Here is an 855,233-nt window from a genome sequence, read left to right as displayed (position 1 = left end):
CAAGCTTTAAGGGTCAAGGTTACCTGACACCACTTTCTTAATTTTTTCTCACACCTATCCCAATTATTCTCACCATAACCTCTAAGAGCATGAAGCTTATTTTTTTTAATTGTAGTAAAATACTCATAACATAAAATTCTCATCATAACCACTTGAAACTGTGCAGTTCAGTGGTGCTAAGTACATTCACTCTGTTGTGCAACCAATATCCAGAACTCTTTTCATCTTGCAAAACTGAAACTCTTACATGCGTTAAACAACTCCCCATTTCCACCGCCCCTCAGTCCCTAGCAACCATCATTCAACTTTCTATCTCTGTGAATTTGACTACTATAGGTACCTCATATAAGTGGAATCATACACTGTTTGTCTTCTTGTCACTGACTTATTCCCTTAGCATAATGTCTTCACAATTGCAGTGTGTGCCAGAATTCTTCTTTTTAAGGCTGAATAATATTCCATTGTATGTACATTTTATTTATCCATTCATCTGTTGACTGGGTTGCTTCCACCTTTCGGCCATAGTGAATAATGTTGCTATGAACATGGAGGTACAAATTTCTCTTTGAGACCCTGCTTTCAATTCTGTGTGTATATACCCAGAACTGGAATTGCTGGGTTATTTGATAATTCTATTTTTAATTTTTTGAGGTACTGCCATACTGTTTTCCACAGTGGTTGCATCGTTTTACATTTCCACCAGCAGTGCACAAGGTTTCCATTTTCTCCACGTCCTCACCAACACTTTTTTTTTTTTTTTTTGATAATAGCCATTCTAACAAGTATGAGGTGGTATTTCATGGTTTTGATGTGCATTTCCCCAGGTCTTAGTGAAGCTGAGCATCTTTCCATGTGCTTCTTGACCATTTGTATAACTTCTTGGGACAGATGTCCATTCAAGTACATTGTCCAGTTAAAAAATTGGGTTGTGTTTTGTTATTGAGTTTTAGTTCTTTCTTTCTTGGCGGCTCCACAGGCTTGTAGGATCTTAGCTCCCCATCCAGGGATTAAACCTGAGCCCCTGCAGTGAAAGCTCTGAGTTCTAACCTCTGGACCGCCAGGGAATTCCCGTTTGAGTTTTTATATATTCTGGATATTAGCCCCTTATCAGATATATGACTTACAAATATTTTCTCTTATTCTGTAGGTTGCCTTTTCACTGCTGACTGGGTACAGAAAGGTCAGGCTTTTTTTTTTTTTTTTTTTTCATTTCTAACTTCTACAGTTGTCCAACTGCTCTCTTCCATTCCTCATCTCCCGAATTCATTTCTTTCAAAACCTGCTCTCTTCTCTGGCTCTCCTGTATCTGAAGATGGTACCATTCTTTGGCAGCAGGGTCAAACATGGAAACCATTTACCTCCTCATCCCTTGTTAGTGTCAAATTAGTGAACAACTTCTATTTACCTTCACTCTATGTATAAATCTAGTCACTACTCATTGCGTATCGAATAAGCCAGGTACTTTACAAACATTGTTATTTAATGCATCCACAGTGCTGTGAGGTCAAGGGGAAAATTAAAGCACAGGGATTAAAGAAGTTACCCAAGAATACAGAGTTTAAATGACTAAAGCAGGATTTAAACTCATTGACCTGAGCCTGAGTTGATCTTGCAATCTGTTGCTCTGGGAACTCGCCACGGTGAGGGGCTAAGGGAGAGCGACCTTCCCTCCTAACAGCGAAACCTTCTCACTCCCCTTCGCTGCTCTCCCGCCGCAGGGCCTGTCCTCCGTGGCGTTCTTCCGCCCGTTTCTGGGGCAAAAGGCCCCGCGGAGCCGGCCTTACTTCCGGTGAGGAAGGGAAAGGCAGGAGCGTCACCGGAAGCGAGGAAGGTGCTGTGTAATCACCCAGCAAGCTGAGGTTCTTGGATCTCCTAAAATGCCGGATTACCTCGGTGCAGATCAGCGGAAAACCAAAGAAGAGGAGAAAGAAGACAAGCCCATCCGAGGTCAGTTGACGTAGGCAGGAGCTCCGGGCCGGGGCAGGACCATCTTGGCCCGGGATCCGGGATGGGGGGGTTGGATTCCTGCTCGGCGCTCTGTCGCTTTTGTGCCGCTAGCGATTTGAGTCTGGTGCTGCAGACGGGTTGACCGGCCTGTCCTCTCCGTCTCCCCTCTACCAGCCCCGCGTCCTGTGTTCATCTCTCGCTGATCGAAATTTTTATTCACATTCAGCTCTCAGGTCTTGAAGGAGTCACGCGCCCCGCTTGGCCTTGCAGGCCTTGGAAAGTTCCCCGCGTGGCGGTGCTTGGTCGCCTGGACCCTCTTTGCTGTCCCTCCTCCCCCTCAAATGACAGCTTGCTGTTATCACTGTATAGCCAGGATCCTGAGACGTAATTTTCTTTTTTAAAAAACATTCCTTTGACTAGATAATTCATTCACATGATTCAAAACACGAAAGCGGAAGAGATAAATGGAAAAGTGTCTCATCCTTGACCCCGGCCACCTCTTATCCACGGAGGCAACTGATGTTGCCGTTTTGCCTCATCTTTCTAGGCATTTTCTGTGTACATTCAAGCAAGTTTGTTTGTATATTCCTTTTTCTTTTTACATAAATGTAACATGCTGTATATCTTGCTTTTTAAAAAATTTTAATGATATAAGTTCATATCATTATGTAGAGTCAGTGTGGTCTGTATAGTATCCCAAATGATTGGGTGTTCAGTAATAAGCATTATTGATGGACATTATACGAATGAATAACCTTGTTAATATAACTCTTTACTACATGCACAAACACAAGCTGTAGGGTAAATTTTAGAAGTGAAGTTGTAATTTTTATAGACACTGCTGGGTTACTCTCCTTAGAAACTATACCACTTGACCCTTTCCCTGCAGCACGTTCGTTCATGATTTCTTCCCAGTAGCCCCTTTTGTAAAAGCCTCATCTTTATGCTGTTTTCTTTTGTTCCTCATAGGCTATTTTAAAACATTCTTATGGTGGATTTTTGTTGTCTTTCCTTCCTAAACAACTTCAACCTCTCCTAGCACCCTTTCTTCTTAATATCCACCCACCCCTCAGAGAAGGAGCATTTCCTCTCCACTTTCATCTCACTCTTTTCCCTTGAAAGAGGTACTCAGTCACCTAGTGTAAAATTTAGTCACAGAGATGTAACATTTCATCTGGGTATTTCTCTGGGTAAGTTATAATTCTATAAATATATTAACAAATGTATCCCTTGGATACAGTTATGATTAATGTGTGTAGCATTTTTCTGCGCTTCTTCATCCATGTCTTACTTGATCTTTAGAGCAACACTGAGGCTAACAATTTTCCAGGTGAGAAGACTGATGCTCAGAGAACTTAAATGGTTTTTCCAAGGTTACTTAGCAAATGCATGATGTTGCTGGGACTAGTGCTCAGGTCGTTTTGAATCTCAAAGTCTGTTCTTTGGGCTCCGTGTTCTTGTTATGTCATATCACTTTGAAGCTATGTTATGTACTTTTTAAAATCTGCCTTCACCCAGTTAGATAAAAGTTCCTTGAGTCCAGGAACTATCTGATGGTTGTGTTTATATCATTACAACTTTTCACAGTTTTTCTCACTCAATGCAATCTGAATTGAACAGAAAAGAATTGTAAGCTCTAGTTTCTTTTGTTTGAATTCATATATTATCTCTTTTCTTGTAGCTCTGGATGAGGGGGATATTGCCTTGCTGAAAACTTATGTAAGTCCTTTCAATGTCTACAAAATATAGATGTTTTGTGTTGAAATAAGGACTCTTGTTGATATTGGCCTTCCAGAATAGTTGGAAGAGACTGTCCAGCTGTTTAATCTTCACTGATAAAAAGTTATCTACCTACAGTTTCTATTTAGAATAGATCAAAGAGTAAATACTCAGTGTGTCTAAGCTTATACATTATCTCTGTACTATTTCTAATTAAAGTGCGGTACTATATTGAAAGATTTGAAATAATTTATTATATTTAGAAATATTTACTATATTTAAAATGTATAAAAATGAATTAGATCTGAAATGGTAAGTTTTAATGCATAGAAATGGACTTGAATTTTAGATAATTTTAGTCATGATTTTCATTTGTTACCTTGCATAATGGTTTGCTGCCTGTTTAGGGGAATATATTGGTTCAGGAATAGTTCTGAAAATGATAGATTCCCTCTCTCTACTCTCATTTCACAAGCTTTAGGACAATAATAGCTATTACAAGTGTAACTGTTAAAAGTTTTTGTTTATAGTTTAATACATTGTTGGTATCCTGATATTCTAATTAAACTGACTTTAACTCCTAGGGTCAGAGCACTTACTCTAGGCAAATCAAACAGGTTGAAGATGACATTCAACAACTTCTCAAGAAAATTAATGAGCTCACGGGTATGTATATTTTTTATTTCTGTTTCCCCTCTTTATGGGTAATGGTTTGATTATATCAAAGGAGCTGAAATACCAATGTCACTCTTCCATGAATCACAGATTTAAAAAAATTATTATCCTTCCTATCTGTTAAGAAATTGGATCTCATTTAATAATCTGTTTTCATTACCTTTTACAAGAAAGTTTAATGCTTAAGCAATTAAGAAACATCATCCTTTAAGCAAGTATTGTTTCTGTTGGTCAAAGCCAAGTTCAGTTGACTATAATAAACAAGTCAGAATTTCTTCTTGAATAAAAATATGATCTCACATGGTACTGCTTGAAGTAAACGGGCTATGGCCTAGTAGTCGGAAACTTTTCTTTTTGGGAACTTGAGTGGTGAAATTTTATATTGATAGTATTTGACTTGCACAAAAAAATGTCAGATATGACATCGCATCACATTTTTGGCCTGTGACTACTTTAGGGCCATGGTTTTCAACTGATGTCATCCCCCTAGGACATTCGGCAGCATCTAAACTCATTCTTGATTCTCCCAACCTAAGGGGGAGGTGGTGCTAGTGATTAGTGGCTAGAGGCCAGGGATGCTCCTAACCATCCTGGAATGCACAGGATGCCCCCCACAGCAAATTATTCAGTCCAGAATGGCAGTGGTGCTGGGGTGAGAAAGCTTGCGTTACAGTCCAGTGAATTTTGTAATCTTTCTTTACATAGGTATTAAAGAGTCTGACACTGGCCTGGCCCCACCAGCACTCTGGGATTTGGCTGCGGATAAGCAAACACTCCAGAGTGAACAGCCTTTGCAGGTTGCGAGGTACGCATAGTGCTCTGTGGAAATTTATTTTTATCTGTACTTTCAGGTACTTTTTCAAGCCTTGGGTATAATGAAATAGTTCGTAAAGAATTTTTATGCCATATTCCAAGTAAATGCAGCTTTCTCCAAAAGTATCTGGGGTTAAAACTTTATACTTTAAACAATTATTTAAGAAATAGATGAAGACCTAATCATATAAAAGATTCAAATGATACAGGAAGATACAGAGCAAAATGTGAAAACCTTCCTTCCCATCTAACTACTGAAAATAATTTGGTCCTCTTAATCCTCCAGTGTGTCTTCACGTATATATTTACATACAAAGAAACATCCTGTTTTCTTTTTAGATATAACTACATATTTTAGAAATCTTTCATTGTCTTTGTTATAGATGTACCTTTTTTTTTAAAATTTATTTTTGGCTGCGCTGGGTCCTCATTGCTGTGTGTGGGCTTTCTCTAGTTGTGGTGAGTGGGAGCTACTCTTCGATGCAGCGCGTGGGCTTCTCACTGCGGTGGCTTCTCTTGTTGCAGAGCACGGGCTCTAGGCGCACGGGCTTCAGTAGTTGCAGCACATGGGCTTCAGTAGTTGTGGCACGCGGGCTTTAGAGCGCAGGCTCAGTAGTTGTGGCACACGGGCTTAGTTGCTCCTCAGCATGTGGGACCTTCCCGGACCAGGGTTTAAACCCATGTCCCCTGCATTGGCAGGTGGATTCTTAACCACTGCGCCACCAGGGAAGGCCAGATGTACCTTTTTTATTTCTTGTTTCTCTTGTTTTTTAAAAATTACATAATATTCTATAGGTGTTGGGTTGTTTGCAATTTCTGTTATGATAACAGTGCTGGACTGAACACACATGTTAAATATTTCTCTACATATGTGCATACATTTCTGTAGTATAGCTTACTAGAAGTGGAATTATGGGGACAGAGGCATTTACCATTTTGAAAATGTATGAAAAAGAGTGGTTTGGCCAGTCTACATTCTTACCCAAAGGTTTTGAGGGAAATGCGTATTTGCCTGATCAATGTAAGATATCTGATTAGTGATTTTTAAACCTTTGCCATTTGGGCAAAAAAATTAAAAAAAAAACAATTCACTTTAATTTGTGTCATGCTGATTAGTAGTATGATAGCTACTTCTTATTAAACATTTGTATTTTTTTGACCATTCATGTTTTGTTCCATTGGATTGTTTCTTGTTAATTTTTAGGAATGCTTCATATATTGTACATATTAATCTTTTCTTAAATATGTTACAAATATTTTTTCTCAGTCTCTCACTTGACTTTTAACTTCTCAGTACTTTTTGTTGTACTGTTTTAACTTTTTAGGAGGTAAATATATTAGCTTTTTCATTATACCTTTTGGGTTTTAATGTTGCTTAGAAAGGCCTAGCCCAGTCCAAGATTATAAACATGTTCTCCTGTGTTTTATTCTAATTATTGAAAGTTTTGTTTTAATTTTGTCTCTTTAATACAGGTACAGGTTATTTTTCTTTCATCTTATCCTCCTTTCCTTTTTCTGTCTTTCCATGCTTTCATTTATTTGCTTTTTAGTTTTATCATGGTTTTAAAGAGTTAAATAGTTCTATGACAACAGTTTCTCCTAATTCCTCTTTACTAGAGGCACCTATTTTCAAAACTTTTAGGTGGTTATTTTGGTTTCTGCCTTTCTATTTCTAATGGATAGAGTCAAGTTTTGTATATTGTAGATCACTTCTTGATGTTTTAGTTTCAGGTGGTGTTTATTGGTTTTCCCACCATGAAAGATGAGGATTTTGTTTTGCTTTGTTTCCTCTACCTTCATCCCAAAGACATGCCCTTCTCATCCTTACGGCCTCATAATGTAATTATATTAAAATTTTGGTTAGATCCGTATTTAGTGTTTTCATAATTATGGCTAAGTAAACCCTATTTACAAAGAGCCATTAGTAAACTGTGATTACTTTTCCTTTCTTCTACCACTTTTTGTTTTCCTTGCCCTAACTGTCTCGTTTTTTCATTTGCTTTGTTGTCTATGTATATTACTAACTCAACCCCCCGCCCCGCCCCCGGTTTTTCGCGATCATCAGTTATTCTTCAGATGCCTTAGGTCCGTCAGGTTTTCTCACGTGTACCTCAGGTGCATCAGCTGCATCAGGTATTGTCTCAGGTTCATCTTCCTGAGCAAGCCTTTCCCAGCACTTTCTGACCTGCTTCAGTCTGGACTGGTTGCCTGAACGCCTGCTGAATCACGAGCATCCTGTGACTTCTTACCCTGGAGGTTCCCTTTGACTCTCTCCTGTTGCTCGTGTATCACGAGTTTCTCTTTCTGATTTAATTACACCCTCACTAGGTGGCCTGTATTCTCTGGTAGCTTCCTGAAAGGGTCATTTGGGAGGTACCATATGAGACCACATATGTCTGGAAATATCTTGGCTGATAGAAAATTCTTCTCCTTCAGAATTTTGAAGGCATCGTTACATTGTCCTCTGCCTCCCGGTGGTGTTAGTCTGAAGCCATTCCGATTCCCAGTCCTACGTATGTGACCTTTTCTTCCTCTGAAAGTTGTAGGCTCTTCCCTTGTTCTCAGTGTTCTGAAATTCCATGGCTTCGTGCCTTGGTGTTGGTGTGTTTTCAGCAGTGGTGCTGCGCTCTCATGTCCTTCAGTGTGCACATTTTCTTGAAGCTATTTATTTGTAAATAGTTTCTTTCCATTTTCTTGGTCCTCTGTTCTGGACTTGAGTTACAGGAATATTGGACCTCCTGGAAATGCTAATCTTTCTCTCCTTCTTTTCTCATTTTGTCTTTTTGTTCTACTTTTTTGTTAGATTTTCTTAACTTTGAGTCTATGTATTGATTTTTTTCCCTCTCACTTAAGTTTTTAATTTCCAAGAGCTTTTCTTTCTTTCAGTGTATATGTTGTGTTGTCCTGTTCTCATATCATGGTTGTAATATGCTGTCAACGTCTAAGGAAGTTAAGGATAACTGGAAGGTTTCTGTTTCCTCTAAGATGCTTTTTTCCTCTTTGCTTGCTTGGTGTCTGTCTTTTATGTTAGATGTCTGGTAATCTTACTTTGTGCTTTTGTTTAGTGGGAGACCAAAAAGCTGATAGAAGCTCTAGATTCAATAGTGAGGCATGTCTATCTCAGGCTTCACTGTAACTTATACAGTTGAATGTTTAGTTGGGGAGCCTTCAGGGTCAGTGTCTTTAGATCTTTCATTTGGATGGTCACTCTTCCCAGAGAAGTTGTCTTCAGTCTCACGTTGTCTCCAATCTCCAATATTTTGGAAGAACAGTGGAGATAGAGGGCTAGGGAATGTCAGTGGCAGGTTCACTTATGTTTAATCACCCTTCCCCTCTCACCTCCACACTCTCATTTTCAGTGAAGTTACCACCACCCTACCCCTTGCCCCAGCATTTCTTGACACTTTTTTTTTACTCTCCAGAATATTGTCATCACCTCCAAAAGAAACCCCGTACCTATTAACTGTCCCTGTTCCCCTCTCTCACTGGCCCCTGGCAACCACTCATCTACTTCCTGTCTCTATGGATTTGCCTATCCTGGACATTTCATATAAATGTAGTCATACAAGGCATAACCTTTTTCTGGCTTCTTTAGCTTAGCATAGTGTTTTAAGCTTCATTCATGTTGTAGCTTGTATCAGAACATCTTTTTTTTTTTTTAATAGCCTAATTATATTCCAGTCTAATTTCTCTCTTCGTTGATACTCTCTGGTGAGACATTGTTCTCATACCTCCCATTAATTCTTTAGACATGGTTTCCTTTGGTTTTTAAAAAAAATATTTATGACACTGATGAAAATTTTTGTTTAGTAAGACCAATGTCTAGGCTTTCTCAAGGACAGTTTCTATGGACTTTTTTCCCTATGTATGGGCCATATTTTATTTCTTTTTGTGTCTCATAATTTTTTGATAGAAACTGGACATTTTAAATAACGTCAGTTCTGGAACTCAGATTTCCCCTATCCCCAGGGTTTGTTACTGTTGCTGTTCCTTGCTGTTTTTTCTTTGAAGTTTTTTTGGTCAGCCTCGTTAGCCCCAACTGGTAAATGCCACCTCAGACAGTTGATGTTAAACAATTGCCACCGATTATTTCCAGTAAATGTCCTGTGGGCAGGGGGTGTGTAGACAGCGAGCTCCGAGTCCGGTCAAATAAAAGCAAGTCCTGAGAATGGAGCTTTTCAGCTAGCTGCCCGACAGGTCAAATAGTTCTCTGGGGTTGGGCTTTTGGGGAGCTCCAGTTCTTTGTCCCTGCCTTCCCCCAGGAAGGCTGCTTGTCTTCACATCTATCACGGCTGTGAGGCCTTTGGCTTTCAAGTCTTGTGCAGAGCTGGGGAGAGGGCTATGGGATGAAGGCGAATTTAAACGCAAAATGCTCGCTGTTCTTACCAGGATTCAGCCCTTTTCTTTTTTTTTGAATAAACATTCTTTGGATTGTTACAGACCTATAGTTTTAGTTCTGAAAATGTTTTCAATGTTTTTGCCAGTGTTCTCTTTGCTTTTAAGGATGAGCAGGTTTTCAAAGGTCCTTATTTAACGTTCTGCAAGTTGAGGTCCCTGTATATATACTTTTTCAGCTGAGAATTAAAAAAATCCCTATCTGTGCAACACTGTTGGCAGGGTCTCTCAGATAAAGTAGTGATAGATACTTTCTATATATAAAATTCTGCTTCCCTGGTAGACCTTTTCCAATAACAGAAAATGGAATCCTGTCCACAATTTATGCTGCAAGGACAAAGAATTCTTTACCTTACTCTTAGCTCTACCTATATGCACACGCCAGAGACTATTTTGTATTTCCCTGTATTTGTTGCTACAGCTTATGATATAAGCTCTTTCCAATATGAGTTCTGTTTTTTGTTTTTGGGTTTCTTCTGTAGGAAGATAGTATAGAAAGTAGGCAGTAGACTACCTTCTACTGTGATGTATGTGGGGTTTCAGATTCGCCTTCACCACAACCCACAGGAAAAGAATATATTTAAGTTAAAAACAGCAACAGTAATAATGGATTTGAAGTATAAACTCAGGAAAGAATAAACATATTTATTACTTGACGTAAGACAAGATGACTGTCTTTTTATAGGAAAAATAGAAAGGAGAATACCTGAAGATATAGAGGAGTATTACTAATAAAGCCATATAGTTATAAAAATCAAGAAAGAACTTTTTTTTTGTAGTTGAGCATTTGTTTTTGTTTTTTTATACAGCAGGTTCTTATTAGTTATGTATTTTATACATATTAGTGTATATATGTCAATCCCAATCTCCCAATTCATCACACCACCATCCCGCCTCCCTGCCACTTTTCCCCCTTGGTAAAGAGAACTTCCTAATGACGAAATATTTGGGTTTAATTTTCCAGGGGAATGTATCTTTTGAAATTTTTATGGCTTGGCTAAAGTTGAGCAGACCCTTGGGATTGAGCATATTCTGTAGAGAAGGATCCTTAACAGTGGCCCAGTTTCTGCAGTTCTAGTTTACACCTGCTTATTCGTGTACTGCATACCCAGGGGAGAATCTAGTTACTTGAATTCATTATTAGTGGTTCAGGTTCCTTACTCTAATCAAGCCTTTTGCCATGTTAGATGCACAAAGATAATCAATGCTGATTCGGAGGACCCGAAGTACATCATCAATGTGAAGCAGTTTGCCAAGTTTGTGGTGGACCTCAGTGATCAGGTTGCACCTACTGACATTGAAGAAGGGATGAGAGTTGGGTAAGATTTCTATTTGCCGTAAATACTCGTCTTTCATTGAAGATGCCATGTCACATTCACACCCTTGGCTTGCTTTTGAATGGGTGAACTGGGCGCCACGGAATACCGGGGTAACCTAGGAGAGGGCTGCAGTTGGACAGCCTTGCTGCTGCTGCATCTGTTTCCTGACCTCCCCACCCCCACTTGGCCTTTTATGGCCTCAAATGTCATGATCAAACTAAGTACAGAATTGTAGAGTTGAGTTTGCCAGTCTGTTTAAGGTAACATGGTGTAGGTGGAGGAAGCACTTGCTCTAGGATGGTTATGAGGATTAAGTGAGTTAATGTAAATAATGTATATAGAACACATGATAATTCACTCAGTAAATTTTTTGAATGTATTGGTGAGGCTCTTTTTTACCTCCTTAGTGTGGACAGAAATAAGTATCAGATTCACATTCCACTGCCTCCTAAGATTGACCCAACAGTTACCATGATGCAGGTAAGAAACCACGAGAGGGAAAAGGAATGGCATGACTAATTGCATCCATCTCAAAAAAACGTTGAAACTTTTTAACTAATAAAATATTAATATGTGGGTATGTATTGAAGAGTTGCCAAAATTTTTAAAACAATTTTTCAGATGAGAAAGTCTTTATCGGTCTTTATTTTAGTAGTTTGTCTCTCACTTAGTGTCATAACAAGTAATATAGCAAGTGGGTCTAGGACACTGGGCAGTGTATTCCATTTTTATTAAAATTCTTACTTGCTATAAATCTGATTTTTCTTTTAGGGTATTGGGTCTGCTCTACTGGATAGAACAATTGGATTAGTATGCAAAAGCGTGTGGCTCTATGTTGTACATTTTCATCCCTCTCTTAGGTGGAGGAAAAACCTGATGTTACATATAGTGATGTGGGTGGCTGTAAGGAACAGATTGAGAAACTTCGAGAAGTAGTTGAAACCCCCCTACTTCATGTAAGTGGTTGAGTCTGTTGCCTTTTAAATTTCTTTGTACAAAGATGTGAGAGCCTTTTGTGTACTGTGCACTAAAATTATGCCTATATATTAGTTTTAAAATTTTATGTTTTCCTAAATGAAAATTTTTGATGGGGTAGAGGGTAAAGGTGTGGAGAACTGGTAAGTTCCAGAAGAGAAAGTAAAAGGATTGAGTCGTCAAGCCTATTCAAAAAAAGAAGAATCTGCTGTTTAGAGTGACAAGGGAGGTTGAGGCGTAAGCTTTAGAATAGGTTGTTGTAGAAGAAACAATGTGTTTTAATGCTATCAAGAAGAAATGGGCTTTAATTGAATCAAATTAAGCCTGGGGGGGGATAATGGAAAAAACTAGAATATTAGATATGAGATAATACTTTTGTTCTTTAAACACTGTAATTTTTTAAAATTAGGGGAAAAAAATGTTTTGTTAACCCTGGATAATAGAAATACCTTTAAAAGCCATTCAGCCTTGTGTATTAATGAGTCTAGTTTAGATCTTATGTCTTATAAGTAAAATTCTTATTTAGATTAAGTATGTAAATTGTGGACTGAATAATTTTGGTTTAAATATATTGATGTAGAAGTAGTCTTGTTTTTATTATAGAGAATTGATAAGTGTAAAAATCGTGTCTCCATCACAGCCAGAGAGGTTTGTTAACCTTGGCATTGAGCCTCCTAAGGGTGTGCTGCTCTTTGGTCCACCGGGTACAGGCAAGACACTCTGTGCTCGGGCAGTTGCTAATAGGACCGATGCTTGCTTCATTCGAGTTATTGGATCTGAACTTGTGCAGAAGTACGTCGGTGAGGTAAAGTAAATTGATAATAATCAAAGAATATGTAGCTCTATGGAAGATTTATAAAGCATAGATGAAATTAAAATGGGAATTCCACATTGAAGATTGAGACCTGAAACTTTTTGATTGATGGATTGTAATTAGTAGGTCAGAAGCCCAGAAGCCACCAGCATTCCCGTGCGGTCATTTGGAAATAAACTGCTGAACATTTTTAATCAGTATGCTCCCTACTCAGAAGGGTGACATTTTCTACACATTTGGTTTGTAAGATCAATAACCCAGTAATGCCCAGTGAATGCATTCGAAAGTGTATTCACTTCAGGGGCAGTGTTTTATGTTGTTCTGAGAAAGAGAACAGAGATTGTCTATGTGTATGTGCGTGGGTGTATGTACACACAGGTATGTACACACACACACGTTTTTTTCATTAGAGAGTAAGTCTAGGGCTGAATATATTATATCTGAAACATTAATGATTAGTATACTTAGAAAAAGGATCTGCATGAGTTGAGATACACTTCTATTCCGTTATCAAAACTTACAAATCAAATTCATTGATTAGAAATGCCAAGTGATGGATCAAATGCTTTTATTTCCTCAAGTTTTATTGATTGAAATGGTGCCTTTATTTAATCGTGTTAATTTGACCTCTTCAGGTCTTAAAGTTATTGGCTATTTAATAGGTACAGAATCATGAAATTACTTAATATTGTTTTAAAGCTAATAAGATTAATTTGACGGAATAGGTAACAAACTTCAGTCTTTCTGAAAAAGCTTTAGGTAATAATGGTTGAGAATACTGTTAGGAATATTAAAAAGTTTGAAGTATAACTTATTATATTTTAAAAGATTTTAAAACCAACTCTGAATTAACACTTTTTTTCATCAGGGGGCTCGAATGGTTCGAGAGCTCTTTGAAATGGCCAGAACAAAGAAAGCCTGCCTTATCTTCTTCGATGAAATTGATGCTATTGGAGGTATGAATGGTACCTCAGAGAGCTTTACAGCTGGGTTTCACGAGAATTCTCTAGTAGTATGTGTAAAGTTCCCCTGATGCATTAATCTTGTACAGAATTTTAAATTCCAACTCTTTTATGAGCTTTAGCACATCAGAGTCACGGATCTAATAAACTTTAGGGCCACACCATAAAGGAAAGATGAAGCATTATATATATAGCATTGGTATTTCTCAAAGTCTTTATCTTTGAACTTTCCCAGTTTCTTTCCTAGGGCACATATTTTCACTTTAGCAACTCCTAACTTGGGATACAGCTTCACTTAATCGGATCAGAAAGCACTGGGGCATAATTTAATTGGTGGTAGTTTTTCATAAAGTGTACATAAAATAACATTATTGGCTTCATAGATTTGATGAAATACAGTATTAGCTGTGCAATCTAGACAAGTTATTTTAACTACTTCTGAGCCCCAGTTTGCTCCTCTTATAAAAGAAATGATAATTCCAGCCTTGTTTATTTCATGGGTTTTTGAGAGGTTTGAAGTCAGTCATAAATGTGATTGACTTTGAAAACTGTATACTGTTCTAGAGGCCTTGGCTTTTGTTACAGTCTATAAGAGTAATAGTTCCTATTAGCTGCAGATACCAGACAGTTGTTATTTAATGAACTCAGTGACAAAAAAAGTCTTAAAAAATATAGTGGATGCTGTAACACTGTTTGGGGACTGTGGTTAGGATACCTAAAGTCTTGCTTTTAGACTGGATGGATGTTGTGGGCTTTGGACATTCTGTAGGTAGTGTTCAAGGGCCATAATTTGACCACAGTCTGTAGATGCCGTGTTGTGACCCTGAAGTCATTTTTGTAGTATCATTGGAATAAGCCTTATGATGTCAGGATGCTCTGAAACTGTGGCTTCCAAAATGGATTTTGTATAAAACAGTATTAGGGTGAAGGAAGAAAATACTGGTACTTTCCTTCATATTTAATTTTAATCTCATTTTTAAAATTTCTATTTTTTGTATTTTATAATGTACATAATGCATTACTACAACAGTATGTATTTATACAATTTTAAAATGAAAAAATGTATATGGAGGCCTCTTCTTGTGCTATTTTGGTTGAAATGAAGAAGAGTATTGACATTAACCTAGAGTATTCTAATATATCCAAATCAGTGTGATAGTAAGCTGTTACAGTTCTACTGTATTATGGATTTAGCCATAGTTTTAAGGACAGTTTTGAGAAATTTAGAAGAGTATGGCATTTTCTTACATATACTCAAATACCACTATAGTGCTAATTTTGCATGTATTCTTTTGCCTAGTCCAGGTGTATACTGTGTTGAATGGAGGTGTTCTTCAGTGACTTAAACCAAAATCCTTAAAGAGGATTTAAAAAAATACTTTAAAGGAACCTATGTTAAATCAACCTATGATGAGTCCTTTTCTCGTTAGTTTTGTGTAAATCAGGCTGTTCTTACAGGATTTGCTTAAAACTGAGAGGTTCCCTTGGGCTGGAGGGTGTGATCTGAGCTGAGATTTACTGAGCAGAGTGCTGCTTTGAGTAGATGTGAAGAATGTCTTTCCTCCTGTCTTCTCAGGGGCTCGTTTTGATGATGGTGCTGGAGGTGACAATGAAGTGCAGAGGACCATGTTGGAACTGATCAATCAGCTGGATGGGTTTGATCCTCGAGGCAACATTAAGGTTCTGATGGCCACAAACAGACCTGACACTCTGGACCCCGCGCTGATGAGGCCCGGGAGACTGGACAGGAAGATTGAGTTTAGCTTACCTGATCTAGAGGTGGGAACATCATTTCACGGTAGAAAAGGGATTCTTGAAATTTTTTCTTCCTGTGCTGTTTTCCAGTTTAATATTTGTCAATTCCCTTATTTTTAGGGCCGGACTCACATTTTTAAGATTCATGCCCGTTCAATGAGTGTTGAAAGAGATATCAGATTTGAACTGTTAGCACGACTGTGTCCAAATAGCACTGGTAGGTAGAAAGGTCTTGCTTCTATTTGCTGGTGTGTCTATTTGGGCTGCTTTAATTAAGCCTGTTATTTTCTTTTTGTTTGAAAGGTGCTGAGATCAGAAGCGTCTGCACAGAAGCTGGTATGTTTGCCATCCGAGCACGGCGAAAAATTGCTACTGAGAAGGATTTCTTGGAAGCTGTAAATAAGGTCATCAAGTCCTATGCCAAATTCAGTGCTACTCCGCGCTATATGACATACAACTGAGCCCTGGAGGTGTTCGTGAAAACACTTTTCATTGGAATCCTAACCTTATACAGACTTCTTAATAACCATTTCACACACAAAATAAGTGGTTTTCAAAATTGTATGCTCTTTTTTCAGATGTCGTTTCTCTGTGGTACAATAAAGGGTGATATCTAATGCCGTTAGGCAGAAAAGCTGTTTTTTGACTTGCTACCATTTTTAAAGGTTCCAAATTGTGAAGTGCTTGCTTTGACCACATATGTTCTAGGCATATGCTGGTTGAGTGCTGTACATACATTATCTCATTTTATCTTCCCATCTGCCCAGTGACGTGGATTTAACAGATGCAGAATTTTCCTACCTCGTTTCCTTGTAGCAGAGCTGGGATTCAAGTCCAAGTTTGACAGCTCCATCGCCGATGTCCCCATCCATTATGCTCTTCTGCCCTCATCACAATGGCCCATCCAGGCATATGATCACATGTGTTTCGACAGGTTTTTTCCTACAACGTTGAATAAAGCAGCTTTGGCTAAACTATGTTTAAAGTGTAGGAAGCATCTGATGTAATGTGTTTTGCTTTGCCATTTGAGTTGATTTCAAATTAATCAAGAAGAATTGTTGATTTTAATGACTAGCGAAGTAGTAAAGCAAAAAGAAAAACATACACATATAATAATCTCATTTAGAAAATCCGGAATTAGCTTTATACAGAAAAGTACTTATTTTCATTTTATAAATTAATGGTTTAATGGTTTATTAAACCATTATAATTTAATGGTTTAAAATTTCAGTAAAGCTCCCGTTAGACTTCGGGTCTATAGTGAGGTACTTCTAAAATAAAAGTTTTTATTAGAATCTTAAACAAAGCTCTTTAAAATGATTTCTTGTACAGCCACCACCAAATTCCCTCCCCTCTTCCACAATTACCCCTTCCAGGCCCCTGCCAAACACTGAGACCCAAACACAATAAAGAATATTTTTATTGTAGTTCAGTATTCACAAGTAATGCAAAATAGTGAGAGATGGATACATTTTAACTCACAAAAGAAAAAGTTGACAACATAGAAAATGCTGTGTTGCACTGAAATATTTAAAATATGAAAGTTTTAAAGCAGAATAAAGCTGTTCACTCAAAATCCAACCAACATCCTTTCTTTCTCTTCATTTTTGTGAACTTGATGAGAAAATTTTTTTTCTAATCCTGCCCTAGTCTTTCATGAGGTATGAAAGCGAACCATTTCCAGGTTATGCTGATAAGTGAATGACTAAAGATGTATGTTTTTGTGCTGTTTTGATCAATGTAAGCATTTAGAACACACTCCTTCAAGTCTTCCCACTTGTTCGTATTGCCACATACATCAGATGCACCAACGTGAGACAACTCAAGTTGGTTATGTGGTGCTCACTCAGGCCTAACGTGTCACAGGCTGTGAATAATCTTGACATCTCAGTTTCATGATGAAAATCTAACTGGCCACACATCAAATCAATGCACAATGAATTATCTGAAAAATCTGGGTGTTTCTACCCAGGCATATGTATGCAGATAGCATCAATGCTATCTAGATTAGCATGTTTGTACCCCATTTAAAAAGAAAATATACACATTCACTGGTAACTCCCTCCACCTAAAATATGTATGTGTGCATAAACACGTGTATATGTGTGTGTACAGACATACATGTTTACACATATTAGCGTGCTGATAAATCAATACAAAGGGTTTATGACTTCAGAAAAATACTGTAGCGATCTTTTAAAAAAAACTTTTAAAAAACATTTTAAAAATGTGATTAGATTTATAAAATTTAATTTTCACAAAGCTCAGGTTCATCTGTTACATAAAGCTGAAATGCTATACACCAGTACAATGAAAACCCTGGTAAGCCTTTTTTAAAGGCAAAGTGGGTTTTTGAGATGCTCAAACTTGTTTAAATCCAAGTCAGTAAGCAGGCAGGTTACCTGGTGCAGTCCTGGCTTTTGAACGTTTTGCTGCTGGGATTTGAGGGGTTTCAAAACCACCGCACACATTTTGGTTAGCTATATGTTTGGAGAATTAGATAACACTTTTATCAGTCCTCAAACCAACTTTTATCAGCACTCAATCCATGTTATCAAGAATCTACACACTGAATCCTAAAAGCATTGCTGAAAAAAGACCAAAAGCATTTCTGCACTCACTAAAGCACACAGGCTCATACCAAGGAACTTGTGTTTGATTTTAGAATTTGAATTAATTAAAGGGGCAGACATAATAAAGTCGTCTTCACCACATACACTTCCTTCCCTCAGCCCCACACAAAGGTACCCCCTCGCCCCCCACTCCCCAAACAGGACAACACACCCACCCACTCTGGGGCAGATTCTCTGGGTTTGCTACCCTCTCCACACACTGGAGGGCAGTCTCATTTTCTCAACATGTACCTTGGGAGGCAGACACCTCCTTTCTCTGTTAAACAGGTAAGGATACAGGATCAAACCACATGGATATTTTAGATGTTACCTGAAAACTACAAAATGCTTCTCCCAGAGCCTGCAGAGGATTCATACCCTTCACTGTTTCTCTGAGTCCCACTGCAGATGAGACTGGCATTGGGATCCCTCTCAGCTGCCATATGATTGTACAGTCAGCGTCTATGACCTGAATGAGGAGTTTCCTGGGCCCTGGTTCAAAACTGTTTGCAAACATATTCCATCCGGTCATGAGACACAGAACAACCATGGTCATGTTGCACAGGATTTGAGAAAGACAACATCACTATAGGGGGCCTTCCTGGAAATAGGGCTTTCCCATATTTCCATAAAATAAGCCTAGTCTAGTCCCTATATCCATCAGTGTGGATTATGCCCTTTTGGATAGGGCAGTTAAGAATCTGAATTTGAACCAGGGCTGAAAAACATAGAAAGGTATATACTAGCAGATTTTAAGGTCCGGAAAGAAGGAGGTAGAGACAAAACTTGATTGTAAGTAAAAGAATTCAGGAAATTTCCCACCGTATGAAATAACTCTAAGTAAAACATTCCAAAATATTTACATATAGATAGAATACATTTTGAAATACATTCTTATGATATCAGAGGCATGCCAAAACAAAAACATATTACCCCTCAGTAAGACTTAAATGCTTTTTATGTACATGGTAGAATTCTATTCAAAATAGGTTAAAAATTAAAGGACAGAAAAGTTAAATACAAATTTGTAAGCTACAGACAAGTACTTTTTTTGTATACTGCTTTCAATCTATCAATAACCAGGACTTGAATATCTGCTGTGTGTAAAGCATTTATTGAAGACTGGTGCTAAAGATTATGCAATAAAATATTTTATAATATTGTTTAAAATCCTTAAGTTCTACTTTAATGGCTGAAACGATACAAGCCCTTTTATAAAAGTTTCTAGTACAAGCTGAGGTCCTATAACTACATGCTCTTTCAGAAGGCAGTCTGTATCAGAATGCAGATGTATCTGATGATTGCAAAGGAAATAACTGACTGCAAATCTAATTTCACTCTAGATCTAGATAAAGTATAGATTAGAAAGGGGCAGGGGTCTACTCTGAATTAAATTAGTAAAGTCACTGAGAAACTTGATAAGACTTAAAGCAAACAAGCCATAGGGTTTGGTTTGGACTAGACCCATGCTAACCTACTTCTTTCCTGATGCACTTTTCCCCTGGAAGTGTTTTCTTCATGAAAACTAAAACAAGGAGTCAATAAGGAAACATGTAAAACAAAAACAAAAACAACTATTAGCAGGAAATCTTAGCAGATGAGGCTTTAGGCAGGTTGGCTAATACTTGTGCTGTGATTTGGAGTGAGCAGGTGGTTAGAATTACAGGAGCAGGAACTTCTGATGACAAACTGGCTTAAAGGTCTCCCTACTCCTTTTGAACAACTGTAGAGAAAATGCTTCAAACAGCATTTTACTCACTCATCGGCTTAAAACTGAGTTTGATGAAGAATTAACTAACTCTGTGGATTCAGAAGGAAGGTATTAAATTATACCCAGGAGTCAGTTTTCTAAAATATGTGGTAAATCAGTTTTAGCAACAACAAAACTTCTAGGGCCTCCTACTGGCCACAGGTGTGACAATTTGAACACCAAAAAGAATAACTATAATGCACTGAAACACATTAAAACTACAACAATTCATGAGTGTATAATTACACGAAAAAGGAAAAATCAAAAAGAACCTAATTCGTCACCATCTATTAAACCAACTCCTTACTTTGAAGTTGATAACTAAATGGAAAAAAAAAATTTAACCTGCCCTTCCAGTAAGAACTATATTTAAGGATGACTAAATAATTCAAGTTGAGGGAAAGCTGTAGTTTACACGGAAACACCAATGGATAAATGCAGAAGAAATGAAAGAATTGGAAAAGAAAATTCACACACCTTAATAAAATTGCTGCTTTAGGCAAGGATTAACACTAGACGTTAAAACCTCTGGGTGAACGGCTAATGGAGAACTGGGCATTCATTCAGTGCCAAAGGAACACCATACAGATAACTCACTAGTCACAAAGGAGAAAATATAATTGGGGGATTGGTTGTCATATTAATCCAAGTGATTTATTTTAGCATCATTAATGGTAGGTCAACTAGATATTACTTGTTTTCTGTTGTGATGCGATTTGAAGCACGTGCCTCATCTATGCACGTATCTCATCTATGCACGTATCTCATCTAGCAAGAAATGTTTTATTCAAATTCATGAAGCCTTTAGTTAGACATAACTTCTAGATCACAGGTAGTTCAGGAAATAAAGGGACAAACTAAATAACACCTTGAAAAAGCGAGTGGACACACTCACAAGATGGGATTCTACAGGACAACTGCCCCAACTCCCTTTAACAAGTTAATGTCATCAAAAAAGGGACAGTGCTAGATTAAGAGGGGACGTGACCATTTGTAGTGTAAGGTCACAGAATGAATACTAGTTTGGATAAACCAACTACAACTGTGGAGACAATTGGGGAAGTTTGAATATGGTCTGAGGTAAACATGTTCTAGAATGAGAAAGCAAAGATGGATGACTGAAAAGAACAGGTCACAGAACACTATGTAGAGTATGATCTTATTTTGGTTAAAAGATGTAAATATATATGGATAGAAAAAGATCTGGAAGGACATGCATTAAGGTGTTAGCAATAATCTTTGCTGGTAATGTAATGTTTTTCTTATTTTTGCTTGTCTATATTTTCTACTTTTCTGCAATGTACCTACATTGCTTCTGTAACAATAAATGGTTATTTTAAAAGAAGAACTTGTAGAAAATTGTGGGTTTGCCTCCTCTGTGAGATAACTGATCACAGAAAGTCTGTAGATCAACAAGTACAAAAGCAAAGAACTACTACCCATCTGGTGACAGGGTATCTGATTTGTGGATAAAGTACTTAAATAAATTCTTTAAGTTCACAAAGATAATACTAAAGAGTAACAGAAATGTCACTACACAATAAATGCAGGCAAGAGGCTAATAATATCTTTGAAATAGTCAATTAAAAAAATACAAGTAAGATACATCTTGCTATGCGTCATTCACCCTCCAAATCAAGCCTTGTATTTACTAGTATTTACCTACTACTAGTATTTACCCTTAGGAAAAAAACATTTAGTGTCTACTATTTAAAATGTGTAGGTTAGTAATTTCACGAGAAGCTCATACCCCATCGCAGGCTGAGCTCCTCGTCTAAGCTTCCGGAGTGGCGTTGGGCTCAGAGTCCTCCTGGGGAGGAGCAGCCGTGGCCTCCTGCTCGGCAAGTGCCTCTCGAACTTGGCTGCCTAAGACTGCATCGTGAATGCTGTGGAACAGCAGATCCAGTAAGGCAGGATTTTCAAAGAATTGATTTTGAGTGAGGTCACTCACGACTTGTGCTATAAAAGAAGAAGGGAAAATTAGCCCAGGGACTTCCCTGGTGGTCCAGTGGTAAAGACTCCACCTTCCAATACAGGGGATGTGGGTTCAATCCCTGGTCGGGGAACTAAGATCCCACATGCCGTGGGGTAACTAAGCCCGCCCACCAGAACTGCTGAGCTGGCGCGCCTCAGCTAGAGAGCCCGGGTGCCACAAACTACGGAGCCCACGTGCCCTGGAGCCTGCGCGCCACAACTAGAGAGAAAACCTGCACGCCACAACTAGAGAGAAGCCTGTGCGCCGCAATGAAAGATCCTGCATGCCTCAACAAAGATCCTGCAACTAAGACCTGATGCAGCCAAGAAAAAATAAAATAAATCAGTAAATAATAAATTAAAAAAAAGAAAATTAGCCCACACTCTGGGTGTCAGTCTTAAACATTAAAAAAGTAACACTTTCATATAGTTTAAATATTAAAATGATATAATAAAAATTATTTTTTACCATACATGGTATTATTCTATGGTGTAAATGTACCCTAGTTTATTTAACTGGTCCCTTTTGACAATTAAATATTTTCTAGTGTTTTGTTCTTAGAGACAGTACTATGATCATTAACCATGTACATGTGTTATTTTGAATGTGTGTAGCATACTGTTGGATTTGCTGGGTTAAAGGTAAATGCATTTGTAATTTTGAAAGAAAATGCCTGTCTGCCCTCCACAGAGGCTGCTCCAGTTTGCACTCCCACCAGCAATGTCTGAGGGTTCCTGTTGCCCCACAGTGAGCCTACAGAGCCTGCTGTCAAACATTTTCAGTTTTTGCTGTTTTGGTAGGTGAAAAGTGATGCCTTTATGTGAATTTCATTTTCAAGCACTGTTTTAGCCAAAATTTATATTAAAACAAAAAGAGCAGGCATTGTCTGGAAAAACCTAAATGATTTTATATAACTATGTTTATGGCAGCCATTACACAAATAATTACTAAAAAATATACCAGCCCTGAACAATGGTTTATTAGCTCCTTTCCTCCAACTCCCGTGCAGGAGGCCTACCACCAAGTAACCCAGGGATGTGAGTGCTGTAAGTGGCAAATTTCAAAGCTAGCTTTAGATTTTCGGAATAATTTTCATTTTCACCTAAAACTAAAATTAAGGGAAAATACTTCCAAATGCAGTTATTTAAAAAACAGAAACAAAACCAAAATGTTAAAACTTCTCCCATTCTAAAAGTGTACTCACCACTGCATCCTGCTAAATACACATAAATGCCGACATCTCCATATTCCTTTACAATCTGTAATAATGTTGAAATAAAGTTTAATTTCTCTTGACTCTGTGAAGTGCAAGTTTCTTTCTACCAATACGTATTTAGTGATATAAGATGCTCTGGTTCATTCACTTGAGCTACTCCACTTCAATAATTATGCATTTTGAACTAATCATTTAAAAATCTGTATTTTGTTTGATTTTTATATCAACAGTGATAATCTGGAACATCAAAGAATTCTTATCAAATTTTATTCAAGTGTAATAAAGGTATTATGGTAATGGTTTTTAAAAGAATCTTCTCGAAGAGGTATATACTGTAATATTTACAGATTATATGATGAGCGGGATGTGCTTCAAAATAAGAGAAGGGGAAAATGGTTGTGGGGATAAATGAAACAAAATTGACCATGAACTGATAATAGTCGAATCTGAGTGATAGTTACACGGGGGTTCATTACACTCTGCTCTTTATTTTGTATATTTTCGATATATTCCACAATCAAAAGTTGAAAAACAAAAACAACAACAAAATTTTGAGAGTTGAAAAAGGACCCTAGTTCAATTCTCTGATTTTACTGATGGTGATACTGGGCACAGAGATACTAAAAGACTTGTTAAAGATGATGCTTACCCCTGCCAGAGTTTTTACACCAACGGAATCCATAAAATTGACTTGCGTAAAATCCAGAATGATGGTGTGGACGTTATCCCCTGGGGGCATAAATCTTTGCAGTTCCTCAGGAAGTGTGCTCTTGGTGACTATTGGGGGATATTTTATTTCATCCTCCTCTTCCTCAGGCTTGGTGCCATCTTCTGCATCTACTTCTGCATCCTATGTTAAAAATCAAATCAAACCAGAGCGCTATGAACAACTCATATTTTGGTTCTGAGAAAGATTTATGAGGGACAAATTAGTCCTCATATGCTCAAGTTTCTGACTATACCAGACCATTTCCAAAATATTTGCTATATCCTAGCCCTGTAATATGACAAAAAAGGATATATACACAATATTCAGTTTTAGCTGTTTCTTTTTTTCTTCCTCCTCTTCCTCTTTTTCTTTTGTCCAATGAAATCCACTCTCTTTAGTCATCATATACATTTTCCCCTAACTTCTAAAATAGTCCCATTAACTTCAACATGACAGACCACAGACCACAGACAAAAACCAGTCTTTGAGGTTTTTTTACTATCAGCTGAATGAATCTCTGACAAAGTAATAATGGTAACATTTATTAAGGTACTGTGTGATTTCTATTTTTTAAAACCATGTTTTCCTGGGCTCCTATCACTACTTATTTCAGAAGCATTCTCATAACTGACCTTACCATGTATCTTTAATATACAAAGGATACTTAGCTTGTTTCTAAGCTTTCCTACTTTAGGGACTTGATGCTGTGTTAAAACTTCAATCATGGGGCTTCCCTGGTGGCGCAGTGGTTGGGAGTCCGCCTGCCCATGCAGGGGACACAGGTTCATGCCCCGGTCCGGGAAGGTCCCACATGCCGCAGAGCGGCTGGGCCCGTGAGCCACGGCCGCTGGGCCTGCGCGTCCGGAGCCTGTGCTCCGCAACGGGAGAGGCCACAACAGTGAGAGGCCCGCGTACCGCAAAAACAAAACAAAACAAAACAAACCTTCAATCATGAATAAAGGTGGGGGGCACTGCAGATCAAGAGACAAGGGAAAGTTACAATGAAGGGATCACTCACCACTTTGACGACGGTTGCATTGGCCATGTTGGCATTTCCAACTTCCTTAGCATACTTCTTCATGGCCTTTCTTCTTGCTCCCAATATGAAGGCTGGGTTCACTCCAGTCTTTACAGAAAGGCAATATATGGAAAAATAACTTCTTGGCTCCCAGAAACCCACCCAAAGCAATTAATCTTCAAATCTCTCCATCTGACTGTTTTCTATGCCTAATTATCACCATAACCCTTGCTCTATCTTTCCCTCAGATGCCCTGAACTGGGTTATCCCTCGTTAAAAGAACAGTAGTAACTTTTCTTATTCTTGGTCTTGATTCAAGACAACCAGAAGCTAAATATTAAAGAGAATTTTGAAGTAGTATTTTTCAAACTTAGATCTCTCAGAGACTCTGTGGGTTGACTGGAAGGTTTTCCTCCTTGCTGGAGAGTGTGGGGTGGAGTCCTAATCATGATCAAAGGAACCCAAGAATAAGAAATTTAAAATTAGTTCTTCGCTTTTTTTAAAAAAATTATTTTTGCATAGGTAATACATGCATATGATAAAAGAGAATGAATAGCGGTGTTGGTTACACAACAATGCAAATGTACTTAATTCCATCCACTGACTTGTATAGTTCCAAATGGTTAAAATGATAAATTTTAAGTTATGTAAAGAAAAATAAAACAAAAAAGATAAATTTTAAGTTATGTATATTATACCACAATTTAAAAAATAGAGGCGGAGAAAAACAAATAGTATAAAAGGTATACCAAGACATTTAAGTGACCCCCCCCATGCCTATCAATCCTCAGATTCCCTGCTCAGAAATAATCACCCTTAGTTTCTTGTGACTCACCTTTCTTTTTAATGCACTGCTATATAAGTCACTATTTGCATAATAAATTGGGGCATTTATTTGGAATATTTTTATTCCAGGAACTTCTTTCACCTGAGAAATAAAATGTTAGTGAATTTAATATATGGAAATATTTCAGAATCGAAACAGCAATTGCCTCCCTCTTCTAACTTGAAAATTAATACAGAAGTTGCTAAGGGCCCTCTGACAGTGTTTAAATAAAATAATGTCACTCTAGCTGACCTACTCATGCTCTGGAGAAATGCGTGCTGAGCAGAACGCCTTTAAGAATGCACACCTTTTCATTTCTTTTAAAAGTCTTTCTTTGTTTCATTTTTACCATAAGGTACAAAGAAGAAACTGAAATATTAAAAAAAAAAAGAAGTGGGTAGGAAAGGCGAAGCTGCCACTCAGACTGTGACAAGCAGCCGAATAAAATGAACAGCGGCTGATACTGGTTGATTCACAGAACGTAGGCAGGAGTGAAAATGGACCCAAGTGAAACAGAGTGAAAATTTTATCAAGAAGCCTCATGGGGCTTCCCTGGTGGCGCAGTGGTGGAGAGTCCGCCTGCCGATGCAGGGGACACGGGTTCGTGCCCCGGTCTGGGAAGATCCCACATGCCGCGGAGTGGCTGGGCCTGTGAGCCATGGCCGCTGAGCCTGTGCGTCCGGAGCCTGTGCTCCGCAACGGGAGAGGCCACAAACAGTGAGAGGCCCACGTACCACAAAAAAAAAAAAAAAAAAAAGAAGCAGGAGGGCTTCCCTGGTGGTGCAGTGGTTAAGAATCCGCCTGCCAATGCAGGGGACGTGGGTTGGATTCCCGGTCCGGGAAGATCCCACATGCCGCAGAGCAACTAAGCCCGTGTGCTGCAACTACTGAGCCTGCGCTCTAGAACCCGTGAGCCACAACTACTGAAGCCCGTGCGCCTAGAGCCCGTGCTCTGCGACAAGAAGCCACCACAATGAGAAGCCCGTGCACTGCCAACAAAGACCCAATGTGGCCAAAAATAAATAAAATAGAACAGAAAAATTTATATATTAAGAAAGTGAAGCAGGAAAAAAAATGAAGCGGGAGAATTCCACAGCCCCACCACCTACATTTTACACTGCTAATACTAGTATTTTACCACCAGTTTACACTCATCAGAAGGAAATCATGCCCATACAGACCACCCTGGCAAACAGTCTCAGTATTTTGTAAACATATACTTTAAGTCCAAGAATATATGTTTATCCTCATTAAAAAAGGAGGAAAAATAAATATTAGGAGGTTGTGTAACTGATGTGTAGTATAAACTGTAAAACTGAATCCAGACAGTAAACTGAAGTTCAGGCTTTTCGCTTTGACCACCACACCTCCCTGCTCTCCACCCCACTCTTTGTCCTAAGTAAAAATAATATCTAGTTCGCCAGTCACATCACATGCTTACAACCATTTAAAATGATAGAAAAAGGTCCTACCTCCTCATACGCATCTATGTCAATGTACACATCAGTGTCAGGAAGCTGCCCAAGGACTATGTAGCTCGGACTGAAGACAGAGAAGGAGCGTGTTAAAATACCAACGTGCTGATGCGCAGGACTTGACGGAAACACGAGGTTCTGCACGTGGGATTTGCTAGTGACTTCAGGGATACTTGATCCTTTTATGGTGCCTTTTCAGAAGGGCTCCACATATATTCACATTCCCAGTGCCATTCCAAGCCTAACACACCCCACACACATCCCCAAGACGTACGCTATATACACACACAACACATACACCTCACAACACACAGAGCCCACACACACAGCACATACGCACACCACGTTCATACGCACACCACGTACATACCCACTACATAACACTACACACACATCCTGTACATACCATCCAGATAGCACACACACAACCTGATCAAGACAAAAGACTCAGGCATCTAAAGATGGGGGCAAAAATGAATTGTGCAGAGTTCAAACCATGCCAGGGACATGTGTAACTCGATCTCATGTTACTGGGTAGATAGAATTATCTTCCTGTTTTAATTCTAAAGCAGGAGAGGGGATTTTCATTTTGTCTCTAATAAGAGTCTCTGACTCATGGAGCAGTGGGCAGGGGGTTAGTCAACAGAAGGTGTGGGGAGAAAAAAATCTCAAATCAGCATAGAAAGTTTTCTGAAGGCTGGTGTGAATAGATTTTAAACATTATTTTTTAAAAGCACAAATTCCGAATTCTTTTTATAGGACAGTCTGGCTCAAATTAGATACTGAAATGATGACAGGTACTACTTCTTAAGCACCTGATATTACCTTATTATAGCCCATGAAAAATCCTACTGGGCTTATTTCTGCCGTCATGTGGAAGAGAAACTGAAGTCCAGTGGGGTTAGGTGAGCTGTTCAAGGTCAGAGAGCTTGGCAGAGTCAGAATATGGCTCAAGGTCTTGTACGGACATTCCATGGTCTCGTTACTATGCTCTGGTGTTCTCAGCACATATGTGCAAGTGCTTTGTGAGTTAGAATCTACAGTAGAAATGTCAGGGGTTTTTCTAGGTGGATTCCTTCAACAAGCGTTCAGAGAACACACACTATATGCTGGTACTGGGCTCCAGGAACCTCGTGTACACAACCAAGGTGCTCACAGTCTAGTGATGTCTGTGGACAAATATAACACCGACTGATACTGGAGATGAGAGGCAAGGTTCTCAGTTGAGTTCCCAATTATGAGAAAACCTTCCATACGAGACTCGAAATGTTGTCCACATGTTGCAATCTAGTGCCAGCGGGCGGAGGTGAGTGAGGGGTGGACACGGGGACCACACAAGTACACAAGTAACTGCGAGACTTGTGAGGTGCTGGAGGACCACAATGCTGCTGTGGGCGCACAGGGGAGTTGGGATCTCTCTGGCTGGGTGAGCGGGGTCTAAACTTACGTGGATTTCAACAGGCAGATGAGGAAAAGGCCTTCCTGACCAGCTGGAGCGCTCTGGAATCCCACTTCCTCAGGTCTAAATACTCCCTGTTTCTTCCCTAATCACCCCAGGAGCAAGAAAGTCTCTCTTTATGAACTCTGATGGGGTTTTATTTGGCCATGTCTTATGCTTATTGTCACTTGTACCTTGCTTACACTTCACTGAAGCACTTACAACTGTGTGTTCCAATTTCTTGAAGATGGATTATAAAATGCTGATTGAGAGTTAGCCTCTGGATTCACAAAAACTCATATTTGAATCATTGCCTACCACTTGCTGTGTGATCGAAGTTACTCAATCGATCCAGGCCTCAGTTTCCCCATCTGTGAAACGGGGATGCTAACAGTCACTGGGCTGGAAGGATGAATGACATAAAGCGTGGATCTTCGCACACAGCCAGGCACATAACTAACTACGATAATTTAGTGCCACCATTACTTCATTATCATGATTAGCATCATCATTATGTATCTGTCATCCTTAGGAGAGTGCAGCCTTTTTGAAGGGAAGGACTATGTTTTACTTACTGCAATATCCCTAGAGTCTAGTATCTCCCTGGGAACCTAGTAGTCCCTCCAAAAAGACTGTCCAATTAAGATTATAACATTATAATTATTTCAATATGTTTTGCCCCCGCTTGGGGGCAAAAACTGAATTTCCGTCACATTTATAGCATCACCCACAGCGCCTGCATGGAGGAGGCATAAGGAACTATTTGTTGATGAACTGATTGTCCCTTGACCATGTGGGCTTTGAGGGAATCTGGGTGTTTGGAAGACAAGCAAAGCCACTGAAGCACCAGCCCTCTCTGGACAGCACGGCCTAATTACAGAGAAAGAAGCAGCTGAAAATAAACATGTAGCCTTGGTACTGGCTCCCCAAACTCTAACCTACAAAGACCCAGCACAATCACCAACAGGGACAGAACATTAAAAACAAACTTTAGTTAATTATTTGGGGGAGAAAAATAAGCAAAGCATTTAAAAAACAACCTGCCTAACTTTAAAATTTATGATAAGAAATCATAAACTATTATTTGGGTAAAAAAAAAACACCAAAAAGTGAAAAAAAATCTCCAATTCTATACCATGTTACCATTCTATACCATACTATGTTAAAGGATATAGATATTTTTAAACCATGATGTTCACTAAAGCTCTGAGATAAAGAACTCTTGCATGTACTAATAATGCTCGTATAAAAACGGGGGGAGGGCTTCCCTGGTGGCGCGGTGGTTGAGAGTCCACCGATGCAGGGTGCACGGGTTCGTGCCCTGGTCCGGGAAGATCCCACATGCCGCGGAGCGGCTGGGCCCGTGAGCCATGGCCGCTGAGCCTGCGCGTCCGGAGCCTGTGCTCCGCAACAGGAGAGGCCACAACAGTGAGAGGCCTGCGTACCGCAGAAAAAAAAACCCAAAAACCAAAACCAAACAAACAAAAACGGGGGGGAGGGTGAACTTCTTTTACATAAAAGTGGGTGACAGGGTAGAGTTTGTTATTAAAAACAGTGTAATTTTTGAGTTTAGATTCCACATTTCCCTCTATGTCGTTTCTGAAGAGGAAAATGCTCATTTCCTACGCTGTAGAGTGGGAAGCATCCCATCATTTCCATCTAGCAGCCCTTCAATATACCACAATCAAAACTTTAAGAACTATCGTGTGATTTGCAACTACAGGCAAAAACAGACTAACCTCATTTTCATTCCTCCCGTGTTAAATTTGTTGCGTGCACAGGATGTGTCAGGCGCTGTGCTAGGCTCTTCATGTGCATTATTCTCATTTGAACCTTACTGTGACTCTTTGAGGCAGCAAGTAATAGTCTCATTTTATAGAGGCAGAGATGGAGGCTCCAAGAGGTCACGTAAAATCACAGAGCTTATATAGAGTGTGCAGCCAGGACTTGAACCTAAGGTTGTCTGACTCCGAAGTCAGACTATTTGAAAACATAATGTTTCCTTTTTTTTTCTTTATAGTGATTTATTTATTTATCATGAACAGAGTATTTTTTTAAAGTTATTTTATACCTTACCCATTGGGCTCAGCTTCGTACTAGGAGAAGAGATGACAGGTGATAATATTTCAGGGTGGAGGAAGGAACCGCTGAAGCCCCACATATGATAACTTGGTGTCAGCGTCTGCTCCATGTTATCAAAACCTATGTCAGCACCCGGTGCCAAAGCAGACTGCAAGAACACACAGTTCATTTACCCTCACAAGAGGGTAAATAAGCCAGGGTGCCACAGGGGCCAGAATGGCAGGAACCATGAGACAAACTAGGCTCTTTTAAGAAAACCACTGATGGAATTATAAACTGTGATAGAGTAGAGCATCTGGCACGATCATATTGAGTTTTTCATTTGGCAGTTTGTTTATTTAGTCAACAAGCCCCATGAGTCCTCAGTTCCCTTTCATGCTGAGCAGAAGTAACCAAAGAGCTTACTTTGACCAGATCGAGCTTTGATCTACGTTTAAACTCACTGTTGCAGTCTCAGGCAGGATGCACACCCATGCCAATCTGTGCACTCACCTCTGTGTTCTGTAAATTACAGTCATCAGTGCGATGATCACAGCAGTAATCAAGCCATAGTCCAATCCCAGGAACAAGGAGGAAACAAAAGTGGTAAGCCAGATGGTCTAAACAAAAGACAGAAAGCTTCAGGTAGAATCATGTGAAAAATTTCCTAAGAGTTACACACACACACACACACACACACACACACACACACACACACAGAGTACCTAGCCTTGTTGCCTAACTGGATACTGCATATAATAACTGGCCACAGTAACTTATCTTTCTCACATTTTTATCAGCAACAATACATTTGTTGCTATGACATATTCACCTAGTAATCACCTTTGTTACTTACCAGCTCTATCTTGCTGGTTCTCCAGAAAAAGGGGAGATCTGAGAATTGCATAAACATTCCTTTCAGGTTGACGATCACAATGGCCGACAGCACAGCCTGAAACACAGCACATTCATGCGTGCCTCTCCTCTTGTGTCCAGAGACCCCCCTCTGCTGGCCCTTCACTGTCCTGCAGCTGCCCTCCCACCGTCCTTTCCCCACTCCCTTCCTACAGGGCAGTGATGGTACATGTGGAGACAAGAACACCTGGATTTTCAGGACTTGGTTAGCTAAAATGGGACTTGAAAACCAGGCTTATATCCTAGTAGCAAACCTGCATGGTGGTCAATTAAATGGTTCAGAATTAAATGGTTCAGAATTAAATGGTTCAGAATTAAATGATACTCAAGGACTTATCTCACCCATGGTCTTCCTGCACTATGATTTTCTCTAAGCTATAGCATTCCTGAGCCCTACTAGATTAAATGTTCCAGTAACTAAACGTTTTATGAGTGTAGGCCATCTCAAATTTTTAATCGGAGTATAAGGTCATAGAAGATCAAAGAGAGAAGAACCTTGGAGATTAGCCAAACCAAAACCTCCACTTTGCAGATAAAGAAACTGAGAATCAAAGATGCTGAGATGGCTTTCCCTAGGTCCCAGTTGCTGGCAGACTGTGGAACAGGATATTGATCCTAGCCTTGGCCCTTTCTCATACCACCTCACTAGGGTTACAGTAAAAACCCATGAGACAGCCACAAAAATATAAACAAATAAAATAGCAAAGTCTCTATACATGAGAAAACCTCACACCAAATCTAAGCTACATACCTGGGGTAATGATTCAAAGAGGAATCCAGTGGCTAATATGACCAGCAGAATCATTAATGAGGCCAAACAACCTGCAAGCTGAATGAGAGAAGACACGTGGAAGGGGCTTTTAGGAGACCTGAGTAAGAGGCGGGGCATAGGTTGGTCTTAGTCTTTTGATAATCACTGTGGGAAGATATGGCTTCATATAAGTCATCCATACCATTACATAAACCTGTAACTCATTCCCACTCCCTTTCTGAGGTTTTGGTTCCTCATATAGCCTTTAAACCAGAAGCTGAAATGTTTAAATACCCTGAATGAAATGCCCGTGCCAGGGGTGGGGGAGAGGAGATGTATGGTGCTGACCCAAGACTCACAGGGGCCAGAAGAGTTCAGATAAGACTTTTACCGTCCAAAGTGGTAGCCACTAGCCACAGGTGGCTATTTAAATCTTAAAAAGTAAAATTAAATAAAATTAAAAATTCAGGTCTTGGTTGCACTAGCTACATTTCAAGTGCTCAAGAGCTACATGTGGCTAGTGGCTGCCATACTGGACAGTACAAATATCAAACATTTCCATCACAGCAGAAAGGTCTATTGGATGGTGCTGGCATCCTGCCCATACTCACTCTCAGGCTTTCATGACAACATCCTATGTCTGAACTTTGAGGTTTACTGGTAGCAGGGAGTGTTGTTTAATTTTTCGATTTGACTGGCGAATATACCCCTTTTCTGTAGATTCAGTTCCTTGTGATTTGCTTCAACCAATCATGCCTTTCTCTGATTCATACACAGCTCACTGGAGCATGGATCTTCAGGCAGAATACAATCAACAGATTAAAGTTTATCACCCAAATCACCAGACCTTGGAGGCCAGTTGCATACGCACCTGTGTCTTCCCTCCAGTTCCCTCCTGGACAAGGCTTCGAGACAAGGAGCATGAAATTGCAAAAGTCTGGAAGAGTGAGCCAGTGGAGTTGCACAGTCCCAGGGCAATGAGCTCCTTTTCCACGTGGAAGCAAAGCACAAAAGAGATCTGTTATTTTTCAGGAAGCCAGGCATGATGGCCCATTTAATGCACATTTTCAGCAGTACAGGCTGTCTCTTCATTCTCTTTCCAGATACAAGAATTTGTTTAACATGAGTTCAAAACAGGAATTAACGCATTAATTTCTTGAATTAATTCAAGAAAAACACCTTGAATTTTTATTGTGTTGGAGATAAATGTTGCACTCACCACCTAGCCCCCTCTTTCCCAAACACATTCTCTACACAAATAATGCTTTTGTTTTTAAAGAAAACTGCAGCAAAACGGACAAAATATTTTTGTCGTTTAAGAGAAAGTTATTGGTGAACAGGACTGCTGGCATCTTTTAAACGCCTGGGCTCTTGCTCATCAAGGAACCCCTGCCAGTGTCCTCTTGGGACCAGTGAATGGGTCCTGATCTCAGGGCAACTTCCGGGTTTCCTAGACGGATTACTGTGTCTCGTATGAACATGGAGCGTCTCGTCTCCTCTTAGAAGTGCACAGTGTGAATTTCTAAGATAAATACACACTGGGTATTTATCTTAGAAATAAATAATGGCTCACGGTATTCAGATTAAATACTTTATCTGTAGCTATCTTATAAAAGAAGGCGGCAAAGAATGTATTGTGGGGTTTAAGTGATGAATCATAAGCTCAAAGTTCAGTGAACAAAGAGAAGGCTTTCCTGTGGAGTAAAAATGGTTCTGGAAAAACGTTAGATTCTCAGGCTGTGAGCTTTAAAAATAGGGATAGCGCCTAGAGGAGTATGGCAAACTGTCCACCTCAGCATGGAGACTGCACCTACTGATGAGGTGAGGTAGGAGTCTGGACCTCAGTGTTCTGATTGATTTAAGGCACACAAACCACGAAAAACTTGTAGTGTTGAATAAATACATGCTTCAAATACATCCATCACCAAAGTAATTTTTTTTCTACCAAGATGGAGAAATCCAGTTTATTTGTCTCCTATAGTAGAGCAAGATGACTGTGCCACCAGGAAACATCCGCAGGAAATTAATGAGTTTTACCTGATTGCCATCGACCTGGTAGCCATGCTTATTCGCCAAGGTCTTGGCCATTGAGATGGTCACCGAAAATCCAACGATCGCTATGGCAATGGCATCCACGTACACAAGGTGGAAGAGGCTGGTGTCCGGATTGGCCGGAGGTAGCAGCCTGAAAGGTGAAGCTGACTTCAACCTGGGCATTGTGACCACTGGAAAAAAACATGCAGCTAGAGGGGAGCACTGTAGGGGGGCATTATCTGCAGATGAGGTGATCAACACTTGGGTACTTGTTTGGCAAAAAGCAGGGACCTCTTTGACACACAAGTTCTTTCCAGGCCCCAACCCCAGAGTGCCGGCTTTCTACCTGAATGGGTTATCAGCAGAGATCAAATGCCGTTTTATTTAGAAAAGGAGTAACCTCATACCTCACGGCAGCCCGTATGGCAGGTGTAAGTAAGACTCAGAGCAGGTAGAGGAGAGGGTCAGCGAAGCGCTCAGATGCCACAAGACATTCGAACCAAAAACTGAGGTGAGGAGGGAGGTGGACAGGGGCTATCATATCAGAGAATTACTACTGTCCGGGCAACACTAGGTACTCACTGCTCTCCCTTGCTGTTTGATGTAAGGACCCTGCTTCTTCCCTGGATCCCTTTAGGTGAGTGTCTAACATGGGAAATGAGCAGCAGCAGATTATACTCCTTGGGTCACATCTGGGAATCTTAGGAATCTGGAGGGGCCAAAAGCGTGGCTCCTGGAGCTCCCCAATGGGGAACCTAATTTTTGTGGTCCATTCTTATAGTTTGGAACCTTTGTCCTAAAAGAACAGAAAAGGTGTTCCCCAGAATGGTACGGGGGAAGGGGCAAGAGAGGTTTTCAAAGGCACCTGCTCCAATTCAAGGCACTGGGCTAAATAACAATATCAATTAATTGATGTACAATATTATTACTGTTACAGTCATTCATTAGGCGCTTCCTCTTGTGCCAGGTTCTGTGTTTATCTATCTCCAACAGCACTGTGAGCTAGGTACCATTATAATCCCCATTTTACAGATGAGGAAAATGAGGCATAGTGAGGTCAAGTAACTTGTCCAAGGTCAAACAGCTCATCTATTAAGTACAACAAAAACCACACAAGAACCCGTCTCCCCACACTATTTCTCATACTGTGTCATATCACAGTGACAAAGGGGCTGTCTCAGCTTCTGAGGTAAGGGAAAGGGAGGGGAGCAAAGGAACCTAACATATGTTAAGCCTAGATTATGTGCTACATGCTTGATATATGTCATCTCATTTGCCCTCACAACAATCCTTTTAGATGGGTGCCATTACTACCCTGATTTATACGTGAAAAAATGGATGCTTGCAGATGTTAAGTAATCTGCTGAAGATGGAGCAGGGAATCAGACGCGGGGGGTCTGCCTATAGAACTCACTGTCTTTTCCTTGCACTTTGCTACATAAGCACTAACCAGGAGAGAAGGCCTGGCAGCAGGTTTGGGTCTGAGGAATAAGAATGAGAAAAGAATGTATGCTGCAATGAGTGAAGAGAAGTAAACCAAGGAACATGATATATTGCCGTGAAGGGGATCTCTAACAGTCAGCTGTCACTTTCTGGACACTGTATTATATATTTATGGTGTGTGTGTGTGTGTGTGCAGATAAATGTGGTAGTTTGTTTCCAAATACAACCACCACCAATTCCTCGCATACTTCTGTGTGCTGCTCCCCTATCTAGATGTGGTCTGTTTCCCCTCTGGTTGAATCTGGGCTGGCCTTGTGATTTGGTTTGACCAATAGAATGTGGTGGGAGTGATGTTGCATGAGTGCTGTAAGCAGCCTGGCAGCTTCTGCTTTTGTCCTGTTGCCCTGAGCTGACACCTAAAGAACCTGGCTACCCTGCTGGAGACCCATATGGAGAGAAGATGCCAGCCAGCCCTCAGCTGTTCCAGTCACTGCAGCTGAGCTGTCAGACATGTGAGCGAGGCCTTCTTGGATCCTCCAGCCCTGGTCACCCCTTCAGAGTCTGCAGCTGCCTGAGAGACCCCAAGGGAGACGACCACTCAGCTGAGCCCCACCTACACTGACAAACTGCGAGCAGATAAACGGACATTGTTATAAGCCACTGTTCTTCGGCAGTGAGACTCACAGATCACTGAAGCAGTATGACTGTATACAGATAGGAAGTCAGGAAGGCATTATTGGTTGCCTGCCTGGTTTTGGGCAAAGTTCCAGAAAGATAAGGTTTCTGGGAAGTCAACTTTCAAAAAGGTAAAATGTTCTTAGTTTTAAAAAAAATGTTTAGCTCTCCTAGAGCCTGCGTGCCACAACTACTGAAGCCCGTGCTCCGCAACAAGAGAAGCCACTGCAACGAGTAGCCCGTGCACTGCACTGCAGAGTAGCCCCCGCTCGCTGCAACTAGAGAAAGCCTGCGTGCAGCAACGAAGACCCAACACAGCCAAAAATAAATAAATTAAATAAATTTATTAACAAAAAAAAGTTTAGCTCTCATACGTAGAGGGAAAGCAACATATTTGGGTATAATGCAACAGGGAAAGGAAGGTATTAGGTAGGAATGATGGTGGCATGTGAATTTTTAAAAGGAGAAATCTAAGTGTGAAAATTCACATGTAGATTATTTGTGATTAGTTATTGAATAGGGTTATCTACTGGATCCAAAGACACATGTTTATCACATGACAAATTATGTTAGTGAGCCAGGTGTGAGGTAATGGAAAGATCACACAACTGGGTATCAGAAGATTGAGTTCTGGGTCCAGGCTGGGACATACCAAACTTCACTCACGTCTCTCAAATGTCGCCTTCCTTGATACCCTACCTAAAACAGCAACCCCAGCCCCTCCTATCTCTTACCTGGCTTCCCTTGTCTTCGTAGCATGTCTCACTATTGATGTATTGTCTATCTCTCCTAGTAGAATATAAGTTCCATGAGACCAAAGGCTTTTATGCTTGCATGTTCACTTTTGTTTTTAACTGCTGTGTCCCTGGCACATAATAGGCACTCAATAAACATATGCTGAATAAATGGGAATAAATGAAATTTCTTCTCTGCTAAATGAAGATAACATAGATCAACAGTGTAATTGTGAGCATCAACTGACATGGTGGGTATAAAAGTACTTAAAAAATTATAAGTGCAAATAGAAAAACAAGGGTTATCACTGTGTTATACCTTTACATTGAATCATAAGTAACATGTTTATGACAGCAGTTTGCTGAAGTTGAATGCAGGCTTCTGAACTTTGGCTTAAAAAGCAACTCCTGCTGCCTGTGCTTCCCTGGAGATTCTTAGGTGGTTCCAGGGGCAAGGCCTGATGGAATACACCAGGTCCTGTCAAGGTCCAGCATCTGGGCAAATGTCTGACTCTTCTTTTGGAAAGAGAGAACAGAGTGGCAAGAAAGAGACAGTACCAGGAACAGAAAGACAGAGACACGCAGAGCGGTACAGAGATAGCCAGAGTATCAGAGAGGGACAGAGTGAGACCAGGAGAGGCTCGCAGTCACTCTCACTCCTTCAAATATAAAAATAATAGTAAAAATTTTAAAATGTAGAATTAGGTACAAGAAAAACAGATGAAGCAAAGAAGTAATATATGATTTAAAACTAGGAACCTGATTGAAATAATGAGCCACAGAACTTTCAATTAACATGTCTTGAACGTGCACTGTGCATGCCAAATGCTACACTGGCTGCTTTAGACACATTTTCTCCTGTAACGCTCACAACTGCTCTTGAGATAGTCATCAATTACCATGCTTACCTAGCAGGGGAGGAAACTGAGGCTTTGAGAGGATAAGTGACTTGCCCAAGGTCACAAAGCTACTAAGTGGCAGGCTAGATTTAGCTTTTTAGCTCCAAAGCTTTTTTGCTTTTAGCTCCAAAGCTACCCAGGAAGAGATCTAAAAAACCAATAAATGCTAAACAGGAAACAGAACAAAACGAAAACCCACATGCCATTTGTTGGTAGGACTGTAAAATGGTGCAACCACTTTCAAAAACATTATGGAGGTTCCTCAAAAAGTTAAAGCAGACTACCATATGATCCAGCAGTCCCACTTCTATGTATATATCCAAAAGAACTGAAAGCAGGGTCTTGAGGAGACACTTGCATACCCATGCTCATAGCAGGATTATTCACAATAGCTAAGAGGTGGAAGCAACCCAAATGTCCACCAACAGATGAATGCATAGACAAAATGTGGTATATACATAAGGTGGAATTTTATTGCTTTAAAGAGGAAGGAAATCCTGTCACATGCTACAACGTGGATGAACGTTGGTATTATGCTAAATGAAATAAGCCAGTCACAGAGAAGGCAAGAGTACTAGAGTACTTGGAGTACTAGAGTACTCGGAGTACTAGAGTAATCGGATTCATAGAGAGAGAAAGTAGGGGATGGAGGGAAAGGAGAATGGGGAGTTATTGTTTAATGGTACAGTTTCAGATTTGCAAGATGAAAAAGTTCTGGAGATCTGTTTCACAGCAATGTGAATACGCTTAACACTACTGGACGGTACACTTATGAATGGTTAAAATGGTTAAGTTTTATGTTATTTTTTTCTTAACCACAATAAGCCACCCCCCGCCACACACACAGCCCAAAAAACCAAACTCAACCCCCCCCCAAACCCTCAGCTATTTGATACATAGGAAAAAAAAAGATTGTTCATTGCAATACTAAAGCAGGAGTTCGAAGCAATAATAGATCCCTTGATTATTCAAGTCACACGGTTACTTGAAACTATTTTCCTACCCCAGAGGAAGTGTCCCAACGACATCCACATTGTACGATTCATGCAGGCTAAACCCAGCTGAAATGCCAGTTCCCATAACCACCTGAAACAGACACAAAACCAAACGTACCTTTAGAAATGAACATTCAAACACCACAAAAATAAGCTTCAAAGAACTTGTTAGCCAAGCCAAATCTATTCTCACTTTCTCGGTTTTTTAAAAAAAGAATTACAGTTAGCTTCCAGCAATTCTAACTTCCCCTAATGACCCTTCTCCACAAAATTAAAATTGACTCTACAGTCTCCTTGTGGCCTGGAATTCTTTTCTCTTTACTTTGTTCTGTTCCATCCCGAGGCATTTGGCTAGTTGGCTACAAACAAAGAAACCATAAAACCTTTCAGGAGTTGGCTTTGCCTCTGGGGCAGGTAAAATGAGGCTCTGGCCAAGGTGGCACAAATAAAGGACATGAAATACGTATTGTGAGGGTGGTACAGTGACAGTGTATCATTATAACATGTAGGTTTGGATCTATTGCACAATCTTTCTATGGACTCTTGTTTCCAGGACAGCAGCACCAAGGTGGTTAGAGGCCTCCACCAGCACCCCATGGCTATCTTCTCCCATGACTGTTGCCAAGTCAGGGTCAGGGTGAAACCGCCCATCACGGAGTGTCCTTGTACATAAGGTTGCCTGGATTGTCGGGGCACAGATTCAGTCTGTGTGTAAAGTACAAGCCTTAGTGAGCTACAAGAAGAGAAAAATAACAGAAGGAGAGACAGCAACTTTCTTCATCCCAAAGAACCACTGCTTGTAGAACTTTCTGAGTGGGTTATCCAGGAGTGAAGGCATAGGACTGGCCAGGGAAGGGAGCCAGACCCCCACCAAAGGGGGCTGCTGCAGGGAGCCAAGAAGAAGGTAAGCTCATTATCAGACACAGCAGCCCGAGAGACCAAGGGCGTGGCTGCTTCCCGCCGCTATGATGAAATGCCCCTTTCTTTGTTGGTTGCAATGTCTGTCACCCTTAATTACATCCGTTGTGCATCGCAAACTGGGGGAGTGCCCAGAAAATTCAAATCCACAGGATACACATGGCTCAAGTTCCTGAAGCATCAACTTTATGCAGTGATAAATAAATTGAAACCAAAGCTTTCCTACCAACACAAACAGATGCATTGTGAAAGAGAATGCAGAACCCCAAACAATTTTATGATAAAAAAGGAACTGTATGTTTAATGAGAGTCATGAAGATTCTGTCCCAAATTTTCCAGTATGGCTTCCCTCTCCCTTGCTCTGAGGAGCATACAGATAAGAAGTTAAAAAAAAAACCCAAAAACAAAAAACAGGTTCAACCATAATTTTAATGATAGAATTCTGGAGAACCATTGCCCTGGAAAACATGAAGGAAACTTTAAAGAGAATCTGGAAAGTGGACAAAACTAGGATCCCAAGCCAGGAAAGTCAGTCTTCATCATTTACTTCATGATTAGGGCTTGCCTTTCTCCACTGCCATGCGAAGGAGCTGAGAACCTCTTGCTGTTCTCCAAGAGGAAACAGGAACTCTGGGCCCAACCCCAATGAGAGAACAGGTCTTAAAACAGTGAGAGACAGTCCAATTCGGGTATAGACAAGATGAAAGCAAGGACAAGGGTCAAAGGGCCTGGCTTCTTTGTGAGCTATACGAGCCAGTGGTTCTTGTGGCTGGAACTTTTAGCTAGATTTGGATCAGACACCTATACGTTTTATTTCTTCTCCTTGTGGCTCCTGAACTATACACCAGACGCAAGAGGGGAGAGATATGGGAACATATGTGTATGTATAACCGATTCACTTTGTTATAAAGCAGAAACTAACACACCATTGTAAAGCAATTATACTCCAATAAAGATGTTAAAAAAACCAAAAATAAAAAATAAAAAAAAAACTATACACCAAAGTGCTCCAGGCTCCCAAGGAGAACTCACCAGGACACTGTGGGACATGACTTTCAAGGAAAACAGTGACACGTGTCAGACACCATGCAAACTTCTAGTTTGAGGTAGTTCACAGTTTCGATATTAGTTCCTACTACATTCCTTTCAGTCACACCACATGTTTGCAAAGCTGGGCATTCAGTGGTCACTGTGATAAAAAAGCAGGTACCATGCAAAAATCAAAGTGAACAGGAAATGATGGTAGTGGTGTCCATCTGATTCCCAGGTTTGAGGGATTGTGAAGTGCCCACCAGCCGCCATACGCGTTCATTGATAAATTACTGTGGTGATTTAAGAATGTCATAAAATATATTTTATTTCAATATATGTGCATTATTTTTACAAACAGTTCTTAAGTTGTTAGACATAAATACGTATGAAGTTGTTTGGACCTTACTACTTAGTAAATGGAACTATTACTTAGGCATTTCTTTTGGCCTAGGAGTGCCAGGAACCAAGAAAGTTTGAGAACCTTTGTCATTTGCTCTTTTCAGAATGGAAACAGCTTACTTTTTTCAGGTTATTAAAGTTTATATGTTCATTATAAAACAATTAGACAATAAAAACTTTGAAAAAGAAAAATCTCCATAATTTCACTCAAAGATAGTTTACATTCACATTTTTATGGACAGACTTCAGCTATATTTTAAAAATCATCCATGACTCTGCTTTAATGCTTTTCTCTTCTTGTCAGTGTATTTGTAAAAGTTCCCCTTGACAAATTCCAACCTTCTCTTGGCAGAAGTGAGAGAAAAGAGGTCAAGTCTCCTCCTCCCGGGTCCACTTCTAAACCCCACACAGAAGCAGGTAGGCGTAAGCTGCTGGACGCTGACTTACCGCAAAGAACTCTAAAGGGATGGGCGCTGGCAATTTTTCTTTAAATCTCTCATTAAACTCCTTGCCACCCAGCAGCAAACCAAAGACCATCAGCCCAACGCCTAGGGAACACACGTTGAGGTTTTTAACATTCTGCAACACAGCAACTGTACTCTGTAACACAGTGAACACTGGATGTTACATCAAGCAAGAGCCCCTGAATAGACAGAGACAGTCTAGTGCTCTAATTCACACCAGCCATCCCATTAGTGGACATTTCTAGCTAAAGGTTCTCAGGCTGAAGTCTCTCTCTCTGCAGCTTTCACCAATTAGGAGTCATTTTTTACCCAGTCATACAACTTGGTAGTTGTAATCCTTACCTGACAATCTTATATTACAGTGTTCTTTGCTACGCTAACATCTCAATGTAGAATTGTAAAATTCAGAAAAGTAACCCTGAAGCTGAGTCCTGAGCATTAGGAAAGGATTAGGGGTAATATCAGCAAAAAAAATCCATAGGTAAATACATACGAAAGCTTTTAGGAGCTGAAAGAGGGAGAGAAATCACTGTTAGCAGATGAAAGACGAATCAGGTGAGCTTTGAAGGGAAGAGAGTGGCTGAAGCTTGGAAAGAAGCCCAGGAAAGTTAGAGAAGAAAGCCGCTTAATTTTCTCCTAAGGCTGCCGTCTCGGCACCCCAGATGCAGTCAGTACTTATCTGGACCCTGGGAAAGCAGGTTACCACCGAGCCCAGGCTACACACTTTTCCTATCAATGCCTAGGAGCATTCTCTAGTATGCTTGTCTGTTCTATTTCCTTTGTGACAAGGCATTTTGAGAAATCTCAGAGTAAGAAGCATGTTACCAGCTATTACGGGAAACGAAGAATTGAGTTATTTAGGGAATGCTCCCACAGTTGGACTCCATTCTAATCAGTGAAGGACTCAATTTAACTGTTACTTCCTCAAAGCGACTTTCCTAGACCCCTAATCTAAAGCTCTCTCTATTCAACTTTCAGAGCAGCCTGATTTTTTCTTCAGAGCACTTAACACAATTTGTACTTAATTACATATTTATGTGATTAGCAGTTTACTATGTGTCTTCCCACTGGACCGTAAACTCACTGCTCTGCCTAACACAGTGTCTGACACATCAATACCTCCAAAGGCTATAGACCTCTCATTCCAAGGATAGCTTCAGCAGCATCTCAGTTCTGGTATGTAGTGCTTACACTGTCATTTGGTTTTAATAATTTTCATAACTTCCTCTTTATCCATGGTTATTTAAAAATATGTTTTTGGTTTCCAAATGTATGGGGGTTTTAAAGCTATATTTAGTTATTGATTGCTAATTTACTGCACCATGTGAAACAACACTGCATTTTTAGAATTTGTGATCAGTTTTACGTGACCACTCTCAACGTGATCAGTTATTACCATTGTTACCTACGTGCTTGCAAATAATTTATATCTTCTCTGAGTTGGGTAGAAGGATCTATGTCTATTTTATTAGATTAAACTGGTTAATTGTGACAGTTACACAATAGATCCTTTACAGACTTATTTTTTTGCCTGCTTGAGTAAGCAGTTTTTGAGAGAGATCTATTATCCCATAATGCCTTTAAATTATTTCTTAGTTCCCAAAGATAATCTAATTTGTCTTAAGAAAAAAGCTGTTTCTTTAGCTAACTAGAGTCAAGGTGAAATAACCAAATAAAGACGTAACCAGGGACTTCCCTGGTGGTCCAGTGGTTAAGACTCCGTGCTCCCAATGCAGCGTGCCTGGGTTGGATCCCTGGTCAAGGAACTAGATCCTGCATGCTGCAACTAAGACCCAGCACAGCCGAATAAATAAATAAGTATTAAAAAAAGACCTAACCAAAAAATTCCTTGTGAGGTAGATAGTATCATATATTAAAGAAATGAGACTTTAAGGTTTAATTTTCCTTGTAGTGCTCTTCTCAGAAAAGCCTTAGAATAACTAAATCTCCTCCATTTTATTGAAATTCATGGAAATAAGAAAAGTGAGCCTTGAAGGTAAAAGAGATACAGAAGAGAAGGGGGAAAAATAAAGAAGGGAAAACAAGTACCAGTAAGTCGGGAAGTTGCTTACTTACATACACCACTGAAAAGATCCCACTGTACCGCTTTGTTTTAACTCCAAACAGGTATTTTAACATGGAGGTGAAGACATGCACAGCTGCCGCAGTGGTAAACCCACGGACCAGGGGCTCCGTGAGATATATGGCCACAAATCCAAACCTACAGACACCTAGGCAAAACTTTTTTTTTTTTAATGACAAAGAAACAAATAAATCACATGATAGGTCACGAAGTTAAAACCAACAGAAAACATTAAAAAGTTCTTTCTGGACCATTTTCTAATACTACAAACTTGCACCTGCAGCAAGTAAGTAGCTAATAAATCAATCACTGGTTATGCAGAAAACAACGGAAGGTTTGGAAGGGCCTGGAGCCCCACGGAGCAATGGGCACCCCCGTACTCTCTCTGTCCCTCAGAAGTGGGGGTAGGCTTAGTCATGTCACTTCCTGCTCCTTCCAGGCCCTCTTCCCATTACTAACCCATCCCGCTTCAAGCTAGTCTTGCTTTTGGAATCTCTAAAGTATCCAACTGAAGCTAGCTAGTTCCTATTCAGTATCAATTTAAGTAAGGCATGCAGTGGGACCAGCGTTCCTGAGCTATAAACCCTGAGCTCTGGAGTTTTGCTGGCTGACCCTATCCACCATGTAGACCAGCCAAATGTGCTCAACAGATATTTATTAAATGAGCAAATGAGAGCCCATTTCCACATCTGTGAGTCTTACCTGAATGATTCCTGTAAGTAAGGTCACAGACATGGCGACTTTCACTCTCAAAGCATCTCTTGCCTCCGTACTGTTGGTTGCGTTTACTCCTCCTGGAATGACTATATCATCTGGTACTAATCGAACAGCCACGCCGCCTATCATCAGGCTAATAACTGCAAATGGACCTGAAATAAGGAAGCATTAATCAGGGAAATTATGTTCAGTATGTCTGATGTGGTTGTTTCCAGTACCCCAGGAGACACAGGTAAGGTCAATAAATCCTCCTTGAAATAACACTGCACTGTGACAAAATCTTCCATCCCACACACTCTTCTAGAACCCTGACATTTCCCCATGAAGAGGTGGTCTAATTCCTCTCTCCTTGAATCTGGGTGGACTTGTGACATGCTAGTAATCAAAAGAATGCAGCAGAAGCGATACTGCGTGACTGCTGAGGCCAGGTAACAACAGGTGATGCGGCTTCCACCTGAGAGCTGTACTGCTCGCTTGTGCTGCAGCCCCACAGGCAAGAAAGCCCCAGTCAGGACCACGTGGAGAGAGGGTGAGGGCGGGTGGTAAGAAGAGAGGGAGGGGGAGTCCAGCCTTCCTGTAGCTGCTCTGGCTCTAGCTCCCACCTGACTCTTAACTGCTTGAGAGACTCCGAGCCTAAACTGCCCAGATGAGCCCTTCCCAAATCCTGACCCACAGGAACTGTGAGAGATAATCAAATGGTGGTTGTTTTTAGCTGCTAAACTTGGGGGGGGGGTGTTACCCAGCAAGGGACAGCTGAGACCTTGTGTGTGTTGGCTGGTGGCAGCCTCAGGCAGCATCAACACTATTATGAAATCCATATAAATCTGATCCTAAATACACTAAAGAGAAACCAAGTACAATTCAGTGCCTAAAATAAGATGAAAATGCATTATATGCATGGTAATTGGGAACTTGCAGCATCACTAATAAAACAGAGGAAAAAAAAGAGATGCAGGCAAATTGTATTATGCACTCAAGCACTTATTTCACAGATTTCAACAATTGCTCTTTTTACACAAGAAAACTGTCTTTTTCTACTATGCCCAGATTATGAGAAAGCTGTTAGCTCTAGAAATCTTGAGGGGGAGTGTATTCTTTAAAAGCACCTACTGGGTATACAGTAACAAACGTTGTTGCTAAGCAGATGTCCTAATAACAAACATGCTGTTTCTCTGGCACACTGCAAAGCTTGGAAATCCAAAAGGAAAGGTACTAAAATATCAACTGTAAGGTTTACCTATGGATATGTGTCTGGAGGTTCCAAAAAAACAATACATGATAACGGGGTAAAATGAAGAGTACAGGCCAAACACCGGAGGCACAGCTGCCAGCATTGCAAAGGCTAAACCTGTGGGATAAAAAACCAAACAGAAACGGGGAGCTCATTAGAAAACAGAGAGCTATGTGTGTTTTTCTCTTGGTTCTTTCTCTATGATGAACAAGTGAAAATCATGTTAATTTAAGCAGATGTGTTTTAACATGCCCACCCTTCCATCCCACTCTTACATGGAATCCTATATTTGTGTTCAGAGAGCCCAGGCTGAGACAGTTTTCCTTGTCGTCTCCTCTTTGCCAGGGGTGGGTTTTTTTCTGCTTTATTCTTTCCCAAATTACATAACGGCAGGAAGTCTTACTTGACTGGTGCAGTTGTAATCTGGTGTTGATGCCCAAATGCCAGCTGTTTCTCCAATGGGGTGTTTTCAGGGTTCTCTGGAGACCCGTTTTCAGTGAGGAGCTCCCACTGTACTATTCCCTGGCTGATGTAATGCCGCCCCCACCGACCTAGGCCCCTTACAGGTTCCAGTTCTTACACCTCCTCCAGGTTCTTTCTGCTGGCAGCTGCTCATCCTGTAGGCAGACTTCTTGGGCAGGTACCTTTCAAATGAGCCAAGCCAGGTTACCTCCCAGGGTGCCCAGTTATCTGATGCTTTACCCCAGTAAACTGTGCAAGTGCAGGCCATGCCCACAGGAGGGGTCCTCTTCATTTTGCTGTCATAGGCAGTTCACACCCTTTCACCTGTAGATTTATTTTTTTTGCAAGAATTAGGCAATAGTGCCCACAAACTCCAGGGGACACACGTCCAGTGCTCCAAGTGATTCTCTTGCAGTCCTTCCGTCCTTCCTTAACTTTAGGTGGAGGGGAAATGCATAGGGCTTTTTTCACCTTTCTCTCGAAAATTCTCATTCCAAATCTAGTATCAGTCTTCTTGTCCCCTTACATCCTGTTGGAGTGATGCACCGAGGAGAGAGCCTGTGTGTCATTCACTCATCGTTTTGTATGGATGGCCTGGAATCCCTCTTTAGAGCGTGTAAGCAATACACACCCTTTGTTCTCAGCTTTGGGGCCTCACCAAGTGTCTGGAATAACTAGAAAGTTCATGTAATGCATTGTCATATTGTGGATAAGAACATTTTAGCAAAAGAAGAGTTGGGAAAGCATCCCTATTTCATATGTAACAATATGGTAAGTTTAATGTTGCATTTAAAAATATTTTTTATTTCTAGCAAAGAAACACATGTCCATAGTATAAAAAGCCGAGCAGTACTAGGGAGGCTGGGAGGAAAAGCCAGCACTCTTCTGCCTTACTCTAGGTTCCACTCCCCAGAAGCACTCACTTCTAACTCTTTCAGCTGTTTTTCTACCATTTATCTCCATTTTTCTAAATCAGCAGTTCCTACATGAGAGGATTCTGCCCACCTCCAGGGGACATCTGGCAATGTCTGAAGACATTTTTTATTACCAAGCCTGGGAGTGGGGCTGCTGCTGCATCTAGTGGGTAGAAGCCAGGGATGCTGCTACCCACCCTGCAATGCACAGGATGGCCCCCCCACCACCAGTGTACATGGTACAGGCTGAGAAACCCGTTCTACATAACCTGTTCACATTGTTACTTCTTGGTTTATCGTTGTAGATATAAACTGTTGACCTTCTGTAATGCCTATTTTTTTCAGATTCCTCTAGGTTATGATTTCAGGGTTATGTGACTTTTTTTTTCCTTTCTAGAAAGTTTTGGGATCTTCTATTTATTCCTGGTATTCTGATATTTTACAATGGTGTGTCTTGTTTTAAGTTAATTTTTCATGAATTCTGATGGGTACCTGATGGTTGCTCTCAGTCTGAAAACTCACGTATTTCAATTCTGAGAATATTCTTTGTCACTATAGCTCTTTTCTCTGGGTACAGCTGACCATCTACCTTGTGCTGTAAGTTCTTGCAGGCTCTTTGGAGCTGAACAGGGCAAGGAAGAGCCTTTGTGAGCTCACAGTTCAATGGGTAGATGTTTACGTAATGTCTACAGGTCCAAAAAAAGTTGTGGAATGGCACTTCAGTGAAAACCCAACTAGGCTAAATTCTGAGGATTTCTTTGACGTATTCATTTACGTGCGTTCACTACAGCCATTTCCTGTGGCGCTGTCAGTCCAACTTGACTGAATGTCGGTCTAGCTCCTATTTCCCACTCCGGATGCCGAGCCTCTGTCTGCTCCTCCCCCTCCCTCACCTCTGCCTTTAAATACATCCCTTTCTCTATCCTTGGGGTGTTGGTGCCAAAACTGTTGTGGAGAATGGTCCTAAACTTGATTTAAGGCTTTCGTTTAACAGATTTAATAGATTCGATAACTCAGTCACTTAGAAAATTAAAAACTCAGCTAACTGATCACTGGGAAAATTTTTTTTTTTTTTTTTTTTTTTACAAATCGATTGTTAAGTAATTAGTTTTTGGGCAACTGGAGAAGGGAATAGATTTTCTGCCAGCTTACCTAGAGGCTGTTCAAGCCATTATCACCTTTTGACCACACTGAGTCACTGTCACCTCTAATTGGTCTCCCTACATTCATCCTGGTGACCTCTCGCCAGCCAAGTCCACTCCCCACACGACAGTCTCAGTGATCTCTTACCAGAAATACCCAACTGAAAAAAGCACGCTGACAGCTTTCACTGCGCTCAGAACGAAATCCAAAGGGTCCCGTCAAGGCTGTGCACACCTGCCACTGCTCGCCTTGCCAGGCTCCAGCCCCTCACTCCCCACACTCCTAGCACCCTGCCTCTCTCATAATTCTTCAAACACCCAATTCTCTTCCTGCTAAATGCCTTCACACATGCTATCACTTCTTCCTGAAGTGCACTTCTTCTCATTCTTTACCTCCCTGCTACTCGTCCTTCAGGTCTCACTTCAATCTCACCTTCTTAAAGGGGTTTTTGTGACTCACCTACTTAAATTAGGTCCCCCTAGTATCACCATGTCAGAGTGCCCTGTATCTTCCTTCACAGTGTTTACCATCATTTGCAATTAAAAACTGATGTGTGCTGTTATGTGCTTCATGTTTCTTTCCCTGATTGGATAGTTAGTTCCATGAAGATGGGGACGGCCAGGCAGATACTTGATAAATGTGTGTGAATAGATGAATAATCAATGAGTGTTTTCTTAAATTCTTATATCACATATAAAATCACACAAAGGCACAAGAATTCAGTATATCATGGTCCCTTGTAGTAAGAATATGGACTTACAAGTCAAGAACCTGAACAAGGACAACCCCTGAAAGAAACACAACATTGTAAATCAACTATACTTCAATAAAATTTAAAAAACAACAAAAAAACAACAACAAAAAAGGACAATCTCAACAACATGCTCATGGAGTGACTGATTAACCTGGCGAGAGAAAGGCAATGCCCAGCCAGCTCCTACATGTACTGGTCTGTAAAACAGTATTACCACATTCTACAACTAATATCTCCGGGGCTTTTAAAAGGTTATTTAAAAGGGTTATTTCTGGGGAATTCCTTTAAACAGGTGAAGGTTACTAGAACTATAATGATAAAAACTATGAATTTCCAATCACGATGAAATTAAACAGAAAAATGGTCAAGCAACTGTTTGAGGAGACGGTAGCGAAGGACAGAAAGAAAGAAATATATTCTACTGACCTTGAGGAAGCTGCAGCACACCTGTGCTTATGCCTGAGACTATGTCACCCAACACATACTCCTTGAATCTGTATGCAGGCAACCACTTGGTTATGGGGAGGAACATGTAAATGATATTTCGTATTTTCTTAGGGGTACATCTGGAGGACAAAGAAATAGGTAAAATGAGGACCATTTCTGTAGAGTTCACACCAAGGCATTTTCCCTTCCTCATATCCTGGAGCAGTAAGGAAGAATTCAAAACTGGTGCCGAGGATGACTCTTCTACTCTGCAGAGGTCAGAGACAAGAAGACCTGCTTATTATTATTTTTAAAAAATAGGAACATCTGGGCTTCCCTGGTGGCGCAGTGGTTGTGAGTCTGCCTGCCGATCCAGGGGATGCGGGTTCGTGCCCCGGTCCGGGAAGATCCCACATGCTGCGGAGCGGCTGGGCCCGTGAGCCATGGCCGCTAAGCCTGTGCGTCCGGAGCCTGTGCTCCACAACGGGAGAGGCCACAACAGTGAGAGGCCCGCGTACCGCAAAAAAAAAAAAAAAAAAAAAAAAGGAACATCTGAATTGTCTCCACTCTAATGCTCTACAACTGACCATGAAAAAAAAAATTAGCTTCAAAATAGTTGAGATATCCCAGAAGCTATTATTTCAACAGGTGAAACCCTTAATGTGCTTCCTGTGTTGGTGTAAAGTGAAGTAGGGGAATTATTTACTGATTGAGTTAACTCTTGGATGTGGAACCAATGACCAGCATCTACCCACTTAGTTTTCTCTTTCCTTATAAAATGAAGGAAATTTTCACAGGTATTATGAGCTTTATGAATATGTCTCTGATTAGGTAAACTCAAAGCACCATTTGTCACGGGAGCACTGTAGCTAAGTCTATGTCTGGTTATCTTGGCTAGGTGAACACCATGCTGAAAAAACCAAGGCTTTGCATTTAATCCCCGGATGGTTTAATTAACTTTGATACACAGACTATATTCTGGACCTCAGCCAGTCCTTTTGCCAGTCTATGCCTATAATCAAAGACATCAGTGAGTAAGAGTATGGACAGATGAGTTCCATCACCACTATGACAGCCTCAAGTCCTCCTGGTGATGAGGAAGCAACTTATTCCATTTAAAAGGATAATGCATTACTGCAGCATGCATGGTATTTTATACAGTGCCTTTAGTGGTTAAGAGTATCTGGTAATTAGATGCAGGAAGATACGGGAAGCAAAATGTCAGGCAACTATGGCAAGAGCAATGAATTTGAGTGAAACAAACCAGATTTCATAGCAGTCTCCTGGTTTAGAAAATTGAGATATTAATAACAGCTGCATTTATATAGTGCTTGCCATGTGCCTTGCGCTTTGCATATATTAATAGGTTTTAACCCCAGGAACTCGATGATGTAAGCCCTAATTACTATTCCCATTTTACAAAGCAGGAAACTCAAGTGCACAGCTGGTGGGCGGCTGGGACTGGGATCAAAACTCAGACAGTCTGACTCCAGTGCACATACCTTCAACCTCTCGTGATGTCACACCTAGAGCACAGGGTCACTGTGAAGCTTATATGAAGCTGTGGTCTCAAGGGTTCAGGAGGCAGCAATCAGATGGTTTGCAAAATCAGGTGTGCAATCAGGTACACATGTCAGGCATACATGTATTACACAGCCATGTTGCTGGCCTGGGAATGGTAAGTGTCCTAAGACACTGAGTGTCCTTGATAGCTTAGGTTGGGGACTTAAATGCATAGATTCAGGGTGTTGCCACATGGAGTAGAAGTCAAGTGGGAAAAAGAGGGGTTGGAACATTCCTGAGAGACAAATGGAAGAGGTGGATATTACGTAGGTGCGTGGAGAATTGGAAAGTGGGTTGTTTATATAAACCTTTATACAGACATAAAGCATAGAAGGAATTTAATAAATATGGTGAAATATGTAATGAAGCTTGTGTTCCATCAAATATCTACCACTGAATGAACTGTGTGGACAGCTCTGCAAATCACGAGTGCTCACCATTTGTTTTCTCCTCCACATTGCCAGATTCTCTTTATACATCTGACCTTGCTTCTCTCATAAGTGAATGACAGATTAAAGGAAATAAGTGGAAACAACATACGTGAATGCCTGTTTCAGCTTATCCCCAATGGATTCCGAAATCTTGTCCTTCTTGTGCAGTCTTTCCTGGAGGACCGGGTGACTAAAGATAGGTCTTTCCACATAGTACCGCTGGGTTGCTGCAAGGATTTCAGTTTCTTCAACATGATCCATAGTACTCTGAAATTATTCATCAATAGCAGGAGACGAGCATTTCCTGAATTTCACTAAGGGAGAAAATAAAAACTCTGTCAGATGCCAAAATCCTACTGATGACCGTTCCGATGCATCTCTTCTTGGCGGTATTATTGCAAGTTATTCTGAGGACCTCTTCATCTTTGGACACCCAGAGCATCTAACCTAGTGATCTGGACAGAGTAGGCACTAATAAATGAAAGGAAAGCAAAGTCAGTAAAAAACATGTTGTCTCTCCCAGGGCAACGAGGGGGTAGTGTGCATACTTTAAACAAAGGATCGTGTTAACTTCAGTGGCTAAATGCTGCAGCAAGTTGACTCCAAGTCAATATTAAGGGAACAGGGAATCAGGCTGACTCTAACCATTTACACATCAAAGAAAAAGAAAAAGGAGCAAGATCAGTGCTTAAATTGACCCTAAGTTTCTTGAAGGTACATTAGCCTCCTTTCCAATTCTGTATTCACATTTGGTTACTCCTTAAATTATTCTATGGTTCAGAGCTGAGGCTTATGTCTCCACAAGAGCTACAAGTTGAAAACAGCAGTGCAATGTTATAATCATTTTAAAGTTTATTGTGTTGTCATGTGTAAGACTATTAGGATGACTGATATATCTATATTTATATCTATCTATCTACCTACCTACCTATCTACATAATGAATACTACTCATATGAGTAAAAGAAATGATTAAGGAATAAAAACCCAGTGTGTTTCTGCACATGGGAATGTGTACAAGGATGTTAATTGCAGCTTTATGACAGTGAAAAGTTGGAAAAAACCCAAATGTCTACCTATATGCAATAAAACGTAAATTTTTGTATAGTCATAAATTGAACGCTATGCAGTAATTTTAAAAAAATGAACTAAATCTGTATGTCATCATCAATAAATCTCAAAAACTTAATTTTCAATAAAAATGCAAGGCACAGGTGGGTACTTCAAGATTGCAATTATTTAAACAAAGTTTAAAAACCTTACCAAGCAATAATGTAGGTTGTTTGTGTACACACATATATGTAGTAAATGTATAAAAGCATGCATGTCAATGACAAACACTAAGATCAGGATGTTGTTACCTCTGGAGAGAAGGGGAACGAGACTCGGAAGAGATAGGGAGCTTCAACTAACCAAATCTGCAATGTTCACTTTGTAAAAAAAGAACTGGCACAAAAAGAGCAAAATGTTAAGATTTGACTAAGTCATGTGGTAAGTACACTGGTGTTTAATACACGACTCTGTCTGTAAATTTGAACGATATATTTTATTTTATTATTATTATTATTAATTTATTTATTTTTGCGGTACGCGGGCCTCACTGTTGTGGCCTCTCCCATTGCGGAGCACAGGCTCCGGACACGCAGGCCCAGTGGCCATGGCTCACGGGCCTAGCCGCTCCGCGGCATGTGGGATCTTCCCGGACCGGGGCACGAACCCATGTCCCCTGCATCGGCAGGCAGACTCTCAACCAGTGCGCCACCAGGGAAGCCCTGAATGATATATTTTATAATAAAAATTAAGTGCACAACAACAACTAAAGCCATCAGTCCTAACTGAAGGAAGTTAAGGGCAGAGGAGTTGGGGGTTAGCGTGGGTTAATGGTTAGGTGCCTGTGTGGTGACTGAGTGAAGGCGGGGGATTATTGATGCTGGTCAATCCAATTCCCTTATGGTGAAATCTTAACATTCAAATTGAAATTACGTTCATGTTTTCAACCAGGAAACATCACGCAAAATAAATGCCTAAGTCTAAGGAGGCTGAAAATTTAAAAGTCTAGAATAAAAGGGAATTCTAGCAGCAAATGCAACTAAGTATCAGGACAGATGAGATGAAAAGATAAGCCTGGAGAAAGAGGATTCTGCAGTAGAATCTGACAAAGTAAGATTGTACATCTTTTGTTTTACAGTTAGCAAGGCTGGTTGGCTTTTCATCTAACTTTTTATTTATTATTCCAGGAACTCATCATAATATCCAAAAATGACTGGGCTGAGGTATGCAGGTGGGGTCTGAAACACAGCAACACCACCACTCTGCCTTCCCCCTGCCCCCAACTCCTCCAGAACATCACGCAACAGCATCATAGAACCATATGCAATTCAGGCAACCTCCCATGCTGCTTTAAGCCTCTGTACCCATGCCCAGAGTTCCATTCACTCTGACAAGAAATTGTTTCTTTCCCCTCACTCTCCTTCCACTTTCTCCACACCCTAATCACTGTATCTTTCAAAAGCCAGGTTTTGTCCTTTGCTTTCCTGAGTCCCCTCTCACCTGTAATCCCCCGTGATGTCGGTCTATACTCGCTGCTTCATATAATTTTCTGTTTCTTCCCACTGTATAATTATTGGTCTCCTCTTCTAGATTGCAAATTCCTTGAGGCAATACCATACCCTGAATTCCCAGGACCCAGTACAGTCCTTGTCTTACTGATGAACGTACACAGTCTTTGGACTGGTGCATCATGTTGTCGATAGTGTATGCCACGCCTCCTCTCTGTTACTTCATATTACAGAGGATTAAGTCTGCTCTGACATTTTAATTTAATTATTTATGCTTCTGGACACCTCCTCCTTGGTTGTCTTCTGTCCTACTTTAGAAAGATAACTTCCTTCTTGATATAGCCACTCAAAGAGAGAAAGACCAGGTAGATCTGAGGGAGGTTTAGTAAGAATCCCTGTTGCAAAAACCTACTTTTACCACTGATTTTACTGTTACTCCACATGAATTTGCCCAGTTGTCGATGGGATGAATTGTGATGACCACGTCTAGGGATGTGTTATCGTAGAAGGCAGCAGTGACCAAAACTGCCCTCTCACCACCTGGGGAAGGTTTTAAAGGACTGGTGTCTGGCCCCACTCTGAACCTCCTGAATTAGGATCCCATAGGTGGGGCCTGGACAGTGAGCACTTACTCTGAGTAGGTGTGAGCACACATCCCTGTACCTGAGTGGCAACCTTCTTTGAAGTTTTCAGAGTAACATAATAGGTTAGGCTGAAATGTAGCAGAAGAAATAAAATATTTCTAAAATATTAGAGACCCTTCTCTTTATTCTCAAAAGTCCTCTGGCCACCCCCAACAGGAATTCCTCATTTACACCTATTACTCGGAAGGCCATGTATCATCTCCTCATTTCTCCCCCTCACAGAACCTGGAAATAATTTCCACCTCATTAAGCAGGGCAATTATATGTAAGTTTTAAATTTCTCCAGCAAGATTCAGATGATCAGCTAGGTAGGAATTTAACATATTTAGAAATACTGGCTTTCAACTCTGCCTAAACACGGAATCTCCTCAGGTGCTTTTGAGAAACAGCAATGCCTGGGCTCTACACCAGACCAATTAGCACAGAGCCTCTGAGCAGGGCCTCTGGGAGGTGTGGCCCAGGCATCGTTTTTTAGAGCATCCTAAGATGATTCTAATGAGCAGATAAAGTGAAAAAATCACTGTTTTATAACCTAAGAGAGAGAAATACATATGAAAAAGACATAGGAAAATCACAAAGAAATATCTGAAAACAAAAACCAATTATAGGCTTTTCCAAAATTAATAATGAATCAGTGACATGATTAAAGCCAGATGAGTTTTTCTAAAGTAAACTTTATAAAATAACATAGGCTATGCTATAATACAATACATATAATATGCTATAATGTAATATGCTTACTGAAAAATCCATGAAATAAGTTTTGAAGAGGAATATGAAATATAAGGACATGATTTACCAGTAAAAAATGTTTCTTTGCATTTGCCATTTTCGTTCAGGGCACTGGTTCTCAGCCCTGGCTGCACACTGGAAGCACCTGACTCTACTGCCAGGGATTCTGATTTAATTGGTCTGGGAGGCAGGCAGGGATTGAGAGTTTAAAAGCTCTCCAAGTGATTCAAATGCACAGCCAAGGTTCAAAACCACTGACTTAGAGGCTGGCAGTATACACACTCACATTTACCTACCCAACCAACCAACCCAAAAGAAGAAAACTGAATAGGGTGTAAATAAATTGTGTGCAACGCATTATATTACTGTCTTTGCTTATGTGTATCTTTGAAATATTTAATAAAAACTTACAAAAGAGAGAATTATCTAGCTTAGGTTTCTCCAGCAAAGTCTTATTTCTATTTGTATATTCTCATAACAAAAGGGAGTTGTGCGTAGGTGGGCAGTGCAACATCCACTACACTTCATGCAAATGCTGAATAAAACTGCAGTCTTAGTTGTTACAAACATTCCATTCAAGGTTTAAATTAGGATCAAATAGTAAAGGAATTTAGACCCCAAAACATTAGATGGACTTAGGAAAGCCTTAGGGTATGCACTCTCTGCAGTGTTGCCAAATAAAATATAGGATGTCCAATTAAATTTGAATGTCAGATAAGCAACAAATAGTTGGTTAGTATAAGTATGTTCCAAATTTTGCATGGGGCATACTTATATTAAAAACTTATTGTTTATCCCAACTTTAACTATTATATTTTTCTTTGCTAAACCTTGCAACAATAACTCTCTGTAGGTCAGGAAGAGACAGAGAAAAGACGGGATTCTCAAATTTTTGAGGTTTTAGGACCCTGGCTACAATCTATGTCCTCCTTGAGATATCTGGCAGTTCAAAGATGTCTCAACTGGGAAAGAAAAGGACTGCTGAGAACAGTAAAGGAGAAGAGGATGTTATAATGAAAGGCTGTCCTATTGGGGAACTTTTTATGTTCACCACAATGATTAAATAATTAAAGCCTTGAAGGCTATCAATAACCACCTCATCAGAAGAAGAGAGGCAAAGTAACCAAGGGACCAATGCAGGAGATCAAATGACCAGACGCTTATCTGACAGATAATGAGCTTCAAGTGTGCTGATTGCAACTATAAATCACCAAGTTGTAAGACTAAGTACATAAACCCTCACATGAGAAAAGTCACCTCTCAGATGGCCCAAAGGGACAAGTCTTCTGGCAGGCCCTCCAACGAAAATACTAATAACAGAAAAGCAAATTGATCTAGACATTCAAGCCCTGCTTTCCACAGCTATGAAAGAAGGGATTTAAAAACAGTTTAGAACACCTTTCAACATAGATTTCTAGATCTGAAAGTAATCTTGGAAATCATACAATTTAACTCCCTCACTTTGTGAGAAAAGGAGCTCATCTTCACTCACCTGACTTATCCAAAAATATTCTCAGAATGCAAACTTGTTTCCTATTCAAAGTAGTCATCAAATATAAAAGGCTCAGATATTTATAAATAAAAATGTAAAACTACATTTTTATTTAGAACAGCAGCAACATTTTAAACTTCAGACTAAAGGCAAGAATTAATTGCTTGACAATTATGAAGATTCACTATGCTTTTGTGGAAGATGCTCCAAACTGGAGGTTGGGGGCAGGGTCTGGCGCTAGTTCTGCCTCTCAATCATCTGAGCTATTCTATACTGTTATGACAGGATCAACTAGACCAGGAGTCCCCATACTTGGAAGCACATTGGAATCACATGGAGAGCGTCAAAAACCACAGATTTCCAGGCCCTCTAGAAATTCTGATTTAGTAATTCTGGAGTCTCTATTTTTCAAAGCTCACAGAGTAAGACTATAGTCCAGAAAAGAATTACAGTCCAGAAATAATTTTTCTTTCACCTATGACATTACCAGCCTTTCCCTGAAAGCAATTTGAAAAAGCTGCTTCCTCTTTTCTACACTTCTGGGACTTTTAGCATAACCAAGATAAATTCCCTGCTTTTCCTTATTAACAACCACTGATTAATTAAAGAGGCCCAATATGTAGAAAGGCCATGCAAAATCCATGCAAACTGGTCCTGAATGTAGACTGTAAGCTCCATGAGGGGAGGGCCACTGTCTGAACACCTAGCACATAGTGGCATGCAGCTTGCTGACTGAATGCTCCGGGAGTGTTTTTGAGTGTTGGGGGCCAAGGTTGCTGGAGGATGTAGCCTGGGGCTCTTCCCATCCTTTCCCTCTTCTTTTATAATTATCTACCTCCCCTGAGGAGGAGGCCACCTACCTCCTCAGCCAAAGGATTCTTAGATTAGTATCCAGAGAGGCAACACCGTATGGTAGGCTTTGGGTTCGGAGAGACTGTGTTTGTAGACTGGAACTGGCACTCGATATGTGTTTTTTGCAAGCCTTCATTTGTTTATCTATAAGTGGAAGTTCGGAGCATAGGCTGTGAAATCACACAGATCTAAGTTTCGGTACTGGTACTGGCCTCTTGCTAGGACATCTAGCAAGTTACCTAACCTCTCTAAATAGGGTGACCATAAGTCCTGGGATATGCTTGCTGTCCCAGAGTAATTCTTACTTCCAGAATGTCCTGGATTGGAAAATAAATTATATGTTTCCTTCCGATTCTTCAGCTATACCACTCAGATAAAACCTCGTTATATATCTGTGAAAATAAATTAGAAAATGTTTCTAAAGTACTTACATGGGGCCTGGCACACAGTAAGTGCTCAATAAGTGTGACCGTTACTACTGTGGAGAGGGTACCTAATTTCCTTCAACCTCGGGTTGCTCATTTGTAAGTGGGGATAATGGTTTTCCTTTGTTTTCATTTATTGTCTTTTTGAATCACTGACATATTCACAAGGCTCAAAAATTCATGTGCAAAAAGAATTAAAGTGAAGTTACACTGCCATTCCGTGGCTGGGAGCAATCATGGTGTCAGTTTCCTGTGTGTCTTTCCAGAGATATTTTCTACATAAGCAGATATGGGTATATGGTCTTCTTCTTATAAACGGTAGCATGACTTAACCCCATTCTACACCTTGCTTTTTTCACTTACTATATCTTGGTGATCTTTCCATATCAGTACAAAAAAGTTTCCTCTTTCTTGTGTTTTTAAACAGCTGCATACTGTGCTGTTACGTGGATGTTCCTCGATTTGCTTGGCCAGTACTAGTAGTGCTACACTGAGGCTTAATGTAAGAATTATGAAGCGCTTAGGATAAGGCACTCAATATTTATTATTTATGATTACCATTACCTTTTAGACAAACCTCACATTTATTTCCTTTCACCTGCTCCATTTCTCGAGGCCTTGGGTCTCCCTTTATTCATTCGTTCCAATACAAACCTACTTAGTCTCTACTTATATGTTTGGTTGAAACATGCAAGTTGACTATGCTTACAGATTAATAAACTATGGTACATGCCCTCAGGGAACTTGTCATCTAATGTCTTTGCAGCAATCTATATCCTTTTAAGGATGTCTTACAGGTGGCTAGGGGCATATGAAATAATGGAACATACAGGGGAACATAGGAGGCTCTGGGGATGGGGGCAAGAGATCATTGGTGAGGAAATACAACACTTAGGAAATCAGGTCAAGGGCCTTTGATATAAAAGTCATGTTACTTTTTTCCTTCTTTTTATAAAAGTAATATATAAGCACTGTGAAAATTTGGAAATTTTCCATTTTTCTCATGCATAAATGATACATAGTAAATGTATATTGCAAATACATATGTTTGTATGTATGTGTAATGTATATTTACTTGGCTGAAATAGTCTTAATAGTTTTGTATTAAAATTTTTTTTTTACTTAACATTATATCATAAACATTTTGCCATGTCAATAAACAACTTCAGGGACTTCCCTGGTGGCGCAGTGGCTGAGAATCTGCCTGCCAATGCAGGGGACACAGGTTCGATCCCTGGTCTGGGAAGATCCCCCATGCCGTGGAGCAACTAAGCCCCTGCGCCACAACTACTGAAGCCCACGTGCCTAGACCCTGTGCTCCACAACAAGAGAAGCCACCGCAGTGAGAAACCCGTACACCACAGCAGAGTAGCTCTCACTCACCGCAACTAAAGAAAGCCCGCACACAGCAACAAGGACCCAATGCAGCAAAAAATAAAGAATAAAATTTAAAAAAATAAACAACTTCAGAAGATATTTTGTAATGATTTTATAATATTTTCTAATATATATGTACCATGATTTAGTTAACCACCTTCCTTATTATTAGACACTTAGGCTACTTCTAATTTTCTGCTATCACAAGTGAGATTTTGTTTTTCGATCTGAGTTTATGTGTGTAATGGTAATAAAATATAGTTCATATTTAAACAATGTTAATGCTCATTTTAAGTAGTGGATAACTTACAAAGTGAGTACATAAAAACTTCAAATTGACTTAAAAATATTATGAATGATTGACATTTATGTGAGCTTGTCTATACACAATAATTAGTCATTATAGTATAACATTTATTGACACTCTGCCATTGAAGAATCACAGTATCTATGGAAGGTAGGAATTACCCACATTTTTCAGGAGCAATAACAGCTGGGATTGGAATTTAGGTCTGCTCACTGCAGAAACCATGCTCTTATGCTATGCTGTCTCATTAACTGTGCATCAGATTAATCGTATCAAAATGTCTATCTACTTTTATCGAAATTATATTAATTATAGGCATATGTTGTCACTTGTGATTTGTTGCTTAGGAAGCATGGTGGTCTTAACCAAATTAGAAGCAAGATTAGAGGTCAAGCAAGGTTTCAGAGAGGATACTGCACTGGAAGTAGCTCTTGAGGCAAAAAGTGAAGGTGCGTGACTCTGCACACAGAAGTGAAAGGTAAAAATTAATAGGACCTATTCACAGAATACCAAAAGCACTGGTAACAACTTTGTTTTAGGTAGTTATAGGAAATGAAACTGGAGAGGTCGAATAGGATGAGGTCTCATAGGACCATAAAAGGCAGGCTACACATTCAAATGTGAAGCCATATGCTCTAGCTATTTGAACATATTCCCATCCTCCTTTGTCCTATACAGAACTACTGATCAAAACCACCATACCAGGGACTTCCCTGGTGGCACAGTGGTTAAGAATCCACCTGCCAATGCAGGGGACACAGGTTTGAGCCCTGGTCTGGGAAGATCCCACATGCTGCGGAGCAACTAAGCCCGTGCGCTACAACTACTGAGCCTTCCCTCTAGAGCCTGCGGGCCACAACTACTGAGCCCGCGCGCACCTAGAGCCTGTGCTCCACGACAAGAGAAGCCACCGCAATGAGAAGCCTGCACACCCCAACAAAGAGTAGCGCCCGCTCTCCACAACTAGAGAAAGCCTGTGGGCAGCAACGAAGACCCGACGCAGCCAAAAATAAATGAATAAATAAATTTATAAAAACCACCATACCATGGAAAAATTATTCAATTCCACTAAAGATACTGAATCTCTTCCAGCACTAATTTTCTGTGACTCCTTAAGTTGATAAATTGCAAGATTTATTTTCCAACTAGGAACACATGAAAGATCATTAATAGTCAGAAGATATGCCTCCAGAATCTTCTCTGGGACAAAAAGCTCAGTAAATCATATTGGTGCTTAAGTTTGAATGACAGATATTTTAATAAGAAAGAGTTCTCTAGTTTAAGTGAAAATGAAAGAACTACTGGCTTACCACTCATTTCCTTTTCTAAAATAATAACTTTAGTCAAAATAATACAGACATGATAAAAATACAAGTATTATGGAAGGGCTAATCACAAAAATAAACAGTTTTCCATCCCTCTTTTCCCCAACTCCAGCTGTATTCACTGAAGCGACCATTTTCTTAAAACCAGTTTTTGTTTTTAGTTCTTCTTGTGGGCTTATTTTTAACTCTAAATCAGCATTTTCAAAAAGACTGCTATTAGTATTTTGGGTGGGACTTGTGTGGAACTGTGCTGTGCACTTTGCATTTTCATCTCCGATACTAAATAAATGCTAGTAGTGCCCTCCAGCCACTATGATACATTTCCAAATCTCTAGAATTGAGAACTACTGCTCTAAGTAATTATATGGCTATATATGTTGTAACATCTTTTTTGGAGTATAATTGCTTTACAATGGTGTGTTAGTTTCTGCTGTATAACAAAGTGAGTCAGCTATATGTATACATATATCTCCATATCCCCTCCCTCTTGCGTCTCCCTCCCTATCCCACCCCTCTAGGTGGTCACAAAGCACCAAGCTGATCTCCCCGTGCTATGCAGCTGCTTCCCACTAGCTATCTATTTTACATTTGGTAGTGTATATACGGCCATGCCACTCTCTTACTTGGTCCCAGCTTACCCTTCCCCCTCCCCGTGTCCTCAAGTCCATTCTCTACGTCTGTGGTCTGTGTCTTTATTCCTGTCCTGCCCCTAGGTTCTTCAGAACCATTTTTTTTTTTTTTTTTTTTTTAGATTCCACATATGTATTAGCATACAGTATTTTTCTCTTTCGGACTTACTTCACTCTGTATGAGAGACTCTAGGTGTGTCCACCTCACTACAAATAATTCAATTTTGTTTCTTTTCACGGCTGAGTCTATCTTTGATTTATCGAAATTAGACATTTATGAATGCTTACCATGAAAAATGAATATTTAAGTCTCCACATTGCCTGCAATTTTTTGCTAGATTGTATTACTTAAAAAAGAAAAATTTATTCATTTTTGGCTGCATTGGGTCTTCGTGGCTGCATGCAGACTTTCTCTAGTTGTGGTGAGCGGGGGCTTCTCATTGCAGTGGCTTCTCTTGTTGCGGAGCACCAGCTCTAAGCACGTGGGCTTCAGTACTTGTGGCACGCAGGCTCTGTAGTTGTGGTACACGGGCTTAGTTGCTCCATGGCATGTGGGATCTTCCTGGACCAGGGATCAACGCCGGGTCCCCTGCATTGCCAGGGGGATTCTTAACCACTGCACCACCAGGGAAGACCCTGTATTACCATTTAATTTGTTGACCTATATAACCAATATAGGCTAAGTCATTCTCTCTATTCTTCCCTTCTGGAATTTCTATTAGACATTTGTTGGAGCTTCTCATTATACCACTGTGTCTTTTAACCTCTGACATTTTCCATCTTTTAAACTCAATGGGTTGATTCTAGGCAATTTTCTCAGATTTGGCTTCTAGTTCACTAATCTACCTTTGGCTCTAATATGTTGTTTAGTTAGTACATTAATTTTTTTAAAAAGCCTATATTTTTCGTTTATCTTCTGTTTGAAATATGCTTTTTTGTGCACTATTTTTTTCCTTTTTTCTATTCTTTTTACCCCTTTAATAATTTTTTTTTTTTTCCCCAGTACGTGGGCCTCTCACTGCTGTGGCCTCTCCCGTTGTGGAGCACAGGCTCCGGATGCGCAGGCTCAGCGGCCATGGCTCACGGGCTCAGCCGCTCCGCGGCATGTGGGGTCCTCCCGGACCGGGGCACGAACCCGTGTCCCCTGCACCGGCAGGCAGACTACCAACCACTGCGCCACCAGGGGAGCCCACTCCTTTAATAATTTTTAACACACTTATGATTTTTTTCACATATTTCTATTATTTTCAATTCTTTGGGATGTGATTCTTCTATTTGTTTTGTTTGCTGACACTCCCTTATGGTGGTTTGTAGGTTTTTAAAATTGTGAGCTCATATTAAATGGGAGGGAGGTGAGAAGAGGTTCCCTGTCTCCTTGGGCCTGAGGTCACGTCTTCCTTCCAGATTTAAATGGCATGATCCCATCCCCACACCCCAGGATCTGTATCCCCCAGAGAAACTGCTATGGTTGTGCTGAGTATAAGCTTGCACTTAGTGCTCTTTTAAACCATTTCCTGCATTCTTCTGGCAGTCTTTATTTTAAAGTTAACTACTTATTTAAACATGTCATTGTGTTTTATTCTTTATTTTTGTATGTTTGTACTGAAGGGAGGTCTGTATGACTCAGTTTAGTTCTCCAGGTTGCTAGATGTCCTGTTATTATAACTCTGTGAATATAGTTCATTACTGGTTCTATCTGTTGAACAGAAATTACTTAGTTCTTCTTAAAGTCATTCTTCTTGGAGTTTACTGACTACTTGTTTTAATTTGTATCAATTTCTTTCTAAGCCTGGTACAAAGCTGCCAGCCTAGGATTGCATTTGGGGAGTAACACTCTTATTTCACATGTTCCTCCTTCTTACTTTTTACTCTCTTTTTGCTAGAGCACATCCTTAGGCAACTGTTTCAGAAAGGGTACTTGCAAGTAAATTGCCTGAGTCTTTGCAGATCTGAAAAGGTCTTCATTTTACTCTCACACTTAATAATTTTACTGGCAATAGAATTTTAAGTTCAAAATCATTTTCCCTCATAACTCTGAAGGCATTGCTCCACTGTAGTTTAGTATCCAGTTCAATGATGAGAAGCTTTACATCAATCTTGAGTGACTTTATTTTCTCTTTCAGAAAGTTTTAGGAACCTCTCTGTATCCTTGACTCTGAAATTTTATAATGATTATATCTCTATATAGATATTTTTCCATTCATTTAATGCATCATTTTTATCTCACGCTTTTCCTCAACTACAGGAAATCTTTTCCTAGTATTTTTTTGTCAACTTCTTCCCTTCCATTTTGTTTTCTCTTTCTAGAGCCCCAATAGGCTGAAAGTGGACTTAATGGACTATTTCTCTATGTTTCTTATCTTTTCTAGCATATATATTCCCCATCTCTTTGACATTTCATTGTACATTCCAGGAGATTTCTTAAACTTTATCTTTCAGCTGCTTTAATAAACTAATTTTTATTTTAGCAATTATTTTTAAAATTTATTTATTTAAAATAAAATTTATTTATTTTAAAATTTCAAGATCCTTTTTTGCCTGTTTTTTGATTATACTTTTTCTTTATAGAATTGTGTTTTTGTTGTATGGAAACAATATCTTTTTAATCACTGAGGGAACTCACATTTTTTTAAAGCTATTTTCTTTCTGTTTTTGATAGTCCTTAGATTTTTATTTTATTTTTTTAATTGAAGTATAGTTGATTTACAACGCTGTGTAGCTTTACTTCAGGATGAGGAGGCAAGAGCTGGCCTTCAGGCTAGGGGCACCTCTCTTTTCAAATGCCAGAAACAGAAAGGGTTTACTCTTCAATGCCAAACGCCCAGTCTCTCTGCTTTCAGGCCCCCCTGCTTATGCCTGCTCTCTGTCCTTGCTGACTTCATGCTCAGAGCTTCTTTCTAGAGGGTCACTCTCCCTCCCCTGGTGGTCCTTCCTGATCCTGGTGGTGATCCAAATCTTGGTTCTGTTTCATCAGCAACTTGCCTCCAAACATTTCGCTATCCCATTCTCTTCAGAGTTCTTCCTACTATTTGTAAAATGTTACAGCCATTTAAAAAGAGTTATAGGACAGAGGGAAGGCAAATGCCTGTCCTTAGTCTGTCATCTTTCATTTTTACTTATTTTTTTTTCATTTTGCAAATTGGGTGATTGTGTGCTAAATTTTACATAGTAAACGTATTTTCAATATAAAGTATATATAGATGTATGGAGAAAAATGTGAAAGCATTTATCACAAAATGGTAAACAGAGGTTATGTTTGGAATTGTGGGTAATTTTATTTTCTTCTTGCCTGTACTTTCTAGGATTTCCACAGTAGACCCTATTATTTTCATAACAAACATAATAAAAGTAAGTTTTAAGTGCTGATAATAGGATTGAAAGGTACTTTCTGTTATACTTTCAGAGGAGGAGTCTGCAAACATAGGCGACCCTTACATTTGAGAGGAAAGGTGAGATTTATGTTCAGAGACCTCTGAGAATCCCAGATTTGAGAACACCGCTAATTGAGAGATGGATGGACCCAAGCTACCAGATTTATGTTTTTGTTACATGCTTCACATGCAACCCGAGGAGGCAGGTAATAATTTCTCCACAGCCAGTGACGCATTATCAGGCCCTTTCAGATTTGTTCTCTACTGATAATTGAAACCAAAACCACTACTGCAGGAATCACACACCAATACCACCTACAGGGGCCAGGTAGGTAATGACAATGATTGAAGTGAACCAGGTGAGTCTGTGCCAATCTCAAGAGCACATGCCAAGTCCGAAGTGGTCACTGCTAGTCAGCTCTCACTGAATGTTGGCTTCCATTTTAAACTTTCTTCATACTGAGGTTCGACTGACATATAATGAACTGCACAGATCAGTGTTTGGTTTAATGTGTTTTATCATGCATTTCAGACTACTATGCACAGAACCTTTTCATCATCCAGAATTTCTCCTAGTGGCCCTACCTAGTCAATCCCTGCCACACCCCCATGTCAGGGAGCCTCAGTTCCGATTTCCATCGTCATAGATTAGTTTTGCTCATCCTAGAACTTCATATAAATAGAACATTCAATTTTCAAAGAGAACTTGAAACTGTATTTTAATGAAAACTTTCTTAATTTTTAAATGTTGGAAACCAACACAAATTTTTATAAAACAATATGCAGACCCAACAAATCACACAGGCTACATTCTATTCGCTAGCAATGCAACCACTTTTTGTCTGGACTACAGTATAAACCAAGGATATACATTGTATAAGTTTATTAATTTGCCTCATGATTGTTGGTTTTGGTACTGACCATTTTTGTTTCTTATTGACTAGTGGCACGTTCTTTAAAAAGGAAGGGCAAGCCTAATCTTCAGGGCATCAAGAAAGCAAAGATGGGAAGACTGAATCCCACTCCAGAGCCAACCTTGGGGATAAAGAAACCACAAGGGGAAATATCGGTATCACCTGATTTGATGAGGAAACAAAAACTGGTTAACATCCAGTGGGTGTAACAAACTAGAAACAGAGATCACAGGGCTTCCGTTGTTTTGGCTAACCAGTAAGAAGCCGCATCTTCATTTCACCATAGAAGTATCACATGGAAAAGGCCCTACAAGATCTTCCCCACCCTCCCAGACTCCATCACACAGCCACCCCTTTCTTTGCTGATTTCATTTCCTTCCACTTCCCCCCTCATCACTCTGCTCCAGCCACTTGGACCTCCTTGCTGTTTTGTGTATGTGCCAGGCCCACACCTGCCTCAGGGCCACTGTGTTGGCTAGAAAGCTCCACTCCCAGAAAGCTCCATAACCTATTCTTTTCTTTTTTTTTTCTTTTTTCTTTTTTTTTAAATAATCTTTGGGTCTAGTCTCAGGGTCACCTTCTCAGGCCACCTTATTTTAAATATTGCCCAACCAACTCCTCCACTGCCTTCCTCCCAGCTTTCTTTTTCTCCACGGCACGTATCACCATCTAACTCACAATGTATTTTACTTCTTTATTTTCTGTCTCCCCTCCTGCCTTCGCAAAAATGAAAGCTATAGGAGGACAGGTGCAAAGCAGAAATTCATTAGACACCTGTTGAATGGATAAGTGAATCAAGGAAGGAAGGAAGGAAGAAACAAAATACCCTGCTAGCTTTGGAGACTGTTGTTAAAAGTGTTCAAGAAAACAGGGACCAGTTAAGAAGATGTTATCATTTCTAATTACCTTGAGGAAGTAAAGATTAAAAAGCAAACTAATGATAATTGAAACCAAAACCTAAGAACCAGACCAACCCTGATTATACTTACTAGCTTCAAAAATTAGATCTGTGGGAGGACAAATGCTTATATATAAACACATAATTGGGTGTTTGAGTTTAGCAAGAATTAAGTTTTTCATTAGATTTAAAGTTATGATGATAAAACCATCTTTTTCTAGCACATTTGTTCCTATCTTAATTCATTTTAAGACGTAGATAAAGAATAAATTGTGAAATAAAAAAACAGCCTGTGCCCAATACCACTAAATCTTTGGGAACAATGATCAGCAATAAACATATAAAACGAATCCAATCTTAGAATTTTTTCTGAGTGCAGCCAGCTCTAGGAGGATGGAGAGTGCGGGGCTGAGCTGAATCTGTGGTTCTCCATCACATTTTTGACTCCAGGTAAGGGCAGCTCTGAGACACAAAAGTAAAGAGCCCCAGAGCCAGTAGCTTTCCACTCCAGAAGAAAATATTCCCCAACCTAAGACATTATTTAGGATTAAGTCGGGCTCTGGGATTGGTCAATGCTGAATTAGACCAAGTATGTCCAGGCTGCCAATTCACCCATGAAGATACCACTCCACGTACTGTGTATGGAAGATGCAGGGAACACGTAGGGATCATGGGCCACAAGCCCACATCTACCAACACATCTACCAACACACAGCAGGTGGGATCCGATTTGCCTAAAGTTTAGAAAACTTGAGAATAAATGTGTGGGAGCTCTAAGACCACTAGCAGAGAGAAAAGAAATTAAGTGTAGCTCCTTGCAATCCATGAGCCTCCTTAGCCTTGTTTTATGTTTCCTTCTTAATGCCTTTCCATCTTTTATCAACTTAGGTCCATTTCCCTTTACTGATCTAACAGTCACACATACACAGTTTTTTTTCTTCTTCTAAGTGTTTTGGGATACGAAGGGCAGTGGGAGGGAAAAAAGGGTAGGATAAAGAGAAATAAATTTCACGGATTACACTTTAATAACTCCTATCTCTAAACTGAAGAATAATTTTCAAAGTGTGAACATGTACAGAATTTACAATGTAATGGCAACAAGATTAGGTCCCAACAACTGATGAAAGTACACAATGTGCTCTTATCTCAGTTCTGGTAACTCGATAGTCTACAACTACTTGAGAAGGTGTGAGGATCATTTTTTTATCTCAGTTTGGACACAGAAGCTCACATTTCAGCAACGATCGATGTGATCATCCTTATCCCTTGCTGACACCTCCCCAACCCCAGAAAGTCACAGATCACCTCTAGGAGAAACTTTCAATAGGCTAGTAAACACTGGCATGGATACCGAGAGAAGAGAGATAATCGTCTCTGGGGACCTTCAGGAACAGCTAATCATTTTAGATGGGCAGAGTTACACCTAATTCAGTCCATCAAAACGAACGAGGTGCCGAGAACTCGCAAAGCATTGTGGGAATATTGAAACCACGAGAAGGCACAGCATCTTCCCTGAATAAATTTAAATTGCTTGATTTGGACTGCTTCTTAGAAAGGTGTGTTTAGGCTTGGTTACCATGGAGTGGACGTAATGCTGGGCCAAGCTACGCATGAAAGCAGATTTTACTGCTTTTAGGTTACACAACCTTAGAATCAGTTCTTAGCGTTTATTTAACCCAGTGATTCTCAATCTTGGCTGGACATTAGTGTTTCCTGGGGGTGTGGGGGGACTTGTAAAAAACAGAGATATCTGGGCCTGCCCCAGACCAATTAAATCAGAATCTCTGACCCAGTGTATACACATATTTTAAATAAACTCTCCAGTTCCATCAAATGCAGGGAACTACACAGTAGTTGAGAACCACTGATCCCATGACACACACTTCATCCATAGAAAAATTACGGTCCAAATAATTTAATTGATTTGTTACTTAACCAAGATCACATACCTAGTTAAGGAGAGAACTTGGATTAAAACCATGATCTCCATTAATTTAGTAATCCAGTTAATGTCTATCAATGACATTCTAGGGTTGTGACCAGTTGCCTAGTTGTCACTCAAAGGTAAGATAAGTTAAAACTGGTTCATATCTAAGGATCAGTTAGGTTGGTCCTGATCCAAGTTAAAAGGAGACAGTAAACCGTGATGGTTCTGGCATTCTCTTTCTTACCATTTTCTTCCAAATAGTGCTACATGATATAGGCTTCTGGAAATATTAAGGAATCTTGTAGTCCAGGTAAAATTCATCACTACCTATGACTCACTCTCCCATTTTACTAGTTCCAGGGGCCTCTACTTACCCAGATCCAATGTGCAGCACACAGAGCAGGGGGCAGGGTCCCCAGATGGGAGGTCTAGTGCAGCTCAGTGAAATCCTGATCTGTGAGGCTGAGAGCTGGAGATGGGAGAGCTTGCTCCTTGGCCCTGGGGATAGAAGAAGGAAAGTTAGTCCACTGGTTACTGTTTCTTTTTAAAAGAATTTATGTCCAAAATATTCTTAATGCTGCCCACTCATTCCTAATACTAACCAACTCTCTCCAAGACACAACCACTGCTATCACAGTGGTTCACATTGAATATGGTAATTATATGATATATCTATCTCCTTCCCAAAGGTGAACTACTAGTATGTGTTGTGTGAGAGTAAGTTCAAATTTTGAACTCAACCATTCCCATATTAGAAAAGTTGGCAGGTGATAAACGGTTCTGAATGAGGCATCAGTGCTAAGAGAAAAATCATCTCAGAAACACTTTCCTTGAGAAGAAAAAGAAAAATTGAAAAACGAGATTCATGATGTTCAAGATAAAAGCTGATCTTGAGCAACTAAAAAATTAATAGGACTAATTTGTCTTCAGTCTTTTACAACTAATTATTACAACAATTATTACTTCCCATTCACAGAACACTTACTCAAAAGGCCAGGTATTTATTCCATTTGAAGTAAATTAAAATATATCTACAGTCTGTGGATTTACCCACATCCTTGCTTCATTTCCATTTTCCTCCATCTACCTACCTTCTGACTTATTTACTGCTCCTGTTCTTTTTTTGTTTTTTTAATAAATTTATTTATTTATTTATTATTTTTGGCTGTGCTGGGTCTTTGTTGCTGTGCACGGGCTTCTCACTGAGGTGGCTTCTCTTGGTGCAGAGCATGGGCTCTAGGCGCACAGGCTTCAGTAGTTGTGGCTCGTGGGCTCTAGAGCACAGGCTCAGTAGTTGTGGCTCACGGGCTTAGTTGCTCCACAGCATGTGGGATCTTCCCGGACCAGGGCTCGAACCTGTGTCCCCTGCATAGGCAGGCAGATTCTTAACCACTGTGCCACCAGGGAAGTCCCACTGTCCCTGTTCTTAAGCAAGATACCATGAATCCTCCAAAAGATACACAACATTCTAAATGAGTGTGCATTTTTTCTAGGGATCAAGTCCCTAGCTTTGGCCAGATTTTAAAAAAGGCCTGTCCCCTCCCCAAAAGTCCCCTAGAATACAACTGTTTTCAAGGGTAAAATTGGGAAGCTGATGATGATGTTGATGGCTTCTGGTATCTACAGTTAAAGGTTTTATGAAGTTGGTCTCTGGAACTATCTTTCAAAAGAAGGCTTGAAAGATTTCCTGAAACTGGATCTATCTTCCAAAAGAATGGACTTAGATAAGACAGTTTGGAAAGCACCAGAAATTAAATTTATTCATGCTGACTCTGTCTTCTTTTGTGCAAGATTTCACTAGTTTGAAACCAAAGGAAAGGAAAATCAACATCTAATTTTTCTTGTTGATTTTGACTTCATTAACTTAACGGTAATGCAAAGGCTAAGGAAAACGTACTTTCTTATTTAGTTGTATTACTTAGAAAACCTTTTACTTTGGAATTACTAAAATGCAGACCACCTGCAATGGCACGATAAAATTGCCAAATGATTAAGTTATCAGGGGCTACACATGGCATTTAGCATGAAGAGAAGCCCAGCTGTTTTTGATTTTAAATTGAACAGGCACCGCATCTACACCTTACAAATCAGTCCACTGTTGTTGTTGTTGTTGTTTTAATTACAAAGTTCCACCATCTTCCATTCTTCTGCAGCTCTTAGCAAAGCACCTCATACAGGAAAGGTGCTCAAATTCTTGTTGGATTGAGTCAATTCTTTTGGTATCACTCATAAATTAATGAGGAACGTGTAACTCTGTATAGTTTCAGAGTAGTTAAAGAGAGAAAAAAAAAAGAAAGAAATGCTACGTAACAGAATTGGGGCTTCAGGTGTTACTTAACAGGCTAGAATGCTTTCCAACAGGGCACTTAAGATATCAGCCATAGCAACCTTACCTACGAATTCTTCCCCCTGTTTCTTTCTAATGCACATTGGCTTGAATTTCTCTCTCCTGCCTCCCGTCCCCTGCCTGAAAGTCTTCAGAAACAAAGAAACACTACAGAAATAATTAGAAGGATTGCCTGGCAAAAACCTATTTCAAATTTCACTTCAGAAAGGCTTATGCATCCTATTGCATGCTTCAAATTCCTCTCCATTTCCAAGCTCACCTTAAATGATACATTTATATAACACTAGAGATTCCCAGTTCTCAGATAAGAAAAAGATGAATCAGTCCACCCTCCACCCCGAAATTGCCATTTTTGTTGTGTTTCCATTCAGGTTTTGAAAGTTTTAGACCCCACATTAATACATAGTCCTCATCACGGGGAGGAAAAGAATCTCCCCACCTGCCTCACAGCCTGTGTGACCGCCGCTTTAGCGTTTCCATCCTGCTTCATCGTGGGTCTGGCCCAGAGTGCGCCCCAGCTAGGCAGTCAATGCAAGCGAACTGATTTCCTGATCAACTGTTTTACAAGTCAGGGCTTTCGGAGGCCATCATATCAGGGCGGCTATTACGGTAGAGCGCCCACTGCTTAGGCCGGAGACTTGTCTTAGGCGGGAGGCCACCACTACCAAATTCTAGGGCAGGAAGGCTCTCAGCAAGCCCTCCGCTCAGGGAGAGGCCAGAGACCCGAGGTTCAAACGTCCCCCGGGCGCCGGGAGGAGGCGGGGAGCAGCCCAGTCTCCGAACCACAGCTCCCCTGGGGGAACCAGAGCCGTCCAAGCGGCGAGCGCACCCCGGCTCCCGGCTTGGCCGGGGGCGGCGCCGGGCTCCAGGAAGAAGACGAAGGGCAGCACCGGGGCTGGGGTACACGCGGCCTGAGGCTACGCACAGCGGGTTAAGGCGGAGGGTTCTGGGCGCCTGAGAGGCTACGAAAACAAAACTGTAAAGACCAGAGGGTTGCGTTAGAACCACAGGGACGCACACGTCCAGTGAAGACGCAAACGTCGGGTGAAGAAGCTGTGCGGCCGCGGCCTCGGGGGGGCGGGTTGGCAAAGGAAGGCGCTTCTTCAGACTTTATCCTGTCAGGGGTGAGAGACGGCCAAGGCGTGGGCACGTCAAATGTTGAATTCGTTTTAGGAAAGGGGTTTTCGGAGAGGTAGAGAGACACAGAGCGGAGCTAAAGACGCCGGGAGAGGCGGCGACGCAGCGAGCCCCGTGGGCCCCCGCGGACCAGGCGGGGGGCGCTCCGCGCGCGCCGCGGCCGCTCCCGCCCCGGCCCCGGCCCGCGCGCACTCACCGGCCGGCGCTGCCCGGCGCTGCCCTGGGCGGAGCCGCCGCCCCGCCGCGCTCCGGAGCCGCTGCCGCCTCGACGCCGCGCCACTGCTCCCTAGACCAGCAGTGGAGGCGCGGCGCCCGGCGCGACCCGTAACCCGAGCCCGCCCCGCCCCCCGCCGCGCCGCGCGACCCCTGCGACTCAGAGCCTCCTCTCGAACTTCTAAGGTGGAAGGAAAGCCACACCCCGCGCGTCCAGCCCAGCAGTGCTGCGCGAGCCACACCCACGCTCGTCGCCCGCGGCCCACGGACTCCTCATGATGGGATTCGTGCAGCAAGCAGAATAGACAAGCGAGAGTATTCAAGCGGGAAACATTTCATTGCTTACTGTCATTTTTTTTTTAAATGAAAATACCCTAACAGATATTTCAAAGTACACTCATTATGGAGACTCACGTTGACACAGGAACAATGACAATACTGAATTGACATGCAGTTGTTTTGTTTTGTTTTTGCGGTACGCGGGCCTCTCACTGTTGTGGCCTCTCCCGTTGCGGAGCACAGGCTCCGGACGCGCAGGCTCAGCGGCCATGGCTCACGGGCCCAGCCGCTCCGCGGCACGTGGGATCTTCCCGGACCGGGGCACAAACCCGTGTCCCCTGCATCGGCAGGCGGACTCTCAACCACTGCGCCACCAGGGAAGCCCTGTTCTGTTTTTTAAAGCTTTGACGAATTGCCTCGGATGAACACTACCTGCAAACATGCGCGACAAATTCTTTCCCAGGCATTCGAGTTAGAATTTACAAATCAGCTTTTGTTTTTTATTAAGTAATGCAACATAATATGCAATTTAGGAGAAAGGAATATAAATGGAGGGGAAATGGAGGCTGGAAAGAAGGAAGGGATAAAAGAAGAAGAAAAGAGGGAAGGGAAGAGCCTGTTTTATTTTTAACACCTAGGATAAAAGAGAGCACCGTGGCCAGAGTGCACGAATCCAAGAAGGTGAGGGGTAGAAATGATTTAAATATAAAAACTTTCCTCTGGCTTTGTCTTAGCAAGGATTATGGTTGGTTCATTAGGGTCATTTTTTTTTTCTTTCTGCTTTTGTGCGTTTCCAGAGTGCATACTGTTGTGACACATATGATGAGCTAGCTATTTGGCAGCGGGTCTTAAAGCTGAAAAGCGCGCTTGGAGACCCAGTGGCGTCTGAGCAGAGACCGGGTATCACCCTCGCAGCGCGGGACGGGAGAACTGGAAATTTCCTCTCTACTCCATAGGAGGGCACTCTCGTCAAGAGCACCACACCAGCCTAAGAGTCCTGTGATGAGGAAGTTACTGGTATCTCGGCCTGTGTGTAAAACCAATTTTGCTTTTCTTCAGGCTTTGATCATCTCTGAATAAATCCTAACAGAGTGAGATACTGAGAAGGAATGGGATTCCGGTGACATGAATTTCTATTGTCGTCCATTTGACACTGGTCTTTGCCATTTTAGGAGATTACCTTGTCACACACAGGTCCTGCAGCCCAGTACTTAAACTATAATGTACATGGGAATCACCTGAGGATCTTGTTAAAAATGCAGATTCTGATTCAGTCGGTCTGGGTTGGGCCTGAGATATGCACTTCTAACAAGCTCCTAGGTGGGGCTGGTGGGCCAATTGGAGGACCAAATATTGAGTAGCAACACTGTAGACAGGTGGATTATAAACTATTTTTGGAAGTAGTGCTCAGGTACCTAATATAATAACAATTGTAATAGTAATACTGAGTAACACTTATTCAGTGCTTGGCACATGTACTTGGCATTGTTCTAAGCACCTTACCTGTATTAACTTATATCACAACAACTTCGTGAGTTAGTGCTATTGTTTCTAGTTTAGAGATGAGTTTACTTTCAGTTTGGTGGCTTGATTTAATTTTTGAACTTGTAGATTAACATTGACCTCCAAAGTGAAAGCTATACAAATGTTAATAGAGAAATGTCTTCCCTCCTTTGTTCCACTCATGCCATCCAATCCTCCCGGGGAGTAACCAACTTCATGATTTTCTGTCTTATTCTTCCTGGTTTCTCTCCATAAAGCTAAGCAGGTATAGCTATGTGTTCTGTTTCCTCTTCTTTCTTAAAGAGTGACTGTAAATGCTCTTTTGTGCTTAGCTTTTTTCACGTCCCAATATCTATGGAAATCACTCCATATCACTTCACAGAGATTATCCTCATCCTTTTTTACAGTTACATAATACTCCATTGTGTATATGTACCACACTGTGTTCAAACACTCATGTATGTTTGGATATTTATGTAGTTTCCAACATTTTATAGTTATATTTTATTACAGTTAGGAAATTTAGAGGAAGACCAAATAATCAACTTCGAATCACCTAAACTATGAACATGAAAGAAATTACATTAAAATTAGGAATGCCTGGGTCTCTTCAGTGTTTAAGGGAGTTGTTTAGTTTTTGTTACGGTGATTGCAGAGGTGGTGAAAAGCGCCTGACTTATAGTATGTCTGTTTTCCATGGATAGTAACATTAAGGGATTCTTATAATAATTTTGCTGTAAGTTAGTTTACTGTCTCTAGATTTACTGAGGCAATATTTCTTACACACAGTTTCTGTGCCTTTTTATTATTCACATGTATATCCATATATTATTCAACCAGTATTCTCTCCATAAAAGTCATGTTTCCAGACTTAACTTTTCTTTCTCTGCTGTATTGGCATGGTTTCTGGACACTGGAACCAGGGGCTGGAATAAGGTAATAAGGCCGCTGGAGAGAGGCAGACTTTCCCATTGTCATTGCATGGTCTTCTGTGTCTATAAAGACAGCATCCATTTCCATCCATGTTGGGTTTAAAAAATACTGTAAAAATTCATTTATAATAAGCACCCAAAGGACTAAATAGAAGATACAGTTATGATGACAAGGTCCTCTCACCTCTGAACTGGGATTCTTTCAGTAACAGCTATTTTTTTTCTTTTCCTTCTGCACAATAAATAAACACATAGTCACTTTTTGTATTTACTACTATATTTTGTATGTGAAGCAGTTTGTAGTTTCTCTAGAGAAGTATGAATCCTTAGCAACATTCTTATCAGACAACTTAAAATTATTCCTCAGCTCTTGTCCCAAATCTACCTGTTAATTCCAGTCTCTCAGCTTCTTTTCTTAACTCCAACCCCTCTCCACACTCTGGTCAGAGTGGACTTATCCCAGTGCCTCCTAGGTAAAGCTGAATTTTGTTAGTTTGAGAAAGTACTCCCCTTCCCTCCCTCCTAAGGCCCCCAGCAACCCTGGACCCTGACGTCTCTCCAAGGCTGCTCCCCGGCACCCCTCCTCAAATACAAATGAGCTTTGACTCCCCCAAGGAGCCAAGCTGCTTCCCGTCTTTGCATTTTTGCACACGCTGCTCTATTGCTAGAATATATTTCCCCATTGAATCTGCCTGACAAAGCCTATTTATTCTTTTCTTTTTTTTGGCCGTGTCACACAGCTTGCGGGATATTGAAACCAGGCCCCCAGCAATGTGAGCGCCGAGTCCTAACCGCTGGACCGCCAGGGAATTCCCTATTCTTTTTTTTTTTTGCTATAATATTTAGATCCTCACATGAGAACAGAAATATGACAAGCCCATTTGTACGCACACAACTCATTCAAGTCTTAACGTTATATTATCTTTTGACTTTTAAAAAAGAAATAAAATATTTTAGATACAATGTCTTCCACATCCCCCACTCTGATCTTATTTCCTCACCCGAGGTAACTACCATCATGCATTTGTATGTATCACTCCCATACATGCTTTTATAGTTTTGCAACGTATGCATGTATTCATAAGCAATATACAGTATTTGCAAGTTTTAATATTTGATAAATGGCATCATACTACATTTATAATTTTGCAACTTTTGTTGTTATCATTAATAGGTATACTCTAAGTTTATCCATTTTCACCACCAATGTTCTATTATGCAAATAAATCACAATTTATCCATTCTCTTGTTGATGTACACTTGGATTGCTTCCCATTATTTGCCAGTACAAATAATGCTGCTGTGAACATTCTTGCACAAATCTCTTTGTGTATACATGTGAGAGTTTTACTATGGTAAATACCCAGAAGTAGCTTCGTCATGCTGTATACACAAATACAATTTTTACTGATATTGTAACATATTCAATGTTACTAATACTATACTACTCTCTACAAAGATTTGTATTAACCGTATTTTCTTATTTTCAGTATTCTTGATGTCCTAGCATCTGGGGTCTTGCTGACATATACAATTTGCTGTCAAAACTATCAACTGGAAAACATTAAAATGAATGGGTACATGTTTTAAGTGATCCCCTCTAATTCTTTCTTTAACCTTGGAACATAAGGAAGAGAGTGCTAGTGACAACCTCAGTTTGGGGAATTTTTAAAGTAATATAGGTGTTATTTCTTAGGTAAAAGGTAAAATACGTGTGATATTGAATATATTTAAATTAGATATGAGTGTAGTTTACATTAAAATGTACAGTGAATAAGAGACAACAGTGTAGAAACCATGGAAACTTGGCCATACAAATACTTTTTATCAGTTACTAAACTTTGTTTCCTTTAGCAAGATACGTCAGTTGAGCCAACAATACTTGAATTCCTACTTTAACTGTGTTTTCAAATTAAATAAACCAATAGATGTGAGTCCCAACTTATGCTATTAAAATTTCGAGGAGATGAATTGGTGGGGAGTTCAAATCCTGTTCTGACGGCGAGACACGTGGATGGGAGCACTGAAAATATCTCAGCCGTAGGCAGGGGGTAGTTCTATGGCACGTATAAGTTACTTGGAAAGATGAGGCTTTGGGAAAAATTCAACCCCTCGTACCAATGAAAAAAATGAAACAAAAATACCACCAAATGGTGAACCAGCAGCAGATAATTTGTGAACGAAGAATCAACAATTAAGATACAATATTTAGAAATATTTATGGGCCACATATGCACCAAATTATACAATATGTCATATATTAGGTAGAAAAAAGAAGGCCTTGTATCTCCAAGGCAATGATTTACAATGGATTTGATACCAGACTCAAAATAAAATTTAACTAAACTTCTCAGTGAGAAGTTTCAATGGGAAATCCAATAATCTCCAATCTCACTGGAGATCATCCAATGAGAAATACTACTGCCACTCAGCCCTTTATTACCTGGGTATATTTTTTTAGCCCTCTGGAAAGCCAACAAATTCAACAATATCAACATATTTATTTTTTTGTAGATGTTAAAAACAAGCAGGGAAAATGTCTCAATCAGCATTTTTATCCTCAACACTTAGCACAGTGCCTGTCAAATAGCAAGTACTCAGTAGATATCTGCTGAATGAATGCATGAGTACTTATTATGAGTACTTATTATGAGTACTTATTATGAGCTAGGAATTACGTCAGCAGCTAACAAAATTTTCAGGAGTTAAATAATTTTCAAAATTCTCTACTGGCTTTTCTTAGTGTAATTACAGAGTGAATAATAGAAAAAAACTGAGTAAGAGAAAAATGGCAACATTGAGAGTGTGGCTTCATAATTGCTATTATCAATGATGAAACAAAATAAAAAAAACAGTAAATATATTTGACACTGTTCTTTCCAAACCTGACCAGGCTTACAAATCCTACAGAAAATTTAATTAACAGTAAATAAAGACAAATGAACTTCCAATGGCTTTTGAACATAATTTTTATTTAAGCATGGGCTTTTAGCATGGTTCACCCTAGAGTGCAACCTTTTCGTTAAGTTAATAGAGAGTTCAGGGCTACCGGGCCATTATAATGTTGCTGGTGTTGGTACAACTTCATCAGAAAGGTATGAATATGACCCGCAGGAAAAACAATCCACAAAGAGAACACAATGAAAACATCCACTGTTTCACAAATCACTCTGTTACCACAGACACAAAATGGCAGTTACTGTTAGTAAATCAGCCACAGAACACTTTAAAAGAATCTTTAGACAAGGAAATGGGAATTCCTTTGTGGGAGACAGGGTCTTCATCCACAATTTTTAATTAGAAAATATTTCAAGGTCAGGCATCTTTCTTATCCACAAAACAACGCTAAGCCAACATACATTTCAAGGGGTGTATTAAAGGAGATACCATATCTTTACAACTATCTTCTTGAGTAGGTATTTCAATGAATTTTCTGCAGAATATAAGTAGCCTGAAATTCAGCAGCAAAATATTGCAACATAAGTAAATACAGTGTCAATGTGTTGTTATATTGTAGAAGAGAACACATAAAGGACAAACAATGATAATTTAATCATATGAAACATGATACATAGCTGAAATACAGTCCACTTAAATAGATTTGTGACCAAGAATGTTAAATACTGTACTAAATGCCATTTTAAACATAAAATCTCTTAAACTTTTGTGCTTAAACTTTTTTTTTCTGTTAAACTATTTCTTATTTTCAATACTGCCACTGTAACTGATATTACCACAGATCACAATTTGCACAGACACATCAACATGAAGACATTTACTTATGAGAAAATAAGTCACTTGTCATTAGTTCACAGTGTGGGAAAGTGGTGTATACTCAGTCTTGAGAAGGGCTTTCAGTTAATCACCAAGTCCTTCACAGAAATTTCCTGATATCAGATGCAGTACAAGATTTAAAAGAACGGAAAACAACACATCACAAGTTGGAAGGAAAAATAAACTTTTTGATTCCTCATGGGTATCGTCTAAGTGACCTTCGTCTTCTGTTGTAGAAGTGCCTGAGCCCATGTTGTCGTGAAAAATTCATCATGTAATTTTGTTTGCGAGTGCTGTTAAAATCAGAAAGGATAGAGGCAGGGGAGGGAAAGGAGAAAGAGCATGTAAGTCCCATCATTGAAAGCACAATCTAGGACCTTAGTCTAGGTCCTAAGTTACCCTGATACTTATTTGACAATTTTCAGGGTTAACAGGTCATGCTGACATTACCACCCCAGGACAGAAGAACTAAAGGCTGACACCTGAATTCACTGCCTTTGGCCTTGAAGAAATCCCCTTCTTTTCATGAGTGAGGTCCGAACCAGAAAAAATGGTAAATTCTCTTGATTCATTGCAAAAGTGGACTGAAACTCTTTGGATCTTTAATTTTATTCTTGAACTCTTTCTGAAAACATTTACTTGGATGGAGTTCATTTGAGACAAAGTGCGTGCTGTACCCATTACCTTATTTAAATACACCTTTAACAAGTAGAAAGCATAATTTGATTCTTTCAGCAAACATTTTCATTTAAAGCTTAAAAAGCAGAAACAAACAAAGGGAAAACAAACTTGTTATCTGAATCAGCTTGACCTTCCTATTTTATGCAGTCTCAGGGGCAAAATAAGGAAGTAAGTTTTTTTCTCAGAAGGTCGGATTCCACTGCCTTCCTCAAACAACAAGCAGCTTGGGTCATATTCTATACACATGGCCTTATGAAGGAGACACCCCACTAAAAAAAGATCATAAAATACTAAGAAAGTATAATTCAATGTATATGTAAATATATGTGTATATATTCCCCCCATGCATGTACATACACGTTCATGCATACATACTCTACGTGAAGCTGATAAAAATACTGAAAATGGATTTTAGGAGCCTGTAGGAATATGCACGATACTGGTAGAGACAGCTGTTAAAGTTCTGGTATGGAAAATGTAATTTAAAAAGGATCATTATCCATGAGGTCACTGACAAGAATCAGACTCCTTTCACACATGGACTGGAGTGACAACATGTCTCTATGTAGCACTGAAGTGTGGTTTTTAAGTGTGAGCCTCTTAGTATTTTCCAAATTCACTGAGTCTCTTGAATACTGTCTGGTCCTAAAGTCTTTTCCTCCTTAATTTTATGGGAACACAAAATGCGTATGGAGCAGGACAATGTCATGTGATGTGCTATCACCAGGAAGGTCAGTCAATATGACATGAACTTGAGTCACGGTGAAGAGGTGGGAATGGATAATTTTGCACCGAGCAGTGTATTCTTCTGAGTTATTAATGATCAACAGACCAGGCAAGGTGTAAAATGATACTGTTTTACCTAGGATATTATACTAACACTTGTAACATACAGAAACCTTTAAAATAGGATTTTCTAGATGTTTGATCATTCGAAAAGAAGATTTATAATAAAATCTCTCAAAGGAAAATGCATAAAGTGAACTTCATCAGATATGTTTAATCAAAAAGCAATAGTATCTGTGCTGAAAACTTGATAAAAAGAAGACATCACATTGATATATATTTTGCAAAATAAAGTGCTAATAACTTTTCACCCTGGATTTCTATACTATAAAAATGCTAACTAGAAACTATAGAATGGAAACAAAATATACTCTGAAGACACTGTAGAGAAAAAGAAAAAAATCAGGTTTCGTCTTCAGGTAGCTTGACTATCCTCCTTGCTCCCCTGTATCAACCAAGTTGACCCGTTTCAATGTCACAGTTGAAGAAGGAAATGAACGTATCCATTATTCATTAGCTGCTAAAAGTACTAGTTGCTGCCTATGTAAAGTCTAGTTACAAAAAACAGACAACGACCTAATGTATTGAACTAATCAAGTGTCAGGAGAAAGAATCCTCTCACCTCTTTGGTCACAGTAGATTGGGACTGGCACTAGCTGGCTTCCTGCCAGCATCCTAGGACATCTTGTGGCCCTTTCCCTGAATTTCCCTGAGCTATTACAGTGGCCCCCCAAGCTAGCCTCCACATTCTCTCCCCTTATGAAAGAAACACCACTGAAAAGATACTATGAAATACTAAGAAAGTATCACCAAATGTGTAATTGTATGTATGTATGTATGTGTGTGTGTGTATCTTCCCACACATAAGTACAATTAATTTTGCGCACCAGTTTCAGCAAACTTTCCCTCAAATGCTGGCTTTATCTTGTTAAAAAAAACAAAACAAACAAACAAAAAAACAACCCCATTCATAATCCTTGTAAGTCAACTTCACCAGCTATTTCAAGTCCTCCACATGTTTCACCTTACTCTGTTTTTCAAGTCCTTTCATCCGCTACACCTCACACAGTCATCTCTATTCAAACTCACCTTGAGCCCCTTCCATCTGCCTTATTGGACAATCCCCAACACAGCTTCCTCAAATTTCTACTTATTTTTCAAGTATCACATTTTCTTTCTTGCTCACCCCCTGCAGTAGGGATGTTCCCCCCTCCTGTGAACCCTCATACTGCTCACTTTCTGCTTTGCTTGGAGATGATTTGTGTTCACATCTTGGCTCCCCATGACTAAACTGCGGTGGGTGTCGTGGATGGGCCCCACTCCCTCCAGCCCCACATCATAGCGCTGAGCCTCCTGCCTGACCCCTGGGGGGTCAAGGCATGTTTGTTGAACTTATGGTGACTTACTGATTGGATTCCTGTTGTAAATCATTACTCTTTAACTATAAGGAATAATTGCAAAGTTAAAGCAATGAAAATATTCTGTTGAAAACACATTTAACGATATAAGGTACTCAAAGAGAATTTAAAATAGTTAAAATATCTTACATGGAAAAAAGATAAACTCAGAACACTCAAGATATTTAGTTACCTTAATGTGACCGAGATGGACATGAAAGTGACCTCAATATCCGGGAACAAAGGAACATTTAATCTGAACAAAAGTTGATGTGCATGTTTAATGGCGTTAAAGCAACTTCTCCATATAACTATTTACTTACTATGGACTGATTTAAATTCTTCATTTTTGTATGTGAGAAAATAAATATTAACAGGTTGCAGATCTTTTAATACCTTGATAATCGATCAGTCCAGCTTGGAAGCTGACTTCTACTTTAGGAGGCATTTTGATTCATTGGATACCCTTTAATTTTGAATACATTTTCGTATCAGTAGCATATCTTTGGATCTCTGCGAATGTTGATATGCACTCAGCATTTGCTATAGATGTCTAGTGTTTTGTAGTCACATTAGAAATGGCCACATTTTCAAATCACACTTGAAACTAACTAGTAATTTTGTTATGTAAAGCATAAATATCTCTGGAGACAGTTAAGTTGGAACCTAACAAAGCAGACTTTTCCAGTTCATAAGCTTTTGAAAATCAAGCACCATGGGAAGCTATACCGAAGTGCTGCCTGCTTCGAGGACCATTTAATAAACTGTCATGGTTATTAAACTTGTGGCTTCTAAAATGTCTAAGTTATAGGATTGGGCATTAGGGGAATGTTAAACAAGTTTAAAGATCTCATGCTTATTATCTTCTTTTGTGAAGCAGATCTGAGAGCCTATTTTTGGTTTTGATACATGTAGATGTATAGTTATAGATAAACTTATAACCAAAATAATTAAGGTGTGGTGGAAAATTTTAAGGATTTATTTCTTCACTGTGATTATAGGGGAAAGTATTTTTATTATAATTCCAGTGAAAGCAGGTAATATTCATCCCAAGGCATATCAACTACAGTACTTGTCAATTTGCTTTGATTCTGAATAGAACTAGGTCCATTTATAAACTCCCATTAATGAGTTAAGTCACTGCAGGAAGGGAGAAGGATGACTTCTTGGAAATGCTAACTTAAATTTCCATTATCACTAAGGGAATTTGGGGACTTTAGACAGCATATGGAATAATAAAATGTTTCCCTGTTTCTGCATAGGAAATACGGATATTGCAAGTTTTTTCAAGAACTAGTGACTGTTCTCTCGAACTGCTCTTCTTCACTGGAGCCACTATCTTAGGTTATTATTATGAAAAAATTTGACTGATTTTTAATTGATTCTAAAGGAAATGGGGAAGATAGAGACTTGGCAGAAGTTAATTTGAACTCACAGAAATTTAGGCATTTTTACTGTTCGGTAATTTATTTTTCATCAAAACAAAATGATACAATAAATAATATTTTATATCAATGCAAAAATAAGAATCCAGTGACTGCCATTATCTTTCAGAGAAATACTGATGAGAGTAGAATGGTAAGCTGCCACTGAAACTAATCAATGAAACTGCCCTGCATATAAAAAAGAAAGTACATTTTACTTTCAAGGCCATGTGTTTTCAGGAGGGCTACATGTAGATTAGTGTGGGCTCATATATCTCACAAATGTAGAAGGTTTCATTTTTCTTTTCCCTGCTGACTGGGGATAGGAATAATATCTGATATTGTGTACCTTGGGGAATTGTAAGGATTAAATGAAAGCTTCTAGTAGAATATGCAGATGTTTAATAAATGATAAACATTTTACCTTCTTTCCTAAGTTTTAAAGTATCTCTATTAGAGAGCAAATGGAAATATATACTTAAAAAGGCCAATCTTACCTAAGGATATCATCTAGAACTCACAAATATTATGAATAAACCCATTCCCTTTTGCCTGTTCGTTTTTTAACTTAGAATAGAATTAAGAAGTCTAGGCATCCTCACTCATGTCCAGCACAAGAGATCTTTTGAAAGACACTGCATTTAATCAAAGCCCCGAGCTCTTTTCCACACATTCCTATGTTCACTTTCCCCTCATAACAAACTTACAAACTGTTAACATTTCAAGAGCACCTAACAAAATCCCAGGCACAGAGTCAAACATTCAAATGAAGGAATGCTGACTGGTACTCTGATCTATGCTCTTGTGCCCCTTATTGTATACATCAGAAAATTACCACAATTTGGCTGAACTCCGAGTTTACATGATCTATAGGTTTCAAGTGTTCCAGTATATTTCAGTATCCCATATAACTTTGTTTTCACAGGTTTTTTTTTCAGTTGCAAAGGTCTTCTACAAAACTTCTCAGTTAACGTAGGTAACACTGATGAAACTATTAGTAAACAGTTCCCCGGAATTAGTAAGAAGACTTACCTTACTCTAGTGGAAAACCAATGACAGCAAATAATGAAATATAACACAAGTTAAAAAATGCCTTTCAACACATGCAGCACTGTGATTAGTCATAAAAGTCTGATCAGGTTTAGATGCGATATAGGATTTTTCATCTCTTTTGAAAATAAAAATTAAAGAAGTTATTTCTTATTCTTCTATACCTAATATATACATATATTTAACTTTTCTATGTAATGCAACATGCAATATTTGCTCATAACCGTATGTCAAGGTACATGTAGCTATAGTACTACATTTGGCATAAATGTTGCATATAAAGTATAAATATGAAAGTAATAGTTTAATAACTACCATTAATTTTATTATTTGATTTTTCAATTATTTACATTTTAGAACATACTTATTCCTGAATATATTAAGGAATGGGCTCTTAAAAATACGTAAGTCCTCTATATCAAACAACACAATCAAATTTAATAAAGGATAAATATGCTTTGCAACAAATGTAATATGCTGTTCTCCATAAATCATTTGTGCCAAAAATGTGACAGTATCTTGATAATGAATACATGAGGGAATGGCCATGATGGAACTCATATTATAAAATCTGATAAATGCCTTTAAGACCATAGTTAGCAGCATATTCATTTCCAATTCTCAGCAAATGTGGTAATAATTCACTTTTTAGTAAATCAGTTCACAAAGGCTGACTCTTTACCGAGCAATTTGCTTTCAAGGTACACATGCAAAAATTGGCCCGCTTCATTGTACACATGACAGGTTGTGACTTAGACACGTACACAGGAAATGTGATGTGTGAATGAAATGCAGAGTTGGGTGAGGGAGATTCTTAGGGTAGAAGGATGAGTGCCCGGCAATAAGACAAAGGATTCCCTTTTATCCTAAGAAGAACCCCACCAGCATGGATCTTGTGAGGGATCTGCCCAAATGTATTCAAAAACATTTACTGAAAAACAAATATTCTACACTAGCCAATGAATTCAGAGAAATTAGGTTTCTGATGCTTGATTGTCAATGACTGTGTTAAGCTGCATCACTCAGACTTTACGGATGAGGACTTTTTGTAAGCTAGTGAGGCTGGAAAAAAGTGATCTGTCAATTCAGTTCATCTGTTCTGTGGCAGATTAGCAAGGGCTTATCATCATGAAGTGCTTTTCATGTGCAGGTTTTATTGAAAAACATCATCAGAGTGGGGAGATTACACTCTCAAACAAGCATAAGGCATAAGTGACTTTGCTTGTTAAATGCTAAAACTGTGGTTTTTATCTTTATGGTGTGGGGCTTATTCTGTATATCCATATTTATGAAACTCAAATCCTTCTGGATGGAGTATTTTAGAATTAAACCATTAAATTAAAAATATATTCTCTATCTTGCTCATTTAGGATGTACTCCTAAACTCTGAAATATTTTCAAAAGTGCTACATTTTTTTCTCATCAAACTCATGTATCTTCTTGGTTATTATGGGCAGTACTGACGTTAGACTCAAGATACCATGCGTGACCACAGTTTTTTCTTTCTAGGAGTTTTTAGCATGTGTCCTTAGTGCACATGCACAAAAGCTAAACTATGGTAATAAAGTTAGATTAGGGCCAATCTTTACTCAGAAAAGAAAATATGTTCTAAAAATGTATACCCCCAACCATTGGTTGCAAAAAACATATTAGTTGCCCTATCTGTGGCATTCAATTAGGCAGGGCTTGTATCTCTTGAGATATGCACCTCAGCCTCCTGTTCCCTCCACACTTAAGGAGTTAACATTACTAGTTCCTATAACTAAGTGTTATTATACAAAAGTATAGTTAATTAGGAGGATATTTTGAATTTAATAGGGTTTTATGGGAGTATTCCACCTCTCCATTTCTAAATATACATCTACTGCAGCAAAGTTATAATTAGTAATATTTGTGAATTGTGACATGAACCTTGGCTGGCTTCTTTGTGCTTTACTTGGTTGCAAGACACTTGGAAAAATTATTATATTTTATTTTTCTGAATTATCTGGAACTTCATTTTTAAGCTCATCAAATGAATGAATTAAAGTAACTGTTTTGTAGAGCTACTAAGGGCATATTAACTAGCAAATGCCTTAAAACTTTTTGCGACTCTTCTGAAAATAAGCAGTTTGAAAGAATACAGTGGCATAGAAATATTAAAGCCTAAGACAAGAGCAAAACATCAAAAACATAGTTCTGAAAATATAATTTCTTTGTACCGTATTTTTTAAACAACTCATTGATTGAACTCAGCTTTATGAAGTATTTCTTCTTTCCAAAAAAGAAGGAAAACAAAGTGACTCCTTTAGTTTTAACAAATTTTAACATATTATATAAATACACACACATATTTATATAAATATATAAAATTTTACGGTTACATGTGTAAAGTTATAATTTAAAATTATTCACCAGAAAACTGAATAAAACTCAAGTCATGCAATACTCTGCATGTGTGACAATGCTCTTTTCTCATTTGAAATGTTTTAGTGCCCTGAGACTTTGAAACAATCATGCAGAATAAGAGCAGACAGGTGCCTACGTGCTAAATTCTTCGAAGTCTTAAAATTCTGGAGATGGAATAAAAGTGAAGTATTTATAAATACAGATTATTGCTCCAGAAGAATACCAGAAATGCTAGGTTTCTGGTATCTTATATAATCTGACCTTATTCTTGTAATAATATCATGATTCTGGTTACTGCTTATAAAAATTAATACCAACAGCAGGTATACCAGAAGGTTCCCTGGGGAGCTGTGTGGTGAGAACCTCTGAGGCAGCAGGTCAACTCTGTTCTGCTCCCAAATTGTAAAGGGGTTATTTTACACCAGGGAGTATATTTGTACTTCTGACGCCACCTACTCTTTAATCTTAGTACACGGGAGGGAACTGTGGTGATAATATGCCTTTGAAATCCAAAATGGGTAACTGCAATTGCTTGGTTGGATGGGGGGATAAGAAATATCCTTTCAAACACATGACATGTTAACAATTGTCGTATCTACCCAAGGTCAGTATTAGCATCCTGCCTTCTATTGAGGACTGTCAAGCTTTGAACTTTCCATAAAAGTTGGTAATGCTTTGTCAGGCACAGGAAGCCCCATTAATGTAAACTGTCTTGGCAAGAGACTTGAAAGATAAAAACTGGTTATTGACTCTAAATTTGATTCTCAACCAGTTTATTAGAATGAACTGAGGTGCTTTTAAAAAAGACCGATGCTCAGGTCTCACTGAAGGTCAATTTAAAGCAACTAACCCGTAGGTATGGGCATGGACATCGGGACACTCATTGATGCTTCCAAAAGCTCCTAAGTAATTCTGATGTTCAATCAGATTGAGAAGTGCTGCTCTGAAAGGAAAGTAGCCAGAGCATAATGGCTAGAGGGTTGGGTTTTGGTCTGTCTGGATCTCGCTCTCTCTGGACTTACCATACATCATTCGTTTTAGAGCCCAGGTTAGTCTATTCTCCTGGAATAATGCAGTCTGAGGAAATCAAACTCTAAGTAAAACATCAGCCTCATAATATAGATTCAAGTGAGTCTGGACTGTTACTTTAAACTTCAACTTTATCTTATGGAGGCAGAGCCCAGCAAGTTGTCCAAAGCAGCAGAGCGCACAGTGGGAGCTTGTGTAGGAACCGGGTTGCTCTTGGATTTGGGGATTGACATGGATGCCATGCAAGCAGGTGCCTCAGTGAAAACTAAGACGAGGGCTAACTCAAGACTGAAAGATTCAGCTCATGGCTATGATTGAAAGAAAACAAATCTGGTAGGTTTCCTACCAATTAATCACTTAAATTTGCTTTCAAAATGACTGAAATCAGCCAAGGGACTGATTTCGTTTTCGATCTGGTAAACAGAATGAACATTTGAACCTATCTACCGAGAAGATTCGCCTCTCCTTGCCAACCACTTGGAGCCATCAGTCCGAACCCGTCGAGACATAAGCATTCCAGTTCTACAGGAACTAGATTGTTAGAGAAAAAGCAAGTCATCTCACTGTGGAACAGTCAACCCAGTTAGGTGAGAGCGCTGACAACTTTATTCTATGGGAAAAACCATGGGGAACACCCTTGATTTCTTAGGTGCTGGGATCGGTCACGAGGAATCTGAAACCACAAATTCTTTCTTCTCGTTTTGACCATGTCATTAAATGGAAGAATGCCCCAGGCATCTGTTGCTAGGACAGGTGTTTGTTATTGGGCACATGTCCTAGTGATACTCTGTACATAGACCAGTACAGATCCTTTTTCTTTTCAGGATGTCATTCCATTTTATAAGGCAACTCAGATCTGGTAGTAGGCATTGTTTCCCATTTACCTGGAGACTTCTGTTCGATGCAATTTAATTAATATTGTCAAACCCTTAAATAAACCTTTGCTTATTGAAGTTTCTAAGTTATATTAAATTATATTTGGGGCTTTGTTATTTCACTGTTGACTAGAGCTGTAGTTTGCAATTGTGGAAGAGTATAAGCCAAAGTGGTCCCATGGGGGTTTCTCATCAGGGACAGTTCTTACTGAATTAAGGAGCATGCCATATCAAAGAAATTTCAAACCTTTCTGAAATGGACATGAGATGCTATGTATCAGATACTCACAGGACGACCTCCACATGGTCCAAAGCCCATTGATCATGACCTGTTCCATTGTGGCGTGGCTGCCACCAGCGCAATAAAACTCCTTTCATCCGTGCCTCCCTGGGTCACAGATAGAAGGACAGAGAGATTAAACACTAGAACACAGAGAACTTTCTGGTAGGTGACTTCCAGACTTCAACTACAATAGTCTAATCTTAATCAACATAACTTTGGGTATGGAATTTAGATTTGCTCAGGTCATAGTATTCTCCTAAGCAGCATCAAGTGTTATTGGCTACTCAAGGATTTGCAATCCTTCTACATGTCTCTCCCTTCTTCCCCTTGCTCCACTAGTACCTGGAAGAGTCACATCTTTAGTCAACAAATGTGACGTGCCTTCTATGTGACGGGCACCGTACTAGACGCTGGGGTACCATGCCAGGCAAAACTGACTAAGCTGCCTATCCTCAGCAAATTTTTAAACCGGTGTACCCAACGGAAGATTAAAAATGTTGTTTCCTAAACGACTAGAAACACTGGTTACTGGGAGGGAAATATGCAAACACACCCTTGTATTTAATTGCTTTTCTCTCTTCCCTCTCGACCTTATCCTGGCTCCCAGTTGTGCCTGTTGTCCTAATAGAAAACGGTAACACAACTCTGGAGATCTGGATTAGTCTTGGTTCTGCCACCACCTACTTTTGCGGCGCTGGTTCAGTAACTTCACCAAACTCTGTTTATTGTTAGGATCATGTGTGACACCATGCTTTTGCTCTCTGACCGCTTACAGGGGGACGTTGTAGGACACCCTCTGAGCCTGTGTGAAGTCCTTCGGCTGGTGCTGCGCGATGACGTGCCAGGTGATCCCGTTGTTGACACTGTACTGCAGCAGCACGGCCTTGTCCACGGAGTGGGGGCCACTCAGGTCGCTGTTGCAGCTGTCTGTCTGCGATGTACTCCCAATTTGCAAAACAAACATGATTTTGCTGAACAAACACAGGGGAAACCACGTGTAAACAAAAGTCAGGAAGTATTCAAGGAGTTATACGTTCTACTTTTTTATCTTTCTCGTTCCTAAAGTCCATAATTTTCACGTTCATAATATAGTAAAAATAGAAGCATCCAGTCTTATGACTAAGTCACATAAATAACAAAATTTATTGAACTTATCTTTTACATCATACATATGAAAAATAAGCCCAGAAGGCTGGTGTTCTACACGGTGAAAATTTTGACTTTCAAAGATCTTTTTTCTTCTTATGATATTAGAAATCTTGTTAGAGTATTTCTCCTGAAACACCTTCTGTTCTCTGCAAAGTGATATGGGCCAAATAGGCAGCTGAGGACATGGAGAGGACAAGAAATAAAACCACAGTATTTATGCTACATGCTTTTTACAAATAGCTTCAAGCTGGACAGAATCTGGACAAGGATAAATCATCATGTTTATTTTAGGAAAGGATGTCTGGAGATCAGAGCAGAGGGAAAACTGAGTTAGACGCACAGGCTCTGGACAATATCTGCTATCGTGTTTGACGTGTCCTTTTGTTTTTCACAGGCATCCTTGCCCTTAGAAGATACAGTTTTTAAACATAGGAAATCTATCCTCGTAAGATTCCTAGTGATTAACAGGTGGTCAAATAAAGAGCCTGACTTAAACTGGTAAATGCATTATTTAAATGCATTAATTAATTTAAAGCAAAGTTACTTGCCTGACATGGTGTGCAATCATTAACTAAGTGGCTAGTTGTAGCTATATATGGGGTCAAGGAAGACATCAGGTTGATCTAGATGATGCACATCTCTTTGGTAGGAAAAAAATTGGGGGTGGGTGGACACAACAACTTCTGACGTCTATGGTTAGTTATATGGTTACTCTACAGGAATTAATTTTTTAATATTTTTATTGTTTATCATACTGAAGGCCCCCCAACCTGCCTTTCTGCCTCTGAAAATACATTACTAATATTAAGCTTCAAGTAAACATCTACATTCCAACTAACCCAACATTTAATTCTCAAAAATACTCACGCACTTTTCAGCATTCAGTGAGTAGTCTAGTATTTTGCAACCTTTATAAAGCCTTGGAATCTCTTCTTGAATTACACAGACAATAAGCTGTTTTTGTTCTGGCTAAGGTGGTAGAGCTGGGAAGGGCAGGTGGGGAAGGAACCCTCTTGGGTCTCTTTTTCTCTGTCCTCTCTATTCTGCATTACCGTGCAGCTCATAAAGCATGTGAACTTTTAAAGTTCCCAGCCATCCAGCCATCGGTCCTCCACTTCCTTTTATAGCTACATATGCTAAATACAGGAATATGTATGTTTGCATTACTACGAATCTTCTTCACATTCACATTTATATTTACATGCTTGCATATGTTCCATATTAAATTATCTAGATAGATTATTCATAACCAATTATTTATTTTTGCCAACTTTATTGAGATACAACTGGCCTCTAACATAGTATAAGTTCACGATGTTCAACATGTTGATGTGATACACTTATCCATTTCTTATATTTGGCCATTTCTCCAGGCTTATGCCTATGTTACCAACACTCAGCCAGTGTGTGTGAAGAGATACAAGGTAATTCTACACTCAATTTAAGCAAAGCGTAATTCTGAGTTGTGAAAACATATAATGCTTTTTCATACCAAATTCAGATGATATTTAGGTTTCCACTGCTTAGTGACACCTGTGCCATAAAGTTCATGATCATGGCTAACAGCAGACAATGAGGCGCTTGTGACTGATTCTATGTCTGGACTACAACCTGGGAGTTGTATTACCTTGCTCGAGTGAGATCCAGAGGTTTGGTGGCAGCTTGCCTTATTTGACAGCCGTTAAAATAGAGTGAGTCTCCATGGGCATAGGGTGCCAGCTGCCCACAGCCACTTCCTATCACTCCACCTTGAATAGTCTCCCAGTTTGCCTCAGTGACTCTTGCGGACTCAAAATTATCTTTAATATAACTGGGAAGATCATGACTGAAAACAGAGCAATCATCTCCTAGAGGGAAAGGAATAGTTGCAAAAATTAGCTGGAACAAGCAGAATCACCAAAGATTAAGAACAAGCATTCAATTTCAGATTTAATCCAATCAATTTCAGATTTATTGTAAGAATGACAAAATACCAAGCAGATATAGACTCCCAGAAATACATGTTTCTCTTTTATTTCAGTTGACTTGTGTTGCTGAAAAATACCATGATCTTTGAGTCAATGTTTACTAAAATATGTAGGTGCTAATGTGCTTATTTCTTGTATAAGCCCATTGTTAAAAAACTACAGCATCTGGTTGGGCCTGTATGTTTACCAATGACATATCTCCAGAGGGTGATCTCACCCCAGCATTAGAGACAACCTAATTTCTGGTCCCCTAGCATGATTTTGTAGCAGAAAATAAGTCATGTTCTTGTTCTCCTTCTAGCTCTTATATTTGATGATTCTTGACAGCAGAGTCTATATTTTATTCATTGTTGGATCCCAGCACCTAGCACAATATTGAGCACATATAAAATATTCCATCATGAAGCTGGGATAAATACATGAATAAAAAACTGGAAGTGTCTCTCAGAGACCACAGATCTGAAATATGGGCATTTAAGGAAGGTGCTACTTTAGCTAATGTGTATGTCTTCGCATTTCTCCTTCATTGCAACAGCACGACTTTTCTCAACGTGTACAACAGTTCAAAATCAAAAGGTCATAGCTCTGTTGGATCAGAGAAGAGGGCAAATTCCAGACACCTAGGACTCCTTGTGAGACATCTGATTTGTTCATTTGCCTAAAGTTCACATTCTCCAGCTAATCTACAAACAGACCCAGTTGGTCTCAGCGGTAATGAGACCAGGGGAAAAAGATGGCGGCTAAGTCATTTCTAACCTCAGAGATGTGCAGCGGTCTACATTTACCATACTCATTTCACTTGGAGGCAAGGAAGTAGTATCCACCAAGAAATCTAAATGGATTCTACTCAATTCAAATCGATGGGTTCTTCCATTGTACCCTTGGGGAAGCTATATAATTTGGTCCTCTTTGGATAACTCTCTCAGCTCTGAGAGACAGCAAGGCTGACTGGAAAGGACAACTTGAGTTCTGGTCTTCTTACTGACATGTACTTGCTATGTGACCTCAGGCAAGTCACTTAACCTCCCTGAGCCTCAGTTTCTTTACCTGTAAAGTGGGAATAATGATATTAACCATAGCTAATTTATGGGGACTATCATAAATACTAAATGACTCTGCTGAATGTATTGGTGGATACTGTGTAAATGGTAAAGGATGAGGCAGTGCAAGGATTCACTCAGAAAAGATTTACTGTGCATTGCTATTAGGCTCCAAGGGTATAATGGTAATTGGATAGAGTGAACTTTGTAACATAGAGGCTGAAACCTATGAGAAACATTGCATCAAAAGAAAGCAGGGCTGCAGGCCTTCAAACAGGCTGACATAGCAAGCTCCTGTTAGGAGTTGACTGAATACTCTGCCCCAAATACACAGTTAGCCTCTGGAAATTCAAGCAGTAAAAGTATATTTTTTTGAGTCATGAAGGTTTTTTCGTATGTGACAGAGTGACCTGGGAAACAGAACATCTTGAATTGTCGGCTCCATCTTGGGAGGACAGTGGCTGCTCCTTTCCCGGTCCAGGGAGAAGGAATATTGGTCCAGTATCTAGGGACAGGCAGCCAGGCCAGGCAGAAGAGAGGTCCAGAGTGGAAATCAAGTGTGAAAGGTAGGGGTTGGAGCAGGGAGTTATATGGAAGTTGGAGAATGTGAGGTACCACAGAATATCCTGGGAGGATAAAATCTGCATTTTTAAAAATTCAAGGAACATAGCATAAAATTAACCTTGGTAATTCATGCCAGAGGTAAATATCTATGTGATCAAAGAGTGTATCATCTATCTCAAATCCCTCAGGCCAGAGTTTCTATCCATTTCCTAGCAGCCTTTGCACACATGTTGAGATGAGAACTCCATGGTCTCCTGTGTCAAGAACGACAAAATGGGATTCTGACCTTGGAAACTTTCATCGCAGATGCAGATGGCGCCGGTGGTGCAGTACCCGTGCCCACTGCAGAGCTTGGGGCAAGCCTCTCCGATGTACACGTGGTCAATTGCCCAGCTCTGCTTCTCCGTTTCTTCGCCCTTCTGGATCCAGCGAAACTGGGTTGCACTGAAAGTCCCACAGAGAGCAGAAGGGATCCAGGAGGCTGTTATTTTCCACGGCTACGTCCAGCATCCAGCCTCTGGGAATGGGGGCTATTTCTAAGAAAAGGGCTTCCCAAACTTCTCCCCGAAGCATCCGATTGGTGGAGGTGAGTGGTGTACCCCTCACATTCTAGGAGTATATACCCCAAAAGCCCTGAAAATTTTACGTGAATTTCCTATTCTGTTCCATAATAAACCTATTTTTCCTGTAGTGGTGTATCATTTTCAAATCTTTGAGGAAAATAAATGCTGCTCTAGGAAGACTGTGCTCCATTATATTTACCCTGCAGCTTTGCGTAACCCAACCAGCCTGGCAGAACCCAGAGGGGACTGATTCTGCGAGGAGCAGCACAGCCTTTGGGGGCACAGAACACCGGGGCAGATACGGTGCCAAGTCCAAGTCTCTGGGCATTTGTGACTCTGGGCCTGTGATTGAGTTTGGTGTGTGCTGTGGTATTTAATCAAAAGAAAATCTGACGTGTATGAATCATTTACCGACAAGATCCTATTTCTTCTTGGGACATGCAATTGCCATTTAGGGGCATGAGTTGGTGAGAGGAGGCGGAGATGAGGGGAAAGGGTACTAGGGCTGCAACTAAAAGTCTAGCCTCATTTTATCAGTTGCTCTCGCCTCACTGTATGTGCTCTGCCGAGACAGGCAGATGATTCCACCAAGTTGACCTTAGTACGCAACCTACCTGGAGGAGACATGGTCAGGCAGCTGGATGGTGATTCTCTTCCAGCTGGAGCTGTTGACAGCATTGTAGATGGTGGCTTCATGGAACTGGAAGGGGGAACAGCCAATGCTGTTTGAAGAGGAAGGAAGGCATTGGGTCTGAACGAGCTGCCAGGAGTCGGACCTGCAGAAACCAAAAAGGCTGCATTAGACAGCTCTTCAGAGAAGTACATGACCTGTCTTATGTCAAGGGAATGCTTTAGGGCTGGGTTAAATTAAGACATTTTAATGTAACTTTCCTATTTCCTATATATATTTATAATTACAGATAATAAAAGAAAAATTGAAAACTATCTCATATGAGATAGATCCTAACTCTTTTCAGGCACATTAATATATTCACAGATGACAGAATAAAATGATGGCAGGAACAGAGTGGCATTCTAGCGACTTCCTCCCACTGATATTGTTACAAGAACTACACCTGGAGTCGACTGACAAAGTTCTCTATCTACCCAAACTTTCTCACTATAATTCATTTTTCAAAGTGGTGGTGAGAGGCAGGCCTGCCAGCACCAACAAGGCAAACTTCCTCTGTCAGACTGATGCTCAGTACTGCTACTATGCTTTAGGAGGTGTGACTGTAGCTAGAGCATGTTCAGACCTTTCATTGATCTATATTTTTATTAGGGCTGGTTGAGAACAAGCAACGTGAATAAAAGAGGGTTCTACTTTGAGGACAAACTTAGTGTCTTACTTAACTTACAATGTAAAGTTTGTTGGCTGCCGTGTAATATAACATTGATTTTTCTTGGTTTGAAGGAAAAATGTGAAAATAAGATACGTGTGTGAATTTTATACAAATGAAATTTTTACATGTATACACAGGAACTGCCACTTTTAATACATAAGAATGCTCCCCTGTAAGCAGCTGCCTTAAAAACAGACAAACATTTGAATTGTATATTCTTGTTTGGAGGAAATGTAAAACATTGTTTCACAAACCTTGCATCCTTAGTGTACTCCAACATTACGGAATGAAGGTCACCACAAGAAGTAGCTTCACAACCCACCACAATCTAAAACAAGCAAACAATCGATATGTGTCAGGCTAGATTAAATAATACCTCTCATTAATTAGAAATCCCATCTCTGTTCATTATGACTCTGAAAAGTAATCAAGAAGTATTCAGAGAAGCTTTTACAGAGCAGCCTGCCAGGACACCAAGAACACATTCTTTTGAGCTTTGTTAAAGTCATGCCATTTTGCAAGGAGACGAGAATTAAGGTTAAAAATATACTATTTCTATTTACTTAATTAGTATAACATATTAATCATAAATTTGGGGAAGATAAATTGGTCAAAAGGAAAGCAGTATTTGGAGAATTAAAGGAAAGAAACAAAGTATCATTGGTTCAAAACATTTTCATTGATATCCTATCTTCATTGATGCTACCATTAAATTTTTATTTGTAATTAAAAACAGTAATTTTTAATTACTTAAATTTATTCCTAGTCTTTTTCCATTTCCATGTGAATAAAAGCATTCCATATTATGTGCAATTAAATGCTTGAATCATCAATAATGCATAAATGCTAGAAAAATTTGGTGATTCAAATTTAAGTTCTAATCATCTACTCAATAAGTCCTATTTCAGTGCTGATAGTAGGGAAGGTTAATGCTAAAAACTTTAGACTATACGCTTATTCATAAAACAACCCTGGTTTCAGAGATAGAATACAAAGTCTATTCCAACAGTAGAAATGGAAACCAGAACCCATACAAATAAAATGCTGTGGTGCTTCACAGGAAGGAGAGATTGAATCTTATTAAGTAGGTTAGAAAATAGTTCATCAGAAGTGGGAGATCTAAATTATTCCAAATACAAAAAGAAAAGATAATTGTGTGATGTGATAGAGGTGCTAATTGTCACTATTGTGGCGATCATATTCCAATATATAAATGTATCAAATCAACATGGTGTATACCCTAAATTTACACAATGCTATATGTCAAATATATTTCAATTAAAAAAATAGAAAAGAATTCATCAGGTAGAGTGTATGTGAACTGTCCCTGAAGAATGGGGAGAGTCTGAGAGGTAGAGACAGGAGAAAGATATTTGGGTGGGAAAGCACTGTGGCATGTCTGGAGTGCAGCGTGTGGTGTGTTTTGGTCTAAGTGTAGAGTATGCGGAATATTGGTGGAGGAGGTTGGAAAGACTGGTTGAGTTTGACAGACCATGAGTTGCAGTCAAAGGTGTTTGATCTTAATTTGGTAGGCAGTGGGGCGTCATTAAGGGTTAATGAACAGGGGAATGATGGGCTCAAAGCTGTGCTTTGTAAGGATCAATCTGACTGTGCTGTTGAAGACAGGTGGGAGTGGAGAGAGATTAGAAAGGAAAGGACTACTCAATGGCCTACTCATTTAATTAGGGCCAGAATAAAGGTGGTAATAGTGCAAACAGAGGAGATGGGATGGGTGCCAGGAACACTGGGAGTTAGAATTTAAAGGATGTAGTAACTGATTAGATGTGAAAAGTGAAAAGTCAAAGACTAAATTAAAATTTAGAGCCAGTGAATAGGTGACAGGCAGTGCTATCAAGAGAAATAGGAAAATCAGAAAGAGAAGTGGGCATGGGGCAGGAAGATATGAAGTTCACCGTTAGACATGTTGAGTTGAGGTGCCAGTAAGGCAGAGGTGTAGAAATGTACACAGGCTATTAAAAGTACTGAATTGGCTGCTGATGGGCCAGTCAAGGTTGGATATGCAGATTTGGGAGTTGCTCTTAAAGGTGTGATATTTGAAGCCAGAGGATGAATGAAGTTTCCAAAGGTGAGAATGTCTGTGAAGAGAGAAGAAAGCCAGGGAGAAGTACTAAGAAATGCTGATATTTACCAGGTTGAGGGAAGAAGAGGAACCAAAAAGGAGACAGACGTGGATATCAAGAAGGTAAGAGGAGAAGCAGCAGCCAATAGCAAAGAGAATTTCACGAGCTGGAGAAGACAAGGAAAAGAGTGCCAAATAGTACAAAGAAAAGGAAAAATGAGGAATGGGTGAAAGCTGAAAGCTGTTATGGATATGGTGTTTAGAAAGTCTAGGGTGACTTTATTTTTTAAACTTTTAATTTTATATTGGAGTGTAGCCGATTAACAATGTTGTGACAGTTTCAGGCACACAGCAAAGCACCTCAGCCACACATACACAGGTAACCATTCTATGGTGACTGTAAAAATGCAGATTTAGGGACACTTTAATCATGAAATTTCTGGGGACAAGCTTTTTTTTTTTTATGAAACAAATTGACTTGGCTAGAGAAAATTTCAGTCTCTTCAGTTCTGGGTTGATAGAAGAAGCAAAAGAGGAGGTCCCAACCAACTTAATCAAAAAATGCTCTGATGTGAGCCTGGTAGAGGGAAAGCCTTAAGGGACGTGGCTTGGAATTAGGGGTGGTATAACACTGGACATGACCTTGAGCATCCTTCATGTCACTAAGTTAAAGACAGTCCTGAGGGAGTGGTAGCATTTGGGGGGCTTGCCTCACCACCCTACAGTCTCTGAAGGAGAGTTTAATACAGAGCTGAGGAAACCAGAAAATTTGTTTGTTTGTTTTTTCAACATATCTCCAGGAATTTTTCATCTTGCAACACTGAAACCCTGTACATAATAAGTCCTGATTTTCCCCTTCTCCCAGCTGTGAATACATTTTTATTATACTGATAAGGATTCTTACTATTAATTGTGATTATAGCACATCTTTTTAAAAAAGGGTATTAGAACTGATCTGTCTCTTTAAAATGATCTAGTAATAAACTGCATTTCTGTAATGCCCCTTTTTAGTGTGTTCTTCAGTAAGAAAGACATTAATTGATATTGCTTTATCTTTCTCTCTAATTGTCTATTAATTACCTCCTATGCCTTCCCTTCCATTCTTCTATATGAATAAAATATGCAATTTTAAGAAGTGAGAGTCCTTTTCAAATCTTTGAGGATTTGGGAAGTTCCAATTGGGCTAATGTACAGGTTCGTTTTTGGAAGTCAGAGACAAAAGAAAAATGGAAAGACATAATGAAAAAGGATAGATAAAGAAACAAAGTGGGCCTTCCCTGGTGGCGCAGTGGTTGAGAGTCCGCCTGCCGATGCAGGGGACACGGGTTTGTGCCCTGGTCCGGGAAGATCCCACATGCCTCGGAGCGGCTGGGCCCGTGAGCCATGGCCACTGAGCCTGCGCGTCAGGAGCCTGTGCTTCTTAGCGGGAGAGGCCACAACAGTGAGAGGCCCGCGTATGGCAAAAAAAAAAAAAAAAAAAAAAGAAAGCAAAGTGGCTTGATGTATGAAATAGGCATAAAGAGAAAGTGGTAGAGAAATGGAGGAGAGAGACTGACAGAAAGGGGGGACAGAGACAAAGAAACTAATAGGCAGATGTGCCTATTTGAGCTTTTTATTTCCAAGTTTGGAAAAGTGAACTCAAGATTACATATCTGAGATACAATACAGTTACATTTCTTGCCATGTCCCAATATACTTAGATTTTAACCTGTGTTCAAATAATCCTACAAGATAAAGGTCTTTGTGAAAGATAACTTCTTTTATTGATAAAGTCTCTTTTAATGAATGAAATCAATCATTTCCTTGGAGTTGTTCAAATAAGTATTCTCTCTATACCCCCTCCCTGAAATGTAATGCAGACTCTGGAAGAGCCGCTTCCCCTTACTTTAAACTGCATCATGTATCCTGGCTGTATGATGAGTTCTCTGGAGGAGAGAGCATTGTGAGTCTTGTCCTTCTTTTTATTTGGCCAGTAGAGGTGGAAGGATGGATTGCCACAGAATCCTGCTGTCCTCACTGCATTAGGGTAAAAACTCCAGTTTTCTTCATGGGAAGTGCCTTCTGTTAAGGTAAATTGGAAGCAATATGGCATGTTATTCTCTTGAATTAATTGGTTTAGTGTTGAACTACCTGAATGTCTATGCTCTAGCTCTTTGCTTACTCTTTAAGATTGACTTTTATTTTATTTAATTGGTATAATATACAAATCCAAGATGAGAAATCACATCTAGAAAAGATTATTAAATGCTAGGACAATGATTACTCAACTTTTAAAATGTAATTGCTAGACCGGTAACTTTCACCACTGCAAAATTTTTCCTGGTATACTTTCAAACCAATACAATGTGTATCTCTGCACAGAAATTCCTAAAGAAACAGAAATTATTTTGGGCTACTGAAATTTCAAATTATACTTAGAGCGAGACATTTTGTCTTTAATGAGATTTATTAAAGTCTTAGTTGACATTTCAACATAAATTCTTAGTTGACATTTCAACAAGCAGCCAACCTTGAAGATGTATAAATTATTGGGCAAAATAATAGCTAACATTCGTTGATCAGTAAATATGTGCTAGGAACTCATCTAAAGGCTTTTCATATAGTAACTCATGTAAAGACATAATCAGACAAAAGACTCACAGGAAAGATTGTTCAATGTCTTGTTTCTTACCATCATCAAAAGTGTCGACCAGTTGACTGGGATTGATTTCTGCTCCACCAATCAAAATGTTGTCTAGTGCCCACTGAGCACGCTCTACCCCGGAGACCACAAGTCCATTGCTGATCACAAAAGGCTGCCACCAGCGAAGTCGAGTTGTGTTGGTGAGGGCATCCTCGGGGAGAAGGATGTAGTCGTGTCTGACAGAAATGTATTTCTGATAATCCATCTCATGGAGCAAAGTCCAAGTAATTCCTATAAAGCAAATACACCAAAAAAGTAACATATCTGGAAAAAACACCACAAACCACCAGTATACTGCAGTTACCGTAAATTTCCCAAAGAAATCTTCAGCCAGATAATGAGAACTGATTTCACTGACTTTAATATAAGTGTTCCCCACTTATACATATTGCTTCAAAATGAGGCTGATGACATAAGGGGAAGAAGGGTATTTAGAAATACTTGGCCACAAATCGAAACACTTAAGTAAAAATTATATACTTTCTGCTTCTAAAATTTTGTTCTCGATTCCTATATGCATTATTTCTCATAAATAATGAGAAACACCCATGTTTTGCATGTTTCTGGACAAGAACTCCTAGTATTTTTAAATATAGCTATTATAATTCTATGTAATTTGTGATTTGTTGGACGAATATGAAGCTTCTGTCATCAACTGATAAGAGAGTAGGTGGAACGTTTACGTTACTTAAGAAAACACTTTTTGAATACCCTAAAATACTTCGGGGTCATCTATTTATCTGCCAGTTATTAAGAATGATACCTATCTGCTAAAGCTGATTTTCTAAAGACCTCATGGTACTACTGGCCTGGTTTCAGCTACTTCAAAATAATGAAACAGAATCTTGTTAAAAGTGTGACAGACTCACGAATTGACTATCTTTTTTCACAACTAATGACGTTTTCTTGTAGCTCTTCTATAGCATTTATTACATGCTTGTTCACACAAAAGCTTTTTAAAACACTTTAAAATGTTTTTAAAATTATCTTTTACTTGGAAGACCAAGCAAAAATTTATTTCTTAATTGTATCATTTATAATCAAGCTTCAGCTAAGCATCGTGATTATTTTCTTTATTCATAAAGTTTGGAGTTTATTTTTTTAATGTGATTTCTCTCTTGTCCCTTTTTGGGTAGATTTTGTATAACACAGAAGTCACACATATATAGAACGTGTAATGCAACTAAGGTCTGTAGCTTTCTCTTTGTGGCTTTCACTATTTGCACTGCCAGGTCAGCAAAGCTTTGCAGGGACTCTGCTGAGGGGCACTGGATGGAATGTGGCAATCTGCTCCAGGGCGTGGCTTTCACCCCCAAAACGTGCCTCCATTGGTAGAGTAGTCCAACAGCACGCCTTCCTTCCGGCAGATGGGCCGATGGCAGGAGGTCATGTTATTCTCACTACCGATGCGCCCCCAGTATTGCAGGAATCTGAACGCAAGCACATATTATCCGTCAGAACAGTTAATTAGAACAAATCGTCTACTCAAGTCCTGGATAACAGCTTCTTCCACACGCGTTCTGGTTCGGGGGCCAACTTACTAAGTTGTGACAAAAATAACAAAAAATTGACTTACTTTGCCCCTCTGAGATCTAAATCTTGGGTAATAGCTTGTCTCACTGTGGATCCCCCAAAATAGAGTGCAGTGTCCTCTGCAAGAATCCCACACTCAGTACAAGTACTTCCACCTTCCAAGGACATCCATAAATCAGGCTTGATTTCTTCACTGTCAAAGCGTTCCTTCAGGAAAGTCTGGAAAAAATTAAGTGGCATGTATTTAAAAATAACAATTTTAAAGAATAATTATGTAATAGTTAAGACAATACAGAATTACATCTTGGACTTGAAAAGAATTAGAGCTGATTTCAAATGCTTTTCCAAAAGATATTAAAAGAAACCCAACAGGATACATCCATAGTATTCTTTTCCATCATATATTGAAGATCATTTAAACTGCTTAAATAATGTTTAATAATTGGAATTTAAAATCTAGAATCTTAAAATAAAACAATTGTAAAGTTGAGTATAGTAATACTCCTACTGGTAAAACGTTACTTAAGCATGTACTCTCAAAATATACTTATTTATTTATATATTATATAAAAATACTTTTGTACTTTATTTTGTTTCTATGAAACATGAACAAAAATTGAAAATTTAAAGGAGTAAGATAAAATAAAACAGTTTTAGCACTTTCCCCCCAATATTCCCTGATTATCTTGTTCTCCCTGGTAGTACGCGCCCCCGACCTTGGAGATTGATTTAGGAATCCAGAACCCTTAAACCTAATACATATTTTTAAAGTTTCCATACAAAGGACTTATTGACTGGGGGCCCCAAAGAATGTGGTAATAAATTATTAGTCTCACTCTTTTATTTAAATTTTTTTATTTTTGCGGTACGTGGGTCTCTCACTGTTGTGGCCTCTCCCGTTGCGGAGCACAGGCTCCGGACGCGCAGGCTCCGGACGCGCAGGCTCAGTGGCCATGGCTCACGGGCCCAGCTGCTCCGCGGCAGGTGGGATCTTCCCGGACCGGGACACGAACCCGTGTCCCCTGCATCGGCAGGCGGACTCTCAACCACTGCGCCACCAGGGAAGCCCCTAGTCTCACTCTTAAGTTGGTTCTTGATGCATGGTCCGCAATGAGAGTACATGCTTCCTTCAGGGGCTTTAACGTTACCTTCAGAGTGTGAGTCAAGTAGCAGTTTGGCCCAGAGTATCCCGGATCACAGATGCACTGTTCCTTTAAGCAGTCCCCATGGCCTCTGCAGTTGTCCAAGCATTCAGGGCCCAGGTAGAAATTGTCAATTGCCCACTGAGTATCTGAGTGCTTCTGATAGAACCTAAACCTTACAGGACTATTGGCAACACAAGAGCAAAGGAGTGAAGAACAAAAGTTAACTTTACTCAGGTCCATTTTCCTGCGAGTATATTCAGTAGTCAAGAGAAAAAACATTTAAATCATTCTGACAAGATGAAATGGGTTAATAAAAGATGTCTTCAGAGTACCACTATCTTTCTAGAAATGCAAGTTTAAAGCCAGTTCAATTTACATTTTAAAATACGTGAGTAAACTTGTAAAAAAAACCCCACCAAAACCACAGTGGAATCTCTATTTCAAGCAAAAGGAACATTTAAAAATGCAAATCCGTAACTATCATAAATCAGGTGGCTTATGAACTGGAGTCCAGTGGCTGTGACACAATTTCGATTCATTAATCGTATTCCTGAAATTGTACAGAAGGTGAATCAATCCTTTGACAGAGCCTTGTCAGCATACACACGGCCCTCAGGTGGTTGGGAAACAGCAACTTCTGAATTCCTCAAAGATAATGAATATTCTCAGAGTAACTGTGCTAATTAGAAGACAATTTTGAAAGGGTTATATATTAAAGGAAAATTTCCCTGAGATTTCAATTTCATCATTGCTCTTCTCTTCTTCTGGGGAAAATACAAGCCTCATAATTAACCTTATATTAAAATATGCCACCCTATTTTGGTGGAAAGAGTTCACAGTGCATGAGGGAACATTCTGGGACGATATGAATGTTCTGTATCTTGTTTCATGTGGTGGTTACGTGGGTTATACAATGGGAAGAACTCACTGTGAGGAACAATTAAAATGTGTTCATTTTACTGAATGTAAATTATACCTCATTATAAAAAACAGAGTAGAGACTTCCGGGAAGATGGCGGAAGAGTAAGACGCGGAGATCACCTTCCTCCCCACAGATACACCAGAAATACATCTACGTGTGGAACAACTCCTACGGAGCACCTACTGAACGCTGGCAGAAGACCTCAGACCTCCCAAAAGGCAAGGAACCCCCCACGTACCTGGTTAGGGCAAAAGAAAAAACTAAACAGAGACAAAAGGATAGGGACGGGTCCTGCACCAGCGGGAGGGAGCCGTGAAGGAAGAAAAGTGTCCACACACTAGGAAGCCCCTTCGCGGGCGGAGACTGCGGGAGGCGGAGGGGGGGAGCTTGGGAGCCGCGGAGGAGAGCACAGCAACAGGGGTGCGGAGGGCAAAGCAGACAGATTCCAGCGCAGAGGATCGGGCCGACCGGAACTCACCAGCCGAGAGGCTTGTCTGCTCGCCCGCCGGGGCGGGCGGGACTGGGAGCTGAGGCTCCGGCTTTTGTCGGAGCGCCGGGAGAGGACTGAGGTTGGCGGCGTGAACACAGCCTGCAGGGCGTTAGTGCACCGCGGCTAGCCGGGAGAGAGTCCGGGGAAAAGTCTGGACCTGCCGAAGAGGCAAGAGACTTTTACGTCCCTCTTTGTTTCCTGGTGCGCGAGGAGAGGGGATTAAGAACGCTGCTTGAGAGAGCTCCAGGGACGGGCGCGAGCCGCGGCTGAGAGTGCGGAGCCCAGAGACAGACATGAGACGCTAAGGCCGCTGCTGCCACCACCAGGAGGCCTGTGTGCGAACACAGGTCACTAGCCACACGCCCTTCCGGGGAGCCTGTGCAGCCCGCCACTGCCAGGGTCCCGGGATCCAGGAACAACTCCCCCGGGAGAACGCACGGCGCGCCTCAGGCTGCAACGTCACGCCGGCCTCTGCCGCCGCAGGCCCGCCCCACATTCCGTGACCCTCCCTACCCCCCGGCCTGAGTAAGCCAGAGCCTCTGAATCAGCGGCTCCTTTAACCCCGTCCTGTCTGAGCAAAGAACAGACGCCCTCCGGCGACCTACACGCACAGGCGGGGCCAAATCCAAAGCTGAGCCCCTGGGAACTGTGAGAACAAAGAAGAGAAAGGGAAATCTCTCCCAGCAGCCTCAGAAGCAGCGGATTAAAGCTCCACAATCAACTTGATGTACCCTGCATCTGTGGAATACCTGAATAGACAATGAATCATCCCAAATTAAGGAGCCCTGTGGATGAAAGGCTCTTGGTGCTGCAGCCAGGAGTCAGTGCTGTGCCTCTGAGGTGGGAGAGCCAACTTCAGGACACTGGTCCACAAGAGGCCTCCCAGCTGCACATAATATCAAACAGCAAAAATCTCCGAGAGATCTCCATCTCAACGCCAGCACCCAGCTTCACTCAACGACCAGCAAGCTACAGTGCTGGACATCCTATGCCAAACAACTAGCAAGTCAGGAACACAACCCCACCCATTAGCAGAGAGGCTGCCCAAAATCATAATAAGTCTACAGACACCCCAAAACACACCACCAGACGTGGACCTGCCCACCAGAAAAACAAGATCCATCCTCATCCACCAGAACACAGGCACTAGTACCCTCCACCAGGAAGCCTACACAACCCACTGAACCAACCTTAGCCACTGGGGACAGACACAAAAAACAACAGGAACTACGAACCTTCAGCCTGCAAAAAAGGAGACCCCAAACACAGTAAGATAAGCAAAATGAAAAGACAGAAAAACACACAGCAGATGAAGGAGCAAGATAAAAACCCACCAGACCTAACAAATGAAGAGGAAATAGGCAGTCTACCTGAAAAAGAATTCAGAATAATGATAGTAAGGTTGATCCAAAATCTTGGAGATAGAATGGACAATAGAATGGACAAAATGCAAGAATCAGTTAACAAGGACCTAGAAGAAATAAAGATGAAACAAGCAATGATGAACAACACAATAAATGAAATTAAAAGTACTCTAGATGGGATCAATAGCAGGATAACTGAGGCAGAAGAACGGATAAGTGACCTGGAAGATAAAATAGTGGAAATAACTACTGCAGAGCAGAATAAAGAAAAAAGAATGAAAAGAACTGAGGACAGTCTCAGAGACCTCTGGGACAACATTAAACGTACCAACATTCGAATTATAGGGGTTCCAGAAGAAGAAGAGAAAAAGAAAGGGACTGAGAAAATATTTGAAGAGATTATAGTTGAAAACTTCCCTAATATGGGAAAGGAAATAGTTAATCAAGTCCAGGAAGCACAGAGAGTGCCATACAGGATAAATCCAAGGAGAAATACGCCAAGACACATATTAATCAAACTGTCAAAAATTAAATACAAAGAAAACATATTAAAAGCAGCAAGGGAAAAACAACAAATAACACACAAGGGAATCCCCATAAGGTTAACAGCTGATTTTTCAGCAGAAACTCTGCAAGCCAGAAGGGAATGGCAGGACATATTGAAAGTGTTGAAGGAGAAAAACCTGCAACCAAGATTACTCTACCCAGCAAGGATCTCATTCAGATTTGATGGAGAAATTAAAACCTTTAGAGACAAGCAAAAGCTGAGAGAGTTCAGCACCACCAAACCAGCTCTACAACAACTGCTAAAGGAACTTCTCTAGGCAAGAAACACAAAAGAAGGAAAAGACCTACAATAACAAACCCAAAACAATTAAGAAAATGGGAATGGGAACACACATATCGATAATTACCTTAAATGTAAATGGACTAAATGCTCCCACCAAAAGACACAGATTGGCTGAATGGATACAAAAACAAGACCCATATATTTGCTGTCTACAAGAGACCCACTTCAGACCTAGAGACACATACAGACTGAAAGTAAGGGGATGGAAAAAGGTATTTCATGCAAATGGAAACCAAAAGAAAGCTGGAGTAGCAATTCTCATATCAGACAAAATAGACTTTAAAACAAAGACTATTAGAAGAGACAAAGAAGGACACTACATAATGATCAAGGGATCGATCCAAAAGGAAGATATAACAATTGTAAATATTTATGCACCCAACATAGGTGCACCTCAATACATAAGGCAAATACTGACAACCATAAAAGGGGAAATCGACAGTAACACATTCATAGTAGGGGACTTTAACACCCCACTTTCACCAATGGACAGATCATCCAAAATGAAAATAAATAAGGAAACACAAGCTTTAAATGATACATTAAACAAGATGGACTTAATTGATATTTATAGGACATTCCATCCAAAAACAACAGAATACACATTTTTCTCAAGTGCTCATGGAACATTCTCCAGGATAGATCATATCTTGGGTCACAAATCAAGCCTTGGTAAATTTAAGAAAATTGAAATTGTATCAAGTATCTTTTCTGACCACAACGCTATGAGACTAGATATCAATTACAGGAGAAGATCTGTAAAAAATACAAACACGTGGAGGCTAAACAATACACTACTTAATAACGAAGTGATCACTGAAGAAATCAAAGGGGAAATCAAAAAATACCTAGAAACAAATGACAATGGAGACACGACGACTCAAAATCTATGGGATGCAGCAAAAGCAGTTCTAAGAGGGAAGTTTATAGCAATACAATCTTACCTTAAGAAACAGGAAACATCTCGAATAAACAACCTAACCTTGCACCTAAAGCAATTAGAGAAAGAAGAACAAAAAAACCCCAAAGTTAGCAGGAGGAAAGAAATCATAAAAATCAGATCAGAAATAAATGAAAAAGAAATGAAGGAAACGATAGCAAAGATCAATAAAACTAAAAGCTGGTTCTTTGAAAGGATAAACAAAATTGATAAACCATTAGCCAGACTCATCAAGAAAAAAAGGGAGAAGACTCAAATCAATAGAATTAGAAATGAAAAAGGAGAAGTAACGACTGACACTGCATTAATACAAAAGATCATGAGCGATTACTACAAGCAACTCTATGCCAATAAAACGGACAACCTGGAAGAAATGGACAAATTCTTAGAAAGGCACAACCTGCCAAGACTGAATCAGGAAGAAATAGAAAATATGAACAGACCAATCACAAGCACTGAAATTGAAACTGTGATTAAAAATCTTCCAACAAGCAAAAGCCCAGGACCAGATGGCTTCACAGGCGAATTCTATCAAACATTTAGAGAAGAGCTGTCACCTATCCTTCTCAGACTCTTCCAAAATATAGCAGAGGGAGGAACACTCCCCAACTCATTCTACGAGGCCACCATCACCCTGATACCAAAACCAGACAAGGATGTCACAAAGAAAGAAAACTACAGGCCAATATCACTGATGAACATAGATGCAAAGATCCTCAACAAAATACTAGCAAACAGAATCCAACAGCACATTAAAAGGATCATACACCATGATCAAGTGGGGTTTATTCCAGAAATGCAAGGATTCTTCAATATACGCAAATCAATCAACGTGATACACCATATTAACAAATTGAAGGAGAAAAACCATATGATCATCTCAATAGATGCAGAGAAAGCTTTTGACAAAATTCAACACCCATTTATGATAAAAACCCTGCAGAAAGTAGGCATAGAGGGAACTTTCCTCAACATAATAAAGGCCATATATGACAAACCCACAGCCAACATCATCGTCAATGGTGAAAAACTGAAAGCATTTCCACTAAGATCAGGAACAAGACAAGGTTGCCCACTCTCACCACTCTTATTCAACATAGTTTTGGAAGTTTTAGCCACAGCAATCAGAGAAGAAAAGGAAATAAAAGGAATCCAAATCGGAAAAGAAGAAGTAAAGCTGTCACTGTTTGCAGATGACATGATACTATACGTAGAGAATCCTAAAGATGCTACCAGAAAACTACTAGAGCTAATCAATGAATTTGGTAAAGTAGCAGGATACAAAATTAATGCACAGAAATCTCTGGCATTCCTATACACTAAGGATGAAAAATCTGAAAGTGAAATCAAGAAAACACTCCCATTTACCATTGCAACAAAAAGAATAAAATACCTAGGAATAAACCTACCTAAGGAGACAAAAGACCTGTATGCAGAAAATTATAAGACACTGATGAAAGAAATTAAAGATGATACAAATAGATGGAGAGATATACCATGTTCTTGGATTGGAAGAATCAACATTGTGAAAATGACTCTACTACCCAAAGTAATCTACAGATTCAATGCAATCCCTATGAAACTACCACTGGCATTTTTCACAGAACTAGAACAAAAAATTTCACAATTTGTATGGAAACACAAAAGACCCCGAATAGCCAAAGCAATCTTGAGAACGAAAAATGGAGCTGGAGGAATCAGGCTTCCTGACTTCAGACTATACTACAAAGCTACAGTAATCAAGACAGTATGGTAGTGGCACAAAAACAGAAATATAGATCAATGGAACAGGATAGAAAGCCCAGAGATAAACCCACACACATATGGTCACCTTATCTTTGACAAAGGAGGCAGAAATGTACAGTGGAGAAAGGACAGCCTATTCAATAAGTGGTGCTGGGAAAACTGGACAGCTACATGTAAAAGTATGAGATTAGATCACTCCCTAACACCATACACAAAAATAAGCTCAAAATGGATTAAAGACCTAAATGTAAGGCCAGAAACTATCAAACTCTTAGAGGAAAACATAGGCAGAACACTCTATGACATAAATCACAGCAAGGTCCTTTTTGACCCACCTCCTAGAGAAATGGAAATAAAAACAAAAGTAAACAAATGGGACCTAATGAAACTTCAAAGCTTTTGCACAGCAAAGGAAACCATAAAGAAGACCAAAAGACAACCCTCAGAATGGGAGAAAATATTTGCAAATGAAGCAACTGACAAAGGATTAATCTCCAAAATTTATAAGCAGCTCATGCAGCTTAATAACAAAAGAACAAACAACCCAATCCAAAAATGGGCAGAAGACCTAAATAGACATTTCTCCAAAGAAGATATACAGAGTGCCAACAAACACATGAAAGAATGCTCAACATCACTAATCATTAGAGAAATGCAAATCAAAACTACAATGAGATATCATCTCACACCAGTCAGAATGGCCATCATCAAAAAATCTAGAAACAATAAATGCTGGAGAGGGTGTGGAGAAAAGGGAACCCTCTTACACTGTTGGTGGGAATGTAAATTGATACAGCCACTGTGCAGAACAGTATGGAGGTTCCTTAAAAAGGTACAAATAGAACTACCATATGACCCAGCAATCCCACTACTGGGCATATACCCTGAGAAAACCATAATTCAAAAAGAGTCATGTACCAAAATGTTCATTGCAGCTCTATTTACAATAGCCCAGAGATGGAAACAACCTAAGTGTCCATCATCGGATGAATGGATAAAGAAGATGTGGCACATATATACAATGGAATATTACTCAGCCATAAAAAGAGATGAAATTGAGCTATTTGTAATGAGGTGGATAGACCTAGAGTCTGTCATACAGAGTGAAGTAAGTCAGAAAGAGAGAGACAAATACCGTATGCTAACACATATATATGGAATTTAAGAAAAAAAAATGTCATGAAAAACCTAGGGGTGAAACAGGAATAAAGACACAGACTTACTAGAGAATGGACTTGAGGCTATGGGGAGGGGGAAGGGTAAACGGTGACAAAGCGATAAAGAGGCATGGACATATATACACTACCAAACGTAAGGTAGATAGCTAGTGGGAAGCAGCTGCATAGCACAGGGAGATCAGCTCGGTGCTTTGTGACCGCCTGGAGGGGTGGGATAGAGAGGGTGGGAGGGAGGGAGACGCACGCGGGAAGAGATATGGGAACATATGTATATATATAACTGATTCATTTTGTTGTGAAGCTGAAACTGACATACCATTGTAAAGCAATTATACTCCAATAAAGATGTTTAAAAAAAAAAAAAAAAACAGAGTAAAGACAGGAAGGGGAAACGAGGAAATGAGGTTGTGGTGGGTCCCCAGCTTCCCTTTCAGCACAGATGAGTCATATGAGATAATCACTGTAATATAAGGCCCCTCACTATTGACGGAGTCAGGAACGGGCATTCTTGAACTAATTTGTACCAACGGGATGCAAGGAGGCACTTGCTCCAGCTCTGTTAGAAAGAAAAGCGACTCTCTCTCTCTCTCCCCCATTGGACACAGGTAAGGATACACTGTGCTCCAGCTTTCTGGAAGTCATCTATGTTCATGAGGAGAACCAGCCTGAAGACTGAGTGTGACATCCGTGTGTGGACAGTGGAGCGAAGAGTAAGAGTAAGAAATAACAATGTCCTTGAAGACACTGTTGAGCTTGTCAATCAACCAATCCTAGAGTCCACTTATCTTTGGGTTTTTTTTCATTATAGATATAATACATTTCATCTTCAATTGAGCCAAATTTAATCTGAATTTGAATGGAGTTTTCTGTTACCTGCAGCTGAAAGTATCCTGATTGTTTTCTAGCATGTTAATTGACTAAGCCCTTTAGATTTGTAGCAGAAAACTGTGAGTGGTCATGTAATAAATGATCTCTAAGGGACTTTTTTTTTTTTTTTTTGGCCATGTGTATTCAAAGGATCTATATGTTCTGGTCCTATATCCTAACTCTGTTTTACAAGAAGGATCTTCATTTAGCCAGAAACTGTGATTCATACGGTAGAAGTATACCTGTCATCTTCATTAATGTATCTTTCCCCCTAATCTTATAGTTGAAGGGAAATTTTTAAAAAACATATATTTATTTATTTATTTGGCTGCACCGGGTCTTAGTTGCAGCATGTGGCATCTTTGGAAATTTTTTGTAATTGCCTAAATTAACTTATCCACATACTTTTCAAAAAACAGTTTAATCATCTTGGCTCACTACTGCTCCAGGCTAATTACTTTTCACTGCAGGTGCAGAACATAATGCTTTGATAAGAAAAAAATGAAACCTACCTACAAACTGCATTTGTACAAATAGCATGAAGAGTTAGGATCTGCACAAATAGCATGATGAGCTAGGTTTTGTTCTTGGCTCTATCATGGATTGACAAGGCAGTAATGTGGAAAGCGTAGGATGTACAGTGGACCACAATTTACAAGGTGCATAAGGTAGCATACGTGTTTTCAACTGGCTCCAAGGCCATCACTATTGCTCTGTCCCCATTTTCAGACACTGAGGTATGGACAACGGAAGGGCCTGTCAAGGCCTATCTTGACAAGTCTGAGGATTACAATTTGAGGTCTCCTTAAATTAGCTCATCATGGAGGTCACCAGTTAGAGAACCCTTAGAGTTAGGGAGGAAGAGAGCATTTCATCCACAATTACACAATACTTTCAGGCTGACCACAGTGTCCCTAAACCTATGTCTAGTGCTTGGAACTAGGCTTTATTTTAATTTTCTACTTACTTTCCAACTAAACTTTCAGGAAGTGGGTAGGTGATCCTTTTCCATCCTTTTGTTGGAAAGAATACAGATGGCTGAGAAACACTTCCAGAGCATTTTGGGTCTGCAGGTAAGCACTGAGGGACCAGGTAACTCCAGCTCACACCAAAGTCAGTAGAGTACTGCACGTGAATTTGATTCTGGGTGACTTTTTCAGATACTTTACATCCAACAGAGATCTAACAAACGGAAATGCAAGATTATTGAGGTATTAAAACCATATTACATGTTTCTGCTCTAAAGACTTGGTAGCAAGAAAGTTGCCGATCACTGACAGACAACCACATCTGTCCTGTATTTTCAGGTTCATTATTTGCTCTGCTGATAGACGGCGGAGTTGACATGGTTGTCCAAGGTGACAGATTATAGAAAGTGCCACATATATCGTGCAGGGAGTTTGGAGAGAAGCTGAAATCTGCGCTCCTGCCGTGGCTGGCTGATTGCCTTGGTAGGCCTGGGCCTCCTCTTACAGATTGTTGTTTGTTGTGCTAATGGGCTGGCACTTCTGTTTGGCAGAATGCTCGACCAAGAAGGATTACTAACAGCTTTACCAAGTTTACTGTTTTGTTATACAATTTATGACTCTCAATAAATCACTTTTAACTACAAGTAAGATGCAATGAAGTAATTACAGAAGGTACTTTCGACCCTAACCCTTTGTTGATGGAGATAGTCATAATGCAACATTTGTTGCTAATACAGTGGGATTGAGGTAGACAGAATAAATTGATTGAAAGAAAATCTTGGCCAAAATTGATGTTGGCATTAATGCTAATCATGCCTTTGTTTTCTATAATTTTCTTTCTCCAGAAACACTGAAATGCTTTTGTAAAGAAAGTAGGTATATTAAAAAAAGTAGGTATAACCGCAATAGCTTTAATCTTCTCTTAAAGGAAGAAAATTGCCTAAATCATATAATGATTTAGACTCAGGGAATTGAAATCAGTATCCTACATTTTTTTTTCCTACATTTTATTTATCAATATTTTGCTCTATCAGTATTTAATCCCAGACAGAAACACATTTACTCTTATGTAAGTTTCATCTTGAAATAGTTCAAAAATAAAATACTTTTAATCATTAAGTTATATATAGTTGGGATGTATTGATATATTATCTTAATATTAAATTTCATTTTTCAAAGTATGTATTAAGTCAATAAAGTATTGTATGATCGTTGTCTCCACAATTTTTTTCATTTTTATATTGCTGGTGTATGGCTATTTATGTAATTGAGGTCATCACATTTTCACCTTGAATTGCATGATCCAGCCTTCAGTGGGGGTCAGGTCATGGGTCACTGCATACACTTCTCTTCCATCGTGACTACCACAAATCATGACACCATCAGGGGAGTCACAGAATCTTTCTACTGTACAATCATCATGGAATAGCCAGTGCTCATTTACTTAAAAAGAGAAGAACAAAAATTTTATGACAGATTTATGACAAAAATACTTTGAAACAAATTTTCACTTTAGGCAACATCTAGAATTATGTTAAGTAGAAATCTCTCTTCTTACATACCATCCACAGACAAAACACTAATGTAAGCACATCGTTTTAGGAACATGGATACTGAGAGATTGAGATATATCAAGTACCAATACTAGCTAAGTCTACATTTAGAAAGAAAGAGTGTATTGTATGTGTTACAGATGAAAAGCAAAGGAAAATGTATACCCATTTCTTTTTTCTGACAGGTGTTTAACTTTTTAGACAGAATCTAAAGGAGGAAGATTTTTAGTAACATGATAGAGGAAGATTTTTAGTAATATGATAGCCAAGTGAGTTAGCTATTTCTACTCAAATTTTGGTAGTACCTTCTGGGCAATTAAAGAAATTGTAATAGTAAAACTCATAGAACCAGAGAGTAGAATAGTGGAAGGGGGAAATGGGGACTTGTCAGTCAAAGGGCACAAAGTTTCAGTAATGCAAGGCTGAATAAGTTCAGGAGATCTACTGTACAACATGGTGCCTACAGTTAACAATTCTGCATTTCATACTTAAAAATTTGCTAAGAGAGATCTTAATGTTAAGTGCTCTTACTAGAACAGAAAAATCAATATTAAAAAAGAGGGGGGGGCAGGAGGAAACTTTTGGAGGTGATTGATAAATTATGGCCTTTATTGTGGTGACGGTTTCATGGGTGAACACTTATCTCCAAAACTCATCAAATTGTATACATTAAATATCTAAAGCTTTTTGTACATCAATTACACTTCAATAAAGTGATTTTTTAAAAAAAGCTTCTAGGAGTCTAAGGAAAATTTAAGCAGCAAGGTTATGATCTGATCAGTGTAGAATAATCCTATTGTCCCTCTCTCTCAAACACACACACACACACACACACACACACGTGTGTGCGTGAGCACACATTCGTGTCTGTCACAATTCCCTTTCCCTTTCGGAAGAGCTGGTTTGTTTGTTTTTTTAATAAATTTATTTATTTAATTAATTTATTTTTGGCTGTGTTGGGTCTTCGCTGCTGGGCGCGGGCTTTCTCTAGTTGCGGCGAGCGGGGGCTACTCTCCGTTGCGGTGCACGGGCCTCTCATTGCAGTGGCTTCCCCTGCCGCAGAGCACAGGCTCTAGGCACGCGGGCTGCAGCAGTTGTGGCACACGGGCTCAGCAGCCGTGGTACACAGGCTTAGTTGCTCCGCGGCATGTGGGGTCCTCCCGGACCAGGGCATGAACCCGTGTCCCCTGCATTGGCAGGCAGATTCCCAACCACTGCACCACCAAGGAAGCCCAGAAGAGGTGTTTGAACATAATGATTTTACCCAGAAAGGTTAGAAATGAAACATATCTGTAAATCTCATCTAATTCATGATACACTTTGATTTCATAGGTCCAACGTTTCTCTGCAGTTTCCTGGTTAGCTCCAGCATTCACAGTGAAGACGAATGGGTGCAACTGGAGGCTTGGGTTACTGTGCAAATCACAGAGTTGGCTGGCCTCAGAAGAGTCAGAGAAGAGACCAAACAATTTAATTGGAATTGAGCCTTCACTAGTGTTGTGTCTTTTTGATTTTGTCTGAGCATAACATATGTCTGTAGAACAAGCAGTTTATCTCCAGGACTCAAATGGCTACCACAATGCCATTATCTCTTAAGTTTTCATTCCATGGGATTTGGAGCTACATTTAGTCCTATAGCACAGATACAGGATTCAAGAATCAAAAGGCACAGAAATTTGAATTCCAATAAGAATACCCTGAGTTTATTCTGGGGTACATATTTTGTTTTATGCTAGAACTCTGCAATCTTGATGAAAAAGGGCTTACATTAATCAGCTAACACCAATTTCTTCCACAATACAATAAACTACTTGTATAAGTAGATATTACACTTTCTAGGAGCACCGTCTTTGCAAGACAAGCAGGAGCTTAATTGTACATCAAGAATTAGTCTAAAGTAAAAATCACTATTTTAGGTACTTGAAAAATACGTATTTGCTTTTATTCGTACAGAAGTTGTACTAAAATTATTCTCTGATCATAAACTCACTTATGTAAACCATTACATAGGGAAAAATAAATGAGTACTTTAGCAAAGTTCTGAATCAGATCTATGTAAGTCTTCTCAATAACCTTCTTGAAAGAGTAAGACTACTTGGAAGTGGTGAAGAACATTTTAAGCTTTTTCTATTTAAAAGGGTGATTTTTATTAAATATCTGCAGTTATACCACTGTGCCATGTGAAATACTAATAAATAAATTAATAAGAATAATTAATCTAAATATTCAATGCTTAAATGATAAAAATTATAACAGAATATTATACAGCTATTAAAATTATATTTTCAAAGATACTTAAGGACAAGAGGAAATGGTAAGGATTTAATTCTAAATGAAAAAAGCAGGCTACAAATATGTATAATTTAAGATTATAATTTTGTTAAAAATACGATTATAGGGCTTCCCTGGTGGCGCAGTGGTTGAGAGTCCGCCTGCCGATGCAGGGGACATGGGTTCGTGCCCTGGTCCAGGAGGATCCCACATGCTGCGGAGCCGCTGAGCCTGCACGTCTGGAGCCTGTGCTCCGCAACAGGAGAGGCCACAACAGTGAGAGGCCCACGTACAGCAAAAAAAATACGATTATACAGAGGCATAGAAAAAAAGACTCTAAGAAAAATATCAAAATATTGATGATGGTTATCTTCTGGGTGATTTTCATTTTCATCTTCATGATTTTCTGTATTTTCTTAATTTCATACTTTGAACATGTGTTGCTTTTAAAATAAAACACTAATAATAATTAAGTATTTTAAGTTATTAAAATTCCTCACATTTCAACTGTCTTCAGCATAGATTCCATTCCTCCAGAAGGTTCTTATCAGTCTTATTATTGTAAAATACAACCAGATTGTCCTTTCTATGCAAGAGGCTACTGCAGAGTTGGACATGGCACAGTCCCACTGTCTGATGAATCTATAGTGGTACAGTATATCTGTTCGATAGCACTTGCAGTGTTGATACGATATGTGTAATTAAACATCACTACTTCACCTGAAGATACCATGTTTTATGTAGTATAACCAAGTATGTGGCATGACAAAGCCATATCCTTAATATACGACACCACTTAAAAAAAGGTGACCAGAATAGTGTCGCAAAATGAAAAGAAGTCGTTAAAAATAAGAACAGCATGGAGAGATCCTTGACAGTTCACTGGGGCACGGTGATACTCCTATCAGGAATGAAGAATAACAAGCATGACCTTGGACACTTCTGAAAACATGAAATACCATCACAAACGCGTCTGACGTGCAGCAAAACAAAACACTTGTCCTTGGAGAATAAAAAAATGTCCAAAAAATGTTGGCTTTCTAACCAAAATAAAAAACAAGAAACGTAGAAATGAAAATTTTTAAAAAGAAAATTACCCTGTTAATAAAATTATTGAATGCTATTAAAACAAACTTGCTGGCTTGACCGAAAGAAAAGATTTAGTTACAATGTAAACCAGGAAGGTTGAGAGAAGCAAAAGGGTGACACCCTTTTCACTGTTTCTGTACCACTTGAGAATCTGTAAAAGGTTCCACATTCCACTTTTTGGAAAAGACCCAAATGGATTTTCATTTAGCATCAGTGAAAAATTTACCTGCAGTTTTGTCCTCCATAAACATGTCGAAAGCAATTCTTCCCACAGGGCCAGCATCCGAGGGTGAACGCTCGTGCTGGGGCACTGGGGCGCTGCTGAAGGTGTCCAGCATGACGGTCCTCTGGTCCGCAGACCCTGAGATGAGGACGTTGTCAATGGCCCAGTCGTTCTGGTCCAGGCCGTCATGTCTCGGCTGCCACCAGCGAAAACGAGTAGCAATCTCTTTAGCGTCAGAGGGGAGAAGGATATTCACGAATCTGAAGAAAATGATGGTTGGGGTGGCGGGGGGAAAGTCTTGTCAAATATCTCATGCGAGGAAGGGATGTGCAACCAGAGATAAGATATTACATGTCACATGGAGGATGAGGAGAGGACGTTAGCTAAAATCGTTTTTAAAAACCACGATAAATTTTCTTAATTTTACAAAGTCTCACAAATCACTAAATTGGGGAAACAGAATGTGAACAAATTCAAGCATCCTGGAACTACCCCCTTGCTCTAACTGTCCCTGGGCAGGACTGAGAGGGACCCTACAGTTTTCTGCTTGTCTAGAGACCCTCCAGATCGGTAGGCATAGGGTATATGCACTTTGGTAGACATAAACCGATACTGACTTTTTTTCTGCCACTCAGGGGCTGGTTTCATCTGTTTCCTTCCCCTGCCACCTTGATTTTATTCCACTCCCATGTGTACCAGAAATTTGCTTGGAATTTGGACACTAGATTGTGGCAGGACATTTGGGTTCTCAGCCTGAGAGTACCAGGATATATGTAATTACTTCATCAGTTGCCTGGTTTGACATCGACTTTATGCTTTATTGAAAACATTATACTTAGAAATGCTGAGTGAGAACCATGGGCTAACAAGCCCAGCAGGCTGCCCCTGACTCAATCACCAAAGACAGACATGGAAACACATGGCTCCACCCTCCAACATGAATCTTAACCAGCTACAAATAAGGTTGGAAATACCCCTTAATCACAATGATGCATTTAAACCTCAGGAAGATATCAAACCCCTTTGAAATGATATTCACAACTCATAAAGTCTGTTGGGGAAAATAATTCCCTGAGGTTTACTCTCTCCTAAAGTCTCATCTTTTTATCCATGCTGATCTACCTCCCTTTACATTCCAGGGCTGCCTCTGCGTGTTAGCACTGCAGTTCATCCTGGGAAGACCCCTTAAGCAGAGGGCTTCAATATGACCCCTGGGTTTTCGTCTTTCACATGGAAGAGGTTTTGTTATTTTAGTTTTGCCTACATACTATCTCCTTGTTGATTTTATGTTCCCTTCTTCTTCTCTCTTTGATGTCTTCCTTGAAGTATAATGACCAGAAGAGTAGGAAGTATTCCAGATGAGGGGCAATCAAAATCCATTCAAGGCCAGGATGTTATTAGTTGGATTTCCAGTACTTGGATTTTAAATACTTTTTAAAAAATATTTATTTATTAATTTTATTCATTTGGCTGCTTTGGGTCATAGTCACGGCATGCAGGATCTTCAGTTGTGGCATGTGGACTCTTAGTTGTGGCATATGGGATCTAGTTCCCTGACCAGGGATCAAATCTGGGGCCCCTGCATTGGGAGTGCAGAGTCTTAGCCACTGGACCACCAGCGAAGTCCCTTAAATACTTTTTTTGATTATGTCCATCACTTTGTGCACCCTTTGGGCCATGATAACTCAGTGGATCTTGGTCTTAGGGAAGGGAAGTGTAGACTGTGAATCCCAGACCCTCAGCTGTGTAGTAACTGGCAGTTTGGAGACCATGGGTCTTTAGGTAAATAATCTTTTCCAAAGTTAATTTCCTCATGCATCTCAGTTTTGAAGCTCACCTCTGCCCCTCCCTTCCCTCTTTTTTTGTATGCTCACCTTGTAAGATCTTTCTATAATTTTTCTCCTTTGAATGGGCATGTTTAATTAACATTTTAAAAAGTATTAAATAACATCAGAAATCTATCCGTTCCTTGAGGGACACACAATCACACTTCTTTATCCAGAGCAACAATCTTTTATCTTCATTTCTCTATCCTGATAAATCCTTGACCACATTTTAAAATCCTTTGGAGTGGAAATTTATCCAAGGCTGCTGAAAAGTGTAAATAAATTATGACCACTGTTCCAGCCTTGGTGAATTTGTTTCTCCTTCAGAGAACTAAAGTGGATTAGACAGTTAGCTTTTACCCTACAGAAACATAACTTCCTTCTCCCTGTATATTATGCTGTTAAAGTGTTCAGGAACTCATATGTGAGAGTCATTATAACTTTCTCCATAAACAGTTTACTTGCCTTGCCTACTATCTCCTACTAATAGGTGAGCACATTTTTTTGCACTATTACACTGTGTACCACTTAGTTTCTATCTGGAATCCTTTATTGGTGTCCAACTTTAATGCAAGTGCAGTATTTAAAACTTCTGCTTATGGCAGAGATGGCTGGCATTTCCTCAATTGCCATATTCCCCATTCTCCCTTCATATTAGGAGCCTATCTTTTTAGCGAGGCGAATAATCACCCAGAATAAAGACACCATGCCCAGACTGCCTTGCATCTGGGTGTGTCTCTGTGACTAAGTTCTGGCTATTAGAATGTGAAAGGAAGTGTGGACAACTGTTAGGAAGTGTCCTTAAAGAGAGACAGCACACTGCTCTTGCCCCATCCTCCTGCCTGCAGGCTGGAATGTGGGTCCTCTCAGACCAAAGCGTTGAGTGTGGCAGAAGTACCAGTTAGAAGGAACCTGGGTCTCTGGTCCTGGTGGAGCCGCTGTAGCAGCTCTGGGTTACTTCCTTCTGGATCTAACTTACATACGAGAGGAAAAAACACCTTTTAAGTTATTTTAGGTTTTCTGTAATTCACAGTTGAACATATTCTTGACCGATAGGTTGAATTTAAATTATCATTTACAAGATTCTTGATTGTTTTTATTTTACATAATTTTTAGCTTGTACCTGGTTTGCCATGCACTGAGATTATCTATGTTTCTCCTTTTATTTATTCTGTTTCTTGACTGGGCTGCAATCACTCCTCCCCTCCCCTCCTTTCTCCTCCCCTCCCCTCTGCTCTGCTCTCCTCCAACCTTCTCTCCTTCTCTCTTTCTCTCCTATATCACCTTCCTCTTCCCTATTCTCCTCCTACTTTAATAAATATGCTCTTTTCCTTTTTAACAACCTTTGGACTTTTCTAATCAGCCACAATTGTTTTTTGCCCTTCAAGAGTATATTCTTAAAAATGACCCATACATTGTGTTTCTTCAGGGTTTTTCAATAAGGAATTTAAAAATAGACTCTAGGCTTCTTAAGGATATTTACATTTTGTGTTTATTTTCTAGCCCCCAATTCTCTAAAATGGAGTGAACACTATATAAACAAACAAATAAATTACTTTTCTGTTTCCACTTTCCCAAAATGCTGTTGAAATTAATTATCATATATTCATTAATTTATATGAGTTTTTACAGTGGATCTATTCATTACTGGCATTGTGATTGTGTATTTTATCTTATTTACGGATTCACAAACTATTTTTTTTTGAAATAAAAACCCCAAACCAGCTGCTTATCTAGCTCAGAAACCTTGTCTTCGTGTTGGTCTCAGAGGCATCCTCTACTGGTGAGTGTGGTCCAGGTCCCCTGTGGTCCCTGTGATGGATTGCTGGCAGGCCTTACTAAGCATCTTCGCTCAACATACTAGTTATAAGAGATAAAATAGAATACAAACCCAGGTTTACTGTACTGGTCATAGAAGATTTCCATTAGCAGGTTCCAGGTAATGCCTCCATTGACAGAATATTCCAAGAGAACACCTTGGTTACGGTTGTTTGGTGTGATCAGGCATCCATACATGAAGTAAAATTGGATAAACTCAGAATTAGTGAGGTTTAGATCCACTGTGACCAACAGCCGACTGCAACCCTAAGGAAAAGAAGCAGAATGCAACAACACGGTGATAAGGAATCGTCATTACAGGTTCTAGGTATTCTCTGGCTTCCATCTTTTCTTTTGCAATACAAGTCACACAGTATTGCAATAATGATTTTCTTATCTCTCCTATTATACTAACTCCTAGTATGGCCTTTAGCATACAGTAGGTACACAGCAAATATATGCTGAACTTTGAAATTTCAGTATTAGAATTTACTTACAAAGGGCAATGTATTCTAAAGAGATTCTCTTCTATTTTCTTCTAAGCAATACGAGAGCTGAAATTAAAATAACTATTCTATATTTTTATTAAATTATTTCTAGCTATTTATAGGTATCTTTTAGATTTTTAAAAAGGTATCAGCTATTAACAAAATAGTATACTGAGATGACTATTTTAATATGCAATTTAAAAATGATGTCCAAAAATGTAATACAACTTAATTATAATTAGCAATATTAGTTGTAAGCTTTTTAAACTTTTATAGTTGATTTTAATGTTTTCTATATTAATTCATTAACATAGTCATTTTTTAGTTGAACCTATGAAGAAAACTAGGCCTCTCAGAGTTCCATCTAAGCTAGGAGGAGTACTGTGAACACTGCATTCTTTTTTTTTTTTAACATCTTTATTGGAGTATAAATGCTTTACAATGGTGTGTTAGTTTCTGCTTTATAACAAAGTGAATCAGTTATACATATACATATGTTCCCATATCTCTTCCCTCTTGCATCTCCCTCCCTCCCTCCCTCCCTATCCCACCCCTCTAGGTGGTCACTAAGCACCGAGCTGATCTCCCTGTGCTATGTGGCTGCTTCCCACTAGCTAGCTATTTTACATTTGGTAGTGTATATATGTCCCTGCTACTCTCTCACTTCGTCCCAGCTTACCCTTCCCCCTCCCCGTATCCTCAAGTCCATTCTCTAGTAGGTCTGTGTCTTTATTCCTGTCTTGCCCCTACGTTCTTCATGACCTTTTTTTTTTGTCTTAGATTCCATATATATGTGTTAGCATACGGTATTTGTTTTTCTCTTTCTGACTTACTTCACTCTGTATGACAGACTCTAGGTCCATCCACCTTACTACAAATAACTCAATTTTGTTTCTTTTTATGGCTGAGTAATATTCCATTGTATATATGTGCCACATCTTCTTAATCCATTCATCTGTTGATGGACACTTAGGTTGCTTCCATGTCCTGGCTATTGTAAATAGAGCTGCAGTGAACATTGTGGTACATGACTCTTTTTTGAATTATGGTTTTCTCAGGGTATATGCCCAGTAGTGGGATTGCTGGGTCGTATGGTAGTTCTATTTTTAGTTTTTTAAGGAACCTCCATACTGTTCTCCACAGTGGCTGTATCAATTTACATTCCCACCAACAGTGCAGGAGGGTTCCCTTTTCTCCACACCCTCTCCAGCATTTATCGTTTCTAGATGTTTTGATGATGGCCATTCTGACTGGTGTGAGATGATATCTCATTGCAGTTTTGATTTGCATTTCTCTAAAGATTAATGATGTTGAGCATTCTTTATGAAACACTGCATTCTTAATCACTGTTGATGATTATAAAAATCCAACATAATATATGTCCTCTTCCTACTCTTGGGCTAAAATACTAGTATATTTCATTGGCACAAATGTAAACTCTAAGGCAGGACGTGGTAGGGCAGTAAAGAACTGATAGTGAATTTGTAGTTTTTAAAAATTAAATGGCCTGTAAAGGGTATTTAATTATAGTATTGGAGAAATTCTACTTTTAAACAAGTCATCTTTGGCAGCAATGCATAATGGCTATAAAGTTTCTCAAAGCAATTTGCTAACATTGCTGCTATCATTCACAAAATAATCTGCTATAAATACACGTGTTTAGTAATTACTAACAATTACTCTTTCTTGGATAATTTACATAAGGGATTAATTATTGTTAATAAATTCAGGAAACTGAAGCTCATTTTCCAGATTTTTGGCTCCCTAAATCCCAAATCTGTTGCAAGCTCAGGAATTTTCAATTAGAGCATCATTCAGGTGGAAGACCCTCACACATTGTGCAAGCTCTCTATCCCAGGCTGGAAATTCGTTTAAGTCCTTTTTAAATGTGTACTTAAATGTGCCTGTGCTGACACGACCCTGAATAATTAAATTGTCGCAGCTGATTTGTGATACGAAAGTGTTGAAAATAATTAGCATTTTCTGATTTGTAGAAAGTTGTGAGTTCACATCAGAGTTGTGCATTTAGAGTGTCTAACTCTGCATCTTGACTTGCCAATTAAACTTCAAAAGAGACTCGACTTTTTGGGGGGGAACTCAGAGGATGCAGAAATGAATAAACAGTAGCCAAACACTAACCCCACTGAAATGCAGAGCCATTCCCGAAGCCACAGCTCCACACACAGTACTTAATTTCCCTCCATTCACAGCCAGCCAGTTCTGGTTGGATGGGGCCCGATTGAAGTTGTCTTTGAGTTGGGTTGGAAGGGAGGTCTGGGGCTCATCACAGTACAGACCACCCCACTGCTCGTCACAGCTGGGAGTGGAAAAAGAGAAAAGAAAAGTCAACATCAAACAAAGCCCCTGCAAGTGTTCTCTCAAATTAGCGAAGCCAACTCCTTTTCCCAGTCCAAGATGATGAAAGGTTAGTTATCTTCACAGAGCTTGCTGGAATTCACCTGCTCTCCTTAACAGTGCTTTAGGTTAGAAATAAGCTGTGAATTAACTGCCTCTAGGCTTTCCTAAAGTAGTGACTTGGGCTTACAGGTGGAGAGAGAAGCAATTTGAAAGAATTTACTAAAGCCCTGTCCCTGCATGACACAGCTCTGGATGGTTGATAAGGAACTGCAGCTACCAAAGTAAACTGGTTGGTCCTAATAATTCATGAAACTGGTCTTTTTCATAGAGACTTTGAGCCAATCAGGAATCTAAGAGGCCACGTTCCAAATAGCAGAGGGTACTTTGGATAGCATCTGCCATCTTTGACCACAGAAGTGAATTCCCTGTTCAATGTTAGAGGAAATATGAATATAGGACTGGGAGGCTCCGGGATCTCAGAGGTCATGCTGGATATGGGCTAGAATCATTAATCAAAGGAAAGACTCCCCAGGTGTACAGGGATTAGTGGAGAAGGAACTGAATTCTCTATCAGCATTTTCATTCATAGTATCCCATCGAACAGCAGTCTTTGAAAATAAAGCACAGAGCCCTGTAGTACACAACACACACACACACACTCTCTCTCTCTCTCTCTCTCTCTCTCTCTCTCTCTCTATTTAGATCCTTCCAAAGACACTAAGGCTCTCTGAGTAAAATTGTAGGTCTCTCCATCAAATACACCTGGCAAACTGATCAGGCGTTTATATACTTCCTTATGCAAATACCACAGGAATACCATTCAAACCACAAGTAAGGCATATCACTACGTACATTCAGACCTAAGTGAGAAAAATACTTAGGATGTATTATTTTCAGTCAGAACATATGAAACTCCTGAACTTCTTCTAATGTCTTTTTCAAGGCTCAGGTATATCACAGAAACATAGAAGAAAATAAAACAAGTCAATTATAACTCAGCCTTCTCCCTACAAGATATTGTTCAGTTCCTACTCTCCAAGCAAGAACAAAGATAGCCATAAACTCCATAGTTAGCTCAAGGTCAGATTTCAGGAAAAATGTATCAATATAACCTAAAGCAGCTTGGAAGTGATTAAAAAACCAGTTTCAGAAAAATTTCCTGGCCAGAATGTGAGTCAGGAACTTTCTGTAAAAGGAAGGAAAAAAACCTACTTACACACAGTTTCCTTGGATGCACCTTCCGTGGCCACTGCACATATCTGTGCAGCCATCCCCGATATAGACATTATCTATTGCCCACGTCTGCTGCTTGTCAAAAGGAGCTGGTTGATGCCAACGGAAACGAGTGGCTTGGGACCTTTGAAGAAAAAGAGAATTATAATGAAGGATGTGGTGGACAAGAGAAAGTGTTCTGGTATGTTTGAACAAGTGCATGGAGGAGTGTTACCCAAATGCACGTACATCCTCACCTGTGTTCTGAAAAATGTATTCATTACGGCCAATTCTTTGCCAAACTTTGATTAAGAAAACCAAACCAAACTGAACTGCAATAGCTTGAGAATACACTGTGTTGGCCGAAAAGGTCATTTGTTTTTTTCTGTAAGATGGCTCTAGTACCGCTTAGCTGTCTTTAACTTCATTTGAAACAATTTTGTTAGATTGTACTGGGACAGCTGTCATATCAGTGTGGCAGAAGGTAGTGGAACAAAGCGGTGAATATGTTGTTCAATAAAGTTCTTGGTAAAAATAAAAAAATGTGTCTTTTGTTTTTACTTAAAAGCTGAAGGAAAGTTTTGGCCAACTCAATATTTTAGGCCAATGGGCTTTCTGAGCCTTGTAAAAACAGACTAGAACAGATACTAAAACTAATGCTAAAATCAGTAGCCTCATGGGACCAGTGAGCCCTGAATTTTGTGTGGAAATCACTGTGGAGGGACAACAGGGCTGCTGCCAAGTTGTATTTGCATTTTAGGAAAAGATGTGTGTCCTTGAGCAGCCATAACCCCTCTGCATTTGAGTCGGGGAGAGGATTTCAACTCCTAAGCGCTCCCTAAGGCCAGACACTTTTGTACAGGAGGCAAACTGGTCAGCATTTATGAGGAATTCTCACAATGAGAGCCTTAGGAAGACTGGGGGTGTATATCAGAAGGATCAGTGAAACCCTAGGTAAGAAAATTGGACAGAGAAGAGAGAGGATAGTAAGACTCTGTTAGTAAGGATAGTAAGGATAGTAAGCTCTGTTACTCCCAGACTTATTTTATATTGATTTAAATGCAATGTAAATAAAACCCAAACAGAGATTCTCCCGTTCTGGAGAATATATATTTGCTCATTTGCACAGCTTGGGGGAGTCTTGTTCATAAGGACAAATAAACTTATGTGTTTAGGGACACTAGATGGCAGTAAAATCCAGACAATGCCTGAGGCTCAAGTGAGCTTGAACATTCAAAGACCTTGGAGGAAATAATTAGCCAAAGCAACTCGTTTTATGGATTCATATACTTTTCTCATTAAGAGATATGCTAACCACTTGACTGAAAGATACCTGTTTTAGGCAGAACCAAAGACCAAATAACAGCAAGGATGTAAAATTATTTTATTTATATTAAGTTTAGAAAATAGAAAAGAAACAACAGAACTCAAATCTTCACTCTGAAAATAAATCGTTCAGTTTGATATCTGTTTGCTGAGCAGCTATGCACTCATTTCTCCATAACCTGTCTTGCTCGCCAGCTCCCATCTGTTCGTCTCAGCAGAGAAACGTCTACCTAATACCCTCCTGTCACTTGCTATTGCATTTAACTTCAATGCCAAGCTCCTCCTTGGCCCACAAGGCTCTGCCAGAGCTGAGCCCTCTCCTCTGGTCCCTCAGCCTCCCTTCTGGAGCCCGGCTCCTCCTCTCAGCTACTGAAGCTCCTCCAACTCTTTCCTGCCTTCTGCTGACATGTTATTCCTTTCTGCCCGGTTAACCTCTGTGTGTCCTTCAGGTCTCAGAGGGAATGTCAGGTCTTCATAGAGAAATATTCTTTCAGATCCCTTTAAAAACTACATTTCTTCCATAGCAAATGGTTCTTTTCCTTTCATAGTATTTATCACAACTTTAGTCATATATTTATTTGCATATGTATTTTTTTTTTTTTTTTTTTGCAGTACGCGGGCCTCTCACTGTTGTGGCCTCTCCCGTTGCGGAGCACAGGTTCCGGACGCGCAGGCTCAGCGGCCATGGCTCATGGGCCCAGCCGCTCCGCGGCATGTGGGATCCTCCGGGACCGGGGCACGAACCCGTGTCCCCTGCATCAGCCAGTGGACTCTCAACCACTGCGCCACCAGGGAAGCCCTGCATATGTATTTCTTAAATGTCTGTCTCTTCCTCAGAAAAGTTGTAAGGGAGGAGGGTTAATCTCTTTTTGTTTAACATTATACACTCAGTGTACAGCACCTAGCCCTTAGTAGGTGCTCTAAGGTGCAGTGAGCTGGTATTCTCAGAGTAAGTAATATGAAGATGCCCCCGCTGTGGTTGTGTAACTCAGTGCTCTGCTCATCAGTTAATTTTTAATGACTAAGTTTATTAATAGCTATGCCTGGTACATGCAGCAACATCTTATGAATAACATAGTGGAATATCGTATTTCCCATAGCACATCATTACTTGGATTATAATAACAAGTCAACAGTTACATACTTATTCTGTCCTTTAGATTATATGTTGCTGAAGGGCAGGAAGTATCTCTGTATTCCTTCAAGGAATATTGTTTTATATCTTCAGTGTGCATAGATAGTGGGCAAGTAATAAGATTTCCTTGTTCCCCTAATATTTTATATATGCTCCATTACCTTTAAAATTTTTTTAAATTGAAGTATAGTTGATATACAATGTTTCACGTGTACAGCAAAGGGATTCAGTTTATATACATATATTCAGTTTTATATATATATATATATATATATATATATATATATATAGGGTTGGCAAAAAAATTCGTTTGGGCTTTTCTGTAACATATGTTCTTTTTCATATTCTTTCCCATCATAGTTTATTATAAGATATTGACTACAGTTTCCTGTGCTATACAGTAGGTACTTTTTTTTTTTTTTTTGTGGTATGCGGGCCTCTCACTGTTGTGGCCTCTCCCATTGCGGAGCACAGGCTCAGGACGCGCAGGCCCAGTGGCCATGGCTCACAGGCCCAGCCGCTGCACGGCATGTGGGGTCTTCCTGGACCGGGGCACGAACCCGTGTCCCCTGCATCAGCAGGCGGACTCTCAACCACTGCGCCACCAGGGAAGCCCCAGTAGGTACTTTTAAAAATCTATTTTATATATAGTAGTGTGTATCTGTTACTCCCAAATTCCTAATTTATCTCTCCCCCCTCCCTTTCCCTTTTATAACCATAAATCTGTTTTCTATGTCTGTGAGTTTATTTGTTTTGTAAATAAGTTCATTTGTATCATTTTTTAAGATTCCACATATAAGTGATACCATATGATATTTGTCTTTCTCTTTCTGACATATTTCACTTAGTATGATAATCTTCTGGTCCATGCATGTTGCTGCAAATGGCATTATTTCATTCTTCTTTATGGCTGAGTAATATCCCATTGTGTGTGTGTATATATATATATATATATATATATATATATATATATATATACCTCTCACATCTTCTTCATCTATTCATGTGTCGATGAGCATTTAGGTTGCTTCCATGCCTTGTCTATTTTAACAGTGCTGCTATGAACATTAGGGTGCATGTATCTTTTTGAATTAGAGTTTTTGTTTTTCCAGATATATGCCCAGGAGTAGGATTGCTGGATCACATGGTAGCTCTGTTTCTAGTTTTTTAAGGAAACTCCATACTGTTCTCCATAGTGGCTGCACCAATTTATATTCCGACCGACAATGTAGGAGGGTTCCCTTTTCTCCACATCCTCTCCAGCATTTATTATTTGTAGACTTTTTGATGATGGCCATTCTGACAAATCCATCACCTTTTATTAAAGCTCTTATCACGTTTTAATAAAAGTGCCTATTTATGCATAGTTGCCTCTGTTGGATTATTCTCCTTACTTACCATTTTACTGTTGGTGACTCCTATAGATGGGGCTTCATAAACCTTTACTGAAAGAATGTTTAATTGGCAGCAATAAAGGTGGCCAGAAAGAATCAAATAGGAGACGTCTTGAGAGTGGTCGGGCAGGGGCTGGGGGTCAGTGGTGGAGACGGCAGTGATATGATGACTGTTAAAGGTGGGGGAGATCTTCCTAGCAGTTGGGAGATGGCAGAGTTGCCTAGCATGAGGTGGCCCTACCCACGAGAAAGACAAGATCCAGCCCCACCCACCAGAACACAGACACCAGTTCCCCCCACCAGGAAGCATACACAAGACACTGAAGCAGCCTCACCCACTGGGGACAGACACCAAGAACAATGGGAACTATGAACCTGCAGCCTGTGAAAAGGAGACCCCAAACACAGTAAGTTAAACAAAATAAGAAGACAGAGAAACACGCAGCAGATGAAGGAGCAAGGTAAAAACCCACCAGACCAAATAAATGAAGAGGAAATAGGCAGTCTACCTGAAAAAGAATTCAGAGTAATGACAGTAAAGATGATCAAAAATCTTGGAAACAGAATGGAGAAAATACAAGAAACATTTAACAAGGACCTAGAAAAACTAAAGAGCAAACAAACAACGATGAACAACACAATAAATGAAATTAAAAATGAAATCAGTAGCAGAATAACTGAGGCAGAAGAACGGATAAGTGACCTGGAAGATAAAATAGTGGAAATAACTACCGCAGAGCAGAATAAAGAAAAAAAGAATGAAAGGAATTGAGGACAGCCTCAGAGACCTCTGGGACAACACTAAATGCACAACATATTCAAATTATAGGGGTCCCAGAAGAAGAAGAGAAAAAGAAAGTGTCTGGGAAAATATTGAAGAGATTATAGTTGAAAACTTCCGTAACACGGGAATGGAAATAGTCAAGCAAGTCCAGGAAGCGTAGAGAGTCCCATAAAGGAAAATCCAAGGAGAAACACGCCAAGACACATATTAATCAAACTATCAAAAATTAAATACAAAGAAAAAATAATAAAAGCAGCAAGGGAAAAGCAACAAATAACATATACGGGAATCCCCATAAGGTTAACAGGTGATCTTTCAGCAGAAACTCTGCAAGCCAGAAAGGAGTGGCATGACATTTTAAAGTGATGAAAGGGAAAAACCTACAAACAAGATTAGCCTACCCAGCCAGGATCTCATTCAGATTTGATGGAGAAATTAAAACCTTTACAGACAAGCAAAAGTTAAGAGACTTCAGCACCACCAAACCAGCTTTACAACAAATGCTAAAGGAACTTCTGTAGGCAGGAAACACAAGAGAAGGAAAAGACCTACAAAAACAAACCCAAAACAATTAAGAAAATGGTAACAGGAACATACATGTCGATAATTACCTTAAATGCAAATGGATTAAATGCTCCAACCAAAAGACACAGACTGGCTGAATGGATACAAAAACAAGACCTGGGGCTTCCCTGGTGGCGCAGTGGTTGAGAATCTGTCTGCCGATGCAGGGACACAGGTTCACGCCCCGGTCTGGGAAGATCCCACATGCCGCGGAGCAACTAGGCCCGTGAGCCACAACTACTGAGCCTGCGTGTCTGGAGCCCGTGCTCCGCAACAAGAGAGGCTGCGATAGTGACAGGCCCGCGCACTGCGATGAAGAGTGGCCCCCACTTGCCACAACTAGAGAAAGCCCTCTCACAGAAACGAAGACCCAACACAGCAAAAGTAAATAAATTAATTAAAATATTCAGGGGACAAAAAACTTTAAGAAGTATAAGGCCAATAAATGTCTAAAAAATAAAACAAAACAAAACAAAACAAATAAATAAATAAATGTAAGATTTATTTAAAAAAAAACAAAAAAAAACAAGACCTGTATATATGCTGTCTAAAGGAGACTCACTTAAGACTTAGGGACACATACAGACTGAAAGTGAGGTGATGGAAAACGATATTCCATGCAGATGGAAATCAAAAGAAATCTGGAGTAGCAATTCTCATATCTGACAAAAGAGACTTTAAAATAAAGACTATTACAAGAGACAAAGAAGGACACCACATAATGATCAAGGGATCAATCCAAGAAGATGATATAACAATTGTAAATATTTATGCACCCAACATAGGAGCACCTCAATACATAAGGCAAATGCTAACAGCCATAAAAGGGGAAGTTGACAGTAACACAATCATAGTAGGGGACTTCAACACCCTACTTTCACCAATGGACAGATCATGAAAATAAATAAAGAAACACAAGCTTTAAATGATACCTTAAACAAGATGGACTTAATTGATATTTATAGGACATTCCATCCCAAAACAACAGAATAAACTTTCTTCTTAAGTGCTCATGGAACATTCTCCAGGATAGATCATATCTTGGGTCACAAATCAAGCCTTAGTAAATTTACAAAAATTGAAATTGTATCAAGTATCTTTTCCAACCACAACACTATGAGAGTAGATATCAAATACAGTAAAAAAAAATTTAAAATACAAACACATGGAGGTAAACAATACGCTACTAAATAACTAAGAGATCACTGAAGAACTCAAAGAGGAAATCAAAATACCTAGAAACAAATGACAATGGAGACACGACGACCCAAAACCTATGGGATGCAGCAAAAGCAGTTCTAAGAGGGAAGTTTATAGCAATACAATCCTACCTCAAGAAACAAGAAAAATCTCAAGTAAACAACCTAACCTTACACCTAAAGCAATTAGAGAAACAAACAAAAAACCCCAAAATCAGCAGAAGGAAAGAAATCATAAGTATCAAATCAGAAATAAATGAAAAAGAAATGAAGGAAACAATAGCAAAGGTCAGTAAAACTAAAAGCTCGTTCTTTGAGAAGATAAACAAAATTGATAAAACTATAAGCCAGACTCATCAAGAAAAAAAGGGAGAAGACTCAAATCAACAGAAATAGAAATGAAAAAGGAGAAGTAACAACTGATACTGCAGAAATACAAAGGATCATGAGAGATTACTACAAGCAACTATATGCCAATAAAATGGGCAACCTGGAAGAAATGGACAAATTCTTAGAAAAGCACAACCTGCCAAGACTGAACCAGGAAGAAATAGAAAATATGAACACACCAATCATAAGTAATGAAATTGAAACTGTGATTAAAAATCTTCCAACAAACAAAAGCCCAGGACCAGATGGCTTCACAGGTGAATTCTATCAAACATTTAGAGAAGAGCTAAAACCTATCCTTCTCAAACTCTTCCAAAATATAGCAGAGGGAGGAACACTCCCAAACTCATTGTACAAGGCCACCATCATCCTGATACCAACACCAGACAAAGATGTCACAAAAAAAGAAAACTACAGGCCAATATCACTGATGAACATAGATGTAAAAATCCTCAACAAAATACTAGCAAACAGAATCTAGCAGCACATTTAAAGGATCATACACCATGACAAGTGGGGTTTATCCCAGAAATGCAAGGATTCTTTAATATACAAATCAATCAGTGTGATAAACCATATAAACAAACTGAAGGATAAAAACCATATGATCATCTCAATAGATGCAGAAAAAGCTTTCAACAAAATTCAACACCCATTTATGATAATAACTCTCCAGAATGTAGGCATAGAGGGAAACTACCTCAACACAATACAGGCCATATATGACAAACCCACAGCCAACATCATTCTCAATGGTGAAAAACTGAAACCATTTCCACTAAGACCAGGAACAAGACAAGGTTGCCCACTCTCACTGCTATTATTCAACATAGTTTTGGAAGTTTTAGTCACAGCAATGAGAGAAGAAAAAGAAATAAAAGGAATACACCATTGTAAAGCAATTACACTCCAATAAAGATGTTAAAAAATAAAAAAACAAACAAAAAAACATGGTCCACACCACCCCCCCCAAAAAAGGAATACAAATCAGAAAAGAAGAAGTAAAACTGTCACTGTTTACAGATGACATGATACTATACATAGAAATCCTAAAGATGCTACCAGAAAACTACTAGAGCTAATCAATGAATTTGGTAAAGTAGCAGGATACAAAATTAATGCACAGAAATCTCTTGCATTCCTATACACTCATGATGAAAAATCTGAAAGAGAAATTAAGGAAACACTCCCATTTACCACTGCAACAAAAAGAATAAAATACCTAGGAATAAACCTACCAAAGGAGACAAAAGACCTCTAGGCAGAAAACTGTAAGACAGTGATGAAAGAAATTAAAGATGATACAAACAGATGGAGAGATATACCATGTTCTTGGATGGGAAGAATAAACATTGTGAAAATGAGTATCCTACCCAAAACAATCTACAGATTCAATGCAATCCCTATCAAACAGCAATGGCATTTTTCACAAAACTACAACAAAAAAAATTCACAATTTGTATGGAAACACAAAAGACCCCAAATAGCCAAAGCGATCTTGAGAAAGAAAAGTGGAGCTGGAGGAATCAGGCTGAGTTCAGGTTATACTACAAAGCTACAGTACTCAAGACAGTATGGTACTGGCACAAAAACAGAAATATAGGATAAAACAAAAACAAAAACAGGATAAAAAGCCCAGAGATAAACCCACGCACATATGGTCAACTTGTTTTTGATAAAGGAGGCAAGAATATACAGTGGAGAAAAGACAGCCTCTTCAATAAGTGGTGCTGGGAAAACTGGACAGCTACATGTGAAAGAATGAAATTAGAACACTCCCTAACACCATACACAAAAATAAACTCAAAATGAATTAAAGACCTAAATGTAAGGCCAGACACTATAAAACTCTTAGAGGAAAACATAGGCAGAACACTCAATGACATAAATCACAGCAAGATTCTTTTTGACCCACCTCCTTGAGAAATGGAAATAAAGACAAAAATAAATTAATGGGACCTAATGAAACTTCAAAGCTTTTGCACAGAAAAGGAAACCATAAACAAGATGAAAAGGCAACCCTCATAATGGGAGAGAATATTTGCAAATGAAGCAACTGACGAAGGATTAATCTCCAAAATATACAAGCAGCTCATGCAGCTCAATATCAGAAAAACAAGTAACCCAATCCAAAAATGGGCAGAAGACCTAAATAGACATTTCTCCAAAGAAAATATACAGATTGCCAACAAACACATTAAAGGATGCTAAACATCATTAATCATTAGAGAAATGCAAATCAAAACTACAGTGAGGTATCACCTCACACCAGTCAAAATGGCCATCACCAAAAAAATCTACAAACAATAAATGCTGGAGAGGGTGTGGAGAAAAGGGAACCCTCTTGTACTGTTGGTGGGAATGTAAATTGATACAGCCACTATGGAGAACAGTATGGAAGTTCGTTAAAAAATTAAAAATAGAACTACCATATGACCCAGCAATCCCACTACTGGGCATATACCCTGAGAACACCATAATTCTAAAAGAGACATGTACCACAATGTTCATTGCAGCTCTATTTACAATAGCCAGGACATGGAAGCAGCCTAAGTGTCCATCGACAGATGAATGGATAAAGAAGATGTGGCACATATATACAATGGAATGTTAGCCATAAAGAGAAACGAAATTGAGTTATTTGTAATGAGGTGGATGGACCTAGAATCTGTCAAACAGAGTGAAGTAAGCCAGAAAGAGGAAAACAAATACCGTATGCTAACACATATATATGGAATAAAAAAAAAAAACGTAGGGGCAGGACAGGAATAAAGACACAGATGTAGAGAATGGACTTGAGGATACGGGGAGGGGGAAGGGTAAGCTGGGACAAAGTGAGAGAGTGGCATGGACATATATACACTACCAAATGTAAAACAGATGTAAAACAGTGAGATGTAGCTGCATAGCACAGGGAGATCAGCTCGGTGCTTTGGGACCACCTAGAGGTGTGGGATAGGGAGGGTGGGAGGGAGACGCAAGAGGGAGGGTATATGGAGATATATGTATATGTATAGCTGATTCACTTTGTTATACAGCAGAAGCTGTATACAGCAGAACAGCTTCTGCTGTTATACAGCAGAAGCTAACACAACATTGTAAAGCAATTATACTCCAATAAAGATGTTAAAAAAAGAAGACAACATTATACAACATAGAAGCTGGTGATTCAGTGTGAATTTTCTGTCATTCATCAGCATTTTAACTTTGGAATGTGTTTTTCTTTCTCTCCTTTTGTTAATTAAATAAATGGCTAAAAGAAAAAAGAACTTGTAATTCCCTTGACTATTTCTCCATGATTAACTCAATAAATATTATGTTTAGTTATTTGGTTTTCTTAGAATAAGACCTTTTCTTTGCAGTTACAGTAGTTGGGAATATCATTGAAATATCTCCTCCTATTCTAAATTTGTTTACCTGCCAAAAGGTACAGACTCCTCCAACCCCATTCCATCACTCCAGTCCTTCCACAATCTTTTTGCCCCTTCTTGAGCTTATCACCATTCCTTTAAACTTCCTGCACACATGGAATAGCTTCTGTGCTGTGGCTAAAACCACCTGGCTTCCAAAGTGTAGTAGTTAATCTTTAAAGCCAGTGGTATCGGCCAGGTCATTAGGGCCAGTAGAAGAGAATGGATCATTTTCAAACTGTGACTTTAAATAGCCAAGTCACACCTGAGCCTTCCAGTGGCAGCTCCCACACCCCACCTTTCTTGGTGGATTTGTGTTACCTGCCCTTCCACTGACTCACTCTGGTTCTCAGGTGACATTTCAAGAACGATGCCACTTGAGTCACCTTTTATTTTTAGGTCTGGGGTTAGTAAAGGAGGAGAAGGAGGCATATTCAGAGTAGGGGCTATGAAATTGATTTTGGCATCTTCTTATTTTTTTCAGCCTTTTTCAAGAACGCCTGGCATCCTCCCTTTCTATTTCTTCTCGGACCATATCTCTTAGGCAAGCAATAAAGATGTAGTACTAATACAGTGGTTAAGCCCATGGGCTCTGGCACCAGACAAGCTGTATTTATTTCCAGTATCTCACTGAAACTGTTCTTTTGAAGGTCATTGACTATCTCCTTATTGAAAACTCTAGTAAATTTATTGTGAAACTTTCTTCTTCTTGACTCTGTGTAGCATTTGTCACTGATTTGATCTATCCCTGCTTGATATTCTATTTTCACTTGGCTTTTGGATACCACTTTATTCTGATTCTCCTTCCCCCTTGACTGCATCCTCCTGGTTCCTCTAATAGCTATTTCCACTCATTCTGCTATTAAATTTAGGGATCCTTTCTTTTTAAATGCTCTCCTCTGGAGAGCTTCCTGGGCTCGAAACTATGTCCCCTGCATTGGCAGGTGGATTCTTAACCACTGCACCACCAGGGAAGTCCAACAAACCCCTAAATCTTTAGTATGACCGACTCTCCATGGTCTGACACCATCTTACACCTCACTTCACTTTCTCTCTTGGTGTCTGATCCATTCTATCAGCATCTCAAATATGCCTGTTTCTTCCTACTACAGGGTGTTATCTTTACCTGGAACACCCTTCCCCTTCCCCTTCTCCTAGTTAACTCGTATCCTTCCTTCACATCACACTACAATTATTTTCTCAAGAAAGTGTTCCTTGACCTTCTTGACCAAGACAAATCTCTCTATGATGTATAATCTCTTAGCACCATGCAAGTATCCTCCATCAGTTATCAGAGTTGAATTTCATATTTACTTCTCTGATTACTAGTGATTTCTGGTTAATACATCTTTCTCGCGCTAGACTAAAAGTTCCTTGAGGCGGGGCTAAGTTCAGCCTCTCACACGGACCTAGGTAATAATGAAATACTTAAAAAATACTTGTTTAATGAACGGCTTAATGCATGAATAATCACTACTGATGACTACTAGTCATTTCAGTTTGGTTAATGGTTTGATGTCAATTTGTGGACACCCAACCTCGGTTGACTGTTTCCACCACTGTGCCAACAATACTGAGAGCCTAGCTCTGTGGTCACATGATAAGTGAGCGGACAAACTACAATTGGCACATTGTCACAGTCACTCCTAATTCCTACTTAGCTCATAGCTTTAAGTTGTCAGCATCATGTTTGTTTATAGTGAAGAACTACAAACTAAAATCCTCAATTCTGTCCTGGCAGATGACATAAACACTGATGTCCCAGTATTCTGCAGATGTTGAGGCAGTAAGTTCAACTCAGAATAAGGAAGCACCGCACTTAAAAAGCAACTGGATGAAAGAGCAGATATAGTATAGATTAGCTATCTTTAGTTTGAGGCAAAGTGCTCTGAGTCTGGCACATTGTTCTAATGATCTTTGGCGCATGGCAAAGCACAGTTAGAAGGGGGTCTGGCTTGGGTTCCAGCCATGCTCGTTTCTTTCTGAATTACCCAAAGGGCCTTGTTATAAAGCAGTGTTGCCTTTAAGACCATTGTACAACATGAACTTTGAGGGTAATATAATAAACAAACTGCATATTTTCAATATGATTACAAGATGAAATGCATGCTCATCAGATTTTTAAAGTATCATTTGAAAGGGTCAAAATTTTTATGGGTATGTGTAAGAGACAAAAGATAGATTAAAAGATGAGGATTAATTATTTTTCTTGAGTAAAAGACTCAAGGGCATAATAACGAGCTAGAGTATATCTTAGAATGTCGTTTGCTTGCAAAATGCTACCATGTTGCTGGGTAATAATTCACAGAGTTCATAATGACTTAAAAGACTACCACCTTAATAGAGTTTTTTTTTTTCTATTTTACTTATTAAGATCACCTTAATAATTCATGCATGGCAATACCTTTAACGAGCAACAAAATCTCACGTATCTCATTTAAACTTGGCAACTCTGCTGACAGTTGATATAGTCTTGCACCCCTGAGCCAGCAATTGTACAGGAGCCCTAGGCTGTTAGTAAGTGAACCCATCCCATTTATGATAATCCCAGGAAAAGTTAAGTCCTAGATGAACGGCTGAATTTTACGATCATTTGCTAGGAAGATTTATTCATTCTTCATTTGTGGGGAGGTGAGAGAACAATAATGAGCCCAAACTATAACTCCTGTTCCACAGACTGCATTGGTGGCTTTGCTTCTTTCTTAACGGCAGCAACTGATTACCATTTTCTACTTAGATGGTGAAAAGAGAGAGAGGCATGTAACACTATCCCACTAGGCAAGGTGAGTTCTCTGCTTTACTCAAGCAGGAGCGCAAATACAGAGATAGTTTAGACTTAACTTCTCTACCAGCATCTACCAGGCAGTTTTATTAAGACACTGTCATTTCTTAAAGACACAACGAAGGAGCATTTACAATTGTTTTTCACATAAAAGTACATTCCAGGTGATAATTCTCAAGATACTGTTCAAAATAAAATTTCAAAAGCAGACAGTAATTTTAATACACATTTTTATGCTACATCCGTTTATATGATACCACTCACTGCTATATTTACAATAGTCTGACTGACAGAAAATAGACTCCATTTAAATCCATTAAGACTTGTTCTTGGCCTAGTGACTTAAGTTGGAGAAGCTCACTGAGCTGGCCACGATTTCCTTTCATATGCCATTTTAAAAAATATTAGAGTTAAAAGTCAGAAAAGGGCTGGATTTAGGGAAAACACAGGACAATGTCACCACAAAAACTGGTTTCTTTTTTACGTATTAAGGTCGCTTTAATAATTCATGCATAGCAATATCATCAACAAGTAACAAAATCTCATGTAACTAATTTAAACTTACTGTGCTGAAATTGGACATGCCAAATTATATCACATTCGGGTTCACTACATGCAGAAACATCCATACCTGGTGTACGGTGGGAGAGGCAGAGTAATTCTGGTCCATTTGTTGAAAGTATCTGACACCAGGATCCGCTGCAGGTGATAGCGATTGCATTCAACATTGGTAGGCAGACAGTCCCTTACCAGTGGGTGCCATGACAATCCAAGGTCTACTGAGTATTCCAACTCAATAGCTGAAACAGGAAGCATTATTCTGGTTAGAAATACATACCTGCAGATCCAGGAACCATAATTACTTATGTTTTCATATGTTTTAATTTCAATCAAATATCATTTGATTTTCCCCAAATGTATTTCCTGGTGTTATTTTTTCCTCTGTATACTCCTAGTGATTATTTTTAACTTTCCATATTAAAATAATTTTTCTGTTAAGGGGATATGATCAAGTGAAACATAAAGTAAATTTTCCTGAATCACTTCTTTAATTGCGAAATTTTCAGAACAATTCTAACAAATCAATTGCTTCACATGCAGTTAAAGCAATAATAATAATAGTTATAATTTATATATATTTATTATTTAATCTAATAGTTATAGGATATATATTGTATAAATACATTATATAAATTAGATATAATTTATGTATTATAATAACTATATTTTGTCTGTTTATTTAAAGGTTAACATACAAATACAGAACGTAATAACCATATGTTATAATGACTACTTTTTAAATAGTTAAAAATATTGAGCAGCCTTCTCAAAATTTAAGCATTCTATAGGGATCCTGACCAACTTATGCCAAACTTTCTCTGGTATAGGTGAAACTCCTAAGAAATTGACAAATCGGGCTTCCCTGGTGGTGCAGTGGTTGAGAGTCCGCCTGCCAATGCAGGGGACACGGGTTCGTGCCCCGGTCCGGGAAGATCTCACATCCCACATGCCGTGGAGCGGCTGGGCCCGTGAGCCACGGCCACTGAGCCTGTGCATCCGGAACCTGTGTTCCACAACGGAACAGGCCACAACAGTGAGAGGCCCGTGTACCGCAAAAAAAAAAAAAAAAGAAATTGACAAATCTCTTTTACTTATATATCCTGCTTTGCTGTGTCATGGAATATACTGAGAAATCAGAGAAGCATAAAGAGGGAGCTGAAGGCCATGTAGTTCGTGCCAAAGCAGGAAGTCAGGCTGTGGGTCTTATGGAAAGAGATTTCTTTCTTTCCTTTCTCTTCTTCCAAAACATTCAACCTATACGCTATGTTTTATATTTCTCTCTCTGGTCCCTTCTCAAGACTTTATAAACTACTTCAGCCCATACCTCCCTACTGAAATTTCCTAAGACCATGATTCTCAGTCTTGGCTGCACACTGAAATCGCCTGGGTACCTTTAGAAACTACTGATGCCAAAGTCCCACCTGCAGAGATTGGGATTTCACTCTTGTGGGGCAGGCCAAGGTGCTGGGAGCTTTTAAGTTTCCCAGGGGATTCTCCCATGCAGCCAGCGTGGGACCACTCACTGGTCCTGGTGGCCTAAGTTTCCTGGTGGCCTTTTCTAGTTAAATACAATGGCCTGTCTCAGTCTTCATTGTTCTTGCCCTCCCTACAGCCTTGCACATTATTGATGACTCCCTGGTTCTTGAAACTTTCCTTTCGTTTGGAGGACATTATTCTGAATCTCCTGTCTTATTTCCCTCTGACATCTGTGCTAACTAGCCCAGCTATGGGCATCTTTCCGGACTCCATTTCTGGCCTTCTATTCTACACCTATCTTCCTTGGGCTTCAACTGTTATCTCTGTGCCCAAATCTCCCAATTTTACGTCTCAAAATTGATTTTATTCATTCAGCAAATGTTTATTCAGCCTGGCATTGTCCTGGATGCTGGCATACCGTGATGCACAGTATAGACAAAGTTCCTGCTTTCTACACTGCAAGCCCTCCGCACTAAAGGATACCACCACTTAAAACTGTTTTCACCAAACTAGAGAAAGACTCATCATTGTCCCTCATAAATAAACATCTCTTCTTAACTACCAAATGCTATCAGTGACAATGCTTTTGCACTAGTTTTCTGGGTTCAGAATTTAGAAATTATTTTAGAAATTTTACTCCTTTCTTCTTTACCCTCTATGTTCAACATGTCACCTGGTTTTGAGGTTTGCTGCTTCTTTCCTTTTGGTTTGCAGTGTCTCATACTAGTTTTATCCATGCCCTTTCTCTTCATGCCACGTAATTCAGGTTTTCATCACTTCCTACAGAGACAACCACTGACACCTTTTTGTTGGGATTCTTCTCTACCCACCTTCATTGGCTCCTGGGCTAATCTCCCTAAAACCCACCATGCCACTCCCCTGCACTTGTGCCCTCTTTTTTTTTTTTTTTTTTTTTGCGGTACGCGGGCCTCTCACTGTTGTGACCTCTCCTGTTGCGGAGCACAGGCTCCGGACATGCAGGCTCAGCAGCCATGGCTCACGGGCCCAGCCGCTCCGCGGCATGTGGGATCTTCCCGGACCGGGGCAAGAACCCGTGTCCCCTGCATCGGCAGGCGGACTCTCAACCACTGCGCCACCAGGGAAGCCCTGTGCCCTCTTATTCATGACCTTGTCAAGCACAAATTCCTGTGCCTGCCTTTTAATGCCCTTCTTAATTTGCTGCCAACTCTTCTTGGCCACTTTCCTCTTTCATTTTTTTATTCAGTTCCATCTTTTCAAGAGGTTTACCCAGCCTACAGAAGAAAGCACATGTGACTGGGCTTATGAAGGCAGAGTTTCAGTCCTGGTTCTGCTGCATGCTGAACATGTCATAACTCACCTCCCTGGTCTCTAGCTGACTTCCTATGCTAATGAGGAAGTGGGTGTCTAGGACCCTGAAGTCCCTATCTATTTTCAAAATTAGCACTCTACTCTCCTCCGGTAGATGCAAATATTATCTGTTCAGGCTGGTCTGCTCATGGTTTACCCATGGACCAGGAGAATCCCCGCTTTATGCTGCCAGCCAGCCTGGGGTGTCCTCTCTTCCCCATTCATCCTTCAGATTCACTCCAACCATTAATGCCCACTTGAGATTTAGCTTCTTTGTGAAATCTTCCCAAACTTCTTGGACTGGCCATCCATTGGTTATCTCTTCCTCGGCTGAACTCTCATTACATTTTGCATTAGTACCACTCCATACAGCACTGGATTTAGTCATTTATTGGACTCACTTTCTGAAGTATCCCCTCAACTAGACTGTACCTAGTGAAGACAGCCTGTGTATCTTATACTTTTCCAAGTTCCACCTTTACTGACTAGTTTAGTGTTGACTGATTGAGTCTGAAGTAGAAAGAGTTCTTCTGGGCTTCCTTCTTAGATCTGTCCATTAAATTCAAACTAATGGAAATATGAAAAATCTGGATTTTGCAGGACCTTGGAAGTAACCAAGTTCTCCAGATTTTGGACCGCAAGAATCTAAAACATTCTAGTGTGAACATTCTAGTTTGGATCTCTTGGAAGAATAGTGATACAGGGTGATGCAAGACCAGAAGGTCCCCAGAATCCTGACAGATCTGCAAATTCCAGTGAAGGGTCCAAGTATGCAGAGATGTCAGTTTTTAAAGCTCCTAAGATAGGCTCGTGTGTGTGTGTGTGTGTGTGTGTGTGTGTGTGTGTGTGTGCGCGCGTGCGCGTGCACGCGTAAGGTATGCATAACCTAGAAGATGCAAACTGGTCACAATCACGGTGGTTTAGAATATGCTATGACCCACGGTGGCAGAAAGTATCAGACAAAATAGGAACAACAAAATTTCATGATTCCTGGGAGATGGAAAGGAGACAATAACTGGACTAATCTAAAGCCCTATGAATTAAAACCCATGTAAATACAAATGTATGTGTAAATCCTATTGCTTATTCTGACATTCTCTATATGACGAGAACCCCTTATTCTGTAAATATGATCCTTAAAAAAATCTGGATTTATAAACGGAGATAAATTGGGGGCTATTGTTTATAAAAAAAAGAAGTCTTCATGGACATATGCTTAAAAATAAGCTCACATTCTGAGGTTTTAAAAAATAAACGTCTAAAACTCAATTTACACACAGCATTTTCAAGAATGCAGTTAGGTTTTGACCGAAAGCACACTTGTGTTTCACTTACAGACTTCTTGGAGGTGTAGTATAGTCCTTTGACAGAGGCAGCCTTGGATGCCCATTTACTCTTCTCTGTCCCTCTACCTGGAAAGGGAATACTTACCATAACAAGAGTCTGTGACCGAGCAGGAGGCGGCAAAATCTATCTGTAGGAATGAATCCTCATTCACAGCAATGTCTGTGGTGACCACATAACGGGTGCTGGCCTTTTCGATGAAGACTAGGGCATCACCAGTAGAGCCACACACAGGCATCTTGGTGCCTCCGGGGTGAAGCAGCCATTTCCTACTGTCCAGAGTTGTGAAATCATCCTCCAAGACTGTATTACCAGAAATATTTCCTCCAATAAGAATCTGAAATATATGTTTTAAAACACAACTTTTCAGTTTGGTTTCGAGATAGGAGAAAGTTCGTTTCTTTTTATTTGTTTGTTTTCATCTGTCAGATCGCTCAGAACTGGCGTTATACAGCAAGCTTAATTTTAGAGGGCCTTTCAGCATGTTCCTGTTTCTGTGGTCTGCTTGCCCACCTGGCAAAAAGCTACAGAAACAAATCGAAAGACTGACAAAACCATTCACAGCCTTCATGGGCCAAATTGTGCCTTTGGAAACTACACGTACCCAAACTGGGAACGCAATGTTTGGCTTACATTATTTTCCATGTAAAATTTCTATTTAAGGACAGTAGTACCCTAAGGCATTTCAGTTCCAATTCTTTGCATGGATTCTACCGTCTGTTAACAGGTTCTCTGAGTTCTTTTTGATATGCGTATTATTATGTATGAAGATCCTTTAGAACTGTCCATAGGGATGTTAGGGAGATTTATTTATTTTTTCTTTAAAGGCTAGGAAAGAGGATTGGGCAACTACTGCATGTGGCACCAATGCTAATTTGCACATTTTCCTTTTCAGAGAATTATAGCCTTGTATCACGCTTGATAAGGTCCCTCTATCCATATGGCAGAATCCTCTTATGAGCAGAACCTGGGCCTTCTGTTGCGTCGTTTGTTTTTATAGGCTCAGGCAGTTGAAGGAATAGAGAATGAAAGGAACCTAAATGCCACATCTAATCTAGCTGTGTGCCCTTGGGTAAGTCACCCAACTGTGGGTACTGGGCTTCCTCTACTGAGCGAGGGGTTGGACTAACTGCTTTCTAAAGCCATATTTAGCTCAAGTGACAACATTGTAACAGTTAATCCTGAAGGGACTGACCTGGTCGATTACCCAGGGACTGTAGAAGTGCCCATTTTCAGATGGTTGCCACCAGCGGAGACGTGTAGAAGCAGAACGGGCTTTCAAAGGTATCTCCAGGGCTATGTACCTGCCCACGTTGCTGGAGTTGCTGAAAAGGAACTCTTGAAGGAGACTCCATGAGAGGCCACCATTGAGAGAATATTGTAGAAGTACAGGTTGGCTCCTGGGGTCTGGAACACCTTTACCACATCCCAGTCTCATGAAGAACTGCACAAATCTGATACGAGTAAAATCTACTGTAGACTTTTACTTGAGTGAAAATTCACACCATTAACAAAAGACAAGTGCACAGGATAATAGGGGGAATGTATAGCTTTAACGAATACCATGATTTAACGAACGTCCGAAGCAATTGTTTCAAAGCCTGACTTCCCTTTTTAATGTGAAAGGGAGTTAATACAATGTGAAGTCTGAAAAAGGGTATTCTGTACCCATATTTATATTTGGCACTCCTCCAGAGGGGAGAGTCTGAGGGAAGTGAGCATTCACTGCACCCTCTGGCTATTCTATAAGAAGATGGGAGGGGTCCAAAGGCTGTCCAAGTTTGGGAGTGTCTATTGCTATCTATTCAAGATAAATTTGTATCCTTGTCCTTAGTACCTGAAACTGGAAGAAAGTAATCAATGTAGTTTATGCCGTTTATTGGCAAAATCATCCATTCCCTGGTTCTACCAGTAGTTTTCCAGATCTCATATTGTTGGTTTTGTGAGACACATTTAAATTCACCAGTTGTAGCACCTCCCTGTGAGAGGCCAGGCATCTTTTGCAAGAGGTGTGTCAAACCTGAGCCTCTTTTCTGTGTTTTGCGCCAGGGGCAGGAAAGCATGACTGTGGGGTGGTGGTGGTGGTGGGCTGTGCCAGGCTCTGACTGTTGCTGGGTCTGGGATGGGTGATACTGGCCATCGAGAACTGTGGCAGTCAGCCAGTGGCAATCTTCCCAGCTGGCAGGGAGGTGGACAGAGTGGCAGCAACCAGCTGGGGTGCCAATGAAAACCAGCTCACATGTTATCTTTGGCAGGCAAGCTGCTGGTGCCTGGTCTGGCCGCTGTGCTAGCTGGTAATGCAGAATGAATTTCACATGCAACCCAACACACATACCCAATTATGGATGCGTGTCAAACATATGAAATATATTGGGGCTTACGATAAAAGTTAGCAGTTCCATATATAAAATCATGCACTCTTCATGGGTTCCTCCCCTCCCCCATCTCCACTAACTGGGCATTCATTTACCTCATAACCCTGAGAAAATTGGGATTTTATATGGAGGTCAATATATGCAAATCTTATACAGCATGCTACTGAGATGAGATAAATAATGGAGCTTTTAACATTGGATTAATGACAAAAATACATGGTTAGTGCCTTGTGAAGTTTATATCTATAAAAACAATAATCATTTACAGAGAAACACTTTTAGCACATTGTCTACTTGTATTGGGAAAATGGTTATATTAATTTATAGATAAACCATGTTAGAATTATTTGGAAAAATCTAATAATTTCTAAATTAGAGAACTCAGCTGCCAATGATAAATCTTAAATAAAGAGAAACAAACTACGTGCATTAAAATAGGATGGAGATAAATAAAATCTTGCTTTCTATAACTGTAAAATTATTGTCTCATAGATAAGAGTTGTATTTTCTATGAAGCATGATCAAATTTATAATTTAATAAATGAAAGATTTAGGAGGAAGAAGAGGATAAATATGTTACAGTGTATGTTAAGATACTCTGGAATGTTTCAAAAGATGAAACATGATTTCTTTGTTCACTGGCAAAAATAGGTCAGGGTTCCATTTTATACATGTTAAACTGTATTTTCTATTTTACTGGCTAAGTTTTTGGCTCATCAAATGATCAAGGGATACACATCTTGACAGGACATAATCCTCTGAGCCAGTTTAAAATGTTTGTTTCTGAGTGACTGTGCTCAATTTAGAAAATGAGTGCTTTGAATGTATGAGCAAATCATTGGAAAGAAATGCTTATAAACAATAAGGCTACACTTTAGATGTTCTTAAATTGCTAGTGGATATAAAATTAACTGTGAATAATTTGTGCATGTATTATATTTCAATTAAGCTTTCTCCTAAGAATGGTAAAGAAATTCTACATAGTCCAAGTGCTAATGAAATGTATTCTGTAGAAGGTGGATAAAGATGTAACATTACTTTCTTGAAGTTAAAGTGAGTTAAACGTTGTCATTTCCTGGTCATCCACCATGTAGAAGACCAGGTATAAACCTCTGTCCGTTTAGCTGTGTTTCATTTCTGATCCAGTTATTGTTCAAATCTCTCTCAGTTTTAGAATGGAAATTATATAAATTGTGTCTTAATGGAGTCTTTGACAAGAGAGAAGCTCAGCATTTACAATGGAAGGCCTTGTCCTTGAGATCTCTGTTTCTTTCTGATCTGATTATGTTCTGCTACTTTATATTACAAGGTGGCTCTTCAACAGCATTTAAAAATGATTACCTAGCATGTGATAAATCCAGATCTCGTGTCATCAACATGCGTAAGCCATCTTCATTGAAAAAGAGGTTGTTTCCACTGGAAAGGATTCCACACTTCCGAGATGGCTTTCCACCACTCATTAATAAGAATCTATCAGATTCTAGCTGACCTGAAAAAAGTGGAAAATGTGGTTTACCTATGACCCCAAATACAGTCATATTATTTTTTTAAAGGAATTTAGTAAGTGCTTTGTGCAGTTTTAAAATATGAAGTCATGAATATTGAAGTCATATATTTTGGGGATAAGAAGTCTCTTCAACATTTTAGCTTGTCTGAACTGTTTAACGTTGGCTGTATGATTTAAGGGTCCACATGACAGAAGGAGGAGGCCTTTTCCTGAGTATCTACGGTCCAGCCAAATTGTTCCCTCCTTCTGCTTCTCTGCACTGCAAAACAAGACACTGGCTCAAGTCAGAGTGGTTCAGCCCAAAATTTAAAAAGGGTAATGAGACCTTTCCACTGGTCTCTTTACTGTGTCCTTGCTACTGAGAGGACAGTATCAGGCCAGTGTTATATAATATTTTAAGAAACACAAATTTAATGGGAGAAATTTCAGTATAATTTAATATTTCCTATTAAATAATGTCTTTCAAAACCAGCTTGCCAATCTCTTTAGATATTCACCTTCGATCTAATTTACTTTTTTGATTGTGGTAAAATGCACATGACATAAATTTTGCCATTTTTACTATTTTAAAGTTAATGATTCAATGGCTTTCAATACATTCACAATGTTGTAAAACCACGTTGTGTTGTGCTAACTAGCTCCAAGAATTTTTTCATCACCATAAAGAAAACCTTGTACCCATTAAGCAGTTACTGCCCATTTCCCCCTCACCCAGCCACTGGTAACCACTAATCTTTCTGTCTCTATGGATTTGCCTATTTTGTGTTTCATAAAAATGGGATCATGACATGTGGCCTTTTGTGTCTGACTTCTTTCTCTTAGTATAATATTTTCAAGGTTCACCTATATTATAGTATGTATTAGTATTTCATTCCTTTTTATGGCTGAATAATATTCCATAGTATTGATATACCTAAACCTAATTCTAAAATATACCTTAAAACCATAGATACATTATAAAAAATTTACAGACAACTTGGGAAAAAGAAAAAATCTTTTTTTTCTTTTTTTTTTTTTGCATTACGCGGGCCTCTCACTGTTGCAGCCTCTCCCGTCGCAAAGCACAGGCTCCGGACACGCAGGCTCAGCGGCCATGGCCCAAGGGCCTAGCCGCTCCGCGGCATGTGGGATCTTCCCGGACCGGGGCACAAACCCGTGTCCCCTGCATCGGCAGGCGGACTCTCAACCACTGCGCCACCAGGGAAGCCCAGAAAAAAATCTTTTAATCTCACTATCCTAACAGAGATAGCTATTACATTTATTTAAGACTTGCTCTTGTGAGAATGTTTTTCCAGTATTATCAGAAAGCATATCCAATGGATATACAACTAACTGTGAATAATTTCAATCATTAGAGCACGTACATTTTTCTACTTTGTCACGTATCTTCATACATAATGACATTAGATTCTAGGTATAACTGAGGTGCATAAAGTGACAAAAGGCTGCATAATGAGTTGGTGATAAAGCAATGACAAGAATTTATATTTCCGGAAACTTGTTCCTTCTACCCAAGATTAACCCTCTATAGGCATTTCCAAAATTATCATTGATCAGAAATTACATGTGATAGAAAAAAATGGCTAAAATAGCCTTAGTTCTTCTCAATTACGGTCTTGTTCACTCTCACTGACCATTGTTTCAAGAATGGAACCCTATGAAATTCAGAACTAAATGAAGCCTTGGGTGGTCCCAAACGTAATGATAAATAATGAAATATCAGAGTAGAACTTAATGATTACTTCTACATTACAAATTGTGCTTAATGTATACATTCTTTCACAAAACTACATAGATTTTATATGAAGAAATTACCTTCAAAATCATCCTTGAGAAAATCAGGATTTTTGGTGCTTATTTTACAGGTTGGACCTGAGTAGCCAGGATCACATATACACTTGGTTCCATTGATACAACTCCCGTGTCCGTTACACATCTCTTCACATTGAGGACCGATATAAACATTATCAATGGCCCATGTCACTGGCTGAGAGCCAGCAGGATAAAATCCTTGGTACCATCTGAAACGCACAGATCTGGAAAAGAGATACAAGCCCTTCAAAATCTAATCAACACATTAATGTAAGTAAGCACATCTGATCAATGAGCAGTGGGCAGTTACTACCTCTGCACCACACTCAAGAAGTACAAAACATGGTTCAACATTTCAGGACCATAAACTCCATTCCTCAAACTCCAGGATTTTGCCAATAAAGTTCCTGCTTTCTATAAGCCCTTCCCAATCCTACCACTATGTCGAAGTTCCACTTGAGCTTCCACCTTTTTCTATATTGACTTTTCTTGGTAAGGATTTTTCCATTAAATACTGTCTATGTTCTACATAACTAATCTTTTTTTAATGGAGGTAAAATTCGCAAAGTATAAAAGTAATAACTAACCATTTAAAGTGTACATTTTGGTGGTGTTTAGTACTTCCACAGTGTTAGCCAGCTATCACCTCTATCAAGTTCCAAGACACTTTCATCACCCCAAAGGAAACCCTGTGCCCATTAAGTATTCTCCCCTACACCCAGCCCCTGGCAACCACTAATCTGCTTCCTGTCTCTGTGGACTTACCTATTCTGGATATTCCATATAAATGGAATCATATGCTATATGAGCTTTAATGTCTGGCTTTAGTCACTTATCATAATGTTTTCAGGGTTCATCCATGTTGTAGCAAGTATCAGAATTTCATCCTTTTTTATGACTGAATAATATTTAATTGTATGGCGATATCAACTTTATTTATCCATTCATCAATTAATGGACATTTGTTTTGTTTCCACCTTTTGGCTATTGTGAATAGTCCTTCTGTGAATATTCGTGTACAAGTATTTGTTTGAATACCTGTTTTCAATTTTTTTTTGTAGAATCATAGTGGATTTGCTGGGTCATATGGTAAATAACTCATCCTTTAATTTCTCTCTCTTCCATAATTTTGCTGGAATTTCCATTATTATAGTTACAGCTGGAGGTATTTAAAAGCACACCTATTTGCCTCATTGGCTATGAGCTCCTAGAGGCCAATGCTCATAACTCTTTCTTTTTTGCACCCTTTCACGGTGACCAGTACAGTGTTTCACACATAGCAGATGCTCAATGAATGTTTCTTGAATGTCATTTGTTATGGAAAGCCTTAAAAGCCAAACTAGGGTGTTTTGGATTTTATCCTATTGGCAACAGAAAGTCCCAAAAGATTATTTTAAAGAGAGGAGTGACAGAGTCAGATTTATTTTTAGTTCAATGTCTCTTATTTCTTAATTTCTTTTTAAATGAAACACAGTTTTCCTTTTTAGGATGATTGTCCTATCGTGTTGCTGACGATAAGTTAGCTCCTTAGAAATAACCTACATATTTAGGTAGCAGTCCAGAAATAGTTGAGTATATTTTATTACGTACAAAACTCAGTTCAAAGAAAATAGACTTTATTTCAGAGGAGCTAGATATAGAGATGGCATGTGCACTCATAGTTGTACCCTGTGAATCTGTCCAATTTTCAATTATATAGAAACCAAATTCAGAATAGTTCTTTTTATTTGAGAAACAGAAATTAGAAGTCAGTATTAGAAGCATTTACTAGACTTCTAAAGTTTAGCAGATAGTAAAGCAGATGTCCCACATATAATTTTAACCCTAATTTCATTGTTTATATCAAGACTCCAACTATATTAAGCTGCCCCCAAAATGCCAGTTCATAATTAACTTTTATTTTCTAGTACCTGTCAGAGTTTAGTCTTGGCAAGAAGCACTTCCTACCTGTTGAACTTTCAGTCTGCTGAGCTGAGGGAAACGGCTGGAGTTTTCCTTTGAACAAAGCCTACCTCGATTTTGTTTGAACTTCTTATTTATTCAAATGTTCTGAATACAAATGAACCACCTTGGTTGGATATTTATTATTGTTCACCTGTCTTGACACAGAAACTGCAGGCACTATGATAAATGGACTGAAGGGTCTGGTTTCACTGTGGTTCCCAGTCTGCTGAAATCTTATTTTGAAAATTTCTCACTGCCACCCTCCCTGGTGAATGTCAGCATCTGTTCTCCCAAGCCAGTGGTACCCAAAAGAATCTGTTTTTTTAAATGTAAACTTAAAATTTCAAGCACACAGCAGTGTTTTCATTAAATAGGGGTTTTGGTTGACTCATTATGAAACTGCATAAAGCAAAAGCAATTAGGAAGTTTTAAAGACAAAAAGACTCTAAATGAAAAAGACACAAGGGTGATGTGAATAAAATTCGATGGAAGCTCAATACTTATGCTGCAAATGTGAACTGACTATATGTAAAGGCAAGAAACAGCCATTTCTGCACCTGAAACATTTAGTATAGTTTTTTGGTACCTAGTGTCCTGTGAGTACACAGAGAAAGGCAAGTTAAACACGGGTAATATATTTTTTTTAGCATGTAGCACTTGTGCCATTATTATGTACCATGCTGAATACAAACCAAGGCATGGTTCATTGAATTGGAGAAAATTTAACTTTTGCCTTCCAGCAATTCATGTCTGTGTGGGTCTTAAGAAGAGTGCTAATTGTTTTCCTGAAATAAGGACTAGACAACACTTCTAAGGCAAATTCTTCTCTTTGCAGAAGCAGTTGAAGGCAGTTTGAAAGGTAGGTTTACACCACTGTGAGAGTGGGCATGCCTCCTTAACAGATTTACTTTCCTTTCATAGAAATGAAAATCACATGGAATGTAAATAACATGACGGTTTAAGTTCTGTACCTTTATAATTAGAGGAGGTATATTTTAAACTGACTCCCAATATACCAGTCAGTGAAAATACAGATGTCTGCATTTCTCTCATTCAAATTACATCTCCATGCCTTATGTGTAAGCACAGCCTAGTGGACAAAGCCAACTGGTAATGATGCAGGCTCCATGATCCTGGAGCACTGTCCTGGGGTGGGTAGTTTCATTTAGTACCTCTGGTTGGCAGTGACTGTATATCACACGCCTTTAAATCGGATTATTTTCATGTGGGAACTTGCGGAAGCAAGTCTCAACTGTTAAGACAATCTAAAATCATGGCCTTCACCCTATCTTTAGGGTTGTTTTCTATTTAATCTAATTCTTAGCTGAGCAACTGGGAGAAATTAGCGGTCCACTAAAAAGGAAACCTGGAGCTTTTCACAGTACCATAATGATCATGGGTATTGGTCAAAGGAGCCGAAGTGATTGTTCATCCAGCCATTTTCCCCTGCCTGCACTGCCCATGAGCACAGATTTTTGGAATTTATGTTTCTGTTGCAACGCTTGGCCTTCTGGCTGTAGCTGATTTGCTCAGATTTTCTTTTCTAGAAATGTAGAATTAAGAGTTCCAGAAGATGAGAGCTGGAGTTTGCTGACTGACGTTAACATAGCATGATAAAAAGGAGGATCATGAACTCCTTTTGCTGATGCCCCCAAACTTCCTGAGTGGAGTCCATGCTCTTCCCCAGTATTTTTCTAATAAGTTCTTCCACTTTTTCGGTAAGCCTCTCTATATTTCTCTCAACATATGATCTTAAATAACACGACTGATTTTGGATAAAAAATTTTTCCTGAGCTATTTCCCCCTGCTCAATTCTGCTATAGACAAGTTCACACCCCACCCCCAAACACCCCAATAGCAGCTTTCTGGTTGTGCTGGCTGAGTCTTCAGCTCTATTTATTCCTGGTCTTCAGAGATTCTCCTTGCCTCCTCAGCTGTCACTTCGAAAGAATCTTGAGGAGAAGGGCTTCTCTGGTGGCGCAGTGGTTGGGGGTCCGCCTGCCGATGCAGGGGACATGGGTTCGTGCCCCAGTCCGGGAAGATCCCACATGTCACGGAGCAGCTGGGCCCATGAGCCATGGCTGCTGAACCTGCGCTCTAGAGCCTGTGCTCCGCAACGGAAGAGGCCACAACAGTGAGAGGCCCGCGTACCGCAAAAAAAAAAAGAATCTTGAGGATGTTTTGCTTAGTAATGCTTGTTTTTAAAAAACAATTAGATTTTCTAATAGAATAATATCCTGGTGTAATAGTAAGAATTAATAAATTACTTACTTGATAACACAAAATATTAGTATTTAGTAATCAAATTATAAAAATTTTGCTAATGATATGATGAGGAGTGAATGGATTTATGTTCAAAGAGAATGAAGACTTTTTTTTTTTTTTTTTTTTTTGCGGTATGCGGGCATCTCACTGCTGTGGCCTCTCCCGCCGCGGAGCACAGGCTCCGGACGCGCAGGCTCAGTGGCCATGGCTCATAGGCCCAGCCGCTCCGCGGCACGTGGGATCTTCCCGGACTGGGGCACGAACCCGTGTCCCCTGCATTGGCAGGCGGACTCTCAACCACTGCGCCACCAGGGAAGCCCTAGAATGAACACTTTTGAAGATTCACTTTCACCCTTTTGGAAACGTAATAGGTGTTAGCAGTTTTGCTTGAAGACTCAAGACTTCTAATTATGCTGAGTTTCACATCAGGAATGTAAATCTATCTCCATCTTGAAAGTATGATATTAGTACTTCCTTCTTTTTTTGGCATGCCCTTAAGTTTTTATTCTGAGAGAAAAGACAAATTCTGAGGCAGACTGCTTTGCTGACTTCCTCTCTTTGTTCACTTATACTATTAGTTTTATTTTTTTGAACTATACTTTTCATTTCTATTGGAATTGAAGTCCTTTATCTCCAAATAGCTTTTCAACAGAAGAGTCAAATATATGTAACAAGAATGCTGAGAAAGGTTGAAAAAGTAGAAATGCCTGGGGAAAGAGCACTAATAAATTTTTTTTTTTATGAGACACCTGGAATATTCTGCAGGCTTCCGTCCTCCATATGTGCCCTCTCCTTGCACGAAAGACATAGGCAGATGTTCGAAAGTAAAAATTCTAACTGCATTTATATTGTGAGGTAGGGAGCAGAAGGGAGACAGATTATAACACTAGGGAAACCATATTTCTGTTGCTTCCTAACTGATCTAATAAAGACCCATGGGGATATGAACCCCAGGACGGGGTGCTGCCCAGGGTGTGCTCCTTTAAATCTATCTTCAAACTATGAATTAGTAGTATGTCAGTTTCCTATGTTTTAAACATCCACTGATCTACTTTCAGTGGAGAACTAAGGAAGAAATGTAAAGTGAAAATTTCCCTGATAAAGTGGCAAGGCAACCATGACATCACGGAGAAAACTGTGAAATGAGAAGAACATGGTGCGAAGCAGCAGGTCCTTACCCGCAAAGGTGCAGCTTCCCAAAGTGCACAACCTCCCTCCTCCAGCCCTGGGTGGTCCCCGCATAGTAGGTGCTGCTCGGGTGGTGCTCTGTGGAGCACAAAGAGCTGACATGGCTGCTGCTGTGGTAGCAGAGGGGGAGCAGCAGGTGCCAGGTTGCCCCAAAGTCCCTGGAAAATTCCAGTCTGACCGGATCAGCAGAGGAGCTATCAGTTGAGCATCCGACATTGATCTTGGTGAAGAAGAAAAAATGATACAAATTACCTCAGAGCAACAAGCCTTGAAATGATTCACCACTTCATTATTTTCTCGAGAGTCCATTTTCCTGGGAACTGTCTTGCTGAAATACTTAACACCATGAAATTCTGTTTTGCCTGAGTAATACTGCATATTACTTTTAAATAACACTTTTTCATAAAGAACCTCAAAGGGCCTCATAAAAAATTTACTTTCCCTCATTTCATAAAAAGCTAGGAAGTGAATAAGGCAGAGGTTGGCATGGAATTCCAAATTTTACCTTTAGCCCACTTTCACTGCCAAGCCAAGCAAATCGTAAGGAAAAGACTGCTTCCCTAATCCTAACCGTTAGCTTTTTTTTTCAGACTGCTGGATGGAAAGAAGACCTTCTACTTTCCTTCCTGTGATACCTTCAAATAATCCCCAAAGTACTGAACATGGAGAATCTTCAGTATGTTTTCAGTCTTAAAACAGACAAAATACAATTATTGTCACTATTTCCCTGGCATAGGGAGAATATTCTCTGAAAGACCTTTTTAACCATGAGGGAAATAACCACTCCACTCCTTTTTCATACTTTCAAGTGAATTAAACTAAAACTTAAATAAAGCATGTGATTCTTTCTATGAAAAAATTTTCCCACTTCCAATTGGGGTCAACATTTTCTTGCTGTCAGAGCAACCAGATATATTTATATAATATTTGTTGTTGTTGAACTTACTCCTCTTACCTTATGATGAGTAAACTATTGACATTTGATAAACTTTTCAGCTATAGGCATTTGTCTCTACCTAGATTCTTCTGATAACAGAACTCTTGAAAGGGCCACAGGGATTACTTTTTATTAACATTTAAAGCATAAATGTTAGAAAATATAACAGAAGGTTATATAAGTAACTTAAAATAAAATCAGAAAATATAATAGAAAGCTTAAAATAGAGAATAATTTTTCCACTAAGGCATCATTTGGTCTCTGACTTTAAGATGAAAGAAACAACTCTAATTTAGAGTATGCAGACAGTTAATCTAGAGCAAATACTCAAGCTTTTTGATGAAATTAGGCACTGTCCAATGGTTGGTATAGATTTCAGCTATGAAACAAGTATCTTCAAAAGTTAATGCGGGGGGGGGGGGGCTTCCCTGGTGGCACAGTGGTTGAGAGTCTGCCTGCCAATGCAGAGGACACGGGATCGTGCCCTGGTCCGGGAGGATCCCACATGCTGCGGAGCGGCTGGGCCCGTGAGCCATGGCCGCTGAGCCTGCGTGTCCGGAGCCTGTGCTCCGCGACGGGAGAGGCCACAGCAGTGACAGGCCCGCGTACCGCAAAAACAAAAACAACAACAACAACAAAAAAGTTAATGGGGGGCTTCCCTGGTGGCGCAGTGGTTGAGAGTCCGCCTGCGATGCAGGGGACATGGGTTTGTGCCCCGGTCCGGGAAGATCCCACATGCTGCAGAGCGGCTGGGCCCGTGAGCCATGGCCGCTGAGCCTGTGCGTCCGGAGCCTGTGCTCCACAATGGGAGAGGCCACAACAGTGAGAGGCCTGCGTACCACACACACAAAAAAAGTTAATGGGGTCCTCCCGGAAGGCCTTGGGGCACAGCGGTCCCACCCCCTGTGCCCAGAATAGAGCCCACATTTCCACAGAGCTGGAACTCCTGGCTCGGGGTCTCTTCCCTCCACTGTCACTGAACTGCCCCGGAGCCTGAGGGGAGGGCGGCCTCACTGAGGCTGCCGGCTCTGGAGGGGCCCCTGAAGCCGAAGCCACGACAGTCCTGGGGACCGCGGGCTGGATCAGTCATCCTGGGTTAAGCCAGCTGCCATGTCATGAGGACACTCAAGCAGCCCTAAGGAGAGATCCATGTGGCAAGGAACTGAGGCCTCCTACCTACAACCGCGTGAGACATGAAAAAATGTTCAACATCAAGAATTATTAGAGACATGCAAATTTAAACTACAAAAAGGTATCACCTCACACAAGTCTGAATTGCCATCAGAAAAAAATGTCTGCAAACAATAAATGCTGAATGGGTTTCCGAGAATGGGTACCCTCCTATGCTGTTGCTGGGATGTAAACTGGTAACAGCCACTAATCAGAACAGAATGAAGGTGCCTTTAAAAGGTAACAATTGAGCTACCATATGATCCTGCCGAACCACTAATGGGCCTATAACCCGAGAAGACCAGAATTCAGAAAGACACAGGCACCCAAACGTGCACTGCAGCGATATTTACAATAGCCAGACATGGATGCAACCAAAATGTCCATCTACAGATGAACAGACAAAAAAGAAGTGGTCCATGTACACAATGGAATATTAGCCATGGGAAAGATGAAACAGTGCCATTTGCAGCACCACAGATGAGCCTAGAGATAATCATACTACACAAAGTAAGTCAGAAAAAGAAAGACAAATATCCGATGATATCATTTACTAGTGTTATCTAAAAAGTGATACCCATGAACATATTTCCACAGAGAAAGGCCCATACAGACTTAGAAAAAGGTGAAAGGAATGGAAAAATTAGGATGTTGGGGTTAACATGCATTTAATAATTCATATAAAATATATAATCAAGAAGGACCTAATGGATGCCATGGGAGGTTTACTCAACGCTCTGTTAATGACCAACATGGGAAAGAGTCTAAACCTGATTAGATATATGTATACGTATGAATGAACCAGATTCTGTACACATAGAACAAACACAACATTGTAATCAAATTTATTCTGATAAGAAATAAAAATTAAATTAAACAAGAAAAAGAAAAAAAAAGTTAATGGGAATTCCCTGGCAGTCCAGTGGTTAGGACTCAATGCTACCACTGCAGGGGGCATGGGTTCTATCCCTGGTTGGGGAACTAAGATCCCTCATGCCATGTGGTGTGGCCAAAAAAAAAAAAGTTAATACTATTGAACCCTAGCACAATGTACCTTTGGTTCTGCTGATTTTATCTAAGCTTTTGAAATATATAAACGTTTTTCTTTTATACATTATTAGTTTGCTGTCTTGAAAAATATGAGTCCGTGAATATTCATGAAATACCCAGAAATGATAAGAAACAGTATAGTATTATTTTATCTGTAAAATTCATGACACCATGATAAATATTATATAAATGTGCTGGCATGGTATAGTTACATTGACCTGGATCCTAAGTAATATATAAAAATTGTGACTATAATACTACTAGAATAGTATGGTCCTTTTCATTTTTATAATGTTTGAAATAAGCTATTTTGACAATTTCCCATTGTAGTAGGTGAGGAGAGTATGTCATAAATAAAGGAGCAAAATTCAGAAATAAACCTTAGTAGAACAATTGGTTCTGCTAATAAAAGTGAATTATGATGTAAAATCTCTTTTGTCCTTGCACAAAGATGGAAAGTCATAACGCATGAAATCATCTGAGACTTTCCTCCTCTTTCCTAGCTTTTGTTCAAGACAAAATTTAAAGCATTTCTAATAGAACAAAATCAAGTACCTCAAATTGTATGATGGTGTTCTCATTCACATTCAGGTCACGAGTAGTAATGGAATGCTCACCAACTTCATTTGAAACAAACACCATAGCTGAATCTTCCTCGCTGTTATACAAGAAAACACCATTTAGGCAAAAGATCATTGTGACCTGTATAGAGCAGGGGTTTTATTTTTACCTTCTCAATTAAGTACTTACGGTGCTCCTTTGGAAGAATATGGGCAATAAAGACCAATGTTACCACCAGGGTAGAAAAACCAATTGTCTTCTCTGGGCCCAAAGTCAAAAGTATCTAGAAGCATCACAGGGTTGTTTAAATTATTTCCATCGATGATGAAGTCATCAACAATCCAGATTTCTTCTTTCTTACCTAAGGCATTTTTGGATAAAGCAAGTTTTTTCAATGGTGAAAATCAGGTGGACATTTTTGCTCATTGGAAGAAAGTAAAGGACAGAGGGAACTCAGTAACAACCGATTAAACAAATGCCTTCTAGACAAAGAAGCACAAACTATGTAAGTGTGTTTACACGGATTAAAGTGTGAAAAAATTAAGCTTTCAGGGCTATTAAATTGACACTGCACGGAGCAGCTTCAGTAATTTCAGAAGGCTGGTAAGAGTCTGCTGCCCTTCCTGTCACAGCGGTGCTATGGACCCTCCACCGCAAGAGTGGGCTTTGAGTTATGCTTTCACGGTTTAGGGGACTCTGTAAGATACCGGCATCTGTGAGGATGGGTGGTCAGCCTGTGGATTTAGTACTGAGTTACACTAACTAGTCTATTCATGGAGTAACTCAGGACTTTTTAGAGTCAACTCATGACTTAGAATCATGCTTCCTTCAGGCTGAAGGATCATGGCCATTATAACACTGGCTTGATGCACAATTTTATTTAGGTGTTAAAAACTACACAGAAGAAAATATTCTGTGTTATATAATACTTTATTTTCCCCTTAAAGCGTCTCAAAACTTGTATGTTTAGTTGAAGATATGTGGGGACATACAGAAAACTAGGAAAATCACTCCTTAGGCTGTCAGAATTTGACTCAGCGACTTAGGCAGGGTGTTTAAGGAAGATATAACTGAGCAGATAAGAAGGGTGAGCTCAGTGCTTTTGTAAAGCATTGCTTGGATTTAACTGGAAACAAGGTGATAAGACCATACGAAGCAGAAACAAGATTCCTCAAGGATGCTTTTTCACTGATTCCTACTTTTAGTAGAATTCTTACAAAATATAAAAAAGGATCTGTAAAGAGGAGCCTGTAGAAACAACCTGATGATTTAAATGAAGTCACATGTGCCTCTCCCTCTCTAATCCTATCACTGCTCTAATCCTAGTAGCTTTCTTCCCTTTTCTTATTTTGGAAGCAGTTGGTGAAAACAATGAAGAACAACTGGTGAGCATTCCAAACATAACATGAAGACAACTATCCTCTGGACTGTGAAACTGGTTGCATTTCTTTTTTTTTTTTTTTTTTTGTGGTACGCGGGCCTCTCACTGTTGTGGCCTCTCCCGTTGTGGAGCACAGGCTCTGGACACGCAGGCTCAGTGGCCATGGCTCACGGGCCTAGCCGCTCTGCGGCATGTGGGATCTTCCCAGACCGGGGCACGAACCCGTGTCCCCTGCATCAGCAGGCGGACTCTCAACCACTGCGCCACCAGGGAAGCCCAGGTTGCATTTCTTTTTTGGACTTTTCCTCAGTGATTATACAAGATTATTTTTTCTGTTCACGGTAAATTAAAATTATTTTTTGACTTACTAGTTATAAAGGAAATGTTCAGGTTAAATTTTAGAGATGGAAATACATCTTTCTTATCCATTTCTGTGTTACCTCTGCAAAGAATCTGCTTAATATGACGTCTCTGTGCTTACTTAGGACATTAAATACATAATTTGGTAGAGTCTGGTCCTTTATAATCAGTAGTTAGTAGAATTACAGGAAGCAATAAAACATTATAAATTTGTAAAATCCTTCTCTGTAACCGCCATTTGAAAATACTGTTAAATTATACATTCACGTTAGCTTATCACTAAGGCAAGTGTATGTGATAAGAATATTTTATCTCAGGCACTATCTGCTTTGTGTCAGTCCCTCTCACTTTGTCACGGCTTTTGCTGTAATGCTGTTCTATCTCACTAATGAAGTGCCATACTCAGAAGAACTATGGGGACTTCCCTGGTGGTCCACTGGTAAAGAATCCACCTTCCAATGCAGGGGACACGGGTTCGATCCCTGGTCGGGGAACTAGGTTCCCACATGCTGCGGGGCAGCTAAGCCCATGTGCCACGACTACCGAGCTCACGTGCCTCAACTAGAGATCCCAAGTGCCACAAACTACAGAGCCCATGTGCTCTGGAACCCGCGTGCCACAACTAGAGAGAGAAAACCCGCACGCCACAACTAGAGCGCGCCACAATGAAAGATCCCACGTGCCGCAACTAAGACCCGAGGCAGCCAAAAAAAAACCCCCCCAAAAACAAAAACACATAAATATTTTAAAAAAAAGAACTATGTATTCCTAAATGAATTCAGTAAAAAATGTAGTTACAACTGATGAATACCTAATGGTAGAGGTGGATTAAATTTTAAAAACCTTCGCTCTGTGACAGTATTTAGCTGTATTTACATCAAGAGAACTTAGGAGTCAAGCCCGAAGACAATACATAGTCAAGTATGAAGATAAAGATATATAAAGCTAAATATTCCTTGCGACTCCTCAAAAGCGAAGCATGTAAAAGGTACTGTGGATAGAGAAGCCACTCAGCTGACAAACCCTGCCTCCACACCTGAGGAGCAAGCATGCTAACGTGCAGCAGTCAGTTTTGATCACAGGAGAACATGTGCATTTTTACCATTGTTATAAGGTTGCCAGAGTCTGAATCTTGTAGCGTTGGTTTGGGCAGTGTATGGCAAGGGAACATTAATGAAAAGTATGTTGGTCATTTGAGGAAAGTAAAATTCATCCATCAGGTGCCAGGTGATTCCCCCATTCGCGGAGAATTGTAATAGAATAGAGTGGGACCTCTCTGGGGTACCTAGAAAGAAGGTAACAGAGGCATGAACACATCATTATAAAAATGGGGAAGTGGTATGATCTTAGACTATTTTTTTTGTATTGATGCATAAGCTGACTTATATTCACATAGACACCTTAGAGTCCAAATGCTTCTGAGGCAACAAAGTGATGATGGGTTGGGATTTCTGTATAAATATATCTCAAAACACACACCAAATCTTGCATTTTCACACAATAGTATCTCCCTCTTTTTCTTAGATATGAACACATATCTTTCTGTATTTCATCTAGGAAATAGTACATCAAAATTTTTTTATTCTGTAGGCATCACAGTTCTACAAAGGGCCAAACATTTAAATCCCAGAATACACAGAAAATCTACTTGAGAATTTATTATATCCAAATGGCATTACTTGTCAAGAAAATTAGTTAATATGAAAGGTCAGAACGACAGAGTTGACTTTTGGGGTTCACCGTTCACATCTGCGAAAGAAAATCCCAAGTTTCCATAAGTTAAATTTCTTAAATTTAAATTTCTTACGGCTAGAAAGAAGTGGTGGAAAAAAGACTCAAGGACATGATGATAAACTTAACTACCACAGGACTAGTATGATTACTACATCTGTATGAAATTATTATAAAACAAGTAGTTATCTTACCCTTATATTAAAAGGAATATATAGTATAGAACATTTGTGAACACTATGTACTCAAATTTATGTTAGCTCTCCCATATAACAAAATTAATAGGCCTCAAATCTGTTACTTCTCTGTGGAGGAGGAATTATACATGGGGAAATTTGCTTGAAGGGAAATAGTGAATTCATACTCATAGAAAGGCTTACCTTTTGCTATAAATCGAAGTGAAAACTGAACATACATTGTATTGGTACAGTCTAGATCTCTTGAAATGAGCATCCTTAGTCCTTCCTGTAAACAAAAACACATATGTTAGGCAATCTCATTTCATTTGCAAAATTATTTTCCTTTGATTTTATACATCTAACTTACATTAGCTAAATGATACATAATGATCAAGAAGCAATACTTGGTCCAGTTTGGAAGGAAAAATTGATCATTTCCCCTTTCAATGGCTTTCATTCCCTATGCCTAACTAACAATATCTCATTGTCTCAACTCCAAGTCACACTTTGCTGTGACTTATAGAAAGCAGTGCAAGAATGATAGCATTACATATCTACAGGCCTTTTTAAAAAACAGCCTCCTTTGATCACAGCATGTTGTGAGAGGAATAACGAGGAAACAGACGGAAAATGTGCCAAGTGCTCCTGCTGGAAGCTGGGAGCTAATAGGTAACTTTTTCAGGGTTCCATAGAGTCTTAGGAACTTACTCATTTGCGTGCTGTGACGGCCCTGGGAAGCTCTCATTCAGGCTGACACAACACCCTCCAGTTGGTCAAGTTAAATAAGGCATAACTAAGCAAGTCCCCAAGCCCAGGCTGGAACCATTCATGCAGAGAAGCCAAGGAAGGCGGAAAGTGATCATATTGGCTTTAGTAATTTTTTCTGCTAATTAACTATTTCTGGTTGCCTGGGATTGACAGCTCCATAGCTTGTTTTCTCCGTGTGTACACAGGGTTGCGGTGACAGCCAGTAAAACAGAACTTCACTATGCAGATGTCCTAGGTACAAACAGGCCTTTCGGTTTCTCAGGTCTGACTCTGAATGAAGTGGCTCTTTGGTGGTGTGGGGCTGTGTGATACTGAGTGGACACTGTCTATTGATTTCTTAATTATCAACTAACAAATACCAAATGGAATCTTAGGTAGAGAAAGCAAATTCTTCCTCTTCTTCTTAACATTTATTATAGAGTACATTCTTCAATAGCTGAAAAATTTTAAATAGGACTGATTTTGTAATAGTAACCATATATTGAGTGCCTACAACATGCTGGGTTCTAAAAGAACCACTTTACTCCTTTAAGAAGCACCTATCACTCCTAAGGGAAATATATTATTATCTTCCTGTTGCAGATAAGGAAACAAAATCTGAGAGGGACAGTAACTTACCCAAGATTGCAAACGTGAGGATAGCAGGATTTGAACTTAGATATGTCAGATTCTGAAACTTATCCTCCACCCTTTAAGATACCATTATTTTGTTTATTAAATTATTTTTTGGTTTGGGGAGAGATATCCAGCTAATGTTAAATTTAGAATTTGAGAATTATTTGATATGGTAATGAAAAAGCAACTGCATTTATACCCACCCTTGAACTTCACAAAGCATAGATTCAAACTTCCTGGATTAAAGGCTGCTGTGTAAAAGCCTTATATTTCCAGTCTTATTTTTCTTTTATCATAATAACTCACTGCCCTGCTCAGTCCCTGATGCTTGATCACTGCATGTCTTTATATCCTTACCCTCTGCCTCATACACTTACAAACAGAAGGCCTTGGATGTTTTTACAGCTTGGCGCCATGTAGAGGTTAAGCTTATGGGGAAAGGTCACTTCTTCATCTTATCAATACAGTGAAAAAGCTTTGAGGTGGGTAGTTAATAGATCCAGTTCATAAATATCCCTTGACAACATCAAGATAAAGGAATATGATTGTTCTTCCCCCTTGATTATGGAATGTGAGTATAAAATTGTTCCCATGGGTCAATATAAGTCAGCCATAAAAGAACCCATTTTATAGTGTATCTTGTAGGAGCAATTTTTAAAAAATTTATTTATTTTATTTATTTTTGGCTGCATCGGGTCTTAGTTGCGGCACACACGACCTTTGTTGAGGCAGGTGGGATCTTTCATTGTGGTGTGCGGGTTTTCTCTTCTCTAGTTGTGGTGTGCGGGTTTTCTCTTCTCTAGTTGTGGTGCGCAGGCTCCAGGGTGTGTGGGCTCTGTAGTTGTGGCGCGTGGGTTCTAGTTGAGGTGCGCAAGCTCAGTAGCTGTGGCCCGCGGGCTTAGTTGCCCTGCAGCATGTGGGATCTTAGTTCGCTGACCAGGGATCGAACCTGTGTCTCCTGCATTATAAGGCAGATCCTGCATTATAAGGCCAAGGGAAGTCCCTTGTAGGAGAAATTTTGTTGAAAGTTGGCATGATCTGTAATTATGAAGGTATCTTTCTTTCATATTTAAAATTTTGTTTATAGTTAAGCACTTGATATTGATAATTGCCCAGTGGAACTGTCATGCCCAGCTTCTGTATATATTCTAGTTCATACAGATGTTTTTTTTCTCATCCTCTTCCAGATTCAGTAATCCATTGTGCTAAAAGTGAAGCTATTTTAATAGTGGATAGCACTCCTGAATCTATAAACATTAAAAAGAGCCTATCATTTCCTTTTTCACAAAAGAATGCCTTTCTAGGTCAAACTACAACCTACTGAATGGCACACGCTGAGCCCTCTCTGCATCTTGCAGAGCTGATAGATAATATGTCCAACACATATAATGCTTGGCTGCCCTTGCATTTGGATGGCTACAGGGAACATATAAAAGACTATATGTCTTCCTTGTTTATAGGATCTAGAGACCAGTTTAATTCTACTGCTTAAAATTTTATCAGGTAAAGATATTTGAATCACAGGACTTTATCTTTTTTGGTCTTGTCAACTGCTTCAAGTAGATAGTGGCAATGAGAGCTAAAGTCTCAGACAAGACTTAAAAACATACACACAAAAAAACAGAAGATTCCACCCCGAAATGTCCTGCCTCAATTTCTTTTGGCCCCTTATAGCACTCAGGGACTTATAAATCTCTCTGACCCTTAAAGTGCTTTTTCTATCTCATCTAAAACTTGAGAAGAATTCTGGATTCAAACAAGGATGACAGTCAGCATCTATTAGCTGTAATTGAAAAAGTTCCAGGGTGTCTAATTTTCTAACTGCTAGGTGTTAATTATTAAGGATGTACAGAAACCCATGCAGATTTTTGTTAAAGATTTCATTTGCACACCTAGATTAGCCGATTTCCCCAGCTGAGTGAGACAGGATGTAGCATGTATTCACATATGAAGATGTGTCAGCTCAGCACTGTTTCACACAATTGTTTACCAACCCTCTAACCAACATCTAGGCTGAAATACAAAAAATACACTAATGATGTTTGAGAATGTTATTTAACTTGGCTTAAATGTTTGGTTTTCTTAAAGTCACCAACTGGTTGTATTGGTAGGAGGAAAAGAAAGAAAGTGAAAGGAAAAAGCAAAGACCTTCCGTAAAATCAATTAAAAAATATTCTAAGTTAGATACTTAATTACACATAAAATGCTACATTCTAGAAGTCAAGATTCTAGAAGTAGTATATATATAATTTTTACATATATAATTCCAGCAGAGAGGAAAGAAGGTCTGATTACCAAAGCAAAGGAAAAATTTTATGCCTAAGTGATCATAAAAAGTGACTGCAGTGAATATAAGAGGAAACATTTTTTGTTGTTTTTGTTGACATGAGCATATTCATGTTCCTTAAGGACCCTTTTTTACTGAAATATAAATTACATAAAGGAAAGTATCAAATTATGATGGAATTATCACAAAGTAACACAGCTACGTAATTTCCATACAACTCAGGAAACAGAACATTACCAGCAGTCCAGATGGCCCCTAATTCTCTCTTCCAATTTATACCTCATTTTCTTCTGCCCAAACCAACACTATCCTGACTTCTAAAACCATGATATGTCCTAGAAGACAATAACTATATATAAAATAATACATCATCTGAACAGAAATGCATGTGTGTGGAGCAGTGAGTAAAGTAGGGAATTCAGTGGTAGTGAAGAAGAATCTTATCTGACCCCTTTAAAAATGAGCGATGTTCCAGATTTGATGGTTTCACCATTCAGATTCCCCCTCTCTGCACCATATACTTCAGGCCAAAGGTCGGGATGTAAGTTCCCGTTGAAATCATCTTTAAGAATCGAGGGCAGAGGAACGACAGGAACACAGTAGGTTCCACCAAAGCCCCGGTCACACCTAAGAAAAAAATGAGCGGAGAAAAGGAATTATCTGTCGTGAGATCAAGAAGCCATCTTTATCTCTGCATTACAAAGAAAGAATCTGCCAGTTTTATTAACTTACACACAGCGTCCAGCATCACAAATCCCTCGTCCTGAGCACATCCAAGGGCACCCCGAGGCCAGCACAACGTTATCAATAGCCCAGGAGTCAGCCCCCATGGTGTAGTTGGCTTGGATCCATCTGAACCGGGTCCTGGGAGAGCTAAGCAAAAACAAACAAACAAACAAACAAAAGAAAACAACCAAAAAAAAAAAAAACCACACTTGGTTTGAATGGCAACCTTCAAAGCACAAAAACATTTATTTTAATTCTTTCCCTTTAAAGTGCCCTCTCTGGGTTCCAGTTCCCTCTTTATTTGAGACACTTCGTTTTCATACCAAGTAATGGATGTTGTTTACTCTTGACCCACACACAGGAGAGTAGAAAACATGCTTTAAAAATATTTCACCATTTCTTTCATACAAGAGCCTCTGAACACATGTGAGATGGGAGAGTTACTTTGAACTATCACTTTATTCTGTGTTTGAACTACATGCAGAACCTTAGTTTTTGCTTTCAGGCTTTTACTACTTTTCAGTACTGGGAAAGAGATTGAGGATGATAAACATGCGTATAAGTTGGAATCTTACAAAGGTCTTGCCATGAGGTCTCTGTTCTACTGCTCCCTAAATGGTTTCTGAGGTAGTAAATGGAAGCCTATCCAACCTCTGCCTCTATTTTGGTTCCTGAGGGCCTGGCTCCCTTAAAGGTGAAGACTAGAATGATGTGATGTACTCCCATGTTTTTTATTATATTTGCAGTCTGTTATTTGGAATATACTGTCAGAAGACCACTTTATCCAGAAATACGTGCAGCCTTACCAAACAGCAGTCTCTTACTTAGGAACAGATTGCACAGTAGAAATGTGTTAGTTATTTGGAAAGGAGAACACAGCTGACTTGAAGTGGAATTTCAACACTAAAATCTCAAGTGCTATAGTTTCCCCTACACAAGTTCTCCTTCAATGCAACACAGCTGCCAGCATGGTGGCTCTGAAACAGAAATCTAGTCACATCGACACTCAGCTTTACACCCTTGAAATGGTTCCCCAACACATGCAATGTCAAGGCCAAACCTCTAATAAATACACGGCCCTTTCATTGTCTGCCCTCTGCCCTTGCCTCGTCTTCCCCTATTGCCTCACAATTATACTCTGATAGCATGGAATCCTTGCACTTCCCCATAAACTCTTGTTTCTTCTGGCCTCTGGGATTCTATTTCGGTTTACAACAGCACATACGCCCCTCCTCCCCAACGAGTGCTTTTCACTCAGACAAGCTCTACTCACTTATTTAGACTCAGCTCAGACATCAGTTCCTCCAGAAATCTCCCTCCGATCTCCCCAAACTGAGTTAGGTAGTATCTCCCTGTGTTTCAATAATACCATTGGGTTTTGCTTCTGCTATCATTTTATAAGATAACTGTTTAGATACCTGTTACCCTAAATAATATATTTGGATCCTAGCATCAACTTATTCATTTTGTGTCAGAGATCTAAAACATAATAGATATTCAATAAATGTTTGTTGAATAAAAATAAAGTGAATAAATGAGCTACAAGTTAGCACTCTTTAAAGCTCTGAGGTCCACAGGAAACTATTTTGGGTTATATACTAAAACGCTTTGATTTCCTGTGTTTGTTTTTTTTTTCTCTGCCACTTGTTTGTGCCTCTCTGAATCCAAATTGAACGAGGAAAATGGAAACCACTGTAAATATTTAACACAGAGGGAATTTAACACAAGAAATTGGATGCACAGTTCATGGCAGAGCATGGGGGCAGTGAGGAAACCAGAGTTTAACAAAGTCAGGAAGCACTACAAGTCCAAAGATGGAGGGACACAAGAGGAGATGAGGTTAGTGCCCAGGGGCCAGTGTCACATGGAAGGACATCTCGGGGAAGCTAGAGCTGCTGAAGTTGGCCAAGATGCACTTGAGATAGAAAGGGAGGGGAAGGAACACCCTGGCTTAACTTTATTTCCACCCTCCAATTTCTTGCCAGTATCTGCTACTCTCTAAATCTATCAGGAAGCCAGCAAACACATGCAGCTGGCAAATGCAGCTTACAGAGGACAATTTGCCTACAATTCAGAGCAGAGCAGTGGAAGGGAGATACAGGGATGTGCGGGGAGCAGCCCCAGGAGGGTACAATCTCTACCACCCACCATAGTACACATTGGTTCCTAGAAAGATCCCCAAATTATGCAAATGCCTAAACCACAAAAGTGGGAGCCTGCTGTAAGCCCTAATATAACACCTGAATGTGATCTGAAATACTGTGGAGGGGAAGAAAGATGTAAAAGGATATGAGCATCCCCAAAGAACGAACCTTTTACTCTTATTCCGGTACTGAGATTAAAAAAAACCCAAACAGGGGCTTCCCTGGTGGCACAGTGGTTGAGAGTCCGCCTGCCGATGCAGGGGACACGGGTTTGTGCCCCGGTCCGGGAAGATCCCACATGCCGCGGAGCGGCTGGGCCCGTGAGCCACGGCCGCTGAGCCCGTGCGTCCGGAGCCTGTGCTCCGCAATGGGAGAGGCCGCAACAGTGAGAGGCCCGCGTACGGCAAAAAAAACAAAAACAAAAACAAAAAAACCCAAACAACTAAGGATACTCTTCCACATGTGATGATTTCACAAACTGCTTGATGTGGATAAGTATCAGTCTGGTTATTGGGTAGATATTTGTTTTTACAACAGTTTAAAAACTGAATCTGGTGGGCAGCCTTCACCTTGCTGAAGAACAGAAAAGTTCAGCCTTGGAAAACTCTCGGAACTCTTAAGCACATTTAAAAATTGTTACCCAAGCACCTTGAACTTTTCTTTCCCCCCGGTATACTCCATGCATGATTATCATGAGAGTAATAGAATTGCCAAGTGGCATCATAATTATTTTCCAGTTAGGTGATAGAAACCCGAAGTTCTGACATGTAGCCAAATGACAATTCTCACATGGTGGAGAGTGGAAGGTAGACAGTGATCCGCTTCCAATTCTGGAATCTCTCGGAGGTGTAAACTGAACTTTCTGTGTAGTGCAGACAGCCAATGGTTGGAGGAACACACTCTTCGGTGACAAGATGCCAGTCCCTGCCATTGTTCAGAGAATACTGGAGCTGTACACCGTGGGAGTCGCTAAAGGGCTTGCTACAGCCCATGCTCATTTCAAACTGCAAGAAAGTCGATGCTGACACATGAAAGTCCCAGGTCTCAGCATAACGAGGTTTTCCTACAAAAAAGGAAAAGTTTAATGGAAGCACATAATTGTGCTCTTTTCTTATTTGGTGTTTCTGCTCATCATGCTTTCAGTGGCAAACAAAACTCATGTCTTATCTATAGTGTCTCACACGTGCTTTGGCTTTTCATCTCACGTTGACTATTTTTATCTAGTTAGCATAGACTCAGAAATATGGAAGGCTTCTAACTTGAAAAGCTTTACCATCTTGAGACAGGCTAATAGAGAGTCTGCAAATTGTAATACTGCAAATTATGAAACATGGGAATGTTTTCAGATAGGTACTTTTGCCCCACTTTTAAGAAACCTTAGTCATATTATGCATGCCATGAAAGACAGTTCCTGCACAAACTGTTATTGGGCTCACCAAGTTACATTAAAGGACAACACAGGTCTTTACTTCCAAGAGCCCCCCTCAGTGCAGGCAGTTATGCACACAGTTTTGCATTAGAGAATCTGCTTTTGGGTTTTAGTTAATTTAATCCTCCAGTTAATGAAATATTCTCCCTTTATCTGGTGAAAACGTATACCTATGTTTTCAGTGAATATCAGAGCAGTATCCATAGAGAGACAGTCAGTATTGACTTGACCTCCTTGGATTCGATACCAGTTGGCTTGCAGATCTAAAGAGCCATCGAATTTGTCTTGAAACCCAGTTTGCGAGCTGTCGTTCATTCCTATAAGGACGTCATCCAAGGCCCACTGGGCTGAGTGCTTCCCTGAAATCAGATGAATAAAGGCAGTCAGAGAAGGTTCATTATATAGCAATAGGAATATCTTTATGACTGTGGCTTTAAATCAAATTATCTAGAAATCGACAGCAAATTAAGAAACACACAGCACAACGTGGCTTTAACTGGATGATCTAAACGCTACCAGGAAACTTGGGGTGAGCAGTAACTTGCCATGTTGGGGTTGCCACCATCGGAAAGCTGTTGCAGGTGTCTTTGCCTCTCGTGGAAGGTCGATGGAAATGATCTGTGGTTCCAGAAATGACATGAAGTCCAACTCTCGAAGCAAATGCCAGAGTATCCCATTGTCATTTGAATATTGAACAACAAGCCCTGAGTTAAAAGACATAAATCCAGTTACTTAGACAGCTCTCCTAGAGGCAAAAAAGGCAAGGGACAGTATTATTTGAAATGGCAAGACTGCAGGATTGCATCTCATAGGATGAGGGCACATTCATCTAACTTCCAAGGAATGAATTCATAGACCTGAAGGCTCATCAATTTCTTGACAGTTTCTAATGCACTGACTCCTAGGAAGTGGGGGGAAAAAAATACATAAGCTCTTTTTAAAGACCACTCAGCTTTGTATGGGTGATGAGTAGGTTGGTAAGGGGGACATAAAAATCCACTCCAGATTACGTATTTGAATTTTAGATTCTGTCCTGAACTTTACAAAGTCTCATATCATTATTATATACTCAGAAAAAACATCTCAATCTCCCAGTACAAAACCAAGAAGTGCTCTGTGCCACCAGTGTACCAGATAGGAAGCACAGCCCAACGTGAAGGTCTGTTAAGCAGAACAGAATTTTTACTGGCACTTCACACTTTGTCAGACCTTGGTCACTGAAGACTGAATAAAGACAAATTATTAAATAGCAAAGCAGAAGAACTCACTCCCATCCGATGGTTCTACCTTTCTTTCTCTACCTTTCTACCTTTCTAGTTCTACCTTTCTTTCTCTGTGTCACCTTTCCCCTTCACTTATCCCTTCTACCCCACCTCCCTCTGCCTGTCACCAGGTGTGATTTAGGGAAATGCATGTTAAAGTTTAAGATACTTCGTGTGCTATTCCTGCTACCTATCCCAGAAAAAATTTTCTTTTAAAAGAGGACACAGGGAAAGGGTAATGTTGAATGCAAAGGAAAAAGTTGCTAATGATGAAATGGTAGGAATCAACAGGATATATATATGATCATTAGCAATTAATAAAAAAATATATTTTACTTGATGTGGGGGGGGGCAGAGGGCTTTCTTGGCATCTATCTGATTGCTATTCTATAACTGTTCCTAAGACTGGCACTGCATATTCATAATTATGACTGGGGATATTGAAGTGCTTTCTGAGTATTCACAGAAATTATGTTCAGTAAAGTTGCATTTGTTATATTAATTTTATTATGCTCTAATCTTTTTGTAATTGCAATAATTCATGGTTCTTACAATAACTTTTTAGTTTCCTCATTATTGACTAACCAGAACATCTCAATCCCTCTGTCATGTTGCACAGCAAAGAGTTTACTAAAATTAAGTTTCAAGAAATAATATGATAAAATATAGAACTAAAAGAAAGCCTTTTAAGGTTAATTGATGTTACATGGAATTACTGTCACCACATCTGACAAGGGGTGATGCCAGAAATAATAATGACTAAGATGCAAAAAAATTGGAAATCTCAGGAGAATTAATCCTACCATATTTAAAATACAAGAAATCATCGTGTTTGACGAGAGGATAAAAACAGCTCAAAGAATAGGAACTCTCTGGGGAGACAGTATGCTGTGTATGCGTGTAGACATGCGCAGTTGGAGCTTCAGTGGGTGGAGGTGAGACCCATGTGCTGGAGAAGGGAGAGAACCACACCAAAGTTCATGAAGAACACTGAAGCTAGGCTCTTTCTCATTTTGATTCTAGTCAAGGTGAGGAGCATCTGAGAAAACTCCAGTCTCCAACCCTCGATGTTTTCTCAAAATATAGTTTTTCTTGTAGATATTAATTTGTTTGATATGGTTTATATTTAATAACATAGGGGAGAGAGAGAGAGGGAGAGAAAATGAATAATTTAGATAGTTATCTGGGTGACCTATTTAGAAAACAGATACAGTACGAAGAAATGAAGCGTCACAAGACTAAAATCTCACTGGTGGTCCTTTAGCACCTTCTACTCAAAGTATGGTCCAAGGACCAGTGCTTGCATCACCTGGGAACTGGCTCTACCTGTGGTGTTTTTACATGTCCACAAATTCTTTGACACTCCTCCCATCAAAAGTGAAGCTTAATTGTCTTTTTGAGTGTGGCTGGACTCAGTAACTTGCTTCTAATAGAATATCGTAGAAGCGACAATGTGTGACTTCTGAGAGTACGCCATAAAAGGCGCTTGCACTTTCTTCCCTGCTCTCTCATGGTTGTCTTTCTCTGAAGAAAGTCAGCTGACAGGTAGTAAGGACACTCAAGCAGCCTATGGCTAGGTCCACTGAAAGAAACAGGCCTCTTGCCAATAGCCATGTAAGTGAGCATCTTGGAAAGAGATCCTCCAGCCCTGGTTGAGTCTTTAGATGACTGCACCGTCTTGGCTTTTATCTTGCATGCAGCCTCATGAGAGGTCTGGAGCCAGATCCACCCAGCAAAGCTGTTCTTGAATTCCTGACTCACAGAAGCTAGAAGATAACAGATGTTGCTTTAGGCCACTCAGTTTTGGAATGATTTGTTACGCAGCATACCACCCAAGTCCTACTGAATCAGAATCTGCATTTGAAAGCCTCCTAAAGGATTCAGATGTACACAGGAATATGAGAAACACAGCTCAAGAGGTCCATACTCCATTTGGTTTCTTCTTGCTGCCTTTCTCCTCATTAACTTTTTCAGGAGTGTCACTTATACCTTCAGGCAGCCACAAGATCTACAGAGATGAGGGCCCCAATTCTGCAGGACAACGAAGTGCCTTGCAGATAAGTATGAAGGAATGGAGAAATGCAAGACAGGGAAACAGCAATATCCATATTTTATATCAATCGCTGAGCCTCTTCAGCTGTGTCATCTAAACACTGTCCATCTGAATACACCAAGCCATCTTAGCTCATCTACTGAGTGTTTAAGGAACATAAAACATTTCCCTTTTTAAATTACAATTTCATCTACAATCTTCCCAGTCTTATTGAAGATAGCCTAATTTTGATTTTAATTCCAAATATGTAAATTGAGGCTTCAGCTTGAGTATGTAAAAAATTGTGACTTTCATCACTAGAAGAGATTTGTTCAAGGATTTAGGCAGATTTACATTTTAACAACCACTTTTCAATAAAAGACTGAGAAATGCCTGTGGGATGTAAATTACACAGGCAGCAGTGAGTTCAAGAAAATGGTTCAGAGTCGTCCAGAAAAAGTTGTGTTCTTAAAGGAATCCTAGGGGAATAAGCCCAACAGGGCAGACGAGCATTTGTAATCAGAGGTTAAGTATAGAGCAGAACTTCAGGTCAGTAAGTGCATGCTTCCCACTGTACTCTGGCCAGAGTTGGTCTTTTTTTCTCATATACAAATAGGGGTACGGATTTGTAATTTTCAGAAGAGTCATGCACATATGCACATGCACACAGTTGCTACACTGTGCCAACCACAAACTATTTTTAAATAATAATTTTATTACAAGGGTCAAGGACAACATTAAAGTGCTCTACCTCTCCAATCAGCTAGCAATGTCCTGGGACAGGACCCCATCTACCTTTGCATCCCTCAAAGCTCCTGTGTCTGTGTGGGCGGAGAATGTGCTCTAGAAATACTCCTTTGCTTTGAACTACATATTGTTTCCGCAGGGTGATCCTGTAAAAACTTAAATCAGGTTACGTCACTACCTGACCTAAAAGCCTCCAATTGGTTTCCCTGACGACAGTGGATTCCGACCCCACCTCCCTACCACTGACCAGCAAGGTCCTGCCTGACTGGGCCCCTGCCCCTCGCCCCCAAGCACTCCTCGACCTTCACATGCCCCAGGCCACCTGGCTTTCTTTCTGTTCCTCCAATACCACAATTCTTTTCCACCTCGTGGCCTTTGCTGTTTCTTCTGACTGGAAAACCTCTCCTGAGCTCCTCCTGTGCTGGCTCCTTTTCACCTTTTAGATTTCAATTTAAATGTCACTTCCTCAGTGAGGGCCCTCCCAGACCATTCTATCGAAATCTGCATCTGCCCCTGCATAAGTTTACTTTCCATCTCATCAGCTTATTTATTTCTGTCTAGCCCATCAATCTAACATCTTGCTTATTTCTTTTCGTTACCGTTGATTTTCTGACTCCTCTTACTAGAAGGTAAGTTCCCTTAAGGGCAGGGCTTCTGTCTGCTATGCTCATCATTGCCCCACTAGTTCTTCCCATCCTGGCATGTGGTAGTCTGCATGTCTTGTCCCCTTTACCACACACTCTCTTTCCTTCTGCCACGTGGCTGGCAACATCCAGAAGCTCCCCAGCAGCTGTTTCATTATCCTGGGTGCTGGAATGAGGACCTCAGATGACCCATGAGGAAAATGCAGCACAAAGGACAAATCCTTTTTGTTTTAACCCACAGAGATTTAGAGGGTTGTTTGTTATTGCAGCATAACCTAGCTCATCATGACTGATGCATCCGTCTTTCAGTGACACTGTATCGGTGCCACCTAGAACTGTGTCTAGCTTAGAGCAGATTCTTAATAAATGTTTGTCAAGAGATTAGGAAATGCAAAATAGTCTATATAAGTTTCTAGACTGCTGCTTCAGTAAACAGATTATCTGGATAATTACTAGACTAAAAGTACTGAGATACTTAGAAAAAGTCATGGAAGCTTTCAGTGATGATATGGCCAAGGACATTTAGAATTGATGAACAGAGCTATTGGTAGCTCTATTGACTAACAGGTACTATAGTGTTTAAGCCAATATGTTTTACATAGTCATGCCTGAGAGAATAACAAACTTAGAAGCTGCAAAATTCTTCATATACTATTTACGAGGTCAATGTTTGGAGGAAAACCTATCTGAGAAGCTCATGGATTTTGTACCAGGAACCAACTCATATGCGGGGTCCCTTAAGGAATCCGTCATATCTGTAGAGCAACTGAAGGCCATCTATGTATGTTTCAAGCCTTATGAATTTCTTTCAGCACTGAATCATGGAGGCAGAAGATGGTATGGATGCCTAGAGAGAGGAGAGTTCTGGGCAAGGAGAGAGGCAGTGTGCATGGTGGTTAAGGCATAGGCTCTAGAGCCAGCATGAGTGGTTTGACTCCCCGCTTATCTACTTACTGACTGAATGATCTTGGGTAAGTTACTTGACCTCTCTGTGCCTCAGCTTCTACATGTGTAAAATAGGACAAATAATAGTACCTATGGCAAAGAGGTATGGGGAGGATTAAATGCATTAACAGATAAAACACTTGGTACAGTGCCTTGCATATAGTAGGTACTCAGTAAAAGTTCATGTTTATTACTACAAGAACTGCTCCTTCCACCAAAGGATTCTAGTACCCTCAGGATGCTTACGGGCGGGAAGCAGAGTATGATCCGCATTCAGCAATACCCTATGCAAACAAGTTCCTAGACCTAAACCGTGCTGAATGTAAGAGTCTCTGCAATTTCGTTTCCTCCCGTGTAAAGTTATAAAGGAACAGGTTTCCCTGTTTACAGGCTTAAGGATCTGGATGAGGAATCTTAGAGACCAAGGCTCTATGTAGTTACCCACTCACTGATAGAGGAGAGAAGAGAAGGAATGATCTAAGGTAGTGTATCAGTTTACAAAATCCCGGCCAAACTTTGGGAGGAGAAAGAACTAATTTGCTAGTAGTAACTGTAATTTCTATGGAAATATAGCAGCTTACCTTCATTTCTAGCTCGTGGTTTGATGCAGGTAATTCCTGAAGTTTTGCTTCCAATTTGTATATAAAACTGAACGAGTCTGGGGGAAAAAATCCCAAAACACTTCAGTTTACTTACAAATAGATGAGCTCAGAAGAGATTTAGCCCTTTGTATTTTGACACATTAAAAAGTAAAACTCCTATAATTCTTAGGTACTACTTTTAAATTCGAAGGGCATATGACAAACAGAAACTACAAAGATTATATAGTAAGTTAATTCTGTAACCATTTGAAAAAGTTAATTAATATGACCATTAATTTTATTCTGGAATAATTACTGAAACAAAAGGAAACAGTTTAATTCCACTTCATTGTGACAGTCTGATATGATTTAATGAAATCACTGAAATGGGAATTCCTTTAAATTGAGATGATACTATCCTTGGAAACTCAGGAGGAAAAATCTAACATTAAAAAGTTGAATGCTGGGACCTCCCTGGTGGTGCAGTGGTTAAGAATCTGCCTGCCAATGCAGGGGACACGGGTTCAATCCCTGGTCCAGGAAGATCCCACATGCTGCGGAACAACTAAGTCTGTGCGCCACAACTACTGAGCCTGCGCTCTACAGCCCGCGAGGCACAAGTACTGAGCCCGCGTGCCACAACTACTGAAGCCCGCGTGCTCTAGGGCCCACGTGCCACAACTACTGAGCCTGCGTGCTGCTACTACTGAAGCCCGTGTGCATACAGCCCGTGTTCCGCAACAAGAGAAGCCACCACAGTGAGAAGCCCGCGCACTGCAACGAAGAGTAGCCCCTGCTCGCCACAACTAGAGAAAGCCCGCACACAGCAACGAAGACCCAATGCAGCCAACAACAACAACAAAAATTGTTAAAAAAAAAAAAAAAAGTTGAATGCTGTATTTGTTTAGGGCCAGATAGTTACCTGTATTACTGATTTAGACTCAGATGGTTTAATTTTTCACAACTGACACTCACTCAGTGTGATGTAAACCATGCCTCAGCCCACAGTAAACCAACCTACATGGCAGGCACACCTCTGTGACAAGGACTCAGAAGGAAGGGAAAGAGATCGAAGGCAGAAAAACTATGACACAGAACCCCAGATTTTAGTGAGAAGAAGGTCTAAAAGTTTCAAACATTTCTTTGGTTTCCTTTCTTCCAATTCTAAAATAGTTTGACTAAAAATAAAAACGCACAGTTTTATTTTAGGTGTGCTACTATTTCATTTGCCCTTAAAACTAAGCATTTATTTATTTTACCAGTAGGTGTCAGTGTAGGTATTTTAAATTTCTGGAACAGTTTTCAATAAGTGAATACAAATAAACTTAGATAAATGGGGGTCATGACATTTTTGGACACAGAATTTAAAGTTGAAAAAAATTCTTTGTTTCTCCTGGCATATATTAAAATTAATACCAAATAGTTTTCATAATGACACAGAACTTTAGAAAACCAAGCTGACATATATTAGACACACAGGCCTTGGTGATGACTGTACGCTGATTAATGAATTGGAGTATAAGTTTTGCAGAAACTGCCTATTTTATTATAAAGTTATGCTTTATTTTTATATATCAGAATCTATATAGAGAAACATTACTATGTAAACCCTCAATAACAGAACAGAGTGTTGTAGGTTAGAACACATGGCACGGTAAGTACTATGTTCATGGAGAAGTATACCAATTAACTATTCACCTGATATTCCTGGTGTCCAGAGGGATGGTCCTTGCTTCCCTTTTTCCGGGGCCACTGAAGTACAGAGACTTGCCATCGTTAAGTGTTCCACAGCCCGTTCCAATCTGGCCTCCGGTTATCTTGTACCACAACGGACTGAGCTTCCCCTCAAACCTATCGAACATCTCACTGTGGTTAGGGACAACAGACACACAGGTTCCTTGTGTGGCTTCCGAGAAAAGAAATACACAGGAGAGAGGTTTTGTTAAAATCATGAGACATTGGAAGTTACATTCAGTGCATGGGCAAAAGAAGCATTGCCACAGGTGTTAGGGGAAAGAAACCACATCAAAATCTGAATCTCCCAATCATCTGTCTGAAATACAGCCATCACTTCTAACATCAAAAACACTATTCTGCTCCTATAATTTTAAATTTTTAAACAGAGAGACATCAGGAACCACACATTTCCATGATTCTTGTTACTCAGAGGATTTGTGTAAACTGAGAAATAGATTTTGTCCACAACAAAATTGGTTCATTTGTTCTTTGTATTAGTGGATCAATAAGGGGAGTTAATCCCAGATTTAAAAGAAACACCCTGAAACCACGAGTGACAGCACTCTCTACAGAAGGCCTGCAACAACATATGTTTGTCTTTGGTCACGCACCAGATGAAGGGCAGAGCACTGAAAAGCTGGGAAGGATCCTTTGAAGTTCCCTCCAGGAAAAATTCTATAAAAAGATTTCGGAGCTTATAATATTTTCTCCAATTTTACTGTTTAATCTCAGCTTCCTTTTTATTTTGCTTGTAGCAACATCCAAGGGTGACTGTGGTCAGAAAATACTTCTCTTGTAAAGTTCTCTTTTGGCAGTCTTGGGTTTATCATTTCATAAGTTGATTTTTACTTTAAATGTATACAATTACATTTTGTATAAAAGCAATGTAAAAAGCACAGGCAGCCAAGTGGTTAAGAGCTCGGCTGCCAGGGTTTGAAGCCCAGCTCCAGCAGCTCCTAGCTTTGTGACCTTGGGAGAGTTACTATACCTCTCTGTGTCTCAGTTTCCTCAAGTGTAAACAGGGACAATAACAGTACTACACTATAGGGTTATTTATTGCTAGAATTAAATGAGGTGAAATAAAAACACCTACTATAGTGTCTGGCATGAAGTACGGACTCAAGCGATGTTAATTATTTTTACTATTAATAATAAATATACTTTAGGAATGAAATTTGTGTTGTCATGCGTTTCCTTCTTAGGCAGTTCAAAACTACAAAATATCTCAGCACCTCATTTGCCTGGGTTACAAATTCCTACAATTAGGACTTAAAGAAGAATAAACTCAGAATCTATTTCCTTGGAAGAAGTGACATGAAATATAGTAACTAGAGACGAATATTTTACAAACAAATCATCAGACATGTCTGCAGCCTTACCGGTATACCCCAGGTCGCAGAAACACACCCCTGAAACGCAGTCCCCATGGCCACTGCAGTAACTGGGACAAGGCTCTGATATGTACACGCCATCCAAACCAAAGGGAGGCACATTCTTCTGTGAGCTGCTCTCTTGGATCCATCGGAATCTGGTCTTACTGTTGGGAAAAACAGCACAGGTGTTTCTTGTACCAGTATCTCATAGCAAAGCACTGAAATACAGAACGTTTCAGAAAAACTCAAGAGAGATTTAATATTTATTTGGAAGTCACATTCACTTGATTGGTCACTTCACCTTCATACGGTGTTTCTCAGATCTTTCTCAAAACTTCTTGATTTTTTTCTTCAGCATAAATATTTCAATATCAGGAAAATCAGATAAAGAAGATTCTGATGGCCAGAAACATATTATATAGGTTTTTGCTTGTACATTTTAAGAGGCTATTTGGGAATCTTTGAAACCATCAAACAGAATGGTCTTTGTTAGGACAAATGAGAGGACTCTGGCTATTTGCCATTCTCATGATTCCGGGAGGACAGAGTCCAGTTCGTACTGACAGCTCTATTCCCACCTGTTGCCTCTTCTTCTTACCTTCAAATCTCCAAGATGCTCATTCTATAAACTCTTAGCAACCAGCTGGGCTGCCAATGAACACTGGTAACTGCCAACAAACAAAAGAGGGACCTGGTCCCAGTGCTTCAAAACCCTGGAACACCAGTGGCCTGGGCTACTGCCCAGTCCTATTTTCCCCACAACAGTTGTGAGGTTGCCAAACTAAAACTTGTCCCAGTTGCTTTCTAACCTTTCCAATCCCTTCAACACATCTCTTTTCTTTTCAAATATATGGAAATCTACACACATCTGTAATTTCATACCAAGAAAACACCTCTTCCTTCTCAGTTCTACTGACATTAAAGAGGGAAGATGGATTAGGTTATCTGGATACCAGTTAATTCTGCTGCCAATATTTATAGACTTTTGAGTGAATTCAGTTTCTTAGTAAACAAGAATAAAAAATCTTAAAGATTAATGAAGATTGTCAAAGATAACTGTAGACAAAGGTTCCTTTTCCCCTCTATTATTGTGAAAATAATACAGCAGTATCAGAATGCATTTCCTTCTGGCTCTTCAAATAGCTTTGGTAATTTGGCAACACTGAATCATAACCCTGGCTTTTTTTCATTATTTTAAGTTACCTACTTTTAGCAAATTTGCAAATGTAACTAACGATGTTGTTTTCTAGGTTTTAACTAATGCAAGTCTTAACACATTCTTCATTGTGTCAAGAGGAAGGTGAACACATCTTTTATTTACTTTGGAAATAATTCAAAATATATTGGTCTTATTTTTTAAGGCAAAAAGACAATTGAATTGAAGATTAGAAAAACAGAGCAAAAACAGAAAGGAAAAGAAAAAACTCATGGGCTTTGGGAAAATTCCTCCCAATAAAGTTGTAACATTATTTAGCCTGTGAAGATATTTTTCCTTTCAAAGGAAATAAATGGAATTGATGAACAGCATCTTTTGCCAATTGCTCATAAGAAAATGGTAAGCCCTCTATGCCCCTTCCAGAAGATAAGCTGCATATCTATGATAAAAGAGGAAAACATACCAATTCCCTGATAGAAGTCTTCTTTAATTAGAAGTCATACTTGCCTTTTCTTTTACGTTTCTATAATATAAATAGAACCCAGAGAAACATGGATCTATGATTTCCGCCACATGGAAAGTGAAAAAAGGGGTAAGAATAATTTCTTTTCTTCACCTAGGCTCTCTCACCTGGGCAAGATGAGGGCATCTCTCTATCAACTGTTCTGTTTCATGGAAGAAGCAAGTTCAGACTGAGCCCCAGAAGCATTCAGAAAGTTGAAGAATCCCAACTGTAGGTAGAATTCTAGAAGCTTTGGTAATTCGATAGGGAGTGAAGGGTAAGTAAAGCCCTTTGACTCATTTCTGATTCTTGGGGTCCTGTAGTTGTCATTATAAAAATAAAATAATCAAGGTCTGGTCTGGCCAGAGAGATGAGGCACCCTTGTTTGTAGATTCTAAGGCTGCTATAGACCCAAGAAACAGAGTAGGCTGTTAGATACTTGAGAAGGCAAAAGACTTCAGGAGCTCAGTATTAAGGCATCCATATTTAAATAAAGTTTTAAAAAAGCAAAATGACTAATCATTTGATTAATAAGGTATCCAGGACATGGTGAATTATAGCTGAGAGTCCTAGCTGGAAGCCCATATTTCAGAGTGAAAGGGCAAGAGATGGCACCTTTTCCTTCTTTTCATCTTCGTTAGTTGGCTTTTAGTTGGAAGGTACAAATCAAAGCAACAAAGATTTCACTGATCATGACATAAGCAAGCTTTGCTTTATCTCCATTTCTCCAAGTTATGCCTGGTTCCTGATGCCTACTGCTTTTCTGTTCTCTTAGGAGCACAAGCTTGGAAATGAGCACAAGTAATTTAGCAACCTTAGGGCTGCCTGAAGAAGAGGAAGAACTAGTAAGGAATTTACAGAAAAACATAATCATAGACCGTCGGAAGAAGGGAGGAAATAAGTAGGCCGAAGTTAGCTAATAGCATGTCTAGATTCCACATAGTTAATCTTTTTTTTTTAAATAGAGGAGATGTAGCTTTAAAATGATTAATATTATGAATGTGTGTGTGCACATGTGTACATGTGCTATTCATATCTTTTCAAGGAGACACAGCAGAATGCAGAACAATGATTTCTTGCTGAGCAGCACTGAATTTATTTTGGAAAACATTTTAGAAAGGGAGGTGTCTTCAATTAGCTAATCACCTGTTGCTGGTCCTTATTCTTCATTCAACCAGCATTTACAAGTGCCTATAACATGCCAGGCGGTGCCAGGGCTGGGCACATGATGGGGAGCAGAATTCCTGCATGGTTCCTACCTTTATGATGCCCACAGTCGAATGAGAAGACACATTTAATCAAACCCCTGCACAAAGAAATGTAAACGTGCAACTCTGATAACTATCACCATTAAGAAGGACATAGAGCCAGGAGAGCATGAGTTTTAGAGGTCTTTGACCTGACAGTCAGGAAGCTCTGGGAAGGTGTTATAGGACGTGATGATTGAGGAAAAGACAGAATTTAATCTTATGTAATTTAACTAGAAATAAACCAGAGTGCAATTCGACTATTCATATCATTGAACAAAACTTCCCCTTTGCCCTGCATGTTCTAGATAAGGAAGAAATAAAAGGTAAGACTCTTTCTCTTTGTTCTCTTCCCCAACTGCCACCTTTGTTCAAAGGATGCCTGAGTGACCAGGAGAACCAGTTTCTACCCCTCTCCCTTCCACCACCACACTTCAGAGGGGTGTTGCATCTGCCTCTCAAACCAGGAAGGTGCATGTGCACCTGCTTGTCCTGTGATAGGTGGTGGTGGAGGAGACATTCTGCAGCATAGTAAGCAACGGTGTTTCTAGCCCTTTCCAGAGACATCGACTTTTTGCATTCTGCACAGGGAGCCTAGAGCAGGCTGAGGGGCATGCTGTGTGGTTGGGGAGACAGTCAGGAGGGATGTACCAGCACATATTTACCACCACCAGTGTCTCTCCTCTGTAGGCAAGAACCAAGAGACTCAACATGAGCACAAACTACTCCTTTGAGAAAATCAGCTTCGAAATATTCGTCAAAGAGCAATGTTTTAGTAACTATTACAAGCATGTTGCCTTGTGGCAAAATAGGTCCAGACTTTAACAATTTTCACACTTAGAATTCTCAGCTTTCCAACACTGCATTTGGAGATATCTGAGTTTAACATATTGCAGAAGAAACAACAACAGCTCATTTACTTGGGTTGAAGTAGAAACATGTTTACTATTCTGTAGCAGAGAGCTCTCCATCACAAATGCCATCCACCAGCAAGCTGGACGGTATTCAAATGAACCACGAAGCCAGATGCTAATGAACAAGATTTCTTCTTCCAAAAGCTGAGGTCCAAGAAAATATTGATAAATTGGGAGCCTCAGAATGTTGGCTCACTTTGTGATGTTAAGGACAACCTTTTTTTATTTCTCAGATGTGGCTTTACCAACCGGGTGTTTCCACTCAGCGTCAAACAAACTGCAGTTTCAGATTCAACTTCGTATTATCTGGCTCTGGAGTATTGCACCAGAGGTGTGTTCCTTGGTTCCTGATTCTATTGGCTACTTTCACAGTGATGTCTTCCAGCATCCTGGTATCCTAGTCATTGCAGCAAATATGCAGCCCTTGATGCACTCCGGCTTCATGGCATGCTGCACTTGTCTATTTGGAAGAGATGTGGTTGGGCCACAGTTTCAGAAAAGCATGGGGAAGAGGCAGGCAGTGGTGGAGGAGAGAATTACAAGGGCTGTACTTTACATACCTAGCTTGAAATGGGCAGAAAGCAGGATGAAAGGGCTATTTAGCTGCAAACACAGATATGTTCTTATGGACAGATGTCTCAGAGGATGAAGCCTAGAGGGCAGAACCAACAGCTGAGAAGAACAACAGATTAGGGAGCCACTCGTAGAGAGCAGAATTATCTCAATCAAGAAAACTTTCTTATCCTGGACATTGCTCGTGGAGGAGGGAACCCTAGTAACAACAATCTTGCTAGCTTTCAGAATCCCTATGAGCCAGTGGTTGCTATGTGATTCCCATTCTTTTCTCTCTTTTTGAGTTGAGGTGTCTATTGTGTTTATCTTGTCATTGTCTCACTGTTGTATGTTGGGTAATGGGTGGGGTGGATAACTTGTTCCTTTAGGTCATAGGTCAATGGGTCAAGAGGAGCCATATCCATATTTTCTGACTTGATAGAAATCATGAAATCAGTGACTTAGTACCTGATGCTGTGATGAGATGAGCATTTGGGGGTTTTGGGAGGAAAGTGAGTACATCTGCCTGGGGGAGACATGTGAGTCATTAGGGCTAGGACAAAATATGGTAGGTTGTTACAATAATGACCCCCAATGGATCATACTAAATCTTCTTCTACAAGACTTCCCTGCACTTCTTATCAAAAAGGGGAGTCTGCTTTCTCACCCTCTGAATCTGGACTGGCCTTGTGACTTGCTTTGACCACTAGGATGTGGCAAAGAAGACAGGGTCCTGCAGCTTCTATTTTTGTTCTCTGGGAAACACCTCACTGTGGAAACTGTTATGAATACTGGGATGGATACTGGGATGAAGACCACTATAGAGAGAAAAGTCCTACTAATCCCAGACACTAGTCAATCTACCAATTGAATGCAGCTACATTATAAAGCTTAGGAGAGACCAGCAGAAGAAATACCCAGCCAATTCCATAAAACCATGAGAAATAATAAACCACTGTTGTCTTAAGCCACTAAGTTTTGGAGAGGGATGTTGCATAGCAATAGGTAACTGTACAAATATTATCCTAGGCTGTACTGAGGAATATGAAAAAGGAATAAAGATGATTTTTAAAAAGTAATGCGTCTACGCATTCCTGATCTTTTTGCCTTCCACTGGTTAAGAGATGACATGGTCTGGAATAGCTGCCTTGGATCCAGAGATAGAAGTTGTGTGTTCAGAATGGCAGAGACACCCTGTAAACTCTGAAGTCCTCACCTGTGGACGATTATGCAAGAAAGAATGGATTTCTAACTTGTTTAAGTCTTGTTAAGCATTTGTATTTGTTTCTCTGTTATAGTAGCTGGGCCTGTATCCTAACTAAAGCAGAATGCAAGTCAAATTATTAAATTTCACTAAAGAAGGTCAACTCATCCACTCTGCCACATACACATCAAATCATTTGAGTTCCTCTTTGATACATAACGAAGTACACTGGCATGTAAAGACAAAAAAATTACTTATAAGTTGACTTGGATCCACTGACTGATAAACCATTTCTTGGAACAGCTGGCATTTAAACATTATGTTCCAAAGTTTAGTAGATTACCACACAAACTTATACATCCTGACCATACATCTTACCCATTTGGGAAGTCTGTGTACCAAAGTCTAAGGTGTAATTTTTGGAGGTATGCACATCTAAGTACTGAGGGAGGCAGATGAACACAAGCAGCATATCCAGCTAGATGCAAATTTGATCATCAACTAGGTGAAAGATTATAGACAGAATGGTCTCCACAAACATTAGAAGTAAGCCACTCCTATAGATTTTCTAGCTTTTATCACTGTATCAGTCAGGATGAGATGGGTTGCCAGCCTAACACGCAGCCCCTAATCTCAGCGGCTTAACCCAACAAAAGTTTATTTTTTGCTTATGCTATAATGTCCAGTATAGGTTGTAAGAAAGTCTGTTGATTGTAGACACTCAAGGACCCAGACTGATGTAAGCTTCATCTCAAAAGAGGTTTTCATGAAGCAGAGAAGATAGCAAAATGCACATGAACTCTGAAAGTCATATGTTTAATTTCCACTCACATTTCATTAGGCAACGCCAAACTTTATTTTTTATATAAATTTATTCATTTATTTATCTATTTATTTATTTATTTTTGGCTGCACTGGGTCTTCGTTGCTGTGCGCGAGCTTTTTCTCTGGTTGCGGCGAGCGGGGGCTACTCTTCGTTGTGACGCATGGGCTTCTCATCGCGGTGGCTTCCCTTGTTGTGGAGTACGGGCTCTAGGCGCACAGGCTTCAGTAGCTGCGGCACGCAGGCTCAGTAGTTGTGGCTCGTGGGCTTAGTTGCTCCATGGTATGTGGGATCTTCCCAGACCAGGGCTCAAACCCATGTCCCCTGCATTGGCAGGCAGATTCTTAACCACTGTGCCACCAAGGAAGTCCTGGCAATGCCAAACTTTAAAGGGTGTGGGGAAAGTATAATCCTACCATATTCCAGGAAGGAAGTAAGCTGGAAATATTGATGAATGGCACTAATGAGTATATCAACCATATATTAATTTACATCACCAGCAGTGCCAGTAGTCTTATACCATCTAAGCTCTGCACAGAAATGCTTTGACTGAGTCACAATTGAATGTTATGTTCTAGGATTCAATTAAGAAGTGTCTACTTGAAGAATGCTTCATCTTTTGAAAAATTACAGAGTTAAAACACTGATTTTCATGTTACCTACTCTACCTGACACAAAGATACATATATGTACTATAAAGGTATTCTAGAATACTGAATGTAGAAATAAAAGATATATATATCTGATATATATTATCAGAATACATGCATTTTCTTTCTTTTTACCCAACAGTGAGAACCAAATGACCCTATCCCCTGACCTCCCACACTACGTCCTAGCTGCCAGGAAGCTAAGAGTTAAATTTGTTGCCCTATTACTGAAACCAATTTGCTTCAAGTTCTTGATCCATTTATCTCATTCTTCTGTCAATTGATTTTAAATCTTTTCCCCTATTGATTTAATTATTTATCTTAATGGTCATTTAAAGGGATCTTTTATATTGTAAGATATCTCAAATTGTCTATTTAAGGAGGCATTACATTATCACAAATCTCTATATAGTGAAAGTCTGATACGATAATGCCTTATAACTCCCTTAGCTTTTAAACATCTTTTGTTCAGGGCTGTAATCCAGTGCCCAGAACAGAACTTGGCACAGGTAGGGTGGCTCAATAAATATTTGTTGAATGAATGAATGGATGAGCGAGCGAGTGAACTTTTTCACAAGTATGAGCGTCATTTCCTCAAGAGTCCTTACAGCTAGAGTTTATGAATTCTCTTAGGCTATTGAGATAAATGAGATGAAGATACTGAGATAAATATATGGTCCTCAGAAATGGCAACTATGGCACATAATAAGAATGGTCACTTTACCTGGATGCAAGAGACCTTGGAATAACAATGGTGATTCTCGTCCATTCTTCAAAGTCCCCTGTGTGATACAGGGTGGGCTCACTCAGTTCTCTGGAGTTTCCTTCACATCCTTTGCCTGCAGAAGCTGGGTAACAGCCTTCTTTCACCAGAAACCAGGATATCCCAGCATCGTGAGAGTACTGAAGAAGAACTGGGGCAGCGCTGCTGAATTGATTGGCACACCCAATGTTTAGCTGTTAAAAGGAAAGACAAAATTATACAAGCTTTTGGTTTCAAGTCATCATTTAACAAATTAGGTGCTACAGCCATCAGGGCTCTTTCTACTGAGTTTGCACTAAATTTACAATGATAAGACACGGGCAACTCAATTCCAACCAAGACCCTTTCAAAGGTTCTGGAAATCTCTGTATAGGCAAGCAATAGGGGATTTTCAATAGAAAGCGGGACCAGTTGCCCATTTTGTGGATTTCTTGAGATTATAGAAGGGAAGAGAGAAGCACAGATGGGACTGGAGTCTTGGACAAAAGATAAGAAGCCAAGAAACTGCTTTTTTTTGCTTTCCCAGACAGAGCGTATAAACAGAGGGAAGCAGACGATAAAGGGCTGTCCTCTTCAGAACATGAAGGTTACTGAAGCTGTCCTCTGCTTTCAGTGGAACAAGCAATTTTACTCTGGTTTCTTACAAAAGCTCAGTAAGAAATCATTCTCAGCTTAGATGAAAGAGCTAAGTTCTTGTCACAGCATCAAATAAGCAACACAATCCAGAAATAAAACTATTACTCTTCTGTGTACTTGTGTAGATGATTGTCATCACAGGATTAACAATATTCTAAAAAAAATTATAAAAACATGCAACCTAAATCCCAATGCCCTAGCACAACCATTTTTATTCTTGTTTTCTCTTCTAAACTTTATAAAGAAGCATATCAATACCCAGAAGTAGTATTACTGAATCAAAATGCAGAAACACTTTGAATTTCCTATTTATATGTGTTCATTTTGAATCACCTGGGTTCAAATGAATCAGTTTTACACAGCACTCAATATTATTATAATTTTAGACAGTTTCTTTCTAAATTAATAAATGATTGTATTACTGTTTTAGTTTATATATATATATATATATTTTTTTTTTTTTCTTTTTTTGCGGTACACGGGCCTCTCACTGCTGTGGCCTCTCCTGTTGCAGAGCACAGGCTCTGGACGCGCAGGCTCAGCGGCCATGGCTCACGGGCCTAGCCACTCCGCGGCATGTGGGATCTTCCCGGACCGGGGCACGAACCTGTGTCCCCTGCATCGGCAGGTGGACTCTCAACCACTGCGCCACCAGGGAAGCCCCTAGTTTATATTTTTTGATAATTGTAAATGTCAGACTCTTTTCCTGGTATTTAATTACATGCTATCTTATATAAATGATCTGTTCATATCTTATTTCATTTGTTGGTTGGTGCCACCATAGAATTTTATTGTAAAGACTTTATAACTAAGAATAGTCAAATTTTAAAGAAAAAAATTGAAGAACTCAAAAGAACATAATCATGACCAAAAAATAAAGGACGCAGGAAAGGTAGGCCCATAGGCAAATAACATTGGGTCAGAGTTCAAGGGCCAACCAGCTCATCTTTGTGACTATAAGGTAGCTTGAGCCAGTCTTTCAAAAAAGGAAGACTCCATATTTTCCTTAATTCCATGCTCAGAGCTAGAAAGCGTCTCTCAGAAGGATTTAAAAATGTGGCCAATGGCAATTTTATTGTGATTCATTTCTCCAAGTTTACATAGTTAAATGTCAAGAAAATAAAGACTTGACCCTCTCAGATGCCTGATTACCTTTTGTAACACAAACCCTTTTATTATATTACCAGTTAGTAAGCACAGCCTTCGGTTGGCACGTGGTGACAGCATCCACACTGGGCACACATAGTTATTTAGCTTTTTGTCTTAGACTTAATATCACTGCCACTGTTTCTAAAGTAAGCAAGTCGATGGAACTTTCAGTTCTGTGACATCTTTGTGATTTTTTTTTTTAACTGACCTGCCTCTTAACTGTTGATGTCTTCTAGAATGCAGTTCTTGGTTTTCTTATCTTTTTACTTCATACTTGCGTCCTAATCTCATTCACAAACATAATTTCAGATTCCTTCTGAATCCCTATGACTCCCAGATATGGTCGCTCTCAGGTTCTCTGCACAATGTACATAACTACTTCCTGTACATCTGCCCTTCAGCAATCCACAGGCATCCCTAAATCCTATATTTGCAATTTCAGTGACTGGAGGTAGAAATGTGGGAGTCATTCTAGAATCCATTTTATCACCCAATAGGTCACCCAAACCTGTAGACTACTCACCTTTAACATCTTTCAGACCCATCCATTTATCTCATAATCCCAGGCTTCACCTTAATCTGGCCTCCTCATTTCTTACTTTGATGACTGCTCTAGCATCCTCACTTTACTCAACATATGCCCGACAATCTGAGTACTTCTCTCTGCCTCCTCTGCTATCCCACAGGTCCAAGTTCCCATCATCTATTATTGGGATCACCACAATAGTTGCCCAGCCAGTCTTTCTATCTCTGCCTTTGACTCTGCCAGTGTACTCGCAACACAGTCACTGGAGTGATTCTTTTTTATTTTTTTTGCGGTACACAGGCCTCTCACTGTTGTGGCCTCTCCTGTTGCGGAGCACAAGTTCCGGACGCGCAGTCTCAGCGGCCATGGCTCACGGGCCCAGCCGCTCCGCGGCACGTGGGATCTTCCCGGACCGGGGCTCGAACCCGTGTCCCCTGCATCGGCAGGCGGACTCTCAACCACTGCGCCACCAGGGAAGCCCTGGAGTGATTCTTTAAAAGCCTAAGTCAGAGTATGTCACTCTTCTGCTAGCCATTTTATTTAGAGCAGAAGTCAAAGTCTGATCTTATTTTTTTCTACCTGTCTCCCCTTCCTCACTTTGCTCTAGTCACAGTGGCATCCTTCTGGTTTCTTGAACTTTTCCAAGCACACTCCTACTTCAAGGCTTTTGTCGTTTTTGTTCTCTGTGCCTGGAGTGCTCGCTGCATGACTCCCTCCTTCACTTTTCACAGGTCTCAGATTAAAACTTATTTTATTAGTGAGGCTAACTTGACAACCTTTTACAAAATAGTAATTATCCTACACCGCCCTAGTCAAACTCTCTATGCCTAGTTATTCTCATAGCCTAGAACTGAGCCCGGAACATAGTAGATGCTTTACAAATATTTGCTGAATAAATGAATGAATGTACTTGTTGATTCCAGTTTCCCCTCCTGTTAAGTCAACAGAATGATCTTTCTAAAACACAGGTCTGATTTTTACATTCAATGTATTAAACATCTTCCATGACTCATCGCTCTTGGGTTAATATCCAAGTGACTTAGAGTATCATATAAAGCCCTTTAGGACAAACCTTATCTCTTATTTCTGTGGCAAATACTCCAAACTCCTTAAATTTCTGACATTTCCATTCTCACTTGCACTCTCATGTATTTTCACATATTTGCACATTCTGTTCCCTCTAACTAGAATCCCCCCACCCTCTCCACTTTTCAACTGGCTAAGTCTCTGTATTTCCAGAAACTTCCAATTTCAACTCATCCATCCATCCATCCATTTATTCAACCAGCAGATAATTTTGGAGCACCTGCCACATGCCAGGAACTATGTCAGGTACTCCTATAGTATCAGAGGCTCTCTCTACCACAGCACTCCAGCGACTGTAATGCAACTGTTCACTTTTCTGGCTCACTTGCTAGTTTCTGAGCTCCTTAAGGGCTTGGGCTGTATTTCTCATCTCTATATTCCTAGAGCTTAGTGTTGACACATGGCAGGCAGTCACAAAAACTTTACCAGCACCGTGCCTTTTGTAAAAATAACACCAAGTTCTTATTACAGATCCCAAATATACATTAATTATCAATCCCCAAATCACTCATATTACATATCTATTATCAACTGATAGCCACAAATCAACAGTTTTCTGCTGGTGTGATTCGAGAATTGAGACTTTTCTTAGGCATTATGTATTGTTGCTGGTTGTTTAAGTACTTGAAACATTTAGTAATGTTTTCTCTATTTAGATTTCTAAACTTCAGAATACCACCTTGCAGAGTTCAACACCTACACACTATCATGATTTTGTGACTAATTAATTAGAAAACGTGCAAGATGAGAAAGAGCATATTATTCTGGCAATGTATTTGCTATTGGTGTTATTTTGTTCCCATTTTAGGCAGTACCAACAAATTAATATAGAGTCATATACTGTTATGAGTGTTCTTTCCATGGCAATTTAGCATCAAAATCTAAACAGAGAAGGACAACACTTCACTAATCATCTTATTTATGACTGACTTGTTTACAGACCTCTGGAAATTATATTTGAAGAGCTTCCTGTAAACATCTGATCTCTTTAATAATTCCATTTGTAACTTATTTAGCATCTGCATCCTGCCATTATGCAAGGACCATGTAGTTGTGCCGGCTCATTGAAACTGCATTACTTTCAACCCCAGAATTCACCAATGGGATTTTATTACAAACACAATGAAATTTTGATTAGGGTTCTGAAAAGAGAGCTTGTCAAAGTAAATACTTGTTATACATATTGACATGTTATCACAGCACAGAAAACAAGCAGCTTTTAAGAGAACAATGAAAATTAAAGTAAAAATTTACTCAATCAAAGGAAGAGAAATTGTTTGAAAACCCCATAGTAAAAACATAAAATTACTCATGAGTCCAAAAAGCACTAGTAAGCTGAAAAGGAGAACTTTTCCATTACCATTCAGAAGCGTGGGATTTATTAAGTCACAATCAGATTGAAATCCTCAAAGTCATCTTTCTTTTTAATTCTGGTAGAGTTCCATGAGCCCTTAAAGAAATACAATGACATAGCCACAACTCCTGGGGCTCATTAAAAACTGACAAGCTGTTTCCCTTATGGGTAGAGCTAAAAAGCTTTGCCATTCTAAGATTGTTGGCAACTTTGTTCAGATGAGTCCCTACTTTACTAGAATATGAATATTTTGTGTTCTTTGTGAATTTCATTTATAAATCTGGAAGATGGCTGCTCCTTAACCTGCAAGAAGTTTGTGCATAAATACCTTAAACTGCAGCACATATCCAGGCTTCAGCGTCAAATCTCGAGTTACTGCAAATCGATCCCCATCTGATTTTCCAAACACCATGGCTGATGGCGTGGCAGAGCAGAAAGTTTCATTTTTAACCATTCCTTCATTAGCCAACATCAACCACACACTCATTTGATTCATAGGGTAATCAAAAGCCGGCTTCTCATAAAAGTTCTAATAGGAACAACACAAACAACACAGAAAGGCAATTTGGTAGCTTTGAAAACAAGAAAGGAATTTTCAGTTCATGACACGCAGGGCCATGTACTACTTGTATTTCTAGGAAAATACAGCAGACTCTCTAAATTAACTTTTTTTTTTGTTTTTTAAACTGCCATGAACTTTTTCTCCTGATTATTTAACAACTGAATATATTTTGCCACTGTGTATCTAATCATTTCATAAACACACTAATAATCATATTTAATGACATGGCCAAACTTTCTAGTCTTGTTTTTTGTTTTGTTTTGTTTTTTTAACATCAAAATAATCTATGAACTAGTAGCATAGAGAGGTAAAAAAGTTAAGTGCAAACACAGGAAACTAAACTACATGTTCAAGTGTCAAGCACTAAATCTTTGGGGGAGTGAGTAGTTATTTGATCCCATCCTCTTTTACCATTCTATGTCTTCTTGGAGTTCAGACATAATAAGAAGTACCTGGGGTAAAGTTGGGTTGACAACTGGGATGATTTGTTTTTGCTTCTCGGACAGAATGATGATGTCATCGACTGCCCACTGGTCATAGCCCTCCCCTGAGAACACAGGCTGCCACCAGCGGAAACTGGTGCAAGGGGTCTTGGCAGCAGCTGGCAGCTCCAGATAGACAAATCTGCATAAAAGCAAATCATTTAGCGTTGGGAAAGGAAAAGCCGTGTTTTTCTTAGCAGCTGTTAAAATAACACGAGTAGCAACAAGAGAAAGTTATGTTTTGTTTGATCTCTTGGTATTTTTGTAAAGTTTCTAAGTTTAGACAGATAAGACAAGAGGTTTAAAGTTGTAAGCAAGCTTAGTCCTGATCCTGGTTTTTCCGTTTGGAATTGTATCTTTCGGAGGCAAATATTTCAGCTGCGTTTGATCCATTGAACAGTGTCTTTTGACTACTATGACAATGGCCATAATATTTTAAAGAAACCCTCAAGAAAAAGCTGTTCCTCTGTATGTTATTGCATTAAAATAGCATTACAATTTTTTCAAGGCAGTTCTTACTTATTGGGGGAAAACATAAATAAGCATTAAAAATGAAACATATATCACCCATAAGCTACTGCATGGGGTTGGCCTCTGTTAACAATTTGATGTATATCATTAAAGCATGTAATCTTTTACATAGGTGAGATATATGTATGATTCGGTATCTTACAGTTTAAAACTTAACATTATATCATAAGCACATTCTCATGTCAATAAAGTAAGTTCTTAAGATCATTTTACCGTTTATATAATTTTTCATCACACAGATGTGCTAGTATTTATTTCACTTTTCCTTATTATAAATAATTCTGTGATGAAAAATCTTTATGTATAAAGCTTTATGTATACCTCAGTTTATTTATTTAGGGAAGATTCTTAGAAATGGAATTACCAGGTCAAATAAACTGGTCACGTTTAAGGCTCTGGATTTTTCCAAATTCCTTTCTGGGAGGGTCATGATGGTTTGCAGGATGACATGAGAGGACCTGTCTTGCTGCTCCATGTGGAGAGAGCACTTGGTGTTGTCATTAAAAAATGACCATTTGACTGTTGAAAAATGGTATCTTTTTTATTGCCACAGAGGTTGGATATTAATCATATTTTATTAAACATATGTCTTCCCTGTTGTGTAACATCTACTCATTCCTTTTACCCATTTTTCTATTGGGATCTTAGTGTTTTTCTTGATAATTTGTATAAGCTCTTTACAGGAACACTGATCCTCTATTTCTCGTATTTGTTGCATATATTTTCTCAGTTTGCTTTCCTTCTTTTCATTTTTTTTCTGTTTTCTTTGAAATATATGTGTTACATGTGTACTTAGTTTTACATCTGTATGTAGTATATTTCTGTGTAAGCAGTCCTTTTCTTTGTTAATTCTTGCGTTGAACTTATGTTTAGAAAGTTCAGGTCTTTTTCCAAGATCAGATAGCAACCTAAGTGTTTAAATCTTTAACCAGTCTTTAACAGTTTTTGCTGATGTAAGGTGATAATCTAAATAGGTACTTTTCCCCAAGAGCCTACCCATTTTTTTCTAACACCATTTGATTGAATAACCATTTCTTTATCATTGATAGTTGATGTGTCTTTTTTTCATATATGTTTGTACAGATATCTGAGTCAATTTCTGGGTCATCTATTTGGCTTGATTGTTCTATCCATGCACTGGTATCATTCCACTTTAATACTGTAGCTTATACAATATGTTTTAATATTGTGCAGGGCATCCCTCTATATTTTGTCAAAAGTTTAAACTATTTTTGCCAGTTTATATTTCCAGATATAAAGCTCCCCCCCAAAAAGTGCCACTAAGATTCTGATTGGAATAGCATTAAATGTAAATTAAGAGATTTCTTCATATCACAATGTTCAGTTTTCCTATCCAGGGATGCTGTATTATTTTCCATTTATTTGTTTTCTTTTATATCTCTGAAGGAAGTTTTGAAGTTTTATCATTTCCTTTACAGAGATTCTCAGTATTGTTTCTTAAACTTATATTTATTTATGTATTTGCCATCATGGGGTCTTCTTCTGATATCTTCCAATTCAGAATTTCTTAACCAGTTTAGTGTCATAGAACTCTTTGAGAACGTGATGAAATAGCCCCTAAAGAAAAACTCCCTTAAATAAAAATGGAATATCTCTGGAATTTGAAAAAGCTAGTGAATTTTTGTTTGTCTATATAGTACTCTAGTTGCTTTACTGAATTCTCAGTAATTTCCAGATGGACAATGCTATTACTTGGAAAAAATAATTTGAATAGTTTCAAACTGTTGTTTAAACCAGTTTGGCCCCATTATCAATTCCCGTTTGGCCCCATTATCAATTCCCCTTCTACTGTATGGGGGGAATCTCACCAGGCTCCATCTCCCACCCACCATCCCTGACTCTCTCCTTGGATGTTATGACTCTTGTTAGACCCAGTTGCCTCTTTTCTGGTTTCCACCTCTCCCCCGTGTGCCTTAGAAGAAATGCTTTGGGTTGGTCTGTCTGCATATCTAATTGTGTTATATTATGGAGAGTTATGTCACCTTGAAATAACTCAATGTTTTAAAACAACGAACTTATGAACCTTCAATCTACAAAATAGCTCTATTGTTAAGTATTATATCTAAAATATATTTAATTTGTAAGAATTGGATATACATATTTTTCAATAATTTTTTCCAATAAAATAAGGTTCAGTTGTAAAATGCAAAACAGGGATATTAGTATGGTAAGGCCTAATAATAATCAAGGAGATAATAATTATTATCGCACTGGAAGGAGATTGGAGCTGGTTACCTGGGTTTGCTGAAGTCTGAGAAGTACATCTCCGCCAGCAGGTGCCACTGGATGCCCCCATTGTTGCTGTACTGGAGAAGGATGCCCTCCTCTCTGCTGTCGGGCTTGTTGCACGCAGCACTCTCTCCACCGATCTGTATGTAGAACTGGACAAAGTCCACCCAGGAAGTATCCAGATCCCAGCTCACCAACCGTCTTTTTCCAGCCTTTCGGAAGAACAGGAAAATCATAGATTCAATTATCTGGGAGCAATTAGTTGTTTCCGTTTCAAATTCATATGAGCATCCTAGCACTACGTGGAGATGATCTTATTCTCATTTATTGTTGAGAGGAGCAGGTTATGCCATTTAACTGCTCCTGGATCCATTCTATTAGTCTCTACATCACTGACTCCCAGATTCGGTTATGAGATCCTTGAGAACTGCTAATTCCACCAAAGGGTACTGAAAAGTCTTTAATAATAAAGCAAAATTCATTTTAATGAAAACACTCCCAGTATTCGCTTTGGAAATCTCCTCCAGGCAGAGTCATGGAGAAGAAAGACCACATACATACTTTGAAATCAGCTGGAGCTGGGTTTGAATCTCAGCCCATGATTCATGCTGTTCACTAGCTGTGTGACCTTTCTGAGCTTTTATTTTCCTCAAAGTTATAACATGAGTAATAATACCTTCCTTACGGTGTTGTGACAATTAGATGAAATAATATGTTGCATAACTTGCCTAGCACACGGCATCTCTTCCTGAGGGGACAATCTCTTAATAGATATGCCCCAGCTCTCCTCCTCCCTGGGAATTGAGGTAAAACAGGCAAGACACAAACTTCTTGACAAAAAGAGAGTACTGAAGTCTCTCGGGCGCCCAGTCAGTCTATCTCTTGGACATAGAGAGGGTGGGAGGGATCATTAAATAAGTTTTTGCAACCATTAAATGGTCTCTTTGTGACTTAAAAATGTTAAAAACTTCCTCAAATCCAGCAACTTGCTTCTTTTGCTTAGTGCATCCCCTGCCTGTCACAGTTCTGTTGTGAGGTATGAGATACAAATTGACAAGGTTTGTCATCATTTCTGTTGTCTCTAAACGGTTTCATGCTAACAGGATTGGAAAGAAGTTTGCTGATAAGATTCTTTCACCCAAACTGATTCTGCCAAAGCTAATCCATGGACTGCACTGAGTGGTCTTAGAGAGTTTCCGAGGAGTTCAATTAATATTTGGGAAGAAAACCTGAGACAGAATACACAGTATAGAGAAAAGCACCCCTCACACTTATAATTTAAACCCTACTCTAATCCACTAAGTTAATTAAGAAAGGGTTTCGGTTATTAGAAGTCACAGGGGAAATACTTGGGGATAATTACAGGAGTACACTGTTACTGATAAATCTAAAGCCAATTAAGAGATTCCAAAATAGACAAGGGTGCCAGCAAAAAGAGAACTGAGGTCAATCCTGAGACAGAAACTCATTTTTTGGAACTCTCAATTTTATGTATGTATTAGAAGAAATCTTAAAATATGCATTTTCAACGTGTTAGATGTGCTTTTCATTTTTCTTGCTGTTGATTTGAAATAGTGTTAAGTGGAAACAACCCAGAGATTATTATAATCTGACCTAGAATTTTCGTGCCTCAGGATCAGTACAGGAAGAATGAATTTGAGAAGAACCTAGCTGGTTAATTCCCACCCAGCAAACTTCTATGAAAACCCTGGCATGGGGAAAAGAGCCAGAACGATAAAGATCTAAGGTGAGGAGAATGATAAAAATCCAACTATCACAATTAAATGGTTGGAATGATTGGTCAATTGTGAAATTCACAGAACAGTGTTGTTCTTCCAGAAGATTATGGTGTTGCTCTATAGAGATTTTGAGAGTGTTTTGTGGGATTTTTTTTTTTTTTTTTTTTTTTTTTGCAGTATGCCGGCCTCTCACTGTTGTGGCCTCTCCCGTTGCGGAGCACAGGCTCAGCGGCCATGGCTCACGGGCCTAGCCGCTCCGTGGCATGTGGGATCTTCCCGGACCGGGGCACGAACCCGCGTGCCCTGCAGCAGCAGGTGGACTCTCAACCACTGCGCCACCAGGGAAGCCCTGTGGGATTTTTTAAAAATGAAAAATATCATACAAATGCTTGGTTTGGCACTGAAGATGTTTTTTCCTAGAGAGTAGTACAAGTCATTTTCTTTTGTTTGGTGACCTGAAATGCTGAACATTGTTTTAAAGGGGGAAAAGAGAGAAAAAGGAAATGGCTCAGGGCAAACTATTTTGTCAGAATTTAGAATCAGATGTTAACACACGGTTTGCAGTTTTTCTACTATACTATGATCAATGTATTTATGTATATGTGTAGATATATATAAACATGTAATATGCGTATACATGTGTTGGAGTAATAGATTAAGGACCTTCTCATTCCTAGAGTGTGGAAAATACCCTCCAATTTCCCCCAGCATTCTAGGTTAAAATGTCTTCAGTGTTTAGATAAAATAATACAGAATTTAAAGGTAACGCCTACAGAGTCTAGAGCCTTTATAACAAAACCTCTAAAATGCTTTATAAAAACTTTACCTTTTGACTTCCATTAAAATCTTCTTTAATCAAAATGCCAGTAGAATAAAAGTCTACTATATTTATTTGAAAATAACCATTTCTTTATAACTTTCTGTTGTTTTCCAATTTTCTTTCATCCATTCATTGATTTCTTTCTTCAGCAAATAATTACCGGTTGCCAGTTATACCAAGCTCAATATCACGTGTTATAAAAACAAACTTGAAAGGAGAGTCCACAGATACGTACGTGCAGGGAGAGTAATAACTTAGGGCTGCAGACCAAGTTCTATCCCTTGTTAAATCCCATTTGGTCATATGATTAATGATCAATGCTCCAATCTATTCAGTCTCAAGGGTATTTATTGATATGTAAATGCCTAACGCAAAGCATGCATTTCTGAGTTGAACATCTTATCTAGAAGTTTGGCTCAGTCAGTAAGACTGTGCATTTTGCTGGGTACTGTGAGAATAAAAATAAAAATATGATCTATACATGTAGGGAACACAATGAGAGGGGCAGTCAAAGAAAGGAAAGATCAGTGTACTCTGCCCTAGTCCCAGAAAGCCCCATGGAAGTGAAACTGAGCAGGACCCTGTGGGGCTTCTGGGCACAAAAGCCTTTCTGTGTGCCCCACTCCTTGTTTGTAGGGAATAGACTCCAGCCTCTATGACCTTCCCTGAGTCCCAAAGGACAGATTCAAACAGTTGTCAATCAGGGAAGGGAGGGTATGCAGAGACAAGGGAGGAACGGCCAAGAAACAATAATGCAGCCTTGGCGCAGGGTTGTGGTTCTGCCTCAAGGGATACACATTAACAATATCTTTTGAGCTCTTTATAGAATTAAAACCCAACAAGTGGCAGATGTCAGCATTCTTCATACCAGAGAAGACCACCTGAGGCCAGATTAAAGGAGCCAGAGAAGCCTATCAAGAGATCACCTGAAATGAGATTAAAAGAGTGCAAGGGGCTTCCCTGGTGGCGCAGTGGTTGAGAATCTGCCTGCTAATGCAGGGGACACGGGTTCGAGCCCTGGTCTGGGAGGATCCCACATGCCGTGGAGCAACTAGGCCCGTGAGGCACAACTACTGAGCCTGCGCGTCTGGAGCCTGTGCTCCGCAACAAGAGAGGCCGCGATAGTGAGAGGCCCGCGCACCGCGATGAAGAGTGGCCCCCGCTCGCCGCAACTAGAGAAAGCCCTTGCACAGAAACAAAGCCCCAATACAACAAAAATAAATAAATTAATTAATAAACTCCTACCACCAACATCTTCTAAAAAAAAACAACAACAAAGAGTGCAGGCCCTGCACACACGCTAATCTTATCAGCAACCCCATCCTTGAACTATTGCTATAAAACTCCTCACCAAATCCTCCTGGGGTGGGACACAGTTTTTCAGGGCAGGAGCCCACTGTGTCCCCCTTTGCCTGGCAAAGCAATAAAGCTATTCTTTTCTACTTCACCCAAAATTCTGTCTCTGAGATTCGATTTGGCACCAGTATACAGAGGCCAAGCTTTCGATGTCAGAAGCAGCAGGATTTGGGCAAAACACTGCAAGGTTTATATGGATGTGAGAGGCCGTGGAAGGCCTAACGGAAAGCAGTGGAGGCTAAGCAAAGAGGGAAATTGGCAAAATCTGGGATGATGAGGAGAGCTTCCTGTTTGGAGCAGAGGACTCATGTTTGGAAAAAGAAAATAAGTTCTGTAGTTAGGGCAGCAGTATTGGAGACTATCCTGAACACTGGTGATGGAAGAGTGACAGGACAGAAGCATGTTTTTAGAGAAATTAATCTAGGGTGGTTTGCAAAGGTCTAAGGAACACTTCCTTTGGGTTATTACCCCTTCTTTACTTCAATTATGCTGGCTGGTGGTAGGTGCCAAATTGTGTATCCCACCTCTCTGCCAAAGGAGCGAGTATATAACTCTGGCCATGCCAATCATATTACGCCATTCCCCGGACACGTGACTGGCCAATCAGAAAGCTTTCCCACATTTTCCTATGGAGTTGCTTATAGAGCTCTGTGGCCATGGTTTCACTCTCACGACGACAGCTGACCTGAAAATAGAGTCTCCTCTTAAGGAGAGAGTTCTGTGGGCATTTGTGTTTCCAGCTCCATGTATCTCTGAGTCAAGTTTCATCTAAGCCCTCCCTGTTTTGATTAGAAGAACCAATTTTCCTTCTTTTTTGCTTAAGCTAGTTTCTCTCACTTAGAATTCAAAACAGATCTGACTGATAACAAGAGAAAAAAGTAAAAATATGATCCTTAGATATTTTGACAAAAATTTAGGGAGAAAGCTGGTTTCGGAGAGGAAGAGAATGATTTTATTTTTGAAATGCTGATTTTGTTAGTGGCAGGGCGTACATATGGAAATATTCAATGATACCAGTTTGAAATTTATTTTCATAAAATGTAATTATGATAGCTAACACTTATAGGTTATTTCTATATGCCCAACACTGTCCTTTATTCTTTACCTGCATTAACTCACTCTCAACATCCTACTTTACAGTCGAAAAAACTGTGACACAGAAAGATGTTATAACTCTGCAAGGTGAACCAATTAATTAGTTTTGGAGCCCAGGTATAAAGCCAGGTAGCTTGACTCCAGACATAATCTTGAATTAAGTGTTAGAAATATTGATATGTAACCTTTATATGTTTAAAATATCTGTGTGTATGCGCACATGTTTACTGGGGTGTTTGGGTAAATATTGGTTAAGGATTCATAATCTTGTTTTAAAATTGATGGTTATGGGAGACACAATCTTTTCATTTCTGCATGATTATACAGTGTACCCAGATCTATGCAATGAATATTGGTCACTTATTGACTATTATCTCTAAGAATAATGACATGGGGATCTTAGATGTCAATGGATAAGAAATATCATTAAATGGAATCCGTCCCTGATTTTCTGTCATTTTCCAGCTTGTCTACTTTGTTATTTACATTTTCTTGTTTACATTTTCTATCTTGTTTACATTTTCTATCTGATTCTTTGTTCTGCACCTGCCTCAAAACGAAAGCTGTACCTATTTTTGCATTTGCATACATTAACTTGTTTTGGATTTCTGCCCAAACAGGTTCTGCAACACATCAGCCCTATGGTATATCACCCACCTTTGTGTACTTGCTATGTGACGTGGAATGGGACATTTTCAGTTGTCCTAGAATTGGTGGCTATAGTCCCTGCTGGAAAGAAGTGGTGCTGGTCACCCCACATTCTAAAGAGAGCTGCCAATAATTAGGGTTGAACACATTGCTCAGGTTGGAGAGCTGGACCTGCTCCCCTCTGCAGTCCTTTCGAAAACTATATGAAGAGATGAACTGGAGGAGGCACGAAGAAAAGAATGTCCTGTCTGGACTGTAGCAAGGGAGGAGAGGAAGGTGGTTCTCTCAGCCACATCCCTCACCAAGCAACACGGGTTATGAGTGTTCCAAGAGAATCAGGCACCTCTATCCCTAGTCGGTATGTACTGATCTGTCTGCTTCCACTGGGAAAGCTGAACCCTGCAAGAAAACCTTCTACTCAGAGCCCCTGTTATGGGGTGCCCCCAAATTCATATGTTGAAAGGTTAACCCTTATAGGGATCGTATTAGGAGGTGAGGCCTCTGGCAGGTAGTTAAATGATGAAGGTGGAGTCCTCATGATGGGATTAGTGCCCTTATAAGAAGAGACAGGAGAAGGCCTGCTTTCTCCCTCTCTGCTCTCTCTCTCCACCATGTGAGGATACAATGCAAAGATGGCCATCCTGCAAATGTGGAAGCAGGCCCTCACTAGACATTGGATCTGCTAGTGCCTTGATCTTGGACTTTCCAGCTTGCAGAACTGTGAGAGAAAAACGTTTGCTGTTGAAGCCACCCACTCTATGGTATTTTGTTATAGTAGCCCAAGTTGACTAGGACAGTCCCACATCAGCTGATGCCACCAGCAGCCACCAAACTGAGCTGAAATAGGACCTGAGATGTCTGCTCTTGATGTAGAGCTGGCCAGTACCCTAGGAATGGCTTTGCACACCCCTACCTTCACCTTTATTCCTCCTTCCTCCAATCATATTCTTGGGATTAATGGATTGACAAATTGAATAAACATTTCTAGAAATGTTTTCTACATGTTAGGTACCGTTCTACATGATTTACAAGTACTAACTCATTTAACCTGCATAATAACCCTAATGAGGTAGATACTCTTTTACAAACGAGGAAGCCAAGTCACAGAGAGGTTAAGGTATTTGTTCCAAGTCACACAGCTAGGAAGTGGCAGAATCAGACTGAAACAGGCAGTCTGGCTCCAGAGTTGCTGTTGTTAACTTCTAAGCTCCACTACCTCCACCACCACTCACGTCCTCACCCCCAGGCCCGCGTGCTCACACACCCTCCAAAGCCTGGTATGAGAACGGGCCAAGACCCTGCCCCACTCAAAGCCCCCCAGGATACAAGCCTGGCTGGCACTGGAGGAAAGGAAAGCAATGAGCTTTAAATCAGGTCCAAGAAAGGCAGGAATTTTAAACCGGCCTATCTGGATTTGTAGTAAGCAAAGACAAGCATAAAACTATGAGTTTCCCAAATGGAGCTAAGGCATAGAAATTTGACAAAGTTCAGTCAAAAGCAGGGAATGTAGGGAAAAATAAAACTGCGTCATATTTGTACCTTCTGAGTTCAGACAGCTACAACATCAGTCACATATTGAAATAGCCACTGTCCTGATCACTTACTCCTGGCTCTTAGTCCTACCTTGCTGAAATACAGAGATGATCCAGAAGAGATGACTCCACACCCTTCTTCTGGTTTTACAATTTCTCCCCCAATAACTTCTTGCCAGTCAGACTCCCAAGCATTTGGGTTCTCAAAGTCCGACATGATCGTGGAAGGAAGGGCAGCTTCTGGGTGGCACTCAGTGCCTTGGTATCCCTGGTCACACCTACAAGAGAGGAGGGCCGAGTGAACAAGTGATGGACTCCTGTGTGAATGCCACAGCCATCTGACCTGCAACATTTCCTATATCTCACTTTTGTTCGGGTATGGGCATCTGTACTAGACTTTTCTCTACAGTGTAATCTTTGAAGATGGTGGTAGCAACCTTCAGTTTTGCACAAGGGGGAAAAAAGGGATAGAATCCATTCTTAAAACAAATAGTGCTGTAACAGTAGAGATGAGGCATCAAGTAGTAATGAAGGATACAGGCGTGTGTGCACATGTGTGATGCGGGGAGGGGAAGGATCGTGAGATCTTCCCGTAGGCTTAAAAGGTCACATATAAATGTTTGTCTGCTCACCCAACATTTAATTGTGGCCGTGTTTTACAGTTCCTCTTTCTGATTAGATTATGTCTCTTTTAGAGTCTTTAAGTATTCAAGTGTGTTCCTATCTCATCCTCATTAGCGATAATCACCATCTCCCACCATACACAACCTTGAGCTTCTGGTGAAGTGCTGTAGGAAAGCGTGTAGCAGCTGTTTGACTAGAGCTTTAAGACTATCAAGGGAAGGAGGGGGGAAGCAATAGCAAGGCTCTGTTAACTAACAAAGAGGACTTTGGGGCTAATGGATAAACTCTGAAATTTAAACCCAGGAGGTTACATTTTGAGGTTTACAATCTATGGCTTTATACTTATTGAAATACAACAATATCTTTTACATCTAGAATAAAGACAGAAAGGAGGATCGTTTTCCTTTGGCGATCTCATTATTTATCAGGTGATTCCTATAACTGATGACAGCTGCTGTGGTATGGCTATAAACACACATCCAGAAAAGCAGAGTCAACCAGGCCTCCTGACGCACGTACCTGCACACGCCGTGGTCGCAGGAGCCGTGCCCACTGCACATGTTTGGGCACTGCTGCCCAATGTAAATGCTGTCTAACGCCCACTCGTCTTGGGCAGTGTAATAGCTCTGACTCCAGCGGAAGCGGGTGGCGCTGGACCTAGAAACAAGGCACAGTAACAAAAACAGTATTTTAACTGACATGGGACCGTATAGACAAGGAACGGTGGAGCTCAAAATCCTTCAGAGAACGAACTCTCTGGAACTTGAATTTAGCTGCTAATCATCCACCGTGAAGGAAAGCCTATTTTGTATATACCTCGATCTTAATTTATTTGAGACTACATTTAATTAATAAATTTGTATTTTAAAGAAAAACACAATATCAGATTTATGTTGTTGTTGCACAGGGATTTGACGTGCGGAAAAGAAAGGAAGTAAAACGATATCTTTTAAAAATAAAAATTTGTAAGAAACTGTCTCTTTCACAGATGAAAATGCACAGTGTTTAACTTAGAGTAAGGCAGTTTCTTAAAATAAACGTATCAGTAGTTATTGGAAGACTTCCAGTTAGCTCTCAATGCAAAACAAAAGTTTTGTTTGGAGGTATGGTTTTGGGGTTGAGGGGATGGGCTACAATGTACTATTTTACAAGTAAGAACATCTGGGTGCTAAATCCTGCTTCTTATTTCTGAAACATTAACTTGCTTAGGTTTCACGGACAAGCTGATGTTAAGTGGAGATAAAAACTTTAAAACAGTCCATTACACATAGAGAAACACTTGGGACCCTGATTCATCTAAACTACATATAAAGTCTAAAGAAGAGGATGTTTTGAGAGCAATGCCAGGAAGGTTTTCATTCACTGACTACCATAAAAAAATTCTTTTAAAATCACATCATACTTTTCACCTCTAGGAACTTTCAGGGATCCATGATTAGTTCTTTCTGGTCAAAGCGCAAAAAAAAAAAAAAAAAGAAAACAAAAAGAATTTGCAGAATTAACGCGCATGCTCAGTTCCATTAATTAAACCCTCCCCAAGTACACTATCTACAGATACGCTTGATCTTAATGGCTCTGAATGATCCATTAAAGTCTACTGCATCAATTACCCACATATTGAATACTCCCTAAGTACATAACAGGCTGTTAAAATCCAGACTAAGCCTTTACTGTTTATTTTACTAACGATCTGTGGCTAATAGGTTGCATTTTTATTCCTAGTAGGATGATTCCAGGATTCACTGAGGTGCATCCACTAGACACAGGTTAGCAGGATATCAGTGTTCTTCATGGTACATACAATGAGACAGATGCACCTCTTCTACGGTAATAGTTTATATTTGTAATCTAACAGCCATCACAATTTTCACAGTCCCATTAAGAAATGTTTTTTAGAAAAGTCTACTATAAAAGTAAGTACATTATCTTAGAGCCCCACAGAAAACAAATAAATTAAGACGCATGCACCACTGTCATTTAAAGGAGAGATGACTATATTTCTTTTAAGATTGATTACAATCTGAGTCAAGTCTAGGGTCACACATATCTAGACGGTGAACTCCTTTGGGGACAGGGATATGTTTTTGTCTCAGTAGTCTGCACAGGAACAGAATAAAGTAAGTGTACAAAAACAGTCTGCTAAAAAACGAGCCGATGAGTGGAGGGACAAGGCCAGGAAAGGGCAGCCTGTTTCTGACTTCTGCAGGTAACAGTGTGAAGAAAGTGCTAGGAGTCAGGCGACCGGTCCCCCAGGACCCTGGCTCTGTAATTTATCAGCTGTGTGATCTTTACTGGACAATTTAAGACTTCAGGGGCTTCTAGTTCCTCACCTCTCAAATAAATAGATTGGGCAATCTGATTTCTAAGATCCCTTCCAGCTCAAAAATGTAATGATTGCTCTGGTGGTTTGTTGACCGAGGTGATAGTTTATTTTCTTTAGAGTCACATGCTTACATGAAACCCATGGCATACATTATTTTGAAGTTTCAAACATTAAAATGGGGTTGGAGGGTTTCAGAACCTGACCTAGATTTCTCAATTTATGCTTCTAAACAGTCACATGTAAACACTCTCCAAATTCTTTTTATAAGTAAATTAATCCTTACATGTACCTATGAACTCTTGAAAAGATATTTCCTTAAGATAAAAAGCTTAAAAAGTGAATTATTCCATTTAAAGTGACAATCCACAGTTTCATGTACTGATGTTAATTAACAGAAAAGAAAGCAAAAGAGGTTGAATATTGGCTTCGTTTTTAGTGAGAAAAAAAAATTAGTTGTGTGAGCAATCTCCAGCTGGTCACATGTGAGAACACAAGGTGTGATCTCACTGATTTGCAGCTGCATCACTGCTAAATATCGCCCTCAATACAAATATTTAATTTGCCAATTTTCTCTTCCTCTCTCTCCCTTTCTCTTTCTCCCTGCCTCTGCCTCTCTCTCAAAACTAAGTATTCTTAGGAGGAAAATCTTGTGTACTTTGGATTGAGTCTGGAAATAGCACTACTGCTGTGTGGATCATGAAATGAAGTTGACCTACATTTAAAATTCAAACTATGGATTCTCAAAGGCAACATAATTTGACAGTCTTTTCTTTATTTGATTTTTTTCCTCTTATCAACTTCTAGACTGAAATAAAATACCATTGAGTCATCTCTCGATAGTTAGGTAACTGAGGAATCAAGGTAAATGAAGTCCGGCTAAATTGTATTTTCTACCTTCAGAGTGACTATAATTACATTTACCCAAATATCCTGAAACTCATTCAGTCATCAGGTGTTGATTTGTTCATGAAGTCAGCAACTGACAGCCGTTTGGGTCTCATTAGGCCCTGTTCTTATGTAAATGTCTCTCACAAAAACAAAATTAATTTTCATTGGGTAACAAATGTTCAGTTCATATACAAAATAATTTCTCTGAACAGGTGTATACATGTTCAGTATTCCACTCTAAGTTGTCCTATCTAGCATTATCTTCTAAAGTTAACAGATCTTTGACAGTGCAGACCAAATTTGCTCGTCTACGTTCAATTTATAGTTGCATATGCTGGACAATCAAAACAGCAGAAGAAAGATTCACCAAAAGGAATATTGCTTCACACTAAATTGTACTTCCTTGCCCCAATGCTTGGGAAAAACAGGCAATCTGCAAAAGTTTGAAATGCATATAATAAAGTTATCAAGAATGCCAAAGAGAATAAATGTACTTTATCTTTATAGCAGAGCTTTAAAGCATTACAGATCCGAAAACAATGATAATAACCAGTTGAACACTATTTTTTTGAAATACTATAGCAATAATGTTTAGTTTACGTATTAGTCAGTAGAAATGTTAAAATAAATATCCTATTGGGTGGTTTGTTTTTAAGAAATATTTTTACTTTCTTTACCCAGGGCTTTGAGGGAAATCTGGAAAAGCAGAATTCAATTATTTACCTACATGTACTTAAAGGCAAATTGTCAGAGGAATGATCTAGTAGATTTTTTTTTCAGTTTGTAAAAAGAGATGGTTTGTAATAAAACATCTCTTTAGTTCATCAAGGCACATTGAATTGAAATTTATTTAATTTCCCAACATTTAATGAGCACCTCTACAACATGACAGGCTCTGTGTTAAAACTAAAGAGTTTAAGGATCAATATATTTCCTCTCAAGTGCTGAATAAACATTGACAAGAACGAGACCTTTTCTTACTATACTAAAACTTTCAACCTAGTGGTACTATCTTTTTCTTTTTTTTCTTTTTCTTTTTTTGCGGTACGCGGGCCTCTCACCGCTGTGGCCTCTCCCGTTGAGGAGCACAGGCTCTGGACGAGCAGGCCCAGCGGCCATGGCTCATGGGCCCAGCCGCTCTGCAGCATGTGGGATCCTCCAGGACCAGGGCACGAACCCGTGTCCCCGCATCAGCAGGCAGACTCTCAACCACTGCGCTACTAGGGAAGCCCTATCTTTTAAGCTAAGAAAATAATAATGCTACATACAATCTCAGTGTAAAATAACCTGCAAAGGCTATTTCGATAAAGGACGATACTTTTTGGATATTGCCTAAACTATATTAATTAAGAATTATAATTTAAAACTTTTCTGGGAACAAAAGGACATCTCTAAAATACACTATCAGTATTATCTTGTCATCATAATTTTGAAATTGTACCCCACATGTCAATGAATAAAAATCAGTGTTTTTTAAATAATGAGGGTAATATACTTAATGGCAAAATAATGGGGGCAAATTAAATAAGAAGCTCAGTAGATTTGCACCAAGTATGACCAGTATTTCAATTGTTTGATGTGTCGCTTTTTATAATCTTGATAGATATGCTTGGAATATCATTGAAATTAAATAAAAATCTTGATTATATTCCCAGCAGTAGATATAAAAAAGTAGGATGTTAGAAAAGTAGCAACTTGTTATACAAAGCATTAATAGAGTATCCAGGAAATGGCTCACAGTTGGATATAAAAAAATCTGTGGAAATCAAATTTCAAGCATTTTGTTCCAACCGACATAATGATGAATCTTTAAAAATAATCAAGGAGACAGTCTTCTATAATGTAGTAATTCAATCTTCAACTAAAGGAGGTATAATAATAATTCTAGGTAGTTATCTAACCAATTGTTTTTTTGTACAGCCTAACTTACATAAACTAGTCTGAGAAGGGTTGATTTAGTAATTTTTTTAACAAAAGGGGTCTTGGAAGGCAGATACCACAGAAAAATATAATTTTTGTCTCTTTTATGCTTTTTCTGCTACACAAATCACAGAATCTTAGAATTCCAGAACTGCCAGGGACCTTTTAAGATTGTCTAGTTCAACCTCTTCATCATACACATAAGGAGTCACGTTTGAAGAGGTTAAATGGCTAAAGCATGTAGTCAATCAGTAGAGATATACTGAGAACTCAGCCCTTCTAATTTCTAGTCAAAGGTTCTTTCCTGGGCAAGCTCGTCCTACCCCAGGGTTTAAACAGGACTCATACTATTTAACTTTTCAACCCAAACCTCTTTTCTGAGCTCCAGATTCATAAGTCCAATTGGCTTCTTGACACTTCTGCTCGAGTAGATAAGTATCTCAAACTTCACATTACAAAACCTAAGAAGCACTATGTCTCTTAATTCTCTGCCCTAAATCCACTCCTCCAATCCCTCCCATCTCAGTCAGTGGTATTACCATCCAACAATGTTCCCAGGCCCAGACTTTAGAAACTGCTTTTGATTCTTCCATTTCTACCTCAGCCCCAATCTGGTCCATCAACAAGCCCTATTTGATTAAAATACATTTCATAAAAGATGTCTCTTTCCACGTTGTTACTATCATACTCCAAGCCACCTAAACATCTAATACCTGGACCTCCCCCCTCCCCGCTGGAACTGGTCTCCCTGTCTTCACTCTTTATCCTACAATCTATTCCTCACACAGGCCTCAGTCTAACATGAAACAATGTAACATTTGGGGAAAATGTGCTTTTCTCTTTCATATTATCAAATGTTTAACTTTCTCCCTAGTTACTGAGGCTTCTGCTTCCTGGGGGATGATTTCCATTGTTACTGAAAGAATGTGAATAGAGAAAAAGAGTGTATATTAAGTTTTTAAAAGCAAAAGAAGGGCTTTGAACCAAGAAAACAGCCTTGCAATCCAAACTGTCTTGACATAAGAGTTTTTAGATTCCTGTATCATTCTCTTTTTTTTTTTTTTTGCGTTACGTGGGCCTCTCACTGCTGTGGCCTCTCCCGTTCTGGAGCACAGGCTCCGGACGCGCAGGCTCAGCAGCTATGGCTCACGGGCCCAGCTGCTACGCGGCACGTGGGATCTTCCTGGACCGGGGCATGAACCCGTGTCACCTGCATCGGCAGGCGGACTCTCAACCACTGCGCCACCAGGGAAGCCCTGTATCATTCTCTTTTATATGTCAAACCCAAAGGAACTGGATCATTGAATTTTCCCAAAAAAAGAAAAGTTGAGGCAAAAGGGAGATGAGAAAAAGCCAGGACAGTTTGGAAACCAAACTTTCATTGACTCTATTTTTCAAATAGCCTAGGAATAAAAGAAATATCTTTTGATGCTGAAAAAAAAGAATGCGTCTTGCCACCTTGTGCTTAATTCTTCTTCATATTCGTCATGCTAAAAGAGATAGAAAAGTTAAAGTGACAGCCATATCTGAAGATGTCATCTCTCACCAAGTTTTCTGGGGAAGAAGCACTATGACTCTTTTCCACTGTGTGAACTCACTGGCATGGTAAATACTTGCTGATGTAAATTCCTGACAACTCGGCATACTTGGAAGGCATTCCTAAAAGAGAATCATGCAAAAATTCAACTCAGCTTCTGTTTCCTCCAGGGCAATATGTTTACTCTCTCAACTCAAGTGAAAAAGACCTTGGAGAAATCTAATGTTACAATCTCAACCATTTGCAACATGAATGCAATCTATAAATTGTCCTTCTGTGAAGCTAAAATATTTGGGAAATAATTTAAATGAGATCTCACAGTGGAATTAAATGTCTTCCAATTCTCACATGGAAAAACAGAAAATGGATTAGGATCCATTTTTTGGCCTGTTAGCATAACATTGGCATTTGGTAAAATTATCCTATTCACTATGTATTTATGCATTTATTGCAATATCAGACCACCAGTATGTATATATAAAGAAGTACATTTTATTCCAAGAAACTGGAATTATGTATTTCTTTTTTAAAACAAGAGATACCATATTCTTAATATGATCTACCTGCAGGTGAAGAGACTTAGAAAAGAACAGATGAAGACATGCTATAGAGAAAGAAGAAAGAGACATTTATAGAAAAAGAGAGCTAGAGAAAATAATGTCGAAAACACCATCCCAGTATATCTAGTCCTGAAGTTATTCCCATTTTTAAATATTTTCAATTGCCCTTTAGTATCTGATAATGCAGAATGTGGCATCCTTATAATCCACTGCTGACTTGATGTCAATTCTGTTACAAATAACATTGTTCCTTTTCAACCAAAACTAAACTTTTAGAATTGCAATTCTTTGCTTCCTGTGTTAAAACGTGAAGGCTACCTAACACAAACTTTAGAAAAAATAGACTTACCTCTTGTACGAGGTGCCAGGTGAGGCCATGGTTGGTTGAATACTCTAGTTTCACCTGGTTGTCCATGTGTGGAGTGTATTTCTGGCCACAGCCCATCACCAAGCTGAACTGAATCATGTAGGATGCTCCTATCTGCATTGATTGTGTTTCCACATAGCGCATACTTGAGGCAAGTTTAGAATCTCCTGTAAAACTGAAAGACAGAGGTGGAAATCAGAAAATTAAAAACAGCAATATATTAGGGAAAAATTAAGCTCTTCGTTTCATATCATACATCAAAATAGTTTCATTTTACTTATTTAAACCTTGCCAAGCTCTAGAATGGATTTTAGTTCATCTAAAAAAGGCAATTTGAAGGCTTCCCTGGTAGCACAGTGGTTAAGAATCCGCCTGCCAATGTAGGAGACATGGTTCAAGCCCTGGTCGGGGAGGACCCCACATGCTGCGGAGCAACTAAGCCCGTGCGCCACAACTACTTAGCCTGCCCTCTAGAGCCCACGAGCCACAACTACTGAGCCCACACACGCCTAAAGCCCGTGCTCCGCAACAAGAGAAGCCGCTGCAATGAGAAGCCCACGCACCACGACGAAGAGTAGCCCCGGCTCACCTCAACTAGAGGAAGCCTGCGTGCAGCAACGAAGACCCAATGCAGCCAAAAATAAATAAATAAATTTATTTAAAAACAAAATCTTAGAAAAGGCAATTTGAAACAATCTGCTTATCAAGGAAGCAATATTTTCTTTTAAGTTAATACCTACAGTTGTCAAATATATTTGAAAATGGGTACTCACTCATATACTGCTCATGAGTATAAACCCTTTGACTCATTTCTTGGAACCTATCCTAAGGAAATAGTCCTAAATTCAAAAATAATTTTATAAAATACGATGAATATTGCAGGTTTACTCACAGTAGTAATTGGCAACAATTTAAATGTCAAACTATAGGGAAAATGGAATGCTTTAGTAAATTGGTATAGTCACGATAGATTGTCCATATTTCAAATATTAATGAAGGTTATATAATCAAATTAATGTGTATGTGAAAAAGTAAGTTTTAAAAAAATCCACAAAATGATGAATGAAGGAAATTCACCAGAATGTTTGCAGGGGCTGTGTTTGATGGTAGGAAATGGGACAATTTAAAACTTCTCATTTTTCTTATTTTCCAAATAGTCTTTAATGCTCAGCCATTAAATACTGAAAACATGATAATGCAGTTCTAATGGTTGTACCTCAACTCAAAAATTCCCATGTCTTACTCGTCTCAATTGAGTACTACGGGATTATAAACTGCTTGAAGGCCCGCACAATTACTTTTTCAGAGAAAAGTGCTCAAGGAATTTATAACCTACCAGAGGAGATTAAAATATGGACATGTTTCACTGTAGTTAATATGGGTCAATGTAAATATTCCCAGGGCCAGCCACACTGAGGTTTGTCTGCCACAGTACTTGGTACTGCCATTCTGAAGCAGGTCAAGTACCACTGTTCAATGGTAAGGGGGCTTAGCTGACAAAGGAGATAATGCAATACTCCATGAAATCTTTGAGGCACTTAATATTTTTTCTTAATTCCCCTTTGCTGAATCAGCAAAATAAGAAGCTACTACTCTGATTTGCTTCTTGCAGAGTTTAAGATGTTATTATTATTTTTATTTTAATTGTAATTTTTTTTTTTTTTTTTTTTTGCGGTACGCGGGCCTCTCACCGTTGTGGTCTTTCCCGTTGCGTAGCACAAGCTCCGGATGCGCAGGGTCAGCGGCCATGGCTCACGGGCCCAGCCGCTCCGCGGCATGTGGGATCTTCCCGGACCGGGGCACAAACCCATGTCCCCTGCATCGGCAGGCGGACTCTCAACCACTGTGCCACCAGGGAAGCCCTAAGATGTTATTTAAAGATGGAATTTTGCTTATATGGAAGATCATCATGGGTTTGGGCTCAAGGCTATAAAATTTAAGAAGCTTTTTCCACACAATGACTAATTACTGTTTAGCTAAGTTTTAAACACTTGAACAACAAATAGAGTAATAAAATGTAAGAGCCCTAATCTCTGCTTTAGTGTACTATTCATAAATGAAGGGAAAATTCTTATTTAGTACTGCTAGGCTTACAAATCCAGTGCTACAACTTGTTTGTTGCTATTATAAAGATGCCCACCAGTTGCTGAGTTAGGCCTATATCCTAAGACAGTGCTAAGCACAATACGCATATTACAATACATCCTTACAATAACTCTATGAAGTAGAAACAATTACCTCTAGTTAACAAATAAGGAAATGGGGATAGTAAATGGTACAGACTCAATGAGAAATCAGCTTTGCCTGACTCCAAAACCTCTCAACCAATACACTATCTCTTTGTCCTTCTATTACTCTAAGATGGAGAAGAAAAAACACTGTCGTTTTTTAACACTGTAGTTTTGAATAATTTTCAGTTATACTTAATTTAAAAAGCATTAACTTTCTGTTACTATGCACTGATGCTCCGATGTTAGAGATGTAAAACCATGACTGCTGCTATGTGTTAGGGCATACAGGATATGATCTAGAAAATATGAAGCTGTAGGATGCATTTTTTAGCAATATTACAAAATAAATCAACATAGAGCAAAAATAATAGTAAGCTATATAGGCACAAACTCATCTATATAAATTCCAGAGTCTTTAAAACAGGCAAAAAAATCCCAAATGCTTCTCCCTGTGAGAAATGAATGCCGCTTTTTGCTTCAAGGGTTATATCCTTTATGAGAAAGGCAATCAGAGGCAGCCAACTAGGGTTGATTTAACTTTTTACTTTAAAGGCACATATTCCCTGGGCATCTGGTAAAAAAACCACAGAGTGCATGGAAGCACACGGGCTGAACGGTCTACAGGCCACACAGAGGCACTAAAATTTTCTCACTCGTGTCATGTACATTGTCTCTCCACCCCAGCATTTCTGAAATAATTTAAGATTATTTTCACAATCAGCTCCTTTTAAATTCCTCCCTTCTGAGATGGTTTAGTGTCCTGGCAATTCTACACAGATTCAGAAAGAAGTGCTACGTTTTGTAAATAGTGCCTGCACCCAAATTTTGCATAGTAACAAATTAACCATGAACTTGGTTGGAAAGAGGAAGCATTCAAACCTGAGAAGTGTGTGCTCTGTGAGCTACCCTGATGATAACGGCTTTTAAAGGTGCCAAGACACCAAGAAAGAAACAAGACAAAAAGTATAAAAGGACAAGTTAAGAGGCTAAATGAGGACAGTTAAACAGTGACAATAAAATTCTTATTTAGCATGAATGTTTGTTCCACTGGTAATTGTGGGCAGATATTGTTGGGTAGGCTGATCAGCTGCCATCCACAGCCCCTCTCTTCCCCAGTCACCTTGTAGTGATTGGTCTGGGGGTTGCCCAAGTCCATCGTAAGTCTCACCAATGAGACGTAAGTGAAAGATGCTAGGTGGGTATACTCACTCAGCTTTAATATAAGCTTTTAAAAAAGAGACAGATGGAGTTGGCTGGCATGTCCTTTTGCCTGTTGCTCCTACTATTTTCCTTCCTCCCTAATGGGGCAGCAGTCAGCCTATGAACAAAAATATTCAGTTGGAGCTCTCTTTGCTGAGATGGTGGAGTAGAAGGATGAAGAGAACACAGGTCCCTGACGGCCTTGTTAAGCTGCTTACCAGCCCTGGATTGCCAGTCCTAGGACTGCTTGTCACAAATGACAAATAAGCCTCTTCACTTTTGCTTATGCCACGGTCAGTCTTTTCTGGTTGTTTTTGTTACAACCTAGAGCTGAATGCATTTCTTTCTTTCTTTCTTTTTTTTTTTTTTTGCGGTACGCGGGCCTCTCACTGTTGTGGCCTCTCCTGTTCTGGAGCACAGGCTCCGGATGCACAGGCCCAGCGGCCATGGCTCACGGGCCCAGCCGCTCTGCGGCATGTGGGATCTTCCTGGACCGGGGCACGAACCCGTGTCTCCTGCATCGGCAGGAGGACTCTCAACCACTGCACCACCAGGGAGGCCCTGAATGCATTTCTGATACACCTGCCATACTTCATGGTATTGCAGGATACCTCTCCTGATGTCTTAATCTGAAGCAAAATAACCCAAGAAGATCACAGACATCTGTGCCTTAAAATCTTTTTCTTTTTTTTGTGCCTTAAAATCTTGACCATTCATAGAACAAGTTCACTCGAATGTTTATGATTTATTCAAGACTGGCTGAAAGCCAAGTGATATTAGGTCTGACGTTTTCCTCCTGAATACTCTGATGTTCATACACAGATGGAATTTTAGGGGAGAGAACTTGAAAGCCTGCAATCCTTTAATTTACAAAACTGCTCCTCTTTGCTGCTTGTCTAAGTCAAGATACATTTATAAAGGCAAAACTGAAACTGAACTTCTCTGTTGCAATCACAGAAACAGAATAAAATTGTCCACATCAGCATTTTGGGGAGAAATTCCGGAGACAGAATGCCTTGGGAATCGGAGGCTCAGTTCTATTCATGTTGATTTGCAAGAGTGCCTCAAAAATAAAGGAACAATAAAAAAAGTCCTGCATCTAACTACAAGATTTAATGAGAGAATAGGGATAACACTTTCCATTAGGACAGGCTTACCTCCCTGTGCCTTTTCATTTCCACCCCTAAGAAGGCTAGTAGGCTCTCTGTTATGACACTGGTAAGTGGACGACACCATAATGTGACTAAGCCTCCTTAGTCGTATCTTAGTCCAGAGTATAGGTCCTTCGCCTCCCCCTTCCTTGCTTAATCTCCGGTACTGCTGAGGATCTATTGTCCTGACCAGGCTGGAAGCCTCTCTGCAGGGAGAGGTCACATCTTGTTCACCACTACATCCCTCACAGCACTCAGAGCCTTGTGCACCTCAAGAAGCACCTGGTGTTAGCGCACGACATCGTGGTTTTCTAACAGCTGGATTATTTCATTTGACCTCTGAGTCAAGACCATTTGGGAGATACCAGGGATCCTCAACATTGTATTACAGAGAAGGAAAACTGGGAGGTTGAGCTGTTGGCCTCCAGGGTCACTCAGTTACTAAAAAGCTAGAAACCAGGTCTTCTGATTTCTACTTTGATGTCCTTTCCACTATGTCATGCCTACCAAAGGCATGTAAAGAATGTTAAATAAAATGAGCACATGAGTGGGGTGTCTTGATGGGAGAGAAGGCAAGTTTTCCAAAACCACAGTTACTTAAATGCTGTAATGAACACAGACAAGGTTTTGAGGTTATCCTCACTTAAAGAAATTGCTTTCTGTGTTTCCCTAGAGCCTCATTCCCATCTCCAGAAAAAAGGCTCTTTTACATGAAAGGCAGATACATCTAACTAAACAGGAGAATACTCAGGCCACCAAGTTCTTTAAAAGCAAATTCATGTAAAACAGCCAAATCACCTAGCGAATGAGCCATTTTTGACAATTGATCCATCTCTTTCAGAATAGTTTGGTAAGTAAACAATGTGGCTGTAGTGTCACTACCCATGGGCCACAAGAGAAGACAACGCACCAATATTTACATTTCTTAGAAATCTAAGCAGTATTCTATCATTTTCAAGAACCCCATGGAATAGAACAGCTCTGCAGAACTCATTTTCAGAGAAGTAGAAGACCAACACAAAGCTGTTTTTAGTCTGATACTATTCGGAAGTTATATTAATTTGCAGAAGGACATGTGAATGAATTTAAGCCTCTCCATCATCCTTTTTTGGGGGGAGGGGGTTTGTTCTTGTAATCATCAAAAAATGTTTACTAGAGTTGACAGAAAAACTTGCTGATACTGTGGAATTAAAGGTGGCATTTAAACTCATTTGTTATTTCTATAATATTATGTCTCAAAACAGAAATAACCATGATTTTAGTGGATTATATAAGTTTTACACTTATTGGAAAAAAAATCTGACATTATAGAAGCATTTTTTTAAAAAATAAAAATTCACAATTCTACCTAGAGATGATCACTGCTAACATTTTAGTGTAAGTACTTCCAGACTTTCTTATGTTTACACACACACACAAACTTTTCTTTCTTTTAAAAAAATCATAAAATTGTAATAGTCCTGTTTTTTTCTTTCTAAAAACTGTTTCATTGCTGTCTTTCCAGATCGAAAAATATGGTAAGACACTGTCATTTTTAATGAATAAAGCCAATCTCCAATTATGGAAATCTTTGGAGGTTGTTTCCAGTTTTCACTGTTATAAACAATGCTTCTATAATATGTATCCTTGTATATCTTTGTGTACTTGTCCAATTATTTTCTTAGGATAAATTCCTAGAAGCAGACTTACTTGGTCAAAGCAAAATTTAAAAGTTAGCACTTATTGCTAAGTTGCCCTTCAAAAAGGTTGTACAAAGTTACACTTACCAAAAAATATTAACAACGACGGACGGAGCTGCTGATTCTCACCACATATCAACACTGAACATGCACAATATTTTTCATTTCAGCTACTCTATGCAGTCTTTTAATCTACGTTTATTTGATTACTAGAGAAGTTAACATGCTATTTATGTTAACTATTCATTGCCTATTTGTAGTTTTTTGGGGTTGCCTTTTCATGTACTTTGCCCATTTTTACAGTTGGCATTTATCTTTTCCTTACTTATTTGTACAAGTTCTTCACATATTTGGGAGAAACAGTCTGTCATATACGTTGCAAATAGCCCCTTGCTCCCAATTTCTTGTCATGTTTTGTTTTCAGGGAGGTCACCCCCCCCGTTCACAAAAACAAGTTTAAAAATTTCAAGTGCTGGAATATGTGACCTTAATGGGCCCTGCTTTTGGTGTCATGCTTTATTGGTATCTATTAAGTCAGCCTCAGAGCCTAGTTCATAATCATTTTTTGCAAATGTCTAATGGACACATGAAAGGGATTTGTATTTTTTATTTGTAGGGTACAATTTTTTTTCTTTATCGATTAAACCACCCTTGTTATTTACCTCTCATACATTTCTCTAGGTCCTCACCTATTTTTTGTTTGCTTCACCCATCAAGGACTCAAACAAAATATTGACATCACATTCTGGATTACGGTTGTTGTAATTTTCCCTCTGTGATTCTAACGGGTTTTGCGTTATGCTCACCATTCTGTGGTATTCAGGGTGTGGAGGCCCCTGACTTTTCATATTTCTGTGGACATCTATCCCTCATGGCATCGCCTGTGTTACTGGTCTCTAGCCCCAGCTTCAGCCTTGAAGAGTTTAGTGGGGCCAGGTGCGAGGGTCCACCCAACATTTTTTTTTTTTTAACATCTTTATTGGAGTATAAATATTTAAAATGTTGTTAGTTTCTGCTGTTTAACAAAGAAAATCAGCTGTATGTATACATATATCCCCATATCCCCTCCCTCTTGCATCTCCCTCCCACCCTCCATATCACACCCCTCTGGGTGGGCACAAAGCACCGAGCTGACCTCCCTGTGCTATGCGGCTACTTCCCACTAGCTATCTATTTTACATTTGGTAGTGGATATATGTCAATGCTACTCGCTCACTTCATCCCAGCTTACCCTTCCCCCTCCCCGTGTCCTCAAGTCCATTCTCTACATCTGTGTCTTTATTCCTGTCCTGCCCCTAGGTTCATCAGAACCATTTTTTTTTTTTTTTTTAGATTCCATATATATGTGTTAGCATACGGTATTTGCTTTTCTCTTTCTGACTTACTTCACTCTGTATGACAGTCTCTAGGTCCATCCACCTCACTACAAATAACTCAATTTCGTTTCTTTTTATGGCTAACATTCCATTGTATATATGTGCCACATCTTCTTTATCCATTCATCTGTTGAGGGACACTTAGGTTGCTTCCATGTCCTGGTTATTGTAAATAGAGCTGCAATGAACATTGTGGTACATGACTCTTTTTGAATTATGGTTTTCTCAGGGTATATGCCCAGTAGTGGGATTGCTGGGTCGTATGGTAGTTCTATTTTTAGTTTTCTAAGGAACCTCCATACTATTTTCCATAGTGGCTGTATCAATTTACATTCCCACCAACAGTGCAAGAGGCTTCCCTTTTCTCCACACCCTCTCCAGCATTTACTGTTTGTAGATTTTTTGGTTATGACCATTCTGACTGGTGTGACGTGATACCTCATGGCAGTTTTGATTTGCATTTCTCTAATTAGTGACATAGAGCATCCCTTCATGTGTTTGTTGGCAATCTGTATATCTTCTTTGGAGAAATGTCTATTTAGGTCTTTTGCCCATTTTTGGATTGGGTTATTTGTTTTTTTGATACTGAGCTGCATGAGCTGCTTGTAAATTTTGGACATTAATCCTTTGTCAGTTGCTTCATTTGCAAATATTTTCTCCCATTCTGAGGGTTGTCTTTTCATCTTGTTTATGGGCTCCTTTGCTGTGCAAAAGCTTTTAAGATTCACTAGGTCCCATTTGTTTATTTTTGGTTGTATTTCATTTCTCTAGGAGGTGGGTCAAAAAAGATCTTGCTGTGATTTATGTCATAGAGTGTTCTGCCTATGTTTTCCTCTAAGAGTTTTACAGTGATTGGCCTTACATTTAGGTCTTTAATCCATTTTGAGTTTATTTCTTTGTATGGTGCTAGGGAGTGTTCTAATTTCATTCTTTTACATGTAGTTGTCCAGTTTTCCCAGCACCACTTATTGAAGAGGCTGCCTTCTCTCCGTTGTATATTCTTGCCTCCTTTATCAAAAATAAGGTGACCATATGTGCATGGGTTTATCTCTGGACTTTCTGTCCTGTTCCATTGATCTATATTTCTGTTTTTGTGCCAGTATCATACTGCCTTGATTACTGTAGCTTTGCAGTATAGTCTGAAGTCCGGGAGCCTGATTCCTCCAGCTCCGTTTTTCTTTCTCAAGATTGCTTTGGCTATTGGGGGTATTTTGGGATTCCATACAAATTGTGAAATTTTTTGTTCTAGTTCTGTGAAAAATGCCATTGGTAGTTTGATAGGGATTGCACTGAATCTGTAGATTACTTTGGGTAGTATAGTCATTTTCACATTGTTGACTCTTCCAATCCAAGAACATGGTATATCTCTCCATCTGTTTGTATCATCTTTAATTTCTTTCATCAGTGTATTATAGTTTTCTGCATACAGGTCTTTTGTCTCCTTAGGTAGGTTTATTCCTAGGTATTTTATTCTTTTTGTTGCAATGGTAAATGGGAGTGTTTCCTTCATTTCTTTTTCAGATTTTTCATCATTAGTGTATAGGAATGCAAGAGAGTTCTGTGCATTAATTTTGTATCCTGCTACTTCACAAGACTCATTGATTAGCTCTAGTAGTTTTCTGGTAGCATCTTTAGGATTCTCTATGTATAGTATCAAGTCATCTGCAAACAGTGACAGCTTAACTTCTTGCCCGATTTGTATTCCATTTATTTCTTTTTCTTCTCTGACTGCTGTGGCTAAAACTTCCAAAACTATGTTGAATAATCGTGGTGAGAGTGGACAACCTTGTCTGTTCCTGATCTTAGAGGAAATGGTTTCAGTTTTTCACCATTGAGAACGATGTTGGCTCTGGGTTTGTCATATTTGGCCTTTATTATGTTGAGGTAAGTTCCCTCTATACTTACTTTCTTGAGGGTTTTTATCATAAATGGGTGTTGAATTTTGTCAAAAGCTTTTTCTCCGTCTATTGAGATGATAATATGTTTTTTTCCTTCAATTTGTATATGGTTTATTATATTGATTGATTTGTGGATATTGAAGAATCCTTGCATTCCTGGAATAAACCCCACTTGATCATGGTGTATGATCCTTTTAATGCGCTGTCGGATTCTGTTTGCTAGTATTTTGTTGAGGATTTTTGCATCTATGTTCATCAGTGATATTGCCCTGTAGTTTTCTTTCTTTGTGACATCTTTGTCTGGTGTTGGTATCAGGGTGATGGTGGCCTCATAGAATGAGTTTGGGAGTGTTCCTCCCTCTGCTATATTTTAGAAGAGTTTGAGAAGAATAGGTGTTAGCTCTTCTTTAAATGTTTGATAGAATTCACCTGTGAAGCCATCTGGTCCTGGGCTTTTGTTTGTTGGAAGATTTTAAATTACAGTCTCAATTTCAGTGCTTGTGATTTGTCTGTTTATATTTTCTATTTCTTCCTGGTTCAGTCTTGGCAGGTTGTGCTTTTCTAAGAATTTGTCCATTTCTTCCAGGTTGTCCAATTTATTGGCATATAGTTGCTTGTAGTAATCTCTCATGATCCTTTGTATTTCTGCAGTGTCAGTTGTTACTTCTTTTTCATGTCTAATTCTATTGATTTGAGGGTTCTCAAAGACTCAAGAAAAATCTTGATGAGTCTGGCTAATGGTTTATCCATTTTGTTTATCTTCTCAAAGAACCAGCTTTTAGTTCTATTGATCTTTGCTATTTCCTTCATTTCTTTTTCATTTATTTCTGATTTGATGCTTATGATTTCTTTCCTACTTCTAACTTTGGGGTTTTTGCTCTTCTTTCTCTAACTGCTTAGGTGTAAGGTTAGGTTGTTTATTTGAGATGTTCCTTGTTTCTTGAGGTAGGATTGTATTGCTATCAACTTCCCTCTTAGAACTGCTTTTGCTGCATCCCATAGGTTTTGGGCCGTCGTGTTTTCTTGTCATTTGTTTCTAGGTATTTTCTGATTTCCTCTTTGATATCTTCAGTGATTTCTTGGTTATTTCGTAGCATATTGTTTAGCCTCCATGTGTTTGTATTTTTTACAGACTTTTTCCTGTAATTGATATCTAGTCTCATACTGTTGTCATCAGAAAAGATACTTGATACAATTTCAATTTTCTTAAATTTACCAAGACTTGATTTGTGACCCAATATATGATGTATCCTGGAGAATGTTCCATGAGCACTTGAGAAAAATGTGTATTCTCTTGTTTTTGGATGGAATGTTTTATAAATATCAATTAAGTCCACCTTGTTTAATGTATCATTTAAAGCTTGTGTTTCCTTATTTATTTTCATTTTGGATGATCTGTCCACTGGTGAAAGTGGGGTGTTAAAGGCCCCTACTATTACTGTGTTACTGTCGATTTCCCCTTTTATGGCTGTTAGCATTTGCCTTATGTATTGAGGTGCTCCTATACTGGGTGCCTAAATATTTACAATTGTTATATCTTCTTCTTGGATTGATCCCATGATCATTATGCAGTGCCCTTCTTTGTCTCTTGTAATAGTCTTTATTTTAAAGTCTATTTTGTCTGATATGAAAGTTGCTACTCCAGCTTTCTTTTGATTTCCATTTGCATGGAATATCTTTTTCCATCTCCTCACTTTCAGTCTGTATGTGTCCCTAGGTCTGAAGTGGGTCTCTTGTAGACAGCATATATACGGGTCTTGTTTTTGTATCCATTCAGCCAATCTATGTCTTTTGGTGGGAGCATTTAATCCATTTACATTTAAGGTAATTATTGATATGTATGTTCCTATTACCATTTTCACTGTTTTGGGTTTGTCATTGTAGGTCTTTTCTTTCTCTTGTCTTTCCTGCCTACAGAAATCCCTTTAGCATTTATTGTAAAGCTGGTTTGCTGGTGCTGAATTCTCTTAACTTTTGCTTGTCTGTAAAGGGTTTAATTTCTCCATCAAATCTGAATGAGATCCTTGCTGCGTAGAGTAATCTTGGTTGTCGGTTTTTCCCTTTCATCACTATAAATATGTCCTGCCACTCCCTTCTGGCCTGCAGAGTTTCTGCTGAAAGATCAGCTGTTAACCTTATGGGGATTCCCTTGTATGTTATTTGTTGCTTTTCCCTTGCTGCTTTTAATATTTTTTGTTTGTTTTCAATTTTTGATAGTTTGATTAATATGTGTCTTGGCGTGTTTCTCCTTGGATTTTCCTGTATAGGACTCTGTACGCCTCCTGGACTTGCTTGACTATTTCTATCCCCATGTTAGGGAAGTTTTCAACTATAATCTCTTCAAATATTTTCTCAGAGCCTTTCTTTTTCTCTTCTTCTTCTTGGACCCCTATAATTTGAATATCTTGGTGCATTTAGTGTTGTCCCAGAGGTCTCTGAGACTGTCCTCAATTCTTTTCATTCTTTTTTCTTTATGCTGCTCTGCGGTAGTTATTTCCACTATTTATCTTCCAGTTCACTTTTCTGTTCCTCTGCCTCAGTTATTCTGCTACTGATTTCATTTTTAATTTCATTTATTGTGTTGTTCATTGTAGTTTTTTTGCTCATTAGTTCTTCTAGGTCCTTGTTAAACGTTTCTTGTATTTTCTCCATTCTATTTCCAAGATTTTGGATCATCTTTACTCTCATTTCTCTGAATTCTTTTTCAGGTAGACTGCCTATTCCCTCTTCATTTGTTTGGTCTGGTGGGGTTTTAACTTGCCTCTTCATCTGCTGTGTGTTTCTCTGTCTTCTCATTTGTTTAACTTACTGTGTTTGGGGTCTCCTTTTCCCAGGTTGCAGGTTCGTAGTTCCCGTTGTGTTTGGTGTCTGCCCCCAGTGGATAAGTCTGCTTCAGTGGCTTGTGTAGGCTTCCTGGTGGAGGGGGCTGGTGCCTGTACTGTGGTGGGTGGGGCTGGATCTTGTCTTTCTCGTGGGCAGGGCCATGTCTGGTGGTGTGTTTTGGGGTGTCTGTGAGCTTAGTATGATTTTAGTCAGCCTCTCTGCTAATGGGTGGGGTTGTATTCCTGTCTTGTCAGTTGTTTGGCATGGGGTGTCCAGCACTGGAGCTTGCTGGCCGTTGGGTACAGCTGGGTCTCTGGGAGAGCTTTTGCCGATTGATATTACTTGGGGCCTGGAGGTCTCTGGTCGTCCAATGTCCTGAACTTGGCTCTCCCACCTCAGAGGCTTAGGCCTGACACCCAGCTGGAGCACCAAGACCCTGTCAGCCACAGGGCTCTTGATGTCTGTTTTCCTTCCTGCTACCTTCCTTCTCCCCATCGCTTAGAATCCTTGGGCAGCCATCCTGTCACGGAGTCACCTGAGGGCTGGGTGTTGGGTCTGAGTCATGCGGGGTGCTGGGTGCTCTTCTCTGCTCCGGAGCGCAGTGTCAGGGGTCTTGAGTGGCGTCTGAGGGCCAGGTTATGGATTCCACCCAGATTTACATCTGGCCCCCCATGCAACTTTCACTCACTCCACTCTCATCAACAAACTTTCCTCCCACACCCCACTTCTTCCAGAAGCTCATTCAAGTTTCAAATTCCAAAAATGGTTCAGCATTTTCTCTGTTACATTGCCACAATCACTTCAATGAGTTGTTTAGAGAAAGAGTATGTAAAACATGTGGGGTTAACATATTGTATTCATATGACAGTCTGATTTATTAACTTTCCCCTTGTTTTCCTGACTACATTCTTTCCACCAGTTTCTCAACTGGAGTAATTCTCCATGTAAGAAATTTCTAGATACAAATTTATTTTATGACAATATTTTTTTAAAAAATAAATGTATTTATTTATGTTTGGCTGGGTTGGGTCTTCATTGCTACGCACAGGCTTTCTCTAGTTGAGCAGGGTCTACTTTTGTTGCGGTGTGTGGGCTTCTCACTGCAGTGGCTTCTCTTGTTGCAGAGCACGGGCTCTAGGCATGCGGGCTTCACTAGTTGTGGCTTGTGGGCTCAGTAGTTGTGGCTCATGGGCTCTAGAACACAGGCTCAGTAGTTGTGGCACATAGGCTTAGTTGCTCCACTGTATGTGGGATCTTCCCAGACCAGGGCTCAAACTTGTGTCCCCTGCATTGGCAGGCAGATTCTTAACCACTGTGCCACCAGGGAAGTCCCTGATAATCTTTTTCACTTACTTCAATCTCTAGCTTTGAACAAATCTGGAATTTCTACATGTAATGTATTTTGTCATGTATTTACTCAATACTTCGTTTTAAAAATCCTTATGGATTTCTAAGTGACTAAACCACTCTGTATTTATCTTGTTAGGCTGAATTGGCAATAGAAGATCTTTTGGAATACATGTGCTTTTCAGCATGTATTTCAGGCTCCTTTTATACTTTTGTTCCTAGCATCTGCTTTATTTTGCTTATTGTTACCATTCCTACTTAAAGTACATAGTTTATATTCTTTAGCTTCTTCAGTGTCATTTTCATTTTCTCAGTTTGGAAATTTACACATGGTTCTTTAAGTCAGGACTAACACTTTACTTTAAGCTATATGATGCTTAAATTGAGCTGCTTGGCTGCTGTTTCTTCAGCTTTTATAGAAAGCAGCCTCTTGGCAAACAAAACTCAGCAAAATATTGGACACTTAGTAGCAGTTTTGTCTCAAGGATCAGATAACTTTCTGTGTGGGAGATAGAATAGGGGGGAAACGTGTCACCTAGGTTAGACATTCAGGCTGTTGTACACAGTGGCTGTTACCACAGTTCTCTCTTTATAACCAGGTTGCATGCACGTACACGGGTGCTACGTGAGATTGGCGGGTGACTCGCCTTTGTTGGGAGTCCGGAGGTCCATCTGCACCCCAGTCACCCACCTTTGTCTCCTGTGAAACTAGCTCAATTCTCCCAAACCCTACATGCCAGCAGCTAATTCCAATAACTTAAAAAAAAAATCTAGTTTTAATGTTTATAGAAATTAAAAAAGTTTACAGAAATTTGTTGGTGAGGTAATGCTTTCAAAGATTTCTGTCGAGTCTCAGCTGAATCTTCTTTTTGTCCACCTAACAGCAGTTTTAGGAAATGTTCAGCAGCTGGAAGTAAACTGCGGCAGAGAAAGGGAAATGTCTGCCACAGTCGTTTCCCTTAAAAGTCAGAGGGGGAGTCAGCATGAAGCACAGCCTGGGCTTCAGCCCCCAAAGAGAAGCAGAGAGAGAGAGGGAGACCGAGGGCCAGAAAGGGGACAGACTATCAGAGAGCGGGGAGATCAAGGACCCAGGGGAAAATAGCTCCTCTCAACTCTCATAATGCCTGCCAGTCTCTTGCCAGGAACCTCTGGGTGTGTGAGTAGTCAGGGACCCAACAAGACTTCCCTCCTCTTCTGGCGGGAAGAGAGGAATCAGAGAAGCTTTAGCTGTTTCCAGCCTCTGTTAATAACTTCACCTCATCTCAGATCTTTGGCTATCCAGAACCTCCTTCCTCCTGTTATTCTTCCATACTAACTCCAGAACCAATTTTGGTTGAAGTGAACTTACCCAATCCATATTTACACTGCTTATAGTTAGGGCTTGCCTTTTCAACACAATCCTGTTGTCTCTGTCATCCCTTTCCTGTTTCCTTTTGCACCTCACTTCCTTTCAGGAAGGAACACACTGGCCCATGTAGTTAGGCCTGAGAGCCCTGAATGAAAATATTTAGCTTGGAGGGAAGAGGTGAGGTGAGAGAGAAAGATACATGAGGAATCTTTGAAATTCTCTCTTTCTTTATCCTTCCAACTATGTGCAGCCGTACAGTGTGTACTAACTTAGTACTGAAGCAGGGCCATTTTAAGACTTTCATAGGACTTTGACACTTTTAATTTTGGAAACTCCATCACACATCATGGCAAACATATTAAAATGCACCCATGTCTCACATTACATATGTATTTTTTGTTGCAAAAACCTTCAAGTGGATTTTATAATTTTGCCTTTAAATTTTATTTGGCTACTGGTAATGCATGGAATATACATTTGCCTACGATTTCTCAACATACTCAGGAATCTGACCAAAGAATTATTTCCAATAGCATCAAATTTCATGAATATTTAAATTTAGCAATTAATGGGGTTGGCATATGTTGTGTTTTGTAGATATTTAATTTAAATTTATTAATTTTAGTATTGTAATTTTCTTATCATATTTCTGAAACAATATTCATTTTCCAAGCCCCTGGACTTCTTCCAGTTATCTGGAAAACTTGGAGGCCTGGCACTGAGACTAATGAAAGAACTTCCTAGGAAGAGGCATAGGCAATGCAAAGGTGCTGGGAGATGAAAGAGCTTGGCTCATTGGGGTAGAGTAGGAAGAATGATGTGGTTGGGCAGGATTGAGTGAAAGGCAGGGAGGCAGGAGAGGTTGACCAGGTCAGGCCACCCAAGGCCTACCACGAAGCTTTGTGAACCACTGTCCATAGAAGGTAACTACCTCAGCCTATTAAGTTTCTTTTTCAATGAGCCAGACATACCTTCAATCTAGATCATGAAAGGCAGATTTCTGTTATTAATTTGTTTAGTGGTACGTTCTCCTACTTCTGAAATCTTACGTAGCCACTTAGTCTAAAGGGAGATTTTTAGGAAAATCTAACTTTGGAGAAATAAATGACTCAAAAGTCAACGGTTTGGACATGAATCTGGGAACATGGCCATTTTATTCATTCCTTTGGCAGGTCCTAAGCCTCTGTTCTCTGATATATATTTTCAAGTGGTCCATCAGCCTGTTCCTTGCAACATTGTAAGCATATGTGGATGACACTACTGGCCTCTGAGCTTAGCTCCTTCTACTGCTTCTCCTATTATCATTACCATCTATGCTCACACAGCAGTTACAATTATATTAAAAATATGATCACATCACTCCCTTGCTTCAAATTATTTACTGGATTCCCGTAACACTTAAAATCCAAAGTCTCTCTGTTGCTCTATAAGGCCCTAACATAATCTATCAATAGTTCCTTGCTTGCCTCAGGACCTTTGCTCTTGCTGTTTCTGCCTGTAATCATTTCCTTGCACACTTTCACATCAGTGTTTCTTTCTCATATTCTGGTCTCTACACTCCCAGGAAGGTTTCCCTAAACATTTTACCTAAAATAGTCTGACTCTCCACTTATGTCATCTAACATTCCATTCCTTTATCCTCACAGCAATTACCACTATCTGGAATATTATTACAAATTTGTTTCCTTGCTCAGTTTTGATTTTCTCCTCTAGGAAATAAGCTCCACAAACAAAGGGCTTTTCTATCTTCACCTTTAGTACCAAGTGCTATACCTTCAGGACAAACAGCACTTGTAGTGCAATCAATAAACAGTTGAATGTATAAATTAGCCTATCAACAAATGAAAAATTTCATGTAATGAAACCCTCAGGATGAAAAAGCCTAATAAATAGGATTTATTTTAGAAACTCATTTATAAATTTATTTGGGGGTATATTCAATTATATTACCAATTTTATAGAGGCACTGATTCCCCTGGGTACTGAAAATACTTTCTTCATAGCTGTTGAAAATAATAGTGACTTTTCAGTTTGTCACTCAATGTATTTACCTTATCTTTTTGCTAAGCTTCCTAATCACTTGCTGAGAAATGGTAGTTGAAGTGGCTCTTGGGAGCCAGTTCACCCCAGCTGACTTTCTTCAGCAGCACAATTTGAGTTGATTTATTATTCTAATAGTTTTTGTAAAAAATAATCCCAAGAAGACTCTAGGCTTACTAATAAACAATTTAAGCTGACAAAATTTCTATGTAAATTATGGGTTGATGTTCAATGAAAGAAAAATCCTAAAGATATTTACTTGGCTATCATTTTTATTCTATAAGCAAATTCATTTTATAAAGGGATAGTTATAAATTTGTTTCTCTTGTGACCTAAGGGATCAAGGCTGTCCAAAGTTTCAGCAGGGCACTAATCCAACCTCTCCTTTGTCAATGTTTACCAATGACACCTTCCTTGTATTAGTATCAGGCAACCTCCTTGACTATTTTCATGAGACCAGTCCAAAGGAATAAAGATCTGCATGTAGAAAAGACTCTTGACTCTTAACCCCTGCAAATACATATTCCTATTTTTAAAAATTAACCAAAAGGTAGCAGAAGAAAAGGTAGATCTCGTTAAAAAGTGTTTCGCCCACTGCTTGCTAAATGTGTATTAGATCTGCCTGTGGGCTTGACAGTCCCCACAAATGCAGGTCAGGTTTGTGCAAGCATGAGCTCTGAAGGGATTTTTCTAGGCCAGTTAGGAAATCTTTTTGTGTTATCCATTACTACACATTACTGTTGATTCTTGATGGTTCTTATAATCTAGAAGTATCTTAACAACCACTTTATAGCTCCTATTGTACAGCTTAAAACACATTCCACTCATTGTTCAGTTCTGCTATATTATTATATGACTATTATATAATGCTAAATTATTGATTTTCTTCAATTGGTAATAGAGCCACAGTACTATTTCCTACCTTTTACTGCAAGTGAATTGTGTTTAATTTGTATTATGAGATAAACAGGCTTTTAGGATCCTTTTAGTCTGGGATTTTCCCCTAGGCAACTCTTGCTTCTCATAAAATATACAAATTCTTTTTTGTTGTGCATGTTTATAGATGCCCCATGAGATATGAACATACATTTTTTGAATCCAGTTTTATTGAGATATAATTGCCATATGCCATTGTATTAGGCATACAACACAACGATCTGATATATGTATATGCTGCAAAATGATCACTGCAATAAGTTTAGCTAACATCTATCACCTCACAGTTACAAAATTTTTTCTTGTGATGAGAACTTTTAAGATCTACTCTCTTAGCAACTTTCAAATATAAAGTACAGTACTATTAATTACAGTCATAATGCTGTACATTACATCTCCAGAACTTATTAATCTTGTAAGTGAAAAGTTTGTGCCTTTTGACTCACTTCACCCATTTTGCCCATCTTCCACCCCCCAACTCTGGCAACCACCAATCTCTCTCTGTATCTATGAGTTTGTATTTTTTTCAAAGTCCATCCATGTTGTCACAAATGGTAGAATTTCCTTCTTTTTTATGGATGAAAATACTCCATTGTATGTATCATACTGTCTTTATCATACATTCACACATCGATGGACGCTCTTGTTATCTCCGTGTCTTGGCTATTGTAAATAATGCTGCCACAAACATGGGGGGGGAGGAACAAATATATTTTCAAGATAGTGATTTCATTTCTTTCAGATACATACTCAGAAGCAGAATTGCTGGATTGTATTTTTAATTTTTTGAGGAACCTCCATAAAGTTTTCCATAATGGCTGCACCAATTTACATTCCCACCAACAGTGCACAAGGATCCCCTTTCACCACATCCTTGCCAATACTTGTTATTTCTTGTTTTTTTGATAATAGCCACTCTAACTTGTGTGAGGTGATATCACATTGTGGTTTTGATTTGCATTTCCCTGATGATTAGTGATGGTGAGCATCTTTCCATGTACCTGTTGGTCATCTGTACATCTTCTTTGGTAAAATGTCTATTTAGATCCTTTGCCCATTTTTTTTTTTTTTTTTGTGGTACCCGGGCCTCTCACTGTTGTGGCCTCTCCCGTTGCGGAGCACAGGCTCCGGACGCGCAGGCTCAGCGGCCATGGCTCACGGGCCTAGCTGCTCCGCGGCACGTGGGATCTTCCCAGGCCGGGGCATGAACCCGTGTCCCCTGCATCGGCAGGTGGACTCTCAACCACTGCGCCACCAGGGAAGCCCCCATTTTTAAAAAAAAATTTATTTATTTATTTATTTTTGGCTGTGTTGGGTCTTCGTTCCTGTGCGAGGGCTTTCTCTAGTTGCGGCAGGCAGGGGCCACTCTTCATTGCGGTGCGCAGGTCTCTCACTATTGCAGCCTCTCTTGTTGTGGAGCACAGGCTCCAGATGCACAGGCTCAGTAGCTGTGGCTCACGGGCCTAGTTCCTCCGCAGCATGTGGGATCTTCCCAGACCAGGGCTCGAACCCGTGTGCCCTGCATTGGCAGGCAAATTCTCAACCACTGGACCACCAGGGAAGCCCTGCCCATTTTTAAAATTAGATTGTTTAGGGGTCTTTATATATTTTAGATATTAACACATCAGATATAGGATTTGTAAGTATTTTCTCCCATACTGTAGGTTCCCTTTCCATTTTGTTGACAGTTTTCCTTGCTGTGCATAAGCTTTTCAGTTTAATATAGTTAATATAGTCCCACTTGTGATTTTTTGCTTTCACGGCCTTTGCTTTGGTGTCAAATGCAAAAAAATAATTGCCAAGACCGATGTAAAGGAGCTTACTGCCTATGTTTTCTTCTACGAGTTTTATGGCTTCAGGTCTTATGTTCAAGTCTTTGATCCATTTTGAGTAAATTTTTGTGTGTGGTTTTGTGTAGTCCAGTTGTTTTCTTTAGTGTTTCGCTGTTCAGTTTTCCAAACACCATTTATTGAAGGGAGTCCTTTCCCGATTGTATATTCTTGGCTCTTTTGTCAAAAATTAATTGATCATACATGGATTTGTTTATTTCTGGGCTCTCTTTTCTGTTCTCTATTGATCTACATGTCTGTTTTTATGCCAATACCATACTGTTTTGATTACTATAGCTCTGTAATATAGTTGGAAACCAGGGAGTATGATGCCTCCTGCTTTATTCTTCTTTCTCAAGATTTTGTTGCCTATTTGAGGGTCTTTTGTAGTTTTTATACAACTATTCGGATTGTTTCTTCTATTTTTGTGAAAAATGCCACTGGAATTTTGATAGGGATTGCACTGAATCTGTAGGTTACTTTGGGTAGTATGGACATTATAACAATATTACTCATTCCAATCCATGAGCACTGATTATATTTCCATTTTTCTGTGTCTTCTTCAATTTCTTTCATCAACGTCTTACTGTCTTCAGTGTACAGATTTTTCACTTCCTTGGTCAAATTTATTGCTAGGCATTTTATTCTTTCTGATGCAATTGTAAATGGAATTGCTTTCTTATTTTTTCTTTCTGGTAGTTCATTGTAAACATATAGAAATGCTATTGATTTTTTGTGTATTGATTTTGTATCCTGCAACTTTGCTGAACCTGTTTACTAGTTCTAGCAGTTTCTGTGGAGTCTTTAGTTTTTCTATCTATAATGATATAATATCACATCATCTGCAAATACAGACTGTTTTACTTCTTCCTTTCTATTTTGGAGACTTTTGTCTTTCTTGCCTAATTGCTCTGGCTAGGATTTTCAGGACTATGTTGAATAAAAGTGGTGAGAGTGGGCATCCTTGTCTTGTTCCTGATCTTAGAGCAAATGCATTCAGCCTTTCATCATCGAGTGGGCTTGTCATAGATGGCCTTAATTATGTTGAGGTATGTTCCCTTTATATGTACTATGTTGAGAGTTTTTATCATAAATAGATTTTGAAGTTTGTCAAATGCTTTTTCTGCATCTATTGAGATGATCATATAATTTTTATCTTTTTTTTTAAAATTTTATTTATTTTTCTACAGCAGGTTCTTTTTAGTTATCTATCTTATACGTATTAGTGTATATATGTCATTCCCCATTTCCCATTTCATCCAACCACCACCACTACCCCTGCCACTTTCCCCACTTGGTGTACATACATTTATTCTCTACATCTGTGTCTCTATTTCTGCCCTGCAAACCGGTTCATCTGTACCATTTTTCTAGGTTCCACATACATGCATTAATATACAACATTTGTTTTTCTCTTCCTGACTTACTTAACTCTGTATGACAGTCTCTAGATCCATCCACATCTCTACAAATGACACAATTTTGTTCCTTTTTATGGCTGATTAATATTCCATTGTATATATGCACCACATCTTCTTTATCCATTCGTCTGTCGATGGGCATTTAGGTTGCTTCCATAAGCTGGTTATTGTAAATAGTGCTGCAATGAACTTTGGGGTGCATGTGTCTCTTTGAATTATGGTTTTCTCTGGGTATATACCCAGTAGTGGGATTGCTGGATCATATGGTAATTCTATTTTTGTTTTTTAAGGAACCTCCATACTGTTCTCCATAGTGGCTGTATCAATTTACATTCCCACCAAGAGTGCAAGAGGGTTCCCTTTTCTCCACACCCTCTCCAGCATTTGTTGTTTGTAGATTTTCTGACGATGCCCATTCTAACTGGTGTGAGGTGATACCTCATTGTAGTTTTGATTTGCATTTCTTTAATAATTAGTGATGTTGAGCAGCTTTTCATGTGCTTCGTAGCCATCTGTATGTCTTCTTTGGAGAGATGTCTATTTAGGTCTTCTGCCCATTTTTGGATTGGGTTGTTTGTTTTTCTAATATTGAGCTGAATGAGCTGTTTATATATTTTGGAGATTAATCCTTTGTCTGTTGATTCATTTGCAAATATTTTCTCCCATTCTGAGGGTTGCCTTTTGGTCCTGTTTATAGACCAAAGCTTTGCAAAAGCTTTTAAGTTTCATTAGGTCCTATTTGTTTATTTTTGTTTTTATTTCCATTACTCTAGGAGGTGGATCAAAACAGATCTGCTGAGATTTATGTCAAAGAGTGTTCTTCCTACGTTTTCCTCTAAGAGTTTTATCGTGTCTGGTCCTACATTTAGGTCTCTAATCCATTTTGAGTTTATTTTTGTGTATGGTATTACGGAGTGTTCTAATTTCGTTCTTTCATATGTAGCTGTCCAGTTTTCCCAGCACCACTTATTGAAGAGGCTGTCTTTTCTCCATTGTATACCCTTGCCTCCTTTGTCATAGATTAGTTGACCATAGGTGCGTGGGTTTATCTCTGGGCTTTCTATCTTGTTCCATTGATCTATATTTCTGTTTTTGTGCCAGTACCATATTGTCTTGATTACTGTAGCTTTGTAGTATAGTCTGAAGCCAGGGAGTCTTATTCCTCCAGCTCCGTGTTTTTCCCTCAAGACTGCTTTGGCTATTCGGGGTCTTTTGTGTCTCCACACAAATTTTAAGATTTTATGTTCTAGTTCTGTAAAAAATGCCACTGGTAATTTGATAGGGATTGCATTGAATCTGTAGATTGGTTTGGGTAGTATAGTCATTTTCACAATATTGATTCTTCCAATCCAAGAACATGGTATATCTCTCCATCTGTTTGTGTCATCTTTGATTTCTTTCATCAGTGTCTTATACTTTTCTGAGTAGAGGTCTTTTGTCTCCCTTGGTAGGTTTATTCCTAGGTATTTTATTCTTTTTGTTGCAATGGTAAATGGGAGTGTTTCCTTCATTTCTCTTTCAGATTTTTCCTCATTAGTGTATAGGAATGCAAGAGATTTCTGTGCATTAATTTTGTATCCTGCAACTTTACCAAATTCATTGATTAGCTCTAGTAGTTTTCTGGTGGCATCTTTATGATTCTCTATGTATAGTATCATGTCATCTGCAAACAGTGATAGTTTTACTTCTTATTTTCCAATTTGTATTCCTTTAATTTCTTTTTCTTCCTTGATTGCCGTGGTTAGGACTTCCAAAACTATGTTGAATAAGAGTGGCGAGAGTGGACATCCTTCTCTTGTTCCTGATCTTAGAGGAAATGCTTTCAGTTTTTCACCATTGAGAATGGTATTTGCTGTGAATCCATGTCATATATGGCCTTTATTATGTTGAGGTAGGTTCCCTCTATGCTCACTTTCTGGAGAGTTTTTATCATAAATTGGTGTTGAATTTTGTCAAAAGATTTTTCTGCATCTATTGAGATGATCATATGGTTTTTATTCTTCAATTTGTTAATATGGTGTGTCACATTGATTGATTTGCATATATTGAAGAATCCTTTCATCCTTGCAAATAATTCCACTTGATTATGGTGTATGAACCTTTTAATGTGTTGTTGGTTTCTGTTTGTTAGTATTTTGTTGAGGATTTTTGCATCTGTATCCATCAGAGATATTGGTATGTATTTTTCTTTTTTCTAGTATCTTTGTCTGGTTTTGGTATCAGGGTGATGATGGCCTCATAGAATGAGTTTGGGAGTGTTCCTTCCTCTGCAATATTTTGGAAGAGTTTGAGAAGGATGGGTGTTAGCTCTTCTCTAAATGTTTGACAGAATTCACCTGTGAAGCTATCTGGTCCTGGACTTTTGTTTGTTGGAAGATTTTTAATCACAGTTTCAATTTCATTACTTGTGATTCGTCTGTTCATATATTCTAGTTCTTCCTGGTTCAGTCTTGGAAGGGTATACCTTTCTAAGAATTTGTCCATTTCTTCCAGGTTGCCTATTTTATTGGCATAGAGCTGCTTGTAGTAGTCTCCTAGGATGCTTCACATTTCTGCGGTGTCCATTGTAACTTCTTTTTCAATTCTAATTTTATTGACTCCTCTCCATCTTTTTCTTGATGAGTCTGACTAAAGGTTTATCAATTTTATTTATCTTCTCAAAGAACCAGCTACTAGTTTTATTGATCTTTCCTATTGTTTTCTTCATTTCTATTTCATTTATTTCTGCTCTGACGTTCATGATTTCTTTCCTTCTACTAACTTTGGTTTTGTCTGTTCTTCTTTCTCTAGTTCCTTTAGGTGTAAGGTTAGATTGTTTATTTGAGATGTTTCTTGTTTCTTGAGGGAGGCTTGTATTGCCATAAACTTCCCTCTTAGAACTGCTTTTGCTGCATCCTGTAGGTTTTGGATTGTCGTGTTTTCGTTGTCATTTCTCTCCAGGTATTTTCTGATTTCCTCTTTGATTTCTTCAGTGATCTCTTGGTTATTCAGTAACATACTGTTTAGCCTCCATGTGTTTGTGTTTTTTTAAAGTTTTTTTTCCCTGTAATTGATTTCTAATCTCATAGCATTGTGGTTGGAAAAGATGCTTGATATGATTTCAATTTTCTTAAATTTACTGAGGCTTGATTTGTGACCCAAGAGGTGATCTATCTGGGAGAATGTTCCATGTGCATTTGAGAAGAAAGTGTAATCTGCTGTTTTTGGATGGAATGTCCTATAAATATCAATTAAATCTATCTGGACTACTGTGTCACTTAAAGCTTGTGTTTCCTTACTAATTTTCTGTTTGGATGATCTGTCTGTTGGGTTAAGTGAGGTGTTAAAGTTCCCCACTATTATTGTGTTACTGTTGATTTCCTCTTTTATAATTGTGAGCAGTTGCTTTATGTACTGAGCTGCTCCTATGTTGGTGCATATATATTTATAACAGTTATATCTGCTTCTTGGATTGATCCTTTGATCATTATGCAGTTTCCGTCCTTGTCTCTTGTAACATTCTTTATTTTAAAGTCTATTTTATCTGATATGAGTATTGCTACTCCAGCTTTCTTTTGATTTCCATTTGCATGGAATATCTTTTTCCATCCACTTTCAGTCTGTATGTGCCCCTAGGTCTGAAGTGGGTCTCTTGTAGACAGCATATATATGGGTCTTGTTTTTTTATCCATTCAGCAAGCCTGTGTCTTTTGGTTGGAGCGTTTAATCCATTCACGTTTAAGGTAATTATCGATATGTATGTTCCTATTACCATTTTCTTAATTGTTATGGGTTTGTTTTTGTAGGTCCTTTTCTTCTCTTGTGTTTCCCACTTAGAGACGTTCCTAGAGCATTTGTTGTAGAGCTGGTTTAGTGGTGTTGAATTCTCTTAGCTTTTGCTTGTCTGTAAAGCTTTTGATTTCTCCATTGAATCTGAATGAGATTCTTGCCGGGTAGAGAAATCTTGGTTGTAGGTTCTTCCCTTTCATCACTTTAAATATGTCATGCCCTCCCTTCTGGCTTGTAGAGTTTCTGCTGAGAAATCAGCTGTTAACCCTATGGGAGTTCCCTTGTATTTTATTTACCATTTTTCCCTTTCTGGTTTCAAAATTTTTTCTTTCTTTTGTTTTTGCCAAATTGATTACTATGTGTCTTGGTGTGTTTCTCCTTGGATTTATCCTGTATGGGAGTCTCTGTGTTTCCTGGACTTGGGTAGCTATTTCCTTTCCCATGTCAGGCAAGTTTTTGACAATAATCTCTTCAAATATTTTCTCTGGTCCTTCCTCTCTCTCTTCTCCTTCTGGGACCCCTATAATGCGAATGTTGTTGTGTTTAAGAGGTCTCTTAGGCTGTCTTCATTTCTTTTTATTCTTTTTTCTTTATTCTGTTGCCCAGCAATGAATTCCACCATTCTGTCTTCCAGGTCACTTATCCGTTCTTCTGCCTCAGTTATTCTGCTACTGATTCCTTCTAGTGTAGTTTTCATTTCAGTTATTGTATTGTTCATCTCTGTTTGTTTGTTCTTTAATTGTTCTAGGTCTTTGTTAAACATTTCTTGCATCTTCTCGATCTTTGCCTTCATTCTTTTTCCAAGGTCCTGGATCATCTTCACTATCATTATTCTGAATTCTTTTTCTGGAAGGTTGCCTATCTCCACTTCATTTAGTTGTTATTCTGGGGTTTTATTTTGTTCCTTCATCTGGTACATAGCCCTCTGCCTTTTCATCTTGTCTATCTTTCTGTGAATGTGGGCTTTGTTCCACAGGCTGCAGGATTGTAGTTCTTCTTGCTTCTGCTGTGTGCTCTCTGGTGGATGAGGCTACCTAAGAGGCTTGTGCAAGTTTCCTGATGGGAGGGAATGGTGGTGGGTAGAGCTGGCTGTTGCTCTGGTGGGCAGGGCTCAGTAAAACTTTAATCCGCTTGTCTGCTGATGGGTGGGGCTGGGTTGCTTCCCTGTTGGTTGCTTGACCTGAGGCAACCCAACACTGGAGCCTACCTGGGCTATTTGGTGGGGCTAATGGCGGACTCTGGGAGGGCTCATGCCAAGGAGTACTTCCCAGAACTTCTGCTGCCAGTGTCCTTGATCTCACAGTGAGACACAGCCACCCCCTGCCTTGGCAGGAGACTCTCCAACACTAGCAGGTAGGTCTGGTTCAGTCTCCCCTGGGGTCACTGCTCCTCCCCCTGCATCCTGATGCGCACACTACTTTGTACGTGCCCTCCAAGAGTGGAGTCTCTGTTTCCCCCAGTCTTGTCAAAGTCCTGCAATGAAATCCCACTAGCCTTCAAAGTCTGATTCTCTAGGAATTCTTCCTCCTGTTGCCAGACCCCCAGGTTGGGAAGTCTGACATGGGGCTCAGAACCTTCACTCCAGTGGGTGGTCTTCTGTGGTATAAGTGTTCTTCAATTTGTGAGTCACCCACCTAGCAGCTATGGGATTTGATATTATTGTGATTGCGCCCCCTCCTACCATCTCATTGTGGCTTCTCCTTTGTCTTTGGATGTGGGGTATCTTTTTTGGTGAGTTCCAGTGTCTTCCTGTCGATGACTGTTCAGTTAGTTGTGATTCCGGTGCTCTCGTATGAGGGAGTGAGCACACGTCCTTGTACTCAGCCATCTTGAACCAATCTCTATCTTTCATTTTATTAATGTGGTGTATCACTTGACTGATTTTCACATGTGGAATTACCCTTGTGTCTCAGGAATAAATCCCACTTTATCATGGTATATATTCTTTTAATGTGTTGTTGAATTAGATTTGCTAGTATTTTGCTGCGGATTTTTGTATCTATGTTCATCAGGAATCTTGGTCTGTAATTTTCTTTTCTCATGACACCCTTGCTTAGTTTTGGTGTCAGAGTAATGCTGGCCTTGTAAAATGGGTTTCGAAGTATTCCTCTCTCTTCTATACTTTTTGGAGGGCTTTGAGAAGAACTGGTATTAATTCTTAGAATGTCTAGTAAAATTCACCAGTGAAGCCCTCTCTTTATCTTTTGTGTATCTACTCTGAGTTTTTACTTTGTGGATACCATGAGGTTTATATAAAACATCTTACATTTGTAACAGTCTATTTTAAACTGATAACAACTTAAGTCAAATGCACACTAAAGCTCTACATTTTTACCCCCCTCCACCATGTTTCATGTTTTAGGTGTCATAATTTACATCTTTTTTATCTTGTCTATCTGTTAACAAATTATTATAGTTACAGCTATTTTTTTTTTTTTACTATTTTTGTCTTTTAACCTTCATACTAGATTTATAAGTGATTTACTCACTACCACTACAACATGAGAGTATTTTGAAGTTAACTATATATTTACCTTTAGCTGTGAGATTTACACTTTTATATCTGTTCCTGTTATTAACTAGAGCCCTTCTGTTTCAGCTTGAAGACTGTCCTTTATCACATTTCTTGTAAAGCCCATCTAGTGGTGAACTCCTTTAGCCTTTGCCTGTCTGGAAAACTCCTTATCTCTTCTACTAAAACGAACTGCCAATTCTAATATGCTATGATGACCATACCCTCATAGTTTTACAAATTTTGAAACCAAAACTCTAGATAATATGATAGCAATGTCCTTTTCACCTGTATACTTAGCTAGTCTACTAGATAAGACAGAGGAATGTAAAGGTCCCTTGGTATTATCACTAATAGTATTAGTCAAATAATCTTTAATAAATCTCAATTAAAATAACTCCCTTAGTGATCTTAAAATATATGGAAGAGGCTTTAAAGACTATTTTTAGAACACAAAGCAGACAGAGGTTCTGATTTCAGATACTATGTATGGAAGAAAGGAAAGTACTACAAATAATTAAAGGCAATTCATTTCCCCATGGAAAAATGTGCTCTAAGATGACATATTGTAAAGTGATTTATAGCATATTGACTGTAGTTCTTCTAATGAAAAAACAATTGTCCAAGTTTTCCCTGGAGAACACTCTCAGTAACAACAATCCATGCTCGTGAAAAGCCATGAGTTAGAAAATGAGAACCAAATGAACTCTCAGCTGTCAAAAGCCAACAATAATTAATTTAACACCAGTCATTTGTAGAGAACGTGTATACATTTCAAAATTTCCCTTGAGAAAAACAGGTCATTGAACGGCAGAGGCCACATATTTGAATGTTCAAAGAATTTTAACTTAATAACATGCTCCAAAGGTTTTACATTAAAAAAACCCCTTGTTTTTAGGACTAGGTAGTTATGATAAATAGTTGGTCAATATCATCATTTGAATTTCAGTATCGTAATAAGTGTTTCTGAAAAACATCGCTAAAGTGAGTTCACACTGAACTTGGAACTTGGACTATATATTCTTCAACAGCAGCAGAGAGAAAACGGTGTCATTAAATGGGGCTTTATTCTGATTCATTGGCTAAGAAAATGGGAACAGTTTGAAATCTTCCATGTTGTTTCATTTTAATGAGCAGAGAGCATTTTTCATGTCCTTATTAAAGCGGTTAATGTGTTTCTCTAGTCTCATTATCACCACCAGAGTATAGTCTCTGTTGTTTCATAGGCAAGACAACTCCTTTTCATTTCAGAGAAGTCAAATTTGATTGCTCACATGTGGTTGTTAATAAAACTCCTATGGCGCTGCTCAAGGTGCCCATGGGGATTGTACAATTATTTATATTTTCTTATGGTTTTCTATAATTATTGTGATTGTACTTTCACAGAGTAAATGTATCTCCACCAATTAAAGCAGTGGTGGGTTAAGAATATTCATCAGACTTGTGTGAAAGGATATTGTTCTTAGGGTTTTGCAAAGCACAGAAATTAAACTGCTGTTATCATGTATTCAACCCAAGTGTTAAAATTAAAATGCTCAGCAACTTTGAAGTTTATCTGAGCAGATGTTAACTATTTACAAAAAAATAAACATTATACAGGACTTGCATTCATGATATGATTCTTTGTTGTATTCAAAGTGCTGGAAAGAAAAACTGCTACACAAACTTGGGGGATAGTTTATGGTATATGACCAATTTGGATTATTGTTAATTTAGGTCAATTTAAAATTGCAGAATCATAAAGTTCCAAGAAATCTCATTTTGCTTTACATCTTTGTATCTTACTTGCTTCACCCCTTTATTTTCTTTGAAGACTCCAGGACTAAGAAACAGCATGCATAAAAATAAGCATCTGAGGCTATCAACTAGAAAACACACAATATAACCTTTCATATTTTGTCATAGAGAAATTTCATTCTATCTAGTTTGACAGTGCTTGCAGCAAAAGTGATCAGCTGTACTTCCATGCAATTAGCTGTCATTTTGATGCTAGAATTTTAGCCTGCTGTGTGTGAGATGTGATTGTCCATGCACAATTCCCATCAAAGGTAATTTTATGTGCAATGGTGTGTAAAATTTACCTTTAATTATGATAAGGTCACTGATGGGTCATTTATGATATGTTCTCGGGAGACAATTGCAGTGAATAGCTTTTGGCAAGATTCATCTGGAGAAATTAAATTGGTCTGACCATGACTCAATAGAAAGTAAAAGACTCTTAGAAAATTATTCCTCAATCATGTTTAAAGTTCTAAAGGAACCCAAAGAGGGGCAGTTTGCACAGTGGTGAAGGTTGTGAGTTTTGAAATTATACAGACCTGAGACTTAACCTAGGATCTCTATGCCTAGAAAGTCCTATCTGATCTGGCTTCTGCATATCTCTTGGCTTCTATTTCTGACATTCACTCCCTCATTACCTGGGCTCCAGCACCGTTGGCCTTCTTCCTGGGTTTTGAACATGTCACGGTCACTAATGCTTTGGGAGTCTTTGCACCACAGAGTTTCCTGTAGTTGTACGCTCTTCCTTCAGATCTTCATGTGCCTGGAACTTCCTGCTCTTTTACTTTCCAATTAGTGGAATGTGTTGTATCCACTCTCTGAACTACCCAAACACAGCCTCCTCGTCTCTATCTAAAGTTGCCACCTCCTAACTAGGTAATTACTATTGTGTCATCCTACTGATGGTCTTGAAGTACTAATCATAGTCTTAAGTTATTTATTTACAGCTTAATGTATAATTAAGTTTGCATATGACGATAGGGAGAAAAAAAATCTAAGAATGAAAGGTATCTTGACTAGGAAATCCCACACTCTTGAAACCCCACTGACATTAACTATACAAGTCACTGGTCCAATATTGCTTGATAAAATGGACTAAAAAGAATATCTTTGGGTTGGAGAAACTTCTTGGACTTTATGTAAGACAGCATGAAAATAAAACATGTGATGAGAAGTTTTTTTAAAGTAGTCATTAGAGTGATTTCACTTTTCACTATGATCATGATGGACCTCCATGAAGGGAGAATACGTTAGTCACTTTAGTTATTAACACTTCTTGAAGAGGGTTTTTATATGTAATGGTGGGAAAATGAAAATTTGAGATGAATAAATATAGTGAAATTTTGTATTTATTTAAATCTATCAGTGTTTTGTTTTTAGTCTTCTTTCCCAAGATAACTTACTTGTAGACATAACAGCGACTTTTCAAATGGTTCATGTTCAGCTAATATTTGTCAACAAACGACTAAGTGCTGGATGGACTGGAAGATCATCTTTGGGTTTCAATCCTTAATGCAAATTGTAACAATAACCACAAGAACAAAGATGAAATTCTTACCAAAGGGTCCAGTCGTGGCCACAGTACGGCTGAACATTTCCAAGGTAGAATCCCAGAGATTGAGTGACCTCCACAAGATTGGTAAAGTCAAGACTAATGCTATTGAAAAGTACAGATGTCATGATAATCTCATCAATAGCCCATACATCCTCTCCCTGGGAAGAATGATATGGTTGCCACCATCTGAACTGAATTCCAAACTGTCTTGCATCATCTGGTAATTCTACAGAGATTATTCTAAAGGAGAAAATAGAAGTAAAAATTCAGATTACTTTGATTATCTTAAAATACAAGCATTTATAGCAGGATCTTTTCTTCCTACAGTATAATATTTGAAAAAATAATTCTCCCACTATGACAAACATTCTTGAGATTTCCAATTTCCTGTCTGACTCCAACAAAGTCTTCTCAACACATCTAAAACTGTGACTTTGCTTGCACTCAGCTGCTCTCAGAAAAGCTAACTCAATAAAACATAGTTGTCAATGTGGCAGGATTTGCCTAAGTCTGGTAAAGGATCTTGGGCAGCTTGTTACACACATTATACTTTTGGGCTGGTTGGAACCATGGCACTTCCTCATTCCCAAGAGTTCAGCATAGTGTGCGAGGTCACTTGCTGTGTCATGGTGGCTATGACAGTAAACCTGTATCTGACAAATGGGGAAGAAAATTAAGAATAATATCTAATTTCCAGGAGCAATCATTGTACACAGCAGCAAGAACTATATATTAATTGCCACTGCAATGACATCTGCTTGAAAGCTCCATAAATCATAGTACCATGCTGCTCAAATCCGTACACAAGGTGCGATGTGAAACAAATGGCAAATGGAACATTTATCTCCATCAGTGTACAATTATACACCAGGAGAGGTGTTTGCAGTAAACGTACACTGAAGTGACTGAATCTTCTTCCTAGTGAGCAAAGAAAAACTCCCTAAGACAGGTGACTAGCTGGGTAACTTAGAAATAAATTATTTAAAAACTTCAATGTCTAAGGCTGGATTTACTGAGAAATTAGATTGATTTTCATATTTGTATTATGTTCATCTTTAGTTATTACACAAAGAAACATTAAATCACATCTTGAAAATGTAATTTTTTGCATACTGAAAGTTATTAAAAGTAATATCTATTTTTACTTTAAATAATCTGCATATGAAAATATGGGGTGGAATAACACGATTATCACCATTGATTATTTAAACAGTAAAAAATTGGTAGGACTTTTTGTAATGTGAGAAAACATACTTTTTAAATGATGAGAAATCAATGTTCAAATACAGAAATATAAATTAAAAAACATTTCTTAAACTAAAAAGACATAGCTATAACAGGTTTATGATTTTTTTAAGTACTTTCCACAATCTGCTGAATTTTTTTAACCAATGTGAGTTTATTAAAAGAAAAGTACTTATTAAATACTTAATTATTTCAGTAATTTTCACTTTAATTTTCTAAATATTTATTTATTTATTAAATAATTAAATAATATTTAAGTTTACATATCAAATATAGAATAAAATAAACTATATTCAAACTGGCTCAACAATGAAAACATCATGCATTAATTTAATAATTTAATTTGATTAGCATTGTTATTAGAAAATTATAATTTTCTTTTAATATTAATAATTTTAAAAGCAGTTACTGTTCTCGCTGATGAAAATAAATATAATATTAAAAATTAACAACTGAGAAGTAGAATTTTGGGGGCAACTTTAAAGGAAAATAAAGTGCATATGTGTGTGAGAACAGTAACTGAAGTGCCCAATATTTTCCCCAGCAGAGATGTGAAGACGGTGAGTCTGTAGTCAGACTCTTGGGTTAAAGTATGCACTTTGTCACCTCATGACTGATAACTCTGCAGCTTCAGTGAAGGTATTTAACTTGTATGTGCCTTAGCATCTTCATCTGTGAAACTGGGAAAATAATATCCTTATGGCAAAGTCAGAGACTTTTTTCTATTTTTCACTATTGTATCTTAGCACCTAGAATAGTGTCTGGCGTATAAAAAGAGTAACTTCTTGCTGCATAGATGAAGTACATATTATCAGTATACCCTGACAGAGATACAAACACAGAGGCACAAGGAGGTTAAAGATTTTCTTTTAGGTTAAGCAGCTTTTAACTGACAATGCCAGGCTATGGACCTAGGGAACATGGCTCTAGAGTCTGCATCCTTTACCTCTACGTTATATCTTGGAGTGGGGTGGGAGTCTCTGCTTTACCACTCTATGCATACTACAGTGGCTGGTTAGAATGGCTATGGAGCCATTTGATCAGAATATTCCTAGATGAGAACCCAGGGACTTAGGTCAACTTTCTGTCTCAAACTTCCTTTTTTGAATAGGTACTAAGCTCATGGATTTCCTGTAATCAAATATAATAATCAAGACAAAAATAAAATATAATTAGACTTCACAATAATTTTAGAATAAGAAACCAAGCCCTATAATTAAGAAAAATCTAGAATAATTTGTCTCACCAAAAATATATAGTTTTATATTAATAAGAATGCCAATTAGTTCACAAGGCAGTCTAGTCAGTTAGAATTAAAAGATTAACTTAGCTATATTTACAGACTTTAACTTTTATTAATATCAAGCAGATAGAGTTCTTTCACTTACTGAGTGAATTATATGTAAGGAAATTATTAGAAATCAGCTAGGAATAACAGTAGTTAGCCAACTATCACATCTAATTTATGGATCACACTTCATTTTCGAGCAACCATGGCAGAAAGGAACAATATGGAATTCACAGCAATTACAGACAGCAATTTATACTGAAGAAAACACAGCAAATGGCTAAAGGCATCAATAATTAACTGCCTCATGGAGAGTTTACATGGTTTGTACTATTTCTCATATAAAACATAATTTAGTGCCTAGAATATATCAAATTCTACTTCTGCCATGTCACCTTTTATTAATATTTATAAGAGAGAGGGGGAGGAGGGAATAGTCTCTTGGACAGAGGCAATATATATAAAATGAAAGTGTTCTTGGTTCCACTACCACGTTCTCCTTTTAAAAAAATCTCCCCTCTGATCTTAATCTTTCAAGCTGTGCACATACCTAATGCTGAAAAGCCACCTTGGTTCTGCTTAGAAGAAAAATGTTGCTGTCAAATGGCAGACAAGATTAAATGTACCTTTGCAATAGTACATTAAATGTATAATTTCTTTTCATATCAACCAAGATTAATTAAATTTCATGCTACAAATTGATTACTGAATTTTGAAGCTGTCCATCCTTGTTAGAAAAAATTGTGTTTTGGGCCAATTTAACTTAGGACAATGATATTTTCTTCATGCTTTCATCATTTTTATTATCACCTTGATTTTTGCTTAATTTTCTTTTAATGCTTATTATGGAGAACCTATGAAATGTTTCTTTGGGATTCATATGTCTCTACTGAGTGAGAAAGTTGAGTTTAGTCTTACATTTACCCTTATAGGGAAAAGACTCAACACATCTGGTGCATTCTCTTAAATTTTACAACATATAGTATTTACCACTCATAATAGTTGTTAACTATTATCTCTGTTACATGCTACTTCATCTTCTAATGAAAATAAAAGTTCTCATCTATTTGCAAATACTTAAATGAAGGGATAGCTCTAGGCAGAATTTTAAAGTATATAAACTCTATCATCATTGCCCCTGTCCTTCTGCCATGGTGCCAATGCACACTTCAGTGCCCAAAGTCCTCACTTTTTTTTTTTTCTTTTGCGGTACGCGGGCCTCTCACTGTTGTGGCCTCTCCCATTGCGGACCACAGGCTCCGGACGCGCAGGCTCAGCGGCCATGGCTCACAGGCCTAGCTGCTCCGCGGCACGTGGGATCTTCCCGGACCGGGGCACGAAGCCGTGTCCCCTGCATCGGCAGGCGTACTCTCAACCACTGCGCCACCAGGGAAGCCCTCCTCACTCTTTTTCACATCTTTCCATGATCAACATGTATGTACTTCCAGGAAGGTAAACTGTATTAACTCTTTATATCGGAAAGTGAATGTAAGTCACAGTGATACCTCCTCTAGTGCTATTTTAACTTTCCCATCCTCCTCTTCTCCTGCTATTTTAAAGGAATTTCAGTGAGCAAGTCAATAAGTGTTCTAGAAAAGGAGAGGACTCTCTGGACTCTTCTGAAATTGTATCACAAATACTGATTACCACTCTGCCAAACTGAAGGATGGCCCTACTTCAAGTAAAACTTAAATCTCACAATTGTGACTATATATTATGAAATATATAAGCCATAGAAAAATAGAAGTGGCCTGAAGAAAGGGCTTTAAATACAGCCTCCACTCCACCTTTGCCAGGGACTCTATACATGCTAGAAAAACTTCTTTATACTCATTACTTAATTATATTACATGCAAATTGGTCATCAGATTTTATGAGTTATTATCTCATATAATTTATTATAATATATTATCATACATTGCTAAAAATATTTATCAACAGCATTTATAATTTAGTACCATATTAAAATCGTACCTAATAGTTTGCACTATAGTTAAATAAGGAAAGTAGTGTTAGTTATTTTTCTCTTTCCTAGGTATCAAAATATTTCCCTTAGATGCACATTTCAGAATATGAGAATAAATTTCTTCAAATTACCAGAAGCCAGTAGGGCAAATGAATTACAAGAATGCAGCTTTCTAGCTTTTCATTGCAAGAGGCATCAATCTTTGTCCTCACCATCTCTCAATGCAAAAGCATCTGGACTCTTACACCACTTGAATGATGATTTCCCCAGGAAGGAGATATCACCCTTATCATTTTTTCCAAGTGTTTTCCAACATACCTGGGCTCATGATAGTTGAGATATGAATAATGCTCCAAGAGTTTCCAAGTTATCCCATTATCATAAGAATAATGCAATAAAACACCTTCACCAGGCTGGTCAGGGGCTTTGCATGTGCTCAGAACAGACTTGCTCCCCAGCCTCAACGTGAACTGGAGAAACCTAGAAACGAATTGTCTAGAATTAGTGTGCATAAACATTTGAAATCATAACATTCATTTTGGCTGTTAAAGAATTTTGAACAAATTTAAATAAACTACTCAAAAGCTGTAGGTTTCCACTCATCCCTCTTCTATAAAATGTAAGTAATTTCACTGTGAGATGTATGAATATATGTAGAAGATGAGGTCACTGCATGTGTTTTGTAGACAGATATATCTATACAAATATAACAGTATGTTTATACATATTTGTATACTACATACTTGTGTACATACAGTTAAAACGCCAATCATTCCTTTGCTGCATTATTTATTAAGCACTGGGGGAAGGAGAGATGTAGAGTAAATCTAATCAGCCTCTGCAAGCTGTCAAATAAATAAAACTACATAAATAATTAACTAGCCCTTGGCTTAAGAACAGTTTTGATGCTAACAGTTCATATTTTAAAAAATCTAGTCAGTCATTAGTATCTTAACGTCATCAGTGAGCCTGTTAATTTATTAAAAACCAGGGCAAATTAACTCTATATAAACTATAAGCTTCCTCCCAACCTGGTTGAAAATCAGAAGATATATATTAGTAAAAAAGAAAAAATTGAAAATTAATAGATCTGAATTCAACTGTTATCTCGTTTCTGTATGTATTCCACCCTGCTTTAACTCACCTGGATTGTGAGCTGTCAAGGAAAGATGTAATTAGCTGACGCCTCCCATCTTTGTTGAAAACCAGGGCCTTACCACTGGCCAAGACACCACAGCCAAAGCTCACTTCAGCACCACGGATAGAGTAAAAGTTATGGTAAGAGGAGAGCCTGGAACTGCCGAAGCTTTCAGAAATAAACATTGGGAATGTCTGGGATGCCATCTCACAAGCTGGGCCAGAAAATCCAGGGTCACACCTGAAAAAGAAACCATGATATTAAATCTTAAACTGTTGGCCCTTTCAGGGATTCCTTTATCCACTTTGGGGATGAGGAAGTCCAGAGGCCAGGACTGGATTGAATGGTAATCAAAGCTCATTCGTCTTTGGAGAATACTGAATGTGAAGACTTGATATGGGAGAAGTAATTGTAAATATCCCAAAAGAATACAGCCTTTGCACAGTCCTGCTGTAAAAAAAAGCTTATGATTAAAACAATAATTCAGCACTCACCTTCAACCAATGCCAGTAATTTATCTGCAAATGCATCTATGCTTGTGCACATTTCCAGTTTAAAATCTTTGTAAAAGGTATATTATATGTATATAATTTTATTCACAATGATGTTCATTAAATTTGTAAGAGAAACAACATAAATAAAATACTTCTATACGATATCTAGAATAAATTTCCTTTATGAACAAATGTAAAAATACACATTCTGTTTTTGACAGTAATTACTGGAAATATTTGGAAAAGATTGGAAACTAGATTGGCATTATAAAGGGAATGTATACACCCTTGACCTAGATAGATGTCCTTAGCAGAACTGTGTTGTCTCTCAGTGGAATTCCACATTAGCGGTGCTTCAAGAAACACACACACACACACACACACACACACACCAGCCTGCCTGCTGCCATGTAAGGATGTGCTGTATTTATGTTAGCTGACTAGAATATATATGGAGCTCCCTGAGTCTTCTGTCAGTGAGAAAACTCATCACAGATGACTTAATAATTGAATATCAGAAACTTTCTATATTTTAAGGAGTTTGCTCATCAGGAATTAGTTTCAAATTCTTTATTTTTACTGCACTATTTCTTTCTCACTATATTTACTATGTTTCCCATTATAAAATTAAATTGGTGTCTTTTTGGGTGGGTGGCAGGTTCTCATCTAAGCATTCAAAACACTCTAAAATTTGAAGCAAGCCTTTTATTTTTATTTATTTATTTTTAATTTTTTATTGAAGTACAGTTGATTTATAATGTTGTGTTAGTTTCTGGTGTATAGCAAAGTGATTCAGTTATACATACATATATTCTTTTTCATATTCTTTTCCATTATGGTTTATTACAAGATATTGAATATAGTTCTCTGTGTTACACGATAGGTCCTTGTTGTTTATCTATTATATATATAGTAGAGTGCATCTGCTAATTCCAAACTCCTAATTTATCCTTCTACCACCCCTTTTCCTCTTTGGTAACCATAAGTTTGTTTTCTATGTCTGTGAGTCTGTGAAACAAGCCTTTTATAAAGCAAGTGTACCAATGAAGTGATATTATGGCACAACTCATAAGGTTACTTCTTTAGCACTAGTGCAGAAACTGGGATCTATGCTGGCCTCACAGAGGGTCCATGGAGTGTGTGAATGTCCTGAAACCAAATGCCAAATTTTATGTGTATTGGATATTCTTTGGGGGGGGGGTTATAGTTATCATCATTTTATCAAAAAGGTTGCACCTTGGGCTTCCCTGGTGGCGCAGTGGCTGAGAGTCCGCCTGCCGATGCAGGGGACACGGGTTCGTGCCCCAGTCCGGGAAGATCCCACATGCCGCGGAGCGGCTGGGCCCGTGAGCCATGGCCGCTGAGCCTGTGCGTCCGGAGCCTGTGCTCCGCAGCGGGAGGGGCCACAACAGTGACAGGCCCGCGTACCGCAAAGAAAAAAAAAAAAAAATATATACCTATATGTGGAACAATTCTCATGGAAAACTAACCGGAAACTGGCAGAAGAACTCCTATACAGCCAAGGCTGCAAAGAAAGATGGCCATGTAACGAGGCAGGGTGGGAAAAAAAGGCATCAGTTTGGGACCTGTACCTCTGGGAGTGGTCTAAGAGGAAAGGAAGGACTGTATGGTTGGACCCTCACCCTGGGAAGTGAGCCACAGACTGGGCATCCCAGTCCTGGGGGTCCTACATGGAGGAGACAAGCCCCCTTGGCTGCTGGGAGAACAGCTGGGACAGACAGAAGGGCTGGAGAAGCCTAGACTCCACTCGCAAGGAACGCACGGGTGCTGGCTTGCCAACAGACAGGGCAGAGCGAGCTCTGGACCAGTGGCTGCTATCTCGCCGTGCTCCCCAATCCAGGCTAGGTGAACAGTCCGGTCCTGCTCACTCTGCAACATGGCTTGGCATGGGATCTAGGGCAACCAGGACCTGGGAAAAGACTCCATCTAGGGACGCAGAAATGGCCTGGGGTGTGGTCTCGGTAGGGTAGCGGCCATTGCTGCTTCTTACTAAACAGTGCTTCTGAGGCAGCCCAGACCCCCGGTGACAACACAGCTCCTCCAGTCCCCACGGTCAACACACTGTGACCCCCATTCCCGGCTGAACAAATGCTCCAACCCTGCCCACATCACAGCTTGGCATTGGATCTAGAGCTGCCAGGTCCTGGGCGAAAACTTGATATAGGGGCACAGGAGCAGCCTGGGGGGCCTGGGGTTTGGGTGGGGCAATGCGGCTTACTCTGGCAGCACCATGAAAGCAGCACAGACCCCTGATGGTAGTGCAGCTGCTGAAGCCCCTGCGACTGGCTCCCAGCCAAGCAAATGCTCCAGCCCTGCCCACTCCATGCCACAGCTTGGTGCTCGATCTGGGGAAGACAGGTCCTGGGAGAAAACTCGATCTAGGGACAAAGAGGAGGCTTGGGGGCTTGGGGTGTGGTCCATGTGGGGCGGCGGCGGCCATTGTTGCGCTTACACACCCCAGAAGCAACCCAGACCTCTGATGGCGGCTCAGCCGCTTCAATTCCTGCAACCACAAGCACCGACCCCCAGTCCCAACTGAGCAAACTCTCTGACTCCGCTCACTCCATGCCACAACCTTGCACTAGACCTAGGAAATGACAACAGGCAAAGGATGCAAACTTGGGTTGCATCTGAGCAGAGCTGCAGATACCTACACAAGCAGCACATCAGACTTCTGTAAGTGCAGTAGCCTCACTTACTTCAGCACTCTCCTCCACTGGGGCAAAGGCCCCAGTGCCAGGAGAAGGCATAACGTACACTTAAAGGGAACAGAGCCAGCTGGAGCCCTACCCTCAGGTCTTCCCCTCCAGCAACTGTGGAGCAGACCCCACCCCTGACATGGCTCCAACACTCATGGAGCAGAGAGGAAGTCCCGCCTCACACCTTGCGCAGGCTCTAGCTCCTCCAGCATCAACAACACCCCCTATCAAGGTGATAGTGGCCAGCAGACCCTGAGGAAAGATGTGGGTGGCATCCATGTCAAATCCAGTCCTCACACCAAAGACACTGGGCACATGCAGTCTACATGGGGATGCTCTCACATAAAAACACCCCCTTAGGCTTCCCTGGTGGCACAGTGGTTAAGAATCCACCTGCCAATGCAGGGGACACAGGTTTGAGCCCTGGTCCAGGATGATACCACATGTCGTGGAGCAACTAAGCCCATGCGCCACGACTACTGAGCCCGCGTGCCACAACTACTGAAACGTGCACACCTAGAGCCTGTGCTCCACAAGAAGAGAAGCCACCACAATGAGAAGCCCGCGCACTGCAACGAAGAGTGGCCCCCACTCACCGCAACTAGAGAGAGAAAACCCCTGAAAAAAATAATGGAACAGAAATAATTAGTCTACCAGACACGGATTCAAAAATTTGGTAATAGGGACTTCCCTGGTGGTCCAGTGGTTAAGACTCTGCCTTTCCAATGCAGAGGGCGTGGATTCGATCCCTGGTCAGGGAACTAAGATCCAACGTGCCACGTGGTATGGCCAAAAAAAATTTATAAAAGATAAGAAAATGCTTAAAAGTCAAATCACAACTCTCACGTTGTGCATTTAAAAAAAAAAGTTGGTAATATAAATGCTAACTGAATTAAGAAAGACTATCAATATAAATGCAGATCATCTTAACAAGGAACTAGGACCCAATCAAAAACAGATAATTCAATTTCTGAGATAAAAAACACTCTAGAAGCAATGAATAGCCAAATAAATAATACAGAAGAATGCATAAATGATCTGGAAGACAGAATAATGGAAATTAATCAGAACAGCAGACAGAAAAGGAAATGAAAGCAACATATGAGATCTATGGGATAATATAAAACATGCCAACATATGCATAATGGGTTCCAGAAGGAGAAGAGAGAGAAGGGGATCAAAAATGTACTTGAAGAAATTATGGCTGAAAACTTCCCCACCCTAAAGAAGGAAACATATTCAGGTGCAGGAAGCACAGAGGGTCCCAAACAAGATGAACCCAAAGAGACCCACACTAAGACATATAATAAAAATGGCAAAAGTTGAAGATAGAGAATTCTAAAGACAGCAAGAGAAAAACAGTCATACACAAGGGAAACCCTATAAGGCTATCGGTTGATTTCTCTGCAGAAACTTTTCAGGCCATAAGGGAGTGGCATGGTATATTCAAAGTCCTGAAAGGGAGAATCTGCAACCTAGGATACTCTACCCAGCCAGATTATCATTTTAAACAGAAGGAGAGACAAAGAACTTCTCAGAGACGCAAAAACTAAAAGAATTCAGCAATACTAAACTTACCCTAAAATAAATGTTGAAGGGTCTCCTCTAAATGGAAAAAGAAGCAAGAACCTACAGGAAAGGGAAAATCCCAATAGGAAAGGAAAATATATAGTGAGGACTGAAGATCACTTAAATAAGCCAGTATGTAGATTAAAAAACAGAAAAATTATAAAAGCAACCATAACTACAATAAACAGTATAGGGATAAGCATGAAGATGTAAAAAATGACAGCCAAAACACAAAATGTGGGTGAGGAGAGTAAAAAATGTAGGTTTTTTAGAATGTATTTGAACTTAAATTATCAGTTTTATCAGTTTAAAGCAAGTAGATATAGTTATGGGTCAACATATATGAACCCACAAATAAAACATATAAAAGAGATACACAAAAATCAAAAAGAAAGAAATTCAAGCATACTACAAAAGAAAATCATCAAGCTACAATAGGAAAAAGAAAAAGAAATGAACAAAGAAGAACTATAAAAACAACTGGAAAACAAGAAATAAAATGGCAATAAGTACATACCTATCAATAATTTTGGAGAGGATGTGGAGAAAAGGGAATTCTTGTACACTTTTGGTGGGAATGTAAATTGGTGCAGCTACTTGGAAAAGAGTATGGAGGTTCCTTAAAAAACTAAAAACAGAACTACCATATGATCCAACAATTCCACTCCTGGGTATATATCCGGAAAAAACAAAAACTCTAATTCGAAAAGATACGTGCACCCCAATGTTCATAGCAGTACTATTTATAATAGCCAAGATATAGAAGCAACCGAAGTGCCCATTACAGATGATTTACATTAGAGGATGTGGTATATATAATATATAAAATGGAATATTACTCAGCCATAAAGAAGAATGAAATGCTGCCATTTGCAGCAATGTGGATGGACCTAGAGAATATTATGCTTTTTGAAATAAGTCAGAAAGAGAAAAACAAATACTATATGATATCACTTATGTGTGGAATCTAAAAAATAATACAAATTAATGTATATAGCAAAACAGAAACAGATTCACAGACACAGAAAACAAACTTGTGGTTATGGAAGGGGAGAGGGAGAGGAGAGAGACAAATTAGGGGTAGGGGATTAACAGATACAAACTACTATATATAAAATAGATAAAACAAAGATTTACTGTATAGCACAGGGAACTAAATAACCTATAAAGAAATATAACTTGCAAAAATACTAAATCACTATGATGTACACCTGAAACTAACACAATATTGTAAAGCAAGTATACTTCAATTAAATAACAAAGTTAACCCGACACTCTAATCTCAGTGGTGACCAATGTCTTGCCTCATATATATAATTTCTAAATGATCAGGTTCAAAGCACTTTTATGATTTTTTAATGATTTTTTAATGATTTTTAAAATGAGTTTTCCATTAATTAATTATTTAACTGGCTAATTAATGACTCTTTTTTGTTTGGAGGACAAGAAGAGAGACTAGATGATTCATTGTTGAAAACTTATCTGTATAAAAAAGACTGTGGTTTCAGTAATTCTCAGGATATCTTATAATTAAATATGATAGGTGAATGACATAATGACTATCCATTCTTGCTATAAATAAATATAATGCAATGCTCCGATGGTGACCGGATATTAAACTGTTTATGTGTAATTTCATACTTCATATTCAACATCATTATTATATAAAATTCTTTATATATCATTTTGAAGACTCAAAAGATTTTCAAAAGTAAGCAAGATTTGAAGTTACATTTAGAGATGATGAATTTTCTTATCAAATCTGTTAATTTGGCCCACTCCAGTTTCCTTGAACATTGGGTCTATGGGTCATTATTGATTTTTATAATTCATTTACAAAGCATGCCAGGAATTAAAATATGACTCATGAACACTAGAACAAGTTTATGGGGAAATACCATATTGAAGACACTAAAGATGGAAAAGGCAGCCATCAAACTATGAAGAATTCCAATTTGTTCACGAATTTACATGAAGTATGCTACATGTGTTCACAATTTAGCCTAACAGAAAATGTATTTATTAAGCAACTTCCACTTACAAAATACGTTTAATATTCTATTACACTTAAATTCCATTTGGAGTATGCTACTTTTAGTCTTGCAAAGACCTTAAAAGCCTAAAAAGGAAATTAAAACAAACTAATATGACCCATGGTTTCAGTAGATAAAGCACATATCAAAAAAGAGAAGTATAGATATGACTCAGAACTGCTTACTTGCAACCATGTCGAGTGCACTGTCCTCTGCCAGAACAGAATTTGAGACACGATGGACCAACATAAACTGCAGGGCAAAAGAGAGCATGTGAAAGATGGCAAAATCACTGGAAAGACGACCAAGAACACCGTCAGCATGTGAAACAATTTTGTGAAGCAATACCCATGAAATCTCGTTCCTTGTATGTATGTTGTGCACAGGAATCCAGATGACATATAGAGTGCTGCGTGACAAGGTAAGTGCTTAGCTACAAATCTGCCAGAACTCTTTTAACTTAAATAATCCTTTCAAGATTTTAATCTTTCATAGCAGAGAAAGTAGGGCCATGTGATTTGGGTTCCTTAATGGAGTCTCTTCCGCTAACGTGATTTCAGGCAGAATATTAGTGCTTCTGTTTTGAACTCTCCACAAAGTTTATATTCTTCAGGTGGAAATAAAGAATTTAGAAAGGATCAATTTGATATATCAAAAAATAAATAGATTATAATTTAATTTAAAAAAACTATAATTTCATTTTCATCTGAGGAAAATCTATACCACGGCAGATGATTGTTATATGTATTTCTAAACATTAATTCATCCTTCCTGAAGTGGGGAGTTAAAATCGGTGGTTGAGCATAAAGTCTTCTTTACAATGCAGACCTTTTTTTAAATGGTGGGCTTGACTGATAATGATCTTACAAACCTAAATTCTAACCTTGGGAATGCTGAGAAAAGGGCCCCTGACTGTCGAATGGTAGGTTCTGAGATACTCAGACTCAAATACATTTAAAGATATTAAACCTTTTGATAATCAGTACAATCAGTAATACACCAAACAGTGTGAAAGTGGGACAAACCAATGAGGAATTAGAGACCCAATGGTTACTGAGACCTCCCGTATTCAATTTCAGGCATAAACAAACTTACTATTCATTATCATTTTCTCCTCTGTCTTGTAATCACAACAAAAGAGTTAAGCAATTCTATTTTTAAAAAAAACTTTCCTGTGGTCTATGCTTCTACAAGGGTTTAATCCCTGGAAGTCAGTTAACAGGTGCAGCTGTTAGGGAAATGAGAGCTAATGAGATGCAAAGCAGGCCAGTGGAAAAACTCTTTCTCAAGGAAACTGTTGGTTTAGGAAGAGATTAGATAGCAGGCTCAGTTGTTCAAAAGGTATTGGTTTTAGGTGACAAAAAACCCTGGATTCAAATTTTAGCTTCACCTGGGAAACTGTGGATAAGTGATTTATCCTGTCTAAGCCTCGGTGTCCCTATCCTTTAAAGTGGGATAATATTCCTTGAGGAAAGAATAAACTAAATGTTTCATGCCTGGAACCTGGCACCATATGGTTATGATCATCATCTCATACTGGAGTCAAGTATCCTTCGCCACCTTCCTGCCCCACCTGCTTTGATGGCTCCACTGGACACCGAGTGCTGAGGAATCAGAAAGGGGTTTCATCCTTCTTTAGCATGGAAGAGTGTATGGATTGTTTTCCCAGCCCTCCTGATTTTGTGGCTGCTGTAGGGTTTGCTCTAAGTCCTGTAAGCGGTTCATTGCATTCTGCGGGGCTGCCCTATAGTGTACCAATGTCATACATCACAAAGTCCCCATCATTAAAAAAAACTCAACAGTAGAATAAGACTTTCCAAGTCGATGAAAAAATTGGAAATAAGAATTTTGTTGTCATCTTTCCCTGCTAATGAGGAAGTCATTAGGACTTGCAGTATGAGTAAATGTACAGGCTCTGTTTTTCTAAGAGTGTGAAAAAGATAGTTTTCTTCACTATTATCATTGATGCAATCAAGTTTAAAAAATTAAAAAGTGGTAATAAACATATTGGGCTCTAGGATCTTCCATTTTGCTAAGAATTTCAGGATAATTTCCAATATTGATCTGTTTTTTTCTGTTTGTTTTCTTTGATGTAATTCTGAAATTCCATAGTGAAATGGAGGAGACTTCAAGGGTTCTTTGGCAAGTTGACACACATTTCCCTGGGGAAGGAGTGACAGTGTGTCCTCCTCTTGCCTTTCGAAGAAATCAGAGAGCAGGTTCTGCTTCCGCGAACGCCTCATGTATAGAATAATGTCAGAATTTAAGAGATTCTGCCTCTAGTTCTGCATTCGACCCACACTCCTAACCATGCCTATTCCATGTATTTTTATCTTTTCTCATTCTACTCAAAGCTTGATGTTGGGAACTCAGGTCTTTCTGACTTTCTGACTTAGAATCATGTTGTATTAGCCTTCTTTAGGAAATATAGATATTCTTTTCACAGGCTTATATGACTTCACTTGTGCTCTTAGTTTCCTTATATGCTTTATTTCATTACTGACTTTCCAATTTCTTTTATGATAATTTAAAATAATCTAAGTTCATTATAGGACCATTGAAAAGTATGACAGCAGGAAAATGTCATCCATATCCCATAATCCAGAGGCACATACTCATTCCCTAGAGCTAATTAACAGGTGTAGTAATTCAAATACTATGCAAAATAGTCTACCAATGGAGAAATTCCATCTTAACAAATTCATCCTTAGACATTTTTGCAAATACACTATGTTTGTGTCCATATGTTTATATCCATACAGCTCATCAGGTCTTTGAAGTCTGGGTCTTTTATTGGTCTTCTTTGAATACAGATTGTTTAAAAAATTTACATTGGCTCATCAGCAAATTATCTTGCCTGAAGTTACTCCTGAGTTTCAAGAATGTAAAACTTCTTGAATTATGTATCAATTTTTAAATTTTCAAAAATAACAAAAATATTATTAAGAGATGGAAAATCAGCATGAAACAACAGTGTAGGCTTTTCCTGCTTTATAAAATGGACACAAGTCAGTGGCTATACTACTAAATTTGCTTAAGTATTGATATTTTGTCCTTCCCTCCTTCCCTCTACTTCATTGTAGTATAACTCTTCAGTCAGATTTATATGCTCTCTGAAAATAGGGAATCTATGAATCTGCCTGTAATGAGAATTATTAAGAGTTGGCTATTAATAAAAAATATAAGAAATTTACAGTCATGCACTCCAATAGATTAAATATTATCTTTTCTCAGTGCACTTGTCATAAGTGATATTGGCTTTAATGTAATGCAACAACATTGTTTATCAACAATTCACTTAAAAATTAAAGATAACAGGATATTTTATGTATTTCTGAATTTTCCTTTTATACTGTTTTCTGAAAAAGAGGTAAAAGTTTCACTTCAGAAGTTTCATTTTAGAGATGACGTTTCCTGATGTGTGGTGTCTGCATCTACAGGAGAAGCATTCCAGATGTTGTGGTAGCTACTAAGAGAAGAATGGGTCTTATTTTAATACATGCAGGATGGTATGTATGTTAATTTTGTAGAAAACATTCAGGGAAAATGTTAGGATATCCCTTGTCATCAACTACAAGTCTGAGTTTCACGACTTTATGCATTTTAAAATAATGTATGTTGCAACATTCTAGCCTCTAATATTGCTGACTCCGCTGTCTTTTTTTCTGATTGTGCATCCCTGGGCTTCTAACGGAATGCAAAGGAGAAAGGGAAGAAAGGGCATTTAATGAATCGCGAGACCATGACTTAGAACGGTGATTAAGTCTGTGCTGATGAACAAAAGCACAGAAAGATGCTACATCAATGGCATGTGATTATGACAGACATAAACTAACCATTATCAATTGCCCACATGTTTCCAAGGATTGGTCCCATTTGTCTCCAGCAAAGTCTGGTATCCCGGGTTAGTGCTGCGTTAGGAAGAGGAATCGTTATTCGGTTCCACCTGCAAGAAATTTAGCACAAAAGAGCTTCTTAGCACAAAACAGCTTCACATCCATGTTCACATCTTTTGAATCTATTTTACATGCTTTTGAAGTTCTAGTCTCTGTATGCTTGAGATAGCACTTAAGTTTGGTAATGAACTCTTTAAATTCACCTGTGGAGTTTGTTGATCTATTTATCTAGTGCTTATCCTGTAAAGTGGCAAGTATTTTACATAGTCATCTTTAATTCTCTTAACAGTCCTTAAGGGGGTGAATCATTGTCCTTAATTTACGTGGAAAGTTAGAGTAAATAGCATTACACAAGTATCAATAGCCGGCAGAACCAGGATTTGAGCCCAGGTTCAATTCCAAAGCTTGACTTTCTTCCACTTGTCTATCTTTTCTTAAGTGAGTATTTTGGCAATAAGCCTTATGGCAGTAACTATAGGGTCATCGTATAGAACTTAAATTTATGTAATCCAAAATATAAAAGCCAAATACCTACAGAGTGAATGACTCTACAAATTGTGATCTTGCATCAGATTTACCAAAGTTACTGTCTGTTTTAAAAATGAGATCACTACTAAATCAGATGAAAAAGAGAAGGCAGCTTCCTTACCTGTTATGCCAAAAACACTAATCTCAGGCTTACTCATCGACTTTGAGTCTGCAACATGGATTCAGATCTCTTGCTATGTTAGAATGCACTCACCCACTGTAGTTTTCTGAGGAGTAGATCGTGCTGTGGGGAAGGTGCGGTCCAGCACAGATCTCAGGCAAACATTCAGTGTGGAGCAGGGACCAGGAACGCCCATGGTTGGTAGAAAACTCTAAGCTGACACTGATAACACCAGACCAAGCACAACAGAAAAGGGGCAAAGATAACAAATGTAATGAAATGACTCATCTCTGGCGAGGTACATTAAACATCTGTAGAACTACTGTACAAATTAAGATGCTGTTTCCAAAGCATCTTCCGTTCTACTGAAGTCTGACCAGCTTTCAAAAGGCAAGCAGTTAATTTACTGCTATAGAAACAAAATATGTTTTAAAGACAGCGAATGCGAACTTGAGTTTGTGCTCCTGAATCTGATAGATGGCAAGGCAATTACCATGTCTCACACTGCCGTTTCATCCTGTGAATGTCAGACTGACAAAATCCTTAGAAAGGACAAGGGCAACACTTCAGCAAGTGAAACCGAGAAGTCATAGCTCTTGAAGTGCTAATTGATTTCTGTGCCTATTATTACGGGGTCACTAACCAACTGGGGTCAAGCTTTTCTTTGGTTGTTTTTTCTGCTCTCTCAGCAATCTGTCGGAATGGATGGCTGCCACAGCTCCTCCAAACACCTCTGATACCTAAGACCAAGCTCTTAGAATAAAGCCATTTCTAATCAAAATCTATCTAATCATACTCTACATATTAATTGAAGAACTTTTTTCTTCCTTTGAGGGAAAGTGTGTATTTTGTTAATGGATATTTTATTAAAAATTCAGCTGAAAACCTACTGAGAAGTTGCTCTGATTTAATAGCCAGGTCCACGTGTTTATTGTTAATTTGTCCACAGGTGCACAGAATGCGGCTTCCTACCTGTTCCCAGGTTGCTGTGTTCCACATCCCAGATTAATGGAAAACTGTATCATGTGAGACATTGTAGAAGGGAGAACAGGTAAGACGTGGAAAAAATCTATGGCCCAGACATTCCTATTATGTCCTTGATGGTTCTTTTGTCTGAGACAAAATCTGGTAGCAGGAGTCTGAAGTTCAGGATTGATGACTACAGAAACCAAAGATGGAACCTTCAAAACAAAGGAAACCAAAATCACTCATAACCTTCCCTACGGGAGTCTGTGAATTCTCCTAAATTCAATCTTGCAATTACTATGTACATAACTGCCGTTGATTAAGCACCAAGCAATATTCTGTATGTTCCATTTGTTATTTCATGTAGAAGATGCTGGCCTCATGGGGCACTCATTTTAGTCACTCAGAATTCCTCCTTTGCAGACACCTGGAACTCCCTGTGTGTGACTGATCAGGCCCTCTCTACCTGAAGATAAACTGGTTTAAGGTCTTTAAAAGTTACCAAAGCATATGTATCCATTTTATCTACCTTAGCACAAGATAAAAGCAACTTATTTACATTTCGTCATCAGTCTTCTTTTAAAGTGTATTGTATAATATGAATTCTTTGCCGAACTAGGTATTCTGAAAATAGGACTCTAAGTGGACACAGCCAGAGCAAAGAGTTAATCCACGATAACTGACGTATTGATTTGGTCTGAGGCATGCAGCTGACCAGAGCGGGTGGAACCCTACCTAGTCACAGCTGGAAGAGTGGTCCATTATGAAATCCCAAATGGTATAACTTGGGTGACCGTAGCATGTGGAGTGTACTGGGTACTTTCTTTGGTTGTTCCCTATTCTAGCCTTGATGCTTATCTCCTGTCTTCCTAACTGAAGCTATGAGATGCTAGAGGCTGGCTGTGTTCAAGCTTTTTAAAGTCCCGAAGGTGCCATCAACGTGGAGGGAAGGCTAACTAGTAATGAATGTGTGAGTGTACTCTCAGCACAAATACATCTACTATTAGAAGAGGATAATTTTCTACCTTGTGATAAGCATCACATAATTTTGAAGATGTTTGCAAATAACTAGAGCCAACATCTGTCCTAAATCCAAAGGGCAAATCCAAAGACTCCAAAGACTCAATCTCTGGCTCAAATTATCAAAGAAAAAAGCAAAGGTAATAGCAATCTGTACTTTTACAATGTCTTCTGCCTAGGAAACCTCAAATGCTAAATTAATAGTCACTATGCCTGATGCCAAGTCTGTGAAGCTGCATAGTTAGAGCCACTTTTAGGGCTTTCTTAGGGACGAGAATAATTGTCAGAGTATTGGGCTCCTCCTTATTGTCTCTAATGGGCTGTAATTCACTCCTCCTGATAAAACCTCACTTTTTGTTTGTATCAGGAAAAAAAAGTGAACGCTAAAATAATGTCCATGTCACTGTTTTAAAGAAATGTGGCAACTTTCTGGGCTGCCAGAAGAGAGATTTATCCTCTAGCACGGCATCTAGCATGGTCTTCATGGTTTTGACCTGGACTGGGGTGGGGCCATCTGACACACAGATTGGCATGGGTACCTTATATGAGGAATAGGAAAGGGTATCCAGTGTAATGTGCTCTTTTCTTCCTTCAGTCTTTGCATACAGGATGATATCATTTTCATGAGACTCTCCAGGGTCACAAATCCCTCCTGCACAAAAAATTTTAAGTGTTAGTACCAACTTGCATCCATTAACATGTAAAACGTAGTGTTAAATTTCAGGATAAAAAATAATTATGAAACCCAGATGTCACTTAAGAATGACCCTAAACAAAGGTAACCAGACCCAAAGGAAAAATTTATGAAGATAGTTCAGATAGGCCATGCTAAAGATCAAAGACTTGACATTTGTGAAGGCCAAACTATTTACTTAATGAGATTACTCAAATAATAGTCTGCAACAAACTGTGACTACCTGTCCATATCTTAACTCTCATTAAAGAAGTGTGCTCTGCTTTTTAATAAACCATTACTTCCTTATATTTGAGGTCTTTATAGCCCAAGTTCAGAACCTATTGATTACGGTTTTAAAAAAACTGTGGTGACTCACTGAATCAAGGATTTCTGAAGCAGTGTGTTACTTAAACTGTTGTATGTAGTATCTTTAATATTTTAGCACATATTAGGTATTTGCTTTTTTTTTTTTTTTTTAGTACTTAGGAAAAAGATTTTTTTTTTAACATCTTTATTGGGGTATTTGTATTTTAGATGCAGTTCATTTTACATTTTTACTTTTGGTACTTCATTTGATTCTTGGAAGCTATATAGAGTAGTTTACTCTCTATCACACTACTTTATAGTCATATGAAATGATATAAAGTTAGAACTGAGAGGTAGTTAAGATCATCCTGATGATGCAGCTGAATAACAGAGCAAGTACCTGAAACTGAAGATAATTTAACCAGTTGGTGGAAGAGCCAGGAGTTGATGTTGATGTCTCAGCCTTTGACCCTCTATTCTACCGCATTTGGCCAATAATCCTTATTACTGCTGGCTTCTATCAATTGTCTGCTTAACCTGGATTTTAAAGGATTACATGTCTAACCAGAAACCTCTCCCCACTCACCATTATCCTTCATAACAGCACCAAACATAATAGCAGGAGTTGATATGTACATGGATTTCCTGGCAAATATTCTACCCCTAAGGTCCAAAATTTATAACATTAACTTTTTATTATTATCTTTTAAAAAGACCCTCTTCCAGTTCTTAAATCAACCACCATCAATGTTAATTTTTATCTACAGGCAATTTTTGTTGCTAATACTCTATGGTGACAAAAAAGCAACCTCAAAAACTCTAGAATAAAGTTACCCTTTAAGAGTTAATCTAGTAAAATCAATAAATAATGCCTGAGGGCTTCCCTGGTGGCGCAGTGGTTGAGGGTCCACCTGGCAATGCAGCGGACACGGGTTCGTGCCCCGGTCTGGGAAGATCCCAACTGCCGCAGAGCGGCTGGGCCTGTGAGCCATGGCTGCTGAGCCTGCGCGTCCAGAGCCTGTGCTCCGCAACAGGAGAGGCCACAACAGTGAGAGGGCCGCGTACCGCAAAAAAAAAAAAAAAAAAAAGCCTGAGACTCACCATCTGTATAAAAAAATAAAGTGTCAATTACTGCAAGTGTCTGGCTTAACCTCGATCTGGGTAACTGGGATCTGATCCTGGGGAGAAATTACTGAAATGTGATGTTAGGTAAGAAAGCTAGAACCTGACCAGTACAAGAAAGACCATGATAACAGAAGTAACTTGGATGGTGGTATTTGTGAAATCTGTCAGACATATGTAACTTGGCATATAATAAATATTTACTGAGTTAAGTAATCTGAATTGAGAATAGAGAAGCCAGATATAGGGATAATGTAGACCCCATCCTAAAAGATGTTTATTGTTCAATGGCAGCAACCTGTCGAGAAAAATCTCATGGTTTTGACAACTGATATCATATTTTTAGCATTTCATTACATACTTTAAGATTATAGTAAATATAGCAAGTAAAGCCATTCAAAATGACAGTCTGGTGGGGGGGGGAGAGGTGGGGGAAAGACCTCCATGAAAATTAAATTCTCTTTTTTAAAATGTAACTTTTAAGAATTGACTATTGAGCCCATATTAAAGACTTACCAAAAAAGAACAAAAAAAGGTGAAAGGTCACAGGCAGTGTGGGTTTAAAGCACCACATCCAGAGAGACATAGGAACTGAAACAACAATTCTCTCTAATTTCATTAAAATTTGTTCCCTGTAAATCCTCTCTGCTCTCTCAAGAACAGTTCGTGAACTGCACCTGAGTTTCAGAGAGAACAGAAACCCACATGGGAGGCTCATCCAGCCCAGAATGACAGAAGAAGAAAGTCCAAAAGGAGCCAAGACTTTAAAATGATGACAGACTTTAGCTGAAAGATCCCTCTTGGGGCAATTTATCAGTTCTGTGAAGTTTCAGTGACAGCAGCTCCTACAGAAAGACACGGATTCTTCTTCAGCTTCATTCACTTTGATGTATTGTGGAAAGGTATGACTCAAAGGGCGTTTTGTACAGCAATTAAGGTACAGAAAATTTCAATAGAAACTAGATGGACAGTTAGTTTTAAAGTATTTTAAATCCTGTTTTAAGTAGATTTAAGACACTCATTTATATTAAGAAAGTGATCTTTCTTTTAAATTGACTATGTGTGGGACATTGGGCCTAAAGGGGAGATAAGCCCTGACCTCAAAAAGTTTGTAATTTAGCAAGTAACTAATACACATGTCTAATATACATGAAAGAATGATGATTAGCAGTAAACTGTGTTGTGCTGCCATAACTGCAGTCAAAATTCAGAGAAAAGAGATACAAGTGTAGGCTAAAAGGGCTGGGTATATAGGAGATGCTAAGTAAATATCTGTTGAAGGAATAATAAAGAAAACAAACCAAAAAACCCAAATGAATGATGTATATTACGTTATTTTTGTCATGTTCACTGCATTCTGGCTCTAAGAACAGTGCTGGATACTAGTCCTCAAATAATTTGTGTTGTATAAATGAAAATGTGTGAATGAAGGAAATAGAACTTGAACCAAACTTTGAAAGTTGAGCAAATTTTCCAGAAATGGTAGTCACAGCAGACTGATACGAACCAAAGGATGAAACCAGGAAGACCACGTAAGCAGTGTCTAAGAAGAAAGGAGTGTGATCTGGTCTAGATTAACAATCAGTCACTGATTTTCCTAAGGCACCATACTTAGTGAGGGGTTACTTATAAACTGTCTATCATATCTTAAATCTCTTCCCATACTGTTTTCTTTTCTATCAGCTACCAAACTTTTGAAGTCTTTTCTGTAGAATCCAGTCTTATCCTACCTTATCCTACTGTCATCCTGTCCTAGACTAGCCTAGCCTAGCCTACCCTATCCTATTCTAAAAACACCTTTGCTGATTCTGCTTTCTCCTCAAGGTCAGACCCCATTTCCTTCCTTGTGTTTACTGGTGAACTTCCTGAAAGAGCAGTTCTCAGTCAGTGCCACGTCTCCATTTCTTTTAACTCTATGCTCTTTGGCTTCCCAGGCACCACATCATGGGGAGTCACAGGTGGGCTCTCAGCCCTGTCCTGGTTGACCTCTGACCTCTGTCTCTGTGGCCTTCCTACACTGCTGATCACCTCCCTGTCATCCCACCCCTGAACCACTCTCTTCCTTTCCCTCTTTAGCATAGAACCACGCCCTCCTCCTGCATTTCCTTATGCCCTTTCTCAGCATCCTTTGTCTACTCCTTTTCCTTCTACCTATACTTAGGTGAGCGTTCTCCTTAAGGAGTTTTCATGTCCTTTGCTTACTCTGTCTCCTGCTTGGGAGAACACAGCAACTTTAGTGGCTCCGGTTATCACCTGTATGCTGACAACTTTCAAATCCGATTCAGCCCCTGAGTAGAATTTCTGCCTTCATATGGCCTTTCAGAACCCTCAACCTCAACAAATCTAGTCTCAAAATCCTCTACTGCACACTTGATCTTTATTGTGATCATACTTATTTTTGACATTTCCTATTTTGGGAAATGGCACCATTCTTCCAAACATCCAGGAGAGAAATGTGTCCTCTCAAGACTGTTCTCATAGTCCCTAGTCAGTTGGGTGTGAACTTCAGTTGGTTCCTTCTCCAGTTATTCTATCTCTGTCCCCTCCTGCACATTATTGCCACCATCATTGCCATACTTCCTTTGTTGCTTGGACCAGTGCAATAGCTTCCCTAATTTAGGGTTGCCAGCTAAAATACATTGCATGACCAATACTTATACAAAAAATTATTTGCTGTTTATCTGAAATTTAAATTTAAATAAGTCTCCCCCACCACTCACTAAATCTGTCAACCCTATCCTACCTGGTCTTCTATCCTCTAATTTCTGATTATTTCAGTCTTTCCTTCACACTATGCCAGAATTATCTTTCTAAAACAAAGATGAGAATATATTATAGAACTGACAGAAATCATCTGATGGCTCCATGTTGCCTAGAGTAGGAGAATCCAAATTCCTCTGTATGATGTTAAAGAAAGTCACTCACTACTCTGGCTTCGGTTCACTTTTCTATTTCCAGTTTATGTCTTTCCTTTCAACTATACTGGGAAAATCACCCAGCCCCAAACATGTCATATACCTTTATACTTGTGATTTTTCTCAAAATGCTGGCTTAGCTTGAACCTTCAAGGCCAGTTCAAATACCATCTCCTTCGTGAAACTCTACCCTAATCCCTCCACTACAATACCCAGAGCTTCCTCTGCACTTCCATAACATTTTCATTCCATTACAGCCAAACTGCAATCTCTTTTATAGTTAAGTGTTACTTGTGGGCAAGGGCTCTTAAGTAATTTTTATACATAAAAAACCAAAGATATATTGAGTCTTAAGTATTTATTAGACACCATTTTGAAGGCTTTGCATGTATTAACTCATTGATCAGCAACTCTGTGATTTAGGTATCATTATTTTCCCCAGTTGTAGTCTCTATATATGCTAGCTCAGTGCTCTACATTCAATAGGGACTCATTAGTTTTTTTAATCGAATGGAGATGCTTTTATTTGGGATAAGGTACGTCGGGTCTATCCAAGTGAATGTTTTCCTCCGAGTCAATATAATTTTAATTGATTAATAATCTGCTTTGTTCTAGAGAGAATTAAAGATGACTTAATCTCTTATATAGAGATGACAATCTCTTATATAAAGGCATTGAATGGTTTGATTTACCGTAATTTACTACTAAAAAATGAAGAATTCAAATATATTTTGTGAAAAATGAACAAAAAGGAAAATACTTAAATTAGACAGGCATATTAAATGTTTATTACAATTTGCCAGGGGGTGAGGGCAGTTCTTAAAGTTTCCCAGGAATCACTCTTAATAAAATGAGAGCCAGTTTGAATTCTAATTATTTAAAGGAATTGAGGTCTGGGTCTTTAAATATACAACTCATTTCAGAGTTAAGGTGAGGATATCCTTATGGCAGGAAGATTATATTATTATATTTTATATCCACAACTTCCCTGTTTCCAAACAGATCATTATTGAAAATGAGGTAGCATCACACAGGCAACGTATTTGAGAGCATGATACAATCTGAAGTGTGCTTTGCCACTCTGAGCTGTAGGAGGTGAGGAATGTGAGAAAAATAATAGGCACTGCAGAAGCCTAGACTTGGAAGTTCTGTTTGTCCTGATGAATTGACATCTTTGCTAGTAAGGTCAAAGGTGGACAGTGTTTATTTCCTGTTTCACTTCCAGGTGTTGCCTGTGCTTTTCCAGTCATTTAACAAAAAGGCATGTGACACCTACTCACATTTCTGGAATGACATCTAGTGAAAGAGTATGTAACTGTGGCTCTTGCTGACGAAAATGATAAATTTCAGAGGACGCCCATTTCAACCCCCTAATTCCTCCTTGGGTATTTTTCTAAACTTTTAAGTATTTATTTGCTCTGCAGTCATCTGAAGAAAAATAACATCTTATAAGCACTTTTTTCCTTTATGTGTTTGCCAACATATTAGAAAGTAGAGAATAGTATTAAAGCAGTAAAAAGTATAATAAATCTGTTTCTTTCTTAGCTTCCTACAACGAGAGTTATGCAATGATGAGATATCCATGAAAACAAATGATTCACCTTGATAATTGTATTTGGGGGAGGCTAGAGGCTTTGGACAAAGGAGTTACTTTGTTCTTAGCTTCTCTCTTGTTGTCTTTTCAGCTATGACCATTGCAGGAAAGGTGGAAGGAAGGTCTAAAGGCATTTTGTCTTTAGGCCTAGTCATGCAAGAACAAGACTAGCTCTTGCACAGGATGGTTCCAGCAAGGCTGGTGTGAGGCAGGTGTGAGCACCACAGACTTTTGCTCAACCAGTAGAACTCATAGTTCATGAATTTTAATTTTATATTGTAGACAACAAACAATCTTACTTCCTCAGGAATAGGTGCTCATCTAGAATTTGCCCTAGGTCAATAAAATTTGTTCAAAATGTACCTACCCATAACAAAGTAAAACCTCAGGTTCCCGTAACCAGTTGTGTCCAGGTAAGGAGTGCATATTTTCCTCTCTCCATCTTTGAGGAAGACCATTGATAAACCTGATTCTATTGTTCCACATTCTGTACCAATGACAGCTCCCAAGATGTCCCACCTTTAAAAAATGACAATCACTACGAGTTAAAATAGTAAGTCAAAACTTTATAGAGTATAACATTTTATTTTTAATGAGGAACATATACTTAGTAATGAATAATTCTGAAATAAAGATGTGGTGCTACAGGCACTTCCCTGGTGGTGTTGTGGTTGAGAATCCGCCTGCCAATGCAGGGGACATGGGTTCGATCCCTGGTCCAGGAAGATCCCACATGCCGCAGAGCAACTAAGCCTGTGCACTGCGACTACTGAGCCTGTGCTCTAGAGCCCACGAGCCACAACTACTGAGCCCGTGTGCCACAACTACTGAAGCCCGTATGCCTAGAGCCCATGCTCCGCAACAAGAGAAGCCACTGCAATGAGAGGCCCACGCACTGCAATGAAGAATTGCCCCCGCTTCCCACAACTAGAGAAAGCCTGAGCATCAATGAAGACCCAATGCAGCAAAAAATTTAAAAATTAAAAAGAATAAGATGGGGTACTACAGATCATGGGTAATGAACAAAGTTTAAAACACATTCCATTCACAATTACAGTTTTTCTGTACAGGATAAGTTTAATCAATACTACGTATAGTTTGTCTACTACATGATAGCCTTTATTCTCAAAGCACTTACAGTTGAGGTGGGGAATCAAATTTGAACTAAGGAAAAAGGAAATCATAAAAGATAGTGCCATAGTATCATAAATACTTGTATGCTGTTTGGCACATTAAAAAATAGTCATAGGATGAAAAGTCATACAAGCTGGAAAGAATCTAGCAAGTTTTCAAAAAGGGGACGGGATTTAAACTGTCAAATAGGTATTTGAATATGTAGGGAAATAAAAATATCTAATATATAAAAACTCTTATATCTCCTTAGTATTTATCTCTGCTCATGTCTAATTTGGCTACCGCTTTTCACACAACTAACTTGCTTACAGACAGAGGAAACTGGGACACACAGAGGTAAGTGGCTTGCCTAAGGCCGACTGCCTGTTCGGTTTTAAATTGAGATCTTTTGTTTCTTAGTTCACTGTTATTTTAGTAGTTACAGTTCTAAAGAGGACACTGTGCCAGGACAATTATGTTGAACTGGTTGAGACCAAGACGTTTAGGAAATGCTTAATTTTTTGTCTTTTAAAAGATTATTATCGGGTTTCCCTGGTGGCGCAGTGGTTGAGAGTCCGCCTGCCGATGCAGGGGACACGGGTTCGTGCCCCGGTCCGGGAAGATCCCACATGCCGCGGAGCGGCTGGGCCCGTGAGCCGTAGCCGCTGGGCCTGCGCGTCCAGAGCCTGTGCTTTGCAACGGGAGAGGCCACAAGAGTGAGAGTCCCGCATACCAAAAAAAAAAAAAATTATTATCAATCATTCAAGGAGAAGCAGCTCTTTTTCCTTTTCATCTTTCAAAAAACTTTTTATTGCAGATACTCTCCTTGTGTTACAGTCTTTCAGATTTATCATTTCTTTTCTTTTTTCTTTAATTGGAGTAAAATTGCTTTACAATGTTGTGTTAGTTTCTGCTGTACAATGAAGTGAATCAGCTATTCAAGGAGAAGCAGCTCTTAATAGTACTGGACCACTGTAAGTACCAGGAACCTCTCTCGACTCATACAAGAAAATTTCACACTGGTTCATTGGTCTTTCACCTGCTCCATTTATCCCAATAAAGCCACTCAGCCTACTCCTCCATAAAGCAAGTTAAGGTTATAAATGATGCATATGATGACTCCTTTTAGGCATCCATCTGCTTTAGGGTATTTTTAAAATGAAAAATTAAATTGGAAAAGATCAGATTGTCATGGACTGAAAGAACGTTTTATTCAAGTGAGAAATGAGATTAGTAGTCTTTTTCTCTTATTAGTTGTAAATGATTAACTCTTTTAGATTAATCTAAAGAAATTATTTTCATTGACTTCTACCACTGAGAGGGCTATATGAGATATGATCCAGGCTATACATTTCTTTTTAATCTTTATTTTAAAGTCCAACATATTCAATTTTACTCCAGTCTTTATTTATCCCACTGTAACGGTTGGAAGATAACAAAAGTGAGGTTATTTTCTTTTGAAACCCAAATATTTAAAATCAAAGGCTTGATTTAGTTGGCTCTGAAGAGAAAAAAGCAGAGAGAAATCTGAAAATCATTTTGTAGAAGTCTCATTGCTTTAAATAAATTATCTTGCATTTATTAAAAATTCAGTAGGAGCTTCTTGTAGCACAAGCTCATTCTTCGTGAATTTGTATAAACACTGGCTCGAGCTTAGTTGGAGGCAAAGTATCCTTGAGGGGATCCCAGAGCTGCATCAGCTACTGAGGGACCTCAGAGATGCCCTTTCACCTGCCTGGACTTCAGAATCCCTCTCTGTAAGGTTGCAAAGTTATGGTCTTTTCCAAGTACAAAAATGTCATGGTCTCTGACTCTCTCTTAATATAATAATTACATGAAGTAAAATTATAGCACGACCAAATCTTTGAGGCCAGCAGTGGTATTTAAAGAGCTCTATAGTTTGGGCAATATCTTGGATGGCGCCACAATTTCCCTGAAAAGGAGTGTTACTTTTCTATGGTTTAAATTATGTTTTCTCCAAGGAAATGTGGTTCTTTGTGAACTGCCTCTGAAGGAATGTCTGCTAGAGGGGAGAACTCTCTGCAACAGAGCAATTTATATTTATCTTTGATGGCTAATTCTAAAAAAAGATCCCTTACATTATTTATTATAAATACATCGGTATCTATTATTTATAATAGAGTGGGGCGAAGTTGGAACACACAAAAAAAGTTTAATAATCAATAAAATGCCTTAAGGCAACTTCGTTCCTTAGAGGTAGAAAGGTCACAATAATATTTAATTTATATTTTAAAGTATGTCCTTCTACTTTCTGTGTCAAAAAGAGAGTTCTTTTTGTAAGCAAAAATAATTTAAAGAAGTTTCTTAGCTGGAAAGCTGATGATTCTCCCTATCAGCTGCTTTGGAATGCTTTGAGAATAAAATTAATTATGTTTGCATTAGCTTATACTTTAATAGTTTTAAGAATGATATGAGAGTATACGTATAACCGATTCACTTTGCTGTACACCTGAAACTAACACAACATTGTAAATCAACTATACTCCAATAAAAATTTTTAAAAAAGAATGATATGAGAGAGTAAAACTTAAATGTTCTCACCAAAAACACCCCAAACAAACAAACAAACAAAAACAGATAAATATGTGAGGTGATGGATATGTTAGTTAACTAGATAGAGGGACTCCTTTTACAATGTGTATGTATATCAAATCACCACAATGTACACTTTAAATATCTTACAACTTTATATGTCAGTTGTATCTCAATAAAGCTGAAATTAAGAATATTTTCTTCACAAGCTTAAAAAAAGAATGACGCATATTCTTTGAAGGGCAATCTGGCAGTAAATATCAAAATGAAATTACATACATACATATATATGTATATGTACACATACATGTCTGATTCTCTAATTTTCTTTTAGGAATATCTCTTTCAGAAATACTTTAACAAGTATACAAAAATTTGATTATAATATTCTTTGTCTATTAATAGAGGTTTAGTTAGATAAACTGGTATAGTGCCTTTCTGAAATAATGATATATATTTACTGGCAGAAGAGATATTCATAATATATTGTTAAGTTTTAAAAAAACAAGTTGTGGGACTTCCCTGGTGACGCAGTGGTTAAGAATCCGCCTGCCAATGCAGGGGACACAGGTTCGAGCCCTGGTCCGTGAATATCCCACATGTCGCGGAGCAACTAAGCCCGTGCACCACAACTACTGAGCCTGCGCTTAGTACAGCCCGTGAGCCACAACTACCAAAGCCCGCGCGCCTGTGCTCCACAGCAAGAGAAGCCACCACAATGAGAAGCCTGTGCACCGCAACAAAGAGTAGCCCCTGCTCGCCACAACTAGAGAAAGCCCGCGTGCAGCAACGAAGACACAACGCAGTCAAAAATAAATAAATTTATAAAAAAATAAAATAAAATATCAAGTTGAGTATAGTAAGGGAAATGTGACTTTAGTGTTTTTTTTTGTATAGCCAGCAAAATTTCTGAATGATATATGCCAGAATATATGCCTACATTTCAACAGTGTGGAGTGGGATTAGCATTGGAGGACTTTTAGTTTTTACTTTACACATTTTCTTTTTTTTGCAAAAGGAAAATCATTTTCAGAAAAAAGAAAGGTATTCAATTTATAATTCAGAATGAAAACTTAAATGATCTCATCATAGGTTGATAAAATTACTAAGAATATGAACATAGGCAATAGAGGTCTTACATTTTAATCACTTTTTTCCCTACAAATATTGGCATAAAAGGCTCTAAAGGGTAGTGGAACATTTCACATTATCTATGAAAATTTATTTATTTATTTATTTATTTATATATTTTTTTGTGGTACGCAGGCCTCTCACTGTTGTGGCCTCTCCCGCTGCGGAGCGCAGGTTCTGGACGCGCAGGCTCAGCGGCCATGGCACACGGGCCCAGCCGCTCCGCAGAATGTGGGATCCTCCCGGACCAGGGCACGAACCCGTGTCCCATGCATCGACAGGCGGACTCGCAACCACTGCGCCACCAGGGAAGCCAAAATTTTTTTATTATGTTTCCCAAAATATATTAAACCACCTAAAGTTGGTGACTTTAGGTTTGAACTAAGATATAGAATACAGCCTGGCTATTAAGATCCTACATTTACCAAATTCATAAGGTTTTTTTTATCTACTAGATATTCTCTGAGGTTGAATAAGTTCATTACATCCATAAGGTCTCTCTCTATTTGGGATGAATTCTCTGATATTTAATATGGGATGTGCCATAGGAAAAGACCCTCCACATTCCTTTATATTCATGAGGTTTATCTCTAGCATGAGTCCTGTGAGGTCATTTTGACTAAAGGCTTCTCCACCTTCATTGCATTTATAGGTTCTTCCTCCAGCATGACAGCTTAGGTGAAGGTAAAGGATAAGTTCTATTTGAAGGCTTTCCTGCATGCACTGCATTTCAAAAATTCTTTTCTTCAATTGGTTCCCCTATATTTCACTCAAATTCAATTTTGCTTTAGGTTTTTATTACATGCATTGTATTTATTTACACTCTTGCTGGAATAACATTAATAAAGAATATTGGCTTCAGAATGGTAGAAAGCACTCAGCTTTCTCACTAATAAGACAGAAATATGACCTAGACTGAGGATGTTTAGAGAAAATGATGTACTGCCTGGCGTATTACAGTTTCAATAAATGTTAGTTTCCTTTTCTCCCCCTGTAAAATGTAGTACTATTTTTGTTTTAAAATAAGTGAAAGTGGCAATTCAAATGAACTTCTAAGTTATAATGAGTGTTTTTATTTTTTTCACACTAGAATTAGCAGAGCAGCAATCTTAGACAATGTTGTAGTACAATATGCAAAGGGTAACTGCTTAAACAATTTAAGCTGAAAGAAAAACTGTACTTTCTATCCGTGGATTTTTTGTACAGTTTAAGATTTTGGTTACAAATCTATCGGGGTGCTTAAACTTATTACTTATGTGATCTAAATAGTCAAGTGGGTTTTACTTTAATAATAATGAACATGCCTGTAAAAAAAGAAAGACCCACTTAATACAGTGTTAACTCAGTCTGTCAGTCTATCTTAAATTCACTTACCCTGAATTAGAAGCTTAAATAAAATGCCAGAGGTAACATAATTCTTCTGGGTAGGATAGAGGGAAGAACTGTAGAAAATAGCAAGAAGATGCTCAAACTGTTCTGAAGAGTTCTATGTAATTTTAAAGCCAATTTTTAATAAAAGCATCAACTGACATTGAAGGGGCTATAATGGAGATTGTTCTTGTTGGTCTATATGCAGTTTTGGTTTTCAAGGTATATGTAACATTCTTTGGAACTATCTCCTCAGAACAAGGAAGCCAATATACATTTGTTTTATTGAGTTTATATTGCTTTTTTCTTGGTTTTATTCCAGTGGATAGCATTGAAATTTAAGAAAGACATTTTGAGTCAGTTTCAGGACTGACCCTCTTTTCTAAGCAATGCCATTAAAAAACATAACTAATACTTGTATTTTGGTCTCTTTATAGTAAATCACCTATCAGAGACTAAGTCATGGCTGACCTGAGGAAAACATTATCTGTGCTCAAATTTTTTTCTATAATCTTACATGAGCTGTTTTAAAATATATTTCTTGAAAGAGCTTCTTCAGAACAAATATATAAAGCAGTTAATAGGGTGTGACAGTAGCAGAGCAGGATTGTTAGGACTGGAGGTTGGAGAGAACTGGAAATAGTCAGGTCAGCAGTCCAGAGACTAATCTCTCTGACCACTGGATAAGTCCTGTTTGCCCTCTGGCATCTTTTCTATGTCTTGCTGGTACGTGGGAGAATTCTGGGTATTCCATCTATTTGTTTTCTAGTATGATAGCAATATTCTCATTATTGGAAAATTGGAAAATAGAAAGAGTAGAAGAAAAAAGTCACCCATAACCATACTACCCCAGAGACAAGAACAATTTCTATTTTACTATATTTCTACTATTTTATATGTATATTTCCAAGCGGTCATGATAATATTATACAGATGGTTTTGTATTTTGCCCTTTTTCATTTACATTAGTAATATACACATTTTCCAGGTTACTATTAACTCTTTATAAATGTGTCACATAATATTTTATTACATATATGCCAAACTAGTCATTATGCCATTCTCATGTTTCAAAATACACAGCTAAATAATTATACTACTTAGCATACTTTATGGGGCTGAGGAATTAATTCTCAATTTCCTAATGCTCCTGAATATGTTCTAGATAACCTGGAGCTATGTTTTGTGAGGTGTCAGAGCTCTGCTTTTCCTTCGTATAAACTCCTACATATTCAGGACTACCTTGTGGTCAGTGTGCAGCAGGTGAACTACTGAGGAAAGACTACAGAAAATGAAACATGCTGAAGAAGTGGGCATCTGAACATTTCAGTGCCAGCAGCCTCCTCTAAAGCCTTCTACAGAAAAATCCTATCATGGGCTAGTGTTATGCCAAGCTGTGAGGAATTAAATCACTTTGGGAGGATTCAGATTTCATTCTCTTCTTTCTGTGTCTTCAGTAAAGAGTGTCCTCTCTTGAAGAGGGAGTGAGTTGCTGTATTCTGGATGCTCACAGGGACAGCTGGTTTGGAGAGGGGAAGGGGTTATTAACCAACTCAAGAATGGCAGTGCCAAAAGCAAAGATGTACACATGCTGCAAATTAAAGAAGGGTTTAAAATTTCTATGAAGGAATTCCAGAACAATTTTAGCATACCTAATCATATGAACTTATTCTTTTATTATTTGAAAATTTACTATGTTTCAAAACAGAAAAACAATCTGTGTAAACAGAAAGTAATCTTAGAACCCACATCAAAAGCAAACCAGAACAAGTAAGAAGTCTTTTTTTTTTTTGCGGTACGCGGGCCTCCCACTGTTGTGGCCTCCCCCACTGCGGAGCAACAGGCTCTGGACGCGCAGGCCCAGCGGCCACGGCCCACGGGCCCAGCCGCTCCGCGGCACGCGGGATCCTCCCAGACCGGGGCACGAACCCATGTCCCCCACATCGGCAGGCGGACTCTCAACCACTGCGCCACCAGGGAAGCCCAAGAAGTCTTTTAACAGCTTGCAACAAGTTTACTCTGATCCACTTTAGCACTTCCATGGTTTTAAAATATATCCAATTATCATTTTAACTAATACTGTCTTTTTTAAAATGACATTTCATTGGTTTATTTAGAGAATCCAATGTAGGTTTCACTGGACTATTCAACTTTGTGTTTCTTTCATATCTTATTAGTTACTATGAATATAATTTTTCTTTGAGTACCACTTTGGTCATATCCCATTACCGATAGTAAGCATAGTTGGAATAACAACCAATTTTTAAGTCTTCTGATTGCTTATTATATGTCATGCGTTGTGCAAAGTGTTCTTCATATACTGTTGCATAGGAAATTGAGTCATCTGTGGTGATGTGGATGGACATAGATTCTGTCATACAGAGTGAAGTAAGTCAGGAAGAAAAAAACAAACACCGTATATTAATGCATGTATATGGAATCTAGAAAAATGGTACTGATGAACCTAGTGGCAAGGCAGGAATACTGACACAGATGTAGAGAACAGACTTGTGGACACAGTGGGGTAAGGGGAGGGTGGGACGAATTGAGAGAGTAGCACTGACATATATACACTACTATGTGTATAATAGATAGTTAGTGGGAAGCTGCTGTATAGCACAGTGAGATCACCTCGGTACTTTGTGACAACCTAGAGGGGTGAGATGGGGAGGGTGGAAGGGAGGCCCAAGAGGGAGGGGATATAGGTATACAGACAGCTGATGCACTGTGTTGTACAGCAGAAACTAACACAACATTGTAAAGCAACAATAATCTAATAAAGATGTAAAAAAAAAAAAAAAGCCACACACACAAAAATACTCCTTTTTAGCCCTTTTAATGCTTAAATCTGAATTCTACTTTATCGGATTTGAATATCTGAAATTAATATGCCTCCTTGCTTCTTTTGCTGCATTTATCTGGTATACTAGTTTCTCTTCTTTGACTTTCAACTTCTTGTGTTGTTCTAGTTTGAGTCTCTCATAAATAGCAAACATATAGCTGATTTTTTAAAAACCTACTGTGAAAATCTCACTTAATAAATGAATATATCTCACTCAAATTTATTGTGTACTGATATGTTCAGATTGTACTGATATGTTCCTGCCAAATTGTTTTCTGTTTTCTATTTACCCTGTTTTTTATTGTTTATTTTTTGTCACTTTCCTGGCATTTGTTGGACTAAGTATTCTTTGTTTTATATTAACCTAATACTTTAGAAGTTACGTAGCCTATAAATTGCAAATTTTTTTTGAATTTTTGTATTTTATTTAACTTATTTTTTTATATAGCAGGTTCTTATTAGTTACCCATTTTATACATGTTAGTGTACATATGTTAATCCCAATCTCCCAATTCATGACACCAACACTTTCTCCCCTTGGTGTCCATACATTTGTTCTCTATATCTGTGTCTCTATTTCTGCCCTGCAAACCGGTTCATCTGTACCATTTTTCAAGGTTCCACATATATGTGTTAAAATACGATATTTGTTTTTCTCTTTCTTACTTACTTCACTCTGTATGACAGTCTCTAGATCCATCCATGTCTCTACAAATGACCCAATTTCATTCCTTTTTATGGCTGAGTAATAGTCCATTGATATATGTACCACATCTTCTTTATCCATTCGTCTGTCGATGGGCATTTAGGTTGCTTCCATGACCTGGCTATTGTAAATAGTGCTGCAATGGACACTGGGGTGCATGTGTCTTTTTGAATTATGGTTGTCTCTAGGTATATGCACAGTAGTGGGATTGCTGGGTCACATGGTAATTCTATTTTTATTTTTTTAAGGACCCTCCATACTGTTCTCCATAGTGGCTGTACCAATTTACATTCCTACCAACAGTGTAAGAGGGTTCCCTTTATTCCACACCCTCTCCAGCATTTGTTGTTTGTAGATTTTCTGATGATGCCCATTCTAACTGGTGTGAGGTGATACCTCATTGTAGTTTTGATTTGCATTTCTCTAATAATTAGTGACGTTGAGCAGCTTTTCATGTGCTTCGTAGCCATCTGTATGTCTTCTTTGGAAAAATGTCTATTTAGGTCTTCTGCCCATTTTTGGATTGGGTTGTTTGTTTTTTTGATATTGAGCTGCATGAGCTGTTTATGATTTGGAGTTTAACCCTTTCTCCGTTGATTCATTTGCAAATATTTTCTCCTATTCTGAGGGTTATCTTTTCATCTTGTTTATAGTTTCCTTTGCTTTGCAAAAGTTTTAAGTTTCATTAGGTCCCATTTGTTTATTTTTGTTTTTATTTCCATTACTCTAGGAGGTGGATCAAAACAGATTTGCTGTGATTTATGTCAAAGAGTGTTCTTTCTATGTTTTCCTCTAAGAGTTTTATAGTGTCCGGTCTTACATTTAGGTCTCTAATCCATTTTGAGTTTATTTTTGTGTATGGTGTTAGGGAGTGTTCTAATTTCATTCTTTTACATGTAGTTGTCCAGTTTTCCCAGCACCACTTATTGAAGAGGCTGTCTTTTCTCCATTGTATATCCTTGCCTCCTTTGTCACAGATTAGTTGACCATAGGTGCGTGGGTTTATCTCTGGGCTTTCTATCCTGTTCCATTGATCTATATTTCTGTTTTTGTGCTGGTACCATATTGTCTTGATTACTGTAGCTTTGCAGTATAGTCTGAAGTCAGGGAGTCTGATTCCTCCACCTTCATTTTTTCCTCTCAAGACTGCTTTGGCTATTCGGGGCCTTTTATGTCTCCATATAAATTTTAAGATTTTTTTGTTCTAGTTCTGTGATAAATGCCACTGGTAATTTGATAGGGACATTGCTCTGGCTAGTATAGTCATTTTCACAATGTTGATTATTCCAATCCAAGAACATGGTATATCTCTCCATCTGTATCATCTTTAATTTCTTTCATCAGTGTCTTATACTTTTCTGCATACAGGTCTTTTGTCTCCCTTGGTAGGTTTATTCCTAGGTATTTTATTCTTTTTGTTGCAGTGGTAAATGGGAGTGTTTCCTTCATTCCTCTTTCAGATTTTTCATCTTTAGTGTATAGGAATGCAAGAGATTTCTGTGCATTAAATTTGTATCCTGAAACCTTACCAAATTCGTTGATTAGCTCTAGTAGTTTTCTGGTGGCATCTTTACGATTCTCTATGTATAGTACCATGTCATCTGCAAACAGTGACAATTTTACTTCTTCTTTTCCAATATGTATTCCTTTTATTTCTTTGTCTTCTCTGATTGTCGTGGCTAGGACCTCCAAAACTATGTTGAATAATAGTGGCAAGAGTGGACATCTTTGTCTTGTTCCTGACCTTAGAGGAAATGCTTTCAGTTTTTCACCATTGAGAATGATGTTTGCTGTGGGTTTGTCACATATGGCCTTTATTATGTTGAGGTAGGTTCCCCCTATGCCCACTTTCTGGAGAGTTTTTATCATAAATGGGTGTTGAATTTTGTCAAAAGCTTTTTCTGCATCTATTGAGATGATCATATGGTTTTTATTCTTCAATTTGTTAATATGGTGTATCACATTGATTGATTTGCATATATTGAAGAATCCTTGCATCCCTGGGATAAATCCCACTTGATCATAGTGTATGATCCTTTTAATGTGTTGTTGGATTTTGTTTGCTAGTATTCTGTTGAGGATTTCTGCATCTATATTCATCAGTGATAGGGGTCTGTAATTTTCTTTTTTTGTAGCATCCTTGTCTGGTTTTGGTATCAGGGTGATGGTGGCCTCATAGAATGAGTTTGGGAGTGTTCCTTCCTCTGTAATTTTTTGGGAAGAGTTTGAGAAGGGTGAGTGTTAGCTCTTCTCTAAATGTTTGATAGAATTCACCTGTGAAGCCATCTGGTCTTGGACTTTTGTTTGTTGGAAGATTTTTAATCACAGTTTCAATTTCATTACTTGTGATTGGTCTGTTCATATTTTCTATTTCTTCCTGTTTCAGTCTTGGAAGCATATACCTTACTAAGGATTTGTCCATTTCTTCCACGTTGTCCATTTTATTGGCATAGAGTTCCTTATAGTCGTCTCTTAGAATGCTTTGTATTTCTGCGGTGTCCGTTGTAACTTCTCATTTTCATTTCTAATTTTATTGATTTGAGTCCCCTCCGTCTTTTTCTTGATGAGTCTGGCTAATGGTTTATCAATTTTGTTTATCTTCTCAAAGAACCAGCTTTTAGTTTTATTGATCTCTGCTATTATTTTCTTTGTTTCTATTTCACTTATTTCTGCTCTGATCTTTACGATTTCTTTCCTTCTGCTAACTTTGGGTTTTGTTTGTTCTTCTTTCTCTAGTTCCTTTAGGTGTAATGTTAGATTGCTTATTTGAGATGTTTCTTGTTTCTTAACGTAGGCTTGTATTGCTATAAACTTCCCTCTTAGAACTGCTTTTGCTGCATCCCATAGGTTTTGCATTGTCGTGTTTTCATTGTAATTTGTCTCTAGGTATTTTTTGATTTCCTCTTTGATTTCTTCAGTGATCTCTTGGTTATTTAGTAATGTATTGTTTAGCCTCCGTGTGTTTGTGTTTTTTACGTTTTTCCCGTGTAACTGATTTCTAATCTCATAGCATTGTGGTCAGAAAAGATGCTTGGTATGATTTCAATTTTCTTAAATTTACCGAAGCTTGATTGTGACCCAAGATGTGATCTATCCTGGAGAATGTTCCATGTGCACTTGAGAAGAAAGTGTAATCTGCTGGTTTCGGATGGAATGTCCTATAAACATCAGTTAAATCTATCTGGTCTATTGTGTCATTTAAAGCTTGTGTTTCCTTATTAGTTTTCTGTCTGGATGATTTGTCCGTTGGTGTAAATGAGGTGTTAAAGTCCCCCACCTTTATTGTGTTACTATTTCCTTTTATAGCTGTTCATATTTGCCTTATGTATTGAGGTGCTCCTATGTTGGGTGCATGTATATTTATAATTGTTATGTCTTCTTCTTGGATTGATCCCTTGATCATTATGTAGTGTCCTTCCTTGTCTCTTGTAACCTTCTTTATTTTAAAGTCTATTTTATCTTATATGAGTATTGCTACTCCAGCTTTCTTTTGATTTCCATTTGCATGAAATATCTTTTTCCATCCCCTCGGTTTCAGTCTCTATGCGTCCCTAGGTGTGAAGTGGGTCTCTTGTAAACAGCATATATATATATATATATATATATATATATATATATATATATATATATATATATATATATATATATATATAGTCTTGTTTTTGTATCCATTCAGTAAGCCTGTGTTTTTGGGTTGGAGCATTTAATCCATTCACATTTAAGGTAATTATCAATATGTATGTTCCTATGACCATTTTCTTAATTGTTATGGGTTTGTTATTGTAGGTCCTTTTCTTCTCTTGTCTCCCTCTTAGAGAAGTTCCTTTAGCATTTGTTGTAGAGCTGGTTTGGTGGTGCTGAATTTTGTTAGCTTTTGCTTGTCTGTAAAGCTTTTGATTTCTCTGTCAAATCTGAATGAGATCCTTGCCTGGTAGAGTAATCTTGTTTGTAGGTTCTTCCCTTTCATCATTTTAAATATATCGTGCCACTCCCTTCTGGCTTGTAGAGTTTCTGCTGGGAAATCAGCTGTTAACCTTATGGGAGTTTCCTTGTATGTTATTTGTCATTTTTCCCTTGTTGCTTTCAGTAATTTTTCTTTGTTTTTAATTTTGTCAGTTTGATTACTATGTGTCTCGGTGTGTTTCCCCTTGGGTTTATCCTGCCTGGGACTCTCTGTGCTTCCTGGACTTGGGTGGCTATTTCCTTTCCCATGTTAGGGAAGTTTTTGACTATTATCTCTTCAAATATTTTCTCCAGTCCTTTCTCTCTCTCTTCTCCTCTGGGACCCCTGTAATGCGAATGTTGTTGCATTTAATGCCCCAGATGTCTCTCAGGCTGTCTTCATTTCTTTTCATTTTTTTTCTTTATACTGTTCCATGGCAGTGAATTCCACCATTCTGTCTTCCAGGTCACTTGTCCATTGTTCTGCCTCAGTTATTCTGCTATTGATTCCTTCTAGTGTATTTTTCATTTCAGTTATTGTATTGTTCATCTGTGTTTGCTTCTTCTTTAATTCTTCTAGGTGTTTGTTCTTTAATTCCTCTAGGTCTTTGTTAAACATTTCCTGCATCTTCTCCATCTTTGCCTCCATTCTTTTTCCGAGGTCCTGGATTATCTTCACTATCATTACTCTGAATTCTTTTTCTGGAAGGTTTCCTATCTCCACTTCATTTAGTTGTTTTTCTGAGGTTTTATCTTGTTCCATCATCTGGTACATAGCCCTCTGCCTTTTCATCTTGTCTATCTTTCTGTGAATGTGGTTTTTGTTCCACAGGCTGCAGGAATGTAGTTCTTCTTGCTTCTGCTGTCTGCTCTCTGGTCTAATCTATTTTCTTTACCACACATATTTACCCTTAAAGTTTTCTATTAACATTAAGAGTTACCCAAGATCTATATCCTCACTCCAAGCAAGTTAAGAACTTTGGCAGTATTTTAATTCCTTCTTCTTCTCTTCTTGTCAGTCTCCCTCTGTACCTCTCATATTGAGGTCATCCGGGCTTTAAATCCAATTTTTATTAAAAATTTTCAATAATCAATACTTTTTTCAGTCTGAACTACAAGCTTTACTTTTTTCCTTGCTCACTCCTCTTTCTTGAATCTATCATATTTCTCTTGGATTAATTTCCAGGTATACATCTTCTAGTAATTCTTTCAGAGAGCATTCAGGAGTAGTAAACTTTCTGAACCCTGTGTGTCTGAAAATTTTTATTTTTCCCCAATACTTGAATGATATTTGACTGGAGGGGAATGTTATGTTCCAAATAATTTTCTCTCATAACATTAAGATAACTGCCTCATTTTATAAAATTATGCTTAGTGTTACTAAGGAAAGTATTACACAGTGAATCTCATCTAGAAGCTTTTAGCATTTCCTCTTTTTTCTGCATTCTAAAGTTTCTCCCTGATGGTCTAGGACTGGATATTTTTCCATCCACCTTGCTAAACATTTTCTTTCTTCTTCTTTTTTAAGTATTGGGAACTTGTCTTCAATTATATTTTTGAATATTTCATTCCACATATTCCCTCTGACCCTTCCTCCTTTTGGAATTCCTATTATTTCTAATGTTAGAAGTACCAATCTCCCCCGTACACTTTACATTTCTTTTTCTTATATCCAATAACCCTAAGTTTTGGAAAGATTTCAAGACTCAAATTTCCAGCTCATTAATTTGTTCTTCAGCTATGCTAATGCTCATATTCAGAGGGAAAAAAACCATTAAATTTGTTTCAACAATCATATATTTTCATTTCTCACATCTCTATTTTTTCCTCACAAAATCTGTTTTAATTTCACAAATGCAGTGTGCTCTCTTATCTCTCTGAAGGTATCAATTATACTTCTTATAAAATCTCCATTTGTTTATTCTGCTACTTCTATTTTCTCAGCTCTTAGTTCTCTAGTTTGATGAATTTTTTTTAATGGAGTGGATTTTCCTCAGATTTGATGATTCTAGACCATTTGCTTAGATTTGTATCTGCTATTCTTCCTTAGTTTTGGTGTAAAAATGCCCACCAATGGGAGCAGATGTGCCCTTGGGTGGGGGGTACCATAGGGGTCCTGGAGGTTTCCAGTTTCCTGGCATTGCCCTGCTTCTCCATTCCAAGTGTCCACATTCATTGTTTGTTCCTAGGGGCAGACATGCCTGCACAGAAGTGTGTGTAGTCAAAGACTCACCTACTTAGCAATCTCGACAGCAGGACTCCAGAGACCCATCTGATTCCTGTGTTCAGTACCTAGGACCCTTTTGTAGTGTGTCATTCAATATATGTTTTGGGTTATAGTTTCCTCCTTCCATCAGATCCTTTTCTCCTCTCTCTTTCTCTCTCTATTTTTTTTTCTTCTTTTGTGCAACACTTCATAATTCCTGACTCAATTAGGGCACACTCTGTTGTCATTATAGATTCATTTGCTTGTTTTCTGTAGTTTCCAAGGATTTGGGGCAGGTGGGGAAGACTAGAGCATGCTGTGTTGATTCAATAGTCTAATATTCAATTATACAGCCATAAAATATGAGATAATGCCATTTGCAGCAACATGGATGTACCTAGAGATTATTACACTAAGTGAAATAAGTCATAGACAAATGTCATATGATATAACTTATATGTGGAAGTTAAAAAAATGATACAAATGAACTTATTTACAAAACAGAAATAGACTCACAGCCATAGAAAACAAACTTACGGTTACCAAAGGGGAAAGGTGGGGAGGGATAAATTAGGAGTTTGGGATTAGCAGTTACAAAATACTATATATAGAGACTTCCCTGGCGGTCCAGTGGTTGAGACTTTGCCTGCCAGTGCAGGGAGTGTGGGTTCAATCCCTAGTCGAGGAGCTAAGATCCCACGTGCCTTGTGGCCAAAAAACCAAACCATAAAACAGAAACAATATTGTAACAAATTCAGTAAAGACTTTAAAAATGGTCCACATCAAAAAAATCTTTAAAAAAATACTATATATAGAATAGATAAACAATAAGGTCCTACTGTATAGCAGAGGGAACTATACTCAGTATCTTGTAATAACCTATAATGGAAAAGAATCTGGAAAAAGAAAAGGAAAAAAAAGGATCTGAAAAAAGAATATATATATATATATATGTATAACTGAATCACTTTGCTGTACACCTGAACCTAATACAACATTGTAAATCAACTACACTTCAAAAAAATAGTTTAATATTCATTACATGTGTGGAGCTTCTCTAACATGAATACTTTGGTGACAGCAAAAAAACAGATATTTTTTAAAGTTATCTGAATAGTTAAAAACATACAATGTTTTCATTTGGGATGAAAGACAAGTATACAAATTCCATATTCTAGTAATGTGTTTTTCTACAAAGCCCCCTCCCACCCAAAGACAGCCTCAGATGGGTGAGATATGGTAGTTGCTAACTAGATGTGTTTGTGAGGTTAAGCCAAAGTTCAGAAAGGCTCACATAAATTAACAGTGTATCTATTTAACTTTCTCTCTTGCTGAAGTAACAGATGTGTCTTTAGGAAAAAGAAAAGAAACTTTAAAATCCCACTTAAAATAAACCTATCAACATACAGCTTTATGATGTAAAAGGCAAACAGCTTTTGCATCCTTGTGATCTGAGATCAAATAATTTGACTCAAATGGAAAGAAAACAGGAATATTTGGAAAGTGGTTTCCAAAAAAGTCATAATGACACTGGCTTTTTTTTCTTGTCATTCATATGAAATGTTTTGAAGCTATTATTAGAGAGGACTGCATATTCTTTTTTCTCTCTCATAATTCTTTTTTTTTTTTTTTTTTTTTTGCGGTACACGGGCCTCTCACTGCTGTGGCCTCTCCCGTTGCGGAGCACAGGCTCCGGACGTGCAGGCTCAGCGGCCGTGGCTCACGGGCCCAGCCGCTCCACGGCATGTGGGATCCTCCTGGACTGGGGCACGAACCCATGTCCCCTGCATCGGCAGGCAGACTCTCAACCACTGCGCCACCAGAGAAGCCCTCTCTCATGATTCTTATGGGAGAAAAATATAGTTAAACGAGATGAAAATATTATATCCATATTAATAATCTAATTTTTCTGTCTTAAAAGAAAGTGACCTCAAAGCTACAATCCAATCAATTTAATTGGTCACTCTTGAATAGAGTGGGGATTTACCACCTACATTTTATGTCTATTTTAGCATGTGAGCTTTTGATGATAAATTCTGTGGGTGGTGATGGCTGAGGGGAGGAATGAGACAAATATTCAGTAAATCTGGCTGATAAAACACAACAAGAATTTCACTACCAAGTTCCTAATCTGTGTTTCTTTGTCAGCTCGTACCCTAGGTAAAAATGCTTCATGTTAATTTGATTGTGACAGGATTTTTTCCCTGGAGCTTTGATTATAAATTATTATAACAGCTTTCTTTCTCAGATCAATAAAGCATCGTTTGAGAATGCGTGGATGCGGAGAGGGGGCACACACACACACATTCACATACAATGCTATGGATTAAAGCAGCATTTTACCATCATCCCCAAACAGAGAAAACACTAGATAGTCTCATTATCCTTTTATACCTTTTTAAATAATATAATGCCAATGTGGATGAATGGTTCACCAGATGAGAGCACAAATGAGGTAGTTCTGAGGGGGGGCGGTGTGGTCTGATATCCTAGGGGAAAAGCTACAAATAAACCCAAGGTGTGGTTGCTAGAATAATTAAGCTGTTTTTAGAATTAAGGTGAATTAATTGTGTTCTAATTAGAGTGGCACAGGTGCTTTTGTCGAGCACATTATTCTACCTTATTGGAACAGAAATCTGCTGACAATGTCACAGCCTGAAAGTATTGGCCTCTTATCTGTGACCAAAACCTGATATATCTCAGTACTGAGAAGTGGCCAAAGAAACCACCTGAGTCACTGAGCGAATGGAATTTGCACTGATGTTCCTCTGTATCTGTGTTGAATTTAGCTCTTTTTTTAAGCATAAATACTTTTAGTTCATTTTGTTTGTTTTGGGAGATGAATATTTTGGTTTAGCCACAAATTCTCACATCAGTAGTGCTCTGAGATAGCAGAATGTCTGATCTGTTAATTGGAATATATTTTTTGCCAGCTATTTTTCTGGATTAGTACATTAATTTTCTAAAATGTGCTTGGTTTCTTCTAATATCAAATCTATTCCTTTCTAAGCTTAATTCATAAAGGTGTTTTTGTGTGTGTTTGTACTAAGTCTCCACTAATGTTAGTAGCAGAGAGCTGTATGGACCATTAATCCATCCAGTAAGCATTCTTTTGTTCTTTTATAGATGCTTTTTGATAATACAACAAGCTAAAACAAAGAAGAGGGCATTCTAGGAGAGGGAATATGTGGATATGAAGGCCATAGGTAAAAATAAATTGTATCTCTTCCCAAAAGAATAAGAGGACATTAGGACTTCGAGGAAAGAGATAACTTGGTAACTAGCTAGCCAGCTAGCTACATAAATAACAGGAAAGGGTTCACGCATGTATCAGAATGGTACCACTGGAGACTTGTGTTTCTCTCTCTGCTTTAGTGGGATGGAGACTGGGTATCTGGACAACACTGTGGCATCATTTGTGTTCCTAGAGGATGTAGGTCTCACTGAAGAAAATGACCTACAACTGCTGCATAGGTGGTATTAGCTTGGAGAGGTGAAGGAGTGGAGGTCACGAGTCTCTGGTGCTTCAAAATTTGGGACCCTCTCATAGGCAGTTAAGCTCCATCATCAGGAAAGGGATTTGAATTGGTCTTTTATATCAGGGGTCAGAAAGAAAGAACTGATATGGTGATGTAAAGCTGGTGATGGATCTTTTATCTCTAGAAGGTAGGTAAAGAAGACTTGGCATGCACTGTCAAAGTTCTAGACCCCATCAAAGCCCATGGGTCTCTGAGGGGAGTGGAATGAGCCCTATGTAGTACAAGGGCTACAAAGGAAAGCAGCCAGGTTCCTGGGGAGATCCTGGACACGAGAGAGAGGAACAATGGTTGCTGGTCCCTCAAGGAGACACCACAGCCACACTGGACATGGCACTTCAAGAGTGACAGGAACCTTGAAAGAGAAGGTTCTGTGGACTGAAGGGCTTGCGCATCACTGCTAGGCTTGGAAAGGTCAATAGTGCACCCTTGAGGGGGTGGGGTCCCTCAAAGTGTCAGTCTCCTTCAGAGGCTTCCCACAGCTGGACTTCCCTGAGGTGGGGAAGAGCAGGGCTGGGTCAGCTGCTGTAGAAATCTAGCTTTCAACAGTGAGAGACCTTGATGTGGCAGCAGAAGGTCAAGAAGCAGTAGCAGTGGCTTAGGCTGCTGGTCAGACTTCCCTTTTATTGGGTCCAAATGCAGCTTCTGGGCAATGCATAGGAAGTGGGGAACCCAAGAGGTCATCAATAGTGGCCTTCTCTCCCCTCTGACACTTAGAATCCCATCCAATTTTGATTGAATTTGTTGAGATCAGAGGGACGTGACTATCTCAAATGTTGTGTTCTGGGAAAGTTCCTCGTAGTTAAGCACTAAATTATTGCTATTTCATATCCATCATGAAATTACACTTTATGTTAATTTCATTCATCTTCATCATAGTCTTAGAAAACATACACTAAACAGCAGTAAGGACCTGGTGTTATGATTACAAGTGTATACTGCAAAAAAAAAAAAAAAAAAAAAAAAAAGCCAGGTGCAAACCAGAGAATTTCTAGAATTTCTTTCCAATTCATACTACCTTATAAATTTTGTTTCTCTGAACCTATTAATTTTTTTCAACTTGAATTTCTGAAAGTGCTACTCAATTAATAGGAAATATCTTAGGGTCACTGGACCCAGAAGAAGTCACATAGTTCAGAATGGCCAGAAAATACTACCACCAAACCATCCTCATTGTTTCAACCTCAACCCCATATTCTTTCTTTAAATATCTCTCAGGGACTTCCCTGGTGGTCCAGTGGTTAAGAATCCCCCTTCCAATGCAGGGGACGCAGGTTTGATCCCTGGTCAGGGAACTAAGATTCCCACATGCTGCAGGGCAACTAAGCCCACACGCCACAACTAGAGAGCCTGCACACTACAACTAGAGAGCCCATGTGTCACAACTACAGAGCCCATGTGCTTTGGAGCCCGCACACCACAACTAAGAGAAGCCCACACACCTCAACTAAGACTCGACACAGCCAAAAATTAAAAAATTTAAAAATATTTTAAAAAATCTCTCAAAGATTAAATTTTACCCCCTAAATCAATTTTTACAGATCACAGCCACACTCCACTGAAAATCAGGTAACAGCATCTGTAAATCTCAGACCCCAGGAAGACAACTGAAAGTCTCAATATAAAAGTAGTGGAAAGATTTTATATTCTATACGCATTGAAAAATAAAACACATTTTCCCAGTAAAAGCTGAAGAAACAAAGATGAGATATAAGTGATTCAACTGAAGTTAAAAGGTATTTGCAATCACAAAAATTCGTATGCATAAAAATAGTTGATTACTTAATAAAGAATGTTTAACATAAGTGTACCCCTTTTGGCTTGTCTATGATAAGGATCACCAGTGTTAAGTATACTTTTGCTATTTAACAATATGCATTTAAAATATTTCCAGTGGAATAAACGTAAGTGCTATACACAGCATGGGAGATAACAATTACTTACCCTGTAGGCTGGCTCTCAAATTCTTCTGACCACTGCTCTTGAATATCCTCTGTAGAAAGATCTACATCCCGGGTGGTGGCAAAATTGAACTCACTGCCTTCATTTCCATGGAAATAAATGGAGTTCCCATCTGACTGACAGCTATGCTGTAGATAAAAAGAGAGCATGGGGTGTCTGTTGAATTGGTTTTGTAGCTATATCTGTCTTACTCATGTATAATTAGAGTTTTTAGAAAACTCATTATGTTATTCCCTCTATGGTGGACTCCGAAATCAAAAGAAATTGTTACCTCTTTTTTTTTGGTCTTGTTTAATTCAATTACAGTTTCTCTCTAGCTTATTAAGTTATCACAAAAAAGGAGTCAAGAGGCCATTTGAGCTTTGCCACCTCAGCCTTCAGTATGAAACAAGAATATTTTAATTGGCATAATTTCCCATCTTTACCACAGTCCTTGTTGTGGGAATTAAGTGTGATAATGACTTGTCATATATTTTCAATACTGTGGTTACAGGCTAAATCACACTGACCTTTTCAATATTCCATATATTTCTGGCTTGCCATTCAAGCCTTTCACAATTTGTCTATAAATGGGATATGAGCCGAATAGCTTGCTAATCAAAACATGGAATACAGAAAAGGTCAAAGTAATCCCTGATATGATCATATATTCTCAGCCAGCTTTTGAGTGAAAGTGTCTGACAAGACCTAGGAAGTGCATGATGTCCCCAAGGAGGAGCTCATAAACAACAAACTTTGTTATTCTCCAAAAGAACACCAGGCTTACAAAGAATAAAGAAAAATAATTTTTTGTGATGCTTTTTTTATAACCTACATTTTTTCAGCTTAAAGTGAATAGTCAAAGGCAAGATCCAACTCTGGAGCTGAGTAAACTGAGTATTTAGTTTTAAAAAATATGATAAGTTTTTGCATTAATCATTTTTTGGTAATGTCACACATAGAGAAATGCTAAAAAATGAAAAGACCAAACATTCTTTTAAGTTTTATATACTCTTAAAATAGGAATGAAGAAAAATAACTGGACAGAGAGTATCAGTTGGGCCCAGTGACTGTAAGTTCTGCAGGGCAGGGGTCATGTCCCTGTATTCCAGGTTTTAGCACAGTGCTTGGCATATGGTAGGAATTCAAAAATATTTGTTGAGTAATTCAATAAATGAATAAATGAATGATATGGTTATGCCTTTCAGGTAATTAACTAATCTGTTATGGAGAACTCATGATGTAGTAAGCGTTAAGGAAGGTACTGGAGGGAAGGGGTTTATAAGGGGTTTATAATAATATCCAATCTTTGCTCTACAAAATTACAGTCTAGTTGATATTTATCAAAGGCAGCATATGGAAAGCTAATGAGTGGAGGAAAGTAGGAATCACTGTGTCCAGGGCTCTAGATGTGCAGGCTTCATGTATGAGCAGGTCTTCAATTGGCTTTAAAGGACTGAGAAAAATCCAAGTTGGATGACAAATATGAATAAATTACATAGGTGATAAGTAGGCATAATTTTGAGAATTAGACTGGAGCCTGACCGTAAAGGATCTTTAATGGTAATCTAAGAGATCTCTGCAATATGCCATCAGCAGTGATGGTCTAAAATAGAGCAGTGATGTGTGCAAAGAAATGTTTTATGACTATTAAACTAATTATGGCAGGTAAAATCAATGGGGAGGGATATCAGACTTCTATACTGAAAGAGTAAAAAAGCCTTCAGAAGCTTCCAGAAGTTCAAGAGAATTGGAGCATATGATCTTGGGGGAGTCATTTCACAGCACTAAGACGTAAGGCATACCCACTGGGCCTGCCATCAGCTTAGATAATACTGTAGTGTGTGGCAGGCTTCACCTGCCTGAGGCTCTTCTTCACACCACAATGAGTACAGATTATTCACGGATGTTAAATTGAGCTCATTATATATGATCCTTAACCCAGATACATTGATCAAAACTAGGATTCAGGGCTTCCCTGGTGGCGCAGTGGTTGGGGTCCGCCTGCCGGTGCAGGGGGTGCGGGTTCGTGCCCCGGTCCGGGAAGGTCCCGCGTGCCGCGTGAGCCGTGGCTGCTGGGCCTGCGCCTCCGGAGCCTGTGCTCCGCAATGGGAGGGGCCGCAGCAGTGAGAGGCCCGCGTACCGCAAAACAAACAAAACAAAACAAAACAAAAACTAGGATTCAGTTTATTTAGACAATAGATTTTAGAAGTTTCACTACAAAAAGAAAAGTTGTAACTACGTGAAGTGATGGATATGTTAACTAACATTATTGTGGTAATTATTCTGCATTAAATACATCTATCAAAAAACCCCCAAAAACAAAACAGTAAATAGAAAGTGTCAAGCAATGACAAACCCAAGGATCCTCTACTACTATGCACTCTGTAAAGATAATGAATGCTAACTAGAATAACAAAGATTACTTTCCTAATAATAAATCCACCGAGCTCTAAATAGTGGTTTTCACAGTTATCTTCCCATTCTGGAATCCTGAACAACTATGGCCTATGTTTATTTAGAATTAATATAAGGACTCTGACACTGATGCAAATGACATTAGGTCACTGTCCAAGGAAAGGGCATATATGAAATATCCATACATGTGAAAACAGAATAATCTATATTACAATTTAAAAGGATATATTTGTGTAATGAAAAGAGTGACTTGCTTAACATAAAATCTTGGTCATTTCTGGCTAAACATCAATTTAATTATTTCCATTTTGATTCTGTTTACCTCAGAATTATTTGTTAATATTTTAAGACTGTGTTATACATAACTATGCTTTCCTACTCTTCCAAGATTTATATTATTAACATATTTGATGCATATTTTAATTTAGTTGAGATAGAAAATTTATGTAAAGAAACACATCATTATGAAACTGAATACCATACTGTTAAACTCACTTTACAAAATTAAAATGAGTTGGTGTTTTAGAAAAACTGAAGTTTTTTTTTTTAAGATTTATTTATTTATTTTTGGCTGCGTTGGGTCTTAGTTGCGGCACACAGGATCGTCGTTGTGGTGCGTGGGCTTCTCTCTAGTTGTGGCATGCAGTTTTTCCCTTCTCCAGTTGTGGCGCGCAGGCTCTAGGGCGTGTGGGCTCTGTAGTTTGCGGCACTTGGGCTCTTTAGTTGAGGCGTGTGGGCTCAGTAGTGTGGTGCATGGGTTTAGTTGCCCCGCGGCATGTGGGATCTTAGTTCCCCAACCACGGATCGAACCTGCGTCCCCTGCATTGGAAGGCAGATTCTTCACCACTGGACCACCAAGGAAGTCCCTTAAGTATATTTTAAAGGATCTTTTCGTTAGTTATTTGGCTGTTACCAAATACATTTGGTAGTTTAGTAGATCATTTGTAATTATACAACTATTAAAAACTGGCTATCAAAAATATATTTTTTATCTTTAATATTGTATCTATATGAAACGATGGATGTTCACTAAACACTGTGTTAATCATTTCATGTATGTTAGTCAAATCATTATGTTGTACACCTTAAAATTCTACGGTGTTGTATATCAATTATATTTCAATAAAACTGGAAGAAAAAAATTAGCTATCAATATACCTTTCTGTCATTATAACTGCTAGCGCCAGTGTATGAAATACAAGTAATATTTACCATAACAAGTATGAAGAAAACAACCTGAAAAAAATGAACACTCATTTTGAGTGTTAACCAATTTTCATAATTGCAAATCTAAAAACTAGTAGGATGTCTTTGCCAAGTTTCCATGAAGGACAGCATGGTACAGTTTTTTACATAGTTTATTTTTATAGGGAAGGAGCTGTTCTTCACCAATTGGCAGTAAAAGGACAATACTCGAAGTCTAAATTCAAACAAACAGGGCAGTGGTTTATAACAGTCAGTGCTGGACTTGCACTGAAACATCTTAACCCTGTCTGTCGAGTTTAGGGGAAGATTCATATTCCACTCTATTCTCTCTTCCCAAATGGGCCCAATGCCCTTTTGGGTGTGGAGGGGGAAAAGTATTGCTCTTGGAATGTTTTCTTCATCATACTCTTAGTACATCAACACATTGCTAAAGAAAGTCTGTGACAGACCCAAAGCGAACAGCCACAGCTCAGCGTGAAGTGAATCAAATCCCCCTGTCTCTTAGCAGGATGGGGCTGCCAATTTCAGGGCAGCAGGGCCTGGAGATGCACTGAGTGCACACACTACAATGGACGGCTTGCTCTGCTCCCCACCATGCTAAGGAGATCAGGACATAATTTCTGCCTCAGCCATTATGAGTAGAACAGATGTTTTCAAGGTTTGGAGTAGGGGTAATATAAGCCAGCTGGGTACTATTGGGACTATAAAATAGGGGATAGTCTGTGCAAAACTGGTGAATTACTGAGCCATTTGAGCAGGAGTGGGCCTACCAAGAAGTTGATTATGTATAATCCTTACATTTAGGAATCCTGGGAAAGATAGGGGGCCAGTCAGGGTTCTCCTTCTGAGGACTCCTGCATCAATTACAAGGCTAGTTAGAGTTTTACATTAATTCTACTTTAGAATTGGTCACAGGGGGCTCAGTGTCTTAGTATTGGACTGGTTTCCCAGATGCTCTCCAAACTAAGAATTTATGCCTGACTACATTCAGATTGAGATAGAGCCCCTGTGCCTCTGCTTGTTTGAGATTGCATCTCTGCCTCTGAATGGAAATCCACCACCTGTGTGGGTAGGGGTGCTTGAACTTTCCCCTAGAACCCAATTCAATTAATTTAGCACTTACATGAGCTGAGGTGATTAAGGTTAGAAAAAACCCCACAATACTGGAAACCAAAAACATTCTTGACAAAGAATGAAAACTCAGTTACTGTCCATCCTCAAGGAGTTTGGGGATTGGAATCAGAAGGCATGTTCCGATGCATTTTCTCTACTGAATGGCTACATGGTTTTGCACAACTCATTTAACCCATCTAGGCCTGTTTCTTAGGCTGTGGAATGGGGCCAATAATATCTATTTCCTAGAGACGCTGTTAGAAGCACAAATTATATTTTATGTGGAAGTATTTTTTTGAAATCTCTAAGTGGTATAAAATAATTGTTATTTTATTTCTAAATATGCACTTTTCCACAAATTTCTAAATATGCACTATTATATTCCCTTTGCAATATATACCCTTGGCAGTAGGTTATAGAGAAATAGAATATTTAAATCTATTTTAAATTGTTTCTCATTAGACTAGTCACTAAAATTCTTCAGATCAACTTAAAACCTTTAGTAAAATGTAAAAGAATATGTTGCACAATACAATATGGTAAAATACTACAAACATTCATTCATTTTCAGGGCATACTGAACCATCAATTAGAACTTTAAAAGTTCTCCAAACTTTGGCAGATTACCAAACATTTTCCTTAGGAAAACTTAATAATGCAAGATGTGTGCCGCCACTTTTCTTACAGATGAAATGTATATCTATGTATTTATGTTAAAGAGCCAAACAAAATGTGAACTGAAAGAATTTCAGAAAATTGCTCAGTGATTTTAATACCCAGCTGTTTTTGTTCAGCATCTATTCAAACTCATGTCATTTGCGAGACAATTAAAATCTAAACAACTTCGTAAGACAGTTAAATGTCTAACTCTGTGAGATACGTGAGCTTTAATATGACAAGAAGAATACTTTGGAATTCAGGGCTACTTTATTTTGAGTATGGTAAAAATATAGCAGGTTTTCTTGAGTAAATGATTACAAATAACATGTGACTTCCTGAGTCTTAGCTTTTTTTTTTTTTAACTGTTGAATTGGAGACAGTTTTAATAACTGAAACGTCCAGCATAAATGAGGGTACAAGAAAAGAAGACTCTATTGGTTAGGATATAAATTGACAGGATTATTTTGGTTGAATAATTTCACAGTATCTATTTTAAAATTTTAGTGTTTAATGCAACCGTACCCAGAAATTCTACTTCTAGGTATCTGTGCTATAGACAAAAATAGCATGAGTGCTTGAAAATATATGTACAAGGCTGTTAACCACAGCATTTCTTGTTATAGAAAAAAAAGAGGACAAATTTCCATAAATAAGGAATACTTAAATGAATTACAGTAGAGCCACATGATGAATACTACACAAACATGAAAAAGAACAAAATTGATCTGGAAGGTAGATGAGCTGCTATCTTAAGTGGAAAACACAATTAACAGAACATATTATCATGTGAGTCTTAGCTTTTGACTGACTTATGGTGAGTATATATCAGGTAATTAAGAATTTATTTTTGGTAAAATAAAGGTATAAATTCTGCAGATGGCTCTATATATTTCTTTCTATCCCTAGCCTTCCTAATTACATTAATGATGATGTTAATTATCATTATTTTTACTTCATTATTTTAGCATTGACCAATGAGTTTTTAAAATCACTTAAATATCATCCTTATTTGTTTCCATCTGTCAATCAAAAATATTTTTCTACTTTGCTGTTAAATGGGTTTCCTTTACTTGAAAAGCAGAACACCCTGTACCTGACAAGAATTTGCCATTCAGAAAAGCATCAACAGGAAACATGAGTGAAAATTCCTCAGTATAACAAGTCTTTGGCCACAATTCAAGATAGCATTTTTCTAAGGCTGCTCCCTATACGCTGCTGGAAATGTTAATGATTTCACCTCTGTACTTGTAAAAGTACTTACAATTGCCTTCACCATAGTTTAATTAGGTTTTCATCAAAGATGAACACTGAGGCACCCCTTAATATTATCTCCCTGGGGTCTAATGGCCCTGATGATTCTTTCAGACATCTGTAGCCTTACAATTTAGTTTTGACGATATCCTTTTAGTTGGAATGAGTATATTGGGCATTTGGGCAATGCCAGCTTGCAGAGAGCTGGTGGCAGATGGAATGAAATCTGCCTGGTATGCCTTCCCCTCCACATGAGCAGAGAGCCATCCATTTCCTCCATTAAGGAGTTGTCACTCAGCCCACCCAGCTGGAAGACCATTTTTGATAGCCAAGCTGGCTGATGGCAGATAATTCAGATACAAAGCACACTTTAAAAGGAGCTAAAACATCATTTGTAGGAAAATTGAAAATGCACAGCTTCCACCACAGCCAATTTTTTAATGACTGTAATATTTTAAGTGATTATTTTTGCCACTTCAGATTGCTCCTTAGAGAGGAGAGGTTTTTAAATTAAAATCTAGGCAACGCATAACAGTTGAGATATGAGGAGCAGAGGAAAGAGAAATAAGATGAATAAAATTAATTAAAATGGCATTGTTGGCAGAGCCATAAATTAGCCCCTGGTTGGAAATAAAATATATTGGTATAGGAGTTTCTGGATTAAACTGGTATGTATGACTGAGTGACTAGAAATGGACTGATCTACACCCTACAAATCATTGTGTTTCCTAAGCCTTTCACCATGCTATAGCTATTATCATATAGAAATATATATATTTCCTACATCCTGGTTCAATGGTCTTTAATGGTACAGACTTTCATGCTTATAAAAAAAATAGGAAGAGAATGATTTCTCTCATGAGGCAAAATGAATTTCTGTCATTTTCCACACATTCAATTTCTAGGTAATTTAATGCCAGTTAAAAAACTGAAAACTTGGCTATAAACACAGTCCAGGTGCAGGAGGGCTGAAGTGCATTTTCTCTAGTCAACACAATAGATTCAACCACAGTGAGCAAATTTTAGGGAGCTTAAAAAGTGTTTCTTTCTTATTATTTTATGGATTCATTAAGCATTTGAATCACTTTGTACTACGATTCATAAAGATTCAATTCACGGTATATTTTGTAACAAGTGTGTAATTATTTGGCAATAGTTATGACAACTCTAAAATGGCAATAGTGACAGATTTGAATTGGAGTAATGAGAGAAAGAATAACAATGTAAAATTCCATAGGGCAGTTGTTAACCTTGTCTGTAGGGATCAACTTAACTTTCAGAGCATCTGAAGTTTTCAGACTGGCCTCCTCAAATTAAGGCCAAGAATGCCAGGCGCAATGTGGGAGGCTGCAAGATACTGAGGAACAGAAGGGCTGGTGCTTTATAATACAATGTAGTTGGCTTTGAAAATCAAAGCTGTTTGATCTTGGAGAAGCCACTTAACCTCTCTGAGCCTCTATATTTTCATCTGTGAAATGGGGCAATTGTGAGGATTAGATGAGATAGTGTTAAGTAACATGCTTATTCTAAAGACTGATGAATCTTAGGAAATCAGTAAATGCTAATTCCCTTCCTTCTTTCGTCCCCTATCTTCATTCATTTATTTAAAAAACCTTACCTTAATGAGTGCCGCTATGCAAATAATTGGGCTATGTGCTGTGCTAAGTACAAAGATGATGGGTAATGTTACTATGTTTTGGATGTTCAGACAGAATAAAATAAATTTCACATTGAATAACGTATTAACTTAATTAGTGATTAAACGTGTCAGCTTCAGACCATAAACAAACAAGAAAAGGGTGCATAGTCAAGGAGGCTCTGGGGATTTGTTTGGTTATTTTTAGTAGAATTTATCGAAATTATTTGTTTCTGTGTTACTGCCACTCTTGTCATGGTGATTTGGCTCAATTCCATGTTTCACTAATGCTATTCCACATTAATTACTGTACAAATAGGCTGCATTGGGGGGAAATTGTGAAAAGCACACTACTTACGTTTAACCCTTCATCCCCAAAGTACTCTTATTAGCTTAAAATATATTCTGGCTCATTCTACAATATCATGTAGCCACCTCTTGGGGGAAACATGACAATAAGAGCAATGCAATCCAAAGTGAAGAACATCCCAAGCAAAGGGAATTTACAGAGACAGCATGCAATTAACCAAGTTGGAATCTGGCCAGAAAATCATAGGTAACATTCCGATTCTTAATGGAAAAAGACGTGGGAACATGGTCTCGCCACAAGTCTTACTGAGCTCAGGTTTATCCTCATTAGAAAGCCGGTACTCAAATCCCTCAAGTTACAGACCAGATAGTTTCCAGTACAGCGATTTGCAAAGCACATTTCTGGAAAGCATATCTGATTTCCTCCTGTTTGTCCTTACATTCTAAAAAAGGAAAATCACTGAATGGATTTTTTAAACCTTTTTCTGGGGTGCCCAATTCATGGAAGACAAGTTAGGCATTATAGTAGGCAGATACTGTTCTGCCAGGGGATTATATTCCCAAAAAGCACATTTAAAAATAAATTCTGCTTTGAATGTGATCACCCCTTTCACCATTTGTCTTTGACTTTTTTCACTAGCCTTGACTTGTGTTAAGACTACATTTTCAGGCAAATAAATTTACATTTTTTTCATAATTTGGATATTATAACCTTTATTCTCCATTAATGATTCAACAGTTTGTGACAATAGTATTAGACAGGTGACAGCAGAATTCCAGAATGAAAGCTCCGATTTTTATTCAGGACTGGAGATCTGCCTAGTGTCCACTGGGACAAGGAATTTGGCAAATGCATAATGTACAAGAGCTATAAGAAAATTAATAGACTCTCTTGCTCTGACTTAATTCTTCTCCTTAATGGGTTGTTGAGTCACCTGATGGCTGTTGTCTTCATTAGGGCCTTTTGGTGTTTGTTCAACTAGGAAAATTGACACTATCATTGGATATTTATCAACAGTAAATGGAGGAGAGAGGAAGCAGTCTAAGTGAAAGTAGAAATACTTCTAAATTCTGTATACTTAGTTACTCCCAATCCTTGGCACACATCTGCAAAATTTAATAATTTACTTTTTAAGAAAATTTCTTTTAAATACATTTGAGCACAGCCTATTCTAAAGGACAAACCTTCACAACAGAATCTGTGACATTTAGTACTGATTTACTTCTCAACACAAGTTGACATAAAAGTGTAAAAGGAGTAATCTGGAATTCTTTGCTATCCATACAATGAACTAGGGTAATAAATAGAAAAAGATTAGCAGATACAGGCACAGAAATCAGAGTGGGAAGATTTCTTAAAAATAAAAAAATACGAGGAACAGCCCATATCTCCTAGTGATCTGCACTTAATCTGTGAGTCAACTCCAGAGTTGACAGAAGCCAGTGATTTATGCCTTTGCAAGCTGAGGGTAACCAGGCTAGCTGAGCAGATATGAACATTTATTAACAGTGAGTGAGCAAAGTGTGCTCTCTCTTTCTCTCTCTCTCTCTCACACACATGCAGATATCAAGGAGTTGTGGATGATTCCTGCTTTCAAAATACAAATTTTGGCTGCCACCAAAGATGGGAGTGAACAAACAAACAAAATGAAGCAGCTGCTTGACCAATATTTACATCCATGGCATATTGATCCATCTGGAAATTCTGCTTCATTGGGTACTATTAAAAGATGAAGAAAACAGAAAAAAACAAAAACCAAAAAATCTGCTCATAGCTCTGTCCAAATCATTTGTTCCTGGGTTCTCCTCTGAGTACTTTCCTGACCTTTGCAGCTCTTCTCTCTAAGAGTGAGTTACAGAAAGCAGGTAGCTGTAGCAGCTCCAGCCTGACCCTTTAAAATCCTACATTTAGTGTTTTTCTTTGAACTTGAAATTAAGGACATTTTCAGATTGCAGGATGTGTTTTTGAGGAGTTGGGAAGAGATGACTTTGATGGATTTGTCCAGATGTTTCAAGAATGACTAAGGACAATTAAGCACTAAGTACTCAGGGTCTTCACAGACATGCAATGTTCCCCTACCACAGATATAAAACTTGGAGGATAAGGCCTTCCTCATAGTGCTGGCACCTACAGATGATTCATGAAATGTCACCATTATTACTGCTGCTGCTGCTGCTACTACTTATAATTATGGTTATTATTATTTATTATCCAGTATCCATGCTACTCAATGGAGATGGACATGAGAATCCTACCCAAGGTGAAACATTGATTCTTGATTCTATATGTCTTAAATGGAAGGGGCCAAAACATTCATTTCCCTTAAACCTTGATGACAAAACCAAGACCGTCTGCAATGAGTTGGAGCACCAGAAGTTGCCCTGAGATTAATCATTCCCCCATTTCAGGCAGGAAGAACGTGCCTCCCACTATTAAATGTGGCAAAACACCCACAGCCATCTGATAGAGAGCAGTGCTGTCAGGGGATGGCAGCTGTGGCAGCAACAGCCAATTCTAGCAACTGCAAATGATGGACTAACAGAGTATATTCCGTATCTTTAGAATAGACACAACTGACACAAATAATTCTTGATTAGGTTAGAAATTGTATATAAAAGTAATTTAAAAAAAGGATGCAATATTCTGTAAAAGAAGGAAATACCATCGTAACTAATAATGAAGGCAGGTGTTTCACTGTCAAGTGGGTTCAGGCTCCTTGCCTTGCTGAGTCCACAATGGACCTGCTGTGGAGACTGCTAATGAGGCTGGTGCTGTGGCTAGCTTTCTGACTTGCGGTACTAGACTTATTGGCATTCAGACCCCCACCTATTTGGTTATGAACAGAGGCCTGCTTAGGGATTCATGGGAAATAAAAAAATTATGATGGTAATTAGAAGCACGATAAGAATGTGGTGCCCCTTTTCTTCCACGTGGGCAGGTTCTCTGGGAAAACACTGGAAGCTGAGTCAGGCAAGGCCATGACCTTGTAAAGAGAATGGAGGAGAAACACAGACAGCTGTCTAGGAAGAACATATTAATTCTGTAACCTCTTACAGTCCTCTTCAGCTTACCAATACAAATAAAAAAGTGCAACAAACATAAGGTCGGGTTCTACATTAAAAGCCGATACTGTTAGACATCTACTTCCTATTAATTACTAAAGAGCCAACAGATGGTAATGGCCTTCTACCAGCCCAGGGCAGATTTAAACTGGTGACCTATAATTGCAGTTCTCTAGATCACATAACTCCTTAAGTTAATTACTCCATTTGGTCTTCTATCATTCTGCCCTACTTGAGATAAACAAGGACAGGCTCAGATGAAATGAATTAAATAGTACCAAAGAAATTGAAAAAAAAATCTCAAGAAGATAAGGAGAAATATGTACTATGAATGCCAGTGACTCATTTTTATATTTCCTATTTGACCTGCCACCCTCAAACATTATTTTCAACATCAACTGGACACTTTACGTACTCACTACTCTCTATTACCTTATTTTAGGAACGGTAGCACTTAAAAAATCACTTGTTGTTAATAAAGGAAACTATTAATATTATAATTACATGAATGTCATTTCAACTTAATTCCAGTGGAAACTATTTCTTATTTTGATTGCCAAAGTTACACCTACGGGCAATACTTGTGTCCAACCTAATCAATTTACTGCATTTGATTTTGATATTACTTTAATGACATATAAGGATGACATAATTTGTGAGTTCTGTATTTTTTCGATCGTTATCTCTCCCCACTGTAGCTACCAGCTCAATCCTTTTGCCTTTTACATATTTTTCTCCATATTCACTTCCCTGTAGAGTTTATTTGTTCTCAAAGTTTTCAGTGAAGAGGACACATACTTATTAGTCCTTTATATATGCCAGGCACTGTTCTAAGGGTTTTACATGTATCTTCTTATTTAATTATCACAACATGAGATGGATACTATTACTATCCCTGTTACAGGTGAGGACGCCAAGGAACCAAGAGGTTAAATAACTTGCCCAAAACCACATGGACAATAGACTGTGAAACCAAGTTAAGCCCATTTTCTTAACAGTTGTGCTATATCCAGTCCCATTCACAATATTTTTAGCTGCCTGCATGTCATCGCTGAATATAAAATTTATTTTCTTTCCCCACAAACTAGAGCTTGATATTTTTTCAGCTTTTCATTCGTTCAATTAGCACAATGTATCATGTACCAATACTGGAGATTCAAAAATGGTAGAAACAGTTCCTGAGCTTAAGAAGCTAACACGCTAAACAGGGAAACAGAAACATAACCACAAAGCAATGTTGTAAACACTCTCATAGATGTATATTTACAGCATAACAGAATGTTGAAATGGAACTAGGTTAGTGTTGGATTTGGTTAAGGTGCCAAGAAAATAGGTAGCAACTGCTCCACATTCCAAAGAGAGGTGATGGACCAACTATAAGGACTTAGCAAAAGAGGCGGTAAAATGGCTTAGCCACTTACTCAAATTGAGAGCACACAAGCCTGAAGCTGAAGTATGTAGGCAGCTGGAAAGCAGAGACATGATTCCTTTAGAGAGGGCTGTTGGTGAACTGTGGGTCACACCCATGCCCTCGTCAGGGGAGGAGGGTACCTTCCCCTTGCCTCAAGCCTGGTGATCAGGACTTCAAGAACACCCCTTGGAAGGGATGCTCTAAAGGCTTAGACTAGTGCCCGGGGCCGCCTGGCAGGTAGCTGGGTAACAAGAGGGCTGCACTTCAAAGTAATTAACTTCTCTTCTCCCAATGATGGATTCAAGGTGAATGTTTACCATAGACTAGAATTGGGCCCATGCACACAAGAGGCAGTCTGGTTTGTCTAAGATCCTGCCCCCAAGGCCTTCCTGGAGGGGCAAGGAGCCCTTAGCTGAAAGAGGCTCAGGTCATGAGTCAGAGGCCCAGTGGCTAGGAGTGGAAGTAGACATGACCTGAGAGATGTATTGGGGAGCTACAGGTGAGAAATCCCCAGTTCTGGTGAAAAGGAGGGGCATTTCCAAAGAGCTTTTTGGTAGAACCAAGAGAGAGCCAGCTTTGATCACTTGCCAGACCAAGGGATCAATAATTCCGGCTTACAGTGTCTGCCTCTTGATTCTTCTCCTGCCTCCTGACCCAGCCCTGGATAGTTCCGAGGCTAAAACTCATGGCGGTTAGCGAGGAGGGAGAAGGAGCTGACCTCTATCTCTATCCCTACTCAGCAGACCTAAGCTGGAGGAGAGGAGAAGCTATGGGCAAAGCTTGGAGTTTGCATTATTACGGTGAACTATGTGGTATTCGTTATGGAATGGAGACTGGTGACTAAAGTGACTGATTGCTTTTTTGGTCTAACAGTAGTCTGGGGACCTGCCTTAGGTTTGTGCAAAAAGGATAGAGATTTAAAAAGCTGTCTGAGTGAATGTGAATGGTCACTAGCGAGGAAGAAAGAATGTTTTTTTGTAGCCAGTCTCCAACCTCAAGTCCTGCTTATTCAACCTCATGGTTATAGCAGCACAGAGAGGAGCCAGATGTTAACTATGCAAAACTTCACCCAGACAATGACATTTGAACTGGGCCCTGAATGATGCTGGGGAATGACTAGGCATAGAAAAAAGAAAGGTGGAAAAGCACGTCTAAGGGGGTGGGAGTGTGAAATTCTGTGTTGTGTTTGTGAGGCTGGCACACAGGGAAGCAGGAGATGAGGATGAAAAGTTAGGCTGGGCCGAGATTGGAAATCGCCTTGAATTACATGCTAGGGAGTTTGGCTTGTCTCCTCTAGGCCTAAACAGGAAGCCATCAAAGGTCTTGAGTATGGAGGGTGCATGATGTAATTTCTTTTAAGGAATGACCATGTCATTTTTTTGTCAGTGGTGTCCCTTTGTATGATCCTTGGCTCCAACATCCTTGTCACAGGAAGTCTGCTACCATGAAACTGTTGATTTCTCTTTCTTTAGTGTCCCCCTGTTCTCACTCTATTTCACCTTCCCTATAGATTACTGCAAATGCCTCCTACCTCCATATGGAAAATATTTTAATACTCCTTTCTCCTTAAGTTCCCTTTAGGTCAGCAGTGGTGGACCAGTAACTATGATTGTGAAAATAATATCAGCTCTTGTAGTGTGGAAGAAAAGGAAGCAACCAGTGCTTGGCCTGAACTTACTAAATTCTGATGTATCAACATCTGTCACCCAGAGAAAGGAATATATAGTACAAATGGAATAAAGCTGGAGTGAGATCAAGAAATATGAGAAAAACAAGAAGCTTTCAGCCTATAGCCAGAGAATGATGGTGAAGAAAATAGGCAGATAAATTAACAAATAGATGATGGGAAGAAACACAGGACCAATAGGGAGCATGTCAGTTTATATTTACTACTTGTAAGAGCAAAGTTATGTGGAGCTGAGAGTAAGAGTTCTGAAGTTGGATTCTGTATTTGAAACCTGGCTCTGCCACTGGAAAAGGGGCATTCTGGACAAGTTACTCAACACCTCCATGTTCACTTTCCACATCTGTAAAATGGGGCTAATTGAGCAAATTTTTATAGGTTTATAAAGATCAACTATATGAGATTATACATATATAATCTCACACACACATCTGGAAGAGCAAGTCCCTAGAATAATAAGTGAACGATAAAAAGTAGCTGTTCAGACTTCCCAGGTGGCACAGTGGTTAAGAATCTGCCTGCCAATGCAGGGGACACAGGTTCGATCCCTGGTCTGGGAAGATCCCACATGCTGCAGAGCAACTGAGCCCCTGTGCCACAACTACTGAGCCTGCTCTCTAGAGCCCGCGAGCCTCAACTACTGAAGCCCGCATGCCTAGAGCCCGTGCTTCTCAACAAGAGAAGCCACTGCAATGAGAAGCCCGCGCACCGCAACGAAGGGTAGCCCCCGCTCGCCGCAACTAGAGAAAGCCCGCGTGCAGCAATGAAGACCCAACACAGCCAAATAAATAAATAAGTAAATGAGGAAATTGTTCACGTTCAGAGCAATTAAAAAAAAAAAGTAGCTATTATTATTTAACCAAAGGGTATCCTATCTGTGCTTGGACAATTTTCCTTGAATAAACTCTACTTTGTAATGATGCACACTTTTTTGATTGCTGTTAGACTTGATCTTCGATTTAGTTAAGATGTAAACATCTTGGAGAGTTTTAATGAATATAGAAAAGATAACGTATAGGTTGAACAAACAAACACCCTCAAAACTAAAAAGTCCAAAATAAAGCAATGTTCAAAACATGTCCTATGACCAATAGGAACATCGAAATATGCCTTCTAATTGGTTGTATTTGGTTTTCATCTCAGAGGCCACCCGGTAAAGGAACAATATTTGGTGGAGAAATTGCATACAATTTAAATAAACAATTTTTATTTCTAGAACTCCAAATCACTTGGCAAAAGCAATTTTTCATGCTTAAATGTTTGAGCCAAAAAGCAAAAGGTTGGTCATGCAAATGAGTTAAAATGACAAACTCTTAGATTTTATCATTGCACTTATTTGAAATTTTAAAAAGAAATATCAGAGAGACTTCCCTGGTGGCCCAGTGGTTAAGAATCCACCTTCCAATGCAGGGGACGTGGGTTTGATCCCTGGTCGGGGAACTAAGATCCCACATGCCGTGGGGCAACTAAGCCTGCACGCCACAACTACTGAGCCTGCACGCTCTAGAGCCCGCGTACCACAACTACTGAGCCCACACGCCACAACTAGAGAGAAACCTGCACGTTGCAACGAAGAGCCCTCCTGCCACAACGAAAGATCCTGTATGGGGCAACTAAGACCCGATGCAGCCAAATAAATAAATTAATTAAAAGGGAAAAAGAAACATCAGAGAAAAGTTTCTACTTGATAGCCAAAGACCCTTGTATAAATCATTACTACAATGACTTTTTTCTTAGTAGGCCTAGGTAACTAGGCAAGTCTGAAACATGTGATTAGTAAGCTTATGAGTAAGATGAGAGACCACAAAGCAAAAGTATACTCCACACAAAGTTGTAATTTAAGTAACCATTACTATGAAGCAAAACCACACTTCATGCATTTTTATCATGGGTGGTACCAAAGTACAGTGCATTAAGGCACCAAAAAGCTAATTAGATAAGTATAATGATGACTTACAAAACAAGGCATAAAAAGTACATTTATATAGTAACGGGAACTGAGACCAAACAATCACCGATGATTATCACGGGAAAAGGATGTGAATCCCAGGCCCTGAGGTCTCCATGTGTTTCCTGGGTTTCTTCTTGCCAATGTTGAACAGTGACAACAGAAATCCTTCTCTTCATCAAGTAGTAGTGGGATATGACATGGGATATCCTTACAAAGGTTCTTTTCCATACCCATATGAAAGGCATCCATGGACTCTCTTTAAAGGAACCTAAGTTTTAGAGTCTTTGTCAAAACAAATTTCCATAAGGTTTCCTGGGTGTTTTCTCATGCTGAGCAAAGATGATGCCTGTTCCTAATGCTAGTCAATTGGTGTCATTTCATCAACTTAAAACAAAACATCTAGAGTTTGATTTGTTAAGCAACAAGTTATTGTGTCAGGGGAGTTTCCTAAAAAGGTGAAGGTTTTCTAAATAATTTGGAACCATTTTGGACCATGTTTCTAGAATTCAAATAAATTATTCAAAGGAGATGAGCATCTTCGATCTTTATATTCTGCTTGGGACTACTCCTGCGACCTCACCCTCATGCAGCACAGGATTTTTTTTGTACCAGTGAGTCACATTTTAAAAAATTCTCCAATCTGCATCTGTACTGTATTTGTATATACTGGAAACTTCAGAGAGTCCAGTTGAGGGTCTAATGGTATTTTAAAATATTGCCTAGGCACAATTTCTTACTCTACACACTCTCTGGACAGACAAGCTCATGATTTCAATTCTCATTCAAAAGGTTGATAATTGCCAATTTTGGATCTTCCTCTGAGTTTCTGATCCATACATCTAACCTCCCACCAGATGCTGCTTCTTGCCTGCCCCACCCCCCAGGATTATCAAAATCAACATGTCCAAGGTGAATTCAGCTCCTGTAATCCCGTTCCTCTTCCTGTTTCCTGTTTCAACAAATGGCATTGTTGTTGAAACGACGATGCCCAAACCTTGTCCTTGACACCTCCCACTCCATCATCATCTCAGTCAGTCCCCAATCTTCTCCATTTCCTCCTAAAAATCTCTGAATCCATCCATATTTTCCCATCATCTCTCCCCTACTTCTGGTCAATGTGATCACCCATTGGACTACTGTTTGCAGCCTTCTATTTGGTTTTCCTGTATGCACTCTTTCCCTTCCATTCTGTCCTCCAGGCTCGAAGGGATATTTCAAAACTCAGATCTAATTATCTGACTCTTATTCAGAGTACTTCAGCGACTCCCTATCAACTTCAGGATAAAGTTCAAACTCTACAGCAGCTTTCAAGAGCTTTAAGGTTTCATCACTGGCCATATCTTCAGACTTCATCACAAGTCTCAACTCAAAATCTGTTAGACAACTATTTGGAACATTGTCCAAGGCCTCTGCTTTATGCTATCACCTTCCAGCCTTTATGTATGTGATTTATGATTCTAGAAACACTATTCCTCCCTCCTGGCCAATTTGAAATTACCCTTCATTCTCTGCTTGTATCCCTATTCTCCTGGATAGTCTTCTTAATCCCTCAAGTCTGGATTTGGTACTGTATGTTGTATTTCCACAGCACTCTAAACTTTCCTAGCAAATCAACAATGATGCTACTTTGCACATGCATGTTGACATGTCTAACTCCCCCACTAAACTGACAGCCAATGAAGGGAAGAGACATATCTGTCTTTTTGTGTTTATATTCTCTAGGTTCAGCCCAGTACATGGCACCATGGATTCTCAAAAATATTTGTTAAAGGGATAAATAAATGAATGATTTTCCATGCTTACAAGGGAGGGTAAAGTAATATTACCTGTTCTTTTAATAGTGGCTTTAGTAAAACTGTTATCTTTGTACAATTTGGTTTACTGAGCTTTAAGTTTTAGAGGAGAGGAGAAGGAACAAAAGAGAGATCAAACCTTCACTGTAGCTCCTGGGAAGAAAAGCCAGTTGCCCGTGTCTATTGGATCCAGATTATCTTCTAAAACAACTTGTCTGTGAGCTGAGTTGATGACCAGGACGTTATCTAAAGCCCAGCAGGCTTCATATACTTCACCTACTCGGAGATTTTCCTGCTTCCACTGAAACTGGACGTTCTCCCCTTTGGCGTCTTCAGGAAGGTAGAGGATATGGACGATTGTGCTGACATTGGAAGGGGCTCTGGAGAGACGAGAACTGGTGTCACAATAAAGTTCAACAGTGTCCACTTTACTTTTCTTAGAGATCCTTTTTGTTTCTTAATTAAGACTGTGGTTTTCTTATCTTAAAAATATTGTACACATTACAGATTAAATACTAACAATCCCATACCCCTTAAATCTTTTAATACATGCTGATTATTAAGATGTTCGTATTGAGTGATTAAAGTTTAAATAGTAAATGTCTTAATGAGCTTTACGTTTAACACAAGGCAGGCAGTAAGCATATTCAGGCAAGCCAGTAAAGGGATAATTGAAGAGAAAATGGTACACAACTGCCATGGCTCCTGTAAAAAATCAAAGTGTATCCAGCACAGTTTTTTGTGAATGGTAGACACTCAATCTAAAACCATATACTTGGGACTTCCCTTGTGGTCCAGTGGTTAAGACTCTGTGCCTCCATTGCAGGGGGCACATGTTCGATCCCTGGTCGGTGAACTAAGATCCCGCATGCCGTGAGGCCAAAATAAATAAATAAAAGCACTTTAAAAAAAAATAATAAAAATAAAACCATATATTTTTTATGATACTGAGAAGAAAAAAAGGAGAAAAACTATAAAATTATCTTAATTTTAATTCTTATTTTGAAATTTTGCATCTATTAGAGATCATTGTATGCTATATGTTTCATAATCAGTCTTTATGTAATAGTTATTTTATTTCTAGTAACCAGATACATTTTTGTTTTGAAAATGTCAGATTTGCCATGAGAATTAAATGCTCTCATTTTGAATTCTTTAGAATTCCATGCAGACCAGTCTTTAAAAACATGATATAATTTAACATGATTTTTGTATTACATCCGTTACATCTAGGTCCTTTTGCTATATATATATATATATATATTTTTTTTTTTTTTTTTTTTTTTTTTTTTTTTGCGGTACATGGGCCTCTCACTGTTGTGGCCTCTCCCGTTGCGGAGCACAGGCTCCGGACGCGCAGGCTCAGCGGCCATGGCTCACGGGCCCAGCCGCTCCGCAGCATGTGGGATCTTCCCAGACCGGGGCACGAACCCTCTCAACCACTGTGCCACCAGGGAAGCCCTGCTATATAATATTTTTATTAGACACTTTATTCTACTAAAGTAGAAACCTGCTACAGTAAAAATGATGGCTTTAGCCAAGATTAAAAGTAGTACTAAAATACAAACTAGTATAGGGCTTACTATAAATCAGTTTTGAAAGGACTAGAGAAAAGCCATATTTTTCACTCACCAATGAAGCACACAGAAATCCGCAGAATTGTCTGTGCAGGTTATGAATGGTGTACCTTACCTTTGGGGGTAATCAATTCCCCTTTCCTTTAAAATATTTAATGATGACTATGTTTTTAACTTCAAAAAGAATTTAAACTAATGAAGATGCTACATTTTAGTTTTAGGAAGTGATTGAAAATATGTCCACTCTGATCACTAATAGTAAATTTGCATTAAATGAGTATGATAGTTTGGTGCCTGGACTAAAATTGAAAGTCTCATTTAGTGAAAAATAAATGGAATCAACTGAGTGTGATCTTTATATCTTGTAATTAAATGTGTACACTCATTATTTGCCATATCAAAAGCGTGTAGCTGTTTTTCAGCAAGAAACGGCACTACAATTTATCTAAACTATGGTGTATAACTATTAGAGAAAAAATGGAGGCATGAGTAAAACTTCCAATACTTATGCTGCTTTGCTTAAAGCCATTTATATAAATCAGTATTTAATATGAATGCATTTTCATAATAACTACTAGAAATTAGAAGGAAGAGCAAAATGCTCTGTTATAAAATTGGCAAGTGGCACAGCATGTCAGAGCTTGGCTTGTACCAGGTGTCTATAAATAATATCTTATCCTGCCACAGAGGGAGACAATCTATTAAAATCCATGAGTTAGAATCATTTTTCTCAGTTTTTGGTTAGACTAGAGCTTGAACGTGTGAGACTTTTATTTTTATTTGAAATACTACTAGAAACTTTGGACAGATTGGTTTAATATTAAAGACTAAGAACCTAATATTTATTCTTCTCCCCCAAATAAATCACAATTCTTTCAATATGGAAAAATGGTAAGGAAAATACTGTGAGAAAAGAAAACTGTCACAGAACTGATGGAAAATGTTCTACGTGAGTCATGCTAATTTAAGAACTAAACTGATCAGAATAACCACTTAATAAAATTTCAAGGTATTTTTTCCTTTAAATACCTCACCATACCTGAAATCAAGCACCCATTTTGAATTTTATTTTATGATTTAAACTACACAGAAATAGTTAACATAGTTTGAGTTTTGCTAAATGTAATCAAATATTTTCAACCTGAATGAACTTCTCCCTCTTTAAGCATCAACCTAATTTTCTTTTTTCAAAGGAATTTTTTTAAAATAAAGAAAATGTAATAAATGATTACAAGTCACATCACAATTATGATAACAGAATTTTAGAACTGGCCTTAGGGAATTTAGAAGGAAAATGACAGAACTAGAGATTGGATCCAAAAGGCTATTAACTCATTATCATCACAGACTGGAAGGAATTTAGGTGGTAATCTGATATATTCCTAGGCCTATAAACCAGGCCACAGCCAGGCCACCTAAAGAGATGGGTGGTGATGTTATTTTGGGGAGAATTCCATCAGAAAGGTTAGTATCTCAAATGTACTTTTACCAAAAATAAATAGTTTGTTATAGCTACTACTGACAGTGTTAAGTATTGAATGGAAAATGACACTTTTAACAACCTTGTTCAAATAGAGCAGGTAATAATATGTGCATCAATGTAATTCAACATAATTAACAACCAGAGTACTTTTAACCATGAGGAATAAAGCCAGTGGTAGAATGAAGGTAAACAGGGAAGCAGAAATCCACCTATGTCAAAATTTATGAAGATACTTTAAATGACAACAAACCTAATTTTCTCAAGCTGAATCCAGTCCACAGTATTATTCTTGGCATATGACACAATGATGCAAGGGTCTGAATAACTAAAGCGACATGAACCTGAACCTGTAAATAGCAATAACAATAAATTTCAAAGTTAATACAGTGTAATTACATATTATCCTTCCTGATAAATACGCTAGATAATTTTCTAACCACGTAGATAGTTATCTGATCATTTCCCCATTCTTCTAACTATGCTAAAATTTCTTGTAACCTGTTCTGATAAACATTATTTGATAAATAACTTTAAGAGTTGAAAAAAGGTAAAAAAGGTAAATTTCAGGTCTCTTTAGAAATCCATGAACTTCTAAATTAAATTTCAATATAAGCATTCAGTTCTACGCCAAGAAATATCTAAATATTATAGAATGATTAATATGGATCTTACAAGTTAATATCAATAATGATTTCATTTAATGGCATGTGAGTCATTCAGCTGTATGAAGAATAAAAATAGCATTCTTCTTCTGTGTGTGTGTTATTTAAATGATGAGGCAGTATGTGAGGAACTAAACTACTGCAAAGTAAATTCAAGTACTAAGAATGAGAGCTATTAGAGATATGATTGATATTATTCTACTACAGCCCAACATTAAAGATTTAAAAGAGAGACGTTATGTCCCATTGTGGATATCCGGTCATTGTCTTTCACTATTATTTTCAATACTGGAGATATGACTACCAAAGAAAGTTTTAAAACTCTGATAAGAATTTGTTTTTACATGTTCATTGAATACATACAAGAAAGCACAATTTGACTGTAATATCAAAGATCTTCATAGATTCCGAAACCAGCCATGAAACATAAGCCAGGAGTTTATTGTAACTCAATAGCAGGGTTTTTTATACTATATTAAAAACAAATGAACCAAAATAAAAAGAAGTAGCGCAATTTATTTTTAACTCTCATCCATCTGCTAGAGGAGCCCTGGTTTCAGCAAATGGCATCTGTTGATGGTTTTTACATTTGTAGTACTCAGGAGTTCCAAGCTTTAATCAAACTCATTTATTTTATTTCAGTGGTGTTTAGTACAACACCAGTTAGTGTGCAATTGCCAAAGTTGGCAGTGTGCTAAAAAGGCCAAACAGCAGTTTTCCTAGATTTATTCGCACAGCTAAGATGTAGATGGAAATGCATGAGAGAAGGCTACTGAAAGGAAAGTTCCACAGCAACCCTGAGCTCAAACAGAAACCTACTTTATGCCATTTTGATCATTGCTAAGTTCCACCTTTCTTAAGCAGCTGCTTAAAATAAATATCAAACTGTGGCGCCGGAAATGGAAATAGCCAGGATTATGTGAGACAAACTTCAACACCAAGAAATATGAGGTCTGGCAGACAATCTGTCTTTCCAAAAGACAGTTCAAACTAGCCTAAAGAATGTAAATGGTATTTATGTGCTTCCTTTGTGTTTTATACACCATAAGTACTTAAAAGCAAATGTATAAGGTGAATCCCAAAAAAGGAAAGGATAGAACAAATGATAACCAAAAAATGTTCCTTACAGAAGCAATTCGGTGGAAATTATTTACAAATTGAAAAAAGAGAAGGAAAGCTGATAAACATGAAAATAAAAATGTGTCTAAATATGACCCTGATGACCAATATGACCCCTTTCCTGTCTATTTTCTTATGTTACCATCTCAGTGTTGCAAGAATAAGTTTACTATGCACGCATAAAACAAAAAAGGTACCTGGCCAGTGACTCACTTTTCCTTAGTCATTAAACTCTTTTGTACCTCAACTATTAATATCTTCTGAACTCATCTCCTCCTCACTATTGTCAATGGACTCTCAGTAGCTCTTGCCAAAACTTTTTAATAATGATTAGCTGGTCTCCCTGTCTTCAGGTTTACATGTCCTCACCCAGCCCCACTCTTGCCAGTGCTCTTCCTACAAGTGAACTGAATTGTTACCTCCCTGCTTATAATCCTTCAACAATTTTTCAGTCCCTTCAGGAGAAAGCAGTACTTCTACCCCAGTGAGATAATGGTGCACAGTTTCTAGAGATCATATGTGTACCCTGGAAAACAGAACTAGCCCAGGGTTCCCATGTGAAAAGATAGCTCAAAAGCCACAGGGACTCCCAACAAAGGAGTGGACAACTAGAAGACCAGGACTGAGGTGTGCGGTACGAACGGACAGCCAGAGGCGAGGTACTGCCCATGCCAAGGGAACTTCCCCTCCTGGAAGAAGCGCCACCCAAGAGAACCAGTCAGCTTTGGATAGTTGACTCCCTCTGGGAGCACTCCCCATCAAACTACCATCCCAAATGGTGCCAAGCCAGTGAATAAATGATTCTCCATGCCCACTCCTAATACAGCTGTTCCACACAGACTGGGTGAATTTCTTCTTCACATAAGCCCTTCTGAATTGCAGCCCCACTGTCACATAGACTTCTGTCAACAGAATAAGATTTCCCCTTGCCCAGGCTGACAACGGTTGCTTGACTCTGTCTGTGATAAAGGGAGGAAAGAGTTAATTTACGTCCACGTGCCCAGATGCCTAAGGCCACCCCCACCTCCCTGCCCCCAGATCCGGTGGTGCAGAGCTATCACATACCTCAAAGCACCTCTGATGCAGTGACCAGACAATAATGAGCAGGTGCCACCTACAACAGGTACTTCTTTCTTTCCCCTCTTAAATCGAAGATGTTTAATTGCCAAAGCTGATATTTAACACCAGAAAGGAAAGACAAACCCAAGTGAAAAATGCAAAATATCCTCTCACTTGCAGATCCATTTTCTCTCCTTCATATCACTTCCAATGTAATTGTAATCCTTCACTCTAAAGTAGTAATTGTGCAAGGATTTAAACAATTGCTGAAGGAGGGAAGATACTTTAGAACCATGGTTATAAAAGTATGGCCTGAGAACCATGATGAACTTAAACAGGTCTAAAAATTCAAACTCTTTCTTTGGTTCTTACCGACAAATGAGGAAATTCCATATATTTTCATTTTGACCCACATCAAGGATACAAGTAGCCTACAAAGTGATTAAGGGTTCCTAAAGTTTGATACTCATAGATAAAACTGATGAACTTCTAGAACTTACTGAGGACCCCCATCTAACAGTCTAGGATATCTGGCTCCAGTGTAGAGCTACAAACACCAGGATTACTGCAATATCCCCAGTTTGGCGGAGGACAGGATATTTTGTATTAAAGGTACCTCATGAATGTTGTTTCCAGTTGGTCTTGGTTGTCAATTCTTGCTTTTAAATTGACAAATAAATTGATAAATGATAAAGATAAACCTACATGAATTTACTGTAACTGTCATTTACATTATTATTAATTATTTAGTCAACCCCACAGTACATAACGATGGATACTTTTTTCAGCAGCATTTCTGGCCTATTATTGTCTTACAGTTTGTCCTATGGCTTAAGACATATACGCACTGCAAATAACTACAAGCCATCTCTACTCTTCTGCGAAAGGAGATATCTACATAATGCCTTGAAACTATATTGCAACAAAACCACCTTTCATTGATGATGTCCTGAATCTGTGCTATTGAATTTGTGCCTATGAATTTATGCTATTTGAATAACTTGCTCTGCATTATCAAATTATGTATAAAAATACTGGGTTATTTTTTAAATTTTTGGAATTTTAACATACAATCCTATGTCTAAGTTCCTTTTTATTAGGTTAACAATGCACCATGTATAGTTAAGAAAAACAGAGACCCAGACAGTAATGCCCTCATCCTTTCAACCACTGCACCAGTGTTTTCTGCCTTCCTCCTGTTATACTGGATGAAGTGTTTCTGTTCTTACCAATGGTGAACCTTCTCATGTGGTCTAGATCCCATCTTCTCTTGTTCTTTAAGATTTCCCCTCTTTCTCTTGTATCACCAATTTCTGCCAATGAGTTTCCTGGATCATTCCTATTGTCATACAAACATCATAGAAACATACAAAGCATCTCCCATCTTAAAAAAGTTTTTTTTGATGTCACACCCCTAACTTCTGTTCCTTCCAATCCTATTTTTGTTTCCCTTTATAGCAAGACTTCTCAGAAGGGCTGTCCAGTGATTGCCTCCACTTTGTCACATCCTCCGATTCCCTTTCCCTTCCACCCCGAAACTGCTCTTGGTTAGGTGTCTGGGGAGTCCGTGTTGCCAAATCAACAGATCATTTCCCCATATTCAGGTTACTTGACTTCTCAGCAGGATTTGTCCCAGTGCATCCCTCCTTTTTTCTTGGATACTTTCTTCTACCACCTTCTTGATTTTTCTCCTGCTTCACTGACTGCCGCCTCTCAGTCTCTTTTGTTGCCCTTTTCCTTCTTGATCTCAAATTGTTTTGGTAGCTTTCTCTTCTCTTATCTACATTGCCTCCTCTTACTTTGAAGCTTTAAATAATATCTATAACAGATAATACCCAGAATTATATTTTCCATGAGATCCACACTTATAGATCCAACTGCTACTCACCATCTCTAATGGACAACTCAGACTCTTTAAGTCAAAATTAGAATTATTGGTTTTCCACCCCCCAAATATCTAGGATACCCTTTTCATTTCAAATGACACCACCCCAGATGCTCAAACAAAGCACTAGGTGTCATCTTTGTTTCCTCCCTTTGCTTCATTGCCCACTTCCAACCCATCAGCCTGGGAGTTCTGACTCCAAAATATTGTTCAGCTTCTATTCCTCTCTACTGCTACCACCTTAGTCAAGTCAGGGTCATGTCTTGGTGGTTTTCTTACTCCCTTTTTTATCCTCCTATAATCCATTATCCACACAGCAGTAAGAGGTCTTTCAAAAACAGAGGAATCTTTTAAATTGTTTTAGCGATCATGTCATTCATTCGTGGCTTAACATCCTCTCAAGGCTTCTCAAACCACTAGGAATAAAAGGTTGAGCTCCCTCCGTGACGCAGAGCTTCCCTTGTACCACTCTTCTCGTTTACTGTGTTCCAGACACTGTGGACTTTCTTTCTCCTCCCTGAACACTCCATCTCACGGCTTCCATGCCCCTTCTCTCTGCCTACAACTACACTGATTATGTCAATTTCCTCATACTCTATTCTCCCCTCATTCCATTCATATCTTTCCCCACAGACCACCCCTTGGCTGGGTCCATCTTCTCTCTTGGGGTTCTGTGCAAACATCACCTCCTCAAAGAAGCCTTCCCTGCGCATTCAATGTAAACACCTCCATCCCCCAGGGTCCAATCATCCTCCATCTTATCACTCCATTTTAAGTTATTCATAGTACTTACCACTGTCTAAATTTACCTGTTTATTTACTTGTTCACTTGATCATTGTTCATCTCCTGTTAGAATGCAAGCTCCACTGAAGGAGGAACATGTCTGTCTTGTTTACTACTTGTGTCCTTGGTACCCAGAATAGTGCGTGGTGCACAACAGAAGCTCAATAAACTCTGGCTGGATCATAAATAAGTTTGCTGTAATTTCTCCATTTCTTTGTTTTTGCTGTGTTATATTTATACTAGAAAGGGGAACTATAACCGTAGATCGATGGGACTTAAGGACTTTCGATTTGCCTGAGTTGGGTCAAAGTGAAAAGGCATCTGAGAGCCGTGCTGTAGAATATCTGGGCTGTATGTATCCTTACCACAGATTAACTTTGGTACTGTTATATAGTCAATAGGGCAATAATTCCCCCATGTTAACTAGAAACTGCCCTTAGATGACTTAGATGGTTACAGAATCCAGTCTGCTTTTAGAATAAAAATATCAGAGACAGATTACATGAGTAATTATTGTACATTTTTATCAGCCAGATAAAGTAATGTGAGGAATAATGAGAGCCAGATGAATTATTTTACTTATTAGTAAAGTCATAATGGCCCAGCATAATTAAAAATAAGCAATTTGCAAAGTCATACAAAGTACTCAAAAGCCACATAGAATACCATCCCCAAGGCACATGTTTTGACCTCTCCATCAGGAATCATTTTCTACTGCATTAAAAAAAAAAGAAAGTTTCTCAAATGTAATGTCTTCTTTTTTTGCGGTACGCAGACCTTTCACTATTGTGGCCTCTCCCGTTGTGGAGCACAGGCTCCGGATGCACAGGCTCAGCGGCCATGGCTCACGGGCCTAGCCGCTCCGCGGTGTGTGGGATCTTCCCGGACCGGGACACGAACCCGTGTCCCCTGCATCAGCAGGCGGACTCTCAACCACTGCGCCACCAGGGAAGCCCAAATATAATGTCTTCTTAATAGTAAGACATTATCTAGTCCTTTCAAGTTGATTTATTTTGTGTCTGTTTGAATATTTAACTAGATTAACACACTGTTCTAAGGGAGAAAACCCACTTTTATGTCTAGGAAGAAACCTAATAAAATTGTAACCTTATAGAAAAATGTTACTCTAAATTGTAATGTTATAAAATCTTTGATGATAGGTACATCTTATCGTCATATAACCTTATCATCACATAGCCTTAAACAGATCTTATTTAATCTTTCTCATCTAAAGGAATTCTATATGATAATAAATTCAATGCTTGTTAGTATTACTGATAATTCTATATAATTTTTTAAACTTCAGTTTTTAGAGTAAAATTCCCTCTGATATAAGTTATCTTCCAGAGAGAAAGTATGTGTAGGGCTTAGGAGAGTGAATGGTGGGGGCAGGCTGCCAGGTTTGCAATCTGGGCTCTGACACTTTTTAGCTGTATGACCTTGGACAAGTCGCTTATCTTTCCTGTGTCTAGTTTCTACATTTGTTAAATGTGAATAATAATAGCAATCACTTCACAGAACTGTTGTGAAGATTAAGGCGTTAACGCATTAAAAGTGCCTAGAAAACAAATCTTGGTTCACGTTAAGAGATTTCAGGGGCTTCCCTGGTGGCACAGTGGTTGAGAGTCTGCCCGCCAATGCAGGGGACACGGGTTCGAGCCCTGGTCTGGGAAGATCCCACATACAGTGGAGCAACTAGGCCCGTAAGCCACAACTACTGAGCCTGCGCGTCTGGAGCTTGTGCTCCATAACGAGAGGCCGTGATAGTGAGAGGCCCGTGCACTGCAATGAGGAGTGGCCCCCAGTTGCCGCAACTAGAGAAAGCCCTCGCACAGAAACGAAGACCCAACACAGCCATAAATAAATAAATAAAAATTTTTTAAAAAGGCAAAATTCCTTTAAAAAAAAAAAAGATTTCAGGTATGATTCAGTATTTTTGTTTCATTTCATAAATTCATTTACCCCAGAAAAAGGAGCAATTATTTGTTTATGGGCTAAATATTAAGTTGAATTACTGCTTAACAAAGAACTTATGGCACATTTTTCCCCCCATCGATTCTTTGGTTTGGGGCTATTTTCCAGCTCTTTAATGGAAACGCTGTAAGTTCAACCTGGAGATGAAAACTGAGACCCAAGTGAGTAATCTACCTGTTTGTTAGCATCACTGTAAATGTGTTAGAAGGGAAGAAAGTTGTCTACTTGATAAGAAAAAGAAGACCCTTTGGGATCAGTATAATGAAATATACTTTATAAGGTCTTTACAATTGCTAGAGTGGAAATTTGATTTTGCAGTTCCTAGCATCCAAAGAAAACAGAAAATCTGATCTAAGTTTTAGTAGTATCCACAAAGAAAAAAAAATTCTAGTAACTCAAGAGAGCAATTAAGGTTTCTATGAGCAGAGAGGTACTACTCTGTGCATGTCCACTTTATAGGTAAGGGCACGGAGGCAAAGAGAGGTTAAGCGATTTACTCTAGACCCAAATGGGATTCAGAATTGGGTAGACCAGAACCCATGCCTTCAACTACTTCACTATACTCCTTCTGGTGCATAAAGCACACTTTAAAAAAAACAGACAAACAGTGCTTCATTTTCACATGGTCAGAACATGTTGGGACAGGCTTTTGTGCTTCTGCTTCTACTCAGGCTCCTGACTTGAGCCAGATGGTCCTTTTTGGGTAAAACCTAAAGGACTGAACCACCTCTAGCCTCAATATCAGGTTTACTCGGGCATCACTTTCTCTGCAGGTTCCCTGACCATTCCCCTCCTTTCCCTGCCCCTGTAGCCAGTCACCCAAATCTGCACACCCTCCACCTGCAAATTTATTGAATCTATGCCTTTATTTTACTTTCACCACCACCTCCTGAGGCCATCTCTCACCCACATCAGTGTGATAACCTCCTATCTGGGCACTCAGAACAAACACAAAAGGTATTGTAAAGAACATTTTTTTGTCATTTGCTTTAAAAATCTATAGAAAGGCATTTAAAAGAGATTTTAAAGAATAGTTGTATTCCAAAGAAGTAAATCCTAACACCTCCCAACTCAGAAAATTTTAACTATGTGGAAAGCATTAACCTGATATAATATTACAATCAGGATTAAATTTAAGATAACAGTATAATCCACATTTGTATCAACGCATTCCATAATATCTTGTAAATCTGTTTCTGAAATAATCATTTTACTATAAGGAAACAATTAATATTTACAAATGTAAAACAGTGCCTAGTACTTCTTATTTAAAAATAAAGAAATAAGAAGAATGGTAAAGCTTATTTCTAAAAGGTTGCTTCCTTTCACTGTTAGAGAGACTCATCACTATGATTCTAAGAAATATTTTTTTGTAATCTCGGTTTGATCTTTGAACCACTTATTCAATTTAAAATTGCAACTAAAATTGGTATCAACTTTTACCCCCCCCCCGGGTTCTATTTAAATAGTATCATCCCTAGTATAATTTAGAAAACAATAGATAAGTAACTTTCCACTTTTTTTATAGAGAGTCAGGCCAAGATGATCAATCTAACAGTCAATCAATCAATCAATGAGTCAACCAATTATTAAAAATATTTCTTATTTCTGAGGTACTCAGAAGGCTAGTTATTTTCTCGTGATTCAGTCCCACTTCCCTTGACTTTGGCTGTCATTCAGGAAAAACTAGGAAATGTATACACTTTGAATAGCCTTTCCCACTTAAGAAGTAAAATATCATTTAGAACTGACATTTACATAAGCTGTGTGGTGATCCGTTAGCAGTCCACATGCCTCTTATGTTGGCCGTTCCCTCTGCTGGGCTACCTCTTTGACACAATTCAAGCCTTTGATCAATGGTTACATCCTCAGTGGCTGCCCCCTGGCTGCCTCCAACAAAATGCTACTCCTCATTTGATGACCCCTGATTAATTTTCTTCATTGCATTCATTATTCCCTGACATTCATTTGTTTGATATTCATCAGCATGTCAGCCCTATCAGGGCAAAGATTTTGTTTTGTGAATCCTGTCTCCCCAGTGCCTTGAGAGCTACTTCACACAGAATAGGAGCTCAGTGAATAGTTGTTGAATGAACGAATGAACGAATGAATGAATGTAATTTAGGAAGCACTTTAAACTCTAGGAAGAAAGTCTTTTGGAAATGCAATGATACCATTATTATTATTGTTGTTGTTACTGGCTCTTTTGTAGCATTTCTTTTCAGCAGGATAAGGAGATGGAGGTGATTTATAGCCTCTGTCCACCAGCACAGAGACTGTCACTCTTCTGGGAAAGCTAGAGGGGCAGCACATTTGTTCTCCGATGCTGAGAATTGTTAGGGCAACAACACTGCATGGTTTGGCTGATCCTGCTTTTCTGTTCCTCTACTTAATATCTTTCTCTGATGGCAAAACAGGCTACAAGTATAAATTAGCTACAATTGGATGAATAAATGTATCAAAGGCAACCTACTGTGATATTTCTTGTGGGGCCCCCCTGAACTAAAACAGACAACATCATAACCATATTTTCAGACAAAATGTATTCCTGGTTAACTCATAGTTCACTCTTGTCACCCAGTTCTAGGATTTAGGACTACAGTGGGAAGACATTTAAGAGATCATGAAGATGTACACTCTCACTTTACAAACAAGTTGTCAGGGGTTCACACAGGCTCCACCACTTCCCCAAAGTTACACGACAAGGCCAGTTGGCAGAGAAAGGACGATATGGCCCGACTCCCAATCCAGTGTTCTTTTCCCTTCCCCATTTATATCAACAACAAAAGTTGTTTATCAACAAAAATGAGTCACAGAGACATGGAAATATTCTCAATGAAAAAATACATGGCTTAAAATATCTACATTGATTGGGGCTTCCCTGGTGGCACAGTGGTTGAGAGTCCGCCTGCCGATGCAGGGGACATGGGTTCGTGCCCCGACCCGGGAAGATCCCACATGCCGCGGAGCGGCTGGGCCCGTGAGCCATGGCCGCTGAGCCTGTGCGTCCGGAGCCTGTGCTCCGCAATGGGAGAGGCCACAGCAGTGAGAGGCCCGCGTACAGCAAAAAAAAAAAAAAAAAAAAAAAAAAAAAAAATATCTACATTGAAAAATTTTTTTCTTATTTTGCATTAATGAGTATTATTTACAGGGAATCAGAATACTAGGTGGAGCAGTGTATGGAAATCTCCATGATTCCTACGTATGACTACTGAGATAGGCAAAAGTAACAGAATATTAAATAAAGGGAAGGTGATAGGATGTGATTGGTATTTGGAAGGGAAGTTGAGGCTTTCCCATGAAAGAAGTGTGAAAATGACAATAAGTTTATTATAAGAATGCAAACACATCTTTATCAGTATAACGTCTATAAATATAATGCTCAATTCTAACATGTTAGTGTAGACAGTGGACAGGGCAGACAGAAGTGAATTTACCATGAAGCTCATGGAGCTTAAGCTTCAGGGCTCTGCACTTGGATGAGCACCTTCCAAGGCCCTGGGAGGAACTCTAGCCATGTGTTCACATGACCATGTTTTATAACATTTGCAACCAATTGAGACTGCTGCCTCCATTCTTGACTACTGCCTTACCATGTTACCCTCATGCCAGGTGGTGTTGGAGTGGCCATGGCAGCTTTTGGGATCCATTTAAGGGGAAGTTGAGTTGGAGATATGTTATGTGTGTGTGATACAGTTACATAGTTATGCAGGTCACTTCTATTCCATAGTGCAGTCATCCTCAGCGTAGAAAGAGCTTTTAGGAACATGCCTACCACCCACTGTGATGAAGTACCTATGTCATCATGACTCAAGAACAGTGGTAATAAACTGTTCAGTGAGTGACATCAATTCAGAGTTGCTAAGATTGGTCACTGTGCAAGAGAAGTCAAAATGCCCTGCAGTCTTGTGGTTCATACATGAAAGAAATTAAGACAGAGATTTTTACAATTTGCTAATGATCCTAAAGATGTACATGATATATCAGTAAGGAATTGTGAAGGTAAGATGTTAAATAAATGAAAAAAACACCTCTGATCCACCAAGCTAGAGGCAGAATTATTTTTCTAGTCGCTAAATAAAAATATTATAGAATTGTCATATGCAGAGGCAGTTTAAGAATATGCACCCAAAAGTCGTAAGAAAAGAGTATTTCAGGTAGTTAACAAAGACGTTATGTTATATTTTTGGATTTTGTGATGCTTGTGGTATTGTCAACTTCTAAAGATTTGTAATTTGTTGTGATTTCTTTTCTCATTCTAAATAAATATTCACATTTGTACCTAATTTTGAATGTGTAATTTTGTATTCTTTTCCTTAAAGACAACCTAGCCCTCACCCAAATTGTGTAAGGTTCAAACATGGACCCACAAAACCTAGACCCACCCCTGTACAGAGCATGCCCTGAAGCGTGTTCCTGCACATTTCACCAATGTCTTAACTCACACGGGGGCACCAAGGTCTAGATTACATGGTTCACTTTCCACTCTGCTTAATATGGCACATTCCAGTGACAAATGTATTGTAATGCAGGACAACAATAAAAAGAGAATGAGAAGATATGGTTCTTGAAACTATTTTCCTTCTCTATTACTTCAGGCAGATCTGGCTCAATTAAAATATTCTTAAAAGGAAACTATCACATTACAACTAGATTAGGATGGATGAAATGACTTGTAAGTAATTGTTTGCTTACGTAAGAAACATGCCATTCATTTTTGGACTGTGTTGGAGACCACCTGAGTGAACCTCAGGAGCTCAACAAAAGCCAGTGAGAACCTGTACCTTCCAGGATTTACTAAGTGGAGTGTTTCTGTGCAGTGCTGGCTGAGAGGCTCTTAAAGGGCTGTTAGGGTTTATAATGCCAAGAATACACAAGCACGTGAACAAGTACCAATTATGTGCTAATCAATGAAGCCCATATTAAGCACACTGAAAACCTGTTCATTGTGCAGTAGCCCATTAACCATAATGTACATGTCTGGAGGAGATGCTAGGGAACTTCCTAGAGACAGCAAATTCCCAAAATTCACAAATAAACTTCTTCCTTTCTTCTCATCTCTCTTGGGTGGTTGCCATAAAAATAAACAACTTAAAAAATAGCTTGATTTAGTATAAAATCAAGACTACTTAAAAAATAGATATATTAGTCATTTATTCTATTAAGAATTCAAGAGTTACTCCCTTTCTCAAAATAACAGTCATACAAGTCCATAATCCCTTAAGGTAAGATAAACTTCAGGATCCAAATTACTTACTTATTTACTTAATTTACAGATTTCAGAAAGGTAACATGGTAAATATACCATATGTTATGCAACATCCCCAGCAAGGTCTGAGGCAATACCCTATAATGAAACATATTAATATTTCTACAGTGAAATACATGAAGATTCACGTAAGTAGTATAAATAAAGATTATAAATAGCCTTAAATCATTTCAAGTCAGGTTTGGCTGCCAAATGAATTCAGGTCATGGGAGGCTTTGCCATTGCATAACTATTAAAAAAAAAGGTTTGTGGTTTTTCCGAGAGTTTTTGTATTGTAATATGGAATTACAGATTAGGAATTGTGAGCCTGTGTCTCCAGTAGCCTTCTCTATTTCTTTATTTCTTTTTACTTTTATAGTAAAAGGATAAATCAATTGGTTTTAGTCTCCCAAGCCCAGGGTAGTTTTATTCTTATTTGGTTATGCCCTTCTTCACAAAGCCCCAGACTTTTCAAAGTAAATCAGAACAGAAACAATAGAAGGAGTTACTGCCTCTTGGGGGTTCGGTAGTGGTTGCCGGGAGCAGGCTCTTTCCTCAAAGCTCTGCCTGAAAAACAAGCTGCCTTTTTAAATGTGGCACAGGGCCACAGAAGGAGAGAAGTGATCTCGCAGAATTTATAGATGGGGAAAAGCACTGCCAGAAATCATGCCTCTAGATAGTGGAGCGGGACCCATAAATACTGAAGGCTCGAGGAGTGTCTGGACAGAGCCCTGCTGAGGATTCTTGCAACCCAAGCGCTGCTGCTGCCATTCCTCAAAACGCAGACCTCAGAGACAAGCAGGGTGCCCAGAGCTGCATGGAAACAACAGCATTTGATATAGAAAGATCATAAAGTGATGAAATTGATGTAATCAGGCTACTTAGAACTCCCTGCTAGGACTGGAGCAAATCTTAGCAGATTCAACCCATCCTTTCATCTTTTCAAGGTAGATAAATGGAGGACAGGGCCATTAACTAGAGGTTGTAGTGAATGGAAAGAGAGAAAGAGATGAATGGGGAACTTTTAGAGAAGCTTTTAAAAGCCAGACACTGTCACTCCCAGGGGATGTTACATGTTACTGTAGGCTAAGGCATTCAAAAAAGGGACTTGCCTCATTCTATATAGTGAAAAATGTGATGAGCAACATGAAGATATTGGTATAATAAGCAGTTCTGGCAATTATCTATATTTTTTTCCCCCAGAGAGATTTTTAAGGACAGTACTACTCACTACGGAGAAAAGGCTCATTGTATCCACAAGCACTGAGAAACACAGTAAAAGCTTATTTGCCACCGGGCAATTCTTCTAAGTAATTCTGCCACAAGCAAGTCATGGACCGTTATACAGATGATCAATATTTTGATAGTTGCACAAACTTCTGCTCAAACATTTCACTGGAGGCAGCTGTGCATGTTTATTTTCCAGTAACAACAATGATGTAGAACAATGATTATACTATACTTAGGTTTTTATTTCCTTCATTACCAAGTCTTCCAGAAAAATCCTAAGGGCGTTAGCTCTCCCAGCCCATGGCATCAAAACAACCTACCATAAGTAGAGCAAAATCTTTGTAATACGGCTAGTCTAGAAGAAGTACTACCTAATGCACGGGACCTAAATTGTGACTGCCGGTTTTAAGCAGATAATGCTGTAATTTCCAGGATAACCAGTTTTATATATTTCTTAGTTTTCATGTTTGTTTTATTCCTCTCCTAGTAGAAGAACCTAAACTTTTATGTACCTGTTCATACTATTTTGCAATGTGGCACATCTGTATAAATCTGTTTCATTAGCTTATACATTTTGTAAAAACTGTAAGCAAGTTTGTCCTTCAGCAGTGAGTTAGCTTCTTGCCTGGTTTGCCCTTTGAAGCCAGTTGTTTTGGTTACTTATTACCTTCATGGACCTCAGGTATCCACAGAGTACTTGGATACTGTTCTTGGCTGAGCACCAGTCTCCCTGGCTCCTCTGAGGCATTCTAGTAGCTGCTGTCCCCACATCTAACCCTGCCCACACATCCTGCCATGCAGCACTGCTTCAGGCTCTCATAAAGTACAGGCTCAATTCACCTGGCCTGGGCCTGCACAGAGACAGCAGCTCATGCCTTGATGAAGTTCAGAGACTGTAGCCAAAGGGGAAGCAGTCTGATTTGTGGGTAAGAGGCAGGGAAGGAAAAAATGGTTACTGTATCGGATAATGCTTTGTGGCAGCCCAGGCGGGACGCATCCTGGGGTTTCTCAGTCCCAAATGACAGGGATGGGAATTGTGACTGAAAGGAGCCCACAGATATTACTTTAATTAAGAATAGTTCCATTCCACACAAGAGGAAATTCTCAAATTACTCTTGGATCTGTCAAGAGCAAGTGAATTCAATTTTGGTAAAATATGATGACCGAAGTTGAGATAAATCATTATTTTATTAATAGAAATTGTCGGTTTAGAGAAATCAATATGTCCAAAATCTTCGGCTGCCCCAAAAGATCAATTAAGCAATTATTTGAATATGAAAATCCAGAATTTATGTCTATAAATCTGTTTTGCCCACCAAAAAAATACCTTTGGGGGGAATTAAGCATATTTTTAAATGAAGAAACATATTTCAAGGATAGTGTTGCAAAAAGGACCATTATATGAAAGTAAAATTTCCATTTTAAGCATCTACTAAAAACTGATATTAAGGATTAAGAGAGGTCAAATAAAGTAACAGTAAAAGAAATCCTAACAAATATTCTATATTTATGCTATACACAGGCTAAAAACACGCTACCTTGAATGAAACTCAAAAAACCTCTCTCATAAAATATAGAAAAAGAGCCAGGTTTTAAAAGCAACTCTTCTTCCCCTTATGCTTTATATTTATTTTTAAAATGAGGCTACTAGTAATAATTTTTGTTTTGACTGACTTTATTAGTAAACAGGCTATTAGATCTGCAAGCCTTTCCTTCTGAATAAATGTGACAGTATGTGATTTATTGTACTTAATATTTTGCTCCTTAGTCACTTCCTTGGCTGAAATTCCCAAACCTCATTAGGTGACTTCTTTCGGTTTACGGCAGACGGACAATGACCACAGGATATAAAATGAACAGCTGTCCTCCTCCCCTTTGTACCTTTCTCCCTTTCATTCCTATTCCCCATTCCCTCACTTCCAAAATATTTGTATTTTTTCCTTTTTCCTGCCACTCCTATAAGAGAGAAAGGGACCAATTCCCTCCTGGTTTATGGAATGCCATGCCATTTCCAACCAATTTCAGGTGCCCAGCCCTTTGCAAGTTCCCTCCCAAGTCCACAACATAGAGGTTTCATCAGATCTTATGTTGAGAAAAACACAAGGAAGACAAATGCAAAATGTGTCAGGCTTTGCCAGGTTCCCTGCTGAGCAGCCCTCCTTCCCTGGGGTGGAGGCCATAAACCAAGCCCTGGTGCTCAGGCCTGGCTCATTTTCTAGGAGGATTGATCCCCACCTTTGGCAGCAGGTGCTAAATAACATCCCTCTCCACCCCCAGCAATCTGGAGACTCAGCATTACCACCCTTGTTGCAGTTCGGGCTTTGACCTTGGTCTCAAGGTCTTAGAATGGCCACTGCCTTATCTCCCTGAAGGGAGCCATCGCTCTAACCTTCCTTGTGATGCTGAGTCTCTGGGGCAGTACCACACCTGCTCTTGTCAGTCTCCCTCCCGAATGATAAAGTCCTGCCTTTGGATCTCCCTCTTTCCTGGACTTTCCAACAGGCTTCCCTCTCACCCTCCTCTGTGGTCTGCACCCCTCCGTTTCTTCTCCCACATGGACTTCCCCTCCCCCACCTCCACCTATTTGATAATAAACTTCTGGAAGGCTGGGCAGTTTCTTAGATTTTGCTTTCCCTACAGTGGATGTATTCACATCCTAAAGATCTGTGATAAAAGAATCCTTGATCAAGAGTCCTTGATTGATAAGAAAGTGAAAACTGCTGGCTCAGACCAGGTTTTAATATTGCCCATGGATTTCATTCAGCACGCCCCCTTGCCTCAGCAGTCAAGAAGGGTCTAGTATTGAGCACCAACATGGAACCTCACTAAATCTCTTTCCTAACCTAAGAATAGAATTCAATTCAGTTCATATTTATTTAGTTCTAGTCGTGAGTAAAATTCTGCCCTAAATACAAAGAGGGATCCTTGTACCCTCCTTAGTCCTCACGGAACATTTAAGCTATAAAGGGTGAAAGTGGATGTGCATAAATGGCCAGAGTATATAAATCAATGCAGAGTGAAGTAGGCATCACAAAGTAAATACAGAGGAAGTAGGGGTTCAGATATAGGAGGATGTGGCAATGAGATGAGTTTTCATGGAGGAAAGACCATTTAATCTATATCAATGATCAACTGCTTGTCATCCTATTGTTCACTGTTTTATCCCTTCTACTAGAACAGCCTTCAATAAATATTAGTGAAACATAGTTATGAATGAATTATTAATATTTATTTTTAAGCCTCATCAAGATGAGTGACAATGAAATAAATATTTCAAAAGAGAAAGGGTACAGTATCTTTCAAACTGTATTTTAATTCACGTAAAGACAACTCTTTAGTTATCAGTTTCAATAATGCAAAGACATAATTAATCTCAACAGTCTTTGCCAGAACCTTATACTTAGTAGCATCTTACAATATTTCAAAATATTCCCCTTTATTACGTAAGATAGGACTTAAGAACTTGGGGTGAGGTGGATTTGAAAAATATATAAAGTTCATATAAAGTGGTCTTTTAAATATACATTCCCTAAAAAGGTCAACTGCAGGATGAAGAAGAAGGATAACCTGAATTAAAATCAGTTCCAAACTTTAATTATTAAATAGATAACCCAGAAGTGTTCCATATATAAATATTTCAATTTTTGTGTTAATATAGATTCCTGAAGATCTAAAAATCAAGTAATAAACAAATCTTATTTTAATATCTTTTATATACAAGAATCTTAAACTCAAATAAAACATGTATTTAACCTTAAAAAAGCACATGTGTTAAGCTAATTTTACCATTAAAATTTTCTAAACTTCTGCTTTTATTTATGTATGTTTTGAGCTCAAGTCACCAGAGATTTTTTTAGCCTCATACTCAGAGATTCTCGTGTTTTCAAAAGAGTTTTTCATGACTTCATAATAAATTCCCCAAGGTCTTACTTACTTACCAAGGAAAGTGACTCTTAAAAAAAAAGGAGAGTCTGATTTAGAAATATATCTCAGGATATTCACAACAATTCCTACCAAGATATAAGAGGGCTCAATTTCTCCTCCTTCTGAATTAGCTGTTCCAAGAGTTGAGGGACAGTTTCTCTACTGAATCAAGTTCTAAGTAATTAAGATGTTTGTGAATCAGGCTTGAGGGAAAAACTTCCCTCATGCTAAATGCAATATAATACCTCTTATAAGTGGCATTTATTCATTACATCTATTTGAGAAAGATCTCTTTTCTTTTACAAAGCAATCTTCCAATTCAGCAATGAATACCTCTAACTTTGTAATTTTCTGGTTTTTATTTTTCAAAATACAAAATGAGTAGCTCTCATTTATCTCAGAGACTCGGTAGCATGTACAGCACAAAGGAGAATAATTCAGGCCTAAGAACATTTTCATATCTTAATCTGTAAATATAAAACATTTATGATATAATGCCTTTCCTCTGCTTGAGGTGATTAAAAACAAACAAAAAAGCAGTGAAAAAAAACCAAATAAACAAAACTACACAGGACTTCCCTAGCGGTCCAGTGGTTAAGACTCCACGCTTCCAATGCAGAGGGCCCGGGTTCGATTCCTGGTCAGGGAACTAAGATCCCACATACCGCAACTAAGGGTGTACACCACAACTACTGAGCCTGCGCACTCTAGAGCCCGTGCGCCACAACTAGAGAAGCCCATGTACCTCAATGAAGACCCAGTGCAGCCAAAATAAATAAATAAAAAACACACACAAAACCCAAAATCTTTAGGATATTTATAAGTAAAACCAAAGAAAAAAGATACTAACTCTATAAATTATGAACAAATAAAAGATTCTAGCTAGTTCAATAATAGCAAACTGATAAACACATGGATATGTATTTTCATCTACTGGCGTCACTAAAAGCGTAGTTTATTGGTGATTCTCTGTTTCCTTCTGGGTCACCTTTTCCATTGACTGAGGTCCTCAGATCACCTCCCCCAAATTTCTTGGCGTGAAATGTCCGCATCATACCAATTTAGCACTTGGCTACATAATATTACAGATGTCTCTGTAATAGTTACTTGTCATTCAGGCAAGAAATATTTATGAGCATCTACTAATTTTGAGTCCCTAGGCTAGGGGCTGAGAATAGCATGATGGACAAGACAGATTTACCTCCTATAGCAAACCGTTCTTCATAATGTATGTTTTTAAATGCTTTACTTTCACTCCCCATTTAGCCAATGGATTCTATTAATCTGAAAAAAAGAGCTGGGCTAAACTGAACAAGCATATTACTTGGCAATTTCTTGTTGAGTGAATCAATGCAGATTTACATTAAGGAAGGGACAAATCCATTCTTAACACAACTGATCTTTCTTAAGGAAGATCACACACACATTAAGAATTAATTTCATTATATTTCTTTATTGCTCAAGAGAGAAAGAGGTCCTTTTTCCGACCTCTATTTCCTTCTTAAAACTCCCAGCTGATGCAGATTAGCTCTTCAGATGGACACAAATGTTGTGACATTTCTCACAGCCACCCCAGGCGGTCCTCCTGCTCTAGGAGAGCACTCACGTTCCCATTTTAAGCCTTGCTTATGTCACTCTACCTCCTTAACTGGAAAAACTTTGTCCTTTCCACTGACTCATGCTGTTGACTTTCAGGGATTCTCCTCTCTAAGAAGCCTTCCTGTATTGCTCTACTCTGCAGGACCTAACACCACGGGGACGTGTACACACGTCCATCTATGTTTATAACAGTCTGGCAATTCTCTAGACGTTTCATGCTCCATATGCATCCAGAGGCTTCTACCACACACTAAACACTGTGAAAATGTTGTTTTCTCACTTTTTTGTCTTTCCATAGTTAACGTTGGCTCATAAAAGCCTAACCAGACAACAAATAGTCAGTGAAATTTTGTTAGGTGCATAATGGATCCAAAGCACTACCAGCACTTCCCTTGGACCGAGGACCCTGCCTGGGAAAACAGAGTTTGGAGGCATCTGTAAAATAGTGGTTTACAAGGGCATCTTCTCAAACTTTTCTTCCTGTCCCAGAGGAAATCTAAAGGAAACGGGTAAATGCCCCTAAGCTTACAACCATAAATTCTACAACTTGAATCTAATGAATCAAGTGAGGATTGTAGCAGATCGATGCCTCAGCACAGAAATGGATATGAAATCTTTCACTGGAATGGAAAAATGAAAAGTTGTTCTAAGAATATTTTAGGACATCTTTCAAGATGATTTAGCTGTTGATAACCTGGTACATTTCAACTTGCAGAACTGTGTTTTCAGGATGCTTTAACTTTAAAATTCATTGGGTTAAGATAGTCTGTATATTTATGTGTGTGTGTGTGTGTGTGTGTGTGTGTGTGTGTGTGTGTGTATTTAGAAAGAGTTGGGATAGCATTGGTGCTACACATTGGCATGATAGAGTTTATTTGAGACACTCCTTAGTAATTCAAGACATTTCTATATGGACTATCTTGGATAACGCTTGTGATGAAATTAAAATGTTTATAAGAGCAATATAAAAATATCAAGACAATAATTTATTCAATTGTGGTTATATAGCCATAATTATGAACATACTTATCATTGAGGCCATAAATAATGACAGAATCCCCTAGAAAATGGTCTATATTACATCTGAATCATCATGATATACAATGAACATTTAACATCCCAGAGGACCCCTTAAGGAGTGACTCTAAATCTGACCATATTTAACCACACTATTTGAATAGATTTGGAAAGTTCCACAAGACACAAATAAATATAAATGTTGAACTGTCTATACACAGTGGGTTTTTTTATAACACACTTAATATAATGTTTGAAGAGAATATGAATTCAGTGGCTACTTGGCTGCGATTGCTACTTTGGTTATTGTGGGGCTTGTGAAGCTCAGGATGAATATACACAATTATGATGTTTCTGGAATTTGTGTATGTGCCCCAGTCTAGTCCTCACACCACACATACAAACAGAAGAATACTACTCCAAGCATTCATCATGAGATACACAGAACCATTTCTGGAAAGTTCTGCCCGCTATGCCTATTTACCATACAACACCATACAGCTCATGGTTTGCCACTACATTGTTTCTCAGCCACTTTAATACTTCTTAGTTCCCAAGAATTTTTATTCTCAAAACGCAGTAAGCAAATTCCCCAATGAAGTCGCTAGGCAGTAAATTATAATTTCTTTAACTAAATATTTTGTTTCATTCCCAAACAATGACATGTTAAAATTTCACTTTTTATTCTAAACCTCCCACTCAAAAAAGATTTCTAAGTGTATTTTTTAGTTATAAACTTGACATAGCTATCTATCTATCCATCCATCCATCTTTTTGCAACTCCCTGATTCAGTTACTCTTCCAGTCTTCTAACCTGGTATTCAAATCCATGCTTTGTATAATACAAGCAACTCTCTGGCTCACTGAGCTGCAGCCCTCTGGCTTGTGGGGAAATCAAGGATTCTTGCTAAGTCACATTTTTGGGTCTAGTCTCAAGCCTCTGGGCATGGTGCTTGCTCTGGGTTTTGGGTCTCAGGTACCAAACCTTACATTCTCTGATAAACACACCTTCTTGGTCCTCTTTCATCAGCTCTATTGTTGATGGTAGGGTGCTGTTGAAAGGTGGGGAAATGAATCTATGCCAGCTCCACAGTATACTCTTTACTATTTACAAAAATAGAATTTTTTTTTCCTTTAAGGAAGGATAATTTAGTTGGTGCTGGATCTCTGCTACCATGACTAAAATTTAAATATAGTAGAATTGTGAGGTGTATATTTTAAAGAGGATTCTTTTGTGTTCTTTAATTGCATAAAGATATTATCTGAAATTAATATTCAAATAAATACTCAGAATACAGATAAATAAAAAATCTAGCTTATATTTTATATTAATAGCATAATGAATTTAAACACATTTGTTCTGGTTAAGAACCTCTAAGTTACACTAGCCCGTCATGCTAGAGTTTTAAAAATCTGTTTTTGTAGCACCACAACTTTTTAAAAATGAGCTTTTTTTCTGATTATAGAAGTGTTACACGCTCATTATAGAAAATTTAGGATACACTTGTTAATAGATCAAAATTTAGGATACACTTGTTAAGAGATCAAAGAAAATCGTCTTTACCAAAAAACGCATTATTTTGTTTTTGCCAATGCTTTTCTTATGACCACACATGGACTTCTGAATAGTTTGTAAATTGTTATAGGTAATGCTATCAATGTTAGAAGAAGAGTCCAAACCGTAGTCAGGCAGGTTTGCATTTTTACTTACAGAAGCTGAAAGGAGGCAACCTGAGGAAAAAGTGACAACTACAATACATGACTTGAAGAAAATTGTTCTTAGGCACAATCAACCACAGTGGCTGTGAGAGCACTGATTTGCAGTTAGGACTAGAAGGCTAGTGAGGGAAACAGTCCTTTTGCTAACGGGGGATGCCCAAAGATATGAGGGTGAAGACAGTGGAAAGTGGAGGATGCTGTCTCAGGGGCATGGCTGCTAGCAGTCCTCATGTCATGGAGAGAGGCCAGGAGGTTTCCATGTTATGAGACCAAGACCAATAAACTAGCCCCCATCTAGAAGGCAACATCTTTCTTTACCTAGAACATTCCCTTTGGAAACTTGTGTTATTTATTAATATACACCTTTGAAAATTCAAATGGAAAATAATATAATAGACAGCAAAACTATAAACACTTGATCAAAAGATACCTGATTTTACTGAACGCTTTGGGTAGAAATTTTTGGCTCTAATACAAAGGCACTTAAAAGAAATACTGCCAGATACAGTCATTTTAAAATTATCTGTGTCTGAATTAAACATAGATTATTTACGTCAAGCATGAAGCCTTAATTGGTTTCTCTGAACCACCAATGATTATCTTTTCCACTGCCATTCAGTAAGAATGCAGGAAATTTAACAGATTTCAATCTTAATCTGAGGAAAACATTACTAGTAAGGTAATTCTGTATAATATAAAAACCCAATACATTCAAAATCCACATGTAAATACCTTTAAGATGTTTCAGATTATTTGGATTATTTTTAAATACCACTTGCTGCCAGAGAGAAGTGAGAACAGGATGTAGCATTTACAATTTTTTTATTTCACTTCAAAAATGTTTTAAATTATTTACTGCAGTGTTAAGACTTACTCTCCTCTAAATCTAAAAGTATTTGGCACCGTAATCCTGCTAATACACTATGATTAAACAAACACTTCCAAGTTAAATTGCTTAACTGCTAAAAAACTTACCAATGGAAAACTGGAGGACAGAAGCTGTTGTTGTATTAAGGCCTGTGGTAATCTAGAAAAAGGAATATAACAAAATAAGACAAGATAGAGAGGAGGAGAAAGAGCAGAAGATTGAGGAGCAGGGAGAGTATAAAGGATAGAAAGGAACCATAAACAGAGGTTACGTTTATCCAGCGGTTAGCTTACTTCTATCGACATGTCAGAACACAGATGTATTTCTCTGTGAGATCCTCACTTAGGCACTGCTGGTACATTTCTCAGGGTCCTATCGAAAACTCTTTTTTAGTATAATTTACCAGGCACGTAACACAGTCCCCTCCACTCACCCCACCACCTCCTCTCTGTCCTCATCAACAGACCTGGGGCCCAAGAGAATATCATAAAAAGTGACCAAACAAAAATTGGGACCAAAATTAAGAGCAAATGAGAAGCGTAAGAACGTTTTGAAAAATAAATAGAATTACAACAGGTAGAAGGTGCAGGATATCTTTGGGGGAAGATGAAAATGTTATAAAATTGATTGTGGTAATGGTTGCATAATTTTGTGAATAAAGTAAAAACCTTGAACTGTATACTTTAAATGAATGAATTGTAGAATATGAGGATTATTTCTCAATAAAACTGTTACTCCCCCCAAAAGTAATCAAACTATAGGCCTAGAAATACTCTTCCAACACATTTCTATTATTTTCCCTTAGTTTCATGAAGAAGCATGCCTAAATAGTTTTCCCCCTTTTAAAAAAAGGAATGGTACCTTATTTAATTTTAAATAAATTAAAATTTTAAAAATATTTATTTATTAATTAATTCTTTTGTTCATTCATTCATTCTTTCTATGGAGTAGTGACTTTGACCCATACCAGCTTAAGTAAGATGGGAAATAAGGTTCTCATTTTCAATGACTCTTTTGTTGGGTTTCTGACCCCATAAGGTAAGGTATGGGATGCCTCCCATGACCGCACCTTATAAAACAAAAAGTGTATAACTGTGTTTTCAACATGGCAGAAGCAGTAGACTTCTTAAATGTCATAATAACATCCTTAGACTTGTCCCTGCACTGTGTTAGCCCCCATGTGATGGAGCCCACAATGCAGAAGAGTCAAGAGATACCCAGTTCATGAATCACCATGGGAATTCGTGGACAAACAGTGAGCCAGCCTCTTGAAGTGCTAGAATTCAGCTGAGATGTGAATATCAAAAAGTTGAATTGCACTTCCCATTTCTACAGCACAATTTGGAAACATGACTGAGCATGTGTTTTAAATATGTGGCTTTAAAGTTCATGAAGAAGCAGAAAAGGTAATAGAGGGGAGGGCAAGACAGCCCATTTTGTAAGTTGTCTAGATATCAGTATAGGTATCAGCTCCTAATTGATTTTAACCATAGCAAAAATCACTAGTGTCAGGATGTCAGGTAAAATTCTCTATTGAAATCTCTCATTATCACAGAATATTTAAGAGAAAGTTGGCCCACCATGCTCGGAACTGTTTCCTACTTCCTTCCTCTCACCAGAGTCGTTAGGGAAAAATGCACTAATAGAATTTTCTTTAAATAACAAAAATACTAGCTCCTTTTCAAGATTCCTTTAGAAAAGGTTAGCAGACATTTGGTGCTGTCCAAAATGCCCAAAAGACATTTGGTCCACTACAAAAAGTCCTTGATATTTGGTCCTGTTCAAAGCAATTTGATGTGGACCAAACAAGCTCATGGATGTTTTGGATAGATCAAACTTCAAGGACCCTTTGGTGTGGACCAAATGTCTTATGAACCAAATGTCTCATGGATGTTTTAGACAGAACCAAATGTCCTGCGAGGTTAAAAGAAATCTGTTTTTTTTCCCTCATAACTTTTAAAGTAAGTTCAACTACTTATCCTCATGGGTGTTCCACTTGGAAATTTTGATCTTAAAGTCCAAAGAGGCACATGGAAATTTTAAAAATTTTTCACAAAATTGAATGAATGCTCTTTTCCCCCTCTGATTTTATGTAACTGAGTAGATTCCCAGATGAGTTATGAAACACTCCTGAATATAAGTTCTTTGAAACAATGGTATGGTATTATATAAGTTAAAAGCACCACGGCTATTGTTATTGCTAGTGCATTAAACAGACCAGAGCATCTTTGATACTTATGCTGGGGGTGTAATAAATGACGCTTTTGTCACCTGGGTGATCAAGTTTCACAGCCGTGACCTCTGCTAGCAAACAGTAAATCACTTGAAATAGTGCCAAATTTCAATTACATGTGCTAACTGAGGGTGACCCTAGACTTCGATTAGTCATTGATTCCACACTTTTTTCTTCACCGGGGAAGCTAAGGACTGTTGACTCCCATTCTTTTACCTTTACCCATTTAGTTTATTAGTAACACTGTCAGCTACGAGAAAGAACAGGAAAGATGAAGAGAAAAAAAAACAATGAAGCATTGCCTATAAAACCTATTCACCTATATTCACATTTGAGTATTATATTTATTATTCTTGAGTTCAAATATATGATTTCAGTCTGCAAAGTTATTAAGTCTTTACATGGGACATTCTGAAAACTAAAGGACCTCTTAAAGAGATTTTGATGAATATTACAGCGACTATGAATGTCTGAGAGAGAACTTTTTCCCTACCAAATCTCACTGCTCTTAAATTATCAAATCAACTCCAAATTATAGAAAATTAATATGCTGACTAAATGAATCTGAATAATTCACTGCAGGCTGAGGCTGTTCATTCTATGCTTCTTCGCTGCAAATTTTCACTTAGTTTAATCCTGTTTTAGCCCAAACTCCTCCTTGTAACTAAAATGCATTTCCAAATATGAGAGAATAATTGAGCAAATATTTTATTTTTAAAAAATGAAGAGTACCATGACTACTTTTGTTTTAAGCTCTGAGAGAGCACATTTTCTCTTAAAGGAGTGGGTAAATGAATTCCTCATTACCTTCATTTCAGACTAGCAAAATGAATCAAGTTAGGTGCCACCCCCTGAAATATGGAGACTTCCCTGAAGTAGTGAAACGTGTGAGGGCTGCACAGCAGAGCAGCAGTGGAAACTGAAATGCGTGGTGTGCCCATGTGTAAGCAGGTACCACCTCTCACTGGCTCTGAGTTTTATTGAAATGAAATAGCCATTTGACTAAATTCACAAAATGGAAATGCTCTTTTAGGCATTTTAAAAAATAAAGCATTAACCTACTAAGGTTCTTTACCTGTGGTCGGTGGTTCTTTGTTTCACAACTTCAGTAAGAATTGGATTTATGAAAAATTTTAAAGGATATTTTTTTAAAAAGTGATGTTTGGGGCTGATAACTTTCATCAGTTCTCACACACAACTGTTTTAACTGGATTCGGTTTTGAAGTGCCGTGCAAATATTTGAATTTTAGTGGACAACAGCATGTTTACTGACCACTGAATTCATCACTTTTCTTTCGATTGATCTTTCTCTTGTAAACACAACTTGGGTACAATATATATTTCTGCTCCTGGGAGGCCAATATGGTATAAAAATTATTGGAAATTAGAAGTTGCCAGTGTGTAAAATGTAGATGTCATCCTTATCTTTGTTAATGTATCTTCATTCTATTCCCTTTGAGTCTACAACACAATTCATCCTAGGAAAATACTTATGATGAAATATAAATCTGTGTATGTTTTTTCCTTTCTTGGATAAAGAAAATTATTTTGAATATTTTCCTTTTTAGTCGAAAGGCTGATCTCACATTAATTATATAACACAATTCAAAACTAGCCCACTGGGTGTATAAACTCTAATGCTAAATAAACTGGGATACAGTGAAACCTTCAGGATTAAATATATTACATGGGATCAAATAAACTAGATACTTCAGTTTCTATGCTACAGAAATATGAATTCTGGTATTATATTCTTAGATATGTTTATTTCTTATTAATCAGAAACAAAAAAGAATTTACCAAGCATTTCCAGAAATATTACTGAATGGGTGAACATTCTAAAATAGGCATTTATTCTAAGCTTGATTAACTATGACAAAAATTTAATTTTGTTTTAAGGTTTATAGATAATTAATTCAGTCATGGTACATTATTTAAGATGTACTAGCAAATCTATTTTTTCAAGGAGAATTTCACTACAGAGTCACATTTATCTGCAGGAATGTTATAATATCTTGTTAAGAGTTGAATTATGAGCACCTATTATTTTAATTTGCATCCAATTAACTCTGTTTGTGTTCTAATTTCAACTAAAAACTCTTCAATTTATCAATGTTGTTTGTATGTTTGTATGTTTGAAGTTTGTATGTTTAATAAATTAAATTTATTTATTGCCATGAAAGGAGTATTCAAGCAGCATAAAATAAGAACCATGTTATAAAAACTAATTGACTTTCACAATTTGATAACTAAATCTTATTTTAATTACCTAGCAAGGTTTTTTCCTCCTTTTTACTGTGGAAGCCAGTCTTTTGGCCACTTTTTAAATTAATGAATTGGAAACATAACGTGTGGTGGAGGGGTGAGAAACACAACTTTGTTACTAAAAGTTCCATCATAAGGAAGATGTGGGACAAAAAAGGAGAGGCATTGAAACTCAAGTCAAAAAGCAGAAAAGCAAAGCAAAAGAGATGTTGCGAAAAGAAAATTAGATGCAAAGAAACTGAGCTAGAAGTACAACACAACAATTGCTTTTATATCCTTTTTCAAGAATGTGAAATGAAGGTAGTCTTGGTGCCAGAAAGAAGTAGCAAGTGACAACAAAAGGCTCACTAGCACATGCTGATGGCTAGTGGTTTTATTGCTTTCAATTTAGAATGCTCATGTTTCATTTTACATATGATCCAAGGACTTACCTTTGGCAAGCAAAATCTAATCATCTAAATTGAAGTAACCTACTACTGAACAATTTGGCATAAACCAAAATTTTTAAAAAACTGGTTTATTCAGTGTGCTCTTTTATTTCAAAAAAATTCATTAAAGTTCCTAGGTGGTTAGGAAACAAAGTATAAAAATAATGTGATAAAATTGCTCATCTAATATTTTTGGCTTGCAAGGAGAAAATAAGAAGTGTAAAAGTAAAGCTTTATACAAGAACTTATAAAGACACAAATTATTTAGCTATGATATATATATATGTGTGTCATATATATATGTCATGCCTGTCATACCCATATTTTTAAAAAGGCATATAATCACAATGATGCACTATGTTTAATGAGATCCATTGATGCTGCCAGTTTTATGACTGTATTCTTTATTTTTTACATTTGAAAATAAATTAGAAAATCACTGCTCCTAATTTTGAGATATTTGCAATAGGACTCATAAATAATACTGCAAATTTTCATCTGAACTGGAATTGGGTAGGAAAACCTTTTGTTGGTAAAAAGTTCAGTAAAGACTGTATTTGGAATAAGGTACATAAATAGCACATACTTACCAATTCTCTTGGACCATATGGCTCACAGAAGGTGACAGCATTGCCATGCATAATTGCACCACAGTGTTCTCCAGTCTCACAGTTGTTACATTCAACCCTGTGGGAACACAGAACACAACCTCAGGTTGTGAACTAAGTAGCACAATGTGGTTTATCACTCAGGTAAAGAAAGATGTAATAGTTGTTGTTATTCAGTTGAAATCAACATTTCAAGGAAGATAATGCTATTTTGTATTGTGACATGTTAAAGACACATAAAAACAAAAGGATTTGAACTTCAATCCCAATTCTTTCAGTTACTCGTAATGGTGGGTAAGTTACTTAACCTCCCAAAGTTTCAGTTTTCTCATCTGTAAAATGAGGAAAATAATATGGACCTAAATATCACATAGTTATCATGAGGATTAAATGAGAGAGTGTACATAAAACACAGAGTACAGAATCAATCTCACAGTAGGCACTTAATGGCCGCTGGTATTATTATCAATCATTACATAATATACTATGCCCAATACAAGTATTTTGCTAATATGAAAGATAAGCAAAGTAATATACACTTATATAATGAACTAAAAGCATATATCTCTGAAATCAAAAGGTGTTTTACAAATTTTAAACCTTTTTCTTTTGAGTTATGATTAATGTCAATGTTTAAAATAACTGTCCTTAAATAGATTTGCATGTCTATGAAATATACTATGTAAAAAATAATGGAATCAGATTGTACTTAATCCACATAGTAATATGAAATAAACACAAATTCTAATTCAAGCAAATTTTGGAGACTGAGTTAATGTTAACCTTGTAAATAATTTAATTAGTTGCTTTATTATTATAAAGTGAAGTGGCTAATAAAACCTTAGAACAGAATCTCAAAAATAAATATATTCATGTCTTCAGTATAAATTGATAATATGAATATTCTGGATTTGACTTTGCATATTTACAATAACATTGACAATGATTTGCATCATGATACTTCAACCTAGAATCATTACATGTACAAAGAAAGAATTATGTTTCCTCAGTCTGAACCTCAAAGCACATGAGAGCTGTATTTCATGCAGAAAGGACATTTTCAAAGACTCACATTCTAGGTGCCAAACATTATTGAAAGGGCACCATGCCCTTTGTTTTTGAAGATCATTGTACCAGGCCCTTTTAGCTGTTTGCTAATCACAGAGAAAAAAGGGAGCAGGAAGCCCTATTCAAATAGGAAGAAGACAAAAGTGTGAAAAGATACCAGGTAGCCCATAAAGCCAAGAGGCAGAAGCACAATAAGTAAGTAAAAACGTGGCCAAAAAATCGAGGTATTTCCTATATGTGTATTGCATGGAATAAATTATTCTAATCTTTTGAGCTGTGTTCCTATACAAAGGCGATCAACAATGTCAAGAAGCTTTGGTTTTTTAAGAATAAACAGAGAACAACTTCTGATATAGAATTTTTAAAGGTAGTATCTCAAATCTTAGTAGGAGATTTAAATCTTCTCTTGATTACTGTGAAGCAAGATTCTAATAACATGTCCTTGACATTAGAAGAGGCATAGTAGTAGCTTCATAAAGGCAACAAATATGTCTCTTGTTCACCATTTTATGCCTGGCATGCTGTATTCCATAAATATTTGTTGAATGAGTGAATAAATATAAGGCAACTTCATAAGCAGAACTATTATTAGGGCCTGAGATCTAAAGCACTTCAAATAGAACCTGGCATACGTCAAATAGAGCAAGCATGATGTAAGCGTTAGCATAAGTGTTAGCTATTATTATTATTATGGATTTCTACCATTGTCATCCAGAACAGGTATATTAGTTTTTTCCCCCCACAGGGAACCTACTATATGAACTTCTTACTACTATTTTTCTATTCTTAAAACTACACATTGGGGCTTTCCTGGTGGCGCAGTGGTTGAGAGTCCGCCTGCCGATGCAGGGGACACGGGTTCGTGCCCCGGTACGGAAAGATCCCACATGCTGCGGAGCGGCTGGGCCCGTGAGCCATGGCCGCTGAGGCTGTGCATCCGGAGCCTGTGCTCCGCAACGGGAGAGGCCCGCATACCAAAAAAAAAAAAAAACTACACAATTTTTCCCAAGGAGTGTGATTATGATAAAAGTACAGAGAAGTAGCACTGAACTTATAGTATGCTTCTTACTTATTGATAGATGAGGATTATTTGGCCTCCAAGGCATTGTGAAATGGCTCAAAAGAAATATAAGCTTTGACAGAGAGAAATTAAAAGATTGTTCAACCCTCACAATGACTATCTGCCATTTTCCTCCAGTGATTCTAAACTAAAAGCATCATTGTTGATGTGAAGTCCGAGGTCTCATATTTGAATCCTCATAGCAATCATTCTCTCTATAAATACTGATCAGCACTCCCCAAATCAACTGTATATCAGAAAAACTGTATCTATATAAATACATGTATTACAAGTCTCCATCACCTACAGTTTTGATTAAATAGGATTCATGTGCAGCCTAGGCATCTGTATATTGTTTAAAGGTGATTCTAGCATAGGTAGCCTACAGCCTGGCACTCGGGAACCAGTGAATGGACCACAGATGTTTGATGTGTTTGGAGAACCACTTCTATTTTGTGGAATAACAGGAGTTAAAAAAACAATAAACACAAGAAAAAGGAAATCAGATACAGCTTTGTCCCCACTTGGCTCAAAAACCCCTCTGGACCTTTCTTTGTTGTGCTGTATAGCTCCAGAAACTTAGAATAAAATTACAAAGGCACTGGTACCCTGTTGAAACTTAAAGATTCAGAATTACCAGCTATTATTCACTAAGTTGTTGCTACCTGGAGGTACAATGGCTTCATCAAGGACTGATGAAACAAATCTGTTAGCTTCTTGTCAAGGTCTTTTAAATGTCCTTTGCTTGAATTTCTCACAGTATGTCTGGGTTTGTCAACATAATTTATTTTGAAAGCACGTCCCTCTGGGTGGTCAAATCCAACCCACTCTTAGATGCCAATGGTGTTATTTATTCATTTATCATTCATTAATTCATTCTTACAATTAACAACCATATGTTGAGAACCTATAGGCAATATGATGAGCTTTAGTGGTACAAAGACCAAAACAAAAACAGTATTATTTTCTTCCAGGAGTTTATACTCCAGAAGGAAAGGCAGGGAAACAAGCACACAATTAAAATATAGGGTGCCAACGCAATGATAGCTATTTACTGCATCCTATTATGTGCCAGATATTCTAAAGCCTATTTGAATCTTTCAACTTCTCTATAAGATAGTTTTCAGTGTCCTCGTTTTACTAATAAGAAAACTTCGCTCCAAAGAAGTTAAGCATTTGCTTGAATCCTACAGCTGTAAAGTTGACAGACTGGCAATCTGGACCCAGGACTTGCTAATTCCAACACCCATCACGTTTTCCATAGCTCTTCACTCCTTATAAAAGGAGTACGTGCTGGCTGTGATGGTACCTAACTTAGACTAAGGAAGTAAGGGAGAGCTTCCAAAGGAGGTGGTCCCAGAACTGGTCCTGAATGAGAAATAGGAGTTAGTCAAAGAAGAAAGGTGATGGTGTCATAGGGCACAAGGAATGCAGAGATTATGATACAAGTAAAACTGCTACTTCAGTGTGTTAGTGTGCCTGGAACCACACTGGTACATGAAGAGGGTGGCAAAGGATGGGGCTGGAAAGTGGCAGCCAGTTCATGGAAGGTGTCATGCGCCATTTACCAAGTGATAGATACTGCACTAGGAACTCTACAAACAGTGCCTCAATTAATTCATATATCCCGCCTTTATTTTTATCCACATTTAGAGGATGCTAAAACTGAGATTTAGAGACATTAAATGATTGTCCAAGGTTACACAGATTGAAAATTATAGAACTGGGATTCAAACTCCCACTATTCTGCTTCCAAAGTCATGATACGATCCAACTTTTAGGAAAATTACTCTAACAAATAATGGATTAGCGGTAGAAAAGACTGGACTGTTGATATAACACAAGTAGGACACAATAGTGCCTTGAAATAAGGTGGAGATGAAGAAAAGAGTATCAATTTTTAATAGAAACATAATATGATCCACATATGTAATTTTCAACCTTCTAATGGCTACAGTAAAAATAAAAAAGGATAGGTGAATTTAAGTTTAATAATATGTTTTATTTAACCCAGTATACTCAAATTATATTTTAACATGTAATTATACAAAATTATTAATGATATAATTTACATTCTTTTTTCATAAAAAGTCTTCAAATTATGGGGTGTATTTACACTTACAGCACATCTCAATTCAGACTAACCACAGTTCAGGTGATTAATAGCTGCATGTGACTAGTGGCTACCATACTGGACAGCTCAACTCTAGGGAATTACAGGGCTTAGAAACTGACTGCTCTTCTGGTTATGCTGACAACTGGAGATGACCAGCTGACAATGATTATATGTATTTGAACTTCAGGGAAAGGAGATCAGCACTGACAGGACAATTTAAGATATGGCTGAAATCATAGGAGTGCATATTATTGGGGGCCAGGGGGAGAGGGGAGGATATACTAAGTGAGAGAAGTAGAGGTCCAAGAATGGATCCCTGGGGAACAACTATATCCTTAGTCTGGTTTCTGGAAAGCTCCAACTATCATCGTGACCCTTCAGTGTGTATCAATCTGAGGCTATCCCTGCATACTTTTCCATGATTATTGGCAGTGGGTTCATTTCTGTTCATGTTCCTAACAATCCTAATATTTTTGTGCTGCCCATCAAGGTGACTTTTCTAACAGTGAGTCTATAATATGACCTTCCTAATATTTTTTCTACCATTAAAGTTAAGCATTGTACAACCACTTACATGAATGCCATCATCATAAAGGAAAAGAAAAATCACAAATTCATGATGAACACAATGACTCTGATGGAGGCCAAATAATACAAAGGGCAACTAGGAGTCATGGCTTCCCAGAAGGAAATAGTGATCCATTTCAGAAAAACAAGGTAAGTTTTAGAAACCTACAGATGTAAATAAACATCCAAATTTCAAGAACAGGAATTCTTGGCTCATCCCAGAATCTACAGCAATGCCTAAGTGCTCTGAGTGCCTGAGCTCTTCCCTCATGTCTTTCTCAGAATGCCCCTGCGTCTAACAAGTTAACTTGGTTGAGTAGGGTTAGGTACCTAACCCCAATGGGTGCTCTCTGTGAATAATACTAGTAGTCTAAAATTCTACTCTTCCCTTATGAGTTGTTCCTAAGAATAAGGGTTCAATTTGCTGGATAATGAGCAGTCCAATTTTCTTTAGGCTCGGAGCAAAAAAAAAAGTGCTATTTATTTCTAACATTTAAACTGTGGTCTCCCAACCAAATTTTCTCAAGAAAATGATGGGCTCTGTAAAGTTAGGTAACATATTCTTCAGAGATTGGTGGGAAGAAGAAGTTTTAAATAATCCCAGTTAAATAGACTTTTATTTTTCAATTTAAAAGGAATGTGACCTCCCAGGCTAAGGATTAGAAATGAATTGCTTCTCTGCTTAAGAGTAAAAGTAATACCGAATATTTCTCTAATCTAAGAAAATGTGCCCCCTCTTTTTCTTTTTCTCAATATGAAAAACAGAACATAAGAATCTGACAAATACCACAGCCCATCATACGAATCGCCCACCTCAAAATATAATCTGCCATGAACAGTATGATTAAAAGACAATTTAAGGGAAATGCTTGCTATCCCCGAAGACCAGGCAAAGCCTGAATATATGGAGCCCTCTCTGAACCTATTTATCACATGCTTAGGTACCACATGAATCTCACCTATTACTACAGTTCACAGATCATTGGTCATTCGAGTTAGAGGGCATCTGAAGTATCACCGAGTCTCAATCAGCCCCTGTCATTTTACAAATGACAGAACAGGATTAGAGGCTAGATTCCCTGGCTCCTTGTCCAATATTCTTCCTACTCCACTCTAATGCAGCCAAGAAGAGAAAAGAACTCTAATTCTACAAAACTCATGTGCATTTCAAAAACGTTTGTCATCATTTTTACTGTCAGAGTTTATCTGGAAGAGCTACAATGTCTTTTCTTAAAAGTTCTTTTTTCATTTATAGGATAAGGGATTTTGCTTTGCTGATGAAAATGTACAAAAATAAGAGAAATGTCATGGACTTCACAGAAAATGTTCAGAATGAATTCACTGGACTAAAGTACATAATCAAATTCAATATTCCTTTGGTTATGTACATCCTTACATAATTCATCCCTATTTTATATATACACTATCACACTACCATTTTTTCACTAACAAAAACATAAAGGAAACAAACAAACAAACAAAACCATAAAGGAATCAGTAAGGATGAAGGCAGGTACTTGTTGACCAGCACATCTAGGGTCTAACTGGAAACATAAAAGAAAAAGAAATGCTTTGAACCAAGATTTGTTTTTCACTCTAACAAGCTCCTTGGCAGTTTGAAACTTGTTATCTTGGTGTCAATTCTCTGTCTTTGTTTTTTATCATTTAGGTGGCTGTTTCTGTTTAGGAATTGTATGCAATGTGCATTTGTGTTATAGAGAGCACACTTCTGAAGGTATAATTCTGTTTTTAATCATGACTTTAAAATTAATAGGCTGGAAAACACACCAAAGCCCCTGTTCAGAAGGCACAGAGGAAGCTGGAGTGAAATGTCCCGGGAGTGCCCCGCAGTCCCCATGTCCTGCAGTGACTCACACAGGACTTTCAGGACACTGGCAAGAGGAGGAGGATTAATGAGAAAATTGGGCTCCTTCGCACAACCACAGACTTATGAATGGTTGGTGGTGACATCATCCTGATAACAATAAATAAATAACTAAAATATTATTTTCTCAAGAGCAGTCTCATTATGCAACTCATTCTTCTTTTTAGATCAGAGTGAAATCACTCAGCCTTTAGTCAGTTACTCTGCCGAAACAAGTTAATCACCTGGAAACTCAGTGACAATCAGTTATCATCAAATTCTCATTTGAGATACGTGCTGTTTGTCCCCAAGACCGAGGACATCGTATTATCTATCCATGATTTATTGCCTCTGAAGGATTCAGTGTCTGGTATTCTATGAGTTGGAACTGTCTATTCACTAGCATTTCTGAACAGAGATATTAAAATAATTTTAATATTTGATCTGATTATAAAAAGTACATTAAAAATGGAAAGAGAAAAGAGAAATCTCTTGTAATTTCCTGACCCAAAGATAACAAGTCTCTTCCCCCAGTTACAGCTCACACTGCATGTGCTGACACCATCTCATGTGTGGGCTTGCACAACAAGGCCAGATCAGGGACTGGTGAATCCACCAAAGTAAATAGGACCCTGCCAGCCCTGTGGGAGCTGGGCAGTCAGCTGACTTCTGGAGACGTCGGAGCTCCTTGTAATTTCCACTCAAACCTCAACAAGGAATCAACTATACTCCAATAAAAATTAAAAAAAAAAAACCCTCAACAAGCAGAACACTCAACTTTTGACCATATTTTATAGCAAAGAGACAATGTTTTATAGCAGAAAGGCACGACTATTGTGAAAGATCAAGCTTAAAAAAAAACCTCGTGGGCTTCCCTGGTGGCGCAGTGGTTGAGAGTCCGCCTGCCGATGCACAGGACATGGGTTCGTGCCCCGGTCCGGGAGGATCCCACATGCCGTGGAGCGGCTGGGCCCGTGAGCCATGGCCGCTGAGCCTGCGTGTCCGGAGGCTGTGCTTCGCAACGGGAGAGGCCACAACAGTGAGAGGCCCTCATACCGCAAAACAAACAAAACGAAACAAACCCCTTGTAAAATCCTCTTTTCTTTGTAAATGTGGAATACTTTTAGAAAAACAGCAAGGAAAGTTCACTCTATAAGACTGAGAATAATATCACCTTCAACAATGTCATGCCTTTTTTCTAAGGAGCTAACATATGGTCTAAATGTGAAAATGACAAACTCCATTTATAGCTCATTCTTTCTCATTACTTCTCACTAAGGAAGGTAAGAGAACTCTTCTTATTTCACCAGGGAGTTTAAAAATTTGATCTTTCCTTTGCTAGCAAGTATAATGGCAAATATTATTTGGATTAAAAATAATCGTTCTATACCCTACTACTGCATGCAATATTCTGACCTCCTACTATGCTGAATTCCACTACATACTGCTTGAGGAAATATTTTATCACTTGTTTCAAATGTACTTGACATTTAATTCCATTGAGTGAGTTCTTATTTCTGTCATGTAAAACAGAGCTTAAAGAAGGAAATAATAAGCCTCCAGATTCACACCTTATTTTATTAGTAGGACACCTCCTGGTTAACCTTTCTATTGTAGATGAAGTTTTCCCCAGAGCAATTACATCATGGTAAGAGGAAGGAGGGGGAGGAAGCAAGAGACGAAGGTTAGAGGAGAGTGTAATAATAAGAGAAAAAAGTTATTAACAAAAGAGAAGAGAGAGTGAGAGAGAGTAGAAAAAGGTGAGGTCAAGAGGGAAAACATGAGAGAAAAAGTAGAAAAAGATGCACGTAAGATCAGAATATTGGACCATTAAACCCTAAAAATCAAATTATAATTCCACAACCCCAAAATACAGTGATATATTAGAAGTTCTGGCAAAGGTGTGTCATCCGATAAAATATTTATTTTGCCATACTTTTCTCACCTACTCACGATCTCCCGTAGTCACCTGGTCTTGAAAACTTGTAAGGTGTATGTTCCATGTTACATGGGTAAGCCTATTTGGTGATATGTCTTCCAAGTGATCAGTATTACAAAAAAGTCCCTTGGACATCCTTCAGCAGTGATGTGGAGCCTTTGATGCCCGTGGTTTGTGTTCCCCTTCACCCAACACTGTCTTCCAAATCTTACTGCCCATTGGCCTGGTGGACATTGAGTGGATGCACTTTTTTTTTTTTCTTTTTTGCGGTACGCGGGCCTCTCACTGTTGTGGTCTCTCCCGTTGAGGAGCACAGGCTCTGGACGCGCAGGCTCAGTGGCCATGGCTCACGGGCGCAGCCGCTCCGCGGCATGTGGGATCTACCCGGACCGGGGCATGAACCCGTTTCCTCTGCATCGGCAGGCGGACTCTCACCAGGGAAGCCCGTGGATGCACTTTTATCCAGTTTTTTCCCAGTGACATTGTTCATCAGACTTATTAATACTTTGTTCTGATTACCTGGAAACTCCATTTACATTGTGGTTCTCATACTTGGCTACTAAATGGAGTCCCCTCTGCTGTAGTTCTCAATGGGGGCTCCAAGATACTAAGGAACTTTGAAGTAGTTTTACTCTTCACTTGACTTCTTTTCTCTTATGGGCTAATCTACTAATCACTGAATAAATAAAGCTCCAGCCAGAATAACTCACCCCCGAACTAAATTTCAGTCTTTTTAGAGTCTTTATTCAGATAATTATTTTTCTCAAAGCAAATAAACTTTAATAAGCCAAGTCACCAAACTTTTTGCTCCATTTCTGAATAATTTCTCCAATAAATTTGTATTTTCAAGAAAATATTACATGCAGCAGAGTCTGTGACCTCAATTTCTCTAGTCCTGCAGTATGATCTTTTACATATAAAAATGGAGATGTCCTAGTCTTTTCTTGATTCAAGCAACCCTATGCAATGCCAGCCACAGCTTTTTGGCTTCCTTCGCTGTAAATTGTGGGGCTTTCTGTATGATAAGCCAATTGACAGACGTCTTCATTTGCCATAGGATCTGAGACAACTTCATCTGTGTCTTTCTTCTTGATGTCTCATATCCCTGTCGGCATCACAACTTATTCATCTAAGATGCTTCTTCTGACGAGTGACTCTTGTTCTTCCCTGATCTCTACTGAATAGAACATCTCTGCTATTATTATTGTGCTGGAGGGGAAACATCTGTTGTCTTCTAGTTGCTATTTGTCATCATGTTTTCTAACAGTCCCAACATTTCCCACTAGAACATCAGAGCCTAGTGATATTACAGCTCTGGATGCCTTCTGTGATCTTCAGGAAACAAGCATTAAAGGGATAATCTGTTAAGCAAAACAAAGATTCCTTCTAGACTTTGTAAGTCCTTAGAGAGTAAAGACACCTCTTAAGAAAACTTAAAATGTTTTTAAAAATTCATTCACTTTTTTAGTTCCTTTAACTCTCTCTCTCCCTCTCGTTGAACTCTTTTTAACCCAAGTTATGAATCAGAAATGTCTCCTATTTCTTAACTTTTCTCACTGTTTTTTTTATTACTGTTGAAATTTTTAAAAATTTATTTATTTTATTTTTTTGGCTGTGTTGGGTCTTCGTTGCTGCGTGTGGGCTTTCTTGCGGGGCAAGAGGGGGCTACTCTTTGTTGCGGTGCATGGGCTTCTCATTGCAGTGGCTTCTCTTGTTGTGGAGCATGGGCTCTAGGCGCGGGCTTCAGCAGTTGTGGTGCATGGGCTCAGTGGTTGTGGCTCGCGGGCTCTAGGGCGAGGCTTTGTAGTTGTGGCGCACGGGCTTAGTTGCTCCGAGGCATGTGGGATCTTCCCGGACCAGGGTTCAAATCCATGTCCCCTGCATTGGCAGGCGGATTCTTAACCACTGCACCACCAGGGAAGGCCCTGAAATTTTTTATTGAGGTAAATTTGCACACAGTGTAATATATGGATCTCAAGTTTTGACAAAGGTATACATCTATGTAACCCATGCTCCCTCAAGATTATATATAATGTATTAATCACCCCAGAAAGTTCCTCATGCCCCTTCCCAGTCAAGTCCCCATCCCTGAAACAATCACTAATCTAATTTCTAGCACTTTAGATAATTTGGTCTATTATAGATTTCGTATAAGTGAAATCATACAGTAAGAACTATTTTGGGTCTGCCTTCTTTCATTCAACATAATATTTTTAAAATCCAACCATGTTGTTTCAACTATCAATAATTCATTCCTTTTTATTGCTGAGTAGTAGGCCACTGAATGGATGTATCATTGTTTATCCATTCTCCTGTTTATGGGTACCTGGGATGTTCCCAGTTTTGGGCTAACAGGTGTATTTCTTTTTAATTAAAAAAATCAAGATTTCTCTCCATTCATATGGAATACTGGCAGTGTTTATATCATACTAAAATAGTTAATATATAAAGAGAAAAGATGGGGACTTCCCTGACAGTCCAGTGGTTGGGATTTCGCCTTCCAATGCAAGGGGTGCAGGTTCAATCCCTGGTCGGGGAGCTAAGATCCCACATGCTTTGGGGCCAAAAAGCCAAAACATGAAAAAAAAAAAAAAGGCAATATTATAACAAATTCAATAAAGATTTTTAAAAAACTATAAAAATGAGGGGCTTCCCTGGTGGGGCAGTGGTTGGGAGTCTGCCTGCCGATGCAGGGGACACAGGTTCGTGCCCCGGTCCGGGAAGATCCCACATGCCGCCGAGCGGCTGGGCCCGTGAGCCATGGCCGCTGAGCCTGCGCATCTGGAGCCTGTGCTCCGCAGCGGGAGAGGCCACAACAGTGAGAGGCCTGTGTACCGCAAAAAAAAAAAAAAACTATAAAAATGTAGTTGAGACACAAGTAGTAGATGTTTAAGTGAAATGTTGAGATACAGCGTATTTGTAGGTTCTTACTTTCCTTCTAAATTTAGTTATATGAGGTTTTTCTTCCTACCTTTTTTTCTTTTTGGTTGTAGGGCTGTCTCTACAGGAACAAGACCCTACTGATCCCCCTCCACCTTCAGGAGTGTAATCACACTGAGCACACGATAATGGGGAATTGTCAGTAGTGCTGATAAGTCGGTGTTGCTCCATCCACACTCTCTCTCACCCCCTTGGGTTCAATGGCACATTTGAACAGAAGAAGTTACTATTGTGGTTCAGAAGTCTACCTGCATGCAGCCCAGCATCAGGGCAAAGTTAAAGTGGAGAAGCCTCACCCTCATCAAGCCTAAGGTGCCACTATATTCCCATGAAGGGGTTTTGCTGTTGTCTTCATTTGTAACTTTACTTCTCATCTTTCATTCAAGCAAAGCAATCAGAAGTGCCTGAGAGAATGGGAGATAAAGGTCACTTCTCTGGCAGAGCCCCAAAGAGATCTGGGGGGCAAAGAGCTGAAGGAGCCTATACTCTACATCTCAGAGAGGCAGAAGGACCATAGCGGCATGAGAGCACATCGGAGCATCACAAAGACACCCACAGTCCAGGCCCAGGAGCAGCAGAAGTTTTCATGCCCTCAAGCAGGGCTCAAAACAGAGCAATTGCTATGAAGGAGTGGTTAGGACAGGTGCGAAGGCTACCTGTGCGGACCAGTCACCAAAAACTGGACGAGATAGGGAAGACTCAGTGAGCACCTGCAGGAACAGAGGACTGGGGGACCAGAGGTACATCCCCACCCTACCCCTTGCTTTTGAACTAATAAGCTCTCTGAAACTTAGCTACAACACCAGAAAAATGGGACAGGACAAGCCAAAGTTGACTGAAATTAAAGTTTTCACCACTGGTAAAAGGGGGACAGTGAAAAGAAATTAAGTTGGATTATAAAAAAAATAAAGTTTTATTTCTCTGATACCCAAGTTTGTAGACAGAATTCATAACTGTGACACCTGCGTAAGCCTAAACAATTTCTGGAAGGACTGGCAGAAACTGGTAACAGTTGATGCCTCTGGAGGGAGGGAATATAGATCTAGTGTAGGAAGGTTTATTTTTATTAGTTTTTAATATTATTGAACTTTTCACCAAGTACATTTAATTTTAAAATCAAATCTAATATTTAAACTAAGCAGAGAGACAATACATTCAATATTGAGTTGGTGTAAAAAAGTTTCTTGGCTCTATTCCAACTGCCGTCATACACTTGGAATAATAACTTGGTTGTTACGTTCATTCATAATAATAGTAATATAATTTTATGTTCCTTGTTTTTTGTGTACAGTCATTTGTACAGAAGATAAGAAATTTGGATATCAAAAATTACATGAGGGCTTCCCTGGTGGCGCAGTGGTTGAGAGTCCGCCTGCCGATGCAGGGGACACGGGTTCGTGCCCCGGTCCGGGAAGATCCCTCATGCCGCCGAGCGGCTGGGCCCGTGAGCCATGGCCACTGAGCCTGCGCGTCCGGAGCCTGTGCTCCGCAACGGGAGAGGCCACAGCAGGGAGAGGCCACAGCAGTGAGAAGCCCGCGTACCGCAAAAGAAAAAAAAAAAAAAGTTACATGAAATAAAGTGGAAAAAAAGTTGATTTCATTAGATGAAGTCAATGGAAGCAAATAAGCTGTGAGTGATTAACTTTTAAACTGATCTCTCTCCCGATCATTGCACAGACGGGACTTCAGTTTCATAATTTCTCCCTTTGCTTATCCTTAAAAATTACAAGTTAAATAATGCATATGATGCTTTTCAAATTCCATGGAAGAAATATGCTCATAAAAGCATGTTTTTCTCTTGTAGCAAATTATTGAGTGATTATTGAGTCTCGGGAATTTGTCCAAAAGCAGCAAACCAGGCCTCATGCTTCTTTCTATCTGGTGGTGAGTGGTAGTGGCAAAGAGTTATAAGTTGTCAGCAAGGATTCTCCTTTTCAGTTGCCACAAAGCTTCCCAGTGGTTTCTAATCCCATGAGGTAAAAAAATCAAAGACAATATCATAAGGGACAAAACTCCCATGTCAATATGTATACCAAGAGAACAGAGATGTCAAGAGAGTGAAAACTGCCTATGAGATTCCAAAACAACACAGGACTTTGTTACTTTATTGGAAACATTTCACTGGAATATTTGATTGTATTTGTTTCTAACTTTAGGGAGCTTATGTCTATTTTAAGGGGGCTTAAGCATCTAATACCCTCATTTTCCCCTTCTCTCTGACTCTACTATATTGTCATTAATATATATTCCATATATTATATAATACAGATATATTTAATTTGAAGTCTGTTTTTCGTCCAAATACAACGAGGGAAGACTTGGGGACTCATTTACATAAATTGGCTGTAGAGTATTTTAATAATAATGATTTGGGGTCATATCTGGGCTTAGGAGAGGCATGTAGACCAATGTGCAGATATTCCACAGGAGGAAGAAAGAAAGGGAAAAAGGGAGGGAGGGAGGGAGGGAAGAAGACAGAAAGGCAGGGAAGGAGAGAGAGAGAGTAAGAGAGGCGGGGAGGGAACTGATTTGTACTGAGCAGCGTCAATACACCAGGCGAGGTGCCAGACCTTTTCAGGCTCATCAGACTTTAAAACAATGCTGTTACGACAGTATTTGGCTCACTTTTACTGACAAGGAAACGGAGCTCAGAGTGGTAAAGCAAGCCTTTTGCTTTTCTCAGATACCCAGCTGGCAAGTGGTTAGCTCAGGAGTCAAACCAGACCAGCCTGATCTCAAAACCCCTGCCACCTTTGTTCAACAAAGCCATCTCTCAAATGATGAGAGCTTCATGGTTTTTGTTTGTTTGTTTTGTTTTTTTAATCTTAAAGAGGCTAGATGAAGGAGATTGTGGGCAATAAGGGATAAAGTAAAATTACTCTGAAGCACATTTGATAGAAGACAGAAGTATGTAGCTTTTTAAAGTAAATAAAAGGTTTTTTAAAACATTAGGAAAAACCATAGCATAAGTAAAAGGGACATAAAATCCATAACTTCGGTCAAGAAAGCATCTATCAGATCAGTCATGAAAATGGGTGAAGCAAAATCAATCATGTTTTATTGATTTTAAAAACAGCAGAATTTGGACCACATAAAAGTCACATTTTGTATTTGTCAAGAAAACTCACTGAAGAAAATGAATTAGCTTGACAGAAATGAACTTGCCTTGAAAGAAACAAATCATCTGATAACATTTATACTAATGGGATATAAAAAAGCCAAATGTGAGGAGAACTAGAGAATTTTTCTTGGGTAAAACTAGTGCTTAGAAAATTCTTTTTTTTTTTTTTTTTGCTTTTTCTTAAAAAAGATTTTCAATTTATTTTAGGAAATTTATATTTAGGATATGTTCAGAGGGAAGTGAAATTTTGTTGATAAATTATTTCTTTAAATGGCATATCAATTTTAAGACTTTATATCTCTGTCTAGTCTGAATTTTTTGTGTATTTACATTCTCTAGATCTATATTTCTTTCTAGAAAAGACATAAAAAGTTTCTCTGTCTATATTTAAGCACCAACACTCTCTAAATCTGTATGTCATCTTCAACTGTCAGGTCAAGGACCACTTTCTCCAAGAAACTCTCACCAGAGTCATCCCTCCTTTTGCAGAACTGCAGTATGCTATTTGTAATCCTCTATTACACTTAAGGATTTCTATCCTGGATTATAAGCTTTTTAAAAATATGTTTTTAGTGTCTCCTCTACAGAACTATAAGCTATTTGAGAGAAGGAACCACATCCCTTTTTAATGTACTATATAAATAAAATAATTACTGCTTGATATTTGTTAAACAATGAAAATAAGGAAAAGCAAATGAATATCATACTCTGACATTTGAGGATGAAATGGTTTTATTCTCTTTCTAGTCTTGAGTATCGCTTGGATTTTGGTTGCAACTTGATTACATTAGAGCTTCTAATTTATCTTGAACTCTTAATCATGTACACAAAAACATTTAGCACCACAGAAAATCCACATTCATATATTCTCTCAAATTACGCAGACTATAGGTCTGGATGGATAGTTGCATTTCTTCAAAATCAGCAAAAATACAACAAACTGCCAACAAATTCGTGCATCCATTTATGTGTCCAACAAGTTTCTAATGAATGCATTTTGGTTCATTATTTCTTTGCCCTCCAAAATCCCATGGAGTTGCCCCTAAACAGTCTTGGAAGGAAAGACTGGAGTATAAATGAGGTAACCCAATAACATAGAAGCTATTTGGAAGTATGACTCAAATCATCTGTCATTTTCAGATAAACCATTTCCCTTCTTTCGTTTGGCAAAATGCAATTAATAGACATAGTAAAGCATAATGTTTTCTATGTAAAGAACTTATACAACTGAAAAAAAAAACTGATCACACCGATGGCTTTGAGGGGCACCTAGATTCAGTTCTTAAAGAAGTCAAGAAACAGATATTCTTCAGCTCGGTGCTTTGTGACCACCTAGAGGGGTGGGATAGGGAGGGTGGGAGGGAGACGCAAGAGGGAGGAGATATGGGGATATATGTATATGTATAGCTGATACACTTTGTTATAAAGCAGAAACTAACACACCATTGTAAAGCAATTATATTCCAATAAAGATGTTAAAAAAATGAAATAAAATAAAATCACCATGCTGAATTGGAAAAAAAAAAAAAAAGAAAGAAATAGACATTCTGCAGGCGACAGTAAGCCCAGTTCCCTAGTTGAACAATTCTCACTGATACCTTAGAGCTAAAGAGCAATTTCATTTTATGCAGTCAGAATCATTTTTTAAATTAAAAAATTTTTTTTTGCATTATACAGACCAAAGTGAGGCATGTTCGTATAACTTACCATATGTTTGGATTCAATTCCTTTTGGTGGTAGGAGTCAAAGTCATCTCGTAGGATAATACTGTCGCTATGAATTTCAGCTAAAAGAAGAACAAAAATTTAGAAAAGGATTATACTAAACAATAGATTTAGCTACGCAAAAGAGTCAACATGCTGCATTTATGAGGAATAACAGTATTTTAAATTAAAACTGGATTTTAAATGAGCAGATGATTATATTTGCTTTGTCCCTAAACTACTAAGTGAAAAAGTAACTCTGTTGTTTAGAAGTCTGGAAACCAGAGCCCCCAAAAAGAACCCTACCAAGGTGTCACCAGGCTGCAGAGGTGGGAAGACCAAGGTCAGCACTAACCTACAAGGAGATGTCACCCAAGACTTGCCCCTCATAGCTCGACACACCCAGAACAAGGTCAGTGTCTAACTCATTTTAGAGCATTGAAGGGAACAGAACATTGTGACTGTTTATTGTCAGCTAACATTGCTGGTATTTACTAACCCATTTCCTCTTCTCTTTCCTACTATCCCTCTTGCCCTGGCTTGCTTTCTCTCATTCCCTATATTCACTCATTTTTTATTTAATGTGTTTCAAATTGTTAACATTTTTCCCCCTTAGAGCTGCACAGGAGAAATTATCTACATGAATAAGTAAAACTCCCAAATAAAGTCATGTTAGAAGTCAGGAAGAATGCTAGGGAACCATCCATAGTCTTAAATATATTCTCATTACACTTGAGATTGTATTAAATACTTATTTTTAAGCTACAGAAGAACTCGAGTCATGCCAAAAGCAAAGAATGTTTTCATAAACTGTAGAGTATGTGATATTTCCACTGAACAGAGGGTGGACAAGTAAAAACAATTTCATGACCAACTACAATGTAAGTAGGCTCATTTTTAAGGTTGTATGAGGAATGATAATTATTTCTACTCAAGTTGTAAAAAATGAATTTAGTGCTCAAAAAACCTCATCTGATTCCCATGGTTTGCTGGGGAAATTTGTTTCAGCTAATATAAATTCTCTGGGTCTGTATAAATTTGTTTGGACTAGTTTACACATGCTTTTCGGGAAAATTAAAATCATATGATCTGATTAATAAAACATAACCAGAATTTTTTATTTTTTTCAAAAGTGACATTTTACCCTTTTGGGGGGGCTCACTTGAATATAATTCACTGAAATCACTGGGTAATTAAAATCACCTCCAAATATCAGGAAGCACACTTCCAAATTCTCTTTGCCACCTGCAGCCATCCTCGCCCTCTTTATACCGGGTATGCCAGCAGGTAAGCACATAACAAAGTCCGGGAAACCAGTGAATCAGCATGTATTGAGAGAAATGGCTGTTCAGACTCGAAGCCTTAGGCCTGACAACAGGGAGGATATGGATTTACACTGGAGAGAACACTGTGATGTCTTCTGTGCGTGGGAGTGATTTAATGACTCCTCTGAGCAATTAGATGCAGTGCCTGAAATGCCTACAGGGTACCGCTCTCTCAAATACCCAACCTGGTCGAGGCTCAGCTGGGCCACTGCGGGTCACCAGCCTGCCTCGGCTGCTAGAAGGCATGCTTCTAAGTGCTTGCGTTCATCTGCCAAAGAAGAGGAGCCCCAAGCTGTAGTATTACATAAAAGTAGAGCTTCTCAAGGCAGATTTTCCAAAGAGAAAAATAAATTAATTGGGTTTATAGGTTGAAAGAGAAAGCCCAAGAGACAAATACTGACCCATCTGCAAGTCCCACAGTGAGAGACATCTGAAAAAGCTGGAGCCAGCTAGGATGACTTCTTTTCATTTTTGTTAAATAGTGTGTGTAGGAAACTGCTTTTAAAATAAGTCTTCACTGTCACCTATGAGAAATTTAACTCTTAAAGATTATTTACTTTCTAGAGATATTTTTTAAAAGGCATGGGTAAGCCTCTATGGTTATTTGTTCATGTATTTATTTCTTTACAAACATTATTATATCATTGACTATATACTTTACAAATATGAATTCATTTAATCCTCATAACAACAATAGGAGGCAGGTACTATTATGACTTCCATTTTATAGATGAGGAAACTGAGGCACAGAGAGGTTAAATAACCTGCCCAATATCACGTTGCTAGCAAGTGGTGAAAGTGAGATAAATCCAGTTGGTTTGGCTTCAAATCTGTGCTATTAAGCACTATACCACCCTGCCTCAAGAACTATGGCCCACTAAGTACATGGCAGAATGAAAAGTTCATGAGAAAAATGAGAGGTGGCAACTTTACATGGTGCCATTAAAAAAAGCATTTAGTTATTTAAACAACCTCATTTTAATTTTTGAAGAAATGGCCAAATTATTTCTCTTTTTACAACCCAATACATATCTCAGACCTGAAATGATCTCAACTCCTCCATACTCATAGCTCCTTGCCCATTGCCTCCATGCTCTACTATTTATGATGGGTAGGGGCTCTGGGGAAATTTCAGCATTAGAACACTGTGTCAAAAGATCACACTCAACAGGATCCCAAGGATAAATGTACTAACACGTTCAAAAGTCCCTCCATTAACCCCAGCTGGGCAGCTGGATCACCTCATAAGGTGAGGTCCCGGGTTCAAGCATAATCTGGACCTGAGTCTGATTTCAGTCAATGATCAGCGAATCAGAGAGGGCAGAGAGTTTCCTCACCTCTGTATCACCTGCTCACATGGCAGAGGACTAAAACAAGTAGATCTAGTACTAAGGTCAGTGACATCGGGGTCTCAAACACTTACCTAGATGCGGGTGCATACTGGCCTCTGTTGGAGCTGGACCGAGAGAGAAGAAGGGAAAGATGATTGATTAGCAACAAGAGCAAAATCCATTAATAAATAATCACAAATTCAGTTACAAAACTTAGTCATACTAAACAAATTAAATGGCTAGATAGAACCTTTTTAGAGGAGTAAGAAGAAAATGCCAATTAACATCCTAAAATAAGACGGCCAACTCAAAGTGAAAAGTAGAACCCCTTACATACAGGGCAGTTATTTATTATGCAAGTTAGTCAGGTATCCCTTGAAACACACAATATAAATGTGATGTGAGCACCCGTTACATGACATGGGCTGTTGTGGGTGTGAGGTGTAGAGACAAAAAGCACCATCCTTGCCTTCAAAGAGCTTACCATCTGGTGGAGACAACTACAATATAGTGTAATAAGTGCTATGGGAGAGTGTTCAGAGGTCCTGGGGTGAAAAGCGGGACAAGGGAGGGATACTAATTCCAGGCTGCCCAGGAGAAGAGGGTTGTCAGGAGGGGCTGCTGAGTTTTGAAAGACTAGCAGGAGGAAGATAGGTGGGGGTAAAGGAGGGGAGATATGCTTCTTTCTGGAGTGAAAGTGAAATGGCATTGAGAGGTAAAAGAGAATGGCCTTTCACAAGAACTACAACAATTTCAGCATGACTAGAAGGAAGTTTAAGAGGAGGGGGTGGAAAAGTGAAGTTGGTAAGATAGGGAGGCCAAGATCATGGAATTGAATGTTAAGCAATTTGGATTTTACCATGGAAGCGTGATGATCTCCTGAACATTTATCAGCAAAGGAGTGCATGTTCAAATATGCATTTTACAAAGGGGCACTCTGATAAGAGTTAGGAAATAAGGGACACTGGCCAATTAATACTTTGGCTATGTTTTTTCCTCAAAGGACTTCCAAATCTATGAAGAAATATTGCCAGTTCACTATCTAAAAATTAGAAATCATGACAGATATTTTAAAATCTTTTACATTCATTAAAGAAGAACTTCAGCTGGATATTAAAAAAAATTAGTTTCTATCACGATGGTCAGTGCTTCAGTTATGTTAGATGAAAAATCCAGACTTAAGAGCATTTTAAAACTAGAGACTGATGTTTGTCTTACTGCTGCATACCAACATATTACATATATTGAAAATACTTGTGCTCAGCTGTATGAACTAGATTCTGTGGAAAGTGTCATAGATACAGTTGTTAGAATACACATGCAAATGCTCTGAATCATCACTAGTTTACAGAAATCAAGAAAAAACAAAAAACCCAGAAGAAAAATTTAATGATTTTGTGTTTTACGCCAAAGGTTATTGGTTATGAGGAGTTTTACAAGGATTCACTGAACTGTTAACTCTAAGATTTTTTTGAAACAAAAGGAATAATTGCCAATTACCCAATAACCAATGACAAAAACAAGGCACACGGATGCACGTTCCCTCACTAATATCACACTACATATGTGTGAACTGAACTTGAAGCCTCAAGGAAAGCAAGACTTTACTTGCAAGGTAGTTGAAAACTTAAGAGAATTCATGTTGAAATTGAAACCTCCAACACACAAATAAATAATGATTTTACATATTTTCCTAATATGATCAATATGCAGATTTTAATTGCAATTTTCTAATTGTCTGCAAAAGAACTCCAAAAATATTTGAAGAATTTCTCGTGGATATTGATAATTTGGGAGTTGCTTTTCAACTTATGTAATATTCCTGTGAATCCCATGTTAATAATACTAGGCTGACACAAGCGTAAATGAATTTACTTGAACAGACATAGTTTTCAAACTGACATTTTTTGTATCAAGGTTATTTAACTCTTCTGAAAAAAGATGGACAAATCTTGTCAAGGTGGGTGTGGATATTAAAGGAAAATAATTTTTTTATACTCGACTCAGTTATTGGAAGACCTTTAAGTAGATATGGAATACTTTGATAGGTCAATTCAGTTTTCAAAGGTAAAATTTACAAAATCTTAATACAGGGCTCCCCTGGTGATGCAGTGGTTAAGAATCCGCCTGCCAATGCAGGGGACACAGGTTCGAGCCCTGGTCCGGGAAGATCCCACATGTCGTGGAGCAACTAAGCCCGTGCACCACAACTACTGAGCCTGTGCTCTAGAGCCCGTGAGCCACAGCTACGGAGCCCACTTGCCACAATTACTGAAGCCCGCATGCCTAGAGGCCGTGCTCTGCAACAAGAGAAGCCACCACAATAAGAAGCCCGCACACGACAACCAAGAGTAGCCCCTGCTCGCCGCAACTAGAGAAAGCCCTCGCGCAGCAATTAGGACCCAACACAACCATAAATAAACAAATAAATAAATTTATTTATTTGTTTATTTATTTTTAGAAAGATCTTAATACAGACCAAGTATTCCAATACTTAAGATGTGCTGTAACACTACCATATATAAAATAGATAAACAACAATGTCCTACTGTATAGCACAGAGAACTATAGTCAGTATCCTGTAATAACCTATAATGGAAAATAATCTGAAAAAGAGTGTGTATGTATATATATGTGTGTGTGTATATATATGTGTGTGTATATATATGTGTATGTGTGTGTGTATATATATGGAACTGAATCACTGTTGTACACCAGAAACTAATACAACATTGTAAATCAACTATACTTCAATTAAAAAATGTGCTTTAAGTGTAAAATACAGACCAGATTTCAGATAATTAGTACAAAACTGTAAAATATCTCAATTTTTTATTGATTATATTATATTGAAATACTTAGTATTTATATATTCTGTGTGAATTAAACTGCATTATTAAATTTACCTTTTTTTTTTGGTTTCGTTTTTTAAATGGGGCTTCTAGAATATTTAAAATTACACCTGTGGCTCACATTATACTTCTATTGGACAGTTCCAAGCAATAGCTAGGAGGGAAATCTGTACTGTTCATCAGTTAAGGAAAAATTATCACGCAGGAGGTGGTGAAGTCATGGAAGCAGACCAGCATGTCACTCAGAGAGAGAATAGGAAAAAAAAAAAAAGAGTGATATGAAGAGGTAAGTGTGCATTTCAGGGACTGGAAGAACAGGAGCTAGCAAAGGAGACCAGGAAGGACTGCATTTCATTATGGATATAAGGAAAAGAGAGAGTTTTAAGAGAGAAGAGGGTTAAAGGAGAGGCCAAAATAATCCTAATAAAGCTGGTATCTACTGAGAACATCCTGTTACCAAGGCACAGTGTTAAGCAGGGCGTGTAGATGAACCCAGGGAATTTGGCCTCAGTGACAACTCTCTCAACTACTGTACAAACTACTTTTTCAAGAAGGTTCACTGCAAAGACAAGAAATGAGATTTTGTAGCACCTAACAAGGGACTTGGACCAAAGGCATGTTTTTTCATTTGCTGTGTTTCTTAGGATATCATAGTATTTTACCATGTTCAATATTAACTACCTTACCAAAGGGGGTCTCTGTATTCATGGGATAAATTGTTAAGATGGGCAGGAAATAATACTGATATTTGTTAAATGTGTAACTTGAAAAAAACTGGGAAATAAGTTAGTTAAATTAAGTATAAAATTTATGGCAATTATCAGAAATATTTTCTAGTCAGTACAATGGGTAGATAAGTGTAACAAAATGTCTGCAGAGGCATCAATTAAATTACCTACTTGACTTTAAATGACTCTGGTGACTAAGGCCTGGATGCAATAAACAGAATGTTATGTTTTAGTGTACTTTAATCTAAGGAGTCCACCCAAATTGATATCTCCCTTTCCGAAATTTTGGCACATGGCATCTTTCACTGAACCACCTCCAATCTAATCATCAGGGAGGGGCCATTTAGAAATGACCCTCTGAATCAGAATCTCTGAGAACCGAAACTCAGAATTTGTATTTTTAAAAACCTCCTCAGCTGATTCTGATAAAAAGCCAGCTTCGAAAACCATTGTCTTAATCCCCATAAAGTTAACAGCTGATTTTTCAGCAGAAACTCTGCAAGCCAGAAGGGAGTGGCAAGACATATTTAAAGTGATGAAAGGGAAAAACCTACAACCAAGATTATTCTGCCCAGCAAGGATCTCATTCAGATTCGTTGGAGAAATCAAAAGCTATAACTATGAGACAAGCAAAAACTATGAGAATTCAGCACCACCAAACCAGCTCTACAACAAATGCTAAAGGAACTTCTCTAAGCAGGAAACAAAAGAGAAGAAAAAGACCCACAAAAACAAACCCAAATCAATTAAGAAAATGATAATAGGAACATACATATTGATAATCACCTTGAATGCAAAGGGATTAAATGCACCAACCAAAAGACACAGACTGGCTGAATGGATACAAAAATAAGACCCTTATATATGCTGTCTACAAGAGACCCATTTCAGACCTAGGGACACATACAGACTGAAGGTGAGGGGATGGAGAAAGATATTCCATGCAAATGGAAATAACAAGAAAGCTGGAGTAGCAATACTAATATCAGACAAAATACTTTAAAATAAAGACTGTTACAAGAGATAAGGAAGGACACTACATAATGATCCAAGAGAAAACATAACAATTGTAAATATTTATGCAGCCTACATAGAAGCACCTCAATATATAAAGCAAATGCTAACAGCCATAAAAGGAGAAATCGACAGTAACACAATAATAGTGGGGGACTTTAACACCCCACTTACACCAATATTCAGATCATCCAGACAGAAAATAAAGAAGGAAACACAAGCTTTAAATGACACAATAGACTAGATAGACTTAATTGATATTTTTAGGCCATTCCACCTGAAAGCGAAGAATACACTTTCTTCTCAAGTGCACATGGAACGTTCTCCAGAATAGATCACATTTTGGGTCAAAAATCAAACCTTGGAAAATTTAAGAAAATTGAAATCGTATCAAGCATCTTTTCTGACCACAACACTATGAGATTAGAAATCAATTACAGGGAAAAAACAGTAAAAAACACAAATACGTGGAGGCTAAACAGTGTGCTGCAAAATAACCAAGAGATCACTGAAGAAATCAAAGAGGAAATCAAAAAATACCTAGAAACAAATGACAATGATAAAATGACGATCCGAAACCTATGGGATGCAGCAAAAGCAGTTCTAAGAGGGAATTTAGAACATAGCAATTCAAGCTCACCTCAAAAAACAAGAAAAACCTCAAACAACCTGAGGTTACACCTAAAGCAACTAGAAAAAGAAGAACAAAGAAAACCCAAAATTAGTAGAAGGGAAGAAATCATAAAGAAAAATGGAGAAAGTCCGCATCTGCAGGCGGACTCTCAACCACTGCACCACCAGGGAAGCCCCGTACTGCTTTTTTAAATTCCATATATATGCGTTAGCATATGGTATTTGTTTTTCTCTTTCTGACTTACTTCACTCTGTATGATAAACTCTAGGTCCATCCACCTCACTACAAATAACTCAATTTTGTTCCTTTTTATGGCTGAGTAATATTCCATTATATATATGTGCCACATCTTTATCCGGTCATCTGTTGATGGACATTTAGGTTGCTTCCATGTCCTGGCTATTGTAAATAGTGCTGCAATGAACATTGTGGTACAATGTTGTGGTCTCCTTTTGAATTATGGTTTTTTCAGGGCATATGCCCAGTAGTGGATTGCTTGGTCATATGGTAGTTCTATTTTTAGTTTTTTAAGGAACCTCCATACTGTTCTCCATAGTGGCTGTATCAATTTACATTCCCACCAACACGACAGGAGGGTTCCCTTTTCTCCACACCCTCTCCAGCATATATTGTTTGTAGATTTTTTGATGATGGCCATTCTGACTGGTGTGGGGTGACACCTCATTGTAGTTTTGTTTTGTGTTTCTCTAATAATTAGTGATGTGGAGCATCTTTTCATGTGCCTCTTGGCCATCTGTATGTCTTCTTTGGTGCAATGTCTATTTAGGTCTTCTGCCCATATTTGGACTGGGTTGTCTGTTGTGATATTGAGCTGCATGTGCTGCTTGTATATTTTGGAGATTAATCCTTTGTCAGTTGCTTCATTTGCAAATATTCTCTCCCATTCTGAGGATTGTTTTTTCATCTTGTTTATGGTTTCCCTTGCTGTGTAAAACATTTAAGTTTCATTAGGTCCCATTTGTTTATTTTTGTTTTTATTTCCCTTACTCTAGGAGGTGGGTCAAATCCCTTGTTGTGATTTATGTCAGAGAGTGTTCTGCCTATGTTTTCCTCTAAGAGTTTTATAGTGCCTGGCCTTACATTTAGGTCTTTAATCCATTTTTAGTTTATTTTTATGTATGGTGTTAGGGAGTGTTCTAATTTCATTCTTTTATATGTAGCTGTCCATTTTTTCCAGCACCACTTATTGGAGAGGCTGTCTTTTCTCCATTGTATATTTTTGCCTCCTTTATCAAAGATAAGGTGACCAAGGCTTCCCTGGTGGCGCAGTGGTTGAGAGTCTGCCTGCTGATGCAGGGGACACGGTTCGTGCCCTGGTACGGGAGGATCCCACATGCCGCAGAGTGGCTGGGCCCGTGAGCCATGGCTGCTGAGCCTGCGCGTCCGGAGCCTGTGCTCCGCAATGGGAGAGGCCACAGCAGTGAGAGGCCCGCGTACCGCAAAAAAAAAAAAAAAAAAAAGCAGTACGGATGAACCTGGCAGGGCAGGAATAAAGACGTAGACGTAGAGAACAGACCTGAGGGCACAGGGATGGGGAAGGGGAAGCTGGGATGAAGTGAGAGCATAGCACTGACGTATATACACTACCAAATGTAAAATGGATGGCTAGTGGGAAGTTGCTGCATAGTTTCTAAGAATGAGAGACAACAAAAATGTTCCTAAAGAAGTAGGCTTTGTATTTAGAGAAAATAGGATACAACACACATTTAACAGAAGTAAAGGTTTCTTCCAGGTGTCTCTGCATTGTGATAAGAAGACCAGGTCAGATGATGACCACAGATAGACACAAGGGAGGATGCACTGGCAGTGAGGGCCCTGGTAGTTGTCAGAGGGGATCGAACTGGAGAGAGGGGAAGATAGTTTGGAGTGGTTCTGTACCCAGAGAGGTGACTGAGGGGAAGTTTCATAATATGGTCCTGATTTAGCTTCACTGGTGAGACCCATAAGACTATATATAAAGGCTGGACAGAACTTTACACTGTGAGGCACTCACTTTTTATTTTAACACCGAGGTGTTAACAAATCTGGATATTTCTAGATTCACAAAAACGATCAGTTGTACATCTTACACTATAGAAAAAATTCACTTCTGAGAAAAATACCAGGATTTCATTTTGGTTTACACAAACCATTGATTAGTTATGAAATCATTTACCTTCCCATAAATGTTGGGGCAATTCAGATTAATATGAAGTTTCTACCAATAACTTGTAAACTCTCATAAACAATGCAACAGTTAGAGGCGAAACTTTCAGTGGTGTTTTAGAATTAAAGTACAACGATCATGGGATACCATATCTTGCAGTTGGATTTCACTGATCACTCCAAGGAGCTCCATGAGTATTGGCAATGGATAAATAAATCCAACTCATAATTCTGAATATCTATTTATTTTTACTAATCCTAGGCAAGATGACAACATCTATGTTAACAGACGACATAACATAAAGAATAAATAGATTCATGTTTCAAAGAACTCTAGATCTCATTCAAAATATTAGCACATCTTTGTAATCTTTACCCACAAGTTAATGTCACTGAAATCCACAAAAATGTAAAAACTATGTCCTTTGTAAAGCTTGACAACTTCAAGTAACCGGACTAAATTGGAAATTGAACTTAAGTTGTATCTTGATAACTTAAGGAGTATGCCAATGTCATCAAAATGAATCAACTTAGTCAAAACCACAGATATAATATGAAATGCTAAACAGGCAAGTTAAAATGAAGATTATACTTTGCTTAAAAAAATAAAGTAAAAGCAAGCCAACAGAATGTAAGAATCATGATGGCAGTCTCACTAAAGCCTCCACGTTTTTTAAAAGCATGTTTCCAGCAAAGCATTAGCAATGAAAGCATGGCATACTCTGACTTGGTTTTAGTTGAAAAAGCCAAACACCTTTAAAACTTTAAAATTATCAACACAAATTGGTAGCAATTTTCCCAGGAAAGTAGTAAAAAATGAGGATCTATGTAATATCATTAGTCAAATATCTCCTGAAAGCAGGTAAACAAGAAAAAAAATGGGGAAACTTTTAATGTTTTTGTTTTTTTTTTTGAGGTATGCAGGCCTCTCACTGTTGTGGCCTCTCCCGTTGCGGAGCACAGGCTCCGGACGCACAGGCTCAGCGGCCATGGCTCACGGGCCCAGCCGCTCTGCGGTATGTGGGATCTTCCCGGACTGGGGCATGAACCCATGTCCCCTGCATCGGCAGGAGGACTCTCAACCACTGTGCCACCAGGGAAGCCCACTTTTAATGTTTTAAGCATAATACAGTCCTTTCATACTAGATAGGTAACAAATGTTCTTAAGAGTCAAAATCACTCATAACTGTGCACTAACAATTTATTTTTCCAGATTCCTTTCAGTGTTTGTGATGGAGCCACTTAAAAGTTATTTGGGGACTTCCCTGGTGGCGCAGTGGTTATGAATCTGCCTGCCAATGCAGGGGACACGGGTTCGATCCCTGGTCTGGGAAGATCACACATGCTGAGGAGCAACTAAGCCCATGTGCCACAACTACTGAGCCTGCGCGCCACAACTACTGAAGCCCGCGCACCCTAGAGCCTGTGAGCCACAACTACTGAGCCCACGTGCTGCAACTATTGAAGCCCATGCACCTAGAGCCCGTGTTCCGCAACAAAGAGTAGCCCCCACTCACTGCAACTAGAGAAAGCCCACACACTGTGACGAAGACCCAACGCAGGGAAAAAAATTTTTAATTAATTAATTAATTAATTTTTAAAAAGCTGTTTGTCCTCCAAATTCTGTAGTAGGACCTATCCAGGTTATTTGTTCTGGTAAAATACAAAGGTTTACATCAATAATGAATATTCTAGGGCTTTGCTTAGTCAAACATTTTCCTAGATGCTAGGGTATTATTAAATGACCTGAATATTAGGTATATAATTTCACTAATGTTTCATGGGCTATGTAAAGAAGACAAGAATGGATCTTTTTAATTGATAAGTTAATACAGTTGAAAATAAAAGAAACCTGAATTATTATTTTCAGAAGATACTTTAAAATTTCTTTGAAAAAATATATTTCTTGGAGAGCTTCCCTTTTACTTAGCTGTGCTATTCTTGAAATGGTTTATTAATCTCCATGAGTTATAAGAAAAAGACTGGAATTGCCTTGAATGAATACAAGAACTCATACTAATGCAAATGTGATAAAGATAATTATGCCAGGAATAGTGAATGTGAATGATTATTATGTGAAACAACTGTAAAGAGATCCCACTTACAAACAAGACAGTCAATTCACATCATAGAGATTGAGGAGGTCTAACCTGAAAAAAAGTAAATTCGGTAGCAAAGTTTTCAAAGAAAAATATGCTTCCTGGTCTCTTTAAACAAGACTATGATTTATCTGTTTAAAGTACAAGTACAAAAAGCATGTACTGACACTTTGTTGAGTAAATGTAAAAAAGCACTCAGCCCACATATGTTAACACACCTTTGTGCTGGTGCTGGTTCTAGAGTTGGCAAGAGTTGAAGTTACTAAGGAATATGTTTACTTTTTTGGAGGGTGAGATATATTTTTAAAAGCTCATTATTTTCCACTCACTGTAAATTAATCTGACCTTCACTACAATATGAAAATAACCGGTAATCAATCCCTTTCCAAACTTTTAAACACAACTAATGTTAAATATCTATTGTTTGGCACTAGATAGAGTTACTCCGTCAATACTGCCTTTCATTTACTAAATATATTTTCTGTATTATCTCCAATTATTTGGAGAATCTCACAGATTATAATTAATAATTTGTCCTTATGACACTAGCAACAGAGCACTTGCTGAACTTTGCAGATAGTCAAATTCAATGGAAGATCAGAAAATTTCTGTAAACCTCAACAGGAAGCAATTGATTTCATTTGGACCTTAGAGCTCACAGCCATCCTTTTCTTAATTACATTCTAACAGGTTAAATCTTTGGATGTTTTTAGAAAATATCACAAACATGGATCATTATATGGTTTCTCAATATTAAATCGAAGCAGAAATTCTTCCTATCATCAATTCAATTTGTCCAAGAGACAAATTACATGCTGAAAGTAAAGAAAAGCTTCATTTCTTATAAAGCATTTCTGTGTTTATGCTCTTTCAAAGGTTGAGGTCACCAGCATCTCCTGAGGTCACAGCAACCTAAAATAAGCAAAAGAATGGGGTCGCATTTAACTCCTCCAAAGGCTGTTCTTTTGACAAAAGTGTTTTTCTTTCAAATGCCTTATTTTGGAGGAAACTTTTGAGTAATCATGTGACTCCAAAACATATTTTGGCCAATTTGTTCAATAAATTATTCACTGCAAAGGACGGAGATTTCAATATGCTGGGCAGAAAAAGAAAGGAATGTCTGGAAACAAATTGAGGGAGTGATTAATGAGCTTTGTGTTAATATTATTGATTATTTTTTTTAAAAAGCCTTTGAGTCAGGCAAACACTATATGGCGGATGATAGGCATTTCTTACAAATACAGGTATTATGTTATGGGAGCTATAGCTCCTGAATCATTTTAGAATTCAAAGGCCCTAGGTAGTTTTGCCTCAGGTATCTCTTCACCTAATTTGAAATTCAAATGTATGAAACTTCCAAAGCTAAATATGACAAATTAGACACAGTCTGTGAAGTTACCATTTAATGAGCTATGAACCTAGACTTTCATCTCCCCAGGAATAATTTCTTTATTACTCTTTGTATTTTATTGCAATAAAGTACCATTTGACCTTCAAGTATGATAATTAAGCTTCCAAAAATGTTATAAATTTAGAGTGAGAATACTTCTCCCTGTGTTCAGGAATATTATATGTGTTCAGCTAAATTATACACAGAACCAGCAATATTAGAAAGCATTTTTCTCTTCCCTTCCTCTCCTATATCCCATCTCAATTTGAATTGTGTCTCATAACAACTTATCATCACTCATATTCTAAAATATATGGAATAGGTGCAAAACTAAAATATATCTTTATAACCTACAACTGGGGGAACAGAGCACTCTTTCAGGTAAGACTTATTCTACTAGGAGCTGTCAATAATGAGATCTTAAACACTGAAACTTGTGATTCATTGTCTTGCCATGCTCGTGCCTTCACCTTTTCTAGGGGAGATATTCATATATTTTTTCAAAACTTTGCCTATGTTATGAATAAAATCTTAAGTGAAAGATCAGAATGTAAAACAATATATCATCTGAATTGTTTGTGAAGAGATGGAGATGATATATTCAAGATGAACTTGAAGAGATGAAGTTCATAGATGGGGCAGAGGAGAGGAAGTGCAGCTATAAACTGACCTGTAGCCTGAGCATATATGGCCTTTAAATAGCTTTCAGAGGTGGGAAGAAAAATCATTAGGATCATCATCATCACCAAATAATAATAATAATAACAACAACAGCAATATTAATACTACTACTAAGAAGAACAGGAAGAAGAAGAAACCTTGTTGCTAATGTTAGCAGAAATTTGTTAGAGGTCTACTAATATCTATTCTCCCCTTCTTTTTTCTCACTGGACTGTGGCCCCCCGTTAGAGGTATATTTCTCAGTATCCCCTGCAGCTCCTGAGACAAAGGAATCAAGTTCTGCCCACAGGGAGGTGAGCAGAAGTGACCTGGGTCACTTTCAGAGCTGGGTCATGCCCTTTAAAGGAACGGGCATGATTCTTGGCCCTCTACCCTTCCTGCTACTAGGACATGGCCCCTGGATATGGAAGCTATGTTCTGTACACAGTAGAGCCACTCCACCAGCCCTGGACCATCTACCCCCAGACTGGTTTATGACTGAGAAATAAACACACTTCTAGTCATTTAAGCCACCTGCAGTTTGAGGCACATGCCAAAGAAGCTTCATCTATATTCTAAAAGAGTTATTTCTTGTGGGCTGGGGAATGGGTCCCTATTGGGGAAGGGTATCCTCTCTATCTCAGTCATAATCCTAAAGGCCAGAGTGTAATTTAGAGCTGATAAGACTGTGAGTTCCTGTGAGTAGAGATTTCAATTTGTATATCTCTGCACCCCCATGCCTAGCACAATGTTTGGCACACAGCTGCTCCAAAAATGTTAGTTGATTGGTTACTGATAACATCAATAAGGTATTATTGCTAAAACCATTGCTGCTAGAAAATTCTAACGTTCTAATGCTCTCCTCTGTTCCCTCCCCTCTTAGTTACTTGTACATATGTTATCGTCTTCATTTTACCTTTTCACTTTCCTTTATATACTTAAGGATAAACTGTACAATTCGCCTTGTTCTAAAACAGATGTAAGGCAGCTAACAAAGAAAGGCAATCGAGCAAGACAATAACGTGGGAAAACAGGATAACAAATCAGGGTTGGAAAAATATGTCCAGTGGAGATAAATATGCAAGATGCATGCTCTGACATTTTAACTTTGGCTCTGAAGCCCTAAAATTACAGAAACTGAAGAGTTGAAAACATGAAAAGCACACATATTGCTCAGGAGAAGCGTGGCTATTTCAGATGCAGAGACTTAAGAGAAGCTTCTCCTGTGGTTTCTTACAAAGGGGACACTGAGCAGTGCAATGAACATCATTTAAAATAACATCCATCCAACTGTGAATTTGATAGGGCTATTCCTAATAAAGTCCATCAAAGCAAAAGGAGCGCATAATGTTTAAGTATGATTGTAAAAAACAGTTATGCGGATATAGGAGGTGAAGGTTGGCTGGCAATTAAAGAAACAATATTGGGTTGGCCAAAAAGTACCTTCAGTTTTTAAGTAAAAATAAAAGACACATTTTTCATTTTCCCCAAGAACTTTATTGAACAATGTATTCACCATTTTGTTCCACTACCTTCTGTCATTTTTCAGGCAACTTCATAATTCCATCGTCCCAAAACTTTTTATCTTTTTGAGCAAAGAACTGTTCCAGGTGCCTTTTACAGTCTTCCAGGGAATTGAAATTTTTTTCCATTAAGAGAATTTTGTAAAGACCGAAATAAATGGAAATCAGAAGGTGCAATGTCTAGTGACTACAGGGGATGAGTCAGAACTTCCCCGCCAAGCTGTAACAGTTTTTGCCTCGTCATCAAAGAAACATGCAGTCTTGTGTTATCCTGATGGAAGATGATGCCTTTTCTGTTGACTAATTCTGGATGCTTTTTGTCGAGTGTTGCTTTCATTTGGTCTAATTGGGAGCAGTACTTGTTGGAATTAATCGTCTGGTTTTCCAGAAGGAGCTCATAATAGAGGACTCCCTTCCAATCCCACCATACACACCACATCACCTTCTTTGAATGATGACCAGCCTTTGGTGTGGCTGGTGGCAGTTCATTTCACTTGCCCCACGATCTCTCCCGTTCCACATTATTGTACAGTATCCACTTTTCATAGCCCATCGCAATTTGTTTTAAAAATGGAACATTTTCGTTCGTGTAAGTAGAGAATCGCAGGCAGAAATATGGTGAAGAAGGTGTTTTTCGCTTAACTTATGTGGAACCCAAACATCAAAGTGATGAAGATAACCAAGCTGGTGCAAATGATTTTCAATGCTTGATTTGGATATTTTGAGTATGTAGGCTATCTCCCACGTGGTATAAGGTTGATTGTTCTCAATTAATGTCTCAGTTTGATCACTCTCAACTTCAACTTGTCTACCCGACCATGGAGCATTGTCCAGAAAGAAATTTACAGCACGAAACTTCGCAAACCACTTTTGACACGTTCAATCAGTCACAGTACCTTCTCCATACACTGAACAAATCCTTTTTTGCATTTCAGTTGCATTTTTACCTTTCTTGAAATAATAAAGCATCATATGCTGAAAATGTTGTTTTCTTCCATCTTCAATATTAAAATGGCTACACAAAAATTCATCAATTTTGATGTCTTTTTTAAAATGCACGCTGATATGACAGCTGTCACATACAATGTAACAGAATTGTTTCGAATGAAGTTAAAGACAACTAAGTGCTACCAGAGCCATCTTACAGAAAAAAAAGAATGAAGCTTTTGGCCAACCCAATAGTAATTAGATAATTTGTGATAGGTATACCTGCTCTATATGGTTCATCCATTCCTTCAACTAATAGTTGAGTACCTACTAAGTGCCAGACACTGCCAGATTCTGGGAATGTAAAAGTGATCCAATATCTGCTTGATCAAGGGTTTCAAAGGGCAGGAGGAAATACATGTAGAAGTTAACACATGACAATGCAATAAGATAAACTAACTTCAATTTGTAACTATAAGGTGGATTAGGGTTAAAAATACATATGATGGAGGAGGAGAGATTTGAACTGCATCTTTAAGGATGAGTGTAACTTCATCAGTAATATGGAGAAGGAGGTAATGTGGAGTGTATTCCAGGGAAAGAAACTGGCATATATATAAGCTACAGAGATAGGGGACAGGACAGCATGTTTGATGAAGTCAGTGCTTTTTACGGCTGAAGTAGAGAGTTTGGTATTAGGTGAGGGTGGGGAATATGGAGAGAACCTACATGCAATGAGGTTGGAGAGAGAGGCAGGGTCAGATCATGGAGGGCCTTGAAAGCAGGCTAAACTGGGCAAATGGAGGCAGTTATAGGGTTTGAGGCTGGGAGGAAAAAAATGAGGTTTGTGTTGAAGAACATTTTGATAGATGTGTGGAAGGCTTGAACCAAAGATATGGCTGTAGATGCAGAAATAAAAGTATTTGTTTAGGAGATATTGAGAAGATAAAATAAATTGGTTTTAGAGACACTGAGTAGACATGGAAGAAAGAAAGGAATGAGGAAAGAAATATTACCTAGATCTCTGTTTACTGACTGGGTCGAATATGTCACTGACTATAACTGCAATGAAGGGGACCAGTCTGGGGGAAATGTCAAGTTCATTTTAGAATATATTGAGTTCAAGGAATCTAAGGAATCCAAATGTCAGTGCCCAGTAATAATAATGATAGCTAACATTTATAGAATATTTATGTGCTAGCCACAGTGCTATGCACATCATTATTGCACTTAATTCTCACAAGTTCACTAGGTTTCTTCTGGGCATAGAATATTGTGCCAGGCTCTGGGGAATGGCATGGGATGACCAGAAAAGTAGGTACTATTATTTTCCCTATTTTACAGTTAGGTAATAGAGACTTTGAAAGATTACATGGCTAGAAAGTATCAAATTAGAAATTGGAGACTTCACTGGTGGCGCAGTGGTTAAGAATCCACCTGCCAAGGCAGGGGACATGGGCTCGAGCCCTGGTCCAGGAAGATCCCACATGCCGTGGAACAACTGGGCCTGTGTGCCACAACTACTGAGCCTGTGCTCTAGAGCCTGCGAGCCACAACTATTGAAGCCCGTGTGCCTGGAGCCCATGCTCTGCAACAAAGACAAGACACCACAATGAGAAGCCTGCACACCTCAACTAAAGAAAGCCCACGTGCAGCAACTAAGGCTCAATGCAGCCAAAAATAAATTAATTAATTAAAAAAATAAAAGAAATTGGAACCCAGGGGCATATAGCTCCAAACTCTACTCTCTCAACCACTTTGCATTAGTGACTCAGTAAGCATGAAGCAAATGGACAGAGTTCAGGAGATGAAAATCACAGGTGTGAGTGAGATCACCAGGGACAATGTAAGAAGTCTAAAAGAAGCTGCAGGACAGAATCACTGCCAATCCCAGATTGTATCCATAGGAAGCTCAGGAACTCATTAAGGAAACTGAGAAGGAGTAGGGAAGTCAGGTAGGGTGAGGACCAGAGTCCTTTGGATTGGTTGGCACCTACTGGGTTACTGATGACCTGGAGGATGACTGTTTCCATAGATTACTGGCAGTAGAGGTCAGATGGCGGGGTTAGGAGTGAAGCCTGAGAACACACATGACTCTTTCAAGAAGCTGGAGTGTGAGGGAGAATGATGGCCAGAGGAGTACTCACAGTCAAAGACAGCGTTCCTGCTCAAAGTTGCAGTGGCTTTGGCATGTTTAAACCCTGAGGAGGAGGGGATGGTGAAGAGGAAGAAGCTGACGATATGGGAAAGAGAGGGCGAAACTGTTGACCAAGACCTCAGAGGAGATGGGGGGAATGCCATTCCACTGAGTTTATGTTTTTCCTGTAAATGTATTTTGGACTTTCTCTTTTAGGTTTGGACCAATATATAAACTATTTATGAACAGGATGTGAAACTGCCTTATATTGCCACACATTCCCATGCATCTGGTATAATGTTCCACATATACCCATAGGGGACACAGCATAATATATGTTACTATTAATGAATTCCAACTCTTACAAACATGATTATGAAAATTTGTATTAATTATTACATTAAACAACTGAAACTTCAATGTAAAACTACGGTTGGATTAATTGGTTGCATGAAATAATACTTCACAAGAGCCACAGTAAAGTTGTAATTTACGTGTGTTTACAACAGCTTTGCTCTTCCCCAAGTAATTATACAGATGCAAACCTAGGCTTTGTCCTCCAGAATGGGGGGGGAATCCAGCAGATTACACACGAGCTTGAGTAGAAAGTGTACTTCTATGGGCATCCAAAAGAAGTCAATGTCAAATTCTTGTCAGGCATAAATCTTGGTGTTTTGACTCTGGACTAGATAAAGCTGTCAAGGGGGAATGTATAGAGCCCTGAGAGCTGAAAAGAAGCCTGTTTAAATCTGTGTTCAATCATCTTAGAGCAAACAGCACCAGCCCAAAATACTATTCTTTAGGAAATTAAAAAAGCAGTCAGACCCACCTAGAGCCATTAGCAAGGAATTTTACTGTGGCCCTATGAGTCAGCTCTTCCCCTTAATCTTGTCTGTTGTCAAGATCACTTAGGGACACTTTTTGCCCGCCACTGCCCCAGGAGGGCTTCAGTTCCTTCCCCTGTTGGGTAGTTTGTGAGACCCTGAAGCAAGACTGGGGATTCCTGGATGATTTTACCAGAGCATCTTAATTCAGCTCTCTTTGTTTGTAAATTACAAAACACAGAATATCAGGAACAGCAGTTGCAACTGCTACACTGACAAAATAGCCACAGGGAAACAGATGTCTTTTTTTTTTTTTTTTTTTTAATTTATTTTTGGCTGCATTGGGTCTTCGTTGCTGTGCGTGGGCTTTCTCCAGTTGTGGTAAGTCGGGGCTACTCTTCATTGCGGTACACGGGCTTCTCATTGTGGTGGCTTCTCTTGTTGTGGAGCACGGACTCTAGGCGTGCAGGCTTCAGTAGCTGTGGCACATGGGCTCAGCAGTTGTGGCTCACGGGCTCTAGGGTGCAGGTTCAGTAGTTGTGGCACACGGGCTTAGCTGCTCCACGGCATGTGGAATCTTCTCGGACCAGGAATCAAACCCATGTCCCCTGCACTGGCAGGCGGATTCTTAACCACTGTGTCACCAGGGAAGTCCCAAAACAGATGTCTTTAGCTAGCAAAAGTTTTATCAATGGGAACATTCAAGTGAAACACATCATTCATTATTTTTCACTTCATCAGTTAAAGTGGATATGGTAAAACCCAATTCTGACGCTTAGTCAATTTTGACTTCTTTAGTCTGAATTAATAAAAAATTTACATTTCAGGATACTGGAAAGACATTTAGTAATACAAGTTACTAAGCATTCAAGGATAGCCAAGGGAAGTTTCTGGTAGATGTGACCTACAATTTATACAATATTTGGGTATAAAAGGTATTCTTTACTTTTCACCAGATTTACTGAGATATAACTGAAAAATAAAAATTATATATATTTAAGGTATTCAACTGGATGCTTTGATGTGTATACATATACATTGTGAAATAATTACCACTATCAAGCTAATTCACATATCCATCTCGTCACATTAAAAGGCATTCTTACTGGACAGCTAAGAATGTAAAAGAATGAAATTAGAACACTCCCTAACACCATACACAAAAATAAACTCCAAATGGATTAAAGACCTAAAGGTAAGGCCAGATACTATAAAATTCTTAGCGGAAAACAAAGGCAGAACACTCTAGGACATAAATCACAGCAAGATCCTTTTTGACCCACCTCCTAGAGAAATGGAAATAAAAACAAAAATAAACAAATGGGACCTAATGAAACTTAAAAAGCTTTTGCACAGCACAGGGAACCATAAACAAGATGAAAAGACAACCCTCAGAATGGGAGAAAATATTTGCAAATGAAGAAACTGAAAAAGGATTAATCTCCAAACTTTACAAGCATCTCATTCAGCTCAATATCAAAAAAACAAACAACCCAATCCAAAAATGGCCAGAAGACCTAAACAGACATTTCTCCAAAGAAGATATACAGATCGCCAACAAACACATGACGGATGCTCAACATCAGTAATCATTAGAGAAATGCAAATCAAAACTACAGTGATGTATCACCTCACACCAGTCAGAATGGCCATTATCAAAAAAATCTACAAACAGGGCTTCCCTGGTGGCGCAGTTGTTGAGAGTCCGCCTGCCGATGCAGGGGATGCGGGTTCATGCCCCGGTCCGGGAGGATCCCACGTGCCGCGGAGCGGCTGGGCCCGTGAGCCATGGCCGCTGGGCCTGCGTGTCCGGATCCTGTGCTCCACAACGGGAGAGGCACAGCAGTGAGAGGCCCACGTACAGCAAAAAAAAAAAAAAAAAAAAAAATCTACAAACAGTAAATGCTGGAGAGGGTGTGGTGAAAAGGGAACCCTCTTGCACTGTTGGTGGGAATGTAAATGGATACAGCCACTATGGAGAACAGTATGGAGGTTCCTTAAAAAACTAAAAATAGAACTACCATACGGCCCAGCAATCCCACTACTGGGCATATACCCTGAGAAAACCATATTCAGAAAGAGTCATGTACCACAATGTTCACTGCAGCTCTATTTACAATAGCCAGGACATGGAAGCAACCTAAGTGTCCACTGACAGATGAATGGATAAAGAAGATGTGGCACATATATATAATGCAATATTACTCAGCCATAAAAAGAAACGAAATTGAGTTATTTGCGGTGAGGTGGATGGACCTAGAGACTGTCATACAGAGTGAAGGAAGTCAGAAAGAGAAAAACAAATACCATATGCTAACACATATATATGGAATCTAAAAAAAAAAAAATGGTTCTGAAGAACCTAGGGGCAGGACAGGAATAAAGACGCAGACCTACTAGATGTGTGTGTTTGAAGAGGTTATGCCAAGCAGTTCACAGGCCAATGAGTATACACCCACTCCTGCCCGTGCCTCCACCGTGATCTGTGCACACTGCGGCACCAGCAGTGGCCACGCTCGATACACTCACATCTGCTTGACACTTGCCACCTTTGTCTTACAAGGGCTCAAAAGTGTGTGTTCTCTCCTGGGTGTTCAGGGAATTAAGGCAGCAGTGGTGATCTTGTTTATTGAAGTTGTAATTCCTAAGGCTTTTTAATGTTGGATTTTTTAAATTTAAGAATCTACTTGGTAAAATGGAACCCATCTTGGGCTGTGAGTCAGCCAGAGATTTGGATTCTAATCCTGCCACTCGTAAGTGGTGTACAGTTTTGTCAAGTTAACCTTCCTGGCTTTGTTGCTAATCTACACATAAGGAAGCTACAGAGCTAGGATCAAGAGCATACATTCAAATATTATTCCTCATCCTCAGTCTATACATACCACATACATTAACATTTTCAGCAGAAACTCTGTTTACATGATTCTGAGGAATATGGATTAGGTCTGCAGCTCTTTCTAGACTGTTTGACAATAAAACTTCTTGCAAAAGACTGACTTCTTCCAGTTCCTTTCAGGTTTTCAGTCAATTCTGAAATTGCCGCAATCCTTTGCTTTGATCACCTCTAAGAGTAGTTCACAAAACACTACCACAAAAAAAAAAAAAATGGTCATGAAGAATCTAGGGGCAAGATGGGAATAAAGATGCAGACTTATTAGAGAATGGACTTGAGGATTCTGGGAGGGGGAAGGGTAAGCTGGGACAAAGTGAGAGAGTGGCATGGACATATATACACTACCAAACGTAAAATAGATAGCTAGTGGGAAGCAGCCGCATAGCATAGGGAGATCAGCTTGGTGCTTTGTGACCGCCTGGAGGGGTGGGATAGGGAGGGTGGGAGGGAGATGCAAGAGGGAAGAGATATGGGGACATATGTATATGTATAACTGATTCACTTTGTTATAAAGCAGAAACACACACACCATTGTAAAGCAGTTATACTCCAATAAAGATGTTAAAAAAAACAAAAACAAAAGAAACCACTACCACATCTGTCTTTAAAATCACCTAATGACATTTTGGGCAATCCCACAGATACCTTCTTGGTCTTTGCTATGTTACTTCCCACTGAGGCCTGCCTGACTTACCTGCCACCCTATTTAAAATTGCAAACTGCCTTTCCCCCTTCTACCCAACTGTGTAATTTTACGCTGCCCTATTCTGAGGTCTTTTTTTTCCCTACAGCACTTGCCACCTTCTAACATGGTACCACATTTACTCATTTATTATATCTCATATTAATTGTCTATCTTCTCCACTACAGTGTAGGCTCTAGTAAAGCAGGGATCTTTGCTCTGTTCACTACCATATCCCAAGATCTAGCTTAGCCTGGCCCATGGCAGGCATTCAAAAATCCTTTGTTGAGTACTGAATGTTAAATGAATTCACTTCTTTATTCTCTACTGCTGGTGAATGAACCTAAGCATCTTCCGCTTTCAAAACAATTGGGAGTATACAACCTGGCACCCGCCTACCCCACACCAGACTGGACATGAGAAAACTCTGCTTCCTCGTCTGTACTACCTTGTCAGCAGAATTCAGCTGGATATGTGTTTATAATTACTTAGGACCTCAGGATTCAAGGTGAAGACATAAAATCCCCAAACCTGATTTATGTCCCAAGAGCATTCAGGGGACTCATTAGTGTTTAGATGGAAATCTGTGAATAGTTTTCAGATTTCTTAACGCAATGATTCATCATTTTTCAACCTGAGGTCAGTGTAGAGAACACTGCTTCGGTGACAGCCACACTGCCTCATGGTGTTCCGCAGCAAAAGTTCAGGGTTAAAGAAGATTTTTTCAAGAAACACAGAGATTTTTCAGATGTATAATGTTTAAGGTGATATTCAGCAAACATTTAGAGTGTCTGTTTTATGCCAAGCATTGTTAGATGTTAAGAAAAACAAAAAATTAAGTCATGGTTGCTGGGCTCAAGAAGCTTCAAGTCAGGGTGATGGGGTGGGCATGAGTATTTAAACAAATAATTATAACAACATAGACCAATCACGTTAAGGGAGACAGGCAAGACCTCACACAGGAGGAGACACGGGAGCTGTAATTCAGAATTTTCCTTCAGTTCTTAGAAGTGATTTATTCCACCTGCTTCAGCAGAGTTGTCCCTCCTTCTTCATAAGTATAACCTTATATTTGTTGTGTTTTGGGGAAACATACATTATAACCCAAATAATATAAGCTCACTGTAAAAAAAAAATTAGAAAATACAGATAAGTTCAAAGAAAAAAATTAAATGTCCATAATCTCACCACACTGATCTACTTCGTCTTTTTATTTCCTCCTGGCTGACCTTGAATAAAATTTTGCTCCAGCAAGATGCCTTCCCTTTATCATTTACTGAGCTTGTACTTTGTGCTAGGGATTCTGGAGAGTATGGTCACACAAAGCCTGGATCCAGACCTACTTCTCCATGATTCAAAAGTCCTCGTAGGGCTTCCCTGGTGGCGCAGTGGTTGAGAATCTGCCTGCCAATGCAGGGGACACGGGTTTGAGCCCTGGTCTGGGAAGATCCCACATGCCGGGGAGCAACTGGGCCTGTGAGCCACAATTACTGAGCCTGCGCGTCTAGAGCCTGTGCTCTGCAGAGAACAAGAGAGGCAGCGATAGTGAGAGGCCCGCGCACCGCGATGAAGAGTGGCCCCCACTTGCCACAACTAGAGAAAGCCCTCGCACAAAAACGAAGACCCAACACAGCCATAAATAAAAATAAATTAATTAAAAAAAAAAAAAAAAGTCCTCGTAAAGGCTAAATCCAAAAGGAAATGACTGCCTCTTAGCATCATTCTCCCCTCAGGCCTCAAGAAAGGAAAAGCAGCTCCTGACATCCAGGAGCTGGCCTGGCACTCACAGCTGGGCCTTGGTGCTCTTCCAGTGAACAGAAACAATTTCACAGAACATCAGCTTCAGACAAAGCCACTCTGTGATCATGATGGGTCAAGACAGACAAAGGACCACTTTATAATCACATCTGAATGCAAGCACAACCAGAACATTGTCCAACTCACAATATACCATGCATCCCTCTCTCCTGGCTGATAGGAGTAACTGCTGCTTCTTTATCAATTACAGCCTTAGCCTGGCTCTGCTCTGCCCTCCCTATGGATAAGATTTATTGAGATCCCCAACCATAGAATACCCACACTTGCTAATAGCATCCAATCCAGAGCAAAGCCCCACCTCCTTAAACCTGAGCCCAAATTACAAAATATAGGCCCAAATATCATAATGATTCCTTTTATAATTTCCACTTACTGACCCACACCATAGTTCCCAATGATGTACCTTCTCCTATTCTGGAATGAGCACTAAACCCCATCTGTTCAACTCTAGGTGTGTGCCTGATGGTCTTTGTCTACAAGGCAGTGAAAGTCTATAAACACTTTGTGTGTGTGTGTGTGTGTGTGTGTGTGTGTGTGAGAGAGAGAGAGAGAGAGAGAGAGAAAGAGAGAGAGAGAGAGAGAGAGAACGAACCCATCTTTCCCTTGAACCTGCTTTCCACTCGGGCTGCCCTTTCTCTCCTTTTAATCTTAGATTTTTTCAAAGCCTCAACTTTAAATACTTCTCAACTCACAACAATTTGTCTTCCCTTGACTGTCTGACTCCAAACCCTGGGCAACAGCTTTCCAACCTGTAAGGCTTTAACATGCTTAGATGCTCATGTAGTCTGGCCTCTCCCGAAACCATCCTCACTTATAAATTGCCAATGACCTGTTAATTGAAAAATCCTATAGCATTTTTCTTGTTCTCCTCACCATTCTTTTGGAAGCCTCTGTCCCTTTTGAACGCCTCTCCCATGTTGAAAATTCTTCCCTAGTACCCCTATTTCTGAAGCTTGCCCCTTCTCCCAGAGTTCCCTCTTCCGTCCCTGCAACGGCTAGCATTCCACACTGGGCCCCTTCCTCCCTTCTCTGGGGAACTCCCTGGATGAGTACATTGCCTCCTCAGCATCTATATCCTGATGTGTCTCCAAACTGCCTCTCTACTCAGCAGGCTGCTGGAGAGCCCTGTGGGATGGAAAGCAGCTTCCTCAGGCCAACACGTTGAAATCCAGCCACTGTACTCCAACTATTCACTTGTTCAATAACATTTATTGGGTGCACACTATGCACTGCACATCGTGGAAAGCTTTAGAGATTCAGCAATAAAGAGCACAGTCCCTACCCTCAAGGAGCTTATAGTGAACAGCAGACAAGGCATGTGCGTTAATGCTCTTATTACAACACACAATGAATAGTTATCAAATGAACGAATGCATGCTTAAGGAAGAGATTTCTTTGAAAGGCAATGTAATATGAATGCTAATACCGTGGGCTACTGGCCAAACTGCCTGGGATCCAATCCCAGCTTGGTCAATTTCTAGCTGTGTGACCTTAAGTTATTCTCACTGTGCCTTTGTTTCCTCATCTGTCAAGTGCAGATAATAATAGTTCAGGGGGCTGCAGTAAAGCGTAAACGAGTCCATGTTTGTGGAGTGCTGAGGGTGCAGTCTGGCACATAGTAGTGCTAACAGTGTTTCCATTTGCATTATTCCTGCGCCTTCAGAGTTATGTCACCATGCACGAGAGTCGCCAAGACCAGATCGAGGAGGACTGTAAGGGGGATCAGAGACTTTTTTTTCAGGAGGAGGTGATACCAAAGCAGGGTCTGAAAGCCTGAGCTAGACGAAGAAGACAAGGAGATGAAAAAGGGTCGACCAGGCAAAGAAGACAGGGAGGGTATAGAGTACCAATAACACTGGTGATCAAGTGACATGCATGCCAGGAATTTTAAGGAGAAAAGAAAGGATGACAAGAAATGAGGCAGGGGAGGAAAACTGAGGCCAGATTGTAAAGGATTTTCCTCATATAGCAGTAGGGATTCTAGTCTGAAGATAAACTGTTGCCTCCAATTGAGATATTGAAGGGTTTGAAGCAGGGAAATGATAGAATCCGATTTCCATGCTAGCAGCTCTGTATAGAGCACAGAGAAAGTGGGAGCAGGGAAACTAGGGAAGAGGCTAGTAAGCAATTCCCCAAGGAGGGGATGGGTCCTCATCTAAGGTGGGTCAGTAGCAATGGGAAGGATAAGAGAGATGGAATCTTCCCTCCTATTTTTTCTTAAACTGCGGCTGACTCTTCAGGACTTGATCCTCAGGATGTCTTTCCTAACCACCCCAGGCGAATCTAGCTACCTCTGTGATCCCAGCCTTCAAGAACAGGAAATGGCTGTTTTTACTTTTATATCCATATTTAGCACTGTGCACTAGGACAGGGGCTTGCAGGGGCTGGATACATGTTTGCAGAATAAAATCCTTCACTGAATGCCTTTTAAGGAAGGGGATCAAGATTACATGCCATCTAAGACATCATTATTATGTTTTCTGATTCTTTTACTTTTTTAATATGCTTAGATGCAAACTATTATATATAGGATGCATAAACAACAAAGTCCTATTGTATAGCACAGGGAACTGTATTCAATATCCTGGGATAAACCAAAATGGAAAAGAATATAGAAAAGAATGTATATATATATGTATAACTGAATCACTTTGCTGTATAGCAGAAATTAACACAACATAGTAAATCAACTATACTTCAATAAAAAAAATAGTTAATATGCTTAGCCAGCAATCATCTTGTAATAAGAGCTATCCTCAAGCTCCACAAGCAAAATTTTTGTTTAAATTCCTTAATTTAATTAAAATCAACAAACCTACCAAGTACGTTGTGACTGAAAGGCATTGTCCTATGGTAGATATATAGAGACTGTCATTTTACTCTCTTTAATACTTATATTAGATATTCCTCATCCAATGCATGGGATATTATTACATGTTAAATTTATGTTATTTTATTTGAGGAGATAATTGACGTTTTAATTAAAAGTGGAGAGGGCCAAAATAAATATATGTTTTATAGCACCAATTATTTCCCTTATTATTCCTGACAGCAGGAAGCAATCAATCTTGTTAGCATCCTTTCCACCCTATCTTGGATGGATTGATATGATTTCAATTGATTAGGTGCTGTTGAAAAAGCTCAATGTTTTCCTCTGGTCCTGGGCTGAATAGAATTTTTAATAACATCCCAGTCTACCATCATGTAAATCATGGTCATGTGTAACATTACTATTATGTAAGGCATTTTTTTCCCTCACTGGTTGAGAATTTTTTCCCACTGATTTTTCTTGGTTTTTCCTTTTCATTTCAAATGAACCCAATCCCAACAATTCATTTACAACAGAAGAGACTCAAAAATTCAAGGCTTAAAAGAAATCAGCTTTTAGGCAATGATAAATGTCAGTAAAATTAGACATGTCTTTTCCTGACACTATGCAGTTTTCAGGATATTAACGTTCACTGCTATATGGTGTTCTATATTTTCAGTAACGCGAACATTTTTATAGTCTGGAAAAAGATTTACATTGTGGTAGATTTCTTGAGCCTACACAAAGGCTATCACACTTTTGCATTCTCAAAAGTCACAGAATACAAATCTGTTCAAATAAACTAAGAACACTGATAATATATGTGAAACTAGAATTAGAATGGGGTTTTCTGATTCAAGAGTTATTAGGTAAACAGTCAGAAGTTTGCCAGTAATGGTCATCAAGTGTCTCATTACTTAGATAAAGCCATATTGGTGATATATATGACTATAAATAACAATTGGTACTTTCTTAAGCCTTTCAAAAACCCACATAATTTTCCTAATTTCTGTCTTAAACCCATTAGAGTCTCCTTAGTAGAGAGATAATTAGTAGAAATTTCCTTTACATTCAATAATGTAATTCTTAAGTTAACAAGTTTCCCCCAAAATAGAACTCTGTAAACAAAAATCGATAATATGCCTATGATAATGGTGAAAATGGGATGACATTTTTTTCATTGTGTGCATGTGCATACGTTCACATATGTGCATCTATGAGACTTTGGCATGGGTGAGAGTCTGGATGTGTATGAGGCAGTGACAAAGCTTAATGTGACTACTTAATGTACACTTAATGCATCTGAAATGATGTTGCATCTGAAATTAATAGTGCACAGAGTTGAAACAAGCATATCGATACTACATACACGATCATCTATAACACACTCAAATATTAAAAGCTATAAACAAATATTTTCGACAAGTTAACAAGAAATTTAAGTGGTAAATTACACAGATATGTTTTTGTAAAATTCTAAAATTAGTAAGATTTTATATTTCCAGGACAACTAAATATAATTGATTAGGAAAAAAAAACTATGAAAAGAATATAAATTTTCGCTGGTTTATTTCACTCACACTTAGTATCTTCAGAACTCTACAGATCTTTATCAATAAGTAGTAACTAAATAATTATTAGAGATATTAAGGGGTCAATAATTCCATTTTTAAAGTGCCATGATCAAGTAATAGTCATGAAATGCTTACTCAGTACATAGGACCTACCATGAATAATTTTGACACAACCAATACAAAGAAGTCAAAGATGATTCTTACCTCCTTGTTCACACAGTTGCTGGGCTAAAGCATCTTTGAAGATAATCTGGCCTTTGTGTGTTGCTGTAGCCCTGGAAATGAATAGAAAAAGGTTAATACAAATCTTGTAATATGTTTGGTGATAACAATGTATTTTTAAAACTTTTTTAAAACCTTTTTTTTTTTTTTTTTTTTTGCGGTATGCGGGCCTCTCACTGTTTGTGGCCTCTCCCGTTGCGGAGCACAGGCTCCGGAAGCGCAGGCTCAGCGACCATGGCTCACGGACCCAGCCGCTCCGCGGCATGTGGGATCTTCCCGGACCGGGCACGAACCCGTGTCCCCTGCATCGGCAGGCGGACTCTCAACCACTGCGCCACCAGGGAAGCCCTAAAACCTCATTTTTTAAATGTTATGTGGATACGATTTTTTTTTTTTAAAAAAGTGCCTCTGAACAGAGATAAAAATGAACAATAGAGTCAAGGCTTAAACCAAGTCACCTGGGTTGAGAATTATCTTCTGATTGGTCTTATTTTGTAAAGATACTGTAACATTCGTGGGCTTATTCTGAAAACTGCAGATGTGAGCAAATCTTGGGTAGAAGAAAAAGTATGGAAAGGATGTTTATTAAAATTTATTCTTCAAGAGACCTTTATATAAAATGTTTTGTGGTGCAATAATGATATTAACACTGGAGGAAGATGCTCTTAATGTACATTTTTCTGAAATCAATAGTCACCATAACACCACAACAGATTTGAGATGGAGAATTATATTTTTAAAGTTGTTTTTTTTAAAGAGGCCTATTTGGAACTTTCATAATTATAAAGTCTGTCATAATAAAATACACCTTTTCCCCACTGGGTCTAATTCACCACTTGAAGGAGATGTGCATCTTTTACTTCCTCTAATCAGAGCTGTGCACATGGACTGGTGAAAAAAATAACATCCTTGCAGCAGATGTATTATTCAATGGTTATAATAGGAACTGTCTTATTAAAGGAAGAATTATTTATGCTTTGTATTTGAAGTGTTTTTCTTTAAAAAAGATTCTTTTCCGGCACAAAAGGTATTATTTAAATGAATTTAAAACAGGAAATCATGCTTCTTTAAAAAATTTGATTTCAGAAAATAAGCCATACAAAATCTTTTTAATAACTAAAATATATTAACATTAAATCTCAAGTTTAGTTCTAGCCAAACCAGCCTAGGACAAAAATAATTTGATTCAGCCATCACTTACTGAAGATGGATTATGTACAAAGCACTGGGCTAGGTCACAAAAGGCAACTTTTGGCCTCTGCAATTCCCCTCCATATGTGCACCCCTCAGTCAACATCTTGCCCTTTGTCCAGCCCAACAGGACCTCATGGTTGCCCACATCCCCACTCTGGTCTCCAGGTGGATGCACACTCCTCCTCCATGCCGCATGCCTTTCTGATTTCTATCTCCCACTGAATTGTTACAAGTGTCAGTCCCCCAGGACTTGAGTCTCTGGAAGTAGTCTGATAGACTAAGCCATGATGAAGTGTTAATGGGTGATATTGCTCCAAGCTAACATATTTCAGCTGTGAAACTGAAAATATTATACTTTAACACACACACACACACACACACACACAATGACACAGTAGTGAGAGTTTTGAATGGTGGGAGGGAAATATAATTGAAGAGAAAAATCACTGGGCAGCCGTCAACTCACACTATATGTGAAGTTTATAAGTGTAATCAGCCCTTGTTGTTGCATATTAATCATTATTGAAATTACAGATAAACAGATGCTACCACTCTCCCTATATATTCACATATGTTTATAGGTTTTCCATTGCTTTTAGCAAGGTGAACATGAGAGGAACTAAATTTAGGGCCAATCTAAGCCATAAACATGACCCACAGACTCATCAGTTACAAGCTTTATTTCTAGAGAGAACGTGGAAACTTGATCTACCTAAACACGCTTCATTATTCAAATCTCAATCAAGTCAAGAGCTTTTTCTTTTCTTTTTTTTTTTTTTTTTTTTACAGTACACGGGCCTCTCACTGTTGTGGCGTCTCCCGTTGCAGAGCACAGGCTCAGCGGCCTGTGCTCACGGGCCCAGGCTCAGCGGCCAAGGCTCACGCACGGGCCCAGCCGCTCTGCGGCACGTGGGATCTTCCTGGACCGGAGCACGAACCTGCATCCCCTGCATCGGCAGGCGGACTCTCAACCACTGCACCACCAGGGGAGCCCAAGTCAAGAGCTTTTGAGCTCACATATACTTCTGATAGCAACACGGCAATCACAGATGTATAATTTTAATTTGACATTTACTTTGCAAGGGATATATTTTCTGAAATCACTAACCACCAAGAAAAGTCCTGCAACATACAATGTTTAAATAATTGTTCATTTTAGTTGTCTTCAGATTTTAAGTATATACTATTCCTACAGTAATATTTCTCGTTGGTCCACAAACTTATTATCATTGTGCCAGTGTATGCTCCCATGAACACAAAAAAACCAAAGTATCCAAATAAAATTCATGTCACAGAGGTTTTGCTTTTTCCCTGGATATCAGAGATACTGATATATATGGGTCACTGCACAGCACCTTGTGAATTGTCCATACTGCTTCCCCTATTACTCAGTTTCTTCAGATTTAGAATTTCATTCATGCTTTTACTTCTACTGTGGTTCAGTGAGTGAATTTCTGAGAACTAGAGAACAACTGAAACTGAAGAAACTTTTATCATCTACTCAAAATTTCTTTAGCAGTGGTACTCATTCTTCAAACAAATATTACAGAACTCCGATATATGAACAGGGGAGCCCTGTTGGAAGTTGCTGGATTCCCTCTCCTCACCCAGCATGCTCCCTATCACCCACTCCCCAAAAGGTCCTGGTGCACTTCTCTGGAACACTTGGGAGTTTGAAGTGGAAGAGTTTGAAAACCGTTGAACTAGTCTAACTCTTTACAGTGTATGGATCAAGAAACAGAGGCCCAGGGAACACCTGCTGAAGGTCACACAACCTGTTAATGGCAGATGGAACCTGATTCCAGGTCTTGATGCCAAGCCTTGGATTCTTCCCACCACATCAGCAGTTTTCAAAATGTGCTCCATAGTGGTACCCAGGGGTCTCCATGGGAGTCAGAGGGATGGGCAGCAGGGAATGCTTCAGGCACCATTAATTCAACCAGAGCACCTGGTTCTAATACTTGTTCTAAGTATTTAATGTTGTTTGAAGAAAGGGCTCAGCAGTTCAAAACTGGATTGAGAAGCATACTATGTGCTCTCAGAAAGAGAAAGACAAATACCGTATGCTAACACATATATATGGAATTTAAGAAAAAAAAATGTCATGAAGAACCTAGGGGTAAGACAGGAATAAAGACACAGACCTACTAGAGAACGGACTTGAGGATATGGGGAGGGGGAAGGGTGAGCTGTGACAAAGCAAGAGAGAGGCATGGACATATATACACTACCAAACGTAAGGTAGATAGCTAGTGGGAAGCAGCTGCATAGCACAGGGAGATCAGCTCGGTGCTTTGTGACCGCCTGGAGGGGTGGGATAGGGAGGGTGGGAGGGTGGGAGGGAGGGAGACACAAGAGGGAAGAGATATGGGAACATATGTATATGTATAACTGATTCACTTTGTTATAAAGCAGAAACACACACACTATTGTAAAGCAATTATACCCCTATAAAGATGTTAAAAAAAAAAAAGAAGCATATTATGTGCTCAATGTCATTCTCTGAAGTCTTTTGCTTGGGAAAAATAAAAGTAGTAATAATAATAATAATGTGACTGGTAGAGGTATATATAAGGCATATATATATATATATATACACACACACACACACACATATGTGTCATGTATATATATAAACCATGCATATATGGTTATTACTATTATAACACATATTATGAATTGAAATTGACCCCCTGCTAGGCACTGTTGTAAGGGCTCTACATAAATTAACTCAATTAATCTTGACAACAACCCTACTAGGTAGATACTATTACCTTCATTTTCCTGGGACATAGATCTATTGTTTGATTTGACTAATGTCATGTAACTGGTGCTAGGCCAGGATTCAAACCCAGGCAGTCTGAGTGCAGAGTCCTCACTTTTAACTGTTAACATTAAATTGTCATTGATCTGGTTCAAAGGTGGGATGGTAGCTTGTGATGTCTTTTCAGAGGGAGAGCCTGCTTTCCAGGCCTGATCTTTAAATTCATGCCTCCTTGAGACTGTGCTCTCAATTCCAACTTTTCAGTACATTTCTCTTGATTGCTTCTCCTACAGTGTTCTGAGTCCTTGGGCTTCCAGTCAGCTCACTGCAGTTCCCTTTCAACTCTATCACATTTCCTCTATCAGCCCCCACATCCCTTGCATCGCTCCTTTTCTCCACCAAATATAAGAGCGCTGGATGCTAACCTCATCAACATTGCTGCGAAAACCCTGGAAGGATACACAGGACACACACACACACACACACACACACACACACACACACACACACACACGTGTTGACAGATAATCATCATGTACATCACCTTCTTCACAAACCTTTAAATCCCTCAGATCACAGTTTAACATAAAAATGCCCAACCCTACAGTAGGTGCATGGTTAGAGATTTTAAGGGTCTGCTTATTAGCACCTTATCTTTGGGGGAAGAAAGAGCAGAAGCCCAGGTGACCACCAAGCACATAAGTACCATTGCTTTTACCCATGAATGTGTCTGCTGTACATGCCCCAGGGTGTGACATGTCAATAATGGCAAGTCTACTTTGAACACATTTAGAGCTATGAAATAATTCATGGTGGTTTACTTACAGAAGCACAGTACTTACTTCAAATATTCTACAGAAATATATATTTATATAAATATATACTTAAATATAATATGTAAATATATAGTTTAAATATAAACATAAATATATACATTTAAATATAAAAATATATTTATGTATTCAAAAATTGCTAAAGTCACAGTAACTCAGAGTCAAAAGTCCCTAGAGGTCATGTCCTCCAATTTTTAACCCATAATATATTTTTCTTTTGTTATAATAAGATACAGCTATGATATATGGTGACAGGCCTTATTTGTTTTCAGAATTATATTATGCAGTTTATAGCTCTCTTTTAGGAGGACGCCTATCAGATTTGTGGTGCTAATAACTATGTTGGTACTACTTGTACTTAACTTTCCATAATTACCAGTAATTTTTTAGAAGAGTTCAGAAGCTGTCCTCATTGTTCACTGTCCTGGGGAGTAGACCAAATTTCTTAAATAAGTTTCTAATAAGTACTTATCTTCTTGGGAGATGCACAGGTTTCTAGAGCAAGTTTGCCAACAAGAATCCCTATTAACTAAGTAATTTTAAAAGTTAGGGGGGCTGTTATGACCTATCATTTGAAAAGCTCCACAGATTCTGCCAAATGAAGAAAGTTCATTATGATCACCATATTCAGAGCTTGAAATAGCCTGAATTTAAAAGAACACGCCATATTCTAGTTTTTACTGAACTCCTAGAGCAACTGTTTGCCCAAGCCATTTAACAGTAAGTATGTATTGTAATGAGGCACAAAGCTGAAGCTCACAGTTCCTGGAATCAGAAAGACCAGTGCGTGACCACAGTGAGCTGCCGCTAACAAGCTCTCTCTCTTCGTACTTCTTTATTCACCTGCGGCTTCAGATTCTCTATATGAGGATAGGGTTAATAATAACAGTTATTTAAAGACAATAATATTCACTCTTCTGATACTTAAAGTCTCTCTACCTAAACGGATTTCAAGCTTCTGGAATAGTAGGAATAATTAAAATTACCTCCCACCAAGGCACCTGTCATAATGATCTGAACATATAAGGGAATCAAAACTATATTTTTTCAGCTCACAATGTGCTTCTATTGTGCAATATTGCCATCCAGTTTCCAAAACAGGACTAAAAAGGGGTTTAAATGTAGTTGCTACAATGCCTACCCAAGTGTACTGTTTCGTTACTTCATCAATCAATTTGCTCACAGATTAACCTAAAGAATCATTTTTAAACCTAGGACGATGTGCTTTACATCTCCAGTGGTGGGTGACTTTCCCACTTTTCTCCCTGATTTTCCAATGCGGTCTGATATGTTCCTGTGTCTCGTCCATTGACAATTGTAAAGGCATTCATCTGTCAGCAACGTGACGTTAATCTAGTGTAATATCAGCGTGCCTGTGCCAACTACCCTCCAGGAAATGTCAATAAATATGTGAAACATGGGAAAAGAGAGAGCGGTCCAAGTTTGGTCAATTTGATCTTCAAAGGAATCAATTCACTTACAAAGATTCTTGACCCCTTTTCATCAGCAAATTACTGTACCTTCTAATTAGGTTGAGGATTTAGCTTGACCATTATTAAAACAAGAAAAAAATACCAAATTATTTAAAACATGTAAAAAGGAGTAATGAATAACTTCAGGGAGAAATTATTTTTATATTAAACTCTCAAACCACGTCAAGGCCATTGCAAAATGATAAAAAAAATGTGGATGTTTTCATAATGCTTTTGCTTTTCAAAGCTTTACTGGGCTCTTTGTTTTTATAATTACATCTTTTATTCCTAAGTCATACCATTTTCCTTCTGTTAAATGTGTAAATACTTTCTCTCCCTCCAAACACAAATTTCAGCCTTAATGTTTTTATGTGCTTATCCAATAATCACAACGTCTCCATGTTCTTAAAAATCACCAAATATATGAATTTATGATATTTTCTGATCAAGGTATAATTTTCATCAGTAAAACAAAGAACATATAAATAAAATAATTCAAATAGGGTTAGTAAGTTAATGGTTAATGGCAACCATAATGGTTAATCCCTTTCAAGAGACTCAGCAGAGCTAACTACTCAAATTAAGATGTAGCGTGTTGGGCTTCCCTGGTGGCGCAGTGGTTGGGAGTCCGTCTGCCGATGCAGGGGACGCACGTTCGTGCCCCGGTCCGGGAAGATCCCACATGCTGTGTAGCGGCTGGGCCCATGAGCCATGGCCGCTGAGCCTGCGCGTCCGGAGCTGGTGCTCCACAATGGTAGAGGCCACAACAGTGAGACACCCGTGTACCGCAAGATGTAGCATGTTAATCAAAATAAAACCAGCTAGTTCTATTACTTTGGGAGGTAACTTAACCTCTCCTGATTAATTTCCTGATTTGTTTAAAAAAATAGTAACAGATGATCTTCAAAATTCCTATAAATTCTAAACCTCTATGATTCCATAATTCAAGATTAAGTGAGCACATATGAGCATGTACACACACACACACACACACACACACACACACATGCTAGCTGCAGCCTCTATCGAGAGAAGTGCTTCCCAAAATCATGTGGCACAGGTCACAGGTAACGGTGTGCTACAGCAAGCTTGCATCACCTCATGAGAGCTTGTTTTTTAAAGTTATATTTTTATTTTAATGTGAAATTTAATATATGTGTGTGTGTATAAATGGGTTTTGCATGTATATACTATAACTACTGCAGCTATATCCCCTAACTCATGTAAAAATATAAACTTTATCCTAGTCATTCACATCAAAAAAGTGAGTCACAGACTTAACCTCCTCATTCATCAGCAAATTCTGTCAATTTTATTTATTTACTCTCCAATGTACCCTTTTTCTCCATCTCCACAGCCATGTTTTAATTCAGGACTTGATAATTTGTCATCTGATAAGCTGCAACGCTCTCTTGATTGGAATCTCCCTCCAGATTCACCCCCATGCCAATGCAGCTTTCACATTGTGCCAGTTTTCTTTCTAAGATCGCTAGAAATCCTTCTGCAGCTCTCCAACATTTAAAGGAGTCTGTCAAATTCCTTAGAATGGCCTAAAAGGTTCTTCAGGTTCTGGTCCCTGCCTGTGTATCCAGCCTCACCTCCCACTGCACCCTGCAACTGAGCCACAGAGTAGTCTTCACGGGTTCTAGAATGCACGATTTATTTCATACCTGCCGAATTTTTTATGTCCTGTCCCCTGTGTGTCGAAGTCTCTTGCCAAAAATCTTTTATTCATACTCTAAAATTTATCCAGGAATCTCTTCCCCTTACAAAACCTTCTTAGATCTCTCAGGTAGCATTAGACACCTTCTCCAAGGATAGCACAGCCTATTTTCTCAGCTCTGACATAGAAGCTTCCTAATTTAAGGTGATCTGACTTGCAGCCCAGCCCTCTCTTTTCACAGTCATTCATATCATAAATTGAAACAACATGGTAAGTAGAAAACTCGTATTCATGACTGCCTAACAACCTCAACTAACACAAAATCAACGTTGATGCCTTCCAAATCCACCAAGACTAAGCCTCTACAATCCACAGTAAAAGGTTAATACTATGGAAAATTAATCAGATTAAAAAGGAATTGATTGCCTGAGTACATGATAAGATGCTATGAATCCACATATCTCTGAACCTGGCAAGAATCTGGTCAAAGGCATTGTCTGTCTTTGAAATTTTAACAACATGCTTAATTAAAACATTAAATAAGGAACTTTCAGTGCTACAAAGGATGCTTTTATCTATTCAAGGAGAGAAGTAGTTGGTCTATAGTCAGATTTCTGGGATGGAGTATTAGCACTGATATATAAAAATGAAATATTTTTCCAGAAAATTTAACAGGAAACCATAGAAAAGAAAGATTGTTGTATATAATAGGAGTTTAACTTCCATTAAAAAGTGAGCAAGGCAAGGCTTCCCTGGTGGCGCAGTGGTTGAGAGTCCGCCTGCCGATGCAGGGGACACGGCTTCGTGCCCCGGTCCGGGAAGATCCCATATGCCGCAGAGCGGCTGGGCCCGTGAGCCATGGCCACTGAGCCTGCGCGTCCGGAGCCTGTGCTCCACAACGGGAGAGGTCACAAAAGTGAGAGGCCCGCGTACCGCAAAAAAAAGTGAGCAAGGCATAACTAAAAAAGATTCCATGGAGGATCTTCCTTATCCAACATTTATCATTCAAAGACTTTCAGAAGCGTTCTGCATATTGAATCAATAATGGGAATTCTTCAAAGAGTGAATTCCAACTTTAAATGTAGTTTGAAGTTCCTTGGGAAAAAAAAAGAAAGGAAGGAAGGAAGGAGGGGGGAAAGAAAAGAAAGAGAAAGGAAAAGGAACAACAAGAAAAGGGAAAAAGCAAAAGGGAAGAAAAGTCTGGGCTTACAAGAAAAAAGCCATTTTCTCTACAACTAACATTAGATATAGCCCATGACAAAAAATTCTCCTAAAGGAGTATTTACAATATAGATTTTAGATGCTTTGTTTTTCTACATAGTAATTTTAAAGGTATGCATTTGTATTTTATTTCTATACACAATTTTGATATTTTTAGTGTGTGAAAAGAGATTTCAGGAATGAAAACCCAACTGATAAACTTAGGAGTTTGAATTGAGATAGTCTGGCATGAGACCAGGCCTAAAATCCTAACTCCTTTCCTTCTTTTGATAACTTTTCCACAACAATTTTATGTTTCTCATATCTGGGAGCATCTTACTATACACATCAGAAGAAATTCATCAGCTTCCCAGAAGAGATGTGGGTTGTGACATGACCACCACTGCCTGCCTATGTGGGAATTTGGCAAAATATAAATGGTCTGTGTTCATCTGGCAGTTATGTTCATCTATGGTGTTGTATGCACTCAACCAAATGTAATTGAAACCCTGATTTTCACTTAAAGTATTTTCAATAACACTGCTATGTGATACTGCATTGAAATAAAGAATAATCATTTTGGTGAAAAAGCACTGATAGTTGCAGGATATATAACACTAAAGAGAAGCAAACATTTATCACTGGCAGAGTTTTATCCTTTGTTTGCTTTGTAAATCAACAGCAAAGTGGATTTAGGGAGGGAAGATAACCTCTGAGCAGGCAAAACTATGTTTTGTCTTGTCAGTGTGCAAAAGGATTGCTCTCAACAACTACTAAAAGAAGCAGAGATGTCAAACTTCTCAGGATTGATCACAGAATTTTAAAGTAAGGGAAGGCTGATAGGACTGATTCATGTAGCAAGAAGGATTATACCCAGGTGCCAAACATCTTCCAAAGCTCCCAACTCACATGCCACTTTTCAAAAACTGAATGGAGGAGTGCTGTACACCAAAATGAAGGACTTTTTATTGTCTAAATTCTAAATAGCTTGAGTTTAATCAAGAATTGTTCTGGCTCAGAAAACCACAAGTACAACAAGAAAAGACGTACAACTTTTGTTAATAAAAAGATCATGTTCTGTCTGCCTCCACTAAATAATTATTCACAAACCCTTAAGGATTATGAACTTGATGAGGTGCTAAGGTAACAGCCTGCTTTAGGTGCTCACATTTCTTAGTCTGGCCCTGTTGACATATGATAGGTGCTCAGCAAATATCTTTTGAGTTAATTTGAATTGTGTCTTCTATAGTAGGCTACGTGTACACTAGGCACAGGAATTTTTGTCTATTTATTTTCTTTATATTGTGTTCAGTGCTTGACATATGGTAGCCACGCAGTAAATGTTCATGGAATACATGAATGATTAGTTTGCATTATGATTACTATACAATGTTAAAAGGCTTTAATAAGTAACCATAAATTATGCATAAGAAACACTTAGAGAAAGATGGTTAGGTGATAATAATAGATCGTCAAGATAAACATTATTATAAGCAAGATTTATCCCAGAAATCAGTTAACAGCAAGAGCAATAAAAGTAAATAGGCTAATGTATTTGTTTTACTATTGCAACATGTTTTCATGATGTAACATCTCCCAGAGTATTCTTAAATCACCTGTAATCCAGAAATGCCTTCTAAAACTTCAAAACAAAAATGCTTTTCATACCACCTTTTAAAATCACTAAAACTCATCAAAGAAAAGAGTTTGAGTGGCTTTGCTGCTTTAAACGCCTTTTAACTAAGTAAGCCTGTGTCAACTTGCTTCAGAGGCATCCTTAGGCAATGCAAGGACTAAACTGGTAAAATAGTAAACCAATTCTAAGAAAACCTTAGTAAAAATTGGAATTGTTTTATTCATTGGATAGTGAATTAAGGAGTCTGTATATTTGTTGAAACATTCATGCTAAGTACTTAGGTATCATCTCCGAGGGGACAGATAGAAAAAGTACTAGTTGCAGATACAGAAGAGGAGATTGTCCTAGGTCTGGCGCTCATTATCTACATGAATTAGGCTGTATCACTTAGCTTCTGTGTCTCATTTCTTTAACCTATGAAATAAACTGACTGGACTGGATAATTTCTAAAGTTCAAACAGTAGATCTGGAATCAGAAGATGTGGGTCAGCACCACAACTCAATGGTTTATGTTGACCCTAGACGAATGTTTATTTTTTGAGAGAGGATTTAAAAACTTGCACTACTTCTTGTTCAGGGCTGTGGTGAAAATCAGAAGAAATCAACTCCATGGAAAGACTGTAAAAAATGTGAGGAATTATGATGATAACGTTCTGTCATTTTGGAAAATACTGGCACAAAACTGAAAAAGAATTATGAAACATATAGCCCATAGGAAAAGTCACCCCCTTATCCTCCAAAAAAAATAAAAGGGCTGTAAACTCTAAAATGTTTTATGGCTGTGAGAAAGCTGATGAAAGCTCTAATGAAGCACAGGATTTCTAACCTAGTTAATTAATCATAATGAATTAGAACAATATTGGTGTATTGATATAATACTAATATTCTTGTAAAATCCTGCCAAATTACATACAATGGTTACTTTGGAGGAAACAAGTTATAAGGCAAGCCTCTATCATAGGCAACAGTATTTAGTATTTTTTTCTGTTCTAAAAATAATTTCTGTGTATTATGAAAATTTTAAAATACAGGAAAGTATTAATGTGAAAATAAAATTACTCATATTCATGCCTAGGAGAGATAATCACTATTAACATTTCAGTAAACTATATATAGTCTTCTAGTTTTAAAAATTAGTTTATGAATACAAAGATTTTTAGAAAATTACTTGCCTAAAAAGTAGGTTTCTATTCCTTTATACTTAATATTTATTATAAATAGTTCCTACATCATTAAATATTTTTAGAACAAGATGTTGATAGGCTAAATAATATTCTACTGTATGGCTATATCATAATTTATTTATTATACTGTTGTTGGAATTTTGTTTCTGTTTTTTAGTATTTTAAATAATAAAATAAATACGCTTTGATCATATCTTTTATTTTTACCTCTCATTTTACTGAGATATAATTGACATGTAACACTGTATAAGTTTAAGAATGTGAACGGTATTAATTTGATACATTTATATATCGCAAAACGATTACCATTAGCGCATTAGCTAACACATCCATCCTGTCCATAATTATCATTTCTTTTTTATGGTGAGGACATTTAAGATCTACTCTCTTGGCAACATTCAAGTATATGATACAGTATTGTTAGCTATAGTTGCCATGCTATACAAAGACCCCCAGAACTTGTTAACTTTGTAACTGGAAGTTTGTATACCTTGACAAATATTTCCCCATTTCCCCTACTCCCCAAACCCTCGTAACCACCATTCTACTGTTTCTCTGACTTTGACATTTTTAGCATACCTTGCATTTTAAGATGGATTTCCAAGACTGGGAAACTAAATTAAGGGCATAAACATGAAAGCCATAATTCCAAATAGCATTTAAGGAAAGGTACATGTCCCCATCAGCGTCCTAGAGAGCACCCATCCCACAATACCTCTGATGGCAATGAGCATTATCAGTCTATCAGTTTTCATTTCAAAGCTGTCATGCTACTTTTAATTTCTATCCCACTGATTATTAGTGAGGATACTTTGCATGTTTGTTGGTTACATTTTTCAGCTTTGGGAATTATATATTCACGTCCTTGCTAATTTTGCTATGGGTTTTGTTTTTGTATTGTTTTGTTTAATTTTTTGGCCACACCACATGGCACGTGGAATCTTAGTTCCCTGACCAGGGATTGAACCTGCACCACCTGCAATGGAAGCGTGGATTCTTACCCACTGGACTGCCAGCGAAGTCCCTTCTCTGGGTTTTAATGTTTTTCTAATTGATTTACAAGAGCTCTTTAAATGTTAAGGCTATTAATTCCATGCTATATTTGTTGCCAATATTTTTTACGCAGTTTATAGTTAGTCTTTTACTGTCTTTATGATTTTTTTATTTTTAAAAGTTTAAAAATTTTGTGTAATCAAATCTTTCAATCTATTGCCATCTAATTTTTTCTAGCGTTTTCATGCTTAGAAGCTCTTTCCCATTCTAAACTCAGTTAAACAGATGCTTGCATCCATTTTCTTTTGGGAATTCTTTCTACTCATCTGGAATTTATTTTAGTATACAGCCATCCAGTGGGGATTTAATTTTTTTTCATTTATTTTAAAATGTCTTTGCATATTTTATTGGATAATCTTTGATCAACCTATTTATTATGGAACGTTTTCTATATCGTGTTTTCAGCATATATCAGAGTTATTTTCTGAAATATCTATACAGTTCCATTGATGTGAAAGCCTTTGACAATTTTCCACACTAAATAATTTCCACACTAAACTCAATTACATGGATAGACTAATCAGGGACCTGGGAATAATGTTTTCTCATGATTTCTGACTTGATCAGAAATAGACAATTCTTCTATTAGCCATAATTATCATGAAGAGGAAATGCACAGTGAAAATTTCAAATCCACAGATTATGCTTATTTCTAGTTGTTAAATATCAGTTGATTCAGATAATTATAGGGAATAATTCCTATGGCAGTCTGAGAATACAGACTTGTCGGTTGAGTATTTATGTGGGTGAAAAGGAATTAATTTGAGGAAAATTTAATAAATCTGAGTCTTATTCTCTAGAAATATTGTATCAGAGAGTGTCTGGAATTTAGACATAAGGTACAATATAGGGGGCTAAAAAGAGGAAGATGGAGAGAAACGTCTGGCATGAAGAATTGGACTGCCACCTATTTCTTTTACCTTATACACATTATCAAGAAATTGAAAACCAACAAGGCTAAAAAGAGGATCCTGAAAGCTTCCAGAAAAAAGAAATAAAAGAACTTTCAAAATAAGAGAAGAATTGCATCATTTTCATGCACTCAATTACAGCACTAGACGCTTTCAATATTTTCAGAGAATATTACTTTTAATCTGCAATTCTATTTCTAGCCAATCTGTCATCAAAAATAAGGAATCAAACATTGTACCTCCCATGTATACTTTCTCAGGAAGAAATTGAGAAAGTGATCCAGAAAAAATGACAGTGTAAATTAAGAAAGAGAAAAAATCATTAATCCAGGAAAAATAAAAAGTTGTTCAAGAAAGAAAAAAATTTATAATATACCACTTGGTTCTGCAGTGAATAATATTTATATAATTATTGATTGAAACACTGATGACTGATTTTATGAACTATGTGATATATTTATACTGAGAGGATGTGGGGGATAAAAGTTGTGTGTTTGGGGGGTAATGATGTAAAAGATGTATATCTTCATCTACCACAATGTGAAGTAACTTGATTTAAGTATAATATTTAAAAATATAGATACGAATACCAGAAGGAGCAGGAAAAAATGATTACAGTGACTTACTCTGGGAGCACTACCAGGAGGAGTAGAGAAGGAAAGTCTTCCTTTTTATTATGAGTCTTTTCCTATTATATAATACTTAAAACTTTTTTTGTCAAAATAAAATTTCATTTAAAAAGAAATTAGGGGCTTCCCTGGCAGGGCAGTGATTAAGAATCCGCCTGCCAATGCAGGGGACACGGGTTCAAGCCGTGGTCTGGGAAGATCCCACATGCCATGGAGCAACTAAGCCCATGCACCACAACCACTGAGCCTGCTCTCTAGAGCCCGCGAGCCACAACTACTGAGCCTGCGAACCATAACTACTGAAGCCCACGTGCCTAAAGCCTGTGCTCCGCAACAAGAGAAGCCCCTGCGATGAGAAGCCCACACGCAGCAACCAAGACCCAATGCAATAAAAAAAAAAAAGAAAGAAAGAAATTAGTATCAAAGCAAGCAGAAGGAAGAAAATAATGAAGATTAGAGCAAAAAATGAATGAAAAATAGAATAGAAAAACAATAGAAAAAAATCAATGAAACCAAAAGTTGGTTCATTGAAAAGAACAACAAAATTGACAAACCTTTAGCTATACTAATCAAGAAAAAGAGAGAGACAGAAAACAATTTACTAAAATCAATAATGAAAGAGGGGACACTACTATTGACTACAGAAATAAAAGAATTATAAGAAAACACTATGAATAATTAATATCAACAAACTAGATAACCAAGATGAAATGGCAAACTCCTAGAAAGACATAAAGTACTGAAACTGACTCAAGACTAATTGAAAATCTGAATAGACCTATAACAAGTAAACAACTGAATTGGTAATCAAAACTTCCCACAAAGAAAATCCCAGGTCCAGATGGCTTCACTGGTGAATTCTATAAAACGTTTAAAGAATAATTAACACCAATCCTTCACAAACTCTTCCAAAAAGTAGATTAGGAGGGAATACTTTTCAAAACATTCTTCAAGGCCAGTGTACCAAAACTAGACAAATACATCACAATAAATACAAACTACACAAATATTACTTATGAATATGGACACAAAAACTGTCAACAAAATACTAGCAGATTGGAATCCAGCAACATATTAAAAGGATTATACACTAAGACCAAGCCAGATTTAACCCAGGAATGCAAGGTTGGTTCAATATACAGAAATCATTCAGTATAATACACCACATTAATAGAAAAAAGACCAAAAAATGAATGATCATCTCAATAGATGCAGTAAGATAACCTGACAACTTCTAACATCTTTTGATGATAAAAATCATCCAACAGGGCTTCCCTGGTGGCGCAGTGGTTGAGAATCTGCCTGCTAATGCAGGGGACACGGGTTCGAACCCTGGTCTGGGAGGATCCTACATGTCGCGGAGTAACTAGGCCCGTGAGCCACAACTACTGAGCCTGCACGTCTGGAGCCTGTGCTCTGCAACAAGAGAGGCCGTGATAGTGAGAGGCCCACGCACCATGATGAAGAATGGACCCCACTTGCCACAATTAGAGAAAGCCCTCGCACAGAAACGAAGACCTGACACAGCAAAAATAAATATATTAATTAATAAACTCCTACCCCCAACATCTTCTTTAAAAAAAAAAAAATCATCCAACAAACTAGGAATACAAGGGAACACCTTCAACCTGATAAATGTCATCTGTGAAAACTAAGAGGTAATGTCATACTTATTGGAAAAAATGAAAGTCTACCCTCTAAGATTATGAACAAGACAAGAATTCTGTTCTTACCACTTTTATTCAACACTGTAATGGAGGTTCTAGCCTGGATAATCAGGCAAGAAAACGAAATACAACAGATCCAGATTGAAAAAGAAGAAGTAATGTCATTGTGAATGACATAATCTTGTGTACAGAAAATCCTAAGGAATCCACAAGAAAATTATTAGAATTAATAAGTAAGTCCAGCAAGGTTGCAGAATAAAAGACCAATATACAAAAATAAGTTGTTTTTCTATGCATGCTTAATGAGTAACCTGAAAGTAAAATTAAAAAAAAAACAATTCCATGTACAGGACCATCAAAAAACCCAGAATACTTAGGAAGAAATTTAGCAAAGTAAGTGCAAGTCTTACACATGACAAGATACAAAACACTGTTGGAAAAAAACAAAGAAGATCTAAATAAATGCAAAGAAATCCCATGATCATTGATCAGAAGACTTAATATTGTTAAGATGGCAAAAATAACCAAATGAATCTACAGATTCAACACAATATCTATCAAAATTCCAACTTGGTGTTTTCTAAAAATTTTGCAAGCTGATCAGTGGAATAGAACTGAGAGTCCAGAAATAAACTTTCACATTATGGTTAATTTATTTTTGACAAAGGAGCCAGGACAATTCAATGAGGAAAGAGGTCTTCTCAACAAATGGTGTTCAGTCAACTGGATATCGACTTGTAAGAGAATGAAGTTGGACCCCTACCTCACACCATATTAAAGAAATTAACTCAAAATGGAATACAGACTTAAATGTAATAGCTAAAACTATAAAACTCTTAAAAGAAAGCATAGAGGTAAATCTTTCATGACCCTGTATTTGGCAATGCTTTTTAAAATACAACATGGAAAGTGCAAGCAAAAAAGAAAATAAATAAATTGGACTTCATCAAAATTAAAAATTTTGTGCAACAAAAGATACCATCAAGAAAGTAAAAAGACAACCTACAGAATGGGAGAAAATATTCACGAATCCTGTATCTGATCAGAGACTTGTATCCAGTATATATACAGAACTCTTAAAATAGTAAAAGAGAAATAAACCAATTTTAAAATGGGCAAAGGATTTGAATAAACATTTATCCAAAGAAGACATCCAAATAGCCAATAAGCACATGAAAAGATGCTCAATACCATTCTCCATTAGGGAAATAAAAAAAAAAAAAACCCAAACTGGGTTACGCTAGACCTACAGTAGGATGGTTAAAATAAGAAAGACAGACAACAATACGTGTTAATGAAGATGTGGAGAAATTGAAACCTCATGTATGCTGGTGAGACTATAAAGTGCTGTAGCCATTTTGGAAAACAGTCTGTCATTTCCTCAAAATGTTAAATATTGATTTACTGGATGACACAGCAATTCCATTTGTAAATGTATACCCAAGAGAATCGAAAACATGTGTTCACACAAAAATATGTACACAAATGTTCCTAGGAACATTATTCACAATAGGTCAAAGGGGAAGCAATCTAAATGACCACCAACAGGTGGATGGCTAAATAAAACATGGTATATACATACGACAGAATGTCATTGAGCCATAAACAGGGATGAAGTACTGTTGCTATAACATGAAACTTTCAAGGGTGAACCCTGAAAATGTGGTAAGTTTAAAAAGCCAGCCACAAAAAGCTAGATGTTGTATGATTCTATTTATATGAAATATCCAGGATAGGCAGGCATATTCATAGAGACAGGAAGTAGATTAGTGGTTTCCAGGGGATGGGGAGATGGGGAATGACTGCTATGGATGCATGGTGTCTTTCTGGGGTGATGAAAATGTTCTGAAATTTTTGATGATGATTGCACAACTCTGAGAATATACTAAAGCCACTTAATCGTATACTTTAAAGGGATGAATTTTATGGTATGTAAATTATATCTCAATGAAGCTCTTATTAAAAAATAAAATTGAAATATATTCTAGAAGGTAGACAAGCTAATAATAGATAGGCATATAATCATTAAGGACAATCATGAGCGTTTTGGGGTTACTTCTCTTTTCTTGAGAATGATGTTTTAATGGACAAAACGAAGTGTTTTGTTGCTTGAAACAACCAGAGAGCAGAGGTAAATTAGTATTTTTTTTAATGCTGCCATCCTTCAATGCTTCATTAAAAAGAATACAATAGGTGGCCCAAGGAAACTATAAAGCCTCAAACTGCAACCAAATGTCAATTAAACCCAAGTTTCATTTCTGCATATTATATGCAACTTTGAGCCCAGGGAGAGAATAATTTTTCTCTTCCAATGTATAAGTAGTGCTTCTCTTACCTGCCTCAGTACACATTTAGATGAAAGAAAAACACATTAGATTACTGATGTAATGATTAACTGAAAGTCCCCTTAATTGTCTAGCATACTTACAGCAAAGCCCTTTGGCCCGATTCAGGCAACTACAACTACAACTCTTACAAGTACATTCAAAAGCAGTCATGTGTACCATTAAAAAAAAAAAAGAATTATACTATTGAAGTAAGCACAGTGAATGCTTAGGATGTTGTCTGGATGAAGGCTGATTTTTTTCTGTGCCCTTCTCACCTAGAAATACACTCCTTTAGGTCAATAAAGAACCATATTTGGACTGAATCTCCTAAGTGTTTCAAGTAAATTCCAGTACTGCTGGGTGGCTGGGTGGAGTGTGCAAGTGGGATTCCTGGTGATGTCAACAGTTCTGTTACTAGTGAGTCTGATTTTGGAATAGCACAAATTTCAGCACAAATCTAACAAGAACCATTTACTAGCCTAATCAGAAACAGTCAGTGGTCCCAGTGAGAAATATAAAATCACTGCCAAGTGTAAGACTCAGGCAGGTGCATTTTTAGGGCAAGCAAGGGGAACGGGAGATGGGAATGGACAGTAAGAATGGTAGTGGTCATCATGGGTAGGACAAATGAAATCTTGCTAGACAGATAATTTTTTTTTATTTTAAGGGTGTTTAAAAGGCTGATTCTAAACCATCTAGATTAGTGCTTTCAGAAATCGGAAGCTTTAAAAATATACAGGGCTTCCCTGGTGGCGCAGTGGTTGAGAATCTGCCTGCCATTGCAGGGGACACGGGTTCGAGCCCTGGTCTGGGAAGATCCCACATGCCGCGGAGCAACTGGGCCCGTGAGCCACAACTACTGAGCCTGCGCATCTGGAGCCTGTGCTCTGCAACAAGAGAGGCCACGACAGTGAGAGGCCCGTGCACCGCGATGAACAGTGGCCCCGCTCGCCGCAACTAGAGAAAGCCCTCGCACAGAAATGAAGACCCAACACAGCCAAATAAATAAATAAATTTAAAAATATACAGATTACCAGGTCCCATCCAAAAATTAAAAAATAAGATAGATAACCAACAAGGACCTACTGTATAGCACAAGGAACTCTGCTCAATATTCTGTAATAACCTAAATGAGAAAAGAATTTGAGAAAGAATAGATTCATGTAATACATGTATAACTGAATCACTCTGCTATACACCTGAAACTAACACAACATTGTAAATCAACTATACCACAATATAAAATAAAAATTTTCAAAAAAATTTATTCAGAATCTCTGGGCAGAGGGCTCAGGCACAGGTGATTCTACTTGTAGCCAGGCTTTAAAACTACTGGTCTGAACAGTTACACTGCTGTACATTTTTCCTTATGAGTCAGAAATGTTTCGCTCTCCCTCTTAGTAACATCTTGCACTGTGGTAACAGCCATCACTATCAGCAAATTATTTTATTCCGTCTTTCTCCAACCAAAGACCCTTTAGTAAGGATTAAAATGTATCCTGCTGATCCCGGCAGGACACTGCCCCTCATTTCTCCTCCATTTTTCAATGTCTTTGGTTTATGGGAATCACATGTATATTTCACTCACAACATTAGCCAGAAAGAGTAATTTTTCAGTGAAGAGGGATTCCCCTATTAACCTAAAACTGTATGAAATGCTGTATTTTTAGAGTTGTCTCCAGTATAGTCATTCACAAGCTGGTGTATAGGCAGGATTTCTCAATGTCAGCACTACTGACATTTGAGCTAGACAATTCTTTGCTGTAGCGGGCTGTGCATGGTAGAATATTTAGTAGCATCCCTGGTCTCTAACTACTAGATGCCAGGTATGACCAAAAAAAGTCTTCAGACATTGTCAAGTGTCCCCTGGGAGCATAGGCAAAATTGCCCCAGTTGAGAATCACTGGTGTATAGGTTTGTAAGAACTCAGCCCATATCAAAATTATAAGATTCACACTGAACCTTCTGTTTACCACATTGAATATCATCCATTTTGACATTTATACAAAGAAAAATATTTCAGATTTGGCTTATGTCTAGGAGTTTAATTATATATAATATCCTCTAATGCCAAATAGAATTTTCTATTGAAGTCAATTTCTGCGGAACAGTCATAACTGGTTTCCTCCATTGCTCTGGGCAAAAGAGAAAAGTAAGATCCGACACACATTCTGCAGTAGATGTCTGTATAAATGGTCCTTGCTGGCTCAAACTAAGTCTCAGTTCTAGGAAAATTGTTCTGTCTGACTCACATTTTCTGTGACTTTACTCTTTGATTAACACAGCCCTTGGGGTTGGGGAAGTTGTAGTGGGTAGTGTTTTTGTTTAAAAGCCCTTTCCTGGAATTGAACACAATGTTGTTAGAGAAAACCCAGTGTGGATAAAAGAGAGTTCATGAAAATATAAGGCATAAACATTAAAGTTCAAAGTCAAGAACATACCACAAAGGCCAGGGATTCCCTAACAGAGCAAAGAAAATTGAGTAAATTAATCAGAAAATCAGGTATTTTACAGTGGAATTACGTGCGTCAGCATATTTTTCCTCCCTTTGCTAGGAAGACATGAACAAATCATCCAATTTCAGGAACTTAAGCTAAAAGAAAGCCTTCACTGCAAACAAAGGCAGAGCCAGTATAGTCAAAAGTGAAAAGTAAGTCATGGAAAATGAATATATTAAAATTCCTCTGGAATTACAAGGCACTGCCCCCTGACTAACAGCACAAAAATGATGGCCCATCATAATTTTACCCATTATTTGAATTACATTCTGGGTAAAGTAGCAACAAGGAAGACCATTTTGACACAGCTTGGGTTCTTATAATGTCATTCTCTGCCTTCCTGTGAATATTCCATTTTTGTATAATGCTGAAGAAATCACATTTTCATTTTTCTATAGTTCATTATGGCTCATTGCTGTAGCAACTGCCAAACCAGTCAATTTGTACAAATAATAGAACAAGCTTCCATTGTCTCTCATCTGACACAGCGCCAACTAGTCGGGCTACCTTTTCCAAGAGGGAAATCATGTTTTTAAACTCTTTATCTAATTTTAATGTCCCTGGAGTCATACACGGTAAATTCTTTTGGAACACTGAACTGAGCGTTATGTACTCAAGCACTTACCCCTTTAAATTAGGTCATATAAAGACTACTGATTTCCATGTTGCCATTATACAAAGGACAAACCCTATATGAGTATTTGAAAGCCCAAGTGAATTTGTTTTCCTTCTGATATTTTAAAACAGTGGCAATTTAGTGACCTTGGTTGTTCTAAATTATCCATCTCCCAGCACATCAATTAGTGTTTGCTTAATTCAGATTTCTGGAACCAATCACCCTTCCCTGAAGAGGAAAAAAATGGCTGTGTGCTTCTTGTTTTGCAACTTTAATTCTCAGCTTGGTTTTTGTCTTTTAGCATCATTTATTGCAGTGAGAAGAATAGAATCAATCCTCTTACACTGGATACAAGTCATAGCATCCAAAATGTACAAAATAGAAACATTCAATGGTTAAATAAGCTAAGGGTCTGTAGAAAGCAAATGGGTACACAGCTATAGGGGCATCCTTACATACCTACATGATATGACCTGCATGCCTGAAATTCTTAAATAGAGATTTATTCCTTTGAATAGTAATTGATCTCTCTATAAGGTCCCTCTACTTTAAATGTTTTATATGGGGATTATTTTAGACTTATGGAAAAGTGGCCAACATAGTACAAAAGAGTTCCCATACACTCTTCACTCAACTTCCCCTAAATGCTAACTCCTCACATAATCCTGGTACATTTGTCAATACTTAGAAATTAGCATTCAGATTTAACCAGTTTTTCTGATAATGTCCTCCTCCCGCCCCATAAGAATCCAATCCAGGATACCACATCATATTTGGTAAGATCTCTTGTAAATATAAAAATTTCCAGGCAGTGTAATTTATTAAATTACAAACCAACTCTATTATGAACTCATTTATTATATAAATTTTCTTCTGTAAGGAAAAGATAAGGGCAGCATAAAGATCCTGGGCATGTGAGGATACATAAAGGAATTGTGGAAGGAAGGAAACGCTGCCAAGAAAGGAGGAAACAAATCAAAGCTTTGCAAAGACATTCAATTTTGCCTGGGGCAGGCCCCCGTGCAGCTATGTGTAATTAGCGTCCTCGATTACTACATCTGACAAACTAATTTTCATTTGAGAGAAAACAACAAATCATTAATTATGGTAATAAGTCATGGATTAAAATCTTTGTGTGTGGATTCTACATGCTCTGTGATTTGTGCCCTGGGTCCGCCACCATTTTGCTCCCTCAGCCTTTCCAGCTCCTCACTCCTGGGAGTCCTGTGTGAAGACATCTCTGATTGCCCAGCCCTGGACAGCACCACTCACCGACTCTGCAGAACCAATTCAGAAGGAACTCTGCTACTGGGCATAGCAAATCCTCCCTGTGATGCCCTTAGTAGCTACAGTCTTTGTTTTGACAGCTACTTGAAAGCAGAGATGTCCTTTAAGAAGCAGCAAAGTGTTGTCATTAAGTGCCTGAGCTTTGGGCTCAAATTTGGGTTCAAATCTTAGCTACCACTCAATAGACTTAATCTTGGGCAAATTAAATAACCTCCCCATACCTCGATTTACTCATTTATAAAATAGGAGCAATAATAGAACCTAGCTATCTTTTGGTGGAGACGAAATGAGAAGATCCCCATGAGTATGTAGTCATCCCTGACACCCATAAGGTCTATTTCATCCCTGTTCTTAAAACCAATCCTGGAGTTAGGCAGGACAAAGGACATTGTTTCAGAAGTAGGGTCTCAGGGAACAGCCCTGATTCTTGGGAACCCATGTTGTTCTCTATATCTCCTTCACTGTCAGGCAGATCTGGGACCCTTTCCTCACACGAACATCCCTCCTTCTCTCCCTTCCACACTGACTCAGTGGACTTCAGACTTCCACCTAGGCACATGCTCTAAGACCTCCTGGTTATAACGCCAGGTACTACTCCAGGCACCAGGGATAAAGCAATGAACAAAAGACGTTTTGTGCCCTCAAGAAGTTTACATCATAGTCTCCACAGCTAGAGTTCCAGATGCAAACCATCATTTCTCTAGGTTCCCAGGGTTGGCTGCCCAGATTTGTCATTGGGCTCCAATTAAGGGAAACTCCAACGTTAGTGCCCCTTGGTCTGTGCTGTCCCCTGCCTGACGTAGAACCTCTGGCTAGTCTCTGCCATAGAGTCAGTGTCCTGAGCTTTGGTGTCAGACCTATCCCCTCATTTCTACTTGCTTTCCACATCTCATGGGTTGCTGTGACCACCACACCTAGTACAGAGTTGCAATTTATTAGAGCAATAAAAACATCCATGGGGCTACAACCTTACTATTAATAATAAACAGTGTCAGAATTATCCACCTTAAGTAAATGGTTTATAGATTTAAATACTTTGTACCTCCAGGTTTCTTCAATCTTGAATGGGAAACACTTGGGGAATGACAGCTGATGATATTTCTACTTTTAAATCATGCATTGTCTATCAATAGTATGCATTTTAAATGAATATATCTGATTACATATAAAGCAACTATAATTAGAACTATGGCAAAGTTATATTGTTGAACAAATTGTGCCTCTGTGGGGAGAGACCACTGCTTCTGGAGTACATGCTGCTCTATCAATATTCCTTTATTACCTATCACATTTACGGCCTAAGGTCTGCTTTTAGTTCCTCTAACCACCTAACCATTTCCTACCTCAGGACGTTGGCATGTGCTATGCAATTACCTTTGGAGAATTCTCGTTGACAGGCTCAATCCTCATCATTCCGGAGGCCTCACCTTTAACACCTTCCTCAGAAGAGGCCTTCATTACCTCCCCGACTAAATCAAATTCCTTGTTATAGCTGCTCATTATAGCTTTCGCTCCTCCTTTGTGGCATCTGTCACAACTATAATTATTTTATCTGTGGGACGTATAGTAGAGTGGTCAAGAGAACTGAATGCCTGATTTAAATCTGATTTCAGTACTTATTGGGGTAAATCACATGAATAAATGACAATTTCTCTGTGCCTCACCAATAACAGTACCTACCTCACAGAGTTGTAGTTAATTGTTAGCTACACTAATTATGATTTAATATAACAACAACAACGACAACAATAATAATACAAGTTCTATGGCAGGGACCAATTTTGTTTGTTCACTCGTATACTTCTAGGGCTTGGCATAATCTATGGCACATAGTAGATGGTCAATAAACATCTGATGAATTACTGAATGGATGAGAAACAAAATAAATAAAAATCAAGTTTCTTCTTGGTCAGGGTTTACTGTTTAGAGGGAAAAGTTGCTAATGCATGAAATTAAGTAAGAAAACAAAGGCAAGAGCAACATGAGAGATCAATAACTTTCACAAATTCAGGGAGAAAAAAATAAAAGAAATAATTTATCCCACTCAAAATTTAGTCACAGGTTCTTGAAAAAACTTTTTAGAGAGAAAAAAGGAACAAAAATGATCATGTGTAAAAAATTATCATTTTCAGTAAAAAAATACAATGAGATATGATCAAATAAACAAGTAACATTGATATTTGCCTTATATGATGTTATGCATACATTCCTTAGCACGTATATGAGGGTGTTCAAATATTAAGAGCACAAAGGAAGACTGCTAGTTAAAGGAATAGTATTGTAAAATAAATCACAATCCTCTAATTGGTCTTTTTTCTATAAACTTGGATTTTCACATATTGGATTTAGTCTTAGACCAAGGTTCACCAGAATTTAAATTAATTTAAATATACAAGTGCTATAAAAGTCACATAAATTTAAGATACCCAAATGTAAAATTTTGAGAAGCATTTTGTTTAGTAGCAAAGGATAATATTAGCACTGTGCATTAAATCCCTAGGAAAATAAACTAAGCTTCTAAGTACCAACATAATTGCAAGTCTTCTTAGGAAATCAGAGTGCCAGTTCCATTCAAACACTTGGATTAGCTTCAGGAATAGGTATATAACTACATCTGAAATATCCAAGCAGGGATTTTGAAAAAGCGTACCTTTCATATAAAGTGTAGATACAAGAATTCCTGCAATGCTTGTTTTACTGAACAAAAATAAAGCCTCCAAAGTAACCACGGTCACGATAAAGCTATTTTAGGAGTGCTGGCACTTTTTAAAATGAAGTAAACCAACAGCATTTGGTTCACATGGTAATATATCCTATAATGAGTTGTTTTCATATTTCCAATCAATACGTAGGAAGAACATTCCCAGGCCCAGTTTCCAAGTGAGTTTAAATTTGGGTCCACACAGATATATGAACACCAAAGTTTTGAGTCTCTCTTGTGGGTCAAAAAAGCTCACTTTTTTCCTAAAACCCTTTCCAGATTTATGATTATAGGACTAAAATACTCCATCTTTATTCCTACTCAAACTCACACTTTATAAACACATTCCCAGTTTCTGCTTTTTCACCTGCTATTTCACTAAAGGTATTTGTCTTTTGTTCATACCAATGACTCACAATGATAATGATTAAAACACCTATTAATATATCTAGCACTTTTAAATACATCTTAACTCTTTACTTATTCCATTCATTGCCTTCACTTAATGCCTCTTCATATGCTAGGTGTCTTTAATATACTTAGTGTTCTCTCCTCATATAATAAACTCTTATACGTTGAGGTAATTAACACTATGGGATAATAAAAGACACCTGACAGGAGTGACGATAATTGAAAAATCATGAGAATAACTCCATGACTTTGCCTAGTGCTCCAATAGTTGATTCCAAAAATATTTATTCTTTGGCACCTTCTAGATGTAAGGCTTTATGCTACATTCTATGGGGCATAGATACACAAACCTCGTTAAATTGCTTCGAGATTGCAGCTCGATATCTAGCTTCTAAGGCTAGAAGGAACTTAGAGACATGTACAATTTTACAGGAACTTCTGCAAATTATAATGGGTGAAGATCATTATGAGACCTGACGACAACTTTGACTCTTACATTTCCAGGACAATAGGAACAGGCAAGATTATAGATCTTAGGATGCTGTCATTTTTTTCTTCTGCTCCTCTCCTAGCAACAGATGCAGTTATGGGAAATGCTTTAGATATTGGGGTTCATTAGCTATTTTAAAAGGTGGAAACTTTTATACAGGGGGGAAATCTCACCCAAAACAATCTCAAGGCTATGAAAACCATTGAGAATCTCTGAGTTCTGTGTCTAGGGGGAAAACTGCACCCAAAAATATCTCAAGGCTATATGAAAACCATTGAGAATCTTTGAATTCTGTGTCTAAGATCTTCAAATGATGTGTAATCAGAAAAAAGCCCTCCATCACGTAATTAGCTTTACCTTCACTCCTGCCGAGGGAGACAGAGTCTATCACACCCATTTATTTCCTCTTCTTGTATGGGAAAAAATTTCCTACTGTTGGAATATTTTTAAAATGTTCATATCTTTATTTTTGAGACTTGTGTCTGTTTACTGACAGTTTTGCAAAACTTGATTCCGTTTGGGGGTTAAGAGAAAGGTTATTTCAAGGACATATAAGAATAATTCTAAATTACGTCTAACTCAACCATCATGATTGATAATGGAGGCAAAATATTAATGAGGCAAAATCTCAAATTTCATCAGAAGTTGCTAGACAGCTTTCCTATTTCAAATAGAATGTCACTAAATAGTCGTCTGAAAAGAATCCCATAATTTATGCTCTGAATCTCTGACAAATTAGGAGTAATGCCTGATACACTATGCAGGTCACAGCCTGTCAGGTAAGCATTTCTTACTGTGTGGCAGCGACAATGCATATATTAGTTATGTAAATGTGAAATCTGCACAAAATTTCCAGGTTAGAATATATTTAAAGAATATGGTCATAAATAATGCGTAGTAATACCAACCCTGATTCTGCGATGTCTGGGCATCCACGAATTATTTACAAGGAATAAGAAGCAAATCTTTTAGACAGATCTAATGAACTAATACATGACATCACTAAGAAATAATGCAGAAACTAGTGATAGGTTATTTCTTGCTAACAAATGAAACTCCTAAATCTTAAATATTAGTTGCCAAAACAAGTTAGAAAACAGCATCCCAAGTTACTCAGTGCAGAGTGGCTTTGCATAACGCATTTTCTCTCCATTCTTTTATGAAAGTCACATCCAGCCAAGATAGTTTTAATTTGGGGGAGTGAACAAATGGTCATGGATGAAAGAGCAAGTTTGCTGATCCAGTGGTCTAGCAGGGACTTGGCTTTCATGAAAGAATTTAAGGTTGAGTAAAATAATACCTCAGGGTCAAGGAGTAATTCAAGGTCTAAGGAAAAAAAAACTAGACTTTGCCCTTGGTTTTGTAGCTAATAGTCTGGGCGAATGAATCTGGGCAGGTAGTATAACTTGTCCAAGCACCAGCCTTCATCTGTAAAATGGGAGCAATAGCTGGCCTGCCTATTTCACAGGTTGAGATGGATATCAAATAAGGCAAACGATATGAAAGTGTTTTGTAAGCAGTAGAAGACTCAATACATGTAGAAAAGTAAAATCTAAATCCCCAAGAATCAATGTTTTTTCCAACTCTAGATACATGAGTGTGCATGGCACATGGATACATAACTGTGGGCACACATGCATAAAAACATACAAAAGGCATATGTGCTATCAACTTTCAAATTTGTAAAACAGTCATCAATATTTGAATGCTACCTCCATTTTCAATGTTCTACTCCTCTGGTCTAAGTATTTAAAACAATGTACCATGGTGTGTGTCAGAGGAAAGAGTGGGTCCACCCCCCAAATACTTCTGAATATGCCAGCTAACTTCCAGCAATTTGGATTTTTTTAACCATTTTTTAAAAATTAAAGTATAGTTAATTTACAATGTTGTGTTAGTTTCAGGTATACAGCAAAGTGATTCAGATATATGTGTGTGTGTGTGTGTGTGTGTGTGTGTGTGTGTGTGTGTGTATACATATTTATTTATTTATTTATTCTTTTTCACTACAGGTAATTACAAGATAAAGAATATAGTTCCCTGTGCTATACAGTAGGTCCTTGTTGTTTATCTATTTTACATATAGTAGTGTGTATATGTTAATCCCAAACTCTTAATTTATCTCCCCTCCCATCCCCTTTGGTAACCGAAGTTTATTTTCCATGTCTGTGAGTCTATTTCTGCTCTGTAAATAAGTTCATTTGTATCATTTTTTAAGATTCCATATATAAGTGATCATATGATAGTTGTCTTTCCCTGTCTGACTTACTTCACTTAATATGATAATCTCTAGGTCTAATCTAAGGGTTCTTCTAGTAGCCATTGGTCTGATGACGGCTTAATCTTGGGGGTGTGAAGATTGTTCGCATTTTCCTAGGTCACAGGCTCTTTTAACTTATCAAAATGTGCTTTAATTGGTCACACAGCGACTTTTAAAATGAAGAATAAGCCAAAATGGTTGGTTTTTTACTTAAGGGACATGCGGATATGGTCACAGAGGTGTCTAGAAAAATGCTGGATAAGCAAAGAGGAGCTGGAAGGGACATGGAATGTTTTCCCAAGTGTTTTTCTTATCAGATACTCCATGGGGATGAACACTGACTCACTATAGTTAATAAAAGTTTTTATTTTTCAGCTCAAAAGAAAAAATATGTGGAAGAGAACATATGGATTCTGAGTTGCTGAATAAGGAAAAATCAAGAGTATATATCTTCAGGGAAATTTTACCCATCTTGAAAAAAATGCCCTACTTATTGATAAAGAAAATATAGTATGTATTTTTCGAAATTTAAATAAAGTCATGCTAGTGTTTCAAATGAAGTCATAATACTACAATATGTTTTAAAAATAGAGAAAGAACCGAACATTTTGCTAACATCTGAGGTAAGTGCTAGATAACCAGTGTATCTATAGTTACTGGAGAGAAGGAAAAGGGGACTTCAGTTAAGCCCACTGGTTAAAGTAATTATCCTTGGTATCAAGAGAGAATAGAGCTCCCTGTAAGTACTTTCTTAATGACAGCCATAAAATATAATTTGCCTCTTTCACATTCTAAAAAAAGAAGAAAAACAAACTGTGAATTGAGTAACCATCAAGAGATTCCTAAAAATAATCTCTTTTTTAAAAAACACAAAAATCAGTTTGTCTTTTTCTTGGCCTTAAAAATCAAGTACCACTGCAACCAAAGCCTTAAGAGTCAGTATAATCTCTTCAGGATAGATTTAAGTCAGGAAAAGTATCTCTTCCTTAGTATCCTAAGATCCAGGCTCATCCATTCAGTTAATAAGTACTTCCTGGCATCTACTGTGTTACAGGCTCCAGCAAGTGCTAGAGATAGACAAACAGTAGGCAGCTTTCAAGTGAAAGATCTCACAGACTAATGGAGAGAGACACATGAAATGACAATTATAACGGAATGAGGTAAGTGCAAGGGCAGCACAAAACAAGGACTTTTAATCTGAATGGGGACACTGAGAGGTGATAGCTGAGCTTAGTTTTAACTGGTAACTGAGAAGTCGTCAGGTTTTAAAGATGGTGGATTGAATGCAAACATCAACTTCCACTCCTTCCTGAAACCTCACTAAAACACAGTACAAGATTTTAGACAAAGGCATAAACCCAAAGAGCCAAAAAGACAGGAGAGGTGACAACAACATCAAAATTTGGGAAACTGGAAAGCAGATGGATGAGTTGCAACTAACCTAGCACACACTGAAACACTGAATCCAAAGCCAGCAGTGGAGTAGGCTGAAAGAGACTCGGAAATTAGTAGCACTGGACACCTTCTGAAGTTAGAAACTCTTCGTTGAAGTCCTGTTTAAGAAGCTTCTTTTAAGAGCGCCTCTCCTCAGTTCTACATAGCTCAGTGACAGGCCCTCATCATACCAGCAGAAGACTGGAGGTTTACTCTACAGAAACCCTAGGCACCTTTGAGGCCAGAGCACCATGCTGCAAACAGGAATAAACAAAAGTTTACTACTAAGTGAGACCCCCAGCTTTTTTTCCCTTCTTGGCTCCCATAACGCTGCAGACCAGGTGTATACCCTCCCTCGAGAGACTGGAACATCCTTTTTGGAAACTCTGACTTGCCTGAAAGAAAAATCTAAAGATACTAAAATCTGAGACCCTCAGGGAATTAGCCAAGCCAGATAAACCTACAGTGAAAACAACTACCACCAACCTCTCTCACTACCACCCCTACCCCTCCTCACTTCCCCCACAGAAATTCTGGGTGATTTTATAGGGTCCTTTAGCCAAAGATCACAGGGCTTTTGAGGAAATTCCCCATTATGAAAGAGAGAGCAAACAAACAGGCAGAAAAAAAATAAAGAAAATAGATTACACATACCCACAAAGGAAAAAATGGTGCAGTTAAAATATTTCTATAAAAAATGGAAAGATTCAAAAGGAAAAATGTATTAAAAATTTGAAATATTGGGGCTTCCCTGGTGGCGCAGTGGTTGAGAGTCCGCCTGCCGATGCAGGGGACACGGGTTCGTGCCCCGGTCCGGGAAGATCCCACATGCCGCAGAGCAGCTGGGCCCGTGAGCCATGGCCGCTGAGCCTGTGCGTCTGGAGCCTGTGCTCCGCAACGGGAGAGGCCACAACGGTGAGAGGCCCGCGTACCGCAAAAGAAAAAAAAATTTTTTTTGAAATATTATAGCAGAGCTGAAAGGCCAATAAAAGATTTGGAAGATAAAGCTGAGGAACTCACTCAGAAGGTAGAGCAAAAAGACAAAAAAGATTGAAAATAAGAGCAAAAAGTAAAGAAAACTAGATGATTTGTCCAAAATGTCAAATGTCAGGTAGAGGCATACCAGAAGGAGAGTAGAGAATATGGGGATGGGGATGGGAATGGGACAAATCCTCAGTGACATAATTCAGCAGAATTTCCTAGACCTGAAGAGCAAGAATTTGCAGACAGAAGAGCCCAGTGAGGTTCCAGTACAAATGAATAAAAACAGAACCATAACAATCTATATCATCATGAAATTCCACAAACCCTAGAAGTCACATAACTTTATAAAGAAAAACAATTTTTCAAGAAAGGGTCAAGATTCAGAATGGCCTTGGTCTTCTCAAGCTATACTGGGGGCTAGAAGGGGGCTAGAAGGTACTGAAGTATTGCCTTCCAATTCTGAGGGAAATATTTCCAATTCACAATTCTATACACAATCAACCTATCAATCAAGAGGTAGGATTAAGACATTTTCAGACCAACAAAGTCTCAAAACTTTGTTTTTTCTACTCAAGAAATTACCAGAGGATGCTCTCTTCCAAACAGCAAAACCACAGTGACAAAAGTGGAGGAGGGCTTGCAGGGAGTATATCAAGAAAGAGGAATATGTAAAATAAAGGAAACCAGAGAAGCAAAGCAAGAGAGAGAAAGAGGAGATTCCAGGGTACTGGCTGTGCAGCCAGCCTAGGGAGTGGCCAGTCCAGATTAGAACAGGCCAGAAGGCTCCAGGAGATTTCTTTGAGAAGTTTAAACTAATGGAAAACCTAATGGGTTTGATTGTGTTGAGAGAAGGTTTCACAACTAGGGAAGAAATACATACTCAGAAAAGAAAGCAAATAAAAAAACAAGGAAATTATTAATTCTGGGGAAAACAAAAACTTAAGCTGGAAAGGAAAAGAAATTACAGTACAGTATATGACTCAGCTGTGAACGGTCTTTACATAATCAATACTATAGACCATTACTATTGGTCCAACCAAAATCACAATCCAGTCTCCCAGTGTAGAGAGTCGAGAGACAATGCTTAAAACTGGAAAACCAAGAATTGGCAAAATAAGCATGCTATGTAGAGATATGGAGGAAAATTCTAAAGAATCAGCTAAAAGAGGATTCCTGTTGTGACCTCAGACAGCAGAAACACACACATCAGGAAATATGTGACATTAATGACTTCCTCGGTAAGCAAAAACAGACTTGCAAAACAAGTCAGGTTTTCTCTTATGTGTAGTAAAACCTACTCCTAAATGATACAAATTCCCGTAGATACTGTTTACAGAAATTCGCTACTTTTAATAAATCGTTAATCTCACTGTTCATACAAGAAGGAACTACCTCGATTATCCTGCTGTTACCAATCCCCCTTCTTCAGTAATTTTCCCCTCTGAGGCACCCTATTCCCCAATTCTCCTACTTTCCTTCCCTTCTGCTGACACGCCCGAGGCCTCCTCTGCTCTCCTGGGTGCATTTACTCTGCCCTTTGCCCCAAGCGTTATGAAATCAATTACTTATTACACTACTAAGTAACAGTCATTTCCTCTCATTCTTTTGTCAGTGGGGCCTTGAAAGCAATAGCTCATCCATCTTCTTTTCAGAGCAAGGCCCAAATAAGTGGATCTTAAAATCATCACGACCTCAAGCTAGGTCTAATCAACTGGAACGAAAGGAAGGAGGGGAAGACATTTGTGTCAGTTTCTTGCATATGTTGGAATTATTTTCTTTGGCAGGAACATATCACATTCTTTCTTTGTGACAGTCAGCAGAGCTGATTACAGGGCTCCACAGCGGGCCAGTGATGAGGCTCGACAACCTGGCAATCTCGCGATTATCCCAGCGCCCTGTCGCAGCACAGCTGGAGTCAGATTACCCTTCTCTTTGGGAGAAAAAAAATCATGTCTTCTGCATGGATTACAGTGCACTCACAGTGTTTGGTTCAAAGAATAAATATCGGGCATTGTAGCAAGGATAACAACAATGCCAGTAAAATTCTCCTGACACTAGGAGAGCTCACTTTTGTCACCCTCTTTTTTTTTTTTTTTTTTTTTTTTTAGGAAACTGACATATCTTGATTTCTAGTTTCTGTACAGTTTGCTTCCAAACAAGCAAGGGACTGTCTTTCCTTGCAGTAAACTGTAATATTTTCCTTTTCTTGGGCTGGACTAACAAGGAAAGATAAACAGGCCCGTCCTCCCATAGTTAGTTATTTTTAAAATTATTACTGAAAAGAAATTTTAAGGCTTAAAATAAAAACTATTTTGACACAGCATGAATGTTCAATTTTTTTTAAAACTTGTGCAAAAATAGATTAAAAAATAAACTGCAGTTATTAATTCACATTGAACTACCTAAATAAAGAATATACACGAATTACAAACTCAGAGCAACTGTTTTTTCATTATACTTCTCTTAGTGTTACTTTCTAAAACATATCCCACTGGTGGGGCAACAATAGAAACCAGTCATACCTAAATCAAAATAAATTGCATTTATCTGAAAAATGACATAGTGTAGAGCAACCTATTATTTTTACCTGGTGCATAGAGTCATATGGAAAAGCCTGGATTTAATCACAAGAAGTACTGTAAAATACATTTGTGACATCCTCTAACCTAACTCATGCCTACATGAGAGATTCGTACATCTTATGAATTAAACATAAGTCCTGATTTATGTTCAGTTATCCCTCATATCAAAAACTACAGTAGCAGAGCTCTGTCACTGTGAATTCATTTAATGATATTGATGAGACAGCCAGCACAGAGACTGAAAAGTAACCGCCAGTGCATAGCACGGCCCTATAAATCACTCCTGAAGAGTGGCTGAGCAATAAATAACAAGTCATTAATTCACTGTAAGTTATGCTAAGAAGCTCAAACTACATATGTACCAGGCTGTAAATAAACGTCTCTGGTACAATATTTGGAACAGGCAATGTTTGGCATTAAAACAATTTTATAAGAGCAAAAATTCATTGAGCAGAATTAATTCACTGTGAATTTCCCTTAGCAGACATAACACAGAATTAAAAAAAAAAAAAAATCAACCCCAAAACTTCTTTCATCCAGAGTGAAACACATTTCAGGTATTAAAATCCAATGGAACTTTTTTTAGTGCCCCAAATTATGAATCTATCCCATGAGTGATATAATGGTTCTGCCATAAAGCCCCTGAATGAGCTAATAGCATTTCTGTAAATAATAAACTGGTAAGAATGAGGCTAGTTATTCAAATGGTTTGCCTTGTTGCCTCTAGAGGACCAGCAGAAAATAGGTAGCTCTTTACTACTTTGCTTTCTTAGGTGAGTCAGAAAACGTTTTGAGTTCAAGTGACTTTCACTAACCTCTTCCTCACCCACCAGCTCCCACCTCGTGAGAGCTCTCCAGCTGCTCTTTCCCCCTAGCCCTCTAGAAACAGGCTCTCAAGCTGCCCAAGGGGACACCATCTGGCCGCACCCGGCCCTTCCGACCTTTGTGCAGACCCCAGGGCCATACAACTGTCTGTCCTGCCTCCTCTACTCAGACTCCTGCCTCTGCCACTTGACTGCTAAAGAGTCTTTCAAACAAATTCATTTCCAGATTTATTCTTTCCAGGTAATGAGTGTACAATTTAATGGGAACAGTTAGAATAGAAGCCTAACTGAAAGTGGTGGATCTAAAGATGAGAATCTCATGCACTACTGCAGACAGGTAAGGGACATATTTTGAAGGAAAAGAAGCCTTTTTTTGTAGTTTGTAGCTGCCTAGCGCTGGATTTTCTTGGGCTTGCATACATATAACAAAGACTAATCTTTCCTTTTTCTTATTGCTTTGTAATCTGTAATCAAGGAACTCTAAATGAGGTCTCATCAGCAAAGACTGTTAATCTGATCCTTTATGCAGAATCTGAATACAAGGGTCCTAGATACAGTATCATTTTAACTATATTGCATTTCAAGCTGATATCTAATTTTCTGCGTAAAATCACCTTAAGGCGATCTTTTATCACCATTGCATTCTAATTCTAACTTATCTAATATCAGTTTTTAAATGACTTCCTCCCTAGATACATCTGCTTGCATTTTTCAGCTTCAATATTGTTGTTATTTCCCGACTATCTCTAACATTCTCTAGGGACCTTTTGAATTTTGTCTTCTCACTGGTATTTAGTTACAAACACTTATCCATTTAGCATCATCTGAGAATTTAATTAACTTAACGTTCTCTCTTGTTTCAGGTCAATAATGAGGATGTTAATATAGATGTGACATTAGTCTCCCTGGAAGGTCACTGGGAACCTGTTCTCTTGCTACACACACAGCCAATTATCCTCTATGATCCTCTGACCAGTTGTTTTGTTTACTGTTATGTGGTTACATCCATATCCTTGTCAGTCTGAAGTAAAACTGCATGGGAACTGAGAAAAGATAACAGACTACAGACAACAGACTGTAGACTACAGACTTCATGTCTTTACGGTTACTGACACCCAGGAATATCAAGGAGGCATACACTGAATCTTTATGATTTTCCCTAAATGAATTAGGAAAATGCTAAATAGAAGTAACTTTGTCTCCAGATAAGGAAACTGAAGCAGAGACGCCAATGACATCAGAACTTTAACAAGTCAATCTGATTACTTCTGTCTTCACATTTTTTAAAGGGAGGATACATAGTATTTTTAAAAGCCAGTATATATATGTATACAAAATGCTCCATTATTTAGACATAGTTGGAAAATTGGATTTTCCACATAAGCAAAATTTCCAGATAAGCCCAGAAAAATGAAGCTTATGCCATGAGCATAGCAAGAAAATCTGACACTTGGAATAGTAGTAATGTATCAGGAAGAAGGTCTTTGAGGAAAGGAGGAAGATTGAAGATCTCCTTTCCCTGTATTTTTCTCATCTTTTTTTCTCTATTTTTCTACCAGTTTTGACTCCTTCAATGAATCAGAAGACCATGTCGTTTCTTGTATTTAAATTTTTTCTTTTCCCTTTTTTCTCCAAATAGTGGTTTACCTAAACACACAAAATAATACTTCTTAATAATTTATTAACCATTACCATATAAGTGGACTCCAAACTGTAATATTTTAAAGAGGGTTTTTTTTCTTGTTTGTTTGTTCTGCATTTACATATAGTAATGATCAACTTCGTGTGGTCATTGGAAAAGCATCAGTTAAGGGCCCATATTAGCCCAGGCTAAACCTGAGTTGCAGTCCTGCCTCTTACTAGCTGTATAAACTAGCTGCGTAATGAGAAAGCTATTTAAGTACCCCAAGTCTCTGATGCCTCATCCATAAAATGGGGATAATAATACTGCTTATTTCATAAGAGTGCTATGAAGATTAAATAAGAAGAATGAGGTGAAGGGCCTAGCATAGTGGATGACACACAGAGAGACACCTAGGGAATCATGTATTCTTAAATAAAAATAAAGCTGCATAATCTGACAAAAGATTTTCTTCTGATTTGGAAGTTTGTTCTGATTGACATTTAAACAAATGAAGATTAAATTCTATACATTTATGAGTTAGTGCTATATATTTAACAAATGACCTTATTGGAAATAATAGTTACCTGAAACTGAGCCTGTCCCAGAAAATCCAGGATATAAATCACAGTCTATGTAGATTAATAAATCCAAAAAAAATATCCCCATTTTCATCAGTAATCAGGGATCAGTATTGGGTTTAAGTGTAACTCCTCACTGTCTTTGCTGCATTGTTAATATGTGAAGGAAAGATGGAGAGCAGAAGGGTGGAGTTCAGCCTGCAATGCCCTCTGAGGGACCAGAGGACCAATGAGCTGAAAGATCAGCATGGTGTGGTGAAGGGGGAAGGAAGCAGAAGCCTTGGGTTCTACTGCAGGCTGTCATCATCTAGCTTGGTGACACTGAATTAATAACCTCTCTGGGCCTCAGTTTCCTCACCTTTAAAATGAGAGTTTAGGTCTTTCTAGCTAGTCTTAGAACTTGAAGTTTTTCCATGCTAAGAAAACTCTCCTCTTATCAATAATACAACTTCTTGGTAATGTTTCTAAAAAGGTAGCTTTATCCAAGTTAACTTACACATCTTTAATTATCCAGAGGAATGGCCAGTTGAAAAGGCAATTAGGGATGGAGGAAAACGAGAAAGAAATTGTTGTAGGATTTTTCATTGTCAACTTTCAGCTGCCCAACTGTCATGCAAGCAACTTTATATACTGAAAAGATTTGTTCATGAAAGTGACTGAATTTGTAGTAATGCAGACAAATATTATTACAGAGCTATTTCTGACTTGGTTTTGCAATGGAATTATTTTCCATTTTCAAATATTTATTCGAGAAATTCAACTCAGCCATATCATCATATTTTTGTTAATATACGACCTTGTAAACTTTTACACATTTCATGATAACATACAAAAGTTTTACTCTTTCCAGGTAAACAAAATAAATCTTTGCATACGTGTTGAAGTTTCTAAGACAGGCAGCTGGGTGGATGTCTTTAAAATGTAATTTTCCTTAGATTTTAAGTAAAGTCATGAGTTTGACTTGATACATCAAATGAAAAGTAAGTTATCTATGAAAATTTAAGTGTATGAGTATCATTACTGTATTTACTACAGTTTTATTAATTGAACCATTTGATTTACCAATAATTCATACTTCTTGGCCAAATACTGTTATTGTGACACTTTCACACTTAAAAATGAAACTTCCACTTGTGGATTAGCATTATTGGTGGTGGGAAGTCATTCCTGTGAACTGGCAGAGGTGCAACAAAAGTGCCACAAAAATAACAGCTTGGGTAGTTACTTTGTAAGTTAAAATTTTAAACTCAAAGACTAAAACACTGGCACACCAAAGTACGTTACTTTGAAAATCTCCATGAGAAAACAGCAATTTTTTTTAGAGATACTAATTATCCAAGGCCATGCTCATTCCCAACACTGCTGTACTGAAAAGCTCTGTGTAAACGGATCTGAAACAACAAAAATGTATTTCAAAGGTGTTCGATATATAAATCCCCTGATAAAATCTTTCATTAAAAACACTTTGTTTTTAAGTTCAATCATGTATAATGGCTCATAAGTTGAACTGTTATACATCAAGTTCTCCAAAACAGAATAAAAGGCACTTCTGTATGCTCTAGAATTTTATCTTTATTTTCTCAATGTAGAATTAGCAAAAGGGGGCTATAGCTCTCAAGACAGGTATCATTATGCTAAAAAAATTTAAACCACCCTTTATTTTGCATAAAAATATAAAAAGATCAGATGCAGAAAGTTATCTCCAAAACAGAAAAAAAAGCTGTCTTATAGTCGCTTTCCAGAGACTTCTTTCTCTGAAAAGACACACACACACACACACACACACACACACACACTTGCCAACGTCTTTCCATCAGGACTGATATCATATAGACTCCATATAAATATAATTTTATCTGACACTGCAACCACTCTTCCTGGGACTGCTGCCTGTGAGACCATCACTCTCTTCTCAGTGGCACTTGAGGGGCTTCCCAGAATTTGGAGGATCATGGAAACCACAAGAACCCTGTCTGAAGTTGGAGACAGAGTCCACGATTGCTTCTAGGGTCTACCTCTTGGAATAAAACTGATAACTCACATATCATCATTTTGTAATAACAGCTGAAATTCTATTTCCTCTTACATTTCTTTAATTTGTCTGCACATTGATACCAATTTTGTCACTCTTCTGCTCACTCATGTTTACAATATCATCCTACAATTTATACACATGAAGTCAGCACTTCATTCCCTGGAAGAATCTAGCATACCCATAAACTTGAATATTTCACTGTGAATTCTCACTTCTAGGTGATTTATACGTCCGTGTACTGAGACCAAGGGTAGACAGACATCCAAAGCTGAAGGCCATGGTTCTAAATATGTGGCCAGGCCCTCTCTATTTGATGCAATGCCTTGTTTTTGATATAGCAGTTGCAGAGATAAAGGTGAAAAAGGCATTACCCAGATGAAAAAGACATTATTTTACAGATTATTCTACATGGTTAAAATGGTCAATATTAATCATGCTCACATTTGTGTTTGTATAATAAACTATGATGTCTAAGAATCAGTCTGTAGGATTTCCTTTGGGAAAAGCTCAAGGATATTTATATTAAGAATTTACTTTCCCAGTAAAGACTAATTAGAATATGGAAGAAGGGATAGACAATGACAATGCTATAAAAAATATAATTAAGAAATAGAAAAGTGTATGTGTCATCACTCATGACAATTTTAAAGGCTCTACTACGGGCCTATAACCATTAAATAATTAAGAATTTAGAAAGTGAATATTTATATAATATAATAAAGCCACTCTCATTTATTAGTGAAATTTACATTCTGTATGTTTTCCTTACACAAGAAAAAATGGGAATGTTACATTCAAATTATACATCTGAAATAACAAAGATATTTAAAAATATATAAACATTAGACTAAGTGGCTCAGTCACTACCAACAAGTTAGTTGCAAGGCTATGCATTCCAGGGAGCTTTGGGGAAGGGACTGAATGTGTTGTTTTCAACTGAATTAGTTTGCTTTATAAAACAGACATTTAAAAGGCATTTAACAATGGAACAAAAAATATTGCAAAGTGAGAGACGATGTTTTCTTTTTTTTTTTGAGACGATGTTTTCTTAAAGTGATGACTAGATAGAACAATGATAAGGAAAGTGACATTTATCTTAATCTATCAATAACTATCGAATATTATTCTATAGAACTACTACTGTTAAAAGTTGAAAAGTTAACTACAGTAAGTCTTTGTGATGCCAGCCTTAGTACAAAAATCATATGATGTTATTTTAATCAGGTTGACTTCACAGCTTAACTTTTCATTTTAATGTAGTTGACTTTATAGTTTAATATGAAAATAATATATTTTCATAATTAGTAGTGTGCAAAGAGCATTAACTATAAAGTTGTTCATCATAAAGCTGTTACAGTAGTGGACACTGGAAACATGCAAAATGTCCATAAACAAGGGATTGATTAAATACATTATAGTACAGCCATATAATAGAATACTATCCTGATAATGTAGATGGATGTTTATTAGGAAAACATTTACAGTGTAACACTAGGTTTAAAACAAAGCTAGATTAGAAAATAGAATGTATGACAGAACCTCAATTTTATAAAAAATAAAATTGAACACATACATAAATCTAGAAAAATATACCCCAATATACTTAGTATTCTTATTTGTGAGGTAGTAGGAGCATGCATATGTGTGTGTGTGTGTGCATGTGTGTGCACACGCACGCACGCATGCAGGGGCACAAGTGTCAAGGTGCATGTATGTGTGTATACAAACATAGGTATTCACCTAGCTGTAGTTTTAAATGCTTTCTTCACTACATGAGCATTGCTTTCACAATTATAAAATAAAATTATTTTAAAACATTTAAAAAGAAGTCGTTTTTATTGTCAAGTTTAAGAAAAACAAAGCCTGTCTGCAGCATATATTTATTTACTGTCATTCTTTTAAATTGTAAGTCCAAATCAAGGCATTTTTGCATTCTCACTCAAACATAAAATACAGAAAGCCAAAAAAAATTAACTTGACATTTTTACAAAAAACAGTGTCTGAAACAAACAATTGGAAGGAAGAAAGGATATATTCCAAGTATAACGCTTGGATTAAAAAATATATCTATTTTTTAAAGTCCGATTTGAAGTTACCAAAGGGCAATATGGAGTTGAAATTACAGAATAAATACTCCTTGAGAGAAAACTCTGATTCCCTTTGATCTTCAAAGAGGTCATCTCATGCTCCAAGTGAGCTGTTGAGAAATCTCCCCTTGCTATTTATTTGTATGGGATACCTGATTGCACAACATACCTAAGATCCATTGTACAAAAATTTTAAAACCTATGTTTCAATGGCAAAATATAACATTTTAAAATCAGGAATTATTTCTCTTGCATTGATGATTTACTACAGTTATTTATATTCTCAGTTTCTTCTAATAGATTTCTATTTTCCTGTAAGTCCATAAATATTGCTTTAATTCCCTGTATCCAAGATCTTTAAACAGAAGCAGACACTAAACCCATTCTATTTATAAATTCTGATGATATATAGATAACATAGATTCAGTTGTTCATCTATAAGATATACAATATAAAGATCCTTGTAAAACTATCCATTTCAACATATTTTTAAAAATTTCTCTACTATGGCATTTATTACCAACTAGAAAGTCTGAAAAATATCAAATATTTTATTTTAAATTTTAGAGTTAAATGTTACCATTTAAAATGCCCTGAGATATATTTACTTAGATTCTTTATCAAAGTATAAAAATAGTAATAGCATTTAACTTTAACACCAAAAACTAATGAATGTCATGGTTGGTATAATATTTAAAAGACTTTATGTTTTCACCTAACATGATTCTAGGTACATTTTTCTGTTCCATTTTTCCCTCCCCCACACAAAATGATTCCATGCCAAATCCCTTAAATTCCTCTTTTGAAGTTTAAAATTAATTCCCATGGTTACTCTTCTATAATCTCCCATCTTTCTGAAAATACAAAATATGCTCATACTTTTTGAGAAATCAGATGAAATCCCAAATATCCTATGAGTATGTATTACGCTTTTAAAAAGAAAAACCACACACTCATTCTCTAAAAAACTATTCATCAAGGAATATAATTCTGTAATTAATACAAATGAGGTAACAATTTGCTTTAAGTGTCCATTCATAATTTTAAATCAGTGTTAAATTATAAAGAACTTCCATGGAAATACACAAGACATATACATTGATTCTAAATGAAATTCATTATAAGCAGCTCTATTACACTGAATGGCAAATGAATTCTTAGTAATGAGGCACTTGAGGTGTTACCGAGAACTGGGATTGACAAGAAAACCACTTAGCTCACTTTCTAATAATATTATAGCAAGTTACTGATAAAGCACCTATATTTTTCAATTTGGAAGAAAAACTTTAAAGAGGATGATGTTTTACCTAACCTTTTTAATATAGTCTGCTTCCTGTACAGAGTTTTCAAAGGTTTTGCTCTTTTATAAGCTCATCTTGCCCATACCATCAGAAGTCTATAAGAGCAGATGCTGGAATAATTAAAAACCTATCACTATAGACTCTTCCATCACATCACAGACTAGGAAAATGAAGGCGGTTTATGGGTGCCCTTGTCTCACTTTATCCACCTCTTCATGGTTGAGGTGTAAGCTTTAATGTGCATCCTTGCACCTCTCCTCCATCAGGAAGCCTGTCTCTGGGGATCACTTGCAGAAAATAGGACACTGAGTCCATAATTAAAGTAATCTCTTTCCAGGCAGATGCTGCAGTTGGCTCTGTTATCACATATTACAAAAGCCATCTTGAGGGCTATAAAATGTGCAGCAAATAGCTTTGGAGATGAGAAACAGCAATTTTTCATCTAATTTTGATCCATAGACATGTAAGCACTGTGTTGCTACTTTTTGGTTTTAAGCCAAATAACTATTATGGTTCTGAGATGAGCCAGGCAGTAACCAAAATTAAAGAATACTTTAGCTTTTATCCTCAAAGTGAGGAAAGCTCTTTTGTAACCATCTTTGCACTTAGCAAATAAGGATGCCATCTCATATCTGAGCATTAATGCCTGCAGGCAGATTTAGAAGAAAGGCTTATGTAGCTTAGCTTTACAGCCATACTTTCAATATATTTGCTTAAGTTAAAACCAGGGGTTGATTAAGGGACCAACCATCTTATCTCCTTTGCAACTACAATGTACATTTTTAATTAGAAGCATTTCTACTGTTTATCTTTCGTATAATATTTTAGGGCATTGCTCTTTGAAATACATGTCAGCCCAGATAACTAATATGTTCATATTATTCATAATCGCTTCTATAAATACCAGTAGTGGAGACAAATGGTGGAGATTTGACTAACACATTTTTGTTTCCAGCTTACGACTTGTCAGTGTGGGTAAGCAAAACCTGATCTCAATATTGTGAGGTGCTAAATGGAGATGGAAATAATTTTGTTTAATATTTATTTCTCAGTGTTAAACATGACAACTTCTCAATACGAACTGATTCAATTTTAAAAAAGGTGATCTTAGAACTCCAGAAAATATGTGGTTTAAATATTTTTATTTCCTCAAACTGCTTTTTTCTTTTTAAAAAAAATTTTAACAGCAAAGTTTTATGTAGACTTGGGCCTTTCAAATTAAAATGTCATACCAGGGTATATGCCCAGTAGTGGGATTGCTAGGTCGTATGGTAGTTCTATTTTTAGTCATGTACCACAATGTTCATTGCAGCACTATTTACAATAGCCAGGACATGGAAGCAACCTAAGTGTCCATCGACAGATGAATGGGTAAAGAAGATGTGGCACATATATACAATGGAATATTACTCAGCCATAAAAGAAATGAAATTGAGTTATTTGTAGTGAGGTGGATGGACCTAGAGTCTGTCATACAGAGTGAAGTAAGTCAGAAAGAGAAAAACAAATGCCATATGCTAACACATATATATGGATTCTAAAAAAAAAGAAAAATGGTTCTGAAGAACCTAGGGGCAGGACAGGAATAAAGATGCAGATGTAGAGAATGGACTTGAGGACATGGGGAGGGGAAAGGGTAAGCTGGGACGAAGTGAGAGAGTGGCATGGACATATATACACTACCAAATGTAAAATAGCTAGTGGGAGGCAGCCACACAGCACAGGGAGATCAGCTTGGTGCTTTGTGACCACCTAGAGGGGTGGGATAGGGAGGGTGGGAGGGAGACGCAAGAGGGAAGGGATATGGGGATATATGTATAGCTGATTCACTTTGTTATACAGCAGAAACTAACACAACATTATGAAGCCATTACACTCCAATAAAGATGTTAAAAAAAGAAAAAAGAAAAAAAAGAAACTATGAAAATAAATAAATAAATAAAATGTCATAACATAAAGTCAGATGCCACCAGTACATGCCTGGAAGTTTAAATAACATAGTATAAACCCTAATTTTCTAACATGATCTTCTGGTACTTTTGTGCGTTAAGGCATTTTTTCATTCATGTATTCATGCATTCACTCAACCATCCAACAAATAATTTTTAAAGAATTTTTTTGCTCAAATAATTTTATAATACTACTTGCAAGTGAAATGTTAGAAAATATGTACTCAGTATTCTGCCACCTCAAAGCCAATTTTCAATTTTACATGTTTCTTTCAGCTCTGTGTATATGCATGTTATTTTGTTTTTAGGTAATTACTTTGTCCCTAGCATTATTAACTTTTGCTTGCTTTGTCTGATATTAATATAGTAACACCTGTAAATCAACTATACTTCAAAAACCAACTTTCTTTTGGTTAATATTTTCCTGGTATGTCCTTTTCCTTCTCTTTCCTTTTAATGCTTTTGTGCCATTATGTTTAGGTTTGTCTCTTGGAAGAAGTATATTGTTGGATTTTTGAAATTGCCTTCTGAAAGTCACAGCATTTTAGTTGGTGAATTTAATCTGTTTACATTTATTGTAAGTATATATATGTGTGTGTATGTGTGTATATACACATACACACATATATATAATACCTACATGCTTATGTTATCTTATATTACATTTCACATTCCAATGCTTTTTATATTTGCCTTTTCTCCTTTCTTCTGGTGGATTAAGTTTTATTTAATCCTTTCCCCATCCCATCCCCTATTTTGGAAGTTACACACTTATTTCTGTTCTATACATTTATGTTTCTAACAATCATCCTTAACTAAGCCTTCAGTCTTCTTCCAGAATAACTGGAGGACCTTAGAAAATGTTAATACTGATTTCCCTTATACACTGATGTTGCTTAGTATTTTGGTTATTCTTTGCCTTTAAATTCTATCCTAAAATAGTTATTGCTTTATATTATATATATAAATTTATTTGTATATTCAGTGTTCATTTAGAATTTCTAACATGCTTACCAATGATTATTTATTATTGGGTCACACCATAATTTCATGCATCCTACACCTTCTGAGTTTTTCTTTTTACTAAAGCACATTCTTTTAAAACTTGCTTTAAAATGATGTCTATGTAGTAAAAACAATTAAACCTTATTTCTTTGAAAATGTCTTTATTTTGTTTTCACACTTGACTGATAATTTATGAAGGTACAGAATTCTGGGAAGATAATTATTTTCCATCCTCACTTCGAAGATACTGTTCCACTGTCATCTGATGTCTCTTGCTGCTGATGAGAAAACCACTGCCAGACTAAATTTACAGGTTATCTGCTTTTTCTTTTCAGTTGTCTTTGAGATTTTCTCTGTCTTTGACATTCTGAAGGTTCACTATGATCCATATCATTGCTAATTTATTTCATTTATCTTGACTAGATTAAAAAGTTTCATATCTTCCTTAATTCTAGAAAATTCTCCTCCATGATCTCTTGAAACATGCTAGTCTTCATTCTTTCTATTTTCCCCTTCTAAAACTTCTATTAGATGCTAATTTATTAACCTGGTGTTCTGTACCAGGACAAAAATGTAAAATTAGACTCCTCCCAAGCTGAGTTTTTGTTTCCCATGAGTGACTTATTTTTACCAAAGGCTCCAGTCAAATGACAAGCTTCTTTGCTGTTTTCCCAGATAGAGTTGGATAATATTTTGATACTCTAGGCTTCATGTAATAGGCCCAGTTCCTGCTCCCTCTCCTCTCCCATCTCATGGCAATAGCTACAGGCCCCACTCAGGTTAAAACTCTAGACGTGGGACCTATATCCAGGATTAAAATACCCATAGGCCACCACAATGTGGGCTGCCACTTCCTGATCCAACTCTGATAGCTCCCTTTTTTCCCAGAATTGTGTGCTTTCTTTTTCTTTCAAACCAGTTTTTTAATATATTTTAAATGTTTACTCATTTTATCCGAAATTTCTGTGTGATTTCAGCGGAAAGAGTTTTTGCCATGCCAGCTCAGGGTTCCATGATGCCAAAAGTCCTCTGCAAACATAATTTTAATGTGCCTGAAGTTGTAAAAATAACTTTTTTATGATTTTGTCATTTAATATTCTAAGCATCTCCCAGGTTGCTATACTGTCTTCCATAATTACTATTTTAAAAGTGACATAGAGTGGTAATACAGAATAGTAGTTAAAAGGACATGTTTTGGATCAAAACAAACCTGTCTCTGAGCTCTTCAAGTTCTTCCTTCAGTAATGATTCTAGGAGAGGAGAGGAATTTAGTAGCCTGCCTGGTACACAGGTACTCACTAAATGGAAGTTGCTATTTTTACTACTACTATCATTATCAGCATCATCTTCATCATCATCAAATGGTATTCCAAATTTCATTGTCACTCATTTTCCTATTAATGATGATTAGCCTTCCAGACCAGTTAATTTTAAATATTAGGTACATGGTGGTAGATTTTCATGGTATAAGGGCATAATGGAAAAGGCTCAGAACTTAAAACATTATGGCAGGGGATGGGGGGAGTGGTGGGTTGGCAAGGTCAGAGCAGGAGCTGAGGCCCAGGGGTGGGGGCAGAGAGAGCCCAGGGCAGCCAAAGAGTAGCTCTGAGGCCTGAGCTCTGTATGGGAAGGTAGCCAGAGGGAATCCTCACCTGTCACACTTTGCCTACCATTGCCCACAAAGTTAAGGACCATAGAAATTGCTGCACTGACAAAAAAAATTAAAATGAACAGTTTGGTAACTAGCTTTTTACATATAACTGCCCTACTTGCTCAGGTTAGCAGTTATGGTAATTCAAGTTCATAGGACAACTGCAAAATCTTAGCTTTACTTTACTCCTTCTGTATGTCCTTTGAAGTACATGGTTACATTCTGTAAATGTTAAGATAACATTAGAGGAAAAAATAATTCATTTGATCCTCTAAATCAGTGCTGTGCACTAGCACTTTATTTTTTTTATTTTTATTTATTTTTATTTAACATCTTTATTGGAGGATAATTGCTTTACAATGGTGTGTTAGTTTCTGCTTTATAACAAAGTATATCAGTCATACATATACATATGTCCCCATATCTCTTCCCTCTTGCAGCTCCCTCCCTCCCACCCTCCCTATCCCACCCTTCCAGGTGGTCACAAATCACCAAGCTGATCTCCCTGTGCTATGCGGCTGCTTCCCACCAGCCATCTAGTTTACGTTTGGTAGTGTATATATGTCTATGCCACTGTCTCACTTCGTCCCAGCTTACCCTTCCCATGCCCCGTATCAAGTCCATTCTCTAGTAGGTCTGCATCTTTATTCCCTTCTTGTCCCTAGGTTCTTCTGACCATTTTTTTTTCTTTTTTCTTTTTTTTAGATTCCATATATATGTGTTAGCATACGGTATTTGTTTTTCTCTTTCTGACTTACTTCACTCTGTATGACAGTCTCTAGGTCCATGCACCTCACTACAAATAACTCAGTTTCGTTCCTTTTTATGGCTGAGTAATATTCCATTGTATATATGTGCCACATCTTCTTTATCCATTCATCTGTTGATGGACACTTAGGTTGCTTCCATGTCCTGGCTATTGTAAATAGAGCTGCAATGAACATTGTGGTACATGACTCTTTTTGAATTATGGTTTTCTCAGGGTATATGCCCAGTAGTGGGATTGCTGGGTCATATGGTAGTTCTGTTTTTAGTTTTTTAAGGAACCTCCATACTGTCCTCCATAGTGGCTGTATCCATTTACATTCCCACCAACAGTGCAATAGGGTTCCCTTTTCTCCATTCCCTCCCCAGCATTTACTGTTTGTAGATGTTTTGATGATGGCCATTCTGACTGGTGTGAGATGCTAGCACTTTCTATAATGATGGAAATGTGCTAGATCTGTGCTGTCCAATACAATAGTCACTAGACATATGTGGCTAATAAGAACTTGAAATGTGGCTACTGCAAGTGAAGAAATGTATTTTTAATTTTATTTGACTTTAATTAATTTAAATTTAAGTAGCCACATATAGTTACCACGTTAGAAAGTACAATTTTAAACAAATTTTAGAATATGTGTGTGTGTATATGCACATATGTGTATGTATATACATATGTACGTATATACACATATAGCCACATGTATATATATACACAAATATACATCTGTATATAAATATACATATAATGTATATTCAGATAAGTCACAGAGGACAAGATAAGTTCTTTAAAAAATTCTTATCTGGAAGAAGCAATCAAAATTTTATTTCATATTTGTAATAATGTCTTAATATTCAGAGATTTTACTAAAAGCAGAATTAAAATGCTTTTGCTGGTATGTATTATCCAAGTGACTAACTATATTGGCAAACTGTGGAGTTGTTGTTGCCATGAGAAAAGCTTATTTACCTGTTTCCCAGACATTTTCGTCATCACTACTTTTGACTGTGTAGGCAGTTTAATGAAAAGGAAATAATTTCACATTTGGAGCTTCTAAAACTGGTTCCATCAAATTCTACTAATAGAGAAATAACTCAAGTCTCTGCCCACATCTCATTTAGGAAATTTCTGTCAGATATTGAGAACTCCTAATAATTGTAATATGTAAAGCTTTTAGATTTACTGATTTCGATCTTTCTGCTTTCACAAGTGTTCCGTGTGTTTTCAAGTAAGAAGTGCCAAGTGGAGTTGTAATCCCATCTAAACCACAAGGCCTTGTAATAAGAAGCATCTCATGGATTCCAAACCTCAGTCCATTTACTTAAGTACCCTCCACAAGGTATGATTCCATTACAGGAATGGAAGGGATGAAGGGAAGGACGGATTTGCCACATAGTTTTGTTTTGTTCTGTTTCTAGACTTAACATTAGGAAAAACTACTATTTCTATATAAAAAGAAAAGAAACAAAAAAAAATCACTAACAACTACTGATATTTACTGTGGGACAGAATTCCATAGATGCAGGTCCATCTTTGGGCCCTAGTTAAAAATACTTCATTACTGAAGTAGACAATTTTCTCACTATAAAGCAGTTCTACTTCTCTGTTGGTCTTAAGGTTTTGATGCAAAGAAAAGTGTCATAGTGAGATTCCAGTAGATTTCCCTAATATACCCAGTGCCATTTACACAGAGGCTTTTTACAAGAAGGAGACACAGGAAGGGAGAGAGGAGACAGGAAAAAATGAAGGGAATGGTTCTACTTTTTTAATATCTGTAAATTTTTAAAAAATATGTTGTATAATTAATATAACAAAAATAATTTCTTCACACCTTCCTGGTGATTAATGGATATATTTTATCTCAACATTTTACCATACTCCCTAAAATTAAGGATTAAATCCCCAGGAAGCACCTTGACCTCATTTACCAAAATGTTGATAAATAAGAACACACATTAGTCCCTGAACTTAGATTATCTCCTTGTCCAAGCCTAACTGGCTATTTAACTCTGATGAAAAACAGGCCTATGGGGAAATGAGAACTATCAGGCTTCTAGCCACTCACTTTTAAGGGTAGATAATTTTTTTTTTTATCCTGTCATTCAAAGGTATGTTTTTGAGCATCACTGAAATCATTGTCTCAAGTTGGGGAATGTCTGTTTAAAAAAACAAAACTGGACCATCAGAAAAAATCAACACACTTATGACTTAGGAGATAGATGAAATTCCTCCTTTGTAAAACAGCATAGCTGGTTTTATCAAACAGTGTGGATACGATCATTTCAGCCTTCCATGAGCAGTAATTTATCTTTGCAGTAAGCTATGCATAACCTACAAAGTAAAATAACATTTCTGTGTATCAACTGTTAGCATCCTTATCTATAGGCATGAATGCACTCCCCATAAATGCACCCATGGGCAAGTTCCTGATCTTATTTTAAATGTTTAAGTAACAAGGCAAATATCTCCAGTGTTTTCTTCTGATTGATGGGAATAAATGGGCAACCACGCTATCTTTCATGGGAATCATCCAGAAAGACTAGAATGGCTCTCATCAAAAATTAAAGGCATCAGAGATATACTCAAGGCAGCATTTCAAATCTCTGCCTCAGTATTACTTTGAGCCTGTTCAGTGTTCAGAAAGTACCACTGTCTTCAATCCTCTAAAATGATTTTTTGTCTTCTTGCTAGTGTACTTTTAAAGCCTCTCTAGGAGAATCTTCCTTTCAAATATCAAATGTTCAAATATGGTCCACCTGTATACCTCTTTGCTGCCCTGAGTTCAATTCTTTGTTGTTGCTTCAGTATCTTAAATAGAACATTGCTTGCTTCATTCTGTTCTCAGTTGTGAGGGAGTTCACTTAAGGTTAAATCAGCATTAATTTAGGCACAAATCTGATCTTCTTTTTGTTCCATTTTTATTCTAATATTATCCTAGCATCTGTCCAATCAGTTTAACTTAAATCTAACAGTATTCAATTTTGCCTTTAATTCACACATTCTCTCCCTCTATGCAATCCCCTTGTGACAAGGGATGGGTATAATCAGGACCCAAAGAATGAACCTACATCATACATATCAAGATCAGGCCTATGTTTGACATATGAGTCTACTGTGTTCTCCACATTTCAGAAGTTTAAATCAGTGCCTTAGGATATTTGAATGAGTTAGATAATATTATAATATCTCATACAGAGATAGATTTCAAAATGAGGATAGGAAACACATGTTGTCACGTTAAAAAGTTTGAGAAATTCTGATACCCCATTAAAAACTCTAATTTTCATCATATCAATATCATGGGTATTTTATCCTATAAAATAGGTGATGATTTTAGAGGCAAATGTAGTAAAGTGGCAAAAATCACCTGCTTGAAACTGGACTGTCTTCTAAATCCAGGCTGTGTCAATCACTAGGTGAGTTATGTTAGGCAAGTTATATAACATCTCTGTACTTTGATTTACTCATCTGTAAACTGAGAAAATAATAGCACTTCATAGAATTACTGTGAGAATAAAATGGGTTAAAAGATGTCAACTACTTAGAACAGTGACTGGTGCGTTGTATATTTTCAAAAATATTAATGAATTTTGCAGTTGTTATTTTATGGCCTTCTTTTCTTTTTCTTTTTTTTTTTGCGGTACACAGGTCTCTCACTGTTGTGGCCTCTACCGTTGCAGAGCACAGGCTCCAGACGCGCAGGCTCAGCGGCCATGGCTCACGGGCCCAGCTGCTCCGCGGCATGTGGGATCTTCCTGGACCAGGGCACGAACCCGTGTCCCCTGCATCGGCAGGCAGACTCTCAACCACTGCACCACCAGGGAAGCCCTAGCCTTCTTTCCTTGTTAGTTTCTCACTAACTTTTCGGGTTAGAGGCCCTGAAACTAACTTTCTCACTAACTTTTCGGGTTAGAGACTTCCTTCCATCCTTTCTTCCCTCCATCCCTACCTTTTCTCCTCCTCCTCCTCATCCCCCCCACCCTCTTCTTCTCCTTCCTCTTCCCTCTTTTCTCTCTGTACCACCTCCTGACCCTTGGGAATTTTTTTTTTTAACTTACATCCAAAAACTTCAGATAATTAAGCTTACTAATCATTAAAGACTAATCAAATACAAAAGTAAATACAAACTTACTGTCATAAGATCTGCATACTAAGCAGATCTCTGGATGAACTTATCACTTAAAATGTAAATGTCATCAACTGGTGTCAAAAAACTAACGACAAAATAACTTCAGTTATTATTTGATCCATTTGATATATCTGTACCAGTACAACCAGCAACTTTATCCTCAGGCCATCCTCTTCTCTGTGTCTCTCACTTGATTATTTTTAATGGGAAAGGCAGTAAAAAGACAGTCCAGGGAAGACCTTCAAGATGGCAGAGGAGTAAGACGTGGAGATCAGCTTCCTCCCCACAAATACATCAGAAATACATCTACATGTGGAACAACTCCTACAGAATACCTACTGAACGCTGGCAGAAGACCTCAGACTTCTCAAAAGGCAAGAAACTCCCCACATACCTGGGGAGGGCAAAAGAAAAAAGAGAGACAAAAGAATAGGGACGGGACCTACACCTCTGGGAGCAAGCTGTGAAGGAGGAAAGGTTTCCACACACTAGGAAGTCCCTTCACTGGTGGAGACAGGGGGTGGGCGGGAGGGAAGCTTCGGAGCCATGGAGGAGAGTGCAGCAACAGAGGTGCAGAGGGCAAAGTGGAGAGATTCCCACACAGAGGATCGGTGCCGACCGGCACTCACCAGCCCGAAGGCTTGTCCGCTCACCTGTAGAGCCCATGCTCCACAACAAGAGAAACCACTGCAATGAGAAGCCCGTGCACCAAACGAAGAGTAGCCCCTGCTCTCCACAACTAGAGAAAGCCCGCGTGCAGCAACGAAGACCCAACACAGACAAAAATAAATAAATATATAAATAAAAAAAGTAAAATACATTGTCATAATTGTAAGATGCCATCAAATGTAAGACACAACTTTAGAGATACCAAAATGTAAAAGAAACTTCTGTATTTTAGAATCAATGAAATATGTCATTAGTTATTAAGAAATATTTATTGACTATACTCAATATTTTGTAATAACCTATAATGGAAAAGAATCTGAAAAGGAATATATACGTAATATGTATATATGTATGTATGTATATATATATCTGAACCACTGTGCTGTACACCTGAAACTAACATGATGTTGTAAATCAACTATACTTCAATAAATAAAAATAAAGCAAGAAAAAATATTTATTGAGGACTTTCTATTATCTATAGTTCAGTATTAAGAACTATTAGATATATAAAAATACCTAACACAGTCCCTGACCTTGGGGGATTTCAAACCCAGTTAAAAAAGAAAAAACACATGTGAAAAATTAAATAATGATATGAATTAACTAATGATATGAAAACCTCACACAAAATACATTACAAAAGCATATAACCCTGGTTGAATTTTAATTTCTAAAAAGTAATTCTCCCTACCTTAAAAAGTAAAAGCTTTAGTTTTGGAAGTTAGAAAAGAGAGAATCAGAGTATATTTATATTCAAATGCCATAGGTGGTTGTTTTATTTTATCTTTGTGAAATGTTTACATTAATGTTGAACATTAGCAATCCTCTTCAAGTACTACTGGGCACATACTAATTATAGATATTAACTCTTACATATACCTCTACTGAACACATAATAAATACTGTAGTAAGAAACAAAGGTAAGAAATTGCAAGACTTTAGTTCAGAAAACTTCAAATGAATTGTTCAGTGGTCCACGTTCAATCATCAGTTTTCCTGTACTCTCTCACAAACTAATTAGGAAAAGAGATCAACAAAAACATCTTGCCCACATAGGAAGCAACTACTCTATGTAAGATTCAACATAGTCATGGCTTACAATAAGCAGAGACTCAAACATTTATTAAGAATGCTAAAAAGTGCAAATTGCATCATCAAAATTTTATTATGAAATACAAGTGAGGGTGTCTAAACTTCTTTGTAATCAGTAAAAATTACTTCTAACCAAACTGTATTTTTTTTACCAACTGCTAATAAAACACTGTTTGGGGCTGACTTAAAATACCTACATTATGCTTGCCAAGTCACTTCTGACTATAATTTGGTTTCCAATATTACTGATACCAAAAAGAGGATACCCTAGATGACAGATATTTTTTTTAAAAAAACCTGAGAACTAAAAATATATATTTCTCCTCCTACCATAAATCAATACTAGAATGACAATGTATTAAACTACAATGTTTCTCAGACTTCTCTGGTAAGAATCACCTGGAGGGTGAGTTTAAAATATAGATCCCCAGACCCCCTCTTCTGGAGAATATGATTCTCTGGGACAGGGAATTTGTATTTTGGCAAATTCCCCAGCTAATTATTGTCAGAGAATGTGTGGATAAAAACACTAAGGTAATACCTTTCCAGTACCTTGGTTATTTTTTTTAATACATTAATGTATAAAAAAAAAGAAGCATTAACAGATATAAAAGCACTGGGACTTTGAGCACTTAAAACCAGTTGATTTGGAGGAGCGCAAATCAGACATATCAAGAAAAAAACCCCAATATTTGTCATTTTCAAGATCCATTTATCTTTTATAGGTAAGAAACTATATGACAAACCTTTCTAAGTATTTAGCAATGTACTTCTCTGCTCTTTTTTTAAATGTTTATTTATTTATTTATTTTCTTATTAGTCGTCCATTTTATACACATCAGTGTATACATGTCAACCCCAATCTCCCAATTCATCACACCACAACCCCCACCCCTGCCACTTTCCCCCTTTGGTGCCCATACGTTTGTTCTTTACATCTGTATCTCAATTTCTGCTCTGCAAACGGGTTCACCTGTACCATTTTCTAGGTTCAACATATATGCGTTAATACACGATATTTGTTTTTCTCTTTCTGACTTACTTCACTCTGTATGATACTCTCTAGATCCATCCACGTCACTACAAATGACCCAACTTCATTCCTTTCCATGGCTGAGTAATATTCCATTGTACATATGTACCACTTCTTCTTTATCCATTCATCTGTCGATGGGCATTTAGGTTGCTTCCATGACCTGGCTATGGTAAATAGTGCTGCAATGAACATTGGGGTGCATGTGTCTTTTTGAATTATGGTTTTCTCAGGGTATATGCCCAGTAGTGGGATTGCTGGGTCATATGGTCATTCTATTTTTAGTTCTTTAAGGAACCTCCATACTGTTCTCCATAGTGGCTGTATCAATTTACATTCCCACCAACAGTGCAAGAGGGTTCCCTTTTCTCCACACCCTCTCCAGCATTTGTTGTTTGTAGATTTTCTGATGATGCCCATTCTAACTGGTGTGAGGTGATACCTCATTGTAGTTTTGATTTGTATTTCTCTAATAATTAGTGATGTTGAGCAGTTTTTCATGTGCTTCTTGGCCACCTGTATGTCTTCTGTGGTGAAATGTCTATTTAGGTCTTCTGCCCATTTTTGGATGGGGTTGTTTGTTTTTTTAATATTGAGCTGCATGAGCTGTTTATATATTTTGGAGATTAATCCTTCATCCGATGATTCATTTGCAAATATTTTCTCCCATTCTGAGGGTGGTCTTTTCGTCTTGTTTACGGTTTCCTTTGCTGTGCAAAAGCTTTGAGTTTCATTAGGTCCCATTTATTTTTGTTTTTATTTCCATTACTCTAGGAGGTGGATCAAAAAATATCTTGCTGTGATTTATGTCAGAGTGTTCTTCCTATGTTTTCCTCTAAGAGTTTTACACTGCCTGGTCTTACATTTAGGTCTCTAATCCATTTGGAGTTTATTTTTGTGTATGGTGTTAGGGGTGTTCTAATTTCATTCTTTTACAAGTAGCTGTCCAGTTTTCCCAGCACCAACTATTGAAAGACTGGCTATTCTCCAGTGTATATCCTTGCCTCCTTTGTCATAGATTAGTTGACCATAGGTGCGTGGGTTTATCCCTGGGCTTTTTATACTGTTTCATATATATTTCTGTTTTTGTGCCAGTACCATATTGTCTTGATTACTGTAGCTTTGTAGTATAGTCTGAAGTCAGGGAGTCTGATTCCTCCAGCACCGTTTTTTTTCCCTCAAGACTGCTTTGGAGATTCAGGGTCTTTTGTGTCTCCATACAAATTTTAAGATTCTTTGTTCTAGTTCTGTGAAAAATGCCATTGGTAATTTGATAGGGATTGCATTGAATCTGTAGATTGCTTTGGGTAGTATAGTCGTTTTCACAATATTGATTCTTCCAATCCAAGAACATGGTAGATCTCTCTGTCTGCTGGTATCATTTTTAATTTCTTTCATCAGAGTCTTATAGTTTTCTGCATACAGGTCTTTTGTCTCCCTAGGTAGGTTTATTCCTAAGTATTTTATTCTTTTTGTTGCAATGGTAAATGGGAGTGTTTCCATAATTTCTCTTTCAGATTTTTCCTCATTAGTGTATAGGAATGCAAGAGATTTCTGTGCATTAATTTTGTATCCTGCAACTTTACCAAATTCATTGATTAGCTCTAGTAGTTTTCTGGTGGCATCTTCAGGATTCTCTATGTATACTATCATATCATCTGCAAACAGTGACAGTTTTATTTCTTCTTTTCCAATTTGGATTCCTTTTATTTCTTTTTCTTCTCTGATTGCCATGGCTAGGACTTCCAAGACTATGTTGAATAACAGTGGTAAGAGTGGACATCCTCGTCTTGTTCCTGATCTTAGAGGAAATGCTTTCAGTTTTTCACCATTGACAATGATGTTTGCTGTGGGTTTGTCATATATGGCCTTTATTATGTTGAAGTAGATTCCTTCTAAGCCCACTTCCTGGAGTGTTTATCATAAATGGGTGTCAAATTTTGTCAAAAGCTTTTTCTGCATCTATTGAGATGATCATATGGTTTTTATTCTTCAATCTGTTAATATGAGGTATCACAATGATTGATTTGTGTATATTGAAGAATCCGTGCATCCCTGGGATAAATTCCACTTGATCATGGTGTATGATCCTTTTAATGTGTTGCTGGACTCTGTTTGCTAGTATTTTGTTGAGGATTTCTACATCTATATTCATCAGTGATAGTGGTCTGTAATTTTCTTTTTTTGTAGTATCCTTGTCTGGTTTTGGTATCAGGGTGATGGTGGCCTCATAGAATGAGTTTGGGAGTGTTCCTCCCTCTGCAATTTTTTGGAAGAGTTTGAGAAGGATGGGTGTTAGCTCTTCTCTAAACGTTTGATAGAACGCACCTGTGAAGCCATCTGGTCCTGGACTTTTGTTGTTGGAAGATTTTTAATCACAGTTTCAATTTCATTACTTGTGATTGGTCTGTTCATATATTCTATTTCTTCCTGGTTCAGTCTTGGAAGGTTATACCTTTCTAAGAATTTGTCCATTTCTTCCAGGTTGTCCATTTTATTGGCATACAGTTGCTTGTAGTAGTCTCTTAGGATGCTTTGTATTTCTGCGATGTCTGTTGTAACTTCTCCGTTTTCATTTCTAATTTTATTGATTTGAGTCCTGGCCCTCTTTCTTCTTGACTCTGGCTAATGGTTTATCAATTTTAACTTCTCAAAGAACCAGTTTTTAGTTTTATTGATCTTTGCTATTGTTTTCTCTGTTTCTATTTCATTTATTTCTGCTCTGATCTTTATGATGTCTTACCTTCTGCTAACTTTGGGTTTTCTTTGTTCTTCTTTCTCTAGTTCCTTTAGGTGTAATGTTAGATTGTTTATTTTAGATTTTTCTTTTTTCTTCACGTAGGCTTGTATAGCTATGAACTTCCCTCTTAGAACTGCTTTTGCTGCATCCTGTAGGTTTTGGATCGTCATGTTTTCATTGTCATTTGTCTCTAGGTATTTTTTGATTTCCTCTTTGATTTCTTCAGTGATCTCTTGGTTATTTAGTAACATATTGTTTAGCCTCCATGTGTTTGTGTTTTTGTACATTTTTTTCCCCTGTAATTCATTTCTAATCTCATAGCGTTGTGGTCAGAAAAGATGCTTGATATGATTTCAATATTCTTTAATTTACTGAGGCTTGATTTGTGACCCATTATGTGATCTATCCTGGAGAATGTTCCATGTGGACTTGAGAAGAAAGTGTAACCTGTTTTTGAATGGAATGTCCTATAAATATCAATTAAATCTATCTGGTCTCTTGTGTCATTTAAAGCTTGTGTTTCCTTATTTATTTTCATTTTGGATGGTCAGTCCATTGGTGTAAGCGAGGTGTTAAAGTCCCCTACTATTATCGTGTTATTGCCTATTTCCTCTTTTATAGCTGTTAGCAGTTGCCTTATGTATTGAAGTGCTCCTACGTTGGGTGCATATATATTTATAATTGTTATATCTTCTTCTTGGATTGATCCCTTGATCATTATGTAGTGTCTTTCCTTGTCTCTTGTAACATTCTTTATTTTAAAGTCTATTTTTATCTGACATGAGTATTGCTACTCCAGCTTTCTTTTGATTTCTATTTGCAAGTAATATCTTTTTCCAGGCCCTCACTTTCAGTCTGTATGTGTCCCTAGGTCTGAAGCGGGTCTCTTGTAGGCAGCATATATATGGGTCTTGTTTTTGTATCCATTCAGCAAGCCTGTGTCTTTTGGTTGGAGCATTTAATCCATCCACGTTTAAGGTAATTATTGATATGTACGTTCCTATGACCATTTTCTTAATTGTTTTGGGTTTGTTTTTGTAGGTCCTTTTATTCTCTTGTGTTTCCCACTTAGAGAAGTTCCTTTAGCATTTGTTGTTGAGCTGGTTTGATGGTGCTGAATTCTCTTAGCTTTTGATTTCTCCATCGAATCTTAATGAGGTCTCTGCTGGGTAGAGTAATCTTGGTTGTAGGTTCTTCCTTTTCATCACTTTAAGTATATCATGCCACTCCCTTCTGGCTTAGAGTTTCTGCTGAGAAATCAGCTGTTAATCTTATGGGAGTTCCCTTGTTTGTTATTTGTCGTTTGTCCTTTACTGCTTTCAATAATTTTTCTTTGTCTTTAATTTTTGCCAACTTGATTACTATGTATCTCGGCGTGTTTCTCCTTGGGTTTATCCTGTGTGGGACTCTCTGCACTTCCTGTACGTGTGTGGCTATTTCCTTTCCCATGCTAGGGAAGTTTTCGACTATAATCTCTTCAAATATTTTCTCAGGTCCTTTCACTCTCTCTTCTCCTTCTGGGACCCCTATAATGTGAATGTTTTTGCATTTAATGTTGTCCCAGAGGTGTCTTAGGCTGTCTTCATTTCTTTTCATTCTTTTTTCTTTATTCTGTTCCCCAGCAGTGAATTCCACCATTCTGTCTTGCAGGTCACTTATTCGTTCTTCTGCCTCAGTTATTCTGCTATTGATGCTTTCTAGTGTAATTTTCATTTCAGTTATTGTTTTGTTCATCTCTGTTTGTTCTTTCATTCTTCTAGATCTTTGTTAAACATTTCTTGCATCTGCTCGATCTTTGCCTCCAGTTTTTTCGCGAGGTCCTGGATCATCTTCACTATCATTATTCTCAATCCTTTTTCTGGAAGATTGCATATCTCCACTTCATTTAGTTGTTTTTCTGGGGTTTTATCTTCTTCCTTCATCTGGTACATAGCCCTCTGCCTTTTCATGTTGTCTATCTTTCTGTGAATGTGGTTTTTGTTCCACAGGCTGCAGGATTGTAGTTCTTCTTGCTTCTACTTTCTGCCCTCTGGTGGATGAGGCTATCTAAGAGACTTGTGCAAGTTTCCTGATGGGAGGGACTGGTGGTGGGTAGAGCTGGCTGTTGCTCTGCTGGGCAGAGCTCAGTAAAACTTTAATCTGCTTGTCTCATGATGGGTGGGGCTGGGTTCCCTCCCTGTTGGTTGTTTGGCCTGAGGTGACCCAACACTGGAGCCTACCCGGGCTCTTTGGTGGAGCTAATGGTGGACTCTGGGGGGGCTCACACCAAGAAGTACTTCCCAGAACTTCTGCTGCCAGTGTCCTTGTCCCTTGGTGAGCCACAGCTGCCCCCCGTCTCTGCAGGAGACCCTCCAACACTAGCAGGTAGGTTTGGTTCAGTCTCCTATGGGGTCACTGCTCCTTCCCCTGCATCCTGATGCACAGCACTACTTTGCACGTGCCCTCCAAGAGTGGAGTCTCTGTTTCCCCCAGTCTTGTTGAACTCCTGCAATCAAATCCCGTTAGCCTTCAAAGTCTGATTCTCTAGGAATTCCTCCTCCCGTTGCCGGACCCCCAGGTTGGGAAGCCTGATGTGTGACTCAGAACCTTCACACCAGTGGGTGGACTTCTGTGGTATAAGTGTTCTCCAGTTTGTGAGTCACCCACCCAGCAGTTATGGGATTTGATTTTATTGTGATAGCACCCCTCCTACTGTCTCATTGAGGCTTCTCCTGTGTCTTTGCATGTGGGGTATCTTTTTCAGTGAGTTCCAGTGTCTTCCTGTCAATGACTATTCAGCAGTTAGTTGTGATTCCAGTGTTTTCGAAAGAGGGAGTGAGAGCATGTCCTTCTACTCCGCCATCTTGAACCAACGTCCAGTTCCTTGGTTATTTATCAGCATCTTCCAATTTTGTTTTTGGTTTGGGGAGTCCCTGATTTGAGGCTGATCACCTCTGCAGACTCTGGACTTCCTGCAAAGCTGAGGACTAGATCCAGGACTCTGCATGCTCATAACAACCCTTTTCAGGAAATTATTACTAACCTTATATAATGGGTGGGAAAATTAAGTCTCAGATTCACTTGGCCCATACCATGTATTTTGAGGGCACCCCCCAAAAAATACCTACATTATTTATCAGAAGAGAATACAATTTGATATCCCAGCAACAGTGAGGCCATAAGCCATCAAATATCATTTTAAAACAGGTTAAATGAGTAACTATATCTATTTGGACATAGGCAGTTCTGTACTGCTGGCATAGATTTAATTTGTGTTCTTTCAAAAAAGTAATTCTTGTTTTAAATGAAGAAGTTATGCATTGCAAGAATTTAAATTACCCTAACAAGTGCCAACATGAGTAAGATAAAGCATGCCAAAAGAGAGTCAGAGCTTACTATTAAACTAAAGAAAAAGACAACATTGTACATCAGATACAGCTGGCCCTCCGTATCCCCGGATTTTGCTTCCATGGTGGGTTGAATCTCTGGATGAAGAAACCACAGATACAGAGGGTCTGCTGTACCATGCCGTTTCACATACAGGACTTGACCATACATGGGAGGTCCTAGAACCAATAACCCCCACCCTCCCAGGATACAGAATTCAAAGGGCATTTTCTGTGAATTCTATGTATAATTCCTTGAGCCAACTGTGGAGGAATCACGAAGAAATAAGAATTTGCCCTTATCCAATCTAATCTAATAGAAAAGGCAAGAAATTAACTCAAATAAATATAGAGTAAAATATAGTCAGCATTAAAATAGAGTTACAAGCAAAATGTGACAGTACACATCACTTCTGTTGCTGATGTCTTAGAAGCTTTACAGAAGATTTTTTAAGAATGCCAGCTTGGAGAGAGAGGCATGGACATATATACACTACCAAACGTAAGGTAGATAGCTAGTGGGAAGCAGCCGCATAGCACAGGGAGATCAGCTCGGTGCTCTGTGACCGCCTGGAGCGGTGGGATAGGGAGGGTGGGAGGGAGGGAGATGCAAGAGGAAAGAGATATGGGAACATATGTATATGTATAACTGATTCACTTTGTTATAAAGCAGAAACTAGCACACCATTGTAAAGCAATTATACTCCAATAAAGATGAAAATAAATAAATAAATAAATAAAAAGAATGCCAGCTTGAAGAAAGAATAGGAATTTAACAATTGAATTTGAGAGAATAAAGCGTTCTAGGCTAAGGGAAAAGCATGGCGAAAGAGAGGAAGTCATGGAATGTATAGGGAATTGTGGGAAGTACTGCCAATTTGTGCCCATCAGGAGGTGCAGGCTATGGGAGACGAGAGAAGATGATCAACAGCAAGATTTGGAAGAACCTTGAAACCAATGTCCAAGGGCTGGCCTTTAGAAGGAAGTCTTAGGATATCCAAGTTTTGAGCACTTGTGCCTTAGAAAGATTAACTGGACAACAATGTGCAAGATGGACTGGATGGAAAATAGGCTGGAGGTGAACAGACCAGTTAGGAAGCTACTGCAATCATCTTAGCAAGAGGTACTGGAAGGAAAGGGTTCAAGTGTGAAAAACTTTCTGAGGGAGAAAATGATGGGATTAAATGTCAACCACCTGGGTGGGATGAATCTCACGTTTGCAGCCTGAGTAACCCAGAGCAGTGGTCCCCAACCGTCTTGGCACCAGGGACCGGTTTCATGAAGACACGGGGGGGTGGGGGGAGATGGTTCAGGCAGTATGCAAGTGATGGGGAGTGATGGGGAGCAGCAGAGAAAGCTTCGCTCCTCACCCGCTGCTCACTTCCTGCTGTGCGGACTGGTTCCTAACAGGCCGCTATCAGTCTGCGGACTGCGGGGGGTTTGGGGACCCCTGACCCAGAGGATAGGCAGAGAGAGAGTAGATAATCAGTGATGTGATATAAACCCTTGACATTCAACTGTGTATTATTAAGGGAGAAGAAAAGGTAGTGGTAAATTTTGGAGTATGCAGGTTTTATGGGATTTTGTTGTCTGAATAGAAGGTTGGAATAGAACACTATTCAAGATGAATTCCAGCTCTGTTTCACCTGACTGCCCATAGAATAGCTGTTTCTGAACTGCCTTTGACCTTGTTCCATTGGCCTACTCGTCCATTCAAGAAATATTTAGTAAATGCTTACTGTGTGTGCAGAGACTGTACTAGACAACTGGGGCAAATCAGTGAACAAAATAGAAATGCGTTCTTGCCTTCAAGGAACTTGCATTTCAGCAGGAACAATCACACAATAAATAACATACATAATTAAATAAATGAAGTATATCATGTGTTAGAAGTGAACAAAGGGCTATGAGGGAAAAAAGAGACGACTAAGAAAGATGAGAAGCAGTGATTGTAAGGCAAGGGTAGGGGAACAATCTATATTGAGAGATGTCACAAGTCACAGACTTTGAACCGTAGTTCAGAGTTTATCTAAGGATGCTGTTGGGACATTGCTCACTACATTTCCCTGTTTCCTCTTAATGAAAACAAAGGAGAGATTCAGTAGGTTTCTATAGAGTTCTGACTTCTTACCACCATGAATCAGCTAACTGATCACATTTTCCTCTTGGCACTAGTGGCTAGAAAGCTAAAAGCTAAATCTCTAATCTGTGGTCTTCTTCTAAACCATGTATGGAGCCTCACAGCATTTTTTTGTACCTGTTTTCATCTTATTTTCTGAATATCATTTTCCTATTGCCTTGATTTCTTCACATACTTTTATCTTATTGTGTATTTTAATCAGCTAAAATCCAATTTAGATCTCCTGAGGTATAAATAAATATGCAAAAATAAACTGCTAAAATTACTTTTTTTTTTTTTTTTTACAGTTTTGGCCTCTTTTGACACCAAAATGAGAGGCTTTAATGTTAAATCTGTTAAAATAATACATTTAAATAGTGACTGTATATGTAACCTCATGAGAGGTATATTTGTAACCTAGACGGACCCTATGGGGCCTTCCCAGGACAGACCACCCCATGTGCTACACCTGTCTCTTACTTGTAGAAAAACTTTAGCCTCCTAGGCCTTCCCTGAGTGCCAAAGCATAAATTTAACCAGAGAAGTAAGAAAATACGGAAACAAAGGCAAACAGCCAAGCAAGACAAAATTATAATAGTTTAGTCAAGGACCTTTAGTTCCTCCTCAAGGGCTACAGATAATATTCTGAGCCATGTCCTCTGAGCTGCTGTGTAGATACTGAAACCCCCACCAGGTGGTTAACTGTATGCTGCCCACAAACACCTTGACCCCACACCAGCTGGAACCAGAGGTTGATAATATCAACTCCTGTTTACCTCGCCATCAACCAATCAGAAGAATGTCCATGAGCTGATCACGTACCCCACAACCCTCTCCCTCACCCTGTCTTTAAAAAACCTTTCCCTGAAAGCCACTGGGGAGTTCAGGTCTTTTAAGCACTAGCTGCCTGGACTCCTTGTTTGGTGCCCTGATATAAACACTGTACTTCCCTTCACCACAAGCTGGTGTCCACAGATTGGCTTTACTGTGTGCAGGCGAGTGGACCCAAGTTTGGTTTGATAACACATTTGCCTTCTGTACCAGTCACAGACATTTTGGGTACTTACATGAAATTCACACAGCCTGTGCCAGCAGGTGGAGCAATCCAGACGAAGCTGAGGTTGGTTGTGGGCAGATGACTCACATGAGAGGCCACCACACTGCACATAAACTGGTTACCAAACTGGTGGTCAGACATGATCCCTGACAAACAGAAAGGAAGGGAAGTTGTTATAAAAACAATAAAACAAAGTCCTTAGGATGGCATAATAATATTTTCTGGACATTTTTCTTTTATGTTAAGATTCAACATGTTGTTTGGTTTCCCTGTAAGTTATGCAATTTTCTACTTCCTATTGTCAGAAGGAAATGAATCATTTAAAACATTATGGCTAAGGAGCAATCTACTATATATTGCTATAGTATTTGCTTCATTTTGATTTTGTTGACTGGTCTTTGCCCATCAACAAAGACCACCAGGAACACGGTATAACAAGGTTGGATTTATTGGAAGTGTTTGCAGCAATGGAGACCAAATACTATTGGGAACTTGGAGGTATCTCAGTATGAGGATGTTAGGAAGAGCTTCTTAAAATATTTGGGCTTGTGTTAGGTTATTTTAGAGAGTAGGGTGATCAAGCTGGCCCAGGAATTTCCTGATTGTAGTACTGAAAGTCCTGCATCCTGGGGACCCCCTCAGTCTTGTTGGGGAGGTTCCAGGTAAAGGTGGTTTTGCCTCTGGATTTGGTACTATCAGAAAGTGGGAGCAATTTTATCACTGAGTATCTTAATTTTTATCTATGAGACATGAGGAATGGAGTAGGGCTAAAGCTGAGATCGATAAAAAAGCAGCGGCAGTCATGTTAGCATGGAGAGGGGATGTTGGTCATTTTTGTGGTTTGCACCATGTTCTTGCTTTTTTTGTCTGTGTTCAGGCATGATTACAAGGTGATCTTGTTTTTGTCTCAAACCACAACTGTCTCAGAGTGGATGACCTATGAAACTGCTCATGTTCAACACGAGAACATCATGGCCTAGCTGAGTACCAAGTCAGCTCCCAGCTGAGCTATCAGGAGATGCTTTTTTTCTTTTTTAATAAGGTGATTCTCGTATGTTTACCTCAGATATAAAATATTAATAGATAACTCAACACTAAGAAAATGAATAACTTGATTTTTGTAAATAGGCAAAAGATCTCACCAAAAAAGATATATAGATGGCAAATAAGCATACAAAAAGATGTTCAACATCATATGTCATTAGAGAATTGCAAATTAAAACAATGAAATGCCTCTACACACCTAATATTCAACAAAAGTCCAAAACACTGATAATTCCAAACGCTGGTAAGGATGTGGAACTACAGTAACTTATTCATTGCTAGTGAGAATGCAAAATGGTATAGCCATTTTGGAAGACAGTTCGGTGTTTTCTTACAAAAATAAACATACTCTTACCACATAATCCAGAAATCACACTCCTTGGTATTCACTCAAATAAACTGAAAATTTATGTCCACTCAAAAACCTGCATACGGATGTATATAGCAGTTTTATTCATAACTGTCAAAACTTGGAAACAACCAAGATATCCTTTATTAAGTGAATGGATAAACTGGTACATCCAAACAATAGAATATTTTTCAGAGTTAAAAGGAAATGAGCTATCAAGCCATGAAAAGACATGAATAAATAAGTGCATAGTACTAAATGAAAGAAGCCAATATGAAAGAACTACATGCTATATGATTCCAACTATTTGACATTCTAGAAAAGGTAAAATTATGGAGATAGTGGTTGCCGGGGTTAGGAGGGAAGGAGGGAGGTATGAATAGGCAGAGCACAGAGGATTTGTAGGTCAGGGAAACTATTCTTTATAATATTGCAATGGTGAATACACAACACCAAGAATGAAACCTAATGTAAAGTATGGACTTTGAGTGACAATGATGTGTCAGTGTAGGTTCATTTGCTGTAACAAAGATATCACTGTGGTGCAGGATGCCTGGGAGGTTGAGGGTGGGGTGGGTGGTATATGGAAAAACGTTTTACTCAATTTTGCTGTGACCTAAAACTGCTCTAAAAATAAAGTTTATTAATTAACAAAACACTACCAGGAGTGGTCAGTTAAATAAAAAATTAATTTGTTGGCTTTGTGAACTTGGGCAAATGGCTTACTCTCTCTGAAATCCAGTTTCCCTGTCTTTAAAATGAAAACACATGTCCACTCCACCCTAAAGTTATTGTGAGAATTAAATGACTCAATACATATGACAGCATCTGGTACAGTAACCCTGTATGTGGATAGGTGCCCTGCCTACATGTCATCACAGCAGTTCACACATTGCTCCATCATACCCTGGACCATCTCTCCAGGGAGTCTATGAGGGACTAGGTCTTTAATCTTTATATTTCAAGCGACTATCACAATGTCTGGCACATCACAGATACTCAAGAAATATTTTCTAAATAAATACAAGAATAATTTAACTATAAAAATAAAAGACAATGTAAATTATACATGTTACCTCAACTAATGAAATAGAATCTTCTAGAATAGCAAGTTGTTCAGAATAGGTCATACTGGCCAAAGAAATAGAACAAGTCTATATTTTGACATATCCTAATGATGTTACTTTTCTCAAGTATATATATATATAGGTATTTTTAAAGCTGTATCTTGAGACAAAAGGATGAAAGTCATCAAGCCAGAGAAACCACAACGTTAGAGAGGATGACAGACTCCAGACTCCCAAGGAAATCACAGAGTGCTGAAGGAGACTCAGTAGTCGTGACTCAGGAATTGCCACTCCCCTCTGGTCGGGCAAAAAGCAGGGATCCAGTGTATGGAAAATGATACATCTGCAGGAGTCAGCCTGGCCAAAAATGAAAGCAAAAGTTCCAGCCACAATCATGTGGGAATGGAAATGAATCAAACAAAATAACGTTTCAGGGTCTCAGAGTCTTGCTAACAGAATGCATGTTCAAATATCTCCTCACTCCTCAAAGCTCCTCTTAGAAAGTGAGTCATGTCTAGACTGCATATTACTTGACAGAGTTTTATAAGGTAGCTATAGAGTTGCAATTGCCTAATTCCGTACCCTGGGTAAATACCCTACAGGACGACATTCTTGCAATCCAACCGTCTAGCACAGCAGTTCTCCAACTTGGCTACACAGAAGCAACACCTAAAGAGATTGAATAAATACTGGTTCCCAGACATTCTGAGTGAACCAGCAGAAAAAAACAGTATTTACAGAATCCCTGTGTTGCATCAAACACTGGGTTAGGCCCTATGGAGGTACACAGAAGAAATATAGAACATTGTCCCTACCTTGAAATGACTTCTGCTGGGACGAGAAAACTGGAATAAACTAACATTATAAACAGAACAACTAGAAAATAAGTAAGTGCTAACTGCGTGGTATTTGCGAAAAATACAAAAGAGGAGAGAAAGAGTGATTAATGTGGACAATTACAATAATGACAACGAATGTTTATTGAGCACTTACTATGGCCTGACACTATTCTAAGCGTTTCATGAATATTTACTTGTTTAAGCCTCTTAACAATCCTATGCAGTAGGAGCTGTTATTTTCTCTATTTTACCCATGAGGAAACTAATATGATGAAGATAAATACTTGCTTACAGTTATACAGCAAGGGCAGTATAGCCTGGATTCAAACAAGCATCCTTGCTGCACAGTCAGAAATGGCACTGTAGACAACAAGGTCCTACTGTATAGGGAACTATATTCAATATCTTATAGTAAACTATAATAGAAAAAGAAAAAAATGACTGTTGAAGAGGGAGACTGGAATTGAGTTTTGAGGGAAAAACTAAGATTTCCCATATTTGTTTTTATGCACATGAGGCAGGAGAGTATAAGCACGAGATCGTACCCTCAGCTCTGTCACCCGCCGCTGCATGACCTTGGTCAGGTTGCTCCCTCTCAAGCTTCAGTTCCAACATCTATAAACTGCTGGTCCATGATCTCTAAGACTCCTTTCAGTGCCTTAGCTCTCTGAGTACAATTTAAATGAACAGAAGAAAGATGGGAGGACAGCTCACAAAGGCAGACATAATGAGCAGAGGTACGCATATAAAATGAGAACAAGGAGGAGAGCAGTCAGCATCAGCTTCCAGTGTTCTGTGAAACACAATTTACTGCAACTGCCACAGTGATCTCCTTAATGGCTTCTGTGTCATGAAAGACATATGCCATCTAATATATGTGATTTGGAAACCTATTCTTGGATAACTTTAATTTGAATTTGATAATGAATTTAAATTTACGATGGTGCTTTCTCTTGCTGCATGCTGGATAATAGGATATATATATTGAGTTTTAATATTACTTGAAAAAGGGAAAATCAGATCTATGATAAAAGAATTTAATTACACTGTGTATCTCAGGGAGATATATACATATAAAATATATATGTGTGTAGTGTAGCTATAATAAAGATTTTATTTTCATTGTTGTGGCTATGTGTAAACTTTCATACAAAAATTTTTTCTGTGGAATTTCTTCCCCCGAAAAAGAAGCTATTCTTTTCCAAGAGAACTGGACTATGAGAGAAAGAAAGCACTTCAAGAAGTATGGCTCTCTTTGTCTAACTTTGGATGAAGAAGTAAAGGGTATCCTTCAATCTGTGAGGTTCTATGAGACCGATAACTGTCCTGATAGATTTTAAAGCATTTACGTTATAGATACATTTTCCTTTTGAATATTGTGTACACACATTTGAAAAATAGGAATATTGACAATCTAACTATAATTTCTGAATCAAGAAATAACCAAGGTAACTTTTTAATATAACTCTTCCTTTGACAAAGTATGAGTGTTTTAAATTCATTAAATTCTTCAAACCATTGGATATCTAATTTAAAATTATCTAGCACCTGTCTTCTTAATCAAAGTTGTGGTTAAAGGATAGGAATCTATGCCAGAGCTTCCTTTATCCACATTATACTTCTGCAAGATTAGGCTCACGATGTCTTTAATTGTTCTAAAGTTGCTTCCATGATCCCTTTTAAGACAGTGATACTCATTTCTGTGCCTTCCGGGATGTCATTTTCCTTGACAAGTCTTCAGTTATTTTAAGTTTGTGACTAAACCTTGTATGAACTCCATTTTCCCTCAGGAATACTCTTCTATGCTTTTAATGTGCATACCTTGAGTCTTCAGAACTTTAACTAGAATTTCTATGATTCCCCCATTTTGAAAATAAAATGTACACATCCTCATAAAAGTGTAGGCTATTCGCTTCCAAGAAACACCCTAAAGATGCTATTACCAAAAATAACCAATGTACTAGGAAAATTACACATTCATGTTGGGTTTATTCTATATTTTATAGATTAAAGACGTGGATTACTAAAATCGGTTCAGTTTGTAATTTGCCATAGTTAGGGTTAAAGTGGGTAGAAGCATGTCCTGGTTTTTTCATGTGATTCAAGAACTAAGATATCTGTGGATGGGATATCACGAAATAAAGGGAAAGTACATTAAGATTATAGATTTTTGGTTTGTGATAAATGTAACCTTCATATATAAAAATTATGAAATCTTAAATATTTTATTGTTTCAAACACTTTCAGAAAGTATGGCAGAATATTTTGTCAGGAAGTTTATTAAATTCATTCACTTATGTCTGTATAAAAAGTGTAAGAACAGACAAATATTTAAGATGATTTGTTTCCTTTTATTTTCATCATTTTCTCTTTGTTTCAAAGGGATATCTAAAGGCTTACATGAGTTAATAAAAAGTAGACTGTTCTGAAAATGTAGTCTGGAAAGTTAGTGTTATATTTTAAGTGAAGAGAGAAAGTGAATTATGGAGTTCCTTTATGTCATTCTTTAATCTTTTCATTTGATTCAAATATGAATAACTGTTTACTTGCAGAATTTGACTTGTCTATTATTTGCCTTCTTTGCTAGGTCAATGTACACAAATATTTCAACAAAGTTAAACATGATTTTATATGCTGAAAAGTAATCACCGAACTTCCTGAAAACATACTTATTGCAGCTTATCTGTGAAGTACCAGCCTGATGAAAATGGATATGAAAATAATAGCTTTCAAGTAGTGATGCAAGTTAATGAAAAGTATGGGCACCCACACTCACACATATGCACTGGGTATATTTAACTTTTAAAGCATTGATTTGAAGGCATTTGGTTTCAGATTTAGGTCTAGAAGGAAAAAAGTACGAAAACCTTTTAAAACTCTTTCTGGAATTGTATGTCTCTGGGTATACATTAGAAATGTATGAGGATCCATGCTATTCCCATACGTCTTGTTGGTTATACACAAAGAACTTATTCTAAGTCAACCTGATTCTTTCCTCACTCATGCAGTTACAAAGGTGAGAATTCTTGCTTTTGCCTTCCCTCTTCATCCCTCTTCCGGCACTACTGTTTATCAAATGCCCTCTCTGTGCCAGGTGTTTTCCCCATGTTATTACCTTACTACTATTATAGAGGCAATAGAGGGGAAAGGTTGAGAGCACAGACCCTGGAGGCAGTCTGCCTGGGTTCAGATCTTTGCTCCACTACCAAGGAATTGTGGAATTTGGGGCAGGTTACTGAAACACTGTTCCTCACTTTCCTCTCCAGGAAAATGGAGATGATAATAATAGGGTGGCTCTGAAGATGAGATGAATATATGCACATAGTTAGCACTCTATGTGTTAGCTGTTACTATCATTCCCACTTCAGAGATAAATGAGAATTATCAAGAACCGGTGGATTTAAGTGACTTTCCAACACTTAAACAAGTGTTGATAACAGAGCTAGTGAACAGCACTGGAACACAGATCCATCTTCTATCTTACACTGTCCACTGGATTCCTCCCTCCTTGTGTCCATAAGAGGCAGTACCTCAATTCCGGGACAGACCCCTGTGTCGATCCAACCTAAATCCAAATCCAGTGATGAAATGCAAACCATCTGAGAGTGAGCATGAAGAGGGCCCCTGCTCTAGGAACAAACTCAGGTGCTGTCCTCCCCCCACCCCACATTCCAACCCTCTCTCTCCAAAGATGTCAATTTCTTATCAGACAGTTTTTGGATAACCTTTGTCCTCTTGCTAGACACATCCCTGAGTTAGGTACAGACGTGAGTGAGACATCTTTAGGTCAAAAGTGCTCCCCTAAGGGGCAAAGCCATCCAGTTACACTTAGGTCTATGTGGCCACCGAGTTTGACAGAGCAGCATCCTTTCCAAAGAGCTATGTAAAGTCTGCACTGTATTTAACTGAAGCTCTCTGATCCACTGTTTCAAAGCATATCTCTGCTGCCTTTCCTCCTAACACTGCATACTCTGCCTCCCCTCTTAAAAGTTGCTTGGTGGTAGATAATCTCTACACGTTGTCTGCCCCCAGCCTTTCCAAACTAACTGCACCATGCTGGCTATGTGTCCAGAACTATACTCCCCTCCTTTTCACTGCTGCACTTGACTGAATCTAGATTTCCCCACACTTGGTCCTCACTTCATATTGCATTCTTCTATATTCAAGTCTCATGAGCGTTGGTCTAGTAGGTGGAAACTAAGTTGCATGCCTTCACCCTAGAAAGGAAGTATGAAAATTCTATTTGGGGACGGTGGTACTAACAATATGGGAAACTGTATAGAAATGGTGGCCAATCATAGATGGCTTATGTCTACTTCAGAGGGCAATTTCAAAGTCTATAAAGTTCTGGATTTCTTGATCCAAAAATAGCTAAAATAACTGATAGTCTTAAAAGACCACAGCTTTTAGGACTATTTCCATGAACTCTACATTGAGTTCTTTACCCTTGACCTTGAACGGGCTTTCTGTCACAGGAAAAGTACTGCTCATAGCAGTCAATCTATTTGATGGACAGGAGCAAAAGCTCCCCATACCCTTCCTGCACAGCCTAATAGATTTCCCCAAAAGTCACATAAGGAGAGAAGATGTGCCTCTGGTTTCTGACTCCAGAGGTGTAAATCTGGAATAAATGACAGAGTTCCTGCTAAAGGAGGAACATCAATGAGCCAGCATAATATTTATTATCTCAGCTAAAGTACACTACCTACCTAGTCTTGGAGTCACTCCAATCAATCATCAACTCTTTCTGATGTTACCTCAAAATTTTTTCAACTGTGTCCCTCTTGCCTACCCTTCCCACCATGGCTTTATTTCAGGCTTTCATTAGCTCTTTTTTTGACCAGTGCCAATAGCTCCCAAACTGGTCTCTGTATTCAGTTTTGCCTCCTCAGGTTAATTCTCAGTACAGGTATCTTTCTAAAATGCAAATCTGATTTTATCATTCTACTGATTTAAATCCTTCAGTGCAATCCAAACTTGACAAAATTAGTCCTAAGTACTTCAACATGAAATTCTGTCCTCTACCTAACTGGGCTCATCTATCATGACCCTTACTCAAACTTCATACTCTACAAAACCAAACTGAATATAGTTGTATGTACTTATCTCTGGCTTTGCTCCTGTTCTTTCTGCCTAGACCAGGGGTCAGCAAACTATGACCCACTGGTCAAATCTGGACTATGGTCTGTTTTTGTATAACCACTGAACTAAGAATAGTTTTACATTTGAAAAGTTGTAAAAAAAAATGAAAAATATGCAAAAGAGACCTACTGTTATAACCTGAAAGGCCTAAAATGCTAACTATCTGGCCATTTACAGAAAAAGTTTGCTGACCCTTGACCTAAAGTGCCCTTTCTTCCTCTGGCTTGGCTAGACCATTACTTTTCACTTAATACACACAAGATCATAAACCATCTCCTCCACAAAATTTTCCTGTACAATTCCTCCTGTATCCAAGGTTAATGTTAGGAACATTTGCATGTTCTCATAATACCCAGAGAACTGTTCTGTTATTGAAGTACTCATTGCATTACAGAGAGTTATCTGTCTTCCCAATTAGATAAGTTAGTTATATTATAAATTATTTTATCTATAAAAATTTATCATACGCACATAATAAATGTTAATGGAATGAACTTTGCTGCATAAAGGCATTGCAATTGACATCATATGGTATTACAGTAATTTAAATGATAGGAGCTCTCCGTGGTACTGGAGAGACTCTGCCTACAGCTTCTTCCCATACAATGCCCAGAACCTTTATGTTTTGTGTTTCTCAGTTACCTTCACCAGCCTCTATCATGACTTCATGACTTTGTCTGCTACTTTCTAGTCAACTTTCCATAGAATCCTAACTAACTCTTGTCCAACTCTCTTCTGCTCCAGTTAACTGTACATACCTTTTTGGTCACGGCATTTGGTGTGCACCAGATAGCCATATACTCACACACAATTTCTAGCCTCTTTGCAGTTCAAGGGCCCATGTGAATAATTTTGACCAACGGGATATGAACAGAAGTGAAGTGTATTATTTCCTACTTGAAGCACAGAGCAGAGACTGTGAGTCCTCTAGCTTCCTTTATTCCCTTGCCTTGATAGCAGTGGAAGCCACACACTGTGATAGTATAGCCACAATATGGAAATACCTTAGATTGCTGAGTCCCTGCATGGAGGACAACTACCCTGAAGAGTCTTCAACTCCTATCAGACTATTGAGACAAGCTGCAACTTGAGGGTTAATTTGTTACCAAAGCAAAACTGAATTTCCCTGATTAATACATCCTTTTAATATAACTCTTATCACACTTCATTTAATTCTATTTCCTTTATTAAATTTTAAGTTACTTGAGAAAAGTGGTTTGGTCTTACATTGATTTTGCACAGCATCAGTCAATAATTGTTTGCTAAATGAGCAGACTTCTAAGTCTGCTTTCCTCTTCTCCATAGTATTTCCTACTGTCAAAAAGAACAATAATCTGTTTACTTTACAGCAGTCAAAGGAAAACTGTGATGAATGTAAGCTGTATAACAGTAGTCAAGAGAAAGGACTCTAGAGCCAAACTGCCTGGGTTCACGTCCCAGTTCTGCCATATACTAGCTATGTCCTTGTTAAATTATGTAAACCCCCTGTGCCTCAGTTTCCTTACACGTGAAATATGGAAAACAAACAATATTACCCATCCATTCAGGTTACATAGTTAACGCATGTAAGTGTATAGAACAATACCTAGCCCATAATAAATACTACATAAATGTTGGCTTCTTCTACCTCATTAAAACTTCTTGTTAGGGGCCCTAAATTTCTATCCATGTCTCTAGAAACTTACAGAACAAAGATATATTTTTCTGGTAAAGACATTTCATTCAGTAACTTCAGGCTTTGTTTTCTTACAGAATTAACTAATAAGTTAAAAAATATTAAATCATACAATATAAAAAAATTACAGCTTTGTAAAACATTATAATTATGGCAAGCACTTTATCTATATACATCATAGTGGCAGTTTATGTGCTGTAAGAAAGCACCGTCACTTAATGAATGAATTGATGATCTATATTTCATCACGTTTTCAATTCTACTGATTCCAAATCAGATAAAATAAATATCAATAAATTTTTAAAGACAGACCACAAGGAAATTGCTTTCAAATATGATGTATACTACTTTCATTTAAATTTTGTTAAAATTCATACTCCACTGAGGCAATAATTTGAATATTCTATCAGAAAAATGAGTTTTTCATATTCCTCAAGGCTAAATGACTGCAAAGTAGTCTTAGAAATTTAAAAATTCCTTTCATATTTAAAACATATTAGAAGGGGGCAGAGTCAAGATGGCAGCATGGGAAGACGCAGAGTTCACGGTCTCCTCACAACTAGGGCATCTGCTGGACGCTGGTGGGGGACCTCGAAGCCCAGGGAGATGGGAGGAACCCCAAAGCGAACCGCGTGCGGGATCTTGGTTCACGAGCCGGGGGTCAGGCCAAAGCTCCTGCAGTGGGAGCTCTGAGTCTGAACCACTGGACTAACAGAGAACCTCAGACCCCAGGGAATATTCATTGGAGTGAGGTCTCCTGGAGGACCTCATCTCGGGACCAAGACCCAGCTCTACCCAACAGCCTACAAACTCCAGTGTTGGAAACCTCAGGCCAAACAACCAGTAAGACAGGAACACAATCTCATCCATCAAAAAAAAAAAAAAAACAATGAGATGGCAAAAAAATATCTCACAAATGAAGGAGCAAGGCAAAAACCTAGAAGACAAAATAAATGAAGAGGAAATAGACAATCTACCTGAAAAAATTCAGAGTAATGATAGTAAAGATGATCCAAAATCTCGGAAGTAGAATGCAGGCACAGATTGAGAAAATACAAGAAATGTTTAACAAAGATCTAGAAGAACTAAAGAACAAACAAACAGAGATGAACAATAACTGCAATGAAAAATACACTGGAAGGAATCAGTAACAGAATAACTGAGGCAGAAGAACAGATAAGTGAGCTGGAAGACAGAATGGTGGAAATAACTGCTGAGGAGCAGAATAAAGAAAAAAGAATAAAAAGAATTGAAGACAATCTCAGAGATCTCTGGGACAACACTAAACACACCAACATTCGAATTATAGGGGTGCCAGAAGGAGAAGAGGAAAAGAAAGGGTCTGAAAAAATATTTGAAGAGATTATAGTGGAAAACTTCCCTAACAAGGGAAAGAAAAGAGTCACTCAAGTCCAGGAAGTACAGAGAGCCCCATACATGATAAACCCTAGGAGAAACACACCAAGACACATATTAATCAAACTAACAAAAATTAAATTCAAAGAAAAAATATTAAAAGCAGCAAGGCAAAAGTAAAAAAATAACATACAAAGGAATCCCCATAAGGTTATCAGCTGATTTTTCAGCACAGACTCTGCAGGCCAGAAGTGAGTGGCAGGATATACTTAAAGTGATGAAAGAGAAAAACCTACAACCAAGATTACTCTACCCAGCAAGGATCTCATTCAGATTTGATGGAGAAGTCAAAAGCTGTTCAGACAAGCAAAAGCTAAGAGAATTCAGCACCACTAAACCAGGTTTACAGCAAATGCTACAGAAACTTCTCTAGGCGGGAAACACAAGAGAAGAAAGAGACCCACAAAAACAAACCCAAAACAATTAAGAAAATGGTAATAGGACCATACATATCGATAATTACCTTGAATGTAAATGGATTAAATGCCCCAACAAAAGACACAGACTGGGATGAATGGATACAAAAACAAGACTCATCTATATGCTGTCTACAAGAGACCCACTTCAGACCTAGGGACACATACAGCCTGAAAGTGGAGTGATGGAAAAAGATATTCCATGCAAATGGAAACCAAAAGAAAGCTGGAGTAGCAATACTTGTACAGATAAAATAGACTTTAAAATAAAGAATGTTACAAGAGATAAGGGAGGACACTACATAATGATCAAGAGATCAATCCAAGAAGAAGATATAACAATTATAAATGTTTATGCACTCAACATAGGAGCACCTCAATACACAAGGCAAATGCTAACGACCATGAAAGAGGAAATCAACAGTAACACATAATAGTAGGGGACTTTAATGGCCCACTTACACCAGTGGACAGATCATCCAAACAGAAAATAAATAAGGAAACACAGGCTTTAAATGACACAACAGAACAGACAGATTTAATTGACATTTATAGAACATTCCAGCCAAAAGTGGCAAAATACACTTTCTTCTCAAGGGCACATGGAACATTCTCCAGGACAGAGCACATCTTGGGTCACAAATCAAGCCCTGGAAAATTTAAGAAAACTGAAATCGTATCAAGCATCTTCTCTGACCACGACGCTATGAGACTGGAAATCAATTACAGGAAAAAAACTGTAAAAAACACAAATACATGGAGGCTAAACAGTGTGCTACTAAATAACCAAGAGATCACTGAAGAAATCAAAGAAGAAATCAAAAAAATACATAGAAACAAATGACAACAAAAACACGAGGACTCAAAACCTATGGGATGCAGCAAAAGCAGTTCTAAGAGGGAAGCTTATGGCAATTCAATCTCACCTCAAGAAACAAGAAATATCTCAAATAAACAATGCAACTATACATCTAAAGCAACTAGAGAAAGAAGAACAAAGAAAACCCAAAGTCAGTGGAATGAAAGAAATCAAAAGTTCAGAGCACAAATAAATGAAATAGAAACGAAGAAAACAATAGCAAAGATCAATAAAACTAAAAGTTGGTTCTTTGAGAAGATAAACAAAATTGTTAAACCCTTAGCCAGACTCATCAAGAAAAAAAGGGAGGACACAAATCAATAAAATTATAAATGAAAAAGGAGAGATTACAACTGACGCTGCAGAAATACAAAGGGTTTTAACAGACTACTACAAGCTGGAGGAAACATACTCCCTAACTTCAAACTACACTACAAAGCTACAGTAATCAAGACAGTATGGTACTGACACAAAAACAGAAATATAGATCAATGGTACAGGTTAGAAAGAACGCAATATGGTCACCTAATTTATGACAAAGGAGGCAAGAACATAGAATGGAGAAAAGACAGCCTCTTCAATAAGTGGTGCTGGGAAAACTGGACAGCTACATGTAAAGAATGAAATTAGAACACTCCCTAACACCATACACAAAAATAAACTCCAAATGGATTAAAGACCTAAATGTAAGATTAGACACTATAAAACTCTTAGAGGAAAACATAGGGAAAATACTCTTTGACATAAACCACAGCAAGATATTTTTTGACCCGCCTCCTAGAGTAATGAAAATAAAAACAAAAATAAACAAATGGGACCTAATGAAACATAAAAGCTTTTGCACAGCAAAGGAAACCATAAACAAGATGAAAAGACCACCCTCAGAATGGGAGAAAATATTTGCAAATGAAACAACGGAAAAAGGATTAATCTCCAAAATATACAAACAGCTCATGGAGCTCAACATCAAAAAAACAAACAACCCAGTTAAAAAATGGGCAAAAGACCTAAAGAGACATTTCACCAAAGAAGACATACAGATCGCCAAGAGGCACATGAAAAGTTGCTCAACATCACTAATTATTACAGAAATGCTAATCACAACTACAATGAGGTATCACCTCACACTGGTCAGAATGGCCATCAAAAAATCTACAAACAATAAATGCTGGAGAGGGTGTGGTGAAAAGGGAACCCTCCTGCACTGTTGGTGGGAATGTAAATTGTTACAACCACTATGCAGAACAGTATGGAATTCTTAAAAAACTAAAAATAGAACTACCATATGACTCAGCAATCCCACTACTGGGCATATACCCTGAGAAAACCATAATTCAAAAAGAGTCATGTACCACAATGTTCATTGCAGCTCTATCTACAATAGCCAGGACATGGAAGCAACCTAAGTGTCCATCGACAGATAAATGGATAAAGAAGATGTGGCACATATATACAGTGGAATATTACTCAGCCATAAAAAGAAACGAAATTGAGTTATTTGGAGTGAGGTGGATGGACCTAGAGTGTGTCATACAGAGTGAAGTCAGAGAAAAACAAATGCCGTATGCTAACACATATTTATGGAATCTAATAAAAAATGGTACGATGAACATAGTGGAAAAATAGAGCAGGAATAAAGACGCAGACATAGAGAATGGACTTGAGGACACGGGGAGGGGGAAGGGGAAGCTGGGGCGAAGTGAGAGAAGCATCAACATATATACACTACCAAATGTAAAATAGATAGCTATGGGAAGCAGCAGTACAGCACAGGGAGATCAGCTCTGTGCTTTGTGATGACCTAAAGGGGTGGGATAGGGAGGGTGGGAGGGAGGATTAAGAGGGAGGGGATATGGGGATATATGTATGCATATAGCTGATTCCCTTTGTTGTACAACAGCATTGTGAAGCAATTATACTCCAGTAAAGATGTATTTAAAAATAAAACATATTAAGAAAAGAAAAAGAGATAAAACACAGCTATTTTAAAATTTATTATAATCTATTAACTCAAATTTAAGCAAAGCATATTGGTGTGACTAAAAAAAATGATGCTGGGATTACTTGAATATACACTCACTTGAATGTTCACCAGCAAGGTTCTTAACAAAGCAAGTTATTGGCTAAAGCTAAATTTAAATTTTTTCTCCCCTGTAGTTTTCATTTATTTTTAATAAATCATGCCTACTTGAAGCCTTCGAAGTTTCTTCTTTACGTACAAATTATACCATTCCAAGCTTCAGTTTGAATGATTATGTTTCCATTGTATGGCTTCTTTTAGGCTTTATGTAAAATATATAATCTTTAATGTGAACTTGTAACCATAAGTCTTATATTGCTGGTAAAGTTTACATCATTTCCAGTTTGTATTCTTTGAGAGAAAGAAATTTAATTTTAGGTTAGGAATTATCTATCTACAGTTTCTAACTGAAAAGGCAATCACCTAAACATTTTTTAAAAGAATCCATTTGTATACCTCTATTCATAGTTGGGAAGGAAATATTAGAATTTTTATATTTTTACATCAAATGTGTATGTTCTATAATATACAAAGTAGGTAAGTACAGGAGTATATGTACAGAATTTAGAAATTAAAAGTAAATAAATAGGAAAATAAATAATTATACATTCATGTTCAAAAATTTTACTAATAGAGGAGTCCAATTAAAAGAAAAATTTTGCTATGCTTGGTTTAGAGCCTTCACTAGGTCAGGGAGGAAATTAAGAGATTTAGTGTGAATAACTGTCTCTCTTGTGACTTTCTGACATCAGGGAATCATCAGACTCTTAACTTATTCTCCTTTGGTTGGTAAGGAGATACAAATAGTGATGGGAATAAGGACAGAAAAGGCTGTGATTTGAGCCCATTGCTGTATTTTTCAAGGGAATGTAAGGCGAACATGTCAGGGGAGCATACCAGAAGCCTGAAATCAGCAGAATGTGTTTCTGATTAGTCTGTTATGGAATTATGATCTACCCTGAAGATGCCAGATTTCTGCCAACAAAAGTTAAAGATTCCTTGAGGGCTTAACACAATGGAAGACTCATGCACAGATATTGGTAATACAAAGCAAACTACTCTAAGGATCATTATTTTGTGAGCCCAAAGGGATAGCAAATGCTTTGGGGACAGAATCAATAAACAATGACAGCAGCCTTTCAGCTTGGTTTTGAAAGGGAAGTATAATTCTGGAGGGAGGCTTGTTGCGAAAGGAACAGCATGCTCGAAGTGGAAAAGTGCTGGGAGAACAAGGAGAAGTGGGAGTGGCTGGAATACAGTGCCGTGCATAGCAGGCACAAGGCGGGGGAGGGGGAGGGCTGGAAAGGCAGTCGAGGCCAGAAAGGAAGGCCCTTGAATGCCTCACTTAAAAATTTGCACTGCTGCAGGCACAATGAAGAGTGATTACTGGAATTTTGTATATGCAGAAGGAAATATTAAAATGGTAGTGGTGTGTAAAATGGATGGGTACAAACCAAAGAGCATAAAGGACAGTGCCTGGAAAATTACTGCAAGAGATCCAGCAAGGCATGAGAAGGGTTGGAATTCTGGTGTTAAGAGAAAGGTTTTTCTTTGAATTCATTGCTTTATGCCTGGTATTAGTGTACTGGGGCTGCTGTGACAAAGTATCACAAGCTGGGTGGCTTAAAACGACAGGAATTTATTGTCTCACAGTTTGGGAGGCAAGAAGTCCAAAATCAAGGTGTCAGCAGGTTGTTTCTTTGTGAGGGCTGTCAGGGAAATTTTGTTGATGCCTCTTTCTTAGCTTCTGGTGGGTCCAGGAGTTCCTTGATCTATAGGTACATCATTCCAATCCTCCACTGTCACATGGCATTCTCCCTGTGTCTCTGTATCTTCTTACAATTAGGACTTTATAACACAACTCAAATAAATGTAGAGGGTCATGAGGAACTGCAGTGCTCTCACTCAGAGAAATATGTTTGTGATTAGTGTTCTGTGACTCAGGGTTAGGTATTGAGGCAATGCTTTATTAAGATGCTACCATATAAGAATAACTCATTTTCTAAATATTGATTGATTTTACAATTCAGACTTGCCTAAAATGCAAAGTATAATAGAATGTAACATCACATAAAATAATGAGGGGTATTACTTAGAAGCGTGGGCAGCAGGAGGGGGAGAGATAATTTACATCAAAAAACAAATATATTGACAAAAAAGTCTAGAAAAAAGTTCTAGATTTGCAATTGGAAACTGCATGCAGGAGTCCACATGACTTTTTGAAATTAATATGTATCTTTACAGAGAGGTAACCCATTGTCATCCATACAATTTTTTTTTAATATTGAAAATCACTGGCTAACATAAACTCTAAAAGAACATATAAACAGTTACAGTATAATGATAATCAAACATTTCATTAAAGACCTTCAGACAGGAAGAAGTCATTTGTACCTAGCAAAAGTTATTAGTAAAAACTATCCTAAGTTTACTTGCCAACACAATTAATTACACTACCCCCCCCCCCCCCGCAATACTGCCACCCCACCCAACATGTTATTGATGAGAGCCAGGCAGAGTTTCGGCTTACATGACAATATGATTCTTTACAAAGATGTCACAAGAGGTGACATCAAGATCTCTTTCTAAAGACTGGAAATATGACTAACTAAGCTATCATTGAATGCAAACTTTAGGAATTTTTTTTTAAGCAATGAGAAGTTCTCTATGAAAGACTGAGATTGCATTTCATGAAAGAGTGTGGTTGCAAAAAGCCCACCCACACTGTCCAGTTTTTAGAGGAAGTTTATTTGGCCTCTTTTAAGCAGACTGTTTTTTTCCTTTCCATGCAAATTACAGGGGTGTAATAGTCTCACCTGGGGGTATAGGGATTTACAAACACAATTCCAATTACAAGGAACAGGATTTGCCCAGTAAGGGCCTGCTCAGAGGGCTTCTAATTTGTAGTGTCCCACCCCCACCTCCGCCCGAGGCTAAGCATAATTCTGTCCACATATGGAGAGTGCGTGGATGCCTGTGACCAGTGCACCAGGTGGGAGGCTTGGAGCTTGCAGTCAGGGAGGCTGAGCAGATGATTTACAGCTGACGTCTAAGAGCTCCATAGAGAACCTCCAAGCACTGCACTAAATGCCGCCAATCAGACAAACCCGGTGGTGGCAAATGGGCTTGGCATTAACAACAGAAATAAAATATGCTAATCAGTTGTTCTGCTCCAGGAAAACAGGTCACCAGGGAAGCGGTTGGGAGGGAAGCCACATCTTTAAGGATATGCAGAAGTTTTTGGTTAAATTTCGACATTTATCTCTAGTCATGACTTCACTAATATTTCTACCTCATTTACGACCTACTAATGTTTTATGCAACTACCCTCTTCAGCAGTCTCCTTGGAAATCTTCAAATCCACTTCTATGGTACCAGCAGCTACCATAGCTACCAGCGGCTACAGCAACTGTGGCATTTAAAATACGTATAACATGTCTACTTCATTTTAAAATATTCTCTATGGGATGCAGTATAGTGTAACAGTTAAGTACAACAGGGTCAGCACTAGGCAAACTAGGTTCAAATCCAGTCTCTGCCGTTTAATAGCTGTGTGATCTTCGTCAACTTAAAATCTCTAGGCCTCCATTTCCTCACCTATAAAATGGTAATGTAATAATAACTAATTTTTAGAATTACTGAGAGAATTAAATGAGTTACTATAAGCATAGCTCTTGGAATGGTACCTGGCACACAGTACTCAACAAACGTTAGCTACTGTAATTCAGTACACTGTTCACCTTTGACATGATAATTGCATTCTTAAGTATAATACTATAAAATTTGAGTATTCAAGCCAAATACTTTGATGTCTTATAGTGGGGTCTAGGAGTTAGAAGTATGCACAAATAAGAGGTAATGGGAGCATGGTGGTTTTTTGTAGTTGTAATTATATAGTTACAGAGCCTAAACGTCATGAAAACATAAAGTATTTGATTAAACTTAGACTATTCACAAAAGCCTTTCCTTTCTGACCTGAACCAGCACTGTCATTAGTGTATCCCTTACTGGATACCTTTATTGCATCACCTTGATTACCCATTGCTTTATTACACAAACACAGAGACACTCCAACAATGTAGCGATGGTGCTCCCAAAGCTTTTATTCTTCATTATAGCAAATGTTGATGATGTGACTCAAATTTTATTTACTAATTAACTGATCCTATTATGTCCAACTGGCCTTAGAAATGATTACTAGCCCCCTAGGAAAAAAAAATCCTTGTATGTTTTATTACACATAATGAAGACCTGAGCCCAGGCTTGCCAAAGACAATAGAAGACTGGTGATAAAAGACCTCAATTCTATATTTTCAAGTCTTCACAACTGTGGGGCAGTCATTGAGATTGCAGCAAAAATTTGTGGTGCAGTCGCTGAGATTGTAGCAAAAATTTGATCCTTTTAGCTTTAAAACTGAAGGGTAAAAAGAGGGGAGTGGATAGAGGGGAGGGGCAATAGAGGGGTAGGGAATTAAGAGGTACAAACTATTAGGTATAAAATAAGCTACAAGGATATATTTTACAACACAGGCAATGTAGCCAATATTTTATAATAACTATAAATGGAGAATTACCTTCACAAATTGTGAATCACTATATTATACACCTGTAAGTTATATAATATTGTACAGCAACTATACTTCAATTTAAAAAAAGCTGAAGGGTGGAAAAAAACTGGCCAGTTGAAAGGATAGAAAAAAGTAGAGAAGACTATAGAAATTATCAGATTCGTTTTAGTGAGAAAAAAATGCATGTTTTGTGTACCTTTTGAGTGTGTGCAAAAAACCCTGACACTAATGCTACTCAAAAAATGGCCACTCCAATTTCACCATGATGATGCTCTGCACTTTTGGTACCTTTAAAGGTTTCACATTTAGTCTTACAAATACTGGATTATATATAATGTAAGTATAATGTTAATTGAATTTTTAACATGGCGCACAACGTATACAATTTTATTTGATTTCCCCTCGTAAAATAACTTTATGGCAACTGAACTTTTTTTCACAAAACCTAGAGTCCTAATCTTGATTTTGTTTCTGTGTCAGATCTATAGCAAGCTTCCCAAAATTGAATAAATGGAGCACAAAACATAGTGACAGAGGTTTTAGGATTTGTCTGACTTGCTTTCAGCTCACTGAGAAAAGATTACAGAGCGAAGATAAGATATCCAATGTTAAGACACTGAGACCACTTCAGTTTTTTTTAAATGTGCACAATGACAACAATTAACATTCCTCAAATCCCCATGAACAAAATGTCAAAAGCAATATAAGTAAACCATTAAGCTATATCCTCTAAAGGCATTAGTACAATTACTTATTTTATTGGCTTTGAAGATGCAAGCCAAGCCATGACAAACTGAATTGGACATATGCTGTTCATTATATCATAACTATAAATGGAAATATTTATATTTCCCCAGATGTTTCTATCAACAGCAGAAGGTAATTAATTATGACAAGACTAAAAAATAATAAGAACAAAAAAAACACCGAAATAACTTTACACTCCCCTCAAAACACTTAATATTCATCAGATTATGAAATCTGTGAGGCAAATACTTCAACACTTCTTTGCTATGTTCCCTAAGGGATTAAGGTATTTAAGTTTTTATTTTAATTATAATGTGTAGCAAGCCAATTATTATATGGAGTAAGTCAGTGAATGGGATCACACTGCTTTATGGGTCCTGTGATAGTACTGAGAAATGAATGTTTAGATGCTGGAAAACATGTAATGAGGAAAAACCTGTTGAAGGAGTCTCTGAAGTGATAAGAGTCTCATTAGGCTAGAAATAATAAGAAGAAGAGTAAGAGCTACATTTTTTTTTTTTTTTTTTCCGGTACACGGGCCTCTCACTGTTGTGGCCTCTCCCGTTGTGGAGCACAGGCTCCGGATGCGCAGGCCCAGCGGCCATGGCTCACGGGCCCAGCCACTCCGCGGCATGTGGGATCCTCCCGGACCGGGGCTCGAACCCGTGTCCCCTGCATCCGCAGGCGGACTCTCAACCACTGAGCCACCAGGGAAGCCCAGAGCTACAATTTATTGATGCTTACTCTATTACCTGCACTTTTTCCCCCCCAATAAATCCTCACAACAACTCTGTGAAGTGGCAGCGTGGTGTGATGGAGCTGGCTTATACAGGCTACAGAACGCTGCTGATTGAAGCTGAATGTCTCTTCCCAACTCTTCCCAATTCAGTGACATCACACTGGTAGCTTGAAACTGGCCATGGTGTGAGGCTTTACATCACAGAAACTGCCACATTATACAAATCAAGATTTCTTTTCCCCCGGAGAGTGGGTTCTTAAACGTTTACCAGCACACCACTGACAATAGGTATGATTATTCCCATGTTACAGAGGAGGCAACTGACACTTAACATGGTTAAGTAATTGGATCAAAGTCACAAAATTCAAGCCTGAGATTTGCCTCAAAACAATCCAGTGGGAAAAGGGAAAATGAGTGATGTTCTGAGTTTGATGATCGTTGAAACTGGGTGACAGATGCATGGGGGTTCCTTGAGCTATCATGTCTAGTTTTATACTGAGTAAAATTTTCTACAACACACACACAATACTGACACTTGAAGTAACAAATCAATTTAACATAATAAGTCACCCACTGAATCAGAAGTTGAAGAGGTAGGATTCAGTAATCTTTTTTAATGTCAAAAGTTGATAAACACTGCTTTACACTACTATTTATTTACAGGAGAAAAAAAACCTAGAACAACCCAAATGACTATTAATAGGGGATGATGAATAAGTATGGTACACACAATGAAGTACTATACAGCTATAAAAAAGGAACGACAAATGTGTCTATACATTACTATTGATCGGTGTCCTACAGATATTAATTTTTTTAAAACAACATAGATATAGAAATTATGTATGTATATTTATGTTTAGATTATTGTTATCATTATTTATCTATGAGGGGGAAGAAGATATACAGATATAGACGTTGATACAGATATACACAAATAGAGAGACATTTGTTTATATTATAAAACAAACAAAAAACCCAATAATTTTTTAAATGATTACATAGAGGGGGAGGAATGAAACACAAGAGAGAAACTAGACTTCTTAGAATAAATCTTGTTTTGTGGATTCTATAGATACTTTTAATCATGTGAATTATTTGTGTAATTCTGAAACAAAATTAAATAAAAAACAATCTCTAATCATCAAAAGTAAAATTAAGCATATTAATTAACTGTATATTTACTTGGTGGCACAATTACAGAGAAAAACTCTGTAATTTTCTCACACATCCCAGCAATTCTCTGGACACCAGCTGGGTGTCCCACAATTCAACTCAATTTTGACACTATCTACCTGGAGATAGCATCAGATCCCACAGGTTAAGGGTCAATCCTATAAAGAATGCCCTCACTCTGCCCTGACTTCACATGCCAATCGCCTATGCTTATCACCTATGCTTCTGGAACAATCAGCTACAGATTGGAGGTTCCAAGAACCCCTCCTTGGACTTCAGACACTGGTCTCAAGTCCAGGTTGTTACCTGTACTTCTCAGTAACTGGCTACAAATCAGAGGTTACCAAGACCCCCTCGTAAGGTTTGATTTATTTGCTAGGGCGGTTCACAAAACTCAGAGAAACATGTTACTTACTAAATCACCAGTTTATTGTGAAAGGATATAACTCAGCAACAACCAGATGAAAGAGACGCATTGGGCAAGGTATGAGGAAGGGGCACAGAGCTCCCAGGCCCTCTCCAGATGTGACAAATTTCCACCTGGAAGCTCTCTGAGCCCTGTCCTTTTGGGTTTTTTATGAAGAATTCATTACACAGTCACGACTGATTAAATCATTTGCCATTTGTGATGATTCAACCTCCAGCTCCTCTCCCCTCTTGGGAGGTTTAGAGGGATGGGAAGGTTTACTGAAAGTGCCAACCTTCTAATCACATGGTCACCTCTGCTGACAAACAAGCCCCATCCTTAGGTTACCGTAGGCGTTTCTAAAAATCACCTCATTAACATAACAAAAGACATTTAAATGGCTCTTCCAAGGGTTTTAGGAGCTCTGTGCCAGCAACTAAGTCAAGAACAAATATGTATTTCTTATTATAAATCACAATATCACATATGCAAAAATAAAGTCAGATTTTGCCAGTAGGGGACTCATAAATTAACTCAGTGGTTACCCCTCAGGTTTAGCTCCCTCTGATTATAACTCTAAACTCTCTTGGATAAGACCAAGACACAGGAAGTCCAAGAAGCAAAATGGAATATAACAAGTACAAATTTTCTCACTAAAGAAGGAAAACCTAAGATTTTTCGGGTAGTACAAAAAGGTGATCTTTTTGGGGTTTTTTTTAACATCTTTACTGGAGTATAATTGCTTTATGATGTTGTGTTAGTTTTTGCTGTACAACAAAGTGAATCAGCTACATGTATACATATATTCCCATATCCCCTCCCTCTTGCGTCTCTCTCCCACCCTCCTTATCCCACACCTCTAAGTGGTCACAAAGCACCAAACGATCTCCCTGTGCAATGCAGGATCTTCCCACTAGCTATATTTCGTTTGGTAGTGTATATACGTCAATGCTACTCTTCCACTTCGCCCAAGCTTCGCCCTCCCACCCCATGTCCTCAAGTCCATCTTCTATGGCTACCTCTTTATTCCTGCCCTGCAACTAGGTTCATCAGTACAATTTTTTTTTTTAGATTCCACATATATGCATCAGTGCATTTGTTTTCCTCTTTCTGACGTACTTCACTCTGTATGACAGACTTTAGGTCCATCCACCTCACTACAAAGAACTCAGTTTCATTTCTTTTTATGGCTGAGTAATATTCCATTGTATATATGTGCCACATATTCTTTATCCATTCATCTATCGATGGTCACCTAGGTTGCTTCCATATCCTGGCTATTGTAAATAGTGCTGCAATGAACATTGTGGTACATGACTCTTTTTGAATTATGGTTTTCTCAGGATATATGACCAGTATATACTTTCATCAGTAGTGGGATTGCTGAGTCATATGGTAGTTCTATTTTTAGATTTTCAAGGAACTTCCATACTGTTATCCATAGTGACTGTATCAATTTACATTCCCACCAACAGTGCAAGAGGGTTCCCTTTTTCCACACCCTCTCCAGCATTTACTGTTTGTAGATTTTTTGATCATGGCCATTCTGACTGGTGCGACATGATACCTCATTGTAGTTTTGATTTGCATTACTCTAATGATTAGTGATGTTGAGCATCCTTTCATGTGTTCGTTGGCAATCTGTATATCTTCTTTGGAGAAATGTCTATTTAGGTCTTCTGCCCATTTTTGGATTCGGTTTTTTGTTTTTCTGATATTGAACTGCATGAGGTACTTGTAAATTTTGGAGATTAATCCTTTGCCAGTTGCTTCATTTGCAAATATTTTCTTCCATTCTGAGGGTTGTCTTTTCGTCTTGTATATGGTTTCCTTTGCTGTGCAAAAGCTTTTAAGTTTAATTCGGTCCCATTTATTTATTTTTGTTTTTATTTCCATTTCTCTCGGAGGTGGGTCAAAAAGGATATTGCTGTGATTTATGTCATAGAGTGTTCTATGTTTTTCTCTAAGAGTTTGATAGTGTCTGGCCTTACATTTAGGTCTTTCATCCATTTTGAGTCTATTTTTGTATACAGTGTTAGGGATTGTTCTAATTTCATTCTTTTACATTTAGTTGTCCAGTTTTCCCAGCACCACTTATTGAAGAGGCTGTCTTTTCTCCATTGTATATTCTTGCCTCCTTTATCAAAGATAAGGTGACCATATGTGTGTGGGTTTATCTCTGGGCTTTCTATCCTGTTCCACTGATCTATATTTCTATTTTTGTGCCAGTACCATACTGTCTTGATTACTGTAGCTCTGTAGTATAGTCTGAAGTCAGAGAGCCTGATTCCTCCAGTTCCCTTTTTCTTCCTCAAGATTGCTTTGGCTATTTGGGGTCTTTTGTGTTCCCATAAACTGTGAAATTTTTTGTTCTTTCTGTGAAAAATGTCATTGGTAGTTTGATAGGGATTGCACTGAATCTGTAGATTGCTTTGGGTATAGTAATTTTCACAATGTTGACTCTTCCAATCCAAGAACATGGTGCATCTCTCCATCTGTTTGTATCGTCTTTGATTTCTTTCATCAGTGTCTTATAGTTTTCTGCATACAGGTCTTTTTTCTCCTTTGGTAGATTTATTCCTAGGTATTTTATTCTTTTTGTTGCAATGGTAAATGGGGGTTTTCCTTAACTTTCAGATTTTTTATCATTAGTGCATAGAAATGCAAGTGATATCTGTGCATTAATTCTGTATCCTGCTACTTTACCAAATTCATTGATTAGCTCTAGTAGTTTTCTGGTAGCATCTTTAGGATCCTCTATGCATAGTATCATGTCATCTGCAAACGGTGACAGTTTTACATCTTCTTTTCCGATTTAGATTCCTTTTATTTATTTTTCTTCTCTGATTGATGTGGCTAAAACTTCCAAAACTATGTTGAATAATATGGGTGAGAGTGAGCAACCTTGTCTTGTTCCTGATCTTACAGGAAATGGTTTCAGTTTTTCACCACTGAGAATGATGATGGTTGTGGGTTTGTCATATATGGCCTGTATTATGTTGAGGTAAGTCCCCTCTATGCCTACTTTCTGGAGAGTTTTTATCATAAATGGGTACTGAATTTTGTTGAAAGCTTTTTCTGCATCTATTGAGATGACCATATGGTTTATATCCTTCAGTTTATTAATATGGTTTATCACATTGATTGATTTGCATATATTGAAGAATCCTTGCACTCCTGGGATAAACCCCACTTAATCATGGTGTATGATCCATGGTGTATGTATGTGCTGTTGGATTCTATTTGCTAGTATTTTGCTGAGGATTTTTGCATCTATGTTCATCAGTTATATTGGCCTCTAGTTTTATTTTTTTGTGACATGTTTGTCTGGTTTTGGTATCAAGGTGATGGTGGCCTCATAGAATGAGTTTGGGAGTGTTCCTCCCTCTGCTATATTTTGGAAGAGTTTGAGAAGGATGGGTGTTAGTTCTTCTCTAAATGTTTGTTAGAATTGGCCTGTGAAGCCATCTAGTCCTGGGCTTTTGTTTGTTGGAAGATTTTAATCACAGTTTCATTTCAGTACTTGTGATTGGTCTGTTTATAATTTCTATTTCTTCCTGGTTCAGTCCCAGAAGGTTGTGCTTTTCTAAGAATTTGTCCATGTCTTCCAGATTGTCCATTTCATTGGCATAGAGTTGCTTGTAGTAATCTCTCGTGATCATTTGTATTTCTGCAGTGGCAGTTGTTACTTCTCCTTTTACATTTCTAATTCTGTTGATTTGAGTCTTCTCCCTTTTTTTCTTGATGAGTGTGGCTAATGGTTTATCAATTTTGTTTAACTTCTCAAAGAACCAGCTTTTAGTTTTATTGATGTTTGCTATTGTTTCCTTCACTCCTTTTTCATTTATTTCTGATCTGATCTTTATGGTTTCTTTCCTTCTGCTAACTTTGGGTTTTTTTGTTCTTCTTACTCTAATTGCTTTAGGTGTAAGATTAGGTTGTTTAGTTGAGATATTTCTTGTTTCTTGAGGTAGGATTGCTATAAACTTCCTTCTTAGAACTGCTTTTGCTGCCTCCCATAGATTTTGGGTCTTCGGGTTTTCATTGTCATTTGTTTCTAGGTATTTTTTTATTTCCTCTTTGATTTCTTCAGTGATCTCTTGGTTATTCAGTAGTGTACTGTTTAGCCACCCTGTGTTTGTATTATTTACAGTTCTTTTCCCTGTAATTGATATCTAGTCTCATAGCATTGTGGTCGGAAAAGATACTTGATACAACTTCAATTTTCTGAAATTTACCAAGGCTTGACTTGTGACCCAAGATATGATCTATCCTGGAGAATGTTCCATGAGCACTTGGGAAGAAAGTGCATTCTGCTGTTTTTGGATGGAACATCCTATAAATATCAATTAAATCCACCTTATTTAACGTATCATTTAAAGCTTGTGTTTCCTTATTTATTATCATTTTGAATGATCTGTCCATTGGTGAAAGTGGGGTGTTAGAGTCCCTACTCTTATTGTATTACTGTCGATTTCCCCTTTTATGGCTGTTAGCATTTGCTTATGTACTGAGGTGCTCCTATGTTGGGTGCATAAATATTTACAACTGTTATATATTCTTGGATTGATCCCTTGATCATTATGTAGTGTCCTTCTTTGTCTCTTGTAATAGTCTTCATTTAAAGTCTATTTTGGCTGATATGAGAATTGCTACTCCGGTTTTCTTTTGATTTCCATTTGCATGGAATATCTTTTTCCATCCCCTCACTTTCAGTCTATATGTATCCCTAGGTCTGAAGTGGGTCTCTTCTAGACAGCATATATACGTATGGCTCTTTTTTTGTATCCATTCAGCCAGTCTATGTCTTTTGATTGGAGCACTTAATCCATTTACATTTAAGGTAGTTATCGATATGTATGTTCGTATTACCATTTTCTTAATTGTTTTGGGTTTGTTATTGTAGGTCTTTTCCTTCTCTTGTGTTTCCTGCCTAGAGAAGTTCCTTTAGCATTTGCTGTAAACCTGGTTGGTGGTGTTGAATTCTCTTAGCTTTTGCTTGTCTGTAAAGGTTTTAATTACTCCGTCAAATCTGAATGAGATCTTTACTGGGTAGAGTAATCTTGGTTGTAGGTTTTTCCCTTTCATCACTTTAAATATGTCCTGCCACTCCCTTCTGGCTTGCAGAGTTTCTGCTGAAAGACTGGCTGCTAATCTTATGGGATTCCCTTGTATGTTATTTCTTGCTTTTCCCTTGTTGCTTTTAATATTTTTTCTTTGTATTTAATTTTTGATAGTTTGATTAATATGTGCTTTGGCGTGTTTCTCCTTGGATTTATCCTGTATGGGACTCTCTGTGCTTCCTGAACTTGAGTACTTCCTTCTCGATGTTAGGAAGTTTTCAATTATAACCTCTTCAAACATTTCCGCAGACCCTTTGTTTTCCTCTTCTTCTTCTGGGACCCCTATAATTTGAATGTTGGTGCATTTAATGTTGTCCCAGAGGTCTCTGAGACTGTCCTCAATTCTTTGCATTCTTTTTCTTTATTACGTTCTGCAGCAGTTATGTCCACTATTTTATCTTCCAGGTCACTTATCCGTTCTTCTGCCTCAGTTATTCTGCTATTGATTCCTTCTAGAGAATTTTAAATTTCATTTATTGTGTTGTTCATCATTGTTTGTTTGCTCTTTAGTTCTTCTAGGTCTTTGTTAAACATTTCTTGTATTTTTTCCATTCTATTTCCAAGATTTTGGATCATCTTTACTATCATTACGCTGAATTCTCTTTCAGGTAGACTGCCTATTTCCTCTTCATTTGTTTGGTCTGGCAGGTTTTTACCTTGCTCCTTCATCTCCTGCATATTTCTGTGTCTTCTCATTTTACTTAACTTACTGTATTTGGGGTCTCCTTTTCACAGGCTGCAGGTTCATAGTTCCCGTTGTTTTTGGTGTCTGCCTCCAGTGGGTGAGGCTGGTCCAGTGGCTTGTGTAGGCTTCCTGGTGGAGGGGACTGTTGCCTTTGTTCTGGTGGGTGAGGCTGGATCTTGTCTTTCTGGTAGGCAGGGCCATGTCTGGTGGTATGTTTTGGGGTGTCTGTGAACTTCTTATGAGTTTAGGCAGCCTAAAATAATAAGCCTGCTAATGGGTGGGGTTGTGTTCCTGACTTGCCAGTTGCTCGGCATGGGACCTCCAGCACTGTAACTTGCTGGCTGTTGAGTGGAGCTGGGTCTTAGCATTGAGATGGAGATCTCTGGAAGAGCTCTTGCCAATTGATATTATGTGGGGCTGGGAGGTCTTTGGTGGTCCCATGTCCTGAACTCGGCCCTCTCACCTCAGAGACTCAGGCCTGACACCAGGCCAGAGCACCAAGACCCTGTCAGCCACACGGCTCAGAAGAAAAGGGAGATAATATGAAAGAAAATAAATAAATAAATAAATGAGTAAATTTTAAAAAATTATTAAAATAAAAAAATATTTTTTAATAATAAGAAAAGGAAAGAAAAAAAAGAAGAGAGCAACCAAACCAATAAACAAATCCACCAATGATAACAAGCGCTAAAATGTATACTAAGATAAACATAAAAATCATAAACAAATCAGTCGCAGATAGCAAACCCCAAGTCTACAGTTGCTCCCAACTTCCACCACCTCAATTTTGGGATGATTCGTTGTCTATTCAGGTATTCCACAGATGCAGGGTACATCAAGTTGATTGGGGAGATTTAATCTGCTGCTCCTGAGGCTGCTGGGAGAGATTTCCCTTTCTCTTCTTTGTTCGCACAGCTCCTGGGGTTCAGCTTTGGATTTGGCCCTGCCTCTGCATGTTAGTTGCCTTCAGGCATCTGTTCCCTCCCAGACAGGATTGGGTTAACGCAGCAGCTGATCAGGGGACTCTGGCTCACTCGTACAGCAGGGAAAAAGGGGTATGGTAGTTATAGTTGGAATCTGGGGCAAGCCTGTGGCAGCAGAGGCCAGTATGACATTGCAATAGCCTAAGGCGCAACGTGTGTTCTCCCGGAGAACTTGTCCCTGGATCACGAGGCCCTGGCAGTGGCGGGCTGCACAGGCTCCCGCGGGTGTGTGGATAGTGACCTGTGCTTGCACACAGGATTCTTGGTGGCTGCAGCAGCACCATTAGCATTTCACGCCCGTCTCTGGGGTCTGAGCCGATAGCCACGGCTCACACCCGTCTCTTGAGTTTGTTTAGGCAGTGCTCTGCCTTCTGTGGGCAGACAAGGAAGGAATCCCCTCTCACACACCCTGAAACAATGGTCTCTTGCCTCTCAGGCAGGTCCAGAATTTTTCCCGGACTCCCTCCTGGCTAGCCGTGGTGCACTAGCCCCACAGGCTAGTTCACGCAGGCTGTGTTCACGCAGCCAACCCCAGTCATCTCCCTGGGATCTGACCTCGGAAGCCTGAGCCTCAGCTCCCAGCCCCCATCTGCCCCAGCAGGTGAGCAGATGAGCAGACAAGCCTCTCTGGCTGGTGAGTGCTGGTCAGCACCAATCCTCTGTGTGGGAATCTCTCCGCTTTGCCCTCTGCACCCCTGTGGCTGTGCTCTCCTCCGTGGTTCCGAAGCTCCCCCCCCCGCCCATCCCCCATCTCCGCCAGTGAAGGGGCTTCCTAGTGTGTGGAAACTTTTCCTCCTTCACAGCTCCCTCCCAGAGGTGCAGGTCCCATCCCTATCCTTTTGTCTCTGTTTATTCTTTTTTCTTTTGCCCTAACCAGGTACGTGGGGAGTTTCTGGCCTTTTGGGAGGTCTGAGGTCTTCTGCAGCATTCAGTAGGTGTTCTGTAGGAGTTGTTCCACATGTAGATGTATTTTTGACGTATCTGGGGAGGAAGGTGATCTCCACGTCTTACTCCTCCGTCATCTTGAAGGTCCCCTCCAGAATGGTGATCTTTTGGTGTATGAATGTGAAAATGCTTGGCTGTCAGTAAATATGAAATATTGCAGCACTGAGTATTTCTACTCGATTATGGCTGATACATAGACTTCAGGAAGATGAAAGGCAATGATAACTGGAAATTAATTTTAGTTATTGTATCAGTCATCCTACTGTGGTACTGGTCTCCATTTATGCCTTTATCTATCATCCATCCATCTATCTTTCATCTATCTTTCTATCTACCTACCTCATCTCTCAATCTCTCTTTCCTCCCCCAGGCTGGCCAGTCTCTCTGTCTCTTTCACTCCCATGCCTCTTTCTCTTTTTTTTTCCCATTCCTCTTTTATGTTTCCACCTTTCAGGTGCCCTAACTTATGGTTCCCATGTTTGGAGCATGGAACATGACAGGTCCTCACTATATTCCTAGTGAAATAAAGAATTAAAGTTTTGCTTTATGAACTCTTCATCTAAAGTGAAACATGTGATGATTCCTAGATAAGGGACCAAGGATGAAGGGGATATGACTGAAAGGCAGAAAGGTCAGCAGTAGTGAAACATAAAGTGGAGAAGGAACAGAAATCTAAGCCTTGGGCAGCCTTAGGCATCCAGGATGCTCTCTTCCAGCAGATAGGAAGCAAGGAGCAGATGGTCTAAAAGATGGTAAAAATGTTTATCTGATCCAAAACAGGCAGCAAATCAGATAATGGACACGTCCCTTTCCCCCAGTTGAGGAATGTAAAGATTTACTTAGGGAGAGACACATATTTGAGTGAACATCTATTCAAGTTCACATCAACACTTACTGGGGAGTGAGAATGTCCAACAGGCTAGGGACCTGAAGAGCTGAAACAGGCCAAACACAGAGAGGGTAAAAGGAAGAAAAGATTTAAGAACTCGGCCATCTGCTATTCAAATAATAAAGCCCAGCAAAAGAGACTGAAAAGAATAAGCAGCAATGTGGGCCACCTATAATGAACAGTTTGGCAACTATGAAAAAGAGGTGTGTCATTTGGTGGGGGGGGGGCACGCTGCAGGGCGTGCAGAATCTTAGCTCCCCAATTGAACCCGTGCCCCCTGCAGTGGAAGTGGGAGTCTTAACCACTGGACCACCAGGGAAGTCCCAAGGTGTGTCATTTTGAATGAAGGTATTAAGATGCTTATGACTCTAAGAAGAAAAGACACAAAGCATAAAAGCAAAAGGAATAATAGTGATCATTATAGTCTCTACTGAAAAGACAACTGTGACACCATGTACCATGTGAAAGAATCAGAATGTTAGAGCCAGAAGTGGCCCTGGAAGCATCTGATTTAATCCTCTCCTTTTACAGATGAGGAAACTTGGGCTCCGGCAGGTAAAGTGATATGTCTAAGGACACAGAGATCATGAGTGAGAAGTCTGGGGTTAGAACCCAGGACTCAGAGGCCCAGACTGCTATTCTGAAAATCACACACCCCTGAAACAGGGGGAATCCTTTTAATGGCCTGACATTTGTGTTCTCTTTAATGGCCTCACATTAGTGTTCTCTTTTCATGGGACACTGACTCTTAGAGTTTTGAAGATTTTTTGAAAAAGCTACAGAATGGGGCTTAGAGTGGGGGCATCTAGAGGGTGGAATACAGAGGGTGGCAGACTGCTCAGTGGGATTAGACTAAATAAAACATTCAATATTTATATATCCTATATCTATAGAGTGATTTTTTTCAAGGTGCTTTTCTGTACATTTCTTCAGCTGAATCTCCTTTGAGACTGGTAAAAGCTCCATTCTTCAATGAGGACATTCCACTCCAAGACAGTACAGTGGAGTCACATCTTACATTTCACATAAGGTAACATCACTTATAAGCAATATTTTCCCTTTAAAAGTCCCCTGAGTTGCTCAGCATTGGAAGATATCACTGTTTTGTTGGCTGAGCACTGAATGTGGTAGTTGGCTTACATGAATGTGATATGTTTTGCAAAACACATGCATCCTTAAACAATAAAGTTACACTGAGCCCGGGGGATGTTCACACTACTGAAGCCATGAAGAACTCAGGCAAACTGAAACAACAGCAGATTGACATCTCATATTTTGCCTCCCCTCAGAGGTATATGCTGTTTGGATGGGAAGATAGGTAGAATCACTTGTACCATTTATTTTTATTCTTCCTTCTGTCTCTCTCAACTATAGTAGAATTCTCATAACAAACATATATATGACACTACTCCACTCTAAGTGACTAACCCAAGGTCACAAGGCTAGTTAGTGTTAGTTCAGGCTCTTAGGTATATGATATCCTGAAAAAAGTTAATGAAAAATGTATATTTTCAAAGGTAGAGAGTGGAAATCCCTGAACTTGCAGTCAAGACACCTTGATTTAGTACCCACATCTGATGTTTGAAAGCCATGGAACATTAGTCAATTTGCCCAACCTCTCCATATTAGTTTCTTTACCTGGAAAAGGGGTTAATATTACCAATCTTTTACTTATAGTATGTTATATGGATCAAATGGAAAAAAATGCCAGGTAGAATATTTTGTAAACAGAACAGCCATAACAAATGCAAGAATTATTGTTATTTAAAAATATCAGTTGCTGTCTTGGAATTGATCCTGGAAATGTGATAAACTTCTCAGTCTATTACTAGAAGCAAGCAGTGAGTACTATTTCATCCCACGTGAAAGAGCACAACAACTTAAAAAAACAAACAAACCATGATTAAAGTTGGCAAAAACATATCAAAACAGATTTGCTTTGTCTTCCTCGTTCTCCCATCGAATCAAGGTTTATTTGAAAGACCCACTACAGGGCATGTTTAATAGCAGGTGTGGGCTTGCTTCCTTATAGGAATGGATGTAGCTTTGGTAACCCAATTTATTAAATGTGCAATTTATTATATTTTTAAAAACTAGATATTTGTGATTGTACCCCTGAAATCATTTAGACCCCAGTAAATCAATTAGATAACCAGAGTAGATATTACAAAGTAGTTATTTTTCTCTTATTTTCATATTTTAAGTCAAAAAGAGAAGTGCTGTAATTGAATTTAATCAGACATTCCTACCAGTAAAATACTTTTGGAACATGTACCACAGTACTGGGTCTTTATTTTATAAAATATATACACTTATTACTGCACTATTATATTTTACACGTTATAAAATACACAAAATTAGAAATTGTAAAAGGATAGGACAATGACAAAACTAACAGTATAAAAACATAAGTTCTAATATTTTCTTCACATCATCCAGTGGATCATCTTCTCTGCCCCCTATGACATACACATAGCCTCCCCCATCCCCTGACATACACACACGAGGGACATAGAACTAGATTGTTTTTGTTCATTAATTAATTAGAGAAGGAATTATTATCTATTCCTAATTACTAGCTTAATACGTCAACAAATTTCACCTATTAAACAAAACAAGGTGATACATATAGTTGTATTTTAAAATTAAATAACCCCAACCAAAAATGAGAACTAGTTAACACTGAAATTAGACTGCTTCAACCACACAACTGTACCTGAATACATGTTAAATATTACATAAGTTCCGCAGCAGGTAGGTAAGTGATAGTTAATATTTACTTGAAGCAATTTAACTAAGCATTTCTGTGTGGATCTTGTCACAAAATAAACATTATTTATGTACTCTTATTGTTGCACTGTGTGCATGAGGAAGTACCTTCATCTAAAAGAGAAACTCGATAAACCAGACCATTTATATTTCCCAGTTTGATAACAGTACCCCACAAGGTCAACTCTTAAGAGAAAGATAGTTCATTATATTGCCTTACTGAAAAAAAAACAACAAAAAAAACTCACATACAAGTTTGTTATGTGTACTTTGGGCATGAAAATAGAAAGTCACAGAAGATTCTATGTTACTTTTTTGTTTTGGAACATATATTACAAACCATTTAAAATGTGCTATATCAAAGTGGCTGAGCTTTCTATGCAGCTATCACACTTAAACAAAAAAAATACAATTTAACAGAGAATATCTAAAAATATTTCCTAGGAGAAAATCAATATTTATTCCACTGAAATATCTAAATTAATTCTTGGCTCAGAATTCCTACATTTGAATGTTATTTAATAAAGAATCTTTGGCGCTGTTCCTGATTTGGCATATTTTCCTCTATGTCATCTTGAAATTTAATTTCCTCTTGACTGCGGGAGGCTATAATGTTTAGTAACTATGCAAGTAGATACACTATTGATTTCATTTTACAGAATAGCAAGGGGAAAAAAATCTACCAATTTTCTTTGTGTGATAAAACAATGTGTACCAATTGCAAACTGCCTAATTCATAATCCAAACCAGAGCAGACTCCAGGCAACGCTGTGAAGTCAGCCAAATTCATCCACTGCGTCCTCCCACCTCTCTCTTCAATGCCTTTTTTCCTCCTGGCGCCAAGTGCTCTTCCGCTCTGTCCAAGTGCTTGACAAAATTCAAAGCACTATTTTAAGAAAAAAATTTGGCCCTACCCAAAGGCACCCCTAAGGTCACCTCCATACACAAGTGGGATGGTGTTCCATATGGATACGGATACAAAGAGAGTGCCTGAATTTTCATAATGAAATGCCACCTGCATCCCTGTAACCTAAAACACGCAGATCTCTTTTTAATCAGAAAATAGGATATCAGGAACCAATTTGAAAATTCAGCCTCTGGCTGACCAAGCTAAACCATCTGAATTTAAAGAAAGCTTATAAGGGCCATGTTAATATCTTTAGGCATCCTAAATCCTATTTCTGGGTTAAAATAAACTTAAAAAGCAAAATAATGTTTTCTAAACCTACCTCCACAAAGCAATTGATTAAAGGTATTTTATTAAATTTTATTTTATAGAAAATGTTAAACAAGGAAATGCATTTGAAGATTATTTCTGTATCATTTCAGAACCTTAATCCATAAGAAAGTGTCCTTAGTTAAGTATCTATATCATAAAATCCCTCCCAGAAGTCAGTACCAGAGAAAGTATGTTCATCCAGATCACCCTCCAGTATCCAGACAGAACTAGTTAACAATTACGTTTCCCTTTTTGCCTGGTATGTTATGGAACTCAGACTTAAAATCTCCCACTATGATTTTGGATTTGACTATTTCTCCCTTAGGTTTTGCAGTTTTATGAATTTTGAGACTCTGTTAAATGGTGTATATATACATATTTAAGATCATTACAACTTCTTACTGAATTGCACCTTTTATCCTCATTAAATGTTCCTATTTATGTTTTGTAATAATCTTTGTCTTGATATTTTGTCTCATATTAACATAACCACACTAGTGGGTTTTTTTTGCAGTATGCGGGCCTCTCACTGTTGTGGCCTCTCCCGTTGCGGAGCACAGGCTCCAGACGCGCAGGCTCAGCAGCCATGGCTCATGGGCCCAGCCGCTCCACGGCATGTGGGATCTTCCCAGACCGGGGCACGAACCCATGTCCCCTGCATCGGCAGGCGGACTCTCAACCACTGCGCCACCAGGGAAGCCCCACACTAGTGTTTTATGTGTGCTGTTTGCATAGTATATTTTTTCCATCCTTTACTTTCAATCTGCTCATATTTTTCTATTTAAACGGCACCTCTTGCAACAGGATATATGTGGATCTTAATTTTTATATCCAGTCTAACAATCTCTGCCTTTTAATTAGAGTGTTTAGTCTATCTATATTTAATGTAATTATTGATACAGTTAGGTTTAAGTCTATCACTTTTTCACTTGTCCCTTTTGTTCAGGGGAAAGTAATAACCTTACAAATTTTGTGAGGTATGGAATGTGAAGTTTAAAGATGTGAAGAAGCCAAAAAATGTGAAAAAGGATGTGTAAAGGGGCAGGTGTGAAGTGGTATAATAAATAAGCATTTGAAACCTCACATCTTAATGTAATTAGTTTTTCTTCTTTCTTTTATTTTAGGATATTACAAGGAGAAAAAATCTACTGTATTTTATATTCACCCACTTTTACATCATTTTCAGTTTTGTTCTTTACACCTTCTTTATTTCATACAGATCCAGGTTTCCACCTACTATTATTTCCTCTTAACTGGAACCGTGTCTTTTAGAATCTCCTGCAGTGCAGATCTGATGACAATGAATTAGTTTAGCTGACACTTATCTGAGAATATCTTTTTAAAATTTATTTTGAGGATATCTATATTGTATATAGAATTCTGGGCTGACAGGTTTCTTTTTTCCTTTCCTCACTTTAATGATGAGATTCAAGTCTCCTGGCTTCCATTATTTCTGATAAAAAGAAAGCAGTCACTCTTACTTATCTTTTTTCTCTGGCTGCTTTAAAGGTTTTCTTTTCATCCTTGGTTTTTAGTTGTTTGACCAGTGTGCTTACATATTAATTTCTTTGTATTTACATCACTTGCAATTTGTTGAGCTTTTTGAATCTGTAAATTAATGTTTTTCATCAAATTTGGGGACTGTTTGGCAATTATATCTTCAAATATTTTTATGCCCAACTCTCACTCTCTTCCTCTGGAAATCCTATTATTCATATTTTAGACCATTGGCCCACAGGGCCCTGAAGTTTTTCTTCAAACTTTGTCCTATTTGATGTGCCAATTGACTAATTTCTACTTTTGTCTTCAGATTCACTGACACCTTCTTCTGCTTATCTAATAAGCTGTTAAGCTGAACCAATGAATTTTTCATTTCAGTGGTATTTTTCAGCTCTAGAATTTCCATTTGGCTCTTTTATTACAATTTATACTTCTCTGTCAAGATTCTATGCTAAATTCACTAAGACCATGTTTTCATTTAATGCTTTAAACATATTTTCCACTACTTCTTTGTACATTTTTATAATAGCTGCTTTAAAGTCTTTGCTAAATCCAACAGCTTGGCAATCCCAGGATTGATTTCTATTGACTGCTTTTTTTCTTAACTGTGGTATGAAGTAAGAAAAGACTAGAATTGAGAAGAGGAAGACAGAAGAGCAAAACAACATTTCAGTGACCGCTATGTCTCTATAATAATATCTGTTCCTCTTTGGAAGGGAGGGTGATCCCTAGCTTTATAGTCTGGCTTCTTCATTTGTATATTTCAACATTTCTACATCCCAAGATAGGGCAGTAACAAGAGGCTTTAAGTAATAGAGTCTATGCTAGAAATAATGTATCCATTTCTACCAGTATTAGAAATTAAAACAATGAGATATAATGCTAACTCAACCATTTATTACTGACACTGCAACAATATATGAAAAAAAAACTTTTTTTTTTTTTTTTTTTTGCAGTATGCAGGTCTCTCACCGTCGTGGCCTCTCCCGTTGCAGAGTACAGGCTCCGGACGCGCAGGCTCAGTGGCCATGGCTCACGGGCCCAGCCGCCCCGCGGCATGTGGGATCTTCCCGGATCGGGGCACGAACCCGCATCCCCTGCATCGGCAGGCGGACCCTCAACCACTGTGCCACCAGGGAAGCCCGAACATATTAACAGAAATTTCAACTGTCTTAGAAGACCACATTTTGAAATATTGTCCAAATATTAAACACAGGTTGGTTCTATAATTAAAAGAGTTTTAATGTGCTACCATGCCAAAAAAGTGGTAGATATTAATTGCAATCTAAGCAAACTTACAATGCCTTGTTAAAACTACAAAGTGGATATAAACCTGTGACTTAACTTCTTAAACGACTACAGCAAAAAAAAAATACACACAAGACTTAGAAATTTTTTCCAGGCATAGTCTGGAAATGTCAAAAATTGCAACCAGTTAAAACTCAAAACCCTGAATCTCTCTTTTATAATTGATGGTTGGAAAGCACCTCAGGTCCTTCTAAATGAAATTTCCTTGGAGTAAGATGATTCTGAAGAGATCCAAGAGACTTAGGGCATAATTCATATTTTAAGTACATGTGAGAGGCAACCCCCAAGAGTCTATGCACCATCACATACAAGCCACTTTCTAGCAAGCATACTTGAAGAAGCATTCTAAAGAGAACACAACAACATGAATTCCCACAGTAACCATGATGTTCTTGTTGCAGTATAGCTATTCCTTTGTTTGATTATGTACTCCTAAGGGACTACTGATTCTAGTTTCTGTCTCTCACTTTCTTTAACAATTGGCCATTACTGATACTTTTTTAGGGTTAACTTGTATACGAAGACTGGGGAAAAAAAGGCATTTCATTAGGGATTCAACTAACATGAAATGTCAGGATATATCTTTTTTTATTCCTCTAAATATATGTTTGCTTCACCTCCTATATACATATACCTATGAAAGGTTGTATGTAAGGGCAAGCCCACACAGGATAAAGATGTGGAGTATTAACTTTGGGATTTACTATACCGCTGAAAGCTCTGAACACAAAGATTTTAAATGACTATTTTCCCTACTCCCAGTTACCTCCTGTCCTTCCAAAAATATTTGATTATAAGCTTTTATTCATGCTTAAATGTATACAGAAGTACAAAATGGTATTTAAGTTATTGCTATTATTAAGTTCTTATTGCTTTTGTACCTTTTCTTGACATTAGTAATACTTTATATTATAATTATGCTGAGCATTAAAAGGATAAAACCTGATGCCTGGTTGATTTTACTTTCACTGTGTGAACTAATCTCTATCTAAAAAGTTTAACAAAGTGCACTCTTCAGAAGCATACCATGTGATACTTAATGTTATCTGAAAAAAAATTCTGATTCAAAATATGAAAAGAAAATCAAATCATATGCTAAAATTGTGGCTATTTAAAAAGACTCCTTGGTTAAAAAAAAAAAAAAGATTCAGGCTTCAAAACAGAAATTACAAGGTTTCTCTCGTGGCGCAGTGGTTAAGAATCCACCTGCCAATGCAGGGGACACGGGTTCGATCCCTGGTCCAGGAAGATCCCACATGCCGTGGAGCAACTAAGCCCACGTGCCACAACTACTGAGCCTGCGCTCTAGAGCCCATGTTCCGCCACAAGAGAAGCCACCACAATGAGAAGCCTGCACACCGCAACAAAGAGTAGCCCCCGCTCTCCGCAACTAGAGAAAGCCCGCATGCAGCAACAAAGACCCAATGTAGCCAAAAAAATAAATAAAATTTAAAAAAATAAAATAAAATAGAAATCACAAAATTAGCTACCTTTACTTACTGCTTTAGCACTTGGGAAGTTTCTAGACACAGAAAGTCTAACTCAAGGTCATTGACATCTCTGTACCACTAAACCCTTTCTCAGGCTTTATTTCATTTGACTTCTCCACAGGTTTGACCTGCTGACTTCCTCTCCGCTTCTGGAAATGCTCTCTTCCTTTGGCTTGTGGGATACCCAACCACTCTGTCTCTCCTACCTCTCACCTGTCTCTTCCCTGGGTCTTTTGCAAATTTCTCTCTGCCCCTCCCATAAGTATCAGTATTTCTCAGAATTTAATCCACTCTTCTCTTTTCCCTTCCCCCTCCCAGGGTGATCTCAATCACTCCTATGGTTTCAATTGCCACCTATGGAAAATAGCTCATTCCCAATTTATATCTTGAGCCAAAAACCTTCCCTGAGTTCACTATTATTGCATGTTGGACACGTTCATTTGAATATCCCAACACTGTTTGACTCAACTCATTGTCCTTGATTGTTTGAATAAAGACCGTCACCTCCTACCCAGGTCAGAAACCTGAGCGTTAGCTTTGACGCATCACTTACCCTCAGCTCCATCTTCCTAACCTGTGGATTCTATTTCTCTAAAATCTCCTATAGATGCTCTTCTCTCTGTTCCCTCAGTCATCACTGTGGCTTAGCCCCCATTACTTCTCCCATGGGTTACTGCCAAGAATGTCTCTCCTCCATTCCTGTCCTTCTCAAAATAACCTCCATATCCTGTGTCCAGAGTGATCTTTCTAAAACGCCAATTGGTCATGTGACTTCCTTGATAAAACATCCTCAAATCCAGACTCCCCGATATGGCCCATAATGTTCTCTCCTACCTCCAGAATCAGCCTATGCCACAGCCTGGAATATCCCCCTCCTTCCTGATCCCTCAATTTCACACACACAGTTAAGCAGCCTTCCTGTCTAGCTAAGAAGAAGCTTTGCCCCTTTTACATGCTCCCTTAACATTTACATGCTCTCTGACCTTTGCAACTCTGCACAGCCAGTTTACCCTCAGATTAGGATTGCGACTTATTCAACACTGTTTCTCTGCTGTCTACTTTGGTAAACATTTATCAAATTGTTGAATGTTTATCAATTGTTGGTGTTTGCCCCCCTCTTCTCTCAACTTTCAAGTACATACACCTTGAAGCTGCTCCATTCATGAGAAATGACTCATGCAGTAACGTGACAGAGATGCCTCTGCCTACTTTGAAGACAAGAGTAGGTAGAGGTCACTAGAGACTCCCACCTGAGGGCAGCCTAGAGGTGGGTGAATGGAGCTCCTCCAACTGCAGTGTCTGACACACTGATGGGAACGCATGACAAAATTTCCTGCTTCAAAAATTTTAGCTATAGGGCTTCCCTGGTGGCGCAGTGGTTGTGAGTCCACCTGCCAATGCAGGGGACATGGGTTCGTGCCCCGGTCCGGGAAGATTCCACATGCCGCAGAGAGGCTGGGCCCGTGAGCCATGGCCGCTGAGCCTGCGCGTCCGGAGCCTGTGCTCCGCAACGGGAGAGGCCACAACAGTAAGAGGCCCACGTACCGCAAAAAAAAAAAAAAATTTTAGCTCTAACAGATCATCAAAACTGCAGAATCATTTGTGCCCAGGATGGGAGTGGGATATTCAAATACTAGAATTCAATAAAGAAATAATACTGAACTTATTTTCCTGTCTTCAAGTAAGGTAGATTCACAAAGCCCTTTCAAAAATATAGCCAGGGGCTTCCCTGGTGGCGCAGTGGTTCAGAATCCGCCTGCCAATGCAGGGGACACAGGTTCGAGCCCTGGTCTGGGAAAATACCACATGCTGTGGAGCAACTAAGCCCATGTGCCACACACTACTGAGCCTGTGCTCTAGAGCCTGCGAGCCACAACTACTGAGCCCACGCACCACAACTACTGAAACCCATGCACTCTAGGGCCTGCGTATCGCAACTACTGAGCCCGCGCACCTAGAGCCTGTGCTCTGCAACAAGAGAAGCCACCGCAGTGAGAAGCCCACGCACCGCAACAAAGAGTAGGCCCTGCTCACCACAACTAGAGAAAGCCCATGCACAGCAACGAGGACCCAACGCAGCCAAAAATAATAAAAAATATATATAGCCAATACTTTCTAATAACTATAAATAAAGTAGAACCTTTAAAAATTGTTAATCACTATATTGTACACCTATAACTTATATAATATTATACATCAATCATACTTTAATTAAAAAAAAATCTTTCCAAATGTTTGTCTCCATCAGATATATGCTTCTGATTACAGATTAAACCCAGATTCATTTTCTATTATTTACCTCTTTCCCTACAAGTGGGCAGATGGTCAGGCTTTGACTCTATTATTGGTCAATTTTCAAACACTGGACTTGAAGTCAAGCCATAACTCAGGCTTTTACTAACAAAATGAGCCTCAAGCTGAGACCCCAATGCTCAGCAAGGCAAAAGAAAATAGACATGTCTAAGCTATCTTGAATTTCAAGCCATTTGCAAAATATCATCAACCATATCCTCTTCAGACATGCAAAGGAGTATAACTTTATGGTTAAGAGACTGAGCTCTGCAGTTAGAGACACCCTGAGTCTATGCTCAGCTCATTGTCTGTCTGATTTTGGGCAAGTCACTCAAACACTCCTAGCTTTAATTTTCACACAGATTATATCTTTTCCAAAGCATTTTAAATAGAGTATGAGTAGTTGATCTCATACATGAAAAGCACTTAGCTACCTTCAGTAAGCTTGCTACCATTCCTTCCTCTTCTCTTTTACAGGTCAGGTCAAGCAGAGATAACTGGAGTTAGCAAGGAGGGGGAAGGGAGAACATCTCTTGGTTTTTCATGTTCTGATATTTGCATTAAGTGCTATGGGATTGGCCACGACAGTGAGGGAACCAAACCATACCTCCCTATTCCTTTGGAAGGATGGTGCACCGTATGCAGACCTCTGATGTTAAAACATTTGTTTCATTTTGATTCAAAGGGAAGAGAATGACTTGCCAAAACACCAACGACTATACGTCATGCAACACGTGAATTTCTCTGACAGGTGTCTCCATTCCCAACACTGACCAGGCCAACACTAGCTAGAACAGATGGCCCAGCTGGCAGCATATGCATTTTCATCTTTTTGCAGTTTCTCACACGTGTGATGGGGTGGGTGGGGTAATGCAGTGTTTTCTAATGTTTTGATAACCTTGACTGCTGTTTTTCCCATGGGCCAATTTTGTCTTGGACATATTTCTAATTTTAATATTTGACAACTGAAGACACTGAGAGGAAAAATAAAAAATGCTTTTCTAAAAACTGATCCTCCATACATGTTATCACACAGCTGGCTCCTTCCCAGACTTCATTAATTTCCTTTCCCTTGAGCCATTTTTCCCACCTACATATCATTGCAATGTTTATCAAAATATCATAAAAACTGCTTCTAAGCATTTTCCACAAGCTGTAGTTTAATACAATAGTGTATTTAAGTAAGACATTCACCCTTTTCTGAAATAAAAAACTATAATAATATATTTCTTCCCAACAGTAGCCCACCTGTTCTTCATCTTTGTTACTTCCAGACTATAAACAGATGGCTGATTTAACAAGTAGGCAATTTTAACATCCACCATCACAAGCAGAAAGGTGGCATAGCACATCTAGGTAGAAAAGCTTACACATCCTAGGTGCAATTTATAAGTAACTTTTATTTAGAACCTGAAAACCGATTTAAAACACAGATTTAGAATTTTATACATGCAAATACTTCACATCTTTTTAAAGCTATTTTTACCTATTCTTTTATTTTTAGCTCAGTTGTGATGTAGATCATGAATCTTTACCACTATAAAGCTACTATTTCAAATGTAAGAAAATTAAGACACCAATAATTATAAGCTGCATATATACAATGTCCATTTCAGTAGTCAAAATTCAGAGGAAGAATCCTCCCCCTACCATCATTATCACTATAATCGTTGTCATCACCATCATCTTACATAGTGGTTAAGAGCACAATAGTTAAGAGTATGAGCTCTAGAAAGTGAGATCTAGGTTCAAATTGCTTCTCCTTCCCTTCCTAGCTGTGTGACCTGGAAGAAACTGCTTAATTTCTCTGAGCTTCCAATTCTCTCCATCCCCAACTCCCTCTACTACTGTTCTTTTCTCCTCCTTCTCATTTCCTTACTTCCTATTAAGTGCTCAATCTATTGTAATTTGGCTTCTGCTTCTACTAAAAGTGGTCTGAGGTCACCAACTACCAGTTCGCATTGCTAAATCTAACAGACACTTCTCATTCCTCATCTTCTTCGACCTCCTGAGACCACTTGATCTTTCTGGTCATGCTGTCCTTTTGAAAACTCCCTCCTTTGATTTCTGTGATAACCCTCCCTCTTGGTTTTGTTTCCTTCCTTTACTTGCTCCTTCTGATTTCCTATAAATTCCTCCTCCTTAATAGACCCTTAACAATTGGCACCATCAACATTCTCTGCTTTGGACTCTTTCTCATTCAACAAACATGATCCTCTGTAATCTATCCCTCCTTACTTCTGTAGCCTCAGTTCCTACAATTAACCACATACTTTTATTTCTGGCCCCCTTCTTCTGGCCTCTTCATGCTATTGATCTACTAGAAGCTCCCTGAATGCCTCATATTATATACTATTTCTCAGTCTTCCATATATTATTTCTTCTTTTTTAAAAATGTTTCTTTCTCTTCCCTTCCCTTGTCCTTTGTCCTTCAAGGTTGCTTGTTGGTTCAAGCATCACCTTGTGCTCCAGCCATCCCAGCTAAGGCACCAGATTTGTGAGTGAAAAAGTCAGTTTGGATGTTCCATCCTAAAGAGATGTGTCATAGAATAGAGACAAATTTCCCCATTAAGCCCTACCCAAATTACAGAATCATTAACAAATAAATGATGGTTATTATTTAAGCAACTAAGTTTTGGGTGGTTTCTTAGGCAGAAACAGATAAACAAAACACTTCCAACCCACTAAATTAAAAGCTCCTCAAATGCAGAATCATATCTTGTTGATTGTCTTCAAACCAATACATTCCCTGATTCGTGAAGGTCCCATGAATGAATGAATGAATGAATGAACCAATCAACCAACTAACTAACCAGTCAGCCAGTCCATCAATCAAAAGTCCTTAAATTTAGTATTTTTCCTTTGTTTTAATTAAATGTTTCTTTGAACGAAAGCACAACAAAATGGGAAGAGGGAAAGATAAATGAAAAAAAAAAACTAATGCTACTTAAATTCATACCCATGGAGGACCCTCCCAACTAAAGCGCTAGCTCTGATCTGCTTCTACAGCTACAGTCTCACTTTTTCTAGTCCTTACTACATAGGGCCACTCGGGTATGTGCCCCTCTGTTACCTCAAACTGAACTTTTACAAACCCTCCAAACCTATTTGATCATTCTGGCTGTATTAAAATAATTGTTCATTCTCTAAATATAAAAGTTACCTTTGACTTCTACCGTCATCTCCTCACCAGTATCTCCAGTCTCTAGTTCCCACCAGTTTGGTTTGGCTACTTTTAAAAAATTCATCCCAAGGGCTTCCCTGATGGCGCAGTGGTTGAGAGTCTGCCTGCCAATGCAGGGGACACGGGTTTGTGCCCCGGTCCAGGAAGATCCCACATGCCGCGGAGCGGCTGGGCCCGTGAGCCATGGCCGCTAAGCCTGCACGTCCGGAGCCTGTGCTCCGCAACGGGAGAGGCCACAACAGTGAGAGGCCCGCGTACCGCAAAAAATAAATAAATAAAAATTCAACCCTTTCTTTAAAATCCTTCTGTCCCAGCCTAGTTCTGACTCTCATCATCCCACCTCTCTCACTTATATGTGGAATGTTAAACATAACAACAATGACAACTAAAAAAAAAACAAACAAAAAACTCCAAAAACCCTTGTAGAAAAAGAGAACAGACTTGTGGTTATCAGAGGTGGGGACTGGGAGGAGGAGAAATTGGAGGAAGATGGTTAATTCAGTTATAAGATAAATAAGTATTAGGTATGCAATGTACAACATGATGACTATAGCTCACACTGTTTATGATATACAGGAGAGCTTTTAAGAGAGTAACTCCTAAAAGTGCACATCACAAGGCGAAAATTTTTTTTCCCTTTATTCTTTTCTTCTTTCATTTCTTTGTATTGTATCTATACGAGAAGATGGATGTTAGCTGAACCTATTATGGTAATCATTTCACAATACATGTTAAGTCAAACCATCATGCTATATGTCTTAAACTTAACACAGTGATGTATGTCAATTATTTCTCAATAAAACTGGAAAACAATGGTTATCTCAAAAGGTGGCACTTGATTAGTGTGGCCTAATGTAACATGTGTGCTCCCCCCAAACCAGATTATATGGACAATATTTTATTCCTCTCTAATATAACCTGTAAAGTATTGAACATTGCTGAATATGAACCAAAAAATACAATAAAATAGTAAAATGCATGGAGAGCCTTATAGTTGCATTTCCAAGTCACAGGTGTGTCCAACGTAAAGGTCTTTCATAAGCTAAACATTTAATGTAAAGCTAATTAGGTCATTTGTTTTTCGGAAGAAATGGTGATTATTTCAATAGCCATCTGCTCTTGCAAAAACAAATTACATTATTTGCAAGGGTGAAAGTAAATAGATCTTAAAAATAATTTCCGTGAAGTGACTCAATATTAAAGCCTATTATTTAATGAGTTTTATTCATGAGCAGTGCTATAAGAATAGGTGAGGTGATAGATGATGTTTGCAGTGAGGAAGCAATTTAAACTTGGTTTTTGTTAGTCTTAAAAACCAAAATTAAATCAATAGACAAAAGGAAAGAAAACAAAAAGTTGGAAGCCCAGCTCTTTGGTATACACAGCCTCTGTTAATAGGATAGGGAATTCATTATCCATATCAAGAGGAAATGGACAAACATTTTATGCCTGATAAGATTTTTTATTTATGCATTAAATTCTTTAAAAGATACCAACTGAAGGATATTCTTCATCATGGGAAGTTTGGAGAAGGGATTTATCCATATGCTAAAATCTATCAAAGCTATTTCCTGAGTCTGTACTAACAGACGCTAACCCCAATTAGCCTTTCTCAATCAAGGGATTATCTTTCATGTACAAATTAATTCACATCTTGATTTTTAAGCTATGGTGAGTTATTTGTTTTGTGGGAACATAAAAGTCATTTTGATATTCAGAACAGCAAAAAAAGTAATTCTAATTAAGCAAATCCTAAAATGTTATAACCTTATCTAGGAAACAGCTATGAAATAAGGATAGCTGTTTATGGACTAACAATTGTGATAACAATTCAGGTCACCTAAACTTACCACTCCCTAATGAAATGTAACATTTCCCTGTCATTGTAAGGATGTATCTCATCACCAGTGACAATTCTATACCCACAAGATATCTGTCTTCATATTAGGTGCTATGGAGTTTATACTAGGCAGCTGTCACCCTTGAACAAATTACTAGCAATCTAGTGGCAATATAAAGTGAGCAAGGAGAAAATAAGAATTGGAATAAACTATGTAGCAAAACAATATACAAATAAAGACAAAGCAATAAAAAGGACAATGTGAGGACCAGTACTAGGTGATTTTCTGCTTCATGCAAATGTTGTTTATGTCCAGATTTCTATTAAGGGATCTTTATTCATTAACAGAATAGTTACTCCACAACCTCTGATTGTTCCCATCCCTGGGTCCTGGCAATGATTTAATTGCCAAAGATAAAGCATATCAGTCATGATACAAGGTAGCCACTGAAGAGTTGGTGGAACTCAGAATCCACTTCCTCTTCTAACTTCAATATTTGACACCCCTGACAACCTCACAGTTTATACAAATATTGGTATTGAATGGTGAATAGTTATACAGAAGTGAGGATTAGCTGAATCCCCTATGACAGGTCTTAGGTGCATCTAGGTGAACAGAAGAAAACTGCCTAGCCATTGCACCTAAAATGGAGAATGGAGGAGTCTGATCCTGATACAGTGTACAAGAACAAACCAAAAGGTGAGTTGCAAGAGAGCTGGAAGCTTGCATGCATGGGAGAATATTAACCCAAATGTTGACAACTAGTAGGGAAATTACCTAGGGGAGAGCCAAAGTGCTAAGAGAGAGCTACATCTCCTATGCAACAAAAAGTCAAAAGAAAAATAAGTGGAGTGTGTAACATAATTACGCTTTGTGGTCTACTCGTTGTGGCAGTCAGGATGGGAGGAAGGGATGGTGAACTAAGAGCTGGATGTTGTATGATTAAGAGCTTTCTGTGGTCAGACGAGATCAACAGAGTCTAGACAAGAAGACATGCACAGAATGTCATATGCAGAAGAGGTGCTGTGTCTTTGCTCTAATTAAAGTGTTTTGGTGTGTACATGGGTGTCACTGGCGGAAAGGAAGATGAGTGGTTGGATATAATGAAGAAGCACCAGAATTGGGAAAGATCTTCCATTTCCTTACCCTTGCCTTTGACAGTCTCAGAAGAGTTCTAGGAAGAATATAGTCATTTCTCACCTTATACATAGACATAATATGGCAAAATAACTAGGGTTGAACTAGCCCACAGAATTCTGCAGAAAACTTTCAGTGGTATGGATCAACTGTGCTCCTTTTGTTCCAGAAGCTAGTGGTAAAACAGTAACTACTCTCAGGCCTCCAGCATTTTCATTGCCTTATCCTACCCTGGAGGGGTTCTCTATTGCTTCCAGATATCCCAGGACATGATGAGAGTTCTAAGCTTACCCTCTGGTCTGTCCCGAAGAAATCTCATACAAATCTTCTTTCCCTTAAATAAAATCACCTGGCCTCTGAAACTGATTTCTGAGCTCTCCTATACCAGCTCATCTAAGAAAAAATATATATAACCTGAGAACCTGGAATCAAACAAGTATTTATGGAGTGAGGGTATAGAGAGACCTAGAGAGGAATCACAAGGAACTGCTGTGGCTCTTCCCACCTCATTGGGGATTTTCAATAGCCTCTTATCACAGATGGGGCCTTAGAACAGGATCTCTGCGGCTGGCCATTGAAAGCCATAGAGAATCCCAAAAGTTGAAGCAGAAACTGCTTTAGGGTTTACATTTCCTTGATATTACTCCATTGATAATATTTGGCATTGCCCAATCCCACTTAATCACTTAAATTTTCTAGCGACCACTTATTTAACCTCATGCTAAAGAGATGGTCTCATTTTCTTTATCCATCCATCCACTGATGGAAATTTAGGTTGTTTTCATATCTTGACTATTGTGATAATGCTACAGTGAACATGGGAGTGCAGATATCTCTCTGAGATCCAGACCTCAATTTCTTCGGATATCTACCCAGAAGTGAGATTGTTGTATCAAATGGTAACACTATTTTCAATTTTTTGAGAATCCTCCATACTATTTTCCATAGTGGCTGCACCAATTTATATTCCCACCAACAGTGTATAACGGTTCCCTTTTCTCTACATCCTCACCAACAATTTGTTCTCCTTTTTCTTTTTCTTCTTTTTTTTCTTTTTTTTTTGCAGTATGCGGGCCTCTCACTGTTGTGGCCTCTCTCGTTGCGGAGCACAGGCTCCAGACGCGCAGGCTCAGCGGCCATGGCTCACGGGCCTAGCTGCTCCGCGGCATGTGGGATCTTCCCGGACCGGGGCACAAACCCGTGTCCCCTGCATCGGCAGGCGGACTCTCAACCACTGCGCCACCAGGGAAGCCCCTTTTTTTTCTTTTTAATGATAGCCATACTAACAAGCATGAGGTGATAACTCAGTTTTGAATTGCATTTCCCCAATGATTAGTAATGTGCAGCACTTCTTCATACAATGTAATATTATTCAGCTTTAAAAAAAGGAGTTATACAGCAGAAACGAACACAACATTGTAAAACAATTATACTCCAATAAAAATATTAAAAAATAAAAGTTCCAGATTTGGAGGGAAAAAAAAAAAGAAGGAAACCCTGTCATTTTGACAACATGGATAGACTGAGAGGACATTGTGCTAGGTGAAATAAGCCAGAGACAGAAAGACAAATACTGCATGATCTCTCTTGTATATGAAAGCTAAATTTCAAATACATAGAAGCGGGGGTAGAATGATAGTTATCAGGGGCTGGGAAAGGTGTAAATGGGAGGTGTTGGTCAAAGTTTCAGTTATACAAAATAAATAAGTTCTGGAGATTTACTGTAGGAAAAAAAAAAGGTCTGAAAGTATAGTAAGAAGATTCTCTAGCAAAGCCATTGCTACCCTACTCTTGGCCTCTGCAGAAAGTAGACCGATATCCCCTCCAGATGTATGAAGCCCCATAGCCCCACAGCATGGTAATCCACAGGTGCTTTTTCCTGGAAGACTAGCTCCTGCACCACAGCACAAAAACTTGGCAAGCACAACAGAAGCCAGATTTCAGCCCTACTTAGCAAGAGGCTTTGGGTAAAGTACAGACTGCTCAGCCACTGTTCACAGAACCTCTGTTCCCCAGTTTCCAGCCACTTGTCTTATGTCTCTAGTGACTCTTACTGACCCACCCTTATCATTCTGGCTTTCTGGTTCTCAGACCCCCGGGGACTCCTGATGTTCTCATTTGGCCTGCTGGCCACCGACCCGCAAGCCGTGACCTCTGCGTGCCGAGGACTCATGAGTTGCAGTTCCTTCTCCTGATCCCCTGTCACCCAGCCCTGATTATGACAAGAGACAAAAGGCAGAGGCCAAAACAGCCAATTACACAAGTTTATATTTATCGAGGGTGATAATGTCTGGAGTAGAGAGACAGTTTATACCATCGTTTAACTATTCTAAGCATGAAGATCTCAGTCTGCGTTAGAAGGTGAAAACAATCTATACTTCATGCCATGTAAGTAAGTGAAACACTCTTGCTTTCTGACCTCACACCTTTAGGAGGTTATTAGCTTTGCTGGCCGCTCTTGAGCTACATGGGAATGCTGCTAGCAAGTAGGCAGCCGATTCCACCCAAGGAGAGCACTAACGACAGAGGACTGAGGGCCATCACCCTTATTTCTCTTTTGAGAATGCTGCCAAGAATCGAACATGTAACTTATGAGCTAAAGTGCACAACGCATAGAAAGTATGAAAAGCCATATAAAATTTTATATTTCTGAACATCAAGAGGGTTTAGTGAAGAAAGGCCTGGTGAAGGAGGCCCTTTTTGCTTTTCTCATTCTTCAGTCATTACTGACAGGATCAGGATTAAACGGAGTCAGAGGCTCCCCCCAAAGTCGGTACATCTTTCCAGGAGTTATCTTATTCTCTCCACCTCATGAAGACAGATTAAGAGAGAAAGAGAGAGGAAGACAGACAGAGAGAGGCAGGCAGGCAGACACAGACAACAAATGGGGATGACTTTCTAAAAATTGGTGAAGGTTCTCTCAGATGGGTACGTTTTCTGCAGCTATCTACAAAGACTCAAGTGCTTCCTCGTTGGAGAGGAATGAGGCACTATTAGATGCACTAACCCCCAAATCCTTGTCTAACGGCCTGGCATAAGAAACATTTTCCCAGCCTTCTCCAAGTAGGTAGGACCGCACAGAGTTTGTGCCAGCGAAAAACGTGACCTTTCTAACACTGACTTAGCTGGCACTTTTAGGGTGGGCTTCTCTAAGCTCTGGACAAGAAGTTACCACAATTCAATTCTTTTTTCAATTCTATAACTTTTTGTTGATGTACCCTTCAATTCTCTTTTGTTTCCTTGATTTTACACCAGTCCCTTCCATGGCACTTTTGGCAATAGTTTGGGCACTCTGCTGGCCCCTGTGCCTCTGGTTTTCCTCTCCCCGTGTCTTTTATGCACTGCAGCTGTACCCATGTCTTGGATCTGCTTGGGCACAGTGGATGGCACTCAGAACTGTTTTTTAATCATTTTTCTTTCTAGTTAAATGAGACTTTGCCATTTCATCTCATTGTAGCTTTAGCACAATATGTCTATCAACCTGTAGAGGACTGTCCTTGGGATCCACACTGTGAGACTCTATTATGGGGAGACCAAGACCCTTTTGGTATTTAAGCAATCAAGCTCTCTAAACACTACAGAAAATGGTATGATCCTTGAGTCCCATTCTCTCTCCGAATCAAGAAATGGATAGTAGCAACTGAAAGTGAAATTCCATCAAAGTCTTTATTTGCTTGAGAAGAAATTAACCACTGATCTAACTGAGCCGTCCTTCATGTGGCTCTAAAAAGTCTTCCTTAGCCACTCTGCCTGAGTTAGAATAAGAAGTGCCCTTGCATCTTGAAAACAACACTGTGTTCAGTTGAGACACTTTCCAGCTTATGTTAGTGGGATTACGTGCCTGACACTGGTTTGTAAATTGTAGCATATCCTACAAATGTGCTGACTGGGATGGTGATTCTCATCTCATTGTGCTATATGTGGTAAGTAATGTTGCTGGTGAGGCAGGAGACTTATCTGCAATGGGTGTCCAGTGACTTTGCATCAGGCTCAGTAGTCTTCCCTCTAGCACTACATCTTACAGCCTTTCCTCCCAGCTCTACAGCGAACTCAACGCCAGTCACTCCGTGGCAGCAGTACTTCAAAGGATACGTTGGACCTTTCCCTCACCTGGAATTATTCTACTTGTGAAGTATTAGCTCCTCACATCCCAACTCTGACCAAATGCTCCTCTTCTTCCCGTTCTTACTACTTTACCCCTACCTTGTTGTTTATTCATTAGTCATTTATTCAACAAATACCTACTGCCTTTACAACCTCATCAAGCCCTCTGATTCCTTTACTTCTCTTGCTAATGCCCATGTTTAGGACCCTCCAGGTCTCAGCTGCTTTCTCAACCAGTTCAGACCCACTGTGCATCACGTTATCTGAACCCTGGACACTCTCTCACCAGCACCTTAGCTTCCCTTGCTTCAACCCAGGGGAACAGAGTGAACGAGAGGAAGGAAGAATATAGTGTGGTAGAGTAAAGGGTAAGAAGCATCTCACTGTCCACCAAGAGTCATGCTCCCCCTGACACAGGACAGAACTGTTGCTGAGAAGCAGCTGCCCCATCTAGAACTACGTCTTCCAGTATGCCTCCTCCCAACCTCATCGTATCCAGGTGAAGCCATATGACTAGTTTTCACTCAGGGAATGTGAGTAGAAGTGATGTATCATCCCTGGGCCAAAGCAGTTAAGTAACTGTACCTTCTTTACTCTGCTTTCTCTCTTCTATCAGCTGGCAACTGATGCCCAAGGTAACCTTAGAAGCCTTAAGAAGATAACAGAGCCTCTGTCAGTCATTCAGGTCTGAATGAGTCTGTGGAGCAAACCCTCCATATTGACCAGAAACACCCACCATGGACCGATACACAAGTTAGGAAATAAATTCTCTAGTTTTAAGCCACTAATATTTTGCAGGTATATATGACAGAACCTAGTGATTCATTAGCAAATTTAAAGGGTGAAAGCAGAGATGGGAAAACAATCATTGAGAGTACATGTTATATACTAGGTAGTTTATCTCTATAATTACACTCAGTTTTCACCACAGCCATGTGAAGATTCATTTTCTAGATGTGTATTAGGGAACTGGGGTAACTCTTTATAAGATCACAACCAACTCTTCTCAGGTTTGTTTTGAAGTCTTTAAAAATTATAGAGGACTAACACATTTGTGATATTTTGTACTTTGGAATTCATAAGGTATCTCAAATATTTGAAAGAAAAATTATGAACAAGGAGCATAAAACCTTATTCAATAGTTTTAAATATACTTTAAAATATACTTTTATAATATATTTGTTATTTTAAAATGTAATTTGGGCTTCCCTGGTGGCGCAGTGGTTGAGAGTTCACCTGCCGATGCAGGGGACACGGGTTCGTGCCCCGGTCTGGGAAGATCCCACATGCCACGGAGCGGCTGGGCCTGTGAGCCATGGTCGCTGAGCCTGCGCGTCCGGAGCCTGTGCTCCGAAGCGGGAGAGGCCACGACAGTGAGAGGCCCGCGTACCACAAAAAATAAAATAAAATAAAATGTAATTTAAAGTATACTTTTTTTATTCACATTATGACCAATCACCTGACAAGGTCTCACAATTTCAGCCTTTCACCTAGGGCTGCCATTTCTCTGCATTCTTCTTGATGTGCATCCATAAACTGCTCTGCTCCTGACATGCTGTAAATATGGGCCACGCTCTGCTTGATTATAAAAAAAAAGCCAGGAACCTAAATACTATCACTCTGGACAATCCAAGTGAGTAAATGCTGCTTACATAATGAGGGAAGGGATGAGGGGACAAGAGTAGAAAGTGAGCTCATGCCAACATAAAAGACACACTGAAGAGAGGAAGAAAAGTGGGGGCAGGGAGGAAAGAAGAGAAATACAAGACTAAAGGAAGGATAAAAAGGAACAGAGAATTGAAAGAAATGAGCAACCACTTAGAAGCAGAAGCACAGAAAATAAGTAAAAGCACTGAAAAGGGGGACTAAAAGGAAACCAACAACAAAATGAAAAGGCAACCCACTGAATGGGAGAAAATATTTGCAAATGTGGTAAGGAGTTAATACCAAAAAATATATAAAGAACTTATACAACTCAATAGCAAAAACAGAAAAAAAACCCGATCTGATTTAAAAATGGGCAGAGGTCCTGAATAGACATTTTTCCAAAGAAGACATATAGATGGCCAACAGGTACATGAAAAGATGCTCAACATGACTAATCATCAGGGAAATGCAAATCAAAATCACAATGAGCTGTCACCTCACACCTGTCAGAATGGCTATCATCAAAAAGATGAGAAAGAATAAGTATTGGCGAGGATGTGGAGAAAAGGAAACCCTTGTACACTGCTGTGGGGATGTAAATTGGGGGAGCCACGATGGAAAACAGTGGAGACATTCCTCAAAAAATTAAGAACAGAACAACTGTATGATCCAGAAATTCCACTTCTGGGTATAGAAAATGAAAACACTAACTTGAAAAGATATGCACAACCCTATGTTCATTACAGCATCATTCACAATAGCCAAGATATGGCAACAACCTAAGTGTCCATCGATGAATGAATGAATACAGAAGATGTGATACATATCATATATAAATAGTTATTATTTAGCCATAAATACATACATATACATATAAATATATGTTATCATCCATAAAAAAAGAACGAAATCTTGCCATTTGCAGCAACATAGAAGGACCTTGAGGGCATTACACTAAGTGAAATGAGTCAGACAGAGAAAGACAAATACTGCATGATCTCATTTACATACGAAATCTAACAAACAAACAAACCAAGCTCATAGATGCAGAGAATAGATCAGTGGTTACCAGAGGCAGGGAGGCAGGAGTCAGAGAAATGAGCATTTCTGCCATGAATGTTATATTGCAAATCTGGGGAAATGTAGTCAACCTATCAAGAGTGCAGTATTTCATTGTCCTCCTTGTTCTAGAAGCCAAAACCTTTCCATCCCTACAGAGAAACAAAACATCTATGTTGAGATACATGTTTTTTGTTCAATTAATTTGAGATCATCCTAAAGACTTTATACTGTATTTTCACATGCACAAATCTACCCATTAGTGCTTTCTGGAGAGGGATGGGGGGTGGGGAAGTGCAAAATAAAGACTATTGGCTATTTCATGTAAAAAAATGGGGCAAAATGGGTGAAGGGAGTCAAAAGGTACAAAGTTCGAGCTATAAAATAAATAAGTCATGGGATGTAAGTTAGAGCATGGTGACTACAGTTAATACTGTATTGTGTATTTGAAAGTTGCTAAGAGAGTGATCTTAGAAGTCCTCACCACAAGAAAAATAATTGTGTAACTATGTATGGTGACAGATATTAACTAAACTTACAGTGGTGATCATTTTACAATATATATAAATATCAAATCATCATGTTGTACATCTGCAACTAGTATACTGTTATGTCAATTATACCTCAATAAAAAAGTAAATAAAAAACAAATGAGTAGCCACCTAGAAGCAGAGGGAGAGAAAATAAAGCACTGAAGAGGGACTAAAAATAGGAGTTAAAAAAAAGAAGTGGGGGGTTTGCCTGGTGGGACAGTGGTTGAGAGTCCGCCTGCCGATGCAGGGGACACGGGTTCGTGCCCCGGTCTGGGAAGATTCCACATGCCGCGGAGCGGCTGGGCCCGTGAGCCATGGCCGCTGAGCCTGCGCGTCCGGAGCCTGTGTGCCACAACGGGAGAGGCCACAACAGTGAGAGGCCCGTGTACCGCAAAAAAAAAAAACACTTAAATCTTAAGCAGTGTGTATTATATACTTGGCACTAACCACTCATTCACTAGTCCAAAAGAAAAAACTTAAAATATATTTAAAAGCATGATACTATTTAATAAAAATATTAACTTTTAAAAAACGGTTTAATCTATGCATTCTTTAATTCTTTTGAAGAGTAACACAATGGTAACTTCTGCGGTAACAAAAACAAAGAAAATTGGGAGTCAAGTTTTTATTTTCTCCTTGGTGAATCTCCAGCTAACCATTTCATGCACTCAAGTTCTAACTCTAATAAGCCGAAAAACACAGAGGAAGCTGTGGCCCAATTTCATGAGGATATTTAAAGGCTGAGAAAGCCCATGCAATTATTAGGGTCAAGAGAAAAGCACATTAATAAAGCTTCAAATCTTATGTGTTCGCAGCAGAATAGCAACCAGCAGTTGGTGTTTTTAATATTTAGAACCAAAGAAACTAATTCTTTAATGTAATGACAGTCCACTTTAAGCACCGTAACGCTAAGCCAAACTCACAGTTTTAACTCCACTCATGTTCTGCTCTGTCTCAACGATGTAATCTTTACATACTGTGTATATTTATTTATTTATTTTACAAGAGAAGTTCATCTGTAAACTTTCTTGACCAACCTTGACTTGGCACCAACTCATCAGTTAATTAACTGTTAACAGATTCTTCTAGACATGACTGCTACACAGATATTTTATCTTCCTGTTAATTAGTAATTATGCACTGGCAAGCAAAACAGTTGTTTCTTTCCAATTATCCCAGAACTCAGTAATTATTTAAACTTGGCTAATTAGCATTAGAGGGCTGTACAGCTTCTGGGCAAATTGTGTTTGATAATCCCTATTAAAATATACATGGTGGTTGTTGACTTGTAACAAGAAAAAAAAGTGGCAGTTCAAAGGGTATTAGATACAGGACCAGGCAAACGGACCCATTAAAATTCCCCCAACTGCTCTAATGAGAATGCCAAGGGTCATTTCTGCCTAGTTTACCATCTGTTTGGTTTCTGGCATGTGTCTCTGGTGTGAAGGGAGTGTCCTGAAGCCCATTTGGCTTATCACAATGTAATCCAGTAGTCTGAAGCAATTTCAATTGTTTATAAAGTGGCATATTAAAATCAGAAGGCTACACACATGAATGGAAAACTTTTAAGTATAAAAATGCTGCCACATGGGCTTCCCTGGTGGCGCAGTGGTTGAGAGTCTGCCTGTCGATGCAGGGCACATGGGTTCGTGCCCCGGTCCGGGAAGATCCCACATGCCACGGAGCGGCTGGGCCCGTAAGCCATGGCCACTGAGCCTGTGCGTCCAGAGCCTGTGCTCTGCAACGGGAGAGGCCACAACAGTGAGAGGCCCGCGTACCGCAAAAAAAAAAAAAAAAAAAATTGGCAAATTTATTACATGACCGTCGTATTTACTATCAAAACCCACACAAGTACTGCGATTCATCCTCTCCCTAGTCCATGCCCTCTGCATGGGACTGACTGCCTTTTAACAAACTATGTTGTTTAGTCATTCATAGAAAATAAACAATAAACATATCTAACCAATTTCTTTTAACTGACTTAATACCTGTACTGATAATGTCAAACAATAGGGTTTCTATAGTTTCTTTCATAGGCACGTGTAGATGTGCTAAGTATTGGAGGAAGCAAGGTGAACACTCAAACTGTGTGTGTGTGTATGTATGTGTATATATAATCCACATACAAATATATATGTATACATACAGATATATATATAGTCGTTTCAGTTATCCTATAACCATTTTCTCATGCCATTAAACATTATACAAAAATAGAATTTTAATGGCAGCATATTATTCCCATTAACACTCTAACATATTTCATCATTCCCATGTTATTGGGCATTTAAACTACTTTCAAATTTTTTCTATCAAATAGTGTTTCGGTGAATAATCATATACATCAAACTTTGTCTACATTTCTGGTTTTTTAAAATTTATAATAGATTTCCCCAAACTAAAAGAACTATGTCAAAGTATATGAACATTTTAATGGTTCTGTTTACATATTGCCACTAACCCAGTATACACCAACATCAACAATAAATAGCTATTTTCCAGCATTGGTGTCAAAATTAAATATATGTGAGTTTAAACACCTTTGCCAAATTAAGAAATATACCTCAGAATTGCTTTAATAATGTATTTTTAAAGGTATACTCTATTTTTATTTATTTATTTACTGTATACTCTATTTTTTTAAGCCGTGCTGGGTGGCATTTGGGATCTTAGTGCCCCAACCAGGGATAGAACCCATGCCCCCTGCATTGGAAGCATGGAGTCTTAACCACTGGACCACCAGGGAAGCCCTTAATAATGCATTTTTATTAGAAATGAGTTGAATATTTTGCTCACATTTATTGGACGCCTGTCTTTCTTCTTTTGCAAATGGTATGAGTTTGTTGTTTGTTTTCTTTTGGTTGCCTTTATCACTAGGGCAAAATGTTTGTTCATTTTTTAATCTTTAAAAATTAGCATTTTTATTACACAAGCAGTTCTTAGCTTTCAGACAATTAGAAAGCAGAAAGGAAACACATTAGATGTTCTAAGATTATACCATCCTTACAGTCCAGGGATTTAAAAAACCCACTTAGTCACAACGCTCTATTCTTTAAAACAGTGCTTCCCAAACTGTCCCATGCAAAACTAGCTCTGAAAGATGTAAAAAGATATCCTTTGGGAAAAAAAGAACTCCATGCTAACATAACTTTTTTAAAGTAAGCTTATTATATGCTGTTCTTGAAAATTCACAGTGTGAAAAAGTTCATTAGACTTAATGATGTGACAATAAAAATACTGATAATCCAATTCTTAAAATGGGTCAAGGCCTTGAATAGACATTTTTTCCAAAATATATAAATGACCAATAAACACGTGAAAAGATGTTTAACATCATTAGTCATTAGGGAAATAAAAAATCAAACCACAATGAGATACCACTTCATATCGACTCTAAAAAGAAAAAAGAAAATAAGCATTGTCAAAGATATAGAGAAATTGAGACCTCATATATTGCTACTGGGCCTGTAAAATGGTGCAGCTGCTATGGAAAACAGTTTAGCAGCTCCTTAAAAAATTAAACATAGAATTACCATATGACCCAACAGTTCCACTCCTAAGTGGAATTTTAAAAGAATTTAAAATACATGTTCATACAAGAAACTTGTATATGAATGTTTATAGGAGTGTTATTCATAATAGCCAAAAGTGCCAAAAATGGAAACAATCCAAATGTCCAACAGATAAATGAATAAATAAAATATGGAATATCCATACAATGAACTACTATCTAGCCATAAAGAAGAATGAAGTACTTCATCGTTTAATACGGTTCAATATGGATGAACTTGAAAACATGTTAAGTAAAAGAAGCCAGTAACAAAAGGTCACACATATCATTATTTCATTTATATAAAATGTCCAGAACAGGCAAAGCTATAGAGACAGGAATTAGATTAGTGGTTGCCAGGGGATAGGAGGAGGGGGGATTTGGGACTGACTGTTAATGGGTATAGGGTTCTTTCTGGGGTGATGGAAATGTTTTCAAGTTAGTGGTGATGGCTGCAGAACACAGTGAATGTACTAAGAATCACTGAAGTGTACACTCTTAAATGGAAAGTTTTATATTATGTGAGTTATAGCTCAAAAATAAAAAACAAACAAAAGCATATTAAAGATTTTAAGAAGTACTGTAACTTTCTTTAACCAGCCATATTCCAAGCTTTTTTACTCGTTATCCACATAAGACCTATTAACATACCATGAGACACTAATGTTTTCAAGAAACAGTGTGGGAAAACCTGCTATTAACACAATATTTTAAAATTCATTCTAAGATGTGGCTATCATCTCCTTGTTAAAAAGAGAAAAACAGCAAGAAAGAGAAAACGGAGGGGAAGGCTAGGGGCTTAAGGGATAGACTTCATCAACCTCATCATTATTCTAGAGCTGGTCATTTGTCCCATTCTCCAGAAGCAGAAAGCCAGAAAGCCTGAATTCTTTTATTAGTAACAGATTTCTCTCCATTTTTATTATTATTGTTAGAAATGCTATTGGATCATTGAGGTTAAAAGTCAGGTTAAAAAAGAATCATCTCATAATGCAAATAATTATTTTAAAAAGAAAACAATTAAGGATAAATAAAACATCTTTCCAGAGCCTGATGTCTGATAGCTCCATTTATTTTACTTTTAACTTGCTATTTACTAGAGTTCATGTGGAGCGGAACTTTCTGAAAGAGAACCAGAAATAACATAATTAACTAGATAATAACAACAACATGGTTCTGCTGTATGAAAACACATAGGAAGAAAAGCAGGAGGAGAGCTCAGTCTGGACTTTTACCAAAATATTAACAATTTTTGCTATTCTGTTTTCCAAAATGGCAACTCCCACACTATCAAGTATCTTTCCATTCAGACATTTAGAGTCCTGAAAACAGTAATTTGTTGTGTGCTTGCTTCAGAGAGCAGCCTACATGTCTACGAGGCTACATGCAAAACTCAGCATCAGAGGGTTGAATACAAACCACAACAGAAGACAAGAGTGAAAACAGAACTGGCATTTGGTGAAGTGCCTTTATTGGACTCCTACATCTGTTTTCAGATTCACATGTTGTACCCAGAACTATTTTCTAAGCAATGCCAAGAATTTACTTTCACTTTTTTTAATACTTCAAAGATAATTATCAGAATTATTTCTAGGAAGTAAGAACACCGTAAAATTATTTTAAGTTGTTCTCAAGTTTAACTGCCAGGAAAGAAGAGGCCAACCTTACTCATGAGTATTTATAAACCAATTACTGTGAACATGAAACATAAACTCATTTATCATTACCTGGATACCTCAAAAAAGGACTGGAAAACCTGAAGAGGAAACTACATTACAAGCAAAACGACCACTAGACCAGTTGTTTTAAAGTTTATTCCCTTAAGCATATACTCAATCTTGTCTCCGGTTAAAGTGGACAGCATACTGTGAAAAGCCTCACTCTTACAGAAAATAGTTATCTCTTATTAGCAAAGACGCAGGATTCCTAAGTGGTTTTAAAACTTATTGTTTAAGAAAAAGAGAGAAAAGTATTTCCAATTCTGCTTTTATCTAGTGAGGGGTAAGACCTCATTTACAGAAACTTATTTTCCAGAATTATTCTTAAAAACTTGGGCATATGAGAAAGTACCCCATGACCTAGAGTACTAATGACCAGTGCTCTATCCTTTTCGTTAGGTGCTCAGTCTTCAAAGCAAATATCTTCTTTAGTAACAAAAATTAGGTTACACTTGCCAAGGCAGAGGAGTCTCTTTGCCAATAATTTTTTAACACTAACAGGCAAAATTATAACAGAACAATTCGAAATTCATAACTTACACAGCATAGTGGCAACTTCTATTAGAATCTGCTCTAAAAATGTGACTTTACTGATGTTCTTATTTATGAGCAGCCAGTTTACTCTGTTCCTGAGCACATGGATTTGAGTAAGAATAAGAAAGAGAATGGAGCTACAAGAACTCCTCTTCTTTAGGGATACATTTTTAAAGTAACTGCAGTGGTTTCTGGGCACATATCTTATCAGGGCTGAATTCCTCTACCTAGAATCTGTGGACTGTCCAGAGAAAATAGACAAGTAAATTATTCAGGAGCTATGAAATGGATTGAATCATAGGTCAAGTGTTGGGTTTCTTTTAGGTTTTTTGTTTGTTTGGTTTTTTGTTGTCATTTGTTTGCTGTTTGCCTAAAGGAAAGAAAACAAGGGACTTAATAACTTTTAAACTAACATCTACCATTTTCAATTATGTAAAAAAAAGTGTTAAAGTTATGCAAAGGATTACACATATATACCAGAAAACCTTCCTTAATCATCTCACTTGATGTACTCTTAGACTATATTCCCAAGAAATTATAGAATCACCATTTTTTGTAAAGATCTAAGAGATAAAATTAGAACTTAGCTGTCACATATCATTCAGACTGACTTGCCCTATGATATGAAGATGAACTGGATGATCTCTTGACATTCTTTCTACTCTCTTGATCCTATAGAAGGCACTTAATCAATCACTCTTCTATCTGAAGGCACTGGTGCCTGCCACTTCCAGGAGAGAAAGGAACAAAGTAGTAGGCAGGATAACAAATTTCTCCAGGATCTCTGATGATACAATATACATTTGTTCCTTTAGTCTTAAATGTCTGTCCAGATGTATAGACTTATATATACATATACACATTCAGAAATACACTCAAACTTAAAGACAATAATATTCTCTCCCTCTTATCCATACCTGTCCACTTGTGCACATACATGCATTTACTAATGTCAATGCTAGTAAACAGTAAAATACCCGATGAAGCCTCAAAGATTTTTCTTGGTTTATTCATTCAATAAATATTTATTGAGCACTTGTTATATGCCATGAGAGTGAAGGTAATAACAAGACCATCTCTCGTCCTCAAAGAGGTATAAAGGTTTTTTAAACAAGTAAATTCAGTAGATTGTTAGAGATGTCTAGTAAAGGTCACAGAGTGTAGCATGGAGGAAGGAGCAGAGAGTTCCATGAGGTGGGGACCAGGGAGGAACAGAGAGGAGGTGAGTGAGGACAGAGGCCCTAAAAGATGGCAGGATGCTTGCCCAGCAGACAGAGCCAGAAGGAATTCTAAGCAGTATCAACAACGTCTAAAGCAGCTGGGATTTTGAAACTGTGTGTGGGTTACTATGATTGCTACACAGGTGTGTGTGTGTGTGTGTGTGTGTGTGTGTGTGTGTGTGTGTGTGTGTGTGTGTGTGTGTGTGTGTGTGTGTGTGTGTGTGTGTGTGTGTATGGTGAGAGTAGGTGACTGGAAAGGAATAGAAGGAGGCTGGGAAGAGATGGGGGTTAGGGACACGCAGGGCTAAAGCAGAGAGGGCCTTTTTTTAGTCAAGGCTTTTTTGGTTGTAATAGAAACCAACTCAAGCTGGCTTGGTCTGTAAGTGGAGTTTAATGACAGGCTATAGACCCAGGTTTGGATTATGGCTTTGCAACTCCCTGTGTGTGGCCCTGGTCAAGTTACCTGCCCTCTCTGTACCTTAGGCTCTTTACCAACAAGATGAGCATAATTATAGTAGGATTTTTGTTAGGATCAAAAGAGTTAATACCTGCAACACACCTGGCACATAGCAAGTGCTTGATAAATGTTAACTATTTTTAATTGTTTCTTAGAGCCCAAGAATATCTGAGCCTGGTGGGAAGAAAGCCTAAAATAAGAGCCTGCAAAGCTCTGATACCCCAGGCAGCATTCTGTCTCTCTCTTCTTCTCCTCTCTCTGCACGACCTTCCTCTGAGCCACTGTGGAGGAAGGCTGCACAGGGCTCCCAAATATTTACATGTGCCTTGATCCAGCTCATGAATTGTTGAACTGTGACTGATGAGTCTTAATTCCAAATTCCTGTACTAGTAAATTTGAATGACTCAGCTTAGCTTGTGTATCCCGTGGTTTAAACTGAGGCCAAAGGGATAGGATAAAAACATGCCACAGTGGCCTATCTCCCTTAAATGGGAGAAAGGAGGGCAAAGGAGTAATTTATCTTGATTTCTAACTATTTTCTGGTCTGAACCATAGAAAAGGTGAAGCTATTTGCATCTTCAGAGCTGTTAGAGCTGCTGATGAGTTATTTAAGGATTCTGGTGGTACTTCAGTTTGCATCCTCCTTGAACTTTTCCAATTTGCACAGCCCTAACTCCTTTTAAGAATCTGGACACTACCAAATATAGTATATCACTTAAAACTGTAGTATATCCATACAATGGAATATGATCTAGCCATAAAAAGGAATGAAGTACTGATATATGCTACAACATGGATGAACTCTGAAAACTTCATGCTAAGTAAAAGAAGCCAGACACAAAGGGCCACATATTATATGATTCTGTCTACTTGAAATGTCTAAAACAGGCAAGTCCATAGAGACAGAAAGTAGATCAGTAGTTGTCAGAGACTAAGGGGAGGAAGGAATAGGGAGTGGCTGCTAACAGGGATGGGGTTTCCTTTGGAGGTGACAAAATGTTCTGGAATTGGATAGTGGTGTTCATTGCACAACCTTGTGAATATACTAGAAATCATTGAAAAGTACACTTCAAATGATAAATTTATAGTATGTGAATTATATTTTTTTAAAAAGTATCTGAGACTGTATATGATGTCAGAACACCTGGTTTTAGTCTTCACACCTACACTCTCTCTCTTGCAGAGTCACCACTTGCCCTTCCTAAGCTTTGTCTCCTTACCTATACATTGGGGCAGGGGCTGAGCCAGGCTCTACCCAAGGTACATTTCAGCTCCAAGTTCTATGGGTAAGAAATTGGGTGCAGGACTTCCTTGGTGGCACAGTGGTTAAGAATCTGCCTGCCAATGCAGGGGACACGGGTTTGATCTCTGGTCTGGGAAGATCCCACGTGCCGCGGAGCAACTTAAGCCCTTGTGCCACAACTACTGAGCCTGCGCTCTAGAGCCCACGAGCCACAACTACTGAACCTGCATGCTGCAACTACTGAGCCCCCGTGCTGCAACTAAGCCTGTGCGCCTACAGCCCGTGCTCCACAACAAGAGAAGCCACTGCAATGAGAAGCCCACGCACCGCAACGAAGAGTAGCCCCCACTCGCCACAACTAGAGAAAGCCCGCGCAGCAATGAAGACCCAATGCAGCCGATTAATTAATTATTAATTATTTTTAAAAATTGGGTGTATTTCCCCCACTCCAAATTAATGTCACCTCCCACTTTCATATCTTCTGCCACTTGAAGCATCTTGTCATTCTGTTTCCTATTTCAAAGAAAGAATTCTCACTTCTTTCTGAGTGTTTAAAAAAAAAACACCTATTTTGAGCATATATACAAGGCAGTTGAATAGATAATCTCACTTAACCCACCTAACAACTTTGTGAACTGGCCTTTCTTATCAACCTCATTCTACAAATGCAGACACTGAAGCTCAGGGAAGGAAAGTATGTGGTCCAAGGTAGGAAGAAACAGGGCCAGGCATACAGCTGGAGCTGCCTCACTCCAGAGGTCACGTCATGGCCCCTGCACTGAGCTGCCTTTCTCCACTAACTCCTCCACTTGGCCCAAATCTCATGTCCCTCAACATTTTCTCTAGCAATTTGTCGATTAATGAATCCAACAGTTTTATTCATCATACCCATTACTCTAGTAAGTGATTCTTTTTAGTGATTCTTTTTAGATTTAGGAACTGGGAAATATCCCTGAATTCTTTGTCATATGTCAAATGCAAACTATATAACAGTATTTCTTAATCAAGGTAATGCTGGCATACCCAGATGGAATGAATAAAGAACAAACTTAGTCTAATACCCTATAAAGAGGAAAAATTAATGGCGATTTCATCTCTTGTCAACTATGCTCTTTGTACTATTGACTACAGTAATTTGTTTAATTAAATTATAGTCTTCGTGTTAATTATAGATCATTTACCATACCCAATAAAAGATCATGCTTCCAATCCCTCAATGTGTTTAAAATTCCTCAAGTATGTTACAAAGCATTTCTTTGTAAAGAGACAGACAAAATAAATTTAACAAGATCACCTGAGTAATTAAACTTAATTGCAGCTAATAAATAAATACCACTACTATACAGGATGTTATTTAATGAAGTTGCTAGTGGCTGCCCCTTCTTTACAGATATTATGGCCTAAACATGTGTATGTATTCATAACACGTGTATGTCTCAGTCACACAGACAGGATACCTAAGACTGAGCTATAGTTAATGTCCAGGGATGCAGTGGTCCTGGTGATACTTAGTAAAGTTGTAAAAAGTTCTAGTTAGTTTTAATGTGAAGGATATCCAAAAATTAGCTTAAATAGACCCTATGTTTTTATTCTTAGTGACAATAAAACAAAGTAGTAACAAAAGCTTGCATTCTGGAAATGAAAGATTAACATACAATCTAAATCCACTGGTAAAGTACACATTCTTATTAACTAGTGACCAATATAAGATTTACTAAAATTTGAAGTCTTAAAATATTTACTTTGCTTTGTAAATCTATCCCTATTCATCTAAAGTTAGACTGTCATATCACACTGGAAAAAAATCAGATCATTAAGTTCTAATACTGTGCTTCAAAGATAATGCTGAAAATATTAAATTTTTATGGTAGTTACTTAATCTACTAAAAACATGACAGGATTGACTGAATCCAAGAACATATCATGGATCTGTTTACTACATTTTCTCCCCAAACTTAGATTCCATCAAGTCTTGCCCTTTTAAGAGTTTTATAAATTAACAAATGATTGGCTCTCGAATGGCTAATTATTACAGAAAAAATAAATGAAACACATAGGCAATTATAAAGGTTTACGTGAAAAACTGCTAAAATGGCTGATGTATTACCTGAGTAAAATTATCTAGGAATTGCAAAGCAATTTATGCAAGGTCTAACAAAAGTTTAATTTATGCATGGTCTAACAATTTGAAGTGTGGCTGCTACCCATCAGACGTGCAAACCTGATTCTCAGGTTTTAGAGAGCCAGAATACCAAAAACTGAGTAATATGCTTTTAGAGCCAGAATACTAAATATTGAGTAAAATGTATTTCAGCGCCTGGAAAAGGAACAATTTTTGTATGAAAGGATATTCAAATAGCATTTCACTGAGCAACCATAATAAGCCTTGAAGATTTATATGACTGCGCTGGAATTCAGTGCCAAAGACAAGAGGGAGGCATTTTTTTCTGGGCTACACAAAGAGATACCCGTAATTAAACATCACACTTCCCTAGAGCAGCATGTTTTCTTATACTGACAAGCAAAATGAGGTATTTAAAATCATGCACTGCTGGCATACAGTCATCTTTTGCATAGCTATTGTTTTAATGTATTTCTGGCTATTAGGCATGTGTCTATTTTTGGTCAGTGAGGTATGATTTAAAGAATTCTGGTTTCCCATAAAAGGCTGTAGTTATGTTAGTGGAATTACATTTATACCACAGTATCTTAAGGATAATTATGGCCTTATTTTGGCTGGTCATACACACATTTTATATTCAAAAGAGAGTGGCTATAACTTTAGTGTAATCAGTATGATTAAAATTAACTATAAGCAGAAAAAACTTTCTGAAGTACCTTTTCAGACTCAACTATATGTTTTACTTTGCCTTATTTATCACAGCTAGTTAAACATATCACACACTAATTCCACGACATATTGGGAAAATGCCAAACAAGTCATGTTTGCTTAACAGTCCATCAGTTAAGTCAGGGCCTAATGATAGATTATGTATTCAATAATTCTTTTGTTCTAGATCAAAGAATGCCACACTACTTCAGCCTGATCCTACTATAACTACTAAACTACCAAAAAGCAGCAATTCTGTTACATGTTCTATGTCTTCTATAAGACTTTTCCTCTACTTTCTCACCTATACCCTACTCAAATTGAATTTTTTCTGTTTTATTTAAATTATAAAGAATACATTAAACTTAAATACCCAAAAACTTAATGTGCTTTTGTTTCCAAAAATGACCATTTACCTACAAAGACATTTAATCTTCTTCTTTCTATTCTATTATTTATGAAGATTAACTGTTTAACAATATTCAGGTATATTATTTTATTTTTGTACATCTTTATTGGAGTATAATTGCTTTACAATGGTATGTTAGTTTCTGCTGTATAACAAAGTGAATCAGCTATACATAAACATATAGCCCCATATCTCCTCCCTCTTGCATCTCCCTCCCACCCTCCCTATCCCACCCCTCTAGGTGGACACAAAATACCAAGCTGATCTCCCTGTGCTATACGGCTGCTTCCCACTAGCTATCTGTTTTACATTTGGTAGTGTATATATGTCCATGCCACTCTCTCACTTCGTCCCATTTTACCCTTCCCCTTCCCTGTGTCCTCAAGTCCATTCTCTTCATCTGCGTTTTTATTCCTGTCCTGCCCCTAGGTTCTTCAGAGTTTAATAAACTCAAAATGGATTAAACACCTAAATGTAAGGCCAGACACTATAAAACTTTTAGAGAAAAACATAGGCAGTATACTCTATGACATGCATCACAGCAAGATCCTTTCTGACCCACCTCCTAGAGAAATGGAAATGAAAACAAAAATAAATAAATCGGACCTAGTGAAATTTAAAAACTTTTGCACAGCAAAGGAAACCATAAATAAGACGAAAAGACAGCCCTCAGAATGGGAGAAAATATTTGCAAACGAAGCAACTGACAAAGGATTAATCTCCAAAATATACAAGTAGCTCATGCAGCTCAATATCAAAAAAACAAACAACCCAATCCAAAAATGGGCAGAAGATCTAAATAGACATTTCTCCAAAGAAGATATACAGATTGCCAACAAACACATGAAAGGATGCTCAACATCATTAATCATTAGAGAAATATAAATTATAACTACAATGAGGTATCACTTCACACCAGTCAGAATGGCCATCATCACAAAATCTACAAACAATAAATGCTGCAGAGGGTGTGGAGAAAAGGGAACCCTCTTGCACTGCTGGTGGGAATGTAAATTGATACAGCCACTATGGAGAACAGTATGGAGGTTCCTTAAAAAACTAAAAATAGAACTACCATACGACCCAGCAATCCCACTACTGGGCATATAACCTGCGAAAACCATAATTCAAAAAAGAGTCATGTACCACAATGTTCACTGCAGCTCTATTTGCAATAGCCAGGACATGGAAGCAACCTAAGTGTCCATCGACAGATGAATGGATAAAGAAGATGTGGTACATATATACAATGGAATATTACTCAGCCATAAAAAGAAACAAAACTGAGTTATTTGCGGTGAGGTGGATGGACCTAGAGACTGTCATACAGAGTGAAGTAAGTCAGAAAGAGAAAAACAAATACCGTATGTTAACACATATATATGGAATCTAAAAAAAAAAAATGGTTCTGAAGAACCTAGGGGCAGGACAGGAATAAAAACACAGACGTAGAGAATGGACTTGAGGACACAGGGAATGGGAAGGTAAGCTGGGACGAAGTGAGAGAGTAGCATTGACACTACCAAATGTAAAATAGATAGCTAGTGGGAAGCAGCTGCATTGCACAGGGAGATCAGCTCAGCTCGGTGCCTTGTGACCACCTAGAGGGGTGGGGTAGGGAGGGTGGGAGGGAGACGCAAGAGGGAAGAGATATGGGGAGGAGATATGGAGATATATATATGTATACATATAGCTGATTCACTTTGTTATACAGCAGAAACTAACACAACATTGTAAAGCAATTATACTCCAATAAAGATGTTAAAAAAAAATGCCAAGTGACCAGTGGGAGACCTGAGAATTTGATTATGGAGGTCAAACTACCATCAATGAGCTTCAAGTTCAGAAGCCTCTTCAGACTCTGCATCCTAGGGCTGGTGGTCATGGGAAGACTACATGCAATTTAAGCTAATAAAAATACATTCTAATTAAGTGAAACTGCCTTTTTACAGCTTTCAAAGTCACAACAGAAAATGTCTTAAAGCCTAAAACCCTTAAAGAAAATGTCTTTAAATCATTTCTAACAATTTTCAATTGTTAGTTGTTTGTTTGGTTACTAGCTAAAATCTGAGGCAATATGATACATGCCTTTTATATGTTCTTTCAAAATGTGTTTATAATATACTACAAATGATATTTAATGATTTTTCTCATTTAAAGGCTCCAACTTGGTAAACGATGGTTATTTCATGCAGCCAAGTCCTCTCCAATCATCTGGGTCTAAAAACTTCAGAAAAATTCCACCTGAGACCTGTTTGTGTCTGTGTGCTTCCTCCTCACCCCCACCAAAGGAAGTATATGCAAGTCCTGGAATGAGACTTCAGGTTTCAGCTCAGACTTCAGCAGCAGCTGCTTCAGGTATCGAGATTTATAATTTTGGAACACCTAGTTTTACTGAGTATTTTGCCATTGTCATCAGCATTTCATAGATGAGGAACTTAAGCTTAGAGAAGTTAAGCAACGTGGCTGAGGCACATGCCTAACGAAGGTCGGGGTATGGATCTGCAAGCAGGTCTGCCTGACTGCACGGCCCACTCTTATCCCCCCCTAATATGTTCCTTCCAGTCCAGGCTTGGCTGATGCCAGCCTGCACCTGAACTCCTTCCGTGCCTTGTCACATCAGACCTTTAACCACAGAACAGTCTTTCTGCATCCACTGCTGGACCCGACAGTTTGTTCTCCACACTGACACCAGAGTGATCTCCTCAGCTCAAAACCCTCAATGGCACTCTCTGCTTAAGATCTCGAACGATCTGGCCCTGGTGTCCTCTCCAGCCTTATCTCTTGCCCTCTTGGTTCCAGGTCAGCCACTCCAAGGTTTTCTTTCCATTCCTAGAACACAGCCAGCCTCTTCCCACCCTGAGGCCTTTGCATCTACTGTTCTCTTCTTCAGGTATGCTGTGTCCCACATTCCACAGACCTTTAGGGAAATAATTCCTACTCATCCTTCACATCTCAGCTCAATACCACTGCCCCAGGAAAGCCTTTCCAAACTACATGTCATTTTACTCCAGACTAGATCTCCTTTCTCTGTCACGCCCTTTCCCAGCACTCAGTACCTTTCCTGCCTAGCCCCTAGCAAGATTTACTATTACATATTTACATGGTTATTTAAATAATGTCTCTCCCATTTAACTAATGTAGATGAGTGGTTCTTAAAACTTAGTGTGTATCAAAATCACCTGGAGTCCTTATTAAAAAGTGATGCCTGCACCTCAGCCCCCCAGAGTATCTGATTCTCTGAGTCTGGAGCAAGGCCAGGAACTCTATATTTACAAGTTCCCAGGGATGCTGAAGATGCTGGACCCTGGACTGATCCAGTACAGTGGTTCTCAACTCTGGGTAAACATTAGAATCACCTGGGAGCCAATGCCAAGCCGGGCTCCCAGAGGTTTTGATTTAATTGGGTTAAGGTAGAACCCAGGACATCTTATCTCAAATACTGCATACTTATCCTAAAAACGTTTTTATCTAAAATTTAAATGTAACCAATGTCTTGTACATTTTTATTTGTTAAATCTGGTAACCCTACTTGGAAATCCTATTGTAACATAACACGTAGTATGTTATATATTTATGTACACATATTATATATATGATTGTAAGCTGACCTTTCACTTCTACAGAGCACAGAAAGGGTGAGGCTAAAAGAGTGGAATTTTTAGACTTAAATTTTTTTTCTTAAGGATTAGACCTTACAAGTAGTTACCAACAGATTATAAAAGCTTATTTGGTATCTAAAATGGGGCAAATCCTCAATGTCAAATAATTTTAACAGGATTATTAAATGACTTCTAGGTTCCTTTAAGCCCTGAGGCTGTGAACCTCATCTTGGGCCAGCAGGGTAACAATGCAGCCTCAATATTATTGCTCTGACATCAAGCAGTGAGTTATCTGGGCAGAGCTCTGCTGGGACTCAACATAGACGAGATGTTCTTTCATATATCAAAAGTAGGTAAAATTTATTTATTTAATAAGTATCCCAGAAAAAATAAAACGTTGAACACGTGGCTGCTTTAGATAATGCAATTTTGTCTTTCTCACATCAATGGAGGAAGTCTTGTGCAGTTTTCTAATCTTAGAGTAGGATCAGTGATTTCATGTCTTATATAAATTGATATGTTAAATTTGCATTTTTGATGCTGTAAAGGGTCTACTTAATTTCAGCTCGGCATGTTTATCGAATTATGGGTAAACTATAGATTTCCAAATCGAGAATCCTCTGTGATCAGTGACCATCATGTAGCCTTCTGCCTCTCCACTTAAGTAACCCTCCAGGTCTCTGGTTTAAGGACAAAGACTCCATATAAGTATTTCAAATATTAAATCACATTATTTTATGAATACTCACAGAATGTAATCATTTCAACAATTATTGCTATCTTCCACTGTGTGCGATGCTTACTTGCCAAACAATGTGACACTTTTCATCTATTCAGGATTTTAAGAACTGTTTATAAAAACAGGCTACTGAATAGATGCATGGGCATCAGAATGAATTCCAATTTCAGCAACCTAAATGACAGAACACAGGAATCTACTCAAACCCCATAGGACCAAGTGTAATAGCAGTAGTACACGGAGAGAGGGTAGAAAGACGGTAACACCAAGCTCATGGTTGGTTGCATATTTACATGATTTATTTCAATTCACCTAACTTCAAGCAAACACACAAATATCACTTCAGATTATTTTTTCTGAAATAATAAATGTCAAATACTTTTAAAACAGATATTTCAAAAAATAAGACCTGTAACTGTATAAAATGTAGACAGTCATGGGTTTCTTATGTCAGGATAGCTTACCAAATCCAAAAGCACTGGACCCTCTGATGCTCTGTGAAGCCCGAACACTTGTAGATGTGTATAGTCCTGTCACCAGTAAGCCATCAAAGAAGGTGCTTGTTGAAATTGTCACTGAAATACAGGGGAAAAAAAGAAACCTTAATTAATACAGTCAGAATAATGAGATACATTTCTGAAGTGTTAGACATTGTCAAAACAATCTTTACTCATTATTAACAAATTATTTTTATACTATCCCTACTCAGTATTTTCTTTATATTAGAAATTACAGAGGAGGAAAAAGAAAAAAACAAAAGCTCAGAACTCCAATGTCTGTAATTGCTGGTCCTAAATTTAGTACATCAGTCCCACCTTTCTGCACTCATTTACACTTTCCCTAGCTATGTGCAAAATCATTGGAAAATAATGTAGTACTGAATAGTCAGTTTCTCCACCTCCATCACCACCCCTGAAGGCAGTCAAAGGCATTGCTGGAGTTTTGGCACTGTGATGAAACACTCTTATTTATTTTAATATTCAATACTGTGGGGAACAATCTTACATCAGCTGAAAGCAGAATAGTAAGCTGCACTGCATTTCTTATTGTTACTCTATGTTTCATAGATGAGTCCCCCGGAGTCTTTCAACAAAAGCGGACTGATTTGCATGAAGACAGTCAGCCCTTCTCCCTTTGAGAACAGGAAAAGAAGACCACTACATGCTTTAACTTTTAGAACAAAGTCTACAAGAGGAGTCCAAATGGTTTTACAACCAGAAAATCAGGATGTTCCTGGGGAAAAAAGAGTCAAATTAAGTGTATCTTGTACACTACTCAGGTTTGGCTTATTAAAAAATTGTATCTTGCTCACCACCCTAAAAGTTGATCATAATTTCCTCCTTGACATAATAATTTTTTCTCCTGCATTGCCTTTATTACATCAAGATGAAGGCATTTGTAGGAAGCAGCCAGGAGAAGGTAATATTATTTTGGTAGTACACAGTACAAGGCTGTCATAAATGCTTGCCGGCAGTAAGGAGAATGACCAGAGTGACATTAACTGTGATGAGAATGTTTAAATTAAACTCCAGGAAATCCAGTAAGTAGAGTGGAATGGTTTGAAACATCCATATTATAAAACATAAATAAGACACATGTATCAACAGAACAGCCTGACATCATGCTACCCCCAAAATGGCATTGGATGTTGGAATAAATCATCTCCGTATCCTTTAATAAGATAATAGCTAGTATTTTGAGTGCTGGCATATAAACCACATGAAAACCATTCAGCAGGGCACTGAGATAAGTAGTTTACATGTATTATCTCATTTCATTAACAAAACATCTCTATAAAGGGGGTACTGTTATCATTCTCAGCATACAAGTGAGGAATCTGTGACACAGAGCAATTAAGAACTTTGTCCAGGACCATGTGATGACATTGGAACCTTTTTGATGCTGTTTACCTGGCTTGTCTCCCATTTTCTCCCTGCCCTACACCTACCACCCCCCACCAAATCCCAAAGTGGCAAAGTGGCCGTGGCTAAATTTTTGTTTAATAACCTCTTTCCCACATTATTCACATGCATTATGAGTATTTGAAAAGCAAAATGAAAGCTACAGGAGTCAATATCACCGTTACTAGCGAGGAAGAGGGCCAAAGGCAGCCAGGAGGTGTCACCTATGGCACCGTGGGTGAAGCCCTAGGCCAGATAAGGGATGAGATCTGGTACTGGGCCCTCATCTACTGCTCCCTGTTCTCCAGCAAAACCACTTCACCTCTCAGAGTCTAAAGTTCCTCATCTGTAGAGTAACACCCTAGTCGTCGGCCCCCTGTTTTGCTTATCCCAGATTCCCACAGATGGTTGTATTGCTGCCTTCATTCTTTGGTTCAGTGAGGTAAAAAGTGCTTAAACTGCTTCTGTGCCCCATCCAGGAGGTTGAGAATTAGGTTACTTCCTGTTAAGTTGCCTATACTAACCACTGAACTCAAGTGCTGTGTCTCAGATTGTCCTTCACAGCAAATCAGACCCAAGCTGCAGAGTCTTACTGTGGACCCACGGGACCTCGCTTTTACCTACTTCCTCTCAATCCACTCCACTCTACTCCAGCAGGATCGCACCAATCCCACGTTAATGCACAAATGCAGCCCCTCTGGACTCCTCTGCATTCCTTTATGCTTCTACTCTGGTTCCTGTTTCCAAGATTCTGAAAAATGTAAGGGTTTTATGTGTTTGGGATTGAGGCAAAACTGAATTTGAGTCTCACCTCTTTCTACCTTTGTCCAGGGTGTGACCTTAGCGTGAGTCATGGACTCCCCATATACAAAAGGGAATCATAATACTATCAGGTCTACTGTAAGAAATAAAGACAAATACATATTATCTATCAATGTATCTAGATCCTTAACACACGACCATGAACACAGTAATGAATCAATAAAAGTCAGTTACCTTTCCCTGCCCTTTTTCAGACCTGGAAGCCCTGCTTTGCTCCTCCCTTCCTGAGAACTGGGGTCCTGTACAGACCTCCTGGCACCTCCCTCGCCAGATGCCTGGGTATGTCCAATCATTGGACTACCCACATCTGAGTCCTACTGCCTGCCAGGATTCTCCATGTACCCTTCCCACCCACTACTTCATTTCCAACCACAGTCCACTCAAGTCTGAGCTGTGATCTCAAATGGGCCCAAGATAAATGAGTATCCCCAGCTTGTGATTAGTTTAACTGTCTTTCCAAAAGATACTCTTCAAGCATCTGTTCAATGCTAATTTAAAACAGACGCTAAACACTCTCGGAGAAGTGGCTGAGAAAGAAAAGAACCATGCATGGCAGCTCTCAATTTTTCTTCTACTCAGCTATTCAGCTCTGGCCTCAAACAGCTATGTCCCTCCCAGCAAAACATAAGCCCTGCCATGTCTACCATGACAATTGATAAATTCAATTTATTGGTGGCTTGCACATATCTAGGGAAGTTTCAATAGCTTAGAGATGTACATCTAGTAAGCTATCTGGGTGGCCTGTGACTCATCTGGAAACTGAGCATGGCCAAGGTCTACTGTGCCCCTTAGATATCCAGCCAGACTGTTAATCCTTTCCACACCTCCCCCTCTCACCTACCACCCAGTGCCTCTCCAGACCCAGAGGATGAAGCAAATTCTATCTTAACTCTTCCACACACCGTAAGAGGAGCCTGCTTCAGATCAGTTCTCTTCTTTACTTAGATTCTTGGGTGCTGAAGCAGCAAGGTCTAGTGAAAACAGCCCATGAATAAGAGAACTGGACTTCATTCCCAATATTTGCTATGTCAGACTGAGCAAGGTTTTCTCTCTGCTTGGTTCTATTCCTAGTAGTGATGTGATTACCTATTATTTGGTAACCTCAAGGGCAGGTGGGCTTAAATATGCGAGAAATCGTTTCTAAACATTAAATGACTTGGAAAAAAAAAGAAATTCGTAAGAAAAACACTTACTACTCTTAGAGACTCTTGGCTTTAAATACCTTCCATAAGCTGACTACTCTCAAATTTCTATCTCCAGTCCAGACCTCTTTATAAATATACTCCAGATATATATCAAGCTTCTGCTCAACACCCCCGCTTGGATGTCCGCAAGACGTCTCAACTTCAACACGACCAAAACTGAACACCCACTCCACCCTGCAAACCTGCATCTCCTGCAGCCTTCCGCAGCTCTGCTGATGGCAGCACCGTTGTTCCTGCTACTCAGGCCAAAAACCTCTAAGTCAATTTTGGAATCACCTTCTCCCATACCCTGAATGCAGGTCATCAGTAAATCCTGCCGGCTCTGCCTTCTGATCATATCCAGAATCTGACCACTTACCACACTGTTCTGAGCTACCATCATCTCTCCCGTTGTTGCATTAGACATCAATCTGGTCTTCCTGGTTCTATCCTCTCTCTACAGCCTAATCTCAGTGTAAGAGTCAGAGGAATTCTTTTTAGACATCCAATCATGTCACTCCCCTGCCTACAACTCTCCAATGCTCTCAAAGTCTTTACAGTGGCCAACAAGGTCCTATGTGATCTGCCTCCGTGCCATCTCTGTTCCCATGACCTTCTGCTTTCCTCCTGACTCACCCCACTCCAGGCACACTAGCCTCCTTGCTGTTATTCAGATATGCCAAGCCTTTGCACTAGCTCTTTCCTCTCTGCCTGGGACTCTCTTTCTGCAGATATGTGAAGGGCCAATTCCCTCACCTCTTTCAAGTCAACTCAGATGTCACCCTCTCAATGAGGCCTGCCTTAACCACAGTATTTAAAATCACAAACAGCCCCCCAGTCCCCGGTCTCTACAATATCCACATTTCCAATGCCCCATATTTTGTTCTAACTTCCTCACCCCCACTTTTTTTCTATAATTATCACCTTCTAACACTGATATATTTACTTAAAGTATTTTTTGTTGATTATGTTTATTGTCAGTCTCATTCTGTAGAATGTAAACTCCATCAAAGCAGGTATCCTGAGTGTTTCTTTCAGTAATATATCTCAAGTACCTGAAACAATTCCTGATACTTTTGGGTGTTCGATAAATATGCATGGAAATATTCATGAATAGCTCATTCATAGAAAAGTGAAGCCAGGTTGTCTTATCTTCAACTTGTTTCTAGAGGAAAAGTATGTTGTGAATCCCAGACTTTGTCTGTCAGATGAATCCCACTTGGAGAAGCCACATGGGAAAAAAAAAAGAACAGAGAAAAATTGGCTATTTCTATATTTAAAACATTTTCCACAGTGCAAGACAGATCAATGCAGATGGAAACTGACTCAGAGACCAGCCAAAGACATTTGTTAAAATGGCAAACCAACTTCAGTATACATACATTCTCAGATACTGTATGTTTATAGACATCATCTAAAGAAAGAGTTCCCTGTTAAAAATGAATTGATTATCATCTATTTTTCTGCCTGCTGGAGTTGGGAATTTACTTTTTAGGGAAAAAATGAGATTTGCCTTTGGAAAAAGTCTCCACTCTTGACACTGTGGAGCAAGCATTCCCTTTCCTCCTCTAAACAGATGTAATGCATAATCCATACGTGAACTGGTTAGAAATTGGTCTCTGTTTTCAAGAAAGAGGAAATGTTGCTCAGACTCTTACGGAATTAAAGAGATATCTTCTGGGCACCAGGTCCCTTTTACTCAAAAAGATAATCGGTCTAACTTCTGTATTTAAGAAACACCTGACACAGTTTTGATTCCCTGCTAGCTTGTAGGAAACGTCAGAATGTCTGCAGCCCACATGTTTAAATCGACGAGAGCACTGGAGCAAATCCATGAGCAATCTGAGTAAGACAACAAAAACTTTACACCAAGGCACTTTGACTTTGAAACAATGTGAGGGACTTCCTTCTCTCTGCCCTATTCTCTCCCTTTCATCAAATGTTTCCTCTTATCTCTACCTGTAGCCCCCAGTTAGTCTGTCAGGGTTTCCTAAAAACACGCACACACACAAAACTCCACAGAAACAAATAATTATTTCCGACATCGAGGCTGCTCAGTGTGGTGCTCTGAAGCTCTCTTTACCTGTGTAATTCTGCATCATTAGCTTCTGCAGAATTCGGTTTTCCTTTGGGGCCTCTTCCCTCATCTTACCTTCTGAGATTTTCCTGATTCCTTCCTACCAAGCGTCATAGGATCTCCAACCTGCACTGACTCTTACTCTACCTACATGCTGCATCTTGACTTCCCTTCTTCTAACTCCACTGGGCCTCACCCTCCAAGCACTATTTTAGCTTCTCTACTCTTAGCTCATCACTTGCATCCACCAACTGCTGCCATCCAGGCAACTGGAATAAACTTCTTGAAAGTGGAAGGGTGATGTATGACAAATTAAAGGAAAAGTTTACTATACACAGCACTAATATGGCTACTGACAGAAAATAAAATTGAAGCTCACATTTCTGAATGTAAAATTATTTTAATATGCATATGAACTAGAAAGAAAACTTACAATTTTCATGGTTATAATATTTGGCTCAAGTTGATTAAATATAGATACCTGTTGTCTACTATTTTAAATAAACTATACATGAATCATAGGATTGCATATGTGGTAGACAAAATAGATATACTAATTGTAGAATGTAAAATACATAGTACTAATTCAGATTACAGCGATTTTTGTAAGTTTCTGATACCCTGATTCAGAATGGTATAGTCTCAACAGCATAATTTAAAATGTTCCAAAGCTAATGTCATTTAAAAACGTTCCCTTTAAAAATATTTGTATATGAAACTACCTTTTTGTAAATAGAAGTTATAGTTAAAATATGTATACTTGGGTACATTAGCATGGAGAACAATTGCACAAAATATTTATATTTGAACTGCCTTTAAGATAAATAACTGTTAGGAATACCTGTATCTAACTGATATTTAACTAGCCCAGTTGATAAGCAAACCCTTCATTTTCTTTCCAAGATTATCAGCCAAATGTTCTAACTAATATGCTAAGTAGGGAACAAATAATATTTTAGCAATTCACTTAAAAAGAAATGTATTATATGAATAATTGCTGAATCTAGGTAGGGGGTATACAGATGTTTGTTGTGCTAGTCTCCTTTGTTTCAGGAAAATTTCATATTAAAAAGTTGAGGGAAAGAAAGGAGTTTAGTATAAATACACTTATAAATGCACTTAGGATGAGCAAACTAACCCAAACAGTAAAAATGCACTGCAAGGGCTTCCCTGGTGGCGCAGTGGTTGAGAGTCCGCCTGCCGAAGCAGGGGACACGGGTTCGTGCCCCGGTCCGGGAAGATCCCACATGCTGCGGAGTGGCTGGGCCCGTAAGCCATGGCCGTTGAGCCTGAGCATCCGGAGCCTGTGCTCCGCAACGGGAGAGGCCACAACAGTGAGAGGCCCACATACCACAAAAAACAAAACAAAACAAAACAAAAAAACAAAAAGCACTGCAAAGTACGTAATACATTCAGACTTTAAAAACTGTATACCTTCTATGAGCCAAGAGCTGTGTTAACACTGTAATTTGGGTTTTATTAAATAGAAAAGCAAAAAGAGGTATTTAGAACTAGTTCCCTATTGACAAAATGTTTATAAAGTCTATCTGATATCCTAACAACTCTAGTTATTTTATGCAAATTTATCGCCACCGTGGTATTGGAGCCACCAGTTACCCACTTCAGACAGCAACGGTTTATGTAAAAATCATCAAATAATAATGTAATGACTTTAAATAGGTAAACACTTACTTAAAGAATTCAGTCTGCCTTATGATCTACTTCTTTCCATGGTTTTACAAATTTTCATGGTAAATTTATAAAATTCTTCCCCAGAAGACTTTTTTTTTCCTTAGAGTCAATTTTTCTATCTTTTATATTTTCACATTAAACTGCTGTATGGAGAACTAGCTACTTTAATTATAGAGAAAAAAAGCAATACATATATTATGGATTGCAAGTAGTATTTTGAACCTATCAGTACATTTTAGGGAAGAAATAAAGCAAGTATATTATTACCTATGATCAGAAAGCAAATGTGTCTTATCAGATCACATAATTCCCTTGTTCAACAAACATCTCTAGCTTCCTATCATTCACAGATTACAATCTTATATTCAGTGTGATTTCAAAGTCCTTCAGGTTGTGGCCATAACCAGTCTCTCCAGTCAATTTTCCCCATTTCAGCTGAAAACACCCTTTGATCCATTTAAACTAGAACATGTTCTTTACTTCCCTCTCTCCTTCCTTCCTCCCTCCCTCCCTCCCTTCCTCCCTCCCTCCCTCCCTCCCTTCCTCCCTCCCTCCCTCCCTCCCTTCCTTCCTTTCTGGCTGTGTTGGGTCTTTGTTGCTGCGCACGGCCTTTCTCTAGTTGCGGCAAGTAGGGGCTACTCTTCGTTGTGGTGCACGGGCTTCTCGTTGCGGTGGCTTCTCTTGTTGTGGAGCACGGGCTCTAGGCGTGCGGGCTTCAGTAGTTGTGGCATGCAGGCTCAGTAGTTGTGGCGCACGGGCTTAGTTGCTCCCCAGGATTTGGGATCTTCCCGGACCAGGGCTCAATCCCGTGTCCCCTGCATTGGCAGGTGGATTCTTAACCACCGCACCACCAGGGAAGCCCTCCTTGCCTTTCTTTAAAGGGTACCTTCACCTAGAATGACTTCCCTTGTTTCCTTTTGTTAAAATCCTACCCATTCCTCAGGCGCAGGCTCAAATGCCATCTCTCTCATGAAGTCTCTTCTGACCTCTTAGGGAAAGCTCCCTCTCTCCCCTCCGTGACCCCATAGCTCTCAAAAATATGGAATACTTGACACATTCCACCTTCCACAGAGCCTGGTCCACAGGAAGAGCTCAATCAAAGCTTGTTAAATTCAGGGCTTCCCTGGTGGCGCAGTGGTTAAGAGTCCACCTGTTGATGCAGGGGACGCGGGTTCATGCCCCGGTCTGGGAAGATCCCACATGCCGCGGAACAGCTGGGCCCGTGAGCCATGGCCGCTGAGCCTGCGCGTCCGGAGCCTGTGCTCCGCAACGGGAGAGGCCACAACAGTGAGAGGCCCGTGTACCAAAAAAAAAAAAAAAAAGCTTGTTAAATTCAACCATACAATATCCAAAAGAAACAAAAATACTTATTTGAAAAGATACATGCACCCTAATGTTACTAGCAGCATTATTTATAATCGCCAAGACATGGAGACAACCTAAGTGACCACTGACAGATGAATGGATAAAGAAGCTGTGGTATATCTATACAATGGAATACTACTCAGCCATAAAAAAGAATGAAATTTTGCCATTTGCAGCAACATAGATGGACTTAGAGGGCATTATGCTAAGTGAAATAAGTCAGACAGAGAAAGATAAATACTGTATGATATCACTTATATGTGGAATCTAAAAAAATACAACAAACTAGTAAATATAACATAAAAGAAGCAGACTCACAGATATACAGAACAAACTGGTGGTTACCAGTGGGGGAGGGGGAGGGGCAATATAGGGATGGGGGGTGGAAGGTACAAACTACTGGGTGTAAGTTAGGCTCAAGGATGTATTATACAACAGGAAAATATAGCCAATATTTTGGAATAACTGTAAATGGAAAGTAACCTTTAAAAATTGTATAAAATTTTAAATAAATAATTTTTAGAAATTCAACCATACAGAAATATTTGTTACAACATAAAATAACATAAAAATAAAATATCACTGAGAATATAGTATAGCCAATGTAACTAAAAGTGTAAAATCTCCATCTCTTCTACTGAAAAAAGGGACCAGTGTTATTCATTGAGGAAAGTGAAAATAGAGGTTCCTCCTGAATGGAAACAAAAATAAAAATCAATGCAGTATTTTTACTGTAGTGCTCAAAAATCAGAAATATCTAGGAAAATTTTTGTTGAATTTTACATTTAACTGTAAGAGTGATTCTTTTGCATATATGTACTTTGTGCGTGAATATATATATGTGTGTATATATATATATACATATTTTATGTACATACCAAATTAATCTGATAATTTTGTCACTAAGACACCCTTATCCTCACTGTGAAGCTACTCTGCTATTTCCTCAAATAAAAAATAAGAAGGGATCAAAAGGCTGAGGAGGTTGTACATATCTCTCCCACATCTGTGTTAAATTGGCAATGAGCTTAGCACTGGGAGTCTATGAATATGGATTGCTGGGTTGTGACAGCTCAATGAAAACATGATGTAGCCTTACAATTCAATTCTTATCAGTGGCTCAAAGAGTACCTCTGTCTTGAAATGACTAATTACAGAGTCAGTTATCATCTATTACAGCTTCTATTAACTGTTCCCAACAAGACCCTAATACCATTCTTCCAGAAAATCACTGTAAGATGAAAGTCTGGAAGAAGATAAATTTAGACATTTAATGCTGTTTGCATTTCATCCTAAAGCTTCTGGCTTACAAATACTCTATGGGCAATTAAATTTTGATCACTTCAAGCATATTCCATTACTACTTTATACAAAAGACCTTTAATATGCGCAGAAAAGAAACATATTTTATAATAACTGAAATGATGTTTCCATCTTTTTCAAGACAACAAACATAGGAGGACAGCAACTTGCAAAAATGCTGAAATTAAGTATTAGTGATGATGCACCTATTGCAAAGAGTTTCCATTTCTTATTTTTATATATTTTGAAAATGAAAAGCACCAGAACTAATACTGTCAATATTAAAAAAAAAATGTTGCCACATTTTGCCTTATGAACAGAAACTCATTTGCCTTTGAATACAGAACAGATTAAAGAGCCTGAGGAACAAACATAGTACTCTAAAAATGAAATCAACTGAGTTTATTTGCCACAAAATTTCATCAACAAGGTGTGTTCAACTACTGACTCTTCCTTAGTTAAAGTGCCACTAGCCCTGGTACCAAATAGAGACCATCTAAAAATACATTATAATTTACATTCAAAATGTCTATAAGAACACAATCCTCGAACTACTTCTCATTACATATATTAATTCCATTATGACATGGTTTTATGTGGTTTTCAAATGTTAAGCCAGCCATTTCAATAACATCCCCAAACCAACAACAGCTGAGAAAAAAAATCCCAGTAAATATGTAAAAGAAATGACTGGGGGTCAGGATTCACTGAGGGAGTGCATGAATCAGTAGCAGTGAACTAAACACACAGATCTTAAATAATGAGACCACAAACAAATAGACTCCAGTTAGCCCTCTGTGAGGGGTAGAGAGAGATCACCCATGCCTTACCTATGTGCTCTAACAGCTACTCAAAAGAGGCATGATGAGGAAGGATATGGCTGCCCACCTAGTGTCAGTCTCTAGAGAAGCAATGCTAAATGAACCTCACTCACCCCTTCCTGCTTCCCTAAGTCTCTACTAGATGGCTGACCTAGCACATCTCTAAGAGCATTTTACCCTCAGATTTAAGTCACCTCCATCCTCATCATCATCATCCTCATCATCACAGCTAAACAATATTTGAGCACTGTATGCCAGGTACTGTTGTAAGTCTTATAAGAATTAACTTATTTGATCATTTCAATATCCCTAAGAAATAATTACTATTAATATACCCTTTTACCCATGAGAAAGCTTAAACAAAGTGGGGGTGGGTTAAGAACCGCACCTTACGTGGCATGTAAAAGGTGGCTCTAAGAAATGGAAGCCATGCTCCTTTTATCCTGGACACACTGCATTCATCTCCTGGAAGAGCTGACACAGTGGCAGGGCTTGACCTTCTCTTGGAAGGCACTGCTACGGTGGTACTCCCAAGCCCCAGGTGCATGGGTATAGTCCTGGGAGTATGCCCAGCAGGCTGATCTATGGAATGCATTTAACCTGACATCTGCTGTACCAATCATCACAGCCCTTTAAAAAAAAATTATTATTATTACTCCTTTTTTTCATTTTATATGGCTTTGTACGGTTCCTTGGGGGACAAAGGAGGCAGAAAGAATGCCTTCCCCAGAGGACTAAATAAATGCAGGGTGATGGAGGACTAAGCTAAAGATCACAATAAAAAGGTCAAAGAGTCCTGGATCAGCCCACCTCTGAAAACAGGGGGAGCACGCCCTGGCAAATGCCCTCCCACCTTTGTCTCCATCTGAAAGGAGACGAAAAAGTGAGTATGATCTGGGAATTGTGACAGGTGCAGGGAACCCATTATATGCAAAATTTAATGATGTACTAAAACATTTTCGAGGGTCTGTAAAAATGCTCTTTGCTAGCTGGAAGAGGGATCCAGCATCTCTGTGGAAGACTATTATGATATATTTATTACAGACTCAGAGATTCAGCTGAACCACATGTAGTCTCTAAGTCTTATCTTCCCACACCACCAGTAATAAAAGGAGAGCCACTGAGGTTTTTCCCTCTTTTAAATTCTTCCTAGGAGATAAAACGGATGTAGTCAAATGTGTTTGTGAATTTATTATTTTAAAATTAAGCCCTTTGGAAGTAAGTTTAAATGACAGCATTTGGTGAATGTAAATCTTTTGTTTCTCCATCCCTCCACATTGCCTTTCTCTCTCCTTTATGCCCCAGGGCTGTCTGTCTCTCTCTTCCTCTGTCTCTCCCCATCTCTGTCTCTCTCTCTCCTCTCTCCTCTCTCCTCTCTCTCTCTCTCTCTCTCTCTCTCCCCCCCCCGCCCCCTCCCCCACTGAGCATTTCTGAAAACACTAACAATCAGGGTAGAATCTCACATATCTTATTTAGGTGAAAACCCTTCCCGAGACTTGGAGACCTAGGTCAGAATAAACACCTGAGATGAGATCCTGAACAGTATTTTTGAAACCTCCTTAAAACTGTTCAATCTATGCTAAACACAAATTCTTAATTAGTGATCTTGAATATAAAGAAGAAAAACATAATTTTACATTGATTTACCCTACTTTTAGTCCCAATTGAAGTTAAAGCAGTAATGATTTCTTTTTGTCATCCATTTTTGCCTTTCATAATGTAATTCTGAAGTTTTAAAAATTCCTACAAATAATGATAAAAATCTTTAGTTTCTAGAACCAAAAATACTTATTTTTTTCTTTATAACTAGCACTTTATTATTATAATTTAGAGAACTGTTGCCAAGAATTACTGGTATTTGTGATTTATCTTTGCCCTTATTTTTCATGTATTACTTTTATATGAGGCTGGATGATACTTATACATGAAAATTTCATATTGTTGGCCCTGCACTCGATAAATTATTAAAGTGATGTGAATAGGAAAGTGGTGTTCAGATTTTCAGCAATTTTTATCCTTTTGTTCTTTCTTTTTTAAAAGAAAGACTACCTTGTCTATAACTCACCATAACTTTTTAAAATTTAAGCAAAGATTAACCTTAAAAGAAAGCATTTTGGGGGACTTATTATCCCCAACCTTCTCAAAGAAGTTCTAAGAAATTTTTTCTTTGACATATGGATGTTAATTAGTTTTTCCAGGCTGGAAAAAGTAAGCCTAGTAATTCTCCTAAGCACATATACAGGTAAATATGTTATAATAAAATGCACAGATGCTTAGGGAATAAACACATGTGTAATTTTTTTCCAATATAATCAGGTGTTTAAAGCCTTTACACCATTAAAAAGCCCTGTAGTTATTTTGTTTTTATTACTCTATCTTGGATTTTTTTTTCTTTTTATCATGAAGTCCCCCCCAATTCCTCCAAAATGTGGTTTTGATTGAGCGTAACTAAAGAAAATTTGAACTCATGTAACAAATTACAGAGTGTCCAAAGGTGTCCAAAACATAAATATATATTTTTATTTGCAACTCAACATATTGATAATATATTACAAATTTTCAACATGGTACTCATGTGTAATGTATCTTTATATGTTATGTGACAGAGATGTATCATACATCTCTTATGCTTGTAAACTGACAAAATCAACATTAATAACCAATAATTAATAGAACTCCTAACAGGCATAGTTAAACTAAATGTAGCCGTAAAATTACTGCATATTTTTAAAGGGCATTTCCACAGTACTCTCGTTTGGCACTTCTGTACGTTCATTTCAATTCACTTAGCTAATTACAAGCAACTGTGCTAACACCAAAGCATCCATTTAAATACACACTGAGTTTATTACACATATGACACACATATGGAAAAAATAAACTCTAAAACTCTACAATTAACTTAGGACAAATAGAAAACTCTCATTTATAGTCATACCTAGTGTGTGTGTGTGTATATGTGTGTGTGTGTGTGCGTATGTGTGTGTCTTGCCCAACTCATTCATTCATTAAACAAATATTTATAAAGTGCTACTACTTAATATAATATGAACCATCTTATATGTTTATAAAAGCATTTGAATAATTGTTCTTGTCCGTCTGCAGAATAATCTTTATTCCATATTTCAAAATCCAAATCATAAAATCCAAAACTGCTAGCATTGAAATTCACAAAATAATGTTAGGTAAATGATGTGAAAGAGAAATGTTCACGTACAGGCACAGCTAGTTGCTCTTCTAATAAGCTACAACTAAATGCTTTTCTAAGAATTTTAGATAAGAATAATAACTAAATAAGAAAATAATTTAAGTGACATTTACATTGATAGATGGTATCTGATAGTTCTTTGATAAATTATAAAAGGAATAAATACATAACTAATTTATATAACATCAAATTGTAATTACATATAATATTTCTCTTATGTGTAAAATGGAAAATGTCACACTTTATACTTTACAACGTGGCATTTAGTATCGTGAGTCTTAAAATCCTTCTTAAAATAATAAAATCTCTTGTACTTTAGTATAAATTTGCATTTTCAATACAACCATAAGACAGTTTTTCCAAAGATGGAGATAAAGAAAAACTTCAGGTGTGAATAATTATTAAGAAACGTCTTAAGGCTTATGAATACAGGAAAAAGTTAAGTGATTAGTTATGTAAAAATTGTTTAAATGAGAGGAGTCTGCAAAGGACTAAATGTGTTTTGCACCTGTGGTATTCCTTATTTTCTGATGTAGGATTTCTAAGAAAATCTTAATCTAGCCTTAGCGCATACTTGTTTTTGATCTGTTGGGGTGTTTTTCTTGAGAAAATTGATCTAAATTCTTAAGTTAAAGACTTGCCATAAAAAACTAGAGTTGGATGAAAGACAAGCTTGCATATAGATACATTTTTATAAACTTGTACATCTTGTTGGCAAGTATTTGTATACAGAAAGGCTTATCTAAGATAGAATTCCAAACAGAATTCAAAATATCAGTTACAATATCTATTCAACATGGATGGACCCATATTCTACAAGTGCTAACTAATAAAATTACTACTTTTTAGTCAAATAATTGAGCATTTGGTAGAACCATGAGCCAAACTAAATTCTCCCAAAGATTATTTTACTTTATTAACTAAAACTTTCAATCACCTGAGAAGTTTGCTAAAATTCAGATTCCTGGGTCTCCTTCCTTCCCCCACTTGACTCCCCCAGGGATTCTGATTCTGTAGGATTGATATAAAGCCCAGGAATTAGCATGTTTAACAAGTGTCCAACCCGGGTAAATTCTGTGTAGGTGGTCCTAAAATAGACCAATTACAGTGATATGAAAAGTTCCAGATTAGAATAGAATCTCCAGTGAAGGCTATCCATAGGACTAAAAATTATAATTGAATTGAACTGAAACTACATTAAGAATTCCACTACACTAAAAAGTTACTTTGCCTTTTATTATACTGCAGCTTCCTCCTAGTGCAAATGATGTTTAACAAAATGAGGATGTAATGGGACACCTGTTCTTAGATCTCATGGGTGCCAGTGACGTTTCTCTCACTGATAAGGATAGAAACAAATCCAGAATAAGGATTAGCGGCCAAGGCAGTAGATTAGTGGTGAGGACTAAAGAGCAATGTCAGAGCCTGTGGCGACCTATGTGGCAAATGGAGACCCCACTGTATGTCCTGACTGGATTAGTAACAAAGAAAAGAAGCTAACTATTTCCTGAATTTGGCAGGTATACCTTTAGAGAACATTTATTTACCCAATGCTACATAGGTTATGAATTCAATACCAACAAAAATAAGGGGGGAGAAGGTAGGGAAGGTTAAGTAAGTGTATCTTGTAGGAAACCCTTTCTGGGTACTATGGTGCACCCTCTCTTTTCTGATTGCTAGTAAGTCATTAGAATTTCTAGAATTTACTAATGGAGTAACATGAGGTTAAAGGTCTACGGTTGCTGGAATCCCTACCATCAGAAGGAGTCACAGTACTTCTGTTATCCATGAGACAGAGAAATAGTGGCTCAGGAGCCACATGTGTACGTTTTTCGGTACCACGGCTGGAGAATTGAGCCCATGTCCAGTGTTAGGTGATCTCACTGCCTCTTTATCTACCTTGAGCTTCAACTCTTCTCTAAAGGTATGTGGGTTCTACATTTTTCATTTGGAATAGGTGGAAAAGGTGAAAACATAATTTGGATAGCTAGACTTTCCCACCATTTTCCAACATCATACAGTTCATTCTTGTAATTTATGTTCTAGGAAGACACCACAAACACTGAATTAGCAAATACTGAGCCACTGCTCCCAGGGGACAGACAGGGTTAGGTTTCTTTGAGCCTCAGGTCACAACATTTTCATCAACTCAAAATTACATAACCTTGTTTTAAGTATGCTTCTGTTTAAAGACAACCTTATTTAATAGGTATTATTGACTCGTTAACATTTAACTTAGGGCCAACACACTAGGACTCATACCTGAGTGAAACTTACCTAACACACGTATTTTCCCTACATCACAACTTGCAGCACTTTGGTATTACCACTTGGGAACCATTTTAAACAGCAAAATTGCCAAGAAAAAGCACAAAAATGCAAAAGGTGGCACTAAATAGACTGTAAAAAGGACACTCATTTACAGTATGAGGGCTGAAACAAGATGACAGAGGATTCAACCTCAGCTGGGAAAATGCAAGCCTGGCAGCTCCGAGAATGTCTGCAAATGACTGCAAAAGTGCTCCAAGCATGGATTTGGGGGATTACAAATAAATCTCGGCAACTAGGCAAAGTTGCAGATATGGAACCTGCAAAAAATGAATACTGACTATATCATCTGCCCCAAGCCAAGGGCCATCCCACTGCTTATTCCTGCCATACAAAGTACCACAGACTGGGCGGATTAAACGACATGCATTTCCTCACAGTTCTGGAGCCTGGAAGTCCAAGATCAAGGTGTCAGCAGGTTTTGTCTCTTCTGGTCCCTCTCCTTGGCTTGCAGATGGCCACCTTCCCACTGTGTCCTCCTTTGCACACATATGTCTGTGTCCAAACTTCCTCTTCTGATAATGACATCAGTCATATTGGACTAGGTCCCACAGAGACCTCATTTTAAGTTAATAACCTTTTTAAAGACCTTTCTCCAAATACAGTCTCATTCTGAGGTGCTGGGAATTAGGATTTCAACATATTAATTTGGAGGGGGACACTATTCAGCCCATAATACCATCAACGCCTCTCTAACACACATCACTTTTCTCCAAGCTTCAGTTCACTGCAGCCTTGGACTTCCCAAAAGCACTCTTCAGAGTATGCGTACTTGTGTGTATCTCTCTTGACTTTTTTCAATGCTTTTTGAAATCTGAGCTGATCAGGCTGTCTCCCTTTTATTTCTCATTATAACAAGTTATAATTTATCATCAGAATCAACAGTTTAGAGACCCCTGTCCCTCTTGGGTCTTATAAAATTCCCTTTTGGAGTCTGTGCCCAAGGGATCAGACTCCTCAAACAGTTTCTCTGCATCTTGAACACTTATTATATTAGGAGGTATACCAAGAATTCACCAGAATTCTATCCAGGCAACCACAACCTGCCTATAAACTGCGTCCCCAGGCTTTCCTACAACTCTAGCCTCCTGGATACCTCTGTATTTCCAAGAATGTGAACCCAAGGATTGCTTTCCCAGTTTCAGGCCTTTGTTCTCACCATTCTCTTCACCCACAACTCCTTTCCTCTCCATCTCTCCCTGCTGAAATCCCTCCAGCTCCTCAAGGCCTCATCTAAATGTCCCTGCTTCAGGATGCTCCTACAATTCTGATCACCAGTTCCAATGTGTGGGGGGATTTTCTCATGCCACCAAGCAATTCTCCGACACCACACCAACTGGGTGCCCTACAGTTCAACTCAATTCTGACCTGTATACCCAAAGACAGCATCAGGTTCCACAGGTTAAGGGCTCAGTCCCACAAGACTGTCTCCTACTTCAGATGCCAATCACGGGTCCAGGCTGTCACCTCTGCTTCTGACCAAAGCACTTATCCAGGCATTATACACCCAAGGTCCCCACAACCCCCCTCCTTGGGTTTGATTAATTTGCTAGAGAGGCTCACAGAACTCAAGGAAACATTTTACTAACTATTGATAGATTGCTGGTATATTACAAAAGATATTAAAGGATACGAATCAACAGCCCGATGGAAGAGATGCTGAGAATGAAGTATGTGGAAGGGACATGGAGCTTCCACGCTCTCCAAGTATCCCACTCTCCCCAAATCTCCACATGTTCACCAACCTGAAAGCTCTCCAAACCCCATCCTTTTGGGTTTTTTATGGAGGCTCAATATATAGGTATGATTAATGAAATCATTGGGCATATGTGATTGAACTCAATTTTCAGCCCCTTTCCCCTTCCTGGAGCTGTTGGGGGTGGAAGGGAGACTGAAAGTTTCACCCCGCTAATTACGTTGTTGGCTCCACTGGCAACCTGTCCCCATCCTTAGGTGCCTTCCAAAGTCACCTCACTGTAAAAACAAAAGACACACTTATGGCTCTCATCATTTAGGAAATTCCAAGAATTTTAGTAGCTGTGTGTCAGAAATGGGGATGATGAACAAATATATATTTCTTATTATAAATCACAATATCATCTCATGCCTAATAGAATGGCTATTATCATGAAGGCAAAAAATAACAAGTGTTGGCCAGGATGTAGAGAAAAGACAACCTCTACGCACCATTGCTGGGAAAATAAATTGGTGCAGTCACTATGGAAAACAGTATGCAGACTCCCCAAATAATTAAGAATAGAACTGCCATAAGATCCAGTTATCCCACTTCTGTGTATTTACCCAAAGAAAACAAAAACACTAACCGAAAGAGATATATGCAGCCCTATGTTCATAACGGCATTATTTACAATAGCCAAGATATGGAAACAATCTAACTGCCTATGAACAAATGAATGGATAAAGATATATATACAGAATATCTATTAAACCATAAAAAGATGAGATCATGGATGGACCTTGAGGGTATTATGTTAAGTGCAATAAATCAGATAGAGAAGGACAAATATGATTTCACTCATGTGTAGAAGATAAAAACAAACAAAAAAACAAAATAAATGAACAAAAATAAACCAAACAAAAACAAACACATAGATACAGAGAACAGAGTAGCAGCCACCAGAGGGGAAGGGGTGTGTGGGCATACAAATGGATAAAGGGGACCAACTATATGGTGACAGATGGAAACTAAATTTTTGGTGGTGAGCATGCTGTGGTGTATACAGAAATAGAAATATAATGTCATACACATGAAACATATAATGTGCAAACCAATGTTACCTTAATAAAAAACAAAATTTTAAAAAATCACAATACCACATTCTACATCCATTCAAGCCTTCATTCTCCCTCCCGAGAGCCGCAATCACTCTCAGCTATGTGAAGCTTCCACCTTCTACCTTGAAATATTTATGTGTATACATCTGATATCCCTTGATAGGTTATAAGCTTCTTGGAACTAGTGGCAGTGATTCATCACATCCCCATACCACTGAGCACAATCCCTAATAGATTAAGAGCAAGTGTTTTTTAAGTAAAAATGCTCTGCTTTAAGCAAAAATTTGAACTAGAATTAGGTGAATACAGTTGAAGTCCGCCATGACTACTCTATCTTGCTTTTCTGCCAGCTATGAGAACATCACCACCCATGTCTGCCATCTGGATGCTTTACTGTTGATTCTCACAGGATACCACACCTCTGCTTCTTCCCCTGATCCTACCCCAAAGTTCTCCAATATGCTTCCACCTTCCACACAGCACTACTCCCCTCCCTTATACGCAACTCTCTCAGAAGTGGTCCCTGAGGCAAGGCAGAGGGACAGAAGTGAAAAGAAGCGATACAGGGAAGGGAGGGCAGCCAACAGAAAGCACATAAGCTATCATCGTGGGCAACTGAAACTTAATCCTGTGGGAAAACTTCGGGAAATAGTATCCAATACTTGCCTCAACATTATCCCCCTTGAGGGTGAAGGGAGCTGGGGTACTTATACACCAATTCCTGTCATTCACTGGAAGGGCTGCTCCTGGGGGAGTCTGTTCCTGCCTGCAGTGCACATGGGCAGGAGTGAAGTGACCTTCCAGAAAAAGTCCTCTGGCTCAGAGATGCAGATTTTGCAGTTAGAAGCATGCTAGAGCACAATGAAATGGCAAGGTTTAAGGATATGGACAGTGGTGTGCTGCTAAATGTGTGACAACTGCTTCTCTGGGGCAAAAAGATCCTGGTGTTTTATTATAAATATTACAAACTCCCACCATGGCTGATGTCAAGGTACCAGCTGCTACCTCACTGAGCACTGAATTGGGAAGGGAAACAGCAGCACACCATTACTCCACCATTGGGTATTTTCCCCATAGAGATGCAAGAGATATAAACAAGAATAAAACGTAGTAAAACAATTAGGAAGTGATGAGATCTGAGTATATATTACTATTGTTTTTCATATTATTTACATATTGATAATTCTACAAAATTTAATTTTCAGTAATCACTGTGCTTAACACCTGGCTCACAGAATTCCTGAAAATGTAACACACGGCATTTGTGAGGGGATGGTTTGGGAGGGCACTAAAGTCTCACTTGCAGTCTGTTCTTTTTGAACAAAATATACCCTTTCTATACTGTATTCCAACCATGCATTTTATTCTACCTGTAGGGCAATGAGCAGAATTGTTTAAAACTCCAGGTGGCCTGGGAGCTAGCTGGAGATGGGTCCTCCTCTCCTCAGCAGGAGAGGCTGCACTCAAGCCCAGATTCCCATAGGATGAGGGGCTTCCTCCCCCATTGGAAGCTACAATACTCCATGAACCCCAACGATTTCAGAGGCTGGACAGGTAACTTTCCAGACAACTCTGGTTTCTGACTGCCTGGCCTCAAGCAGACTGATTATTCCGCCATTGGCAAGATTGCTTTTTTACTCTCTTGCTCTATAAAAAGGGAAAACCACAAGGGAGGGGAGGATTCCTCCACTGAAATACAGACCCTGGTCCCTGCCTACATCTTCTTGGGATGATGAGACACAGCACAAACTTTCTACCTGTGGCTCTTTGTCCTTTAAGCTTTCTCAGTAATGCCTATTTATTAATCCAAACCATCAATCACATTGTAGAATTTGTCCCAAACCCTTCAGGATAGTTGGTGATCACAAAGGGATCCACCTTGCAGGACACTTCCAAATCTCAATATAGCTAGGAAATAAACTGTTGTCTAGTATTAAAATTTCATATTCACTCTGTGTATCTTTTCCACTGTGGTTCTTTCTACTTCACACCTGGTTAAAATTGTAAAATCTATCTTTGGGTTTTTTTGTTTGCTTTTCAGATTTATGTAAGCATTTGTCTCCCACTTCCTCATATTCAATGAAAATCACACACCTGCTAGACACATTATTTCTTGTCTCCATGAGATATACTTTATCCTTTGCCAGGAGCCCATTATTCTCGTAGCTTAACCATAGGCAGAAACCCAAATCCTGTTTTTCAATACTTATCTATGTAGCCAGATGATCATATCCTATATTCCTCTTTCTCTTCCAAATTCAGCTTCCCAGCTCAGAATCACAACTTCCAAAGGTGATGTGGAGGGTACGTATAATCAGTGCGTCCATCAAGCACCTGGAGCTGGAATATATAATATTGTACCCACACACTGACAGACATCAGCCTCTCCTCCTGTTGCTAGGCAACCATGCTGACTGGCAGCACATGCGTGCTCCTACTATTCCACCTGGTGGCGGTGGCAGCACTTATTCACTGGCCCTGGGGTCAGAATAGCTGGCAGCAGCAGAAGGCACTTCACTAACTTGGAACTCCCACTAAACTCAGACATAAAGGGATTTCAGGATGGTAATGAGAAGAATGTTCACCACACCTGCACCTAAGGAGAAGCACAATCTCTGAAGAAGCAACCGTCCTGGGCGGGATCCCATACAGAAGAGCATTTTCACCTATTTGCTTTTAACACATAACCACCAGTGGCTGAAATGCAGAGCTATACAAATCTCCAATCACAATGGCTACACAAGAAGAGAAAAGCCATCAGCATGACTCGTTTATTTCTCAAGCCTAACACAAAAGAGTGCTCAGTAAATGTTTGGTTATAAGTAATGAAATTTCTCTCTCTCCTAAGTATTTATGTTAAAGTATATTCTAGTTTCCCTAGTTCCTGGGTTTTTAGTTGGTCTATAACCATATTTTATAAGTGATCAAATGTCCTCATCTTTTGCCTCTAAACTACTGCCTCTCTTCCTTCACTTCCTATTCACTTTTCAATTAACTGCAATCTAGCTTCCACCTCATATACTCCACTAGAACAGCTCTCACTAAAGTAACTACTGACCTCCATGTTGCTAAATCCAATGGCATTTCCAGTTCCCATCTTACTTGACTCCTCTGTACCACCCCACCTTTTCTTCCTTCTGTCTCTCTGAGCCTCATTTGTTGTTTTTCTCCTGCTTAACTGGAAATTTCTTCTCATACTTTTTTGGCCAACTGTTCCCAACCTCTAAAGGAATATACTTTAAGGTTCTGTCCTAGGCCCTCTCCAATTCTTATTCTATCTCCTATGTCCCGGCAACATCAGCATCTTCTTTCATCTACACATCAGCGGATCCCAAGTCTTCCTCCTCTAAGCTCCAGTAGATCCCCCTAACTCCAGACAGCTACTTGGCATCACCACCTGAATGTCTCAAAAACATTCAAACTCAACCTGTCCAAAACTGAATGCATAATTGATTTATGTAACCAATATTTAGTGAGGACCTACTATGTGCCAGGCACTGTTCTGGAGCTGAGGGACTTCATTGAATGAGACTGAGCCCCTGACCTCAGGAAGCACAAAAATACTCTCCATTCTGCCATCTCCAATTTGATTCTTTCTCAGTGTTCCCCACATTCCTGAATGGTACAGCCGTACAACCAGATGCAAAATACAAGGACTGGAATCATTTTTAACATCTCTATCTCTCTCTCGGCTCCCCACACACCCAGTTCCAATACTGCCAATTTTCCCTCTTTGATGTCTCTGAAGTCTGTCCATATCTCAGCTCTGGTCATCTCTCTATTACCTCCCTATTCCAAGCTTCTATCATATTCACGTTTATTGCTTCAACCACTTCTTAACTGCTCTTTCAGCATTCACTCTAGCTCACCTCCCTACACAGCAGCCAGAGGGGTCTCTTCAAAAGGTAGATGTGATCATGGGACCCACTCATACCCCCAGTTTAAAACTTCTCTTTAGCTTCTTTTGTTTCATTGGATACAGGAAAAAACCATAAGCAATGGTCTACAAATCCTTGCTTTAAATGCAAAGCCTCATCTTGAGAACAATATATCCCTTCCCTGTCTGTTCTAACCACACTTAATTTCCCTTCCTCCCATCACAGTATCAGTGTGCCTGCTGCAGCTCCCTTTACTGGGAACCTTCTTACACACACATACACATAGCCTCTAAAGGGTAAAATTCTATTTCTTCTGCAAACTTAGCAGATAAATCTTCCCGAATTTTCCCTATGTTCATTCAGTTTACAACTATATTCTTGCTCTGAACTATTTCCATGGTTATCTGTCAACCAATGAAAGTCATCAAAGGTCAGCAGAGGATACTTACAATCTTATGTTCCATTTTTGCCCTTAAAAAAAATTAGCTACCATGTTCCATCTCAGGCTTTTCCTAATACTTTTAAGATAATTGTTCTAATTATTCCCTTTCTCCCCTGTGGTTTTCAATATCTTTTTCATCTTTATTTTATCCTCCTTGCAGATATGTTAATTGTGTATCTATTGTCCTTAACCTCAAATCTGGTTTTGTAAGGAAATGACATGTACATAATAAATAAACATATGAAAATGTCTGATGGAAGTGAGCACTGAAGAGATATTTAATTAATCAATTAATTGGAAGTCAGAAAACCTGGTCTCTAATCCCTGCTCACACTAACTTCACTAGGAAAACCAATTCATTTTTTTTTAAGATTTTTTTGATGTGGACCATTTTTAAAGTCTTTATTGAATTTGTTACAATATTGTTTCTGTTTTATGTTGTGGTTTTTTTGGCCGCGAGGCATGTGGGATCTTAGCTCCCGACCAGGGATCGAACCTGCACCCCCTGCACTGGAAGGCGAAGTCTTAACCACTGGACCGCCAGGGAAGTTCTTATTTTTAAAATAAGAAGATTCTAGAGAGACTACAAACTGGACACCTGCAGGCCAAATGTGGCCATGGATATGTTTTGTTGGCACAGCAGTGTTTGAATAAACTTTTTAACCTGGTGCCTTTAGGTGGGGCCTACACCCTCTAGTTTGCACAGTAATTATCACTTCCTTTCATCCTAACCCTGATAACTTCACATAGGTACTGCTGGCCCTGGAACACCGGGTTTGAGAACCCAAAAGATTATATGATCTCTAAAGTTCCTTCCAACTGTAAAAAATCATTTAGGCCCTTATTATACAGGAAATCTTTATGAAATAATGAGAAAAATTGAATTTGGTTTACATCAAAATGTAGAGCGAAGAATAAACAACAGGTAAAGCTCAAATTTAACATCCAGGTACTCAGAGATACAAAAAGTATTATGCCAAATTATTTCCAAAAGAGGAAAGAATGGCTTAAGGCTTATAACACCTGGAGATCAGAATTCTAGCACAGGGATTAAGATGCACATGTTAAAATGACCTCATCCTAACAGGCTTGGAGCTGCAGGTTATTTGTCCATGTTACATAAAACACAGCACAATCTGCCAGTGCCCATAGCCTCTGCTCAGTAACAAGGCTCAGAATAGAACCAGAGGCAAATGAAGATACATTTGGCAATGAGAAACAGACCTCCCACCTCACCCCCACTGACTCTCACTTCTGTGAATGGATTCTTTCTTATTTTATTAAAATTCCACTGCATTCATGCAAAAGCTACTTTAGAAAATCCCGAGTTCCTGAAATTATAAACACTTTGTCTCCCAGATATGGTAACAAACAAAATCAAAGGTATCTTTAAAGGCTGAAACAGCCAACTATAAAGCCTTTGATATGTATAATTTTGATTTCAATTTACTTACAATCCTCCTTAAATTTCAGGAATGGACACAGATTTTTCTCTAAAAGAGTTATATGGATGCTTTGAAAAAGTGCTAATAAAAAGAAAACTTATACATCACTTTCCCAAATTTTTATGAGCTAAAAAACACATTATCCTTAAGTTTTATAAGCTTTAATGTCCCAAAGAAATTTGAAAAAAATAAATGAGTAATTTTGTAGCTTTATTTTAATTTCTATATAAAATAAATTAAAAAATAAATTACCATGTCCAATAAACATATGAAAACATTAACCTCGTTAATAAACAAAGAAAACCTAAACAGTGGTCAGATATCAATTCCTGTCTACCAAGAAGGCAAAGATACACACACACACACACACACACACACACACACACACACAGATGAAGAAAACACCCAATATTGGAATGTGGGTACTCAATAAACTCTGGTGGAGTTTGAGGAATATGTAGTAACATGGGAAATACTTGGCAATAAAATGTTAAGTGGAAAAAGCAGGATGGCAATCTCTAGATATAACAGCAGGATCCCAATCTGTTTTTAAAGTATATTTATAAAGGCTCTACTTGCTGATCTGGGTGAAAGTTATACAGGTGTGTTCAGTTTGTGAAAACTCAATAAGCTATACATTTATGCTATTCCTTTTTTTGGGGGAGGCATGATATACATCATTAAAATATTAAGTGTTGATTTATTATGTTTTATACAAATGCCAGCCAAAAAAATGGAAGGAAATTCAAAAAAAAATTTTTAATCTCAGTATTTGCCTTGGTAATTTACTGGGGTTGGAAGAAGGCCTATCTAGAAAGCAAAAAGGAGCTATAGCAATTAAATAATTTATATGAATTTTTTAGAAAACTATATGGTATATGTTGTGCATTCAAAACTGTGAGAATCATTATCGAACCTTTAAAACTACCATTGAATAGGACTTGAATTCTTACTGAGAAGGAGGTTATTGAAAGCAATCACTAAAAACTCAGATTTGGAGAGGATACTATGCTACCGTTAGCAGCCCCTGCTCCACAGTTATCACTGCTTACCAGCAGCTGCTATCATTCCCACACTCATCTCCTGATGTGGATCCCCCAACCTCTCATTCCTTACAGCACCCCATAAAGTTCTAGGGCTAAGACTGTGAGTACCCTGAGGCATAAACTCTCATCTGATCCCTGATGAGATAACCAAATCTTAAACCTTAAGGATAACCAAATTGCTTTAATTTGTCTCCAGATTCACTTGGTGATGGGTGTCTGGGGGATAGATTAGATAATGGGTTTAGAGAAGAGATATCTGAAACCAAAAATTTCCGCAGCTGATTTTGTTAATAAAGTAATCTTACAGGATATCAGCTGTGGGTAATGTTTCCTTCCTTTGTAAAGCTCTTATCTATTATCTACGCTTTGACGGACACTTTGGATTCGATCCTAGCTAGGAAACTTCATTGCTAAATTAATAGTAACCTCTTTTGCCAAAGGTCAAGAATGAATTAAAGTTAGCTTCTACTCAATAAACATTCAAGGCCCAAATCTTCCTCTCTGGGAAACACTACTCCCTTGGTCGCCTCCCCTTCCCCTCCTGCCCCCATACCATCAGGTCAAAACTATCCCCACAGAAGAGATCAGCCTTCCGTAACTGTCACCTTGGGAGAGTTCTCATACAGCTGAAAAAGAGAAAGACACACTGAAATTTCTACCGCATTTACTCTGACCATAAATCTCAGACCCTCCTGTGTTTCCTCTAAATGGTAAACTAAAACACTTTTAGATACTCTGGAACTTATTAAGACAAATACATGTTGTCAAGATTGTCCAAAGGGCATGGAAGAATTCAAGCTGTTTCTTTCCTTTTAAAGGGGATTGATTGGCTTTTTCCTCCTTTAGGCAAACTCACAAGTAAAAACCCCATCTAGAGCTAATTGATTTCTTCTCTTATCTGGAGTGCCTTTCCACTTTATTTTTTTTTTTAATTCCATTTATTATTTTTAGTCTCTATCTCCAACCATACCTAGCCAGATGAAAATTATTTTCCACTTATTAAAACTAAATTATACTTTTTTCTAATTAATAATGTAATGCCTACTCATTCAAACTTTTGGAATTAAAAAAAATGTTTTTAAAAATATTAAGTCACCTGAGGGACTTCCCTCGTGGTCCAGTGGGTAAGACTGCACTCCCAATGCAGGGGGCCTGGGTTCGATCCCTGGTTGGGGAACTAGATCCTGCATGCATGCCGCAACTAAGAAGCCTGTATGCTGCAACTAAAAGATCCCGCATGCCACAAATAAGACCTGGTGTAGCCAAAATAAATAAATAAAATTTTTAATTAAGTCACCTGAAATACCATTACCCAGAAATCAACACTGTCAACATTTTGTTCCAGGCATGTACAGAGGGCCCACTATACTATGCCATTTTATAAAGGGACTTCAGCATTTGCAGATTTTGGAATCCACTGGGGGTGGGGAGGGGAACCAATCAGATACTGAAGGGTGACTTTATGTACAATTATAACATTTAACCAAAGGACATTTGTCCACTATTTCTCTGATAACCAAAGAGCTCATAACCATCTTAAAGCTAAAAAATTACAAACCAAGCTGTGAATTTACTGATGATGCTACCGATTGTTTCAAGCATTCATAGAACACTAGGCCAATAGGACAAAGAGAGAGAACTTGCCAGGCCGGAGTATCGCTTTAAGTAAAGTGATGTGTGCACATCATATTTTAAAAATATAACTATATAGAGAGAGTATCTGGCTTAAATAGCATAGTTAAGGCTTAAAATACAATTTGATTTACTACATGTAACTTACACAAACATTCTAAGCATATGTCTATTCTAAAAAGCAAAAACTAAATTAGTATCTTATTAAGGGACACATTTGTTAACCCAGTGATTCTCAAAATTTTCTCTATAGAATACAACCTATCTAGAAATCACCTAGGGGCTATGGAAGTAATGCAGATTTTCAACCCTTATCAAAGAGCCAAGAAAACAGAATTTCTAAGCACTAAGTGGGTGGCAGGGAGGAAGACCTGGGGAATCTGCATGTTTAATAGGTACTCCAAATGATTCTTAAAAGTGATAAAGTTGAAGAACCGCTGCTTTGTCTCATAATTAATAGAAATGACAACTACAGTTGTTTTGAGAATCAAACAGATTTACATTTTTTGGTATACTTATAAAATATTAATAAACAGAAACCCCAATTAAGTAGAGTCAGGAGACCAGAAGGGGGAGCTCTTATGTTCTGCGATCACAGCAGAACCCAAGAAGAAGAGGAAAGACGCCTGTTCTTCCTGGCAATAATTCTGCCAAAGAAAAGCCATGGACTCTGTTTAGGACAGCCCTCCCAACCTCCTTTTCCCCTCTACGAAAGAACCTTCCTCTCCATTTTTGCTGGGGACTTGCACAAGGCTTGCCGCGGTTGCAGACCCCAAATTGCAATTCTCTGCTCATCCCAAATAAACCCATTTTTGCTGGAGAAATAACTTGCAGTCTATTTGTTTTAGGTCAACACACTTTACAGACTTGGCTAGTGATAACTGCACACTTAATATGATTTATTTATGACAATGACTTTCTCCTAAATAGAATACAATAAATATGTGATGAGATCAAAAGAATCCTATCACTGAAATCCTAATTTTCCCCTTTCGAAAGAGAAAGGCTTCTCTCTGCTAGAAAGAAGGCAGGTTTAACCTTGGTCATGATGGATGTTAGAAGGGTAGGTACCAAATGGGAGATAAGATGGGACACTGAACACAACTTGGATTAAAACTGTGAAAGGTGCCCTGAGCCAGAAACCCATTTCCTTCCTCAACACCAGCTTGCTCACATAACCATACAAAGCTTTGTGCATGAGATTTCACGAAGGGGAAGCCATGATGTTTAGTGGCACAACAATGGAAATTCAATGAGATCTTCTGAGGCTAGTCAGTACTCAAGTTAGAGGTGCACATTTTGGGAGAATATAGTTAGTCCTTAAGACTAATTATACCAGCTGTAGCACTAAGTGCTGTGTGAGTACCAAAAACTAAGGAAGTCTTAAAAAGTTCCTTTCAGAAGTGATAAATTGGAAATTACTACCCCCCCATTTCCATAAACAATGGTTTCCTTAAAATTCAGAATCTTTTCTAGATGGCAAGATATTGTTGGACCCAGTCAGACTAGTTTAAGGCTTCAGTGCCACACACTAGCCAAGTCCAGAGGATGCTTCTGTGAACAAGCAGGCGTTGGAACTCCTGAGACAGACCAACTGTCTCCAGACAGGTGAGAAACTCTTTTTTTTTTTTTATCTTCGTAAATAAATTTTTTTTAATTTTATTTATTTTTTTATACAGCAGGTTCTTATTAGTTGTCCATTTTATACATATTAGTGTATACATGTCAATCTTACTCTCCCAATTCATCACACCACCACCACCCCCCACCCCGCCGCTTCCCCCCCCTTGATGTCCATACATTTGTTCTCTACATCTGTGTCTCTATTTCTGCCCTGCAAACCAGTTCATCTATAGAGAAACTCTTACTGCAAGAGATTGGAGGTAAACTGTGCTAAGTCAGGTCAGTGACCCTGTGGTTTTAGTACTAATTAATGGCAGTAATTCTTATTAGTAAATTAATTTATAATTCTTAGTAAAAACTCTGATTTTTCTGCCAAGAATTACAAAAGTGTGGTGGACAGTGACTAGGAGTCTTAGGTCACATCTATAACTTTGCTGAGCATAGGCTGGGAGGCGTGCTCTGACCCCAGGTTCGCTCAAGGATAAATACTGCAGCGAGTCATCTGCCAAGGGGTGGCACACCAAGACTTGGAGCCCAGAAACAACCAAGTCCAATTCAATTAAGGGTTGATTTAAGTCAGGAATTAACACTCTACTTGGATTACATCATGACCATCAAGGAGTCCCCTGAATTCTCACTTGTGGTGGTGCTACTCAGGGCTGAAAAGGAAAGGGAGGGCACTTTAGTGACCATCTTTCAAGTGAGGACTTAAGGAAGTCAGACGTGATACACCTAGGGCTCAGTCTCTTGAAAATGAATCCCTGAGTGGTGCAGATTTGCAGGTTCTCAGGTAATGGGCTGAGCGGGCTTTCAATGTGGCAAGGTGGCCATAAGTGAGAACCTTTAGCCACTCACCCCTGGGGTTTGCAGCCTCTGGTATGAGCAAATAAACACTAAAGACACTTGACACTAGCCAAGCTTTGGGTGCTGGAAATGGCCCCATGCTTGTTTCAGTTTGGAATAATAGGGCCCTATAAGCTTTTTATTAAAGGCAATGGAAGGAGAGTCCTCCATGGTTGTTTCCTGAGAAGTCGAAATTCCCAGCCCCCAGATACTTTTTCAAAAACCTATGGATCCCCCTGTAGTGCCTATGGTGGCTGGCAGTGCCTCCAGTTCACCCCTAAAATAGAAGTGCAAGAATTCCATTAGGAGTTAAGCACACTCACAGAAAGAGAAGACGAGTTGCAAATAGCAAGGATCTCTGCACTACACTCAAATATGAGGAGCTCCCAGGGTGCTGGGGAGCTCTCCAATGGCTGACCAGGGGAAGTACACAGGGCAGAGCTGACTGATGTGAGAAAGTTCTTCCCCACCGCCAACCCTGCCTAAGAAATCCTATAATTGTATTACTTTACTAGGATCAGTCTTGATCATAAATACTCATAACCCAACATCACAAATTGAGGTTATACAACTACAGACCTCTCAGACATTTCCCAACAGCTAGTCCTAATCTATAGAGAAAACAAGTTCTCATACATAATAACACTTCGGACCTCAAACCTGATACCTTCTCTCCAAAATGCTCTCTCTTCCAGCCCTTCCCTGAGCCAATGGCTGCTCTGCCTGCAATTCATATCATAGCTGCTTTTCCTCAAGGAAGTTTCCCTAATTGTCTCTGACAAGGTTGCAAGCTCCATTAAATATTCCCACAAAAACTCACACTCCTCCAGCTTAGCACTTACCACACTGTAATTAAGTTGTTTGAGTAGTTATTTGTTTAATCTCTATTCCACAACAGACCATGGGCTTCATGAAGCCATGACAGTATCTTATTGCTGACTGTTAACCAGTGTTGAGCATATAATAGCTGCTGAATAGTATCTAATAAATGCATAAAAGAGCAACTAAAAATTAAAATCAAGGTAAAGTTATCACTACAATACTTTCACATTATTAAGACTATGCAAACTTAACGTCAACTATTACTTTTTTCTTTCTTTTTTTTTTTTTTGCGGTACGCGGGCCTCTCACCGCCGCGGCCCCTCCCGTTGTGGAGCACAGGCTCCGGACGCGCAGGCCCAGCGGCCACCGCCCACGGGCCCAGCCGCTCCGCGGCATGCGGGATCTTCCCGGACCGGTGCACGAACCCATGTCCCCTGCATCGGCAGGCGGACTCTCAACCACTGCGCCACCAGGGAAGCCCTCAACTATTACTTTTAAAGATAATTAGGCTTAAAATGTTTAAAAGATACTGTTAACCTTTAATTTTTCATTCTGCTCTAGCTTGTGAAACAGCAAACAAAAAAAAATGATGAGAAGTTCAAAATAATATTTACCTAAAATAAAATGAATTATTTTGTAAACTGGGCCTGCAAATAAAAATGGTAACTAAACTGTCCTAGGGTGACCATGGTTCCAGTTAAATAATATCCAATCAAGGCAAGATATGGGTATTAAACATTCATAAGCTGCTCAGAATATTATGAATTAATCAGTGCTTCCTCATTTAAATATTTAATATTTAATGCTAGTGCTTCTACAGTCTCTTGAAATTATTATACTTTATTATGTCTTACAACTGAATAACAATAGAGTTGATATATAATATCTGAGAATTCTGGTTATGGAATCCATAGTACATTAAAGAAAAGCATGGTTGTAGTGCATTAAGCTTTTGATGAAATTCTCAACACATGTACCTCAGATGCAAAGAGATAATAATGACAACAAAAACACTCGTGGTAAGCAACAGTAAGTGCTTATGGGATATGACTGCCTTTCATCCATGATGAATTATTTGTAGAAGCTTACTAAAAATCTGGCTTTCATGAACTCCCCTAGACAAATGTAAGTGGTATGCTAAAGACATTTTAGATATTACAAAGTATTTGTGCTTGCCATGTTAGTCTAGCAAATCTTCTAAACACTAGCTGTGGCAATAGAATAATAATCCCCAAAATGAATTCATTCATTCCAAGTCCTCTCAGCCATCTTAAAAGTAACGTCAGCATTTAAAAACTCAAGGTAATAGCCATAAAGTTTTATTCTTATATATACTCTATCACTCAGAAATCTCAACGACAGTAACTGTGACTCACTGTATCTTACAACACAGTCAGTTCCTTTAACCCTATCAGACAAGCCTCTTTGTGCATCAAAAACAAAACAATGGTGACTGTTAAGGGTGAAACTGTGTACCTGCCTCCCTGCCGCCGCTGCCCAGTTCATATATTGAAGTCCTAACTCCCAGAACCTCATACTGCATCCTTATTCAGAGACACGGTCTTTACAGAGGTAATCAATCTGAAGTGAGGTCATGAGTGTGGGCCCTGATTCACGATGACTGGTGTCCTTACAAAGAGAGGAAATTTGGAAACAGAACCAGACATGCAGAGAGGGAGCACAGTGTGAGGAAACACATGTAGAAGACAGCCGTGAACAAGCCAAGGAGAGAGGACTGGAACAGATTCTTCCCTTACAGCCCTCAGAAGGAACCAATCCCGCCCTGGGGATTTCAGACTTTGAGCCTCCAGAACTGTGAGACAATATATACCTATTGTTTTAAGTCACCTAGTTTATGTTACTCTGTTACAGCAGATCTAGAAAACAAACACAGTGACATAAGTAAAATATTGTGTATTACAACAGAAATATTTCATTCATAAGATATAAAAAGTCAATTTCCCAGTGAAGCTGCAATTTGACTCTAGTGCATATCTTAACATGAGATCTCAGCATATATTATATATTATTAAATATTACTGCTTACAGTGTCATGTTAGTGGGGAGAGTTGTAATTGCTATGGCACTTGTTCCTCTGAAATTCCGTTTTCCACACTGATATAGATTTTTACCATGACATTGTCTTCATTCTTTTCCAAAATAAACTATTTAATTTCTGTCTATATATCTATAGCAAAGCTAACTACAGCAAAGAACAAAGTATAAAATACGGCCATTTTCACCAGATGAATAACACTACTTTTCACTGAGTAAAGCAAATTTAGAACAGATACTCAAATGCATTAATAAGTATATCTACAAGTACACTAATGCCTATCACTGTTGATGCCCATGACCATTATAATCATTAATGCAATAAGAATATTCAATAAGGGACTTCCCTGGTGGTGCAGTGGTTAAGAATCCACCTGCCAATGCTGGGGACACGGGTTCTAGCCCTGGTCTGGGAAGATCCCACATGCCGCAGAGCAACTAAGCCCATGCACCACAACTACTGAAGCCCGCACACCTAGAGCCCGTGCTCTGCAACAAGAGAAGGCACCGCAATGAGAAGCCCGCACACCGCAACGAAGACCCAACACAGCCAAAAATAAATTAATTTAAGAAAAAAGAATATTCATTAAAACATTTGAAACATTTTAAAACTTTTAATATCTGCATTATTTTGTTTGGATGCCTTACACTAAAACTACATTTTTGTGACTGGAATCACATTCTCAGTATTCTAAGGAGTCTTCTATGTAAAGAAATACTTGAGGAATATACACACCCATATATATACACACATATATATATATGTGTGTATATATATGGGTATGTATATGGTATATATATATACATATACACACACTTCCTTCTTTATATAATGTGTGTGCATATATATTTAACTTCATTCTATATCAACTGATTTTTTAAAAATAATTTGGGCATTTCATGTCGAGTCTGCATAAGTTGGAATGTATTAATACATTCATTTTAGTTAGTTTAATAAGTTTTAATTCTCAAAATGCCTGTGTATGAAAAATCGAAAACAGGAGCATTATTCACAATTAAGAAATCTCCACTGAGTGAAAAGTAGTTTCCCCAAGATCGTATTTCAAAGGTCAAATCTGGGACTAGCCTGTTCATATGTGCGGAAGAAGGCCAGAGATATTCTAGATTACAACCATTCCTTTCATTATTAGTGGACAAATTAACTAGTGTTATTTTAAAAATATAAATTTGAAAAGAATATTTTCTTTGCGCCTCTCACATACTCTGTATCTAACATTTAGCCACAGATGCAGACATTCTGTGGGCTACGTTTATACTTCTGTATCAAAATGCTAAGCAAAGCGAGCTATATCAAGCTTTCAGCTCACGTTTTAAAGAAAATAATGTTTTCAAGACATAGTCAGATTTACAATTAACAGTATAGTTTACTAAGATCCTATAATACATACCACATTCTAAAATAAAATTTCAAGAAATGTATGGAAAAGTAAAACTACTAATAAATTAAGTCATGATAAATTATTCATGATGAACTAAGACATGAGAAAATTTAGCAATATGAATTTAGTTATCCAGAAAAAAGGCATGTAGAACAATGAATCTAGATATGTTTTTTTAAAGTGGCTCTTGAGCGTTTGCCCCATATTTATGCGAACATATAAGATTTTAAAGTAAATACCAAACATTTCAGTCAAATCTTACTAAATGATTTTAACCTCTGCTTCATCTAGTTATTTGAAGATATTTCCTAGTGCCTTCTACTACCAAAAAAAAAATTGTTAATCTTTTTTTTTTTTTTTTTCACTTAAAAACTCTTGATAAATGCTTTTGGCTCTTAAAGGACAGTTATCATGAAAACATTTCATTTCCAACACTGTATACTGCCATGATGATCTATTCCTGTTTCTGTATTAAAGAGGCTGCTAAACGTTATTGAAAATACAACTTGGGTAAATAATATTGAAATGTTGATGTTCTGCAAACAAAGAATCTCCAACGCTCTGTCACTATAATTGCAGCTGATTTTTTTTTAACCAGTGGGTTTCCCAGTCCTATCCCAAGTCAACCAGCAATCAAATTTATTAAAAATCTGACACCACCTGCACCTTTGTCAGCTTACCAACTATTAAAAGTCAAGTACCTTTAACTGTAAGCAAATAATAGCTATTTCAATACACTGTCTTTGGATTATATCTAAATGAAATAAAGAAGGAGGAATAATATCGTAGAGAGTAAACATGGTATTTTTGAGGGGAAATAAAGTACTATGTTCTTTAATTTAAATCTTATAACTGCCTTATCATTATATAATCACTACTTTGAATACTGCACATATTGCCAAACCACAGTCCTAATAAGACAGACTTGGCAGGGTGGGAGTCAGGTTCATCTCAATTTTTCTACAGCAGCCTGCTCTAAGGAGACATTTCCTTCACTTGAGTACTTAGCCTGAACTTTCCTCATCAAATCCTCCAACACTCCTTACCATGAAAACATGCTCATTATCTCCTCTGGGGTGTGTTTATGTGATTTAGTTCTCACAAGCATCTGTATTCTAGGCCCTTTTTGACTTTTGAGCCCCTAAATTTAAAAATCTAATGCACTTACATGCACACGTTCAGACACCAGTTCCAATCTGGCTAGTGAAACATCCTTTCATTGTAACAATTGTCAAGTTAATCTGAAAGAAAATAATTTAGATTTGGTATTATTACTATTTATTGTTTTTTCTGGGCTTGCTTAAAACAGTGGTTTTGTTGTTGTTCTGTTTTGTTTTGATTTTAATTATTTTATGAATTTTAAGGCAGTTAAAGGGTTGAGTACAAGAAGTAGTGAGAACCTCAAGTCTGATTCTTCACTTCATCCTACAGTCTATTTGCAAAGTCAGGAAATATAAGAAACAGATTTTTAAAAGTATGTTAATTATATACAACTCCCTACAATTCTTTTTTTAATGTCTGAATTTTAGTTTGTTTTGCTTTTCGTTTTTTACTGAGGAATAGTTGATGAACAATATTATATAAGTTTCAGGTATACAACATGGTGATTCACAATTTTTTTTAACTTATTTATTTTATTTATCTTTGGCTGTGTTGGGTCTTCGTTGCTACGTGCGGGCTTTCTCTAGTTGCGGTGAGCAGGGGCTACGCTTTGTTGTGGTTGCGTGGGCTTCTCATTGCAGTGGCTTCTCTTGTTGCAGAGCACAGTCTCTAGGAGCACAGACGTCAGTAGTTGTGGCAGTAGGCTCAGCAGTTGTGGCTCACGGGCTCTAGAGCACAGACTCAGTAGCTGTGGCACACAGGCCTAGTTGCTCTGCGGCATGTGGGGTCTTCCTGGACCAGGGCTCGAACCCGTGTCCCCTGCATTGGCAGGCGGATTCTTAACCACTGCACAATTGGGGGAGCCCAATTCACAATTTTTAAAGGTTATACATCATTTATAGTTATTATTATTATAAAATATTGGCTATATTCCCTGTGCTGTACATTAATCCTTGTAGCATATTTATTTTATACATAGTTTGTACCTCTTAATCCATTCCCCTATATTGTCCTTTCCCCATTCCCTCTACCTACTGGTAACCACTAGTTTCCCTATGATTCTTGACTTTGCAAACACACTGTATAATACGCTTTTTAAAATAAATTTTAAAATAAAATTACTTTAGTTAAAATTTTTTAATAAATTTTTAAATAGAATAAATTTACTTAAATTTATTTAAAATTTTACTGCTTTGGTACTTAAACAATTATCATGAGTTAACAATTCGTTCTCAGCCCTTTTCCAGTTTCCAACTAAAATGAATATTTCTCCTGATATATTTCTATAAATCTTTCTTTAAACACATTCTCTGTGTCTCTGTACCTCTCTCTTTCTCTCTCTCTTCTGATGTAAACTAAACACTATAAGAAAGTCTCTGGGGTCTTGAAATAATGTCACTAGAGATGACTCCAAATGCATAAATGGAAACATGAGGAACTAGTATCATTTCTATATAAAGCTTAGGGAGATATGTACTAAAAAAGCATACACAGTAGCTGTTTGCATTCAAAAGTTCAGGAAATGTTTTAAAAGTCATATTATTGAAAAGTAAAGATGATGAGCAATATCATAGTGTCTCTGACACTTACACAGAAGAATGAAAGAAACAGTCTGATAAAATACCTTTTTGCCTTTAAAAAAATTTCACCCTCAGTAACTGGGAAAATGGTATTTTAACATGGAAATGGGCTCTGGCCTTAGTTTAAGGTGTCTTCCCCTGCAAACCCTTCGTTAGATGAAGTCACACCCCTCTATGATGTCACAGGCATCACTACATCCACTTCCCAGTGGGCCTTCTGGTGGAGACCAATCAGCAAAGCCTGGTTTCTCCCTTCCTCTTTCTCATTCTGTGTGATGAGCCAAGTTCCAAGATTCCTGCTGACTTCAAAGGGAGATGTGCTCCAAGATCAGCACCATAGGGGAAAAAATCAGTGCAAGAAAAAGCTCCCAAATAAAGACAAACTTGAAAGTATCCTAAACTCACATTATTGCAAACAGTTTATTGAAAAAAGTTAAAATATTGCCCTACCTAAAGCTCACAATAATGATTTGGAGGGTTATCATTTTTTGTTTGGTTTTGAATCCACATGCATAGTTTATTGCACTTTGCCAGAAAGCATCAACAGGGCTCAGGGCAACTTAGACAATGAGATTCAATAACTAGCAACGGATAGTTTTCTCCACCATTTCACTAAAAGCAGTTTGAATGTGCTCTTGACAAATCATGTTTTGGCAGTGCAGATATTTTTGAGGCATTGCTTGGGGGAAACATACATACACACACAGAGAATTTTATAGAAAAATATTAAATATATCGATCTAAATATCTAATGGGAATGTAATCTCAACTAGCAGCTACAGTGAATTTGTTTTGGTAAAAATAAATGATCAAAACCCACTAGCTTTATTTAATTTATATCCTACTCTTATCTCTTCTAATTGTTACATACAGTTGCCAAGGATACTACGGCAAGGATAGGCACCTAACCGAACACTTTGGAAGAGAATGATGTGAGTGTGTATGTGTGTTTGTGCACAAGTGTGTAGGTGTGTGTACATGTGAGCATGCGTGATTTACTTACTCCCACTTTCCTTTATTGGGAAAAAAGGAAGTTCTTCATATGTCCTTTCTGACAATCTACCGACAATCATTTTCCAACTGTAGGCTATCTGAATTAAAGTGTGAACTGATACAGAACAAAACATGAGATACTAGAATTCCTACATACTCTTGAGACCAAGTTCTGGCATGGACTATATAAAATGAACAATTAGACTTAAAATCAATATTGCATAAACAGATTTTATAATTAGATTATCAAAGTGGTAAAATCTGGATAGGCAAGAACCAATTTTTATTTTCTGGTAAACTATAACAGAAATGACAAGGAGTTATTAATCTGGATGTAGGCTAAATCATCATTATTTCAAAAGCACACAGACAAAAGTGTTGTCACGTATATTTAAGCTGATTTTTTTTTAAGGACAGTAATTTCAAGAGCCTCAGAAAACAAAATCAGCAAGATTGAGGAGAAAAAAAAAAAAAAGCTTTTTTAGCTGAAGAAAAAGCTAAAGCCTATCTTTTATAAAAGAGGTTTTAGCTAATGGCAGATCATTCTGCTCATCAAACACAGGAAAGGATGCCAGCCAGCAGCTGTGGCCTGGTGTTCAGACCTTACAGGTATCAGCAGTTCTATTTTTTGAATAGCATATTATTTGATTCAATCTTAACTGGGTTCCAGTCCTATCTTTGCATAGCTATGATACCTTGGGTAATCCAACCAATTTTTCTGGACCTTGAATGATTTAATAAACATAAAACGGAAGTACATTCAATGACATACAAAATGTTCTCCAGCTCAAAATCTCGTATGACTCTCTGGCGTTCTTATGAAATATATTAATATATTACCATGAACAGTTACTGAATTCCTTTCTCTAGAAATTAAAACTGAGTAAAAATAATCAAATGTCTTTCTGCTTGAACTTAAGGTTATTTTCTCCACCAGCAGAGGAATAGATATGACTTGGTAATTCCTTATGATTCTATACCTTCCAAAGTAATCCTACTCAGTGATATTCAGTGTGTACTTTCAACCTGAGGACTCAAAACTTTCTCCAATTTTAGAAAACTCTCTGCCATTATCCCTCTGAATATTGCATCTGCCTCATTTGCTGCACTCTCTCCTTCTGGAACTCCTGTTAGATGCAGCATAGTGTTGTTGCTACATTCTGGGCTCAGGTTCCTGCAACTGGTAGAGATTCAGGCCCCTACCTACATGTACGGCAGGCTTTCGCTTCTGTTTCTGCTCAGGCAACCTCTTTTCTCCCCCAAGAACCAGGATAAGATGCTCACTTCCACGTCACATGTCAAATCTAAAGGGTGGGCAGAGATTTTCTGGTACTCATGTGGAACAGGAAAACCACATCCCAGCTTTGGGCCTTATACTGAAAGCTCAGGTCGATCTTTCTTTTGTGGTTAGAGACGTTGACTCAGAGCTAAAAATCTCAGCACCTAAGGCATGTGTTAGGTCCAGATAACCTTGTGGCCTACAGTAGCTTCTCTTCTTTCTAACTACTGTGGCTACGGGTCCTTTCTTGTTTCTGGTACCTGAAGATATCCCCTAGTTTGCTTTAGAGCTCAACTATGTACTTTAAACTTTTTTCTGTCATATTTTATCCAGCATTTAATATGTTTGGAATAGCATCAGGGTTTTGCCAGGTTAATTCACCCTCTACCTATTGCTATAACTACATTCTACACAGACAGTAAGGTTCTATATCCCTGGTGGTCCCTCAGGCACATTAAAACATCCAGTTGCACTGTCAGTTCTACTTACTACATTGCTGTTAGTCATCAGTCTACCTTGTATCTAGAAGAGCCACTACCTGAAATGAATAGATTTCCTGAAAGACAGGAGACCATGGTAAAACTGATTTTAACGTTAGAAGAGTTCAGTAAGAAAAACAAGGTCACAGTGTTGCTGAATCAACCTCCTGCAAAAGAAAGGAAAGGCCAGGATAAGGCCAAACACAATTTAAGAAGTTTGACAAAAACTGTGAGTTTTAATCAGCAAGACATAAAAGTATATCCGTACAGAATGCTTTTTGGGTATAATAATAATTAATCTTGTGAGAAAAATCTCTCCTTTGGGCTAGTTTTCAAAACTTTTTAATTAGGAATCATACTGATATATTATAATCTTTGGATAGAAGCTTGGTTAACAAGGAGAAGATAGGAAAGTGTGTTAGACTAAAACACCGTGTGTACATCTTCTCCCAAAAGGGGTCATTAGTAAGGATTTAAGAAGGCTTAGCGGTGCTAAAATTTCAATGTAGACTTGAAAAGGAGCTAGATGGTAAGGATGAAGCTGTAGAGGGCAAGAACTGTTGGACTGAACCAAAAGAAAGAAGAATGGGATCACTGGAATGTTAAAAGAGAACTCTCCTGGCAACTTTACAACTTGTGCTTAGAAATGACAAAGACGAACATGGAAAGAAAAACATAGGGGAGGGGATGAATGGATGTTCTTGGTGTCTTGGGATTCTCTAAGCCAGACAGAAAATTAACACTTCATATCTGGAGCTGGAAGCGGAAGCATAAACACAGGTAACAGGAGACTAAGAAATTTGCCATAAAGCAGGAAAGAAAACTGGCAGTGTGCAGGAGAGGATAAATGACTCATGTTGCTGAGGTATAACTGGAGGGGCACTGGGCTGTTTGCCTTGGCTTCGTCAAGCCATTCTCATTGGAAATATCTCTGGAATTCAGTTCCCTTGAGTTAAAAAAAAAAAAAGCGTTCTACACTGAATCTGTCTCAAGTGAAATAATATTTTTTCAAACTTTTCTCAGCACTCCAGTAGACAATTAATACATTTAGGAAAACAAGTTCTTTTTATATACAGTTTGCTGAACAAAAGTGAATGGAGTTACAAAAATTATCTCAGGGATTAAAACTAAGAGAATGAGTCCTTGGTTTTTAAGGACTTTGATAAAAAGTTCTCTAATTCTAAGAAGGTTGATTCAACCATAATAACAGTCCTTTACATGTGTGTAACACATCATAAAATACTGTCACACGTCTAATTTAACCTCCCTAGGAATCTTGCAATATAGGGAAAGTGGAGATTACCTGAACTCTTTTGCCCTTTTGTGTAGCAAGGCCCAAGGAAGTCAAATCACTCACCCTGGTTGCATGCTAGTGCAGGGGTCCCCAACCCCCGGGCCACCGACTGGTACCGGTCCGTGGCCTGTTAGGAACCGGGCCACACAGCAGGAGGTGAGCGGCATGCTAGCGAGCGAAGCTTCATCTGTATTTACAGCCACTTCCCATCGCTCTCATTACCGCCTGAGCTCCGTCTCCTGTCAGCATTATGGTGAGTTGTATAATTATTTCATTATATATTACAATGTAATAATAATAGAAATAAAGTGCACAATAAATGTAATGTGCTTGAATCATCCCAAAATCACCCCCCACCAGTCCATGGAAATATTGTCTTCCACAAAACCAGTCCCTGGTACCAAAAAGTTTGGGGACCGCTGTGCTAGTGCACACAAGTATGAAAATATGCACACACAACACACAGACACAGACACACAGACACACACACACACACACACACACACACACACACAGCAGGGCCTTGGTGTGATGCCTGTTCATCCCACTTTTATCCCAGGCCCTTTGTACTCCCCTACAGGGTCCCTTCCTCTCCTGAATGCATCTGCATTAGTTTTATACGTCTTTGAATATTTCCAGATGAGTCTTTTTAGATTTCACAGTCATTCCTGAATGTTTGCGTGACAGAGGGGAAATACATTAAATCTGCAGAAAATCCACCTGAAGGCAAAATATGTACCTTAATGTAGATTTGACAAAGCATTAGTAATAGTCTGAAGGATAACAACATATAGCCCAGCTGTCCCCCGAGTATTGGAAACACTAGAAACACACACTGGTCAAGTACCAACACAGACTTGGACCCCTTCAGACTCTCCTAGGAAGACCCCACCACTCCTAAATTTGGCTCTCCTGACCTACACACCGTAAGAATACAATGTGTGTCTGGGAGGCCCCAGAGGGCTGTATGATGCCTAACTCCTAAATTTACTGGCCCTACTGATGTAGCCCAAGGCAAGCAATTTAAGCTATTTGTGCCCCAGGTCCTCACCGACACAATGGATAGAATAGTATCTACTGCATTATGTTCATATAAGGATTAACTAAACCAAGATAATGCACATGAAGCACCCAGCAGTGTCCACGATTAAGAAGTCAATGAATATTCCCCTCCCCTAAGAATAAGTCACTTTTCACTGGCAATTTATCGAGGGCATCAGTCCTGTCACAAATGGGACCCGGTGTCAGTCACTGTTCCAGAAACTTTCAAAACCTTGTGTAGATTTGGTATACGACTTCCACTATTTCGAGGAGAGATAGTAAGATCCATGGGCTGAGACTCCTGAAATAAAAGGTAAAGTCTGATTTGTGACTGATTTTCTGCAAGTTTAAAGAAAGTTCACATACCACAGAATGCTTCTGTCCAACATGAATGGAGCAGCTTCACGGGTAGTTTCCTACCATTCCCTGTTCTCTCAGCCACCCAACCATCCCCCCTCCCAGCAAAGATCACATAGTGGGAAAATCTCCACTGTTGTGAAGGTCTCAGTGAGTTCGATATTTCATTGAATATCTGTGTGTGTGAGTGTGTATGTGTGTGTGTGTGTGTGTGTGTGTGTGTGTGTGCGCGTTCATCTAAGTGGGGAGGTATGAAAGATCAAACTGATAGAGATTATCAGAATGTGTGTCTGTGTGGGTGAGTGTGTGTGTACTTTGGGTCAGATATTATGTTTGGACAAATGAAAGACTAGGGTCAGAAATAGTGTCTGTGATTAGCCATACACAAGGGACTCACTATGCAGTGGCTCTCAAAATAATCCTACCGAATCAAAGCTAAAGTATCTGAGCTTCTCCACTGCCAAACTGAAAACTGAAAAACATCAGGAACAGTAGACTTTGTATTTTAGAAATAACCAGAGCCCTAGAGATATCTAGTCCAAGAAAGGGATATCCGAGCCTATTTACTTCCCCATTCTAAAGACAAGAAAATTGAGTCTGATTCAAAGATGTGTTCAGAGTTCACAAACCTCCAAACATCAGCCCAGTTATTTTTCCATTAAATCACGTGCTGCTCCTCTCCTTCCTGCACTACTTACAGAGAACTCCTATGGACTTCTTCTAACCACACTCACACCTTATGATCCCATTTACATGCAGATGGCACCAATATTTATATTCCCAGCCCAGACCCCTTCCCTGAATTCCACTTTTGCATCCTACTGCCTACTAGAAATCCTCACATATGTGGCCAGTAGTTCCAAACTAAACGTATCCTAAACTGAACTCCGAATACGATGCCCAAACCTCCTCTTCCTGAAGTCTTCCCCATCTCAATAAACGACAACTCCATTCCCTGAGTTGCTCAAGCCACTACTCTTCAGGCCATCATGAAGTCTCTCTCTCTATCTCTCTCCCCCACACACGTTATCCTCAACAAATTAAACTACAGTACTACTCTGGTCCAACTCATCATCATTTAACAACTATATCGTTACAATAGCCTCCTAACTGGTCCCTGCTTCCATTCATGGCCCTCTGCAGTTCAATTTCAATTCAGCAGCCCAGCAGCTCAGAATGATCCTTTTGAAAGAAAGTAATTAGATGGTATTGCTCCTTGGCTCAAAACCCTCCAAAAGGTCTCCATACATTCAAGTCCTTACAAAAGCCCATGAAACTCTATAGTATCAGCTCTGTCCTTTCCCCATTTTACTAACCTCCCTCTACTATCCACTCCCCAGACACACTATCTACCCTTGCTGTGACTCAAATACAGAGGCAGGCTCCTATGTCCTTACTGTTGTTTCTGCCTGGAAAGCTCTTCCTCTAGACAGCTGCAGAGCTCACGCCCTCATCTTCAAATCTTCACTCAAAAGTCAGCTTCTCAGGGAAAGCCTTCCTCCCCACCCCTACCTTCAAAGGTTCCCTAGCCCCCTTCCCTGCCTTTTCTTCTCCTTAGCTTTATTTTCTTCATCTATATTTTTCCATTTACATATCTTCTTATTTTCTGACTCTTCCATCTTGGCTATAACCTCCATAAGGTTAGAAAGTTTCTGGTGTATTAGATGAATAAATGAATAAATCAATGAATGAAACAGTAAAATCTTCTCTAAATAAAACTGGTTCCCAAAGCAGGACCAGAGTGACCAACTGCTAAGAAAAAACTAAAGCATATATTAAATGTGCCTATATATCTTCATTTATATTTGTGCATGAGAATGTCTATGCCAGTATATGTGCACGTGTGTGTTTACTGTGAAGATTCCTATGAATAAGCAAAGTTAACACTCTGATCTGGCCCCCAAAATCCTTGTGTATATATATAGAAAAAAGTACTGTAAGTTGTTTCCCAAAGATTAGAAATGGTAGAGCCATGTAACTAATAAAGAACACTGCTTTAAGGTGCCTTCCTCAAATACAGGCTCACTTTACTCTTCAGAAATAACTATCAAGCTTGGGCAAGCTTTTATGGATAGTTGGTATTTTGGAGCTAAGTGAACACAAGAGGGATATGTAAATTGTTAGGGAAGATGAATTTCTTTAAGCATGAATGTGGACTACATATTTGGTCAGCAAAGTGCAAATGAACAGGGGAATTTAAAATGCTGCTTGTGCAGGAAGTACAAGATAGAAAATATGTCTGATTATAGACTCTTGTGTTCTCTGCTAAGATAAACATGATAAATTTGAGAGAATACAGAAGTAAGAAGAAAGATATTCTACAACTGTTCCAGGTCCTGATGAAGAACCAACTCATTTTTTTCCCAAACTGTATTTTTTCAATATACTTTAAATGTTAAGGAACTGAAAAGTCATCTTTAAAATTTACAGTTGGCAATAGCTATCTCAAAAATATTTTGATCTATTTTTCCCTTACCTGTGGAGCAACTAAACTGAGGCCTAGAAATCACAAACTGATGAATTTAGGTCCCTACCCACCATGTTTTCTATCATTCATATGCTTGTGGCAGCTAATAAACAATAAAATGGGCAAGATGAGACCAAAAAAACAGAGAGAGAAGAAAATCTAGCTGATTGGGTAATACATTTACCAGGTGCCAGGTAATTCACTCATGCATAGTGGAAAATGGTGTAGTCTTGTACGCACAAGAGCAAAGCAAACACAAACAGCAGATGCTGCTGAACTAGTTTCCGGGGTTTGTTTTTTTTTAACTTTGCTTTGAGACATACACATCAAAAATAATTCAGGATTGTGAGTCCAAGCTCTAGAAATCATTCACCTGGGTTTGAGGTCTGCTCTACCACTTAATAGCTCTACGTTTTTCATGCCTCAGTCTCTCCATGTGTAAACTGGACATAAGAGTATCATTTCAAAGAGCTGTGAAAATTAAATGAGATAATGTATATAAAGTAATTAACAAAGTGTCTATAAGTAACAAGCATGAAGTAAATATTAGCTACTTTTTAATAATGGTGGCATTTAAATTCTGAGTTCCCCCGAACATGTCTTTCTAACTGGAAGGGGTCTTTCCATCTCTCTTTTCACCACAACAAAATAAAAGTAAAGCTCTTATTTTAAATTCTTTGACATAAATCGTAGCAACGTTCTTTTGGATCCATCTCCTAAAGCAAAGGGAAAAAAGCAAAAATAAACAAATGGGACCTAAGTAAATTTAAAAGCTTATGCACAGCAAAGAAAACCATTGACAAAATGAAAAGACAACCTACTGAATGGGAGGAAATATTTGCAAATGATATGATAGATAAGGGGTTAATACCCAAAATATGTAAACATCTCATACAACTCCTTATCAAAAAAACAAACGACCCAATTTAAAAATGGGCAGAAGATCTGAATAGACATTTTTTCCAAAGAAGACATACAGATGGCCAACAGGCACAAGACACGATACTCAACATCACTAATCATCAGAGAAATGCAAATCAAAACCACAATGAGCTATCACCTCACACCTGTCAGAACGGCTAACATCAAAAAGACCACAAGCGTTGGTGAGAACATGAAGGAAACACTTGCACACTGTTGGTAGGAATGTAAATTGGTGCAGCCACTGGGGAAAACAATATGGAGATCTTTCAAAAAAGTAAAAACAGAACTACCATGTGACCCAGCAATTCCACTCCTTGGAAAACAAAAACACTGATTTGAAAAGACACATGCACCCCCATGTTCACAGCAGCATTATTTACAATTGCCAAGATATGGAAGCAACCTAAGTATCCATCAACAGATGAATGAATAAAGAAGATGTGGTATATATATACAATGGAATGTTACTCAGCCATAAAAAAGAATGAAATTTTTCCATTTTGCAACAGCATGCATGGACCTGGAGGGTATTATGTTAAGTGAAATGAGTCAGACAGAGAAAGAAAAATACTGTACAATATCACTCGTGTGGATTCTAAAAAGTATAATAAACTAGTGAATATAACAAAAAAGAAACAGACTCACAGATATACAGAACAAATTAGTGGTTAACAGTTGGGAGAGGGAAGGGGGAGGGGCAAGACAGAGATAGGAGATAGAAGTACAAACTACTGTGTATAAAATAAATAAGCTACAAGGAAATACAGTGCAACACAGAGAATATAGCCAATATTTTATAATAACTTTAAATGGAGTATAATCTATAAAAATTTTGAATCACTATGTTGTACACCTGAAATTAATAGAATATTATAAGTCAACTACACCTCAATTAAAAAAAGAAAAGTAAGTCTTATTTGAAAACATTTAATCAGGAGTTGGGGCGGGGGAGACCTTCCCAAAGTTCTCTCTCTTCCTTCTGAAAAACCTCCCTTCCTCCCTCCCTCCCTGTCCTTCTCCCTCTCTTTCTTTCATTTTTCATTTCTGGATTGTTTTATTTAATCTCTAATACATTCACTTATCTACAGTTAGTTATAAAAAGCAATATCCTGTAATAAACAAAACACCTGTAACAAAAGCTACTTCCCTACTCCCCTTTATGAACTCTCATCCTCCTCAGCGTCCACCACTATCCTTCAGCTAAATGTCCAAACTACATACTGGCTCCCTCCACTCCTCATAATGGCCCTTATCCCCTAAACTCCCTCCCATACATTCCTCTCAACACACACACGAACACCCCTTTACAACTTACCAGACTCTCTCCTTTCTCCTGTCCCATTACCATTCCCATCTTTCCCTGCTGCCTCCCTCTCTTCATTCCTATGCCTTTCCAACCACCACCAAGTGTGGTGTGCCTCCACTCACAGCTCTGTGCCACAAACAGGTGGTCTGCCACAAAGTCACTGCCCTGAGGCACCTCACCACTAGGAGGTTTTAGCTCTAGAGAACACAAAGTGTTCACAGAAACACAAGAGAGGACACCTCCCAAAAGACATTTCATGGCAGATGTCTTTGGATACTCCATTCAGAAGTCATCGTAAGTGTGTGTGTACGCATGTGCGTGTGTGTGTGTGTGTGTGTGTGCACTAGATAGATGGACTAATGAATTCATGAGTCTGCCACTACCAAAACATAACAGTACAACTAAGAATTAGGCTGAATGTCACAGAATACACTTTGAAATGATAATCTAACCAGAAAGGGTAAAAAAGTAAATTAGAGTAAAAATTTATAACTGTATTTTTATAATAAAGAAAACGATTATGATTACAGCTGATAGAAAAACTTCTGAATGTGGCCATGAAAATGAAGCAAAACCAGCAATAATATAAAATTCCTAAGGACATGATACCCTAAACCAATGAAGACAGTGGGGTGAGGCTAAGAAAAGAGTCCAGCTTTGGGCTTCCCTGGTGGCGCAGTGGTTGAGAGTCCGCCTGCCGATGCAGGGGACACGGGTTCGTGCCCTGGTCTGGGAAGATCCCACATGCCGCGGAGCGGCTGGGCCTGTGAGCCTGGCTGCTGAGCCTGCGCGTCCGGAGCCTGTGCTCCGCAACGGGAGAGGCCACAACAGTGAGAGGCCCGCGTACCACAAAAAAAAAAAAAGAGTCCAGCTTTCTCAGGTAGGTTAGAGACAGAAACACAGGGAATAGGAGGCAGAAGTCAGCCAGTGGTGGGAACAATAAGACGATATGAAGAGACTGAGTGACACTGCGTCTGTCTTACGTAGGATATTTTCTCCCTCTCTCCAAAGCCTTCTGCTTGAGTCCTTTTTTTTTTCCTCCCCATTCTCTTTTCTGTTATGTCTGTCTCTCTCTGCTCCTTCTCTTTCCTCTGTCTTTGCTTTACCCTCTCTTCCCACCCAGCTCTTTCTCCATAACTAGTGGCAATCATAAGGCAGACCCTAAAACTAGATGATGATGATGATGACAATAATAACGACAGCAACATTGCCCTACATTTCTGTACCACTTTACAAATTACAAAACATTTCCACATAATGATCTGCCACCCTCTCAGGTAAGTAAAGACAATATTTTAATCCCCAATGAATAAACAAAGGCTTAATGAAATTCACGACACAGGTTCTCTAGGTTAGGGGTTTTCATAGACATTATCTCTTTTTTTATTATCAATATAACCTTGTGGATACAAGCCCACTTCAGTACACTGGCTATCCCTAGGCCAGTCAGGTGGGTTGTGGGTGAGAGTAGCATTGGTTGAGGAAAAAAGAAGTTTTTTACATCTCTGTTGTTTTATTCCTTTTAAAAATCTAAGCATATGTGGCAAATATTAATATGTGTTATATCTAGGTGGCAGTGCACTGATTGCCTTTTTTTAAACATCTTTATTGGAATATAATTGCTTTACAATGGTGTATTAGTTTCTGCTTTAAAACAAAGTGAATCAGTTATACATATACATATATCCTCATATCTCCTCCCTCTTGCGTCTCCCTCCCTCCCGCCCTCCCTATCCCACCCCTCTAGGTGGTCACAAAGCGCCGAGCTGATCTCCCTGTGCTATATGGGTGCTTCCCACTAGCTATCTATTTTACATTCTGTAGTGTATATATGTCCATTGGTTTGACATCTAGGTCTCAGGTACCAGCACTCACTACTAAGGACTAGTTGGTACGCTGTGAGAAATAACTGAGGAGAAGCAGAGGAATCCACTATGTGACAGTAATGAGTGGCTGGCCCCACTCTCAGATGTCCCAGCAGAAAACTAGTGTCAACAGAGCCACCAAAACCCCTTTCCCTGCACAATTATTTAGTCCCTCTAAGATTAGATGGGATCATTGCTCTAAAATGATTTGAATGAAGTCTCTGCAGCTGCAGTGTCATCACTCCTAATGTAGCCAATTCCAAACTGTGCACTTTATTAAGATGAAAAACAAGGAAGGGCTTCCCTGGTGGCGCAGTGGTTGAGAGTCCGCCTGCCGATGCAGGGGACGCGGGTTCGTGCTCCGGTCCGGGAAGATCCCACATGCCGTGGAGCGGCTGGGCCCGTGAGCCATGGCCGCTGAGCCTGCGCATCTGGAGCCTGTGCTCCGTAATGGGAGAGGCCACAACAGAGAGAGGCCCGCGTACAGCAAAAAAAAAAAAAAAAAAAAAAAACAAGGAAAAGGTGGGGAATTGTTTTAAAAATTAAATATATAATGTAAAGAAGAGAGGAGAGAGAAAAAAGGAAATTAAAAGTATGAAATAAATTTAGAAAGGTAAGTAAACGTAAAGGAGAAGAAACTAAATCTCGTCAAAGATACAACAAGGCAAACGATATTATTGCTTCCTTGTTCAAATATAATCTAACCATCTAGTAATTCTTTTCACTAAACTATTTATATAATTCATTTGCAGATGAAGAGGCACTAGACTATTAAGAGCCAGTTAGAAGAGTTGGAGATGATCAACCAAAAATACTAAATGATGTCAAACTTTTATATGCTGCTTAAAAGAAGAATTAAGGATAAAACCTCATAACATTTAAAAGAATTTGATATGAATTGTCATGGTTTTATTGAAATATAAAAAGCCAGGGCTTCCCTGGTGGCGCAGTGGTTGAGAGTCCGCCTGCCGATGCAGGGGATACGGGTTCGTGCACCGGTCCGGGAAGATCCCACATGCCGCGGAGCAGCTGGGCCCGTGAGCCATGGCCGCTGGGCCTGCGCGTCTGGAGCCTGTGCTCCGCAACGGGGGAGGCCACAACAGTGAGAGGCCCACGTACCACCAAAAAAAAAAAAAAAAATACAAAAAAAAAGCCAGTCAACCAAATTCAACTAAAATTTCAGAACGATGGAAAATAAGATGACCAATTTAGTTTGACATTTTATAGGTTTCAATACCTCTCTGTACCTCCATTATCCCAATCTTAAATTGAGAATACCAGTACCTACCCCATATGATTCTCCTATGAATACACGAGGTAATTCCATAAAGGGGTTAAAGAAAAGCCCAGCACATGGTAATAAGAGTTCAATTAACTCTGACGTTGTTTTTGCTCATATATGTGAGTATTCCTACCATCCCTGTTCTCCCATCCATAAAATGGAGGCGTTTGCACTCACAAAAGACATGCTTCTAAGATGAATAAGCTGGGGTTTTGAAACCCCTCCAATTCAAGTATTCTAAAATTTCAGTGTTCTATTTATGCCCCAACGACCTGTTGGAAATAAATTTTTTTTCAGCAAGATGGAAAATTAAGTTGTTGTGACACCTTTCTGGTTTGCATGCAATCTGCCTTTTTCCTTCATCCTGTCTTATTCATGTTCAAATCTTTAAAAATGCTTCCTAAAAATGGAAGAAAATCGACCCCCCAAAAATCTGTAAAAACTTTCAGAGAGTTCAATAAGATGCCTACATACAAAATATATAAAAATCAATAACATTCCTATATACTAGAAATGGTCGATTAAAAGATGTACTGTAGGGCTTCCCTGGTGGTGCAGTGGTTGAGAGTCCGCCTGCCGATGCAGGGGACATGGGTTCGTGCCCTGGTCTGGGAAGATCCCACATGCTGTGGAGTGGCTAGGCCCGTGAGCCATGGCCGCTGAGCCTGCGTGTCCGGAGGCTGTGCTCCGCAATGGGAGAGGCCACAACAGTGAGAGGCCCGCGTACGGCAAAAAAAAAAAAAAAAAGACGTACTGTAAAAGATCACTTGTACTATAGAATAAAATACTTAAGACTTAGTGGGAGAAAAATGTTCTATTCAACAAATGGTAGTGGGGAAAATGGCAGAACACATAGGAAAAAATTAAATCAGTATCATTCTTCCCAGACATGAACGAATTCCAACTGATTTGAGAGTTTAATGTAAAAACTAAGCTACTAGGAGAGAGAATTTAAGAACGTTTTTGTAATCTGAGGGTTCAGGAAGCTTTTTATATGCATGACACTGAAGGTAGAAATCATACAACAACAATAGCAGGTAACGTTCACCAGCTTATTATATACCAAACATACATCATCTCAATGTTGTTATGTCTCTATAAGTCTTCCTTTTAGATATAAAGAAAGGGGTCTTAGAGACGTTAAGTAACTTTCACAACAGTGTATACAGCCGATCTTCATTATCCACAGATTCCATATTTGTTCATTCATCTGCTCTCTAAAATTTATTTGTAACTCCAAAAGCAATAGTCAAGGCACTTTCACAGTCATTCAGATGCACAGAGTGGCAAAAACTTTGAGTCACCCAACACGGACAGCCCAAGCTGAGGTCAAACAAGGCAAGTCTCTGTCTTCTTATTTCAGCTTTCATACTGTAAACAAGTATCCTTTTCAAGATCTATTTAGCCACATTTTCACATTTCTGTGCTCTTTTTGGTGATTTTGCTGCTTGACATGGCCCCCAAACAGTGCTGGAATGCTGTCTAGTGCTCTTAAGAGGAAGAAGGCTGTGATGTGCCTTACAGAGAAAATACGTTTATGCATGGATTATATAGTGCTGCTGGCCATGAGTTCAATGTTAATGAGTCAACAATGTATATTCAATAAGGTATCTTTAAACAGAAACACACATAAAACACACATAAAAGGCTATGTATTGATCAGTTATGAAAATGTGACCACAGGCTCACAGGAACCTAACTCTATGTTTCCTCTAGGAACCACAGTTTAGTATTTAATTCACTGTTCCCAGAGATGTGATAGATATAACTATCACATATAACAAGAATCAACTGTAAAAAAAAAAAAAAAAAAGGTAGCAGAGCCAGGACTAGAATCCAGGCATGTCTGATTCCAGAGACCACACTACTAACATACTGTCATTCTCTCTCTGAAAACAGAAAACCATGGATTGGCTTGACTACACAAAAATTAACAGATAAAGGACAAACTGGGCAAAAAATACGTGTAACATTTATTACAAACGAGTACTAACATCCATACAAATTTCTTCAAATAAATATGAAAAGGGGGAACTTTAAAAAAGAAAAATGAGTAAAGGATCTAACAGATACACACAAAGGATCACACATACAAATCAGTAATGAGACACACAAAAAAGTATTTGACCTCTCTAATAATCAAAGAAGTAAAGATAAAATAATTTTAAAATACTACTTTTCAAACATATAGGTTTGTCAAAGACTAAAAAGAATTATAGCACCCAGCATTAGTCTGTGCATGCGGACAGACTGCTGTACAAAGTGTAAACTAATATAATCTTTTTGGAGGACAATTTGACAGTAGGTATCAGTATTTTCGCGTTATTAATAAATTTTGAACTGGAAATTTCAGTTCTAGTTACTTATACTGTGAAAGTACTTGTTGACATCAGTGAATGATAAACATGAATGAAAAAAAATGCTCTTTGAATGTTGTATTTATTAACCCAAACGTGAATATTAAAGGAAATTAAGGGGGCAGGGCCTAGGCGGGGTGAAGTTCAAGCATGGAGTGGGCCTCTGCTTAGGACCTGGGCAGAAGGGGAGAGGCAGCACGTGGAAAGGGGGGCCTCCGGAGTGTGGAGTTCCAGAGTTTGGAGAGTATCAGATGAGGAAGTAAGACAAAGAATCTAGGTCTGGAAGAGGAACCAAGATGGCGGAGTAGAAGGACACGCTCTCACTCCCTCTTGCGAAAACACCAGAATCACAACTAGCTGCTGGACAATCATCGACAAGAAGACATTGGAATTCACCAAAAAAGATACCCCACATCCAAAGACAAAGGAGAAGCCACAATGAGACGGCAGAAGGGGCACAATCACAGTAAAATCAAATCCCATAACTGGTGGGTGGGTGACTCACAGACTGGAGAACACTTATACCAAAGAAGTCCATGCACTGGAGTGAAGGTTCTAGGCCCCACGTCAGGTATCCAAACCTGGGGGTCCGGCAACGGGAGGAGGAATTCCTAGAGAATCAGACTTTGAAGCCTAGTGGGATTTGACTGCAGGACTTCAACAGGACTGGGGGAAACAGAGACTCCACTCTTGGCAGGCACACACAAAGTAGTGTGTGCATCGGGACCCAGGGGAAGGAGCAGTGACCCCAGGGGAGACTGAACCAGACCTACCTGCTAGTGTTGGAGGGTCACCTGCAGAGGCGGGGCAGGGGGCTGTGGCTCACTGTGGGGACAAGGACACTGGCAGCAGAAGTTCTGGGAAGTACTCCTTGGCGTGAGTCCTCCCACAGTCTGTCATTAGCCCCACCAAAGAGCCCAGGTAGGCTCCAGTGTTGGGTTGCCTCAGGCCAAACAACCAACAGGGATGGAACCCAGCCCCACCCATCAACAGTCAAGTGGATTAAAGTTTTACTGAGCTTTGCCCACCAGAGCAACAGTCAGCTCTACCCACCACCAGTCCCTCCCATCAAGCCTCTTAGATAGCCTCATCCACCAGAAGCAAGAAGAACTACAATCCTGCAGCCTGTGGACAAAAACCACATTCACAGAAAGATAGACAAGATGAAAAGGGCGAGGGCTATATACCAGATGAAGGAACAAGATAAAACCCCAGAAAAACAACTAAATGAAAAGGAGATATGCAACCTTCCAGAAAAAAAATTCAAAATAATGATAGTGGGGGGCTTCCCTGGTGGTGCAGTGGTTTGGAGTCCGCCTGCCGATGCAGGGGACACAGGTTCGTGCCCTGGTCCGGGAGGATCCCACAGGCCGCGGAGCGGCTGGGCCCGTGAGCCATGGCCACTGGGCCTGTGCGTCCGGAGCCTGTGCTCCGCGGCGGGAGGGGCCGCAGCAGTGGAAGGTCCACGTACCGCAAAAAAAAAAAAATAATGATAATGAAGATGATCCAGGACCTCGGAAAAACAATGGCGGCAAAGATCGAGAAGATGCAAGAAATGTTTAACAAAGACCTAGAAGAATTAAAGAACAAACAGACAGAGATGAACAATATGACAACTGAAATGAAAACTACACTAGAAGGAGTCAATAGCAGAAAAACTGAGGCAGAAGAACGGATAAGTGACCTGCAACACAGAATGGTGGAATTCACTGCTGTGGAAGAGAATAAAGACAAAAGAATGAAAAGAAATGAAGACAATCTAAGAGACCTCTGGGACAATAATAAATGCAACAACATTCGCATTATAGGGGTCCCAGAAGGAGAAGAGAGAGAGAAAGGACCCGAGAAAATATCTGAAGAGATTATAGTCGAAAACTTCCCTAGCACGGGAAAGGAAATAGCCACACACGTACAGGAAGTGCAGAGTCCCACACAGGATAAACCCAAGGAGAAACACACTGAGATACATAGTAATCAAATTGGCAAAAATTAAAGACAAAAAAAAATTATTGAAAGCAGCAAGGGAAAAACAACAAATAACAAACAAGGGAACTCCCATAACATTAACAGCTGATTTCTCAGCAGAAACTCTACAAGCCAGAAGGGAGTGGCATGATATACTTAAAGTGATGAAAGGGAAGAACCTACAACCAAGGATTACTCTACCCAGCAGAGACCTCATTCAGATTCGATGGAGAAATCAAAAGCTTTACAGAAAAGCAAAAGCTAAGAGAATTCAGCACCACCAAACCAGCTCTACAACAAATGCTAAAGGAACTTCTCTAAGTGGGAAACACAAGAGAAGAAAAGGACCTACAAAAACAAACCCAAAACAATTAAGAAAATGATCATAGGAACATACATATCAATAATTACCTTAAACGTGAATGGATTAAATGCTCCAACCAAAAGACCCAGGCTTGCTGAATGGATACAAAAACAAGACCCATATATATGCTGTCTACAAGAGACCCACTTCAGACCTAGGGACATATACAGACTGAAAGTGAGGGGATGGAAAAAGATATTCCGTGCAAATGAAAATCAAAGGAAAGCTGGAGTAGCAATACTCATATCAGATGAAATAGACTTTAAAATAAAGAATGTTACAAGAGACAAGGAAGGACACTACATAATGATCAAGGGATCAATCCAAGAAGAAGATATAAGAATTATAAATATATATGCACCCAACATAGGAGCACCTCAATACATAAGGCAACTGCTAACAGCTATAAAAGAGGAAATCGACAGTAGCACAATAATACTGGGGGACTTTAACACCTCACTTACACCAATGGACAGATCATCCAAAATGAAAATAAATAAGGAAAAAGAAGATTTAAATGACCCAATAGACCAGATAGATTTAATTGATACTTATAGGACATTGCATCCAAAACCAGCAGATTACACTTTATTCTCAAGTGCGCACAGAACATTCTCCCGGATAGATCATATCTTGGGTCACAAATCAAGCCTCAGTACATTTAAGAAAACTGAAATCATATCAAGCATCTTTTTGGACCATAACGCTATGAGATTACAAATTAATTACAGGGGAAAAAAAGTAAAAAACACAAACACATGGAGGCTAAACAATACGTTACTAAATAACCAAGAGATCACTGAAGAAATCAAAGAGGAAATAAAAAAATACCTAGAAACAAATGACAATGAAAACACAATGATCCAAAACCTATGGGATGCAGCAAAAGCAGTTCTAAGAGGGAAGTTTATAGCAATACAAGCCTACCTCAAGAAACAAGAAAAATCTCAAGTAAACAATGTAAACTTACACCTAAAGGACTAGAGAAAGAAGAACAAAGAAAACCCAAAGTTAGCAGAAGGAAAGAAATCATAAAGATAAAGATCAGAGCAGAAATAAATGAAATGGAAACAAAGAAAACAATAGCTAAGATCAATAAAACTAAAAGCTGGTTCTTTGAGAAGGTAAACAAACTTGATAAACCATTAGCCAGACTCATCAAGAAAAAGAGGGAGAGGACTCAAATCAATAAAATCAGAAATGAAAAAGGAGAAGTTACAACAGAATCGCAGAAATACAAAGCATCCTAAGAGACTACTACAAGCAACTCTATGCCAATAAAATGGACAACCTGGAAGAAATGGACAAATTCTTATAAAGGTATAACCTTCCAAGACTGAACCAGGAAGAAACAGAAAATATGAACAAACCAATCACAAGTAATAAAATTGAAACTGTGATTTAAAATCTTCCAACAAACAAAAGTACAGGACCAAATGGCTTCACAGGTGAATTCTATCAAACATTTAGAGAAGAGCTAACACCCATCCTTCTCAAACTCTTCCAAAAAATTGCAGAGGAAGGAACACTCCCAAACTCATTCTATGAGGCCACCATCACCCTGATACCCAAACCAGACAAAGATACTACAAGAAAAGAAAATTACAGACCAATATCACTGATGAATATAGATGCAAAAATCCTCAACAAAATACTAGCAAACAGAATCCAACAACACATTAAAAGGTTCATACACCATGATCAAGTGGGATTTATCCCAGGGATGCAAGGATTCCTCAATATATGCAAATCAATCAATGTGATACACCATATTAACTAACTGAAGAATAAAAACCATATGATCATCTCAATAGATGCAGTAAAAGCTTTTGACAAAATTCAACACCCATTAATGATACAAACTCTCCATTAAGTGGGCACAGAGGGAACCTACCTCAACATAATAAAGGCCATATATGACAAACCCAAAGAAAACATCATTCTTAATGGTGAAAAACTGAAAGCATTTCCTCTAAGATCAGGAACAAGACAAGGATGTCCACTCTCACCACTATTATTCAACATAGTTTTGGAAGTCCTAGCCACGGCAATCAGAGAAGAAAAAGAAATAAAAGGAATACAAATTGGAAAAGAAGAAGTAAAACTGTCACTGTTTGCTGATGACATGATACTATACATAGAGAATCTTAAAATTGCCACCAGAAAACTACTAGAGCTAATCAATAAATTTGGTAAAGTTGCAGGATACAAAATTAATGCACAGAAATCTCTTGCATTCCTATACACTAATGATGAAAAATCTGAAAGAGAAATTATGGAAACACTCCCAGTTACCATTGCAACAAAAAGAATAAAATACCTAGGAATAAACCTACCAAGGGAGAGAAAAGACCTGTATGCAGAAAACTCTAAGACACTGATGAAAGAAATTAAAGATGATACAAACAGATGGAGAGATATATACCATGTTCTTGGATTGCAAGAATCAATATTGTGAAAATGACTATACTACCCAAAGCAATCTACAGATTCAATGCAATCCCTATCAAATTACCAATGGCATTTTTTACAGAACTAGAACAAATCATCTTAACATTTGTATGGAGGTGGAGACACAAAAGACCCCGAATAGCCAAAGCAGTCTTGAGGGAAAAAAACAGAGCTGGAGGAACCAGACTCCCTGACTTCAGACTATACTACAAAGCTACAGAAATCAAGACAATATGGTACTGGCACAAAAGCAGAAACATAGATCAATGGAACAAGATAGAAAGCCCAGAGATAAACCCACGCACCTATGGTCAACTAATCTATGACAAAGGAGGCAAGGGTATACAATGGAGAAAAGACAGTCTCTTCAATAAGTGGCACTGGGAAAACTGGACAGCTACAGGTAAAAGAATGAAATTAGAACACTCCCTAACACCATACACAAAAATAAACTCAAAATGGATTCGAGACCTAAACGTAAGACCGGACACTATAAAACTCTTAGAGGAAAACATAGGAAGAACACTCCATGACATACATCACAGCAAGATCTTTTTTGATCCACCTCCAAGAGTAATGGAAATAAAAACAAAAATAAACAAATGGGACCTAATGAAACTTAAAAGCTTTTGCACAGCAAAGGAAACCATAAACAAGACGAAAAGACAACCCGCAGAATGGGAGAAAATATTTGCAAACGAATCAATGGACAAAGGATCAATCTCCAAAATATATAAACAGCTCATGCATTTCAATATTAAAGAAACAAACAACCCAAACCAAAAATGGGCAGAAGACCTAAACAGACATTTCTCCAAAGAAGACATACAGGTGGCCAAGAAGCACATGAAAAGCTCCTCAACATCACTAATTATTAGAGAAATGCAAATCAAAACTACAATGAGGTATCACCTCACACCAGTTAGAATGGGCATCATCAGAAAATCTACAAACAACAAATGCTGGAGAGGGTGTGGAGAAAAGGGAACCCTCTTGCACTGTTGGTGGGAATGTAAATTGACACAGCCACTATGGAGAACAGTATGGAGGTTCCTTAAAAAACTAAAAATAGAATTACCATATGACCCAGCAATCCCACTACTGGGCATATACCCAGAGAAAACCATAATTCAAAAAGACACATGCACCCCAATGTTCACTGCAGCACAATTTACAATAGCCAGGACGTGGAAGCAACATAAATGCCCATCTACAAACGAATGGATAAAGAAGATGTGGTACATATATACAATGGAATATTACTCAGCCATAAAAAGGAACGAAATTGAGTCATTTGTTGAGACATGGATGGATCTAGAGACTGTCACACAGAATGAAGTAAGTAAGAAAGAGAAAAACAAATATCGTATATTAACGCATGTATGTGGAACCTAGAAAAATGGTACAGATGAACCAGTTTGCAGGGCAGAAGCTGAGACACAGATGTAGAGAACAAACGTATGGATACCAAAGGGGGAAAACCACGCTGGGGTGGGGATGGTGATGGGATGAATTGGGCAATTGGGATTGACATGTATATACTGATGTGTATAAAACTGATGACTAATAAGAACCTGTAGTATAAAAAAAATACAAAGAAAACAACTAATACTAAACTCTCTTTGGGTTATTTGTATGGAAATATGTTAATATAAATGTTTCACACCATTACATGAAATTTCTAAAAATCTTATATGTTCTGGTATAATGTTATAAGTCATAATTCTAGTTATTACTTTAAAATGTATATCTCAGAAATAACTAAATTTCCTTGTCAATTGCATTATTGTGAACTTTCATCCAATCTTTAACCATGGTCATTTTTAAGTCTTTTGTCATTTACAGACAGTTCTGGGTGTACTCTGATGCTTTGCAAAAATGTTCCTATGAAAGGTTTTCATGTTCAAGGAATTCATGGAAAAGACTCTGACAGGTATAGGTTTCTGGTAACTGACTATACTGCTGAACTGAATGAATAAGCATTTTCAGAACTCTAATGGACAAATGATGAATTCATAAAAGTGCTAACAAAAGATCAAGATAAAAAAAATTTAATTACATGGGAGTGAGTGAACTGATGAGGATGATTATAATTTTTGTGACTTCCTGTTTGAATAAAAAAAAAAAAAGAAATCAGGAACAGTGGCTACCTTTGAGGGAGTTGCGCCTGGAAAAGAAACATGAGAGGAACTTCTGTTTTCCTGGCAATGTTTTGTTTCTTGATCTAGATGTGAAATACACTGTTCATTTTATGAATTTGCAGTGAGTTGTACACCTATGCTAACTTCTCTGTTCTGTATTATTTGTCATTAAAAAGCTAAAGAAATGACAAAAAAAGGAAGGAAATCCTGACATACACTAGAAAACAGATGAAACTTAATGACATGCTAAGTGAAATAAGCCAGGCACAAAAAGACAAATACCATGTAATTCCATTTATATGAGGTACCTAGAGTGGTCACATTCCTAGAGACAGAAAGTAGAATAGCATTTGCCAGAGACTAGGGACGGTGTGGGGTGGAATGGGGGATTACTGTTTAATGGGTACAGAGTTTCAGTTTTGAAGGATGAAAAAATATTCTGGAGTTGGATGGTAGTGATGGTTGCACAACCATGTGAACGTACTTAAAGCCACTAAACTGTACACTTAAAACTGTTAAAAATGTTAAATGTTATGTATATTTTACCATAATTAAAAAAGTAATTAAAAAAAAAAGAATCTAGGTCTGCCATTTTACAGTGGAGAATTTGGATAATAAAGTTGTGGAAAGAAAAGATTTTGAGAGAACTTCTTTTTTTTTTTTTTGGTAAATTCTCAGGCTGTTGCCTGGGGAACTAGAGCAGGCAGGCCAAGTCTTAGATTTGCGATGAGTGGGCACTGGACTGAGGATGTATGGACAAAGTAGAATGCAGATTATTTGCGTTTGGACAGTAGTCATGAATAAAAATATGAAAAATAAGTCTCTATGCTGAGTTAAACAGGACAGGTTTGTATGATTTTAGGTGAAAGGAGGTCAGTCCTATCTCCCGTTTGTCCTCAGTCATACAGTGCACTCATCAGAGGCCATTGATTCTTTTTTTAGTTAATTAATTATATACTTTTTATTGGAGTAGAGCTGATTTACAATGTTGTGTTAGTTTCAGGTGTACAGCAAAGAGAATCAATTATACATATACATATATCCACATTTTTTAAGATTCTTTTTCCATATAGGTCATTACAGAGGATTGAGTAGAGTTCCCTGTGCTATACAATAGGTCCTTATTGGTTATCTATTTAATATATAGTAGGGCATTGATTCTTGTGTGATCAACAGAGCCATGGGATTTTCCAGTGGGGTTTTACATTAAATTTCTATATGTTTTAGGACATAATTTTGCTCATGTTGTCTCCTAACATTTTATATGCAATATATGTAGTGCTACCCACTGTTTGTTACTTGTTACTGATTTCTGTCATACTTTCATCTAACCTAAATGTTTATACAAGTGAAGAAAAGAAGCTCTATAATATGGGAATGAAATGAGGGAACCTCTAACTGAGGAATGATATGTGTTTCTTAGAAACTATGTGTGATCATAGAATTTCTAGGTACTAACAACTTAGTAAGTTTCCTAGAGTTTGACTGTGATGACCATATTGAAATCCATAATCTTATCCGTACTTATCGTTCTTTTTTCCCCCTTAATTTATCAAAGTGGCATAAAATCACAATTCTAGTGTTAACTGTATTTTGACTTTTTTAAAGGCTGGTACAAACAAGATTTTTTTAGAAATTCAAAAAAAAAAAGGGGGGGAATTAAGTACAGCTGACCCTTGAACCACAAGGGGTTAGGGGCACAGACTCTCCACTCAGTCGAAAATCCACGTAAAACTTTATAGTTGGTCTGCTATACCCATGGTTCTGCATCCGCAGATTCAACCAGCCTCAGAACACGTGGTACTGCAGTACATATTTACTGAAAAAACTCCACACATAAGTGGACCCATGCAGATCAAACCCATGTTGTAGAAGAGTCAACTCTGTATTTGTGTACATCCATACAACACTATATAGCCACCAAACAAAGATGAAGCTCTGCATTTATTGCATAATACTGAAAACACAAGCTGAGTGAAAAAAAGCCGACTGCTAGATATAATTTGATCCCATTTGTGTCTGGATGTACATACCCAGACAAAACACATGATTGCTTACAAGTAAGAGATTCGATTGAGAGGTTAGTTTCCTCTCTCACACTGGAAGGGCTCAGTCCTCAGGACCATATCAAAGAGGATTTCATTGCCTCACACACTAAACTTTCTAAATTTTCCTACTGAGTAATCCCTAGAATTACAGGGCAAAGAGGTAGAGTACTATCCCACTGAAACGCACTGTCAGGATTGCAATGCAGGTGAGGTATGGGCAGATCCCATGTCACAACTGCTGGCATCAGACACCTGACTTCTGTTTAGAATAGAGGGGGCAGTCAGCCGTTGAGGACTCCTGATGTTTGACACCACTAGATTTAGGAAAAGAAAAGGCCATGATGAGACGCAGCATCACTGTCAGACAGAGGCTTACAGAAAAAGGGTAAAATGAAGTCTGAGAGTAACAGGAGTAGCTTGAGAGCTAAATTAGAAAGAACAAGAAACCTACACACTTTGAATTTCATATGTGTTCACTTTCTGGTTTATTAATATTTTCTTGGATAAAAAAGGTAGCTGCTTCACACGCTGCTAATGTATGTAGGCATAAGATAATATATACGTGGTACAAGGTTAGATAGAAGTGCTTTATTAGTGGCACTCAAAAAAGGTACCATCAGCAAAAGAGTAAATTCATGATGTCAGCAATTTCTCTGATCCAGTGGTGGCTCACAACTGAGAATATTAGAATCCCAAAAAGAATTCTATGCAGGAGAGTGAACTAAACTCTGCTGAAAAAAGCAAATGTCCCCTGAAGGCTTAAGTAAAGGCATCTGGCATTTGCACTCAACCACTGCAGTCAGTAGCAATAATTCAATCCATATGGTACATGGGACAGCTTTTTCAAGAGCATTTTGAATAGTGGCTAAGACAAAGCAGGTAATGGCAGAAGGTTACTGTATCAACAGAGAGGGCTTTTGTGGTTCTCGGGGAGCCACTTGCTCCACAAGAAAAGAAACATAAACAAATGAGATCAGTGCACTAACAATGCATGGAGTTATGATAATCCACAATTTTAAATAAGATAGGGAAAATATTTATGTAAATATTTATCTCATCTTTAAGTAGGAAAAAACTCCCCAAGCACAAAAGTAGTATGAGAGAACAAAAGAAACAAAAATACACCTGTTTTCATAAATTTACTAACATAATCTGCATATAAAAATTCATGACAACCTGAGGGAAAGAATTTTGCCAAATTTGGAAAGATGTATAAAGATATTCACTATAGTGTTTATAACACTGAAAACAAAATGTAAATGACAAAAATGTCAAACATTTATAAATTTATAAATTATGCTATAGCCATTCAATAGAGTATTATGCAGCTCTTAAAATTATATTTTTTTGAAAAATATCAATAAAATGAGCACATAATGTTAAGAGAAAAAAGATTATAAATCCTTTTTTGGTAAATAAGATCTATTTACTCACAGGAAAAAAATATCAGCAAGTGTGTGACAATAATAATACCTAACATTATTTTCTGTGCCAGGCACTGTGTTGCTCTTTATAAGCACTGTCTCATTAAAGTTTCATAACAAACCCATAAGCCAGGTACTATCATCACTGCTATTTTTCAGAAGGGAAAACCGAGACACAGAGAGGTGAGGTCACTTGCTCAAGGCCACGTAGCTTGAAAATGCAAAGTCCAGAAACCAACCCAGCTTGTGTGCTGTCTGCCACCACAAATCCCTAAGAGCTAAGTCTCCTCTGATTTCAAAGGCTTATAAATTAAAGTATCCATGTATCTTAGAAATACAGTGGGGAAAAGAATTTTCAATCTTATCTATAAGAGGAGCAGTTCTCACAACTCCTGGAAACGTTCATGTTGAAATCCGTAAGTACGGAACCTCTGATGCTGTCAACTTACAAGGTATCAGTAAATAAAATGTAATGAAAAGCCAGAATTCTCAGCTGCTGTTCCCCTCATATATTCATCACTGCCCAAATAGATTTCTCTTAAAAGATGAAATCTTTTAAGCGAAATCTTTTGTTTCATTTTTTGTGTGTTTTCTCTAACGTCGGTACATATCTATTGAGTGCGGAGCCAAGCTATTTCGGTCTCTGTTCTTCCCATTATTTATTCCCATTCAGATGAAAATTTAAATGCAAACTATATACCCATTCATCAAAATTGCTTCAAATTTATTTATGGTACAGCACAGAGGAGCTTCTGGGAATAAGAGCTTCAAGTCTATTATAGTTTCTATTAATAATTCTAGTCACTAATTGCTATGAGAACTTTTCTGGATATGCTAACATATAGTTAAAGAAAAGCCAATCCAACAGACTACTATAAATAAAGTTGCATAGTCTCACAAAAGTCATGAGAATTTTGTAAGTTTGGAGGGTGGGAAAGTAGAAACACAGTTTTTAGATTTTTTTAAAAATTGTTATCATGGATTCAAAAGCCCAAATTGTACTCACAAACATATCTTTATAAATTATCTTCCTGATTGCTTTAATTATTTTGGAATATCACTTTCACATAACAATTTTAAATGTAACTGAGATGAGACAGGATTCTCAAGTGCTACTTTTGCTCATTGATTCATTAAGTCAAAATGTATAATTAAGTGCCTGCTATGTGCCACGCACTATCCTAGGCACTGGAAATAGAACAGCAAACAAAACAGACAAAAATCCCTGCCTTGTGGAACTTAAAGGCATTATGCTGATGGTCACAGAAAGCAAACAAGGTAAAGAGTAAAATATATAGATGATGATAACACCTATGAAGGAAAACAAAGCAGTCCATGGGGATACGGAATACTGGGGAGAAGAGAGGACAAAGCTTTAAGAGTGTGGACAGGGAAGAACTCATTGAAAAGGGGACATCTGAAGACACACCTGAATCAGGAAGGGAGGGAGCATGGGGCTATCTGGGGAACAGCATGCTAAAAAGGGGAACAGAAAGTACAAAGGTTCTGAGATGGGACTGAGTCCCACATGTGTCTGAAGAACAAAAAAGAGGCCCTCATGATTTCAGTGGAAGAGTAAGAGGAAAGTAGTAAGATATGAGGTCAGAAAAGTAACAGAGGAGGCAGGTGCTATGGGGCCTTAAAGGCCACACCAAGTACTTTCTCTTCTTCTTAAGGAGAAGGGGAGCAACATAAAGAACGGATACAATTACAGAAGATTTTATTGTTCAAATTCAGGCAATATTTTTGGGAAAACAGAGGCAGACCAGAGTTTCTCCAGGCAACTTCGTGGACTGGATGGTTGTCCTAGGTATGGAGCAGAGGGTTGGTTTTAACCAAATCACTCCAGCTGCTGTGTTAGGACCAGAATGAAGGTGACAAGCATTGAAGCAGGAGAAGTGATCAGGAGCCTGCTGTAATCCACGTGAGAGAGGGTGGTGGCAATGGCAGATTCTGGGTGTGTTTTAATGTAAAGCCAGCTGGACTTAGGGATGGATCGGATGTGGGATGCTAGGGAAAGAAGGTCTGGGGACTGAACAACGGTAAGGACTCAGTTGGCAATAATGGAGTTGAGGAGACTCGAATAGGAGCTACTTTGGGGGTGGCAGGGTGAGGGAAACAAGAAGCTCATTTGTGGGTATATTAAGTTTGAGATGCCAATAGACATCCAAGTGGAGATGCTGAGTGGAGAGTAAGACACAGGAGTTCAGGGAGTTGTGAGAGAGTCACCAACATGTAGACTGGCACTTAAGGCATCAGAATGGATGGCATCCCTAGGGAGACAGGGCAGATGAAAAAGAGAAAAGGAGAAAGGACACAGCCCTGGGTGCCCTGACACCACAGAGTCAAGGAGAAGAAGAAGAAAGAGCAAAGGAGGACTGAGAGAAGCATTTTGACATCTTCCTAGTGAATACCAGGATGGTTTGTCTACAGTGATGCATGAATGCAGAGACATGCACTCACTAATTTACCTTTGATATTCCCTCGCAGGTCACTGAATGTTAAGATCCCTCGGTGTTTGAGGTAAAGAGAAAAGTATACACATCGCAGTGAATATGGGTGTCTTGTACAGGGATAGGCAATCTGTGCAGCTTTGAGAAGAGAATCAGACACTTTCACAAAAACACAAGAGCATGATAAGTCACTGTTAGGTTGGATCTACATGCATAACAAAAAGATAATTCTGCCCTCTGCCCCTCACTCCCCAAAACATCACTAAAATCTTCACATCTGATGAAGGGTGCTATCGTACCCCAGAGAGCACGGCTTCTCCACGTGGCCTGTGTTGTCAATACCTTGCTACCCCAGAGGTCATTTCACACCTTTTTTTCCTTAAACGTATATCGTGAATATTGTGGCACTCATCTGTTGTTTCTGCCTGCCTTACACCTACTCTCCCTTCTTTGGGGTAACAACACCTCAATTCTGCTTCAGAGAGAGATACCCCTCTGACCTCAACATCCATCTCATGGGATGGCCATACCTCATATCGGCCAATGAGACTTGTGGTCCCAGGAATTAGAATTCAGCGACACAACAAAGGAAAGGAGTTGGAGAGGATTCATCCAAACTTTGGGGCCAGAAAAGCTGAAAATCAGAAAAAAAAAGCCAGAAAGTTTTAAAAAGTCAGAAAATCATGGTTCTTACCACCACGATTCCTTTAGCAGTTGACCACTCCCTGCTCCTTGATACACTATCATCATTTCTAAATCTAATGTTTGGATTTTCTTTCCATTCTGCAAGTTAACCCACCTCCTATTAATGAATCCCTTTAGCCCAAGTTAGCCAGAACTGGTTTCTGTGGCTGGCAGCCAGGGTACCCTGGCACACCTGCCACTCTCCAAACTGTACAGCTCTGTGGTAGCTCACAATAAAATGCATAAATCTTCAAGTGGGTCCATTTCTCAACGTAAGTAAAAATAAAGGTTTAGAGGCTATCATAAGCAAAATAAAAGCTTAAGAAATTGTTTTATTTGGTAATATTCCAATAACCATCCTAAATTCTGGTTGTAAATCTTTTACTGACAAATCTTTCTAAGGAGAAACATTCTTTTTATTCACTGGAAATACTTATTTGTCTTTAACTAATCAAAGTAATAGACTTTTTTTTGTACCAGTTTTTTCTACAGGATGACTATCAAGCATGTACCTCACTCAAGATATCCTACTCTTTTATGTTTGCAGAGACTCCGTGTTTTTCATTATGTTGTAGAAACACATAGGAACCACTGGCATAGCTGGGACAGGACAAACTCTTCTAAGCCGTGCAAAAATCATTCAGCAATGTGGGTCAAATCAATGAGTATTATTTTAACAACTGTGAAGCACTTGATCTCCAGAGCATCTTCATTTTACTTCAATGAATACAGATAGGTATCCCTTGGGTACTCATTAGTGATACCAATTTTGTATTTTAATTTATTGTAGTTTTCTATATGTTAAAAATATTTCACAATTTATTTGGGATTGAAGTGTCTGCCTCACAGTTTCTGTTAAAAGGCTGAAATAAAGCACTCATATTTGAGAGAAAAAGTCTCAATAGTTTAATACCTGCATCAAGTCAGATCACCCCGTAAGCAGCCTCTTGGTTTCCTACACCACCCTGGAGGCTCACAGATTTGCCATTAGAGCTACAGCTAGGCACAGCTCACAGGCGAATGCTAAAGGGAGAGATGACCTGGTGTGTCCCGCCTGAGGAAAGAAATGATCTCTATGTGGACCTTCTCTACAGTTTTTGATAATAGCTTTTAAAGGCTACTGTCCTTTTGTTAATGTCCAAAGAAGCAAATTTTTCTCTCCTAGTGAAAGCATGGGCCTCCTTCAGGCCCTCTGAGAACCTCCATGAGTTCCATACAGGAAGCTCCTACCCTGAATCTGTCCTCCACCCTCTGTTTTATTTCCACCAGGGGTCTGTTTTAGCTTCCACCAGGGTTCAGTGGCTCTCAGTTCAGATCTGATGTCAAACTCTGGGATAAACTATAACGGTGACAAATCAGGAAACACTGGTATTACTAACGTAATTCACCTTGCCACCTCACCTGGTTGCCAGAAAACCTATGGCTGACCTTTGCCCTCCTTGGCAGGAGGTGAATTAATTTGGGAACAAGGGCAGGAGAGGATGCTTAGCCCTTTTCTTCTCATTCAAAATAAGCTCAACAGAAAGTGATTTTTATAAGTCTGATCCACGTATGAAAAATAACCCTACAAAGGCGAGTACAAAACAAACGTTATCCCACTGGTGTCACTATCACTGTGAGAACAGACCTCTGATGAGCGAGGTCAGACACTGCAGGATGATCTGGCTTGTCACCCGGAGTTTCACCGTGTACCCCATCACTCAATTTCACAGGCTCTACCTGCCAACAGATAACACTCACAGGAATTTCCTAAAGAAAGAAATACATTACAAATAGATGAACGTCAATGAAAATCTTTTTAAATGTCTCTCTGCTTAAATTATAGTTCTCCCCTTGTATTCATGTCCTTCTCAAGTTCTATTAGTGAGTCAAAGAACAAATTTCCTATTTACTTGAAAATCTTCATTAAAATTACATTCATCAAAATGTTAAAAACAAATTTGAGCAAAATTTGCAAATCACTTTCTTATATTTGTATTTGTGGTGATACTTTGAGAGCATGTTAACTCCCTTAGGTCAACAGTATACTAAATGATAGCTTTGCTTTGTGCTTCATCTGGAAGGTGATGTCTAGTCAAGAAATATTGAGGACTGTACAATTCTGGCATCGTTTGGCATGGATATCATCCTTCTGGTTTGATTTTGCAATCTTTATTTTAAATGATGAAATTAGCTTTTACTTTTCCTTATTTTCTCTTTCTTCAAATGTATTTTGTTATTTCTTATTACTATTCCTTTCTTGAAATAATTGTCATTTCTAAAAAGAAATGCATACCAGTTAAAAGTATGGATTCTGGGGCTTCCCTGGTGGTGCGGTGGTTGAGAGTCCGCCTGCCGATGCAGGGGACACGGGTTCGTGCCCCGGTCCGGGAAGATCCCACATGCCGCGGAGCGGCTGAGCCCGTGAGCCATGGCCGCTGAGCCTGCGCATCCGGAGCCTGTGCTCCGCAACGGGAGAGGCCACAACAGTGAGAGGCCCGCATATCGCAAAAAAAAAAAAAAAGTATGGATTCTGGAGCAATACAGACTGGGAGCACTCCTGCATGACAGCTTTATGATCTTGGGCAAAATACCTTTCTGTGACTTAGTTTCTACATCCACAAACAAAAGGAGGATAATACTACCTACCTCATGAGGTGGTTGTGAGAATTACATGAATCAATATACGTAAAGCATATAGATCAGTACCTGACACATAGTAAGTGCTACTCTAGAGTTTGCTATTGCTAATGTTGTTGTTATTAATTTATGCATAAGTTCTTGGGTTACCCTTTTAAAAAAATTGTTGATAGTATCAGTGCTTGGAATGGGAATGTGAACCCACTTTTCTAAAACTGCCTAAAACCAACTAATTTTCTTATATTCCTCCATCACCTTCATTGGACCTATAACATTTTTTTGCAGGATGAGGATGCAGGAAGTGTTTACATGAGAAAAGGAAGTAAGAAAATATCTGGAACCATGATCATAGGATATTTCAACATTCATAACAAAGGTGGCCTAAACAAAAAGATTACATGTTCCTGAAGGTAAGGCTGAGGTGCCTGTTTCCTCTGTCGATATGCAGCAAGCAAAAGAAATGACATTATTGGATTTGGTCCTAGAGGCTGAGCCAGACATAACAAACAAGGTTAAGGTTGGGGCAGAGCTCACATTCACAACCATGTCACACATCTCAGTATTTTAAGTGTCAACAGGATTTACATATGGTGATACTGCATTTTTGAGAGATAGGACTGACAGGAAACAAAGTTCATAAACAAACTCACTAGCATAAATTGTCAGTTATAAGAAACTCCAGAAATTGGAGGTCAGGCACAGGTTACCTTCTCAAAACATTACTAAAAAGTTTATATAAAATGCACTATTTTTGCCACCTGCATAAGTAGCACATCTTGAAGGATATTCTGAAAATATATTATCAAAAGTGTCTTAGAAAGTATCCTAGTTCCATCAAGGTTACCAAATGCAATTCTATGGGAGAACCAGAGCAGTTCAGAGCTTGATACAAGAATTGTGACTGACTTAAAGAGAATGTAAACTGAGTCATTTGTGTGTTCAGAAGAAATGATTAGGATTGCACTCAGCTGCAAATAACAAGAACCTGACTGATTTTTCTTATGATATGAGAAGTCCAGAAGAGGTATTCCAGGGCTGATACAGCCACTCAAATGTATAAATAAAGACTCAGTCTCCTTCAGAACTCCTGGTCCACCATCCTTAGCATGGGACCATTATCCTCAAGGTCACAAGATGGTTGTACCACACCCTGCCTGGAAGAAATAGGTAAGGGAAGAGCAAAAAGTATTTGCTGAGTCCTTTTAAAAATCATCTTTATTGGACTTCCCTGGTGGCGCAGTGGTTGAGAATCTGCCTGCCAAAGCAGGGGACACGGGTTCAAGACCTGGTCTGGGAAGATCCCACATGCCACGGAGCAACTGGGCCCGTGAGCCACAACTACTGAGCCTGCGCGTCTGGAGCCTGTGCTCCGCAACAAGAGAGGCCGCGATAGTGAGAGGCCCGCGCACCGCAATGAAGAGTGGCCCCTGCTCGCCGCAACTAGAAAAAGCCCTCGCACAGAAATGAAGACCCAACACAGCCAAAATTAAATAAATTTATAAAAAAAAATCATCTTTATTAATTAAAACAAAAAAAATCTTTCTAAAGACCCTACCCGGTAGACTTCCACTGCATCTCACTAAATTACATGGCACGGGAGCCTTGGAGGTAAGCATTTTTAACTAGACACACAGTTGTTCTCAAAATCAGTTAGTAAGAAAGGGCGTTTTAGTAATCACTGGGCAGACAACAAGCAATGCATGCCACATAATGAGGCATTATAGAATCTAGAAAGAGGACAGTGTTCCTCCAGTACAATCTAGGGAAAATGCCAACCAGCCCCGCTGACTTGGATTGGATGGAGACGCTTTCCTAGGTGCTGGAATCTGCCACTGAGATGATCTAACTCCATGCTGCCAAACAGCCTACGAATAGTATTTGCCCACCCATATAAACTTTGATACAGTGGACAGAATACACTGGTCAGCCAATGCCTTTATCCTGACAAGAATATGTTTTATTGTAAATGAACTAGCCTTCTACTTCACCACCTAACCATGTGTGGATTTAAGTTTCCTCAGTCAGCCCCTGAGGGGTGAACTATGGGTTCACTATCAAAATCAATTTCTCTCATTTCTAGTTTTGTTGAAACAGTTTTGTATTTTAAAATTATTTTACACGGGGTTGTAGACACATATATTGTAGGATTTAACAAAATATATTAAACTGATGTTATTTACTTATCTTGGCATCTTTCCTAGACTACCACCTAAATACACAAAGTTTGGTTATTATCACGGCCATCAACTAAGGAAACATACTCAATTTAGGAACAGGAAGGTCTGACTTTGGAACTGGCTAAGTTAATAAAAGTTTTGGTTAGACTAGAACTACACTCATCAACTGTTTAATGCTAGGCAAGTCATATCTATTTTGTCTGGGAAACACTTTCTGATCATACATATCTGGTGACAAAGAGACTTTTTTTTTTACTTTTGTGACCCTCCTTAATATACTCAGTTTGGAATTTCCCTTGAAATGGGCCACATGTTGACAAGGCACAAAATGAACAGGCACGGGTAAAGAGCTCCTATCTGTATATCCAATGCTTCAAATATCCTTATCTAATGCTGGGTGACTGTACCAGATGATAATAACTACTATCTAATATATGCATTACCTTATTTAATAATTGCAACCCCCAAATATGGATACTGTTATTTCTACATTAGAAACGAGGAAACTGAGGCTAGGAGAGGGTAGGTAACTTGCTGAAAGCACACAACTAATAAGTGGCAGAGAAAGGATATAAGCATGGGTCTCTCTGCAGCCAAAGCTTGAACTCTTCTCACTACATCACTGTGCCTCCCTAGACTTTCTTTTTAGTATAAGTCTGAGCTCTCAGCCAAGGAATCTTTGAATTTTTGAGCTGGAATAGACATTAGAGTTCACAGGTACAAAACAGTAAAATATGTCTTATTGAAGAAAGACTGCGGAACATACCCCAGAGCAACACACCTCCCTTCTTCACTCCCAATCTAGTGTTCATACCAAGTCCCCCCACCCCCTTTTCGACCTGTCTGTTAAGTGCCAGCTACCTAAAAAGGTGGCATCACTATTTCATAGCTATGCAACTGTTACACGTCTTGGCAAAGAGACCAGCAAGTAAAGGAGATAACTTGAGGTGACTGTGGTGATGACAGAGACAGCCCTCATGCATTTACTAGAAGAGTCTCTATGCACTCAAGCATTCAAGACATCTCAAAATTGAGCTGCCTTTTAGATTCAAGCTAATTCAGTGTGCACTTTTCTAAATTCTACAACTCTCCCTCATGGTGTATATATGTGCTTCCATGCACAGACTTCTGATTCTGCAGTTTGACCCCATAGCTGGCAGTAAGTAGCTAACTCAGAATTAAACAGCTACTGGCTTGAAAGTTCTTCTAAGAGATTTTACAGTATAGGAAGAAGAGCCTACTTTCCCACCAGGAATAACTAACCCATGATTTTTAAAAAGGGCACGTGCATGTCACAGAAAGATGACATTAATTTTTTGAGAGAAATACAAATGCCTACTCACCCACTTTTATTATTGTAAACATCCAATCAGTACAATATATACTGATTATATAATATATACATATATATACACCAATATTTTTCAAGGGAAAAAAAGGGGTAGAGCTGGTGATAGGAAATCTGAAGAGAAGAAAGAAAAAGAGAAAGAATTGAAGGAGCAAAGGAATCAAGTTGTGAAGCAGAAAAGAGGAAGGAAGAGGAGAGGGAAGACAAGGCCCTGTGACATGGAGGAAAGGAGCAAAAGAAGAAGGAAAATGAGAAAATTTAGGAGGAAGAGAGGGGTCATGGGAGAAAGAAGGTGAGATACAGGTGTAAGGAGAGAGGGGCAGAGCAGGAAAGGCAGAGAGAGACGATTCTGAGGTAAGGGTAGCACTTAATGGTAAACTATTATCACTCCTTCTTCATGTAACTTGGTATGTGGGCACCGGCGTACATCAATAACCAGGGCTATTCGAAACACTCATGAGTTCTTCTGTAGTTTCAAGGAATCCTTTAATCAATAAAATTTAATTTATTTTGCTTTCCAAACAAAGTTTTATGTTTCTAAGGAAAGCTAAATTAGCATTAAAAGATAACCTGAGTTTTCAATGTTTACTTCAGAACCTCAAAGTTCCTATAACTATCTCTTTGTGGCATTCAAAAGCTATCTAATTACCTTAGATTTGTTTCCTTGAATGATTAGAGCTGCCTTAAGCCACAAATCAACATCTGTACATGTGTAGTGACCCTTCTGCACACCCCCAAATCCAGTTGCTACACTTAGCTCCTACAGAAATCGAATAAAGAAGGAAAAAATGTGTGTAGTTTTAGAGAAGCACACGTGTTTCTCTAAAATAATTGGTTATCCTGTAGGCACAGCATTCAACCCTTCAGAAGCTCTGCCTTCAATGAGATTGGCATGGCAGGTGACCGTGGGGAAAATTACTCTCTAAGCTACACAACTGACACCTAAGTGAGATTACCTCATGTGGAATTTCCTGAGAGCCAAGAATATTTTTTTTTAACACACCACTCTTGTGTTTGAACAGTCATTATGAAATCTTCATATTTGAAAATTCAATTCCAAGTTCTGAAAATGTGTTTTTAATACTTCTTTGTTCAAGGCTGATAAGATTGAAATTATACAGTTTGGTTATTTTATTCAATACAAATAACTCTAAAATCGGTGGGGTAGGGGTGAGGTGGATTAATCACCCAAATTATTCTTGAAGCCAAAATATTTAGATAAATGAATTTTCCTTTTCATATGTATGTTATGTCATTACCCAGACATAGTTTAAAGCCCTACGTGAACATGTCCATTCTAACCAAATGCACTGAGTGCAGGGCTATCCATTTTTTCTATTTCCATACGGCATAAAGAACTTTTTAAAAAAGAAAGAACTTTTTAAAAAAAAGGAAGAACTTTATATTTTTGTGTGAGAATATATACAAGATTTTTTTTTAAATGCCAATGTTCAAAAAGCACCAGTAGCTCAATTTATTTATGCTTCTCTAATGTAAAGGCTATCTGAAATATATTTCAAATATATATGTATCAACAACTTTGTGAAGGTTAAAGACATAATAAATAACTGTCAAAGTGTCATTTGAAGTCATCGGAGGAACAATTATGGCTTAATATGCAACATATCCTAAATAACTGATAATGTAAGGTTCCCAGATCATCTATAGAGTTGACCAATTCCAGAGAGGGAAAAAAATAAATCAAAGATAGGTTTTAGATATTGTCTTTTGAATGAAACTAATTTATGAAAAAATTTGAAAGTCAATAGTATTGACTTTAAAATCTTGTGAAAATATCTATCACTCACTTTTAAAGATGAAAAGACAAATTTATTAGAATAAGATGGTTCTGTAAAAAATATACTTGTATGATTACAATGATACAACTTTCTTATTTTACTCTTTAACATTTTTAATGAAATTAAAAATAATAGTTTAAAATAAAGATTCATAAAAATTGGAGGAAAATATTCTAATTAAATAATTTCTAGTACTGTAGTGCTGTGACTGAAGTAAGAATACCTGCCTAAATTAGATGTTTCCAATTATGATTCTAAAGACCTGATTTTTTTAGTGTATGACTGGAATTGAAACTCACACAGGGAATATATATTAAAGCAATATTTATATGATTTAAGAAATGATCTGAACCACATTAGTAAAATATGTTTGAAATAAATTGTAGAGAGTGAGATGAAATATAAGACAAGTAGAGAAAAATGCTTTAAATGTTCAATTTTCAAAGTCATATGCAAGCAGGACACAGGTGCAGTTCACTTATAAACTGCATTCGACAAATGATTCTGAGTTTAAATATGCTGATTCCAGAATCAGAGACATATAAAAAACAAATATCCACTCACCCGATCAACAAGCCAGTTAGTTACCTTAGCAATAGCAGATAACTTTAATTCAAATTTTTTAAAAAAATCATTCCTTTGAAAGGAATTTAATCTAGAGTATATTACCAAAAATCATGTCTTGTTCTTGAAAAGTCATTATATTGCAACTGCCTTTGAACAGTGATTTTTAATTAGCAACCAGTTGATTCCAGAATACATGTATGTATAATAGGAACAGTGGCAATTCTTACAACAAAATACCATAAATACTTTATCCTGATTATATCTTTTTTAGGTAAACATTCTGTTTTAGCAGTTGAAATTGATTTCCCCACCCACCCCACAATAGGATTAAATAAATAATAGAATGAAAATGTAGCACAAAAGGACTACCAATAGTGATATTGGATTTACAAAATACAATCAAATCCCCTTTTTAAAGCACCATGCTTTATTAACAATTCAGTTCTGCTTAAGACAATTTTTTTCCCTCAATCAATATTTTAGAGCATATTTTTCACTGTAATGGAACATTTCCCCCACCTTCTGCCACCTTAATAAAGGGGATTCTCATCTTTTTAGAAATTCAGATAAATTGTCTCACCAAAGCTCAAGCACTTTCCACAGACTCATTTACTTATGCTTGGCTTTCACAGATAATGTTTTCTCTTATGTCTGACCTCTCCTTTTTGATGGTGACTGAATAAAGCCCATCTTGTGAGTAGGTAGGTCCTCATTACAGGATTTCAGGGTTACCTAAAAGTCTTTCTATCTCAAAATATATTATCTGCCTGCTCAGTGATGCCAAAATTCTTTTAAACAAAAAGGGAAAAACATCTTTCCATAGTTGTAATTAAGATTGTGGGAGAATATAACATTGACAAGTCACAGTCACTACAAATTGGTTGGGGGAGGAGTTTTAAACAAAAGCCTGAGGAGTGGGGGTCAGGAAGAGGGATTATCAGAGGAAAGGAAAGGTGCAGACATCAACTCGACCTTTGCATGTTTCACAATACTGCCCCAGTCCTTAGGAGAAGGAGCAGTGAACAGCCAGGTGTGGCTGGGAAAGAGAAAGGGCTACCTGACTGGACCATCTGGGTTTCCATTTCCTATTTTCCCATCATTTGCAACTTTCTGGCCCCCCCCCAAAAAAAAACAGGGCCTGGAAATCATGTTATGGAAAGTGACCATATTTGGGGATTTGTGCAAAAGAGGGAAATTCTAGGAAAAAAATGTTCTGACCCTGAGACTTTTCTAATTCAACATGATATATATATACATATACATATATATAACCTCTTATTGCTGAGCTTCTAAACTGCATTGTACTCATCATGCAAAGACACCATAGTTCATTGTGACCAACGATGTCATCTCAAGAAAGTCACAGACAACAGATTTTAAAAGCTATAGGAAGATGACAACAGAGGTACCAAGTGAACGAGTGACGAGAACTAGCAAAAGTAACCATGCACTGTTTACAGAGTTGCCAAAACTGCAAACAGATGGATAGACTACTTAACACTGGAAATATCTGACAATTCTGTAGACACACAAATTTCAAATTCTTTTGTATTATATTTTCGTTGCTTTTTTTTTCAAAAGATTTTCAACAAAAATCTCTAAATAAATATGACACGTACAGAGACCCATGATATTGAACTCTGATATTTGCTTCTCCATTTCATATTCTGTCTCACAACACAAGTCTCAGAGGGCAGCTGACACAGCCTGGTCTACAATCATGTCCTGTGTTAGGTACCACTGTACATCTCAATGCATTCCTTTAGGTAAAAAAGTTAACAGCCATTAGCTGCACACAAAAACCATTCCCTCAAATGCTGACTTCGATGTAAATCATAGATAAGACTGAGTTTTCCTAACATAAGTGTTACATTTTAGAGATTTGGAAGATTACAAATAAAGTCTCAAGCTAATATTTTACATATTTCTTGGTTTTAAAAAAATTTGGCTGAATAACCTCCTACTTTGGTCTCCTATAAAATGAGCTAATACCAAAGTATATTAGGTTAAGTTTTCCTATCAACAGTTCAATTCTTAAATAGATGTTACATAATTAATTTGTAACATTAATTTCCAAAAGTCTAAAAGGAAAGGAGACACATGTAAGCACCATTTCATTTTTAAACATTTCTTCTACCTGTAGAAAATTTTACAAGGAAAAACTCTTACTGAAGGCCTATAGCTACAGCCAGTTTCAAAATCTAAATATTTGACAAAACAGGTTAACAGGAATTTAAAATCTTACAATAACCATTCTCAAAGTTTATAATAATAATTCGATCTTCTTAAACTTACATAATAAAATTTCTCTACGTTTTCTGGTGATAGAAGAGGTAGAAATTGAGACTTTCCCACACAATACGCAACTTGAAGTATTACACTGTATTCTTACTCTCTATCATTCTTTCCTTTTCTGACTTAAGATGTGATTATGGTCAGTCTTAGGCTGACTTATACTTGCTAGCTTTATAGCAAAAGCAAAGGCTATGTCATATTTTGGTATTTTTAAGTTATCTATGCTGGCACCTTACAAAGGATATGGAAAACAGGAAAAAAAAAAAAAAAAGCCTACGTGTTATCACAGGTCTTCCATCACAACCTGACAATCACACCTTTTAGCCCAGCCTTGACTCACTTACCTACCACTCTCACTTAGAGCTAATAACAGGCAAGCACCTCTACTAAAGGTCACACTAAGTGACAAGCTCAATCAATCAGTCTTTGGGTGAGGTCTGGGTTGCCATCATATTGGCTGGTCCTTCTCAAAAGATTCTCATGAACTCAGAGAAACACCAGACCATTCTTGGAAAGAGAATACAATAAGCATTTTAAAAGAAGGGACTAGTTGCAGAAATTTAATATTCCAAAGTCTAAAATTCCAACCGAATTAGACTCCTGCTCTACAGACAAGGCTGACACCATGCCACAAGAAAGTTGTAAAAGCACTACTTTCAATCTCTAGAAAGCATTTATTTAGGCTAAACATTTTAAAGCAGATATGAAGGGCTTTTTAAATAGAAAGTTTAAGGATTCTTATCATTTTTATATCCATGTTTATCTGAAATGCCAGCTGCTCCGTGGATTATCTCCTGCTATACCAATAACTGTTAGCCTACAAGAGATGGAAACTATAATAGGAAATCACTAGACAATAGTTGGGTATCAGTATTTTTGCCTTGAAATTCTAATTAAACAGTGCCTGTCACCGCTTAAAAGCTCCATAGAAGTGAAATATTCAGGAGTTCCAGCGGAAGTAATAGAAAATAGACAGTATCTTATTTTCCCACATACTCGATTTACTAGCTTCAAATATCAAAAACGCACGCAACTACAGAAAATTCTCTTGCTTGCAGCTAAACTGTCCTTCTTCGATCATGTTTCATTTTGATGAAGGACTCCAGAATGATCCTTTTTTAAAAGGTACCTTTAAATTATAAGGAACTTCCAGTCCCTACCTGGAAATTAAAGCTGTGCAGATTAAAGACATAGTTATTAAGAAACATCACAGAGATCATTCTAAAAACAAGTAGCAGGTTACAAGTAAGAGAGGACTCAGAAAAAAGCACCATTTCCTGACATTTTAAAAGCCACTTTTAAAAGAACAGAGTGCTGGAAGCAGCCGCTCCCTGTCAGGAGGGTTGTCTGACACTGAAGGAAACGAGAGGGACCCCTGGCTGGGGAGCAGCGAGAACTTTGCGGCGGGCCGGCGGGCGACGGCGCGGGGCGGCCGCGGGCCGGGGCGCGTCAATCTGTCATCAGCCGGTCCGCAAAGCCCAGCAACCCCCGGACGCCCTTCAGGGGGAACCCGGAGCAGGACAAAGGTCTGGAATCCAAGCACTCGGGTTAAGGAAACAAGATGCGCGTTTTCATTCAACTGTCAGCTGCCAGAACCACGAGGGAGGAGGAAAGACCTCAAGAATTCTCTGGCGTTTCTCACCAGAACCGGCTCCTCACCGGGAGACGCGTGAGGGGAGTGTGTGGAGTGCGGGGGCGGGGGGCGAGGGGGGAATAAATCCCAACTCGCCACTCTATCCCCCGCTAACTTTGTTTTCTCTCCCTCCTCAGAGGTAATGTTGAGGTAAGGGTTGTCACCGTTCTTGGTTAAACGGCCCCTTGGAAGAAGGAAAGGGACACAAAGCTGCGCTGGGCGGCGAGCGCGGAGATGCTGTGGTACCTACCATGGTATTCTTGTCCCGGTACGTAGTAGGTGGGGTGGCCCGCAATGTGCAGGGAAATAAGCACCTCGCCCTGCTCCCCATCTCCTTCCAGCTCCCCGTGGTGGGTGCACAGGAAGAAGAAGGGAGAAAAGCGGGGGTAATAGCCCACCGCGGCGCGCACCCTCAGCGTCGCTCCCAGCATCAGCGCCAGGAGGAAAGTCCGCGGCGCCCAGCCACTGCGCTCCATAACGCCGCTGCCGCCGCCGCACACCCCGAGCGCCGCTCTCTCATTCAGTTTTGGAGGCGCCGGGACGAAGGAGCCGCGTGGAGAGACGGCGAGAAGGCGGCAGAGGGAGCAGAGAGGGCTCGGGCGCGGAGCCCCGCCGAGAAGTTCCGAGGGAGACGGCAGCTCCCAAAGTTTCTTTGGGCCGCGGGAGCGCGGGGCCGGGCTGCGGACGCCGAGAGCGCGTCGGCCGGTGCCGCGGTGCGCCGCCCAGCCGCTGCCGCCGCCGCCTGTGCGCGACGCCCCTCCGCCAGGCCTGGGAAAGCGCCCGGCCCACTCCACACCTTCTTAAAGCCCGGGGCGCGGAATCGCCCCCGCCGCCGCCACACGTGCCCCGGCCGCTCCCCCGCCCCTCCGCGCCGCGCGGCGCGCGCCCGCCCGGCCCCCGCCCACTCGGGCTCGCTCGCCGCACCTCGCGCTGCGCAGGGCGCACGCCTCCGCGAGGCCCGGCGCCTGAGCCCAGTTCTCACACTGAAGGGCAGATGAGGGATGCGAGTCGGTCGGGTTGGGGGAGGGGGCTCGGGGCCACGAGGTACGGGAATCTGCACGGAGGGACTTAAACGCCTCAGAGAGAGAGAGAGAAGGAGACCCTCCCGCCCAGCTGTCCGGAGTAGCAAAAGGAGAAGACAGTCCCTTTTGCCCCTCAGATTTCCCTCCTTTTTCCTGAGAGGAGACGAGGGGGAAGTAGAGGGGCGGTGGGGACTGGAGCGGGCGCCGGCTTCTTTGTCTGCGCCGGCTGCGCCCCGCGCCCCTTGGGGCTCGCCCGCCTCGGAGCCCCGGCGGCCCGCACTTGTTCCGGGGATCCGCCCGCGGCCCCGAAACGCGAGGGGCCCCTGCGCTTCTTTCCCACCCAGGCCTCGAGCCTCTCCCGCTGGCCCCCGCCCGGCTCCTCGCTGCAGCGACCGAGCCTCATCTGTAGCCGGATTTAAAATGAGATTAAGCGAAAGTAGAACTGGCAGCCTCCAGTGGTGCCTGGAAATGGTGATTTGTGCTGCTCGGGTGTGGGGAATTGTGTGGCGGGAAGGGCTGGCGGAGCTGAGCCCCGACAGGCGCTCTTCGCTGGACTGTTCTATTATTCATTGCTGCTGGGTTCTTCAGGCGGAGATGGTTGTAATTTTTTAAATCGGTGTTTATTTCCTTTAAATGTCAGCTACGACCAATGTCCCTGAAATGGGGGGAGGGGAAAACGTCTGGCGAGATGCTGGCAGCGGTGATTGAAGTGGGTGGTAATGAGCTGCTGCACAGGAGGCTGCGGGGAAGAGAAATAAAAAGCACGTTTCTAACCGAGGACGGCTGGCAGGAGCCCTGCGGCATCCGGAGATGGGGGAGCGGGGTTGCCAGGTTTTAATGCCTCTCCCCACCCACCCTTGGCTTGCCACCAAGTCCAGATAAACCCGCACGTACAGAAATGAGTAGATTATAAAATTGGAAGGGATGGTGTCTTTGCCTACATTGGGGGAACGGGGCGGGGGAGGGGGACGGGGGGAGTGCGAAAAGACAAGGGGAGTCTTTCCAAGGGGAGACCTCTGTAGTCACTTCGTTGCAAAAGGAAGAGACTGGTTGTTTTCCTCTTACCCAGGCCGAGTTCAGACAGGTAGAAGGGCCACTTCTAGCTGCCTTCTGGTTTCCCTTCCTTCAAAATCCGCCAGGGCTCAACTGTTGTATATATTTGATGTAACAATCGTTACCGCTGCAGCTCTGTGCTGGTGCAGGCTTTGGGCCGTAGGCAATTCACCTCATTTAATCCTCACAACACCCGGAGAGGCAAATGTGATCCCCATTTCACAAAGGAGGAAACAGTCAGTAACAAAGGCTGGATGCGAGGCAGCCTGGCTGCTGGCTACAAAGGCTCTCACCGGGACCTGCCTTGCAACCATCCAGGGCAACCCTAGCTAGACTAGGGAAAGCCACCACCACCACCTTTTCCCCGCAGGCAGGCGATGCTGCCTCAATTACAAGACACTCGCCCGCAGCTGGCAAGGCTGTTACCACCTCTTCCTGTCCCGTTATGTGACTAAATCCTAAGTCAAAATGAATCACTTCCAGAAAGAATCCAAAACTATTGAACATTTTTAGCTAACACTTTAAAAATGTTTACTATATGCCAAGTACTGTCCTAAGTGCTTTACATATATTAACTCCTTTAATCCTCATAACCCTATGGGGAAATTACTGTTAATAGTACATTTTACATATGAAGAAACTGAAGCACAGAGAGGTCAAGTAACATGTCCAAGGTCACACAGCTGTAATTGTGAGAGAGCTGTGACTTTGTCTTATTTCAGAGTCCCTGCACTTAACCATGGCAAACCGCTGTAAGGAATGAATGCCTCTTGTTGCTGTTAGAGGGATGGGATGAGAATTATTCTTTAACCAATGTTGGATTACCTCATTTAATTCTTACATTGGCCTGTGAAGTAGGTATAATTATCCTCATTTTTTAGAAGATAAAGTTGAGATTGATACAAGTTAAATAATTTGTCAAGGGCACTCCATAAGAAGAGGAGCCTGGGATCAAATCTGGCCATGCTTGATCCCAAGGTCGCTGCTTTAAATAAACCGTAAAGTAAAGTAGTAAAGCACTGATACTTGGTCCAGGTCACAATTGCACTTAATTCCCAGAAGGTCTCAAGTTCCCAGGAAGTCCCCCTCTTTTCACTCTGTAAGAAATATTCTCTTGTGAATCTCTCACCATGGCTTTCTTGACATTCAATTTATGTGACCAAGTTTATTTTCCAATCTTCCCCTTTTTTGTGCTTTCTTAACTTTTACAGCATGACTTCGCTATGTGCATTTGGGTGACTTTTATACTCTGAACTACGCAGGCTCGAATCTGTGACTACAGCCCTGTGGTTGTTCATTAACAGGCATAGAGACTGTTTAAATAATGCCCTGAGTGGTGTTGAGCTGCTTAAGAAGAGGGTAAATGCTTGTACACTCCACTTAGCAGTCCTTTGGACTAGCATGTGTACCTGTGCCCTTACAGTAATAGAAGCCCAAGTTCACACATCTCTGATACCTTCTTCAGGGAATCCAGTTCAACTAATTATTATTAATACTTTTTAATAATCTTTTATATTTTAAAAAATTAATTAATTTATTATTTATTTTTGGTTGCATTGGGTCTTTGTTGCTGTGCGTGGGCTTTCTCTAGTTGCAGCGAGCTGGGGCTGCTTTTCGTTGTGGTGTGCAGTTATCTCATTGCAGTAGCTTCTCTTGTTGCGGAGCACGGGCTCTAGGCACGTGGGCTCATTAGTTGTGGTTCGTGGGCTCTAGAGCGCAGGCTCAGTAGTTGTGGCGCATGGGCTTAGTTGCTCTGCGGCATGTGGGATTTTCCTCGACCAGGGCTCGAACCTGTGTCCCCTGCGTTGGCAGGCGGGTTCTAAACCACTGTGCCACCGGGGAAGCCCAATAATCTTTTTTAAAATGAAGGAGGGCTTCCCTGGTGGCGCAGTGGTTGAGAGTCCGCCTGCCAATGCAGGGGACACAGGTTCGTGCCCCGGTCCGGGAAGATCCCACATGCTGCGGAGCGGCTGGTCTCATGAACCATGGCCGCTGAGCCTGCGTGTCCGGAGCCTGTTGTTCCGCAACGGGAGAGGCCACAACAGTGAGAGGCCCAAGTATTGCAAAAAATAATAATAATAAATTAAAATAAATAAATAAAATGAAGGAAAATTACACAACATGGATATAGAATCACATGGGGAACAGCATCTTCCTAGTGAAAAGTTCACTTTAAGTCCCACAATAACGTGGCAAACTGGGTTACAATTCAAAACTTCCAGTTCCTAGCTCGTGTGCTAACCCTTAGATCTTACTTCTGTTTAGTGAGCCATAATAAACATCTTGAGGAATATTTGTCTGGTCCACAAAATCTACAAACCTTTGAACTAATGGAAAAATAGAGACATACTCTTTAAGAAAATTTGGTTTACATCCAAAAAAATCTGCAAAGAAATAGAAGGTGATGTCAGGGTGAAAATGAGTGAATCTGTGGGAAAGGGAGTTTAAAATGGGGTAAGATCCCTTTTTAATTAAAAGAGCTTTGGAGAAGCAATTAGTCTACCAAAAAATTACATTTAAGCATCCAGACTATAAATTCATTTCTTGCTGATAAGTAGAAATTACTGACCAGCATTTGAATAATCTTAACACAATGGAAATTAAATTATATACTATGAGATCCACAACTTTCAAATCATTGGAAGATGATGACTCTAAATGAAACACAAAAAAGCTGTTAAATTACATTTTAAAGTTGTAAGCATTCATTCACTGTCTGCCTTCACTGATTTTTTGAGTCAAAGTATCAAACGTTTTGGTGTGTATGAGAAAGTGAATCTCTACTCTTATTTACTATGTAAAAGTCAAATAAAAAGTACATAAAATCAAAAAAGTATATACATATGGAGATGGTGAAATCAGTCAACTCTATAGGCTCCAAAATGGTAATAAAAGTTCAAATGACATATGTATATGTATAACTGATTCACTTTGTTATAAAGCAGAAACTAACGCACCATTGTAAAGCAATTATACCCCAATAAAGATGTTAAAATAAATAAATAAATAAATAAAACGTATGAAAAACTAAAAAAAAAAAAAAAGTTCAAACGAAAGAAAACCCTTCTTTAGATAGCAGTTAGTAAGCTTATAAAACCTACTACCCATAAGATGTACAATCTGAAGACACTGAGGCTCTTAAGTTAAAAAAAAAAACAAAACAAAAAACAGTTAACTAAGTCTTTAGGGAATGAAACCACTTGGAAAGGTGGGTTATTTGAGGATTGGCTCTGATATGCATGTCTTGCCAGAACAAGTTACTTAATGTACCCCAAATTAAAATACTAAATAATTAAATCATGGGTCAATAAAAAAGCATTATACCATAAAATTTCTAAAAGAGAAAACAATTCAACACTAAAAATCCCTTTTTTAAAGCTTCTCCACTTCCAGGGATTTGCACATGCTGTTTCCTCACTCAGGAATGTCCCTCGCATTCCTTGTGCCCTGACCACACTCCTGCAGCTTTCCCCTCACCCACCTCACTCCTCACTTGGATGCTATCAATTCATCCTCCAAGTCTCAATTTACATGTTTTTGCCCTTGCCCTTTCCTGACCTGCCTCTCCCCCCAACCTAAATTAGTTCCTCTATAACTAGATCGTTATATAGGCCCTAACAACAAGTAGCTATTTAAATTGAAATTAAACTAAATTAAAAATTAAGATGGCAAGAAAAAAGAGAACAGTGGAGGCTTAACTGAAAAAGAGGTCAAAGCTAAGATCTCCGAGTAGTTACTTTGGTAAAAAGTAGTGGGGAGAAGGAGGGAAAAACATTTCGGGCCAGAGCACCTACATGGAAGAAGAAGCCTATGTGAAAAGGAAGGTGGCAGATTCAAGTCCTGAAAGAACATCAGTGCAGATGGAGTAAAGATTATCCAGGGAGACTGGTCTTGCCCTAGCATGGACAGTGGCCAGACTGGGCAGGGCCTTGTCAACCATACTGAGGATTTTGGTCTTTTTCCTGAAAACAATGGTGAGGCATGGAAGGGATTTTGAGCAGGGACATTCCCTGGTCATGGTTGGTTTGTTTGTTTTTAAGGTCATCTTGGTTCCAGAGGGGTGAATGGACTGGAGAGCAGTAAAAGTAGATGCAGCGAGAGGATTAGAAACGTGGTGCAAGGAGCTCAGGTGAGAGATGGTGTTCTGGAGAGGTGATGGAGAGAAGAGGATGGAACTGGGAAGTATGTACAAGACAAGTACAGGACTCGGTGATAGACTGGGTTACTGACTGGATAGGGCTGGGGGGAGAGAGAAGGGCTGAAGATGAATGATGCCCAGCTTTCAGTCTTTTGAAGCTTGGTGACTGTTGCTGTGCGATAAACTATTTTTAAAATATTTTTATTTATTATATTTATATACATTATATGTTAGTATATTTATATATTTTAAAATATTTTTATTAAGTAAATATTTAATGAAGTATAACATATGCAGGAAAAAGTGAACAAATCTTAAATGTAGAGCTCAACGCATTTTCACAAGTGGAACATGGCAAGTAAGCTGCATTCAGAGAACAAGAGCAGGAGGGCCTATGAGTCTGAGCCATCAGTCTTCCCCAGGCATGGAAGGGATTTTAGGCAGGGACGCAATATGTCTTCAGGATGGTTAGTGTTGCATGTTTTAAAACTTTATCTAAATGGAATTATACAATACATACGATTTTATATCTGGCTTCTTTGGCTCGGCATCATGTTTGTAAGAATCATCCACATTGTTGCATGTATCAATAGTTTGTTCGTTCTTATTACTACATAGCATATGGGGGGAGGGCTATCACAATGTATTTATCGTTAATGGAACGGTTGGCTATTTTCAGATTTTGGCAACTATGAAAAATGTGGTTAAAAATACTCTTGTGCCTGTCTACTGGTAAACATATGCATACATTTCAGTTAGGAAAGGGAGCCGTTGGATCATGGGGGAACCTCTTTTGACACATTGCCAAACTAGTGAGATATATAGAGAAATCTTTAGAGGTGAAAACGAAGTGAAAGCAAGAATCCAGAGATAAGCTAATGAGTATCCAACCCACCCAGGACTCTGTGACATCTCTCATTTCAACAAACGTTGAACTTCCATTTTGATGGCCAAATGAGGTGTGGAAACAGGAGATAAAGCTTAGGGCCTGCCCAAGGTGGGAAGAATGATAAGACAGTGCTACTCAAAGTGGGGTTTGCAGATCGGTCTACAAATTATCTCTTGCCAGTCCATGTTGAGATGTGTACAGAAATTGAGAGTGTTTGGAAACTTTTCTAGGGATTTTATAGTGCAGTAACATCCAAGCAATATTCCATTTTTCTTGTAACTAATTTTGATTATATTTTATTAAAAAAAAAAAAAGTACCTGCCTGTGATGGCTCACAGATAGTTTGTGAAGCACTGTGATAGGAAATTCATGCATAAAGCTATGACCCATCCTCAAATAACTAGACCCTCAATGGTAAGGTGAACTAGGAAAAAATTTCCTCATTTGTCTCAGTCTTAGTGGAGAGTAGTGATGTCAGGGGAATTCTCTCACCAAAATGTGAAACCATAATCTGGTTCTCAAGAGTTTGTGGCCCAAATTCATACATCATTTTATTTCAAAAACCTCAAGCCAAAAATTAATTTTAAGGTGGTCCTGGGTTGAAACTGCTTCCAGGCCCTAGAAGAAATAAATTTGAATTTGCCTCTAGGAAGAAAAAAACCCATTCCTTTAAGTCAGGCTTCAAAGAATTACAACAGATAAAGATGCATAGGGGACTTCCCTGGTGGCACAGTGGTTAAAAATCTGCCTGACAGTGCAGGGGACACGGTTTTGATCCCTGGTCTGGGAAGATCCCACATGCTGTGGAGCAACTAAACCCACGTGCCGCAACTACTGAAGCGCATGCACTCTAGGGCCCATGTGCCTCAACTACTGAGCCCTCGTGCTGCAACTACTGAAGTCCACATGCCTAGAGCCCGTGCTCCACAAAGAGAGAAGCCACCGCAATGAGAAGCCCCTGCACCGCAACAAGGAATAGCCCCCGCCCACCGCAACTAGAGAAAGCCCGCGCAAGGCAACTAAAGAAAGACCCAACGCAGCCAAAAATAAAAATAAATAAATAAATAAGAATGCTCATAGCAATATTGATATTAATAGCAAAACCAAAAAATGGAAAACACCTAAATATCCATTAATAGAATAATAAATAAATGATCTGATCATACAATGGAGCAAAGGTCCTTGCTTTTCTTTAACAGCTTCACTGAGGTTTAATTTAAATACCATAAATGCTATCCATTTTAAATGTACAGTTCAATGGTTTTTAGTATATCTACAGATTTGTACAACATCATCATGATCCAACTTTAAAACATTTCCATTATGTCAAGAAAGATCCCTCATGCCCATTTGCAGTTAATCCCATCTTCTTCACCCCCAGCTCCAAGAAACCACTAATTTACTTTGCATATATAGATTTGCCTTTTCTGTAAATTTTGTATAAATGAAATCATAAAATTTGTACTCTTTTAGATCCGGCTTCCTTCACTTAGCACATTGTTTTTGAAGGTCATCCATGTTGTAGCCTGTATCAGCAGTTAGTTCTTTTGATTCTAAAGTATTACTCTAATATATGGATAGATCCATTCACTCTTTGGCTATTATGAACAATGCTGCTCTGAACATTAACATACAAGTCTTTGTATGGACATACATTTTCCTATCTCCTGGGTAGATGCCTAGGAGTAGAATTGCTTGGGAGCAAATGTTCTTAACCTTGTTTGTGCGAAGGACGTCTTTGGCAGTTTGATGAAATCTACGGACCTCTTCTTAGAAAAATATTTTCAAAAATTTAATGCCTTTAAATATAATATGTAGGTTTATAAAGAAACAAATTATATTGAAATATGGTTATTATCAGCATACTAAAAAAGTTATACTAATATATGTATTTTTATTAGCCCATTAATTAATTAGATATAGCAGCAAGATAAGCAACTACCAGTGTCAAAAATTAATGGCCTGGGCTTCCCTGGTGGGGCAGTGGTTGAGAGTCCGCCTGCCGATGCAGGGGACACGAGTTCGTGCCCTGGTCCAGGAAGATCCCACATGCCGTGGAGCAGCTAGGCCCGTGAGCCATGGCCACTGAGCCTGTGCGTCCGGAGCCTGAGCTCCGCAACAGGGGAGGCCACAACAGTGAGAGGACCGCGTACCACAAAACAAAACAAAAGAAATCTTTTAACAAACAAAAGCCCAGGACCAGATGGCTTTCACAGGTGAACTATATCAAACATTTAGAGAAGAGCTAACACCTATCATTCTCCAACTCTTCCAAAACATAGTAGCGGGAGGAAAACTCCCAAACTCATTCTATGAGGTCACCATCACGCTGATGCCAAAACCAGACAAAGATGTCACAAAAAAAGAAAAACTACAGGCCAATATCACTGATGAACATAGATGCAAAAATACTAGCAAACAGAATCCAGCAGCACATTAAAAGGATCATACACCATGAGCAAGTGGGGTTTATCCCAGGAATGCAAGGATTCTTCAATATACGCAAATCAATCAATGTGATACACCATATTAACAAACTGAAGAATAAAAACCATATGATCATCTCAATAGATGCAGAATAAGCTTCTGACAAAATTCAACACGCATTTATGATAAAAACTCTCCAGAAGGTAGGCATAGAGGGAACCTACCTCAATATAATAAAGGCCATATATGACAAACCCACAGCCAACATTGTTCTCAATGGTGAAAACTGAAACCATTTCTTCTAAGAACAGGAACAAGACAAGGTTGCCCACACTCACCACTATTATTCAACACAGTTTTGGAAGGTTTAGCCACAGCAATCAGAGAAGAAAAAGAAATAAAAGGAATCCAAATCAGAAAAGAAGAAGTTAAAACTGTCACTGTTAGCAAATGACCTGATACTATACATAGAGAATCCTAAAGATGCTACCAGAAAACTACTAGAGCTAATCAATGAATTTGGTAAAGTAGCAGGATACCAAATTAATGCACAGAAATTTCTTGCATTCCTATACACTAATGATGAAAAATCTGAAAGAGAAATTATGGAAACACTCCCATTTACCACTGCAACAAAAAGAATAAAATACCTAGGAATAAACCTGCCTAAGGTGACAAAAAACCTGTACACATAAAACTATAAGACACTGTTGAAAGAAATTAAAGATGATACAAACAGATGGAGAGATACACCATGTTCTTGGATTGGAAGAATCAACATTGTGAAAATGACTATACTACCCAAAGCAATCTACAGATTCAGTGCCATCCCTATCAAGCTACCAATGGCATTTTTCACAGAACTAGAACAAAAAATTTCACAATTTTTATGGAAACACAAAAGACCCCAAATAGCCAAAGCAATCTTGAGAAAGAAAAACGGAGCTGGAGGAATCAGGCTCCCAGACTTCAGACTATACTACAAAGCTACAGTAATTAAGACACTACAGTACTGGCACAAAAACAGAAATATAGATCAATGGAACAGGATAGAAAGCCCATAGATAAGCCCATGCACATATGGTCACTTTATCTTTGATAAAGGAGGCAAAAGTATACAATGGAGAAAAGACAGCCTCTTCAATAAGTGGTGCAGGGAAAACTGGAGAGCTACATGTAAAATGAAATTAGAATACTTCCTAATACCATACACAAAAATAAACTCAAAATGGATTAAAGACCTAAATGTAAGGCCAGACAGTAAAAGTCCTAGAGGAAAACATAGGCAGAACACTCTATGCCATAAATCACAGCAAGATCCTTTCTGACCCACCTCCTAGAGAAATGGAAATAAAAACAAAAATAAACATATGGGACCTAATGAAACTTAAAAGCTTTTGCACAGCAAAGGAAACCATAAACAAGATGAAAAGACAACCCTCAGAATGGGAGAAAATATTTGCAAATGAAGCAACTGACAAAGGATTAATCTCCAAAATTTACAAGCAGCTCATGCAGCTCAGTATCAAAAAAACAAACAACCCAATCCAAAAATGGACAAAAGACCTAAATAGACATTTCTCCAAGAAGATATACAGATTGCCAACAAACACATGAAAGGATGCTCAACATCAGTAATCATTAGAGAAATGCAAATCAAAACTACCATGAGGTATCACCTCACACCAGTCAGAATGGCCATCATCAAAAAATCTGCAAACAGTAAATGCTGGAGAGGGTGTGGAGAAATGGGAACCCTCTTGCACTGTTGGTGGGAATATAAATTGATACAGCCACTATGGAGAACAGTATGGAGGTTCCTTAAAAAACTAAAAATAAAACTACCATACAACCCAGCAATCCCACTACTAGGCATATACCCTGAGAAAACCGTAATTCAAAAAGAGTCATGTACCACAATGTTCATTGCAGCACTATTTACAATAGCCAGGACATGGAACCAACCTAAGTGTCCATCAACAGATGAATGGATAAAGAAGATGTGGCACATATATACAATGGAAAAGTATTCGGCCATGTAAAGAAACAAAATTGAGTTATTTGTAGTGAGGTGGATGGACCTATAGTCTGTCATACAGAGTGAAGTAAGTCAGAAAGAGGAAAACAAATACCATATGCTAACACATATATATGGAATCTAAAAAAAAAAAAAAAAAAGTTTATGCTGAACCTAGGGGCAGGACAGGAATAAAGATGTGGTCGTAGACAATGGACTTGAGGACAAGGGGAGGGGGAAGGGTAAGCTGGGACGAAGTGAGAGACTAGCATTGACATATACACACTACCAAATATAAAATAGCTAGTGGGAAGGAGATGCATAGCACAGGGTGAACTCCTCGGTGCTCTGTGACCACCTAAAAGGGTGGGATAGGCAGGGTGTGAGGGAGATGCAAGAGGGAGGGGATATGGGGATATATGTATGCATATAGTGATTCATTTTGTTGTGCAGTGGAATCTAGCACAACACTGTGAGGCAATTATACTCCAATGAAGATGTTAAAAAAATAAATTTTCTTTAATTTAAAAAATAAAAAATTGACACTATATATTAGACGCTAAAATCAATAAAAGCAAAAAACTCAGGTGACTACGAACTGGAAAAAAAAAAAAAGATAGAATGGAAAGTAAGACCAGGTATGCCTAGCCTAAACGCAATACATAGATTGTCTCACTGTGTGTATATATACGGTGTGTGTCTTTGTGTATGAAATACACACTTTGGGTGTCTCGATAAATCACACAAGCACTTTAGCTCCAATACCTTCCTCTGTAAAGTGGGGAAAATACCTCCCCAGGAGATTACTGGATATGTATTAGTTATTAAAACACTTTGTAAGGAAAATATCAATGCAAATTTAAAGTGTTAAGCATTTAAAAAAGATAATTAATGGCCTTACTCTATATTTCAAGGTCTCTATGTTAAGCATAAATGTGATATGGAAATATCTGTGATTTCTAATGGTGATCTAGTCACATATTACTATGGTTGGTTGCCTGCTTTATAACTGAAGGAATGCTAAACTTCAGTTATAGGTTGGTGAAAATTCTATTTCATAGATTTCTTCCACCCCCTACTGGGTTCTTAACCTATTAAAAACTTGAAATACAATATTATACTGCAGTGAAAATGAATAAAGGAGAGATACTTATTTCAATATGAATGAATCTCATAAATATAGTGTCTAATTTAAAAAGTAGCTGGAGAAAATATATACTATTGTACCACTTATGTAAAGCTTAGTTACCTGCTAAATAACACTATTTGTTGTTTGGGCATTCATACATATGTGGTAAAGCATGAAGGAATGCATGGGAATGACAACAAATTCAGAATAGTAATTACCTCTAGGACGGAAAGAGAGGGATTTGTCCAGGGAGGGAAAAAGGGGGCTTCAACTTGCAATGATATATTTCTTAGGGTGACAGGTACATAGGTGCTGGTTATATTATTTTATATGTTTACATTTTATGTTTCCAGTGTATTTCCATATGTATGAGATATTTCATAATCAATTTTTAAAAGAATGAATTAACTTTTAAAAACATGTAATTGAAGAAAAATTAAAGCCTTTACTTAAATATCAATTATAATATTCAAAATATTAATGCCCCACGTATGACTAAAATACTTTGCTATATTCAAAACTGTGAAATTCAAAAATGGAAAGTGAAAATATAATAACTTTTTTCTCACCTATCATTCCCGGTTAAGAATTTGTTTAATTTTTGAAACTGGCTTCAAAATGCTTTTATTTATGTTTAATGTTCTTTCTCTTTATATTTTCTATTATTTGAGCTCCTAGGACTTTCCCAAGACATCTTTTCCAGATAACATTTAAATTTCATTACACTATTATTTGTTGATTAGAGCTGATAGAACCTTTTGATTGTAAGCAATGCAGACCCCAACTCAAATTAGTTTAATCCAAAAAAAGCTATTACTGGTTGAGAAACGAAAACATCCAAAGGAAGTTCTGGCTCTGCGCACATTTTAAGTAACGCTACCAGGACTCCGTTCACTCTTTGTCTCTCAGCTCTGTTCTTTCCTGCAGAGGTATCACTCTCAGGCAGACCCTCTCAACATGGTAGCCCTTGGCAAGTTCAGACATACTTTATCATTACAGGATTGCGTCTCATGGATTGGCTTAGGGTTGTGTGCCAGTCCCTGAACAGTTACTGTGATGGAAATGCTGATGGTCCCTGTCAGTAGAGTGGGTAGAATCAGGCCCGCCAAACCACACACACTATGAGAGAGGAAGGGGTGGGTCCCCAAAAGAAAATGTACCAAAAGAAGGGAAAGTGAAAGCTAAGCAGAACAAACAACAAATGTCCGCTGCATCAACCGAAATGCCTTCCATTGTTTGGCAGCGGAGGTTCATTCTGGTGTCACATATTTCTCTAGTAACTACAGCATGTCTGACAATATGTCTGAATGGATTCTTCTGCTTAATGACAAGAGCTGATCAGTCCCGGTTTTCAGGAGCAGCATTCGTGGTAAGGTAAATTTTAACTTGATCAAGAAAAATCTGGACCATTGTAAAATAGAGGCCAGGAGTCTCATGTTCCATAAAATTTAATAATAATAACAGTGTTTTCTATATATCAATATAGAAAACCTTGACACACCTAGGCTTGTAATCTATAAGGCATATTTTCTGAGCACATGACCTTGCTGGAAACTTTCACCACAAAAAAAAAACATTATCTTAGAATTCAACAGCTATTAGCAGTGCTCATAAAGTAAGTTTTCTCTAACAGAGAGGATACAATTATAGATAATATCTACCCAATTTCTTTTCACAGTATTCAAGGAAATTTTCTAAGGAGATTCTCTACTTATAAATATTCCTCCCAAGGAAACAGGTAGCCAGAATTTTGCTTTTCAGGGGTTAAACTGAGGGAGATTAATAAATACAGATTCATTAAGTAGTGTTCACCTACTGTATGCCAAGTAACATGCTAAGTCCTGGGGATATAAGAGTGAAGAGAGACAGTCTAAGCTCTCAAGGAGTTTGTTGTTTAATGGAGGAAACATACAGGCAAGTAATTATAATATAGTGTGATAAATAGTTTGATAAAATGAATAATTTTCATTGTGGTATTTAGAATTGAGGTTCAGCAAGAAAAATAATGGAAAAGGATCACAGGTGTTGGGAATGCTTCAGTGGGGAATAAATGTCTTAGGGGAGACTTGGGCTAAGTCTTAAGGACAAGTAAAAATTACCCAAGTCCAAGGAGTGGGAGTGGAAAGGGCAACACAAGCAGAGTAAACAGAAATGAGCAAATAAGTAAAGATGTAGGCACTTCCTGGTAGGCCTTGAGAAGTGTACCTACTAAAATGTATCTGTCAAGGACCCACCGAGATTTTATTCATGTAATTGCAATTAATTATGTCTTTAAAACATTTTTAATAGGTTAATATTCCTGGGGCTGGTTATGGAAGAGATATTAGTCATCTGCATCTTAGTGTCAATTAGTTTAATCAGTTTGCTGCCCTAACACTTGGTTTCTATCAGGGGTCAGCAAACTTCAGTGTAAAGGGCCAGATGGTAAATATTTTTGGCTTTTCAAGCTACACGGTTTCTTTTGCAACTACTCAGCAATATAGTCGTACTGTGAGAGCAGCCATAGGCAATACGCGACCAATGGACACGGCTTTGCTCCAACAGAACTTGATTAACCAAGACCAGCGACTTGTGGTAACAGAGCTGTGAGTTAAACCAAGGGCTTAGGATTCCAAAAACAGTGCCCTTCCTAGCCATGCTGACCCCAACAACAAACTTTGAACTCTGAATATCTGCCTGAACAGACAGCCCTTCCCCCTCTCTTAGTTTTCTCTCAAAGAGCCACCAGTCAGAAACTGTATAAGAAATTCTATCTCAGTTTGGAAGATGGTGCTGAGGAGAGACGGGAAACGCCGTCCATCCCTCCTTGATTCATTCCCCCCCTTGGAGAGGAGGAGGTAGGAATCCTATACAACTAAGTGGCTTCTCTTGTTCCAGGGGTACACCTCCCTTTCAAGTTTATACTGTAAAGTATCAAGAGGTCCTCCTCGCCGGCCTGGCCTATGCATGGCACGCAGATGTGCACAGAAGTAATTTTGGCTTTGTGCAGATTACAGTGAACATTCCATTCCAATTCTGAATTTATCTCCCTCTCCTAGCACCCTACCCCAAATTTACTAAATCATAGTTCGGGTTTAAGCCTAAAAGCGTATTTGACATATTACATCGCTGAAATATAGTACTATTCCACTGCTAAAGTTCTGTTAAGTCTCATGGTCTTGGACCATGAAACTCATTCTGAAAAGAATAAAAATATTGAAGGACTAGGAATCCCAAGCCTTTTGGTAGGGGAAAAAAAAGAATAAAACTAGCTACCTTTAATAATTTATTTCTCTAATGCTTTATCCTCATTTGAATTTGAGAAAATCTTAAAGGATTCAAGGGGACTTGTTCATGCCAAACAATTTATCTCTATGAATTCATTTTTTGTGCACTACACATGTCAGAGAAACACACACAATAATGCCACCATTACTTGCCAAGTGCATGAACTTTGATCTCAAATGGGTCATGGGTCAGTTTCAAACAAAGCACTAAATGTGAAATGATAAGCAACTTCCATGCCTATGATATTACGAGATTTTATTTTTCACATAGTGAACACAATGGCATATTTTTGTCTTTATTTTTCAGTTAATGACTATAATGCAGATATTGCTCAAAGCCAGAGAAGGTCTAACCATTTTGTTGGAGACAAACTTCTCAGCATTATACAATCCAGTCTAATATATTTTATTTCCTAATAGTTCAATGGACATTTCATTGTTCATTGATATTAGAGGATTTAATGAGAGAAAGGCCATTGACAAACTTGCCTTATAATTGAAAATCTTAACATTTTAAGAGTTATAAAACCGGTCACTATTAAAACACGGTTTGCCAAAGTTGCTGTTGAAGCTGCAGACACTAACGTGAAAAGTAATAATAATAATAATTTTTAAAGTCTTGCCTTGGCCAAATTCTCTATCATTTATATACTTCATACAGGAAGTGTTAAATATCACACATTTTACATTAAATTTGAGGCAAGGTATTTATAACAAGACCAATGCTGTAGCTTCAGTATTAAGATAAGTAAATGAATCTGGACCCAAAACTAAAGGTGCTCAAATTCAGCTAATTTTGTAAATAACTGAATTGTCCAAATAGTGTGATCATAGCATTAGATTTGGGGATCATAACCAATTATCTCTAACGAAACCCCCAATCCTTTTGCATGAACTTCTAGCCTTGTGGTTCTGATTATTCTAGAGGACTTGTGAGGTTTTTTGTTTGTTTGTTTGTTTGTTTTTATGAGAACCCACAAACCGAAATCCAATAATATACTTCTTACCCAATTTAATAAGCCTACTAACTGTAAGTTATACGCTCATTTAAAAGAAATGGTAGTTATGATTACTTTTTAAATATTATTTTAGCACTTTATGAATTATATATATGATAGTTTGGCCAAATTGAAGGCTTTAAAATCATTAGCATTATTATTATTTTGCACTGGCATGGGAAGCATGAGCAGCAAATGTGTGCAACCATGCCTTAATGGTGATGGGTTTTGTAACTCTTAAAGTTAGATTTCTCAGTTTTAAGACAGATTTCGTTAATGGCTTTGCTCATATTATATTTTTTAATAAGAATTTTAATGACATTGTTAATAAGAGATTCTTAATAAGACATTGTTCCTCCTTTCTGGAAGAACTCCTAGTTGGTTCACCAAACTACTGCCTGCAAGGTGGGCTTACAAGTTTTAAAATTCAGTTGTAAATATTTATTCTGGATAGTCTTTATCTGAAGTGTTTTTGAAATACTGATGATGACAAAAATCTCCTTTCACTTATAAGAGTTTAGAACTTAAGGTACACACAATAATCACAATAATGTAAATCACTAGCTGCTCGTTTTTTTCAGTAAAGGTAGCATTCAAGTCAAAGGTATTCAACAACTTATAACCTTTTTCTGTGCAGTATGATTAATTTTACATCTTTGGGGTGTCACAGGCTGAGAAAGCTGGCAAAAGACTACATTTTATGCTCTTATAATGCATAGTTCTCAGGTATTATGCTGAAATACTCCCAGAGTTATCCATGTTTTAGATCGACCATAATGTATTATATACAATATAAGGGTTGATTTCCTAACTCTCCATTACTTTCATGAAAATATAGTCTAGCCGCCCTGCCTTATTTTGCAGAAGCTCCTCCACTGGGTGAGAATTGGTTCTTCCAAGAGTCATTTAGAATGCCTGAGAGAGGATTTTCTCCAAGAATGAGCAGTTCAGAGGTTCCACATGAGGTGAGGTCAGAAAAGCTTCCTGGTCAGAAGGTCCAGAGAGCAGACGCCCCACAGGGAGGACACCACATGCCCCTCTGTTTAAGAGATCCACGTTCTCTGACCTGGATGGACAAGGTGATCCATGTACAGGGTGACACAGGCTGGTGAGTTATTGGGATCAAGCAGCTTTGCATGCTGACACTAAAGCCCTAAACTTTGCGTGTCAACAAGCAGCCCTTTCTGGGAACTCAGTGATGGGCTTCCCCACAGCTCTTCTTCCTGCCTCTGTTAATCATTGAACTCTCTTTTTCTGAATTTCAGAATGAGCCATGGTTTTAACTCTAGGGTGGCCTGATAAAGGTCATCAATGGCCTGCCCTGGGATTTCCAGGTCAAAGGAAAAGAAAAAAAGAGGGGAAAATGACGACTGCCAACTTAATAGAGGTCTGTGACAAGTGTTATTGTTTGAAAAATAATGTTGACCTCAAAATGACCTTCAGTACAACTGTGCTCCCTGCTCCTAGATAAACGGAGCCTAGACTAAGCTATAACATCTAAAGGTAGGATGGAGCTTCTTTTATCCGCCACATTTGAGTTTTGCTAATATTTGATGTATATGACTGGTCTCGATCGGGACAACTATTGTCCTGATCTCTATATAAAGCAACTGGTTCACTGAGATTTAAAGTGAGCATGTGTGACAGATTCTCTAAGAGAGGAAATCACATGTAAATCCTCAAAGACTTTGCAGGCTCTGGCTTAGTGACTGTACCTCCCAGTATTTACTACTGATAAAACTGGGCATGATGTTATTTTCTTGAAGGCATTTATTTTGTTACAGTCATTTTAGGCATCTGAAGGTCAGTATTCTTTGGAGAGCTTGAAGCCAAAATGATGTGTTTTTTGTTTTTTTTTTCCATAGCCAAATTAGATACAAAACAAGGAAATCTGAAGTTAGGGAAGGAGAAAATCACATTTCAAAGATTCAATAATCAGAATAATTTTCCTAATTATCCTGGCAGATGAAATTTTAAGACCTCATATGAGAGCAGAATATGTTAAAGCAACATGTGTTTTTTATGGTCAAATATACTGTTTGACCTAATTACTAAATTTAAATATATATTTATATATAAGCTGAAGTTCAGAGATGGAGAAAGCCCTGAGGTCACATCTTACCACGTACCAGGCAAACGCTATATGATCACCCAAATTCCAGTGAGCTGTCCATTGCTGCTGAATTGTATTTTCTAAGTTGCTTATTATTTAATGTTAAAGTATTATTTCTAAGTTGCTTATTACTTAATGTTAAATTATTAAACAAAGGTCAGGGAAATAAAAACACAATAAGTGTTCAGTAGATGACTTAGCAATCCAACAGCATAGTTTTACTAACATTGGTACTATAGTATCAGGCCATAAATTTTATATTTTCATAACATTCTATGATTGAGAAAACATTTGCAGACACAAGCACTCATTTTATTTAGTCCTCAAACTGAACCTATGAGGTTGGTATTACCATTCCATTCTCTAGATGCAGATGATGAGGCTCGGTGAGTTTAAGAGTACCCAACAGAGATTCACTCATTCCAACAATTATTGGTTGACTGCCTACAACGTGCCAAGCATAGCTAGTAAATTAACTTGGACTTAAATCTAATAACTAAATCTACTGTTGGAAACATGGTTTCAGTATCTTCCTCAACATAGAAAAGCAGGCAGCAGCTTCTAAACTATTCGAGTTGCCATCTCAGCACTGGGCCAATCTACTACAGACAATCTGATAGCTAGAAAGCAGTGGCTTTATCTAATGCCTAAAGTACTAATTATAGACAAAAATTGTGAGATTGAGACGAGAACCACCTACCCCCTTCCCACCACAGGCCTTTCTCTGGACTTACTCTCCTCTCTGCCTGTGTGCCTGTGTCCTACTTTTTCCACTTCAATTAACTTTTCGTTGAAAAGCAATCTGAAAAAAAAGTAGGTTCTTTAAGAAAAAAATAAAAAGATAAACACAATTTTTAAAAAATACTGAAAAAGAGAGATTTAAGCACTGATATGGAAGGATTATGGAAACTGTGGGGGAAATCTGTGTAACCCTATGGAAATAAAATTGAAAATAGAGGGGGGGATGTGGTAATTTTCCAGCAAGATATAAATAACCAAAGTTAGCCTAAAAAAAAGAATGAAAAACTAAACAGAGCAGTAATCATAAAAAATAACTAAAAATATATCTTTAAGAAAAGCTACAGACCCAGGTAGTTATACAGATATATTTAGTCTTAAGAAACTAATGATTCATGTCACCTAATGTACTTTAGCTCATAGAAAAATGCATGAATCTCCATTTTATGCAGATAGCAATGTCTTATTAACAAAACCCAGTGGAGAGCACAAACCAGAAACTTATAAATCAGTTTTGCTTATGAACATAGATGAAAAAATCTAAGTAAAATATTATTAATCTAATCTACCATTAAATGAAATGAGCAACAATTTGAGTTTATTCTAGGCATGCAAGGATAGCTCAATATTCTTTCAAGATAATTCAGTATAAAAATGAATATTGTTATGAATGTAACAATAGTATACTAAAATGAGATTTATCAAAATTTACCATCCATTCCTAATTTTAAAAACCTCCAAATAAAAAATAAGTAAAAGGAAATATGACAGAGACTGACACAAACCAAAAGCCAACATCAAACTAAACAGTAAAATGCTAAAGCCATTTCTAATGCTAAAGTCATTTCTATTAAAATCAGGGACAGTGCATAATGTCCACGTCAACATAATTAAACATCATTTTAGAGCTAATGTATTAGATAAGAAAAAAATAATTCATATAAATATTGGAAAATTTAAATATTATTCTTTTTTGAAGGATGTGGTTATAGACATAGAAACTCCAAGAAACCAATTTAGTAAGTTAATAGTATAAAAAAATGAATGGATTTGAGGTAATATACAAAAGCACTTAGTTTCTCTTTATACTGGCAATAACCAATAGAATAACATAACATAAAATAACAGACACAGACATCATTTATGAGATCATTAATTATGACAAAATATACATGAAGAAAAATATAAAACTGTACTAAAGAACATAAATCAAGACCTGAACAAACTGAATGATATACCCTGATCCTGAATGAGGAGTTTTAACATCATAAAATCTTATATTTCCAAAATTAATATGTAAATTTAATTCAATTCAAATATAGATATTTTAGAGCTGAGTAACATTTTAAAGGTCAATTGAAAGCATCCAAGAATAGCTAAGAAGACTCTGAAAAAGAGAATTGTGATATGGGACTTGCCTTGTCAGATATTAAATGTAATATAATGCTTCTGTAATAAAATAGTGAGTAAAAGAAAAACCACAAAGTATAGATAAATGATAAATGACAAAAGTAGCATTCCATTCATAAGAGAAAGTAGAGCTTATTTAATATATATAGTGCAAATATAGTAGGCTAGTCATCTAGGAAAAAAATTCAAACTCATTTCCCTATCTCATTCTATATACAGAAATAAAATATTATTTATTTATTTATCACTAATTATTAAAGAAATGCAAATCAAAACTACAATGAGGTATCACTTCACACTGGTCAGAATGGCCAAGATCAAAAAGTCTACAAATAATAAATGCTGGGGAGGGTGTGGAGAAAAGGAACCCTCCTACATTGCTGATGTGAATGTATATGGTGCAGCCACTATGGAAAAGAGTATGGAGGTTCCTCAAGAAACTAAAAATACAGCTACTATACAATCCAGCAATCCCACTTTGGGGCAGATATCTGGAGAAAACAATAATTCGAAAAGATACATGCACCCCTATGTTCACTGCAGCCCTATTTCAATAGCCAAGACATGGAAGCAACCTAAATGTCCATCAATAGATAAATGGATAAAGAAAATGTGGTATATTTATATATACCACATTTATATATAAATTTATATAATGGAATATTACTCAGCCATAAAAATGTATGAAATAATGCCATTTGCAGCAACATGGATGGACCTAGAGATGATCATACTAAGTGAAGTAAACCAGACAGAGAGAGACAAATATCATGTGATATCACTTATATGTGGAATCTAAAAAAAAAGAGATACAAATGAACTTATATACAAAACAAAAATAGAACCACAGACGTGGAAAACAAACTTATGGTTAGCAAAGGGGGGGGGCGGTGAGAGATAAATTAGGAATTTGGGATTAACATATATACACTACTATATATAAAATAGTTAACCGACAAGGACCTACTGTAGAGCACAGGAAACTATACTCAATATTTTGTAATAACCTATAAGGGAAAAGGATCTGAAAAAAAAAAAAGATATACATGTATGTATAACTGAACCACTTTGCTGTACACCTGAAACTAACACAACATTGTAAATCAACTATAATCAATAAAAAAATTTTTTTAAATGAGAATGTAAGACTATAAAAATACTTATTATAACATTATAGTTGCAATTAAGTTATGGTATATCCATTCTAAGTAATTTTGTGTAGCTGTTTAAAGAAAAAAGTAAGATTTATATTTGTTATTTTTTAGGAATGTCCAAGTAATGTTATGTGAGAAGAGAATTGCCAAATAATGTAAAGAGTATCTTCTTATTTTTAAAAATCAGACATTATAAGGTTTTGCTTTTATCTGGGCATTGAGAAAGGCTGTTAATATGTTTCCCCTGGGAGTAAAATAAAAGAGGTGGGTATAAAGGAAAACAGTATTATCTTTTAAATATATGGATTGTCCCACTTGAAAAAATTTAATTAGAAACTAAATATATAAGTGAAGAAAATTTCTGGAAGATACCGAAAAGTGAAATTTGAGTATGCATAAGGGAAAGAAACTTTTCTGTTTGTACCCTTTTGTACTGTTTGAATTTGTTTTTTGAACAAGGAGCATGTATTCATTTTTAAAAATATGATAAACTAATTCCAGTGATTGAAAGTAGCTTAATGTAACCCTTAAAGGAATATTTAAATTTTAATGGATGACTCAGGACTTTTTATCTAGGAAGGATAAGTCTATTTCAAATAGATCACCAAGGCCAATAGGAGAAGAACTCATCAAAACATACCATACAGACCCATTAACTTGGTCTACCTACTCACAACTCCTTTCAAGTATTCTTGAACTTAAAAGCTTTGCTGTCAGGATTCCAAGGAAGCTGGGAGGAGAACATTTAGTATTAGAATAATAATCCATGAAATGTGGAGAAAAGAGGTTGGTAAACATATTACATACAACCATTAACACTATTCATATCACCCCACCATGTCATTTTTGTACCAGCTCGGTTAACAGATTGGAAAGAACCAGAAATCCTTATGTATCAAAATTATTTTTTGTTTACATGTCTCAAGGAAACCTAAAGTTGGTGATTGCATTTTACAAGAACACTGTGAAAAGCCATCTGTAGCTAATTTTATGTGACCAGCAAGAGGTAGATGTTGATCACACAAAGAATAGATGGCAATACTGAGAGAATAAATATTCTGCTGTTATTCCTGGGTAAGTCCAACAGGCAGAAATTACAATAACTAATAAAAGAAAAAATCAATTACTTTTATAAGTCATGCTATAATATCTGAACTGGTTGGATGTAGGGAAGCACAAAGAAAAACTTAAAAGTTATTTATTACTTGTAAGTCCTCAAGTTCAATTTTCCTCTTTACATTGTCTTAATAAATTACACATCAAATAAATACCACTGAAGAAAAAAAAATAAGTAAAATGAGAGTTGAATGTCAGGTTGAGTAGAGAATTTTAATTGGAGAATAATGGTCCTTGTGATATGGATGACATTTTTAAGTAAAGTTATCACTTCCTTTCTCTCTCTCATCTCAGTCCCCAACACAAAGTGATAATTGCTTTAAAAGCAAAATACTTCTTGATACACTGATAGGTATTTTTTTCCCAAGGACCATAAGTAGCAAATTTCAACACCTGATGAATTGCTATTTCACATCTCACTTAACAAATTCGAATAGGCAGCTAAAAATCTCTTACAGGATATTCATTTATCTCACTTCAAAATGTTTGAGGTTGTAATCTGGCCCAGAAAATGGAGCAGAAAGATCAGGAAAGGGAAATTATATAACTGTCGTCACAAATAATACTCTGTTCTTCTGGAACTGAATCATAGCATTTTCACCATGAATACCTATATTTCCTTCTCAGGAGAAATAATCATCAAAAATTTAGAAATCTAAATAAAATATAGACAAACATTGCACTTCTACATGTAATCATTGTGAAAGAGTTAAAAATATGAAAAATATACAATACATAAGTTTTTTTAACAGAAATGGAATAAACACCTGCAACATTCATACAACAGACAGAAGATAATTGTGGTCAATTATATTATACTCCTACTCCTGAGAAAATATCTCACACTCCAGGAAATGAGTTCTGAGATCCTTCCTGTATGTGGTAATATGTCCCAGTGAGCCTTATTGTCTATTAAATGCCCTACTTTCACACAGTCTAAAAGTGAATATGCATTTTTATTGATTTTTATGTACCACACCTTCAGTTCCAAACAGACTTAAGATAGCTTTAAAAGACACATAAAGTGCAACAAGACCTCATAAATTAAAAGTCTGAGCAAAGGAGAAAGGAAAATATGGATGGGAGCATGAATGGAACCAGAAATAAGGCCAAAGAAAACATGTTATAATAACATCACTCTTGCTATTCATGGGCCACAGACTTGGTGCTAAACTCTCTAGCAGTGACTGAGAAAAGGAAGACATCAAACTCTAGCATATCCTTATGAAAGGGAAAAGTCCTAATGAACCTTCAGCATTGGCTTAAATTATTTTATTTGTAATAGTAGTAAAAATACAGTAACAGAGTAGATCTAACTCAGAGTACTGACTATAATTTCAGTTACAATGCTGAATTCATTATATATATTATATCATTTAATTCTCATAAAATCTAGTAAAGTAAATAATACTATTAGCCCTTTTTTATAGATCAGGAAACTGAGGAACAAAGAAGTTTTTTAATCTTGCCCAGGATTAAAAATACCTAGGTATAGGTGTTCTAGCCCATACCTAGTAAGGGATGAAGTGAGATGTTACTAAATGTGTACCTAAACAAGGTAAACATGCTATGGGCTTATAGTTTTTATATATTCATCCACATGAAACAAATTTGATTAAATATAAACAAAGCTACAAAAGTAAGCCAGCTGACAACTTTAATTTTATGTGATAAATGTTCTTTGAAACTGAATCCTGCTTGTAACAGTAATATGGAACTGAGTGCTAAGGTGAAAGTCCATTTACGTTTGGCATGCTACAAGTTGATGACTCAATTCTCCCTCCATTTTTCTCTAATTAGACTACTGAGAAATCTAGTTCATATGGTCTGTTGCGATACTGTCTGGCCTTCCTTTGGTGAGAAAACATCCTCAATGTGTCAAGCACACCAACGTTCTTTTAATATTCCTGGCAACTATTCAAGAACTACCACTTGGGGCTTCCCCGGTGGTGCAGGGGTTAAGAATCTGCCTGGCAACGTAGGAGACACGGGTTTGAGCCCTGGTCTGGGAGGATCCCACATGCCGCGGAGCAACTAAGCCCATGTGCCACAACTACGGAGCCAGCTCTCTAGAGCCCACGTGCCACAACAACTGAGCCCGTGTGCCACAACTACTGAAGCCCACACGCCACAACTACTGAAGCCCGCGCGCCTAGAGCCCGTGCTCTGCAACAAGAGAAGCCACCGTAACAAGAAGCCCACGCACCACAACGAAGAGTAGCCCCCGCTCACCACAACTAGAGAAAGCCTGCGTGCAGCAACAAAGACCCAACGCAGCCAAAAATAAAAATAAATAAATTAAAAAAAAAAAAAGAACTACCACTTGGCATCAACTCTATTGGGGGCAGTTTTCACTTATAAGATACAAATGATCCAAAATATGCTTATATTAATTTTTTTCCTAGAATGTCATTTAAATAAAAACACGATATTTAAGTATTCTTGTAAATAACTCTCAAGTTCTCTCTTTTGGGAAACACCGTTTTTGTAGAAACATATTTGACCATGTTCTTAATTTTAAAAACAAACAAATTGCTCATGTATTACTAATTTTCATACTAGACAGTTATTTCTCGTGGGAGGGACAATATAAAGAGGGCAGTATGGAATTAAAATAATAATGCTTTTGGCACTTCTACAAAAAGAAGATAAGGATCTTGAAGTTAGAGTGATGACATCACACTAATGGGAAACTCAATAAAAATAACCATGATGTTCTGGTTTGATTTGAGGATATATTTTTAAATAGAGGGAAGCCAGGTTTGGGGAAAAAAGTTTATGGCAATGAACTCAGAGATGTCAAATACCTGAATTCGTAAATCATATGTTGCTGGTTGAATACAGACCCATAGGCTGTATTTAAGAAGCTCTTGTATAGAAAGCTAAAAAGGCCAATAAGGAATTGAACCTGAAAAGGCACAATCTATCTCTATTCACAGATGGGCTGAGAGAATATTCTTTGGAAGTGTGCCATCCAAGAATGTATATTTATATAATGTCCTTAAGCTTGGAGATCAACAAAACCTTAAAGATTGATTATTATTTCATTTGTTTCCATTTTCAGTACTGTTAACAGTTAGGATACTTTAAAACAGACTTAAACAATTATAAAATGTATTATCTCACATAATAAGAAGTCCAGTGTAGGTACAGCTTGAGGGTTAGCTGATTTAGAATCTGCAAGAAGTCTGGGCCCCATATTCTTTCCATCTTACTGCTTTGCCTTCCACAGTGTGGACTTCTTACAACAGGTTTCCCTAGGGATCAGAGCATGGGCGCCAGTAGTAATAAGGGTACATGATTCCTCATTCATATCCAGCAGAGAGCAAATGAGAGTTTCTCCCTCAGTTATGCAATAAGAGTACTTCCTTTCAGTCCTACTTGGCCCAACATAGGTCTCATTACCAAAAGAATGCCACGAGCTGATTGCTTAAGCCAGGTTACTTAACCAATTCAGGTAAGAGACATTAGATCACCACAATTGCTTTACACTAGTTAAAGCCCATCTAGGGGCCGGGCTGGGTCACATTCCCTTAAGTCACATGGGTTGCATTTTGTGGATGCCTGCATAAAATCAGAGTTCCACTGTGAAGGGGGAAGCGGGGATACGAAGCTAGGTAGACAACTGATCTGCTAGCAATAAAACCTTTTCCTAAGAATGTCAAGGCAAAACATTTAGCATGGTGCCCTGATACACCTTGGATAGACTATAGGGGGCAGTAGTGGCTCAGTTCTCAATGGATTTCTACCGTGCTGTAGTGAGGGACACTTCTCCTGGAGAGGTGTTTTTCTTCAAGAGTCAAATATCACTTGCTATCACTAAATCATAACTGGTATTTTCATCACTGAAAATCACAGCTGCTTGGAGTTGAATGCATAGGAATAATGACTTGTTCCTTTTATCAGTATCGCATTATACGGCCTCTCTGCACCTCTGACTTCACTAGCAGAAAACTGTTAGTAAGAACAGTTTATGCATTTGATTAACATATTTTTCCTACCAACCGTTTGCCTGCTATATGCTATAGAATGAGTGAACAGATACTTCTATGTAAGTATTCTATACAAAGCAGCATGATTAACATTAAACTCAAATGTTAAAAATGTTACAAAGATAAGCTAACAAACATGTAAACTTCTGATTTAATCAGGAAGACCTCTTGGATGAGTTGAACTCTGAGCTGGAGATGAATGAAGGGCAAGATAGAGGGGGAAGGTTTTCCCGATAAGCAGGCTAGAGCGGACAAAGAAAGAATGCTGAGCAGGGTGGTGACTATTGGGGAAGACAGTAGTGGATGGGAGGAAAAAAGAAAGGACCATGGGACTAGTTCACTAATAACTCACATCAGATTCTGAATTACTGGGTAATGAGAAACCTAATGGAGGACACAGAAATAAAACTAATATTTGTTCGTTGCCTAAAATGTGCCAGACACTCTGTTGGGTGCTTAATGTATTTATTTATCTAATCCTCACAATAACCTAGCTAAGTTTTATCGTTATCATCTTCTTTCTATGGGTGAGAAAACTGAGGATCAAACATGTTAAGTAAATTAAGATCACACAGCTAGTAATTGGCAGAAGAATTTTAGTCAAATCTGTTTACTCCAAATCCTGCGCTTTCCCACTGCCTAAGGTTGTCTCTGAATCTTAGCATTCAGAATTGACCACAGGCTCTTAGAGGAAGACCTGGGAGAGGGTACCCCAATAATCTAAAAGAGGAGTGTGGTAGCTAGCAGACAGGGTGTGAATGAAATTCTTGATTATGTAGATTTAGATGAAATAATGTACAGGTTACTCACACAAATCTGTGAGGCACAGGATTCTAAAGTAACTCTAGGTTCCATGCTTGTTTAGTTGGTCAAATGATTCTGCTTCCAACCAAAATATAGAAGACAAAATGTCAGGAGCTGATTGTCACTGCTATCAAGGATAGTGATTGGGCCAAGTAACATCTGAAGGATATTGTTATGTAGCCCCATGGGTTATATTGCACAGATCTCTCTCCCTTAGGGACACAGCTAAATTCAAATTTTCTTAACAAGTACTTAGTACCCAACCCACTTAAAATTTGTTCTAATCTGGAAAAGAATTGAGTCGAATCTCCCTTTTCCTTTTATACATTAATGATATAAGAAAGATATTTAAAAATCTAAATTATCTTAGTCTAACATTTAGAGTCTAAACAAACCGAGTATTGTTTAAGGTCAACTGACAAAGAAAACAAACTAGAGGGTGAACATTCACATTACAGTATAGCACTCCATGAATTAGCAAGCTCTCCTTGTCAACTTTAAGTGCACATTCAACTCACATTCTAATCTCATATCCTCTTTTGATTGCATATGTTACAGCTGAGGTTGGTTTACAGGTTTGTTTTTCTCAATAGGGAATTTCATGTCAGAGGTTCTGTTATTTGCCTCTTAAGAAAACCTCTTTAGTCATTTAAGATGTGCATGGTAAGTGCTTGTGGAATGACAGCATGTTTGTTAAATGCAAATGTAACATTTTAAATTAGTACTATTGGAAAGGAAAGAGCTCCTGGCTCCTCTGCTTTTTTGCTACATGACTCCAAACAAGTACTTTAACACTCTGAGCGTTATCAGTGATGCCTGCTGAACAGCACTGCTGTGAAGACAAACATAGTGATGAATGAAAAAACACCTTATAAATATTATTTATTTTATTAAATAAAGTTACAACTGTGCAAATATTTTAGACACCGTGCTGTTCTACACCTTAGCCATGTCAATGAGTCAAACCTAGATAATTTACTCTGAAGAGCTGATAGCAAGTAAAAGACATGTTCTGTAGTCCAATTGTGCTATAAATTCAGACTGGCAACCCTCAGAAGATTCCTTCTTTCTACTGTACTGAAGTGTAATAATAATAAAAAATGAAAAAAGATCCGAGAAACTAATACATGCTTTCTAGAATATCAGAGTTGTTTTTTTCCCCTTTCCCTTATCTGTTGACATTCCCTTGAGCAAAGAAGCTGACTATTTTTTTAGATTTTTGCAGTACATCCACTCTGTACAACTCAAGTCAATGATCATGTAACTCCCAAATGAGTAAGTTTTGGACTAAAAACCAATGTCAGTGTTAAAAGTATAAGATATAAAAAAAGATCCCATTGGGGGAAGAACAGGCGGACACAAAGAAAAAGAATAATGGGGGTAGCTAAAAACTATTGCTTCAGTCTCAGCTTGGAGGTTGGGAAGGTAGGAGGAAATAGAAAAAATCAGAACGGCCATAATTCTAGAGCATCCAGCAACAGTTCCTACGATGGATTCTAAAAATGTGATCCCCTCAGATGCACATCCTCTTTCAATCCTCCATTCTTCTCAAATCCAGTGCAAGAAAGTATGTTGTCCACATTGTCTGCAAGAGCTACTTACTATGGTGCTGGGGAACCAACAATAAATGTAGAATTAGTCAAAGGTCCACGTTGTTTGCATGCAGGTCCAGGCCATACTACAAAATCCCTACCCATGATCTTGCCCTGAATCCTGACCAATGGACACAGAAAAATATAAAGGAGGGACTGTGTATCAGAAACCTTTGGCTGCCATGGTCCTGAGATTGGCAGCTTTTCTACCATTCGCAAATGAAGTGGGCAACAAATTCAACTAGACATTAAAACAATCAAATTTAATTCGGGGGAAATTTTTAATAGAATCTGGGGATTTTATTAAATATTAAAATGGTTCTCTTGAAGATTTGTTATTGGGCTTTAAAGGCTTGACTGAGGGGCTCCCTCCCACTCTCTACCCCCACCCTGAGGGTGGTTATTCTGTTCTCAGTTCATTGGGTAAGGAAATACAATAGACCATGTTCAGAGCTCAAGTCGGGAGTCATACAATCATAGGAGTGAATCCGATGTACCTACGTACTAGCTGGTGGTGTTCAGGAAGTGACTTCACCTCACCATGCCTCAGTTTCCTCATGTATCAGTAGACATAATAATAGTTCCTGCCTCACAGAATTGCTGGGAGTGTTGCTGAGCTCTGTGAACCATTAATATTAAACACATTCCACGTCAACAGAGTAGGAAATCAAGGGGCTACAAGTTTCGGAAAATATACCTTGCCCTGAAATCATACACCAGCGTGTGGAGCACAAAGGAAAGATGTTTGGTGAGTCTCTATCAGGAGTTACTGTGTGGCTTCGATCTGTTATGGGAAGGAAACAGAAGTGACGGCCCCTCCATTTCCTGAGAAGGGCAGAGAGGACATAGGCTGCCCATATCTGCACCTCCTTGAAAGGATATTTGTCTGAGCAACAGATTGTTTAAAGTTTTTGCTTTTAACTTTTAAAGCTTTTGAAGGACTGCTTCCAAGTGTGCTTTACAAACTCTGAGCCAGCCCTTGCCTTCAGGGGGTTTGAGGGAATGGAGTTTTGGACTTTGGGGCTTAGCAGAACATTAAAGGGACTGTACATCTCTTTTCTTATGCAGCCCCCAGGCAGGGAGGATCATCTCTCATTTTAAAAAAGCTTTCATTTTTCAGGGCCCCTTGGCACCTCAGATTCATTTTACATCTGAGTTTTATAGCTGTTACTTATTTATTTTTTTGGTAGTCTACATTTATCTTTTTTATGTTTTTGTTTTCCTCTCTCTTTTCAGGTGTTGGTTTTTGGGAATGCACTCTGGGTTAAGGAGCCAGCTAACACACACTAACGACAAGAATGTCCACTGTAAGCTTTTTAAATTGATGGATAATAGATCAGCAGACTACATTTAAAAGTCTTTTAAAAGACTACTTTAAAAATTATTTTTCAAAGTCAAGGATACTGTACTTTAGTCATTTATTTTAACACATGTAATTTAAGAAATGTCAACATGTGGGTTGTTTTTAAATCCTTTTATCTGAGGCTCTCTAAATAAGCTTTTATTATGGTGAGCCCATGTGTCCAACTCACTATGTCAAAAACAGAGGTTCCAAGAAGCTAACAGAATTACCCAAGGTCATTTAATAAGTTGTAGCCAATCCAGACATGGAGTCCAAAACCTTTGACCAGTGCAGGGTCCTGTGTGTGCAACAGAATGACTGAAAATTTTTTCAGACATGGAAATTTTCCCATTCCCATGCTGCAAGAGTCCATTTCAGGAATCTGGGAAAGAGCTCAAGGAATATCCATTGTTATACATATTATTTTTAATAATCCTAAGGCTGGTCGTTCACAGACCACACTTCAAAACCTGTATCTTTAAATCCAGTTCAAATCTCTAAGACAGTGAGTCTCAAACTTTGATGTCAGGAACAACTTAAACTTTTTAAAAATACTAAGACTCCCCCAAAGCTTTTGTTTTTGTAGGTCAAATCTATCAACATGTATTGAACTAGAAATCTGAATGGAGATGTTTAAAAAATATTTACATATAAATTCATTTAAAAATAATAATTCTGTTACATGTTAACAAGCACATTGGTTATGAAAAATAACTATATTTTCCAAAACAAAATAAAAATTGGTGGGAAGAGTGGCAGAGTTTTACATTTTTGCAAATCTTTAAGACTGGCTTACAATAGAAAGCAGCTGGATTCTCCTATCAGCTTGTCCATTCATTCTGCTGCCATATGTTGCTTTGGGTTGAAGTATATGAAGAAAATCTGGCCTCATACAGATACTTAGATAGAAAAGGATAGACTAGTTTAGTAACCTTTATATATAATTGTGGATATTCTTCTTTGATACTATAGCAAAACTCAACAGGTGGAAGTTCCTTAAGGGTTGGTTGCAATGTGGAATCTGAAACCCTATCGGTGAACTTTTCATACTCTCTCACATTAAAATCCACTGCTCTCACTTGTATTTTGAATATCCTTTTACCTATTCTGGATTTCATAACATTATATATTATTTGGAAAATAACATTTGGAAAAAATTGTTTCACAGAGTTATGCAGATCTTCCACATTTTGACATATTTTATTACACATATTTTTAAAAATTCATATTCATTAATATCACCACCAATATTGTCAGAAAAGTCATTAAGTATTGAGAAGCTGTCAAGCTTACAGTGGCAGATATGAATGTTCCAGAATCCTAATTATCACTTGGAAACTAGAATTTTATCATTGGCAATAAATATCTAAAGTTAGAACCTAAAACCAAGGTTTACTTGGTTCATTTTTGCAAAGTGTAAAAAGCCATATTTTACATGCCAGTTGTTCTTTCACATTAAAATTGTGTTCCATGAAAAAAAGTGGCTAGTTCAGCTCACAAATCAAACGATTGCACTATTGTTTTACCTTGAGACAATCGCTGGACTTTAGTGCTTTATGAGCTCTTTCTGTTTTGTCACACAAGTTAAAAAGACATGTTCTCAAAGATCGAGATAGCATACAATTAATGATTTTTATTGCTTCATCAGGGATGTTCTTAACTGAGACTAGTTTGTTCATTTGTTTAACTGCAAGTGCTTAATGGTGAAAGATGAGTACTTGTGCAATTTGGTACTATTACCTTGGTTTAGGCTCAGGTACTAGCAGCTTGCTTTTGCATTATCAAAGCAAATATCAACATTGCAAAAAAAGGCAAAGAACATCTTAGTATTTTTTTAAAACTAGTTTTGACCTTGCAGATCTCTGAAAAGGTCTTGAGGACCCCAGGGTCTGTGGATCACACTTTGAGAACCACTGCTCTACAAAAACTGTTTGGGGGCTTCCCTGGTGGTGCACTGGTTAAGAATACGCCTGCCAATGCAGGGGACTCGGGTTCAAGCCCTGGTCCGAAACGATCCCACATGCCACGGAGCAACTAAGCCCGTGCGCCACAACTACTGAGCCTGTGCTCTAGAGCCCGTGAGCCACAACTACTGAGCCTGCGTGCTGCAACTACTGAAGCCCACGTGCCTAGAGCCTGTGCTCTGCAACAAGATAAGTCACCACAATGAGAAGTCCGCACACCACAAGGAAGAGTAGCCCCCGCTCGACGCAACTAAAGAAAGCCTGCGTGCAGCAACGAAGACCTAATGCAGCCAAAAATTAATTAATTAATTAATTAAAAACAAAAACAGTTTGTGGGACTTCCCTGGTGGCACAGTGGTTAAGACTCTGAGCTCCCAATGCAGGGGGCCTGGGTTTGATCCCTGGTCGGGGAACTACATTCCATATGCATGCTGCAACTGAGTTCGCATGCCACAACTAAGGAGCCCACCTGCCGCAACTAAGGAGCCTGCCTGCCTCAGTTAAGGCCTGGCACAACCAAACAAATAAATATTTTTTAAAAAAACAGTTTACTATTATTTTATATATAATCCAGCCTGGAAAATAAAAACACAAATTTAGCAGGCTGCTCTTATCTTTATTGGCTCATCTTCCCCTGAAGAGGAGATACAACGATTACCATTAAATAACCCATCAGTCCCATGAAGCCATCTTTAAAAATCATGTGTCCTTCTAGAGCTGGCAAGCTAGGAAGTATGCAATGAGATGAAAACTCAACACCATTTACAGAGTGGATGATAACCCAAGTGTCAAATGATGGTTACAATGTATGGAGGGTCCACATGCTATTGTTTCACTCTTGGTCCAATACAAAATGAGGGATTATAAAGAGTTTGGGGTGAGTTTAGGTCACAGTGGCTCTTGAGGCTATGTCATCACAAAGGCAAACATATTCCTTAGCTATGCATGCACTGCATACCATAAGCAATAAGGAGAAAACCTTCACCTATTGGCATAAGTATTCTGAATATTGAGGTTAAGGGAATTGTTATAGAAAAGATAATAATAATGTGATGTGGGAGAAAAAAGTAATTTCCCTTTGCCCCTTAGGTGTTCATCTGCCAATGACTGGCTGTTACCCTTGGATGCCTTTCTCATTTCAGGCCACAAGATGGAAAGGAGCTTCCAACTCAGAGTAAAATTTGAATAGGCTACACAACTGCCTTCTAGCTATAACTTTCTACATAGCCCCAACTGCTAAGAGCCTTCCAGTTCCTTCCATCTGACACAGTTTACCATACCCGGGAAACTTTCATATGTATTTTAGAAATTTCAGGATGCTTAATGATTTTTCAACTAGTTTTCAGCTATTATTGCCTTCAGTCTGTGGGTCACTGGTTTGGAGAGAAGGTACTGGATAACAGTGCTTTCTCATCTCCTCATTAACTAGTTGTCTGACCTCGAGTAGGTCTCCAGTCTCCCATCTCATATGTATAATGAGGGAGCCTAAACTCTAGCATGCACAAAATCCTGGAGCTGGAAGGTCTTCGGAGAATAGTGTCTACTTCAATCTTCTCTTTGTTAGAGCAAAAATAGCCACTGCTAATTTACCACTCACTATAGCCAAGCGTTTTCCTACGTGTTTGGTACATATTCACTCACTTAATAATTAGCTTATGAAACAGACAGTTATTGATATTATAGTCAGTTCTGCTATAACATGATGCATGTGTTCCAAAAAATCACCAATCTATGCATTGAGATATAATACACAAAAACTTTTCAGTGGCATATTTTTAAAAAGAGAGAAACCTAATAAAAATGGTAGCACAGTTTTATAGATGTGCAATAGTTAAGAAATACATAATTTTACTACAATAAATACACAGTTATACAGCTGTGCAATAGTTAAGAAATACACGATTTTACTACAATAAATATAGCACTTTACCTTGAAAAAGACCTGAAGCTTGCTTGTGGCGGTGAGCACCTGTACTCTCACCTTGCCACCCTATGTGCAGATAACTAAAGAAATACAGAAAAAGAGTGAGAGAAAAGATAAAGAGAGAAAAAGAACAGAGAGGAAAATACAAAATAGGCTGAGAAGAAAGGGGGAAAATTAACCAGAGGGGAGGGTGTCAGACTGTGGACAAGAGAGTGGAGCCAAGTTCTTGTGCCCCGTTCCAGACATAAAGTTTGCCAGCAACCTGTTTTAACAAGCCCTCAAGGAGATTTTGCACCACCCCAAAGTTTGAGGAGCAACACTGTTAGGCAAGGGATGATCATAATAGGCAGAGAAACTCTCAGTACTGGCTACAAAGAGTAAAAGACTGTGTGATCTAAGGAATGTTGGCTGTCAGATGATGAGAAAAAAATCAGGTTAAGCATAAGATCAAACACAGGTCATGTCGATAAAATGTTCTCAGCACAGAGACAGATTACTTGATAAAAATATGTTGTTTAGGGGTTTCCCTGGTGGCGCAGTGGTTGAGAGTCCGCCTGCCGATGCAGGGGACGCGGGTTCGTGCCCCGGTCCGGGAAGATCCCACATGCCGCGGAGCGGCTAGGCCCGTAAGCCATGGCCGCTGGGCCTGCGCGTCCGGAGCCTGTGCTCCGCAATGGGAGAGGTCACAACAGTGAGAGGCCCGCGTCCCGCAAAAAAAAAAAAAAAAAAGAAGTTGATTATTTGACAATCTACCGTTAAAAGCCAATGTTTATATGAACATAAGAAAGCAATGATAATAAAATAGACCGAGGGGATGGTTGAAAATCATTACTTTATCATTACTTTGTAGAGTTCTGTGACTATAAAACCCCAGTTTTACCGTAAGATGGCAAGAGTAGTCACAAGCCACACCTCATGGAACACAGTATTTTCCTACCTCATCCTCCAGCACATCCAGCTGAAATATAAAGCACAAGAAATTCTGAAATCCAATTTGCCCCACGTAAACTTAGAATATGGTAGCTTTAAATGGGTTATAAGGACTGGATTATCTCTTTTGTGAATACTTCAATTAAATAATTCACTTGTAGAACCTCTTTGAAAGTTTGTTATAGAGAAATACAAAACCTCATCCGTCTTTCTCATATGTAGCTGCTGATTAGTAGTATTATCAACATTTTATATCAGAAAGTGCTTTTGGCTGCAAGGGAGAGAAAACCCCAATGCAGAACAGTTTAAGCAGTAAGAAAACCTAACTAGGAGCTCAGAGGTAGGGCATCTCCAAGCTCAGCACCTTAGGGTTCCAGCTCCCTGTGCCCTCCTTTGCACACTACCTTCATCTTCCGGCTGGCAGCAAGATGGCTCCAGCTGTCCCCATTATCACATCCAGGCTTGACAATATCCAAAGGAGAAGAGGCACCAGCTCTTTCTTGCAGCTCTTTTTTAGCAGTCTCCCAGAAACTCCCCAGCAGACTTCCCCTCTTGTCTTACGTCTAGAATTGGGTGACATGCCAATTGTGGGTCTTATTGACACAATACACACTAGATATCTTCAGCAGATCTCTGGAGATTTATTCTGTTAAGAAGAGTAGACTTTGCCGGATTCATGGAACCTTAGCATCCTAAGTATCCCTGGGGCGTTTGTCAAGTAGAGTTGGCATTTAGGCATTTTTATAAAAGTATTGAATATTGTCCCTTTTTCTGTTAATAAAGATACAGTCAGTTACAGTAAGGGTAAGTGTATAACTATGACTAGCTCAGACTAACCCTATGGGGTGGTACAGATGTTGGAAAGTCAACCACTATTATCACTACAAATAAGAATCTCCACTAACATTTACTATGTATACTTTCTATTGTGCTAGGGATTATGCTAAACCCTTTGCATGTATTATATCAGTTAAAAATGAATCCAGAAGGTATGTACTTTTATTAATTTCATGTTACACATGAGGAAATTTGGGCTGAGGTTGGTGAATCACTTCAAATTACACATTACTGAGCTAGGACACAAGCCTAAAGACTACCCCAAAGCTCGACTCCAAGGACCACTCTGCAGTATGGAGAGAACACATTTAAAATTACTTTGTAAATTTAAATGTACAATTCAAACATCAACCCTCATACACTGTTGGTGGGAATGTGAATTGGTGCAGCCACTGTGAAAAACAGTGTGGAGTTTTCTCAAAAAACTAAAAATATAACTACCATGTGACCCAGCAATTCCATTCCTGGTATGCATCCAAAAAAACCAAAAAACTAATTCGAAAAGATACATGCACCCTAATGTTCACTGCAGCACTACTTACAATTGCCAAGGTATGGAAGCAACCTACGTGTCCATCAACAGATGAATGGATAAAGAAGATGTGGTGTATATGTACAATGGAATATTACTCAGCCATAAAAAAGAATAAAATTTTGCCATTTGCAACAACATGGATGGACTTGACAGGTATTATGCTAAGTGAAATAAGTCAGAGAGAGAAAGACAAATACTGTATGACAGAAGCCCCCAACCTTTTTGGCACCAGGGACTGGTTTCATGGAAGACAATTTTTCCACTGACTGGGGAGGTGGGCGATGGTTCAGGTGGTAATGCAAGCGATGGGGAGAGGCACATGAAGCTTTGCTCGCTCGTCCGCCACTCACCTCCTGCTGTGTGGCCCGGTTCCTAACAGGCCACAGACAGGGGTTGGGTACCGCTGCTGCATGATATCACTTATATGTGGAATCTGAAAAATGCTACAAGCTAGTGAATAAAACAAAAAAGAAGCAGACTCACAGACATAGAGAACAAACTACTGGTTACCAATGGCGAGAGGGAAGGGGAGAGAGGCAAGATGGGGGGAGGAGATTAAGAGGTACGAACTATTGTGTATAAAATAAGCTACAAGGATGCATTGTACAACACAGGGAACATAGCCAATATTTGCTAATAACTATAAATAGAGTATAACCCTTAAAAATTGTGGATCACTAAATTGTACACCTGTAAGTTATATAATATTGTACATAACTATACTTCAATTTAAAAGAGATTACAATATAATTACCAGGCAAAAGTGAAAATAAAAAAGACTATTATCAAGGTAAATATGGCATAACCCTCAGCAAAAGGGAATGGAAAGATGGAAGAGGAGAAGAGATACCAAGTAAGCTTGCCCTGTTGTGTTAAATGCATCCATTCTTTCAAGCTCTAAAAGTTTAAAAGAATCTGTGTGACTTCTGTGATGTCACGGATAAGGGCAAAAGTGCCTGAAAACTGGAGAAAAGCAAATGCCTGAATTTTCAAGGAGTGAAAAAGAGTAGAGTAGATTGTGAGCCAAATAATAACAGCTGACATTTATTATGAAGAAATATGCCTGGAATTGTTCCAACAATTTTACAATGTAGAATTATTTTCTCTGCATGTTATAGATGAAATACTGAACTCATGGGGTTTCTAAAAGGATTAAATAAGTGGTTAAATAAGTAAAGTATTTAGAATAATTCCTGGCACATAGTAAAACCATCCATAAATGTAGGCTATTATCGTTATGCAGAAATCAAAGTTCTCCTCTTTATGCCTGCAGTGTGTCATCTTTATTTAATCTATATTTATTTAATTTATAAGTATCATCTGCTTTTCTAATCTTTTTATTAGCAATATTTTACAGCAATACTGTGTATCAAAGGAGAGTGCAGTGTTGGTAGATTCATTCTGCAGGTCAAGAAACAGAGGCAAGCAAATTAAGCAATCGATGTGACATTCTTTGGTTGGGTTAGTAGTTGAAGCAAGGTTAACTCCACTAACAATAGGACACAAGGGTGCTTAAGGCTCCTCTCTATGACTCACCAGTGTCAACTACACCTGAATCCAGCCTCTTCAGCAGTCTGGGGCCTGGGAGCTGCATTCCTCAGCCGAGCTTAAATTGCTGATTTGTTATTTACTGAACTCTGCTCTTTTTCTTCCCTTTGTGTTTCTGGCCGTTGTCTGCAAGTAGTCATAAAAGTTTCATATAATGACAGGTAAGGGACTAGGAAAAGATGCAGGCATATGAAATCTGACACTCAAAAGATGTATTTGTCTTGCAACATGCTTCAAACAAAGCATTTTCCTGGGCATTGAAACAATAATAGTGGAAGAAACCCAGCCCCTGCCAATAATGCTAAATCATTTGGCACAAGAGTTATGTTGCCCACCTCATAAAAATAGGTGTGAGTTTGGTGATTAGACACACTTTAATAATTGGAGAATGAAAAATTTTGCAGATTCTGAGGTGTGAGGGCAGCGGTTTTATTTATTGATTTGGACCGGAATTTAGATCTCTTTCATTGCGGGTCTCATTAGCACACAATTCCCACTAGGTGGCTGCAACAAATCTCTGGAGATTTATTCTATTAGGAGGAGCGGACCACGCCAGATTCAAGGACTCCTAGCTTTTGCAGGTTTCTCTGGGACGCTTATCAAGTAGAGTTGGCATTTAGTCATTTTTATAAAATTACTGAATATTTTTCTTTTTCCTATTGGTTAAGGTATTAATTATGAATTCAATTCCTTTCTCTTCCCCTAATTTTAAATCACTCTCATTGTCACCTCAAATGTATTTGTTTACTAATGCAATCGAGAATCATCTGACAAAGCAACCCATACAACTGATCCCCCGATATGTGGATACTGTATGTGTGTAACCATGATCTGTACAACGCAAAATCAAAAGAGGAAAATTTAAATTTCCCCCTGATGTGAATTTATATAATTGAAACCAAGAAAGTAGGTCCTTTAGCAGGGAAGAGACTGTTGGGTGGTCCTACTCGTGGCTCTCTTCACCTCCTGCCCCTCAGACTGGAGGAGTCAAAGAGCTGGCAGGTAACCTGGGAGTGATGGTAAAAGTGACCTATCTACTCCTTCAACCACAGTTAAGTAATATAGTATTCCAACCCACCTAAGGCCCTTGGGTGGCAAAGGTTTATGATTGACTTTCTTCACCTATTTGTGTTGTCTCTGATTTCTACTTTTAGACACAGGGCCTTACTAGACTCTCAGGTTCTCCTGATGACTTCAGTTATCAGAAAGTGTTCCCCTGGGGCCCTCTCCCTGGGCCTTCTCTTGTCTCCCTCAAAAGTATCACCCCCAAACGACAGACCTCATCTTATGTTCTGCTTCTGCTGATGGTTGTAGTCACTCTATCTACCGTCAAGAGGCTCTAACGCCCTAGGGGAGAAAGTGAGCTTCAAATCCTTTGAGTGAATAGAAAGAAGGAAGAGATATCAAATTGAACTGGTCTAAGAGTGAAAACACCTAGCAAACATTCAAAATAAAACCCCAAAAAAACTCACATCCCAGGGGATAATTCCCTTTAGGATATCTCCTGTATGCAGCATGACGCATTAGTGTCTGTCTCCTTCCCTTCAGTTACATTACAAATAGCTCCTTTCTATTCCCCCTCCAAGCACTAGAAAGAACCAGGTGCCATGATGGCATAAATAGGGGGATGGATAAAGAGAAAAGATAATTCTTCCTACAATATTATATCACTTTAGGAATCCCTACCTTAATGTGCATCATTGACTACAAAACAATTTGCTTTATTGCAACATTAAATGTATGTTATGTCCTTTTTCTACATATACAAACACATATGGGACAGAATAGAAGTTTCTGTGTGGGAGTATGTGCAGATTTCCTTCTTCCCCTAGTCTACCAAAAATATCCTGTAATTTCCAGGTTATTCCTCATCCCCTTCAGTCTTGTGAAGAGGATGAGTTATTTCTCACTGTCAGAGATGCTAACTTTATTTACACAATGAAGGACTTAGAGAGAAGTGAGGTGGTAAGAGAAAGTAAGAACACTTTTTTTTTTTTTGCAAAGTTCAAAGGAAAAGGTGGCAGAGCAGATGTAAAGAGCAAGGGCAATGGATAGAGAACTATATATTTGTATTCCTTTCAGCTTTCCTTGTAAGAGGCAAGTAAGGAATGGAATTCCTTATAAAGTATTTTTGGCTATTAACTGTGCTTTTCCATTCATATGTTTAAAAACAGCTTTATTGAAATGTAATTCAAATATCATGCATGTCACCATTTTAAAATGCACGATTCAGGGCTGTTTAGTATATTCACAGAGTTCTGCAACATCATCATTATTTAATTTCAGAATATTTTCATCACCCAAAAAGAAACCCTGTACCCACTAACAGTAACTCCCTATTATCCCCACCCCCAGCCCTTGCAACTATAATATACCTTCTGTTTCTATGGATATTCTGGACATTTTATATAATGGAATCATACAACATGTGCCTTTTGTTACTGGCTTCTTTCCTTAGCATAATAATTTCAAGGTTCATCCATGTGGTAGCATGGATCAGTACTTCATTCCCTTTTATGACCGAATAATATTTCATTGTGTGGATATAACACATTTTGTTTATCTATCCATCCATTGATGGGCATTTGTTTCCACTTTTTGGCTGTTATGAATATTGCTGCTATGAACATTTGCGTACAAGACATATCTTTCCAATTCTCTTGGGTATATAGCCAGGAGCAGAAATGCTAGGTCATATGTTAACTTTATGTTTTGAGAAACTGCCAAACTGTTGCACTATTTTACATTCTTAACAGCAATATAACCAATTTTACCTTTTTACTGTCCATCGTTTAGACTATAGACATCCTAATTGGTTCATAGTACTATCTTATTGTGACTTTGATGTGCATTTCCCTTATGTCTAATGATGTTGAGCATCATTTTAAGTGTTTGTTGGCCATTTGCATATTTTCTTAGGTGAAATGTCTATTTATATCCTTTGCCCATTTTTTAATTGAAGTATTTGTCTTTATATAATCTGGATACAAGTCTCTTATCAGATATACGATTTGCAAGTATTTTCTCCCATTCTGCGGACTGTGGAAAGCTTTCAGCCTTTCACCATTAAGTATGATGTTAGCTGTGGGTTTTTCGTAGATGATTTTCATCAGGTTGAGGAAGTTCCCTTCTATTGTGTGTGGGTGTGTGTGTGTTTATCGTGAAAAGGTGGTGCAATTTGTCAAAAATTTTTTCTGCATCTGTTGAAATGATCATGTGGTTTTTGTCCTTTATTTTATAATATGGTATATTATATTAATTGATTTTTGTATGTTGAACCAGCTTGCATTCCTGGGATAGATATCACTTGGTCATGTTGTATTATCTTTTTATATGTATTTAGTTTGCTAGTGTTTTACATATATATATATATAATCCTCATATATATATGTATATATATATATTCATAAGAGATATTGGTCTGTAGTTTTCTTGTGATATTCATGTAATTTATATATCAGGACAATACTGACCTCACAGAATAAGTTAAGAAGTGTGCCCCCTCTTCTATTTGTAGGAAGTGTGTGAAGGATCAGTATTAATTCTTCTTCAAACATTTGATAGAACTGACCAATGAAGCCATCTGGGCCTGGGAGTTTCCTGGTGGGAAGTTTTAAAATTACTAATTCAGTCTCTTCACTTGCCATAGATCCCCTCAGATTTTCTATTTATTCTTGAGTCAATCTCAATAATTTATCTTTCTAGGAGATTGTCCATTTCATTTAGGTTATCTAAATTGTTAGCATGTCTTTTATATGCCATGCACAGTTTCAGGCTCTAGGAATAGGGGTAAGCAAACAAGACTCTACCTTGCCCTTATGCAGCAACTATTCTCTCATAAGAGAGGGAGACGAGAAGTAAAAAATAAGTTCTATAATATAAAACATGAGGTCAGGAAGACATTTGATTATAGAGTACAGTTTAATAGATGACAGCTTACCAACCCATTGGACATTATATTCCAATCGTAAGTTAATAAGTTAATAAATGAACATAACATGTTGGTTGGATACCTACAAGGTTAAACAGATTCTCATAATGAATTTCCTTTCATATACCAAACCCATATAATGAATAAATTTGCATATGTATTTTATTTTTGAAATTAAAGTGGTCCACAGAGATATTAATTGGTCAGTAAGATAATTCATTGAAGGGAGGGACAAATCAAGTCAAAACAGCTGTTTTCTTAAATGGCTAGTTGATTTGGTGGCACTGAATCCCATCATACAGTTTATGTGAAGTAGTTTATCAGTGGTCCCCCTTCAATTTAGTCAAAATGGTGCCCTACATAGATATAGCCTTGCTGAATGGGAGGCCATCTACTTGATAGACTGTATGTACTCTACACTTGTATCATAACAATCATGATTCAGAGCTCACCTCAGGACCTTGGACAGCATGTGGGTAAGCTCTCTCATGTTAGCACATGCAAAAACATTAATTTTAATTACTAAATTATGCTAAATTCTTTATGAACACAATATCATTATCCATAATGACACTGTAAGGTAGATAATATTATTTTCATCTTTTTACAGATGAAGAAACTGAGGCTCTGAGATACAAAATCTTATAGCTAGTAGGTGGCTGAGATGGAATTTGAACACAGGAAATTTGATTCCAAGCCAACATGTTTTTACCACCGTACTATCCTCCCTTACAAGTAACAAATTATACATGTAAAACGTCTTGCTTTGTCAGTTATTTGTGGCTAACCTCACCTCCTTCAAGTTACACTCATTAACAAAGAATAATGGAGAGAACAAGTCAAAATGGCTATCTTCTATCTAAAACACTTCTTAAATATCTACACATCCTTATCCTTGTTTGCATCCTCAGAGGCAGCATTTGCATAGACTTCATGAGAAGACACATTATGCTAGAACTTGTGATGAACTAGGATAACCCTGAAAGTAATGGACAAAGTCAAACATTAGCAATTCCTAGACCTGCAGAAAATCTATGTGAATTTAATGGTACCCTAACCCTCTTCAACTATCCCAGCATGAAATCATCAGGTTTTTTCCATTAAAACATTTAACAAAAAGATTCAAAATACTGTACTTAATTATCTACAACATATATAAAATGGAATAAAAGTCACTCAAGCTATGTGTTTCTATATATATATATATATATATATATATATATATATATATATATATATATATATATATATATATATATAGTACAGTGGTTCACTGCTAGTATTTTGGTCCCTTGGAGTTTCTTAGAAAACAAAGATGGGGTGACTAGAGTATTTCTAGAACAATTATGAACAGTCTTGCTGAATGAAGGCCTGCTCATTTATTGTTGCTCTTTACTTTTAACAAACTCAAAGTCTTTTATAGCAACAGAGAGGAGATTCTTTCCTAAAAATATTGAAAAACAACCCTCAGTATACATCCACCTTCAGATACTACTGGTAAGCAAATGAATCCAACTTCAAACATAAGGACTAAAACAAATTGAACAATCTGATGTCAAGCCACTTCTTGGGACTCTTATGTTGACAGTCTCACTTCTACTTTAAAGCAAATCAAACCCTGTGACTCGGTCAAGTGTATTGTGCTTCCATTGCCTGTGTAATTCACAATTACCATAATAGGGGCACTCGTTTCTCTGGCTGCATTATGACAAACACATGTGATGAATGTGTGGGGGAATGTTCACAAGCACCATCAGTCACTGTCTGGAGATTTATGATCCACATATAAGATCAACGGCCTGGTGATCTTCTACTGCTGAGCGGCACCATCTATCTCCACCCAGAATCTTAAAGATTTCTTGGATAATCTTGCAGGATCATCTTTTAAGAGGCATTATCAATGGCCTCCAACCCCCCTTTTCTTAAATTTTTAAAAATATTTATTTATTTATTTATTTTTGGGTGCGCTGGGTCCTCGTTGCTACAGGCAAGCTTGCTTTAGTTGCATCGAGTGGGGGCTACTCCTCGCTGTGGTGTGCAGGCTTGTTGCGGAGCACAGGCTCTAGGCACGCGGGCTTCAGTAGCTGTGGCACATGGGTTCCAGAGCACAGGCTCAGTACTTGTGGTGCACGGGCTTAGCCACTCCGCAGCATGTAGGATCTTTCTGGACCAGGGCTTGAACCCGTGTCCCCTGCATTATCAGGCAGATTCTTAACCACTGAGCCACCAGGGAAGCCCTCAACCCCTTTTGACTAAAGCAAAATTGATATGAGAGCTAGCCAGTGAGTCTCAGAAATTAAAGGACTTATTACAAATAAATATCCTATCCATGAAAATAAGCTTTTACTAACAGGTTTAGCAAAGGGGAAAAAAAAAAAAAAAAATATATATATATATATATATATATATATATGCTCCACAATATCTGAGGATTAAGTTAGACATGCCAATACCTACTCTGCTTATAGATTTAAGGATATAAAATGTAAATTCTGAATGCAGTAGGACTGCCTTGCTAAAATCAACCACCACTGATTTGAAAGGTGGCCTGAGAGCTGCACTTAACTACAGTGACGGAGACCATGCTTACCAAATACCCATGTGCTCTCTCTATGGTAGTGCCTTTAAAAATTATGCTGGGTATACAGTTCTTGGGATACTCTTTTCTAAAGATCAGCCTAGGGACTTCCCTGGTGGTCCAGTGGGTAAGACTCCACACTCCGAATGCAGGGGGCCTGGGTATGATCCCTGGTCAGAGAACTAGATGCCACATGCATGTCGCAACTAAGAAGTCTGCGTGCAGCAACTAAAAGATCCTGCATGTCACAACTAAGACCTGGCGCAGCCAAAACAAACAAACAAACAAATTAATTAATTAAAACTGGCACAAAAACAGAAACATAGATCAATGGAACAGGATAGAAAGCCCAGAGATAAACCCATGCACCTATGGTCAACTAATCTATGACAAAGGAGGCAAGGATATACAATGGAGAAAAGACAGTCTCTTCAATAAGTGGTGCTGGGAAAACTGGACAGCTACATGTAAAAGAATGAAATTAGAACACTCCCTAACACCATACACAAAAATAAACTCAGAATGGATTAGAGACCTAAACGTAGGACCGGACACTATAAAACTCTTAGAGGAAAACATAGGAAGAACACCCTTTGACATAAATCACAGCAAGATCTTTTTTAATCCACCTTCTAGAGTAATGGAAATAAAAACAAAAATAAACAAATGGGACCTAATGAAACTTAAAAGCTTTTGCACAGCAAAGGAAACCATAAACAAGACGAAAAGACAACCCGCAGAATGGGAGAAAATATTTGCAAACGAATCAATGGACAAAGGATCAATCTCCAAAATATATAAACAGCTCATGCAGCTCAATATTAAAAAACAAACAACCCAATCCAAAAATGGGCAGAAGACCTAAACAGACATTTCTCCAAAGAAGACATACAGATGGCCAAGAACCACATGAAAAGCTGCTCAACATCACTAATTATTAGAGAAATGCAAATCAAAACTACAATGAGGTATCACCTCACACCAGTTAGAATGGGCATCATCAGAAAATATACAAACAACAAATGCTGGAGAGGGTGTGGAGAAAAGGCAACCTTCTTGCACTGTTGGTGGGAACGTAAATTGATACAGCCACAATGGAGAGCAGTATGGAGTTTCCTTAAAAAACTAAAAATAGAATTACCATATGATCCAGCAATCCCACTACTGGGCATATACCCAGAGAAAACCATAATTCAAAAAGACACATGCACCACAATGTTCATTGCACCACTATTTACAATAGCCAGGTCATGGAAGCAACCTAAATGCCCATCGACAGATGAATGGATAAAGAAGATGTAGTACATATATACAATGGAATATTACTCAGCCATAAAAAGGAACGAAATTGGGTCATTTGTTGAGACGTGGATGGAACTAGAGATTGTCATACAGAGTGAAGTAAGTCAGAAAGAGGAAACAAATATCGTATATTAATGCATATATGTGGAACCTAGGAAAATGGTACAGATGAACCGGTTTGCAGGGCAGAAATTGAGACACAGATGTAGAAAACAAATGTATGGACACCAATGGGGGAAAACAGCGGGGGAGTGAGGGTGGTGGTGTGATGAATTGGGCGATTGGGATTGAGATGTATACACTAATGTGTATAAAATTGATGACTAATAGTGACCTGCTGTATAAAATTCAAAAATTAAAAAAAAGAAAACACCTAAAAAAATAAAGATCAGCCTACACTTTCATTATGTATTTCCCAACCCCCTTTGCAATTAGGTTAGGGCCACATGATTAAATTGACCAGTGGGCTCTGTATGTGTCCCTTCCAGGCAGAGGCATGTAGGAGCTGGTATGCCTTCTCCATCACTCTCTTCCCCAGCGGGGGCAACCTTGAAGAACATGCACAGGTGTCATAGAAGATGGAGATCTCCCTGGCCAACACTAGGCTGTGATGAGAGTGACAAATAAACTTTTATTGTGATAAACCCCTGAGATTTCAAAGCTGTCTGTTGCAGTTAATTACTCTGAATAATACAGCCACAAATAGATGGCATTGAGAATTCTCACCACTGAGAACAAATCTTATTTTCACTGCCAAATTGGGCATAAATCAAGAAAGAAGTTTTTCTCTTATCAAAGGAGTTAAAGAGTTCTTGCAACTATTCTAGTTCTATGGTATTGCCTTTAAAAATTATGCTGATCACAAGGTTCTTTGGGTACTTTTTTCTAAAGATCAACCTACACCTTAATTACACTGTGAGATATGTAAAATAAAGATTCTGCCCAGTTATTCCAGTCATATTAGTAGGCTTGAAGAACAACATCTAATTCCAATACCCTGGGCTACATGTCCCAGGGGCTTCCAAACTACGGTACGCCATCACCCCTGCAAGAGCTTTAATGTCAAATACTTCCTTGATCCATCTTTTTGGGCTGGGACCATCATATTAACTGTCTGCTTTCAAATGCAGTATGGAGGGGGTGGCCAAACAAGAAGGGCAGAGGCACCCAAACTTTTAACGAGCTGCCATCCTGAGCTACCTGCCCATAAAGAATGACTTTTATGGAGAAATCTCATTGTTATTCCAGAAGGCATCTGTCACATTACCTTAGCCACAATGAGTGAAGCACAATGAAGCAACTTTTTAGAAGAAGACCTTGGCCATAAGCTACATTTGGTGACCCAAATGTAGCTTATGTAAGGGTTGTAAAAGACTGTCGTGTAAGTAAGAATACTGCCAGTAACTCATCAAAGGAAATCATACTCCATGAAATACGACTAAGATGTCTTGGTCAAAAATATATGTCAACTTCCTAAACCTACTCCAGATGAAGAAATCTCTATTTTAAAAGATGTCTCAAAATGTTTCCCCATTATTTGCTGAATTTGTGTGTGTCTTCTTTTCTTCCATGATGACAGCCTTACTGCTGCGTTAGAGTAGACAAAAGGGGATTCCTGACTCTGTGTGCGTGGAGGACACAACTAGGCTGGAGGGGGAGGGAACACATGTGACTAAGTATTTCCCCCTCCATTGGTTTCCGTCTTTGTGGAGAGACATCCATTGCAAAGCACACCTGGAATCTCTGACCCCTTCTTCATCCCCAGGAAAGGAGGAATTTCTTATCTGCTTATCTGACTTTAGGAGCAGGGACTGTGGCTCTGCAGCTTAGTCCCTCCTTCCCCTCTTTTCTCTTGGGGTTTGTCTGGTTGCAGAGAAAATGTGCCACAAGGTAAGTTAGTGGCAAAGGCTCTGCCCCTGCAAGGGGAGGTCACCGTTTTCTTGTGCTACCTGCGATGGATGGATAAGTTGGTCAAATTCTGGGGTTCAGCATTAGGAAATTCTCTCTGGTTACACACCTAAGTTACATCCTCCAACTCAATATTAATCGGCAATAAACCCAATACCTTTATCTTCATTTGCTTGACTCCTTTATCTCACAGTTCAGGACTTGGCATGGGGGGAGTTGTATGTCAACCCAAGACAAAAATTCACCATCCGAACTAAGGGGATTTGTCTAGAAGACAGTTTCAAAGTCCCAAATGGGCCATAAGGTATTCAGATTCTCTGTATTAGTCAACTGACACCAACTCAAGCTAGAAAGGGGAGTGGGGAGGGAATGGAGTTTTTACGTGAAGATACAACGATATTTCATTGAACTCAGGACAGAAAAGCTATTGGACCTTAAAAGGGAACAGGAAACAGGAAATGTGAGTCCAGCTGGCTTCACTCCACCTCTTATCTTGACATCCCTCAACTTGCCCGCCTTTCTCTTTCTCTGCTTCTCCAGACCGCATGGGGTTTTATATGTGTGTGCGTGTCAGCGAGGTGTCCACACTGATCTCATCAATTGCAGTCATGAGGAAAAGAATCATATAGACCAATATGTCTACTGTATCAATAAATCAATAATGTAGTTATCAGCTAAGAGTTAGAAATGGGAAATGGCTGCATGGGGTTTGGGGGCTAAGAATATAGTGTAAAATAGTCAGATGGGAGAGAGGGACTGGAAATTAACTATAACAGCACTGGTAGTTGGTGCTGAGGGTACCTGTGAGATTTGGGGTCCAGTACTTAGAGACCAGTCATCCCAGCTGCAGTTGTGTCCCCAGTCATGAACAGCTGCTGATGTGCAGACACAGCCTAGGAAGAGAGTGGAGTTTAACCTGCACCGTTTTGTCAGGTGAGTCAATCAGAGGAAAAGAAGATGTTGATGGTATTTTCTCTGCTATAGGTAATGCTACCACTGTTCCCTTTTGGCTACCACTTAAATACATTCTTGTAGGAGCCCCCTGACTTGCTCTTCTAATCTGGGTCAATTGCTTTCCTGGCCTGCTACAGAATTCTTCTCCTGGGACTTCTTTTTATTGTGCACCCGAATTAGTGCCACCATTTCTTGCATCCTACAACCCCTTTTGAATTACTTTCTCTCTTATTTTGTCAGAAGAAAATTCTTTAGAAGGAGTATTTTATATGTAAATTTTCTGAGGCTTCATAGATCTAAAATTGTCTTTATGTTACCATGACTGTTAATTGATAATTTGACTGGGTTGTAGAATTCTAGCTTGAAAATTATTTTTCTCAGAATTTTGAAGGCATTGCTTCATGCCAGTTTGATTTTTATTCCTTTATATAATGACTTCTTTTTCTTCCATGGAAGTATTTAAGATATTTTATCTATCCTTGAAGTTCTGAAGTTCCACAATGATATGTTTATTTATGGGTCTTTTTTTCATTCATCCTTCTCAGAATTTGGTGAGTAAATTCACTCTTAATTTAAAATAATTTAGTTCAGATTAATACTAACTTAATTTCAATACTATATAAAACCTTTTCCCCAATATATACATATACCCCTTTTTTCCTCCCTCGGTCTATTATTATCATACAAATTACATCTTTACATGTGTGAGCCCATAAACATAGTTTTATAATTATAGTTTTATAATTATAGTTTTATAATTATAGTTTTATAGATGTCTTTTAAAACAGAAGAGAAGAATTAGGAAAAAGATAATTTCAATCCAAAGATTCATGTCCTTTTAGCTCTGAGAAATTTTCTTCTATTATTTCTTTGATAATATCTCTTTTTTTCCTTTCATGAACCTCATACTTGTGAGATTTGCCATCTCTCTGTATATTTACTCTTTTATCTCAACTCTTCTATTATTTCATCAATAACGTCTTTACTTTCCAAGAGGGCCTTCATGTACTCTGATTACTCCTTTTCTATAGTACTTTGTTCTAATTTATGGATCTATTATATTTTATTAATTTACATAGTAACACTTGCTCCTGCGACAAAACTCAATATGTTAAAAAAACGCATGGTGACAAGATCTCTCTCATCCAGTTCCTAGCCCTAGAGACAACCTTGTTATTAATTTTTTATGAACCCTTGAGAGGTATTTCATGACTTTAAAAAATACACGTACTCTTTAAAAGACATTTTGAATCTCTTTGAAAATATAACTTCAGTTTTACTTTTTCCATTCTCTTTCCTAAATTATCTCACATTTATTGGGGATCAGATATTCTCTTTATCTTGAACTTTTGATTTCATGATTCTGGATTTCTTCATATGATTCATTGTCCACCCACATGTAAACATGGACTAGATTCTTCTTTTTTAGGTAGCAGATACGGATTTTCTCCTGTTGCAAATGTTAGCATATTTTCTTGCTCATTTTCACCCCTGAGTAGAAAAGCTGCCTAGGAGCTCTCTTTATGTGTGTTAATGGTGGTAGAGAGGGAGTAGAAGTCATCAATACAACTAGAATAAGTGGTTGAGAGTTGGTCTGTATACTGATCAGGTGAATGAACAGAGGCCAGGCAAGTCTGCTCTATGTATTTACATAGAATCCCAGTTAATGCCATGTTTTCCATCTCCCTTCTCACTCCCACATCTGCCCCTGCCAACTCCAAGTTTAGAGTCCCTCTGGGTTTTGCTTAGGAGCTCAGTTCTTTCCACACTATTGTCCTTCTTTGCATTTACACAGAACTGTTTAGGACCATAGTTCCCACCAATTTGTAGCTGTCATCAATATCTTCCACCAGATGAAATCTCTCATCTGCTAGTGGTTCCCTCCAGTACATTATCTTTGGAAAAAGTTCTGGGCATTGGTAAGTAATGCAGTTCAATACACCAATCTAGCCTGTAATGGCATTTGTTTAGTAACATAAAAGTAGAGCCCATGGTGGGGATGGGTAGTTCTCTACAGAAGGATATTTTTTAATGTAAGGAGATTGTCAGTCTGTTCTTGTGGGTTTAGAGACATGTTTTGGGGGAACCCTAGAACAGAGGAGGGAGAAGAAATGCTGTTTTTATTCATTTGTTCCTACATCTTCCTCCATTTGCCATCTGGAAGACTGGTGTTTTCCCGAGAGACATCTGGTAACCCTGTCTGTTCTGGGGTTTCTCCTTAAACAATAAGGAAAATGCACTGTAGTTATTACTTCTTCCTTATGAATACAGCATCTTGCAATGGCTGCAGCACTTTGGATATTATCATGGTTTCATCTCCTTGGGAATATTTCTCATTTCCTATTTTGAGGTGCATTGTTTTCTTCTTCTGATAGAAGGACCTCACTCATCTAGGCTTCTAGCAACACTATAAAATTAGAAGGAAAAAAAAACTTCAGAAGTGGCAAAACAGATGATTAACAGCAACGCCGTGGCATTATTAAGTTAAGGATATCATGCTGTTTACCCATTCACACATGCTTATTGATTTAATGTTTTGCAAATTTAGACCTGTTCAGTCTCAGCTGACATGCAGGTGCATATTCCAACCAGACTGATATTTATGCCATAAGTGAGAAATAACTTGATAATTTATGAGTGGTGAAACCCAAAGTCGAACAGGTTTTCCCTCAGGAAAGGAAAAAACACATGTGGCCCATTTTAGACAACTCTTTTCTTCAGTTTTTTCATTTTAAGAAAGTCCACACTGTCTGGTGGGGTTGTCGGAGGGAGAATTATGCAATTCAGTCAGCCCACGTTTTCTTTTACAAAGAGTCTCTGAGAGAAATGTGCCTGAGTGACGGATTTTTTTTTTTTTTTTTTTTTTTTGCTTGCTTGCTTTTTCTCTACGTCTGTGCAGAGGCTGGACCTACGCTAATGAGGACAGCCTGGGAGTTCAGCGGCCACATTTGGGATGTCCAGGGGTTGTCACTAAGTGACTGGCCCATGGAAATGATATACTGAGGGAATAATTAGTAAAATAGGTCCTAGGCAACATCTGATATGAGCATCTCCCTTTCTTATATGCCCCGTGTTTGACAAAATAGCTAGAGATATCTGTTTCTTTTTTTTTTTTCTTTTAAACTAGGGATATGAATTCGGTTACAAAGGGGCAAAGGAAGTTTTTCTATTAGAGAAAAGGGCACGTATCAGTTTGGGGAGGAGAGGTTAGGGGAGAGTTGCTTGAAGGTCATCTTGGAAAGACACCCAAACACACTTGAACACAGGCATACATACACGCTTGCACACGTACTCATACTCTCACATATGTGCTTAATGATGAGAAGGATGGGGAATTCTGAAGGTAAAAAAACGGGGCGCCAGCTCGTCAGTCCCCTTCTCCACAACCTGGCTCTTCTTTCGTTTGGAGAAGTCTGTGGCCGCTCAAGTGCCCCTGAGCCATAAAACGGATCTAAGCTTGTGTCAAAAGCTGCTTACCCTCACAGCAGCATGGATCCTTCAGAGACCATGGGCTTCAAGGCAAGATATAAGCTGCTCTGGCTTTGTTCTGCCACCATCATGGAGACAGGACCGGAAGGCAGGAAGTTGATTCAAAGACTAAAGCTGGAGAAGTGGGGAAATGGAGGCATGCAATAGTCACTGGTCCACAGTAATTCTGGAAAGCAGGCAGGCACATGTTAATTTCTTGTGGAAGCCCAGTTCCGCTCCTTGGGAATGATTTTCTGTTGTTTTTGGTTCTTAGTTTAAGCTTATGGTGCTTCCATCAGAACAGTTCTCTTAAATATTCTGTGAGCTCTCCATGAATTCAGTCCTTTTAAGAAAGCCACAACCTCAAATCTCTATAAGATAAGCTCTCTTCTACCTTAGAGTCCTTATGAAGCTGCTGTGTGACAATCCCTTAAGATTCTAAAAAGCCCCATTGCATAACAAGAGTCTGTGAGGCATGCTTTAAGATCTTTAGAAAAACTTTTGCCTATTTGAAAGTCTCTGAGGTGCCACCTTACATCTTCTGAGGTTTTATAAAAGGATCCTAGTGGCCCATCCTAGATTTGGTCTTTGCCTGGAAGCCGTTTCCTAATTTGAGAGTGGTCTACCATCTTAACAGATTGAGAAAAGACATCTTTTATGTTCAAATCTAAAAAGGCCTGGCTTCTTTATATTTCTTTCAATTTTCCTTGAAACTGAACAATTACTGTATTCGTTTTTTATTTCTGTGCAACAAATTATCACAAACTTAGTAGCTTAAAACAACACAGATTTATTATCTCAGAGCATATTTTAGCTGGGTCCTCCGCTCAGGGTCTCACACGGCTAAAATCAGGCAGCTGTTATCTAGAGAAAGATCTGCTGGCAAGCTCCTTGAGGTGATGGAAGAATTCATTTCCTTGAACGGTGTAACTGAGGTCTCTATTTCTTCCTGCTTTCAGCTCCTAGAGGACACTGTCATGTCCTTACTCTGTGGCCCTTCCAGAGCCTTCTCACACTTCAAGTCTCTTCACAGAAAGGGACCACTCCCTTTTAGGGGCTCACCTGGTTAGGTTAATCCCACTAGGATAACCTTCTGTTGATTAACTCAGAGTTAGCCGATTAGGAACTCTAATCACATCTGTGAAATCCCTTCTGCCATATAATATAACCTAATCACGGGTGCCACACCAGGAGGTGGAGATCATGGGGGGCTGTCTTAGAATTCTCCCTGCCACAGTCATTTTTGGTTCATCTCTCCTCTCCCATTTCACCATAGGTAGCTAAAAACCCAAGCAGAACCATCCAGGCTCTTCATGGAAATTTCTTCGCTCATCATCAAGTTTATTATATTTTCCATTTTCCACATTCAGTTACTGCATAAAAAGGGCCCCCTTTTCTCCAGCTTCTAGTTATTTTTACTGTTTCCTTTAGCTCTTACTGAAAGTTTCCTTGGAGGGTTTTAGACTTCCGCTAATGCTTTTTTCAAGCTCCTTTAGGTTTTTACTAACATGCTCCTTGTATCCCCTCCAGCTACCATGAACCATGAGATGCCAAAGCCAATGATATGTTTTGGGGTTTTCTTATGGCAGCAGTACCAAAATCAAGTATGAGTACCAAAATATGCATCATTTACCCACAGTTGTATAGCAAGCCACTCTAAAACTTAGCTTAAAGCAACAATTTTTTTTTTTAAGCTCACAAATCTGCCGGGAGAATTCTAGACATAGGTCTGTGTTTATAAACCAATTAACACATAAGATGAGATGAGATTGCTCTGTTAGCTTAAAATTCTCTGGGCTAGGGGTTCTACTTTTTAGCCATTAAAAATTAGTTGTTTGGACCAAACTTCCCACTGAGAACTAGGAAAGCTGGAACACATACACATACATACACACACACACACACACACACACACACCCCAAGGCAGTAAAAATGTGTGGGGAAACATCTTAGGGAGAGGGAGGAAGCTGAAAGAGGTGAGTCTGGCATTTGGTACCACTATCCTTTCAAGAGACATGGCATTCTTACAAGCAGTAAATGAGAAGCTGAGCAGAACTTTAAGCAGACATAGGTCTAGGCGGCAAAAACTGAAGCTCAAGGCTTTCTATAGAGCAGGAATCTACTTATAGAGGTGAGCTGGGACCCCAAAGCGATATACACTGGAAGTACAGCCCTGCCAGATACTGACATCCAACTTCTAAACATTTCAATTTCTGGTTATAAGGTGATCTGGAGGCCCTAGCTCAAGACCAGATTCCAAAAGTAAAAGAAAATTCTCACTGAAGGAAGATAACATTATCTAGAACTTCAACTTCCTCTCCATTTTTTTTTTTATATACAGTGTCTCGCACCCAATCAAAACTATTTTGGCATTTGAGAAGATAGTACTTAACCAAAAGCCAAGATAATAAAACATATGATAGATATTTATTATTTTGCCTGATGGAGTTATCAGACATGAACTTCAAAATAATATGTTCAAAGAACTAAAAGAACAAAACAGAGAATTTCAGCAGAGAAATAAAAAGAATGCAAGAGACACTTTAGCTGGTAAATCCTCATATTAATAGTAACTGATATTAAGAACTTGATGATTGATACACTTGACGCAACTGTCATACATAGAAGAGTATGCCCAACAACTGCAGCACCATTTATCTAAATTGGACATATGCTAGTTCATCAGCTACTCTAACAAATTTCTTAAGATTAAAATTAGAGAGTATATTCTCTGACTACACTAGAAATAAGTTAGATATCCATAATAACACAACCACTGAAGAAAACTAGAAAATTCCCATATGTTTGGAACTTCAACAATATACTTCTAAATAATCCATGTTACCCAGAAGTAATCAAAATGGAAATTAGAAAATACTTGACCTGAATGATAATGAAAATCGAACATAGTAAGGTTTGTGTGATGAAATGAAAGCAGTGCTTCCAGTAAAATATATAAATGTCAACATACATATTAGACAAGCAAAGGGTCTTAAAATCAGTGATTTAAGTACCCATCTCAAGAAGTCGCAAAAATAAAATTAAATGAATCCTAAAGTAAGTAAAAGCAGGGAAATTATAAAAGCAGAAATTACTTAAAAAGAAAATAAATAGAAAAGAGAAATTAACAAAACCAAAAAATTATTCTTTGGAAAGACTATGAACATTGACAATACCTTGGCATGACTAATCCATGAAAAAAGAAAGAAGGCAAAAATAACCAATAATAGAAATGAAAAAGGGATATTACTACTGGTCCTCTGACAATAAAAAAGATAATATGAGGATATTAGGATTATGATGAGAGATTTGTAATTTTAGATAAAATGAAAAAATTCCAAGAACACATTACAACTGACACCAAAAGGTAGAAACTGTCCAACTGGTTCTAAAATCTATATGGAAATGGAGAGGGAGGAGGGGGAATTGGATGAAAGCAATCAAAATGTACAAACTCCCAATTATAAGACAAATAAGTACTAGGGATGTGATGTACAACATAATAAATATAATTAACACTCCTGTATGTTATGTAGGAAAGTTGTTTAGAGAGTAAATCCTACAAGTTCTTATCACAAGAAAAAAAAATTGTTTTCTTTTTCTTTTATATTGTATCTCTATGAGATGATGCATGTTCACTAAACTTATTGTGGTAATCATTTCATGATGCATACTAGTCAAATCATTATACTGTACGCCTTAAACTCAAACAGTGCTGTATGTCAATTAAATCTCAAAACTGGAAGAAAGAAAAGGTAGAAATTGACCAACGGGTTCTAAAATCTATATGGGAACAGGGAGAGCTAATAATAGCTGAGATACTTTTGAAGAAAAAGAACAGAGTTGGGAGGAGGCACACTACTGAATATCAAGACTTGTTCTAAAGCTGTTACAATTGAGATGGTGATACTGGCACAAGGATAGACTAGTAGAGAACTGGAAGAGAAAAAAAATTCAGCAAAAGACCCACCCACATATGACACTTGACTTATGTAAAAGGGGGCACAGCAGAGAAGAAGGGAGAAGATGGTCTTGCAGCAAATGGTGCTGGGACAATTGGACACCCACATCAAAGAGAAAACTGAAAATAAAATGCAGAAGATAAAATTTGACTGTTCCCATGATCATGACAGGAAAAACCTCTAAACAAAAACACAGGAGTATATCTTCATGACGTGAGATTGGTAAAGATTTCCTAAATGGAACACAAAAAGCACTAGCCATAGAAGAAAAGATAAATAAATCAGAATAAATTAAATTTAGGAACTCCTGTTCCTAAAGTAAAAGGAACCAATAGGAGAGTGAAAGGCAAACCTCTTCCACTTTGTGGGAGAGGATGTTTGAAAATCATATAACAGACAAGGGACTTGAATCCAGAATACGTAAAAATAATTTCTATAAATCTATAAGAAAAACATAGATAATCCTAGAGAAAGATAATCAGATGGCCAATAAGCATATGAAAAGGTACTCAATTTTATTACTAAACAGAGAAATATGCAAATCAAAACCCCAATGAAATACCACTACATACCCACCAGAATGGCTAAAATTACAAAGACAGACAATATCCAGTCTTGGTGAGACTATGGAGCAACTAGAACTCTCATGCCCTCTGGGGAGTGAAATTGGTGCAATCATTCTGGAAAAATGTACATTACATGTATACATATCTTATGACCCAACTAGTCCTCTCCTAGGCTTACACTGAAGAAAAATGCTTGCTTATATGAGCCAAAAGACACATATGAGAATATTCACAGCACCATTTTCTGTAAGAGCTAAGAATGAAAGAACCATAAAAACCAAAGTCCTATGAACCATCATATGATACATACCATGTATTTTAATCATATAAGAACAAAGAACATGGAGCAATGACAATTAAGGTGCAACTGCCACACATCATGGATGAACTTCACAAACATAATGTCGGAGCAAAATGTCACCCTCCCCTCAAATATATATACATATATTGTGTGTGTATATATATATATATATTTTACACATGTATAAGTTGGTACCTAGCCAGAGGTGTCAGGGAACCCTCTGCTAATCTCTGGAGATTTCTCTTTACAACTTCCTCCTCTATGATACTCTGCTCCACAAATCCCATTCCATTTTAGCCTGCCAGAACCCACAATGAAACCTTCAGGTTCTGTTAGGGTTCCCCCTGGAAACAGCTTCCAGGGAAGCTGGGGCAGTTGAAGGGTTCACCTCATTTGTTTGTCTCCTTCCATGGATAAGAGTCTTGCAACAGCCTGTTATCTAATGTCTAAAAACCACAGTTTCATATATTTTCCCCAGTTTTCTAGTTATTTACAGCAGGACCAGAGTAAGAGAAGTGCAAATATTTGGATTCCACTCCTGGAAATTCTGATTCAAGGTGAGACCCTGGTATCTGCATTTTGAAAAAAGTATATAAGTGATTCTACAATGTAGTTCCCCAGTTGTCTATGATGAGAAGAAGGCCATTGTCACTAACTGACAGGCCAACGGTTCCTTATTTGAAATACTGACGGTCACATTTACATACACTAGTTGCATTTAAAAATTAGCATATATTATCATTTCAGTTAGTAGGTATTTATATATGTATGTTATTTTATCTCTACTGGGCATTCTGACTCTATGAATTTGGATTCTGAAGTGAAAATATATTCACCATTTTAAAGTATAGAATCAAGCTTTGCTGGCGTGTATGCTTAATTATTTTAAATCATGTTGGATATCCCTTTACAAATGACATCTCTGTTCAAGGATTTTTTAAATGTATTGATCTTTTATCATACACCATGGTTAAGTGGGGTTTATCTCACCGAATGCAAGGATTCTTCAACATATGCAAATCAATCAATGTGATACACCATATTAATAAACTGAAGGATAAAAATTATATGATAATCTCAATAGATGCAGAAAAAGCTTTCTATAAAATTCAACACTTATTTATGATAAAAACTCTCCAGAAAGTAGGCATAGAGGGAACCTACCTCAACATAATAAAGGCCATATATGACAAACCCACAGCCAACATCGTTCTCAATGGTGAAAACTGAAAGCATTTCCTCTAAGATCAGGAACAAGAAAAGGTTGCCCACTCTCACCACTGTTATTCAACATAGTTTTGGAAGTTTTAGCCACAGCAATCAGAGAAGAAAAAGAAATAAAAGGAATCCAAATCGGAAAAGAAGAAGTAAAGCTGTCACTGTTTGCAGATGACATGATACTATACATAGAGAATCCTAAAAATGCTACTAGAAAACTACTAGAGCTAATCAATGAATTTGGTAAAGTAGCAGGATACAAAATTAATGCACAGAAATCTCTAGCATTCTTATACACTAATGATGAAAAATCTGAGAGAAATTAAGGAAACACTCTCATTTACCATTGCAACAAAAAGAATAAAATACCTAGCAATAAACCTACCTTAGGAGACAAAAGACCTGTATGCAGAAAACTATAGGACACTGATGAAAGAAATTAAAGATGATACAACCAGATGGAGACATATACCATGTCCTTGGATTGGAAGAATCAACATTGTGAAAATGACTCTACTACCCAAAGCAATCTACAGATTCAGTGTCATCCCTATCAAGCTACCAATGGCATTTTTTTTCACAGAACTAGAACAAAAAATTTCACAATTTATATGGAAACACAAAAGACCCCAAATAGCCAGCGCAATCATGAGAAAGAAAAGCAGAGCTGGAGGAATCAGGCTCCCTGACTTCAGACTATATTACAAAGCTAAAGTAATCAAGACAGTATGGTACTGGCAAAAAAAAAAAAAAAACAGAAATATAGATCAAAGGAACAGGATAGAAAGCCCAGAGATAAACCCACACACATATGGTCACCTTATTGTTGATAAAGGAGGCAAGAATATACAGTGGAGAAAAGATAGCCTCTTCAATAAGTGGTCCTGGGAAAACTGGACAGCTACATGTAAAAGAATGAAATTAGAACACTCCTTAACACCATACACAAAAATAAACTCAAAATGGTTTAAAGACCTAAATGTATGGCCAGACACTACAAACTCTTAGAGGAAAACATAGGCAGAACACTCTATGACGTAAATCATAGCAAGATCCTTTTTGACCCACCTCCTAGAGAAATGGAAATAAAAACAAAAATGAACAAATGGAATCTAATGAAAAACCATCAACAAGACGAAAAGACAAGCCTCAGAATGGGAGAAAATATTTGCAAATGAAGCAACTGACAAAGGACTAATTTCAAAAAATATACAAGCAGCTCATGCAGCTCAATAGCAAAATAAACAAGCAACACAATCTAAAAATGGGCAGAAGACCTAAACAGTCATTCCTCCAAAGAAGATATACAGATCACCCACAAACACATGAAAGGATGCTCAACACCTGTAATCATTAGAGAAATGCAAATCAAAACTACAATAAGGTATCATCTCACATCGGTCAGAATGGCCATCGTCAAAAAATCTACAAACAGGGCTTCCCTGGTAGTGCAGTGGTTGAGAGTCCGCCTGCCGTGCAGGGGACGCGGGTTCATGCCCCAGTCCGGGAAGATCCCCCATGCTGCGGAGCGGCTGGGCCTGTGAGCCATGGCCGCTGAGCCTGCGCATCTGGAGCCTGTGCTCCACAACGGGAGAGGCAACAACAGTGAGAGCCCCGCGTACCGCACAAAAAAAAAAAAAAAAAAAAAAAATCTACAAACAATAAATGCTGGAAAGGGTGTGGAGAAAAGGGAACCCTCTTGCACTGTTGGTGGGAATGTAAATTGATACAGCCACCATGGAGTACAGTATGGAGGTTCCTTAAAAAACTAAAAACAGAACTATCATATATGACCCAGCAATCCCACAACTGGGCATATACCATGAGAAAACCATAATTCAGAAAGAGTCATGTACCACAATGTTCATTGCAGCACTATTTACAATAGCCAGGACATGGAACCAACCTTAGTATCTATTGACAGATGAATGGATAAAAAAGATGTGGCACATATATACACTGGAATATTACTCAGCCATAAAAAGAAACAAAATTGAGTTATTCGTAGTGCGGTGGATGGATCTAGACTCTGTCATACAGAGTGAAGTAAGTCAGAAAGAGAAAAACAAATACCATATGCTAACATATATATGGAATCTAAAAAAAAAGAAAAAGGTTCTGATGAACCTAGGGGCAGGACAGGAATAAAGACCCAGACGTAGAGAATGGACTTGAGGACATGGGGAGGGGGAAGGGTAAGCTGGAGCAAAGTCAGAGAGTAGCATTGACATATATACACTACCAAATGTAAAATAGATAGCCAGTGGGAAGCAGATGCATAGCACAGGGAGATCAACTCGGTGCTCTGTGACCACCTAGAGGGGTGGGATAGGAAGGGTGGGAGGGAGACGCAAGAGGGTGGGGATATGGGGATATATGTATACATATAGCTGATTCACTTTGTTATACAGCAGAAACTAACACAACATTGTAAAGCAATTATACTTCAATAAAGATGTTAATAAATAAATAAATAAAATGTATTGATTTTTTTTTTTTTTTTTTTTTTTTTTTTTGCGGTACGTGGGTTTCTCACTGTTGTGGCCTCTCCCGTTGCGGAGCACAGGCTCCGGACGCGCAAGCTCAGCGGCCATGGCTCACGGGCCTAGCCGCTCCGCGGCATGTGGGATCCTCCCAGACCGGGGCACGAACCTGCGTCCCCTGCGTCGGCAGGCGGACTCTCAACCACTGCGCCACCAGGGAAGCCCTGTATTGGTCTTTTAAGAAAATCGCTGAGCTCACTTACATATGGATTCTGTAATGTGTAGCAGGTTTTAGATTACGCAAACACACACACCATAACTTGCATACACTTATGTTTTTAAATATTACAATAGCATTAATAGCTAATATTTATTGAGCACTTATGTGCCAGGTACTGAACTAAATTCTTTATATTGATTATATACTTTGAATTTCAAAACCACCATAAAACGTAGGTCTTGTCATGATCTCCTTTTATTAGGTTGCTATCTTGCCCAATGTTAGGCAATGAAAAGGTGTACAACCACAAGTCAGCTCAAGTGTTTGAGATTTCAAACTGTGCTTGTAAATACTATGCTACAAAATCCATGTAGAATCAGAAAAATTCCCCCAATATTTTGAATTAAAGTGAAACGGTGAAGGAATTTTGAGCAAACTTTCTTTTCTCAGATTAATAAGGTTTTTAAGTTTACCTCTTTTATGGAAAGAAGTAGAGTAAAAAATTGGCAAATGGGAATTTTTCTAATGATAACCCTTTTCCTTCAAGTAAGCAATGACCTTTCAAGTCAATATTTACTATTATTGATTGAAATCTAAACATACAGTTAAGTTCAACTGAAAAAGGAAGTTTTGCCATATCAAAGAACTTTGATACAGATAAAGAAGAAAATGATTAATCCTGGGGGAATCAGAACTTTGCTCCCATGTTTACCTGCAGGTGAACGGCAGCAGACACTTTATCAAAGAAGAGTCATTAAAAGGAATCAGCAATTTCAGGAATCTCTTGAATCAATGCATAGCTCTCCCCTTGTTTATAAAAGCCCATTTGTCCCGTGCAGACTGTCTGCGTTCTATGCAGACATCTCACAGTACCAAACATTCTCTGTTCAATAAAGCCATAAAGGCTGAACTCAAAATAGTTCAGCCATCAGGTAAGGTATAGTCCCATCTCCAAAACAAAGTCTCTTTTATTAACTTTCACTAAAAACAATAAGGCAGTCTGTGCATATGTGCATCAGAGACTGCCATAAAAGGAAAGGGCAAGGGATAATTTTCTATTATTTCTGTGTCCGTTCTTTGTGGGTTTTTTTAAGATACACCACCTTCCTCTCCTTTGCCCTTCCACATCCTAAAACTTTTGCCTGTTTCATAAAACTCAGTTAAAAGAAACTTAGGTTAATTGACTCCACATGAATAGAAATGGTATGCAGGTTTCTATAATGAACATTTAGGATTGTTCATCTTCTTCACCTCTTACAGCAATTGCAAAGTGAGAGACACACCGGCCTGGAAGTCTAAGGAGCACCTGTTTCATTTACTCATGATATAACTTGAGCTGCTGCAAAAATTGCTTTTGCAAAAAAGATGAAAAATGATAAACAAGCTCCTCTTCCCAGAGCCATAGTAGTTTATCCATAACTATCACTTCATAAACAGTTTCAATCCAAGTCTCATCTTTTGGTGTCTCAGAGGAAAGACTTGGAAACATGGTAGGAAAATGCATGCTTTGGCTCAAACTACTTGGACTTGGATCCAACACAACCACCTACTAGCTGTGTAATCTTGAGCAAGTCACTTACCCATCCTGTGCCTTACTTTCTTATTGGGGAGTTGGGAAAAATAACAGTACCTGTCTCATGAGTAGGCATTTTTTTGGGAAAAATTCAGCCATTTTTTGACTGTTCTCATGGTTATTGTGGTGATGAATTCTCTCAATACATATCTATTTAGTTGAAATAGGATAGACACTATCTGATAGTTAAGAAATCTCTAGATCAACCATATTTGCAATATATCCTAGCTAATTTCATCCAGCCTCAAGACTCTTTACAAATCCCTCCTATATACAGACTCTTCCATAACCAGGTCCTTGTCCAAAAGGACCTCATGCATATTCCTCCAAATTCCAGAATTACTGTAGTTGTTGCCTGGCTCGCTGTTGTGGTTTATCACCTACTGTTTTGTATTCTCAATTATACTTCTTTTCATTTATGAGTTGTCTTCCTAACAAGACTGTGAGCTACTCAAAGGTAGAAACTTTAATAGTTCTCTGATTCCTCTCTTATGCTTAGCAGCAGCAGCACCTTCTCATCATAATATCTCCTCTTATCTCTTCAGCTAAGGCAATCCCCCCAAAGGGCTGACAGCACACTCAGCAGCTGGGGTAACAAATCTTCATTTCTGATGGGGGCCTGGGTGGTACATCAGAACATCCACTATAATATTCAGGACAGTGTTAGTATAATAACCATAGAAGGTAGGGCCAGACCTTCCTGCACTTGGGCAGAGATTTTCTATCTGTCCTCTGTGAGAGTGTTGGGTGCAGATTTTCCTAGGGAGATGGATTGGGTGACCTCTGAAGGTTGACCTTATTTATTATCAGCCTACGTATGAATCAATAGCAGTTGAGAGGCTTCCTTGGGCAAATAATGATTGCCCTAATGAATCAAAATGTCAATGCTAACAAAACCTAAGTATCTGTTTGAGCACCCCTGTTCAATTACAGGTCCAAGGAATCCACCAATGATTCCCTTCCCCAAACCACACTCAAGAGAAGCTGAAGAAGAGCTCGGAGCTGGCTCTAAACCTCTAAAAAACAAACCAAAACAAAATAAAAATTATAAGAAACTCTTGAGAAATAGAAGGTGGTTAGGTCTAGGGTGGGGTAGATGATGGGGCATGCTCTAAAGTCCCAAATGGGGATAGGCTGGCAGGGAATTTTCTAGTTGTGTTCTTTTCTCTTCCCAACATTCCCTGAGCAGAGATCATTGCCTCCTCTGCCATAACCACAGAGCCCTTAAGATAGTATCTTAGACGCTCTGGAAGCTGCAGAGATAAAGAATATCAGGTCTCAGGGCAGATGAGCGGGCAAGCACCTGAGCAACCTGCGCTTCCTCAAAGCACCCTCAGCAGCTTTAGCAATGGCATCCTTGGGTAAAAGCAGTTCCTGGGAAGAGGGACTGAACTCCCAGGGTAGAAAGGATGATGCAAGGGTGACTTAATCCTGGATTTCAGCACGAGGGTCTCTTCACCACGGGTCATTTCCCCAAAATCATTTGGTATAGAACTCACCATCTTCTAACTCACTTGAGGAAATGCTAACCAGGGTCTAATAAGCTTTTGCCCTTCTCTCCAGGTAGACACCACTAGCTGAATATATAAGCCAGGGTTCCAGCGGAAAATGGTGGCATATTCAACCTGATAATTTGAGAAAACTTTAATATTAAACTATTTATAGTTATGTAGGCAGCATATAGTGCTAGCAACAGACCTGAAAGGAGTTAAGAGATATTAGAATCACAAGGAGAAAGTTGGGATTCTGATCTTCAGTCAAGGACACAGCCAACACCATAGGGAGCAAAGTGAGAGAATAAATACACTTGACCTCACGTTCTCCCCTCCCACCATTCTCCTGATGGTTCTTCCCAGTGGCTGAACCCAATAGGAAGCCAGAGGGCAAGGGAACCTGTTGATGTTGTCTGTATAGGTCAGCCGTAAGGGATACTGAGCAGGGTGGGAACAGATGGTGAGTGGATCTGGAGGGATGAACGGAAGACCTCCAGAACACAAAGTTAGCTGATGATCCCAAGGAACAAATAATGAGATATCTTACAAGGACAAACACTATACAATGAAAACAAATACTGAAAAACTTGCACCAAAAAAGCAGAATTAATGTAACAAAGATTTTAAATGAATAAAATTCAGAGATATGGGCTTCCCTGGTGGCGCAGTGGTTGAGAGTCCGCCTGCCGATGCAGGGGGATGTGGGTTTGTGCCCCGGTCTGGGAAGATCCCACATGCCGCGGAGCGGCTGGGCCCGTGAGCCATGGCCACTGAGCCTGCGTGTCCGGAGAGCAACGGGAGAGGCCAAAACAGTGAGAGGCCCACGTACCGCAAAAAAAAAAAAAAAAAAATTCAGAGATATAAGGAGGAATATTAGAAACATGAAGCAGAGGAAAGCAGTTATGAAAAATAGGTAACTGAACATACTGTGATGGAGAATAATACAATAAATGGGTTTAACAGCAGAATGATTATAGTCAAAGAACAAATTAGTGAGGTGGAAGACCTTCCCACAATTTTGGGTGTCCAACCCTTCCTTGGGTCCCTTGAGTCAAAGTAAGTTGCCTCTCTGCCTAAGCTAATTCTGTCACTGGCTACCACACTAACATACTTTAACACTGCAAAGCTTATTGTGACTAACAAATGAACGTAGATTATGAAAAAGAAGATAGTACTAAGAGCTGACATTTATGGAGGGCTTACTCTGTAAGTACAGCACCGTTTTAAGTGCTGTAAGTGTCTTAACACAGCCCTCAACAATCTTAGGAGGTAGGCTTATTCCCTTATTCCCATTTTACGTATGAAAAAACTGAGACACAGAAAGGCTAAGAAACTTATCCAAGGTCACACAGCTAGTAATCAGCAACGTCAATATTCTTAACCATTGGGACATGTTGCCTTATATAGAGTAAAACACTATAGGTATGTAGAGCATTATTATCATTTGGAAGAAATTAACATAAGAATTAGTGTCCATGTTACTGTTATTAAATAACTATTCTGAGATATGGGTTTGTTTTTTTTTTAATCAGTATCTCATATAGAACCTTTCAAAAACTATTCATGACATTTGGTACTTCTAACTTCTGATTTCAGTTCTCTGACTTTAAATATTTCTATTACCTGAATCCAAATTAACTTTTACAGTGGCCCCAGTTTTTAGGGATGATTGCTATCAGTATTTTGGCTTATACAGCTACAGAGCCACATACAGTGTCTGTCGCTCTGTTATGCTCCCAAAGGAAGAAATGCTCATATTCTGATGTTTTATTATCAGGAAAGTCAGTAAATGATCTACACAGAGTTCACACGATATTCATAGAATGTGATCGCATTATCTGAAATACATTCAGAGTCTCACTATTGAAGCTGTAAATCAAAAGAACAACACTTGTGCTGCCTGGTTCTCCTTGCAAGAGTATCTCTAAATTCATGTTAAACATATAAATGACTTTCTCAAGATTAGCAAATCAGATTCTGGTGAATCCCAATGCTTATCGAATTTATTCCCAGCAGAGGTTGGAAAGTTGCAAATTAAGTTTTCCACCCCTTCCTCTTAGCCCTCCCTGCAGAAGAATGAAGGACGCGTCAACTTTTTGTTAAAGGAAGTACTCAAGGGAGAGAGGCTTTTTCCTTCAGGCTATCCACTCCCTGGTGTCTGGTTTTCTACAGAGTGCTAAGTATTGGTAGAAATCTGTTAGATGGAGTTTGTGCATTGGGCATCCTTGTACAAGGAACAGGAAATGAAATTACCACGTCATTTCACATAAATATCAAGTTGTCACCAAGAAGGCAACAACCTGTGCCAACATTAGATGTGAACTAGTGACTCCTAAGGAGCATGATGGCTTTCAATTTAAGAAAGGTTATGAGATGGGTGAGGAAACCAAGATGGCCAGAAAATACTTGTTTCTCTTGCAGTATAATATCTGAAATTTCATGGTTGGAGTTTCACTCCTTAGTTTCACATTTTGATAGGTTATTGAATTGCAATTAATCTAAGGAGAGGAGACATTTAAAATATTTTCAATTCTTTATTATCTTATTGGGAATGAGTTGCAGATCCTATGCTGTATGTTTTAGAAATGGAAATAAAGAATAAGAATGTACCTCTGGAAGGAGCGATGAGGGACAGGAGCTTAGAACACACCCAGTGTTATCCAACTCCTGTCTTGCACTGCTATGTCTGACTGGTCAGTGTCTCACTGGGTCACTCAGTCACTGAACCAAAGGGGAATCGGAGGGGCCTGGCCACCCCACAGGAGTAATTGGGACGAATTCTTCCATAAAGAGGAAATCACAGTAGGCCTCAAGTCAAGTGAAAAGGGAAAAGGAGCCCCTGATGACATTGTGTTGTCCTTGGTAACAACCAGTTAGATGATAAGCCAACACGTTTGAGCAGCCATAATGAAGTAACTGCTCTGGGCAAAGTTCTACTTGAAGGTGGTGAAGAAAGAAGAATGGAATTAAATAGAAATAGAAGAACTGGTTGCCCCCGTCCTTTGAAAATCCAGGAAGAAAAATCATATAGACACACAAAACAAGGAACAGCAATTCAAAGCAACATGTCTGTTACTTCAAATTGGTAGAACAAAGGCAAAGAGTATGTAAGTGAAAGTTGGATCTGAGCAAGATTGATCAGAGAGCACTTCCTGCAGAAAAGCTCCGAGCCTCACCAAAAGGTAACGTCAGACATAAGGCAGCAGGGAAGAGGTCATTCCCAGGTGTTTTTATTTCTTAATAACTGCCCAATATGTACAAATGAGAGTAGACATTGGTTACATGGGCCTCTGGGTTTCAATTATGCTGTTAGAATACAGGCAGTTCTTCAATGAAACAAGCCTCCCACTGTCACTAAAACTACTAATGTAACTATGGATTGCAGTCTGAAGACTGTCCTAATAAAATTTTTTCCCTGCAGCTTGGAAAATAAAGTTTGCCATCAAAATAATTGTTGCTTGCTATTATCATCTAATCCTGAGCAGCCCTGAAATTTTTCTAAAAAGAATTTTAATAGGAAATTAAAGCATGTCTTAAATTTATAAAATAAAATAATGACGGTTAACAATTGACTTATCATAAAATAATGGATTTTGCATTTGTCATAATTGAGTGGTGACAGACATTCCAATCTCTAAAGATGCAGAGTTTTAAAATAGAAATCACTAAATTCTGTATAGCATTTTATAAATTATCTCTTGCTTCTAAAAACCAACCCACAAAGTATTTACTACGTGACTATTGATGAAACTTTAAGGAACTTTTTTTCTTCTTTTCCCAACTTTATTTCACGACAAATTTCAAGTAAAGTTGAAAAAGAGTAGAGTACATACTCAGATGCCCCCCACTTAGACTGAACCATTGTTTTGCTAACTTTGCTTTATTTATACATATATAAAAATATTTCTCTCTTGTTGAACCATTTGAAAATAAGTTGCAAACATCATAAATTTTATCCTTAAATATTTCAGAATTTGTCAATTTAAAATAATATTCTTCTTTTATAGCCATAATATCATTTTTACCCTAAGAAAATTAGAAATTCTTCCCTAATATTGTCTAATATTTAGACCACATCTAAATTTCCTCAGTTGTCCCATAAAATGTATTTTTTTGTTTTTTTATTAAGATATAATTCACATACCATAAAATTAACCATTTCAAAGTGTACTTTTTAGTGGTATTATTATATACCATTATCACTATCTAATTCTAGAATATTTTCATCCCCTCAGGGAAATCCCTTACCCATTAGCAGTCACTCTTCTTGCTCTCCTCCCTCCAGCCCTGCCAACTATTCATCTTTCTGTTTCTATGGATTTGCTTATTCTTGACATTTCATACGAGTAGAACCATACAATATGTGGCCTTTATGTCTGGCTTCTTTCACTTAGCACAATGATTTTAAGGTTCATCCATGTTGTAGACTGTATCAGCACTCTATTTCTTTTCATAGCTTAATAATTCATAGCTGAAAAATAAAACTCCATTGTGAGGATATACATCTTGTTTATCCATTCGTCAGTGGACTGGACATTTGGGTTGGTTCTACTTTTCAGCTTTTGTGAATAATGTTGCTATGAACATTAATGTACAAATTTTTTGTGTGGACATATGCTTTCAGTTCCTTTGAGTCTATATCTAGGAATGTAATTGTTGGGACATATGGTAACTCTAAGTTTAATATTTTCAGAAACTTCCAAACTGTTTCCAAAGCAGCTGAACCATTTCACGTACCCACTTGTAATACATGAGGGTTCCAGTTTCTCCACATCTTCATCAACACTTATGACTGTCCATCTTTTTTTTTTTTTAACATCTTTATTGGGGTATAATTGCTTTACAATGGTGTGTTAGTTTCTGCTTTATAACAAAGTGAATCAGTTATTGTCCATCTTTTTTATCATAGCCATCCTAACATGTGTGAAATGGTATCTCATTGTGGTTTTGATGTACATTTACCTAATAACAATGATGCTGAGAACCTTTTCACGTAATTATTGACCACTTAAATAGATTCTAGGAACACTATTCAAATTTTTTGCTCATTTTAAAATTAGGTTGTCTTTTGTTGTTGAGTTATAAATGTTTATTCTGGATATCAAACTTTTATCAGATATATGATCGGCAAATATTTTCTCCCATTCTGTGGTTGAACTTTCACTTTCTTGATGCTATCCTTTCAAGCACAAAAGTTCTCATCCTTGATGATGTTCAATCTATTTTGTCTTTTGTTACTTGTTTTTTGGTGCCATTTCTAAGAAACAATTGCCTAATCCAAGGTCACAAAGATTTACCTCTAAGTTTTCTTCTAAGAGTTTCATAGTTTTTGCTCTTACATTTAGGTCTATGATTAATTTTGAATTAAAATTTGTATATGGTGTGAAGTAGGGATATGACTTCATTTTTTTGTACATGGATATCCAGTTGTCCTAGCATTATTTGTTGAAAAGACTATTCTTCCCCATTGAATTCTCTTTCACCCTTGTCAAAAATTAGGTGACCATAAATGTATGGGTTGTTTTTGGACTCTCAATTCTGTTCCATTGCTCTATATGTCTAAACATATGCTAATTTTATGCTAGTCTTGACTATTGTAGCTTTGTAGTAAGTTTTGAAATTGTTGCGTGTGTCCTCCAACTTTGCTCTTCTTTCTCAAGATTGTTTTGGCTATTCTGGGTTCCCTGCATTTCCATATGAATTTTAATATCAGCTTGTCAATTTCTGCAAAAAAGACAGCTATGGTTTTGATACAGATTGTGTTTAGTATTTTTAAAACTTACAAAGAAAGTGATAGCCAATATGCTTTTCTAAGCAAAGAGGCTTTTTAAGGACAATCACTTTTGACTATTTTAATTGTTTCAAAGGACTAAATGCAGGGTATTTATTCTCATTTTTAAATAACTTCATTCATTTTGAAAAAAAATTACATTAAATACATGCAAAACTGAATTTCAAAGGGTGTTCATGAATAAAGATGTGTGCTGCCGAGTAATCTACAGCACTCTTACCAAGAACTAGTGCTCTTTAATCAGCAACTCTTTTTTAAAAAAAGATAATTTTGCAAGGGATTTTTTTTCTTTTGAAGAAATCTGATTGCTAATTATTAAAGAGAGTACTACATAACTCCAAACAACTAAGTGAGGAACAGATTGAAAGATGAATTTTCAGAGAATGAAAATTCAAAAAGCAACCACCACATTTCAATCTGTTGGTATAAGCTCTTAAAATGCTACTTCATAGAAGACTGATTGCCTAGGAGTTCAGTTAGCAATACTGTCAAAGAAAAAGATTTAAAAATGCTTCCCCTTACGAGTTTGGTGCCAAACTCGTGCAATTGATTTTTTCACTGCTCTTTATCTTCCTCAATGCCTCCTCATCACTTACCCCACCTTCTCTTCACTGAGTGCTTCCTTTTGGGGGGAATTTCAGGTATTGATTTTTTTTTTTTCTTTTTTTTTTTTTTTGCCGTACGCGGGCCTCTCACTGTTGTGGCCTCTCCCGTTGCGGAGCACAGGCTCCGGACGCGCAGGCTCAGCGGCCATGGCTCACGGGCCCAGCTGCTCCGCGGCATGTGGGATCTTCCCGGATCGAGGCACAAACCCGTGTCCCCTGCATCGGCAGGCGGACTCTCAACCACTGCGCCACCAGGGAAGCCCAGGTATTGATTTTTTAAAGTATGTTAAAATAAAATACATTATTGCTTAAATAATTTATTTTCTTACATCCAGGTCACTGATAACCCATTCTACACCAAGCTCTTGAGTTACATCCTGGAAAAGTAGCAAGGACCTGGCTGGGGAGTGTATGGATCAATTCAGGTGGGTGTGCACATGAATATCAAGATAGGATGCTATTCACCCTCCACTGACTATACAACAAGACAGACTTAGGTGTAAAATTTCCTAATAATAAAAATGTTTTGGTACTTCTAAGATAAATTCATCTTCAATAGGACTTAAGCTTGATTAGACAAATTAATTTTTTTTCTATATCAAATACTATGTAATAGAAGAAATAATACTCAAATATATATGTCATAACTGTGAATTTTGCCAGCTGCAAAATTTCATATAAGATAGCTTCTTCATGGATTATATGAGGCAAATTTTAATGTCAAAGTGGCAATTTTCAATCACTCAGTTTGCTTCTGAGTTACCTACCTTCTGTCAGAAAGTCTGTTCAGAGAAGGAAATTCATCTTAATACAACTAAACAGGAAATGTACATAGTGAGGTAAATCTAACAAGAAAACTCAAGTAGCATATTCCAAAGCAAATACAAGTGATATTTTTCTTACCTAGTATTTTTTTTTTCTGCGGTACGCGGGCCTCTCACTGTTGCGGCCTCTCCCGTTGCGGAGCACAGGCTCCGGACGCGCAGGCTCAGCGGCCATGGCTCATTGGCCCAGCCGCTCCGCGGCATGTGGGATCTTCCCGGACCGGGGCACGAACCCGTGTCCCCTGCATCGGCAGGCGGACTCTCAACCACTGTGCCACCAGGGAAGCCCCTTACCTAGTATTTTTAATTCTCTGATCCACTAGCCTCCATGTATTATCCTAAATTACCAAAAGTTGAACATATGTAGATTTAATGTGTTTGGGCTTCAAAAGGTGATGTGTTAAGTCAAATACCCACTCACACAAAGATACATTCACCCTCACTAGTTTTACTGAAAGGTTTAACCTGCCAGTTGGGTGCAGTTTCTGAGAATGTCTTTGCTTAGTCTGGTTTGAAACAACTCAAGCCTGGGCTCTCCTTGCTTCAAAATCCTTGTAGAAAATTACTGCAATAAAGTATAATTTTCCAAAGAATTGGGATTATAATGCTTCCATATTTTTAACTTGTAATTTGGTATTATTAAAGAATGTACTCTATGAAAGTAGCTTTGAAATTATTTTTTTACTCTGACACATATAAAAAAATACATTTTACATTGCAAATCAGTACACACAGGAGTACGTGTATGTGTGTACATGTGTGTGCGTGCAACAACAGAAGTTTTATGAAACAATACTTGCCCTTACTACATGCAGTGCATTCTGATATTTTCTGTTCTATTTCTTTAATTTTGTAAAAATGCTGAGTAATCCACCCAACTGATTTCACAATTCAGTAACGGACCCCAACCTTCAGTTTGATAAACACTGTTTAGAGAGAGACAGTCTTATCACATCAAAGTAATCCAAGAATCGAACCTCAGTTTGTTACCTGATAATCCCAGCTTTGACTCAGCTGCTACCCCACTCTGAGTAACAGAGATGGCTTCTATTCTTCCCTGTTTTCTTTCTTCTGTAATAGTCTCAGATGCCACATACTGCAGGCAAACACAAACATGCCAAGAGATAAGACTAAGCAATCATGTAGCATCAGTCACAGAGTTTAAAAAAAATCTCTCATCTTGAACATAAAAATCTATAAAATTGGTGATTATGTAATCAGCAATCAAGAGAAGGGCAAATATTGAAGGAGAAATAGTCCCACAAAAGCAAAACACATATAACATTCTACAGTCTGCCTCCCTCTAATTTTTTATCCTCTGTCCTTCCTACTGTCAAATTTTTTGCTCAGTAGGTAGAATACGGTCGCCTCCTTTGCCCTAATGTCTGCTTTCTTTTCCAGAAAGTTGCTTTTTTCTCAGACTCATGGCACCCTTCCATGCAGTCTCTCTCCATCCTTCTCTAGCATTCTCTGAATAATGGAGGCTCTTTTATTCAATCCAGGGCACTAGCTCTCACTTGACTCCTCACCCACTAATCAATCACTCATTGCCCAAGGATTCCCAGTAAACTCTGGCTCCCCTTCCTCCCTGACAGAACATCTTTTCAGCTTTCATCAAACAAAGGCACATGACTACATAGCCAACCTAGATAAGAACAACACAAAACAAAAGAGGGGTTTAAAACTTTTTTACTTCATTACAGACAATGTCGTTGTCTATTGGGTAGATATTAGCCACTGTATCTACCCAGCATAAGACAAAGATTTGATTTGATATACCCAGGGACTAGGTGGAATTAATTTAGCCATAGGGAATTCCCTGCCCCAGCCCTGGCCAGCGAAAAATTCCCTTTAGTGATCTTGGCCTTTCTGTTTAACTGCACATATCTCCTTGCTAGTGGGGCTGTGTCACTGTTAATCTTCCATCTCATCACTTGTGGTTATTGTTAATTATTTGTACTTTTCCTTCAGTGACTCTCTTATTACTCATATGACCAAACTAAATACAAATTAAACTTGTAACCTAGAGTGGAGTAGAACTAGACCAGCAACTTTCTGTCCAAAAATGTTGTTTCAGCATCTGCCATCTCATCTTTTTGGAAGTCATATTTTATATCATCCCATCTAAAAAAGATGGACTAGATAACATTTAATATCAGGTGACAAAGCTCAACAGAGAAATAACCTGCTTGACTCTTTTTACTTTATTGTTTTTCCCTGATTTTAACTAACAGATACCTACATATATATTTTTTCCCCAATATTATATAAAGGTATAAAGATAAAAGTGAGAATCAACCATCATTCCACCACCTAGAATAACCACCGACAACACTTTGGTACACATCCATGGAGATGTTATTCTCATAAATATGTCACATACACATTAATGCAATATTTAATATTTTAGAGAATCTCAAAAGCAGTTCCTTTTGGGTGGTTGGACGAGGCATAATTTTTTTCTACTTCTTTACCTCTTTCTATGCTTTGCACATTTTAAAATAATGTCCATGCATTGGTTGCAAATCACAATAAAAGAAAGTAAAAAACTGAAAAGACCAAGCGAGGGGCTACCGTGAGGAGAGATGTCATGTGGCCAGATGGAGGTTGGGGCAGGCAGGGCACAGGCATGGGAAAGGCGTGCAGGTGGGACTGGGGATGGGTGTGCAGAGGAAGGAAGCCCCAGCTGATCACACCTAATTCTCAGTTCCTGCTGTTGTTCTCTCAGAACTTTCACACTTGGGCACCTTCACAGTCACTTGCACATATGTTTATATTTCCCAGGACTTCACTAAGAGCTGATAAAAAGAAAATTACCTAGATCTTTTGCCAATGTCAAGAAGTGAGGAATAATTTATATGTTTCCCCTTAACTTCTGCTGTTTGGATCATTATGAAAAACTTTGCTCATAGATAGGATGTAGCTGACAGGAAAGATGTGATGATTATCTGTGCTCTCTCCATCAGGCTTGGAGTGGAGGAAGTGCACACATCTCTGCAGGCCCGGACTGACTCCCCATAGGCCACTATTGCCATGCAACTCTATTAAATTACACTCCTTCACCAATCCCAGGAAAACTCCCCTCTTTCCCTAATGAAGCATCTATCACCCTTTCCACACTGAATCTACAGCCCACTCCCTCTCCTGCACCTTCATATCTCAGCCCCATCCATCTCTTCCCTTTGTTTTACTCTAGGAGGGAGGCATGTTATATATTGCTTGTGTAATGCTTTAATCATGGATTATGGGTTGTTTTACAGCTCCCCGAATGCCTTGGCAAAGTCTCTATATAAATAAAAGTATTATTATTAAAGTCAATTAATCAGAGGCACAATTCACTTTTCAGTGTCTGAAACCTTACTGATGCAGAAAAGGCTTCTTGTTCACCTCCAGTGAAACAACATTTTTGGGAATCAGTAATATAGAACATGGGACTACAGAGGTCCTTAATTAGATTGTGCTTTGCACATACATATGGATGCATTTCTTTTTGTTGACCTGTTAAGGATCAGTGATTGATCAGCAGTGAAATAAGACACGCTACTGAGTAATTATGTTTAGGAAGTGCTAGTGAGGCTTGTCACATAATTTGCAAGCTATTTTAATTCATACTCAGCAGAAGAAAGGAGAAGCAGCTCCATGTATAATAAGAAATCTCTCACCCACCTCAATTTCTTTTGATAGATTCTCTGTCTGGAGTAGCTAATTCTTTTTTCTTTTTTAATTTTAGTAAACTTTTTATTGAAGCATACATATACATACAGAAAAGTGCACAAATCATAAGTGAACAGCTTATTAAATTTCACAATGGAAACACAAAAAAAGTACTACTCAGCTTGCCGTGGGAAGTGGCCTCAGTTCCGCCGGGGGCAGCAGTTCCACCATCAAATACACCCCCGACTCCTCCTCCAGCAGGAAGAGCTATAAGCACTGAAGCCCTGCCTTTGCCTTGGTTCCACAATGTCTCAGGCCCCCTCTCAGCTGCATTGCCCTCTCCTCCAGTTCCTTCTTCTCTCCTGCTTCCTACTTCTTTTACTCCTTGAGTTAGAACTGAAGTTGCTGAGAGCCCTCATCTCCTCTCTGCCAACACCTATTCCACCTGAGCTTCCATTGTTCACTATCAGAAGGTCACCGCCTGGGTCCTACGCCACAACGGGGCAACTCCCCCTTGCTTTCCACTGGCCTAGGAATTCTCCATCATACAGGCGCTGGGTCCTCCCTTGCAGTGATCATGAAAGTACAAATGGCTAGTTCTGTGATGTACAGGGTCTGTATCCCTGTGATGTTTCCTCTGCTCTTTGCCGCTACGATTGCTAAATAGAGCAGATTTATAATATTAAAAAAAGTACTACCCAGCTCAAGTGATAGAATATCATCACTCCTAAAAGGCCACCTCACACCACCTCCCATTACTACCCTTACTCAAAAATAATCCTGACTCCTGTCCCCAGATTAGTTTTGCCTGTTTTGGATATTTCTATACATGCAGTCACACAGGATATAGTCTGTGTCTGCCCAATGATTTGGTTTTATGGTATTTAGGTTTTTTATTTATTAAGTCCCTGCCATGAGGCAGGAATCATATTAAGGGCAGGGACTATAAAGACCTATTTGTGGTGGCGGGATGAATTGGGAGATTGGGATTGACATATATATGCCCTAGTAAGTATAAAATAGATAATAAGAACCTGCTGTATAAAAAAATTAAATTAAATTTAAAAAAATTAAAAAGACCTATTAGAGACAGTCCTTGCCCTTGACAGTCTTTCCGTTTTGGGGAATGGGGGAAGACAGACCTGCACACAGATGGAGGCGGGTAACTGCCAGTGGGTCTGTGAAGGAAGACAGCGGGGCTCCAGGCGGATGGCCTTCAGTCCCACCAGGGCTCAGTAGGTAGATTAAAAGACTTCTCAGACATCTATCTTGATACCGATTTTAAATTTTAAAATTATCTAGGGACTGGAAGACAGAGTAGGACGGCACAGTAGTGGTATTTGGGCAAGTTATTCTGAGGGCCTCCCTGGTGGTTTCTGGGTAGGGTCCTGCCTTTTTAGTTCATTCCATCCCTCCTCCCTTTCCTAGTTTTTCCACTCCCTGGCCTCCTTAACTTTCACCTCCTCTCAACTCTCCTCCTTCCCTCTTTCTTGGTCTCCCTCCCATCAGAATCTGGAGGATCTTCACCCACATCTGCTCTGGATCTTTCTCTCCTGACTTTACCCTTGCTTCCAGGCTGAGCGGAGACAAAAGACTGGAGCCTCAGCGCTCTTGAGGCCCACAGGTTCTGCCCCCTCACCTTCCCACGTAGGCTTCCTTAGGGTTAGTGTGTTCACAGCACTGCTGGCAGCTGAGGACTGAGCAGGTGGAAGGAACACATAAAGGGAAGGATGGATGTAGGTGGAGGGTGAACAGAGGGATGAGCAGAACCATTTCAATCAATTCTTTCTGGTTTCCCGCTTTGACTCCCGGGGTCAATCAAATTCAGTCTGGCTGATTTAATATTTACTGTGCTCCTTGTACCATCACCAAGCACTATTCAATTTCAGGTGCTGAGGTGGCACAGTTAGAGTCTTGTTTCATTTTGGCTCCAGCAAATCCATCCTTCTCTCCGAAAACCCAAAAGGTGGTTTATGGGGATTGCTCGTCGACGGAGGGGTTGCTGCTCTTGTGTCTCCTGCCAGAGGGATGTTGCCTGTTCTGTGTCAGTAGGAGACCATTTAAAACACCAGCAAGGGACCTGGACCTCCTGCTTCATCATTATGCCAAGAATCCCCAGCCTGTATTTCTTTTTCAACTGATTCTGACAGGTTGGTTTTTGTATTTTGCCCACTGGCAGCCTAAATTGGAAACTTGGCTAAAAATGAACTGGCTGAAGTTCAATCCAGACAAGATGAATGCCCAGGGTTGGTAAACTATAGAAATTGGAAGAGATACCCTGGTCTCTCTTTACACAGGGTTTTCCACAAGGGGATGATGGAGGAAGGAATGTCAGAGGAAGGAATGGGACTATCATTTGGCAAGTGTTATATTGTGTTGAGGCAGAGTAGTGGGATGGTGGACATTAAAAGGGTTTTGGATCAAACCATCTGAGTTAAATCCCGGCTGCATCAACTAGCTGGGTGACGTTAGGCAAGTTGCTTCAACTCAAAGCCTGTTCTCCAGTCTGTCGTTTGGGATGGTAACGCAGGCCTCAAAGGTGAAAGGCTGCAGTCAGCTGGATTATGCATGTGGAGGGCCTGGTGTAAGGTCTGGCACAGCTCCTCCAGAGAGTTGTGTCTTTACCTCTTCTGGATGGGATTCTGTTTTTAAAACCAGAGGATGCTGATGTCAGGGCCCTAGGCTAAAAGCCAGAGTTTTTGAAGGGGCTAGATTTCAGGTCCGATTGAAGTTAGGTTTCAAAAGGGGCATGGTTGAAACTCCAAAAATGTAGCTCTTCGGTTTGCATTTCCGTTGAACAAATCTTACAAAATGCCAAATGTCTACCATTCCATGACCTCCACAGCAGAGAGTATGTGTGTGAGGATCTTCTGGTCTTGGTGAGCTGTCACCAGAGTCCAGATCCTGAACCACAAGAGGTACTCCTGAAGAATTATCTTCTTGTGCTTCTTCGAGGTGGGAATTCCAGTAAAACTTGGAAATAATCATTTAACCCATAGAGCAGCTTAAACTGCTTAAACTGCCATTGGGAAGTAAAATCCACCAAATAAGAATCAATGGCATATAGACATTGACATACATATTTAATAGATGATATGGTATGATAGCTTGCTGGGATTATTTGTTATTGTCTCAAGGAAAGTATGGGAGAATTACACACATGTATCTTCTGTGTAAATGAAAGTATAATATTTTTATACCATAAAACACTTATTAAGAGCCTGTATTATACCTGGAATCATGTCTCATGATAGACTCAGAGATGGGAAAAGATACAGGCCCATCCCAAAGGAGGCCACAATCCAGTGTTTGAATTCATGGCTCTTCAGTGTAGTTTTTACACACAATAAAGAGAAAAGTTTCTCTGAGGAAGCACATTTCTGAAGTTATAATGGTAGAAAAAAAGATATGAGACCAAGACAACTGATTCCTTTTTTCTCTTATATGCTACATCCCCATAGCTCAGGAAATCTTGTTAGCTCCATCGTGAAAGTATATAACTAGACTCTACTGACTTCTCACCACCTCTCTTGCTACCACCCTAGACCAAGTCATCATCATCTCTCACTGGGAACAGCCTCTTAACTGATCTCCCATCACACTCTATTCTAAACACAGTGGACTGAATGGCCCTTTTAAAGCCCGCCACCCCTACACTCCTGGCCCTATGCTCTGTAGTTTCCTATTTCACTCAGAGTAAAAGCCAAAGTTGCCCCAGAAATCCAGGTTGCCATTCCCTCTCCAGCTTCGTCTCCAATCACCTCCCCTGGAGCACCCTGCTCTAGTACACTGGCCTCCTTGCTGCTCCCTCACCCATCCTCCCAGCTACCCTAGCCCAGGGTCTTTGCACTAGCACTTCCCTCAGCCTGGACCGTTCTTCCCCCATAAAGCGACATGACTAACCCCTCATCATCTTCAAACTTCTACTCAAACGTCACCTTCTCAATGAGGCTTACCCTTACCACAGTATTATAAATGGTCACACATACACACACACCCCCAACCCTGGCACTCCTAACTTGCATTTCTGTCACTGATTTACTGTTTTACATTTGTGTAATTTGCTTGCTTATTATATGTATAGTTTATCCTTCTCCTTCCACCAGAATGTAAACTCTATTTTTGTTATTTTATTCACTAGTGTATCCTAAGCACCTGGAACCTTTAACAATACGTTTGTTAAATGAACGATTAATCACATAACCAGGGTAGGCACATACCTTAGAAGTAATCTGACCTCTCCCATCTGACACCGCAAACTTTTCAGGAATTGTGCATCAAATACAAAAACTGAGAACGATCTGTATTTCTATGCTCTAAACGAAGTTCTGCTAAGAGTGCACTTCTTGGCAATGGATTAATTTACACAGTTCAATTTGATTTCAACCACTGGATCTAAAATTATCTGCAGTGAGGGACCCTTTTAATTTTTTTAATTAAAAAAAATTTTATTGAAATATAGTTGATTTATCATGTTGTGTTAGTTTCAGGTATACAGCAAGGTGATTCAGTTTTATATATGTTCTTTTTTAGATTCTTTTCCATTACAGATTATTACAGGATATTGAGTAGAGTTCCCTGTGCTATACAGTAGGTCCTTGTTGGTTATCTATTTTATATATAGTAGTGTGCATATTTTAATCCCAAACTCCTAATTTATCCCTCCCCTGCCTTTCCCCTTTGGTAACCATAAGTTTGTTTTCTGTGTCTGTGAGTCTACTTCTGGGGACCATTTTTTTTAAGAGAAAAAAATACAATCTGCAGTAGACCAATACTTTTAAACATTACAGTAAAAAGTATTACAAGAAAAGTAAAAATAGAAATTTAAGAATTAAGTTAATAATAAAATATAATGTACTACTATTATGTTCAATGGAAATATAATTATCAAAATCCTGAGCATCTATTCTTTTTTTTTAATTTTTTTATTTTTGGCTGTGTTGGGTCTGCTTTGGGTCTTCATTGCTGCATGCGGGCTTTCTCTAGTTGTGGTGAGAGGGGGCTACTCTTCGCTGCGGTGGGCAGGCTTCTCCTTGCAATGGCTTCTCTTGTTGCAGAGCATGGGTTCTAGGTGCACGGGCTTCAGTAGTTGTGGCACGTGGGCTTCAACAGTTGTGGCACGTGGGCTTCAGTAGTTGTGGCACATGGGCTCTAGAGCGCAGGCTCAGTAGTTGTGGCTCATGGGCTTAGTTGCTCTGCGGCATGTGGGATCTTCCTGGATCAGGGCTCGAACCCGTGTCCCCTGCATTGGCAGGTGGATTCTTAACCACTGCACCACCAGGGAAGTCCCCTGACCACCTATTCTTAATTTCTATTCTTACACCATGGTTGGCAAGTAAGAACAGTTGGAGAAACATGCTTTGAGAAGCACCGGACTAGACTCTGCTTCAGAGTTCACTCTGCTCTCCTGCCCTCCTGAGGCTCTCAGCATGCCTTTCCCCTTGCGCCCTCAGGTTAACAAGGTTGGCCTTTGTGTTTTGCTAACTTTGTCCACAATCTCCCTCCAAGGAAGGCCTCCAGAAGCCTCCTATAGAATCCTTGCACATTCTAGTTTAACAGAAGCCTAGTGAGCTGATCTTTGGAACATACTGATAAAGCCTTATCTTTCCGAAGTCTTTTATTCTTCTGTTGGGGAACAGCAAGGCCACCATTTTCAGTTGATTTTATAGTTGATTATGCTCCCTGTTACTAAAAACATATTTCTTAAAATGCAATATGTTTAATACAGTTTGTATATATGGTACTTGAGAACACCTAAAAATAAGTCAAAAATTTTATCCATATCTATGAATGTAGTGGGGCAATATAATCCTTATTTTACAACAGTTAATAGTCTATTGCCTGGTTACAGTAACACTAAGAATTGTATCTATTAAAGAGATGTGACCACTTTAAAACTGCTGAAAAAGTGTTTTGGGGGATGAAGTTGAAATATAATTCGGAAAATAAAAGAGGTAGTAAACTCATATTTTTCTAGACATTTAAAAACTCTGATACATGCAACAGAGTTCCCATTTCCGTGTGCAGCAATTTCTCCCCTTAACAATACCCTGACTGAGCTTCTGTAAACTTACCAGGCATTTGTTTTCAGTTTATGTACCAGATTTCTCCATGGAGATACATCCATAACATGAAGGCATTCAACACAGAACATGACATGCAATGCCTTTATTCTGCTAGTTTAATTAATGCCGTGACAACTGCCTGGCAGAGACGGCAGTGCAGAGGAGGCCTCTGTAGCGAACTGCAGGTTATAAGCAGTAAGAAAACCGTCAAACTGTTCCTGAGATCCAGCATATCAAAACTCGAAGCTTTTTTTGCAGCATCACTGGAGATAAATTCCAAGGAGAACAAGCAACTTGAAAAATTGGGTTGTTTAGTCTAACAAAGAAGAAAGTCAGTAATGATACAAGCCGTCATTTTTTACGCATTTCAGATTTCTAGAAAATGGTTTCCCCACCTTAAAACAAAATTCTGAAACTAATATAATATTGCAAATCAACTATACTTCAATTACAAAAAATCCTAATATCCATTCAAGCCATATAAGTTCTCAATGCCCTGAATACTCTGCTTGAGGAATTCGAGTTTCTCTCCTCCCTTCAAGGGGGATATTGACCATCAACACGGGGCTGGGTATAGAGGTGAACCCGACAAAGTCCCTGCCGCCATGAGTGAGCCGGGGGCAGACAGTGAATGAACCATCAGATACAGGATAGGAGGATGATGAATGAAGTGGAGGTGCCATTGCACACAACAGGGTCAGGGAAGGCCTCTCTGATGTTTGAGCTGAGACTTCAGTAAGGGAGGGACTGAGACCACTAGGGAAAAAGTGTTCCAGGCCATGGGGGCAGCAAGTGCAAAGGGCTGAGGCAGGAGCCTGTTTGCTGGGCTTGAGAAAGAGCAAGAGGCCGGTGTGGCGGGAGCAGAGGGTGAAAGTCCAAAGCGGCTGGAGCTTAGGTGAGTGTTAGCCAGAGGCCCATCACGTGTAGAGCGCCATGAGGGTTTGTGAGTCTACGAAACAAAGGCCTCTTTCATATAACAAATGTCTTCAAATGGCCCTTTTACTCTCTTGTAATAAAAACCTGTAGATAATATAGCCTTCACTAATAATTTAAAAAATTAATATAATGCCCCAACTCCAGGAAGAAGTAGAAGGCCTACAATAAAATAATTCTTTCCCAGCCATACCAGAAACTATAATGAGTTAATAGGATCCTTGCACCTGTATATCAAATCACTGTGCATCTGACAATGGACTGATACCAGTGTGTTGGCAACTCAAGAGCATCATGTTGCCGTATAGAGATTTTCTGAAATGGCAAGTACTCTTGAAGAGTTCTGAACAAAACGAAGTACAAACATTCCCTGAGGTATGCAGCAGTTGCATTCTTGGATAATTAGGTATGTGGCAAAAGCCTGTAAAAATTAGTTTGCATTTATGTGTAAAATGGACTTAGGATCTAGGCTTGAGTCATAATTAATAGATTTCAGGTCTTCCTGGATGCAGGACACTTTTGCGTTGTGGGAAACTATTCTGAGCATCGTACAATGTCTGGCATTCCTGCCCCACTCACTAAATGCCAGTAGCACCTCCACATACTTCCCATAAGCCCCCCAGTAGACAGTATCATCTCCTTGGAAACCACTGTGATAGTCCATGACAGAGGCTTTGGGTTTTACGAGAAGGTGTTGGGGGTTTTGAGCATGGATACAGACCAGTGCTGTCCCACAGAACTTTATATAATGATGAAAATGCCCTATATGTGCCCTGTCCAATAACATGGTTGCTACCCACAGGTGGCTACTGAGAGTTTTAAATGTGGCTGTGCAACTGAATTTTTACTTTTATCAATTACTTAAATTTAAATAGGCACATGTGGTTAGTGGTTGCCATGTTGGACAGAACAGTTACAGATGATATAGATTCCTGAAAACCAGTTTTTTCTTTTGTAGTCATCCCTCCCCACCTTACTTTCATGATCATTTCTTCTTTATTCTGTGGATATAACCACATTTGAAAACCCAACTCCTTGAAAGAGTTGGACTTGGACCACTGTACTGTCACTTACGTAAGGGCTAATTAAGTAAAAAATAATGGGGCCTGATACCCAACACCTCTTACCAAACATGGGCTAGCAGTGAGCTGAGCCCTTCCCCCAAATGAAGAATGTCTGACCTGTAAGCGAAATCACCTGAGGGACTAAAGTGTTGTACGAACCTGAGGTTTAGAAGACAAAGCTATAGCACAGTGAGGACTGAGAATGGGAGAATAACAGGGGAAATGAAGACAGAGTTAAAGGGGCCAAGACAGGAAGCAGAATGATGCAAGAGAACAGCTTAACCTGAGGAAGGGGGTGGGCAGCCTTTAATGTAATGATACAGTATGCTCAAATCAGGGGGCAGTTATCTCCCTACAGTTGCTGTGAACTGGGTGGTGCGACTCCAGTTAGGTGAACTTCCTTGCCGACTGGACCCTCCTTCACTCATCCTGAAGAAGAAAGCATTCCTTGTTTCCAGACTTTGCTCAGCTGTTTCCTCGCCTTAAAATCTTACCAGGTCTGCAGTGTCCTGGCTACATGCCACCGCCTCCTCTGTATACTGTCACCACACAATGGACTGTCACACACCACACATCCAGTTGGATGAATCACCTTCCAACTCCTTCACTCTGTGTGCCTCTATCACAGCATTTACCCCAACCAGGTGAAAAAAGGCCTCCCCTCACTCCCCGAGTGGATGTGACCCTCCCCTCTCCTGAACACTTTGACCCTTTCCTTGGTCATAACGTGGTCCCGTCCCCCTCTGCAGAGTGCCTAGCCAAAGTGGGTGCTTGATGAACAGCTGTGAATGGGAATTTAGCTACTTTTCCCCTTAGCAAAGAAGAGTCCTTAGGTGTTAGGCGTAATAACAGCCCCCCCAAAGGTGTCCACATCCTATTCACCAACACCTGTTAATATGCTGCCTTACATGGCAAAAGGGACTTTGCAGATATGACTGATTTAAGGATCTGGAGATGGGGAGATTATCCTGGATTATCTGGGTGGGCCCACTGTATTCAGAAGGGTTCATAAGGAAAGGAAAGGGGGAGGCAGGAGAGGCAGAGAAGGAAATGTGATGACAGAAGAGGTCAGATTCAGAGAGGAATTTGAAGAAGCTATGCCGTTGGCTTTGAAGATGAAGGAAGGTACCAAAGCAAGGAATGCAGAGAGCTTCTAAAGCCTGGAAAAGTCAAAGAAACAGATTCTCCCCTAGAGCCTCCAGATGAACTCAGGTCTGCCAACAGGTGAATTTCAGCCCAGTGAAACCCATGGACTTCTTACCTCCCAAACTGTAAGACAATAGATCTGTGCTGTTTTAAGCCACTAAAGTTGTAGTTGTTAACAGCAGCGATAGGAAACTAATACATCCCATCTGCTCTTCAGCTATCAGAGGGCTCTCCCTCCAGGGCATGTGAGCTCCAGGGCAACTTCAAGGACTACTACTTTGAACTACACCATTGTCCTCTCAGCAACGAGGCATGCCCACTGCTCGCCCAACCTCCCAGGTCCTTCTGAGTATCTCCAAAGGGGCAGAGACACCTCCCACCCTACCACCACCAAGACCAAGGCTTGCTCACGGAGGAAGGCCCTATTTAAGGAAAGTCTACACTTGAGAATGAATAGTTTTCACTTAATACATTGATAAACCCAGAAATGTTTCCAAACTGTGTGCCCTGAGTCTGGGCAGAGGTGGGACCTTCCTAGCATAGCCTTTGGGGTATCAGGGAGCAGGCAGCTTCCTGCAGAGGAGCTAGTATCCCGACAGTGCTGTGTGCAGGTTAAGGAGGCTGTCATTGACTTGATGTGCTCCCAGAATTCCCTGACCCCCATCACAATCTACTGGCATTGCCTGTCCAGTCGCCCTCCTTCCTGCTGGAGCAAATGCCTGTGGGTGCAGGGTCCGAGTCTGTCTTATTTGCTGCTGCATCTCCAGGCTAAGCATGTTACCTGGCTCGTAGTGGACACTGTACACTATGTTGAGTGGATGAAGCCACTACCAGGTGTATTGCCTAGTACCAAAGAACTATCTAGGGGGCTTCCCTGGTGGCGCAGCGGTTGAGAGTCCGCCTGCCGATGCAGGGGACACGGGTTCGTGCCCCGGTCCAGGAGGATCCCACGTGCCGCGGAGTGGCTGGGCCTGTGAGCCATGGCCGCTGAGCCTGCGCGTCCGGAGCCTGTGCTCCACAACAGGAGAGGCCACAGCAGTGAGAGGCCTGCATACCGCAAAAAAAAAAAAAAAAAAAAAAAGAACTATCTAGAACCAGCACTCATGGGCAACTCAGAAAGGCACACTAGTGGGGTCTCTTTTCTGGGATGCACCCTTCAAGCCACTGTAATCTGCCTTTTACCCCTTTCTAGTCTTTGTGATTTGACAGCTTATATTCTTTCCAGTGGACATTCTCTTCATTGGCATCCACGACCCAAATTTCTCTGGTGTTTACTTGGGCCTTCCTTTTCTTTTCACTATTCCTCTCCGCAGGGTTTGATCCATGGTCAGGACTTCAGCTGCCACCCAGAAACTGATGACTCCCAAATCTACCTCTAGCTTGGAATTTCTCCAGAGATGCTCAGCAACTTACAAGTGCCTGACAGCGGCAGAACAGTCTTGAACAATACAAAGTAATAGATGACAAGGCCCTAAATCATTTAATAAAGTCAAATGGTTTTCTGGCCTTGTCACCTAACAAGGCTGGATATATTACCCTGATTTTTCAAACAAGTTCCTCACTCGAAACTGGTTACCTTAATTCTATATCTCATTTAGGCTTCTGTGGACATAAACAACAACTGTTAAGTAAGCATCCTCACTTAAAAAATCCTTCATCGAACAATAAGCCAGAAAGATAGTCACTGATTCTCTTAATGTGGGAACAGGTAGAGGAAAATTCTGAAGGAACGGAATCAGCAGGAATAATTACATGTCCTCCATACAGAGCCCCACACCCCGGCCCCAAGCATAACCTACTTGGACAGCTACTGTTCCCCTATGTGATGATAAAGTCAATTACCTGCTCTCCATTACCCAGCATATATTTTGGCATTACAGTTTCCCGGGTCTTCTTGCATTCAACACATACATATTCAGTAGACCTGGTTATAAAGAAACTGTCTATAAGCAACATCTCTGAATTCATCAAGGATATGGCTGGATGATCCTTTAAGTAAGTGACTCTGCCAGTTGGAGAAACACTCTGTGATGGATGTTCCCATCTTTGTTTTGTTTTTTTTTTTATTAATGTGAATTTGGTTGTTATTTGTTTGTATCAGTTATTTTCCACCTGTAATATTTCTCTTCTGTCCATTTATAATTTAATTTTACTGCTGCTGACACTGATTTGTAACCAGAATAATTATCAAATGTCATGAATGCACCATTAATCCCAAAGAGAACATTTACAAACCTAGTTCACTCACGAGTCCTAACCTAAGCCCCATCCTCCACTGAGCACTCCTCAACCTTCAGTATGCTGCTACTGAATTGCCCTTCTATGGGATTAATATTTTAATCAATATACTCCTGACGTATTAATTTATAATAACTAGTTTGGGAAAGGCTTTATTTCAGATGATTCTTTAAAAAATAATAGCTAACAATTTTTCTTATTCATTAAGTTTGTGAATCTACAGATACAAGGCTAGGATGTTCAAGAAATAATTTTCAAACTCTTGCTGTGTTCTTAATAAATCCATTACATCGTCTCAGCATTACAAGTCATAGATTTTTTTTTTTTTTTTTTTTTGGCTGTGTTGGGTCTTCATTGCTGTGCAGGGGCTTTCTCTAGTTGTGGCGAGCAGAGGCTACTCTTCATTGTGGTGGCTTCTCTTGTCGTGAAACACGGGCTCTAGGCACGCGGGCTTCAGTAGTTATGGCACGCGGGCTCTAGAGCGCAGGCTCAGCAGGTGTGGCGCACAGGCTTAGTTGCTCCACAGCATGTGGGATCTTCCCGGACCAGGGCTCGAACCCATGTCCCCTGCATTGGCCCACGGATTCTTAACCACTGCGCCATCAGGGAAGTCCTAAGTCATAGATTTTTAAAGTAGTAAATTATGCTCAACACATTTTCTTCCTTTCACTCTCAGCATTTCAAACAGTCAGATTCCCATGACAACTGAACCCCACAGGGTCCCCACTGGCTGCTCATGACTTATTGAAAACCTAGCTGAGATTGACTGTGGGGTCACAAGCTTCAGCAGAGGCCCCTCACCATGACCTAAGTATTTCCAACGGGAAAGAAGACATGCCTGGCTTAAACCTGTCAGCACGCTCACCCCCTCCCCGTACATGAACTTTCTGGATTGTACTCCCCCTCTGGGAGAGTAATCAAGAGCAAAGCTTCAAATGAGAAACAGACTAGCTCCTCACCACAAACATTTTGAGGCCCCTTAGAATACAATGTAATGCAAATATGCTGACTCTGCATTTGGCAAAGATAAACTAAGAGACCCTGAAATTGATGGCTGTGGCGTCTGCAGTCCCATTAACTAGGATTTCAAGGTTTATCTCAAGGATACAACCTGTGACATATGCAGTTGCTAGAGAACACAGTATTGAAGATATACTGACCAACCTAGCCTCACTAAAATTGTAGCCATGGTATAATGGTACACTATGGCTTGGGTTTGAAACATGGCTCTGCATCTTGATTAGCTGTGCCTTGGAAATACCTCTTAATCCCTCCAAAGCTTTGGTTTCCTTACGTACCTCCCTGCAGATTTACTGAAAATATAGCAGGGTTTTTAGAAGTGGCAAATTTAAACCTAGCGTTTTCTTTTCCCTCTTTTTAATTTTTGCTTTTATATTAAATTTTTTCACTTCTACTCTATTTTATTCTGTTCTATTCTATTATTTTATTTTTACCACTGAGCCAGTGATACTCTTTGACTCAGAGATTACTTATGGTCTAGAACAAAGAATCATTGCTAGATTTGAGGGTTTTTTTTTCTTTTTGAGGTAAAAATAAAAACATAATAGTGAAGTGCATAAACTGCATAACTCTGTAGTGTACAGCTCAATTGAATTTTTCTATACACCAGTGTAACCACCACCACCTGGATCAAGATACAGAATATTGGGACTTCCCTGGTGGCACAGTGGTTGAGAGTCCGCCTGCCGATGTAGGGGACGTGGGTTCATGCCCTGGTCTGGGAGGATCCCACATGCCGCGGAGCAGCTGGGCCTGTGAGCCATGGCTGCTGAGCCTGCGCGTCCGGAGCCTGTGCTCCGCAACAGGAGAGGCCACAACAGTGAGAGGCCCGCGTACCATAAAAAAAAAAAAAAAAAAGATACAGAATATTTCCATCACTCCAGAAAGTTCTATCATATCCTCTTTAACAACACAATAATCACCACATTTGGAGGTAACCACTATTCAGATGACCATGAATTAGTTTTTTCTGTTTCTGGTTTATTTCACTCAACATAATGTCTATGAGATTTATCCATGCTGTTCTGGGTTCTAAGAACATACAATTTTAAAATTCTTTCTCCTATTGATAAATATTTGGTCATTTTCAGTTTTGACTATTATGAATAAAGCCACTATGAACATTCTTATACACATCTATGGTGGGCAAATACACTCAGAAGTTTTGAGCATATCGCCTAGGACTGGAATTGTAGTGTCTTAGTCTGGTTTTGGTATCAGGGTAATGGTGACCTCATAGAATGAATTTAGGAGTGTCCAATCCTTTTCAATTTTTTAGCATAGTTTGAGCAGGAAAGGTATTAATTCTCTGTTACGTTTGGTAGAATTCTCCTGTGAAGGTAGCTGATCTTGGACTTTTGTTTGCTGGGAGTTTTTGATTTTAAATTACAAATTTGGTCTGTTCAAATTGTCTGTTTTTAATTGATTCAGTCCTGCTAGGTTGTTATGTTTTTAGAAATTTGTCCATTTCTTCTAGGTTGTCCAACTTGTTGACATACAACTACTTGTAGTATGCTCTTATGTTTTTTTTCATCTCTGTAGTATTGGTTGTTATTGCTCCACTTTAATTTCTTATTTGGGTCCTCTCTCTTTTCTTATTGGTGAGCCTGGCTGAACGTTTATCAATTTTACCTTGTAGAAAAGCCAGACTTTGGTTTCACTGATCTTTTCCATTTTCTTTTTTTTTTTTTTTTTTTTGTCTCTATTGTATTTCTTTCCTCTCTGATCTTTATTACTTCCTTCCTTCTGCTGACTTTGGGCTTTATCTGTCCTTTTTCTAATTCCTTTAGGTTGTGGGTTAGGTTGTTCATTTCAGACTTTTCTTATTTCTTGAGGAAGGCTTGTATCACTATAAATTTCCCTCTTAGAACTGCTTTTGCTACATGTAATGGGTTTTGGAGAGTTTTAGTTCCATTTTCATTTGTCTCAAGGTATATTCTGACTTCTTTGATATCTGCATTGACCCATTTATTTCGAAGTAGCATGTTGTTTAGTCTCCATGTTTTTATTCTTTTCCCTTTTTTCTTTCTGTAATTGATTTCTAGTTTCATACCACTGTAGTCGGAAAAAATGCTTGATATAATTTTTATCCTCTTAAATTTGTTGAGACTTGTTTTGTGGCTTAGCACGTGATCTATCCTGGAGAACATACATGTGCATTTAAAAAGATGTGTATTCTGATGTTTTTAGATGGAATGCCCTGTAGATATCTATTAAGTCTAACTGGGCTATTGTGTCATTTAAGAGCACTGTTGCCTTATTAATTTTCTGCCTATGTATGTGTTTTTCCCTTTCAGGACTTTGAATATATCATGTCACTCCCTCCTGACATTCAAGGTTTCTGCAGAGAAATCAGCTGATAGCCTTATGGAGACTCCTTACTTTTCTCTTGCTGCCTTTAGAATTCTCCCTTTATTTTTAACTTTCACCATTTTAATTATATGTCTTGGTTTGAGTCTGGGTTCATTTTGTTTGGGACCCTCTGTGTTTCCTGTACCTAGATATGTTCCCTTCTTTAGGTTTGGGAAGCTTTCAGCCATAAATTCATCAAATATATATTCAACCCCTTCCTCTCTCTTTCCCTTCTGGGACCCCAATGATGCAAATGTTAGTACGCTTGATGTTGCCCAGAGATCCCTTCAACTGTTCTCATTTTTCCTGCTGTTTTTCATTTTTTCTGTTCTGAATTCCATTATTCTATTTTCCAGATAACTCACACATTCTTCTGTACCATCTAATGTGCCATTAATTCCTTCTAATGTGTTTTTCATGTTATTGTATTCTTCAGCTGTTTCTTTTTATATTTTCTAGTTCCTTCTTAAAATTCTGTGTTCATCTATTCTCCCTAATTTCTTTACCATTATTACTAATGCTTTGAACTCTTTATCTGGTAAATTGTTCATCTGTTTCATTAGTTGTTTTTTCAGGGGTTTGCTCTTGCTCTGTCAATTGAAACAAATTCCTCTGTCTTCTCATTTTGTTTAACTTTCTCTGTCTCTATGAAATTAGGTGAAACAGTTACCTATTGCAGTCTTGAAGGAGTGTCCTTGTGTGGGAGTGACCCTATACAGTCTGCGTGTGCCCAGTTACTTTGCGGGAGAAGCTGGATCTGATGTGAACATGAGTCGCATCTTTCCCCAGGATGTGCAGGCAGCTATCACATTGGTAGAAGGGGGTACTGGAGATAGAGGGGCGAAGGCCAGAGGAGGTGTGAGCCATGACTTCTCCTCTGCTCAGTGGCCATCACTGCCCTATCAGTGAGAGTTCTCTTTAATTCCTCATTTGCATAGAGGTCTTTTTTTAAATCATAAGTGGATCTTGTCAAATGATTTTCTGCATTAAATTAATCGTGTGGTTTTCTTCTTTAGTCTATTGACATGGTGAATTATATTGGTTGACTTCTGAGTGCTAAATCACAATCCTGAGAAAACTCCACTTGGTCATAATGTATTATTATTGATACTTTTATACAGTTGCTGGCTTTGATTCAGTAATAATTTGCTGAGGATTTTTGTGTCTATCTTAATGAAGGATATTGGTCTGAAAGTTTTCTTGTCCTATCTTTGTCTGGTTTTGGTATCAGGGTAACCCTGGCCTTGTAAAATAAGTCAAAAAGTATTCCTCTTCTATTTTCTGAGTTTGTGTAAAATAAGTATTATTTATCCTTTAAATAATTATTAGAATTCTTTAATGAAGAATATGGCTATTCAGGTTATCTATTTCTTCTTGAATAAGTTTTGGTTGGCTGTGTTTTACAAGGAATTTGTCCAGTTCGTTTAAATAATCAAATTCATGGGCATTCAGAATATTATCTTTCAGTGATTACCTTCTATCATACGGTAATGTGTGTGTTCTTTTTTTCTTGATTAGCTTGACCAGAGGTATCAATTTTGCTGATCTTTCCCGAGCAGTAGACAGATTTTCTTCTGTTCCTTTAGCCACTTCTTCCAAGGACTATCAGGGTCTCATCTGCCACTTCACAGCTTTCTCATCGTCTACTCCTCAAATTTCTCCCCTAAGAGGCATTCTAGTGTCAGTGTTGAGTGAATACATTTTTTCATACACACTATATAAGTATTAGAGATAATGTATATGAGTTGTCTATTACAGTGTCAAGCACATAAATGTTCACCTGGTAATTATCACCATTACAATCACATAGTTTTAACAGTGAAAGAGGAAAAGAAAAACAAATGTCCACCTCAAATGGCAATATGTGTCCAGTAATCCCTTGAGCTTTTTTCCTCATCTTCCTTACTCAGGTAGTTCTTATTTACTGTTATGTAATGATGGACCCATATTTATAGTTTTAATCATTAGGTAGGCCTGTCAGTTTTACTCTGTTCTGCCTCCTACAACTTTCTTACTAATGAATTGTTTATGATGGGGATTAAAAAAGAGTCAGTGCAAACCAGTCCAGCATCTGGAGCCACAACTCCAAACATGTCCTCTACTGAGTATGATTCAGTGGTGGACTTATCATGATTAGGGTAAAAAAACCACAACACAAGACAGATGGATATTTCCAAGAAAATTTAAAAAAAGCTACCAAATATCACACACTTAGATATACTTAGAAGGAACCTTTATTTTAATGATGAAATTCAGCATATTTTTTTTTTTTTTTTCTTTCTGCGGTACGCGGGCCTCTCACTGTTGTGGCCTCTCCCGTTGTGGAGCACAGGCTCCGGACGCGCAGGCTCAGCAGCCATGGCTCACGGGCCCAGCCGCTCCGCGGCATGTGGGATCTTCCCGGACCAGGGCACGAACCTGCGTCCCCTGCACTGGCAGGCGGACTCTTAACCACTGTGCCACCAGGGAAGCCCAGCATATTATCTTTTAATTAATTTTTACTTCTGAAATGGAAAGAATGCAAATTCCTAGTAGTAAGAACAGCTCTAAAAGAATGGATTTTGGAAATTAATTAACATAATCTGTGAACTCAGTATTTACAGGTCATTTTGTCTTGGCTGGGCATCACATAAATTGCTATATCTAAATCTATGACCCACTCACTCCATTCCTGTCATTTTTCTTTTTAATGTTGCAAAGACTTTTTGAAATTTTAGTATTAAATTTAGTAATTTAGTATTTGCAATTTCAGTATATAAAAAAAGAAAATTGCACTTTTATCATGAATCCCTTCTTCCTATGGAAACAAGTAACTGAAGGTTCCTTACAGTTTAGAAGCAACTCCCCAGGGAGGGGGGTTTACCTTCTAGAGGGGCTCTGAATGCTCCTAGGCAGAAGCTCAGTGGGAAGGTAGTTTTCTGACTCAGAAGAGCTGGCCAAAATTCCTTCATGTACACATTTCCCTCACAAATTCCCATTTAGATACTGACAACCCCTGAATTTTTATCTCCAACCTGGGCTTCCACCCTGAACTCCAGATTTATCTAACTGCCTTCTTGACATTTCCAATTTGATACCTAACAGAAATCTCCAACTTACCACGTCCACACATGAACTCCTGATCTTATCTCCCCTACACACTTCCACATGTTCACGTTAAAAACCCTGGAATCATTCTTGACTCTTTCTTTCAAAACTGACACCCAATTAATCAGCAAATCATGCAGACATTTCTTTTAAATTATATCCTAAATCTGGCAACATGTCACCACCTCCACTGTTAACACCCTGATCTGAGCCACCATTATCTCTCACTTAGATTTTTTAATAGCCTTCTACTTTTCTTGCTTCCACTCTATTCTCAATATAGGTTCCAGTAATCCTTTTCAAAAAAATCTAAACCAGATCATGTGACTCCTCTGCTCAAAACTCTCCCCATCTCACAAAGAATAAGAACCAAGGTCCTATATCCACTCTATTTTAGATTCTTTTTTTCATATAGGTCATTATAGAGTATTGATAAGAGCTGTGTATTACAGCAGATAATACTGTGCTATACAGTAGGTCCTTATTTGTTATCTATTTTATATATAGTAGTGTGTATCTGTCAATCCCAGCCTCTCAATTTATCCCTCCTCCCACCCCCGCTTCCCCCCTGGTAACCATAAGTCTGTTTTCTACATCTGTGACTCTATTTCTATTTTGTAAATAAGTTCATTTGTACCATTTTTTTAGATTTCACATATAAGTACTCAAATATATGCCCAGGAGCAGGATTGCAGGATCATATGGTAGGCCTATTTTTAGTTTTTAAAGGAACCTCCATACTATTCTCCATAGTGGCTGTATCAATTTACATTTCCACCAACAGTATAGGAGGGTCCCCTTTTCTCCACACCCTCTCCAGCATGTATTGTTTGTAGACTTTTTGATGACGGACACTCTGACTGGTGTGAGGTGATATTTCATTGTAATTTTGATTTGGATTTCTCTAATAATTAGTAATGTTGAGCAACTTTTCATGTGCTTTTTGGCCATCTGTATGTCTTTGGAGAAATGTCTATTTAGATCCTCTGCCCATTTTTTTTTTTTGCGGTACGCGGGCCTCTCACTGTTGTGGCCTCTCCCATTGCGGAGCACAGGCTCCATATGCGCAGGCTCAGTGGCCATCGCTCATTGGCCTAGCCGCTCCGCGGCATGTGGGATTCTCCCGGACCAGGGCATGAATCCATGTCCCCTGCATCGGCAGGCGGACTCTCAACCACTGCGCCACCAGGGAAGCCCCTCTGCCCATTTTTTGATTGGGTTGTTTTTTTTCATATTGAGCTGAATGAGCTGTTTGTATATTTTGGAGATTAATCCCTTGTCAGTCGCTTGTATGTATAACTGATACACATTGTTGTACAGCAGAAACTAACACAACATTGTAGATCAACTATACTCCAATAAAATTTTTTTAGGAAGAAAGTTAAAATATGCAAATGCAATGAAATATTTACAACCTATTAAAAAAGAACCAAAGTCCTTCAATGCCCTGCAAGGCTACACATGACCTGGCACCCGTTACCTCTCTGATCCCATATCCTACCAAGGTTGTCTTTGCCTCCTGTATTCCAACCATATTGGCCCCCTTGCAGCCAGAACTCCTGTGCTTTGGAGGAATGGAGAAGAGATGTTTGATGAGGGTATGTGTACAAGAAACAGTCTGTCACACTAACTCAAATTTTTAAAGACATAAAATATATTCCATCTGCATTCCATATTTTTATTTTCAGCCTATTATGCTCTGTGTGGTGATTTAAAGCATGCTTGCAAATTCTGTGACACTCCTTTTATCAAGAGGTGGGTATAATAATTCCCCTCCCTTTAAATAAAAGGAGGACTTAATCACTGCCTTAATCACAATACTGCAAAAGTGATGCTATGAAACTTCTGAGGCTTGATTAGAAAAGGCCATGCAGCATCTGCTAGTTTCCCTTGGCATGCTGACTTTCGGAACCTCGTCACCATTCCATGAAGTGGAGAGAACACATGAGAGACCATGTGTAGGTATTCCAGGTAGGAGCCATTAGCCAGTGTCAGCCTCCAGACAAGGGTGAGGAAACCAGCTTTCATGTGACTCAACTCCAGTCTCAAGTTGCCCCAAGGGATACCACTTTGAGCCAAGCTCTGCTCAAACTGCAGAGTCATGATCAAAATAAATGATTGCTGTTTTTGCTTTGTCATCCAGATATAGGTAACGGAACATCCTGTTTCCACACCATTTCTGATTTGTATTTCCACAAATTAGCATCTACTTCACTGCCCTCCTCCGTCCATACGTCAACTTTTGTCTCTCTCCCCTCACTTTGGTGCTTCTTTTGTTCTTTCTCCCATTTTATTATGATGACAAGCATTTTAAATAAGCAATTCTACTGAAAGAGACATATTGGCCACACATATTTGAGAATTGGTTTTTGACGTTATAGCTTTGAAATATACTGCTTTTCATTATGTTGATGTGGTTTCACATCTTTATATACTTGGATGTAAGTGATTTACAAAAAAAACCCAAAACCGTTGTCACTTTAAACATTTTTGATGAAATACCAAACTTAAGTCCTACCAGTCATGTTGCACAAGGCTGCTATGAGAATCATTAATCTTCACCTGATCTGTCCTTTCTTTCTCAATATAAAAGACACAATTACCCCTTTTCTTTAAACTACCAGAACAATATAGTAACTAAAGTAAATATACCAAAACTTTTACTTACAGAGGCTATCTCTGAATGTTGTTAACTGGTGATTTTTACTTCTTCATGATTGCCCCAAATTTCCACAGTAAACATGTGTTCCTTTTATAATAATTAAAAACAGACTTTTAAATTATGTATAACAGCATTATAAAAAAAATTCTAAATTGTTTTCTCTTTAAACAGGGGTGGGGGGTCTTCTCACATTCTGGTTTTTTTTTTTTACAGTTTAACCCAGAACTTTTATCATCAAGAAATAGGCGACCAGTCCAGGCTGCAGGGAGCTGTGGGCAGTGTCCTCTTCTGTTCAACATTTCCAAAGTTTTATTCTTACCTAAGCTGGGGAGTTAGCTCTCCTAGTCTAGTAATCTAAGAAAATTTCTTTTTATTGGTAAATGTTTTATTTCTCCCACATAACTTTCAGTTACAATATCACAATTTTAAAAAATAGATTTTTTAGATCTACTTATTTTTCTCTGTAGGTCACTTCAGCTTAATTATTATGGTTTTACACACAGAGGCATTTGTAGCAGCTGCCTATTTTATCCTTCCTCAAGCCATGTGGCTCTTTCCCATGTCTTTCCATCCTCTCAATGACTAGGCTTTAGTCATCAATATTTTTCAATTAAAAAAAGAAAGATTGATGTAGAAAACAGCAGGGGTTTCTATTTCAGCATCCTTTCTCATGGATGCTTACAGGGTTAGTGCATCTCTGTTCCTCTAAGGATCTCTTCATTTCCAGCTGGATGAATCCCATGAACTAGGATGGCTGAATGTTCCTTCCCAGAGAAAGTGAACCTAAAGTGGTTTCAGAAATTCTAGGGTACACATAAGCCAGTGCAATGCCTCTATTATTATGAAAGTTGGTCCAAAGTGATAAAATCATGTGTTTGGATCTAACATTCTCCACAGAACTAAGACGCTAAGTGGGTCTGGTTTTTCCTTTTGGGACCAAATACTAAATGGGACTTGGCCCAGGTCTCTTATTGCCACTTCTTATACTGAAAGGGATGGGGTTTATATGAATAGTGGAGAACTCTTATTTGAAAAAATAAAATTAACCTGCAGTTCTGTGGTGAGTTGATTAGCAATAGTTATGACCACCTTCTCAATTTATTTCAAGATGGTTTCTCCCTCACTATGTCCAGAACAGTTTTCACCTCTATTCTGGTGACCCCTACATTAATGCTTGGCAGTAACTCTGATCTCTAACTAGATCCAGCTACACACTTGACACTCCACTTGGATAAGCACCTCAATGGCACACGTTCAAAACTGAACTCACGATCCTCTTCATCCCACAGACCTAGTCGTTCCCTCAGGATTTCCTATTTCGAGGAATGGCTCTCCCAATGCTGATAGCACCTGTTGTCCAGGACAGAAATCTGTCTCCTTTGTCCACTGCTGTATCTCCTACTCCTACTCCTACACCCAGCACAATGCCTGACACATAGATGGTACTTAGTTTTTTGATGAATACTGAATAATTTTATGGGAACTCCCATTAAATGGGACTCTCAACTTCCTCAAAGACCAATGAAACTGATTATGGTTTATCCAAAACCCCAAGCGAATCTCTACTGCCTCTAAAATCCAGACTCTTTTCTCATGCCAAAGCTACCACTATTTACTCAAACAGCTGAATGCCTCCTAAAATCCCATCATTATTGTGCATCAACATGCAGTTAAATGAATGAATTGATTATAATTTTCTCTGCTCTACCAAATTTCTACTTCTCAAACTGTGCTTCATGAATGTGTCACTGCTGGAAAATGAACACTAACTGTGCATTGAGGGCATTTAACAGCAAATTTGAGTGAAACGTTGATATCTTGAGAGGAAAGATTTCTTTGAGCTCTACCAAGCATTTCTGAAAGCAAATTGTGTCAGCAGACTGAAATTACATACAAAATTATCTAAACTATTTTACATATGATACAGTCACACTTTGTAGGAGATGCAGCTTTCAAAATGTAGGGGATGAAGCTGAATAATATCAACCTCTGGTTAATTACCTCCAATCTAAGTCTCTGCTCATGGAAAAAGGCATAAGATGCAACTATGGTACTCAATAGTGTGAGACTTCAGGCAAAAGCAGAGGATGCTATTACAGCCCTGGTCACATACATGGGCAGTTGTGGCATTTCATCTACTATTTTAGAGACTCTCTGAGTACTTAATGCGATAAGGGATGCATTATTCCTGGACTTGGTCCATTACTTTTCTTTTCTTTGCATAGTACAAGCAGAGTAGGGCATACCTTGGAGTAACAAAGGAGGCTTCTTCTTATGCTGAGCTTTCCTTGCTCCAGACCACCTTAATTACATTAAACAGTTGTTGGTTAACTAAATCCGTCGGAGGTATACCACTAATTGTACAGCCATCACACCTTGAGGGCAAACACTGTAACTCCTCAGTCACCTGCTCTGATTGATCATTCTCAGTTCATGCTTTTGACTATTCAACAAGATCCTGAAAAATAAGTAATGAAACCTACATGTGAATTAGAACCCAGTAGAAAATCCTTCAATTCTAAAAATAAGAATCCAAGGTATTATGTCCATTTGAATAATTCAAAAATTTTTAACAAGAAGTTTCCTAGATAGGATTAGGTAAGAGTACCTCTTCTCTATTTAGTTGGAATGTTGTCACATTCTGTCACTTAACTCCTTTCGAGGTCACAAATATTTCATGATAATAATAATAGCTAACATTTATTGAGCACTTACAAAGTGTCAAGTACCTTACTTAGATCGGAGTTTCTCAACTGTGGCACTACTGATACTTTGAACCAGATAATTCTGTTGTGGGACATGCATTTAGGATGGTTAGGAGCATCCTAGGTCTCTACCCTCCCGTACCTCACAACCAGTTGTGATAACCAAAAATGTCTCCAGAAATTGCTAAATATTCTCTGGTGGGCAAAACTGCCTCCAGTTGAGATCTACCACCTTAAATATATCAACTTATTTATTAATTCTCTAAACAGCTGCATGAGGGAAGTTCTACTTTCCATTGTATAGGTGAGAAAACAAGAGGCACAGAGAGATTCAATAATTTATCTAACATCACACAGCTCCTAGAGATACAGCTGGTATTTGACAAAGGTAGTCTGACTCAAGAGCCCCAGCTCTTAACTGCTGCCCTAGAGACTTGACCCCTTTTTGACTTTTTAGGGCTTAATGAAAAGAGACTTGTTGGATCAGAATCCCTTCCAGAGTTACTGAAAAGGAACTGTTTCAGCAATGAAGACTGATTCAGGGATTGAAACTGACTTGAAAATAAGAGGGGGAATAAGGTCTCCTCCTTACTATGTATATCTGAGTCATGGTAATGGCAAGAAGACATTTTTAAAATGGAGGATCAACCATGTATAAAAAAATCTAAAATCCCACAGCCTGGTAACTTTGTTCTTCTACCACCTAAATCATTTTTAGATCTAGGTAGAATAGATGCTTAATATAATTTAGACACCTCCTCTTTTAACAGAAATATCTGGCCCACCAGCCAGCATCATTATCATCATTAGATTCCCTCCTCTAATTGGAGATTTATATCTTCCAATTAGAAATTTCATTTGCAGATGATCCTTGTTAAAATGCTAATATCCACATTAAGCTCTGTTAGTCTTCGTTTAAATAAATTAATCAAGTTAGTGAGTCATTTAGCAAGCCATTAGTAAGTAAATTACAAAACATAAAGTTCTCATGGCCCAGTCAAAGACAGGGAAAATCTGGTTACAAGGTGTTTTGCCGGGAAGCCATACATAGGGCTGGTGGCACAGTGTGGGGCAGTACAAGATAAGCAAGGTGCTGGGTCGGGGACAGGTGGCCAGCAGTGAGAAGGCAGGGAGAGTCACATACAGGAAACGCTGCCTCCTTTCTGTCTTCCCCAGTTCCCTATTTGACAATCTCTGTCCCCCCTCATATTCCAGAGTTCTTCCCTCAAAAGGCAGATTGGTCCCAGGCTATCCAAGAAAGCTGCACAGCAGACCTGCCACTTTATAGCAAACTATGAGGGGCTGAAAATCCCCGAAGTGCATTGCTCTTCCTTGAATCAGCTACTCAAACTGCCTTCTACTTGAATGATACACAGATTTCTACGTGCAGTAAGCCTAAGCCTGAATTTCCAATGCACATGGCTTTCCCCTGGTCCTGGCTTCTACAAACATCTGTGGAACACAAAATTTCACCATCTTCCATGGGACAAGAGACACAGGGTGAGGGTGCTCCATGCTATCTTGTGTAAGGCAGACAAAAAGGAATTTCATTCTTTCTCCCCCTACTCAGTACCTCTAAATAAATGCAAGTAGACAACCACTCGTTTTCTTCGATCCAGAAAGTGTCAGTCACTACATTAAAAGGCTTCCTATTTGGGGGTGCCTATTGTGAGAATTTTTCTTCAAAAAGAGAATGAAAGAATAAAATGCAACTGAAATTTAAACTAGGCTCCGTAATTAAGCACTTTAAAGCTGCTCAAAATAATTTTCAAGCATTTACATGCTAACAGAAAATGTCTTAAAAAATATGAATAGACAAGAAAATCAGACCCACGGTTCATAACTGATATAACAGGAAAAAATTTTATTGTGGAACTATTAAAGGCCAATGATTAAAAGAAGGAAAGAAAACCATCATGCAGATTAAAAAGCTATGTTGGGTAGTTAATTGCAAAAGTAACCAGATAAACCTCACCTAAGCATACTGCAGTTATCAAGTAGGCTTAGAGGTGGAAAGCTGCCCTATATCTGATCAAACTACCTTGCCTTTTGAGAAAATCAGCGTGAAAGATAAGCATATGCGAACTTGGATCTTAAAAAAAAAAACAAAAAACTTCTACTTATTATATTTTGCAACTATGATTTTTTAAAGTGGTGGCCTTAGGAAAATCTGCTTTGGCAAGCAACTGCAGAGGCTCCTGTGGAGAGGAAGTGAAAAGACTGGGCTTATATACAAGGGCTGCTGGCACGTTCAAAGTGCAGGGGATAGTTCACAGAGTAAAATGTAGTCCTAAGTAAATGGGTTTCGGGCAATTTCAGTGTTAAGATAACATCATTAAGAGTAGAACAGATTGTGCTCAAACCCTGCTGTTTATAATTAACACGTTCCTTCCAAATACTCCAGGGTCCCTGGTAAATAGTCTTCTGCTCACATTCACCCAGACCAATCAGAGTATTTTCATCAGATTCCATGCTGGGCCAGCACCTGTCTGGACAAATCCAATAGAGCCAAAGAACTCCTCTCCCTGGCCAACTGAGTAGTTGGATGAACACAGCTTGGCTTAGTCATTGTCACAGTGTCCATATGGCTTTGAAGCTTGTTTTCACAAGAAATCATACAAGTATTTTATTATGTCAAAGTTCACCGTCCTATAAACAAAAACAGACAGTATGTTAGCATCCTCACTGCCCAGACTGCGCAGCTTCGTATGTATGATTCTGAGAATCACATGCAAAATAGTTCACAACTATTGCTAAACAATCCTAAGATACTGTCAAAAGCATCATGACAGAATTGACATTATTTTTTTAAATGTCACTAGAAACAGAGTTTCTTTAAAAAGTTTTTTTTCCCCAACGCATAAAGTTTGCTTTTCTAAAAAAAGGAAACGAAGTTAGAATTATCCAACATTCTGTATTTCAGTTATACTACAGAAAGTTTGGATTTCATCTGAAAGCTATTTGCTTTTTGTCTAATAACCAGAATAAAGTAATTAGAGATGCAGAAGTATTTAAATCTTCTTTGCTTTTGAACATTGTTTATCTTCCAAAACACCTGTTTTATCATTACATAATGCATAGCTCATCTGTCCTCATTTATAGTTTTCATTCTTTTCAGTCTTTTAACACTGGCTGACCTGTGTGTGTATTGTAACTAAATCTGTATGATACAAGAATACGATACAACAAACAGACGATGTGAATGTATATTTTTGTACTCTGATGGCAGGCAGAATAAAATAGCAGGAGACAGAGACATATAATTATTTTCCTTTCTCTAAACTCATTCTTCACTATAAATATTCAGACTTGGAGGTTTATTATTTGAATAAATGGTCAAAATAATTAGATATAATGATCTAGCAATAAGTATAAAATTAAAGCCTTAAAGTATTCAATTCTACAAAAATAATCATCCATGTGAGAACAGCCTTTAAAGATGCACTAATTGCATGCTCTTATTTATTAAACCATCATCAATTAGTGTTTTTGTCTATCATTTTGTAATACACTTTCTAAAAAAGTTTCTAAGCAAATGACTGACATATCAAATATTTTTAAAAATCTGGAATGGGGAACTATAGATACTGCTTATGAAAACACATTTTAAAATAGCTCAAATGAGATGCTATGGCTATTGTGGTACCTAATGATGGAATGAAGAGTACTTTAATTGTTTCATTACAATAGTGTCTCTTTAAAGAACACTAAAACTTTCCAAATTGTATAAAAACACTGTCAAAACAATTCTGTTATCATTAGCAGTAATAAAACAACTAAATATAGTTACTAAAATAAAAACTCATCTCAGGCATAAAGACACAAAAGTTATGGTTATTATACCATAAAGCTGTTTATTTTTATGTCCTTTTCTTTCATTCAACTCTAGAGCCTCACCAAATTTACTAGTAACAAGGTACCACTAACAAATCATTTTTAAAAAAATCATGAAAAGATTTTTCATGATTGGTTGAAAAGATCTTTTTTAGAGGATTTTAGAAGGAAACAGACATAGTAGGCTATTTTTAATCATAGGTAAAAAGGAAGGTTGAATTTGTATATCTCTCCAGGCACATTTCCCCACAATGATTTTGGGTCTTAAGGTTATAAACCTAAAGTAACAAGGTAAAGTGAACTTAGTGTTAAGTAAGTTTTACTGTCTTTTGGATTTTTTTCTTTCTTTCTTTCTTTTTTTTTTTTTGCATTGAGTGGAAAAGAAAAAGTTTAGAAGAAGCTAAGATGAAAACAATTAAAATTCCAACATTATGGGACCAGAAGGCATTATGTGATAGACTATTACAAAGCCATATAAAATGATCAATATGAAGCCATAACTACAATATTAAGAGAGGTAAGAAGAAAAGAGAATTGCAACTATGTTGTGATAGCTACAGAGAAATGTTTGTATAATGGACTAGTACTAGAACATAAACAAATGAAAATACTGTGATTTGTTAGTGGTAGGACTCCTCCATCTTATCTAAATCTATTTAACACTGCAGCATAATTTATGCAATAAATTTTTCTTTTTAGAATGAATGGACTGACTTAAAAATACTACGCAATTTACACTAAAAACACTTAAACACTTAAAAACACTAAGCATTTAAAGGTTCACTACATTCCATTTCTCTGCTTTGCCACTGGGAAGTACTCAAGTAAACTGAATCATACAGTTAAGATTTTTGGACTTTTAAAAAAACTAAATTAGTTGTGAAAAGAATATGTAAGATCATTCCTCTAAGAAACATTTACTGCCCAAGATGTATGACTACCTTTCTCTATCATCCTTCCATCCCCCAGTATAAACAGGTGACTTACCCAACTGATCCCCACATTTATTTTAAGACACAGCAGAATTTGATAGAATAACCACAGGGCAACATCAAAACTTAAATCACACATTCCAAAGATAGTTTTTAAATACTACAGGAGATTCTCTCTCTCATAGAACACAAATAATTATTTTCTAAAGTAAGCATCTAGAAAGAAATAGGATAAACAAAAATAATGTTGGTGGCACTCTGCCTAGGAGTAATTCTTAAACCAGAATTTAGAATACTTTAATACAAGTTAATTACATGGCATATATCTAGGGATTTAATTTTGCCTTTATCCTTTTATTTCACTTTGTTGATGCTTCTACTACATTGAAATACTTTTTTCTCATGGGATACTATTTTATTTCCTTTTACTTTTGTAGGCAGTTTGAGTTTTTCATTTTTAGCTTGGTCCTTCAGACAATTTGCAATCATACAACTTTAAGTTGCAATCTTAAGTTATTTTGTAGTGTCTACCCACTGACTGTGGAGGGAAAAAATTAGAAACTTTAACTACCGTCAACATTAAGAACAACCCAGGGACAATATTTAATACACTTCTTGTCATCTGTCCTCTCCCATACTCTACCTCCATATTCTGTGCTCCTTTCTGGAACCAGCCTCCTAATGCTTCTCTGTCCAAATCTTTCCACTGTTCCTTGGTCAAGAACATTCTCTATGTCCTCTACCTCTTCCATGAATGAATGGTTTTTTCCCTCTTCCAGGCTTAACTGAAAGTTGGCTCCCCGTGAAGGACCAAGCCTCTTCTTCAGATCTTTCCAGTGAGGTTAGACTCTACTGCAGCCCAGGCAGTCCTGGCAGGTGGGCTCAGTGTCCCTGTGCAAAAAGCTCTGCTCCTCTGAGTCTCAGACCATTCCACTAACCACCCTTTATCCCCCTGTCACCACCTCTTAGTCAGCTAATAATGCAGCAGCCCGTTCAGTCTTCCTCTCTATTCCAAGATCTACCTCAGCTTTAGTGACTTCCCTGCACACTATCCCTCTCTCTTACCTCCAGTGGAGACAACTAGTTTACAAACCTCTCTTCGCTTTCTCCTGATCTACAAATAATTACTGAGTATTATGTGCCAGGCACTGAACTATTAGCCCTCTACTAGCTTTACTTCCTTCCTTCCCTTCCTAGCTTAGACTCCATGGTTTGTCACTTCAAGCATTCATCTGCTAGCATCCACTGAATTCACCTGGCAAAATCCCAATCCTATGTGATTTCAATTACAGCCCTTTGCTGTCCCAGTACCTGGCATATGGAATGCTGTTGGAGAAGATCACAAGTTTCACAGATTGCTGCCACTGTAAATTCAAGGTCAGGAACCTCAACTGGGCCCTCAACACTAGCATCAAGTTGCTTTCCTTGTCAGCACTTTCTCCCATTCCCCACAGCAGCTATTTCAAATATCCATATTCCTCTCAAACTGCTAGTACTTCTGTCCTTAGTCTCAATATTGCCTCCTCCTTTACAGGCAGAATAGAAAACATCAGATCAGACCTTCTTCAACTTCTTGCCACCAAATCTCCCAATTCAGCTCCATTTGAATCCACCTTTTCCTCTTGTTATAATGCAAAGGGATTCCCCTCTCTCATCTAAGCCTACTTCTTTAACTAATATTTCTAAATCCCATGTTCTACACCTTTTCAAGGACTTTGTGCTTTAAATTAATAGCTCTCTTTTGTATCATTAACTCTCGTTCTCTACGAGTTCTTTCCTATCAGCATTTAAATATGCTCAAATCTTTAAAAAATAATTACCTGCTCACAACCCCACAATCTGGTTAGTAGGTAACAATCCTCTCTCCCTCTTTATAGCAAAAATATTCTAGAATGTAGGCACATGAGGATAGGATACAAATCTGTTATACTTCTTGCTATATCCCCAAAGCCTAGCATAGGGATTATAATGGACAACACAATAAATCTTAAGTGAATAAAAAGCATCCTATTTACTGCATCAACTTTCTTATAAATACTACTTCAATGCCCTATAACCTGACTTCTACCTCACTGTATCCCTGAAAGTGTTCTTGATAAAGTTACATATGACTGCTTTACCATTAAATCAGATACACTCGGCCTGATTTCTTGGCAGCAACTGACAATTTTGACCATTACTCCCTTGCCTTAGGTTTTTCTACCTTTCTTGTATAATATACAACTTTTTATATAACTGTTTTATCCACTTAAGCTTGTATCATGAGTGTTTTCCTGTGTTTTTATCCTTCAAAATTATGATTTTAAATAACCGCACAATGGTTTTTTTTGTAAGAATATATAATAAATTACTGATCCATTCCCTTACCTTGGATATTCAGGTTGTATCCTGTGATCTCATTGTTCATTCTCTGCCACGGGTGTCTGGAACTAGGGCTACCTACTTCATCTTTGCTAACTATCCTCGGGATCTCTGATCTCCACCAAACCTCAATTTGGAATGAAACTCTGTCTCCTTAGTAGCTCCCTTCTTCTTGTCGCCCCCAGAGTCAAGTCCACAATTGTTCCCTTTCACCTGAAGTTTTACTACTAATCATGATTTTTAAAAAACATGCAATACTTTGGACATTTGGCATATATTAAGTTTAAAGTCTTGTGCTGCGTTTGAGTAAGGCAATGACTGATAGTCTCTGCTCTGAGTTTCATGGACTTATACTGTAGGGAGGAAGTTCTAATTACTGAATTAATTACTTACGTAAAATAATGATAAGTCTCAGAAGATAAGGGGACCTGTATAACTGTTTATAGTGTGTGTGTGCAGGCATGAGCGATGGGAGGTCATTGTATGTTTGAGATGGCTTCTTCAAGGAAGAGACATTTAAACTGAAATCTAAAGGTTACGCAGCAGTTAGCTAGATAAAGGAGAGGAGGGGTTGGGAAGTGCTGCATATGCAATGAATGGTGTTATATGAAGAACTGAAAACAGCCTGAGCGGTTAAAGTGCAAATACCTAGGGGAGAAGATGTGCGTGGCAAGTATGGCTGGGCATAAAGGCCGGGGCCAGGTCACTGGGGCCTCGCCGGCTATTTTAAACATTCTGTCTTTTATCCTAAGAGTTATGGGAAACTATTGATATTAAAGACTTTTAAGTAGGAAGGTGATATTAAATTTTTATAAGATCATTCTGGCAATAGTGTGGACAACAAATTATAAGGGAATAAGAGTAGACAGAAGACCAATTAGGAAGCTACCAGAGAAGAGATGATGGTGGCCTGGTCTAGAGGGCTAACAGAACAAATGACAAAAGTGAATGAATCTGAGACACAATAGGAGGGACCCAACAGGCTCAAAAGGACTAATGCTTGGATACTGCGAGTGTGGGAGTGAGTGTGGGAGTGAGAAATGTCAATAATAACTCCCAGGTTTCAGGCCTGTGGAACATGGCAGACTGAAGTGCTAGTCGCTGAACCAGGGAACACTGGAGGAAAGCTGCATCACTCCTTGTTTGCTGGCAGGCAGAAGCAGAGGTAGGAAGTGCTGAGTTCAGCTTTGTAAATACATTGATATAGGTGGGAAACATCCAATAAAGGTCAAGAATATTAGAAAAAAGGTCTGGCCTTTAAAAACTGGGGAGTAAGATTAGTGCATAGATAGTTGTTGAAGCAGGGGTAAAGCTAAAATTACCTAGGAAAAAATATAATATGAAAAGAAAAAAGAGCCAAGCCTCAAGGACCAGCTACATTTAAAGGTCAGGTGGATAGGATACGCTGGCAAATGAGCTTTAGAAGAAACAGCCAAAGAATAAATATGAAAACCAGAAGACTGGAATCATGGGCTCTAGGGGCAGAGAGTTCTGAGAGACAGAGAGAGAGAGAGGTCAACCGTGTTGGGTGCCTGAAAGAACAGAACAGATAGTCTGAGGACTACAAAAGGTTCTGGTGAAAGGGAGGAGACGGAATTCAGAGCAGAAGTGGAAGAATCCACCTTAGACAGTAAGAGGATCCCAACCTACTGATAAAGGAAAGACAGAAGATGGGCACCAATGTAGGTAGCTGAAGAAGTTCTCAACTGATAGTCTCGATTTAGCTCTGTGAAACAGTGAATACTGAACAGAGTGAATACAGACATTAGAACTTGTGGTTTGAACAGAGTCAAGAATCTAGTTTGAAAAGAAACCTATGAACCACATGCTCTACTGTTCAGTACATGAGATGGAATGGCTGGGAGGCTGGTAGAAGATAATCAGTCATAAGGAGAAGAGGAAAATTGAGCCAGATTGCAAGAGTCTCAAAGAAACCCCCATTTTCACAAGAAACTGGGGGAAAGTAACAATCTAGAAATGGCACCAAGAAAAAAGGATAGCACTTAAAGAGCATCCAACCCTGAGGGACTGGGGTTTGAGAAAGTAAGAAGCTACCAGTAGAGATAACTCTAGGGAAAGTATCTCCAGGTAAGAATCAGGTTTTCATTAAGGCAGTGACAGAGAATATTAGGGAAAGATAGAAGGATGGGGGAGGGAGGGAAAAAATGGCAGGTTAAATCATCAGAAAAGAAGTACAAAAACATCACTGGGATGAGAAGGTGGATGAGGGCAGATGTGGAAAGAGGGAGGTGACTATTCTTTGGACACTGCCCATGGAAAGTAAGAAAGAGTAAACACATGTAACAAAGCAAGTTAGAGTTCCCAAGTTCTATGGCAAAATTCCAGGTCTACAATTCCTGCTCCCTTCTGAGGTTGTAAATGGAAGTGCACTTCTCTGGAAGTGTTTAATATCAATGATGCTGTGGATTAAGCAACACACAGTTCAGTTCGGTTCACTGCATATTCATCATATGGGGCACTCACAAACCTGTCCTGTATGTGATTATGATGGGGCAGAACTCAACACATACACAGTCATGACAAAATCCCTGAAGTAAACATTCAGCATTCAAAAGTTATGCCTTTGACAGAGGCTCTTAAGATACAGAGTTTTAAATACCATTATTTAGAAACAGAAAGTTCCTGCTTTATGGTCATGTGGAATGCATTCCAAAAGTTTCTGCTCAATTTCCTCCGTGTAAAAGTTTGCCCAGTTTTATCATAACAACACATTTCAAAACCCTCATTTCAGGTTTCAGAGTCTACATGTCATCAAAATGTCTCAATACCTGCTTCACAGTATCACAGAACTTTTAATTCAGAAGAGACTTTGGGGCAGAGGCTGCCAACCTGTGGACTTCAGAAACTTCAAGAAACTGTAAAATTCATTAGAGGAGATCTGCAAATCCATACCTATGTCAAGCACTGGTTTTAGGCTGAATAATGTTCCATGCCTATATATTATTAATTTTGAAATATACAAAAATACTTCCATAATTAATTTTAAAAGGATTTTAAAATGGAATCATCATATTCAAAAAGGTTGGGAAGACACTGCATTATGGCTTGTCTTGTTCCACCTACCAGGCTACCCACACACTACCTCTTCTACTACAAGTCTTGACAAACTGTTATCCAGTTGCAACCATAATGGCTGGAACATTTTGCCTAACAGCAAGTACACCTCTTCATGAGGAAACTCGTTACATTTTTAAATAGCTTTCATTTTGACAGACATACTTTCCTCCCTTGAATTTCTAACGCTCTAGAATTATCGAGAATTAGTTTCATCCATTTTGCACATGACAGCCTCTGAAATACTTGAGGTGGTTACCATATCCTTCCTAAGCCTTTTCTCTCACACCTTGCCCCTCACTCACAGATGTGACATGGTTCCTCATTCTACTACTCTCTCCTCCTGCCCCCTCAGCATGTACCCATTCATTAATGCCCTCTTTTAAAACTCCAAGCACAGCACAGCATACCACATTTGATCTGCCTATGGCAACACACAGTAGACCTATTATATCCCTTGAACAAGACACCAAGACTTTTAAAACCCTGCAGTCATCTAAAATACTTAGAACTTAAGCCAGGTCTCTTCCATCTTGTTTTAGTACCTATGAGGTTTTTTGTTTTTTTAACTGAGGTAGCAATGGTTTTTAACATTATATAAGTTTCACGTGTAATTGTATTTTGACTTCTGTATACACTACAGTACATACTAGGTTTTAGTAGTCAACTGCCCATTAAATCCTACCTTGCTACTATGTGACCATTATTCCAGTCTGTTAAGGTCTCTCAGAATCTTGATTTTTTGCCATATAACATGTTAGCTAATTCTCCCAATTTTATGTCATTTGTAAATTTGATGAGAGGGTTCATTCTACAGTGAAACTTATGCATTCTTGGCACTAAAATGACCTTTTCTTGCTTAAATGACTAACGACATTACATTAGAAAGAAGATTAATTTTTATATTTAGTGTATCATTTACATAATTCAAGACATTTAAGTTAACAATTATTCTACACTTACCTAGCAATAGCTCTGATGAAGTCCAGAGATACTGTGCATTTGTATTTTGGTCCATCAAGCTGATCGTCATGGCCAACCAGGGTTAATAGCTGAAGAGTCACTAAAGAGGTAATCTAAAAATAAGAAAGCATTTTTATGAGAAAATGGTTTAATCAGATTACATGATGCCCTTGTTTCTGAAACATTTTATACTTTGATAAAGATATATAACTGAATTCACAAGGACATCTGCAAAGAATATGACTACTTTGAAATTTGTATATACAAATTTGTACATATGCTTAAAGTCTTAGTTAAACCAATGATCAACCTTTAAGGACTCCACTAGAGACAAATTTATTTCATTTAATGACACACACATGACTGCTAACCTTTAAAAACTATAAACAAAGGACATTCTTTCTCTCTATAAAAAATTTATGAAGTTTCTATCTAAACAGCTCAGAATAGCAAATCTGTACTCCCTTGAGAATTGAGCAGTTAAAATGTGAAAGTGGGCCTTTTCCAGAGTTGGGTATCTGGTTAGGTAAGAAATACATCCTTCAGACCTGGACTTAGTCTTCTTTTAAAACTGATCACCAACTAGGTAGTCAGGAAAACACCGGGTGGATTAATACTGGCAAAAGCAAAAGTGTATTTTGACAGGTCAAAATCAAAATAATTTCACATGCATAAGGCCAACAAAAGTGTTAAATGCTCTGAAATCCAAGAAAGAAAGCTGACCCAAGAGCTGAAATTCTTTGAGTAGCCCATTCTCTTCTCCCAATTTTATTATGCTGCAAAGACTCCACTATGTTTCCCATTACAATTTTTAAATTTTATTATTATTATTATTTTGGCTGCGCCACGCAGCTTGCAAGATCTGTTCCTTGACCAGGGATCAAACCCGGGCACGGCAGTGAAAGCACCAAATCCTAACCACTAGACCACCAGGGAACTCCCTCCCATTACAATTTCACAGGGAAAACTGTTATGCAGTGTTCAGTCAGCTGTCATTACTTTATAAACAATTTTTTAAAATGAACACATGGATAGATTACCACAGTATTTTATGTATAGAAAATACTACATTTAGCAAATATAAAACATTTTTTCAATTAGAAAAACATTTTGTATCAATAGATCGAAATATGAAGCTCTGCATTCAAAAGGCTAAGACTTTTAATTTCTAATATTACAAATTACATTTTTGTCTTTTAAGACAAAAATGTCTTGAAACTTTTTTTAAAGTAAATTTATTTAATTTTTGCTGCACTGGGTCTTTGTTGCTGTGCACAGGATTTCTCTAGTTGCTGCGAGCGGGGGCTACTCTTTATTGCGATGAGCAGGCTTCTCATTGCAGTGGCTTCTCTTGTTGCGGAGCACGGGCTCTAGGCACGCGGGCTTCCGTAGTCATGGTTCGTGTGCTCTAGAGCAAAGGCTCAGTAGTTGTGGTGCGGTTGCTCCGCGGCATGTGGGATCTTCTCGGACGAGGGCTTGAACCAACGTCCCCTGCACTGGCAGGCGGATTCTTAACAACTGCGCCACCAGGGAAGTCCCGAAACACTTTTTATAGATGTTCTATGTGTTGAAAAGAACATGTATTTTGAAGCTTAACGTTACACTCTCCATTCTACATATATTTATTAGATCAAGCTTGTTTGTGTTGTTGAAATCTTATAAACATTTTTTATCTACTTGAGAGAGGTACTAAAATTCTCCCCTTATAAGAAGTTTGCCTTTTTCTCTTTATAATTGTTAGATTTTGCTTTGTATTTTTGAATCTGTGTTATTTGATGCATAAATTTAAAATTATGTTTTGCTGACAAATTAAACCTTTTCATTATTATCTAATGGTCCTTTTTTTCAAAAGTAATGGCTTTGCCTTAAAGTGTGTTTTTTTCTAGTATTAATATACCTATATCAGCATTCTTTTAGGTGCTTATCTTTTTTCCTATGTACTTTTCATCATTTTACTTTCAGGTTTTGTATTTTCTTAACTTTAGACAGTGCTCACATAAACAACATGCAGTGTGATTTTCTTTTTATAGTCAGTCTAACAACAGTCCTTTTGGCTGGACTATATACTCCACTTGCTTTCACTGTAAAGATATTCTAAAATTTTATTTCTACCATTATGTCAAGCTTTCTATTTCTCCTTCTATGTGTCTTATTCCTTTCTTGCCTTCTTTTTTTGCGGTATGCGGGCCTCTCACTATTTTGGCCTCTCCCGTTGCGAAGCACAGGCTCCGGACGCGCAGGCTCAGCGGCCATGGCTCACGGACCCAGCTGCTCCGCGGCATGTGGGATCTTCCCAGACCGGGTCACGAACCCGTGTCCCCTGCATCGGCAGGGGTGGACTCTCAACCACTGCGCCACCAGGGAAGCCCTCCTTTGCCTTTTATTGAACTGAATTATAATATTTTGAGGACTGCCCTGGTGGTCCAGTGGTTAAGACTCTGTACTTCCAACGCAGGGGGTGTGGGTTTGATCCCAGGTGGGGGAACTAATGTCACACATGCCGTGGGGTGCAGCCAAAAAAAAAAAAATTAATCCCCACTGAGATGTAGACATTCGAGAAAACACTTGAAAAAGATAGAAAAAAGGTATGAATTATAATATTTTTTCATTCTATTGTTTTACTCTATTACCTTGGAAATAGTTTTATACTCTAATTTCCATTTTAATTTTTTCTTTGGCCCCCAAGCTATTTTAGAATTCTTCTTTAATTTTCAACTCATAAAGTTCCTCTAGTATTTTTTTTGATTTTTTTTTAAGGGGGGGATATCACAGAATATGGTCTGTATACTACCAATCCTTTGAAATTTGATGAGAAAGCTGGATTCTTCAGGGGGAAAGAAGAGGGCACAGGGACACGAATGCCACTGTGGCAAAGAGTGAAACTGACCACAGTGGTCACTCTGCCTGTCCTGCCTGCCAAGCCCCTTCCCTCTTTGTCCCAAGAATGTCTTCAGCTGATGGCAAATGAGTGAAAAACATGCCCACAAAATGGGATGACCCATCATAGGCAAACAAGGTGGAGTGAGACAAGAGTTTTCTCTCTTACTTATACACATACTTATATCCTATCCTCCATTTTGCCTCTTGGACTGCAAAGCCTAAAGTATTGACTATGTGGGCCTTTTACTGAAAAAGTTTGCCAACCTCAACATTAAAAAAATTGCTAGATTCAGATAATTAATTTAACCAATGTAGAAATCGAGATGTTCAGTGACTTGTCCAATGTTCAGTGACTTTAACCAATGCAGAAATCGAGATGTTCAGTGACTTGTCCAATGTTCAGTGACTTTAACCAATGTAGAAATCGAGATGTTCATAGGCAAACAAGGTGGAGTGAGACAAGAGTCTTCTCTCTTACTTATACACATACTTATATCCTATCCTCCATTTTGCCTCTTGGACCGCAAAGCCTAAAGTATTGACTATGTGGGCCTTTTACTGAAAAAGTTTGCCAACCTCAGCATTAAAAAAATTGCTAGATTCAGATAATTAATTTAACCAATGTAGAAATCGAGATGTTCAGTGACTTGTCCAAAGTGATAATGACTAGATAATGACAGAAACTTACTTGACTAGGATTTAGGTCTCCTAACTACAATTCCCAAACTTATGAAAAGCATGACTAAAATGCGATCATAGCTGAGAGCTAACTTCTAATAAGTTGTATTATAATCTTGCCTGAATAAAGAATGTGTTAAAAGAATGAGGATGATCTGTAAAAAAGGGAGTGTTCAAGAGAACAGACCTGTCAGTGTGCCTCCAGCCAACAGGACCAAGGGATCCTTACCCATTAACTTGGAAATCTAGTATGTGCTGTAAGTACTGTGGAGGTGTAGTTGTCCAGCTGTCATTCTGTTAATGATTTTCTTAGTAATGTTTTATATGCACATATGAGTAAAGTTGATGAACAGGTAAAAACATGTCAAGTTACTCAGCATTTTTATAAATGTGCTCCCATTTACCTAGTTTAGGAGTTAAGTTAAATGAAACAGAAAATTAAGTTGGCTGTTAAAAATTTGTGAAATAGGGCTTCCCTGGTGGCACAGTGGTTGAGAGTCCGCCTGCCGATGCGGGAACGCGGGTTCGTGTCTCGGTTGGGGAGGATCCCACGTGCCGCGGAGCGGCTGGGCCCGTGGGCCGTGGGCCGTGGGCACTGGGCCTGCGCGTCCGAAGCCTGTGCTCTGCGGCGGGAGGGGCTGCAGAGGTGGCAGGCCCACGTACCGCAAAAAAAAAGAAAAATGTCTGAAATAGTATTGTGCTCATTAAATGAGGTCATCTGTAAAGCAACTTAACACAGTGCCTGTAACACAGTTAGTATTCAATAATATGAGCTACTATTTATATTATTACCATGTATTAGCACTATTTTTTAATTTCAAATTTAATGAATAGCTTTCTTTTCTAACAGCTTTTAGAACTGTTAACTGTTAGAAAACTTTTCTAACAGTTTTCTTTACTGAAAACTCACTATATTTTATCTGAAAACAGTTTCACATATATATATATCCTATAGCTTTCTGCATAATGAGCCATGCTTGTTTAGAAAATAAAAAATAAAACTATCTGCAGATTTAAAATATCTTTATGAGATTTATAAATATTGACAACAAACTATTGGTTACCTGTGGGGGGAGAGAGAAGAGGGGAGGGACAAGAGTAGGGAATTAAAAGGTAAAAACTACTATGTATAAAATAAAAAATAAACTACAGGATATATTGTACAGCACAAGGAATATAGCCAATATTTTATAATAACTTTAAATGGAGTATAACACCCCAAAATATTAAATCACCATGTTCTACACCTGAAACTAACATAATATTATAAACCAACTATATTTTAATTAAAAAAATACTTCTGAACAGGTCAAGAAAAGTAATGTGCACATATATAAATTACTTTGGAGAAACACTCAATGTGTCAATTTCACCAGGAAATGATGTAGATTAAAAAAATGAGTTGACCAATAAAACCTGTATGAAAAATATAACAAATTAAAAGTTATATGGCAGATTAGACCCAGATGTAGAGAAAATTAAGGAATATGAGGATAGTTCTGAAGAAATGATACAGAATGCAAACTAAAGAGGTTAAAAGAGAAAATATGAAAGAGGTTAAAAAATAGAAAAGACAAAGTGAGAAGATCTAACATATTCCTAATCAAAGATCAAGAAGGAAAACAGAGATGGAAAGAAAAGGGCAGAAGTAATACCTGAAAAGACAATGGATGAAAATTCATTCAAAAAGATAAAAAACACCAAATCACAGAATTAAAGGACCAAATAAATATAAACAAGGAGAAATCAAAAGAAATCCATACCTAGACACATCATAGTGAAAGTACAGAACACCAAAGATAAAAAGTTCTTAAAAGTAGCTAGAAAAGGAAAAACAGATTATCTTCACAGGAATGGCAACTGGACTGACAGCTGTTCTAAGAACAACGATGACAGATGATAATTGAGAAGCTAATTAAAAAAAAAAAAATGGTGCCAGGTACCACAACAGTAACAGAATTTGCTGTTTTCTCAGGTTTTGTTTTTTTACTTTTTTTTTTTTAATGGAGTGTGCTGGATGTCTCTATAATTTTGTTCAGATGCCTGCAGAACCTGGAAACGCTGTTGCTGCTATTGATGCATAACATACTGCTATTGGTCTTTTTATATAAATAAATAAATCTATCTATCTACATATATATATAATTTGAATTTTTGGAAACTTTAGCTGTGCTGTCAACTTTGGAGAAGTATCCCAGTTGTACCGTGTTGGGTTGGCATTGTACAGAAATCAACAGCCATATTGGTCTAGAAATGTTAAACATAATTTTTTCCATTTGCACAGGGGTAATGCACTGTATTAAATATGTAAGGTCTTATCTACATCGGTTTGATTACAGAAACTAATAAAGTATTCTCTAAAAAAAACAAAGAACAACGATGAAAGACATAAAATAGTGGTGTATTTTCAACATACTGAAGAAAGTAACTGTTAACTCAGAACCGTATGGCCAGAAAAAACAATCGTTTAAGACTGAGAATGAAATAAAAGGCACATTTCCAAACTAAGAACAACCAAAGGTTTGCTATCAAAAGATCCCTATTCACTCAAATTCCTAAAATTACCTCCAGGTGAAAAGTAAAGGAATCCAAGTTGGAAGGTCTGAAGTGCAAGAAGGAATGAAGAACAAAGAAACTGGTAAATGTGATGGTAAATCTAGATTAATTTGCCTGTTTAGGTGATAACAATACTATATTATGGGTTTAAAAATAGGATTAAAGTGCACAATACCAGTAATACATAAATTGGGAGTGGACAAAATGAAGTTAAAATGTCCAAGGTCCTATGGTATCTGAGAGAATAAAAGTACTCACTAAATTTTGACTTTGATAAGTATGAATGTTATAATAGTTATAGTAACAACTAAGAGAATAGAAACAAGTGTATGTACTTCTAAATTAGAAGGGGAAACCTGAACTAGAAAAATCCAAAATAAAGTAAGAAGAAACAAAAATAGGTAAGACAAATATAAAGTATAAAACAAGATAATAGATATAAACAAAATTACATTAGTAATTATATTAAAAGTTAACTAACTTTTGCAAATAAAAGGCAAAGATTAAGTGAGTGAAAAAATAAATCCAACTATATACTGTTTAGGAGAGATACATCTAAAACAGAAGAATATGGGAAGGTTAAAAGTCAAAGGACAAAATGAGATACATGAAGCAAACTAAAGAGAAAGAAAAATGATGGTGTCTTCATGCAGACAAAAGAGAATTAAAGAGAGATTTAAAGAAGGGCTCACTTAGTAATGACAGAATGGAGGCCCTGAGCTCCTATCTCTCACAAGCTGAGTGGCTTGAGACCTTTACTATGAAGGGATGAGACACAGAACAGGATGAACAGCCAAGGAATAATGGAATCTTTGGGGGAAACTGAGTACTGCTGCAAGTCAGGACAAACTCATTTTCCTTCCCAGTTTAGAAACAGGTAGGGATCATGATGAGAAAGTAGGTCTGAAAGTTTAATGAATGGGAGGCTACATAGAAAAGAGGTGACATCGTCTCCTATGACAAAATATACTCATTAACTTCATTCCTTTCTATCTTTCTACCAGGAATTCATTTGCTAAAGTAGGTTAGTAATAGACAGTTGAAACTCACAGATTAATCTCCCTTTATTATTAAAAATAGATTTCTTTATTAGTTCTTTTTCTTTTAATATAGAAGACATTACTTACATTTTACTTTCCCACTGGTATTTCCTTATACTATTTCTTATAACTTCTACTTTCCTGTGATTCAAATACTCTCACATATTTAATTCAATTCTTTAATCCAAACTGTATGCTATATTTACTCTTCTTCCATTTTCTTCATAAACACAAAACCTTTAATCTAGTTAAGTTAGAATTTCAAGAATATTTTCAGATATCTGTCTTATTACTTTTACCATATTAGTTACAGCAAATTACCAAAGGCAATTAAGTTGAAACAGACAGTCCCTTGAATCACTTTCAGTTCTACCAAGATTCCATGATAAATGAATCACATAAATTACACAAAGGATATAGTACCACTTTAAGATGTAGCAGTCAAAAAGCATTTCCAAAATATTAGTAAGATGACTGCTCAATTTGTTGGGGGGTGGGAGTGTAGGGTCTGATTTAGGAGAAACTTATACACAAAAAATCTAAACCAAAGTGAAAACAATTAAATTGTAATGTTATTTTTCACATTAAAAAACACTAATTTCAGAGATTTTTTTTTTTTTTTTTTTTTTTGCGGTATGTGGGCCTCTCCCTGTTGTGGCCTCTCCCGTTGCGGAGCACAGGCTCCGGACGCGCAGGCCCAACGGCCATGGTTCACGGGCCCAGCCGCTCCGCGGCACGCGGGATCCTCCCGGACCGGGGCAGAACCCGCGTCCCCCACATCGGCAGGCGGACTCCCAACCACTGCGCCACCAGGGAAGCCCTCAGAGATCTTTTACTCCTTGAACTTACCATATGAACAAAACTAACATACAAATACATAATTTAGGAGAATGTTACATAAAGCAGTGTACAAATACCAACAACTTAAAAGTACTTTGCCAGTTTATGAAAATAATGTGGAGTAAAACTGAAAAAATCAAATACAAAGATTAACTTATGGGTTCAACATTTTGAATCTCAAACATATTAATTTATGCCTAGATGAAAAATTCTGGAAAAAATATATGAAACTTTTGGAAAATTATTTCTATACATGTATAAGTACCAGAATACCCACCTTCCTCTCCATTACTGAATCCTTAAAATTATCTAATTTTTATTTCCCACTGCAGAGCCATGAAACTCTTGAGGACTTGGTCTAGGTACTGTGCATTCAAAGATGAATAGCATCATGGAAAATACTGATTTACTTCCTTGCCCAACGTTAAATGTTCACGACAAAATGATGAGGTCACATCTGCAGGCTGGCAATGTCTAAATATTTTGATATGGTCAGTAGGAATATGGCAAAGCCTGTAGACAGTAAGGGTACTCAGGACCAGACTCAGTTTTGTATTTGAGTGTGTGCAAACGTAAGATAGAGGTGGAATCAGAGTCTTTCTCATCTGCTGCAGCAGCCGAGGATTTAGTAACAAAGAAAACGACACACAAGGGTCACTACTGTTGTTAAGACCCCAAATGAAGGAAGCGATTTAGTTCCAGCAAATAAGAATTAACTGGAATATTTTGCAGGCTATAAAATTGATGTCTTAGAAAGATTTAATCTTTGTTGGGGAAAAGCTCTGTAAATAATGGCAAAATAAATTTGAATATTTTGAAATCTTTTTTAGCACTGTCCAATTTACAGAAAGCTTTTCATCCAATTGAGCTAAAATAACCCTAAAACATATTTCATAAACAAATACTAACAACAAGCCTAGCCAGAAGAAAATATATCAAAAAAAAAATACAGGAGGACTTCCGGTCCAGATAACATGGCACAGATTCATATTTATGGTTCTTCCCTGCTAAGTGCAACTATAAACCCTGGAAATAACCTAAATAGCAACCAAAGGACTCTGAAAGGTGGAAAGAGGAAGGCAGACTGCTTAAGGACCCAGGAATGGAGGAATAATGTAGAGGCAGGAAGTCTGAAGAATCCCCACCCAACAGCACAAGGTGACCCAGGCTCAGCATCTCCTGACACCCAATCCAGAATAGAAAGCTACCCAGGTAGGCTTATTTCTCTCCTGGACTGAACAGGAGTCCTGCCCAAAGGCTGAAAGTTGTACGTTGTGTATCTGGCAAAACTATCCCTCGTGAATGAAGTGGAAATAAAGACATTCTCAAATGAGGGAAAACTAAAGAATCCGTCACTAGCAGACCTACCTTTGAAGCATGGCTAAATGGAGTTCTTTAAACAAAAGGGAAATAATAAAAGAAGGAACCTTAAACATCAAGACAGAATAAAGAACAATGGAAAGAGCAGAAGTATGGATAAAGTAGACTATCGCCTCATGAGTTTTCTAAATCATATTTGATTAAAAACTGACACCATCTGATAATCAAGACAATGATATTTAAAAAGTGGGAAAGTTAAAATAACCTAAACGTAAGTAAGGTTATCGTATTTCATTGGAAGTAGTAAAACATTAATACCACTTACAGAACTAAACATGCAATTACCATATTACCCAGAAATTGCACCCTTTGGGCATGTTCACACAAAAACCTGTATATGAACATTCATAGTAGTTTTATTTGTGACAGCCAAAAACTGGAAAGAACCCAGATACCCTTCAATGGGTGAATGGTTAAACAAACTGTATATTCCATATCATGGAATACAACCCAGCAGTAAAAAAGAATGAACTACTGGTACATGCAACAATTTGGATGACTCTCAAAGGAATTAATTATGCTGAGTGAAAAAAAAAAGCCAACCTCTAATGTTACATACTGTATGATTCCATTTATACAAACTCTTGAAATGACAAAAATTTTAGAGGTGGAGATTAGTGGTTGCCAGGGATTAGAGGAACAGGCAAGAGAGAGGTGGGTGTCATTATAAAAGGAGGGGTCCTTGTGATGGTAGAACTGATATATCGACTGTGGAGAGAGATACACAGACCTACACACAGAATAAAATTTCAAATAACCAAATATGCACAGACATACACAAAAATGAATATATGTAGAAGTGGAAAATTTGATTAAGATCAGTAGATCGCATCAATGGCCATTTCCTGGTTGTGAAACTGGGTGAAGGGCATGCAGCAAGAAAGAGCCCTTATTATCTCTTTCAACTGCACATGCATCTACAGCAACTCAAAAAAATTTCTTGATTAAAAAATAACACTGCTAAAATACACAAAATATAGAGGGCTTTGAGAAAGACCTTATAAACTGCCAGAAGGCATTTTATCTCAAAATATTTAAGGACCTATGAAGTAGATACTTAAACCTACTCATAGAAATAAAAACATTTTTTGACCTTTATTTACAGGGATTTTAAAGAGACTATTTGATAAAATATTGTTCAAAGTGGGCAAGTGTGAGAATATTATTTCAATATTGATAGGTCACTGGGGTGAGGCTATATGGGTTTTTAAAAGTTCATAGATTACAGATTTTCCCACTGAAAGCCAGATAATTAGTTGTGACTTGTGGTTCAGCCACAAGGAGGATTTGTAGCTGCTGGTTTCATGCTGTGAGCCCATAAAAATACCACAATGTTGCTCCAAACCTGTGGCTAGTACAACTTATCACCTCCTCTAAAGCATAGAAGGATTACAGCAAAACTGCTATTATATAAATCCCAACCTCAGTGTTCTACATTTCCCCAAATTCTACCTTTTATTTCTATTTTTTTCAATGGTGAAAGTTTTGTTTTTGTTTGTTTGGAGGCTACAGCAACCAAATGCACTTCAAAACTTATTAAATACTAAAGTGTTCCACTATAAAAATTATTATGAAATAAAATTATGAGCTAGCCCATCAGGACTGGAATCCTTGGAGATCAATGCCTCATTTCACAGATGAGAAAACAGACATCATAAAAGGATGACTGGCATTATCAGCCCCTAGTCAGTCACCCCTAACAAATTAATATGTTGGACATGTTAGCAGATGTTTCAAATTATTAATCCAAAAGTCCCAATGAAAAAGAATATAACATATATACCATGCAAGAGGTTTACTAGAAAACATTTTAGAGTCGTGACACACTTTAAGTACTTAATCCTAAGAATATTTAACATATTAAAAATGCTTAGCCAAAATAATGCTTCATTTTGGGTGCTCATGAATATTAGAAGGTGGTCTGCCAAGACTATGACTACTGTAGTAAAGATCCCAGTCAGTGCTTTTATCTTTTCTGCTACTGCTCTTCAAAGTTCCTGAGAATGACACATATGTAACTGGCATTCACTCCTGAATGGTCAGTTCTACTGAATATCAGTGACCATGGGTAATTAGTAGTATAGGGAGTGGAACTTGTTATTGAGTCCAGGTTCTATAGTCTAGATATAGACATCGACAGTTCTGTATCTACAGGCTATAGATATAGGTGTTGTACTAGGCACTTTATTTTATTTTTTTAACATCTTTATTGGAATATAATTGCTTTACAATGTGTACTAGGCACTTTGATTCCTTCAGTCCTCACAACAGCACAGCCATGAGTTAGGCTCTTTATCGAGAAAAGGAAACATCTTCAGAGAGGTTAGTAAATATTCAAGATCACTGAGCTAATAGTGGTAAGAGTTACACTGGATTTGAATACCATCTGAATTCAAAGCTTATACTCCTTACACTACCCCAAAGGGAGATGCAGAATATAGGGAAGAGATCATCTTATTGAGACAGACTAAGGAAAGCATTACAGAAGAAGGCACCAATAAGGAAAAGTGAGTAAAAAGACAACTCTGAAAGCATTTCACAATGAAAGGGGATACTGTGAGTCTGCTGGAGGTTAGAAACCCAGCAGCAAAGGCACTGCAGATAAAACAGAGGAAAAAACTTAAATGAAATTGTAGCAAAAAGGATAAAGAAGTATCTCAACAAAGGCAAATGTCCTGCCCCAGGGATACAGGTAATAGCCTTAAGAATTAACAATCAACAATCCTGTGAACAAAATTATCAGATATGAGAGGTCTGATATTACCAAAGTAATATTAATGTGGAATTTATTAACCTTATGACATTTAAACTTTTCATAAATCAAACTGCATATTATATTAGACATAAAATTACTGTTTTTAAGGTTTAATTTTTAAAAGACAAATTAAGGTGGAGGAAAAAGCACAATTTCTTAAAATCTGAAATTATTAGACAACACTGAAAATGGTATCCCAAAGCAAAACTTCCTATACATTTGTGGATTAAAGATAATTTACCAAAAAAATTCATGACTATAAATCATACAAAATATATAATAGTTGAATAAATTAAAAGTTAGCATACACATTAAAAATGTTAAAGCAAAGATATGAAAAGGTCTTTCCTGAAACACTGGAATAATTGTCAAGAAATACCATTTTAATTACCTAAGTAAATTTAAATTTCTGTGGGGAAATTATTACTCCTCTTCTTGGTTTCTATTACCTGTAAAGACATATTCCTTTGCCAATAATTTTCAGACTTTAGGGAAGTATACACTGTTTTCCACAGCTGTTTTTGTTGTCTATTGTATCAAGCTCAAATTCAAATGAATGAAATTCAACTGACAAAAAATTAGCCTAGAAAATGGGTTTTCTTTTTCAAAGTGAGGGTTTAGATTTTGTGCTAGGAAATACAGAATAAAGTTTAAAAATAAAGTTGTACAAAAAGTCAGTCTCTTTACCTCTAAGTTTTAGCCATGTTTCCATTGATGTTTCTCCTCAAAATATAAATTCTGGTTTTTACTCCTTGGTTTAAAATCAACAAACAAAACTAAAAATCTGAAGCATCTTACTATCAAAGAGAATAATATTTCCGTAGTCTTTATACACACACACACATATACATACATAAACATATAAATGTAACATATTGACACTAATTAAAGGATTTTATTTTACTTTAGCTTAAAATAATCAGTCTACCTAATTCAAAAGCCAAAATATTTATTTTTTTCCCTCTAGCACCTATGTCATGACTGAGGCATTCACAAAGAAAAATAAAAGCTAAAAACCTCCTTAAACATAAAATGTTTTAAAATTTACATCTTTAATGGGGTTCTACAATATTTGCTTAGTTAATCTTTGCTCTGTGTACTATTATGTTCTTTGTTCTCATCCATCTAGGGGATGAGCTGATTATTTATGTCTTAACAATAGGAGTTCATGTACCACAGGGAGGATTTTTTTTCTTAATCCGAGAGGCAGTCACTAACAAGCTTCAGCTGGAAGTGCTTGATGTTAAAACAGTGTGAACCTGTTCCTGGGCTAATAAACTATGTTCTTTCTGCCAACAAAAGGAAATCAATTTACAACTGTAATTAAATTTTAACACGCTCATTATTTTTATACTTTCATAGGTTAGTATATATGTCAACTGATTTGTGAAATATCCTATCCTGCTTGTTTTGGAAGAGCTTTACAATCTGAAACATTAAATTATTTAAATAAAAAAACATGTCGGTGTATGAGGTCCACCCAACCCAACAAGCAACACATTTGATCTGATTTCAGGCAATGTGATAATTCATGAACATATAGCATATATCAAGAAGAGTTCAACCGACATTTTTATGCATACAAAGGAGAGGTGGTGAGTGCAGCAACGAAGGGAGGGAAATACTCTCTTTTATTTTAACTTATTTTAAAGTAATTCAACTTAAAAATCATCACAGTGGGGCTTCCCCAGTGGTGCAGTGGTTAAGAAACCACCTGCCAATGCAGGGGACACAGTTCAAGCCCTGGTCTGAGAAGATCCCACATGCCGCGGAGCAACTAAGCCCGTGAGCCACAACTACTGAGCCCGCATGCCACAACTACTGAAGCCCATGCACCTAGAGCCATGCTCTGCAACGAAAAGCTACCACAATGTGAAACGCACACCGCAATGAAGAGTAGAGCCCGCTCGCCACAACTAGAGAAAGCCTGCATGCAGCAACGAAGACCTAATGCAGTCAAAAATAAATAAGTAAATAAATTTATTTTAAAAAAAGCATCACCGTGAATTTGTATTAAAAAAAAAAGAGCAGGGAACAGACTGTTACTCTTCAAAACACTCAGATAAACAAAAAGTGATATGAATGTTTATACTTAGAGGAACTAAAGATAGCACCTCTAATCTCTGGAACTTTTTAGCATACAGATGACTGCAGATCTTTAGTATCCAGAAAGACCTTAACTTCATGCTTAGAAGAATGGGAAGTCATTCATTCAATGAGTGAATCCCATGTTCAAGGCACAGTGCCAGAGACACAAAAATGAAGACAAAGTCTGTGCCCTCAAAGAATTCAGGGTATCAGGTGAGACAAACATATAATACAATGGCAATAACACAATATGAGTGCTATACTAGTGATACGGATAAATCCAATTACCTGACTTTAGAAAAGGTAATGACTAATAGGAAGGGAGGCAAAATGTGAATTCACTGAGAAATGGCATTTGGGGGGTGGACCACGAAACGTAAAAGAGAGTTCAACAGTGGGGAAGACGGCATATGTAACAACACAACAAGGCAAACGGGTGTGCTTTCAGCGAGGAAAGCACCTTACTGTGAATGGTGTACAAGATGAATAAAGACAGTGGCAGAAAATAGTGTCAGTCTCTGAAGGGCCTCACAAGAAATGCTATGAAATGTAGACTTGGTTCTGTAGATAACGCAACTCATTAAAAAAGCATAAGCAGAAAAATAAAACCATATTTATTTTTTAAGATTTTTGCTGATGACTGTATGCAAAATGAATTTGAAGATGTCAGTGTCAGGGAGACCAGTTAGGACAGTGTTGCAATGGTCTAACTAAGAAGTAATGAAGCTGTGGATTTAAGGCAATGGCAGTGGAGGTGGGAAGACAGGAATAAGTTTGAGACATTTGTGTTTAGGAAGAAAAACAGACTGGGCTTGTTGAACAACTAAGTGAAGTGAAAACAAAAGAGGGTTCAGAGACAATTTTTCCATTTAACTAAACTAAAAACTAGAAACTGTATTATCTTTGTTTTTCTAGTACCTAACATTGTGCACGCCATGAAGTATGTGCTTAGTAAAGGATGAACAAGTAAATGACAAGTTTTGAAACTTAGGTAAGGCTGAAAAAAATCACAGAAAAAGGTTTAGGGAATACTTGGATATACTTGGTTTTGGATACTTGGTTTTGGATATATCAGGTGTTGATAAACATGGCACATTCAGGTCTGATTGTTCTGTTGGCAATCTGGGTCCAGAGATAGAGAAAAAGGACCAGAAATACAGAATTCAAAAGTTATCAGCAAAGGATTTCCCTGGTGGTCCAGTGGTTAAGAATTGGTCTTGCAATGCAGGGAAAGCCGGTTCAATCGCTGGTCGAGGAAGTAAGATCCCACATGCCCGCACACCGCAACTACTGAGCCCGCACGCTCTGGAGCCAGTGTGCCACAACTAGAGAGAAGCCCACACACCGCAATAAAGAGCCCGGGTACCGCAACGAAAGATTCTGCGTGCTGCAGCTAAGACCCAACACGACCAAAAAAATAAATCAGTAAATAAATATTAAAAAGAAAAAGTTATCAGCATACACATAGCATTTGAAGCCAAGGGAATACATAAGACACTCCCAGATAAACCTAGTTCCCCTTCTTATTCCTAATTATTGGAAATTCAGCTCTCCACCACTATTCAGTGGCCAAGGTGAGAGAACACCTTAGGTTCTAGAGGTGACTTGGGAACAAGGACCTTAATTTCTCATCTAGGGGAAAGGACAAGGACTTGGTGTAGCACTAGCTCATGAAAAATGTCCACTATGGGCAGATGAGGCCAATATCCTCCAAAGGACTCGGATTAGTTGTGAGCTGACAAGGAATCAGGACAATTTCTCATTGGAAACCCCCTTAAGCATCAACATTTCTTTTAATCAACTTTTTACAGAGTATTTTAAAACGTAGCACACATTTCCATAATGTAGATTTTTTCCAAATCATTTAACTCCTAAATTGTTCTTACTAAAACTCCTATCCTCATTAAAACAATCCAGTCATAAAGCTCTAAGGTATGCATTTGCCTATATAGTCTCTGTACTAACAGATTTACTTGGATAGTCATGTATAAGCACATACCCATATAAATTTTTTGTGTGTGCTTTCAGCAAAATATTTGCAAAGTCAAATAAAATTTATTGGTGTTCAATATTTTTCCCCCAAAATTGTGAATAAAGGGTATACATTTGGTATATTTATTAGAAAGGTAGTCATAAAATATTGCCTACAAAAGGTTCCAAGATATTATTTTATTCAACAGTTGAAAGCATAATTTATGCAGTATATCTACCCCTTAGGCAGTATTTTACATGTCACCCTTAAGCAATGGTTCCATTTCTCTAGAGTTCAGTAAACATGCCTACTGCTGGGCTGATACATTCACAAAGGCAAAGTGGTTACACTGAAGAAATTTAACACCAGATTTAGGGAAGACAGGAGAAAGGTAGGGGTAAACACTGTCCTTTTACAAATGAAAATGAGAAAGATTTTATCCCTGGGCAACAGAGTAAAATATACTTGTGCTTTTTATTACCCTTGGTTATACTTAGTATTCCTTACAACAATAGTGCAGCTGGTGAAAATCTTAGTTCAGCTTTACTCTTTCCAAATATGAAGCACAACAAAACGGTTTTTAAAAAGTCTCCTGAAATAGACACCTACTACAGAGTGGTCTGAGAGGCAGAATGGTAATACATCCACACCAAGGGTAGTAGGAGATTTCAGAATCTAATTTACTGCACCAGTGGAGACACAGCATCACGATGGTAAGGTTCTTCCCTGCTAGAGAAGAGCCCGCCTCTATCAAACAGCACCCCTGCTGACCTATTCATCAGCAAAGTAGGCATTAAGTAAGGCTCTTGCACTATCTATGGAATGGAATGCCTCACAATTTCAGTTGTCGTTAAGAAAAAAACATAGTAAGATTATTAGAAAACGTTAGCATTTCGGATATTTCCTGTGATTTACATAATATACCTTAATGGCATCAAGCATTTCAGTTGTATATTATAGAGACACTGGAATGCTGCTACAAGTCAAATGAAACACAGAAAAATTGCAAAAGAAGAGCTTTTCACATTTTCTAATAATCTAGTAACCAGGGAATTTGTTTTTAGGAAAACTGCCCCTTTTGTTCACCAACTTCATTATCTATAAACTAATTCTCATACTTAAATCACTTCGTATGAATATCTTATATAGCTAGATTTTAGGATATTACGTTTCATATTTACAAGGTTCAAATTCTTATCTAAGCAATATATGCAAAGGATAGTATTTCATCAACTATGATTTCTGAATTTCCGTGATTATCATTTGATAAATATAATTACCTTTTAAAAAATATAAACCAAACAACTATAGTTTATATAATACACAAATTTTTTAAGATAAAGATGTTTTTATAAGTCTATAAAATGAGTTTATTTGGTTAAAGTGCTTTTGGTTAAAAATCTATAAAAGTAGTTTGAAATACTGCATATAAAAGAGTGACATAATAACTTTTAATCATAAGGTATCTGAAATGCAGCCATGTAACTTTAAGAAAAGCCACTTAGTTTATAATATGCTATGCATAATACACTACTTATTGTCCATAACTTAAGTTTCAAGTTTTAACTGATTGTATGATACCAATGTCATAATTTAATTATTAACCAAATTTAGTTATGACATAGGCATCAAACAATTGTGCTCCATAACACTAAGTTCAAGGAATGTCAGAATGAAAATTTCAACAAGTAGGTTTGTTATTTTACTTGGAAAAAGACATTTAAATATCTATATTATCAAATATCATGGACTACTGAAGTGAAAAATCCTGTTTTTATATATTCACTTTACAAATTTAAGTATTAGTTTTCACTTCAAGTATTTAGGTATTAGTTCCTTCAGCACGAATTAATTTTTTTTTTTAACTCTTGTATAATCTGGAAGTTGCACACAATACTAATGAAGGGCAGAGGAAGCCACAGACTGACCATAAGGTCCTTGAGGGCAAGAACTGCATTTTCTTGACTTTTGTATTCTCTTTACATAACACAGAGCATGGAACATAATAGGCCCTTAATAAACATCTGTTAAATGAAATTTTAAGCAAAGAAAACTTTAATTCCAACTACGGGAAAAAAGATCAATACTGACTGTGAATTTGAAGCTTGAATTAAATTACATTTAAACACTTTTAATTAAATAAATACGGACAAAATCCCTTCACCTTAAAAAAACCTGAAAATTATATAAATGTTCTATACATCTACCTATAGCTGAAGAAAAATGCCAAGTCTGTTTTTGGTTGAATACATAAATGTAACCGGCCCTAAAATTTATAGCAAAAACATCTTCCTACAGCTATAGTAAACTAGAGATTAAGTGTCTACTTCAAAAACTTCCATACGTAAAATAACTAAATCATTTTGCTTTCTGATTAATGATAAATTCATTTCAAAAATACCAAAATAGGGCTTCCCTGGTGGCGCAGTGGTTAAGAATCCACCTGCCAATGCAGGGGACACAGGTTCAAGCCCTGGTCTGGGAAGATCCCACATGCTGCGGAGAAGCTAAGCCCATGTGCCACAACTACTGAGCCTGCACGCTAGAGCCCACGAGCCACAACTACTAAAGCCCGCACACTCTAGGGCCCGTGCTCCACAACAAGAGAAGCCACCGCAATGAGAAGCCCACGCACCACAATGAAGAGTAGCCTCTGCTCGCCGCAACTAGAGAAAGCCCGCGTGCAGTAACAAAGACCCAACACAACCAGCCAAACAAACAAACAAATAAAATTATTTTAAAAACCCAAAATAATTAGTTTAAATATATCCTTACCATAAACCAACACTTAAAAGAGCAAAAAGCATAAGGTCAACTAAATGCTATTACAATTAATGCAACACTTGTGGGAAAAGATCAAGTTGATTTATGACTAAAAAATTAAACTGATATAACAAACGTAAGACCAAATATATTCTAATATATAGTATCATGATGTGAGTTCAAAAGAAAATGGAAATGTGTATTTTTGAAAAAATATATATATTACTACACTTTGCTCCATAATGCTTATTTATACTCTTGAAAATAAATTTAAAAGGACATTTTAACTTAAATTTTTTTCTTATTAAATTATGCACAAATAGGAAACGATTCAGAAATTAAATATTACTGAAAAATACAACTTGTCAATTTGGTACACAGAACTAAAGAACTATGCTCCTTTTCTCATTTTTCACTTGTTTCTTGCAATTAATTCAGAGTGCACTGTTTCTTACAACTAATAAAAAAGAACTTATTATTTTAAACCTCCCAAACTGTAGAATTACAGTGAATTACCTTCAAGAGTAATTTCTCAAAATGCTAACTGATCAAATAAAATCAATAATAATATGTGATATATGTGTAATTGAATGTCCTTAACTTTTTAAAGATAATTTTCCTTTTAAAAGTCACTTTAGAAACCTGTACCAATAATTTCAGAAATAAACTCTTCAGCAATTTTATCCTCTGGGAAAATATACAGCAATATGGCTTAATATTTCATTTTAATTTTATTTTATTTATTTACTTATTTTTGGCTGCGTTGGGTCTTCGTTACTGTGCGTGGGCTTTCTCTAGTTGCAGCGAGTGGGGGCTACTCTCCGTTGCGGTGCGTGGGCTTCTCATTGCGGTGGTTTCTCATTGCGGAGCACGGTCTCTAGGTGCACGGGCTTAGTTGCTCCGCGGCATGTGGGATCCCGGACCGGGGCTTGAACCCATGTCCCCTGCATTGGCAGGCGGATTCTTAACCACTGCGCTACCAGGGAAGTCCCAATATTTTAAAATAAATGATATATCTGACAATCTTAAAGAACTGTTCTCCTACTGCCTTCACCAAACTACAAGAGTATGGAGGGGGTAGGCCAGGTTGAGTAAGAGAAGATACAGAAATATCAAAACAATGAAATAAACAATTCAAAAGTTTCCAAACAATTTATCATTTTTCTTCAAGACAAAAAAAGATAAATTAAAAGCATAACCTGGTTTTAATATACTTTTGAAAAAAAGGCAATTCAATATCTTTTAAAGATGATAAATGGTCTTCAAAAATGTATCTCATAACTAACTTTTGAAGGTAATACCTACACAAATTACCATTTCTTGCTTATAAATAAATGGTATTCTATTTATATTCTACCACTTATAAATAAATGGTATTCTATTTACATTCTATTCGTGCTGACAGGAGAAAAGAATGAAAATACCAGAATTAATGATTCCTCATTCATGAAGTTTAGGTATATATAGAAAGGCTACATTTATTTTATTTGAATGAATTTTTTTAAATGACCCATGATCATGAATGTAAAACTGTATAAGGATTTGGATAAGATGAAATTATCTTAAAGGTCTAAGAAAAATTTAAAAACTATATTTCAGTTCAATAAATTTGAGCATTAACCTATTGTAAAATGTTAAATGTGCTATTATTCCTTTACTTTTTTATGAGACTAAAAAGTTAATGAGTAGAATTTTATCTAAAATTTAGTAAAGAATAAAGAAATTGAGAAGGATGCCAACTACAATACACTACTATTACTCAACTATTATGAATTTGACTATTATTCTCAATTGGACTTTTAATAATATTAGAGATTCCTTAAGCTACTATTTTTATAACTTCATGACAGAATAGATTTAAACAGATTTAAATGAATGTGATGGAAATAAAATTTTGCTTCAAAAGGATTTTGAATGTATATACCACATTTAATCAATTTACTATATGTGAAAAATTATACATAATTATGTAACTGGTAAATGAAGCTATAAAATAACACATTACTGTAAAGCAAATCCTTAAAACAGTTGCAGTTAGACAAAATGAATAGAAAAATAATACTTTACCATCTCATATAGACATATTATAACCAATAAAAAGCAATTTGGTTCCAGGTGGAAAATATTCATGCAAAACAATTCCTTACCAATTTTATTTACATTTTCATGAAAGTGTAAAAGTGTGAGCGTGCGCACATAACATTAAATATCTTCAGGCAAATTTGTTTTGCAAATAAACTAATGTGTTAAATTAACAAACAGCTCTCTCTAAATATCAAAGACAATATTAACAAGTAAAGCTAGGTTTTCCTGCTCATTTTAAAGCTAGAATGCAACAATATTGCCATCTAGTGTTCATATCAAGTACTTCCAATACAAATGTGGTCATATTCTTGTTTTGCACTTAAATTAAGTGTGTACAGGTTAAATACAAATTGTCATTCCTATGGGCAAGAGTACAGTTTTGATGGATAAATAAAAGGAGAAAAACAGAAAAGGTCACTAAGAGATAATGGGAAGAAAAAATATAAGGCACGTGGGATAAATACCTTTCTTTTGGATGCAATTTCTGCCACATTTTGTTTTTAAACATGGTATATGTTATCTGATTTTCTTTGGTACTCTACTGACCAAACAAAAGTAAAGGTAAACTTCCTAGGGCTAGTTATACAGTCACCCCTCAGTAATTGCTGGGGATTGGTTCCAGGATACCACCCACCACGCCTCCATACCAAAACCCAAGGATGCTCAAGTCCCTTATATAAAACAGCATAGTATTTGCACATAACCTATGCACATCCTCCCATACACTTAAACCTTCTCTAGATTACCTATACTACCTACTACAATGTAAATGCTATGTAAATAGTTGTAAATTCTATGTAAATACTTGCCAGTGAGGCAAATTCAAGTTTTGCTTTTCTGAACTTTCTGGATTTTTTTTTCCTGAATATTTTCAATCTGTGGTTGGTTGAATCTGTGGATGCAGAACCTACGAATATGGAGGGATGACTGTAACTATCCCTTTGTACCGCCCCCCGGCCCCACCTTTATGTCCCAAATGAAATCACTGAGATCAAGTCCTAAATGATTTCTCATCAAATAAACATAAGTTCATTTAAAGCAGTGTTTTAAATATACAAAATTTATTTTGATTACTGCTAGTTAGAAGAGATAAAGAATAAAAGGACTGAGGTTGATAACACTGAAAAGAATTTAGCTTCATTAAAAATTAAGATACATTTGGGGCTAAATTGTTTAATTACAACATTATAGGCATTATTGAAAACAAAGACTGGTGACATTGTTCATCTATAATCAAAGCCTCAGAGTAGCTAGTAGATCTCTAAATCAGCAGCCTATCATTATTTTTGATTGTCCATCCCTATAAACCTAGACCTGCTGCTAGGAAATGCTCTACCAATGTTAGGTACCATATGTAAGGTGTGACATGTGGTGGTGGCAGTATTAGTACTGGATCAGAACTACAATGACTGCTACTACTGCTACAGTATAACCCCGCTTACTTTCAACTAATCTGGTGTGACACTTCACAACTGTTTCTTGCTTTTTTTCCTAGTCTCACACCTTTGGTCATATTATCCTCCCTCTTAGAGCTCTATAAATTCTATCCATTGGAAACAAGATGTCAGCTAATTTTACTATTATTTTTCCTTTTTTATTTACTCATTTTTGTACAACGAACATGTCGTATATAAATTAGAAACATTTAAAGAAAAAAATCCTACTGATTCTCTATAGCCCGGCCCCATTTTTCACCTTTCCTGTGATACCTTCAAGTTCTCTCCTCTTGTCCAATCCAAAAGTGATCTCTTTCTACTCTAAACTTCTCAGCAGCACTATCTAGCATTCACTTACAGCCTTACAATATTACTTCTATGTACATGTTTTTTTATCCCCCTCCCAGAATAAATTATAAGCTCTCTGGAAGAAAGAAATGCACATTTGTTATCCTTCTTTGTGTCTCCCACAAACATAATTTTTGGGCACCCAAGAAATATTAATCACATGTGATACAAACACCTTTCTGCTCTGTTTAGAAGCACTGTCTCCTTCACTTCCCTAGGCTTTAATTCTCAAAGATTTACTCATTTTGTCATAGTGGGAAAATCACTTAATCTCTCTGAGGCTCAATTCCTTACAATAAAGATCATAATACCTGATGTCTATTTCAGTTATTGCAACAGCAAAAACAAAACAAAAACCTCACATGTTATATGTAGAAAGCTACTAATAAAATGTACAGTTTGACTAAAAATTAATTTCAGACAAAATCATTTAAATATGTATATACACATGCATACACACACGGCAAAAAAATCCCTATAATACAGATTAAAACTGAATTAGATTTTTAAAACTATCAGCATTAGGGCTACCATCCACTTACTCATCTAGCTAGTTATTTACGTAACCTAATAACTCACTAGACTACTCTTCTTCAAAAATGTAATAAATGTAGACACAATTTTCTATAAAGTTGACTTATATAAAAATTATCTAACTTTAATGTCGAGCACACTGAGAACATAGCTATTTTTGGTCCCCAAAGACTTCTTTAAATGAAGAATCAAAAGTTACTATCACGCATTAGATTACAAAGTCTAATATCCATTCAGGAACCAAATTTATTTGAAGTGAATTAAAATGTAAATGCTATTATTTACATGTTTTTCAACCTAAAAACATATACATAAAATAAAATGCTCACTGAAACATCTGAGGTGACTGCTTTTCAATAAATACTAGTTACATCATTTGGTTTTTCTTCTATCCATTCATACCATGCGCTAAGTGCTGTTTTTCTGGACCATTTAAGAAATCTACTGTAACTGCATTTTTAACAAATAGGTTTTTCTTAAATGTCACCTAAAAAAAGAACCTTAGCTACTTTATAAATGTCTTATTTCCTATTTTTATGCTACTGCTGCCATCTAGCGAAAATTTTAAGAACTTAATCATTTTGGAAAATACATCATTTTTTTAAAAATGCATACTGTCAACCTGCAAAGTATATATATGAGGAATAAGAATATTATGGATTATTTTCTTATAAATACATTTCTAAATTTTTTCATTAAATTATATTTCTATATTATAATTCATCAATTTAATCATGAAGCCACTTTTTTATTTAATCAAGATAATTATAATCATTTAAAAATTCCTTTATTGAGAAAAGAAAAAGACCAGAAACAACAAGTTGTTTCTGTCATCAAATTATACCTTTAAATATATGCAATTCAGTAACACCCTCGAAAATTGCATATTTGGAATTTCAATTACTTACCAAGGACGTTGTTCATTATATAGTTAAATTAGTAACATATGCTGACCAAAAATCTAAATGCCTGGAACTCTACTGATCAAATTACCTGAAGAGTTCCATAAAGGTAAAGATGATACATAATAACCGATCATTAACATTACCTGGGAGAAGATATTTGCTGTTGGAGCAACTCTGCTATCCACAATACTATATAATATTGCTAATAATCTGTCTAGTGGAAACGGTTTTGGTCCGAGGAGATGATTGCTTGTCTATAAGAAAAAAAGATCATGGATTTTCTTCTTACAGCAGAACACTCACTTTCTGCACTATAAATTCCAATAACAACATATTTACATTGTATATAGTTCCCCAAATAGGCTAATAAATCTAACTTGCAATCTCTAAAACTTTACCTGATATGATCATGATTTATCTTTCAACATTTTCTTCAAGATGTTCTGATTTACATCAACAAATATTAAAGGACTCACAAGTTACCCAGTCTAGGCCCGAACATCACCCCTATTTTGCTGTTGTAACCAGATGTTAAGTGACTTAGCCAAGTCATTTGTCAAGACAGTGTACAACCAAAACAAGGGTCTAGGCCCTAACTCCTAGACTAGAACTTACTACTAACTCCTCACCATTCCTCTTTGTGCCACTGCCTGAAAAATGTATTTGTTCAACATTAATAGTTCTAAAAAGATCAGTTATAGTAAATACTAGCTTAGAAAATGAAAGCAGTGTTTCATAGTATGTGAATAAGCTGTCAGTCAGAAACAATGTAAAATTTATTAAAAATTTTTAAGATTGTAAAATGTTCATACTTGTCTACAAAGTCAATGGTACAATTACTTGTCATTAGAAAACTGCAGTGCTCAAGGGTCTATAGATAATTAGATAATTCTATTAGATAATTTTAGTAGCAATGTAATAATTTAAGTACTCTATATGAGCAAGGGCAAATAAAATGAGAAGCTTTATTTACAAGCATGGGAATAACTATTTCTTTAAAAGAATGACTGTAAGTAAAAAAAAAAACCTACTCAGAATTACAAAATGAAGTATTTACCTCAGCTATTTATATCTAAAACATAGTTTAGAAATCATTTTCCAGGTCCCAAAGTTTATATGCTTTTCTTATTAAATACTTCAAACATTTAGAAAAGAGATTCATAAATACCAATGCAACCACCCAATTTTATCACATCCAAACATTATGCAATTTGTACAAAAAAAGCATTAGATCACATTACAAACTGAAGCCCCCTTGCATCCCTCCCACATACCACTCCTCCCCTTCCCTCCCTAGAAGGAACCACCATCCAGAATCTGGTGTTTTTATCATTTTCATGACAATTTTTAAACTACTACTGCTATATATGTGTCCATAAACAATATACAGCGTTGTCTGCATAATCTAATATCTCAAATAAATGATATCATTTTGGACATAGCACTCTACCAAACTGCTTTTTTCCTTCAACACTGTTTTTGAGATTTATTCATTTTGATACATGTAGCTCTAGTCCATTTTTAAATTACCCTACAGAATTCCATTTCATGACAAATCAGTCTACCCTAAAAAATTAATCCCCATAATTCATCACAAAGAATACTGTGATGGCCAATTGTGTACATTTCTCCTTGCACACGTGTGAACTTCTCTGTGGGAATGCGAACTTCTCTGTGGAAATGCTCGATTAAAGTAGGGGGCAGAGAATGCTATGTGTTCATCAACCCTGCTTCTTCTTGAGCACATAGGAAGACTACATGTCTCAGTCTCTCCTGCAGTTAGATGGACGCCATCCGATTGAGTTCTGGCCAACAGAATATGGGTGGCAGCGATGTGAGCTACTACCAAACCTGGCCTTTCAAACCACTGGATCCTTTAGTCTTCTTTACCTTTGGTGACAACTTAAGAGGCCACCATGTTTCACTTGACATCACTATACCACCATAAAAAAGGCCCACATAACTCATATCCAACTGTGTCGTGAGCAATATATATATATATACATATGAGCAATACATATATATATACATATGAGCAATACATAACTTTTATGTTAAGCCACTGAGGGTTAGGGAGTTTGTTTTTCACTACACCACTGTCCAATCTATCCTGATCAATGTAAAGTACGTTCACATATTAACTTTATTAGGTATGACCAACCTGCAGAACACGCAGCCTCTTATTCTTCCATATTATCACCAACACTTGGAATCATCAGACATTTTTTTAGTTTTGCCAACCTCAGAGTGTAAAATAATACCTCAGTGTTGTTTAAAGTTGCATTTCTCTCATTAGTGAATGAGGGTGATAATCATGTTACATTTGTTAGACATTTCCAGTTCCTTTTTGTATCGTTTTATCCATTTTTCTACTGAATTTTTGCCTTCTTCTTATTAGTTTGTATGAGCTTTAAAAATCCTAGATACTAATCATTATCAGGTGTATGAGTTCAAGAACAGTGGTTAAACATCAAGGTAGGCTTTGGATTCAGAAGTCCTGGAATTGGATGCTGGTTCTACCACATTAACTATGTGTTCTTGGGCAAGTTACTAAATTTCTCTTTAATATTCAGTTTCCTCATCTAGAAAATAAGGACAATGATAGCAACTACATTTATTAGGTCATTGTGAGAATTAAGGAAGATCATATGTGGAGTTTAACAATGTTTGGCTTATACTGCTCAACAGCTTTTATTATCATCATCATGATATACTTGTTTATATGTATTTTCTTTTCTACACAAATGCCTTGAAAACAGGAGATGTTTTATTTACCTTTTTCACCCCTAGCACTTGGGATTGTTAGTTAAATAAACGAATGGATGAAAGGATAATGAAGGAAATTGTATTAGAGGGAAGAAAGAAAAAAATAAAGGTAAATGTTGAGCTATCTAAATGGAACTGGTGTCCCTGTCCTCATTAACACTTAGAAGTGAATTGAGGTTAGTAAAAATTACCAAATTCCTGAAGTGTTGGGAATAAAGTGGGAGGCAATTCAGGCTGAGAATCACACTGTGAAATGCTGCTGACACTTTTCTGATTTTCACTTTTTATTTTGTGATTAGAAAACACATTTCCAATTTAAAATTAAAGTATTCTAGTGCCATGGAGGGCATATGACATTTATCTTCTTCACAGAACTGATTCTGTATGCTATAAATGCAAACTGGCTTCCCACCTAGAGAGAAAGCCAACGTGTGAGAAATACCTCACTAGATTCGCTATAGCTTATTAGACAGAATGTACGAATGGAAGAAATAAGCGAAAAAAGAAACCAAATAAATGAGATAAAATGGAATGAAAACTGGTATCAAGCCAAACCAAGAAAAACAGAGATGGGAAAATAAACTTAGAGTTATAGATATTTATACCAGAAAAACTAAAACTAGGAACAATTAAAAGAAGTTTAATTGTGGGGAATGGGACTATGAGTGAGGAGAGGAAAAATGTTGCTTTTTCACATAAACTAAGTGGCAGATAATCTGGTATCACATACATGCATTAGGTGAATTGAAAAGCAAAATCTTAAAAAATGAGTGTCAACTGAGGATATACAGAGAAAAAGAATTATCAACTGAAGATACATAACAGATTTAAAACAACTGTTATGATTATTATTCGTGTGGTTTGCTTTTAATGTTTGATGCCCTAATTGAGAGCTTCATGAGAGCAGAGACAATGGTTATTTTGTTCTCCACTACGTCCATAGCATCTAGCAGAGTGCATGGCATAGAGTAAGCATTCAATAAGATTTCAAAAAGAGAAGGAACAAAAATACAAAGAAAGTACTAAGCATACACAGATTTTAGTAACTAAGCTCAGATTTTAAAATGACATGAACCAAAGACAAAAGAGGCTAACACAAAAGTCAAATCTATAAGAATAACATCAGAAGAACTAGGGCTCACCTAGACTAAAGACAACTTCACAGTGTCTTTGCTCATACGGTTCCCTCCATCAAGACTGTCTTCCTAGACTTGTACAAATCCACTCATTCCACAAGGATGGTCTAACGTGCCAGCTCTTTCACAGTCCTCACTGATCAGCACTAATATATCTCCCTCTTCAACATTCTTAAATAATTTTCTCTGTCTAAAGAATAAGGCCTAAAATTTTTAGCTTTATGTTCATTCTTTGGTTTCCTTCTTTCATTCATTCAATTTATTCATTTGTGCAATAAACACCCACCAATTACCACCAAGTGCCGAGATAACAGAGGTGAAGAGATGGGCTTTCTTCCTTTAACTGGTGAGTAAGGAAATTCCTCGACAGTTTGGCCTCAATTGATTTTTCTCTGAAACTCACCATACGCTCCAGTCAATTTCATTATTTCTTGTATATACCCTATACTATCTTACCTCTGTTTCTTGGCTCAAATCATTTCCTCAACTAAAATGTCTTCTCCTCCCATCTTTGCATATCTAATCCTCACCATTCCTGAGTGCCCACTCAAAATGCAAGCCCTACTACACATCCTTCCCTCCCTACCTCAGCCAGAAGTACTCTCTCCTCCTACCCATCCTTTATGACACAAAGCAGCTACATACATACGAAAGAGGGTACAAAATCAATGATCTGCCTATAGTGGAGAGCCTAATCAGAGATGTCTCAGTGAAAGGGCATACTAGAAAAGTCTTTCCATGCCAAGCAAATGGATTTGGTGAGGAAATCTGCCTGCCAAACCCTAGCTCTGTGTGAATGGGAGAAAAAAGGCTTCCCTGAGACTTTTAACTAGAAGCCAGAGCTAATGCTGATGTGGGGGCAGAATTCACAATAGCTTTGTGGTCTGCAAGTCCCCAGGCTGAGAACTGAATTTCAAATGATCCCAGGTTACCAGTGTTCACAAGTGCTTGCAGAGAAGTACGTGTAAAACCTTTCAAAGGAACACATCTCAGGCCTCAAAAATTAAAAGACTAAGTTCAGCCAACAATTAAAAATAATAAAATGTTCAGGAAACAGGACATTATGTGCCCAAATCAGCAAAAATAGAAAACGTGGAATTAGACTAACAAGGACTTCTAACACTGAAATATAAGACACAGAATATTAGTTTTTTTATGTTAAAGAAAAATATGAATAGGAAAAATATTAAAGTGATCAGATAGACTTGAAACGAACCAGTAAAACTTCTGAAGATTACACATAACATTACTGAAATTACAAAACAAATTACCCAGAATATAGCACACAGAGATGAAAGGGAATGAAGAATATAAAGACTTAAAAAACACAGATGGTAGAGTGAAAAGGTCTATCATAAGCCTAACCAGTGTCTCAGGAAAACATGTCAGAGAGAATGGAGGAGAGGCAATATTTGAAAAGTTAATGACTGAGAATTTACGAGAATTAAATAAAGGCATCATTATTCAAATTTAGGAAGCAAAACTAATGCCAAGTAAAAAGAAATTCAATCCCAGATACACTACAGAGAAACTGTAAGAAGACTAAAGTAAAAGGAGAAGAGAACTTGAAAGCAGCCAGAGAAAACAGAGGAATAACACAGGAATAAGAGACTCACAGCAGTTTTTTTTTTAGCAGTAATAAAGCCAGAAGACAGTAAAATAATGTCCTCAATTCAGAAGTGTATACTGAGCAAAACTGCTTTTAACAATGAGAGTGAGAAACAAAACTCACAGCTTCTATAGTGCAAAGTTTACAGTTCTAACTTCTCTATCTTCTGCCAGGAGAAACCGCAGTGGTTAAGATGTACAAGAGAGCTGAACAGTCTAAATGCTCCTTTTGGAAATTTCAACTTGCCCCACACCCCTACCTTCAAAGTTGCTTAGTGCTTCTAATTCCTAAGCTTTTCCAGATTCCTTGGGTCAAATCAGCTTCTTTTGGGGGTTACGTTTCAGCCTTCTCTGATGTGCTCAGTCACCGACATATCTATCTACTAGTCAATTCCAAATTTTATAGATCTCTCATCTGCTTAGTCCTTATTAGTTTAACCTTTTTAATTTCTTCAATGCCATCTTTGTGGTGTTTCAAAGGGGAAAGGAGGAAACTAAGCTATATTTAATTAAAAATTCCAGGGTGACCTTTTTCATCTATTAATTCACTAGAAAAATTTTGTGAACTACCTTTTATCTCTAGAACGAGCTCACCTGAATTGTGCCTCCCCAATCACTGTATCCAACATAACAAAATACTACTACAGCATTATGATGGTACCATATCAATACAAGTAACTTCTTACATCCAAATGACTATGTAAATGCATACAATTATGCATTTATCAACTTCCTATAATATTCTAAATTTGTAAGTTTTTCCCATTAAAGAAATTACAACATAAATACCTTTTCATGTTTCTTTAGAAAGTTGGTTTTCTTGATTTTCCCATGATGCTGCAATTAAGCAAAATAATTTTTAAGATCAGATAGTATTCCACAAAACCAGAAAGCATAATTTGTTTAAAACATGACACACATAAGAGTAACTTATGTATCTTAGGCTTTTTTATTTTATTCTATTTATCACCTAAAACATCACCTTAAAATACCAACATATTTTAGGCTTTTTAAATCAATTTTGATTGTATACAGGATTACTTGTGCATGTAAAGAAAGAGGTTTCAAAATAAAAGTGATATTTCCTAAAAGAACTTATATTGATTTATTACAGCACATTTATTTCTATAAAAACAAAACTTCCAAAGATAAACGGGTTTTCAATTCATTCTGTAAGGCAGGCTGTCAATTCGCATAAAATTGAGAGCATTTAGTTAAGCACTTGGGATTCAATAGTAGGGAAAAAATATAGATGCAGTCCTTGCCCTCTTGAAACCAAAGACTAGTGGTAGAGATAGGCAAAAAATAAACAGACAAAAATGTATTATATTTAATAATAAATCAAACTGCATATTATTTGTTTTCAAGAAGAAATTCTAAAATGAGATTTCTCCAACTAATATACATGCAGAGAGCCTCCTGAATGTTCTGGATAATGATGTATGGAGTACATGATACTATAGTAGGAGCTTCAGAACAATAAAGGAGTTACTACCCTTAAAATCATTCCCATCTCTCGTATTTTTAACAAAACCTTAAATTTTTTTAAATGTAGAATTATTACCTAAGGTATACCTGAACTCTTCTGTGAGACTACCTACTTCACCCATTCAGGCTGTGATCTTAAAGTGAGAAGTCAAAAATAAATAATTAAAGGGGGAAAAAAAAAGAACAGGTGGAATTTAAGCATGTAGAGATTGGAGAGGAAGGAATTCTAGATGGAGAAGCCAATGTAAACAAAAGCTTGGGGAGTTGGGAAAAACAGCTAAGTTCTGGAAACAGAAAAGTTAAGTTTGAATTTTTTTTATTAATCAGCTTGTAATTGGACTTGCTCAGGATGTGTAGCAAAATATATCTGGTTGCAAGGATAACTTTCACCCACTTGACATAATGCCTTGGTAAGAGAGTGAGTGTTATAGGGAGAACACCACACAGAGCACCCGAGTTCACTCTGGAGGAGAGTTGGTGTTTGCTTAGGTGGAAGGTGATTGAGGTAATGGCTCACGCATCCTAAAGAAACCCTTTTGGGAAGTTTAAGTGTGAGGAATGCTCCACTGATGGATAAAGTTCTGAGGGCCTCTAGATTTTCTTATCAACATTCATTTCAGGAATATTGTTTTTTGCTGTCATTTTCAGACTAATTTGTCTTTCAAAATTCAGCAAGCAATGCTACCCCCTCCATGAAAGCCTTCTTTCCTCAACACTTCCCTGCAAGTTGTTTATCATATCATGCTTACTAGACACTAATACCACCCCTCTTTTTTAGCCTGTCTGCTCCAAGACTGTCCCCACCCCAAAAGTGGCACTCACTCACCCCCAATATCCTAAAGAAAGTTCTCAAATAACACTATTGACTGGCAAAGGTCAAGTGAGAAATAAAGAATGATTAAAGGAAAATAAACAAACAAAATCTTTAAAGAATGAGCCCTAAATACATATTTAGCAATCTCTTATTCTAATCTCTATCCCTTACAAATTTACAAGTGTTGAGGAATTTCAAAATATTCCCTAGATCTGCAAAAATAAAGTGAAAAAGAAATAATCATTACCTTAAGGAAAAACCTTTTGTCAGTTCTTGCTGGATTATAAGAAGCGAGGTATGCAGCAATGAGAATAAACTTAGAGTAATATGGAAGTTCCACGTGAGTATATGCCGAGAGACCTAGATAACAAAATACTTTTATGAAGGTATTTAACGGGCTACCATTAGATTTTAAGTATCTCTTACCTTTTCTCACTTATCTTTTGACTTCCATATGGTACGCTCTAGTCAAAAGATTTTAAAGTGCCCTGAGCTTAAAGTGCTATGATAATGACGGTGGTGGGGAAAACATTATTGTTAATGATATGCTCTGCTCATTCTGTTATTTTTGTTTGGCTCCGCCTCTTCTAAAGTCCTGCCCTTCAAAGCCACACTCTCCATTAAACCTTCCCTGATGCTCCCCTACCACACCAAAAGAGAAAATTTGTCTCTACTGTGAATTCCTACTTCATGTACCTTACTTATGATCCACATAAATTTATACCTTATAAAAAGAATTAATTAAACGTAAGTGATATTTCTTACTAAGCTACAGTGTTCACTGAAGGAGCCAAGTCTAATGTTTTTTTTGTATCCCTACAGTACCTTGTACAAATAACTGAATGAATGGATAAATAAAACAATAGAGTCAGTCAAGCAGCAATGATTTTTATGGAAAGGGAAAAAGGAATCTGATATTTACTGAAATATCTAGTATGTGTAAGGTGCTTACGTAATGATTACATGATGTGCTAGGTGCTTTCCTTAAGCATCTCTGAATCTCTGCAGTAACTTAAAAGTAGATATTCTTTCCATTTTAGATAAAGACACTGAGTTGGGCTCAAGGCCACATAGGCAGCAGAGCAAATTACTGCAGATTTTTTTTAAACTCTAGTATCTATTTCTTTCCATTACAACACACAACTGAAAATCACTTGTATGGTACTTCAAGCATTTAAAAACCAAAACAGGGACTTCCCTAGTGGTCCAGTGGTGAAGAATCCACCTTACAATTCAGGGGAAACAGGTTCGATCCCTGGTCAGGGAACTAAGATCCCACATACCGCAGGGCAACTAGCCTGCGCACCACAACTACTGAGCTTGAGCGCCTCAACTAGAGAGCCTGCGTGCCACAAACTACAGAGCCCACGCACTCTGGAACCCAAGCGTCACAACTAGAGAGGAGCCCGCGTACTAACTGGCTACTGACTCAACTTTTAAATAAGAGTATTTTAGATGGTTGCTTTACTTTTTTTTAAAGTAAAAGTAAAGTTGACCCATACGGGGTGGGGGAATGTTGGGGGCACAGACACCCCTCTCCTCCACAGTAGAAAATCTGCATATAACTTTTGACTCCCAAAAAACTTAACTAGTAATAGCCTACTGTTGACTGAAAGCCTACTGATAACAGTCAATTAACACATATTTTGTATGTTATATGTATACCTACATATATATTATGCATTCATGGCATACCTAACTTTTTCTTAATTTTTCTGATATTTCTAGGCTATGCAGTTCGTCTGCCAGTTTTTTCAAATTGTTGTGTATCTCCAAAACATTTTCCAATATATTTATTGAAAAAAAATCCGTGTATAAGTGGACCCATGCAATTCAAATCTGTGTTGTTCAAGGGTCAACTGTAGTTTTGTTGGGATAAACCCAAAGTAACAGTTTCTTTAAAGAAAACAAAAGCACAAAACTTTCAAAATATAACCAAATGAAATGCATCCCCCAAACTACATTAACATAAAATTGAATTTTATTATATAACTCATGAAATACATATATACTGAGATAAAATTAGGTATACAATTGATTGTTTTAACACAAGCATTTAAAGAAATATAAACTGCTTGGTTTTCACATGATATAACCCAACATGTAGAAACTGGTATTCAAACTTCTTCCTATTACATTGGTGTGTTGCTTAAAAGAAAATCATTAATTAAAATATCATGGTAGGGAATTCCCTGGTGGTCCAGTGGTTAGAACTTGATGCTTTCACTGCTGGGGCCCAGGTTCAATCCCTGGTCGGGGAACTAAGATCCTGCAAGCTGCGTGGTGCAGGAAAAAAAAAAATCATGGTAGCTTGCAAATTATCTTTTATAACACTACTGACTGATGCTATCTTTAGTGTTAACTTAATATCTTGATTATTAGTAATCAATTAAAGAAGTGTCTCTGGTAATTGTCTCAACACTTCCTTTGATACCTTTCAGTTGTCCTGGATCTGTGTCATCTTTCTGTAGCTTTTCCCACTGTGAACTGAAAAAAAAAAAGAAAGAGCAATGATGGATTGAAAACATATAAAATCAATGTACTGCATTTAAAACAAAGCCGTAGAAAAACTAAAACTTTTTTATTTAACAAAATACATTTAATTTCCTCATAAATAAGACAAATAACATATACATGTTCGTACCTCTACAAAATCATTTAGTGTATATTAGAACAATATAAATTTATATATCAATGCCCAGATGTTGTATTTTTTAAAATCTCTTTTCCTCTGATCATAATTATAAAGCTATCAAAAAGCACCAACAAATAAATAACATCACCTACCATACAATAAAACTCCCAATACTCCAGTTATCATATTAAATACAATTGTTATACACCACTTCTGAACTCCGTAACAATTTCTTTAAGTATCATTACATCAGAAAACTGAGGCCCACAGGTTAAGTTGCCCAAGGACACTCAGCCAGTCAATAACACAAACTCTGCAGGCATTCTACAAGGATTCAGCTCTTAGTTCCACTACCAGGGAACAAGGTTGGAGACTTTTTCATAATCTGTCCAAAGTGCTTATAAAAGCTATAAAACCAACATATATTCCCAATAACAGTTTGTTGAGTGAGCATCTAACCTTCTATAGCTTTACTCTCCTTTTCTTTATTCTGCTTAACCCAATTATTATTATTATTATTTTGTTTTTTTTTGTTTTTGCGGTGTAAGGGCCTCTCACTGTTGTGGCCTCTCCCGTTGCGGAGCACAGGCTCCGGAAGTGCAGGCTAAGCGGCCATGGCTCACGGGCCGAGCCGCTCTGCGGCATGTGGGATCTTCCCGGACCGGGGCACGAACCCGTGTCCCCTGCATCGGCAGGCGGACTGTCAACCACTGCGCCACCAGGGAAGCCCCGCTTATCTCAATTATTTAATCTCAATTAGAAAATATGAAATATGTGATGATTATTATTCTTTAATTTAGTAAAAATTTTATTATACACAGGTGAATGGAGGTTGGGGGTAGCAGGGAAAACAGCTGAGTCATTTACTGTGAAGAAACTTCAAATGGACCAGGAGATATCACCAGGCTTAGAATGCCATTTCTCTACTACACTACTGGAGAGTCTCACTGGTCCTTTATATCACAGTGTTACAAAAAGGTAACTAAGGGCATTATATATGCTATTATTATAAAGGAACAAAAACGCAAACTGCCCTAAATACCAAAATTTTTTTCAAAAAGACAAAAAAAATAACCACATAGGAAATTCTGCAAATTAATACAACAGTTAATAAAACATATATATTTCCTATCAATAAATATAAATGGGTGTACCCCATTAAAGAAAAAGGTTTTCAGAATGCCTCGGTAAGGCAGGAGGTCAAATTAGCAATGCTTATTTCTGTGTTCTACACCTTTCTGTGAAAGAAACATACTAAAGATTATATATTAATTGCATATATAAAGATGTTATGTTACATATGCATACTTGTAAAAGAAAATGAGTACAAATCAGAAATTATATAGGTGGTTAGGAAAAGAATGAAAGGAATAATGGGGTGTGAGACTTCCTTGAGTATTTTTTAATAGTTTTAGGTTCTGAATTATTCTGACACCCTCTTTTACCTGTACAGCAAACAATGAGTTTATTCTACTTTGCCCTTTCTCTTTCTCTTCTTTTCCCATTTTTTAACTTTGTAACTGTGTTATTCCCATCCTTGCATAGTATGTAACATATACATAGTGTTCTTCTATCCTCATTCCCATCTTTTCATTTTGAGCTAAAATTAATCAAATTTGGTGATCATTCCTTTTGCTAAAGTTTCCCCAGTCATCTCCATTGCACCAGCACTGTCACTAGCAGACTCTTCAGGAAGTGTTTATGAGTATAGTGTTCCCTGTGTTCTCACATGTTTAAAACTGTTTTTCTATAGCCACGATACCTGCATGATAGGTTGGCTAGATATAAAATTCCTTGGCTTACACATCCTCTCTCAAGTTTCTTGAAAATGTTGCTCACTTGTTGTCTTGCTTTATTACAGATTCACTTTCCTTTGTAAGTGACATATTTTTGCCTTAATTTCCACCCCTTGCTTCATTCTTCACCACCAAGCCTCCAGGAGATGCCATGTCCTTCCAAATCACCTCTCCATCTCCCCTCAAAAACAGTACTTTCCCAAATCTGCCTTGTTAATTCTTGTCTACATACTCTTGAAACACTTCCTTTTGATTCTTCAGTAGCCAGTGCTCTAATCCTTCGGGTCTCACTTGTTCTCAGTATTATCCCACTCAGGGTTGGACTCTCTTTCTGGAGGTGATTCATTTGTATTTCATCACTACAAGTCGACCCCATCCCCTGTCCCCACTGTCCTCTCCTCTTTTCCTTATAGTCTTTGCTTAACTTTTCACTTCAGCATAAGCCCCAGGGTTGGCTTTGCTGGCTTCAGTTATTTATTTCACTATTTACATATACACTGAAGTTTACAGTCAGCTCTGTAGACTCCTAGTCATATTGCAGGCAAGGGTTATGAGTGATTTTATTTGCTTTCCTTACTGACCTTGTGGAGAGAACTTGATTTAGGTGGCCAACACTATCCTGTGGGAAACTGGAAGTCCTTCTATTACTATGTAAGAGTCACTTTAACAAGCATCCAAATTTTTCTACCTTTAGAAGATCAGATCACAAGCTTTTCTATTCTGTGACTTCCAAACATTCTCATTAATTATTAAAAAGAGGAATAATAATATCTTTGTAATGTTTCTACTTATTTAGAAACTATTATATTCTTATAATCAGCTAATTAAATCAAGCACAAAGTATAGAATAAGGTATTCATGAAAGAAAAATGATAACAAAATTGATTAGAAAGTGAAAAAAGACAAAAGCGTTGATGTTTTTAAATTTCCTATGTTGCTTTGTAATGTAGGCTAAACCTAACACCTATAAGGCACTTTATTATTCACAAATCATCTTCACATATATTATTGAAATCTTTTAAGGACTGTCAGAAGAGGGATCCGAGGTCTAGAGGTTTTAGGTGAATTGCTAAGACCTCATAAGGCAGAAAACGGCTAAGCTGGAAATCAGAACTATGTTCTCACTACTCTATGTCTGTGCAACCATGTCTCCTAAGCAGCTTCATTACTATGAAAGTCTAATAACAGACAAATGTAGATTTATGACTTGACTTATAATAATCAATTTTTTATTATACCATTCAAATATCTAACATAAATATAAAAAACAAAGCTGAAACTGATTTTCCTGTAGCTTTCCAGATTTAAAAAAATTAGCAATTATTAGAAATATGCCTTGTGTAACATACTGGCTAAAAATTGTCTGTCCTTCCCAAAATAATAAATGATTCAAATCACAAGAGTTTTTGCCCAATGTGAAGAAGGTAAAGGAAAACATGTACATTTTAGTGAATATCCCAAATATAGAAAAAATACATATACTAAATAGAAAATTACCTTGATATTTCCCTGAGATAAACAGTTTGCATGGCTTTTTTCAAATGAGGTTCAATATTTCTCCAGAGTTTGCGAGTATCACGTTCACTTGCTACTCCAAAGAGAGAAAATTTCAATAATTTAGAATTACAGAAACTTTTTTCAAAAGAAATATTATTATAGTAAAATTATAGTTACCTTCTCCTTTAACAACAGGTTCACAATATTTAGGAAAATTAAGTACTGCCTACAAACAAGGGAAAAAAAGAGAAAAAAGCACTTATCTACCACAATTAAATATTATTTTTCAAGTAAAAATTTTATTAGAATTCAGGCAATTTTATTTCAATATAATTGGCTCAAGTAAAATGTTATTATAGTTTATTACTACAACAATAAAACCACAATTATCAATAACAAACAACAGTAAAACAATATGTAAAATATTCCTTAACTGGCTAAATCCTGCCTAATGTATCAGCCTCTAAATATAAAGAAATATAACAATTCCCAAAGCAAATTTAAAAGCACATACATAGGGGCTTCCCTGGTGGCACAGTGGTTAAGAATCTGCCTGCCAAAGCAGGGGACACAGCTTCGAGCCCTGGTCTGGGAAGATCCCACGTGCCATGGAGCAACTAAGCCTGTGTGCCACAACTACTGAACCTGCACTCTAGACCCTGCGAGCCACTACTGAGCCCACGTGCCTAGAGCCTGCGCTCTGCAACAAGAGAAGCCACCGCAATGAGAAGCCCGTGCACCGCAATAAAGAGTAGCCCCTGCTCGCCACAACTAGAGAAAGCCTGCGTGCAGCAATGAAGACCCAACGCAGCCAAAAATAAATAAATAAATTTATTATATTAAAAAAAGCACATACATAGAAAAGATGCCTAAAAAGAATATTCTGCAGATGATTTATTAAACTCTTAAGAAATATGCCACTTACAAACTTTAAAACAAATAATAATATCCATTTGAAGGAAAAAAGACAACATATATTATCCTATGTTCTACATACTCAGAAAAATAGAACACTATACTATTTTTTCTCCAATGCTTAAAGATCATTTCTTATATTTATTAGTATTACTAGTAGTAGTAAAGACTTAAACCATACTTCAAGCTTCAAGTTTATGAATATGATGTAACAACATAAAAAGCTGTAACCTCATCCCTAAATAAAATCATTCCTCAGTGAAACCCAAAGGACTTTATAAAAACCATGTTTAAATTTCACATTTTCTTTTCCTACTAATAGTTTCTCTAAATAATTCCTCCTTCTTGCACTTTATAATCTACTTTGAAATGGCTGCCAGCACAGATTCCCACAGGTTTCAAGGACATCAGTGCTAAGGAGTAGAAGCTACAAGTTATTTCCCAGGAAGGACAATGGATGAGTATTTGCTCCTGACTCCATCTCACACTGAGACCGTGCACTGACCCTCGCTCCTCTCTGTAAGCCCCCCTGTTGTCATTTCCCTTGGGCACCAGGAGTCTCAGACATTCAACTTCCAGAGAGATGTTAGTGATGAGCTTGAACTAGAACAGCTTGTCTTCTGTTTTTTTCCCTACTCAGAAGATGCTTGAAACGTACAACTAAATCAGAAGAGGTCTAAAGTTTAAAAGTTCCAAAAACATACTAAATGTGAACAATTTTAAATGGTCATTTTCTCCTACATTCTATCTCAAATACACACTGAATCCCTCTAAGTAATACTTTTCAGACCGAAGAAAAGAGCAAAGCAAAGAAAATGTACCAAGAGATGTAGAATCTGTTCCTTTGAAAGCAACTGTTTTCTAGCCTTAGATATATTACCATTTTCTGTTACATGGAGATAAGACCTTAAGTATTAATAAAAGGTTCTAAAAGTGAAACCAGATATTCTTGCCTCCTCCTTTTCAGATCCCCACAACTAAAGTAGAAAGGTAAAAATTAAATAAAATATGAAAATTAAAGTAAATACAATTATTTTCCAAACTGCCTATGAAGTGTAAACAGCTATTCTAATGTTTTTAACAACTTTTTTTTTTTTTTTTTTTTTTTGCGGTACGCGGGCCTCTCACTGCTGTGGCCTCTCCCGTTGCGGAGCACAGGCTCCAGAAGCGCAGGCTCAGCGGCCATGGCTCGTGGGCCCAGCCGCTCCGTGGCATGTGGGATCTTCCCAGACCGGGGCATGAACCCGTGTACCCTGCATCGGCAGGCGGACTCTCAGCCACTGCGCCACCAGGGAAGCCCTTAAAAACTTTTTAAAGTAATCTTTCATATAACTATTCAAAGTAATCCTTTATATAAATATTCAAAGTAATCCTTTATATAAAGATTACTAACTCAAGGTCAGTGGCTAATGAAACACCTATATAAAGCTTCTGACAATATTCAAATTCATCTAGATTCCAGACCACTATCAATACATACATTAACCTGAAACAATCTGTTACAAAAAATTAACAAAAAGATATAAAATTGCTTATTAAGTTTTCACACCACCTTTCTGTTAATCTTCATTTTAATTTTAATAAAGTTAAACATTTTCTGCAATTAAAGAAAAGAGAAAGGAGGAAATTTAAAAAACACTCCTAACGACGTATGAAAAGAAACAACTAAAAAGACAAAGGTTTCTGATCAGGTCAAAGTTTGTACTAACCCACTGACTTCTACATTCTTAGGGTGTATTTGCTCCCAAAGGCCATATCCAAATTTCCAGAATAAATTTTCAGCTTCTAGCCTATCTCACACCCTTTCTTCATGGAAAAATATTAAAAGATGTACTTTTTTTTTTTAAGCAAAATGAGCACGGACCAGATGCCGGAGCTCCTTCAAATCTCGACAGACGGTGTAGAAAACTCCAAGAAGAATGTTAATGTAGGCAGCATAGAAATCAGCCGAATACTCTGGAGGATGATCATGGGATAGAATCTTTTGAAGGTTACCTGTTCACAGGACACAAATGAACAGAAATGACTGACCCATCACCCTAGTTATATCTTCTAGCATTTTATAACAAAGGTTTAAACAATAAATACACAGGCTCAGCAATTATTAGGAACAATGAAACAGTTACAAGATTAGAATGCAAAAGTAATACAAGTTTTGAAACTGAGGTAAAAGAATTATGAACCTAACATTCTAAGAAAAATTACTAATTTTACTCAAGACAAATACGAAGCAATGACATCTAAAGAAAAACACAAGAACCTTATAACAGGCAACATGAATATCAAGGGCAAAAAAATAGTATGGATTCCACTTATTTTTCTAACAATTAAGTAAATCAACTAGATAAAAATAAGCGGTACTACATAAACTACCACCAAACTGGAAAATGCTCATTTTTTGTAAAAAGAAAAGAACTCATGATTTTTTTAATGAAAATCTTCATCTTTACTATGTCATTCCATTTTTATAAAATGTGTTTTCTTCCTACAACTTTGGTGTCTTTATTTCTCTTCTACCTTAAACTCCTTATACAGTATCACATGTTTAGAGTCCTAAACTTATATTTTATCCTGCTAGAAATACATTGTAGAAGCACAGTTAAAACTAAAAAGAAACCACCTATTATTCAAAATTTCCCGGTTATAGCACATAAATCAGTCATTCACTCATTCCTTATTGCAATTCCCTCTGACTTCTTGATGCAATGGTCTCTTTTAGACTTCTCAGTTAAGAGCTCTTTGAACATGACTAGTACTTTAAGCCCAGTTCCATAGGATTCAAGACTTTCACAATACTTACAAGTGAAAATTCTCATGGGATGTTCTGATCGTGTCAATTTCCTGTTGTCTAAGAATCCCTTTAAGTGAGTATTTTTACCATGGATACTCTCCCATTTACCATCAGCCTTTGATTTTAACTACTGTCTTATTCCTCACAGTCAGTTAGATATAGGTACATAACAATAGATATGGCCTATCAACAGATACTAATATACAGAAATTTAGAAACAGCTACATTAATGGGATCTTTTAAACAGGGCAGTTGGCCAAAACCAAAAAAACAAATAAACAAACAAGGGCCAAAAAAACATTTCAAAGCCTATTCTCATGCCTAGAATGTTATCCTGAAGGAATTTCAGATAGAGACTGTTACTAGATCTGTATTTTAATATCACAACCACTGAAAAAAAATACACAAAGTCCAAAACTTGACTTTGGAATCTATGTATTTTTACATGTAATAGGAGTTTTAAATTTAATGTTACTAAGCTTTTTAAAAAAAATATTTGATACACTAAAAATTTCTGAAGGTGCCTTAAAACTTGGAGATAAAGATATTTATATATTGTGTTGGCCAAAAAGTTTGTTTGGGTTTTTCCATAACATGTTACGGAAAAACCCAGAAAACCCCGGAAGAACTTTTTGGCCAATCCAATAAAAGCTGACAAATAACTGGATAGATGAAAGAAAGAAGAGAGGGAGGCAAGGAAGAAAGGGATCAACGGTCAGACAGACAAACATACATAGGCAAAAAGGTGGTCTCTAAATGCATGGATGAGGAAACCTGGAAACCAGTTAAGTCTCCAGCTTAGACTGCACTCCTAAGCTCCTCCTGACTCTCTTCTTGGTATCCCTTCCAGGTGACACTCAGTACCTCCTAAGAGAGTTGATTATATATGACCACTGGCCCACTTCAGTTCTGACTAAAGTCTTCTAAGAATTAGAACTCTCACTGGGTTGCAACAAAAGTAGAACAGCTGCTTAGTTATACAGGCTACAGACAAATTTTCAGAGTACAACTCAACATTAAGGAAGCCATACCAGCTCTAACAGTCAAACTTACTAAAAATCCCATCTCTAACAGAAAGCTGAAAGCAGTGTACTAGCAGGTAATAAATCAAGGGAAGGAGAAAGCACTTGATGGGTCCCCTGCTGTATTAAAATTTCACTATCAAAATACGGTCTAACACACCAAGAACCATTTCTAACATGGAGAGGGACTTCTGCTGCCAGTCATGAGGGAGTAAGAGGGTCCAGAAATACTCTCCTATAAATAACTAAAAACTGGACAAAATATAGAAAACAATTATTTTCAGACATCACACAATAGGCAACAAAGGACTGTGATACATGAGAAAAGTGAAATGAGGTGAGTCTTACCATCAGCCAGGCTTTCTAACTAGAGGTAATTTTAGAACTGTCGTACAGGAGAGTTCCAAAAGGAGCCCATTAATCTCAGTGAGTTGATAAGACAGAGATCAGAGAAGAGAGAGCTAAGGTAGCTAGAATGTGCAGGGTAGAATACATGAGAAAAGGAAGCTATGCAGAGAAAGAGCCCCAGAAATCTGCCTAGATGTTGCCCTTGGTTCTTAGCTGAATAACAGTACTTATATGCATAGAGTAAAACCTCAAAAGGACAAGCAAGAACACCTTCTGGGGAAAAAACAATTACTGGAGAGCTGTTAAGTCAAACAATTTCCAGAGTTCAGACAGGGCTATAAACTGTTCATTTTGCCACCAGTAAGAATGGAGAAACTATACTAAATACATGGGGCATTCAGCAGAGAACCCAAAAGGACTATATCTTAGAAGTAGAGCTAAAATTAGCCCTGGAATAAAGGCTACTCTAGACCCTCTCTCCAAAAGAGCTTAAAAATAATCTCAAAAGGGTCACATGTACCTTCAAGTGATTTAAATGCTTAACTAGAAAAGAAGTTCAACATGCAACAAAAAATTTAATACCTGTCATTCAATCAAAAATTACTAAACACATGTGAAAGTATAATGGATACCCATAATAGAGAAAAATTAGTCAACAGAAACATCCCCACAATGAAAGAGGTAGTAGAATTAGTAGACAAGAACATTAAAACAACTAATATAAACATGCTCATATGCTCAAGAATATAACGGAAAACAAAAGCATCATAAAATTAGTAATGAAAATTCCACTGGGTTGGATTAACTGCAAATTAGACACTTGTAGATAAAAAGGTCACTGAACCTGAAGACACAGAAACAAAAGCTATCCCAAGTAAAACACTGAGGACAAAAAATGATGTAAAATTTAAATAAATAAATAAGAGATTCAGCAGGACAGTATCACGAGGTCTAACATTCATGTAACGTGGTCCCAGAAAAAGGTGTGGGGAGCAGAGTCGGGGGGAACAACAGGACACAGATAAAATATTTTTAGAAATAATGGCTGAAACTTTTCCAAAGTTAAAACTATACACTCACATATCCAAAAAGCTCAACAAATCTCCAGCAGGATAAACAATAAAAGATATTTTCCACCTTGCCTTTTTATTTCTGTAAAGCCCAAATAGTAATATATTATAAGGTTTATAATAAATGTATATGTTAAATGTAGGACAAAAATAGCACTAAGGTTGTGAGGTGGGAAATTTTAAGTCATTGAGATTTTCAGATTGTTAACTAGAGAATAACTTAACTTATTCCGATTGATTCAATAACTAAACCAAAAACCTGATCAACTGCACTATAATCCACCTGAAGAAAAAAAAACAAAGCATTACCAAAAGATGAGCAGTCTGCGTGTGGGAGAGGGAAAACAAGAAATCCAAATTAGGGCCCTAGTGATACTGCTAAGAGGAAAGAGTGTCCTGAACATCAGATACCATATTTCTACAGATGACATATGTACCAAGTTATGATTGGATGACTTAGACACTAAGATTATCCTTTTGCCCTGGTTCCATGCTTACTTATTCTGACTATAATTTGGCTTATCAATTAATGCTTCCTTTTTGAACGTTTTTTTTGTATGATTATGATGCTTCTGAATTATTTTAAAAAAACCTGATATGTTAAAGGCTCTAAAATTTAATAATCAGATGAACTTGGCTCCACATTATACACTTTTCAAAAATCTATTAGCTTAGGGCTTCCCTGGTGGCTCAGTGGTTAAGAATCCGCCTGCCAATGCAGGGGACATGGGTTCAAGCCCTGGTCAGGGAAGATCCCACATGCTGCAGAGCAACGAAGCCAGTGCACCACAACTACTGAGCCTGTGCTCTAAAGCCATGAGGCACAACTACTAAGCCTGCATGCCACAACTACTGAAGCCCACGCACTGCAACGAAGAGTAGCCCCCACTCGCCACAACTAGAGAAAGCCCGCGCCCAGCAACAAAGAAAACACAGCCAAAAATAAATAAATAAATTTATTTTTAAAAAAATCTATTAGGGCTTCCCTAGTGGCGCAGTGGTTGAGAGTCTGCCTGCCAGTGCAGGGGACACAGGTTCGTGCCCCGGTCCGGGAAGATCCCACATGCCGCGGAGCGGCTGGGCCCTTGAGCCATGGCCTCGGAGCCTGTGTGTCCGGAGCCTGTGCTCCGCAACGGGAGAGGCCACGACAGTGAGAGGCCCACGTACCGCAAAAAAAAAAAAAAAAAAAAAAAAAAAAATCTATTAGCTTACACTTTCTAAAATTAGCACGGTCACTTTAATTATTTAATTATGTCCTCAAATTCTCTCCATCTCTGCTGCTTTGTATCCTTATTTTTATAAAATTTAATCAAATTCTACAATTCATTATAGCATACTTTAATTTCAACTTCACTTGAATACCAGCATTTTTTAATAATTTTTCACTAAAATGGGTCATGAAAAACTTTAACATCTAATGGTCACAAGAGAAGTACAAAGAAATTCTTTTTATGAAATCCTTTGATTTATTCATTTTCTTCCTACCCTTTTCTCTTCTCCTTGTGATTTTTCATATAAGAGGAGCTATTAAAAATTTAAGGGTTCCCTTCATCTGTTTTGGTTTCCTTTTTGTTATCTCAATTATCAAAGGCAGGAGGTGTTACCTGATCGCTGTTCTTGTGAAAACAGAAAAAAATGTGTTGATCTTAATAATGAATGTTTGTAGCTGATCAGTTCACAGGGATAGTGTTTCAAGGTCAAGGAATGTTATTTTTTCATAGCCTCTAGTCATCTTATGCTTCAGTTATGATCTTTGAATCTGAACTATCATATTTGCACAGTAACAGCACAGTATTAATCTACAAAGCTACTCAGCAACAAAAAAACTATTGTATTCTTCCAAAGATAAAAATTATTAGGATCTATGAAATTTAAGATTAAACACAAACCAAAAAGAAACAAGAAACACAAGGGCTAGCACAGTTGCTACTGTAAGAGTTACAGTAATGAAAAATGAGATTTATAAAATCAAAAGATACATTCCACATAGTACTTAACTCAAGTACATGGTATATAAAGATTTCAGTACAATTTTAATGTGCTTTGCCAATCTAAACAACTCACTTGTACGGATGTAATAATCCCACTTATATATACATCTTACTGTAGTGACTAAAAAAATGTGAAAATACACCTTTATTTACAAATATGTGAGAACTGCTCTTTCAAAAAAACGTTAATTATACAAGAACAACCTCTGTAAGTGCAGAAATATAAATAATATTTTATTTAAGATTGGCAGCAGACCATAATAGATTAAAACATCCAAGTATTCCCATTTGAACATGCTAGCTTAATCTTTAAAACAACAAAAACTATTTTACTGAATATCATTTATCAAAACAATGTTTTCAAATTTACCTATGCTATAATCAGGAAAATACAAGACAAATGGCTCAAAGCATCCAGTATTTGGACGAAACTTTTCCCAAACAATCTCGCTGAGAAAAATAACAGTCACATTTCTGTCAGTCTGTAAAAGAGAGATAAATAAAAGTAACTTTGAATTAAAAATCTTAATCAGAACACTAATTCCATTTGAATTTTTCTTTCAAAAGAAATCCAGCAAAGTTCCAACATATAATAAATTATTTGCATACTAATAAGCCATATTTAGAAAACCCAATCAAGGAGCTCATCCTTGTATGCAAATTTTCAAACATAATTACTGAGAATTTCCATAAAACTTTTAGGTTAATCGACAATTCAGTTACCCATGAATACTAGGACAGTCACACAACGACTAATTTTATAGAAATTAAGAAACACATCTGCTTGAACGATTAAGACAAGAACTTTTTATGGAAATTTTCAAAGAAATCACATGCTTTACATCAATAAACCAAAAAAGACAAAACTTAACATCTCTCGTGATTAAAACGGCTATAGTACCCAGAGGAAAAAAAATATCAGTTGCATATTTTAATGTATATTCAAGATGTTGAGTATACATTAAAAACACAAACAAGTGTGAGTATCCAAAATACCAGTGTTAAGTAAACAGAAAACTTTTGAAATATATGTAGAAATTATAATTAGTATTCCAAAAATAACATTAAGAGAACAAGCTCAATGTGTATGTTATCCTTCTACAGAGTGGCCACAAATGCTAATTCTAATGCTAGAATTTATCTATAGACACCTGGCATTCTCAACACAAATTTTAATATTCCCATGTTCTTTTGGACCTCTCCCAAGTTGACAAAACAAGACATATTTGTTTTGTTCTATAACTATTCTTAGGACCCAGTCTCATACATAAATTACACTATACTTTGATGGTGATTTACTATTTATTCATTTCTAACTTATGTGTAACCTTATATTCCAATTTTCATTATTTAGAGAAATATACTTCTGGCTAACAAAGATAGCTGAGTTCAATAAATTAATAACTCCACAGAAAATGTAGCATCTTTACGAAAGAAAGGAAAAGATTTTTACTTTCAAATGCTTTTTGTCTATTAATTTTTAAGAATCCTTCAATTCATTTCCATAGGGATAAAAAAGTATGCTCTAAACACAATCTTGATTACAAAGCATTGAGTTGTTTTTGCTTTAAAATATGATTACCCAAAGGAATTTTATAAAGTCTGTTAAAAAAAATACTGAGAGGTTAAAAAAAATAGAGGCATTTATCAGTCTAAAAGGATTTTAAGGACTTCCCTGGTGGCTGAGTGGTTAAGAATCCACCTGCAGAGGACACGGTTTCGATCCCTGGTCCATGAAGATCCCACATGCCGCTGAGCAACTAAGCCTGTGTGCCACAACTACTGAGCCTGCACTCTAAAGTCTGTGAGCCATAACTACTGAGCCCACACACCACAACTAATGAGCCCGCGTACTGCAACTACTGAAGCCCATGCACCTAGAGCCCATGCTCTGCAGCAAGAGAAGCCACCACAGTGAGAAGCATGCACACCGCAATGAAGAATAGCCCCCGCTCGCCACAATTAGAGAAAGCCCACACGCAGCCACAAAGACCCAACACAGCCAAAAAAAACGAAAAAAAGTATATTAATAATAAATTAAAATATATATATTACAAAATAAATAAATAAAAGGATTTTAAGTTGGGTAATGTTCTCATCTGTTCATCTGGAAGTACTTTCAGTGTACAGTGATATCTATCATAATTTAAACTTCATTTTAGTCTGATAATATAAAAAAAATGTGAAATGCTTTTGCTATATTTCTCTTAAATGAAATACACATTTAAAAATCAAATATGCTTTCAGAAACATCAAAACAACAATTTTCTTTTCTGATGGAGTTGAGCTTACTATGAATCTTTTCATTTTCTTCAAATAACTTCCATAATTAAAACTAAAAAAAAGTGAAAGGCCTACGTACTGTGACAGGATGCATGATCAAAGGTCTAAGTACTGTGACAAGATAAAAACAGTGGGGCAAGTTTTACTGGAAGGGCGAGAGGACAGCAAGAATGCACTCTGGCTACCAGAGAGGGAGTCCTTGAGCAAAACAATGGGAAATAGTGGACGGATTTATGCAAACACACACAAGAAAAAATAAGTAAAAAGAGAGAAAGAGACCTTTACTCAATGAGGATGGGTCCCTGATGTCAGTAGTAAAATGCCAAGAGTTAATCCATGTGGGAAAGGCTAGACTGCATGAGGAAACTTCCACAATAAGTCACCAACAGCTACACTTACTCTTCTCTTGTCCTCTCCACATCTGCCCCTCAAGACTATTACTAAAAGAGGATTTTAGGAGTCAGCCTCAGGCACACAATGATTTCAGTGGCAATCAGTTGAGAACTTCCAGCAGTTTCTCAAATTTGAGTAATATACTTAACTTTTCAAAGGTGGAAATGCTCTAGGCACTGTCTCCCCAAATATTCACTTAATTATTATAATGTTCCTTAATACTTAAATAATACAGACATAAAACTAAGTAAGTATAAACTATTTATGCTCAAGGTACTTATAAAGTCATAAAACCACATATTTTTATTTATAAGTTAAATATAAAACTATAAAACCAGTAAAATTTAAATTGACATTATCTGAATATAATGAACATTACTGTTTTGCCTAAACTAAATCTTTGCTCACTTCATGAATATGGTACTAACAGGAAACAGCCACAGTCCTTTTGAGTTTAGCATTCCTATAGCAACTAGTATTGGTAAAAACTGAATTCTCTCACCAATTTCCTTTATTCAAACCACTACAAACTACTGCCTGTTGTTGCCATCATATTACTATTTGGCTTTCACCTGACATATACATAGTAAGTCTCTCCCTGTTCTTTTCTCATTAGGCCATGACAATCACAGTAGAATTAGTGTTATTCAGGGCCAACACAATTTTAAGTTGAAACACAAAGCTCATTCTAAAAACTGAGCGGCTATGAGACAGAACATCAGACGATCCAGAACAGACCTATCATTCTTTAGATTACTGAAATGAAAATTTTAAAATTCTTGCAGACAGTTCAAAGTCTAGCCCATCTCCACAATTTACTCTAGCAAACACCTAAAATCCTTTAATAGAAAGCAGTGTTAGCCACTTCACAATCAAAAATAAAAGCTAAAATAGTTGAATAAGTCTTATTAAATCACAAATTGTTTTAACTTTGAAAAAATCCTCAACTTCACATGTAATAGAGAAATGCATATCAACTTTATATTAAGAGATTATTTCTCACCTATCAAATTAGCAAAATGAAAAAATGTGACAACACAGTTCTACTGATTAGGCCATAGGGGAAAAGAATTCATTCATCACTTACCAATTCTTGTAACCTAAGAAATCCAGGTAAAAGATATGCTTCCATATCTCTTAGATACTCTGCTTTATCAAGAACCTTATGAAAAAAAAAAAGCAGTGTCAAAATTGATTTTAAAAGCCCTTTAGCAAAACAGTTACATAATATAATGCAAAATTATCTGAACTTCCCATGTTAAAAAAAATGGAACTTATGAATTAATTTTTTAAACAGTATTTACATTTGTGGAAGACATTTCAAATAGGTCAAATAAGTTAAAAAATGAACTACTAACAAAATGTTTCAACACAGATTTTAGAGAATGGGTCATAGTTATACTAAAATAGGTTTGTTTTAAAGATATACCATCAAAAAGATAATGAATGAAGATGCTCTAAGGACCTTTTCTTATAGGTATACAAGAAATAAAACTATGTGCATTTTTAATTACAGTTAGTAAAAGATAAATGTCTACCACGTACCAATAATTACAAAGCTTTCTGACCTGACCTGAGAGATAGAAGAAAATTCTGAATTTCATCATATAAAACTTTTCTTGCTTGAACTTTGTAACTCGATACTAAACCCTGTTTAACTAGAAAACCGATCATGTTAAGAAAGTTTTTTTTTTTTTTTTTTTTTGCGGTACGCGGGCCTCTCACTGTTGCGGCCTCTCCCGTTGCGGAGCACAGGCTCCGGACGCGCAGGCTTAGCGGCCATGGCTCATGGGCCCAGCCGCTCTGCGGCATGTGGGATCTTCCCGGACTGGGGCACGAACCCGCGTCCCCTGCATGAGCAGGTGGACTCTCAACCACTGTGCCACCAGGGAAGCCCCAAGAAAGATTAAATTTTTGTTCAGTGTTATGATAATGCTACTGGGATTATGTTGCAAATTATAATCATTTAAATTAGGAATAAAATTAAAATGCAGGGAATATATTATTTCCCTGAATAGTCCAAATTGTTTTTTATCTGTTTTACTGATTAACAGATAGCTTGAAACAATGTATGAGAGTAATCAACTTAAGATATTTCATTCCTAATTCATTTAGACAAAATAAAGCTAAAATTATCTACCACTAAAAAGATACAAATTAGTTTCTCCACTATGTATTCTCAATTGCAGTTTTCCCATCAATTTCCATTTTAAAACTCTCTAATACATGACACAGATTAATTCAAATAAACTGGTCCATTTGTATGCCCATTTTAATGCAAAACACAAAGCTGAAGCAATAAGTTAATAGTTCATTCTTCTGACTGGATACAATTAACCAACTGTAATTAATGGTTTTATGGTATTTTAATAAATGATCCTTCTTCAAAAGCAATTATCAGTGCCCGCTTCAGCAGCACATATGCTAAAACTGGAATGATACAGAGAAGATAAGCATGGCCCCTGTGCAAGGGTGACACGCAAATTCGTGAAGTGTTCCATATTTTTGCTAATTCACTTTGTTATACAGCAGAAACTAACACACCATTGTAAAGCAATTATACCCCAATAAAGATGTTAAAAAAAAGCAATTATCAAATAACTAATATTCAAAGAAGTTAACATTTTAATTCAGATTCAAACATTTTAAAAATAATTTACCTGAAGGTATTCTAATAGACTTGATTTGTAAGCTTGTTTACTGACTAGAAAACATCCTCAGACATCTTTCTGCATTATTTCCTAAGTGCTGAAACTTACCAGTTCATATATTAGCTAGCTGAACGTTCTACGATTTACTCTAAATAATGTTCTATGCTAAACACCTGCAAACTTTTCCACCCTAATGTTTAGTCATCTAACAAATAACTTATCGAATGCCTACTTTGATCCACTGGGCCTGAAAAGTGAGTTGGGTCCTACTTATTCCTCATGGCTCTTTGCAGAATATTGATTCTCCCTCTTCCCTAAAGACACAACTTTGAAACTCTACTTGTTGGAGTCATCCAACACTCTGGGGTCATTCCTCCTTGGTCTTTAAATATTATAGCTTCTGATTATCACATCTCTAATATAACTCCTGTAGTTTTGGATATTTCAAAATCCACATAAATGACCTCCTTCTGATATGGTAGACTCATTTCCTTAAATCCCTCTCTCCACCAGTGATCTTGTTGCCTACGCTACCCAGTGAAAGATCAACTTATTTCCTACATCACTGGTTTCTGAAGTGTAGTCTGTGACCCCCTGTGAGGTGAGGGTAGGGGGGTGTGCTGTTTCTGATACTCTTTCAGGAAGTTGGTGAGGTCAAAACTATTTTCATAATAATACTAAAAATTTATATGCCTTTCTCATCATGGTGACATTTGCACTAATGGTGCAAAAGCAATGGTGGGTTAAACTAGAGTCGTCTTAGCATAAATGAAGGTAACAGTGCCAAACTATACTAGTAGTTATTAATTCTTCACTATGTACTTGCTCTTAAGAAAAAAAAATTAGACTTTTGCTTCTAAGATGGAGTAGATGCACTTTTTCCTCTTCCTCCTAAGTAAAACTAAGAATCTTGAGTATTACATATAAAACAAATGGGGCTCTGAAAGGTGGAAAGAAGGAGGCAGACCAGCTAGGGACCTCAGGACCAGAAGAATGACAACTCACTTCAGAGAGTGAATTGTCTAAGTTGTCTTTTTGCCTCACATATCCCATTTGTCGAGCTGAATAAGCCGGCAACACAGGAAGGCCAAGCAGCACAGACCAAAAGAGCCCCAACCAAAACCTTACTTTCTCTAGCCAAAGGACCAGGAAAGGGGCAGCTAAGAGAAACTTCCAGGACTATGCACTCTCCAAGTTTTCTTTATAGAGGACATCAGTACATCACTGATTTCTTGTCTCATTTCTTTTTTTGTTTTTGTTTTTGTTTTGCCATACGCGGGCCTCTCACTGCTGTGGCCTCTCCCGCCGCGGAGCACAGGCTCCAGACGCGCAGGCTCAGCGGCCATGGCTCACGGGCCCAGCCGCTCCGCGGCATGTGGGATCCTCCCGGACCAGGGTACGAACCTGTGTCCCCTGCATCGGCAGGCGGACTCTCAACCACTGCGCCACCAGGGAAGCCCTTGTCTCCTTATTTCTTCATCCCCTAAACACTGGAGCACCAGAATACTCGGTCACTGGCCTCACCTCTTTTCTAACTCACTCACTCTCTCGGTGACCTAATCCTGTCTCACAGCTTTAAGTACTACTACTGTATGCTCAGAAGTCCAAAATGGTATCTCCATGTTGGACCTCTCTTGACCTCAGACTCAAGCATCCAAGTGCCAACTCAACATCTCTACTTGGACTTAACATGCCCCAAACCAAATTCCTCATCACTCCTTCTCCCCCAGCAAGACCCCACCTGCTGCAGTTTTCTCCACTCGGATAATGACAACCTTATCCCTTCAAGCGCACAAAAACTTTTTTTTTTGAGTCATGCTTGACTTCTTTCTTTCTCTCCTCCTCCACACTCACTCTATCAGAAAATTCTGTCAACCCTACCTTCAAAATATATCCAGTCCATATCTTACCATATCCATTGATACTACCCCAGTCTAAGCCAACATGTTGTTTGCCTAGATTAATACAAATGCTTCATAACTAGTTGTATTAGTTTCCTAGGGCTACCATAACAAAGTACCAAAAACAGGGTGGCTTAACCAACAGAAATTTATTATCTCACAGTTCTGGAAACCAGAAGTCCAAGATCAAGTTATTGGCAGGGCCATGCTTCCCATGAAGGTTCTAGAGAAGGACCTGTATCAGGTCCCTCTCCTAGCTCCTGGTAATCCCCTGCCTTGTGGCAGCATAACTCCAATCTTCATGTGGCATTTTCTCTATGTGCGTGTCTGTCTCTAAATTTCTTCTTTTTATTAGGACATCAGTCATACTGGATGAGGGGCCCAATCTACTCTAGTATGACCTCAACTTAACTAATTAGAACTGCAACGACCCCATTTACAAATAAGGTCATATTCTGAGGTAGTAGGGGTTAGAATTTCAACATACGAATTTTTGGAGGAAACAAATCAACCCATAACACTAGCCTGCACTAGTGTACTCTTGTACTCTTCGTCTGATTCTCAAATGAAGAATCAAATGTACCTGTACCCTTCATTTGATTCTCAACATTACCCCTCTCCCCCTTACTTAAACTATATTCCAGCCAAAATGGCCTCCTTCATAGTCTTTGAATACACAGGCATGCTCCAGTCTCCTCTGTATGCTCACGTAAATCTCTTTGCTTGGAATACTCTTTTTTCAGATATTTTCATGACTTGCCCCTCGCTTCCTTCAGGTTTCAGCTCAGTTATCATCATCTCAGTGAGATCATCTCTGCCTTCCCACTTAGAAATAACTAGCCTCCCCCGCCCAGGGGATTCTCCCTTACTCTAATATACCACATCTGACATACTACATATTAACTTGCTTACTACATATCTTCCTCAATTAGAGGAATTAGCCACAAGTGGGCAGACACTATTTTGTCTCTGTTCCATCTCCAGTATCTAAAATAGTGCCTGGCACATAAGAAGTACTCAGTAAATATTTGCATAAATAAATGAACAAAATTAACATGTGGAAGGAACTGTTTTACACATTTAAGGAGATGCAAGAATGCATAAGATGTGGTCCCTTCAGTGAGTATAAACTTAGCCATTATGAGAAGGTATTATATTAAATTTTAATTTCAATTCCAGAGATAATCATTTTTTAAAATAAGGTTAAGGTGTTATAAAATCTCACTAATGTAAAACACATTATATATTTTCAGTTGTCTGCTAGTTATTTTCACATTGATGTAACAACTAAAACTTGAACTTAGCCAACCTAAAATCAAACAATTCATCTTTCCCAGACCTGCCCCATATATAATTGACAAGTCTGACCTTTGCTGTCTCTTCCATTTATTCTTTTCTGCATCTTCTGCCCCAACTCTAGTCCAGGCCCAAATTTCCTCTAATGGAAACAGTTACAAGAGCCTCAAAACCATCTAGCCTATGTCTTTCAATCCCCTCAAATTCACCTATTCAACATGCCTTCGTAGCAGTCTTCCTAAAGCATGTTTGTTGCTCTAGTCTTCACTACGTCCTTGCCTCTCACTGCCTAAGAAATGAAATAAAGCTTGTTAGTATGGTTTTCAAGACACTCCCTGATCTACCCCCACCCACCTTTCTACTCTTCTTTCTCTTCCTTCATACTTTAAACCCACTAAGACCAGGCTACTTGGCATTCCCTGGCCTCCATTCCCATCTGTATGCCTTTGCCTAATTCCCTCCACAGGAAATTCCTCTTCTTCAGTTTCTTCCTAATGATACCCGAATCATTCTTTTGGATCTATCTCAAATGTTACCACCTTATGAAGCCGTACCAGATGTGCCTGAATCAGTGCTTTGCATATCATGGTTATTACTAATCACATTCTATATGTAGTCATATGTGAGTACGTCATAGCTCTTCTACTAAAGTGAAGCTCCCTTTAGATAAGAACTACATCTACAGACTCATAGATAAGAGAACAAACTAGTGGTCACCAGTGGGGAGAGGGAAGGAAGGAGGGGCAACATAAGGGTAGGGGATTAAGAGGTGCAAACTACTACATATAAAATAAATGAGCTACAAGGATACATTGTACAGCACAGAGAATATAGCCAATATTTTATAATAGCTATAAATGGAGTATAACCTTTAAAAATTGTGAATCACTATGCTGTACACCTGAAATTTATCTAATGTTGTACATCAACTATACATACCTCAATTAAAAAACTATACCTCAATTAAAAAAAGAAATATATCTAAAACATTTTTATGTTGCATAAGCACCTTGTACAATGCACTGTACATAAGTCTCAAAAGAAAAATATGGAAATTGATCTAATAAATCAGTTTTCAAATAAGAGATGATACTTACAATATATACAGTCTGATCCTTGAGACTTTCAGCTTTGGTTATTTGTTTAAATAAGCGAACGAAGTCATTAAATGTTTCACAGGTTATTTGAGTAGAACATTCACCCTCTGAAGAACTAAGATGATTCAGCTTGTTTAAAATTTGTTCCAAAAGCAGCCTCAAGGTAAAGCATTCAACACAATTCACAAAGACATGTGGAAGCTGAAAACAAAAACCAAAAAAGTGTAAATAGAAAACACATATCCACAACAACGGCTCTGCTGGATATCCGCCATTTGCCCTTCTAAATCTATACCCCACCATTCTCCAAACTGCTCTGTGCCCCAGGAGGCTGACCACTACAGACTGCATCGCCCAGACTCATTTTCTAGCTCTTGCTCGATTCAGCCAAAGGGAAGAACCAGGAGACAGAAGCAAAGTGGTAAGAGAAAGAAGGTGAATATTCATTCCCTTGACTCCCACCCCCATCCCACAGCTTGACAGTGGCTGCATCTTCTATCAAAGGCAACAGCTCGAGTTGGGCAGCCTCTCATCAAAGGCTACACCTCTTGCTGGGGCCTGATTACAGCTCCTTCCTGTGCCATTCAGGTTTGAGAGAGGTAAAGGCTCTCAGCACATCACCATCCCTTATTGGTTCCCTTAACATTTCTTCAACCTTTGTAAAATATTATAGTCCCTCCATTAAACACACTTTAATTATTTGAGTTTTCATTTGTTTCCTACAGGGATTGAAAGCAAACCTGTATTTCCCGCTAAAGAATTCTTACAAAGAAACCCAAGAACATGTGAATGTTAAAATTCTTAGTGGGAATTTCTTACTTATAATTTTAAAATAATATTTTTAATCATGGACACACCTAAACCAAAAAAACATTTTTAAGAGTTAAAAACCAGAGTAATCCCCCTATAAGGACTTAGAACTAGCTCTTCATTTAGAGAACTATCAAAATGGAGGTAATTCCAGAAGTAACAAGGAAAAAAAAGATTTATAAATATAGTCTGTTCTCAAAATGAAATCACAAAAGCAGTACTGATCACTCAGAGGAAGACAGCGTGTGGCATCTGGCACAAATAATGGAACCTATAACTATTTTTAACGACATTCTATAAATCTCACCCAGTAAAGAGGCTTTTCTTTCTCAGAGTAGCAGTGTAACTAAGGCTACATTATACTTACTTAGGTACAATTTCACCAGCATTTTCTAACCTCCCTTACCCCCACTCCTTTATGAACTACAGTCCACAATAGCTCTGTTAAGACTGTGTTTACTGCTACCTGTGTGCTATCCATGACCTTTAATGGCAGCATATTCTAAATGTCTCTTTGTGTACCTATACCAAAAGTGATGATAATTATCATTACAATGTTTAAGCAGCAACAAAAACCAAGATACATTAAAAAATGAAATACAGCCCTTAACTATGGAACTTCCATATTCAGTTTTCATGCTTTTATTCAATATAGATATTTTTGGACACTTCATGCAGGGAGGTCCAAATGCAAATGCCTGAGCGAGGACCTTGTACACTCAGGTTCTGAAGCCTGGTATGAACATCAGGCATCTGTATTTTAAAATGCACAGGCAAACTTCAGGATCAAAGGCTAAAATCCCTAAGTTGATGTATGCCAAGAACTGTGCTGGGAATAACCTCAAGAAACAGTTTCAAGCCAGGGAAACACAAACATTTATCACAGCTGAAAGGGATAAATATTACAACAGAATTAAGCACAGAGTGCTGAGGCTGCACAACAGAGGGGCATCTAACACCGCCTAGAGAGCCAAAAAAGGCTACCCAAAGTGTAAACACAAGAAAACATAGCAAAATAAATAAGCATTTGCCAAATAATAGGGTAGAAGAGTTGGAGTGAATGAGTACAAGAAAGCCATTCCAAGCAGTATGTGCCAAGGGTTGAAAGTAAGAGACAGCAAGAACTGTAAAATAGTTCAGTATGCCACACAAAACACACATACTCTGAGCTAGTTAGGACCGGGGGTAGCAAACTACAGCCTTTGGGTTAGCAACCTGTTTTGATATATACAGCCATGCCCATTTAGATAGACACGGTCCATGGCTGCTTCCACACTAAGGAGGAGTTGAGTGGTTGTAATATAAAGTACCTGGCCCGCAAGCCTAAAATATTTACTATCTGGCCCATAAGAAAAAGTTTGCCCATCCCTGGCTTAGGATATGAAACAGGGTGTGGCAATAATCACGAACAATAGCAGCTAAACTTTATTGAGTGCTTACTATATACTAAGTATTGTGGTAAGCACTTTTAATGTATTAACTCACTGAATTCTCACAATTCCAAATGTTGTCACTATTAGCCCTACTCTTCAGATGCGAAAGCACTAAGGGGTGAACCCAGAAGAAGAACATGAGTCTGCCAGACTCTATCTCAAATTCTTAGGCATTACGTTAAGAAAGATAAACTGAACTCAGTTCATGAAGGGTCTTATATATCAGGCAAAACACCCGAACCTTTTCCTAAATATCTTATTTAAGATTTTCATGGACTAGCTGCAGGGTGGAGAACAGACTGCACTTAGGAAACTGTTGTGGAAATAAATGAAAGAAATAATGGTAAATGAAACTCAAGTAGCAGCAATGGCTATGATTCAAGCTACATGGAGTCAAGACATTAATGATACAGAATCAACAGGATGTGTTTACTGTTCAATTTACTAAGAGAGTGAGGATAAAGAAAGAGTAAAGAGCAAGTTTAGACAACTGTGTGAATGGTGAAATTCACTGTTAGAGGCAATATGGGAAGAAGGGTAAAGGTGACATATTTAGTTTTGTACTTGTGGAGATTCAGACTTATCACTATCAATATTTCAAATATGTACAATAATGGAGAAGAAACAGATTTTAGTATTTTTAAAGAATGTATTATTATGTGTGTTTTCCCCCAAATATTATCATCCAATGAAAGTTAGAGTCATTTGGCTCAACTTAAAAAGTACATTCTAACATCAAGGCTCAAGTTATTTAACAATGCCTTCTGAAGCTTACAGTCTTTGAAGGTCTTCAACAAAAAGGTGGTCAGAAATGTTTTATGTAGAAGATATTCCTTCAGAGAAAGGTAAACTAAATATCTCCCAGATCCCTTCTATTTCTAGGAGTCTATGAATAAAAATCAATTAACACTGAGTTTGGGATATTCTTACCTCTAAAGTTTTCAACAAAGTTTGTGTTACATAGGTCTTTCCACTGGCAGTATGTCCATAAATAAAAATGGATGGAAAGCTGAAATGATGTCTCTAGCAGAGAAAAGACAAATATCAGTCTGCACGTACAAAACAGAAAATAAACATTCATCAATTTGTGACAAACTTTTCATGATAAAGTAAATTATTCAATCCAAATGATTTCAACAGTGAGCATTTAGTGGATTCATCATTATACCTCAAACCTACTTGAATTCAACTCTACTCTTTCTCAAAATTTCTGGAAAATCACATTTGGCCTATCTATTATATATGATATATTACTATACATATATATATTCAACCCTTTTTATTATTATACAGGTTAACATATATAAATGTTTGTATTTTCAAATTTGAGAGATTTAACAGATTTTTCAAGAATGATTTTGACCATACTTCATTTTTTTCTTAACCCTTTTTTATAGAATCTAAGCCCACAGGCTGCAACTTCAGTCTACATTCTAAAGCTTTTAAACTAAGCATATGTAAACACAGGACTAGAAAGAATTTCAAGAGTCCTCTGTTCTAAGGAAAACTTACAGGATAATTCTGAATTACGCTTACATTTACCTTGGCCTAAATGTGTACATTTCATCATTGTTTTCAATGATCAAATCTACACAGCATATATTTCAAAATACATATTCCCAAGATTCTCCTGAAGTACATTATGAGTCAGCAGCCTAGAGAAAAGTAAAAATTGTCAAACACCCCTATATTGGTCTGGTCAATACTACAAATATGTTTCATTCATTCAATGAACACTAATTAGACAGCTGCTAAATGCTGAAAACCATGATGCACTAAAGAGTACAAAAATCAGTTAGAGATAAAACCTGCTTTGGAGGAATTCACATACACTTAAAAAATAATTATAAGAAAATTGGATGATGCAATTTCCGTGAAAAAGTAGAGTCTCTATGATCATCATCTACCACTACAATAGTACAGTTGACGCTTGAACAACACAGGTTTTGAACTGCTTGAGTTCATCTATACATGGATTTTTTTCAATAAACATATTCGAAACAATTCTGGAGATTTGCAACAATTTGAAAAAACTCACAGATGAACCACGTTGCCTAAACACATAGGAAAAATTAAGTATGCCATGAAGCGTAAAATATATGTAGATAATAGTATATCCTTACAAAGGCATACGGTGAATGATATTTAATATAAAATTAATAATGTGTTAGTTTTCTGTTTTATAACTTGCTCCCAAAGGATTACATTACCATACATACCATATGGTATGTCTGTGCCTCCCAGCCTCTCCCCTCTCTCTCCCTCTCCCTTCCTCCCTTCTTCCTACCCCTCCTTCCTTCCTATAATTGGAGAAACTGTGTATTAGCCTATCATCACAGGTAAGTGATTTTTCAAAAAAATGTAACCATGTGTTTACAATACTGTATTATGAATATGACTGGAATACTGTATGCCATGAAACTTTATAAGGGTTCATTCATTAGTATATAGGTAGGCTACCATGAAGGAATTCTATCCATAACAGAAGGCTACCATAAAGCAATTATATCGCTGCTTCTTTGTTATCAACGTATGAATCATTATACCTGTAAATAGATATGAATTTCTTTTTCACATTATCTTTTCATTTTTAATGTCTAGTTAGTAATATGTATAACAAGCCCAGTGTTTTGTATTATTAAGACAATATTGATGTAGATATTGACAGACGATTCATCTTATAAACAAGGTAAACTAACAGTATTGATAAATACAGTATAGTACTATAAATTAGTTCTCTTCCTTATGATTTTCTTAGTAACATTTCGTTTCCTCTAGCTTACTGTATTGTAAGAATACAGAATATAATATATATAACATACAAAATATGTGTTAATTGACTATTTATCGGTAAGGTTATTAGCAGTTAAGTTTGGGGTGAGTCAAAAGTTACACACTGATTTTCAACTCCACAGGGGGTCAGCACCCCCAATTCCCACATTGTTCAAAGGCCAACTGTAGTCACAAACATTTATTACATTCTAGCCACCAAGTTACAAATTTCCTTTTAGCAAGACAAATCAGGAACTCAGATTTATACAGGAAAATACTTTCTAATGGCAAATGCCCATGGCAAGAGCAGCCCAACAGATTAAAAATGGATGTTTCATACAGATTCTTTTCTTAAGTTTATACATAACTCTCTTGTAAATTAACTGGCTCAAAAATTCTGTAACAAGAATTAAACGCATGCTTGCTGAGCATCTCTGCTAATACAATACTATATTTCACCTTGAAAGAGAAGCACAAGATATCCTTCAGGACACTTTTCCAAGCTACACTAAAACTCTCCTTTCCTGGAATCCCACCACACTTACCTGCATCGACTATTTGGTGCTTAATAATATTCCACCTTACATCATCTTTTCTACTGTTAACTAGAACTGTACTGAACTCTTGCACTGTTATTTAACGTTTCACCTTCATAAACCTAACATAAACTGTAATAAGCCAGGATCGGGCACAGTGCCTGGAACAGAGAAGGTGCTTACTAAATATTTATTTGCTGAATACATAAATGAATCTGCTAAGAAATATGAACCAGTTTTTTATAGATCTTTGCATCTCCTACATGCACAGCACCTTACAGAAAAGCGCTATTAAAATTGTTAAATATGACTTCTTCCTGTGATTTACACCAAATTGATATCACTCATCTCTATTTGCCAACATTCATTTTCAGGAGGACCACTTCTGTTTGTAGTGATCTGGGTTTGTCTACTCCAGGGAAGGAATGCATAAGGTACAACTAAGAAAATGTTTCAGTGATAATATTGATAACTACAATTAAAAGCATTATAACTGGGCTTCCCTGGTGGTGCAGTGGTTTAGAATCCGCCTGCCAATGCAGGGGACACGGGTTCAAGCCCTGGTCCAGAAAGATCCCACATGCTGCGGAGCAACTAACTGGCCCGTGTGCCACAACTACTGAGCCTGCGCTCTAGAGCCCTCGTGCCACAGCTACTGAAGCCCACGCACCTAGAGCCCCTGCTCTGCAACAAGAGAAGCCACCGCAATGAGAAGCCCCTCACGGCAACAAAGAGTAGCCCCCGCTCGCCGCAACTAGAGAAAGCCTGCGCACAGCAACGAAGACCCAACGCAGTCAAAAATAAATAAATAAAGTTAAAAAAAAAAGACCCAATGCCTTAAAAAAAAAAACTGATATTAAAAAAAAAAGCATCATAACTAGAATACTGACTGAGGGTGCAGTCCCTGACCTTAGTTCCCTAACTAATGTGCCCCTTTAGAAGGAGGGTGGTACTTTTCTAATACTTCACAGGCCACCCCAGACTGCCACCCAGGTAGTTGGATGAAAGCAGTACTTATGAAAGCAAACCAGAGGTGTGAGGGAAGAACGTGAGTGTGACCCTAAACTCTCATTTACTCTCCTTACAGATGAGATCCAAGTGTGATCAATTCCAAGTCTAATTAATGAGTCTGAAGCAAAAGGCTCACTAAAGGCCACCAGAATATAATCAAAAACAGATTAAGTATGGAATTGATGAATGCTACCTCCTATGGAAAGGACTCCGCAGCAGTGTTCATCCAGAGGAAACATTTAACCTCTTCTCTTAGGCATCACCTGAACTGCTAGTCAAGAAGCCTAGACTAGACCTCTTCTGTGCTTTAACAACGCTGGAAAAGCCGCTTAAGTTTTAAACCTGAAGCACCGCGTTGGCCCTCACAGGTCTTGACAACTACCCATCCACACAGAACTTACACTAACTACCTCACTGAAACGTGGGGACTCACTTTTGAATAAGTAACACTGGGCAATCACATCTGTTGTATAAAATCCTGTTCAGCTGGGGTAAGAAGCAACTTCGAGTAGCTACTCTGGACTAACACCCTCTCAAAACCGTGGCGTGCGTAAAATATCACGTCCTGGGCCAACGAGCCCTAGTGCAGGCCGGTCCTTCCCGTGCAGTTTAAGAGACCGCTCACAAATTACTTTGGGTGAGGAGTGGGAGAGACCTATAACACCCCCTACCTCAACGCAAAAGACGGTCTACAGCCCCTCAGTCAGAACGAAAATTTAAAAATTGGAACATGTCGCAAGACCACGGAATTGTTTGCCTCCGGGATTTGGAAGAGAAAAGATAGCTGGACTACAATACCTCTCCAAACAGGGACTGCAAGGTGGACACTTGGGACTCGCGACAAAGCACCGTGTTTTCCAGGTGAGGCATGCTGGCGGTTACCAAATCACAGAGCAGCCCGCGGCCCGCTCCGCGTTCACAGGCGCAGCCTCAACCACGCTCGGGTCTCCGCGCTCTCGCCGGAAACCGGACTCTCGGGCTTGTGGGAGGAGCCAGCGTGGCCGTGCGTCCGCGTGACGTCAGCGCGCAAGAGGAGCGACGGACCCGCCCTAGTCTTCCACAGCCTGAAGCGGTAGGGCTCTGAGCGCCGTAGAGGGGTTTCTGGAGCCCGCTTTGTGGGGTAGGGCGTCTTGGGCTGCGGCCTTTGCCACCCAAAGGTCGAGAGGGGGATGCAGGGATGGGCGAACAGAGAAAGCGCTTGAAGGGGCTAAGGGGGCCCTGTGGGCTCCACTAAGTCGAGAACCTGTGGGTTCGGCTTTTCCGCCTAAAGGCCCCAAATTTAGAAACCGTAAGTGCTGCGGAGCTTTGTCTTGTAGCCCCACCCAGGAGGGGGAGGCGGTCGTGGAGCCGAGGCCCGCCTCCTTACAGGGACCTGAGGAAAGCGGGCTCAGATAACCAATATTCACAAAAGCTGCGGGTTTTTTTCCTGAGGAGGGTGTGGAAAATTGGCGTCCGGTGCAAAAAAAAGACTGATGGAGTCGAATAAACAACTTGGAATTACTAGTCTTACTCCAAGCCTGAAAACAGATCTGGAAATGCCTCTCCCTCCTAATGGGAGGAAGTTCTAGTGTCAGTTTCTGAGGGCAACAAGAGTGAAAAATAATGCTACCTTTAGCACAAGGCTTTCCGTGTATTTGTTCGCGGAACGCGAGCTAGAAACCAGACGCTAGAAGATTCTGGAAATAAACAGATATAGGAGTAGACAGAAATGTATGGTGAAAAGAGGGTTTGGGATCCTGAAGCTGCTGGGTTGGGGCCATTGACTCAACAGAGAGACCTTGGAAGAATCATTGAAACGTTCATTTTGAACTTTAACTTCTTTATCTATAAAAGAGAAATAATAATAGCTGGGTTATTGCTAGGGATAAAAGATTATATACTTAGTGCCTGATGTACATAGATTTAAGTCATGGATATCAGAATCAGAATCTTGTATTTGTGATAGCCAAAAGGATCTTTTGGTAATCGTGGTCTCCTATAACTTATCCGCTAGTCAATCATATATTGAAAGCAATTCAACTGCAATTGCCTAAGTACTTTAAGAAAGAATTATAAAGGGTACAATGGCACCATCCATCAAATCTTTTAGTGTTTCTTCCTAAGGGAAGCTAGCCTTTGACCACCCTCTCAAGACGGGGTTATACATTCCCATAACACTGTATTTTTATAATATTCAACAAAATTATAAGTAAATTATCTCAATGTTAGTCTCTGTCTCTAGCTGCTTTGTGAGGGCAGGAAACCTTGTCTTCTTCACAGCTCCATTTTCAGTGTATACTATACTGGCTGGTACATACCTAATAAGCAGTCAGTAAGTAATTATTGACCTGAGAGGAAGTGCCTTACTGCCTGGACAGGTGTAGGGAAGTTTCTCAGAGGAGGGAACTGGGATGCTGAGACTTAAGAATAAGGGTTCAGGGCTTCCCTGGTGGCGCAGTGGTTGAGAGTCCGCCTGCCGATGCTCCGCAACGGGGGAGAACAAAAAGACAAGCTAAAGACATAAAAGGGACAAGTAGGCAATCATATGCCAGGGACTGGCAAGTAATTTTTAAGAATAAACCTAGAGTTGCAGGAGGTCAGGCTGGGGCAAGTGTATGTTATGCTAAGAGGATTGGACCTTATATAGGCTGCAGGGAGCCAATGAAGAATTTTAGGCAAAGAAGCAAATGACAAGACTTGACTTTTAGGAAGTTCCTTTTGGCTACAGCATGGAAAATAGAATCAATTTGACTTGTTAAAAAAAAACTATTGCAAAGTTCTAAACAATAAATGATAATGTCCTAAACTAAAACAGTGGGAAACAAGGTGACAGGGAATGGCAATTAAGGTTTATTAAACATAATGTGGCAGGCACTGTGATAGATACATTAGCCCATTTAAACTTTGCAGTATAATAGATTTGCAAATGGAAAAAGTAGCTGAAATTTATCTTACAAGTAGTGTATACTTGAACCTAGGTTTGCTTCACTCCAAAGTCCTAAATCTTTCTACTACATCATACTGGGAAGAAGCTGAATCTGAGAGAGATTTAGAAGTACATTTAATAGAAATCAGTGGCTGCTTAAATGAGATGGAGGGGGAAGTCTTTGAGAGTAACGTTTAGGTTTCTGATTTAGCTGATTTTCGTCTTTGCCAGTAATAAAATCAAAAATAGGAGCAGGCTTATAGATTTGGTGATATCTATACAGGATTTAGTTTTATCTTTAGGACCAAAGTGAGTTTCTCACATTAAATTTGAAGTGTCTACAGGATAACCAGATAGGTCCAGTGGAAATAGAATCTGAAGCTCCCAAAGAGAGTGGCCTAGAGAAGGAGATACAGAAGTTATCACCACATAGGTAGTTGAGCCAGTCCTCTGGATAAGATTACACACAGAGAATACATGTTTGTTACACATTAAACCTGCAAATAATCCTTTAAAAAATGTAATAGTAGTAGATGAAAGTTGGTGCTCAAGTACTGTAAATTATTCTTTCCACAGAAAGAATGTGTCTTCAAAAAATATCCCAATAGTAAAAAGCTCACTGAAATCCTTTACAGCATATTTAATAGCTGTAGTTTGGGGCCAGTTGTATTAGAACTCAAGTTTTAGTTGATGGAAAAAATCAGGAGAACCTACAATCACAAGTAGATTGTTTCACTAGGTTTTCCACTTATCGGAATTAGTTTTATAAACCAAAAATTTGGGTAATACATATAGCGCTAGTTTAAGGAGTATGAGAAAATAATGTGGGAACGGTTTCCTATAGAAAGGAAAAAGTGAACACATCACAAGCCATGCATGACCAATAGTTATGCACGAGGGATGTTTTAAAGAGTCCTGAAAATTGCCAAGTCTATCAATATGAAACATAAGGAGCAAAAAGTATAGTTTTTATGTGTTAAAAGGGTCTTTAACCATAATTTTAATCTTTTAAAGTTAAAACATTAAGCAAATAACATGAAACAACAGGAAAATTTATTTTTTATAACAAAGCTCAAATAACTTGTTTATAAGTGTTTATGAAACAAAAAAAGTAACCTAATGAAGCTAACTTTATTATCTTTATTTTTAATTTTTTTAACAATACCTCTGTGCTCTTTTAATCTTTGGTTACTTATTCTGTAGTTTTTAACTTAATGATTTGTTTACTAAACAAACATAGAAGCTTTAATCCTAAAATACTCGGTGATAAAATGGGCTTTCAAGTTAATTGTTTTTCAATGCCATTTTGAAAGTCTGGTTTACATTGTGATGTACTGGCATTCCAGGACTAATAAAATATAAATTGTTTAAAAAGTAATCAAACAGAAAGAAAATCTTTAATAATGTTGTGGAACTTAGTCATGGCATCAGATAAACTAGCAGTAAACCCAAATATAGATGGAAAATCTCAAGAAGATTTTATTATAGCAAATTAATCTAATTCTATGAAAGTAATTCCGGTTCATCCCCCTGCTCAAATCCTTCTCATTTCCCCTGCCAGCCAGATCCTCACAATGTACAAGACCCCATAAAAGCTGCTCCCCACCTCACCCTTTACTTTGCTCACCTCATGTTTTGCTTCTCCTCCTTAAGCTTGCTCTCTTTCAGCCACACTGGCCTCCTTGCATTCTCTGGGCTATGCTGGGCATGCTCCAGCTTCTTGTGACTCTGCTCTTGCTATTCCTCCTGAAATCCTTTTCTCAATTTTAATTCGCATGGCTCACTCCTGATCTCCTTTAATCTCTGCTCAAATGTCACCTTACTAAAGGAGCCTTCTTTGACCACTTAAGTCTGTGCTGTCCCCCATTCCCCTTTTTTTCTTTATTTTGATTCACAATACTTATTCACAGTACTTGTCATCTACATATTTTACTTGTTATTGTCAGTCTCTCACACTAAAATGTAAGGCCTGTGAGGAGCTCTATCAAAAAAAGTTCCTGGTGCATAGTAGGCGCTCAATAAATATTTATTGAATTAATGAATGACTTCACTTATCCCAAATGACTAGCACGAGCTCTGATACAGAGTACGTGTTTAACCACATTTGGTTAATGAAATGAATTACTAAGGAAAAACTACTGAAAAATTAAAACACTAAAAAAACCCCAAAAGTTCTAGTTTTAGTTGCAATGATGATTGTTTTCTGTGTCTTTAAATATGGCATCCCACCCTTATTCAGCAGTCTGATTATTGTAGTTTTAGCTACTTTGAAGACTACCCGAAACCCAAAAGAAAGAATGAAATGGTTGTTGTGCAAAAAATAAATAAGCATATAAATAAATAAAATTGGGTTAAAATCCAGGCAATTTACTCTGAAATGAAGTTAACTTTAGGTCTTTTGGACATTTACTCTTAAGGAAGTTTGAATGTGAAGGACCAGCATGGTCTTTAGAAATTGGATAATGTATCCTCAGTACCATGTTAGCCATTTGTGAAAGTCCCCCCAGGTGGATGACGACATTGTTTAGGGTATTATCTGAAAATAAACCAAATATTGACTTTTTTCTAAAGTAAACATATTTTAATAACATATAAATACTGATTAAATAATAATTACCTATGTTCACATATTCATATTAGGAGAAAACATGGAGTAGATCTGAAAGCAATGTCATACTTGGGCAGATTGCTGTGTTATTTTATGTACCTTCTCTAACCTTAACTCTAATTCAATCTAAGCATGATGTCCACCTTTCCTGCTCCCTCCATTTACCACCTGGGATAGGCAGAATAATGTCTTCCCAAAGATAGCCACGACCTAATTCCAGGACCTGTGAATATGTTAGATTACATGGCAAAGGGGAATTAGGCTGCAGATGGGAGGAGGTTATCAGCTGACTCTGAGATGGGGAGATTAGACAGTACTTATCTAGGTGGGCCCAGTGCAATTACAGGCATCATTACTAGTCAGAGAGGCAGAAGAACCAGAGAGATGGCAGTGTGAGACTTGGTCTGACCTTGCTGGCTTAGAAGTGAGAGGAATGGGGACAGGAGCCAAGGAATGCAGGCAGCCTCTAGAAGCTGGAAAAGGGAAAGAAATGGATTCTTCCCCAGAGCTTGCAGAAAGGAATGCAGCCCTGCTGAAACCTCGAAATGAGTGAGACTCATTTCAGACTTCCGACCTCCAGAACTGTAAGAAAATAAGTTTGTGTTGTTTTAAGCGACTAAGTATGTGGTGATTTGTTACAGCAGCAAAAGAAAACTAACCCTACCTATTATATGAGAGTTCATTCTGATCTTTTTGCTAGGATAAAAATTTATATGTACTCCAGTGATTAGTACATTCGGCCCTCTGGATCTGCAGGTTCCACATCCGTGTATTCAACCAAGCTCAGATTGAAAATATTCAAAAAAAAAAAGGGCTTCCCTGGTGCCACAGTGGTTGAGAGTCCGCCTGCCAATGCAGCGGACACGGGTTCGTGCCCCGGTCCGGGAGGATCCCACATGCCGCAGAGCGGCTGTGCCCGTGAGCCATGGCCGCTGAGCCTGCGCGTCCGGAGCCTGTGCTCCGCGAGGCCACGGCAGTGAGAGGCCCGCGTACTGCAAAAAAAAAAAAAAAAAAATTCCAGAAATTTCCAAAAAGCAAAACTTGAATTTTCCAGTCTCTGGCAGCTATTTACACAGCGTTTACATTGTATTAGATATTATAAGTAATCTAGAGGTAATTCAAAATATATGGGAGGATGTGCATCGGTTATATGCAAATACCACGCCATTTTATATAAGAGACTTGAGCATCTGTGGAACTAATCCCATGAATTCTGACGGACTACTGTACTCGTATTGATTAGTTTCCATAGTAATCATGTTTGGAAACAACCCAGGGATATTACGTGACTAAAATGGATACTTCTCCCTTTCATCAAAAGTGAGGGCCATAATACAGTATACTCTGAAGTATAATAACTTTTTTATTGCATCAAAATTATGGAACAGCTCTATTAAAATTACACCAAAATATAAAATGCAAAAAATGGTGGAAATTCAAGGAAGAGTTGACAAATCCACTACTACAGCAGGGGATTTCAACAGAGTCTCTGTAAATTACTGTTAGGTTAAGAAGACAAAAATTGTAAGGATATAGGAGATTTGAAAAAAAACATAATTAACAGGCTTGATTTACCACATAGACATCTTTCTAAGCACATGCAGAACATTTACTTAAGTTGACCACCATGTACAAGGGTATAAAACAAGTCTAAACAAATTTTAAAGGATTGGTATCATAAAAATCATATTTCTCAATATAGATGTCAGCAATCAAAATAGATGTCAGTACTTAAAAGATAAAAAATTCATAGGTTTGAGAATTCAAAAACATGCTTTTAAATAACTCAAGTTAAAGAAGAAATATCATATTTTTTAAAATATTTAATACTGAGTGATAACAAAAATAGCACATGTCAAAACTTGTAGAACGCAGTGAAAGCCATACTAAGAAGGAAATGGAGCCTTAAAAGCTGGAAATTAATGCTGAATTCAACTTAAGTAGTAAGACTTAAGAATAAACAAAAAGTGTAGGAAGAAGGAGAAATAAAGATAAAAACAAAACTTATTAAATAGGCAACAAATATCAAATAGGGAGAATCAATAAAGCCAAAATTTTGGTTTTGAAAAAAGTTAACATACCAGAGGTACAAATTAATAATAAGTGGGAAAGTTTTCATAAATAAGTATACAGCTAAAATTACAAAGAAAATACTATCGACAAACTTTATGCTAATAAATTTAGTTCTATGGTCTGAATATTTGTGTCCCCCTGCCCACATCCCATCACCAAATTCATGTGTTGAAATCCAAATGCCCAATGTGATGGTGTTAGGAGGTGGAGCCTTTGGGAGATGCTTAGGACATGAGGGTGGAGCCCGCATTTTGGGATTAGTGCTCTTATAAAAGAGGCCCCACAGAGATCTGCAGCTCCTTCCTGTGCACCTGCAATTCCGAGTTGGTCTCTCTACACATCCTTGCCTCTGCTCCAGAGACAGAATGCTGCTTTTTGTGACTTGGTACTTGCTTGTCTGCCTGGAGGATGGTGGAGTATCCTCTGTTGTCCATTTCTGCTTCAGGCTTAGGCGGGCCATGAACCTCAGGAGTGGTTTTTTTCTCAATAAACCTGTCCTCCTCCCCATAGCAGCTAAACTCTGCGGTGTGTCTTTGGGGGATCTTGTGTGGGAGAGTATTTCCTGCTCCATTTCTAGGAGTAGAGGGGTTTTCCTTTCATTCTTCTCCAGCTGTAGTTTTAGCTTTTCACATGCACCGTGAAGGTGACAGGGTTTGCTGCCTTTCTTCCAAAGGCTTAAAACTTTTGTTTTATACAGAACAAGGGTCCAGGCAGTGCTTTTTTTCAGTTCCTAATGCCCAACATTTCTCAAAGTTCATTTTCCAAAGGAGAGGTGGCCACTTCCTTTCCTGTAGGTTGCACCTCCAAGGGAGGCTTTCTCTGCTCTGCCCCCCATCTTCCTGGTGGGCATCCAGTAGGGGTCTGTGGAGATGAGCCTGTGAGTGAGTGTGAACTCCCCTTGTGTCTGTGGCTCTACGTTAGTCACAGTCAGCCTTTAACAAATTATTTAAAATTTTAGCTGAATGTTTTTGCCTGCTTGTATGACACCTATCTTACCCCCACCTCCTATTTTGCCACAGGTGAGTCAGGGCTCCCATCCCATCTCTCCTTGGAGGAGCCTGTCTTTCCTGTTGCCAGGCTACTTGGTTTCCCTGTGATCTTAGCTCTCTGATGGGTTACAGAAAAATTATTTTTTTTAGTTTATCCTGCTTTTTTTGTTGTTAGGGTCTTTCCATATATTATGCTCTTTCCATAATTTTACAGTCTAGATAGTAGAGTGGAACTCAACTAGTTATTTTTAAAATCCAAGCTCACGTATGTTCTCTCATCTCATTTTCCTTTTAACTCACCCTTCCTGCCCTTGGTTTGAACCTTCCATCTGAAAGCACTTTCATCATTGACTTAGGCTGCGTCTTCTAGGAAACCAAATCTAACACATCTGCCTATCTTAAGTGCAAGCCCCAATGCTATGAAACTCCCCCAATTTTCTCAACAAAATTTTCTAATCTCTCAAGTCTCACAGGATTTATCATTTACACTTGTTATAGCCCCTAAAACTTTCAACCTTGTATTATGAATATTCGTGCCTATGGTTTTTCAGGCACCAATTGGATGAAAATACCCAGATTCATTTATTAATTCCTTCATTCATTAGTCTAGCGTTTATTGAGGACCTATCCCCAGAGTTCTGGAGGAATGAAGTGTGACCAAAAGAGACATTGTACCCATCCTTGTGAAAATTGGAATCTAGCAGGGAAGACAGGCAGTGAAGATGTATTGATTTGGCCAAAAAGTTCCTTTGGGTTTTAAGTAAAAAGACACATTTTTCATTTTCACCAAGAACTTTATTGAACAACGTATTCATGGTTTTGTTCCACTACCTTCTGCCATTTTTCAGGCAACTTCATAATTCCATCTTCCCAAAACGTTTTTCTTTAAATTAATTAATTAATTAATTTTTAGCTGCATTGGGTCTTCATTGCTGCGCATGGGCTTTCTAGTTGTAGCGAGCGGGAGCTACTCTTCATTGCGGTTCACAGGCTTCTCATTGCAGTGGCTTCTCTTTGTTGCGGAGCACGGGCTCTAGGTACACGGGCTTCAGTAGTCGTGGCATGCAGGCTCAGTAGTTGTGGCACACGGGCTTAGCTGCTCCGCAGCATGTGGGATCTTCCTGGACCAGGGCTCGAACCTGTGTCCGCTGCACTGGCAGGTGGATTCCTAACCACTGTGCCACCAGGGAAGTCCCTTCCCAAAACTTTTTATCTTTTTGAGCAAAGAACTGTTCCAGGTGCCTTTTACAGTCTTCCAGGGAATTGAAAGTTTTTCAGTTAAGAGAATTTTGTAAAGACCAAAATAAATGGAAATCCGAATCCATTGTCTGGTGAATATGGAGGATGAATCAGAACTTCCCAGCAAAGCTATAAGAGTTTTTGCCTGGTCATCAAAGAAACATGTGGTCTTGCGTTATCCTGATGGAAGATTATGCTTTTTCTGTTGACTAATTTCGGACGCTTTTTTTCAAGTGCTGCTTTCAGTTCGTCACACTGGGAGCAGTACTTTGCTCAATTGTTTGGTTTTCCGGAAGGACCTCTTAATAGAGAACTCTCTTCCAATCTCGCCATATACACACCACCACCTTCTTCGGAAGACTGGCCTTTGGTGTGGTTGGTGGTAGTTCATTTAACTTGCCCCACATTCTCTCCCGTTCCACATTATTGTACAGTATCTACTTTTCATGGCCCATCACAATTTAAAAAAAAAAAAAAAAAAGAACGTTTTCATCACTTTTAAGTAGAGAATCGCATGCAGAAATACCATCAAGAGGGTTTTTTTCGCTTAACTTATGTGGAACCCAAACATCAAAGCAATTAACATAATAACCAAGCTGGTGCAAATGATTTTCAATGCTTCATTTGGATACTTTGAGTACGTCAGCTATCTCCCGCGTGGTACAACGTTGATTGTTCTCAATTAATGTCTCAGTTTGATGGCTTCAACTTCAAGTGGTCTACCAGACCGTGGAGCATCATCCAGCGAGAAATCTCCAGCAAGAAACTTCGCAAACCACTTCTGACACATTCGATCAGTCATAGCACCTTCTCCGTACACTGCACAACTCTTCCTTCTCCGTACACTGCACAACTCTTTTTTTTGCGTTTCAGTTGCGTTTTTACCTTTCTTAAAATAATAAATCATAATATGCCGAAAATGTTACTTTTTTCTTCCATCTTCAATATTAAAATGGCTACACAAAAATTCACCAATTTTGATAAGTTTTTTCAAAATGCACACTGTCACATGACAGCTGTCACAATACAATCTAAGAAAATTGTTTTGAATGAAGGTAAAGACAACTAAGCTCAAGTAGAGCCATCTTATGGAAAAACCGGACGATCTTTTTGGCCAACACAATAATTAGGTTACTGCGTGCTACAAATGCCATCTTATTAAATAACAATATTAATATAAATACTTACAAAATGAATAAATGAGTAGTTGAATAAATGTGTTAGTAATAACCCCTTCTCCACAATTTTTTCCCTCTTCTTTATATTACATTTAGCCTAAAATATAATGTGTCTTATGGTTCCTGTCACATTATTGAGAATTTCACTGTATACAGCCCCAGGGAATATATTTCACAAAACTTTTTCTTTGATAAATGGCCAAAAAGTACCTCTTTGTAAGTGTTGGGTTTTCATTACAGGACCACAGTTTTCAGTGCTTCATACTCTCTGAGAGCTACTAACATATATTAGAAGTCTTTTTTAATGTTCCACTGAATAGGACCAATATTTTGAAATTCACATTTACTCAAATTCATTTCAATGACATAATTTGAAAAATTATGCCACAAAGGAGAAAGAAAGTAATAAGGATATGTAATGAAACTATATTCAAAAGTAATTTATGTCATGAAATATAAGAAAATCCAATATCAGTGTGAAATTAAATCAATATTAAATTGAAAAAGCAATTCAGTTACTTTTCCACTGCAATAGCCAGATCCGTTATTTTTACATTACTTTTTATTAAACTTTCAATATTGCATTTCTGAGGAAAATTTATTGGATAGGCTAATTTAACACTTCTGAAAAGACATTATATTTACTTTTACTAGTGGATATTCATGATTACATTCTTATTCACAAGGCAAATAATAAAGCATAGGCTCTAGAGTTAAACAGACTTGAGTTAGCACTTGGCTCCAACACTTGTTAACTGTGACCTTAGGCATATTACTTTTCTAAGCCTTTTTTCCTCTCATCTGTAAAGTGGGGGGAAATAAAACCTACCTTACAAGGTTGACATCTCTGTATCTCCAGGATGAGTTGATCCCCACTCATATTGAATTTCCCCAACAGCCTGACTGTCCTTCATTACAATGCAAGCACCACAATGTAAGGCAGAGATATTGCTGTCTTGTTCAATACGGTGGTATCTCCAGCTCCTAGAATAATTACTAGCATGTATAAGGTGCTCAGCTAGTATTCATCAATTAAATGCATGTGATGTGTTTAACACAGTGCCAAGCACATGGAAAATACCCAATAAATATCATTATGACTGTAATTATCTTGTTGATTAATTAGCCTGACCAAAACCACATTTATCTTTCCCTGCTGCTCCCATAGTTGTTCCATCTCAGTAAATCGGCATTACATTTTTTTGGTTGCTTAGGCCAACAATTTTGAAATCATATTTATTTTTCTTTTTTCTTAATACCTAACAAATCCATCATAAATCTTGGCTCTATCTTCAAAATATTGTTGGGAGTCACTCCTCCATGGGTATCTCAAATTTCTCTATGTCTCATAAGACATATGCAAGCAATGTGCATATAAGCAAGACACTGACTGCCCTTTTTTCAGGACTATCTCCTCCAGGATGTTTAGCCAGTAAACAGCTTTGGAAGATATAGTGTCTCTCTCTGGAGCAAAGGGGCAGCCAAGCTTTCTGTCCAGTATGATAAAGATAATACCTCTCTCAGGAGTAAAGTGCAGGCATGTTTACTACTCATTATAAAAGATCCAGGTTCTCCAAGCTCAGGGTTCCCTTTCATGTAACTCACTGCATGGGTCTGTGGATATTGGGGCTTGGGCCACTCACACAAAAATGCTGTGATTAGGACATAGCATCAAAAGTGCACATCATGGAAGGCTTCCTAGAGAAAATGACATGATATAAATGCTGAAATATAAGTAGGAGTTAGCCAGTTGGATTAGAAGAACGTGTAAAGTCCAGTGTTAGAAAGAGCATGAAAACATGAGAAAAGCCGCAGATGTTTCAGCGGAGCCAGAGTGTTGTGTACAAGGTAGAGAGAAGGAAATGGAGGAGGAAGGCTAGGGGAGCATATAAAAATAATTTGAAGAGGTAAGAGTGTCCTGGGTATAAAAGGTCATGTATGCCATAACATGGAGTTTAGACATAATCTTGAAGATTATAGGGAACCATTGAAGGATTTTGAGCATGGATCTTTGCATCTTGGAAAGATCACAGTGGCAGCAGTATTGAGAACATTAAACAGGCAAGATTGGAAACACAGAGACCTTTTAAATCTCTGATTTAATAAACTGGCTTAGAGTTTTTGTGAAATTTAAATAGGGAATGGCAGAAGCAGGGTCAGATAAAGATTCAAATCTTGCAAAAGTTGTGATGTTTTCAAGTTTCCCCCTGTGTACTTCAAAGAAAAGCTATATTAAACCATAAAAATATTTGCAAGGAAATTCAGTTATGTTCTGATATTGTCTTATGTTGAATATAATCTTTTTTTGATATGTCAAATATTTTTTCTAATTTATTTTCCTTTTAAAAAAAATTCCAGGGCTTCCCTGGTGGCACAGTGGTTGAGAGTCTGCTTGCCGATGCAGGGGACACGGGTTCGTGCCCCGGTCCGGGAAGATCCCACGTGCCGCGGAGTGGCTGGGCCCGTGAGCCATGGCCGCTGAGCCTGCGCGTCCGGAGCCTATGCTCCGCAACGGGAGAGGCCACAACAGTGAGAGGCCCGCATACCGCAAAAAAAAAAAATTCCAGGTATTTTAGAGAAATTATTGGTCAAATATCAAGGGAGACTTCCTCCTACTTGTCAGGATGTAAATTAATTACCTAGTTTGAAAGACTCAGAACATTGTGACAGAAATCAAAGAGTTCTTTATTTAAAAAAGGCTTTTTTTCATTTCTCTTTAACATTTTCTTTAAATAATAACCATGTATTATCTACACACTTGTTTCTCAGTTCTCTACTGGTGAGATTTCTCTCTTGGAACTGTCTCATAGTTTTATTAATGAATGCCTCTCCTGTCACAGAAATAGCTGATAAAATGATGCCGGTTTACAGTTAAACTCTGGACCTGATCTGGTCACTGATTCCCTGGGTTGGGGCAGGTGTATTCAAATGAAGTGCCTCTCTCTTTTATATCTGAGATGATTGACAGTGAGAATGTCTGAGTACAACTTTTCCTTTCTTAATTTGGAGCACTGAAAGGTGGGCTTCCTCTATTTTTTACTAAAAATTTACTAAAAATATTACAAAGTAACAAGTATGTAAAAATTCCCATGGCTGAGAAAGATAAGGTTTTGAAGAGCATCTAATATTTTAATATCTTACCCTTGCAGTAACATATCAATTGTTTCTTGGGAACAGGGCAGGGCAGATCTTTGTCTTCTGGTGTCCTTTCATCAAGTTCATCTTTTTCTCAGATGAGGGTAGAATTCTTAAATGACAAATAGCCAAGAGTCTTGGCTGGCAAGGTGAGAGTTTCTGAGGGCTCCCTGGGACCCCATACTCTGTTAGTGCCGTGATCCTGTGATGAAGTTAGATAATCCAACATCAGGAAAAGGATATGAAGAGAAATACAGATTAGAGAGCTATTCAGATGGTAGAATTGACAGGTTTGTTTGGTTAAAGAGAGGGAAAAGACAACAATGCCTGTCAGGATGCAGGTAGTGGCCATCACTGAGGTGAGAAATACTGGGGGAAGGGGTTTGGGGAGGACAGAGAAGATGAGTTCTGTTCTGGGCAGGCAGAGTTTGAGGAGCCTGAAAGACATCCAGATGGTCATGCGCAGTTGGCTCAATGGTTCTGGAGTTTAGAAAACCACTTGAGCTAAACACTCAGATTTGAGAGTCATTAACATCTAAATGGCAGTTAAATTCACGTATTAAGTGAAGTCATTCAAGGAGCATGGATAAAATAAGACTAAAGAAGGGGAACATGTATGTCTAAAAACTATCTACATTCAGAAGTGAGCAAACAGAACAGATTAACAGATTGAGAAGGCAGCCAGAGAGAGCACAGGAAAATTAGGAGTGAGGAAAGAGATGTCATGAAACTAAGAAAGGTTCACAAAAGAGAATAATCAGCAGTGCCAAATGCTCCGGAGGTCAAATGAAAAACACACAGCATGTATCATATCATATATGCTGCTCTGTAGACTATGTTTTTCCTTACAAGATGCTGCAAAGATTTTTTTTTCATTTCAATAACTGAAGATCTGCACTGTAAATTTAAATAGCTACATGTAGCTGCTACATAGAATTCAATTGGATGGGTGCACCATAATTTAGCCAATCACCAAATGAACCTTAAAATTTTCCCAATTTTTGCTTTTATAAAAATTGTTATGAATACCTTTGTATATACATCTTGACATGCATTCACATATTTCCCTATGTTAAAATCCTAGAATTGGAATTATTAGGTTGTCACCCATACCAGCCCCTGAGAGCTGATCCTTGCCTTGATTTTTCTGTGTTTGTTACAAAAGCACCTGGTATTTGACAGAGATGTTTTGCAGCTGTGCTTTAAGAGATAGGCATGGTCAACCGCCCTGAACTGGCTCTGACTTGACCACAGGAAAGTACTTGCGCAAAGGAGAACTAGGTGTGGCTAAAGGTTACCTACGCTTCATTACTATGCTAACATTTCTGCTCAACGGGGGGATCTGTACTCTGCTAGGCCTTAAGAAGTGTGTGCAAAGAAGCATGTAGGACTGCAAATGCCCCAGCTGCTCCTGGAAATGTCTACCCCTTTCCTAGAGCCCTTATGACATCTTCCTCCCTTAAAATTCCCTTACTCCCTTCCGTACCAGGAGAAGGTGTTTTTAGAGCACAAGCTCTCCCTTCACCATTCCTTAATCAATGAATAAAGTTATTGCTGTGCTATACCGAACCTGGTTTCATTTGATTGGCATTTGTGACTCCAGGCAAAGAATCCATTGAGGGGTCACCGACCCCTTGGGGATCAGTAACACAGTCAAAATATCTACAGATTATTTACCAAATTGCCTTCCAGTAATTTGCTCCAATTAGCTAAACTTAGGATTTCTGAATTAAACCAGGGAGACTGGAAAGGGGTGGGTAGTCACAAGCTAGTAATGCCACCTGATTCTGGGCAAAAGGAAATGAACATCCTCTCTAGAGAAAAGCGCCTACGGACAGAGTCTCCAAGGGTGAAGATCTACCAATCCTAGGGCCTGCTGCTGCAGGATAAATTGCTGCACTGGCCAAATAGGAGGCAGCAGGCATGCCCTCCCCATTCTTGAACAGTATGCGGGAAGCCGAGGCACATTCTCCGAGCCTGAGGCTGCACCATCTGGAGTCAGCAGGCCAATTTAGGAAAATCCCTCATTTGAGTGGCTGGATTGTCAAGGAATGGTGTGTTTCTGGCTCTGGGCAGGTATTTGCAGGCAGCTGCAGCTGTAGGGTAGGGAAGAAAGCCAGAAGACTTGATAGAAAAACAAGTTGCCCTGGGGCTGGGTAAATGGGAAAGAGAAAAAAATAGAGCAGTTTTTAGGGAAAGAAGCGCTCCTAGAAGGTCAGCAAAGAAGGAAGAAAGCCTTGAAGAAGACAATGAGGTAGAAGGCCCTGGGGATGGGAAATTTGATTCCCTCTAGGGATCAGGACCTTTGAACTTGCCATCCAAATGCACAGCCTCCCAGTCAAAGAAGGTGAGGGTGACCAACCCACGCCTCTACCCAACCACCCACCCAGCTCTAGGGCCGCCCTGCAAATCCGGGCCAGTCCAGAGCCAGAGGATCACCTTGCTGGTTCGGACTGTTAGGACTAGAGGAGGATGAGGGTGGGGCTTGGTCATCTATGCCCTCCCACCGCGACCCCTGGGGTTGCTGATGCTGAGGGTAAGGGGGCAGGTAGTACTCCACTTACCGCACTTAGTTTGTGGATTTTTTGCTAAACCATGAGAGTTCATCACATTGCCGCGCTGACGGCTTTTACAGTGGAGGGCCAAGTCTAACCAGAACGCAGTCCGAAATGGGCAAGAGTGGGTCGGACATTAAGCGAGCAGTCTCTGCCCTTGGCCACTCTGCCCTGGCAGAAACCCTGGTTACCAGGGAAAGAGGGCCACAGAGGATGGCTGGAAGGAAGGACGATTCAGACAGATACCAATGGCTTCAGCTAGCTCTGCAGCTACTCGCCTCTGCCTCTAGATGTCGCCCTTGGAGTCAGAATAATAACTCCTGGATTCCCTGAGAATGTCGGACTCCAACAATAGGACATGGAATCTATTGTACCTTGCTCCTCAGGGGGGATGAGAAACCCTGACTGATTGAACTTAGAGACACATCCCACCCCGAAACTGAAGGGCTGTAAGGTGGGAGTGAGTGGCAAATAACTGCTCTCTCTTTCTTCCTGTGTCAGATATGTAGGAGACCAGAGGTTAGCAACTGGAATTATGCTACAGTAACTGAATCATCAGAGACTGAGACTTCTGAGACTCCAGAAGTCTCTTTGTTGCCTGGACAATAAACTAGTTTGGGTCAGGAGCTACCTCCAATCCCCAAAGAAGGTGCTGCAACTTCTTATTGACCCCAAGACCTCCAAGGTGCTGGACAGCTGAGTTTCCCAGAAAACTCTCTCTAAATAGCGGATACCTGCATCATCACTTCCTGGAAACTAAGTCATCTGTGTTTGCCCCACTGAGATTATTCTCATGCTTGCTCAATAAAAAAAGGAGAGGGGATGAAGGGGGTGTCTCTTCACCCCCACAGAGCCCACAGAGATGTAGATCTCTATGCGGTGGAGGAAGAATTGAGACGCTCAGGTTCTTGCTTGGTATCCTTGGCTTGTGAGTGTCCCCCCAGTGAAAGCTGTTTCTTACCACGTGATATTGCAGAATTCACCATTATCTACTTTACCACACTGTGGAAAAGCAAAAACAAACAAAAGATCATAAAAACAGCCGGAGAGAAGTCTAACAAGAAATCACAAACAAACTGACAGCAGACTTCCTACTCAACAATGAATACCAGGAGAGGAAGAATATTTCCGAGAGCTTAGAGAAAATATCTATCTCAAATTGTGTGCCAAGAAAACCTTCTTTCACGAATGAGAGAAAAATAAATTTCTCTTGATAAGTAGACACTTAGAGAGTTTGTCACTAATGGATCTATACTTAAATTACACATAAAAGCTGTACTTCAAAAAGAAGGAAAATTATATCAGAAGGAAGGTCTGAAAATGCAAGGAGCAATGGTGAGGAAAGAAAGTGGTAAACATAGCTGAATCTAAAACACTGTCTGCAAAAAAATAATAATAGTAATAATGTCTAATTTAAGGGTATTAGAAAAAGACAACTAAAACATGGGACAAGAATGACATGCAAGGTGGCAGGGAGTTGACAGGAATCTAAGTGTTCCAAAGACCTTTTTCAGAGGGGAGTAAAGTTAACATATTAACTTTAGACTTCAACATATGTTGTTCTTTAAATATATTGCTTTCTATAAATCACGTCTTAACTTCTTTCCAAAAGGAAAAATAAAATGTACATCTGAAAACTTAGGAAGTGTATAAAGTGAAAATGTCTCCTTAATTCTGTCATTTATGCTCTCCACATGGAATTTTTTGATTACACATGCACACACACATGCACACAAGCACAATCAATTTTTTATTTTATTTTTTATTGAGGTATAGTTAACTTACAATATTATATTAGTTTCAGGTGCACAGCATAGTGATTCAAAATTTTTATAGATTATACTCCATTCATAGTTATTATAAAATATTAGCTATATTCCCTGTGCTATAAAATATAACCTTGTAGCTTATATATTGTATACATAATAGTTTATACCTCTTAATCCCCTACCGCATCTTGTCTCTTCCTCCTTCCCTCTACCCACAGTAATCACTAGTTTGTTCTCTATATCTGTAAGTCTCTTTCTTTTTTGTTATATTCACTAGTTTCATTTTTTTAGATTCCCACATATAAGTGATAACATACAGTATTTGTCTTTATCTGACTTGTTTCCCTAAGCATAATATCCTCCAGGTCTATCCATATTTTTGCAAATAGCAAAATTTCATTCATTTTTATGGCTGAGTAATATTCCATTGTGTGTGTGTGTGTGTGTGTGTGTGTGTATGTGTGTGTATACACATGTTCTTATCCATTCATCTGTTGATGGACACGGTTTACTTCCATTTCTTGGCTGTTGTAAATAATAATGCTATGAACAATGGGGTGCATGTATCTTTTCAAATCAGTGTTTTCATTTTCTCCCCAGGAGAGGGTATATATCAAATCAGTGTATAAAAAACAGATGAGCATCATGATCAGTGACCAGTCACATCACTACTTTCAAAGTCTGTCTGTAATTTGTCACTGTGCACTTGTTACTAAGTTCAAATACAGACAGCAAAGTATGTAGTTGTGCTGCCTTCTTGTCTCTCAGTGATAACCCAACCCACATGACATGACATTTTACAAAAATGAATACTCAGAAGAGGGAATTGGTCACCAAAGATGAAAGTGCAGCAAAGAAATGAAAAGTGATAGCATTGGAAGGGAAATGTGAATCACTATGAATGGAGTTATATAAGAAATAGCTGTGGGTATGTTGACAATGCCACCATTCAAGAAACTCTTGACATACAACAGAGGAACTTTGTGAAGGTGAAGGCATTGACATAAATAAGGAAAGTCGTTGTAATGAAAAAAAAAAAATGAAGATGTCCCAGAGAAAGTGACATTGGCAAAGATCTTCACCTTAAAGAAATGCTCAGGAATATTTCACAACATTGATAGCACAAAGGATGAAAGTCAATAACATTTTTACACACTAGTAATAAACAGTATAAAATGTAATTAAAAAAATTATTTGCCAGGACTTCCCTGGTGGCGCAGTGGTTAAGAATCAGCCTGCCAATGCAGGGGACACGGGTTCAAGCCCTGTTCCGGGAAGATCCCACATGCCACGGAGCAACTAAGTCCGTGGGCCACGACTGCTGAGCCTGCGTGCCACAACTACTGAAGCTCACGTGGCTAGAGCCTGTGCTCTGCAACGGGAGAGGCCACTGCAATGAGAGGCCTGTGCACCTCAACAAGGAGTGGCCCCCGCTCTCCGCAACTAGAGAGTGCCTGCGCACAGCAATGAAGACCCAACGTAGACCAAAAAAAAAAAAAATTATTTGCCAAAACAACAATAAGTTCCTAGCAATAAATCTTAAAAAATAAGACTTTTAAGGACCTGTGAGCTTATCTCTCTAAAAACATATAGTACATGTACAAAAACTTTGAACTATTTGGTCCCACCTGCAGTCGCTTGGGAGCAACACCAGGAAAATCCTCAGGGCCGCTTGCAGGAAGACCTAGGGGTTGGGGAAGCAGGATGCGAAAAGGCCTGATATGAAGCTGGATGTATGTCCAAACAGGGAAGCCCTCAACCAGGTGTTGCTCCTCTTTCACAACACCTTCCAGCCAGACAACGATGGAATGATATCTGAAGAATCTACTGGTGGCTTCTTTATATGGGACATACTACGACATCTTGGGAAGCCCTTCCTAAATCCTAAACACTCTGAATATATGATTACTGAGGTTCATCCTTCACCTGTTTTTTTCTCAAAGACATAACACTATTGAATGGTGCCAGTCATGGAGTATAATTGCAGTTATGGAAGACTTTGTTCAAGGCACTTTGTACGTATTTATACTGCTATTTGCTGTCAGCCCAGCAGCAAAGAACACAGATCTACTAAGTGTTCAAAGCATTCCCACTCCCGCATCTAGTTCCTGCTCCAACATTCCAGCCCAAGCCAAGAGGACACAGACGGGTCAAGGGTCTCAGGTAGAAACAAATGTAATTGAATGGTTTGTTTTGAGTTATATGGAGCCACACTCAGGCTCTCACCTTTACCCCATGTCCTACCTCTATTTTTGTCCTACTGGGTCATCCCAGAATTTTCTGAGAGGAGATTCTTCCTCATCAAGAAAAGAGGAGAATAAAATGGCTGGGTAAGGAAGAAATATGGAGAAGTGAAAAATGTAAAATATAAGGCATAAAAAATATAAATCAAACCATAGGTATCAGGAGTGAGATAGCAATATATCTAAAAAAGCAGCCAAGAAATAAAGAGAGAGAGAGAGAGAGAGTTATTGGAAAATTAATGATGGCAAATATGAATCTACACCCTCATATATACGAAATATTTACCTTACTTTAGTTTTAAAAATCTAATTTAGGATGAGTTTGGTCCATGACCAGGTTGACAGAAAGCTCAATCTCAATCACACTGGAACCGCCCTAACCCCACCCTAATCTTATGAAGTACTCCAGGGAACTTACAAAATAGTACGAGTGGCACTTCCCATCTTCAGTCCACCCTGAATACTATTAATATTCATATTATCCTTGCTAGACCTTTGAAAAGCTCTTCTACTTCTTGGGCATGTGAATATTTTTGACCTCTGATCAAAATCAGAATGCTAGGTGGTGACTGTCTTATCTTGGGCTGCTATAACAAAGTACCATAGACCGGGTAGGTAAAGAACAAAAATTTATTTCTCAGAGTTCTGGAGGCTGAAAATTCCAAGATCAAGCTTGGAAGATTTGGACCCTCCTCTTGGCTTACAGATAGCTGCCTTCTTGCTGTGTCCTCACATGAAAGAGAGAGAGAGAGAGAGAGAGAGAGAGAGAGAGAGACAGAGGGCGGGCTCTGGTCTTTCTTCTTCTAAGGACACCAGTCTCATCTTGGGGCCTCACTCTCATGGCCTCATCTAAACCTGATCAGCTCCCAAGCTCTACCTCCAAATACCATCACACTGGGGGTTAGGGCTTGAACATGTGGGTTTGGGAGGGAGGTACAAACTTTCAGTCCACAACAGTGACCATGCAGTCGACCTCCCACCCAAGTTCTGCCACCTTTCCCATTCAGCCTTAGGTCCCCACTCCCTGTGGAGCCTGCTGACCTCCAAATACTTCCAAGTCTTTAGAAAATCCACTTTCTGTCTTTCTGTCTCTCACCCCTCAAAATCATCCACTTCTCTCCATTTCTTCCTAATGTCATCTCCTCAAGGATTTCAGCCTTTTGGGAAACAAATGTCAGAAGAGGAGGTTGCCTATCCAGAGGCAAAGAAACATAGAGGATCTGGGGGATTGGGGAAAATGCTGAGACAAAAACACAAATTAATACCTTAACAAATTATCCTTTCACATTAAAAGTCAAAGAAACCTTGTGTAATCTCAGCCAGGCTCAGCACCTTGATTAGGCAACAGACCACATAGGAATTGGTGCCTGCACTTCCCAGATTTAAGAGAAAAGCAGTAATGAGTGGAGACCTCTGATCAAAATCCCCAATTCACAGTGTTCCCAATGCAACAACCTCAGCAGGTGACTGGCCAATCTTAGATAAATAGCCAGGTTCTGCAGTTGGTACCCAATGCATTACATATTAGCTATTGTCTACAATGCATGTCTAAAATCTAGAAAGCTTGGAAAACTGAAAGTGTTTTTGGTAATCATTTGGGAACAATATCTGGTCTGATATTACTTAAAAGTCTTCATAGTCTTCATTTGCCTTATTTCATGTGAGTAGTCACATGTTTTGCTGGTAAGATAATAAATAATGGGCTGGATAATAGGGTGTTGTCTCAGACTTGCAGGGGATATTAAGTAGTATATGACCCATGCACCATATTTTCTTTATCAAATCAGAAACATTCTGAATTCCAAAAAATTAAGCCACAAGGGTTTTAGAAAAATGATTGTGGAAATTGTATACTTGGATCTTACTGGCTCATGCACAGAACTGTTCCACAACAGACTCCTAAAGTCACTTATTTCCAACCACAGGGACAATATAACATTGAGCAGATGTGCAGGGTAATCACACTTGAGGTTGATTAACCTGAAGGCCTGGTCTGTCCTGAGGGCAGACAGGGAGCAATGAATCATGAGGAGAGGTAGCATGTGGCCAGGGCTACCTGGCTCTCTGTGTGGTGTGTAAGTCTGCTGGGCAAGGAAGCAATAAATCCAGGATAGTAATAACTCCCTCTCTGTGGCTGGGCTTTATTTGCACACTGGGAACTAAATTGGAAGCTGAAGCTTTGTTCTATGTCCTTGAGATGGAAGTGAAGCGTAGGAAGAGACAGGAGTGGGCAATTGCTGTTAACCCAGCCTGAAGCTTGTTAGCAGAAAGGGAGCTTTGGGGGAACACAAATCTACGTCTTGCGACTTATCAAGGGGTTTTACCAGGTAGAGACCACAAGCTTATTAGACCTCAGTTTTATACGACAAAGAAGATGTAGTTGGGGAAAAGAAAGCAGTAAGGAAAATGAAATGGGAAGGCACTTCAATAGGAAATGGTTTATTCCTTTACACGAGGAGACCAGGGGTAATACACAAAGAGGAAATTCTTTAAGAGGTAAAGATGCAGGCAAGAGTCCAAGAAAATCAAGAAGAAAAGTACTTTCAACATTCATGGGCCTCCTTGCAGCTACTTCACAGTATGAAAAGACATCCAGGAGTTATTTTCACAGTTTGAGGAAGCATCCATAATGTGAAGTCTTTTTTGCATAATAAAACATAAATATGAGCTGGTTCAAAGACTTTAGTATACAGAAGAGGTGGAAATAAGTAAATAAACAAGTATAATTTAAAGTTATCTGTCACAACATGTAAGAATCTGGATTCACATTATTTTTTGTTGACTGGCCTGAGATGAATGGTGCCATGTAAATGGTAATAATGACTAATAAAGATGTGCTATCACTATTCCTAGTTAGCCTTATAGAGAAATAACACTCACCAATGCATCAATCAACTTTTCTGCGTGCAGACACCCACAGTCTGGTCTGCCGTCATAACAGACTCTTCTTCCCGAAAAGTCAAGCCTCAAGGGGAGGAGTGTGGAAGTTTAAAAAAATAAATAAGTGCAAGAAAGTCAGATGATTAAATTTGATTTGTGACATTACAAGCAGTTCTGGTATCCTGAAGCGTCACATTTGGGTTCTTACCTGTGTCAGAGCGCAAATGTAGATTAGAGATGTTAGACAAGTGATAATACAATGGCCTCAGTGATCTTTCTTAAGTAATTGTTTCTTGCCTAAAAATTTCATTCTGTGTAGAAAAGGCATATTTCTCTCATTAATAAAAAACCTACAGAGATAAGTCTCATTCCCCCTGCAGATTTTTGTCTACCTTCCTCTTTAATATGCTTCAGGATAATTCATTAGTTTGTTCATTGTTTTTCACAGGAACACTAACGAGACTAGCAGACTCGAGATCATTTGTCTAGGAGGCTGATGTCTTGGTAAGTTTTCATTATACTCCGATCACTCCCACCCTTTGGTGGAAAATGCAGTGTTATGGGAGAGCTGCAAAGATGTTGTATACAAGGCCTTCAAATGCATACATTCAATTCATCGTTCTGGGGGCTCCAGGGCAGTGGCTACAGAAGGGAGAAATATGCGTAGCATCTGTTCTCAAATGATTGATGAAGACCTTCGGGGAGGGATGCATGGGTACAACCAAGTAGACAGAATAGGGGAGGCAAAATAGTAGACGGTTTTACACCCAAGAAAATAACTATTTTTGAAATGTTAGAGTAGCCTGTCAGCCTTGACATTTTTTTTTTTTTTAGATTTGGAGGAAACTGGGGTGAGTAATTACAGGCAGTGACTGTCCTTGTCAAGATATTTCTGTAATTAGAGAAATACACAATATATCTCATTTAGAGGCACCTCAAATAGAGCCATGGGGACAGCCATCAGTTGGAAAAGGTTCATAAGTTCGGAACAGTCAGGCAACGGTACTGAAGCTAAAAGCTGGCAATGTCTGTGACAGGAGAGGACATTCTGTCATCCTAAAGCATGGACCCTGCTTGAAAGCAAATCTGGACAGAACAATCCGGAAAGAGAAACAGTTCTTGGAATCTGCAGTCAAATTGAAGGGAGGGCACAGAGGAAAAGCCTACTAAACTTCTGTGCATTAAATAGTCATTTTTAAATCCTGTTTGCTTTAAGTTAATGGAATAAAAAGTAGTTTGGAGGGGAGGAGAAAGAGTCTTTCTTTAGACTCATAACACAGTTGGAATCCATTTTTGCTCAAGTGTAAATCTAATGAAATGGTTGAAGCGAGGCAGCTCACTGTCTAAGCAGCCAGTGCCTTTATAGGCATCAAGCTGAAATCTTAACTGCCACACAATTTGTAAAAACGAGAAAACTTCACCCATGAAAGATTGTAGGAAACAGATATGTATGAATTAAGGTGCTAGTTGGAGGGACATAATCTTCATTGTTTAATTTCATAAATAGAGAAGCAGTTGGATGCAGCTGCCCTCTGGCATCTGGTCCAGATTTATGGGTGCCCAAACAGACATCTTGAATTCTAATGAAGACGTGTGGTCAGAATAACTGATTGCACAATCTTGTTACGTGTGGTTTTTGTTTTGCTTTTTTAATTTAGAAATATCCCTCTTATTCTTACCACACTAATGAGAGGAGCTTAAGAAAAAAACATATATTTATATTTTTATGTAATCACATGCTTAAACAGATTTTCAGAATATATAAGAAGTCTAAGGAAGTTTGTTTCCTCTAAAACCAGGTAACATAGTCTTCCTTCTTCCTTCTCTGCTTCCTTTATTCCACTCTCCTTTCCTTTGCATTTTATATTTAGGATATGAAATCTCTGTAAGTGAAATGTGAGAACTATGTGAAAATTAGGCTAAAATGGAAAGCTTTATTTATTTTGTTTAAGAAAGCTTTATTCATCAGCTTTCTTAAACAGATAGATGTGATTTTTAAATACTAGCACCATATCTTAGTCCAGATGTCCAGATTTAAGAATAAATTTTTAAATTAATTAATTTATTTATATTTTTTTGTTGCTGCACGTGGTCTTTATCTAGTTGCTGTGAGCGGGGGCTACTCTTCATTGCAGTGCGCGGGCTTCTCATTGTGGTGGCTTCCCCTATTGCAGAGTACGGGCTCTAGGCACGCCAGCTTCAGTAGTTGCAGAATGCGGGCTCAGTAGTTGTGGTTCACAGGCTCTAGAGCGCAGGCTCAGTAGTTGTGGCACATGGGCTTAGTTTCTCCGTGGCATGTAGGATCTTCCTGGACCAGGGCTCGAACCCGTGTCCCCTGCATTGGCAGGCGGATTCCTAACCGCTGCACCACCAGGGAAGTCCCTGGATGTAAGAATAATTTTAAAAGTCGTGTCTATAAAGGAAAACCAAAGTATTATTAAGATGTCAGCTGACTACATTGGAGTAAAAGTATCTGCCCACATGTGTAAATTTTCCCCTTCTTATTTAATGTTCAGTGTAATGGAGTCCAGTTTTCATTCCAGCTTGAGCCAATGATATCATAACCAGCACTCAGTGCTTGAGCGTGGAGAATGTTACTTGATCACTTCTCGTGTACTGGGTTTGAAGAGGGACAGACTAGAGGCCAAGAGATCCATTAGCATCTCACTCAGCTCAGTTCTTGAAAGTGTGGCTCTCACTCCTATAGGCAATGAAAATGCACTTGAGAGCAACATTTCAGGACACAGGTGGCACATGTGTATTCTGGTTTGCTGTCTAGCTCCTCTCACCTATCATGCCAAAGGACTATCTTATATCAACCAGGGAGCTCATGGACAAGTACTAATCACTGAACCCCACTTTGCATGCCAGGCAATGCTTTAAGGATGGGTGGCCTTAAGAGGCTATGTTTACTGGCCTATATTTAGGCACAGTAATTAAGGAGGTCAGGGCTCAGAATTCTGGCTCTAGACAAGAGAGGTCATATTCAGCATTATACACTGTTACACACATGCTTTTCTAAAAGGCCAGACTCCACAGGGAGCCTTCCTCAGAGACCAGTTGCTATACTGATAAACATCTTAGATGAGCTCACCAGAATAATAAATACAACTTCACCCAGGCAGATAGGAGTAGACTGTAATCTCAGTTTCCTTATCTGTAAAATAAGCATAATAACCGCTCTCCAGGCTGCCTGACAGTTTCTTGTGCTAGCTAAATGAAAACTTACGAGTTCGCTTCATAAAAACTAAAGCAGTAAGCCAGCGATCTCAGCCAAGTAGCCCAGAGACATGTTTGGTTTGATAGAAGCATGTGTTTCATGTTCTCTAATTTGGGTGCCTTCAGGTGAATGATAGTCCCCAGCAGGTTTAACACCTGGTATAACATTAATTTATATAAACTGCCTGACCCTAAAGGCTTTTGACTTTATAATTTTGCTTATGCAAATCTAAGATATTATTACTAACAGTGAGAAACTTCTACTATTACAATGGTGCATGCATCAATGTCTAATAAATTATAAATAAATCTCTTTCTATATCAACTGTAAATGCACCCCATCTGACTATGAACTCACTGAGGAGAAATGTAATATCTTATTCATTATCATATCTCCAAAACTTAAGATAGTGTCTGGGCATTGTAAACGCTCATTAAGTATTTATTGGGCCTAATTGAGACAGATGGTGGGGAAACTGGGTCGTTGTAATAGGGTAGATGTTAAAGAGGAGCAGGATATGGAAACGCAAAAAAAAGGAAAAAAGTTCTAGAAGTATAAAAAGTGTTGGGCCTCCCTGGTGGCACAGCGGTTGAGAGTCCGCCTGCCGATGCAGGGGACCCGGGTTCGTGTCCCGGTCCGGGAAGATCCCACATGCCGCGGAGCGGCTGGGCCTGTGAGCCATGGCCGCTGAGCCTGCGCGTCCGGAGCCTGTGCTCCGCAACGGGAGAGGCCACAACAGTGAGAAGCCCGCGTACCGAAAAAAAAAAAAGTGTGGAACTTAGTGGTCAAGTAGAAATTGGGCTTCACTCCTTTAAAGAGAAAAGAACAATATTAAAACAACAAATATTGAGCACCAAGGGGACACTGGGACACATGCAGGATAGTTTAGACTCCAGAATATGAGGTTCCGAGAAGGGGAAATGGAGTAGGTATTTTAAAGACAAAAAACAGAACAGGGTCTGTCACATAGTAGGAAAGCCCATCTGAGTGTTGCTGCTTGGTGGGCAACACCTGAGCTTGTTGGCTAGGCAGGTACTAGCCTGGCTGGAGGTGGTCTGTTGCATATGTTAGGATTAGGATTTAGGATTATGACGTCAGGTGCCTCTGCCGCCCACGTAAGATACGTGTCTTTGATCTGTATGCAAAGTGCCCAAGTTGGGGTTTTGTCACACGGTTCTGTCTGCGCAGGTGGCCGGGTCATGGTTTATCAGCCTCCAGTCTTTCTCCTTCCTTTAGCTTCACATCAGCAATTCACTAAGGTCTTTGCTCTCCCTCAGTAGTGTAATAAGCCACAGCCGGGACTAGAGTAGACCTTACATGTGCCATACCCTGGACCATTGGTCTAGATGCATTTTGGCTTCCAGACTGCAACTTCTTCCTGCCTCAACTCTTATTCCACTGGGTCTGTCTCTCCCTTAGATCCCCTGATTGTTTTTCAAATTGAATTAAAATTTCAACTCCAAAGACTCATGCTCATCTTCCCATGGAAACCTCCTGCTTCATTCATTCATGCCTACGCATGCCCTTTCTTCCATCAGGCTGTTCCTCATACCCTCATATGCTTAGTGAGTCGAGGTCTATTCTGTTTTTCATTTGCAATGGTTTTCCCACTTTTCTTTACCGATCATTTGTAGTTTTAATTTAAATTAAATATTTTACTTTTGCAATGTGGGCTTCTGTGTGGTTTCATGGAAGTTCTGGCATAGGAATGCATTAACTCAAAAAGTCATTGCCCCAAGCATGGCCTACTTATCTGGAAAAATGGCCTTGTCATTTTGGAAAGGACACACATCCTATGGTGAGAAAGGGAAGGGATTCCTATTTTGGCCATCCGTAAGAGGGTAGATGTAGCAAAATTGCCTCACCTGAAGCAGAGGTCCGTGAACCAGGGCCTGTTGGTCACGTTCAGCCTGCTGCCTCTTCTTGTAAATGAGGCTTTACTGGAACACAGCGACATCCATTCTTTCACATATTGTCCATGGCTGCTTTCATGCTACAAAGGCTGAACTGAGTAGTTGTAACAGAGACCATATGGGCTGCAAAACCTAAAATTAAAATTCAGTGTCCAGTCATTTACAGATTGTTTGCTGACACCTGACCTTGAGTTTTCTTGATAATCTTAGCTTGTCTGGTCCCCTCCATTACTTTGCAGCCTGCTTAAGCCCATACCTGTTTCCCTTGCTGCAACTTGTAATACATTCCACACAAGGAAAGAGTTTAATTTCTGATTGAATGACAAGCATTCATGCAAGAAACATTTTTTTAACATCTTTATTGGAGTATAATTGCTTTACAGTGGTGTGTTAGTTTCTGCTATATAACAAAGTGAATCAGCTATACGTATACATATATCCCCATATCTCCTCCCTCTTGCGTCTCCCTCCCACCCTCTCTATCCCACCCCTCTAGGTGGTCACAAATCACCAAGCTGATCTCCCTGTGCTATGCAGCTGCTTCCCACTAGCTATCTATTTTATATTTGGTAGTGTATGTAAGTCCATGCTACTCTCTCACTTCTTCCCAGCTTACTCTTTCCCCTCCCTGTGTCCTCAAGTCCATTCTCTACGTCTGCGTCTTTATTCCTGTCCTGCGCCTAAGTTCTTCAGAACCATTTTTTTTTTGATTCCATATATATGTGTTAGCATACGGTATTTGTTTTTCTCTTTCTGACTTACTTCACCCTGTATGACAGTCTCTATGTCCATCCACCTCACTACAAATAACTCAGTTTCGTTTCTTTTTATGGCTGACGTCTAAGAAACATTTTTAAGTGCACCAAATGAGCAGGAAAATCCAGAGATGATTTATATTTTATGTGGTGGAAAGGCTATTTCCATGCCTTTTCTTCTCAATACATTGATTCTTTTAAGTTTTACTCCACAGGGGCACCATGATAAAAGCATCTCAAACTGCTGAAAAATTTTCAGGAGACATAGCCTCTTTGAGGAAGGGGACTCTGGTTCACTGCACCAGCCGTTGTCCTACTGCAGTGTTTGGCACAGAGGAGATGCTTGACAGATATTAGTCAAATAAGTGATGAATAAATGAGCTTCCTCTTCTGCAAATAACTTTATTTAAAATATGTTGTTTGAAAACATATGTAAACTTGAATTTCACAATGTTCATAGCTAGACAGTTAATTAACTAACACACAGGCATATGTTTGTTTGGAGAATGCCAACATATTTTACAGGGAGATCATCTAAAAAGCAAGCACTGGTAAAAAAAGCCCATCAGGCCAATTCTCTGTGTTATGAAGACCCCTCCAAATAACAGTATGATGATCAAAATGAACATTGGCAGCCTCCATTTAAAAAACAGCTTGTGTTTCAGAATTACATTTGTAAGCCAAGACTTTGACTTACATTTCCTCATAGAAACAATCTTATAAGGAATGGCTAGATTCTAGTCCAAAGAAACCATTGTGGCAAGCAGGCTATGTTTGGAGGAAAACAAACCTGGGTTCAATCAATCCTGGCTATGTCACTAAACAGCTGACTTGGGCAAGTTATTCTCCATTGCTGAGCTTCTGGGGTTTGTTTTTGCTTTTGCTTTTGTTTTTAAATCTGTAAAGTGGGAAAAAATAACACAAGGATTTTGGGGAGAATTAAGTGTCATAATAATATACATGAGTTGACTTTCACAATTCCTGGCACATATTAAATATTTTAAAAATTTAGTTTCTCTTTTGCTAGGTAGTAGTGAAATTTATATTTGAAACCCTTCCTTCCTTTCGGCACTCCTCTTTCACCTCTAGTACCCTCACCCCCCTAGAGATCAGTGATTTAAATCCTTTTCCAGGTCTATCTCAGTTCCCAAAGTACTCCAAGCCCCAGAATAATTAAGTCTCGTTTCTCTAATGCATCTGATCTTGCGCAGGTGTTAGAAAGAAAGCAATCTGAGTGAATTTCCTTACACTCCAGGGTTAATGGCTCACCATTCTTTTACTCTCCCAAGATTGTTAACGTTTTCCAAAGGGACTACTAGATCACCCAAATGAATGTCTAGCAGTCGAATTAAAATGCAGGCAGAGGAGAAGTGCCATTCCATTTCACCTATTAAAATGATCTCCCCACTTGTCACCCTAGTGGTGAGGTGGGAGGCTGCTGCCGGGGTCAGTTCTTCTAAGTCTGGGTTTTTGTGGATAAAGAGGTCTGGAAACACCCTGAAATTGTACATGAGTAAACAGAGGTACATTGTTCTGGGGAGAAGGTCTTCAGCTTTCATCAGATCCCAAAAGTGATACCTCGTGACTCCAGAATGGTTAAGGATCTCTGCTCTAAACTGTACCTGATTTCACAGTTTCTCCCCTGCCTGTACTTCTGAACCCTTAGGTACTCTAAACACTCAAGTTCTGATTGTCTTCACCACAGGAATCTGAGAACTCTTAGTGACTGAGCAAGGGGATGGCAGGCAGGATATGAATAGCACTGGCTATTTTCTCCATAGGAATTTTTTTTTTTTTGCGTTACGCGGGCCTCTCACTGTTGTGGCCTCTCCCATTGCAGAGCACAGGCTTCCGGACGCGCAGGCTCAGCGGCCATGGCTCATGGGCCCAGCCGCTCCGCGGCATGTGGGATCTTCCCGGACCAGGGCACGAACCTGTATCCCCTGCATTGGCAGGCGGACTCTCAACCACTGCGCCACCAGGGAAGACCAACAGGAATTTTTTAAGACATTATTTTTCCTTATAAAAGTGAATTCTCACTAAAGACAATTTAGGAATTAAGGAAAAATGGAAAGAAAAAACAGGAGAAAAGCACTTGTTCTAAGCATATGTGCAAATTGCTAGCTGTGTGATTAGCTTAGTTTCTTCACTTATTATTCTAGAATTTTTACTTAGTTTATTTTTTTCAGAACTCATAAAACATTTATTTATTGAATGTAGAAGAACATCGCATTAGTAAAACAGGATGTGGTAGAGATTTCATATACTATTCAGAATTAGTGTATTTTTTCCAGCTTTATTGACGTATTATTGACAAGTAAAAATTGTGTATATTTAAGGTGTACAACATAATGATTTGATATACATATACATTGTGAAATGATTACCACAAACCAGCTAATTAACACATCCCTCACCTCACATAATACCAACATCATATGGTTGTCATTTATGGATAAAATACAGTTCTGGCACATGGTTGGCACCAATAAATATTAGTTATTTTGTTATTCTCATACCTGGGTTTCATTATAAGATCAAGATCGAGACTTCCTTCCCTGGTGGTCCAGTGGTTAAGACTCCGTGCTTCCACTGCAAGAGTCACAGGTTCGATCCCTGGTCAGGGAACTAAGATCCCACATGCTGCGTGGCACGGCCAAAATAAATAAATAAATAAAAATTTAAAAATTAAAAAAAAAAAATCTAGTTAGTGATAACTACATTTCAGCTATTGTGGAGATTAAAGATACACCTGTATAACACTTGACACATAGCTATTATTATTTTGGTTATTAGTATCGTTATTATAACACTTTATAACTATAACTTTAATACCAGCACAATATCCCATTGATATGAAGGCACCGTCTTTCACTTAACCATTCCTCCATAGCTGGGATGTAGGTCTGGAAACATCCTTGGTCCTTTTGCAGGGAGAGGGGGCAGCAGCTATATATAATTTTGTATTTAGGCTTATTTCTTAGTATATAGTCCTAGAAGTGAAAAGTAGTGTTCAAAGTACTTTATTTTTAAAGGTGATCTTACTTAAAGTTATTTTAAAATATATTCATATTTTAATGATTTACTATATGTTGCCAAATTAGTTTTCAAAATTGTATGATATCACTTATAAGTGAAATCTAAAAAATAATACAAATGAATGTATATGCAAAGTAGACACAGACTCACAGATATAGAAAACAAACTAGTGGTTACCAAAGGGAAGAGGGAAGGGGGAGGGGGAAATTAGGGGTATAGATTAAGAGGGTCAAAAACCCCAAAACTGTTGCAGCAATTTGCCACTGGCAGCAATGTACAAAAGATCTACTTCACATCATCTCACCAGCAACAAATACTGCTTTTAAGAATAATTTCTCTTAATCTGATAGGAAAAATGATATCTTGTAGTTATTTTAATTTATAATTGCCACTTATTGATAACAGAATTTTTTTCCTACCCATTTGTTGACCACCTTCAGTTATTCTTTTGTAAATTGTTTAAATGCTTTGTTCACACATTTAATATGGTCTTAATGTTTTTATTATCAACCTCTACATCAATTTTCTTTTTTTTTAGAGATTTGTCAGTTTAATAGATTAACCCAAAGAAAATAATAATGTAATCACACTTCTGTAGGTGCAGAAAAAGCATTTGCTAATAATTAGTACCCAGTCATAGTTTTTGTTTTTATTTTTAATTTTTTACCGTATTTACATAGTAAGAATTAGGCGTTTGTTTTGTTTGGCTAATATTTTACCCCTACTTCTTATTTATCTTTTAAGTCTAATGGAATGGATTTTTAAAAGTAAATTTATTTATTTTATTTTATTATTTTTGGCTGTGTTAGGTCTTCATTGCTGCGTGCAGGTTTTTCCCTAGTTGTGGCGAGCGGGGGCTACTCTTCAGTGCAGTGTCCATGCTTCTCGTTGCGGTGGCCTCTCTTGTTGCAGAGCATGGGCTCTAGGCACGTGGGCTTCAGTAGTTGTGGCTCACGGGCTCTAGAGCGCACACTCAGTAGTTGTGGTGCATGGGCTTAGTTGCTCTGCGACATGTGGGATCTTCCTGGACCAGGGCTCGAACCTGTGTCCCCTGCATTGGCAGGCAGATTCTTAACCACTGTACCACCAGGGAAGCCCTAGAGTGGATTTTTTAATGGCCAAAGTAATTTTTTTAATGTAGTTAAATAATCCCATTTTTTCCATCCATGTTTTAAATTTAGTATTCCTCCTCCTTCCAGAAATATCCCATTCCCAGTTCTAGTTTTTTTTTTTTTTTAATGGTTTGAAATTTGTATGCGTGGCTCTAAATATACCTTAAACTTATTTTGATGTATGTCTGAGAAGTAAGAGTCTAAATTGTGGTTTAAATTACTAACTCAGCATCTCAGACCATTTATTAAATAATCCTCCCTTTTCCCAATTAGATGTATCATTTATAAAATGATTGCCTAAGAAGCAAGGACCAGTGGTAGAGTTTAAAATATGGAGGGTTCTGAAAATAAATTTTTATTTCTAGAGGTCCCAAATGCAACTACCTGCAGGGATAGGCAGGTAACATGAAACATAAAGTGACTGTGACTATGGGGTCTGGAGCAAAGCACAGACTTCCTGCCCTTCCTAAAGACATTCAAATTCAAAATGCTGGATTTGTCACTTTCCTTTTCAAGTGAAAAATGAGAAGAGAGAATCTTCCTATGTCACTTGCAATGTTTAGGCATATTTTATACTGAAAAGTAAAGAAACCTATATGTTTAGAGATAATGAGTTGAAATTAAGGGTTTTCTTAGACTCTTAGTCTTAGAGATGTTCAGGATTTTACCTTCTACAAGGTGACAAAAATGTTCTACCTGAGACCCTGAGCTGACTGAAGAGTCTTCAGGCCTCTGGGACTTGCCACCCCTCTGATACCCCCTAATCCACCAAATTTTCTGGAGTCTGTGATCAGGAAGCCAAGAAGACTGGGTATGAAGTTATCCATTTTCCATGTGGCCAACCCTGAGCCACATTTCTCCTGGGCCTGTGTCCCCTGGCAAGTTGTGCTCAGTCACAAAGGGCAAATCTCTATCCTGATCAAATTGGCCTGTGTATCAGACCTGAGATAAAAGAGAGGGGCTTGCCATGACTTTACAAAGGACAAGTCATTCTACGTTGCATAAAATGTGGAGAGTGCCAGGGGAAACCTCCTGAGGAAAAACAACTTCAAACGGAAAGACCAAAAACTAGAAGGAAAACCGCATGAAAAAATATCTCTGTTGTCTTGCTGATATTGGAGGATTAGGGGAAGGAACATATTTACCTGATTGGAATGCTTAAGCAAGTTCCTTTATTCATTCATTCAACAATTATTTCTTGAGCTGCAACAACTGTCCTCGCCTGTGGTATGGGAGATAACAGGAGAGAGTATCTAATTTTTTTTCTTTAGGTGGTAAAAATGTAACTGGAAGATTGACAATTCACAATATAGTGATTGTTTTATAGGGAGTATCTCAAGGTTTGATGCGAGTCAGAAGAGGAACGTCTAAGTCTGGCTGGGAAATAATGGAGGCTTTTTCAGAGGATGACGCTTCTGCGCTAATACTTGAATAGAAAAGAGATTGTCATCACTGACTTTCCAGGGCTTTATCTATTTGAAACTAGGTGCCAATTATTAGCAATGGAAGAAGTACTTCCTCTCCCAAATCCCCAATAATCAATACTTTAGTGAATTTCTTTTTGCTTATATATTATTTTCTTTGTATTGTTTTATTTTAAATCAGAATGTGTATCACATAAGAGTCACTTCAGCTGCATATAACAGCCAAACCAAATTAGCAACATATCAAATTTTAAAAATCATATGGGGGAGGGATGGATTGGGATTTTGGGATTAGCAGATACAAACTATTGTATATATATTCTTTTTCATATTCTTTTCCATTATGGTTTATTATAGGATAACAAATATAGTTCCCTGTGCTGTATAGTAGGATCTTGTTATTTATCCATTCTATATAATATATATAGAATGGATAAACATATATATATATATATATATATACACACACATCACTTGGGTGTACAGCAGAAATGAAAATTTAAAATTGTAAATTTTTAAAAATCATAAAAGTGGCTTCAACAAAATAGGAGTATATATCTTTGTACTTCTTTCTCTTGTAAAGAAGTCTGGAGGTAGGAAGGTTAGGGTTGATATGGCAGCTACATGGTTGTCAGGGGTCTTGGTTTCTTCTGTTTTGCTGCTATATCATCCTTGGTGTGCTGTTTCATGGTGCAAGATAGCTGTCAGAGTTCCAGCTCTCACACTTCAGCCAGCAGAAAGAAGGAAGGGAGATGGAAAGAGAGCTCTCTCTCCCTTTTAAGGATATTTGGTTAAATTCCATAGATAATGCAGTTTATGTCTCATTGGCCAGAACTTCATCACAAGCTTAGAACACGTGGCAAGGGAGGCTGGGAAATGTTGTCTTTTATCTAGCTAACAATGTGTCAAACTACAAATTGAGCTTGTTACTAAGGAAGAAGGGGTGAGTTGATATTGGGGGGCAACCAGCAGTATCTGCCACAGATTGTCAATTCTTCTGGACTTGAACACATACTACCTGAAGACCACATCACATCCCATAGCCCCAGAGGGGCAGCCTGGTGGAGCAAGGCCAGTAGAGTAAAAGTTTTGTGAAAAGTGGATTCTGTAGAAAATAAGTTTGGGAAAAACTGTGTTACAAAGTTAAACAGGTTTCTTTATTGCAAGATTTCTCAGAATCATTTATTTGCTAATGTCCATTAGGCATCTCTAAAGGGTCCCAGGGGAGCTCTATAACAAATTTCCCAAATATATTTAACAAGTAAATAATTTATTTTAAAATATCATTTCTTCCCAGGAGTTTTTAATGGGCTTAATGTTCCACAGGACATATTTTGAGTAATGATGATCTAGTGGAAAGATTAGGGCTTTGCAGCCAGACTGAGATATAGTAAATCCCTGCTCTTTTGCTTACTAGTAGTGTATCTCTTGCAGGTTGCCTTTGAATATAAAATAAAGTAACATTAGAATTAATCCAAGTTTAGTGCTGGCAAATAGCATGCATATTTTTTTAATATAAAGAGACTTTAATTTTTAGAATGGTTTTTTTTTTAATTTATTAATTTTTAAAATAAATTTATTTTATTTATTTATTTTGGCCGCGTTGGGTCTTCGTTGCTGCACACAGGCTTTCTCTAGTTGCGGTGAGCGGGGGCTACTCTTCGTTGCAGTGTATGGACTTCTCACTGCGGTGGCTTCTCTTGTTGCCAACCACGGGCTCTAGGTGCGCGGGCTTCAGTAGTTGTGGCACGCAGTCTCAGTAGTTGTGTCTCGCGGGCTCTAGAGCACAGGCTCGGTAGTTGTTGTGCACAGGCTTAGTTGCTCCGCAACACGTAAGAGCTTCCCGGACCAGGGCTCAAACTAGTGTCCCCTACATTGGCAGGCGGATTCCTAACCACTGCACCACAAGGGAAGCCCAATAGAATGGTTTTAGATTTACAGAAAAATTGAACAGCTAGTGCAGGGAGTTCCCATATATCTTCTTTATCAAGTTTCTCCTATTAGTAACTACATTAGTATGGTACATTTGTTATACTTAATGAACTAACATTGATGCATTAGTATTAACGAAAATCTATCATTTACTCAGGTTTCCTTAGTTTTTACCTAATATCCCTTTTCTGTTCCAGGATCCCATCTAGAATACCACATTACATTTAGCTGTCACGCCTCCTTAGGTTCCTCTGAGCTGTGGCAGTTTCTAAGATGTTCTTTGTAAAAACAAAGAGTTTTAAGGAGTTCTGATCAAGTGCATTGCAGGATGCCCCACTATTGGAACTTCTCTGATGTTTTTCTCATGATTACATTGGGGTTATGAGTTTGGGGGAGGAAGATGACAAAGGTAAAGTCCATTTTCATCATACTATGTGAAGGGTACATGCAATCAATATGATTTTTTTTTTCAATATGATTTTTGACTGGTGATGTTGACTGTGATCACCTGGCTGAAGTAGTGTTGGCCAGGTTTCTCCATTGTAAAATTACCCTCTTTCCCCCCACTTTTCATATTGTACTCTTTAGAAGGAAAATCTCGAAGTGAGCCCACACATAAGGAGTGGAGTTACGCTCCCCCTCCTTTGGGGTGAAGAAGCTCCATCACTTATTTGGACTCCTCCTGCATGGGGGATTTGTCCCTTCTCACCAGTTTGTTAGTTTATTTATTCAATCACTGATTTATATCAGCATGGACTCACAAATACTCATTTATGCTTTGGGTTATAATCCAACAGTATTTTGTTGCTCAAATTGGTCCCACTTTGGCCATTAGGAGCTCTTTTACTTGGATTCCCTGCCGCTTTGACATAACCCTATTGATATGGGTTGTTTTGTTTTACGAATTTCCTTACTTTCTGGCACTGCAAGATGCTTTAGGCTTACCTTCTAATATTTCTTGCCCCAGTTCTAGAAGTCCAGTCCTTGAAGCTATCTCTTCAAGGGTCTCTGTTCCTTTCATCGGAGAATGGTATTAGAAATCCACACGGAGTGCTAGATGTGCCTGTTGCTGTAGGAGTGTCATTTCCTCAAGTCTCTGTCAGCTGACAGACCAAAGAAATATATATGTGCATACTAACCCACGCATATACACATATCTGTAAATATTTCTATATATAGCCATCTTAAGTATATGAAGTTAAACATGAGTTCTTAATGATGTTTCCAACTCTACTCCATCACCACAGGATCATTCTAGCTTTCTCCCCTTGCTAATCTGTAAATTTCTACAACAGCAGTAAGAAATCTGGCTCCCACCATCTGCCATTCATTTACTTAATTGTCTAATTCCAGTGAACATGTATAGTAATCTTTGAATTGTTAACCCGTACTCCTGAGGGAAACAACTTCATAGACTAGAGTACATTATTTATGCATGGTTCCTTTTGCCTTTCATCTTACATTCATTTCCAAAGTTACTGAGGTCAGTACCTTTCCCTGGACTCCATTCAGTGAGGTTGTTTCATGCATTTGTAATACAATTAGATTTTCTTGTCACAGTCTGCATTTTTCCTGGGATCTTCCAACCTCCTAAATGATTTTTTTTAAATTTATCTACATCAAAAGTCACTCTTTGTATTGTAGAATTCTGTGGGCTGTGACAAATGCATAATGTTGTGTATCCACTATTACAGTACCACACAGAATAGTTTCACCATGCTAAAATTCTCCTGTGCTTCATCTATTCATTCCTTCTGTTCTCCCTTGAACCTCTAGCAACCACTGATCTTTTTTTGTTGTCTCTATATTTTTACCTTTTCCAGAACATCATATAATTGGAATATAATTACAGAAAATCATATAATTAGAATCATAAGATCTGTTCATACTCATGTCTTTCACTTAGAAATATGCCTTTAAAATTCCTCCACATCTTTCTGTGGCTTGATAGCTCATTTCTTTTTATTGCTGAGTAATATTCCATTGCTTGGATGTACCACAGTTTGTTTACTCATCACCTATTGAAGGACCTCTTAGTTGCTTCTACGTTTTGGCAATTATGAATAAAGCTGCTATAAATATCCCTGTGTGGGTTTTTGTGTGGACATATGTTTTCAACATGACTGGGTAGGTACCTAGGAACACAATTACTGGATCATATGCCAAGACTATGTTTAGCTTTGTAAGAAACTGCCAAACTGTCTTCCAAAGTTTTTATGCTATTTTGCATTCCTACCAATGATGAGTGAGTGTTCCTGTTGCTTCACATCTTTGCCAGTTTAGGGTTGTTTAGTATTGTCATTTTCTTTTAAAACTTCACCCATGCTAATAGATGTGTAGTGGTATTTCATGGTTGTTTTAATCTGCAATTCTCTAATGACAAATGATGTTGAGTATCTTTTCATATGCTTATGTGCCATATGTATACATTCTTAGGTGTTTACATCTTTTGCCCAATTTTTTATTGGGTGGTTAGGTTTCTTACTGTCGAGCTTTAAGAGTTCTTAGTATACTTTTTTTGAAAATTTTTATTTTAGTTGGAGTAGAGTTGATTAACAATGTTGGGTTAGTTTCAGGTGCACAGCAAAGTGATTCAGTTATACATATTCATGTATCTATTCTTTAAGAGTTCTTAGTATACTTTTGACAAAAGTTTTTTGCCAAAAGAGTATAGTCATAGTTGGGATGTATTCTTTTTATATACAGTTAATACTGTCAAGAATTCTCACTAAGTATTGTTGATTAGTATTGTTCAAGCAGATCACAGATAGCTATTGACTTTTTTTTTTTTTTTTTTTTTTTTTTTTTTTTTGCGGTACGCGGGCCTCTCACTGCTGTGGTCTCTCCCGTCGCGGAGCACAGGCTCCGGACGCGCAAGCCCAGCGGCCATGGCTCACGGGCCCAGCCGCTCCGCAGCATGTGGGATCCTCCCGGACCGGGGCACGAACCCGTGTCCCCTGCATCGGCAGGCGGACTCTCAACCACTGCGCCACCAGGGAAGCCCAGCTATTGACTTTTAACATAATTATTTTATTCTGAAATTTATCTAATTATCCAGGCTTTTCTAATTAATTTCTTCTAAGTATTAACTCTTCCATTCACTAAAGTTTTTTTTTTTTTTTCTTCCTGTAGAACAGCTAGAAAATAATATAATCTATGTGTAAGGATAAAGACTGGCTGAAATTGTATGAGTAATAGCAGGGTAAAATCAGACCTCCACCTCCAAAATAATCTAATTCTACAATATTCGGTCATTAAAAATAGGAAGATAGAATTAGAGTAATCCAAAAAGTTCAAAAAGGCATTTAAAAAAATTGCTTTGCACAGATAATAATAATTTCACTATAGAGCCTTCATTGTAAAGTCAAAGGAATAGAGAATAAATGGTAAAAGTCCAGGAACAGTTGATAGTGGCAATTAATATTCATAACAACCATCATATAGCTATAAAATATTACTGGTTGTTATAGCTAGTATATAAAATCCAATTGACTTCCTCAGAATTAGTGTAGCAATGTCATTATAGTCTGAAATCATGTTGTAAAACTGTAATCATGCTAGCCTAAATAAAATGAGAATTTACACCAGAAAAATTCATCCATTTACTTACATTTTGCATTTGACTTAACTCAAATGCCTCCTATCTAAATTGTACACCACATAGTCCTATCAGTACAAGCTTAGTAAGAAATGGAAGCATCAGCCAAGGTTCCATCTACAGGATATCATAGAAAATGCAAAGCTGATCTATTGTGGGACTATCTGGTTAACAAGAAACAATCCTATAGGCTACTTTCTGGGATGGGGGACATGTAGGATCAAGGTCTCATAAGGCAAAGCAAAATACAGAATCAAAGGTGTTCGTTAATTACTTCTTTTGAGTTGACTGGATGGAGTAAACTGTATGGTTCAAGTAATGCATTAGCATTCTCATTTGTACATGACTTTATAGTTTTTTATGCACCAAATCAAATGAAAAAAAATGTTGAAATAAAGGCTCTCAAAACAAGGAATTAAGAGATTTGGCTCCAAATCCAAATGCCACTTACTAGTTGTGTAAACTTGGATTATGATGTTTAAAATTGTGAGCTCTGGAGGCCAGCTCTCGGCCTTGAATTTTCTACATTTCTTTCTCCCCCAGTTCTTCTCCCTTCCCTCAAGTCTACCTGCCTTCTAGTTTCGTTCCTATCAACATGTCCTTTAACTTCTTTCCTCTCCCTCCTGTTTCTCTCTCTTTCATCTCTGCCTTCCTTTCTTCTCCTTTTTTCTCCTCTTACTCACTGTTCTCCTCTGTCTTTCTCCTTTCATTTCTGAAATATATTCACAAGTTGACCTTTTCAGCCATTCTCCAAATGTTATTAAAATAGTTAAGTATACACGGTTTCAGGTCTTTCGTTAACGTTTTTGTTTTTCTTCCTTACCACTAAAAACTCATGTTACAGAAGTCAATTATGGAAGTAGCTACAGGCAACAGAATCTCAGAAAAATGGAGAAAATCTGGAATGGGCTATCTGAACTCATTGGACCTGGTGGCTCCTAAAATCCAGCTAATAAAAATAGGTAGATTCTGGCATCACACAGCACACACATAGTGGCAAAAGAGCTAATTAAGTTAGGTAATAACAATTAACACCTACAGCCACATGGAATAAAATGCCCATTGAAGGCAATACTTTGAGTGACCATGTAGCTGCTACCATAGAAAAAAATAGGAAGGTTGTGAGGGCCTTAAGGGCTGTAGGATAAGCTGTTTGCTTCTAATTGCACTGGGTAGCTTAAAGAAAGAGAATAAAAGCCTCAACTTATTAAATTCCCAGCTCACAGAAAACCATGGAATGTCCGTAGTTAAGACATAAAAGTCTCTAATCAAAAGTAATTACAGATTATTCAACATAGTACTGGAAGTCCTAGCTACAGCAATCAGAGAAGAAAAAGAAATAAAAGGTATACAAGTTTGAAAAGAAGTAGTAAAACTCACTGTTTGCTGATGACATGATACTATACATAGAAAACTGTAAAGATGCCACCAGAAAACTACTAGAACTAATCAATGAATTTGGTAAGGTTGCAGGATACAAAATTAATGCACAGAAATCTGTTGTATTCCTATACACAAACAATGAAAGATCAGAAAGAGAAATTAAGGAAACAATCCCATTTACCCCATTGCAACAAAAATCATAAAATAGCTAGGAATAAACCTACCTAAGGAGGCAAAAGGCCTGTACTCAGAAAACTATAAAACACTGATGAAAGAAATCAAAGATGACATAAACAGATGGAGAGGTATACCATGCTCCTGGATTGGAAGGATCAATCTTGTGAAAATGACTATACTACCCAAAGCAATCTACAGGTTCAATGCAATTCCTATCAAACTACCAATGGCATTTTTCACAGAATTAGAACAAAAAATTTCACAATTTGTATGGAAACACAAAAGACTATGAATAGCCAAAGCAATCTTGAGAAAGAAAAATGGAGCTGGAGGAATCAGGCTCCCCAACTTCGGACTATACTCAAAGCTACAGTAATCAAGACAGTATGGTACTGGCACAAAAACAGAAATATAGATCAATGGAACAGGATAGAAAGCCCAGAGATAAACCCACACACTTATGGTCACCTAATCTATTAGAAAGGAGGCAAGAATATACAATGGAGACAAGACAGCCTCTTCAGTAAATGGTGCTGGGAAAACTGGACAGCTACATGTAAAAGAATGAAATTAGAACACTACCTAACACCATACACAAAAATAAACTCAAAATAGATTAAAGGCCTAAATTTAAGATGGGACACTATAAAACTCTTAGAGGAAAACATAGGAAAAATGCTCTTTGGCATAAATCACAGCAAGATCTTTTATGACCCACCTCCTAGAGTAATGAATATAAAAACAAATATAAGCGAATGGGACATAATTAACTTAAAAGTTTTTGCACAGCAAAGGAAACCATAAACAAAACGAAAAGACAACCCTCAGAATGGGAGAAAATATTTGCAAACGAAACAACAGACAAAGGATTAATCTCCAAAATATACAAACAGCTCATGCAGCTCAATACCAAAAAAACAAACAACCCAATCAAAAAATGGGCAGAAGGTCTAAATAGACATTTCTCCAAAGAAGACATACAGGTGGTCAAGAGGCACATGAAAAGATGCTCAACATCACTAATTATCAGAGAAATGCAGATCAAAGCTACAATGAGATATCACCTCACACCAGTCAGAATGGCCATCATCAGAAAATCTACAAACAATAAATGCTGGAGAGGGTGTGGAGAAAAGGGAACCCTCTTGCACTGTTGATGGGAATGTAAATTGATACAGCCACTGTGGAGAACAGTATGGAGGTTTCTTAAAATACTAAAACAGAACTACCATATGACCCAGCAGTCCCACTACTGAGCATATACCCAGAGAAAACACATGTATCCCAACGTTCATTGCAGCACTATTTACAATAGCCGGGACATGGAAACAACCTAAATGTCCATAGATAGATGAATGGAAAAAGAAGATGTGGTACATATATATATAATGGAATATTACTCAGCAGTAAAAAGAAATGAAATTGGGTCATTCGTAGAGACGTGAATGGACCTAGAGTCTGTCATACAGAGTGAAGTAAGTCAGAAAGAGAAAAACAAATATCATATATTAACACATATATGTTGAATCTAGAAAAATGGTATAGATGAACCTATTTGCAAGCCAGGAATAGAAAGGCAGATGTAGAGAATGGACGTGTGGACACAGTGGGGGAAGGGGAAGGTGGGATGAACTGGGAGATTAAGTTTGACATAAATACACTACCATGTGTGAAATAAATAGCTAGTGGGAACCTGCTATATAGCACAGGAAGCTCAGCTTGGTGCTATGTGATGACCTAGTTAGGTGGGATGGAGGGGGGAGAAAGGTCCAAGAGGGAGGGGATGTGTGTATACGTATAGCTGATTCACTTCACTGTGCGGCAGAAACTAACACAACGTTGTAAAGCAATTATACTCCAATTAAAAAAAAAAAAGACTATCCAAAGCAGAAAATCAATCAATAAATGAATCTTATGACTTTCAAAAAAAAAAGTAATTACAGCATCACATACCAGAAAAATCAAACTCAAAATTTGATTCTCTCGATTGTTTTTTTATAACAGTTGAATTCATGACCAAGCCTATTCTCTTATAAGAACGTTAAGGGAAAGAATGAGACCCCAAGAATGGGAATTTATGGGAAGATTTGAGTGACTCAGAGTCCTCCAGAATCCCAGACTGCCCCGAGGCTCCTCAGGGAGAAACACCACCGGCTCCTCTGCCTGATGCTCCTCCTGCCTCATGTGAAGATCCTGTGATTATCTCACCTCAGTTTCCTTGCAAAAGGAAGGTGATTCTCCTCCTGCCACTTGTACCATCTCCCATTGTCTCCAGACCTTTTACCTGTTCCCAGTGAGCCCAAATATAAAGTCAAACCCAAGAGTCAAAGACTCACACATCAAAAGAATTGCCAGGGTTTGCTAATTTGTGCTGATGAATGAAAGGAAGAAAGGAAGGAAAGATGGACGGAGGGAGGAAGAGAATATGTATAGTAATAGATTCTAAGAGATAGAAAAAAGGAGGGGGGATAAATAATTCTAGATTGGGCTACATTGATCAATATGAGTGCACTTAACAGAGCTTCTGGATTAATGTTTGAGAGAATTACATGGGTATTATTTGCTTGGTCGGTTGACTAACACCTAGGCTCAGCAGTGGCTACTGTGAATGCTCACCGAATCCCCCTGTGATGGCCCCTGGACCAGCAGGTAGACAAGGTGACCAACCTGAGGCTGTCAGACAACTTACTTCCTCTGTCAATCCAAGGCTTACTCAGTGGGCTCATGGAAAATATAACTAACTCCACCAGGGTCAGATTCTGTTGCTTGCAAAGGAAAAATCTAATATGACATTCATCTTTAATTTAAAAAATTAAACACCAGGTGTATTAGTGAGGGTTGTCTAGAAATCAGAACCATTAGGGTATCATACTATTATGGAGGATGGCAAGTCCAAAATCCTCAGGGTGGGCTGAGAAGCCGGAGACTCTGGAAAAGCCTATGAGAGCTTTCAAGTTCGAAAGCTATCTGCCACAGAATTCCTTCTTGCTCAGGGAGGTCAGTCTTCTTTTATTCAGGATTTCAATTGATTGGATGAATCCCATCCAAAGGAGCCCACTCTGCTTTACTCGAAGTCCACTGTCATAAATAAAAAGTTTAAAAAAATGCTAATCTCATCCAAAACATTCTCACAGAAATATCCAGAATAACGTTTAACCACAAACTGTGGTCCAGCCAAACTGACACAAAATTAACCATCACACCAGAAAAATAAAACTCTTTATCAGAATACTGAGAATCTGTATTTTAAATTAAGAATTATTTCTTAATTCTTAGATGTAACTCAAGAAGTGAATGACTAAGGGCAATGTAATTTGAATCCAGTTTAAAATGTTGAATTTAAATGTACCAGAATTCCCTACTATATACTTTTCTAATTGCTTGTTCTAATGATTAGTGGTTAGAATTGGAGGGCACCAGTCTATCATGCTTACTCCCAATTCTTTTTTCTCGGTCAGTATGCTTTATTCAGAGCTTGCAAGCAGGTAAACTTGGTATTCATGGCACACACCTAAATAGAAGCCTGTGAAAGATAATGGGTAAACATTAAGATTCCAAAGTTCTGATCCATAGGGTCATCAGGCTATTGATCTTGCTTGTTTATATTTGTCTTGCCAATTGAAATCCTATGATATGTCACCTCAATGTGTATTACTAGACAATAACTGCAAAATCACAGAATAGATCATCTACTTCAGTGAAAGGCAAACAGATAAAAATGATTGAGATTTAGAGAACGATTTTTTCCCCTGACAAATGGAGACTTAACAGTGAAAGCATATTCTTTTTATTTAATTCAGTCAAGATTACTTTTTCATGATATTAGGGTTATAGAGGCTCCACAGATAATACTCTCATACAATTTCTCTACCAAATATATACACTCAAATGAGATATAAAAAGAATCAGTGAATTATTCTGTCGAAAGCAACTTTTTTATAATAAAAATCTGCAGAAAGAGATAAATTAACTCTATGCATTATTATGTAATTATTTCACCTCCCTTGAACTGAGAATTTCAAGGACTCTGAGAGCCGGACAAAAAGCTATTTAGTTTCACTGAAGGTTTTATAAGTCTCCCCTTTAAATCAAGCATGGATTTCATGTTCAAGATGATTATTACTTAGTGACTCACAACAGGAGGTTCTGAGTCACTAACAGAAGTGGTATACTAAACACTAGTTACATACCAGGCTTCCCATGTCAGAACCGACAAATGCTCCCCAATCCTGCCTTTCCACAAGCCTGACTATTCTAAAAAGTGTCATAGAAGTGCATATATAAATTCATCTTTCCTGGTACAACACCTAAGAAAACCAATAACTTGTTTATTATTTCAAATCATCTCAACAGTTAAGTGATAGAGCTGGGTAAGGCACAGCCAAACATCTGTATCTACTTTCGGTTTGTAAAATACCTATGCAATTTGTGGCTCATGCAGTAGATGGCAGTGTTTTAAAACTTCCTCCATTTGCAAATCAGGACGATTGGATGATTACCTTTAATCAGGCTATTTATATTATATGTAGATGAGGCTCTGCAAAACAGTCATGCTTTGATTCTCACATTTATTATTTCCTGGGCAAATGCTAAAAGGCAATGAAACTTGAATTAACAAACATTTTCTGTGTACTTTAGAGGTTCCAGGAGTTACTTGAGGAGTGCATGGAATTCCCTGTGCCTCAGGAACAGGAAAAGTCAGGGTTAAATGATGTTAATAACGGTCATCAGCAGAGACTAATCGAGCCCAGATAACATTAAATGTGTTTTTAAAAGAACCTAATACTGGAATAAGAGTTTATATCTTAAATATTGGGCCTTCAATAACCCCAGGAGAGGAGAAATGATTCTCTCCATTGAAAAATATTTCTGACACTCGGATTTGCACTGGAAGTCTTTAGAAAATGCTTTTGGCTGAGTATTGTGCAGCATCAGTAATATGTCTGTTATTTATTTTCATTGACTATTATAGACTTGTATGCCCCTGGCTTAAAACTTCACCTAGAAGCAGTTATTTAAGCTTTGCTTTTTTTTTTTTTTTTTTTTTAATCACTCTGTTTACCATATAGCTACAATGGAAATAAAATTTTCTCCATTTTCCCCCCAAAGAGGTGGAGGTTCCTATACTTGGAGGAAAATAGTTTCTCAAAGGCTAGTAATAAACCCAATTATCTCCTGATAAATGAAGCATTTTGTGGAATCCACTCTTCTCCAACTTCATATTTTATTGTCCTCCAACACTTCCTGAATGCAGAATATTCAACAGCCAGTTATGGGGAGTGATTCTGGAAACTCTGCTTCATATACACCCAGTATGTGTTTTTCCCATTTTAGATCAATCCCTGTGTCATGCTCTTGGCTCCACTTCCTCCTGCTTTCTGAGGACTTTTGTTCCATTAATTATCTATTTTATCTTCTGTATCCTCAACCTTTCCTTTTTCACTGGCTTCCTCCCCTAAGCCTAGAAACATGCTCAACCTTGTCCATCCTAACAAAAATTAAAATTAAATGTCTGTCCCTTGATTCAAAACCTCATTTTGGTTATTGCCTGTATCAGTCAGCTCAGGATGCCATAACAAAATACCATAGACTGGGTGGCTTAAGCAACAGGAATATATTTTCTCACAATTCTGGAGGCTGGAAGTCTAAGATCAGGGTTAGGTTCTGGTGAGAGCCCTCTTTCTGGTGGCTTGCAATGGCTGCCTTCTCTCTGTGTCCTCACGTGGCAGAGAGAGATACCTCTTCTTATAAGGCCACTAATCCCATGATGAGGGCTCTGCTCTCATGGTCTCGTCTAACCCTAATTACCTCCCAAAGACCTCATCTCCAAATACCATCGCTTTGGGGTTTGGTCTTTAACATATGAATTGGGCATGGGGGGACACAAATATTTAGTCCATACCATTGTCCCATTGTCCTTCCTTTGCGACTTTTCAGATAGCATTTTGGAAAGAACAACGTTGGCTATCTGCTGCTCTTCCTCATCTCTCATTTTCCCACAACTCTCCACAATTTGGCTTCTGTCCTCATAATGTGACTGAAATCACTTAGATCACCAGTGACCTGCCTATTAAATCCAAAGATTCCTCTTCAGTTCTTATCTTACTTGATCTCTCTTGAGTTGTTCAATGCTGGTGATCATTTTATTTCTTCTTGGCTTCTTCCTCTGGTTTCTATAAAATGATGCTGTTTTCTGTCTCCTAACACTCGAGTTTCTTCTACTCAGTCTCCTGTGGATTGTCTTCCTCAGGGACCCCCAATGTCAGGGTTCCATCCTTGGTGTGCTCCCCTTCATAGTCTATATCTCTCCTTCTACTTACTCCCGTGTCTTAAATATTGCCTCTGTGGACCTCTCTGCCATGATGCAAAGGGAGCTCCTTGCCTTGCCAGGCGACATGTATCATTGACCTAGTTAATTAAATAAGTATTTTCTCAGGAATTGAAATCTGCCTCCTTACCGATTCTGGGGGGTTTTGTTGTTGTTGTAGTTGTTGTTGCAGCAGCAATATAAAACAAATATGTCCTCTCACTTGTCCAGGAAAACTCTTAAAATATATTTCAAAAGCTTTATGATGGACTTTCTTAGTTTTCTCTTATCAACACTAAGTAGTATATTACTTTCCATTTTTCCTCAATAGGTATGGTTTCCAGGATGCTCCAGTCACCTCTGGATACTTCACTGTTTGTCAACGTCTTTCTTAAAATGTGCCACTAAAAAAAATCAAATATAATACTCCATAAGTTAAGGAACTGATTGTCTCATGATCTGGACACTATTCTTTTTAAGATAGGATAATGTTCTATGAGATGTTTTCATGAAAAACAACCTGTCTCCAAACCACACTTCCAAAGCAAACTTTTTTTTAATGAAAAATACATGAATTATCACTTATTTCTATTAAATTTCACTCTACAGATTTTTAATCCAATATTCTAGCTACTAGAAATAATAAATTGTAATGTGGAATCTATTGTGTAGTTTCTTTCTGTTCAATAAATCATCATTCCTAATTTCACATTCTGAAATTTGGATAATTTTGCTTTCTGGGAATTTATCCAAGTCACTGAGATTGTTGAACAGGATGAAGTCAAGGAAGAGCTTCTAACACGTTATTGAAGATGCTGCCTCCCTTGTAGAGCTGAGTGCTTTACTCAGGATTTGCTCTGGAAGAGGGCTGACCCACACGCTGTCATTCATAAGCACCAGCTGTGTTTGTGCAAGCCGCCATAACTCACCAACCATGCTGTCATGTCAACAACCCATACATGAAGCTGTTGTGGAAATCTTCATCAAATGTGCATTGAAACTTGAGATATGTTAAGTGTCTATGATGTTTCTGTGTTCCACCAAATCTTAAGTCATATGCAAAAAGGAAAAGATTAGTTTAATATTACTGTCTCACTGAAATCATTTTTATAGCCAATGATCACTACACTTTCTATTAAATACTCTGTTATCATATATCCAAAAGTTTTCCCTTGTTCTTGATTTTTATTTCAATTTTCAAACAAATTTTAATTTCCCTTCCCCTTTCCTTTCCCATTTGTATACTTGCCTTGTGTAGTCAGGACAGGTCACTGGCCAGAGAGAATTCCTCTGTTAGAAATTGCTTCATTGTTCTGGATATTTTGCTGACACATTCCGCATCATGGTTCATTACAGTGATGGGAAACTCTCTATAGCCTAAAAAATATAGATTTCTCCTCTGAAGTAGGTCTTACCATTGTGTCACTGGAAAGTCTCTGAAGATATTAAAAAACTATGCTTTTCTATCATGCCTTGCATATGAGAGCCTCCCAAGTATGTTAGTGAGATTCAAAGTGTGATTTTCATTCAGTATTTTAATCCCAGACACATGAATATAACATATTTCAGGAAACTCTGATTAGCTATATCATGGGTTTATTTCGCACTGTTACAAACATTCCAAACACTTTGATTGGAGTATAAATCCTTAGCCTCAAGATTTTTCCACATTCCAAAATATTGCCTCAAAATTGATGGTTGAGGAGTAATTCCTCTCAATTGTCACAGCTTCCCAGAAACATCTTAGCCAAGCATATGCACATGTATAAATGCCATCACCTTTCCGTTTTGCCTCTTCTTGACTTCCCCTGATCTACTTGTCATCAAGGCCTTACCCAGCAGGGCATACTACTCTAGCCTCTCTCTCTCAGCCTTCTGAACATCTACTACCAGGCTGTGTTCCCCCTGGAGTTTCTCTTTTACTGTCTCTTGCTCATCACTAACAACCTCCCATCCTCACTGTTGCTGGTCCATCTTTTATCTTCCCAAGCCTACATAATCAAATGCCATAAGCAGCATTTGCAGTTAGATTGAACCTCACCTACTCCGAAGTTTAAATCTTCCAGGTGTTTGCCCTTGATTTCTAGCTGTGAAATGAGACACTTTGATTCCTGTGAAAAGAATTTCGGGTCAGCAAGTAGAAGTAGGTTTTGCTTTGGGTGGGGGAGTTATTTTCTTCTGCTTCTGAATCAGATTATGTCTAATGTTGGCCCCGAAGTCATTTATTTAGGGTGCCTGAGATAAAGGAGAGCTTTGTCAGAATGGGCAGTAAGTCTAGGCCAATCCCTTAAAACAATGATTTCAAGAAAACTACAAAACAAAAGTTTAGGGAAGAAAAATAAACACATTATCCCCCCTCCCCAAATCTGGTCATATGTAGCAATTAATTTGACCAGTTATGTGATTCTTAGATTGACAGTTACCTTAATCTACAGAGAGGTCCAACACAAGGAATCACAAAAGATCTCTAGGGTAGAGTGAAAACTGAAGTTACCATTCAACATCTAGAATATTCCAAAGGGAATCAAACAACACATACTTCTTTTATAATTTGGGGAACTGTGATTAAGTCCCTTAAGAACACAATAACTGCATTGAATTATACATTTGTTTCACAAATCTCAGGAATTATGAGTTATTCAATAGCATAGTGAGAAACACTTGACCACAGTTGATTCTATATGTCTGATGGAAGCACAAGTCTCACAGGAGGTCAGTGGTAATTTCTGAGAAAATGATTAAGTTATAGCTCTCAGCAAGATTGGCTGAGACAGAAAAATGTTGGTCCCTCTGGCAGGTAGCCATGTTGAAGATCAAAAGATGACTCTTCCAACCAAAAATTAGGGTTCTACTGTAGCAGTCTACATAATGAGAAACAATTTGGTGATTCCCTATACAAGACCAATCTTATTCAGGAAAGAGAAAGGCCAGGAACTATGAAAACAATCTTTCTTTTATAAAAAATTAGTCTACCTCTCAAACTGATTCATCATGAAAAATGCAGTATCTCATCTGGAAAAATCAAATCTGAACTTTCAGCATTTTAAAGAGGTGGTACATCAGTCAGGCTGACATTAGTAGAAGCAGAATTAGTTGGTTGCTCAGAGGTAAAACTAAAGGAAAGAAGGCCATATAAAGTATTAATGTAGATTTTCATAGGCACAGTGAGGATCCATGCTTATTACATATAAGGTACAGGGAAGGCTAGTAACTTGAAGTACACTATACTATTATGATATAGGGATAACTAGGAACTTCATATTTGTTTTGGTTTATTCATTTTTGGAAAAGGAAATAAAACCTAGATTGCTGGAATTTCTGTAGATCTCACAAAATTTTTCTGCTTAGACATTTTGAGCAAATATCTCTAGAAATAGCCTTCCCTAGAATGGTAGTGAGGAGCTGCACCCGTAGATATATTTATCTTCATTCATTTACAATGGCATATCTTCAAGGAAATTGCAACTGGAAAAAAGTATGAAATCCATTATATAAATACACAAGTCCAGTTTCAGCGAAACTGGTATTCTGTCAGAAGGTAGGAAATTGTCTAGTGATCAAATAGAAATGAACGGATCACTTGTGGACATATCTAATTCCACTTACTTAAAGCAGATGGCCTTCTCAGCTCCCCCACGATCACTCAGTATCTTCCTCCTCCCCAACTAGGGTTAACATCCATAGATTTTTAAAGGTGATGACCTACTTAAACTGTTTCTGTTGCTATGGTGTTAACATTTGCACTATCTTTTTCAGAAGTGGTCCAGGAGTTGGAATGTAGAGGTTCTTTAGACCTAAACCTCATGGGAACTTCAGGATACGTAACTTGGCATCTCCAACCTAGCATTAAGATCAGATAGTGCTGATCTTACTTAAGAATTTACATTGTCTTCAAACCAAAGCTGTGGCTTATTGGGAAACAGCAGCAGGGACCACAAATTGAGTGGCTATCAGAAGGCTGTTGAAAGTTTTTAGTAAAGGAAGACCATGAGGCAAGGAGCACATATTTTATAAGATTCAAACTCTGCAAATGGCAGTCTTCCCTAGGGTGTTCCTCTGTCCTGTGCGGAAAGAAGAGCTGATCACAAACGGACGTTTTGTGTCCATTTGTGATCACACAAATCAGATGGGCTCATGCACTCAGGAAGTAGCAATAGCAGAAGCAGTAGCAGCAGTAGTAACGTGAATGTACGGATTTGAATGCTGGTGTCTGTGTGGTACTTTACGTAAACTTACTAAAGAGGTACATCTCAAGTTGTGCATGAAGTTTATTCATTTAAGAAAGTGGCATCACAGGAGTATTTTATCTTTCAATAAATCTGTGCTCTCCTCCGATTTAAAAACAACCTAATGTTCTCAGTAAAAATCCCGTATTTACATAGGAAAAAGCCCTATTTGCATTGGGTAAGTGTTCAAATATGGAATATCATGGCAGATGACGAGCAGAATAGACAAGTTTGATCCATAATTCCCATAGGCATGGAATCAACATTTTCACCTCTTGAAAGGATAAAAGGAAAAGGAAAAAATATATTTAGCAATGTCCTGGCATTTGCTATTAATTGTAACTTAACCCAGTTGCATATTTAAGAGCCGTTACAGTCCTTCAAGATTTATGTAACACAGCAGTATGATTTATTTACAAAGAGTTCCTTTGATGTGCTCTTTGAAACAGTCCAGTAAAGTCATATCTCTTTCATCCAAATAACATTTGATTTGAATTCCAAATTCAGTCCTGGAAAGGAATACAGGGAGTCAAGTGCATTTGCTTTGGACATGAGCCATGTGCAGATCCCAGGCCTCTCAGAACTGATGTCAGCTCCTCTGTTCCCTCTGGGCCCAGCAGGTCTCCTGAGGCTGTTTTCTTTATCAGCATGGTACCCTGCATGGTGTGGACACTGTGACTTTCCACAGTCCAGCATCCAATCCCTATCCTGTCATTTGTGTCCCAGTTTCGCTCCGTAGAATTGTACTCTCACCTTCACTGGATATAGACTTGATGGGTATAACAATCGAGACATACTGCCATCTCCTGGTCAAGGGGTAAGACTGTGACCCAAATTAGGTCATCAGAAATTTTCTTCTGGGATTTTGACTCTTTTTTTTTTTTTAACATCTTTATTGGATTATAATTGCTTTACAATGGTGTGTTAGTTTCTGCTTTATAACAAAGTGAATCAGCTATACATATACATGTATCCCCATATCTCCTCCCTCTGCATCTCCCTCCCACCCTCCCTATCCCACCCCTCTAGGTGGTCACAAAGCACTGAGCTGATCTCCCTGTGCTATGTGGCTGCTTCCCACTAGCTATTTTACATTTGGTAGCATATATAAGTCCATGCCACTCTCTCACTTCATCCCAGCTTACCCTTCCCCCTCCTCGTGTCCTCAAGTCCATTCTCTAGTAGATCTGTGTCTCTATTACTGTCCTGGCCCTAGGTTCTTCGTAACCACTTTTTTTTTTTTATTCCATATATATGTGTTAGCGTACGGTATTTGTTTTTCTCCTTCTGACTTACTTCATTCTGTATGACAGACTCTAGGTCCATCCACCTCACTACAAATAACTCAATTTCGTTTCTTTTTATGGCTGAGTAATATTCCACTGTATATATGTGCCACATCTTCTTTATCCATTCATCTGTCGATGGACACAGGTTATTTCCATGTCCTGGCGATTGTAGATAGAGCTGCAATGAATATTGTGGTACATGACTCTTTTTGAATTAAGGTTTTCTCAGGGTATATGCCCAGTAGTGGGCTTGCTGGGTCGTATGGTGCTTCTATTTTTAGTTTTTTAAGGAAACTCCATACTGTTCTCCACAGTGGCTGTATCAATTTACATTCCCACCAACAGTGCAAGAGGGTTCCCTCTTCTCCACACCCTCTCCAGGATTTATTGTTTGTAGATTTTTTGATGATGGCCATTCTGACTGGTGTGAGGTGATATCTCACTGTAGTTTTGATCTGCATTTCTCTGATGATTACTGATGTTAAGTATCTTTTCATGTGCCTCTTGGCCATTTGTGTGTCTTCTTTGGAGAAATGTCTATTTAGACCTTGTGCCCATTTTTTGATTTGGTTATTTGTTTATTTGATATTGAGCTGCATGAGCTGCTTGTAAATTTTGGAGATGAATCCTTTGTCAGTTTCTTCATTTGCAAATTTTTTATTATTTTTTTTTCTGGTACACGAGCCTCTCACTGTTGTGGCCTCTCCCGCTGCGGAGCACAGGCTCCAGACGTGCAGGCTCAGCGGCCATGGCTCACGGGCCTAGCCTCTCTGCGGCATGTGGGATCTTCCCAGACTGGGGCACGAACCCATGTCCCCTGCATTGGCAGGCGGACTCTCAACCACTGCGCCACCAGGGAAGCCCCGTTTGCAAATATTTTATCCCATTCTGAGGGTTGTCTATTCATCTTGTTTATGTTTCCTTTGCTGTGCAAAAGCTTTTAAGTTTCATTAGGTCCCATTTGTTTATTTTTGTTTTTATTGCCATTTCTCTAGGAGGTGCATCAAGAAGGATCTTGCTGTGATTTATGTCATAGAGTGTTCTGCCTATGTTTTCCTCTAAGAGTTTGATAGTGTCTGGCCTTACATTTAGGTCTTTAATCCATTTTGAGTTTATTTTTCTGTGTGTTGTTAGGGAATGTTCTGATTTCATTCTTTTACATGTAGCTGTCCAGTTTTCCCAGCACCACTTATTGAAGAGGCTGTCTTTTCTCCATTGTATATTCTTGCCTCCTTTATCAAAAATCAGGTGACCATATGTGTGTGAGTTTATCTCTGGGCTTTCTATCCTGTTCCATCGATCTATATTTCTGTTTTTGTGCCAGTACCAGACTGTCTTGATTACTTTAGCTTTGTAGTATAGTCTGAAGTCCGGGAGCCTGATTCCTCCAGCTCCATTTTTCTTTCTCAAGATTGCTTTGGCTATTCATAGTCTTTTGTGTTTCCATACAAATTGTGCAAATTTTTGTTCTAGTTCTGTGAAAAATGCCATTGGTAGTTTGGTAGGTATTGCATTGAATCTGTAGATTGCTTTAGGTAGTATAGTCATTTTCACAATTTTGATTCTTCCAATGCAGGAACATGGTACATCTCTCCATCTGTTTGTATCACCTTTAATTTCTTTCATCAGTGTCTTATAGTTTTCTGCATACAGGTCTTTTTTCTCCTTAGGTAGGTTTATTCCTAGGTATTTTATTCTTTTTGTTGTAATGGTAAATGGGAGTGTTTCCTTAATTTCACTTTTAGATTTTTCATCATTAGTGTATAGGAATGCAAGAGATTTCTGTGCATTAATTTTTTTATCCTGCTACTTTACCAGATTCATTGATTAGCTCTGGTAGTTTTCCGGTAGAGTCTTTAGGATTCTCTATGTATTGTATAATGTCATCTGCAAACAATGACAGCTTTACTTCTTTTCCGATTTGGATTCCTTTTATTTCTTTTTCTTCTCTGATTGCTGTGGCTAAAACTTCCAAAACAATGTTGAATAATAGTGGTGAGAGTGTGCAACCTTGTCTTGTTCCTGATCTTAGTGGAAATGGTTTCTGTTTTTCACCATCGAGAACCATGTTGGCTGTGGGTTTGTCATATATGGCCTTTATTATGTTGAGATAAGTTCCCGCTGTGCCTACTTTCTGGCGGGTTTTTATCACAAACGGGTGTTAAATTTTGTCAAAAGCTTTTTCTGCATCTATTGAGATGATCATATGGTTTTTATTCTTCAATTTGTTAATATGGTGTATCACATTGATTCATTTGCGTATATTGAAGAATCCTTGCATTCCAGGGATAAACCCCACTTGATCATGGTGTATGCTCCTTTTAATGCGCTGTTGGATTCTGTTTGCTAGTATTTTGTTGAGGATTTTTGCATCTATGTTCATCAGTGATATTAGCCTGTAGTTTTCTTTCTTTGTGACATCTTTGTCTGGTTTTGGTATCAGGGTGATGGTGGCCTTTGGGATTTTGACTCTTGAACTGAGACTGATACAAGGAACTGGCCTATTCCAGTGATCAGTGATAACACTTTGAAAAGATTATCCATTGGTTCTTGTTACTGAGGTCCCCAGACTGCTCTGGCCCCTGTCCTCACTGCATATTTGCTGACTTGAATTTGCAAGTCACCCCAACAACACTCTTTCTTTTCTTTTTTCTTTCTTTCTTTCTTGCTTGCTTAAATTAACTTCTCTTTCTTTCTTTTTTTTTTTTTTTTTTTTTTTGCCTCTAGCCTGCAAACAAAGACCCCTACTCACTGAGCTATGCCTCTCAGCCTGTAAGATCTTTCTCTTTGGAATATCTGTCCCCAAGGCCAATCTTCTCCATTTACTCTGCTCTCCTCACAATCTCTAATTGACACCTGGTGAGTGTCCGAAGGACTGCAAAGTGGAAATTCTTCAAGAGAATATAGTAAGGAGAGGAAGTGAGATGAATAAGAATTTTAGTTACAAATATTTAGTATTTTAGATGTCAGATTCCTTTTTTTCTAAGATTGGAGGTACTTCCTTACACATCTGAACCACTGATATACCAAAATTGGATCCTACTTCATCAGCAATTCAAATAAAGATGTTCATTATCAACCATCAGCAATTCAAATAAGCACCTGGCACCCCTCCAGAGAACTCTGCACATCCTACTGTTCTCAGGAATGGCTCCTGCTTATTTCTCTCTAGCAAATTGTGTAAAAGGAGGCTTAGGTGGAAGACTTCCTTCAGGGATTTCCTGGAAACCACCTTGGTGAGAGCCAACTGTACCCCCTCAAAGCCTTCTTTTTTCCCACCCTTTGTCCTATACTTTCTTGTCCTTCAAAGTCTTCCAGCTCCAATTCCATATTATTAACTTGTCTTAACATCAAGACTTCTGATTTAGGGTACAGAGGGCTCTTGGAGTCTTTTTTTCCAGAGACGTTGTTTTCCATTAATTTCTAAGTTCACTTCTTTTTCTTTGTCTTCTTCATCAACCTCTTTGACATTCCAGTATGTTTTCCAATGATGTTGGAACATAGTAAAACTTCTCTATCATATTGAAAATAAAGAATATATAAGTCCTCATTGCAAATCTTAAAGAAATGTTCTTTAAACTGTTGATCAAAATTCATTTGTAGGTTATAAAATCAATTTAGTAGATTGTGTCCAAGATTTTTTTAAAATAAAATTGTATAGAATAAAGTAGAACTGAACAGAAAATATCACAGTACTTCACTCATAATAATACTTTTTTAAATGAAAGTTTTATTTCCACAATGCATAATTCATAGTGTGGTCTCTTTGTACTAGGTCAGGACCCAACTGGGATGTCTGATTGACACTATCTCCTCTCCTCTTCCACTCTTTGGGAAGACTAGCATCTCTGCCACAACCTCCACCTTACCTTGAAGCCTATTGAAGGACGCAGTATGTCACTTACAAGATGGTATAACATTATGAGCTTTGTCCTCCAAGCTCAGTAAAAAATTTGCCAATATAGGGGATGAGGGGATTTGGGAAATCCTCTTTCAAGACAAAAATCTGGTTAGCAAAGGTATAATCTTGCTGCCTAATCCCATTTTCATGTCAGAAGCTGAATCTCACAGTGTTATCATGTTCTTACTCTGCATTCTTTCTTTGAAGTTCCTAATTTCTCAAACATACTCTTTCACCCACATTTGGATATCCAGGCTCAATGGAGTGAAGGTTAAGTACCCAGGAAGGCAAAAGAGAAAAACACATTCATTTAAGAACTATTATTAGGTTATACATATAAATGCTTTATGCAGTACCAAGCTCATAATAAGTGTTACCATGCATCTCTGAATGACAGTTTTGACTTGATGGCCTCTAAGTTCCTATATAACACAAGATTCTCTCATTCTAAGAACATCGGTACCATTTCCTCTTTGAACACCCCCACCTAACACCCTCTCCACCTTCCCAAGGGCCAAGTGCCCTTCTGGTGTTTCTATTGAGGTTTCTTTCTTTGGTCAATGTCCCATCTACTGCTCTTTGAGAAAATTGTTCTAAATAACTTTCCCTCTGTGCATTGATATCTGCTTCCAAAGGCCCCAGCAGCTAATGGGATAAACTCATCTATGCTAACCTCACGTCAGTTTTCCTGCTTTAGTGATTCCCCTTAGCTATTCTTCACTCTCTTTCCCTAACCCTTACCCAATCCTCAGTCTCCCTAAGTTCATTAGGAAACCTTTCCTCCTACTTCATTGAGGTTCCTCCCTTCTAACTCAAATCATTGAAATAGCCAAGGTCCTTCTTGCTACTTCTGCCCCTCTTTCTCCTAAAGGCTGAGCCCTCTACCTAGACTCAAAGTCTCCTGCCACCACTCTCCTCTGTATGCTCATTTTCTTCCTCTCTAGTCATTTCTTTCTCTGTAGACATACTAATAATGACTTTCTAGAAAATTATCCTCTACAACTACCCTTTCTTTCCTCCACTTCCAAATTTCTTGGCATTCTGCATTTTCTGTTTTCTTCTCTATCAATTCCTTCTCAATTTGTCTATTTTTTAAAAATTTAAATAAAAATTATATATTTTAAGGTGTACAACATGACGATTTGTTACACATAGACATAGCGAAATTATTACTACAGTCAAGCTAATTAACGTTTCCTCACATAGTTACTGTTTGTTTTTTTTTAAATGAGAACACTTGAACTCTACTCTAGTAACAAATTTCCAGTATTCAGTACAGAATTATTAACTATAGTTATCATGCAATGCATTAGAGCTCTAGACTTATTAATCCTACATAACCTCAACTTTGTATCCTTTGGCCAACATCTCCCCACTTCCCCCACCGCCCATACCTGGTAACCACTGTTGTACTCTTTTCTTCTGTGTATTCCACTGCTGTAGATTCCACATATAAGTGAGATCATTCAGCTTTTTTCTGTCTGTGTTTGGCTTATTTCACTTAGCATCATATCCTTCAGGTTTATGCATGTTGTAAATGGCAGAATCTCCTTTTTAAAGGCTGAATAATATTCCATCGTATGTAAGTATGTATATATATATATATATGTATGTATGTATAACACAATTTCTTTATCCATTCTTCTGTCACTAGACACTTCGGTTGTTTTCATTTCTTAGCTATTGTGAATAATGCTGCAATGAAAATGAGAGTGTAGGTATTTCTTTGAGGTATTGATTTCATTCCTTTTGGGCATATACCCAGAAATCGGGTTGTTAGATAATATAGTAGTTCATTTTTTGTTTTTTGAGGGAATTCCATACTATTTTCCATTTATATTATAACCCACTGAGATATGAACACTGTATACTGAAAGGTCTTGTATGACTTTTTTTTTTTTTGCAGTACGCGGGCCTCTCACTGTTGTGGCCTCTCCCATTGCGGAGCACAGGCTCTGGACACGCAGGCTCAGCGGCCATGGCTCACGGGCCTAGCCGCTCCGCGGCATGTGGGATCTTCCCAGACCAGGGCACGAACCCGTGTCCCCTGCATTGGCAGGCGGACTCTCAACCACTGCGCCACCAGGGAAGCCCTCAAATGACTTTTCAGTTGCTGATCTTTTCAGTTCTCATTCTACCTGATCTCTTTATAGCATTTGATGCTGTTGACTGCTCTTTCTTGAAACTTCTTTCTTCCCTAACATGTTAATTAACACTTATTCATTCAGTGAATTTATTGAGTACCTACTACATGCCAGGCACTGTTCCAAAGCTGGGATAGATATCAGTGAAACACAACAACAGCAAAAACCTCTGCCCTCATGGAACTTACTTCTTAGTAGTGGTGGAAATTTTGGCTTCCTGGCTTGTATAAGACTCCTCCAAGTTCTTTCAGAGTTCTTCAGACTTTTTTTCAGCTTCACATTCTCTGTTTCTTCTTTACATGGTTATGCTCTCCCATGGTTCCTCCCATGGACCTCTTCTCTTAATGCTTTGTCTGCTCTCCCAGTGTGATTTTGCCTCATCTCATAACTTCAACTTCCACCTACATAACATTAACAATCATGTTAATATCTCTGTCTTTATCATCAGGTCAAACTTCTAACTACATTGGAAATGTCTACTGGTATGTCCTACATGATCCTCAAATTCTAGTATATAAAATAAGATTAATAATCCTTCCTCCCAAAACATTTTCACTCCCCTGAACTGGTTAGTAGCAACACCATCTACATGGACCCATTAATTAAAAGTTTCAAGTCAGCTTTAATTTCTTTTCAATCAAAAATTTCCATCAATTTCATTTACTGAGGGTCATTCTCTATCTTTACTTTCACTATCTGGATGTTGGGTCTCAAATCTTGCCAGTTGTCCTATTGTAACAGCTTTCTAACTGGCCTCCTTGTCACTCTCATGTCCGATTTTCACACTGAAATCAGAGTCCTGTTGAGACAGAAATCTGATCATGACATCCTTTGGCTTAAAAATGGCTAATGGCTCCTCACTTCCTATAGGATAAAATCCAAACTCCTCACAGAATACTTAAGGTCTTTCAGAATCTGTATAAACCTTGTTTCCCACCAAGATGCCCCACCCTTCTACTGGAGCCACACCAAATTTCTGGCTCTCACATCAGCCAGTTTTGGTGCATGTCACTCTCTCTGACTGAGAAAGGAGAAGATAAATGATCATCACCGAACGTCCACTATGTGCCAGGCATTGTGCTATCTACTTCCTCCTCCTGTACTCCTAGAAATTTGTTATTTTTCCAATTTTGAAAATGAGAAAATGCATGCTTAGAAAAATTTTAAAACCTTGCTCAAGTTCATGGAATGTTTAAGAGCTAGAACCAGGATTCAAACTCTAGTCCTTGATTCTAAAGCCCAAGTACTTTTCACAAAATCAGGCTGTGCTCCGGAACTCACCCTGTCTCTGTCCTTCAAAATCCGGTCTAAAATGCTATCTCCTGGGATTTCCCTGGCGGTCTGGTGGTTAGGATTTGGTGCTTTCATTGCTGGCTTCTCTCCCTGGTCAGGGAACTGAGATCCCGCAAGCCGCGTGGCAAGACCAAAAAAACAAAAGCTACCTCCTCCATGAAAATTTTTCTGACTCCCAGGCAGAGTTAGTCATTCCCTCCTCTGAGTTCGGGTGCCAGAGTGTACACCTCTCTGTGGCAGTTCTCGTGACACTGTATTGTAATTATGTAAGCATCTGCCTTCCCCTCAGCCTGTGGGAAAAAGGCCACATCCAGTTCAGCAGGGAGGCCAGCTGGGGAGGCGGAAACAGCAACTTGCCAAAGGAGTTGAATCCCGTTTCTGTTATTTATTAACCATGCAACTTTGGCCAATTTAATACACCTCTCAGAATTTCTTCACCTGCCCAATGGTGATCATAATACTGTAGGCAAGGTTTCTGGAACATAGTGGGCTCTCAGTAAATGTTGGAAAAAAAAACTTGTAAGAATATTTGTAGTCCTTTCAAGACATAAATTCACATTTCATGGGATCTTCCACAGAACTTTAAAACTGGGGTTTGGGGTATTTGTGGGAGACTGGAGGGAAAGGTGGTTTTGGGGGGGCAGAGCATACCGTTTTCCCCTCACATTCCCACCCACATATTTTGGTATCCCCAGTGCTTACTTTAGTGGGATAGGCCTGACCTCTTGTGGAAACTACTTATTCTTGGATCTGTTTAGCACCTCTTCATGAGAGCCAGAAGCCAGCCCTGTGCTAAGCAGGTGTTGAGAACATACCCACTGATTGACTAATTTGTTAATCGAAAACTCTTAGCTTTATAAAGAAAAAATAATGTGTCTTTTATTGTACATTCGTGGAAAACACTCAGTAATAGACTTTGTTTAACAAAATGTCTTTAAAAAAATGTATCCCCTAAATCTCTTCCATAAAACTAATTACTGTGTTTTAATATTTATGGGAATCTTTCTAAGTAGATTGGAAAGGATTTTGCAAACAGATTTATAACCTATATAGTGTGTTCAAGTCAATTAAAGTAAAATTCAATGAAAATGCAACCACCTCCGAAGTAGGGTGCAGCAGATGTTTAACAGCTCACAGTGACACCTCACAGCAGTGTAAGTTAAGCAGCAGTTGATGAATGAAAATGAAGAATTCCATTTTCTATTTAAGCTACAGGAGCAACAGAGAGAAGCAGAATGTAATTATCCAAATTAGAAATTTTCTGTGACACTGAGGTCACCAGCTCTGCTATTCACAGAAGGGCCAAGGGATATTTATCGATCACATGCAGCGAAGAACACTGCTTTACGTCTCTGCTGATGGACAGCCCCCTCAGGCACATGGTCTCCAAGCACTCCAGCGATGAAAATTCATGACAAAGATGGGGAGGTGCTTCAAGACTTCAAAAAGGCAGTCCCTCACTCCTGATTCTCTTACCCTTGGGCTCAAAATAGGGCTTGACCACCAGCTTGTCTACTGAGTGACACAAGCAGAATACAATATTAGTGATGAAGCCATCGTGTATCTTTTTATCCAGTGCAGTAGGGATGTTACTGCTGTTCAACTCGATCCTGAGTCTGGGTGCAGTGGAAACATTCTGACCTCTTCATGCTGTGATTTTCACGTCCCCTGCTGCTGAAGACTAAGGGATACTGAGGTGGGTCAGGATTTCATCTAGATGTAGAGCTGTGATTTGAAGAGAGTGACTACACAATATCAAAGCAACCTTACAAAGAGTAAAAAATATCAACCATGATACTGAAACATGCCTGACCAGAGAACTGAACATGTTTTCCTTTCTTCTAGTCGTGGGTTTGTTCTGCCTCCACAAGCTAGCTTAATCGTCCTGCACGTACCAACCATACGCCAATATAATAATATTGCATTTAATTTAAACAGTGGATGAAATAAGTTTCCAGATAGAAATGAAAAAGAACAGCCTCTTGACTTCAGTTTATGTGGAACTGAATGATAATTTGACTCAGTTTTGCCTTAATCTGATAGAATTCTAAAATTAGAAACAAGCAGAAACATGTTAATGGATTTGTTGCTGGGTCAAATTTCTATATCAACTAGCCATCGTAATGTTATTATTTAATTCATTCATTTTGGTAATGGCTGCTTGCAAACAACTTACTGATACATATAGAATTCACAATTACTCTGTCCCTACGTGCTGCAGAAAGGACATCTCCATGGTCTGAAGGAGAGGGAGCCAGCAGTTTCTGTTTTACCTCCAAATCACAGTCTATTTAGATGTTGTTATAATAATTTTATCTAATAAGAAATATAAAAAAGGCTGCTTAGGTATTATCCTATGACCTCACCTCTAGCCTATGGATTGCGGGGATTAAATACTGAGATGTTTTCCACCTGTGTAAGAAAGATGGCGGTCCTCCAAGAGGTTTATATGCACCTGATTTTCTGAGGATTAAGCAGATACAAATCAACGTGTTTATTACATACTCACTGTGTGCACAAAACTGTGCTAAGTACTAGGCAGATATAAGAGGAACACAGTGATCTCTTGAATCTTTACAATATCTCAGGGATCTAAGGAGATAAGAAGGAAAACTAAGAAACAAGGGTCACACAGAATATGTATGGTAGAACCAGAAATCATGTTAGAACTTCTTTTAGTCTGGGGCTGCCCCTCAGAAGCAGAGTTTTGAATTAGTTCTTAAAGATCTCAAAGGGTTTTCAAGAACAGACATAAAGAATAATAGGCTAGTGGGAAGCAGCCGCATAGCACAGGGAGATCAGCTCGGTGCTTTGTGACCACCTAGAGGGGTGGGATAGGGAGGGTGGGAGGGAGGGAGACGCAAGAGGGAAGAGATACAGGGACATATGTATATGTATAGCTGATTCACTTTGTTATAAAGCAGAAACTAACACACCATTGTAAAGCAATTATACTCCAATAAAGATGTTAAAAAAAAAAGGAAAGAATAATGGAACCATGAAGGTCACCTTCAAGACAGCAGAGGAAGAATCATTCCTGGTCACACAAAGGGGAGACTAAATTTGGAAACCAAGGGGGAGGCTGTCATTTGTCTCCAGACTGAGATTTCTTGTGTCAGCTGACAAACTTGATTCCATCAACAGCCTCCCGCTCCTGTAACTGCCAATCCTCTCCCTAACCATTGGGTCTTTCTCAGCACAGAATCTGATCCACTCCTGAAGTCTAAACTGATCCTATAAACAAGCAAAATCTTACCTGAAGCCTGAGCAGCCTCTACCTATTTCTGTATCTCTCAATCTTTCTCCTACCCTTCACGGCCAGCCTCAGAGAAGGAATTGTCTGCATTGATTGCCCCTGCTGGTTTATCTAAGTCTTGCCTCAGGCACTAGCAACCTGGCATCAAGCTACTGAGATTGTCCTTTCAAGACCACTAATAACCACTTTCCTGTCGTTCAGCTCAGTGCTGCAATAATCCTGGGGACGGTGTCCTCATCTTGAATGTCTCTCTTACCACTGCCCCCATGACACCGCCCCTTCTAATCTTCTCCCCCATCTCAGACCACCTATTTGTGGTTCGCTTCACAGGCTCCTCTTCTTCACCCACCTCTTCAATATCATTCTTTCCCCAGACTCTCTTCTTGGTCCTGTCGCTTTGTCAGTCTTCCAGAGCACCATGGAAAATGGAAATTATCTGGAACTCTGAGACAGTCACGTGGGTTGGAACACTGATTCTTTCACTTATTAGCTACGTGGTCTTGACCTCTCTGACCCTCGGTTTCCTTGTCCTCCGTAAAATGGAGCTAATCATGCATAACTCACCAAGTACTTGTAAGAAATAAATGTGAAACCATAAGTAGTGAGAGAATCTCAGATCTGCCACATGGTATGTGCTCATTAAATGTTCATCCTCCATCTACCACCTCTGAACCAATAATGTCTTAATTTACGTCTCCAGCTCAGACCCTCTCTCAGTGAAGGTATGTACCCCATCGGGGCCTACAAGTCACCTTAGATCCTATCTTCTACCTCACTCCTAGGTGGGGTCGCATTACCCTGAAAGGTCTTGAATCCATTATCCTCTCATTTCCCCACTACGACTCCAGCCTCACTCTGGAGCATCTTCATCCTCTATCTGGACTCCTGCAGTAGTCTTCCAGCTGGCCTCCCTCCCCTCATCCCCACCACTACCCCGCAACTCCATCTCCCTCCATAGCTACCATCAGGAGCATCTTCCCTACTGGAAAGCCTTCGCTGGCTCCCCATGGCCTAGAGAACAAAGCTCACATCTTTGCATGACGTACTGCAAAGCCTCGGAGGGTTCATCTTACTAAAACTTTCACCTTTATTTCCAGCTCCTTTCCACAGATATCCTGCCCTCCATTCTTAAGGATCTACTAGTAAGTTTCCTAACTCAACTCTCCTTACATTCTCTCTGCCGTTTACACGCCAATCCCCCTGTTGGATGTACTCCATTCCCTCTTGTTCATCCTTCGAACCTCAGCTTAGTTATCACCTTCTCTATGGAAGAATTATTCCCTAATATTTCCCATACTTCCACCCTTTTTTCATTGTTCAACTCAACAATGTTTATTGCTTTATTCAATGAATACTTTTTGGACACTGAATTAGTTACCTATCACTCTATAGCAAATTACTCCCAAATTTAGTGGTCTAAACGGCAACATTTATTAAACAATATTTCCCGTGGGTCAGGAGTTTGCAAACAGCTTAACTGTGTTCTCTGACTCAGTCAGGGTCTCTCACAAGGCTTCAGTTAAAGTGTCATCTAGTGCTGCAGTCATTTTTTTTTAACATATTTATTGGAGTGTAACTGCTTTACATTGTTATGTTAGTTTCTGCTGTATAACAAAGTGAATCAGCTATATGTATACATATATCCCCATATCCCCTCCCTCTTGCGTCTCCCTCCCACCCTCCCTATCCCATCCATATTAGGGAAGTTTTCAACTATAATCTCCTCAAATATTTTCTCAGTCCCTTTCTTTTTCTCTTCTTCTTCTGGGACCCCTATAATTCAAATGTTGGTGCATTTAATGTTGTCCCAGAGGTCTCTGAGACTGTCCTCAATTCTTTTCATTCTTTTTTCTTTATTCTGCTCTGTGGTAGTTATTTCCACTATTTTATCTTCCAGGTCACTTATCCGTTCTTCTGCCGCAGTTATTCTGCTATTGATTCCTTCTAGAGTATTTTTAATTTCATTTATTGTGTTGTTCATCATTGTTTGTTTGCTCTTTAGTTTTTCTAGGTCCTTGTTAAACGTTTCTTGTATTTTCTCCATTGTATTTCCAAGATTTTGGCTCATCTTTACTATCATTATTCTGAATTCTTTTTCAGGTACACTGCCTATTTCCTCTTCATTTGTTTGGTCTGGTTTGTTTTTACCTTGCTCCTTCATCTACTGTGTGTTTCTCTGTCTTTTCATTTTGCTTAACTTACTGTGTTTGGGGTCTCCTTTTCACAGGCTGCAGGTTTGTAGTTCCCGTTGTTTTTGGTGTCTGCCCCCAGTGGGTAAGGTTGGTTCAGTGGCTTGTGTAGGCTTCCTGGTGGAGGGAACTGGTACCTGTCTGCTGGTGGATGAGGCTGGATCTTGTCTTTCTGGTGGGGAGGACCGCGTCCGGTGGTGTGTTTGGGGTGTCTGTGAACTCTCTGCTAATGGGTGGGATTGTGTTTTGCAAGTTGTTTGGCATGGGGTGTCCAGCACTGGAGCTTGCTGGTCATTGAGTGGAGCTGGGTTTTAGTGTTGAGATGGAGATCTCTGGGAGAGCTCTCGCTGATTGATATTACATGGGACCGGGAGGTGTCTGGTGGTCCAATGTCCTGAACTTGGCTTTCCCACCTCAGAGGCTCAGGCCTGACACCCGGCTGGAGCACCAAGACCCTGTCAGCCACATGGCTTCCAACATGGGTCCTTCTGGCTGGTGTGGCTTGTGCCAAAAGGAGACCAAGTTTGGTTCAGAAGCAAAGGAAAGCTTTATTCCCAGATTAAAGAATGGAGAGGTGTGAGCTCAAGGTCTAGAGCACACGCTCTCCCTACAGGTGGTCTGCAGTCATTTTTAGATCCAACTGGTGAAGAATTAGCTTGCAAGCTCCCTCATGATAGCAGGATTGGGTTCCTGGAGAGCTATTGGACCAAGAGCCTCAGTTTCTTGCTGGCTGTTGGTCTAAGTTTACCCTTAGTTCCTTGCCTCTCCATGTGCCACACCACAGTATGGCAGCCTACTCCATCAGAAAAAAAGCAAGTGAGAGAAAGAGAGAGAGAGAAGTTACAGTCTTCTATAGCCTGATCTCGGAAGTGACATCCTCATCACATTTACCATAAATTGTTCATTAGAAGCAGACCACTAGCTCTAGCCCACATTCAAGGAAAGGGAATTGCACAAGGGCATGAATCCAGGAGTGGGAATCATTGGGAGCCATCTATGAGAGGCGCTAATTACTGGACTAGGTTTCTCCTGCCATTAAGGAACACCCAGTCTGATAAGGGAGGGAGATGTGGGTCCAAATAGTTGCAGCAGTCTGGAAAGTGCTGTGATAGAGTAGTACATAAGTGCATCAGTTAGAAAGGTGCTTGGCTGCAATTTATAGCAAGTCCAATTACAGTGGCTTAAACATACAGGATTTTAGTTTTCTCACCTTATATGAAATCCAGAGGCAGATTATTACTGCCATCGGTTCAGTGACCCTCAACAGAGAGGTTGAGATCATTGTAATTTTCTCCATCGTTAATTCATGTATTTCTTGCTTCTGCATGACTCCATAATGGCTACTGCACCTCTGGGTATCATGTGTAGTGTTAAGGCAAGAAGAAAGGGATGGGGTATTAGGCTTTCTCCTCCTAGAGCTTTCTGTTTGTATTTGGGAAGGATGCTCTCCTCAGAAGATTTTCCCTTGGAGGCAATGAAGTGTCAATTAAGAACATGGATTTTGGAGTCAGACTTACCAGGTTCAAACCCCACCTCAGCCATTTATAAGTTGTTTGACTTTGTTCATGTTACCTAACTGACCTGTATCTGACTTTTCTCATCCGTAAAATGGCTTTACCAATTTACTTCATAGGATTATTGTGTGGATTAAAGCTTTAAACTTGTATAAAGATCTTAACACCTGTGTACACTTCATGTATCTTGTCGTATTATTAATTTTGTACCTTTATCCATTAGCCAGAACTAGGTCACATGCCTACCCTTAGAAGGGTCACTGACTAACAGGAATGAGATTATATGGCTGTTTTGGACCAGTGATTCATACCCTAGGGCTGGACAGGGACCTACCTACCTACGATCAAGGAATCCCACCTGCCAGCTGAACAAATTGGGCTCTATTATCAGGGAGCAAGGTGGCAGAAGGTAAAAAGGCTGTTGAGAAGGCACAGGTGTCTTGGAAACTGTGGTAGGCAGAATAATATTTTCCCCAAAGTATCGATGTGCAAATCCCTGTGCGCATATCACCTTATATGGTAAAAGAGACTTTGCAGATGTGATTGAATTAAGGATTTTGAAATGGGAAGATTTTCCTCGATTACTGGGATGGGCCTCATGGAAAAACAAAGGTTCTTATAAATGAAAGAGAGAAGCAGGAGAGGCAGAGGCAAAGGATGAGGTGTGAAGCCGGAAGTAGATGCCACAGTGATGTGATTGCTGTCTTTGAAGATGAGAGGCCAAGGAATGTGGGCAGCCTCTAGAAGCTGGAAAAAAACAAGGAAACAGACCCTCCCCTGGAGCCTCCAGAAGAAATACACCTCTGCCAACAATGTGATTTTAGCTTAGTGATACTCACTTTGGATTTCTGAACTTCAGAACTATAAGAAAATTAATTCGTGTTGTGTTAGTCACTGAGTTTGTAGTAATTTATTATAGCAGCAATAGAAAACTAGTAGAGAACAGGAAGGTGGAACCCCAACTCTCTCTCTTTTCTACTTGCATCCTAGGCTCTTCACCATAGCACTGTCCCATCCCTCTCACAAGACCAGGAAGTCTTTAAGGGCAAGAATGGTCTTGTTTCTTCCTGTATCCTCAAGGCCAAACACATTTTATGACACATAGTAGCTGACACTTAATTGAATGTTTTCAAACAAATAAATGGATGAATCATTAAAGAAGTCTCTCACCCACTAACAATTTGTTAAGGATTATAATAAAGGAGATAAATTAAAATCAACTTCTAAACTCAATCAGCAAAGGTAACTGGATCCACAGCAATACAGAATACATGGGACAGGATTTTAGGACACCGGAAAAGAAACATGAAGCGTCCTAACACTACATGGTGTGGTGTGTGTGTGTTTGGGTGTGTAAACTGCTAACACCTTCCTTCCTATGGTGGGATAAAATTACAGGCAAATAGAGAGTGAGAGGGAGACAATACCAAAAGCCAAGAAGGAAAGGGAAAATAGACTCTTCAGATCTCAAATAACATTTTACCACAGTAATTAAAATAAGAAGCATTCCAATTAGGTAAGTTTCCCCAAACTGAACCCATATGTAAGAATTTAAACTATTGAATATGTTACCAATATTGCTGCTAGGTTACAATATAGGTGGTTTTATGAATTGATAGCTTAGTATATTAATCACTCCCAACTGGAAGCGACCATTTCTTCCATGAAAATCACAAAATGGAAAGTTTGTTTACTTCAGCCGCCAGGCTGCTTAAAAACTACTGGTTTTCTACCAACTGATGCTCCAGCAGATCTTCAACCTCTTCAACACGGAGGACAGCCGTGCTGCCTGGAACAACACCCTCCTCCATAAACTTCCCTCTAGCCTTGATCTGAGGCTGCACCGACTGGAGCAGATGAAAAAAGACAATCTGGATTGCTGCCATTTGGGACTTGCTGCCTGGGAGTATTTCTGCGGAATCCATCTCTACCTGAAGGAAAAGGAATACAGCCCCTGTGCCTGGGAGGTTGTCAGAGTGGAAATTGAAAGGTGCCTTTCCTAATGTAAGAATCCTCGAAGAAATGTCCACAAATAAAGAATATATTTTTTTAACATCTTTATTGGAGTATAATTGCTTTTCAATGGTGTCTTAGTTTCTGCTGTATAACAAAGTGAATCAGCTATACATATACATATATCCCCATATCTCCTCCCCCTTGCGTCTCCCTCCCACCCTCCCTATCCCACCCCTCTAGGTGGTGACAAAGCACCGAGCTGATCTCCCTGGGCTATGCAGCTGCTTCCCACTAGCTATCTATTTTACATTTGGTAGAGTATATATGTCCACGCCACTGTCTCTCTTTATCCCAGCTTACCCTTCCCCCTCCCCGTGTCCTCAAGTCCATTCTCTACCTCTGTGTCTTTATTCCTGTCCTGCCCCTAGGTTTTTAAGAACAATTTTTTTTTTTAGATTCCACATATATGTGATAACATATGGTATTTGTTTTTCTCTTTCTGACTTACTTCACTCTGTATGACAGACTCTAGGCCTGTCTACCTCACTACAAATAACTCAATTTCGTTTCTTTTTATGGCTGAGTAATATTCCATTGTATATATGTGCCACATCTTCTTTATCCATTCATCTGTCGATAGACACTGAAGTTGGTTCCGTGTCCTGGCTATTGTAGATAGAGCTGCAATGAACACTGTGGTACATGACTCTTTTTGAATTATGGTTTACTCAGGGTATATGCCCAGTAGTGGGATTGCTGGATCATATTGTGGTTCTATTTTTAGTTTTTTAAGGAACCTCCATGCTGTTCTCCATAGTGGAGTATTAAAATAATATTTTTTATACTCATGGGAGGAAAAAAATACTGGTTTTCTTAAACTGTTACTAATAGGAATTTTAGACAAGAACTGTAACACTTTCAGCTACCAAACCTGGGATATCAAAGTTACTTCCCATCTGTTGTGCATTTAATTCATTTATTTAACTCAAGCCACTTTAAATTCAGTTGAAAATCAGGAATAGTTACACTTAGCTGAAGAAAAAACAACACCTCTAATTATTTATAAAGGTCATGTTCATAGTCTTATATTGCTTCTTACACTTTTCTTTCTCTAATTTTATTACTCAAAAAGAGGAGGTATTTGGTTAACCAATTTAAGTTTGGTGGTGGTGGAATTGGGGAAAAGATTTTATGAAAGCTAGAAACCTTTTTATTTATGAAAGACAAAGTTGATTTCTGAGCCCAGACATTGAGGAAATCAGTTTGGTTTTATTCCTGCTTTCCCATCGGAGTGCATCCCACATTTGGGTACAGATTATAGATTTGTCACAAAGGAAGATCCCTTCTCATTCCACTTGGGAAATGCTTCCTGTAGGACTAGAGATTTCTGAATAATGGGAAGTGGAGTAGTCAGTATATTTGTATCCCAAGGTAAAGCCTGGGCCCTGAAATCTGATACAAATCTAGATTTGCCACTTACTGATGACCCCCACTGCGTCTCAGTTTCCTTCTCTGTAAAGTGAGACAATGATAATAATAATAAAACATGTATCATAGCGTTGTTGTGGGTTTGTAATTTATTGATTCATATAAAATGCTTAAATAGACCCTGATTTACAGAAGGGCTATAGTAAGTGTTAGCCCTTATTATAACCTGTGGCAATTCTGAATGACCTAGTGATTACTCACAGAAGTTCTCTATAATTTACTTAAACAAATCATGGAATGTTTGAGGTGGAAAAAAGTCTTAAAACCCCCCTGGTCCAATGCCTTCAAGCCCTCTCGACAATCCATCTTTTTCACACAGTACTCAGAGTGATCTTTCTAAAATGCCGACGTGATCAAAGACTCACCCTCCCCAATGTAAAGACCAAATTGTTTTACCTGGTTTAATGCTCTAGCTGCTCCCCTCCCCACATCACTCATCGACGATTCCAGTCTGTTTTGCCAAGATCTCCTCTACCTTGGGCCTTCTCAGGAGCTTTTGACTTGCCTCAAACACCCTTCTAGTCCTCTCACTATTCTAACTCCTGCTGAAATCAAGGTGGGGCCCCTCCTAAGTGCTCACAGAGGACTCCTGTACTTTCGTCACCAGCACTTACCACACTATCCTGCTGTTGCCTCTGTCTGTATCCGGCTACGACCCCCACTTCTATGATGGGAAGGATCGTCTCCATCTTCTCCATAACTTTATCTTCAAGACTAAGTTCGGTGCCTGGCATGTAGTAGGTGCAAAATATTTGTTTTGTGAATGAATCAATAAATCAATGACTTTTTCACCAAGTTACTCAGGGCAAAAATGGGCTTACAATTAGAGTCTTTCTTCCATAGGCATTTAATCAATCTTTTGGACAAATTGGAAAGACTTTGTTCAGCAGTTATTGAAGTTATCAGAAGAAATATTTCTCCAAATACCAAACTTAAACATTCTTATCAAAGAAAAAAGCCCCAGGATTATATTTTAGATTCACTCTATTTTTTTCTGCCTATTCTTCACCTCAACTTCTCATAAACATGAACATGTTTTCATTTCTGGATGATTTTATTCTTCCCACTTGACAGGTAACCATCTTTTTTTCTTTCTGTGTGTATGTTTAATGGAGCTTAGATTAACACAGATATTTTTGCCTGACAGCTTCAATTTCTGAAGCTTCTTATTATAACCAAACATCTTTAATTTAATGCTATATCAGCCATTAGGAAAGAAAAAATTTTATGATGGGGGAGTGTATGTCTCATAGTTACTATTGTGAGAAAGAGAATAAAAATAATTCACCTGATCTCACAAATGTGCTGAAAGTTTTACTTTAGGCAAAGACTGCCTCTCCCCTGTGCAAGGATTGAAGGGAGAGCCTCAGAGGGTCTGATGCTATGTATAAGCCATTCCATTCAGCCTTCACATCAACTCTGGTGGAGGGAAATGGGACCCCGACACTCTGCATTGCCAACAACGCCCTTACCTGTCCTCTTCATCCACAGGCACAGACTGTCCTGCCCGCTCTGCTTTAATAATCCCGAGACTAATTTCATTATGTTCATCTCTGTTTACTTTAATTATTGGTAGAAGCCCAGGATGCCTCTCCTCCCACCCACTCTAATTCCCAAGCAATTCTGCACAGCTTCCTTTTAGATTCTACTTCACGCCTTTCCTTTCCACCAGCAATCTGAAACTCGTGTTCCACTATAAGAAATTCTCCTCTGTCTTCTCTGAACATTTCCTTCACCTTCTTGCCCTCATTAAAAGGTGGTAATCCCCTCAGGCCTCTGCTTCTGCTTTGGTCCTCTCAAATGGAGGCTGTTTTCTCTCCCACACTCCTGTGCAAGTGGGATTGCAGGTTGCCCTAGCTTCTCATTGTCTTTTGTAGATGGTAGACCATTCTTCCTCTTTCCTCCCTCCCACAAAATACCAGCTTAGAACTTTGAGTCATCAGAATCTACTACCCACTACCTCACTGGTTGACATCACCCACCAACTCCCCCTCATTATTTAAAGACTTTACCTCAGGCTTTATTTAAGGTTCAGGTTGCCCATGAAACAGACTCTCAGTGAGATATTTGTATGCAGGAGACCTATTGGGAACTGCACTATGAAACAACCCTTGTAAAGCAGTGAAGGAAGCAGGATTTGACTGAGGAGAAATTGATCCATGATGTAGCTGCAAGAGGAGCTTCAGCTCATTTCAGGAGAAGCAGTGGAGTTGGGATGTTCCTTCAGATCGTCCCCAGTTGATGGAAGGGGGCCAGGACTTTATACTTCATCATCACTTTCACGCTGGAGTTTGTGTTCTCAACCAAGGCTTCCAACATACTTAGCATTTCTTGTTCAACCAGTCTGATGAACATGATCTCATGGATACATGGATACAGTGGACCTATGTGATATTCTACAGAATGTCCAGATGCTCTAGGTCCTTCAGACTATGACAGAGAAAAAGAGAGTTAATATAGCCCTGGATGAAGGCATAAGTTGTACTGTGGTCTATGCCACATTTATATAAACTACTCCTGATTCTTCTTCCTGATAGGGATGAAAAAGAATGCATTTACCAGATCAGTGGCTGCATACCACATACCTAGGCTGCATTAATCTGCCCCAGCAAAGATGCAACATCTAATACTGCAATTCCTACTTGGTTGAGTTTGCAGTAATCTACCTTCATCCTCCACAATATATATTTGATTTTGTAGGGACCAAACTGCTGAATGACATGAGAATAAGATGGGAACTGCCACCCCTGTATCCTTTATATTTGTAAGAGTACGAGTAATCTTGGCCATTCCCTTTGGCAGGGACAGTATTTTCTATTTATTCTCTTGGCTGGGGGAGAAGGACTCCTGAAGGCTCAGTCCTTCTGTTACTGTTGAATGCTCTCACCTCCAGAAAACTCACCTCTGGTCTCTATGTGGAGGATTGACTGAAAATTTTGTCTCCAGAGGGGCAGGCAGCCCAGTGCAGGGGCAGGAATTGCAACCCCAGCTGCATGTCAGACTATTTGTGATATCAATTCTAGAACTGGCCATGGTATGTATCCATTACTGTTAGGTCATAGCCTGGCTGGATTAGAAGATTTATGGATTTAGAGAGGGTAGGTAGATGAAAGAGCCAACTTGTGGAGGACTTGAAAGCAACATAAAGGAAGTTGCAATTGATCCAACTAACAGTGAGGAAACCCTGGAAATTTGTTATGCAGAACAATGAGTTGATGAAAACAGGGCTCAATGACATCAATATCCTGGCTGCAAAAGGAAAGGAACATGGCAATCAACTGGGCCAAGTATGATGGAAAATATTACAGTAACAGAGGCATGAAGTGATAGGGTCATGAACTAAGGTGTTAGGTGTAGGAACTGGAAGAATGAAATAGAAATAAGATACATTTGAAAAAAGATTGAAAAGATCTTGATAATGTAGTAGGATCAGTGGATGGAGGAAAGATAGTTATTAAAAAGCGATTCCATCTTTTCACCCTGAGTGATGGAGGAATGCTATTTTCTTGAAGGTAATTCAGAAATGAAGGAGGGGGTGGAGAAGAAAAGGGGGACATTCAAAATAGAGGAGGATGAGCTTGCTTTGGAAATGTTGAGTGTGAGTTGATGGTAGAATATCCTGTTGGAACTGTCCCTTAACAATTGTAAATCTGAAGTTATGGATTCAGATAAGCATTCAACAAAACTAGAAATGTTTAAACCTATAAGAGAACTCTTTTACTGAGATCAATTAGAATATATTCAGGTGCTATAGTGAGGAATGACAGTGGTAGTTTTTAAGAAGTTATAGAATGTTTGTGAAGTTTACACCTGGATAATATTTGGAAACATTATGTCATATCCCCCCAAACCTTGGTCCCCGCCCCAAACACATACACGCAGCATTTTCCTGTTCATTTCCTCCAGTAGACTCTGTGCTTCATTGCCTAAGGGAGAGTAAGGGGCAGGTAGAAAGTACAAAAGTGGTTTATAGGACCCAGTAATTTAAAAGCATAAACCCATTAGAAGTGGTATAAGCAAGAAAAGTGGGCTGAAAGAAACAGAAGGGAGAGGGGGTCTCCCTCAGATTAAAAGAAGACGCTCTTGGGATGATGGAGAGATGAGAAGCCTATAGGTTTCTTTATGCTTTATTTCCTGATAGCACACAGGGACTGCTAGACCCCAGAGAGAAATAACTGGATGGATTTTCCAAGGCAGTGGTGCTCAACCATGGCTGCACATCAGGTAAAATCTGGAGAGAATTTTTTGTTTTTTAGTTTTTATACCAATACCGGAGTCCACCTCCAAAGATTCTGATTTAAATGGTCTAATTTGGGCACAGGAATAGGTATTTTTCAAAATCTCTCCAGCTAATTTTTATGGGCAAAGTTGCTGGTCTAGAGCAGAGTTTCTTAGCCTCTGCACTATTAACATTTTGGATGGATAATTCTTAAGTGGTGGGAGGGGCGGGGGACTGTCCTTGTGTTGTAGGATGTTCAGCAGCATCCCTGGCCTCTACTCACTACATTTAAGTAGCACCCACCCATTCTAGGTTGTGACAGTCAAAAATGTTTCCAGATATTGCCAAATGTTCCTTGGGGACAAAATTGCCCCAGTTGAGAACCATTGGTTTAGGAAAACCGTAAACTCTGAGGTTCCTGGCCTCATCCATGAGTGACATGAAACTGCAGAGAGCTGGTGGACCTGTAGGACATGGTGGCCAACTCAGGGGAGATGACTGAAGACATGAGCATTGCGAACCAATGACTGATGATCAGAGTATCCTCCTGCTTCTTCTCAAGCCTAGTGCTACTCATTGTGAAAGCTTCTGAGGTCTTGGCACAACTTAGAGGTGGGGATGGAGGATGGGGGACTGGAAGAACTCCAAAGGAATTAGCGTGGAATTTCCTCCCAACTTGGTAGTATGGCGGATAGAATTAAAGATGAAATATTAAAAGAAAGAGAGGGAAGAATAATATTCATCGTGTGCCTGAGTTTGTGAGCTGACTTTTATGTCTTGTACAAGTTCATGTCATTCTGTCCTGTTAGTTATCAGAAATATATCACACAAAGCTCTACTATACATACACCTCCATGAAAATCCTGCAGTAGACTGGAAAGCCAAAGCAAACTGGCTAAAATGGAAGCAGAGCTGTTGCAGTGACTGGCTAATAAGTCCATAGGAGACACCTAACCTTATCCAAAAGATATATTAATGACGTTACAAAATAATTGCTGGAAAACAAAGACCTTTGGGGGCATTTTCAGCAGCTAGAGCAATCTAGCATGTCTTGCCGGGGTCCTCCAAACTCTCTTGCTGCCTGGAAGCTCAATGATCTCAGTTGAACAGCTCAGAACTCAGGTAGACAACTGAATGAGGCATCCTCTTCCCTAAGGAAGAGAGATTATTATTCCCTCAATAATCCAAGAAATTCATCTGACCCAGACAGCCTGTGCCCTCTTTCAAAGAACAGAGTAGTTTTTGTGGTGGTTTACTATACCCAGGGTACCATGTGATGACTCTGCAAGCTGTGTCGCCTGAATCCCTTCAAGGACCTGCTTCTTTTGAAGTGAAATTTCTGAGGTTTGAAGGTTTGATGCCTCTTGGTTTCCAGAGACAAATGAACTGAGATTGAAAGTGTGGAAAAGATGGGAACAGAGCTAGTTGGTGGAGCTGTGACCAGAGCAGAAGTGGAGCCAGAGTGGAGTCAACAGGTTGCCTCAGGCACTAAAGTTATGTTGGAGTCAAAGCAAGTGGGTCACGGGACAGTAGCAATACCTCCTCCTTCTTCCAGTAGAAGTTGGAGCTGGTGTGGCGTGGGAGGTAAGCCACTTCCATGATCTGTCCTCCTTACTAGGACCACAGCCTTTGTCCCATCAGTCTTACCTAGCTCAGTTCTGGAATATACTAGGAAAACAATGAACTTAAATGAATCAATCGGGTATTCAAAGAGTTTACCTCCCAAGTACATTCGCATTTTATAGAGGACTCTTTATGGAATTAAGTATTTATTCAGACCTACCTTCCTTGGACTTTAAAACAAATGAAAATACAGACCTGAAAAGAAGTAAAAAGCAAATTAAAAAATTTTAATTTATGTTTAAACATTGACAAGTTGACAAAATTGTAGGGAACTGTCAGACACATTCTGAGAGAAAGCCTGGCCCCAAAGAGGTAAGGAAAGTCACTGAGCCCCAACGCTGCTTGAGGGCATTTGCCAGTGTTAGAAAAGATACCAAGAAGCTTGAGTTTGATTCAGCAGCCTCAGGAGTAGGGAGACAGAAATCAAGTTCTTTACCAGAAAATTCTGCTAAACGTTCAATAATGAAATATTTCAATGATGAAATAAAGCGGATACAAACTCTTCCAAAGAATAGAAAGAGGAAACATTTTCTGACTCCTTTTGTGAAGTTAGTATATCCTTGATTCCAAAACTCAACAAGGATTGTAAGCAAAGGAAAAATAGAGGCGAATCTCAACACATGAAAATAGTTGCCCAGGAACTAAAAACCCAGGAATGTGAGATTGGATTAACATTAAAATCAATCAATGTAATTCATCACAACAAAAGATTAAAGTAGAAAAATCATGTGATCAACCCAAAAGATGAAGAAAATACAGCCCAAATGTCCATCAACAGTAGAGTACGATGGAATACTATACACTAATGGCAGTGAGTTAACTATAGTTAATTATTACAACGTAAATGAATCTTACATATAATGTTAGCAAAAGAAGGAAAACGTTAAAAAAATACCTATAATTCCATTTATATAAAGTCTTTTAAAATAGACAACATGTAATTATATTGTTTAGGAATGCATACACAGCTGATAAAACTATAAAGAAAAGAAGTCGTTACTGTAAATATCAAGAATGCTGTTACCTCTGGGAAAGAGAGAAGGGGCTGTTAATTGGATAAGATAAATAGAGGATTTGGGGGAGTGCTGTCAGGGTTTTATTTCTTGATTTCAGTGATGGTTTCTCAGGTGTTTACTTAGTAATTACTGTAATTGTTAAACATTATTTATGGCTTATGCACTTCTAAATATGTATCTTGTATTTCACCCCCCCAAAATTTTTTTTTCTAAGAAAACCTTTCATGACCCACAGAAATAGAGCTCTAATAGTGGCATTTCAAGCACCATGTCTGACAAGTATCAGAAGAGATATTTTTGGGTAAAGTAGGCAGACTCATCATCCCTTCAACCACATTAGACACCCAATTTATCTCTTCTGCTGCTCAGATGGGCAACCTTGCCCTCCACACTCTACCACACTAGCCTGGAAAACCTAGTCCTGGTCATTTATGCAGGAGTTTATTGATTTAACCATAATCTTTCAGCACTAGCCAAATCTGTTGTTTTATGATTTTATATTTTGTGGTTAGTTCAACCATAACACATCATAAATTTAAATTGAAAGCACAGTAATTATTTTCATGTCTTTTAAAAAATTTGAATTACACAAACCAGTGAACATGATCCCAAAGCAACTAAGATGATTATTCACGCCTTGTAGTTTTTCTGGTTATGCGTCATAAGAAATAAGAAATAAAATACATCCAAAAAGTCAATAATAGAAAATAAAAACACAAAACTTACTATTTTTTTTGAATGATAGCAACAGCTCATCAGTGAAGAGCCTGGGTGTTGTCATGGCAACAGTAATACAGGAACGTGAACCTCTAGCCTCCAAGTCTTCTTTTTCCTTTTTCTAGTACTGGCACTAAATAATAAAGAATGGTCCCAGACAATGTGTAAAACCCATAATGTTTATAAATTAGTCTCAGTAAACAGATACAACAACCTTGAGTTTCTAAACAAATAACATGCTGATGAATGTTAAGAGAGTAGAGACATCTCTGATGAATGTACAATGCATCCAGGTCCCATAAAATAAAATAATAAGCATATGGTTGGGTTTACTGGTGGCCTCTCCATATCGGGCCTGATTAGCATGATGTATACATTCCATTGCTGAATTTTGCTCTATCCTTATTACACTTTACTGTAATATCTCTCATTTCAGCCCTCCTATATAGACTCTCATTCATGATCTCCAATCAACATACACTATCTGTTGTACAATAAATATGTAGTAGAGGATACTGGTTAAGATAGAGTTTGGGACCAAAGAGACCTCAGCTCAAATTCTAACACTCTCACTCATTTATTGAGCAGTCTGGGGTGAGTTACTTAACACTTCTAAATTTCAAATTCCTCATCTGTAAAATGGAGATAACTATAATTATAATCCCTCTTATAGGGTAGTTGTGAGACTTAAATGAGATAATGTGTGTAAAAGGACTTAGCGCAGAACCTGGCATACATTAAACACTCTAAATACTAATTTTTTATTATTATACATGAAATACTGTCTATGGCCTATAATCATAGATATTTCAAGAAGTTTTTTAAAGTCACAGAGAAAGTTTTCAGCCACATTTTTTCTACTTCTGTGTCTGTTCCTGATTTAGTATGATTTATTTCTCAGTTAATACTTGAGAGCACTATTCAGAGACCACGCAGCCAGGTTTCCTCTGTAGCTCTCACTGCGCTCTGATGCTTCTGCTTGAGCCCAGTCTCAATCATAACTAAGAGTGGCAAGTTCTGAGAGACAAGGCTTAGTTTAACTCCTGTTTTGGCTGTAGTTTGGTAAGTGAGATAAATAGAGGGTATAAGCATGTCACGTCTATGAGTATAAAAAAATAGGAGATCGGGCAACAGCTGGCAAAAAGCTCAAACCAATAACGATAATGTGAGGTGACAATCCCACAGCAAGAATTAGTCCAAAATGTGCAGAAAAAGCTTGGTAAGGTCTAATGAGTAGAAGCAGAATAGAGTGTCCCCTTATTCTCCAGTAGAAGGCTAAGAAAGGTCATAACCAGCCAACTAAGGTCACAGTCATTTGGTTGCAGAGCTTTTAAAAGTATAACAGAGTAGGATTTGGAGAACAAAGGGTGTGTCTTGATCTCAAAATAAAATCTTTACCATCAGCTAAAAGCTATGGATTCGGGGTATAGACTTGAGCCAAGTCGCTTGCCGTAAAATAAAATAAAATAAAAAAATTGAAGTATAATGTACATACGGAAGCAAAGTATTCTGTGCACAATTTAATGAATTTTCACAAAGTGAGCACACTCATATCCCCAGATTTAGAAACAGAACATTATCTACCTTAGGCCACTTCCCAGTCATTACTGCTTTCAGCAGTAACCATTTTCCTATCCCCGTCAATTAGATCTGCCTATCTTTTAACACTGTAAACAGAATCACACAATATATACTTCCGTCTTTGGTTTCATTTCATCAACAATATTCTTGTGAGACTGTGATATTGTGATTTACAATAAGAAATATATATTTGGTCTTCAACCCATTCCTGACACACAGCTCCTAAAACTCTTGGAAATGCCTGGTAAGAGCCCAAAAGGTGTCTTTTGTTATGTTAATGAGGTGACTTCTGGAAAGTTCTTTGGTAATCTAAGGATGGGGGCTGGTTGCCAGGGGAACCAACCATGTGATTAGAGGGTTGGAACTTTCAGTCCCACATCCCCAATCACAAGGGAGAGGAGAGAGGCTGGAGGTTGACTCAGTCGCCAATGGCCAATGATTTAATCAATCAGGACTACAGAATGAAGCCTCCATAAACCCCCAAAAAGACAGGGCTCGTAGAGTCTCTGGGTTGGTGAACACACGGAGCGTCTGGGAGAAAGCAATGCTCCTGGAGAAGGCAGGGCAACTCTGCACCCTTTCCCCATACCTTGCCCTGTGTATCTCTTCCATCTGGTTATTCCTGAGTTATATAGCCTTTTATAATAAGCCAGTGATCTTGCAAGTAAAATGTTTTTCTGAATTCTGTGAGCTGCTTTAGCAAACTAATCAGACTCAGAGAGGGGTTCGTTGGCCCTTCCAGTCTATAGCAGGTAGGTCAGAAGCACACATGACAATCTGGACTGGCAACTGGTATCTGAAGTTGGAGACCAGGCAGTCTTGTAGGAGTGACCCCTTGACCTGTGGGATCTGATGCTATCTCATCAGACGCTATCTGTAGATAGTGTCAGAATTGAGGTAAATTGTAGTGTTTGAGAATTTCTTCTTGTTGTGTGGAACTGCCCCTCCCCCCACACACGTTGGAATTGGTGACCAGAACCTTTAGAGACTCACCCATGTTGTCTGCAGTTGTGGTTTGCTTATTCTCATTGTTATAGAGTATTCCATTGTATGAATATTAAATAAAAATTTAAAAATCCATTTACTGTTGGTGGGCATTTGGGTTATTTCCATTTGGGGAGTTTTACAGAGTGGTGCAATAAACATTCTTGTACGTGTCTTTTGGTATACATTTATACAGAATCCCCTGCATTTCTGTTAGGGGACATACCTACGGGTGGAAATGCTGGATCACAGAGTATGCAAGTGTTTAGCCTTAGCAGATACTGGCAAACCAGTATCTTCACTTCGACAAAGTGGTGTTGCCAAATTGCACTCTTGCCAGCATAATATGAGACTTTCAGATGCTTTTCATCCTAACACTTGGTATGTCTGTCTTTTTAATTTTAGCCTTACTGAGGGGTATGCGGTGGTATCTCACTATGGTTTTAATTTTTATTTTCATTTTTTAAAATTTATTTATTTTATTTATTTTTGGCTGCACTGTGTCTTCGTGGTTACGTGTGGGCTTTTCCTAGTTGCGGCGAGCGGGGGCTGCCCTTCGCTGCAGTGCACGGGCCTCTCATTGCGGCGGCCTCTCCCGCCAGGCGCGTGGGCTCAGTATTTGTGGCTCGCGGGCTCCAGAGCGCAGGCTCAGTAGCTGTGGCGCACGGGCCTAGCTGCTCTGCAGCATGTGGGATCTTCCCGGACCAGGGCTCGAACCCGCGTCCGCTGCATTGGCAGGCGGACTCTCAACCACTGCGCCACCGGGGAAGCCCTATTTTCATTTTTTTTTTTAACATTACCTGTTTTTATTTATTTTTATTGAAGTATAGTTGACGTACAATATTGTGTTAGTTTCAGGTGTACAACAAAGTAATTCAGTTATATATATACATTGTTTTCAGATTGTTTTCTATTATAGGTTATTACAAGATATTGAATATGGCTCCCTGTGGTATACAGTAAATCCTTGTTGCTTATCTATGTTACGTATAATGATTTGTATCTGTTAATTCCATACTCCTAATTCATCCTTCCCCTCCTCCCTTTCCCCTCTGGTAACCATAAGTTTGTTTTCTATGTCTGTGAGTCTGTTTCTGTTTTGTATGTATTCAATAGATTCATCACACTGAGCAGGGTTGTTCTTCACCTGGTGAACTTGTAATAAAACTGCAACAAACCTGAAGACAACAGAAGTGGGAAGGGGAATGTTTTTTTTTTTTTGTCCTACCTGGTTACATGGAGATCTTTCTTGCAGCTTTGGTTGTATAAGAGATCTTCCACTACGTTTCTGCTGGTTTTCTGTGAGATTTGTTCCACATGTATGTTTGTGGGAGAGGTGAGCTCCATGTCCTTCTACTCCACCATCTTAATCCCTGACTCTGGAAGGGAAATGATTTGATATGGTGAGAAGTAGTCTTAAAAATTGTAAACTGACTCATTTCTTTCAAGATTGTTTCACACACACCATCTTTCCCTAAGGGTCATGCAGAGATGGGCCATCTAGAATGAAACTGGAAGCAATGAGTCATGATACATACAATGCAAGCATTGGACTTACTGAGCACTTTTTATGGCCAAGCACCTGTTCAATGCTTCATGTGAATTATCTCTTTTAACCTCCCCAACAATCCTCCAGAATGGGTACCGTTTTGTACCCATTGTACAGCTAAAGAAACTGAGCCTTGGAAAGAATAAGTGATTTGCCCACAGTGACATAATTAATAAATGGTAAGCTAGGATTCAAACCCACGTAGCCAGGCTCAGGATCTGGCACTCTTTATTCACAATATACTATGCTCTCTTTGCATCCTGTCAGTAGACATTTAACGTTTGAGGGGAGACTGGAGCAGGGCTTTTCAAGGTGTACTCCAGAGAGAAATTAGTTATATGCCCCCTATCACAAACATGATAACCTTATCAGCTTAATTAGCAGCCATGTTGCAGAGAATCCACGAAGTTCCTCAACTTGCATATATCTAGTAAGACACATGCCACAAACATGCAAAAGTAAAATCAAGACCCTAAACAATTCCAGACACTTTTGTTCAGAAGAGATGTCGCTGCAAATTCCTTTGATCAGTTATTTCTATTATCCTTGTAATAATCTTTTAGCTGTTTCTCTACCAATCACAAAATTATCATTGGCTTAAACCCTGTATCGCA

The 855,233-nt window shown here is 38.4% G+C and overlaps 4 protein-coding genes, 1 long non-coding RNA gene and 1 other non-coding gene across 10 annotated transcripts; 3 read left to right on the top strand and 3 right to left on the bottom strand.

The window, feature by feature from the left end:
- The first annotated feature begins 1,704 nt into the window (after positions 1-1,704).
- On the top strand, positions 1,705-16,351 carry PSMC2 (proteasome 26S subunit, ATPase 2). Its single transcript, XM_067745998.1, has 12 exons — positions 1,705-1,947; positions 3,629-3,666; positions 4,251-4,332; positions 5,047-5,146; positions 10,737-10,868; positions 11,276-11,348; positions 11,729-11,824; positions 12,484-12,648; positions 13,526-13,613; positions 15,196-15,398; positions 15,495-15,591; positions 15,678-16,351. The coding sequence occupies exons 1-12, from the start codon at positions 1,878-1,880 to the stop codon at positions 15,833-15,835; spliced, it is 1,302 nt and encodes a 433-aa protein (XP_067602099.1). The 5' UTR covers positions 1,705-1,877; the 3' UTR covers positions 15,836-16,351.
- Positions 16,352-16,807: 456 nt separating this feature from the next.
- Positions 16,808-43,918, bottom strand: SLC26A5 (solute carrier family 26 member 5). Its single transcript, XM_067745996.1, has 14 exons — positions 43,790-43,918; positions 41,697-41,849; positions 38,909-38,991; positions 34,158-34,305; positions 32,992-33,105; positions 32,121-32,198; positions 31,311-31,406; positions 30,968-31,074; positions 26,953-27,022; positions 25,490-25,582; positions 24,655-24,762; positions 23,577-23,777; positions 22,916-22,970; positions 16,808-21,695 (listed from the first exon to the last, which is right to left on the bottom strand). Exons 1-14 carry the CDS (start codon positions 43,850-43,852, stop codon positions 21,511-21,513), a joined length of 1,554 nt encoding a protein of 517 aa, XP_067602097.1. The 5' UTR covers positions 43,853-43,918; the 3' UTR covers positions 16,808-21,510.
- Positions 43,919-78,249: 34,331 nt separating this feature from the next.
- On the bottom strand, positions 78,250-599,271 carry RELN (reelin). Of its 4 annotated transcripts, none has more exons than XM_067746001.1 (65): positions 598,965-599,267; positions 520,204-520,314; positions 448,277-448,412; positions 384,429-384,499; positions 357,587-357,619; positions 354,843-354,921; positions 338,443-338,539; positions 333,034-333,085; positions 310,089-310,185; positions 306,918-307,158; positions 288,287-288,432; positions 267,313-267,464; positions 260,872-260,984; positions 259,319-259,527; positions 258,440-258,568; positions 257,638-257,747; positions 253,987-254,053; positions 246,992-247,225; positions 246,166-246,327; positions 241,352-241,588; positions 210,438-210,630; positions 209,538-209,650; positions 203,380-203,517; positions 202,328-202,514; positions 195,053-195,258; positions 192,236-192,407; positions 191,550-191,750; positions 186,432-186,664; positions 178,666-178,823; positions 177,248-177,455; positions 175,550-175,626; positions 169,884-170,042; positions 169,509-169,697; positions 168,699-168,972; positions 165,772-165,912; positions 165,489-165,666; positions 161,571-161,655; positions 160,562-160,744; positions 157,908-158,079; positions 157,713-157,815; positions 153,991-154,220; positions 148,607-148,827; positions 146,626-146,773; positions 144,105-144,363; positions 142,997-143,246; positions 138,831-138,999; positions 125,220-125,360; positions 123,785-123,962; positions 121,231-121,424; positions 117,517-117,773; positions 113,666-113,820; positions 112,377-112,591; positions 103,056-103,233; positions 101,951-102,126; positions 101,698-101,804; positions 100,363-100,605; positions 99,577-99,752; positions 95,866-95,939; positions 94,883-95,044; positions 93,992-94,149; positions 91,762-91,981; positions 89,759-89,956; positions 88,992-89,090; positions 84,393-84,398; positions 78,250-79,365 (listed from the first exon to the last, which is right to left on the bottom strand). In XM_067746001.1, the coding sequence occupies exons 1-65, from the start codon at positions 599,188-599,190 to the stop codon at positions 79,269-79,271; spliced, it is 10,383 nt and encodes a 3,460-aa protein (XP_067602102.1). In that variant the 5' UTR covers positions 599,191-599,267; the 3' UTR covers positions 78,250-79,268. The 4 variants fall into 4 exon arrangements, with proteins under 4 accessions (XP_067602102.1, XP_067602104.1, XP_067602100.1 ...); XM_067745999.1 differs by lacking the exon at positions 78,250-79,365 and adding an exon at positions 88,275-88,358 and having other exon boundaries at positions 84,393-84,528; positions 598,965-599,271; XM_067746003.1 differs by lacking the exon at positions 84,393-84,398.
- A 100,333-nt stretch (positions 599,272-699,604) lies between these two features.
- ORC5 (origin recognition complex subunit 5) lies at positions 699,605-772,231 on the bottom strand. Of its 2 annotated transcripts, XM_067746019.1 has the most exons (14): positions 772,039-772,230; positions 767,852-767,944; positions 764,679-764,879; positions 758,821-758,895; positions 755,428-755,539; positions 749,700-749,830; positions 747,098-747,146; positions 746,921-747,011; positions 743,427-743,479; positions 741,240-741,352; positions 739,480-739,527; positions 733,324-733,434; positions 708,921-709,033; positions 699,605-700,404 (listed from the first exon to the last, which is right to left on the bottom strand). In XM_067746019.1, the coding sequence occupies exons 1-14, from the start codon at positions 772,108-772,110 to the stop codon at positions 700,359-700,361; spliced, it is 1,308 nt and encodes a 435-aa protein (XP_067602120.1). In that variant the 5' UTR covers positions 772,111-772,230; the 3' UTR covers positions 699,605-700,358. The 2 variants fall into 2 exon arrangements, with proteins under 2 accessions (XP_067602120.1, XP_067602121.1); XM_067746020.1 differs by lacking the exon at positions 733,324-733,434 and having other exon boundaries at positions 772,039-772,231.
- Positions 760,134-760,240, top strand: LOC137229609 (U6 spliceosomal RNA). Its single transcript, XR_010945766.1, has one exon. It is a non-coding gene; the product is annotated as a U6 spliceosomal RNA (small nuclear RNA).
- A 26-nt stretch (positions 772,232-772,257) lies between the features above and the next one.
- On the top strand, positions 772,258-820,791 carry LOC137228911 (uncharacterized). Its single transcript, XR_010945405.1, has 4 exons — positions 772,258-772,312; positions 784,591-784,799; positions 795,263-795,318; positions 820,006-820,791. It is a non-coding gene; the product is annotated as an uncharacterized lncRNA (long non-coding RNA).
- Positions 820,792-855,233: the final 34,442 nt, after the last annotated feature.

The sequence above is a fragment of the Pseudorca crassidens genome, chromosome 8 (genome assembly GCF_039906515.1).
Source record: "Pseudorca crassidens isolate mPseCra1 chromosome 8, mPseCra1.hap1, whole genome shotgun sequence".
NCBI classification, from domain to species: Eukaryota; Metazoa; Chordata; class Mammalia; order Artiodactyla; family Delphinidae; genus Pseudorca; species Pseudorca crassidens.
Note: the sequence above shows the minus strand (reverse complement) of the source record. Positions and strands in the feature narration are given on the sequence as shown.

What these genes read in the sequence shown, in the direction of transcription:
- RELN (XM_067745999.1), bottom strand. Translation starts at nt 599,190, where the DNA reads ATGGAGCGCAGTGGCTGGGCGCCGCGGACTTTCCTCCTGGCGCTGATG. An exon ending in TGTCCTCCAGTTTTCCATTG is followed by an intron (nt 310,186 to 333,033) that starts GTAAGTTTTTTA and finishes TGCTATTTACAG; the next exon opens with GTTCAGGTTCATGTCGCTTT. An exon ending in ATTCAGCTTGAGAAAATTAG is followed by an intron (nt 307,159 to 310,088) that starts GTTTGTTGTCAT and finishes TCGTCTCTCCAG; the next exon opens with AGCCCCTTCCAATGTCAGCA.
- ORC5 (XM_067746019.1), bottom strand. Translation starts at nt 772,110, where the DNA reads ATGCCTCACCTGGAAAACACGGTGCTTTGTCGCGAGTCCCAAGTGTCC. An exon ending in ACCTGTTGTTAAAGGAGAAG is followed by an intron (nt 747,012 to 747,097) that starts GTAACTATAATT and finishes TCTTTGGAGTAG; the next exon opens with CAAGTGAACGTGATACTCGC. An exon ending in CAGCAAATATCTTCTCCCAG is followed by an intron (nt 709,034 to 733,323) that starts GTAATGTTAATG and finishes TCTTATTTTTAG; the next exon opens with ATTACCTCTTTAGTGACTCT.
- SLC26A5 (XM_067745996.1), bottom strand. Translation starts at nt 43,852, where the DNA reads ATGTTAAAATACCTGTTTGGAGTTAAAACAAAGCGGTACAGTGGGATC. An exon ending in GAACTGGAGGGAAGACACAG is followed by an intron (nt 32,199 to 32,991) that starts GTGCGTATGCAA and finishes TCTCTCATTCAG; the next exon opens with CTTGCAGGTTGTTTGGCCTC. An exon ending in ATGCAACCGTCGTCAAAGTG is followed by an intron (nt 23,778 to 24,654) that starts GTGAGTGATCCC and finishes TTTTTAACATAG; the next exon opens with GATGCAGAAGTAGATGCAGA.
- PSMC2 (XM_067745998.1), top strand. Translation starts at nt 1,878, where the DNA reads ATGCCGGATTACCTCGGTGCAGATCAGCGGAAAACCAAAGAAGAGGAG. An exon ending in TTGCCTTGCTGAAAACTTAT is followed by an intron (nt 3,667 to 4,250) that starts GTAAGTCCTTTC and finishes TTTAACTCCTAG; the next exon opens with GGTCAGAGCACTTACTCTAG. An exon ending in GAAGAAGGGATGAGAGTTGG is followed by an intron (nt 10,869 to 11,275) that starts GTAAGATTTCTA and finishes TTACCTCCTTAG; the next exon opens with TGTGGACAGAAATAAGTATC.